The sequence below is a fragment of the Vipera berus genome (assembly GCF_964194415.1).
Source record: "Vipera berus genome assembly, chromosome: 1".
NCBI classification, from domain to species: Eukaryota; Metazoa; Chordata; class Lepidosauria; order Squamata; family Viperidae; genus Vipera; species Vipera berus.
In genome coordinates, this window is record NC_138202.1 from 274,825,927 (window position 1) to 275,798,426 (window position 972,500).

At 39.1% G+C, this 972,500-nt stretch overlaps 10 protein-coding genes across 20 annotated transcripts in view; 5 read left to right on the forward strand and 5 right to left on the reverse strand.

The window, feature by feature from the left end:
• Positions 1-3,911, reverse strand: part of RMND1 (required for meiotic nuclear division 1 homolog) — a 38,200-nt gene extending 34,289 nt beyond the window's left edge. The window contains exon 1 of one of the 3 annotated variants that reach the window (XM_081313301.1): positions 3,812-3,911. The gene's annotated coding sequence lies outside the window, so the exon portion shown is untranslated. Of the gene's footprint in view, positions 1-1,172; positions 1,285-3,811 lie in introns of those variants that run through there. The other 2 variants (XM_081313302.1, XM_081313303.1) reach the window with 2 other exon arrangements.
• The window catches only part of ARMT1 (acidic residue methyltransferase 1), a gene marked incomplete at its 5' end in the record, with an annotated part of 59,585 nt that extends 45,458 nt beyond the window's left edge, over positions 1-14,127 (forward strand). For 2 of the 4 annotated variants that reach the window (XM_081313299.1, XM_081313298.1), the window contains 3 exons: positions 10,054-10,289; positions 12,076-12,241; positions 12,985-14,127. In XM_081313299.1, the coding sequence (XP_081169425.1) occupies positions 10,255-10,289; positions 12,076-12,241; positions 12,985-13,743 (960 nt within the window). In that variant the 3' untranslated portion in view covers positions 13,744-14,127. Of the gene's footprint in view, positions 1-4,149; positions 4,215-5,371; positions 5,478-10,053; positions 10,290-12,075; positions 12,242-12,984 lie in introns of those variants that run through there. The other 2 variants (XM_081313297.1, XM_081313300.1) reach the window with 2 other exon arrangements.
• Positions 14,128-22,190: 8,063 nt separating this feature from the next.
• CCDC170 (coiled-coil domain containing 170) lies at positions 22,191-85,204 on the forward strand. The gene is made up of 11 exons (XM_081313304.1): positions 22,191-22,337; positions 32,158-32,292; positions 36,688-36,944; positions 44,695-44,839; positions 51,197-51,382; positions 59,696-60,001; positions 67,785-67,985; positions 72,313-72,486; positions 72,725-72,967; positions 79,985-80,221; positions 83,434-85,204. The coding sequence occupies exons 1-11, from the start codon at positions 22,221-22,223 to the stop codon at positions 83,584-83,586; spliced, it is 2,154 nt and encodes a 717-aa protein (XP_081169430.1). The 5' UTR covers positions 22,191-22,220; the 3' UTR covers positions 83,587-85,204.
• A 136,057-nt stretch (positions 85,205-221,261) lies between these two features.
• On the forward strand, positions 221,262-385,534 carry ESR1 (estrogen receptor 1; the record flags this gene model as incomplete). Its single annotated transcript, XM_081314948.1, has 8 exons — positions 221,262-221,695; positions 257,199-257,389; positions 298,838-298,954; positions 330,902-331,234; positions 367,100-367,238; positions 374,809-374,942; positions 384,137-384,320; positions 385,300-385,534. 8 exons carry the CDS (start codon positions 221,262-221,264, stop codon positions 385,532-385,534), a joined length of 1,767 nt encoding a protein of 588 aa, XP_081171074.1.
• A 17,951-nt stretch (positions 385,535-403,485) lies between these two features.
• On the reverse strand, positions 403,486-746,308 carry SYNE1 (spectrin repeat containing nuclear envelope protein 1; the record flags this gene model as incomplete). Of its 3 annotated transcripts, XM_081315102.1 has the most annotated exons (145): positions 403,486-404,983; positions 412,203-412,261; positions 415,495-415,587; positions 417,104-417,316; positions 417,597-417,725; positions 422,322-422,522; positions 423,430-423,641; positions 425,803-425,929; positions 426,550-426,692; positions 429,214-429,282; positions 432,530-432,860; positions 434,180-434,371; positions 436,425-436,562; positions 436,753-436,935; positions 439,940-440,090; positions 441,614-441,801; positions 454,009-454,171; positions 461,126-461,292; positions 461,738-461,896; positions 469,115-469,270; positions 469,750-469,875; positions 477,152-477,346; positions 478,028-478,262; positions 478,726-478,820; positions 481,804-481,951; positions 483,604-483,758; positions 484,586-484,732; positions 489,703-489,885; positions 491,541-491,745; positions 494,493-494,626; positions 495,328-495,498; positions 497,029-497,181; positions 498,127-498,282; positions 500,159-500,335; positions 501,030-501,179; positions 502,130-502,312; positions 502,582-502,714; positions 503,586-503,782; positions 505,386-505,517; positions 506,222-506,395; positions 508,420-508,620; positions 509,002-509,121; positions 509,878-509,979; positions 511,342-511,551; positions 512,582-512,737; positions 512,927-513,058; positions 520,231-520,387; positions 521,528-521,631; positions 522,725-522,859; positions 526,755-526,946; positions 530,007-530,180; positions 530,913-531,107; positions 535,230-535,391; positions 536,911-537,078; positions 538,840-538,980; positions 540,786-540,986; positions 547,555-547,698; positions 548,645-548,827; positions 549,611-549,733; positions 550,590-550,775; positions 552,660-552,797; positions 554,097-554,279; positions 555,029-555,181; positions 557,062-557,217; positions 557,736-557,901; positions 558,584-558,846; positions 559,945-560,163; positions 560,868-561,012; positions 562,060-562,397; positions 563,244-565,404; positions 567,202-567,467; positions 568,518-568,694; positions 569,296-569,421; positions 570,843-570,989; positions 571,544-571,720; positions 573,238-573,405; positions 573,758-573,910; positions 574,783-575,109; positions 575,370-575,540; positions 579,858-580,013; positions 581,289-581,606; positions 583,174-583,338; positions 583,674-583,817; positions 586,019-586,172; positions 586,879-587,051; positions 588,220-588,384; positions 589,636-589,791; positions 590,531-590,674; positions 591,240-591,422; positions 593,805-593,982; positions 595,122-595,258; positions 599,586-599,942; positions 601,291-601,455; positions 603,780-604,089; positions 604,644-604,816; positions 605,565-605,856; positions 606,549-606,704; positions 607,592-607,797; positions 609,266-609,378; positions 610,112-610,319; positions 611,138-611,341; positions 612,838-612,939; positions 614,890-615,072; positions 616,777-616,935; positions 620,879-621,029; positions 621,965-622,144; positions 623,993-624,621; positions 625,112-625,265; positions 626,588-626,754; positions 628,134-628,257; positions 628,368-628,555; positions 628,984-629,082; positions 632,298-632,525; positions 636,113-636,263; positions 639,088-639,248; positions 640,360-640,500; positions 642,127-642,303; positions 644,934-645,101; positions 646,217-646,381; positions 648,143-648,251; positions 648,616-648,824; positions 649,956-650,114; positions 651,694-651,828; positions 653,445-653,609; positions 655,106-655,264; positions 657,446-657,619; positions 658,677-658,820; positions 659,346-659,498; positions 659,764-659,928; positions 663,896-664,098; positions 665,475-665,571; positions 671,679-671,847; positions 672,408-672,520; positions 682,644-682,808; positions 691,249-691,386; positions 691,701-691,805; positions 693,178-693,287; positions 693,441-693,637; positions 694,305-694,483; positions 701,628-701,720; positions 702,745-702,765; positions 703,783-703,866; positions 705,894-705,989; positions 718,407-718,468; positions 746,242-746,308. In XM_081315102.1, 145 exons carry the CDS (start codon positions 746,306-746,308, stop codon positions 404,737-404,739), a joined length of 26,445 nt encoding a protein of 8,814 aa, XP_081171228.1. In that variant the 3' UTR covers positions 403,486-404,736. The 3 variants fall into 3 exon arrangements, with proteins under 3 accessions (XP_081171228.1, XP_081171229.1, XP_081171230.1); XM_081315103.1 differs by lacking the exons at positions 429,214-429,282; positions 469,115-469,270; positions 469,750-469,875; ... (122 more) ...; positions 718,407-718,468; positions 746,242-746,308 and adding an exon at positions 463,603-463,632; XM_081315104.1 differs by lacking the exons at positions 412,203-412,261; positions 429,214-429,282; positions 469,750-469,875; ... (122 more) ...; positions 718,407-718,468; positions 746,242-746,308 and having other exon boundaries at positions 404,798-404,983; positions 469,115-469,239.
• A 31,840-nt stretch (positions 746,309-778,148) lies between these two features.
• MYCT1 (MYC target 1) lies at positions 778,149-793,453 on the forward strand (the record flags this gene model as incomplete). The annotated part of the gene is made up of 2 exons (XM_081312494.1): positions 778,149-778,206; positions 792,924-793,453. The coding sequence occupies exons 1-2, from the start codon at positions 778,155-778,157 to the stop codon at positions 793,451-793,453; spliced, it is 582 nt and encodes a 193-aa protein (XP_081168620.1). The 5' UTR covers positions 778,149-778,154.
• A 26,105-nt stretch (positions 793,454-819,558) lies between these two features.
• VIP (vasoactive intestinal peptide) lies at positions 819,559-828,762 on the forward strand (the record flags this gene model as incomplete). Its single annotated transcript, XM_081312506.1, has 6 exons — positions 819,559-819,665; positions 823,892-824,032; positions 824,625-824,729; positions 826,286-826,420; positions 826,903-827,023; positions 828,754-828,762. 6 exons carry the CDS (start codon positions 819,559-819,561, stop codon positions 828,760-828,762), a joined length of 618 nt encoding a protein of 205 aa, XP_081168632.1.
• Positions 828,763-923,871: 95,109 nt separating this feature from the next.
• FBXO5 (F-box protein 5) lies at positions 923,872-928,171 on the reverse strand (the record flags this gene model as incomplete). Its single annotated transcript, XM_081315422.1, has 4 exons — positions 923,872-924,731; positions 926,110-926,295; positions 926,805-926,895; positions 927,534-928,171. 4 exons carry the CDS (start codon positions 928,169-928,171, stop codon positions 924,480-924,482), a joined length of 1,167 nt encoding a protein of 388 aa, XP_081171548.1. The 3' UTR covers positions 923,872-924,479.
• A 5,556-nt stretch (positions 928,172-933,727) lies between these two features.
• MTRF1L (mitochondrial translation release factor 1 like) lies at positions 933,728-946,955 on the reverse strand (the record flags this gene model as incomplete). 4 transcript variants are annotated; one of them, XM_081313831.1, is made up of 8 exons in its annotated part: positions 933,728-933,886; positions 937,323-937,562; positions 940,400-940,536; positions 941,487-941,604; positions 941,828-941,991; positions 945,066-945,249; positions 945,808-945,887; positions 946,661-946,955. In XM_081313831.1, 7 exons carry the CDS (start codon positions 946,953-946,955, stop codon positions 937,347-937,349), a joined length of 1,194 nt encoding a protein of 397 aa, XP_081169957.1. In that variant the 3' UTR covers positions 933,728-933,886; positions 937,323-937,346. The 4 variants fall into 4 exon arrangements, with proteins under 4 accessions (XP_081169957.1, XP_081169959.1, XP_081169958.1 ...); XM_081313833.1 differs by having other exon boundaries at positions 933,728-933,895; XM_081313832.1 differs by having other exon boundaries at positions 933,728-933,900.
• A 10,682-nt stretch (positions 946,956-957,637) lies between these two features.
• RGS17 (regulator of G protein signaling 17) overlaps positions 957,638-972,500 on the reverse strand; it is a gene marked incomplete at its 3' end in the record, with an annotated part of 70,389 nt that continues 55,526 nt past the window's right edge. Inside the window, exons 3-5 of the mRNA XM_081315105.1 lie at positions 969,041-969,130; positions 963,277-963,511; positions 957,638-957,826 (exon numbers count right to left, since the gene is read on the reverse strand). Of these exons, the coding sequence (XP_081171231.1) occupies positions 957,638-957,826; positions 963,277-963,511; positions 969,041-969,130 (514 nt within the window). The remainder of the gene's footprint in view (positions 957,827-963,276; positions 963,512-969,040; positions 969,131-972,500) is intronic.

Below are 972,500 nucleotides of genomic sequence, written 5' to 3' on the forward strand. Positions count from 1 at the left end.
AACCAATGGAGTAGATAGTGCACAAATGATTAAATAAGTTAACTGAATTATTCTACACCCAAATGAACTACTCTCATTCTAGATCAAAGTTTGGAACCAGTAAAGAACTGAATAAGGGCCAATAAATGTTAAATGAATCTCCACAACACTGAAGTCCTATAGGTGGCTTGTTCTCATGTACAGGGATTGACTAATCGTATTGTCTTGAATGGCGTTGCCCTAACAGTTTGAGGCTAATTATCCAAAAGAGTATTTTACAAAAAAACCTGAGCATGTTCTTAGAATTAGGCCTTTTTGCCGTTCCATTAATAGAAGAGTGCATTGAATAAGGCCATAAAACAGATTCTTCTCAGTTGAGCAATCCACAAAGTTGAACTTTCTCTCTAAAAACATTCTGTTGCCAAGTCACAGATCACTCAGGAAAAAGTCTAAATTTTCTTAGATCTGAGGATCTACGGCATCGGGGGTGGGGTGTCCAATATTACAGGGATACATTTAATCCGTCAGGTTTTCATCAGAAATAAGATCCACATGAGAGTAAACCAATAGTTTAGCCCCTGCATTCTGAAACGGTTTCAAGCACTGTTCCAATGCAGACCCCTACGGGAGTAAACATAACCTACAAAACCTAGTGGGCTGCACTGTATTAATGGCTACGACTAGTATACCCAACAGTGTGTCATCTTATCCTCTCCGAGCTCACCTTTTTTTTAAGGGAAGCTCGATTAAATCCCATCCAGACCTCTGCCCCAAACCACCCAACCGGGTTCCCACTTAGCTCAACAGGCAAAAGAATTTAGAATCGCAGTTTGACGTTCGCAACTGTATTGCTCACAATGCCTGGCCAACTGCAGGTGAGGCAAGTCAAACCTCGAAAACCTCAGGGCGCGGGAGCTTGCCTACTACCGTTCTAGCTTTGTTTCGTCCGTCAGTTTGCTGACGATATATATATATAATTTTTATATATATATATATATATATATATATATATATATATATATATATATATATATATATATATATATATATATATATATATATATATATATATAATTTACACCTCACAGCTCTTGAACGCCTCCTGGCCGAAAGGTATTGCAAAAGGGAGGCTGACTCGACCCCCGAGAAACCTTGGCGGGCAGATTAACTGTAGGGAGGAAGAAACTTCGTACACGTTATTTTCTGAAATCCGTCTCGTTAGGAAGCGCAGACCCGCTAGCAAACGGTGCAATTGATTCGACCCGTGTCCGAAACTCGTCCGATTTAATAAAAGCTAAAGCTCTTCCCATTGACTATATGCTCTGCAGCCAAAGATGGAGAAGCTCTATACAGTCAGTAAAAACAAGACCAGGAGCTGACTGTGGCTCAGACCATGAGCTTCTTGTTGCAAAGTTTAGGCTTAAATTAAAGAAAGTAGGGAAAAGCGCTAGGCCAGTCAGGTATGAATTAAATCATATCCCTGTTGAATATACAGTAGAGGTGACAAATAGATTTAAGGAATTAGATCTGATAGACAGAGTGCCTGAAGAACTATGGACAGAGGTTCGCAACATTGTACAACAGGTAGCAACCAAAACCATCCCAAAGAAAAAGAAATGCAAGAAAGCAAAATGGCTGTCCGAGGAAGCTTTGCAAATAGCTGAGGAAAGGAGGGAAGCGAAAGGCAAGGGAGAAAAAGAAAGATATGTCCAATTAAATGCAGAATTCCAAAGAATAGCTAGAAGAGATAAGGATGCCTTCTTAAATGAACAATGCAAAGAAATAGATGAAAACAATAGAATAGGGAGGACCAGAGATCTTTTCAAGAAAATTGGTGAGATGAAAGGAACGTTTCATGCAAAAATGGGCATGATAAAGGACCAAAATGGCAGGGACCTAACAGAGGCAGAAGAGATTAAGAAGAGGTGGCAAAATTACACAGAAGAACTATACAAGAATGAGCTTAACGTCCCTGATAATCACAATGAGGTGGTCACAGACCTCGAGCCAGACATCCTAGAATGTGAAGTGAAGTGGGCCTTAGAAAAGCTGAGCAACAACAAAGCTAGTGGAGGTGACAGTATTCCAGCTGAGCTATTCAAAATCTTAAAAGACGATGCAGTAAAAGTGCTACACTCAATTTGCCAGCAAATTTGGAAAACTCAACAGTGGCCACAGGATTGGAAAAGATCAGTTTACATTCCAATTCCAAAGAAAGGCAGTGCCAAAGAATGTTCAAACTATCGCACCATTGCACTCATTTCTCATGCTAGTAAAGTTATGCTTAAAATTCTACAAGCTAGACTCCAGCAGTATGTGGATCGAGAACTACCAGAAGTACAGGCAGGATTTCGAAGAGGCAGAGGAACTAGAGATCAAATTGCTAACATACGCTGGATCATGGAGAAAGCTAGAGAGTTCCAGAAAAACATCTACTTCTGCTTCATTGACTATGCTAAAGCCTTTGATTGTGTGGATCATAACAAACTCTGGCAAGTCCTTAAAGAGATGGGCATACCAGACCATCTTATTTGTCTCTTGAGAAACCTATATGCGGGCCAAGAAGCAACAGTGAGAACTGGACACGGAACCACTGATTGGTTCAAAATTGGGAAAGGAGTCCGGCAAGGCTGTATACTGTCGCCTTGCCTATTTAATTTATATGCAGAGCACATCATGAGAAAGGCAGGGCTAGATGAATCAAAAGTTGGAATTAAGATTGCCGGAAGAAACATCAACAACCTAAGATATGCAGATGATACCACTCTAATGGCAGAAAGTGAAGAGGAACTAAAGAGCCTCTTGTTGCGGGTGAAGAAGGAGAGTGCAAAACTTGGGTTGAAACTTAACATTAAGAAAACCAAGATCATGGCATCTGGCCCTCTCAATTCCTGGCAAATAGATGGGGAAGAAATGGAGGTAGTGACAGATTTTATTTTCCTGGGCTCCAAGATCACTGCAGATGGGGACTGTAGCCAAGAAATTAAAAGACGCTTGCTCCTGGGGAGGAAAGCCATGACAAATCTAGACAGCACACTAAAAAGCAGAGACATCACCCTGTCAACAAAAGTGCGTATAGTCAAGGCTATGGTCTTACCAGTTGCAATGTATGGCAGTGAAAGTTGGACCATAAGAAAGGCTGAGGGCCAAAGAATTGAGGCCTTTGAACTATGGTGCTGGAGAAGACTCCTGCGAGTCCCTTGGACTGCAAGGCGATCAAACCGGTCAGTCCTAGAGGAGATCAACCCTGACTGCTCTTTAGAAGGCCAGATCCTGAAGTTGAAACTCAAATACTTTGGCCACCTAATGAGAAGGAAGGACTCACTGGAGAAAAGCCTAATGCTGGGAAAGATCAAGGGCAATAGAAGAAGGGGACAACAGAGAATGAGGTGGCTGGATGGAGTCTCTGAAGCAGTAGGCGTGAGCCTAAATGGACTCCAGAAGATGGTAGAGGACAGGAAGGCCTGCAGGAACATTGTCCATAGGGTCGCGATGGGTCGGACACGACTTCGCAACTAACAACAACAACAACAACAACAAAGCTCTTCCCGATTCGAATCGTCCGGGGGAAGCAGCCACCGGCCGGGTTGCGCGGGGAAAAAAAATTTCATCCCCCCCTTCCATTTTAGCCATATATTGATTCCAACAGGAAAAAAAAAGAGAGAAGCTAAGCAGCCCATCAGAAAAAAGGCGTCTCCTTCTTCGCACCTCCGCCAGGCCCTGACATGGAGTGGCCCGCCCAAGTAGCAAGCTTCCCGGCTTCCTCTAGCTGAGGTGGCCGCAGCCAGTTTCGAGGGATTTTATATATATATAATATATATAGCTCCGTTACCTGTCCGCCAATCCCGCTCTCGCCTCCTAAGATCGGCAAAGCGCCACACCGATTTCGTCCCCGTCCGCCACGCGCTCGCTTCGTCCAATCATGTCCTCCGCCTCGCCTCTCTTTGGATCCACCCCCCCACCACCCCCAAGAGCGCGGAAGAAAGCTCGCGCCTCGCCGTTCAGGTGACCTCGCGTAGCTTTTCCGCCTGGCTTCCCTCAACTCGCCCGCAGCCTCCCCGTGTCTCTCCTTTTCTAACCAATATAAACGCGCCAAGCCCGCCGACCAATAGGAAGCGCGAGTTTGGCTGGGGAAGCGGCGCAACCGGCGTCCGCGGGGCTGAGGTCATAATGATTAAAATGGCGACGCCGCAGTCGGCGGGGTTACCGGCTTCTCTTGCGGGCAAGATCAAGGGGTGCGTTTCTTCTTCTCGCCGGCTCCTTGTAATTTGGAAATGGGAAGAAGGAGGAGGAGGAGGAGGTGGGTGGGGGAAAGAAGAGGCAGGAATAAAGCATTGGGATTGAGAAGGTTGAATTGTAGAGTGCCGCAATACGAGGAGTTTCTGCCCGAGCGTTGTTTTTTTTTAAATCCTCTTTCCTGCTCTGCTTTGCGGCTGCTTGTTTGAATTGCGAAGGCTCCCAGGAGTCCCAAAGCGTTGGGAAGGCATCAGGTTGCGGAAGACTGCGCCAGTTTGCTTATTGCTATTTTCGGCTATAATCCGGTGACATGCTTAATTTACCCCATGCTTAACTGAACCGTGGTGTGATCAGGGTTCAATTTTTGTGGGTTTGCACGAGGCACTAAACCATCAACGAAACCCAGCAATTTGGGCCAATGCTGCAAACTTTGCCTGGTTTTATTTGTGGCTACGTATAAATTTTATCAGCTGTGTTTATGTTTTTCATTAAATTGCTGGTGCTAAAATCGAGCAAATGTCATTGATCTTTTGCAGAAATTATAAAAATGCGACCCTGATATATAGATAATAGCTTGGTCTCTATAATGTTCCCAATTTTATATTTGTATTTATTGAAAATGTGTCAGGAATTTCATTATTCCAGTCAGCCAGTTCATTTTTCCAAGAGTTGCTTTGGTGTAACAATTAAATGTGCAGGGCTAGAAACACTCTTACAGTTCTACGTATCATAGATGCAAAACCAACTGGGGGACTTTGGGCAAATTGTTCCCTCTGAAAACCGTGCTGAGAAAATTGCAGACACATATATGACCTGTTCAGACTGAACAAGATTTATAGTGCATAACAAGCCCATTAAAGTAAGGTAATTAATTTTTTATTTTGAAAGTTTGGACCCTTGAATGGTCTAAAATTAGTGTACAATTTAAGACCAAACAATCAGTTCATAGTATAGGAGCCCTCCAGCTTTATTAGGCGCCCTTATTTTTAAAGCTGGAAGGCTCTGACACTATGAATAATTGGTTTGACTTCAATTGTACACTAATTTCAAGCTTTTCAGGGACTCAAGCTTTAAAAATAAAATTGACATTCTAATTCATGTTGAATATTTGGTAATATTCAAGCTATTTACAAGCCTCGAATATTGTTTTTTATAGATCTTTTGCATATAATACAATTAAAGACAGGCTGCCTCTTATCCTGACTCGTGTTGTTGATACTTTACATCGACATAAACATGAATTCTTTGAAGAACATGGAGAAGTAAGAAACTCCCTTTCTGTTTTATTCTTGTATGAATACAAATGTTGACTTTGGTTACTGCTTTCTATAGTTCTGCATAACTGAGACGTAACTTCCTGTTTCAAATGTCAAGGATGTGCTGGATTGGCCAAGGTTTGTCTTGTTGAGCATCATCTTCCATTTATTTTTCAAATCTTTTAAAGTCTTCTAAACCAGGCATGTCAAACTCGCGATGTCACGTGGCGTCGCGCGACGTATCGCAACTTTTTCCCCATTGCTGGCAATGGGGAGGGCGTGGTTTCGTCGTGATGCATCCGGCCCGCAGGCCGGCAGTTTGACATGCCTGTTCTAAATTAATCAACTCTCAGAATCTTGTAGTAGGCCCTTGTGCATGAACATGTAAGTGCCTTTTATGATCTATAATCCTTGCTAATTAATTTAATTAAATGAACCTGAACCCTAGAATCATTGGAAGAAGAAAATGTTTTTCTTTTCTTTCAGTGAATGCTAAACAATGCTATTATTTTAGAACAATAATTTAGAAGTAGGAAATACAAATTAAAATAAATTATCTTACTGAGTTATGTCGCTTTGCCAGCTTTTTCAAAATTTAAAAAAAATTCAAACCCCTCTTTTTCTCTCTGTCTTTGGAACAGACAGCATCACCACCAGATGGATTTGTAACTGGCTAACAAACTGTACTCAAAGAGTAGTCCTTAATGGTACTACATTTACATGGAGGGAAGTAAGCAGCAGGATACCACAAGGTTCTGTCTTAGGCCTAGTACTCTTCAATATGTTAATAAATGACTTAGATCAGGGAATAGAAGGCGAACTCATCAAATTTGCAGAGGACGTTAAGCTGGCAGGAAAAGAACTCAAGCTCAGGATCCAAAAAGATCATGACAGACTTGAACAATGGCCCCTATCCAACAAAATGAAATTTAATGAGAACAGCAAGGTTTTATACTCAGGCAAGAAAAACCAAAGGTACAAGTACAGATTAGGCGAAATCTGGCTCAAAAACAGTAACTGTGAGAGGAACTTTGGGAGTTCTAGTGGACGATCACTTAAACATGAGCCAGCTGTGTGTGGCAGCAGCCAAAAAAGCTAATACAATCCTTGGTTGTATAAATAGAGGCGCAGAATCAAAATCACGTGAAGTATTAGTGTCGCTTTATAAAGCCTTAGTAAGACCACACCTGGAACACTGTATCCAGTTTTGGTCACCACTTTTCAAAAAAGATGTTGAGACTTTGGAAAAAGTGCAAAGAAGAACAACTTAAGATGATTAAAGGCCCAGAGACAAAAACATATGAAGAATGGTTGGAGGATTTGGGTTTGGCTAGTCTAGAGAAAAGAAGGAATACCTGGGACATGATAGCAGTATTCCAGTATTTGAGAAGCTGCCACAAGAGGAGGGAGTCAATTTATTTTCCAAAGCACCAGAGGGCAGGACAAGAAACAATGGATGGAAACTAATCAAGGAGAGAAGCAACCTGGAGTTAAGGAGAAACTTCCTAACAGTGAGGACAATTAACCAGTAGAACAAGTTGCTTTCAGATGTTGTGGGTGCTTCATCACTGGAGATTTTTAAGAAGAGATTGGACAGTCACGTGTCTGCAATGGTATAGGACAGGGGTCAGCAACCTGAAACAGTGAAAGAGCCACTCGGAACCGGAACCGGGAGCTGCAAAAAAATGTGTGCACATGCACATACATGCGCGCATGCACAGAACAGGGTTTGACTGAAGAGTGGAGCCAAGGCAAGATATGCACCTACCCTGCATATTTGAATTGATTGGTTGAACTTTTTTAGTCCCACTTTTTTTTTTTGGACTGCACATGGCAGAGGACTGGGAGCCGCAGGAGACGGCTGAAAGAGCCGCATGCGTCTCCGGACCCGCGGGTTGCAGACCTGTGGTATAGGATATCCTGCTTGAGCAGGGGGCTGGACTGGAAGAACTCCAAGGGCCCTTCCAGTTCTGTTCTGATTCTGATTTTTCCTAGGAAAGACGTTCAGCTCCCATTTATTTTAGTCATTCCTTCATATACCAGATTTTCATTAGGTTACATGCCATATATCCAAGAACGCTTTATTGCTCAATGATCAGCACTTTATAAACCATACTAGAATGTAAAGCTGGGAAGGAATCTTTGAAATAATTTAGTCCAACCTATCTGGCAGATATCCAGTACTACAGCATCTTCAAGAGGTCATCAGTACCTACATTTGAACAGGGTCCATAAGATTATCTGGGACACTACTCATCCTCTTCACAACCTGTTTTCGTTGTTACCTTCTGGGAGGAGGCTTCGTGGTATCCATAGCAGAACATCCAGATTCAACCATAGTTTCATTCCATACAGCATTCACCTTGTGAACTCTCAGGCTTCTTCCTTCCGTTATATATTCAAGATGGACAGTATTTAACATTTTATTGTTATGTATTTGTGTAAGGGTGTGGGCCTATACATACGTTGTTTATAGTATGTTTTAGGTGTCATGTATGTGTTTCACTTTGAGAGCGGGCAACTAAATTTCATTTTTGATGCGTGCCATGTGCCCACAGTAAAAAAAACATGACAAAGATTATCTTATCCTGTATTTTCCCTGTAATTTTCCCTATCCATAGTGATACTTTGCATTGTCGTCATTAAAATTCACATTGGCTGATCTTTAGTCAGTCACTCAGCTTCCAGATCCTCTTGAATCTTGGTGGAACTTTTATGCAGGTGTTTGCTATCCCCCATTTTTGTCATTTGCAAATGTGATAATCCTATGTTCTCATTCCCTCGTCCAGAACAGTTATATACATATGTTGAACAGCACAGGGGCCTCCAATAGTGGCCTGCAATACAGGTAGTCCTCGACTTATGACACTAATGGAGTCTGCCCATTACATTTGCAAATCATTACTGTTGCTAAGCGAGGTGCCCATGTGATCACCTCACCTAATGACACCAATCGCACCTCTCCCCATTGTGGCAATTAAGTGGAGAACAGAGTATCCTGGGTGGGAAAGGCCCTGGGAGGTCTAATACAGGCCCATGCCCAAACTGCAGCATCTTGCCAGTTCACGTGGCTCAGGCCTCCCAGGATACTCCCCCAACTCTAAGGCTCCACTCCACTTCCCATCCCACTTCAGAGCTTGGACCTGCTTTCCCACCCCACTGGGTCCTAAGTCTGATGTCTTCCATATTTTGTCTAGCCCTGGCATAATTTTTCTTCCAAGCAGTAAATGTCTTTTTATTTCATGGCTACTATGATCTTCATTGTGCGGTTTTGAATCTAGGAAGGACAAGACTGTTACCACTTCCATTTTTTTTCTATGTCTTATTTGCACTGGTTTGTCTTTCCCTGTTGACATAATCTGTCCGTTCTCTTCGTTGTGGAATAGCAGGCTGGCTTTTGCACCCTCTTTTCCCCCCTTCGAGAAGATATACAGTATGTTAAGTATTCAGCATTTCATTTCCTTTAATTATTTTCAGTAAAACAGCAGGCAGGCATTTCATCTTTTTACATTTTGAGGGAGTTTGGTTTGCTTCATCTTTAATGATGTTACATTAAAGACATCTAAAGGTATTCTAATTATTAAATCCATTAAACCTATTCTTAGTTTCCCCCTAAAAGGATGTGGTGGAACATTGTTGAAATTGGGTCCTGTTGGTCAGGCAATTTTCTTTTGTCTAGTTAGAAAAGGAGTCTGTGGCACCTCAGTTACAGACAGCACAAAGTTTTGCTTTTGCTGATTTAATGGAGCGTCTCCAACTTTAGTTTCAGAGTATATAGTTTATATTGGTGTGCTCCATTCAGTGACGTCTATACATATCTTTTCAATTATTGGAAGAAGATATTTGTTATAAATATGGAATCTTCTTAAAAACACATGTTGGTTTCTCCCATTTTGTTTTTTTTTTCTTGTAATTCCAAATTTTAGTATTTCAGTAAACTGGTACTTCCTCTGCGTTTCTGACTTGAGCATAGATTTGTATCACTATAATAACAACTTGCCTTGGACTCAAAATGATTCCATCTATTTTTGGGACTGCATCTGAGTACAGGCAGTCCTCGATTTTCAACAGTTCATTCAATGACCATTCGAAGTTACAGTGGCACTGAAGTGATTTATGACCGCATCCCCATGGTTACATGATCAAAATTCAGACGACAACTGTTGCAATGTCCCAGGGTCATGTAATTATCTTTTGTGACCTGAAGCAAAGTAAATGGGGAAACGAGATTCACTTAACCACGTTACTAACTTAACAACTGCAGTGAGTCACATAATAGCTGTGGCAAGAAAAGTCATAAAATGGGGCTAAACTCATTTAACAAATGTCTCACTTAGCAACAGAAATTTTGGGCTCAATTGTGGTCGTAAGTTGAGCATAGCACAAATATTTATTTGGCTATTAGTTTAATTGATTATGGTCACCAAAATGGTTGCCATACTGAGCTATGGGTCTGGATATTTTGGGTCTCAACACTAATATATTAAATATGCTTCAAACGTATGTATTAAATATAATTTATTACCATGTTAATTTAGTAAGCACAAACACTTAATTTAAAAACATTTTTACTTTATTTTAGAAAGGCATTGAAGCAGAGAAGAAAGCTATAGCTTATCTCTCCAAGTTGCGGAATGAGTTGCAGACAGACAAGCCACTGATTGCACTGAATGATAATCTGCCCGATACCCATCTGTGGAACCAGTACTTAGAATATCATAAAAATGTATCAAATGAACCACCAAGCTGGTTTCAATCACCTTGGTTGTATACAGAGTGCTACATGTATCGTAGAATTCATGAAGCGCTTATTCAGAGGTAAGCTTGTATGATTTTGTCTCTTTTTGTTTAAATATTTGAGGGAAAGATACATAAAAATTACCCTCAAGTCAAGCTTGATGCATGCCTCTTTGCAACAATTTCAAATAGTGCTTGCTGTTGCCTTTTCCCTGAAGGCTATCTGATTTTCCACTCTAGAGAACAGCCCTAAGATACAGAAGTAACCGGGTTCAACTCGTTGTAGCTTTTGAGATCATTCAGAGTTCTATTAAGTAGTCTGTTAACTAGTTCTATTAACTAGTCAAGGAGAGAAGCAACCTAGAACTAAGGAGAAACTTCCTGACAGAACAATTAACCAGTGGAACAACCTGCCTCCAGAAGTGGTGAATGGTCCAACACTGGAAGTTTTTAAGAAGAGAGTGGCCAGCCATTTATCTGAAATGGTATAGGGTTTCCTGCCTGAGCAGGGGGTGGGACTATTATTATTATTATTATTATTTATTACATTTATATACCGCCCTTTCCCTGAGGACTCAGGGCGGTTTACAGGGAATTAAAAACCAAAAATACAAAAGTTAAAACCAGTTTAAAAAAGATTAAATTTAACCCTGTGCAACTAAAACCCCAATTAAAATAAATTAATCCTCAGCCTGGGCCAGAGAGCTCGAAGAGCCAGGTCTTCAGGCCCCGGCGGAATGAACGGAGGTCGGGTGAGGTCCTCAGCTCCACTGGCAGCTGGTTCCAGAGGGCAGGCGCCCCCACTGAGAAGGCCCTATCCCTGGGCGTTACCCGCCGGCAATCTCTTACCGGTGGGACCCTGAGCAGACCCTCCCTGTGGGAGCGCACTGGACGAAGGGCACTTGATGCTGGCAGCAGGTGTTCCCTCAAGTACCCCGGACCCAAGCCATGTAGGGCTTTATAGGTAATGACCAGCACCTTGAATTACTAGATGACCTCCAAGGTCCCTTCCAACTACTACTACTACTACTACTACTACTTCGTATTATTATTATTATTATTATTATTATTATTATTATTATTATTATTATTATTATTATTATTATTATTTTATTATGCCAATAAATATCATTAATCTTACTAATAGCTTGCTACAAATATTGTAGTACTTTCTTCTAACTTACATTCACTCATTGCAACTGAACTAGAGAAGGATTTTGCCAGAAAACTAATCTGTTAACTGCAATATCATTCAGGGTTACATGTGAAGTTGTTTGGTAGTTCAGGTTAAAATAAAAATTAAGAAATAATGAATTTTCTCTCTTGCTTATTCACTCATGCAAAGATGCTTTGTAGCCCTGTTTCATATTCTCTTATATGTTAGAATACAGTGGTTGATCAGTAGAATAACCTGAGTTTATATAGGCCTTTTTGATAAACATATTTTTAGTTAAGTATTCCTTTAATTATTTTACCCAATGAAAGCTGATAAGGAACAGCAGCAACATTAGGATGTGGGGAGAATTAAAAGTATTTTAAGTTGTTTAATTTAAAACAATGTATGTCCATATGTATGTACGAATGAGGGGAGAAAATTAAGAATAGGTTAAGCCATTGTCAAACCCATTCCAACCTTCTTGTGATCAAATGAAAGATCTTTTGTCAAATATAGAACGAAACAGTATTTCCTCCCAGTATGGATTGCTGAACATGTTAATGCTGTGCATTTCTAATAAAAGGTTCATTTAGTCAAAAGTTATGATGTTGTGCAATGTGATATACACTCTGAAGGAAAAGAAGTTTAATATGCATATGTTTTAGATACTAATGATATCAGAAACTAATATAAAGAACATATTTTGCTTAGTCCACCTATCAGCAACTTTGATGTATTTAAAGAAGAAAAGAATCATGCTTTCTTTGAATCTCAGCAAGCCATGATTGTTTTAAGTACCTGTCTCCAAGAGATGTTGAAAAATAGAGATGGCTTAGATGAAAAACGTCTGAAAGAGGAATTTTGTAAGCTGATTCAGGTAAAACTGGTGCTTGTTTATATTTCCATATTTTGAAAACTGTAAGCCAGACATGTCAAACACAAGGCCCGGGGGCTGGATTCGGCCCGCGAAGTGGTTTCATGTGGCCCGCGAAGCCACCCTGGAAACAGTGAGGGAACGGCCCCCACTGCCTTGGCCCTGGCCCAGAGACCCTCCTCCTGCCAGAGACCCTCAGATCTGTCCCACTCCTGCCCAGGCCCCCATAGGCACCCTTGATGCGAACGATGTAGAGCTGGCCACGCCCACCCAGTAGCCCATACGCACTCTAGCCACGCCTACCCAGTAGGCCACGCCCACCCTGGCCATACCCACCCGGCCCCCTGAGGGCAACCGCAATGCTGATGTGGCCCTCAATGAAATTGAGTTTGACACCCCTGCTGTAAGCAATGCCATGTTTCCAGTCAGAACTGCTGCAAAACTGTACATACTATTAGAATTTTAAAAATATTTTTAAATATATTATCAGAACTGTTTAAAAGCTAGGGATATGTAAAGCATGTTTCAGAACGAGAATGGGGATGTTCTGATTTTGTTTTGGACCACACGGATCCAGTACTGGTTCCATAATTTTTCAGCAGTTTGGGAGGAAACTGTACAGTATGTCATTTCCCCTTTCTTTGCAAGAAATGCAGCTTGCTTTGACAGGCTGTTGGATTAGATTTAGCAGATCAAAGAATTGCCTGATTTCCTGAAAATTAACAAGCAATCTTTTTTTTTTTTAGGTTTCATTATGGGGCAATAAGTGTGATCTATCCATTTCAGCTGGGGCGGATAATTCTCAGAAGTCTGACCCATTACAATCTGTGGAAGAATTAAAAAAATTCATCTTGGTGGATCACATGGAAAAAGTTTGGTCACTGCTTATAAACAAAAAGAAAAACAAAACACCAACTAGACTTGACGTGGTCCTGGATAATGCGGGTTTTGAACTTATTACTGATCTTGTTTTGGCTGATTTTTTGATATCCTTAGAATTGGTTACTGAAATTCATTTCCATGGGAAAAGTATTCCATGGTATGTGTCAGATACTACAAAGCATGACCTGGATTGGACAATTGAACAAATGAAGGCAGCCAATCATAAATGGATGTCTAGATGTGGTGTCTCCTGGGAGGGCTATCTGAAAAAAGGTGTTTGGATTTATCATGATCACATTTTCTGGACTTTGCCACATGAATTTTCTAGTATGGTTCAGATTGCTCCAGATTTATACACTGAGTTACAGAAATCAAGCTTAATTATTTTCAAAGGTGATTTGAACTATAGAAAGCTAACAGGTGATCGAAAGTGGGAATTCACTGTGCCATTCCATCAAGCCTTGAACAATTTTCAGCCTGCACCACTCTGTAGCTTAAGAACATTGAAATCTGATACTCAGGTTGGTTTGAAACCTAGGCAAGGTGAACAGCTCATGAATGTTGATCCTGAGTGGATGATAAGTGGTAAATATGGAATAATTCAGTTTGATGCTACTTCCTGATAGATTTGCAAAGTATGAAGAATGGCACTGTGCTCAAAACTGATTTGATGGTCTAATTTGGAAGGCCACTAATTTTCAGTGTGCACTACTATTTTCTTCCAAGAGCCATGCTGTTATTTTAAAGTGATATGCAATTGTGACCTCTTTCAAATCATCAGAAAAAAAATCAAATTTGTCCTCTACCGTACTTTATTTTTAACTAATATAGAACCAGAGGCAACAGCCAAAGCTACTATGTTAGTTGACATGTGTTTGACTCTGCTGTGTTAGCATAAAACACAATGCTGCTTGAGCTTAGTCTTGTTCAGAAAAAGTGATGTTAAATAAAATGAATTCTGAGATGGCAAAATGAAAGGCCTTGAATTAAATTATCCAATATGAGAACTACATGCGTTGTTGCACGGTACTGAAAAGAAACAATCCGATCGTGGGTGCCTTCGTCTCTTCAGGCTTGCTCTACCAATTAACATTGTAGGCAAACTGATCAGAGTCACAGACACAGGATACACTATCTGTCAAGGTGGTGGGTGGGACTACATCTTCTCATCTACCTGCCTTCTGCTAATTTATATTATTAATGACATGTTGAGAAGGGTAAAAACTCCAGGAATGACAAGGAAGAGTCCCAGAAATGAGAGGGGAAGGAAGGAAGGAAGGCTTTATCTTGTCTGGCTTAAGTGGAATCATAATTAACAGTCATGGAGGATATCTATTTATATATTGAATTGTTTATTATGCATATTAGGTAATACATTTATAATCTTTTATTGCCTAATCCAGGGGTGTCAAACTCAATTTCATTGAGGGCCGCATCAGCATTGCAGTTGCCCTCAGGGGGCCGGGTGGGTATGGCCAGGGTGGGTGTGGCCCACTGGGTGGGCTTGCCTAGAGTGTGTATGGCCTACTGGGTGGGCATGGCCAGCTCTACATCGTTCGCATCAAGGATGGCAGTGGGGCCGTTCCCTCACTGTTTCCAGGATGGCTTCGCAGGCCACATGAAACCACTTCGTGGGCCAGATCCGGCCCCCGGGCCTTGTGTTTGACATGTCTGGCCTAATCTAAATAAATCTATCCCATGGCTATTATAATGATTCCACCTAAGCCTGGTTGGTGAGTTAGAATGGGCATTAGAGAACTGTTTATCACTGCCATTCATTTTTAACTGCAGTTTGTTCCAAGCATTTTGATGGTTTTTTTTAAAGACAAAGTTTGTTTCTTTCAAAGGTATTGTCTGTAGGCTTATGAGAATATTTTTATGTTGCTTCTGTCAATTCAGCTGATAAGGCACATACCCTAGCAGAACTATATATTTAATTTTATATCTTAAATCAGAAAATATTTCTGAAGCAAAGTTTTATTTTACAGTGATCTTTTGATTATTTTAATGGGAGTCTTACTCTATATATGTTGCGCCACAGGAAATGCTGGAATGTACAGTCTGACATAAAAAGCGTGGGAAGGTTATTTTGAAACAATATTCTTCGTTTTGGGTCTGTGCTCATCACCCGTTTTGGTCCTGTTTTAATTACTCCTTCCTTCACTTGGAAAAGAATACTTGGTTTACAAAATGGTTTTGTTATTCTGAATTGAAGAAAATGGAATTGTGTTGGTAATGTTTTATTACTTTGATAGCCATAACAGGAGTGGGCAACTTTTTTTTTGTCTGTGAAGACTCTGCTTCCCTTAGAGATAGTTTGTTGATGATTGTGGTGGGCAGTGCTGAAGTAAGCAGCAGATGGAGACAGAGCCTAACAGAGGTTTCGATTCTTTTACTTAGCCCTCTTTCTTGCTCATCTTAAATAACAGGACAAGAATACGAAACTTACCAAGACCCACTAGTTTTGTGCTTGTTTTATAACAACAGCTGAGAATGGAAGGCACTAACTTTCAAGTGTGCTTTATAAAGGAAGGAAGGACAGGATTGCAGACTGAATTAAAAGTCCATATGAATAGTCTACATCTTCCCTAAAAAAAAAAATCCTGCTGGCCCTGAGTCTGAATTACCCCAGGAGCAGAAGAATATATACAGGTTAAATAATAGTAGCAACTATTTCATTTTTCTTATGCCTTTTGGCATTTATTTTAACAAGTTTTTTTAAAAAAATTAAGCAATCTTTATAAAGTGTAACAAAAATATGAGCATGAATTACAGTTAGGAAGATAGTTTGCCAGGGAGAATGCTTTTTGAGACTATTAAAACTTGCCATCAGTCCTGGTGCTTTGAATTCTTCCACAAAGAAATGCAACTTTACAAAGCACTGTGATCACTCTAGCAGAGAACATGCACAAATCTTCAATAATTTCTGTGTTTTAATTGTACTTAATATGTCCACAGGCTCTACAGTAGAAGCAAAATTAATATTAAATGCCTCGTGCATTTGGTATTAATTTTCACTATAATGAAAGCTATTGTATGTGACTGTATACAAGACTTATATGCATGCTCACTTACTGTTCATCACCAGAATGTCTTGACTATTGATTTATAACAGTACTGTATGAGAAGTTCTTATCTGAGCAAGATTCTTTGCCTGCATGTGGCTATTGAGACAAAGAGGTCAGTTGAGAACAGAAACAAATGCTTTATCTTTCTGGCTGTATTAGACAAAAAGCTTATAAATTCATATTTTTCATTTGGCACTAATTCATTTTTGTTATTATACTAAATGCAGACAACGCATCAAATAGTTTAGTTTGATATTCCCTATAAATGTTACCAATGCAGTATGTAACATATCCAAAGCCATTTTTTATTTGCACGCTTAGTGTGCCTTATTGTAAACTGAAATATTCAGATACACAAGTATTTAATTGCTATATATTATCCATATAATATTGAAATAGTAATGTTGCCACATGGGATCTAAATATGTGTAAAGTATGTGTAAATCAGTAAAACTATTACTCGCTACACTGTTGATACAGTAAGAATGCATTTTGAGCTAATTGAATTTGTCTTTTTTTAATCTAGAAAATTTGTAATGGATAGTCTAATATAGGTTTTCTATGTTTTTCTTTTCAATTTTTAAAAACAGTATAACTTCCTTTTATTCTTTGTTACATAATTTTTGCCACTGCAAGCTTTTTCATGTCAGTATTTCAAACAAAATTTTTCTTTAAATTGAAGTGCCATTGTTTCTAGATGACTGTCAGTAGTTACCATCTTTTCAGTTTGCAGGTAGGTGGATTTTTGATTCAGGAAAATTGAATGCTAGGTGAGTTTGATATTAGGTTGGTATTCATGCTACTGCAAAGTTTAATGGACACAAAAGCACAAAATTAATTTCCAGTGAAATTGTGGAATTATTTTGCATCTTTTAATAGGCTACAACTTTGCAGCAGTACATAGAAGCAATCTATGTCTTTTCAATTATCTGAATATAAACTCTATGTTTAGTATAGTGGAAAAATAAATCTAAATAAATCCTTTCTCTCTCTGCCTTTTAGGCATGAGTTGAGTTAAACCTAGTCCATCACTTTATTTAATTCTATCAGACCCAAATTGATCCTTCTTGCCTCAAGACCAGGGGTGTCAAACTCAATTACATTGAGGGCCGCATCAGCATTGCGGTTGCCCTCAGGGGCCCATGTGGGTATGGCCAGGGTAGGCGTGGCCTACTTGGGTGGGCATGGCCAGCTCTACATCGTTTGCATCAAGGGTGCCTATGGAGGCCTGGGCAGGAGTGGGACAGATCTGAGGGTCTCTGGCAGAAGGAGGGTCTCTGGGCCAGGGCCAAGGCAGTGGGGGCCGTTCCCTCACTGTTTCCAGGATGGCTTCACGGGCCACATGAACCCACTTTACGGGCCGGATCCAGGCCCCTGGGCCTTGTGTTTGACATGTCTGCCCTGTGCAATGCCATCTAAACCAAACAATAGACCAGGAGTCGGCAACCTGAAAAAGGAAAAGAGCCACTGGGAACCGGTTCCATCACACATAAAAAAAAGTGGGAGCCGCGTGCGTGCGTCCATGAACACACATGCGTAAAAAACGTTTTGCGCATGCGCAAAACGGGTTTTTCTTGCGCATGTGTGGACGCGCGCGGTTGCCATTTTTTTTATGTGTGATGGAACCGGTTCCTGGTTGCGCGACGGCGACGGCCCGTTTGCAGAGCTGCCGCTTTCGGCAGCCTGCAAACGTGCCGCGGCAGCTTTCCCAAAGAGCGGCGCTGCTGCCCGTTCGCGCGGAGGTGCGCGCGCACCTCTTCAAAGGTTTGGGGAGGTGCGTCCCAGCTTCTGCCAACCTAGCAGTTCGAAAGCACGTAAAAAATGCAAGTAGAAAAATAGGGACCGCTCCAGTGGGAAGGTAACAGCGTTCCGTGCGCCTTTGGCGTCTAGTCATGCCGGCCACATGACCACGGAGACATCCTCGGACAAGCGCTGGCTCTTGAACGGAGATGAGCACCGGCCCCTAGAGTCGGAAACGACTAGCACGCATGTGCGGGGGAACCTTTACCTTTACCTTTATTATTTGTAAACATATGCCCAAAGACCCATATTAGAGCAGATTTGAATACAACAAATATGAAAAAGAGTTCATATTTGCAAAGTTAATTCTTCAAGATTCTGGCTTACCCACAAATGAACAGCATGTTAATACAGTTGTGTGCTTGAACTTTTGGTCAACAAGGCACACTTAATTTTTTCCCCCAACTCTGTCCATGTTTTGTTTACTTTGTCACCTAAATTAGAAACATTGGTGTATGCCTCTTGGAACAAGATAAGATCTGAAGATACAGCATGACAGCATTATATTCATTTGTTAATAACCAGAATTCTGAAAAATTATTGTTCTCTGTAATTGTGACCTTTTATTTTTCTTTAAGGGACGTGGTGGCTCATTGGGTTAGGACGCTGAGCTTGTCGATCAGAAGGTCGGCAGTTTGGCGGGTCGAATCCTGAGTGCTGCGTAACAGAGTGAGCGCCTGTTACTCGTCCCAGCTTCTGCCAACCTAGCAGTTCGAAAGCACGTAAAAATGCAAGTAGAAAAATAGGGACCACTCCGGTGGAAGGTAACAGCGTTCCGTGCGCCTTTGGCGTCTAGTCATGCCGGCCACATGACCATGGAGTCATCCTCGGACAAGCGCTGGCTCTTCGGCTTTGAAACGGAGATGAGCACCGGCTCCTAGAGTCGGAAGTGACTAGCATGCATGTGCGGGGGAACCTCTACCTTTTTACCTTTTTATTTTTCTTTAATTTATTTTAAATATTTATGTAAACAGGATTCTTCATACGTTTTGAGATAAAGTAATAAATTCTGGATGCTGGAATGTTTACTAGTCATCAGAAACATTTTAAATCTGCTTGTAACATCCTCTCCAAAGTTCTGGCAATCATCATACACAAGGCAAAGTGGTCCACGAGAGGAACAAAGGTTTTGTTTCATTGTTCTGACTTTATTAATAGGATGGATAGTTCTTCTTTGGGAAAGGAAATTAGCAGACTTTAAAAGTCAGCTGAAATATATCTAACAGGGTCATGAAAATCCCACACTCCCTCTACTAGTAAATAATTAAAAAATAGTAATCTGTAGTGGAAATTTGCCAAAGTAGAAAATTGAAACTGCTTTCTAAGTTTCTACAAAAAGGATTAAAAGCTTATCTAAGATTTTTTTTTTTACTAAGTGCTCTGGATTTTACAAAGTTTTACCAGTAGACTTTATAAGCTGAAAAATGATTTTTAAGGAAGATGACCTACAGCAGTAATGCATTTCTTAGGCTGCTTTCACATTTGACTTGTGTAATAACAATCACAAATAGATGCTGAGTTTTTTATAACTAGATTGTTCCTAAGATCTTTTTTGATGTATTTTTCACATGAGTAATCATGGAGCATATAAATAAACACAGAAGTTTTGTTACAGAAAACAATTCCATACTGTTAATGTCTCCTACATAGATAGCTAAGTCATAAATTGTCATTTACAATTCATTCTACTGAATTGTAGAAGTGAACGAAGAGCAAAGAAGCTGAATATTTCAGAAACAAATAACTTGAATTAGAATAGCTTTAAGAAATGCCCATTTTTGTTCTATGCACAAAAAAGTATTGATGAAATGTAACTTAGGATTTATATTGAAGAGGACAAAGAAGAAAGAATTTTGAACACAACTACTAAGCACTCCTAATACGCTGTCAAGTAGAAGGATGTTTAAAAATACAGCATGTGAAAAAAATCTGAACTGGAAGTTGGTTTTTTTAAAACTTGCTTTTTTTATTCAGTGGATTATGAGACATTGTATTGAATTTTATACAAAGTAGAAAAAATAATTGAAAACATATGGTTTCATTCCAAACTATTCAATTATATCCTTAAAAGAGCACTAAATAATGCATATTAAAATGGGGGGGGCTTAATATAAAAAGAATGAACAACATGGCTCTACTTTTTTTTTTACTATAAATAGAAATAATTTCTAACCAACAAATTAAACCTAAACTATAGAATAGTTTTGCCTGATGTTGCCTTTCCATCAATAAAGCATCAGTTCAAAGGCTGAGAGCTCACTAAACCAACCTTTCAATCTGATATGAGTGTTTCTTTCCAGGAACACATAATCACATATTTTTGCAACAATCCAAAAGCAATATATTCCAATATTCTAATGTTTGGGAATATGATTCTACATGATTATGTATTAAACCTTAAGTTCATTCAACTAACTGGTGCACCATAGTAATAATATCTAACCAAAAAATAACTACCAGTGGAGAGACTAAGACACACTAAAATCGAATTTATTACATTTCCAGGATATTAAATTCAGCAGCTACATGCAAGAAAAAGGATCTATGAAATATATATTCCAAAACATTCTGAAATCAGCCTTGTGATTTAGTGTATACAATGGTGAAAAAGTAGTGTGAATTGTGACTACTAATATGTATCACATCTCAGTAATGTATAAGGGACAATTAAGCCAAGCAGCTGATATACTTTTACTATAAAAGCAACCCATCAGTACAGTATGTAACATATTTAAAACTAATGATTTTAAAAGAAGATTAGAAGGTAACACAATGAAAATCTCCTGGGAATAGAAAAGTTCCTCAAATGAAATGCTTCTCAGGATTAATGTAGCAAAAGGGAATAATGGACAGATCAGTTACATTGTTGTCAAGACAGTCCAAAAATGAATTAATTTGACAAGTGTTGCCAGGCAACTCTGCATTGGTCACTATTTAGCTCCCTGTCCCACTTTCCTTTAAAGCAGGAGAGTCCAAATTTGGCAACTTTACAAATTGTGGACTTCATCTCTCATAATTCCCCATCCAGATGCCTGGGGAATTCTGGGAGTTGAAGTCCACAGGTTTTACAGTTGCCAAGGTTGGGCACCACTGCTTTAAAGACACTTTTTTTAAGTAGTGAAAATTAGCATGCCGTAAAGCAAAATACTTTATCCATGGCCTTTTTTTATATCTGCACATGGGGGGGGGGGCTGAGCTTAAGAGGGGGCAGGCAAGGAACAGTTTCACCAGATGGTTTGATTTCAGACCACAGAACAATAAAATAGATCTCACCCTTTTTGCTTTTTGTTAAATGCATTTAATTGGCCAGGTTCAGTCAGAAAGGCTTTTTGGTAAAACCCTCTGAAAATATATTAAGGTGTGTATATATATATGTGTGTATATATATATATATATATATATATATATATATATATATATATATATATATATATATATATATATATATATATATATATATATATATATATATATATATATATATATATATATATATATATATATATATATATATATATATATATATATGTATATATATATGCATAAACCAAATAGATTCTCTCTAGAATGCCTTGTCTAGAATAATACTTTATTAAAGAATAAAGGACTATTTTTTTTAAAAAAATGCAGCTTTTGAATGGTGAACACTATTCCTGATCATCTTTTTTTCGGTTGCCCTAAGGCAGGGGTAGGCAACCTCGGCTCTTTTATGACTCATGGACTTCAACTCCCAGAATTCCTGAGTCAGCTATGCTGACTCAGGAATTCTGGGAGTTGAAGTCCATGAGTCATAAAAGAGCCGAGGTTGCCTACCCCTGCCCTAAGGGAACCTTCCCTTCCCATTTTCTTGTTAAGTTTGGCTTGATCTGGTTTTTCGTGATGTTTTTCATGTGGCCTTAGCCTCCCCGGGGGTCGCATTTGCGAGATGGACGGCGCTACCGACGACGAAACCAATGCCATCGGATCACGCCGGACACCTAATAAAACCAAACTTTAGGATCCCGCTGTTTTGAAAAAAAACAAAAAACGTCTCGCGAGAATAACCCAGCGGGCGTATCCTCTAATCGACAGCCCCAGCTGTGTTAACCACGGGGCGGTTGACATAGAAACCCAGGTAGCCAAAGCAAGCCTGGCGCTGAAGGGACGCGCCCCGGCTGGGTTGTTCGCCGCGTCCTCCGAAGGCTGAAGTTAAAAAGCAGCCGGGGCCTCGCGCGCACTCGGTCGGCGGGAGCATGAGAAGCGCTAGCGGTTCCCGTGCGGGCTCTGCCTGCTCCAGGCTCATCGACGTGACCAGCAACGCGCCGTTGCTGCGCTCGCCCACCAGCCTTTCAGCCTCTTCGGAAGCGGAGGTAATGCTCCTCGGGCTTGCCTTTCCCATACGTAGCCCCACTGGAAGGAAGGTCGAGTCTGGAAGGCGACTGAACTTCTTTTCTGCTGGGTTCGAAATAAAGCAGCGCAGCTCTGAGCAGCGCCCGGTTTCGAACCCGTAAGGAAAAGAAGTCCAGTTGCCCCGACTCAACTTCCCGACAGCTCTAGCTGGTTGGCTGAGAAATTTCATCAACGTCTGCGAGGTGGTTTGGCCGAATGGAGATTTTTATCTATATCTATATATCTATATCATCTATATATCTATATATCTCTATGTATCTATATCTATTTTTAGGGAGCAATTTTAGCAATTTGAATAATTTACACAATGAGCTGTCATAAGTTGTGACTATATCCTGTGGATAGCCTTGAGTTAGGCCAAACAGGAAAGAAAGAGTTAGCAAGGCATATTCAAATGACTTGACAAATATTTCACACACACGCGGGGGCCTGCGGGCCTGCGGCGCGGGGGTCGGCGCGTGCGGGGGCCGGGCCCCCCTGCCCCCGACGTGACTGTCTCCCGGGACAGACTGTCCTCAGTGCGCCCCGACCACGTCGCGCCGCCGGGTGGGATGGGGCCGCGCCGGGCGCACGGGGTCCGCGGTGACGTCGGCCGCCCCCCCCAACCCGTCTTGGAATGTCAAATGCTTGTTAACTATTTTAGATTACCTTGCTAGGCCCCAAACATGGGACAAATCTTTATCTCCTGTGTCAGCCTAACCTGAAGGCCATCGACAGGCAGTAGTCACACCGGTGACAGCTCATATTTGTGTAAATTTTAAATTGCTAACAAAGAATTAAGGGAGACTGATATGCATTTCAAACTTATTAGTTTTCATCAGTCAGCCATACCCTTCTGAGATTCGAACCTGGGCTGATTGCACATTAGGTAGTTGTTTTCACCTCTAAGCCACAGGCTCTCTCTCGCTTTGTTAGCTGAGAAGCAAGGGGAGATATGTGTCAAATGCTTGTTAACTACACACACACACACACACACACACACACACACACACGCACCCAATCAATATACATTCGGTGCGCCGAAAACCCACTGGTAATTCTTCCTATGCAGGCATGGTGTTGCATCAAGCAGCACAAGGCTGCTCAGCGCCTTCCTGATCTCTCTCCCAGACCCCACCCCACCCCAAAAAACCCTCCCAAAGTTCTGGATTTTAATTTGCCACTCAGAAGCCTGAAATCCAACTGGTGTCCCTTTCCTTCTTAACTCTTTTTTTTGAAACTGGATAGGGAAAAAACGTGACCGTTTGTATCATGTATAGCCTGCATTTTGTTGAGATACAAAGTAGCACATGGCTTATTTCCCAGATTTTAGCTGCTAAGAATAACAGTACACTATAGTTTAAAAAAACCCAACAACTTCTGGTGAAAGTAACATTCGATAAAATCCGACTTAGTTTATATTTTTACAATTCAACAAGTACCTCTTGATGATAGATCTTAACTGCTACTCTTACACAAGTAGCATTAATCAATCATGTCAGAATGACAGAACATGGGTTACATAAACAGCTTTTTACAAAAAGCCACACCATTCAGCAGAATAGAAGATATTTTACCCACTGAAATTCTTCAGCAGATAAAAATGTTTGACATCTAGTTAATATTAGAATTCATGCCTTAGAGGCCTCTCTGGGTTGTACATATGCCTGGAAAAGAGAGCTGTGTTGAACAAGTTGTGCTGAACCCAAGTTCCATCATCCATTATCCATGATGACTAGAGGAACATAGGAGTTGTAGTCTGGCACATTTGAAGGGTAACCATATTAAGAAGCCTGCTTTAGCCAATAAATGGGTGGGAGGGAGAATATTTTCACATATAGTGATAATTATCTAATTTGGTCTATTGCTTTATGATAATAAATATTCATAGAGCTAGTTCATTGTTGCACTGGACTCAGTACAGCAGCATAATTTTTTTCCTTTGAAGTGTATGGAAGGTGTTGCAATGCCAGGCTGTATTTTACTGATTTACACATTGTGATTAAATATTTTCATAAGTCTTCCATCCACTTTCCTCTCTCTCGGGAAGAAACCTGCAAACGTTTTATGATTACTTATGCTTTGTCCAACCTATAATGTTTCTGTATTTTCCCCAATCCCTTCCAACCTTAAGGAATAGTTAGTCTTAGCTTTCTTTGATTTGTAGAACTTTTTGATCTTCTTTTAATCATCTCATGGCTCAAGAAGTTTCTCAATATTGGCAGCTCCCAGGAAAGTAATCTTACTCAGATCTAAGAATATTTTTCAAACTTCAATCTGTAGACTCAGAATGTTTTTTTCAGAAATCCCTAGCATTATATGAAGAAATGAAAACTCTATGCTACGTATTAGTTTTAAATCTTAGTATGTATAATCATGTCATATATGTACTTCAAATAAAAAATATACTTAAAAAGTGAGGTTGCCCAGTAATAAATCAGATTCTGCATTGAAAGACTTAAATTGGGGGGTGGGCAAGCTATCAAAGTTTATTTTGGTCAAACACAGTGGTGGGATTCAGCCAGTTTGCACCACTTTGGCAGAACCAGTAGCTAATTTTTTGGCCCAGAATGGATTTCCAGAAGCGGCATCCACACAGAGAACCGGTTGTTCACATATTTGAATCCCTCCACTGGTCAAACACCTGTATATGTTAATTAAGGAATCCAGCAGCCAACAAATACAAAGTGAGTGGGAAGTCAATGAAAATATCAGTTATATTTTAAGAAAATATAAAATGTTGGACTCTATTGCTGGCAAATAGTCACGTAATAGTTGACATAATTGGTCTCATCCAAACATAGCTTTGAGACGATAAGAAAAGCTGTAGTATGTAACTTATATATTTATTATTATTGTAAAGATTTACATACTACAAGTTTTATATTGCATGTCCACATTGTATGAGCTGCTATGTGAGGAAATAATTTAAGTGTATTAAATTTATAAGCAGCTCAATTCCATTATATGACTCTGGGCAGCATGCAGTACTGTATACAATATTTAAAATAAAACTTCTTGTTTTATTTTATTTATGTATTAGTTTATCCCACCTTTATTACTTTATAAGATGGCAAACATACATAATACTCCCTCCTCCTATTTTCCCCACAATGACAATCTTGAGGGTGAGTTGGGCTGAGAAAAAGTGACTGGCCCCAAGTCATCCGGCTGGCTTTCACGCTTAAGGCGAGACTAGAACTCACAGTTTCCTGGTTTCTAGCAAGTGAGCCAACTGACTCTTTGTTACAATTAACTCTCAAATCATTTTATTTTTCCTTGTCACATTAAAAAGATTCTCATGATCAATTTTGGAAGTCTGTGAACTACATCCAGGGCACTCAGAGGCCAAATGTGGCCCTAGGACAGTGATGGTGAACCTTTTAGAGACCGAGTGCCCCAAAACCGCCCTGCCACCTGCCCCTGCCTCACTCCCTGCCTGCCCCTGCCCACCCGCAAGACCACCCACCACCTCCATGACCTGCCACAGCAGTTTGCCCAGGCAGCCCTTCAGCACCATGGCTGCCACACTGTCCAACTGCACCCCACAGCATCATCTGTGCATGATGTCCCTGCTGCCCGGCTGCCATGTCCTTGGCTGTGTTGCTCTGCGCAGACCGCACCTGGGGGCAACTCTCTGGGGGGGGGCTGCTGGTGAGGAGTGGGCACGCGTGCCCACAGAGAGGATTCTGTGTGCCACCTCTGGCACGTGTGCCATACGTTCGCCACCAGTGCCCTAGAATCTTTACTTCTAGGTTAGGGCTCAGCCACTGTATTATCCATCCATAAGAAGTAACGAGGAAGCTGTCCCAAAGGTATTTTTCCAAAACGCTACTGGACTTTCTTGGTTTCTTTTCTTTGAAAACATTTCAATTCTCATCCAAGAAGCTTCTTGGTTGAGAAGCGGAACACTTTAAAAGAAAAAACAAAGAAAGTTCAGTTGCTTCTTCTTTGGGACAATCCTGACCTGGATGATGGAGAATCTCCATAGATCGAGGAAGTTGTTTAACTACTCTTTAGTATAATTAGCTTCATTTAAATTTCAATAATTTAGACAATAACAATAATCCCAAATTCTGCTATCTCCAACCATGAGACCTTTGGACATATTGATTGGGGATTTCTGAGAGATGTGGTCCAAAGTATCAGGTAACCCAAGGTTGGGGAAAGCTGTTCTAATGAAAGTATTGGAAATAATGAAAAAGGAATTGCCTACATTGCTCCTTAAAGTTTCATTGTACATCAATACTTTTAGATTAAACATTCATTTCATAGGACACTATTTCAACAGCTGTGATACCTTACATAATGCCCTAACAGTTATTATTTCAATTATATTTCGGTACAGTTTTATCTTTTGACATTCAAGGACTGAGCTGTTTCTTATTAAACATAACAAAGGGAGTACATGTATCTTAAGATTTCTGGTTTTCTGCTCTTTATCTTTCCTTCAACCATGCTTTGATGTAAAGTTCAGAGAAACAGAGAAAGATTTTTGCATAGCTGCCTCATGGGATCCTTCCAGGTCAGGGCCCTAAAATTAGGATGTTAAGTGTAGGACAATGCATACACTACTTGCAAATACTTCTCTATAGCTCTGAATAAAAGTGGGGTAGGGATAGTCAACATAGCTGAAAAGTTTATTCCCTTTATCTAAATATTGCATTTTTCTCTATTTTTATAGGAAAAAATACATGTTGAATGTTGATGTGGTAACTTCCATATTTTAAAAATAGTATACCAGATATAGAAACGTGTTTATTTGGCCTTATTTCAGCTTATGAAGGCATTGAACAACTTCAACTGATTATATGTGACATAGTTTAATATCATGGTGCCACAGGCTCAGAATAGATATAATGCCTATGTAGGAATGCTGTGGAAGACAATTAAGTAATTCTGGCATTGAAAATTGACACTGAAAAACTTATGACCATTTTTCACACTTACGACCATTGCAGCATCCCCATGACTGCATGATCAAAATTCAGATGCTTGGCAACTGAATCACATTTATGATGGTTGCAGTGTTCCAGGATTATGTGATCGCCTTTTGTGACCCTCTGGCAAGCAAAGTCAATGGGGAAGTCAGATTCACTTAACAACCATGTCATTAACAGCTGCAATGATTCATTAAACAACTTTGACAAGAAAGGTCGTAAAATGTGGCAAAACTCACTTAACAAATGTCTCACTTAACAACAGAAACTTTTGGGCTAAATTGTGGTTGTAAGTTGATGACCATGTGTAAATGTCCCAAAGCATCATATCTTAAAGCTCATTTTTGGGAGACAATGCAAAAGAAAACCACAGAATTTCTTTTCATCATTGGTTCTTTATGGCACATGGACCACTTGTAGTCTGTCAAAATCCAACGGATGATCTCTAATGTCTACAGCCAGTGTCTGAGATGGGTGGCCATATAAATAAAAATAAAATCCGGACACAAAGACTTTTTAATATGGCCAGAATCTCAATTGATTGCCAACATTTAACAGGATTTTCGAGTTCTTGTCCAAAGTCTTACAAGGTTCAGATGGGAATCTCAACATCCCGTTTGATCTGGTAATTGTGAAAGATTTAATTCAATATTTTTTTTTCTTTTTAAAAATATCGTATCCAGGAAAAGGAGAAGTGTCCCATCTCAAAAGGACATATGTACCAAGTTGTCTTTTGCTGCTATACTGCCAGCCTCGGGCTTGTGTAATGTAGTGTATCATGTAAAAGAAAAACTAGATGATCTACCAGTACAGACATTCTTTCAGCATAAACCATAAGATTGTTGTTCATGGCTCAAAAATGTACAAATCTTTATTGGGAGGTGAAGTGGGTGGGGACTATGTATTAAAGCTGAATATAAAAAGGATATATTAAGCACAGTGGGTAAAGAAGTATTAAGGAAGATTTAAAGCTGTATGCAAAATGCATGTGTTATGAAAAACTATGTGAAACAAATTTCAAAAGAATTTATATTTCTTTAGGAAAAATGGCATAATAATATATATAGCACATGCAGACTGTTTATATTAATCAGCACATATTATAGTAGTAATGGTAGTGAGTCTATTCATTAATCATAACTAAGTACATAGACATAGAATAAAACCACAATACAAATTATAGATAAAGGGTTTTTTTAAAAAAAATTTAAACTTTCAGTGTTATACAAACATTAATTATTCTTAGGTATATCATTTTCTAAGGCTTTAATGTATTGTTTAATTTAAACCTAATTTTGTTTAATTTTATGTACATTTTAAAAATATGCATCTTTCTTGATATTTACACATATTTTTGGTTACATTCCTTTTTCATGCTTTTTTATAGTGATTGGGGATTTTTATTTATAGTGAAGGAATTATCAGAGATGCTGAATAATTTAAACAGCAGGTGGCACAATGGTCAACAGAAGGAGAGACCAGAGTTATGGTCCTAATACAATCACTTTTTCTATTCTGCCTTAAAAACCACAGAACAGGACGGTATCGAAGGCAGAATATTGAACAATATATTAAGCATGTGTTTCAAACAGCGGTTTGAATGAATTACGAATGGAACTGAAACTTGATTTAAGCTCCTTTGGATAATGGCTAGAAAAATACCACAACTCTTTCAAACAAAACCGCACTTCTTAGATAGGTTACATGTGAATGGGTGTGATTGTTACAACAACAGTGCTCTTTCCTCTTTGGCCATCAGCAATATGACTACTTTCCTGCAATTCGGGAGGGGATGAGGGTCAAGTCAGGGAAATTGTAGTCACAGCTTTGTGTTACTGGAAGATTTACACACCTAAAGGTATACTTGGCATAAAGCAATGAAATTGAAACCATTTCTTCAATGCTCCTTCCTGAAAAGGCATTCCAATCAAAATTCAAGCGGTATCTGTTCAGTAACATTTGCACAATCTAACCTTGTCAGGAAAAAGTTGCCCTTTGCCCATTGGCCGACTAAAAGGCTAATTGCCTCGTTGAATCCAGGCTAAGGAGACTGGGTGATGCTACTAACTTTCCAACTTCTGCAACTAGGCTCCTTAAAAGGCTGCATTCCCAACTCGGGAACAACAGTGAAAAGTTAAATTCTCAGCTTTGCGCTGAAGTTTTTGCACAATTTGAACAGCACTTAAAAGACGAATCCTCCCCAATCCCAACCCTCTGCATTAAGTTTAGAGTTGCACTGTTTATGCTTTCTTGTTAAGGTTAAATGAATAAATAAATTCTCCTCTGAAAACATTTTAAGCTAAAAGATAAATAGACAAGTGTAACAGCTGGGCAGACATCATGCTAAAAACTCATTTAGAGGACACAATGTTGATTCTTCTCACTTTCCTCTTTTCATAAATCCTTGCTTTATTTAAGGTAATTGGGCTTTCTGGGATAAGTGCTGCCAGCTGTTCTCAGAATAGAAACAATATTCAGGATTCTGACACCGAAGAGCAAAGTGGGAGAACGGTACACACATTGAAATACTAGCCAAAACCCTGATCGCAATCGGTATAAAAAGGATGAGCCTGAGCACATATGTTGTGTATTTTGAAGTATAAGCTAACTTCCATATGTTACAGTTGAAAAAAATAAAGCATGTATTTTTTCACTTAATTTTTACCATTGAGCAGTAATAAAAAAAACCCACAGCAACAATAAATCTGTGTCTTAGTTTTATGTTGCATTTGATTTGTGACTCACTCATGGAATCAGGGAAGTCATTTAAATTAGGGTAATGCAGTAAGTTCTGATTCAAAGAAAAAAGATGCAGTTGCTCTAAGGAATTGTGGTCAGGTGCTCCATAAGCTTCTCCGCACACTCCAGAGCATCTTTTCCCCTTCAGATCTGAAGCATTGCACAGCCCTAATATAAGTCATAGTAATAAGAAATAAAGCTCAGCAGCAGGCTGTACAATTCTGATTGGAACATACACTACTGTATATGTATTGCTTTAAAATAATTCTTCCAAGCTTAGTGATCACCAAAGCTGCGTGTGTCGACGTATTCACTTCTGAAGCATATCAAACATTAGGCAGCAGCCTGATCAAACTTCCCCCTCCCTCCCAGTCAATATTGAAAACAGTGAAGAGGAATTCTGATTAATAATACTATTTTATTTATTTATTTATTTATTTCAATTTATATACCGCCCTTTTCTTGAGGGACTCAGGGCGGTTTACAGGGCAAATTAAAACAGTACAATATATACTGTGTTAAAATAAAATAAAATTAAATAGCCCCAAAATAATTAAAAATTAAAACCTTAACCCAAAACCCTCAGTCCAGGCCGGCAAGCTTGAGAAGCCAAGTTTTTAGGTCCCGGCGAAACGAGTGAAGGTCGGGGGGGCCATCCGGAGTTCCACAGGCCGCTGATTCCAAAGGGAAGAAGGAAGGAACAAGTTAACAGTACTTTCAAATAAGGCAGCTGTGTGTAGACCAGACATGTCAAACACAAGGCCCGGGGGCCGGATCCGGCCCGCGAAGTGGTTTCATGTGGCCCGCGAAGCCATCCTGGAAACAGTGAGGGAACGGCCCCCCACTGCCTTGGCCCTGGCCCAGAGACCCTCCTTCTGCCAGAGACCCTCAGATCTGTCCCACTCCTGCCCAGGCCCCCATAGGCACCCTTCATGCGAACGATGTAGAGCTGGCCATGCCCACCCAGTAGGCCACACGCACTCTAGCCATGCCCACCCAGTAGGCCACGCCCACCCAGGCCACACCCACCCGGCCCCTTGAGGGCAACTGCAATGCAGATGCGGCCCTCAATGAAATTGAGTTTGACACCCCTGGTGTAGACAATATTAAGATAGCAAACTCTTGTCCAGTTCTTCAGAGAGTATGGCACAGCCATCTTCTGGGGGGTCCATCTGATCCCAGCCTTGGGAACTGACATCCATGTCATCCAGTGTAAGAACTGATTGCCACAATCAAGCCCATGGAGCATCCTTTGGAATGGATGCACAAGCAAGGGTAACTTGTTCAGCTTCAGTGTTAAAAACTATGCAACGCGATAAGTGAAGAAGTAACAATAGTTATAGCTAGATTATACACAGCTCCCTTTTATGTTTATATATTTTGTAAAGTTGGATACAACCGTTGGATGAATCAGAGATTGCTAGTGTTGACCCAGGACTGATGAGATTCAGGCTCAAACCTCTACTCAACTGGGAGACTCAGTGGGCAATTCCTATCTCTCCGCTTACCTTATTTACAGTATCCCAGTCTTTTCTGGAGGAAACTTCAGCTTATTGGTCTTCAGACACCTACGCAAGTTTTCTACCATCTTTATGAGAGTACTTGAAGGAAAAAGAGAGAAAAGAAGTTGTGTGTCATAACCGCAGATCATCAGCTCGAATTCCAGGTGGTGTACCAGAAATTCACATAGGATCCTGAAGTAAACCAGCATTTTACTTGACCATGAAGAAAAGAGAAGTCTTCCATACAATATGGACTCTACTATAGATGAGAGCCATGATCATCCAGAACTACATGGCCGCTGTAGAGCCATGATCATCCCACTGTAGCAGAACTACAGTGCAAAAAAAGAAAAAAGAAAAATAAAAGAATATTAGTCAAGAATATAAAAGTTAATAAATATCCAAGCAAATTAAATCCATTGCACTCTATTGTCTTGTGCCTGTTATCTTCCAAGGCAGTTTTCATTCCACGCCCAGATTGGAATGAAGATCAAATTTAAAGTTATCTGACTTTAAAACTAAACTGATTTAAAACAATGCCTTTTAAAGAACTGAGCAAAGCACTAAAACAAGTAATAAGAATTCTGACTGTTTGCCATTAACCCTTGTTTTTTGTAAAGCAGAGAACTCATAATTATTTGCTACTGGATGTTCCTGACACTCGAGAACAGCTAGTCCATTATCGGAACGCAGCGGAAACAGCCAGAAGTGAGCTTGCCGCACTCCTAGTGAAGTACGAATGTGCCCAAGCAGAGGTATGTTTTGAAACGAATGCTTTCTCCTGCATGAAAATATTGGTTAATAACAGGGTATGTTTACTGCATGGTACATACAATTAAATGTTTAATTAAAGCTCTCTTCTTTGGTACAATACTTAGGCATTCTAGCTATTATAACCTGCCTGTGTTTAAAGGTTCTTTTTAACACTTCCAAATTTTCCCTCAGGTATTCTAGAATCATAGATATGTGAGGATCGAAGAGGTCAACTAATCCATTCCCCTGCTTGGTGCAGGATCTTTTAAAAATATTTTTGGGCAAGTGGCTGTCCAGTCTCTCTCTGTTCATTCCCCCGCCAATGAAAGGGGCTTTACCACTTCACGAGGCAACCTATTCCACAATTTCTTAGTGTCAGGAAGTTCTTCTTAGTAACCAGCCTGGGTCTGCTTCTCTGTAGTCTCAAACCATTGGTTATAGACCTCTCCTCCAGAACATTCCTCTTTTTATGTGACAACCTTATAGATATTTGAAGTCTTACCTTCTGTCTCTTTGTCCTCTTCTGCAGGCTAAAAAAAAAAGTCCAGTTCCACAGGAATGGTTTTTCAGTTCCTTCAACATCTTTGCTTCCCCCTTCTAAACCTGCTCCAGTTTGGCCATGACCCTTTTAGATTGCAGTTCTCAAAACTGGACACATTCCACATGGAGTCTGATCAGCATAGACTAGGACAGTTATTTCTTGTTCCTCTATCACAATAGATTTCCTCCTTCTCATAAGGGTTTTGAATTTGACTTGTGTAACACTTAGAAATATCTTGCAAGATCTGCATCTGTGAAGTTTATAGTTCCTCTCCCTTCTATATATTTTATAAACTGCTTCAGTAGTGAGATGGGTGGCATATAAACTTAATAAATGTGTACCATTAGCCTCTTCCAATGGCAGATTTGCAATGGGTTTTTCTTCGGTAGATCACCCGTACTCAAGGAAAGAACATGACAAAATGCTTCACCAGGTGCCACCAACATGTTTTCCTACTAATTACGGCATACAGCTAAACAAGGGTTGCATAATGAGGTTTGTTTTATTTGCATGGTTTTACTAAATAATTTCCAATACAGTTTTTAAAGCATACAGCTGTGACTGCTTGATTTTAAAAATGAATAGGATGATCCCAAAATCTTGTGGGTAGAACCAAATTAATATTATTAGTTTTCGTATGTGTGAGTGAATTTTCTACTTGGAATATTTCTGAGATTTCTGGCTGGACAGAAAGATACCCTGCTCTGAAAAGTATAGGAACATTAAGCAGCAGACATTAAAACAGTATTTTAAAGCACAGCTCCCCAACTTTTTGGGCACCAGGGACTGGTTCCGTGAAGAAAGGTTTTTCCACGGACCAAGTGTGTGTGGTTTTGTGTGCTGCCTACATCTCATGGATGGGGCTTTGCTTGTTTGCGCGGCCCAGTTGCTGGCATGCTGCAGCCCGGTACTGGTCCACAGACGGAGGTTTGGGGACCCCTGTTTTAAAGCATTCACAGAAATGAATTCAGCATTCTCAGTAATCAGCTTAGAACAAATTTCCAGTCCTTCAAACTGAACCAAAAGCTTTACGGTATACATTGTGATGTCTGAGCTAGTCCTTAACTTTCAGATACATTTGTTCTGGTTTGGAATGTTAGTACAGTTTCAACAGTGACTCTTCTTCCATTTGGTCCTTTTCTGATAGACAAGACTTGTACTGTAATATTCTTGTGCCGCAGCCCAATCTTATGCAAGGAATGTCTTCACAACTTCTCTTGGCCTTATACCTAGATACATGGAACTGTAGCCTAACAGAAGGACATATTAATGTGCCCATCGTGTCAAGGAGTGGAATCCTAGCCATCACAAAAGTAATACTGCATAAGAAAAGAGTTCTGAAGTTTCTTAAGTTTGCTCTTTAAAAAAAAAAAGACCTAGACTATTTCTGAAAGAACAAGTTCTGCCAAGGATTAATTCATTGTTTAGGTTTTTTGTTTGTGTGATTTTTGTCTGTGTGAATATTTTGAACATTATACTAATTCCTAGATTTATTGCATGAGTCATCCATTGTGCATTATGTATGCAATTGTTCTTGGCAGACTCTTAATTCATTTAATTATTGTGCGAGTCAAAAGCAATTATCTTTTTTTATTTCATTCTGTTAACAGCTCCCAAAATTTCAAAGAGAAAATGTAACTTTCAACATAAGGCAAATGTTTATTATTTGTTTTCAAGCTTTTCAAACTCCCATCTTTGCCAATTCTGTTAATTTCTCTAAAGTTAAACAATATATTCATTTATTACCCAGAGTAATGTTTAATTGCTTATGTGGTGAAATACAAGGAGTTTGTTATATCTTTGTTTGAAGTTCCCTTTTTAAATCCACTTTTGAACTGGACTTTGATTACACACACACATACACACACGTCACAGTTATATATTTAATTCATTTTCATTATACTTTCAGAAAACAACCCTTATCACTAATTCTTTGCCCTGATCCAGACAGTCCAATAAGCCTCAGCTTATAGTTGAGCAACCATTTGAAGTTGTGAATGAACTGAAAAAAGCCAGGTCCTGGCATCATGTGTTCACCTTCGCCCGTTTGGCCTCCCGCATTCCGTGGCCCTTGTCACCATACTTGCTTCCACTGCTGACCCAAGCATGCCCAGCCTGGCCTTTTGCAAGGTGGTTGCTAGCTGCATGAGGTTTTCTTCTCCAGGTTGCACATCGTGGTTTCCTTGTGAGACCTGGAGAAGATGACCTCATGGGGCGGGGGGCTGCCATTCCCCAAATACTGCATCCTGTTCTTGTGATGCTTTGGAAGACTTCAGAAGCTTTCCAAAGGTTTTCTGAAGGATCATGTGGATAACAGTGTGCTGTTTGGAGGACAGCATGTGCGATTTGGAGAACAGTGTGCATGGCCTGATGAAAAAGGCCTAGCACGGCCAGCACTGCATTACAGTAAGCAGGCCAAGCATGTCTAGACAGCAGGAGGAGAAAGATGGTGAAGGTCAGCCGGGTGTGGCAGACTCTGTGGAGTGCAGGGCAATAAGGTAGCTGGGGTTTCTGTACTTAGGGTGCTGGTGACGCTCCTCAGCCATGGTGACGCTCCATGGTGTGGTGACGTTCCTCAGCAGCGGTGCTGGCTGCACTGTGACTAAAGTAAAGGTGAAGACGATTTGTTTTGACCTATTTCCAAAAGGTTACGATGGCTTCCTTTCTCTTCCTGATACTTACCCATGTTAATTATTTAATTCATTGATTTACCACCCATTTCCAAAGTTTCTAATGACTGACAATTAAAAAAACATGAAAGGAACCATTCCCACAAAAAAAACAACTCCCCTCCCCCCCAATAATAATAAATTCTAAAAACCGTGAAAGAAAAAATGAAATCCTAATTGCTCCAGTGCATTCTGGCATTCATAATATGCTTTTCTTCAGGCCCAGATTTTGTGGGAGCTTTGAGAATAGTCCTGAAAAAGACTTTAAGGTCTGAGTAGATTCACAAAAGAAGACACTTTGTTGTCCACTAAGGTTTCTATCAGAATCTATTTACTATGAAGAGCTACTTTTATGAGAAAATAGTTATTCAGATTGCTTGTCCTTCTACATACCGTATTTTCCGGCATATAAGATGACTTTTTAACCCATGAAAATCACCTCAAAAGTTGGGGGGTTGTCTTATACGCCCAGTCGTCTTATACGCCGGAAAATCAGCGAGCCCGGGAAGGCACGCCCTCCCCTCTCACTGTGGAGGAAGCAGGGCAGGCTGGCGTCTGGCGGGAGCTGGCAGGGCAGTCCTGTGCATGCGCACGCGCGCAGGACTGCCCTGCCGGCTCCCGCCCGACGCTCTTCCCTCTTGAGGCAGCATCGCTCCCCGGCTCCTAAGGAGTCCTCGGGGATGCTGCCTAAAGAGCCATGGCAGGCGCCTCACGCTCTTCCCTCTTGAAGCAGCATCGGCGGAGCCGTCCGGCGTTGGGCGGGAGCCGGCAGGGCAGTCCTTCCCTCTTGAGGCAGCATCCCCGAGGACTCCTTAGGAGCCGGGGAGCGATGCTGCCTCAAGAGGGATGCCAGCCTGCCCTGCTTCCTTCACAGTGAGAGAGGAGGGCGTGCCTTCCCGGGCTCGCTGATTTTCTGGCGTATAAGACGAAAAATCTTGAAAATCATCTCAAAAGTTGGGGGGTCGTCTTATACGCCCAGTCTTATATGCCGGAAAATACGGTATTATCTATTCAGGCTGATAGTTGTGCTCGTTAATCACATGAAATATTGAAGTGAAAATTCAATTGCTTGAGCAATACATGGGATGCACGTGTTATAATGCTATTAAATCTGCCTTTGCAAGAAAAGTACAATCAAGTAATATTTTTATCCCTATTATATTTTATTACCTATTTTTTATTTATAGATTCTAGATCTTAAATCCAGAACAGTCTCCCAGGAAGTAGCTATACAAGAATTCAAAGCTGAAATTGGGGGCTATAAGGAGAATGATGCTCGCCAGTCCTCTCTCCTTTCTTCCATGCAACACAAATTCCAAGAACTTGAGAAGGAATCAGGCGCAATTGCCATTTCCAAACATCAAGCAGAGCTAAAATCACAGGCTATTCTCCAGGAGAACTTGGAGCTAAAGGAGAAAATCCATGAACAAGAAGAGCAGATCAGGTAAGAACAGCAGGAGACATTACCTTTTAATACATTGCCACGGAGTAGTAGAAAACAGTACTTGTTATGATTGCTAAGTGAGGGTGCTGGGCTGAAATCGTTGAGCTCATTTTCATTAATATATGTAGACTAAGTTTGAATACTTCTACTTTTCTTTAAAACAAATTGGGAATATGTTTGTGTGTGTGTGTGTGTGTGTAGAGGCAGGTAGGACGCTATTTGAACTTTCTTCTGAGAAAGTATTGCGTGTATTTTATATTTGTGTTGTATATTTGTAACTCCTCAAGCCTTCAGAATTGCACAAAAGAATTTTTTAGCTAAATGAAACAAACTGTAACTTGAGTTTCAACCCAGGTCATTAAAAAAAAAGCCATTTGGATTTGCTTTGTTTCCCTGATGGCAGTGGGAGATATCTCATTACTGAGGAAAGGAAGTATTTTATTGTGATATATAAAAGTCTTTTGCAAGGCACCGTGTGTTGTGTCATGAGCACCTGTTTAGTATTAGTTACATTTCTGATGTAAGGTAAAAGATTTAGGTTTGGAGACTTTTATTTAACTTCTTTGAATACTCTCCTATTGTCCTGTTCTCGGGGCTTTTTAAATGGAAAATTTGGAACTATTTACAGTCATGAGAAACTTCATCTAAGTGGGAGAATAAAAAGGGATTTGGGGAGAATAGGGAACTCCCATTTCCTTATTGCTGCGTTGAGGTCAGTATGTAACTGACTCCTCCTCGCAGTGGTTCGGTCTTTTCTCACACCTCATTAATTTGCATGCTTGAGAATCCCACAGAGGGCATTTTAATTTTTTTGGAATGATACCTGCCTCTGCAGCGGACAGTAAGGTCTATCCCACGCTGGGTGAGGAGTTCTTGAAGTTGAAGTCCACATCTTGAAGTTGTCAAGTGTTTGAGAAACACTGCTCTAGCAATGCAATCTTGCCTCTGAAATTATCCAAATTATCCTGAATCTTTAGACTAGCCCTACCTATTGGAGAAAATGGTTGGGTCATGAACTTGTAAGAACTTGCAGTAGCATTTGATTCATTTATTCTCTTCCTTTTTTTAACTTAGTGTCCTCTCTCTCTCTCTCTCTCTCTCTCTCTCTCACACACACACACACACACACACACACACACACACACACACACACACAGAGAGAGAGAGAGAGAGAGAGAGAGAGAGAGAGAGAGAGAGAGAGAGGACTCTGGTTTTTTGCTTCTGAATCCAAAAGAATGGTGGGTCTCTTTTTCTTCTACACCTAGCAAGTCCAAAAGTCACCTCCTAAGAAATCTAAGAGTGACCAGAAGAATACAAACCTGTAACAAGTCAGGGATCTTCCCGTTCATTATTTTCGTGCTCAGGAAGTCTTGTTCACTCTGATTTAAAATTGCATTACAGTTTGGTGGCCGTACAAAAGGAAAGAATCAACCTCTAATCAGTCTTAACCTTTTCCCTGCCATTTTTTTGTAACTTTGCTGCACTGAGTTACAGTCCTTATGTGTGCAAAAGCAAGCCTGAGATGGAAAAAAATAATAATCCAGATGCTTAACCAAGAGTTAAGGAAGTTCCCTGGGATCCCTTTTCCTGGATGATTTGACAAAAGTGTCGAAACCTAAATGGGCAATGCTTGCTCAGAACAAATGACTATATAGGCTGGCTAACATGGCCTACTTCCTGTGTAACAAAGTCATGGAGCTTTCAAGTTGTACTGGTAGATGTTCTGGAGTTATTCTTGTGTTTCTTGTAATCATCGCTCCAGAAAGAGGAGGAAGTCCCAAACAGTTTTATCTAGGGTCTTTTAAACATTAGGAATCTTCTGCTTTTGGCAGAAAATTTAAGACTTCAAGGAGAGCCTGTGTTGCATCAACTTCAAACTGGCTTATGTATGGGCAGAAAAATCTACCAGTCTGCAGCCTAAACTAGTGCACTCACAATGATTTCTTATGCAAAATACTTTATGGCTGATTCTTTGCTTGATATTATTTAATTTGGCACAATGGACACTAAGATTCTTACCAGAAGTTGTATTTGGCTGAGGAACTGTGAGATAAACCCATATTTATTGGTCAGATTAGCAAGTTCTTCCTTTATCAAAACTTTCAATGAGTTTTTGAATATAGTGCACATTGAGACAGCAATTGTTAAGGCTGTACTCCCATCTAGAATATAGAACACAAGTCCAGATTCTTTCAATCTTTTAACTCCTTATAGGATTAAACTTCTGGATAACAAGGTAAAATTCAAGAATTATGGTCAAAGTCTCTGCTCCTCCTCTGCTTATGTTTGGAAATGCACTAAGATATACAACTGCATGATGCCAAAGTAGTCCATGGAGCAATAAGCAACTTTCTCTTAGACTTCGCACACATTTACCTGCAAATCATTTAAAATCAGTGGGTAGAAGATACAAACTCAAAGGGTCATTCACTGGAATTTGTTCTCCAGCTGCCAGACTTCTCCAATCAAGTTTCTGGAGTAAATCACAGATCTCTGCTACTTGATTTGGCAGATGTTTCAAAAACATGGCTTATTTAGATAAGAATTATTTCTGCAGACCAGATCTGAGCCAAGCAAAATACTTGATTGTCTACTGTCAATTTGCCAGTTCCTCTTGTATCTATGAAAGTTGAAACCCCTAGTTCTTCCCACCCCCCATAAATTAATGGACTCTTGGGACAGTGCTTGGTGGCCTTGTAGTTGACAGTTGAGTTTATAACTAGTGTAAAAACTCCTGGCTCTCGGCTTGACACTCCATCATCTTGTCTTCCATTCCTTTCTTCCTGTCTCAAAACATGTCTGGAAATACTTGGTGTTTGTTCCCTCTCCAACTTCAACTACCCCAGAATGGAGTGCTTCCTCTCTGCATCACCATGGCCCAATTGTGAAAATCTCACACATTCAAAATTCTCTATCCACCACGCTTGGATGTTGCTTTCCCTCATCTGTTGTGTAAGCTTTCTCCTCTCCCTGTCACCCTCCTGTCAGAACTGCTAGTAGCTGTAAAAACATTATGGTAAAGACCTTTCCAGTTTCTTGGATTTGTGAAAATACTTAGGATGAAACTGCCAACAGATGCTAGGTCATATTGGAGCAGCATTGTTCTTGTGGTGAAGGACAAGCAGGCTGATGGCTACATAATCCTGAATACTTTGTCCCTTATGACTCACCTCACCAGAAACTTTGTATCCCACCCCATCCAGGCTGTTTCAGCTGGGAGACTCTGGAGGCAGGAAGATAAGACTCCTGGATTCACCAAGCATTTGTACTCAGTAACAAGGCTTGTATCGATGACCTTCCAAATCAACATATCCCTTTCCTTAGGAACAGGAGGGAGAATTGCAACCCAACAGCCAGCTGTACATTCTTCTTGCTTGAGGGAAGAAATACTGACTCTCTGCTACAATAGCAGGCCAGCTGGACTTTTGGCTTATTTAAACTACAGGATTTTTGGTGGTCTCTTGTCCGAGTAGATATCACATCCAGTGTGTTTTCCTAGTCCCTTCTATTGCTCTGCCAAGCATTTACCAACCAAACCAACTGGTCTGTTGTAATTCCTCTTCTTCTCTGAGGGCTGTACAATAGTACTATTTAATTCCACCCCCCCCTAATCTTCCATCAGTCAAGAGTTTAGACATACGGTTGTCATGGATCTCATTTTGAAGATTGCTTATCTTATTCCATGCTGAAGCTACCTTCTAAATCAGAGAGCGCTTCCGTCTACATCAGCCATGTTTATCAGCCCTGAGGGATGTCCTCCATCTTCCCTTACATAGAGACACCCAGTTTATGGTCCATTTTTGGAGGACTTTCCCCCCCCCCAAATGTTACTTTGGAGCAACGTGGTTTGTGTGTGTGTGTGTGTGTGTGTGTGTGTGTGTACATATACACATACATATACATATACATATAACCTGACTGCTATCCCAACTTACAACACAAGTAAGCCCAAAATTTCTGTTGTTAAGTGAAACAGTTAGTAAATAAGTTTTGCCCTATTTTACAACCTTTCTTGCAACAGTAGCCAGGAGAATTCCTGCTGTTGTCAAGCTAGTAACACGGTTGTTAAGTGAATCTGGCTTCCCCATTGACTTTGCTTGTCAGAAGTTCTCAGAAAATGGTCACATGACTCCGGGACACGGCCATAAATATGAGTCAGTTGTCAAGCATCTAAATTTTGATGATGTGTGACCATGTGGATGCTGCAATGATTGTAAATGACAAAATCCATCATGACTCATTTTCCCCCCAGTATTTTTTGTAACTTTGAACAGTCGCTAAGCAAACAGTTGTAAGTCGAGGACTATCTGTAGTCTGAGCATCCTTAATGTGAATTGCCTGGCAGAAGCTACAAGGGTGAAGTGTGCAAGGGAAAAGATGTATTTTTATCCATGCGAAAAGCATATGCATCGCTTCCTTAGATGGAACCTCAGCTGGGCTCTTTGGACACTTAGAAGAAACGTTTTAAATCTATGACTAATGATCTCATAAACTGCTAGGATTAAGGATGGCTTTACAGCCTGCTGAAATTTCTCTTAGATAAGCTGCATAGTTGGAACCACTTTCTGCTAATTTCCACTTGTGTATTTTTCATAATGAAGAAGCGGTTCTTAGGCCAATTTTCTCCTTCCTTCCAGTGTTGCTGCTTGGAACTCGAGAAATTTCTCTACTTCAGTCTGCTTTCATCACTCTGACCTTCAGGAGCATGCCCAGTATAAGTGGGTTTTTGATAGTAGACTTTGCTGTTATTTGGACAGGACGTTTTCAATTGCGGAAATCTTTGCTTGGTAAAAGGGATGCGGGTGGCTCAGTGGGTTAGGACGCTGAGCTTGTCGATCAGAAGGTCGGCAGTTTGGCGGGTCGAATCCCGAATGCCGCGTAACAGAGTGAGCCCCTGTTACTCGTCCCAGCTTCTGCCAACCTAGCAGTTCGAAAGCACGTAAAAATGCAAGTAGAAAAATAGGGACCACTGCGGTGGGAAGGTAACAGTGTTCCATGCGCCTTTGGCTTCTAGTCATGCCGGCCACGTGACCACGGAGACGTCCTCGGACAAGCGCTGGCTCTTCGGCTTTGAAACAGAGATGAGCACCGGCCCCTAGAGTCGGAAACGACTAGCACGCATGTGCGGGGGGAACCTTTACCTTTTACCTTTCCCTTGCTTGGTAAAGCTATCGAGTGAAATGCAGAGGGGGAGGAAGGCATATTTTTCCATGGACAGGAAGAATGCATAGAGAAAGTAGAGAAGGCTCTAGGGAACAATTTCTTCTTAGAGGAACAGTTACTGTATGCAGCACTTTTATGTTCATTAACTTGTTTTAATGGTGGGCAGGCTTGATCATCAGCTTCCTTTGAGCTCTATAATACCGGTTAGTATAATTTTATTTTGATTGCATTTGGGAGAAGATCCTGCAGATGTTACTGAAATAGTGTTGTAGATTCTAGGCTCCCCCTCAAGAGACCTTACACTTTTTCAATCCTATTTATTGATGGTATGTATAGCAATCCTGACAGTACAATTAATTAGTTAATAATAAATACCATATGAATGAAACTTAACATGTTCTAAGTTGCATATCAAGAAATTAAAAGATGCTTGCTCCTGGGGAGGAAAGCCATGGCAAATCTAGACAGCATACTAAAAAGCAGAGACATCACCCTGTCAACAAAAGTGCGTATAGTCAAGGCTATGGTCTTCCCAGTTGCAATGTATGGCAGTGAAAGTTGGACCATAAGAAAGGCTGAGCGCCAAAGAATTGAAGCCTTTGAACTGTGGTGCTGGAGAAGACTCCTGCGAGTCCCTTGGACTGCAAGGCGATCAAACCGGTCAGTCCTAGAGGAGATCAATCCTGACTGCTCTTTAGAAGGCCAGATCCTGAAGCTAAAACTCAAATACTTTGGCCACCTAATGAGAAGGAAGGACTCACTGGAGAAGAGCCTAATGCTGGGAAAGATTGAGAGCAAGGGAACGACAGAGAATGAGGTGGCTGGATGGAGTCACTGAAGCAGTAGGCGTGAGCTTAAATGGACTCCAGAAGTTGGTAGAGGACAGGAAGGCCTGGAGGAATGTTGTCCATAGGGTCGCGATGGGTCGGACACGACTTCGCAGCTAACAACAACAACAACAAAGTTGCATATAATTTATTATATGGATACACATCATATATTTTATATCAGCATTTATAAAAGGATGCTTTTCTGTATGTGTACAGCATTTTTGCACTTTTATTATGATTTTTGTTTAGAAAGAAAATTCATTACTGTTTATTGGTGTTCTATGAGTCCCATGGAATATATTTCCTAATTTGAAAATAGTATTTTCCTGTAAACAGAGATTCATTTTGACTAGGACCCCTTTCAGGGAGAGACTATTCAGACCAGAACAGAAGAGGAAGATCAGCCTTGCACATTACACAATTTTTTTTTAGAATAGAAGAGGGAAAAAGGAAGTACAATCTCTCCCTCCCTCCCTCCCTCCCTCTCTCTCTCTCTCCCTCTCCCTCTCCCTCTCCCTCCCTCCTTCCCTCCCATGACTGTTGTGCTAGGTTTGCCATCAACCATATTGTGAAGTTCGCAGATGATACAACAGTAGTGGACTTATTCATGATGACAAGTAGAAGCTTACCGCAAGGAGGTTGAGGGGTTGGTGAACTGGTGTAAGGAAAACAGCCTAGTTTTAAATACCAGAAAAACCAAACAGATCATTGTCGATTTCAGAAAAGGCAGGCACAGCCACACTTCTCTGTGCATTAATGATTCACCTGTGGAGATGGTTACCAGCATCAAATTCCTGGGTGTGCAGCTAATGAGTAGGCTGGCTTGGTCGATCAACAGTGAGAATCTGGTGAAGCGGGCACAGCAGCGCCTGCATTTTCTGCGTCGTATGAGAAAAGCACATCTTCCTTCCCTGTCATACAGCATCACAGTCTGGTTTGGAAGCATCACTGCTTCAGACAGGAAGGCGGTGCAGAGAGTGGTGGGGATGGCTGAAAAGATCATTGGCAGTTCTCTCCCCTCCATCCAGGACATAGCACAGAAGTGTTGCCTGAGCAGGGTCCGTAAGATTATCTGGGACACTACACATCCTCTTCATGACCTGTTTTCCTTGTTACCTTCTGGGAGGAGGCTTCGTGGTATCCGAAGCAGAACATCCAGATTCAGCCATAGTTTCACTCCATACAGCATTAACCTTGTGAACTCTCAAGCTTCCTCCTTCCGTTATATATTTAAGATGGACAATATTTAATATTTAATACTTATTTTTTATGTATATGTAAGGGTGTGGGTCTATACATATGTGTATATAGTATGGTTAGGTGTGTGTCATGTATGTGTTCCACTCTGAGAGCAGGCAACTAAATTTCATTTTTGATGTGTGCCGTTGTGCCACAGTAAAAAATGACAATAAATGTTATCTCTCTCTCTGTATGAATTCGATCTTGACTCCTGACAATTAGCCAAACTAGTCCCTGGAGTTTTCTTGGAAATTCACAGTCTCTTGGTTTCTAGTCTGATGGTTTAACTACTACACCAAACTGGTTCTTATTCTAATATCTATTCTCTTATATATTCACAGTTGAGGATATGATTAATTAAATCCGCAGCAATATGTGGTAGATATATGCTTAGCTAAGTTAATGAAATTATGTGTTCTTGGTCTGACATAATGCTATCGTGATAATCACAGTTAATATAAACATTATATTTTTCTTACAAATAAAATTATTTCTGCTTTGTTTTGAATCCTAATTAGAAAATATTTGAATAAATCTGAAGAAAGCAAATCCTATGCATCTAAGATCAGCAGAGAACAAAATGAATTCATTGGACAACTTGGTTATCTTCTGGAAGTGGACATAAGAGGAAACGAGGAATCACCAGAACATCTGCTCTCCAAGGTTTTCTTTTAAAAATTATATAATAATACGTAAAATGTGCCTCTTCAAATTAAGCTACAGAAATAGTAGCAAAGCACCTAAAGACATCTATTATATGAGTGGAATCTTTTGAATTAAATAGGATTTCAGATCTTCATTCCAGGACTTTTTATTAAATCTATTTCCACTCTGGGCTTTACTGTAGCCTCTCGTGTGGGCCCTTACTATAAAAATGTTATAAAGGTTGTTTTTAATAAAACACAGCATTAACCTGAAAACATCATGGAGCCAGCAGAAAGATAATAAAAAGCTAGGAAGGATAAAAATGAAATCTTCAGGGGCAGCTTAAAGCTGCCAGGGAGAGGGTGCTATTAGGGAACAGAATTTTATAGTCCTAGCAGTGTTAAGGTGCATTCTTGCAGTCCTCAGGTGAGCAGAATAATATATCTGCATAATTTGCACTCTCCTATCCTGACACCTGAGCTCTAATTTACCCCAGTAATAAAGCTTGTGAATGATCTTGTCCTTATACTTTATGAGCAGCAATCAAGAGATTCCCTCGGCTTCACCTCCCCTTCCATCTGTGTCAGCGGCCAGCAGGAAAAAGCTTTACCAGACTGATTGCTCTCCTGTAAGTGTGGTGGAGGGGGCTTAGGTCAATGGAAGCACTGGGGAAGTGCTGGGGATGAGGCAAAGTCTGCATCACGAGGACAGGTCCCATGGAAATAATTATGGGACATATTTGTGCTGCAGTTAATGTAAAGTGAGGCTAAGCCATAAAGGGTCTACCTCTGGTACTGAACAAGTCCCATCTCAGGTATAATTCAGATAAATATGGCATAATTTAATCCAAGATTATTTCAGGGACTCTGATGGACATCTTCGCTATCCCAAATAATAAATGTAGAGATCACACATTGAGTTTTGATGTTACATTGCTTGTCTGTCTGCTGTTTTCTTGGTCAGGTAGTAGAACTGTATTCAAAAATAAATTTTCATGAACAGATAGTATAGCTTACAAGTCTTTTTCTTTCAAGAGTTACACCAATCTAACCCTTCCTCCATGCGCAATTGTACACATATTGTCAGAGTAGTCCTCTCCTCTCCCCTCTCCCTTCTTGCTAGCTGTCAATTGCCTGTTCTCTTAGCAACCTTTCTTTCTGGAAGTGATTTGTAAGTCTTTATTCTGAATCCAAAGGAACAATACAGGTAGTCCTCGACTTACAGCTATTTATTTAGTGATTGTTCAAAGTTACAATAGCACTGAAAAAAGTGACTTATGAAGGTTTTTCAAACTTACAACCGTGCAGCATCCCCAGGGTCACGTGACAAAATTTAAGCACTTGGCAACTGACATGCATCCCAGGGTCATGTGATCATCTTTTGTGATCTTCTGACAAGCAAAGTCGAGGAAGCCAGATTCACTTAACATCTGTGTTACTAACTTAACAGCCACAGTGATTCTGTCAAAACTCGTCCTGCAACAAGCAGGGCAGGTGCCGAACACAGGAACGAGAGACTTCCGCTGCGGTCTAGAAGCACTTTATTCTTCAGGGCAACAGCCGCAACAAGAAACAAAGCCAGCGTTGGCCGCTACCTGCAGCCAACGCTATTATATACACACCCAAAAACCCCACCCATACTCCACCCAAACACGCCCCCGCCCTCCCACTCTCTATAACTTCCCCACCCCTCCCCTACAAGGCCTTTCGCCCGTCGCCCAGGCAGGTAAGCCCCCTCCCATGTGTTGCCGCCACCGTGCACCTCCCCCGCACCCACTCCCTGCCGCGCCCTGGCGCGTCCGGAGGCGGCAGGAGAGGCGGCGCGGGTCCCGGAGCCTTCCGAGCCGGGGAGCCGTGTGCAGACGTGCCGCCGGGCGAGGTCAGCAGCCGCGGCGCATCCGGAGGCAGCGGGAGTGGCGGCGCGGGTCCCAGAACCTTCCGAGCCGCCATGGAGCCTGGTGAGGTCGGCGGGAGGAAGGCAGGGTGCGCCGGGGGGGTGGAGGGGCCCCCCTTCGAGTGTCAGGCTCCCGAGGCCCGACAGATTCACTTTACAAATGAGTCAAGCCGCAAAATGGGGCAAAATTCATTTAACTGTCTTGCTTAGCAACAAAGGTTTTGGGATCAATTGTGGTTGTAAGTCAAGGACTACCTGTAAAATACCTTTCCTGATGGAGCCATTCTTATTATCTGGGCAGGTGTGTATATGCCCAGGGAATAAAAACACATTCTCACCTGATTTAGGACCTTAAATGCTAGAACCTGCGCTTTGAATTAGCCTTTAAATAATGCAAAATTGGTATTATATGATCAACCTACATAGTTCCCATATACATTATGAGTTATGTACCAGTCTACAGTTCTAATTTGTTTTCAGCTCTTCAAAATAAATAGTAATCTGGTCTGGATGTAACCAATTTATGTTAATTGCAGCCAGCTTTTTCTTCTTCTTTAAATAAGGCTGCAGCTCACAAATTCAACCAAGCAAGTAAAAGGCATTTGGGGGCTCAAATTTTCAATATGAGCAGAAGTATCTTCAGCCTGTTTCCCTTTTGTGCCAGATCTTGGTTGCAGAAAGTCAAATAATTATGTAATGGCAGCAGAGAAATATGGAAACACTGAACTGTTTGCTGTTATCTACTGTATGCTCTGGTCTAGAGTTTTGCAGCCAAGATCTGGTAGCTCTAGTTTGCTTCATCTTTGGGGACAATTTCTTTTGAAATTGACTGTAGACTTCCACCCAGGTCAGAATTTCTGCAGACCCACAGAACTTTTTGTCTTAACTACTTGTAGATTTTGGAAAAAAAATTTGGAAGTCTACTGAACACATCTTTATTTTTATCCAGTTGTTGACAATGCATCAGAGAGAGAGAGTGTGTGTTAAATCACAGAGAGCTGTTTTATTGTTTCTTGACATCCCAAATCAGTGTCTTCAGGATTGATGAAACCAAAAAATAGGGACAGCTGGGGCCAGTCTAAAAGCAAACTGCCTAGAGTTGCCCCAAACTGCAAGATGGATGATATATACATTTGATAATAAAAAATAAATCAAATAAATAAAAGCAACCATTCACCACTATTGCACACCTTCTCTTTAACATATTTATTAATAGTTACTCTTCTACCTGGGCATTCAGTAAAGCTTTTAACACATCAGTATGTTTTTATAGTTTGTGAACAAATGTAAGACAACCAGGAAAAAAACACAGCACATACATTGTAATAATAGGAAATATTAAGTGGGCAGAAGGCATCATGTTAAGACTCTCATTTTCAATGGATTACATTCAATATAACAGCTATAAGAAAATCAGTAAAAGCAATGCCAGATAAAGCACAAATCAAAATATTATGATAAAATACTAATACTTTAGCCAGTAATAGCATTACTATTATAATTATCATAAATAAATCATTACAAGTGGTGAGTCTGGGGAAAAAAACCTAGCTAGCAGAAAGCTTTGGTTTCAAAGATGTACTAAAAAAAGAAGGATGTAATTATGGCAATAAGACAAGAAATAAAGACAATAACTGGATCCCTGCATAATGCCATAAAGCCTTAATGTGGTTTTGTGGCTTAGCAGGCTGTAAAAACCAGCCATTGTGGTTTGTAAACCAGAGTTTGTAGATTAACACAATGGGTGACCCTAGTTAATTGTGGCTGATACAAAAGATCAATATTTTCTGAGCCCTGTCTTAGCCTGCTGAAGTGTCCCATGGCAGGTTCAGTGTAGCTTAAAGCCTACTTTTGATCTAGACTGCATGGAATGACAAAAGGAATGATTCAGACACTAGTTTAACTGTTCTACCAGACAAAATCTAGATTACTTTTTGAGTCTGAGCTATAATTATGCAGTTGTTTAGCCCAGGGCTTTTCAACCAGTGGTACAGGTACCACCTGTGGTACATTGGCAGATGGCAGGTGGTATGCGACCAACCTAGAGAAGTGGTAGCGGGGGAGGGGAATGAACTGAACTGGTGGCAGCACCGCACAAGCCTGAGCGAGAGATGGCTGGAGCTGCAGGGCTGTCAGGGCTCAGCGAAAGTGCCAGGATCAGCACCAGGCTCCAGCTGGAGCTTGGCGCTGTTCCTGGCGCTTCTGCTGAGCCCAGAAGAAGTGCCGATCAGCTGGAATGTTGCAGCATCTCCAGGGTCTTGTGATTTACATTCAGATGCTTGGCAACTGATTCATCTTTATGATGGTCACAGTGTCCCAGGGTCATGTGAAGTGACCAAAACCTGCTGCAACCACCCAGCAGAGGGGGGAAAATAAAAACCAAACACCCCCCTCACCTCACCCCCGCTGTCAATCCTCAACAGAAATGCTCACAACAATGAAAACCTCGGACAGGAGGAAGAGCGTCGCCAGGCAGGCAGGTGTCTTGCTCAGCTATGACTTGGGGGGCACTTTTTCAGTGCCATTGTAACTTCGAACAGTCACTAAGCAAACTGTTGTAAGTGGAGGACTACCTGTACTTCATCACTTTTTTCCTTTTTGGGTGTGTTTGTTTTGGTCATCAAGTTTTTGACACCTTGCTAGGTGACTCGGATGTTGCCATATCCTAAAAGTGGTACAATAGGTGAAAAGGTTGAAAAGCCCTGATCTAGCCGAAAATGTATCTTAATAGATACATTTTATTTTACTTTTGAGTCCACTCTCAAAAGCATACTTAGAAAATTGTCTTCTTCATATGAGGAGGAAGAGATGAGTTTTGTTACCTCTTGCACGAAGATCACTTGATTCCTATGGTCTTTGTGCAAGAGGATGAGGCCTGTTGCTCTCACTTGCTGGTACACACTTCTCGTACACTGGTTGTCAGAAAAGTTGTCGTTCACCATTGGGTGCAACCTATTGGTTTCTAATCTCTGATTTGTTATTTTAAACCATTTTCTCCAAGTTTTAATTACAAGCGGTAGAAAATTTTAACCAGATCTGCATTAGAACCACTTTGGTATCTTAGACATTGTACGTTTCCCCCCAAAAGCAGTTTCTTTTCCTTGGTGGGAAGATATTAATGAAAGGACTGTGGTATCTGTTGCATTATCAAGCAATCAAATGGCATATACTATGGTGTAGGGCTGTAACAATAGAAGTAAGAGTCCCAGGTGGTTTATTCTTTGTGTTCTTAGGGTGCACACAAAGTACTGTCTTCTCGAAGCAAAGAAGTATTGGCATCGGCTTCATATATGGTTGAATGAGATTTTAGGACATTCTGTTAAACTGACTCCTGAGATGTTTTTGTTAGGCTTAAAACCAGACAATCTGAATAGATCTGCATGGTTTTTGATGTCGCATTTGTTAATGGCGGCACGGATATTATGGGCTCAATATTGGAAGAATTCTGTTAGTCCTCCCGAGGATTTGTTAATCAAGAAATTTATTGATTGTGCAGAATCGGACCATTTGACCATGCTGTTGAAAGATAAGGGGGATACAGATTATTATTTATCTCGGAGACCGTGGTATGAATGGTTGACAAAAAGGGATGGTGACGGGAAGGATTGATTATACATTGTAACAGCAACTTGTCTAAATCATTAGAATGTTTATTATTATGTTTTGCATTTCTTTAAAAGAATTTTAATAAGCACTGCAATGGATTGTTATGATGTAGTTGTGGATGATTTTAATAAAACAAAAAAAAACAAAGTACTGTCTTCTCATCTTGCTTTGCTTTACTTTATTTTGAATCTGGCAATTATATGAGCAGCTGTTCAAGGAATATAGGCTTCCCAATAAAGATTGTGGGTTAGTCACAGCTGTGCACTTGTGTCCATATGCACTGACAAATAGCCTGTGGTGGAGGGGGATCTGTGATTTCCTGCTTGTAGATCTTACTTCCTCCTCTGGAAGCCAGAGAAGAATGTTTCTTATCATTAAAACCAGTCCCATTGGTGAGAGTGATATCATACCTATAATGGAAGTTGCACAAATGGAACATGGAAAATGAAAAATGCAAAAATGGTCATAAAAACAGTCTGGACGAAATGGAAAATTGGGGGCAGAAATAATGATGGGAGTTGGAGACTGGAAAATGTGGTGTAAAAATGAACTAAATTTGCAACAGCAACATAAATGCAAGTGAAGATGATTCCCCAGGTCCTAATAGCAAGCAAAGCATCTATTTTATAAACTAATGGGGATTCTCCTGCATCTCTATACAAGGAAGTCTAGATTAAATTCTATTATCAAGGTGAAAGTATTAACATGTGGCCAGAGAGGACAGTGCAGACACTAAAATGCTCAATTTCAAGTCTCCCTCTTAACGGTACAACTGAAATATGACGAAGCAAAACTATTTAACTTGATGCTTTAGTGACACTGAAAACAACATTAAATTACCCATTTGAACACCATATCTCACTTTGGTGCTTCCAGATCCGTGGAATGCGTAAAGAAAATGACACGCTCAAAGGACAAATAGATACCTTTAGAGAGACCGTAACAGTTCATGAGATGGAACTGAAAGCCAACAGAGAAACCATCATGAGGCTTGTCTCAGAAGTGAACAAGGAGCAAAAGAAGGCAGCAGCTTGCTCTCAAGACATGGAAAAGCTAAGTGATGTATGTCTTTTAGTGCATGTTTATGACTTTAGGGCTTTCTTTATACGTGAGGTGTTGTTTAATTGTTTGTGCATTCAAGTCTGCATAACAGTGGGTGTGAATTCCCTGTAAAGTCTATTCCAAAATGTTTTCTGAGGTCTTGCCTAGATAGGAGTACTTGAGATCTGGGATCAGAACTATCTTTTTTTTCCCCCTTTTTCATTTTCAGAAGTGTACAGGAGTCTCTTATTCAAATTGGGACTACAGCATTGGTGATGTGGATCAACTTTAACTCGCATTTTTTTTTCTTTTCTTTGCGTCATCCATCAGATAGCTGCTTTTCAGTATTGGGGGACGGTTAACGGTAGACAGTTTTTAAGCCAAAGTTAGACAAATTGATGTCCTCCTGACATTTTACATTTTAGCTCCCCTCAGATCCAACCATCCAATCCCTTGTGCTCGGAGACAAGGGATCCAGGGAGCTGAAGTCCAACTGGGTATCTAATTTGGCATTCACACGAAAAGTTTTTCCCAAATTTTCTGAAATGTTTATCCTATGCTGTCAATTCTTTCTGCAGTTGAATTTGTAAAATTACAAATCCAGACTGTTCAGTAAAAGCACTGGAAGTTGGAGGCAACTCTGACCTCAAAGTAGTGTAAATAAATAAATAAAATCACATATAATAGGTTCATTCATATGTGCAAAACACTCAGTGTTTCATTGAAGATGTATCCTCATAATAAAATCTCCATCTCATGGTTGGCCTTCTCCTGAAGAAGGCTACTGTTGAACTAAGTATGTTTTAGTATAATAATTTCCACCTTGAGCCAACAGAAGACACAGCAAGCTGACATATACAGGTAAGTCCCATGGAGGAGCCTTCAGAAGATGGCAATCTGCTGCACTCCAGGTGGCTCACTGCATGGTTTCCTCCTATCCAACCACTGCCTGGAACCTTTCCATGTTATAATGTGTGTAAGCAGCAACACCACCCAGCCCCATTGTCAGGCACTGTAAATGTAGGCTGTGAAGGCAGCACTCAAGGTTGGGAGTCTGTGCCTCCATGGCCATTCTTGCTAACATTGCCAGAGGGACTAGATATTTCATGGACACTGCCTAACTATCCTGATTTTTGTTGTTTGTATATGGGAATATTGACCTTATGAAAAACCTAGCCAGAGGTCTTCCAGGAGGTTGATATTCTCATTGAGACCGAAAAATGATGGCTGCACTGGATTGCAAGGTAGCCTCTGATCCTTGGGGTGACATTTCCCTGCAGGACTTTTTCCCCCCCAAAGGTTGGAGTCACATACTGTACCAGTTTTTAAAAAGTTTTGTCCATAGCAAAGTCAAGGCACCAATCAAAGGATTGTTAATGAAACCTTGATACTTTTATCTTTGGTTAAGACGGAGCTTCTGTAGGAGCTGAACGTCCCAACAAATTTAGATTTTGCCAAAGCCTTTAAAATCTCATCTGAACTCAACGGAATGCAGAAATGTGTAAAGTATTGGAAATTAAACCTAAAGAACTCAAAGATACCTTTCCTTTTGGGGAGGCAATGTTGCTAATTCTTTCATTCATGGAATCCTCTTCCTGATAGTTGGATTTGGATTGATGCTGCTGTGTCGATACTAGAGCAGGGGTAGAAAAGGCTTTCTCTTCTTTTAATTTTGCTTTTCAGCACAAGTCCTGAAAAGTGATCGGGATAGTTGATACCTCTGTTTACAGGAACTATCGAGCACTTAAGAATTCTTTTAAAGTGTGGCCTTTTGGACTATAGGTTTTGTACATATACAGCGTCTGACAAGTGTGTCTGGGCGCCAGATGGCTAAAACCACAATGGAAAATACGGCAGTGACTTTACTACAAACGTGAACATTTTGTTTTATTTTGTTTTTGCCATTAACCTTTTATGAGGCATTGGAAACTTAAACAGATGCCTCAGGGATCGGTGCTCTCGCCCCTCCTGTTCAACATCTATATGAAGCCGCTGGGAGAGATCATCCGTGGCTTCGGGGTGAAGTATCATCAATATGCTGATGATACCCAGCTTTTTATCTCCACCCCGAACCAACCCAGTGATGCCCTCGATGTGATGTCCCATTGCCTGGAAGCGGTACAGATTTGGATGGGAAAGAACAGGCTCCGGCTCAACCCGGCCAAGACTGAGTGGCTTTACGTACCGACATCTCGTTTAGTCCAAGAGGTTCCATCTTTGATTATAGGAGGAGAGATGTTACCTCCCATTGATAGAGCACGCAACCTGGGCGTCCTCCTGGATTCACAACTCAGTTTTGAAGATCATATTGGAGTCGTGGCTAGGGGGGCATTTGCCCAGATTCACCTGGTACACCAGTTGCGCCCCTTTCTGGACTGAGATGCCATACGTACAGTCACCCACGCACTCGTTACCTCCCGTATAGACTACTGCAATGCTCTCTACATGGGGCTGCCCTTGAAGACCACCCGGAAGCTTCAACTGGTGCAGAGTGCAGCTGCACGGGTAGTGATGGGAGCACCCCAATACTCCCATATTACACCCCTCCTGCGTGAGCTGCATTGGCTACCGGTTGCCCTCTGGGTGAGATTTAAGGTGCTGGTACTTACCTTTAAAGCCCTACATGACTTAGGCCCGGGATACTTGCAGGACCATCTGCTGCCGGGAATGAATTCCCATTGCCCAGTAGGCTCACACAGAGAAGGCCTCCTCAGGGTACCGTCGGCTAGACAATGTCGGCTTGCGACCCCCAGGGGAAGAGCCTTCTCTGTGGGAGCACCAGCCCTGTGGAACCAGCTCCCTCCTGAGCTTCGGATGGCCCAAGATCTCCAGTCCTTTCGCCGCGGCCTCAAAACACTCCTTTTCCACCAGGCTGACCTGGACTGACAGGGATTTTAATTATGTTTACAATTTTAACTCTAATCTTTAATTTATTTCAATTTTTAATTTTAATTTACTGTACAGAGACCTTTAATCTTTGTTGTTGTTAGCCACCCTGAGTCCCTCGGGAGATAGGGCGGGATATAAGTCCCATTGATAAATAAATAAATAAATTTGCTTATTGATGAACTGTGCTTTCTGTTTTGTTATAAGATAAAAATGTATGTTTTTGTGGACAGAAATGATATGACTTGGTAAACTGTGTTAGATTAGTCGGGCTGGGGTGATAACTGAGCCTGTTCTATTGTGTTGGGGAATATTTATTTCCAGTGTGAGCTATCAATATACAGTTATGATTTGTTATACTGATTTTACATTTGTTGATTTTTGATTTTTTTTGGTTGTTATTGATATATAAGAGTTTGGAATTCTTATATATTATATAAACAGAGAACATTTCCCCCCAAAGGATTGCTTTCAAAAGACACTTTTATGTTTTTATTATGTCTTAAAATGCTGACTTGATGTCACAACTACATCTTATAACAACAAAGCTAGCCTGTGGTAGAAGACTATCATTTTTAAGCAAGTAATGCACTTTGTACATAATTAACATTGTACATGTAATAGATCTGGTAGCTGGAAGAATTCTGTCCATATCTGAAACTTATAGACACTTGAAAACATCTTTAATAATGAGACACAGGGTTGCAAGTGACATTTCTATTGGCTTTTTATCGATTTTAGCATCCAAGTCAGAAAAAAAATGTGAGACTTTATTCACAGCGTGATTTGCAAAGTAGCACAGTGAGTGTTCCAATAGTCCTCCAATCAGTTCAGTAAAGAAGATACAACAGTGCTCAGATTTATGGGCCAATCAACTCAACTTTTTTTATAAAGATGCTAAGGATTTCTTCATCTACAAAACAGATAGAATTAGAATTAGAATTCTTATATTATTTTGGTGTTTTAGAACTCATCAAATTTGCAGACAACACCAAGCTGGCAGGAATAGCCAATACTCCAGAAGATAGGCTTAAAATACAGGAGGATCTGGACAGACTCGAACACTGGGCGCTATCTAACAAAATGAAATTCAATGGTGAAAAAAGTAAGGTTCTACATTTAGGCAGGAAAAATCAAATGCACAGGTATAGTATAGGTGGTACCTTGCTCAATAGTAGTAACTGTGAGAGGGATCTCGGCGTCCTAGTAAACAATCACTTAAATATGAGCCAGCAGTGTGCTGCAGCTTCCAAAAAAGCCAACACAGTGCTGGGCTGCATTAAGAGAGGGATAGAATCAAGATCAAGTGAAGTACTAATACCACTTTACAATGCTTTGGTAAGGCCACACCTGGAATACTGCATCCAGTTTTGGTCACCACGATGTAAAAAAGATGTCGAGACTCTAGAAAGGATACAGAGAAGAGCAACAAAGATGATTGGGGGACTGGAGGCTAAAACATACAGGGAACGGTTGCTGGAATTGCGTATGTGTAGTTTAACGAAGAGAAGAGTGAGGGGTGACATGATAGCAGTGTTCCAATATCTCAGGGGCTGCCACAAAGAAGAGGGAGTCAAGCTATTCTCCAAAGCACCTGAAAGCAGGACAAGAAGCAACAGATGGAAACTAGTCAAGGAGAGAAGCAACCTACAACTAAGGAGAAACTTCCTGACAGAACAATTAACCAGTTGAACAACCTGCCTCCAGAAGTGGTGAATGCTCCAACACTGGAAGTTTTTAAGAAGAGACTGGACAGCCATTTACCTGAAATGGTATAGGGTTTCCTGCCTGGGCAGGGGGTTGGAGTAGATGACCTCCAATGTCCCTTCCAACAACAACAACAACAACAACAACAACAACAACAACAACAACAACAACAACAACTACTTCTTCTTCTTCTTCTTCTTCTTCTTCTTCTTCTTCTTCTTCTTCTTATTATTATTATTATTATTATTTTCCATTTTTTAATCAGGTCTTCTGTTTAACTCCCCTGTTGGTCTGATGCATTAGTTTTGCTGCTTTTTTTCTTGCAAAGTTTTAAAATGTTTGAAGAAACATTTATCTGTGCAATAAACATAAAACTCCTTCAGCTTCATATGGTATTTCTTTCAGTTTTATCACGTTGCTCCTTAATTAATTTCCCCTTTGTAAGTTCTTCAAATTACAATGCCAAGAACTATGTTGTAATGCTTTATCAAAGAAGAAAACCAGCATATTCTGGAATGCATAGTTTACCGTCATTAAATCCATGCTGGCTGTTTGTAATCACTCTGTTTGCCTTAAGTATTTCAAATTAAAAAGCATGCCAACCAGCTCCCTCAATGCATTTTAATTCTAAAAAAAAATTTTTTCAGATGATCAATTTCTTTAACATATATATCCAATCAAGAAGCTCCTAAACACAAGATTGTGAGAAGAGCCTAACTATGGGATTTAGCTGCTTCTCTTTTGCCCATTTATTTGGAGCAAGACACTTTTGTGCTTATCTGCCATACTGTTTTTATGGAATCTGCTGTTTCTAAAAATAAAAGCAGGCTAGCTTCATACAGAAAGATCCTGTTCTTTCTATATTTCTCCTATATTTTCTTTCCAGTTCAGTCTGTTCAGCTCACTTACGAGATTTATTTTATTTTTATTCTATTTTGTTTAAAGTAATGTTACACTTTAGCAACTATGCATGGACTGGTAACCACTTTTTTAGATCTGATGCAGCAATATCCAGGTTCATGGAGATGCAGAGTGAAAGAGCATGCAAAAAGAACTTCTGGAAATCTGCATAAGAGTGCATGAGTTTAACATTGCCTGGATTTATTCAGAAAAAACACACACACCACAAAGTCTTCAGTAAAGGAAGGAAGATAGTTCCTGTGTGAGGAAGTTGTATTTGGCCTCAAGTTTAAACTCATGGAACTATGGAAATTCAATATGACTTTGGGCCAATTATTCTGTCTCTGCCCAAGAAGTAGCAGAACCTTGGGGCAGAGTTAAAAGAGGGAGCAGCAACCTAGAATTCCTGTGTAGCCACAAGTAGATTAAATCCACCTCGCCCTTGAATTCTGTTGACCCTTATCGAATTTCCAAGCAAGTGCTAACCATTCCTTGAAAAGATTCCTGTGCATAGGCATAAGTAGCAATAAATCTGTTTAGTTCGACCTTCTCATGTGGGTCTTCATGCCTGACACCTGTCTACCTCATGCAGCATTGCTGTTGTGGGAATAAAATGAGTGTCGTTTCCCATGGAAGTTGTCTTAAGCACTAAGAAGAAATATGGAATATAGATTTAACAAATACCTGCAAACACAGGGGAAATATCCTCCATGCAGACAAGAGTGAGTTAGCAAAGTTTAGGGAATAATTCTGCCACCTCATTATACTGTTATAATAATAAATCATGCTTTGGAAAAAAAGAAAAGCCAAATGGATGTTTAATTTGGTCTCTGGGTTGGCTATCTTTCTCTTTATTATTCAGTCAGTTATTTATTTCTCTTGAGATAAGCAACATACTTACAATAATCACATCCCTTCCTCAAAAGCCACTTTGAGATCCCGTCAGTTTTTTGAAAGTTCTTCAAATGTTGTAATAATTCAGGTTTTAAATAATGTAGACTGATAGGTACTTTAGTTCTTACTAATAGCATATTTTCCCCTTTCTGGATCCTACCATATTGGGTGTGGTATCAATACAGAACATTTCCCCCCCAAAAATAAGATAGCAGTTGTTATAGTTTATAGAGCGGGGAAGCAATGTTGTACTTGCCTGTGACAAAAAGAGGAAACGTTTATTGAAATAATACTGCAATCCGAAAATGTTTCCTTAATTTCCATAAGAACTGTAATTTATTTCTTGTCACTAGAGTAATTTTCCCCTTCCTGCCAAATCTTTTTAAGAAAAGTACCAGGGAAATTAAATTAAATTAAATGGAAGCATGCCAAAATGCAGAAAAGCAGATAATATTGGATGTGATGGCCCCAATTAGAATAGGTTTGAATGGTGACAACTATGTATTTAACTGTTTTTTTTAAAAAAACAACCTGCATTTAACATGGGCACAATTACATAAATAATTCTGATCCTTCACAGCTCAAATGTCATTTTGGCTTTTGAAAGTAGTGCTCTCCTAAAACACACAAACACACAGACACACAGACACAGACACACACACAGAGACACACACACACAGGCAGAGACAAAACAATCAAAATCAAAAGTCTCTAGCTTCTGTTCCACAACAGTTGTTCCCAACATTTTCTTTTCAACAAGCCATAATCCAATATATATTTTATACAATTTAATCCAAAGTGTTTGTGGACTAGCAGGTAAACAGGTCATTTTAAACATTTTGCATATAACACTTATATTCAAGCTTACATATGAAGAGCCATTAAAAGTCCAAGAGTGCTTTAGACCAATTGTTTCTATTCATATCATTAGATCTGGCAGAAGAGGCATATTATGGGCCCCATCATTTAAGGAAGGTCATCTGGAGGGATCCAAGAAGAGAGTCATGTCTGTCTTTGACCTTGCCCTATGGAGCATCATCCCTTCTTGAGATCAGATTAGCCCCCACCCTGGCTGTATCTGTCAGTCGGAGCCTGTAAAATGGTTGTGTTAATTGTAGTTTGATTTTTTTTTTACTTTGCTGCCAGTTATGTATTTTATTTTAGTTGTCAGCTGTGTTTTTACCTGTTGTTAACTATCCAGAATAACTATGGATAGATGGGCAGCCATCTAAGTGAATTAAATTCACTACAGTAAAAACCTTCATTTAACACATCATTCAAAGTTATCTAATAATCCTGAATGTTTGTTAAGTCTAAGATAAATTATTTAGTAATTAGTACTAAATCATATTAGTACTAAATTGTATTAGTAATTCATTTGTATAACAAATAAAGCAAATGACACCTTTCACACCAGTTTGCATAATGGTGACATTCTACAAATGTCAGGGTTTGCATCATTTGCCCCAATTAATGTCTTTCGGGGAGTTAAATTAATGTGAAGACTTTGGCGGGAATTAAAAAGTAGCGCCTTCAGCCTTGTGGTTTGGGTGGATTGACTTTATTCAGTATGGCAAGAAACAAATCAAAAGTTCCCCCTATTCCTTTGCTGATGCTGAATCATTGGCGGCTTGGATCCACAATGACCTTCCATAAATAAAAGGTATTTTGTACTTATCAAATTATTTGGGTCCAGCCTACATTATATTGAAAGAAAATCATGGCAAAAGTCAATGGCAGGACTTTGAAGGTTTACCCATTGGCACTTATTGAGGTGATTGTTCCAAATCTCTGGATTCATAGTTTTTCTTTCAGCAGAAACTATCCATGCATCTCTTGAAAGCAAGTTTTACTAATAGTGCACATTGGGTATCTGTTATTCTCCTGGAAATGTGAAATAACCATTGTTTTCCTCTGTAAATATTATTATTGTTTTTTTTATTTTAGGACCTAAGAAACATTGCAGGAGCTAAGCAGAATCTTGAGGAGGAGATCAGAAGCCTCCAAGACAGACTGGCAGCCAGCCAACGGGCTTGGGAAGAATTGAGCCAACTAAAGGTCCACTGCGATGAAAAAGAATCGGAGCTGAGAACTTGTCTAGAGCAGGCCAGGGAAGAAAAAAAGCTGCACCATGAATTCAAAGACAAAATGGCGACTTTGCTAGGATGTAATCCCATTGTGGCGACTCCATCTAAGGAAGACATTGTGGAAAAAATCCGAGAGTTGTGCCACAGAGAGGAGAACAAAAAAAGAGTATGTCTTATTTTTCTTCAGTGGCCTTAGTTTATTCCTGTCTATAGATTTTATTTTAGTTCACTTCAAATTAATCCACGAATTGGTAGGATTGTCTGACTGTAAGTGGTGACAGAATGACATTTGATGCAATTGTAATCTAAACTGACAAGACATGCCGTTGTTTTATTTTGATATAACAGTTTATATAGCAGTTGCTCTGTATCTAATGATTGCAGGAGAAATCACAAGGGAAAAAAAAGGAGAACCCATTAAAGCAAAGCACATCTTTAAATTGCAGTCTGTTAAAAGGAGCGCATGGTGACATTTATTTATTTATTTTACATTATATCCTGCCCACTTTGAACAGCAGAATAAAGCAGAATAAAATCTAGGAATAAAATGGGGGGAAAGAATCCCTAGAGACCCATACCTATAATCCCATCCTTAAAATCATTACAAACAAAGGGCAACGGAAAGGTGATCATTTGTTGTGTATTGTACACTGTTCAGTCCCGGTTAGTAATTTAACTGTCATTGCTACAGGCTTTTCATATTACAATAAATATATTGCGGTTCTTCCCCCCCCCTTTTTTTTTTCTTGTTGGCTTAAGGCGACATTGCCACCTCCATCCCCCATCTTAGTTGGTGATGTTTAGTTTGCCCCACTCCCAACCGCTTTTCAGCTTGACTGTTCATATCACGGACTTTATTGTATTTACATGAAAGAAAGAATGCCCCGAATTTAAGGCAATTTCTCTCTCCAAATAAACTTCTAGATTAATCATCATCATCATTCACCAACACAGGCCCAACTTACTGATAATCAATCAGTAACTACTGATTAATACTAATTGCCTGTAAAAAACGCCATCTCTAAAATGCAAGGAAAATTCCTCTCCTCGCTTATACTAACAAAATTACATCGTTCCAATGCTCAGAAGTGTGCAAATACAAATGTATGCAACCTTTTCTTCCCTCCTTGCCTTTCGGCAAAAAGAGTAAGAATAAAAAACAGTTGATTAAAAAATATGAGGTGGAAGAAGGAAGGAAAAAGGAAATAAAACATGAATTGAGTGTTCATGCTTTTGAGCAGCAATGTTTGCGGCCGTGCATTCCTCCCATCCCCTTCTAATGTTTATTAATGTTAACTTTTAAAACCACCTTCACTATCCAGAGGTAATATAATTTGAGGGAAAGCCTTTTATTATCTTTTCCTCTGGTAATAAATGGTAGAATAGGAGCTGTTGGAGCCTCTAAACTAGGGGTCTTCAAACTTGACCCTTTTATGACTTGTGGACTTCAACTCCCAGAATTCCTTAGCCAGGCATGCTGGCTGAGGAATTCTGGGAGTTGAAGTCCACAAGTCATAAAAGGGCCAAGTTTGAAGACCTCTGATAAAGCCAGGTCTAGCAGTGAGAAACTGGACCTTTTAACAAAGGGTGAAGATCATCCTTTCCGAAGGCACCATTTTATCTTAGTTGGATTGTATACTTTATAAGTCTTCTACTTCATGATCAACTCTAGAAGATGATTGATTCAGCATTAAGGTAGTCTTACCTAATTCTGAAGAAAAGGAAAAATAATCTGGGTGATAGTGCTCACCAGCAAACCGACCCTTCTTTCAGGGTCAGATTTTAAACCGCCTGAGAATAAAATAGAGCCCTTTCGTATATAATAAACAGCTTTAATCTAGTACAGTCATATGTACTGGGGCTATAACCCAACAGATTTCCAGCCACTCTGGTCAAATATTCTGTTGTTGTTGTTAGTTGCGAAGTCGTGTCCGACCCATCGCGACCCTATGGACAATGTTCCTCCAGGCCTTCCTGTCCTCTACCATCTTCTGGAGTCCATTTAAGCTCACGCCTACTGCTTCAGTGACTCCATCCAGCCACCTCATTCTCTGTCGTCCCCTTCTTCTCTTGCCCTCAATCTTTCCCAGCATTAGGCTCTTCTCCAGTGAGTCCTTCCTTCTCATTAGGTGGCCAAAGTATTTGAGTTTTAGCTTCAGGATCTGGCCTTCTAAAGAGCAGTCAGGGTTGATCTCCTCTAGGACTGACCGGTTTGATCGCCTTGCAGTCCAAGGGACTCGCAGGAGTCTTCTCCAGCACCATAGTTCAAAGGCATCAATTCTTTGGCGCTCAGCCTTTCGTATGGTCCAGCTTTCACTGCCATACATTGCAACTGGGAAGACCATAGCCTTGACTATACGCACTTTTGTTGACAGGGTGATGTCTCTGCTTTTTAGTGTGCTGTCTAGATTTGCCATGACTTTCCTCCCCAGGAGCAAGCGTCTTTTAATTTCTTGGCTACAGTCCCCATCTGCAGTGATCTTGGAGCCCAGGAAAACAAAATCTGTCACTACCTCCATTTCTTCCCCATCTATTTGCCAGGAATTGAGAGGGCTGGATGCCATTATCTTGGTTTTCTTAATGTTTAGTTTCAACCCAAGTTTTGCACTCTCCTTCTTCACTCGCAACAAGAGGCTCTTTAGTTCCTCTTCAAATATTCTGCTTGAACATTAATATCCTATGAGTAAGTAGCAATGGCAAACAACAGGCCTGATTTAAATATCTCTTGCAGATATTTATTAATCAACTGTTGAGATACCCCTGGGATAATAAATCCAGCTCCACATTTGTTGACACAATCTTTTTATAAATGCATTTGCTTGGATTATATTTCTTTGCAGGCAAAATTAGTACAGATAGTCCTCGACTTACAACAGTTCATTTAGTGACCTTTTGAGGTTACAATTGCATTGAAAAAAGTGACTTATGACCGTTGCAGCACCCTCATGGTCATGTGATCAAAACTCAGATGCTTGGCAACTGGCTCATATTTATGACAGTGGCCATGCCCTGGGGTCATATGATCCTCTTTTGCAATCTTTTGACAAGCAAAATCAATGGGGAAGCCAGATTCACTTAACAACTATGTTACTAACTTAACAACTGCAGGGATTCACTTAACAAAAACTTAACAACTGTGGCAAGAACTGTCATAAAATGGGGCAAAACTCACTTAACAAATGTCTCACTTAGCAACAGAAATTTTGGACTCAATTGTGGTCATAAGTCAAGGCCTATTGCAAGATGCCTCAAATGCCCTTCAATACAGTCTAGTTTCCTCTGCATTGAGGGTACATTATGTCACAGATCCAGTAGAGGTTGCTCATGGACACGTTTTAAATTTCTTGGTTTTCTGTATGATGACCCAATTGTAGTTTAAGTAACTTTGGATAATCCAAATGTGCTATAAAATCCTTTAAAAAAATTCCTTAACAAGTAAATTTCCAATTGAATAATCCAAGCTTGTGGTCAGAAAACTGAGTATAGCTATTAGTGCAGTAAAAAGGCCCACTAAACTTTCAGGATATAAAGTTGAGTGCTTGATGTTTAGTAAACAGTTGCCTCTGTGATTTATTGCAATGAGCTGGCTCAATTGTCTATGCTGCAATACCACAGCTATTTCCTGAATAGTCCTGAAAATACTCCCAAAGGCAGAGGAATACACATGTATGGTTGGGAGAGAGAGGCAGAAATACTTTTACCCCAACCTGCTTCTGGCTGCCTGTCTTGGGACTCTTAACTCCCACAATTCCCAACCAGAATCCTGGGAGTTACAGTCCAAGCACATATGGACAGGATCAGGGTAAAGCGGAAATGTTGTAAAAGCTTTCAGCATTCTCTCTTCATTTCTGACATTTTTATGCCACTCCTCTCCATATGGCTCTAAGCAGCCTATAGCAGAAAGATGAAAAATAATCATACCAAATGTCCTAGTTATGCTACCGCTTGTGACGAAGAGTATTGTTAGAAATGTAAAGGATGATAAAACTTATGGAACCTTTCAAATTCAGCAAGCTGCTTATGCAATCCCTCTACACTGATACACACTTGACATCATATTATAGAAAGAAAACACATCGAGGTGACATCCCCATGGGAAGAAGAATGGATGCCTTGGTTACAACAGAAAGAGGATTTGAGGCTTCATTAGTGAAAGAAGAGCACATTGCTAGGATTGACAATGGGGTTAAGTGCTCCACCTGTACCTGAATACATTTGGCAGAAATGTTTAAGAGTACTATAACAGGCCAAAGGAAATTGCAGTTTTTCATAAAACCAAAGGTGGAAAAAAAAAGTCAAATGCATTTGCTGAAAATCTGCGACACATTCCTAGCACAGAATAGATTTGAAAAAGATGAACGTCCTATTCACATTGTTCCAGAATGATGTCCACCAGCAAGGAAGTGTTCACTTTAGCCTCTGGAAAGCTTGAATTTGGAACTCAGGAACTCAGACTATTTTTTGTTTAATTTTTTGTTTATTTGTGTATCAAGCAAACATTAAGTCAATAGCGGTTTATATCACATTGCGAGGAGGAAATAAGGTTGTCCCATTACATATAGGAAAGCAACCACCAAGAAAGGAAAAATTATTGCATATAACAAGTAATAACGTTCAACTAATAGCTCTTTTTGACATCCAATTGTACCATTGACTCCAAGACAAATAATAATCTGTGTCCCCTCGTCCCCTTAACATCATAGTGAGCCGATCTGATTCCGCACATTTCATTATTTTCTGAATTACTATTTGGTCGGGTGGGCTAACATCCATCTTCCAATATTGGACCCACGCCAATCTTGCAGCAGTGGTTATATGTAACAACAGGTACCACGCAGTTCTGTTTATATTTCGTGGTCTTATCCCCAATAAGAAGAAGAATATTCAGAAATGGCTAAGTGTGATGTTGGGATACCATATACAATTGTATATGGTATTTTTGTTGAGGAACTCAGACTATTATATACAACAGCAGAAGGGGCTTCAGCATGTTGTACTATTATTCCTCAGGAGGAAAGAACATTGTGTTCTACACAGTTAGTTTGGATGTATTCACCAATTTAGTGAGCTCTGCCTTACTGAACTCCTGGCTTACTGAATCTAGAAAAGCAGGCAGGAAAACCATGTATGGATTTTTTAACACACAGAAATAGTCGTATGTGGTGTGTGTACACACACACAAACACATATGCACCATATACATGTCCATTATATATCATTGTGTATAAAAACGTATTGTTATTAAATTATTTCATGTGTCTGGCTGTGCTTCAGCATCTTGCAAGACTTACTTTTTGCTGGTTGTTTGCAAAAGGAGAATACAATGTAATGTTTGTGCTATAGCTAATCATTTCTATCCCTTGGACAAAATGTCTTAAATTATTTGTTCTCCACTTTGTTTGGTTGGAACTAAGTTATGATGAGCCACCTGTTTCCAGTTCCTTTCAATCTTATTACTGAAGAAATGTATGGTGCACGGTGTACTCACAGAGTTAAAATGAAAACTTGCATGCATTGTTCCTTTGCGTGGACTATTATCCTTGCTGAACATCTGGGAAATGAGTATCTTTGTTGAAAACAAATTCTCTTATCTCAAGCTAAAGAATCATTGCAGGTTTAATAGCTATAAATATATTGCAGGGCATCTGAAGTCCTTTTGGTATGCTTTCAGCTGTGTTGGGAGCTTATGCATCTTGGTAGAGAACTGGCAGGATTTTCTCTTCTCTCTCCCTTGCCTCCCCCCTTTTTTGCTGAGAACAAATGGCCTTGTTCATCTTTTGGGGTCTGGAATTCCACAGATGGTTTCATCTGTGTTGACAGGGAAGAATGAGAGCAATCACCTAAGGCATCTGGAGAAACCAGGGTTTAGAAGCTGGTTGATGTGTGCCTAAGGTTTGGCTGGTGTTCTTGGCTGCAGTTCTGCCATTTGCTTGTCTGTACAGTATTGCTGTTCGTACATTTCATAACATCTCCATACAGAGAGATGGGGTCTTGGGGTCTCATCCTGTGTAACGTTATCGATCTGTATTTGAGTTTTTGTAATTTTAAATGCTGAAGCTTTTAGTGAACACTGCCTGCATAAATGCTAGGAAAATTGAGGCCAGCTTGCAGACACAAGGACTGCATTTGCTAGTCAGGGTAACTATTTAACAGCTTTCAAGGGGTGGGGGTGGGGGACTGAATATGAACAAAAAATAAGCTATAAAGTTCCGCAAAGAAATACAATTAATTCTGAACAATCTCATGAATAGAATCCAATAATGTTCACTTTATCCATCTGGAGATTTATGGAAGGTTCATACAAGTAATAAAGCATATTTAAGACAGATGTTATTGTTTCTATGGTTTTGTGTAATGGGATTTATTTTGTTTTTGGCTATGACTGAGCTAGATTAGGTTTTATTTATTACCTTCAGTTGGCTTAAAATCTGTGGCATCACAACCATGTCAAGCTTAATTTTAAAATGTTTTACCGCATTTTAACTGATTGAGATTCAACCCTACAGAGCTATAGAAAGTAAATGTTATATGTTATATCTTAGAACAGGGGTGTCAAACTTGTAACGTCACGTGACATGTCGTGACATGTCGTGACTTTTTTTGCCATTGCCGGCAATGGGGTGGGTGCGGTTTCGCTATGATGCATCTGGCCCACAGGCTGGCAGTTTGACAACCCCCTGTCTTAAAAGGTATTAAGCCAATGTATTCAATAGCCATCCCCTTGATTTTGGGTGTGGGCATTGATCAGAATATGGTCTTATTGACTTCTTGAAGGAAAACCCTAGGAGACCTATGTACAGTATGTCTTTATTCCAGGTCTCTATAGACAGTAGAACTTGGAATCTCACCTTTGCTTGTGTCCTATTTTCCTGCCCATCTTCTTATCATTCATTCATTTAGGAAACCTCTGTACTTTTATATGCAGTGTCTTTTGAAATAATTAAAAAAAGATTTTCCATGCCCATATACAGAAAGAGATGGTATTTATCCATAGTCAAACTGCATCAGCCATTTGGAGCAAATAATTTCTAAAATATGCTATGAGGTACCGGCAAGGGTTTTATCTGAATTTTATAGAATTTTCAAGAATTAAATGAAAGCATGGGACATTACAAGGGAAGCACTGTACACCAAAAACTAACATTGCATTAATTTCTCAGTTTTCCATAACTTGAAGTTTAATAATGGAATAAATATTGCTCTGAGAGCCAGTTTAGGGCAACAGGCTAGAAAACAGGAGATTATGAGTTCTAGGCCCTCTAGTCACTTTCTCTCAGCTCTAGGAGGGAGGCCATAGCAAACCTCTTCTCAAATCTTGCCAAGAAAAGTGTGGGGACTTGTCCAGGCATTCTCCAAGAATCAGACATGATTGAACAGAAAGAAAGAAAAAAGTTTTCTAATGTAAATTAATATCAGATTCTGGCATACCTGTAAATATTCTTGCATTAGTGTAACAATGGTTTTCTGGCAGGTTTATACCATTATTTATCAATAAACTTTGAGTATGTATTGACCCATTTTCATTAGTAGAATATTTATTTGAATTTTCAAGGTGCATATTAATATAATGTCTGCTTCACAGGTTGCTCTAATTGTGGTTTGTTTGCGATTGGCTTAGCATATTGTGTGAATCTAGCTTTTGCAGTTCATAAGCCACAATTTATAGCTTTGTATGATATAGGACTTCAGCCAATGGAGAAAGTGTTTTTTTTCAACTGATCCAGGGAAAGAAATTGAAGCTAGGTGAGTTTTGTGAATTTGACCATAGTACATATATGCTACACTGTGATAACTCTTTATTTCAGTACATTAAGTCCTTTTGAGTAAGTGTTCATGTTTTTCCTGTTTGTTGAGTAGCATTTTACTGCTCCTTATAATTGGTGATTTTTCTTGTGCCACAGATTAGTTTCATCCTCAATCTCTTATTTAAGTTTACTTTTGTTTTCCAGATGGTATCCCAGCTTGAAGCCCAAATAAGCAAACTTACCGAGACTCTGGAGACTGAGACGATGTTGCACCAGGAGGCGTTGCAAAGAGCCAAAAAATCAGAAAACAAATCGGAAATGCTTCATGATCAGTTGATGCGTCTAGAAGGAGAGCTGGTTTCTGGAGATGTGATGCGAGATGCTTGGAAACATGAGAAACAACAAGTAATATCTTATGTTTATAGGAAGGGTACTAGGCAAGGCAGAGAAAGCTTAGTTTAATGATGTAGTCCTGATTTTACCAAAAATAAATGTATGATCTCATTACATTGGTATAGATCAGCTATGCTGGCTCAGGAATTCTGGGAGTTGAAGTCCACGAGTCATAAAAGAGCCGAGGTTGCCGACCCCTGGTATAGATGTATTCACATTAGTAAAATTTGTTGGAACAATCATTTTTCAGTATGGTCAGGATGGTGATTTGAGCATAAAATGTGTACATATCCATTCAGGGTTCTTTGACTATATCATACAGTACTACAAAACTGAAGTCTTAGGCGGTATGGTAAGCAACAAGCAGAGAAAATATCTAAGAAAACAATCTTGGATCTTGTAGAGATAATTTACTAGAAGATTTTTCACTGCCGGTTTTAGACCCCAAGAGGCAATCTGTTTTGGGATTAGTATTCCAAGTAAATTTTCCTGGAAGTTGCCAGCACTAGAGAGAATATAGCAGGGGAACTTAATATATTTTAAATTAAAATAAAACATTACTGAGAAATCAGCTCTTTACGAAAAAGAGAATAACAGAATCCAAAGTAGGTCTCAGTCAGCTAATGTTATTATTGAAGCTTAAAGAAAGTCCATGAGTTTCATAGGACCCTTGCAAAAGATAAAATATTTGTTCAGTTAGGATTTTTGTTTTACTTTTGTTTTACTTATGTTCCCTTATCAATGAGGGCTTGTTTGCCTAAATTCAGCATCTAAACCTGATCCCAACTTTGAGTATGTCAAAATTTCATTGATTCCGTTTTCTGCAATTTTCTTCTTTACGTTTTACAATGGTCAAGCTACAGTGACACGGCTTACAGCCAGTTTGGATCTAAGTCATCGGAGGCAAATAAAGCCCACTAAAAATGAAGCAATTATTTCATTGTTCATTCTGTTGAATGATCCTAAGTGGGTTGATACAATGTATGGATAAAAGAGTTTTGCCCTAGCAAAAAAAGCTTGGAATAGTTTGCCTCTTTTTGTCTCAAACCTTATTATTTATGTATTTGAGTGCCTTCTTAATGGAGCATAGCAAATGCACATTTTTCTGTCCTTCTCACAGAAGACTACTGTGGTAGGTTAGATAGAAAGGTGCCTGTTCTGAGAGCACTGTCCAAGCCTGACTCTAATGAAGTTTCATGATGTAGCTTTTGGTACAGCTGGCAAGAATCATTACTCTCGCCCATCAGAGAAAGCCTTGGAAACATTCATCTCTCCGGTAGGCACTGACTCAGTGAAAAATCTCTTTGGGAGGCCCAGTGTCTCATCCCCTTCCTTTTAGGACACCACAGAGCCAGCAACAGACAAGGTAGCTGTAAAAATTGCCTCAAGCCAAGGTCTTCCCTCCTGTGAATAGAGACATTATGGATCAGAGGAAGCTTAAAGATTAGAACACATGCACACTTCACAAATTGTGTATACCATCCTGGTGCATGCATCTCTCCAGGAAGAGTTATTTTTTCATGTCCTTTAGAAGACATTAGTACCTTTACTGTTTTCATTTGTTTGCTGAGTGAGAATGGAAGACAACTATTGTAGCTGTCAATGCTGCAAACATTGACATGTTTTTGCACTGACAGCATAAGAGGCAGGCTTTTGCTTTAACTGTTTGGCTTTGAATCACTAAAGTGCGGGAGGGATTCAACCCAGACGTTTTAAGGAGATAATAAATAGCGTGCTTCAAGGGAAGTGAAACTTTGTGTGTTAAACTAATTGGTGAATGTGATTCATGATGTGTAATTAAGGGAGGGAGATTCTGTAGGATATGATGTGTCAAGGGGAGGAGAATTCAGATTCTGGCATCCATTCATGAGTGCCGATGCTCCGTTCTACTCATTATAGACTTTTTAGAATAAATAATCATGCAGTGCTCCTTGATGTGTCTCTTTAATCGGAACCATGACAGTAGCATTTAGAACACAAGAGTTTTGTGGTACCTTAAACATTTTTTTTAAAATGTGCCTCTTACATTAAACTTAATTCATGCTGACTTCCTGGAGATGTCCACTCAGTTTTCTTGATAGTCAAGAAGGGATAGCCCTCACTTAACAACCAGTCATTTTACAAATGTTCAAAGTTACAATGACCACAGAATGGGTACCTTAACAGCCCATAAAGACCCCCAACCAACATAAATAGTTGGGCTACCCCCCCAATAACTGCCTATAGTGCAGATCAGCTTTATGACTGGTTGTGGCATTCAACCGTCACATGACCACAAGTCATAATGAGTTGTGACTGGTTTCCAGCATTATTTGCCTGTTTCCAACAAAATGCTCAAATGAAGATTACATCCAGGAAAAAGAGACGGGCTCTCTGCCCCTCAACCTCCCTGTCATGGGTTTATGTTTACCCAATTCAGTGGGCTCCACAACACCAGAGAGCCAACCCAACAACATAGGTCCTAGACAATATCCACACAAGCACACACAAGCACTCACAGGCTGGTACTCACAGGCCAGTATTAACTGCTCTCTGTTCCACAGTTCCCCACCGCTTCTACATCTCCAGCTATTGCTTCTCCAGGACTACTCCTTATAGTAGTACTCCACTTCCAGCTGCTTCCATGCTCAGCTTTTATAGTCAACAGTTGCTGTGCTGGCTAGGGAGAGCCTTAAACGGAAGGGGCAAAAGCAGCACAGGTGCTGGCCATTTTGTAGACAGTGTTCTCTCGTACTCCCTATATCAGGGGTGTCAAACTGCCGGCCCACAGGCCAGATGCATCATGCTGAAACCCACCTCATTGCTGGCCATGGAAAAAAAGTCACGATACGTTGTGACACGTCACGTAACGTTGTGAGTTTGACACCCCTGCCCTATAGTATGGAGGCTACATGATGCTGCCCTGGAAGCAAGCACCATTTTGGAGTGGTCACTCATTGTTTTCATTGTGGCCTGTCCCAAAATGGTGTCCACTTCCAGCACAGCACTATGGGGCCTCTGTATTGGAATGCTGTGCAATGGAATGGCTGCTTCCCAAAGAAGATCTATGGAAAACATAAGTGACCGAGTTATGATGAGAGTAGGGATGAAGTTAAGGACCCAATGGAGGGGGAAGCAGAGGTAAGGCCTGTGGGGACCTAGAGGGTAGGATGAGGGGAAGATGGGTAGCATCCCTGCAGTTGGGCATAAGGACAGGCGGATTGCCAAGCAACCAAATTTTGTTCGTGTGACTGTGGGGGCATTGCAGTACCTATAACTCTGAGCAGGAGTTTAATTTCAAATGGTCTCTCAATATATGGCCATAGGTCAAGGACTACCTGTATACTGCCATAATCCTTAATGATTCCAAGCTGTTGACAGCATAAAAATGCAAACCATACAACAATATACAAAAACAATATCACCTGAATAGTCAAAAGACAAACAGACAGTGCTAAATGCTCTTCAGAAAAGCTTTGTTCTGACCAGTTTCTGGAAAGCTCAGAGGCTTAACCTCTGGAGGGAAGCTATTCCATGGAATAAGACCCATCCTTGAGGAAGACAATTTTGTGGTCTCAGCCCTCCTATCCCAACTTCAGGAAAATGAAAAACCACTAACAGATTCTCTGGAGATATATGTACTGGGTGGTGGGTTCTGATGGGACAAAGTTGTTTGAAAATACTGGGAGCTTAGCAAGAAAGGACTTTATGTGCTAAACCAGCACATTAAGTTGTACCCAGAAATCTACTGGAAGCTAAAAGAAGCCCTGTTGTGACTTTTAGGAAGTCACAGTGACACAAATTTGGAAAACCTGTGATATCTGTATTCAGAACTTTACAAAAACCAAAACTCTTGCAATAGGGCATAGCTTGCATGCTGCACTTAATGCAGATTAAATATTGGCATTCTCTGGTGGGCTGCCTGCCCCAGTTTTATTAGATGGTGTTCTCTTTTAAAGTCTGAAGACGTGGACAATAACGAGACAGAATGAGTATGGAGAGAAAAGAGAATCTTTTTGGGTCCAGCCTACTGTAATCAAAAAGAATCAAACGGACTTACATGTGTTGGTTTCTTTAGTCTTGGCCATAAAAGTCTTTTAGAAAGCATGAATTAATTAAAATAGTTTTCACATGTTAGATTAAATGCAACTCCTTTGAGCCATATTGGATTATTTGCAAATGTCTGAAAATATATGCCTTTTAATAGTAAAAGGCAGCATGGCAAAAAAACAACATGAAGCAATAAAAATGTAACATTTTTATTGCATTAATAAATCTTTATTTCTGTTAAAGCAGTTGTAAGAGGCTAAGAATGCAAGCTTTGTTCTGATGCCTTTCTCCTCATATTTTCTTTCCAAAGTATCTTAAGTTTCTGGATCTGCTTTCTGAAAAGATGAACCTGGACAGCATAGCAGTGGAGATTGGATTTGACATGAGGTTGGATGCAGTGCTGGCTCGTGCAGAGCAGTTGACCAAGCTGGAAAGAGGCACACTGACTGACAATAAAATCATGGTCCGAAACCTGCAGAGGAAGGTAAGAAAAATATATAAACAGCAGAGGTATTAATGCTTGGTTCATTTTTTTACAATATTGTAATATCAAACTAGGGCTGGCATAGTATTCATTTAAGTCTCACTCAAGTCCCATCAAAGTAAGGAGAGGGGAAGAAGTAAGCTCTGCTTTTCCCTGGAGAAAGAATGGAACTAGATGGTAATAAATAAACAAATATTTACTATCACAGGTGACTTTTTTTTAAAATTTGGAAATGTAGGTAAAAGCTCAGAAAGAGCAACTTGAGAACAAAGAACTGCATGTGAAACTTTTGCGTCAGAAGATCGTCCAACTGGAAGAAGAGAAGCAAGTGCGCACAGCCCTGGCAGTAGAAAGGGATGAGGCCAATCTCACCCTCAGAAAGTTACAAAAGAAAATAGACAGATTGCAGAAGGAGCTTTCTTTGGCGAGAGAAACAAACACAGATCTGAAAGTTAAGCTTGCTGACACGAATGAACTGAAGGTGGGTAATAAAGCCAATAGTGCAGGCGTGTCAAACTGCTGGCCTGCGGGCCATATGTGTCACAACGAAACCGTGCCCACCCATTGTCGGCAATGGGGAAAAAGTCACGATACGTCACGCGATGTTCCAAGTTTGACATGCCTGCAATAGTGTGATTAAAACTATATTTAGAGGGCTATGGATAAAAGTGAATGGATTTGCATTTAACTTCATAATATCTGGAAATCTTTAAGATGAGACTGAACAGCCATTTGTCTGAAATGGTATAGGGTTTCCTGCCTGAGCAGGGGGTTAGACTAGATGACCTCCCTTCCACCACCACCACCATCATCATCATCATCATCATCATCATCATCATCATCATTATCATTGATCATCACACAGTCAGACTGGATTTGGCATTTTTGCCTACCTATCGAGTCCTTACTAAGGACCTGGGATAGGCAGATATGGATGTTTGATGGTATTATAGATATCGTCTCAGGATGGAAGAAGTTCCTAGTAAGGCCGCCTTTTGCAATTGACTAATGGTGAATTTTTCAATGCCAATGGTGTTCAAGTGGTGCTCCAGTTGTTTTGGGATTGCACCCAAGGTGCCTATTATTATTGGTACTACCCTTGCTTGCCTTTGCCACAATCTTTCTATTTCTATTTGTAGGTTTTTGTATTTTGTTATCTTCTCCAGTTCTTTCTCATCTATTCTGTTGTCTTCAGGCACTGCCACGTCCACTATCCAGACTTTTTTGTCTTTCTTATCGACAATTGTTAAGTCCGGGGTGTTATGTTGCAGGTGCTTGTTTGTTTGAATTCTGAAGTCCCAGAGCAGTTTAACTTTATCATTTTCTATGACTTTCTCTATTTTATGATCCCACCAGTTCTTGCTTACAGGCAAATGATATTTCTTGCAGATCTTTCAATGCACTATTGTTGCTACTTTGTTATGCCACTGTTTGTAATCAGTCTGTGTGATCTTCTTGCAGCAGCTTACCAGGTGGTCCACTGTTTCTTCAGCTTCTTTGCATAGGCGGCACTTACTGTCTTTTGCTGTCTTCTCAATTTTGACTTTGTATGCATTTGTCCTTAAGGCTTGGTCTTGTGCAGCCAGAATTAGTCCCTTTGTCTCTTTCTTCAACTTTCCTGCTCTTAGCCATTGCCAGGTCTTGTTATTATCTGCTTTCCCAGCTATTTTTTTTAATGTACTGGCCATGTAGTGCTTTGTCTTCCCATGCCTCTATTCTGTTCTTTCTTGGTCTCTCCAGTAGTCAGTAAGCCTTCCTGATTTACTAATTTCAGTGCATCTTCATCATTGTCCTTCAGATATTCTTCAAAAGCCATTTTTTCTTCTTCAACCATCTGATATACTTGTAGCATTCCATGTCCACCTATTTGCCTTGGTAGATAGAGTCTGTCAATGTCACTGCATGGATGAAGGGCATGATTCATTGTCATTATTTTTATGGTCTTCCTATCCATTGCTTTTAGTTCTGCTTGAGTCCAGTCCACTATTCCAGCGGTGTATCTAACGACTGGAATTGCCCAGGTATTGATTACCTCCATGATATTTCCTCCATTCAGTTTGGACTTTATGTTGTGTAGTGGGTTCGGGAGCGCAGGAAGGATGCCAAGATGATGAGTACAGCATAGCAGCTCTTTATTAGGTGAAGGGACTGTACTGGGGAATAGGGGCTACCTGTGCTCTTTATATACCTGGCCAGCACCTGGCCAGGTACTCAACCAACCAATCAGTTTGAACCTCTGTTTCCCGCCGAAATGCCTCCCGCCAAAACAGTTACAGTTCAATGCCTCCTAGTGGTGACTCTTATACACAGCTTTAGGTGTTGCAATAAAGTTTAATACATAACACCCCTTCCCCCTTAAGGATGAAACTATATATACAACAATGAACAACTATATATACAAACAATGAATGTACATTCATGACAACTGCTTCCCAATGGACCTAGCCACCCGGCTTCCTTATTTGCGCTCATAGTCCGTGAGGTACGCGGGCGGTCTATGGGGCCGAGATGAATGTCTTAGGGTTTCTTCCCCCTTGTGGGCTGGCACCTTACTCTGCGTGTCCTGGACGTCCAAGTTCTCCTGAACTGGAGAGTCAGCAGGTAAGCTTTGGCTGCCCGTTTCTGGTGGACGCACCCCATAGTCAGGCCCTGTGGCAGGGTTAGCCCTGCAGTCCTGGGACAGTTGCTGTCCAGGTTGATCGGGGTTCCCCTGGTCCTTCTCGGGTTCGGACGCAGTTGTTTGTTGGTGGTGCTGGTGGGCGGAATGTGAGCCAGCTTGTGTGCCAGCTTGGAAGCTCCATGAGGGGTAATTTTCCCCGTGGTCGCTTGTTGACCATTCTGGAACTCTTTTCCTTACTTGGTCTATGTGCCATCTGACCTGACAACCCCCCTCCACCCTTACTACGTAAGATAAGGGCCCAGTTTTGTCAACCACCACCCCCGAAATCCACAAGTGTCCTGGACTGTAGTTCCTGGCCCAAACCAAGTCACCCGTGTGTAGTTCTCTTGGGGTTTTAGGTTGTGTGGCCTCAGAAGCCACTGTCGGGGTGAAGCCTGTCCAGTTTGGTGATGAGGCATCTGTCCCAACGGAGCTCTGCAGGGCTCTTCCCCATGGCTGTGCATGGTGTGGTGTGCTATGATAATAGGAATTCTTCCAACCTGTGGTGCCAATCGCTGACAATAATGTGCCTGAGTGCGTCTTTGGTTGTTCTCACCATCCTTTCTCCTTGTCCGTTAGTCAACAGGTGGAATGGTGTGGATGTGATGTGTCTAAGCAAGTTTGCTCTCATGAAGGCCTGAAATTCAGCAGCGGTAAATTGAGCCCCATTATCTGATACCACAACGTCAGGCAGACCATGTGTGGCAAAAAGTCTCCTGAGCACTTGGATTGTTCTGGCCGTGGTCATATTTGGGACTGGCACTACCTCCAGCCATTTTGAGTGGCTGTCAACCACTATTAGGAAAAGCTGTCCTTGAAATAGACCAGCGTAGTCTATATGGACCCTGGACCAGGGTGTATGTGTTGCCTCCTATTTGTAGACAGGCGCTTGGGGCATCTCAGGTCTGGACCTTTGGCAAGTGTAGCATCCCTGTACTTGCTCTTCCACTGCCTTATCTAACCCTGGCCACCAAAGGTAGCTCCTTGCTAAAGCCTTCATGCGAACTATGCCAGGGTGCCCTTCATGTAGAGACTGCAGCACCCTATCCCTTAGTGTTGATGGTATAATAACCCTACTACCCCACAACAGGCATCCTTTGTGTGCGGATAATTCATGTTTCCTTACAAAATACGCTTGGAATTCTGGGCCTGGACTTTTATCCTGCCACCCTGTGAATACCCAAGACTGAACTCTGCTCAGGATTTTGTCTGAGGCTGTCTCCGCTGCAACGTCCTTTGCATGGAGAGGGCATTCCAGTAGCTCTTGGATTGCCAGTATCTGTGCAGCTGGCACCGGATCTGGTTCAATGTTTGCTAGGGGTAGCCTACTTAACCCATCAGCATGGCCCATTTCTTTCCCTGGCTTATGAATCAATTTAAATTTATAAGCTGATAGGAATATGGACCATCTGAGCATCCTAGGGGAGAGTATTTGAGGGGTTTGTTTGTCTGTGGTGAATAAGCCTAATAGAGGCTTATGGTCCGTAAACACTGTGAACTCCCTACCATATAGATAGTCGTGGAATTTTTTTGATCCTAGCCATTATTGCCAGGGCTTCCTTGTCTATCTGTGCATAGTTCCTTTCTGCCCCTGACAAGGTTCTGGAGTAGTAAGCTATGGGAACCTGTGTACCATTCCCCTCCAGATGGCTTAGCACTGCTTCCACTCTGTATGGTGAACCATCGCAAGCGATGCAGATAGGCTTTTTTTCTATGAAATGGGTGACTGTGGACTTGTTGGACCATAGAGCCTTTAGGTCCTGGAAGCTTTGGTCATGGACTTTGGTCCATTTCCATGCAGCTTTTTTATCCAAGAGTCTATGCAGGGGTTCTGCTATGGCTGCTTTGTGGGGTAGGAAGGAGTGGTAAAAATTTAATAATCCCAGAAAGGCTTGTAGTTCCACCTTGTTCTTGGGAGTGGGGGCCATCTTAATGGCCTTCACTTTGGATTCTGCAGGATGAATCCCACTGGCATCGATCCTGAACCCCAAAAATTCTGTGGATGTAACCCCTATGCTGCATTTGTCCCTTTTTAGTTTAAGATCTGCAGAGCGAAGCCTCTGTAAAACTGCCCTCAGTCTGTCTGCTAACACTTCCTCTGTTTTTCCAGCGATGAGGACATTGTCAAAAGAAGGGCATACACCTTGGATGCCCTTAAGTGTTCGCTCCATTACCTCCTGAAAAATCCCAGGTGCTACACTTACTCCAAACTGCAGGCAGTTAACTCTGAAGGCTCCCTTATGAGTTACTATAGTTTGTGCTGCTGCAGTCTCCATGGTAACTTGGCAGCTGCTGGTACGCCTGCGTGAGGTCTAGTTTAGCAAAGATGGCGCCGCCTTGGAGGGAAGCGAGAACGTGGCTGACCATGGGGACTGGGTAAGCATGCTGGTTTAGGGCCTTATTTAATATGCATTTATAATCGGCACAGATACGGATCTCCCCATTAGCTTTGAGGGGGGTGACTATCGGAGTCTCCCACTCTCCCCCATCTGTCAGCTGCAGGACCCCCTGTTCTACTAGTTTGTCTAGCTCTTTCTCAATTTTGTGCTTGAGTGCGAAGGGGACTCTCCTGGGCTTGATTCTAATCGGTAAGACACTGGGGTTTAATTTAAATGAAATGGGGGCCCCTGTGTACCTCCCCAGATTACTATCAAATACGTCTGCGAACTCTTTGCAGACAGATTCGATGTTGTTCCCCTGCAATCTGTGGATGCCAGAAATTATGATGCCTAATGCCTCAAACCAGTCCAACCCGACTAAACTGGTCCTACGGCCCTCGACTACGATAACATCCAAGTGCCCCTGAAACCTCTTAAACCGCACGGAAAGGGTGGCCTCCCCCTTAACTTTTAGTGGGGCATTTTGGAAGTTGGTTAACATGATGCTGGAGGGCCTCAATTTAACCCACTGCTTGCTCCGGCTGCAAACAAGTTTAATGTCTCTTCGGAAATAATCAAGACTGCAGAGCCAGAGTCTAGCTCCATTTTACAAGGAATGTCTTGTAAATGGACTTCCAATTTAAGTTTGGCTTTAAGCAGCCGGTGGGCCCCGGTTTGGCAGATGGCCCTCCGGCTTTCAAAAAACCCCATGCTTGTCAAGCTCCGGGCCCTGGTACCTTTCCCGACGAACTCTCCGACTGTTGCTTGGGTAGGCCCTCTCGGAAACGGCTATGGCAGGCCGATGCGATGTGGCCCACTTTTCTACAGGCCCGACACGTGGCCGACCGGACCTTGCAGTTCGCCCACGCATGGTTGCCTCCGCATTTCGGGGAGGGAGCTGCCTTTGGCTGGCTCTCCCTGCGCTCGCATCGTCGATCCCGTTGTTCCATTTTCTGCTGGATCAGGTTGATGTAGGGTTCTTCCCTGTCTGTGTGCTTGCCATACGTAGCGCCTTTGTTGTGCATGGCTTCCTCTGGGCTGCTGGGCATGGGAGTCTGTACCGCTTGCACTGCACCTCCGGCCGCCTCATCGGCCAAGATCTCATCTTGAGCGTCTTGGAGAGTTATATCGGGCCTTGCGAAAAGTCTCTGTTGCAGACGCTTGTCTCTTAGGCCGCACACCAGCCTGTCCTGAAGTCTCTCGTCCAGGTTGGAGAACTGGCAGAGGCGGGTGGCATGTCGCAAGGCTGTGATGAACTCTGATGCAGATTCGCCCGGCTGTTGCACCCTCTGGTCAGACTGGAACCATCAGGTCAGCGTGGACATTCGGGGCTTGAAATGCCCATTCAGCTTTGTCATGAGGTCCCTGTAGGAGACGGTTTCAATTGGCGTCGGTGCGAATAGGCTTTCGGCCAAGTTGAATGTGGCTGGCCTGCTTATGCAAAGCAGAGTCACCACTTTTAGGCCGTCCTTGGCGATTTGGTTTGCCCAGAGATAGTTCTCGACTTGCCCCAGGTGTGATGGCCACCGTTCGGGATGGGGGATGTCGAACTCCCTGGGCTGACCGACCTTCGGCATCTTCTTCTTGTTCTTGGATCCTGCTCTGCCAACTCAGATGGTTAATTCTGAGTATGTGAGGCCGCTAGCGTGGTGACTAGCTGGCCATAGAAGGGGGGGAAAAAGATGCCTCTTTCCTCCAGCACGCGAAGCCATCCCCTCATGAGTTCAGCTCTTTAATGCGAAGCAGGATCCCATCCTCGTCGCCACTGTTGTGTAGTGGGTTCTGGAGTGCAGGAAGGATGCCAAGACGATGAGTACAGCATAGCAGCTCTTTATTAGGTGAAGGGACTGTACTGGGGAATAGGGGCTACCTGTGCTCTTTATATACCTGGCCAGCACCTGGCCAGGTACTCAACCAACCAATCGGTTTGAACCTCTGTTTCCCGCCGAAATGCTTCCTGCCAAAACAGTTACAGTTCAACGCCTCCTGGTGGTGACTCTTATAGGTGTTGCAATAAAGCTTAATACATAACACTTTAAAGATCTTCTTCACTCTCTTGATGTATTCACCTCTAATCTGTTTCTTGACTTCAGTGTGCTTGATGTTGTCAGCTTGAAGGATAACCAAGTATTTGTAGTAATCTTCCTTATCCAGACTTTTAATGTTGTCATCGTCATCATCATCATCACCATCACCATCATCATCTATGTCTAACCTGTCCATGCCAATTTCTCCACAGTAGAAAGCAATTTTGAACTGATTAGCCACGTGCCTTCTTCAAGAGCCTGAAATTTAGGACATAGCCCATACTTGACACAACTTCCAGTGTGCACCTCTCCTCCTGCAAGTGAACCTTATTTGGATAGTTGAGGCTCAGGGAAAAGTGAAATGCTTCTTGGCATCTTATATGATATTTCTCTTAGACCACTTCCATGTTTTCTTCTTTGGAATTTGTGTTCAGATCAAAGCACTGGAGCAAGACAAAACCATAGAAGAACTAAGCAAATCCCAAGAGAAACTGGAAAAGATGAAGACCAAAGCTGAGAAGCAATTAACCTCTTTTCAGTGTGAGTTACATGTTAGAGAACGTGCAGCAAAGGAAGATAAAGAAAAGGCTAAACACTTGCTGGAGTCTGTGACTACAGAAGCAATAGCACTTAAATCAACTCTTGAAGAAGTCATGAAAAGAGAGAAACAGGTATGTGCCACCTTTATCCATTCATCAGTCTAGATATTTGCCCACTCACAGAGCAGCTAACAATCTATTAAAAGGAATAATAAATATTCTAGAATAATTAAAACAACACCTTGCATTCAGGGTGATTCATATACCGCACAATCATGTCCCTGAAGATAAGCTCACTAATTATCTTGATCCACTACTTGAGGGAATAACCAGCCCTACGAAACAATGATATGGTTGTGGGGGTGGTGGTCACCTGAATCTTGATGGGTTAGCTGTTCCATAGGGCAGGGCCTGTTCAATAGAAAGGATTCAGAGCATGTCTGCCCTGTCAAGGATAGGCAGAGGTAATTGGAGATAGGTAATCCTTGTAGATAACATGGCTTTGTGCCATGAAGGACTTTAAGGGTAATAGCCAACATCTTGAATTGGATCCCAAAATCCCCTGGGGCCAATGCAGCTCACAAATACATCCTAGTAGTTGGTGTTACTGTGCCATGTACGCTCATAGCCATTCACAGTACTACATTATGCACCACCTGTAAGAAATGGCCTTCATTGGCAGCTCCATGTAGAACAATAACTGCAGTAATTCTGATGGAAAGTGTGCCAGTTTGGGTTTTGAAGCAATTTTATATGTTCTCTTTCAATTGAAAAGAGCAAGGAAGAGGATATAGGCAATAAGAGCCTCATCTAATTATTACATGTGAGAATGCTAGCATGTAGCACCAGTTACCTGGGGAACAAGTGAGGCTATATGTACAGTTGCCTTGAAAAGAATACGAATCATTGCATTCCCAAAAGCATTAGTGCAACCCATAGGATTCATTGGCATGTCAGAAGGTTAAAGAAATCTGCAGTGAAACCATTATGGTTGATATAAGGAGCTTCATGGGACTTTTCCTTACGCGGGACTCTCCAGGAACCACAGAGAAATGTGAATGGAACATCACCTACAGGTTTTTGAGCGTATTTCAAGATGTTTAATTAAGACACAGAAATAAAATGTTGCAGTCCAGTGATCTTTTCCACTACCGATATTGACCAAATCACAGCTTCTATTATTCTGGGTCAGCTTTGTGCTATGGGGTCAGCTGTGTCTTGTTGTTTGGAGACTCGTGCAAGTAAGAATTACTGAGAAGTTCTGTATATCTCTCCCTACCTCTGTTGTGTGGTCTCAAGACTATATTGAAAAAGTCCTTATTTTAAGCAAAACAAAGAACTAGGGCACGGAGAGTGTTTTTCTCTTAAATCTTCTCTTATTTTGCCATTATTGCACAATCTAATTTAGGCCCAATATGTTTTTGAAATTTCATCCTAAAGGGGAGGACCCACAAATCCACAATAGGTGTCCTCATTACCACTTTCCCAAGAGAAATGTTTTCTGGGGACAATGCAGAATGATCAAATGAGAACCTTTGAGCCACAAATGCCCACTTATGGAACAGACGTGCCTGATGATCTGTGTGAATGTAACTGTAATGTTTATAGGTAGAGTTTTATTTCATAATGCCACATGAACTTACTTTTCAAAACTTGCCTTTCTTTCAAAAACAAAAATATTGCAATCTGTTCCATCAAATGTCATCTATTTTAATAGCGCAAGACCAAAGAACAAACAATAATTGTAAGCATTTGGCATGTGACCTTTCAAACACATTGAACCACAAACAAAGGTCTGAACGTATTTTAAGATAATTCAGATCATGCAGTGAGGTGTGTAATATTAAATATGTGACTGCAATGCAAATTACACAGAACTTTAAATTTTCCTCTCTATTTTGATTTTTTTTTGTTGAAAAATCACAGTATGCTCCAGTGTTTGCCACAAAACAATTACGCTCAGCTTTCTTCCTGTGTTAATTCCTGTAGATAAGTATATTAAATTGAACATTTATCCATTTATCTACCTGATGTCGCTCTGACTTTAATGAAGATATTAAATCTAAGCCCAGGCACCAGAACTTCAGACAGGAGAAGGAGAATGTGCTTCTCCTGGGTGACATTCTTCCATTTTTTTTTTTACAAAGTGTCGTGAAGAAGGGTTCCAAAACATTTACTGATTGATTTGTTGAATTTATGTTGGTTGCTTTTTAGCATATAAAACTGAAAACCAGCATTGAAGTACAAAATATAATAATTTAAAGATTTCAGCAACATTAACACTTAGGGTTTTTTAATTTTTATTCTCTTGGGTAGCTATTTTTGAGAAAATAATTTCTTTTTACAGATGAGTAAATATATATATATGAGCCAGTTTGATATAGTGGTTTAGGCACCAGGCTAGAAACCTGGAAACCATGAGTTCTAGTTCCATCTTGGGCACAAAGCCAGCTGGATGACCTTGGTCCAATCACTCTCTCTCTCTCTCTGGCTTAAGAAGGAAGCAAGGGCAAAATCTTGCCAAGAAAATTGCTAGGATTAGTTCAGGCAGTTATCAGGAGTCAACAATGATTGGGAGGTATAGAAATAAATAGCAACTACAGGTAATCTACAACCACAATTGAGCCAAAAATTTCTGTTGCTAAGTGAGACAGTTGTGAAATGAATTTTTACCCACGTTATGACTGTTCTTGCCCCAGCTGTTAAGTGAATCACTGCAGTTAAGTTAGTAAGACGGTTGTTAAGTGAAGCTGGTTTCTCCATTGACTTTGTTTATCAAAAGGTTGCAAAAAGGGATCACGGGACACTGTGAGCGTCATAAATACGGATCACTTGCCAAGCCTCTGAAATTTGATCATGTGACCATGGGGATGCTGCAATGGTCGTAAGTGTGAAAACCGGGCATTAGTCACTTTTTTCAGTGCCATTTTAACTTCAAATGGTCACTAAATGAACTGTTGTAAGTCAAGGACTACCTGTATATTGCTGTGAAACTCAGAGTGCATCACCTACAGAGGCACTAGGTTTGTTAAGAATATGCCACATAATTACGACACATACTGGGGCGTTTAGATTAGGTTTCACTAGTTAGGCTTCAATTCCTGTAATGTAGAGAATTCTCAAGAGACAAAGAAAATCATTATTTTGGCTCTGTGGTGAGTTCAGCGTAGTTACAGGTTGGTGACACCACTCAAGACGCTCATCTGCTAGCCACTCCTGACATCTTTCCAGATTGCAGGAATATCTAGAGGAATTTCAGAGGCAGGTTGCTATAAACTGGCATGTTGGTTTGGGAGAAGACATGCTATATAATTCATCTTATTTGTTTTCCTTTGCTCCCGCAGCTGGCAGATTTCCGAACAGTCATTTCTCGCCTGTTGGGTCTCGATATCGCCACTGTGGCTCTTCCTGACTATGAAATAGTAACTCGTCTTGAGGGGTTGATCCATTCTCATCAGCATCATTGCTCTCCTTGTGCCTGTTTCAAATGTCAGTGAGAGAAGACGGACTCTCACAAGGTCTCCATTGGGTGCCTCCATTTTTTCTACAAATAATAGTTAAAACAGCGGAGGTCCAGTAGGACGTTCCAAAAGTTAACATTTTATTAAGAGTTAAAATATTGCCTACTCTGAGGAAAAAGAACATTAAGAAGTACCAATGGAGTATCTTAATAAACAATTTATATAGAATTGGGTGAACAGCTTCTGCTCTCAGCATCAAAAACTCTCTATCCTGAGAGTGGATGGGCAGAAAAAGGAAAATCTCCTGTGAACAGATCTTTCCTGATGCAACAGATCCTCCTAGGATACAAGCTTACAGTATGTGTCAGTGCATTTGCAAAACGAGAGACAACAAGTAATTGGCAAGTAATTGACAACTTACAAAACAGATGTTCCCATGTCTGCAGTTTCCCCCCCCCCTGTATATAAAATATGTCTGTTTTTAGTCTGTGACATTGTATAGGAAGTTCATAAGAACATCAGTCCATTTTTATGTGTTTATAATAGTGGTTTAAATATTGCAAGAGTTCTTTAAAATCGCATCCAATTTTAGCATGTCAAAGAATTACTAAAATCTGAAGAAGAGTGTTAGGCTAGAACATTCCATATGGGAAATTTCAGTGCTTAAACTAAATGGAAGAAATATCACATTGGTACCATTTAATTAAATAAGATTAGCACTTGGACAGCTAAAATTAAAATAACTGTTTTAAAATTTAAAACATCCATTTTGGCTGCAGCCCCATGGTCCATGAAATACTTTCCACAGGGTCCTCAGATTTCTTGAATCTTAGCTTCTAAGAGCAGAGAAATGTTCATTTTAAAGGAGAAACCTCACACCACAAGCTTCCTATATGAAATAATAGCAATATCCACATTCAGTATTTCTCCAATGTCAGGATTTGCCAAGACAGGCTGTGAATTAGTAGTATTCCTAGCCATTTCATGCTCCACCATGACAGAATTAGTGAGAATTATGTTACTCCTTAAATAAACTTTGTTCATTTCTCTCTTTTTGGGAACAATAGAAAAAAAGTTGAAGACAAAGAAAAATCAATACAGGAAGGGACATGGTGGCAGTTCTTCCTTGTTTAAATACATAGATGCTTTGAATTTCTAGCAACCTACCAAATTAACAAAGACTTAGTAATATTACAGGATCAGAGATTTAGAAATGACCATTCATCACACTTCAGCTGCCATAACTCAGCATCAGGCAGATTTAGAAGATCAAAGTTTGAATACTTTGCTAATTTAAGAAATCTGGAATCTACTATTCTGAACTAAGTCACCTTTAGTAATTTAAATAAATGCTTTGAAAATGTTTGCCCAACTCAGGGGTGTCAAACTGCTGGCACGTGGGCTGGATGTGTCATGCCGAAACCGCGCCCACCCCATTGCCCGGCAATGGAAAAAAAGTCGCGATATGTCATGACATGTAACATGATGTTGCGAGTTTGACACCCCTGGCCTAAATCAAGTCTCTTCTAGTATTTTTTTGGTAGAAAAGCTGAAGCAATAACATTTGGATAACGGCTGTCATTTATAATAGCAGTTGCAGTGTGCATTTTTAAAAATAAACCTATAGATTTGAATGAGAATAAATCATTGCTGGATAGAATTTTGGGGATCAATTTCTTTCATTTCCTTTGGACTCCTCCTGAAACAGTCCCTTCTGGTTACATGTAAAGTAGAGAGTAATTGAGTTGTATATTCATTTTCTAAAAGAATATCTAAATGTCTGTTTAAAGTTTCACATGTCTGACATGTTGAACAGGTAATAGAATGTCAGATCAGTAGGAAACACAGACGGCAACCAAAAGAGCTACTCAATTTCCTGTGAAATATTCGAATGGCTTATAAGATACCTTTCAATTGCAGGGAAGAGTGTCTTGTCACTAATAATGGCATAAACCTGCCAGATCCCCCTGGCAATTCCACCTTTCCATCCCTTCTACCTGATTTTTTGATCTGTGAGTATGGCTATTTCCCCAGGTCAAAGCATTATGTACTGGCATATTAATACCTGTTCTTTGCCCCTTCATCTGTAATCTCAAGGGGACAGAATGAAAGACCCATTTTTCCCCTTGATTTAGTTTTTAAATAAGTGACACTTATTTTGTAATGTAACCATCAGTATCAAACAAGGCAGTTATGGAATAGGTATAATAATACAAGGAATGGAGTATTTTTTTTTAAAAAAAGGAATAAGGGCATCCTTGAGAAGATAGGCTAGTTCTAACATATTATGTAAGTCAAAGATCCGCATATTAAAGCTAAAAATCTGTAAACAGACTGAGCAAATGAGGTAGGGAGGCAAAGAACACATACTGAGTTAGCTGAATAGAAAATAAAAGATGGCTCACATTTTTCCTGTCAAATTTGTGTAATTAATTCTAGCTTTTCCAGAGGCATGGAGGCATTGGGTCTGAAATCCATACCTAATCTGGAAACAAACTGCAGTTCTACACTCTGTTCATCCCACCTGATCACCTGGGGAAAAAATAATTTCTACCGTAATACATTCACTATCTGATTCCCAATGTCTTGCTGAAAGTGTGACTTTAGTTATAAAATAATTAAAAGATGCCAGCTAACAAGCATTCACTTAAAAATAACCAGTTATCTGGACTTCCGGTGGCGGCGCGGCGCCGAAGACAGCCTTCCCGGGCTGCCCGCGGCTCAGCTGTTTGTTTTTTCGCCCGAAACAGCGCCGATCAGCTGTTCGGGCGAAATTGAAGTCCCCTCCTCGGGAGAAGAGGAGGGGGTGAGGCCCCAGGTAGGGGTAGAGTTCTCCGGGGCCGCCTGAGCTTGGAGCTTGGGCGGCTGAAGGATTGAACTCCCCCGAAGCCTGGGTTGCTCCCAGCTGGCCGGCGTCTCTGCTCCGAACTTCTTGGAGCAGAGCCAGGCGTCTGCGAACCATCCCTGCCTGAAGAAAGGACTATGGTTTAAAGGAGCAGGCAGAGCGGTACAAGAGGAAAAGGTGAAGAGGATTATTTTACTATACTCTCGAGCTTGTGGGACTTTTTAAACTTTAAGTGAAAGTGCGTCATAATTGAGGACTAAAAGATGGCAGCGAAACCTCCCCCTAAAACTCTTCGGAGTGGTGGATCCTCGCCGGTGCAACAATCATCATTACAGGCGTTGCACCCTCCTGAAGCGCTGACATCGAAGGATTTGCGAGATGCTTTGGATAAACATGCCCAGGTACTTTTGGAATCAATTAATCAATCAATTGCTGATAAATTTGCACAGATGGAGGTGAAATTGGAGAAATTGGAGGAGAGAATGGAAGAGAGGATGGAACAGAAGTTCAGCGTGATGAAGGTAGACATTTTGTCTTCAGTGCATAAAGTGGCGGAATGTGTGGAAGAATTAGATGAAAAAATGGATGATCTGGCTCAAAGGAATGCTATATTAGAAGTAAAAGCACGGGAGAATGAAAATGCAAGAGACAAAGTGGAAAGGGAGTTAAGCCTTGCCCAATATTACCAGATGCAGTTTGCTGTCAGAATCAGAGGTTTAAAAGAGAATATTAAAGAAGATTTAAAGCAGCTGATCTCTGAGGCTCTCGAAGTGGTATTGAACCAGCCAGCATCTGAAATAAGAGCAGCTATGGATAAAGTGTTTCGGGTGAATTCATGGATTGCCAGACAGAGAAAGTTGCCTAGAGATGTGGTGGTTTATTTTGCAAAAAGAGAAATTAGAGATCAAGTTATACAAGCTGCCTATGATGCTAAAGTGGTGATTGCTGAACAAGAAGTTTTGGTTTTAAAAGAAATCCCTCCAAGGATTTTAAGGGGAAGGAAGGACTATACATTTCTCGTGCATGAGCTTAAGCAAAGAGATATAAGGTTCAGATGGGAGATTCCAGATGGGCTGATGGTGATGCATGAAGGTAAAAGGTATCGGCTGATTACTGTGAAGCAAGCACGTGATTTCTACAATAACGTCTTAAAAGCAACCCCATTAACACTTCTGGAAGCTGGAAAGGGATCTGGAGAAGGAGAACATCAAGAGGATGAAACAGAGGAAAATGGTGCTGGAGGAGATCAAGCTACAATTTCTTTGGATGATCCTAGAGAGCAAAGAGTAACGCGTGCTGCTTTAAAACGAGCAAAGAAAATAAAAGAACAAGATCAGCAAAAGTCTTCAGATTCTTCACAACGTACATATAGCCAAGCTGTGGGAGGAGCACGGCCTAAAGTTAGTCCTATCAAAGCTGTGGTCCAAGAGCTTTTGGAGGATATGCATGGCAACTAAATTTCTAACCTGGAATGTTAATGGACTAAATTCACCGCAGAAGAGGAAGAAAGTTTTTCAATATTTAAAACAATTTAAGATAGATGTTATATGTCTGCAAGAAACGCATATTAGAGTCTTGGATCAAAAGCACTTACTGAACTCGAGACTGGGTACGCAATTTGTTGCTTCTGCAGAGAATAAGAAAAATGGAGTGGTTGTTTATGTTAAAAGTGCCTTAACAGCAGACTTAATTGAAGCAGATAAGCATGGAAGATATGTTATGATTGAGCTGTTGTTAGAAGGTAAAAAGACGCTTTTAGTTGGATTATATGCACCTAACCAACAACAAGCTGACTTTTTTAGCTTACTTCACACAAAGCTTACCCAGTTGGATTATAAATCTTTTATTTTTATGGGGGACTGGAATGGTGTTTTGGATGTACAGTTGGATAAGGCTGGAGCTTTTAAGCGCATTCCAAGTCATGCTAGACTGCCCAAATCTTTTTTTGAAATGAAGGATGACCTGGAATTGCGAGATATTTGGCGTGAGAGACACTTGCAGGAGAAGGATTATACTTTTTATTCTGACAGACACCAATCTTTTTCGAGGATTGATTTTATTTTGTTGACTAATGATTTTTTTCGGAGAACTAAAAAGGTGAAGATTTGTGCAAGAACTATTTCTGACCACAGTCCAGTTTGGTTGGAGATTGATAAGGAGAAAAGAGATAGGCGTTCGTGGCGCGTAAATGAGAATTTGTTTAGAAATCAGAGAAATGTGGAAGAATGCAAACAGCGGATGAAGGATTTTTTTGAGATTAATATGAATAAGGGTACCTCTATGGATATGGTTTGGGATGCTAGCAAGGCCTATATGAGAGGGGTGTTGATATATATGAATAATAGACATAGACGTGCAGTGGAAAATAGAAGGAAAGAATTGGAGAATGAAATAAAGGAAAAAGAAAAGGCTTTGATTTTGAACCCAGAGGATGTGAAGATCAAGGAGGCTATTAGACTGCTAAGAGGACAATTTGATAAATTAATGGCAGATCAAGTGGCGACCAATCTGCGGTTTGCTAGGCACAATACTTTTTGCAACGCTAATAAACCAGGCAGATGGTTAGCTTATAGACTGAGGAAAAAACAAAGGGCCTCTAATATAGATAAGATTGAGTATAAAGGAAGGGTTGTGTTTCAACAGAATCTTATTAAGGATGCTTTTGTGGATTTTTATTCGAAATTATATACTAAAGAGGAAATTAATATAAAAGATATTGATATATACTTGGAGAATGCTAGCATCCCGGTTCTTACGCAAGTACAAAAAGAGGGGATTAATCAACTGATTACAGAAGAAGAAATTTTTACAGCAATTAAGGAACTGAAGGTGGATAAAGCGCCAGGCACGGATGGCTTGACTGCGGCCTATTATAAAAATTTACAATTAGAGATGATAAAGCCGTTAAAGGAACTGTTTCAGACAATCCAGAGGGGGGGAAAGGTGCCACCGTCTTGGAGAACAGCTTTTATCTCTTTGATTCCGAAGGAAGACCAGGATGCTACTCAAGTTAAAAATTACAGACCGATATCGCTTTTAAACACAGATTATAAGATATTTGCTAAGGTTTTGGCTAATAGACTGATGAGGGTTCTGCAACAGGTGATTCATGGGGATCAAACGGGGTTTATTAGTGGTAGACAAATGAAAAATAATGTGAGACATATAGTTGATGTGTTAGAGTTTTTGGAAAGGCACAACCAGATCTCTGCAGCGCTAATCTTTTTAGATGCTGAAAAGGCCTTTGATCAATTGAATTGGCAATTTTTGTTGAAAGTTTTAGATAAAATGGATTTTGGGGAAAAATTTTTACAACCGATTAGGGCATTATATCAAAAACAAACTGCCCGAATCATAGTTAACAATAGCCTGACAGCAGCATGTAATATTGAGAAGGGCACAAGGCAAGGGTGTCCGTTATCGCCCTTGTTATTTGTGTTAACATTAGAGATATTATTGGTTAAGATTCGGAATTCGGAAAAGATTAAGGGGATACAAGTTGGAGATCAGGACTATAGATTGAGAGCATTTGCAGATGATCTGGTTGTTACAGTGACCCAGCCAGAGAACTCTGTTGTGGACCTGATGGAGATAATAACACAATATGGGAAGGTTTCTGGATTTAAAGTAAATACACAGAAAACTAAAATTTTGGCTAGAAATATGACAGTTTCACAGAAGGCTCTCTTAGAAGGATTAACTGGATTTGAGATTGTTAAAAGGGTTAAATATTTGGGGGTGATTTTGTCGCCCTCTAATACAAAGCTATATAAAAATAATTATGAAAAACTATGGGGGAAAATTCAAAAAGAATTGGAGAGTTGGGAAAAATTGCAATTGTCTTTGTTGGGACGGATTGCAGCAGTGAAAATGAATGTCCTGCCCAAATTTTTATTTTTATTTCAAATGATACCGATTCTTAAGAAAGATTCTAACCTGGAGGAATGGCAGCGTGGTATCAATAAATTTGTGTGGGCAGGGAAAAAGCCACGAGTTAAACTTAAGATTATGCAGGATACTCGTGAGAGAGGTGGCCTTAAATTGCCTAATTTTAAATTATATTATGAAGCTGCTGCATTAGTAGGAATAAGCGATTGGATCAATTTGACGCAACTGAGGTTATTAAATCTTGAGGGCCATGATTTGTTGTTTGGCTGGCATGCATATTTGTTGTATGATAAGAAGGTAGATACTGTGTTTAGGGTGCATATTTTAAGGCAGGCATTGCTGAGAGTTTGGAAGAAGTATAGACATAAGTTAAGTTGCAAGATACCATTGTGGGCAATTCCAAAACACGCAATAGAAAATATACATGCTGGCTTTAAACATGATGTGACTACGTACAAGGAGATCCTCAGCTTGGAAAGAAATGTTTGGTGTTTGAAATCATATAGCCTCTTGCGAGAAGAGAAGGTTGTTCAAAATTGGTTTCAATATACTCAGTTACGGGCCAGGTGGAAAGAAGACCAGAAAAATGGATTTACAATGACTGATGAAAATTTGATAAAGCAAATTAGAAATCAGGGACCAGCACATATCAAACGGATATATCTTGCATTGATAGAGATTGACTCAGAAACAGAGCTTGTTAAGGATTGTATGATAAAATGGGCCCAAAACATCCAGGAAGTTATCACAATGGACACGTGGGAAAAGATCTGGGTGAGGAACGTGAAATTTACTCAAGCTCAAAATCTAAGAGAGAACTTTTACAAAATGTTTTATAGATGGCATTTAGATCCTAAAAAGCTTGCAAGTATGTATCCGAATTACCAGCCTAAATGTTGGAGGTGTGGTGATGAAGACGCAACATATTTTCACATATGGTGGACTTGTAAAAAGGTTAAGGCTTTTTGGATAAAAGTCTGGTGGAACATGCAGAAGATTTTTAAACAGAGGATAAAGTTTTGTCCGCAATTTTTTTTGTTGGGAATAATTGTTGACGCTACAGTTGTGGACTCTAAGTTGATGTTGAACTTAGTTACGGCAGCAAGACTTTTGATAGGTCAATATTGGAAGAAAGAGGAACTGCCGACTATAGAAGAATGGACTTTAAAGGTTTCCGACCTGGCAGAGATGGCGAAGATTTCGGCCTATTTGAAAGATCATTCGCAAGAACGTTATATTATGGAATGGAGAAAATGGATTGAGTTTATCCAGAACAAGTATAGGGTTAAGAAGTTTTATGTAGCATTCGAATAAGTCTTCTTTCGTTTTTTTTCTTTTTTTATTCTAGTTTTTTATATATATTTAATATTGCTAAGGTTTGTTTTATCCTATATAAGCTAGAGAGTGATGGATTTTAGAATTTATAGTTGTTAGTATATGGTTGTTTATGATTGCTTTTTTATATGTATATACCTTGTATTTAGCTCTGGGAAGTCGGGGGGGGAGGGGGGGAGGGGGGGAGGTAGGGGGGGGAGGAGGGAGGGGGGGAGGGGGGGAGGTGGGGGGGAGGTAGGGGGGGGAGCAGGGAGGGGGAAGGGGGGTTTTTTAAAGGAAAACTGTATTTTAAAACTTTTCAATAAAAAAAAAAATAACCAGTTATCTGAGGTGTCCTTAGTGCTCTCTGAGCTTGGTTGTTTTGCAGATGTTTCATTGCCCAAACTAGGTAACATCATCAGTGCTTAGTTATCTTGCAAGCCCGCAGATCCACACAACATTTTACACATTTTTCTACAAACCAGAGTGCTTTTTTTCCCTATTGTGTCTGAAACTTGAAAGATTTAATGTCTTAAAAGTGTAATAAGATGCCAGTGTAAACTTTAAAAAGTGTTATGCTGGTGGGTGAATCTCCCACTACAAGCAATGACATACTAAAACAAATGGGGATTCAAGAAAATGAATAAATTTGGATTCTTAGAGATAAAGAGCTCTTGGTACTTAAGACATCGTACAGCCAGGACAAAATGGAAGAATTGTTGTGGAAACGAGAGATTTCCAGTTGGAAACCAAACATAATTACATTGAATGAAAATTGAAATGTAATGTCACAAACAGATTGAGTAATTAAAGATTCTGGCACACTTTTGATAGGTAGTAAAGGACTACAAGAATCAAAACCAACCATAGGTTTTATTATGCATTATGGTTTTATTGATGTATGTCTCCATATGTATACCTAAGCAAGTAAAAATAAGAAATTTTGTACTACCTGCATTTGCTGGTAGTGTAGGATGTGGCTCATACCAAACTGACTTTTGCCAGATGTTTTCAACTGCAGTCCTTGAAACTGATCAGCTAATGTGGCCAAAGATCAGGGAATATGAGACAAGTAAACCATAACTTCTGGAAAAGGCATCTAGATTCTAATGGGAAGTCCTCAAAGAAGGTAGAAGCATTCTGATAAGCATAGAGGGATTTGCAGAAGTGACAGTAAACAACATGCGGATGAATTATGCAAAATACGTTTTACTGTATGCAAAAGGATATATTGGTATGAGGAAGAGACAGCAATCCTAAGCATACTTGTAAAGAACCTTATCTGTTATAAATCTACTTCTGGCAAGAATTAAGGATAGCTGTTTCTCTACTACTACCCAGAGGATGCTCAGAATGCAAAGAATATTGCTCATAAATACCAGGTGGCATATAGACATTTTCACACATTTGCTACTGATAGTCCTCTAAAGAACAATCTTCAAGATATTTTGGTTATGCTGCAGGTGATTAATTATAGGGCACTGTCAACATGAACAATGTTTAACAAAAAGGGCTTTGAAATGGTGGAAAACAGTGAAATAGCAAGGAGACACGAAACAAAATCTACTGGCAAAAATATTTGGCAGCCTTAAAGGTCAGAATCTGATTTGTAGAATGCATGAAGGCCAGATACTTTCTGATTTTCAAGAAATGTTGGATGTAAGTTCTATTAACAGTAGGCCTGTGATATTTTATTTAAGAGAGAAAAAGAACCACAGCTAACCATCATAATGGCTCTGTAGGAGGCTATAGATTGGGAGAGGCTAGGAGTATATTTCCATATTTATTGTCAGCCTCACTGGAGATTCTGAGAGTTGTCCAACACAGTGAGAGGGATTACTTTTTATTGTTTGCCAACAAAATTAAGATGTTCCTATAACTTTCCCTATTTTGTAAGATCTCAAAGCATGCTCTAGTCAATAAAACCAGTAAAACCATAGAAAGTGGTTAAAGAAAGTTGACCACTGAACGAGTTTTTTTTACTTCTTTATTTCATCCCATATGAGTAAAAAACATGTAACAAATGTACAACAGTGCTTCACCTAACACTAGAATTCATGAAGGCAGGTAATTGTGACCTATATGTAAACACAGGTAGGTCCTAATTAGTCCAGCCTTAAAAGAGGTATTGGTGTGCCCCTACTTCAAGAGGCTGTCCCTGGACTCAGTGGTTTTATAATTACTGCTCTGTTTCCACCTTCCCTTAGGAAAAAGATTGTAGCTGCAGAGAATCCTGGAGGAAGTGCATTATTTAGACTCATTTCAGTCATGTTTTAGGCTGGGATTTGGTATGGAAACTGCCTTGGTTACATTTGTAGATAAGATGTGGTCGAGCAAGAACAGAGGTGCTGTATGTTCTTTGATATCTCCATGGATTTCAATACTGTTGACCAAGGTATTTGCATGAGCTCCAGAAATTGGAATGGAGTCCCATTTTGCAATACTCTTTTCCTTCAGGATCAGTTATTTGGAGTGATGAAGTCAACTCCCTAGAGGCTCTCTCCTCTGTGGGGTGACAGAAGAGTTGAATGTATGCACATATGCAGGGTCCATTCCATACATATAGACTTCCATGCATAAATATGCATTGTAGTAACTAAGACTACATTTACCATATCGTTGTCCTTTCACAGATGATGAATACAGCAGAACATATGGTAAAATTATACATGGATCAGAGCACTTCCACACAGCTAATTTAGCATGAAACAAGATTGTTTTTGATTGCAGCAGTCTACAGTGTATGCTTCGCTGAAAATAATTGACTATTAGCATATTCAAAGGTACACCTATCTTATTTCTGAATTTTTAGTAAGAACTACTATGCCAAATTTTGTCTCAGCTGTTGAGAAAAGCTGGGAGCTGGAGAAAATAAGGTACATGGGAACAAATTTGGAAATATTTAATGGAGAAAAGACATGCTCATGAATCATTAGATTTTCAAATAGCTTGCTGTACTAACATACGGGATGAAGCGTTAACACCAGCAATTTGTACCGGTATCTCACAAATACGAAACCAGTATAATGAATGGCAATACAAAGAGATAAAGATGAAATGAAGAAGATCTAGAATCAGGCATGTCAAATCGCCAGCCCGCAGGCTGGATGAATCATACTGAAACCACGCCCACCCCATTGCCAGCAACGGGGAAACAGTCACAATATGTTGCACAACATCACTTTATGTTGCACAACATCACTTTATGTTGCACAACATCACTTGATGTTGCAAGTTTGACATGCCTGATCTAGATGACTATGAACAGCAGCACTCTGGATATGAATCAGAAGATGAAAGGAGGTCATGGACAACCCAGCCATTAGGCTTCTGCAATAATCCAAGGGTAGCAGGACCAGGCATGAATCTTTTTATATGGCTTGACAAATTTTTATTAGTTTATTAAAGTATAAAATACAAAGAAAAATGAAAATAACGGGAAAGTACGGGAGGAAAAAGGAAAGAGGAAGAAGCATAGGGGAAGGGGGGAAAATGACTTCTGACTCTTTTTAGCGCAGTAAGATAAACTTTTTACTTTTTACTTTTGTGTAATAATATATACTAGCCATTTCTAGCACTCCCGATTTTCTTGCAAACCAAAATATCCATTACTGGCATCTTTGAAAACCAAAAGAACACCAAAACCAAGCAAAGGGAAGGATGAGTCAATGTGACTGGAACGGGATAATCTTTGTCTTATGCATGCTCAATTTAAGTCAGAAACAGCAAGACCATCCAGTAAGAAAATCCTGGCTAAACAGCTGGGAAGAGTTGTTCACACCTGCATTATCCAGAGAAGGCCCACAGATGAATAAAGTTTCAAGCCATCAGGGTTACATTTGATAACTGAACGGAAGGGTGGGGGGAAAGATTCAAAGAGCACATGTTAAAAAAAACACCCAAATGAGGTACCCAACATTGGGCCCTAAAGAACTTCTGTTTCATGAAATGGACAATGTCTTTAAGGGAGAGAAAACTGAAAACATGGAAATTTCATACCAGCAATTTGCCAAGAGAGGTTAATTATGTTAATACTATTTGAAGGTCCAAGGTATTAAATGAGGCAAATGGATTTAGAAGCCCCAGTATAGAGAATGCAGGGATCACCTTGGCCATCAACAAATCATTAATGACACGACCCAATGGAGAATTTGCTACAGGATGTATCTGTGGCTGAAAGATCAGCAAAAAAAGTGAGAAGAAAACAGAAAGAGAAATATTAATATTATCTAAAAAAAACCAAAAAGAGATAACAGAGATGAAGATAGAGAAATAGAAGCAGGGCTTTTTTTCCTCATAGAACGCCCAGAACGGAGTTCCGGCACCTTTTTTGGGATGGGACCTTGTAGGGTAGGCAAGGCAGGTTGTATGACATGTGTGAGTTCCGGCACCTTTTTCTTTTACAAAAAAAGCACTGAATAGAAGGATCACAGAAACTCCACCCCCCTTTTTATTAAATAAAGGGTCTAAATTTAAAGACCCAGAACAGGAACTAATGAAAAGGGTGTGTGTGTGTGTATGTGTGTAAGAAAAGGGGGAGAAGAGATGAATAAGGAGAGAAAGGAAAAGAATCAGAAAGATTGATAATATAAGGAACTTCCCTTATTATTTTCACTATCCCCTTCCCAAGAAAAAGGAAATACTCTACTACAGCCAGATAAGAAAATTGCACGCTAGCAGCTTTTGAGTCAGTGAGATTGAATTGAGTAAACATGAGGAATGGAAGAGAAGAGAGAAGAAGAAGAAAACAAAAGAGGAAACAACTGTTGAATCCACAAGACTGTATTTAATGAAACTGTATTAGGATATGGGAGATACGGAAATTGGCCAGCACTCCAATGGCTTCAACCTGTGTCAACATGTTGAAAGGAAAAAGACAAGAAATGGGGTTTTACTTTTGACAGGCGTCCAGTTCTGATCCACAAGGTGACAGCAAAGAGTCATTCTGTATCTCTGTGTCATCATCTCATAGAGGTCTGGGTTGTTGTTTTTTTGCCACCTACATAAGGTAGGCCTAATTTTTCAGAGTGTAAAAAAAATCAGCTGTTCCCTTGATGTTGTTTCTTTTTGTTAAACAGACACATTGGTGGTGGAAATCTAAAGCACAAACACCAAGGAAGTTTTGAATGCTGTTTCATAAGAGGCTTTTCCCAATTTAAATGATCGCCATTTGCAAACTTTTGACCTGGCTTCTGACAAACAAAATCGATGAGGGAAGCTGGGTTTGCTTAACAACCACATCACTCACTTAACAACTGTAGTGATTCACTTAACAACCATGGCAAACACATCATCATATTGGGCATGACACACGTAACTGAGTTAAATTTAAATTTCACTTAACATTTCTTAAATTTTATTTAAGAATTCTCTTAAAATTGCTTTAATTTATTAGCAACAGAAGTTCTGGTTGTGGTTGTAAGTGGAGAATCACCTGCAATACAGGCCTATTTTCCCTTCAGCCCACTAGGGCAGCAAACGGCAAGTATTTATCTTTAACAGAACGATCAACCACAGCTTTGCCAATCTGATAAAGGTCAGCTCTTGAACACCCAAATAGGGTCAGAACATGAAGTGATTTGGACATACTGTTGACTTTGGGGGGAAAAAACCCACCCTGATATGTAATTAAATTTAACGGAAAGTGGGTTAAAAATAATATAGAAAAACAGAACGCAGTACTTAAGTAAAGTTTTAATAATTTTATTAGCCATGAGAATTGCATACCTTGGAATGTTTCCTCCGCTGAAATAGGAAACAAGTGCTGAACCCCAGTGTCTTGTGTGTATGTATGTTTATTATGAATGTATGTATGCAAGTGCACTTCTAACCAAACTTCCACTTTTGGAATGAAGGCTGGTTCCAAAATGAAGAATCCACTTTGAGAGAGTTTCGTTGCTAATGTTCCAGAGCTTTCCTTCCAGTTTGTCAAGGAGAAGCATGTAGACTTTCAGGTACAGTATATTAAAATCAAGTCTTAATGATGTCTGCCTGTTTCATTTTAAACTAGCTTTGTGGAAATCAAGGGCCGTTAAAGGAGCCGTTTTCTGGGGAACAGCAAATATTTAACCAAAGGCATTAAATAGCTGCAGTGTGGCTGGCAAAAAGCACCTGGACATTAATATCTCTCTAAAGAAGCAGTAAAATATTTCTGAATAGCAGTCTGTCTCTTTCACAATTATTTATGTATACAGACTGTATCTTTCCCAATTATTTGACTATTGCAGAAGGGTTTAAAAGGGCATTTCATCAAGACTATGGCTTTGCTTGGTTAGCTGTGGATAGCTTGCCAGATTATTAAAAAAAAATCGGTTCCTTTAAGCTACCTTCCCACAGAACAACCAAAGATGCTATTTTTACATGCCTTTAGACTTTCATAAAAATGTACGGCAATTCACTGGTTTTATATATTTATGTATCTCAACCTTTGAAGCAAGTTGCTATTGGAAGAGTTAGCCTATCAAATACAGAATTGACAACTTTGATTGACTTCAGCCAATCTTGAACATCTTTTGTTTCACCCAATACTTGAAATAGATATACAGGTAATCCTCGACTTAGCACCACAATTGAGCCCAAAATTTCTGTTGTTAAGTGAGACACTTGTTAATTGAGTTTTGCCCCATTTTACGACCTTACTTGCCACAGTTGTTAAATGAATCACTGCAGTTGTTAAGCTAGTAACCCAGTTGTTAAGTGAATCTGGCTTCCCCACTGACTTTGTTTGTCAGGAGGTTGCAAAAGGTGATCACATGGCCTTGGGACACAGCAACGGCCATAAATAGGAACCAGTTGCCAAGCATCTGAATTTTGATCATATGATCATGGGGATGTTGCAAAGGTTGTAACTGTGAAAAATGGTCGTATGTCACAGTTTTCAGTGTCGTTGTAACTTTGAATGGTCACTAAATGAACTGTTGTAAGTCGAGGACTACCTGTATGTATGTACATCTATTTCTATATTCATACACATAAGCACACATAAGCACAGACCTCTATAGTTCCTCCTTCTTGTTTACATGATGGTTGTCTTTATATATGTTGTAATCATTTACAATAAAAGGCGGAATAATAGTCAAAGGAAATATGCTACTTCATTCTCCCTGACTTTTGGTACACTTATATCTCACTCCAAGATCCTCCAAACCTCCTCCTTTTAAACTGGCAAATGAAATGACATGAATGGCAGTGCGACTCTTCTCTGTTCCTTGACAAGTACTTTTCAAAGACAGACTAAAAGCAATCTCACCATAAAGCGCTTCCTGACTTTAAGTATGACTTGTCATTTTGAAGGCAGTGACTCACCATTTTTTTTCCTCCCTGTTAGCAGAAATGACGGAGGAAGAGAGAGGACTCTTCACCATGCTGCGGTCCTCCTCTTTTGCCAGAAAAATGAATACAGTGATCATGCCTTTCTTTTAGCAAGGATTTTGTCATTGTTCAGCTGAAACGTTACCCCCTTCCTCCCCATGCTCCATTAGCATCATGTAAAGAATAAGATGATCCTCTTATGCCTTTCCCCCTCTTAGCAAAGGAGAAAGTCATCAGCAAGGAAGTGAGGAATTTTGTGGAAGAGTTTCTGTTTAAGAGCCTGGGTGGCAATAGTCCCAGACTGGGAGTTGAAAGATCTGAGTTCCAGTCCTCCTTAGGCATGGAAACTAGCTGGGTGTCTTTGGGCAGTCACATCCTATCAGCCCTTCAAGATGGATCAGACAAGAAAAACAATACTTGTAAGTGAATGCTGCTTTTAATTGTACAGCTATAGTATAGTATAACTATAGTCCCTTTATTGTTGTTTGAACTCTGGGAGGAGCTTGTCTGAGACTTGCACACATTACAGTCTTGCCCTGGACTCAGGCCCTTTTTATCTGACCCTTGCTTGATAGCAGCCCTTCCTCCTGTCCCTAAAAGCCATTCCTTCTTCCGTCTCCTCCAAATCAGCATCGGCTCCTATGACAAAGTGATTGAAAAACAAACCCCTTGTAGCGTCATGGATCAGGTACATTGCTATGAGAGGTAAAAGAGCACAGTATAAAACAAGTGGATCCTGAAAATAAGCAAGGATAAGAAGAACCAAACAGTTTTTTCTATCAGGAATGTTGAAGTTATTCTACAGTTAATTCTTGCTTAATGACTATTTGTTTCAAATTACAATGTGCTGAACAGCGAGACTTACAACCTATACCCAAAATTACAGCTGCTACAGTGGCCCCGCAGTAATGTGATAAAAAATTCAGGCAGTCCGCCAGCCTTTACGACTGACTAATTGGGTTGCTGTAACTGCCCCAATCCACCAATCTCTCCCCCATCCCCTTCTGCCAAAGAGTCTGTGCAAAGCTGCTGCAGCCCTGGAGGCCCAGGCCTAGTCCCTACCCCATCATGCTCAGGAGGCCCGCACCAGCTACTGTACAGGGACTAGTGGCATGTAGAAAACTACTTCAGGCTGAGATACCTGCATCTTCTCCCCACCCCACCAAGCCCAGGAGGCCTGGGCCTGCTTTTCACTCCACCATAGCTGGGAGACCTTGCAGGGCTCAGCAGCACGTGTAAATTGCTCCACTTATCTTTCTGAAGTTGCTGACAGGCACAGCTAGCTGATGTGGAGAGTGGCCTTTCTAGAGAGGCTGCTTTGCACGATTCTATAAGCAGGCTGCAATCTTATAGTCATTCCAAACAATCGTGAAAATGGCTCCAGCTCCTGGACGTGGTGGGATGGGGACAAGGCCTGGATGTCCTGGATGTGATGAGGCAAGGAGAAGCCCTGGGTGTCTTGGTTCATAGCAAGTTTCCACAGCTGGGGGGCCTTGTACTGCAGCTGGTCCAGGCCTCATGGTCCATAACAGGTTTCCAGGCACTGGGGGACTCTATATGTCTGTCCCAGGACTTCGAGAGCCTCTCCCACTGGCTGAGGCACCCCACACTGTGCTTAATAATCTATATCACAGGTGTCAAGCTTGAACGCATCATGTGACGTATTGTGACATTTGAGATGTTTTTTGCCTTTGCGGAGCCAGGGTGGGCGTGGCCTGTGTATGACACATCTGGCCTGTGGGCCGCCAGTTTGACACCTCTGATCTATGTGATCATTTAATGACTGTCACAGGGAGGGCCAGGATTGTGGTCATATACATCTTGCTTAACAACTGCTTTGCTCAACAAGGGAATATTCCAGGCTGAATCGTGGTCATAAGACAAGGAGCACCTACAGTCCTTGCACTGCTACCGGTTGCCTTTGTGCAAATGCTGCAAACTGCTTTTGAAAAAAAATCCTTTTTACCTGGTTGAGTGTGTGAGAGTAAATACAGCAAAAACTCTGAAAGTTGACCACCCAAGGGACTGAAGTAAAGTGGACAATATACGGAATAACTGTACTGATATGTGCATGTGCCTCATTTTACTGTACAGCTTTTATTAGAGAATGCCATATATAAACACACCTAGTGAAAACACGGAAAAATCATTCATACGATATGGTATCACACAAAATCAATACATATACTGTACATATGTATTGTTTGCTCATGGTTTGTTCATTCTTTCTGGGGGAAAAAAAGAGTCAATTTTAGTCTCTTTCTTATTTCTTTTAGGAAGGTAAGCAGAGAAAGCACTCTCAACACTGGCTATACCACTCAGCACACCTGGGCATTTTCCCAAGGCAAACAACTTTAATTGCACTGTCAAAAGGCTGATATCCTCTTATTTCGGAATATCTGTAATTTCTGCGTCCTCCTTACTTAATTCTTCACTTAATTCTGCTCCATCAGTTGCTTCCAGAATTTTTCCACTGGGTTGTACCTCGGTCAATACTGATTGGAAAATTGCTTCTGGGTCAGGTTCACTGCAGATTGCCATGTTGTCATCCATTGCAACAAAATCTTCAAAATCTACCTCGAATTCTGCCATGGGAGATGGGCTGTTTAGCAGGGCTGCAGCATCTTGCTCTTTGGTTGTAACAAATCCAGCTGTCAAGTTTCCGATGGATGAGCTCTTCAAAGAGCTCTGAGGCATTGTTTACCTTATAAGTCTTTTATTAGAGCCCTATAACATCGGCAATGCTTGCTGGAAGTTGGAATCTGAATTCCCCTCCCCTTAGCACAATAATATTAAGCACAATTCTCCTCCTTTTCATTGCTGTCATTAATCACATTCTCCAATTAGTTTGAAGGGTCAGTTTTCCCTTCTGTTAGACAACCCGCCAAATTCTTATCTTCTCTTATTTCAAAACAGCCTTGAGAGACATTCTTCCTCCTCCCCCCAGCATCAACTGATTCTAGCTCTAAAAGTAACACACACGTTTTAAATATGAAATAGCTGCTTCTTCATCTTTTGTCAAAGAAAGAACATCCGATGTTAGCAGTGTTGACACCAGCTTTCTTGAAGCACTTTTGTATTGTTTTAGGCTGAAGTTTATTCCAAGCAGAACTAATCCAGAGAAGAGCATCCAGAGCAGTAACTGATGCAACGGATGATTTTGTTTCTGTAGACGGACCATAGGTTTGGATTTTAGCAATGACCCACTGCAGAAACTGGGCTCAGTTTGGGCATTTTGAATGTTTTCATTATGTCTTGGTTGAGAGGCTGAATTTTTGAGGTAGTGTTTGGAGGCAAAAATTTCAGTTTCACATTTGTAAGATGATTCACTTGGGGATGGCTAGGACAATGGTCCACTACAAGGGGAATGGACTGTTTCTTCTTCTTCATTTCTCGGTCAATACCTCTTATCCACTCCTCAAATAGGCCATGAGTCATCCATGCATATTTTTTAGACTTCCAGGTGATGGGAAATCTGCAGGTTCTTGGGCTGCAGGTTCTTGAATGAGTGTGGCTTTGCCAATTTACCAATCATCAAAGGTTTTAGCTTCTCTCCGGTAAGGCTAGTGCACAACAGAACTGTGAAATGTTCTTTAGAAAGTTTTCCTCTCTCATATTTGTCACCCCTCATAATAAGGCTCCTGTCAGGCATCACCTTGGAAAAGAGTCCACACTTGTCAGCATTAAAGATGTCCTCATCTTTGAAGCCACTGGCAAAGTCCAGAAACTTTTCAATGACCTCTTCAACAGCTTCTACTGGAACTCCATCAGATTTATCACACAATACTTTCTGGGGGATCTTGTGTTGCAGTTTAAATTTCTCGAGACAACCACTTGATGCTTGGATATCTGATACCCCAAGCTCCTTTGCAAACTTTTTAACAATTTCTGGATCATTGGCTCAGAGATTTGGGCGTTAACAGCCCTCATTTGTTTGAACCAATGTAATGTGGCTTCATTGCAAGGTAAAACAAGCAAAACACATATGTCTGTGTTGTGTGTGTATTGTTTCATTTCACCATTGGCTATTTTTTATCGATCCTGAAAAAGGAAAAAAAGTGGGGAAAAATTAAGTCTTTGTGCAATTTGTATTACAAAATGAATCCGTAATTATCATTGTTAAACTGCCGAAACAAAGTCAAAAATATTGTATTCTTTGATACTCTTCTGGAAAGAAATTCATTGGTACCAATTCTTAATTTCACTTTCTTGCCCTTGGTGCAAACTGGACTCAGCTGATCAAGTTATAAAGAGTAAATTAATACTGTGTGTCAAGGTCCAGGTGGTCAAGACACAACTTATAGAGGTGGCCAATATAGAGAGGTTGGCTTCCTATTGTGTACATATATTGTATGTCCAGTCTATGAAAATTAGGTCAACTTAGGGAGGTGCTCAATGTAGGGAGGTGGTTACCTATGGAGGTTTTACTGTATTAGCAATGACAGTGGTTTTAATCATTTCTGAATTTATCTTAACCCATATACTCATATGCTGGCTGGAGAATTCTGGGAGTTGATATATAGAAGACTATATATCTTAAAGGTGCTGGAGATGAGAAATGTTGCCGTAAGTCAAATCTCTTACTGAAGTTGCTAAACTTACCGAAGGAAGTTATTCTTCTTTCCATGAAGCCCTTTCCCATGAATTAGAAAGCTGAATGAAAAATCGTTTGGGTTTCTAAATTCTTGACCATTTTTCCTAGTTCTTCATGGTAATGGGATTATAGCTCCTCTTGACAGTATAAGTTCCTATATGAAGGAAAAGTAGAAAATAGACTAAGTTGCAAGGTTGAAACAATTCCCTTCTGGTTTCTGAGTTTGGACTGGGCTGATGAGGTATACTAAGTAGATGCACAGTGGAAAAGCAGCAGACAACAATTAGAAGCTGTGAGTGACAAAGAAGAGAGGAGCTTCTTTCTTGGTTATTTGCTTAGTATTGTGAGAGATTAAAACCATATTTTAAAATGCAGTTTAACTGCATGGCATATGCTCAGTCAATATCCCTGTGGTGGCATTTTAAAGGTTGAGTAGCAGCAAGAAAGTTTCAAGGTATGAGGGCATGAGGTTGCAAAAGAAAAATATTTCTGAGTTAGTAATAGGTCTTTACCACCATCAAGAGATGGTTTCCTCTTCTAATTTATCCTGCACAGGTAAGTTGTGTTCATGACATTGTAGATACATTCTATTCACTGTTTGGTTCCACTGATGTAACATCAACATTATGGATGCTGCTTTTACTCACCTTGCATTTATCACCCCTTTTGCTGAATTCTGCATAATTTCACAAGTGATAGGTATAAAGTATTTGGCTGCAGGCTCTAGAACTACATTCAGACACTCTCTTATGATGCTATTTTATCCCTTTACTCCTACTTTACAATTTTTTGGAAATGAAATTAATTACGTACTATCAAGTTAGTTTCGACTCTTAATGATTGCATGGAGAGAACTTGTTCAAGAGAGTCTATTTCCAAACTGGTCCCAAATCTTTCAATGGTGCATCTGCCATGATAAGTCAAGTCCATCTAGTTTGCTGCTGATAACCCTCTTTTTTTTCATCCACCTTTCCCAGTATTATAGATTTCTCAAGAGAGGAAATTAAATAAAGTTTCTTTTCTTCTTTTTTGCATACACATTGAGAATTTCCAAACTCTTAGAGAAAACAGTGTGCCAACTTACAGTAGATGTAACTTGACATCATTTGTTATATATTCAACACACACACACAACCCCCTCACAACTATAAGGAATCCCCGGCAGCCGTTGACAGCCGTCAAAAGGCTGCCGCGGCATTCCCCCCCACACACACACGCGGCAAGCGGCCGATTCTGACAGCTGTCAAACTGCCGCGCACGTGCAGGACACTGACAGCTGTCAAACTCCAGAGAACCGCGCACGCGCAGTTCAGCCACAGCTGTCAAAGCTGCCAGCTGGCCCCGGCAACAAGCTGCTGACAGCTGCGCCTACCTTTAGCCGATCTCCTCCTTATTGGGCGTCCTTGTTAGGCGGGAGAACCCCGCCTGTTTATTGGTTCTTGAGATTGTTGTTGTTGTTGTCCCTGTTCACTATAAATACAGGGGATTCCCGGTGGGGTTCTCGCCCGGGGACCTCTGCCCAATAAACGTTGTTTGGACCGTGCCTACTGTCTCCTGTCGTCCCTCAAGACAGTCCACCTGGCGACGAGGGTGGGATGCGGGTCTGCTTGTTAGCTGAAGTCACTAGCTGAAGCCACAAGTGAAGGAGGGAAGCCGTCCCACCAGCTGACACCGCTGAAGTCGCTTGCTGGTCGGGAGAGCCCTCCGCGCACACCACCCTAAGCAGACCCGTGGACCTGACAGTATGGCCAATCTTGGGCATGTCCGAGAATTCGATGTCTCCCAGCCCGAAGGCTGGGAATCACATCTTGGGCAAGTGGAGGGGTACCTCCTCGTCAATAACATTGTCGAGGATCGCCCCAAAGCCGCGGCGCTCCTCTGCCTCAGCGGCCCGGCGGTCTACGATGTCGCCGTCGGGCTCTGCGACCCTGCTCCGGTGGCTTCTGTGCCATACGCCGAGCTAGTCGACCGCCTCAATCGTCACTTCGCGCCGAGACGGTCCGAGTTGTACTGGCGCCTGAACTTCGCCCGCCAGTACCAACGACCAGGCGAGCCGGCCAAATCGTTCATAGCGACGGTCCGACAAGCGGCCCGACGCTGCCGTTTCCCGGACCTCGAGGACCGCATAAGGGACCAGGTCATCGTCGGTCTGAGGAACCTGAAGCTTCAGAAAAAACTCGTCACTAAGCCGACGATGGACCTGGCCGAATTAACAATTGAAATTATGGCATACGAAGATACCCATCGGGAAGACGCGCTGCCAGCGGGAAACCCCTTCACAGGTTCAGTCCACCATGACTGCCCTAGGAATGCCGACCCAGGAACGGCCGAGCAGAAGACCGAGGTGGACGCCATCCGCCCGAGACCTGCCAACCCCCAGGCTCGCCGCGAGGGTGACAAAAGACCTGATCGTCCGGCCGGAGGCTCAAGGGAGACCACCAACCGCTCCAAGTGCGCCAGCTGCGGTGGCAACCATGCCAGGGCATCATGCAAATTTCGCAATGCCAAGTGCCATGGCTGCGGCAAAACCGGCCACATTCGCTCTGCCTGCAGCAGCACCAGCCGCGAGACCCTTCACGACCTGGAGGCAGCCCCGGAAGATTTTCACCAGGGCCAACTTGATTAGGCACGCCACCTCCGCGCCCTTTCACCCCTCCACGAACGGTCTCGCAGAGGCCATGGTGAAGGCGACTAAAGAAGCCCTAAAGAAAATCATCTCCGGCGACTGGCACTGCAGACTGGCGAAATACCTCCTGGCCCAACACTCCACACCTTGCACCACCACCGGCAAGTCTCCGGCTGAGCTCCGTTGGGGGCGCCGCCTGGTCACCAAACTGGACCGTTTGCACCCCGACAGGGCAGCCGCCGAACCAATCCACGCGCCTCCTGTCAAAGTCTTCCCTCCCGGCCAACCCATCTGGGCAAAGAACTTCGGGGCCGGCGACAAGTGGTTACGAGGCGTGATCTCCAACCAGACTGGCCCAGTCTCCTACCTCATCGACTTAGGAGACGGAAGGCTCATTCGGAGACACGCCGACCAACTGAGATCGCGGGTGCCACAGGACGGCAGTTCCCGAGCTCAAACGGGCACGCTGATTTCCCCAGTGGCACCACCAATGCCACCTAGCACAGCACCACATGTTCCAGACTTCGCCGACAACCCCCAACCTCCAAACCCCGAAACTTTCCCCGCCGAGGAAAGGGAAGACCAGCCCAGCACAAACCAGCCCAGCCCAACCCTTCGCCGCTCCACCAGACTGCGGAAAGCCCCCTCGTACTTGGCGGACTATGAGTGGGCCGGCAACAGAAACAGCGGAGCGACCCCAGCTGAACTTCCAGGGGCAAGGGGGGAAGGGGTGTTATATATTCAACACACACACACAACCCCCTCACAACTATAAGGAATCCCCGGCAGCCGTTGACAGCCGTCAAAAGGCTGCCGCGGCATTCCCCCCCCCACACACACGCGGCAAGCGGCCAATTCTGACAGCTGTCAAACTGCCGCGCACGCGCAGGACACTGACAGCTGTCAAACCGGCCGACTCTGACAGCTGTCAAACTGCCGCGCATGCGCAGTACACTGACAGCTGTCAAACTCCAGAGAACCGCGCACGCGCAGTTCAGCCAGAGCTGTCAAAGCTGCCAGCTGGCCCCGGCAACAAGCCGCTGACAGCCGCGCCTACCTTTAGCCGATCTCCTCCTTATTGGGCGTCCTTGTTAGGCGGGAGAACCCTGCCTGTTTATTGGTTCTTGAGATTGTTGTTGTTGTCCCTGTTCACTATAAATACAGGGGATTCCCGGTGGGGTTCTCGCCCGGGGACCTCTGCCCAATAAACGTTGTTTGGACCGTGCCTACTGTCTCCTGTCGTCCCTCAAGACAGTCCATCATTTTTATTTGCTTTGGCATTTGACACCTCATAATGGTGCACTGCTATCACCCAGAGCGGGCTGGTTGAGTGTATGTATATTTTACACCTTTATCTAAAAATAATATTTTATTCTATTTTATAGTATATTGAAAGTATTTAAATATTTATTTAAAAATATTTCAGAAGTTATGGATAATAGATTGTATGGTTGGGACATCCAGCATGCTTGATGTGATATTAATGGAATTTTTATTACTTACAGGAACTAATATTGTTCTTTCCAAATTAACTGTAGATGGCCTCATTGCTGCTACATTGCTTTATCACTGTGTCTTCTTGATTTAATGATAACTTCAAAAGGGATGTCCACAGTAAACAATATTTTAACAAGTTTTATTTTTTAGTTGTTTCTCCAATCAAATTATTTCCCCCAAATATTTCCAGTTAATTTTGTAATTTGTTTCATGTTTATAAAATGATAATCTGATGGGATTTAGATCAGACACAAAACTTTGAAGCAGAAGTATTTCTAAAAAGCGCTGCTGATTGAATCCAGACACCATAACTTCACTTGTTAGTATCTCAAGCTAAATATTCATCAAGCACATAAACTCTGCAGTTAAGAAACCAGTAAGCTGCAACAAATTGATGTATATACCTTCAACACTTGTCTAAGCAATTTGTACTGGGGTTGGTTTCCTTAGCTTACATCTTTGATGGTATCAAATATGTAAGAATTCTGTTTATGTTCCTACTTATAGGAATAAGGAGGAATCCATAGTGGGATATATAGTTGCCAGACTAGGTGTGGAGCTATGCTCAATACAGTATGTAGAGAGTGCTGAGTCTCCTGTAATCTCTTTGTGTCCTACCTGCAGGTGAAAAAAAATGAAATCACTGAGATAAGATCACTGAGATACTGTGATTAGTATAGTCCCATTTTCTAGCCACATTGAAGGCCAGAAAATCAAATTATGATTTTTTTTCAAAAGCAGGTTTTTATACCGCACCAAAAAAGGCATTTCAAACTTGTAGCTTGTGTGTAACTTGTGTGTGTGTGTGTGTGTGTGTGTGTGTGTGTGTGTGGTATGTGGGAAAGACCTTGGGAGACAGGACAAGGAGATGCTGTCTAGGGCAGGGGTAGACAACCTTGGCTCTTTTATGACTTGTGGACTTCAACTCCCAGAATTCCTGAGCCAGCCTGGCTCAGGAATTCTGGGAGTTGAAGTCCACAAGTCATAAAAGAGCCAAGGTTGCCTACTCCTGGTCTAGGGAATGGTCAGACAAGATTCAGCATTGCCTGTACTTGGATAGTGGGTGGGGCAAAGACTCAGAAGGGATCCTCCCTAGCTTCTCAGCTGTAAAGAAAATGTACAGAACTTTTAGACTGCATTTTTCTGTCACAGATAGTCCAGGTCATGTGATTGCAATTTATGACCTTCCCAAGCCGATTTCTGACAAAAAAAAAGTCAACTGGGAAAGCTGGATTTGGTTAATGATCACATGATTCACTTAAGGACCACACGATTTGTTTAATGATCATGGTAAAAATGGTTATAAAATTGGTTCTGGTCACATGATGACTTGCTTTATGACAGCAATGATTTATGAGGAAATTCTGGTCCCAATCGTAGTCATGAATCAAGGGCTTACCTGTAACATAGCTTTACAATAAAATAGAATTTGCTTGTCTGGTCATGCTTCCTGTCTGGTCTACCTGGTAAGGTTGACACTTCATCTTTGTATGGGAAGACACCCAGGCATGGCTTCTGCAGATAATCTGAGGGTATGGTTAAAAACTTCTGGAAAGCATATTCTTTAGCTCTGTGGCTGTGAACCATGGCAGACTTTAGTAGATTAACACCAATCCCTTCATCTGAGATTAAAAATAACCTGAGAACCAGTTAAGATTGCGTAAATTGGAATCATATTATTTCTTATTATTTATTAATACATAAGAAATAAAATTAATTAAAATGGAGTATTCACAATATGCAATTCCAATCGCAACTGCCATATTTTTTACTATTTTGAAGTTTTCAAGAGCAGATAAACATATAATGCATTTATAGTAGCATAGATAAGAATTTAACAGACCATGAAAAACTGCTAAGCTTGTAAGCCGCCCTGAGTCTTCGGAGAAGGGCGGGATATAAATGGAATTAAAATAAATAAAAATATATTAATTTTCATGTCCAGGTTTGAATAGCATGCTAGACTGTGAAGGACAAATAAAAATTTGAAATGTTGTGGGAGATATTTGATCTAAGGTTGGAGTTCAGATATAATATTACTCCTAAGCAGTATGGAACCTCACAAACATGAACATCAAAGTTAGCAAGTATAAATGATAGATCTTGGGCCTGTTCCATTCACCCATCTATTATTTGGATCAAAATAGAGGCTCAAGGTTTATTGTGAGCAGTGGTTGCTCATTCATTTATGAGAATCAAACAATCGCCTAGGATATCAAGCTGGGTATCAAATCTTGAGTTAAAAAAAATCTAAAAAAGAGAATATGTATGCATGTATGTAGCATGGAGGTGCTAATTGTGTGTATGACCAAGAGTGTCAATTATTAGTAGATGTGTTAGGACTGCCGGTGATTCTCAATGAGACAAATTTCAGAAATACCATGGCAATCAAATCCCTTTGTAATAACGTGTTAATTTTTTTTATCTCTCTTCACCCACAGAAGCCTTGTATCATATAATATATATGGCCCCCAAATGTTCAGTTAATTTGATTGCTAGAGCTGAAAGAAAAGATGGAAATGTAATCAGGGAACAAAATGCACAGTTTGATTGCAAGCTGATCATCCAGTTTAATATTACCTTTATATGTGTCTGTTTTGACTACAAAGAGGAGTTGTTGCCTTGAGTTCTAGACAGAGGGAAGTGAGGGAGAGATACTCTGAAGAGGAGAAATGCTCAGGACTGAAAGAAATAATTTATAGGTAGTATAGGATGGTGTAAAAATAAAATCAGGTTTTCTACTGAGAGAGTGATTCAGTATTGGGAACTGAGAACAATATATTACTACACAAATAAAAACAGTATTTTGTGGTAATAAAATGATGAAGTGGACTATACAGTATATCAGGCTTAGAAAAACAGAAAAAGCTGAAATAAACATAAGAAATGTCAGGGACAGGACACAGCTAAGCTAGGGATAAACTGTCAGTTTTCAGCCAGTGGCCTGGATAAAGGTTTAAAAGCTTCCCCTTCACATCCAGCTTGTGTTAGGCATTGAAGATATCATTATTAGATAAGATGGAGGAGCAAAATTTTATGCACTGGTAATCACAATTTGATTTCAAAAAGACAAATCTTTGCATGCTGAATATATATTATTTTTAATTTTGAGTGTTTCACCTGGATCTAGGAAGAGGAGAAAGTTCTCATTGGTGTTAATTATATTTCTGGCTTTTGAAATTTTCATGGGCATGACCCCCAATCTAATACTTGCCTTACATCTTTTTAAAAATGAAAATTGCCTTCATTTAAAACAAAAGCCGAGAATTTCTTGGGCCACTTGAATCTGTAACCAATGTAGTCTTATGAGTAGTAAACAGAACTTAAACATCCCATCTTCAGTGAAGTCATTTAGTGGATTTAATTCAGGGATTTGGAACAAACCTCAAACTCCACAACTGGTAAGGAAGCAATTCTTTCCCGGTAAAAATAAATGTCATGAAACATAATTTGGTGGCCTGTCTATGTAGTCATTAGAAATTGAAAACAAACTTGACGGCACATAATTATTTGATCAATCAATCCATCATTGATTATTTTTTAACATCTTATCTTGTTTTCTTTAGCAGTAATCAAAAAATGGGATTGATGTTCACTGGAAGGTATATTTTGTGCCCATAGAATATTCTGAATTCAATTCATAGTATTTCAGTTAGAAATGTTGAAAACACATCTGCTGGAGACCAAGGAGAACCACTACTAATTTGAATAAAGAAAATATTAAGCTAGGAGCTAAATCGAGATAATGTCAGGTGGCACTCCAGATGGTTTCTGATTGCAATTCCCGGTGTCCTCTCCATTGTAGAGATTGGGCGCTAGGGCTAATGAGAAACGTTAGCAATGTTCACTTGTCAGATTACATTTAGAGAATATTAGGTACTGACTTTAAAAGAGAGATATAGAATTTTGAGAAGATTCAGAAGTATGCCAAGATGTTAAAAGGTCTGGAAACCGACCCTTTATGAGTAATAATTAAGGCTGAGTATTAGAAGGCATTTTTGGATAATAGTGAAATAGTAGAGCTGTCTGCCTAAAACACTGATGAATCCCACTAGAATTTTTCAAATTGGGTCTGGATGGCCACCTTGAGTCCTGTTACTCTGGATAATTGTAACTGAAAATTGTCTGTGGATTGTTTTTAACGACAAGCTAAGTCATTTATAATTTATCCACATCAGAACTGTCTTCCCTCAAAATACTGCATCTGTGTGCTGTGTAATAAATCATAGGGTTTTGGAAGACAGTTTTCTTAAAAACCACCAAAGTGATGCACAGCAAATCTCAAAATAATAAAAGGATAGTAAGAAAAACACAAAAGGTTTTTCAGTTTAAAACCAGGTTGTAGCCATCCCTTCATTTCTTATTTAAATTGGAAAGATAACTTGTGAGTTTACTTTCTGCTTCACAGCCTCTGTTTATATCCAAGGTAAACTGGGTAAAAAGTGGTCAGAAATAGGTCCTTATACATAAGTAGGAAGCTAATCCTTTCACTTTGGGCAAAGCTTGGTAAGCAGAGAGGTGAGGATGAGGAGAGGGCAATAAAATGACGCTAAATCACTTTTCCTCTGAAGGAGAAATGGCATTGGCACATTGACACATAGAAAGCTTTATAAATATCTGTGTCATTTGTCTAATATTCACATTTTGCAGCATGCACTTCCCTCCTGTTCCCCATTTAATGCATTTTTAAGGGTTCTAGATTATACCATGGGAAGGAAAATTCAGCTGGACCAGTTTAGGATTTTCCTGGCAAAATAGTAATCCTGTCAACATTGCTTTATATCATTCTTACCTGCAGTTGCAAATTAAAAGACACACACACACACACACGCACAAACACACACAGATATTTAAAAGAAAATCCAATAAAATAAAATAAATAAAATAAAACTGGATGTGCAGGGTTTTTTTTTCCTGGGCTGTGATCAATTTTCCAACCTCTAGCATATGGTGGTGCTAGTACTTTATTTTTCAGCCATGACATTTCTTCATTTTCCTGTTGTATCAGCCTCCTGGTAGCTGCCAGCAAGCAGATCTCATCAGAGCTGAAAATACAAGCACACGTGTGGCAGGAATCACTCAATGAGAGAGACATTTTAATATCTCATGCTTCTGCTTTTCTTTCAACATGAGAAGACTGGTTGCAATTCAGATGATCCTGTCAAAGTAGGTAACCATTTTCTTTCCCAGTAGGATGTTTGCTGTATTTGTACATTTTCTAACAAACCACTGGCTGTAACTTAAGTTCGCCCCAGGAATTGTCTGTCTAATGTTCAGTTATCCCTTTTCCGTAAGGGCTGCAGTCAGGTTTCGCCCTTCTGTCAGTCGTGGTGTTGATTTTGGAAATGTTTTTCTCCTAACTATGGAAAACAGACTTCTGGAATAGTACGCACGGGAGATGTAAGGGGGAGGAAAAGTACGTCCTTTTCCACAGCAGGGAATAAGAACTGCATTAACACGCTCTCTTATGAAACTCAGCCTCAGGGAAACGATACATTGAACCTCATCTTTCTTTTCAGTTATTTATGAATGAATATAGAAAAGTCCACTGCTTTGGTGTTCAAGTATTATGCAACTTTGAAACCATGTGCACATATAAAGCTGCCTTTAAACAGAAAAGACCATTAAGTTACTTTTCACTTTAGTAAGTATTACATATTTTTTAAGCAGGTGTGTGGAAAAAAAGTGTAGCAAATTAGCAAGCCAGCAGGCTTCAACTTGAGACAACTTCCCCCCCCCCTTAATAATCTTATTGAGAGACAACTGTGACGTCAGCCAAAAATGGCATTGCAAAAATTTCTTTTATCTGCCAGCTTCCAAATTGACTTGAACCTAGTGAGTGGAAAGTTGTTTGATGCAGACAGTCATACATGGCATTAATCTCTTATTTGTTTTAAGCATATTTTCTTGAGTGAGCTCAGTAACCCAGTTCATATATCACAGGAAAACATAAACTTCAGTTTAGTAGCCATAATGGCTGTGTCCGCACAACTCCGCTAAGCCAAAATCAAATTCACCACATAATGCCTCAATAGAAAGGTTCATTGTTGTCTTAATTGCTTGGCAACCTAGTATCAAATGGTTCCCTGGAATAAGTATTTAGACTAAATGATTAATTGGCAATGTATTTACTGACATAATATCACATTGTAGAAAACCTTTTAAGTGGTATGCAGAGCATTTAAATGTTGCAATGGATGTCTTCTAAGAACTTGGGGAGGAAGCAGATAATATTTCTTTGTGCTAAGCCCAAGGAATTTAATGGAACCATCTCCTGAGTAGAAAATGCATTGTAAATCAGTAAGGAAAAAAGAAATCACCAAGAGAGTAATGATAAAATCTCTTAAAACTTCAGGGAAAACACGAAATAAAATAGAATCTGTCTTAATTTAGTTTCTTCAAAACTCACTCTATTTCTATAAGGTTGAAATATGGTACAAATTCAATTATATTTGTAAAGATTATCAAATATTTGTCTATAGTTTCCCTAGGCAGTATTTAATTAAATGGGTCCAGGGTCAGTTCTATCACATCTTGGTTTAGTTTGGCAATCTCTGTAGTGTTCAGAAGATTCTGCCACAATGGTTGGTCAATCTCTCTATCTCTCATTCTGCATGGCCCAGTAAAGGTCTAACATTTTATGTACATGTGTATTTTTATTTATTATTTTTTTATGCCGTCCATCTCCTATAAAGTGACTCTGGGTGGCTTAATAGAAATTCTATGAAAAGATACTTACCTTCTAGGCATCATAGTATAATTAGACTCATTTATTTATTTACTTAATTTATATATTAGTTCATTTTCAGGGACTCTAAGCAACATAGGAGAGCAATGGGAAGGCCATTTTTTCTCGATTGTGTAGCAATGCTTGTTATTCAAAATGAATATATTTTTCCTTTCTAGTAAATAGCACTATACCTAGTTGAACTATATATACACTAAGCTCGTTTGTTTTAACCATTTGGTATTGGGGGAAAAATCTTAATTGGTGGGTTTAAACATTACCTAAAGCTATAATAAACCCAGGTTTTCAAACCACTATGGTGAGTATTGCACAACATGCTAAGCCATAACTAAACACATCACATTATATTTTAACCACTGTATGAATTTAGCTTACTTGCCAACTTGGCTACTGTTTCCTCCAGCTGACAATAGTTTCCTAGTGTCTTCCCCATCATCAACTGAATATCAGTTTAAATTACATGTAGTACAGTCCTTGGCTTACAATCGGTTGTTTTGTTTAGCAAGCACTCAGTGTTAACAACAGCACTGAAAAAAGTGACTTACAACTGGTCTTCCCATTTATGACTGTTCCAGCGTTCCCACAGTCTCATTGTCAAAGTTTGGGTGATTGGCAAGTGGCATGTATATATGATGGTTGCAGTGTCCCAGGGTCATGTGATCACCATTTGTTACCTTCTTAGTTAGCTTTTGACAAGCAAAGTCAATGGAGGGAGCCAAATTCACTTAACGACCACATGAGTTACTTAACAGCTGCAGTGATTTGTTTAACAGCTGTGGCAAAAAAGGTCATAAAATCAGACATGATTCAACAACCACCTTTTCTAGCAAAGGAATTTCTGACCCCAGTTCTAGTCATAAGCTGAAGACTACGTATAATACATTTTTGAGAGTTTAGTGTAGCTCAGTGATTCTCAAACATTTTGCTCTTGGAACCCCTTTACATCCCCCCAAATGACTAAGGACCCAAAGAGCTTTGGTTTATGTGGGTTATGTACATCAAAATGTATTAAAAATTAAAACTGACAAATCTTAAAATACATATTTATTAACTTCTAGGCCCCACTTTGATAACCTATGATGTAGTGGTTAAAAGCACCAGACTATAAATTGAGAAACTGTGAGTTTTATTCCTGCCGTGACCATGAAGCCATTAGGTGACTTTCTCTCTCAGCCCTAGAAAGAAGGTAATAGAAGAAGCATTTCTGAAAATGTTGCCAGGTAAACTGCAGGGATTCCCCAGGCAATCAGAGGATTGACCCAAAGACCCTTTAAAAAATGTTCAATTTTAGTTTGTAACCTAACTGTTCTGAAATAAAATTAGAGATGCTTTGCAGTGCTTCAGTGACTAAAAGACAGAACCGTGTGGTTTAAGATGCAAGTTACACACCCAGCACAACTGCACAAAGAAGTTATTCTGAAATTGTAGCTCTGGTAGATTGCATGCTTTCGGCTTCTTCTATTGGCATAAAGAAAATAAATGGTTACGGTAGATATGCTTTAGCACCTTTTCCCCAGTGACTCAATAGCTGTCTCTCTGCAGGACTTTTTTTTTCTGTGTAAAACATCTATGTGAATTGCTACTGACAATGTGTAATAATTGGTAATCAGTCTGAATTACAATACAAGCTTTTACTGCAGGACCTTCTTTTTCAGCAACTATAGACTGTTTAAAGATCTATAAATGGGAAAATAGCCATTTGTCTGTTTTAAAACTATTGTAATGAACTTGATTGTCAACAGACCCATAATACCCAGATTTGATTTGATGTGTTAGACATCCAGATAATATCTAAAGCTTCTGAAATATTTATGGGATGCTGTACCTTCACACTCAGAGACCATTGTGAAGATTGTGAAATGAAATGGATTCTGCTCATCATCCTTGTTACTTCTGATTAGGGATGGACAATCATGCCTGTTTTTATTTTTGAAAAGCAAAGATAGTTTCATCTTTGAAATCTAATAATAATTTATTAAGATGCACTTCATACCATATTTTTCGGTTAAACTTTTTGTTTGCTTAAGGAACTGCGTTGTACAATTTTAAGTGCTAATGCCCTGATAGAGAAAATATGTTGGTACATTCACATCAAAATATGAATCAGCCATAGTTTTCCTCTATCCCTCATTTATTTTATCAAATGTATACCTGTTGTAATCAAGCTGATTCTCTGAATTAATTAAGAGCAACAACAACAAAAAATGAAAGCAATTGGTATTAAAACATTAATCCTAGGACTAAATAGCATATCAAATTATGAAACCATGAACACAAAATAGTATCTAATACTCCTGGATAGTAATACTTGCTATAGACCCTCTGTAATAATTCAGATTTCAAAATTTTCCAAAAGGCAGAAACTACAGGGGTCAACTTGATTTCCAAGGTGGGACCTTTCCTTAGTGAGGTATTGCCACTGAAAAGCCTCCATCCCACACATTTCCTAGAACAGTGATGGCGAACCTTTTAGAGACCGAGTGCCCAAACTGCAACCCAAAACCCACTTATGTATTGCTGGGTGCCAGGTGGGCATGGCCCACTGGGTGGGCATGGCTGTGGTAGTCATGGAAGATTGGGTAGGTGTAGCCAAGACGGATGTGGTCACCTCAATGTCGCCCATGGGGAGGGACACCTGTGGGGGTGGGCAGGGTTGGGAGAGCTCCAGGAGGTCTCTGGCAGGTGGGGCGGTAGGCAGGAGACTCATCCTGTGGGGTGAGGCGAGGCAGGGTGGAGGTGCCATTGCCATGGGGCAAGGCAAGGGCTGGGGCGGCTGCTGCCTGACACCATCAGCCCCCACACACAGAAGCCAGCGAGAGCATGGGGGCCAACGGTGTCTATCAGTAGCCACAGCCTGCCGGCTCCTTGACCAGCGCACTCTGAGGCTCCGCAGCCCGTCACCAGCAGTTAAAAGAAGCCACCTCCGAGATGGATGGTCGGCTGACAGCTGAGGAGGCGATGCAGTGGGTCATGCCTGGGAAAAGGAGAGCATGCGAGGCCAGGAGGGATGGGGGGGAGGGAAACCAGCCATGCCACGTGGGACCTCAGCAAGTTAGCAAGCGGCTGGTTGAAGAGGGACAGTTGCCACCTCTGAGGCATGGCGTGGGTGCCCACAGAGAGGGCTCTGAGTGCTGCCTCTGGCACCCATGCCATAGGTTCACCACTGTCCTAGAAATAGGCAGCATTACAAATTTGATCAAAAAATAGGAAGCATCATCAGCAGTCTAGATGTTGGGGTGGATGAATTCTGATTGGAGACCATATGGTTTACAAAGTTTTTCCAAATTGCTGCATCAAATTGCTCCAAAACTAACTGGAGAAAATACCTCTCAGATATCTTAAATGGGCCGATTTTACACAGAAAGGCTCCCTGAGAATTCAGATTTAGAGTATGCATTTGAATATACAGCTTAGTGGCATTAGGATAGTATCTACCGCTACCAATCGAGCAAGTTGGCTATGTCCTGCAGTGTTTTGAAATTATGTTTACTGAAAGTAACAGTACCGAAAAGAAATCGGTATGTGCTCCATCAATTATAGAAAAGTCTGATTATGTCAATCATGTCAAGCTGTGGAAAGTGCTCTGACCAATAGGAATCCTTGAACATTTCATTATCCTCATGAGAAACTTACATACAGGTCGGGAAGTCATGGTCAGGCCAGAACATGGTGAAACAGACTGGTTCTAGGAGGACAAAGGAGGGCAACATATTCTCCCCTTATTTATTCAACCTGTATGCTGAATATATGAAGGGAAGCTACACTGAAAGAAGATAAGCATGGATTTAAAACTGTCAGGTGCCAGGAAAATTAGGAGATCCAGGAAATTCAAATTGGTATAAAGATTTATTGCAAGCTTAAGCTCTCTACAAGAATCTGAACTACTAAGAGTCTAAGCAAATTGGGGGTAGATAAGAGTCATAGGAATTCAAGGTGGGCTGGACTTAGATCTCTTCTGGGCAAGAAGGGACTCATGGCTGATGACATGTTTGACATCTCCCTTGGGTTGAGTCAGGTCATCTCTTACAAAAACTAGAGGAATAAACATCAACAATCTGTGAAATACTGATGTCTACCCTGATAGCTGCAAATGTAAATGTAAAGTATCTGCAAGCCCTAGTACTAAAAGTAAAAGAGCGCAGTGAAAAAATGGGACTAAAATTAAATACAAACAATCCTTGACTCACAATAATTCATTTATTGACTGTTCAAAGTTACAATGACACTGAAAAAAGTGACTTATGACCATTTTTCTCACTTACGATTGCATCCTCATGGTTACATGATCAAAATTCAGATGCTTGGCAACTGACTCATATTTATGATGGTTGCAGTGTTCCAGGATCATGTGATCAACCTTTGCAAACTTCTGACAAGCAAAGTCAATGGGGAAGTCAGATTCACTTAACAACCGTGTTTCTAACTTAACAACTGCAGCGATTCATTTAACAACTTTGGCAAGAAAGGTCGTAAAATGGGGCAAAACTCACTTAGCAACTGTATTACTTAGCAACAGAAATTTTGGCTCAATTGGGGTCGCAAGTCAAGGACTAGCTATATAAAGAAGACCAAACTAACAATGGTTAAAATAACCAGGTTCAGAAGTGACCATAAAGATAGAGAAGGGGTGGATGGATTCTGCTTTTTAGGATCACAATAAAGGAGCAAACAAGAGAACTAGAACTCAGTAGAGTGCAGCCAAAAAGGCCTTGGAAATGATATTCAAATGCCTTGATGTGTCTATATGTATAAAGTTCGGAATCATTCAGATCATGCTTTTCCCTGTGACAACTTCAAGAAGCAAGATGAACTTTGGTGTTGGAGAAGTCTCCTGAGAATATGGCAGACAGCCAAGAAAACAAATTGATGGATCATTGAACAACTCAATCCACAGTTCTCTCTTGAGGCACGTGAAGGCTCCCTATCTTGGACACATTACAGAAAGACCCAGTTCTCTGGAGAAGGCTTTAATGTGGCTACTAGGAGTTGAAAATGACTTAACGGCATATAATCAATTAATTAAATAATCAGAATACTTAACAGTCAATGCTAAAAATGATTATAGTTCTAATAAGAAGTTTTTTCCAAGGCCTAAACCTGAGAACTGTCACATTCTGGCAATGATTAAAATACTGTTGCAGGCTTACCTCAGAGTTTGTGTTTTGTTTCTATATTTTGCATGTGGTGCAATGTGGTATCACTGGTTCTGCTGGTTTCATGCAAGAATAAAGCAGTTTCCCCAGGCAAAAAGCAAAGTGGTAAACAATGAAGCTCATGATTTATTTCTTTGTGTTGCCATGCTGGTATATAGATGGGCACAACTGAAATGTGTGCATCTATGACTTCCCAAAGAGCCTGAAAAAAAAAGCTGTGGTGGTTGGAAATTGTAATGGTATGTAGAAAGCCACTTTAGTGTAGTGGTTAAGGTGCTGTGCTAAAAGCCAGGAGACTGTGAGTTCTAGTCCCACCTTAGGTATGAAAGTTGGCTGAGTGATCTTGGGCCAGTCATTCTCTTCCAGCCCAACTTACCTCACAGGGTTGTTGCTGTGGGGAAAATAGAAGAAAGAAGGAATATTGGTATGTTTGCCTCCTTGAGTTGTACATGAAAATAGGCAGCATGTTTTTTAAATAAATGACTTTGTGGGACAGGAGGAAAAGCTGTAGCCTAGACAATGCTCTGATAAACAAAATCTGAGTTAGGAGTAGGGGTGGGGGTAGAAATGTCTCAGAAGGGTTTGGGGGAAAGTAAAAGCAAGTGAGGGAAGAAGTACTTTCATACATGCAAGATTCTTTTACGGTTGCATTAAATAAAGTGTTATATTCACCATTGGTTCTGTTTGTCTGGGTCACCACAAAGGGCTGACAGAAATGTGAATTGGACATACCTTTGAGAATACTTTATGTGAAAAATCCTACTTTTTTCTGTTCATACTTTTTCAGAAATAAATTTTAGGATATCAGAGATGTTATCTCAAGGTAAATAACAGCTAGTATTAAAAGTGCCACCACAAATGCCCAGCACAGAGGCTCAGTTACATTTTGAGCAAAGTCACTATTTCTTAGGGAAGCAGATGTCCCAAATTCAGCTTAGGGACTTGAACTGATCTCAGAAGACGTGAAGCAGAGTTGGACCTGCTTCATACTTGGATAGGAGACCACCAGGGGCAAATAAGCTGGGAGGTGTAAAATGAAAACATAAAATAAAATCCAGAAAAGGCAAAGGCAAGCTGCTTCCTATTATTGTCAAATAATATTACATGACCATGTGAATGAAGTCTCCAGGAGTCAAGTCACATGAGAGAATAATTGGTTTTTTTTTAAGCAATTGAGGGAGGCATAAGAAATTATAAATAAGCTCCTTCAGGGTTTAACAAGGCCTCCAGATATACAGAGAAGCTTTGTGCAAAAAAGGGTGTTCTCTTCTGGAGATTGGCTATGTGGTTCTGAAGCTTGGGAAGGGCAGGACTTCAATTTCCTTGGAGAGCTTCTGGGAATAGAAGAAATGCAAACTGGTGTCTCCTACATGGAGAATGAATTGGAAAGGCAGTATTGCTTCCATTTTCCTTGACTTCTCCTCAATTTACATGTGGATTTATTGAAATTCTTCCAGTAGATGCACATTATTATTAGCCTTGGAAACTGACACCTAGTTAATAGGCAAGAAATCAGTGACTATATACTGAGTGAACTTATGGAGCCCTAGAAACCACACGTAAAGCATTAATTTTAGCTTGTTCTTATTCAGCTGAGAAAAAGAATCAATAAAGAACATTTGTAGCCCAAGGTTGAAGTCTATGATGCTCTCTGAGCTTCGTTGTTTACTTTCAGACATTTCATTACTCAAACTAGGTAACATCATGATGATGCTCATGGGAGAAATAATGCTTTTGGAGGTTGGATGTAATTATTTGAATATCCATAGAGGAAGCAATCTTTGCCAAATCTATCATCTTCTATACCTAATCTGACAGGTTCTTTTTTAAACACCAATTTCAAGCAAATAAACACAGCCAATCTTTATATAGAGAGTCAGTACCATTCAATAGGACAGTTAGGAATATGGAAATTATAATCCAAATATATCTGGCGGGTGCCAGACCTGGAAAGGTCTTACTCTAACAGAGTAAAACTCTAACAGAGAATTAATAAATGTGGACTGTCTGCTGACATTGTGTATGACTAATGCTTTATTGACACAATCAGTGTACATGCCCTTTTTGTACATTGACCTGTTTCAGCTGCTTGAAAATGTAATTCTGAAGATTCTGGAATCTGAGCCAGATCTCCTCATGGCTCTACAGAGCCAATCCTCAATGTAGAAGAGAAAACTTTAGTATGGAAGAACTTTGATATCAAGAATCTTTTTCCCCCCAGATAATTTAGACTGCTGGGATAAGTGGCCTGATTAAACAATTATTACTCTGAGCTTTATGATAAGTGCACTACCATCACCTCCTCACATGTTTCAGGAATATTCAGAACATAATCCTTCAATTTTCTAAAGACTGCAATAGCTATGCGTAGCTGAATAGATATATCATTACCCTGTGTTGCCATTCCAGATCAGTCAGTTTTAGAATCTTGTCAATAGATGCGAGGAGAGCAGTGATTAAAGTTTTGACTGGAACTGAGGAGACCCAATTTAGTTGCTCACTTCACCATGGAGCTGATTGACTTTGAGTCCATTTTTATATTTCAGCACAATTTGCTTCACAAGACTGTTATTGTAAAGAAGAAATCTAGAGAAGACTTTTACGTAAGCCACCTTAAGCTCCCGAAGGAATAGGAATAGTCAGATAAAAGATAGGTAAGTAAATAAGTTTTATATTTGCCTTCCAACATCTGCACTTGTTTAAATGTAAGGAAAAACCAAACTGGCAGGCTCAGAACAGACAAGTACACTGGATTCATTGAAGAAAATAGCTAGCGTATTTGTTGAAACAATTGTGAGCAGGGTTACCCTCATCTATCTATACTCCATGAACCTTTTTTTAAGGTAACTAGTGACATTTTTTTTTTTGATGCTGGTCTACCAGTTCATATTCCTGGGAGCTGTAGTTCTGCCTGGCTTACATTCCTCTGAGCAGCATTTTCGATGCAAGAATGCAAGAAGATGGCTTGGAGACAAAGAATACTATGTAGTCAAACTATTACTTCTATAATGACCTGTCAGGCTTGAAGTGCCACCATAGTCTTCTATCTCTATCTTTCTGTTGCCATTCTTTTCATTCATCCCAATGGGAGGCAAAATAATTCCCCTTATATATCAGATCAGGCTAAGATAACTTGATAAGGCAAGAAAATGTGATGAGCCTGGCTCCAAAAAGATCCCATTAGACTCCTGAGAAAGGAGTTTCTTGACCAGGTCCTTCTTGCTGCTTTTGGGATGATGCCATCCAGGTTGGACTGAGAAGACTTCCCTAGAAGTCACCAGAATATATTTTCAATTGGTTGGTAGGTTGGTTGATTTGTAAGCAAAGCAGTCCCGACTCTGATGTAAAAGGTACACTCCATCACCAGCTGATTTGCTGGCTACGTCTACCAGGATAGAAATGGGGATGGAGAGATGGTTGTAGTTTTCTTTAGAGTTAATTTTGGAAAAAAACACCAACGAAAACAAAACCCCAAAACCCTCACAATCTTTTCCTCCCTTTACAAGCAACGGGAAGGAAAATTGCCAGATTTTGCTGATCTAAATCATGAAATCTGGGAGTTGATTTATGATTCATCAATTCTTGAGCTCCATTTACTCATACACGCTAGTCCTCAGTATACTACTTTCTGAGGTCAAGATTTCAAAAATGTAGAAAGAACTTGTCTCCCAATGGGGATTTGACATTATTTCTCCGCTTCTCCTTTGAGAATGTATAGCTTCTACAACTGAGATCACTAGCCTAGTACTTAAGATGCTGGCATGTCTGCAGTAATTTCTCTTGGTGCTCATCAGGCTCCAGGCAAATCCTATAGTTTTGTTAGAAATAAATATGATGCTCAGATTCTGCCCAGTACAGTTTAAAGGTATCCTTACCTGTGCAGAAAGTGGACAAAAAAGGGTTAATAAGGAGTATCCTGAGGACTTAGAAGTACTAATAGGTAGCATTCTTTTAATCAGTGCTTTTTAACTAGCTATGTTCTTCAAAGTAGCCTTTTTGTCAAGCCTCTCATAAGTTATTTTGTGAGTATGGACAATATGTTCTTAAGATTTCAAATCTTCCCATCAGTCCTAAAAGAATGAGACAATTGCTTTTAAGACATTGCTTCTGCAATCAAATTACACCCTTAGCTATTTTCCTTCAAAATATTTCATGAGATATCATTTAGGATTACAATTTTTTTTTACCTGACCTACATGCTATGTGTAATGTATTGTATTTCAGCAAGGCAAGAAACATATAATTGGCAATATCTTGATACAACTCAAAACCAAATGAAGTTTCACTCTTCACAGCAGCTCATTTGGATTAATTCTTTAGTATTTAGTGAAGAAATATTTGCAGCAAAATAATGAACATATTTAAAAAAAAAAGAATAAGCATTTCTTATAAGATTTATTATAAACCACAGATATAAAACTATTGCTGGGCAAATAATCTGTTTTTTATTTTGTCTCTTTGCCTCTCTATGTACATAATCCTGTGGGGAAAAAAATGAACCTATTGTTTTGTAAAAAGGGTAAATCTTAATGCTTTTCAAGCCAACTATGAAGAAATAATTTTTGGCTTTTTTTTTTGAGTTGGTGTATTCAATCCGAATACCCAGGAGAGTGAGATTGTGTATGTCTCCAAAATGAAACATCTGTGATTTAAGCTTGGAAAATTGAAAATTGAAATAGCTATGTTCTTTAGCTCAACCAACCCAGAGGTAGGAAGAAGTTCAAGAGATCCTTCAAATGCAATTACTGCGTTCAAAAACACTGATTTCAGCTGGGCTCTTTAAACAGAGACTGGATCGGGTAATGAAGATCTACTGTCATGGATGACTTGCTCCTAAAAGAGTTTAACGAAGCATCCTGAGGGAGGATTTTAGACCACATTTAATGGCACAGCATTAGGGAGATGTTTTTTTAAAACAAACCAAATAGAACATACCATCTATTGCAGGCATGTCAGACTGCTGGCCCGTGGGCCTGGATGCATCACGCCAAAACCGCACCCACCCCATTGCTGGCAATGGGGAAAAAAAAGTCGCAATATGTCGTGTGACGTCACATGACGTCGTGAGTTTGACATGCCTGGTCTATTGCAATATATTACAGGTAGTCCTCAATTTATAACCTTCCATTTAATGAAGTTACAACAACACTGAAAAAAAATGGACCTAGGAGCAGCTTTCACATTTATGACCATTTCAGCATCCCCACAGTCATGTGATCAAACTTGGGTCCTTGGCAACTGGCATGTATTTAAGATAGTTGCAGTAACCCTGAGTTCTGGGATTGTAATTTTCAAACCTTCTTAGGGAACTTTTGACAAGCAAAGTCAGTGGAGGAAGCCAGATTTACTTAATGACTACATGATTCACTTAAGACGTGATTCTCTTAACCCTGGCAAAATGGTCATAAAATGGGGTATGACTCATTTAACAATTGCCTTACTTAGCAACATACATTTTGGGCTCAACTGTGATTGTAAATCAAGGGCTACTAATTTGACTGATGAAGTCATCTAGAGTTTTAGAAAAACTCTTTTCCAACTGCTACCCACAAGATACAATAATAGGAATGACGGATTATTTGCTGGGTTCAGGTTAAACATTCTATGCTAGCATCTGAAAATATAAATTCGGACGAACTATACAGCTACATAGAACACTTAATCTGATAGTAACATAATATCTTTCTCCCCTTTCATCTCATTTTCCCCCTCTTCATAAGTCCAAACATATTCCATTTTCTTGGAACAAGCGCAAGTTATGGATGGTGAAGTACAAATGTCATGGATAACAGCTGATGTGGGACCAGTTAATTTATTTTGGGGAGCTAAAAGAACCTGTCACATTTAGATTGCACTGTTCAGATTTGAAAATTCATCAACTGAGCAATGTGCAATATAGCTTCCTACCTTGCAATATGAATACACAACGCAACCTTTCATCACAGTCAGGCTCAGATTGCACTATACAATTCTGCAAAAGAAAGTGAAAATCTCTTTAATAATATACAGTATATATTGGATAGGTCTAATCTTTTACAGTATGATCTATAACCCTTTTAGCTTAACTTTTCGTATTCAAACAGAATTGATTTCTTTTTATTTCAACTGGTTTTTATCTGATTTGCTCAGTTTAACTGATCCAGGATGATGTCCTAACTCAGTTTTAGCTGGTAGCATAAAATGAAGCCTGAAGGGTACAGTCTTCAAGGAGAAAAATCAATGCCACATGGGAGAAAGTATCAAATGGTCAAACAGTTATGAAATTATGCAGTTCATTTCAAGGTAACTAGAGAATTGCTTTTTCAGGATCAAGTTTTGCCTCCTGCTTTTTAAAATTCATGCAAACTGAAAGCTCTTGTTTATATATTAGTGACCCCAGCCAAAGATAATGATATTTGTTTCAGTATCAACTTACATTGCAGACAGGAGAAGTACTGGGTGCAAAGGATGAAAAATATGTTCCTCATCACCCTTACAAGATACAGATCTGGATCAAATCTCCCATGCTGGCATTGCACTCAAAAGCAGAAAAACATAGCAATAAAAGAGATCTGCCAAGATCTGTCAACCTTGTTTTACTAGCTGCACAAAGTCCAGGTTAGTATTCCTATGAGCATCCAGTTGGAAAGCAAGCAAAGAAATAACCATGAAAAAAATTATTTTCCATTACCCTATTATTTTTCATGTTTTCTTATTATTTGAATTTCAAAATAGTTTGCACCAAAAATGTTGAACATAGATTTTAATCTAGATAAATTTATATTTTAATAAAACATGAAGGAGATTTTTGCAGCTGATATCAGGTGATAGGAAGGAAGGAAGGAAGGAAGGAAGGAAGGAAGGAAGGAAGGAAGGAAGTTGTTATGAATGAACTTGATCTTGATGTAATGAATTACTGTGAACATTCTGATGTTTTCATTAAGTTCCTTAATTGATTAGGAGAATGTTATAGATATATGAAGGATGAATGAAAAATAATGTTTCCTCTTTGATACCTTTATTTTCAATGTTGTTGTTGTTAGCTGCGAAGTCGTGTCCGACCCATCGCGACCCTATGGGGGTCCATTTTTTCAATAGCAATATTTTAATAAATGAAACAGGAAAATACTTCTTGGAACGGGCTGTATCTATTTCCCCTTGTAAATACCACAATTTGCCACATACTTTTGCAATCTTCTTGAAGCTTTCATGAAAGAACTTCACCCTTTGTCTCTTTAGCCAGGTCCAGATAATCTTTTCCAGCTCTTTATTTGAGTGACAAGGATGCCATGAAGATATTCCTTCAAGTTTATTTAGTTAAATTTATTGATTGCCCTAACTCTAGTAGAAAAGATGGAAGATATGTGGTGCCAAGTATGGATTACATAATGGAGGGGGTATGACGATGAAATTCAACGTCAAAGTTCTGTCTTGCAATGTGTGAGTCTAGCAGTTATTGTGTTGTAGCAAAATTCCCTGCTTCTGCTTGTTTGTTTGTTTCAGCGTTTTGAGTATTGAAATGTAGTACAATGAGTAGCCATTTATTTATTTATTTATCGTATGGCATATCATACCTGGACTAGCAATATATGTTAACATTTCATCTAGATTAATAAAACATAATAAAATGTAAATGTTCAAAAGATCTACGTTCAAATACCAATCTCTAGGCCATCTATCCATTGAGGCACAGCATTGTTTATATTAAAAAGAATCAGATACTGTACCAGTAGATGCCCTCAGCTTATAGTCCATCATAATGTGATCTACGTTTTAATGTGGGTCCCCACAGTCACAATGAGGGGAGGATACTGTGCCCCATTTATACAGAGAGTCCCGGCAGACCCATGTGAAGTGTAACTCTTATTCAGGATTGTCCATTGCTGACATGGTAGTTCAAAGCCTGGCACCTTACTTGTGGGGTGATTTCTATGTCTTCCTATGTCTGGGCATTCAGCTACCAGAGTAGCCAGAGGAGTGAGGTTTAAGGGTATCCATGTGAACAATATTGTGTCCCAAAGTCTACAGTTCTCCTGCCAAAGTCTAAGTTTTGATTTATTTTTCCTGCAGGAGAAACTTCATGATGATATAACACAAACTTACTTTTCATTTCTGGTTCAAATTAATGAATCTGTTTTGTTGATTGTCACAATGCTGTGAAAAATTTCTCACCATCGTTCTTCTGCTGGCAAATAATAATAATTGCTGGGAAATTTCAACTCCAAAAATTTTCATTTTTGCCATCAGCATGTGAAGAACTCATCTTAGACAAACCTTCTGGCATTGAAGAACATAATATGACCCGCATGTTATGTGATATAAGTCTGACAGCACTTTCCCTTTGAGCAATCCACCAATTGGCTTTAATCAGTTCATCAACCTTTTTAAAGTGAAACTTGTCAGTTGCCTTCAAAGGTCACCTACTCTGTTCTTGCTAATACAAATCAGCTTATCCTGGTTCACAAGGGGGTGGGGTGGGGGGAGAGGACAGTCAAAAATTCAATTACATCACATTGTTTGAAGCACACAGATGAATACTCATTGCAGGTTTCCTTTTACAAAGTATAGCTTTTCTCATAATGTCTGGCATGTGACAGAACAGATGCTAAAGAACATGTCAGAACTTTTAGAGCATCATTATTACATCAGGGGCATTAGTTTTCAATCACACATCATAATATATTTAATTTCAGCAAAGCAGTTCATGGTTAGTAAGTTAGTTAAGCATAGGCCAGATGGCATGTTAAGTAGATCTACAACTGGCTCAAAAATCATATTCATAATGTTATCATCTATTCCTCATCAAACTGGAATATGAAGACAATTGGTCACCATAAAATTCCTGAACTCTTCAATGTGTTTATTATTTACTTGAATGAAAAGGGAAGTAAAGGGTTAACAAATCAGCAGATGGCCCAAAATTGGGTGGGCCAGATAATGTGGTAGAAAACTGAAATATAATTAATAAATTTTGTGATAAAGTAGAATGAAAAGATCAGAATGAAGTCTTAAAAAGCAAATGTAAAATGTTTTGTTTAGAAGTCAGGTGTAGAATAGGCAATATAGCTTATAAAGAAAATTTGTTTATTTCATTATTCTACCTCCATTTGTAGGGCTATAATTATACAAAGTTTTCAGCCTTATGATGGACCTTTCCTTTCTTTTCCCTTGTATGTCAAGGTGTTGTTTGCTTTAACAACATTGTTTTTCCAATGCATTTCTACAAATAGTACACAAAAGCTGTTTTTTGCATCTGTAACAGAAAGTCCCCTTATTTTCCTTCTGTAGCTAGCTAGCTGTCCCCAGCTTTATGTTGAATAGGAGAGATACATGCTCCATCACATTTAATTTGCTCCTATGTGTTTGCTAAATTCACACAGTGCATTCAAGAATAACAATTGCTCCTTCAATCAGGAGAGAGATGTTGGCTAAAGAAAGTTTAAGGCCTGCAAACACAGATACCTTATACAAACCCAGATTCTTATACATTGGTCTGTTTCTGCCTGCTACGTCTGAAGATTTATGGATACCATTTGAAGAATTTCCCTCATATATTTTATTGGAGAGGAATTCATAAGTTTGATTGTGGCTGTTCTGAGCTTAGAACAAAGTACATGACAATTTCAATGGTTAAGCAATAAAAGAAACAAAACACTGTCCTCTCGGAGCACAGGAAATCCTCTGACTGAAGATGAGAGCTTTATAGTTAGAAGTATAACTTAAAACCAATATGATACTTCATTACAAAGTATGTTTTGCATAAATGTTTCTGGTATTATGCAGAAGAGTGTTTTACAGTAGTGTTTTTTGTTTGTTTGCTATGAGTGACCACTTGTGTATTTTTTTTAAAAATGACATGGTTAGCATATATCACAGGCTATTGGATATCACTGAAAATGTACAAAAACTACCACAATTTAGATAGAAACACATCATTCTCCCAATCCTGAAAAAACAACCCTTCTGACAATCGAACGAGTACCTACTTCTGCTCTGCTGAGTCCAACCATTTGGTGGGTCCTTGCTTTCCTTTCTTATAATCCTTGATTTTAAATTGGACTCAGACTGGCCAATTGGACTCAGACTGGCCAGTTCATCCAAGAGAGAGCTTCCAAATAGCCCTCTGTGTTCTGTGGGTTTTCTTATTTTAACTTGTCTTGAGGCTTTCTCTAAAAATGCTGTTCAGAGAAAACAGTACTTTGAAAGTACATTCTGAAATCATAGGACAGAAACAGGCAAAGGATTTTGGTCTGGACAGAGTCTGCTTTCTATTATTACTTTCTGGCCCATGGGGGCAGTAGAAAGGGCCCTTCAGAATGTTCACATCATTTGGGAGGGTGTTAGAGGATTTTTTTTTTGAAACTCAGAATAGATGTGGTGAGCTTCCTAGAAGCTTACCGTATTTATTTTAGATGCCATTTTGTTTTTGAAGTAAAAACTCTTGAATTGAATTGACCGACATTTTGAATTCCTCGACATTTTGGCAATAGTTCTAAAGTAGTTTGCTCTTGCCTTTACCCAAGATGCTTTTTTTAAAAAAAATATTTCCAGTCTAGTTTCAGTCAGCTTGATAGATTACCATCTAAGTACTTAAGTAAGTTCTTTTGCCAAGTATCAGGGCAATGATCAGATGCCCAGGGAATTTGTACTTTGGGATCCAGACATAATGAGCACACCAGCAAATAAAGAGATTTTAAGCTTTATTATTAACTCAAGCAAACAGATTTAAAAGCATAATATAATAAGTATGCTTACCAAGCAAGATGATACCCAAATCTCTTATAAGTTGTCAGGAGCTCCTTAATAATGGCAGAAGAGATACCTCAAGGATGGCCAATTTCTACCTAGTGCTAGGTTCTGTGAAGAAGCTCCCAACAAATGGCAACCTAAGGTTTTTTAATCAAAACCTGGCACTGTGAGTTCATGACCCTGTTTCTATGGTCATGAGACTGCAAGACTTGACCTTGACTGGGCATCCCATGGCTGTGGGATGGGAACCAAAAGTCTGAGACTTTCTCAGATGTGCAGCTATGTGAAGTTTCCTGCCTGCCTTTTCCTTTATTCAGCAAACAAGAGTGAAAAAGGATCAGGTTGGCTTTAGAATAAATTCTAAACCATTAGACTTTTCTTAGTATGAAGGAGAAATGGAAATATCTCACTAAACTCTTCAAAATATAGTGGTCTTCCACATTACTACCACAAAAGCCCAGTTGTGCTTAGCTTCTAAGTCCAAAGTTAGATAACCACTGCCATCTGCAATAGCAAATTAAATATTGTTGCAGGAAAGCAGCCATTGGGGGACTTCTAACCTGGAAGCTTTGGGAGCTACACAATTCAGGACAGGGACCACTGTTTGTCCAGCCCCTACAGCAGGGTAGGCAACCTCGGCTCTTTTATGACTCATGGACTTCAACTCCCAGAATTCCTGAGTCAGCTGACTCAGGAATTCTGGGAGTTGAAGTCCATAAGTCATAAAAGAGCCGAGGTTGCCTACCCCTGCCCTACAGTATAATAGTCTCACCTCCTAGTTTTGCAGTTTCCTTTTTAAGTTTTATATAGACCAGCAGTTAAGTGTAAACTCTATGATTCAGCACATCCGCAGAGTGAAATTTTCCTATGAAATAGAGATAAATTGTGGCTAGAGAACGAGATGTTCTCTGATCCACCCTCATACTAACCTATTGCTGCTATTTGTATTGCTTCCTGTCCTGAGCTTGGGTTTAAAAAACTTATATCTTTCTGCAGTCTATTCCAAGACTTCTCCAAAAAGGTGATATTTTCTGTGGCTAATGAAAGTGTTCCCTCAAAATATGTCTCTTTCAGCTTATCTCCGCATGCATGGCAAGTGTAGATGAGAATAAATCCTTTTAGCTGCTTAGGTTAGATAGAATGAAGAGTAAATGAGATAGGTGGGATAAAAACATATCCATTATAATCACAGCATTAGACAATTAATAACTTCCAATAAGATTCACACATGGAAGTGACTTAGAAAATGGTTTTAAGCATACGCATATATCTTTTAATAGAAGATGTAGCTCTTGTTTCAGCAGAACAGACGGGGATAAAAACTATGTCTGAATGTATTCCCAGTAGCATATTTAAATCAGTGGATGAATGCTAACACTGAGAATAGAGAAGTAACAATTGTCATGGTGTTTGATTTTATTAGGTTATGTTTAACTAACACATGAAATGGAGAATATGTAATCAAATGGCAGGAAAATCATAGCAATACTCTGATGTTGCACAGCTTCCTGCCCTATTCCAACTCACTGCATAATTGTAATGAAATGCCTTACTAGCCTTGAGTAAGGAGAAGGAGAGATGCTGCCTAGGAAACAATCAGACAAGAGTGGCAGGAATCCACAGTCACTTAACAGTCACAGAAAGCAATTGAGAAGACCTGCCCTAATGGATCAGGCAGTTTAATTGGTAGACATGAAGTTTGTACTTTCAGACTTCTGCTAATGTAGCCTTATCAATAAAGTAGAGTTGGTTCATCTAATCCTGTATCCTGTCTAGTTTACCTGGGAAGGTTGACAGTGGTAGACAACATCTAGAGTAGAAAGCCTTTGCAAAGATATCCTTAGTCACATTGGCTTCCGTTGCTTTCACTATTCCAGAGTAGGTGGATATCAGCTGGCGTTGCTGTCACTAATCTGATATATATACCAGATCATTCACATCAGATGTTAGAGTTCCTGGGCATCTGTCAACAAGTGGGCAACTAATCTGATATATATACCAGAGCCTTGGTGGAGCAGTGGGCTAATGCCTCCTTAAGTAACACCAGCTGCCTGCAATTAGTGCAGGTTCGCATCCCACCAGGCTCAAGGTTGACTCAGCCTTCCATCCTTCCGAGGTAGGTAAAATGAGGACCCAGATTGTTGGGGGCAATTAAGCTGACTTTGTAATAATGCCGCTTGGGGTGTGTGTGTGAAAGCCCTAATAAGCAGGCATATACATAGAATGAAGGCTACTGCTAAGCTTGTAAGCCGCCCTGAGTCTTCGGAGAAGGGCGGGATATAAATGGAATTAAAATAAAAAATAAATAAATAAACTCACATCAGATGTTAGAGTTCCTGGGCATCTGTCAACAAGTGGGCAACAAGACTCAAGAAATATGGCTGGGCAACCAGCGCTTAGATCTGTAGGATGATTAGAAGAACAACAACCATAGACAAGACAAAAGTATACTGTGTTGTGAAAATTGTAACATTACGGCCTCCTATTATAAATCACAACATAGAAAGTGGGCCTCCTTAAAGCAAATGATTGAATGGTGGAGAAGAACCTATTGGGATATTATCATTGAGCAGTAATTAGCAGATCAAATAATTTATTTTATTACCAGAAATAAATTATTCAGGGATGCAGAACTGGAAGAGATTTTTTAAAAAAGAAAAGAAAATGGAATCCCCCCTCCCCCAAAATAGTAGAACAGTAAAAGAAACTTGACAAACACTAAGAATTTTTAATACAGATAGAGCAGTGGAATTTGGCCTAGAGAAATGTGCTCTAGTAGCAATGTCAGGGTAAAAGCATAAACAGTAATGAAATTGAAATCCAAATGGCTAAGCTGTCAGGAGGAAGCCTATAAGTATCAGGGAACTTCACAGTTGGATAACATCGAGCAAGTTAAATATTAAATGTGAGCAGTAGTTTCCTGTTATTTGCACATTCAAGCATTGCTAGTGATTTTGATTCATATTTAATGCCTCCACAAATATTTCAAGCTTAAATATTTGAAACGATATCCATCATTTCTGGAATTTTTTCCAGTGGCACTTTTGGAAGAAAACAATTAGCAAAACCAGAGCACTTGGCCATAGGGACGCTGCCGTGATTGTAAGGGCAAGGACTATAAGAATTGTAAAGTTACTTTTACAATTTTCAGAGTCGCTGACAGTGAGATGAGCAACCTATTAAATAAATCAATAAACAAAATTTTTAGCACCTTTTTAACTTCAAACAGTTGCTAAACAGGACAGCCATTAACTGAAGTCTACCTGTATAACATGTGAGGAATAAATACAATCACCCTGATTCTGCAATCTCAGATCTGCGCAGGGAAATTCTTTTCTCATTGGAATTCTGCAGTTCTGTCCAGTGGAGGCAGTAGATCAGTGAGGCTACATGGACATGCATGCGTGCAATGTCCTCTAGAACAATGTTTCTCAACCTTGGCAACTTTAAGTGGTGTGGACTCCAACTCCCAGAGTTTCCAAGCCAGCATGCTTTAGAAGCTCTTAGAATCCTTTCTAGTCTCAGAAATCTGTAGAAGAAGTCAGAGGAAGAATTGATTTCTGAGTAAACAATCATAGAGACTCATGACAGTGTGCAATGAGCCTAGGACAGAGGTAGATCTGATAACAATCTCAAAGCCACAGACAGGGGATCAGAGTTCTCTGTTGTAACTGCCTACTGAAACTGCTCAGTTACCTTACTATAATATAAAATTATTCGTGGGTATAATTCATCCTAAAAGAGCAGCAGAATAGGTTCAATTTATTGCAGTGGCAAAAATTTAAATTCTAAGCTTAATTCCTTCATTGAATTCAATGGAACTTCAAGGGAAAGCTTAACTTTCAAATAAGGAGCAACTTTTTTATTAAGTGGGTAAAGTCCCCCTTCTGCCATATAATTTGGATGAGCTAGCACTGTACAGCACATCAACCCATCACTGCTTTGATTCCTGTTCAAAAGATAGAGTATCATAAGCAGTTGAAGCTAATACCCCAAAACTTGACACGTGAACATTTTAGCTTAAATCTGGTTAGATGGTGCTTGGGATATTTATATAGCAGATAAATATTTAGCTAGCTACTAAGCAAATTGAATCTAGATAAATCTCCAGTGGTTGCTGTGCTTTGGATTATACTGTAGGTCTGTTTACATCTGTACTGACATAGAATTGGTTTGATATATACTTTTAACAATCTGAAGCTACTGTTCTTTGCTTTTATTGGGAAAAATGTTAAATGATCAGTAGGAACATTATATTTTCATGGGACTTTATAGAAATGTTGAAAAATAAAAAATAGATTTTTTATCTCTTTTTTTCCTAGCAAGAGTGAAATAGTTGCATAAGGGAGCTAACAATCTTGGGAGGAGCAAAAGAGCAGACATAGAAGAAATTAGAACAGAACAGAACAGAATAGAGCTGGAAGGGACCTTGGAGGTCTTCTAGTCCAGCCCCCTGCTCAAGCAGGAGAACCTATACCATCTCAGACAAGTGACTGTCCAGTCTCTTCTTAAAAACCTCCAGTGATGGAGAGCCCACGATTTTTGAAGGCAAGCTGTTCCACTGGTTAATTGTCCTCACTGTTAGAGGGTTGTTTGTTCTAAGATTTAGGGTAAGTTTTACTATTTTCCTAACTTTTTAAAAATAGTTTTCTAATTGAAACTATCTGTGCTTTTTACAGAAGTAGGAGAAAGCATATCAACTAAAAGAAATTGATAAAATTGATGTTAGTTATTGTCAAGACCTTGGAATAACAAGCTTGGATGGTAAATCAATGGAAGAAAATCCATTTTGTATTTCTTAAATTGGGGGTTAATATGCAAAAAAGACTTGTATACAATTTAGACTATATTTAATACAGGTTGGTTGTAATCAACTGCTGTTGGAGAAGTGTCTCAGGAACTGAAACTTTAACCAATATGGTTTAAGTTATAGTTGTGTTTTACGCTGGTAGCAGTAGGGTTAATTTTGTTCAAGATGATTTGTTCGATTGGCTAAAAAGTATTATATTACCCTGAAAAGCTATGCAGGTAGTGCTCGATTTACAACATAAATGAATCTGCTCATCATGGTTGTAAGTTGTGAGGGTCATAAAAGAGCCTTGGTGGAGCAGTGGGCTGATGCCTCCTGAGGGTCATAAAAGAGCCTTGGTGGAGCAGTGGGCTGATGCCTCCTGAGGGTCATAAAAGAGCCTTGGTGGAGCAGTGGGCTAATGCCTCCTTAAGTAACACCAGCTGCCTGCAATTAGCGCAGGTTCGCATCCCACCAGGCTCAAGGTTGACTCAGCCTTCCATCCTTCCGAGGTAGGTAAAATGAGGACCCAGATTGTTGGGGGCAATTAAGCTGACTTTGTAATAATGCCGCTTGGGGTGTGTGTGAAAGCCCTAATAAGCAGGCATATACATAGAATGAAGGCTACTACTGCTAAGCTTGTAAGCCGCCCTGAGTCTTCGGAGAAGGGCGGGATATAAATGGAATTAAAAAAAAATAAAAAATAAAATAAAATAAAGCCACATGACTGACCCTTTTTTGTGGTGGTCTTTTGCAGTTAAATGAACCAATAGTTCGCAGTGGATCAGTTTTTGTCAAAAACTGGAAATAAATGCCATATTTGGGCAAAAACAATGTAAGACACAGTAATGTGACTGTGGGACACTGCAATTGGCAATAAATGTGGGCCAGTTGCTAAGTGCCCAACATGATTGCAGGAGGGGGGCGTCAGAACTGGGTCATAAGTACACCCAGTCTGTCGTATCTTTAAATGCTCACCAAGTGAACTACCTGTAACTGATCTGCAGTAAGAGTTTGTTAATACAGTTTGCCACATTGAAATTTAGTGGTTTTGTTTGTCTGTTTTAGAAGATACCCCCCCAAAAAAGTTTTTTGAAAAACCAGTCAGTATTTTTGGAGTTCCATTTATAATTCCTAAATCATCTTTTTGCTATGCATTTTGATGCTGTGTGTCCCTGTGTTGCAATTCTTTAACAATTTTGCATGCCTTTGTACATTTTTAAAATTTGTACATTAAAAATTTAAAGTAAATCTCAACATGAATAATTTTTAAATTAATTCTGTTTGAATTACTTTTATCCAATCTATTCTCCAGGCTTTTACCAAATAGTTAACCTTTTAAAAAATCCTTAGTCTGCAGGAAAATATGCAAAACAGCAGTGGGAATAAGTATCTTGCAATAACAAATATTAGAAACAGTAACTAATTAAAATAGGAAGTAAAATGTAATTATCTTGAGAACCTCTCAGAAGGAGGTTTCAGAATTTAACCACATCCTTCCATGGTTGCAATTAATCTACCTCAAAACCTGCTTGGACATTAAGAGGGGCCTCCCAAAGATTACCTCAATAAATGGGCAGTTTTATCAAAGAGAATATTTGATTAAATATGAAGTTTTTGTCATTTCCTCATTCTCACAAGCAGAAAAGAGGACCAAATAAATATGAGTTTGTGCAATCATTGTAACTTGTGGGAAGGAAAGTCTTCATCATGGTTCCATCCAAGCCGGGGATAAACAACATGGAGACTGCTTTGGGAAGAGGGTTACAGTTTATTGCAGAAGAAAGACAGACAGCAAGATGGATCCAGGAGAAAAAGGGCTGACCACATGTGGGTAGTGGGTTTTTATACCCCCTGGACTCTATTGTTTGGAGTTATTTCTGGTTCCTGTTTGGGGCTATTTCCTGTGTGTCCTGAGTCCAGGTGTGCCCTTCTAGGAATCTTGCTGGTTGTATGTCCCAGCCCCTGCTTCCTTGGGGCTGGAGTATGTAGATATTAAGTCTTTGTCTACCTAAGCTCCTGGTTCCAACCTTCTTGATGGTTCACCTTTGCATGTCTATAGAATTGGTTTTCTGCTTGGCGGGAAGGAGACCTGAGACTATTAAGAAAACTGAGCATGCTTTCCTGGTTCTTCAATTTCATTTTAGGAAATATATTTTTCCGCCCTTTTAATATTTCCTTCTCTGGGGAGCTGACTTCCCTCAATCATTTGCTCATTCTCACAAGCAGAAAAGAGGACCAAATAAATATGAGTTTGTGCAATCATTGTAACTTGGCTAGTTAATTGTCTGAGTGATTATAATTTGAATAGTTTTTCCCGGGGTGCTGTGTAATTAAGCTGTAACAATTGCATGAACATCAGCGAGACAATAAAGAGGTAGAGCTTCCAAAACTTCTTCGGCAACAACAATACAAAATTCAGATGGGACAAATATAAGTTTGGAAGTTGAGATCCAACAGGAATTTTAGAAAGATATTGCTCAGGGAGTGAGATGCAAAGTGACAGGAATTAAAGGAACCCTTTTAGAAATTCTTAATGTTGAGGTCCATGTGGTTTGTGGGTCATACAGATTTTTGAAGCTCTTCCACATTTTCACTCCTCGGCATTCTGCTGCTTCAGTCTCCCTCTTGTGAAGCTTTTCTATTTTAGTTGTCAAGGTCATGTGACCCTATTAGCCAATTGCAACACAGCAGGAGGAATGGAAACTTCTTTCTGAGATGAAAGTAAGTCAGAATAGTTCAGCCTTTTCACATTCTGCTGTTTGGGTTCACGGCTCCTCAGATTTACGTTTTTATTACTTTCCTGGCGGCTTTTAATTAGGCTAAACACAACTCGTGGTGCTCAGAAGAAGAATTACACTGTTTCTTTTAAATACTTTTATTGCAATGTCACTTTTCCTAATGGTGTTTCTTGTGCATTTGCAATGTAGCTGATTGAGGTTTTTTTTTTAAAGAATGAGATTCAGAAGCTGTGATTTACAGAGAAATGCCAGTTTGAGCAATCTTCCTCCAATAATCTGGTCTAAGAGCTTGACAATTGTCACTTGCCAAACATTTGTGTGACAGGCACTCCCACTTCTTCTCTACCTTAGGAGCAAGAGAGGAAATGGTTACCACAAACATCCCAGGATCCAGTCTTAACCAATTGCATATAAAGTTGGAATCAGGATTATTTGCTAATGTTGACAAGAAGTTATTCCTCAGTGGCTTCAAAATTTTGGCCTTAAATTATTAGCATATTTAATTTAAGAGAAACTTAAAGAATGATGTAGCTTTTGTGTTTATATAATACATGTTATATCAGGAATAAAAATCACAAAATTTGCCTAAAGCGAAAATGAACACAGACAACAATATTTTACTCTGGTATGTGTGTGTGTGCGTGTGTGCGTACGCACGTTGTGTGGGAGTTCTTCCCTATTTGCTCTGCTATATTCTCAAATTGGTTTGATACCGTTCTACTGTTCATATGTTTTTTTGTATGAAAAGCAATCACATCTCTTTTTGATAAGCACCGATCTTTTGAAATGATACATCTGCCCAAATAGATTTCCTTGCATTTAGCTATTTTTTTCCTTTAGTAAGTCATATTGATGCTATTACTTTTAAGTGCAACTCGGTATTTTTTTTATATATATAGCAAATTTTATTATTTAAAACTTTGGACAAGGTGTTAATGGTCTGACAATCCTTCTTGTCTTACATCATTTTTGTGTTTTATATACATATACACACTTAATGTACATACCATTTATATACAGTTATAGAGTATTCAATCTTATCAACCACCTTATTCTAGTAATATGTGAAATCAGCATCTTGTGTGTTTCTGTTGTGACCTTCCTTTCTGTTCCCACCACGAGTAAAACTTATTCCAAATTTTGTAGTAATCTGACTGGTCTTTATTTTTAATTTCCAAAGTTAACTTGTCCATTTCTGCGCACACCCAAATTTTATTTATCACTTCACTCTCGTCTGGTATTTCACTGTTTTTCCATTTCTGGGCGAACGTCATTCTCGCTGCTGTGATGATGTGTATCATTATATATAACTCTTCTTTGGTATGCTTCTCTGTTGTTATGCCTAGTAGGAAAAATTCTGCTCTATAATCTACACTCCGTCCTGATATTTCTTCTAACCATATCCGAATCCTTTGCCAATACTTTTGCGTCTTATTACAGGACCACCAAACATGAAAATAAGTACCTAATTCTTCGGAACACTTTCAACAGCTTGGGGATATTGTCTTGTACATTTTGGTGAATCGTGCTGGGGGGAGATGCCACCGGTAAAACATTTTATATAAATTTTCTATATAAGCTGAGGCCAGCATTATCTTTTTATTTCTATCCCAGAGAGTTTGCCAAATATCAAAATCTATGCCATGTCCCAAATTTTTAGCCCATATCAGCATTGGTTCTTTAACTTGTTCCTCAAACATTTTGTACCCCAATAGCAAACTATACAATTTCCTTATTTGTTTCTCATCTGGCCCCAATAAAATTTTATCCAATGCAGTTCCTTGAATATTTATCCCCCACTTTTTCTTATCTTTCCTATATCGTGTTTGTATCTGTAGGTAAGCCCACCATTCCAATTTTATCCCTTGTTGTTCTAGTTCCTGTCTAGATTTCAATTCTCCCATTTCATTCATAATATCCTTGTATGTAGTACTGTTTTCCAAATTAAACAAATTTGGGTAGACTATCGCTTCAAGGGTGGACAACCAGACTGGTACTTTAATATAATTTTGTTTTCTAATTTTATTCCAAATTTTAAGTAGCGCTTGTCTAATCCGATAGTTTTGAAAATGTTGATGTAGCCCTTGCTTCTCATTCCATAGGAATGCGTGCCAGCCTAATTGCAGATCATGCCCTTCTAGAGTTAATAGTCTTTTATTCTTTAAAATTATCCATTCTCTAATCCAGGTTAACACCACTGCATGATAATATGTTTCCCAGTCTGGTAGTCCAAAACCCCCATTTTCTTTAACATCCTGCAGATGTTTTATTTTAATCCTTGGTTTTTTCCCTTGCCATATAAAATTTAATGTCAATTTGTTCAGGTTCCCAAAATTTTTTTGATCAAGTTGTATAGGAATATTTTGGAAGAGGAATAGGATTTTAGGTAATACATTCATTTTTATGACAGCAATTCTCCCTAACAATGAAAGGCTCAAGTTTCCCCATCTTTCCATGTCTTCTTTTATTTGTTTCACTATTTTGTCATAATTGTCTTCTTTGATTGAAGTGCATCTGGCCATAATAGTAATTCCTAGATATTTTATCTTCTTAACTATTTGTATATCCATAATCCTAGCCAAGTTTTCTTTCTGTTTATTTGTCATATTTTTAACCATCATTTTAGTTTTACCCTTGTTTATTTACAGCCCAGCATCTTCTGCATATTTATCTAAATCTTCCAACAGTTTCGGTCCCGATTGTTGTGGATCCTCCATAATAAAGACCAAATCGTCCGCAAATACTTGAAGTTTAAAAATTTCTTTTTAAATTTCTAATCCTTTTATATGCGGTTCGTTTCTAATTATCCTCGTTAGGACCTCTAGCATCCATATAAATAGTAATGGGGATAAAGGACATCCTTGTCGTGTTCCTTTTTGTATTTGAAATTTCCTGGTTGTTTCCCCATTTATTATTATTTTAGCTTACTGATTAGTATACATTGCCCTTATTATATTTATACATTTTTCACCCATATCCATATACCTAAGTTGTTGATATATAAATGGCCACTTAACGTTATCAAAGGCCTTCTGGGCATCTAGGAATAATGACGCCATTTCTTGTCCACTACGTATTTCATAATATTCTAGGGTGTCCAATATTATCCTAATGTTGTGCTTAGTTTGTCTTTTGGCTAGAAATCCATTCTGGTCCACATGTATAAAATTATTTAAAAACCTTTTTAATCGCTCAGCTATAATTGTTGTAAATATCTTATAGTCAGAATTAAGTAAAGATATTGGTCTATAGTTTTGAATTGATGTATGGTCTGTGTTATCTTTTGGAATCAGGACAATATTCGCCTCTGACCATGACTTTGGGGTTTTGGTTTCATCCAGGACCACGTTAAACACATCCAATAAAGGTTGTCCTAAAATGTTTTGTTGTTCCTTATAAATTTCTATTGGGAGGCCATCAGGACCCGATGCTTTGTTATTTTTTTGTTTATTACTGGCCATTATCACCTCTGACAACCTAATTTATTCATTCAACATATTTTTAATTTCCTCTGTAACTTTTGGTAATGTTGCTTTTTTGAAACATTCCTCCGCTTTCTCCTCATTTTCCTGCCTATCTTCCTTATATAATTTCTCATAAAATTCCTGGGCTATAATTTTTTTCTCCTCTTCTTGATAGTGTATTCTCCCTTTGTCATCTCGTAATTTACTAATCCAACTTTCCTCCTTTTGTTTTTTCAATTTGTGTGCAAGCCATCGTCCAGGTTTGTTTGCATTTTCGAAAAAGTTCTGTTTTATACGTCTTATCTGTTGTGCTAATTTTTCTTTTTCTAAGATGTTAAGTTTATGTTTAATTAAGTCCATTTGTTGTTTTACATTCTTTTTTTGTGGTTCATGTTGGAGTGTTGTTTCTAATCTTTTGTATTCCCCTTCTAACATTTTCTGTTGTTGTTTTTTCTCCTTATTCTTTTTCGCCATATATGCTACGGCTACTCCTCTCATAATTGCCTTAGCTGTGTCCCAATGATTTTGGACAGAGGTATCTTCAGCTTTATTTTCTTTAAAAAAGAAGTCCAATTCTCTCTCCATCTTTAATCTGAAGTCATCTTCATTTAATATTGATCTTTGTATAGTCCATCTAGATGTTTTTTTGGACCCTTTCCAGCTAAATTTCACAGGGTTGTGGTCTGCCCAGGTGCTTGTCTCTATACACATGTCTTCGACTTCAGAGTTAATTTCCCTTGACATGCACACCATGTGAATCCTAGACCACGAGCTATGTTGATTAGAATAATATGTATACTGTCTAGCCTCACGATTCCTTTCTCTCCATATGTCCTGGATGTTTAGATCTTTGGCCAATTTGAAAAAGGATCTTGGTAGTGTTCTTCTTTTCCTTTTCCTGGTCTTATTACCCTTGTAGTCCAAATTATTATCAATAATAGCACTTAAGTCTCCTAACACAGAGATCTCATCGTAGTCTATATCACATATCTTATTATGTAACGTTTTAAAAAACTGTTCTTGGTTTCCATTCAGGGCATATATTTCTACTATCACTACTTTCCTATGGTTTATTTCCACCTCAACTATCAATATTCTACCTTCTCTATTTTTATAAATTTGTTTAGCTACCAATTTCTCATTCACATATAATACCACCCCCCTCTTTTTTGTTGATTTAATGATACAAATATATTTCCTAATTTTGGTTGATCTAACAGGTACTGTATTTCTGATGTTCTTTTATATGAACTTCCTGAATCGCAATTATATCTAATTTTTGACGAATAAGTTTATTAAAGATTTTCCGTCTTTTAATTGGCAAGTTTAAACCATTAATATTCAGTGACAAAATCCTGCATTCTTCTCCCTTTATTTTACTTATATCTGGTTCTTGTGCTTCTCGTTGTGTGGATCTCTCTTGTTTCTTTGTCTCTGCCTTCATATTTCTCTGTAGTCTCTCCAGATTTATTTCCTCTATCCTCTGTTCCTAATACCTTCCCTACTATAGCCATCTATCTTGCATCCCTTTCTCTTATGTCCCCTCCATCTTGGTCTTCTACTTCATCTTCATTGTTAAAGTGGAGCTTATAAAAATCTTCTGCCTTGTCTATCAAGTCTAATCTATACCTTCTAGCTTGCCACGTGACTAGAATGCCTTGCTAAGCACATTGTGCTTTAGATTGTAAGCCGCCCTGAGTCTTTGGAGAAGGGCGGGATATAAATGGGATTAAAAAAAAGTTAGCCATCTAAAGTTCACATTATAGCTAATCAATTTCGATGTCCAAAATTGGTAGCCTCATCTCAAATCCCTCATTCTTTTAGGTATTTGTTTGAGAATTGTTATTTGTTGTCCTCCATAGTCTAGCAGCTCCTCTCTTGATCTATATAGTAATTTATCCTGGGTCGATTTTTTAACCAATCTCACATGTACTTCTTTTGGAAGATTATGTCTCCTCTCATAGTTAGTTTGGACCCTATATGTCTCATCAATTTCCGCCAAGATTTCATCTTTTCCTATGCCTAATGCCTTCGCCATTAAGTCCGCCATCATGTCTGGCAGGTCTTCACCTTTTTTTTCTTTAACATTGTGAAAGCGCAGATAGTGGGCGGCTTTCTCTGCTTCCAGGAAGATCACTGTTGTTTCAAGCTCTCTGTTCGCCCGTATTAGTGTTTCACTTAAGTCCTCTACTTTCTTCTCCTCCATCTCCAGTCTTACTTCCATTTCCTGTAATCTTTGCTCATTTTGTATTAATTGTTGTTGAATCCCCTCAAATTTACCATCAATCGCTTGTATTTTTTCCTTGAGCTCACCAGTATCATTTCTCACTTGACCTATCTCTTTCTCCATCTCTTCATGATTCTTAGTCATTGCTTCTTGCATATTTTGCAGAAGGGCTTATAAATCTTTAAAGGAATTTGACCTTTCCCTTTGTAGCATGTCATCAATGGACTTCTGACTAGAAGAGCTTGAAGACATCCCTAACCCCTGTGGCGCTGCCCTCTTTCCTGCACTAATCTTTGTTAAATACTCTTTATGGGGTATTTCCCCATTCTTTTCCCCCCTCTATCTCCCACCACCACTACCTCCTTTTCTATTTCCTAATTTGGGGGAGATATATCAAAATCAACAGCCACCCTGTCCTCTATCTCTAATCTGTTGTGGCTCTTATGATATTAATAAATTGGACCAAACCCCTAAGACAATACTCAATTAATACCACTCTTTACAAATGCTTAATTCCTTTAACCTTAAATAAACCTTTATCAATATATCAATTAAATTTTATATATATATATATATATATATATATATATATATATATATATATATATATATATATATATACAGTATATATATATATATATATATATATATATATATATATATATATATATATATATCTTTAACAATCAAGTGATTAATTCCTTAGCTAATTGATTATTTCAATTCTATCCAATTCTAGCAATCAACAATCGCAGCAATATAGTTATTTCACGAATATAGCAAGCAGTCAGTCTATATATTTATATTTATGTGTGTCATTTTATCAATATTTATATATCACCTTTATCTTCCTGTCCCATCAAAGTCACTTTCCTTTTAATTATAAATTTCCAACTCTGAATTTGTAGCTCCTTTTATATCTTTTTCTTCAGCCAATGGCCAGTAATTGTCTCACTATAAAAACTGCAGTCCTTTTTTTTGTATATATATTTCATTAGAATTTTTTAACACAACATAAATCATTCAGTAATTTGTAAACAGTATGTTGTCTGGGTAACATTTATAAAACAATCTTTAACAATTAATTTCTATGATCTATATTCCATATGTTAATTTCATTTGATTTCCCCTTTCCCCAAAGTATCTTTCTTTGCAAAACATTAGATTAAAACATAGTCAATGAAAGAGTAGGAAAAGCAATACTGCGATACAATCCTCAAAATGAGAGAATGATCTTAGTTCGAATCCAAGGCAAACCATTCAATATCACAGTAGTCCAAATCTATGCCCCAACCACCAGTGCTGAAGAGGATGAAATTAACCAGTTCTATGAAGCCCTACAGCACCTTATAGAACTAACACCAAAAAATGATGTCCTTATCATCATGGGGGATTGGAATGCTAAAGTAGGAAGGCAAAAGATAACTGGAATAACAGGCAAGTTTGGCCTTGGAGTACAAAATGAAGCAGGGCACAGGCTGATAGAATTTTTTCAAGAGAATATGATGCTCATAGCAAACACTCTTTTCCAACAACCCAAGAGATGGCTCTACACATGGACATCACCAGACAGTCAACACAGAAATCAGATTGACTATGCTCTGCAGCCAAAGATGGAGAAGCTCTATACAGTCAGTAAAAACAAGACCAGGAGCTGACTGTGGCTCAGACCATGAGCTTCTCATTGCAAAGTTTAGGCTTAAACTGAAGAAAGTAGGGAAAAGCACTAGGCCACTCAGGTATAAATGAAATCATATCCCTGTTGAATTTACAGTAGAGGTGACAAATAGATTTAAGGAATTAGATCTGATAGACAGAGTGCCTGAAGAACTATGGACAGAGGTTCGCAACATTGTACAAGAGGTAGCAACCAAAACCATCCCAAAGAAAAAGAAATGCAAGAAAGCAAAATGGCTGTCTGAGGAAGCTTTGCAAATAGCTGAGGACAGGAGGGAAGCGAAAGGCAAGGGAGAAAAAGAAAGATACGCCCAATTAAATGCAGAATTCCAGAGAATAGCTAGAAGAGATTAGAATGTCTTCTTAAATGAACAGTGCAAAGAAATAGAAGAAAACAATAGTATAGGGAGGACCAGAAATCTTTTCAAGAAAATTGGAGAGATGAAGGGAATGTTTCATGCAAAAATGGGCATGATAAAGGACCAAAATGTCAGGGACCTAACAGGCAGAAGATATTAAGAAGAGGTGGCAAAATTACACAGAAGAACTATACAAGAATGAGCTTAACGTCCCTGATAATCAAAATGAGGTGGTCACTGACCTCGAGCCAGACATCCTAGAATGTGAAGTGAAGTGGGCCTTAGAAAAGCTGAGCAACAACAAAGCTAGTGGAGGTGACAGTATTCCAGCTGAGCTATTCAAAATCTTAGACGATGCAGTAAAAGTGCTACACTCAATTTGCCAGCAAATTTGGAAAACTCAACAGTGGCCACAGGATTGGAAAAGATCAGTTTACATTCCAATTCCAAAGAAAGGCAGTGCCAAAGAATGTTCAAACTATCGCACCATTGCACTCATTTCTCATGCTAGTAAAGTTATGCTTAAAATCCTACAAGCTAGACTCCAACAGTATGTGGATCAAGAACTACCAGAAGTACAGGCAAGATTTCGAAGAGGCAGAGGAACTAAAGATCAAATTGCCAACATACGCTGGATCATGGAGAAAGCTAGAGAGTTCCAGAAAAAATCTACTTCTGCTTCATTGACTATGCTAAAGCATTTGATTGTGTGGATCATAACAAACTGTGGCAAGTTCTTAAAGAGATGGGCGTACCAGACCATCTTATTTGTCTCTTGAGAAACCTATATGTGGGCCAAGAAGCAACAGCAAGAACTGGACACGGAACCACTGATTGGTTCAAAATTGGGAAAGGAGTCCAGCAAGGCTGTATACTGTTGCCCTGCCTATTTAACTTATATGCAGAGCACATCATGAGAAAGGCAGGGCTAGATGAATCAAAAGTTGGAATTAAGATTGCCGGGAGAAATATCAAGAACCTAAGATATGCAGATGATACCACTCTAATGGCAGAACCTGAAGAAGAACTAAAGAGCCTCTTGTTGCGAGTGAAGAAGGAGAGTGCAAAACATGGGTTGAAACTTAACATTAAGAAAACCAAGATCATGGCATCCGGCCCTCTCAATTCCTGGCAAATAGATGGGGAAGAAATGGAGGTAGTGACAGATTTTATTTCCCTGGGCTCCAAGATCACCGCAGATGGGGACTTTAGCCAAGAAATTAAAAGATGCTTGCTCCTGGGGAGGAAAGCCATGGCAAATCTAGACAGCACACTAAAAAGCAGAGACATCACCCTGTCAACAAAATTGAGTATAGTCAAGGCTATGGTCTTCCCAGTTGCAATGTATGGCAGTGAAAGTTGGACCATAAGAAAGGCTGAGCGCCAAAGAATTGAGGCCTTTGAACTATGGTGTTGGAGAAGACTCCTGCGAGTCCCTTGGACTGCAAGACAATCAAACCGGTCAGTCCTAGAGCTCAAACCTGACTGCTCTTTAGAAGGCCAGATCCTGAAGTTGAAACTCAAATACTTTGGCCACCTAATGAGAAGGAAGGACTGACTGGAGAAGAGCCTAATGCTGGGAAAGATTGAGGGCAATAGAAGAAGGGGACGACAGAGAATGAGGTGGCTGGATGGAGTCACTGAAGCAGTAGGTGTGAGCTTAAATGGACTCCAGAAGATGGTAGAGGACAGAAGGCCTGGAGGAACATTGTCCATAGGGTCACAATGGGTCAGACACGACTTTGCAGCTAACAACAACAACAACAACAACAAGATTAAAACATTTCTCATTATTTTAATTAACGACAATTAAGTTTCAATAATCCTATTTGTCATTTTAGTTGCCTTATTGTAAATCCTGTTACCATGTATATTTCAGCTTATTTCTCCCCCCAAATTCTAAATATTCTTACTAGTGACAAATTTTTCAACAGTTAACTATATTTACATTGGTGGATTTAATTCTATTTTTTCCATATAAGCCCTCTCATAATTTTATATTTCTTAATCAATAAGTAAAAAAATAGAAAGAGAAAAGAAAAGAGGAGAGAGACAAAAAAGAAGGAAAAAAGAAAGAAAAAGAAAGAAAAGGGAAAAAAGAAAAAAGACAAGAGCACTGAGATACAAAAAATAACATACAACTTAAAATATGTATCCCTCCTAATTTGATATGTATTTATTCCCTCAATTTCTTATTCTTTTTGACCATAGCTAGGAATGTATTTGATCTATTTAAACTTTAAGCATTCCATTCAATAGTTCTAATCTTCTAATCCTTCAAAACACATTTTTAATGCTTTTCTTATCTTCACATTTAAATAACTAAAACATTTGCTTTGTTTAAATAATTTCAACTTTTTTTAACAGAAAGAAAAAAAACCATATTATATTAATTAAGAAAAAAAATCCTCCCTCTAAGAGTAGTATATTTCAAAGATTTTCCATTTCTTTAGCCATATTCAAACAAATGTTTCTTTTTTAAGTATTCTCTCTGATAACTTCCATCATCTATTTTGTTGATTTCCATTTTAGTCCTTTTTCCTCTGGCCATTGCCTTTCTTAATCAGTATGTTTTGCTGCATCATTTGTTTTCCTGTAAAGAATTTTTTCTTGTTCTTTTCCTTATCTTCAAAGTTGCTTGGACGTGTTGAAATATTTCCCATTTGGATTAAATCATGATTTTTTATTTTATACGGTTCCATCTTTAAGTCTCTATCCTCAGAATTATGTTCAGTCATCTCTACTGTATTTTCCTGGGAAATTTCTGGGAGTGAAATTAAGTTGGAAATAAGTTGATTCATGCTCTCAAGGTTATTCTGCATTTCTTTGTAGTTTAAAGTCATTGTCCATTGAAATTGTTGCTGCTTATCATATGTTTCCTTTTGTGAAGTATTCATTGCTTCAGCTTTGTTACTCTCACTTTGTTTACACAGCTGCATTTTCTAAAACTTTGAGGGTCAGAGAAAAAAAAAATCCTCACCCACCAGCAGGTGTCAGCGTTTGCTCATTTTTCAGGTTTTTCTAGACTTTTTCCTCTCTCTAAAGGGTAAGTTTTGCCGCTTCTGATGACCAAAAGGAGGAAGCAGAATCCCCCTCCCCCTTTCCTTCTTCGGAGTTCTCTTATTTTGGGGACTTTCTTCTTCAGGAAAATAAGTAAGATAGAGAAAATCAATATTCTTACCCAGATTCAAGCATGCTGTTTTAAATCTGCTTAATTTAAAAGCTTATGACTTCTGTTGTCTCCAACTATGGCTGAACATGCAGTTAGTCAGCCTTTTCTTCCTTTGGTTTCTGGGAGACTTCTCCTGGACCATTTGGAGAGACCACCATCTCTCCTAAGTCCCTGGGATTTCCTTCCTTCACTCCACCCCTTCAGGGTGGGTTCTGGCCCCTTAGGGTCCCCAACAAAAAGAAATTCCAGCCAAAGAGTTCGGCATTCCGAATCTTCAGACTGCTCACTAGAAAACAGGAACAGGAAGTCCCCAAAACCGCAGTCCTAAAGTTGCTGTGTCATTTTCTCCATCTTGGATCCGTTATACTCCCGTGGCTTATAAATCAAAACTTCAAAGTCTGTCCAAACTATTCGCTTTCCTTCTACTTATAGTCCACACTTGTTTTCTCAAAAGTTCAGTCTCCATGACTCAAAAGCTTATCTTTTCCTGTTACCTTTCTACCAGTTTGCCTGATCTCACGGCTAGTTTACGATCTAACTTCCTGGCTCCTTCTTCTTGTCGCTCTCGCCTGTCACCTTATCTCTCGTCGCTTCTTTTGCCGCTCGCTCCCTCTTGGTAAGGCTCCCTCTTCTAGCCAGTGTCTCTTTCAAAAGCGCTCCCTTTCACTTTTTAAATGTAAAAATCTTGGAATTACTTTTCATCAGCTCCGTTCCACCATTGTTCCACTAAGTCGATGCTAGTTCTGTCCCTCTGTCAGATCTTCATGTCGGCCATTACTGGCCTCCTTCTCCCTGGTCCGCTTGCATCAGGTTTTTCTCTGGATCCCCAACACGGGCCGCTGCTCATGTAGGTTCTCTGGGATGCCCGCAACTTCTGCTGTCCCTCCAGGACCTCCTATGGCTTCGAGGAGCCCCTGCAGACACTGGGTGAGAGGTTGTGTGATATAGAGAAGCCCATTCACACAGCCGCCCGCTCTGACAGCTGGCTCCGCTCATCAATGCTAATACTTTCAGGTGCAACTCGGTATTTTTTAATTCCAAATCTGAAACAGATAATGTGATATATTTTATTAGCCTGTTATCTCTCTGTGAAGAAATATAAAACTTTATAAGCATATAGAGATAAGTGTCTAAGTCTGTAAAACAAATTGTTTGTAAAATTCCAATATTTTAATTGTTTTGGGTAGATGATAACATCTGCTCTGTATGCTCTGTAACATTAGGCATTGATTTGAGTCACTAGATTAAGATAATACAGTTTGAATATTTGAGATGATTAAGGAGGCTTCTATAGCTGTAAATACAGTAAATGTTTGTATTTTCTGTCGTTCAGCAGATAGTGGAAAAGACCTAGGAATCACTGGGCCATGCATAACACATGCAGTTCAAGGAAGGGTAACCCCACTTTTAAGGTGTGTGTGTGGGGGGGGGGCTGCCCTAAACAGAAGATTTGAGGCAACATAAAAAAGGCAACAAACTTTTCTTGGTTGATGTATCTCTAAAGCTTGGGTGAGACAGCTTGTTTTGGGATTCTCTGTAACTTTTATTAGAGACATAGCTATTATACCTTAATGCAGAGTCCCCCACCTTTTGGGGTTGGTGGCCCGGAGCGGAAGGAGGGTGGAAAGAAGGGATGGTTTTGAAGGAAAGGGAAGCACACGAACACCGATTGCTTGCGCAAGAGGGGCCATGAGCGCTTGCGTGAATGGGGTGGCAAACGCCTGTGACGCTTGTGTGAGTGGAGCCACAAATGCCGACAACACTTGTAGCGAAGCTCACATGAGTGGGGCCACAAGCGCCCACATGAGTGGGGCACAATGCTCATGCAAGTGCGGCCACGATTGTCCGCAACACTCACTGCAACACTCACGCGAGTGAGGCTGTGCTTGTGCATGCACACACATGTGCTGGCCAGCCACTCAGGTGGCCCAGTAGCCAATAGGCCGTGGCCCAGTAGTGGACCATGGCCCATTGGTTGGGGACCCCTGCCTTAATGTATATCACAGGAAGCCCTATGTGCTGCTATGGCTCAGGGATGCAAAAGTCTTGAACTGGTGCTGGACCTTGAAATAAAAAGAGGCAGAAGAAACAAGAAAGTGCAGCATTCCCTATCTGGTGCAGATGTTAGCCTGCAGGAGTTTTTAAAATACTGTTTCTAGTTTTACTGTTCCCGAGTATATGCAATACCCAGTAATATCACCAAAGCCAATTGATAGTTTCATAGCAGTCAGAATCTTTGGTAGCCTGCTTAATTACTTCTTTTGCTTTGTAACTTATGGGCAAAATCATTATGCTACCATGTCATGAATGTAAAATGTGAGATTTTTTCCCTTTATTTCCTTGATGCAAAGGATGAGTTTATTTGATTCAGAATTTTTGTTTTGTTGTGGTATAGAGTCAACAACACAGAACTCTGTTGTAGCAAACGCAGTTATAAAATGTGTTAAAACTTGATTTTAATTTTTTTTTGTTAATCAATGGTGCAGTTGTCAAAGTACATGTGTTGTTGTAATTGAGCATGCACTTTAGATACCCATCTTACTTTACAGGATTGTTTTGTTGTTGTTAGCTGCGAAGTCGTGTCCGACCCATCGCGACCCTATGGACAACATTCCTCCAGGCCTTCCTGTCCTTTACAGGATTGTAAGCATAGTGATAAAATGCATGGCAACATTGATCTTCCACAGGAAACTGTAAGAGAAATAATAAATTATTTTTTCTTTTTTTCCAAAGTATTTCTAACTTGCTTTTTTTTAAATCTTCATAGTAGCAGTATAAAATGTCATGTTAAAAACTCTTAGTGACAACTTTGAGTTTTCTCCAGGACAATTTGTCCCCAATTGGTTTCTTCAGGTCTTCCCTTGGTGCGCTGACACTGGGTAATGGAATCCATCCATTTTGCTGCTGGTCATTCTCTTTTTTCTTCTACTTCTTCCAGTATTATGTGACCAAATCATTATTTATTTTATTTTATTTTAATCCCATTTATATCCCGCCCTTCTCCGAAGACTCAGGGCGGCTTACAATCTAAGCACAAATCAAATGTGCTTAGCAATAGCCTTCATTCTATGTATATGCCTGCTTATTATTAGGGCTTTCACCCCCCCCCCCAAGCGGCATTATTACAAAGTCAGCTTATTGCCCCCAACAACCTGGGTCCTCATTTTACCTACCTCGGAAGGATGGAAGGCTGAGTCAACCTTGAGCCTGGTGGGATGCGAACCTGCAATAATTGCAAGCAGCTGGTGTTACTTAAGGAGGCATTAGCCCACTGCTCCACCATTAGGATCTTTTGAGCCTGATCAATTGTACTTGAGTGAGAACATTGTATTGATTTTTTTTTACGATCCATCTGTTGGTTTTCTTGGCTATCCACGGTATTCACAAGAGTCTTGTCCAACACCTACATTCAAAAGCATCAGTAGTCTTTCTATTCTACTTCTTCAGAGTAACTTCCAAAGCAAAAACTGTAGCCAGCACTATCCTGACCTATTTAAGTATAGACATATCCCGGCATCTGAATATCTTTCTCATGGCTTTCTCTACCAAGTGCAACTTGTATTTCTTGACAGTTGGTTCCTTTCCTATGATAATTGATCCTAAATGGCAGAAGCTGTCCACAGCTTCAGTATCTTTATTATCAATACTTTTTAAATAATATTTTTATGACTGTGTTTTGTGATGGTTTTACCCAAACCTGCACTTACTTATTTATTTGGTTTGCTTAATGACTGCAGAATTCACTTAATGATCAGGGCATTTGCTTAATGGCCATGGTGGTTACTTAAGGACCACTGCAAAAAAAGTTGTAAAATTGGATCGGTCACATGGGTGACCCAATTTACAACCATCATGATTTACAAATGTAATGGGCAGGCTCCATTATGGTTGTAACTCAAGAGCTAACTATCGACAAGTCCAATAAGTCATCCAGGTAGCAACAAAAAGTACAAACTGAGTCCTAAAAATATAACATTAGTTAGTAAGTATATAAATCTCATTATCCCATATCTCAACTCTTAATAGTAAGCAAATCATGTGCACAACGTTATTGTAAATTCTAAGGCTGTTTGCTATATCTGTTGTCATTAGTTTGGTCCCTATAACTAAGCTTAGTCCCATTCTGTTCCTGATGCTTTTCTTGAAATTGGTAGATGTATGGTCAAGATCATTCCATGGAAACTGAATGGCTTTCTTCTTTTACTTTAGCCTAACTTGTAAATTCCACACGAATAATTGATCTTTTCTGCAATCAGCCCAGGCCAATTGTTTGTATATATAATTGATACATTGTCTGCAAATCTAATTGATACTATTCAATCATTGATGGCATTGTAACCAATGCAATTCTTGATGTATTTTTCTGGACTACAAAAGCAACACTGTTCTCTCTTTGTTTTTTTCCCCAGAGTAGAAAGATCTTCTGACTGAACTCCAGTCCATTTCAATTTGCCCTACACCGTCAATTATTTTGTCTTGTCTACCTATGTGATTTTCTTGGTAAAATACAGGAATGATTTAACATTGCTATCCTCTACTCAGTATGAAATGATACCTTTGCCCTTGTCAATAAAGCAATCATTTGCCTCCAGCATCTTCCTATATCACAGTTGCACAATACCGGTGCTGGCTTCCTTTAGCTGAGCAATTAGGATGACCTTCACACCTTAAGTGACTTTGCTGAGAGTATATAGTTTTGATGTATTCTTCCGTTGTTCTTCATTCATGCCTCCCAGCAACATCTCCCTGCTACAAGGCAGCAAAGGTAGTGGAGAAAACTATATTGCAAATATTTATAAAAAGTAAAAATATACTTCTAAATGTCAGAGGCATCCAATAGCAGAGGTAGGCCATCCAAAGAGATTCCACTTAGCCCATGCTTTTCAGAAATCAAAGTATCCAAATAGTGAAGCTCAGGAAAAAAAAGTGGAAGAAGCCATCGTTCTGGAACATCAGGGTACCCAGAACAAAGTGTGCTATGGCTTGCTCTGTTTTCATGTTCCAGATGGAGGGACCTTTCAAAAGAACCATTGTGGACAGGCATTATGATAATAAATTTTGATGTTATAAAAGGCTTGATAACAATCCTGAGTCCTAATTTTCTAAAACAGAGAGAGAGAGATGTAAACACAGCTGTACAGAGATGTTTCTGGACAACACCATGATATCTGTACCTGATCATAGCATTGGTTCCACACTCTGATCATGAAAGTTCCACATCTCTACAGCATCTGACTACTAAATGAGTATTGTTTTCATCCAGTCTGAATTATGTAGCAATATATGAACCATTGTCTAGTAGTTTAACAGGCTTCAGAAGAAACAACATTTAAATAATGGAAAGTTGAGTGACAACAATGGATTTGTGAAAACATTCCTACAGCATGACTGTGAGGGAAACCAAGGACCTTCTTTAATAATATCAATATATGAAGTAAACAAATAATCAGAAGGATGTCTTGTGATGCTATATTGACACATTGAGAAAAAAACAACAACCCAATGTGCCAAAGAATGAAAGTGAGAAAAATCTGTGGGAAAAGGGAGGAAAAAAACAGCCAGAAAGTCTAACTGAGTGTGAAGACAACAGGAAGTTATACGGATGAGATGAAAGGAGCAGCAAAATCACATGAAGGCATAAGTGCAAGAATGCACACTATCCCTCAACACATCCTCAAGATCCCAAAAGTGCCCACAACCCCCAAGACAATCAGGCATTCAGCAGATATTTCATGAAATTAGATTAAGGCAGAAAACCTAAAGAGATGTTTGTATCTGGGTTTGCATTATTAGTTTTATATCCTGGCTTGAGTTCTTGTGAACGTACAAGGTGTGCTATACATTTTTTAAAAAAATATTTATCTATTTTTGACCAAGTAGATTGATTCTCTGTTTTGTAGAAAAAGAAAAAGAAATGTAAACACTTTCTTTACACAACTGCTGCTCTTTTCTTCCCGGACTATGAGAAAATAAATACCACAAGTTATTTTAGACGTCATCCCATAGTAGTCTTAGTATTGCTTAGGGGCATTCTTTTACTTCTCTGACAGTATATTTTTCTTTCTCAGAGTCTCATTTGGTTTGGGGATAAGAAAAGTCTGTATTTATTTATCCTGGACAATCAAATGTAGATAAAATATTCAGAATATTCTTGTTTAAGCATTTCTCATCTGCAGAAATGAATAATCACTCATCTAAATTAGAAGGATAAAAACTGGTCAGAGGAAAAAAAATGGAGAAAAATACAATACCCCTGGCAATCTTAGTTTTACTATTCAATAGGAAAAGCAATCTCTGTTAGGTTTCAGTGAGGTTTTTTTTTTAATGGGCAATGCTGCAGGGAAGCAGGTCATCTTGTTCTATCTTGACGAGTGCATTATTTACTCACTTATGTACATATGTGAACATCCTTTGCTTTATAGTAAAAAAAAGAAAATCTTTAAAAAGGTGGAAAACAAATGAGGATTTGCTTGGCACAAGTGATTAATGGGCACAAATCAACAGTTGCTCACATTGTCATTGTCTCAGTGTATAGCCTAGATCAGGGGTCTTCAAACTTGGCCCTTTTATGACTTGTGGACTTCAACTCCCAGAATTCCTCAGCCAGCTTTGCTGGCTGAGGAATTCTGGGAGTTGAAGTCCACAAGTCATAAAAGGGCCAAGTTTGAAGACCCCCTGGCCTAGATGAAATGTACACGTTATGCTGTAGGAATTCTGGCCACTCAGAGTTGCCTGAACTGTGAGATGGATGGCAGACAAATTTGATAAACAAACAAACAAATAAAATAAAAATAGCCCTGAAATGATGGATTTCTATGACATGCTGTAGATTTTAAATGGAGGCCCTAAGGGTGAGAGGTGCTCAACAATAGAATAGTCAGCCTTGGGAAATAGTAAACTATACTAGTGAAGGAGAATATTTGTAGCTCAGGGTTGAAACGAGGGTTCCTTGGTGCTCTCTTAGTTGCTTGTTTTCTTGCAGATGTTTCATTATCCTAAGTAGGTAACATCATCAGTGCTAGCTGATAATAGGATAGTAAACTATCCTTCATTGGGTATCTTAAAAGAGAGGCTGGATTGCCATCTGTCAGGGTTGCTGTAGCAGTGGATTTCTGCAAATGGAGAGAATCTTAAATTATATGATCATTCTTGCGAGCCTTATATTTACGGTTCTCCATCTTCTTGGAAATATTGCATCTCCATCAGTTTGAACTGCAGCTGAATTGCAACCTATGGTCTTCTTCTAAATATAAGCTGTATTCAGTTATGGATATGCAAAATTAATCCTTGCACAAGAGTAATTCAACTGCTACGTTGTCGCTCTCTTAAAAACACTGTACAATACGATAGTTCCTTTATCTAATTTTGTACAGTATCACCAAATTTCAAAAGCTGTTTGCAAGGAATTGGCTTAGACTATTAAGAAGAATGATTCATAAGAGGAATAAATAAAGGTAAAGGTGTTTTACTCCACTAGTTGTAGGGGGTGGTGTTCATCTCCGTTTCTTTAAGCCATTGAACCAGAACTGTTTAAAGATGGCTGCAGTCATGTGACCAGCATGACATCATGCTACAGCACAGAGCATATGGTGAAACATGGAATGCTGTAGCTTTCCTACCAAAGTGGTACCTATTTATCTACTTGCAATTTTACATGCTTTCAAACTGCTAGGTTTGCAGGAATTGAGGCGGTGATAGGACTCAGATCACCTGAGACTAGACCTTCTCTGGTAAGTCCTGATAATATTTGCTTCTTTTAAAAATGTAAAGCAATTAATAATAAGCAAAACTAACAAACAATAACAATATAAGCAAAAGTAAGTAATATGTATGGGACTTTTTAAAAAAAACAACAAACTATTTGTACTGTGAATATCCACCTAATTTAGTATTGTTAACTTATTACTAAATCTAAGAAGTATAGCAATATGTTCCATTTTTCATTTCTACACTGTAGAAATATTTCTAAATTAACAAAGGATCTACTTTTTTTTGACAACTGCAGCATTGTTTTCTTTCTGCCTTCATAGTATGATTCTCTTTGCTGATTTCCAAACCTGACAGAACATGAAATTCAATCAATAGTTCAACATTTATATCTTCAAATAACAATGTTTTCTTACAAAATTATATTAAGATACTTGAGGCTGAAAGGGAACCAAAAGAGAACAGGACCAGACTGTATGTTAAGGAGCCCTCAAATCTCCAACAATTTCAGTGCAGTAATTCAGACAAACTTTTTAAAAGTATTCAGTAAACATGAAACAAAAATGTCTAATGAATTAATTTCATCCCTAACCGACAACAACTATATTTGTCATTTAAAACTTGACTCACTGATTTTCCAAGATTGGATATTTTTATTACACATTCCAGGGGTCACATATATTAGGTAAAAAGGTAAAGGTTCCCCCGCACATGCGTGCTAGTCGTTTCCGACTCTAGGGGCCGGTGCTCATCTCCGTTTCAAAGCCGAAGAGCCAGCGCTTGTCCGAGGACGTCTCCGTGGTCATGTGGCCGGCATGACTAGACGCCAAAGGCGCACGGAACGCTGTTACCTTCCCACCGCAGTGGTCCCTATTTTTCTACTTGCATTTTTACGTGCTTTCGAACTGCTAGGTTGGCAGAAGCTGGGACGAGTAACAGGCGCTCACTCTGTTATGCGGCACTCGGGATTCGACCCGCCAAACTGCCGACCTTCCAATCGACAAGCTCAGCGTCCTAACCCACTGAGCCACCGCGTCCCTTCACATATATTACCAATATTAATTTTCATTATATTCCTTAGTTTCATGTAAAATGGAATTGTTGATTTTTACCTCAAATGCAGCATCTATTAAACATCCAAGTGTCTGGGTTCCTCTGAAACATTTGGATCATATTATTCTGTCAATAATTGATTTATATTGGCAAACAGGTAATGAAGTATGTATGTAATAATACCTTTAAAAATTCTTAAAATATTTATTGCTAATCAACTGAATCAAGGTATTGATCCTTTATTTGGCCAAAAACCTCTAATAAAACATATCCAAATTAAGATCACTTCATAACATCAATCTTTTATGTGGATTCCAATCATTGGCATCCTTCAGTCTCTAGAGACTATGGTATCATGCTCTGGAAAGAGGTCCTAAAGCAGCATCTGGTGTGGCTAAAAAGGCCAATTCGAGAGTGGCAGTCCCTTCCACACTGAGGGCAGATACAATCTGTCCCCTGTCCAGCCCCCAGGTTTTGCTGGTTCCAGGACTGCCTCTTTGCCTCAGCCTGCCGCGTAAGTGTCTCTTTGAATTGGAGAAGGCCATGCTGCATCTTTAGCCTCCAAGCTGAGCGATCAGAGGTCAAGGTTTCCCAGCTGTTAATGTCCAATTCCCAAGGCCTTTAGATCTCTCTTGCAGATATCCTTATATTGCAGCTCTGGTCTCCCTCTGGAGCGCTAGTTCTCCATACAGGAGATCTTTCAGAATCCGACCATCAGCCATTCTCACGACATGCCCAAGCCAGTGTAGACATCGCTGTTTCAATAGTATATACATGCTAGAGATTCAGGCACATTCCAGGACTGCTCTATTTGGAACTTTGTCATGCCAGGTTGATGCCAAGAATACGTCAAAGACAGCGCATATGAAAGGTGTTCAACTTTCTCTTCTGCCATACATAAAGGGTCCAAGACTCACTGCAGTACAACAGTGTGCTCAGGACGCAGGCTCTATAGACCTGGATCTTTGTATGTTCTATCAGCTTCTTATTAAACCATACCCTCTTTGTAAGTCTAGAAAATGTGGTGGCTGCTTTACCAATACGTTTATTCAGCTCAGTATCTAAAGAGAGAGTGTCGAAGATAGTTGAGCTGAGGTACACAAAGTCATGGATGACCTCCAGTTCTTCTGCAGAGATTGTAACACAGGGAGGTAAATCCACGTCCTGATCCATGACTTGTGTTTTTTCAGGCTGATTGTTAGTCTAAAGTCTTGGCAGGCCTTGCTAAAACAGTCCATAAGTTGTTGAAGGTCTTCGGCAGAGTGAGCAGTAATGGCAGCATTGTCAGCGAAGAGGAAATCCTGTAGGCATTTCAGCAGGACTTTAGACTTTGCTCTCAATCTAGAGAGATTAAAGAGTTTTCCGTCTGATCTGATCCAGAAATAAATACCCTCTGTTGCAGTTCAAAAGCATGTTTCAGCATGACGGCAAAAAAGATCCCGAATAAAGTTGGCACGAGAACGCAGCCCTGCTTCACTCCACTTCGAATGTCAAAGGAATCTAATGTTAAACCATCAAAAACTACAGTGCCCTTCATTTCCTCATAAAAGGACCTGATGATGTTAAGGAGCTGAGGTGGACGTCCAATCTTGGGGAGAATTTTATAAAGGCTGTCCCTACTAACAAGTCAAAAGCCTTCGTAAGATCTATGAAGGCTACCAGAAGTGCCTGTCTTTGTTCCCGGCATTTCTCCTGCAACTGTCTAAGGGAGAATACCATGTCAGTAGTGGATCTATTGGCTTTGAAGCCACACTGTGATTCTGGATAGACTCTCTCTGCAAGCACCTAGAGCCTCTTCAGTACAACACAGGCAAGCAGCTTCCCTACAACACTGAGAAGAGAGATTGCGCGGTAGTTGTTACAGTCACCCCTGTCACCTTTGTTCTTATACAGTGTGACGATATTTGCATCCTTCATGTCCCGTGTACTCCACCTTCCCTCCAACAAAGACAGAAGATTTCATGCAGTTCAGTAAGGATGTTCTCTTTGCAGCACTTCAGAATTTTGGCAAGGATATTGTCTTTCCTGGGTGCCTTGCCAGAGGCAAGGGAATCCAGGGCCGTGTTTAGTTCTTCTAAAGTTGGTTCACTGTCAAGCTCCTTCAAGACAGGCAGGCACTCAATATTATTTAATGCTTCTTCAGTTACCCCATTTTCTCTGGAATATAACTCAGAGTAATGCTGCACCCAGCATGCCATCTGCTGTGCTCGGTCCTGGATAACCTTGCCTGTAGCAGACTTCAGAGGGGCAGATTTCTTCTGTGTTGGACCTAAGGCCTGCTTGATGCCATCATACATCCCCTTGATGTTGCCTGTGTCAGCTGCTATCTGGATCCGTTAGCAAAGCTGCAGCCAATAGTTGTTAGCACATCTCCTGGCAGTCTGTTGGACTTTGCTATGAGCAGTTCGCAGAACCTGTAGGTTGCACTCACTGGAACAGGCTTTATATGCAATTTGAGCTCTCCTTTTTTCCTCGATGGCTGGTGTCAACTCCTCCGAATGGGCTTCAAACCAATCTGCTGTCTTTCTGATCTCTTTACCAAATACTGACAAGGTGGTGTTATAAACAGCATTCTTGAAATATTCCCATCGTTCAGATGCATTTGCTTCAGCTGGGCCTGGGAGAGTTTCCTTGAGCACTTGTGCAAATTCTTCCACTTTGCCCTGATTGCGGGTCTTGCTGCTGTTGATTTGTGGTCTTCCTTCCTTCTTTGAGTGATGCAATCTCTTTGTTTTCAGTTTTATTTTGCTGCACACCAAGGAGTGGTCTGGTTGCTGTGAATCAGCAACCTGATAGCTGTGTGTGATTGTAATACTGGGAAGGTTGGAGTGCCTGGTAAGAATCAAGTCAAGCTGGTGCCAATGCTTCGATCTTGGATGTCTCCAAGAGACTCTGTGTTGAGGCTTTGTTTTAAAGAATGTATTGCTAACACAAAAACTATAGTAGCAGCAAAACTCCAGCAGGCATTGACCATTTTCGTTCATCTTCCCAATGCTGAACTGACCTAAACAAGTGGGCCAAGAATTATAATCAGCTCCAACTCTGGCATTAAAATCGCCAAGAATAAACAGTGGTTCTTTCTCAGGGATTTTCTTGATAGTAGCAGCCAGATCTTCGTAGAATTTGTCTTTGGATTCTACTGAGGATGATAATATCAGTGCATATGCGCTAATAAGAGTAACCAGCCCTGCTGTTGAGTGGAGCTGCAAGGACAGAATTCTTTCATTTCTTGCAGCAGGTAGAGTAATGAATCCTAGTAGGGTGTTTCTGACTGCAAAGCCAGCCCCATATTCCCTAGTCTCATTTGATGGTTTTCCCTGCCAGAAGAATGAGAAGTTTCTCTCCTTAACAGATCCCGAGTCTGTCAGCCTTGTCTCTTGAAGGGCAATGATGTCCATCTGCAGTCTGCTCCGCTCCATGTCGATGACAGCTGTCTTACATATGTCATCTATTTCTTGCAAATTGTCAGAAAATCTGGGGGTCATTGTCTGAACATTCCAAGTGCCCAACTTTAGGGCTAAAATTTTCTTATGTTTGTTGCATGGTGCAGAGTTATTGATCTGCTTGTCGGCTTGACCCTAAACCCCACGCACCCTGTGAGGTTAACAGACCATGGCAGGGCAGCACCTTACTGTCTTGGGGCTGCCCAGCTTAAGGTGGGTGGTAGCTGCCCAATGAGGTACAATGACCTCTCCCACCGTCGAAAGTGGCCCCTGGCGTCACGCTCTATGTCAATCAAGCAAAAACTTATAACCGTTAACTGCCACTTCCCGTGTTGGAAGTTACACAGCTGGTTTCAAATGCAGCAGTATTGGTGCTTTTCATTATGCCCCTATGTCATTGTTGCTTTGTGAGCTGCATTCATTATCCCTTGGTTTCTGGATGCATGCAAAGTCTGGCTTGTCACTTATAAAGCCCTCCGTGGCACAGGGACAGATTATTTGCGGAAATGTTCTGTCTGGTACAAAAAATTGTTTTTGCTGTCTGGTACAATCAGACAGAGTACATCTAGGCTCATCAACTGATCCAGTATGTACCTCTTTTAAAATCCTAGAAAGTTCTTGAATCAAGAATTTTGGGTCCCTTCAATTAAATGTTGTCATCTTATGGGACTGAAGTGGCCACTCATTTTACCAAAGGGTAACTCTGGGCAGCTTACAATATGTAAATGAAATACTACAAAAATATGTAAATACACAATACAGTAGCTAATAGATGGGGAGGGAGGGAGTAGGACGAGCAGGGAGGGAGATAGGCTCTGATATCAATTTATCAACTGCCCCTCCTCCCCCTTTGGAGCCCCAAGCCAACTGGCAGAGCCAGGTCTTTAGGCTCTTGCTGAAGGTCAGGAGGGTCGGAGTGGACCTCATTCTGGGGCGGTAAGATGTGCCACAGGGCAGGCACAATGGCAGAGAAATCCCTTCGCCTGCATCTTGCCAACCAGAATACCCTGGCCGACGGAGCATTCAGCATGCCTCCTCTGCTGTCATGGGTGGAAGAGGCTAATCCCAGTGGGATGAGTTACCCTTCAAGTTTGTTGGAAGTCTCTTAAGACCCAGCCCTAGGGGAGGAGACCCTCTGTTGTTTTTCTGGATGTTATTATCTATGTGCTATTTTTCCAGGCAGTAATATTCCTTTTCAGTGATTGAGGGACAACTGTGAATACTGTTCACAATAAGCGTTCTATCCGTTTGCACTGATTTAGTCTTTGATATAAACATTTATTATGTACAGTGAGTGATTATCTTTGATCCAGTAGTCAGAGAGATGGATTTTGAATCTACATTCTGAAGCTTTTTCAGGCCCGTTTGGGAGTAATATGGTCCCTGTGCTGTAAATTCAGTCTCAGATGTTTAGATAATGACTTGCCATTTCCACAGGGTTAGACTTGACTTCAATAATAATTAGTACATAATAGGAATCAATTTCTGGAAGTAAGAATTAGAATGCCAAATTCTGAATTAATTCCAAGAACCAGCGAAGAGGTTGACAATATTAACTATTTCTGAGACCCTGAGCTACTAATTGATTGTAAATGTATATACTCTTGCTTGTCTGTCTTGCAAGTAGACTATGACTCCCCTCATCATGAGTGTTCAGGATTGTAAGAATAATGATTCTGTACCTAAAGAGCAGAGGAGGTCAAGGTAAAGAGAAAAGTTTATCCAGCAATTATGGTGGATCTACACTGCAGGAGCCGATACCAGCTCTAGAATTGTCACAGCACTTATACTGGTAGTCCTCATTTAGCAACTGCCTTGTTTGATGACTGTTTGAGTTATGATGGCGATGAACAAGTAGCTTTATGATCAATCCTTGCCTTTGCAACCTATGATGTCTACAAAGCAATGGAAAGCTGAAGTCAGGTCACAATTGCAGTTTCATTTAGTGACTGCTTTGCTTAATGACCGAGTTGGTGCAATTACAGTCGCTAAACCAGAACTACAGGTAAACATGCATAACAAAGTGTATCCTTTTTGTATTGCTTTATTTTTTGCCTTATAAGCTCAGACAGTACATTTTTTGTGCTTAATGACTCACTTTGTCCTCTGTGTGTCTTTTAGAATGCTGACTGATCACTTTCCCATCCCAGAATATTCTAACTTGTGTACTAATTACCTTGATTTTTTACACATGACCTGTTTAGAGGTAACAGAGAAGGCCTTTATTTATTTCTGTGTGCAGATCTCATTATCCTATTGTTAGTCAAATCCCATCTGGCTGTATAACATGGGTGACTTTAACTTGGTTCATTATTTTGAACGGTACACACATATTTTGTTACACATTAAATTGGACATTTACTGAGGCTGGTCCCACATAATCAGTTACTTTAGTTTCTATAGCTAGTTTCTTTTTATTTAAAATCTGCATTTTCCGTGACTAAGAAGACATGAAAAAACCAGGAAAGGAGATGGCTAAACATGTAAGCATTTACATGCATTTTATTTGATTTACCTTCCAGCGTCAGGCAGGTTCACCTAAAAAGGAATATTTTGAAAGCCTCCCACCTGCCCAATTTTTGTTCTTTTAACAAAGTCGTAAAAAGGGGTTTAGCCAAGGCAGTGAAAACAATTCACGTGCTTTCTAACAATTGTCTGAATACTCACCCCATGCCTTATCAACTCTTGTAAATTGGCAGAGAGCCCCTCCTTTTTCAATTCTATGAATTACAGCCATGGGGTGAAACGTGAACTTGGAATGGTTCCTCAGAGGAGAAATGGAATGCTTCTAATTTTCTCCTGTTGCCCGGTTCATTTAGAGACGAGCAAAATCAGGAATTAATACAAAGTAGGCCATTTGGATTTTACTTTTTTTGCAAAGTTCAGATGGTTGGGATGCAATTCTTTATTTAATGAGAAAAATTGTGGTGGGAGTGGTTGAAATAAATAGCTTTGGCTCATTTGGAGATTTAGTAGATGTTTCTCAAGTAAGTATTTATTACATTAATTTGGCTGTTCTAAAAAACATCATAAATCTCAGGAAATTCTCTACAGTATCTTTGTCTTTGGAGTATGCCAAGCCATGATCTTATCCTCCCAAGTAACTATTCTGTTGGAATTAGCTACTTCTGACTTGGATGCAAAATTATCTTTCTTAAATGGAAAGAGAGGCAGGCAGGCATTTTGTAACTCAGAGCCAGTCTTTATGGTCCTCGTGGCCATTATTGTTCGGTACTATTTCTGCATGTCAGTGGCAGAGGGATAACTTCTGTACAGAGTTTCATCTATATCGAAGGATAAGAACAACATTCTGACTTCGCAAATTGGAGTTGTTACTTATTTGGAAATCATTTCCTTTGGCATCTTTCTGTTTAGCAATGCATTCCTCGTGAAACCATTTTCGTTTACAACTTACCTTTATTTCCCTTTCCTGTATTCTTTTCACTATTATTGTCAAAAGTAAACAACACTTGTCATGTAATTCTTTCTGGAGTTTATAAAGGTTATATGTGTGCCTTTAGAAAGAAATGTTTTTTGTTGCTTATTAAATAGCTGAATGCACAAGAATTCCTATCAAAATAATAGATTAGTGTATGTTTGTCCTATCCCAAGGATATGAAATCAGGAAACACTAGAATTCAGTTTCTAACAGTGAGTCTGAAACTATTAATTCTGTAGGACCACAGCCAAATAGGACATATCCGACTGGAGATTTTCGTCTCCATAATGTGAGAAATGAATATTAGCACAGAAACTCTGGAGGGCCAAAACCAAAATGAATTGTGGCAGGAGGTTCATACACTCCAGGACTGAAGGGTCAAAAAACTAGACAAAACAAAACAAATGGACAAATCTGTGCTTTCAAACTCCAAATAGGAACTGTAGTTTTATAATTACTTCGGCCATTGACCCTCAGTTATTTTGTTAAGTAATCAGAGTTTGAAGAGAAAAGATAAATTCTAGGCTTTTAAATTAAAAAAAATATTGAATCTTGGACATAACTGATATATAAGATGTTGACTGTTCAAGGATTGCAGGACAAGGAACCTTGAATGACCCCTGCAAAGTGTGTTGGTTGTAGACTCAGTTTTTACAAGCATTACTCATTGTATGAGGCCATAACTTCTCAAAGCAAAGAATTATTACTCTGCTACAACTCTGCAACAAAGACATATGTCTTTATGTGTGTATGGGTATGTATTTATGGATCTCTCTATCTCTCTGTAAGCACAGCAGTGGAAACTCTTGTTTTAAGCTGAATTCAGCTAAAAAAAAGAAAACAAAAGACACAAGACTGTTTCCATAATTGTTAAAGAATAGTAAACCTCATTTGTATACTATCAAAGTGGGGAAATCAATCATGTATCACCCCAAATGAATACCCTAAGTATGCAACCCTTACATTTGACAAAGTCAGTCAAATGTAAAAATGCAGACTACTATTTATAGTTGAAGTTAAACCTAACATTTCCTTTCTTAATCCTTCCCTACACTTTTTTTTGTGTAGCATCAATGTACTTCTAGAGTTTCAACCACTTTATCAAGCTATTTGGAAGCTTCCTCAAACTGAAAGGAATTCTTTCCAGATCTTAACGGTTCTCTTTTATATTGCTTAGAATGAGAGTAAAACAGAATTGCAACAACAGAGCTACTTCCCATTTAGAACCAATTCACCACTACTTAGTATGTTGGTGGCAAAGAACCTTTTCGTTACTTTCTAACAATCTTCCTGTGATCTCTTGGAAAGGTGGATCTTTGCACTGAAAACCAAGCCTTGCAGATGGCCGTTTGCTTGTGTTTCCTGAAGTCTTATCAGTGCAGGAGGCAATTCACTTTGCATTTTGATAAATATCATTATATGATCTGGTTTCAGAAGCAAGTGAATTTTATCTCCCCTCCCAATCAATGGATTGAAGTTCTAATAAAAAGTGTAGTGGGGCAAAACATCAAAGCATCTGCCTCTTCCATATGAGAGCCATGGAAGCCTTAAAATGGAAACCAGTTTTTAGACAATGTTAAAATAGAGCAATTTTGCAAGATATCGTATGATTAATCTTATTTACTTATTTATTAGCAATAGCAAGTACACTTATATATTGCTTCATAGTGCTTTACAGCACTTTTTAAGCAGTTTACAGAGTCAGCATATTGCCCCCAACAATCTGGGTCCTCATTTTATCAACCTCGGAAGGATGGAAGGCTGAGTCAACCTTGAGTCAGTCAGGATCGAACTCCTGGCAGTTGGCAAAGTCAGCCTGCAATACTGCATTTTAACGACTGTGCCACTATAGTCTTATATAGTGATTTATTTCAAGAACTTAGGGCAGGATGCATAACACAATCTTCTCTCACTTTTCCCTACAACAATCATGTTTTGGGGAAAAGGTTTAGATTCTGAAAGTCTGGATAACTGGCCCAAAATTACCAATAGGTTTCTGTGGCTAAGGGTGTACTGGAACCTGAGTCTACCCAGTACCATTCCAGCACTTTAACCACCATGCCATATTGGTTCATGCAAAGGTTCAGGTGAGTATGTTACATCAAATATTAATTAAAACTTGTTTTGTTTTGTGGGTGCGTCAAAGTCAGTCCTAACTCTTAGTCATTGCTTGGACAGGTTCCTGCAATTTTCTTGCAATATTTTTAGTTTGCCATTGCCTTCTTCCTAGGGCTGAGAGAGAGTGACTGGCCTAAGATCACCCAGCTGACTTCGTGCCTAAGGTGGGACTAGAAATCAGAGTTTCCAAGTTTCTAGCCTGGTGTCTTAATCACTAAACCAAGCTGGTTCTTTACAGAAATGTTCGTAATGAGAGAAATCTGTCTGCAGTATTGTCACCCTAATGATTGCAGGGGTGAAAATGCATCTGGATCCGTACCAATCAGGTTTCAGGCCCGGGTACAGCATGGAGACGGCATTGGTCACGCTGGTGGATGATCTCTGGCGGGCCCGGGATAGGGGTTATTCCTCTGTCCTGGTCCTATTAGATGTCTCAGCGGCTTTTGATACCATCGACCATGGTATCTTGCTGCGACGTCTTGGGGGGTTGGGAGTGGGAGGCACCGTTTTATGGTGGTTCTCCTCCTACCTCTCGGGCCATTTGCAGACAGTGTTGGCAGGATGGCAGAGGTCAACCCCGAGGCCCCTTAGTTGTGGGGTGCCCCAGGGGTTGGTCCTCTCTCCCCTCCTGTTCAACATCTATATGAAGCCACTGGGTGAGATCATCCATGGTTTCGGGGTGAGGTATCATCAATATGCTGATGATACCCAGCTTTTCATCTCCACCCCGAACTGACCCAGTGATACCTGGAAGCGGTATGAATCTGGATGGGGAAGAACAGGCTCCAGCTCAACCCGGCCAAGACTGAGTGGCTCTACGTACCGGCATCTCATTTAGTCCAAGAGGTTCCGTCTTTGGTTATGGGGGGAGAGGTGTTACCTCCTGATGATAGGGCACGCAACTTAGGCATCCTCCTGGATACATGACTCAGTTTTGAAGATCATATAGGAGTTGTGGCCAGGGGGGCATTTGCCCAGGTTCGCCTGGTGCGCCAGTTGCGGCCCTATCTGGACCGAGATGCTCTACATACGGTCACTCATGCACTCGTTACCTCCCGTATAGATTACTGCAATGCTCTCTACATGGGGCTGCCCTTGAAGACCACCTGGAGGCTCCAGCTGGTGCAGAATGTGGCCGCGCGGGTTGTGATGGGAGCATCCCGATACTCCCATATTACACCCCTCCTGCGTGAGCTACATTGGTTACCAGTTGTCCTCCGGGTGAGATTTAAGGTGCTGGTTCTTACCTATAAAGCCCTACATGGCTTAGGCCCGGGATATTTGCAGGACCTTCTGCTGCCAGGAACGACCTCCCATCGCCCGGTGCGCTCACACAGGGAGGGCCTCCTCAGGGTGCCATCGGCTAGACAATGTCAGCTGGTGACCCCCAGGGGGAGGGCCTTCTCTGTGAGAGCGCTGGCCCTGTGGAATCAACTTCCCCTTGAGCTCCAGATGGCCCCGGATCTTCGATCCTTTCGTCGCGGCCTTAAAACATTTCTCTTCCATCAGGCTGACCTGGACTGACGATAGGGATTTTTAAATAGAATATTTTTAAATATTTTATCATTTTATCATTGGGGCTTGTTAGTTTAATCTTTTTTAACATTTGTATTATTGTGTTTTATTGTTGTTAGCCGCCCTGAGTCCTTCGGGAGATAGGGCAGCATATAAGTCCCAAAAATAAATAAATAAAAATCTCTGCAGCATTAAGCATTATGATCCATCAGTCAGTTCTGCTGGATTTCTACTCTTGTTTCACCGCATAAGAATATATTTAGGAATTAAAAACATCTGTATATGAATACATACATACTGTACATACATGCCCAATATACTGTTCCCATTTACGACAAGGTTGCGCTGGTGAATGATCTCTGCCGGGCTCGGGACAGGGGTTGTTCCTCTGTCCTAGTCCTATTAGACCTCTCAGCGGCTTTTGATACCATCGACCATGGTATCCTACTGCGGCGTCTCAGGGGGTTGGGAATGGGGGGCACTGTTTTACAGTGGTTCTCCTCCTACCTCCTGGGCCGCTCGCAGTCAGTGTTGACGGGAGGGCAGAGGTCCGCCCCGAGGCCTCTGGTTTGTGGAGTTCCTCAGGGGTCGGTCCTCTCTCTCCTCTTGTTCAACATCTATATGAAGCCACTGGGTGAGCTCATTCGTGGTTTCGGGGTGGGGTATCATCAGTATGCTGATGATACCCAGCTTTTTCTTTCCACCCTGAACCAACCCAGTGATGCCCTCGCCGTGATGTCCCGTTGCCTGGAAGCGGTCCGGGTTTGGATGGGGAGAAACAGGCTTCGTCTCAATCCTGCCAAGACTGAGTGGCTGTGCATACCGGCATCTCAGACTAACCAATCTTTTCCATCGTTAACTATGGGGGGTGAGGTGTTACCCCCCGTTGATAGGGCCCACAACTTGGGTGTCCTCCTGGATTCACGGCTCAGTTTAGAAGATCATATAGGAGCCGTGGCCAGGGGGGCTTTTGCCCAGGTTTGCCTGGTGCGCCAGTTACGGCCCTATCTGGACCGAGATGCCCTACGCACAGTCACCCATGCGCTCGTGACCTCCCAGCTAGACTACTGCAATGCTCTCTACATGGGGCTGCCCCTGAGGACCACTCGGAGGCTTCAGCTGGTGCAGAATGCAGCCGCGTGAGTTGTGATGGGGGTTTCCCGATACTCCCATGTAACACCTCTACTCCGCGAGCTGCATTGGCTTCCAGTTGCCCTCCAGGTGAGATTCAAGGTGCTGGTGATGACCTATAAAGCCCTAAATGGCATGGGCCCGGATTATCTAAGGGAGCACCTGCTGCCAGCGTCAATTTCCCATCGTCCTGTGCGCTCCCACAGGGAGGGCCTTCTCAGGGTACCTCCGGTCAAGGATTGCCGACGGGCGATCCACAGGGGGAGGGCGTTCTCTGTGGGCGCGCCTGCCCTATGGAATCAACTGCCAACGGAACTCCGGACTGCCCCCGACCTTCGTTCATTTCGCCGGGACCTAAAAACCTGGCTCTTTGAGCTATCTGGTCTGGACTGAGGGGTTTAATATTTTTAAATTGTGATTTAATTTTTGCGGCTAGACTTAATTTAATTTATTTTAATTTTATATTGGATTGTTTTTAAATTTTGCCTTGTAAACCGCCCTGAGTCCTTTGGGAATAGGGTGGTATATAAACCGAATAAATAAATAAATAAATAAATAAATAAATAAATAAATAAATAAATAAATAAGAGCCTGGAAAAGGAGTAAGAAATAGTAAGCCATCAAAATGAAAGGCTTGAATAGAATAGAATAGAATAGAATAGAATAGAATTAATAGAATAGAATAGAATAGAATAGAATAGAATAGAATAGAATAGAATAGAATAGAATAGAATAGAATAGAATAGAACAGAGCTGGAAGGGACCTTGGAGTTCTTCTAGTCCAGCCCCCTGCACAAGCAGGAGAACCTATACCATCTCATACAAGTGACTGTCTAGTCTCGTCTTAAAAACCTCCAGTGATGGGGTGCCCATGTTTTCTGAAGGCAAACTGTTCCACTGGTCATCCTCACTGTTGGGAAGTTTCTCCTTAATTCCAGTTTGCTTCTCTCTTTGGTCAGTTTCCAGCAAACAAAACTAATTTATGCTAAAATCATTTCCTATACCTCTCCATACCATCCCCTTCTTGCCAACCATCCTGGCTTCTACTACTCCATGCCTTGCATTTTATTCTTTAAACTTCTCACCTTCTCTTTCTGAGAGGGATGATTATTTAAGGTTTTCTTGTGGCTTGTTTGTTTTGCAATGAGATGATTCAGAAAAGAAACAAGACTTCCTTACCGACAAAAAAGACAGTGGATATACAGTAGATCAGCAATTTGATTTTGAGGATAATTAAAGTTTACTGGACCTGTAGCTCTGATTCAGAAATCACAGGAGAAAAGATATTAATTAGCATGCAACTATTAGTTGGACATCATTATTTTGCATTAGCATTTCCCAACATAATGGTATGAGGGCCAAAATTACAAAAATACAGTATTGGAGTAGAATAGAAAATACTCTAATAGCTGTGATATTTGAGTGTTTTGCAGTTCAAACCTACCCTATAGCCCTAGGCAAAGAAAATATTGTTTTGTAGGTCATGGAGTTCCCTAACTTTGTGTCCTTCAAATATGTTAAGGTGATCCAGAGAGAATGGCTGTTGGAGGGCAAAAAACTGGGGATGGCTAATCTGAGCATTTAAATATTTGTAATATAGACAAAGTGAAGTACGGTACAATGAATAAATCTTTTAAGAAATTCTATTTGGTAACCAAAACAATCTAAGTATCTAAGTGGCCTTTACGAGCCCTGCTTTTAGTTGCTATTTAGGGCGCTTTAGCATCTGAGTGGAACTGAGAGTCTCAGCGATCATTTTTGTGAAAGTTCTGCGCATATGTATGAGTTTTCAAGTTGGATAAACGAGGTTTAAAACTGGCTTCAGTGAAAAGGGTAGTGAGCTTGGGTGTGGAATGTAGATCTTTGTTGCCATCTTACCATCAAACAAAGAAAAATGATTACTTCAGGCAGGCAGTCTTGAGTGTCTTGCAAATTTATTCATTTTGTTTATTGCTATTGATCTGGTTGTTGCCATAGATGGTGACAGCATTTCAATGACTGACAAATATTGAAAAGCTAACTAGTGTTACCTCCTGGGTGGATTTGGATGGAAGGCCACCAGAGTCATTTGAGAGTTAGACAGCACACTAGCAACAAAAGGAACAATAACAACAATTTCCTTGCGATTTCAGTATCGGTTTAAAAAAAATAACTTCACTGACTGCATGTCATGGATGGAAGGAAGTAAAAATGGTAAAGTTTGTGCATAAAATAATATTAGAAAAATGATGAATAGCAAACCTCGTTCTATAACAGGATTTTCTTTGGGCAACTGAGATTTTTTTTTAAAAAAAATAGGGAAAAAGCTATTCTGCCTTGACAAGATGTTCATTGCTACTTGCTCAGTCACTATTTCAGGTACTTGAAGCAAAGAACATTTCCTTTCTTTTCTGAACAAAAAAAATATTGCTGCTCACTCTTCTACTTTGTGAGAGTGGCAAAAACTCTATGATTGCTCCTTTTTCTTTTCTTAAGAAGAAATTCTGTATAGAAATTCAGTTAGCACTAACAACATGCAATTTAAAGCTTTATTGTAAAGGACTAAAAAGAAATATTTTTTCTGCCATCTGAGAAAATGGCTCTAGTTCATTTCCAAAACAAAGCAAAAAATCCCATCACCTCTATCAGTTGCCAACTAATGTCAAGAGAAGTTAGCTTTGGGAAGAAGTGTCTACAAAATAACTGTGTAATTGCAGGTACTGTCTGGGTTAAACAGCTGAGAAAAGTGGAGTAGCCTTGGGTTTTCTTTAAAAAATATTTCAATTGAACTTTGAGTGAGGATCAGTTGTGGTTCAATTTTTCTCTCTCTTGTCTATTACTTAATGTACATAGTGCAATATGGGGTAAACATACAGGCTATAGAAATATTTCATGTTGCATTATGCACTTTGCTGAATGGTAAGCTAAACACTGTGTTGCTGTGAGGATTCCCAGGGGTGTGTATGTAATGTATCAAAAAGGTTAAGGTGGAGTTTGTGATGATCATAAGGTGATGTCCACCATCTTGACTTTTTTTGATCCACTCGATGGATACCCATAATATTAATGACTGTGGATACATTCATTTATTTATAATTTTATAGCAAACTAATTTGGATGGGTTCAAATTGGCATACATTAAAAATGAAGGGATGCAAATGACTTGAAAAGATGCAATAGTGGCTTCCGGTCTGCACGTGCGGCGCTGGCGGACGTTCCGGGAGAAACTTTCCGCCCCGCCGTCCAGTCTTTCTTCCTCGGAGGACCCTGCAAAGGGTTAAAAATCACCCTGGAGGGGCGACCACTGTGAGGAGGCTATCTCTCTGCAATCGTGGAAGGGTGGCAGCCCTCCGTTTGATCTGGAGTTACTCCTCTGGCCCAAAGAAGAAGAGATCGGCCGTTCCCTGCTGAAAGCCAAAATCACTATCAAGCACAACAAAGCAATCTGGAGGATTTGGGTGAAACCTTACCCTTCTTACTTCCTTAATTACTTTCCTGTGGGACTTTCTTGAAAATCTTTTTCCCCCTTCTTGAAAATTCGGTGACTGCTTACTTGGGGATTTACAACCTTAAAGTCTCAAAAGAAATCAAATGACTAAGCTAAATAACTAAGCAACTCTATCTGTACCTCTGAAATTTTTGGGCCACTAAAAAGTTTTTATTTTCTATTTTTACAGGGACCTACTGCCCTATTTACTACTAAAAATGAATTAATTGGATAAAAGACTTATATTATATTACTCTGCAAAACGATTGTATATGCTATTGAGGACATCTTGTGGCAAAACCTGGTATAGCAAGTAAACCTTTTTTTTTTTTGCTCTGAGACCTGGCTCTAACAGATTTGTCCTTGACATTATCTTTAAAGATAAAAATTGGGAACACCTGGCACTGAAAACAACCTTTAGGAATAGTGGAGGTGGACATTTACTTATTTTTTATTAAAATAACCTCCACTAAAGGCCTATCTGTAAAATATTAAAGAAATGGAAGAATATATCCCACCACTTGACTATAAACTCATACTTGATACAATTTTGGCAATGACTACAGAAATAAAAGCCAAACCTAAAGACAAATTTGATAGCACAAACTCACCAAATGAGACTCTTACTTCAATTGATGAACTGACAATCCAAAATGAACAGAAGATAAGGAATTTAACAACAAAACAGGGGACTTTAAAGTACAACAAGTACAATCTACCGAGAGCCTTGAAGCCCAAACTTTGATTTCAACTATAAAACCTACAATCCAACAAAAGCTGAAAAAAGCAATACTAAGATGGAGGATGCCAAACGTCTTCAAATACAGTACACCAAGACTTCAACTAACCAAACAATAATTATAACACCAGACATGACCTCTTACTTAAGCCAGATGGATTTGAAAGAGGAAGAAGACCAGAGTAAACTAAGAACAACTTCACTACGCCAAACACGGAGATTGGATTTACTGGAACGAAAATTTAATGACTACAAAGGGGTCACTCTCTATGAAAAATTCATAACTGGATGGTCTCCCTGGATTCAAACAACGTGCGTAGGAAGAAAGGGAGACACATTTGAGAAGCTAAAGGCAATGATATGGAAGCCTGCCTGGCACAAAAAGAAAGCTAGAATTAGATTTAAATGAATTTTTCTTCTTTTTCTGTTGTAAGTGTTAGGACTTGCAATAATAAAGCTTAAATTTTCCTCTCAACTGTTTAAAGATATAAACTGAGTTTATATTTAGGATATAGATTTTTAAGGGAATGAAAATTAGCTACAAATAATAAAAAACATACTTTCTTAACTATAGATGAATTGTAAGGATGACAAATAGCATATGTATCTATTTTAGATATAATTACTATATAATGAAATAGATTAGCTATCAGAACATAATTTTGAATTATATTATAGAATTTGCAATGATATAATAAAAGATATTATTTTAAAAATGGATGAACTAGTAAGATGTTAAATAGAATATATTTGTTGTAATGATAGAGCTAAAAAAATTCTTAATGGGCTAAAGGGAATCTTTAAAACATTGTTGTTGTTGTTAGTTGCGAAGTCGTGTCCGACCCATCGCGACCCTATGGACAATGTTCCTCCAGGCCTTCCTGTCCTCTACCATCTTCTGGAGTCCATCTAAGCTCACGCCTACTGCTTCAGTGACTCCATCCAGCCACCTCATTCTCTGTTGTCCCCTTCTTCTCTTGCCCTCAATCTTTCCCAGCATTAGGCTCTTCTCCAGTGAGTCCTTCCTTCTCATTAGGTGGCCAAAGTATTTGAGTTTTAGCTTCAGGATCTGGCCTTCTAAAGAGCAGTCAGGGTTGATCTCCTCTAGGACTGACCGGTTTGATCGCCTTGCAGTCCAAGGAACTCGCAGGAGTCTTCTCCAGCACCATAGTTCAAAGGCTTCAATTCTTTGGCGCTCAGCCTTGCTTATGGTCCAGCTTTCACTGCCATACATTGCAACTGGGAAGACCATAGCCTTGACTATACGCACTTTTGTTGACAGGGTGATGTCTCTGCTTTTTAGTGTGCTGTCTAGATTTGCCATGGCTTTCCTCCCGAGGAGCAAGCGTCTTTTAATTTCTTGGCTACAGTCCCCATCTGCGGTGATCTTGGAGCCCAGGAAAATAAAATCTGTCACTACCTCCATTTCTTCCCCATCTATTTGCCAGGAATTGAGAGGGCCGGATGCCATGATCTTGGTTTTCTTAACGTTTAGTTTCAACCCAACTCTTGCACTCTCCTTCTTCACCCGCAACAAGAGGCTCTTTAGTTCTTCTTCACTTTCTGCCATTAGAGTGGTATCATCTGCATATCTTAGGTTGTTGATGTTTCTTCCGGCAATCTTAATTCCAACTTTTGATTCATCTAGCCCTGCCTTTCTCATGATGTGCTCTGCATATAAGTTAAATAGGCAAGGCGACAGTATACAGCCTTGCCGGACTCCTTTCCCAATTTTGAACCAATCAGTGGTTCCGTGTCCAGTTCTCACTGTTGCTTCTTGGCCCGCATATAGATTTCTCAAGAGACAAATAAGATGGTCTGGTATGCCCATCTCTTTAAGGACTTGCCAGAGTTTGTTATGATCCACACAATCAAAGGCTTTAGCATAGTCAATGAAGCAGAAGTAGATGTTTTTCTGGAACTCTCTAGCTTTCTCCGTGATCCAGCGTATGTTAGCAATTTGATCTCTAGTTCCTCTGCCTCTTCGAAATCCTGCCTGTACTTCTGGTAGTTCTCGATCCACATACTGCTGGAGTCTAGCTTGTAGAATTTTAAGCATAACTTTACTACCATGAGAAATGAGTGCAATGGTGCGATAGTTTGAACATTCTTTGGCACTGCCTTTCTTTGGAATTGGAATGTAAACTGATCTTTTCCAATCCTGTGGCCACTGTTGAGTTTTCCAAATTTGCTGGCAAATTGAGTGTAGCACTTTTACTGCATCGTCTTTTAAGATTTTGAATAGCTCAGCTGGAATACTGTCACCTCCACTAGCTTTGTTGTTGCTCAGCTTTTCTAAGGCCCACTTCACTTCACATTCTAGGATGTCTGGCTCGAGGTCAGTGACCACCTCATTGTGATTATCAGGGACGTTAAGCTCATTCTTGTATAGTTCTTCTGTGTAATTTTGCCACCTCTTCTTAATCTCTTCTGCCTCTGTTAGGTCCCTGCCATTTTGGTCCTTTATCATGCCCATTTTTGCATTAAACGTTCCTTTCATCTCTCCAATTTTCTTGAAAAGATCTCTGGTCCTCCCTAGTCTATTGTTTTCTTCTATTTCTTTGCATTGTTCATTTAAGAAAGCATTTTTATCTCTTCTAGCTATTCTTTGCAATTCTGTATTTAATTGGGCATATCTTTCTTTTTCTCCCTTGCCTTTCGCTTCCCTCCTTTCCTCAGCTATTTGCAAAGCTTCCTCAGACAGCCATTTTGCTTTCTTGCATTTCTTTTTCTTTGGGATGGTTTTGGTTGCTACCTGTTGTACAATGTTGCGAACCTCTGTCCATAGTTCTTCAGGCACTCTGTCTATCAGATCTAATTCCTTAAATCTATTTGTCACCTCTACTGTATATTCAACAGGGATATGATTTAATTCATACCTGACTGGCCTAGCGCTTTTCCCTACTTTCTTTAATTTAAGCCTAAACTTTGCAACAAGAAGCTCATGGTCTGAGCCACAGTCAGCTCCTGGTCTTGTTTTTACTGACTGTATAGAGCTTCTCCATCTTTGGCTGCAGAGCATATAGTCAATCTGATTTCTGTGTTGACCGTCTGGTGATGTCCATGTGTAAAGCCGTCTCTTGGGTTGTTGGAAAAGAGTGTTTGCTATGACCATCGTATTCTCTTGACAAAATTCTATCAGCCTGTGCCCTGCTTCATTTTGTACTCCAAGGCCAAACTTGCTTGTTATTCCAGTTATCTTTTGGCTTCCTACTTTAGCATTCCAATCCCCCATGATGATAAGGACATCATTTCTGGGTGTTAGTTCTATAAGGTGCTGTAGGGCTTCATAGAACCGGTCAATTTCATCCTCTTCAGCACCGGTGGTTGGGGCATAGACTTGGACTACTGTGATATTGAATGGTTTGCCTTGGATTCGAACTGAGATCATTCTGTCATTTTGAGGATTGTATCCCAGTATTGCTTTTCCTATTTTTTTATTGACTATGAAGGCTACTCCATTTCTTCTGAAGGATTCTTGCCCGCAGTAGTATACCTGATGGTCATCTGAATTAAATTCACCCATTCCTGTTCATTTTAGTTCGCTGATACCTAAGATGTCAATGTTTAGTCTTGTCATCTCTTGTTTGACCACGTCCAGCTTTCCTTGATTCATGGATCTTACATTCCAGGTTCCTATGGAGAAAAAATCTTTACAGCATCGGACTTTCCTTTCACCACCAGACATATCCACAGCTGAGCGTCCTTTCGGCTTTGGCCCAGTCGCTTCATTCTTTCTGGCGCTACTAGTACTAGCCCTCTGCTCTTCCCCAGTAGCATATTGGACGCCTTCCGACCTGAGGGGCTCATCTTCCAGCGTCATATCGTTTTGCCTTTTGGTACTGTCCATAGGGTTTTCATGGCAAAGATACTGGAGTGGGTTGCCATTTTCTTCTCCAGTGGATCACGTTTTGTCAGAACTCTCTGCTATGACCTGTCCGTCTTGGGTGGCCCTGCACGGCATAGCTCATAGCTTCATTGAATTACGCAAGCCCCTTCGCCACGACAAGGCAGTAATCCATGAAGGGGCTTTAAAACATACACGTTGATTTTATACTTAACTTTTAGATCTTTAAAGGAAAGGAAAGTTAGCTATTAGAATTGACTTATATTACAGAATTTGGAAGGATAAAGATATTTTCTCAATAATTAGTGAACTATTAAGATGTTAAATAGAATAAATTTGTATAACATAAGAATGCACTGAAATGAACAATATATGTATTGTTCATATATAATGAAATGAGGAAATGTGGGCTACCCGAAAATTAGGTTTTCCTTTATATATTATAGGCTAGTTCGGAATATCTTATTCCAATTATGTAAAAACAGGACATAGATATGTATATGTGAAAATATATTTAAAATTGTTCTAATTGATTGTGTTATAATTATAAATATATTAATTTGATTAATTTGACTATGCTATCATAACTAAGGGAATTGGAGAGGGAATTCTTGTTGATGTAACTTGACCTATCTACAGATGACTTTGTTATTTACTATTGTTTACTTTTAACTACTCAACCACCGTATTGCTTCATAAATATCTGGATGTAAAACTGAAAAATCAATAAAACTTGTATTAAAAAAGAAAAGAAAAGATGCAATAGTCTTTTAGAGTGAATAAAAAAAGTATTACTGACCAATGCTGTTATAGTTGAAATTATAATTGCCCTAAGTTCTTCTTTGCTTCTCTCCCCCATCCCTTATTTTTATGCCCTTTATCAACCACTCATCAAAGACTGTCTTTTTGTCTTCAATTCCTTGCATATGTAGATATGGTTCTATTCATGAATGAAGGCATGTCCCAGGTTAATGTTGCACGATCCAATCTGGGTCAGTCACCAGGACTACAGGTTTTTTCTTCCAATCTTTCAGAGTCATGCTGGAGCCCATTTTCAGCGAATTTCTCTTTAATAGTGTGTGTGCTTTGGGCTGTTCTGTGTGTGGTATTTATATGGTGTCTGTTATATGTGGCTTTTAAAATGTTGATTGGGGTTGGCTGACTATTAAATTGTTGTTTGTTGTTTGCTTGTGCTGCCAAGCTCTCACTTCCTAAATACTTGATAAGTTGGTGGTAAAACTTGCTTCTATTGTCTATGTATCTGGCTGAATAAAGGAGTGATTTTGGCTTAGAGTATAGTATTTTTTTCCCTTCTGTTCAGTCAGGTCCAGTTCTTGGAGACTGCCTGGACAAGTCCCTGAATTTTTCTTGGCAAGGTTTTTCAGAAGTGGTTCTCCATTGCCTTCTTCCTAGGGCTGAGAGAGAGTGACTGGCCCAAGGTCACCCAGCTGGCTCTGTGCCCAAGGTGGAACTAGAACTCACAGTCTCTCAATCAAAGTGGCTCTCTATTGTAATTAACAATAGTTTAAAAGAGGGTCTGCAATCTCTTTGGGACCACACTTGGCTTTTTCATTTACTTTAAATTTTAAAGCAACTAAATCAGAGTTAATGTGCTTACTCTAAATGTATTACATTTTTTTTTCTATTCCAAACTCCAATTATGTATCTCTGATTCAAATTAACAAGAGTTTGTTTTCATATGCAATGACCAGCTCCTTTCAATCCAATTCTCTATTTTATGCTGGATGAAGTTCAAGGAGGAAGTTTAGGACTTGACCAAACCTATATTAAGCTAACATTATAGGCTGAAAAGAAATGTTACCCAAATGTTTTGGCAATTTTCCTATTTTTGCTGAACCTATTTGTACCTATTTTTCAAAAATAATTCTGTTGTGGTTCTCTGTGGTTGTTAGAGGTAACCTCCTGATCTTTTTTCAGCCATAATGTTTGCACGTAGTTCAGGGGTGTCAAACTGCCGGCCCGCGGCCGGAGCGTCACGGAGAAACCGCGCCCATCCCATTGCCGGCAATGGGAAAAAGTTCCGATACGTTGCGCGATGTCACATGACATCGCGAGTCTGACATGTCTGACATAGTTGATTGCACTGGAGCTAAAAACACTGAAAATCTCAACTTTTGCTTAGTGGAGTATTCCTTTTTTGAGGATAAGAATAAGGCATGTACACTGCAGAAAAGAAAAACAACACATGAATGTAGATTTGCTGCTGAGTTTTGCACTCCCTATATTCTTGCCTATAAAACTGTAATTTAGAGCAATGTGAAAAAGTCTTTTAATGTCCATTTCCAAAAATAATGTATGTTTTACAGAGCTCACATAATTAATTTATATTTCTACTGAGCATATTTGTTGTAGTACAAATATGCAGAAACCCCCCCCCCCCCAAGGTCTTAACATCAGCAGACTTCTGGAATACAGTGTTATTCATTTCTGTAGCATGCTGGGTTTTTTGGAAGGGAATTGTATGGTCCATCTGCTGAATTTTAACGGTCTCTTTCTTAAATTATGTAGCTCTATTTTATCTGATGACAGTTTTCCTCCTTGGTAAGCATGTATGGATAAGATAAAAGTGTTTTATATTTTTTTAAAAAATTCACATGTAGAGGCCACCCGACTCCTTGATAATTCTGGGTAGCTTACAGATAAAATAAGAAATGTAGCTTATAGAGCGAAAAGTAAAAAAGAATCATGGGAAACTGTACATAAAGCCTTTCACCCAACATGATAAAAAGTGGGGCCCCTAAATATCCTAAGACAGGGGTAGGCAACCTTAGCTCTTTTATGACTCGTGGACTTCAACTCCCAGAATTCCTGAGCCAGCCACAAGATAACCCCAATCAATTGATAGGCTGAAGAATGTCCCCACTTTGATTGTACTGGGTGGGCAGAAAAAAATAATGATAGGCAGGTGCCTCAAATAGCCAGAGCTTATGGTCTGAAAGTGCTAACCAGCATCTTGAATTGTATCCAGAAGCAGCTGGCAACCAGTGTCGCTTGCAATGCAGTGAGTCACATAATTATAATATGATGATCCCAACACTGCCAATATTGCCACAGTTTGGACCAACTATAGCTTCCACATGGTCTTAAAGGCAGCCCACCATAGAGCACGCAATCCAGTCATGAAATGACCAAGGAATGAGTGACTATCTGGGAAAAGGCACAGGTGTCACTGCATTGATTCCTCTATCAACAATACTGAAGAAGTTGGGGCATAGCTATCAATCATTTAAAACATCTGTCAGGCTATCTCACCTCTTTTACATGGATGATCTGAAGCTCTTTGGAAAAATACTATCTGAAGTGGAATCACTGCTCAACACTGCACTGGACAAATATACCACCTTTACCATCAACAGGGGAAAAATGTGAAAACTAAAGGAATCAAGATGCCCTATGGTAAATCATGTTAAGAGTTTGGATGAAGATGGTCACTACAAATACTTTGTCAAGCTGACAGCTTGATGCTGTCAAGATCAAAAAAGTTATAAGTGAACACATAATGAATGAAAAAGATCTAAATATGTTGTTTATACATTTTATGTTTTAACTAGCTATGTTTTATAGTTATTTTTAAAAAAATGATTTAATATTTTTTAAAAATCTTTGATTAGGAACAGCTCAGAGTTGGTTGAAAGATGGGTGGCTGTATAAATGTTTTAAATAAAGAAACAAATAAAATTTTAAAATTTAAATGCAGTGGAGGAGCAATCTAGCAATTAATATGCAGGTAATTCCAGTCAATAGATACACGAATTGGACCAGAAGAAAAAACGACATTGGTAGAATATCTGAAAGACAGTGAAGAAGATGCACTGAAGCTGGCATATCACAGAGACCATACTGATCTACAAGGAGGACCAACAAAATAATAGAAAAGAGACATGGTAAGATAAAGTATTACGTGGCCAATACATAAAAAATAGCAGATAAAGTAGATAACAAGAGATGGCAATGGCTAAGAGCAGGAGAGTTGGAGAAAGAGACAGTGAGGCTAATTCTGGAAGCCTTAAAAACAAAGCCAGAAGGCAGCCACAGAGAATAAATACCATCTCTGCAAAGAAGCAGAAGAAACAGTGGACCACCTACTTAGCTGCTGCAAAAAGATCACGCAGACTGATTACAAACAGTACTACAATACTACAAATAGTATGATAAAGTAACAACAATAGTGCATAGGAATAGCTGGAAGAAATACCATTTGCCTGCAAGCAAGAATTGGTGGGAACACCAAATAGACAAAGTAATAGAAAATGAAGAAACTAAGCTGCTCTGGGAGTTTAGAATTAAAACAGTCTCGCACCTGCTACACAACACCCCAGACTTATAATAGGGTGCCTTGACTACAATCCCAAAATATTTGAAGCACCACATGAACACCATCAGCTTTGACAAAATCACTACGGGTCTTGGAACAGCTTATATCCTAAAATGGTATCTTTAACACCATCATATAGCAACTTGTTCTATCCAAGGTCCTTGGGAAGGACTTGATAGGTGGATAAAATGACAAAATCCAGTTTAAACATCTGGCTGACTGTGTGACCAACCATTATAACATTGATCTGTTGAATATTCTCATTGATCCTTACTATTGACAATTTTGGGGAACTCTGTTTCAAATACTCATATTTGCCTTGCTGTGTAATATGTCTCTTTTCCATATTATTCTAAAGTCATCCTTCTTGCCACAAACATGTATCTTAGTAAATTGTAATATTTTGTAATTGTTTTTGAATTATGCCTAGTAAAGAGAATTGTGGTTTCACTTTAAATTTGATTTCTAAAATTCTCTTAATAGTGCTTTGTATTTGTTTTCAAGACTTTTGAGGTTGTTTTTTACCATGTCCACTATGTGTGATAAAATACTCTTTTTTGTTTCATGACATTTCCAACATTTATTACTATATCTTTTGTCTACCCTGGCAATTGCTGACTGAGTTGTATACTACCTATAAAAGATTTTACCGTATACCGGTTTTCTCTTGTTACTTGGAGCAAATTTTATAGATTTATTTCATTTTTTTTCTTGTTACATCGTGACTGTTTAAAATTTTACATCCATTTTATCGTGCAATTTTTTTGTACTCTCATATCTGAGTAAAAGTTTACATATGTGCCATGGTGGGTGATCTTGCTTCCATATTACAATTTCAAATTCTGTCATTTTTTTTAGAAGCTCTCCCTTATCTCTGTTATTTACTTAACAAATGGCATGTCATACATGGACTAGTAATATATATTAACATTTCACTTAGATTAGTAAAATACAACAAAATATAAATGTTAAAAAGATCTATGTTCATATAGTCAAGTCCATCTAACTATTGAAGCACAGCATTATATATATATATGTTAAAATTGTTGGGCAGATGTTGTATAAGTTCCAGTGTGGGCTTCCTGGATTGGAGTCGTCTGGGTAACAAATAAGGAAGGTTGGCATGCACCCATAAGAGTGAGTTATTCATAACAGAGGATTATTAATCATTAATACCGTGATGAATTTCATCAGGCACCACTAAAAATCTTAAAATTAACACATTCTAGGATATTATAAAAGGCAAGAAATAGTTGCTGAATTAAGGAAATCTGGGGGAGGAAAAGCCCTTACTGAAACCCAGAATCAAACTTTTTTACCCCAATATGGCCCAATCATGGTCTGATGTCTCTGAAAACATCTGTAAAGGAAATGTTGTGCTAAAATATTTTTAAAAATATGTCTTTGACCTCTTCAGTTATTTCAAAGGCCCTTTCCTAGGTATCTTGGCTAAATGCAGGTAACCAGCTGGCCATGTTTCTTGTTCATTGTCTATGCTGAGCATCCATATTGTTATATTTTGGGTACTAGGTGAAGACATTATTATTATTTTTTGCAAGGCATTTAGGATTTAGAATTTTTATGGATAATTTTAATGTGCCAAAGAATAGGTATTTTATATGCTTTATAATTTTCCTATGTACAATTGTATTGTTTTTTTATTTTAGATTTTTTCTGTGTGATCCATCCAGAGAAGTTTTTGTTGAGTGGATTAAAAATAAAATGAGTCAATACATTTTATTAAAAGGTCATTCATAGTCCTGTAACACTGTGAAATCAACATTCATGATGAAGAAGCCACTTTTAATTTTCTGGAAGCACAGAATTCATTTCAGGAAATAATTGGACTGTCTACTGTGTATGGTGTAACGGTATTATTTCCTTACTGAGTCCAACAGTTTGGGAATTGTTTTCAGGAACATATTTGCAGATTATTCATGTAATTATTCATGTTCATTAGCAATTCTGTCTACCAGTAACAATAAAAATCATATAATGATTTTATAATCATATAATTTTTTAAAGCTACAATTGCTGTGAAAAGGAACTGCCAGGGGATTATTTTAATCAGATATTATACTGATTAAAATAATGGTAAAATTATTTTAATTTTACCAGATGGTAAAATTAGATATTTCTGGTAGTAGCTGTGATAAAGTGGAAATTCTCTTCTATTAAAAAAAAACTGCCTATGTGACACATGTTACCTGAACAATATGTGAATGTAAAATTATATTGTCTATTGTTAAAATGAAGTAATTTATGCTATGCTCATTAAATGCAAGATCTTTTAGACTCACTTCAATGTTATAAAATAAGATATGGAAAATCTTTGCAAAAATTTGCTTTTACTTGTAGATCTCTTACGATTTGTCATAAATGAGCATGAATTTATGACTCTTTAATTGTTTAAAAAATAGCAAGAACAAACTTGCTAAACAGTCTGAACGAATTACAATCCATGGCATCGGCACTCAAAGGTACTGTGTCCCCACAGTGCAAATCACCAAAATCTGGGAGGAGCAAGTGGACCGTGTCTCATAAGGAGATCCACCAGTTGCTCAAGCCAAAAATTACGATACAGATTCATCTGCAAGGGGTACCTTGCACAATGGAGCTTGACTCCGGCTCCGCAGTCTCAATAATTTCATATGAGACATTTAAAGGAATTTGCAACTGGAGCAAGCGGAGTGTTCCTTTAAAGCCCACCACATTGCTGTTGTCTGATTTGCAGCACACCCCCATTAAAATCAGGGGAAAGGCCACCATGATTGTGGGGTTCAAGGAATTCCAGGGTCCTTTGGACGTCCTGGTGACCGACGGGTGGAGGACTAGTCTAGTGGGGCTGGACTGGTTCGATGCCCTGGGCATTTGGTTGGGGGGAGTACATAACATCCAGCCCAAAAGTCTCTAATCTGTCTGCAAAACGTTTGCAGATGTATTCGATGACAAGCTGGGTAAATACACGGCCCCCCCATTAAATTTAAGCTAAACCCAAGGGTCCTACGGATTCGTATCAAGCCCCAGAGAGTCCCATTCGCCCTCAAGCACAAGATTGAGAGCGATTGGACAAGTTGGTGGAACAAGGGGTGTTAGAGCTCGTGGATGGGGGAGACTGAGAGACCCCTATAGTGACCCCACTTAAGGATAACGGGGAAGAAAGAATATGTGCAGACCTTTGGAATCATTTACCGGATGGCTCCTGACCTTCGCTCTTTCCACCGTGACCTGAAAACTCACCTATTTGAACAAGCCGGCCTGGCCTGATGGGTTTGGGGTATTTTAATTGTAATTTTAATTAACTTTTTATTGTAATTGGGCTATTCTATTTAATTCTTATTTTAACTTTTATATATTGTATTTTTATTGCATCTTATTGCCCTGTATACCGCCCTGAGTCCTTCGGGAGAAGGGCGGTATATAAATCAAATAAATAAATAAATAATAATAAATTATAGGGCCACGGTAAACCGGGCCTTGAATCCTCACGCTTACCCGGTCCCGACGGTCCAGCATGTCCTCTCTGCAGTACAGGGCAGCGCCATCTTTGCCAAGTTCGATCTTGCGCAGGTGTACCAGCAGCTCATGGTTACTAAGGAAACGGCAGACGCTCAAACAATAGTGACACATAGAGGAGCTTTTAGAGTTAACCGTTTGCAGTTTGGCATCTCTGTAGCTCCAGGAATTTTTCAAGTAGTGATGGAGAGGACTCTGAAGGGCATACCTGGTGTATGTCCTTATTTCAACGATGTTCTTATTGCTGGAGAGTCTGAAGAGACCTTGGCTGACAGGCTGCAGGCTGTTTTAAGTAGGTTTCACTCTGCTGGGCTCAAACTCAAAAAGAGTAAGTGCAGTATTGGAGTGGCATCCACTGAATTTTTAGGGTTCAGGATTGATGCCAAGGGAATTCATCCTACTGACTCCAAGGTAAGAGCAATCAAATTGGCACCAACCCCAACTAATAAGGCTGAATTGCAAGCTTTCCTGGGGTTACTTAATTTCTATCATGCGTTTTTGCCCCACAAAGCAGCAATTGAAGAACCTTTACACAGACTTTTAGATAAGAAAACCCCATGGAATTGGACAACGGCCCACGAACAGAGTTTTTAGAAACCTCAAACAACTATTGTCCAGTGACTCAACCATCACACATTTTATAGAAAATAAGCCCATCTGCATTGCGTGTGATGCATCCCCTTATGGTGTGGGCACTGTATTAAGTCACATGGAGGAAAACGGGGAGCAAAGGCTGAACACTGTCAAGGGCAGAAAGGAATTATGCACAAATTGACAAGGAAGCCCTGGCAATTGTGACAGGAGTCAAGAAATTCCATGACTACCTGTATGGCAGGGAGTTCACTATTTTTACAGATCACAAACCATTGTTGGGGTTGTTCACAACTGATAAACACCACAAATTCTATCCCCAAGGATGCTAAGGTGGTCCATATTCCTATCTGCATCCACTTGCAAACTGGTCCACAAACCAGGGAGGGACATGGGCCACGCTGATGCATTAAGCAGATTACCGCTAATGATCACTGAACCTGACCCAGCACCTGCGGAGCAGATCCTAGCCATCCAAGATCTTTCAGATTGCCCCCTCCAGGTGAAGGACATTGCTGATGGCACCACATCAGACAAGGTACTGTGCAGGGTCCTAATGTGGGTGGTGTCTGGGTGGCAGGAAGAGTCCAGGTCCAGATTTCCAGGCATATTTCATGAGAAGGCATGAGTTGTCTTCTCATAAAGGATGCCTCTTGTGGGGTAGCAGAGTTATTATCCCAGAGAAGCTTTGAGAGAGGGTTTTGCAGGCGCTACACGAGGGTCACCCTGGCATAGTCAGGATGAAGGCATTAAGCTAGGAGTTACTTATGGTGGCCTGTTCTTGACAAGGCCATAGAGGAGCAGGTAACGGGGTGCTACACATGTCAAAGATCAAGGCCAGAGCAGCTGCAGGCCCCGTACACAAATGGGAAGTGACACACACCCTGTGGTCCAGGGTGCATATTGATTATGCGGGGCCTTTTCAGGGACAACTGTTTTTGGTGGTGGTTGACAGTCACTCTAAATGGCTGGAAGTAGTTCTAGTTTCTAGCATGACCACTGCAAAGACTGTTCAGGTGCTTCGGGAACTATTTGCCACTCATGGGTTGCCTGATGTGTTGGTCTCTGACAATGGCCCACAATTCACATCTGCTGATTTCGAGGCATTCACCAGGGCCAACTCGATTAGGCACGTCACATCCGCGCCTTTCCACCCGTTGTCTAACGGTCTAGCAGAACGAATGGTGAGAATGACTAAGGATGCATTGAGGTGCATCATCAGCGGAGACTGGCAACAAAGGTTGGCTCAATTCCTCCTGGCACACCACACCACACCATGCACAGCAACAGGCAAGAGTCATGCAGAGTTACGGTGGGGTTGTCGCCTCATTACTAAGTTGGACAGACTACACCCCGACAGAGTGACCGCACAATCAGAACAACCTCAAACTGACACCGCCAGAGAACTTCACATTGGAGAAAGGGTTTGGGCCAGGAACTATGGGCCAGGCCATGCCTGGATTCAGGGGGTGGTGGTTGACAAAACAGGGCCTGTATCATACATTGTAGAGGTGGAGGAAGGCCGCCAGGTCAGAAGACACATAGACCAATTGAGGAAGCGGTCCCCTGAAAAACCTCAAGTTTTGAAGTCAGATCAACCGGCCTCTTTGGAGTTTGGGGAAGGGGGTAATAAATCTGACACCGGACAGTTACCCAGTAATGTTGGCTGGGCTGAGCAACATCAGGACGGGGCCCCCAATGACATTGGGGTGGATAGGGCTCAGAATCAGGACTCAGTTGATGACTCAGTTGATGACTCAAATGTGGACCTGGTCGACAAGAACATGGAGCAAACCCTGAAATGGTCAGCCAGAACTCATAGGCCACCGGCATACCTAAAGGATTTTGTAAGGTTTTGAGGGAGGAGCACGACATGTTTCAAATAACCGGATTCACACATTGGATGTTTCTCATTATTGTTTTTATTTGTTATTGTTATTGTTTCAGTATGGGGGAAGGGGTGTTATGTATATAGGGGATGTTTCCACAGTAATGAGCCACTGATACCACTAGGTGGCATGGTACCCTGTCTGTATTGGCAGGGTAGTCCTCGGCGGGAAATCCTGATAAGGGGATTGGTCCCAGGTATACCTGGCTAGGTATATAAGTGGTGCTAATAGCCCTTTGTGTTGAGTCTGTGCTAACATCAATAAAGAACTGATATGCTGAACCCTGTTGTCCGGAGCCATCCATGCGGTCCAGAACCCACTACACAATAGCAGTAGTCTTCAAACTTGGCCCTTTTCTGACTTGTGGGCTTTAGCTCCCAGAATTCCTCAGCCAGCGTGCCTTGTGGACAAGTCAGAAAAGGGCCACGTTTGAAGACCCCTGTGACAGAGCATTATCTCTAGGCTATTAAATTCAATGAATAAAGAACATTCTAATTTATCAGCTTATTTTGCATATGAGTATGCACTTGTATTAGGGAAAGAAATCTTCTCCTTGTTTTCAAAACCCTCTTAAAAAAGACTTTCCCACATTATTGGATTTACAAGTTTATATTTTTTTAAAACTCCCAACCAATATTGTTCATTATGTTAACTGGGAATTTGGGAATTGTGATTACTGTACTATTAATTAAGGCAGGCACTGGGACAGAGAAGGCATACTTTTGGGTTCCCAATAGATGGCATTGTTTAATAGAAGAAACCTGGAGTATACTAACCTTGTCAGAACAAATTATTTGGTAGATACTATGAGAGAGAGGTGTTCTTGTAAGTAACCAGATCCTGAATTTTAGCTTTATAGCATCCTGAATTGCACATGGAAGCAAATTGGCCCCCAGCGCAGCTTATAAAGCAGAGCTATTACATAGGCATATCAAGCCCCATGTAGAAAGCATTGCAGTAGTCAAGCCATGAAGTGATCAGGATATGAATGACTGTTTGAAGAAGTTTCCTCATCTAGGAAGGGTGCAATTGACGGACCAGATTAAGCTATGAAAACCTTCTCACTGAGTAGGAGCTTTAAGTCTAGGAAAACCTTCAGAATCTAGATAGCACACCCTGTGACTGAATGAATCTAAAAGGTGTCAGATTGTATAAAACCATAGGTCAATAAATGAACAAGCTAACCAAAGTCCTAAAACAGCCTTGTTCAGAAAATTTACTAGGTTACAGGGTTGTTTTCTAGATTTGCTAATTTGTCTGTCTATCTGCCTGCCTGTTTAACTTATTAGTGGCCTGAAAGCAAAAAAGAAATAAAGTAGTGCTTTTTTAGTAGTCTTCTCTCCTTTTCTCCCCTCTTCTCTTTTAAAATCAATTTCCATTACTTTAGTTACCTGGAAATAATTATTTCTTATTTCAAAGTACTCATTGACATTCCATAAAATTTAAAGCAAGATTCCGTGAAAATGATACAACATGATTAAAAAAAAAGAAAGAAAGCAAAACTCTCTTTTCCTGTACTTTTGTTGGAGTGGAAAAGAAGCTGATGGCATCATTAACAATTTCTCAACCAACTTGATTTATGTAAGAACATAAAAATAAAAGTCTTTAAGATATATGGATTGGTCTTTGGGCATGACATTTCCAATTGGCCTCCACATTAAAATTTGGCCTCTTTTCCCTAGACATTCCTACCACTGTCAAATCTGAACTTCAATACAGTACCACATTTCCTGAATTCTGTTTTTTGAATGTTTGTGTCCCTCACAGATTACATTTTCTAAGTAAGTAATAGGGCTTCAGAGTAGACTTGAAGGCTGGCAATTATGCAATAGATTGATGTGCTATTGGCAGGGTTTGTTTTTTGCATAAAAGCCACAAAAAAGGAGGTAAGACTTTGATTACATTACACATTACTTTTTTTAAAACACCCCTACCCCCACCTCACAGATGGCCTGGCTTGTAGGGCAAGTTGCTGGGACAAAATTATTGTGGTGAGCAATAGCATTGATTGGGATGTGTCAAACAAACTAGGTCATTTGCTTGTTACCCAAAACACACCATCCGACCTGAAATATTTTAGTATGCTTGAACAAGGTCATTTATTGAAAGAGTCCTCCATGGGGTTTTCCCTCCATGGGGAAGGAAAAGTTGGAGCCTGAAGTAATAATTTTAGAAATAGGTTTGACAATTAGATTCTGAAGATGATAAAACTTGAAGGATTTCAGAAGTACAGGCATAGCTTGTTTTATTGTGCTTTGCTTTATTGCACTTTGTAGACATTGATTTTTTTACAAGACCCTCCACCAGCAAAAAGATTACAACTTGCTGAGGGTACAGATGATGATTAACTTTTTAGCAATAAAGTACTTTTTAATTAAGGTATGTACATTGGTTTTTTTTTTAGATGTAATGCTATGGCACATTTAGTAGACTATAGAGTAAACATAACTTTTATACGCACTGGGAAACCAAAACGTGTGTGTGTTGCTTTATTACAATAGTTGCTTTATTGTGATGGTCTGGAAGAGAACTCACAATATCTCTGAAGTATGCCTGTACAGTTTTCAGAATGACTTGGTGGTTTTTTTTTGTTTCCTAGTAATGTAGTGATGCAGTTAATTTATTTACTTATCTTCATTCGTGTTGCTTAAAGGAATGTTATGCCCTTCTAACAGAAGCTTGCTATTACTCTTTGAACTGAACACAATCTGAAGTTTCTTCCCAATAGATTTTGAAGAAAACAGAATATTCCAAATAAGGTTGTAGGTTAATAACAATGTACTACTTAAAGAATATGCTCCCGTGCTCGCTTCAGCAGCACATATACTAAAATTGGAACGATACGAAGAATACGCTCCCCTCCCACTCCAGAAAAGGAAGGGAAAATATAAGAAGAAGCAAGCACTGAGTGAGAGAAAATTTGAATTTTTTATTTCAGACAGAAATCGTATTTCTTTTTTCTTGCTCCATTGGTTCATGAAATGATTTATGATTTTAAAAAAGTCTTACTTTGATTTACTTTGTTTGCCTTTATTGGCAAGATTACCAGTGTACTGGTTTGGCCTATGAAGTGGAAAAGCTATAATTTTAATTCTCATTGATGTTTTCTTCACATGGAAATTTGAAAAAGACTAGGACTACTTTATATACCATAAAATAGGACATATACCTTCATATTTATTTAAAATACTTCATACATAAGCATTTCCAAAATATATTAGATCTATTTTATCTTCTGGGTATGGGAAATGGATTTTACAACAGTAAAATAGCCAGCAAATTATGTGACATGTTTCAGGTGAAAAGTATACTTTTTAAGCTATGTAGAACAGTAGTTTTGACTATCCTATTCTTCTAATTACAAATACATCTTTTTCTGTTAAAATCAATAGACTTAAATAGTTTTGTTTTCATTGTCCCATAGAAGAGATCAAGCTTGATGTCTATATGGAATGATCCCTTCTTTCCCACATTATTCTTCTCATTTCAATTATGTTCATAAATTCTTCCTCTTTTGATGTCAAGTTATTTTTGCTCTCTTCTTCCTCTTTGTCTCAACAAGCAAAAATGGCTGAACTGCACATTTCTTGAAGCATTATATGTAACTAAAAGGAGATAAGCATAAGCCATCAAGGCAGGTATTGTAATGCACGATTGTGTGGTTTTGCTTGTTTTTTAACGTATAGTAAACTGATTGCAGATATAGCACACACTTTCCATAACTGTTGGTATATGGCAGAGGTCCCCAACCTTTTGGGCACAAGGAACTGGTTCCGTGGAAATAGGTTTTTCTGTGGACCGGAGAGTGCACGGTTTTGTGTGCTGCCTGCATCTCGCAGATGGGGCTTTGCTTGTTTGTGCGGACCGGTTGCTGGCATGCCACAGCCCAGTACTGAGCCACGGACTGGGGATTGGGGACCCCTGGCATAGGACTAAGTATGCCTTCTTGGTCAGCCCAAGTATGTAAGCGCCAGATGTTGGGCATTATAAACACAGTTTCACTTGAAGCACAGAATATAAAGAGCTGGTCAGAAAACTGCTTAATATTGAGAAGCACATTTTGTTTCTAAAGTGGACATTAAAGGGAGAATTTCTTAGACCTGTTTTTACAGAATTGAGTTATCTTCTTGCTGAATATTTAAAATAGAGAGTTACTAAGTTTTGTCATAGAAGTCGCTGCAATTCTATTTGGGTAAACTTACAAATATGCTTTGTTGCAACTACTTTGTGAGGTTTGGATTATACAAAGCAACTAACTAACTAACTAACTAACTAACTAACTAACTAACTAACTAACCAACTAACTAACAGCATGGGCCTGACTTGATAAATCCTTTTTTAGAATTGTAGATATCTAAAAGAGATACAGAATCCTTTCTGTTGTTGCCTGAAACCCTATGTTATAAATGATGTTACAAGGGTTACAGTCAGCTGGGTATTAATCTATAGCATACTTAGAATAACCCCATAAAAGGCCTGCACAACCTGAAGGTTAACAAGCTGCATGCAAGTGACCAATATATAGGAAGTCCTTTGGATAGCGAACAGGAATTTTTAACTGGAATCTTTAGAAAGCCATTTTTATATCAGATTGACAATCTCCATACTATGCCCATACTGCCTACATTGAAAACAGCAGCCTTTTAAAAAGTGGGGTAGGTACCTCCATGCCCACTAGGTTATACTTAAGCAACTCACCAAGTCTTTTATGCACTCTTTTATGGATATAGGTGTAGGAGTTGCGCTGCAATCTAGAAAAGAAGATTCAAATGCACACATTGCCTCTCTCAGCCCCTCTTTAAATCATGCATCCTTGTACCTGGGATTCTTTTACGGAATTCCAACCGGTGTCATGTGTATGACCATAAACATTCTGAATCACACTATCAGATTCTTGCATGACCCTAGAAGTGATAGCACTTAATTTGCTCCTGGGGAAAACCAACCCCGGAAAGCAACTTCATTTTCCTCTTCCATAAAATACTTGCGGTACAAAACTCTTGATCTTTTGGGTCAAGGATTGATTTTCCCACCAGTTAGGTAACAGTATCATCCTTTATGCAATTAGTTGCAATTTTTAAATGGTCTATAAATGATTATTTATTCATACAGTTTCTGTGCTGGCTAAGTCTCACAATTCTGGGTAGTGAAAAAATGTATATTGGAAATAGGCTGACGTTGGGTGGAAGAGCAGGAATCATCAAGAGTCCCTGTTACTCTTAGAGTTTATGGCACTCCATAGTTCTGGCTCACCCACTATAGCTGTGAATACTGTATGTTTTCCTTTCAGTCATCTTTGCATTTGACCTTCCATCTATCCTTTGGATATATGGTCATCTGTTTCTGTACCTTTCTCCCCACTTTCTATTTTTTTCTTTCAATCCTGTCCGTTGCTTTGTCGCTGCCTGTTTCTTGCTGTATCCCACATTTCCATAGGCATCTGCTCCAAATCCATGATGATGCTAAAATGGGGAAACTTATCTTGTGATGTCACTACTGCAAGCTCTGTTGTTTTTTTTACTTGCATTGTGATTCACATGCAGGCATAGGGTTTGCATCATTGTCTATTTGTAAGAGATCAGAAATACTGTACAAGCAAATCTCATCCAATAGTTGTGACACCTTTGACAAATCCTAAGTATGCATCCAAAGATCTCAAGAAGTTGGGAATCCTTTAGCAGGGATTTAGGGAGAGCTCTTTTAAGTTTGAGAATGCCCAGAATAATGAATAATTTCTGTAGAAAAGGGCAGGTACCATTTAATAGAAATACAGTATATCTGTTTATTATGCTTCTTGCAAAAGAAGGCCAGAGGAGGAGGAGGAGGAGGAAGACGAAGACGAAGTGGAAGAGGAGGAGGAGATTCACAGAAGTTACTGTTGTCTTATTACCTTTTAAAATCTTACAAATGAACAGCTAACAATCTATACTGCAGATGCGTGCCTCTCAGATTGTCTGGTTTTTTTTTTCTTGAGAGACATGCATTGTTCTCAGAATAGCATTCAATTTTCTGTTGAATGACCTTTTGGGAATGGAACATATATGTTATTCAGGAAAGGACATAGAACATTCTGATGGCTTTTAAAATGATTACTCCAGATGTGATATAGACTCCCAATTATTATTCTTGGTAGTGGTACTATCTTTCTAGTGATTTCATGAGTCTGCAAGCTCGGGGAAAACCTTGACAGTCTGTTATGCAAAACACTTGTCAGCAAACAAATTACAAGATGCTTAACAATTATTATTATTTTTAACTCCTTGTTCTACAGACAAAATAGGAGTTCACTCCTATCATTTTCCCCATTTATGCTCCCCTGGAATCTTATGCCCTCTCTGACAGGGGAAAAAGGTGCTTTGCTCAAAAGCATTTTAACATCCCATTCCTCATCCTTTACTCAAAGACTCCTAATGGGATTTGTGGATTTGGCTCAGAGCTCGAAAACACCATCACTGGAAGTACCATGGATTCTTGAAACTTACCGTACGGTATTCTAGTTACTTACTTAATGCTCTTTCTCTTTCCACTGATGCTTGGCTCAGTTTGCCTAGCTGTTTTTAAGAATCCTGCACCATTTTTTCCATGCTGCAGGCTTTCCTTTCTCCCATAACTCCCTTCTGTCCTTTTTATGACTCACTGGCTATTAACACAGTTAGGCCAAACCAAATGTATCCCACCAGGTTCATCATAAAACTTCTTCGTGTAGGTACATTTCACACTTATAGTAATGGATAACCGAAATGTTGTCAGACTAGTTTAGACAAGCTGGAAATCGCTTTGTGGAAAAAGCTGCTGTTATGTAAACTGCTATTATGTCTTATTAGATGAAAGAAGATGGAAATGTTCTATAGCTTGAGGGAGAGCATGTGGGATTCTAAGTGAGTGTAATAATTATGTGAAATGTGTGGAATCTATGGCTACAGAAATCATCCCATTAACAGCTTTCTAAAACGTTAAGCATACTGGAAGCGTCCGAGAGCTGTCCTTGGATGCTCCAGTGCTGGATGTTCAGCTGATGCCTTTATCCCTATTTAGATGGTGTTTTGGGGTAACTACACTAGCACAGTTAGTGGGCTCCCTGCCATATAAGTAAGTAAGCCATAAAACTGAGTTCTTGTTAGCATTTAGCAATTGTGTTTTTAGTTGTTATCCGATTCCCAGATTGGTATCTGTATCTAACCCCAATGAAGCCAAAATGATGAAAGATCCACCCTTTTGCAAGATCCACCCTTTTGTATCTGAAAATATCTGAAAAAAAATCACAAAAGGAACACAAAAACATAAAGGGTTGAGTTTGCATTGCACCCCGCGTTTTGTCACTTGCTCCCTTTGTCAGCCACAATTTCTACTGATTTCATAGAAAGTGTGGACTATTGTATTTATTCTCAAAAACCATAACTTTATAAGAAGCTCCATGAGAAGCAGACAAAGAATTGAATCAGTAAATCAGTATACGTAGGTTCCTGGTACTTGTTTAAACAACAGTTAACATAACTGAAATTCCACTGACAAATAGAAACCTTTGTGCAAACATTCTGAAATGCTGCTGACTTAAGTGAAGAATATCTTTGTAGGCAAGGATATTCTGTATGATGATGTTTGCCTCTTGCCAGTATAATTTGCATGTTATGGGTTTATTAAAATACTTATTGAATTAGGGGGAGGAAAATATTTGATCAGGAACTTATATGTGAAGTCAAACAACTTTTTTCTTGAATGAAAAAAAAATGCAAGGCTTTCATTTGAGAAAAAACGAGTGAAATTTAAATGTTTTTAAATGCCTTCAAAAAAAAAAAAACCAACTCCAGAGTTTTGTGATAGTAGCTCATTATTCTTTCTGGTAACATCATTGTGGTTTCTAGAATATTCTCCCAAATGCAATTGCTTTGTAGCAGCAATATTTGGAGCAAATCCCAACCACTCTTTCCCGTGCTAGCCTCGCAAAGAAGGAATGATACTTTACAAGATTCCAGGAACTGGATGATTCCTTGGATTTTACTTTTATTTTCTCAGAATTCTGAATGAGAGCAATATCCCACGTCAAAAAGTAATGATCAATACTAACAGTTAAGCTGATTTAAAAATAGAGGGTGTCATTGACAAGAAGGCTCTGCTGTTCTGGGCTCAGATCCACTCATGCACTAGAAACAATTCAAGCCTTAAATCCACCGAGAACCTTGGCATTTAAAAGTACCTTTTGTAGGGTAATTTGTGTTTTAATTAAAATCCAATATTGCACTTCAGTGGGTGAAAATAAAATATTGCTTTGCAGGCAGAACATATGCATTCAGAAGCCAGTAGGGCTGAGTGAAGGAATGACTACCAGTAGGCAAACAGGCAGATACTTGTGATTGTGCCACAGAACAATGTAATTTGTAAGGCATTTAGTACTACTACTTGAGAGTCTAATCAATTGGTAAGAACAGGCATTTCATGAAAAGGAGATTCTTACGGTCAGAAGTCCTTTTTGCTTTAACATGACATTTTGCATACAAGTTCCAGTGTGGTTAATTGGAGTTTATATAAAATAAAGCAGCTATGTATAAAACATAGATACAGGGAAGTTTTTTTCATGGGCCTTCTTGATGTCCACTGGGTCATGGTGTCATGGTGGCTGGGGAATTCTGGGAATTGAAGTCCACACTACTTAAAAATGTCAAGATTGAGAATCACTATTCTATTTTTAAAAATATATTGTATTGATTTTTTTTAATATAAACACCTTGATATTTGGTAAACAGTGTGTTATCTGGGTTTATGTTTACAAAGTAATCACTAACAGTCAGTTTCTGTATTCCAAAGTCCACATAATAGTTTTGCTTGATTTTCTCTTCTTCTAATAATATTCTCTTTGCAACCTTAAATTAATACAATTCTTATTAATTTGATAGGTAACAATTAAATATCAAGATTTCTCTAAAATTTCTAATCACTATTGTAGATGATCGTCAAATGGCAGAAAAGATGCAGGAAAAAAATTAACTCTTGTTTCCATTTAGCGTTTGTGTGGATTTTTGCACATTCTCCTCTCTTGGGAAAGGAAACTGGGAAGTTATAGGATAGGATGGGAAAAGAGATAGAATGGAAGAAAATAATATATATATATATATATTCCTTGATAAGATTAAAAATACGAATCCCAGGCATGTTAAAATTAACAAACAAATGAACACTGGGATAGAATTAAAAACTAAAACAGTTTTTATTGCTGAAAAATCAAGCTTTCGTTGGCCAACTGCCAACGTCATCAGGATGGAGATGCTGGGGTGGGGAGATTCCGTTTATACTGTTGGTGTCTGCACTCTGCTCATGGAGCATGCTCAGATCTGTAATCACCCCACAACCCATAAGGCCAGCTGTATCAGAACCCTCTTTAGACGTATAGATACGCATTGCAGCACGAATAAGGCAAAAAGGGAAGAAAGACGCCACCTTTATCGTGTCTGCAAAAACAACGGGTACCCGTCTAACTTCATCAGACAATACAGCAGGCCAAGTGAACCTACCCGCCATGAATGTAACAACGCCTTAACATCACGGATAACACTGCCTTATATCCACGGTGTATCCGAGGCCACAGCGCGCATACTAACCCCTCACAAAGTCGGTGTTGCCCACAGACCTGATCGGACCTTACGAGCTTGCGTCATGCGCCCTAAAGATCCACTCCCCAATGAAGAAAAAGCCTCGGTCGTATACAAGATATCATGCCAGAATTGCAATTGCAATTACATTGGGGAGACAGCAAAACGACTGAGGACTAGGGTGCATGAACACAAGCTTGCTATTAGAAGACAAGAACAACGTTCACAGGTGTGGACGCACATGGCTACACACAACCATGCCTTTAATCTAGCAGGGACTGAGGCTATTGCCAGTGACAACACTAAAGGCGGCCGCCTGTTTAAGGAAGCCTGGTTTTCAAACCATTCCTCCATCAACCGGCATATAGACCTCCCCCCTGCATACCAGGCACTAAAAAATTGGGAAGCGCAACGACGTGCGCGACATGAAGACAAACAGCGCAAGAATTCACAAATTATCTCATTGCATCAAATCCAAGGTTGCACCAGCACACAACCACTCTGCAATGTCGAACACAAGGAAGAAGAGCAACAACCATTTAAGATCCCTGGCATGAGAACACGGACAATGACCAGGGTTATGGCTACAACACATGGAGCTATAAACAATTCACTTTTAACAACAGATACCCAGAGACAAATACATCCCAAAAACGGATGCGCGACAACTCAAAGAAATACGGCAGACCTCAACAAACAGATCTGAGCATGCTCCATGAGCAGAGTGCAGACACCAACAGTATAAACGGAATCTCCCCACCCCAGCATCTCCATCCTGATGACGTTGGCAGTTGGCCAACGAAAGCTTGATTTTTCAGCAATAAAAACTGTTTTAGTTTTTAATTCTATCCCAGTGTTCATTTGTTTGTTAATATATATATATATATATATATATATATATATATATATATATATATATATATATATATATATATATATATATATATATATATATATATATATATATATATATATATATATATATATATATATATATATATATATATATATATATATATATATATATATATATATATATATATATATATATATATATATATATATATATATATATATATATGTTAACTATTTAGATTACCTTGCTAGGCCCCAAACATGGGGCAAATCTTTATTTCCTGTTTTCAGCCTATCTTGAAGGCCATCAAACAGGCAGTAGTCACACCGGACAATTCATATATTTGTGTAAATTACTAACAAAGAATTAAAGGGAAACTGAGATGCATTTCTGACTCCTTAGTCATCATCAGCCAGCTATACCCTTCTGAGATTCGAACCTGGGCTGATTGCATACAAGGCAGTGTTATTTGCCTCTAAGCCACAAGGTCACAATATATATAATATATATATTATTATTTTTTTGTTTTATATATATAAAACAAAAAGGGTTTGTAAAGATTTTGTAAAGACATTTAACTTCCTGTGAAATATTTCATAAAAAGGCAAGCCAACTCTAAGGCATTATTTTCCAAAAGAATCCACAATCTGCAGTCAAAATTCCAACTGCAGACATAGACCAAATTTTTTGTTTCCCTGTGAAAGAGGAGGAAGCAAAAAGGGAGAGGTTTTTTTATGTAAAAATATTGCTTGCTGAATCTCTTTTCCTTTCCTCAAAATCGTGTTATTATGCTAGCACTCCAGAAGGAAACATTCAGAGATCAGATTGATACTCTGGAAGTCAGGATAAGGAGGGTTGGACCTGAACCCGTGAAGACAGTTGAAAGAAGGTCTTCCTCAAAGTTTCCTCCAGATATGTGCTGTGTTTCCCATATCAGTCCCTCTTAGAAGTTTTGTATTCTCCTCTGTATAATTCACTTTCAGGCAACTCGTTGGTCAGCATTTGACTCTTCAGATCAAAAGGTTAGGTAAGCAAAAATCTCGAACAGGAGTTGCAAGAGTTGAAGGCAAGAGAAGGCACCTGCCCAACTTTCTCTTGGTGATAAGAAGAAAGCACACAATGAGCCCAGGCTGAGGCAGAATAAATGTGCTGCTATTTCAAAAGGGTCACATCATACTGACCAAGAGAGCATAAATCGCCCTCAGCAAAAAGAGGATCTGCAGCCATAATCAATAAACCCAGTGCTTTTTTTGTATAAGAAAAAGGTGCCGGAACTCACACATGTCATACAACCCACCTTGCTTATCCTACAAGGTTCCATCCAAAAAAGGTACCGGAACTCCGTTCTGAGCGTTCTATGAGAAAAAAAGCCCTGAATAAACCTCTCCTGTGATCTAAAACATGTTGTCAAGTATTCTATGTATGCCATCCCTTTGCCCTCCCTAGCTCTCCCCCCACTGCACAGTTCAAGCTATGGCAGAGATGGGACAATGGCTATACTGTAAGTAGAGGGTATTTGATTTGAAAAGTGTATTTAGTAATTTAAGTTCTGTATATTTTATATTTGTAACTGGAAGAGGCAGAACCTTGGCTTTGCTATATCCTGGCAAAAAGATTGTCCAATGTATGACAAAAGCAAGGATTGGCAACTGTTACTTTTGAAGAAAAGCCCTTCAGGAGAAATAGAAAAAAAGATACAAATAGATCCCAATAAATCACAACTCTAGAAATAGTCCTTGCTTAATGACCAGTCACATAGCAGCCATTTGAAGTTATGTTGGACTCTCCCAAAAGGGGCTTATGACCCTGGTTCTGGAATTGTGATGGCAGCACACCCTGTGGGTAAATGACTGCATTTTTAGTGCTTGGCAACTGGCTCATGTTTATGATTGGTTGAAGCATTCTGCAGTCATATAACTCTGTTTTATATTTTTTTTGCCAGTTTCTGGCCTTTTGTGCCGCTTTCTGGAATTCAAAACAAGCTTGTAAAATTGGATTGATCACGTGGGTGCCTTGACTTACAACTGTTTTGATTTAGAATAGAAATTCCAGGCTCATTATGGTTGTAAGTCAAAAACCACCTCTACTGGATTGAAGACACTGTAGAATAGTGGAAGAAATAGTGGTGCGGGCTACAGAGAATCTGCGGTGTTTACCTCCTCCTCCTTCTACCCATGGAAGCATTCTAGTTGGCCCTCCGGTTAGAGAACTCTGGGTTTTTGTTTCAAGCAGATAGATCCAAAGATGTATATATGTAATATAACTGCTGATCCAGAGATTTAACAAAGGGTAGTATTTGGCTTCACAGAGCAACTGTTCTATTTAGTAAAATGCTACTTTTTAATAAGCAGCACAGCTCTCCTTGTTTTTTTTAAATTATGTATAGACCATTATAAAGTATTATAGTAACACGGCATGAATCTAACCCATTTACATATCCACATATATGTACATGTTACATATTTTATGTATACATACATGTATATATACTTTGGATTTGTGCTGAAAAAATGCAAAATCTGGTTAAATAAAAACCACAAGAATACAAGTATCCCAACCTTAAGGCTTTGGCTTGAAAGTTCCATTACATAATGCACACAGGTTGCAAAAGCTTGTAATGCTTGCCAGGGACCTCTACAGCAGGCATGTCAAACTGCTGGTCTGCGGGCTGGATGCGTCACACCAAAACCGCGTCCACCCCTTTGCCGGCAATGGGGAAAAAGTCCCAATACGTCGTGCGATGTCACATAATGTCATGAGTTTTTCATGCCTGCTCTAGAGGAAGGTTTACATATCACATGTGATAGCAGAGTCAACCAGCTGTAGTGTGCAGGAAGACAAATACCACAGAAATTCAATCTGCTACTTCCTCTTAAGGCACAAGAATGAATTGGGAACTAACCAAAGGATAAATCACTCTGAATGTTGGAAAGGCAAAATGGTTGGCCTCATGAAAACACAAGGTTTTCCAGAAATGCACCGTGTTAATTCATTAAACATTAATTAAATATGAATTTAAATTAAAAGAGGCATGTGTTCACAGTTCAGGACATTTTAATGACAACTTCATCCTGCAAGATTTGTTTTGCTTTCCAGGTAATCAAACTGATTTATTCAACATTATTAAAAGACATCAGTTAAAGTTTCTTTAGAGTGGGTACTACCGCAAAAGCCTAGGAAGACAAAAATTACAATGATCCAGCATATCAGCAATTTTAAGAGGCAAATATTAGTTACCTACTAATTCCATCCCCACCCAATTTGTCTTACTAGTCATTGTTTTGTTGACTGTCAACAGTAAGATCAGTCCCATGTGCAGCTATTTTGGAATGCTGCTTTATTCTATAGCATATAGGGAAACACAGAAATGACCTTGGAGAAAACATGTAGAAATAGTTATTAAAATAAAAGCTCAAGAATTGAAGACAATATAAAACAGAAACGGAAATTGGCTGGGTTTTAATAGACTATGTTTTGTTGCTTACAGCCACTTACTTGGAAGCTATGGTTGTATATTATTTTAGAAATGTTTATCTATATTCTATATTTAGCTAAAATATTGATGCTTGAAGGAAAGCTGTAATTGCTACCCCTCTTTTTATATCAGACTCCTACTTGAAGCCAGTCACATCAAATTGGTTAGAATAGAATAAGAATAGAATAGAGCTGGCAGGGACCTTGGAGGTCTTCTAGTCCAGCCCCCTGCACAAGCAGGAGAACCTATACCATCTCATACAAGGTGCCTAAAAAACCCCTTAAATATTACCGTCAAAGTGGCTTCTCCCTTAACTTTAACGTGAGGATTTTGAAAATCGGTTAGGATTATATCTGAGGGCCTTAGTTTGGCCCAATTGTTACTGCACCTACACATGAAGTTAAAAGTGTCTTGAGAAATAATTGAAACTGCAGAGCCAGAGTCCAATTCCATCTTACATGGAACTCCTTGTAGCTCTACCTAGAGCCTGAGTTTAGGTTTGAGGGGTCGTCGACCCCGGTGTGGCACACGCTTCTACGGCTTCTGAAAAACCCCACACTAACTGGACCCTGGGCCCCAGTACCTCTCCTAGTTGGTTCTTCCGACTGGTGTTTGGGTGGCCGGTCTCTCAGGCGGGCTCTGCAAACCACTGCGATGTGGCCTGTCCTTCCGCAAGCTCTGCACGTGGCTGATTGGAATCTGCAATCAGTGCGAACATGGTTGCCGCTGCACCCCTTACATCTCAGTAAGAGAACCGCCTTGTAATTATTCTCTCGCTGCAGGCTGTTGTGGTGTTGCACGTTGGGTTGCTTTTGGAGTCTGTTGATTTGGGGCTCTTCTTCCTCAGAAGATTCCACGGTGCATTTGGTATCCTCAAGGTGGATCGTTTCTTCAAACTTTGTCATTTTGGCAGGCTGTATTGAACTGCGCCCCTGGCGGCTTCAGCGGCCATCACCTCATCTTGTGCTTCAGAAAACGTTAAGTTTGGTCTACCAAAGAGTCTCTGCTGAAGCGTTCGGTCCCATAGGCCGCAGACAAGCTGGTCTCGTAGTCGCTCTTCTAAATTTGAAAATTTGCAAAGGCGTGCGGCCTGCCTCAGGCCCGCTATGAACTCTGAAGCTGATTGACCAGGTTGCTGCACTCTTTGGTCGAACTTGAACCGCCAAGCCATTTCAGAGATCTTGGGCTGGAAATGTCCGGTTAGCTTCTTTTTGAGGTCTGCGTAGGAGACCGCTTCAATCGGTGTTGGTGCAAATAGGTTCTCGGCCAAATCAAAGGTTTCCAGGCCACACACGCAGAGTAGCGGTCCTTCTTCCATGATCTGATTAGCCCTGAGGTAGTTCTCTACCTGGGATAAATATGATGGCCATTCCTCTGGGTGCTTCATGTCAAATTCTCGAAGTTTCCCAACCTTCGGCATTCTTTCTTTGCTGGTTCCTGCATTTCTTTCCGAATCCTGCTTTCCAGGCTCAGGGAATGAGTCCACTGAGCACGAGGTCGCTAGCGTAGCTTGCTAGCCAACCTTGAGGGGGGAAAAATGCGTTTTCCCTCTGGCGTGCGCTGCCTTCCCCTCGTAGACTTCAACTCTTTTTTCAATGAAGCAGGATCCCGCCCTCGTCGCCAGTGTTAAATAGCGGGTTCTTTGGCGCAGGAATGAAGACAAGGTAACTGAGTACAGGGAAAGTGATATTTTATTTCGTGCAGAATCTGTACTGGCAAATGGCTGCAACTAGCCACAATATATAGTCTAGCCCCTAGGCGGCAGCCAATAGGTTTGAAGCAACCATTGCTGCCTAGGGATAGCCAATTATATCGCTGGAGACTTGTAGTCTGGGTTGCTGGAGAGCCGTTAGCTGCTCCAGCAACCCACATGGTATTCCTAATGAGCCCAGTACATAACATTACTCTAACTTCATCTTGCCACAATGAAGTGAAGCCCAACCAAACTGAAGAGTTTCTCACATCCACCTATTGTAAATCACTCTAATTGTTTCTGGGGATAACCATTTATCATTCAAGACCAAGCATCTGTAATGGAAGTGGAATGGACGGTTGCCAGAAACAAAGTGCTTTTATTGTTCTTGATTTAGAGGATTTCTGTACAGCTCTTATTCCTGGAACTGGATATGTTCTGTGAGAATTGTTTGACATATTGTAAAGAACCAGCCAAAGATATATGGCCATCTATTTTCCTTGTTCTCCTATTACATGATGTGCAACTTTATTAAATTATTATTAAATATACTCTCTTTCATGAGACACACAGTTCTAGATATAAACTATCTAACAGCAGTCTCCTAGTATTTCTTACATATGTGTTTAGAAATAGAAATTCAGTGCTTCTCATGCACAGAGTAAGGCTGATTGTTCTCCAATACCTTCTCACTGCTTCATACAATTGATACCACAGTGAAGCTCTAATTGGATATCTCTGACTGGTTATAATTTTGTTGGTGTGTCAGAGGCCTGCCTTTCAGTCTGGCGGGAGATGATAGTGGTCTCCAGGCTAAGGAACACATTTTTGTCCACCCTCTTTCATGTTTAGAGGTGAGGCATCTTTTCCAGCAGATTTTTTAAAGGTGAGGTGATTTCTCCACTTTAATTAGCTTCAGCTGGTCCAGTATGCAACTGCATAAGCAGCAATAGACGTGCCTCCAGATGTCAGTGTAACACCTCTGCATTGTGACCTGTTCTGGTTGCCAGTGTGCTTTAGGTGTGATTGAAGGTACTGATTATTTATAAAGATCTACATGGCTTTAGGGCCTGGTTATTCAAGGGACTGCCAGGATAATTTGACCCTGCAGGGTTAATGGGTTCCTTTGATTAAACAATGACACTTCTCCAGATTGCAGAAGGATACCTTTTCTGTAGCAGCCCCTATCTTCTGGAAACAGGTTCCCTTTGAGATCTGAATGCCCCCAATTCTGTTGTTTAAAAGAGCAGGGAAAGTCTGGCTCTTTCCTTAGGCCTTCGGTGAGGGAGAGCAAAAAGTCTCACTTTATCAGGCTTGCTTTCTTTCTCTCTCTCTCTCTCTTTTAATCTATGTTTTATTGTAGTTTCTTTAATTGTTGTGAGCCTCCCTAGGCTTGGGTACCATACAGATTTATTATTAATGTATGTTTTTTAACATTTTTGCATTCTTTTTGTAGTTTGTTAGCTACTATGAATGCTCACTAAAGTAGAAAAAGGATGTGTGCATAGAAATATATCAAATAAGGCAAAAAATAAAAAAAACCAGCAAAATCTAATAATATTATATAACGTTATTCTAATCTTCCAATGCCAATACATTACTCAAAGTATTTTACAGTATTTAAGATCAGTACAGTTTAAATGTTTGGGAAACAGAGCCAAAAACCTATGTACATGATCAAAACTAAAAATTACAAAAATTACAAAAATATATAATTAAAAATATAAACAGATAAAGATCAAAGATAATGTAATGTATTGGGCCTATTTACATGAACTATTTTCACGTGTCTTTGAATGTTGCTTGAGATTGCTTAATCAGGGAGTCTGTTTAATGGTTGTCGGCTGCCCAGACATGCAGTCTCCAGGACGAACATTGGTTGGCTCTAGGGTGGGAATAGGTTCCTTCAAACCTATTGGTCGCCACCTAGTGGCCAGCCATATAAGTAGCTGCGTAGAAGTGTTGGTTACTAGTTCTGTTTCTGTTCTACAATAAAGCAATGTTCCTGTTTGAACCCTCTCGTCTCGCCACTTACTTGCAAGAAACCCAGTACACAACAGATAATACAGTATATTCTTCCTTTTACTTCGCTGTAGGAGAGAAAAATTGATAATTAATTGGTAACTAATTGGTAAAATCCCAGCAGAGAGAATGCCTTCTTGGCCTTCCAGTGTGGAGACTTCCAGACTCCATCCAATATGGCTACCAGAAAAGCTCTTTCTGTCTTTTACACAGGTAGAGCCTATGGAAACATCTTTCCAGCAATTTGTAGGAAATGACTAATTTGTCTGATATGAGAGGGAGTAGTCCATGATGAGTCTTGGATTAAAACTCTTCAGAACTTACTTCTCTGCACTATGCCTGGAAACAAATGGATGTCCAGAGTAACCCTTGCAGGACTGATATCATATAAATACAACCTGCAGCAATCAGATTCTTGCAGATGTAAAGTATTCCTGGGAACCTCTGTTCCCAAGTTCTTGTCCAATTAGCTAACCTCACTTCTTCACAAAGGATGAAGGAAAATATAATCCTATTTATATAATCCTATTTATATTTTAATTGTCAAACTGATTATGTGTCAGTCTGATTGATTCCTCTTCATAGTGTTTCAAATGGCCATGAATATTACTGAGAGTCTAGAAGAAAATGACCAGAAATATTATATAAATAAATTAGTGGCCTATGCAACTCTAGTTTTGTTCATGCTAAAATCACCAGGAAATTCCCATTGAAATTATTGAATATTCACCAGCACATAGACAAGTAAGGGGACACAGGAGAAAGTATGAGCAGTTGACAAACCTCAGTCATTTTTAATTCTGGAAGATTTGTCTCAGGATAAAGAACTTTGATATCCTGTTATATTGTTGCTTTAATGATTTCTGGTCCACCTAAATAGACAGCTATTTTCTGTGACTGAGTAACAAAAGAGTTGAACCACTCATTTATCACACCATTAAAAAAACATAAAGTGCAGCTCCCCTAAACTATATTCTGTTCAAGTTTTATTGGAATGAAGAGGCATGTATAAATAATGTAAAGAATGGGCATTATACAATAGTAATTATTTATAACTGGCTGTGTGCAATGTCACTGTCTATTCTCACTTCCAACTGCTTTGATGTATTATAGCATTTCCGCTTCCAGCAGAACTGGAATATATTTATAAGAACGGCTTTGCATTGCTTTGTAATTTTATTCCAAAAAATGCTTCAGAGTGAATGAGTGCAAATCTTTTACGAGTTTAACTTCTTGACATAACTACATCGTTCTTCGGGATCCCTTGGAAAAAGACATAGCTGCTTAAGAAATTGCAGCCCCATGGCATATATGTGCACCCTTCAAACTCCAGAAGACCTTTTCATAACTGAAAAGAAAACAATGCATAGTTCTATTCCTAAAGCATATTGTGCAATATCTAGGTAAAGTTGTGGAATATTGTGTCTTTGAGCAAACTAATGTACTGTGAATCACTACATTTGATATTAAGAGGGGAAATTATGGTTTTCGTTAAGGTTTGTTAAGGTCTTTAAAGCATTGATTGATTGATTGATTGATTGATTTGTTCATTGATTCATTGATTCATTCACTTTCTATAGCAACCCATCTCAGCCAAATGTCTCTGGCCGGCTTATAATTCTTTAAAAAAAATTAAAATAATAATAATAATAAAAATACTTGTAGCACCCAAGATAGTTAACAGTAAAGCCAAGAAACAGGGCCCTTAACACAGAGGTCCCCAACCTTTTGTGCACCAGGGACCAGTTTCTTGGAGAGAGGTTTTTCCGCAGACCGGAAGTTGCATGGTTTTGTGTGCTGCCTGCATCTCTTGGATGGGGCTTTATTTGTTTGTGAGGCCTGGTTGCTGGCATGCTGTGGCCCGGTACTGGTCCATGAACCGGGGGTTGGGGACCCCCGCATTAACACATTCAGAATCCCAGTCCCAAGTACACAGCCAAATTTTTAAAGTCTTATTAAAGGCCAACAGGGTTGGGACCATTCTAATTTCCAAAGGAAGAATATTCCACCAAGCAGGGGCTACAGCAGAGAAGGCCTGTCTTCTAGTTCTCACCAGTCAACACTCTTTGGCTGATGGGATCTGTATCATGCCCAATCTGCTGGATCGAATTGGAATAGTAGAAACTCTGGCATTGATGTCAGGTCAGAAATTGCCTGATAGAAATTAATCACATTTCATTATGATTTATTAGTCACTAAATAAAGTGCAAAATTCAGCACAAGAAGGAGCTTTCTCTTGAAAGACTAGTGGACATGCAGGTTCTCTAATTCAGATGTTCTTCTGTGTGGTGGGCTTTAACTTTCATAATCCTTAGTTTGCATTGATGATCACTGACTTCTGGAACTACTGTGCAGAGCTGAAGTCCTGCACAACCGGACATAACAGGTTGTGAAAAGGGGAAAATTATTTATTTTACTCTGGGGACTTTGGGGCAGAAGGTAACATAGCTTCTGCTGACTTGACAGCCATATTGGAGCTTCTCCTAGCATGTTGAGGCCTGCCTTCTAAAATTTATGCAAACAGAATTCAAAGTAGGTGGGGCCACATTTTATATTTCTAATTTATTGGGGGGATTAATTATTATTGGAAATTTTTTGCTCTTAGTTTGTAAAATAAAGGGGAGTGCAATATCACTAAAAAAGAAACTTTTTTCTTTGTCAACAGAGGGAGATTTGAGAGAGAGAAAGTTTTTTAGACTATTTAAAAAAAAACCTAGAGGGAATGTGACCTTGAAGATCACAGCGTCTTCTCTCCAATGAGGAAAAATCCTGTGTTTCCCTCCTTTTGGATCAGATAAAAAGACTTAGAGAAATCTAAGAAGTTAATGACAAGTTGGGAGAAGCAATGTGGGCTGTTTGCAGGAAATAAGGTGAGAAGTAGTAAGTGGGCAAAACAGATTGGAAGTAGAGACAGAAAAAAAAAACAGGAAATGCAGAGAAGTAAAGTTCATGGTGAGGACATAAGGATCAGGTAGACAGGGTGACAGAAGCCAAAAAGATGAAAAATGATTAGTGGATAGAATTATTAATTAGGAAGTTATGGCAGGAAGTGGCGTGCTGGATACTTTAAAGCAGTGTGTGACTGTGTGTGGGCTCGAAGGAAAGGCTTTGAGACGTTGAAGGCAAGGGAACTCTACACTTTTTGCTGTCCTATCAGAAAAACCAAATCAAATCTGGATCGATACCATCTTTTATGGGTTGAAAACAATGCAAACCAAAGAAAAACAAACAAACAATCCTAAAGTAATAAGTAACCCTGATGTTCTCTCCTTTGGCACTGGCACTTTGCTCTTTGATCTTTTCTGATCTGTGAATTGAGATTTCTGCCAAAAAAGAAAAAAAAAAGAAATGGTTACTGAAACACCGAGGTCCTATTTGTTCCACTTGAGAGATGAAGATACATTCTTGTGTTTACACAATGCGTTAAAAAGCCAAATAGCTAGTAACAAGTTTCATTTTTACTAGCACCTTTGTCAATGCAAAAATGGGATAGCCTTTTTGTTTTGTTTTGTTTTCTTTCAATTTGATTGGAGTACTTACTGTTTGGCAAATACACTACTGATTTCATATTTCAGTCATATGTGATGCTTAGTAGTGGAATGGTACACAAGGAGTAGCTTGTTATTTGATGTAATAAATCCTTAGCAGTAAGGAAGCTCGGTTGAACAGTTATGTATTAATAGAATTTTGTGGAAGCAGAAAAGGCAAGGGAAGGCAAACCTTTGTTCCAATATGAGCCGGGGAAAGTATTTTCCAAAATGGGGGACAGTTAACAGTAACAAGTGAACCTTTCCCTCCTGCCTAGTTATTATTCTTTCTTTTTACCCCTCCATCCAGAGTCAAACTCCACTCTGAACCTGCACTGAGGGACCCAAGCAGATTTAGAGAATAGGTTGAGATCAGTGGTGGGATTCAGCCGGTTCCCACCGCTTTGGCAGATCTGGTAGCTAATTTTTTGTTGCCCAGGCCCAGAATGGACTTCCGGAAATGGCATACAAACAGAGAACCGGTTGTTCACATGTTTGAATCCCACCACTGGTTGAGATGATCTGTAGTGGAGAGGGGGAAAAAGGACATCCCAATCTGCAAGAGCAAATCCACTCACTTTTGCTTAGAAGATCAGCTTTAAACAAATGTTTCTGCATTTAGACGCAGGAAGATCCGAACTGAACAAGAATGGTAGCATTGGTCTGGGAAAGCTTTTTGGGAAAGAATAACCATGCAGTACTACTAAACGGAAGGAAAAAATGATACCTACTCTGGGGAGGTAACTTTGTTGATTTCATACTACCTGCACATCTGGTTGCTTTCCAGTTGCTAGAAACAAAGAGCTTTTGCATACATCTCTGCATCTTGAGGAAAGCCTTTGTGAGCACAATCATCAAACTCTTATGACACTGGAAATGCTGATTTCCTATCTAAGCCATCCTTCCCAGCGTGGTTTCTTAGCAGAGAGGATTGTAGATTATATCAGCCATGAGATGTTGTATTCCAGATCAGATTGAAGGTACGTTTGGAAAGGCTAGCAAATGGATCATTCAGCTTTGTAGAAGCATTGAAGGGTTAAACCCTGGTGGAGCAGTGTTTAGATTGCAATATTGCAGCCTAACTCTTGGAGTTAGCTTGGAGTTTGATCCTGATAGGCTTAAAACTATCAGCCTTCCATCCTTCCAAGGTCAGTAAAATGAGAACCCAGATTGTTGGGGGCAATATGCCAACATTGTAAACCACTCAGAGAGTTCTGTAAAGCACTATGGAGCAATATATACATCTAAATACTATCGCTATTAAGCAAGATAGGGAAATCTATATTTCTCTTGATGCTCCCAATATCACATACCCTTAGCTCTGCTGGCTGAAGTTACTGTTCAGCAATATATTTAACTAGCTGGAATGTTTTCAAGTTTGATTTAAACTTCAAAACAAAAATCAGTACAACAAACAGTGTTTCATAAGAGATTAAGTAATATCAGTGATACACTGAAAGAAAATCAACTATTGAGTCTCCATCTGAAGCTACTTGAAAAATGTTTTTACATATTCTAACAAGCAGATGTTACAAGAAGATATAATATGGCACCAACTTGTAAGTAGGAGCATATTATGGGTGTTTCTCTTTCCTCTAAGGCCGATTACTGTCAGTGTTGCTGGGATGGAGTGCTCTAGCCCTAGAGTCCCATTCTGCCCTCTTCTTGCTTTTTTAAAAACATGTACATGGAATTGCTGATGGGAGGAACTCCATCAGCACTGGATGCAATATCATCAGTATGCAGATTTATTTATTTAATTTCTATAGCCACCTATTTCAGCCAAGTGACTGGCAGAAAACAATTCTAAAACAATTAAAATATTAAAAAAACAATACAAAATAAGTACGTACAGCAGCCAAGAAAATTATCATAATAATTATTAAGTAAAGATAAGAAGTAGGGCCCTTACACGTTGGGTTATATATCTGTGCCCTTGGTCAATCAAGTGAGCTTGTTAAAGTATTGTCTCAGAGGCCAAATTCCTTATATGGAATTGGGGGTACACCCATATAGCTGAAATAAACAGTGGATATCTGCCATTGTAGTTTCATTAAAGTATCCAAAATCATGCACATAACAAGACCTGTTTTTGGAAAAAGGTAGATAATGGAACTTCCACCTTGGGAAAAAACAACCCTAAAGTTAGCTTGTCAAAGAGATAGTGTGCTGATGGTCATGTAGTGGAGTTGCAGCAACAATGACTACATTCTTGGAAGAGGGGGAATCTTCTGCTTTTGAAGATATAAAAACTTGTGTTAGTGATGCTGGCCTTGTCCTTTTGTACCTTTTGAAGTTGTTGGTAAGCTTCATGTTAGTAATCTTTACAATAATCTTGAATCCCTGGAAAGAATAACTCCATATTGCAGCTGTGTGCGTGTGTGTGTGTGTGTGTGTGTGTGTGTGTGTGTGTGTGAGAGAGAGAGAGAGAGAGAGAGAAACAAGAATAGTGGTTTGTCCAATGATAGCTATTCATGCCTGAATTCTTGCCCTTTACAACACAACATCACAGAAAGGAATTTATTAGGCTCACCAGGAAAATATAGTATTATTATGAGAAAGCTGTTGGAAGGTCACATAAGCCTCACTGTATATTTGCATCTGTTTTTTATTTAATAAAAAAAATAGAGAATGGCGGAGGTGGATCAGGGCCACACATGATGTGTAAGGAGAGATTTAATTATTCCCTCTCTAGCTATGAACCTCCCAAATTTAGTGCCTCCCATCTGGCACTTAAAAATGTATTAGTACTTCCTTGTGTATGTGTTCGTATGTGAATTTCAGAGTGCTTGCATAGGGGGAGGAAAATCTATCATGCCACAATCGCCATGTGGTTTGGACTGCAAAACTGACTTTTGCATTTAAAAGTCCTAAAATCAGGCACTATCCCAAGAAAAGACATAGCTACTTTAAAAGTTGCAGACAGGTGCTGTGTTGGCTCCCACTGTAGCAATGTTTAAAACAAGACTTTAAAACCTGGCTCTGTCCCCAGATTGAGTTAGAAGGGGTAGTAGACCCTGGCGGGATGTTTTGCTTCTTTAACTGATTAATTTTCTCTAGACTTTGCTTTGATAATACATTTTCTGTTTATATTGTGTTTTATTTTACTTTGTAAGCTGCCAGGTGTTGTAGCAAACTGGGCATCTTATCAAACTCAAATCTCATAAATCTTAAAAATGGCATAAATAACTAAATGTTTGCATCCCTGTATGCCGCAAAGCATGATGTGTGTGTGTATCAAATTATTATAATTATTTTCAGATTCTGTATTTGCAAATTTGCCTACTTGCTAAAATGTAATTGTAACCCAAAATCAACACTTGCAGCACTTTTGTGGTCATTTGAGGAAATGCACTGAAAAAATTGAGTTGCCCGATATTCAGATTTCCAGCTGAGGTCAAGCAAGATGATACTCTGCCTTGTTACAGATCCCATACAGTAAATAAATGTCCTATATGTCCCTTGGGATCAATATTCAGTATCCACAGAATTATAAAACAAAGTCCTATAAAGAACCTTACTGCAAATAATGAGAATCAACCGTATTTAATAGACTGTGAAGCATTCTATGTAGTCATACTCCATTTAATAATCCATTTAATATGGCATACTCCATTTAATCCATTTAATACGGCATACTCCATTTAATCCTCCAGGGAAAGATTGAAGGCAAATGAGGTCCAGGCAGAAGAAGAACATCATGGCTTCAAAATCTAAGGGACTGGTTTGGACAAAATTCAGCAGCACTTTTTCATGTGGCTGCTGATAAAGACAGGATCGCCAACATGATCGCCAACGTCCGATAACAGATATGACACAAGAAGAAGAAGAAGCATTCTAAGGCCTGACTACACATTTAGAGTAGTAGAGCCTGCCCTTTTGATCCTAAGCCACATGGTACCATTAGTACTTCTAAGAAAAGGCAGTTTTGAAGAGAAGAGGAACCAAATGTAATTCAGTTGGAAAGAAAGTTCAGTTACTTGATGTTGCCACCAAAAGACTCCTCATGCTCATCAGGATACACATATGGGTCGTCTGAAAGCCAGTAGGGAGCACTGATTAAAGAGGTTAAGAGGGAAGGCCCAGGTTCTACCTCTCCTTTAGGCCCCAAAGCCAGCTTGGTGACCCTGTCTGAAGAGGATCACGGTCACACAGGATGTGTAAGGAGATATTTAATTATCCCCTTTCTAGCTATGAACCTTCCAAATGCTAATGTCTCCCATCATTTGCACTAGTGCCAGCCAGTCATTCCCTCTAAGCCCAAAGAATTGTCAGGCTCTGTGACAGCTGGCTGAGAAACAAAAGCCTTTGTCACAACATGCACTGATTGCTTCACTGTGTGAACGGCAGAGGGCACAGTGCAAAACAAGAGGACACTGAAATCAAGTGGAGCAAATGCTAGAAAACAACAAACACACACCATGAGTTTTTTTTATATATACTTTGTAGTTCGAGTATGAGTAAAAAATAAAATTCAGCTGTTAAGGACCTTCAGTAAACCAGTATGGTTGGTTTCAGTTTTGCTCCCTACCGCTTAGCTTCTTAAGCTTTTTTGCATTATATTGTCTCATTCATACTGAATTCATTCATAATGATCTTGTATATTACTGTTCTTCTAAAGACAGCGTCTGCAAGAAGGAATCCAGACAGATTCTGGGACTAATCAAATTTTATATCTAATTACTATGATAGAGTTTTGTTGCAAACTTCAAGCTGCTTATTTGTGGTTTCCCTACCAATAATGAATGGGACTGGAGACAAACTGCCTGTCACAGTTTGGTAACTCATCATGGCTAGCAAGCTAGAGGGTGTCTCTATCTGTATGTGTCTCTGAATGAGTGACAGTTTTCTACTGAAAAATTATGTTAGTTCTTCTTGCAATTTCACATGATATTTTAGTCGATGAGTGTAGAAATAACTTGAACCACGATATATATTCTAAGGGTTTAAGCTTTATCCTGTTTCATAGGATGGTAGTCCAGAACTGAAGTCAAATTCCCTATAGATGTCCACAGGCAGGATAGAATAGCAGGCAAGTGAAAAAAATTATTGTGTTGTTGCAATGCAAACTCAGCTCCTCACTTATTTGTAGGCAACATCGCAACACAAGTATGAAAGGGCAGAGCTTGCACCATCATGTTACAAAACACATTTCATCATCTTGGCATTGCTCTGTTAGGGAGAGACATTTTGTGTGAGTCTTTGTCATTTTAGTGAAATAGAAGCAATTGTGTTTCCCTTTCCCTTTGATGGAAATGAAACAAAATGGAAAAGCCTGTTCCTTCTGCAGGAGAGTTATAATCCTGCAGCTTTCTATTCTTGACAAAATAGTATTAGATATTTAGATATTAATGGAGCAGGATAAACATGGTAATCTTTACTTAATTATTGGAATCAACGTATTCTTGTTTAAAAGGGAACAAAAATCAATAGCATGATTCAGTGTAAAACATCCTCTATTCAAATCAAAACGTCACATTTCAAGGTTTATTGCTCTGGAGAATACTTAAACATGTTTACTTCCTAGCATAAATATAAGTTAAAATCAGGATAGTTCCCTTCCCTTTCCTTCTCCCAGCTGGAAAATATAATGTATAATAAAGACACATGTAGTTATTTTCACATTTACTGAGTTTATATCCCAGCCTTACTTAGAACATTATAGTATATAACAAACATACAAACATAAAAGTGTAGAATCTCACTAATATCTTTTTCAGGGCCTGTGGAAATGCTGGGAATGGGGTCTGTTTCATTTTATTTTTATATATTAATATTTGCTCAGTAAGTGAAAGTTGCACCATAAAAAAGGCTGAGTGCCAAAGAATTGAGGCCTTTGAACTGTGGTGCTGGAGAAGACTCCTGCGAGTCCCTTGGACTGCAAAGCGATCAAACTGGTCAGTCCTAGAGGAGATCAACCCTGACTGCTCTTTAGAAGGCCAGATCCTGAAGCTAAAACTCAAATACTTTGGCCACCTAATGAGAAGGAAGGACTCACTGGAGAAGAGCCTAATGCTGGGAAAGATTGAGGGCAAGAGAAGAAGGGGACGACAGAGAATGAGGTGGCTGGACGGAGTCACTGAAGCAGTAGGCGTGAGCCTAAATGGACTCCAGAAGATGGTAGAGGACAGGAAGGCGTGGAGGAACGTTGTCCATAGGGTTGTGATGGGTCAGACACGACTTCGCAGCTAACAACAACATTTGCTCAGTAACACCCCTGTGATTTTCACAAAAGGTTTAAGCAAATTCTTTTAAAACATCTGTAGCCTTGTCCTAAAATAGTTCTCTCACCTCTGAAGTTATACAGTTTAGCTAACTAATCATAGCAGTTGTTTTCAGGTTTGTTAAGGTGAAAAAAATCATTTATGCTATTTAGTGTGCAGTTATTTTTTAAAATGCTACATTATGCGAGAGACAGAGATAATGAGAAAGTGCACAGAAAGGTCTATGACTTGGGTCCATTACTTAACAGTATACCTTTCTTGTAAAAGCAATTAGGAGTTTTGTGACATGTAAAAAACTACAGATTGACTATTGCATGTTCCATGCATCTGACTAGGTGGACTATGATGACAATTTGTGCAATTGTGTTATAAGTCTTTAGGGTTTCACAAGACTCCTTGTTTGGTAGAAAGAAAACTACCATAGTGATCCTCTAGTAATGATAACTCTTTAGCTGCCTAAACAGTGATGTAGTTAAAATTCTAAAGCTAAAGTTAATTAAATTCTTTAACTGTGAACATTTTCCTTAAGCATATGGGAGACATGTCTTCAGTTGAACTTTGTTGTAAAAGACTTTATAATTATTTTATACCTCCTTAAATAAGATGACCCAACAGAGAATTTATTTATTAGTCAAATTTATATGAGGAAACCCAAGTGAGGCTGTAGGACTGTCGGGTTTTTTAAAAGGCATATTGTACTGGTATTATACTTTAGAGTTTCCTCTATTTTTGCTGACCTCTAATGGCCTTCAGGATTTTTGCAGTCTAGATCTGAAGTCCTAGTTTAGCACATCAGCAGAGAAAAGGAACTAAAGGAATTGGTCCAACGCTGCTTCCAGTCAGTCTTACCATCCTAGGCCATCATCATTCAAAAATACCTGTTTCCTTTCACCCATTGTTTCCAGGATGTCTGTGACAACACATCTGCTGCTGAAGACCCATACTGCTGGACCGATTCCTAAATCTCCATTTTGCATTAGTTTCTTGTGGGTAATCTTTTGAAAAAACACCACTTGAGAATGGAATATCTTACAGTCACAACCACCATGGAAATATAAGCAACATACCGTAATCAAACCCATCTTCTGAAGCTCATAAAATGTAACCACATTACTCAAGAGAATGCTTTTGGAAAGAACATATTTTTAACAAGGAAGGATATGCTTGAAAAGACCTGTAGAGAAGAACAAGTTGCTCAGTAAACCTTTTTGGCAGCCATTCTGCCTCAACCAGGTTATTTTTCTCAGCTGTCCCACTACTTCATATTTTATATCTCAAATGCTATTAATAAATACACCATTGGTAGCAAAGGAATAAGTGGATATAGAAACTCTCTTTGGCTCACTAGATTATTGCATATATCAAGAGAGGTATATATTTAGACAGTTTTGATCTTCTGTCATAAATTACTTGTTTTGCTGCTTTGTCTCAAGAAGTGTAGCTACTTACACTTAAACCGAGCTCATTAGCCATTTGTTTTACTTTAAATACATGGTGGGTTATTATTCCCCCATCACGTACATATTTATTCAGCAGATTGCTCTTGTTGAGTTTTTGCACTGCTTTGTAGGCAATAAGCACAAATACCTACTTATAAAAGGTTGCTTGCGGTGGATGTCTGAATGAATACATGGAAAATTCTAAAAATGATGGCCATATTTATTTATTTTTATTTTTATTTTAATTCCATTTATATCCCGCCCTTCTCCGAAGACTCAGGGCAGCTTACAAGCTTAGCAGTAGCCTTCATTCTATGTATATGCCTGCTTATTAGGGCTTTCATACACCCCCCAAGCGGCATTATTACAAAGTCAGCTTAATTGCCCCCAACAATCTGGGTCCTCATTTTACCTACCTCAGAAGGATGGAAGGCTGAGTCAACCTTGAGCCTGGTGGGATGCGAACCTGCACTAATTGCAGGCAGCTGGTGTTACTTAAGGAGGCATTAGCCCACTGCTCCACCAAGGCTCTTTAAATCCATTTGGTATTATAAATAGTTCTGAGTATTGGGTGGCATTAACTTTTGAAACAATGTTTCAACACCAACCATATAAATGATTTTGCAAAAACCTTAGCAGCCTTTGAGCACATGACAGATGTCAAGTCTTACCATTTCTGTCAGGAAAGAATATACCACCAAAAGAAAGATGATCCTGAATTTCAAAATGACTCTCCCTCAAAGAATGATAGTGAGAGGAATGAATGCAAACCCACTCAAATATCCTATAAACTACATGTAGTCCTCACTTAGCAAGCATCTATTCAAAGCTACTGTGGCACTGAAGAACTAGACTTATGACAGGTCCTCAAAGTTGTGGCCATCAGTGTCCCATGTCCCATGATTGTGTTTTGGGTGTTGGGCAAGTAGTGCGCATTTATGACATTTGCAGCATCCCACATTCATATGATTACCCTTTGAGCCCTTCACAGCTGCATTCCAAGAAGCAGAGTCAATGGGGAAGCCAGCAGGAGGTTATAGGTCACGGTCTCATGACCTTGCACTTAATGACTGTGGCTGATTTGCTTCAAGGCCGCAGTTGGAACTGTCATCAGAAGTTGATGCAGTAACATGACATTGGGTTTGACGACCATGACGCCTAGCAACAGAATTCACAGTCCCTGTTTCTATCAGTAAGTGAGGACTCAGCTCAGTAGGCAACTCCCACCACAATCAATCCAAGTCATATGTGCATATGTGACACATTTGTATGTTTACAAATATGCACACTCAAATATGCATAAAACTCAAAAAAGGCAGTAGCCCCCCAAAACAATGACAATGCATATTAACTGAATTAATAGCAATTGATTGAAACCAACTGCCAATGAAACAACGCACCTCGTGTAAAATGAAATGAGGCCTGCCTGCACAAACCATTATTTCACACACTAGCTACTAGTTTGTCACACATTTACTCATTTACACACAGTAGATCGTAAACTCAAGGACACTTATGGATTCCTTCTGTCATAAGTGCCATTGGGTTCTGAGGCACTCAATCCCCACATAATTAACTTTTTGATTTTTGGACCTCTTTAAATAGAGTATTAGCCCTTTTCTATTTTTTTCTCTCCTCTATATACATGTTGTCCTTGATTTATGGCCGCAACCGACCCCAAATTTTCAGTTGCTAAGGCAAGACAGTTGTCAAGTGAGTTTTGCCCCATTTTATGGCCTTTCTTGCTACAGTTGTTAAGTGAATCACTGCAGTGGTTAAGTTAGTAACATGGTGATTAAGTGAATCTGGCTTGCTCATGGACTTTGCTCGTCAGACGGTCACAAAAGAAGATCACATGACCTGGGACGCTGCAACCATCATAAATACATGCCAATCGGCAACTTTCTGTATTAGGATCATGTGACCATGGCGGAAACAGTGAAAAATGGTCATAAGTCAATTTTTTCAGTGCCGCTGTAACTTTAAGCAGTCACTAAAAGAATGGTTTTTTGTTGAGAACTACTTAGATAGTGATTACGTGACTGCAATAAACCGTCTCCCCATCTATGGAGCTCCAGTGACCGAGGTTTTGAATTTTCTTGAGTCCTCACTTGGATGGACAACTATATCACCAGAGAAGGCTTTTATTCTCTCCATGAGGGAGATACATAGACTCACGAGCAAGAAGGTAGACCTAGAGACATTGGGGTTGCCCCCTCAAAGCAGAGGCATTAATTTCTTCTCCATTTCTCTTCCCCTTCTTCCATTTGCTTGTCTTTGCATTTCCTACCTTGCTCCCTTGCTTTCAGTAGCATCTTGAGTTTTCCCCATGCTCTCAATGAATGGGTTTCAGCCTACATGCATTTCAACTGAGCTGCACAGAATGACAATTTCAGCAAAACTGGCATAGTTGGTGGGTTGTTACATTAGGGATGGTACATTATTAGATTCTAGTCTTGGAGACTGAGTTTCCCACTTTTTCACAGCTGCAACTATTTTATAATCGCTTTCCCGTTATCTGGACCTCCTATTCTGCAGACACCTTAATGAGCCCTGTTTGTTCTTGACTTCAAAGTGAGTCTTTTCTCTTATATCCTGATAAAACTGCATTTTTTTAAAAAACACACCATCCATTTGTCATACGGGTCTTTTTAAATGGTTAAGAGATTATCAAATTGCATTTCTGGTCATCTATAACCTGTTTTCTGCTACAGGATTAAAGCTAACTTCAAAATAATTACCAGCTAAAACATCTGTTTCTTTAACGAGTCTTCTGTAGGAGAGTATAATACTGCTACATTACATGATTGGCTGAACAAATAAACTTTCTGCATGCATTATCTAGCCTTTAACTTAGAGCTTTTATGTAGCAATGCTATTCCGTTTCAAATTTCAGAAGATGCGTGAGCAGAGTTTCATTGCTGTCTCATGAAAACTGTCAATATATGAACACTCAGAGCTGCATAGTTATCGGTTCACTTGTTCTCAGAAGCATGCTTGTAATGTATTCAGACTGATAGAATTTCTCTAGGATCTGCCTCTATAGTCAGGTATGTGATTTTCTTCCTTCCTTTCTTCCTTCCTTCCTTCCTTCCTTCCTTCCTTCCTTCCTTCCTTCCTTCCTTCCTTCCTTCCTTCCTTCCTTCCTTCCTTCCTTCCTTTCTTTCTTTCTTTCTTTCTTTCTTTCTTTCTTTCTTTCTTTCTTTCTTTCTTTCTTTCTTTCTTTCTTTCTTTCTTTCTTTCTTTCTTTCTTTCTTTCTTTCTTTCTTTCTCTCCAGTCAAAATTTAAACTAAATGAGACCAGTAGAAACTACACAAATAGATCAAGACTTCATATTTAGAATAATACTTGGAATAATTTTCAGTGATGATAATTAGAAATGTTTTAGCAGTTGTATGAAAAAGTATAGTTATGATCAATGCTATGTTGTGATTGCTATGCTATATTGCAGGAAAATATAGGACTTTATTGGATTTCATATATTGTTAACGTGTCCTTCAGAGTTGGCAAATATATGTGGAATATTAACAGAGACATTTTGTCATAATTCATAGGATTGTTTTAAAACTATTTCTTATCAGAACTGATTATCAGTTCAGTCCTGTGCATGTATAATATATGTCTAACTAAGGAAGCAGATCTTAGAGAACATAATAAAAATCTTCTTTGAAATAACCTAATCTGTTTAATTCAAATTGGCTAACTAAAATTTGTATATTTTAGTATTAAGGAAAAAGTACATTTTATCAGCTATTATGTCACTATAGCCATTTATGAATGGTATAGAAGTACATAGATATCCATTAGCAAAAATGGGCTTGACAAATAAATTATTTCTGTAGAGTATGATATAGTAAAATAAATATTCTGATTCTCTTTTAATTATTTTTATCTGAGTGTGCCAAAATCTATTTACTTCGACATTCCTAAAATTATATTTTTATTCTCCAAACTAAATATGCAGTAGGAAACTCAAAAATTCCAAATGAGTATTTTTTGCTAGATTTCTCTTCTTCTTATAACTAACGTGCAATAATGTAAGCAGTGCATGTTTAGTTTTCATTTCTATATATTTTGCTTCATTTTAAATTCACATCAAAGACTTGTGCTGATAATAAGTATGAGACAACAGCAAGTTTAACTTATCTTTCTTTTTTCTTTTTCTTTTCTTTTTTAAAAAGCATTGGGCTGTATAGCTAAATAAGAGAAATCAGGATCACTGCAGTAAGCACGTATGTTTGTGTGCCTTTTCTCCTACATAGATATAGCCCACCCTTTCATTTCTGTTTGGTGGGATTTGATGGTTTGTGGCTGGATGCACACAGGAGCAAGTGCAGCCACACAAACACACTTTGCCAGACTGTATCTCTGTTACACTGTAGTCCTACTCAGGGTCATTGCACTGTACACATTACATATTTCTAGCAAACATGAAGATGAACAAAACAAGGAGTCTAGATAAGCGGAGATAAATTGGAGCCAGTTTATTACTAAATACAGTGTAAACGGAGAGAGCTTTGAGTCAGCCCCTCGCTGTGATTTTCTCCTGTGCCCGTTTTTGACTACTGGAACCACATATAGTAAAAAATTAAATGACTAGAATAGTGGAACAATTATTTGGTGGAGATCCAGAACCAATTGTTTTTGGAGTGATGTTTAAACCAATGTCAGGCAAGGCAAATACCTGGCTCAGTGCCAGCACCTTTGTAAAGCATATTAGCTCAGAGGAAAAGTTAGACTCCGAGGCAGAAAGAGAGAGCCAAAGAACTCCTGGTGCTTACCTGGCTTGTGTGTTCTTCTAAGCTGGGATAAGCTGGATACATACATGATTGCATAAGGTGGCTGAGGGGCAGGCTTTTGCCAAATGTTTCAACTCGATTCCTGCTCCCTTTCCAGGTGGATAGCCAGCTGCTGATTCTTCTTCAAGCACAGAACCTAGATATGCGACGTGTTCACTGCCACTGACTATGACCATGACTCTTCACACAAAAACCTCCGGGGTTGCCTTATTGCACCAAATACAAGGCAATGAACTAGAGCCTGTCAGCAGAGCACAACTGAAGATTCCTCTGGAACGGCCGATCAACGAAATGTACGTGGACAGCAACAAGACCGGGGGGTTTAACTATCCAGACGGTGCTGCCTACGATTTTTCCACTGCCGCTCCAGTGTACAGCTCCAGCAGCCTCACTTATGCCCCAGCGAGTGAATCGTTTGGCACCACCAGCCTGGGAGGATTTCATTCTATGAACAATGTTCCCCCAAGCCCTGTTGTCTTTTTACAGTCGGCTCCCCAACTTTCCCCTTTTCTTCATCACCACAGCCAGCAGGTACCTTATTACCTTGAGAACGAAGCAACCAGTTTTGCCATGAGAGACACTACTCCAACAGCTTTCTACAGGTAAATCATTTCATTGGTTTCTCTCTCTCTCTCTCTCTCTCTCTAAAAAAGAAATTCAATATAAAAAAGAGAGTTAAGGCAAGGAAGGGGGAAATTCAATGTTAGATATATGGGTATGCCTTCAGGATGGTGACTCGCTGTTGAATAATTAGACGTTGTGTTAGCATGCTGAAAATTAAAATCTCTGTTATGACTATTAAGCAACTGTTGTTGCTGTGTATGCTAGAAATGAAGTGCTTATGAAAAACAAGTCAGATTTCCAAAGGAAATCTGTGGCCTGGGGAAAAACCAGAACAGAAGCCCCAATACTGAGTTACTAAAAACAATAAACTGAAGCAAAAGAAAAACTCCCCAAAGTGAAGATGCCGGGAAATTAAAATGAACAATGCAAACTTCAGGTTTTGGCTCCTCTCAGTCCAGGCTGTTCCTGCTCTGAATTTATGTAGCTGAATTTGCACTCCATTGTCAGAAATATTTTGTTCCTTGTCTGCCTTTATATTGCACTGACTGACTTTTATATAAAATGTTCAAGGTACCTGATGATTCACCTTCCCAAACAGTTGTAACTGATTTAATGAGAGCATAAAACAGCCTTTGGAAAGTATACTTAAGGGTTTGGAGGGGAAGGCTTTACGCACACAGAGAGCGTGTTTTGAAATAGACAGAGTCTGTGTTTTAAAATAGTGTTTTCAAATTGTGTTTTCTCTACAACTCCTGGTATTCACATCAAAGAGTTAAGACCTAATTTTAAACGTGCAGGCACACTTTTAGAAAAACAAGGGGGAGTACCCGATCACTATTCTAATAGGCCTGCAGCTGTAAAGAGGCACTAGAGCTCTTTGAAGTAGGTGGCTCCTGCAATGGTGACAAGATAATAAAAACAAAACATAGTAAGCATTGTTTCACTCTGTCAGGTTTATAATTAGCAGGTTTAATTCTGCTAATGCAGAATTAAAATAAAAAAAATGCAGATATATATGCATTATGCATAATGAATTTAGGATCAAGCTACCTTATTATGCTATATTTGGAGTGCGCAGTTGCTCTTTGTAATTATTGAAAAGCGAGTATGTGGGGTCCCTAATCTGGGTCTAGAGCCCCACACATAGAGTAGCAATTTTAATTTAATCTCCTAGCTTTTTCCTTCCTTGTTACTATCCATTAAAAAAGAAAAGAGAGTCTTCACTGGATCCCGAATGAGAATTTGGGAAAAAGACAGTGACAAGCATGCATATGTGTGTATACTTACACACACCGGCACACAGAATAGGCAGCAGAACTTAACACAAATGCATAAAAATATGCCTGCATTACTGAAAAGAATATCCCAATCATATCTGTTCTCCATTTGTTATTTTGTTTAATGTTCTGCAATAAAATGTGGACTTAATTTGCATCGATTGAAGTGAACCTGTATCAAATGTTAACTGTTCGGTTATTCTACCTTCACTTTTCATTCCTACGCATTTTAGAAAATTTGTGATTGCTGCTTCACAAACCATAATTGGTATGTGGTTGATTTTGTATTCTATTTATACCACAGAATATTTAAAAAAAATCCTTGATCTCTGGGTTAAATACTGAAATGAAATCAAACAGGTGAATGACAGTTACAGAAAAAAAGGGAAAATCCTTGGTGTTCTCTGAGGATGGTTGTTTGCTTGAAGAAGTTTCATTACTCCAAAAGAAGTCAATAACAGATGCATTCATTCTGCAGGGATTATTTTAAGACAACAATAAAAGCTTACTTAAACTTCAAGATGAAAAATTGAAATCAGGAAGAAAGGATCTGAAAGTGTTTCTCACCTGAATGGAAAATACACCATGTGTAGTGAGACCACACGTGGCCTTTGAGGAATAGCCATATCTTGACATCTATGTTGGTGACTCCGTAGGGTGGAAAAAAGCACTCCATGTTCCCTCTCGGCAATGGTCTTGTTGGCAGCCTTAAAAAAAACCCATCATTTGATTAATAGTGCATTTGAGGAATGTCCAATGCCTGTAATTCCATTAGGCCAAATCCTAAAAAGCGGGGATTTTGCTGAGAAACTTTGTTCAAAACTAGTAGCAGAAGATGATGGGTATCCCCAGACAGGTAGCATCCAGAACGGCTCTCTACCATTGACTACTTTGGGCAGTTTAAAGGAACTCAAAGACAAGGCAAAGTCTAGATACTTCTTTGTTTTGAGCCTGAGGATACCATTCTCCTTCCATGTATAGGAGCCAGTATACCTATAGCCTGGAGGAATGTTGTCCATAGGGTCGCGATGGGTCGGACACGACTTCACAGCTAACAACAACAACAACAACAACAACAACAACATACCTATAGCAGATGTTAAGGACAATGGTGGATGAATTACCTGAATTGTTGACTGTTTCTCTTCATTGGAGGAGAAAACTGTATAGGCCATTTTAAGGACTTTGGCCATCAACATATTGACATGGCATATAACTTTGCTTTCAACAAGCTGGGGAATTTAGGAGAAACACCTACCTCTGATGTTACCCAGATGTTTGCTAACTGAAGAGATCATTCCTATTTTGTCACAGAGGGCTAATTTTGCCCAAACAACTACTTGGACCCGAGTTCTCTTTCCTCAGAACATTTTTACTGGGAAAGGGAAGGGATTATTCTAGGATATGATCTTATTTGCGATGGGACATAACATTTCATTGAGGTGTAATTTTTTAATTCAGATAATGGGAACATTTAAACAAATATGAGGAAATAAGTGTATTTCAACAGGTCTTTAGGTTTGCCTGAGGAGCAATAGGGAGCATGGTGTGTTTTGTTGCTATGACATTCTTCAGGTCCAAAAGACTTTGCAATTTTGTATCAGTTCATTTTTTTATTAAATATTCTTTATAAATTTAAAGACTCTGATATTAAGTTAAATTACTGTTCTGATTTGTTAATCTAGTCGCTTTTAATAGCTATGCAGTGCTTGTAGCACTTGGGTCTTCAGTTGGCCAGTGATATTATTTTAATAATTGTGCAGTGCAATTCTGCACAGGCTTATTTAGAAATAAACCCAAGTGGTCATCAGATTTATTCCCCCAAAGAGTAAGCGCACAAGTACAATTTCATCTACCTGTCTCTTATATATTTGGTTCTGTTTTTCTAAAGCTAAATTTTCATTAACCTTGATATATATAGGGCTAGTAATTAATTATTCCTAGGTTTAGAGGTTGTGCTTTGCCTATGAATTTTCATCTAAAGCAAATAAAGTTGTGTACTAAATATTATGACTAGATGTTACTATAACAAAGCTGGAATATTAATTTGTATCTTTGGATGTTGAAATAATAAAACAGGAGAGATTTTAGCCTTGCATTCTTGATTCACAAACTGACCAATATACAGTAAGGTTGCTTAGGATCTGGGCAGAAAAGAAAATGTTTTCCTATAATTAATTCTAAATTTCATATAGAGACTGAAAGATCTCTACAGAGAACAAAAGGACAAAGTTACTACTGATACTTGTTACTCGGAGTCTCTTATGAAGATGCTTCTATAAAAGTTTATAATTGTAGACTATGATTTTTTAATATCACATTTGTCTGAAATATGTATATTGGTAACATTGATAAGTTACTATTTCTACTGGCACTTTCCTATTCTCCTAGTCTGCTATGAATTCACTTTTCCCAGTATGCAGAGATCATAAAGATAGTAGAAGAATGCTGTTTTTAAACTTCATTAGCTTCATTCCCCACCCTGCACCCCCCCAACCCAACAGCTCTGTGAAATTACCTCTTGGTGGCAGCCAAAGAACAATGTTCTGTCTTTTACAAGGTTTTTCTCTTGGCTGCAAAATGGGAAAAATCATGACATGCATCCAACTATTTTCACTTGGTTCAGATGATGATTATGTTCACTTTTTAATCTAGTTCGAATCTCCCCACTAACCTTCCCATTAGGTTTGATGACATTACGATATTACGTCTGATTGTTTCTGTAACAAAGCTTGAGTGTTGATCCCTACCTTTGGATGCTTCGTGAATAAAACACAGAAGATGCAAACAAATTCTTCACCTCTAAATATGTGCTAGAGTCCTCAGGTCACATTTGCTCTTCTGTAACTTTCCACTGACCATCTAGTTGTTGAATCTGAAGGTACATGCTGTTCAATGGCCTCTTAGTTGAGAGGAAGCTTTGCAATGTCTCATTGTCCAGGTTATCAGACTAGTCATGGGCATGTAATTGAGTAGGATTTATTGGTAGAACTCTAAGTGATTTGCAGTAGAACAGCAAATGTCTCCCAATTGTTTAAAAACAATCAGGGTTAAATTATCTAAATCTATATTAGACAGGTAATCCCTAATCTGGTGTTTTTCAACCTTGACAACTCTTAGATGTGTGGACTTCAACTTCCAGAATTCCCCAGCCAGACTTCCTGTTCCTAACCCAACCAGTTCCTAAGGTTGAGAAGTACAGCCCTAATCTGTGGGGCCATGAAAATCTTATTTGTACATGTACTGCATGGATCATGGAATCTAACAGGATTGTTCCCTTGGAATCACCATTTTTCATCTGTTTCTGTTGCTTGTTTTTAGAGTTTTGTCCTCCCATGTACTAATCTGTTGATCAGCTGTATTATTCCTGCTCATATTTTGGCCTGGTGATTTATCTCTAGTTGGTTTCTCAGTTCTTCCTATCTGCCCATTGCCTTACTTTCCAGTTAAGAATATTCACCAAGGTATAGATGAACTAGAAAAACCTTTATCTGGTCTCCTTGAATGGCTGCTTTTTTGTGGAATGCTTTCCAGAAACAGCTTAGCCATAACTAAGATAGGAGATGCGGCTGGCCATATCATTGGCAGCTGTGTGGCTTCAACCACAATGGCTGTTGGAGTTAAAACTTCATTTTTGTGCCATTTGTTATACTTCCTGTAAGAAATCAGAGTACCTTCTACTCTCGAATATAAGCACGAAAAAAAGTCCAAAGAAATATTTATGGCGTAGACAGCACCACTTATTATAAAGAACCATGGTACCACAGTGATTAGAATGCAGCATTGCAGGCTAACTTTGCTCACAGCCAGGAGTTTGATCCTCACCAATTCAAGGTTGACTCAGCCTTCCATTCTTCCAAGATCAGTAACATGAGGACCCAAATTATTGGGGGCAATATGTTGACTCTGTAAACTGCTTAGAGAGCGCTGTAAAGTACTATGAAGTGGTATATAAGTCTAAGTACTATTGCTAGTACTATGACTATTTTGACCATTTGTTATTAAAATCCTTATTACATTGTATGATTATGCCTGCGGTTGTTCATATCTTTCTACCTGATCTGGAAGTCTTTATGTCCTATCCCATGGTTGAGTCAGTAGACTGTCCACAGTTTTCCTAAACCTGATACCTACCATATATGTTGGGTTCTCAGTCACAATAGGCACCTTAGTTTAATCAAATAATTAGTTATAAAGGTAACATTGGAATTAATAATTTTAGTAAAGGGGGGGAGTGTGGCAAGAGAAAAACATTTTGCACAAATAAATTGGCCATCAGAGAATAGGTGAGTACATTTGTATTCTCTCTAGTGGGGTTCTAATTAATGGAATTAAGTTTAGTTCATGTGCATTATATTACATTATCATTTGTGAAATCAAAGCAAGAATCGGCTGTTATTAAAAGATTCTATCACTTTTGTTTATTTAGAAATGTTGTCTTTTGCCCTTTCAAATTAAAAATTACTACTGGACATAGCTGAAACAGAATTAATCATTTTTAAATCCAGTGTTTTACTTACATTTGTCCCACTGAAGCTAATAAGACTAGACAGAGCTCAACTGGGCTGGAGTCTGGGTTAAAGTGTTCCAAATTTCACACATTAGTACTTATTGAAATATCAATGCAGGTGCCTTTGTGAGGAAATGTGGCTTAACAATGTGCTACACAACAATGATCAAAATACAAGCTCATTAATAATTAATATGTAATAGAGTGTCAATTAAGCAAAATGAATATTGCTGTAGTTGACTTGTTCCCAGTTCCACTGTTTTGGCCTTGAAACAGCATTGCTCTCAGCCAAGATTTCAAACACACCATTTTGTTTGCCGTTTCGATTGCACAATTTGTGCAGCATGAAATAACTTGTCACAATGTAAAAGGTACAAATTTTATTTTTTTACTTTCTTCTCTGAACAGCATAGAACCTCCCCCTCCCTCTTCTTTTTTCTCCTTCTTCCCCATATTTTTTTATACCCAAACTCACAGTTTTTTCAGTAGGGTTATGGCTTTTAAATCTATTATGTAAATAATCTCATATGCATAGAAGATACTAGAAGCATAGTTAAACTAATGCAAATGCATGAGGAATTATCACAGTTCACTAGAAATATTCATCTCCATCCTTCTCATGCATCTGTTCCCAGAGAGGTATCATAATTAACTATTAGCAAAAATTAAAAGTCTGCATAGGCTTGTTATATTGACAAACAGTTCATTTGTTCTAGATAGTAAGAATTCAGATATTAATAATTTATCCTATTGAACTGTGGAGCTTCCCCCAATATAAACATGATTAGCTTTAACCTCCAAGGGGCTATGTAATAAAAATGGTGAGAAAGTCTTTTGAAGTATGGAAGAATGTATATGAAAAATGGGTATAGGAGTAATGATACGAAAGCAAAGTAATTTTTAAACTTTTCCCCTTCAATTCAGTCAGGATGCCCTACACATCTTAAAACTCTATAAAACAATATATTAACTAGAAACATTAAAAAAAACTCCAAAACAATTGAAATGGAGTGAAAAAGCATTCCATGGAAGTTTTTTTTTAAAAAAAGCAGTAATCAGGAGCCTGGTGCATATACATTGCATGCATATATGAAGAAAATATTTTAATGCTTAAATTTGTCTGATAGGGTTTTTAAAATTTTCTTTAGAGAAGGTGTGCCATTGAGGTCATGTTAAAAAAGAGTGCTTTCCCCAATGACTATCCAAAAATAATCCCATCCTACTTTGTGATTAGAGGACATATTTGGGGCACCAGATTTATTACTTGTGGAACACACTCAACTCTGAAATTTCTAGAAATAAATTATTTTAAATGAGCCCCAGGTCTGTTAAAAGAGCAGAAGAAGTATGTTGTGAAGAGAAAGGTTCAGGCATGACAATCCTACTTCCTAAAACAAACCAATATCGAAAAATGTACAGGTGTAGTATATGGGGTACCTTGCTCAATAGTAGTAACTGTGAGAGGGATCTCAGAGTCCTAGTGGACAATCACTTAAATATGAGTCAGCAATGTGCTGCAGCTGCCAAAAAGCCAACACAGTGCTAGGCTGCATTAACAGAGGGATAGAATCAAGATCACGTGAAGTATTAATACCTCTTTACAATGCTTTGGTAAGGCCACACTTGGAATACTGCATCCAGTTTTGGTCACCATGATGTAAAAAAGATGTTGAGACTCTAGAAAGAGTACAGAGAAGAACAACAAAGATGATTAGGGGACTGGAGGCTAAAACATATAAGGAATGGTTGCTGGAATTGGGTATGTCTAGTTTAATGAAGAGAAGGATTAGGGGTGACATGATAGCAGTGTTCCAGTATCTCAGGGGCTGCCACAAAAAAGAGGGAGTCAAGCTTTTTTCCAAAGCACCTGAAGGCAGGACAAGAAGCAACGGATGGAAATTAATCAAAGAGAGAAGCAACCTAGAACTAAGGAGAAACTTCCTGACAGTTGTTAGAACAATTAACCAGTGGAACAACCTGCTCCAAAAGTGGTGAATGCTCCAGCACTGGAAGTTTTTAAGAGGAGACTGGACAGCCATTTGCCTGAAATGGTATAGGGTTTCCTGCCTGAGCAGGAGGTTGGACTAGATGACCTCCAAGGTCCCTTCCAACATTATTATTATTATTATTATTATTATTATTATTATTATTATTATTATTATTATTATTATTATTATTATTATTATTATATTTCTATCTTGAAATCTATCTTGTTAAGTATCAAATCCAGCAGGTTCATACCTCAACTGCTAAGCAAATTATTACATTATTATTAGTTCAGGGGGCTCCAGATATTAAACAGTAACTGTGAAGAGCTGTGTTTCAAAAGAAATTTGAAATTTCTTTTTTAACAAGTAGTAGCATAAAATATTACATGGAAAAAAATCTTTTGATGTGGGAAGTGGAAACAAAACATTACAATCCACATTCGTTTTATTTTAGATGAGTTGAGTTTCCAGCTATCTCTCGTGTAACTGGATAGACAGTTGGTATAAAAAGATATAAAATACCATATGACTGGAATTAGAAGTATTTTCCTTTGCAGTGTTGGCAATCATACATGGCACAGAACTGAACACGAGAATGGTGGTTGTGAAATAAATCTGGATTAACAGCTTCATTCAAAGCAAGTCATATTTCTTGCCAGACAACATATTTTTGAGGGATGAAAAAGAATGGCATTAAAATGTATTTCTGCTCTTGAAGTTTGTTTTTTAAGCAAATGACATAGGGATGGAAGGAACACCTTGTGGTATCCTTTCTATACTTTGTGAGAAGTGTAGATTGTAATTTGACTAAAAAATAATGTTTTATGTGTGTTAATGTCTTGCTTATATTTTGATCCACCCACTCAGTAATCTCTCTTCTTTGTTGACCTCATTCTGATATGTCCATTGTGATCCATAAAAAATAGGGCAGGGCTTAGATCCCATGATTGTGGTCAACATCTTGACTTTATTAAACACAAAGACACATACTCACACAAATCCACCCACAGACATACACCTCCCACCATGGACACCCTCAGGCTTACTTTTTTTCCTAACGGCAAAGACTCTGGTGACTTCGCTAGATCATAGTGTAGGATTGTTCCTCTTAGGCCAGTCTTCCACATTTGATGAGGTACTGCACAGTATGCTTAACTCTCATTTAAATAATAATAATAATAATAATAATAATAATAATAATAATAATAATAATAATAATAATAATAATAATAATAATAATATATATAATATATATTATATCCGCCCTTCTTCCGAAGGACTCAGGGCGGTGAACAGGGCAAATGTATAAAAATACAAAAATACAAAAGTTAAAAGAAATTAAACATAATGCCCAAGCTAAAAACAGTAAATACAAATATTAAGAACAATAAAAACCCAACCCAAAGATACCAAAGAGCTATCTGGTTTGGAAATAAGCCCAGGTTACTCTCCCTTTCCCCAGTTCAAAAAAGATTTCAAAAATCTCCAGGCATCATTTCTTAATCGTTCTGAAATGCTGAAAATGTTGAAGTGTTTATTGCCAACTTTAAGCCCACGTTATTTATGAATATTTATTTTGCTGAATTTGATGTTAGTAAATGCATATGTTATCCTTTATATCATGTTGAGACTGGATTTCATAACTACATAGAAAAAGATTCATAGAAAGAAAACTACTGTACCTTGTTAGCCTTCCCTTTTCTCTGCACCAGGACTAGATGACCTACAAGGTCCCTTCCAACTCTGTTGTTCTGTATTCTGTATTTGGAGTGTAAGATGCTTCTGTTTCCAAGACAAAACAGTGTTTTGAACATCGAGTGGGTTGTTTGAAGCAGTGAGTGGGCTTTTTGAGGTTTCAAGCGCTTCACAAATGCTTGAAGCACCCCATTTTGCTTTTATTTAAAATAGAGCATTTCATGCTAAAACATGTAGGTTCCAGTTTGAAATATTTAATTTAACCTAAGAATTTAATTTATTTATTTATTTTTTATTGCCTAGAGTTAGAGCACGTCCTGTACCCATCCATCTATCCATCTATTGTATAAGGTTGCCTTACTCCATAATGACAAGATACATCCTATTTCACTATACCTCAATATGAAGATGTCAGAACAATATCCTTGCTTTTGGAATTTTGAATTAACTATCTATCCTATGAGAAACTTCAGTTGCCTGAAAGAGATATTACTTCTCTTCATCTTTAAAAGGGTACTACCAGTTATCAGCAATATTTGGTAAGCCTGTGGTGATCTTGCTGCTTCCCACCCACCCCCGCCACTCTAGAATTTAGACTAATGAATTCTCTTCCAACTTGATATTTAGTCAAAGGTCTTTCTGGATTTTGAATTGATGGATCTGTAGTTCAATGGATATTGAGAAAATTAGGTTAGGAAAAATTCTTTTTCCTGGCTGGGCAATAGCTTGCCTGTTTGCTGCAGATGCAGGTACATTTGCTTGCTTCTGTCAGTTCACTATATATGACCAGATGTTTCATAATGTCCATAAACTTGACATTGACCAGCAGCATTTATTTCATATTGAAGAAAACATTCCTTTTTTCTGATCCTGCAGGAAATAATCAGTTGAACAGGAAACTATCTGAGGGGGAAAACTCAAGAGATTATTTTTAAATTAAATGTCTGATAAAATCATACAGTACTTTGAAATAATATGATTAAAGCTCATTAACTTAATGATTAAAGCTTAATTAGGCTAATTAAGTGGATTACTCTATACAGATTGTCTACATTAAAAGGATTTTAAAAAATATATCAGAAGGAAAAAAGTAGATCTCACTATAGCCCCAAAACATTCAGAGTCCAGAAACATGGATTATTTTTTACAAAAATTGTTTTTAAAAGTTTTAAAATACGAGCATTAACCATGCTTGTTTAAATACTTGTGTGTATTATGTCCTTAACTCACGATGCAGCCATAAGAAACAAATAATTTAGAATTTCAAAAACTCTGAAGAGCAATAATGAAGTCAAAGGGAAAACTTTCTCTAATTTCCATTGTACTGATTGGATGGAGGGTTGCTAATTGTTTGTAAAATACCCACGTACACATAAGAACTGTCTGATTTCTTGATTGCTACTAATGTGCAATTGACATAAGAGATTTCCACAAACACCCTTTGCACTGCTTCAGTATCTGTCTCTATTCAGCACTTGACCTGGTTTACTCTGTCTCAGTTTCCAGTGAAAGCTCTGGACTGCTGCAAAAGTTTTTATTGTCCCATTGGAGGAATGCAGTTGGTGGAATCTGATTTGCCTCCTGACTCCTCTTTCTTCCCCAGACATATTAAGCTACTGTAAATTATTTCTTAAATAGAGGACACCTTGTCAGTGTTGCAGGCTTCCATCCCTGCAAATGCTCAGGTTTTTTTTTTCAAAGCACCAAATGCCAACTGCAGCATGAACTGTGAAAGTGGAAAGTACAGTGATTGAATGCCATTTTTACACTCTCTCCTTGGCCAGCTAATTAGGTGATGATATTGCCTCTTGTGCTGCAACCAGAATTTTTTGATTGGTGACAGAGAACACAACCATTGGCCTGCTTGCAATAGCTTTTGAGGTTTGGAAAGCAAAAATAGCAACGGAACAGAAGGGCTTTTGAAAAATGATGATTATAGAGGAGAATAATGATCAAAGGCCAAATGCTGTTTATTATTTTATTGGTTTACACAGGCCTCAATGAATTTTCATTCATCGTTCCTGACCATTAAAATCATATTCAGCTGTGTGTAAAATTGCTTGTATGAGTGGTTTGTCACACAACACAAGAGAAAACCAATCCTCTAAGATTGTTATAATGTGATTTTATGACAATGTAAGAAAGGTCAGAAACATATTGTTCTGAGTTTGTAGCTCCTAGATTATACCACTTTATGACTAGAGAACATATATCACCTGAAAACAGATTGCAAGAATCAGACCGAGGAAAAATATCATTGACTAAAACTTTAGTTGGCAGAATCTTCCAAATAAATAAGTAAATAAATGCTGCTCATATATATTTTTACATTCCAGCAGCATTGGACTCTGAGTTTTCCGGGTATTTCTGGAAAACATAACAGTGTTCAGGAATCATTCTTGATTTTTCCCCCCTGCAGAATAGGAAAGCTATCCCTAAGAAGTAAGAAACTCTGTTTCTCCAGGAATTAAGTGTTAGTATATTCAGTAATGCTGTGTAACACGTAGATAAGGGATTTTATATGAAGTCTTACATGATCTGTAACTTTGAGATGGGATTACCTTCATCCAACCATCTACTATTTTCTTTTGACTTACTCAGAGCCTGAATATCATGAGTAAGTAGAAGCGCCTTGACTAGAAAATTTTGGTGAGGAACTCATAAACTCTAGAGACATTGATTCAAAAGCCTGTCCCTTTCATGTTTGCTTTTAAGAAACACAAATCTTCTGCTGGAAGTTTTCTGTCTGAAATAATGAAATATAAAAAAGAAGATGAAGAAGAGCAAAAATTACTACAATTGCTATTTGGATATATATATCTTAGAAAAATCTTTGTTTGTATCTTGCACATTTTGGTTTGGCCAATCGCTCATCTTAAGATGCTGGTGATTTTTATAAGTTAGGGTTTTCCACCACTGTTTTTATTAGAAAATAGTTTAAACAGCCCAAAGCCAAACTATATAATAAATTATTATATGGTGGATTTTATTACCCACCAGTTTATTATAAAAAAGCCAGCCCACCCCCTATGACAACAACAACACAATCAAATCAGTCACTTGATTGGTGCTCGTTCAAATAGCCTGGTCCCAAGTCATGTAGGACATTAAAGGTGACAATCAGCATTTTGAATTCTTGAAAAGAAGGCTTTTTGGCCTCAAGTATAGATGCCTCCTTAGGCATCTTTAGGGAAGACAGCAACTGATTGTATGGAAATAGTTTCTGATATTTCATTTATTTTTTGGCTGGTTTTATCCTAGTGTGAAGCAGTCAAATTTAAAGCAGCTAGATGTGGCTATTTTAATGCATCACCAATGAAGACTGCATTCATGCCCCTACACATTCTGAAGAACATTTTCAAAGTGAAATCTGAAGCCTCCTATTTACTCATAAGCAATCATGCATCCCTGTCAGGACCCACCCCAATCCACGTCTTAGGAAAACAAAAACTCTTGGAGTCAGTTCTAGTCCAAAAGGAACATAACATCTTAAATATTGCTCAAGTACTGCGTTAGATCTCTCACATTGCCCGTTACCTTGAGGATGAGGAGTAGATGTCAATCCTTGGGTAGTTCCTAACAGGGATAAGAATTCCTTCCAAAATGCCAAGGTAAATTGCACCCCTCTGTCAGATATGATGCGTAGTGGTGCCCCGTGCAATCTGTAAATATGCTGTACAAAAAGTTTTGGTAATGCTTTTGCAGTTGGAATTTTTTGGCAAGGTATGGGTCCTGCTGAGGCAGCGACTCCCGTTCCGTTGGACGGCCCCGGGGTTTCAGGTGTTGGATCCCCTCCGTTACCTTTCCAGTTACGGCCCCAGGTGCTGCCTCAGTTACATTTTTCAGCTCTCTCCTCCCTTAGTGAGCTCAGGGTTGCTTTCATCAGATCAATGGCTTTTTCCAGGATCCGCTCCTCCTCACTGGCGTGCAGGGAGCTCTCCATCTCTTGCCTCCATTCCAGCTGGTGGTCGCTCCGTCTCAGGGTCACTTCACCCGATGCCTTTTCCCACTCATTTTTCCTTCCAACGCCCATCGACCACCAGGGTTTTCGGTTGTGCTGCTCCACCGCTTCTTCCCCGGGGAAATATGCCGCTTCAGTTTCCCATTGTCTCTGGGATTCCATTTGGGGGGAAGACTCCCTCTCTGTGGGGCTTCCCTCCTCTCTTGCTTCGTCGCCAGACATAATATTTGTTGCAAAGTCCCCTGGTAAGGTTTCTCCCTTCCAGGTTGACTTTCAGTGCAAGTCCTGTCTACTGTCAGGACCCACCCCAATCCATGTCTTAGGAAAACAAAAACTTTTGGAGTCAGTTGTAGTCCAAAAGGAATCTTTACTAGGACATGCTTGGTTGTGGGAATACAAGACAGGACTTAGTATTGTTTTACAAATTGAAATTTTATAAAGGGTACCCGGTTCAACCCCCCTTCCCTCAACCCCATTTGGTCAGCCCCCATCCTTCTACTTCGTGTCATCCCTTTCATGGGAAAAAAAAGGAACTTCGAATCTTTATGGTTATTGCTTTCTTCCTCTCCAGAATTAAAAGAAGACACAAGCCAGATGCCTTCTTCTCTAACCCTCCCTTTTGTTCCTCCCAGTTCAAAAGGTTTCCTTGGCCTTTGAAATAACCTAAGGCAGGCTGAATCCACATATGCTCCTCCTTCCTCGGGAGATGGCAGAATCCATAGGGGGGGAATAATGTTTTAAACATACATTTATGAATGTGATATAAATGGATTCTGACAATCCCTGACAAATGTTGAGTGATGTGGGTGGTTAAACAACAAACAAGCATTAATATTTTGACTCTGTCTGGAGGGAAGGCCAAAGCCTCTTGTTCCATTTATGCCTAGTTTCCTGTGGTATAATTTTCAGTGGACTGTTCCTCATACCCAACTGGGCTGGGAACAGTAAAGAGATAGGGGATGTTTTACTGTTTTTTAAATTGTTTTTACATGTTGTTAGCTGCCCAGAGCCACATTTGCAAGATGGCAGCCATATCAATAAATCAAATAAATAAATTCCCTTAGGAAAAGAGATTTCAGTTTGGGGTTATTTTATGTTTAATTCATTTTTTCTGTTTGATATCTACTTATGTTTAGTGAATATGAGTTTCTTCTTCTATTTAGAATTTTATAATTACACTTAGCACATCTTTCCTAATCCCCGCATTGACAGATTGTCTACTATTTTTTCATAATAGAGGCAGCATGCGTATTTTCTTATGGCTGTTTCAATTGGCATGGATGTTTTGTACCTGAATGTCAGCCCTACTATGTAGACCAGATTAAGAAACCAATACTGGATAGGTCAGGATTATATTTACTGTAACAGCTATAGGAACAAAATTTTGTGAGTCTGAATGTGCTTTTCTCCTCTCTCCCTTTATCTCCATGTGAACTCGGGAGGGACTTATCTGATATGTTTTTTCCAAGTTATTTTCTTGGACTGAGCTCAGGGCCTTTTTATCTGAGTACTGCTCCTCCTATCTTTCAAGACCATCCCTTTTTTTAAATAAAGATTTTATTAGTTTTTCTCTTACATACATATATTAATTTTTCAACCAGCGTGCTGTCTGTATTCAAAAGCGCTAATACATAGTTAATTCCTAATCCTTGGTTCTTTCCTCTAGCCATTTGTAGAATGACTCCCAGATTTGGCAGTATTCTGTTTCTTCTTTATCTTTCAATCTCATAGTTAATCTGTCCACCTCTGCACATTCCAATATTTTTTTAACTATTTCTTCCTCTGGTGGTACTCCTTCATTTTTCCAGTATTGCGCGAAGACTATTCTTGCTGCTGTTGTGACATGTAGAATCAAATATAAACTTTGTTTATTGATCTTTTCTGGCATTATACTTAATAAAAAAGTTCAGGTTTAAATTCCACATTTTCTCCCAACATTTTTTCTAACCAAGGTAAAGGTAAAGGTTCCCCCGCACATGCGTGCTAGTCATTTCCAACTCTAGGGGCCGGTGCTCATCTCCATTTCAAAGCCGAAGAGCCAATGCTTGTCCGAGGACGTCTCCGTGGTCATGTGGCTGGCATGACTAGACACCAAAGGTGCACGGAATGCTGTTACCTTCCCACTGTAGTGGTTTTTTTCTACTTGCATTTTTACGTGCTTTCGAACTGCTAGTTTGGCAGAAGCTGGGATGAGTTAACAGGCGCTCACTTTGTTATGTGGCACTCGGGATTTGACCCGCCAAACTGCCAACCTTCTGATTGACAAGCTCAGCATCCTAGCCCAATGAGCCACCGCGTCCCTATAAAAATAATAATAAAGCCCTAAAATTCTTCTGAGGGCTCATGGAATGCCAACATCTTGTGAGATTTCTGTATTCATGAGAATCTCAAAAAGCTGGCATGATTTTGCAATCTTGTATGATTATTTCAATTGATCACTGGAAGACATTCAGGACATTTCCTGAAGCTTACAGAACCTTGTTGCCAAAATTGGATGCAATACACTCACAACCTCAAAAAATGACAACAGAGAAATTGTATTAGTATTAAATATGCAGTACAGGGCTGTTACCCAGGTATAATCTCCTGTATCCTCTGAACATGTAGCATGTAGTAATACAATGTTATTTTGACAGACAGCAAAATAAAAGTATGGGACATTAGTTCAAATTGTGTTGGTTCAAATAAAGTAAGGCAGTAATATATCAATTGTATAGAAAATGCTTCATTCTAGTTTTTTTTCCTGCTTCTGAGAGCCAGGAAGACTCCATCCAACATTTCTGTGGAATTCAAATAACCACAGAAACTTTTTAGCAACTGTTTTATTTTCAGAGCTAGATCAGACGTGACATAAATCTGTATATTTCCTTTCCCCAGTAGATTCTCCACCCAAAATGAAAAGCAACCATGAAATGTTCAGATGAGAACTGAAAAGCAGTTGAAATGAGGCTGATTGAAGCCTTTGAACTATGGTACTGGAGAAGACCGCTGCGAGTCCCTTGGACTGCAAGGCGATCAAACCGGTCAGTCCTAGAGGAGATAAACCCTGACTTCTCTTTAGAAGGCCAGATCCTGAAGTTGAAACTCAAATACTTTGGTCACCTAATGAGAAGGCAGGAATCACTGGAGAAGAGCCTAATGCTGGGAAAGGTTGAGGGCAAGAGAAGAAGGGGACGACAGAGAATGAGGTGGCTGGATGGAGGCACTGAAGCAATAGGCGTGAGCCTAAATGGACTCCAGAAGATGGTAGAGGACAGGAAGGCCTGGAGGAACGTTGTCCATGGGGTCACGATGGGTCGGACATGACTTTGCAGCTAACAACAACAACTTCTCTTTTCATTCTTCATTTAAATTCTCCCCTTCTAAACTCCAGTCCCACCCATAAATCGAGATTATTTTCCAAATTTCTGTCAATATTATCATTTATATGCACTACCCACTTTTTAAAAAATCATTCTATTATTGCTCTTAATGTGTGTTATTAAATCCACACCAGGCAGATCCTTGTTGAATCTAAAGGTAAATATCCGCTGCTTTGGTGAGACTTTTGCTTTTTTCCTGTGTTTATAGTTAGTCAATTAGTATGGATACCACTTAATAAAAGGCATCCACAAAAGAGCTCTAAAAGAAGATGGAAGTATTGTGGGCCCAACTGGCAAAGGAAAGCTCAGGACCGTATTGGTTGGAAACCTGCAGAAGAGGCCTTCATCTTGCAGTGGAGAGACAATGGTTAGGATGATGATGATAGTTCATCAACTGTGTGCCGTCTCTAAGCTGAGTTTATACTATCATAAATTGCAGAAACAATGTGACCATCAGGCCATTTTGTCAAATTATATGGATTCAAAGCCAAAAAGAAATATGACTTATGAAGTAACTTCACAAAATGGGCGAATGTCCTCACTGCACCTTTGCTAGAAAGTAGAAAGTCTACCTAAGATATGGAAAACGCATTTTAAATATGCCATATTTTGATACTTCGGTCTCAAATATGCCAAGATTAAGGCCATGCTTAGATCCTTCCACAGGAGTTCAACTTAAAATGCAAATAACTCTGGTTCTAGTCATAATAGAGATTAAATAGGCAGGATTTAGAATAATAGCATAGCTTCATTTTATTTCTTAAACCAGATTAGCCATGTTAGGGACAGTTATTAACAAACATGTAGAAATACTTACAATGTATTTTAATTTCCTAAGATTTCTGGCCAGTTTGACTGGGTCTTACTCCTCTATGTCATTCAATATGCCCACCCCCTTTCTCCATCCATTTTTCTTTCCAGATTGACCTGCAATATTCCAAAAGATAAACACTTAATATCTTTGCCTGTGGGAGGGTATTTTCCTCTTTAAAAATGTTTCTATACTTTCGTCAACTTTGCAGCTTGTCACGTAGAACCCCTCCACACTTTTTTTCCAGTGGCTCTATTTTGTCAGCAATTGATACTTGAATTCAATATTACACAAAATGATGTTAATTTTCTTTCTTGTATAAATCAGGAAGTTCCTCCAAATGCAGTTTTCAAGAAGGAAGATCTTGAGTAGTGAGAAAAAGTTAAGCATGATTTTGAAAGACCTTGCATATATAATGGATATATGTCTGTAACGGTGGAAACTTTACAATAAATGTTTGTTCACAGAATGCATAAGTGATATATAATATTCAACTTCTATAAAATATGGCCATCAATTATTAAAGTAATGGCATGGTGGTGCTGTAAAAGATCAAAGATTCTCTGCTGAATATATGCATCTACTTTTCAGAAAGAGATAAAAAATGGATGGCTATCTACTAACTTAGCAAACCAATTTAGAAATGGTACACCATTTTCACACACCCCTTAATTAATTGTTTTAAAAAATAAATATGAACTATATTTTCAGCAAAACAGAGTTAACTAAAACAGTGGAAAACAGCAGTTGCTTTCAGGGACACCAAGGAACAAAATATCCATTATATGCAGATAATAATGGCAGCCTTATTATCTTACAATAAGAAGAAAAAATATCTAAGAGGTGTATCTGGGATACATCATAAGCAAATCATAAGCAAAAAATATCTAAGAGGTGTATCTGGGATCATCATAAGCAAATCTTTAAGGGAGGGGTGGAAGGAAGCATTAAAGAAACTGCTTCCCACTCTTTTTTTTTGAGGCAGGAAACACCTTTTTTAGTTAAAAAAACTAACGTTTGGAAAGCAGTGCTAATAATTAAAGGAAAGTTTGAAAGCTAAAAGGATTCTTCTCATTTCAAAAGGAATGTAGGGAGTGTATTACCTATCAGTAGATGTATACTGTAATACATGGTAGCAGGTTGCGCAAGAAATGGACCCTTTGATCTTCCGAATACTTGGCTTTGAAACTTTTCCTCTTGTTTAAGAGATTTTGGAAAGGTTTTTTTTAATACAACCTGTAATTAATAGCAGACATGAACTGTTTTTAAGTATATGATCTGATACCAGAGCAATCTGTCATAAATATTGAAATGTGTTCAACATAGCCCAAGAGAAAGATTCAGAAACCAATCTAAAGGCTTGATTGCAAATGTTGAGTCTGAATGTTGTTTGCCTGACCCTGGGGATGCTGCAATGGTCATAAGTGTGAAAAATGGTCATAAGCCACTTTTTTCAGTGCTGTTGTAACTTTGAACAGTCATTAAATGAACTGCTGTAAGTCAGAGGCTACCTGTACAATAAAGGAATGACAGATGTACTGAGACCTTAACAAGGTTTCAATAACTGTTAATTGCATTTTACTGCAGTAGAAGCTGGAAACATTCACAAAATTCCACCCTTTATTTTAGTTTTTGTTCTGGGCACATTTAACTTTGGAGATGTTCCACTATATTCCGTGGAGCTTCCTTCTAAGGAAGTAGGAGTGAACTCTTCTGGTCCTATTGATTGCTAAGGGCACTTCATAAAATATGAGAAGATAAGGTTTAGCTCCAAGATGCTTACAGTTCAATGTCATAGGAATAGAGTGGAGGAAATGTGGAAAATAAACTTATTTACTTAGTTATTTTTACATCATCATCATCATCATCATCAAATTGGAAGGGACCTTGAAGGTCATCTAGTCCAACCCACTGCTCAGGCAGGAAACCTATACCATTTCAGACAAATGGCTGTCCAGTCTCTTCTTAAAAACTTCCAGTGTTGGAGCATTCACCACTTTTGGAGGCAGATTGTTCCACTGGTTAATTGTTCTGTCAGAAAGTTTCTCCTTAGTTCTAGGTTGCTTCTCTCCTTGACTAGTTTCCATCCATTGCTTCTTGTCCTGTCTTCAGGTGCTTTGGAGAATAGCTTGAGAGGAAACATTTAATAATGAGAGGCATGTGAAACATTCTGTTCTCATTGAAAAAGTAGCAACTACTTAAACAAGTGGCATGTAGAGAAAAAGCTCTTTTTCCTCTTCTTGCCTTCATATTTCCCAAAGCAGAAGGCACTTGGGAGAATAAACAGAATTAAAGATGGCCTAATTTGCTTTCCCAATAGGTAGCAATGGTAATACAGACACTGTTAAAAATCCAGATGTTACAGCATCTTCTTGATCATGGGATATGTTGTACATTAATTGGCAAAGAGAAAGGGAAAAAATCCAAAATGCAGGGAAGAAACCTCACTGTATTATAATATAATGATGATGATGATGATGAAGAAGAAGAAGTTGGAAGAGACCTTGGTCAACTAATGGACCTAGCATTTCCTTAACTTTTTTCCTGTTCTTTACATGTTGAAAGAAGCTTTTTTTGTTATTTTTGACTTTGGTCGCAAGCTTTAGTTCATTTTGATCCTTAGTTTTCCTCATTTCATCTTTGCAGGCTCAGGTTATTTGCTGATATTCTGCCTTAGTTATGTGCCCCTCTTTCCACTTTTTATATCTGTCCTTTTTATCTTTCAATTTATCAGAGAGTTCTTTATGCAGCCATGCTGGTTTCTTTTGAGAGCTGTTATTTTTCTTCTTTGTTGGTATTGTGCTAGACTGGGCTTTTATTATCTCACTTTTCAAAATTTCCCAAGCTTCTTGAGTTGTTTTCCCCTTGAGGATTCTCATCCATGGAATCCTATCCAAGCTCTCTCTAAATTTATTGAAATTAGCTCTCTTAAAGTTCAAAACTCTAGTTTGACTGTGTTCTATTGCTTGTGCTTCCATAATGTTGAATTCTAATACTGCATGATCATTTCCCCCCAAAGTTCCTGTGGCTTCAACACCTTCCATCATTTCATCTCTGTTAGTGAGGATTAGATCCAATATGGCTAATCCCCTAGTTCCCTTCTCTACTTAAATAAATCATTTAAGCTCTTGAAACATCCACTTTTCCAGCTACAGTATATAAAATGGATCTTTCAGGACAATACTGATTTTGCAAAAGCATTTATTCTAACTGTGAAAAACCCCTTCCCTTGACATGGTGAGGTAGTGCTTTAGATCAAAGGTCTCCAAACTTGGCAACTTTTAGAGTTGTGGACTTTAATTCACAGATTTCCTCAGTCCCAGGATCAAGTCCACCCTTAATCACAGAGGTTCATGGGATAACTTTGGGACAGTCATTATCCCTCTCAACTCAGCTCACCTCACAGAATTAGGGTTGTTGTGGGGATAAAATGAGAGACTATGTAATGTTTCTTGAGCTCCTAGAGAAGAGGTGTAATATAAGCTTAACAACAAACAAGTAAATAAATAAATGTCACCACCCTATTTTTTGTTCTTATCTTTGTATGAGATCTCTGGTTCTCTAACTTCACCATGTTAACAATTAAAGAGTATATACTTATTCTTGGTATATACTATATATAATATAGGATTCCCAGCTAGCTATAATTTTTTTGGAAGTCTACAAATATAAAAGACTATTTACAAATGATTTACCAAATTACAATAAGTGTGGAATTGTTATAATAATGATGATGTTGTAAATTGGAATATTTAACAGGTTGAATTCATCCCTTCCCCACCATCTTATTTTTTTAAAACATGGTTGTAATATCCTACCATATTATTTTATGTCACTCATTTGTTAGTTACCATTTTTTGTGCTTTTACCTTCTTCCCTGTTTTTCTCCCTACACTTATGATTACTCTTCATAAATATGTCTTTTTTGCCATATGAAACGTTTGTTAATATTCAGTTTATCTATTGGCCTTTTTTGGATCAGCAGAGAATCCACATTCGATAATGCATTTTAAATTTGTTTTGGATGACAGACCAATCCCACAGTCAATGATTAATTCAATTTTATAAATGCACTCTCTCTGGCCCTGGCTCTTTATGTAAGGTTTCAGTGATTAGGGAACATCAGCAGTTTGAAAAACATTGTGCAAGTTTTGTTATTTTGTAAAGGGCAGAGAGGGAAGCTGCTTTTGTAAGTCTGGGATCACTTGTTTTATGTCCCTTTTCCTTGTCAAGGATCCATTTTCTTTCTAAAATCTAGTCTAGATAGGTCTCTATAAATTACAGTCTTAGCTTGATTTGGGATGAAAGCTATATGAACATAGTGAGACTTCTTTTTATGTAAACATGCATAGATCGTAGAGTTTTATAAACTTGTTGTTGTTAGCTGCGAAGTTGTGTCTGACTCATTGCGACCCTATGGACAACGTTCCTCCAGGCTTTCCTGTCCTCTACCATCTTCTGGAGTCCATTTAAGCTCATGCCTACTGCTTCAGTGACTCCATCCAGCCACCTCATTCTCTGTCGTTCCCTTCTTCTATTGCCCTCAATCTTTCCCAGCATTAGGCTATTCTCCAGTGAGTCCTTCCTTCTCATAAGGTGGCCAAAGTATTTGAGTTTTAGCTTCAGGATCTGGCCTTCTAAAGAGCAGTCAGGGTTGATCTCCTCTAGGACTGACCGGTTTGATCACCTTGCAGTCCAAGGGACTCGCAGGAGTCTTCTCCAGCACCATACTTCAAAGGCCTCAATTCTTTGGCGCTCAGCCTTTCTTATGGTCCAACTTTCACTGCCATACATTTATAAACTAAGGCATGCCAATTTTTTTGTTTTATGAAAAGCAAATATTATCATATTTAATTAGTTGTACATCATTTCTACACATCATTATCTAATATTTAATTAGTTGTGTGTCATAGTAAAATCCTAATATTAAATTATGGCAGCCAAAATAGTTTCTTGTAAAGTAAAATGTTACAAAAAGGAGGAAGCACTTGCAATTTACTTTCACACAAGACTTACCTAGGGAAAACGTGGACAGGCCTTTTATACACATAGTAGGAGGCAAATTGCAGCACAAAAAAGCAAACACATCCATTATGTGATCATCTTAATGGTCACTCGAAACCATATGCCGAGAGGTGATCTGCCAAATAACCTCAGTATAAGGTTTTAGGGTAGAAAGTCCCAAGAGCAAAACCTTGAACCTGTCTAGCCAACCAGCGGGTTGCTTCATTACTGGTGTACTGTGTGTATAACCAAGAGCCCAATGTCTCCAATTGCCAGCTGCATTCACACTGACTGCAGCTTCTGGACCACACTCAAGAGGAGCCTAACATAAACCACATTTACAGTAAAGCAAAAAAACAAAGGTTCAATATGGGTAGATGGACTTCAGCAGTTGGTAGGAGTCGCTCTTTACAGCTGAGCTCCCTAATAACATCAGTGAATCTAGGAGCTTTCCCAAAAGGCTTAGTTGTCCTTTCTGAGGGAGCAGAAGCCCAAATTGGCAAGCATAGCTTGAGAATTTACAAAGCCCTTGGGAAAGTCCACATTTTGCCATGTGTCCACATTCAGGAATTTTCCACTGATAATCTCTTTCTTGCTGGAGCTCCCCTTCAACTTGAAAATGTTCTCCCAGCATGTGAATGCAACTCCTGAATCAGACATAAAGAGAAATAAAGGCAATTTGCATTTTCCTTTGGGCTGTATAGATTCAACATATTGTTACTGCCAAAGCTAAACTTCTACCACTTCTTAACTGAGTAAAGGAAGTCACAAGAGATTAGCCTACTCAGTGTTGCCCTCCGTGTCAGCAAATATGAATGATTAATTTCAGGCTCAGCGTAGCATTATTTTAAAGAGGAGGGTGTTGATGGGTGCAATCATTCAATGCATTTCCTTGTTGCCTTAATTATCCCCATCTGACTTACTGGCATTTGGAAAACCTGTTTCAAGTACCAATCATTGGTTAAGGAATAATATATACAAGATGGTCAAATTGTCATTGACCAGAAAAGGCCTAGAATTGAAACCCTAGAACAGATATGTAGTATAGAAAGGTTTTATTTCTGTGAATTTCCTTGGTCTACCAAACTGGATCTTATGAAGAAAAAAAGAAAGAAAAAATGACTAAACTGGCATGGATGTGAGTTCCTGCTGAAAGTGTCTTGGAGTTGAGATTTATTGACATGCTTGGCATGGTTTGACAGACGGAGTCAGGAAGGCTGACTGAGTTCTGAATGAGATGTGTTTGGTGAGGAATGCAAATATAATAAGCAGGGCAGTAGAGTCAAGGAGACTGTTGGTCTGCTGTGTAAGAAATGTGGAGAAGAAATGATAGGCAATAGAAAAGAGGTGCAATAATTTCTTTGCATCCATTTGCTATCAAATAGAATTCTCAACACAACTGAGTAAAGGAGAAGTATACATTTCAGGATTGAAAAAGGTATAGTAACACTGCCCTTCTTGTTTCCTTAAACAAATTTAAGTGTTCAGGATCAAATTCCATCCTAATGTATTGGAACCGTCAGAACCATTTATAATAATCTTTGAAGAGTCCTGGTATTTCAAAAGGGGAAGAAGCAGCAACCAGGAAATTTAGAACTAAACAAAAAATTTAGTTTATCATCCATATAGAGCAGGGGTCAGCAACCTGAAACAGTGAAAGAGCCACTCGGAACCGGTTCCCTCACAAAAGGAAAAACTGGGAGCCGCAAAAAATGTGTGCGCATGTGCGTACATGCGCGCATGCACAGAACAGGGTTTGACTGAAGAGTGGAGCTAAGGCGAGATATGCACCTAACCTGCATATTTGAATTGATTGGTTGAACTTTTTTAGTCCCACTTTTTTTTTTTGGACTGCACATGGCAGAGGACTGGGAGCCGCAGGAGATGGCTGAAAGAGCCGCATGCAGCTCCGGAGCCGCGGGTTGAAGACCTGTGATATAGAGCAAGATAATTGAACAGTCTTCAAAAGGCATATTTGCAAGCACTTTTAATGCTCACAGTGCTATTATTACCCAGAGCCAATAAAAGAGAATATTTGTAGCTTTGGGTTGAAATGAGGGATTCTTGGTGCTCTCTGAGCTTGGTTATTTTCTTGCAGACATTTCATTATCCAAACTAGGTAACATTATCAGTGCACTGATTATGTTACCTACTTTGGGTAGTAACATGTCTGCGAGAAAACAACCAAGCTCAGAGAGCACCAAGGACCCCTCATACCAAGAGCCAGTATGGTTTCTCGGTAGCATGTTGTATCAACCGGACCTTGTCTTTCTTTAGGAGAGAAGGGAAGGTGGGAGAGGGAAAGATACTGAGATTAGTTTGGTATACCAAGGAAATGCTGTGGATATAATGCATCTTGATTTTAGTAAAGTATATTTGAGAAGACTTCTCATGATATCCTTCTGGCAAAATGATAAATGGATCTAGCAGGTAATGTAGTCCAGTGGATTTGCCACTACTTGAAAAACCATGTTTACTGATATTTACATATGATTCTGCATCAATGTGAACAGCAATATGAATTTCCCAGATCTTTGTCCTGAGTCATGTGCTGCTCAATGTGTTTATAAATGATCCAAGAAATGGAATGGAAAGGAAAGTACTGGTCCAGAGCCCTGGTGACACAGTGGTCAGAATGCAGTACTGCAGGCTACTTCTGCTGACTGCTGGCTGCCAGCAATTTGGCAGTTTGAGTCTCACTGGATCAAGGTTGACTCAGCCTTCCATCCTTCCGAGATCAGTAAAATGAGGACCCAGATTGTTGCCGGCAATAGGCTGACTCTGTAAAACCACTTAGAGAGGGCTGTAAAGCACTGTGAAGCAGTATATGTCTAAGTGCTATTGCTTTTGCTATTGCTATTTCTATACTTACAGAACTAGGTATACAGATGACATCAATCTAATAGGCCTAGTTAATACATCAAAGCAGTGGGCTTTTGGACACTAATCTTTTGGACACAAGGGATCAGTTGTGTGGAGAAAGGTTTTTCCGTGGACTGGAGTGGGCATGGTTTTGCATGCTGCCTGCATCCTGCAGATGGGGCTTCACTTGTTTGTGTGGACCAGTTGCTTGGCATGCTGTGGCCAATCCATGGACTGGGGGTTGGGAACCCCTGCCTTAAATCAATTGTTCTCATCTGGGCTATGCTATAGGTCTAGGGGGCCATGGTAGGTTTCTTAGGGGGTTGCTTAAACTTAATTGCCAGGATAATTTCTCCTAATCCTCACAAACACTTTGTCTTTATATCAAACAGTTGACATTAATAAACAGTGCAGATAGTAAAGTACCTTTTTCAAATTAACAGCAACTATGAGGGGGAGGTTACATGTGGTGACAAATGTAGCCCAGAAGAGCCCATGAGCAAAATTGAGAACCCCTTCTTTAGAGGACAAAAATCGTGATTCAAAATGACCTCAGGTAGCTTGATCATAGGGTCAAGTCCAACAGGATGATCTTCAGCAAAGTCCAATAGTAAGGTCCAGTACTAAGTAGGAAAAATTAAATGCCTAGGTATTGTTGTTGTTGTTGTTGTTGTTAGTTGTGGAGTTGTGTCCGACCCGTTGCGACCCCATGGACAACATTCTTCCAGGCCTTCCTGTCCTCTACCATCTTCTGGAGTCCATTTAGGCTCACGCCTACAGCTTCAGTGACTCCATCCAGCCACCTCATTCTCTGTCGTCCCCTTCTTCTCTTGCCCTCAACCTTTCCCAGCATTAGGCTTTTCTCCAGTGCCTAGGTATATGATGGGGAAAACACTTTTGTCAGTTGTACTTGTTAGAAAGATTAATGGTCTTTAGTGAAGTACTAAGTGAACATGAGCAAGGAGTGACATTAAAGCCGTTAAAAAGGCCAATTCAAACTTCATTAACACAAATATCATACAGTAGACTCATACTGTGAATTGACTAGCTCGTATTTGGAGAATTTCTGTCTGATTCTGGATACCAACCTTCAAAATGGCCATGGAGGAGTTTGGATTTAGAGGGAAAATACCAGGATGAAACAGACTGGAAATGAAGTTTACTAAGAAATTGTTAAAGTTGCTCAGTATATTTAGCTGGCCAATGGGAAGATCGAGTAAAATATGCTACAAATATCTAAGTTTGTTATTTGGAAAACAGGCACATTTGTTTTGTGTTAAGAGAATGAACAGGATGAAATTAAAAGATAATTCATGCTGAACATTAGGAGGCACTTCCTCTTGTGAAGAGATGTAAACAGTGGGTTTGTCCTTTGAAAGAGCATTCTCCCCAGAGACTCATATGGCCCCAACCCTCTAGCCTTCCCTAAAGGCATTGAAGACCTGGTTGTTTCCCAAGCATTTGGGTCTCGGGTAGATGAACTGTAAGTGGGGCCAACTATTTATCTTTGAGTGCCAGGGGATATGATTGGTGGGTTTGTATGTTTAAAACATGTAAGCCACCCATAGCTTACATAGGTGACATGGGCGGTTCTATAAATCATATAAATAAGTGAGGAAGTAAGTGAGGCTTCCCCTTCACTTGATCTTTTCATAGGACATCAGAATGGAGAACTATTGGGAATGGCAGAGGACTCCTAAACTAAACAGAATGTGAATGTGAGACTCCATGACTATAACTATGGATGATTACAGTTGGGGTAGGCGAAGCAATGAATCATAACACCAGCATGCAGTGTATGGACTTGCATCAGACATCATGATGTAAATACATAACCGCAAATATGCAAATAATGCACATATCATTCTGACATGGTGGCTTGTTCTACCTGTCTATCCCTTCAAGTCCACCATTTTATGATTCTGTAATATTTCAGAGCTTCCTCTTGGTCAATTACCCTGAAACTTAACTGAATGCTGCTGGCAATCCGAGAGATAATTTTAAAGCCTATTTTAAGGTAATGGAGCTTATTATGGTAACAGGCATTTGTTACTCACCACTCCCCTCCCCACAGTCTCCAACTATTTCCATTTTTTAAGATTTTGGAATTAAATAACTTTAATACAGTCTGAAAAAATGTTCACTTTTCTATTTATATAGGGGTTTGACTGCTGTGTAAGGCTTCATTTGGTAACTATAGCTACTTGTCAACAAAGTTTGTTAGGCTAGTAAACTCTTCAAGTGAGAAAGTAGTGACATTCCAGTGGAAAGGGTGCACTGAATGCAACTGAACCACAGCTCGAGGTTGTGTTTAGGGTTGGTGTTCTCATTCATGCATAGATCTCCTTGGCATTTGTTTGCACAAATTTAGTCCAGACATAATCTTTGGTTTTATTGCTTGGCAATAAAACATAAAGACTTGGCAATGGAAAACATAAAGACTTCCTAAAATAAAGTATGTGTCTAAGACTGGTGGTTAAATGGAGTTTACTAGAATTGCCAGTTGCCGCTCCCATCTTTGATAGTTAGAGTACATTCTATAACTAGTTTATGTCTTGAAATGAGAGGAAATAATGCCTCCAATGGAAAACAGCTCTGTTAATGTTTAAATAATTTTTAAATCAAGCAAATCAAGAATGGGGATGGGGTTAATAAGTAAATATAGAAGAAATCAAGGATGCTTGTCTCAATGTCTGAAAATTGCATTTCCTGGCAATTTCAGTCTTTTAAAGCCTCTAGGCTAGTTCTTACTGAATTTAATCTTTTCTTAGCAAGACATAATAGAAGATTTCAAGGAACAACTGAGTCAGAGATTCTCTAAACAACCAATAGATTATAAGGTAGTATGCAATCAATTTTCTCTGTGTAGTTGATCCTGCTGTTCAGATATCAGTATAAATATCCCTGTTCCACTAAAGAGAGGACAATACTTGCCATTTTATAAATGAAATTTTAGTTCCAATCTTGCTTTGTAACAGACTATTTATGTAAGCCTAAGTAAGCATTACCAAGAAAAACCACATTATTTCTCTCTTTTCCACTGTCCTTGGGTTGGATTTTAAACTGTTGGCTGATTAGGGCAAGAATATATCCTTAGTAAATTTCCAAGCACTTTGGTAACAGTATATAAATAATAATAATAACAGATTATTCCTAGAACATACCATTTCCTTGTTGAGGAAGTTAATTTTTGGGGGGAACCTTCATTTTTTAAAATATACATTCTGAGGAAGAGGAGGAGGAGGAGGAGGAGGAGGAGATGAAGAAGAAGAAGAAGAAGAAGAAGAAGAAGAAGAAGAAGAAGAAGAAGAAGAAGAAGAAGAAGAAGAAGAAGAAGAAGAAGAAGAAGAAGAACAACAACAACAACAACAACAACAACAACAACAACAACAACATACCCACACAAATGAAGAGAAGGCCATGTTTCTCTGTTTGATAATATCAAGTTTGGGGAACACTTTTCCAATGACTAAGCACCATCTATATATGGTGAATACATACTCTTCAAGCAAGTCTTATTCACTTTGTACCAGTAGGCTGTACATCTTAAAACACACCCAGATCCTTTGCTGCTCTGGATTTCAAGAGAAACTCTTAACAAACCATTTCTCCACAATCTTCTGTATCCCATTTCTACCAGGCTGCTATGCAGGGCAAAGTTATTTCTTATGGAAGGAAAACACATTTTCTAATGCATGAAGGATGAAAATACTATTCAGGGAAATTAACCAACAAGGTTAGGGCCCAACTGAGCAGCTTTATAGCTCACTGTTATGTCCCATGTCCTCCTGAGTTGTCATTCAGTCTCCTGTGATATGTTCCTGAGTAATTTTTCAGGGAAAGGTTCAGCCAGCCAAACTGGACAGCCTAGCAGTTACCCAAAGTATCAGTAATTTTTTCTCCTGCTTCTCAGGAAAAAAAAACATAATTATCCCAGAATTTTGAGAGTTTTCTCCTCCTTCCCCCCAAATATATTTACTACTCAGGAAGAAATTTTCAATCTGCAATATTCAAAATGTGTCCGATCAAATTATAGATGTATTTTACGAAAGGATTTTCTCCTCCTCATACCATGACATAAAATACAGTTTTAACAGAGCGGTTGGAAACTTAAGAAAATGCAGGTTTCTTTTCGAAACTATAATTTTTGTGACTCCCTGATTAGTTTCTTTCAACAGGAAAGAAACAAGAAGTTTCTTCCCTCATAAGCTGTAACAATGTGCCCCATTAAATCATCAAACTCTTTCCAGATTTTATAGAACAGCACTTGACAGCATGAAATGAATGATTACAATATAATTCTATGAAATTTCATTGTGTCATAAGGTTGCAGTCTACCAGAAGTAATATCATGTTATTCTGCAAATTATAATGAGAATAAAATGGAGGTTTAACTCTTCCTAATTAACCTATGTCCTTATCTTATAATTATGTTAGCTTTCAATGGGTTAATATATTTCTGTTGACTGCTTTGAGATGAAATTTGAAGCCAATTCAAATCGTATAAGGGAGAAAAGATATTAATGCTTACTAACAAAGACTTTCAAAGATACTTATTCCCAAATACAGATATCAGTCACAGACTCAAAAAGATTTTAAATGTAATATATATTTTATTATTAAAAACCATTCATGCCTTGAATAATTATCTATTAATGAAAGAAGAAATAATATTTTGACCAACGACAATCAGTATTATTCTTACATTTTAAAAGAGAATAATTTCTTTGTGAACCATAAGGGTTTTCACAGTACTTTACAGTACAATACTAATGCAGTGATTAAATAAAGGAGAATATTCGTAGTTCAGGATTGAAGTGAGGTGTCCTTGGTGCTCTCAGAGCTTTGTTGTTTTGTTGCAGACATTTCATTAACCATACTAGGTAACATAATCAGTGCTAGTGATGGGCAATAAAATGTCTTCAAGAAAATAACCAAGCTCAGACAGCACTAAGGGCAGTGATTAAAACGAGGTATAGGGTCATTTAATGGCTTTTACATGCTAACCTGATTCCTTTCTGTTATCTTCACCTTTCTTCATATACCTCTGTTTTTATGCTTGAATTGCTCCTAGGTTACTGTTTTCTAAGCTGAAGAGGTGTATCATTGTATGAACAGGAGCATTCAGGACCTTTTAGGTTTTTTGTGCAGATGTTTCATGATTTTATGTCTTTCATCTTTCTTCTTCCCAAGTTTTTTTTTAATTTGTACTTGGAAAAACCCATTTTAAGCACTATATAACCAGTCATCAAAGGAATAAGAGCAGTATCAGAAAAGTGGGAAACTTTCCAGGAACATTGAAGAATGGAAATGAGCAGATAACTAGGCAACTAAGACTAATATTTCTTCAAAAGAGTTGAAAGTAGGAGTTAACAGAGAAATGTCTGGGTATTTTGGCTGAGAACAAGCTGTCTCCATACACTTCAGTTATTCATACACGGCTGTTTTCCCCCGAGTATCAGACAAAGAAGTATGTTTGCCTTTACAGAAGAAAACTGAACAACAACAACAAAAGGTTAAGTTTTGAAGTCATTTGGGACAACCTTGTGGTTATTTTCATGCTATGTTATTACTAAATTAGAATAATGTATGTTTGTTATTATATATCAAGTTGGCATAATTGTTCAATATGTGCTGTCTTTCTGACTCATGAAGTTCCAGAGGTTAAAAAGAGCTGAAAAGGATCTACCGCTTAGATCTCAGAAGTATGATAGGCTCCTCCATTAATTGATAGTGTTAAGACATCATTTGATAAAATAACGCCAATAATCAGATAAACTACTGTATGTCAAGGGTAATATTGCCATATTGCAATACCTCCTTCAAAGACAATCATTTCATGAATGGCCATCACTTGGCGATGCTGTAAGAATTGGTTCTTGTAGTGGTCAAGGTGGTAGACTAGATGTTTTCCTCGGGTCATTTCCCTTACATTATATGGTTCCATTATATCTCCAATCTCCTTTTTGTGTGTGAAAAGTTGTGCAGTGTGCATATGTCAATCTCATGTTCTTACAGTAAGTTGACACAAAGAATAAAGGGACAAAAGGGGAGTGTAGTTGATATCTTTTACACCATACATTTGAGTTCTCTGAGTAGAAATTCAACTGTAAACATGTTTCTTCACATTATTTCAGTGAAATTTGTATCCAGGAATGTGTAGCATTATGTACTTAAATTCTTTAACAATGCATCCCTCTTTAAATTAGTTGGGGTTATTAAATTACTTTTTATTCTAATGGAAATGACTAACATTTTTCATTTTGGCCAAGCTGAGTTATTATCTATTTAAGAATGATATATAACCATAAGAAACTAGCACATTACCTTCATATAGGTTATTACCTATAAAGCCCTACATGGCCTGGGTCCGGGTTACTTGAGGGAACACCTGCTGCCGGCATCAAATGCCCTTCGTCCAGTGCGCTCCCACAGGGAGGGTCTGCTCAGGGTTCCGCCGGTGAGAGATTGCCGGCGGGTGACACCCAGGGATAGGGCCTTCTCAGTGGGAGCGCCTGCCCTCTGGAACCAGCTGCCGGTGGAGCTGAGAACTGCCCCCGACCTCCGATCATTCCGCCGGGGCCTGAAGACCTGGCTCTTTGAGCTCTCGGGCCCAGGCTGAGGAGAAATTTTAATTGGGGTTTTAATTGTGTACAGGGTCAATTTAATATTTTTTAATTCGGTTTTAACTTTTGTATGTTGGATTTTTTAATTCCCTGTAAACTGCCCTGAGTCCTCAGGGAAAGGGCGGTATATAAATATAACTAAATAAAAATAAATAAAATATTTTGTCTGTGAGGAGAGGTGGTAGGAATGAGGGAGAAAGTTTTTAATACAAAATATCTGCTATTTAAAAAATATTAGTCCCATCTCCATTTGAATTGGGTCCAAGCAACATACCATTGGTATGTCTTTCCTGCAAATCTGAGGATTTAGGATCAAGAAATGTTTGATCAAGAAATGGAAGCCTCTATTGGAATCTTATGTAAGATCAGATAGTAGATTTGTCAGATTTTGCTGAATCTAAGAGAGCTATTCTTGTTCAGGTTGTCCTCAATTTATGACCACAATTGAGATCAGAACTTCAGTCATTAAGCAATGCAATTATTAAGCGAGTCGTCATCATCATCATCATCATCATAAGTTGGAAGGGACCTTGGAGGTCATCTAGTCCAACCCCCTGCTTAGGCAGGAAACCCTATACCATTTCAGGCAAATGGCTGTCCAGTCTCTTAAAAACTTCCAGTGTTGGAGCATTCACCACTTTTGGAGGCAGGTTGTTCCACTGGTTAATTGTTCTAACTGTCAGGAAGTTTCTTCTTAGTTCTAGGTTGCTTCTCTCTTTGATTAATTTCCATCCGTTGCTTCTTGTCCTGCTTTCAGGTGCTTAGGAGAACAGCTTGACTCCCTCTTCTTTGTGGCAGCCCCTGAGATATTGGAACACTGCTATCATGTCACCCCTCACCCTTCTCTTCGTTAAACTACACATACCCAATTCCAGCAACCGTTCCCTATATGTTTTAGCCTCCAGTCCCCCAATCATCTTTGTTGCCCTTCTCTGTACCCTTTCTAGAGTCTCAACATCCTTTTTAACATCGTGGTCACCAAAACTGGATGTGGCCTTACCAAGGCATTGTAAAGTGATATTAGTACTTCACGTGATCTTGATTCTATCCCTCTGTTAATGCAGCCTAGCACTGTGTTGGCTTTTTTGGCAGCTGCAGCACACTGCTGGCTCATATTGAAGTGATTGTCTACTAGGACTCCGAGATCCCTCTCACAGTTACTACTATTGAGCAAGGTACCACCTATACTATACCTGTGCAGTTGATTTTTCTTGCCTAAATGTAGAAACTTACTTTTTTCACCACTGAATTTCATTTTGTTAGATAGCACCCAGTGTTCGAGTCTGTCCAGATCCTCCTGTATTTTAAGCCTATCTTCTGGAGTATTGGCTATTCCTGCCAGCTTGGTGTCGTCTGCAAATTTGATGAGTTCTCCATCTATCCCCTCATCCAAATCATTGATGAAGATGTTGAAGAGCACTGGGCCCAGAACAGAGCCCTGGGGCACCCCATTACACACTTCCTTCCATGTAGATGCAGTTCCATTGAGGACCACACGCTGAGTATGGCCGGTCAGCCAGCTACGAATCCATCTGGTGGTGATGCTATCTAACCCACATTTTTCTATCTTCTCAAGTAGTAGGTTGTGATCTACTTTATCAAATGCCTTACTGAAGTCCAAGTAAATTATATCTACAGCATTCCTCTGGTCCACTAATTTTGTCACTTGGTCAAAGAATGTAATAAGATTTGTCTGGCATGATCGGTTTTTGACAAACCCATGTTGACTTTTAGTGATGACTTTGTTTGCATCAAGGTGTTCGCTGATTTGTTGTTTGATTATCTTTTCCAGAATCTTCCCAGGTATTGAGGTAGGGTTGATAGGTCTGTAGTTTCCTGGATCTATTTTTTTCCCTTTTTTGAAGATGGGAACTACATCAGCTCTCTTTCAGTCCTCTGGTAGTTTCCCAGTGCTCCAGGATCTTTGAAAAATATAGTTCAGTGGCTCTGAGATCACGTCTGCCAGTTCCTTGAGAACTTTGGGGTATAATCCATCTGGTCCTGGTGATTTGAACTCGTCTAGACAGGTGCTCACTTACCATTTTCTTGCCTATGTTAACTTGCATTTCTATTCTGTTTTTTATGGCATTGGTTTTGGTAGGTTGGACTGCTTTTTCCCTTTGTGTAAAGACAGATGCAAAAAAATGAGTTAAATAGTTCTGCTTTCTCCCTGTTGCTTGTCACCTTCTTGCCATTTCCCCCCACTAATGGACCAATCATCTCCTTAACTTTTTTCTTCTTTTTTATATGTTGAAAGAAGCTTTTTTTGTTATTTTTGACTTTGGTCGCAAGCCTTAGTTCATTTTGAGCCTTAGCTTTCCTCACTTCACCTTTGCAGGCATGGGCTATTTGCTGATATTCTGCCTTAGTTATGTGCCCCTCTTTCCACTTCTTATACTTGTCCTTTTTATCTTTCAATTTATCAGAGAGTTCTTTATGCAGCCATGCTGGTTTCTTTTGAGAGCTGTTGTTTTCCTTGGCACAAGTGATAAGAAAATCACATGGGCATTAAGTAAATCGGCTTCCCTCAATGATTTTGTTTGTCAGAAGCCAATTCAGAAGTCACAAATGGTAATCACATTTCCCTGGAATGCGGCAACCATTGTAAATGCATGCTGGCTGCAAGCACACAAACCATGATCATGTGACCCCAGTGACAGTTATAAGTGGTCTGGTAACACCGGCCATAAGTCACTTTTTTCAGCACCATCGTAACTTAGAACAGTCGCTAAATTAATGGTCATAAGTCAAGGACTCATTTGGATGGTATATAGTCACTTCAACACCCTCTCTTTTCATGGCACCTAAAGCTTAAGGATGATGGTGCCATCTAAATGTATTGATTTTGGTCAGAATATTCAAGAAATGACTTTCTATGTTTCCTGTTTAGTTGTTTGAGAAATGGGACTCTCTTCAAACTTTTATTTCATTGGTTATATTATTCAGTGTGAAAAACCTGGAGAAGTGAGTGGCCAAATGCACCATTAGGAAATAAGAGTAATGGGAATGATAGGAGCGCAAAGTTTAGCTGCTTATGCTTGAAGGGAAAAATGATTCCAATAGTCTCGTCTGCATTATGTTCCCAGCACACAGTTCCTTTCAGGTATGCATAAAGCCTCTCCTGAGGTGAACTCAGCTTCTGGGGATTATACAGACACCCTAATATTTGTGGTTGGCATCAATCTACCCCTCCCAAATTTGACAGTTCCTTGTAATGAATGATCATGCTTCATTAGCTTGGCGAATTGTCACTCCCAACCAGAATGATATTTTCATGTGTTGACTTGTACTGCCGCTACCCACTCACTAATGTTGGGATCTTGGTGTTTGCTGACTTTGGTTTTCTTCTTGCAAACATTTTTTAACCAAACTAGGTTATTAAGATCCCAGTGTTTCCACCCTGAGCTATTCTCCAATGTTGAACTCACTATTGTTCATTTTGCAGGCCTGGCTCGGAGACCAGACGTCACAATGGCAGAGAGCGAATGTCTAGCACCAATGAAAGGGGAAACCTGTCTATGGAGTCTACCAAGGAGACCCGCTATTGTGCTGTTTGCAATGATTATGCCTCTGGCTACCATTATGGGGTTTGGTCCTGCGAGGGCTGTAAAGCCTTTTTTAAAAGGAGCATTCAAGGTAATGTAACATTGACACACCCGACATGTAACCTTCTTGTTCATTCTAATCAAGTAATGAGAGTGTTGTTTATTACTGAACAGACTGAAACTGTGGATCAGTATATGGCTGATACAATTAAACTTTTAGAATAAAGAAATAAACTAAATAGTTCACAGCATATTAAAATGCATATTTAGTCTCTGTTTAACATATACAGTGTGAATAGATTGAGGTGTTTAAGCATGACTTGGAAATTAAAAAAAAGACTACTCTGGACTATTATCTGTATTTAAATATTTTGTAAATAACTTAGATTTGTAAATGACAAATGTAATCTCAAATACCCATTTTGCTTTTTTCTTCAATACTTGCCTGCCCTATCTTTGTGTAATGCTGCTATTACAGTTCATATAACAATAGTAGACAAAATAAATACAGGACTATCTAAAGGAAGCTTTCCATGAGGTGATTCCCCTAAAATGTGGGACACCTACTGTACAAATCCCAACTCCAACTCAAAACTGGAAAAGGCTTCTAGGAAGTCCTCAAACTGTTTGCCAAAATGAGGCGACTGCTTATGAATTGACCCAAGTAAGCTAATTATTATTGGAGAATTCTTAATTCTAATGGTAGCCAGGTAGATGTTTGAAAATACTAGATTCTTATGCCGAACTATATGTAGTCCTCAACTTAACAACAGTTCATTTAATGACAATGGCACTGAAAAAAGTAACTTATGACCGTTTTTCACGCTTATGACCGTTGCAACATCCCCACGGCCAGATGATCAAAATTCAGACACTTGGCAATTGACTCAAATGTATTAGTTTCTGGGGTCATGCGACCACCTTTTGCAACCTTCTGACAAGCAAAGTCAATGAGGAATCCAGATTCACTTAACAACCATGTCACTAACGTAACAACTGCAGCAATTCACTTAACAACTGTGGCGTGAAAAGTCATAAAATGGGACAAAGTTCACTTAACTGTCTCACTTAGCAACCAAAACGTTGGACTCTATTGTGATTGTAAGTTGAGGACTATCTGTATTACCAGCTTGATGGTAGGTTTCCCCCTGCCCCTCTCTTTCTTGGCCTCCTCTAACCATCCTGGGCAGACTTTCAGTATGAATGGAAACTGAAAGCCTTGCAGTCTTTAAGGTAGAAACAAAAAACGTATATGGAAGAAAAAGTAAATACATGAAAGAACAAAAACATACATTTCTCTTCCTCTGAGCTGCTCTTACTAGCCCAACTATTGTTTCTTGATTTGGGGATGAACAAATTGTTGCTAACACCACAATCAGTCCTGCCTTTCCGTGATTAATAATTTTAAATTCCTACTTACTTTCCATTGCTCAGCACTTCCCCCTTTTGCCTTTCTCAGGAGAAGCTTCCTGCAGTTGAATCTATTACTGTCCACTGTCTTCTTAAAGTGACGCTTCTCAAGTCGTGCACTATAATCTGCTTACAGAGATGATCTTTTTTTTTAAAAAAAAAGTACATCCCTTATACTCTAGTAATTTCACTGCTGCTTTAAGACTTTCTGTTTCATCCAAAAGCTTTTCTCAATTGCCACTAAGGGGTGCCATGTGTATTCTTAATATACTCTCACGTCAGTACATGTTGCTTTTAATTGATTTTCCATATCAACACGTAAGAGAGTAATCTCAAAATGGGAGAATGTCGGATAAGTGAAAATAGCAATCTTGTGTATGTGCAACATTTACTTTATATATATTTACTCCTTCCCTGGCGAATGTTGAAGTTCCTGGACTAATAGAATAGTGGTGAAGTCAGTGGACCCTGAAATATTCTTATCCTATCTCTGCAATAAACTCAGCAATAATGATGGAGTTCATAGGGTTGAGGAAGAGGTTAATAACCAGAGAAAGCTCACGAAGCGCATGTTGATAATCTGGAACATGAGTAAAAAACATTAAAAGGATTGTGAAAATGATTTAGAAGGAAAGTTTTGGAGTTCACATGAGTACAGGACTTTTCTGATGCTCATTAAAGCACTGGTGTCTTTTTTCAGGCATCCACATGAGCTGAAAAAAGCTGCTGATTTGTGTGCTTTAATACAGAGCAGAGGGATTGTGACATGAAAAAATGAAGCAGTTCTTCCAAATGGTTTTTAAATGTATATCTATTATATTCCTTAATAGAAACAGGAAATATGTGAACTTCAGTTAGCTAGAATGTGTATCTGCACTTCTTTCGTGTAATAAATGGGTAACAATGAATAGTCTCCTTAATATTTTCAATACAGTAGAGAAGCATCACCTCATGGGAACCAGTTGCTGCTACTTACTTACATGAATTTAGTTTAAAGTAAGTTTTTAGCAATTGAAAGGGGATCAGATTATTATATTACCTCACCCTCATAGAAGTATGCTCCATGGTTTCAAATTTTCAATTCTGCACTCATGGAAGAAAGTTTTTGATATTATATTCAATCATATTCTCTTTCTGAAAGAGATGGCTGTCATTATTCAGCTCCTGAAGTACTTGAAAATCATTAGTTGCTTGAGGTACTTCCAATCTATGGATCTTCATATATATATTTTTTCTATTTTCTTACAAGTTGTGAAATCAATCAAGGCAATACCCACTGTAACTTTCACAAGATATTCAAGTTACAAAAAGTTACTTAACAACAGTATCTTGAAAGTTCTCCAATTTATCTTGGAATGCTTCTGCTCTTTCTGAACAGAAGGCTATGAAGTTGAAGACATGAAGTCATCCATGACAATTTTTGGATGAGATACTTATTGTATTATTGTCTTCTTTCTTCACAGAAGAAATGATGCGGAGAAGGAATATGTGTAGTCTTTTATATCTAGTTGTTCTGTCTGGTTTTATTTATTTATTTATTTCTGTCTTTCTGGCTTGAGAAAGTCATTAAGGAGGGAAAGATGGAATATCTGCCCAATGTACTTTGGTTTTTTAGGGTGTTTTTCCCCAGTCTTTATGTAAAATATCTCAAGTTCTCATGGAGACAATATTCTGGTAACATGGTCTAGCTGTGAATTTTTCAGTCAGCTTCAGAACTCAGCTTCAAGTGCATATGAGACGTCTTTTGGTGGCTGAAGAATTGATGTACACGAATTAATATCAGTACAATAATATTTATCCAAAAAAAGGTTCACGAAACAAATAAGCATTCTAACTATCATACCATGAGTCATACTGAGGGACTGATAACTGGTAATGTCCCTCTATTCAATGTCACAATCGATAATCAATATTGAATAAAATAGAGACATTGTTTTGCAGTTCTACAAATTTGTGATCTCCAAATCATTTAAGCCTAGAAAACCTAAAAACAGTAAGTTCTAGTCCCAGTTTAGGGTGACCTTAGGCCAGTTACTCTCAGCCCAATCTAGCTCACAGGACTGTTGCTGTGGGAAAAATAGGAGGAGGAAGGAGTGTTTTGTAGGTTTGCCTCCTTGAGTTATTTATAAAAAAATAATAATAAAGGTGCGATATGCATGTGTGTGTGTGTAAAATGCTTCCTCCTCCCTACAGCCAAGAAAGGTTAGAGACCTCTAATCTACAACAAGGTCACTAAACCCTGAAACCCAATAGTGCTACAGGGATTATTTTTAGGACAAAAATCTTCATGTTAATTTAAAGCAATAGGTAAAATTTTGCTGAGCTAAAACTTCCCAAATCCTTGAAAAAACAGATAGGTAAGAAATGCTTCAGAGTACAATTCAGCAGCCTGGAGGACTATAGTTTCCATATTCTTCATTTATGCAACAATTTGAAGCTTAATGGAGTTCTTGGTGCAATAATCAATGGTTAATCAGAAGTAAAAGTGAACAAACCATCTGATTTTCTATAACTTGAGTTTTTTAAAAGCACATTTTTCAGAAGAACTTGATTGGACAAGTTCATAAAATTGTGAGGGAGGGAGGGTCTATGGAACCCACCTATTAAAGCACATTTTATCATTCTGTATACTGGATCTCAGTCCCTGGTCATCCAAGCAATGCTGTCAAGGTTTTGATGGAGTCTATGGCAATATGAATGGAGAGAAACAAGCTGAGGCTCAACCCTAACCAAAAGGAGGTGGCTGTTGATTTGGGTGCTGTCAGATCCCAAAGATCTTCTCTTTCTAGTTTCTGGCTGGGTCTTACTGGACTTTTGGCTTCTTCTTCAGGAGAAGGCGATAGCCATGCCTAAGATGGCCTTTGAACAAATCTATTTTGTGCAATTGCACCTACTCTTGAATGGGGGGGGGGAACTCTGCTCATATTCACTTATTCCTGATAACTCCTTATCTGGAGTATTGAAATGTGTTCTACTTGGGGCTACCTATGAAAACTACTTGGAAGCTATAGTTAAAGGTAAAGGTTCCCCCGCACAAGTGTGCTAGTCGTTTCCAACTCTAGGGGCCAGTGCTCATCTCTGTTTCAAAGCCAAAGAGCCAGCATTTGTCCGAGGACCTTTTCATGGTCATGTGGCCGGCATGACTAGACGCCAAAGGCGCACGGAATGCTGTTACCTTCCCACCATGGTGGTCCCTATTTTTCTACTTGCATTTTTACGTGCTTTCGAACTGCTAGGTGGGCAGAAGCTGGGACAAGTAACAGGCGCTCACTCTGCTACGCGGCACTTGGGATTCGACCCGCCAAACTGGCGACCTTCTGATCGACAAGCTCAGCGTCCTAACCCACTGAGCCACCGCGTTAGACATAGATAATTCTGAATTATCAGTCCCACTAGATAAACCAGACCAGGAAAATCAACTCTGAGAAGACTAGAACTATATTTTATTGAAATAATAACAGAATCTTGAAGGTCTGATTATGCTATATCTTCCCTCATTCTTATATCCCAGTAAATCAGGGAACCATTTATCCATGCCACTGTTGAATATTATCTTGTTTCCACGACTTAAACAATGCAATAGCTGTCTTTGCATGGCTAATGGTTTTTGTGTGTTACTCTCATCTCCCTTACTCTCTACATGGATGCATAACAATATGAGCACACTGGTTAGTGCTAGGCTTCTGGGTGTACAGGCAGACCCTGACTTGTGGCCATAATTGAGACTAGAACGGTCAATTGATACAGTAATTAAATGAGTTGCGCCTGATTTTATGAACTTTTTTTTATTACGGCTGTTAAGGAAACCACATGGCCATTAAGTGAGTTGTGTGGCCATTAATCAAATCTGGCTTCCTCCATTGATTTTGTTTGTCAGAAGCCCCTGGAAAATTTATACCTAGTGATCATATCACCCCAGGATGCTGCAACCATCATAAAGATATGCCAGGTGCCAAGTGTCCAAATTTTGATCATGTGACTGCAGGGATGCTGTGATGGTTGTAAAGGCAAGGATTGGTCATAACTTTTTTTTTTATTAAAAAGTTTTAACATACAATTTTTCCCTTAAAAAATCCCCCCTCCACCCCTTCTCCCTCCCCCCCTTCCTCTCCCCCCTCCCCCCCTCCCCCCCCGACTTCCCAGAGCTAAGTACAAGGTATATATAAAAAAAACAATCATAAACAACCATATACTAACAACCATAAACTCTAAAATCTATCACTCTCTAGCTTATATAGGATAAAACAAACCTTAGTAATATTAAATATTCACCGCACCTCCAACATTTAGGCTAATAATTCAGATACATGCTTAGCTTTTTAAAGTCTAAATACCATCTATAAAACATTTTGTGAAAATTCTCTCTTAGATTTCAAACTTATATAAATTTTACATTCCTCATCCAAATCTTTTCCCACCTCCCACTACTTGGCTATAAGTACGTTGTGAAAGTTCCATAGACTTCTGCTGATCTTGTTCTTTTATCTTTTTTGATCGTTTTAAAGCAGCACGCGTCACCCTCTGTTCTCTGGGATCATCCAAAAGTGTTATAACTTGATCTCCTGCAGCACCATTCTCCTCTATCTGTCCATCTTCAGCCTCTTGATATTCTCCTTCTCCAGATCCCTTTGCAGCTTCCAGAAGTGTTAATGGGGTTGCTTTTAAAACATTATTGTAAAAATCACGCGCTTGCATCACAGTAACCAAACGGTACCTTTTACCTTCATACATCACCATCAACCCAGCTGGAATCTCCCATCTGAACCTTATATCTCGTTGCTTGAGCTCTTGCACCAGGAATGTAAAATTTTTCCTTCTCCTTAAAATCTTTGGAGGAATTTCTTTTAGAACCAGAACTTCTTGATCAGCAATCACGACTTTAGTATCATAGGCAGCTTGTATAACTTCATCTCTAATTTCCCTTTTTGCAAAATAAACCACCACATCTCTAGGCAGCTTTCTCTGTCTAGCAATCCATGAGTTCACACGATACACTTTATCCATGCCTCCTTTTATTTCAGATGCTGGCTGATTCAATACCACTTCGAGAGCCTCAGAAACCAGCTGCTTTAAATCTTCCTTAATATTCTCCTTTAAACCTCTAATTCTAATGGCAAACTGCATCTGGAAATATTGAGCAAGACTTAATTCTCTATCCATTTTGTCTCTTAAATCTTCATTCTCCAATACTTTTGCTTCTAATATAGCATTCTTTTGAGTCAAATCTTTGACTTTTTCATCCAAATCTTCCACACATTCAGCCACTTTATACACTGAAGACAAAATGTCTACCTTCATCATGCTGAACTTCTGTTCCATCCTCTCTTCTATTCTCTCCTCCAATTTCTCCAATTTCTCCTCCATCTTTGCAAATTTATGATCCATTGATTGATTAATTGATTCCAAAAGTTTATCCAGAGCATCTCGTAAGTCCTTCGATGTCACTACATCAGGAGGATGTAATGCCTGCAATGATGATTGTTGCACCGGGGAAGTTCCAGCACTCCTAAGAGTTTTAGGGGGAGGTTTAGCCGCCATCTTTTACTTTCGATTGTGACGCACTTTCACTTAGAGTTTAAAAAATCCATCAAGCTCGAGAGTAGAATAAAATAGTCCTCTTCACCTTTTCCTCTTGTACCGCTCTGCCTGCTCTTTTTATTCCATAGTCCTTCCTTCAGGCAGGGGTGGTCGCAGACGCCTGGCTCTGCTCCATAAAGTCAGGAGCAGAGGCACTGGCCAGCTGGGAGCGACCCAGGCTACGGGGGAGTTCGATCCTTCGGCCGCCCAAGCTGCAAGCTCAGGCGGCCCCGGAGAACTCAACCCCTACCTGGGGCCTCACCCCCTCCTCTTCTCCCGAGGAGGGGGCTTCAAATTCGCCCAAACAGCTGATCGGCGCTGTTTCGGGCGAAAAAAACTCAGCTGAGCCGCGGGCAGCCCGGGAAGGCTGTCTCCGTCGCCGTGGAGCCACCGGAAGTCCCGGTCATAACTTTTTTTTTTTCCAGCACCATTGTAACTTTGAGCTGACATTAAATGAATGGTTGTAAGTTGAGGACTGCCTGTAATTCAAAATCCTGGATGTCATCTATAAACCCCTTCATGACTCACAGCCAGGATATTTGATGAACCTTTTAACTTATCCTCACCCAACAAGATCCAACAGGGCTGGCATGCTCAGAATCTCATCTAGTAAACAGTGACATTTTATGGAACTCAGGAAGTGTGTCTTCTCTATCATTGCTCCTGCCCTGTGGATGAGCATTTTCCCCAAGATTTGGATGCCCTTCACCAGTGCTTTTTTTGTAAAAGAAAAAGGTGCTGGAACTCACACATGTCATGCAACCTGACTTGCCTAACCTACAAGGTTCCATCCAAAAAAGGTGCCGGAATTCCGTTCTGAGCGTTCTATGAGAAAAAAAGCCCTTCCCTTCACCTTGCTGGCTTTTGGAAAAGTCTTGAAGACTTTGCTATTCCTTCAAGTAGGGGACAATGCTGTATGAGTTCTAGGTAAAGTTATTTTTCTGATTGCTATATATTTTCCTATCTTTTTATGTAGCAGGCTGCCCAGAGATGCTTGGTAAATAGGCAGTCATATAAATAAGAAATAAAAATGTCCACTTTGATAAATAATTTTCGGTGCTATTTCTGTTTTATGCAGGGCACATAAGCAACTATCAATTTATGTATTGCATTTCTGATGTTGCCATAGCCTCCATTAGAATCCTGACAGTATCGCTTGGGTGTCCTGGTGTTGTTTGTGCACTTTATCTTTTTTTAAAGAAGCAAAGTTTCTTGATGTATATTTTGCCATTGTTGCTGTGTGGTGATTATAAAATTCAGAGAAGCAATAACCTGAAAAGATCATTATATGTTGGTTTCCACTGGGATCTAGAAAAATTGAAAGAATTAGATTAATTTCTATTACTATGTGCATCAAATAATTTTTCCTTTATTCTTAGTTAGAAAGGACCTAGATTAGGTCAGTGAAACATTGGCTCATTTTAACCCTGGCAGCATGGGGCATAATTGATTTCCTTTGAAAACTTACAGTATTCTTTTAAGTGGCATGATTTTGATATAATTTGAATAACGCTATATTGCTAACACAATAGCACTATGTTAGCAATTGAGCTGAAGTGTTGCTCAACAAATAAGTTTTAAGAATGTGTGTGTCAGAGAGAGAGAGAAGGGTGGGGGAGAGAATGAGAGAGAGGGAAGAGATGCAAATGCATATTGATGTGAAAAACATGCCTCCCTGGATGCATCTGCTGTTTTTCCACCAGCATGAATACGGATGAAAGTCAATGGCACAACAATAATAAGGGCAGAGTTTGTTGTGCTGACCTCATCATCTGCAATTTCCATTGACAATTAACATTTGATCCCACGTAGCTGGCATGTTACAAACCAAGAGGTGTCATTTTCTTTAGTCTAGGCCAGGGGTGTCCACAAGCTGGATGTGTCACACGGAAGCCACGCCCACCCTAGCTCTGGCAAGGGGAAAAAAGGGGTGATACGTCGTGACACTTCACATGACGTGGCGAGTTTGACGCCCCTGGTCTGGGCAATGACTAGCATTGTTTCTTTGGATATTTCAACTCTATACTGTATTACTTCCTTAAGGTGAAAACTCCTTCTTATGGTGCATACAGGTGGGACAAGAACATAGTTGCAAGGGAATCCCAATTCCTTTCTTTTGCTAGGGTTTCTTTTGCTAGAGCTGCTAACCTTGTATAAGGTAAAGGTAAAGGTTCCCCCGCACATGCGTGCTAATCGTTTCCAACTCTAAGGGCCGGTGCTCATCTCCGTTTCAAAGCCAAAGAGCCAGCGCTTGCCTGAGGATGTCTCCGTGGTCATGTGGCCGGCATGACTAGATGCCAAAGGCTCATGGAACACTGTTACCTTCCCACTGTAGTGGTCCCTATTTTTCTACTTGCATTTTTACGTGCTTTCGAACTGCTAGGTTAGCAGAAGCTGGGATGAGTAACAGGTGCTAACTCTGTTACACGGCACTCGGAATTCGACCTGCCAAACTGCTGACCTTCTGATCAACAAGCTCAGTGTCCTAACCCACTGAGCCACCGCGTCCCTTAACCTTGTATACATATGCACAAAGTAGGTAAGATAAGTGTGGAGATGTAAAATATCTGTCTCCAATTTATATCCTTCCCTCTTTTTTGAAGTTCTTAGAACTAGCCATACTTTATATTCAGTGGCCTTCTTTCCATAATGTACTTTAACTGGGAGGGTTACCAAAAGGGAGAGGTCAATTCACTCAGTCAATTTAACCCCAAAGAGATTCAGTCATGCACAAAGATCACACCACTGGACATGTTGTAGCAATACATAAATCTAGTCAGTTAACTTATTTTGATTGTCTAGTCCTCCAAGAAAAAGCATTGGAGAGAAAGAGTGGTGATAAAAGCAAGCCTTTCAGTTATACAACTTACTGCCAAGGCCTGGTGGGAGAGATGACCTATTCCAAATGTCAGCAGACTGCATCCACTAAGTCATGCTACTGTGGCTTGTTTTGTCAATGGAGAAGGAGCTAATGACAGTATGAAGTCTTGCCAGTGTTAGTTTATTTTTAGCTCACATGTTCTGAATGTTCTCCATTTTATAATGCTTGCAGACATAGATCTATCTTGTAGAAACTTCCAATCCTTATTCTGAAGTGGTCCCCGCGTGTAGGATAAAATTGATTGGTTGATGGCCCTGGTCCCAGTATCTTTGGATTCAATGCAAAGAGGTTAATCCTGCCATTGCAGGATAACCCCAGCTCTGAAATTACTGGGGTTGTTAGTAGGCTTCTTGGTCCAGTTCAGAAAAATGCAAATTAAACCAAAGTGATAGAAATAAGCAAGGCAGTGTTGCAAATGTATAGTGCTTTCCCTGAAATAGTTGGATATGCACTTATCCATGTTTCAGATTATCACTAGGCAAGAATAGAAAACAATGTCTGTCATCGCGGCATGAATCAGGAAATCAGTTATTTGCCAGTTCAATGGGAACTTTAAGCAAGACACTTTTCTCCCATCTCTACCTCCTCAAATTTCCTATTATGGAGATAATATTTAGAGTTCTGATTTATGGCACAGTTGTTAAGATTAAAGCCATCACTTAATGTATTTGAAGTATTCTGAATATGCTTTAGTGGTATGTAAGTGCAAACTATTATTACAAGTAATAATAGTAATCCATGTTTGTTTCCACCTTAAAATAGATACTGTCAAGTGCAGATCTGAATAGACAATATGTACTAATCCTTTCAACCCTCTGGGTGTTCTATAATCGCACATAAAATTAGGACATAGCTTACGTAAAGACATAGAAATTGACAATCTCAGCAGTTCTTTAGTGAATAGCGTTTGCTATATTCATATCAAGTACATTTCAGGGAAATGTAGAGATAAAGCCTCTATCATGCTGAACTTCTGGTAATGTTGTGGAATTAGTTTTCTTGTTTCCCACTGCTTTCATTTGTTTTTCAGTTTCCCAGTATTTTTTAATGGTCTCTCCTGCAAGTCCAAACTGGTCTGGTTCTTCTTAATTTCCAAGATCAGGCAAGATTGGCTAGCAACTGCTATACATCTTGAATCTATAGCAGGGGTGTCAACCTGCCAGCCCGCAGGCTGGATGCGTCATCCAGAAGCCGCACCCACCCCATTGCCGGCAATGACAAAACTCTCCTGATACGTTTCGTGACATCACGTGACATCGCAAGTTTGACATGTCTGCTCTATAGTTCTATAGAAATGCTCTACACCAAGTGGTGGGATTCAGCCAGTTCACACCACTTTGGCAGAACCGGTAGCTAATTTTTTGTTGCCCAGGCCCAGAATAGACTTCTGGAAATGGCATCCAAACAGAGAACCAGTTGTTCACATGTTTGAATCCCACTACTGTCTACACCCTAGCCCAAGATCTGGGGGAGAAACCATAATTTTGTGCTCTTTTAAAATCCAATAAAATGGAGATTGTTTCCTGGGTCCTATTAGATAAGTTTGCTTACTTGACAGGACCAAGAGTAAGCCAAATCTTTCCAGACCTTACAGTGTGTGCTAAACCATTAGGAGACATTTCTTGGTTAACTAGGCTTCTGTAGGCTTTAAAGGTGACAACCAGCACCTGGAATTGTACTCAGAAGCAAACTGGTAATAAGTGCAGTACTTGGGGGACTAATAGTCTACGAACATGTTGTGACCCCACCACCACCACCAACCATGCCACTGTGATCTGTAGCAGCTGTAGTTTCTAATTGGATTTCGGGGCAGATCCAGTTAGAGTGCATTGCAAAAGCCTATTTGTGATGTGACCAAGCACAAGTGACAATAAGAAGGAACTCCCACTTTAGGAAAGGATGTAGCTGGCAGATAAGATGAATCCGTGAAAAGACTCTGCTGATCATAGTTGCCTTCTGCTCTTCAAACAAGGGCTGCAAATTCAAGAGACACCCCCCGCAGTTTGTGCACTAGATGCACAGAAAACTGTTCAGGGCTAGAGATAAAAGGTCCCTAGCACCAGGAAGCTCAATCACTCACATGGACTTAGTCTTGCTAGGGTTGAATTGAGATTGCTATTCTCATCCAAATTCTTAGTGTCTCCAGGTCCTGGAACATGACTTCAACAGCATCTCTTGGCCAGCTCAGGGATGAGATTTATGCTTGAATGTGATGATATTTGAATCTGAACTGATAGGCTCAGTGACCTCATATAAATGTTAAATAGGAAGGGAAAGAGCAGAGGTCTTCAAACTTGGCCCTTTGATGACTTGTGGACTTCAACTCCCAGAATTCCTCAGCCAGCATTGCCAACCATTGCCACCTGGGCAAGTTTGAAGACCCCTGGGATAGAGCATCAATTCCTGAAGCATCCTACATTGGGCTTGATATTTCTCTTCCTATAAACACCAACTGGAACCAGCCATGGAGAAAGTTGTTGGCTGAATGCAATTCATATCTGAGCTAGGACATAAAAACATGGAGAACTGATGGCAGAAAAAGACCTAGTGGTCCATTGAGTCTGCCCTTTGAAGTTTTTTTTGTTTTGTTTTTAATTTATGTATTTGTTAAATAGCAGGTTCTTTGGTGCAGGAATGAAGACGCGGAACAGAGTACAGGATAACTCATTGTTTATTTTGTGCAGGAACTGTACTGGGGAAATGTCTGCAACTAGCCACAATATATAGTCTAGCCCCTAGGCGGCAGCTAATAGGTTTGAATCAACCATTGCCACCTGGAGATAGCCAACTGCAGCACAGGACACTTAAAATCTGGGTTGCTGGAGAGCCGTTAGCTGCTCCAGCAACCCACGTGGTGTTTAACAAGAGCCCAGTATATAACACCCCTCCCCTCTTAGATCAGACTATGACAACACCAATTAGTCTCAACAATTGTCAAGACTCATTATTCAAACATACTAAAGTAAAGTGATAATAATAAAAAATAAAAAAACAACAATGTAGGTTACAATGAGATTAAACAACGTCTCAATGAGCAGGCTTCTATTTGCAGTAATAGACAGTTACAACATAGCACTAGTTTCTGTAGTGTAGTGGCAACAGGAATTACAACAATATATAGCTCTCTATTTTACAATGTAATCTGCAAGATATGAAGGAAGCTTGTGTGCCCTAGAGGAACGTCTTGGAGTTCCCGTCACTTTGTGGTCTACCAGCTTACCCAGTGGACTGGGTAGACTTGTGTTCCACTGTGCTCCTGAGTCAAGGGGATTCGATGCACTCTGGCTGGCCTCTCCAGGTTGGCCCACCCCAGAGTCAGACTGTTCGGCAGAGTAGGTGCAGTGGTTGCTGAAGTTCTGTTGGCTTGCTCTTTCAGGGGGTCCATGTTGCACTCCAGAGCAACCTCATCCACCTCAGTGAATAAGGAAAAGTCCTGGTAGTCCATGTGAGGACTGGCTTGGCCGCAGGTTTGAGGACCTTGGGAGGGACTTATGACACAGTCCTCACTTAGTGGCCATTCTGGAAACCGTTTCCTGAGCTGATCTATGTGTCATCTGACAACTCGCTCTCCCTCCACCCCAACTTCATAAGATAGGGGTCCGGATGCCTTGGTGATTTGACAAGAACCCACAGATTCCCATGACCATAGTTCCTGGCCCAAACACAATTGCCCATGTGCAGCCCCCTCAGGGGCTTTGGTCAAGAGGCTTCTGCTGCCACTCTATCTGGATGCAACCTGTCCAGTTTAGTAATCAAACGCCTCCCCGAACGCAGTTCTGCAGGACTTTTCCTTGTAGCAGTGCAGGGCGTAGAATGCTGGGAGAGTTAAAAATCTGCCAATCTGTGATGCCACTCACCTGTAACAATGCGATTGAGTGCTTCCTTCGTTGTCCTCACCATGCATTCAGCTTGACCATTAGAAGTTGGATGAAAAGGTGCAGACGTTGCATGTCTGATGAGATTAGCTCTAAGGAAGGCCTGACATTCAGCAGCAGTGAATTGGGCCCCATTGTCTGAAACTAAGACATCTGGCAACCCATGTGTGGCAAAGAGTTTTCTCAGCACCTGGATGGTCCTAGCAGTAGTCATGTTAGGAACTGGAATTACTTCCAGCCATTTGGAGTGGCTATCCATTACTATCAGGAAGAACTACCCCTGAAAGGCCCAGCGTAGTCTATGTGAACCCTAGACCAGGGAGTGTGCATTTCCTCCCACCTGTGAACTGGAGCCTGTGGCATTTCAGGCCTAGATTGCTGGAATGTATAACAACCATGGACTTGAGCCTCAATGGCCTTATCGAGGCCAGGCAACTATAGGTAGCTTCTAACTAAAGCTTTCATTCTGACAATGCCTGGATGGCCTTCATGTAACGATTGTAAAATCCTGTCTCTTAGGGAAATGGGAATTATGACTCTTTTCCCCCATAATATGCACCCTTTATGTGCAGATAACTCATGCCTCCTGACAAAATAGCTTTGAAATTCTGAGCCTGGACTTTTTTCCAACCAGCCCGTGTATACCCATGACAACACTCTACTAAGTATTTTATCTGTGGCAGTTTCAGCAGCAGTTCAAGGTGCTAACAATGACATACAAAGCCCTACATGGCATGGGTCCGGACTACCTACGGGAGCACCTTCTGCCAATGTCAGCACCCCACCGTCCTGTGCGCTCCCACAGAGAGGGCCTCCTCAGGGTGCCACCGCTCAAGGAATGTCGGCTGGTGGCCCCCAGGGGGAGGGCATTCTCAGTGGGTGCGCCAGCCCTCTGGAACAGCTTACCAACCGAAATCCGGATGGCCCCCGACCTCCGTACCTTCCGACGCGACTTAAAAACTTTCTTGTTCCAGCTGTCCGGCCTGGCATGATAGCGTTAATTGGGGACCCAGTTTGTTTTCACTATCGTTTTTATTATTTTTATTGTTCATCTGTATACCTTCCTTCCTCTGTACACCGCCCCGAGTCCCTCGGGAGAAGGGCGGTTTATAAAAACTAATAAATAAATAAATAAAATAAATGTCCCCCGCATGGAGGGGAAACTCAGGTATGTCCTGTATGGACAATATTCTAGCAGCAGGAGCCAGATCTGGATCCATTAGTAGTTGTGGTAGTCTGCTGAGGCCATCAGCATGGCCCATTTCCTTGCCCGGTTTGTGAATTAATTTAAAATTGCATGCAGATAGGAAAATAGACCATCTCAACATTCTTGGAGATAGTACATGGGGGGTTTGTTTGTCCATTGTGAAAAGTCCCAACAGAGGTTTGTGGTCAGTGTAGACCATGAAATTCCTGCCATATAAATAGTCATGGGATTTTTTTGTTCCAGCAATGATAGCTAGGGCCTCTTTGTCAATCTGAGCATAGTTGCGCTCAGCAGAGGACAGTAAAATGCTATTGGAACCTGCTTCCCATTTTTTTCTATATGACTTAAAACTGCCCCCAACCCATAGGGAGATGCATCACATGCAAGACATACAGGTTTAGACTCTTTGTAGTGAGTTATAGTGGACTTTTCTGACAATAGTGCTTTTAATTCCTGGAAACTTTTTTCATGTAAGTTAGTCCATTTCCATGGAGCTTTCTTATACAACAGCCTGTGGAGGGGCTCTGCTATTGCAGCCTTATGAGGTAGAAATGTGTGACAGAAGTTTAGGAGACCCAAGAATGCTTGTAGCTCTCCTTTTGATTTGGGCCTAGGAGCCATTTTAATGGCCTTCACTTTAGAATCAGCGGGGTGAATGCCGTTAGCATCAATTTGGAAACCCAGGAATTCTGTTGAAGAAACCCCAATACTACACTTGTGCTTTTTTTAATTTGAGGCCTGCTTCATGAAGCCTCTGCAAAACAGCCTTGAGCCTACTGGCCAACACTTCTGGGGATTCTCCTGCAAAAAGAACATCATCAAAATAAGGGTAGACGCCCTGAATACCCTTGAGTGTACGCTCCATGATTCCCTGAAAAATACCCGGTGCAACACTGACTCCAAACTGTAAGCATTTAATTTTGAAAGCCCCCCTGTGAGTCACGATCATTTCAGCCGTGGCTGTGGCCTCATCAACTGGCAATTGCTGATAGGCCTGTGCTAAATCAAGTTTAGCAAAAATAGTACCTCCTTGCAAGGAGGCTAAAATATGGTTGACCACTGGGACCGGGTACGTGTGTTGCTTGAGGGCTTTATTTAGTGTGCATTTATAGTCAGCACAAATGCAAACGTCCCCGTTAGCTTTAAGTGGGGTGACTATAGGAGTTTCCCACTCCCCACCATCAACAGGCTGTAACATGCCCTGTTCTACCAGCTTATCAATTTCTGAATCAATTTTATGTTTTAAGGCAAAGGGGACCCTACGAGGCTTAACCCTGATTGGAACTACATTGGGATCAAGCTTAAATGAGATAGGTGGGCCTGTGTATGTTTCAAGGGTTGAATCAAAAACATCCGCATATTCCTCGCACACTGACGCGAGGTCTGCAGTTTGTGTCCGGTTTATGCCAGTAATCTGAATACCTAAGGCATCAAACCAAGTCCAATGAGACTCGTTCTCTGGCCCCCTACTACTATTACATCCAGGTGCCCCAAAAACCCTTTAAACTTAACCAACAAGGTGGCTTCTCCCTTAACTTTAACATGTGCATTTTGAAAATCCGTTAGGATTATATCTGAGGGTCTTAGTTTGGCCCAATTGTTACTGTGTCTACACATGAAGTTAAAAGTGTCTTGAGAAATGATTGAGACTGCAGAGCCAGAGTCCAATTCCATCTTACATGGAACTCCTTGTAGCTCTACCATGAGCTTAAGTTTGGGTTTGAGGGGGCATCGAGCCCCGGTGTGACATATACCTCTATGGCTTCTGAAGAATCCCACACTAACTGGACCCTGGGCCCCAATACCTCTCCTAGTCGATTCTTCTGACTGGTGTTTGGGTGACCGGTCTCTCTGTTGGGCTCTGCAAACCACCGCGATGTGGCCTGTCCTTCCGCAAGCTCTACATGTGGCTGAACAAAATCTGCAGTTTACGTGGAAATGTTTGCCACCGCACCCCTTACATCTTTGTAAGAGAGCTGCCTTGTAATTGTCCTCTCGTGGCTGGTTGTTGTGGTGTGGCACATTGGGTTGCTTTTGAAGTCAGTTGATTTCAGGTTCTTCTTCCTCGGAGAGTTCTTCAGTGCATTTGGCATCCTCATGGTGGACTGTTTCTTTGAACTTTGTCGATTTGGCGGGCTGTATGGTTTGAACGGTGCCCCCGGCAGCTTCGTTGGCCATCACCTCATCCTGTGCTTCAGAAAATGTTAAATTTGGCCTAGCAAATAGTCTCTGCTGAAGCATTCTGTCCCGTAGGCCGCAGACAAGCCGGTCTCGTAGTCGCTCTTCTAAATTTGAAAACTTGCATAGGCGTGTGGCCTGCCTTAGGCCCGCTATGAACTCTGACGCTGACCCCCTGGGAAGCTGCATTCTCTGGTCAAACTTGAACCACCAAGCCATCTCAGACATCTTGGGCTGGAAGTGCCCAGTTAGCCTCTTTTTAAGATCTGTGTAAGAGACCGCTTCGATTGGTGTCGGCGCAAAAAGGTTCTCGGCTAAATCAAAGGTAGCTGGGCTGCACACGCAGAGTAGCGTTGTGGCCTTTAGTCCTTCTTTCGCGATCTGGTTGGCTCTGAGGTATTTTTGTACTTGCGATAGATATGATGGCCATTCCCCCATGTGTTTTACGTCGAACTCTCTCAATTTGCCAACCTTTGGCATTCTTCTTACTGGTTCCTGTGTTTTCCAGATGCTGCTTCAGGCTCAGGGAATGAGTTCACCAAGCACGAGGTTGCTAGTGTAGCTTGCTAGCCAACCTTGAGAGGGGGGGAAATGCCTCTTCCCTCCAGCGTGCGCTTCCTTTCCCTCGTATACTTCAGCTCTTTAGTCGGTGAAGCAGGATCCCATCCTCGTTGCCACTCTTAAATAGCAGGTTCTTTGGTGCAGGAATGAAGACACGGAACAGAGTACAGGATAACTCATTGTTTATTTTGTGCAGGAACTGTACTGGGGAAATGTCTGCAACTAGCCACAATATATAGTCTAGCCCCTAGGCGGCAGCCAATAGGTTTGAATCAACCATTGCCGCCTGGAGATAGCCAATTGCAGCACAGGAGACTTAAAGTCTGGGTTGCTAGAGAGCCGTTAGCTGCTCCAGCAACCCACGTGGTGTTTAACAAGAGCCCAGTACACAACAGTATTTATTATTTTTTATGGACAACATAGGTGTGAAAAGAGGTGTTTTTTTCAGTGAAGATGATTGTTTAATTTTGTAAAAACATTTCCAAATTGAGTTGTTTGGGGTTGGATAACACAATAGTCCAGTAAGAATACTAAACACTAAAAAACTTATTTTACAGTAGCAGCAATGATCCACATGAGGAAAAAAACATTCTTTTTCTTTGCCAATTGTGTGGTTTCATCTTTTTCTTATTTTAAGAGAAGGAAAACGTGGTATGAAGATGCAGGCTGTGTAAATTCTTGCTTTGCAGAAACAGGGCTGGGATGAAAATGGTGGCACTGCTGAAAGATGAGATTGGCATTTGAATTCTTTAAAACTCTTTTGCAAACACTGACAGTCTGTTTTCATGTACCATATGCTGAACAGGAACTCAGTACATGGAAATGAGGATTACATGCACTGGTCTTGTACTGCAACTCAACTTCATTAGATGCTAATTATAATAAAAATTGTTAATCAAAAAGGTCTTTCTTACCATCATTATTGTAAGTCAATAGATTTCAAATTACTTGTTAACTCACACAGCGCTTTTATCTGCAAGCTTTATGAACTAGTATTTTATGTAGAATTGTGGTGGTGCTTTGGTTAGAATGCAGTATTGCAGGCTAATTGTGCCAACTGCCAGCAGTTTGACCCTGACCAGCTCAAGGTTGCCTTAGCCTTCCATCCTTCTAAGGTTGGTAAAATGAGGACCCAGATTGTTGGGGGCAATATGCTGACTCTGTAAACCGTTTAGAGAGGGCTGTAAAGCACTGTGAAGCAGTATATAAGTCTAAGTGCTATTGCTATTATCTCTTACAACTTTCATTAAACAAGGACTAGAAACAGAAAAACTCTCTTGATTACTCTTATCCTTGAACTGATAAGCGTTTCAGCCATTTTCTATTTAGCCTATAACTTATTATATTTTAAATGCAAATGAGTCAAACTTGAGTAAGTGGTTTTTGCAATGTAAGCTACTCACATTCCTGTTAGGGAATAAGTAACGATAAGGTTTAGTTGCTCCTTCCAAAATAATACTATTTATTGTTTATTTTATTAATAATACTATTTATTGTTTTATTTCACAAAATAGTAATTGAATGGGTGACATTGAAAGCTATCCTAGAGAAGAGCATCAGTGAGAAAAAGAGTGGAAATGAGCAAAATTCTGTTTGGTTTGCATTTCCTTGCTGGAACAGTGATGAATAGAGTTTTATAATAATGTCAGGAAAGGAAAGAATCCTTTAAATACATGTAGGGTTTAGTCTAGGCTGCATTTGTTCTCTGTCATATGCCTAGCTCAACTTTTCCCCCTTGATTGTAGTGACTCCTGAAAGTCAACAGTATCTGCATGTTTAATTGTTTTCTTGCATGAACACCTTTCTGTGTTGTGTTGATATGTGAAAGCCTAGTAGCGTCTCTGTTCCCAAGGCCAGTCTGCCGAATTTGAGTTTCTATTGATTATTGGCCCACAAAGTTAACTAGAGCCATCGTTTCACTTGTTATTCCTTCCTGCTCTTTTCAGCTCACTGTAATTTTGGGAAATCTGTTTGTTTTCAGCTTTAGCTGCTGTTTCCATGAAGCAGACAGGAAGCAAAAGCACTTAGGCTTATTGCTTAGTTAAATCTTCTTTCCATAAAATTGCTTAGGGAAAAAGGAACCATCACAAGCATTACTTAAGCCATTGATGTAGTTTATAACCCCCGCTTATGTGGGAGCATGAATAGTTGGTTTATGTTCTAGACAGATTTTCTCTTCTATAAGTCTGAAGAAATAAAAACTACATTTGTGGCTAAAGTCACAGTTGACGTTTTGCCCAGAAAATGAAGAATATTCTCAACGCATACTGATTATTCATGTTATGAAAGCAAACAGATTTCTATTTTTTAAATGTGACATAACATTTATTAAAAAAAAAAATGATTGTTTTATATTCCGAATGAATCATAGATCAAAATAGTTGGCTGAAAAAGAAGCACAGAGTGTTCATAATTTCCTGCCACTTTGTCACTAGATTTCAAAGGTATCTCTTCTCATCTATTCCCCCCCCCTTTTTTTTTCTTCTGAGGCAACAGTAGATTGTTATTCATATGTTCCTGTTCAGGGGCAGTGATCCAGCTCCTATACTGATAGAATGGAAGCAATCGGAACCCAATACTCTGAAATATTTGAAGAAGAAAGTCTCCTATCATCCCTACAAACCCAACACAGATGTCACAGCTAAGAAAGCACCACATCTGTTTCCAGCCCACATCTGTTTTTGTACCTTATTCATGAGCCCAGGCATTCCATTGCTAATCATAAAAAGTCTCACTTATCACAATTGTATGTGACAATCACACAAGTTATAGGATAATAGGACAGTTTAGGAAAGCATTGTACATATACAGGCAACCTTGGACCGAGGCGAAGTTAAAAGCAATATGTACAGGAGATAAAAGGTAGGCATAATGATCAAACAGCGAGCCCATTATTTGGAAAAGAAAGTAGATTGGTAGCAGAAAACTGGAAAAGGGCAAATATTGTGCCTTCAAAAAGGAGAAAATTGTGGACCTGAGTAATTACTGGCATCAAAACTCTGGATCGGATTATTAAACAGTTTATAAGCATTTAAAAGGAATACCTTGCTTATCAGGCATGAACAGCAGTTATCAAAAATGAGTCATATCAAAATCAACCTTCTTTTGATAGAAGAACTAGTTTAGTTGGCCATAGAAGTGTGGTGGATATGGTGTACTTTCAGTTCAGAAATGCATCTAACCAGTGCTTTTTTTCTAAAAAAAAAAAGGTGCCGGAACTCTCATCTCGGAGGGCGCAGGAGGCAGGGGTGGGGGTGGGGTGGCGGTGCTGCTGCAGTCACAGGTGGAAAGGGTGTTGGCGGTGGGCTCCCCTCCCTGGGGCTGGAGCCGGCGCAGCTGGTGCTGTGGGGGCAGCAAAGCCCACTCTATATGGCGTGGCTGCGCAATGCGGGCAGCGGAGGCGGTGCGGGCCAGGCGATGTTTTATGATTTTAAATATATATTTTTTCTATTGTAAGTTTCCCCAAACCTCGCCATGTGGATTGCATACAAATATTATATAATTGGTAAATAAAGGTAGAACATATGTTAAATATATATCAAATGATAATATGCTTCCCTACAAAGTCAATTCTTGCTCAATGACAGACCAAGGAGTTAACTCGGAAAGGCAAGAGGAAAATCTAGAAGAGGTCTGTGCAGCTCTTCAACATCTTCATCAACGATTTGGATGAGGGGATAGATGGGGAACTCATCAAATTTGCAGACAACACTAAGCTGGCAGGAATAGCCAATACTCCAGAAGATAGGCTTAAGATACAGGAGGATCTGGACACTATCTAACAAAATGAAATTCAATTGTGAAAAAAGTAAGGTTCTACATTTAGGCAGGAAAAATCAAATGCACAGGTATAGTATAGGTGGTACCTTGCTCAATAGTAGTAACTGTGAGAGAGATCTCAGAGTCCCAGTGGATGATCACTTAAATATGAGCCAGCAGTGTGCTGCAGCTGCCAAAAAAGCCAACACAGTGCTAGTCTGCATTAACAGAGGGATAGAAACAAGATCACGTGAAGTACTAATACCACTTTACAATGCCTTGGTAAGGCCACACCTGGAATATTGCATCCAGTTTTGGTCACCACGATGTAAAAAAGATGTCGAGACTCTAGAAAGAGTACAGAGAAGAGCAACAAAGATGATTGGGGGACTGGAGGCTAAAACATATAGGGAACGGTTGCTGGAATTGGGTATGTGTAGTTTAATGAAGAGAAGGGTGAGGGGTGACATGATAGCCGTGTTCCAATATCTCAGGGGCTGCCACAAAGAAAAGGGAGCCAAGCACCTGAAAGCAGGACAAGAAGCAACAGATGGAAACTAGTCAAGGAGAGAAGCAACCCAGAACTAAGAAATTTCCTGACAGTTAGAACAACTAACCAGTGGAACAACCTGCCTCCAGAAGTGGTGAATGCTCCAACACTGGAAGTTTTTAAGAAAAGACTGGCCAGCCATTTGTCTGAAATGGTATAGGGTTTCCTGCCTGAGCAGGGGGTTGGACTAGATGACCTCCAAGGTCCCTTCCAACAACAACTTCTTCTTCTTCTTCTTCTTCTTCTTCTTCTTCTTCTTCTTCTTCTTCTTCTTCTTCTTCTTCTTCTTCTTCTTCTTCTTCTTCTTCTTCTTCATCATCATCATCATCATCATCATCATCATCATCATTATTATTATTATTATTATTATTATTATTATTATTATTATTATTATTATTATTATTATCTTGTAGAAAGGAAAGGCCCACACTGATAAATTAAAAATCTTTGTGGTCTGCAAAGGAATGCTGGTGGGCTAATCAATGATTTGGTGACTAGAGGAGCATCTACAGTGTTGGAGCTTGTGGTCATGGTAAGCCATGGAGGCACTAGGCAACATGACTTTCAGGGCAGTGGTGGTGATTTTATTACTTTAAAAAAAAGTCTGTGCTCTGTCCAAGGGTGCTTGGTAGGCTGCATGTACAGGCCTGGTCTAGAATTTATTCTGGAGCATTCAACTATCTAGAGCAGGCATGTCAAACTCATTTTGTTTGAGGCAACTTTTTATAAAAGAATTGCCATTAATTTGTTTTAATAAAATAATTTAAATCAATTTTTCACTTGATTTCAAATTAAATGAATGAGATTTTTTTAGTACAATTGCCAAATGCAATAAACTGGTTTTAGGTATACAGTATGTTACTCGAAGGAAAAAGCAATCCCTGTTGCATTACTGATCCCAGAGAAACATTTGCATGTATGCAGGTATCCTTAGGGTGCCATAGTTATGGATGAGAAATATTGGTTGCAAAGTTGGCATTTCTGGATGTAATACAGATATTTTGGACTTATTTTTGTTTCTTTGCATGTTTGATATTTTTAAAAAGGCATATGCTACTGACTACGCTTATGCACATATATAACATGATCACTGCTTGTCCAAAATTTTACTATACAGATAATACCCCCAGAAATTATTTTAGCCTTTTTAATAAATGTTGTTATTGATGTTAAGCTCACCAGGGAAAACATCATATATTGTTATGTATATACTAGGTTAATTATTTAAAGACTGAAGTGCAATATAACTAGATTCTAAATAATCTATTTTCCAAAACACACAACAGTCCAAACAGTAAAAGTAAAGTCCAAATTAAGAATATTTCATTCTTAAGAATTGTTGATTCAAAATAGTTTTCAAGAGTGTACAAAAGATACTATTTTTTCTAGAATCAGCTAAATTAGACATACTGTATTACATTGAGAAAAATGTTTCTCATTTCTTTCCTGTTACCTTTGATTTCATTGCAGAGATGTTAACATAAGAAATAGATTATTTTGTTATCTAATTTTACCTTCCAAAAGACAGAAGCAGATGAAAAATGTGAGGTTCTTTCCTGTTGGCTTTTCTGAATTAGCTGTTTTAGATTCTAAAAGTTTAGTTCCTAAAGAAGTAATCCTGTAAATAATTTTAATGTCCTCCTCTAGTGCAGGCTCTTTTATGACTCACGGACTTCAACTCCCAGAATTCCTGAGCCAGCCTGGCTCAGCTTGGAAACCTCTCCCTTTCCCCTCAGCATGGCTGGCTCAGGATTTCTGGGAGTTGAAGTCCACTAGTCATAAAAAAGAGCCAAGATTGCTAGCCCTGTAATTGGCTTAGGAAAACCAATAAGGGAGCTGGGTTTGTTTGTTTTTTTTTTTTTTGCAAAAAAAAGGTTCCGGAACACCGTTCTGAGCGTTCTATGAGAAAAAAAGCCCTGCATCTAACATCCTGAAATACTACTAAAACAAAATGTCGGGTAGATTATACTAATGCTAATTGGACAGAAATCTGCAGGATCCAATCTGAGTCGGTCACCAGTACCAGAGGGTTTATACAGTACTTCTGAGCTTTTGGACTCATGCCGGAGCCCATCCTCAGGGTACTTCTGAGAGAGAGAGATCTGGTTCAAAAATTGTATTTAACAACTATATATCAATAATGGCCATGTCAAATGGCAAACTGTAAGACTTGTGCTTTACCATATATATTGTTTGATTTGTAAATGACTTAAAATAAGGGGTTCAAAATATAATGATCAAATCTGCAGAAAATACACAGTTACAGAAGGTAGTTAACAATTTAGGATAGCTTCTAGATGTAAAAAGATCTTGACAAATGCAAATTACTGTCTAATGTTCTTTGGACAGGAAAAAATCAAAGATATGAGATAGCATGGGTGTGTGTGCTCATGCTGGGCAGCAGAACATGCAAATAGGGTTAGAACATGCAAATAGGGTGTCTTGGTGGTTCACAAACAAGACATGAACCAACAGTAAGATGCCCCTACCCCCTAACTTCTCCCTTTTCTATTCCCAACTCAAATGGCGTCCTTAAATGTATCAACAGAATAATATAGTGTCAAGGTGAAGAAAAGCCATTACTCCTTTCCATTTTCTGTTGGACTGACCAAATCTAAAATGTCGCATCCAGTTCAGGGCACTGGATTGTAGGAAAGACATTACAAAGCTGGGGTGTGTCCAGAGGAAAACAATCAAGATGATAAGTGTTCAGAAAGCAAATACTTATGGGAATGGTTGGAAGTATTGATTATGTTTATGGAGAAGTCTGTAAAGAACCAAGTGAAATATATTCAAGTATCTGAGGGGATGTTATGTAGAAGATAGACTTGTTCAGTATTGATTCAGATGACAACAGACAATGTATTTTCATTATAAAGAAGCAGATTTCAAGCAAACAATGGGAAGAATTTCCTAATGGTACAAGTTGTTCAACAATAGAACAGATTGTTTTGGAAAGTAATATACTCTTATAAGCTTTGATTTGTTAAATTTGTGTTCTGTTGAATATTGAATGAGGCTCACAAATGCTTCTGTTCTTAAAACTGAGTATTTCTGTATTTGGATCTAATGGCAATTAGATTGGTTTTCAGACAGGGCCCAAACTGCACAGACAATTCAACCAGTTACATTGCATTATTGTTTCTTTACACATTTGAAGAATGCTTAGGTCCTACTGGAATGACAGTTGAACCAAACTGATCAGAGTATATTTTTCTGATAATATTTCTGGGACTTGTTCTTTTTCTTATTTTCTTACGTTTTGCAGAATTTTCTACAGAACTTTCTACCTGGTTTTTTGGATGGTAGCTGGCATTTTCCCCTTACAGTGCTTAGAATAAAGGGTCATTCTGGTGTAAGACATTCTGAAGATGAGATACCACAAGCCCACATAGTTGTCACTGCTATTTGCAGAAATTAAGACTAATATTTTAGAGGACAATATATATTAAGTCACTAATAATAATAATTCCACCCTGTGGGACTATTACATACCTTCTGTTCTCTGGTGAAACATTCAGTGAAATGGCCCATCCTGCAATTTTGTTGTCCATAAATAGACCAGAGAATATTTATATAGGTTATTAACAGCTGAGTCACTGAAACGTATATTACTGTATTGATTTCAACGGATCGAAGAATGATTTTTTTAAAAAAATACAGGCACCTAAAGCTTTATTTGCCTCAACTTTAAACACCATATTTAAGCATGTTTTGAATCTGATAAAATTCCTCTTGCAAGAAATAAGTCATGTAAAGAAGTCTCCTTAGTAGAGAAATAAACAATGTATTTGACCTCTTAATGTTGCAACATATGAATTTTGAATATTTGCTAAAGATTTCATAATATGTATACCAAAAGCTCACTTAGCATAGCTACTTTAACCAGAAAATTCTGTAATTCTGTCAAGTGTTTAAAAACAAAACGGGCTGGACCCAGATAAAAGAACCATTTACTCAGCCAAAATTTCTGCTGTCTAAAATCTGCTGCTGTTGACTTTTCTAAACAATCCTTCACATACATCTTTAAATATTAATTAATAACATTATTAGCTTCAATTATTTTATGTTTCCTTATAGCTATATTCCTAGTCACATTCTTGTTTTCATTTCAGAAATTACCCATAACTGCTTTTAATTGATGCTTGGTGTAATAATATTGCAGGTTCATAAAATTAATTGTTGATAATCCACATGTAATCAACATCTCACATTAATTTAGTTAGTATAAATTATTGTTTATTTATGTAATCATATGAGATACCCTCTCATTAAAGGCTATCATTAAAACATTCCCTTTCACTTCAATAAATGAAATTTTTCTGCTAAATAAATAACAGATAAAAGTATTATGGTTTTCTTTCCCCACATTAGAGGTTCTAAGAATTTTTAATGAACAAGTACTTTCCTGTTTGACAACAGCTTATATTTAATTTACAATAACAGAGTGATGTACTGATTTTTTTTCTTATTATATATTTAATGTCAATTTAATGTTTCTGAAGTTTAGTCTGAGAGGCACATATAAAAAAATCTATTTAGTTCAGTATTTACACTTTTTTTTCATCTTTCTCTTGAATGATGATCTTCCCCATGCCAGCAACTTTATAAATAAGCTTCAATTACCATAAAATAATAAACAGATAGTGTCATGATTGAATAAACTCCAAGTGTTTGTAATTAATATGAGAGAAAGAAAGAGAGCTGCAGCTGCCAAAAAAGTCAACACAGTGCTAGGCTGCATTAACAGAGGGATAGAATCAAGATCAAGTGAAGTACTAATACCACTTTACAATGCTTTGGTAAGGCCACACCTGGAATACGGCATCCAGTTTTGGTCACCACGATGTAAAAAAGATGTTGAGACTCTAGAAAGAGTACAGAGAAGAGCAACAAAGATGATTAGGGGAATGGAGGCTAAAAAAATATAAGGAACGGCTGCTGGAATTGGGTATGTCTAGTTTAATGAAGAGAAGGACAAGCGGGAACATGATAGCAGTCTTCCAATATCTCAGGGGCTGCCACAAAGAATAGGGAGTCAAGCTATTCTCCAAAGCACCTGAAGGCAGGACAAGAAGCAACAGATGGAAACTAATCAAAGAGAGAAGCAATCTAGAACTAAGGAGAAACTTCTTGACAGAACAATTAACCAGTGGAACAACCTGCCTCCAGAGGTGGTGAATGCTCCAACACTGGAAGTTTGTAAGAAGAGACTGTACAGCCATTTGTCCGAAATAGTATAAGGTTTCCTGCCTGAGCAGGGGGTTGGACTAGATGACCTCCAAGGTCCCTTCCAACTTTATGATGATGATGATGATGATGGAGAGAGAGAGAGAGAGAGAGAGAGAGAGAGAGAGAGAGAGGAGAGAGAGAGAGAGAATAAATAGCCTTAAAAATTGAAAAAAGAAAGGGGAAGGAGAACCAACCAAATGAAGCTGTTAAATGAACTCTAGGGCATGTCTTCAACTGTTTTCATGTCTCCAAATCTACAGAAATATTTGCCCACTGCTTGCTGCTGCTGCCATTCTTTCTGTTAAATAGCGGGTTCTTTGGTGCAGGAATGAAGAAATGAAACTGAGTACAAGGTAACTCATAGTTTATTTCGTGCAGAAACTGTACTGGGGAAAAGGCTGCAACTAGCTGCAATATATAGTCTAGCCCCTAGGTGGCAGCCAATAGGTTTGAATCAACCATTGCTGCGTGGAGATAGCCAATTGCAGCACAGGAGACTTGTAGTCTGGGTTGCTGGAGAGCCGTTAGCTGCTCCAGCAACCCACATGGTATTCTTTAAGAGCCCAGTACATAACACCCCTCCCCTCTTAGACCAGACCATAATAACACCAAATTAGTCTCAACAATTGTCAAGACTCATTATCCAAACACACTAAAAAACAGTGATAATTATAATAAAAGTAAAAAAAATGTAGGTTACAATGTTATTAAACAACGTATCAATGAATAGGTTTCAAAAATGGCACTATTAGACAGTTACATCACAGCACTAGTATCTGTAGTGTAGTGGCAACAGGAATTACAACAATATATAGCTCTTTATTTTACAATGTAATCTGCAATATGAAGGAGGCTTGTGTGCCCTAGAGTAACATCTTGGAGTTCCCATCACTTTGTGGTCTACCAGCTTACCCAGTGGGCTGGGTAGACTTGTGTCCCTTTGTGCTCCTGAGTCAAGGGGATTCGATGCACTCTGGCTGGCCTCTCCAGGTTGGCCCACCCCAGAGTCAGACTGTTCGGCAGAGTAGGCACAGCGGTTGCTGAAGTTCGGTTGGCTTGATCCTTCAGGGGACCCATGTTGCACTCCAGGGTTCCCCAGTTCTCCCTCCGGTTCTGCCTCAGTTAAGAAGGAAAAGTCCTGATAGTCCATGTGAGGACTAGCTTGGCCGTAGGTTTGAGGATGTTGGGAGGGACTTATGATGCATTCCTCACTTAGTGGCCATTCTGGAAACCGTTTCCTGAGCTGATCAATGTGTCGTCTGACAACTCGCTCTCCCTCCAACCCCACTTCATAAGATAGGGGTCATTAGAAGATGGATGAAAAGGTGCAGACATTGCATGTCTGATGAGATTAGCTCTAAGGAAGGCCTGAAATTCAGCAGCAGTGAATTGGGCCCCATTGTCTGAAACTAAGACATCTGGCAACCCATGTGTGGCAAAGAGTTTTCTCAGCACATGGATGGTCCTAGCAGTAGTCATGTTAGGAACTGGAATTACTTCCAGCCATTTGGAGTGGCTATCCATTACTATCAGGAAGAACTGCCTCTGAAAAGGCCCAGCGTATTCTATGTGAACCCTAGACCAGGGAGTGTGCATTTCCTCCCACCTGTGAACTGGAACCTGTGGCATTTCAGGCCTAGATTGCTGGCATGTATAACAACCATGGACCTGAGCCTCAATGGTCTTATCAAGGCCAGGCCACCGTAGGTAGCTTCTAGCTAAAGCGTTCGTTCTGACAATGCCTGGATGGCCTTCATGTAATGACTGTAAAACCCTGTCTCTTAGGGAAGTGGGAATTATGACTCTGTTCCCCCATAATATGCACCCTTTATGTGCAGATAACTCATGCCTCCTGACAAAATAGTCTGAAATTCTGAGCCTGGACTTTTTTCCAACCAGCCCGTGTATACCCATGACAACATTCTACTAAGTATTTTATCTGTGGCAATTTCAGCAACAATGTCCCCTGCATGGAGGGGAAATTCAGGTATGTCCTGTATGGACAATATTCTAGCAGCTGGAGCCAGATCTAGATCCATTAGTGGCAGTGGTAGTCTGCTGAGGCCATCAGCATGGCCCATTTCCTTGCCCAGTTTGTGAATTAATTTAAAATTGCATGCAGATAGGAAAATAGACCATCTCAGCATTCTTGGAGAAAGTATGTGGGGGGTTTGTTTGTCCCAACAGAGCTTTGTGGTCAGTGTATACCGTGAAATCCCTGCCATATAAATAGTCATGGAATTTTTTTTATTCCCGCAACGATGGCCAGGGCCTCTGTGTCAATCTGAGCATAGTTGCACTCAGCAGAGGACAATGTCGTTGAGTAAAATGCTATAGGAAGCTGTTTCCCATTTTTTCTATGTGACTTAAAACTGCCCCCACTCCATAGGGAGATGCATCACATGCAAGACATGCAGGTTTAGACTCTTTGTAGTGAGTTATAGTGGACTTTTCTGACAATAGTGCTTTTAATTCCTGGAAACGTTTTTCATGTACGTTAGTCCAATTCCATGGAGCTTTCTTATCTAGAAGCCTGTGGAGGGGGTTTGCTATTGCTACCTTATGAGGTAGAAATGTGTGATAGACATTTAGGAGACCCAAGAATGCTTGTAGCTCTCCTTTCGATTTGGGCCTAGGAGCCATTTTACCTCTCCTAGTCAGTTCCTCTGACTGGTGTTTGGGTGGCCGGTCTTTCTGGCGGGCTCTGCAAACCACTGCGATGTGGCCTGTCCTTCCGCAAGCTCTGCACGCCAATCTGCAGTTGGCGTGAAAATGGTTGCCACCGCACCTCTTACATCTCGTTAAGAGAACTTCCTGGTAATTGTCCTCTCGCTCCTGGCTGTTTCGGTGTTTCGTGTTGGGCTGCTTTTGGAGTCGGTTGATTTCAGGTTCTTCCTCCTCGGAGAATTTTTCGGTGCATTTGGTGTCCTCATGGTGGACCATTTCTTCAAACTTTGTCAATTTGGTGGGCTGCACTGTTTGAACGGCGCCCCCGGCAGCTTCATCATCCATCACCTCATCTTGTGCTTCAGAAAACGTTAAATTTGGCCTAGCAAAGAGTCTCTGCTGAAGTGTTCTGTCCCGTAGGCCGCAGACAAGCCGGTCTCGCAGTCACTCTTCTAAATTTGAAAATTTGCAACGGCATGTGGCCTGCCTCAGGCCCGCTATGAACTCAGAAGCTGATTCACCCGGTTGCTGCACTCTTTGGTCGAACTTAAACCACCAAGCCATTTCAGACATTTTGGGCTGGAAGTGCCCGGTTAGCTTCTTTTCGAGGTCTGCATAGGAGACTGCTTCAATTGATGTCGGCATGAAAAGGTTCTCGGACAAATCAAAGGTTGCTGGGCCGCACATGCAGAGTAGCGTTGCGGCCTTCAGTCCTTCTTCCGTGATCTGATTGGCCCTGAGGTAGTTTTCTACTTGTGATAGATATGATGGCCATTCCTCCGGGTGTTTCACATCGAATTCTCTCAGTTTCCCGACCTTTGGCATTCTTTTGCTGGTTCCTGCATTCTTCTGGATCCTGCTTCCAGGCTCAGGGAATGAGTCCACTGAGCACGAGGTCACTAGCATAGCTTGCTAGCCGACCTTGAGATGGGGGGGGGAAATGCCTTTTCCCTCCGGCGTGCGCTGCCTTACCCTCGTACACTTCAACTCTTAATCAGTGAAGCAGGATCCCACCTTCGTTGCCACTGTTAAATAGCGGGTTCTTTGGTGCAGGAATGAAGATGCGAAGCTGAGTACAAAGTAGCTCATAGTTTATTTCATGCAGAAACTGTACTGGGGAAAAGGCTGCAACTAGCCGCAATATATATTCTAGCCCCTAGGCAGCAGCCAATAGGTTTGAATCAATAATTGCTGCCTGGAGATAGCCAATTGCAGCACAGGAGACTTGTAGTCTGGGTTTCTGGAGAGCCGTTAGCTGCTCCAGCAACCCACGTGGTATTCTTTAAGAGCCCAGTACATAACACGATGTTCAATCCTCCCAGGGTGGAGCAGCTGATAATGAGAGAGAGAGAGCCAACCCCATTCCCCCTATCTCTTGTTAGTGTTGTTGCCACAGGTCTGTAGTTTAACAGCGGTGATGAAATGATGCTGAGGTGCCATGGAAACGTGACTTCAGCAAAGAGGGCAGGAGAAACGAGGAGTTAGAAAGGCAGGATGAGGTGAGACATATTAGGCATGAGAAGAACCTGCCTGGCAAATCCAGTGTGAATGCTGCAGAAATCTTCTCATACTGTATATTTCTTCCTGTACCATAACTGAGCTGTGGGATAATCCCAGAAGCATACTAGAATTGTAGAAGCACAGCAGTGCAGATCCCAAATAATCATTGGTCAAAATGAAGCATCTACAAGAGTCTCAAGAAACAACCAGTGCCCACATTCCCTCTACCTTACCCCAATTTAAATCCTACATTAGTCTAGCTACTCAATGTATCTGATGAAGTGAACTATACTAGCTTTACCGGCAGTCAGCCTCCAAAGAATGATGTCAGACAGGAATCTGTTCTAGATCTAAAAGCAACTATAGCTCTTTTATGACCTATGGACTTAACTCCCAGAATTCCTGAGCCAGCATTGTCTCACCTCATCCTGCCTTTCTTGCTCCTCAGCTATCCTGCCATCCTTGCAGAAGTCATGTTTCCATGGCTGTCTTAGGAATTCTGGGAGTTGAAGTCCATAGGTCGTAAAGGGGCAGTTGCCCGCCCCTCTCCAACAATTTGTCATCTCTAATTTCAGATAATAGGAAGAGATAGGGAGGAAGCCCCTTTATAACAACCAAGTCTCTAAAATGTTTGAAAGGCAATTATCAGGCCAGGAATAATTAACTGAGATTGTAGCTGAACAGTACCTCAGAAATAATTTATTCACTATAATAAATCCAGTTTAAATGTACCCATGGTGGCTTTGTTTTGTATTGATAGCAAACATTCCTTATCCTTTTGATTTTTATTGGAAGCACAATGTGTGAAAACAGAAAGTGTAACATAGCAACCACATTGATTTGGTTTTGTAAGCTGAGCCCCCCCCCCTTCCTGATCTGCCTGTCATGCTTGTATCCCAGCACAGCCATGATGGAACTGGAAACCACAGAAACATCCTTACCCATGGGGACTTTCTCCTTGTCCTCTCAGTGGAGGAGCAGGAGGACCTTAATTCAGACTTCACAAGGTGAAAGAAAACCTTATCATTCCCCAAAAGTAAGCTGAACTTGCCTCACTTGGAAGGAGAGGATGCTCAATTGTGCAACGGTTAGCTTGTCAAGGTAGAACAGGACCAAGTGCTGACATCAATGCGGCACCATGATTTTGTCTGTGTGGTGCACAAATGTGAGGAACGTTGCAAGCCCAACTACTTGGACAATCCAACAGCCATGATTTTGGGGTTTTCTTCTCCCTCTGATTGTCAAGCTTCTCCTGATATTCAGCTGGAGGAGAGCAGCCTACTCAGTTAAGCTCTCAAAGCCTAGTAGGCATGGGATGGCACCAGGACTTCCATCTTTTTCAGCACTGGGCAAGTTGAAAAAGGAATTAAATCTCCTCATCCAAATGTACTGAAAGTAGAAATCAACAGATCAACATTTAGTATGTAATCTGTATAAACCCTTGTGGTTGGAAATAAAATGTCTTTAAAGCAAAGCATAGAAAGGCCTCTATTAAGTTCATACAAGTTTAATAAGTTTAATATATTGCTTCTTTGATCTCTTCATGGAAACGTCTGCTACATACATAATTTGAAACATTGCAATATTTTGCCAAGAGTCATTATATAAATGGGATACAAAACATCAGGCCAATAAATATAAATAGGACTTAATGGAAGAAATTTCAAAAGACAATTATAGTGGGCAACTGGAATTCATCAAGAGGCTTGACTGTGTTTCTTAGAGCTTTGTCATGACTGTGTGTGGTCCTAGTTCACTTAAGTGTAAATATCTTTCCATTTGGAGATATTTTGTATTAATAAGTCCTTAATTCACTAGCCAGAAAAGTGTTCTGTTTAGTTTTTATTGTTTGCTTGTTTACTCTTCTTTTTAATGCTCACCTAAATATCATGTATCTTTGGGCTGAGCTTGGCTATGAATGCACTGAGTGGAAAAAATTGTAATCATTTGTTTTTCTAAGCAAACATTTCTCCACAGATGCTCTATTCCAACTTCAAAGTTGCAAGGAATATCAAGAAAAGCATTAAGATGTATATACATAGTTGGGAAGGACTGAATTAGACTCTTCCCATGCCACTTTCCCAGCCAAACTTAAATTTCTCTGAAGCAGCACTGTATATTTATATGCCGGGTTTGGAGTGTGGAGTTTGCATGATCACAGCTGTGTAATTTTGTTACTCACTGCTGCAACCAAAATGTATAGTTCTTTTACCTGTCTACTATAGAGAGCGTCCTCTTGCACTGTATTATGGTTTGGTATGCTGGCTTGACAGCCACAGATAGGAAGACATTACAGAGGGTGGTGAGCATAGCACAAAACATCGTGGGCTGTTCCCTGATACTACTGGATGACATTGCCAGGGCTCGCTGCCTTGGAAGAGTGAGGAAAATTCTCAGGGATGGCTCACACCCTGGTCGGTATCTCTTTACTCTCCTACCATCAGGTAGGAGATACAGGAGTATAGCCAGCCATACCAACAGGCTGAAGAACAGCTTCTATCCATGGGCTGTCCGTCTCTTGAATGGGAAATAACTTTATGTATGATTGACTTGTGAGGCCGGTGTGTTGTGCCATTAGCTCACATGGTGTAACACGATGGTGGGTTTGTTGTCACTGTGAGTTGGGGGGGGCGCGAAGGGAGGCTCAGCCAATCTCAATGTATACATAGTTGTACTTTGACAATAAAGGTTTATTCATTCATTCATTCATTTAGAACAGAACTTAGACTAGGGACATTTAGTGGCATTGCTGCCTGATACTCCCCCCCCCCCCAAAATGGTACCAAACATCTGTTCAGTTTTTCTAAGAAAAATGTCCAATTTTGAGGCGGGGGAGAATCTACAATGATATAACAGTTCTCAGAATGGTGCAGTTTCTAGTTCCAAGCAGTGGTGGGATTCAAATATATGAACAACCAGTTCTCTGTGTGGGTGCCACTTCTGGAAGTCCATTCTGGGCCTGGGCAACAAAAAATTAGCTATCAGTTCTGCCAAAGTGGTGTGAACTGGCTGAATCCCACCACTGGTTCCAGGACTATATATGGGATCAAGATATATAGTAGTCAAGACAGCTTGGCATTTGAAATAAAATGCAATAAGTGCAGTAGCCACTCCACTTTCCTTAATGGTATAGTGTAGTAACTATATATTGGAGTAGGTCTGGGCAGACCCACCCTCAGCCATGGAAATCCAGTAGATCATTGTGTGTTGGACATACTGTCTTCAATCTAAGCTATTTTTCAGGGTGGTCATTATGGCAAAAATCAGACACTGCAGCAGTGTATATACACTGACTTCAGCTGCTAGAGGAATAAGTTAATATTCAGATGAGGATAAGACAGATTAAAACAAAGGCATGCATATGCAGAAGACACAATATGAAGATGAGGAGGAGGAGGCTTAATCAATCCACTGCAGGATAAATTCCTCTTCATTTGAAGATTATGGGTTGTAATGTATCATGCTAGTTTCATTCTTAGGTTGAGAAAAGTGACTGTGCAAAATCCCCTGTTTCTGTGCCAAAGGATGGACAAGAACCTGTGTCTCCCCATTAGTTTAGCACTTTAATAACCACACCACACTAGCTTTCATTCTATATCTAAATATCTAAATTTTGTATGCATTACTCTTTCTGCTCCCTTATATTGAATTACAGTATAATTATCATTGTTCTCATAAGTTTAACCACCTGAACCACCTTGACTCCGGTGTTGTGGTATTCTTATTGTTTCCTTAAAGATAAAATAATTATATTGTTTCTAGTTTGTACACACTCAGAATGCATCATGTGAGGTGCAGGTTATTATCTAATTTAGGATAATATAAACTACATGTTGGTTCTAAGATACCCATAAGAACTGACATCTATTCTTTTTAAATTATACATTTCTTTGGCAAGATGTCAACTTGAGCGTTTATTTGGTATGCATAAAATTGCTTCACTTAAAAAAGGTTATAGTGAATTTTAGTTAAATCAGTTATAAAGAATCAGAAGCTATGCAAATTATAATTACAGTCGTAGAAGCTGTACAAATTATTATGGTACATTATAATAAATGAGTGGGAGAAAACCAGCTTGATAAAAGGGATTCCACTAAAATATCAATCTGAAGGCAGAATGAGGGAAATCATCAAGCTTTATTCATTCATTTTGGGGGAATAGAAAGTTTTGTGTTTTTTATTTGTCTCAATTTTTTTGCTTTGTTTAGGGTTTAGTTCAGTTAGGCAAAATAACAGCATTGCTAATGCTTAGATTGATTATTATTGTTCATTACTTCTATAATTGGTAATGTTTTTTGAAGAAGGAAAGTAATGCTTTCCTTTGATAAGATAAAATTTACTGCAACAACAGTTTACAAGCAACTGTTTAGTTGTTATTAAAACAACTGTATGATACAATTCTTCCCTTTCAAATAACGTATTTCTAATAAATGTAGTCAGTGTCTCAAAGATTACAACAGTACGTCAGTACGTGAAAAAGAAATGTGTACCACTTTTGCTTATTATCCTTTTTTTTACATCTTGAAAAGAAGATAATATGAATGAAAATTGAATTAATAGGAAACTTACACATTGAATGATCAATGTGTTAAGCTTCCTGTTCCTGCTGAAAAATCATTTTGCTGAGTAAAAGAATTCTGATCGAGAAGAAAAAGAAAGTTCAGTTAAAATGGTAGTTCCAATTCAATGCCAGTTTTTATCATGCTAATTTTATTTTCAGATACACAGTTTGGTATAATGGTTAAGGCAAAGGCCAGAAACCAGGAGACTAAGTGTTCTAGTCCTACCTTAGGCACAAAAGCAGCTAGGAGACCTGGAGCAGTCACTCTCAGTCCTAGAAAAGAGGTTGTGGTAAACCATTTTTGAAAAAACTCCAGTGAATACAATAGTCCAGGCAGTTGCCAGGAGTCAAAAACTGACTTGAAGGCATGATAATTTTTTAAAAAAATTTCTCAGTCTGCAATTGAAGCCAACTACTACAGAACTATACTGTATAAATAACTTAAATGAACAGAAAATATTTTTCCTGTCATTTCTACTGCACAAAAACTCACTCCTGTTATATTGGCTAATGAAAGCTTAATCTGTAAACAGTAAATTCCTTCAAATTCATTTTGTACCATTTGAGGAGCTTTTATAAGCAATCATATTATTGTGACCTTTTTCCCACTGTGCAAAAGCCATTTCAAAAATTGAGATGTCAACTGTATCATTTGCAGTGTATAAGAAAAGTAATCCACATGTCTGTTTAATTATGTAACTTAATATTCAGCCATATGTGTTTTTGAAAATGTGGATTATCTCAAGGGTGATTGTCGGAAAATGGAAATGAATGATTAATGGTGTTTTCTTTATGCCAATACTCCAGCTGTTGGTTTGATCATATGCCACATACTGAAAGCAATTGTAATCTATCAGATGGGAAGAGTGAGGCAAGATAACGTAACTGTGAGCCAGATATCCAGAGATTGGAATCTCCTATGGCCAAATTGGACCAGCAACATTTGGTGGGCTGAGGAAAAGTTATATATCTGGAAAAGAAATGTTGCCTTTTTATTACCGGTAATTGTCTGAAATGGGGAAAAAGTTAGATGCTGTAAAAATCTTAATGGATCCAAATCAATGACTTACTTTATAAAAATAGTGAACTCAGTGTCAATATGACGACACTTGAACCAGTGGGAATTCAGGCATGGTGAAGAATTCCAAATGGATGATAAATAATAATCAATATTAATAAAAAATCTTGCACATTTGGGAACATATCTACAGTACTGGACATCTCACTGAAAGTAGGCGCACATTTCTGCACCAGTTCGAAAGCAGCTGTAGACCTCTGGTCAGCACAATTGACAAAATGTCCAAGAGCTAAGCCAATGCATTAGACATTCACAGTAAAACTTTGGGTTTTCTTCTGCAATGTTTGAAATGCTGAGCTTGTGGATAGTCTGGTTTCCCAATTGATAGGAACTCTTCTTTAATATCCTTGAGTCCTTGGAGAGCAGTGGTGGGATTCAGCCAGTTCGCACCACTTTGGCAGAACTGGTAGCTAATTTTTTGATGCCCAGGCCCAGAATGGACTTCCGGAAGTAGCATCCACACAGAGAACCGCTTGTTCACATATTTGAATCCCACCACTGTTGGAAAGTATGGTGGAATAAAAATATAGCAGTAAATAAATACATGAACTCTTGCCTTGCTGCGCCTCCAGAACAGAGAGCAATCATCACTTTCTCTTCCACTGTCTCAACTTCAAAATGCAGTTGGAAAAATGTGAAACCAGCAGCCTGCACTTTGCCGTTTGCTCTTCTCCCCTGGGATATAGCTGGAGGAAATAGGGAGAACTCTTATTGATTTCATACTCTCTTATTAGCCCACTCAACTGTGTACCTTTGCAGAATTGCAAGGTTCTGCAAACAGTTTGAAAAAATTGCAGCTGTACTAAGTGAATATGATTAAAAACAGTGTAAAAAAATGTGGGGAAATGCCAACAAAACTATCCCTTTACTTGCAAAGCCCCCAGTTGCTTTTAAATAAAAAAAAGAATGGTTGAATAGGTCTTAAATTTAATTTATAAATAACTATATAATTGGTTGAATGCAATATGTACTTAAAAATGGATGGGGAAGCACTAATAGTTTATTTGCTTTTTTAAAATATGTAACAAGGATTAGGACATTTTTATTACTTTTAGAGCTCAGGGGACAGTTGAATAATGTTGCTGTGCATTCCTTTAAGGTCCCAAGGGGTAACTGGAAGGATTGTTGTTTGGCTGTTGGTGTTCATTGCTTCTTCCTAGGTTTTTTAGGTCATCAGGACTGAAGAGAATTGCAGATCTCTTTTATATTGCTTTGGAAGATTTGTGAAGTGAAATTGATGGCAGTCTATCAGATTAATTATTTTTTAATAGTAAATTTCCTGTTAGGAGAAGGTTGACCATATTATAATCTTGACAGACTTGAACATTGGGTGTTATCTAACAAAATGAAATTCAGTGGTGAAAAAAATAAGGTTCTACATTTAGGCAAGAAAAACCAAATGCACAGTTACAGCATAGGTGGTACCTTGCTCAATAGTAGTAACTGTGAAAGGATCTTGGAGTCCTAGGACCTAGTGGACAATCACTTAAATAGTAGCCAACAGTGTGCTGCTGCTGCCAAAAAAAGCCAACACAGTGCTAGGCTGCATTAACAGAGGGATAGAATCAAGATCATGTGAAGTGTTAATACCACTTTACAATGCCTTGGAATACTGCATCCAGTTTTGGTCAACATGATGTAAAAAAAATGTTGAGACTCTAGTAAGAGTACAGAGAAGAGCAACAAAGATGATTAGGGGACTGGAGTCTAAAACATATAAGAAACGGTTGCTGGAATTGGGTATGTCTAGTTTAATGAAGAGAAGGATGTGGGGTGACATGATAGCAGTGTTCCAATATCTCAGAGGTTGTCACAAAGAAGAGGGAGTAAGCTATTCTCCAAAGCACCTGAAGGCAAGACAAGAAGCAATGGACGGAAACTAATCAAAGAGAGAAGCAACCTAGAACTAAGGAGAAATTTCCTGACAGTTAGAACAATTAATCAGTGGAACAACTTGCCTCCAGAAGTTGTGAATATTCCCACACTGGAAGTTTTTAAGAAGAGACTGGACAACTATTTGTCTGAAATGTTATAGGGTTTCCTGCCTGAGCAGGGGGTTGGACTAGAAGACCTCCAAGGTCCCTTCCAACTATATTATTATTATTATTATTATTATTATTATTATTATTATTATTATTATTATTATTATTATTATTATTATTATTATTATTATTATTCATCGGACAGTCAGCCAGATGTTTAGACTGGAGCTGGCATTTTTGTCTACCTATTGAGTCCTTACCAAGGACCTGGGATAGGCAGATGTGGATGTTTGATGGTATTACAGATATCGTCACAGGATGGAAGCAGTTCCTAATAGCGAATTTGTCAATGCCAATGGTGTTCAAGTGGTGCTCCAGTTGTTTTGGGAGTGCACCCAAGGTGCCTTTTACTATTGGTACTACTCTTGCTTGCCTTTGCCACAGTCTTTCTATTTCTATTTGTAGGTCTTTGTATTTTGTTTTTTATTTTTTTTATTTTAATTCCATTTATATCCCGCCCTTCTCCGAAGACTCAGGGCGGCTTACAAGCTTAGCAGTAGCCTTCATTCTATGTATATGCCTGCTTATTAGGGCTTTCACACACACCCCAGCGGCATTATTACAAAGTCAGCTTAATTGCCCCCAACAACCTGGGTCCTCATAGATGTTATAGATGTTCTTTCTCATCTATTCTGCTGTCTCCAGGCACTGCCACATTCACTATCCAGACTTTTTTGTCTTTCTTATTGACAATTATTATTATCATTATTGTTATTGTTGTTGTTTTGTTATTATTGTTATTATTGGAGGAATTTACAGTGGAACGTATTTCTCTGTGAATATCAAGATGATTCTTTGTTCCCCTTACATGAAAAAGCTTTTTTGTTTTTGTAAATTTGCATGTTGGGTTCTGCATTTTATCCCAATATGATTCTTTTGAAATTTTCAGTCATACTTAATTATCAAGTCATTAGATTCATAAGCCGCCTTTCCCTCAGCAGTTCTAGGGGGCATAGATAAGCCTTCCTCAATTTATTTTGGATTGAATAATGTAGTGGAACATCAAAACTGTCTCTATTGTTTCATGGTCTTCACTGATGAAATATTAGATTAAAGCAATAAGTGTGCCTATTTTACATTCATTTAGTAATTAAGGATTACAATTTGGTGTCAAATTTTGGAAAGTCTCAGAGAGATACATTGAGTAATTAATGAGAGGCAAGTATTGGGCAAAAACCGTGCCATGAATTTGATATGAAATTTATTTACAGTCACTGGCATTATCTCTTTATGTTACTTCTGGTGAAAAACATAATACCTATTAAAAAGGTCTGGAATATTATTTTTGTTTTGAATTTGTATCAGTAATTTCACATGGTTTCTGAATTATAAAAGAACACCATCAGCCATTATGTGCAGTGATTTTTAAATGATTATGTATTAGTACTCTTTTCTAAGGATTTTTCACCATGGGGAGGGCCATCCATAAGTGGTAAGAGAAAGTCAATGAGGCAATTATGACTGTAAAGCTGCACTTTTTTTTTACACAAATGTGTATGTGTGGGGCACCACTAATGCTTCAGTTGTGTGGTCTCATATTGACTTTTTTCCCCTACGTACTTTCCCAGATGTATCTCTGAAAGTGGGAAATATACTTTGCTGTACTGTATATGACCAACTATAGGTCAAAACAAAGAATAAAGTATTAAGAAAATGTTAACTTCCGAGATTTTGTTGCTGCTTTATAAATGTTATCAATGAATGCTTCTTTTTCAGGCATAGTAGGGAGTGACATAAATTAACACATTTACATGGAGTTGTTGCTTTCTAGGAAAATTCACATTGTTCGGTACAAGTCAGCCGATGTCCCTGGTATAATCTGATAGCTGCATATTTTAATTTCCATTACATAATAGTAAGAAAAGCTTCAGTCCTTGATCTGATGAGACTCAGGTTCTGTCAAATTCCAGCCATCTTTAACAGCTCAACTGAATTAAAAAAAATTACTGCTGTCAGTAAAATATTTCGTCATGCACTTTATTTAGCCAGTTGAAGAAGGTTTGTTGTTGTTTTTTATTTGAATCTAATCTGTACTATTATAAAATGTTCAGGTGAATGCTAGTACATATTTTGGGGATTCACCATTCATTGTCACAAAAATTGCAGTATGGTAGGTAGACCTGGATAGGAAGTTATGGTCTTATAATCAGAAGAAATAAGTGTAAAACTATGACTTTATTCAGGTCTTCTTGAACTGTTATTTTATCCAGGTCTTCCAAAGGGTAACAATGTGGTAACCATTTATAGCACTGGAAAACAAGCTATTGCAGTCATACTTTCACTTATACCAGTTTACATTGTAGGCATTTAAAAATTGCACATTGAAGGTTTATTCAGTGCTGAATCAACATATTAAAAAAATAATAGCAAATTTCAGGGGAAACTATTTAGCAAATTCTAAACCAGAAGGTGCCATAGGTACACTTAATATTGATAGCTTTTTTCCCCACTGATTTTATAGGTCACAATGACTACATGTGCCCTGCTACCAACCAGTGTACCATTGACAAGAACAGAAGGAAAAGCTGCCAGGCTTGTAGGCTCCGAAAATGCTATGAAGTTGGAATGATGAAAGGTGGTATGTATGACACTATAAATCTTAATCTGCATTACAAATATTTTTCATCCTGTGTAATCCCATATATGGCTAACTTTTCAGTAATTAATCCCATTGCATCTTGTAATGTTTACCATCAGATTAATTGGTGTTTGGTTATAGTCCAATTAACTTTTATTTTCAGTGCATAATTCCTAGTTTTGAAGTTGTTACATAATCTCACTTTTAAATGAAAGTAATATATAGTTGTGGATAAGTTAAGAATTTTAGATGCCAAAATACATCCCATACATTGAATTCAACATACAGGTAGTCTTTGACTTACAACAGTTCATCTAGTGATTGTTTGAAGTTACGACGGCATTGGAAAAAATAACTTATGACCATTGCAGCATCCACATGGTCATGTGATCAAAATTCAGATACTTGGCAACTGACGCATACTCATGACGATTGCAGTGACCCTGAGGTCATGTGATCACCTTTTGCGACTTTCTGTCAAGCAAAGTCCATGGAGAAGCCAGATTCACTTAACAACCATATTACTAACTTAACAGCTATAGTGATTCACTTAACAATTGTAGCAAGAAGTCGTAAAATGGGGTAAACCTCACTTAACAAAACTCATGCTTAGCAATAGAAAGTTTGTGCTCCATTTGATCGTAAGTTGAGGACTACCTATATTTGTGAACATACACAGTAGTGTTTTTAGAAAGGACCAATATATCTTCATGTACATGCCCAAATATAGATAAGCCCACCCTTGAATTTTTAACAAAATACTATGAAAAATACAGGCTGTCTTATTTGTGGGTGGTACATTTGTAACGGTATTTTTGTTAAAATTTGAGGTACAGATTATTCATAGATGGGATTCTATATGAGTATATATTGTAAAGCTTCCCTCCTTTCCCCCCTCCCTCAAAATAAATTCTGGATCTGACTTAATTTATGTTAGGTTTTCTGCCATTCTGTAACACCTAAATACAAAATGTGAATGGGGCTGATGATCGTCATCTTCCTTTAAATGGACAAGTGCTTTTGATTAAATGTTTTTTCAATAACTGCTGTGAAAATGAATATGACTTAAGACCAATTCACATAGTTCTTTTAGGTTTTGATGATGAAATGTTGCACGCATGATAAATAGTGATTTCCCTTAACTGAAAATACAATTTCTGTAATGGAAAAATAAACATCTATTGCCTAGATGCAAAATGTCTATTATTAACTCATAGGTTGGTGTTTACAAATAATCATTTAACTGGTGCTTCTTATAAACGTTGGTTAAAAAGAGAAAATATTCCTTAGATCTCATTATCTTTTCTAGTACATTTTCCAGTATTCATTTTAAAGGCTACGTCACATGTCAGCCTATTGGAGAACTAAACTCATCATTTATTTGCATTTGGTTACCGAGGATCATAATCTTAATCTTACCCAAACAGAACAAAATTTAAGCATTGTTACCAAAAGCAGTCTTTTAGAAGTGATTATTTATTAGTTAATTAATTAAATGTATGTTTTTTTTAAAAAAATATTACTATTAGTCCATACTGAAGAAGTTTGCAGAGATTAATTATTTTAGAGAAACATCTACATTCACATGTAAACCAGTGAAAATATTTTAAATTAAAATCATTAGCTATTAATTCACAATGATTGTCTTTAAGGATGGACATTTATTCCCTATTGAAAACACTTCTTTAAAAGTTTATATCTACCCTTTCCCTGTTTTCTGTCATTGTATGATGGGATTATATTGAGTAACAAATAAAACAAGGGAAACAGATGTGTTTTTTCCCCAGAAACACAGATGCATTTATTTTAGTGCATCATCTGAACTGATTCCAAGAATTCTAATTTGGCATTCAATTATTTTATGCTGCAGTGATACAGTATACTTAAACTAGTAAAAGAGAAAAGTGCGGAAAACTATTTGTATTGCTTTGATTGACTCTCTATAATGTCTATGAAATAAATCTTTTGAAATGCAAATGTGTACAGGTGAAGGGCATCATTACACTTATTAATACTTATGTATTTGCAGAACCAGTTAGTTGAAATATTGTAAAAATAAATGTTCCTTCAAAAGACTGTTCATCTTCTGCATACACAGAGTATGCTTGTTATTTAAATGTTCTTAACAGTGAAAATCTATGTCAGCTGTTCACTTTTATATTGTGTAAAGCAGGGGTCTTCATAAGACCTTTGATCATGTATGCTTACATACTATTTTATTTACAACCACTCAGAAAATCTACACCAGGGGTCTTCAAACTTGGCCCTTTTATGACTTGTGGACTTCAACTCCCAGAATTCCTCAGCCAGGCACACTGGCTGAGGAATTCTGGGAGCTGAAGTCCACAAGTCATAAAAGGGCCAAGTTTGAAGACCCCTGGTGTAAAGGATATACTAAATGCAGAAGTGATTTTGAAGAGCTGTTTACTCTAAATATGCTACTGGCTAATCAAGTGCATATGCATTTTTTGCTTCCATATTTATAAACTTGCTTTTCTTACTTTTCTCTAACCAAGGTCCCTGTGAATGAGATTAAATGAGATTAAGAGATTAAATGTGAATAGGGAAGTAAAGTTTAGAATAGAAGCCTTTGTATCTCTTAAATAAAGGTCACATGTAAAATTAAAACAGATATCTCTGAAGCTAACTTAGTCTCTTCTGAAATAAGGGGAATCTTCTCTCAAGCAGAGCAAATATTGCCTGTCTGAATCTTTGGACACAAGGCTTCCTGACTTCATGCATGCCCTGAGTTTCATCTTCTTGTTCAGATAAGGCAATGTCAAAGGATAAAAATAATTAAAAAAATAGGATTCCTGTCTTGATCAAAGGTTCAAAGTTATATCGGATCCAGTCCCTGCATCAGAGGTCTTCAAACTTGGCCCTTTTATCACTTCTGGACTTCAATTCCCAGAATTCCTCAGCCAGGCATGCTGGCTGAGGAATTCTGGGAGTTGAAGTCCACAAGTCATAAAAGGGCCAAGTTTGAAGACCCATACTCTGCATCATCACATGAAACTGCGTCTTTAATATCTTATCTTGATCTCTAAGATCCATCACTTCCAAGAGGAGGAACAGAGGGCTGAATGGCAGAGAAACCACAGATTGTAGGGTTGTGCTTGGTGGGAGAGATGGCTAGTTTGGAAGTCAGAATTGTGGTGGGCACCAACGGGTCTGAAGAAGACTACTAACGGGAACTTCGTTCATTCTAAATATCTGTATACTACTTCCTTTAGAAAACTTGAGAACATAACATCCAAATGGTTCAAACGCAAAGTAAAGCAGCTGATTAGAGCATATTGTATACAATATCCAGAATAAAATAAACAACAAAATACACAGTAAGACAATAATAAGGGGAAAAAACAGCAGTAAAAATAAAAAACAAACCCCCACAGCATTAGCAAATTATTAAAATGTCTGGGAGAAAATAAACATATATCTTTACTTGGCACAAAAGAGACCATAAAGATAATCCCAAAGGTACCTCGATTGGCATGGCTTTCCTAAGACAATGGCCTATCTCTCACTCCCTCTTGGTAGCTATTTGCTGCACTTTAGCATGTGAGGGTACCTAGTGTAAGGCCTTCTGGAGAGGTTTGTTGTGCACAGGTGGGAGCTTATAGGAAGAGGCATTCCTTCAGCTCTTTTACATACTGTATCCCTTGTCCTGACCAAATCACACTTATACCCTGATATTTTTCAGAAACAGAACTGCTTTTCTTGATTTCTAAGCAAAGACTGATTTTGGAACAAGTATTTATTGAGCAATTTACTATTTTTTTTTAATCTTGGTGAGGACGAGGTGAGGCCACTCTTCACATACTGTACATGGTCTAGCAAACTTCTCCCACAGATGTTGAATAAAGGGGGTGCAAAATGGCAACTTGATCATCCTTTGAGATCATGATAAACCACAGTGTTCCTAAGTTTTGTTCTGAACACAAGGCATTGTTCTTCTGTCCTTGGAACAAATCAACTGTATTTAATGTTCTGGATGTCTATAGGGAGCCACAGAGATGACCTTGGAGAAACTATTTAGAGATAGTCACAACCTGTGCAAAAATGTGCATCAAGTCTAGGAAACAGAAAAGAAGAGACTCATGATGACTCCTTGACTCCCTAGGCCAGGGGTAGGCAACCTTGGCTCTTTTATGACTTGTGGACTTCAACTCTCAGAATTCCTGAGCCAGCCATGCTGAGGGGAAAGGGAATTTCCAAGCTGAGCCATTTATATCCCGCCCTTCTCCGAAGACTCAGGGCGGCTTACAAGCTTAGCAGTAGCCTTCATTCTATGTATATGCCTGCTTATTAGGGCTTTCACACACACCCCAGCGGCATTATTACAAAGTCAGCTTAATTGCCCCCAACAACCTGGGTCCTCATAGATGTTATAGATGTTCTTTCTCATCTATTCTGCTGTCTCCAGGCACTGCCACATTCACTATCCAGACTTTTTTGTCTTTCTTATTGACAATTATTATTATCATTATTGTTATTGTTGTTGTTTTGTTATTATTGTTATTATTGGAGGAATTTACAGTGGAACGTATTTCTCTGTGAATATCAAGATGATTCTTTGTTCCCCTTACATGAAAAAGCTTTTTTGTTTTTGTAAATTTGCATGTTGGGTTCTGCATTTTATCCCAATATGATTCTTTTGAAATTTTCAGTCATACTTAATTACCAATTAATTGCCTTCTGGAGAGGTTTGTTGTGCACAGGTGGGAGCTTATAGGAAGAGGCATTCCTTCAGCTCTTTTACATACTGTATCCCTTGTCCTGACCAAATCACACTTATACCCTGATATTTTTCAGAAACAGAACTGCTTTTCTTGATTTCTAAGCAAAGACTGATTTTGGAACAAGTATTTATTGAGCAATTTACTATTTTTTTTTAATCTTGGTGAGGACGAGGTGAGGCCACTCTTCACATACTGTACATGGTCATACTGTACACATACTGAGGGGAAAGGGAATTTCCAAGCTGAGCCATGCTGGCTCAGGAATTCTGGGAGTTGAAGTCCACGAGTCATAAAAGAGCCAAGGTTGCCTACCCCTGCCCTAGGCTCTAATAGGAAGGGAAGAGCTTGCAAGATTCTGAAGCCTAAGTTAATACAGTGTAGTTCTAGTCTTCCTGGGCAGCCAGTTTCCTGATCTGGTCTACCTCAAGGAGTTAATTTTGTTCCAAGTGCTGTGATTGGTAACTCCCCCTCTCCCCTCCCCTCAAAAAATCTAAGAATAGACAACAGGAACCAGTTTTATTTCTACAACTATTGGCTGAGATTGGACAAAATGATCAGGGAATAGATATGAGAGAAAAGTAATTAAGCACAGGCAGGTGCATTGCTGTTAGGACTTTTCCCTCAGCATGCTAATGATTAGCAAATGTATTATCTTTGGGTTTGGTTACTAATTTCTTTTTATAATTCCTTATTCTTTTTTTTTTGTATTTTTGGAGCCGAATGACACAGAACCTGCAGGATAAATAAATAAATGCCCAGAGACACAAGTTGTAGTTCTCAGATCTCAACCATTGATCTGCCTAGGCCAGATAGAGTGTTGCATTTGCATTCAGAGTTTGTCCTGGGTGGGTAATCCAAAGCATTACCACTGCTGAAGACCGTGTAGTTCCCTGCCTCCTCAGTAAATAGCTGTAAAGCCCTTTAGTTTCCTTGCAAAATGGGATTTAGAGTCCATGGGTTATTGTGCGTGTAATGTGCAGTGTTCTCACCTGAACAGAGATCTTCCAGAGGAGATTCAGGCAGTTTCAAAGCAATGAGAATATGGCTGTTTGCAGTATGTGCATTACACAAATGTTGTTAACATCAGTATGCTTTTCAGATTTCAAATTGTAAATGCAATTCTATAGTATTGGTGGTGTTGGTTTGTTGAGCTTTAATGTATATGCAGTGAGCAACCAGCATTCTATTATGTCTTGTTGATGTTGTATTTCCAAAATAGAGTTTATTCTGTTGGTTTATTGAGCTGGCAAATGATAAAATGTCTTAACTGTTGTCTAAACCTAACCTTCTATGCTGAGGTTGACAGGGTGGGTGGTAAAGGAACAGTCAACAGGGCGTAGAACTCAGCTTCTTTTGTAGCTGTGAAGTAAACATAAATACATAAGCAAAGTGGTTCCTCTCAGTTCCCAATGTTTCCAGTAGCTAGAACATTTGAACATTTGAAAACTCCCCGCCAAATTTTGTCCCAGCAAAAATATTCAAAATTAAATATTCCAATAAAATATTTTGAAGGAGGGTGTCTTGTATACAGTATATGCAAAACAAAATACATTTTCCATGTAGAACTCACACTTATTTCCATATTTATTTATTTATTTATTCAATTTATATACCGCCCTTCTCCCGTAGGACTCAGGGCGGTTCACAAGGTTTTTTAAAAAAACAATACAGCAATTACAAAAGTTAAAATCAATTAAAAAGATTATATAGACCTTGCGATAAAACCCCAGTTAAAATACAGTTAAAATCCCAATTAATATGCTTAGACCAGGCCAGAGAGCTCAAAGAACCAGGTCTTCAGGTCCCGGCGGAATGAACAAAGGTCAGGGGCAGTCCTAAACTCTACAGGCAGCTGATTCCAAAGGGCAGGCGCACCCACAGAGAAGGCCCTCTCCCTGGGTATTGTCCGCCGGCAGTCTTTTACCAGCGGTACCCTGAGAAGACCCTCCCTGTGGGAGCGCACAGGACGAAGGGAGCTTGATGCCGGCAGCAGGTGTTCCCTCAGATATCCCGGACCCAAGCCATTTAGGGCTTTATAGGTCATCACCAGCACCTTGAATCTCACCCGGAGGGCAACTGGAAGCCAATGCAGTTCGCGGAGCAGAGGTGTTACAAGGGAGTATCAGGAAACCCCCATCACAACCTGCGCGGTTGCATTCTGCACCAGCTGAAGCCTCCGGGTGGTCCCCAAGGGCAGCCCCATGTAGAGAGTGTTGCAGTAGTCCAATCGGGAGGTCACGAGCGCATGAGTGACTGTGCGCAGGGCATCTCGGTCCAGGTAGGGCCGCAATTGGCGCACCAGGCGAACCTGGGCAAAGGCCCCCCTGGTCACGGCTCCTATATGGTCTTCAAAACTGAGCCGTGAATCCAGGAGGATGCCCAAGTTGTGAGTCCTATCGACAGGGGGTAACACCTCACCCCCCATCATTAAAGGTGGAATAGACTGGTTAATCCAAGATGCCGGTATGCACAGCCACTCAGTCTTGGCAGGATTGAGACGAAGCCTGTTTCTCCCCATCCAGACCTGGACTGCCTCTATAGTATTGCGGTGTGTATGAAAATAGGTCATCTATTTATTGCTGAAGGACCTCATCATCATCATCAATCACTACATAAGAGATAGGCAATGAAAGCAAATTCTGCCCTGGGTGGCCTACTCAATCATAATTCTAATCACAGCCTTAGGAGCTTTCCTCTATGGTTTATTTCACATGAAGCAGAGAATCAAATGGTTTACCTATCCCAGACATGTCAAACACAAGACCCGGGGGCCAGATCCGGCCCATGAAGTGGTTTCATGTGGCCCACGAAGCCATCCTGGAAACAGTGAGGGAATGGCCCCCACTGCCTTGGCCCTGGCCCAGAGACCCTCCTTCTGCCAGAGACCCTCAAATCTGTCCCACTCCTGCCCAGGCCCTCATAGGCACCCTTGATGCGAACGATGTAGAGCTGGCCATGCCCACCCAGTAGGCCATACTCTCTCTAGCCACGCCCACCCAGTAGGCCACATCCACCCAGGCCATATCCACCCGGCCCCCTGAGGGCAACCACAATGCTGATGCGGCCCTCAATGAAATTGAGTTTGACACACCTGACCTATCCCAATGGTTGTTTGGGATATTATTTGGATATAATTCTCTGCAGTCAACTATGTAACCATCTTTTTTAAAAATTTTCTCAGAAAATCTTCTGAGCACTGCTGCAGAACATTGAAGGGAAGTGTGAAAGGCCAGCCTTCTGGCAATTTCCACACTGTTCTGCAAGTAGGTACAATAACAGATGCTTGCTTTTACTGGATTACAAGAAAAATGCTATGGAAAGTAACTAACAGCTGATTGGAAATACACCTGAATTTGTATGTTAATGCTTCCTGTGATAGATACGTGGCATAATATTAAACAATTAGAATTGTTTTGAAATTATTCTGAGGATGGCCTGAACTCTTTTTTTAAATTAAATTTATTATTTAAAACATTGGACACGGTACAAACGGACTGACATACCTTCTTGTCTACAATATTCATATATGTATATTTACACATAAAATACACTTGATACATATCGATTTTATATAATACAATACTTAGAGCAATCAACCAATCTATAAATTCTAATAGAGACCTTCCTTTTGTTCCCGCCAAAAATAAAATTTATTCCAAATTTTGTAGTAACCTGATTGGTCTTTATTTTTAATTTCCAAAGTTAATTTATCCATTTCTGCGCATTCCCAAATTTTCCTTATTACCTCGTTTTCTACTGGAATTTCACTCCTTTTCCAATTCTGGGCAAATGACATTCTTGCTGCTGTAATAATATGAATCATCAGATACAACTCGTCTTTGGGGTATTTCTCTTTTGTTATGCCCAATAGGAAAAATTCTGGACTAAACTCAACTTCTTGTCTTAATATTTCTTTTAGCCATGTCCAAATCATTTGCCAAAATCTTTGTGACTTGCTACAGGACCACCACGTATGAAAATATGTATCTAATTCTTCGGAGCATTTCCAACATTTGGGAGATACTGTCTTATACATTTTGGCTAAACGTGCTGGGGGAAGATGCCATCGGTAGAACATTTTGAATAGGTTTTCTTTGTAAGATGAAGCCAGTGTTATTCTTTTATTTCTGTCCCAGAGCGTTTGCCATGTATCAAGGTCAATGCCATGTCCCAAATTTTTAGCTCAAGTCAACATAGGGTCCTTCACTTGTTCCTCGAACAACTTATATCCCAGAAGCAAATTATATAATTTCTTTATCTGTTTATTATCTGGGCCCAATAATATTTTGTCCAAGGCCGTTTCCTGGGTGTTTATCCCCCATTCTTTTTTATCTTTCCCGAATCTTGATTGAATCTGTAAATAGGCCCACCAATCTAGTTTTATTCCTTGTAAATCTAATTCATTTCTAGACTTCAATTCCCCCTCATCATTCATGATATCCTTATATGAAATTATGTTGCCCAAGTCGAATAGGTTTGGATAGACAATCGCTTCGAGAGTGGATAGCCAGACTGGTACTTTAGTATAGTTGTGAGTTCTAATTTTGTTCCAAATGTTAAATAATGCTTGCCTAATCCGATGTTTTTGAAAGTGTGAAAATAATCCTTGTTTCTCAGTCCATAAAAAGGTGTGCCAACCAAATTCTAAATCATGACCTTCTAAAGTCAGTAATCTTCTATTTTTCAGAATTATCCATTCTCTAATTCAATTTAACGCCGCGGCATGGTAATATAACTCCCAGACTGGCAATCCAAAACCCCCGTTTTCCTTTGTATCCTGCAAGTATTTCATTTTAATTCTTGGTTTTTTCCCTTGCCAAATAAAATTTAATGACAGTTTCTTCAGATTTCGGAAAAATTTTGAGTCAAGTTGTATTGGAATATTTTGGAACAAGAACAAGATTTTGGGCAGGACATTCATCTTGATAACCGCAATTCTCCCCAATAATGAAAGGTTCAGGTTTCCCCATCTTTCCAAATCGCCTTTTATTTGTTTCACTGTTTTATCATAGTTATCTTCTTTAAGTGAAGTGCATCTAGCCATAATATTGATTCCTAAGTATTTTATTTTTTTGACTATTTCTATGTCCATAATTCCAGCCAATTTTTCTTTTTGTTTGTTAGTCATATTTTTAACAATCATCTTAGTCTTATGTCTATTTATTCTCAATCCAGCAACTTCACCATATTTAATTAATTCTTCCAGTAATTTTGGTCCCGTGTGATATGGGTCCTCCATGATAAAGACCAGATCATCCGCAAATGCTTGAAGTTTAAAAGTTTCCTTTTTAATAACTAATCCTTTTATCTGTGGTTCATTTCTAATTATTCTCATTAGGACTTCTAGTGTCAATATGAACAGCAGTGGAGATAAGGGGCAACCTTGCCGTGTTCCCTTTTGTATTTGAAATTTCCTAGATGTTTCCCCATTAATAATTACTTTTGCTTCCTGGTTGGTATAGATTGCCCTAATTATGTTTATAAATTTTTCACCCATAGCCATAAAATTAAGTTGTTGATATAAAAATGACCATTTTACATTATCAAAAGCCTTCTGGGCATCTAGAAATAGTAACACCATCTGTTGTCCGCTGTGTAGTTCGTAATATTCTAATGTATCCAGTATTACTCTAATATTATGTTTAGTTTGCCTCTTAGCAAGGAAACCATTCTGGTCTACATGTATGAAGTCATTCAGGAATCTTTTAAGTCGTTCAGCTATGATTGTTGTGAATATCTTATAATCCGAATTGAGTAGCGATATAGGTCTATAATTTTGAATTAATGTATGGTCAGTATTATCTTTCGGGATAAGAACTATATTTGCCTCAGACCATGATTTAGGCGTTCTTGCATCTTCTAATACTGCATTGAACACCTCCAGTAAGGGTTGTGCTAAAATATTTTGTTGTTCCTTATAAATTTCTATCGGAAGACCGTCAGGACCCGATGCTTTATTGTTTTTTTGTTCATTAATGGCCATTATCACCTTGGACAACCTAATTTCTTCGTTCAACATATTTCTGATTTCCTCTGTAACCTTAGGTAATTTGGCTTTTTGGAAACAATCCTCCACTTTCTCCACATTTACCTGACTATCATCTTTGTATAATTGCTCATAAAATTCCTGGGCTATAGTTTTTTTCTCCTCTTCCTGATAGTGTATTCTCCCTTTGTCATCACATAGTTTACTAATCCAACTTTTCTCCTTTTGTTTTTTCAATTTATATGCAAGCCATCGGCCCGGTTTGTTTGCATTTTCAAAAAAGTTCTGTTTTATGCCTCTCATCTGTTGTGCTAGTTTCTCTTTATCTAGAATATTAAGTTTATGTTTAATTAAATCCATAGATTGTCTGACATTCTTTTTTGTGGTTCTTGTTGGAGTATTGTTTCTAATCTTTTATATTACCCTTCTAACCTTTTCTTTTCTTGTTTTTCCCCCTTTTTCTTATTTATCATATATGCCATTGCTACCCCTCTCATTATCGCCTTGGCTGTGTCCCAATTATTTTGTACAGAGGTGTCTTCAGCTTTATTTTCCTTAAAGAAGAGATCTAATTCTCTCTCCATCTTTGACTTGAAATCATCTTCTTTTAAAATTGATCTTTGTAAGGTCCATCTAGGTATTTTTTTTGAGCCTTTCCAGCTAAATTTCATAGGGTTATGGTCTGCCCAGGTACCTGTCTCAATACACACCTCTTCAACTTCAGAATTAATTTCTTTTGACATCCATACCATATCAATTCTAGACCATGAATTATGTTGATTAGAGTAATATGTATATTGTCTTGCCTTGTGGTTTCTTTCCCTCCATACATCCTGAATGTTTAAGTCTCTAGCCAAATTAAAAAAGGATCTCAGTAATGTTCTTCTTTTCCTTTTCCTAATCATCTTGCCCATATAGTCCAAACTGATATCTAAAATAGCATTAAAGTCTCCTAGCAAACAAATCTCATCATGATCTATACTACATATCTTATTATGTAGTGTTTTAAAGAACTGTTCTTGATTTCGATTCGGGGCATATATCTCTACCATCATCACCTTCCTATAATTTATTTCAACCTCAACTATCAATATTCTACCCTCTTTGTCATTATAGATTTGTTTGGCTGCCAATTTCTGATTCACATATAGTGCCACCCCTCTCTTTTTCTTTTGTCGGTCTAATGAAACGAATAGATTCCCTAATTTTGGTTGGGCTAGCAAATGTTTTTGTTGTTCCTTTATATGGACTTCCTGGACTGCAACGATATCTAGTTGTTGACTAATGAGCTTATTAAAAAATTTCCACCTTTTCATTGGTGAGTTTAATCCGTTGATATTTAAAGACAAAATTCTACACTCTTCTCCCTTTATTTTACTTATTTCTAGATTTTGTAGATCTCGTTGTCCGGGGCACTCTCGCATCTTTATCTCTAGCTCCATGTGACTCTGTAGACTCTCCAGGTTTATTCCTTCTATCCTCTACTCCTAAAGCTTTCCCTTCCATAGCTATCCGTCTTGTGTCTCTTTCTCTTACCTCCCTTCCGTCTTGATCTTCTACTTCTACTTCATCCTGGTTGTTAAAGTGGAGTTTATAGAAATCTTCTGCCTTCTCTATCGAATCCAATCTGTACCTTCTATCCTGCCATGTAACTAAAATACCTTCTGGAGTTAGCCATCTAAAGTTCACATTGTCACTAATCAATTTCGATGTTAAAAATTGATAGCCACGTCTCAAATCCCTCATCCTTCTAGGTATCTGTTTAAGGATAGTTATTTGTTGTCCTCGAAATTCTAATGGCTCCTCTCTTGATCTATGTAGAAGTTCATCCCGGATCGATTTTTTAACCAGTCTTACATGTACTTCTTTAGGGAGGTTGTGTCTCCTCGCATAATTAGTTTGAACCCTGTATGTTTCGTCAATTTCTGCCAACATTTCCTCCTTCCCTAAACCAAGTGCCTTTGCCATTAATTCTGCCATCATATCCAGCAGATCTTCCCCTCTTTTTTCTTGAACATTTTGGAAACGTAAGTAGTGAGCAGCCTTTTCCGCTTCCAGGAAAATAACTGTTGTCTCTAGCTCCTTATTTGCCTGAAGTAGTGTTTCATTTAAATCCTCTACTTTCTTCTCCTCTTTTTCCATTCTAGCTTCCATATGCTGTAACCTTTGTTCATTTTTAATTATTTGTTGTTGAATCCCTTCAAATTTATCATCTATCGCTTGAATTTTCCCCTTAAGTTCACCAGTGTCACTTCTTATTTGACCTATCTCTTTCTTCATCTCCTCATGGTTTTTGGTCATTGCCTCATGCATATTTTGTAAGAGAGCATGTAAATCTTTAAAAGAATTTGAATTTGATCTTTCCCTTTGCAACATGTCCTCTATGGACTTCTGACTAGAAGGGCTTGAAGACATCCCTTGCCCCTGTGTTGTCGCCTTCTTACCTGCGCTAGTCTTAGTTAGATTCGGAATGCTTGTCATATTTAACCAGATTGCTTAATCACAAACGTGCTTTACAAATATTTAGTTCTTTTAACCTTATATAAACCTTTAACTATATAACAAATGGTTATATATAACAATTACAGCCAGATATTTATTACCAACTAAACAGATTATATAATATATTTATCTAGATATGTTCAAAATCACATTCCTATTTAATTTCCGGCTCCGAGATTAGCACCTTTTATGTTTTTCTCAGCCACCAAAGACCAGTAGATGTCCCACTATCCAGACTTCAGTTCCTAAATTGCTATGTCACTTACTCCATCTTAAGTCCGTTAACCACCCGTGGCATGTAGAGCAAAGTTTCAAAAGTTCAAAATTTACCAAGACAGTCCAAACAATTCACTTTCCTTCAATTCGTAATCCACGCCCAGTTTTTCAAAGGCTCAGTCTCCGAGACTCCAAAGTTTATCTTTGCCCTGTTGCTTTTCTGTCATTTCATCTGTTTTCACAGCTAGTTTACAGTTTACAGCAGTTTTCACAGCTAGTTTACAGTCTATTAACTTCCTGGCTTCCTCTTCTTGTCACTCTCGCCTAACGCCTTCTCTCAGCGCTTCTCTCGCCGCTCGTTCCCTCTCCGTAAGGCACCCACTTCAAGCCAGTGCCTCTTTCCCAAGTGCTTCCTAATATTTTTTGAGATATAAATATTTGGATATACTTTCCATCAGCTCCGTTCTACCGTTGTACCACTAAGTCAGTGCTAGCTCCGTCCCTCTGTCAGGTCTTCTTGTCGGCCATTACTGGCCTCCTTCTCCCCAGTTTGCTCGCATCAGGTTTTCTCTGGATCTCCAACACGAGCCGCCGCACATGTAGGTTCTCCAGGACGCCTGCAACTTCGGCTGTCCCTACAGGACCTCCTAGGACTCCGAAAAGCCCTCGCAAACACTGGGTGAGAAGTTGTGTGTGATGGAGAAATCCGTTCACACAGCCGCCCGCTCTGACAGCTGGCTCCGCCCCCTGCCTGAACTCTTATATTCTGCTGGTATTAAGACTTTATGTAGCATCCTTCTTTATTTTGAACGTATTTGTGATTTAACATTTATCCTAGCATTTTCATGCCAATATAGTTATCTGTCAACTCAAGCATGGATGAACAGCACTATAACATGGTTGAAGAAAAAAATAATCTCTTAATGTTTTTCAGTACATACAGGTTTATAATAAATTACTTCCATATGACTATAAAAAGTTTAGGATAGGAAATGTTGGTACATTTAGGGAAATCATTTTAGTTGAGTCCCTAAGATTGTTCCATCCATGTATTCTTGCCATTTTAAGTAAGGTTAGATGACTTATATGTTTTACAATGAGGTGAACAACTTTTTTCCACAGCTTCGCTTTTGTATATTTACACCCAGCCTCAAACACACACAACTTTCAAGGGCTGCTGGAGGTGTGACAGCTGATATAAGATTAGAAGAGACTGAATTTTCAAGCCTTTCTTGTATTTTTGTATGATAAATTTTGTTTGGCTTATTTCTTCAGGAAATCTGGTATAAGTATATCTATTCTATAATGTAAATAGTTAAAATAAGACAAAAGAAAATCACATTGCTAAAACTTTGTTGTGCAAATTTGGAGGGCTCTTGAGCCTACATACAGCCCCATAACCTGTAAGTTATAAATCCTTGATTAGGAAACGTAGGCAAGGACTCTAAAGATTATTCCTTTCTAATATTGTGTGCAGTTCTTATTTGGAGGACTTACAGTGTCATTACCTATTAGCTGTAAATGAGATCCACAGAAATAACGCATGTTTGTGAGAAAATCTTTTCAGGGGAAAGTAATTGATCGTCTCACTGTTCCCAGAAATAAGAAGAGTAGATAGACTTAATAGAAAGCCATCCTTCTGTTCGTCTGCAACATTCTACAAACCTAGACTGGATAGTACTGGCTACAGATTGTTCTGGGTTACAACAGCAACTGGGTCTGGAATTTCAGTTCTAAACAATGCAGTCATAAAGCACAATGTCACGTGACTGCATCTTCTAGAGACGGCAACCACAGCAGTCCTAGTTGCTTAATAACCCCAGGACAATGTGGGTTATTACAGGTGAAACTTGAAAAATTAGAACATCGTGCAAAAGTTCATTTATTTCAGTAATGCAACTTAAAAGGGGAAACTAATATATGAGATAGACTCATTCCATGCAAAGCAAGATAGTTCAAGCCGTGATTTGTCATAATTGTGATGATTATGGCGTACAGCTCATGAAAACCGCAAATCCACAATCTCAGAAAATTAGAATATTACATGCAATCAATAAAACAAGGAGTGTACATAGAACAATATCGGACCTCTGAAAAGTATAAGCATGCATATGTACTCAGTACTTGGTTTGGGCCCCTTTTACAGCAATTACTGCCTCAATGCAGCGTGGCATGGAAGCTATCAGCCTGTGGCACTGCTGAGGTGTTATGGAAGACCAGGATGCTTCAATAGCGGCCTTCAGCTCTTCTGCATTGTTCGGTCTCATGTCTCTCATCTTTCTCTTGGCAATGCCCCATAGATTCTCTATGGGGTTCAGGTCAGGTGAGTTTGCTGGCCAATCAAGCACAGTAATCCCACAGTCATTGAACCAGGTTTTGGTGCTTTTGGCAGTGTGGGCAGGTGCCAAGTCCTGCTGGAAAATGAAGTCAGCATCCCCATAAAGCTTGTCTGTGGAAGGAAGCATGAAGTGCTCTAAAATCTCCTGGTAGACGGCTGTGTTGACCCTGGACTTAATGAAGCACAGTGGACCAACACCAGCAGATGACATGGCTCCCCAAATCAACACAGACTGGAAACTTCACACTGGACTTCAAGCATCTTGCAGTGTGTGCCTCTCCATTCTTCCTCCAGACTCTGGGTCTTGGTTTCCAAATGAGATGCAAAAGTTGCTCTCATCAGAAAAGAGGACTTTGGATCACTGAGCAACAGACCAGGTCTGTTTTCCTTTAGCCCAGGTAAGACGCTTCTGATGTTGTTTGTTGTTCAGGAGCGGCTTGACAAGAGGAATACGACATTTGAAGCCCATGTCCAGGATCCGTCTGTGTGTGGTGGCTCTTGATGCACTGACTCCAGCCTCAGTCCACTCCTTGTGAAAGTCCCCAACACTTTTGAATGGCCTTTTCCTGACAATCCTATCCAGGCTGCGGTCATCCCTGCTGCTTGTGCACCTTTTTCTTTCACACTTTTCCCTTCCACATAACTTTCTGTTAATGTGCTTTGATACAGCACTTTGGGAACATCCAACTTCTTTTGCAATTACCTTTTGAGGCTTTCCCTCCTTATGGAGGGTGTCAATGATGGTTTTCTGCACAACTGTCAGGTCAGCAGTCTTCCCCATGATTGTGATTCCTACTGAACCAGACTGAGAGACCATTTAAAGGCTCAGAAACCCTTTGCAGGTGTTATGGCTTAATTAGCTGATTAGAGTGGGACACTTTGAGCCTAGAATATTGCACCTTTTCACAATATTCTAATTTTCTGAGATTGTGGATTTGCAGTTTTCATGAGCTGTAAGCCATAATCATCACAATTATGACAAATCACGGCTTGAACTATTTTGCTTTGCATGTAATGAGTCTATCTCATATATTAGTTTCCCCTTTTAAGTTGCATTACTGAAATAAATGAACTTTTGTACGATATTCTAATTTTTCGAGTTTCACCTGTAAGTGTGAAGAGGTAGGAATCCCAGGCAAGCAGGGTGAGAGCTACAAGCAGGATGGGAAGGCACTCTGGAGCACAAGTGGGTGCATGGGGTCTGTGAGGGGTAGGTGCTGTTGCAGGCACATGTTACAGAGCACAGGGCATGTGAAAAAGCAGTGAGGGTGACTTCTGACTTCCTGCTGGCTTCCCCTTTAATTTTGCTTGTAGGAATCTGGCAGGGAACAGATTCATATAATCTCAGCTCACTGTGACACTCTAATTGTGAGCCAGGTGCTGAGTGGCTGTGTTTCAATCACATGACACAGGGAAAGTATAATACATGGAACTCTGAGGGTTGGTTGTAAGTCTTCCTCGTTCAGTGTCACTGGAACTTTGAACAGTTGCTGAACAAATAGGTGTAATCCAAGGACTATCTGGATCCAAGTGAGCATTTGTGGAAGACGGCAAATTAAGATGGTGGACTCTACGTAGCACATTTATATAGAGGCATGTGAAGAAGGACCACAGTAGACAAATCAGATTTTCATATATAGATTTAGATGTTTAGATTTATTGTCATTTTTTTCCTGTGGGCACAATGGCACACATTAAAAATAAAATTTAGTTGCTTCCTCTCAAAGTGTACACAATACATAACACATTTAAAACGTACTATATACCAGGGCTTTTCAACCTTTTCACCCATTGTACCACTTTTAGGATATGGCAACATCTGAGTACCACCAGTCACCTAGCAAAGTGTCAAAAACTTGGTGACCAAAAAAAAAAGAAAGAAAAAAAAGTGATGAAGTACAGGTAGTCTTGAACTTACAACAGTTCGCTTAGTGACTGTTCGAAGTTACAATGGCACTAAAAAAAGTGCACCCCAAGCCACAGCAGAGAAAGACACCTGCCTGCCCGCCTGGCAGCACTCTTCCTCCTGTCCGAGGTTTTCATTGTTGTGAGCATTTCTGTTGAGGATTGGCTGCGGGGGTGGTGGTGTTGGGTGTTTGGTTTTTATTTCCCCCGTCTTCTGGGTGATTGCAGCAGGTTTTGGTCACTTCACATGACCCTGGAACACTGTGACCGTCATAAATATGAATCAGTTGCCAAGCATCTGAATGTAAATCACAAGACCCTGGAGATGCTGCAACATTCCAGCTGATCGGCGCTTCTTCTGGGCTCAGAAGTGCCAGGATCAGTGCTGAACTCCAGCTGGAGCCTGGTGCTGATCCTGGCACTTCCACTGAGCCCTGACAGCCCTGCAGCTCCAGCTATCTCTCACTCAGTCTTGTGCGATGCTGCCACTGGTTTAGCTCATTCCCCTCCCCCGCTACCACTTTTTTAGGATGGTCGCATACCACCTGCCAGGTGCCAATGTACCACAGGTGGTACCCATACCACTGGTTGAAAAGCCCTGCTATATACAACATATGTATAGACCTACATCCTTACATATAAGATAATAGATAAAAGAAAAATTTCTTAATTTAGATAACATGATTTGAGAGCAGGCAATATATTTAAGGTGCAAAGTAAATGGAAGAAATCAGAGAGTGTAAACAATCCCAGAAGTACTGAGTTACAAAAAGAAAATGCCAAACACAATACAGTATCTATATAAAGTTCTCTTCAATAGCAAAAGTTGTTTTGATATTTTATAAAATAGAAATAAGCAGATGGTGCACTAAGTGATATTTTAAGTAGTAGTACAACAGGAATAGTAGCTTGAGGAAATGCTTTTCTGAAAAAAACAAATATCCCACAATGTCTCCTAAAGAACATACCATCTAGAGCACAAATGCACTCAGAGCAGAAAACAGCAAGGTTTGGATCAATACAAAAGCAGCTGGGACAAAAAAAAATCACCTGGGATGCTTGAAAAGGGGGGGGGGGAGAAATGATTTATAAACTTTAAAATATTTTCTAAAATGTTGACAGGTAATGCCAGCTAGTTGTAGATCTAATTAATGGCTAATTCTTTTTTTTAGAATGAGAAATGCATTTGATAATAGTTGGGTTCTTTTTCATAAATAGCCTCATTTATATGATATATACCTGATATAACAAAGGAAATAGATTGCTCCTTTTGATCCTGAGTATTTTATGTTCTGAAAGATTCTCACCCCTCCTACATTAGTTCATTTTCAACTCAGACAAGCAGTGCTTTTTTTGTAAAAGAAAAAGGTGCTGGAAGTCACACATGTCATACAACCCGCCTTGCCTATCTTACAAGGTTCCATCCAAAAAAGGTGCCGGAACTCCGTTCTGAGCATTCTATGACAAAAAAAGCCCTGCAGACAAGTGTCTGCAAATCTATTGTGTAATTACTCATTTACCATACTTTATGAATAATCTTCAGTTTGAAGTTGCCACCTTTTTCAATTCATACACACATTGTGAAACCAACTTTTGACTCTTATAAGATGTATATAAGTATCAACTAATATTTGTTGCCTGCTTGATGCGTTTTAACACATCTTTCAAAATTTTTGCTCTTTATTCAGAGATACGTGTAAACAAATAATGCATGGACCAGTCTAGCGAATTACCACTATCTATGTAATTTAAAGGGTTAGGCATACATAGTTTTATCTGGTTTGATGGGCAGCCGAGAAGGTTGCTAATTATTTTCTGAGGAGATTAGTCTATTCTGTTTGAAGGAAGCAGGGAAATTAGTGTTAGTGTATTATACTATACTAACTCTCTGTGTGCTTGTACTAGAATGAGGGAATCACATTTGAGGCTGAATCCTATATTTATCATATTGTTGGAAATAACTGGCTGATTAGTTAGTGGTTCCTTCCTTCTATGATGTAACAAATAAATATCAGTTCCTGGAAGAATCAAATGGATGGTCATGGGATAAGTAGAGAAACAATGGTAATAGGGAATTTGGAGAAGGCACTTAATATTTATCTATATTTGAATTCCCTTTAATAACGTATACTAGTATTGAACCAAGATTGTGAAAACAGCCATATTGCAAATGTTATTAGGTCCAGCAATTATACTGACTTACGCTAAAGCAGCAAAAAAAGTAACTACATAAAGTCAACAGTTTTGCAAAGTTTTTCTTTTAGAGTAGCAGAACTAGAATAAAGCATGTATTAATAACAATTTTTAAAAATAAAATTGAAAGCTTCCTTCCTTCCTTCCTTCCTTCCTTCCTTCCTTCCTTCCTTCCTTCCTTCCTTCCTTCCTTCCTTCCTTCCTTCCTTCCTTCCTTCCTTCCTAAAATAACATGGTCTGAAAGCTCAGGGATAGAATAGACTAGAAGTGACTCATTCAGCATAACAGTTGCCTCTTAAGTTTTAGGGATCTGTTCTTGTCTACTGCTGAGGTTCTATCCTTTTTTATTATATCAGGAACTCATGACAAAATTTGATGAACTGGAAAAAAAATAAGAACATTCTTTTTTTCCTTTTTTCCCCTTTTTTTTCTTCAAGAGAAAAAAACATCCATACTCCCTCTCCATACCAGAGAATTAATAATGTTCTCTCCTTGTTTCCTATCCTTCTATGGGATAAATGGAAAGCAAGTAAGAAAAAAAGCCATATAAATCTCTTATGAGCATATACACATTTCTATAAGTCGGTACATTTCCCCTGCTGATGTAAGTGGAACAGAATACATAAATTAAGCCCACAATTATAACATAAAAAGCTATTCTCCAAAGCACCTGAAAGCAGGACAAGAAGCAACGGATGGAAACTAGTCAAGGAGAGAAGCAACCTAGAACTAAGGAGAAACTTCCTGACAGTTAGAACAGTTAATTAGTGGAACAACCTGCCTCCAGAAGTGGTGAATGCTCCAACACTGGAAGTTTTTAAGAAGAGACTGGACAGCCATTTGTCTGAAATGGTATAGGGTTTCCTGCCTTAGCAGGGGGTTGGACTAGATGACCTCCAAGGTCCCTTCCAACTTATTATTATTATTAAAAGCTGTCAGGGAAAATTGCTACCAAATTTATAAGTATATGCAAATTTTTATTTGTTTGCTAGGGTGAAAAAAGGGACAGCTATATGTGTTTCATTTTTTAAAAATAGATTTATTATACAATTGTAATTTCAAGCATATTGGCACATTTTACTGCATTCATATGTCAACTTTATGTATTTGCTTTCTGATTACGCACTACTTGGGAAAGCCAACAGTAATTAAAATATAAGGTACATGTCATTTATTTATGAGTAATTGGACTGCAAGGCGATCAAACCGGTCAGTCCTAGAGGAGATCAACCCTGACTGCTCTTTAGAAGGCCAGATCCTGAAGCTAAAACTCAAATACTTTGGCCACCTAATGAGGAGGAAGGACTCACTGGAGAAGAGCCTAATGCTGGGAAAGATTGAGGGCAATAGAAGAAGGGGACGACAGAGAATGAGGTGGCTGGATGGAGTCACTGAAGCAGTAGGAGTGAGCTTAAATGGACTCCAGAAGATGGTAGAGGACAGGAAAGCCTGGAGGAACATTGTCCATAGGGTCGCGATGGGTCGGACACGACTTCGCAACTAACAACAACAATTGGAGTTTTTAATCTTGACAAAGAATCTAATATTGTTGAAATGAATTAGTCTTTTTGTCTATGCCAGGGGTGTCAAACTGCCGGCCCACAGGGCAGATGCGTCATCCAGAAGCCACACCTATCCCATTGCTGGCAATGGCAAAACTGTCCCAATACATTGCGCGACATCACGTGACGTCGCGAGTTTGACATGTCTGGTCTAAGTTGCTGGGAAGTAAGTCCCAATAAAAAGGGACGCGGTGGCTCAGTGGGTTAGGATGCTGAGCTTATCGATCAGAAGGTCGGCAGTTTGGCAGGTCGAATCCCGAGTGCCACATAACAGAGTGAGCACCTGTTACTCGTCCCAGCTTCTGCCAACCTAGCAGTTCGAAAGCACGTAAAAATGCAAGTAGAAAAATAGGGACCACTACGGTGGGAAGGTAACAGTGTTCCGTGCGCCTTTGGCGTCTAGTCATGCCGGCCACATGACCACGGAGTCGTCCTCGGACAAGCGCTGGCTCTTTGGCTTTGAAACAGAGATGAGCACCGGCCCCTAGAGTTGGAAACGACTAGCACGCATGTGCGGGGGAACCTTTACCTTTACCTTTACCTTTAAGTCCCAATAGAAAAAATAATAATGTACCTAAGCATTCTTACTTAATTACTCATTGGCAGCAAAGTTAATTAATTAAATATTCAGATAGGTCTAGTCTGTATCTCTTTTTTGCTACGAAAAAGCAAACAGATTTAGCTAGAAGGGGAAAAAAAGAGAATTCCATCTGATTATTTAATAAGATTTAGTAGAATTTTTCTTGTGCACAGGAGTTGGCTCTCTCTCTGCTCCTATTTGACAACAACATGAAGTTACTGGGAGAGATTATTCATCCCAATGGGAAAGGTATCATCAGTATGCTAATGACACTCAATTGCCCATCTCCACCTCTGGCAAACTAAGCAATGCTATTGATGTCTTATCCTGATGCCTGGATAAGTGTGTGAGTCTGAGTGAAAAACCACAAGTTCAATTGAACCCTGGCAAGAATGAATGGCTCTGGATTTTGGGGGGAGTGGGAAAGGTTTCTGGATTTGTGGCTTTACTATCTTTGGTACTGGATGGGGTGGCCCAATTTTTCACTGTTTGGGTCCTACTAGACTGACAACTTCTGCTCAAAGAGCAGGGCAGTAATGGCCAGGAGGGCTTTTGCACAGCTTTGAGTTGTGCGCCAGTTGGGCCGTTTTCTAGATTCTGATGCTCCGCTCACAGTTGTTCACACCCTGGTCATCTCCAGAGTAGATTACTGTCATTTGCTCTACATATGCTTGAAGACTATCTGGAAGCTTCAACTAATGCAAAATGTGGCTGCGAGTACAGTTATGTGTACCCTTAAGACGGCACACATTACATCTCGGTTCTGGGAGCCACATTGGCTGCCAGCCTGCTTCAAAGTATAACTCAAAGTGCTGGTTTTGACATTTAAAGCCCTACATGGCATATGATCAGGCTGTTTGAGGGACCACCTCTTCTCAATTATACAGTAGCTACCCATCCCATCTCATCCAGCAGAGCTAGTATGTTGAAGATCCTGTCTGGGATCCAAATGGTGTGCCTTTTCTGCTGTCATCATAAGATTATCCCCATCCTTGTTGACCTTTGGAAGGCCCTGAAAAAGTGTTTTTTCTACCAACCTTGGGGATCCCATGTACAACGATTATACTGTGTTTACATTGACATTGTGTTAGGCATATGGTGTTAGCCTACAATGTTGGGTTGAAAATATATTAACCATAATGCTATGTCTTTAAGTTGTTAATTGGCCAATGGGTGTGTAAGTGTTCTCATGGCCATAAGAGGAAGCTAGGAACGTAGCTTCTTTCTCTCTCTGAATTCACTGATCTCTACTATTACTGTTTTTGCTCTGCTGTTGGTTTACTACTGTTGTAAACCTGAACTGTGTATTGACCTCTGGACCGGTAAGAAGACTTTGTAGTTTGGATTACTCCTTGGACTGTTGCTATTGTTTATGACCTGGACTGTTTATTTTTGACTGTGCATTTTTGTTCTTACACCACCTCAAAGTAAAATACTTTTTGTTTTTATAACTCAGTGTACTCCTGTGTGTGACTCTTACTGCTCTGAGTGCCCTTCCTTGTCTGTGCAACTCTTTGGTAGCACAAGGAGACCTCTGCACAACAAATTCCTTAACACTGGTTATGGGCCCAGGCCTGTACTGAGAGTAAGTTCACACAGTATTCATAGCTGAGTTTGTGTTAGCTATTTGGTGTAAAATGGCACAGGAACTGTTGTCAGGCATCTCCTGGATAACCCGGTTGGATGGGACAAACTATGTTTCCTGGTCCACGAAATGCTGCTTGCTTTTGCGCAAGGAAGGACTATGGACTGTTGTAAATAACCCACCAGATACTACTGCTTGGGATGCAGATAACGAAGAGGATGCAAAGAGGATAGACGACTTTAAACGAAGCAATGAGAAAGCTCTTTGCATTATTGGGCTAACACTGAATGACCAGCAGCTTGTCCATATTCGTGGTGAGGAGTCTGCTGCTAGGTGTTGGGGCGTTTTGCAAAGGCTTTATGTTCGAGACAGTGTGGGTGCACATATACACCTTACACGTAAGCTGTTTAGGGCTCGTCTGCAGAAGAATGGAGATATGCTGACCCATTTAAATTACATGAAGGCAACTTTTCAAGAGCTTCATGAAAAGGAGCTGATTTTTTCAGAGTTGCATCAGGTCAAAGGCAGACACTTTCCAACAATTTGCAAACTGGCTGAAGTTTGTGGAGAGAAAAACAAAGAGAAAGGTTCAGTGCATAATTACTGATAATGGTACTGAGTTTACAAATAAGCGCTTTGTTGATATGCTACAATCAGCTGGCATTGAGCATAAACGTACAGCCACCTATAGGCCTCAACATAATGCATTTGTTGAGAGACGTGGGCAAACGTTACAAGCCATGATTAGAACCATGTTAAAAGATTCAGGCTTAACAGATAGACTGTGGGGGGAGGCAGCAAAATGTGCAAACCATGTTCTGAATATAGTTGTTAATACTTCTACTGGTAAAATACCATATACAATATGGCATGGTAGAAGACCAAACCTTAATTACCTGCACACGTTTGGCACCCCAGCTTGGGTCCACATTCCTGCACAACTCAGGAGTAAAGGCCAACATAGGGCTAGGCAATTATACTTCGTAGGTTATGAAGCTAACCACAGATCATATCGTTTCTGGGAACAGGGCACAACTAATGTATATAACAGTACTAGTGCAAAATTCCTTGAGCACGTTGGTTGGGATAGGTTAGAGCGAGTAACTGTTAATACTGATCCTCTAGTGTTTGAGGACTCTTCTGATAACGTAACTAGTAATAATAATACATCTCCTGTAAATATAAAAGATGAAAAGGAGATAGGGGAGATAAAAGATGAATCGGAGGAAGGAAAGGAGTCAGAAATTCAAAGCCCTGTAATTCCTTGGCATTCAACGCGTATCAGACGTCCACCTGATCGCTATGAAGCAAGTGTAATATGTCAAGTTAGTGTAGAGCCATCTAACTATGATGAGATCAGGATGTATCCTGAAAAGGAACAGGCATCATGGAAAGCTGCAATGAACAGGGAGTTGAAGTCTTTGCAGGATCTTAAGGTCTATGAGAAAGCAAAACTGCCACCTGGTGAGCAAGCTATAGGTTGCAAATGGATATATAAAATAAAGAAGGGTGTAGATGGGACTGTAACCCATAAGGCACATTTGGTTGCACAAGGTTTTGCCCAAACTACTGAGGATTATGACGAGGTGTTTGCACCCAGTCTGAGGGCAACTACTTTAAGAGCAGCTTTAGTATGGGCGGCTAAAAACCAATATATGGTTAACCATGTAGATGTTGAAACTGCATATTTACATGCTCCATTGCAACATACTATTTATTTAAGAATACCACCAGGATTGACCAGTGATAGAGACCATGATTGTTGGGAATTAAAGAAAAGCCTCTATGGATTGAAACAATCAGGCTATGAGTGGAATAAATGTATAGTTAATGAGTTGAGTGCATTAGGTTTTGTAGCCAGTAATGCTGATCCTTGTTTGTTTAGAAGAGAACACAATGGAGTGTTATCTTTTCTTTTATTATTCACAGATGATATTGCAATAATAACAAAAACTGAGTTAGAAGCACAAACTATCATTTCAAGATTGCAGAATAAATTCACAATTAGGAATCTTGGGAAAATAAGCCACTATTTGGGGTTAGATATTGTGAAAACGAATAGGGGTTTTAAGGTGTCACAAGCCAGTAAAATATCCCAGTTATTAAAGAGATACAATATGGAAATGTGTAAACCAGCTAAAACTCCGATGGCTATGGATTTTAAGGACACTAATGTTGAGAGTCCTGTATTTGATAAGGCTATGTACCAATCTTTGATAGGAAGTCTTATGTATCTGAGTAATTGGACTAGACCTGATATTTCTTACTGTGTAAACCAATTAGCTAGGTACAACAATAATCCAACTGTTAGACACTGGCAATCAGCTAAACGAGTATTAAGGTATTTGAAGCAGACTATTCACTACTCGTTATATTTAGAGCCAAATCGTGAGTTAATCCTCACTGCATATGTAGATGCGAGTTTTGCCTCTGATACAAACACTCGTAAATCTACTTCAGGGTTGGCTGTAATGTTGGGTGATTCTTTAATTGGATGGAAGTCCATTAGACAAAAACACATAAGCTTATCTACAATGGAGGCTGAATTTTCATGTCTATCAGTGTTATGTACAGAACTGCTAGTGTACAAACAATTATTGTTAGATATGGGTTTAAATGTAAATTATCCATTTATTGTGTATGAGGACAATCAAGCTGCGATAAAGATGGCAAATAATGCTGCAGTAAGAACAAGATCTAAACATACTGATCTTTGTTATTTAAATGTCAGACAATGTGTCAAGGATAAATTAATACAGCTAGAGTATTGTTCATCTGATGTAAATATTGCAGATCATTTTACGAAGGTACAAAGTTCTGTGAAACACAATGCTAATTGTGAAAGAATGTGCATAAGATTGTAAGAGTTATATATTATTCTACCCAAAGGGGAGAATGTTAGGCATATGGTGTTAGCCTACAATGTTGGGTTGAAAATATATTAACCATAATGCTATGTCTTTAAGTTGTTAATTGGCCAATGGGTGTGTAAGTGTTCTCATGGCCATAAGAGGAAGCTAGGAACGTAGCTTCTTTCTCTCTCTGAATTCACTGATCTCTACTATTACTGTTTTTGCTCTGCTGTTGGTTTACTACTGTTGTAAACCTGAACTGTGTATTGACCTCTGGACCGGTAAGAAGACTTTGTAGTTTGGATTACTCCTTGGACTGTTGCTATTGTTTATGACCTGGACTGTTTATTTTTGACTGTGCATTTTTGTTCTTACACCACCTCAAAGTAAAATACTTTTTGTTTTTATAACTCAGTGTACTCCTGTGTGTGACTCTTACTGCTCTGAGTGCCCTTCCTTGTCTGTGCAACTCTTTGGTAGCACAAGGAGACCTCTGCACAACAAATTCCTCAACACATTGATTTGATGGTTGGTTCTACATCACCCAGAGTCATATTCAGTGAGATAGGCAGCTATATAAATTTGTTAAATAAATCAAAAAGTAAATAAGAGAATGTAGCTTAAATGTCTAAGTGTCCTAACATTGGAGTAAGAGTCAGTAAACTCAATGGGACTTATGGTGGAATAAGCATGCATGAATTTAGAGCCCAGAACAAAGATCTCATTTTGCTAATAAAAAGTAGGAAAAGCAGTACAGCTGTCCTAGAAACAAATATATCGGTGAAATAAGCATTAAAAACAGTTCACATCCTAATTGCTATTTGTGCATGAAGACTCTAATTAGGTTTATAGAATAAATGAACTGACACTTGCTGCATTTTGTTAAAAAAACAACAACCCTCATTTATATTATTTTGTATTCAAACTCACCTTAAAAGTTGTTCCTTGGTTGGGTAGGAAATTGTTTAAGGTAGCTAACATTTCAGATGAGATGTTTTACTTGTGATTAAATCAGTAGAAAAACACTTTTAATAAACATCTTCCTCTAAATATGAAGAAAGCAGAACTTTATCAGACAGAATGAATCACTGAAACTGGCTTAAGCTTATTTCAAATAAGTATATATATATATATTTTTAAAAAAAAGAAGTGGAGAAGTAACATCCCAACAAATGTTCTATATCAGGGGTGTCAAACTCAATTTCATTGAGGGCCGCATCAGCATTGCAGTTGCCTTCAAGGGGCCAGGTGGGTGTGGCCTGAGTGGGCGTGGCCTACTGGGTGGGCGTGGCCAAAGTGCATATGGCCTACTGGGTGGGCGTGGCCAGCTCTACATCGTTCGCATCAAGGGTGCCTATGGGGGCCTGGGCAGGAGTGGGACAGATCTGAGGGTCTCTGGCAGGAGGAGGGTCTCTGGGCCAGGGCCAAGGCAGTGGGGGCCGTTCCCTCACTGTTTCCAGGATGGCTTCGTGGGCTGCATGAAACCACTTCATGGGCCGGATCTGGCCCCCGGGCCTTGTGTTTGACATGTCTGTTCTATATGGTATTTTGGTGAAACCAGTCTGTATAAAGTTTGGCTACAATGTTGAGACAGGTATTAGGATTCTTTATGACAAATTAAAGAATGCTATGCTCTTACATTTCACATGAAATGAGAAGGGATAAAAACTGAAATCATGGTGGAGATTCACATTCAGGACAACTCTATAAAAAATCAGACTTAACTACTTTGTTTTTTTAAGGAAGTCAGCGTGCCATAATTTGTTTGCTTGTTTGTTTATAATTTTTTTTTGGCTGCCCATCTTACCACAAGGTAACTGGGCACTTACCATCATGAAAGATAAATATACTAAAAACGTAAATAAGTTAAAAGAAGACAAACACTATGATCCAATTAAAGATGGGGAAGGCAGAAAGCTATATGGACCCATCTACGTAATCACTAGGAATAAAGTTCAATTCAAGGATGTCTTTATCTTCATAATATTTGAATAAAACAGAAAAGTGGGAGGGTTTCATCCTTGCTAATTTCCTTCTTGTCATACAGCTTCTAACTAAGCAATCTATTTTCTCATTTTTTTCTAGAAAAGCCAAAACGTTTCTTATAATTGCTATTTTTCTCCAAGATGAATCTGTCACAATATTTTTCTAATGTTCTGATCAAAATAATCACAAAACTCTGTGCTCCACTTTACCTTTAATTTGTCACAAGTTTAAAAACCTATCTTCAGCATCACTGTTCATCAGCTTAAAAATAATAACTGGTATAAACCTTCTTATCAGTCTTCTGCTCTCTATGTGCTGATACACATAGCTTTATACCTTTTATGGTTCAACCAGACAAGGTACAAATCAGAATGGATTTCTCTGAAACTTAACTAGATAAAAGCTTTTCTATCTATGACAGTCACAGTCGAATCATTTTTGATCTTGGTCCTATGTTTTCTTATAAATATATTTTCTAAATGTTTCACAAAGTTTCATGCACATTTTTTAATGTGGAGAATTTTTGTGAAATTTTTAAAGAATGGCAAAGCTTGGAAACTAAACAATATCAAGCCTGAATAAAACTTTGATGCCCGATCTCCACGAATCATAAAACAAAGGTTTGGTCAGTTTGAACATTTAAGAAAAAAATCAGGGTGAAATTTTCACTTGTAAGAAAGTTCTCAGATAATAATGTAATCTTTTCGTTCAAAGTCTGGGTCTGCAGTGTTCTTTCCCATTTAGGAAGTAGGCCTAAAGATTGTTCTCTAATTCTTAACTATTCCTTGTCAAATGTACACTTTCCTCATTTGAGAGAAGAGTTACCTCAAAATCAAATGTTACAAAGTTGAAAATAATCAAAATATATATTTAAATATTGATTCCTAGCTGTCTATGACTGGTTTAATGTTTGGCACAGAAGGAGATGATTTGACCAGATATCCCATAAATTGTCTGTAAATTTAGTATACACTCTACATTAGGAGGTACTGAATGAACAAATAATTGGTATCAAATAATTTATTTCAGAACTGGCCCAAGGTATTTTATTCCTGTAATGGGCTAGGCCACGGGTCGGCAACCCGCGGCTCCGGAGCCGCATGCGGCTCTTTCAGCTGTCTCCTGCAGCTCCCAGTCCTCTGCCATGTGCAGTCCAAAAAAAAAAAAGTGGGACTAAAAAAGTTCAACCAATCAATTCAAACTTCTCATGGGAAAGAAAAAACTTGTGAAGTTTGAATTGATTGGTTGAAGTTCTTTGGTTTGTGGGATTGCCCACAAACCTCTTCTTCTTTGGACTGCACATGGCGGCAGTGGAGGAAGAGATGGGAGGACTGCTGGAAAGGTAAGTAGTGGGTCAGTTGGATGGGGCGTGCGGGTGTGGTGGTGGTGTTTCTGAGCAGCATATGGAATCTCGGGTGCTGCCAGATCCCCTTCTTCTTTTCCCCCTTCTCTCTCTCTCTCTCTCTCTCTCTCTCTCTCTCTCTCTCTCTCTCTCTCTCTCTCTCTCTCTCTCTCTCTCTCTCCGTGTGTGTCTGTGTGTGTCAGACCTGCGGGGAATGGCTGGTAGGGAGGCGGCAGTCTGGCATTTTCCCCCCTCTCATTTGTGTGTGTGTGTCAGATCCATGGGGAACAGCTGGTAGGGAGGCAGCACGCCAGCATTTTTTCCCCTGTCGTTTGTGTATGTGTGTGTGTGTCGGACCCACGGGAAACGGCTGGTAGGGATGCTGGTAGGGAGGCGGCAGTCTGGCATTTTCCCCCCTCTCATTTGTGTGTGTGTATGTGTGTCGGACCTGCGGGGAACAGCTGGTAGAGGCGGTGGCAGTCTGGTGTTTGCGTCTCTCTGTGTGTTGAGCCCGTGGGCCCAACACACACATAGGAGGGGGGGAAACGCCAGACAGCCACCTCTACCAGCCGTTCCCCGTGCGTCCGACACACACACACAGGAGGGAGGTAAACAACACCGGACCACCGCCTTCCTAACAGACCTCTCCTGCACACAGAGAAATGCCCATTCCCTCTGCTGAGCCATCCCAGTTGCTTGCGTTGCAGAAGGCAATCATTTGGAACGAAGACATGAGATTCGGCGTTTCTCAGCCCACACTGATCTCGCCCTCCTTACAGTCTCCCTCTCTTTATTTCAGCTTGCTTTCTGCATTTGGGATGAAGACTCAAGAGAGGGAGACTGTAAGGAAGGCGAGATCAGCGCGGGCTGAGAAACGCCGAATCTCGAGTCTTCATCCCAAATACTTGCCTTCTGCAATGCAAGCAACTGGGACAGCTCAGCAGAGGGAATGGGCATTTCTCCACACGCTGATCAGCGGGCGCGGAGAAATGCGGATTCCCTGTGCGCCCTTGCAAGATATGGAGGTGCTCCAGGGAAGTAACTGGGATGGCTCAGCAGAGGGAATGGGCATTTCTCTGCGCGCGCTGATCAGGCATATACATAGAATGAAGGCTATTGCTAAGCACATTGATTTGTGCTTCTTAGATTGTAAGCCGCCCTGAGTCTTCAGAGAAGGGCGGGATATAAATGGGATTAAAATAAAATAAAAAAATAAAATAAACACCGAATCTCGAGTCTTTGTCCCAAATGCAGAAAGCAAACTGAAACAAAGAGAGGGAGACTGTAAGGAGCGCAAGATTAGCGTGGGCTGAGAAACGCCAATCTCGTGTTGAGATTGTTGGGGGCAATCTCGCTCCAACGTCTCAGCGAGCGCACTGGGCCACTGCTGCCATGGGGGCCAGCACGGGGATTTGTTTCTTCGGGTTAAATCGGAACCAAGCAGCAAGTGAAAAAGTTAGCAGCAGTAGCGGGAGTGGTTTTAATTGCCAAGCGTCCCCATGGAAGTCAATGGAGGTGCCACGGCTGGCCTTTTGAGTTGGTGAGTGAATGAGAGCAAGAGAGAAATGTTTTTTGAGCAGTGTGAGTGATTGAGAGCATGAAAGAGGCTTTTTAGAGCAAAAGTGAGGGAATGAGAGAGCGAGAGAGAAGTTTTTACCAACAAAACATGAGTGAATGAGAGCGAGAGAGAAACTTTTCCAAGAAAAGGTGAGTGAATGAGAGCGGAGGAGGCAGGGCGGCTGCATGTCTCCCCTTAGGCTCCACTGTTCTGTCAAGCCTCTTGTTTTGCGCATGCGCGCACATGCATGTCCTTCTTTGCGGCTCCCAGTTTTTTTCTTTTGTGAGGGAACCTGTTCCGAGGGGCTCTTTCACTGTTTCAGGTTGCCAACCCCTGGGCTAGGCTCCTCACAGCTTTACAATGTTGCAATTAATCTTGTGTCCCAATTCTCCTATAAAATCCTTTTTCCTCAAACAGGTTAACACCCTATATTTTATTTCTGCATGCTGCTTGTTGTATTCTATAAAGATGCCGATAGTTCTGTAAGATTTGATGCTATCAATTGATAGTTGTTAAATGCAGGATGGCTTAAATAAACATTAGTCACATTACAGAGGTCAGTGGATAATATATGCTATTTGTATTTATATCTTCTTCCAGGCATAAGAAAAGATCGCAGAGGTGGCCGAATACTGAAGCACAAACGTCAAAGAGAAGAACATGATAGCAGAAATGTGGGCACAGTGGCAGAGGCAAGGAGCCCAAATCTTTGGCCAAGTCCGTTAATGATCAAACATGGCAAAAAAAACAGTCCGGCTCTTTCCCTCTCTGCAGATCAGATGGTTTCTGCTTTGCTAGAGGCAGAACCACCTATTGTCTATTCAGAATATGACCCTAACAGGCCTTTCAATGAAGCCTCAATGATGACGTTGCTGACCAACCTCGCTGATCGAGAACTGGTTCATATGATCAACTGGGCCAAAAGAGTTCCAGGTAAGAATCCTAGCAAAAGAGGTTTGAGCAACTATTCATATTGTTCCACATTTCAAAACATACTATTGGATATAAGGCACATGTTTACTTCACTGTATTATAAATGACATCATTTTCATCATCATCATCATCATCAAAGTTGGAAGGGAACTTGGAGGTCTTCTAGTCCAACTCTCTGCCGAGACAGGAAACCCCATACCATTTCAGACAAATAGCTGTCCAGTCTCTTCTTAAAAACTTCCAGTGTTGGAGCATTCAAATTTCTGGAGGCAAGTTGTTCCGCTGATTAACTGTTCTAACTGTCAGGAATTTTTTTCTTAGTTCTAGGTTGCCTCTCTCTTTGGTTAGTTTCCATCCATTGCTTCTTGTCCTGCCTTCAGATGTTTTAGAGAATAGCTTGACTCCCTCTTCTTTGTGGCAGCCCCTGAGATATTGGAACACTGCTATCATGTGCCCCCTCATCCTTCTCTTCATGATGTAAATGACATAAGTCATCGTGTATATCAGAGCATTAAGATGAAATTAATTCAGATTTAACTTCCACATCAAAAAAAAATCTTTCGGATGCAATTGATTTGTCCATCACTTCAAGGAGATTTTTGGATCAAATTTTGTCTATTGCAACCAAAGTTTGGTAAATGTGAGACTAGGTTTTACGATGTTCTTTCTGCCTTCCCCCCTACAACATGGTATGTAGCAGCATAAGATATATGCTTCACATCTTTACATCAACAATAGTAATTCAAATGGGTTATGGTCTGTGAAGTGGAATTCATATTGCAAATCACATGGTAAAGTATAACTGTTGTGCAATAAAACTAAGGAACTGGTGTCCTCAGCAGGCCTCAAGTGTACTTGGCAAGGCGGTGTAGGAAGATTGTAGCTTCAGTTGTTTTTGCATAATACTGCTTTCAGCCGTTAGCTATGGCCTATCTCACTTTATCATAGTATATGGACTTCACTGTATGTTTCGCATGGTTTCTTCTTGTTTTGAATGTGCTGTATTTCCTGGCAGGCCTATAAACTCCCAATATACCCCAGCAGATCCAGCCAAAGCCAAGTTATTGGAAAATCCCCCCCAACCGCCCCCCCACCCTTGGCCTTAAAGCTTCAAAAAATTAAAACAAGCCATTTGGACTTAACTAAATGGCAACAATTAAAACTGCTAAAAAAATCTATTGGAAACAGAGAGAAGTTGGGCAGCCAAATTTTAACTCAGCTATAGACTGTAGACTTATATGTATGATGGATTGTGTCTCTGAAGGAGGAGGTGGCATTATGGACTACCATGAAGTGGCACTTTTCCAGGAAGGAGGGACCATATTCCAAGGAGGGGGAATGAGACAAGATTGACAAACTGGATTGATGTCTGAGGAAGAGATTTAGCATAGCCATTCCCTAGAATTTCCCAGGGTATATCTGTTTGGTTAGAATGGTATAAGTTTAATCTGGCAAGATTCTGTCTACAGGGTGTAAGCAAAAAACTAAATTTTGGCTGGATTGTTCTATGTTGTTCTTGGATTGGGCCTGACAAGGTAGCTCAGGGCAGAATGCATGGTAGAGTCTAATTTTGCTGCATATCCTAGGGACCATTTTTAGGATTGTTGTCATCTTTACTCCCTTTCAGCAATGTCAAATCCCTTTTCTTACCACCCAGAAGAAGGATTTTTTAGTCATTTTATCCAGTTTCTTCCTGTTATTCTTGTTCCAAATGCAGCTGACTGGTTTTATTATCTGGTTTTTCTTATTTTGGGATAATGGACTATAACCTAAGAGCTGACTATGTTTACTTACTTATATGTCACTGCAGATAACAGCATTACAACTAAATTATGTACTTAGAAAGCAGCACTGAGCAAAGGTCTTGTTCCGGGTGGCCTAAATTGTCTTTTGCAACTTTATATAGAGTCATATTTAACTTTTTTTTCCAACGGAGGTTTACACAGGTAGCAAGTGGGAAATGGATTTGTGTAGCAACCTATTGAGCTCAGAGATAGGCAAACTGACTTTGTTAGATAATTTGGACTATGGTTCCCATCAGCTCTGGCCCATTAGATGATTAGAAACAATTGTAGCAACACAGGATTATGGGAGAAAGAAAGATCCATCCAGTCCTGGAACTATTTCTACGAGAAGGGAACACAAATAGATTCACTTCTTATAGTTTCGCTTTCTTGAATCCAATATAAACTATAATGTGTAAGTCAAATTTATAGACTGTAACAACAACAACAATAATAATAATTAATAGAGTTGGAAGGGACCTTGGAAGTCTTCTAGATCTTATACCATTTCAGACAAATTTGTTACTGAAGCATACAGAGAATACTGTTGTCCTCTTCTTTGGAAGACAGTAATGTTCAGTTGTAGCTCAAGGTACTAACAAGTAGCTACTGAAGTTGGAAAAAAAGCATTCCGTTTGTGAGGAGAGATTTATTATTGTTAATCATAGGCAAAATGTTTGGCGTTGGTTTTAAAGAGCTTGGGTAATTATTGACTTTCACTATAGTAGCTCTGTAGTTTAATGACCTTAAAACATTACACTGGGCGTGCAGGCTTTGAAGTTTCAAAGATTATTCACAGCATTGTGGTTATTTTTTGTGGTTTTCTGAAGCGAAAAGATAAATACCTGGCTTTAAAATAAATAAAAAAAGCTGCCCAAGCTGCTGATTTTCTAAAGACATTGTTTCTTTTTAAATTTGTCTTAGTTAACCACCAGTTTTGTTAAATTAAGAACACTATGAAAACCCAATAATAGACTTGTGTTTTTATCTGACACAAATAATCCTGATTTAAAAATTGCATAATTGAAAAATACCTCTTGGATTTAATATTATTAATAATAATTTATTAACTATATATGTCATCCAAATCCCAGAGACTCTGGGCCACACTAACCAGTTTTTTTTCTTTTGCTTTTAAAATTTTTAAATCAGGATTGGCAAAGAGTTCATCTATTTCTTCTGATTGGGTGGGTGGCCTGTAATATACACCTATGGTAATGTCACTTTTTTTCCTCTTTTATATTGACCCATATGCATTCTGGAGAGATTTTATCTTGGATCATGTGCATTTCTGTAGATATGTAGTGTTCTCTTACATAGAGTGCAACTCCCCCTCCTCTTTTTGGAGACTTGCTTCTTTTGAACAATTTGTATCCATCCATCAGTCCATTCCATTCATGGGTTTTGTCCCACCAGGTTTCTGTAATACCAACTATGTCATACCCACCCTCGTGTACTATTGCTTCTAGTTTGCCCTCTTTGTTCCCCAAGCTTTGAGCATTTGTATATAAGCATTTAAGACTTTTATGCCTGTCCATGGGTGCATTTCCTGCATCTCCTGATTGTTGTTTGGGTTTTTCTTTTTTTCTCGTCTCTGCCTACCTCATTGTTTGATTTGTTTTCTTGGGATTTATGATTGGTTTTGGGTTTTAGAGATTCTAAAGATTGGTCACCCTCCCTTCTCAATTTTAGTTTAAAGCCTTCCTGATGAGTTGGGCTTTATTTGAAGTATTTGTAGTATTTCATGAATACAAAACAGTAGTTTCCCTGATTGATTTTTCCTCCAGTTAGTTAATTAGAAAAGGATTATACTACCACAACTTCAGCTCCCCTCCCCTTTCTGGCTTCTGTTGTTGAAGAAATTTGGTAAATTGCTGTATGATCTAATTGCATTTTCCACGCAATTTTCCATTCCAAGATAAGCACCCTGTCTTCAACAGAATTGCTTCTGCTAATATGGCAACATCCTACCCTAAACGTACATAGCTATAATTAAATTCCCAAACTTTTCAGGTAAAGTTTAGCTGGCAACCTATCATGGATAGCCTAACCTAGATCTTCTTTTCAGTATATCCAGAGCCTTCTCTCTCTCTGAATCTCAGTACCAGGAGACAGATCCCACACCATATAGTTATCCTCCTGGCATAACGATTTCTATGACAACTCCTCTTTGGGATTCTTAAATCAGCCTGAAACCTGAATCTGTTCAGGAACCCACTATTACTTAATTTTATCTTGGTTTGCTAGCCATTTCTATTCTGTTTCTGCTCCAAGTCTATTTCTCCTGTCCCCCCCATTGAAAGACTCTTTCTGGGAGAGAAAAAAATTGAGCTGTTTCCCCCCCCCGCCCCAGTTCTTCTGAAATGTTACATTCAATGTTACACACAAGTTTGTATAAAAGCCAGTTTTATGCAGTAGTTAAAACACCAGGTTAGAAACCAGGGAACTGAGTTCTAATCCCACCTTAGTCTCAAGGGTGCCTTTCCAGAAAGCAACTGGACTTGCATGTTTTGTTTTGGTTTTTTTTTTTGAAGATGTTTTGCTTCTCATCCAAGAAGCTTCTTCAGCTCTGACTAGATGGTGGGGAATGGAAGGATTTATATTCCTTGCATACAGCTGGTCATTTGCATTCTTTTAGAGAGTCGTTGAAGCCATTTGGAGGTTTACCTCAGGTATCCTCAGGATCATCCTTCTTGGCTACAGGATGTTTTCTGCCCTGTGTCCCTTCAGTGTTGAAGACAGGTGTTGTCTGCCTCTCAACCTGAAGCACAAATGGTTCCTGTAGTCTGCATTGGTTTTTTTTGGAAATCCATTCATAATACCTTACCATTTGAAGGATGACCTTGGGCCAATCGTTCTCTCTCAGCTGTAGTAAGGGCAGAATGGCAGACTACGAGACAGAAAGGTGACAGGATGGTAGACAATATTTTCTTCCTCCATTGTATCACAGTGAAATTCCCAGATTTTTAAATGATTACTAACCTATCTATCCAACCCCTATGTAACACCAGTTATTTCTCCCACAAGTAAATCTTTGGTGATATATTTGTCCATGTATACATATGCACACTGTTTAACATGAATCTAGCAATTTAGAAATATTCACAATATTTGAGAACGACTGATCTTTGAACAACCGCACTGTAACTCTGCTAAAAAAAACCATAAGAACAAAAATGATTTCCTTCTTTCCATATTACAATAGGAAGAGGGTGATAGTTCTGGATCCACCAAACTAGTGTAACTAATTCAACTCTTTGTTAGTTGGCTGGAAACTCTTTCTGAAATTTTGCATCTCTTTACCAAATGTCTCCTTATGTCTTCAGGCAGCTGTGCTTACAGTTAGATAATGTTACGGAAAGGTTTAAAGTAGGGTTTTTATTTTTTTATTTTTTTATTTTAATCCCATTTATATCCCGCCCTTCTCCGAAGACTCAGGGCAGCTTACAATCTAAGCACAAATCAAATGTGCTTAGCAATAGCCTTCGTTCTATGTATATGCCTGCTTATTAGGGCTTTCGCCCCCCTCCCAAGCGGCATTATTACAAAGTCAGCTTATTGCCCCCAACAATCTGTGTCCTCATTTTACCTACCTCGGAAGGATGGAAGGCTGAGTCAACCTTGAGCCTGGTGGGATGCGAACCTGCAATAATTGCAGGCAGCTGGTGTTACTTAAGGAGGCATTAGCCCGCTGCTCCACCAAGGCTCTTTTGATCATAAATTTTCTAAAGGATGTTAAAGAAAATTAAAAAGGAAGTGTGCATAGTTTGAAAATATTTTAATGGCTATGGTCCTTGTGCATTGCACTGCACTTCTGTGCTATTTCTAGAAAAGTGTGGTGTATTTCGGCCTTCTATATAACTGCTTTAAGAATCTCATTAACATTAATGAATTGATTTGTTAAAACAGCCACACCTTTCTTCTAGAATCCTGAAAGGAAGTTGGACTGCTTTAATGAGTAGCAGTGAGGTGCTATGGGCCAAATTACTACTGAATTATTATTATTATTATTTTTTAAGAGTGCACAACTCTAATAAAGTAGACTGAGTACAGCTCTAATTTCAGTCTGGCAGATGTATTGATTGCCTTTCAGGCTGGAAGATACCAGAACCTGTAATTCCCTAATTAATTCAAGATCTTTAAAGAGGTCAAAACAGAATGGAAATAGAAAGAAGTCTCTTTCGCCAACCATTGGAGGGTAGGGAAGGTCAAGGAGGACAAAATGATGAACATGGCATCACTATGGTGCAATACAGTTCAACTCCTTTTGTTCATGTGTTCTTTGCATGCATGAATAAAAGGGATAGAGTCTGTATCACAATGGTGTGATGCTGCTTTTGTCATTTTGACAAAAAACTCCAATTCTGTAGCTGCTTCTATTCGCTAAGAGGGTTTTATTCTCATTTAGTAGGAAATAAAGTGATATAATGAACTCACTTCTTTTCAGTGTAAGTATATCTTTTTTTCCTTTATTTCTTTTCTTCTGCTTTTCTCCATAGTTTTTCTTCCTCTCTGTAGCCAAGGTTTCCTTATCTCTTGCTTTCCCCCATTGCTCTGAAATAAATGTATTAGCACACATAGCTCAGTAGTACAGACTGTTTCAATAAAGTAATCAGTTCCAAAGCATTTCTAATTAGGTCTGTGCAAAAAAATTTCTGCATTTCTTTTGATAACTGTTATTTAGTTTGATAAAAAAATCATTAATTCTGACTGTTTTTCAAAAGGAGAAAAAATTTACCGATTCCCTTGGTTAGGATATAAAATTTTACCCTTCCTTTCCTTCTTTCCTTTCCTTTCCTTTCCTTTCCTTTCCTTTCCTTTCCTTTCCTTTCCTTTCCTTTCCTTTCCTTTCCTTTCCTTTCCTTTCCTTTCCTTTCCTTTCCTTTCCTTTCCTTTCTTTTGTTTTCCCTTGATCTCAATGTATTTCATTCAGTTATACAGCAAATTATGCTGCTGTTATTTTTCACCCAAATGCCTCTGCTTCTATCTTTATCCTTGAACTTGTTTGTGTAGCAGAACTATATATATTTTAAAATATAGAATTCCCATCTTACAAGCAATTAAATAACAACCTAACATCTGCCCTCTTTGTGACCTTTTATGAAATATATCATATGCTCCAAAGAAAACTTAGATTCATATCCTATATTAAGCCATAATATATTTTTTACTCAATGTGCTGTATGAATCCAGCCACTGCTGTTTGTAAAATACGTTTTGTGACCTATTGGTATTGAAAAACCAATTAACATTCAGCAAACCATGGTTAAAACCTAGTGTGTTTGATGTGTGGTATCAGGCTTTGTATAGAGTGCCAAAAATAAGGCATGGGAAAAGAATGGGGAAAATTCCATATATTCTTTTGAAACCTCTAAAAATTGTCTAACTGAATTCTGTTGTCAGATCATGAAAAAGAAGGAGAGACAATCTTCCACTATTTTTTTGATGGAGGGTGAAAAAAGAGTTGTTGTTTGTTTCTTTCATATCACACAAATATATATATATCGAAAATGCTGTCTGGTCCCCAGTGGAAAACTGCCCCAACTGCCTCATTCATTAGTACAATCTTCAGCTGCCAAATCATAGATCCTTTTTAAGGATGGTAACTCCCTGTCAAATGCAGCCAGGCATTTTTAGATATTGAAAGTAAATTGATGCTCTGTGATTGATTGATTGATTGAGTGAGTGAGTGAGTGCCATCAAGTAATTTTTTACTCCTAGTGACTACGTAGATAGGTCTTCTCCACTCATCGCCACTGTAAATGCGTACATTCAACTTGCTGCTGTCATCTTGTTCTTCTCTTTCCTTCCACTTTTCCCAGTACTAAGGACTTTTTCCGAGAGCTGGGTCTTTGCATAATGTGTCCACAGTAGAATAATTTGAGTCTGGTCATTTGGTCTTGAGTGAAAACTCTGGGTTGATTTGCTCAATGATCCATCATTTTGTTTACTTGACTGCATCATTCTCAGGCATCTTCTCCAATACCAAAGTTCAAAGGCGTCAATATTCTTCCTATCCTAGTTTTTTAAAGTCCAACTTCCACTTCCATAGTGTGTCACAGATAATGCTATGGATAGTATGATTCAGATCTTTGTAGGTATAAATCATGGTGTTTGAATATCTTTTCCAAGACCTTCATAGCTGCTTTTCTGACTACTAGAATGCAATGTATTTCTTGATTGCTTGTTTCTTTACTGTTGATGGTTCATCACCACTTTGATATCTTCTAAAGTTGGTTGTTCTACCTATTGTCAATAGTTTGGTCTTTGTCATAGTTAATTTTAGTCCCATTTTTTCACCATGTTCTTTGATCTTTAGTACCTCAGCTTGCAAATCCTTTGCATTTTCAGCTATCAGGGTAGTATAATCAGCATAGTGCAGGTTATTGATGTTTCTTCTTCCAGTTTTAAAACGATACTCATTTTCTTTCAATCCAGTTTCCCCTAATACATATTCCACATATAGATTGAATAAATAAGTGGAGAACATTAAGCCATGTCATGTTCCTTTACCAACGCCCGCTCCATTTCTATGGTCATCAAAGAATCTTCCAGTTCTCCATTTATTTGGATGAGTTTTTGGTTTTCATCTTTCAGGTCTGCTATTTGATGGTCAACCTCTGTTGACTTATGTTCCATTTTTTGAATTCTTTGCTGATTTTCTGCAATCATCTTTTTTGAAATCCATCAATTGAGAATCTATGTTGTTGATTTTTTTGATTCATTTTGTTTAGGTCACTTTTCAACTCTTCGTGGTTTTTAGTTGCTGTAGCGGACTGAGCAGCATTGGCATCAAAAATTGCTTGTAGAATAGCTTGGGTGTCCTTCTGTTGGGTATCAGTCTTCTCCTGTTGTAACATTGTGGTTATTGATTTCTGGTTGACTGGGCTTGCAGAATTTGGGGCCAGAGTAGAAGAGCCTTTTTTCCAAGTTTGGATAAATTAGAAATACTCATCTTTTCCTTCAAATTGTGTGGTATCTCTGCCTGATGGTTAAATTTTATAATCCAGGGAGCTCCTAATAGTTAGGAGAGACAAACCATCAAAAATAGTAAATGTAGTAAAAAGTAAAGGGAACCAAAAATATATAGAAGTCCCAAAAAGGTAGCAGATGAGCAAAAAGGGGAAAACAAAATAAAAGCCAAAAAAGAGCAAAAATAAAAATAGTGATAATAATAAAAAATGAGAATAGAGGGAGCCAATTAAGAACTATGTTGAAAAATAGTAGAGCAAAAAAAGGAGATTCCCCAAAAATAGACGATAAGGAAAAGGAGAAAAAAAGAAAGAAAAAAAGCCCACAACAGGCTAATAATAAAAAGAGGTAAAAATAGAAAAGCAAATTTTTTTAATAAAAAATATAGTAAAAGTAAGTGGTATGAATTGGTCAAATGCAATAAAAATAGGTAGATGTGTCCATGTTATAATTCAAAAAGTTGTACTCAGAAGCAGGTAATAGCAATTCCAAATCTCTGTGTATTTATAATCCAAGGGAATCAAATAGCTTCAAGGACAGACTTGCTTAAACAGTAATCTTCAAAACCGGCAGGCCAAAAAGACCAAAGGGAGTCCTCTTTTCTTTCAAAAACAAAGTTGCCAAAGACCTTCAGGGCAATGTCTGGGCAAACAGCCAAATTCCAGTGTGAGATAAAACCGTTCAGGGAGGGTGGATGAAATTTTCAAGTTTCACCACTAGATGGGATTATCTATCCAGTCCCACCTTTTGCAGGGAAAATAGAAAAAAAAGGAGAGAGGAAAAAAAACCTTCAAGTTTAAAAAGAATTAAAAATTAGAAAAAAAACCCTAAAAATAAGAAGTAAAAAATTATGGTGGCTTTCACACAAACGCCCAATTTTATAGAAACAAAAGCTTTCCCAAGCTTTTAGACAAAAGCAGCCCTGTGATAAAGTAGCGTTTACACTTTGCCAGAAGCTTAAACCGCCGCTTGTTAATTGGAAGGGGGGAATAGAAGAAAATTCCACCCCCTCCCTCGAGTAAGGGCTTCACTCCCAAAGGCTGAAAAAGTGCTAATCGCTAAGGGTCTTGGCTTGCAAAGAGAATAGAAGGAAATTTGTTACCCAGCTTGACTATTTGCATGCAGATTAGAAGTCTTTTGTCTCAGCCGAGCAGCTGGCAATAGCGGGTCGTGTGAAATATGATCCGCCTTTCTTTCTGCCGGTTCCAGGGGCTCTGTTGGGACCAGCGGTCTGGCTACCGCCTAGCCGCAGTCCTCAGACATTCACCCTTTAAGGGCTGCCTCTACAGGGCAGCATTCAGTCCATTTGGACCCACCAGCTGGTAGAATTCGGACCCAGGGAGGAGAAAGACCTTTCCCTGAGTCTGTTTTCAGCTGATGTCACCAGAAACTCCCAGCATAGTGCAGGTTATTGATGTTTCTTCTTCCAGCTTTAAAACGATACACATTTTCTTTCAATCCAGTTTCCTCTAATACATATTCCACATATAGGTTGAATAAATAAGTGGAGAACATTAAGCCATGTCACGTTCCTTTACCAATCTGGAGTCATTCTGTTTTATCAAATTCTTTCCAGACTGTGCCTTCCTGACCTGTACATTAGTTTTGCAGGAGGACAATGAGATATTCTAAAATGTCCATTTTTCTAAGCACTTTCCACAGTTTGAAATGATCAACGGAATCAAAGGCTTTTCTATAAGCAATGAAGCAAATGTTGAACTTCTTTTTGGTATACTTTGCCTTTCTCAATTATCCGTTTTGCATTAGCAAGAACATCCCATGCTCCTTTCCTAAAACCAGCCTAAATATCTGGGTTCTGTTTTTCCATGTAAGGGCTCCCATCTGCATTGGATGATCCTAAACATTATTTTGCTAGCATGTGGAATTAAGTGTATTGTACAACTGTTCGTACACTCTCTTAAGCCTCCTTTTTTGGAATTGGAATGTAGGTCTTCTAATCAGTTGGCCACTGTGTCCTCCAGATTTGCTGGCATAGCTTGGTTACAAACTTGACTGATGCATCTTCTGTTCCTTGCAGTAGGTATTCCATCACTTCAAATAGCCTTCCAACTTGATAATGACCATAGTGCTGATCTAACGTCATCTTTCAATGCTAAAGACTCTTAAAAGTAAGGGATAACTGTTTGAATATCTTGGTATTGCATCTCTACTGTATAACATTTCAGTATATTCCTTCCACCTTCCCTTAATTTCTTTTGAATGTCATTGGCATCCTTTAGCATACCAATGTGTGCAGTAGTGGGATTCAAATAATTTGATAACTGGTTCTGTACGTCGTCATCACCAGCACAACATGCATCACATTGACATCATCACCAGAGTGACACACCTCATGGTGGCAGCATCATCAGTACAATGTACCCCACAGATAGATAAGATAAGATAAGATAAGATAAGGTAAGGTAAGGTAAGGTAAGGTAAGGTAAGGTAAGGTAAGGTAAGGTAAGGTAAGATAAGGCAAGGCAAGGCAAGGCAAGGCAAGGCAAGATAACCTTTATTGTCATTTTTTTTTACTGTGGGCACAATGGCACACATCAAAAATGAAATTTAGTTGCCCGCTCTCATAGTGGAACACATACATGACACACACCTCACCATACTATATACACATATGTATAGACCCACACCCCTACATATACATAACAAATAAATATTAAATATTAAATACTGTCCATCTTAAATATCTTATAGTAACCAGTTCGCTGAACTCAACAAAAAAATTAGGTATTGGTTCTGCCAAACCGGTGTGAGCCAGCTGAATCCCACCACTGAATTTATGGTTGGAACAACCTTCTGAGTTCAGAGATTTTTTAAAAAGACTTTGCTTGTTTTTAGATGTCTGTTTAGTGTGTTTATAGGTGTTGTAATATGCTGTGTTGTCTCTTCTAACAGCTCTCTGAAACTTTTTGTTGAGTTCCTTTCTGAGATTTCTGCCTTCCTTGGCTTTGATTCTCTTCTTCTCTTGTCAATTTTCAGGGTTTGTTCTGACATCCAGTTTGCTTTCTTCTCTTTTTTGATTTTTGGCAGTCTCTTTTCATATCCAACCTTAATGACTTATTTAAGTTTATTCCAAAATTCCTCAATGATGTTAAGGACTTCAAAGCAATTCTTTGTAAATGGTGATTTCAAGATCATATTGTGGAAATTGATTCTTCTTCTTCTTCTTCTTCTTCTTCTTCTTCTTCTTCTTCTTCTTCTTCTTCTTCTTCTTCTTCTTCTTCTTCTTCTTCTTCTTCTTCTTCATCTTCATCTTCTCCTCCTCCTCCTCCTCCTCCTCCTCCTTCTTCTTTCACTTGTAATCCACACATGAGAAGTTTATGACCTATTCTGCAGATAGCATTTGGCCATTTCTTAGATTCTGTAATTGACCTCCTCCACCTCTTTTTAGCAGTAATGGAGTCAATTTTACTTCAATATACTTCATCTGATATTGTCCATGTCTACAAGACAGGGTTAGCTATGAATCATTGGAGTGGCAGAAATTGATAAATTGGCCTTCTGCTTCATTTCAGTTTTCCAGATCATACAATCCAACTACATTTTCCTGTTTCCTGTTTCCAACTTTGGTATTCTAGTCTCCAATCAGAAGCAGCACATATAGATTTCAAATTGAACTTGGTCATAGAGGAGAGTCTTCCTCCTCCTCCTCCTCCTCCTCCTCCTCCTCCTCCTCCTCTTCTTCTTCATCAGTGGTTGGAGTATAAACTTGAATGATCATCATATAAAAGAATTGTCAATAGTCTTCTAGATATTATTTGGTCATTGATTGCATGTAGTCAAGTACTATTCTTGCTATACTCTTCATAAATATAAAACTATTTCTTCTTTGTTTTTCATGTCTTGAGTAATAAACCATGTGATGTTCTGACTGAAAATGTCCCATTCCATTCCATCTCAGTTTGCTGATGCCAAAGAGGTCATTTCATAGTCATTTCATTTTATCTTTCACTATTGAGCTTTTGTGTGTTCATGCTTCTTATGTTCTATGCCCCTACTGTAATTCCATCTTAACTTGAATAATCTTAATCCATTTGTTGAATGTAGACTTTGTTATTGACCAGCTACTATCAATTTTATAGTCTGTTATGTTGATACAGTTTAAAGTATGTTGCTGAGCACTGATAAACTCCAAAAAAACAGAATTATGTTTGGTTTCAGAGATGGGAGTGGTAAGATTTGCAGATGTTCAAAGTGTGTGAGGAGTGGTGGGGGGGAGGTGAGCCAGAAAAAAGTGCTCTTGGGAGCAAAAGTCCATTTATAATGAATTGTAAGTGAAAGCTAAATTGCTGACGGTCTTAATAAGATCATACTGAAAGGAACATTTAGGCACAGTCAGAGCCTAGGTAGCTGAGAATTGTTTACATTTGTAGAAATACAGGGGATTTATTTCTGGCTGAAATAAAGGAGGAAAATGCAAGCAATGTCATTGTCAATATCTTTCAGTGGCATTGTGAAAAATGAATTAACAAATTGCTGCTGAAAAGTAAATTTTATAAATTGCCTTGCAAACTCGGCAAACATATTTGGTTTAGTTCTGCCATTGTCTAGAACATGGGTGGGAAACTTCGCTTGACTGAGAACTTCATTTTCATGGGAGTCATCTGTGAAGGATTTGACCACATACCAGCATTGGGCAGGACTGAAACAAATGGCAGGAAGAACCAGAGCCATAAAGGATGGGGATGGCTATTCTTTTACCCCCCCCTCCCTATTTCTGAGATCTTTTTGAACAGCTTGTTTTCCTCTGTCTTTGTCTCAGTATATCAAACTCTGGAGACCACACAGATCACTCTGGAGACTGGAATTAATCTCTCTTTTGGTGTAATTTTGAAATTAGGCTAACATTCCATATCTCCAGTCTACACTTAGGGATGTAAATCCCTCTCCTCTCCTCTCCTCTCCTCTCCTCTCCTCTCCTCTCCTCTCCTCTCCTCTCCTCTCCTCTCCTCTCCTCTCCTCTCCTCTCCTCTCCTCTCCTCTCATGTTTTTATGAAAATATTTTATTTCACTAATACATACAGATAATTCCACAATTGGACAAAAAGGATTGTAATAAGTTCTAAATAACTATACTAATGCTTTGCTTTTCTTAAATACCAGCTTGATAAAGAAGTATAAAATCATGAGACTGGAAGAAAAAATCATGAATGGAATAAGTTAATGTGGATATTTTTCCCTCCTCACAATGTTAGAATTTGAGGCCCTCCATTGAAACTGAACAAACAGAATTCCAAGCTAGACAAAATGCAGTAAAACCTAAATTTAATAGATTGTTCTGGGGGCAGAGTGTATCTGTTACACTTGAATATGCATTATTTGTGTCAATTTACATCATTTGTGTAATTACCTAATTGACATAAATATTGCCAATTGCATTTAACCTTGATTAAACAGACATCAGTCCATCAAATGAAGGTGAAGTCCAGGTGAAAAATATCTCTGGCTATCCAGAATCCATTAAACTGAGGTCTGTTAAATATAATAATAATAATAATAATAATAATAATAATAATAATAATAATAATAATAATAATAATAATAATAATAATAATAACCTTTATTGTCAAAGTATAACATGTGTACATTGAGATTAGCTGAGCCTCTCCCCGTGCTCCCTCCCCTCAACACACAGTGACAACAAACCCTCCATCCTACCACACCATGTGAACCAACTACACCACACACTGGCCTCCCAAGTCAATTCTGCATAAATTCACAGAGATTATATCCCATTCAAAAGCCTAACAGCCCACAGATAAAAGCTGTTTTTCAGCCTGTTAGTACAGCAGGCTATACTCCTATATCTCCTACCCGATAGTAGGAGAGTAAACAGATACTGTCCAGGGTGTGAGTCATCCCTGAGAATTTTCCTCACTCTTCCAAGGCAACAAGCCCTGGCAATGTCATCCAGTGGTGTCAGGGGACAGCCCACAATGTCTTGTGCTGTGCTCACGACCCTCTGTAATACTTTCCTGTCCGTGGCTGTCAGACCAGCATACCAAACCACAATACCATACGAGAGGATGCTCTCTATAGTAGACCGGTAAAAGAGGGTCATAAGCCGTTGTTCTACCCTGTTCTTCCGCAAGACACTAAGAAAGTGAAGCCTATGTTGGGCCTTTCTAGCCATCTGGGTTGTGTTAACTTTCCAGGTCAGATCTTCACAGAGGTAGACTCTCAGAAATTTAAAGGAGGAAACTCTCTCCACACAGTCCTCCCTGATGTAAAGTGGGGCAGGTTCCTCCTTTTTTCTCCGGAGGTCTAACACCATCTCTTTCGTCTTGCCAATGTTTAGGTGCAAGTTGTTGTTACTATACCATATGGATAAATTACGGTTTAATGTACTTTGTCACAGAGGGTATTATTATGAAATTGTCTGTCAGCAACCAAGGGAACAACAATCAATTTGCAAAATTTTAAAAGGAGTTAGCAGATTTATGTACAGCCAGGTTATCAGTGGCTGCTAATATACCACTGCCTTTTTACCACCTCTTCACTATCGGTTGTAGCTTTATATAGCAATAGCACTTGGACTTATATACTGCTTCACAATGCTTTACAGCTCTCTCTAAGTCGGGTGTCAAACTGCCGGCCTGCGGGCTGGATGCGTCATCCGGAAGCCGCACCCACCCCATTGCCGGCAATGGCAAAACTCTCCCAATACGTTGCGCGACGTCACGTGATGTCACAAGTTTGACATGTCTGCTCTAAGTGGTTTACAGAGTCAGCATATTGGCCTCAACAATCTGGGTCCTCATTTTACTGACTTCAGAAGGATGGAAGGCTGAGTCAACCTTGAGCTGGTGAGGACTGAAGGAATCAAACTCCTGCCAATGAGAGCTGAATGTTAGAAAGCTACAGTGCAAAGAGTTTATTTTCATACATCCCAAATATATCCTGTTGGTTACTATGAGATAGTATAACTGATGAAATGGGACTAGTTAATCCTGACTGGAATTTGCTCTTGGAATAGACTTTTGAAACTCCATTTTACTTCCTTCTGGGTTATATTTCAGAGATACTTATGAGTTTCCCTTAGTGATGACCTGAAACTCTACTGTACGTCTGAGTCTTCTCTGGCTTATATTTCTTCCATTGCCAGCACACTCCTTTCTTTGCTCACTATTTCTTTGCATGGCAGACCATGACCATATTTCTATCTGCTACACTAGAAAAAATATTCTAGAGGGTAATGCAAATTTGGCTCCTAAAGGTAGGCAGCAATTGATTTAAAACAGGGGTCTTCAAACTTGGCCCTTTTAAGACTTGTGGACTTCCAATTCCTAGAATTCCTCAGCCAGCATGCCTGGCTGAGGAATTCTGGGAGTTGAAATCCACAAGTCATAAAAGGGCCAAGTTTGAAGACCACTGATTTAAAAGCTAAAATTTTGAGTTTTGTAATATAGTTAATTCTGAACTTAATTTAAATATGCACATTAATATTTTTTTTAAAAAATACACACAGTGTATAAAATTTGTGAGAACATCTCCACACATTAATCTTACTATGTTCCTGTAGGACAATCTTCTGTCTCCATCTTATTTAGCTGTTACATTATCTACAATGAAGGTCATTCTTCACTTATTATTTTTTATCCAATAACATCTGTCATACTCAGTGACTGAACATTCTATTACACTGTTTCTCAGAAATCATCCTTCTGCCCCTACATTCAAGCAATAGATTTAGCCAGTTGTTTGTTTTGCTCTTTTTTAGATTTGGCCATGAATGAACCTAAAAACATGTTGTTTTCCAAAGTTGTTTTTAGTTAAAATCTGTATTCTACATGAAGCTGATCCCTGAGTGAGTGAAAGCCTATCACAGAAATCCGGAGAAAAGCAGATTTATTCCCCCAGTCTCTCTCTGAAATCTTTCAAATAGGATTCTTTCAAAAGATCCAATGCTTAGAAAAACATCAAGACCTGATAACATATTCATGTGGGATTAAATTTACATATTTTTGTTTGTTTTTAAATTATGCTACATGCAGAGTGTTCTGATTTGAATCCAAATCAGAGGATGAATTTATCCTTGTTTACTTACAGACTTCCAATGAAATAAGTCTCAAGAATAAGTTGAATTTTTTTTTCATAAAAATATTTGTATATCATTACATTCCAATATTTGATTGGTCCAATTCACTGAAATTATCAGTGTACTGTACAGATAAAAATTAAGTTAATTAATAATGCAGGAAGATAGTACAGCTACATCTGTGTTTACATCTATAAATCATCAAACTAATAGGTTTCTTTTAAATATGTAAGCTATATTTTTCTTTTTTTCTTTATTAATAATGCCAACAGATTAATAATGGTACCATTGCACCAGTTAAAATATAAGTGGCAAATGTATATTTAGATATTACAAATATTGACAATGAATATTATCTGAATTTTAAAATAACAGTGTAAACTCCACATGTGATTAAAAAACTTTAAAAAAAAATAGAAAAGAAAGAAGCCTGCAAGCTTGTATCATACCACCAAACAGCTGAACAAAATTTGACCAGATTTCTCAAAATTACATTTTCTTGCTTTTCCAACAGAAAAGCATCAGTTCAAATGTTGATGAATATTACATGTCAGCCATCTGCTGTTGCAAATCAGTTGTAGATGTATCTTTTCTGTATCCTGCTACCTGCCAGACATCCTGATATGTTCCAAATAATAAGGATATAGATAAGAAGTATAATTAATAATTCTAGGAATTTCCAATAAAAGAATAACAATAGCAGCATAATGCTCCAAGTCTTGCAGCACATCTCCAACAGGAAGACAATCATAGTCAATCTTTATGCAATCATTGTTGCATTTTAAGAAAAAGGAAGGCTAATTACAGTTTTAAACACACCTGCTCCTGGTTTGCAAAAACTGAAGACTCCAGCTCATTGTTTCCTTTGACTGCTTATAAACATAAATTACAAACTTTAAAAACTCAGTTAATTCTTTTAAGAATGTCCACAAATATAGAGCTAGCTGTGGTATTAGTCCCAAAAAAGGCCAAATGTTGAATCAGACAGGAATCTGTGCTACATCAGATTCAGTTGTTCATTCTTTGTCTTTTAAAAACTGTTTCAATAGACACCTAATTTACTAGAGGTTTTTCTGCTCAAAGGATTTATTAGCCTTAGTTGTAAGGAGATATCAAAGCAGTGCAGATGCCTCTGCCAAAGACTAATTCTAGTTTTCAATGACTTAAACAAATAACCAGGCCATGAACTCTGAAGATATCCTTCATTTCTTTGGTACAGCACAGTATGTTCAGTTTTCTAAATCTGCTGCATTCGAGAATATGATAGACCTGCATTTTTTTGAAACTGAAGAATCACATTTCTGCATCTATGTAATATGTTGCCACTGATGGTTACAGAAACACATTAATTACTTTTTTTAAAAAAATCCCCTAAAACATTATTTTCGTTCCCTAATGTTTATTTTTGAAATGAGTGCTTCTTGCTGAAATTAGGAACTAAAGTTTCAACTTCCTAAGATACTAACACTGTTGTTGTTTTTTATTTACATGCAGAATATTTTAAAAGTCAAGAATGAGAATATCTCTCTAGTGTGAAAATATAAGCGCAATCCTCTGCTACCTGATTTTTTTTTCTCCCCGAGAAAGCTAGTCTTTGGCCATGAATCTAATGTGAACACAACCCTCACCTAGAATTCTGGGGCAGAATTCTGGTATATATCTAGCTGCTTTCCTTCCAGCTGTTGTAGCACTTCTAAGGTTTTCATTCCTCCCATTATAGATGCTACTAGAACTCATCCAGGTGACAGTTCCTCCACTGGTCATGGCTATTGGCAAAGCAGCAGCTGTCTATCAAGGCTGTTCTTACTTTCTGGGGGTATTACTTGCCAGGTCACAGCACTGTCCTACAATATGTGTAGAACTTTGTCAAGTCAGTCTATGTCATAAAGCCATATTCTTTGGTGTATTTGGTTTACTACTTCATCTGTTTTATATGATTTGTTTTAGGCTTCTCCTTCTGCATCACTTCCTGGAATGTCAGTGTGACAATCACCCAACCCAGTGAAAGGGACATTCCAGGAATTATGGGTGAAGGAAAAGCTTTGTGGAGAAGTTTGCTATTGCTGGAGCATGCAAGGTATTTCGGAGGTTCAGTTCCTCACAGAGAGAGAACCACAGTTTTAAAAAAACTTTATGCCAGTATAAATTACAGATTTGTTTTTTAAAAAACTTTACGCCTACAAGACAAATCTGATCTATATAGTAAAGGCAGCATAGTTTTTCAGCTTGGGAGCAAGCTTGCAGCAAGTTTAAGTATTGCTATAGAAATCTGTGATAGTATCCTGCACAAGTTATTTAGAAGTCTTAGTGAGGTCGACAGGGTCTTTTTCATAGTTAATAAGGTTGAACGGCTTAATCATGTTTATGGAAAGATAGTAAGTAGAATCTTTTGTTGCCTTACCGTGTATTTGCAATGGAATTCAGGGAAATAAACCTGCAAGTTATCCCTTTATTGCAAAATAGGTTAAAGTGTGAATGACTGAAACAAGTATTACAGTATGTATTGTGTAGTGGGTTTCTTGCAAGTAGGAGGTGAGACGAGAGGGTTCAAACAAGAACATTGCTTTATTATAGAACAGGAACAGAAATGAGAACAGAGGCTTCTATGCAGCTACTTAAACGGTTGGCCACTAGGTGGCGGCCAATAGGTTTGCAGGAACCTATTCCCTCCCCAGAGCCAACCAATGATCGTCCTGGAGACTGCATGTCTGGGCAGCCAGCGACCGTTACACAGACACCCTAATTAGGCACTTTCAAGCAGCATTCAAAGACACGTGAAAACTGTTCAAGTAAAAAGGCCCACTACATTACACCATGCACTCGTGCAAAGAAAATGCTTGAAAGTAGTAAAACTGGTCAGTCAAGTTTAATTTGGCTACTTCTCAATCTGTGAAAAGAGATCTCTCCCCACCTTGAGGAATGTGCTAACTGAATCTGTGTTAAGATCAAAGAAAAAGAGTTCTGATGAGGAGTTGCTTGAATGAGAGGTATCCCGTCAGCCAAAGAGAGGTGGCTACTATCCTGGTTTGCCACTGAACAGTTACTGTTAAGGAGGCCAGGAAAGATGGAGGGAATGTATCTGTTGTCCCCCAAGCCCTATAAAAGTTCAAGTTCTTCTAGAGGTCAGATGGGGAAAAGATTTATTTCTGCAATAAAAATGTATGCTGAATTATTTTAATTCAGGTTAATGGAAAAGAAATGGTGTGTATGGAAATATTTAAAAGAAATTTCTATGCTATTCTCATGGCTGAAATATAGATAGGTGTAGTGCAGTGTGAGATGGGATGGGATGGGATGATATAGGACGATGGGATGGGACCTGACATGACAGAATAGAATAGAATAGAATAGAATAGAATAGAATAGAATAGAATAGAATAGAATAGAATAGAATAGAATAGGGAACTTTAACATACCCTGGAAAGGAGGTGATAAGTCCAAAAAAACAACAACCCCAGAACACTCTTTTTGAGGTAAAGAAAATTTTTGAATACAGCATTTGACTATGTGTCACATAGTTAATGATACATCCAAAAGTTTTCTTTGCCTCAATAAGAGTGTGTATTTATGGGTAAATAAATCATACAGCCCAGGAATATGCATCAGTCTCTGGTGAGGAAGACTGAATCCTGACTTAGGTACTGGCATCCTCCCCCATGAGGTTTGACCCATCAAAAGTGGAGTTAATATATATCACTATAACCACTGTATTCCACCACGTTGATTTGTATATAAGGCTTGAAATTTCTGCTATAAAATTTACTGCAAATGTACTGATTCTTAATAGGACATGGGCATATTGAATAAATGCCTGGGAAGAAGAGTCATTTTTGGTGCTGTGGGTCCAGTTTTAAATTCAAAAATAGTATCCCCCTGGACACCAGTCTGTTTATTATAAAGTTCTCATGAAGCCCTTAGTAGCAGTTGCTGTCTGCCAGACGGAGAGATTCCGTAGCTATTGTCTTTTATGGTTGGTACAGAGGGTGATAAGATAATGGTAATAAGATGAAGGACTTTGTTCAAATATTGTTTTATTACCAACTACAAAAATAAACACAGTGTCTTGTCTGAAACATTTATCTGACAGGGAAGTGTAAACAGCTTTGCCTTCTAGTAATCATATTGATTAATCAGGTGATTAAAACTTGGTCTTCTTGAAAGAAACAGCACTTGATCATGTTTGTAGACAAATGGAAGGCCAAGGAAGATGGCAACGGAGAGGCTGACTAATTGTAGCTCAGGATTCCATCTCATTAATCAAGAAATCTGGAAATAATGCTAGGATTTGAATGGAAATGCGTAGGCATACTGTTCTGGGATCAAAATACAAAACTGTGAAACTCTTATCCCACAAAGCACTTACAAAGCATGAAAGTATGTGAAGGTTGCTCGTCTAGATTGCTTCACAAATATTGAGTTAACTCATACTGGATAGGAACTTTTCAGCAATGCCGAACTTTGAAGATAATGAAATGGATAATGGGGTGAAAAATATCCATTAATGCATTTCTATTTCCATGGACATTTATCTAAACCAGAGATGGGAACTGTGGTCTACATGAGTTGGCTCCTATTTAATCCACATGAACCGTACATGGTATTCATATATTATTACAATTTAAAAGGGGGAACTATCTAGTTGGTAACTGGGAGGCCATGGTTTTGAATTTTAAGCCTTTGGCTTGATCCAGCACAACTCTTCTTACATTGTTCTTGCATTTCTATCAAGTTGCATAACTTTGGGCTACCAAGGATGAAAAAATAGAGGCAATCACAGATGGCAATAAAAATCCAGAGAAGACTTCCTGTTCCTGTTTTCCAGTGAGCAGTCTGAAGATTTGGAATGCCGAACTCTTTGGCTGGAATTTCTTTTTGTGGGGACCCTAAGGGGCCAGAACCCACCCTGAAGGGGTGGAATGAAGGAAGGAAATCCCAGGGACTTAGTTGAGATGGCGGTCTCTACGAATGGTCCAGGAGAAGCCTCCCAGAAACCAACAAAAGAAAAGGCTGACTAACTGCATGTTCAGCCATAGCTGGAGACAACAGAAGTCATAAGCTTTTAAATTAAGCGGATTTAAAACAGCATGCTTGAATCTGGGTAAGCATATTGATTTTCTCTATCCTACTTATTTTCCTGAAGAAGAAAGTCCCCAAAATAAGAGATCTCCGAAGAAGGAAAGGGGGAGGGGGATTCTGTTCCCTCCTTTTGGTTACTGGAAGCAGTGAAACTTACCCTTTAGAGAGAGAAAAAAGACTAGAAAGACCTGAAAAATGAGCAAACGCTGACACCTGCTGGTGGGTGAGGATTTTTTTCTTTGATCCTCATAGTTTTTAGAAAATGCAGCTGTGTAAACAAAGTGAGAGTAACAAAACTGAAGCAATGAATACTTCACAAAAAGAAACATATGATAAGCAGCAACAATTTCAAAGGACAATGACTTTAAACTACAAAGAAATGCAGAATAACCTTGAGAGCATGAATCAACTTATTTCCAACTTAATTTCACTCCAAGAAATTTCCCAGGAAAATACAGTAGAGATGACTGAACATAATTCTGAGGATAGAGACTTAAAGATGGAGCCGTATAAAATAAAAAATCATGATTTAATCCAAATGGGAAATATTTCAACACGTCCAAGCAACTTTGAAGATAAGGAAAAGAATGAGAAAAAATTCTTTACGGGAAAACAAATGATGCAGCAAAACATACTTATTAAGAAAGGCAATGGCCAGAGAAAAAAGACTAAAATGGAAATCAAGAAAATAGATGATGGAACTTATCAGAGAGAATAGTTAAAAAAGAAACATTTGTTTGAATATGGCTAAAGAAATGGAAAAACTTTGAAATATATTACTCTTAGAGGGATGATTTTTTCTTTTTTTTCTTAATTAATATAATATGGTTTTTTTCTTTCTGTTAAAAAAAAGTTGAAATGATTTAAACAAAGCAAATGTTTTAGTTATTTAAATGTGACGATAAGAAAAGCATAAAAATGTGTTTTGAATGAGAGTTAAAGGATTAGATGATTAGAACTATTGAATGGAATGCTTAAAGTTTAAATAAATTAAATACATTCCTAGCTATGGTCAAAAAGAGTAAGAAATTGAGAGAATAAATATATATTAAATTAGGAGGGATACATATTTTAAGTTGTATGTTATTTTTTGTATCTCAGTGCTCTTGTCTTTTTTCCCTTTTCTTTCTTCTTTTTCTTCTTTTTCTTTGTTTTTTCTTCTTTTTTGTCTCTCTCCTCTTTTCTTTTCTCTTTCTACTTTTTTACTTATTGATTAAGAAATATAAAACTATGAGAGGGCTTATATGGAAAAAACAGAATTAAATCCACCAAAGTAAATATAGTTAACTGTTGAAAAAATTGTCACTAGTAAGAATATTTAGAATTTGGGGGGAGAAATAAGCTGAAATAAACATGGCAACAGGATTTATGATAAGGCATTTAAAATGGCAAATAGGATTATTGAAATTATATACTTAATTGTTAATTAAAATAATGAGAATTGTTTTAATCTAATGTTTTGCAAAGAAAGATACTTTGGGGAAAGGGGAAATCAAATGAAATTAACATATGGAATATAGATCATAAAAGTTAATTGTTAAAGATTGTCTTATAAATGTTACCCAGACAACATACTGTTTACAAATTACTGAATGATTTATGTTATGTTAAAAAATTCTAATAAAATATATATACAAAAATATATATCCAGAGAAATATAAATCATCTAGTAATAGTTAAGATTTTTGCAGTGCAAATCAGGTAACACTACCTTCACAGTTCAATAATTTCTAGAGATAGAAATAAATTATGCAAATAGCTCTATGTGTGAAATTGTGAAGAAAAGGTTAAACTGATTACACCCCCATGGTAGGATCTAAGTCAAAGGAAAGAATATGTTGGTCACATTCTCAACCTGTATTATGTAAGTAACGTCACTTGGATTTTGCCCTTTTAGATCTGGTTGACAAGGCCAGATTTATTTTGTCAATAAAATGAAAGAGGAAGTCAATTTGAACAAACATAAGAGAAAGCTCTCTTGCTATAGTTATATGTTTGTGGGTTTTTGTTTTTTCATGCCTTCAAGTTATTCTTGACTTCTGGCAACCACCTGGACAAGTCTCTGCAGTTTTCTTGGCAAGCTTTTTGAAAGTGGCTCGACATTAATTTTTTCCTAGGTTTGAGACAGAGTGACTGGTTCAGGGTTACGCCTCTGGCTTCATGCCTAAGGCAGGACCAGTACTTGTAGCCTCCCAGTTTATATATATATATATATATATATATATATATATATATATATATATATATATATATATATATATATATATATATATATATATATATATATATATATATATATATATATATATATATATATATATATATATATATATATATATATATATATATATATATATATATATATATATGTATGTATATATATATATATATATATATATATATATATATATATATATATATATATATATATATATATATATATATATATGTATATATATATATATGTATATGTATATGTATATGTATGTATATATATATATGTATATATATATATATTTGGTCATTTGGGTTTTTCCCCACATAGAATTGGAGGTGTCAGGGCAACGTTTTGACAAAATCTCATCCGTCATCCTCAGGCTGGTGACTTTAGCTTCGTTCTTCGTTCCCAGAAGAACGAAGCTGAAGTCACCAGCCTGAGGATGAAGGATGAGATTGCGTCGAAACGTTGCCCTGATACCTCCAATTCTACGTGGGGAAAAACCCGAATGACCAAAGATCCACATACAAACCCCGCAAAAACCTCAGAAAACATATATATATATAAACATATTACAATAAATGGTTGTAATTAAGGAGACTTTTTATGCTGTGACAATATTGTCTGGCTTGTGTCTGTCTAGCCTCTTTTAAGAGGAACACTTGTTACTTCTAAAATTAAAACTAAAGAATGTTGTACAGCTATAACAGTTATCGAAAGCAACTATATATTGCCTTAAACTTGGCTTATGTCCCTGTAAAAGATGGTGCTGCCTTTCTTCCCTTATATTTAAGTACCCTGATGAAACGAGCAATCATTTAATTATTTTATGTGATTATATAAAGAGGCTCTTTCCCTCTCTGTCTCTTTCTCTCTGAACACTCTACAGAGATGAGTTATTGTAAATTTCCACTGAAGTCATAATTTTGACCAGTTTAGAGAAAATGCTTGTCATGGCCTTTAAAATAAAGGACTTAATGCAAAGTTGACAATTTTTATGGTCATCTCTATAATTACAACTGTAAATACTATCTCAATTTTCCTTTAAAAGGTTTTCTTCTGACTTTTATATAGAATAGTCCATAATAGCAAATGTAAAATGACCTTTTAAAATAATTAACACCAGATGTGGTACCTTGGACCATGACCCTAATGCAGGCTACAAAATAATTAGGCTTAAAGGACTTCATTCTACAAGCACAGATTTGTTTTGTGATGAACAGAAAAGGGACCAAAACAAACTCCCTGCCAATTTTTTCAAGCATATCATTTCTTTCTTAATGTTAAAAAGAGGTGATGAGTTCTGGAGCTAGCAATTTGCAGCAGACTTTTTTTCTTGCAACACTTATGGATGACATTTTTACACACACGCACGCACGCACGCACGCACACACACACACCACTACTTTAAAAAAAGACTATTTATGTACAAAATAAAGACATCGTGTTATTACATCTACCCAAACTCAGACATTCTGGATGATCGCTAGTTGGCAGGTAGAAGACAGAGTTTTCTGTAACTCTTTGCTACCATCTAAATAATCACCGTGAGTTTTATAGCTAAGATATGGTATCTCTAATTTTAGTAGAAATCATCTTCCACAATCTTTTGCAAATAGGCCTTCTTAGCACGTGAAATAGTCCACTGTGTAAACTGCATAATGCTTTATTGGAACATGGATGTGCAAGAAAAGAAAGATGTATCCAGAATACTATAAAGAGTTGGGAAAGAGAACTAATCCCGGGAGATGGTACATTTATAACTCAGACAAGTAAATGAATAACTAAATCAAACTTATACAAAAATCAATTTGCTTCATTTTAGCTCCTTCACACTGCACTAGTTTTCTTCCTCCCATTTCTTTTCCTGTCAGACTTGTTATTGGACCTGATATTTATTGATTTATACACGCACACAGACGCACCCACCCACCACTCATTTCACTTGTATACCAACTTTGGGTGGCTTAAAATATAATAAAAATAAAATATAAAACAGCATCTCTGAGGAAACGTCAGAGGAATCTTTTTTGAAAAAAGGAAGAACAAGTAAAAATGCAGTTTTGAAAACAGAAAAAATCAGGGAGAGAACACTTGCTGAGAAATAAGATTATTTCAGATATTGTTCTAAACTCTGACTGAGGACATGTAACATGACATGTAAATTGACAAATATGAATGAGCAGTGCTTTTTTTGTAAAAGAAAAAGGTGCCAGAACTCAGACATGTCATACAACCCACCTTGCCTACCCTACAAGGTTCCATCCAAAAAAGGTGCCGGGACTCCATTCTGGGCGTTCTACGAGAAAAAAAAGCCCTGTGAATGAGACAAGATGGCTTCAGAGATGTCCCTCAGGTAGGGTGGAAAAAGCTAATAGTGTCCCTCAGTGTTTTTTTTTATAAAAGAAAAAGCTGCCAGAACTCACACATGTCATACAAACCGCCTTGCCTACCCTACAAGGTTCCATCCAAAAAAGGTGCCAGAACTCCGTTCGGGGCATTCTATGACAAAAAAAGCCCTGATGGTGCAATTGAAGGGCTGCTTATTTTTTATTTGAGTCATCTGTGTGATGCACCTAAAAAAACAGAAGGAACTTTGACTGCATAGTGTTCCTGCCATCTTGCAGTATTTCACTCATATCCTCAGGATATTCTTGGATAGCTTCAACCACTGGAGCCTGGATATAATCCATACTTTTATGTGATATAGGGGAAACACATTGCCTCAGTTTTTGACTAGCTGCAGATTTTTTCCCCTGCTTGGATTCTTATTTGAGGCTTAAACTAAATAATTAGGCAGGTGACAACGTTTGTTTTTCTTCTGTGCTGCAAAAGGCAACTCATAAATGTTAGTCTTTTTTCCCCTTTCTATAAAGGAAGAATAAAATATGGGGATGAAAAGCTTTTCATTTGCTGATAGCATCAAGCAATATCTCTCATTTTTTCCACTTGTGCTATTCAGAAAATAATATACAGACAGTAAAACTGTCAACAATGCTTTTATACCTTAAACAATCCACAGCTGGCTTAGGCTTAGTCCATGCAAAACTAAAATGATGTTATTCAGAAGAGGAAAGATTTAGCCAGCAAATCTTTCTGTGTCTTGTATGTACAGGCAGAACTTCATTTGTCATTTCTGGCAAAGTGATTTCCACAGCCAAAGCACCCAATTGATGGTCTCAGCTTTTTGAAGTGGGAAACAATGCACAAGATGCAACAACTGAAGCATTGCTTGGACATTTGATGTCCCCTTATGACTGAATGATCATCTCTTTTGTTTCCCCTCTTGTGGCCAAAGATAGTTGCATGAGCAAACCAACAATGCAAATAACTCTACATGCATTAACTGAAAATTAAATCTTATGGAGAATGTAGTCACTGAATGCAGTCCACAAGAGGGTGTCTGCCCTTTGACGGATGGTGCAGCCTTTTCTGTACATTTGGTGGAATTACCTAAGAAAAATCTGTACTGGGGGGAATGCACATTTGGAAAAAGGCAGCAGTTATGCAAGGTGGTGTTTCCTCCTGCAGAGTTGTGGATGTGAGTATGTTCTTGGTGGTCTGGAACGCAGATTGGAAAGGTAGCCCATCCAAAAGTTTCAATTTAAGTTTAAAATGAAAGAAGTACGGTTGTACAGTAAGTGGATGATTGGAGTGGGTTGTTGCTACTGAAACATCAGCAAATGATGCAATCCTGCTTGGTTTTCCAAAAATAGATTAAATAGTCAGGGTCCTAATGTCAGGAATGATGTTGTAGTCATTTCTCAGAGTCTACATATGAGTTTAAAGAATTCTGTCCTCCTTTCCCTTATGAAGCTACAATACACTGAAATACACTGAATAACACAAATGAATACCAATACAGATTCACAGACACACTATTGTTCTATCTCGTTTGCAGATAGTACAATTTTCTTTTCCCTTTGAAATCTTTTGCAAAGATTTCAAAATTTGAGCTGCCACATTTAGAACACAGGTGGGCACTCTGATAGTCCATTTATTTTATTTTTCACTATTCTATCTTGACATTCAATTGCACAATTTAGATAATTTCAGAAGATCCTTTTAATTTGACTTAATCTAGTCTAGTGTACTGGTGGGGAAAAAATGTACCATGAATCCTGGTGATAAGAAAGATGTTATTTTATGGTGAAAGGCAGCTTTCTTCAATCTGACGCTTTCCAGATATGTTGCTCTTTATTTATTTTATTATTTTGACTTATATACCGCCCTATTCCCATAGGACTCAGGACGGTTTACAGGGCAATTAAAATCATACCATACAAAAGTTATTTTTTTTAAAAAAAATGATTAAATTTAAAGCCCAAAATTTAAAAAAGTTAAAACATTAAAACCCAATTAAAACCCCTCAGTCTAGGCCCGACAGCTCAAATTTATTTATTTATTCAATTTATTTTGGGTAGGCTGGCTGTGAAGAGAGTTGAAGTTGAATGGATCTGGTGAACTTCAATAGACAGAAAACAGCTTGTTTTGTTTCAATAGTGTTCTCCTCACAGAATTTGGGTGGGGGTGAAAAAGTTGCTGCAGACACCGAAACCTGAGCACCAAGAACTTTTTCTTCTTTAGGTTCGTTCCACGCTTCTAAATTTCCCCAGCAGCTCCATGTTCTTGAAGCCAAAGTGGCACCTCATAAATCCCTTTGCAACTTGATACTGGTTCCAACTCATGCTGTCAACTTTCGGCTACTGTCACTCAAAGAAAATGATAGTGATGGAAGAAGATCTTGGGTTAGAGAGAGAAGCTACCTTTGCAAATAATTATACTTCCTCTCTGATGCAATGTTATGGAAGAATGACCTTGAGAGACTAGTGGAAGAGATGTTACCTAGGAAATAGACAACAGAATAGGACCGTGGTGGCAAACCTATGGCATGCGTGCCACAGGTGGCACGCAGAGCCCTCTTTGTGGGCACGCCTGCCATCGCCCCAGTCCTAGGCCTTCAGCTGGGTTTTATAAAACCTTTTCAGTTTAGGCCTCCACCGCCGTGTGCAAAAAAAAAGGTTCAATCAATCAATCAATTTCAACTTCTCATGGTGAAAAAAAAGATCTCACAAAGTTGGAATTGATTGATTGAACTTTTTAGTCCCACCCAGTCTGCCGTTACCACTGCAGCCACGCCCACCAATGGGCCATGCCCACCCAATTGGCCACACCCACCCAATTGGCTACATCCAGCCAGTGGCCCACACCCACCTGGCACCCGACGATACATAAGTGGGTTCTGGGTTGCAGTTTGGGCTGTTGGTCTCTAAAAGGTTTGCCATCACTGGAATAGGGAGTCTCAGGGGCTTAACAGTCAGAGGAAGAAACTTAGGAAGGGCTCACACTTTACTGATGTGTTTGTTTATTTATTAAATGTATTCACTGGCCATCTCATTGTCGTACAACTCTGGTCAGTTTACAATCTAATTGATTGGGTGATTAAAATAGTGGCAGGAGGTTGGTACCTTCAGACTTGCAGGATTCTGTTAATGTAGCCTTACAATAAAGTAAAATTACTCATCTAATCAACTAATCCTGGGTCAGCTTCACCCAGGAGGGCTGACAGCACAGGAAGTCTTTGACTTACAACAGTTTGTTTAGTGACTGTTCAAAGTTACAGTGACACTGAAAAAAGTGACTTCTGACTCTTTTTCACACTGACGACTGCTGCAGCATCCCCAAGGTCATGTGATCAAAATTCAGACACTTGGCAACTGACTCATGTTTATGACGGTTGCAGGGTCCTAGAGTCACGTGATCACCTTTGACAAGTTAAAGTCAATAGGGAAGCCAGATTTACTTAACAACCATGTCACTAACTTAACAACTGCAGTGATTCACTTAACAACTGTGGCAAGAAAGGCCATAAAATGAGGTGAAAAGTGACAACAAGTGTTTCACTTAGTAACAGAAATTTTGGGCTCAATTGTGGTCATACGTTGAGGACTACCTGTAATGGAGTTTGACATTGCCTCACCTATCTGCACCCAAGGGTGGGGGGAGAAACTTTCTTTGGGGAATGCAATAGCAAATTATATTAAAAAATCTTACACATAGGAAAGATATTGCTGTCATCTACTCTGTTTGAGAGATTAAAAGCACAGATTCATATTCATGCCTCATTTGCAAGTCAGTAACCAAATTGGAAAAGTCATCCCACGTGTGCTATTAATTTATTGTCCCCACTGTGACAGTCTTTCATAAGACCCTAAAGACCTGGTTTTGCCAATGGGCCTGGGGAACCCAGAGTGGGATGGAGCCCATCAAGGGGCTTGTTTGATTAAGTGTTGTCCCCAAGGCAATGGGGTTAATTACTTTTTATTGTTTTATATTAGGTTTTTATCTTAGTAAGCTGCCTGGATTCACTGAGACTGAGTTGGGCCAGGGGTTTTCAAACTTGGCCCTTTTATGACTTGTGGACTTCAACTCCCAGAAATCCTCAGCTGGTATGCCTGCCTGAAGAATTCTGGGAGTTGAAGTCCACAAGTTATAAAAGGGCCAAGTTAGAAGACTCCTGGAGTTGGGTAACCATATATACATTTTCTTAAATAAACATTACCTTCATTTCTTTCCATTTCCTTTTTTGGGGGCTTTAATTAAAACATCTTTATAACAAATTCATATGTATTGATTGTACATCATGATTTCCTATATCAGTGGTGGTGAACCTATGGCACGCGTGCCAGAGGCGGCACTCAGAGCCCTCTCTATTGGCACGCATGCCACCTCTGTCAGCAGCAGGTCCATCAAGCTGCCACCGCCTCCCAGAGCAGGAGCCCCATCCAGCACAAAGGAGGCGAAGCAGCCGACTAGCAAGCTTGAGTAGAGGTGGTAGAGCAGAGGTCACCAACCATTGTCGATTGATGGACTGGAAGAAAAGGGAGGGGCTGCAAATGGGGTGGGGCTAGTTCCTGCATGATACTAATTAGCTCTGCCCTGTTCTTGCATGGTGCAGCGCCTTGTATCTGCACCCTGTGGTGTGGCAGTGGCCATTTTTGCGCCTTGCAGCACGGTGTCCCATTTTTGCACTCCTGGTTTTTGCGTCCCAAATCGGCACTCAGAGATGCTTCCCTGCCCCACCCCCCAAGGGCACCACAATGTTGATGCGGCCTTGGCACTTTGCGATAAATAAGTGGGTTTTGGGTTGTGGTTTTGGCACTTGGTCTATAAAAGGTTCGCCATCACTGTCCTATATAAATCTAATCTTTTCCAAACTTTTGGTTTTTTTGTTTTTCATTGTAACCCTTTTAATGTTTTCATTTTTAAATATGACTATTTCTCTTTTATTCTACTTTTCTTTAGCCAAATAGTATATAAATTATGATCATATGTATCTTGTAGATTATAAAAGCTGATCATAAATAATATTTGTACAGTGTAAATTATAAAATCTTCTTATCAAATCTTCTAATATCATACAGATTTGAAGATCTGGATAAAGAGCCTAACAATGAAATAGATGTACTTAAACCAAGACATGAGAGAACTCAGTCCTCTGTTAAAATCTCCTTTTACAATGACTTAATTAAAGAGACCAGACTCTTGATTTAAAAAGCAATTTGCTTGAAGCACGATCAGGGTAAGAGAAGCTAATCAAAGTTAACATTCCTTCTGCAAATATAACATATATTTCAATAGAATAATCAACCATTTATTATACTGCAATAAATTAGAACCCCATGTACATATCTCTATTCTTTTATGAGTGAGCACAAGAATAATCTATACCACACAGAAATATAAGGGACTGTTTTCATATATTGCTCATGTAGCATAATTAAACCTACCAAACCTTTTTAAGTATCTTTCATGAATGCTACTAATTTGATAATTGATATTCAGTTTTATGCCACTGAATATATTTATTATTTTACAAAACCATTGGAAAATAATGTCACTGATGTTAATCTGAATTCAAAATTCAATAAATACATGCTAATTGTTTTATTGTGGCTCATTGATTGAAGAGTTTGTTGTTGAACAGTTGCCATACAACAGGGGTCTTCAAACTTGGCCCTTTTATGACTTATGGGTTTCAACTCCCAGAATTCCTCAGCCAGGCACGCTGGCTGAGGAATTCTGGGAGTTGAAGTCCACAAGTCATAAAAGGGCCAAGTTTGAAGACCCCTGCTGTACAATATGTGAGGATTCATTTAATCTCTGTGTAGAATTTCAATAATGTTTTTGAAATTCATACAGTTCATCTGCTTTTTTCAGAAACTGGGCATTTCTTTGAATGGCATTTGTGTATTATTTATAGCTCTTTCTTGGTCATTTCCCCCTTACCATTCATAAGACTTTTGATCATGTATGCTTACATACTATTTTATTTACAACCACTCAGAAAATCTACACCAGGGGTCTTCAAACTTGGTCCTTTTATGACTTGTGGACTTCAACTCCCAGAATTCCTCTGCCAGCGTGCTGGCTGAGGAATTCTGGCAGTTGAAGTCCACAAGTCATAAAAGGGCCAAGTTTGAAGACCCCTGATCTACACTGTGTGGTTTTCTGCCTCAATACCACACCTGCAGCAATTTGGGGCAAGTACATGGATCATCTATCATTGGGTTGAGATATAGTAAGATCTTTCATTTTGGTTTGGAAGGAAGCTGAATGGAGCTTTGTTCATTTATAAGTTAAACTGGCTTAGATGTGATCCAGCATTGGCTGATATCTTTTGAAAGCTAAGGATGCCTGAAGAGATGTTCAAAAATATACCCAATCCCATAATAGAGTTGCTAGGAGTATTAGAATAAAACCTCACATTAAATACATTGTGAGTACATTGCAATTTCATTTAAATATATTTCAAAGGATTGAAAAATGAAGAGGCACCTACTCGTCTGATGCCTCAAGTAGTAACTCTTGTTTTATCATAAACTGGTAAGCTGTAGGTTTTGAATAATTAGATATTAATCTCCTTAAGTCGCTGTTATTTCTCATATTCTTAATGTTAGTACTCTCTAGATATTGTACTAGATAAACTGCATTTCAAAGAACAGAAAGAAGAAAAAGGAACACCTGTATTTATATCAGAATAGATAGACATATATCAGAATGGATAGATTAGTTGAATTTGAAACAGTATTTCAACAGTTTAAGCTCCAATAAAAGAAAGAACAGTTCCTATCCTCAAGCAGAATGCTTTGTTCCCAGCTCCAGGAAGAAGACATATAGTTCTCAGATCTAATCAGAGCATCCTGTTCTTAATCTCATCTAAGCAATCAATTGTAGAACTTTGAGCTTTAGCAATCAATTGTGCAACTAACTGCTCTGAGCAATCAATTGCAGGTGTCCTGTTAAACTTCTAATTAGCATAATGTTCAAGTTTAAACTATAGCAGAAATCTATGCTAGACTTAAATATAGGAGGCACTGTTGACTACATTCTTACATTCTGGCTTACCCTTAGTTTTATTTTTATTATCGAATAATGTAAGGATGGTCTATTTAGTGTCTCACATGAATTATTAGATGAATTATTTTTCTTTTCGCACAAACTTGTTTGTTCAGTTCTTATACAGGTAGTCCTTGTTTAGTGATCACAATTGGGACCAGCAACTTGGTCATTAAGCAAAGGGCTCACTAAGAGAAACTGACTGCTTCAGCTTTCCTTTGTTTTAAAGACCTGCACGGTCCTAACTGCAAATGGTCATTAAACAAGGCAGTTGCTAAACAAGGACTACCTGTACAACAGTTCTACCTCCTTGGAGAATTAGCTTTTGTGGGAAAATATAGCAGTGCTCAAAATAATCCAATTTCTGCTCAGGACAGAGAGTAAATGTATCTGTATTCTAACTAGATATCCCACGCTGTTTTGATAATTTCTAATTCAAGCACGTGTGGATAGGACCTACCATGAATATGGGATATATCCCTAATTTTGTTAAACTCAATACTTGGAGACCACTCAGTTATTGTAGAGATGGAGGGAGCCTACTAATGGAAAGCAAAGCAGTCCATATGGATGAAATGTTGGTTGACAGAGGCCAAAAGAATTGAGAATTTGAGAATGAATGAATCTGGAAAAAAAACCTGTCTGAAAAATGTACCTTAAAAAAGAGAAGGGATAACGATAGACATAGATGATATAGATGTATCATTTTTAGATTTATGTTAAGTAGCTACTTTATACTGCCTTCAGTGATAATCTGAGATTTTAATGCAGCAGGAAAATCAAAAAATGTTATACAATAGGGAAATGTGTCCATCATATAATCCCTAAGTTTCCTCTTAGTGCAATCTTAAAATGGACTAACCCCCAAATCAAAACTCAAGATTACTTTTTTTAAAAAAAATGTATAAACACAATTCATATCTTCTTCCATTTTGAACTCGAGCGTGTATTCTGTTGGTTCTCAAGAAGCTAACCAGAAAAGTTGGTCTTTCAGTGAGATTCTCTGTACTTATAGACAGACATTTGTGTTTTCTTCATAACAGTGTTAGGAAATGGGCAGAGAGAAAGAATTACTTTTTTAAAAAAATCAAATTTTTCCTAGCTGAAAAATAAGTTCTGATTGCCTAATAATAAAAGTCATACATTTATAAAGCCTGTAGTGTACATGAATGTGTGCACATGCATACAAATGTAATTCCATGTAGGGCACTTTGCATATAATACATGCTTGATTTCAAATACATGGTTTAAGACATTAGAATGGTAAGTAATTGCAAAACACAATATTTATGAAATGTAGAAGGACAATTATTCCCCTACACATTTCATTTAGGATTCCACTGTAAAAAAAAAGAACACACAGGAAATTGCCTTATGGTGTTTTACATCACAACCTTGGAAAGTGTGGAGAGAAGAGCAAAAAAGATGATAAAGGGTCTAGAGATGAAATCAAATGATGAATGGTTGAGGGAACTAGGTTTTGTCTAGCCTAAGGGTGTCAAACTGCCAGCCCATGGGCCGGACGTATCACCAGGAAACTGGCAATGGGAATAAAGCTCCAATACGTTGCGTGACATCATGTGACGTTGTGAGTTTGACATGTCTGGTCTAGCCTATCAAAGAGAAAGATTAGGGGCATCATGATAAATGTTTTCCAATATTTGAGGGGCTGTCACACACAAGAGGGGATTGACTTATTCACCAAAGCGTAAGAGGGCAGGACAAGAAGTAATGGATGGAAGCTTGTTAAAGAGAAATCCAGCCTTGAAATAAAGAGAAATTTTCTGACCATGCAAACAATTAATCAATAGAATAGCTTGCTTCATGGAGTTGTGGGTGCTCTATTACTGGAGGTTTTCAAAAATAGACTGGATATCTATTTGACCAGGATGGTATAAAGCAGGGGTAGGCAACCTTGGCTCTTTTATGACTCGTGGACTTCAATTCCCAGAATTCCTGCTCCCAAAATTCCTGAGCCAGTCAAGCTGACTCAGGAATTCTGGGAGTTGAAGTCCACGAGTCATAAAAGAGCCAAGATTGCCTACCCCTGGTATAAGGTCTTCTGCCTTGAAGAGGGGATTGGACTGGAAGGCCTCCAAAGTCCCTTCCAGCTCTATGATTCTTTGATAACATGTATTATTTTTTTCTATACTATTTTAAAGCACAGAAAATCAACTCTTTGTCAAATTGCCAATCTTGTCTTCATATACTGTACATTTATCGGTTTAGAGCAGGCCAAAAAGATTAATCGATTCATGAATCTGCTGCAACTGAATGAGTCAACCCAAACTTTGGAGTTTTCCTAATTCTCATAAATTGTTCTTTTTACTGAATAAATCCTGCCTTTCTGTTTCTTTTAGGCTTTGTGGACTTAACACTCCATGATCAAGTCCATCTACTAGAATGTGCCTGGTTAGAGATACTGATGATTGGCCTAGTCTGGAGATCTATGGAGCATCCAGGAAAGCTGCTCTTTGCCCCCAACTTATTGTTGGACAGGTTAGTCTATAGTTTGGTAATGTTACTATTGCTGGTGTAAATGCCATGCTATGCAGTATAATTGAAGTCATTTTGACCTTCTATCTATTGTGCCACTGATGAGATCCTATAGCCAAAAGGAGAGAAGAGTTACTGCGATAAAAAAACAACACAACACTTGCTAAAACATGTAATCCATGCATTTACATGACCAAGATTTGAGCCAGCTTTGCTGTGTATGGTAACATAGCCAGGGCTTTTTTTCTCATTGAATGCTCAGAACGGAGTTCCGGCACCTTTTTTGGATGGAACCTTGTAGGGTAGGCAAGGCGGGTTGTATAACATGTGTGAGTTCTGGCACCTTTTTCTTTTACAAAAAAAGCACTGAACATAGCTATCATTTTTATATAACTGGGACATTTGTAACCCAGTTCATTTTTATCCATCATGGACTTCAAGCTGGCATGCAGAGGAAGATAAAGCTGGCATTGGCAGATCCCATACCTGTTTAGCTTCAGCAAGATGGCAGCATCTCGCGTTTTCCAACCAATTTACTGTCAGAGTGACTAGGTGATATATAAGTGCTGTATATATCTGTTTATCTTCTGGTGTGTATATGTGTGTGTCTCTGTGAGTGTGTGTTATATACAAACCCATACACACATATTTTGACATCATTCCCTCAGCAGTGGTAGAGAGGAGAAATTTCAAAAATCTTCTGTCAAAACCTATTGTGCCCCTATGGCAGGGGTGTCAAACTCAATTTCATTGAGGGCTGCATCAGCATTGCGGTTGCCCTCAGGGGGCCGGGTGGGTGTGGCCTGGGTGGACGTGGCCTACTGGGTGGGCATGGCTAAAGTGTGTATGGCCCACTGGGTGGGCATGGCCAGCTCTATATCGTTCACATCAAGGGTGCCTGTGGGGGCCTGGGCAGGAGTGAGACAGATCTGAGGGTCTCTGGCAGAAGGAGGGTCTCTGGGCCAGGGCCAAGGAAGTGGGGGCCGTTCTCTCACTGTTTCCAGGATGGCTTCGCGGGCTGCATGAAACCACTTCATGGGCCGGATCTGGCCCCCGGGCCTTGTGTTTGACATGTCTGCCCTATGGGGATTTGGAGGTTGAAATAAGTATGTGTTACTAGTTTACTAATATGCTATTATATAGCCATGTAGAAAATACATTGTATCATATCACTGTAAGTAGACTTCCCAGGTCATCCCAGAACTTTCCACAGTTCTGGCAAGAGCTCCAGTGTAACATATAACATAGCAATATTATGTGGGGTTGCATGTAAGATCAGAAATATGTTGGCTCCCTAAAAAAAAACATTTCCCCCTTGAGATTGGACTTTTCCCCTACAAGCCTCTTAAACTCCTTTGTAATAACTTTTTTTTTTGTTTCGAACAGTGAATCGCTTCTTACGTTTATACCTTTGTTTTGTGGCAGGGTTTTTAAATTCACTTTTTAATGAACTGACATGTTCTTGTTTTATGCATCACCTAGTATATTTTATATAGGGTAATTATATAGTGGGTCTAGTTTTATTTTGAGTCTATGCATTTTATCTTTATTTATATATGGTATAAAGCAATTTGATAGCCAAGGACTTCAATATGATACATAAAACATACTAATAATAAACATATTGTGATTCAAAACTATAAAAATTCTAATTAAAATAATCAAGAAATGTGGTTCCCGGGTCTTAAAAACTAATATTGTTTAAAATGTTATTTACAAGAAGAATCCACTGCAGAGTTCAAGAGCAGCTAAGTTGAAGCCTCAGGAAAAAAAATCCTCTTGGTAAGAGGTGTGCAATTCTGAGCAAAGATAGGAATTTTGACTTGGAAGTGCCAGCAACAATACATTATTTGTTATCTATTTTAAAGTCATTCTCTGTTTGTCTTTCCTGTATTCAAAAGCTTAGCAGCAAAAAAAAATCTCCCATGTTTTTTTCTCTTTTGACAATGTCTTTTTTTTCATTACTCCGAATTATCTAAATTATGAGTTAGCAGCCATTATTCTATTCTGTGGGTTTTTTTCTTGAAAAGTTCCAACTCAGAAATTGTTATAAAAATTACTGCCTAATAGTCTTAATTTTCTCACCAAGCATATTATGTAAAACATAACATGAGGGATTTATGTAAAAATATAAATGGTTTTATATGGATGTCTAAAAGGAAAAGCGCAAAAGGCCATTTGTCTGTCTGTCAGCTGTCTTTTTTATGAAAATAGGGGATTTGTTCTTGAACGCTATCCCAGCAGGCTTGGTGAAAGGAATTCTTCACCTTAGAACAATCATTTGCAAGGGTATTTATATTAGAAAAGTGACAGCATAAACTGTTTATTGCTCTGAGATTTTGAAAGTCTTTCTTCTGTGACACCTGCTGAGCCTTTATGTCATGTATGTACCTATGTATGTATGTGTAATCCTCGACTTACGACAATTCACTTAGCAACCATTCAAAGTTACAACGGCACTGAAAAAGTGACCTATGTTCGTTTTTCACACTTAAGACCATTACAGCATCCCCATGGTCATGTGATCAAAATTCAGACACCTGGCAACTGACTCGTATTTATGATGGTTGCAGTGTCCTAGAGTCATGTGATTACCTTTTGTGCCCTTCTAACAAGCAAAGTCAATGGGGAAGCCAGATTCACTTAACAATCGTAAGGGGAGATTGCAGTGATTCATCCCATTAACATATATGATCCTTTCCCACCCTGGTGCCTTCTGGATGTATGGAAATTACTGTTCCTAGAATTCCCAGTCAATCAGAATATTGGCCAGGATAGTTGGGAAATCTGGAAATTGTAGTCTGTGCACATCTGGAATGTACCAATTTGGAGACAACTAGCATGTGTGTTCAACATTACATTGTGAAAATATTTACAGCAATACCATGTTAAGTCATGAAGAAAGCTGAAGGTTTCATAATGCTGTGTAGTTCATCAGTAACAATCCCCTACCTACCATTTTTCATCCTAGTCAGGTGCATTGGTTTGGACCTGCACTCTTAGAAAAGCACTACAGTACTATGTAATTCTTATCCTACATATATTTATTAAGAGTCTTTCACTCATGGAGTTGGATGTGATCTTAGAAGTCAATTAATCCCAATTGGTCAGTGCAAGATCCACCACAGAACATCTCTGACAGATGATGATCCAGCTTCTGTTTGAAATCCTCCAGGGAAGGAGAACTTACCACCTCAAGTGGCAGTCTGGTCTGCCAGGTGACTCATACAATCTGCATGGTTGTTGTTTTTTTCATATTGGACCTGAACCAACCTTGTTGTAGTTTAAGCCACTGTACCTGGGGCAATCAAGATGTTTCCTCTTCTACATGACAATCCTTCAACTCCTCTCATATCATCCATCAGCTAACTCTTCTGTCAGTTAAACATATAAAAAATATTTTCCCCACTCCTGATAGGGCTAGATAACAAGGCCTTTATTATATTCATAGGCCTCCTCTGAATTCGATGCAGCACAGCAAGTGGGATTTGATTAGGAAAGAGTAGGGTGGAACAATTCCTTCCATGAGTCCCTGACTCTGTGCTCTTGGTCATATTATTCAAGATGGCTTTTGTCTTCTTAGCAGTTGCATCACACGACTGGATCGTATTGAGCTTGCTAACCAAAAATACCCAGATCTCTTTCACATGCACTATTGCAAAGCCTGGGTTCCCCCCCCCCCTTTGCTTAGGGTTTTAGTTTTTCATATCTAGAAGGCAAAATTTTATAGATATATTTTTAAATGCCAGTGATTGAGACAGTCTAGATGCTTTTGAATCTTCTTTTCTTCTTCTGGTAGTAGCCACTTCTCCTAGTTGGGTGTCATCTGCAAACGTGATAAAAGTCCCGGGAATTCCCTTACCTAAACTATTGATAATATATTTATCTCTGTTATTTCTGAGCTTTTTAGCTTTGTAAGATGTCTGACTGGAACAACTCTGCTCATGTTATCATATGCCAATAAATTGTTGATTGCATAGTCTAATCACATTCTACTTATTATGTTTTTGCTCAAACATTAGATTTTTATGAAGACTGATCCATTTTTAAATCTACATGTTTTCATAAACATGCTAATTTGTCACAGTCAAATCAAAAGACTTTGGACTTTCTGGAGAAGAATGGAAAGAGAATGCACCTATAGCTTCCAACAATTCCACTAGATTTAGGCAAAAGCTTAGGGAATTAGAAAGATAGAAAAGTGATTTTATAACTGCTCTGTTACTATACTTATCTAAGGTATTAAGAACCCGCCATGTGTAGTTGTGTTAGAGCCTTAGATAAACTGATTGGCTATTTACACAATATTTGAGGACACCAAAATTTCATATTATTTCACATCAGTTTTCTTGGTGCTGTAAATCTATTCTTTTACGGTGCCTGTGTAAAAAGAGACTAATTGAAGTCTTTCAAGACTATGTCCAGCTATGCATTACATACATACCACGCTACTGAAATTTGGCGGTAGACTGGACACCTTTGAGAGGTGCAGATTCAGGGTGTTCTGAGTAAATTTGGCTGGTTTAAAGTGGGGATAGCAGATGTTTGCCTCCAAGAGGCCTCCTGCTTTAAAATATCACCCCCACCCCCAATTCCAACTCTAAAATAGAAACCTAAAAGAACATGGTTTGGGTAGTTGAATTTCTTAATGAAAAGAAGAGAATGAATATGCTCTCCCGTTTACCAATAGCTTGTTAGGAAAATGGAAAGAGAGGGAAGGAAGAGAGGTTTTATTTGGACCATTTAATCTGAGATGAGCTGTTTTATATGAACTGCCAAAGAAATAAAACTAGACCATACCAGTTCTTGTGGAAAGAAATCCACTGTCTCCCTTTCAGTCCTTTGGATCACTTTCTACACTTTAGTTTTTGAGATAATATTTGCTATTGCATTAGTGGCAGGAAGATGGAAATTGCTGCTGTCACTATTGGATTTGGAACTTGGCATTTTATTTGCTGAAAAAGAACCCTCTTTGTAGAAAGAGGTCTGCAAGTTTACTGTTTTTTCTCCCAGGCTTTCCATTTCTTTTGCAAATAATTATCGTTGCTTAAACATCTTTATTTAAATTGTACTTGCCACTCTTGTGGCAAAGGTTTTGAAGCAATGCAAATACCTTTAAAAGAAGAACCTCATTATCACGATGGGTGGGCAGCATCTCACTGAACCCATTCCAAATAGTTTCCGCATAGGCCAAAAAGCTATAGGCTTGTCCACAATATATTTGAAAGCCCAGTGAAGTCAACCTTTTCTTTTGCAGAGTTTGAAACCTTGAATTTGGTGGCTTCCCAATTGATGAGAGCTCTTGTCACTTAGCTCTTGAACCGAAGGCATCAATTACTCTCTTCCTTTTGGGACCAGAATCACAGGGGAAGGGGAAAAAAACACCAACCGGGACAGTAACTCTCCTTTTGCAACTGGCTGATCCTCTTCTGAAAAGTAGAGGAAATAGAATGAATTATTGTCAATATCACACCTGAAATTGATACATCTAGGCTTGCCTGCATTTAGGAAGAGGTGCAAGAATCTGAAAGCAGTGAACACCACCTAAATTAACCCAATCTCGGATTCAACAGCAACAAACAGCTAGGAGTGGCAGTATAATAATAATAATAATAATAAAAAACATCTGGTTGCCAAATTGCTGACATGCATCTTTTTACCATTCTTTCAGGGGATAGGCAAGGGCGAGCTGTTGTGATTCAGGGTCAGCCTGTGGGTTCGGCAGTTGGGTCGGACGACTCAGAGGAGGAGGGGGGTGTTGAAGACCTTGCTGAGGGGGTTGAAGATCTTCCTGATGATAGCCCTCAGGCAGGCCCCTCCCACTTGGTCACCATGGAGACCCAGCTGTGTGAGCCTGACAGTGTGGATGAAGATGACCCACAGCTGGCCCTGTTCAAGGACGCCCGACGCAGGAGGCAGTCAAGTAGGAGTAAACAGAGGAAGGCTGTGGGGCTTCTCGGAAGGAGGCAGAGAGAGGCCACGCCCTGAACTCTTTATAAAGGGAATGTGTGGGGAGGGCTGGTTTGCTGAAAGCAACCGCTCAGATAGTGTTTCAAAGCTCCTGTATCTTGGTTCATGTCTTGTTTGTTTTTTGTAGTAATAAATTTGGCAGACGTATTCCAGCCTCTTGCCATTTGTAAAGGGGTTGCCTTTTCTGCAGGGCCGGTAGCAGGCTGGTACAGAACACGAGCACTGATTAAATGCTTGCAGGATTCCCCGTCCCTCCTGCATTTTCCTGTCAACCAACTAAAGGAATGATGTTGTTCCTTGTTCTCAGGCACCCAAGTTGGCACAAGCGAATCTATCCTGGGATCAGACCCACATTGCTTTTGAGAGAGTGGGGAATGAAAACCCTAAGCCGATTCCCTGGATAATGCAGACACAGCACAATCTCTGTTCTTTGGATCACATTTTGCAGGATTTCTTTACCACTTAACAGAATAAGCTCTAGTTGAAAGACTCCATAGAAATGATGCCGCTCCCTGAGCAGCAGAAACACCTTCCAAAGGGTTTGATTTACTTTAAGGATTGTTTTCAGTCTTTTTTTTTTAAAAAAAAATGTACTTTTCTCAGGAACATTAAGATATTGGCGGACTGCATACTTGAACATTTGCTCAGAAGTCTAAGCAGCAGTCGTAAATAATTGCTGTTAATCATCCCCCTTTTCTTTTGGAAATCAACTATGTGTAAAACCTCTCTAGCCGCACACATAAAATATGTCCATTTACTTTTGTATAGGAAAATGTATTCAGCCACTTGGATGAAATGTCTGCCTCTGAATGTATGATGTGATTTACCACCTCACAGTAGGTATTGGGTTAAGACATCACCAAACAGGCCTCCTTAGAAATTTTTGAACCAAGATTTGGAAGCAATGCAAAAGAGAAAAGCTAAGTAATATAGCACATGTGGCTGAAGCTCTTTCTGAGCGATCTTCTATAGCAATCCATAAGAACATGTTTTTTTTTTAAAAAAAACGCATTTTTGAGAATTAAAAATCACTTGGCTTTATCTCAGCTGCATGATCAGGATTAATGTTGAAAGCCTTTGCAATGACTGCAAATTTCCAGCCTGTTCTTGTAGAGAGGATAGTTGGAGGAAAAAGTGTCTGATGGTTTCTATACCAGTTAAACAGTGGGCTACTTATGTGTAGAATAGGAAGAATGCGTAATAAGTCAAACATTAAATAGGTATTATTTGCACAGATGTTAGCTGTAGTTATTCAGTGTGTGGAATTTTGAAATGAAAATAGAATTTTCTCAAATACATGTATTTGGTTTACAGTGTTGGAGGCCAGAGAATTTTAAAATGGGCGATTCCATTTATGAATTGCATGCTTATGTACACCATTCTATTGTGTTCTGTAATTTAGTGTTTACCTTATCCAACATACGTATCCAAATTCAAATGTCAGCATGGGGGGAGGGGCGACTGAGGAATTCTGGGAGATGAAATCCACAAGTCTTAAAGTGGCCAAGTTTGGAGACTCCTTCCCTGGACAAATGGCACATGAATATTTCAGCTCTCTTTGTTGAACACTCATGCACACACACATACCACTTTGTTCTTGCAGGAATCAAGGAAAGTGCGTTGAAGGCTTTGTAGAAATATTTGACATGCTGCTGGCTACTTCTTCTCGCTTTCGAATGATGAACGTTCAAGGGGAAGAATTTGTATGCCTTAAATCTATCATCCTACTCAATTCTGGTAAGTGAGATATGTGTCTTTAAAGTTACAACTTAGCCTAATGGATGACTTATTCCAGGAGAAGGATAGAAGAATATATATATTTTTTTCTTGGAGATCTCAATGGCTTCCAAAATCACCAACCATTGTGTCCTTCCTGGCATTATTAGGTGGCACCATATTATAGGCCATTCTTATTTGGAAGATTGATTCCAGAAGATGGTTCTGGGGAGGTTAATCCTTTGATCCCTGGCATTCTGCTGCAGACCTGCCAAGCTTCTGTTCTATGTTTCTGACCTTTTGTCGTTGATATGATATATAGGTAGTCCTCGTCTTACCACAACTGAGCACAAAATTTCTGTTGCTAAGTGAGATAGGTGTTAAGTGAATTTTGTCCCATTTTATGACCTTTCTTGCCACAGTTCTTAAGTGAATCACTGCAGTTGTTAAGTTAGTAGCAAAGTTGTTAAGTGAATCTGGCTTCCCCATTGACTTTGCTTTTCAGGAGGTCACAAAAGGCAATCACGTGACCCCGGGACACTGCAACCGTCATAAGTATGAGCCAGTTGCCAAACATCCAAATTTTGATCATATTGATCATGGGGATGCTGCAATGAGCATAAGCGTGAAAAATGGCCATAAGTCACTTTTTTCAGTGCCATTGTAACTTCATTCACTAAATGAATGGTTGTAAGTCAAGGACTACCTGTATATACCTGAGATGATTATCTGAGGTGTGAAAGAGCATAGGAATTTCTAAAATGTTGGCCTTATTTGTGGTTTGCCTTTGACATAGTACTATGGACAGTAGCCCCTGTAGTTCAGGTGTTCAAGAAGGAAAGTTTTGTATTCTCTCCTCTTCTTCGCTGCCATCCATGCTCCATGAAAAACACTCCATGTACATCTCTGGGCTGTCCTGAAGAAAATAGGAAATTCCATAGAGACAACTGCAGGAGGAAAAGAAGACAAGATTTTTGTTCTGTGTAGTTCTTTGATTGTTGTTAGTACAGTGACTTGTCTTTAGACCTAAGACAATATTTTGGAAAACAATCTTATCCTAGAGCAGGGGTGTCAAACTGCCGGCTCACGGGTCGTATGCATCATGCTGAAACCATGCCCTCCCCATTGCCGGCAATGGAAAAAAAAGTCACAATATGTCACGACATGTCACATGATGTCATGAGTTTGAAACCCCTGTCCTAGAGTAACAATAGCCCCAAATACATTCTGTACAGCAGGGGTCCCCAACCCCTGGTCTGTGGACCAGCACCAGACCGCAGCATGCCAGAAACCGGGCTGCACAAATAAACAAAGCCCCATCTGTGGATGCAGGCAGCACACAAAACTATGCTACCTCTGGTCTGTGGGAAAACATCTGTCCACAGAACCGGTCCCTGATGCACAAAAGGTTGGGGACCACTGCAATATAGTGCATTCTTGAGGTGGCATGGTGGCTAGCACTTAAGATGCTGGGCTTGTTGGCTGGAAAGCCAGCAGCCCAGGTTCAAGAACCAAGCGCCATACAAGGGGGTGAATTCCTGTCCCAGCCCCAGCTCCTGCCAACCTAGAAGTTTGAAAGCATGCAAATGCGAATAGATAAATAGATACCACCTTGATGGGAAGGTAACAGCATTCTGTAATGTCATGCTGGCCACATGACCACCCCCTATATTTGGCAACTACTAGCTGAGAAAAATCTACAGCGATCCCATAGTGCATTCTTATCTCTAAATCCTTCTTATTAGGGTTAGTAACTGCCCCTTGTTATTTACAACTAACAATTTGATGTTAGGTGCTTATGGGGTAGCATGTTATTCATTTTTGTTGAGTGTCATTTTATTCTCATTAGTCTACTCTCTGTGGATTGAAGCTGCTGTAGTCAAAGCAACCAGCAACACAAGTTATTGTGGCATAAGCATTCTGAACAGATTATGAGGAAAGCGCTTCTGTTTGCAGAAAGCAAAACCAAACCAAACCACTATTAATATATACAAAATAAGATAGCAACACTAGTTTTAAATAAAAACAAGATACAGCACTGTGAACCATATTTTATTTTAGAAACTGCTTGAAGAGGAAGTGTAATATATTGGGGGGTTTGCTTGTACTGATTCACATGTCTGTTTAAATGCTGCATTAACGGTTGCTCATTGGTGTGTATGTGTAACGGCTACTGACTAAGCCAGACTTGTTGTCTCCAGGAATATCATTGGTAGATTTGGGGCGGGAATGGTTTCCTTCAAATCTATTGGCCACCTCCTAGTAGCCAACCGTATAAATAGCTGTGCAGCAGCCACTGTTTCAGTTCTGTTCCTGTTTACTTCAATAAAGCATGTTGCTGTCCATCTCACTCAATGCCTGCAGAGAACCGACTACACAACAGGAAGATTTGTTAGAAGACAAGACAGCATTCACAGCAGTTATTGTGATTCAGTAAATCAAGAGCAAGAGGCAGAAAATGAACTTTGAATGGGTATCTCTGACTAAGGCAGTCAAAAGCAACATAATACCACTACAGTTAAATTACCTTAGAACTAGGCTACATATTATATTATTAATGTAGACTCATAAAGAAAAGGCAGGATTAAATCTAACACACAATTATCATAAATAATCCATAATACATTCTACTTTCTACTGAGGAACAATCCCAAAGTGAACACATGTTATTTCCAATTAAAATAGATTACTTGTTGTTGTTGTTGTTGTTGTTAGCTGCGAAGTCGTGTCCGACCCATCGCGACCCTATGGACAACATTCCTCCAGGCCTTTCTGTCCTCTACCATCTTCTGGAGTCCATTTAAGCTCACGCCTACTGCTTCAGTGACTCCATCCAGCCACCTCATTCTCTGTCGTCCCCTTCTTCTATTGCCCTCGATCTTTCCCAGCATTAGGCTTTTCTCCAGTGAGTCCTTCCTTCTCATTAGGTGGCCAAAGTATTTGAGTTTTAGCTTCAGGATCTGGCCTTCTAAAGAGCAGTCAGGATTGATCTCCTCTAGGACTGACCGGTTTGATCGCCTTGCAGTCCAAGGGACTCGCAGGAGTCTTCTCCAGCACCATAGTTCAAAGGCCTCAATTCTTTGGCGCTCAGCCTTTCTTATGGTCCAACTTTCACTGCCATACATTGCAACTGGGAAGACCATAGCCTTGACTATACGCACTTTTGTTGACAGGGTGATGTCTCTGCTTTTTAGTGTGCTGTCTAGATTTGTCATGGCTTTCCTCCCCAGGAGCAAGCGTCTTTTAATTTCTTGGCTACAGTCCCCATCTGCAGTGATCTTGGAGCCCAGGAAAATAAAATCTGTCACTACCTCCATTTCTTCCCCATCTATTTGCCAGGAATTGAGAGGGCCAGATGCCATGATCTTGGTTTTCTTAATGTTAAGTTTCAACCCAAGTTTTGCACTCTCCTTCTTCACCCGCAACAAGAGGCTCTTTAGTTCTTCTTCACTTTCTGCCATTAGAGTGGTATCATCTGCATATCTTAGGTTGTTGATGTTTCTTCCGGCAATCTTAATTCCAACTTTTGATTCATCTAGCCCTGCCTTTCTCATGATGTGCTCTGCATATAAGTTAAATAGGCAAGGCGACAGTATACAGCCTTGCCGGACTCCTTTCCCAATTTTGAACCAATCAGTGGTTCCGTGTCCAGTTCTCACTGTTGCTTCTTGGCCCGCATATAGATTTCTCAAGAGACAAATAAGATGGTCTGGTATGCCCATCTCTTTAAGGACTTGCCAGAGTTTGTTATGATCCACACAATCAAAGGCTTTAGCATAGTCAATGAAGCAGAAGTAGATGTTTTTCTGGAACTCTCTAGCTTTCTCCGTGATCCAGCGTATGTTAGCAATTTGATCTCTAGTTCCTCTGCCTCTTCGAAATCCTGCCTGTACTTCTGGTAGTTCTCGATCCACATACTGCTGGAGTCTAGCTTGTAGAATTTTAAGCATAACTTTACTAGCATGAGAAATGAGTGCAATGGTGCGATAGTTTGAACATTCTTTGGCACTGCCTTTCTTTGGAATTGGAATGTAAACTGATCTTTTCCAATCCTGTGGCCACTGTTGAGTTTTCCAAATTTGCTGGCAAATTGAGTGTAGCACTTTTACTGCACTGTCTTTTAAGATTTTGAATAGCTCAGCTGGAATACTGTCACCTCCACTAGCTTTGTTGTTGCTCAGCTTTTCTAAGGCCCACTTCACTTCACATTCTAGGATGTCTGGCTCGAGGTCAGTGACCACCTCATTGTGATTATCAGGGACATTAAGCTCATTCTTGTATAGTTCTTCTGTGTAATTTTGCCACCTCTTCTTAATCTCTTCTGCCTCTGTTAGGTCCCTGCCATTTTGGTCCTTTATCATGCCCATTTTTGCATTAAACGTTCCCTTCATCTCTTCAATTTTCTTGAAAAGATCTCTGGTCCTCCCTATTCTATTGTTTTCTTCTATTTCTTTGCACTGTTCATTTAAGAAGGCATTCTTATCTCTTCTAGCTATTCTCTGGAATTCTGCATTCAATTGGGCATATCTATGTTTTTCTCCCTTGCCTTTCGCTTCCCTCCTTTCCTTAGCTATTTGCAAAGCTTCCTCAGACAGCCATTTTGCTTTCTTGCATTTCTTTTTCTTTGGGATGGTTTTGGTTGCTACCTGTTGTACAATGTCGCGAACCTCTGTCCATAGTTCTTCAGGCACTCTGTCTATCAGATCTAATTCCTTAAATCTATTTGTCACCTCTACTGTATATTCAACAGGGATATGATTTAATTCATACCTGAGTGGCCTAGTGCTTTTCCCTACTTTCTTCAGTTTAAGCTTAAACTTTGCAAGGAGAAGCTCATGGTCTGAGCCACAGTCAGCTCCTGGTCTTGTTTTTACTGACTGTATAGAGCTTCTCCATCTTTGGCTGCAGAGCATATAGTCAATCTGATTTCTGTGATGACCGTCTGGTGATGTCCATGTGTAGAGCCGTCTCTTGGGTTGTTGGAAAAGAGTGTTTGCTATGACCATCGTATTCTCTTGACAAAATTCTATCAGCCTGTGCCCTGCTTCATTTTGTACTCCAAGGCCAAACTTGCCTGTTATTCCGGTTATCTTTTGGCTTCCTACTTTAGCATTCCAATCCCCCATGATGATAAGGACATCATTTTTTGGTGTTAGTTCTATAAGGTGCTGTAGGGCTTCATAGAACCGGTCAATTTCATCCTCTTCAGCACTGGTGGTTGGGGCATAGACTTGGACTACTGTGATATTGAATGGTTTGCCTTGGATTCGAACTGAGATCATTCTGTCATTTTGAGGATTGTATCCCAGTATTGATTTTCCTACTCTTTTATTGACTATGAAGGCTACTCCATTTCTTCTGAGGGATTCTTGCCCGCAGTAGTATACCTGGTGGTCATCTGAATTAAATTCACCCATTCCTGTCCATTTTAGTTCGCTGATACCTAAGATGTCGATGTTCAGTCTTGTCATCTCTTGTTTGACCACGTCCAGCTTTCCTTGATTCATGGATCTTACATTCCAGGTTCCTATGGAGAAAAAATCTTTACAGCATCGGACTTTCCTTTCACCACCAGACACATTCACAGCTGAGCGTCCTTTCGGCTTTGGCCCAGTCGCTTCATTCTTTCTGGCGCTACTAGTACTAGCCCTCTGCTCTTCCCCAGTAGCATATTGGACGCCTTCCGACCTGAGGGGCTCATCTTCCAGCGTCATATCGTTTTGCCTTTTGGTACTGTCCATAGGGTTTTCATGGCAAAGATACTGGAGTGGGTTGCCATTTCCTTCTCCAGTGGATCACGTTTTGTCAGAACTCTCAGCTATGACCTGTCCGTCTTGGGTGGCCCTGCACGGCATAGCTCATAGCTTCATTGAATTACGCAAGCCCCTTCGCCACGACAAGGCAGTAATCCATGAAGGGGAAAATAGATTACAGTTAAAAGCAATTTACAATTTATAAAAAATATAGTAAAACCTGCTAATATAATTTATTTAGAATCATAAATTACTGAATCTTAAATGTCCATAATGCAATCCCCCATGGTCCCAAGTGAAATAACTCTACAGATCTATACAATTCATGTCTTCCGAAGTTCAACACAATTCACCACCTATGTATTTTGACTTGCTGGTCCTGTCCAACTAAAAATTGGCGGACGTGAGAGGGAAGAGATTTGGCAAACATGCTGATGGTGTATGTGTTAAAATGGGTTAAATGTGGTGGATCCCAAACTGTATATGGCAAATTTTTACACATATCCTCTGCAAATCAAGACACCACAGGTGGAATTTCTCCAGATATTAAGACAACAGCTTGCTTCTCGATATAAGGGCACCGCCCTGAGTCCTTCAGGAGAAGGGCGGTATAGAAATATTAATAAATTAAATTAAATTAAATTAAATAATCAAGTCATTTCGGTAACAAATATTATCTTGATTACTGTGCATAAATATTGTCCATTTAATTACATAAAGTTCTTTTTCATAAAAAATAAAAATAAAGTCGTATTAAATTTATTTGCAGGCTATCTCATTTTAAAGTGACTGTGCAACATAACATTGGACTCTTCTGAGTACCATAGCTTATAGCCATATTATGCAAGTGCCTCAGCCCTAAATAATTTGATTTTATTTAGAAGCCTTACAGCTATTGTATTGTGCACTAGAGTTAGATCTCCAGTAGGAGGTTATTTGCAATTGATTATCATGGGTTCACATAAGTAACTTTCTTTAGAATGGAGCTTTTGAAACCAGGAAATAAGGTCAGAAAATTACACTGAAGACCCAATTTTATGTATATTCCAAATTGTTTGCTTTAGAGAAGAAGAGAAATAAAAAAGGAACATGCATAAACTCAGCACTTAGGCTGATGCCACTAAGAATTTGGCTTCTAGTCTGCTCCCTCCTACATTGTGAAAGAGACTGACTGACAACTTTTATAGGAATTCTCTGGAGTTAATGTGTTTCAGCTTGCAGTCCAAGCACCCAGCTGCAAATTCTGAGCTATACAGCCAGAATACTGATGATCTGATAAAGTGGTCTGATAAAGCCTGTTACAATGTGATTTTCTTATTTTGAGAGTGATCAATGTTTATGTTCGGTTCTCTCCTTTCTTTCTCTTCCTTTTATTTTATTTTTTTGGTGTGAATAAAAGGCTTGTTGTTTCAAAAATGACATCTCTGAGCCGAAGGCTTTGTTATCATAATGGCCATCATGACACAAAAAACACATAATTAACTTAATCATGATGTATTCGCTTTGTTGAGCTAAAGGGTGGTCATTTGTGGTTCAATATGTCAGACTGATAAACCTGTAAGTCACATAAAGATGTTATTTCATATGGAGCTCTTTTAAAAAAAAATTCCAGTGCCATCTTTGAGTTGTAAGCCTCCCAGAGTCATTTGCTGAGGATGGGCAGCTATAGAAATCAAGCAAACAAATAAATACATCTTGCCACGAAATGTTTTGATCGGTGCTGAACCTCTATGCTTGCTAATAGTCCTACAATTATTTTCTTCTATTGTATATGTCAGAATCAGAAACTCAGTTCAAATTATATTATTTTTGGATAATATTTGCAAGTGTTAAAGCAATTTTTCCAAGTTTATTGTGTTGTGCTTTCATTTATTTAGCTCACTTAGAGTTTGAGAAGACTTTCTCTAAGCTGGTGCCCTTCAGATATGTTTGTATTCAGACTTTCAGAACTTCAGAAGCTATAGTTCCATCTATTAGAATAGAATAGAATAGAATAGAATAGAATAGAATAGAATAGAATAGAATAGAATAGAATAGAATAGAATAGAATAGAATAGAATAGAATAGAATCTGGAAGGGACCTTGGAGGTCTTCTAGTCCAGCCCCCTGCTCAAGCAGGAGAAGCTATACCATTTCAGACAAGAGACTTCTTAAAAATCTCCAGTGATGGAGTGCTCACGATTTCTGGAGCTGTTCCATTGGTTAATTATCCTCACTGTTAGAAAGTTTCTCCTTAATTCCAGGTTGCTTCTCTCTTTGGTCAGTTTCCAACCATTGCTTCTTGTCATGCCCTCTGGTACTTTGGAGAATAAGTTGATCCCCTCTTCTCAACATCTTTTTTGTAATATGGTGACCAAATTGGTTGCAGTATTCCAGGAGTGGTCTTACTAGGGTTTTATAAAGCGGTACTAACATTTCACGTGAACTTGATTCTATGCCTCTGTTTATACAACCCAGGATTCTATTAGCTTTTTTGGCGGCTGCTGCACACTACTGGCTCATAGTCAAGTGATCATCCACTAGGACTCCAAAGTCCCTCTCACAGTTGCTGTTTTTGAGCCAGGTTTCATCTAATCTGTATTTAAACCTTTGATTTTTTCCCCTGCCTAAATGTAAAACTTTTGTTTTCTCCACATTAAAACTCATTTTGTTGGATAGAGCCCATTGTTCAAGTTTGTCAGGATCTTTGTGGATCCTGAGCTTGTCTCCTGGGGTGTTGGCTATTCCTGCCAGTTTAGTGTCATCTGCAAATTTGATGAGTTCTCATTCTATTCCCTCATCTAAGTCATTAATGAAGAGTACTGGGCCTAAGACGGAGCTTATCTCATCTGGAAGGCACCAGGCTGGGGAAGGTTGCCTTGAACATTTGTTCCTTTCTTCCTATTGAGAAGGTTGAGTCATTGACTTTTGTGGGCCCTACTCTCAGATACTTGTATAACAAATTAAACCTCTTTCTGTAGTACACCCCTCATCTCACCTCCTGAAGGTGAGCACAGTGTGCTGGTCAGCTATGCTAATATGTCTTCTATGTTTTTTTAAAAAAACTTTCTAATTGATAAATTGCACTCCAGTGATAATCAGCTTACCAGGTTACTCATATCCTTTCTGATTGCCAAATATATGCTTCAGCCAAAGAAAAGCATTTGAAGTTGCTAATTAACACAATAGCCCATTGGGACCCCATCAAAAGGCTTATCTTACTTGCCCCAAGGTTCAAATACATAGGCAGTAAGAAAGACTGCCACATTTATAACTAAAGCCATTTAACTGAGAGTTATCTATTTAGATCAGATGGTGATCAGCTTACTAAGGGATGATCTTACCTGATTATTTAACAGAATATTTTTATATCACAACACACCATATTGTTTTATCATTTTATATGATACGTTCATTAGACTAATCAATAAAACTGCTATAAAATACTGATAATGCTAGGCATCCTCTCCTCTCCTCCCACAGGGATCTACACATTTCTTTCTAGCACCTTAAAATCCCTGGAGGAAAAAGAACATATCCATCGTGTTCTGGATAAGATTACTGACACTTTGATGCATTTAATGGCCAAATCCGGCCTTTCCCAACAGCAGCAACATAGGCGCCTGGCTCAGCTCCTCCTCATCCTTTCTCACATCAGGCACATGAGGTGAGTAGTTACCCAGAGGGCTTTAACACATGGCAGCTTAGTGCTATCTTCTGTGTAAAAGAGACCCTGAAAGGTGCGATCATGGTTAAACTTGAGGGAATGGTAAGAGTCATAGAAAATTTGAAAGTCCAAGGTAAAGTTTGCCAACATCTAAAATCCCTCGAGAGCAGCTAGAATTTAAACTTCAGCATTCATTTGTGCTGCACATGGCAAAGGGAGGTGCATCAGATGATGATCTCAAGGTGTATTTGGGCTTGACCTCAATTACTTTGGAATATAATCATAAATGTGCTAATTTTATTATGAAAGCCAAATGTATTTCTTGTTAGACTTCTGTAATTGCATTCTTTTGTTTGTTGTATGTTTACAATTTTTCATTCATTCCAGCGGAGATCCATCCACTATACGGTGCCCAAGTATTTTTCAAATGCACTGTAAAGAACAAATGGGATTAGAAAATTCAGTACCAGTGTTCCTAAAATTGGGTACTAATCTGAGGGTTGCAGATTGCTTCTCTGGCCTGATGCCTTCTCTCTGGAGTACTATCTCCCTCCACCGAAATTTGTGCAGTTCCCACCCCAATGAATTCCAAAAGTCTTTGAATTCCTGGTATTCTCCCAAGTCTTGGGTAGGGTGTGGGTTGAGCCCCTGTTGCATGTTTCATTTTGTATATATATATATATTTCCTGGATGTGCATGATTCTTTTTCTTTCTTTAAACTGTAAGCCACCCAGGGTAATCTGGAATTGGGTCGGCTCTAAATTTAATTAATTAAATGAATAAATTCTCCATAGTCATCTTGCTATTTTCCAGTATATGTCAGAATCTAAGTTTTATTGCCCCACTTAGGCTATTAATCAATACGTTTGAACATGCTTTGCATCATTCACCCTAACCCTAACCCCAAGCAATAGTAGAGCCAAACTTGGACTCTCTTGGGATAATTGTAATTAATTTTATTTTTTATGTGAACCTCTAGCAATAAAGGGATGGAGCACCTCTATAACATGAAGTGCAAGAATGTGGTCCCACTTTACGATTTATTGCTGGAAATGCTGGATGCTCACCGTCTGCATGCTCCTGCAGCTAGGAACACACCCCACAACGAAGAGGAACTTTCAAACCAGTTGGCCATGGCACCTGCTTCAATGCATTCCTTACCACCTTGCTATGTGAACAAACAGGAAGATGAACCTGTGCAAGAAGCAATCTGAATTCAGATTACAAACAGCCTACAGGATTCTGAGCATCCCATCAGATAACGCCAGGCTTAGATGAACTGGTACCATGTCTAAGCACTCCAATACTCAACAATCAGTGATTCCCAAAATATTGATGGTCAACTTCATTAATGGCAGAACATTTATAATTTTAGACATAATATGTGGTTTAATTAAAAAAAAACATGTTTGTGTTAGCAAAAGACAGGCCTGAGGATTCCTGTACTCTGTTTGCTGGTATCATATAGAGAAGTTGGATTATCTTTCATTTTTAGATCAATTGGGCAAAAATCCCAGCTGAGTTGAGTAGGTGATGTTTACATGTAATGTTTATTGGCTGTTTTGTGGATACAAGAAGAATACACCACATAAATACAATATACAAAGCAATGGTGGTTAAGGACAAAGATTCTGTTAGACTCCCATTTTCAACTTTTTTTAAGAGAAAGGAGAAGGGAAAATATGAATTTAAGATTTCCCTGTTGGAATTCAATGATATACACAACGTACAAATAGATAGATTAATCTATCCTTTCAAACTTCGTAAACTGTTCCAGTTTATTTCAGCAAGAAAAGCCCCTCAATTAACTTGTTAAAATAACTGTGAGATGCTAAACTCTTGTGTTATCCCCAAGGATATTTACCATAGTAAATACCATAGTTTACCATAGTAAAGATAAGCAGGTGGATTGAAAATTCATATTAGCATTTTTTTTTAAACTGGCATAATTTCAATGCATTGTTGGCCTGCTAAATTTACAATGAAGGTCCAAACGTAACAGTTTTCTCCCCATATCTGTCTGAGGGTGAACTTCTGTGCTGACCATTACAGTCGCTAATAGATCATAGCCCAATTAAAATATGAAATTATATCAGTTAATGGTGAATCACCTAAGGACCCCGGCTGAAAATATAATTGATCAGTTGTACATATTACACCATCTACTCCTTACCTTAACTGACAGTTCACATATGAACTGTGAAAACCCGACTCATCATGTGAAAAATTAAATCTGTGTTGCCAACCCCCAGGAATGGGATAGTCTGCCCATTCTACTCGCTTGAGGTAACTTTGTGGGAAAGCTGCACCTGCACATATTTAGGTGGTATCTGAAATTGACTTTTTAGAAAATTCCAGGTCTATTTAATTCAATCAGTGCTCCACAGTAGGAAAATTATCTGTTTCCTTGAGCAAGGCCCTGGATTTGCATGTAATACTCTCTAATATCTGCCAAAGCAACAGAGCTTCATGTTGAGTCACAACTAGTGGCGAGAGAGCAATGAAGAAAGGACAAGAAAGTTTTGCACTGAAGCTGAGAGCACATTCTGTCCTTTGGGTCCTGCACATATCGACTCCTTCCAAAGCGAGACGCACGCATCCAGGACTGGGCAGATCAAAATCTACAGATGATCAATAGCAACCACTTTTGTTAAAATCTATTCCCTTCCCAACTATATGCCTAAATGTTGTGACTCTCCTCTTGTTTTTACAGTGTTCTTGCCAACACTTCTAGCCCAAGCTTCATTGCTAGTGGCCTTGCTTTTTATTAATACCACAAAGTACCTATTTTATAAAACATAAAAAGAACAAAAATCAATGGTCCTGCTTTGATATTTCCCCAAAGCCACTGGGGATATGAAGTGCCTTGGCAAAAATGGATACAGTTGTATGCTCAAATGCCCACACTGTATATATGCTGTGTATACAGTATATTACATTGTTAATATTACATTGTAATATAATGCATGATATATTAACAACAAAAAGAGTTCTTGTAGGACCATAATTAAAGAAATTAATTTTAGTCATTTGTACCCAGGTGTTTACTGCAAATCTAGATATTTTTAACTGGGAGTTAGCCCCGTAGAATGCCGTTGGACATTCTTCTGAATAGACAAGCATAGGATCAGGCTACAATAATATAATTCAGTATTTCTATTTTTATAAGGGAAAACAATTTTGCTATTTTTCTACTGATTCCTTAAGGGTAGAAAAGTTTTGTTGTGTTTTGTTGCTTTGGCTGGGTTCCCCCCCCCCAATTCACTTCTGCTGGATAGGAACTTCCATCATAGACATATAAAGAATGCTTGGAAGCTTTCCTCCCCATCCAAGTGAATGGTGAACATTTCAAGTACAGGACCTCCATAGGTCCATTGTCCATTGCCAATTGGGTAGACGTCTGAGTAGATATAGTTACTCAATTTCTGTCTATCCTCACACAGTGTAAAAGATTAAAGTTGGTCTCAGTCTATTTAAGTAATTACACAACATCCATTTTCCTAACAGAAACCATGATGTTGCCTTGAGAAATTAACAGGCAAAAGGGGTACAAGTAAGGAAGCCGGAGATGGCAAGGGATGGGAATAGTCTCTTAGCATGGGAAGGTGAGATGTTTTTAGCTTTAATGCCAGCATACCAGGGACAGGTCCGACTTGGGAATTGAAATCGCTTTTTGTTAAATGTGTGAAACTTAAGAAAAATATCTAATTGTCATTATTAGTTTGCTGGAAGCATTGTATTATCCTTATTGCTATTGTTTGTTGAAAGCACCTTACTGAATGTAGTGTGTGTGTTTCTGTGCATATAATACACACATGTAAAGCTCACCTATCAGACAACTGAATGTAGCTCTTCTATATAACCAGTTGACAGGTTAAAATACAGCAAAATCACAGAAAAAACCTTTTTCAGCTATCTTCTCTCATATGCAATCATGTGTGCCTAAGGCTTAGCGATTGTTAAAAATCATTACTGCATTTCAAATTTTATATTCCTGAGAGACAGGACAGTTTTCACTTGGTCTTGGAGTAAAAACACAAAAAATCTTGTCCTTCAACAAAGGACTTTCATGGTAACTAATTCTGCTTTTTGTTCACATCCAAAGGACGTTGCCTCAAATGGGTTCCTAACAATATGCAATATGCAAGGATGGCTTTGTAACCCATCCTCTGAAGTTCGATTTTGAAACAGCAAACCAAACTACCCTTTAAATGTGGTACGTGTTGCTATTTATCAACTCATTATACTACAACTAATGAATTGCTACATCTAATTTTTGATTTAGATTAGGGATGTCCAACGTTTGGCAACCTTATGACCTGGGGACTTCAACTCCCAGCATGGGTGGCTGTGTAATTCTGGGAGTTGAAGTCCACAAGTCTTAAAGTTGCCAAAGTTGGACACCTCTGATTTACAGGCTCAAAAAAGAAAAGAGGGAGCTGTACATTTTTATTTGGGCTTTTATAAGGGCGATTTTTCTGTGTGCAAAACCTTTCTTTAAATCTGAGTGCCATTGTGGATTCTAGCTCAGGTCGATTTCCTGCAAACCATCTCCATGGCCTCCAGTCCTCCTCTTTTGGGGTGCTGCCCCTCTGATCACATTCCCATTACTCGCAGCACATCTATAAACAGGTGGATCACTGACTCCTGGGTGAAGAGGCTGAGTTGAAGAATTATGCCCTTCAGTGAAATGGCAACAGCCATTCTGCTTTTCCAGCCACATATGAATCTGTGATTTTGGGCGCTATTGAGAATTCTTCATAGGCACTAGCCTTCTTCACCAGTGAGAGGCAGATGGAGAATCTCAGTGAGAGGCAAATGGAGGAAGAACACAAATTAACAGCTGCAATCCCATGGCTGTACAAAGCACAGGATTCTGCTGTTCTTTGAAGGGACTTGAATCTCTTGAAAGCCTTTGAGACAAGATTGCCCTATGTTTTGTGCAAATAAGGCAGTCCCCCCCATGGTTGTCCTCTTAAGCTCCAGCTAAGAAACATTCTCCTTTTGTGATGTTTTGATATTCAGGAGAAAGATGGACACAGATTAGGCTCTGAAGCAGATATAAGATCGCCAGTTGTCTGGCAAAGGAAGGGCATGTCCTCCTTTTTGCCTTCAGGTTCTCTGCCTGGCAAGCATAGCCTTAAAAATCAGATATCAGCTGGCTCTTTGAGTATCTACAAGCTATCACTTCCTGAGCAACTTTTCTCCAGAGTGCAGCATTCCCTTAATGAGTGCTAACGGCAAGTTAACAAGCTCCACACTGTAACCTTGATTAATACCCTCCTGCTAGCTTGGCTGCTTTCTGAAACTGACAAGACCTTAATCAGTTACATGCCTCTAGCACATTCTGCAATTGAAAAACTAGTCTTTCTGATGTTGGAAAAGTATTTTCATATACTTGTACATGCAGGCTTATGTTTTGGAGGCTTTTTCTCCCTGTAATTTTTGTCACAGATGCCATGAAAGTGAAACAATTAGTGTGTCATCCTTTGTCCTCATTTGTCCTCATTCAGCTATCTGATAACCTGATACAACAGGAGTGTCAAATTGCCGGCCTGTGGGCTGGATGCGTCATGTGGAAGCCGCGCCCACCCCATTGCCGTCAATGGCAAAACTGTCCCGATACGTTACGCGATATCGCATGACATCGTGAGTTTGACATGTCTGTTATACAACAAAGCCTCTGCTTTCTGTGAAAAGTTTTGCAATCATTGTGAGGGGTCATTGTGAGACCCAGTTTCTGAAATCACTCATGTTGCTATGATCTCAGAAGGTGGACACCCCCAAATTGCCATATCCTTCCTGCCGTAAAAATCAGGATGGTTGATTCAGCACCACTGAAAATCAGCTAGGCCTTTATCATACATATCACAGCCTTGTTAATCACCCTGAAATGAAATGTGCATTCCCATTTACTACATCAAACAATGCATCCATCTGGTTTAAAAGGCACCTAAATAAGCATTGCAGTCTGTGTCTTCATTCACACAGTGGTTCTGTCCACAACTCTTGCTGGTTATTGGTGCTAGTGTTTGCCATATGTTTTGGTGTGAATCTGAGCCTTCATTTTATACACATGTTCCTAATGCTATTGCTTTTAAGACCTAAGCTAGAAGCCAAATGTTCGGCCAGCGGACCTTTGGATCTCAAGCTATTATTTTTTTTGCAGAATCAATCAAATGAATCAATTGTTCTGCCTTGCAAGCTCGCTGTTCTGAAAGCTCTTTTCAAACACACTGTGGCTTTGTAATGTGATTTTTCAGATCTGAAGTGAGCATTAGTCAAGATCTGGACTTCATGCAGTGCTTTTAAGCTATCAGCCTAACCTTGTTGAAGTGTAATTGTCATATAAACCATGGAGGTACCAAAAATACTTTTGATGCTCAAAACCCCCTTTTCCTGTCATTGGTGCATTCTCTCATTTTAATTAATTTCTGGATTGTATTTTGGTCTTGAATGATGTTCTGTAAACAATTGTTGCCTTTTGAGGGACTTGACAATTTTGCACTGTCCTGGAAAGATTTTTGTAATGAAACTAACTGTTTTGCATTCAAACGTGCCTGAATTTATATGCTGCCATGCTGCCAATCTGTCTTTAGTAGGAATGTTATTCTGCAATGCACCTTTTAAAACAAAGCCGTTTGCTCCTCGGTCTTGAAGTGCCCGCTGGATTATGATAAACCGTCAGTAGTGAAAAGATGCTAGTTAGAAAATAAACTCAACAGGTTACTTTATGCCGCATTATTGTACTTTTTTTAAAAAAAATGAAGTTTTGTGCACTACATTACCCCTTCATTGTAAAGTTTTCCCTTTATTATGAGGCACATGTGCCATAAGGTATTTGTTGAATTATTCTGCTCTTTTGCTAAAGCACATAATAGCATAATTGGTGTATCTGTTTTGTTAGAGTTGCTTTGTTAAATGGATAAAAAGGTTTAATCCTTTTTTGTTTCTTTTTTGCACATTTGAAAGAATGTTACAAACAGCTTTTTTAAAAAAAATCAGCAGGATACCTGATCTGTCAAGATTTTCTCAGCTTTGATGTTGAAATAAAAAAGTGAATTACACCATTGGGATATGTCAACGGTTTTCTAAAGTTCACCTCAGGATGGGGTGGGGTTAAATTAGGATCAATTAACACTGACATTCGTATCATTTAGCTGTAGTTTGTATTTGTTTCTGTTTGAATCTAAGGTAATGTTATCGAATGTTTAATGATATAAAAAAAAGACAGGAATAATTGAAACAGAATTAAGAAAAATTCCAATGGTTGTAAAATGTAACTGAAAAGGGGCAAAACATCTTCAAACTTATCCTCTTAAAGCAGATTTGTTAAATATACATTTACCATGGCCTAGTTTCAGTCAAAAAATCTAATCACCCTCTTTTTACTCACAATCAAGTTCATGCTGCTCATCCTTCATCTGTCCCTTACTCCATCAATTAATTGCAAAAACAAGTCTGTAATCAAATTTGCAGCACTCCTAAGATTTAGAAACATAGTTCAGGATTGGGGATTTGTATGAGTTCCAATAGGTACCAGCATCAGAGAGAGTTTCTCCTTCTTGCTCAGAAGATGAGGTCTACATTGGATTAACTGATGTCATGTTAAAGTGAGGCATATCCCAATTTTAACCTTTGTGCATGCAGGCTTAAAATGTTTTGGTAACATTGAGAGGTCAACATTATGCCTGAAGCAGTTAAATTTAGGGTATCTATAATATTGATCCCTGATGGTTCTGTTATAGATGAGCATGCTTTCCAAATCAGATAATTAGGCAAGAGCATACAATCTTTTCATAGCTTTACTTGGACTATTTCAAAGGGATCAGAAGCATCTTTCATAGTAGAAAACTGCTTTTTAAGATGTTTTTTCATTAATCCTACATCTGGGACAGGGGAAAAAATGGTAAGAAGAAAACAAATCCAGATTTAGGCTAAATATTACTATTAGTGATGCATTTATTGCTCGTCTTATGGGAACCTATCTACACACGCAGCAATATTTTGTTCTCAGATGCTATACCAACACAGTCATTAGTAAATTCCAGATAAAAGATCAGTTAATAAAAGGGGGGCATTGTAGGAGAGAAATTGGGACAAGGAGATGAAAAAAAGTTGAACTGATGCATCACACTTTGAAAGGTTGCTTTGGACACTTTTTGGTTAATGTGCCATTCTTTTCTAGACACTGGCAATTTGCAACTTTCACAGGTAAGCGATTGACAAGACTCACAAAGGTTTTAGCTTTCTGAAACTAATTACCACCAAAGGGTACACTTTCTGTGGCCCTTCAGACCTCAATCACCTCCACTTCAATATGGTAGCCTGCTGGCATGAATAAAGAGGACTGTTCAGGTGACAGGCGCATGATGAGGGAATGTTAGAAATTAGCAGGCTGCATGTATGTTACTCAGATTAGTTTGTCAAGGCAGATTGCAGTCACAAACCGTCAGCAAACAGAAAGTTATGTCAATTCACACAATTGAAAAAATTATGTCAATTCACACAATTGATCATTAAAACCAGTTGAAAAAAAGCATTACAGTTCAATTGGTCCCTTGGATAAAGTCCCTACATTCTGAGCTGCTTTCCAATATGGAAAGAAAAAAAACCTGTAGTGCAGTTTGGATTCTGCAGTTAGAGAAGCAGACTGTGAAGGAGGGCCTGTTTATTCAAAACCAAGGTTCTTGTGCATCGTTTCTCACTTTCTCAGGCAGATCAGACAAAAATGCAAACGATTCTGAGGCAAGGCACAATTTTGGTTGCAATGATGCGTAGAACTGGGCTGCCTTGATGAAAGAAATCTAGCCAGTAGGAACAACAATTATGTTCAGTGCAGTACCATCACCACCCCTACCTCCTCCTCATCGTCGCCATCTTTATGAATGCTTCAACTTTACCCATGCTCAGGAAGTGAAGCAAGTAAGGTAATGGTTTGTGGCAAATCATCTGCACACCTGTGTCTTGCTCAGCAATGGACACTGAATTATGGGAAATTATGTTCAAGTCATTTCTGAGAGAATGGCAATTTACTGGAATTAGTTTGTAATTGTAGTAGGAGGGAGTATATGAACACATGCCTAAATTCACACACAGAAAAAAAGACTACTTGGAGAAAAATCAGAAAACAGAATGGCCATACTTCAATTCCAGAGGTTCACGGGGGTTGAATCCATATACAATCTCTGCACCTTTGCAAAATACCTGTTGGACTGGCCTGACAGGTTGTGTCCTACTGGTCCCAAAAAGCTAGTTGCACCCCAATACCCAATAACTTGAGTACTGCTGCCCATATTTATATTCTCTTCTTGGAAATGGGTATGCGATGTGACATCATGATCCATGTGGTTTAGACTAGTTTTCTGTCACTCTAATTGGCTAATCAGATTTTGAAGGTATACCTGACCTTTCATGGGCAGCAAAAATCTGGATTCTTATTCAATCCCCCAAGCAATGCAGACTTTACCACTTACTACCTTTTCTTTTCAGAATAAACCAGTACATAGGAAATGCCTAAGACTAAGAAAGGCTTTCTAGCAGTTGCTTATTACTAATTGTTTGGTATTTTATACCTTAAAGGTTATTGTCTGTGGATATGTCCCATATTGGGACAATCATTTCCCTATTTCGTTAAATTTCAACTCTCACTGTGCTACATAGCGTTAACCCTAGACTGGGAGACTTTGGCCCTCCAACATTCATGAATTAACAGCTCCCAGCATCTCTCACCATCATCCCTATTGGCTGGAGCTGCTGCTGAGACTTCTCATTCGGCAATCTCCAGAAGGCCAGCACTTCCACCTCCCCAAATCATCAGCTCATCCCATCTGGAATCTATCATTTCTGAATATTGATGTTAACAGGACAAACATAGTGGTGTTAACATCTTGGTTCTTCAAATAAAATACATTAAAACAACACAGAGCACTTTGAGTTTTCCTTTAAGATGTTTCTTCCTGATGAAGAGCCATTTCATAAAATTCTGATTTTTATCTGCAGTTTGCAATGCACAGCAAAGTTTGGCTTCTTCCAATGTTGCTGTTTATTTATCTCTCTGAAGCAACTTTATATTTGGCAATATAAATAGGTGGCTTTCATCAGATTGTCATTTACTTTTTAGCACTGTATACAAATCACTTAGCTGTGATTAAGATCAAGAATCCTTTTTTCAAACGTCATATTAATACTACTGTTGAGCCATTGTCTCTGATGCTTCCAAACTCCACATCAGCTTTGGAACTACCAGTATATAACTTGGGACCCATTCTCCTCCTCCTTTCTTCTTCTCCTTCTCCTCTTCCTCTCCACCCACCCATCCAACCTCCTTCCTCCTTTCCTTCTCCTCCTTTTTCCTCTTTACTCTTTTTGGCAATTCTCTGGGTGGCTGGATGCAGAGGCTTGTTCTATTTATAGCAGATTAATCCTTTCTCTTTGCCTTTTCATTTTCTGAATTGTAGGGACTGCACTTCTAAGCCAGTGGGGTAAGGAGACTAGTTTTGGGTCTGGTTGTAGCTCCCACTGGGTAGGTTTTTCCCATAAATTGGAAGCTTGTGAAAAATGTTCCACGCTCATTTATGTTTTTGTAATTGGGACAAAAAGCAATGTAAAACAGAGTGAGTTAAGGGCCCCATTTTCTGGCTATATTAACATCTATGGCAATAGTTTTACTTAGCAACCCTATATATTTATTTTGTATTGTTTCAATTGTTTTAACTTTTTATGATGTACATCACCCAGAGTTGAGATGAGTGGTTATAGAAAGTAAATCAAATAATTATAAATGGAGACATTTAGAAACTGGAGGGGATAAAAATGCAAACAACAAACAGATACCGTATATACTTGAGTATAAGCCGAATTTTTCAGCCCACTTTTTGGGCTGAAAAATTCCACTTCGGCTTATACTCCAGTCAACAAAAAAACTTACCGAGGACTTGTGCGCGCACCTCCCCAAACCTCCCCAAACTTCGGCAGGTCTCCGGACGGCGGCGGCTTGGGAGAGGTGCGCGCGATCCTGGAAGCACCGAAGCCTCGGCCGCGCGCAAGTCCTCGGTAAGCTCCGGGCGGTCACTTGCTTCGCGTCTCCTGAGGGAAGGGGGGGCGACTGGAGCGGGCGTGTTTCCTCGCCTGCTGGGCGCCGCAATTTGCCCGGGGAACGCGCGGGCCCCGAATGGCAGCGTGGAGCGAGGAAGCGGACAGCCAGGGCTTCCCCGAGAGCCGCGGCCACACAGGGTATTCCTGTGTATTCAGGCTTGCAAAATGGCTGATCGAGCCTCTGCTGGCGGCAGAGGCTTGCAGAGCGCGGATCCAGCCTCCGCCGGCGGCGGAGGCTTGCAGAACGGCGGATCGGCTTATACTCGAGTCAATAACTTTTTCCAGTTTTTGGGGGTGAAATTGGGGGTCTCGGCTTATACTCGAGTCGGCTTATACTCAAGTATATACGGTAGATTAAAATAATTGCCATGCAGGATTCTACCTAATGCAGTGGTGGCGAACCTATGGCACGCGGGCCAGAGGCAGCACTCGGAGCCCTCTCTGTGGGCACGTGTGCCGCTGCCCCAGCCCCAGCTCCCTCCACAGCCCCCTCCTCACCAGCAGACCCCCGAGGAAAGTTGCCCCTGGATGCGTTCTGCGTGGACCAGCGCAGCCGAGCACATGGCAGCTGGGCAGCAGGGCAAGACTCTGCCCTCGCGCCCCATCGTGCACAGATGCCGTGGGGCACAGGCAGAGGGCATGGCCATGACACTGCAGGGCCACCTGGGTGATCTGCTGCAGCGGGCTGTGGAGGCGGTGAGTGGCCCTGTGGGTGGGCAAGGTCGGGGCGGGAGCAGAGTGGAGGTGGGCCAGGGAGCGGGGCAGTTTTGGGGTACTTGGTCTCTAAAAGGTTCACCATCACTGACCTAATACCTTGGGACAGATGCTGCATGTCCATATTCTGTCTGTTGAATCAGGCCAGGTTCTTGCATCTGAGCATGGCTAAGAATGAAAAAAAACTTCTTAGCAAATAACAGAAGCCTCCTTCTTAAGCTAGCCTTCTATTGCATGCTTTGGTTCCTTTACGGCAGAGATCAGTTATATTACCAGAACTAAGTGATTTGTAGACCAAAGCTAACTTCTGAACCCAGAGCAACATTTATTATTATTAGTTCCATTTTATGTGTGATAAAAAAAAACAAATCTAGTCATGCTGGTTATTAGAAAAAACAGCCGCATATATAACCATATATAGTAGGAGAAATTTTTGAAGGATGAGCACAATGTCACAGAAGAACATGCAATATTTCAGAATTAGGAAGGGGCTACAGACAAACTCAGATGGTAGGGTTGCTTTAAAAACATGTTCAGTTTGTGGAGAGGAAAAGGATTTTGATTCTCATTTCTGATGATATGCAATAATAATAATGACCTCATGAATGCTTCTCCAGGTCTTCTAGTTTTACAGGTTCAAGAAATAATTACTTTTAATAATAACAATAACAATAACAATAACAACAAAAACAAAAACAACAACAACAATAACAACAACAACAACAATAATAATAATAATAATAATAATAATAATAATAATAATAATAATAATAATAATAATAAGTTGGAAGGGACCTTGGAGGTCACCTAGTCCAACCACCTGCTCAGGCAGGAAACCCTATACCATTTCAGGCAAATGGCTGTAAAAAAAGTCTGTAAAGACTTTTAATGTAAAGATTCGACACTGAGAAAAGGAAGGCCAAGGGGAAGAATCCAACTTCTTAAGGTTGGTGTCTGCAGGACCCTTAGCTCATGAAGTGACTGCTTGCCTAACAAAGAGCAACATAATCCCTGCGCAGCAGGGGGAATGTCATAAAAGTCAAGATGGCAGCCACCACCAAATGATTAAAGCCTTTTTATATGTATTATAATGTATAATTCACTTTACAGATATATGTATACAAATATTGCATAGATTTTATATATGCATGGTAATGGTCACCATCTTCCCTTTTGAAAATTGGTCCTCCGTTGGACTGGGGAGCCGGTTTGGTGTAGTGATTAAAGAAACCAGGCTAGAAACTGGGATACTAATTCCACTTTAGGCACAAAACCAGCTGGATGAGTTTGGATTAGCTATTTTCAGCCTTAAGAAAGAAACCAGGACAAACCAATTCTGAACTCTTACCAAGAAAAATGCAGGGATTAGTCCAGGCAGTTGCCAGGAGCCCCCTCCCCCCACCCCCCAAAAAAACCCTGATGCAAAGGCACAATAACCCCATGGACTGCCCTACTGAGCAGCATGTATTCTGTTCCTTAGAGCAGCTTTCTGCAGCCTGTTGTTAGCTGGATCTGATGTGAGTTCTAGCTGACATTTATGATGATCTGTATCTTCGTTGCCTTTTTTACTGATTCACTGAAAGTTTTTATAAGACATAGTATCAAAAGCTCACTGCCTATCAGATGAATTAAATTTACCACTTTTTTATGAGTAGAATTAGTATTTATTTGGCAAAGCCAAGAAAAAAAAATCAACTGGTTCTGTAATTATTTGCTTTGGAAGTAAACAAATAAAAGAAAGGTCACTCAAGGCTGTCCTCTCCTTGCTTTTGCCTTTCAACAGATTTAATGTTAGACCTTGGGGAGGCATGACTCATTTAGGGCGTTGCTTCTGTGCATCTGTGGAGATTCAGATAACATGAAGTGGTCTTTAAAGGCAGTCATGCCAAGACTCTGCAGCCTGACCAAACAAGCTTTTAACAAAATGAATTTTACCTAAATGTATATTCCCTTCACAAGTTGTCTAATTTGAAACATTCTCCTTTGTTACAGTTAAGCAATAGTTAGAACAGAAGAGTTTGAATTTAAAATCATGTAAGTATTTGAATTATTAATGAAGAGATTGTTAACATCATCCATGTATGTTGAAAGAGAACAGAAACCATCTTTTAGTGCAGGGGTGTCAAACTCAATTTCATTGAGGGCCGCATCAGCATTGAAGTTGCCCTCAGGGGGCTGGGTGGGTATGGCCAGGGTGGGCGTGGCCTACTGGGTGGGCATGGCTAGAGTGCGTATGGCCTACAGGGTGGGCATGGCCAGCTCTACATCATTCGCATCAAGGGTGCCTATGAGGGCCTGGCAGGAGTGGGACAGGTCTGAGGGTCTCTGGCAGAAGGAGGGTCTCTGGGCCAGGGCCAAGGCAGTGGGAGCCGTTCACACACTGTTTCCAGGATGGCTTCGCGGGCCGCATGAAACCACTTCACGGGCCGGATCTGGCCCCCGGGCCTTGTGTTTGACATGTCTGCTTTAGTGCATAGGGGTCAAACTTGCCACGTCATGTGATGTGTCGTGACATATCGCAATGTTTTATGCATTGCCGGAACTGGGGTGGGCGCGGTCTCCGTATGATGCAACCAGCCCACAGGCCAGCATTTTGACACCCCTGCTTTAGTGTATTGTAACATATGACTCAAGATCAAAAGAACTATATTTGTGATTTATCCAAGGATGTTGTATCTTTATGATTTTTTCCCCCAACTAAAATACTATGTGGGTTGGTGCATGTTGTCTAATAACTATAAATTCAAAGAGCCCTGGACATGATGAACTAACTGAGCATTTCATTTGTTTCTAATCCTGAAGAATTTATTAATCCTGTACTTTAATCTCCTTAAGCCATATGTCAAGCATGTGTTTGATTCAGATTTCTTGTATCTGAAGCAGAAGCTCCATTTGATCCAGTAGAGGGGTCTAGTGAAAGGATGGAGGAAGACATCCTTACGTTTTTGTATTAATCAGAAAGTATTTTCTAATTTGTTGCAAGCAACTGTAGGGTAACTCTAGATACACAAAAGACTATATTGTCCTCTCACTGCTCATAAGGAGTGATGATCTTTGAATCCCTTTAAACAGTTTTGCATTGAAACTGTATTTTATTCAGAGAAATTGATATTTTCCCCTTTACTCTCAGTTCTTTGTTTCTGTTTCCTTACTTGTTGATTGATCCATATATTTTCCATATTATCTCTGAGTTCAAAAAGTCATATTCCCAACTACAGGCTCTGCCCACTAAGCTATCATTTCTAGAGTGAAAAAAGTTGATACGGCTAAATGTAGTATTCTCTTAGGCAGGAAGAAAGAATGGTAAACACTCCCACACTGATACTAGGAAGTGATAATTAGAAATTGTTTGGTGTGACAAGAGGGGAGGGAAGGGATGGTGAATTGCCAGCTTGTCTCATTCATGGTGATACTCTCCTAATTTTACATAAAGATTTCCATCCCTTGAACTGGATGCCCAATAATTACAGAGAAATGCTCAGACAGTTTTCTTATTTAAGCTATGGCTTAGAGAGCTTCTGCCATGATTTTCTTATAGCCCTAACTGCATTTTTTTTCTGCTGATGATTTTATCTGGCACTTGTTCCCCGTTATAATAATAATAATAAGTTGGAAGGGACCTTGGAGGTCATCTAGTCCAACCCCCTGCTAAGGCAGGAAACCCTATACCATTTCAGACAAATGGCTGTCCAGTCTCTTCTTAAAAACTTCCAGTGTTGGAGCATTCACCACTTCTGGAGGCAGGTTGTTCCACTGGTTAGTTGTTCTAACCGTCAGGAAGTTTCTCCTTAGTTCTAGGTTGCTTCTCTCCTTGACTAGTTTCCATCCATTGCTTCTTGTCCTGCTTTCAGGTGCTTTGGAGAATAGCTTGACTCCCTCTTCTTTGTGGCAGCCCCTGAGATATTGGAACACTGCTATCATGTCACCCCTCACCCTTCTCTTCATTAAACTACACATACCCAATTCCAGCAACCGTTCCCTATGTGTTTTAGCCTCCAGTCCCCCAATCATCTTTGTTGGTCTTCTCTGTACTCTTTCTAGAGTCTCGACATCTTTTTTACATCGTGGTGACCAAAACTGGATGCAGTATTCCAGGTGTGGCCTTACCAAGGCATTGTAAAGTGGTATTAGTACTTCACGTGATTTTGATTCTATTCCTCTCTTAATGCAGCCTAGCACTGTGTTGGCTTTTTGGCAGCTGCAGCACACTGCTGGCTCATATTTAAGTGCCCATCTTCTATAAATGTTATTGTTAAGTGTAGATCAGAAAGTCTTCATATTCAGTTTCCCATGATCTGGAATCATGACACTGGAATAATCCAGCTCATGGATCAACAGAAATGTTCCCCATTGTAGACAACTGTGCCCCATCCACGAACAACTGTCTTTTCATAAAGACCAGACTGTTTTAAAGGAAGAAATGCTGCTAACTGCTCTTTATTTGCTGAATTCTATATGGCTTTGCTCACAGATCACTGAAAATATATTTGTATGAAATGTCTATCCATCTTAATATTTATAATTTTGTGTCATTCTGCTATTAAAAGATTTCTAACTTCTTAAAGAATTCCAGGCTTTACTAGAGGACGACAATTATCAACTCAATTTTTATTACAGAAATGGTGTCATAAGTTTTACTCTTTGTTCATCTATATAAACATAATTTAATTCAAATCAGGAGATAACTGCAATTTTATCAACTTGCTTTTTTTCTCTGCTTTCTGTCTCCTAGTCCAGTGAATAGCTATTTATCTTTTCAAAGTATGTTATAAAGCAAAAGGTAGAATGTATTAAATTTTTGCAATGCCAGTTTTTTTAAAAAAAATTAAAACAGAAACAACTTTTGCAAAAAAAAAAAGTTTTTCCACTTTTTAAAGGAAGTTCTGGCTATAGCACCCATATTACCCTGTGTACCTGAAGTGTGAGAAATTCAATTACTATGTTTTACTCCAGTACCATGGTTTTTCAAATGCAGAAACAAGAGAAAATAGCCTAATATAGCAATAATCAGAGTTTCAGATATGTTTATGTCTGTCATGACTCTTCTGCAAAGGTAAGTAATCCGATTTAGCCATCATGAGAGCTAATGACTGTGTCTCTGTGTGTGTGTATGCAAAAAAACCCCATATAACCGCCTTCATAAAAGATGCCCAAACAACCAACTTCTAATATAATAAAAATTTAAGATGCAAAACCAATTAGATTCTAGTTCAGAGATCCTTGAAGGAAATGAAACTATGTGTATGAATCTGCATTTTAAGATAAACTAGGTCAGGGGTAGGCAACCTTGGCTCTTTTATGACTCGTGGACTTCAACTCACAGAATTCCTAAGCCAGCACGGCTAAGCATGGAAACCTCTCCCTTTCCCCTCAGCATGGCTGGCTCAGGAATTCTGGGAGTTGAAGTCCATGAGTCATAAAAGAGCCAAGGTTGCCTACCCCTGAACTAGGTGGAACAGATGGTGGCATTTATGTTCAGATCACCCACGTGGGATGTAACTTCTCATTACCTAAAGAGCTAATTGATGATATGCTTTCTGACACAGCCAGAAACTTCTATTGGTATATCACAAATCCAGGGTTTTTATGTCTTTGTATGACTTACTGGATAGAAACACTTCTTTCAACCCGGGCATGGGCTGATGTACGTCACGTGATGATTCAGAAGAGGCTGGGTCACATCACATGTAGCCAGAGCTGGATTTTCTGTTTCCTCCCCTCTGGATGTCCAGAAGCTCTCCAGAGGTTTCTTTGCTTGTTAAGGTATCTTGTACCTATGGTAAGGCTTACAGTAAAGCTTCTGTCTTTTTTTAAAAAAAATAAGTTTAAAGTTTTAAAATACAAAAATAAAAAACTAACGTAAACTAAGAAAAATATAAAAAGTAAAAAATTCAAAAACGCAGAGAGAAAAATGTGAACAGAAATTTAAAAAAAAAACAAGAAAAAGAAGGAAAGAAATGACTTTTCCCTTCCCGTCAACAAGTATAATTTCTCACCCTAACATTTCAACCAAGATCTCTTCTTCCCGTATTTCATCTCTTATCTATAGACAAAATATAAAACTTCATTATTCAAACTTGATAAGCAAAAGCCCATTAAGTTACCAGAAGTAAAAGCACATAAATTTTAACCTTACTCAAATAAATCAGTTTCATAATCCTTTCCTTTTTTAAAAAAACACAGTGACTTATTTTCTCTAAAAATAAGTTTCTTCTTCCCATATCTTAACTATGAAGAAATCTTGAAAGCCTTCTGATTCAAGCTTAGTCAAGAAAAGCCCATTAAGAGCTACCAGACACAGCAACATATTAAAAATCTTAATCTTTAAGGCCTTTAAATAGCATCTCACTTTAATTTATAATTTTCTCTTTGTCACTTCTCAAAAACTCCCTCACAACACACACTAACACTTGCCAGAAATAACATTTGTATTTGAACAAAAACAAAAACACGTTTTCCCCACTGTTATCTATAAACCACTCTTCAAAGCATCGTCATTCGGCATTGTACTTGAAGCACAGATGGCAAGACTGAAATTCCTACTTCAAAAACGCGATGCAAAAGACCTGCCTTCCTGAAGAAGGCTGTAATGCTGGGAAAGGTGAAAAAAAAAAGAAGAGGACAAAGAGAAGCAAGGTGGATGGGCTCAGTTACTGTTCTGTACCAGCCTGCTACCGGCCCTGCAGAAAAGGCAACCCCTTTACAAACGGCAAGAGGCTGGAATTACGTCTGCCAAATTTATTACTACAAAAACAAACAAGACACGAACCAAGATACAGGAGCTTTGAAACACTATCTGAGCGGTTGCTTTCAGCAAACCAGCCCTCCCCACACATTCCCCTTATAAAGAGTTCAGGGCGTGGCTTCTCTCTGCCTCCTTCCGAGAAGCCCCATTGCCTTCCTCTGTTTACTCCTACTTGACTGCCTCCTGCGTCAGGCGTCCTTGAACAGGGCCAGCTGTGGGTCATCTTCATCCACACAGCTGGGTCTCCATGGTGACCAAGTGGGAGGGGCCTGCCTGAGGGCTATCATCAGCAAGATCTTCAACCCCCTCAGCAAGGTCTTCAACACCCCCCTCCTCCTCTGATTCATCCGACCCAACTGCCGAACCCACAGGCTGACCCTGAATCACAACAGTTACGTTGGTGATGGGTATGCCAGTAGAATCCCTGAAAGATCAGGTTAATGAAGTGATACGTGGAAGTGACCTTGGGAGACAGGTAGAAGAGCCGTAGGCAACGGTCAGACAAGTGCCAGCTGAGCTCACAGAAGCAATGCAAGCCCTGTCTGGCAAATGTCTCAGAAGGGACATTTAGACTATTTTCTTGGACTGAAGGGATGAGAGGGGGAGTGATCTAGTACTTTCAGTCTTGCGAGATTCTGTTAATATAACCTTACAATAAAGTTGTAAGCCTTGGTGGAGCAGTGGGCTAATGCCTCCTTAAGTAACACCAGCTGCCTGCAATTAGTGCAGGTTCGCATCCCACCAGGCTCAAGGTTGACTCAGCCTTCCATCCTTCCGAGGTAGGTAAAATGAGGACCCAGATTGTTGGGGGCAATTAAGCTGACTTTGTAATAATTCCGCTTGGGGTGTGTGTGAAAGCCCTAATAAGCAGGCATATACATAGAATGAAGGCTACTGCTAAGCTTGTAAGCCGCCCTGAGTCTTCGGAGAAGGGCGGGATATAAATGGAATTTTTAAAAAAAAGTTAGAACTGGTACTTCTGCATGTGCTTCTTGTCTGGACTATTTTGCAGAGTTGATAGCTAGGGACAGATCATCATGGAGAAAAATCTATCTGATTGCTAAGAATCGATACCAGCTTGATGGCACATAATCAATGAAACACATAGACACAAACATATATATACACATACACACTGCTCCAATATATATATATTTTTAAAAAGAAAGAAGTCAAAGGAATTCCTGGTTTGTCTAACAAGAAATAAGTACACTAGCCTTAGCAAACTGTACGTACATAAATATTTTTAATACTTAATATCCATGGTTGTTCATAAAGTTTTCATGATTTCATTTCTTACATATTTATTTTAAATTATAAAATGTGCCATTTACAATTTGTGCATTCAAAGCAAAGATTAGGACATCATGCCTCACTCAAAACCCCACCAAAAATGGGGAAAATAATACGCTGCCTTGCAAGCTTTTAAAATTGTTATGTTACAGTGGTTTCTAAAATCACTCCAGTTTGTTTCTTACAAGTATATAGGTTTATGCGTAAGTTTAGTTTAAAATGCCAGTAGAGTAGTTAAATAAAGATTGTATAATAGCTCTATATGAGCAGTACATACTGGTCCTTCTTCAAACTGAAGTCCTCTGCTAGGTATAACATAGAGTGATGATGAAAATTATAAAAGTAGCTGAAAAAAGCCTGGATGCTGTTTGGGGAGAAAAAACTTGATATTACTTAGTCCAAGTCCATGGAAGAGATGCGAGTCTTTAATGGCCCAATTCATGTATTCCACGGCTCTTACTGATACTGATAGACATTTAATTTATTTATGTGGACAGGGTGCTCAAGGAAACTCTGCTGAACTCTGGGTACTGCATGTGAGATATTACTGAGCTGCTGGCAATCTTTTCATAAAGGCGGTGGGCCATTTGTGTACCTAAGCATGGGATGGAAGGAGCGTGCAAAGTTATTTGAGAGGGTGCAGCTGTAGTCCTCCTCGCTCGCTGGAACCAAGCAGGCGAGGGCCACCAGAAGCAGCAAGAGAAGCTGGAGTGGGAGAGCTGCTCTCAGCACCCTGAGGAAGAAGCAGTGCTGCGGTCGCGACTGATGCCCCGGGTTTTCAGAACGGGAGGAACCGGAGCCACCTCTTGTGGGCCTGAAGAGAGAATCCAAAACAGAAATAAGCCAATGCAACCCTGGAAAATGGCATCTGGATTAGTGTGCTCCCAAAATAATATTCGCTATAAAAGTATATGTGGCATCCACAATCGGTGATCCCAAATTTTCCCTAGGTGAGGCTCAGAAACCTGATGCGTCTTTATTAAAAATCATCTTGTATCTCACATCTCCAATTCTACCAAATACAACAATCATCTGTCAAGCTAATTTAAGGTACACTTTGTCACATCAATGTCTAATAGTGCAAATGATCTGGTTTTGGTATATGTAATTTTAAGAGTTAGATTGAAGGATCCATGCATTAACAATAGTTCTTTAGGAGGCTGCCCAGATTTTTTTAAAAAAAAAATCTTGCAAGAGTACAATATATCAAGATACAATTAGGAGATATTATCATCCAGTTAGTACATGTTGTATATTATAGCCTCTTTTTGCACTGAATCTGCATCAAGCCAATAATGTTTCATTCTCCTTTATTGTAGTATAATTTATAACTCTACAAAAAATTTCAGCAAAACCTAACAAAATGGCTCTCTGCTTGCCACGACAAGCATTTATTTCTAATTCAGAAGATACAACCACCCTTATATCTAGTGATTCATCAAAATGACTGTAGCATTGTTAATATTAAAGGGTGTGTTTATGTTCATTTTATTACTAGGGACAATTTAGGGCATCTCTCTAACCTTCTAAATATCCCCATGAACCAAATTGCTAGTTTTATTTGACAAATGAAGACATTAATATCCAAAGTTAAAAAGTGATTAACTGTTTAAGATTTATTTATTTTATTTTATTTTAATCCCATTTATATCCCGCCCTTCTCCGAAGACTCAGGGCGGCTTGCAATTTAAAGCACAAATCAATGTGCTCAGCAATAGCCTTCATTCTATGTATATGCCTGCTTATTAGGGCTTTCACCCCCCCAAGCGGCATTATTACAAAGTCAGCTTAATTGCCCCCAACAATCTGGGTCCTCATTTTACCTACCTCGGAAGGATGGAAGGCTGAGTCAACCTTGAGCCTGGTGGGACTCGAACCTGCACTAATTGCAGGCAGCTGGTGTTACTTAAGGAGGCATTAGCCCACTGCTCCACCAAGGCTAGTTGATAGGGCTAGTTAAGGGACCCATGATTAAAAGCATAAAAGTTGCAGATTATTTACAAAACACCACCAAGGTTAAGATGGAAAGTGGCTTCATTTGGTATTTTACGGCTTTGGATTATGAAAGTTTTGAAAAGATATGGCACATTTAGCAACATCAGAGTATTCTCTATTAAAGTTTAATTAAACCCAACCTTCCAGGACCTTACAGTGCCACGTAGGGAAATCAGTTGGCTAAAATACAGTCAAAGGGAACAGGCAGTGCTACCTAATTTCCACCTGAGACTTTACATAGACTCTTTTCTTGATAGAGAGTTTTATTTTCATGGCTTTCACTTATTCCTCAGCAATATGTATATGTGTACCACTGCCCTTCCCATTTGCACTTAGTGTGGTAAAAAGTGCAAGTTCTGATTACACAATCCTTTTGAAAAAAGGAAGATATGGATTGTATTTAGATCCTAGTGTTAGGCACATACAGGTATCCTCGAACTTTCAACAGTTTGTTTAGTGACCATTCAAAGTTACAATGGCACTGAAAAAAGGGGCTTATGACCATTGCAGCATCTCCATAGTCATCTGATTTACACTCGGATGCTTGACAAGTATTTCATATTTATGACTGTGGCAGTGCCCCAGGGTCATGTGATCTCCTTTTGCGACCTTCTGACAAGCAAAGTCCATGGGAAAGCCAGATTCACTTAACAACTTTGTTACAAACTTAACAACTGCAGTGATTCACTTAACAAATGTGGCAAGAAAAGTCACAAATGGGGCAAAACTTACGTAACAAATTTTTCACTTAGCAACAGTCCTACAAATTAAGTCACCCTGAGACTCTAGTTTCAGACTTTCATCAAATGGTGGTGTTCAAATTTCTTAAAGGTAAACCATTTGAGACTTGTACTTTTGACTGATTATTGCTTTCATTTAATCATTTTTTTTCCAAATTGACTTGGACTATCGGAAATATTTTAAAGATATCTGATGCTCTCTTTAATCTTTGGAAGTAGAATTCCAGGATTTCCCCCTGAATACTATAGAAATATTTGTTCTCTTTAAAGAACTTTTGTTTTCTGTACCAATAGAATAGCAACACTTCTTCCTATTCATTTCTAGAAGGGCTGCAGCAGCCAGCTTTAGCCTCTGCCTTAGAACTGACTGAAGAGCTGGCACCTGAGGAAGTAAGGTTCACCAGCAACTGGAGGAGGGACATATAAGGCAGAATAAACAGAAGATCCATCATGATTGAGTAAGAACCTCAAGAGGTACTCAATAAGAATGTACTCAAAGTAACTGGAAACATGGGACACCTTCTGCATCAACCAGCAGTTTATGAAAATGAACACCAAAATCCACTGAATCTATTCATATGGTTATTTACATTCTTCTTTGGATTATCATAATGCTGTTAGGCATTTTTTCATTTTTTTAAGGATTTTTGTTTCTATTTTGCAATCTGCTATTGTGCTATTTATTTCTAAAACAGTGATAATTTGTGTCCACCTTTGCTTTCATTATCCTCATCTTTCCCATTCAGTTCAATGTCAACTGATGTCAAATATAGCCATTCCCCAGCTCTGTTTTTGATTTCTGCACACATACATCTCTTCAGTTATCTATTATGCAATTCTTTTGTGAATCATCAAGCCCCATGTCTGACATCTGCTGTTTCTCTCAATGTTCTTTATTTATGGTCAAATGATATTTATTTTCCCTAAAAAAAGAAAAAGAAAAAGAGTGGCAAGCCTTGCCAATGTGTAAAAACATTTCAGTTTTAATTGTTAAATTCATTTTTTCTTTCTTTTCTTTTTCATTTTAGATTTTAACTGCTTATACTGGATTGTAAGTTGATCTTAGATGGCCTATGTGTTTATGTGGTTAAAACTATTTAGTAGATTTAATTAGAAATGACTATGATTTCAGTGTCGATCAGAAGGTCGGCAGTTTGGTGGGTCGAATCCCGAGTGCCGTGTAACAGAGTGAGCACCTGTTAACTCGTCCCAGCTTCTGCCAACCTAGCAGTTCGAAAGCACGTAAAAATGCAAGTAGAAAAATAGGGACCACTATGGTGGGAAGGTAACAGCGCTCTGTGCGCCTTTGGCGTCTAGTCATGCCAGCCACATGACCATGGAGACGTCCTCAGACAAGCGCTGGCTCTTCAGCTTTGAAACGGAGATGAGCACCAGCCCCTAGAGTTGGAAACGACTAGCACGCATGTGCGGGGGAACCTTTACCTTTACCTATGATTTCAGTGTGATCTAATTAAGTTGGTCTGGATTCAACTAGTAGCTGTGTTATTATTTCTTCACATTGATTGCACAATCATAACAATATTCTAAAGAAATTTAATTAATGAGACCTGAACAAGTCCACTGAATTGAATTTTAAACATTTAAAAGAAATTAAAAATTTAAATCTGGGATAATTACTATGTATTAAGAAGGTAAAACGAAAAGAATAAAAAACGTACTACAATGTCCTAGGCTGGGATTTTTAATGTTATAACCAAGACATCCAATTCTATTTTATACTTCTAGGAACAACATTAAAAATATCAGCTTTAATTCATAATAAACTTCTCAATGTAATAAAAAATGTACATCTATATATTGAATTCTAGTTACTGAAATCTAAAAAGTGAGTAATGTTAGATTAAATAAATGAAGGTTTTAGGACTAAATACAGGCTTTCAAACTTTAAGGATGAAAACCTGTTACTTTTTTTTAAAAAAAAATAAACATTTTCCCAAATCCTTGATTAGGAGGCAAGATCTAGTAACAAAAATCTGACTGTGTTCAAGTTAACTTGTTTTTTTTTTTGTCTGTACTGTTTCATGGAATCCCATCAGGTTCTCGTTAAATCTTAAGATTTTGCGGAAAAGTTTGGAAAATCATGGGCTCAACAATATCATTTTATCTGACTTTGAGTTGAACCCAGAAAAAACTTTCAGTGGCCAGAAGATTCTTGTTCCGTTATATTTTTTGTACTTCTTTAATGGAGAAGAACATATGATTTTCCCTGATTGTTCCTCTCTGCTAGAGAACAGTAGCAAAAGGGCTATTTCAGTAAACAGAAGGAGCAGTCCCCAGCAAAAATTAATTTAGTAAAGCAGTTCTGGTAGGAACTTGGGGATACGATAGTGAAATAAAAGCTCTAGATATCATACATGGAGTAATAAAGTTCTTTGACATATGGGAGATCTAAGTTTTATGTGAACACCTTTGCTCTGTTAAATACTGCTGAATTAATTAACTGCACTGTTTGCCAAGGAATGCTCCCCTCCTATTTGTCTACATTTTTAATAAGCAATCTTCATCTATAATAGTTCTGGTAATTATATATATGTAGCTGAATCATTTGAAGTAGATTAATACACATTTTGTAATTGTGAACTACAAAACTGGAAGTTATGGACAATGCCACACTAATGGATATTATCATATTAGGCTAGGTCTTCTGGGAGACAAAAATTGATTTCTGACTGCAATTTATTCTGACCATATCACCTTTGCCTTTTTAAAATTCATTTCTTTTATAAACTGGTTCTCATTAGATATGAGAAGTGAGACGAAAGAACGTGGTGCTTGATGAACAGTTTCTAAGACTTCAGATTGGATCACTGGCGCCAAGTTCTAAACAGGTAGTTTAAGGCAGCTCATAATGTAAACACCCTGGAGAAAAGGACACAATTACTTTAATCTGTAACATTTAATCACATGAAATATCTACACAGGGCTAAATTCCAATTATATAAAGTAGTAGTTGAAAAGCCAAATAGGATGGCATGAAACTGTTGTAGACTGGTGATAGCTTTAGTCTGATCTGAGAATCCAAAAGATTCTGTTTGTAGCGGGCAAATGAGATGATTTTATATGTATTCATCTAAATCGCTGTCCGGCTAACCTAAAGTTGTGTGGGTTAAATGACTTTAGTTTTTAGTTCTTAAGTCTACTCTACTAAAGATTGCTGATCCAGTGCAAGATCAAACACAAGGTATTTAGATCAGAGGCATGTCAAAATATTAAAGGACACAATGACAGCCTGGCTCCTTTATCAGTTAAAACTGCATTACACATCAACCACAACCTGTCTGGCTTGTATGCTTGATTAACTTTTCTATTCAGTAGAAAGTCATCTGTATTCCATGCTTGTCTGGATGACAAATTGGGTTTTGTGTTGCGCTGATGTTGTACTGCTAACAGATGTGTTAGTAAACACTGATGGAAAAAGCAGATCTGAGAGTGCTGCATGGAAACCACAGCCAGAATGTGGGCAAGTCCCAAAGAGCTGCCAAATGCTCCAGCTAGCTCATTATAATTCCAAAAGCAGCAGAAAAATGCTACATATTTGTCAAGAGACAAGGAAGAAAACTGTCCACAGACACAGTGCTTGCCTTACATTCCAAGCTGCATTTTCTTTATTTCCCTAAAACCATCATCATTCCTAAACTGCATTAAAAAATAGCACCATTTCTGTCGAGCGGGCATCCCTTTTGAGTGGCCAAAAATGTGCAGCCTCAGAAAAATGGTATATTGTATATCTTAGTTTGACGTTTGATTAAAAACAAAATGCAACTGAAAGATAGCAGTTAAGCAGGAGGATAAACGTAATATATGAAGAAGGATGGCTCTATTTGCAAGTGATGATAATAAGCAGAATAATAAGCAGCCGGCTTGGTACATTTTCTGCCTTATTTGCCAATGAAGTGGTTTAGTTATGCAGACAAAATTGTATCTTTTTTTGAAAAATGCTGGGCATTATGAATAACAAATGGTAATAAATGCTGTTTGCTATTCCTTGGTCCTGTCCATGTGTCCCTACATTATCTACCTAGGGACAGACTGCTACAAATGCTTCTGCTTTTGTAGAATTGACTTCTTCTACATTTGCATGAATTATAGGTTTGCTACATAAAATAATTTAACCCAAACAACCCCAGGCTATAACATTTGGAAACATAATTCAACAAATGCTAGGTACAGTATACCTGTTCCAATGAAATCAAATGAAGACTGTCAGTGCAAACTTTAGCTCCACCTGTTTCAAGGAGATCTTGCTATTTCTAACTGATTGTTGGGGATTTAGTAAGCCTCTGTCACTAAGGAGTGGGCAGGTGTGATCTATATTTTCTGACAGTTCCATGTTTTTGTTACGTTGTGCTATTTGTATTTAAACAGCACCTGTTGACATTGAAAGGGGCTCCTAGAACATAAATGTGGTTATACGTTTTGGAGTCTTCATTCTGATTTGGGTCATGCAAGAAAAGAAAGCCAGGAACAGAAGGTAAATTGTTGATTATAAATAGATAAAAGCACACATATTTCACAACAACGGAATGCGGAAGCACTGTTAGCTACAGGCAAGACAGATTTCTAGACAGGTGAGAACATTGAAAGCTTCATTTGTTAAACCTGCTTTCTAGTAGCTTTGTAGGGGGTCCCTATACTGCTTTCAGGATGTCCTAAGTAAGCAAGATTAAAGCTAAAGTAAGGATGCTAGCTTGCCATGGAGGCTGTTTTAGAGTGTGTTTCTGCCATGTCATCGTTCGCCATCTTCATTTCAGCTCCTGAAATTTGATTGGGCTCCTGAAATTTGAAAACCCACAAACGGAACAAAACTTTGAGGAATATAAGTTTAGAAAAAGAATAAAAAGAGAGTGTTATACATTTTATTCAGGTTTCTGGGTTTTTTTTTAAAGTTCAGATATGCTGTACTGGCTCATTGCCTGCTTTAATTTAATCTCTAGAAACAAAGAGGATGATAAAAAAAATTTTTTTTGCCATGAATCCAGGAATGAATTCTCCATTTGTATTTTAAATGCAGTATCGTGAACGTAAATACAGATGCATTCCAATGCATCTAAAGAATTTAGATAAGGGATATTGACTGGAAGCCAAAGTTAAAAAGTAAGAGCAATCGGGTTTTACTATTTCAAATCAAATTTGGACTGGAGGAAAAATAAATAATTATAGAAAAAAATACTCAAGCTGTTGATATCAGAATAGCCAAGCATCCTTCTTTGTGGGCAATTTCCATCATCCTCTTGGAATTCTAGAACAGAGTGCAGAAACTAGGAGAATAAGGTGTACCTGCTATGTGGACTGCTGACAGAGGGTCCAGGCTGTGAGACATTACATTTGCCTCGTGGCTGTTTGCAATGAACAGGGGTAAAGAAAGAAGAATGTTCAGTCCAGGCAAATAAAGACAAGCTACTGATGAAATCAAACTAAAAAGAGCAGCAAAGGAAACACAAAAATCAAATGAAGTAACTAATTCCCATGAATCAAGGAAACTGGCTTTTCTTTTCCCACTTTTAATTGAACATGAATATACTGAATATACAGTGTCAACTTAAAAATGACATTCTAGCCCAGTGATGGCGAACCTTTTAGTGACCGAGTGCCCAAACTGCAACCCCAAACCCCTCATGTATAGTCAGGTGCCAGGTGGGCGTGGCCCATTGGGTGGGCGTGGCTGCGATGGTAATGGCAGACTGGGCAGGACTGAAAAGTTCAATCAATCAATTCCAACTTTGCGAGAACTTTTTTTCCCCACGAGAAGTTGAAATTGATTGATTGATTGAGCCTTTTTTTTTTTGCACACAGCGGCGGAGGCCTAAAGCGAAAAGATTTTATAAAACCCAGCTAAAGGCCTAGGACTGGGATGACGCCGCATGTGCCCACAGAGAGGTCTCTGCGTGCCACCTGTGGCACACGTGCCATAGGTTCGCCACCACGGTTCTAGCCAATAAAGCAATATACAGGAAATGCAATGCAGTTTTTTTAAAAAAAGGTATAGAAAATATTTTGGATTAATTTTACTATTTACATAGTAAATGTAATGTCTTACATAGCAATATTCTATTTCTCATCATTAATAGAGTTTTGGTTCAGTTCATTTATGGTCCTGGCTGTGCAGAAGATGCTATAGATACAAAATAGCACCGGGTAGGTGTGTAACCAGGAACCGGACTATCACCAAAGTGATCACAGCTGGCAAACAAGGGAAGATGCTGTGAGATTGTCATAATGGACATCAAACCAGTTTATAAAGTGCAATGACTGGCTAAGTTGCTCGCCTGGAAACCAGGAAACTGTGAGCACAAGTCCTGTCTTAAGCCATGAAAGCCAGCTGGTTGACTTTGGGCCAGTAGTATCTCTCAGCCCAACTCACTACACAGGACGGTTGTTGTAGGGAAAAAGAGAAGCAAAGAATATTATCTATGTATGAGTTACTTAAAAAGTAATAATGGTGAGATGAAAATATAATAAATAAATAAAAATAAAGCCAAACAAACCACATTGTTAGATCAGGAGGGAATGAAGCTAGAAGGAATAAATTCTTTTTTTTTTTGTAAAAAAAAAGTAAAGGAAAAAAAGGCATGAGTAAGTCTGAACTTTTTTTAAAGCTAAACTTCATGAAACTATTCCATTTGTTAAGAATGGACATGGCCACCAAACAGACACTGTCTTAGAAATGTTAAATGCAGATTTTAAACATTAAACATGGAACTTGGAAATATATTTCCAACAATTATTTGGTAAAAGTTCCTCGCTCCAGTAAATTAACAATTCTTTTTGTGTTAATGAATATGAAACACATTTACAAATATTTAACACTTAATTAAAAACAATGACTTAGGAATTACAGCTGTTGTAATTTTTGCAGCCTTCTCTCTTGAAAAGCCAGTGTTCCTTTATATTCTTAAACAAGTAAAGGCAGTGAAATCAATTTTCGGAGGCCATAAAGCTCGTAATGACAGAACTAAGATGTAATTTCATAAGAAAGCAAATGAAAATTGACAGCTCTGTGAAAGTTAAGGAAAGCTGGATAATAATTAAATAAATAAAATAATTTTTAAAAGGAAGGAGAGGAATTAAAATCAAGCACACCCTAGGAGTCAAATTGAGGCGCGTAGGACAAGATATACTATAGCACACAGTCTTTATTTTTAGGAACAGAAAAAGAAGAATGGAAAGTGGTAGGAGGCAGTTCCGGGACTACCAGAAAAAGAACTGAATATTGTGTAAAACAATGGTATTGCTATTCCTTGCATGTGGGGGCTGGGAAAATCTCTTGGAAATTTATGTGGTTGGTTTCAAACCAAAAACAGCTTATTTCATTATCATTATCTAATTGGTCAGAATTACAGAGCAGCAATTGTAGTAGGTTTGTTTGGTCAGGTTTCTAAATTTCTTTTCCAAGAACATAAACAATCTAGCTCTGTACCTCAAATACTGCAAGCCTTTTCTATCTGTACAAAGGTAGTCCTCACTTACTGACTGCCTCATTCAATAACTGTTATATATCGGTGTTAAAAAAATGCAACCAATCCTTGCATATATAACTGCCGCAGTATATTCCACCATCACATGGTTGTCAATCAGGCACTTCACAACTCATGCACATTTACAATCACTGCAGTCATGTGATTGCCATTCATGTTCCCTGTCACTGGCTTAGGTCACGCGGAGTGAATGGAGAAGGCAAGAATAACACCATTTCATAGTCATGTGATATTTTGCTCAGTGGATGAAGCGTTCAGCGACAGATTGTGGGCTGCTAAGACTACCTGTATGCTGAATTTGATATAAATACTAAAATTACTTTCTTTTATCCTCCCAACCTGAATCACTTTCTTTTTACTGCTCTCTATCAAAAGCAATTTTATCATGGTCTCAGTCCGTCTCTGCAAATATTACTATACTGTTTCAGCTCTTATAATTTTCATTGTACCTCACAAGGCCTAGTGGGTGGGAGGGGCCATTTGCATGGCTGCTGTTTTGATCTTAAATTTGGGCCGTATCTCCCAAGACCAGAGTACAGTGGCTAGTCCCACAGAGTTGTTGCCTCCCATGTTTCTACTTTGAGCAGTTAGTCTTAGCACCAGAACACTAAAAAATGTAATGTACAAAATTCTGTTATAATGTTTGCTTATCAGTTAAACTCAGATAATGCATTGATTTGTTATTGATGAACTGGTCAAACTACTCCAGTACAACGAGCCAAACAAAAACTCGAGCAATCAGATGTAGGAGTTGCGAGGCAAGTCAAGATTCTGAAGGGCTTCCATCCCCTAGAGCTGTTCTTCTCTTTCAAAAGAAGCAGCATATCATGTATACACCTGCCACGCTTTGAGTCCCGATTCTGTTGGTATTCATTCAGGATTTTAAAATTCTGACTTGATGCATGGAAAAAGAGGTAGAAGGTTGAGGAAGCAGCATTTTTTTAGAGGTAGGGGGAAGGAATTATTCTGGTCCAGTGATTTTCTTGGGGTGGGGTGGGGGCTATGACAAGAGTTGTTTGAGACTTTTCACCTGGCTACAGCTATCTGGCGCTTCCACCCAAGAACTGGCAAAAAAATATCTGGCATGACATTACCATTCTCTGTCGGCTTGGAGTGCTCCTTCCAGATACTGGACTGAGGGATCCTGATGTGTCCAGTTCATCAGCAGAAGACCAGGAGGAGAGGTCCTGAGTGGTAGTTATTACATAATTACAATCATCATCATCATCATCATTTTTTTAACTCGCACAACAAGTGAAGTTTTCTGGATGGTATGCAATTGAAAAACATAAAGCAGCAGAGCTATTGTGAAATCAAGAAGTCTTCATCTGATACCCCAAAGGCAAGTCTCTTGGAAGAGCGTTCAACTTGGGACAGGCTCTTTCCCATCACTGCTCTCTCCAGGTGCTTTTTATTCAGTAGGAACACTTGGAGAGTGGTTCAGATCAGACCCTTGGGATACAGAGAGGTACATGTGAAAGAAGACAGCAGGGCTCAAGATTTTTTTTTTTTTTGAAAGAAGGGCTTCAGAATGATGGGAACGCGTGCAAAGCACCTTTCTTCAATCAGGTGGACAGCCATAGCCTTTTTTCTTTTTCTTTCTTTTTCCAGGCTGCTTCGGAAGTTTTTCCTCACTGTCTTTCAATCTGTCTACATTTATTTATTTATTTATTTATTTTATTACATTTATATACCGCCCTTTCCCATGCACACTCATGCACACTCATTTCACTTTCTTTTGGGAAAAACAGCAAAGAAGCAGCAGAATCAAATCAGAGGCACAAGGCTTTTTTTTTTTTGCAGTGTGACCCTCAGTGGCAGTCCAGAACCTTTGCAAATTGCACACCTGGTAATGTGGGGGAGTCATCTCTACAGGAAAAAAAAGGTTAATGGCACTCAGCTAGCTAGATGACTCATAATTGGCATCTCTTATCTTCTCTGAAATAATTCCAGCTTACTGCCCTCTTTTAGTGGGTATTTAGTGCTTACCAGTGTTGAATGAAAATAAATAGTGGTGGATATCAACACACTTTGGGACATCTCTGCATCATACCACCCCTTCGCCATAACAGTTATAAAGAATATGCAACAAATGTGTAAGAAAATTGTTCACACACAAAAAAAGACAGTAACAAAACATTGCTGTATATCCTACAGAGCAAAATAAATGTAGGTTATGCTGTAAATCTTCATTTAAAAGGGGAAAGGAGAGTCCATTAAAGCCAAATGTCTGCAAAATGGTGAATTAGATTTTTAGAGCACAAAATACACTTACATGTAAATAAGCCCATTAATAATGGTGAATATTCATTTTGAATCACTGACTTCGTTCATTGTTCAGGGGAAAGTCTTTTATTGCTTGAAATTTAGGCAAAACTCAAACCCAGCAGATTTTTGTCTATGGAATCCAAATTCTTATAAACCAAGTTCTATTAAACCAAGGGTTTACACTTTAGTTAGCTTAGCCAGTGATAAATATTGTACTAGAAAGAAAATTTGTCTTTATAGAGGTAGTAAAGAGTATAATAGCATATCAACAACATGATAATACTTCTAAGATTTACAGATTTTAACATGGGTAATACATGTCAAAAAAATAAAAAAGCACAAAGAATATGAAGGCATTCTGGTAGCAAAAATGCAGATTGGTAAGAAACTGCTATTATAACTTGCCGTGATCAGAATATCATAAAAAAGACTTACCAACTGACTGCTTGAAATATCTAGAATCTTCTCTAGTTCTCTAATGTGACGAGTCACATCTTTCAGGAGCATTTTTAGCCTGTTTCCAATGACATGGACCTTTTCTTTGGCTTCTAGACAATCCTTGCCTTCAGTGTTGACAAGCAGCTGGCAGGACATGTCTTGAAGAGAAGCCACTTTTAACTGAGATTCTAGAAGCTCACGTCGTATTTGCTGTTGGGGACAAAGGTGAGATATTTTTTGTGCCTTAAAACAACGTATAAGAGGTCAGGATGAAATTCATTTTGCAAGAATTAACAGTTTCTTCTGGTCTGCTATGATGGGATTAATAACGCTCTCTGAGGAATAATTTAGCACAACTTTCCGGTAAGAAATAAAGAATTAATATTAACCAATAAATCCCCCAAACGGGATTTGATACTGTCACTTATTTCCCCATTAACATTCTCCAGACATCCCTAGACATCTGCTTATGAAAATAAAAGTATACTACCATAAGAAGTCTGTGATGATCCTGCAGAGTATCACAGTCATGATTTGGATTGATAGGTACTATTTCATTTTTTCTCCTGTCGATGTTCTCCAGCCATAATAATAAGCCATGGCTCATCTCATGGAAATCCTAAAAGCAATTGGTAAGAATTTAATAAATGCTACCTACAGTAGCTCTGTCATCTGAGACAGTTATTCCTGCAGTTTCTTATTTACCTCACTGTTGCTGGCTGTGGAATTCTGGGAGTTGAAGTTAACAAGTCTTAAAATTGCCACATTTTTGAATAGAATAGAGCTGGAAGGGACCTTGGAGGTCTTCTAGTCCAGCCCCCCACTTAAGCAGGAGAATCTACACCATCTCAGACAGGTGATTGTCCAGTCTTTTCTTAAAGATCTCCAGTGATGGGGCGCCCATGATTTCTGAGGGTAGGCTATTCCACTGGTTGATTGTCCTCACTGTCAGGAAGTTTCTCCTTAGATCCAAGTTGCTTCTCTCCTTGATCAGTTTCTAACCAGTGTTTCTCCTTCTTCCCTCTGGTGCTCTTGTGAACAACCTGACCCCTTCTGCCTTGTGGCAGCCCCTCAGATACTGAAACACTCTTATCATGTCTCCCCTGTTTCTTCTTTTCTTTAGACTAGCCAAACCCAAGTCCCACAGCTGTTCTTTGTATGTTTTAGCCTCCAGGCCTTTGATCATCCTAGTTGCTCTTCTCTGATTTTTTCCCCCAAACTCTCAACATCTTTTTTGTGATATGGTGACCAGAATTGGCTGCAGTATTCAAGGTGTGGTCTTACTAGGGCTTTGTAAAGCAATGCTAGTACTTCGCGTGATCTTGATTTTATGCCTCTGTTTATACAACCCAGACCCTTGTTCTAAGTTATTGCTTAAAACGTTAGCAACTAACTCTGTGCCTGCATCTCCTTTCTCCCCTTAAAATTTATTTTAACAAAACACTTTCTGGTGTATTAAAACTGTAGGTCATTGTAATGTCTGAGCTAACAGAATTTCTGCAGGCAAGGAGAAACCAAGATTTGCAATACCGGTTTGTAGTGCTAGCGGTTTAGAGGTCATAGTAAGCCAAAAAGTGTTCTAACCAAATAAATATTTTTTAAAAAAGAAAGAAAAATGCATGGACGTATGTCATTTTCTTCACACTCCAGACTGCGATTTGGAGAACGAGAATATGAAGATAGCATGGAAATGAAACATATCTTAAAAGGGTTTGAGCTTTTTATGCTGAATCCTGTTGCTTTTTACAGCCTGGAGTGAACCAATTTGTTAATGCTGGACCCTATATAAGGCTTGGTACTATACTAGATTGCCAAGGGGTATTGTTGTTGTTGTTGTTAGCTGCGAAGTCGTGTCCGACCCATCGCGACCCTATGGACAACATTCCTCCAGGCCTTCCTGTCTTCTACCATCTTCTGGAGTCCATTTAAGCTCACGCCTACTGCTTCAGTGACTCCATCCAGCCACCTCATTCTCTGTCGTCCCCTTCTTCTATTGCCCTCAATCTTTCCCAGCATTAGGCTCTTCTCCAGTGAGTCCTTCCTTCTCATTAGGTGGCCAAAGTATTTGAGTTTTAGCTTCAGGATCTGGCCTTCTAAAGAGCAGTCAGGATTGATCTCCTCTAGGACTGACCGGTTTGATCGCCTTGCAGTCCAAGGGACTCGCAGGAGTCTTCTCCAGCACCATAGTTCAAAGGCCTCAATTCTTTGGCGCTCAGCCTTTCTTATGGTCCAACTTTCACTGCCATACATTGCAACTGGGAAGACCATAGCCTTGACTATACGCACTTTTGTTGACAGGGTGATGTCTCTGCTTTTTAGTGTGCTGTCTAGATTTGCCATGGCTTTCCTCCCCAGGAGCAAGCGTCTTTTAATTTCTTGGCTACAGTCCCCATCTGCAGTGATCTTGGAGCCCAGGAAAACAAAATCTGTCACTACCTCCATTTCTTCCCCATCTATTTGCCAGGAATTGAGAGGGCCAGTTGCCATGATCTTGGTTTTCTTAATGTTAAGTTTCAACCCAACTTTTGCACTCTCCTTCTTCACCCGCAACAAGAGGCTCTTTAGTTCTTCTTCACTTTCTGCCATTAGAGTGGTATCATCTGCGTATCTTAGGTTGTTGATATTTCTTCCGGCAATCTTAATTCCAACTTTTGATTCATCTAGCCCTGCCTTTCTCATGATGTGCTCTGCATATAAGTTAAATAGGCAGGGCGACAGTATACAGCCTTGCCGGACTCCTTTCCCAATTTTGAACCAATCAGTGGTTCCGTGTCCAGTTCTCACTGTTGCTTCTTGACCCGCATATAGGTTTCTCAAGAGACAAATAAGATGGTCTGGTACTCCCATCTCTTTAAGAACTTGCCACAGTTTGTTATGATCCACACAATCAAAGGCTTTAGCATAGTCAATGAAGCAGAAGTAGATGTTTTTCTGGAACTCCCTAGCTTTCTCCATGATCCAGCGTATGTTGGCAATTTGATCTCTAATTCCTCTGCCTCTTCGAAATCCTGCCTGTACTTCTGGTAGTTCTCGATCCACATACTGCTGAAGTCTAGCTTGTAGGATTTTAAGCATGACTTTACTAGCATGAGAAATGAGTGCAATGGTGCGGTAGTTTGAACATTCTTTGGCACTGCCTTTCTTTGGAATTGGAATGTAAACTGATCTTTTCCAATCCTGTGGCCACTGTTGAGTTTTCCAAATTTGCTGGCAAATTGAGTGTAGCACTTTTACTGCACTGTCTTTTAAGATTTTGAATAGCTCAGCTGGAATACTGTCACCTCCACTAGCTTTGTTGTTGCTCAGCTTTTCTAAGGCCCACTTCACCTCACATTCTAGGATGTCTGGCTCGAGGTCAGTGACCACATCATTGTGATTATCTGGGACGTTAAGCTCATTCTTGTATAGTTCTTCTGTGTAATTTTGCCACCTCTTCTTAATCTCTTCTGCCTCTGTTAGGTCCCTGCCATTTTGGTCCTTTATCATGCCCATTTTTGCATTAAACGTTCCCTTCATCTCTCCAATTTTCTTGAAAAGATCTCTGGTCCTCCCTATTCTATTGTTTTCTTCTATTTCTTTGCACTGTTCATTTAAGAAGGCATTCTTATCTCTTCTAGCTATTCTCTGGAATTCTGCATTCAATTGGGCATATCTATGTTTTTCTCCCTTGCCTTTCGCTTCCCTCCTTTCCTCAGCTATTTGCAAAGCTTCCTCAGACAGCCATTTTGCTTTCTTGCATTTCTTTTTCTTTGGGATAGTTTTGGTTGCTACCTGTTGTACAATGTCGCGAACCTCTGTCCATAGTTCTTCAGGCACTCTGTCTATCAGATCTAATTCCTTAAATCTATTTGTCACCTCTACTGTATATTCAACAGGGATATGATTTAATTCATACCTGACTGGCCTAGTGCTTTTCCCTACTTTCTTCAGTTTAAGCCTAAACTTTGCAAGGAGAAGCTCATGGTCTGAGCCACAGTCAGCTCCTGGTCTTGTTTTTACCGACTGTATAGAGCTTCTCCATCTTTGGCTGCAGAGCATATAGTCAATCTGATTTCTGTGTTGACCGTCTGGTGATGTCCATGTGTAGAGCCGTCTCTTGGGTTGTTGGAAAAGAGTGTTTGCTATGACCATCGTATTCTCTTGACAAAATTCTATCAGCCTGTGCCCTGCTTCATTTTGTACTCCAAGGCCAAACTTGCCTGTTATTCCAGTTATCTTTTGGCTTCCTACTTTAGCATTCCAATCCCCCATGATGATAAGGACATCATTTTTTGGTGTTACTTCTATAAGGTGCTGTAGGGCTTCATAGAACCGGTCAATTTCATCCTCTTCAGCACTGGTGGTTGGGGCATAGACTTGGACTACTGTGATATTGAATGGTTTGCCTTGGATTCGAACTGAGATCATTCTGTCATTTTGAGGATTGTATCCCAGTATTGATTTTCCTACTCTTTTATTGACTATGAAGGCTACTCCATTTCTTCTGAGGGATTCTTGCCCGCAGTAGTATACCTGATGGTCATCTGAATTAAATTCACCCATTCCTGTCCATTTTAGTTCGCTGATACCTAAGATGTCGATGTTCAGTCTTGTCATCTCTTGTTTGACCACGTCCAGCTTTCCTTGATTCATGGATCTTACATTCCAGGTTCCTATGGAGAAAAAATCTTTACAGCATCGGACTTTCCTTTCACCACCAGACATATCCACAGCTGAGCGTCCTTTCGGCTTTGGCCCAGTCGCTTCATTCTTTCTGGCGCTACTAGTACTAGCCCTCTGCTCTTCCCCAGTAGCATATTGGACGCCTTCCGACCTGAGGGGCTCATCTTCCAGCGTCATATCATTTTGCCTTTTGGTACTGTCCATAGGGTTTTCATGGCAAAGATACTGGAGTGGGTTGCCGTTTCCTTCTCCAGTGGATCACGTTTTGTCAGAACTCTCTGCTATGACCTTTCCGTCTTGGGTGGCCCTGCACGGCATAGCTCATAGCTTCATTGAATTACGCAAGCCCCTTCGCCACGACAAGGCAGTAATCCATGAAGGGGTAAGGGGTATTAGGAAACTGTTATTTAATTACAATTCAAGTCTTACAAAAGCTACCTTTCAAAGAAAAAAATATCTCCAAAACATTTTCAAATAGGCCATGAATATGTGCACATCTACTACACTACATCCAGGACGCCAAGAAGAAAGTTTTGTAAAAGCCAGAACAGACCTGACATTGCATGAGAGCACTCTGTAGGGAGCAGCGCCATTCTTCTAACATAGAGCAAACATGGTCCCAGCGCATGTTCATTTGAGACAGCTGTTCCTGCAGTTGCTGGTTTTCCTCACTCTCCGACTGCATAAATTCTGAACTGCATAGGTTGATGGACAAAATGATGGCTTTGCGATTGTCAACAGCCTTCTGTAGCTCCTTGGAAATAGCATAGTGGTGGTAGAGAGGAAGAGAAGAGAGGGGAAAAAAACTGCTAGAACCTTTTCCAAAAACAAGCTTCTCCATCTCAACATTTCATCCATTAAAGATAGTTAAATATGTTTTTTTTCTTAATTATTACTGTGCCATATTTTTAAAATTATGTTTTGATAGCTGGGTAGTAATAGGCACTTCTTAAATATCTTACTATTTAGAGCAGAATTCATAACAAACTAATACATTGTTTTATAAATTAAAGCCCATAGGCAGGACAGTATTTGAAAGCACCTTGGCAGACCTCAGGCTGTGCTTATAATTGGCCTATTAGAGCTTATCTACGTACACCTGAAGAAATAGTATTGTTTCAGTAGCTTCAATGCAAATTTAGGAAAGAATTTTGTGAAGTAACCTGATCATTTTTCTTCATAAAATGAGCGGGTTTGAAATTCTGAAAATAAACAATTTTTTTTTAAAAAATATCTTTGGTATAAAAAGATAGAGTGAGCGCCTATTACTCGTCCCAGCTTCTGCCAACCTAGCAGTTCGAAAGCACGTAAAAAATGCAAGTAGAAAAATAGGGACCACTACGGTGGGAAGGTAACAGCGTTCCGTGCGCCTTTGGCGTCTAGTCATGCCGGCCACATGACCACGGAGACGTCCTCGGGCAAGCGTTGGCTCTTCGGCTTTGAAACGGAGATGAGCACCGGCCCCAAGAGTCGGAAACGACTAGCACACATGTGCGGGGGAACCTTTACCTTTACCTTTATAAAAAGATAAAATCTCCTCCTAGCCCATCTCAGCTTCTGCTACCTTCAGGGACACATCTATGAAAGGAAATGAAATTTATTCTATCTGAACAAATAAACAAGCCGGATAACCTTGAAACAAATTCCAGCTGAAAACCTACTTTTAGTTTTTTAATCCGGAACTCAATGGTCTGTATGTCTGTGCTAAGATCAAGGCAACGCAACTGCTCCAATTCCTCTTCAGTTTCTCCCAGCCAAACCCAGATATTGTTTAGGTCAGAACTGAACTGCTGCCACTGTTGAAGATTCTGCTTCATTCTCAGTTCTTTACTTAAGGCTTGGGCCTGAATTAACTCCCATCGATCAATCACACCTAAGGAAAGAAGATCTTGCTTTATAAAAGTCAGGTTTTAACCTTCTGTTCAAACTGAACTTCCCAATGTTTCATCCCACTAAGTATGATGAAGGCACCAGAATGAGTTCCCATCCCATCCCAGCCTTTCCTACTCTCCCTTCTGGCTCCAGTTAACCACATGAGTAGGCATTCAGCTCTATAATAAGAACAGAAGCAGAGAGTTATCATAAGAGCCCTTTCTATCCTGTACCAGACGTTGGCTGGATCTGACACAATGGTTATGTATATTTCTGAGTTTTGATCCAAATTTAAGCTCAGAGGAGCATAGATTGAAGAATAGTACCCAAATGAAAAGTTACTTTCCCTCATATCAGTAACAACAACAGAAACAGCAACAGCAGCAACAACAACAATAATACGTTATTGTCACTTTGAACATACACCAATAGGCATACATCAAAATGAAATTTTGTTGCATACAGCTCTCAAAGGGTCACCACCTCTGATATACACTCCTTGTTCGTTGCCAGCTCAAGTCCGTTTTAGTCTCTAGGGAGCGAACAATGGCAAACAGGACAGATGGAAATGGAGCTCCATGTGGATTAGCCCTCAAATTAGCTTGTATTCCTGGATGACCACCTCGCTTCCTTTCCTTTTTCTGATCCTGTCTCTTCCACCTTTTCCTTAAAGGGGCCTCACTCCTTTTTGCCCCTGGAGCACGCTGCTGCAGCCTCCAATTCCTCCAAAAGCTTCTCTTCCTTCCTCTGGGCCTGCTGACAGCCTCATCCAGTTCCTTTGCTCCATAAACCCCGGGACCCCTCTTCCTCTGCTTCCTTCAGAAACAGACCTGATTTGCAATAGAATCCGTCGCTGTGCCAGCGGTCAGATTTTGCTGCCGGCAGAACAATTTCAAACAGTGCAAACCATTTTAACAGTCTCACCAACAGTTCCGAAACAGTTAAGAACTGCCAGTCATATGTTAGCTTAGTCTCACTACATTGCTCAAACACATTAAAACTGTTCCCAATCATGTGGCCTATATCCCTTATATCCCTCCAAAAACTTTTCACCTTCCAAGGGCGAATGTAGCCGCCGCCAATCCAGGCGCCGCCATCTTAACTAAAAGCCTAAGAAGATGGAAGATTATCTGAAGGCATGTCTCCTTATCCCTTATATTTAGCTCTCCAAACCCTCAGATTGATATGCCTGAGGCTCTTTTCCACATATCACAGGGTAAGCAATGAGACAAGGCAAATACTGTTAAACTGCAGAGATTTGTTAGTGAAGGCCCCATGTCTGCAATAGGCTTTTCCTGGTTTTACCTTATTAGTTAGGCTGTGATCTATCATCTGTTACCAAGATCTCATATAGCAATCATGTGACCACAGGGACTCTGCAATGGCCATAACTTCGAGGACCAACCATAAGTCTCCTTCTTCAATGGCACTGTAACTTCAAACAGTCACTGAACAAGAGTCTTTAAACAAGAACTACTTGTAAATAACTGCAAAGCTACAAGAATCAGCCCTGGGAAAAGGAATGAATGCTTGCAGAACAGGACTCTTTAAGACCCACTCAGAGGAGATGGGATCAGGATTACTTTGACTGGATTTCATAAGGGTTTGAATCATAGCTGTGAATTCTCCTTCATGAAAAAACCCTACTCAGTTTCCAAGGTAAAATCTACTAAGTCACTAACACTATTAATAAAGGAAGATTTATCATTTAAAAAACTGTACTTCATGCTATTATTACTAGAGTACTAGACGTATGATAGAAAGTTCAATCTGACCAGATTAAGTGCCTGCTTGTGCCTCAAAGTCATCAGGAACGTTAATTGTGTGATTCCCAACTGATCTCAAGGCATGTCCCATCAAATAGGACCACATCTCTAATCTCACCATAGGTCCTAGTGGCATACAGTGGGGCTAGGAATGAGAGGGCATTCAGATGTACGGATAGTGCCCTGTGTGGATGGTAAATTATTACCGCTTGTTTTTCACAGGGCTTTTTTTGTCATAGAACGCTCAGAATGGAGTTCCGGCACCTTTTTTGGATGGAACCTTGTAGGGTAAGCAAGGCGGGTTGTATGACATGTGTGAGTTCCGGCACCTTTTTCTTTTACAAAAAAAGCACTGGTTTTTCATATATTTAGATGGGAGGTTTGACTATTACTTACCAGATGTTTGTGTCTCTGTACTGTTCAGGTTAATAAATCCAGACAGCTTTTCCTCTTCTTCTTTCAGTTTATGTTCAAGCCGCCTTACTGAATCTATACTCCTGCTGCACTCACCCAGAAGCTTCATCTGTTTTTTAAAAGAATCCCCCCAAATAATTTTTCAGTAGCCACGTTTCCACCATTTAGCTAAGATTTTGATAATATTTTAGTTATATAGAAATGTAGTCATAATTTTGACAATTATTTAATACGTATACTAGCTTTACTTGGATCACTGCATTTGTACTATACTACAAACATTAATTAGAAAGGTCATGCAATGCATTGAACGCACACAATAATGACAATGAAAAAATAATCTCTGCCAATTGTTTTGCAAACTGCTTAAATAGATAAAACTGAGAAGATTCATTGTAAGAACGTGTGGATGATTATTTGTATGGCTGGGTTGAGGATGAGCAAAACAGGTGAGATATAAATAGCATTTATTTGTTGCATGTATGCTAAGAACCCATAATTTCCGCTAGCATTTGGAACTATGATATGTCCATCAATCCATCCTGAATAATACTGGTCCACTTTGCATGTTTCAAGATGGACTTGTGGCCGGTGATAACTTATGCTACTATTAGTTTGTTAGGACAGCAGCACTTCACATTCTTTCTAAGGTTAGAAGTCACCACTTCTGTACCTCAAGGAGTTTAATTTTACATCCAGCCACTAGGTGTCTATGTTCATAGTACTTACATATCCTTTGTAGCTAGAATCTAGCTCAGGCCCTGTAGGGGTTTTACTGCGGATTATATTCTCCGTTTGCTGTATTTGAAAACGACTCGTGTCCAAAGCTTTGTCAAGCTGCCTAATATGTGTTTCCAAGGAACCTGGTTCTCCTGCAGTAATTATACAAATGAGATGTTATCAACTTGAGCAGCTAAAATATCTCAGACCGATGAAATGGAGAGTGGGGTTAATTAGGTTAGGAAGCATGACTGAATAGCATGTCTGTGACAAATTAAATCTATAAGTAATTTGCAAATGAGTAAGTAATTGAGCAGATGTGACTTTTTTTTAAGGAGAAGATATATACTATTGACCAAAGCAATCTACTTTTAAAAATAGCTCTGAACGGAAGGCAAAATGTTCTACTTGTATTATTGCATCTTCAGACATTTTTTAAATATTTGTGGTATTCTCACTAGGTAAATAAGGAGAGTGTTTGAGAGAGGAAAAAAAACTACATTCTGTTTTCCTTTCAAATAATTTCATATCCTCTACAATTTGCTTCAGGCTGCAGTAGTATATCCCAGAAGAAAACAAATGGCTATTTTTGGATAAATTACAAAAACAAACAAACAAACAAAACCCCCATAAATTTGAGTGATCCATTAATTTTCTTTCAAATTCAGAGATGGAATGCTTCCTTGTGTCTATTTCTAGTTTTCTAGCATGCAAGGAAAACAGTATGTCCCAAATCCTGATTATTTGGGTTTTATATGTCTATATTTTACAGATTTTTTTAAAGTAGAAAACTAAACTGCAAAGCAGCAAAAATGATACATATTTGCTATTAAAAAAAGACATAGCACCTTCCTTTTATTACAGACATAATCAGAAATATTGGGAGAATATTCAGCATTCATATTTCATGATTTTTAAAAAAAACTCTTTCGGAATAAAATCCAGTTACATCCACCTCTCAGCATAGTAGAAATTATTGGCGGCCCTAAATCCCTCTCTTTGGATGCAAGTTCCAAACAGAAATAGTAAAACTGAGGAACGGTGGAAAAGATGGGATGTCTATGCATGGAACATTAAGAGCCTTGGTGGAGCAGTGGGCTAATGCCTCCTTAAGTAACACCAGCTGCCTGCAATCAGTGCAGGTTCGCATCCCACCAGGCTCAAGGTTGACTCCACCTTCCATCCTTCCGAGGTAGGTAAAATGAGGACCCAGATTGTTGTGGTCAATAAGCTGACTTTGTAATAATGCCGCTTGGGGGTGTGTGAAAGCCCTAATAAGCAGGCATATACATAGAATGAAGGCTATTGCTAAGCTTGTAAGCCGCCCTGAGTCTTCGGAGAAGGGCGGGATATAAATGGGAATTAAAAAAAAACATAAAGGAGAGAGGAGACCTTGTGAGAGCAGAGGTCAGCTTGTGCAGTGTGTCATGCCATCCAATATTTTCAAATTGTACAAGAAGGTCTTTTAATGCAGAGAAGGGAAGCCAGTCCAACACTACAGGTGGCCCTCAAAACGTACGACTACAATTGACCCTAACATTTCCATTGCTAAACAAGGCAGTCATTAAGTGCGTTTTGCCCCATTTTACAACCTTTTTTTTGCCACAGTTGTTCAGCGAATCAGTGCAATTGTTAAATCAATTGTTAAATCAATTGCACTGCCGTTAAGGGAATCCAGCTTCCCCTGTTGACTTTGTTTGTTGGAAGTCAGTTGGTAGGGTTTCAGATAGGGATCATATGAACCCCGGCACAGTACAAATGTCATAAATACATGTCAATTGCCAAGTTCCCGATTTTTGTTCATGCTATCAGGGAGATGGTGCAATGGTCTTAGGTGTGAAAAATGGTCGTAAGTCACTATTTTCAGTACTGTTGTAACTTGGAACAGTCACTAAACAAATGGTTGCAAATCCAGGACTACCTTTATATTCGTTCAGTTCCACCCATATAATGCTTATTGGCCTTGCAAAACCTTCCTTGTAGTGTAGCACAATAAATTTATACAGTTTGTGATATCAGTTATTTCTTATCTGAATCCAATACAATATATACTGAGGCATTTTTCCCCAGCTCACATACTACGAGACAGGGATGTTAGCACTATGACTCTGTATTATACTTTTTAAAGAAGAGAGAGCTCACATTTTGTGTTTGCCAAATATCCAACTGGAAGCAACAATATTTTACAAGGTATGTTTTGTGTGAGAAAATAAGTTTTTAATTTGTTGGTGCATCTCAGTGAATTAGAGCAGACATGTCAAACACAAGGCCCGGGGGCCGGATCCGGCCCGTGAAGTGGTTTCATGTGGCCCGTGAAGCCATCCTGGCAACAGGGAGGGAACGGCCCCCACTGCCTTGGCCCTGGCTCAGAGACCCTCCTTCTGCCAGAGACCCTCAGATCTGTCCCACTCCTGCCCAGCCTCCCATAGGCACCCTTGATGCAAACGATGTAGAGCTGGCCACGCCCACCCAGTAGGCCACGCCCAACCTGGCCATACCCACCCGGCCCCCTGAGGGCAACCACAATGCTGATGCGGCCCTCATTGAAATTGAGTTTGACACCCCTGAATTAGAGTGATTGGTTAAATAATGAATAAAGCAGCAGATGTGTTAAAAAAAGCTCTACTAGAGATATTTTAGGATTGTAGAAATTTTAGGCTTTTTAATGCCTACCACAGACATTTTTGAGAGCATTTTCAGTATGTTTTATATAGGCTTCAGGGCTCTCAGGAATCACTACATCTGCAAAGATAAAACACAGCCATTGATTCTTAGCAATAATTATTGAAAAGAATCTGTGAATTTCAAAAGAAAATAATTTACCAAGTTTATCCACATTTTGCTTAGAGAAAGAGAACTGAAATTCATCACAGTTTCTGGTCTATATCCAATACTACATTGCTATAATAGAAATCCTTTATGAAACAGACTTTCTTTTTCATCCACTGATCCCAGAACTCTTTTCTAGCCTATTTTAGATGCTTAGGGGACTCTGCAGCACGTCTGAGAAAAACATGGATAGTACAAAAAGGCAGTGTAAGGGGAACTCCTTAATGCAAATAAAACCCTTATCACATTAAAGTGGAAGTACTTCAAGTAAAGAGAGATCTTAAATCCAGTGTCATAACAAGTTGGAACCTATTTTAAAATTTCAAAACCTGGAGGTAATGTAGTGCAAGTAAATAGCATAACCAGGTGCAAATTGCCACAGATGTACTGTAACGATATCTGAGAAATATCTAGAGAGTCTGGGTGAAGAAATGCTGATCAGATAATTGAAGGCACAGCCTGTAGCTGCATAATGGGTGAATAAAGATGTTCAGAAAGGATCCTCCCTAGTTTTTGAGGCTCTCAAGGAGAAAGAGTTGTATATTTAAAGAGCCTTGGTGGAGCAGTGGGCTAATGCCTCCTTAAGTAACACCAGCTGCCTGCAATTAGTGCAGGTTCGCATCCCACCAGGCTCAAGGTTGACTCAGCCTTCCATCCTTCCGAGGTAGGTAAAATGAGGACCCAGATTGTTGGGGGCAATAAGCTGACTTTGTAAAAATGCCACTTGGGGGCCCCAAAAGCCCTAATAAGCAGGTATATACATAGAATGAAGGCTATTGCTAAGCACATTGTGCTTTAGATTGTAAGCTGCCCTGAGTCTTCGGAGAAGGGCGGGATATAAATGGGATTAAAAAAAACAAACTTGCAAGATTTTGTTAATGTAACCTTACAATAAAGTAGAATTAGCTCATCTGGTCATGTTTCCTATCTGGTCTACTTGGGAAAGCTGACATGTATATTCCACGATGCTTATCTCGTTCAAATTCCATGATTTTTCTAAGAACATCTGACCTTAATTTTTTCAATTGGTCATCTATGTGTATTTATACACAAGGGCATTACCATACATGCCATTCTTGAAACATAATGATGAGAGAGACTTTGACCAGACCTCCAAACCTACTTTTTATGTATCCTTGGTAGCCTTTCGGAAGTCCCTCAAAACGTGGCTCTGTCAACATGTTTGGGGATCTCCGGGAAATGGAGAAGTAGTGAGATGGCTACATTGTCTGGAACATCAAAAATGTTCCTCTCTTTTTAAAACATTATACCAATGTCCTTATTTTGGAATAAAGTTATTAATGTTTGTTTTTAAGGTTGTTTTTATTTTATGATGCCCAGACTCACATTTGTGAGATGGATGGCTGTACAAATGTCATGAATAAATGGATGAATGAATGAATGAATGCATGCAAAAGTGTGGGTAAGCTTATATAGATAGCATAGTGGTTGGATTTCTGCCTTTGAGACGGAAGACTGAGGTTTGAATCCTGGCTGCTACTTACAGTACTTTACTACTAGGGGACCTTGCAAATACCCTTAATAGTTCACCTGCCTACCTCAAATATGAGAGTAACATGAACTGGAAGAGTCACCGTGCTCAGAGGTCTCGGAAACCAGGACAATAAGCAATAAGTAGGCTACTGGAACAAACCATACATGGACGAAACAAGAAAACCTGTAATTGATGGAATGTTACTACAACAGTAGACCTACAGTAATAAGAGGGGATATGTGAGAACTACAGATGGACAGAAAACCTGCATCCACACCAAACGAGAACACTTCAACATAGTGAAGAGGAAGCTGCTCACACAACGTGAGATAGATTACATCCTAGACTCAAGAACAACTGAATGGGGACCTGAAGCTGGAATGCCACTGCCACTCCTTCCATTACAGAGCATAGCTGTTGATATGAGATCATCGATAAAACCAATGAACTTGGGGGGTCTTTGGTACTTTCTGAGCTTGGTTGTTTTCTTGCAGACATTTCATTACCAGCATCTGTAAGGAAACAATCAAACACTAAGGACCACACTTGTCCCTTACGCAGCTCAACCCTGAGCTACAAATATTATGTTCTGTCGGCAATGAACTGGTATATGCTATACCACCATAATTCTGGAATTGCTTGGCTACACAGTCCAGAATAGTAGTACATATCCCCCTCCCCAGAATAGGTCATAGGCTAAGATCAAAGCAACTCAGTGAGAGGTTAGTCAACTGATAGAATTACAGAAGAACATGATGATTAAGATTAGGACTCTACTGCTGAAAAAAATACAAGATTCCATGATTCCATCTGAAGCACTAGAGATTACTAAACAAAAGCTCACAGCACTGGCTACCAGACTAAAGAGATGCACTAGAGAAGCAGAGGACAAGAAGACTAATGTCCTGTTCTCCAAAGAACCATCCAAGTACTCAATGCAACAGCCCAGTAACAGCACAGCCACCAACTGCAGAAACTGAATAGTTCACAGCAATCTCCCAGAACAGGAACTAGTCACCATCAAAGAAGCAGGCATCCAACAGCAGGTCAAGAACATGAACAGCTGGACAGCACCTAGACATGATGACACCTACTGGTTGAAGAAATTAACAGCAGTGCACCAATGCCTAGCATCCTAGCAGTGTGCTAAGGAAAACATAAAACAAAAATCACCGTTATTGATTTTAACAAGAAACTGAGGAGATAGTGGAAAGCATGTACTGTATGTATCTATGTCACACAATTACGGTATTCCTTTTCCCCAGAATTATGACTTAATTGTGCAATGTCATCCAATAAATCCATTTTGCTTAAGAATATTCTGGTTTAAGGATGACTTAAACAGAGCCTACTGTAGCAAAATTTAACTACAAAATGACTCAAGTTGAATATGCAATGGTTCAAGTTCATTACGCAATGTATCAGCTTACATACAAATTTGGCCTAAGGAAAGACCTTGGGAATGGAACATGTTCTTACTCTGGGGACTGCTTGTATCTCACTAATTCCTTCTGTGCCAGTTGGAGAGTATTAGTAATGGGTTTTTGGAGTCAGAAGTGGCCCTGTAACCTTACATCAAACGTCTCAATCGTAAAGGCCGGGTTGAAGGGAGATGATCTGATTTAAGAAGATCGTGCAGATCAAGCATCTGTTGATAGATTGTACCTGCCAGGCTTGTAGCTCCTTGAAGATAAAAATCTTTGTCCTCCCTCCCTTCTTCGTCAGAGTGAAGGGCTCTTGAAACTGCTGTCTCCAGGTCACGACTCAGGTCATAGTCATGATCCCATTCCAAGGGGATGGAATCTACACTAGCTGGCGTATCCCGCCCTGACCTTTCACTTCGGAGAGGCTGGGGAAGAGACAGTGAGAGAATGGAGGAAGGATGCGGGGAAAGGACACTGTCTGCAGATTTGTCATGCCAGTGCAGGTCAGAAAGATCTGCTGATTCATCCAAATCCACTTCACGATCGGATAACTCGTGCTCATCGTCTGTGAGCTGGAAGGAGACATTAAACAATAGTGAATGCTTTTCATAAGGAGCCCTTCTACTGTTTGCTAGGTCAAGAAGATAAAATTCTCGCTGCAAGACATCCATCCTTTCAAGATTAAAAAAAGATATATGTATATATATATATATATATCTTTTGTGTATATATATATATATATATATATATATATATATATATATATATATATATATATATATATATATATATATATATATAATCTGATCAAAAAAATAAAGGGAACACTTAAACAACACAATGTACTGTATTTAATAGTAGGATGTCTTATTTTCTGTTCCCTTTATATATATATATACTATACTATATATATAGTATCTGTTAAATATTTTAGAATACTTATATATATCTATAATATATATACATACACATACACACACATATTGAAAGATATAAATTGGAAAAGTACCAGCTCTATTTCTTTTCATTTTGCATTTCATTATTACACATTATTACTTTAGGCTGTTTTCTAGCTCTCTTCATTTTGCGGGATCACTTAGGAGACTGGAAAAAAAGACTTAGTAAATAAAAATGTTTACTTCCTCACAAAAACATGGGGAATATTTAGGATAAATGGTAAACTCAGACCTTAGATCTACATGAAACTTTAAAGTGGCATCTTTTAGTTGAGAGATGAGCAACTTTTTTTCTTTAAGTAGTGTATGGGGGGCCTTTAAAGAACAATATGAAGGTATGAGAGGCTTAATGAATCTGTTTTATGTTCCGTTCCCCCAAAAAACGTTCTGCCAAAAATATACAGCAGCTCTGCTGCCAGACTTCAGCAGTGTAATTTGGAGATGCTCAAATGCAGACCTGCAAAACATATAGCCCAGGGCTGCATGCTATCTGCCAAGCAGCCGTGGAAGGCCCATCCACATTTTTTTAAAAAGTCAGTAAATTCAACCCCTCCTGGAAGGAGATGCTGCCAAGTGTCTCCAAAGCCTTCAGGCTTCACCGAGGCCTCCAGTTTAGGTGCTGCTGCTGCTGCCTCATAGCCATTGAACACCGGAACAGCCCAACAGGTATTCCTTTGTGGCCCAATGATTATTTTTCATTTATCAGTCTGGTTGTTTTTCCTCTCCAATTTGCGCAGATTTCTGCCCTAATGAATGCAGGGAAAAATGGCTTTTGAAGGGGCTGCTGCACTTAGGACATGACATATCCAAAACAGCTATAACTCTGTAGGTGCTTGAAGAAGAGAAGACAGAGTCTATGATGATGATGTCTAACATTAACAAAATGTGTAAATATTGATATATATATATATATATATCTCAAAGTTAACGCTTACCGGAAGACGAATTAATTTTTTGTGGTATCTTTCTACTCGGCCAAAAACCTCGTGGCAATAGCGTCGCAGCTCGTCCAACTCTTCCTCAATGACAGCTGCATCTAAAGGCTCACTCTTTTCTAACAGTTGCTCACCCTGGGCAATGATTTGCTCAATTTTGTTGTTGTTCAGGGAGATTTCCTGTTGAAAAGCCTGAAAAAAACAAAGTGTAATTTATTATATAGAACATAAGAAAAGTTAGGACCCAGAGGCCAATCACTATACTGTATATTTTATTAACTAATTCCCCACCCACCCCCCTGCAAAAATCTTATGTCACATAAGTGAGGAACTGTTTAGAAGAAAATGGCAACCTATGCATTAATCTAATTTTATATAATAAATTCTTTATGGAGTCTTCTTTTTTCAGTGGGGACAATTGCTAATGCTGTATGTTTCTGGTACATATAACCAATGGATTGGTTTATTTTATCTTTAGCAAAGATTTCTGCAGCCGTTCCTCACTGAGTGGTCCATCATTTAGCAAATGTTCTCAAATATGACAGTATTTTTTTTAAACTGATCACAACATATGCTGGAGTAAGAGTAACACTTGCATAGGTGTATAAGAGACCTTTATCTAAATGTGACAGCAGCAACCAATGGTCATTGCAGTGCCTCTCTCTTTCTCTTAGACACCTATTCACTTAGTGACTATTTATATCCCAATTTAAAGAATAGATTGTAGTTGCTAAACAAGGGCAGGGTGCATTATGGATACTGTACAGAATAAAAACAAAGCTATCCTTGTGTTATGATGACCCCAAATTTTGCTCAAGGCCTGATGCCTATATTAACATAAATATATATCTCTACATGGGGCTGCCCTTGAGGACCACTCGGAGGCTTCAACTGGTGCAGAATGCGGCCGCGCGAGTTGTGATGGGGGTCTCCCGATACTCCCATGTAACACCTCTACTCCGCAAGCTGCATTGGCTTCCGGTTGCCCTCCGGGTGAAATTCAAGGTGCTGGTCATCACCTATAAAGCCCTACATGACTTGGGTCCGGGGTATCTGAGGGAACACCTGCTGCCGGCATCAAGTTCCCTTCGTCCAGTGCGCTCCCACAGGGAGGGTCTTCTCAGGGTCCCACCGGTAAGAGATTGCCGGCGGGTAACACCCAGGGATAGGGCCTTCTCAGTGGGGGCGCCTGCCCTTTGGAACCAGCTGCCAGTGGAGCTGAGGACTGCCCCCAACCTCCGTTCATTCTGCCGGGGCCTGAAGACCTGGCTCTTCGAGCTCTCTGGCCCAGGCTGAGGATTAATTTATTTTAATTGGGGTTTTATTTGTACAGGGATAAATTTAATCTTTTTTAAACTTGGTTTTAACTTTTGTATTTTTGGTTTTTAATTCCCTGTAAACCGCCCTGAGTCCTCCGGGAAAGGGCGGTATATAAATGTAATAAAATAAAAAATAAAAATAAATAACCATAAGCATCCCATAAAACTATCAGTTTGAAAAGAAGAAATGTATTTTGTAAAGTATACTTCAATAGGGCAGGTTTTGGTCATGACCCGTACAGGCAGTAGTGCAAAGGGTATAATTTTATAACAGGTGGCAATATTTTACCTGATTTTAGCCATTTACTAATTTTTCTTTTATCATTAAGGAATCAAACTTGGAATCAAAATTTCCTTGTGTCACAGAGAGGCTATCTCATAATGACAAAGTTACTCTCATGAGACTTAGACAGCAAGTACGTAATGATAGGAATTGTAGTAAAACTTTATAGAGAATTTACCTTAATTATTTTAAATTGTACAGCTAATAGAAAAGCGTAAAATGTGTTTTAGGAATGTGTTTTATTCCTAAACAACAAACTAATTTGAGACAGAAGACGTGAGTGGCAAATTCCTGTTTTACTTTATGATGTGGCAAACATATGGTATAAATTGATTAGGAGGATGAGTTGCAGTGGAAAAGCAATGGGTAAGGGGAGGATTTTCATAGTAAGCACAGCTTACAGCTTGACTTATTATTGTTTATCATATTCATATAGCTACCCATCTCAAAATGACTCTAGGTGGCACCATTGTAGTATACATACAATAACATTACTGTACGCAACCTTGCTTATGGATGTGTGATGAAGTTTAAAGCTTATTATTTTTACCTCACACATATTATGTTGCATAAAAATAAAGTTAATGACAAAATCTGCTTTGCTTTTTTATTATTGTGATCCTCTAGATTTATATTTCTGTACCTTGAGTTGCTTTATCTTTGCTTGAACATCACACTCTGAGAAGTGTTCTATGTTGGTGAGCTGCAAGTCCATCTCTGTAAGCCAGACCAAAATGCTGTCACGTGCCGTTTCAAATTCTTCACGTTGGCCAATGAAATGCTATTAAACAAAAGGAAAGTGAGGTAACTATGCGATCCAAACAATTCAGCTTTTTCCCATTGGTGATATCCTTTACCCATTTACAGCAAAATCCAAAGATAACAAAAGGGAGAGAGAAAACTGCTATTCTTAAAATTGTCCCTTCAACTGCAGAAACATTGCACTAAAATGAACGAAAATGGAGGAATACTTTAAGTCTGCGGAGGATGGCCATCACTCGTTTTTGCAAATTGTCCCATCTTTGGTTTCCTTCGTGGACCATCAACTTGAGGCTGCCAGCAGAATCGGTGCGGTTTTCCCTGGCCAAGCGGCGGTACTGTTTGTTGATCAATTCTAGCTGAGTTAAACTTTCTTGTACTTGACGTTGAAAAGCCTACCAAAAATAGAAGCAACAAAATAACCCATTAAACTTCGGCTCTTATAATGAATATCTTCAATTGGATTTTTATTTTCACTTGTATCTGGTAATTTTTCTATCAAACAGAAATTATTATCCAGGCTTTTACATCCCATTTAAATCCCCTGCCATACTGGAGAGAAAGATGTGAGTTTTGTTTACATAAAAGTAATGCTAAAGATTGCTACCTGAAGTATATTTTTGCCTGTGCTACTATATATAAATATTCCATATAGGAAGCTCTTTTCTTGAGATACTAGGAACTACTTGTTATGCAGTACATGAAATCACTGTGCTATACCAAATATTTTCAAACAGAACTTTTAAAAAAGTCAGGCGCATGTTGATATTTAGGATGAAGTAGTACATGTTTCTAAAACATGGCATTTGGAAAACAGGCAGCCAGTTGGCAATGGCAACACAACAAACATATTTAACTGTGTCTTTATAGTCCTGTACTCTGTGACAAAGTGCTAATACAATGAAAATAATGGATTTCTTAGAACCTCATAATAAAAGACAAATAGACATAGTTTGTTAACTCAATAAGCTCGAATGTGTGGTAATGTAATTGTATATCACATAAAATTAGTCTGTGTAGGTAGACCACAATAGAGAGAGAAAATAGTGTGTGCACTCAGGTTTTACCAAGGGAAGATCAGCAACGTTCAGGGATTAAATGCTATCCTTGAATCACCAGGTGTAACAGAACAAAATAATCTATAGGCACATTCATGGCCATTAACATTAACTCTTGAGTTATTTTGCTGCTTTTTATTAGCAATCAACATGATTAAAATGAAAACAGGTATTTGTGCAGCAGGTTGCAGCCAAGGACAAAAGGGAGCTATGTAATCTGAAGCAGCAAATATCCTCCAAGGCTTCATCTTATAAATGATCAATCAACTCAATTTAAGTGTCAGTGCAGACTGTAGATAGGCAGGGAGATTAAGTAAAAAGAGGCAGACTGCAGTGGAAATTATATGAAGAATTCAGTTGGCGAACAATAAAAACCTTAATAAAACAAATCCAGAAAAACAAATCCACCTGTTTGAGTCAGTAAGAAAGACTACAGATTTTAAACAAGGAGGCTTATGTTGGGTCCACCACATTAGTAATTTCATCTGTTGCTAACATTTGTCCAGAGGAATGACAGCTGTAATGTTTTCTACTGTCTTATAATAATGTCCTTCTATACTGATATTCTAATTTGCTCACTTTAATTATACTTTAACTGAAACTTTTCAAAAGAGCACACTCTTTCAAATGTGTATCACATTTAACATCATATTTATTTTGGAGAAAAGAAAGCCTTAAGTCTGACAATTATTTTGCCTTTGTAAATGACTAATTTTCACCATTAAACATAGCTGAAGCATCTAGGCAAGGAAAAAAATGCATTAAAGCAAATATAAATCTATGCTTAAAAGTCCTCATACCATATGCAAAGAAGTAAATGCTCTGTTGACTATAAAAAATATCCAAAAGATAAAAATTTCTGGAATGCAGCTTTTCTTGTAACAGGCACACTGAAATGTTCTTTTTTATAAACTTTTAAGTGAGTTTTATTTTATTTCCACTCACTCTATGATGTCTACTGTAGCAAGTGAAAATAGTAAACAAGTTAAAAGCAAAGTAAAAAATATGTTTGAACAATTTTTTTCCAAGATCCCCTGCAGCAACCACACATTTAGGGGAGTGTAAGTGGATAGTTGAAATGCATTTGGATAAAAGAAAATGAAATGAAATACACAGAAAAAGCTCACAGAGGAACACATATTTAACATCTACTAAAATATATTTTGTTGAGTTTTATTTACTGGGGTAAATTGTACAATTTCTCAGCAAGTAAAAGGGAAATGGAATGGAAAGTAAGGAATGTTTTTATCCAAATTGACTGACTCATTCATGGACCTGTGGATATTAGTGATTGCAAGACTAAGTTCCACTTAAACATGATGGTAGTTGTTTGAAATAATTAAAACAGTAAGTGAAAGAAAGGATGACAGTTTCAAAATTAAAAAAAAAATCAATAAAATATAAAAAGGGTATTTTTGAATTGTGTAAAGATGAGTTCAAGCTTAGGCCATTATCGTTAGTCTGAAACAGAAAACAGGATGTATTCATCTATACAAATTTTCTGTTTTGCATAGTAACAGCAAGTATTTTTTATCTCATTTCCCTATATTTTCTCTTCCTGGTGTTCACAATTATATTTTGCATTATATCTCTATGAACTGTGACTGATGTGGTTGCCACTTCCCTTGTTCTCCTCTGGCTCAATTGAAAGAAAGGAACAGATGGGAAATGCTTCCATTTCCAAGTGGCATTATGTTTCTTCCTGGGCAGAATGAGCCATAAAGAGAAATTAAACCAAACCAAACAATAGCCTAATAGTAAGAAACCACAGGTACCTTCTCCTTGCTAAAAAAAAAGAGCAATATGATGTTCCATTGGGAGGACATTATTACCTGTTCAAAGTCAATTGTATCATTTGTAAGCAGGAGCCATTGGACATACACTAGCTAAATTATAGCAGACTATGGCCTTATTATGGACAATGCATATGGATCAAGTGCGCTAATTCATTTTAATTATAGTTTAGGGCAGGACAAATAACCTGTGATCCATTTTTGCAGTTTCAAACTCCTTTTCTCCAAGACTGAAGGCAGAATTTGATCTTTCACTAAAATAAAATGAGTAGAGTTATACTAATAAGGTAGAATAAATTTGCTTCTGTGACAGCATCAGAACAGATTATATTTCAATCCGAGGACCCAGATTGTTGGGGGCAATAAGCTGACTTTGTAATAATGCCGCTTAGGGGGGGGGCCCGAAAGCCCTAATAAGCAGGCATATACATAGAATGAAGGCTACTGCTAAGCTTGTAAGCCGCCCTGAGTCTTCGGAGAAGGGCGGGATATAAATGGAATTAAAATAAAAAATAAATAAAAACAAATTTCAAACAGATAAAAATCACCTCAAATTTCTTTAGTTCTTCTTTAGCAACAGTGTATAATACACCGGAAGAACTAGGCAAAGCAGCCGTCCTTTCAGAAATTTTCAACCAATCTTCAAAGCGAGAATAATCATCCAAAAATTTCTGCCAAAGTCTCCACGTCTCTTCAATTCTGAAACAAAGATAAAAATAGGAGAGTCTGAATTTCACCTTAATAATAATTATTTGATATCTTATCTAGTTACCAACTGTAATAAGGAAATCATTTTGCCTATCTGAATGTGCCCAAGCAAACAAAGAGGGTATTGAACAATACTGGCTTTTAATCCAGCTTGACAGTTGTTTTGCTTAACAAGAAACATAATTCATTCATTATTTATTTATTTAGCGCTTAGAATGTCATACATGTACTAGCAATATAAATTAACATTTCAGCTAGCTTAGTAGAATCCAATAAAATATAAGTGTCAAAAAGACCTATGTTCAAATATTAATGTCTAGGTCAGAGGTCCCCAACCTTTTGAGCACCAGAGATCGGTTCCGTGGAGAAAGGTTTTTCTGCAGACCAGAGGCGATGTGGTTTAATCTACTGCTTGCATCCCGCGGATGGGGTTTTGCTTTTTTATGCAGACCGGTTTCTGGCATGGTGCGGCCCGGTGCCGTTCCACCGATCAGGGGTTGGGGACCCCTGGTCTATATTATCTAACCATTGAAGCACAATATTGTTTATATTTAAAAAAATCAGATACTGGACCAGTATATGCCCTCAGCTTACAGCCAGTCGCAATGTGATCTACAGTCACAATGAGGGGAGGATACTATGCCCCATTTATACAGAGAGTCCCAGCAGATGCCATGTGAGGTGCAAATCCTGTTCAGTATTGTCCATTGCAGATGTGGTAGTTCAAAGCCTGGCACTTTTCTTGTGGGGTCATTTATATGTCTATCTATTCTGCACATTCAGCCACCCATTTGGCTTTCCATTGGGAATCAATGTTAAAATTGTAGGGCAGATGTTGTGCAAGTACTAGTGTGGGCTTGAGCTGGAATAAAGTAGTTATGGATTGTTCCTCTTAAACCTTTGCAAATCCTTATTTTAAATCATGTAATTATTTTGAATGTTTCAACACAGCATTATAAAGAGCTGAACAGAAAAGTTTCAGGGCTACACAACTTCAGCTGCTTAAATTAAGAAGTTTTAAAAAATGCAAACACACACACACTGCATTAACAAATAACTGTATCTATCATGCCTTGCCTTGAATATAGATCATATCAGGAAGCAGAACACTGAACTATAAAATCATCAGCATTCCAAACATGATTGTCAAGGTGAACTATCAATTGATTAATATTCCAAAACACATAATTTCCATAAGCTTGTAGAAATCTGCTTTTAACATAGCCATGACTGGCTGAGGGATTCTGGTACTTGAAGTCCACAAGTCTTAAAGTTTCCAAGTCTGGAGACCCCTGGATTAGATAACTCAGTAGTGAGACTCTTTAGATAAATTGCAGAATCTGTACGTAATGAAGTTTGAGCCATATGGAAGTAACAATGCTGCTCTATACAGTTTATATCCCTTAACCTATGTAACTTGTGTCCGTTAACAGGCATTTAATTTAAGAACTGGCTAGATTTCATCTCATTCTAAGAAATCTGGAGAATCATCTAATGTTTCGCCAAATACTTACTTGAGTCGCCTTTCCATTGACATGGCACAAATATTCCGCCATCTTCGATCCAAGTTCCTTGTGGCTTGCTGAATGGAATCACATTCTGTCTCAGTAGCACAAGCGTCACAATCATGGAGAAGAACTTCACAGAGATTGAGGACAGATGCAACCCCAGTGCTATGTTTCTCTATGTCTCTTTGAAGTTCCTGTAAATCAATAGATAAACTTGTGAATGTCTTAGGCAAAATTGAAGTTAATTAATACTGTACGTACTATAAACAAGCAAGGCAAAACTGAAATACAAATGAAGGAAAATAAAAAGCTAAGCTACTTGGTAGCTAATAAAAATCCCAAATTGTTCTACAAAAATTGAGATTCCAAGTGGATATACTTAAAAATAAGTTCTAATGCAACCAGGCACACACACACACACACACACACACATAAATACAAAGGGAGGGGGAGGGAGAGAAACCAATCATTCCAACACATACTTTTATTTTTGTAATCAAGTAAATGTCTTATTTATTAAACATAATAAGATAAGAAGAGTGCATAGAACATTGCTCTTGATGTTCATATGTTCTACCAGGCTACAAATATACTAATTGAAACCCATTAAGTTTATTGCCACACATCTTCAGGTAATTTTAATAAGTCTAATATTAATACTACTAATTATCTCTCAGTAGCAATTTGCAATTGCTTTTCTGGGTTCCATTCATGGTTTGATGTTGACTTTTAAAACTCTGAATGGGATGAGGGAAGAGAGTTTCAAGGAGTGCTTTCTTTTTGACATCCATGCCCAAACAGCCCTGGTTGGGTGATGGGATTAGTAAATAAATGTTGTGTTAGTGAAGGTAGTGCTTTACTATTAAGCTCTTTGTCATATTGCGTTTCTTCAAGTTGTGTGCAGTTAACTCCACATGTTGTCATGTTTCCAACCATATGCTTTATTTCCTTTGAGTCGCTGAATCAGGTGGAGCAACAAGTAGGAAAAATTGGATCGTTTCTTTTTTTATGGAAAAAAAAAAGTAAATGGAGTATGTGAAAACAGAGTGAGAAATGTTCATGAAATGGCTCTCTTAAAAATGTCAAGAATGTTGCTGTACCCTGGACATTTCAGGATGGGATAGGTAGTCTTTGGTGCAAGAACCCATTTAGCATTCCAAGAACTTAGTGGATACATGAATGGACAAAATGTCTGCCATGGATGGCTATGATTTATTTTATTTTATTTTATTGAATTTATATACCACCCTTTCCCGAAGGACTCAGGGCGGTTTACAGGGTATATAAAACATCGATACAAAAATTAAGACCAATTTAAAAAGATTAAACTAAGTCCCTGCAACATGTAAAACCCCAGTTAAAACCCCAATTAAAACTCAGCCTGAGCCGGAAAGCTCGAAGAGCCAGGTCTTCAGGTCTCGGCGGAATGATCGAAGGTCGGGGGCAGTCCTAAGCTCCATGGGTGTTCATTAAGGCTCTTTCAACTCTCCATGGTTCATTACTCCATGACTACATTAGTTCACCAGGATTGTCTGTCAATGACCATTTCTCTGAATTTTTGTAAGCCCATTCTCATGTCAGCAGTCAGCAGTGTTTAGTCACCTTATTTACATATTTAGGGTGATTGTACTGTTTTGCTTCATATGTTAATTAACTCTTCTTTATTCCTTCTTTTCCAGTAGAACTTTGCCTTGTCTGTTATCATGCTTATCTTGGCAAGAAAGATTCCCTTCATTTCTATAATTACATTGAAGAAATTTACTGTTCTTTTTATTTGATTGTCATCTTCAGTTTCTTTTCCTTGCTTGTGTAAATAGATTTCCTTGATTCTTCTTGGTCTGCAGAAAAGTTTAGTTTCAAGAATTCTGTATGTTGTCTTTTGCTTTCTGTCTTTCTTAGTCAATTTTCAATGTATAAATAGGTATTTTGTCTTCTAATGAATGTTATATTTTGTAATATTTTTGTTACTTCATTTAATGATTTTGTGAATTTCAAATTAGAATTCTTCAGAGATAAACTTTATCAGATCAAATCAAATACATTTCAGTTCTCTACTCTTACAACAACAAAGGTAGATGCAATATTACTGAAATTGTATCTTGTCTATCACTTGATTTATTAAGCTGAAATTGTACAAGAAGTTCAGGACCAAGGCAGTTAACCTAGGTCTTGTTTTTGTTGACTGAACAGAGAGCTACACCCACTTGGTTGCAGATCATACAGTCAATTTGACATTAGTGTTGTTTACCCAGCAATGTCCATGTGTGGAATTGCATTTTAGATTGCTTTAAAAACATATTTGCTATAGTATAATGTTTGAAATGGTTACAGCTATTTGTCTGTCTCCTACTTCATCTGTATATCAAGATAAAACGTTTCCACTATTCAAGGTGCTATTTTACTTCAAAGTTTAGTCTTATATATAGTTTAGTCTTATATTCATCTATAATGAATATGACATATGTTGCTGGTTTTATATCAATGAAGTGTTGCAAATCATAACTGAACTGTTCAATTCCTGTTTCCTTGAATCCCTGTGGTTGTCTTGTCCTGCACTTTAAATATTATTTGTTGGAGTGTTAGTGGAGGTAGTACTTTACTATTAAGCTTCTTGTCATATTGCATTTCTTCAAATTGCACGAAGTTACATTTTTTTCATGTTTCCAATCATATGCTTTATGTAACCATAAATGCTGGGAAAGGTGGAAGGAAACAGAAGAAGAGGACAATCACACAATGTAATAGATTTAAGTTACAGTAGCACCAGCGGAAGAGCTGAAGAAGAGGTTAGGGACAGATTATCATGAGAACATCTATCAATGTAGTTATTAAGAATCAACACCAACGTGATACTACCTAAACAATCTATCAGGCCATAAATTATGTTAACATCTTTTGTTAGCATAAGTGGCTATGGTATTTCTTATATAGTTTTCTTATCCCCACTATAAGAGACTGTGGTTCTTTGCTATGAAATAATCAATTCAGTTTGTTGATTCCCACATGGTCAATGTCCACTCTTGACACCGCTGTTTTGATAACATCAAGGTGACTTGGTTCATTGCTTTGGCATTCCCTGGTCAATTGTTTATAGTATGAAATGTCCATCTTGCTTTTGCCTGTGAACAAATCAGCAATGGACATCTTTTCACCTTTAATCCCAGCAACTTTTTGAATACCTTCTCGCTTGGGGGCCTCATACTCCAGTTTAATTTTTTGAGGAGATTTACTTCAATAGAAGTAGGGGACGACAGAGAATGAGGTGGCTGGATGGAGTCACTGAAGCAGTAGGCGCGAGCTTAAATGGACTCCAGAAGATGGTAGAGGACAGGAAGGCCTGGAGGAACGTTGTCCATAGGGTCGCGATGAGTCAGACATGACTTCGCAGCTAACAACAACACTTCAGTAGGTGACATTTCCTTCTCCAATGGATACTATTTAGTCCAATTCTTCATCAGTGATCTGCTCATCAGGGATAACTGCTTGGAAAAGTGCCCTCCTGATGGTATAACTCATAGGTTTTCGATAAAAAGGGGGGGCAGGATGGCAGCAAGAAGCAAGGGGACAAAAGATATTTGAGAAAACAGTGACCATTTTATAGTTCAGGGTGGTAAAAATTAAGTTTACAATTGTGAGAAACTGTGGGTAGCAGCCAGGGGCAAAAGAATTCAGAAGCAAATTCAGGAGAGCTGCATTTGGGGGGAAAAACAACTCTACCTTAATTAGCTTGTTACAAATCACTTGGAACAGTTTTTAATAATGTATTTTTCATTTATAACATTAAAAATATTGTTGAACTCTGTGTCATTCATGCTTCCTGACTTTACCAGCAATTTGAGATTTAACCACTGTTGTAAAACATGAAAATGCACTGAATATAATTCTCTAAAGACTAGTGAAGTAGTCTTTGAATAGCACTAATTGAAATACATTTGCATTTCAATATAATTTAATATAGTATTGGGATTAGATGTATTGCCTTTCATATAACCTAATTTCTTGCATTTGGAACAGAAGTCAAATTAACAAAGCAACAAGTTAAAGACAACTAATATTTATAATTTGTTCAGGAAAATGAGGACATTTAGCACCACATAGAGGGAAAGAAGAAGAAGAAATGAAGATTCCTGGCTAGATTGATCATCTATTTGTTCAAAGGTAACACTACACACGGTTTCTGTTCTTTTGCATAATTCTTCCTAGATTTCCCAATTGCAGATTCCTATAAATTAATTCTGAGGCACTGGGGAGATGGAAAAAATCCTATTTATTTCCTAAATTATCCCTACCAGAGGCAGAGGCTTGAGCTAATGTGATTCAATATATGACAAAGAGCATTTTGCCCTCATAATATGTAGATTCTATGCCTGTGCCTGTCTGGCATGTAGACTGGTCAAGTCTGAATATCAAACATGCTGAATATAATTTACAACCTTATCCTAAGAAATATTGACAAAAGAATTTTCTCTCGGAAGAATTTTGTTTGATGAATAAAAGTGTGTGTGTGTGTGTGTGTGTGTGTGTGTGTGTATAAGCACACCTTTTGAGTACTGTTGACTCCTGGTGACTGCCTGGACAAGTCCCTGCAAATTTCCTGGCAAGATTTCAGAGTGGTTTGCCCTTGTCTGCTTCCTAGGGCTGAAACAGAATGACTGGCTCAAGGTTACCCAGCTAGCTTCATGCCTAAGGCATGGACTAAAACTCACAGTCTGCTGGTTTCTAGACTGATACCCTAACCACTACACTACTTGTCATTATGAATAAACATTCATAATAAACAGTATTTATGAATAATCCAGGTGGTCCACCTACATTTTGAGTCAAATCAGAAGTGACTATAAGCACATGATTTAAACGTTTATTACCTTCTGATATTGACTGGTAGTTGTTTTGAATGCTAAATGGTACACTCATGTTGAGTATACTATTTGTATCAATGCCAACAGTCCCACTGCATTAAATAGCAAAAGAAATTCCTGGGACATTGTATCTCCAAGAGTATAAATTTACAAAATAAGCATACAAAATATGTCTGTTTCAGTTTCTGACCACTCCATGTCATGTATTTATTTATTTATTTATTTATTTATTTATTTATTTATTTATTTATTTATTTATTTATTTATTTTATTACATTTATATACCGCCCTTTCCCGGAGGACTCAGGGCGGTTTACAGGGTAATTAAAAACCAAAATACAAAAGTTAAAAAAACCAAGTTTAAAAAAAATTAAATTTATCCCTGTGTAAGTAAAACCCCCAATTAAAATAAAATTAATCCTCAGCCCGGGCCAGAGAGCTCGAAGAGCCAGGTCTTCAGGTCCCGGCGGAATGAACGGAGGTTGGGGGCAGTCCTCAGCTCCACTAGCAGCTGGTTCCAAAGGGCAGGCGCCCCCACTGAGAAGGCCCTATCCCTGGGTGTCGTCCGCCGGCAATCTCTTACCGGCGGCACCCTGAGAAGACCCTCCCTGTGGGAGCGCACTGGACGAAGGGAACTTGATGCCGGCAGCAGGTGTTCCCTCAGATATCCCAGACCCAAGCCATGTAGGGCTTTATAGGTCATCATCAGCACCTTGAATTTCACCCGGAGGGCAACCGGAAGCCAATGCAGCTCGCGGAGCAGAGGTGTTACATGGGAGTATCGGGAGACCCCCATCACAACTCGCGCGGCCGCATTCTGCACCAGCTGAAGCCTCCGAGTGGTCCTCAAGGGCAGCCCCATGTAGCATGATTTAATACACATTTTATTCACAAGTAAATTACTAATTGTGTAACTGGATCAATACACCAAAATTTTAGAAAGAGTTTTAAAAATGTGCTAATTTCAAAATGATTTGCATTCCTAATTTGTATAACATGATAAACAAACCAAGACAGAACCATTGTAGCCATGTCTGCGAACAAGGAGGAACCAGAAAACCTGACATTATGCCTTTATAATCTATTGGCATAAGATTCTACATAGTTCTAAATTATTATGTTGAATGGTGACCCACCTTAATTGGGCAATTAAAAACCAAATGAAGGGCTTTTCTTTAGTCAATTCTATCTGTTTATGCATACGAAGTGTGTAAAAGATGGGAAAGTTAAAATGTTTCAAAAAAACTTTTTAAAACAGTTGCCTAAACAGGTTTCACACCACAGCATAATATGCTTCTGAAAATGCTGGTTCTTGTAGTCCTAAAATAGCCACTATTATGTATCATGTGAATTTGCTAGGTGATCAGTGGGAATGAGAGAGCAATGGAGGCTGCCAGAAGGATTTGGGGTATTCCTGTGTAAGGAACATTTGCTTAAACTCCAGTTGTCTGTATGTATATAAAGAATATACTTCTATTTCTTGAGGGGATAAGAATCTCTGATAGGAAAGAAAAGGAACTGGGGGAAAGAAAGAAAGGAATAAATGGCTGAAATGTATCCTGACATTCAAACGGAAACTCAGATTCAAATCCCAATTTAGTAATAACAAGTGAGACAAACATGTTAAATAAACACATTAAAGCAGGAGTCTCCAACCTCCGGGCTGCAGCCCACTACTGGGCCATGGCCTTTCAGAACTGGGCTGCGGAAGTGGTGGGCAAGTGTGCACGTGCAACTCCACTTGCACACACAGTGGGCAGGTGAGGGCACATGCACAGCTCCATTTGTGCAAAGGGCAGGCACGTGTGCTCATTGCTTGTGCAAATGGAACTGCGTGGAGACGCTTGCCCACCGCTCACACAGAACCATCCCCTTGCCCTCCTTTCCGCCAGTCTGCAAAGCCGGAAAAGTTGGAAACCGCTGCATTAAAGTATTATTTAACAATTGTTTTTTCATTAGGGAAAACCATGATGGTGAAAATACAACCCTAATTAATATATAATAATAATAATAATAATAATAATAATAATAATAATAATAATAATAATAATAATAATAATAATAATAATGATGATGATGATGATGATGATGATGATGTTGGAAAAGACTTGGTCATCTAGTCCAACCCCCTGCTCAGGCAGGAAACCCTATGCCACTGATGGCGAACCTTTTAGAGACCGAGTGCCCAAACTGCAACCCAAAATCCTCTTATGTATCGTCGGGTGCCGGGTGGGCATGGCCCATTGGGTGTGGCCCATTGCGTGGGCGTGGCCCATTGGGTGGGCGTGGCTGCAGTGGTAATGACAGACTTGGTGGGATTAAAAAGTTCAATCGATCAATTCCAACTTTGCGAGATCTTTTTTTTTCGCGAGAAGTTGAAATTGATTGATTCTTTTTTTTTTGCACACAGTGGCTGAGGCCTAAAGCGAAAAGGTTTTATAAAACCTAGCTGAAGGCCTAGGACTGGGGCGACAGTGCACGTGCCCACAGAGAGGGCTCTGTGTGCCACCTGTGGCATGCGTACTAGAGGTTCGCCACAATGGCCCTATGCCATTTCAGACAAATGGCTGTACAGTCTCTTCTTAAAAACTTCCAGAGTTGGAGCATTCACTGCTTCTGGAGGCAGGTTGTTCCACTGATTAATTGTTCTGTCAGGAAGTTTCTCCTTAGTTCTAAGTTGCTTCTCTCTTTGATTAGTTTCCCTCTGTTGCTTCTTGTCCTGCCCTCAGGTGCCTTGGGAAATAGCTTGACTCCCTCTTCTTTGTGGCAGCCCCTGAGATATTGGAACACTGCTATCATCTCACCCCTAGTCCTTCTCTTCATTAAACTAGACATACCCAATTCCAGCAACCATTCCTTATATGTTTTAGCCTCCAGTCCCTTAATCATCTTTGTTGCTCTTCTCTGTACTCTATCTAGAGTCTCAACATCTTTTTTACATCGTGGTGACCAAAACTGGATGCAGTATTCCAAGTGTGGCCTTACCAAAGCATTGTAAAGTGGTATTAGTACTTCACTTGATCTTGATTCTATCCCTCTGTAATGCAGCCTAGCACTGTGTTGGCTTTTTTGGCAGCTGCAGCACACTGCTGGCTCATATATAAGTGATTGTCCACTAGGACTCCAAGATCCCTCTCACAGTTACTACTATTGAGCAAGGTACCACGTATACTATACCTGTGCATTTGGTTTTTCTTGCCTAAATGTAGAACCACTGAATTTCATTTTGTTAGATAGCGCCCAGTGTTTAAGTCTGACCAGATCCTCGTGTATCTTAAGCCTGTCTTCTGGAGTGTTGGCTATTCCTTCCAGCTTGGTGTCGTCTGCAAATTTGATGAGTTCCCCATCTATCCCCTCGTCCAAATCATTGATGAAGATGTTGAGAAGCACTAGGCCTAGAACAGAGCCTTGGGGCACACCACTACACACTTTCCTCCATGTAGATGCAGTTCCATTGAGGACCACAAGCTGAGTACAGCCAGTCAGCCAGCTACAAATCCATCTGGTGGTGATGCTGTCTAACCCACATTTTTCTATCTTATCAAGTAGTAGGTTGTGATCTATTTTATCAAATGCCTTACTGAAATCCAAGTAAATTATATCCACAGCAAGTGTGCAACTGTACCTAGATTACTGGAAATGATTTGAGTACACAGCATCCACAGTGTCCACAGCATTCCTCTGGTCCACTAATTGTGTCACATATTTTGATTCCATGTTGCAGAAGAGCATAAGTAACCATGCATAATGCCCAGATCAGTGTTTCTCAATCTAACAACTTTAAGACATGTGGACTTCAACTCCCAGAATTCTCCAGCCACATGTTACATATTGAAGTTACCAAGGGTTTCAGGTTGAGAAATATTGGCCTGGATCATATGGTTACATTATTGGATAAGTTGCACTCAAAAAGATAATACCCTTCCCTCCCATTATAATGATAATGAATACATTTCTTCTCAACCTTTTCACTTTACCTAGTATAAGCATCCTAACTGCTCGTGCCATATGTATGCTTTTATATTCACAAATAGGCGCATGGCTGTTTCAATCCAAAATAAGGCAGACACTGACAACTTTGTAATCCTAGAATTAAAAGTAGACCCTGCATTCTAGCAGGATATATATAATATGATAATTATTTCTATTATATCTATTATGACAGCACACCTTTTCATGATTGTTGATCAACAACCACTGGCATTCTGTTGCCAACACTTTCTGACAGCTTGCGACTCATCACCTGTTGAATGATGATCTTCAAAAGCAAACTTGACCACAGTTCCTTCAAATTGCTTTTAAGCAATTCTCTAGGCTATATAATAACTCCAAGTTTCAATTCTGAGTCCTGACTCCTGAGTAGGGCACCCAACACCTTGGCTTCTTCCTGGTATTTTCATATGATCGCAATGAATCTTATAGCACATTACTGACTTTCAGGAATAATTGCTAATATGAATGATCTATTCAGATCTGTAGAGTCATACTGGACAAGAGGCTGAAGTCTATGGCTCTTCTTCATTATTACTTTTGTTTCTCAGTTACACACTACTAGTAACAAATCATCCACAGCTACAGAAGTCATTTCATCGGGTATAAATTTCTTCAGTTATATTTGTAACAGAGACTTCTGTTACAAATATTAATCTGCATGTTAATCTGCTAGCTTCAAGCTAAATTTATGTTCATTCTGTCTAGCTGACACTTTCTATTATGAGGATTTAAGTGCTGTTTCTAATCCAGCGGCCCCCAACCAGGGACTGGTTCCATGGAGAGAGGTTTTTTTCCCGCAGACTAGAGGGGGTGTGGATTCGTGTGCTGCCTGCATCCCGGGGAGGGGCTTTGCTTATCTGCACAGACCATTTTCTGGCATGCCACGAACCACTGCCAGTCCATGGACTGGGACTTGGGATCCCTGTTCTAATCAACATTTGTTGTAAAGTTGCAGTGATACTCTGTAAAAGGGCCTGAAAGTCAAATAATGATTATTCATTGCTTCTCTTGTGAAATATTTTGCTATCAACACTAAAGAAGTTAAACATCTTCAAGTATTCCTTAATAGCAGTTTCACACAGTCCTTTTCAAACTAACCATCTCTAAACTCCAGTGCTGCATTGAATACCTATCAATTATTTGACCTCAAGGCAAGTACAAGACATTGCTCAAGAAGCTAATTAAACTAACAGCTTAAGTATTAAAAATGCCTCCAGTGTAAAAAAGATTGAGAGGGAGATTAAATGTTTGTGTCAGATGTTAATCATCATAACAGATGAAGCAACCTGTCTATCAGAGGTATCAGTGAAAGGCTGAGAATGGCAACCTGATGGATTACACAGTAAGAAGACTTAACGATTTCCTCCCAGAATTACATTTTTCCAAAAATGACATAGTACGTGCATGTAGAGTTCAAAATACCAAGCTTGCAAAGTTGAATAAACCAAAGAATATTATAATTAAATTTCTTACTGAACAAAAATTCTTTGAGGCACATACACCAAGATATTAGCCTAATCGCCTTACCAAAAATGATGACATTTAAGCTTCTTATATGATTGCCGATAAAAATGGGAATTTAGTATAAATGGGAATTTCCATTTAAATTTAGTAGATTGAAACCACAAGGAATAGAAACAATTTATGTTATTCAGGTTATGTATAAAACTGGCTGAGTTGAAGAAAATTCCTTCTGACAGAGCTTGGACAAGGAATGACCTTGGAGATTAAGCCAAAGAGAAACAGCTGAAAAATGAAGCTCCCAGCTGGAAGAGGATTGGGACACAAAAATGAGCAAAGGTGGGGGGAATACAAAATGAACCCCTTGGACTAGAAATTCTTGTATGGTATTAAAATATTAGCTCATATTAGAATTAAGGTATAAGTGGTTGAGATAAAAATTATTCAGGAAGAGGGATGCAGAAAATTAATATAAGAAAGAACATAAAATTAAAATTATAAGAAGGTCCAATCATGTCCAACTCTAGGGAGTGGTGCTCATCTCCATTTCTTATCCAAGGGAGCCAGCATTATCTAAAGACACATTATCTATGGCCAACACGATTATATGCCGAGGCGTATGGAATGCTGTTACCTTCCCATTGAAGTGGTACCTATTTATCTACTCATAATCACATGCTTTCGAAGTGCTAGGTGGGCAGGAACTGGGGCAAGTGACGCTCATCACGCAGCGCTTGGATCTTGAACCTACGCTAATTATAGGTACAATCATCCAAATTATCTGGAATCTATCTAGCTCTATCAGATGCTGAATATATTTCATTTTTGCCAAAGAAATTCTGTTCCTCTAACCATGTGTTTTTTAGATATATGGAAAGCCTTTATACGACTAGCACGCATGTGCGGGGGAACCTTTACCTTTACCTTACCTTTTTATTTGTAAAATAGTTGAGAGCATAAGTAAAAATCAATAATGAACACTCAAATGAATGTATCAAAAATAGGGATTTTATTTATTTACGGTATATAGCCTCCCAACTCCATTGCATAAAAGACCCATAATTCATAATACTAACCATAGCCCATGAAAGAGGTAATGCTATAACAGAGCAGGCAGAGCTGGAGGGTAGAATTAAGTGTCTTATCAGTTTAAGAGTTGTTATGTTTCCACAAGTGATCCAAGTCCAACCCCTCTTGAATTCTGTTGACCCCTAATCTGTCATCAATTCAGTACTGAACTTTAGTTGACTAGATTCTTCTGTATAGGATTGAGCAATAAATCTTTTGAACTGCAGATTAAGGTATTTGTCCTTATCCTTTGCGCCTGACAAATGCTTAGCTTAAGAATGTATTACCAAGTACCTCAATTAGCATGTTATTCCTTTCATAAGCTCCAACAAAACAGTGGGTATATATGGAAAATATTTTTTTCTTGGGTAGGGATTTAAGCCAATTATTTTTGATTTTATACAAGCATTGTGCTGAATATGAAGAAATAGGTTTTATTAGACTTATTTCATGGATTATTCTCTTAAATTCATCGACAGCATACCCAAATTTGTGTAAGTCATTCAACTCTGCATGGAAAATAATTTTAAAAAACAACTTAGAAACAGCCAAAGGGAGGAAGAACAATTTGGCCTTCCCAAATACAACTTTTTTTTTCATCTCATGGACTTATAAACTTGTGAAATACTAACACAAAGATTTCATTTCTATATAGGGCAATTAAAAGTGCCTCACATTTCACTTCCACATAATTAAAAGCCAATTAAACCAGAAGCTAACATACTGTACATAATATGGTAGTGCCTTACCTCTGGTTGGCAGGCTCAGTGAGCAGTCCCATGTTGACTGGATGTCAAGCCAGCAGAAGATTCTACCAGAATAATGCTAAAAGCATCACTTGCCTTGAAATTTAAGGGCATCTTCCTCACTGCCCTCTTGTACCACAGGAAACAGCACGCCCAAACCTGCTTCACACTTGGATCACCTTCACCATTATGCAATTGGAAATGTGGGTATTTCATTTGGGGGGACTTTTTTGTTTTGTTTTGATTGCTCTTCTACCTCACGTTTTTGTTTTACCTGCTGTTCATTTAGTTTCCTTTGAATCTCCTCGGAATCACAAGTTTCATAAACAATGGCTTTGGATAACTCTGATTCAATATGGGCGAGCCAAGATCTCAAGATGCTCATGTTCTTATCCAATTGCTGGATTGCCACCAAAGTCTCCTTCAGTTTTTTCATCCTGTTAAAAGACACAGACAATATCATGAGCATGTTTACTCAGGAGCTCTAGATATCTGCCTTTTTTAACATACATATTTATTTTAGCAATTTTTAGTATCGATATAGTCTTGATTTTTAGAATGGATATGAGTAACATAACCCAGTATGTTCATCTACAGGCATAAAAAGTATAAATAAATGTGCAAATAATATTGATAACTATTAAATAATATATTGTTTACAATAAATACTTTTAGATCATGTAAATAGGAAAAAGCTTCTTTTAATTTTCATTTAGCAATGAGTTCTTCAGATTTCAATATTTCCAGTGAATTGAAGAAACAGGGTGGTGTAGTGGTTAAGTATTGCACTCAGAATGGAAACTGTAAATCAGGGGTGTCAAACTGACGACCCGCGGGCCGGACGCGTCATCCGGAAGCCTCGCCCACCCCATTGCTGGCAATGGCAAAATAGTCCTGATACGCCTCGCGACGTCACGGGTTTGACATGTCTGCTGTAGAGCTATTTTACTCAAAGCCATGCAAACTCACTGGGTAACTTTGGGCCAGGCAATCTGTCTATCTCAGTCCAATCTACTTGACAAATTGCTGAGGTGGAGGATCAAAACCAAAATAGGTCTTGAATCATGCTTACAGTATATATTTATTTTTATTTTAATTTATTTATTTTAATTCCATTTATATCCCGCCCTTCTCCAAAGACTCAGGGCAGCTTACAAGCTTAGCAGTAGCCTTCATTCTATGTATATGCCTGCTTATTAGGGTTTTCACACACACACACACACACACACACACACACACACACACACACCCCAAGCGGCATTATTACAAAGTCAGCTTAATTGCCCCCAACAATCTGGGTCCTCATTTTACCTACCTGGGAAGGATGGAAGGCTGAGTCAACCTTGAGCCTGGTGGGATGCGAACCTGCACTAATTGCAGGCAGCTGGTGTTACTTAAGGAGGCATTAGCCCACTGCTGCACCAAGGCTCTTATATATGATGCCTAATTGATCTTTTTTAGTTTTGAGAAAGCACTGGAAAAGATCCTTAGGTTCTAGTGTGAAATTTGACTAAGCCCTAGCCACTTCTTGGGATGAGAGGTTGGTAATGGGCCTTGATTAAGTTTGTATGCTCTTGTGTACAAACTTAATCAAGCCCTCCTAATTCTCAGAGAAAATTTCAAGGCGGTGACAGAAGAGATACTGTACCAACAGCATCTCTGGAGAAGAAGGACAAAGATCAACTCTGATAACTGGAAGAATGTGTATTATGGATTACACAGTAGCAATAACCATCATTTTCCACTTTAATTTTATTTTTGGAATGCCATCTGTCGGTCTTCTTTAAGGTCGCCTAGTCCTTAGGAAGAGATGAGTAAGAAAACCATCTGAAAGTTTATTACTGCCCAACATTGCTGCTGTCAGATGGGTGGCCATATACACGTGATAAATAAATAAATGGGGAGGGGGGATAGGGGGGTCTGTTGGAAAAGAATTTGAATTTATTATCATTCCAGCTTGGCAGGACATGTAAAACTGACATATGGTCTGACACCTAGGAAGAGTTTGTGCCTGTTAAGTTCTGAGGGATTGGACAGGGGCCCTTGGATTGGTCAGCTTGGCACTTGTATGTTAGATTCATTCATTCATTCATTTATTTATTTATTAATGGGATTTATATCCCGCCCTATCTCCCGAGGGACTCAGGGTGGCTAACAACAACAAAACTTAAAGGTCTCTGTACAGTAAATTAAAAATAAAAATTTGAAATAAATTAAAATAAATTAAAGAATAGAGTTAGAATTGTAAATATAATTAAAATCCCTGTCAGTCTAGGTCAGCCAGGTGGAAAAGGAGTGTTTTGAGGCCACGGCGAAAGGACTGGAGATCTTGGGCCATCCGAAGCTCAGGGGGGAGCTGGTTCCACAGGGCTGGCACTCCCACAGAGAAGGCTCTTCCCCTGGGGGTCGCAAGCCGACATTGTCTAGCTGACGGTACCCTGAGGAGGCCTTCTCTGTGTGAGCGTACTGGGTGATGGGAATTCGTTCCCGGCAGCAGATGGTCCTGCAAGTATCCTGGGCCTAAGCCATGTAGGGCTTTAAAGGTAAGAACCAGCACCTTAAATCTCACCCGGAGGGCATGTCCTTCCCTAGTTGATCAAGGCCTCCCAGGAGATGATATTGAGGTGATTTAAGCAGTCATGAGTTCATCCTTAAGAGATAGGATGATGAATTCAATCTGTGCTTGAGGTGGTGGTCTGTCACATCTTCAAGAAGCCACTGTTGGACTAAACAGTGTTGGGAAACTTCTACCCCCTCTTCAATTTTTCCTTCTTGAGGAAGTTTGTTGAGAAAGTAATTGGACTGCAGCTCCAGAAGATCCTAAAGAAGACCCATTATCTGGATCTCTTTCAGTTGAGTTGCAGGCCTGGGCATCGTACAGAGATGGCACTGATCGTGTTTAAGCAGTCTGGGTGGGTTCAGACTATTTGAACAGCTGGTACAAATATAAAATCTGTGTAAGATGCTACTTATGCATGTCTGCTAAGAATAGGTAAAATAGGTCCATCACTTCAGCGTTCCCTCTGAGATTTGAATGGTCCAGCCCTTGTACCTGCTATGACTGCTCAACTGTTTATGGCTTTTTAAAGCTTCCTGAAACTGCCTCAATAATAACATAGTAAAGAAAAAGAAATATATTATAAAGTGACTTCACACCTTCTTAAGTTTAGTAACTTATCACCCTCTCTTAAAATACAATAAATGATCTCTTCTTATGCCCTTTGCCATGTCCCATATCTATAAGAGAAGGCCTCCTCAGGGTACCGTCAGCTAGGCAATGTCGGCTGGCGACCCCCAGGGGGAGGGCCTTCTCTGTGGGAGCGCCAGCCCTATGGAATCAGCTCCCCCCTGAGCTACGGATGGCCCAAAATCTCCAATCCTTTCGCTGCGGCCTCAAAACACTCCTATTCCACCAGGCTGACCTGGACTGACAGGCATTTTAATTAATTATATTTACAATTTTTAATTTATTTTTAGTTTTTAATTTTAATTTATTGCACAGATGATTTTAATTTTATTTTTATCTTAATTTCTGTACTTATTATATGTTTTGTTGTTAGCCGCCCTGAGTCCTTCGGGAGATAGGGCGGGATATAAATCCCATCAATAAATAAATAAATAATAAATATAAACAAATGCATAAACCACTGAGTCCTGATGTCAGCAAAAGATTATTAAATGCTATCAGAGATAACAATTTAGTTTAACTGTGATCAAATAAACCAACATTATATTCCTTCCTTTTACTTCTATCAACCTTAATCTTTAACCCTTTCAAATAATGATGTAAAACTTGATTTTTTTTCATTTTTTTCCTTTATCCCTTCTCATAAAATTCTTCAAAACCTTTAACAAGCCTGTTTGGAATATCCCATACAGGAAAATTGTCCATGTCACTCTCATTTTTGTTTTTTTTATATCCCTTTCAATTTTTAAGTCATCTGCAAATTTCTTTTGTATGTCCAGTGTAATATCTTCTTCTTTGCCATCTTGTAGACTATCGCTTTTTAATCCATTTCCAATTCAATCTCAAACTTGTCATGCAGAATTTGCTCCTCTTCCATAGCATCTTGTAATCACAGACTTTATATAGATGCAGATACTATTAAAATTAATTATAGGTCCATCGTTCAAAAATATTGTTCAATAAAGACAGTGTGTGAAAATAAGCTCCCCCTCCCTTTTTGTATGCTTGGGTCAAAATTAGTACAAGGGAAACAATGCTTCTTTCTGTGCACACTTCTGCAATGTGTCTTTTCTTTCTGGCAAAAAACCCAGAGATCACACATAGTAATTCAATCTAATCACCTATTGTAATTATCTTTTGCTTAGTCTCAAAGTTTGTGATTTATTTCAGCATATGTCTAGTTTTGAAAAACTAAATACCTATCATAGCAGAACTATCAATAGTCCTTTATTCATCAAATGAACACTTTATTGACTAATGTAACAACATATTTTGAGTCCTAGTTAGATACTCATCCTGCATACTCTCGCCAAAAGATTACTGTACTTGGAGTGTGTATTATTTTGGAAGCCTACAGTTTTACTAGATCATGCATCCTTTTCAACTGAAAAGACATACAATCATGCAAACAATTTAAGAAATAATTGTAGGCAAAAACGATCTCTCTGAGATAAAACTGCAATAATATTTATGGAAGCTAACTTTCTTAGCAGACTGTAAAGTCTTCTACTACGTTGCTTCAAGAAGCTGGAAAGAATTTCTTTTCCTGTTAATAAATATCCAACTTCCCAAAACAGCAGATTGAAATCAGCACATGACAGATCTAAATTTAGCAAGCTTAATCTATACCTACAGTAATATCTCAGTGATTTGCTGAACTTTTAAAATATGTCTTACAGTGTGACATTGACATTGTTGCAATTATTTAGAAGTATCTTTATCGGTGGATAAATATTCTTAGCTTTAAATTAATACTTTAAATGTATTAGCTTGAATTAAGTACTGGAAACATATTTAAGTTTAAAATACATGCATGGATAATTTATTGCTTTATTATTGTTCATTAAATATGTGGAAAACTTTTCCAGATATGTAAACCTAAAATACGTTTTAACTGAAAAGATATATTATGACTCAACTTCACTATAATTCACCATAAAGTCACAACTATGAATAAATAAGACAGCTGTTTGCTAATAATAACTTGAGTAAAATTTTGCAATGCTTTTTCAATTTTTTTCAGTTTAACATTATTATTTTTTTACATTTTGAAATACTTTTATATAACATTCCCCAAATAATCCTTTTTCCATGCCACATTTACAGCAGAAAAAAGTCTGATATTCAAAAGCATTTTCCATACATCTTCCTGTGTATGGTGCCTTGCAGTTAAGTGGCAGAAAAGAATTCTTTTTCATGGAGCTTATTATTTTTCATAGACCCCTTCATTACTATGAGCCCTTTATTAAGTTCAGTAATAAAACAAAGCATAACAAAAGATTCAAACAAACTTTGCTTGCCTTGACACATCACAATTGCAGTCAGGAAGATCTGAATCCACAGAGTGATCATCTGCCATTTTCAGGGCATGTAAATCCACCAGTACCAGCATTAATTTTCCCAGTATGATAATTAAGAGCATTCAATCCAATTGTTACTAGAAACTGTGTACTTCACAGAAACCCTGCAAACAGTGCTCACCCTCCAAACAAAAGTTGGTAAGCCACTGCCTGGTAACATGAGACTAAGCTGTGTGACAAGTGGTCATGTTTCTAAATAAAACTTACATTCATCAACATGTGCCAGGGTGATCTTCAGGAATGTAGGCCGTGAATGGAGGAGGGGAAGGGTACAAAAAGCGTTCACTGTAAATTCTGAGCAGCTGTGGAATATACTGTCCAAAAAGGCAGTCCAGGAAAAAAGTGTGGCTGGCTGGTGTAATCAAATAAAAAGTGAAGTATTTGTTTGGTTTGTTCTTTTGCTGGGTGCTACATGGATTTCCTGTTCCTATTTTATAATTTGTATACATCTCTCCACTGTTAGCAGGCATCACCAGAGGCATTTAAAGTAGCAAGGAAAGGGATTTTTGAACCATCTAAAACAGGGGTCTCAAACTAATGACCTGCAGGCCACACCCATCCCAGCTCCCCAAAGGCAAAAAATGTCATTATACTTCACGATATGTCACGTGACGTGATCGAGTTTGACACCTGTGATCTAAAATAACTGAACTTTGACACAAGGTACAAAAGTAAAGGGAAACAGTAGAGTAAAAATAACATTCAATCATGTATATTGTTTTTTCATATCAATAAACTTTAAACAAGTTAATTTTAGTATTTATTTAATAAAACCATACTACAATAGTAGACTTACATATACTGTATTTAAATTTAACTGCTCTTAACTTTCTGAGGAAAAAGTGCTAACTTTTTGAAGAAAAAGTTAATATTTATTTATTTATACTGAAGGCTTTCCATTATAGTTCTAAATGGCTGAAAAATGGAAAACTATAAATGTGATCTTAAGTATAATTTTACTTTCGGTCATGACTGATAAAAACATGTTGTCTCAATACTGTTGCTACTACTTTTAGATTTTCTATCTTCATGCTCTTATTTGCTTGAAAACCCACATCCTGAGGAACTATCTAGTGCTACAAAAAATAACAATTCTTGCTTTAATGAATCTATTTGAATTGATACTTGTAGCCAAACTTGACATGAAAACTTTTTATAGAAGAGGTTTATGCTGTCACAACAAAATAGTAGGTACCAATGAATCACAGAAAATTACAAAATAATTAAATGGAACCAAATAGTTAAGTACCAATGGAAAAACAGATAACATGCAGTAGAAGCTTCTGATGTGCAAGTGGTGTTATTCTTCTGACGGTAGCAGAATAAAGGATTGATCCTGTTCTAGTGATGAAAGGTAGGGCATTCTGCAAATGTAAGATATTGTACAGGTAGTCCTTGACTTACAACTACAATTGAGCCCAAAATTTCTGTTGCTAAGTGGGACATTTCTTAAGTGAGTCTTGCTCCATTTTAAGAGCTTTCTTGCTACAGTGGTTAAGTGAATCACTGTAGTTGTTAAGCATCTGAATTTTGATCACTTGACCATGGGGATGCTGCAAAGGTCGTAAGCGTGAAAAATGGTTATAAGTCACTTTTTTGTGTCATTATAACTTTAAATGGTCACTAAATGAACTGATGTAAGTTGAGGACTACCTGTAGATGCTAAAGTATCATCTCAGTAGGCATTTCATCTGTAAATCTTTCTTTTTGACAGGGTCTTAACATGAAAGGCTGTTTTGTTTTGTTTTTCTTTTTTTTTGTTAGCATGTGTGGTTATATCCCACTTGCAATCCTCCAGGATCAGAAGTACCATTAAACACATGCATGTATACATACATACGTACCTGGCTGCAATGAGATCTAATAGATGTTGCCACCTGTCATTGACCTTGCCAAGTTTATACTCAATCTCCTGAGCTTTGCTTTCATGGCTTGCTTTAGCAAGCCGCTCTCCCATTTCCTGAAGCTGCATTTTATTCTCTTGGGCAACTGCAATTTCCTCTTGGTAATCCTGAATGATAGAAGAACATTAAAAAAAACCACTGAGCATCTTAAAGAAAATCTTCTTGCTTAGAGCAACAAAGGGCGGCTTAGTTGCTCTTATCTGGGAAGGTTATGTCTAAATAATATCTAAACATGATGTCCCTTTTCTATAATTCTGAAGGTGTTTATAGGAGATAATAATCTAACATATGTAGACAACAGGAAAATAAAATGCCCCAAAGTTTGCAAATTGTTCGGTTTAGTCAAATTAGTGACACTCAAGTATAAATACCAGACTGTTCAGTCCACATGTCCTTTCTAACATGTTTTAAGAGCACTGGATTATGAAAGGCCATACAGAATCATATCCAAGATTTTACTGAACAGCTTCCTGGGATGTAGCACACTGCAGTTCTGATGAATTAAGAATATTTATGGAATGGTCCGCAATAGTAAAGCAGAAGCCCCTGTACCTTTTTGAGTTTTTCAATCATTTCTTCAATGAGGATATCTCCATTCTGGGAAACTTTACTCTCCATTTGTGTCAACCATTCACAAAGATCTTTGTTCTTCTCGCTGAAGACCGCCCATTCATTCAGCCTCTCGCTAACCTGCTGCCTCCTCGAGGAAACCTTTAAGGAAGCACAGGAAGAAAGCTAGATTATAATAACGAGAAAAGTTAAGACATCATGTTCACCCTGCGCTAAGAGGATTGCTGAAGTTAAAAGAGAGATAACGCTTCAACCACATGTGATTTCTTTAACTCAGGGGTCTCAAACTGCTGGCCCACAGGTCGGATGCGTCATGCATGCTGAAAACGTGCTCACCCCAGCTCCGGCAATGGGGGAAGAGTTGCAATATGTCACGACACATCACGTGACCTTGCGAGTTTGACACCCCTGCTTAACAGCTTAACAATAGTAATTAATCTTAGGTTAAAGGTAAAGGTAAAGGTTCCCCCACACATGCGTGCTAGTTGTTTCCAACTCTAGGGGGAGGTGCTCATCTCCGTTTCAAAGCCGAAGAGCCAGCGCTTGTCCGAGGACGTCTCCGTGGTCATGTGGCCGGCATGACTAGACGCCAAAGGCGCACGGAACGCTGTTACCTTCCCACCGTAGTGGTCCCTATTTTTCTACTTGCATTTTTACATGCTTTCGAACTGTTAGGTTGGCAGAAGCTGGGACGAGTAACAGGCACTCACTCTACTATGCGGCACTCGGGATTCGACCCGTCAAACTGCCATCTTCTGATCGACAAGCTCAGCGTCCTAACCCACTGAGCCACCACGTCCCTTAATCTTAGGTTACTTCTGGCCAAATTACAATGAGAAAGCAGCTGTACACAAATACCAGAAGTTACCAGACACACAATTAGGTTCCATAGGAAGATAAAGGAATTCAGGCTTATCAGTTGCAGATAAAGGTGTACCTCATATTGCTAGTCAGGTAGATATCTCTAAAGCCTAGACAACTATACTTACTTCTCAGATTACACATAAATATAGAGATTACTTTTAAATATAGAGCTGCAACTAGTCACAAAAAGACTGCATCTTTTAACAATTAGGAGGTTAAGAAGAAAAAAGGGCATGGCATTTTTAAAGTAGTTTTTTCTAATGCAAGAAATTCTAATACTATGAGATCATATTTCTTGATCTTGTTGCTATTGATATTGTTAATATTGTTAATAGCCCAACTAGCTTTTAAAAAACGCTAAGCATACAAGCATGGACGGTAAGCAACTGAAGTAAAAATGTGGCCCCCACTGATATAAAACATTACTCCAATTCTATTTAAACAGTTTACATCCAGCCTCATCTGCCATAAGTGATTCAGTGGTAAATTTATTTCATATTTATATGATGGTTTATGCCCACCTCAGTCTGTTAATCAGTGACCGAGAAGATAGATATAGATAATATAAATTAGAAAACCCACACAAAATAACAATGATATGTTAAATGAATAACAAATTACAAGAACAGATTAGGTTAATGTCACCCTAATCACTCAATCAGTCCACTATGGCCTTCAAAAGAACTAAGTCTTTACCAATTTCTAGAAGGCCATTTGAGGGAGACCATCCACGGAAATAATCCTGCAATCTCAGAAGGATAGCTTATAATAAGGAAAGACTTAGTCTCTCTGATGGTTCCATCTGATCCCACCAGATCTGGCAGGAAATAGAAGAATGGCAACAAAATGTCCCCAGGAAAAAACTGATTTTCTAAATCTTAAAACATAGACCAAAGGAAAATTAAGCAAAAGCAAACCAGACCTAGAAAGAAAATGTATTTTTATACTATCTTTTTCAACAATCTAAAGACAGCTTTACTTACTGCACCTGTTTCTTCTTTTCTATAAATGTAGTTCCTTCTCAGCTTATGTATTTCCTTTAATGAGAAAGGAAACACTTAAAAGAAAGAGCACAGCCTATATTTAGATACGTAAAACAAGATACAAATGATTCTCATTTCCTTTCGTGTTTTTTTCCCCACACCCCAGTGTCAAGAAATTATTCTAAATCTTTTCTGTAAAACTAAACTCCTCTATTGCATGGAGAACAACTGGTCAGGCTAAGCAGGGCAAAATGCAAATTTGCCAGTGCCTCAAGATCAGAAATAAGGAATTTGTTGTTCAGTATGGAACATAAAAAAATGTTGATTTAACTTTGTCCCCTCCCACCTTCCAACATATTGTAGTTAGCATGCATTCTATCTCTTGAGCCTTCAAAGAATAAATCTGACCAAGCAAGTTTATTTGCAAGCGCTCCTCATTGCAATACTGGGCAAAAGATTTGAATCCCTTTCTACCACCAATTGAGGTTTCTGTTAGTAACATTTCACCATGAACATGCAACACTACTGGGATGCTCTTCTCGGCCAACTTAAGTAGATGACAACCATGGCATCTAAACTCTGGGTGAAGGTATTTTATACAAAAGTTAAAGCATTTCTATAATTCATTTCAAAACTTTTGTAGCACACCCCAATCCAAACAGATTTCGAACAGGGTATGATAAAGTCAAGATAGTAAGATACTGATGATCACATGCAAATAAAGAGAAGTAATCAATGAAAGCATCAAACCTTCTGTCATTCTTTAACCATTCAGAGTAAGGGCATTCCTTATGGGTAGTCCTCATTTATTTATGGTAATTGGGACCAGAATTTCTGTTGCTAAGCGATGTGGTTGTAAAGCATCATGTCGCATGACTGTGCTGCTTTGCAACAGAAATTCTCGCATTTCCAATTGCTGTCATTAAGTGAATTCTGTCCCATTGTTAAGTGAGGACAAAGAAAGATGCAAATGATGAGCATGTGACTGCAGAATGCTTTAATGCTGTGAGCAGGGTGCCAAGTGTCCAGATCATGGTTACATGACTGCAGAGAAGTTATGACTGGCATAATTACAAGGACCAGTCATATGGACTAATTGCTCAGCATTGCTGTAAGCTTGAACAGTCACTGAATGAGTGGTCATTAAGTGAGGACCACCTGCATTTCCAATATAAATATGGCACAGAATTTACTTACAACACTCAGCAACTTATACGTATATCTATAAATAGAATCCATCTATATGTAAATAGAATCAAAATCACGTGAAGTATTAATACCGCTTTATAAATCCTTGGAAAGGCCACACCTAGAATACTGCATCCAGTTTTGGTCACCACATTACCAAAAAAGATGTTGAGACTTTGGAAAAAGTGCAAAGAAGAGCAACTAAGATGATTAAAGACCGGGGAGACAAAAACATACAAAGAACGGTTGCAGGATTCAGGAATGGCCAGTCCAGAGAAAAGAAGGACCAGGGGTGACATGATAGCAGTATTCCAGGATTTGAGGGGCTGCCACAAAGAATAAGGGGGTCAACTTATTTTCCAAAGCGCTAGAAGGCAAGACAAGAAACAATGGATGGAAACTAATCAAGGAGAGAAGCAACTTGGAATTAAGGAGAAACTTCCTAACCGTGAGGAAAATTAATCAATGGAACATCTTGCCTTCAGAAGTTTTGAGAAGAGAGGTTTTAAGAAGAGACTGGACAGCCACTTGTCTGAAATGGTATAGGGTCTCTTGCTTGGACTAGAACAGACATGTCAAACACAAGGCCCGGGGGACGGATCAGGCCCACAAAGTGGTTTCATGCGGCCCGCGAAGCCATCCTGGAAACAGTGAGGGAACGGCCCCCACTGCCTTGGCCCTGGCCCAGAGACCCTCCTTCTGCCAGAGACCCTCAGATCTGTCCCACTCCTGCCCAGGCCCCCATAGGCACCCTTGATGCAAACATTGTAGAGCTGGCCATGCCCACCCAGTAGGCCATACGCACTCTAGCCACGCCCACCCAGTAGGCCACGCCCACCCTGGCCATACCCACCCGGCCCCCTGAGGGCAACTGCAATGCTGATGCGGCCCTCAATGAAATTGAGTTTGACACCCCTGGCCTAGAAGAACTTTGAGGTCCTTTCCTGCTCTGCTCTGATTGATCTCTAATAACCAAGGTCATCTTTGGCTCCTTTTTGAAATGTAGGAATTATAATAGCCTCCCCAATCACAAGGACTGGGAGCCATCTTATTAGTACAATTAAAAAGCAATGCCACAACTGTCAGAAATCAGCATTTGACTATTTAGCTGTGGTGTAGAGCAAATATTGTACTTTCTAGTTCCCTCCTTGATGTGGTGCAAGGGCTGCCCAAACACATCTTCACATGCCTCTGTCCGTATGCCAGTGTTTTTCTTCGGTTTTAACCATGGCTTAAGTTTTCGTGCTTGAAAATTTTTTCTAACATTTTGCATCAAGCTATTTCATGGAAGTGACGAGGAGGTGGCCTGACATGACATGCTCTTCATTAGCAATCTTGCCATTACAACTGATTCTGCCACTTTCCTTGGGATCATCCCCTTCTGCTGGTAGCTGATCTTTTTGTTCATCCTTTAGTCAACTATTGACTGTACTGGGGCTTAGATTCTTGGGTGTCTGAAACTTTTTTTCTTCTTAGTTTGTAAATGGGTTGATCAAGCAGTCATCTGGCCAATGAGCAAAACAAACGTCCCTGATATTGACTATGCTTCCTTGGTTTCCTGAATGCTCCGGAACATAACAAGTGAAAGCATAGGTTCTACAAGTTGCCACATGCAGTTTGTCTTTTGTGCTTGTCTTTTCATGCAACTGAAATGCATATATATGCTAAAATGCCAAGAAGAAACAGCCAAGAAATATAAACATCTTAATTCTTTGCTGCTACCTACTGGTTGAAAGGTAGATTTGTTGACTTAGAAAGTCAAAAGACCTGAAAGTGGCCAGCCTATCGCTGGTTTAAGATGAAAGAGAGCAACTGAATGGGCTCAGCTCATATATTTCTATAATCTACTGTATAGGGTAGAAAATTCTCTTCTCTAGAACTACTGCTTTCTGGTACCTCGCTTCCTTTTTTCCATGTCATGCTCTTAACATAGTTTTCTAAAGAACTTTCACACTGATCCTTATTCCAAACCCCTTTTAATATTTGAGATAGGCATATAACTGCAAAACTACAGGTAGGAAACTGAAATAACTGCAGTGAAAGAAAGGATTCTTCTTCCGTTTTTGCTAGACATTAGCTGTATTATGCTTATAGGAACACTGTATTGCAGCAATCTGATCAACCCCAAGTATTACATGAATTGTTAGCAACTTAATGGTCATCTCTAAAATAAAGTTCTCCATTTCTGCCTATAGGTGTTTACCCTGTTTACATATTGCTTAATTTTTGGTAGAGTCACCACCGCCAAATGGTACCTAAAGAGGAATAAGTATTTTTTTTAATCTGCAGTCTTATTGATATTCCAGTTTTTCATTGACCCTTCCACACCTATTATATGGTTTGGCATCTACTAAATGTAGATGGATTGTTGAACGTATTTTTACTTGATCTTATTGCGGGCCAACTGATGTGTATGCCCCAGGAAGTCTTCTGTTACAGTTGATTAAAATATGCAAACTAGGAATGGGTTTGTAATTTTAGTGGAATCTGTAATCTTGCATCATATTTATGGCTGTTCTCTCCTGATACATGGCTCAATTTTTCTATGAATGATCTTAAGATGTGGGGTATAAGATTTCCAAGTCTTACAGCAACTTCAACTGGATTATTGACAGAATTCACCCATGTTGGGCCATTATGGGCAGAGTTTCTCTGATGTCTTTTTTTAGATTTATGTTACAATTGATCTCTGGAATTAAACTTATTTATTTTAATCAATTCTGTATAAAACTGGAATAGTGTTTAATTTCTCATTCTCTAAAATGTTGACAGTAGGGTCATTGGGCCCACTCCTGGTAAATTTGTTTAACATAAAATACAAATCCAGGATGTTTACCTGATTTGACATTTTTTATGTTTATGAGCAGCTGAAACTTAGGGCTCCTCCTGCACCTCTTTTAAATGTTTTGCTTTTAATTGACTTAGTTTTGTTTTGAACCTTCAAATATATCTACTATCTTCTGAACAATTTATTTATTTATTTATTTAATAATATTTCTATACCGCCCTTCTCCCGAAGGACTCAGGGCGGTGAACAGGGCAAGAATAAAAATACAAAATTACAAAAATTAAAAAAAGGATTAAATACATGCCCACTAAAAAACAGTCAATACAATATTAAAACCGCAATAAAACAACAGTAAAAACCCCACCAATCCCCCATCAGGCCAGGCCGGCTTGTTCGAATAAGAATGTTTTTAGATCGCGGCGAAAGGAGCGAAGATCGGCCGCCATCCGGAGCTCAACCGGTAACTGATTCCATAGCTCTGGGGCGCCCACAGAGAAGGATCTCCCCCTGGGGACCACCAATCGACATTCTCTGATTGGTGGCACCCTGAGGAGGCCCTCTCTGTGGGAACGCACAGGGCGAAGGGAGGTTGATGCCGGCAGCAGGTGTTCCCTAAGGTACTCCGGACCCCTGCCATGTAGGGCTTTAAACACCATTACTAGTACCTTGAATCTCACCCGGAAGACAACTGGTAACCAATGCAGCTCACGGAGCAGAGGTGTAACATGGGAGTATCGGGAGACTCCCAACACAACTCTCGCGGCTGCATTTCAACACTGGTCCTTCTGGATCCAAAATCCAGCCAACACTAAGATTCCATAATCAAATACACTAGGTGAAATCTCAGATCAGAGTACAGTAGAATAACACAGCATCATGAAGCAGCTTCAAGGGGTAATTTACACTTTTGTTGAACTGAAACAACCTTTCAAAGCAGCAGCTAAATATTTACAGGTAGAGAAAGCAACCTTAGCAGAGATAAAGAGTAAGGACTTGATCTGCTTGCTTAGAATTTTGGCATCGACCAAACATGGGCATCTACCTTTCTATTACTACCTCTCTATCTATCTGGAGTGTCTCAATCTTTTTAAGGTGAAATCAAGTGGGTGGAAAGTTGGAGAGCATATCTTCTCATATGCTTAGGAAGCATATTTTACTCTGCTAATTAAACAAACCAGGATTTGTTAGGGCATGTTTTTGGGTGGGGATAGTTGGCAGATAGGAATTTTTTTTATCAGTTGACTTGTTACTTGTGACATTAATTTTTTTTATTATTATTCTATAATCGAGTAGGAATGGCATTCTGATCCTGTATTGATTACATATATCCTAATTTACAACTAAGAAGGTTAAAAAAAGAACTATTTCTAACTACTACAGTTAATTAAGCATTCAAATCCAGGCTTATCATATTTAACTCCAAGTTTCAGACATTAAACTATGCTGTAGCTCAGCAATCACCCAGCAGTCTGCACAAATCGGACTGGCCTAATAAGAAAAGTGTTTATTTTTCACACACAGGCAATATTATTGTACCTGGTGACATAGTTCTTCCCACTGTCTGTGCAACAATTCAATACGCTCGTTGAGTACCGAAATGTCTTCTGCAGTAATGAAACCAGACAGGGTCTCCTTTAATAAGTTCAAATGAGAAAGGTCATTGGTCCATCCCTCAGCAGCACTCTCTAGTTCCTATTTTGGAGAAAGAAACTCTTTAAAGTACATAGAAGTAATTTATTTATTTATTTATTATAATTATACACAGTACTGAAGAACAAAAAAGAAAATTAAAAAAGTCAACATGAATAATTATGATGAACAAAAGTTTTCAGACTTATTTTAAAAAAGAATACTTGGTGTTTTGGTCTGGTTCAAATGCAAATGTGACTCTTAATTGCTTCCAACTAGGACAATATCAGAATTTCCTCTTTCTAAGGGCCCTGCTAAACTGCATATGTTTGCAGTATATTATATAATACAGAATGGCCTCATTCTTCAGCTTTTTAAAAAATATTCCAAGCATCACAGAATCAACTTCTTCAATAAAAAAAATGTCTGTAAGTCACCCGTTGCTCCATACATAATACAACTAAGTGGAAATCATCTATCCTGGTTGCATTCATTATATACCCCTCTTTAGGGTCAGGATGCTTTGCGCATTAGTACTGTACCTTGCAGCGAATCTGCTCTGCATGGAGCTCATCATGGTGGTCTGGCAATGGTTGGGAAAGCTTCTGCTTCAAGGATTTTAGCTTCTCCAAGGAATCTGATATGCCTTTTTCACATTTTTCCCAGTCCTGAATGGTGGGACATAAATATAATGTCTCTCAATTGAAGCAAAGGAAGAACAGAGAAGATGGGTTCTCAAACCTAACAATTTAGGGTCCAAATTATTTATGTTTCTTCTAGCAGCACAAAGCAGTGTACACATTTCATGTAATTTTTCAGTGAATCTTGTTAGGGCAAGAAAGAGTGAGTGGTTCTAAGTCACTCAGCAAACTTCGATGACTGAGGGTCATCATAACATCTTAACCATTACATTACACATTAGATTTGATCAAAACATGACAATATAGAAATTGAATCTGTGGCTGTAGAAGGCAAAGTGACTATTCACAAGTGACTAAGACCAAATAAGCTTTGTAAGTTAGTATTTTGTAATACTCTATAAAGTCAGATCCTGAATTCACCAGAACAGTAATACTGTTTGAATTTCCCATCAGAAAAGTAAATGGCATGGCTTCCGGTTTGTGCGCGCGGCGCCTCCGGGCATGCAGAAACAGCCTGCTTCCTGCCATCTGTTTCTTTCTTGTTTGGAGGACCCTGAAAAGGGTCAAAAATCACCCTGGAGGAGTGATTACTGAGAGGAGGACTTTCCTGCAATCACGGAAGGGTAGCAGCCCTCCGCTGGAATCCGGAATCATCTCCTTTGGCCCAAAGGAGAAGAGACCGGCCATAAAGATGGCTGATCATTAAGCCGCTCCCTGCTGAAAGCCAAAGCACTACCTAGCACTAAGAAGCAATCTGGAGGACCTGGGTGAGCTTTTACCTTTCTTATTCCCTAACCATCTTCCTGTGGGACTTTCTTGAAAATCTCTTTCCCCATTTTTTTAGAAAACGGCGAATATCTATTTTGGGAACAAATCTTAAAGCCTCAAAGCTATAAAAGAACTTTAATTAATTCAGCATAGAAATTAAGTTATTTCATCTGTATTTACTAAAAAACTTCTATTTGTTGCTGGGAATCCACTACCCTATCTTCTCTCTAAGCTGTGAATTAAGGAAAAAAATGGACTAATCCTACAAAAGTTCTATATTAATTTGGAAAAAGAAAAGAAAATTCTTACATTGCATGTTATATGTTACTGATGACATCTTGTGGCGAAACCTGTTACAGCAAGTAAATTTCCTCACTGAATAACAGAGCTGTCCTTGACACTAAGATAAGGGTGAGAACACCTGGCACTGAATACAATTCTTCAGGAGGTGGAAAATCTTTGACTATTATTAAAACAGCCTCCATGGAAGATTTAACTGCAAATAACAACAAAATGGATGAATACACCCCACCACTTGATTATAAACTGATACTGGACACGATCTTGGCAATGACAGAGCAAATTAAAGCCAAATTGCAACAAAAATCCTACAACTTAAAGCCACCAAATCAAATTTTGACTTTAAATGAGGAAAAGATAACCAAAAATCAAATAGAAGAAGTGGAAATTAACACTAAAATAGGACATTTCAAAGAACAAAAGCAACCTATAGAAGACCTTAAAGTCCAAACTTTAATGGCAACTACAAAACTTGCAACTCAAAAAGCAGCAGCACCTGAAGAAAACAACACCAAGAGTGAAGACACTAAAGGCCTTCAAGTACAATATGTTGAGAATTCAATTAATCAAAGGACAATTATAATACCAGCTACTACTTTCTACCTAACCCAGATAAAATTGGAAGAACAAAAAGATCTGACTGATTTAATGACAACTATATTATATCAACCATCAAAAACTAAATTATCAAAGCAAAAATACAATGGTTACAAAGGGGACATCTTCCTTACAAAACTGACATTTGGATACGCTCCCTGGATCCAAGTAAGGGGTTTAGGAAGAAAGAAAGATACATCTGAGATTTTAAAGATGCCAAGATTGGCACAAAAAGAAGGCAAGAGTTAGATTTATTTATTTATTTTTTTAAAAACTGAACTTGTTTCTTTTTTGGGATTCCTAAAGATAGACTATAAAAATATCTCTTTTATGGATTAAGGGGAATCCCTAAAAATATAACTGATTTTACATTTAGACTTTAGATCTGTAACTTGGAATGACATATCAAAAGATAGTATTTTAATAATTGATGTATGGTTAAGATGACTTATAGAATATTCAGTGGTTACTTTTGAACCATAGTATAGAATTTAGAATTTTATATATAAAAGATGGTATTTTAATAATTGTTGAATGGCTAAGGCAAAAAACGTATTTCTAATAACTGGTGATTTGTTAAGATGAAAATTAGACTTTAATGGTAAAACATAAGAATGCTTTGTAATGAACCATATAGGTTTTGTAGATAAAAGAATTATTATTTGTTGTTGTTGTTGTTAGCTGCGAAGTCGTGTCCGACCCATCGCGACCCTATGGACAACATTCCTCCAGGCCTTCCTGTCCTCTACCATCTTCTGGAGTCCATTTAAGCTCACGCCTACTGCTTCAGTGACTCCATCCAGCCACCTCATTCTCTGTCGTCCCCTTCTTCTCTTGCCCTCAACCTTTCCCAGCATTAGGCTCTTCTCCAGTGAGTCCTTCCTTCTCATTAGGTGGCCAAAGTACTTGAGTTTTAGCTTCAGGATCTGGCCTTCTAAAGAGCAGTCAGGATTGATCTCCTCTAGGACTAACCGGTTTGATCGCCTTGCAGTTCAAGGGACTCGCAGGAGTCTTCTCCAGCACCACAGTTCAAAGGCCTCAATTCTTTGGCGCTCAGCCTTTCTTATGGTCCAACTTTCACTGCCATACATTGCAACTGGGAAGACCATAGCCTTGACTATACGCACTTTTGTTGATAGGGTGATGTCTCTGCTTTTTAGTATGCTGTCTAGATTTGCCATGGCTTTCCTCCCCAGGAGCATGCGTCTTTTAATTTCTTGGCTACAGTCCCCATCTGCAGTGATCTTGGAGCCCAGGAAAATAAAATCTTCCACTACCTCCATTTCTTCCCCATCTATTTGCCAGGAATTGAGAGGGCCAGATGCCATGATCTTGGTTTTCTTAATGTTAAGTTTCAACCCAAGTTTTGCACTCTCCTTCTTCACCTGCAACAAGAGGCTCTTTAGTTCTTCTTCACTTTCTGCCATTAGAGTGGTATCATCTGCGTATCTTAGGTTGTTGATATTTCTTCCGGCAATCTTAATTCCAACTTTTGATTCATCTAGCCCTGCCTTTCTCATGATGTGCTCTGCATATAAGTTAAATAGGCAGGGCGACAGTATACAGCCTTGCCGGACTCCTTTCCCAATTTTGAACCAATCAGTGGTTCCGTGTCCAGTTCTCACTGTTGCTTCTTGACCCGCATATAGGTTTCTCAAGAGACAAATAAGATGTTCTGGTATTCCCATCTCTTTAAGAACTTGCCACAGTTTGTTATGATCCACACAATCAAAGGCTTTAGCATAGTCAATGAAGCAGAAGTAGATGTTTTTCTGGAACTCCCTAGCTTTCTCCATGATCCAGCGTATGTTGGCAATTTGATCTCTAGTTCCTCTGCCTCTTCGAAATCCTGCCTGTACTTCTGGTAGTTCTCGATCCACATACTGCTGAAGTCTAGCTTGTAGGATTTTGAGCATGACTTTACTAGCATGAGAAATGAGTGCAATGGTGCGATAGTTTGAACATTCTTTGGCACTGCCTTTCTTTGGAATTGGAATGTAAACTGATCTTTTCCAATCCTGTGGCCACTGTTGAGTTTTCCAAATTTGCTGGCAAATTGAGTGTAGCACTTTTACTGCATCATCTTTTAAGATTTTGACTAGAATTAAACTTTATTGAAATAGGGAATTGTGGGTTACCCAAAAATTAAGCTTTTTCCTATATACTATAGGCCACTCTAGAATATCCTATTGCAATTAGATAAAATTTAAAAACAGAATATTGATATGTATTACTGAAAATATATTTTAAGTTTTGTGGATTGACTAGGTTACAACTAGAAATGTATTAACTTGCCTATTCTGACTATGTAATAACTAAGGGAAGTAGAGAGGGCATCTCTGTTGATGTAACCTGAACTATTTACAACTAGTTATTTTTTATTTTAACTACCCAACCACCATATTGTTTCACAAATACATATATATGTAAATATTAAAAAAATCAATAAAACTTGTTTTAAAAGAAAGAAAGAAAAGTAAACGGCATAAAGGCAAGGGAAAAATTGAATCTAATGCAATCAAATATTGTAACTGACAACTTTAATCACAAGAATAGTTTATTAGGGCATCAATCACAGTATTTTGGATTTCCTATAATAAACAGATAAGTACAGAAATGAGAGCTCTTAAATACTCACTACAATCCAATGATTTATTTCGGTATTAAAAAAAAAGTACACATCTAAACAACTGCTTAAGATTTCAAAATCCCATTTCATTCTGTTTTCTTACCATGTTTGCAATATGGCACTTTAAAGACTTCCCGCTTCCATTAAATTTATAAAAAAACGTATTTTGAACAATTCCAATTTATCTGAAATTGTTTTGAATTTATATTTCTGTAGCAATAAGCGTCAGTAAAGATATAATTCTATCCCCCAAAACAGCAACGTTATGCATGCACACACATATGCATACTCGTATCAAAAAGGTACTTTGTTTCAAACCTCTGTATATCTTTTTCTGAAATTGGTAATTTTATTCCAGTATTATCTATTGTATCTCTTTTTTTGAAAATAATGTTTCTGTTTCATCAATAATCAATGAAAAGAATCATTTTGTCAAATTGATCCCCAAAACCAAATAGCTGGTCTCTGAAAACTGGTTTGTTTTGCAAATAAGGATTATGTGACTTCACATTCATCAGGAGATGTTTTTTTGTTCATTGCTGTCTAAGCATTCATTCATTCATTCATTCATGCATGCATGCATGTGCACGTACCTCTTGGGTTATGACAGCAATTGAAACTGGGATAGCAGTTACTAAGCAATGCAGTCATAAAGCACATGTCATGTGCAAACACTACTTAATGATCACAAGCTCAGAAGTCCGAGCTGTTGTTCTAGCTCCTGGACTCATGGATCATTAAGAGGGAAGAAGAGGTCCCAGATGAGGAGCATGGGGGGCAGACAGGTGCCGCTGTAGAAGGGAATTTGGTGGCAGGCTGAGGGAGCCTGTGTGAGGGCTGCTGGGGCTATGGGAGAGCTAGCCAAGGGTTTGGAAGGGTCGGTAAAGGGGTGCTTTGGGCAGGGATAGTATGGAGGACTGGGCTGACTTGCAAAGTTCCTTGCCAGCTTTTCCACTGAGTTTGCTTGTGGGAAGCTGGCAAGGAAGGTCACAAATGTGGATCCTACGACGTGGCTCACTGCATCGGTCACTTCCAGTATGTGAACTGGGCACCCACACACCAAGATCATGATCACATGACCACAAGGATGCTGCAATGGCCAGAACTTTGAGGACCAGTTATAAGTCTATTTTTTCAGCACTCCTGTAACTTTGAACAGCGGCTGAAACAATGGATGTACACTACATATAGTGTCCAAATGAGTCAGGACTGTCAATTATATAAAAATTTTTTTGCAAAAAATATTCTGAAGGTTCAAAGTATTTCCTATATTGAGAGGGCATGAATTAACACACATAATAATGGTAAAGATTGCATCAATCTGTTCTACTTGTTTATAACTCTACTGCACTTATTACTGCCCAAATAAAAGGGAAATATCATCATCATCATCATATCAATAACAAATAACAACACTTCTTTCTTCCTTATGAGCCCAAATGTTAATTCCTGCCCCTCGAAATATCTCTAATTTATATGAGGCACTGTTTCTATACTCTGAAATTCCTTGCTTTCCATATTTTAATTTCTTGCCTTGTAAACTACCTGACACATTCTATTTTCTGGATTATAAATTGCTTGAACTAACAAATTAAAGCAAAGATTGTAGAAAAAATGTTTTTAAGGGCAGGACTTCATGTACGCTACAAGTAGTCCTCGACGTACGACCACAATTGAGCCCAAAATTTCTATTGCTAAATGAGACACTGGTTAAGTGAATTTTGTCCCATTTTACAACATTTCTTGCCACAGTTGTTAAGTCAATCTGGCTTCCCCATTGACTTTCCTTGTCAGAAGATTGCAAAAGGTAATTGCATGACCCTGGGGATGCTGCAATGGTCCTAAGTGTGAAAAAAGGTCATAAGTCATTTTTTCAGTGCTGTTATAACTTTGAACAGTCACTAAATGAATTGTTATACCTGAAGACTATCTGTATTTTACATTAATGTACCTTAATGTACTGTAACGTGCACTGTATTGTAAAAGTAATAGTAACAATAAATAATAAAATATAAGGATCTATTATGCAGAATATATTCCTACATAAACCTGGCTTCTGTAGCCTAATTTTTAAGTATGAGTTCTAGGATGAGGTTGAAAAATCATAGTAATGACACAGACAACTCATCTGTCCTGTTTGCCATCATTCGCTCCCTAGAGACTAAAATGGACGTTCTGAGACTTGAGCTGGCCATGAACAAGGAGTGTATATTGGAAGTGGTGACCCTTTGAGAGCTGTATGCAACGAAATTTCATTTTTATGTATGCCGATTGGTGTCCATTCAAAGTGACAATAAAGTTGTTGTTCTTTATGCCAAAGGAACACAAACACTATACAGATAGCATGATTTGTAGTGCCACAGGTCAACCTTCCACATCTAGATCTTTCTGAATCTTTCTTGTAGACCAACATATTCAAAAGCCACTAGATTAGGGAACGTTGCCATAGGCCAGGAATAGGCAACCTTGGCTCTTTTATGACTTGTGGACTTCAACTCCCAGATTTCTGTCCACAAGTCATAAAAGAGCCAAGCTTGCCTACCCCTACCATAGGCAATCAGGGGCTGCCACAAAGAGTCCAGCTATTGTCTAAAGCACCTGAAGGCAGGACAAGAAGCAACGGATGGAAACTAACCAAAGAGAGAAGCAACTTAGAACTAAGGAGAAAGTTCCTGACAGTTAGAACAATTAATCAGTGGAACAACCTGCCTCCAGAAGCTGTGAATGCTCCAACACCGGAAGCTTTTAAGAAGAGACTGGACAGCCATTTGTCTGAAATGGTTTAGGCTTTCTTGCCTGAGCAGGAAAGACCTCCAAGGTCCCTTCCAAATTTTTTATTACTATTATTATTGTTATTAGACATATAAGATCGCACAAAATCAATCCAAGAATTTTATCTATTTACATGCAATATGCAGCAAAAGTAAACAAGGTCAATGTCCTGGCAATTCAGCCTTTGAGAGGAGTAGCCTTAATTTGATTTTTAAAGATCAATTAAAATGAACATACTTTTAATAGTAAGGTGAGTTGCTTTTTCTGTTGTTCAAGTCTGAGGTTTGCTAACTTCCAGCCCTCTTGGATTTCTGTAAGTTCCTTCTGTAGAGATCCTTCTGTCTCACCATCAGCACAGAGTAGTAGCTGTTTTCCACCTTCCACTGTTAAAATGTAGCTACCTTGTTGGCGAAGGAGCACTTTCTCTATGAGCTGGGAAGACCAAAGACATTCCAGACACATCACTCTGATGTTACAAAATTGTCAGATACGTCAGCCAGTAGTATCCTACTGGATGAGTGCTTTTCCTCCAAGGAGGATTTTTAAACATTTCAATTATAAACACTTCTGCATGAAAAGCAGATGGTATAATGAAACTTTGCAGCAAGTATTTCATCAGCTCTTGCTGTGCTGTATTTTGCCTCTTTTGTTTGTTTCCTTTCTTTTCTTCCTGTCCTATTTAATGAACTCTACCGTACATTTTTATTTTTTGTAATTTCCGCAGTATCTTCTCTTTATTTTCTGACTCATCTCTCTAACATGTCCAGCAACATGGAGGACTGTTTTCAAATAATGAGAATAAGAGGTAACTAGTTACCTCTTTAAAGCTAGACCCAGCAGCACAGAACATGGCTCAGAAGTTTCAAAAACTCGTTCTATTATGCCAGGAGTCCCCAACCCCAACCCCACCCCGGTCCATGGACCGGAACTGGGCTGCGGCATGCCTGCAACCCATCCGCACAAACAAGCAAAGTCCCATCCGTGGATGCAGGCATCACACAAAACCACACCCTCTCTGGTCCACAGAAAAACCTTTCTCCACAGAACTGGTCCTTATCTGCATTAAGCGATACCAGAATCTAGTTAGATTTAAAATGGTCTGCTAATAGTTACCTGCATTTCATCCAACAGGGCTCTAGCTCTCTGCAGTGGGATAGGAACACTGCCCAGCCCACTTGCTGATTGACAAGTCACTTCCATCAACCACTTGCGCAGTTTCTCTGCCATTCCTCTGTATCGTTGCCACTGACGAATCTGACTGTCAATGATGCCCCTTCTCTGCTGGGCTCTACGAATTACCGCTTGCCACTGATTACTGAGCAATGCCAGTTTCAAATTAAATTCATCCCTAAAAAAAGGAAAAGCACAACTTGGCTAAGAATTCGGATAAATTTATTTCTGTTATTGTATTGTAGGATCCATTTGCCTTTGACATACTCCATTTGAGAACTTCTAAAATTAACTTTATAATAGTCAGAAGGAAGGTTTGCCATAGTTACATTTCCCCCCCCCCCCGCACGGAAAACAGTATTGCTAATCTAAATTCTTACGTACAAAATAAGGGCAACAAGGAACCACAATTATCGCTAAAATCAATATTTATTGGAGGTGAGCAGGCAGAATATGTAATAGAAAGCAAGTGTATTATTAGTGATAGCAGTCGTGTAAAATACAATCTCACAAATAGTAGTAATCCATCATTATAATGTGCCAATAGCTTCGGGGAAGCAAATGCATATTACATAAAAAGGCAAAGCTTTCCAACATGCAACAGTTGGAAAATCTGAATTTTTTACAATACACATTCTTACCTGTCATCTACCTGCCCTTGCTCAAGAAGGTTTTGGCCATCCATGATGATAGAATGTAAAATCTGTTGGCGACTAAACATCTCTGCTTGGAAAAGCTAAAGAACGAAAAGGTTTTAAAAGTGAATTCCAAATGAGCTAAACAAAACGAGGTCTGACTCCAAAACAAAAGTTTAACCTTTCTAATATACGTAGGTTGTATGGTATTTTTAGATGGATAAGTTATTAAATATGACATAGACATTTTTTTAAAAGCAAAATAGCTAATTATAGGTTAATTTGGTCTACAGTATTGTTTTAAAAACCTAATACCAATAAAGAAATGAATTAAAGTGGTCCATTTCAATGGCTTTTGTATCACTGACTATATTCATATTAAATTTTATCTTGAAAATATGACACTTACGTAATACAGATGCAAATGCGTAATTTCCAACTATGTAATATTTCCCATTTTTCTTTATCAGGTTGAAGACATAAAATTGTTTACACTTTCAGAAAAAAAATCAAGTAATAACACCAAAGGGAAAAAAGCTTGTAATTTATGAACAATATATTTTTTCCAATTTTCTACAAGGCTGAACATTCATAGATATATTTCACACATGCTGTCTAAAACCTCTTGTTTATTTCTTGTAAGGGAGCTATGGCAGATAAAAATCCAGATAGAGAAAGCTAATGTATTTACAATGATAGCCTCTTTCTGCCTGTGAATGGCCCCTATTCTTTTCTTTTTTTGTCAAGCTTCCACATGTTCAGATGAATGTCAGAATGTGTCTGATGTCCAGCCTTTGGAGTCTACTGACTTATTTTTATTATCCAAAAATGAAACCAAATTTAATCTTCTCAAATTAGGGGAATTCTTGTATTCAATTAATTACAGAACCTCCCAACTTAGTTTTAGATCATGCTATCTTACGTTTTGCAGTTCATCTGTTTAGCTAAATGTTGCTCAATTCTACTGAAAAGTCTTAAGTATTCTACAGGTGAAACTCAAAAAATTAGAATATCGTGCAAAAGTTCATTTATTTCAGTAATGCAACTTAAAAGGGGAAACTAATATATGAGATAGACTCATTACATGCAAAGCAAGATAGTTCAAGTCGTGATTTGTCATAATTGTGATGATTATGGCGTACAGCTCATGAAAACCCCAAATCCACAATCTCAGAAAATTAGAATATTACATGCAATCAATAAAACAAAGAGTGTACATAGAACATTATTGGACCTCTGAAAAGTATAAGCATGCATATGTACTCAGTACTTGGTTTGGGCCCCATTTGCAGCAATTACTGCCTCAATGTGGCGTGGCATGGAAGCTATCAGCCTGTGGCCCTGCTGAGGTGTTATGGAAGACCAGGATGCTTCAATGGTGGCCTTCAGCTCTTCTGCATTGTTCGGTCTCATGTCTCTCATCTTTCTCTTGGCAATGCCCCATAGATTCTCTATGAGGTTCAGGTCAGGTGAGTTTGCTGGCCAATCAAGCACAGTAATCCCACGGTCATTGAACCAGGTTTTGGTGCTTTTGGCAGTGTGGGCAGGTGCCAAGTCCTGCTGGAAAATGAAGTCAGCATCCCCATAAAGCTCATCTGCAGAAGGAAGCATGAAGTGCTCCAAAATCTCCTGGTAGACGGCTGCGTTGACCCTGGACTTAATGAAGCACAGTGGACCAACACCAGCAGATGACATGGCTCCCCAAATCAACACAGACTGTGGAAACTTCACACTGGACTTCAAGCATCTTGCCGTGTGTGCCTCTCCATTCTTCCTCCAGACTCTGGGTCCTTGGTTTTCAAATGAGATGCAAAGCTGGACTTTGGACCACTGAGCAACAGACCAGGTCTGTTTTTCTTTAGCCCAGGTAAGACGCTTCTGACGTTGTTTGTTGTTCAGGAGCGGCTTGACAAGAGGAATATGACATTTGAAGCCCATGTCCAGGATCCGTCTGTGTATGGTGGCTCTTGATGCACTGACTCCAGCCTCAGTCCACTCATTGTGAAAGTCCCCAACACTTTTGAATGGCCTTTTCCTGACAATCCTCTCCAGGCTGCAGTCATCCCTGCTGCTTGTGCACCTTTTTCTTCCACACTTTTCCCTTCCACATAACTTTCTATTAATGTGCTTTGATATAGCACTTGGGGAACATCCAACTTCTTTTGCAATTATCTTTTGAGGCTTTCCCTCCTTATGGAGGGTGTCAATGATGGTTTTCTGCACAACTGTCAGGTCAGCAGTCTTCCCCATGATTGTGATTCCTACTGAACCAGACTGAGAGACCATTTAAAGGCTCAGGAACCCTTTGCAGATGTTATGGCTTAATTAGCTGATTAGAGTGGGACATTTTGAGCCTAGAATATTGCACCTTTTCAAAATATTCTAATTTTCTGAGATTGTGGATTTGGGGTTTTCATGAGCTGTACGCCATAATCATCACAATTATGACAAATCACGGCTTGAACTATCTTGCTTTGCATGTAATGAGTCTATCTCATATATTAGTTTCCCCTTTTAAGTTGCATTACTGAAATAAATGAACTTTTGCACAATATTCTAATTTTTCGAGTTTCACCTGTATTATAAAATCAATTTCATGGACGAACAGCTGCCTCTTAGCCCTGATATATGAATCGGTGACTGTGGGCTAAGTCTAACTCTTTTACAGACTGAAACTCTCCATTAATCTCTTCTAGTTGTTTACATTCATACCAGACTGAAGCAGTAATTTACTTTCCCCCTTTTTACAGGTGAGGGAAGTATTTTTTTTTTAGTTTTGAACAAGATACTGATTTTTACAGGGTTATTTCCTGCATATCTAGCCTACTATTATTGGTGTTGCATTTGATCTCACAACTAATGGATCTCAAAAAAGGCCATCTCTACAGCCACAGATGTGCTTTATACCATCTGATGTTGGTGTCTGTCCATCTGCTATATAATCCATATGTCATGCTCTGTGATCATGAACAGAGATAAAAATATGTTTGAACAAATCAATCCTTATTAGTACAGTTCCAGTTCACTGACAATAAATGCAGAAGTTGATAACTGTAGTTCAAAAATTCTGTCATTATAACTTGCCTCGTGTGCCCTCTGCTGTTCTAAAAGAATCTGGTAGTTTCCTGAAATTTCTGCAGCCAGTTTCTGCTCAGTTTGAACCAAGAACTCCATCCAAGTCTCACATTTTTCTAGGAAAGTTTGTTGCTGCAGCATGAAGGACTGTAGCTTACTGCGGGAATATAAAGAGGGATTCAATGTACATCTCAGTCTGAAAAATGAACTTATGATATTTTTTTAAAAAAAAGAAATAAAATCTGACCTACACAACATTACTGACTTCATCTTGGATTTTTTAAAAATATGTTGATGAAAAAGGAAATAAAGAAAACAAACTGGATATAAGCACAAACATTTGGGGATTCCAATTTCTTTAATTTTAAGTTAGTGAACCTATTTGTTTCATTTAAAATTTTAATTCCTAAAGAAAAAGCGTTCAGAAGCACTTTTATTTTTCTAAGCACACTCTGTTTTAATAATAGATTATTAAGAGTTCTCTGTGGAGAAATTAAAAAGACAGTAATAATCAAACACCCATTTTAATCTGTTACTTCTATAAACCTTAAATTTTATCAGCTTTTTCTTTCTCTCTCCCTTTGTTTAGGCTCATGCATTATGTTAAGCCACAATGCAGTTTGTTTGTCTTAGGCTTTGCACCTAACTGTGGTTTTTCCAGTAAAATCTTTTAAAAGAAACCACAGTAGAGTGTACAGACTAGACCAGGCCGGGGGTGTCAAACTGCCAGCTCATGGGCCGGATGCGTCATGCCAAAACCGCACCCACCCCATTGCTGTCAATGGAAAAAAAGTCACGATACGTCGCAACACATCACGTGACATTGTGAGTTTGACACCCCTGGACTAGACAATCCATTTGTGACAAAGATCCCTTTTTCTTTTTTTCTTTGTTTAAAGGCACAGCAGGAACATGGTGATGTAATTAGAAGGAGCAGATCGAAAAGGTTAGGGCTGTTTATTTTTCACTGGAGTTCTTTTCACATAAGAGAAAGTAGATTTAAAGGCACTGTAAGCAAAACCTGGGTCAAAGGGACTAATTCTTCATTCCTCACATATGCATATCAAATAAATTGATAAAATATTTGACAGCTCAAGGAATGGGGTTTCCTGCAGCTAATCAGCATGTGTGAAGCAAAAAGTATACATCATAACGTTGTCTCTCACTATAATGTTCACACCCTGACCGACTTATTCTGTTACATGTAATTTTCCTCTGTGGCAATGATTTTTTATTATTAGTGATCCATAGGTCAAAGAGTATCAATTAAGGCCAAGAAAACAGGCAGCAACCAATTTTAATGAGATCTGAATCTGAAGAATCATGAAACATCCTTTTGGCTTCTTGCTTGAAGAGATGATTCTATAAATAAGACCCCAGCATCTATCTCCTGAATGAAATTTTTTCCAGGGACACTAGTCTTTTGTTTGAGTTTTCTGACATTTTATATCTAATTTGTTTTGCTTGTGTCATCTAATTGCCTTGGGAAGGCCAACTGGCTTTTGAAAAGTAGGTGCACACAAACAACCTTTCAGCCAGTGGAGTAGATTAATTTAGATTTTCATAAAATTCTGGCAAATTAGACTTAATATATTCTTAATTTTACTTCTGGAGCTTTTTTGAGCCATAGTAGAAAGAGTCTTGCTTGAAAGCATATAACAGAATGAAGTAAATTTTTATATCTTTCCGAACCTTATGCAATTCTAAAATTAGTCTGAACATTAGGATTAGAACCGTTAGTCTGACAACTCTGCTTTACTAAAACTCCAATCTGTGTAAATTACACTGTTTTGTAAATATCTGACATACCTGAATCTTTCAGTAGTTTGTGAAGAAATCAATGACCAGCATCTATTCAGATTTTGCATCCTTTTGATTTCTTTATCATTCAGGGGCAACCTATACCCCAGTTCATTTAGACGATCCAAATCTGGTGCCATGCTGCTGAATTTTAGCATCTGGCACTATAAAGTGACAGGAAACAAGGTTTCTTAATAGTTTTAATTGCCCTATTTGTAATCTGAGTACCTTATTGCAAAACATTTATTTTATACTAGAGTACAATTTTAGATGCTTTATCTTACAATGATAAAATATATTTTATTTTCAGCTTATTCAGTTACCCATATTGTAACTATTAATCTCAGTAACTCACAAGTGAAGTTCGGTTTAGGAGAAAAAAATAACAACTTTTCTTTTTGAAAGAAAATCTTTAAAATCTTTTAAGAAGGTTGATTAAAGTACCTGATATTATTTACACCTACAGAGACAGAATGTTAATGTAAATTTGGGTTAATAACACATCTGATCTCTCTCCAAGGAGTTCAGTGCAACAAACGTGAGGCTATTTCTTGGAATACACCCTAAAAAAGTTTTGGGCTCTTAACTGTGCTAATAAGGCTTCGATGTTATGATTACTGGGAATTGCTGGGGAAAAAGTAGCACTGCAAACATCTGTGAGACACTCTGTTGAGGAACCCAGCACTGCTCATTGTAACAGAACCTGTTATTCTATGAGAATACGTACATACAGGTTAAATAGCTGATGGCTGTTTATATACATACATAAGAACACTTTATTCTATCTTCCTTGATATGAACCTATTTTACCTAATTACTTAATCTCATTCGTTCTTTTAATCTACCGTTCTTGATTATTTTCAAATATGTAGTTCTCACTTTCAATTCAGGTTCTCCCCCCCCCCCGTGCTTTTATAAATAAAAAGGTACACAATAACAATAAATAAAATACATTCTGAAAGTTAAAAAAAAAGCATTTTCAAAAACTCACTTTAAGCTCTTCCATTCTGTTCCGAATGAGGGATGAGTCCGATGAGTGGCTTGGATCTTGCGTTTTCAGCATCTCTCCCGCATGCTTTGTCCACTGCTCCAGTCCTGCCAGACTGTGATTAAAGGTCTGGTAATCTTGAACTCCTGCCTTAAATGTTTAAAAGTGGGGAGACTCATTAATGCAGGTAATTTTTTTTTCATGCTAGAATGGCATGAAATCCAATATAAAAGAGGAACATTATATTTCTAAATTTTTAAAAAAGTGGTGTTTAAATGATACGAAGCTGGAATAATCAATTTTAAGTAAAGTTGTACCCATATGCTGTTTAAGGTCATAATTCAAATTGTACACCAAAAGCTCTGTTGCCAAATGAATGAAAACATTTATTTATAGGTTGTTTGCTTTAGGAAAAAAAGTGAAATGCTAAGATTTAAACGCAAGTATGTCATCCTCCCCTTCATGGATTACTGCTCCCCTTCATGGATTACTGCCTTGTCGTGGCGAAGGGGCTTGCGTAATTCAATGAAGCTATGAGCTATGCCGTGCAGGGCCACCCAAGATGGAAAGGTCATAGCAGAGAGTTCTGACAAAACGTGATCCACTGGAGAAGGAAATGGCAAACCACTCCAGTATCTTTGCCATGAAAACCCTATGGACAGTACCAAAAGGCAAAACGATATGACGCTGGAAGATGAGCCCCTCAGGTCGGAAGGCGTCCAATGTGCTACTGGGGAAGAGCAGAGGGCTAGTACTAGTAGCGCCAGAAAGAATGAAGCGACTGGGCCAAAGCCGAAAGGACGCTCAGCTGTGGATATGTCTGGTGGTGAAAGGAAAGTCCGATGCTGTAAAGATTTTTTCTCCATAGGAACGTGGAATGTAAGATCCATGAATCAAGGAAAGCTGGACGTGGTCAAACAAGAGATGACAAGACTAAACATCGACATCTTAGGTATCAGCGAACTAAAATGGACAGGAATGGGTGAATTTAATTCAGATGACCATCAGGTATACTACTGCGGGCAAGAATCCCTCAGAAGAAATGGAGTAGCCTTCATAGTCAATAAAAGAGTAGGAAAATCAATACTGGGATACAATCCTCAAAATGACAGAATGATCTCAGTTCGAATCCAAGGCAAACCATTCAATATCACAGTAGTCCAAGTCTATGCCCCAACCACCGGTGCTGAAGACGATGAAATTGACCGGTTCTATGAAGCCCTACAGCACCTTATAGAACTAACACCCAAAAATGATGTCCTTATCATCATGGGGGATTGGAATGCTAAAGTAGGAAGCCAAAAGATAACTGGAATAACAGGCAAGTTTGGCCTTGGAGTACAAAATGAAGCAGGGTACAGGCTGATAGAATTTTGTCAAGAGAATACGATGGTCATAGCAAACACTCTTTTCCAACAACCCAAGAGACGGCTTTACACATGGACATCACCAGACGGTCAACACAGAAATCAGATTGACTATATGCTCTGCAGCCAAAGATGGAGAAGCTCTATACAGTCAGTAAAAACAAGACCAGGAGCTGACTGTGGCTCAGACCATGAGCTTCTTGTTGCAAAGTTTAGGCTTAAATTAAAGAAAGTAGGGAAAAGCGCTAGGCCAGTCAGGTATGAATTAAATCATATCCCTGTTCAATATACAGTAGAGGTGACAAATAGATTTAAGGAATTAGATCTGATAGACAGAGTGCCTGAAGAACTATGGACAGAGGTTCGCAACATTGTACAAGAGGTAGCAACCAAAACCATCCCAAAGAAAAGGAAATGCAAGAAAGCAAAATGGCTGTCTGAGGAAGCTTTGCAAATAGCTGAGGAAAGGAGGGAAGCGAAAGGCAAGGGAGAAAAAGAAAGATACGCCAAATTGAATGCAGAATTCCAGAGACTAGCTAGAAGAGATAAGAATGCCTTCTTAAATGAACAGTGCAAAGAAATAGAAGAAAACAATAGAATAGGGAGGACCAGAGATCTTTTCAAGAAGATTGGAGAGATGAAAGGAACATTTCATGCAAAAATGGGCATGATAAAGGACCAAAATGGCAGGGACCTAACAGAGGCGGAAGAGATTAAGAAGAGGTGGCAAAATTACACAGAAGAACTATACAAGAATGAGCTTAACGTCCCTGATAATTACAATGAGGTGGTCACTGACCTCGAGCCAGACATCCTAGAATGTGAAGTGAAGTGGGCCTTAGAAAAGCTGAGCAACAACAAAGCTAGTGGAGGTGACAGTATTCCAGCTGAGCTATTCAAAATCTTAAAAGACGATGCAGTAAAAGTGCTACACTCAATTTGCCAGCAAATTTGGAAAACTCAACAGTGGCCACAGGATTGGAAAAGATCAGTTTACATTCCAATTCCAAAGAAAGGCAGTGCCAAAGAATGTTCAAACTATCGCACCATTGCACTCATTTCTCATGCTAGTAAAGTTATGCTTAAAATTTTACAAGCTAGACTCCAGCAGTATGTGGATCGAGAACTACCAGAAGTACAGGCAGGATTTCGAAGAGGCAGAGGAACTAGAGATCAAATTGCCAACATACGCTGGATCATGGAGAAAGCTAGGGAGTTCCAGAAAAACATCTACTTCTGCTTCATTGACTATGCTAAAGCCTTTGATTGTGTGGATCATAACAAACTCTGGCAAGTCCTTAAAGAGATGGGCATACCAGACCATCTTATTTGTCTCTTGAGAAACCTATATGCGGGCCAAGAAGCAACAGTGAGAACTGGACACGGAACCACTGATTGGTTCAAAATTGGGAAAGGAGTCCGGCAAGGCTGTATACTGTCGCCTTGCCTATTTAACTTATATGCAGAGCACATCATGAGAAAGGCAGGGCTAGATGAATCAAAAGTTGGAATTAAGATTGCCGGAAGAAACATCAACAACCTAAGATATGCAGATGATACCACTCTAATGGCAGAAAGTGAAGAGGAACTAAAGAGCCTCTTGTTGCGAGTGAAGAAGGAGAGTGCAAAACTTGGGTTGAAACTAAACATTAAGAAAACCAAGATCATGGCATCCGGCCCTCTCAATTCCTGGCAAATAGATGGGGAAGAAATGGAGGTAGTGACAGATTTTATTTTCCTGGGCTCCAAGATCACTGCAGATGGGGACTGTAGCCAAGAAATTAAAAGACGCTTGCTCCTTGGGAGGAAAGCAATGGCAAATCTAGACAGCACACTAAAAAGCAGAGACATCACCCTGTCAACAAAAGTGCGTATAGTCAAGGCTATGGTCTTCCCAGTTGCAATGTATGGCAGTGAAAGCTGGACCATAAGAAAGGCTGAGCGCCAAAGAATTGAAGCCTTTGAACTGTGGTGCTGGAGAAGACTCCTGCGAGTTCCTTGGACTGCAAGGCGATCAAACCGGTCAGTCCTAGAGGAGATCAACCCTGACTGCTCTTTAGAAGGCCAGATCCTGAAGCTAAAACTCAAATACTTTGGCCACCTAATGAGAAGGAAGGACTCACTGGAGAAGAGCCTAATGCTGGGAAAGATTGAGGGCAATAGAAGAAGGGGACGACAGAGAATGAGGTGGCTGGATGGAGTCACTGAAGCAGTAGGAGTGAGCTTAAATGGACTCCAGAAGATGGTAGAGGACAGGAAGGCCTGAAGGAACGTTGTCCATAGGGTCGCGATGGGTCGGACACGACTTCGCAACTAACAACAACAATGTCATCCTAGCATGATTATGTCCAATTCTTACAAAAACCTGAAAGGATTTAATTCCCCTTTGTGATGTGATACAAATAATTGGGGCTCTGTTGTATTTTAGAGTACCTATGTAAGATATAATATGCAATTTCCATTGAGCGACTCAGATTCACATATCTACCTCAAATGTGTTAATATAGGAGCGTAAAGAAATGCTAAACTAACAGGCTGTATAAAGGAAATCAACCCTGACTGTCCTTTGGAAAGACAAATACTGAAGCTGAAGCTCAAATATTTTGCCCACCAAATGAGGACTCATCAGAAAAGACCCTGGTGCTGGGAAAGAGTGAAGGCAAAAGGAGAAGGGGATGGCAGAAGGGGATGAGATGGTTAGACAGTGTCACTGACACAGTGGATGTGGGTTTGGGCAGACTCAGGGAGACAGTAGAGGACAGGGGGGCCTGGTATGCTGTGGTCCATGGGGTCATGAAGAGTCGGACACAACTTAATGACAGAAGAACAAGAAAAGTCAATCTGTATATAATAGTTCTCAAATACAGTCATCATCATTCATTGGCATCCTTCAGTCTCGAGAGACTATGGTATCGTGCTCTGGAAAGAGGTCCTAAAGCAGCATCTGGTGTGGCTAAAAAGGCCAATTCGAGAGTGGCAGTCCCTTCCACACTGAGGGCAGGTACAATCTGTCCCCTGTCCAGCCCCCAGATTTCACTGTTTCCGGGACTGCCTCTGTGCCTCAGCCTGCCGCGCAAGTGTCTCTTCAAATTGGAGAAGGCCATGCTGCATCTTTAGCCTCCAAGCTGAGCGATCAGAGGTCAAGGTTTCCCAGCTGTTAATGTCCAATTCCCAAGGCCTTTAGATCCCTCTTGCAGATATCCTTATATCGCAGCTCTGGTCTCCCTCTGGGGCGCTTTCCCTGCACTAGTTCTCCATACGGTAAGCGTCTGAATAAAGAGGTTCTTTTGAGGAGAGCTGTTCTTTTCCCCAAACTGATTGCTTGTGTTATTATGCCCTAAGTATGATATTCTGACAGCACATAAATTATAGACATGTGACTAGTTGCAAGTACAATAAGAGGCTATTTTCCTTGACATTTTTTTTAATCCCATTTATATCCCGCCCTTCTCCGAAAACTCAGGGCGGCTTACAATCTAAGCACAATCAATGTGCTTAGCAATAGCCTTCATTCTATGTATATGCCTGCTTATTAGAGCTTTCACACAAACTCCAAGCGGCATTATTACAAAGTCAGCTTATTGCCCCCAACAATCTGGGTCCTCATTTTACCTACCACGGAAGGATGGAAGGCTGAGTCAACCTTGAGCCTGGTGGGATGCGAACCTGCACTAATTGCAGGCAGCTGGTGTTACTTAAGGAGGCATTAGCCCACTGCTCCACCAAGGCTCAATTAAGGAAAATTTCTCTTACCTGTAATATTGACTGCTGTCTGTTGAGTCCCTGCTCTAAAGAAGCTAAATTCTGATTTAGTAAGAGTTGGCCAGACTGGATAGCTGCTGCTGCAGAAGAATCCACTTGCTGCTTCAGCTGTTCCCCTAGTTCGTGCAGGACAGATAGAGAATCTTGCATTGTCTTCATGCCTTTAAGTAGATCCTGTGGAAATCACAGCAAATGTAAAACTGAAGACGGCAACTGTAATGTTAAAGTTCATTTTACTAAATATATACCAGGTCTTGATGCATGTATTTTGAACAGAAGCACTTGGCATAACGCAAGTATGTCATCCTGGCATGATTATGTCCAATTCTTACAAAAACGTGAAAGGATTTAATCCACTTTTGTGATGTGATACAAACAATTGTGGCTGTGCTGTATTCTAGAGTATATATGTAAGATGTAATGTGCAATTTCTATTGAGTGACCCAGATTCACATATCTACCCAAACGTGGAGTTCTCTGAGTGACTTTAGGATGGTCTCTTTCTATTTCCACTTAATTTATCTAACAAAACTAGTGTTTTAATACAGTGCTTTTCAACCTTTTCACCCATTGTACCACTTTTAGGATACGGCAACATCCGAGTACCACCAGTCGCCTAGCAAGGTGTCAAAAATTTGATGACCAAAAAAAAAAGTAAAAAAGTGATGAAGTGCAGGTAGTCCTCAACTTACAACAGTTCGCTTAGTGACTGTTCTAAGTTACAGTGGCACTGAAAAAAGTGCCCCCCAAGCCACAGCCGAGCAAGACACCTGCCCGCCTGCCCGGCGGCGCTCTTCCTCCTGTCCGAGGTTTTCATTGTTGTGAGCATTTCTGTTGAGGATTGGCAGCAGGGGTGGGGGGTGGGGTGCTTGGTTTTTATTCCCCCCCTCTGCTCGGTGGTTGCAGCAGGTTTTGGTCACTTCACATGACCCTGGGACACTGCGACCGTCATCAGTATGAATCAGTTGCCAAGCATCTGAATGTAAATCACAAGACCCTGGAGATGCTGCAACATTCCAGCTGATTGGCGCTTCTTCTGGGCTCAACAGAAGCGCAAGGATCGGCACTGAGCTTCAGCTGGAGCCTGGTGCTGATCCTGGCTCTTCCACTGAGCTCTGACAGCCCTGCAGCTCCAGTCATCTCTCGCTCAGGCTTGTGTGGTGCTGCCACCAGTTCAGCTCATTCCCCTCCCCCGCTACCACTTTTCTAGGATGGTCACGTACCACCTGTCAGGTGCCCAAGTACCACAGATGGTACCTGTACCACTGGTTGAAAAGCCCTGTTTTAATAATCACATGAGGAGAGGTTACCTCACCTTTCAAGATATATTGCTTTAATCTCTCTCTCTCAAACAAAACAGAACAAAAGGATGAAAAGACTACACTTATGAATAATGTTCCCCAAGAAGCAAAATTGTTCAGCTTTTCACTAGATACTATCAGGTAGCAGAAGAAAGCCACAGTTTCCAAGATTCTGGAGTTGGAACAGCATGGTTACCATCCCCCGAATTAACTGGATTTACTGTATTCTCTGCTCAACTCACATGCATCTATTGGTTGGCAAAAAAATAGCCCTTTATTTCTTACCGCCTGGAGAAAAATGTAATAATGGAATCCTAATCAAAAATATGGAAAAGCAAATAAACTTGCTTTGCAAGATTTGGAAGACAAATAGTAGAGGGAGAGATAGACATTTTCTTTTCACTACCAGGGTCTTTCTAATTTGTAATAATCTGTACTAGTTTATTATACTTATTTGCTTGCTGACATCTCACTATAGGACTGTGTTACCCAGGACAACAGTTTACATCAAAGGCTTATTAAACATACATTGCAGTCATTAATCCAAGCAGTGACTTCATCATCAACAGTGTCCTTATTGATTTCAGCCTTCAAAAGTTCATTTGTTCGGTCCTCATACTGCCGGACAGTGGAAGAGCATTGCATGTAATAATTTTTATACTTCTGCCAGAGCTGAAGCAAACCTTTACTGGAATGCAAATGCTCGGCAATTTCTTCTAGAAGATTATTCCATCTGGAAAATAAAAGGAACAGATTCTAGTGCAAAAGATACGTAAGATATGAACATCCTTCAAATAATAATAATAATAATAATAATAATAATAATAATAATAATAATAATAATAATAATAATAATAATAATAATAATAATAATAATAATAATAATAATAATAATTTTATTTGTATACCGCCCTTCTCCCGAAGGACTCAGGGCGGTGAACAGGGCAATACATGTTAAAAGACAAAAATACAAAAATTAAAAGAGATTAAACAAGATGCCCAAAAACTATAACAATAAGTTAAAATACATAAAAAGCGATAAAACCCAAACCCATCACCCATCAGGCCAGGCCGGCTTGTTCAAACAGGTAGGTCTTTAGATCGCGCCGGAAGGAGCGAAGGTCGGGTGCCATCCGGAGCTCAACCGGAAGATGGTTCCATAAATCCGGCGCGCCCACAGAGAACGCCCTCCCCCTGGGGGCCACCAGTCGACATTCTTTGACCGGTGACACCCTGAGGAGGCCGTCTCTGTGGGAGCGCACTGGGCGGAGGGAAGTTGATGCCGGCCGCAGGTGCTCCCTGAGGTATTCCGGACCCATGCCATGAAGGGCTTTGTAGGTCATTACCAGCACCTTGAATCTCACACGGAAGACAACTGGGAGCCAATGCAGCTCGCGAAGCAAGGGTGTAACATGGGAGTATCGGGAAACTCCCAACACAACTCTCGCGGCTGCATTCTGTACCAGTTGGAGCCTCCGAGTGGTCCTCAAGGGCAGCCCCATAATGGATGGTGGATGAGGAAAATCTTTTGAATAAATGGCATAAAGTAGCCTTACAAAAGATGCCATCTGAAAAGGTACTATACTTTGTGGAAATATAGGATTTTAATATTTAATTTAAAAAAATAGAAGGCTAAAAGAATTAAACATTTACAGTCAGGAGAATCTGGAAGAAAGAGTTAAAAAGGTTGGAAGACAAAGCAGAAAATACTGAAATTGAATTACTCTTCCTAATAGTCTTCCATTTAGTAACAGTGAAGCTTAATTTGCTTGGTGCTTGATAGGATTGGTAAAGGTTGGTTAGATAATGCTATCTGTTCTTCCAAAATTAAGTATTTTTATTATTATATTGTTTCTGGGAGAGCAAAACTACACCAAGGACACCCAAAATCTTTGCTATTATTACAATGTTATCTGAAACAAAAATGCAGCTAGATTTGGCTGCATGGTAGGGAGAGAGGGATTCCAAATTAAAGAAAGGAAACACATAGAAAAAGCATTTAGAACTAGAGATTTTAAAGAAACATTAAAAACATATTTGGAAATAGCAAAGTGTTTTACATAATGAGTTAACAGACTAAATGTACACTTCTAGATTTTACTTCTTCAAGATATGTATATATCTTGATATGTATATATCTTTTATTTATTTTATTACATTTATATACCGCCCTTTCCCGAGGGACTCAGGGCGGTTTACAGGGTAATTAAAAACGAAAAATACAAAAGTTAAAAACCAAGTTTAAAAAAGATTAAATTTATCCCTGTATAAATAAAACCCCAATTAAAATAAATTAGTCCTCAGCCTGGGCCAGAGAGCTCGAAGAGCCAGGTCTTCAGGCCCCGGCGGAACGAACGGAGGTCGGGGGCAGTCCTCAGCTCCACTGGCAGCTGGTTCCAAAGGGCAGGCGCCCCCACAGAGAAGGCCCTATCCCTGGGTGTTACCCGCCGGCAATCTCTTACCGGTGGAACCCTGAGCAGACCCTCCCTGTGGGAGCGCACTGGACGAAGGGAACTTGATGCCGGCAGGTGTTCCCTCAGATATCCCGGACCCAAGCCATGTAGGGCTTTATAGGTCATCACCAGCACCTTGAATTTCACCCGGAGGGCAACCGGAAGCCAATGCAGCTCGCGGAGTAGAGGTGTTACGTGGGAGTATCGGGAGACCCCCATCACAACTCGCGCGGCCGCATTCTGCACCAGTTGAAGCCTCCGAGTGGTCCTCAAGGGCAGCCCCATGTAGAGAGCGTTGCAGTAGTCCAAACGGGCGGTCACAAGCGCATGAGTGACTGTGCGTAGGGCATCTCGGTCCAGATAGGGTCGAAACTGGCGCACCAGGTGAACCTGGGCAAAAGCCCCCCTGGTCACGGCTCCTATATGGTCTTCAAAATTGAGTCGTGAATCCAGGAGGACGCCCAAGTTGCGAGCCCTATCAACGGGGGGTAACACCTCACCCCCCATCGTTAGAGATGGAATAGTCTGGTTGACCCGAGATGCCGATATGCACAGCCACTCAGTCTTGGCGGGATTGAGACGAAGCCTGTTTCTCCCCATCCAGACCTGGACCGCCTCCAGGAACCGGGAAGATATCTCTCTCTCTCTCTCTCTCTCTCTCTCTCTCTCTCTCTCTCTCTCTCATATATGAGTAAGAAAAAAGTGAGAAAAGGAAAACACAGAAATTACTTCTGCTCTTCTTTTCATCTAGTAATTGCCATCTTAACTTTCCTCTTTTACTTGAACACTTTTAAATTCCCAAATCTATGAACCATCTATTCAGTTTCTTCTTCCTTCAACAAAAAGTCTATATAAAGCTTCTAGTCTTAGTCTAGCTTCTAGAATTTTTTTATCTGCTTTCTCAATTTATCACTACATATTTGGAAAATATTTGCCAAAGGGGGAATCTGCATTACACTAGATTTCAAAATCTGCTGGTAAGTACAAATTGTAGATTTTACTTAAAACAACAACAGTATTTTCATACCTTAAGTTCATTTCCTTCAAAGTATTACTAAGGGCCTCTGTAACTGGTGGATGGCATTCTTTCAATAGTGCATTGGTCACCGACCCAAATTTTTGTAAGCGATGGTCTTGCTTTTGCAATTCATCTAGCAAGTTCTAAACAAATGAAAATAAGATTCAAGCAAAAACGAAATGTGAAGGGTTTTTTTTAAATTGTAAAGGTGAAGGTAAAGGTTCCCCCGCACATGCGTGCTAGTTGTTTCCAACTCTAGGGGCCGGTGCTCATCTCTGCTTCAAAGCCGAAGAGCCAGCGCTTGTCCGAGGACGACGTCTCCATGGTCATGTGGCTGGCATGACTAGACACTAAAGGCGCACAGAACGCTGTTACCTTCCCACCGTAGTGGTCCCTATTTTTCTACTTGCATTTTTACATGCTTTCGAACTGCTAGGTTGGCAGAAGCTGGGACGAGTAACAGGTGCTCACTCTGTTATGCGGCACTCGGGATTCGATCCGCCAAACTGCCAACCTTCTGATCGACAAGCTCAGTGTCCTAACCCACTGAGCCACCGCGTCCCTAGGTTTTTAAATTGTAAGAGATAGCAATTTTTTAAAAAAATCTCATTTTCAAAATCACAATTGGCAGGTAATTATTATAACAGGCACTAAATTGATGGTAGCAAAGAAGTGATGAAATCCTGAAGCATCATTGAAAAAAGACTGGTATGAGTTGCCTTGGACTAATTTTAAGTTTATTTCATAACTACATTTAAGGTGGCAATTGTTTATTTTCTTAACATTCTGGCAAAATCCCATGATCTTGCTTAACGTAATAAATGTGTTTGCTCTTATGGCTTACCTGAAGATTATCTACTTGGACTTTCACTGCTTCCAAAGAGCCAGTAAGAAGATGAAAGCGAGACAGAGAATACCTTGCTTCCATTATGTAGCTATTAAGTTCTTCATAAGATCCTTTGTAAACTCTCCACTGATGAAGGACTGATTGTAACAGTGTTTTCAGCTGACCTAGCTGGCCAAAATGAAACAAGAAATGCACTAAATATTAAAAATACCAATGTATTTACTAAAGTAATTTCAAATTGAAAAAAAAATGTCATATTTTACTATGGCATTATTTGTCTATAGTAGAACTTTTTTTTAAACAAATAATGACTATTTAAATAAGGATGCAGTAATTATTGCATTTATTTTCTGTCCCTTCCCTAATTCTAATTCAGAGGCTATGTACAGCTGCTTAGTTTGCCGAGGATAATCAAATCAATATTTTTACTTTGAAAGAAAGAAGTTTCTTCCTTCAGAGAGAGAGAGAGAGAGAGAGAGAGAGAGAGAGAGAGAGAGAGAGAGAGAGAGAGAGAGAGAGAGATGAACTGTGAATAGAAGACAAGATTTTCTTACATCTTGCATAGAAAACAGCAGTAAAGGAAAAGAAGCAAATGGGAGGAAAGTACAAATATTGAAAGAAATAGTTGAAATGGAAACAGGGAAGGAAGAGAGAGAAAAATCACTTCAAGAAAGATGGTAATATTTATTAATTAATTAAATTCATTCATTCATTCATACATTTTATATGCCATCACACTCACTAACCAAACAGGACTAGACATGGGGTACTACTTTGGGGACGCAAATTTCTGCAATGTCTTTTGTGTGAGGAGTGTTTATGTGAATAGTTAGTGGATATATAAGCAGATGGGTATCAATTTTACAACGCCCTAATCAAAGAGAAAACCACTCCCTCAACACTGGTAAGGCAAACTACTATATATAAACAGGGAGCAAACTCACAGCATCCCTGTCTAGTAATGAAATGTCTGCAAACAAAAAACCAAATTCAGAGAGCACCAAGGACTCCACAGTTCAACCCTGAGCTACACATATTCTCTTCTATTGCAATTTAGATACAAAACATAAAACAAATTTATTTATTTATTTATTTTAATTCCATTTATATCCCGCCCTTCTCCGAAGACTCAGGGCGGCTTACAAGCTTAGCATGTAGGCTCTGATATGCTTATTCCTTCTCCTTGAATTGCACGGAAATTCTCACTTCCATTTTAGGTCAACTGAAAGTTTCCATGTCATCTGAACATCTATGTCATATTAACAAACATAGTTAACATTAACTGTGATTAGTGCACCATTGGAAACTTGAAAGAACAGGTTAGGGACATACACTCGCGGAGAAAATCTACCTATGTGGTCATTCAGAATTGAAAATGACAATGGCACATAATCAATCAATCAATGATTAGTGGAAACAAATATGATAGTAAAATTTTTAGGAATCTAGTGTATAATTAAGTATTTGATGCACAGCATATGGGTTTTCTTAATTAATCAATAATTCTTCATTTCTAGCTTTTGAATAAACTTCAACATCTGGACTGGGTTGGAAGAAGAGGGACATGGAGGAACAATTCTTGATTAAGTGATATTTACTTCTGTCATTCAGAATATGTGTAGCTTGTTTCTTGAAACCAGGGGTTTGAAATACCCCAATTTATGGAAGATACTTTTTCTTGCATTCCTTCTTACTTACCTGGTGGTCCAAATTTGCCCAAGAATTATTTAGCTTCTGGAGGGTATCCATAACAGCAACACAGATTTCTTTTTTGTTTTGTATTAAGGAAAAACCAGTCTGTTCAACTTTTTCAAGTTCTATCTCTTTTGTTTTTAACTGATCTTCAAGTTCCTGAAGGAAATAAAAAATGGTTACATTGTGCTTTAACTGCATAAGGCTTTTGTAAAATCACAAATGACTAACAACTTGTGATTAGGGTTCTCACATTCAGTACAACAAAGAATGGACTGTACTATCGATAAGAAATATCTATTATAGATGTACTATAGTTTATTTAAAAGTAAAGAATAGCTGTATTAGGAGATAGTAGAACAGAAGACAAAGACTTGGGGAAGATCATAAAGATCTGAAAACTGAAGTTGAAAGACTGTGGTATAAATTGGCCATGGTGGTCCCATTGGCATACTGGTGCCAGATCACAAAATCTTAAATGGCACTTAGAAAATCTGCACATTGATAAAATTTCTATCTGTCAATTACAAAAGGCCACACTGCTTGTGTCCATATATATACTAGGCTGATACATGACAATGTCTTAGTTTCTTGGGAAGAACTTGACGTGTATGAAGGTCAAAACCGGCTAAAGAACCGACAGCTATGATTTCACATTGCTCTGTATGTAACAGATTAAATTCCGATGCCATCTTACTCTCAATGACTCTGGCTGCTTTATAAATTTATAAACATATTTTAAAACAAAGAATAATATGAAACAAAAACAAAAACAACACAAACAAAGGAACAGAATTGGCAGAGAAAACAAACCCTATAGGAACAAAGAAAAAGACGAAAAGAGGCACCAATCATCTCACCAAAGTCCTTTAAACATCCTCAACTCTTCTACCAATTTATTTACCAATAAATAAAAGTGTTCCACCCAACTGGGAATATCTGTATATCATTTATTTTAACATACCTTACTAATTATATTACTAATATTATCAACTAAATGGGATTTACATCTGTCCAGATGTCATTACAGTGATATTCTGCTCTTCTATTCAGTAAAATTATAAAACAGATTTGGTTCACAATTAATGACAAAGTTGTTGCTACCTGACAGTCTTTCAGGGCATTTTGAACTGAAGCTTGATCTCCAATTCTCTGTTTTTCCTTCAATTTTGTCTCTTGAGTTTCAAACCATGTTTTTAGACTATGAATATTATTTTCATACTCTGTCCATGATTCAAGAAAACTTTCCAACAACTGAATCTAAAAGATAGATAGACAGACAGACAGACAGATAATTAAAATCACTCATAAAGTTAATTGGAAAAAATACATCGGTATTAATCCATCTTTTCTTACAACGTACCGTATATACTTGAGTATAAGCCGACTCGAGTATAAGCCGAGACCCCCAATTTCACCCCCCAAAACTGGAAAAAGTTATTGACTCGAGTATAAGCCGATCCGGCGTTCTGCAAGCCTCCGCCGCCGGCGGAGGCTGGATCCGCGCTCTGCAAGCCTCTGCCGCCAGCAGAGGCTCGATCCGCCATTTTGCAAGCCTGAATACACAGGAATACCCTGTGTGGCCGCGGCTCTCAGGGAAGCCCTGGCTGTCCGCTTCCTCGCTCCACGCTGCCATTCGGGGCCCGCGCGTTCCCCGGGCAAATCGCGGCGCCCAGCAGGCGAGGAAACACGCCCGCTCCAGTCGCCCCCCCTTCCCTCAGGAGACGCGAAGCAAGTGACCGCCCGGAGCTTACCGAGGACTTGCGCGCGGCCGAGGCTTCGGTGCTTCCAGGATCGCGCGCACCTCTCCCAAGCCGCCGCCGTCCGGAGACCTGCCGAAGTTTGGGGAGGTTTGGGGAGGTGCGCGCGTACCTCCCCAAACCTCCCCAAACGTCGGCAGGTCTCCGGACGGCGGTGGCTTGGGAGAGGTGCGCGTGATCCCGGAAGCACCAAAGCCTCGGCCGTGCACAAGTCCTCGGTAAGTTTTTTTGTTGACTGGAGTATTAGCCGAAGTGGAATTTTTCAGCCCAAAAAGTGGGCTGAAAAATTCGGCTTATACTCAAGTATATACAGTATTTATCATAAATTTGAAAGTGAATCAAAACCTGCTGCATACTTTAAAGAGTACAGTAAAAGCAATCAATCAAATTCATAGGAATGATTGATACTGGAATGCCTGAATTCAATCTAACTTCTTCCTGGAACCAGAAGCTACTCTCTCCTCCTCTACTATAGCCATCTGAAGATTAGATTTTATTTCAGTGTTTTATGCAGTTTAGTATGATCCTGAAATTAAATTCTTCGGTATAATTTCTTAGAGCAAACCAAAATTTCTACACATTTTGTGAAATGTATTTCAACTAACCCATTGTTAGAATAAATGCCATCACTGCCACCTTGTTGTATCTGAGCAAAAGGTTTGTTATGGGAAACAGGAAGTGAATGCTTAACGTATTTGTAATTTTCTAACTAAGAAAGAGATACGAAGAATACAATGAAAAAGGAAAAATAAAAGCATGACAAGCAAGGTTATATTTTAACTAAGCCACAAAAATATTGGTTTTAAATAATAGTTACTGTTTTCAAAGATGGTAGTATTTACTAAAATAAACATGCTATTATAAAATAAATTTAAACATGTAAGTATGCCCTTGAATGAAGCTCAACTCCTAGCAGTATTTTTGGCATTATTAATACAGGTGGCATATCATTTCTCTTCTGGATATATATATATATATATATATATATATATATATATATATATATATATATATATATATATATATATATATATATATATATATATATATATATATATATATATATATATATATATATATATATATATATATATATATATATATATATATATATATATATATATATATATATATATATATATATATATATATATATATATATATATATTGATTGCATTAATTGCATTAATTGCATTAATCTAGCTTTGTTAATGGATAGTATCTGAACAAACGTGTGCACATTGCTATTGACAGAGTACAGAATGCTATTCGTGGAGGATACAAAATAGTCTTAATTCTTCCTTCAGAATATGGCTTTATAGCTGTCTTTTCTTTCAGATAAGCTATGTTCACACATATCAAGTTTATTTTGTTACCTTTTCCATTATCAGACTCTGCAAAATCTGCCACCGTCTGTTCATCATTCCAAGTTGTTCGGCAAAATCCGTCTTGTCACTACGCTTACTTTCCACATCCTGGCTACTAATCTGTAGCACGGATTGGTTAACGAAGTCCACGGTTAACTGCTTACAGTTTACATCAATCTTAAAGCCCTTGTGAAAAGCAGACAGAAGTGAAACTTTCATACAATATGTATTGTTATCCCAGCACATGCTGTGTTTTGACTGCTGTAACGTTTACCAGTATGCTATAATCCTGTAGAGGATTATTTTCTTATCAAAAATAAATTCTGAAAATCTTTGGAGAAAGTCCTTGTATCCAAGACACAATCTGGCTAGGGCTATGCCTGAGTTTATTCCCTCCCATTCACACTCCAACAGGTTCCAGGAATGAAAATGGAATTCTGGGAGTTGAAGTCCACAAGTCATAAAAGGGGGTGTCAGGGTGTATAACTAGTTCTCCTCATCATATTGATGATATCTGAACCTTTGCTTCTATATGACCCCCTCACTCTCATGTCTTCATATTGAGATTAAACAGAAGTGGAGAGGGTACTTTGTTCTGAAAACCACATAAAGAAAGTGCCTCAGGCTTGATCTCTTTCCCACAACTAAAACTAGCCAGAACCAACCCGGAGAGAGGAAATTAACCACTGAAGCACTTCCACAGGGTAATTACAGGCAAAAGTCCAGAAATTTACATCCTACCTAAACCAATGGGGTATTACAACCTTAAAATGCAGCTTCACAGGTTAAGCATCTACTTATCTAAAACCAGATCCAATGCAATTAAGTAGAGGATATCAATGTAAAGCAATTTTGTAACTATTTTTCCTTCTTTAAATACCTTATATTTCTGGAGGTATTCCTGGACAGCTTTCTGTCCTACTATATTTTTTATGTTTTCTTCATCCTTAGAAATAGCATTTTCCATCAAAGTAATCCAGCTCATGACTTCTGCGATGGCATGACGAGAAGGAAGTTTATCCATTTGGAGCTGAAAAAAGTCAAATAAAACGAAAACTAAGAGCCAGTACATGCTTTTTTATAATTGTATCGTTGTGTATATATTATGCTGGGGCTTATATGTTCAGGTCTGAAACCAACTTTTCTAATTTAAAAATATTCAGCATACACAAAGACAAATAACAGATATAAAAAGATATTAAATTATATATTTTATAATATTTCTCTACTCCCCCCCTTTATAACTATAACTATAACTATATAGTTATATACTTACACACACACACACACACACACATATATATATAAACCCCCACCATGGGATGTAAAAAAGAGGAATGAATGAACCTTTATTGTCAAAGTACAACCATGTATACATTGAGATTGGCTGAGCCTCCCTTCGTGCCCCCATCCCCCAGCTTACAGTGACACAAACCCTCCATCTTATTACACCATGTGAGCTAATTGCACAACGCACCAGCCTCGCAAATCAATTATGCATAAAGTTTATAAAACTAATTTCCCGTTCAAAAGCCTAACAGCCCACAGATAAAAGCTGTTTTTCAGCCTGTTGGTACAGCTGGCTATACTCCTATATCTCCTACCCGATGGTAGGAGAGTAAAGAGATACCGTCCAGGGTGTGAGTCATCCCTGAGAATTTTCCTCACTCTTCCAAGGCAAGGAGCCCTGGCGATGTCATCCAGTGGTGTCAGGGGACAGCCCACAATGTCTTGTGCTGTGCTCACCACCCTCTGTAATACTTTCCTATCCGCGGCTGTCAGACCAGCATACCAAACCACGATACCATATGAGAGGACGCTCTCTATAGTAGACCGGTAAAAGAGGGTCATTAGCTGTTGTTCTACCCTGTTCTTCCGCAAGACCCTGAGAAAGTGAAGCATCTGTTGGGCCTTTCTGGCCACCTGGGTTGTATTAACTTTCTAGGTTAATACATATGTAGTGAATTGAATTTGCCCTACCTGATGCAGTTTTTCCTGTACTACTGGAATCTGTATGAGCAGTTCTGTCCACTGATTATCAATTTGTGACAGTCCAGCCCTCAGAGATGCAGTATCCACCTTCTTCAGCCGAAGAAGATGATTTCCAGTGCTCAGAACAGTAGATTTCTGGAATGACTTTGCATCAACTTCTTTGGAAAATTCCTGAAATAATTGCATTTGGGCATAACTAGCAGGTTTTAGCAGTTTTATCAATAAAGTATGAATAGAATGTAAATGTTTTATTTTGAAACGAAAATTAAGAGCACTGCAATATATACATGCACGATTATTTAGCCCCAAAATATATAATAGGTATGAATACTGCCACTATGTGTTGCTGTATAAATTTTCTTCTGCAACTGAAACAATTATGTCTCTAAACAATTAGATCATGAAACATCAATGGCTCAATTTTTTTTATTCATATCTACCAAAAAGGCATTCAGATGATCTCGAATCATTTCTAGTTCTTGAGGGACTGTAATAGATTGCTGGGTCCAATATTTCAGACGGTCCATTGCTGACTGGAGCCAATGAATCAGCTCAGCCGAGTCATTCTGATATCTATAACGAGGATGAAGGACAAATCTATGTCACATTAAGCCACATATATTCGTTATTCTTTCATGAAGTCATTTTGTCAATTTTAAAAAGTTCCTGATAAAATATTTTATACTGAACATTCAAATTAATTTAAATTTCAATGATTATTTTTATGTAAAATTATATACTGTCACAAGCAACAACTTAATACATATATACTGCCCAATTTCAATTCCTCCCTTGGTAGGAGTAGGCAGATTTTGTGATTCGCAAAGACTCCCTTATTTGAAAACAGCAAATGGCAGTCAAGAGCCATTTCTGTATGTAATATGAGTGGAACCATACAATTCAACTCTTTCCTTCCCTGGCAGGTGTTTTACAGTTTCTTAAATTGTTAAATTGTTTCCACAATTTCTTAATGTTTTTAATTTAGAAATATAATATTTCTAAAGTAAAACAATCCTTCTGCATTTCTGCTTTGGAGATGAAGGGAAAATATAATTAATTTAGGCTGCCTTGGACTTTTTGAATGACAATTAGTTCTTTATAATTTATTCATTCATCACTCATTCACTCATATTACAGTTTTCATACCCTACCCAACTCAAAACATTACATGGATGAGTTATATCCAGCAGAGTCAAATTACAAAGAACCACAACAATAAACCAAAGTATATAAATCCCTGGAAATATTGCTAATAAATCAACTCTTCCCCAAGTTGGATGCCATTAATAATTAGCTAGGGTTGAAGGTCGAACTCTGCTATTGTTTTCATGGAATTCTCTCAAATTTCAAAAAATAATAAAATAAATTATACAAGTAACTGTATAGATGAAATACAAAATTATACGGAATCCAAACCTATTTTTTTTTATGGCATTAGCAATACCTTGTCCAAAGTTTAAGTATAGTTTCCAGTCTGTGTAGTTCCTTGGTAACTTTGTTGGTAGTATTTAACCAATGCTCCCCTATCTGATTCAGCTGAGTTTCCAGTTCCGAAGATGTGACAGAGAACAATAGTTTTTTCCCATCATCCAGCACTTGGTAAAGTTTGGGTTGGTGTTGGGTAAGACTAGATTTCAGGTGCTTTGATGACGAAAGACAATAAGAGACAATATGAAACTGATGGGTTTCCTTACTATAATCCATAAGGAAAAAGGAATCTATACTTTTACCATAAAAGGTGTTCCTATTGATATGAGAACATACATTTGGGTGACAATTCAGAGAATATACATTAAACCTTGTTCATGATTAATGGCTTCTTTGCTTTTACTTTACCCACATACTCTAGCTTTCTACACAAGCATATTCAAACGCACACATACTCATATACATGCATACCCTACATAATACATACAGTACATACATATTCAAATATTCTACATTCCAACTGCATAGATTGACTTTTACTCTACATTAACTTAGAAATTATTTTTTTATTTTTTATTTTTATTTTTATTACATTTATATCCCGCCCTTCTCCGAAGACTCAGGGCGGCTTACAAGCTTAGCAGTAGCCTTCATTCTATGTATATGCCTGCTTGTTAGGGCTTTCACACACACACCCCAAGTGGCATTATTACAAAGTCAGCTTATTACCCCCAACAATCTGGGTCCTCATTTTACCTACCTCGGAAGGATGGAAGGCTGAGTCAACCTTGAGCCTGGTGGGATGCGAACCTGCAGTAATTGCAGGCAGCTGGTGTTACTTAAGGAGGCATTAGCCCACTGCTCCACCAAGGCTCTTTGCTTTTAGTAAGAAATAATAAGAGCACTGACTTGGTTGTTTTTTGTAAAGAGAAAACCAATTCCTATAGGATGACTCTAACAATGACTTTGATCTAGGACAACTATAGAGAACTTTTATTTTCAATATATAAAACGCAGTCATGATTTTCGTAATAAATGATAGGTGTAGAGAGAGTCACTCATACCTATAACACAGCATTTGGACAGAGGAGCCCTCTTTCTTTTCCAATCAGTAGCAAAATGTAACTGAATGGGGCTTGAATACTTATGGGAAAAGTTTCCACTGATGTGCACAAGAACTAATCCTGTCTACAGCTTAGTAGTTCAAACATTTATATGCATGGTCATGCTAGGAATAGAAGGGATAAGCCTTTTTTCTACAAGTACAGGTTCCCAGAAAAGTTCTGTGCTGCACTATATGCAACTTACTTAGTTCATGTCTAACTAATTTATCTAACTAATGCAAAAAACCCGAATCACACAAAATTGGGTATAATCAGTTACTGTATCTTCTCTATTCTTGTCTCCAGGTAGTTATGTTCTAGGTTATAAAAAATCTGCGGGGGAAAAATAAATAAACCTGTTCTTATTCTGTACTACTTATGTACTACTTGAAGAGAATCAATGCCTCCCATGTATGCATAATTAGGTAGGAAAAATATGCACACATTTGCATTGGATTACATATATACATCTTATCATTTTATCAAATAAATGTCTGCTTCGATCTTTAGGGTAAATGCACAAAATCCAGAAGGCGTTTGACATGATGGCCTGCTTGTATTCCCCTTCAAGCATTTGTCTAGTGCAGTAAACTCTGCTAGAAACACATCTGCTCTAATCCATAATCTCTGATATTCTTAACTGCAGCCAGCGAAGGGTAGACTGAGTCGCAAATTCACCACTAGATTGCAGATGGACAAATTACTGCCATTACCTGATAAAGTGCAATCCGATCAGTAAGCCTTTCCTCAGATTCCTCTACCAAGCCAACACTAGGAACGTTGGTTTCAACAGCCTCCAACTGCTGTGTGAGTTTCTGATAGTCTTCTTCTAAATGTGTCCAAGTCTGTAAATCATATATATATGACAATTAGTTTCTCAGTGTTTTTCAAATAAATCTCTAGCAGGAAACTGTTTAACACTGAATTGATTGATATAGGTCACCTAAACAAAATCTGGCTCTTCTGATTTGACTGTATTCTAGGGAGCTTGAAATAGCCACCTTGAGCATTCTGAACTCAAAACAAAATGCACATTTCATGAGTTTTTCTTTGAGATGGAACAAAAAGCATGGTTTTCTTCTATCTCAGAACAAAATGTGCCCATTTAACAGGAACTTCAGTATTTCAAATGTAAAATTGTAAAAATGGGCAAAACTCACATAACAACTGTCTTGCTTAGCACGTCTTGCTCAGAAACAGACATTTTCGGCTCAATTGTGGTCATAAGTCAAGAATTACCCATATTACAAAAGTATATACAAAAATTGCTACAAATTTTTCATATTTTTTTGCCAAATAAATTAATAAAGAGTTAATATAAAAATGGGATGAAAATGGAAGTTTTAAAAAATTTCCATACTGCCCAAGTGGCAAAATGATTTTGGGATCGCTCAAACAATTTTGATTTGATGTTTTCAAATCAAACAAATTTCACCTCTCCGCAAACATTGGTATAACTTTTCTTAAGAAACTGCTACTTTTTATGTCACAGGCAAACTGAATGAAAAAAGTTAACATTTAAAGCCAAAGAAAAAAAAGAAAACCTTACCTCTAGAATATATTCCAGTTCCACTCCTTTCTTATGAGCTTGTTTTAACACCACAGTGCCTTGTGCCATTAGATCTGCATGGATCTGAGTTTCCTTCACAAGAGCAAAGCTGCTTATTTTTCTAAAAAGTGTTTCTGTTAGGATCGTGTGTGCCTCTAGTCCTTGGAAATATTCCTGAAAATATTAACAATATTTGTTATTAACCATGATATTTCATTAGCATTTGATATAATATATATACTATCATAGTACAAGCAGTCCAACATTTTAATCCCCTGATTTTCCTACTATTTGTGTCTCATTTATATTCTCAGCAATGGAACAGGCGTTGCTGCAGAATCTATTCAGAGTATGCATCTTGCTTAGCTAAAAAAAATATCTTTCAGAGAATTCATATTCCTTCCTCACAAGCAGACTAGGAATCAGACTGTTTGTTTTGTTTCAACTCCAGGTCGTAAGCAAGCATCCTTGACATTTTTAAATAAAGTGGTTTTGCATTTAAACTACATCACAAGATAAAATAGCAGTGTTTATCCAAATGCACCTAAGATTAAAACACAATTTTGAAACATAATCATTTGAAATATTCCTATGCACTCTGGTTATTGCACTGTCAAAACTTGTTTACTCCTTATGAATGGGTAATCTATTCCATTATGACTCAAGGCTTAACCACCTTGCACTTAAGACTATTCCAATTCAATTTATATGGAGCTACCTTTTAAAGCAACTCAGAAGGAACAACTGGAACAAAATGCAGTGGTTTCATTACGAGCAGAAGATTAAATTTTATAGAATTACAGCGGTCCTTTAGTTATCGCAATGATTGCTGTGAGATTCATAAGTGTCTACCCTGATAACATTCATAACAATCATTGAAAATTTGGCGGTTTTTTTTTAATTTTAATTCCATTTATATCCCACCCTTCTCCGAAGACTCAGGGCGGCTTACAAGCTTAGCAGTAGCCTTCATTCTATGTATATGCCTGCTTATTAGGGCTTTCACACACACCCCAAGCAGCATTATTACAAAGTCAGCTTAATTGCCCCCAACAATCTGGGTCCTCATTTTACCTACCTCGGAAGGATGGAAGGCTGAGTCAACCTTGAGCCTGGTGGGATGCGAACCTGCACTAATTGCAGGCAGCTGGTGTTACTTAAGGAGGCATTAGCCCACTGCTCCACCAAGGTTATCCCAAGTATTGGGATAGTGTGGGGCTGAGTCCCTACAGGATACTTTGTTGCTCATAGAGAATTTTCTTTCTGGATCTCTCTATTATTTTTTTTAAGAAAGTACAAGTTGGCCAGAGGAATTTGGAGCTTGCTAAACTCTAAACCTAAAAATAGGTTTCTGGGTCAAATCCAATGTGATTGGTTTTAATCTATACAATTCTACATGACTTAGAGCCTTGGTGGCACAGTGATTAGAATGCAGTATTGCAGGCTAATTCTGCTGACTGCTGACTACCCAGCAGTTGGGCAGTTCGAGTCTCACTGGCTCCAGGTTGACTCAGCTTTCCATCCTTCCAAGGTCAGTAAAATAAGGACCCAGATGTTGGGAGCCATATGCTGACTCTGTAAACCACTTAGAGAGGGCTGTAAAGCACTGTGAAGCGGTATATAAGTATAAGTGCTATTGCTATTGCTATTAGCCTGTCCTGTCTTGAGAATGGCTGCTGAGAATCCCTACCTCGAGGAACGTGAAAGAAGTGACAACCCAAACTAGGGAATATTTGTCACCTTGAAGTACATGGAACCCCCACCTTGTTTGCTTTTTGCAGTCAAAAACATTCTATTCCGGTAGGTTTTTGATGCAAATGATGGACAGACACTGCTTTTCAGAGTTTGGCATTTTATTAAGCAATAATCAACAAAATGCCAAACTGTGAAAGGCAAACTTCTAAGGCATCCCTTAACAGTCTGCTTTCCATAGTTTGGCATTTGTTAGTTATTTTCATTACTGATTTTTGTAATAGTCCATTTATTATTGTATAGGAGTCATTTATTATATGAGTCTTTTGAGGTAAGTATTTGCATAAATAATGAAAACTTCTTTTAGCCATCATTAGCTTTAAATTATTCCAAATGGCACTTAATCACATTGAAATAATCACTCTCTTTCCAGATTGGAGAATTACAGAAAAGGACTCTACTAAATGAGAGCAAGAGTAAATTATAAATGTAGGAATTGTTTTCACCTTGTGCTTGTCAAGAAGCTGTTGGATTTCCTTTTTGGAGGCAACTATCAGTTTTTGATCACCTGCCATCTTTTCTTTCCCAGTTTCAATCAGGTCAGCCAGATCCTGTAAAGCTTGGTCATACTGACCCTTCAGTGCCAGATTTTGGTTCAATCCACTGCGCCGTGATCCTATGATCATGATCAACTCATCATACATATCCTGATACATGAAAAGCAAAAGCAAAAAAGAGTTACATTATAATTACAGAAAAAGAAAGAAATTAAAATCTGAGTTCAATTATAGTCACATCTAGGAAGACTTATGGCCAGTAACGGCAGTTAGGATAAGTGAGCTACATGGGCTACATTAACGCCTTATGATCATTACATTTCCACCAAAATTTTATTTTTGGATGTTAGTTGACAAATGAAGCAAACTCAATAATTTTTGCAGCCCTCTGAAGTTATTTTACATTGTTTCATATTAAATGAATTTATCTATAAATAGATACTAAATAATAAATAGATAACTCATCAGCAAAAAAGGAAAACAAATACTATGCTGATAATTGTAAAACATTGTTTCAAATAGTTTAATTACCTGAAGTTTGGATAATTCTTGCATGAAAGACTGGTCAAGTTGCAATTTATATCCACGTTTCTTTAATTCGGTGATACCTGCATCTAATTCTTTCAGCCCATGTTCTACTTGCTCAATAGCCTATGGAAAGAAGAATAATTCACTGTAAAGTCAAAAAAAGCTAAATTTCAAGGAGCCCTGATGTCAAAAGTGGAAATTTAGTAGAGATGATCCCTACATCAGATAAACCTAAGAATAAGTAACATTCCAAATTGTAGTTTATTAAATGTTAAAATTTATCTCTCGATGAGAAATACTTATAAGAATAGTGTATATTATGATATGATATATGATTGATATGTTATGATATGTGATATATGATATATATGATATTACATTACACTACAATTCTGATAGCATTCCATTCATGAAAGAGGAAAAGCTCAAAAATTTGTATAATAATCTGTGGGTTATTAGGCACAATGAATGGGTTTTTCAGGAGTGTGTTCATTATTCTTGTTAACATTTAAATGCTTTTCTAACTTGCAAAGTAAAATTGAAGTTCTAAGAATTCAAGTTAATATTACATATGCTTTCTGCTATAGAAATGCTCAGTCAGGTTAAGAAACACATGCATATTGTACACACCATCTGACACAATGTAAGAAAACTAAATTGTTGTTGACATCTATTACACTGCCAAGCAGAATTCCTTTTCAAAGACAATTCTGTTTACTCGCATACAAAAAGTATTTCAGAGTTAGGCATTATTTATTCATTAGAATAAATACTGATAGGCACTGCCTGTACTCTGCAGGCTACCTTCTAAAGTAACTTTTTGGTATTCATTATACCGTATCTTTCTCCATCCTTATGAATATAAAAATACACTAGTACCTGTATTTGTTCTGTTTCAGGGCGTTCAACTGCTTCTGCTAGTTTCTGCAGTGCAATATACTTATTATCAGCCAACAAAGTAAACATCAACTTCAGGTCATTCTGTCGGTAATTGGAAAAAAAAAAGAATATATGAAAATAACAGAATGCTTGTCATTAGCGTCCAAAGCTTTTTTTATTGCCCAACATTTTTCTTTGTGGCTTGTGATAACAGGCAGGTTGCAGGTAATAAAACTTTTGAGCATTGACTCAAACCTTCAGAAGAGAGTCTTATCAGCCAAAGGGACTCCCACTTCCTGTACGTATACTAAGAGGCTAGCAGTATTCAACCTGTACTGTACGTTGGCTATACTGTACTATGCTGATAGCTCTTGCCATCTGTATATGATAAACTGAACTGAACTAGTTCCCTAATCCTCGAACTGTGTTTTTCATTGTCTGGAAAAGGCATCAGTCATACTTCCTCAGAGATCACTTTAATAGCAACAATTTTATTTGGTGAATTACTTCATGAACTAATGCTACGTTCTTAATTTGTACACAAAAAAGCCATGTTTGGATGTGTGTGTGTGTGCCCTTGAGTCAGTTTTTGACTCCTGATGGCTGCCTGGACAAATCTCTACAATTTTCGTAGCAAGGTTTTCAGAAGGGGTTTTCATTTACCAAACAACTGCATAATACTGGTTTAACTTTAAAAACAATGTCATTATTATTGCTTTAGTATTTAGTATATCTCTGCAAATGAAATTCATGCTGTGTTAGTACAAGGTTTACCTTGGAGCTTTGTCTGGGTATGTTGTTAAAATAATCCTGCAGTTTCTGGCATTTCTGTTTTATTTGATCATTTACTGTATACTTCAATATACTTTGGTAAAATGAATGACCTTTCTATATATTGAGATTCTCAGTCATCCAGGTCATGATTGTCCCAAAGCTGCTTTTTTCAAAAGGCAACTGGATTTTGAAAAACAAAAGTCCAGTTTGTTTGTATGTTGTTGTTTTTTTTAAAAAAGCACCTTTGGGAATAACTTTTATATTGAGTCCAATCCTAAATATCACATTATTTAGCAACATATTGCAGACCTAGCAACTAACATGTTGTAAGCAGCAACTGGGTCTTTTTACTATTATATTTTTACATAAGCTTCTGCTAGCAAGACAGAATCTACAGAAATATGTTGTGTGTGTCTTTGTGCACTTTTTAGTCAGTTTTGATGCCTGATGAAGGTTTTTTTTTGTGCAAGATTTCTTTGAAAGCGCTTTGACACTGCCTTATTTCAAGGCTGTTATAGAGTTGACTGGCTTTATGCCTAAAGTGGTAGAACTAGAACTCATAATCTTTTCATTTCTAGCCCAGGGCTTTAACCACTATACCAAACTGGTTCAGAGAAACATAATTATATTACCCACTTTTCAATATTTAACAGTATGGAGAAATTCTAAAGAGAATAGGGCAAAATTTACCTGAAAATTCAGTATCTGCTGAAGTCTCTCTTTCATATGCTGGCATTTTTGATTTACTAGTGTATCTAGTAATGTTAGTCTCTGTAACAAACTGTCCAAAGTGCCTCCTATAACATCTCGGTTATCAGCACTCTCAGGAAACACGTGTGAAAATAAATCCTTGCTCTTATCCATTTTTTCTGTCATTTCCTTGATATCTTTAGCAAGAGACTAAAATGTATTCAAATAAAAACAACATGCTTTTAAAATTAAAAATTAAAACTAAAAAAAAACACCAGATAACCATAGATGATTGTGAAAATCAGTATTGTATAGGTAGTTCTCAGGTTATGACCATTTATTCAGAGATTGTTCAAGCTACAATGGCATTGAATGAGTGATACTTAGGATGAGTCCTTGCAGCAGCCCTGTACTTACTTGATTTGACAACTGGCTTACAATGGCAATCTTGCAGTCACTTGATTGCCAGTTGTGACCTTCCCTGCTGGCTTCCCATGAGCAAAGCCAGCACAGAGGTTTGTGAGTTACTTCTATAAGTCACCCCCAATGCTTTTATTCTGAGGATCCCCATTATGTAAAACGAGATCCCAGAGATCTCGTACTCCACAGCACCCACTGTGTCCATGTCTGCAGCACCTCCTGCCCAGAACGCCACTTACCCTTCTGCCTGTATCCATAGCATCTGCTGGCTATGGCACAAGCACACCCCCCGTACAGGCATGCCAAACTCATGATGTCACGTGACATCGCACGACGTATCGCAATTTTTCCCCCATCGCCGGCAATGGGGTGGGCGCGGTTTCTGCATGACGCCTGACATAGGCTGTTCTTTTATTTCTCAAGGAGTGGCTTCACCAGTGGCCTCTTATTCTTTGGCTTATTTTGAATAAGTACTGTATGTATGCTACAGTCCAAGGAGCTAATATTTGTGCATACCTGTTTGTGCATACTTTGTTTATTCTGATTTACTTTCTAGGAATGCAAAAACACTAACCTTTTCCCTAACAAATTTTCATTAGCAGAGGCATCCAGAAGTTAGTTCCATAAATATTATAGTACACTTCATTTATTTCAATGCAAATGAAATATCCTTTTCTAGCACAAGGTTTAATAAAGGTACAAAGGTTTTTTTTGCATCTCTTTTTCCACAATTAATGCTAATAAACGTATCTTGTATAACCTTCTCTTCCAGTAACTGAAAAAAGGTCAGATTTAATTCATAGGTTGATGATTATCTTACTTCTTGATTATCAAGGCATGTTTCTGTCACTTCAGGTAATAGGGCCGTGGCAACAAACAAATGTTCTTCAATACCATCTAGCCAAGATGAGGTGGCTGAAACCCCTCTGTATAGTTTTTGCTCAAACTGCAGACTCTCCTTTTCAGCACCTCTAGCCTGAATAAATCAATAAAAAAGAAAAAAAGAGAAGACTGTTACTCTAGTTATATACCTGGAGAGAGATGAGGGGGGGGGGGGCAAGAGTTTACCTTTGTAAATATAATTTTTTTAATCAATTAAAGTATTTTCTACCTTATTCTACAAAACAGCTAAATTTTTTAAGTGATTAAAATTAAAATATTCTACCTGGGAAGGAACACTTTTGAAAGCCTCATTCAAACCAAGCAATAAAGATTTTACTGATGCTTTATCTTGAGCCTTGCCTTCTTCTTTGTGCAATGGCATGACAGACATAAGCCTGTTTGGTCTACTGTAAACCTGTTAGGGAGGGAAACAATAATTAAAATATTTCAGACATATGAGAAAGGTAAATGAAACTTTTTTTTCTTCTCTTTACCCTGTTAGGATTATTTTAGATGTTTATTTATTTAACAATACTTATACACTGACCCAACTGAAAAACACTGGATAGTAAACTACAAGAATAATACTATTAATCAACAGTTCAAACATTGAAATTTGCCTTAGCCCAAGTTATCTCCACTCACCTTGCCTTTCATCTTGAGAAGTCCCCCTGTCTATCATCTTTGTATGGCTCATGCAGTTTATACAAGTTGACAGCTCTTGGACAAGCTGGGCGGGTATTATGGAACACGAATGGCTTCTCCACTTCTAATATTCTAGAACAGGGGTTCCCAACCTGTGGGCCGTGGCCTGGTAGTGGGCCGTGAGCTGCTGGCCACTGGGCCATGGGACAGGCTGGTCAATGAGCACACATGTGGGCACCCACACCCCACTCATGCTAGTGCTGTGGTTGCAGAGTGCGAAAACAAGATGCCACACCACGCAGTGCAAAAACAGGATGCCGCCATGCCTCGGGGCATGAAAACGGGCTGACACCACGCCTCGGAGTGCCAAAACGGGCTTTTTTCAGCATTTGGACCAAATGGGTATAATCATGCTTGGTAAAGCAGTCACTAAAATAACCAAATGCCACATGATATATGGTTATGGGTAATAACCAGCATCTTGAAAAGATGCATCTATTGCAGCAACTACGACATAGGTGTCAGAATCCATTTATATCATATTCATAAATGGAATGTTTCAAAGATATCCCATGGATTCTGCCATCTCCCGAAGAGAAGAGGACAGATGTGTATTGAACCGGCAATAGGCATTTCAAAGGAAAGGAGAAGCCTTTTGAACTGGGGAAACAAAAGGGGGGCTAGCATCTGGTTTTTGTCATGGTAGTCAGCAATAAACAAAAGGATCCTAACTTCCTTTTTCCCACGAGATGGATGATACGAGAGGAAGGATGGAGGACTGACCAAATGGGGATTAAGGGGGGGTTAAACCGGGAACTCTTTATAAGGGTCTACATCGTGGAAATATTAAGCCCTGTCTCATTTCCTACAACCAAGCATGTCATAGTAAAGATTTCTTTTGGACTAAGATTTGGCTCCAAGAGTTTTTGTCTTCCTAAGACGTGGTTTGGGGTGGGTCCTGACATTAGACAGGGCTTGCAACGAAAGTCAACTCGGGAAGAAGAACCTTACCGGGGGACTTTGCAAATAAATATGATGTCTGAAGATGAAGCAAGAAGGGAAGAAAGCCCCACGGAGAAGGAGCCTTCCTCCCAGCCGAACTCCCAGAAACATTGGGAAGCTGAAGCATCATATTCCTCCTGGGAGGAAATGGCGGAGCAGCACGAACAAAAACCCCGGTGGTCGATGGGCGTTGGAAGGAAAAGTGAGTGGGAAAAGGCTTCGAGAGAAGTGACCCTGAGACGGAGCGACCACCAACCGGAATGGAAACAAGAGATGGAGAACTCCCTGCACGCCAGTGAGGAAGAGCGGATTCTGGAAAAAGCTATTGACTTGATGAAAACAACCCTGAGCTCACTAAGGGAGGAGAGAGCTGGAAACCACAACACCTGGGGTCGCAACTGGAGGGGTAACGGAAGGGATCCAACACCTGAAACCCCAGGGCTGTCCAATGGAACAGGAGCCGCTGACTCAGCGGTACCCACCCCCACCCCCCCAGACCCACAGATGGGGATCGAGATGAGGAGCGATACACTCTGCGGCGCAGACAATGATCCAGCCAAAGATTCCCACCCCTGGAAGCAAAATTCAAGGGGGAGCCATCACGACTGGGATTTTTCCTAACCCAAGTCCTCAGCTACATGGAAGAGTACGGACGGGACATCCCCAGTGACAAAACACGCATCCGAATTGTGCAATCTGCCCTGGACGGGACGGCTGCAGACTGGGTGGTGAACCTGCATGACTCCAACGCCCCAGAACTCAACGACTTCAACCGATTCATGTCATCCTTGAGGCGACGATTTGAGGACCCTTTGGCTGACCGGAAGGCCCGGGAGAGAATCAAGACGGTGAGGCAGGGCAGGAGAACAGTGGCCGAATATACCCAAGAATTCCGAGCCATCGCCAGCAAGCTGAACTGGCCAGAAGACATCCTCCTCAGCCATTTCAAAGACGGTCTAAACTACGACCTGTATGACGCTTGCCTGCCTCGGGGAGACCCCTACCATCTCAATGACTGGTATGTCCTGGCAGAGGAAGTGGAAATAGACCTATTGAAAAGACAACGCAGAGGAAAACCATGGGGCCGCCCGCCACTCGAGCAAACACGTGAGGGGGAAAACCCACCGGCCACGGCTAAAAAATCAAAGGGATGTTTCAATTGCGGGAGAGAGGGCCACCGTGCTGCAGAATGTCGTTCGAAAGCCCCTCCATGCAAAACAGAGGCACCATCTTCCAAAAAGCTGGGGAAGTCTCAAGGCAACCCAAAAGAATCTTCCATGAAGGGGACAGAGGCTGTAGAGTCCACAATTCCTGCCAAAACCTGGGATTGGACTCCGGCCTACACTGCAGGGGCGGTGGACACCTCGGAAGACAGCTCAGAGGGAGAACCTTTGGTAAGTGGACCTCTTCCACCCATACTTAAGACAGTGACTATATTAGCTTCCTCTGCACCAAAAGCCAATGAAATAAAAGCTCTGATAGACTCTGGCTGCATCCGCTGCCTCATCAGCCCAACGCTGGTGGAGGAACTGAGCATCCCAGTGAGGAGACTAAAACAACCAATCTCCTTCAGTCAATTAGATGGGTCTATAGCAGGGGGGGACCAGCTACCCTAGCCACTCTACCACTCCACATGTCCCTGGGGTCCCATAAGGAAGACATAACATTTATAGTGGCCCCAGGCATGGAATGCCCAATGATTTTAGGACTGGAATGGCTGAAGAAATGGAACCCCGGGATAAACTGGAGGACTGCAGAACTCAACTTCCCAAAAGGGGAACAGGAAAACGTAAAACCCCCAAACACCCCCCCAACCCAGAGGGAGGAAAAAGCAGCAGTGGGGGAAGAGAAGGGGCTAACAGAGATACCGGAGGAATACAGGGACCTGGCTGAGGTTTTCAGTGAGGAAAGAGCAGATGAGCTTCCCCCCCACCGCCCCACAGACTGCACCATAGAATTCAAACCTGGGGCAAAACTCCCAAAACCCAGGATGTATGCCATGAGCCCAAGGGAAATGGCAGAAATGGAGAGATTCATAAAGAAAAACTTAGAAAGAGGATTTATTGAGCCCGCCAAATCCAAAGTAGCCGCCCCGGTTCTGTTCAAGGAGAAGAAGGATGGGTCGTTTCGTTTGGTTGTGGATTACTGAAACCTAAATACAATTAGTGAATGTAATCTGTACCCCCTTCCCCTAATGAAGGATATGCTATCCCACCTATCGAAAGGAAAGATTTTTACCAAACTAGACCTGAGGGAAGCATACTACCGTATTAGGATTAAGGAAGGAGACGAATGGAAAACTGCATTCAACTGCCCAATGGGGTGCTATCAATTCAAAGTATTGCCATTTGGACTGCAAGGGGCCCCCGCAGTCTTTATGCAATTAATTAATGACGTACTGAGAGAGCACCTATATAAGGGGGTCCTGGTTTACCTTGATGACATCCTTATCTTCACAGAAACCAAAGAGGAACATATCAAACTAGTCAGAGCAGTCCTGAAGAAATTGCGAGCTGCCCATTTATATGCTAAATTATCGAAGTGTGAATTCCATCAGGAAAAAATCGAGTACCTGGGATATCGCATATCCCCAGAGGGCATCGAAATGGACCCAGAGAAGGTCAGGGCAGTACTAGAGTGGGCACCCCCCCGCACACGGAAGCAATTGCAAAGTTTCCTGGGGTTTGCAAATTTCTACCGCCAATTCATCCCTGCATTTGGCCAAATAGCCATGCCCCTCACAAATTTGTTGAAAACGAAGGGGGGGTCACCCGTGAAACCCAGCCAGCCTCTAAAATGGTCAATGGAATGTCAAGCAGCATTTGAGAGGCTAAAGAGACTCTTTTCTGCGGAACCTGTACTTAAACACCCAGATCCCAACAAACCTTTTGTAATACAGGCAGATGCGAGCGACGTAGCAGTCGGAGCCGTATTACTACAGGAAAATGATGAGGGGGCGTTGCAACCTTGCGCATATACATCCAGGAAACTTACAGAAACTGAACAACGATGGCCAATATGGGAGAAGGAAGCATTCTCATTAAGGTGGTCATTATTAACTTGGCGTCAATTTTTGGAAGGAAATAAAATACCTTTCCAGGTCTGGACTGACCACAAAAATTTAGAAGCACTAAAAACGCCCAGGAAGCTCACTCCTAAGCAAGCCCGCTGGTCCCAACACTTTCACCGATTCAATTTCACACTCAAACACTTACCGGGGGGAAAGAACTTCCTGGCAGATGCATTATCCCGCATGCCCCAATATAACAGCACAAGAGTTACTAACTTTAAACCACTTGTACCGGAACAACAACTGGCAGCACCAGTCACCACCAGGGCACAAGAAAAAATGAAACCGAAGGTAGATAGCCAAACTGGAATAGAATTCAGGAAATCTTTGGAAAGTGATGAATGGTTCCAGAAAAATAAACATGTGTACACAATTAAAGATGGACTGCCATGGGTGGGGGAGAAGCTATATATACCGGCCACACAGAGAATCAATTTCATGCAACTGTGCCGTGATACAAAATCAGCAGGACACTTTGGCTTTGTAAAAACCTTACACTTAACTAAAAGGCAATTTTGGTGGCCATCTATGAAAAAGGACATAGAAAGCTATGTGGGTAGTTGTCAAATTTGCGCAATGGCCAAGAGGTTACAAGGGAAATCGCCAGGACTGTTACAACCAGTGGCGAATCCCTCAGCCCCATGGAAAGAAATAGCCATGGATTTTATTGTGGAACTACCAGAAAGCAACGGAAACACCGTTATCTGGACTGTTACTGATCTGTTCTCTAAGCAAGTCCATTTCATACCTTGCCCAAAAATTCCAACTGCAAAAGCATTAGCAAAACTTTTTGTACAACATATTTACAGATTGCATGGGGCACCACAACACATCATATCTGACAGGGGGGTGCAATTTACCTCAGCATTCTGGAAGGAATTTTTATCTCTGTTAGGAACTACCCAAGGACTGACATCTAGTCATCACCCTCAGGGTAATGGGCAATCGGAAAGGGCTAACTCTGTACTTGAGCAATATTTAAGATGTTATGTACATTTTCAGCAGAACAATTGGACAGACCTGCTGCCTTTTGCAGAAGTGGCATATAACAACGCAATTCACTCCAGCACAGGTTACACTCCTTTTCAAGTAGCCACAGGCCAGAGCTTCAACCCCATACCCGATCTAACCCCAAAAGAACTGGTAATTCCAGAACTAAAGGAATGGATTGCTCAGTTACAATACACCTGGCCTATTGTCAGAAAAGCATTAACAGAGGCTAGATTAGCACACAAGACACAGGCAGACAAGAAAAGATCTGATCCCACACCGTTCAAGGTGGGAGAGATGGTATATCTGTCTACAAAATACCTTAAGTCTCTCCAACCCTGTAAAAAACTAGGACCAAAATACATTGGACCTTTTCCAATTAAAAGAATCATAAACCCAGTAACAGTTGAATTAGAACTGCCTAAAAATCTTAGACGAATACACCCAATCTTTCACTGCAGTCTACGTAATAAAGAGAGAACAACAATCCCCCCTACGAACAAAAATTCCACCACCACCACCTCCCATCATGGTGGAAGGAGAACAACATTTCGAGGTGAAGGAAATTCTGGATTCCAGGAAACATCATGGAACAACTCAATATCTAGTGGCTTGGAAACACCTCCCCTCCTCAGAAAATGAATGGGTCAGCAAACACCACGTTAAAGCACCAAAGCTGCTTAAGAGATTTCATACAGAATATCCAAACAAACCGAGTTAACATTTACACATGTTTTTTTTTTCTTCTCTTTCCTTTTCTCCCCCTACAGATGGACACATCTTTCTTCTAAGGAGAGCGGACTGTCAGAATCCATTTATATCATATTCATAAATGGAATGTTTCAAACATATCCCATGGATTCTGCCATCTCCCGAAGAGAAGAGGACAGATGTGTATTGAACCGGCAATAGGCATTTCAAAGGAAAGGAGAAGCCTTTTGAACTGGGGAAACAAAAGGGGGGCTAGCATCTGGTTTTTGTCATGGTAGTCAGCAATAAACAAAAGGATCCTAACTTCCTTTTTCCCCACGAGATGGATGATACGAGAGGAAGGATGGGGGACTGACCAAATGGGGATTAAGGGGGGGTTAAACCGGGAACTCTTTATAAGGGTCTACATCGTGGAAATATTAAGCCTTGTCTCATTTCCTACAACCAAGCATGTCATAGTAAAGATTTCTTTTGGACTAAGATTTGGCTCCAAGAGTTTTTGTCTTCATAAGACGTGGTTTGGGGTGGGTCCTGACAATAGGGTTAATTCTAGAATAGTAAGTTGCCCTTGCTAGTAGCCTGCCTGATCCATTCTGCACCAGCAACAGCTTCCGAGAGTCTTCACTGGCAATACCATATAAAGTGAGCTGCATTACAGGAGGTCCTTGGTTTATAACAGTTCATTTAGTGACTATTCAAAGTTACAAAGGCACTGAAAAAAGTAAGTTGTGATCATTTTTCATACTTACAACTATTGCAGCATCCCCGTGGCCATGTGATCAAAATTCAGATGCTTGGCAACTGATTCATATATATGACAGCTGCAGTGTCTCACCGTCATGTGATCATTCTTTGTGACCCACTGACAAGCAAAGTCAATGGGAAAGCCAAATTCACTTAACACCATGGTATTAACAACTGCAGTGATTCACTTAACAACTGTGGCAAGAAAGGTCATAAAATGGGGCAAAATTCACTTAACAAATGTCTCGCTTAGCAATAGAAATTTTGGGCTCAATTGTGCCCAAAAGTCGAGGACTACCTTTAGTCCCTATTTAGGTGTCTGATAGCTTAGGTTCTTTTCCACTTGTGTAGGAAACCTTGCTAAGGTACACCTTTAACATCGTTCATATGAAGAATGACAAAAATAATCCTGACAGGTTACTTACTGACTGCTCTTGTTCTTGATCCAGAGCATTCTGCAGAAGCCTGTGCTTGATGCTGAATTCTTGATTTAGGCTTTCCCATTTCATTTTCATTTGATCTTCACTTGAGGGCTTTTCTCCTTCTAAACTCAGCTCTTCTGTTAGTGTATCTGGGTTCTTGCTATCATATAAAATATAAATACAAATCACGATAGTGGTATTACTGTGATTTTTCAGTTAGCATTTCATAAGATAAGATACCAGAGTTTTAATGACTTCTCAAATCATGCAGATTAGGTGGATCCTTAATTGTGCCATTAAAATGAAGTTTTAATTTGGAGTCCACTGAAGTTAACATCATTGGCATTGACAAAGTCACCGTTAGACAATTGCAAAAGGCAATTTTGCTTAGAACAGCTTACAACTTTACCTTTAACAGCATCAAATAACAACATCTGCCTATCCCAAATTTTTCAGAACGACTCAATAAGTGGATAAAATGCCAAATCCAGTCTAAATATCTGGCTAACTATGTGATGAACCATAATAAGATTTTAAGTTCATTAAACAACAATATCTGTCTTGAGAAGGACTTGATAGGTGGAAGAAAATGCCAAGCATACTATAAACATCTGGTTGACCAACCTTAACAATAATAAACAACATCTGCCTATCTTAGGTTCTTGGGAAGAACTTGATAGATGGACAAAACTGCCAAATCCACTCTAAACATCTGACTGGCTGTGTGACTATAATATATTCTTACATCTTTGTGTAAAACCATTTTTCATATTGATAATATAAATGAGCTAAATTCATTTTAAATTAATCTAACAATTCAAGAGGAGTTGTAAATTAAATATAGCCAATATTAACAAGCTGCTAAGGCTAATATTTTTAGATGTAATAAATTTATCCTAAACCATGCTGAGAAATGCTAATTTTGAGACTTTCATAAAAAGCGAAGCCCACACTGTGTGATTGATGTACAAAACTGTTTTCATGAAATTTTATCCATCAGATATAATGACACTATGATTTCATGAACCCCCAGTGCATGTTCATGTTGGAGAACATCAATTCAGAGAAGGCTTGTCCAAAGATATCATCACTAGGGTAAAATGTGTATCATCTTATTAGAACATTCTCATAAAATAGTTAGGGGAAAAAAATACTGAAATGCTTATGTAATCTGCAGATGACAAATACTTAAACTGAATCTGTTGTTTTAAATGTAAACTATTTTTTTATACGATCTCCCTCTAAGGGAATATATAGACATGATCAAGGAAGATGGAAGTACTTAAGCATAAATATTCACCTAGAATAAGACATATCTGAAAACGATTGAGTTAAAATTTCTTCTCCACGACTTGCCACTGAACGAAGAAGACTCTTTTGTTCTGCTAGTTCCTTCTCTAGTTCCTAAAAAAATAAAAATAAACACAAGCAACTGCCTTTATGACACATTTCATATCACTGAATACTAGATTTATAACTGTTTGGAGATATTTACATAGAAAAAAAAAACAACCTGAAATCAATGTATGCATGTGTTGTTGTTTTTCAATAGCCACTGTATGTATGTTTTTTTAGAAAGCCACTAACAAAATTATTTGAACTACAGTTAAGGTCTTCTAATTTTGGAATGTCCTCTCTCCTACAGCCTTTCCAGCACAATGAGACAAATGATCGTGCCTCCTCTGCTATCCATTCTCAGAAGCTTTACAGATTCAGGCGGTAAGCATATAATTAAGCGTGTAACTGCTATTTGTCACAAGCACAACATTTGTAACAAGATTTGGTATACAGCGGCTGTCATAATTTCCAGAAATATTATTTTATCTCTAACCATATATGTTATAAAAATGTTTTGGGCTATATTTGCCTATATTCTATTACTTCCAACAAAAATAACAACAACTTGCTTAGCACAGATGTTACAATGCTGCTTATTTAAAAAATGGAAGCCATTACAGGGTGCATCAGAACAATAACCAACGTGGAAGAATGATAGGATTGCTGTGTTAGTCTATAGTAGCAAAAATTGTTACTGCATAGTAAAAACTTATTGCATAATAATGGACTTAAAACAGTAATAAAGTTTCATTATTATGCAGTCTCTATACACTGAAGGCTTTACTTCAGTTTTGTATGGCTTAACTGGCCCAGCCCTATATTTATTGAAGATATTTAGAACTGAAAACAACATACACCAAACCCTACTTTTACGACAATTTATAAATTCCAATTTGCTTCCAATTTGGACTGCAGACTGAGTGCAGATATCCATGTTCTCTATATGAAAATAAGAAGAGGGCTACACCATACTGAGAGTATTGTTAATGGAATAAGACAAAGTGAACCTCAATGACACAGAGCCTCCTTTATGATTAATGACTGAAGCAAGTTTAAAATCATTCATCAATCGTCTACGTATATCCGTGCTGAAATCAACACAATAAACATCCCTAAACACATATAAAATTTGCATTTATTAAGTATATATCGTGCTCACTTTCTGTCTTTGTATGATGCTTAGCTGCTGTTGTGAACGGGTTGTTTGTGCCTGGGCCAGCCACTCCTGGACACTGGGATCTTGAGATGTGACCACATCTGATTTACATTCTTCCTTTTCCTGTAAAGCTCCCTGCTTTAATAAAGGGGAAAAAAGGGGGGGGAGGTGGAGTGTGAGTAGGAAATGCAAGTAGAAGTAGGATTGCTATTTGAAGTGTAAATCTACGGCTTTAAGAAGGCATGATGATTTATATATTTATTTATTTATTTATTAAATTTCTATACCGCCCTTCTCCCAAAGGACTCAGGGCGGTGTACAGGGCAATAAAATACTACATACAAAAGTTAAAAGTAAAATTAAATTAATTTAGCCCTAACAATAAATAGTTAAAAATAAACCCAAACCCTTAGTCCAGGCCGGCCTGTTCAAACAACCAAGTCTTCAGGTCACGGCAGAAAGAGTGAAGGTCGGGAGCCATCCGGAGCTCAACAGGCAGTTGATTCCAAAGGGCTGGCGCGCCCACAGAGAATGCTCTCCCCCTGGGGGCCGCCAGCCGGCAATCCCTGACTGACGGCACCCTGAGGAGGCCTTCTCTGTGGAAGCGCACAGGACGAAGGGAAGTTGACGCCGGCAGCAGGTGCTCCCATAGGTAATCCGGACCCATGCCATTTAGGGCTTTATAGGTCATCACCAGCACCTTGAATCTCACCCGGAGGGCAACTAGAAGCCAATGCAGCTCACGGAGGAGAGGTGTTACATGGGAGTATCGGGAAACCCCTATCACAACTCGCACGGCCACATTCTGCACCAGCTGAAGCCTCCGAGTGGTCCTCAAGGGCAGCCCCAGGTAGAGAGCATTGCGGTAGTCTATCTGAGAGGTCACGAGCGCATGAGTGACTGTACGCAGGGCATCCCGGTCCAGATAGGGCCGTAACTGGTGCACCAGGCAAACCTGGGCAAAAGCCCCCCTGGCCACAGCTCCTATGTGGTCTTCCAAACTGAGCTGTGAGTCAAGGATACCCAAGTTGCGAGCCCTATCTACGGGGGGTAACACCTCACCCCCCATAGTTAAAGATGGAATGAACTGAATTTCTCGAGATGCCGGTACGTACAACCACTCAGTCTTGTCAGGATTAAGCCGAAGCCTGTTCCTTCCCATCCAGACACGGACCGCCTCCAGGCAACAGGACATCACATCGAGGGCATCACTGGGTGGTTTGGGGTAGAGATAAAAAGCTGGGTATCATCAGCATACTGATGATACCCCACTCCAAAACCATGAATGATCTCGCCCAGCGGCTTCATATAGATGTTGAACAGGAGAGGCGAGAGGACCAACCCCTGAGGGACTCCACAAACGAGAGGCCTCGAGGCCGACCTCTGCCCTCCTGCCAGCACTGACTGCGAACGACCCAGGAGGTAGGAGGAGAACCACTGCAAGACAGTGCCACCCACTCCCAACCCCCTGAGACACCACAGTAGGATACCATGGTCGATGGTATCAAAAGACGCTGAGAGATCTAATAGGACTAGGACAGAGGAACAACCCCTGTCCCGAGCCCGCCAGAGATCATTCACCAGCGCGACCAATGCCGTCTCCATGCTGTACCCGGGCTTAAAGCCCGATTGGTACGGGTCCAGGTAATCAGTTTCCTCCAGGAACTGAGGGAGCTGATGCGCCACCACGCTCTCAACAACCTTCACAAGAAAGCGAAGGTTGGAGACCGGACGATAGTTGTTCAAAATAGCCGGGTCCAGGGCAGGCTTCTTGAGGAGGGGCCTCACCACTGCCTCCTTCAAGGCGGCAGGAAAGCTACCCTCCCTCAAAGAAGCAGTTATTACTGTCTGGAGCCAGCCTCGTGTCCCCTCCCGAGCCGCATACACCAGCCAGGAGAGGCATGAGTCCAATAAACACGTGGTGGAGCTCAGCTTCCCCATGATCCTGTCCACATCTTCCAGAGTCACAGGGTTGAACTCTTCCCAGATAACATCACCAAGACCGCTCGTGTCTCCTCCGTCAGACTCTGCCCAGTCGGACTCCAGACCAGCCCGAATCCGAGTGATTTTGTCCGCCAGATGTAGGCTAAACTCCTCAGCACGACCCTGCAAGGGCTCCCCCCTCACCTCCTGATTGAGGAGGGAGCGGGTCACCCTAAACAGGGTGGCCGGGTGATTATCTGTGGATGTGATGAGGGCAGCGAAGTGGTTACATTTAAGGCTTAAGTGGTTAGATTTAAGGCTTTTAAAATGGGATTCTGGGTTTGTAAAGAAAGTTTACTCAGAAGACAAAGGAAAAATGGATATAAAAGAGAAAGACACGGCAGAAAAGATGTCTCAATGGAGAGAAGCTCATCTTTACGAGATACAGCTTTATTTAACCTCTTTATAAATACGACGAATTCATCTGGGAATGTAGGAAGTTTGTTTACCGTACCTTGCTTACAGTGATGCCCATTTTATGATATTCAGAGTCAGATCTGTATCAAATTACTCAAAATAACTTCTTAAATTATTTCCACAAGTCATACCGTATTATTATTCAAGTTTAATATATGAAATTACACAGGGTTTTAATTCATTAATTTAGACTGGAATTGCAATTAAAAAAAGAATGGCATTCCTAATTTTAATGTTTTGTTTTATTTGGCCATGTGATTTGGCATAATGATCAAAAGTAAGTTTTACTACTGTTCCTTTACTACTGATCAGAAATATAAGTCTGTGGCTACCAGCAAAAATCTCTTATGCTTTATCATTTAACTAAGAATTAAATAAATAATAGGACTCGGGCACCTACAAAAAGAGCACAGATATCTGAGACAAACCACCTTGTTGAAAAAAAATACGACAAGGTAGATATTCTAAATATTCAAAATAGAAGTTCGAAATGATATTGTGTATGAATGAACTGCTCATTCAGTATGCTAAATTTTCTATATAGAAATATTTATTTATTAAAATCATCTGCTGCCCATCTCACTCTGATAAGCAAACCAACCAACCTGGCAGATGATATCCTAATTCAAAAGCTATGTTGAGAAGTGGGAAGCTTTAATGTATAATGGCAAGTCCCTGCACGAATTGTATTCATAATGATCATAGATAACATCCATATTGAATTGTTACATCAAATAAATGCTCCAGAATTAAAATGTACGCCCTTATTCATTTAAAGGACCCTACTAATGAAAGCAGGTCTTTCCTTGTCTATGTAAACAAAAAATGCTGTATTAAGAACAAAACATTACTTGCCATTTCTCTCTTATTTTAACCAATTAACCATAAATTAGTAACTCTATTTGACATATGACTTAATGCTGACTTTTATGTCAAGGCTACAATATTTGAAAATTTGTCCAGAAACAAAAAGTACTCAGCAGATAGTAAGAAAGACAATTTGGTATACTGGTTAAGGCAGAGGTCCCCAACCTTTTGGGCACCAGGGACTGGTTCTGTAGAGAAAGGTTTTTCCATGGACCGGAGTGTGCGTGGTTTTGTGTGCTGCCTACATCCCATGGATGGGGCTTTGCTTGTTTGTGTGGACTGGTTGCTGGCATGCCGCGGCCCCGTACCAGTCCATGGACTGGGAGTTGGGTCCCCCTCGGTTAAGGCAACAGACTAGAAACAAAAACTGTGGATGTCAGTCCCAGTTCCAACTGGGTCACTTTGGGCCAGTCACTCTCTTAGCCCTAGAAAGAAGGTGAAGGTGAACCACTTCTGAGAACCTTGCCAAGAAAATTTAGGGACTGGTCAAAGCAGTTGCCAGGAGTTAAGACTGACTCAAAGGAGTCAGTCTACATGCACGCACAAACACACACAGAGAGACAAAAGTAGGAAGTGGGGAATAAAACTGAGCTAGTAAATCAGCTCAGGCCGTTTGTTATTTAATTATGTCAAATATTACATCCCCCCAAAATGGAAACGTTATCCCAGAGTATAGATTCTTAACAGTAAACATTGTATTATTTCCCAATTGCTACATAAAAAACCCCCAAAATACCTTTACAACCAATTGAAAAGGGCTCCTTACCTGGATATTGATCTGCTTGTCATGAAGGATTCTCTGTAGTTCCAGAAGACTTCCCTTTAGCGTTCTGAGTTTCAGTGCCAGTTGCTCAGCCTCACCCTTGGTTTGAGCTTTTCCTTCCATGAGGAGGTTTTCGTTGTGTACAGACAGCTCAGACAAAGTCACCACCTTCTGCTCAATTTCCACAAGCATATTCTGAAGCAGCAAAAACAACGAAACAAATTCATACATTCTGAAACATCCATCAAAAACCCACTTCACTCTTTCTTCAACGAAGAAAAGCAAACTAATTCACATTATTGCTGAGTATTTTCTCCCCAATGTTCTCAAAAACATACTTAAGATATTTTGCATTTATTTTTCACTTGTAAAAAAAAATCTTCAAAAATTCAACATTGCTTGAAAAGAAAGATGTAAGTGAGAAATATATGTTGGATGTTCCTGTTGCTCATATGCCAATGACATCCCTAGATTATTGCAATAGGCAGATCTCGTTTAGTTAGGACAGCTTGTGTCTTATTTTTCTACTTTGTGTACTTCTGCACTTCTCAGCCTTCCTTCCCTCCTTGCTCTCTTGAATTGATAAGCTTCTTCTCACAGTGGATATTTCTGATTGGTACAGAAATGGCCTAAGATCCTCTGCATAATCTTCTTTCATTTAGAGCGACTTAAAGGGACAAATCTCTGGCATATTTATTTTGAAATGCAGACAATTTATTTATATGCAGTCTAAATATTCTGACACCCACATCTAAGAACTTCTGGGTTACATTATTTGCTGCTTGAATCATGTTATATTTTTATACAATTCTGATGTTAACATAGATTTGAGGCAGGCTAGCAGTTTGTCTAAACTGGATCCAAAGGCCATTATATAATGAAGATTAGATGGCTGATAGAAACTCCAATGAAATTAATATGGTGCAAATTATGTATTTGGGTCATGACACAAGTAGTCATTCTCATGACATGCAAAGATGCACACACATACACATGCAGGCATGCACACATATGAAATCACTCTCCTATTACAACAAAGGAACAGGTAAAATGAAACAGGTAAGCCAAGTCTCTTTCTAGAGTATCTTCCAACTAGACACTTCTCTGCTTTTATAAACACAACATTTTTAGGTTTTTCACAGATTACCTCTCATTTCTCATGCAAATCAGATCACAAGAATTTAGTGACTTGTTTCAGATTGTACAATAATCTTCACCTTTGCTTAAACAATGTCTTGGAACTTTATGCTTCCTGCTAACCTCTTCTCCAAAGGACAATCATTTAGAGTTTAGAAAGACTCTTTTCCCTTTTAAAACTACCTGGAGTTTCAAATCAAATCAAATCAACCTTTAATGTCAAAGTACATGTGTACAATGAGATTGGCTGAGCCTCCCCCAACACAACTCACAGTGAAGACAAAAGAAAAAAAATCCCTAACCCAGTGAATCCTACTAACAAACACACAATCTTATTGCCCCATGTGAACTTATTGCACAACGCGCCGGCCCCGCAAGTCTATCATATTATGTTGACATGGAGTTATTTTCCATTCAGGACTCTTGACAGCCTATGGGTAGAAACTGTTCCTCAGCCTGTTGGTGTGCCTGGCTATGCTTCTATATGTCCTACCTGATGGTAGGAGAGTAAAGAAGTGCTGACCAGGGTGTGAGTTGTCCCTGAGGATTTTCCTCACTCTTCTAAGGCAGCGGGCCCTAGCGATGTCATCTAGTGGTATCAGGGGACAGCCCACAATGTTTTTTGCTGTGCTCACCACCCTCTGTAGTGTCTTTCTATCTCCGGCTGTCAAGCCAGCATACCACACCATAATGCAATGTGAGAGGATGCTTTCTATAGTGGACCGGAAAAGGAGGTCATCACTCGTTGTTCCACTTTGTTCTTTCGCAAGACCCTAAGGAAGCAGAGTCTCTGTTGGGCCTTTCTGGCCACCTGGGTTGTGTTTATTTCCCAGGTGAGACCTTCGCTGAGGTAGACTCCCAGGAATTTAAAGGAGGAAACTCTCTGCACACAGCCCCCCTCGATGTATAGTGGGGCGGGTTCCTCTCTTTTCTTCCGGAAGTCTAACACCATCTCCTCTGTCTTGTCAATGTTCAGGTGCAGGTTGTTTTCTAGGCACCATGAGGATAGTTTTTGAACCTCCCCACTGTACGCTGTTTCATTTCCACCTGTAATAAGACCCAATGCTGTGGTATCATCTGCGAACTTAATGATCGCAGTGGTTGGGTCAGAAGATACACAGTCATGTGTGTACAGTGAATACAGGTAGGGACTGAGCACACAGCTCTGTGGCGAGCCAGTGCAAAGCTTCAGGGAGGTGGATGTTACAGATCCAACTCTCACTGTTTGTGGCCGGTCCCTCAGAAAGTCTTTGATCCAGTGGCAGATGGAAGAGGGAAAATCCAAGTCAGTCAGCTTTTCGATAAGGATGCTCGGCAGGATAGTATTGAAGGCCGAACTGTAGTCAATGAAAAGCATCCTGACATAGTTTCTGGGTTTCTCCAGATGGCCCGCTACAGAATGTAAGGCAGTAGCTATGGCGTCATCTGTCGACCTGTTCCCCCTGTAGGCAAACTGATGTTTGTCAAAGTCCGGTAGGAGGCATGTCCTAAGGTGTTGGAGAACCAGTCTTTCAAAGCATTTCATCACTACAGACGTTAATGCGATAGGTCTGTAGTCGTTTAGGCAGTTAATTGCTGTTTTCTTCAGGACTGGGACAATAGTGGCTGCTTTCAAACATGATGGGTTTTTTATTATTACGTTTGGTTTATTATATGAATATGTGGATTATTAAGCAAACCATGACCATAAATCATGCGCTGATCTTGACTTGTTTCAACAAACTATAATTTAAACTAACCAGAGTTTAAGCTTCTCCAATTTAAGAAAATATTTTTTCTCTTCAGTAATTATTTATAACTCTTAGAAGTTTAAAGCATAAAATTTTCACTACTGAAAGACCTAAAAATTACTTGCATTGTAGCTAGACTTTACTGCATATTTTAAGCCTGAGAAATCACCCACCCACCCATTTAACTTGTCACCAGAAATAATGCCCTGTAATTTAATTTTATTTTGCCACAGTTAAAACTTAGCAACTCTAAGTTGCTAAGAGCTGACACTGATTTGAGGGCACATAATGAAAAACAGCATTCCTGTGGGTAATGTTAATTTAATAACCCATAGGAAATCTCTGTTAGTTACAGCAGAATATTTAAACAGGAAGAATTTTTTTCCACCTGGCAGTCAACCAATTGAGAATCCATATCCATAGGCTCCTCTTCAGTCACCACTGTAGTATTTAGAGATGCTTTTGTGTTCAGAAGCCAGTGATCAAGTTCATCTGCTTCAGAGCGATACCTTTGCAGAGCCTGCTCTTCACGCCGCTCTTCTAGTTGCTCATTGAGTTTCTCCTGTGAATTACACATTATGATTTGTAATGCATTTGTTTTCAAATGTCTGACATTCTGTTAGGTGATCTCCTAGGTGGAAGGTGCAAAAATAGTCAGGACAGACTCACACATTGAGTTTCTCGAGGAGAATGGGAGAAAAAAAAGTTGAAATGGGCTAAAGAGCTGGCAGAAGGGGAATGTTAGCCGGAGAGAAAGAAAGGGAGAAAATGGCTAGCATGGATTGGATTAAAGTAGTTTCAGATTTCTGAAGTTGTGCACGTTCCTGGGTAATAGAAGGTCACCAAAGAGGAGTTAGCACAATGTGCATAGAGAAGATAACAGTTTGAGAGATTCATTTATCCCAGTCCAGAATTCCCAGGAGAGAAGATCTGGAAAGAAGAGAATATTAATTCTTTTGCTGGCCATGAGACTTAGGCTTAATACAGAACCTTAAGTTAAGTCTATGCAGGATTTAGTTAGTAATTGCTGCACTGTGTGAGGGGTTGAGCCTGCCCTGTAGAAAAGCAAAGAGAAGTACTGCTGCTTCTGCAGCAATATTGCAGAATGGGAATTTCTCATGTGCAGCAAACCGTGCAACTGAAGCATGAAGGAAACCATCCAGCCATGATGTTGCTAGATTCTAGAGTTGCAAAATGTCAGCTTAGTCCAGCAACATATCTGCAGTCCCCTTTGAAAAAATTAATTTATATTACTGAACTGTGTAATTAAAACTTTCTTTCAGCATCCTTGTACCTCAAGAAGCTGCTGTTTTCCTGAAGCTTTCATCTTAATAGTGGCCATTCTCTCTGCTAACACGGTAAGCGTGGACTGCAGAGCCAACTGCTCAGCAGCTTCTGCGTCTAGCGGCTCAGACACCAATTCCTCCGCTAATGAGGTTTGTAGCTCACTTATTTCCTCTTGGAGCATCAGAATTTCATCCATCAAAGCCTATTAAAGACAGAAGTTAAACAGGACCAGCTTATTCACCTTATGCCCGGAAAAACATGTCCTAAAATGGTTAATAAAGTTTGAACTGCTGAGTTCCAATAGGTACAGCTAGTCCTTGACTTACAACAGCTCATTTAGTGATCGTTCAAAGTTACAACGGCACTGAAAAAAGTGACATGACCAGTTTTCACAGCTGCAACCAATTTACAGCCATCTCCCTGGTCATATGCCTTGGTGGAGCAGTGGGCTAATGCCTCCTTAAGTAACACCAGCTGCCTGCAATTAGTGCAGGTTCGAGTCCCACCAGGCTCAAGGTTGACTCAGCCTTCCATCCTTCCGAGGTAGGTAAAATGAGGACCCAGATTGTTGGGGGCAATTAAGCTGACTTTATAATAATGCCGCTTGGTGGGGGCCGAAAGCCCTAATAAGCAGGCATATACATAGAATGAAGGCTACTGCTAAGCTTGTAAGCCGCCCTGAGTCTTCGGAGAAGGGTGGGATATAAATGGAATTAAAAAAAAAATTCAGAGGTTTAGCAACTGGTTCATATTTATGACAGCTGCAGAGTCCCAGGATCAGATGACCACCTTTCGTGATCTTTGTGATCAAAGTCAACGGGAAAAACAGATTCCCTTACCAACGATGTTACTAATTTAACCACTGTAGTGATTCACTTAACAACTGTGGCAAATAAGGTCGTAAAATGGGGCAAAACTTACTCAACAAACATCTCACCAACACACATTTTGGGCTCAATAGTGGTCGTAAGTCAAGGACTACCTGTATTATAAACTGAATAGCACATGCCATTGGATCCTGTGTATAGTAGCACAGAGGAATGCAAGATTTTAATTGCTTTATTTAAATATTTATATAATGCAGAATCACTTAAACAACTAGGCACATTAGAATTACAGTCAAAACCAGACCAAAATGCTCTGTTAGGAATTGATATTTATAACCACAATATATTAATTTATTTAAAATCAATGAGTTAAGATTCGGTCTTGTGGCACCTCCACATAAATGAATGACCAGTCCTGAAAATGACTTTGTCCTCGATTTCTCCTATATCCTCTACTTTAATGTCCATTCTCTGTAGCACCCAATCATAACTCTCTCTAGTAAGCCAATGTACTGTAAGGATGCAAAAAAAAAGGAAAGGAAAAAAAAGCTGTCTTTCATAAAAAGGAAAAGACACTCCCTCTTTCCAAGCTCCTTTGAGGGACTGGCAAGGATAAAGATGGATGGTGATGAAGCAGAAGGCTAGTGGAGTACACAGAGAGGTTAATGCACATTTTGTTAATGGAACAGGATTTGTTTTACTTGATGATTCATTCAAACAGACTTGTTTGAAGATTATATGGGCCTCCCCAGCCTATCTGGAATGAAATCAAAAGTTCAATTCAGTAAAAACAAAAATAATGAATGGGTACTTGGCAAATACATATTAGCTTTCAAGTAATACCCTTTCCCTTTTAAAATACTTGTTTTCTATATATATATATATATATATATATATATATTAACAAACAAATGAACACTGGGATAGAATTAAAAACTAAAACAGTTTTTATTGCTGAAAAATCAAGCTTTCGTTGGCCAACTGCCAACGTCATCAGGATGGAGATGCTGGGGTGGGGAGATTCCGTTTATACTGTTGGTGTCTGCACTCTGCTCATGGAGCATGCTCAGATCTGTTTGTTGAGGTCTGCCGTATTTCTTTGAGTTGTCGCGCATCCGTTTTTGGGATGTATTTGTCTCTGGGTATCTGTTGTTAAAAGTGAATTGTTTATAGCTCCATGTGTTGTAGCCATAACCCTGGTCATTGTCCGTGTTCTCATGCCAGGGATCTTAAATGGTTGTTGCTCTTCTTCCTTGTGTTCGACATTGCAGAGTGGTTGTGTGCTGGTGCAACCTTGGATTTGATGCAATGAGATAATTTGTGAATTCTTGCGCTGTTTGTCTTCATGTCGCGCACGTCGTTGCTCTTCCCAATTTTTTAGTGCCTGGTATGCAGGGGGGAGGTCTATATGCCGGTTGATGGAGGAATGGTTTGAAAACCAGGCTTCCTTAAACAGGCGGCCGCCTTTAGTGTTGTCACTGGCAATAGCCTCAGTCCCTGCTAGATTAAAGGCATGGTTGTGTGTAGCCATGTGCGTCCACACCTGTGAACGTTGTTCTTGTCTTCTAATAGCAAGCTTGTGTTCATGCACCCTAGTCCTCAGTCGTTTTGCTGTCTCCCCAATGTAATTGCAATTGCAATTCTGGCATGATATCTTGTATACGACCGAGGCTTTTTCTTCATTGGGGAGTGGATCTTTAGGGCGCATGACGCAAGCTCGTAAGGTCCGATCAGGTCTGTGGGCAACACCGACTTTGTGAGGGGTTAGTATGCGCGCTGTGGCCTCGGATACACCGTGGATATAAGGCAGTGTTATCCGTGATGTTAAGGCGTTGTTACATTCATGGCGGGTAGGTTCACTTGGCCTGCTGTATTGTCTGATGAAGTTAGACGGGTACCCGTTGTTTTTGCAGACACGATAAAGGTGGCGTCTTTCTTCCCTTTTTGCCTTATTCGTGCTGCAATGCGTATCTATACGTCTAAAGAGGGTTCTGATACAGCTGGCCTTATGGGTTGTGGGGTGATTACTTAGATGTGTTAGTTAGGCGTCAACCTGATGGCTCGTTACACACATCGGTCTACCGTAAATCCACCCATACGGACAGGATACTTCATTACGAAAGTAATCACCCCACAACCCATAAGGCCAGCTGTATCAGAACCCTCTTTAGACGTATAGATACGCATTGCAGCACGAATAAGGCAAAAAGGGAAGAAAGACGCCACCTTTATCGTGTCTGCAAAAACAACGGGTACCCGTCTAACTTCATCAGACAATACAGCAGGCCAAGTGAACCTACCCGCCATGAATGTAACAACGCCTTAACATCACGGATAACACTGCCTTATATCCACGGTGTATCCGAGGCCACAGCGCGCATACTAACCCCTCACAAAGTCGGTGTTGCCCACAGACCTGATCGGACCTTACGAGCTTGCGTCATGCGCCCTAAAGATCCACTCCCCAATGAAGAAAAAGCCTCGGTCGTATACAAGATATCATGCCAGAATTGCAATTGCAATTACATTGGGGAGACAGCAAAACGACTGAGGACTAGGGTGCATGAACACAAGCTTGCTATTAGAAGACAAGAACAACGTTCACAGGTGTGGACGCACATGGCTACACACAACCATGCCTTTAATCTAGCAGGGACTGAGGCTATTGCCAGTGACAACACTAAAGGCGGCCGCCTGTTTAAGGAAGCCTGGTTTTCAAACCATTCCTCCATCAACCGGCATATAGACCTCCCCCCTGCATACCAGGCACTAAAAAATTGGGAAGAGCAACGACGTGCGCGACATGAAGACAAACAGCGCAAGAATTCACAAATTATCTCATTGCATCAAATCCAAGGTTGCACCAGCACACAACCACTCTGCAATGTCGAACACAAGGAAGAAGAGCAACAACCATTTAAGATCCCTGGCATGAGAACACGGACAATGACCAGGGTTATGGCTACAACACATGGAGCTATAAACAATTCACTTTTAACAACAGATACCCAGAGACAAATACATCCCAAAAACGGATGCGCGACAACTCAAAGAAATACGGCAGACCTCAACAAACAGATCTGAGCATGCTCCATGAGCAGAGTGCAGACACCAACAGTATAAACGGAATCTCCCCACCCCAGCATCTCCATCCTGATGACGTTGGCAGTTGGCCAACGAAAGCTTGATTTTTCAGCAATAAAAACTGTTTTAGTTTTTAATTCTATCCCAGTGTTCATTTGTTTGTTAATTTTAACATGCCTGGGATTCGTATTTTTAATCTTATCAAGGAATATATATATATATATATATATATATATATATATATATATATATATATATATATATATATATATATATATATATATATATCACGTTCTAAAAGAAAGCAGAGAATGAAAACATGTGTCACATAACTTTGCCATACAGTTGGATCTGAAGATCAGATCCAGCTGAACAAGAAACAACTTTGTAATATGCTTATTTATTTATTTTACCTGGTGGCCAGCCATCTGGCTTTCTGGACTCTTATGACTGTCTAGAGTGTCATTTAATTTCACCTCAATGGTTTCCATTTTTGTTGATATAGACTGAAGAGAATCTTGGTATTTCTGCTGACGTTCAAGAGCCTCATAAAGTGTACGCTGTTTTTCACTAATCTAAAAAATATATATATTTGTAAATAGAGATTAAACTTTTGTATTAAACAATGAGAAAATGCAGTGAACTAACAATATTTTAATGAAAGTTAATTTAACAAATGTCATTAAACAGAAAAAGGAAGCATACGTAGGTATAGTTTTTTTTAACAACATACAATTTACCACTTAGTGATTTTACCTTAGGATTTTAAAGGACATATTACTGCAGAGCTTTTTTGATAAACATTACTACAATGAAATTTATGTTGCCAAATTGTTGCAAAACAGCTCTCAATCTCAAATTACAATTAAATTGCTTTTATCCTATATAAATAGGAGTTTTGCTGAACTTTTAGTATCACTGCAACAGACATTGCATTACATTTTTCTTACATAGGGGTGGTTTCCTAGTAGTCTTCAAGAATTAGTTATTAAGAATCTAGTTGATAAATTTAATGATAGAAAATCTATTGTTTATTTCATATAATTTCTTTTGCCATTAATCCTCCTCATAGTATATGGATTCAGGATGTTCGTATTGGGTTTGCAGCTGCTTTTATTCCTAGACATCCACATGTTGGCATGAAGTCACCTATTTGGAATCCGACTAGTACCTGACTATTTACTAATTTCAAATAGTATATTTACAAAGCAGTTGATAAAAAAGAAAAAAAAACCCTTAAATATAAGGACATGAAATGAACACAAGCTAAAACATTTCAGAAAATCAACAGTCTTAGATTAAAAACATAGCAAAAGATACCTGGTGAATATCTTTAAAAAAATCACAGTGCCCTTTGTTATAGCTTATTTTTTTGCTATAACTTTGTTATTTCAAAGAAAGACCCCTACTGAACATCTTTATATCTGAATGGCTGATATGGAAAAAGCAAAAAGACCTCCCAGTATCCTCACATATTAAACTTCATGGACTTTAGGGGTCACAATGAGATTTAAGTTTAGGAAAAAGAAAAGACTGGGTGTCAGAGCAATGGGTCTTGTTCTGTACAGTATAATCACAACACTCATTAATAATCCAGGAGCCACATCTGGAACTGCAGCTAAAGCTTCAAATATGCAACAGCATTTGTATTGTGGATTGCTCCTCCTGAATATTCCAGCTAATCAGCTATGCCGAATTATTTATTAACTGTGATTTTTGTTTTTCAAAAGTCAGTATTCTAGTATTCCTTGTCCAAAAACATGGTCGGTGCTCTCCCATTTTGGCAATCTTATTCCCTTTCAGATTTTATGGAAGCATGCTAATACTTTGTTTGTAGGCAGTGCTATTTAGAATACATAAGAAATAGGACCTGTAGGGTTGAACAGATCAGGCCTCATCTGATTATTTAAAAGTGTCTTGTGACTTCTGGAATGTGAAGTTGAAGAGGTTATTCAAGGCCTCACAGTTCCAATGCAATCTAACTTTCAGTCTAGACAATGTATGTTTGCAAGTATTTATTTTGACATAAACAGGAATCCCCATCCACATTATTGTCAATATTTGCTCCATTCTTCCTTACACCAAAAGACTTACCACATTTTTCAGGGTCTCCCAAGAACGTTGTAAATCATCCAATTTAGTACCGGAAATGGTTTCTAATCTTGCTTCACAGGATTCCTGAGCAATCGGAGCACTAGGCTGAATTTGGGATGCTTCTGTCTGCAACTGTTCAGCAGATAAGGCTTGATAATAAGCAATGTCCTATGAGCATGAGGTAAAATGTTGTATTTTCAAAAGTGCTGAAACTTCAGCTTATTATTGAATTTTGAAAAAAATCCTAGTTTAGTACTAAGGTCTTATACTGTAGTTCCCATTTAGCATTATTTTTATTTTGTTCCCATCACTTTTGCTTGTACTTATGTAAAAAAAAAGACCACAACCATCACCACATACACTTTAGAAGATGGCTATTACTGATTTAAGTAAACACAGAACTGAAGAATTATAAATGTGGCATTGAAGAATTATAAATTTTCCAATCTTTGATTTAACATAAGTGATAAACATATAGTATTGCATCCCAGTGTTCCAGGAAACCTCATCAGCCAGACAAGAATTTACTTTAACCACTCACATGCTATTTAAAATATACATGAAGCCAATGACAGAGATAACATAAATATTTGATTTCAGATGTTACATGTATATTTATGATATCCACGTTTTTCATTATTTGCATTGGAAATAAGATTTGTTTCCTAAACAAGTTTCTGATATAGTTTAAAGTATCACTGACAACTATTTTTCCCTTTAGGTACTTCAAAGATGTTTTAGATGTAGGCTTTGAATTATCTCAATAAAACAACCAAGTTCTTTACAGATTCAGTTTCTTCACTGACTATAGGATATTTGCTTCTAAGATTATGATGGCATTTAGTTAGATCCATTCTTCATTCCACATACATATTTTTTGTGCTACTGACTGCCCATCAACCCCAAAGTATGATGAAGAAGATATTTCTTTCATCAAATGCTTCACCCATTTTTCTCCTAACGTTTCATCATTCAAAAGCACTTTATTCGAAAACATTTCAGGTTTATCAAGGTTTTATTTTGCATGTTTGAGATGATGCCTTTTATTATGACTTTGGGACATTTATTTATTTATTTATTTGCTTCTGACAATTCTCATGAATTCTCATAAAACTTAGTTTGCAACATCTGAACATCTTTTCTGCATATTTTCCTAGCCTTCAAACAAATATCCTAGTAAAAAAATGAAGGCTGGAAAAAAGATTGTATATTTCAGCAAGGTAATGTTCTGAAACATACCTGTGAAGTACTTAAAGGAAAAGTAAAGTTTTGGATTGTCCTTCACAGTCCACAAGTTGAATATTACTGAAAATCTGTAGGAAGATCTCAAGTTTACAGTACATGCAAGGAGACCTCAGAATCTACAATTTTCACTGTTTTACTCCATTTTATACTTCTTTTCATTGTAAAAGTGATTCCAAAATACTTTTGATGGATACAAGGGCTGGCACCATATGTAGAGACATATGCAGATACATACTAAATGAACCTTTCTGTTGAAGATACAACACACACACCCCACCCCAAAGCTGGAATCATATGAATAGAATGGATTATTCCTGCATAATCAAAACAATGGAAAACACCGTATCTCTTTCTGCAGCAATCTAGTGACAGAATCGAGACAAAGAGGCAATGAAATATTTCCAATCCGTTAGCATAAAGTTGTGTTTTCTCAGCTTCTTTTACAAGTTTGATATGCTAAACGAATTTTGCAAGTGAGGACGAGTGGGGATTTCTTAATTGTAAAATAAAGGTTCTATATTTGCAAAGCATGAATGATCTATACTCAGCAGGTTTGTTTGTTTTTTCCTGGAAAAAATATCTCTCACTTTACTGAACAAATGAGATATTGTGCACTGAGGACCACAGATGTTTGCAGACAGCACAGATGAATGAATGCTGAGAGAGAGAGAGAGCGAAAGATACCTGATTAACAGAAGCATCAGCATTAGCCACAGGTGAAGGAGAGCGACAGGCAGGAGGAGAAGAGATCTCACTGTTGCTTCCCTCTTCCCCAGATTCCTCAGTAACTGGTGACAGAAGTGTGTGACAGCGACCAGCCGTCATCTGCCATGGGAAATGCATCCCAAAGGACAGGAAGATCATTTAGATACCAGAAAGACTTTGCAATTCACGTCTTCAAAAATGTGGAGTTTCATCAGAACATAGTTTATAAGAGTCTATGCTCCCTTCTCAAACCTGCATACCCATCAACTATAGAGAACAAGATGAACTGGGAATCTTCATACTACTTGATTCTTGAATCTACAGTAGGTAGGTTTTGGCAGGCAAAACATTTCCCATCTCTGTAGGTGCAAGTCAATACCTCTTTTATACATTTTTTTTTCTTTTTGCCTTCCCCCTCCCCTTTCTCCTCATCACTAGGTAGCAGCGAAAGTATGTTAGCAAAGGTGATGAAGGATGAATTTCTGAGGAATTTACCTAACAGCTTTATTTAAAAATTAGTACAGCCACAAAAACACAGGTATTAATACTACCAAGAAGGAAACCACATGGGAAAAAAATGCAGAGAGAAACAACTAGAAGATATATCTAAAAATAATGCAGTTTTTCTCCAGATCAACCTACAAACCGGGGGTGTATGGGATTCTTAAGCTCCTTTTTGTAGCCCCTTATAAATTCATCAGCATAATGAAAACCAGTCATGTATTTTTGCATCCATTTATATAGATGAAATAGTTCTCACCAATTTATGTCATCATTAATCTACTGTTACCTTTTCTTCTGCAGAAAAAAATTAAACACAGACCCCTATCACTGTTGTGTAGGAATAATGCAAAAAGCAGCTGATCAACATGTAAAGATAGGTGATTTTTACATATTATATATAAATAAAAATAAATATGAAAATATAAAATAACTGAAAAACAATCATTTAGCTCCATTCAACTCATTCAAGTGGAGCTTCAGTCATCTAATAAAGTTTTTATTTTGTCACCCCTGCCCATAGTCCATCAAATTTCCCCAGCACCCATTTAAGACATCTTATATGAGGGTATGTACAAGAGCCTAGGAACCAAATAAAGCTGAGGAAATAGAAACAGTTAAGTCCTCTTTTATTGGAGTTATTATTGAGATTTCCAAAAGTATCATATGGCACCTCCCCAGTGATCGCCAGGCAAAACAGATGAGCTGAACACTAAACTATTACCAGACGTAGATAGGAGAAATGCCACCTATTGCTGGGCAGTGATGAAGATCTTTTAATTTTGTTCTGTAATTTATATTTTAAATTTTAATTTTCTGATCTATAATGGTAAAAAATATTTTGATTTTGATTTAAAAGCCTTGGGGGAAAAATATGTTCTCCTGTTTACTGTTAATAGCTAACACAGAAGCATTTTATTCATCTATAAAATATTTTAGTTTAAACTTCTGTAACAATTTACCACTGCTGCAGATGGTTAATTTATATGCAACGTAACATTTTATTTTAAATTTTTCTTCAGTTCTGCATTTAGACATCCAATCTGCATTGGATGTACAAGCCATATTTTTTTTTTAAAAAAATGAGTTATTAGAGGTATAGTCCTCAACCTAACTTACTGTTATTTAAAGTGAATGATTTACTGTTTTTAGCGCTCATATATATAGTACACATATTTTAAACGGCTGGCTTACACCCATCTGATGGTTGACAAAGTTAATTGACTGATTTCTCTTCATTTTTCTGCTCACCTTACCATTTTGCATAAACTGAGTTCATTATCTTTTACTCCACAACATTCTGACATCTCTTAAAAGCAAGTAAACAACCTAAATGATTGCAATCCTGTTCACAGGAGTGTGAGAAACAATACTTCAAATAATGATCCCAACAGATAAATGGGAATGACGTGGTCATTGCTTACCATCACTACGGACGGGTGAGCAGTATGTGCAGCAGGAAGCATGTCTTCTGAATCCAACTCGTCCATTCTTTCTGAAAGCCCTTCTACCTCTGTCACTGTCAGCAGCATAGTAGCGTGCTTGGCTTTCATTGTTAGCATCTTGCACTTTGAATTGAGAGATGCAATTTGCTCTTGGTATCCTTTGATCTTCTGTGCCAGCTCCTGAGAAAACCGCAGGATCAGTAAAGGCCATAAGGAGTACAAGCTAGCAGCAATTCTGCTTCCGTTAGAGAAAAACCGGGCTCGCTTCTTTAAGATCAGCCAATGAAATCACAGCTCTGTGTTTCAGACGCTCCATATTAGCCACAGCAGTAGCTGAACCACAGGATGTTGATTGTGGAAAAAAGAACAAGTCAGGCTGCATCACAGGCACACTTAACCCTTTAACAGAGTCAGCTATGCAAATGAACTGTTCACTTATCACAGGCAAGGAGATTAAGCTGGTGACAAAGACAAAGCATTTCTACACAGGATTCTGCTCAAAACAGGGGAGGGACAGGAGGAATAATTTATGCCGTCGCCAAAACCAGCTGAATGTCTCCATATACTACATAGCAGGGAAATGAGGTCATGCGATAACTGGAAGTATTTTTTTTTAAAAAACTGCTGTTTCTCTTTATGAATATAGAATAGTTAACAGAGCAGACAATAAAATGCAAGGCTAACAAACACTGTTACTTTATTCTTTCTGTTCTAATATGCTGGCTTTACCAGGGGCATTTGCAAAAACAAATGTGGTTATTAAAAAGACCTATTTTTTTTGTAATTGCTTAAGAAGAGCAATAACGGGGATTGCATCCAGATTTCATTTGGAATAAAACACACACACAAACTAAAATCCAAATATCAAAGTCTGCCTTTCTGCATCAAATACACATTTAGGATTGTTGTTGTTGTTGTTAGTTGCAAAGTCGTGTCCGACCCATCACGACCCCATGCACAACGTTCCTCCAGGCCTTCCTGTCCTCTACCATCTTCTGGAGTCCATCTAAGCTCACGCCTACTGCTTCAGTGACTCCATCCAGCCACCTCATTCTCTGTCATCCCCTTCTTCTCTTGCCCTCAACCTTTCCCAGCATTAGGCTCTTCTCCAGTGAGTCCTTCCTTCTCATTAGGTGGCCAAAGTATTTGAGTTTCCACTTCAGGATCTGGCCTTCTAAAGGGTTGATCTCCTCTAGGACTGATACGTTTGATCTAATTTAGGATTAGATCTGTTGACTCAACCTGGCTGACAAAGCAAATAAGGATTGCAAAACAAGGGTACTGTGGTATAGAAGTTGCTGCTTAACCCTTTAACTGAAGTGTTTCGGGTCAGGTTTCTAATAAGCATATATACTGAGTTAGCATACCGTATTAGCTTCAGAATGCTGTATAGAAAGTGAAAAAGCAAAAATAGCTGCTGATTCTTATACAACATTACAAAAGATGGACACATACAGAAATTAACTAGACATGGACATTTTTCTTTCTTTACAGGTGCTTTTGTAGCTAGGCTCCCAACTGGTACATAATAAAGTCTACATTGCATTTATAGTTCTTAAAACAAATGTCCAAAAGATGGACAAGAATAAAGTGCCATGGACAATTGAATGCCAGTCCACTGCAACAGGTTTAGTTTGAAATGCTTTTGTGAGGCAAAGCACCTGAGATAAAGCTTCTATACGGGCATCAACTACTATTTCTGCCCCAAAATGCATGGATCTCAATTCATGATGATACATGAGTAGGAGAAAGAAACTCAACATCTGAATCTTGACTTCCCTCTCTCCTCCTCTCTCTCTCTCTCCATCTTTCTGCTTGAGTCCTACACTTTGCAATCATTGTCTACCCTTATATCAACAGATTTTCTAATATGTGTGGTAAAATTATTTTATCAATCTATGAATCTTTGCCTGTGAGCCTTTCAGATCCTGTATCAATTTGGGTGGTAAGTTTCCCAAATTTGTATAATATACTCTGGCATATGGAGTATAAAGAACTTTCCAGCAAAAGGCATGTATGCACCTAATACAGCTAGTCCTTGACTTACAACAATTCACTAAGTGACTGTTCTAAGTAACAAAGGCACTGGAAAAAGTGACTTATGATCATTTTTCACACTTTTGACCATTGCAGCATTCCCATGGTCACGTGATTTACATTTGGATGTTTGACAACTGACTCCCATTTATGACGTTTGCAGTGTCCTGGGATCATGTCATCACCTTTTGCAACCTTCTGAGAAATATCAGTGGGGAAACCAGATTCACTTAATAAACATGTTACTAATTTAACTAAAGAGAACCACTCAACAAATGTTGCAAGAAAAGTCATAAAATGGGACAAAACTCACTGAACAAATTTTCTCACTTAGCAACATAGATTTGGACCTCAATTGTGGTTGTAGGTTGAGGACTACCTGTAGATTGAATACCCTTTTGAGATGAGCTGTGAGAATGTAATCATAGCTTGATACTGCATAGTACAAACTAGTTTGTATTTCCAGATGAACAGATGTAATGCTGTATAGATCATTATTTCTCTGTGGCATTAATAGCTGCAGTTTGTCACATCTGGATACTATCAGTGAGAAACACGGTATAGCAATAGCACCAATTGAAATCTGGATCATAAAGCCTGAATCAAACTTATGCTTTTAATAATCTTACGGATGAAGGATCACTTGATCGATATTAGAAAATTGAAAATTTAATCAAATGAAGCTACAATTGAGGGGTCCTTGGTGCTCTCTGAGCTTGCTTGTTTTCTTGCAGACGTTCATTACCCTAACTAGGTAACATTATCAGTGCTAGTCAGTGCTTTTTTTGTAAAAGAAAAAGGTGCCGGAACTCACACATGTCATACAATCCACCTTGCCTACCCTACAAGGTTCCATCCAAAAAAAGGTGCCGGAACTCCGTTCTGAGAGTTCTATGACAAAAAAAGCCCTGGTGCTAGTCCTAGCACTGATGATGTTACCTAGTTAGGGTAATGAAAGGTTTGCAAGAAAACAAGCAAGCTCAGAGAGCACCAAGGACCCCTCATTTCAACCCTAAGCTACATATATTCTCCTTCACTGGAAGCTAGAATTGAATTGATTCTACCAAAGATTGCTTTTAATGGATCTCACAGTCTTGCTCTGAGGAGCTACGAGTTGAACAAAAGCCTATTAGACTGAGTTTCTTAATGATCTATGTAAAAGGAGTGGAGGAATGATTTTAACATGGAAAATAATTCTTGATAATGTCTCTTTTCAGTATTCCAGTACATATACTTTAATCTAGTAAACAAACTAAAACAAAATAAGAAACAAAGTACTGCTATGTTTGGTGGTATAATATATGGTCAATTATTAAAAAACTTTAATTATTGGTTACCTATTTAAAAAATGTTGGAATATACTGTTTCAAGTATGGAGCATCCATAATCAAAATATAACAAATCATAGAGTACATATAGTTCTTTTCTCAATGATTAAGTCCAAATTAAAATCTACCAGACAAAGAACTGTTTGGAAAGAATTATATATCTTACTGAGAACCATGGCCTCAACAATCTAAGCATAGTATAACCAAGTATAAGTATAGATATATAAGTATAATCTTATTTTCCTGGATTATCCTAATGTACTCTTTCATGTATAGAGCTTAAATTGTCTTGAGTGCAAAGAAGATCTATAAGTAAATAAGTGGAAGAAATTCTTTCCATGTAACTGGATTAATGCAAAACCAACTATTGTACATATATCATGTCAATCAATCTTTTTTTTTATTTAGCTCCTGGCTATATAAGGAGGTTTTTCACAAATAATATATCCAAATAAAAAAGCTCAGTGGAGAAATTGTCAGTATGTGTACTGAGACTGATTTATAGCAATTTTGAGAGTGATTGCCTCAGCCTCCATAGAAATATCCACAATATAACCAGTTCTGAAGGTGAAAATAAATTTGTAACTCAATTGTATTGGTTAATGGCTTTGTTTCTTTCAGAATAATATGCGTTCTCTTATTCTGGTATTTTCTCATATTTTGCTCTTCAAAAAAAGCTGTTGGCATAACCTGTTTTGTCTTTAAATATTTCCGTTTGAAACAAAGTGATCTCCTGACTTGGTTGCCCAGCAGGTTTTTACAGTTCATATTGTACCTAAAATAATTTAGTATAGTAAAAACAAAAACTAAATAGAAAAACACCACCCATCCTGAATGAAAATTTAAGAGACTGACTAGCAAACTTTCATTCCATATAATAGTTGTAAGGACGCTGCTACTCACATGAAAAAGAATGTAATATAAATGCGCATAGTTATAGGACTCATTTGAAATGATAATGAAATAATGAGTATATATAGCTCAGTTCAGTCTGAACATATGTTTTCTTCCTTCTTTGAGAGTTTTCATTCTTTAATTCCTTTTAATTTTTAATACATAAAAATAGTTTAAAAATAATACATTAGCTTGTAAGAGCAGCAGGAAAAAAATCCTAAAATGATTCAGAACCAAGTGTTCATATTTTAGAGATATTACTTTGCTTTAGCCACTACACTGATGGTGTTTTCATTGCAAATAACAACAACAACAACAACAACAACAACAATAATAATAATAATAATAATAATAATAATAATAATAATAATAATAATAATAATAATAATAATAATAATAATAATAATAATAATAATAAGTTGGAAGGGACCTTGGAGGTCACCTAGTCCAATCCTCTGCTCAGGCAGGAAACCCTATACCATTTCGGACAAATGGCTGTCCTGTCTCTTCTTAAATACCTCCAGTGTTGGAGCATTCACAGCTTCTGGAGGCAGGTTGTTCCACTAATTGATTGTTCTAACTGTCAGAAAATTTCTCATTAGTTCTAGGTTGCTTCTCTCCTTGACTAGTTTCCATCTGTTGCTTCTTGTCCTGCTTTCAGGTGCTTTGGAGAATAGCTTGACTCCCTCTTCTTTGTGGCAGCCCCTGAGACACTGGTAAACAGCTATCATGTCACCCCTCACCCTTCTCTTCATTAAACTAGATATACCCAATTCCAGCAACTGTTCCTTATATGTTTTAGCCTCCAGTCCCCTCATCATCTTTGTTGTTTAACAAACATATTTAAGTAAATGTATAGTGTTATTGCATTACTTGTTATCCTATACAACCAACTCACAGAATGTTTTTCAATTTATTCCACAGAGGCAATCCCTATGTGCCATCTAACATATGACATATTATCAATAGTTTTGGTATATTGATTAGATTATATGGGTAAATGAATGATGATAATCTGTTAAAGCAATTACTTGTTTAAAGAAAAGTTAAATTAGGACCAACTAAAAAGATGAGAAAGGAAGGAAGCAGTGGCAGAGCACTTTTGAAAAACCTTGCCATGGAAACTGCATAGACCTGAATAGGCAGTCTCAGAGAATGAAACACGAAGGGGGAAAAAAAAAGACAAACAAAATAAAACAAGCCCAAGATCCCTGCTCTATGCCCAACAGTTGTTCAAAATATTTGCCTTTATAAAAATAGTTTATAGATCAAACTCAAAATTATCTTCACACTTTAAAACTGTATCGTCTAGGCCAGGGGTCAGCAACCTGAAACAGTGAAAGAGCCACTCGGAACCGGTTCCCTCACAAAAGGAAAAACTGGGAGCCGCAAAAACTGTGTGCGCATGCGTGTACATGCGCGCATGTGCAGAACAGGGTTTGACTGAAGAGTGGAGCCAAGGCGAGATATGCACCTACCCTGCATATTTGAATTGATTGGTTGAACTTTTTTAGTCCCACTTTTTTTGGGGGGGACTGCACATGGCAGAGGACTGGGAGCCGCAGGAGATGGCTGAAAGAGCCACGGGTTGCAGACCTGTGGTCTAGGCATTAAACCTGGTCACATAAAACAAATATACTTAGAGCATAAGGGAGGTTTCCCTTCTCAGGAAACATAGGGGCATTTTGGATGATTTATGACTCTACTAATCTAGATCATTGTTGCTTGGTACAAAAAAGAGCTTAGAAGGTATTAAGTTTGTTCTTGTGGATTTCTGAATAGAGAGCAGAACAGAGATAGTGAGGAAAGGGCATAGGGAGAAGATAGCTGTTTGTGCCTGAACAAAGTCTGCCAACCATTTTTCTTGTTTTGTGTTTCTGAAAAACCAGGTACTTTAAGAAAGGAAGCACTGTGTATTAGAAAAAGCGAAAGAATCATAAATAAATAAATACACAAATAAATAAATAAGCCTTCTAAGGAAACCATTAACTGTTATTTACGCAAGCATTTGATAAGGGTGATAAGAATTGGTCTGTAGATGTTTATATCTTTATAAGACAAGATTGTTATATTAATATCAGTGATATATAGAGAGAACGGGCAACATTAAAATATAGACGATGGTGCACCAAAAGGGAGACCAATAAATTCATTATGACACGTTATATAATTTGCTATGTGTCATAAAGTTGTTTCTCTGAAAGCATATCTAATAACCCCAAAGACAATTAAAAGTGAGTAGGATATAACTCTCAGGATCTAAAATAAAAAGTCTAGAAGATGATCACCAAAAAATGGTGTCAGTTGAATGGAACTATAATAGCTACATTAAGAGCTGTTACCAATTTCAACTACCTATTGTGAGAAAAAGGCAAAATTATGAGATATTTTCTTTCCACAGCTCTGTTATAGTAAAAGGATCATAGGAAAGCAAAGTGATTTTTAGCATTTAAAAAACAAAAGTCATCCTTGGACCTCAGTTGTAATACCTCGTGGCATGAAATCTGGGCTTCCAATTCTTGGATGTTACTTGTAGATATGGGCTTCTCTTGAATCTCGTGATGGGCTTTTTCTATCATTTGCTGCAGATGTTTCATCTCTTGTTCATACTGCTCATACTGCACTACTGCTTCCTAGAGAGAAAGAATAAATAGTTGAGCCTGTCAAATAAGATAACTACTTCATTAATTTAGCATCATCATTACAATCATCACCTAAAACGAGGAGGGCAAAGTTGCAATCTCAAAGTAAGATTTATTTCTAAGTAGATATGTAATATGCCACAGATAGTCCACAACGTATGACCACATACATTGAGCCCAAAATTCCCATTGCTGAGCAAGACGGTTAAATGAGTGTTGCCCCATTTTAAGACCTTTCATGCCACAGCTGTTAAGTGGATCAACTTCAGTTAAGTTAGTAACACGGTTGGTAAGAGAATGTGGCTTCCCTACTGACTTTGCTTGTCAGATAGTTGCACATGATCACATGACCCCAGAGCACCGCAATCATCATAGATACATGTCAGTTGCCAAGTGCTTGAATTTTGATCACATGACCACAGGGATTCTGCAACGGTCATGAGAAAAACGGTCACGAGTCATTTTTTTCAGTGCTCGTGCAACTCTGGTCACTAAACGAATGATTGTAAGCCGAGGCTACTACCTATATACCAGACTAAATAAATGTGACCAAAAGTAAACTCCTTGCAAGATTTTCTCACTTTAGCTTCATCTCAAATCACTGTATATTTTTTTGTCTGCTTACGGTTCTTAGTTTAGCTCCCCTCACCCTTCCCATAATGATACATGTTCATGAAAAATCTAGGTCTGGTTCATCCATCATCATCATTCATATGAGTCTAACATGCAACTAGCAACAACCAACAGTATACAACAACCTATACTTTCAAACAATACATAACAATTTGGATGACACCAATTCATACTTTTTCACATACATTTTAGCTCTTTCATTCATCATTAACCCCTACTTACAGCTTTCCTTCTATAAATCCTTCCAATGGAAAGTGTATCGCAGCAATGTATTAGTTTGAGTCTTATGTTAACACACACTTGCCTGCATTATATTGCACTGCTGGATAGCTGTGTGCTGTAGATGACTGGCATCCTCCTGCAGCCTAAGAGCTGCGTGACATATGGGTAGAGTAGCGAGAACTTCTTCAGGGATCCGTAAAGCACTCTGACAAGCTTGGACTGCGTGAACCTTTGGCTTCAATGATTCCATTTCCAAAAGCAAATGCTAGAAACATTGAGCACACATAAGCAACGCTACTATGTGTGCTTTGCAAAAATGAGCTAAAAATGAATATAATTATTAATTCTAGGACTTAAATGTTCAAATTGAATTTTACGGTAGAACATTTTAGAACAATAATGAATGGGACTCTAGACCTAAGAAATATGGCAATCCCAAAGATTCAAAGCAGTTGGAAGTTAAGCTTTAATAAATGTATCTGTTTGTTAGTGGTTTCATTTCAACATGAGAATAGACATTAAAGTACAGGTAGTCCTCATTTAATGACTGCCTCACAAAGCAACTGTTCACATTTAGGACAGTAATGAAACAGTAATTCATACCCACATTTACAACCTTTGCAGGTCTGCAAAGCAAAGCAAAGCTGAAGTCAAAAATTATGATGATTCACTTAGTTACCATTTCGCTTAATGAAGTATGCAACAATTCAGTCTCAATTGTGGTCACTAAATGAGGATTGCCTGTATTCTGAAAGACATACTTACAAAATCACTGTGAACTAAGATAAACTTAGAAAGCCATTTGTGAATATAACAAATACCACAAAGGCCAATGCTGAATTTAACTTTCCCTTCTCTTCGCTTTTCCAGCACCCAACTGGAAATGGACAACTAGATGGATTAACTCCACTGCCCAATATCAGGATGGCTCTTATTATTAGGATTCATCCTAGAAATGAAGGAAGGTTCCCAGTCTTAAAGTAACCCAAGAATTAATACTTCACAACTGTGTTCTGCAAGTAGTATCTCCTTGGTATGATTGGTTTACCTGTCGGTGAGAAAGTTGTTCTTTCAGACTCAAACGGCCAATTTCTGGAGATGTCAGAGTGGCTTGAGCTTGCTCTAAAGCTGTATGAAGAGCTTTTACCTCTGTTTCAAATTTCTTCATATCCTATAAACATAAAATGTGTAGCGGAAAACATGAGTTTAAAGCATAATCAGAAAACATGTTTTCAGGCATCTTAATGTTTTAAGAGTGACGTATAAATATATACATAATATGTGGCCTTGCTTGGGGAGCCCAGAGGCAAGCATAGCCATGGGGATGGAGAGCACCCTGAATAACTTTCCTTCATCTTTCAATTAATTTTTAAGAATGTTTTAATCAACTTTTGCCCCTTTTTAAATTTTAACTTTTATATATCCTAATTTTATGTTTTAATATTTTATTGTACACCCCCTGGAGTCTATCACGGAGGGAGATGGGTATTCCAAAATGTGATAAGTAAATAAAAATTAATATTATTTTTTTAAAAAATTACAATAAAAAATAAATAGAATACATTTTTTAAAATATGAATAGGTAAAGGTTCCCCCACACATGCGTGCTAGTCATTTCCAACTCTAGGGGCCGGTGCTCATCTCCGTTTCAAAGCCGAAGAGCCAGCGCTTGTCCGAGGATGTCTCCGTGGTCATGTGGCCGGCATGACTAGACGCCAAAGATGCACGGAATGCTGTTACCTTCCCACCGTAGTGGTCCCTATTTTTCCTACTTGCATTTTTACATGCTTTCGAAATGCTAGGTTGGCAGAAGCTGGGACGATTAACAGGCGCTCACTCTGTTATGCGGCACTCGGGATTTGACCCGCCAAATTGCCGACCTTCTGATCGACAAGCTCAGTGTCCTAACCCACTGAGCCACCGCGTCCCTTTAAAAATGAATAGCTACATCAAAATGAACTATATTAGTATTGTGCTTTCCTAATACACTCCACAGATGATGTATATATTGAGTGCTTTCCACATACTTTGGCTGCATCCTGAATATTTTGTAGCCGCTGTTTGAGAGCCTGCTGTAAATCCTCAGTCTGTCTGCGAAGATCTGACACTTGCTGAGACATGTCTTCAGTGAAATACACACTTGCCAAGTATTCAGTTTTTTCATTCATAGTTTCAAGATCCCTAGGAAGCTCACCAGCCTCTTCAAACATGGCCTAAATTGTATAAAATAGATGATGTTTAACTCTTCCAGTTACAACTGAACTAAACTTTACGTTCAAAATTATTGCAATTATTCATTTTTTAAATCAGTCATAGGATAAAAATAAAAAATAGCAGCTATAACTTTGGTGAAATATCAATTGTATTTTAGAAGTACATTTTTAATTTCTGCTAATGTGGAAGGTTTCATTAGAGAAATGAGATTGCACAATCCCTTTATTTAATGTTAACTGTCATCACACCTTGATACACTTATCTAGAATCACACCATTACCTGAAAAGATGCTAAGAGGAAATTTGTAGTCCTGAACTCCATGCAGATTCATCTAAGTAAATTAGCAACTTGGAATTTCCAGTGCACGATGAGCCTGATCTCATACAAAGCTTCTCAGTAGCTTTTTATTAATCTTTGTAAATACTTATTATTCCTATTAAACTACTGTAGGTAGACTACTGCAGTCTGTGATCAAGGGTGTATGAGGTATCTCACTTTCCGTACTAGGCCAATCATTCTCTAGAAGAGGTCCAATCAGCCAATCTTCAGAAGAGAATATTAAGAATGGCTTGAATATATGATTTGGGGAATATTTTTTTTAATCCCATTTATATCCCGCCCTTCTCCGAAGACTCAGGGCGGCTTACAATCTAAGAAGCGCAAATCAATGTGCTTAGCAATAGCCTTCATTCTATGTATATGCCTGCTTATTAGGGCTTTCGCCCCCCCCCAAGCAGCATTATTACAAAGTCAGCTTATTGACCCCAACAATCTGGGTCCTCATTTTACCTACCTCGGAAGGATGGAAGGCTGAGTCAACCTTGAGCCTGGTGGGACTCGAACCTGCACTAATTGCAGGCAGCTGGTGATACTTAAGGAGTCTATCCTTGTATGTTTTCTTGAAATCCACTGGATAGATTTTGGAAACAATTTCCACATGGGGTTTGCATTGCCTCAGACAGATTTGTTCTGCAACCTGTGGATTCTCCTGAACTCACAACTCCTGCTCAAACAGCATGTGGCAATTGTAGCTAACTAGACCTTTGTAATGCTCTACATGGAATTGCCCCTGAAGTGTAAATGGAACTTCAACTGGTGCAAAATGCAGTGGCGTGGGTAGGTATGTATGGCTAAAGAATAGCAGAATCTGCTCTGGTTGCATTGGTTGCCAGTTTGCTTCTGTGTCCAATTCAAGAAGTTGGTTTTGATCTTTAAAACCCTTTGTGGCATATAGCTGGGATATTTGAGGGACTGCCTCTCCTCAATTATATCCGCTCTTCTCATAAGATATTACAGAAAGGGTGTGCTACGGGGAGGGCCCAATTTGCTAAGGAGCTGCATTTGGCAAGATTCAGAAGGTGGGCCTTTTCTACCAAAGTGCCTACCTTATGAAACATCTCCTCTCCTAAAAGAGGCTAACCCCATTCCTGTCAATTTTCTGGAAACGCTTCAAAATCTGGTTATGGCATCAGCCTGAGGGCCCCAGGAAACATGTAAGTTGCTGAGGAAGCTCCTTTGTTGTTGACATATGCTGCCCTTCTTAGCCTTTAATTTAAAATTATTATTTTTTCTGGATAATACACACACACACAAACAGTACATATACTCTCCATACTCTCTCTCTCTCTGTGTGTGTGTGTGTGTTTGTGTGTCACATTTTGCAGGTTGTATGCTTTCTGCCCAGAGTTACTTTTTCATGAGATGGGTTGCCATGTACATTAGGATCTTTGATGCCAAACGAAAGAAATCTCACTTTCATTAAGAGGTGCAGTAAAAATGCTATGGTTTGGGACTGGAAACTTCTGCTTATAGTTTTTTCGATGCACCAATTGTGTTTATTGCTATTAGTAAGAAAAAGAAAGGTTATGTGGTCTATTATTACCTGATGAGACATAAATTGATTGCAAAGTATAGTAGCAGAATTCCACATTATGTTGCCATGTAATAAAATGTTAGCTTTTTCAATCCATTTTAGTATGAATTCTAGCATTTCATTATATTCATCTAAATGAGAAACAGCCTGCAAAAAAACCAAGAAATGTCAATACATTTGAAGAACAAATGTACACAGGACTTAGATCTGCCTTAGTATAATTGCCACTCAGTTCAGTTCTTTATGTTTTTTAACATTTACATTTCTTGAGTAAAGTATTATTCTACTAAACCACTTACATTAAAATTCATTCATTGAACATATGCATGTTATGCATGTGTTTTAAACAATTATACTTCAAGTGTTTATATCTGGGATACACAAAACATTGACACATTGTCTGAATGCATTCAAGAACATGTACATACTGTATCCCTTGCTTATTTTGCACCCTATAGAAAAATAGCTATGGCAGATGTAAGAGAAAGTCATGAGCTCCTATAAATAAGAATTTCAAACTAATTGCATTCCTGCAATTTCTGTCTTTTTTATACTGTGCTTGGTATACTGAATCTGTTGCTCTCGTTGTAGTACTATGTGAGGTTGCAAGATTTCAATTTCAGCTACTTTAAGGAAATAATAATACTAATGACTGAACACATTCTCTATATCAATTCACTGGAACATCTGTAAAAGTTGTCATGTGCCTGGAATGAAAAATTGGTGGATCATATAGCTGAAAAATAATAAAAAATAAGAAGGTTAAAATAGCGTGGGTTTTCCAAATATAAACTATTGTATTGATAAAGACTTCGCTCATAACATGCTAGATTTAACTCTAGTTGAAAAGAAGAAAATGTGGATAATTTATGTGGCAAAACCAGGGGATAGTAAAATAAAAGTCAAAGAATTGGAGAAGGTCACAAAGTACCAAGATCTGAAAATCAAAGCTGAAAGATTGTGGCATAAACCAGGTGTGGTGTTTCCAGTGATTATGGGAACACTGGGTGCCATACCAAAAAATCCAGGGTGACACTTAGAAAATCTGTGCATTTTCATCTGTCAGTTCCAAAAAGCCACACTGCTTGGACTCACACTTATACTACACAGATACATTATCATATCCTAGGTTCTTGGGAAGAACCCAATACATATGAAGGCCAACACCAGCTAAAGAACTGGCAGCTGTGTTTTCACATTGCTATGTGTAATAATAATTACAATAATTTCTGGTAATTCAGATATTTAGTAACTTATTTGCATTAAGGACTGGCTTTTTTTTAAAGAAAGAAAATAAAAGTAGAATTGGTATACTGAGCTCTGTAAAAGCAGCATGGTATATCATTTACAGAACCTAAGTCCTACACAAAGACTTTGCTCTTACTTAACAGAACATTCTCTGAATGATAAAACTTCAGAACGTATCAGTCCAATATGATGCCATACCTGATTTAGCTTTGATGCCCTGTATTCCGCTTCCCTAATTATTTGTTGGTGGAATTCTGTCAGTTTATTAATTTTGCCAGCCAGCTGTTTACCTAGCTGGGGGTTCTGCTCTGCAAAGCTTTGGACAGCTGCCTCAAGTTCCAGAAGCTTTATGTTACAGCTGTCTGCTTCTTCATCCAGATTCTGTAGTAAAGAAGAATATTTTAGTCATAAGATGAATTGGTGAAAAGTTATTTTTATTCAGAATTAATGCTACCTTTACATTTTTTCATGATTTTTATTTTGTCAAGGAGCTCAATTTTTGTAAAAAAAATCACACATGGCAAAAGGATAAACATGATACATTATTGACACCTACAGTCCATTTATAGCTCAAAAATACAAGGGTGCTTGGCAACTAGCTTGCAATTATATCAGACATCCCATGTTCATGGGACCACCATTTGCAACCTTCTGACAAGCAAAGTCAGTGGAGAAGCAAGCAGGAAGTCACAAATGGTGATCATGTGGCATTACAACTAATGACTGCATTGGATTCATCTAACAATGGCTGCTGGGACTGCGGTTGTAAGTCAGTGCATTCATGTAATGTCAACTTTATGACTGCTTCACTTAGCAATGGAGTTCCCAATCTAAACTACCACTGTTTACCAAAGAGTAGCTGTGCTACTACACACATTCAGTTGTTCCAACAGGTGATGAAGCATCCGCATATCAAGCCATCGTTATCAAAACTATTTTATACTACACTACCTCAGAAAGTTGTAGTTTCATGATACTGTAGTGCTGAAGACTGCTCTCTCCCTACCTTTTTTTTTATAAAGGTGCATTCTCAATATTTCAGTCAGAATTCAGAGAAAAAGGCATAATCTTAGGTTGATTCCATCAAATTCTTAGATAAGGAAAATTAGGTTTTAAACAAAATATTTTACCCTTTGATCTCTTTTAGCTTGTGTGATGTTATTAGTCTTCTCTTTCAATTTCAATTGAATTGAATCAAGCTCTTTGGCTACGTCTTGAATTTTGTGGTTAAATTCTTGATTTAATGTTTTGTGGTGCTGAGCTTCTTTTACTTTGGCTTCAATCTGCCAAATTAAAAAAAATAAGTTAAATGAAGGAAGGAAACAAGTTTTACAGTGCATATATCAAAGAAAATGTGATGATATTTCTCAGATCAGAAAAATTACATTACTGGAACATTTTGATAAGAGTGCAAACATTTGTTATAATAATGAATACAAGACATTAGAGTTTAGAGATAAATGTTTTTTTTTCTACTCTATCAGGAATAATAACATTAATACCCCACTGAAGAGAGATTTTTTTTTAGTACAGGACAAACAAAAACCCCATGGAAGTTTATTTTAATATATGACTACTACCATGGCAAAATTATTATATGCTATTATATATACTACTGTGGACCTCATCTATCAAGGAATTCTGGCTGGTAGGATCCAGGAGAAGAGCCTTTTTCTACTGTGGCTTCTGCCCTTTGAAACATTATGGCCCCTCAGGTAAGACCCATACCCAACCTTTTGGCCTTCCAAAAGGGCCTGAAGACCTTGCTTTGCCAACTGGCCTGGAGCCTCAATGGGGGTACATTATTCTGGAGGTGGTTCAGGGACTAAGATAAGACCTCACCTCTTTTCCCACATGTGCATCTTTCTCCCTTTCTTCCCATCTTATAAATTTTCAGATAACTTAATGCTATTATGTGTTGTTTTAATGTTTTTTATTGGTTTTTAATGATTGTAAGCCACCTAGAGTCCTCTCCAGGTTAGATAGGTGGCATGTAAGATAACTAAGTAAGTGAATGAATGAATGAATGAATGAATGAATGAATGAATGAATGAATGAATAATATATGCACAAAGATGGAAAGATTCAACATTACCCACCATGAAAGAATGATTGGTGAAACTGACAGAACTTGTTGGACAAGTGACTTCTTTTGATTACAGAAAGGACAATATCTACATTTATTGGTGCCTAGAAATTCCTTATGAATATTTTGCATAAAAATGAAGAAAATGAACTTATGTTTTATGATTAGACAGGATAGATTATAGACAGAAGAGAGTTATGATGTAACTTTCTAGAGAGTAAGAGATTAAAATATAATTGTAATTGTTGTGAAGACTATCAGAAGCTACTTTTTTATACTTTTATACTCTTATTTATCTTTCTTTCCTATTTTCCTCTACTTTTTACTGTAGTTTTCACTTTTTCTGTTATTTCTCTTTTTCTGTTATTTCTCTTTTCCATTTTCTCTGTTCTGTTTTAGTTTGCTGTTAATAATAAAAGTTATATGTAAAAGATTTAATAAAAGTCATATATAAAAGATTTTCTGTGAACATAGAAACTCTATGGAATATAGAATTTTATGGAGGATAACCTTCTACAGTATTTTAACAATATTAGCCCTGTGAGAGAGGTTGAAGTAGTATCCAAAGTCACCCAGTAAGGTTCAGTAGCTAAAAATGGATCTGAAGCTATACCTTCTGGGTTTTAGCCTTAAACCTTGAACTAAACTACTTCTAACAGACATGAGCGATTTTCTTAAAGGTATTTCTAGATATAGGAAAAGGTAGCTGTGCTATCTCCTCCTTCCTCTCCATATGATCCATGGCTGTGCATTCTGGTATGTATGTATGTATAGTGATGGTGAGCCTAAGCAAACTACAGGGCAGTACAGTTAACTTTATATACAAAAAGTATGCAAAATCTTCAGTTTCAAAGAAATACGTACTAAAGAGGGAGAGAGCTTTACTGAGAATTAACATGGACCTCTACCATATTTATGGTTGCCCTGGAATAGTGGGGAGTAGATGATGGTTATGTGGTGTAGGTGATTTTGCTACTTTTGCATGTATTAATTTACTGCTACGGCTTGGCTCAGTGACCCTTGTGGAATTTTAGCACTGAAACCAGTTGTAGAATTGTCATACTAAATATTTTTTACCTGCTCATGTATATTTACTAGTGCCAAGCCTGCTTCTGCTAACTGAAGAGAGAGCTCAGAAGGTAAAATGGTATAAAGTCCCAAGTATTTATTCTGCTGCTGTTCAGCCATTTTCTCAACTGCTTGACGGTGCATAGTGGCTTCCTTCAGGAGTGTCTAAAGTATATGGAGGACAAAAAAAGAAATATACTATGCAGTTTGTTTCACATTAAATCTGGCATAGAGATTAATTTTGATGCAGTTACAAATAACTTTTATTGGCTGTAACTGTGTTCAGATCACTATATAATCTTTGTGTTTTACAAACTACTGTGTGGATTTTGCACTGATATTTATGCATAGTAATAGGTTCTCATTGGGTTAGTCACGATAGGAGACTAGAGCATCCTGTGATTGTTATAGAAATAAAACAACAAAATAAATAGAAATTGTTGTGCCAGAATAATGAAATACATTCAGTTATCTCCATTATCAAAATAGTTCTTTAGGTGAATTATTAATTTTGAGGTAGGTTGTAAGACATAGTTACAAGTTTTAGTATATGTGCTGCTGAAGTAAGCATGTTTTGCAGCTTCTACCAAAACATATTGTAGCATTCTACAGATATACACACATCGCTTTCACATATTCACAGCTTGAACTTGTATTAAATAATTGGTATATGCTTGACATACCTGAAGTTTTTCAAGTTGAGTATCGCTTTCTATCATAGGATTTAATAAATATTCTCTGCCTTCCTGAATCCAAATTTTTACTTTATTAATATCTTTTTCTACTTCTTCACGTTCCTTTAATTCTTGTTTAACCATTTTCTCACTTTTTTTCACCTTCTGCTGCATGCTTTAAAAATGTTTAAATGTTAGTTCAAATATTTCATCTTATATAATATCTGAAAACATTACTGTTATCGGCATTACTGCTATCAACAAAACAGAAAATATGTAACAGGGATGAAATTTTATTTTAGAGTTGTAATACAACTGTTATTACTGCTATTGTTATTTAACAGGCAAGATTATATTACTAAGTTTCAACCATTGCTTTTCCCCCCATCAAAATTATTCTGGATTCTACCTTATTTGGCAAATGGGCCTGAGGTAAGTATGGGGGACAGTAAAGTCAAAATTGGCAGTTTTCTCCCTTTGCAATATCTTTATTGCAAGGAGCAGATTGCCAAGCAAAGGACAAGCTCAAGTAACCACTTGTACAGTGCTTTTGAATAACTCTCACCTTCAGCAATAGTGGAAAAACACAGCTGTAGACTGGTAACTGTCTTTCCACACTGAGGTAAACCCAAGGTTATGCAAGCACATTTATGTAGTCAGAAGCTTTTTTTTGTTCTTCTTTTTCCCTCCCTGCAGTACTGCCTGCCAACTCTGCTTCGGAGAATTTGTTGAAATTCTAAAGCAGATTTGTGGATGCCCCCTAGAAGCTGTAGAATGGAGCATGACAATACGGTGTGTTCCATTATTCTGCCTGTTCTGCTATAAGGAGAACACAGAAATATAAAACATTTTCTTACTTATGGCATCTGTCTTGCATTGCTTTGATTTCTTGCATGATGGGCATTTGTTCCTGGGAGCTAGGTGTTATTTCTATATCTTGGAGCAAGCTAAAAGAATACTGTTTCAGGAGACCCAAGGATGATAGTTGCTGTTCAAGCTCTAGAATGAAATTACTGTGATAATCTAGAAGATCCAGAAGTTCATTCTTTGAAGCTTTTTCGACTGAGCCTTCTGGTAAGCGTTCATGCAGCTGATCAAGAGTCTCTGTTGCCTTTTGCATCTAAAGATAATAATTTTAAACAAAAAACCCCCAATCTATTATTTTTTTAAAAGGTATCATAACTACACACGCACATACACACACACAGGCACATGTACAGTATATGTAACATTATAATCTATAATATTCTCAAATTCAATATCCACACATTATGCACCAACAAAACTGGGTCTGTCATGAACCATCTTGGCCTCAGCGAATATGCCTTTACAATACAGATGGGATTCCAAAATCTTCACTAATTTTCTTTGGAGAGGGTAGTCTAACTTTAAGATAAAGAATCTAAGGCAAAGCTAGAATGTGACGGGATCTGGGCAGCTTGCCCTCTGATAAATTAATGGCCTTATAGTGTAGCAGGAAGATTGCATGGAAACACTGATAGTATCCATTACTAAAGATACTTATAAATATATACTTATTATTAAAGTTACTTATAACTTACAATGGACACCTTTGTTGATTAGAAGGTTGGGTTATAGGAAAACATTTTAAAAAAATCTTACAGGAAATGCTGTACTTAGGACATTAAATATGTTTCAATACATTTCTCAATGTCTTTTAGTTTGTCTAGACAACTCTTTCTTTCCACAAAACTCTTAGGATTCTGAGAGAGTTCCATAGGGGATGGTGACTGAAAATTCCATTATAGGATGCAAAAGATCCAACTAATCATATGGATGTTCTGAAATTAAGTTTTGTTAGTTCAGAGAGTCCTACCTGTTAAGTGGAATTTATCACTCATTTCTTTGTTTCCTATTCTTTCAATGTACCATTTGGACTCAAAACAATTGATGTTTTGCAATAGCAGAAAGTATTTCTGCTAAAACTAATCTTAGTTTTAGTCTAGTGTACTAATCTTACCTTCCTTCTGCATACCTCTATACTATATCCTTTTCTATTTCACAGAGATATCAGGAGCCCAGAAACAAAATAAAACATAAGGAAAATGCTGATGGCCAGTGCATTGACTGCTGTTAGCAAAATGGCAAAATGGATAAAACAGTTTGAATGTTAACGTTATGAATGCATGGTACAGATATGATGCCTTAACGGCTGCTAGGAATATTTACAGACATTGACTAAACTTGATCCTTATACCTTATCATTAAATACATTCCATTTCTGCACTGATTCTTCCAAAATCCTTTCTTGCTCTTGGGCAATGCTTCTGAGTCTGGTCCACCGCTGCCAGACAGTTGTCATAGACCGACTTATGGTTCCCTTACTGGCTATGTTGCCTGTTTTCTCCAGGAGAGATGCCTTTTCCTCCAGTGAAGTGATTGTCTCATGAAAAGAGTTTACCGTAGAGACCAGAGACTGAAAAAAACAGAGGCAATTATCTTTCCTGTTTCACAAGACAGCTTTAAAATTTCAAGCAAACATTTGTGCATTATAGCAGAATCAAAACAAATATATCCTTTGTTGTAATATTACAATTCCTCTTTCTATTAGGCATATTTACATTTAAAACTTATACTAGCAAGATGTAAGTTTTACTATAAACAGAAGGATCCATTGTTTTAATGTGTGTATTAATAGATGAGTAGATATAGAGGAATCAACAGAGATGTGCAAATGTGTTTGTGTGTATTCATATTCCAATGTAATATGTATTATTCAATGCTCATCTTATAAATGATTCAGTTTACATAGTAATTTAATAGTAATTTCATTTTTATTAGTGTTCAAAATACTACATATTTTGGACTACAAGCATGTATGAAACAATATTCTTTGCAACTGTGAAAGAGTAGAGCAACTGTGAAAGAACATATTTGATTTTAAAATAAAATCAGTACTGAAATGTTTTCACTTGCCTAAAAATAAAATTCTGATATTGAAAAATGCAATTTAGGCCATGGGAAAACCATACCATAAATGTAATCAATTCTGAGTATTTTTGTTAGCTTATCATTTGTTTAGAATGACCCCTTAGAGAGCAGCCCTTTTTTTACATCACAAACCCAGTACCCAAATGTTTGTGATTTAACTAGAAAAAAAATGACTTTTAAAACTTTTACCTTATGTGATATTAATTTTTCCTCTGCTTCCAGTTGGGAAAAGGTTTTAGCTACAGAAAATTCAGATAATTTCTTTTCAGACTCATTCATCAAGTCAATGATGTCTTGTCTTGCTATTTGGTATTCTTGCCACTGAGAAGCACACCTTGGAAAATTAAATATAATAAAAAAGTCATAATTTAGACAAAATATTATTCAAGAATGCATTGCAGATAAATAAATAAAAATAAAATATGTTGTTGTTGCTAACAAATATTCTTTGGTGTTAAATTAAAAGGCCAACTTTTAGACAGAATCTTTAAATGGTTTAATTTGATGGAGGAAATTTAACAAGGTGATATTTTGCCATGATGGGTCTCTAACTGAAACCATAGGAGAGAGAGAGAGACAGAGAGAGAGAGAGAGAGAGAGAGAGAGAGAGAGAGAGAGAGAGAGAGAGAGAGAGAGAGAGAGAGAGAGAGAGAGGGGGGAGGGAGGGAGGGAGAGAGAGAAAGAGAGAGATATTTTTAATTCAGATCAAATTGTGTCTTAAAAAAGAAAATGCTACCAGTATTTTCAGTAAAATGCTTTTTAAATAGTGATGCATAAAGGACTTATTACAGTGGTTGAGCTTTCAGATCTGATTAGCAGAATTGAAAATAAAGATAGATGCCTATCTGTGAACAAGTATATTTTAAAATATTGGTCCTGTGACCAAAAACAAAACTGGGTTAATCTGCAAAGAAGACGCAACTAGTAAGAAATCTCCCAGAAATAATTTATAAAGAAACTCATGGGGCCATTCTCCCTTTTCCCAACTGAATTACCTCATTTTATTCTACTGTATCATTTTTTAAGGCAACGTATTGCAATTGTTTACTGGATCATTTATTTAACATAGCATTTTATCAATGGACCAAGGTTGGGGAAGAACGTATAACATGGTTTTGTGAATTCTCACTACGCCCTTTATCAGTAGTGGCCATAGGAGGATTTCAGTATTTTCTCACTTTAATAAAACAATGTGTTGAGCATCTGTGTGGCCAGACTTTCTCCCTAGAGACTAATTACAGTGTACTGTCCGTGTGTGTGTGTGTGTGTGTTTGTGTGTGTGTGTGTGTGTGTGTGCTTGTATATGTCTGTGAAGGTTGTAGGTGTTACTTCTGTGCGCATTGAGAAGCACAGGGCTGAAATGGAATGAATAAAAAGGTACCTTTGTAATAATTCTTTCTGACATGGTTCTTCTTGTTCTATTTCCATGCTCTTATCTTCTAAAGCCCTCACTTTCTGCTCCAGATCCTCTTTTCTGAGGTTCTGAATGAATGGCTCCATGTCAGACACAAGCATCTTTACTTCTTTCAAATGAAGTCGGAACTGCTTTTCAGTATTAAAAAATTCTGTATGGTTTCTTAGGTTTTCTTCTGAATTCTCTGTGTCAAGGCCATTTTGTGCAAATTGGAGCAATATCTGAGCATCCTCAAGCCAGTTGTTAGCTGTCTGGGAAACTTGGTAGTATCTTTGGCAAAGACTATATAATTTAGTCAAATTTTCCTGAAAACAAAACAAAATAATACAACACAAATATATATATATGAATAATAACAACAATGATCCTAATTCAGGATATACAAACTGGAATTCTACAATCAGCAAATTATTCCAGAACACTGTACTTGAGGATATTGTGCTGCATTTCATGAAGGGAATGTTTATTTAATTTTATGTGTATCTATCTGCTGATTCAATAAACAAAGACATTAATATTCCAAAAGATGGTTTAAGAACCTGAAAAAGTCCATGGATCTCTAAAACCACAATGTAGAAACATTCGAACAAATTTCCTTCTCCTCTAAGTAATTAAAAGCTTTCTGAATGTCCTAAATCAAGGATGTAACCCTAGAGCAAATAACCTATGAAACAAATTTATAATCAAATTATTTGCCTGGTATTGACATTTATTCCACAGTGAAAACTGGGATAACAAGGTATTAAGATAATATCTCAAGAACCTGGTAACACAAAATCTTTTGGCAAGAATTTTCAGAAATGCAATTTCTGAAGTTGTCATATTTCGCATAGTAGAGATGTCATTATGTGGTCTATGTGTAACAAATATTTATGAGAATTATGAGAATAGGATTTCCTGTTTGAGCAGGGGGTTGGACTAGAAGACCTCCAAGGCTCCTTCCAATTCTGCTATTTTGTTTTCTAGGTTTAAAGTGCAGAATTAGAGCAACAACTTGATGCAGTCTTAATCTTTATGTCATCTTTTTTGCTTTAGATTATAATGAAGATCCAGCACCTATATATCATTGAAATGCAGCCTGAACAGATTTGCATTCCATATCCGTTATACTGTGGTAAATAATTAACAATAGGATTGCAGGACATACTGACCTGCCTCTTTTGTATTGCTTCCTGGACTTCACTGTTGAGTTTAGAGAGCTCAATAAGGCTGTTTTCCAAGTCTACGGGAACTAGTTCTTTGGCTTTCATATATTTCTCTTTTTCTTTATTGCTTAGTGCTCTCATTATCCTTAGGCTAGATTGAACTTCTTCCTGTTGGATCTGAACTTTGCGAATCTCTTCTTGAATGCTATTCAGTTTTACATCCATGTTTAATGGTTCATTCAGGTCTGCTTTGATACGTTGCAGCCAATCCAGGGAGTGACCGATTTCAGTTTGAAAATCTATGCTCTCTACCAGCCTGTTTTCACACTCCATCACTTTATCCCCAATGGCAGTGTGCAATGCCTTCATCATTTCCTGCCAGATTCGCACTTGATGATCAGCTCCTTCGTGAACAGATGGGTCAATCTGAGAAGAAAGCCCTTCAAGATGGTCAGCAATGTGCTTCAAAAGGATCCCAGAATCCTGAAGACTACCGGCTAAGAAATGGTACATTTTTAGCTTTTCCTCAGCTGGAAGGGTTTCTTCATTCACTTCTGCTTCTTTTTCTTTTATGGAATTTAGCTTCATCCCAAGCTGCTTACACATTTCTTCATGCTCCTGATAAGTCAGCATCATGTCTTCTAATTGGTTAACTTTCTGTTCTATCTGCCTTTTTAATTTGTGATACAGCGAAGCAAGCGTTAACATCTCTTCTGGTAGCCACGGCTGCCCCGTGCTTCGAAAAGCTTCCTTCTTCTGATTTAATTCATCCACTGCACTGCCAAGGCTTAGGACTTCACTTAGGACATTTCTGTAATCTTCCAGAAGTGACACAACTTCTTTAGCTGTGAGAGTAGAGGGGGTTTTACGCAAATTTACAAGCTGATCTTCCAGGTCAGACAGTGCCCTTGTTGTCAGTTCAATTAATGATGCGTATTCTTTACGTGCTGTAATTGCTTCTTGGACTTTACAAAATTTATCTTTAGCCAGAGCAACGATCGTATTAAATTGTTGAGGCAGGGCACTGAGTTTTTCCTCGAGGTAGGAACGATCCATGTCATTAAGGGATGGCAAAATTTCCTGGCCATCTTTTTGAACTATCAACAAAAGGTTTTCATATTCAGGAAACTGTTCAAGAATCTGCTGATACTTAGCTAACTGAGAATAAAGTTCTGTGTTACTATTCATTAAATTGATTTCTGGGAATGAAACAATATCACATTGTTTTAACCAGTGGCATGCTTTATCCAAATCTTCTTTAAAGTATTTCCTAGAAACTATATGTTTTTCCAGATCTATTAATCGCTGGCCACATTTTTGTAAAATAATATCATACATGTTCTGCAACACTTGTAGTTTGTCCAACACTTCACTTTTCTCCTGTTCTGTTATTTCCTTCATAAGGTTCCTCCCTTGAGACCACAGTCCAGAAATTTCACTTTGGTAGACCTTAAGGCTGGCTTGTATACTCTTACAAGACCTGATCTGTTTGCTCACGTCTTCTGGTAGCAGACAGATATGTTCATGGAATATGACCTTTTTCTCATATTGTTTAATTTGATTCATGGCCTGAAGGGCTGCTAGGAAGAACTGAGTCCTTTCAGATAATGTCTTGTTCAAGTGCCTTCTTCTCTGCCAAACCAGTTCACTAAGGAAATCCACATGATTCTGAACATCTGATAGACTTCTTTGGAGCATTTGTCTTTCAGTAAGCCCTAAATTAGTTTTCATTCTATCGGCATCCTTTATTAGTGTTTTTAAAACAAGCTGCTTGGCTTCTACTTCACTACAAAGGGTGAGGTGAACCATGAGAAAATTTTGAGCCAGTTCAGGAGGTGGGCTATGTTTAAGAGCTTCAGAGATGCTAGGCTGCTGCTCTTCTGCCCACTCCATTAATTCTTGAAGTTTGGCTTGCACAACGCTCAATTCTTGTAATGTGGTGGCAGATAGTTGTATTTTACTCTTGACATGGTCCTCTAGCTGGATCCAGCACTGCTCAAAGTATCCTGACTGTTCTTTGACTAGTTCTCTATCATCCAAATTTAGGTGCTCAGTCATTTTTTGCTTCTGTTCCTTTAAGTTTTCAAGAGCAAGCCGTTTATCTTTCAGAGCCATTGATAATTTTTTCAAAGCCTCAAGATGTGTAGCTGTACTCTCAGCATCTGATCTGTCAAGCAAAAAGAGCAATGCATAGTGAACATTTCTATTGCAGAGCAAGAGAAAACTTTTTCATAGTCATTAGCATCTTTTCACCACATATATGATTCTTATTGCAAAGTACGATGTATGTATATGCTTTGACTTACAAAATGTACCTGCAGAGTTCATAATATTAAACTCACACATGATTTCACCACTACAACATCAAGCGTTCACCTTGGAGTTGGAAAAGGAAGAAACAAATTAATTTATTAATGAAATTCATTCCAATGAGCCTCTACTCTCAGCAGCTCATCTATTGCTGGAAGGAGAAACATCTTTTTTTTGTCTTCTTGCCTCTACTCATCCAAAATTCTACAACAAAACACTGCAAAGTTTATTTTAAAATATAGTTCTGAGTATAGAAAGTGCAAAAAAGTTACAGGTTCATGTGATAAATAAAAGAAATGCTAGAGATTGGCACAGGTCCTTTTCCTATCTGTCCTTAGTCACAGCATGAACATATCCTAACAAATTGCTTTTCCCCCTGCATCCTTGTGTTGTTGCCTTCATCCCAACCTTAATTAGCCAAGGCACATTGGATCACCCTGGTTTTGGTCAGTAAAATAATCCATATATTTCTCTCAAATATTTGCCAGCCAGAAGGGTGGATCGAACTAAATAAAAACTATTCGGGGATGGTGATAGGCTGCAATGATGAAATGTGAGAAAGAAAGCCCTGAGAATCACTCTCTGGGGCAGCAGATTTCTCTAATCCCTCTTCTAGCCCTGATAGCTGATCCCCAGTCTGGAAGAGGAGCCAGAAGGATTATAGCCGGCTTCTTAAATGCCACCGGATCTTTAGTCTCATGGATTAGGTGATCCACAAGATTAGAGACATTGGTAGGTAAAGACTCAGGTCTTGTAATGGTATGTGAAAATGACCTTGGGGAAGGCAAGAAGGGGAATGGGAGGAAGAGTTGCGGACTAGCCAATGGTCACATAAATGGCAACGTAACCTGCAGAATTAATGGAGGCATGGCACACATCTCAGCAGGGACCATCCCTAGTTTCTTGGACTGAAAGGCAAGGGGAGGAAGGGAGAGAAGTACTTTCAGACTTTCAAGATTTTGTTCTTGTAACTTTACAAATAAAGGTAAGTCCTATACTTCTGGATATAATTCTTATCTGGACTATCTCACAAGGCTGACAGCCTCCCCTTGTCCTGCTACTTCTCCCAGCTCTAGTAATCTGTTGTAAAGCAGCTTGTGCAAAGGAGTTATGCCTTTGACAGATGGTCAGAACTAACCTTGCCAGCCTCATCTCAGTTAAGGAAAGTGATTGCTGGATTTTCCTAGCGCTAGTGACACTTGGAAAGATCTGTGGGAAACCAAATCCCACTTCTTTCCTTAATTTGACTTTCACATAGAACATAAGGAAATCAGCATTGGGTGGCATCTTTTCTGTAGCAGAGCAGAGTCTGGCAATTTTGGCAGCAAATTTTATGCTGACATGATTTCCTTTTGGCTGAAGGCCTGTTGGCTAGGGGAAAACCCACGATTGCTTTGTCTGGTCTTACTCTATACCTTTTGGGTTTTTCCCCCCATGTATATGTGTAAAAACTGCACTATCTATAATAATATTCCCAGTGAAAAAGATTTAAATGGTGTAATAAAAACATGCTGAGATAGAAGAGGGAGTACTAAGTTAAATGGAAAAAAAATCTGAATTCTTAGTAATTCTTAATGTTGATCAAGTAACAAAGCACAGCTGTAGTTCATCTTGATGAAATCTGTCAAAAATAAGGCAAGGAGATCATCCTTACCTTGCTAAGTGATCCCATTCCTGTGTAAAATTTTCTAAAAACACTTCTACCGCACTTAAACAATCATGATATTCTGTTGTTCTCTGAAGATCTTCTTTTCTATGTAACAGCACATTGCTGGTTTGAAGGCAAAGATCAAGCCAATAGTTGCTCAGGCGTCCTACTTCCTTGTGCTCTGGTGACTCCTGCCCTTCTGTCAATTTGCTCACTTTTTCAGTCACTGCAGTCAAAGCTGTCTGTTTAGATTGGAGCTTCTGGCTGAAGTCCTTAACATTAGGAGATACAGAAAAGAAAATAGCAAGAAAGAATTCTGTTAACATCTAAAAAGGGCTATTGAGTTGTGTTTCAGATTCTACGACAAAACCATAAATTATGACAAATGCATTTCTTCCTTTCATGAGATTGCAATATTTTTTTTGTTTTACTGACTCCTTTGGGAACAAAGTGGTAAGACTTGTTTAATAAGAGAATAATAGAGTTTGAAGGGATCTTGGGGATCTTCTAGACCAACCCCTGCTCAAGCAGGAAACCCAATACTATTTAAGACAACTACCCTTTCAACCAGCATCTGACTCATCTCTGTCATAGTCCAGGAGCTGTTAAACTACAGCTTGTAGACCAAATCTGTCCCACCACCTGCTCTGGTATGGTCTGCAAACTAAGAGTGGGTGGGTAGATAAGCAGGTCATCACCATGCTGAAACTTCAGCTGAGCTCAAGGGCAAGGGATGGGGCTGAGGACTGGAGTAACTTGGGTGATGGCAATAGTCTGTCAGTGACCTCCTTGCAGCTGATTGGCACCATCCAATGACTGTCACACTCCTTGGACGGCAGACTTGGAGATCTGTGCATCTGCGGAGATGAAGGGCTGGTTGGATCCAGCCCTTTACAGCAGGGGTCCCAGTGGTGTGATTCAGCCGGTTCTCACTGCTTTGGCAGAACCGATATGTAATTTTTTTTGGGGGGGGGTGTTGGTGAACCGGTTATGATAAATCGGTTTTCTGGAACACGTCTGGTTTTCATTCAACTTCCTTCCAGGTGGGGAAAAAAAATCCTCCCCAAAAGTCCAAGAGAGGAGTGACGGAAACCAAACAGACACACGGCGCCTTCGATGAATTTTAAGAAAAGTGTCTTGGTTTCTGAAGTGCAGCAATTTTGCTGCAGTTCATTAAAGCAGTGGTCTTTTTCAGGTTTCTATCTGAGCTTTTAAAAAGTTACTAATGGTTAATTTTCCATTGTCACAAAGAGGCCAGACAATTTCAGAAGTAAACTATCAATTATGTATTTATGGTTAATAAAATAAGAGATGCTCCTTACCTGTACTTGTAAAACCATATTATGAGCAATATTTAATTCTAGCTCTGCTCCCCGTCTCTTCATATTCTGTAGTTGCTGCTCTGCGTCCTGGAAATATATCCAGAGTTCCTCTTTCATTTGCTTTATTTCTTCCCAGCCCTGAGCAAGATACTGGGAGTTCATTATCCTATCTTCAATCTGGAAAATATCGGGAGGAATAATGGAAATATTTTAATGTAATTAATTCAGAGCTGTCTTAGATGTACACAATCCATTTATGTAGGTCAGGAGATTTACATTAGAAGGCTGGGGGGGACAATCTATAAGAGTGGAAGATAAACGGAGCACGCACAAGTCTCTAATGCTCATGTTTTATTAATTCCATGCACATTATAACAGATGTAACCAGCCTTGTAACAATTATACTCCAATAAAAACTCAACTAGAATAACATATAAATTAATGTAGCATCCTTAAAAGTAAGATGAACCTCATTGTTAGGAAACAACAGATTTTTTTAAACAGATTTTTTTGCTGTTTCATAGCACAGAATATCTTTGGATTCTGTTCTAAGTTATATTCTTTCCTCTTTCTTTATTATCTTTCATTCGGTACTTCTGCAAGCATGGCTGTAAGCATGTTTCTTAATTACCTAATTGGTGAGAAAGTAAGATACAGTAATCACATGTCTAAGAAGAATGAGAGAACAGCTGCTACAATTTATCCCATACAATCTCCTTTGCTAATTGAAGTACAAAACAGAAGAATTACAAAACAGCTGTTATAGTTTATCCCATACCGTTTGCTTTGCTTCTTGAATATCTGTTGCTGCATTTTTTACTGTGCTGTCTGATAAATCATCAATGGAGCATAATAGATCCAAATAGGTGTTTGCCTGCTCTTGCAGGGCTCTAAAATGTTTAACCTAGAAAGAGTAAGGAAAGATTATCAACAAAATATAGATTTTCAAATTCCCCTGAAAATGCTTTGAAAGTGATTAAATTATAGCAATATTGCTACTTTTAAAAAAAAAATAGTGAAAAATAACAAACTGTTCAGGTTGTTGATATAAATTACACATTTTTTTCAGTAAATATTAATAAAGTAACACAAGGGACTCTGTATTGATTATGCATCTGCATTGTGCACAAAATTAAAAATATGAATAGTTCAGATTACATTTAACTTTCTAATTAAAGATAACTTGGGTTTCCACAGATGTGTACATATGTATCCTATGTATCTTTCGATGGATTTGGCCAGCTGAGGTTTGAATCATTTATTGGCTTCACTGAAGAAAAAGGACAATTTCTACTTCCTACTGCAGAGTGAGAAGAAGTAATGCACAATGGGACCATATCATATGTTTGCCCTATTCACTGAGTTTGTTTGAGGAGGTTTATTTACATTTGACCTAAGATTGTCTTCTGGGAAAGCAGAGTTGACACTTCTAATGGCCATATCACTTCTAATATTCCATATCTGGAATATGTTTCCTATGTCCTTGTTGATATTTAAAACTTTTTAAACAGAACCTACAGCTCAAATAAGTAGCCTTGGCTGTTGAAAAAAAATAAGGTCAAACTTAATTTCTTGGATAGAAGATATTGGAAGATTCCAGAACTGAAAGCTAGAATAGATAATGGGAAGGGAAAATGAGGAGATGGGGGGGAGGTGGGGAGGGGAAGGGAAGAGAAGAGAAGAGAAGAGAAGAGAAGAGAAGAGAAGAGAAGAGAAGAGAAGAGAAGAGAAGAGAAGAGAAGAGAAGAGAAGAGGAGAAGCCTTGAAAAGATGGGAGTGATAAAGCTCACTCATAGGACTGCCAAGATAACTAAATGGATGCATCTATGTAGTTATCTGTATTCAAACTTGACTTAGTGGAGTCATTTTATATTTTTCAGATAAACTTTTGCCATTGGTGATACAAAAGCTTAATATATAAATAAATGTTAGCAAAACAGTACTGGTTCCCTGAGATTTTTCCCCAAGATCTACTTTTCTGAAATGATTCTTTAATTCATTTTGGATTTTCAACATAGTTTTAATTTGCCTCTGGACCAAAATATCAGGAGAACTACATTGTACCATTTTAGTCATGATGATCCCAATGGGATCAAAGAAGAAGCATGGGAGCCACATGGACTCTTGGAAAAACAGACTGATCATTCCTTCTTTTCTGTATAACAATGTGAGGTTAAAAAGCGGGGGGGGGGGAATTGAGATGAAATCCTTGAATTTTGTCGAAGGACTCTGTGACTAACTATGGGAAATCTCCAAGTTTCTTACTGGTGCCTTTTTGATATATGCATTCTTTCAAGGAAATATTGCCACGTAGACTGCTGATACCTGCTTCACAGCATCTGCTGAACTGGAAGGTCGATGAGGATTGGCCTTTAACTCTGGCCAAACTGTAGAAAGCCAAGCTTGGCATTGCTGAAGAGTATCCTGATGGTTAACATGTTTCTGGAGTTCATGCTCCAAACTTTGATATACCTACAAGAAATAAGAATAAGAAATAAGAATTTTGTTAATATTAATGATTATTGCTAACTGAAAACGGACCCTTGGCCAAAAATATAGTCTAGCAGGTTAAACTGAGCTCTAGACTGGAGAAATAACTGTACCTTTATAATGCTAATTAATATAAAATGAATATTTCCTACTCATTATTCCACAATTTATTTTGAAGTGTTCTACTTTTGCAAATATCTGTCGAGGTTCTCAGTCTTCCAGGTCATCACTGTCCCAAAGGTGCTTTTTCAAAAGGCAACTGGATTTTGTTTTTCCTTGAAGACTGGAGAAGCTTACTGGATGAGAAGGAAATGTCTTTAAGGAAAAGCAAAGTCCAGTTGCTTTTTCAAAAAGCACCTTTGGGACTACTTTTGTAAACGTTTTAAGGTTTCCCCCGCAACTGTTATTAAATTCATTCTTCAGAAACTGTTAAGAAACCATCTTAGTATCTTACTTATTTTGAGCCAGGTTCTACCTAATTGCCACCACTTTCTTCCTCTATATCCCCTGCTCAGTATTAAAAGATTGATGCTTACTTTTTGAGTTGTGCTACAGAGGGCTGAATAGCTATCTCTCGTTCCCTGCAGCTGGGTTTCTATGTTTTGTTTAAATTTTGCTTGGAGATGTTCTGCACACTCTTTGATTAAAGAATCTCCCTTGCTTTTAAGGATGTTCAGGCGATCTTCAAATCTTGCAATTTCTTCCATTGTTGCCTAAAACATTATGATGTAGTCTTAAGATACAAGACTGTCAGAATACTCTTAAATAACAGGAAAATAAATTACAATTGAATGTTAATGAAAAAATGCCTAACAATATGTTACAGGATGTGTTGGAGCAAAGACTGTAAAAGATATACTTAAATTTCTGCATGGAGCAGAGAATTTATACTTACAGTAAATGTCCTGTTCTTAGTTTACAATGCTATTTATACGCTGACCAGTTAATTCTAAAAATATTATCAAGAACCTTAACCCATTTGTTCATTTTTGAAAGTTTTTTAAACACACGAGGAAGCATTTTATGGCATATAATTTTAAAATATTATACTTTTTTTTAAAAAAAAATGGCTTTATCTTTTTAAAAAATTACCAAGAGAAGTTAGTAGTTAGCAGGACATAAAATCTAATAAAATAAAACATTTTCTGCAATTTATGAGAAAAACCTCTATAAGATTATAGTCTACAAACATAGGAAGCTGTATATAAGATCTTACATTATCAAGAAAAATATAGCATCATTTATGTATTACAAATACTGCATGTAATGTTCACTGAAAATCATCTGATATTTGAGGAAGGTAGTAGTCTTTTTCTGTAGTATAGAACCACTGAGTACATATGGTTTCTACGTACACTGTATATTTTATTAATTAATTAATTAATTAATTAATTAATGGGATTTATATCCCGCCCTATCTCCCGAAGGACTCAGGGTGGCTAACAACAATAACATACAATAAATACAGAAATTAAGATAAAATTAAAATTAAAGGCCTCTGTACAATAAATTAAAATTAAAATAAATTAAAATTAGAGTTAAAAATTGTAAACATAATTAAAATCCCTGTCAGTCCAGGTCAGCCAGGTGGAAAAGGAGTGTTTTGAGGCCGCGGCGAAAGGACTGGAGATCTTGGGCCATCTGAAGCTCAGGGGGGAGCTGGTTTCACAGGGCTGCTGCTCCCACAGAGAAGGCCCTCCCCCTGGGGGTCGCCAGCCGATATTGTCTAGCCGACGGTACCCTGAGGAGGCCTTCTCTGTGTGAGCGTACTGGGCAATGGGAATTCGTTCCCGGCAGCAGATGGTCCTGCAAGTAACCCGGGCCTAAGCCACGTAGGGCTTTAAAGGTAAGTACCAGCACCTTAAATCTCACCCGGAGGGCAACCGGTAACCAATGCAGCTCACGCAGGAGGGGTGTAATATGGGAGTATCGGGGTGCTCCCATCACTACCCGTGCAGCCGCACTTTGCACCAGATATTTCTATATCTGTAGATAGTAATAAAAGTAACTAATTCTTAAAATCTTAATTTGATTTATTTAAATCTTTGCTGCTTTGATTTTTAAAAAAGAGAAAGCTATTTATATAGGATGTATTGTCGATTTTCTTTTTACTGTTAATCTTTGAGAAAGCTTTTCAAAGAAGAGATATGAATGTTAGAAGACTAACAGTTCTTTACTTGATCTACAAACTACAGTAACTATCTCTTCTACTAAAGAATTGTTGACCTACCTTATGACTGGCTAATTGTTGTGTTATCACTTCTAGATCACTGTTCTCCATGAATTCAGGAGTAATCAGCCTGCTGGACATTTGTAATAACCACTTTTCCACTTCCTGTAAGACACTATTGTAGTCTTCATGTTGTTTCATTTTCTCTTCCAAGCTTGCAACCTGTATCTGCATTAACAGAAATCAGGTACCTTTCATTTGTTTCAAGTGACAGTAATCTCAGATCTTCATTCTGAAAAGTTCAACTGTCCAGTTTTCTTACTCATCAGTACGAAAATCCTTTTTTATTTCATTTGTAAATTGCTATCTTGAATAATACATTTTATAGGATGGTTGACTCATCTCTCAATACAAGAACAGGTTCAACACAATTTTAAGAGGTTCAAGAATTACACAGAAAACAGAACACTCTCTTCTAATGAATGAAGTATAGTTAGATTAATGTAAATAATCCATATTACAAACAGAAATTTACTTTTAAGGAAAAATGATTACTATTGCATTGCAGAAAACAATTTACCTTTGCTATGTTGCAAAGCTCCTGGTATTCATTCTGAAGTTTTTGAATATTCTCAGCTACATTAGCATCACTGATCAATTCTAGAAGGCTTTTGCCTTTTTCCACAACAGATCTGATTAAAGGTTCATGGGACAGTATAGTCTGCTGCACTGTCTAAAATTAAAATCCAGTTAGAAATGTTTTAAGAAAAATACAATGTAAAAAAATAAATACAGATGGAAAATCACATTCTATTTATAGGACAGAACTCAACAAAATATATGATATAATCTTAAACAAATAACCTCATTTGAAGTTTGCTCCTTTCAAACCTTTATCCCATATTAACATGAAGGCGATTTCCGATGCTGTTTTTTTCTCATTTTATTTACACACACACACACACGTATATATGAAAAGTAAACAAAGGCAAAAGGGAAAAACTTTATTATTCTCTACTTTTTAAACAAACAAAAGAGTTGTGGTGGCACAGTGGCTAGAATGCAGTACTGCCGGCTAACTCTGCTTGCATTGCCAGGAGTTCAATTCCCTCGATCCTGACCAGCTCAAGTTTGACTCAGCCTTCCATCCTTCCAAGGTCAGTAAAATTGTTGGAGTAATATGCTGTTTCTGTAACCCGCTTAGAGAGGGCTGTAAAGCACTTGAAGTGGTATATACCGGTAAGTCTAAGTGCTATTTCTATTAGGACAAGTGTTTGATTGTTCACAATGTGAAGATTAGTCAGGAAAAAGAAATCTCACTAACCAGCATTACAAAAATAGGGACACTGGAAAGTGTTTGTTGGATCACATTACATGACTGTTGCATGATTGCAGCTTACGGAGACCACTGAAATTTTGTGATGATCTGCTCATTTAATGATTATAACTGATAATACTATGTTTTTAGGATGGGTATTTAATAAGAAAGCATCAGTCAAATTTAGGTTGTCAACTGGATATCTGAAAATATCTCCTGAGAATATTTTAATAATTGGGTTTTTCATTGAAGAATCCTTTCATTTTGTAAGACGACAATACATTTACCTTGTATTTTGATAACTGTGCCTTCTTCTCATATAATTCCATTTTGGGATCCACTGTATTGTGCAGTATGATTTGATAATCTGTTAGCCACTGTGTCTGTACTTTGAACTTATCTAAAAATTCCTTTGTTAAGTGGAGACATTTCTCTAAGGTTGTACATTCCTTTCTGATAGAACAAGTCATTTCATCAAGTTGTTCTACATAATCACTGATTTGTTTCTTTAGTTGTTCAGCTTCATTTTCCTCAGTGTACTTAATAGCTCTCTCTCCCTTCTCACGGGCAGATTTGAGCAAACTATGGCCAACTTCCATGTCACTCATGAGATCCTGTGAGCAAAAAAGGCACAATATTTAAAATTAAAATAAATCATTTGGGCAAATTAAAATAAAATAGCTAAAATAGCTCTATAAATCCAATATTTCTATAAATCAATGCAAAAGTAATTTTCTAACATAGGTAGTTTGAAATCCACTGTTCACAGTTTTCTACAGCCCTGTAGTGCTACAGTCATGATATAAGTATTAGCTTTATAGATATTATAGATATTTATATTAGGTATGCAGTGACAAATTACAACTGAGTTTACCTCAAGTTTCTGCATTTTTTTCTCCATTAATGCTCTGTCTGCTACATCACATTTTGTCACAACATTTCTGAATTTCCTAAGGATAGCTTCAGACCAGTCTTTGTAAATCCTGAAAGCTAGTTCAGATTCTTCCAAACTTCGAATTTCTTCTTCCAGGAATTTTATTTGTTCCTGCAAGCAGATGAGAAGTAAGACATATTATTCATCCATTCCTCGATACTTGCACCTCTATTAAACCTGGAAAATTTTGTATTTATCAATGAAATGCAGTATACAATTGGGAAATCAACTGCTGTTATTAGATTCTTCTTAATACAAACAAGACAATTCTTATGGAATTAGTTGTCTAAGTTTATTCAGACCACCTACTCTGTTTTAGAAGGCAGAATTCTGCCTTGTTTATGCTGACAACTCAATGTCCCTTCATTGTTTGTGTATGTAAAAATGCCTCATATGCTGAAAGGCTAATTGAACTGTTCTTTGATACTAACATAACATTGTCTTGTCCCAATATTGCACACCCTCCTGGTCTGGCATGGATAGATGACCAAAGAAAGCTTATGAATGCAGAGATCTGTACATGCTTCCACTCAAAAGGGACTCCCTGGTCACAGAACACAACATGTATGCAAGTAGTATTTCTTTGCTCAAAAATCTATTCTCAGCATGTTAATTCCAGGCTTAGGGCCAGATAAATGTACAATGAATCTACAGCTACCAATGCGACTGAGAAAACAAGGAGTCCAGTGGTGGGATTCAGCCAGTTCGCACCGGTTCGGTAGAACCGGTAGCTAAATTTTTTTGAGTTCAGAGAACCGGCTGAACCCATGTTGCTTTTGGAAGTCTGTTCTAGTACTCGGAGGCTTGAAGAAGGTTCCCCCAAGCCTAGAACGGCCCGCCAGAAGTGCATTGATGTCACTTCTGGAAGTCCATTCTAGGCCTCGGAGGTCCAGGCTTGCATCCACACAGAGAACCGGATATTAAGGTATTTGAATCCCACCACTGAAGCAGTCCCTTTCATATATAATTACATTTTAAGTCTTGAAAGAATTTGTAACAATGAACTCAATAGATGCTATAAGAATTAATCTGATTTCATCAGAAAACACTGATTATTTTAAATCACCATTTCTACAGGTAACCCTTGACTTACGACCACAATTGAGCCCAAAATTTCTTTGCTAAGCAAGACAGTTGTTAAGTGACAGTTGTTGTTTTTTTTATTGAAAAGTTTTAAAATACATTTTGTCTTTAACAATCCCCCCTCCCCCCTCCCCCTCCCCTACCTATCCCTCCCTACCCCTCCCCCTCTCCCCCCCCCCGACTTCCCAGAGCTAAGTACAAGGTATAAAAACAGAAAACAATCATAAACATCCATATGCTAACAACAATAAACTCTTAAATCTATCGCCCTCTAGCTCATATAAGATAACTACAAACAATATTAATATTACATATAAAAAGAAATATTAATATTACAAATAAAGTAGAAAAGAAAAAGAGGAAAACAGAAAAAGAGCTTTACTCAAAATAAATTTTCTTAATCCCAGTCCTTATTCATATTAATTTCAAAAAAAAAAGAAAAGAAAAAAAAACTTTCACCTGCTATTTGCATTCTCCCACCTTTCTCTAATTTCCAAACAAATTCTCAGTTACGCGCCAAAAGCGCCTATCTCTGTTAATCTTAATAATCTCCGACCAAACTAAACTATGATCAAAAATAGTTCTTGCATGTATCACGCCAAATGTCTCGTAGTTCCAAATCATCCTTAAGTTCAAATAAAAGTTCAAATAAAAAGAGTATATGTAAAAAAAAAGATTTAGGCAATCTCTAAGACAACTTGTTGTTAATTAGGAGCTTACATACCCATTCTTAGTTCAACACATACTTTAAGTCCATAACCCTAATATACTTTTCTAGCAAGCAAATAACATCAATCTTAAATTGTGTGAAATATTTAAAAAAAAAACTTTCTTTCTCCTCTATAATAATTTTACTCTATTAACATTCTAATCTAAAAATTTAATCAGCAATCTTAACGCCCCAAAACTTTTGGAGCACCTCTGTCATAACCCCCAAAACTTCTTTAGACCGCTCTCCTCCCACATCTTCACTGTAAGCACACTTTAAAGATTCCATAACTTTCTGCTGGTCTTGCTCTTGCTCTCGTCTCGCTCTTCTTAGGGCGGCGCGCGTCATCTTCTGGCCTCCTGCAGCAACCGATGAGACTGTGACTAGATCCCCTCCAACACCATTGTCCTCTGTCTGTCTATCTGCAACATCTTGAAGCTTTCCCACACCGTATCCTTTTGCAGCTTCCAAAGATGATAGGGGGGTTGCTTTTAACACATTACTATAAAAATCACGTGCCTGAGCCACAGTAACCAAACGATGTCTTTTACCTTCGTGCGTCGCCACCAATCCAACTGGAATCTCCCATCTAAACTTAATATCACGTTTCTTAAGTTCCTGTACTAGAAATGCAAAATCTTTCCTTCTCCTTAGGATCTTCAGAGGGATCTCTTTTAAAACCAAAACTTCTTGCTCAGCCACTACCAAATTAGTATCATAAGCAGCTTGAATGACTTCATCTCTAATTACTCTCTTTGTAAAATAGACCACCACATCTCTGGGTAACTTCCTCTGTCTTGCAATCCATGAATTTACACGAAAAACTTTGTCCATATTTCCCTCAATTTCAGATGCTGACTGGCCCAGTACCCCTTCCAGAGCCTCAGAAATCAGCTGCTTTAAATCTTCTTTACCATTCTCCTTTAAACCCCTAATTCTAATAGCATACTGCATCTGATTATACTGAACAAGGCTCAATTCATCGTCCATTTTATCCCTTATATTTTCATTTTCTAATACCTTTGCTTCTAATATAGAGTTCTTTTGACTGAGATCCTCCACTTTTATATCCAGCTGTAGCACACATTCAGCTACGGATTCAACCATAGACAAGATGTCCACCCTCATTGCTCTCAGCTTCTCTTCCATCGTCTTCTCCAATTTCTCCATTTTCTCCTCCATTTTCTCCTCCAGCTTTTTCAACTTTTCATCCATCATATCAGACATCAATTGTGCATGCTTTCCAAGAGCGTCTTTTAAATCCTTAAGCGTCAATACCGGGGGAGATGCAGGAGGAAGCAAAGCTTGCAATGAGGTCTCTTGCACCAGGGAAGACCCCGCATTCCGAAGAGCTTTAGAAGTTTTAGCCGCCATCTTCCCCCACTTTCACTTATTACGCACTTTCACTTTAAAGCTATAAAATCCATTGAGCTAGAGAGTAGAAATAAAGAGTCCACTTCACCTTGACCTCCTGTACCGCTCTGCCTGCATCTTGATAATCAAAAGTATTTCCTTTTGGCAGGGGTGGTTGCTAACGCCTGGCTCTGCTCCAAAAATCCCAGAGCAGAGGCGCTGCGCAGCTCGGAGCAACCCAGGCTTCGGGGGGGCTCATCCTTCAGCCGCCCAAGCTCTCATCTCAGGCGGCCCCGGAGAGCTCAACCCCTACCTGGGGCCTCACCCCCTCCTCTTCTCCCGAGGAGGGGGCTTCAAATCCATCTAAACAGCTGATCGGCGCTGTTTACGATGGAAAAACACAGCTGCGGAGCGGGCAGCCCGAAAATGGCTGTCTTTCAGCGTCGCGTCGCCACCGGAAGTCAAGTGACAGTTGTTAAGTTGTTAAGACTGTGACCTTTCTTGCCACAGTCGTTAAGTATATCATTGCAGTAGTTAAATTAGTAACCTAGTTATTAAGTGAATCTGTCTTTCCTGTTGACCTTGCTTGACAAAAGGTCGCAAGAGGGGATCACATGATCTCAGGACATTGTAACCTTCATAAACAGAAGTCAGTTGCCAAGCATCTGAATTTTGATCACGTGACCATGGGGATGCTGCAACGGTTGTAAATGTGAAAAATAGCCATACGTCACTTTTTTGAGTGTCATTGTAACTTTCAAGAGGTCACTAAATGAACTGTTGTAAGTCGAAGACTAACTTTATTTCCTGAATTGTCACTTCTTATATAAGAAGTATTAGAGCTCTTGCCTTAGAACAGGAGTTGTAAAATAGATGTAAATTATAAAGGCAGATTGAGAGCAGTACAGCAAAATATAAATGACTGAAACTAATTTTAGCCTAACTCTCCAGTTGAATATATTAATAGCTAATGAGTGATCCTTAGCAGTAATATTTAGCTGTATAATTAAATCTTCAGATATACAGAGATAAGAGAAGCATAATGACTAGCCCAGGGGTCTGCAACCTTGACAACTTTAAGACTTGTGTACTTCACCACCCACAGCTGGCTGAGGAATTCTGGAAGCTGAAGTCCACAAGTCTTAAAGTTGTCAAGGTTGCAGATTCCTGGACTAGCCAATCATTCCTAAGAATGAAGCACTTAGAAGTATATCTAAAAAAAAATCACTTAATTTTTTCCAATTAGTATTACACAATGTTTTCAGAACATTTTCATTATTTACCAGTACGTGAAGAACAAGAGTTTGGTATCGAGAAGCAAGTTGAGTTGCTTGTCTTCCCATCCTACTGGAAGTACGAGTTTCCTCCAGGAAATGCTGCGTCAGCAAACCGACTTCTTCAACTTCGTTTTTATAGACTGTTATTTCTTCATGCCAATTCTGAGATAAAGAAATACTTTAAAAATATTTCAGAAATGACATAAATGTGATTTGTAGAACTCTTAAAAGTAACAAAACCATGGAAACATGAATCTCAATTTATACAATGAGGAATTATAAGCTCATGGTTTTAATTTACAGAATATTTATAGGCTATTTATGTTGTGCACACACATTACAGAAAGACAAATGGAAACACACAACACTCTTTTTAGTTGTTAAAAAGAGAACTTGGTGAAGCAGAATCTTGTTGCTGCATAGGTGGAACTAAATATATTTTAACGAAGGTGTTTTTCTTGTTTTATTTTCATATATCAGTCAAGATCTCACAGGTAAATCCAGAAGGTCTAGTCTGTCGACAATATTCCCTTTGTTCTGAAATATTCAAAGATTATTCAATTGACTCATAAAATTTCCCTTTCTTCTTATACCCATAAGACTTTCACACAGCTGATTCTACTGCTTTTTAATGTTTTTTAATGTTTCTACTTTTTCCATCAACATAACCCATTTATCTCTCTATATCTTGAGCCTGTATTAAAAGATACATGATTAATCTGACTTGCTGTCTGGTAAGGAAAAGACCAAACTGTATTACATGGGTACTTTGATGCAAACTAAACTAATCAACATTTCTCAAATTAAAAGAAAATTTCTTTTTTTTTTGTTTTTAGCAATTTGAATTTTGAGGCGCAGTTTTTCTGTATAAAGATTCCTTTATACAAACTGCAAAAAAAAATCAGTAGGAACATTCTGATGTGGTAGTGAGAAAGAAAAACAATATGTTTGGAAAAAGGAAAAAAAAGGATGCAAAAAATCAGTTTCTATTATTTTCCCAAAACAAATACTTTAAAAATAGAGTGGGAGCCCTTATTCTCAATATCTGTATGCTTAATATAGCGGTAGACTAAAGAAACAACAAGGTGGATCAAACCTGAAGTGTACACTTAATACAGCCAAGCTTAATATTTCCTTCCTTCCTTCCTTCCTTCCTTCCTTCCTTCCTTCCTTCCTTCCTTCCTTCCTTCCCTTCCTTCCCTTCCTTCCTCTCTCCTTCCCTCCCTCCGAAAAATATCTCCATATCATGTACTGTATAAATAGGTGATCTATGCTCATAGCAAACAATAATAATGTTTTGTATTTAGCTTAAGAATATAAAGATATCTGTACAGATTGAAATGAATGTCAGCTTTCAGTTGTACGAATGATCAATGACTGCAATAAACAGAAAGACAAACTACTGTAGTTGTACTCATGCTTGTATAATTTCATCACCTTCAGCTGCTGAAGCTGGATTTCCTTTGTGGCTCGGTCAGATTGCCAGCTAGTCCTGATATTAACTTTCTCCTCCAGAGTTTTGAGCCATTGATCCATCTTCAAAAATTTGTTCTCCATTAGTTTTAGTCTGCTTAAGGTAGTATTCAGCTGTATCCTAATGTCAGAAAGGTTGTGTTGGTAGACTGTCCAATCTTGACGAAGAGACTCCAATACTCTTTCCTCCAACTGGGGTGCACCCCATGGGATTATTTCTTCTCTAGCATGGAGTGTTGCATTAAGCAATGCTTGTCCTTCAGCACAATGTACCTGTAATTCCTGAAATGCAAAAGTACAAAATCAATTTTTTTCTTTTCTTTTTTTCTCTAATATTTTTGAACTGACAGAAATATTTGGATTAGACTTATGCAGTTGGTGTTTTTTATTTTGCTGGATTACAGCTTAAAGTAGTTGGCTTGTCTTAAAAAAAACTTGGATTAGCCTAAAGCAGTTGTCTCCCTTCTAAATCTGGATTATAGTCTAAAGCAGTTGTCTTCTTTTTAAATTTTGATTATAGCCTAAAGCAGTTGGCTCCCTTTTAAACTTGGAATATAGCCTAAAATAGTTGGCTCCCTTTTCAACTTGGATTTTAGCCTAAAACAGGTGGCTCTTTTTAAAGTTGGATAATAGCCTATAGCAGTTGGCTTTTTTTCCTTTCTCTTCTCCCTATGGATTTACAAAATTTGCCTAATTGAACAATGAGTGCACCAAACCTCACTAAAATTACAAAAAAACCTCTGCTTCTGCACCCTCTTCTGGAACATCCAGTCCAGCAAGTCATAGTTTTATTGAAGCAATGTTACAACGAGAAAAGGCAAACAACCTCCAAAAAGAGATCCATGCGACCTTACAATTAATTCAAGAAATGATGCGGAAGAATCATCAAGAAACAAAAAGCAATCTTGATAAGCTAAACAAACAAATGCTTCACATAAAAGATACAATTTGAGGTTCACCAACAAATGATCCTTAAAAATGAACAAAGAATTCAGAATGTGGAAGATCAATCAGAAGATACTGGGGGGAAAAATTGAAGCACTAATGACAGAATGAAAGATTAGAACAAGCAAATCAAAACCTAGAAGGAGCAGTCACTGCTTTGGAAATGGAGAAGGCGGTACACATTTGAGATTCCAGAACATACCCGAAGATACTTTACTTACTTTAAGGTTGAAAGAAAAAGAAGAAAGAGAATATTTTCAAACTTGGGACCTATTTTATCAATTATTAGAGAAAAGATTTAGGGATTAGGAATTTAATTTGTATTAGTGAATAAGATACTCAGACAACACGTTTTTGTTGAATAATTATTATTGAACTCTGTTAAAAAATATAATAAAACTTTAAAAAAGAAGAAAACAAGCAAGACCAGAGAGCACCAAGGACCCCACACGTCAACCCTGAGCTACAAATATTCTCCTTTATTAGTTAAGGTAAAATTGTTTCTGTGAATCTCTAAAACTATGGTTATTATTTACAAATTATTTTCAAACCATGCACAGCCCTAGTATCAGAATTTTACATAATATACCCAATTAATGCAAAATACTAGTTTTTATTTGCAAGCTCAAATGGTTGATTGTGCTTAATTTGGAAACAATATAAATTTGTTCAGAATAAGGTAATGATTTTTGTATGCTCTAGACAACTTTAAAACTTTAAAATACAGCCTAACAAAGACCAACAAGTTTGTAGAATGTTGCCTTAGCAGTTGATATTAATACTGAAAGAAGACGTATCTGAAAAATAGAATCTAATGCCTGCTCCAAGTTGATTGGAATTTAGAAAACAAAGGATAAACTGCAAGATAATTATTACTGAGACAAACATAGTTTTAAAATTCTACCTGGAGTTCTTGGAGTGTTGCCTCGTATCTCTCTGTATCACCTTCAAGATGTGATAAACAGTTGAGCTTTTCCTGTTCTTTTTCCAACCATACTTCAAAGGCCTTCAAATTCTTTTGGTACTCTTGATGCAAGTGCACATATTCTTCAGCTTTAGTTATTGTTTCCTATTGTTATCAGAAATATCCCATTATGGTGTAAGTTAACAGGCTTTCCTGACATTGACCAAGTACTGCACATAATGGTGGCATTTTATTTCTTTACTGCTTCTCATGTGCTTCAATAAATCAGTGATTAATAAAACAAATAGCTAAGAGGTTAATATGCCAATCTTAGTGCTTAATTTATCAAGTTAACTGACAACATTAATAAAAACGATGCTTTTAACTAAAAGAAATTCAGTCAAAATACACACATGGACACATGGCAAAGAAACAAAGGCATTTCTCTAAGCAATTATATTGAAGGAGAATAAAGATAGCATTGTAAAATGCAGTAATACCATTATTCTGTCTTTGAGAAGCTGATATCTCTCATGAAGATCTTGCAGTTCAAGCTGAGTGACATAATGCTCAGTCATGCCCGTGCTTTTGACTTCAATAGCTTCCAGCAGTGTACTGTGACTAAATATTTCTTCCTTAAGTAACTGTAGAGGACAAATATCAATTTAACCACCTACAATAATATGTAAACAATATACAATCAAGTCCTAACTACAGGAAACAAAAGGATTCACTTTGCCAGGGTCAAAACCCAGTAAGACTTTGCCTACAATCCTGTTATCATAAAGGAACAAAAGGAGGCTAAATAGTAAATGTAGTAATTGTGGTTTTTCTGGAGTCAATCCAAAGCAAAATTCAAATCAACAGTTAACATTCTGGATTGTGAATTAACTGTACTGACCATGAAGAACTCAGAACTTGTGCAAAACAAAACATGGAAGATTTATAGATCTCTAGAAAGGAACAGCATGTAACAAACATGCACCTAATCACACAGAATATTGCTTGGGGCACGTCTGAAATGGAACTTATGGTGAAGGACCATCCTCTGTTCCTATACATTGCCTTTTATACCTTTTTTCAGTTGCATAGTTAAGTATTTAAATATTTGAATTAAAAAATTCAAATATTTAAAACCTTGCAGCTATCAGCTTTCTTATACATTGCCATTATTTTATCTGTGAACTGTTGAGGATCCTTAGGGATTTGTCAAAACAGTAATAGTAATGCTACCATATTTTCCGGCGTATAAGACGACTTTTTAACCCATGAAAATCATCTCAAAAGTTGGGGGGTCGTCTTATACGCCCAGTCGTCTTATACGCCGGAAAATCAGCGAGCCCGGGAAGGCACGCCCTCCCCTCTCACTGTGGAGGAAGCAGGGCAGACTGGCGTCTGGGGAGCGCCCGTGTGCGCAGGACTGCCCTGCTGGCTCCCACCCGACGCTCTTCCCTCTTGAGGCAGCATCGCTCCCCGGCTCCTAAGGAGTCCTCGGGGATGCTGCCTCAAGAGGGAAGAGCATCGGGTCCTGCCGGCTCCCGCCCGACGCTCTTCCCTCTTGAGGCAGCATCGCTCTCCGGCTCCTAAGGAGTCCTCGGGGATGCTGCCTCAAGAGGGAAGAGCGTCAGGTCCTGCCGGCTCCCGCCCGACGCTCTTCCCTCTTGAGGCAGCATCGCTCCCCGGCTCCTAAGGAGTCCTCGGGGATGCTCCTTAAGGAGTGCTCCTTAACAGCTGGGGAGCGCGTGCGTGCGCAGGACTGCCCTGCCGGCTCCTGCCAGACGCCAGCCTGCCCTGCTTCCTCCACAGTGAGAGGGGAGGGCGTGCCTTCCTGGGCTCGCTGATTTTCCGGCGTATAAGACGAAAAATCTTGAAAATCATCTCAAAAGTTGGGGGGTCGTCTTATACGCCCAGTCGTCTTATACACCGGAAAATACGGTATATTTGTGGATTAAACAATAAGGAGAAGTAAAAATGAATTTAAGTTCTATCCTGAAGATACACATGAAATCAGAACACAAATAAACACTTTTTTAAAGCCTTTTTAATTGGAGATGTTTAAAGAAAATACAGTTTTCACACAGTTGAGAAATTGACTGTAGCATACTAAGAGAAAGCAGCTCCTTAGAGAATATAGTATTTCTCATTCTGCATGGGAATTTTTATTGTATTGTATTGTGTTGTGTTGTATTGTATTTAGCAATAGCAGTGAGACTTATATACCACTTCATAGTGTTTTACAGCCCCCTCTAAGTGGTTTATAGAGCCAGCATATTGTCCACAACAATCTGGGTCTTCATCTTACGGACTTCGAAAAGATGGGAGGCTGAGTCAGCTTTGAGCCACTCAGAATCCAACTCCTGGAGTGAGCAGTGAGTTAGCCTGCAATATTGCATTCTAACCACTGCGCCACCACACCTCAGTATTTCCATCATTATTATTTTTTTAATAAATAATTCAAACTGGCACATATACCTAATATTTTTTCCTTCTCCTATTTTGTCCATAACAACCAACCTGTGTGATGGATTAGGCTGAAAGAGAGTGACTGGGCCAAAGTCACCCGGGTGGCTTTCATGGCTTTTCATGGCTAAGGCAGGATTTGAGCTTAGTTAGTCTTTTTGCTTTCTAGCCTGGTGCCCAGGGCTTTTTTTCCTCATAGAACGCTCAGAACGGAGTTCCGGCACCTTTTTTGGATGGAACCTTGTAGGGTAGGCAAGGCAGGTTGTATGACACGTGTGAGTTCCGGCACCTTTTTCTTTTACAAAAAAAGCACTGCTGGTGCCTTAACCACTACAGCAGCTCTACTACTGCAATTATATTTTTTTAGGATAGACTTTCTACAAACCTTAGATTTGCTGAGTGAAGATTTTTTTCCCCTCAGTTCAGAATACTGTCTTTCTGAGGCATTCATAATTGCTTCTACTTTGTCCATCCAACTAGTAAACTGCTGAACATCATCTTGGTAGCTTGTCCACTTGGAAAGAGCCCCTTCGAGCTGGCTGAAATGTTAAAAGTAATCCATATACTTAGTTCTGTATAATTCAGTAACCTAGTTCCAATTACATTATCAACAAATGGTGCTAATTATTTTATATATACTAAGAATACATTGTGCATTATATAGGGATACACAAGGAATTCATAAGGAGTACTTTACATTAAAGAACTATTTAAAGCAACTCTGCTATTTGCAAGGCTCTTAGGGTTATTTTGAAATAACCTCCCTGTCCTGGCTGTCTCTTATGTGTCTATACAAGCCTAGCTACGTCACTTATCTGACATCCCCAAGTGTTTGGTCTTTTAATGAAATAGCAAAATCTGTGGAATTGGGGGAAATACCTAAGGAAATTATCATACACAACAAGAAGGAGAAATTTATACCTGATCTCTGATCAGCAACAATTGATTGTTGATACGTGTTGTTTGCCAAAGTTTGAATTTGTATTTTTTTACAAAGAGAAATGGGGGGAAAAAAGACAGCTAAAAACAGCTGTTTCTAACCGTTGTTTGGTGGAATTTTAATATTGTATTGTTTCAACACAGCTGGCAAATAATTTGGGAGATATCTGAGAGGGTCTTGAGGAACCCCCAGGATCCTAGGATCATGCTTAAGAAACACTGATGTAGACTATTCTCTGTAATTTCTTATGCTGAGGTTTGTGCTGTGCATTTTATAAATTCTTTCATAGCCATGTTGTGTTTTACCTTTTGCAGTGGATACACGTAGACAAGAGGGAAGCCCATGTGTCCTTCAGAGTTTTCAGCTGTTGTTCAATCACAGATGCTCCTTCTACTGATGTATTTTGTAAAACAGATTCTCCTCTTGTCACTACCATTTTCATTTGAATTTCTTTCTCTTGCTTCAATGAAAGGATTGCCTGAAAAGCAAAGACAGCCTGTGTCTATTCTTATCGCGCTCCTCTACCTTTTTCCAATTATTTATTTATATATTTGTGTCCCGCCTTAAATTTCTACAAATAACTCAAGGTGGAGAACAATCCAATACATCTCTCTCCTATTTTCTCAAACATTTCCTCACTTTCCTTGCTCTCCACTCTTTTTTAAGAGCTTTCCAAAGTTTCTCTCTCTCTACATAATTTCAAATTTTTGGAATACTAGACAGATGGGTTTTAAAAAATGTTGAGGAAACCGGCAACCTTAATTCCAACTTTTGATTCATCTAGCCCTGCCGTTCTCATGATGTGCTCTGCATATAAGTTAAATAGGCAGGGCGACAGTATACAGCCTTGCCGGTCTTCTTTCCCAATTTTGAACCAATCAGTGGTTCCATGTCCAGTTCTCACTGTTGCTTCTTGACCCGCATATAGGTTTCTCAAGAGACAAATAAGATGGTCTGGTACTCCCATCTCTTTAAGAACTTGTCACAGTTTGTTGTGATCCACACAATCAAAGGCTTTAGCATAGTTAATGAAGCAGAAGTTTTTTCTGGAACTCCCTAGCTTTCTCTATGATCCAGTGTATGTTGGCAATTTGATCTCTAGTTCCTCTGCCTATTTGAAATCCTGCCAGTACTTCTGGTAGTTCTCGATCCACATACCTTTGGAGTCTAGCTTGTAGGAGTTTAAGCATAACTTTACTAGCATGTGAAATGAGTGCAATGGTGTGATAGTTTGAACATTCTTTGGCACTGCCTTTCTTTGGAATTGGAATGTAAACTGATCTTTTCCAATCCTGTGGCCACTGTTGAGTTTTCCAAATTTGCTGGCAAATTGAGTGTAGCACTTTTACTGCATTGTCTTTTAAAATTTTGAATAGCTCAGCTGAAATACTGTCACCTCCACTAGCTTTATTGTTGCTCAGCTTTCCTAAGGCCCACTTCACTTCACATTCTAGGATGTCTGGCTCGAGGTCAGTGACCACCTCATCGTGGTTTTCAGGGACGTTGGAAAGAATACATACATAATTACGTATATAATTACATACAATCCATTTTACACAATTAAAATTATAATATAAATCATGATAATAAAAACATTTAGAATGTAACTCCTAATGTGTGTAGGATTCTTTGACATCTCATCTTACCTCAAGCTTTGTCATTCTATTATCAAGGGCGTTTTTGTCTGCTGTGGGGCAGCAGTAAGAGTCAAGCACCTGAATTGTATCTGCCATCCAGTCCTGAAGCTCCTTTAATCCATGAGAGAACTGTTGGTGCTCTGCTACTATTCTGTCCATTCTGGAGACCTTTTCCTTAAATTCATACAGATGTTAACATTACCAACCATTCAGATAATCTATCATTCCACTAGAGTTGAGAAAAAATCAGAAAGGGAAATCTCAGAAAACTAAGTTCAGAATGAGTAAACGGGCAAAATTTTAACTGCCCCATTTCTTACTGCAGGGAATCCAGAAGTAAAATTTGCTTGGAACTAGAATACTGTACAAGTTTGTTATATCTAATGAACATGGCTGGGTGATTCTTTTGTGTATACTTTTTAAATCCTTCTTGTATTTATAAAAATCACGTGACAAGAAGTTATGGATCTCAGTAAAGATATTGTTTAAAATTACGTATGTATTGAATACACCTGCTAATTATATAGTATGCACATTTTATTTAGTTTTAATATGGATTATTTATCAGGACTGCCCCACCCATGCCAGCAGCGTAGGAATGCTGCAGACCCCATTGGTCAAGGAATTCCAGCAGTCCCGGAGAAGAGCCTTCTCTGCTGTGGCTCCGGCCCTTTGGAACATCTTGCCCCTCCCCCGGGGTGAGATCTGCCCCCACTGTCCTGACCTTCCATAAGTGTCTGAAGAACTGGCTCTGCCAGCTGGCCTGGGGCCCCAATAAGGGAGTTTGACGCTGGTGAGTGATGAACCACTAGCAGATCCCACATTCCTTCACCCGCCAATCCTCCCCTATATATATGGTTTTACTTCTTTTAATGTTGTAAGCTGACCAGAGCTGACTCATGGTGAGATGGACAACAAACAAATTTAATAAATGAAATAAAATAAACTTATATATGAACAGAATGGTAAACTGATGACCCACCCAAGATCTCCATTTTATAAACATTTAGGAAAACATGCATTAAATGAGCAGTGCATTCTTCTTTCTTCTGCTAGTTAGGCCTTGGATTTATTAGTTTACAAGTCCACAATATTACTTTCTCACAAAATGATACCTGTCTATATCCTGTTTCTTAATATATTTCTCTTTATGTAGTCATTTTTTACAGGACCGTTTAATATAACTCTTTAACATGCCCTAAATGTAAAGAAACAAGCCAGTATCAGTAAAATACTGCTTGCTGTATCTTTCTCTCACACCTCATGTTCCCCTCTCATTGGTGTGGAACTAACAATCTTGCCTTCAACCATTCTGGTTTTAAAATACAGATAAGACCATTTCATAAACAGATCTGCAGCATTTCAGAAGGCAGTCTTTTATTTTTTACTAGACTCGTTGCGTAAAAGCACCTACAGGAGCATTACCTTTGTTAGGTTGCTCAGAGCAAGATAGAGAGACGATAGCTGAGAAACTCTGTGCACAAAGTTTTTGCTGGCAGCTTGTTCTTCCCAAAGCTGCTGAGCTTTTTCTTTTAATCTGTTGAGCTGAGGCTCATTACATTTTATTTCTTCAAGGACAGACTGCAAAGCATAAGCACATATTTGTTTAGTACGAATGCGGGGAAAAAAAGCAAGCAGCAAGGCAGGTAGACAGATAGGCATCAGAAAAATTCTGTTAATAGACTTGGACATGCTAAGCCTTTCCTAATGATCAGTTTGACCTGTGGCAATGTGCCATTGTTTCTTCAGAAGGTAGAATAAATTACTTTCCTCAAAATAGTGCTCCAGTTTCAAGCAGTTTCTCAGTAATCTAATCACAATATTTGTTAATGAAAAGTAGAATAAAATGGTCATGACATAAACAAGGTTGTAAGATTATAAGGTTATAAATATTGTGTGAAGCCTAGTCTGTTGTTATTGATGAAATTTCTCACACACACGTTATTTTGAGTTCCATATTTAACACTGGGATTAGAAAGTCAAGAAGTTGAAATTTAGGCTTCTTAAAGTGTTAAACATGAATAACACTTCTATGATATTGTCTAGTCATTTTGTCAATATTTTGCTTTGCCAATAGTAAGGGATTCCTTTTGCAGAATCAAATCAAATATCCCCTTGCAGCAATGAAGACTGGATTGAATAGTCTGGTGTTCAAAAAGATTTGAACTTTGAAATGAGATTTGCTAGATTCTCCCACAGCAGATAAAATGGTCTTTCGGCATATTTTCAATTGATCATATGAATCAGAACATATAACCTAAAGAAAACTTTTGGCCCAAAACATGCTTAAATAAATAGAGTGATCTTATCTTAATATTACCTGTAATTTCTGATGTTCTCTCTTTTTAGTGAGAAGGTCATGCAGATTATTATTACTACTTTGCACCATTTCTTTGGTTTTATTCAACCAGTCTTGAAGAGGTTCAGCATTTGTTTCAAAGTCCTTCATCTGTACCTTTAAATTCTAGAAAAAAAGTCAGGATAGGGAGAATTCATCACTAGTCCATAATTTTGGATAAAATATTTTCACCATACAGTTCAGTATCCAGAAGTGCTATTAGATTCAACATTGTCATGAATGGAATCTCTGTTCTAGATGAGATATTTCTTTGCTTAGACAAAGAGAACCAAAATTCTGTACTGAGTGGCTCAAACTATTGAAATAGAATATATGTCAGATTGTCTTTAAAGAATCCAGAATCTTTAGTTAATTAAAAGATAAATTGGCTTGCCAGACACATGGAACATATCTTCTCAGTATTAATTGGTTAAATGGCCTTCCAGTTCTTTTGAAATATAATACAAGCTTTGGTTACTAATCTGTAAAACACAATAAAGGTTTGGGATTTCAGTATGTGTCTGCAACAAAATGGCTTTAAAAACTTTATAAAAGATCTAGATAAAAGAGGTCTAGAGAAAAGATAAGATCCATCATTTAGGCTTGATGCAGAATTAAGCATAAGTATATTTAGAAGGAAAAGTCAAAAATTGTTTCAACTAATTGATTTCTTTTGTAACTGATCTCATACCTCTAAAGCTGTTTCCTTTTGGTGCACAGTGGAAATAAATTTCTTCCAGTCCTCTTTAGCTGAAGCAATTTTGGTGTGAATGGATTTCACTTTTTCTTTAGGTAATATAGAACTTAACAGTTCTCCTTTGGACACCACTAAATTTAATTTATGTTGACCAGTCTCAGTTTCAGATAAGAATTCCTATGCCAAAATACACACATATATAGACTAATATGATACAAATAGCAAGCAATATGTACAAACACAACATTTGCTAAACCCAACAAACAAAAAACTATAATTTATGCTGCTTTCTTACCCTTTTATATCTAAGATGTAGAAAGTTTCTCTCCAATTACTGAAAGCTGAAAGAACATCTAACATGGGGGGTGAGTCCTTACCCCCCGTGGATAGGGCTCGCAACTTGGGAGTCCTCCTAGATTCACGACTTACTCTAGAAGACCATATAGTGGCCGTGACTAGGGGGGCTTTCGCCCAGGTTCACCTGGTGCGCCAGTTGCGGCCCTATCTGGACCGGGATGCCCTGTGTACAGTCACTCATGCGCTCGTGACCTCTCGCCTGGACTACTGCAATGCTCTTTACATGGGGCTTCCCTTGAAGACCACTTGGAGGCTCCAACTGGTACAGAATGCGGCCGCGAGAGTTGTCTTGGGAGTTTCCCGGTACTCCCATGTTACACCTTTGCTCTGCGAGCTACATTGGTTACCAGTTGTCTTCCGGGTGAGGTTCAAGGTTTTGGTTATGATCTTTAAGTCCTTACATGGCATGGGTCCGGGATACCTCGAGGACCACCTGCTGCCGGCGTCAACTCCCCTCCGCCCTGTGCGTGCCCACAGAGAGGGCCTCCTAAGGGTGCCTCCGGTCAGGGAATGTCGACTGGTGGCCCCCAGGGGGAGGGCCTTCTCTGTGGGCGCTCCGGCGTTATGGAACCAACTGCCGGTTGAGCTCCGGATGGCATCGGACCTTCGCTCCTTCCGGCGCGGGCTGAAGACCCACTTATTTGAACTAGCTGGTCTGGCCTGATGGGGAACATTGGGGTTTTTTAATGGGTTTTTTACTGTTTTTATTGTTATTGTATTTTAATTGGGCATTTGTTTAATTTCTTTTTAATTTTTGTATTGTTATTTATATATGCCCTGTTAACCGCCCTGAGTCCTTCGGGAGAAGGGCGGTATACAAATTGAATAAATAATAATAATAATAATAATCATCATCATCATCATCATCATCATCATCATCATCATCATCATCATCATCATCATCATCTAAACTTTCCATCTAAAAAGTATTTTAGTTCCGTTTTTTAAGCCAATGTTCTATCAGTAAAAACCTCCAGTCTGCTTAGTTCTCTTTACTGCATTCATTAATACACATACCCAAACACAGTTTGGTTGTATCACTGTGGCACAATATGAAAAAATGTTTTGGACTTCAAGGCCGACTCTTGTCCAGAGAACACTTCAGGGCTAGCTGAGAAATGGCAAAGGACAGAATGCATATACTCTGTTCCTCCAATTTGTATATTTGTACTTTGCTCATATGCAAACATAAATAAATACTGGGTTCTCAGTGGTTCTTCAACTATCTATTTTGTAAGTTATTAATAATATTTTATCCCTGGTCCTTAAGTACTATTCTGAATAACCATGATTCTGTAAGCGCTGATTATATACAAAGGTAACTATTAATAACTTGCAAGGCTGTGAGGAGGAGAAAGCATATAAAAAGTTATCTTTCTATATTAATAACTTACAAGGCTGCGAGGAAGAGAAAGCACATAAAAAGTTATCTCTGTATATAATCAACACTTACAGAATCATGGTTATTCAGAATAGCATTTAAGGACCAGGGAAAAAATGTGAGTGGTTTATGGTGTGAACCAAAAGGCTCCACAAAATGTAAATAATTTTGTAACTCTGCAAAACACAGACATACATAATTTCAAAAATGAATCTCATCAGAGAATCCCATTTTTCACATGTTCTTTCTTGTGGAGAGAACTGTCAAGTGTTCCCAAACTAAAGTACAGGCAATCCTCGATGTACAACCACAGTTGAGCCCAAAATTTCTGTTGTTAAGTGAGACATTTGTTAAGTGAATTTTGCCCCATTGTGTGATCGTTCTTGCCATAATTGTTAAGCGAATCACTGCAATTGTTAAGTTAGTAGCATGCTTGTTAAGTGAATCTGACTTTCCCATTGACTTTGCATGTCAGAAGGTTACAAAAGGTGATCACATGTTCCCAGGACACTCTCATGAACATGAACCAGTTTCCAAGCATCTGAATTTTGATCAGATGACCATGGGGGGTGCTGTAAATGTCATAAGTGTGAAAAACAGTCATACGTCACTTTTTTCAGTGCCAGTGTAACTTCGAACAGTCACTGAATGAACTTTTATATGTCGAAGATTACCTGCAAACACTAACTATGACATTGAGTAAAAGCAATCTAATTTCATAAGCTATACTTTGAGACTAGCTTGTTTCCAATAAACATAATTAAAATTAGCCACACTTTTTCTGTATTCAGGTAACATGACAATTGAATCTGAAGAATTACCTGTATTTTCTGTATGTTAGCTGTAACATCGCTGACATTTTGAGGCACGTCAAAACATTTGGCAGTAGTGATTTTGGAATTGACCAGCCACTGCTGAAAATCTCTGAAGGCTGTCCTGAATCTCTGCTGCAAGGCCTGCTCTTTGCTTTGGCATCCCTTTGAAGCTTGTAGACAAAGACTTCAGGAACCATGTTATTCAAACAGAAATACAGACTGGGGTTATGCTAGGAAGAAAGAAGTAGCTACAACGTTTCACATGATACATCGATTCCTCAAGTGATGGCCTTTCAAGCAAGGGTGATGGATAATGAAAAAGTGATGTCTGACATGGGCAACAAAATGAAAATACGTTCTTTAAAAACTGCCTATATTTCAGAGAGAGAAGAGAGGGAGAGGGAGAGAGAGAATAGACAGACAGATGGACAGACAGGCAGATTTATTTTTGCAGTCCATCTATTCTGCAGATACACCTGGGGCATAAATTTATAGTACCTACAAGCACTATATTGCTTACTCCTGATTTATATGGTAATTCTCAAAAACTGTGATTAGCGTTGTAATGATCCAAGAAAAAACGTTGACAATGCTACATCAGTCTTCATCCCCATGATCATGTTGGGCCGGGGATTTTGAGAGTTGGACTTATACTTATCTTAAGGTTATCAGATTGAGCAATGGTGATATATAAACTTATAGTGTGCTTTATATAGCAGAACTATATGGGGTCTTCATATGCTAAATCAGAACAAAATAGTGTCCCCTACATTAGCATCTGTTATCTCAAAAAGGGATTCATTTTATTTTGTACTTGTGTAATATTTTAATGTGCTCTGAAACACATTTAAATGGTAATTACAGTATAGCAAAGCTTCACAATGTAGATGGGAACACAGGATAATCCTCTCTACAGGAAGATCTTGATTTACAACCTCAATTGGGACAAGAATTTCTGTTGTTAAGCAAGGTGGTCATTAAGTGAGTTGCCCACAACCTTTTTTGCTGTGGTCATTAAGCAAATCATCACAGTCATAAAGTGAATCATGCAGATGTTAAAGAAATTCAGCTTCCTCCATTGACATTCTTGTCAGAAGTCAGCTGGAAAAGTTGCAAATGTTGATCATGTGAGCCTGGGATACTGCAAACATCGTAAATGCATGCCAGTTGACAAACACCTGAATTTTGATTACGTGACCATGGAAGGTACAACAGTCGTAAGTGCAATAAGAGGTCATAAGTCACTTTTTTTTAGTGCTTTGAACAGTTACTAAATGTACAGTCATAAATCAAGAGCTACCTATACAGAAGATGGAAACTTACCTATTATATTCTTTAAATAACTGGGAAACCTTTGCAGAATAGCTGCTCAAATCTTTGGAAAACCGGCAAAGATCATTTAACTGAGCCTTAATATCATCATTAATAGACTCGGCCTTTGTTAGGGCATCCATAGTTTCCTTTATAAAACAAAACCACAATCAAAAATTATGTTTAAGTAGCACCGGTAGCGTAAGTGCTCTCAACATTTTTATATAAGCTTTTTAAAAGTCTGATAGGATAGCAAACCGCAAGGGGGTCCTTGAAGTCAAACACATGTCTCTCTCAGGAGAAGACTTGACACCATGTGCTAAATCAAAAGAACTTTTTCTGAGAAGGAGTGGTTGCAGTAGAGTCAAGAGGAATCTAACATTCCCATCCAAAGCAACAAGCTATTCTTCCCCCTTTGAAGCCCAACACCCCTGACCAGTACACTGGCAGCCAATACAGTACACTGGCAGCCAAGGTTGTTTTGAGAACACCGAAGCACAGGACAGATAACAGTTCATCTTTGGGGCACAGCAACCTTGGTGTCGGGCTGGAACAGGCTGGAAGGGAATCCATTCCATCTTCGAAGACGATCCCCCTCGCTAATTCACAAGCAGCTATAGCAAAAGTGAAAGTATGCAAAAATGTTTCCCCAAAGTGACCTCCTTCCCCCTTCCACCAGAATGGCAGGCTACCTGAAAAAGGGGACCTGACACATGGTCTGACATGTTTTAGGGGAGGTACAGTCAGTCAAACACATTATCTAAAAAAGCAAACTGTATATCAATTCTTAGGTAAACTCCAGGTTTTTAAAAATTGCAAGTCACCTTGGCAAATTGTATTATTTTTCTGGCAGATAAAAATTCAGTAATGACACATATATTGGAAAATGTTTTTTTAACACGCTTTTTAACGAATAAGAGTTTGATTAACCATGGATTTCCTATGGGAATGGACTTATATAGACTACACTGATTATTTTTCACTAAACCAAGTAAACTTTTTATTGCATTTATGAACGTATTCTGGTCGACATCAGGAGGGAAAAAAATACCATATTTTGTTGTGAAAGAATAAATTCATGAACTGATTAATGAACTAAATGTTCAGCTGATTGATCAGTGGGATCAGGATTATAAGTATGGATGGAATGGATGTGGCCAGTTAGCGCTAGTAGTTAAGGCATAAGGCTAGAAACCAATTCTAGTCCTACAAAACAAAATCTGGCCAGGTGACTTTGGGCCAGTCACTCTTTCTCAGTACAAGCCACCTCACAGTGTTGTTATAGGAAAAATAGGAGGAATAGGTATTAGATATATTTGCCACCTTGAGTTATTTACAAAAGTAATAAAAGTAATTACAATGGTACCTTGGTAGTCATTGTTAATTGGTTCCGGGAGGCACAATGAGTACCCTAAGCGATATGTACCAAACAATTTTTCCCCATATGGAATAACATAGTGAGTCACAAGAAAGTCAACACCAACAATTTCTAGCTTGTGTGTTGAATACCAAACAAATGATGAGTACCAGGACAAATTTTTCACTTCAAAATGCACTGAGTACCAAATTTATTAAGTTTCAAAGCAATTGAATACCAACGGTTTTCAAGGGTTCAATCAATCCTCTCAATCAAAAGAAAATTAAAATAAACTCTACCCTTCTAAGGATTTTCAAAATGAAATAATAATCCTGGAATCTGTTGAATAAAAATAATAGACCACATTTTTCTTCTACTGGTCATATGTATACATGACACACACAGTAAAAAATTACAAATGATATTCACAATGTAAAACAATCTTGACATTCTCTTCTTGAAAACACAACACTTTAAGGAATAAATCTTTTAAGGAAGATATTTTCAGAGAGTGTAACTACAAAACTGCAGCTTCTCAAGGCTTTTTGTATTGTTCCCATCTCCTTCCTCACCCACTGCCAATTATCTTCAGGCGAGTTGAAATGAAATTTCATGGTTTTAAAATTGGTAAATTGGAAAGGAGCAGTGCTTTTTTTGTCATAGAATGCACCAGAACTGTGTTCCAGCCCTTTTTTTTTTTTGAAGGGAAGAACCGGCTCCTTCTAAGCTGCCAGCGAGAGTAAAGCTCTGGCTCGGTGAAAGGAAGCTGCCCGGGGAAATCAGGGGCATCAAAGGTCGACCCGGAAACACTTCCACGGCCCTGAAAGCAGATCCTCTTCTCTGCCTTGGTTCATGGGGCTCCCCCCACACCATCGCCTGTCCTCACCCCCGCATTGGCCACCAGGGAGCAGAATTGACTCCTGGAACAAATCTCTTTGAGGGACCAGGCGCTCTCCCAAAGCAGCAGCGCCGCTGCCACCTTGGTCACTCAGGTTCCAGAGGAAGCCTCTGTGTCATCAGAGATGGAGGAGGACAAGGTCAGAAGACATGCCGGCTCCGAACCAGCGCCCTCTCAAAAGCCGTGGCAATGGCGTCCGTCAGCTGTTGCTGCTCACGTGATCTGTACCTCAGAAGCTCCCTAAAGCGGTTCTTCTTCCTCCCCGCTCCCCGTAAAGGGCTTTCGACTAGAGCCGGAGCTGTGCATGAGCTCCGGCACCTTTTTTTTTTTAAACAAAAAAAAAGCACTGGAAAGGAGTAATGGAATAAATTAGCCTGAACAAAGAAGAGATTTAGTCACAGTTTCCTAATTCTAGCTTTGATCAAAACCATGTTGTTCCACATCCTTTTCACATCCTTTACTGATGATGCTTCCCCCCTCCATTCTAAAATGAAGGGTTTTCTCTTCTGTGCCCATAATATAAGAGAAGCCATTGTGGAACCAATGTTTTAAACGGAATGGAAATTCTTTTAATCATACAAATTGTCTAGGAACTCATGACATAGCCATCCATATTTTCCCATTTTATTTTATCATTAAAGGTTAGTTTGATACCAATGATTGTTTTTACAGATAGTCCTCAACTTACAACTACAACTGAGCCCAAAGTATCTGTTGCCAAGCAAGGCAGTTGTTAAGTGAGTTGTGTCCCATTTTTTTTAGCTTTTTGCCATAATTGTTAAGCAAATTGCCACAATTGTTAAGTGAATCATGCGGTTGTTAAGCGAATCTGGATTTCCCCATTGACTTTGCTTGTCAAAAGCCAACTGAGAATGTTACAAATGGTGATCACATGACCCTGGGACACTGCAACCATCCTAAACACAGCCAGTTGCCAAGCACCCAAAGTTTGGTCATGTGACTGTGGGGATGCTACAACGGTCATAATCATGGGAGCTGGTTCAAAAGTCACTTTTTTTTCAGTAGTGTTGCAACTTTGAATGGACATTAAACAAATGGCTGTCAATTGAGGATTCCTTCATAATTTTTTCCCTCTAAGTAGAGGAAGTTTTTAGTCCAATTTGCACTGGCTGGATGTCATGGTCTGGCACTTTAATTACAAAGTGACAGGATAGTATATAAAAGTCTTATTTCCCTTTGAACTGTAGTTTCTCTAGCAGTGTTCAACCTTCCTAAAATACACCTTCTTGTGCTTCCATTCCAAAGGAGTTTAGGGAATGCTTCTTACGGGCAGGAAGCAGGGAAAGTCAAGGCATCGGTAGAAGTTGGAAGAACAGAGAGCACCCATCGCCATCCCACAAAACCAAGCAAACTAATAGAATATATTTTAAATTACACTAAAGCTTTTTTTCACCAGACAAGACTTATGTACACCATTGAGGAAAGCATCTTGGAAAACCGAGTCTGCTTCTGCTAAGAGGCTCCACGTTTAGTTTTTAAAAGAGCAATGCAACGCAGCATGAGAACACATGGGGAGCTGTGAAATAATTCCACAACCTTGGTGACATCCCTGCAGTTTTATATGTAAACGCAAATGTCTTGAAACTTTAATGACTAATAGAGGCATCTGGAATTTTGAAAACACGGTGGATGCATTCACAAAGTGGTTATTCTAAGAGATAGAAACAGCTATGAAGCACCTGTGTTTGTTTTTTTTCAACATGAACAAGCCAGAATGCTCATTTCTAATTTCTCCCTTCTCTGGGAAGACAGATACAATTCCCATCAAAGGGCCGAATGTAGCAGCCACCCATTATTTTCAGGAATAGCTTATAACAGCCTTTTGGGAAGCAGAGGGATTTATTTATTTATTTTTGGCAATAAAGACTTCACAGCTGGCACATTTTGCTTTCAAACGTTCTGTTCTACTTTCTGAAACTAAAATACATACAAAGAAAAAGGGGAGGAGGGAGGAAACCGAGGTCGAACAAGCACAGAGATGTATGTTACCTCCTTTGGACTCCACGCATGGAAACCCTGCAGTTATAGGCCAGTCCCGTGCGGCAATATTAACTTTTCAGTCAAGAGAGCATTTAAAGTTCTCGTTTTTGCATTTCTTGTGTCCTGTACTGCTTTTGTTTGAATGAGAACTCTCTTCTGGCCCCGCATCCTCCCCCCCCATCAAAGTGTAGGACAGCCTCACGGAAAGAAAGCAGTTTACCTTTTCTCTGTGCCAGCATTCAACCAGCTCTTGGTCTGTGTGCTTGCTGTCCAGAGGGGTCAGGCCTTCAGACCAGGTTGCAAGCAACGTGCTGAAGCGCTGCAAGGCCTCTTCCAGAAGAACAGCCTGAGCTGCAAACTCCTGCTCTGACCAGGCCATCTGACTCTCCAGTTCCTGCAGCTTGTTTTGGGACTGGAAAGCATTCTCTTCCCACTGTTTCCAGTCGGACTGGAGGGCTTGCATTTCAGCGTCCATGTCTTTGGCCCCTTGAACGCTTGTGTTCTTTTTCACGGCAGGAGCCAGCGTTTCGATCCTGTGCAGGCGACCCTCACCAGTCTGTCTGGAATCTATCAGCTCCTGCAATGGAATATCACCATGGTAACTGAAATGGCTGGGATCCACTTCAGCCGAAACAAGGCCACATGCAGCATTTTTACAGAGCTGTGAACTGCTCACTCCACACAACCGCTGGCAGTTTCACCAAAAGTGTGTGCAAGCTGTGCTAAAATGTAACGGAAAAGTAAAAACAGAAGCCCAGGCAGAAACAAAGCAAAACCATGCCTAAGGGAACAACAATCAGCTTTAAAAGATACTTAGAATCCAACGGGGGAAGGGGGAGTGGAGGAGTAACATTGTCTGAGAAACACAGATTTCATTAAAATAAACAAGCTGGTTGCTTTTTAGAAGTGCCATCAGCTTAACTGAACAGAAGAAGCAATGTGGGAAATAGCAAAAATATTTAAGCAAGTCTGTCCACTCTGTAGTATCATTATTTTAATGAGAAAAAACTTTCTTATATTAAGCATTTTATGTAATACTTTGTTTTAACTATTAGATAAAGTGGCAATGTTGCTACATGGCATATAAACTGGATTTGGAGAGAACCGCTGTTTCACAGTTTCTTCTGTATTGCTTTATAACTGCCATTTTCATCTACTGAATAATCACTGTTTACCTGCAGAGCTGGTCTTTATAAATATGATTAAATAGAACTATATGCTCAGCCGAATATAAAAAAAAATGTTGGATTTTTCTATGGATAAAGGGCTCTTTCAATCTACAGATAGTCCTCAATTTACAGCTTGCTAACCAAGGTAATTGTTAAGTGAGTCATCCCTGATTTTATGAATTTTTTGACATGGTTGTTAAGTGAATCACATGATCGTTAAATGAATCCAAATCCCTCCCCCCCTCCCGTTGACTTTGCTTGTCAGACCTGACTGGGAAGGTTGCAAATGACGATCACATAACCTTGGGATGCTGCAACTGTCGTAAATTCATGCCGGTCGCTAAGCAGCCAAATTTGATCACGTGACTGATGGGATGCTATAACAGTTATAAGTGTGAGGACCAGTCACTCCTTTCAGTGCTATTGTAACTTTGAACGGTCGGTAAATCAATGGTTGTAAATCAAGGACTATCTGTATATAAGATTTTTTATCTAATAGAGGGATGCCACTGGCAAAATAAAAGCATTTATTTTTCAAAAGTCCCCTCTTTCTTGTTGCTGTGCAAAAGATTACTGAGAGAAAGAGAACAAAAGAATTCAGTGCCTTCCATTCTGCTGCAGGAAGACAGGGGAACTATAAGTGCCCAATCTGGTTCTAAAGAAATGAGAGTGTTTTCTATAATTAAAACTCATTATGCGAATATTTTAACACACATGTACAAAAATTAATAATGAAACTACGAAACAATTTCTCACATTGATTTTGGCTAACTTTTTCTGTATGGCAGACAAATCTCCTGATGTGTCTGACCAGCGGTGAAGCTCTTCTTTTGCTGAATGAAGCCAATCAGAAAATTCATGCACTGCATCGAGATGTAACAAATGGTCTTTTACAATATCTTCAGCTATTTTCATCTTTTCCTGTAAATCAAAAGGAGACACTTCAAAACTGTGTTTAAGGAATCAAAACAGTATTTTTCTTCTGCTTGATGCAATCAATCCAGATTGTTTTAATCTGAAAATAATGTGAAGAGGTTTGCTATCACTATTATTTTTGCCTAATTATACTCTTGGTCAAAAATCACTAATATCATCTAGAGCTTCAAAGTTGATTTTAAAAATATTATGAACACTGCATTTGTGCAAATAAATAACTTTCTGGTATTCATTAAGGAAGGCCTCTATTTTTAAGCTCATGGATAGTATGATTTTGAAATAGGTGCAGCTACTTAAAAAAGTTAATTCATTAAAGTAAATCCATTTAAAGCAGTTATATCTTTTTTTCATGGTTGTACGGACACCGTTAAGATTTCATGTAGCTTTTATCTGTTGGATGAATAGTACAGAGGTGTCATGAAGTCTGAAGCACTCTTTTGAATCATGTTCAAAGAGTGCCCAGCCCTCATATCATTACTGCTGCTTCACATAATATGACTAGCAAAGTATGGTTCTCTCTGTTGTAGAGAAACAAGAGATTTATTATCAATACAAGAGATTACTAATCATGCAATGTTTCAGCTTGTCTGATTAAATAAAGAAAAGCTCCCTAATCTAAACAAAGTAGAATTTATACACAAGGTTTTTATAGCTCTATTGAGTTTAACTCTAACCTCAAACTTCCTCCCAAGAGCTCTGGGATTTTGTAAAATGATGAAAGTAAATATATAAGCACCAGTTTACTGTTAACAGGGAAGCTGTTATGGGACTGCTTGAGAAGAAGGGGGGGGGGAGAAATCAGAAAGTAAATTACAGAAAACAGCCAGGAGAGGAAAATCATATTAATTGAATTTAATATAACTTCATTTAATTTATTTAGCCGTGGTGCACAGTGGTTAGAATGCAGTATTGCAGGCTAATTCTCCTGACTGCCAGCAGTTCGATCATCACCGGCTCAAGATTAACTCGGCCTTCCATCCTTCCAAGGTTGGTAAAATGAGGACCCAGATTGTTGGGGGCAATAGGCTGAGTCTGTAAACTCTTAGAGAGGGCTGTAAAGCACTATGAAGTGGCATATAAGTCTAAGTGCTATAGTGTTATTTCAAATATACGTATTGTGGCCCATCTAAGAATACAATTCTGGATAGCTCACAACAATAAAAACAAAAAATAAAAACAAAAAGCAAAAGCAAAAAATCTGATGGTTCAGCCATTCACTGTCCATGCCTTCAGCCTCCACTGACTTCCATCTCACCCTTTCCTAGAGCCTGGGGCAGAGCCAACTTTTTATGGCCTTCTGAAAAGCTAAAAGCAAGGGGGCTTGTTGGATCCCTTGTGCAAAAGGGTTCCCACATGGCAAAAGGACCCACTTCCTAGGTCACACCGGAAGGCAACATTTAAGGGAAGGGGCCCCAAATTTGCCTACCCTATCTGATCTTGTATCATCTGAGAGAGAGATGATCATGTAAATTATCTGACCTTTTGGAATGTAGAGCTTTAAATGTGATAACCAGCACCCTGAATTTTACCGACAAAGAAGCTCGGATAGTGCAGCTTTGCCACAACAATATAATAAGGGCAAACTATGAGGTGTACAACATTAGTGAAAGGAAGAAGAGATTAAATAGAAAATATGTAAACACTAACTCATTACAGTCCAGGAATTTTTTATTCTTTAGCCATTCAGTCTCAGAGACTGTACTGCTTTTTTGTTCATTAGACCCTGAAAATTTTCTGAATGTATCGATAGTTTCCAGAATTGTAACCATTGTGTGGGCTAACCATTGCATCTTTCTTTTAAGTTGAAACTAGTAGCTTTCTAAAATGTAGTTAAATGTCATAAAAGAAATGACATACAAACATTGGGTTTCCCTCATTATTCAATTCTGTTCAATGTGTCTGCTATTCTTTTCCTGCTATCTGTTCTACGCTCTCTCCCCTTCCTTTGTTATTTTTAGTTGTTTTCATGACTTTGACTCTACTTCTTTCATTTTGGGTGATAGTTATGTTGGATTTTTTTCCAATGAGATCTCTAGTTCTATTTCAAATCAGAGATCAGGCCCACGCTAATTTATGTTTTGCTTCAATAACAAATGACCGGATTGAATTAATAAGTTCAGCTGATTTTTTAAAAAGCACATTACAGTTTAGCGTAATGTGTGAATCCTGTCATAGATTCATTGGATCTGTTTGGTAATTCATATAATTATCTTGATCACATAATTATATTAGCATACATTTTAACCTTTGAACCTTCTTGATTAAAACTTCTCTAATTATGGGGGGGCTACATATTACAAAATCTTCACCTTAGCAACTGTTGCAATATTTGTGAATTGTGTTTTCAACTCCTCTTGAGCAGTTTCTCCAAAAGAATCATCCTGTGTTTTCTCGTGCAGTTCTCTGGCTTTTACTATGAGCTGGTGTAGGTCATTAGAATGTTCTTCCACTTCTGAAACAATAGTTTGGAAGCAGTCCAGCTGGGAAAATTTCTCTTTCAGGCCATTCTGAGGTTCCAAAGGCTCTTTCAATTTGTGATCTATTGAATCCAACCACTGATCCAGCTGACTTTTCTTCTCCAGGTGGCAATTCCACTGATTTATGACAAACTCCAGTAAGCTTAATATAACAGAAACACACATTGAAATCAAAATATGAAAAGTTATTAGGGAAATAAATTGAGTTTATACATCAAGGACGTTGCAAAATGTATGTTCCAGTATGATTCTCTATTTGTAGATAAGCAAGAATAAGGACATGCTGTGAGCATGGGGGAAGGAAGAAAAGGCTGCCCAAAAGATTGAAAGGGCGGTTAATACATTTTTCTGCATATTTTATATAAAATAGTGCCCTCCCTCCCTTCCTTCTCTTAACGATATTTCTGTTGGGGCAGGGGAGGGGAGGAAGACTAATACTGCTATTTCTTTAATTCATTCTATTCAATGCTGAATTTGAGGTGGTTTCTCCAGGAGCTCTCCATGTCTCACATTACATTTTGGGAAGGTCCTAATTTCCGCTATTGAGGAGGCAGAAAACTTTCTTTTATGAATTTCCCCCTTTTCATTAATCCTGATATTCTGAGCAATATCTTTTACTTAAGAGTTAATTCAGGAAATCATAAAGTCTCAATGAAGAAAAATTACCAGAATGAAGCAACAACATAAAAGTTTTACCTTTGACAGCTGACCGAGGTGCTGACAATGCTGCCCCAGAGGTCTTTTAATCTTTGCAGCTGACTCTGAATCACTTTCTGTCCCTCTTCACTACTTGTTTTAAGGGCTTGTTCAGCTTTGCCAATTGCCATGTTCAACTTGACCTCTCCTTCCCCTTTCATTAATAGGATTTCCTAGGACACAAAAGTTCCAGTTCAACACTTTTCAGAGAATACCTAAAACCATCTTGCACATGGTTTTACCTGTTCTGCAGGTATGACAAATGGAAAAGGTTTTGTCCAGGTAGCTATCTCCATTGGGAAAATAGTAACCTATAATCATTCTCCCTGTTGATTGTCCCTTAGGGGATTATTATCATAAAATTATGTAGGCATTTGTTATTATGAGAGACTTTGTAATGATCTTGAAATAATATTTTGAGAATGGATGAGTTGTTGGTGACAAAAACTCATGGATATTTTCTTATTTGGAAATCAATATTGGGTTGGCATTTTACCACTGATGATGATGAATATTATCATCATCATTTCATGATGATATTAAAAACTCTCTGAAAAAGTTCCATGTTAACTTTTATCCAAATATAACATGTATTAACAATAAAAATTAAATATAAAGGGCAAAGTAGAAAAAAAATGATTGAATTATAATTTAAATGCCTTGTTTATTTCCTGCCTTTAACTCAATGTGGTGAATCTATCCAACACAACTTCCTCCTCCTATTTTCCTTACAACTATAACCCTATGGGTGTCTTGGGCTGAGAGAGAATGACCGGCCCAAGGTCACCCAATCGGTTTGCATGTCTGGTCCTGGCTGGTCAATCACTGACTTTGGGAAACAGTTTCAGTTTTACCTAAATTTTAGTCCAAACGTTGTTAAGATAAAAGTTCTTTGATGTCAGTATTCTGTTGCTATTTTACCTGAATTTGGAGGTGTCTTTTCTCCAAGGTCACTTTGTCCCCAAGGGTGCCCTCAGCACAGCTGAGTTTTCCTTGAACATCCTTCACCCAGGTCCACATATCCTGCAGCGCTTCCTCCAAAGTTTGGTGATCTTGGAGGGCTATCTGAGAGTGCCGCAGTTTCTCCTTTACTTCCTGGATTAAATTCTGATAAGCAGAAAACTGCTGAGAGGCTAGGCGAACCTCCATTCCGGTGCTATAGTCTTTCTCACTTAAAAAATGTGCCTTTTGAGAGAGTTTATCAAAGGATTCCCTAAAAAAAAAGTAAAAAGCTGTTATAAATGCATCTATAAATACATACAGTAATTATGAATACATATGGACAAACCATGCTATTACAGGGAGATGTCAAAATATGGTTTAGATATAAAAGCTAATAGCTTCACACAAAAGATCAAATCGCGATCATTATAATTATAAAAAAAAATTGGACCTTGCTAGATGTTACACTCAATTCCCGGTCCCTAATATGAGCACTGATTCTCAGGCAACTTAAATTACTATCTTGTTGTTTTATATGATGTGATTACTTGATAGCAACAGTATTAAACACTGTATTAGTCCGTTGTGGTTAGAGGTGAATATAGCAGAAAAAAGTGGCAAGCTGAATCTGTGCTTTAAATGTGCATTGTGATGAGATCAACCTTTTTCAGAGATTCTAGAAAAAACGGGTATAAAAATTACATGCCTCGCTTTCAAATATGCAAACTCATTTATTTCTCAATAGAACAATAAGAATTGTGCCTTATAAAATAAATTCATTATTAGAACCAAATTCAAATCTCTGTTATTTATTGAATTCTGTAAATAATGAAGTTTGCAGAGTTGTGGCTTTCTGCAGCTGTACCAGAGCAGCTGAACTACACAAATAAAATGTAGGGTCATTGTTGTAACTGTACGGCAGATAAAAAGAGAAAAATTAGTTAATAAATTATGGTTTTATACCTTGCAAGCAGAAGTTCTTCCAAAAAGGCTTCTACTTTCTGCACCTCGTCTTTCTTATCTGGGATGTGCTGTCTGTGTTCACCCAGAGCTTCTGTGTTTATTCTTTCCTCCTTTTCGTGAAGCCATGAACTCCAGCTTTTACACTGTTCCTCAAAACTGTAATAAAACAAGCAAATAAAACAGTACCACTATTGTTAGATAAAATACAGGACGCAACATGCACCTACTCGATCTGTACGTATCTTAAAAAGAACCCTAATTTTTTGAACAACACTGACAAAGAACATACTTCTGTACAGCTGTAAGTATTCTAAAAATACTTAAGAAGGATCTAAATATGGCAAAGCAAACCGTGAGAATTATTGTGACTCTGGAACTTTACCCATTCTAAACTGGCACAGTGTGCAGTTATCATCACAGTCAATGAAGAAAGTGAAAATACTGCGAAGATTGCTCCCCAAAACAGTTTTCAAGCAATTAAATCTTCGAATAAAAGTTATGTGAGCAGTCAAGTAGGCCCATTACACTTATATTCTTCTACTGCACCCCACCAACAGCCCTGTCTGCCTCCTCCTGTGCATTTAAGGGACAAAATGCTTTAAATAGGATTGCAGATCACGCCAAGATTCTGCAAAGCAGGAGCTTCCTCTCCCAAAAACAGATGGTAAGCAGGAGGGCCAGCAACAAATCTCTAGCCAGCCTTCTATCTGTTTCTGATCATGTTGAAATGAACACTCCATACTTCCTTGTTTCCACCACAGATAAATCATGCATTTCTACTGGAAATAGTACTTTCTAAATCAAAACAAAATGCAACAATACATCTTACAGAACATTCACTCTGCCACTGGCTTGGCCCTTATTCCATTTTTTAAAAAATATATATATCCTAAAAATTACATTTGAAGATGGCCAGACAGAAATAGTAGAATACATGTGCAGTCCTAATTGAGACTATTTTTTCTATTTTTGCCATTTAATTTAGGTATAGCATAAGGCAATATATCTGTGTACTATATTAAACATGGATATCTGAAACTTACCTTTCCAGTTCTGCAATGCATTCTTCCAAAGCTTGTTTATCTTTCAAACATTGTTTTAGAAATGCTTCAAAGTCCTGATGAGCTTTAGATATCTGTTCTTGAATACCATTCACAGAGGGTTTAGGCAAGTAAGTACACAGATTTTCTCCTTCATGGCAAGCTGACTCCAGTTTAGCCTTTCCTTCATTAAAAGAGTCTAGCACTTTCTGAGTAAAACGAATACACAAATTGATAAGGGTAAAGAAAAACGGGAGGGGAAGTAGATATGAAGAGAGAGCATACCTAACTTTCATCTTGTATTTAACTTTCAAAAGTACAACAATCCAGGTACTACTTGATTTATGCACATAAGAATTTTAATCTATGGTGAATGGTAATATAGGTTGATGGTATCAGAAAAATAATTGGAATAATTTGGAATGGAATTTTTTTCAGACTGGACAAATGGGAAACAAAATGGTAAATTACTTATGTATATATGATGACTTGTGGCCGAATAAATAAATAAGTACACCCCAACAAAAGGCTATCTTATAAGTCTTCTACGTTAAAGAAACATTTTTTTTGAATTGTACAAATGCTACTAATGTTAACATTGTAAACATAGCTAATACTATTATTATTTTTTATGGGATGTTGATTTTGATTTTACCAATACAAATATGTACTTTTATAGTATTTACACACTTGCACTTAAATTTTATATAATAACTAATTGGCCATTTGAATTTATATAACTTTTATTAATGTAAACTTTTCAGTGGTGAGAACATATCTGAAAACCTAGAAAGCATTTATGATTTTGCTGTATGATATTTTTCCCCCTGTAACTTCATGGTAGTGTTGATTCCTGCTAACTGCTTGGACCAGTCCCTGCAGTTTCTTGATAAGGTTTTGGAAAGTGGTTTGTTCTTGCTCTTTTCCTAGAGCCGAGAGAGAGTGACTGGTTGAAGGTCACCCAGTTGGCTTCCTGTTGAAGGTGGGACAAAAACTCAGTCTCCCAGGTTCTACCTTAGTTCTTTAACCACTATACCAAACTGTCTGTAGGCTACACCAAATAGTATGTAAGGTAAAGGTAAAGGTTCCCCCGCACATGCGTGCTACTCGTTTCCAACTCTAGGGGTCAGTGCTCATCTCCGTTTCAAAGCCGAAGAGCCAGCGCTTGTCCGAGGACGTCTCCGTGGTCATGTGGCCGGCATGACTAGACCCCAAAGGCGCACGGAACGCTGTTACCTTCCCACCATAGTGGTCCCTATTTTTCTACTTGCATTTTTATGTGCTTTCGAACTACTAGGTTGGCAGAAGCTGGGACAAGTAACAGGCGCTCACTCTGTTACGCGGCACTTGGGATTCGACCCGCCAAACTGCCGACCTTCTGATCGACAAGCTCAGTGTCCTAACCCACTGAGCTACCGCGTCCCTAAATAGTATGACAGACAGTTAAATTTTTTGACTCTTATCCAAACTCTTGGTTTGGATAAGAATTCTATGAAAAAACTATAAAAGGTCATTAACAATGCATTCTGTCTGTTGCACATCATGATATAAAATCAGTGTTTGACCTTTGTTAAGATAGTGGTTTAACAACAAGCACAAAACAAATTGCTCAATGATTTCCTAATATTATCGAGAAAAGTCTACAAGGTGAGCAACATGGAACTCCTGCAACCTTACCTGTAGTTTGTGGAGTTTTGCTTCAATAGCTTTACTGTCCCCAGATGCAATATTTATATCTTTTACTGCAATTCTCAGATTAGAATACCAGTTTTGAAATTCCTCCATAGATTCTTTAAAAAAAAAAGGAGATACCAAGCATTATCATATAATAAGACTGATTTATATATTCCATACTTAAAATTCAACAAGAATGTAAAACAGTACAATGGTTCTGGACTCATGAGACCTCACAAAAGCCTATAGAAAAGATGGCAAGAGACTGCAGGTTGTACATTTGTAAACATAACAAATGAAAATAAAAGTTGAAATGGATTATCTAATCCCTGCTAGCCTAAGATAAGGATAGAGAAAGATGTCACAGGAAACCAGGGAGACCAAGATGATCTCAGGAATACAGAACAACTTGTAGCCAAGAAGAGGAGCTAAGTAGCCAGGATAGAATTGTGCAATTCATATAGAAAGTGAAAGCATATAGTCAGAGAAAGCAAGGAAACTTGTCCATGCACACCTTTATATACTCACACACAGAAAGCATATACTTGCAAGCATGCATAAAAAATCAATGATGTCCCCAGTATTTGTGCTTGCCCCTATCCACATATATAATATTAGTAATTGCCAGGATACTTTTTCAAAATTACTATTATGTCCATGGAACCAAGCAATAGAGGACTTGGAAATATTTATAAAATATACTTTCAATAATGTGAATTAAATGAAAACCTAGCTCCCAAATGAATTCATTAGGTAAATGGATACTTTACTTTAATACTGGCATTATTGTCTCCAGCATACATTCCTGTGGGTTACGTGATTCATATATTAAATTCAGTGAGAACTTACGTAAGAAATGTTTTTCTAGGGACTCCTGTAAAGATCCTTGTGTTTTCAAACTCAACTGATTCACAGCTTCAAATTTCTTTATCAGGGATGTTATAGTGCCTCCAAGAGTTTCCAACTCCAATGATGGATATTTGCGGCAGAGGCCATTAAGCATTTCCTGTGTAGAATCAAAATTGTTCTGCTGTTGGCGAATCTCCTTCTGTATTTTCTGAAGGAACAATGATACTATTAGAACATTTAAATACATTAGAACATTACTTAAAATCTGTTTTATTGACTGAATATGGAAATTCTCAATCATCCAGGTCATGATGTACTTTTTCCAAAAGGCAAGTGGACTTTCCTGGTGTTTTTCTTCAAAAATGTTTTGCTTCTCATCTAAGAAGAAAAACTGAAAATGGGAGAAGTCCTTGGAATACTAATAGCCACAGTTTAGCAACTACTTTTAAGAGAAATGTTGATGGATCTACCTTGCCAAAGTTCAAGATATCTAAGTCCCAATTCTTTGTGCTAAAACATCCGGTCAGGCCAAAACTGGACTAATCACTAAACATAAGTTGAATAATTCTTAAATCTGGGGAAAAAAATAAAGCAGTACAAAGTACTGCATTTTTAATTAAAGAACAGTCCTGATCATGTTGCTATATCTATATGATGTGAACAGAAGAACACTTTTTTAAGTGCTCTTATTTCCTCAGTCTGAAAATCTAATTTTTTTTGGAGATTGAGGAAATTCACTTAGAGAAACAAAAGCTGTATTTCTTTGAAGTACATACATGTTACTCAACAGACAAAAATTACAGCCATGTGATCTGGGACATTTTAAATGCTTTTAGCAGCACAGCATTAACTCTGACCCCAAATTTTTTCCCTTCCCATTAAATGGCAATTAACCTCTAATGGTTGAAAAATTGAAATAGTGGATTTGTTCACAGGGTCTATTTTAAGGGATTGATAACAAAGTAAATGCCCCATGTTTTTATTCTAATTTGCTCAATGTCTGTTCATTAGTTTTATGCTACTTACATTGACTGTCCCAAGATCTGATGGAACCTGACTATGAATGCAGTTTAATAGTGATTCTTCTGTATTGACAAACCAGTTTTCCATCTGAGTAACGAAGTTATATAACTGTGTCTTCTGAGAATTAAAATCTTTCAAAGATTCTTTAGCTGTATCGTACATTGCTTTGCTATGCATTATCTTCTTCTTTAAATCAGCATCTAAAAACTAGAAGTAAATATGGATATACTAAGGTAACAATTAAGACTATTCCAAAATAAATTTATAAAAGTGACAATCATGACCGTAAGGTGTATTTGAACTGTTTTGGCGAAATACAAAAAAATAGACAAACCACCCTATTAAAAGAAAAAGAACAAACTTTTTTTTAGGTCACTTTTAGGCCTGACTTTAAAAAAAGGTTTTATAATATATTGGTGGTTATTAATAAATTATAGTGTATTTTTTCAGGCAACAAGTAAAATGTCTTTGATCAGGGATATAGATTTTTTATAAATCTTTCTCTGCTCTGCCACACAACATTAGATGGTTTCTCAAGCTGGTAGTTTGTTATGAACTTCAGCTGTATTTTTGATTAAAAAAAATTGGAATGGGAAAACAAGAAGTGTTACTTTGAAATATTCTTTGTCATTGAATGAACGTTGATATTTTTTCTATAGACAATGAAATGGACTTCTCTAGCATTCTTTCACCTTTCTATAAACCTAAAAATTTATAGATTCTTATCAATATGGCTAATCATAAACCAGAGTGGAAAATCACTAGAGCTTTGCTATCTCTTTGCTATCAAACATGTATTTGAGGGCACATTAAATTATGTACAAGCTGTATTGATTTCTTTACTTTTGAATTTGTTATAGAGACTTTCCGTATGTAAAAACTGCACCTTTAATTTTAAATTTCCCATTTTGCTTCCAGATTGGTATCTGAAATGTATTGCTGGAACTGAGATGGGCAGCAAATAAATTTCATAAATTTATAAATAAACTTGATTACAGTACTAGAAATTATGCATATACTGTATTGTTTCATACAGTGTTTTTAAAGGAAAAATTTCACAACAAGGCCATATATAATAGAAGAATCAAAATCAGTAGCTATGACCTAGAAAAAATTACATAATGGGTAAAATCTGCCTTTGAATATAATCTTTTAATTGGAACATTTCCAAAAATATTTTTATTGATTCAAACAATGATTATGAAATGGAATGCTTTTATCCAGTGCTCCCAATAAATTATAGATTATAACAGCCTAACACTACTTTTTATCCAATGGGTGAACAATTTATATTTTCCTCTAATTCGGGGTTGTTGGGGCAATTTTAAAGAGTGAAATGAATGGCTGAGCTCTGCAGAACTTACATATCTGAATTCTTACAGAAATATTATATATCTATTTTGTCATCTTCCATCATTGCAGAGCAAAGCCATGCTCAATGTAGGAGATGACCAGGCAGAATGCAAGGGAGGGGTCAAATTTGTCATCAGTCTCAAGTCCTTTTGCACCCACAAGAGATCTAAGTCTGGCCCATCTTGAATTCCACTGATTCTTATCTACCGCCTATTTCATTTGACCTTTAGTAGATCAGATTTGTGCAGAGAACATTTGCATACAGTAAACCTATATACATTTGAAGTTTCTTGACTCCTGATTTCCTGGATTTGACACCCTTCCCCCCCAATCAGAAAAACCTATCTTACCAGAAGAATTGGAGGAAGTTCTTCTACATTTACCAATTCTTTAAGGTCATATATGTTTGAACTCATTTGCTCCAACTTCTCTTCTTTGTGCTTCAACTCAGACTACAAAGGAACAAACACATGGGGGAAATTAATGTCTCCATTTCTGTCATATGTTAACATTTGCCATTATTCAGGTAAGATTGCACTTGAAATATAGCAAACATAAATATTTTGTTCCTGGCACATTCTTGCTCCAACTGAAAGAAAGAGTAATACCATTCTGTGTACAGATAGTCCTCACTTACTGACCACAATTGAGACCAGTAACTCCATTGCTAAGTTAGTTGGTTGTTAAGTGAGACATCTCCTGGCTGCAACTTGTGATTTTATACTGCTGGCTTCTTCATTGACTCTGTTTGTTGGGAGCTGACTGTGAAGTGCAAAATAGCAATGAGATGACTGTGGGATATTGCAACAGTCATAAAAACCTGACAGATGCAAAGAATCTGAGTCTCAGTTATGTTACCACAGGGACATGGAAACAGTCGTAAGTGTAAGGGCCAGTTGTAAAGTTACTTTTTCAGCCCTATTGTAATTTTGAATGGGCAGTAAATAGACCAGTGTACTGTTTATAATGCCTTGGTCAGACCACACTTGTTATACTTCATCCAGTTTTAGTTGCCATGATATAAAAAAGAGGTTGAGACTCTAGAAAGAGTTCAGAGAAGAGCAACAAAGATGATTAGGGGACTGGAGGCTAAACATATAAAGAACAGTTGCAGGAACTGGGTATGTCTAGTTTAATGAAAAGAACAACTAGGGGTGACATTATAGCAGTGTTACGATGTATGAGGGGATGCCACAAAGAAGAGGGTACCAACCCAATACTTTCTGTAATAAGACTACTAGGATATTGTGTATGGGATTTTTTTAATGCAAGAGTGTCAATACACAACAGATGACTTGAGTTAGCATGTTAATTTATTGTTCATTTATTGTTCATTCACATCATTAGAATAAATATGAATTTAATTTTTCTATCGTTATATTATCTGAAATAAAGTTATACGGATCTATTGATTTCTGAAGCACATTGTTTTCTAATTTATTACTTTGTAAAATAGGTTCAAAAACATACGAGGAATGATTGCAGGATTTGGGTTTGACTAGTCTAGAGAAAAGAAGGACGAAGGGGGACATGATAGCAGTATTCCAGTATTTGAGAGGTTGCCACAAAGAGGAGGGGGTCAACTTATTTTCCAAAGCACCTGAAGGCAGGACAAGAAGCAATGGATGGAAACTGACCAAAGAGAGAGGCAACCTGGAATTAAGGAGAAATTTCCTGACATTTAGAACAATTAATCAGTAGAATGACCTGGCTCCAGAAGTTGTGAGTGCTCCAACACTGGAGGTTTTTAAGAAGAGATTGGACAACCATTTGTCTGAAATTGCATGGGGTTTCCTGACTGAGAAGGGGGTTGGACTAGAAGACTTCTCTGTTGTTCTGTTATTCTTTAATATGCCACTAGATGAATTACATAATACAGAAGTCCTCAATGTGCCGCTTTATTAAACATATATATATTTTACAACAAGGAGCATTTTCTACACAAATATAAGCACATAGCTTAGAGTAGCTAAACATAGGTAAAGGTAAAGGTTCCCCCGCACATGCGTGCTAGTCATTTCCAACTCTAGGGGCCGGTGCTCATCTCCGTTTCAAAGCCGAAGAGCCAGCACTTGTCCGAGGACGTCTCCGTGGTCATGTGGCCGGCATGACTAGACGCCAAAGGCGCACGGAACGCTGTTACCTTCCCACCGTAGTGTTCCCTATTTTTCTACTCACATTTTTACGTGCTTTCGAACTGCTAGGTGGGCAGAAGCTGGGACGAGTAACAGGCGCTCACTCTGCTACGCGGCACTCGGGATTTGACCCGCCAAACTGCCGACCTTCAGATCGACAAGCTCAGCGTCCTAACCCACTGAGCCACCGCGTCCTAAAATTCTCCTAATTTTAACACGTGCTAAGAATTTTAAATTGGATATAATAAATATTGTGTTTTATGGTACCTGAAATTCATCCAAGAAAATTTCAGCTCCATGACAGTTCGCCAAGTTGTTTATGATGTCATTCAACTGGGAGATGGTGTTATTGCACCATCCTTCAATATTATCACGGATGGCGAGTATGTCTTCCCACAAAGTCACACTAATGCTCAACTTATCTATGTTGTCTTCAATTTTTTCTGAAACCTGTTAAGCAATGAAAGAAACCATTTCATTTCATTCTGGTTTACTCCATTATAGCTTGTAAGCTACTCATTTCCAAAGAGCTCTAAGTAGTTTACATCAAGTAATAAAAATATTGAAATAATAATAATAATCACAAAACAAACATTCCCTAATGGCACTTCCCAACAAAGGGAGGTCCATCTTCATTGTCTCCAATGCTTTCCTAAACAGAAATGTCATCAAGGCTCTTTGGAAGCCCAGCAAGGAGGGGATCATGTCAGGAGAGAGGGGCATTACTCATAATCAACTGTTCTGGATTTAGTTTGAGTCTAGGTTTATCCATCCAGACCCTAGGAGCTTCTAGGCATTGACCAGCAAAGGTGCAAAGATGACTACCATCTCACCCAGTGGTTTTACAGAGCAGGGAAGAGAGGATCAAGGTCTGTTGGGCTTCAAAGCTGAGGGCCCTAGTGCCTCTCTCCCCCTCCAGTAGCAACATGATAATTAGGCTACTACTTGATTAAAGAACACTCAATTGATGGATCTCATGAGTTGTCATTAATTTATTATTTGGTGAGGTTAGCATCTCCCACTCCTGGTCACTGGAACATTATTTAGGGTCAAACAAGGGTAGGTGGTAGCATTTTCACCATATGTGAAAAAAGAAGTGAGACAAAAATGAAAGAAACCTTTTTTTTCAACATTGCTCAAATTCTTAAAATTTTATAGCACTTCAATCTAATCCAATTTCCCAACTAAACTGCTATTAAATGAAAGTCTTCAATTAACTACAGATGTGTAAATGGTGCCCTAACCATGAACTGGGACATTAATAATAGAAACTACCTGGTTCATAAACACAAACTTGTTTCTCTTAATTATGAAAAGAAAAACAAACTTACGTTAAAATTATGCCACAACATCATAAATCACATGGCATGATGCGAAATGCAGTAAAAAAACAATTCATTTCTTAATTACTTCTGCAAGAATCAACTTGCTAGTAATTATACCCACAAGATACTGATTGAAGTAGTGATGGATTAAAACCCATGGTAAAAAAGAGAGCAGAAGTGTTTTAAAATGAGAAGATATTCAAACTTTGCTAAATTGTAATGTGGTTTAATTGTTTCTGCCTTAGCTTTATAGGGAAACAAAATCACCATAGCTTATTCAACAAACCATAGTTAAAGTCAGCTTAAGCAAGCTGCTGATAATTATAGTAATATGTGTTATACTATGATATCCAAATTCTGTCTAAGAGAAAAGTTACTTTAGAATAAAGTAAAGATTTATGATCACAGCTGGGACCAAACTTTCTATTGCTAAGCAATGCAATTGTTAAGAGCCCAATTTTACAACCTTTTTGACGTGTTCATTACAGTTGTTCAGCGAATCCAACTTCCCCATTTATTTTTCTTGTGGGAAGCCACAAATGGTGATCACATGACCCCCCCAACACACTGCAACTATCGTAAATGCATGCTGGTTACCAAGTACCCAATTTTGATCACATGACCACGGGGATATTGTGACAGTCGCAAGTGCAAGGACCAGTGATAAATCACTTTCTTCTGTGCCATTATCATTTGGAATGGTTGCTAAATGAAATGGTTGTAAGTCAAGGACGACCTGTATTCTGTTCCTCACAAGAAGCTTTTGTTTTAGTTTGTATTTTATTGGAACATTCAGCTATCCAAACTTTATTTCAAATATACCACTTACGTCTAACCATTTGTCCACAGTACTGTCCATCTCAGTTTTTATCTTCCGAGCATCACAGTTTGGTATCTTTTTCAGCTCTGCAATGAGGTGTTTTCCTTTGTTAGTGAAGGCATCCAGTTCAGCCTGTCTATCATTCATCTCGTTCCTGGCTGCTTCATGCTACAAACAGGAATGTATTATTGTTATCCATAGCATAAAGATTCACCATCCACCCTCCCTAATTTATTTTAGACTGCAATCCTTTATTTTTTTTAAAAAAAACCACCCCATGCATAGTGCAGAGATACAACGTATTTAGGACAAATCATAAAATTCCAAATCCATCCTATCTCACTCACTACTCAAGAATTATTGTTAATGTTGGCTTATAGCCACCATTGTAACTTTCAATAACAACTGAATATGGCATCATACAAAACTGGCTATAAGCTTGGAGTCTTGTAGGATGTGAAAAGAGCAGCCACTAAGAGAATTTGAGGGTCAGGTCTGTCACATCCACCCCTCTGAAGCTTTGCACGGGCTCGCCACAGGGCTGAGTGCTTAGCCCCTACCTGTATACACTGTACACATACGATTGTGTATCATCCAACCCATCCACTGTGATCATTAAGTTTGCAGATGATACCACCATAGTGGGTCTTATTACAGGTGGAGATGAAACAGCATACAGGAGGGAGATACAAAAACTATCCTTATGGTGTTTAGAGAACAACTTGTACCTGAGCATCAGCAAGTCAAAGGAGATGGTGCTAGACTTTAGGAAGAAAAGAGAGGAACCTGACCCACTTTACATTGGGGGAGGGCTGTGTGGAGAGTCTCCTCCTTTAAATTCCCGGGAGTCTACCTCTGTGAAGATCTTACCTGGAAAGTCAATACAACCCAGGTGGCCAGAAAGGCCCAACAGAGACTCCACTACCTCAGGGTCTTGCGGAAAAACAGGGTAGAACAACAACTAATGACCTTCTTTTACCGGTATACTACAGAGAGCGTCATCTTGTACTGTACTGTGGTTTGGTATGCTGGCCTGACAACCACGGATAGGAAGATATTACAGAGAGTGGTCAACACAGCACAAAACATCATGGGCTGTCCCTTGACACCACTGGATGACATCACCAGGGCTCGCTGCCTTGGAAGAGTGAGGAAACTTCTCAGGGATGACTCACACCCTGGTCGGTACCTCGTTACTCTCCTACCATCAGGTAGAAGATACAGAAGTATAGCCAGCCACACCAACAGGCTGAAGAACAACTTCTATCCATAGACTGTCAGGCTCCTGAATGGGAAGTAACTCTATGTATGATTGACTTGCAAGGCCGGTGTGTTGTGCAAGTAGCTCACATGGTGTAACAAGATGGTGGGTTTGTTGTCACTGTGAGTTGTGGTGGTGGGGGCACAAAGGGAGACTCAGCCAATCTCACTGCATACATGTTGTAGTTTGATAATAAAGGTTCATTCATTCATTCATTCATTCATTCATTCATTCATTCATTCATTCATTCATTCAAAGAAGCTAAAGAAGGCCTAAATAGCCAGGAGAGGTCCTTGCTGTGGGAAATCCTTGCTGTGGTCTATACCAGGGAAAAAGACAGTCACATTGATTTTCATTCACCAATAGAATCGGAGCTTTGTAGTAAACTGTCTTCCTGTTGTTATCAATGTTATCAATGCTTGTTTGGCTTTGGAGGTCGTCTTTTTTGTGAGCATTATCTCAATTTTCATTGGAATACTTTAAATAGTTCCTTTGCTGCATGTTCCATTTTAGGCTCTTGACCGAGTTGTACCCCTGCGGCCCCTGACCCGGTGCAGATCCCGTCGAGCTCCATGGTTCTCTGCGGAGCTCCGGGAGATGAAGCGTCGGAGACGGGGCCTAGAGAGCGGTTGGAGATCCAGCCGATCCGAATCTGACCGATTGCGACTAAGAGCCCACATTAGGTCTTATCTCGCTGCGATAAGGGAGGCGAGGTCTAACCACTTCGCCACCCTTATCGCGTCCGCAGATAATCGCCCGGCCGCCCTGTTCAGGGTGACTCGCTCCCTCCTAAATCAGGAGGTGAGGGAGGAACCCTTGCAGGGTCGTGCCGAGGAGTTTAACCAGCATCTGTCGGACAAAATCGCTCGGATTCGGACCGGTCTGGACTCTGACTGGGCAGAGTCTGGCGATCAGGACACGGGCGGTCTTGTCGATACCACCTGGGATGAGTTTGATTCTGTGACTCCGGAGGAAGTGGACAGGATCATGGGGAGGCTGAGCACCACCACATGTTTATTGGACCCGTGCCCTTCCTGGCTGGTCTATGCAGCCCGGGAGAGGACACGCAGCTGGTTCCAGGCAGTTATATCGGCTTCTCTGGGTGAGGGTAGCTTCCCCGCCATCTTGAAAGAGGCGGTGGTGAGGCCTCTCCTCAAGAAGCCTACCTTGGACCCAGCTGTATTGAACAACTTTCGTCCTGTCTCCAACCTTCGCTTTCTTGCGAAGGTTGTTGAGAGTGTGGTGGCGCACCAGCTCCCTCTGGTCCTGGATGAAGCGGATTATCTAGACCCGTACCAATTGGGTTTCAGGCCCGGGCACAGCACGGAGACGGCATTGGTAGCGCTGGTGAATGATCTCTGGAGGGCTCGGGACAGGGGATATTCCTCTGTTCTAGTCCTATTAGACCTCTCGGCGGCTTTCGATACCATCGACCATGGTATCTTGCTGCGGCGTCTCAGGGGACTGGGAGTGGGAGGCACAGTTTTACAGTGGTTCTCCTCCTATCTCCAGGGACGTTCGCAGTCGGTGTTGGCAGGAGGGCAGAGGTCGACCGCGAGGTCTCTCGTTTGTGGAGTTCCTCAGGGGTCGGTCCTCTCGCCTCTCCTGTTCAACATCTACATGAAACCGCTGGGTGAGATCATTCGTGGTTTTGGGTATCATCAGTACGCGGATGATACCCAACTTTTCCTTTCGACCCCAAACCACCCCAGTGATGCCCTCAACGTGATGTCCCGTTGCCTGGAGGCGGTTCGGGTCTGGATGGGGAGGAACAGACTTCAACTCAACCCCGACAAGACTGAGTGGCTTTGCATATCTTCATCCCGGGTCTATTCGGACATTCCACCTCTTGCTATGGGGGGTGAACTATTACCCCCCGTAGATAGGGCTCGCAACTTGGGAGTCCTCCTAGATTCACGGCTCACCTTGGAAGATCATATAGGAGCTGTGACTAGGGGGGCTTTCGCCCAGGTTCGCCTGGTGCGCCAGTTGCGGCCCTATCTTAGCCGGGATGATTTATGCACGGTCACTCATGCGCTCGTGGCCTCTCGTCTGGACTACTGCAACGCTCTCTACATGGGGCTGCCCTTGAGGACCACCCAGAAGCTCCAACTGGTACAGAATGCAGCCGCGAGAGTTGTGTTGGGAGTCTCCCGATACTCCCACGTTACACCTTTGCTCCGTGAGCTGCATTGGTTGCCAGTTGCCTTCCGGGTGAGATTCAAGGTACTGGTAATGGTGTTCAAAGCCCTCCATGGCATGGGGCCGGAGTACCTTAGGGAACATCTGCTGCCGGCGTCAAGCTCCCTGCGCCCTGTGCGTTCCCACAGAGAGGGCCTCCTCAGGGTGCCACCGATCAGAGAATGTCGATTGGTGGCGCCCAGGGGGAGATCCTTCTCTGTGGGCGCTCCGGAGCTGTGGAATCAGTTGCCGGTAGAGCTCCGGATGGCGCCCGATGTTCGCTCCTTTCGTCGCGATCTCAAGACGTTTTTGTTTGTACAAGCCGGCCTAGCCTGATGGGGATTGGTGGGGTTTTTTATTTTCTGTATTCTTAATTTTATCTTGGGGTTTTATAATTGTATATTAATTGTTTTAACTTGGGCAATCATTTAATCTTTTTTAAATGTTTGTATTTTGTATTTGACTTTTGCCCTGTGAACCGCCCTGAGTCCTCAGGGAGAAGGGCGGTATAGAAATATTATTAAATTAAATTAATTAAATTAACTAAAAACTAACCACTCATTGCAAAGAAATAAAGATCTCTCTTCAAAAGTGGAGATTTAAGGAGTTGATTATGAAACTAATATGCATTCGACAAACATTTTTGAAGACAAAGATATTTTAACCTACCTTTGATAAGGCCCTTCGCACATCTCCCTGGTCTTTTAGCATGGCTTTGGTCACTGTTACAGTGCTGGCATCCTCTATTGCTTTAGAAACTGCACTTTTCAGATTGTGATACTGTCTCATAATATCAAGAAGGACACAACACTGCTCCTGCCTGCAAAGGAAAGAATCACTGTGACATAGACACCAGAACATATCTTGATGGTTGATGGTGGTTTGCTAGGTAACATTTCTTACTGGATTATGATTTAATTCCTCTGATACTTTCACAAGTATGAGGCATTTACTACAATCCCTGTATGGCATTAGAAACCTGAAGTATACGTAGCAGGAGTTAAAGTAATGCAATAATATTACATTAAGCAATTAGCAAGTTGCTTGATCTGAGTATTGCTTGCATGGCTACCTATTGCCAGCTGAAAAATATAAATTTAAAGCAGGGAAGGGTGTCTACTCTAGGGTTTTCCAGTATACTGTTCTCTGTTCTAGAAGTATATGCTCTCAAAGTTATGTTTATGATCCCAAAAGTAAGCATTTTCATTGATTTTACAAGAGATCTATATATGATTGCTAAAAGCTGATTGAAAGGCTGATAAAACCAAGAGTTAAACTTGACATTGTTGTTGTTAGTTGCGAAGTCGTGTCCGACCCATCGCGACCCTATGGACAATGTTCCTCCAGGCCTTCCTGTCCTCTACCATCTTCTGGAGTCCATTTAAGCTCACGCCTACTGCTTCAGTGACTCCATCCAGCCACCTCATTCTCTGTCATCCCCTTTTTCTATTGCCCTCAATCTTTCCCAGCATTAGGCTCTTCTCCAGTGAGTCCTTCCTTCTCATTAGATGGCCAAAGTATTTGAGTTTTAGCTTCAGGATCTGGCCTTCTAAAGAGCAGTCAGGGTTGATCTCCTCTAGGACTGACCGGTTTGATCGCCTTGCAGTCCAAGGGACTCGCAGGAGTCTTCTCCAGCACCATAGTTCAAAGGCTTCAATTCTTTGGCGCTCAGCCTTTCTTATGGTCCAGCTTTCACTGCCATACATTGCAAAAACTTGACATAATGGTACATAAATAAGTAAACAACTAACTTACTTTTCCAGGATTAGTTTCTTTGTATCATCCCAAATTGCTTCCAAACAATTAATCTCTTTATCAATTGTTGGGGCAAAATGATTATCTTTTAAAGCAATTTGCTTTGCTTTGCTCATTAGCCATTTCAATTCATGCTGGTGAGAATTCAGTTCATCATCCAGCTGGTTAAAAATCCTTAACCTGTAAATCAAAACATTAATTATATTTTTAATTTGCTTGTGTCCACTATTACAAAATAAAAGTAATGTAAATTACTTGACTCAGCCTTCCATCCTTCCGAGGTAGGTAAAATGAGGACCCAGATTGTTGGGGGCAATAAACTGACTTTATAATAATGCCACTTGCCCCCCCCGAAAGCCCTAATAAGCAGGCATATACATAGAATGAAGGCTATTGCTAAGCACATTGATTTGTGCTTTAAATTGTAAGCCGCCATGAGTCTTCGGAGAAGGGCGGGATATAAATGGGATTAAATATATATATATATATATATATATATAGCATACCCATCTGTTTCATCATATTTAAGGATCTTTAAGAGTTCTGGAGGAAACTGATTATATGAGTGGAATTTTTCCATAAGCCTGACTGATAACACTTACAGCATTTCTACCAATACAACGATCATTAAATATATATATATATATAACCATACATCACACTTTCAAACTTAAGTTTGAGAAATGCTTGAGTTAAAGAAATGTTTAATATGATCTAATAGCCTCAGTTTCAGTTGAATTAGAATATATAATTATAATATTCTTATACATAAACACTGATATCTGAAATAGTATACTCAGATATAGTACTATTTTATTAGTACTCATTAACATAGCACAAAAGGGTATGCAAGTTTCAAAAAGCAGTGGAAAAATCTTTTAATCAGTTTAAGTGTATCAATCACAATATCCACAGTTCAAAATCAGTCTCCATTAAATGGTGGTTGAAGTAATTGGTTTGAGTTTATACATTGCACTTAGAGCCAAAAATAAATAAGTTTTAAAAGAATATTTCCCCAGCACATCAATATTTCTTTTCATAATACAAGATTTGGGCATATAACAAACATGAGTCCAGACTTTTGCTATTATATTTATGTCTAGGGAATATATAGTGTGATAAATCATCTACTAGGAAAGGTCTCAATGTTTCCAATCCACAAGTAATGTAATCTCAAAGCTGTCCAAGCAAATATTGGAATCAAACTATATCATGGATGTAAGGACTACATTATATCCTTTAGCTAGGAAGAAAGTGGTGAGAAACCCCTTCTAAAAATCTTGCCAAGATTGCAGGGACTGGCCAGGCAATTATTAAGTGTCATTATGGCTTGAAGGCACAACAATATAATATAGTGGACATTTACTGACCACAATGCATACCTACTACAACACGTAAATTGTAACATGGAAAACATTATGGTACAGTCATTTCTGTTCTGATTAGCTGAATCAGGATGTATACCTTAAAAGCTAACAAGATCCACAGAGTCACTCTGTGGGTAAGATGGGCACTCTTGAAATTCGATATATAAACGAAACAAATAAAAAGTCACTTTATATAACATGCCATTACTGCTACCCAGCCTGACCAATATCAAAGATTATAGTTAGAACTATCTGCAACTCTTAGTTGCCTGCTCTTAGCTTAGTATACAATACTAATCCAACAAATAAGAAAAAGAATCTTTGTAGGGAAAAGTGGTCCAATCTATACTTCATTCCAGAATTGTTATCTGTGCTATTATTTTTAGGCTTTATTGAAAATAGTAACAAAATATGTACAGAATTTGTTTCAATCCTGGGTCTGAAGATACCTAGTCATTACAACTACTTAAGTTTAGGATTGTTTAGAGGATGAGGGAAGAGAATAAAAGTAGACCTGCAAAGGAAATATAGAAATCAGTTTGGGTCCAGCATGGGAGAAACTATATAAAATGAAGTTTGACTAAGAAACAGATGCTTGCGTACTGAAATGAGTATTTTATAAATCCAATGCTGCTAGCGACCTGTTGTGATTTCTGTTTACCTTTGCTGAAGTTCCTGAAGGTTTGGTTCCTTCAGTCCTTCCTTGTCAGCCCTTTCTTCAAGATCTTCAATTCGTTTTAAGAGATGTTCTTTACGCTCTAGGATGGATGAACAAAGAGCACTAAGGGCCTCTGCTTCACTTTGCTTAGATCCAAGCAAAGACTGAATGGATTCCAGTTCTATACAGACGTTGTCGGCAATGTTACTGCAGGAACTCCTCTGCTCAGAGTTTCCTTGTTTCAGATGGTAGTGGGCTTTAGTAAGGGATACATCTAAACTGGCTGCTGTAGATTCCAGTTTGTTGACCTCTTGAATGACGTCACTTAGCTTCTTCTTCAGCGTTTCCGATTTTAACTTATCCATGTTTTTCGTTGTTTCTACCTTTTGTCTCAACTGGTGAAGTACGTGTGATGCAGAGATATGAAGTTCTAAAAAGGCCTTGAGATGGGGAAGAACATCCTGACGGCGGCTGATTACTCGATCAGCCTCTTGGTACAACTGGAGACAGTCTTCAACCTTATTTTGGAATACACTGTGATCTTCTGGCTGAGTGAAAGAACACAACTTTTCAACATGGCTCTTCAGACTCTGTAGCTCTTTGTCTTTTCCTTCCACTTCTAGTTTATGCTCCTATAAGAACAAGAGAAATGATTTTTTTTTAAATTTGTAAGCTTTTGCTTGGTACTTAAACCTGAAAGGACATGAGAGTTTGGAAACTGACAAGTTGCAAAGCTCACCCTTCACTAGGGCTAGGAGCAGGAGACAGAATGCAAAGAACAAAAAAAGACCTCTCTTTGTATTGCCATTGGAATTTCTGAGAAATAACCAGATGGATGGAGATGGTTCTTTGGGACGAGGGTACTTATAGATTTTTTACTGTGGGCACACTGGCACACATTAAAAATGAAATTCTGTTGCTTGCTCTCAAAAGTGTACACGTATATAACACACATATAAACATGCTATATAGAACATATGTATAAACCTACACCTTTACATATACATACATATACATATTAATCACTGTGCATCTTATGAAGAAGAACCTGTGCTCTATTAAAGATGCCCCAGAAGTTATTTGCTAACGTGCTCTTATTTGTTTCATTATGAATTATTTTACCTTATTCTGACATATAGCAGGCTGTTGATCGGTTATATTAATCTCTGATGTTAGCTGTAGTTTACAAAGAAGTTGCTTGATCCATTCAGAAAAATTGAGGAGAAGCTCATCATACTGTCTGTGTTCATCAAGCACGGACTGGAGGAAAATTATCCTAGAAGACACCAGGGTCAGTAAGTATATTCCAAGCTTCCTCCTTTTTAAAAATCTGTAAACTTAGTAGCGGGGTTATTTAATTCATTAATTTAAATAATTTATATGGCCAAAGATTTTATACATGATGCTGGGCAGCCAACAATCCATCAAAAAAAGTACTAAAGCATCTAATCAGAAAATACAAAACAGAATTAAAGTAAGCATAATGCAAGAGCTGAGGCATTAGAACAAACAGGATATATTTTCAGTGGTTCGGTTCTTTTATAATGCTCATTTTGTCTGAGAATTCTAACTATAAAGTGAGTTTAAATGAAAATAAATAATTTTTGAATAAGTAGACATTTCCAGAGAAGCAGCTATATTGATGTGGTGCAGGAAAATTAAAAACACATGAAGCACACATGTGTGTTTTGCATCTTTAATGACTAATGCTATGTTATAAACATTGGATTACATTCTAATTAACTAGATGCAATAAAAGTTATTTTGTGTCAATGCATGTGTGACAATGTGCGTCGATATATGTTTATACACATTTTGTATGACTATAAATAGTGAAACAAGAAATGCACAAAAATCCAAGCGGTAACTAAGTCAGTCTTCAATGTATATAAAATTCTTACAATGAATAACTGTAATGACAATGGTAACATACTGGCAGAGTCATTTGCACACACACACACACACACACACACACACACACACACACACAAGCCCCCCCCCCTCTAATTTTTCTCATTTTATACTGGAGCATAAGATTAAACCATAGATCAGGAAAAGAAGGTGAAGAAAAGTACGGCAGACAATAGACACAGTAAATAAATAATCAATATTGCTTTCATTATTCATTTCTCCAGAGAACTTCCAGGCAATAACAAACAAAGACATCTTGAGCTATATCCCAAGGTATATAATTTGGAAATCTGAATGTGGGGATAATTCTAGCTAGATTTACACATAATGCCAAGCCATAATGAGGTTTGGACTTAGCATAGCATTAGAACTAATTGTTACAGAGCTTGGAAAAACATCAAATTATAAACCATACCAGAGAAATAGACCCTCGGCTGTGGTTGGAGAAGACAGACTCTAATGCCTCTATGGCTCAAAAGAAAAAGTGGTTGAAGCTTCTTCCAAAATAAAGGAAGGAAAATTGCAGTCACTCCACATCTGGAGGGATTTATTGGTTTCCTGTATTTTCTATAAACCTTCTGCAATGTAGGCCCATTTCTATAGACACGTAATGAAACTTATGGTGGTATATTATATTAGGTCAGTCATGATGTCTGGGTCATTAAGCACTATTACATAAATACAAACCTCCTGTTAACAGTCTGAGGTAGATTTTTCCATCTTTCATCAACTTTTTCTAATTCTTTTTTAACCGATCTCAGACTTTCACTGCAACTTGCTTTAAATAGTGTCTCATTCAACTGGAATATGCTGGTATAATGCGAATCATGAGATGCAATATCCATTTTCAAATCCTGAGAAACATAAAAACATATGTTAGATAAATAGCTTATATAGCATGGAAATTAAGAAACAAGTATAAAGTAACAACAATAAAAAAATCTAAAACAAGTATAACTGCATGCAAGAGTCCTAGCCCCCGGTGTCAGGGAAGGTACTTTTGCCATGTTCAGTGTGGTTGCCTGAAATTCTACAGAAGCTTGTCCAGAATTTGTTTCCTAAAACTAATATTGAAAATGCACAAAGAAAATAAAAGGCAGTCCAATATGAGTTTCAAAGATATCAAGTAATTTTATGAGAAGTATACATGAATAAAAGATTCTACTATTTATACCCCAATGATGACCCAACAGAAATTAGGAAATTTTTCTCAGATAAGAATACTTACAGAAATTTTCAGGAAGACCCAAGATGGTACCCTGACTGCCAGCTTTGAAAATAGGCATTTGGGTCATTTTGAAAGCTGTGCAGCTTCTTACATATTTAAAAAACATAACCGAGCTATCAAAAACATGGAAGCAAAATCTCTTAATTTAGGCTTCAGATCTGGGAACACTAGAACTGATCTTCCTCATTTCTCATGCACTTTTTGCATTATAATTTCTTCTTCAGTTGAAGAGAGGCTTTCTTCAGAAACAGAGGTTTCTCCTTGATGTTTGCATTATTTCTGAACTTATAATTTTTAGAAATGTTTGAGAACTTTACTGATTTTTACTTGCCTCACAAGAAGCTGAGAACTAGAATTGAGAGTTTAAAACATTTATAAACAGAAGTAAGAAACTTTTTTTTTTGGAAGCGTGAACAGAAAGAGCCTCTTCGGTGGGAAAGGTGTCTAGTTTACATACCAAATTATAAAACAAAACCTTGAAGGTCAATCATCAGAGCTTAAGACGGGTACATTAAAGGAAACATTTGATTTATGAGCTCCTGAAGTGCTTGAGCATTTTAACCCTTTACTAGAGCTAGAACTTTCTACTGAAGAACAAATCCCTCTGGAGACAACAGAGATGGATTCTCCTGATTTACAAAAAAAAACCCTGAATGAAGGTTTAAAGACTGAAAAAGATACTGTGGGTTACCGTTTTGAACCGAAATATAAGACATTTATTGGATTTATTTCATAGAAACTACAAGGCTATATGCTCAAAGTTTTGTCTCATTCAGTGAAGGAAGACTATACTGTAGACCTGCAGTCCAAATCGCTTGTTAAATTATTCACCAAATTTAATGCATTGAGTTATTTTCAAGGAATGGATTATTTCATTATATTCTGGTTTGTTTAACTTCAAATACTCAGCGGAGAGTTATTACCATTGCTAGAGTTCCATTGCTATAAAAATGAAGGCACTATAAAATTAGGGAAACATTTGAGTTGCCAACCCAGAAATCTTACTTGAAGTAATTGTAGTTCATTTTCTAGTTTAACTTTGTCAGCAGAAACATGCTGTTCTGTAGGTCTGACTGCAGTTTCACACTTCTCTAACCAAGTCAAAAAGGTAGACAATTCCTTCTCCAATCTAGTGGAATATTGTAATAAATAAATAATTCCGTTAATCCAGTGCTACTAAAATATTTTTTAAATCTGCAAAAACTTTTATAGCTGAAGAGAACATAGGGTACTTTTTACCTCTGACATTGTACTAGATGAATCTCTAAAGAGTCATGCTTCTCTTTTACTTGTTTCATAATATTTTCATGTTTTTGCTGAAGCATGACAATATCTTGATTTGCTTTTTCTTTGTTTGTAAGTTTGCGAGAGCCAGATGATAAAGAAGTCAGTGCTTGATTCATTCTTTCCAGATCTTGTGAGAGGTCCTGCTTAATACAACGCAACAAAACAGAAGCCATTTAGCATCATGTTCCCAGATGCACTGATTTATACATTACAATGTAGTAATAAAAAGTTACATTTAAATTTTAAGTGGTTTAATACAAGCATTTTTAGAAAGTACACATGCTTAGCTATATAATACATTATTTCCCAATTTGTGAATACAATTTTTCTTAATTCAAAAATTGTCTGTAAGTGATATGTCTCATATTGTGTATATAAAAGACAACAACTATCCAAGTGGAGCTTTTTATCTTGTGCCACAACAAGCTTGTTGATCGTGGAAATCTCATATTTCTTCATTTGCTAAATTCTGACTATAAACCCATTCAGAACAGTACATGTCTTTTATTTGTTGATCCTGTCAAACAAGTGACAAAAGTTGAAACAAAAAGTTACAGGTTTTTATTACCGTAAGGTCTTGGAGAGCCTTATAAGTTTCTGCTAATGAACAGGATGAGATATCAAGCTCTATCACTTTGGCTTCAGAACTGCTTAAGTCTTCTTGAATCTAAATCAGTAAATGAAAAGAAGAAGGAGAAGAGGAAGAGGAGGAAGAAAGAGAAAGAGGACGAGGAGGTTACATTGCCATTCTCTATCATTTAAAACAATTAATCTTGGATTCTTCACAGTGAATCTTATGAGTTGCAATAGTTCATAAGGTCAATATGAGAGAGAGAGTAGTAGCCAGTTGCTTACTGATATTTCTGTAATAACAGTTCATGCTACTAAACTGCTATTAGTTACTTATGTTAATCCTAATTATGAGAGTATAAGAATGATTTATCTTTTAAAATAATATTCTTCCATACAACTAGGATTACTGTGCTTGTTAAAAATATCAATAGCAATATTTTATGCTAAAGGCAAGAGCCAATATGGTGGAGTAGTTAAGGCATCAGTCTAAACTACTCTTGCCTTAGGCACAAAGCCAGCTGGGTAACTTTAGACCAGTCATTTTCTCTTACCCTAGGAAGGAAACAATGGTAAACCACTTCTGAAGAACCTTGCCAAGAAAACTGCAGGGACTTTACCAGGCTGTGTCCAGAAATTGAACACTAGGCTAAGTGATTGAACTATGCTCAAGAACTTAGGAACGGGCATACAGAAAAATGGCAGCAGGTGCTCTGGATTGACAAGTCAAAATTTGGCTATAGCAGGAGACAGTTTGTTCACCGAAGGGCTGAAGAGCAGTACAATAATGAGTATCTGCAGGCAACAGTGAAGCATGGTGGAGGTTCCTTGCAAATCTGGGGCTGCATTTCTGCAAATGGAGTTGGAGATTTGGTCAGGATCAATGGTGTCCTTAATGCTATGAAATACAGATACGTAGCCATCATGCCATACCATCAGGGAGGTGTGTGATTGGCCCCAAATTTATTCTGCAGCAGAACAATGGCCCCAAACATACAGTCAATGCCATTAAGAACTATCTTCAGTGTAAAGAAGAACAAGAGGACTTGGAAGTGATGGTTTGACCCCCGAAGAGCCCTGACCTCAATATCATTGACTCTATTTGGGATTACATGAAGAGACAAAAGGATCTGAGGCAGCCTACATTTATAGGCTGTAGATCTGTGGTTAGTTTTCCAAGATGTTTGGAACCATCTTGAAGGAACCTTGCTGAGTTCCTTCAAAAACTATGTGCAAGTATACCTAGAAGCAGGGCTTTTCAACCTTTTCACCCATTGTACCACTTTTAGGATATGGCAACATCCAAGTACCACCAGTCGCCTAGCAAGGTGTCAAAAACTTGACCAAAAAAAAAAGGAAAAAAGTGATGAAGTACAGGTAGTCCTCGACTTACAACAGTTCGCTTAGTGACTGTTTGAAGTTACAATGGCACTGAAAAAAGTTTCCCCCAAGACACAGCCAAGCAAGACACCTGCCCACCCGCCCAGCAGAGCTCTTCCTCCTGTCCGAGGTTTTCATTGTTGTGAGCATTTCTGTTGAGGATTGGCAGAGGGGGTGGGGCGGGGGGTGCTTGGTTTTTATTCCCCCCATCTGCTGGGTGGTTGCAGCAGGTTTTGGTCACTTCACATGACCCTGGGACACTGTGACCATCATAAATATGAATCAGTTGCCAAGCATCTGAATGTAAATCACAAGACCCTAGAGATGATGCAACATTCCAGCTGATCGGCGCTTCTTCTTAGCTCAGCAGAAGCGCCAGGATCAGTGCCGAGCTCCAGCTGGAGCCTGGCACTGATCCTGGTGCTTCCACTGAGCCCTGACAGCCCTGCAGCTCCAGCCATCTCTCGCTCAGGCTTGTGTGCTGCTGCCACTGGTTCAGCTCATTCCCCTCCCCAGCTACCACTTTTGTAGGATGGTCGTGTACCACCTGCCAGGTGCCAATGTACCACAGGTGGTACCCATACCACTGGTTGAAAAGCCCTGCCTAGAAGAACTGATGCTGTTTTGAAGGCAAAGGGTGGTCACACCAAATATTGATTTGATTTGGATTTATCTTCTGTTCATTTGCTTTCCATTTTGTTAATTGATAAAAATAGACTATTAACATTTCTATTTCTATTTCTGTAAATTCCTAATTTACCACATTTATGCACAACTGCTTAACACTTTTGCACAGTACTGTGTATGTGTGTGAGAGAGAAATAAATGCTAACTAGGTAGGAAATCATGGGAGGATTTAGCCTCAGGCAAGTTTGCTTAAAACAGAAGTTTTATAGTAACCATATTCTTGACTAGAAGGTCTGTTTTAAAGATACGTAAGTTAACTTAAGATAATAGTCATGATGATTGCAATAAATATTTGATTGACTGACATCGTGATAAACCACAACTTATTCTGACAGAAGAAATAACAGGAAGCCTCAGAACAGCATATTCCCACTTCTAGCACTTCATCTTCCACACTGGTTCCTTAAAACTATGGTTTGAAGAAATCCAACTTCAAACAATTGATTTTGAAACTGGCTTTTTTCAAGCAATCCATACTTTAAAAACACCTTAAGATTTGAATATAACACTTGATCATGCTTAATAAAAATTAAAAGTGAAAATCTTTTCATAATACAGGGGTGGTAGGGTATGATATATTTATTATTTGGTTTTGTCCAACCAATCAATTTTACCATATTTTAGATTTAATTTTAGCATTTTATGGATATTGAAGCATTGATATTGAACTATTTATGAAGCAAATACTTCAATCAATGTTTCTCAACGTTTGCATGTTTAAGATGTGTCGGTTTCAACTCCCAGAATTATCAATTCATTACATTTAAAACAATATTTAAATACAGATAGTCCTCGACTTATAACGAGTCCAAAATTTATGTTGCTAAGTGAGACCTTTGTCAAGTGAATTTTGCCACATTTGTGACTTTTCTTGCTTAAGTGAATCATTGCAGTTGTTAAACTAGTAACACAGTTGTTAAATGAATCTGACTTCCCCATTGACTTAGTTTTTAAGAAGGTTGCAAAAGTGATCACATGACCCCGAGAGATGGCAACTGTCATAAATATGAACCAGTTGCCAAGCATCCAAATTTTGATCACATGATCATGGAGAGTCTGTAACGGTCATAAGTGTGAAAAATAGTCGTAGGTCACTTTTTCCAGTGCTATTGTAACTTTGAAAGGTAACTAAACAAACTGTTATAAGTCAAGGACTACCTGTAGACCCTTTGTGTCTTAATGTGGTTTAGCACTCAACTGTCACTGTGTTTTTGGAATGGCCTAGACAAAATTGATGTGTTCTACCTTTCTAAAGTTTTCCTCAAATTTTTGCTGCACCGATGCCCTTCCTGCGATGGTTCCTTCCAGATTCTGTGCGTGGTCTCTGAATTCTTCCCAGTATCTCCTAATCTGTGTCATCTTGGCTTTAATATGTGCCGATTCTCCAGAAGTAAGATACTGAGAGAAAAGTTGAGCATCTTCTTCTAGCTTTGGCATTTCGTTGTCCTTATCAGCTATTTCATTCTTAACAGCCTAAAATGTAAATAAGTGTACATAAAGAAGCCATATCATGGATTGTTCCATTCTTTACACGGAAATCACTTTTGCTTCAAACAAAAAAGGGCAATGCATACAATGATCATGTGTTATCTATCATGTTATACATCATTATTAATTCATACATTTATTACAGGATCAGGTTTAAATAGGTTATTGATAAAACATAATTATTGAACTTAGCTATTTTTCTTTCAGCCATGTGTTCATTCTTCTCCATATATAACACTGAGAAAGCTTAATTTTCATTCCTTAAATGATTCTGGGTTATCAGACAATTGTGTATCATATAGCAATGTTAATGGAATTTTTTTGTGGCGTACTTTGCAATTGATTAAACTTTTAATAGACTATTAGCGCTTATCTATCATATGTCCATGTAGTCTGGAAGAAACACTGATTATTAATATTCTTGTAATCAAAAATGTCTTATTTGCTCTAAAGCAGGCACAACTGACATAAATGTACTCAATTTTTATAATTTGGAACAATTAACTGTAGGTGGTTTGTTCAAAGGCATTCTTTGACTTTGCTCTAATTGTAGTAAGTATTGGCTAACCTGTTGGTTTATGAGAACATCCAAATTAACATGAATTAGCTATTTGGCTTTTTAAGCCTAAAGTGCAAGAAATGAAAAGTAAAACCCACAATTCAAGTAATAGTTTCTATTCTTTTGCAAATAATTAGTCCTTGCTGATTAAAGCAATATGCATACTGCTGGAAAATGAGGACTTATAACTGAATTCATTGTAACATAGAAAGGAGGCCTAGATTAACTTGGGTTCTTGGTCCATTTCTCTTTATACTGTTACAAGCAGGCGTACATGGGATCCGCTGCTATTCTTTTTCAGTTGTTTGGGGAATAGGAAAACATTTAAGGTGTTGAGGGAAACTGGGTGACATAAGCCACTTAAAATACTCCTTTTGCCCCTTGAAATTCTTGGTCTCCCTCTGAAAAATCAAACCCATTTTAGATCCTGCTGCTGACTACTTTTGAATGATAGCCATCAACATGCTGTATGAAGCTTGCTGCCACTTTAGACAGAAGATGGTCCCACTAGTTGGTTGAATTTCAGATATGAGACAGAACCAACTTTATCATCTGAATTGGAAATTATTGGTCAAAATTTATGTGTTCTACCTTTCTAAAGTTTGCCTCAAAATTATGCTGTACCAATGCCCTTCCTGCAATGGTTCTTTCCAATTTCTGTGCATGGTCTCTGAATTCTTCCCAGTATCTCCTAATCTGTGTCATCTTGACTTTAATATGTGCTGATTAAATATGTGCTCAAAATGAAATATACTACAGTGTGAGCTATAATTGCCTTTGCCAATGATATTGTAGGTTTTGTGACACAGATACTTTGAATGAAAGCATTCTTAATTGAAAAAAATATATAAGATATTATGTCTTGACTTTAGCTACAACTGGAATAGAGTTTCTGTTCTCAGAAAGAGCTTCATCATCTCAGGTAGCTTCTGATCCTGAAGACTGGATTACTCTTACAAATGGTAGGATTTATGGTGTTGCGACTGCAGAAGAAAGAGGAGAGTTCATAGAAATACTCTCTCCCCTTGTGATATAACCTTTATTTTTAAGATCCTGCTTTACAATAATGTAATGTAAACTACATTATTTGTAATATATTCACATACAATTGTCATGCATGTCTTTCATTTGAATTTTATCTATTTACTTACTTTTCAGATAAGATCACATACTTGTAAATTTATGGAGACAATTGGTATTCTTCCCTTTAAATATTTCTATGCTATTTCCCGCTTTATTACCATCATATAAAGCAAAAGCGTACCTTTCCTGATATGTTTTAAAGAAAAAAGCTATTTCTAATTGCAGCTTTATAGATTAGTATAATGGCGTTTATTCATGTGGATCATTTATCTTTGAAAACTTAAGGATCCATAAAAAGCTACTCTTATTCTCAATAAGAGATAAAGAACAAGGAGAGAACTATCAGAGAAGATCTCATTAACCTGAGACAGTTCTGTGAGAACCACTTACTTTAACTTAAATCCAACAGTAGCATCCTTTATATTGTCACATTAAAAAATATGAATAAATGATGATAGTAATTATGTCCCCACCCACCTGAAAGAAGTGTTGTTCTACCAACACTCCTAAATTGCTAACTGCCTCCCCCCTATGCAATTTATAATCAGTGTTATAACGTTTTCACTCAAAATTATGACCCTAACTAGTGTAAGAAGGCCTTGATGAGGCCAGATAAAAGTGTTTGCTTGGTTATTATTATGTAAATCAACACTGTATCTTAAAATGAAATATATGCAACCCTCTGATAGACTACCCTATGTAGCAACTTCTCAGAGTTACGAAGGAGCTGAAAAAGTAATTTTATGAGCAGCTCTCATACTTACAACCACATTCCCCCAGTCATGTGCTTGTCATTTGCAAGCTTCACAGCTGGTTTCTGACAAGCAAAGTCACTGGAGAAACCAGTGTAAAATCACAAGTCACAGTCACATGATGTCTCCCTTAATGACAGCAGCAGAAGTGAGGTTGTTAGTTGGCTTGGTGGTAGAGTTGCAAGTTTTGATTATAGCTATTGACTGAGCACTACCTTATTCTTACTGCAAAGGCAAGCATCTTATTATACATATTACATGAATCATTCAATATTAGTAATACTGTAGTACAACACATGTTGTGATAAAGGACACCATGCTGAACCTCAGATAATTAAGCCAAATAGTCAATTCTTCCATCTGTACTTCAAGGGGCATAAGGTAGGTAGGCATATCCAACATACCATGTACCACTACAGGTGATGACTTCCACTGCTATATGTCAGTGTCCATTCTCATCACAACAATCAATTAAAAAATAATAAAATCTAGATCTTTTTCTCTACAAGTGGACTAACGGTATTTTTACTTTAAGAAGTTCTAGCAGTTTGACAGGGAAGTTATAAAGAAGTTCTAGGAAAATATATGTGTATGTATTTTTAATCATAAAACTATAAAAAAAATAATCCTGTATGTGAAATTTACATTCTGGAAATTCTGATTAACTATACTTGTAGTTGTAATGTTTAGTAACACTCCAGAGGAAAAATAAAATCTAGTATATAATATGAAGAACTCAGAGTATGTAAAAAAAGGTTTAGTTACCAATACTGAATCCAGGCATTCCTTTATTATTTCAGCATTACTTGAGAAAAGTACACAAAATTATACACAATTTATCTAACAAGTTGGAATAAAATACCGTAACTGCAATACAGATTACAATAGAAATCATTCTACATTTTGTGAAAATATACCCAGGAAGATATTATGCACGTAAAGAGCATCACCAAAAAACAATCCACTGAACTTTTCACATATACCAAAGTTTTTTTAATTTAATTTAAAACTTTAAATATGTGTATTTTATTTTAAATTCCTATAAAACCTTCTGCCTTAGTATTTTTATGTCAAAGTATGCTGTTAAAAGCCTACTCCTCTGCTCTGCAGATTACTAGTGGAGGGCAAAAAATAAAATAAAACAATATTTAATGCTAAATAAAATGTGAACCAATCACCTTAATTTGGTTGATTTGCACATCCAGGGAAGATGATGGTATTTCCAAGGCATCCAGCGCTTTTTCTTTTTCATTGATCCAGAGGGACAATGCTTCAAATTTTTCCCCAAACTGATCCCACTTGTCTTTCACCATTTCCATGGTTTTAATACTAAAATCAACCATATTTAGTGAAAAAAAATTAACACTCTATTACTGTGTAACTATGCCTGTTCTCTTACATGTCCAATTTAAAGAAATTCTTACATAACGGCATGTCATTTTAAAAACCAAACCACAAAATGCCTGTTTCTAAATTTAAAATTATAGCATCCAAGGAACCTGGTCTTAATCACTCCCACAGTGTAGGAAGTGATATCCCCCCCCCATTTTCTGAAAAGAACAAAACTAGTGTGCAAAGCAGCAAATCATCTTCTGAGATATTATTTTCAAAGGTGTATTTTTAGAGCAGCGTGGAAATTAACCACTTTAGCAGCTACCACATGGGTTGTTTTTAAATAGCTTATTTTTAATCAAAGATTGTTACTGTTTTAAATGTAGTGTAATACAAGTGAAAAATTAACCATTAAAGTGAGCTGAAGTTTTGATACTGACCTATATGTCTCAGTTATCATAAAACCAGGAGAAAACAGAATTACTGCTGAAGATTCTGAATATATTTATATAATTCTGCATAGAATATTCTTATTTGTTTATTGGACTGATGTGCAAACTGATTATTGTAATATCCAAAGCAGATATTAACTTTATAGTGTAGGTATACTTAAAAGTTAGCCATAACTGTTTATTTTTGGCTCATCCTGATTCATGACTCTATCCATAATGCCTCAATATTAACACTCACAAAATAAGTTATAGTTTAAAACATCTTGCTTTAATTGCAATGTGTGACTACAGCCAATATTTTTGTACTATAGGTGAAAAACTGCAGTGTGTTTACCTATATGTACAGTTTTGCACTTAGGTTTCCTTGAAGCTATTTGTCTTCCTAATATTTCCACCCCTGAAATCTTGTTTCCCAAAATGCAAGTATTTGTTAATTTTAAACTTTAGGGAAATCTTGAAAGCTTTTATGGAACATCTAATCAGATTGCAGTAACTGTAAATTATTAATTGAGAGCTGCTGAAGCTCAGCCAATGCTGATCTCTATTTCTTAAATTCCTAACAAACCCTTCACTTGCGCTTCTCGTTAAAATATTAACATTTCCTTCCACTTGATCTGTTTTGAACAAACTATTATATTATGATCGACCTCACATATTGTGCTTATACCATAAGTACATTAGAGGAAAACAAGAATGCTTCCCAATACATTACATGGTGTGAATGAAAATGACTGAAATACCAAAAGAATAAATATATCTTTCTGTATGATTTATGGTACAATTGCTATCACCCCAATAAAGAAGATAGTTGCCTTCACTAAAGTTGGGCATTTCTTTATGCAATCTACACAGTATGCAAATTCATTAGAAACTATAGAATTATACAACTAAACCATACATTTGTGCTAACTCACATCCAAAATATTTAACCAGCCAGATAGATATGCATGCATATTTTGTTAAAATAACAACCATCTAGTTTCAGCTAGCTATATCATGTGTAACAAAGTACCTGTCCTAAACTTGTACTAAAAAGGGCCATGACCCATCCAGCTATTTAAGTATTTTAGAATGAAAAGGGGGAAAAAATAAAGGTCATATAATGCAGTTCAGAGGCAGTAGAAGCAATGCCTTTCTTTGCTCATTTGTGATAAAGGAGAAATAAGTTCCAAATAATCTACAAAGCAAGACTAGGATTCATGGAAAACAATTATTCTTTTTAGAATAATTTAAAAAGGGCAGAGCAATGATGAAGAAATTTACAAGGAAAAAAATCATATAAAACTACTAGGGAGGGGAACAATTATGTTAAAGTGTAACTCCTCTCTAACACGTTAACAACCTTGAATGTGATAAACTCAATTGTTTATGTGCCTTAAAGGAAAAAAGAGAATGTACAAGAATATAAATAATAAAAATGAATGTGGGGGATGGGTGGGTTTGCAAATAACTCACTGGCAAATGCTAAGAGTTTTTGTGGTCTAGAATATGAAATGTTAGAAATATATCCAAAATATCCTGCTCAGGTATCAAGCAATTTTGGACAAACTATTCAATCAGCCTCATGAACTTATTTGTAAAATGGGAATAATATTTCCCTGTTGCCTAAAGTTCTGGCAAAGATGAAACAAAGTATAAAGCATTAAATTCACTCTTGCTATATTTTTTTCTTTTCATGTTATAGCTCTGACTGTAATCCTTTCTAATCTCCAGATTCAAACACTCATAGAGCCTGGTGAATAAATACAAGGATACAAAGAAATAAGATAGGCATTTTATCTGTCAATTGTAATAGCATGAGAAAAAGGAATAGGGCACATTTCAGGGAGAGAAAGGCACAGTTTATGTTCTCACGCACTCAGCTGAACTGTAAAGAAAAAAAAATATTTTAAAAAGTAGACCGATTAGTAGATTTTTCTAAATGCCCCAAGGCACTTTAGGAAATGACATTATTTATCTACGCTAACCTCTATCAAATAAGTTTCTGTTTTTGTCCCTGTGCTGAATATTGAAGTGCGTTATTATGACTTTAGTTCTGTAGCCAGTTCAAAGTATTTCTCTCATTGACAAGAGTCAGGCTAAGTGCATAAAATTTGATTCACAATGGTTCCTTCACACAGCAATTATAAGGACACTTAAAGGACCAAGGATATAGTTTTTCCAATTAGGGAAAGTGTTGATGCTTTCTTTCTTTCTCTCTCAGATCTTCCACCACACTTGGTATTAAAACAGTCATTGCTGATAGATAAGTTATTATTTTACGACAGAGTTTTACAAAGTCTTTAAGACTCAACACTGCACTAATATAAGGCAAATAAGATACATTCCTTCTGTCAGGAAACAAATATTATGACTACTTAAGGACATACTCTTCTTCAAGTGTAGCTTCTACTTTTTTAACTTGTTCCTGAATTGACTTTGCTTGCTGCTGAAGGCTCTCTTTGCTCCTATGACCCAGCTGTATGGCAAAAGATTTCTTGACCAGATTCTCTGCTTCCATGGCCATGGCTACGGTCTGCTTGGAAAGTTCCTGTGAAAAGGAGGAGACTTAAACATCATTCTCAGTAATATTTTGCCAACAAGTGGTAGTTGTTATTATTATCATTGATCACACAGCCAGCCAGATGTTTAGATTGCGACTGGCATTTTTGCTCATCTATCAAGTCCTTCCCAAAGACCTGGGATAGGCAGAAATTGTTCTTCGATGGTATTAAATGTAGCATCGCTAGATGTAAGCTGTTCCGAGTAAAGCTGCATTTTGCAATTGATTGATGATGCTTTTATCAGTGTCAATGTCAATGGTGTTCAAGTGGTGGTCCAGATGTTTATTACGGATTATTGTTATTATTGGAATTTGCTCTATGTTCTTGTAAACATGGAATACCAAAGTAGTTTTTTAAAAAATTACCCGTTCAAGAATATCTGATTTAAAAAGGGAAAATCCTCACTATATGTAACTTAAAGACAGTTTTGCTAAATAATACAGAATTTCTTTGTTTCAGTTTTCTTAGGACTGGAACCATTCCCAGCATGACTGTAACACTTCTCTACTAATGTTTTATATTTGTACTGCTATTAGCAGGGGTGTCAAACTCGCAACGTCACATGACGTCTCGTGACTTTTTTTCCACTGCCGGCAATGAGGTGGGCGTGGTTTCGGCATGACACATTCGGCCCACAGCCCAACAGTTTGACACCCCTGTATTAGAGCCAGGTTAACTTGAACCACATAAAGGAAAGGATCATGGAATTTGCATATCATTTTCGGGAAAAAGAAAATACGCACCTTTTCAATCTGGGAATCTATTGATACTGTGTTCTGGTTGGCCCAGATTGAGTCTTCCTTTATTAATTTATTTACAGCATTTATATGGCTTTGCAACTCAACATAATTCTGGATGACTTATAGAAATAATTGACAATAGATGCAAAAAGTAAAGGGAAAGAATGCATAGCTTTAAAAACCAATTATCTTAATAATGTTTAGGTATATATTCATTTTAAAGTTATTGTCTTACCTGCTTGACCTTCATTCAAGACAAGGAGTCACTAATAAAATACACATTTTTTTTAACAAAAAGAAATACACAAGAACCTAATATAATACCAGTTAAAACAGTAAAAGTCCTTAGGACACATACTTTTGTCTTTTCTAATTCAGATGACAAACTCTCCAAGCTGCTAAAACTTAAGATGCGTTCAAGGGCAGAGCTTGCATGACTCAAATACTTGACAATTGTTTCTTTGTCTCTTTCAAACTGTTCCCATGTGTGTATTGTGAACTACAAGAAAGGAAATAGACAAAGTGACAGACCAATAAAAGAAGGACAGGAAATTAATGTTCATAATTAACATGCATGAATAATGGATTTTTCTGGCTCAAAAAATTAGGCTATATTAAACCTATTTACCTGAATTTACATTATCATGTTCAAAATCTAAAATATTAAGTACACAAATGAAAATCCTTGCTAGATCCAAGACTTGTGTGTTCTATGAGCAAAGATTAGGAACTCTGAGTGCAGGCCATGACAGCAAAGAGTCTTCTGTACTGAGATGACAATTGTATGTGAATTCCTGATGATAAATCCTTGTAATTATCTAAATCAGGGGTGTCAAACTGCCGGCCTGTGGGCCGGAGGCGTCATGCTGAAACGGCGCCCGCCCCATTGCCAGTAATGAAAAAAGAATCCTGACACGTCACATGATATTGTGAGTATGACACCCCTGATCTAGGTGATAAGTGGCTTTGCCATTCCACTCATCCAATATAATTTTCCCCAATAGCTTTTCAGTCTGCTAGTAGTACTGGTATCCCTGGTTGTCCCATGTAGTATCAAAATATGACACCAAAAGCCTTTGTCAAATTAGCCAAGTTTGCTTGGTGTTACACCTTAGCTAGGTTTTATATGCAAATACTATATACTACTTACAGTTCAAACAACCATTGTAAAATAGCTCCTAAAGTTTAATTATTAAACTCTATTCAAAAACTGTCCGATAAATGATTTATTACTAATATGTTTAGATTATTCCTAAGCCTTAGGAATAAAATAACTGTGCAAGAGCCATGTGTGATTCTCCTCTTTTAAACATCTGCCTTTCCTTATTTGAATAGTTCAAAGGTACATTTTGTCCAACATTCTTTCTCACAGTAGCTAATGAATCCTATGAGAATTCCACTTTTATTTTTGCATGCAGAAAATAACATCAGCACTTTTAGAATAATTATGCTGCTTTAAGTGGGTCAATTCCCTGTTTAAATGCTTACACTATCTTGTTAATTTCATTTTATCTCAATACTTCTAGAGATTTATGTGTGCATGTGTGCAATAGCATCTCTTTAAGTTTTTAACTTATTGTGGGTTTCAGAAAATTACTTTTTAAAATCAGAACTTCTAGTCATGAATAGGCCTAGTTTCCATGAATTTCTCTATGCCTTCTTCAATATCTTAAAGTTGAGGACCATTCACTATGTCTGGTGATACCCAATTGTATAGTTAAATTCTAGATTAACCTAATACTTGAACTTCATAATCATATTATGAAAAATTAACAATTTCACAGAGGAAAAAGTAAAGATGACCTGGAGTCAGACAATTCTTGGTGGTTACATGGACAAAACCATGCAGGTCTCTTGGCAGGAATACTAAAATAGCATTACTAGAGGGGGATCATTTTTTTTCCTACTCTAGCCTACAGCTATAACCTGGTAGTTTCCATTTGGGATACCAATCATTTACTCTAATTTGACCTCACCCTCTCACAAGATTGGCCAGAATCTTGCATTTAAAACCTGAGCTAAGCCTGAAAAAAGCTTGCCAGAAAACAGCTCATGTTAAATATAAAGCAATTAAGTAAAGCAATATTTCTTTATTTCTCTACAGAGTTACAAGTAGAATATGTACCTGCAATTGATCTCCACGTTGTTCCATAGATTGCTGCATGCTTTCTAATGTACTCTCCAACTTCCATAAATCTTCTTGCACAGCAGGAGACAAGCCACCTTCAATTTGTAGCTCTTTGCTGTGGACAATTTGTTGTTGTACATCTTGCCTTTTTGCATGAAGCCTCTTTGACTTTTGCTGAAAACAAATATTTAAAAATATTCTAGTCAATAAAGATGCATTGTCTTAAAACGCAGAAATAACTGCATTGTAAGCGTATACAAATGTGTTTTAGGAAACAAGCATTAAATGATCTCTGCTCATTTATTAAAACATCGGAAAGGTCTAGTTCGTGGACCTGTAAAAAGGTTAAAGCTTTTTGGATTAAAATCTGGTGGAATATGCAGAAGATATTTAAGCAAAGGATAAAGTTTTGTCCGCAATTGTTTTTATTGGGCATAATCACGGATACTACTGTTGTGGACACTAAGCTGATGTTGAACTTAATTACGGCAGCAAGACTTTTAGTAGGTCAATATTGGAAGAAGGAGGAACTGCCGACTATAGAAGAATGGACTTTAAAAGTTTCTGACCTGGCGGAAATGGCAAAGATATCGGCTTATTTGAAAGACCATTCGCAACAACGTAATATTATGGAGTGGAAAAAGTGGATTGATTACATCCAGAATAAATATGGGACTAAAAAGTTTCATTTAGCATTTGTATAGGTTTTGATGTGATATTAGTATTGCTTGTAGTCATTTTACATGAGCTAGAGTGCGATAGACTTAATAGCTTATTGTTGTTAACATATGGTTGTTTATGATTGTTTTTACCTTTATACCTTGTATTTAGCTCTGGGAAGTCGGGGAGGGGGGAGGGGGGAAGGGGAGGGGGGAGGGTTAGGGAGGGCTAGGAAGGGTTGGGTGGGGGTGGGGGGAGGGATTGTTAAAGATAAAATGTATTGAAAAACTTTTCAATAAAAAAAAGAAAAAAAAAGAAAGGTCTAGTTCGTCTATAATTTTCAAAACTTTTCAAAATTACACATCTAGAACACAGACTGGTAAAATGCTCCATTTCTTTAAAAAAAGATCACATTTGACATCTGATATTAAATTGCCATGAAGGAATACAAAAGCAAATCTGACTGAGCCTTTCTTAGGATTTAACTGGTGTAATAAGGCTTATTTCTGTGCGGTTATTACATCTGGAAGTAAAACATCCAGCAGCCCCTTGTCAAATGACCAGATCCCTTCCTTGTAAGGTGAGGCCCAGGAGACATTGTTATTTTAGGCATCTATTTAATAAAATCCTTTGGATCTGCTCAGAGGTGCACTACAGCCAGCCAGATACTACCAAAATGACTGGAATGCAATCTTCTCTAGTTATCTAGGAAGAGCTTTAACAAGTTGATCATGAGAAATTAAACATGGTCCTTGGTGCGGTGTGTTCTTCCACCTATGTTTTAGATTCATGTCCCTTCTGGTTGGTTAAGATGTCTTAGGAGATGACATCTAGTTGGGCTCAAGCAGTGGGGTTTTTTTGAGTGTGTGTGTGTGTGTGGAAAGGGTTGGTTTCATTTGCCTTGAAGGAGACAATGGTCCATCTTGGATCCAACAGTATTAGCTAACTTCTCCCCAGTCTCTAATCATTCCTTTGAAAAGATGAAAAATGTTGAAAAATGGTTAAGTGCACAGCTTCAAAGCGTTGAAGGATCTGGAGATTCTTCATCTTTAATTTTCCATGAGGTCCTGAACAGACCTAGTGCACAATCTAAGAGTCCTCATGACTCCTGCTCAAAGAGCAGGTGGCAGTCATGACTTTTGCATAAATCATCCTTCTGTTTCCTCAACTAGTTAACCAAACTGACATTTAGCAGGCAATATCTTAAGACTCAGAAGCCAGGCCACACGGTTTCTGATATATAGGGCTGGAAGAGCATAAAGGACAGAAGTCATAAACATCTGCCTGTTGAACTTCTCTTCCCATACCTTGTCTATGTGTGACTAAAGGTAAAGGTAAAGGTTCCCTCGCACATGCGTGCTAGTCGTTTCCAACTCTAGGGGCTGGTGCTCATCTTCATTTTAAAGCCGAAGAGCCAGCGCTTGTCAGAGAACGTCTCTGTGATCATGTGGCCGGCATGACTAGATGCCAAAGGCGCACGGAATGCTGTTACCTTCCCACCGTAGTGGTCCCTATTTTTCTACTTGCATTTCTACGTGCTTTCAAACTGCTAGGTTGGCAGAAGCTGGGACGAGTAACAGGCGCTCACTCTGTTATGTGGCACTCGGGATTTGACCCGCCAAACTGCCGACCTTCTGATCGACAAGCTCAGCGTCCTAACCCACTGAGCCACCGCATCCCTTATGTGTGACTACTGATAGCTTAAACCAGAGACCCCATTCTCCTTTCCTGCTCTCCACTCCAGGAGCATTTTACTCTCTTACAGTTCCTGTTTCCTTCCTCAAGACCAGTCTAGCAGGTGTTAAATTGTTGCCATAGAAATGTCAGGGAAAACCTTGTGAAAAAAAAATACTTTAAAGCAATCCAATGCCACTGTATTATATTAAGTATGGTCTGAGAAATATGCTATCACAAACACTATTATTGTACAGTTTGCCAAGACGATGGCAGTCCCTAATTTTCCCTGTATAAATTGTGAAAAGAAGTGACATTTCTTATTAGAAGAATAATGACAAGAATAGAGTAGGAAGAGAAAAGGAATAACAAAAAGGCACTTTGGCAAAGTACGCTTTAAAAAGGTCTATAGGACCTTTTTAAAGGACTTGTTAAACATTCAGTGAAAGCTCATGTGTGGGTAGTTGTACCTGATGATAGAGAAAGATTTGCTGGGCCTGTAACAAATTATCAACATCTAAGATTTTTTCAACTTCTGTCTGAGCTTCTTTTGAGTTTGTGATCAGTTCTTCTAATGTGCCTTTCACCTCTTCGGTGTATTGAACACAATCTCCAACCGCACCCAATGTCTTCTCAATCTGTATTCAGAAAACATATTAAAGTTCTAAAAATATTCAGTGCTAAATACGTAGGACTTACGATTTAAACAGTTTGAAACGCAATACAGTTATATAATCAACCAATTAACTGTGCTGTCTCTATATTATTTTCCAATTATCTGACAGTAATAAAAAATTCTATCTAATTATAAATAGATTTCTCCTATTCCACTGTATTCTATTAATATTTTGTGAGTTTATTCTGTTCTACCTGACTTGCTTTCCAGGTTAATTTGGACATTTTTACAATTAATTGTAGAATTGGCCATAATAATAGCCAAACCTTCTTTTTCCTATTCTATGTTGGCAATGCTATCTGAAAATAAATGTTTTTGTGCTCAAAACAATACTTTCCATACTCAGCAAACAGTAAACACCAGCAGAACTTTTCAGATATACAAAACTATTTAGGAAAAAAACTCTCAAAGCAAATATGAATAATTCAAAAAAGAGAAACTGACATATTGTCCATAGTGCAAGTGTATAGAGGGTGGAGAAAGGGAATCAAATGGGAGGAAGGAAAATTGCCAAAGGGGAAAATTAATATGAATTTTGGAATTTTTTTTCTCCATAGTGCACCCACTGCTTTTGTTTTGATGCATACAGCATATAGTCACTTCGGCATAAAAATTTATGTGATTACGCACTTGCATCAAATATTATATTACAGAAAAGGATCCCTTCAATACTTTCATAGACAAACAGTATAATTTGAATAGAAAATACATTTAAGAAAACATACACAATATATGCATCTAGGAAACATGAGTTGTGGCTCTCATGTGTTTAGGACATATACATATACGTTGAAATATAATTTCAAATGACGCATGGAAATCCAGGGAACTTATCATTAGAGACACAATTACATACATAACTGTACAATAATTAATAATTCTGTTTTTTCTTAATAGTACTTAGATGCACCTAGGTATTTGAAAAACACTGATTATTGTTGAGAAATCATTGTTGATTACAGTAACATTCAGACTATATTGCTAAAATACAATAGAATCCTACTGATTTTCTATAACTGAACACATAATAGAAAAAAGGGCCGCTTCTGAAGTCAACATAATGTAATTATAATATACCTCTGACAACAAGGCTAAAATTTTCTTAAAGTCACTAGCAAGCACTGAAAGTTCATCCCCTTGTTTTTTTACTTCACTCTCAGAAGAAACCTCAGATAAGGCAACAAGCCTAGATTTCAACCAGATGATAATTTCTCCCTTCTTGCAGGCATCTTGCCTAAATTCCTGAAACAAAATTAATATATAAAAATTAGATGCACCAAACAAGCATTATAAAAGTAGAAGTCTAATGTAAATCGGGTAGAACTGGATTTACATTAGTTTGCATGAGTAAGTCTTATCAAAGAATGTATGAAACGTGTCAACAGTTTGAAAAAGCCAATTGTGATACTAGATTAATAGGATGAACAAGTGATATATAAATGTGGATCGTCACAAGCCAATATGCTCGAGCATAAACATTGCTTGAGGATCCCTCTTCAAGTCACACTGTGACATCAGTGAAGAACTATTCGGTCAGAAGAATAACACTACTTCCCATGAGTACAGAAATGTAGCTTTTCTGCATAAAGATCCATACAGGAAGTTTTTCTTGATGCTGATAGTAATACTATCTGGACAACTGGCAGGCTGTATGCTGTTCCCACAGCGTGGACTACAGAGAATAGGCTGCTTGTCCACTGCACACATGGTGAGCTCAGTCCTTGTATGTATTGCCTGAATAGGGTGAAGTATCTTTTATATCAGTCTTTAGCAAATAAAAATTTGAAGTTTGATACACATTCTGTCAATATACATATTAGGTATTATTCTCTTCTGCCTGCTTTTGCAATTTTAAAAAAACCAGTTGCTTGAAAAATGCTATCATTTGTAATTTTCCCCTAATTTTTGCTTTTGTGTGTAACCTTCCCTTGCATACATTTTTCAACAATAGAATTAATGCAATATACACCTTTTGCATGCAATCAGTGCAATGACTTGCCTCCAGAAGTCATGGGTCCTTCATCACTGGAGGTTTTTAAGAAGAGATTGGACAGCCATTTGTCTGGGATGGTATAGGGCAGGGGTAGGCAACCTTGGCTCTTTTATGACTCGTGGACTTCAACTCCCAGAATTCCTGAGCCAGCATGGCTCAGCTTGGAAACCTCTCCCTTTTTCCTCAGCATGGCTGGCTCAGGAATTCTGGGAGTTGAAGTCCACGAGTCATAAAAGAGCCAAGGTTGCCTACCCCTGGTATAGGGTCTTCTGCTTAGCAAGGGGGTTGGACTAGAAGACTTGCAAGGTCTCTTCCAACTCTATGATTCTCTTATTGGTTTTCATGTGTTTGTGTATGTGAGAGAGACTATATGTATAGTGTGTGTATGTCTATGTCTATCTACAGATGTATATGTGTATATGCATATATATGTATGTGTGTGTATATATGTGTATGTATATGTATGTGTATATATACACATACATACATACATACACACACACACACACACACACACACACACACACATGTAGCCAGCACCCCAAAATGTCACCTTTTTTGTACAATGCTATTCATTCAGAAACCATTACTACTCGTGCTGCAGGGTAAGAATGGGGTCTATTTTGGCAGATTGTGCCAATGTACTTTTGTGGTACATTTTTTCTCGTATAAAGTATATGAAACATGCATGTACTTATCATTCTAATAACATTTATTGGTACAATCTTGTCTTGAAATAACCAGTGGGTTTTCAAAAGCTTCTGAATTACATTGTACACATTTCTTTCTAAAGAGAATTTCTAGCCAGAGTTACTTGATGTTATTTATCATTGGAAATTCCAGTTCCTTTTACATTTCACTATTTATATAACATTATTTACGTTTGTTGTAAATTATTTGGCCTAGCTTTAAAGCTTGAGAAATGCCAACTTGCACTGTCAATTTCATCCACTTCAAGTCAATATGTTAGTATTACAAGAACACATCAGTTTTAAATCATTTTAATATACCTCTATTGATGTTTTAAAATGTTTGTATTTAGTAGTATCAGCTGAATCATTCTTAATTGTTTTAAGTTGTGTCTCCTTTGATGAAATCCAGCTTCGTAATTCAGAAAATCTGAAACATAGCCATAGAAGGATAAAGAAATAGTAGGTGAACAATAGTGGGTGAATTAATAACAAAATGTTTCAAGGGAGCTCAAGAAGTTAGCATCTGAAGTTTCTGCCTAGCAAAGTTTTTTAATCAGCTAGTTCAAATGGCTGAAAATTCAAGTGAGTAAATCATAGCAATTTTCCAAACCAATCTAATCTAGATCCTGTACTTTTTATGTGTATTGCTCTTTGATGTTCTATTCATACAATTTAAAACTTTATATACTTCTGACAAGCAATATAGTATTTATAACATTAAAGGACATTGTAGTTCTAGTTCTGTATTTTATAGCCATGCCTTCAATGTAGCTGTTCATATAGTTGCTTACCTGTTCTTGTATTCTTGCCATTTATCTGGTTGATCTATTAATGTCATGTAGGTCCTGGCAACTTGAGTTTTAAGTTCACTGAGATCTTTTTGGCTACTTTCAGAGGTCATTTTAACTGGATCCCATTCTGGTAGTTTCAGACACAGTTCTTTAATCAGCTGCTGTCGTTTCTCACATAATTGCAAAGGCCCTTTATCACCAAAAAACATCTGACAGCATAAAAGACAAACACTTGCTCACTCCACTGATATACTAAATTTAAAAGAACATCTTTTCCATTATTAGTATGAGCATCTGTATATGAAAGTTACATGCCAACATAAATGAACTTAAAAAAATCTAATTTCTATCTGTTATTCAAGAACTAAATACATTCACTATTTTAAAAAAAAATGTAAAAAAATGTCAAGATACTTCATCTCTGTTAAGAACATGGCAGTGCTTCTTAACTTTTTGATTGTGGAAAAGAATCTAAATTCCTTCAGTTTAAAAGTATCCAGAAGGCATTTTTTGTAAGCCTTATTGACGTGTTATATTGAAGATAATTTATACATCTGTTAAAAATGTCTAATGAACTGTCTCAATAATAATTCTATTAGTCTGGGAATGTCATGGGTAGAGATTTTATATGTAGTACAATACAATGCATGTCTCCTAAGAAGTAAGAAGCATTATTAAATCAGTACGTAAATTGTGTTAATACTGAAGATGGGGCTTTCAATCACTTAACAATAATAAACAAGGGCCATAGGAAAACAATAGATCCTGAAAAGACACATCAGGATATCTGATGTTGTAACATACTGGCAAAGAAGACAGCAATATATTATGTTGATCCTATTTTCAAAATGAACTTGGTTGTACACATGCATAAAGATCCTTGAAATAATGGTTAAGCCCAAAGAACCAGAAGCCACTCAGAGTCACTGGCTGAGATGGATGGCTGTTGAAATCAAATAAGTAAATTACAAATTTCACTGTACCCATCTAAATGAAACATATTTTAATTATATTTTTTGTGAATCTAAGCTCTTATTGTTCCAAATAACATTGCTCATCGGGGTTGCACAAATATGCTGAATAGTAATATAGATGAAATTCTAAGATCAATGCGCAATAGATCAATCGCTAACATAAAGTGTCAAATTTTATACTAAAAATATCACTCAGACATATATAATGTTTATGCTGGAATCACAGGCATAATGCCAAGCAGAAAAATTTGGAACAAGACAGCAATGTTTTCTATACCGCATATTCCTTTATTTTTAAGGAGTCAAGGCAGATAACAAAATATAGAGAAAAACTCTATGGCTATTTAAGTAAAGAGATAGAATTACCTTGTGCTCCTTAATTATTTTTTCACTGCTCTCCTTGGTCATCAGCTCATGCTGTCGATTGAGTTCAGTGTGACATTCTTGCACTGTTGCTAGGAGTTTGCTTTTTTCCACTTCTATTTTTAAGCGGAGTAAATGGTATGGAGCTTCTGACTGGAGATCCTGCATCATAATTGAAAGTGGGGAAAGAAGTTAATATGAAACTTAGTCATTTCTCTTTTTAAGGAATCATCTATAAAGGTATAAAACAAGCATACCAGCCAGCACCAAGCCAGATCATTAGTTTCAAAGGCAGTAACTAAGATGCTTGAACTTCCCTGCCCCATATGAATGTGCTTTCTATGTTGTAGATATTCATATACAGGTGGTCCTCGACTTACAGAAGTTCAATTAGTGACTGTTTGAAGTTACAACGGCAGTGAAAAAAGTGTCCTATAACCATTTTCACACTTAAGACCGTTGCAGTACCCCCATGGTCACATCATCAAAATTCAGATGCTTGGCAACTGGTTCATATTTATGATGGTCGCAGTGTCCTTGGGTCATGTGATCCCCTCTAGTCAACTTCTGACAAGAAAAGTCAAGGGGAAGCCAGATTCGCTTAACAACCGTGTTACTAATTTAACAACTGCAATGCTTCACTTAACAACTGTGGCAAGACAGATCGTAGCATGGGACAACATTCACTTAACAAATGTCTCACTTAGCAACATAAATTTTGGGCTCAATTGTGGTTGTAACTTGAGGACTATATGTATGTCATTACATTTTTCAGTAATATTTTTATTTGAAAATTTAATTTATACTCCTAATATCCTCCAAGTTGTTAATTATCAAGTCATTGGGCTAAAATGAAAATGTAATATTTTCTATCAATTTTTCTCTTTTACCATAACTGAAATGGACATCACTGAGTCTATGATGTCATTTTCTATTTTCTGAAAGTTATAAGCTTGTGTGATATAACTTTATACAATGGATAATTATATAATGTAAATAACTAAATGTTCCCTTTGTGAAACTGTGCAAATGAAGTATTTGTGTCTATTAGATGATATACAGATGAATCAGCCACAAATCAGTTACAGTAATATTAAAATTGTAGGAATGTTTTTCTGAACAACTTCAGGGGACTAACTTTCTAGGAAAATGCAATGCAATGTTACACCATAAAGAAGAACAGGGGGGGGGGAAGCCGTTCATGCATCACAAAATCACAGCAGAAATAAGAAGTTTAAAACATGAAATAAAATAATTGTGTAACCTACCCCATTATGATTAAAAATACTCTTTTAAGATAAAGTGATGTTTTTTCTGGTATCTTTAATTAAGAAACCAGAGTTGAGTAAACCTCGTACATAAACTAATAGGCAAGAATTTTTCATGTTGCTTGGACAGGAATAACTGAGAACAATAATTGCACAAGTGACTCTTCTTCTTCCGACAGAATGGATTCTGTGGCTATGTACCTTATAACCAGAAGAACTAGTCAGGTGTAGTGGTTAAGGCAACAAGATAGAAACTGGGAAACTGAACATTTTAGTTCACCTTAGGTACAAAGCCAGATGGGTGACCTTGGGCCAGTCACTCACTCTCAGCCCTAGGAAGCAAGCAAAGGCAAACTACTTCTGAAACCTTGCCATGAAAACTGCTGGAACTACTGGTCTAGGAGTCAACAGACTCGGGGGGCCCCCACACAGAGAAAAACAACTTATAACTAAAGCTGGTCGGCAAAACTCACCTTCCACTGCTTGTGCAATTTCCGCACAGCTTCCTGAAGGGTGTGTTGCTCTTGCTCAGGAAGGATGTCAGTAAGTTCGTCACAAGCTTTCAGGAAAGCATTGAGCACCCTTTGGTCCAACTGACTGAAAAATTCCTGGTTTTGAAATTTATCACATATTTAAATGTTAATATTGTTGCTAGGGGAAGCAGAAGGTTAATTCCAAAATTTTATACTATGTACTAATACAGGAAACTTAGATTGTATGATTGAGGTTGATCTTATGAATGATAAAAAGGTAAAGGTAAAGGTTCCCCCGCACATGCATGCTAGTCGTTTCCGACTCTAGGGGCCGGTGCTCATCTCCGTTTCAAAGCCGAAGAGACAGCGCTTGTCTGAGAACGTCTCCGTGGTCATGTGGCCGGCATGACTAGATGCCAAAGGCACATGGAACGCTGTTACCTTCCCACCATAGTGGTCCCTATTTTTCTACTTGCATTTTTACGTGCTTTCGAACTGCTAGGTTGGCAGAAGCTGGGACAAGTAACAGGCGCTCACTCTGTTACACGGCACTTGGGATTCGACCCACCAAACTGCCGACCTTCTGATCGACAAGCTCAGCGTATATGAATGATAACTGGATGCAATTTTTATCTGTGCTATTTTTTCTTGAAAAACATGGTGGGTGGGCCAGTAGGAAGAATATCAATAGCACTCAGACTTATATACCATTTCACAGTGCTTTACAGCCCTTTCTAAATGGTTTTACAGAGTCAACATATTGCCCCCAACAATCTGGGTCCTCATTTTACCGGCTTCAGAAGAATGGAAGGCTGAATCAACCTTGAACTGGTCAAGATCAATCCCCTGGTAGTCAGCAGAATTAGCCTGCAATACTACATTCTAACCACTGTACCACTACAGCTCTATAGGTTTAGGCTATAGGAATAGGGTTAGGCTAATCTTTTAATTTCCATATGACTCCAACCCATAAGAAGCACCTGCAATTTGGAAGTAGAATTTTTTTTCTTATGCAGATTATGAAGGCACAAGGCTTTCAACCTAGATCAAACTAAAGCAAAGAACAGAGGGTTAATACTATGGTTCTTAGAAGACAGAAGCTCCCTGGATTAGCACTTGGATGGAAGAACACCAGAGAATATAAGGACTTTAGTCTAAATTGGGACTTTCCAAAGCATCCTGCAAGATGGCAATAAAAAACCAGTTCTGTATTATAGCCAAGAAAAATTACATGGCTGTGTCAATTTAATGGACACAAGAGTGACGAATGACTTAAGGGTATCTATCCTAATTCCAATCTACTGTATATTCATAATTTACATTGTGAAGAAGTGAAATATTCAAGGACTCTCAAATTATAGTCCTAAACATTATTTCAAAACTTAACTGTATGTCAGCTTTCACAAACAGCCTAAATATATTTCTATGGAGAAGATACATTAAATGTACACTTTTTTAAAAAAGTACCGTGCCAATAAACACACTCTAGAAACAAGTGTTGATTATTGTAATTAAATCAAATTATTAAATTTAGTTAAATGTGTACTAAAACAAAAACAAACTAACTCTTAGTTTTGGGGGGAATGGTTTTTATCTCCTATTTTAACCTATACCCTTAGTATTTCCAAGTTATTTCCACCCTGTTGGCTTTTTTGGCATTATGATATTGTTGGCTAGGTGCTATTACCTACAAAGATATTTTAATTAGCAATATGAAATATAACAGAAACAGAATAAGAAATTCTAGTCACCGTATGTTTCCGGAGAAGTTCTTCAGGATTGCCTTTTTCTTTTAGACAGCATTGGGCAGTCTGGAGAACTTTTTCCAACTCTGTTCTAGATTCTTCAAATTTCTTCATCAAACGACTATTTACCTCAACATTTTTCTTCCAATCACCGGTCTTCTGTACCATATCCTTTATAAATGAAAATAGGAAAAAAATCCTGCAATGCTGGACAATTTCTCTTATATATCATTTTGTGCACTAACTAAAATTATAATTTACATTTGAGGAAAAATATTATAATGTTTCTTTCTTTCTGCTTTACCAAACCGAGGTCACATCTCTGGACTTTCAGTATTACAAGTATTCCAGTATTCCATTTTCCTTCAAGATTAAGTACTATCTGATGTCAACAGTATTACTGCTGACTTTGTATGCAGCCTACAGTCTCTTGGGAAAATCTTCAAACTCTGCTCCAAAGGACTTAAATATCTGGACTTTGAGAACAACAACTCTAGTTGCAATTTCCTGTGTTTTTCTGTAACATTTTGCCTCATGAGGAGTTCTTAGGAATAAAAAAAGCTTACACACTCCTTTTTATGTTTTCAGGTGACATATATAAACAATCTCACTCCTCTGAAATTGAATCTATGTTAATGTGAATATGACCTGGAAATAACTCTAGCTATATCATCTCAACTTCTTAATTAGTGCACAAGACAAGCTCAGATAGGATTCTAGTATTTAGAATTACTAGACAACATTACTAGAACATCATTAAAAAATACTTCCTTGCAAAATTAAGGGAAATAATTCTACCCTCCATAACTTCGAGTTACATTCCTTTCATCTCACCTACTCACAATAAATATTTAAGTGTAGCTTCAGCAGGACATGTGATGTTAAGAGTAATAGATAGTGTTCAAGATAAGCAGAAAGGAAAAAAAAATCCTTTGTATGGGGTCTAATACTGATATCAATTATAGATCACAGAAACTCTCAAAAGATATTGGGGCTTCTACAACAACTATCTGTATCGCACAGGTATTTCTCTTCTTCTGTCACTGTCTCGGCGAGATCAATTTAACAGTCAGAAGTTGAGTCAAGATTATGCAAGAGAACAAGACTTTGAACACCTCACACACCTCATCTTTTCTCTAAGATGTATACCTGCCAAGTTCCTGAAAGCCTCACTAAGACCTGGTATTTTTAAGCACTGTAAGCAGCCATAAGTGATTTCTATCACTTATGATAGAACTAAATTTCATTTTTGATTCATTTTGTGCCCACAGTAAAAAAAATGACAATAAGGGTTATCTTATCTTATCTTATCTTATCTTATCTTATCTTATCTTATCTTATCTTATCTTATCTTATCTTCTTGTTTCCCAAAACTGAATTTGTATTTTTTTTTTTAAAAAAAGAAAGGTTGCAATGATCCCTGGGTATCTTGTGCCTTTAGCACTGCAGACTATATCTTTGAATTTGTTACTATTTGTACTATTCTTTCTATAATATCATTTATCAGAGGCTATTTTGAATGATTGTTATTTTAATTATTATTAATTATTATTATTATTAATTATTTTAATATGCCTTAGTCAAATTGGCTTTGTTTCACATGTTTTTTTCATGTTGGGAAATAATGTTAAAAACTTAGTGACATTACTGCAGTTGAAAAAGATTACCTGAAAAGCAGCTTGAATTTCTACCATTTTCTTCTGAAGTACAGAAAAGCTGAAGTGATTTAACACTTTACTTGAAGCCAGAAACTTTGTGATAATTTGACTATTTCTTTCAGCTAATAACCAGGCTTTTTTGCAGTTTTCTTGGTAAGCTACCAGATCCTTTAAAAAGATGAAAATATTAAAATAAGCATATTTTGGACAATAAGACAAACAGAATTGACAACTTTGCAGTGTTTCTTTCATTCCTACTTTATTTTCTATAAAATAATACTTATTTTTTTCATCTGGTATAATAATGTTACATTACAGCAACTTAATTATTTAAAGGCTATAATTCCATACCCAGATAACATTTACTACTTTGAATGATTCTTGAGAATTAGTACTCAAGAATTAGTACTTAGCTCTGTTCTTTTAATGTATCATTTTGGAAAAAAAGTAATTATAGTTGTAATTGTAATCCACAAAATACCAATGTCTATTTCCAGACTGGCAAGCATTCCTTATAACAAGTAATTAAAACCTAACATCTTAAACAAGTACAATTTTTAAAATATTGCACACCACCTTACTGGCACATTAAAATGTTTATTACTGGAATATAAATCACTTGAAAATTTGTAACCTCAGCAAAACAGCAAAAAGAAAATCAATAACTGGATATACAGCAAACATATGTGTTAAAATATCATAAATTCTTATTAGGAACAACACAAAGTGTTATCTGGAGTAACTGAAAAGTAAATCTGAATCTTCAATGTTAGAAAATTTAATCAGAAAAAACTTAAGCTATGAGGTTTCATTACAGTAGTGCTAGCTCAGGGGTAGGCAACCTTGGCTCTTTTATGACTGGTGGACTTCAACTCCCAGAATTCCTGAGCCAGCATGGCTGGCTCAGGAATTCAGTCCACGAGTTAGTGTCATTATCGTCATATTCGTTTGACTGCCTTCAAAGCTTTATTCGGCTAATGTTTTTAGCAAACGAAATCTAGAATGTTTCAAAAACTGTTTGACTGGCTTAAGTGGCAAATAGTGTCATTCTAATGCATACAGTTTCTGTGAAAAAAAATTGTTATTTATGAAGAGGTTTTTTAAAAAAGTAACAATTTATAATATTGCTTAGGGCCATGGGTTATTATAGGGCCATGGATCATATATAGCTGGTTCTGAACTTGAGCCATAAGTCATTATGATCATTAAATCACATGACTGTACCCATTTTATAATGGTTGTTCAGCAAATGCTACAATAATTAAGTAAACATGTTTTATTCATTTGGTGTTTTGCCAATTTCATAAATCAGCAAAAAACACTGAAAATTGTGGTCATGGACAATACATACATACATACATACATACATACATACATACATACAGTATGTGTGTGTATATATATATATATATATATATATATATATATAGAGAGAGAGAGAGAGAGAGAGAGAGAGAGAGAGAGAGATATGAGATAGATAGATAGAGATAGATAGAGATAGATAGAGATATATAGATATATATCTAGATATAGATATAAACATTTCTGAGGAATAGGAAAGTCTCCCAGACAAAAACATAATGTTGCTTTTAATTTTCTTTTGCTTCTTAAAATGATGAAATATAAAAAAGGTTGACATCATGACCAACAAACAAGAAATAGTGAAAGGAAAAAATCTTAAATATAATTTAGTGAATAGAATAAATTTCATGTTGCAAAGAAACTAATTGGCCGATTAAAAGATTGATATAATGATATAATCATTTATCTTATCATTAAATTTAGACTATGCCACAACACACTGTGCCATCTTCTGATTTTTCAGAACGTAGAGACCTTTTGAAAACACATCACAAACTCATATCCTGAATCTGTTCCTTAAAATCAGGAGTGGAAATTTCTTTCATTTATCTAAAATTATCATCTGCGTTATATCCTAGCTCCATGAGATAAGCAATTCCATGTTTTAGCAGTATAGTTCAACACCACATTAAGAACCTTAACTGGAATATTTCTTCCAAAAGTCATATTAATATATGAAGTAATGCTATGTCAAAGCAAGGCTATAAAAGAACAAGACCAGATCATATGAGACGTATAGAATGTTAAACTTTTTACAATGCCAGTGTAAGACATCTAATGTCCATCCCTTCTTTATATTCTTTGATAAGTCCAATAAACATGAAACAATATTTTCTGGTGAATTAACTCAATGTTTAAAAATATTAGAAATATATTCATATTTTTAACACCTGCACATACTGATTCTTCAACATTGAGTATTCTAATTTTTCATTCATGAAATTATTAGAATATTTGAAACATATTTGGAGCATTCACGAGAAATACCTGATGTTGCTGTTTAAAAACGTGAGCAGGCTGGGCTTCAGGATCTAATATAGAAATAATTTCATTTATCTTGTCAAGAGATTCATGAAAATGTGTAATTTGTTTCTCTAATTCTTCAAGATGAGGAAGTAATTCTTGTGAATCAAACAGCACAACTGGGCAAAACTCCTTAACCTAATACCAACAGAAATATTTTAAAAACCATGTATGAAAATTTAACACAAATCTCTCACACATAAGATACATAGAATGATTAGATATGATTCTGTGCGTTGGTGTATATATATATATATATATGTGTGTGTGTGTGTGTGTGTGCACCCGTCTATCTATATACATGTACATATCTATTTAATGCAAGCTAAATCTCTTCAACTATTAACACAATTACTTAATTTTGTGTTGATTTTCAAATACATTTAACAAACCAAATTAGGACCAGCAACTCAGCTGTTAAGTGAAGTGATCTCTAAGTAAACTTGCAACTATGCTTATGATCTTTTACTTCAGCTTTCCTTCACTTGGCAGACCTGTGCAAGCTAGAAATTCAAGGATTGTTCGTAAAGTTACTTTTTCATCTGTATCATCACTGAGAGCGGTTGCTAAATGAAGCAGTAGCTAAATGAGGACTACTTGTATAGTCATTTGGGTATATTTGCATAAATTGGATGTTTTTCTTCTGATATCCAGTGGTGATTATATATAGCACCACTAGTAAAATGAATATCTTCCTTCTTTGTAGTTTCCACAAATTTGCTTTTGTGGGGGGGGGGGAATGATTGAGTAAAGAGTTTAGTGTATGTATTGAAAATATTTGCATAATATGCCTTTTTTCATGCCAAGGTTTGCAGCCTTGTTGTATATATCATACATGTTCAATTTCTTCTTTTTCTTTTTCTAGTCATATTTATTTTCCCTTTTGTTTTCTCAAAAATACCTGACTCATTATGTATAACTGCAGTTCTTAAAGAGGTGGGGGAGTGGCAGCAAAGATGGATAGAAGGAATAATGTCTTCCTTAAACTTATTTCATATTAACATCTGAGAGAATATGAAATAGGTTTAAGGAATACATTATTAGATAGAAGCAGTTGGAACATACTGAAAGTCTCTGGGCTAGCCCTAAAATAATTAAATACAGCAAAGAAACATAAATCAATCCCACTCTTATCTCTTCTCATTAGAGGGATGTAATTCAGGATAATTTAAGAAATTACTTGAATAGTAACTACCTTACTGAGCTGTCCTTTGATTCTTTGCATTCTTGCAAGCATTTCATTGACTTCTTCTTGTGGAATTTCCTTGGTAACCATTTGTGCTGTCCTTATTAACATCTTGTACTGGGTTTCCATAATGAGTGCTTTTTGTTTAATATCCTGTAATATTTTTGTTCCAAATAACTATGCGTAAAAATACAAAGCTTTTAAGAAATGGAGCTCAATCTCCTATTAGTTGTGGGACAGAAGACCGGGCCTTAAGAATTAACATCCTTTCCTTCAGTTGCATTAATTAATGGCATCTCATATTAAACGTACCATTACCATTTAAGCAGCATACATACTGTATTATGCTGCAAACTTTGAAGGTTTTTAATGCAAAATTTTTGTGAAATTATTTTATTAGAACATTCATTAGAGATTCATTTCCATGCTGCTAATTTTTTTAAAAAAAAAATGTTGAAAACAAAGTGTTGGAAGGAGGTAACAATTCCATTTAAATAGTTCACACTGGAAGCACAAGGAGAGGCATATGATTTACAGAAATCACAGCAGGAAAATGGTATAGCAGTTAAGAGAACTATGAGGATATATCCCAATGTCCTTAAAAACGCTCCTGCCCCAAAAAGCAGAACAAAACTCTAAAGCAGTGCTACATAGAAATAAGGCTTCTAATGAACTTGCCTCCATTTCTTGGACAAACAACTTTACGTTTAGAAAGGACACTTCTAAATGTGCGTGGATTTTCCTCTTTGCATCATCAATGAAAGCAGACAAGGCAGCCACTCCATCCAGATATTCCTTCTTTATTCTGTCTAATTCATCAGCCCGAGCATACTGTGAAAGTACAGAAAATAGATACAAGAATACAGAAGTAAGGAAGAGTCAGCAGAACATTAAGCACAGAAGGGACAAAAGTTTAAATTCCATTCAACATAAATCTATAGCATTCTTTTATGAAATATGTGTTTTTCTGTTCAGACAGAAAATAGAATGAGTGATATACAAATCTTTATTTAAATTTAAAAACTAAATTACTTGTTAACCTAATGCTGTGCAACAGTGGTTTGTAACTATAGGAATAAAGCCTCAGAGGACATACTTGTTTAACTTGCATAAATAATTCTCTCCATCGTCCATTTAGCAAGAGCAATTGTTGTTTTAAATCTCTGGAAACAGTCTCATCACATGTTTCAATCAGAAAATTACCGGCATCATTCATTGCAGTATGTTGCTGAATCCATTGTGGTAAATGCCGGAAGAAATCCTAGGAAGAACATATGTAATATTGCTGAAAAAAGTTCTAAACCACACGTACATGAATGTTTAATTTTCCCCAATTTCCCCTTATCATAAGCATATAATGATCGTCCTATCCTTTATGCTATATTTCTCAGGAAATTAAACCACCTTTTCTGCTGTGGCCCCCTTGCTGTGGAATTTTCTCTCCACCAACATGAAATATAAATAAGTCACCTTCTCATTTGCGTGGAAACTCTCAGTTTACAGATGTTGAAAACATTGATAACTATTCTGCATTTCCTATTTATGTACACCTCGGCTTCTGCTGTTATATTGAGAAGGGGCTATTGTCCTGAAAGACACATGGCTTCTAAAGAACAAAATTACTTCTATTTACAGGCAAATAAAAGTCGGTATCTGGAATATAAAACAAGAGGGTGTTTTTTTTTCCTAAGATGAGATTTCTGCCAATTTGCTTTAAAGATCCAATGCTTTAAAGTCTTGTCTGATGCTTCTGAAATTCAATTCCAAATAATTCTAGTTAGCAAGGTCACTGGTGAGCAATACCGAGAGCTGAATAATAATAATAATAATAATAATAATAATAATAATAATAATAATAATAATAATAATAATAATAACAACAACAACAACAACAACAACAACAACAACAACAATAATAATAATAATAATAATAATAATAATAATAATAATAATAATAATAATAATAATAATAATAAAGTTGGAAGGGACCTTGAAGGTCATCTAGCCCAACCCCCCTGCTCAGGCAGGAAAGCCTATAACATTTCAGACAAATGGCTGTCCAGTCTTTTCTTAAAAACTTCCAGTGTTGGAGCATTCACCACTTCTGGAGGCAGGTTGTTCCACTGGTTAATTGTCCTAACTGTCAGGAAGTTTCTCCTTCTTGCTTCTCTCCTTGATTAGTTTTCATCTTTTGCTTCTTATCCTGCCCTCTGGTGCCTTGGAAAATAGCTTGACTCCCTCTTCTTTGTGGCAGCCCCTGAGATATTGGAACACTGCTATCATGTCACCCCTCGTCCTTCTCTTTGTTAAATTAGACATACTCAATTCCAGCAGCTGTTCCTTATATGTTTTAGCCTCCAGTCCCCTATCATCTTTGTTGCTCTTCTCTGTACTCTTTCTAGAGTCTCAACATCTTTTTTACATTGTGGTGACCAAAACTGGATGCAGTGTGGCCTTACCAAGGCATTGTAAAGTGGTATTAATATTCATGTGATCTTGATTCTATCCCTCTGTTAATGCAGCCTAGCACTGTGTTGGCTTTTTTGGCAGCTGCAGCACACTGCTGGCTCATATTTAAGTGATTGTCCACTAGGACTCCAAGATCCCTCCCACAGTTACTTACTACTATTGAGCAAGGTACCTCTTATACTATACCTGTGCATTTGTTTTTTCTTGCCTAAATGTAGAACCTTACTTTTTTCACCATTGAATTTCATTTTGTTAGTAGCGCCCAGTGTTCAAGTCTGTCTAGATCCTCCTGTATCTTAAGCCTATCTTCCTGAGTGTTGGCTATTCCTCCCAGCTTGGTGTCGTCTGCAAATTTGATGAGTTCCCCATCTATCCCCTAGTCCAAATCGTTTATGAAGATGTTGAGAAGCACTAGGCCTAGAACAGAGCCCTGGGGCACCCCACTACACACTTCCCTCCATGTAGATACGGTTCCATTGAGGACCACACGTTCAGTACAAATGCCTTACTGAAGTCCAAGTAAATTATATCCACAGCATTCCTCTGATCCACTAATTTTGTCACTTGGTCAAAGAATGCAATAAGATTTGTATGGCATGATCTGTTTTTGACAAACCCATGTTGGCTTTTAGTGATAACTTTGTTCACATCAAGGTGTTCGCTGATTTGTTGTTTGATTATCTTTTCCAGAATCTTCCCAGGTATTGAGGTCAGGCTGATAGGTCTGTAGTTTCCTGGATCTATTTTTTTCCCTTTTTTGAAGATGGGAACTACATCAGCTCTCTTCCAGTCCTCTGGTAGTTCCCCAGTGCTCCAGGATCTTTGAAAAATATAGTTCAGTGGTTCTGAGATCACATTTTCCAGTTCCTTGAGAACTTTGGGGTGTAATCCATCTGGTCCTGGTTATTTGAACTCATCTAAGCTGGACAGGTGCTCACTTACCATTTTCTTGCCTATCTTAACTTGTGTTTCTATTCTGTTTTTTATGGCACTGTTTTTGATAGGTTGGACTGTTTTTTCCCTTTGTGTAAAGACAGATGCAAAAAATGAGTTAAATAGTTCTGATTTCTCCCTGTTGCTTGTCACCTTCTTGCCATTTTCACCCACTAATGGACCAATCATTTCCTTCACTTTTTTCTTCTTTTTTTCAATGTTGAAAGAAGCTTTTTTTTGTTATTTTTGACTTTGGTCACAAGCCTTAGTTCATTTTGAGCCTTAGCTTTCCTCATTTCGTCTTTTCAGGCTTAGGTTATTTGCTGATATTCTGACTTAGTTATGTGCCCCTCTTTCCACTTTCTACACTTGTCCCTTTTATCTTTTAATTTATCAAAGAGTTCTTTATGCAGCCATGCTGGTTTCTTTTGAGAGCTGTTATTTTTTCCTCTTTGTTGGTATTGTGATAGAGTGGGCTTTTATTATCTCACTTTTCAAAATTTCCCAAGCTTCTTGAGTTGTTTTCCCTTTGAAGATTCTCATCCATGGAATCCTCCCCAAGCTCTCTCTAAGTTTATTGAAATTAGCTCTCTTAAAAGTCCAAGACTCTAGTTTGACTGTCTTCTATTGCTTGTGCTTCCATAATGTTGAATTCCAATATTGCATGATCACTTCCTCCCACAGTTCCTGTGGCTTCAACACCTTCTATCATTTCATCTCTGTTAGTGAGAATTAGATCCAAAATATAGCAATATTTTAGAGGAGCACAAGTTGCATATACCTTTCTTAAATGCTTTGAGTCTAAGATACTTCAACAATTGTATCCTATATAAAAATGTACTAAAAATATGTGACATTATCAGGTGGGTTTGCTTCATTTTATACCACTGACTAGGCACGAAGAGAGATTTTTTTTCAGTCTGCTTTTTAGCTTCTGAGCTAAAGGCTGAGGCTTGGAGAAAAGAAGGAAGTAATGGCATGCTGCTGGCCCCTTTGGCCAATTATTTTGGCTAATGGGTGCAGGAGAAAACCTTTTCTGCCATTGCATCTCCCCTCTGGAACATCTTGTCTCCCAATGTAAGGTTGGCCCCAACCTTTCATAATGGCCTACAGAACTGGCTCTGCAATTTAGCTTTGGGCCCCAGTGAGGGAGCATCATAGTGGAGGTGATTGATTAACAACAGATCCCATCTTCCCCCCCCCCCGCCCCTGCTCTCCCAATCTGTAATTGAATGGTAGCATGTGCTGTGGTGGCGCAGTGGTTAGAATGCAGTACTGCAAGCTCACTCACTGCTCACTCCAGGAATTCGATCCTTACTGGCTGACTCAGCCTTCCATCCTTCTGATTGTTGAGGGAAATATGCTGACTCTGTAAACTGCTTAGAGAGTGCTGTAAAGCACTGTGAAGTGGTATATAAGTCTAAGTGCTCTTACTATTGCTTATATTAATTGATGTTCTCTCTCTCTCTCTCTCTCTCTCTCTCTCTCTCTCTCTCTCTCTCTCTCTCTCTCTCTCTCTCTCTCTCTCTCTGTGTGTGTGTGTGTGTGTGTGTGTGTGTGTGTGTGTGTGTGTTGCATGCACGCATTTATCTTTTATGACTGTAAGCCACCCGGAATTACCCTGTGGTAAGATGGGCTGCCATCTTCATTTATTTATAAATGTTATAAATAAATAAATAAAATAGAGGTAGTCATATTTCAGATGTGGAAGCTCACGGGGTCATGTTGAGACATCACTGCCTCTCAATTCAACCTGTTTCCAGAGTTGTTGAATAGAAATCTAACATATACATGTTAAAGTACTTAAGGCAACAAACGTTCCTTACCTTTTTAGCATGTTCAGGCTGATTCAGCATTTTTTCAGCATCTTCCAGCCAGGCCTGCAAAATGGCAACTGTATTGCTATATCGATCCCAATTAGAAATGACTTCTTCTAACATACTCCGAACACTTCTCACTTCAACTGACAAGTGCCTCCACTGCGTTGTTGTATCATTCATGAACTTCTTAATGTTCTCTATTTCTTCCGCTGAAATATAGCACTGAATCTTTAACATAAATCTTGGATCAAATGAAAACCCCAATATAAAATAACATTAAGAACAAGCAAGATTTAATCTTAATACAAATAATTAGTACAAGCACAGTATGTTATTTTAGTGACTCTTTTAAAGACACACAACATTGACATTATACCTAATCATATAGCAATCATGAGAGTACAGTGAAGCTAAATAGTAATAACTTACTTATTGCTGATAAATGTACCATCTTTACTATTAAATGTAATCTTCAGAAGAAACAGACATATATCTTTAGTCACATTTTACACACACACACACACACACACACACACACACACACCAAAAAACAACAACACCAGAATTCTCCAAAGTGATCAATATCGACCTCCAATGGTCAATGGGACTATCCAAAGAGTTGTTGTTACTATTAGTAGCACTTATTAATTTTCATATAACAAACACGTAGGGATTGATCAACAATCTGAAACTTCATGAAGGGGATTAACGAGCTGAAAAATGTGGAGACCCCCGACATACATGCACAGATATTTAAGTATAGCAGCACCCTACTGCTGCCTTGTGCAATGTTGGGGAAACAAGGTCCACAGCGATTAAGCATTCATCCTAGATTATAATGGGCATTACTGCCTAAGTACACTGTGCATTGTATTGGGAAGTCCTTTTGGGGTCTGCAAAGTCATCAAACGGTCACTTTGCAAAGTGTATTGCCATGGGAAAAGTTCAAGGAGCTAAAACATCTGCATCCAGAAGGTTTGGCATGGCTACTCCAAGTATTTTCTCTGGTTGCCTTCACATACCATTTGTTTCACTGGTGGTCCAAATGGAGGAATTATCTGTGCATGGGTAGGTTTGCAGAGATAACTGGGGTAGTTATCAAAGCAGCTGTAATGAGCCTTCACTGCTTTAACACTTCATAAAGTGAAGCCAATCCATTTTTCAAAGAAAGCCTTTTAAACGCTTTGACAATCTCTAGTGTTGTTTCCCAGCCTGAGGTAGAGCATTTGTGGCCAAAATGAATAAACAAAATTTCATGTGGAAATTAGATTAATACTAAAATCAATGTTGTTACACATCATAAAAAGCTACATGAGATCTAAATATTTTTACGTAATTGGGGCATTAGTGTGACATTCAAATGTGTACCCCAGCATGGTTAAAAATCCTACATCCATAAAAAAGAACTTTAGAAAAAGTTTACCATGTTAGGAAAGGATCATTGCTCTGAAATGTCTTCATGTGGTTATTCATACTCTGCTCTCATACACATGGATTCCAATTTTGTCATTTTCCAAATTGCTTAGCAACAGCTGAACTTGATCTAACAATAAGAATAATGCTGAACAAATACACTTCTACTTACATGAGCCATTAGCATTGGCATAGATCTCAGCTGTTTTTTTCAAGATCTGGTACGTAATTTCATACTGCTCAAAAAATTTGTTGTTTTCTATAATAGTCTGAAAAGGAGAAGAAAAATGAAATCTACAATAAGATAAAAAATAGCCTTTAAAAATATAAGTATACCTATTAAGCTTTCCTGAAAGATTCAATCCTCCAGATCTTTTTTTAAACTTTACAATATATATTAAACTTTTTAAAATTTTCTTTCGCTTTGGGAAAAATATATGCAAAAATGCCCCTGATATTAACCTCATTGTCAGCACATCCATATTAATTATTAAAAAATAACTAAGGATGATGTGGAACTATAGTAAAGCAAATTAATTTATGAAATCCAGTTTGGGCCAGTAATCAAGGCGTTGAATTGGGGGCATGGAGACTTGCTTTGGATAGAAAAGTGTACTGGATACAAGTTGTTTTGTTTCAACCCTACGAAGAAGCTGCCTACAAAACTGAGGAACTTGTTTATATAGTCACCAAAAATAAAGACTGACTCAAGGTCAAAATCATCATCATCATAGGGCACCTTAAAGAGAAGCAGACCCATGATCAATTTTGCTCATGAAGGCCAATGAAAATGACAACAGCCACGCAGGATGCCAGGCAGAGAAACTTAAAGAATGAACTTTAGATTTTCTACATGCAAATTATCCTTCTATTACTAAACACGTTTCTCATACACAATCTAATGATAATTCAGCAAAATGTATGCCTGATTGCTAGGCTCCCGAGTCTGGACTGCAAAATTAGATGGGAGTAAACAGTAGCAGTTTCCTGTATCTCTTTGTTAACCTTACTGGTCATCCAGAGTTTTTCTCAGACTGCTCTTTTAAACAGAGATCAGTGTATATTTCCTTATCCTGGTGAGTCCATAGGCCTTACAAACAAGACACAAATAGTGTGACATTATTTTCTGATTGTTTGTGTTTTTAAAATGTAAATATTTTTAGTAAAAGATACAGTAGCTAATGCAGCAGTCATTTATTATCAATGGCATGAACTTATAGGATGGCCTTAACACAGAGGTCTTCAAACTTGGCCCTTTTATGATTTGTGGACTTCAACTCCCAGAATTCCTCAGCCAGGCTGGCTGAGGAATTCTGGGAGTTGAAGTCCACAAGTCATAAAGGGGCCAAGTTTGAAGACCCCTGCCTTAACATTATTGATTGACTTAGGATACAAATGCTCACAGAAGGGAAATTAGCCTGATGCAGATACAAAATAAAAAAAGCTGTTATGAAGCCAGAAAAATAAAAAAGGAAATGATAACTGGGGATGGTGGTAACAAATCTACAAACCTACAAAAAGATCAGTCACTTATTCTATTGAACTATGCAATTAGTACATCCTTCCCTCATTTAGCAGCTGCATTCCATTCCAACAAGTTGGTTATTAAGCCAAATGGTTGCTAAGTGAACATGTGACTGATAGAAAGAGATAGAGAAAACAGACACTATGTAGATCATTGGTTGCTGCAATCTTATTCAGATAAATGAAACTTGGCTCTCTCATACAGTGCCCTGTGCCTGACCCTTTTTTGCCCTTCACAGGGTGGGGAGATTGCTTAAACAAGCTATCTTTCCTTGAGTTTTTTTTTCATTACAGCACTTCCTTAAAAATACCTAACCAAAAGTTCATAAACTCAGCTCTTTGACTTTAATTAGTTGATTAAAACCCTCCTGCCAGTTCCCATTGCAGCCTGAACCTGACCAGATATTAATCAAGTTTCAATGGAAGGCTTTTGTTGTCAAGCAGGCAAAATTTGGTCATAAATGCAGCATTGTTTGGAAAATGGTGGGTTTTTTTTAGCATGGTACCTATGAATGGTTGCTAAGGAAAGTAGCTGCTAAATGAGAAGCAGTTGTATATGCTAGCAAATACACTGTATTGAAGAATGGACAATGACATTGACCTCTATAGGAGAAGAACTGGGAGAACCAGAGGAAAGAGGGATCAGCCTAGAATCACTTTGTAGCCACAAATGAACTAAATCTAATCACCCGTAATTGCCATTGACCCTTATGCAACTCTAACCAACTGCTAACTATTAGTTGAGAAGATTCTTGTGCATGGATTTTTAGCAATAAATTAGTTAAACTGAACCTTCATACTTTTTACGCCTCTCACATAATACCACTAGGTAATTCTTTCTCTTTTTCTTAAACCCTCATGCAAAAGCTAATCAAAGCATATGAGCATGCATCTTGGGTTCTTCTCTTTCCCAAAGTATACATAGAGTAGAGCTTTTTCCCTTCTCAATAACTCATTTAGTAGAGAAAGAAGATTGTTAGTAGCATGCAGTCTAATATATGTAATATGTGGTTTGTCCCTAAGACCACAGGAGGGCAAGAGCTTAACCGAAGAAACAGGTTTCATACCTGTTTTGTGCACTATTAAATCATACTGACACAGATCAACATTAAAATAAATATTTTAAATCAACCTGTAGTATTTATTTTTAAGATCTAAATCAGTTGCAACAATAAGAAAATAAAATTAATCTTTTCTTTGAATATACTTGGCAAAATCTTCAAAGCAAGTTGAAGGCCTGATACAACAATGCATATTTTGTGTCTAGAATAAGATTTATGAAGTACTTCAGCATTCCTTTCTTTGAATAAACATGGTCCTGCTTGGCAACAAATTAACCTTATCTGATTTGGAAACTTTAGTAATCATAGATCATTAAACAATTTGTTATTATTCACCATGGTAGTGCAGCTCCTTATAGCTCCTTGTAAGTCACCTACTTATAGAATAGATGGTGAACCTTTTACAGACCGAGTGTCCAAACTGCAGCCCCAAACCCACTTATGTATCATTGGATGTCAGGGGCATGGCCCATTGGGTGGGTGTGGCCAATTGGGTGGGTATGGGTGCGGTGGTTACGGCAGACTGGGTGGGAGCAAAAATTTCAAACAATCAATTCCAAATTTGTGAGATCTTTTTTCCCCCCGCAAGAAGTTGAAATTAATTGATTGATTGAACCTTTTTTCCCCCCACATGACGGCGGAGGCCTAAAGTGAAAAAGTTTTATAAAACCCAGCTGAAGGCCTAGGATTGGGGCAACGGCGTGCGTGCCCACAGAGAAGGCTCTGTGTGCCACCTGTGGCACGCATGCCATAGGTTTGCCACCACGCGATAGAATAACAGAACTGGAGGGACCTTGTGGGTCATCAAGTTTAATCCACCAGCACCCCCTGCCCAAGCAGGAGACCCTACACCATTTCTGACAGATGGCAGTCCAGTCTCTTCTTGAAAGCTTCCAGTGATGAAGCTACCACAACTTTTGAAGGCAATCTGTTCCATTATGTCAGACAGTTCTTGAAAATATACAACGGGTACAATTTTGCATTAAAATACCCCAAAATTAAAAAGCCAAAATATTAGTGAAAATATCTATTAGCAATGAGGAAGCAATAATGGAAAACTTAATTACTACTATATGATTAACAGCAGAATGACACAATAATATATGACTTTTAAAGTTCCAACAAGCTATTGTTTTCAAACTGATTTAAAAAGGCCAAGTTGCAAATGTGTGAGATCTCTAAAATATTAATCATACAATTCTGAAAAGCAATCTTTCTAATTTCTCCATATAGTATATATGTGTGAGAAGAACATTTCTTTGCTTTATATTCTATTAAACATTTAATTTTGTACCCTGAAAGACCAGGAGCCCATGAATTTAGCCCATGGCAGGATACAGACTGGAGCCTAATAGATTTCTGGATTTTCTTCCTTCTTTCCATTCTTATAATTACATTTTATTAGATACCGTAAAACTTTCTAGAGAATTTTAAAGGTTGCACACTCTTTTATATTGCCTTGGTTAAGACACTACCCAACTGTGTCTTTTGGAATTATATAACATGCTCCTTTATATTTACAGAAGAAAAATAACAGAGTTGGAAGGGACCTTGGAGGTCATCTAGTCCAATTCCCTGCTCAGGCAGGAAACCCTATACCATTTCAAAGAAATGGTTGCCTAATCTCTTCTTAAAAACTTCCAGTGTTGGAGCATTCACATCTTCTGGAGGCAGGCTGTTCCACTGATTGTTTTAACTGTCAGGAAATTTCTCCTTAGTTCTAGGTTGCTTCTCTCTTTGGTTAGTTTCCATCCGTTGCTTCTTATCCTGCCTTCAGGTGCTTTGGAGAATAGGTTGACCCCCTCTTCTTTGTGGCAGCCTCTTAGATATTGGAACACTGCTATCATGTCGTCCTTCTCTTCATTAAAATAGACATACCCAATTCCAGTAACCGTTCCTTATATGTTACTGTTTACTGTTATATTGTTAGTGTTCCATGGAACAATCATTTTTGCCAAAAATAAGGATAATTAACTTGCCTTAAGTCAGCCATTAATTGTGACTACCATTTCAGACAAATTATTTCTTCTTAAAAACTTCCAGTGTTGGGGCATTCACAACTTCTGGAAGCAAGTTGTTCCACTGTCATACAAAAGAGCTAAAACTAAATGGTTTTAAATGTCATACAAAAGAGCTAAAACTAAATGATTTAAATGGTTTCAGTCCATTTAGAAGGACAATTGAATGGAACAAGTAAGCATAAATAAATTTACTCCTAGGTAAGTTTTCAGTTCATGTTAGTTCAAGAAAGCTGTCATCAAAATCAATGGAAATTGAATCCCACTACTTTCCCTAATTTATGATGAATGGCATTCAACATAAAGAACAGTTACCATATTGGAAGACTAGGCATATCAGATATGTAACATTGCCTTTTTCAAAGTCAAAGACAATTTGTTCAGCTAGTTAAATACTTTCTGCACAGGCTGACAGCAGCTAATTAAATTTTAATAAAGGAGTACAGGTGGACCTCGACTTATGACAACAATTGGGACCAGAATTCCCATTGCTAAGTAAGATGATTGTTAAGTGAGTTTTGTAGTCCTCTTTGCCATGGTTATTAACCAAATCATTGCAGTGAATAAATGAATCCTAAACAAATCCAGCTTCCCCCATTGACTTCTGCATGTCCAAAAGCTGACTGGGAAGGATGCAAATGGCAATCACATGATCCTGGAACACTGCAGACATAAACAGATGCCAGTTGCCAAGCATCCAAATTCTGACTACATGGTCATAGAGATGCTGCAACCATCGTAAATGTGAGAATCGATTGAAAGTCACTTTTTTCATTAACTGTTGTGACACCAAGCAGTTGCTAAATGAATAGTTATAAGTCAGGGACTAGTTGTATTTTCCAGTTCCATTAGACGATGTTGCGGAATGAAGAAGGACCTTCTGTATGCAAAGGAAGTATAGGTAATCCTCGAGGTAACGATCACAACCGAGCCCAAAATTTATGTTGATAAATGAAACATTTTTAAGTGATTTTTGCCCCATTGCACAGCTTTTCTTGCTGTTGTTGTTAAGCGAATCACTGCAGTTATTAAGTTAGTAACACAGTTGCTGAATGAATTTGGATTCCCTATTGACTTTGCTTGTCAGAAGGTTGCAAAAGATGATCACATGATTTTGGGACCCTGCAACCGTCATAAATACGATATGAACCAATGCTGAACTCTGATCACGTGACCACGGGGATGCTGCAATGGTCGTAACTGTGAAAAATGGTCATAGGTCACTTTTTCAGTGCTGTTGAAACTTTGAATGGTCACTAAATGACTGCTGTAAGATGAGGATTCTGTGTATTTACTATCAACTTTGAGTCCCAATCTCCAAAAGAATTAAGAGTGTGTTAAGCAAAATCCTGATAAATTCTGAAGTTACTTGTCCTACCAATCCTTCCCTAAAGGGTTCAAGTTACTCTAAAGTGAACCCTCTTCAGAGGCAATAAGAACAGAAAACACACACACACACACACACACACACATATTCTTTTTTAAATATTGTTGCTCGGTGATCAGCTCAGTTCTAGGGAATGTGATCCATCTGCAACGTGCTTCATGTAACATGCCTTGCCTGCATGATAAAAATATGACAGTGTGCCTTGACTCATCATGATGTGGGAAGCTTCACGCCCACCTCTTTCCTTGCAGGCCTGTTCTGTTTAAAATCAATCCAGCAATATAATTGGGAAAAACAACACTATAATATCACATTAGCTGTTTGTGTTTTTGGTTCATATATTTTCTTTCTTAAAATTGCACGTTCATAAATCAGGGTAAACTTGCCATATAATTCTGAAGAAGCAGCTCAACAGAATCTCTTCTTCCATATTTGATAATCCATGATTTTAATTTTGATTCAGCCAGGACCAAGAGTGACAGCAAGCGGTACTTCAGTTCCAAGAACTCCATTTTCAGCAGATGGAGATCAGATGAAGAGGCAACAAAATTAAACCTAGACATGAATTACCCCATCGTTAAACACAGAAACATACAATGAGCATAAAATTACAATTCATGCTGCAAAGCTGTAAAGCATAAAGATATTGAATGTTGAATTTTAATAACCAACGTAAACTAGTTGAGTAGGTTTATAAAGTGAAGAAAGGTATGAATTCAATTCTAAACACAAATGAAAAACATGTTATATAGAGCTTGTTTTCCAGTAAAGACACTGATAAGAATTGTAAACCAAAATATTTTTATTAAACAGTGATTTCTTTCTCTCAGCCCCCATAAACATTTCCAAATGATGTTGTTACATAATGTTTTGCCTACTGCTAGGTGGCAAACAACAACAACAAACAGCTTTATTGCATTTTCAAAATTTATAGCTTATTTACTTTCAAGTATTTTTCTCAAACCAGTGTCAATGACCAGAAAAGATAATTACAGTGTGGAACACTTGTTTCCTCTGCTATTTAAAAAAAAAACCTTTAGAAAACCAGAGACTGATTTTAACAGAAACAAGCAACATTTCATCACTGTAACATGTAAGAATGAATCCGGACTTACCTCTCAGCCATATCATCAAGCTGCTCTAACGGAATAGGGACTCCATTGACAGACTGAGCTCGGTGGATTTCCTGGAATGTCCTTTTGTACCCATCTACATTTTTAAGCATATCCTAATTTGGAGGGTTGTTTTTTTTTTAAGAGAGAGCAAAGAGAAAAAAATAAAAGGTTCACGGCTGGCAATTTTAAGGAGTATAATTTTTAAAGCTGCACTGATGACTCAATATATAAAAACGTTTGTTCAGGCTGTCACAGTTATAGGTGAGGGAAAGCATTTATAGCAGCTTGATCTTCTTCAGAACAAAAGTGCCTTTTGAGATATTGTGCTGTGCCCTGGTAATTCTGGCTTATTATAAATCAAACAATCAGGTTATTTGCCGAAAGCATTTGGAAAACATGTTGCTTACTACCCCCAGTCAATCCATTTACCTATCGGTTTATGAATCCTATTCCACTTATTGCATTAGGCAAATAGAATATGCACACACAGTAATATTTCCTTCTTAAAAATCCATAGAGTCAGATCTTTTAGAGTCACTGCATCTTTCATGCATAGTGAATTCAGGAATATGGACTGGCTGAATTCGGTAATCCATTCCGAAATCACTGTAGCTTCTAAATCATCTGGTAAAAAATATAAACCAGGAAGAGTCTAATATCTGGGTGTTTTTTTTCCTGTAGTATCTAAGCAACAGTACTTAGTGAAAGTTATTTATTAAAATATTACTAGTAATCATCAGAAGAAATGTTCTTAAAAGAATATGCCAGGGCATGTTTTTCTACCAGTCACAATTTAATTAGACTAGCAAGGTGATACGAATAGGTAAATTTCTGTTTTGCACCTGCTATGATTGTATTTGAATTGACATTATACAACCATACCATGAACTGTGGAGGTTTTTAAAAAAGTCACTGTTCTTCTATCTACTATTATTCCAGTTCCAACTGAATGCAGTTAAAAATTTAAAAAAATGTTGCATTCATACATCTGTGAATTTTAAGTTTCTGGCTAGGGGGCATTCAAACAGCAAAGTACAGAAGAGGAAGTCAAATCCACCAATCAGCACACAGGATGTGCACCTCCCCACAACGTGCAATTGGGATTTAGCAGGTATTTGCGTTGGCCCCTCTGCAGCTAACTTCAATATATGCTTCCCGAACAACGCCTTCATAGCATAAATATGCAACAATTGCTATGGACAGTTGCAGGCAACTCTAAATCAGCCTTAAGACAGGTTAATGTTATTGTAAAAGAACTATCCTATCCACACAATTAAAAACACTATCTCTTGTCTAAGACTAATAAAATCTAATAAACCACGAGGTCTAGGTCAACATGTCTAACCTTTGGAGCAAATGGATCATTAGTCAAGTACACATTTTGAGATAGTATACAATGCATTATTTATGCAACCTTCCATCAGTTTCATTTTTAAACCTCTTGCATAAGGAGCTGGAAAACAAGGAACAATATTCTATGTCTTTCCAAAAATGTATTCAGCCATATCAACAATTAATACATCTGAAAGGCTGGTGTGGCACAGGAAAGTTGATTAAAAGAGAGAAAGCATTTTAAAAAGTCAACTTTCCTGCTCCTGTATTGTCATAACAGAAGTTTCTATTTGGGGGGGGGGCTTTTCTTGTGGAGACAGTGTTTTTGCTCCACTGAGAAACAGAGGTGACATTATTCATTTCTGCAAATGGGTACTACATAACACTTCATCTGCTCATCCTTCTTTCTTCAGAGGAGGCAATCAAAGATATAAAATAAAGCTCTCTAGAAGCAGAGGAATACCTTTTTTGGGAAAGCAGTTTTTTATGTATTGTTTTTTTAATACGTGATTTTTACTGAGCAATAGACAACCTGTGCCTCTCTGGGTCATTGTTTCAGAGTTATTACCTTACTTAAACAGAGAAACAAAATGGCCAAGGGCAGGTAAAAAGGCATTGGTAGAAGGAGAAAGTTGCTTTCCAGCTACTTCCCATTGAGTTTGTCCTTCCTTCCTTCCTTCCTTCCTTCCTTCCTTCCTTCCTTCCTTCCTTCCTTCCTTCCTTCCTTCCTTCCTTCCTCCCTCCCTCCCTCCCTCCCTCCCTCCCACCTTTTCCCTTTCGTTTCCCTTTCCAGCAGGCAGGTAACTGATTGCTACTGGGTAAAGAAGGGAGGAAGGGATTATAAAATTGGTTTGGACACTGTCACAGAGCATTGAAAATTAAGATCATGTGATCACATGACTGAAGGAGCAGCCCATCAACAGCCAGTGGCAATGAAGCAGCCACAATTTCCACAAATTTCATTACCTCATGAGTTATGAAATGTCACTAGTCCTGGATTTTGGACACATTCTGTATATTAGCCTGTTTGAGAAACCTTGGTTCAAAAATTGTAGCCCTATGATGCACGGCTTTGCCAAGTTAACAAACATGACGAGAGTTAGTAATATATAGATTTATCTGAAGCATTTTCAAAGCAAAGCAGAGCTTTTTCTGTCTATAAAATATGTCGTATGTATATAGCCAGTATATATTTCTTTCTCAAGATCTCTCTGTTAAAAATTATAGCACAGAATTACGTAGGTGTGATGCTTCTAAAGAGCCACCATGACACATTTCATATATTTTAACAAAGTGACAACAGCAGCATTAAAGTGACCTCTTACTTATATTTTAATTATCTCATTTTATTTATTATTAATTTATTTATTAATTTAATTTGTATACCACCCTTCTCCCGAAGGACTCAGGGCGGTGATTGTTTATTATTATAAAACAAATGCTTATAAGCTACTGAAAGTATTTTGCATGGGGATTGAGATGTACACAATTTAAAGAAAATTATCTCAGTAGTAAAAGTAATTATGAAACAAATTGACTAATGGTACAATTTAACTAATTAGAAAACAATAAAACTGTTTAAATTTATTTATTAAATTTATAGGATACCCCAATTTCTCTAGGTGGCTTAAAAATACAATAAAGAATACAGAAAGGTGTATAGATAGCAATAGCAATAGAGCTTCATAGTCCTTTACAGCCCTCTCTAAGCAGTTTGCAGAGTCAGCATATTGCCCGCAACAATTTGGGTCCTCATTTTACCGATCTCAGAAGGATAGAAGGCTAAGTCAACCTCAAGCCAATCAGAATCGAACTCCTGGCTATGAGCAGAGTTTTAGTCTGCACTGCTGCATTCTAACTCTGGAAAAACTTGCGATCTTCTATTGTAACCATTAAATGACTTTTAACAAACATATATTACACCCCTTCCCCCCCAACAATTAAAGAGTTAACATTTTTCAACGTCTTGTTGCTCAGTGGTCTTCTTAACCAGACTCATTGGCCTCCGGGCCACACATAGTCTTTTAAATATGTAGGTGGTCTTCTAGCTCTGATGGAGCGTCTGGGGGGGATTGTCGAGTGGGCTTCCCCAGATAGATGATGATGTAGGCGGTAGGGGATTCATGGCCGTGGAGTCCTTGCTGCTCTGAAGATTTTGAGCAGCACTGGGTTTTCCCCCTAAGAGAGAAGGTTCCCCCGGGTCTGCGAAGTTTCCAGGTTCCTCCTGAATGTTGGGGGTAAGACTGACTGGTTCCCTTGACGTTGGTTGTTCCTCAGGTGCTGGGGGCTGGTTACTTGGTCCCCTTTTCCTAAGCTGGTCTATATGACGTCTTATTTGCCACCCCCCTTCCCCTTCAATAAGATACAAGATTGGCCCTGTGCGAAGAATGACCACCTCGGGCAGCCATTTGCTCCCTAGTCCAAAATTCCTGGCCCACACATGGTCCCCTATGTTGAATTGTCTGGTAGAGGCTGGTAATTCTGTTTCTTCTGCCACCCTGTTCGGGTGCAGCCTGTCCAGTCTGGTGACCAGGTGGAGGCCCCAACGTAATTCAACAGGGCTTTTGCCAGTGGCTGTGCAAGGGGTAGAGTGCTGGGCCAAAAGGAACTGAGCCAATTGTTGGTGCCAGTCGCCAGAGATGATGCGTCATAAGGCGGCTTTGGTTGTCCGGACCATGACTTCAGCCAGGCTGTTAGTGGATGGCTGGAAGGGAGCCAAGGTAATGTGTTTAATTAAGTTGGCCCTGATGAAAATCTGGAAATCATCAGAAGTGAATTGTGGTCCATTGTCTGAAACTGTTATATCAGGGAGACCGTGTGTAGCGAAGAGCCCCCTTAGCACTTGTACCATGCTGGCTGTGGTTAGGCTTCTAACCGGAATGACCTCTAGCCACCTGGAATAGCTGTCGACTATGATGAGGAACAATTGTCCCTGGAAGGGTCCAGCAAAATCGATGTGGATCCTTGACCAGGGTTTGTGAGCTGATTCCCACTTATGTAGGGTCGCGTGAGGTGGCCCTGGTCTGGACTGTTGACACGGTTGACATCCGGCAACATGCTCCTCTATGTGTTTATCTAACCCCGGCCACCAAAGGTAGCTGCGTGCTAAGGCCTTCATCTTTACCATGCCCGGATGCCCCTCATGCAGGGCTAGGAGAGCTCTGGGCTTGTGTTTTTCGGGGATGACTACTCTGCTTCCCCATAAGACGCACCCTTGGTGAGTGGATAATTCATTTCTCCTATTGTAATAGGCCTGGAATTCAGGCCCTGGGCTATGGCTCTGCCAGCCAGAGGTTACCCAAACCAGTACTCTACTGAGAAATCTGTCTGTGGTTGTTGCTGAAGCTATGTCCTTTACCTGCAGGGGGCAATCCAGCAGTTCTTTGATGGCCAAGATCTGTCCCCCAGGTGCAGAGTCTGGGTCAATATCAGCTAAAGGCAGTTGGCTCAGTCCATCAGCATGACACATATCCTTACCAGGCTTGTGAAGTAATTTGAATGAATATGCTGATAAAAATGTGGACCGGCGCAGAACCCTTGGGGACAGGATTTGAGGGGTTTGTTTGCCCATGGTAAAGAGTCCCAGCAAGGGTTTGTGATCTGTAAAGATGGTGAATTCCCTACCATATAAGTAATCATGGAATTTTTTAACCCCTGCAACAATGGCTACTGCCTCCTTATCGATTTGGGCATAATTTCTCTCTGCCCTTGATAATGTCCTTGAGTAATATGCTATTGGTTTCTGGACCCCTCCTTCCTCTAAGTGGCTAAGCACTGCGCCAACCCCATAAGGGGAGGCGTTACATGCAATACAAATTGGTTTGTGCTCATTATAATGGGTGATAGTTGAATTGTTGGATAGTAGCTCTTTTAGGTTCCTGAAACAGCTTTCATGGAGTGTTGTCCACTCCCAAGGGGCATTCTTATCCAGTAGTCTATGTAAAGGCTCTGCTTTAGCTGCTTTCTGGGGAAGGAAGGTGTGGTAAAAATTTAAGAGCCCCAAGAAAGCTTGCAACTCTGCTTTATTTTTTGGAGAAGGAGCCCTTTTAATAGCTCGTACCTTGGATTCTGTTGGATGGATCCCTTGTGCATCTATCCTGTAGCCCAAGAATTCTGTGGATGTTACCCCGATTGAACATTTTTCTTTTTTTAGCTTTAATCCTGTGGCGCGAAATCTGCTAAGTACCGTTCGCAGTCTCTCTGCCAGTGCCTCTTCATTTTCCCCAGCTATAAGGATGTCATCAAAATAAGGACACACACCCGGGATGCCTTTAAAAGTTCGTTCCATGACTTCCTGGAAGATCCTAGGCGCGGCAGAAATGCCAAACTGCAGTCTGTGAACTTTGAAAGCCCCACGGTGTGTAACTATCGTTTGCGCATCTGCCGTCTCCCTGGCAACCAGGAGCTGCAAGTAAGCATGCGCGAGATCGAGCTTGGAGAAGATGGCGCCGGACTGAATGGCAGAGAGGACATGCTTCACTGAAGGAACAGGGTAAGCATGTGGGTTCAGGGCGCAGTTGAGGGTGGCCTTGTAGCCTGCGCAAATGCGCACCTCACCGTTAGGTTTCACGGGGGTGACAATAGGGGTCTCCCAGGTTCCCCCTTCCACAGGTTCTAGCACCCCTAGTTTTACTAAGTGTTCCAGTTCATCCTCAATTTTTTGTTTGAGGGTGAACGGAACTCTTCTGGCTTTAATTCTTACAGGGAGGACGTCAGGTTTTAATTTTAGGGAAATTGGGGGCCCTGTGTACCTTCCCAGGGAGCCATCGAATACATCTGCAAATTGTTTGCAGACGGATTCGAGGCTTTTGGCCTGGGTAAGATGGACTCCCCCTAACCAGATACCCAAGGCCTCGAACCAGTTAAGTCCCACTAAGCTGGACCCCTTCCCCTGGGTGACTAAAACTTCAAGTGGGCCCTGGAATTCCCTGAAACTAACATTTAGTGTAGCTATCCCTTTAAGCTTAATTGGGGCCTGTTGGAAGTCAGCCAATCTCATTAGGGTTGGTTTTAGGGGAATTCTCTGTTTGCTGAGGCCACAAATTGAATTGTAGGTCTCCATGGAAATTATGGAGACCGAGGAGCCTGAGTCCACCTCCATTTCGCAGGGGATTCCCTGCAAATGCACTTTGATTCTTATCTTGGGCCTCAGCAACTGGTGAACATTTGAACAGCTATCTGGTTTTCCCAGCCAGTTAGTGGTCTGTACTAAGGGCCAGGGGGGCTCTGTGCATGGGGTGTAGGGGTTCGCCGTACCTGGTAGGGTTGAATCCAGGTCATTGATGTTCCCTCGGTTCCGGCTGTGACAGACGGTGCAGATGTGCCCGGTCTTGCCGCACTCATGGCATTTGGCATTCCTGAACTTGCAGGATGCCCATGGGTGGGCTGCTCCGCAGCTGGTGCATCTCAGACTGGTGTTCGACGTGCAGGGGTTTTGATAGGTAGATGTCTGTGGGTTGCTTGGTCCCTTCCCGGCACCGCGCTGTGCCAGAGGTTTTCTGTAGTTCTGCTGGATGGCGTCAATTCTGTTGTCGGGATCTGTGATTTCTTCTTCATTGTCAGCTGAATTACTATGGTGGATTGACCCGTTGGGCCCGTTGGTGGGCTGGTCTTGTGTTTTCTCGTGAGTAGTTTCGTACGCTCGGATCTCACTGACGACCGGTCCCGGATCCTGTCTTCCAGGTCCGGGAAGTGTCACCATCGAGTGGCGTGTCGTACAGCCGCAACGAAGTCTGTTGCGGCTTCCCCTGCATGTTGGGTCCGCTGGGCGAACCAAAGTCGCCAGTATAGCTCTGAGCGAGCTGGTATGAAGTGCTTATTCAGCATGTCAGTCAGGTCCGCATAAGGGACGGTGTTGACTGGGTCCGCGTTACAGAGGCCGGTGGTGATGTCGTAGACGGCAGGTCGGCTGAGGCATAGTAAAGCTGCAGCCTTCAGGCGGTCTTCAGTTATTTTATTGAATAGAAGGTACCCTTCTACCTGCCCCAAGTGCGATTCCCATTGCTCGGGGTATTTGATGTCGAATTCTCTGATCTGTCCCAACGATGTCATGCTGTCCCGGTGACTACTGCTTCATGGATTTTGTGGGGCTATATTCCCCAGTGACTTCAGCTCAGTGACGGTCAGCTCGTGACTTCGCTCCGTATCTTAGCTCCGTGAAGCAGTACCACCTTCGTCGCCAGATGTATTGTTTTATGGCGGGTTCCTGGTCAAAAAGGGACAGCAGGCTTGGGGTGCGATCAGCTGTTTATTTCTTCTCCACAGGAATGCTTTAGCGCGTTTTAAAACCCCCTTATATAGTCGCACTGGCAAGCTCCTGGCCAATCCCTGTCCATGGATTCTCCCGCCGCTTTCATTCTAGACCAATCCCCGGGCGACCGCATGTGGAACTGTCAGCTCGTAGCTGTTATCGGTAGCTGTCAGCAGTAGCCGCGTGTGGAGCTGACAGCTGTCAAGAACTGTCAAACTTGCGATCTTCTATTGTAACCATTAAATGACTTTTAACAAACATATATTACAAAGTGGATGGAGGTACTTGCAAGTCCCGCCCCAACTATGGCGAGAAGCTGCAACTGTGTCTGGGGCTGAGAAGGAACCAAAGAGGCGTGGTGGCTGGGCTGCTTTGCGGCCCACTAACTTTGGGTTTCTCCTTTGATTGGGGGTGCATGGCCTGACTCTGGCCAAAATGCAAATCCCTCTCTAAGCAAGGATTGGGAGGCTGAAGGCCTCCTTCTCTGTGGCCAAGCAGTTCTAAAATTGATGTGCTGCTGCTGGAGATAAGAATCAAAACAGAGCAAAACAAGCGCAGTCCACCATGGTTGATTGCAAAGTTTTCCTCAGATTTTCTATCCCTTGTTGTTGTTGTTAGTTGCGAAGTCGTGTCCGACCCATCGCGACCCTATGGACAACGTTCCTCCAGGCCTTCCATCTTCTGGAGTCCATTTAAGCTTACGCCTACTGCTTCAGTGACTCCATCCAGCCACCTCATTCTCTGTCGTCCCCTTCTTCTATTGCCCTCAATCTTTCCCAGCATTAGGCTCTTCTCCAGTGAGTCCTTCCTTCTCATTAGGTGGTCAAAGGATTTGAGTTTTAGCTTCAGGATCTGGCCTTCTAAAGAGCAGTCAGGGTTGATCTCCTCTAGGATTGACCGATTTGATCGCCTTGCAGTCCAAGGGACTCACAGGAGTCTTCTCCAGCACCATAGTTCAAAGGCTTCAATTCTTTGGCGCTCAGTCTTTCTTATGGTCCAACTTTCACTGCCATACATTGCAACTGGGAAGACCATAGCCTTGACTATATGCACTTTTGTTGACAGGGTGATGTCTCTTCTTTTTAGTGTGCTGTCTAGATTTGCCATGGCTTTCCTCCCAAGGAGCAAGCGTCTTTTAATTTCTTGACTTCAGTCCCCATCTGCAGTGATCTTGGAGCCCAGGAAAATAAAATCTGTCACTACCTTCATTTCTTCCCCATCTATTTGCCAGGAATTGAGAGGGCCAGATGCCATGATCTTGGTTTTCTTAATGTTTAGTTTCAACCCAAGTTTTGCACTCTCCTTCTTCACTCGCAACAAGAGGCTCTTTAGTTCCTCTTCACTTTCTGCTATTAGAGTGGTATCATCTGCATATCTTAGGTTGTTGATGTTCCTTCCGGCAATCTTAATTCCAACTTTTGATTCATCTAGCCCTGCCTTTCTCATGATGTGCTCTGCATATAAGTTAAATAGGCAAGGCGACAGTATACAGCCTTGCCGGACTCCTTTCCCAATTTTGAACCAATCAGTGGTTCCGTGTCCAGTTCTCACTGTTGCTTCTTGGCCCGCATATAGGTTTCTCAAGAGACAAATAAGATGGTATGGTATGCCCATCTCTTTAAGGACTTGACACAGTTTGTTATGATCCACACAATCAAAGGCTTTAGCATAGTCAATGAAGCAGAAGTAGATGTTTTTCTGGAACTCTCTAGCATTTTCCATGATCCAGCGTATGTTAGCAATTTGATCTCTAGTTCCTCTGCCTCTTCGAAATCCTGCCTGTACTTCTGGTAGTTCTCGATCCACGTACTGCTGGAGTGTATCCCTTACTCAGCTATTAAAATCACATTGGCAAGGTCTGTACTAAATACCTAGCTGCAAACTACTCAATCTTGTGCAATCCAAGTCCACATTCTAGAGGTAAGAGGATGTAGTAACAGGAGAGAGCTGCAAAATTGATAAGTTATTTGTTCTTGTCTTTAGCAGCAATAACTACGTTCTTTGACGACTTTGCTAGCAACCTGCAGGCTGTGAACTTTCCTCTCCTCCTGGGGGAAAGAATTCAGAAGTGGTAGTTTATTTTTCCTAATTATAGTATACCTTGTTGGTTTTTTTAAGGAGCTTATGAGAAAAAGATGTGTCTGAAAATTAAAGGATATATCAGCTGAGTTGTGAGACAGGAAAGGGAAGTACATGCACTTATACACTTCCAGTTGTGGACAGGTATGCCAATAATATTCTGACTGGACACTTGCATGATCTCAGGGACCAAAGATTATCTTCATTCTTTACAGGGTGGTATTGTGGATTAACTAAATTTTTCTGGATTCTCATTTTAAGGTGAGTATCCTGAGCTATGGAGGTCTTCTTAATACATAATAATAAAATAATGAGAACTAAAGGCTCAAAGGGAAGGCAGGTTAGAAAGAACAAGACCTTTTGGGGTCTTCAACTCCCTTCCTGTTAAGAGTTCCTTAATAAGGTTTGTTCTTCCTTCCTAACATCAATAAAGGTGGTTTATTATGGTCATAGACCAGCAGGCCCACTTTATTTGTTTACATCATATCAGAAGTCATTCATACTTTCAAACCCTCATGCTCCCATACATGTAATAAAAATTAGAAATAATATCATTTAGCTGAAAATATACAAACTTTATGCTGTTCAAGTTTCCGATGTAACATATCTGCAGTTTCCTCATGAGATTGTTGAAGGGAGATTTCTTCTCTAACAGAGGTCTCAGCCCTACAAAGCCAGGCTGCGATAGGGCCCAGAGGTGCAGGAAGAGATTTATCAAGATACAAGTGCCATTCAAAAAGCTGGAAAACAGAACATTAAGAGAACTGGAATTCCATTTCCAAGCTTTATTTTGTTCCCTAAATATGCAGTAGAGCATCAAAAGAATTGCAGAAAGGGATATACTGAGGAATTTTGAGTGAATTTGAAAACCGTATAACAAACACCTATTGAGTTTAGTTTATAAAGTACTGGTAAAATATGATTCAGAAGGCAAATATGCTAAATATTTATATTATATTATGAAAATTTGAATATAGTATTAAAGATGCATAAATAAAAAGATTATTAAAGATGCAAAGTTGGAATTTCAATGGAAAAATATTAACTGATTGTGAAGATAGGGCTCGCAACTTGGGAGTCCTCCTAGATTCACAGCTTACTTTGGAAGACCACATGGTGGCCGTGACTAGGGGGGCCTTCGCCCAGGTTCGCCTGGTCCGCCAGTTGCGGCCCTATCTAGACTGGTATGCCCTATGTACGGTCACTCATGCGCTCGTGACCTCTCGCCTGGACTACTGCAACGCTCTCTACATGGGGCTGCCCTTGAGGACCACCCGGAGGCTCCAACTGGTACAGAATGCAGCTGCGAGAGTTGTATTGGGAGTCTCCCAATACTCCCATGTTACACCTCTGCTCCGTGAGCTGCATTGGTTACCAGTTGTCTTCCGGGTGAGATTCAAGGTACTGATAATGGTGTTTAAGGCCCTACATGGCATGGGTCCGGAGTACCTTAGGGAGCACCTGCTGCCGGCATCAACTTCCCTCCGCCCTGTGCGTTCCCACAGAGAGGGCCTCCTCAGGGTGCCACCGATCAGAGAATGCCGGTTGGTGGCCCCCAGGGGGAGGTCCTTCTCTGTGGGCGCCCCGGAACTATGGAATTGGTTGCCGGTTGAGCTCCGGATGGCGCCCGACCTTCGCTCCTTCCGTCGCGAGCTGAAGACACATTTATTTGAACAAGCCGGCTTGGCTTGATGGGGGATGGGTTGGGTTTTTTATTGTCATTTTTAATATATGTATTTACTGTTTTTAGTTTGGGCATATGTTTTATTTTTTTAACTTTTGTATTTTTGTATTTTTTATATGTCTGCCCTGTTCACCGCCCTGAGTCCTTCGGGAGAAGGGCAGTATATAAATAAATTATTATTATTATTATTATTATTATTATTATTATTATTATTATTATTATTATTATTATTATTATTATTATTATTATTATTATTATAAAATGGTATAAAATGTTTTATCATTACTATATATAACCTACTTCCGATTCCTAAAATGGACAACTTTTTAACAAATGCTAGAAAGGTAATGAAAGATTAGATTATCATTCCATGTGTGGTGGCATTCCTGTAAAATCCAACAATTCTGAAAAATGATTCATAGTAGAACAGAACAAATATTGACAATTGAGATCTTAATTCGATCTGAGATATTCCTCTGAAATATATCAAACTAGTTCTGTTTGTGTAACAGCTGCAACAATTTTCTAGGTTACTGTTGCTTGATTCCTTCTTTGGAAAAATGGTTAACTAAATTATGTGACTATTCCTTATTGTTGAAAATAATTTTATATTTAAAAGTCTGACAAAGGATTCAATTCTAATTAGATTCAATTCTAAACAGAATCTATTTTTGGAATATAACTGTCAAGCAATAACATTCGATGTTAGTTTTCATATGTCGGAAACTTGACATCAACTTTATATGTGAATTTGCACCAACCCCACATTTGAGGTCTTTTACATATATAATTTAGATTTTTAATCTCATGAAAATGTTGACTTTGAATATTGATTTAATCTTGCATAGTTTATAATTTTAGTTAGTGATTTATACTGTGTTAACCAGGTATTTTTAGTTTAAATCTTAAGAAGGACTTTTGACTTTTGTATTAAAAATTGCCATGATTTATTTTACAATAATCAATAATATTCTAAAATAGCAGTCTTTATGATATTTAAACATTTAGCTTATCCATCTATATTTCATTATTTGCATTTTGCTCATTTACTTCTTTAATATTTGGTATTTCCTTTTGCTTATGTGTTTTTTATAAATAAGATAATAACAATAGGGCAGCTATACATAATAACAAACCTAAACAGCTGGATTCACACAATTTAAATCAAAAATAAAGAAACCAAATACTGTTGGACTTCCGCTGGCGGCGCGGCGCTGAAGACAGCCTCCCCTGGCTGCCCGCGGCTCAGCTGTTTGTTTTTTCGCCCGAAACAGCGCCGATCAGCTGTTCGGGCGAAATTGAAGCCCCCTCCTCGGGAGAAGAGGAGGGGGTGAGGCCCCAGGTAGGGGTAGAGTTCTCCGAGGCCGCCTGAGCTTCGAGCTTGGGCGGCTGAAGGATCGAACTTCCCCGAAGCCTGGGTTGCTCCCAGCTGGCCGTCGTCTCTGCTCCGAACTTCCTGGAGCAGAGCCAGGCGTCTGCGAACCATCCCTGCCTGAAGAAAGGACTATGATTTAAAGGAGCAGGCAGAGCGGTACAAGAGGAAAAGGTGAAGAGGACTATTTTACTGTACTCTCTAACTTGTTGGACTTTTTAAACTTTAATTGAAAGTGCGTCATAATTGAGGATTAAAAGATGGCGGCTAAACCTCCCTCTAAAACTCTTCGGAGTGGAGGATCCTCGCCGGTGCAACAATCATCACTACAGGCATTGCACCCTCCTGAAGTGCTGACATTGAAGGATTTGCGAGATGCCTTGGATAAACATGCCCAGGTACTTTTGGAATCAATTAATCAATCAATTGCTGATAAATTTGCACAGATGGAGGAGAAATTGGAGAAATTTGAGGAAAGAATGGAAGAGAGGATGGAACAGAAGTACAGCGTGATGAAGGTAGACATTTTGACTTCAGTGCATAAAGTGGCGGAATGTGTGGAAGATTTAGATGAAAAAGTGGATGATTTGGCTCAAAGGAATGCTATACTAGAAGTAAAAGCACGGGAGAATGAAATTGAAAGAGGCAAGTTGGAAAGGGAGTTAAGCCATGCCCAATATTACCAGATGCAGTTTGCTGTCAGAATTAGAGGCTTAAAAGAGAATGTTAAAGAAGATTTAAAGCAGCTGATCTCTGAGGCTCTCGAAGGGGTATTGAACCAGCCAGCATCTGAAATAAGAGCAGCTATGGATAAAGTGTTTCGGGTGAATTCATGGATTGCCAGACAGAGAAAGTTGCCTAGAGATGTGGTGGTTTATTTTGCAAAAAGAGAAATTAGAGATCAAGTTATACAAGCTGCCTATGATGCTAAGGTTGTGATTGCTGAACAAGAAGTCTTGGTTTTAAAAGAAATTCCTCCAAGGATTTTAAGGGGAAGAAAGGACTATACATTTCTTGTGCAAGAGCTCAAGCAAAGAGATATAAGGTTCAGATGGGAGATTCCAGAGGGGCTGATGGTGATGTATGAAGGTAAAAGGTATAGGCTGATTACTGTGAAACAAGCACGTGATTTCTACAATAATGTCTTAAAAGCAACCCCATTAACGCTCCTGGAAGCTGGAAAGGGATCTGGAGAAGAAGAACAACAAGAGGAGGAAACAGAGGAAAATGGTGCTGGAGGAGATCAAGCTACAATCTCTTTGGATGATCCTAGAGAGCAAAGAGTGACGCGTGCTGCTTTAAAACGAGCAAAGAAAATAAAAGAACAAGATCAGCAAAAGTCTTCAGATTCTTCACATCGCATTCATAGCCAAGCTGTGGGAGGAGCACGGCCTAAAGTAACCAGTCCTATCAAAGCTCGAGTAACCAGTCCAAGAGCTTCTCGAGGATATACATGGCAACTAAATTTTTAACCTGGAATGTTAATGGACTAAACTCACCGCAGAAGAGGAAGAAAGTTTTTCAATATTTAAAACAATTTAAGATAGATGTTATATGCCTGCAAGAAACGCATATTAGAGTTTTGGATCAAAAGTATTTATTGAACTCGAGGCTGGGTACGCAATTTGTTGCTTCTGCAGAGAATAAGAAAAATGGAGTGGTTGTTTATGTTAAAAGTGCCTTAACAGCGGACCTAATTGAAGCAGATAAGCATGGAAGATATGTTATGATCGAGCTGTTGTTTGAAGGTAAAAAGACGCTTTTAGTTGGATTATATGCTCCAAATCAACAACAAGCTGACTTTTTTAGTTTACTTCATACAAAGCTTACCCAGTTGGATTATAAATCCTTTATTTTTATGGGGGACTGGAATGGAGTTATGGATGTACAGTTGGATAAGGCTGGAGCCTTTAAACGCATTCCAAGTCACGCTAGACTGCCTAAATCTTTTTTTGAAATGAAGGATGACCTGGAATTGCGAGATATTTGGCGTGAGAGACATTTGCGGGAAAAGGATTATACATTTTATTCTGATAGACACCAATCTTTTTCGAGGATTGATTTTATTTTGTTGACTAATGATCTTCTTTTGAGAACTAAAAAGGTGAAAATCTGCGCAAGAATTATCTCTGATCACAGTCCAGTGTGGTTGGAGATTGATAAGGAAAGAGGAGATAGACGCTCATGGCGCGTAAATGAGAATTTGTTTAGAAATCAGAGAAATGTGGAAGAATGCAAACAGCGGATGAAGGATTTTTTTGAGATGAATATGAATAAGGGTACCTCTATGGATATGGTTTGGGATGCTAGCAAGGCCTATATGAGAGGGGTGTTGATATATATGAATAATAGACATAGACGTGCAGTGGAAACTAGAAGGAAAGAACTGGAGAATGAAATAAAGGAAAAAGAAAAGGCTTTGATTTTGAACCCAGAGGAGGTGAAGATCAAGGAGGCTATTAGACTGTTACGAGGACAATTTGATAAATTAATGGCTGATCAAGTGGCGACCAATCTGCGGTTTGCTAGGCATAATACTTTTTGCAATGCTAATAAGCCAGGCAGATGGTTGGCTTATAGACTGAGGAAAAAACAAAGGGCATCTAATATAGATAAGATTGAGCATAAAGGAAGGGTTGTGTATCAACAGAATCTTATTAAGGATGCCTTTGTGGATTTTTATTCGAAATTATATACTAAAGAGGACATTAATGCAAAAGATATTGATACGTATTTGGAGAAGGCTAGCATCCCGGTTCTTACGCAAGTACAAAAAGAGGGGATTAACCAACTAATTACAGAAGAAGAAATTTTTACAGCTATTAAGGAACTGAAGGTGGATAAAGCACCAGGCACTGATGGCTTGACTGCGGCCTATTATAAAAACTTACAATTAGAGATGATAAAACCGTTAAAGGAACTGTTCCAGACAATCCAGAGGGGGGGAAAGGTGCCCCCATCTTGGAGAACAGCTTTTATCTCTTTGATTCCGAAGGAAGACCAGGATGCTACTTTAGTTAAAAATTACAGACCGATATCGCTTTTAAATACAGATTATAAGATATTTGCTAAGGTTTTGGCTAACAGACTGATGAGGGTTCTGCAACAGGTGATTCATGGGGACCAAACGGGGTTTATTAGTGGAAGACAAATGAAAACTAATGTGAGACATATAGTTGATGTGTTAGAGTTTTTGGAAAGGCACAACCAGATCTCTGCTGCGCTAATCTTTTTAGATGCTGAAAAGGCTTTTGATCAATTGAACTGGCAATTTTTGTTGAAAGTTTTAGACAAAATGGATTTTGGGGAAAAATTTTTACAACCGATTAGGGCATTATACCAAAAACAAACTGCCCGAATTATAGTTAACAATAGTTTGACAACAGTATGTAATATTGAGAAGGGCACAAGGCAAGGCTGTCCGCTATCGCCCTTGTTATTTATATTAACATTAGAGATATTATTGGTTAAGATTCGGAATTCGGAAAAAATTAAGGGGATACAAGTTGGAGATCAGGATTACAGATTGAGAGCATTTGCAGATGATCTGGTTGTTATAGTGACCCAGCCAGAGAACTCTGTTGTGGACCTGATGGAGATAATAACACAATATGGGAAGGTTTCTGGATTTAAAGTAAATATACAGAAAACTAAAATTTTGGCTAGAAATATGACAGTTTCGCAGAAGGCTCTCCTAGAAGGATTAACTGGATTTGAGATTGTTAAAAGGGTTAAATATTTGGGGGTGATTTTGTCGCCCTCTAATACAAAGCTATATAAAAATAATTATGAAAAGTTTTGGGGGAAAATTCAAAAAGAACTGGAGAGTTGGGAAAAATTGCAATTGTCTTTGTTGGGACGGATTGCAGCAGTGAAAATGAATGTCCTGCCCAAATTTTTATTCTTATTTCAAATGATACCGATTCTTAAGAAAGACTCTAACTTGGAGGAATGGCAGCGTGGTATCAATAAATTTGTGTGGGCAGGGAAAAAGCCACGAGTTAAACTTTAGATTATGCAGGATACTCGTGAGAGAGGTGGCCTTAAAATGCCTAATTTTAAATTATATTATGAAGCTGCTGCACTAGTAGGAATAAGTGATTGGATTAATTTGACACAATCGAGGTTATTAAATCTTGAGGGCCATGATCTGTTGTTTGGCTGGCATGCATATTTGGTGTATGATAAGAAGGTAGATACTGTGTTTAGAATGCATATTTTAAGACAGGCATTGCTGAGAGTTTGGAAGAAGTATAGACATAAGTTAAGCAGCAAGATACCATTGTGGGCAATCCCAAAACACGCAATAGAAAATATACATGCTGGTTTCAAACATGATGAGACTACTTACAAGGAAATTTTAAGTTTGGAAAGGAATATTTGGTGCTTGAAATCATATAGTTTCTTGCGAGAAGAGAAGGTTGTTCAGACTTGGTTTCAATATATTCAGTTACAGGCCAGGTGGAAAGAAGACCAAAAAAATGGATTTGCAACGACTGATGAAAATTTGATAAAGCAAATTAGAAATCAAGGACCAGCACATATTAAACGGATATATCTTGCATTGATAGAGATCGATTCAGAAACAGAGCTTGTTAAGGATTGTATGATAAAATGGGCCCAAAACATTCAGGAAGTTATTACAATGGACACGTGGGAAAAGATCTGGGTGAGGAATGTAAAATTCACTCAAGCTCAAAGTTTAAGAGAGAACTTTTACAAAATGTTTTATAGATGGCATCTAGATCCTAAAAAGCTTGCAAGTAGGTATCCGAATTATCAGCCTAAATGTTGGAGGTGTGGTGATGAAGAGGCAACATATTTTCACATATGGTGGACATGTAAAAAGGTCAAGGCTTTTTGGATAAAAGTCTGGTGGAATATGCAGAAGATTTTTAAACGGAGGATAAAGTTTTGTCCGCAATTTTTTTTGTTGGGAATAATTGTTGACGCTACAGTTGTGGACTCTAAGTTGATGTTGAATTTAGTTACGGCAGCAAGACTTCTGATAGGTCAATATTGGAAGAAAGAGGAACTGCCGACTATACAAGAGTGGATTTTAAAGGTTTCCGACTTGGCAGAGATGGCGAAGATTTCGGCCTATTTGAAAGATTACTCGCAAGAACATTATATTATGGAATGGAGAAAATGGATTGAGTTTATCCAGAATAAGTATAGGGTCAAGAAGTTTTATCTAGCATTTGAATAAGTCTTCTTTCGTTTTCTTTTTTCTTTTTTTATTTTGTCTTCTATATATATTTAATAATGCTAAGTTTTGTTTGATCCTATATAAGTTAGAGAGTGAGGGATTTTAGAATTTATAGTTGTTAGTATATGGTTGTTTATGATTGCTTTTTTATATATATATACCTTGTATTTAGCTCTGGGAAGTCCGGGGGGGGGAGGGGGGTTAGGGGGAGGTGGGGGGGGAGGAGGGAGGGGGGGAGGGGGGGGAAGGGGGGAGGTAGGGAGGGGAGGAGGGAGGGGGAAGGGGGTTTTTTAAAGGAAAACTGTATTTTTAAAACTTTTCAATAAAAAAAAAAAAAGAAACCAAATACTGTTATACTGTTAGTGTTCCATGAGTCATGGAACAATGATCTTTGCTAAAAATAAGGGTAATTATTTTGCCTTAAGTCAGCCATCAATTGTGACTACAATCTTATCAATGGAGGGGAAAAGATTCTTCAAACTTAAGCAAGAGGTGATTCATGATTTTTTTTTAATCCCATTTATATCCCGCCCTTCTCCAAAGACTCAGGGCGGCTTACAATTTAAGCACAAATCAATGTGCTTAGCACATTGATTTGTGCTTACCAATTTTGATATAACAAAATTGAAAATGGCACAAGTCATACATTTCTACAAAGGCCTGTAACTTTCTCAGGTTCTGTGCAATGTCATCTTTGTAAATTCATGTTTGGATGTTTTCTTTATTCATTTCTTTAGGAATAAATATTAATGAGCACGAGCTGAAAAATGTACAGCAATTTTTGTTGTTTATGAATAATCTGCTTATTTGAAAAATGCATATTTTAATATGAAATCGGAACACCCGCAAACATCTGGCTTAGCTTTACACACAGGTGAAAATTGGTAGGAAGGCTGTTATGTCTTCTAAACTTACTTGAGAAGTAACTTTGTCCCAGGCTTGCTTCACCAAAGCTTGATCAAGGGAAAGTTTTCCATCCTTTCTTAAAGACTGGACTGCACGTTCAACTTGTTTCTTCTTTGCTTCGTATTGTGCTTTGCAATGTTTGAATGACTGCAAGAAATATGTAAGAACAAGGATACAGTGTTATTTATTCATCTACCAAATTTATAAGGCTCCTGTCCTCAATGTGACTATGGGCAGCATGCAGTATTAAAAAGAGTACAAAAACATAAAGAATCTTTATGAAAAGAAAAAAATGTTCAAGGTTACCAGTTCAAAATCTAAGTTCAGCATTCTTCAGTCCATTGCCTTTTTTTTCTGGACTAAAACTCCTTTACTTTACAGTCATTGTGACTTTTTTTGGCTGATATAGCCTTTCTCAATCACATTCTGTTTTTGTAGTCGAACTAGAAAATCAGAAATACCTGGTATTTTTCTTGTAAGCTTGCTTCCATCATTTGTGTCCTTGACAAGTCTCTTTCAAATTGTTCAATCCAAATTTTCATATCCCTTAGCATCAGTTGATCTTTCTATGACAAATAAAAATAGCACTCAACTCACTACAAAATTGCATGTATTTAACCTATAAAATTCGGACTTTTTTTAAAAAAAACACACCCCATCTTTAAAAAGATCAAGGAATTTGAAAAAAAAACTTTGCAAAACACTAAGTAATATTCTGATGTAAAAATGTATACATGGATTAAGAGTCCAGATAAATTTGGAATATTGACCTTTACTATAAGATTTTGGAATTAACATAAAAAATGAACTACTCATGAAAAACAGATTTTAAGCACAGGAAAAAAAAATACAAGCCTCATGTCAGTTAACACTGGGACTTACAAAATGATATAAAATGTTAAACATCCAAAATAATAGAACTTTGAAGAATGTAGCCAGAGGTTAGTAACTAAATGTCAACACTGACAGTAATGATGTCTGCTTCTATGGATAGAATACGTCTAAAATATGTTAATGAATGAATGACAGATGTGGAACAATTTTATCTAGCAAGATAGAAAAAGAACAGCAAATGAAACTACAAATGACAGCCCAAGAGAAGAATTTGGAAAAGGATATTTTACTAGATATACAAAAGAAAATGGCTGAGGCTTTAAAAAGTAATAAGGGAATACGAATGATAAAACAAGAGAATGACCTTTTGAATATTTTCTTACTGGATCTAGAAAAAAAAATGTTAAAGCCTTGAAAAAGTCTGTGTGATGGGACAAAAAAGAATGGACGAGAAATCAAATACTATTACAATATTAGATTGCATTATAGATTAAGGTTGTTACAAATAAAAGGAAGTTGGTTTATTTAATCAAAGTGAAAATAAGACTTGTTTTGCAATGTTCTGTCAGAACTGAAAAATTTATGTACTATGGATTTATTTATAAATAAGGCATAGGATATGTAATGAAGAGATAATTGTTTAATCCTATAGGGAGTGAAGAGTTATTAAATTTGTTAATGCTTCTTGTAATGAAGATTGGAAATCACTTCTTTATATATTTTCTTTATTACATTCTTTCTTTTTTCTTTTCTTCCTTTTTCCTTCACTTTTGTTTTTCCATCTCTTTTCTTTCTCTAAGTTTAATTTCTATTAATTTTCATTACTGTAATTAAAATTCTTAATACAAATTATATTTTAAAAAGTTGATTAAAAATAGAAAAAATCCCTCAAAATAACTCTTTAAAATTATTTATCATCTTTCCATACTTGTGATCCCAATGAAGCCCACTGTCCCATCTCTTTCCATTTCAAACTCTTTTCCTCCTTTTTTAAAATTCCATTTTTTTCATCCATAGCCCCCATGTTCATTAACTCAAACTATGTCCTTTAAATCTTTACTATTGCATCTGACAATTTTATTGTACATTGTAATTAAAACATACATCTGCCTCCTGTGCATCACTTGCTGCACTATGAGGATCTGGATAATGTTTCAGAAACTGTGCTACATAGGTCATAATTGATTTTTCATCTGGTTTATCCACATCCACATCTGGAAAAAAATGAGGAAAAATTTTAAACAAAATAGAGTAAAAAACAAAACATAAAAACAAATACTGTCTTTGTCACATGTGAAATAAGAGAGATCAAAACATTTATAATTTTTCAAAATTGTTTTAAATTGCACATTAAATGTTACCCTAACCTTCAGGATCAAGAAGTCTTGGGATTCCCAGTTCTGATTCTGCAATTGTAAAGGCCTCTTCCAAATTTTTTTTGTTAGATTGTGTTTTCACCTTTTCCAAATCCACTAGTTCTGGACGGATAGCATGAATAACTGAATGAAAGGCAATACCACTTCTCCAGCTTTGTCCAAAATCCTTCACGTCAATTCCAGTTTGCCTTAACAATAAAAAAAAATAACACACTACTTAACTCAAGAACCTAAAAGGGTAAGATTACAATTAATTTCAGCAACAGTGATTTCTTCATTTAAATTAGTTATAATTTTCTAACTCTTGTATATTGGTTTCCTATGATTATCTCCAAAAATCTTAAATACACTATTGTGTATATTTTTAAAAATCGGTTTGAAATCTACAACTATGAAATTATAAATATTTATAAAGAAGATATTGTGAAACTTTCAAAAAGAACATTATATCCAATTACTGGCTAATTCTACGAACACATTGATAAGGTAAAGAGAATGCAACATCTCAAAGGAGAGGTGGAAACAACCCACCCACATACAATTCCTAGCACTTTGAGATAATGCCAGCAGCACTAGCTGACAAAACTCCTCATGCTGCAAAAAACAGCAGTGACAAAATTAACTCAGTTTGATGCCAAAAAAATTGAAAGCACAATTGAAGGGGCTTAAGGATAAGAATTGCAGTAAGTGTTCTCTCTCCTCAAACTTTGTCACTTCTGCCTTAAAGTAACTTTTACTGAAGTGAAGAACTATGTTTAGGATTTCATCAGGATAAAGTACGTAGAGATTTATTTTTTTTCCAGTTTTCATTCATCTTGCTGATGTAAATAATTCTATTGCACCATGATTGCTTACCTTGCTGCTGTGTACTGCACCCATTTTAACAAAGCCTTCTTTGCATTTCCCTGGACTTTAGTAAAAACCTTCCGCTTGGAGGGTGGGCTGGCAGTCTCACAACTGACAACGCTATCCACAGATGACGTACTACTGCAGAGTGACTGCAACTGTGGCAGGTTGCTGGTAAGTTCCTCTATCTGTATGTAGTAGAAAAATTCTCAGTATATTGTGGGTTGTGGAAATGCCGAGGTTAGCATTTTGTTCAACAGCCGATTAACAGGATATAATAGAATTATTATGAAAAAGTGCAAATCAAAAATTGTTTGACAAGAAACTGCATCCTCAAAAGATGTAGGGCAGATTCAAATTTACCTGCCCCATCCATGGAATTGTATTGGTCAAATGACATTTGTATGCCTAATAGATGAATTAGTACCTTCTCAAAAATACCAAATTTATATGCTTATTATAATTTTTGGTACTGTGCAGGCACTAGGAACAAAGTCTGAAGATCATGACAGTAAGCAATATAAACTCTCACTGAAACCATTAAACACTAATATTTTTATTTATATTCATCTGCAGAGAGCTCCAAATTGGGTTGCAATAGCACTAGCACTTAGACTTATATGCCACTCCACAGTGCTTTACAGGCCTCTCTAAGCAGTTTACAGAGTCAGCATATTACCCTCAATAATCTGGGTCCTTATTTTACCAACCTTGAAAGGATGGAAGGCTGAGTCAACCTTGAGCCAATGAGAATCAAACTGCCAAACTGTTGGCAGTCGACAGTCAGCAGAAGTAGCCTGCAATATTGCATTCTAACCACTGCGCCACCATAGTAATCAACACTGTACTCCAGTTTTTTTAATCTTTCCCCCTGAAAAAGATTCTCTTCTATCGAAACAAGTTCTATTTCATTCCCATTTGTCCTTACTTATTGTTGAGAATTTATGCTTATTTTACATATATGTATTTATGTAAAATAGACAGCGGTTGGAGATCCAGCCGATCTGAATCCGACCGATTGCGACTAAGAGCCTACATTAGGTCTTATCTCGCTGCGATAAGGGAGGCGAGGTCTAATCACTTCGCCACCCTTATCGCGTCCGCAGATAATCGCCCGGCCGCCCTGTTTAGGGTGACTCGTTCCCTCCTGAATCAAGAGGTGAGGGAGGATCCCTTGCAGGGTCGTGCCGAGGAGTTTAACCAACATCTGTCGGACAAAATCGCTCGGATTCGGACCGGTCTGGACTCTGACTGGGCAGAGTCTGACGATCAGGACACGGGCGGTCTTGTCGATATCACCTGGGAGGAGTTTGATTCTGTGACTCCGGAGGAAGTGGACAGGATTATGGGGAGGCTGAGCTCCACCACATGTTTATTGGACCCGTGCCCTTCCTGGCTGGTTTATGCAGCCCGGGAGAGGACGCGCAGCTGGTTCCAGGCAGTTATATCGGCTTCTTTGAGCGAGGGTAGCTTCCCTGCCGTCTTGAAAGAGGCGGTGGTGAGGCCTCTCCTCAAGAAGCCTGCCTTGGACCCAGCTGTATTGAACAACTTTTGTCCGGTCTCCAACCTTCGCTTTCTTGCGAAGGTTGTTGAGAGTGTGGTGGCGCATCAGCTCCCTCTGGTCCTGGATGAAGCGGATTATCTAGACCCATACCAATCGGGTTTCAGGCCCGGGCACAGCACGGAGACGGCATTGGTCGCGCTGGTGAATGATCTCTGGAGGGCTCGGGACAGGGGACATTCCTCTGTTCTAGTCCTATTAGACCTCTCAGCGGCTTTCGATACCATCGGCCATGGTATCTTGCTGCGGCGTCTCAGGGGATTGGGAGTGGGAGGCACGGTTTTACAGTGGTTCTCCTCCTATCTCCAGGGACATTCGCAGTCGGTGTTGACAGGAGGGCAGAGGTTGACCGCAAGGTCTCTCGTTTGTGGAGTTCCTCAGGGGTCGGTCCTCTCGCCTCTCCTGTTCAACATCTATATGAAACCGCTGGGTGAGATCATTCGTGGTTTTGGAGTTGGGTATCATCAGTATGCTGATGATACCCAGCTTTTTCTTTCGACCCCAAACCACCCCAGTGATGCCCTCGACGTGATGTCCCGTTGCCTGGAGGCGGTCCGGGTCTGGATGGGGAGGAACAGACTTCAACTCAACCCCGACAAGACTGAGTGGCTTTGCATACCTTCATCCCGGGTCTATTCGGATATTCCATCTCTTTCTATGGGGGGTGAATTATTACCCCCTGTAGATAGGGCTCGCAACTTGGGAGTCCTCCTAGATTCACGGCTCACCTTGGAAGACCACATAGTGGCTGTGACTAGGGGGGCTTTTGCCCAGGTTCGCCTGGTGCGCCAGTTGCGGCCCTATCTAAGCCGGGGTGATTTATGCACGGTCACTCATGCGCTCATGACCTCTCGTCTAGACTACTGCAACGCTCTCTACATGGGGCTGCCCTTGAGGACCACCCGGAGGCTCCAACTGGTACAGAATGCAGCCGCGAGAGTTGTGTTGGGAGTCTCCCGATACTCCCATGTTACACCTCTGCTCCGTGAGCTGCATTGGTTACCAGTTGTCTTCCGGGTGAGATTCAAGGTACTAGTAATGGTGTTTAAAGCCCTACATGGCAGGGGTCCGGAGTACCTCAGGGAACACCTGCTGCCGGCATCAACCTCCCTGAGCCCTGTGCGTTCCCACAGAGAGGGTCTCCTCAGGGTGCCGCCGATCAGAGAATGTCGATTGGTGGCCCCCAGGGGGAGATCCTTCTCTGTAGGCGCTCCGGAACTTTGGAATCAGTTACCGGTAGAGCTCCAGATGGCGCCGGATCTTCGCTCCTTTCGCCGCGATCTGAAGACGTTTTTGTTTGCACAAGCCGGCCTGGCCTGATGGGGGATTGGTGGGGTTTTATTCTTGTATTTTTATTGTAGTATTTTTGGGTTTTTTTATAAATGTAGTATATTAATTGTTTTAACGGGCAACTATTTAATCTCCTTTTAATATTTGTAACTTTGTATTTTATTCTTGCCCTGTGAACCACCCTGAGTCCTTCGGGAGAAGGGCGGTATAGAAATATTAATATTATATATATATATATATATATATATATATATATATATATATATATATATATATATATATATATATATATATATATATATCCCCTTCATGGATTACTGCCTTGTCGTGGCGAAGGGGCTTGCGTAATTCAATGAAGCTATGAGCTATGCCGTGCAGGGCCACCCAAGACGGACAGGTCATAGCAGAGAGTTCTGACAAAACGTGATCCACTGGAGAAGGAAATGGCAAACCACTCCAGTATCTTTGCCATGAAAACCCTATGGACAGTACCAAAAGGCAAAACGATATGACGCTGGAAGATGAGCCCCTCAGGTCGGAAGGCGTCCAATATGCTACTGGGGAAGAGCAGAGGGCTAGTACTAGTAGCGCCAGAAAGAATGAAGCGACTGGGCCAAAGCCGAAAGGATGCTCAGCTGTGGATATGTCTGGTGGTGAAAGGAAAGTCCAATGCTGTAAAGATTTTTTCTCCATAGGAACCTGGAATGTAAGATCCATGAATCAAGGAAAGCTGGACGTGGTCAAACAAGAGATGACAAGACTGAACATTGACATCTTAGGTATCAGCGAACTAAAATGGACAGGAATGGGTGAATTTAATTCAGATGACCATCAGGTATACTACTGTGGGCAAGAATCCTTCAGAAGAAATGGAGTAGCCTTCATAGTCAATAAAAGAGTAGGAAAAGCAATACTGGGATACAATCCTCAAAATGACAGAATGATCTCAGTTCGAATCCAAGGCAAACCATTCAATATCACAGTAGTCCAAGTCTATGCCCCAACCACCAGTGCTGAAGAGGATGAAATTGACCAGTTCTATGAAGCACTACAGCACCTTATAGAACTAACACCAAAAAATGATGTTCTTATCATCATGGGGGATTGGAATGCTAAAGTAGGAAGCCAAAAGATAACTGGAATAACAGGCAAGTTTGGCCTTGGAGTGCAAAATGAAGCAGGGCACAGGCTGATAGAATTCTGTCAAGAGAATGCGATGGTCATAGCAAACACTCTTTTCCAACAACCCAAGAGACGGCTCTACACATGGACATCACCAGATGGTCAACACAGAAATCAGATTGACTATATGCTCTGCAGCCAAAGATGGAGAAGCTCTATACAGTCAGTAAAAACAAGACCAGGAGCTGACTGTGGCTCAGACCATGAGCTTCTCCTTGCAAAGTTTAGGCTTAAACTGAAGAAAGTAGGGAAAAGCACTAGGCCACTCAGGTATGAATTAAATCATATCCCTGTTGAATATACAGTAGAGGTGACAAATAGATTTAAGGAATTAGATCTGATAGACAGAGTGCCTGAAGAACTATGGACAGAGGTTCGCGACATTGTACAAGAGGTAGCAACCAAAACCATCCCAAAGAAAAAGAAATGCAAGAAAGCAAAATGGCTGTCTGAGGAAGCTTTGCAAATAGTTGAGGAAAGGAGGGAAGCGAAAGGCAAGGGAGAAAAAGAAAGATACGCCCAATTGAATGCAGAATTCCAGAGAATAGCTAGAAGAGATAAGAATGCCTTCTTAAACGAACAGTGCAAAGAAATAGAAGAAAACAATAGAATAGGGAGGACCAGAGATCTTTTCAAGAAAATTGGAGAAATGAAGGGAACGTTTAATGCAAAAATGGGCATGATAAAGGACCAAAATGGCAGGGACCTAACAGAGGCAGAAGAGATTAAGAAGAGGTGGCAAAATTACACAGAAGAACTATACAAGAATGAGCTTAACGTCCCTGATAATCACAATGAGGTGGTCACTGACCTCGAGCCAGACATCCTAGAATGTGAAGTGAAGTGGGCCTTAGAAAAACTGAGCAACAACAAAGCTAGTGGAAGTGACAGTATTCCAGCTGAGCTATTCAAAATCTTAAAAGACAATGCAGTAAAAGTGCTACACTCAATTTGCCAGCAAATTTGGAAAACTCAACAGTGGCCACAGGATTGGAAAAGATCAGTTTACATTCCAATTCCAAAGAAAGGCAGTGCCAAAGAATGTTCAAACTATCGCACCATTGCACTCATTTCTCATGCTAGTAAAGTCATGCTTAAAATCCTACAAGCTAGACTTCAGCAGTATGTGGATCGAGAACTACCAGAAGTACAGGCAGGATTTCGAAGAGGCAGAGGAACTAGAGATCAAATTGCCAACATACGCTGGATCATGGAGAAAGCTAGGGAGTTCCAGAAAAACATCTACTTCTGCTTCATTGACTATGCTAAAGCCTTTGATTGTGTGGATCGCAACAAACTGTGGCAAGTTCTTAAAGAGGTGGGAGTACCAGACCATCTTATTTGTCTCTTGAGAAACCTATATGCGGGTCAAGAAGCAACAGTGAGAACTGGACACGGAACCACTGATTGGTTCAAAATTGGGAAAGGAGTCCGGCAAGGCTGTATACTGTCGCCCTGCCTATTTAACTTATATGCAGAGCACATCATGAGAAAGGCAGGGCTAGATGAATCAAAAGTTGGAATTAAGATTGCCGGAAGAAATATCAACAACCTAAGATACGCAGATGATACCACTCTAATGGCAGAAAGTGAAGAAGAACTAAAGAGCCTCTTGTTGCAGGTGAAGAAGGAGAGTGCAAAACTTGGGTTGAAACTTAACATTAAGAAAACCAAGATCATGGCATCTGGCCCTCTCAATTCCTGGCAAATAGATGGGGAAGAAATGGAGGTAGTGACAGATTTTATTTTCCTGGGCTCCAAGATCACTGCAGACGGGGACTGTAGCCAAGAAATTAAAAGACGCTTGCTCCTGGGGAGGAAAGCCATGGCAAATCTAGACAGCACACTAAAAAGCAGAGACATCACCCTGTCAACAAAAGTGCGTATAGTCAAGGCTATGGTCTTCCCAGTTGCAATGTATGGCAGTGAAAGTTGGACCATAAGAAAGGCTGAGCGCCAAAGAATTGAGGCCTTTGAACTGTGGTGCTGGAGAAGACTCCTGCGAGTCCCTTGGACTGCAAGGCGATCAAACCGGTCAGTCCTAGAGGAGATCAATCCTGACTGCTCTTTAGAAGGCCAGATTCTGAAGCTAAAACTCAAGTACTTTGGCCACCTAATGAGAAGGAAGGACTCACTGGAGAAGAGCCTAATGCTGGGAAAGATCGAGGGCAATAGAAGAAGGGGACGACAGAGAATGAGGTGGCTGGATGGAGTCACTGAAGCAGTAGGCGCGAGCTTAAATGGACTCCAGAAGATGGTAGAGGACAGGAAGGCCTGGAGGAATGTTGTCCATAGGGTTGCGATGGGTCGGACACGACTTCGCAGCTAACAACAACAAATATATATATATATATATATATATATATATATATATATATATATATATATATATATATATATATATATATATATATATATATATATATATATATATATATATATATATATATATATATATATATATATATATATATATATATAATATTTATAAAATTTATTTATTTTACTGTTAAGGGTACTTTTTCCAATAAACTTTTTTCCATCACCTTGCGGCTTCCCTCACTGACTTTAAATCCTGATCTGCAAAATTTCTATTAGAAGTTTTTTCATGAAGCATGGAAAATTATAGCAACTACAGAACGTACACAATCTCTTGACTCTAGGACAAGCCCTCCACATATATGCACACATTTAATCAAAGACATATACTCCTAAATGCTTTTGGGGGGAAAATCAGTTGAAGACCTATCACAGGGAATGAAAAAGCAGGATTTGGAACAGTAGTATGCTGAGTATTGCCTATGATGATTTCTGACCTAAATATCCTCATATCATTTACTTATAGTAGCATATTATTAGCTCTGTCCCCTGCCTAATCTTGGGAAGGGCTTGATAAGTGGATTAAAAATGCCAAACCCTATCTAAACATCTGACTGACTGTATGGCCAACCATAATTTGTCTTTTATTATTTTAGTAAATTACAAAATATAAAGACCTGCAAATAAGAATAGAATAAATGTAGCAAAAAAAAAATGAAGAAAGCAACAGATGCCTTGAGTGCAATTCCAAAACATTTGGAGCACGGCTTAAACACCATTGGCATTGACAAAATCATCACCAGTTAATTGCAAAAGACAGCTTTACTTTTAACACCATCAAACAGCAAACTATGCCTATGGATTAGGAAGGACATGATAAGTGGTTAAAATGCCAAATCCAGTCTAAATATCTGGCTGACCTGTGCAACCAACAATAATAATCTGTCTTTTATTATTTTTTAAAAGGGGAAATATTATACCTGGAAATACAGGATTACTGTCCACACCAAACCAAGCACAATAGATGGTCTTCCATCAGCAATATCAGTTGAATTAATGTTGACAAGCTTAATCTATTTTGGTATAAGGAGATGCAAACACATTACCATCAAGCATTAGAAAAAGCCACAACAACTGGGTAGATTATTACAATATGGAAACATTTGTGGACATATTTATGAGCCTTAATGTAAATAGCATATATTCTCAAAATCAATACTACACTTACAGTTATTCTTCCAAATTTTTTAAAAAATGCTATAGGTATATCAAACATATGTCAACTTATGTTTATATTTCTTAGATGGAATGAAATGTACATGAAAGTAGACCATGCAAATCCTGCAAACTAGGACAGTCCGCTCTGTAGATTAGGAAGAAAATAATATGCTGCATTGGATGCTTTTCAAACAGACTTTTAGGTATATAAACCTTTACTTCACTTGTCAATCACTAGATCCCACACATTCTTTCACTGATAAAAATTCCCTGCATCCATTTGCCAAAAATAGGAAGCCAGAACCATTTGATCTTGCCATCCCCTGCAGAATGCTTTCACTCCCAAGATCAAATAGGATAGAGAATTAATATAAGGAAAGTAGCAAGGAGTTTCTGACAAGAACTAGTAATCTTTGCCCCAATATGTCCATCTGAGAAGATAACCTGGCAGTGTATATGCTGTTGCACTTGTGTCAGAAGCACTGAGGCACTTCCAGGTTGAAAGGATTAGCAGTGACATCACCGTTGCCCAGTTGGGAGCTCTTTTCACGTTCCCAGCATGAGCTGGATCAAGGGATGGGAGCTCAACACCGCCCCATGGCAGCTCTCAGATCTCAAACGCGGGGCTGCTAACCTCCATCCCAGCATCCTAATTGCTGAAGCCCCCCCCCCAGGCTCCTGGCAGTGTACCTGAAGACCTACAACTACCTTTCTAGATAACATATTTCTGCTCATTACATTCCGTACAATATGTATGTATATGTACTTTTGCTCTCTCTATAGAGTATTGAAACAATATAGCTATATGTTAAAATGTTTCATTTAATTTTAGTGAAATTTGTTATATTGTTGAATGTTTGATAAAAATGTTATACTAACCGGAGATCCTCTATACACGGACTAGCATGGAAAACAAATAAATATGTATTTAAAATGCTACATGTAGATAATGTTTAGAATAAGAAGATAAAATAGAAATATGCTTTATACAGAGTAACAAGTTAATATGAAAAGTGTTTTCTAAATTAGTGCTTCAAACTCACTACTTCCTATCATCTCTCTATTGTTTTTACTGCTTTAGTTCCCGAGATTCTTATTTTAACTTTCATTTAATTTCATCCCAGCTACAGTAGGGAAAATTATGACTGGTTAATACTGGTAAGTTTCTCTAAATGTTGGAGATGTGGTAGTTTAGAAGCCACCTATTTTCATATGTGGTGGACTTGTAGAAATATAAAAGCTTTTTGGATTAAAATTTGGTGGAACATTCAAAAGATTTTTAAGAGGAAGATAAAGTTTTCTCCGCAATTGTTTTTATTGGGTATTGTTGTAGATTGTGATGTTAAAGAAACTAATTTGATGTTGAACATGATAACGGCAGCACGGTTACCTTGTGGGACAATATTGGAAGAAGGATAGTTTGCCTACTATAGAAGAATGGGTGTTTAAAGTTTTGAATCTTGCAGAAATGTCTAAGATTTCTGCTTATCTGAAGGATCATTCACAGGAAAGATATATTTCAGTTTGGAGGAGATGGATAGATTATATTCAGAATAAATATGGGACTAAAAAGTTCCATTTAGCTTATGAGTAGATTTTAGAGGGATATTGTTATCTTAGTGTTAGTACTTTGTATGTATTTATGTTAAAGGAGAGTTAAAGCACATTATGAACTTGGTTAATTTTATATTATGGATAATTCTTATTTAGAATATGATTATTATAACCATAATCCTGTATTTAGCTCTGGGAAGTGGGGGGGGGGAAGTGGGCGGGTTTGGGGTGGGGTGGATTTGGGGATATATTGTAAAATCTTGTTTCTCTAAAACTCTTTAATAAAAAAAAAGACCAGTAAGTTTCTTTCAGGGTGTGTGCAAAAGAGGCAAACGGCTATAAAAAAACTCCTCTGAAACTTACCCTACGTCCTTCTAGAAACTTAAGGGCAGTACCAATATTGGCCACTCCATGAATTCTCTTCAATTTTCGCCCTTGTTCACAAGGCTTAAAAAATATACATAAATAAAAAAGGTCAATTGACATTTAACAAATTACAGTATTAAAACAGATTGCAGCCGTAAAATTCATAATGTGAATACCTAAACAAACTCACTTGAAAGGAAACTCAGTGAAGAGTAGAGGCCTCAAATCCAAATAAATAACCCAATTTTAGAAAAAAAGTCATTGATCTGTTAAAACTTTTATTCTTTTAATATTTATATTCCAAGAGAACAGAACATAAACCTACCAGTAATTTATAGAAGTCAACTGTCACTGCTTACAAATCAGAATTATCCCCCTTGAGATAACTTTCAGAAATATTGTAATTAAACACCCCAAATCTCCAGCAAATGGGGATTAGGCACTGAAGTTAAAACTGAACAAATATGGACAGCATTAGACTAGGAAAATTGCCTTAAACTCTACGGACGTTTTAATACAAATAACTGCTGAAAATATATTTTATTTTGATTTGTTTTAGTTTGATGACTAAAACCTATTCTAGTTTTTTTAATGATATTTTGGATAAATATAAAATAAATCTGTCTCGATTTTTAATGCTTCACCTTAATAAAACTAATCTGTAGTATTTTTCAATAAAAGTAACCCTAAACCTTTATGTTTAATTTTTTTTCTACCACAAGAGGGAGTACTTTTTCTTATAAAAATAATAGAAGAGGACTGAAAGTTATTTAACAAGTAGGAACCAAAGAGCTGTCTGCACTCAGAAAAAGACAGTTGCACTTGGACTACAATGAATGATCCAATTTTACAATCCATATGAAAAATTGCTTGCATGGTTCATGTGGAAACCCTGGATTACTGGACTATCTGTCCAAGAAGTAACTGATATATTATAAAACCAACAGTAAAAAAAAACCAAACTTTTGCCTTCCTTTCATTAATGTATTACTAAAGTTATCACATTAATAGTTTATCATTATAAATCTACTCATTTGTCTTTCAACAAAGATATGACAGGATTCAATTATTTTGGAGGAAATTACTCCTCGTGAATTTATAGTGCAAACATCACTCACATCTTAGTCGTATAGAATAGCTGTTCTTCAGCCCTAATTTACTCAAGATTTTAGTAGTTTAGTTGCCAAGGTCCTGAAACAAATTCCTCTGAGCAGTGATACCATTATATCTGAACTTGTTTCTGATTCTGATTGCTCAATTGTTCTAGGACAGACTTCTCCATAATAGCACTTAGATTTATATACCACTTCATAGTGCTTTTACAGCCCTCTCTAAGAGGTTTACAGAGTCAGCATATTGCCCAAGCAATCTGGGTCCTCATTTTACCGACCTCGGAAGGATCAAAGCCTGAGTCAACCTTGAGCCAGAAAGGATTGAACTCCTGGCAGTGGGCAGTCAACCTGCAATACTGCTGTCTAACCACTGTGCCACAACGGCTCCTAATAATAATGTTTCCAGCTACCTCAGAATCCCAGTTAACATGATCCATGGCCATGCAGACTGTGATTATGGGGGATTAGTTAGACTTCAGGTATGAAAGGCTACTGTTGTCTGAAATCACTGTCTAAAGTAGATTTTTCTCACTTTAAGTTTGTTTACTATCCATGGGATCTGAACTTGGAAGGGCTTGTTGAAAAAAATTATAGTGGCCTAGTACATAAGTAATATTAAATCATACAACAAGATTTATAAATTACAGTGACTAACATCATAGAACTAAGTCAAAATGAAAACATAGATTGATTTCTTAACAATATTTTCTTGATGCTCTACAATGCTAATATGAAAATATTTACATTTAACATTTAATATTTAATGCTTACTTTTTTATTCATTAGCTTTTTTAGCATGGGCTATGTATACTGGATCAGAAATCCATAAATCCATCTATTATAACAGGATCAATATTATAGAGTATGCATTATTTATTATGCACAGGGAAAGAACATTAGCATTCCAATGTTTTAGGGAAAGGCCATTATTTACAAATCATGAATAAGATCAATTAATCGAACAATACATAAGTAGTTATATGTAAAAATACTTACCAATTTTTGTCCTGAAAGGACCTCCAAAAGAGCAATCAATACAATTCCATCTTTAATGTCTTCAAATAGATCTTTGACTACTATGGGAGGATTGCGCTGTGAATGAAAGTAGAAAAAATTGAAGTAAAAAACTTTACTTACAACTGGTTCTCACATTGTACCTTCTTCAGTTTAATCATGATTTTCTACCTTCCCACTTTATCATTATCATGTCAAAGGTTTTGGGTGTGAAAGAAAGTGTATTTTTGAGAAAACACTGGGAAATTGGAAAGCATTCTAGAACAGGGGTGTCAAACTCAAATTCATTGAGGGCCGCATCAGCATTGCGGTTGCCCTCAGGGGGCCGGGTGGGTATGGCCTGGGTGGGCATGGCCTACTGGGTGGGTGTGGCTAGAGTGTGTATGGCCTACTGGGTGGGCATGGCCAGCTCTACATCGTTCGCATCAAGGGTGCCTATGGGGGCCTGGGCAGGAGTGGGACAGATCTGAGGGTCTCTGGCAGAAGGAGGGTCTCTGGGCCAGGGCCAAGGCAGTGGGGGCCGCTCCCTCACTGCTTCCAGGGTGGCTTTGTGGGCCACATGAAACCACTTTGCGGGCCGGATCCGGCCCCCGGGCCTTGTGTTTGACATGTCTGTTCTAGAAGAATCACTTCTATACTCTTATCAAGATTCCTTTATAGCTCTACTCAACAGAAACCTTTATTTTTCTTCATTATTATTATACAGAAAATAAAAATTAGTCTGAAAAGAAATATATCTAGAAAACTTTTCTTCATGGAACAAAATGATTCCAGGAGAATTCTCTTGTGTACCCTTAATATTTTCTGAGTACAGTTTATTTTCCTTATAGCATATAAAGACACATAAGTCACTTTGCGTGAAATGGGCATCCATTTGATGGATGGATGGATAAATGAATGAAATAGATGCATCAGGTATTAGTCTTCCAATACATCTTTACTTAGAGTGAAAGCAATACTCCTTAGATATATATTCCTTCTCAAGCAACACCTGTATAAGATTAACTAACTATGTCTTTATATAGCAAGAATGGTTTTTATTAGCCTAATTTTTCTCACTCACTTTTCCCCTTATTTTCTCAAGTTTGGTTTGTGCATTTCCTCTTAATGCTTCTATTTTTGTTTTTATGTAGCACTCTCTTCAACTTGTCCTTCTCAGGCGAACATTGCTGGAGTATAATTGTGGGACAAGCAATGTTTGGAAATTTCCTCATCTCTCTAACCCAGTCTTTCAAATATTGAAAATACTAAAAAGCAATACAGAGTTCTTCTACTTTAAATGTCAGCAAGTATTGCAGGATACATACACATTCTCTGTACCACACACATTCTCTGTACCACACACACTCTATTTTAGATTTGGAATAACTTCGGAGATGCATTACCTAGTAGGATATTATTCTACCTTAATGCTTCTTCCTTTTGCTCTGTAGCATAATAACTATCTGTCACAGTCACAATATTGAAGTATTTTTCTTACAATAGCACAAGAATTAGTGAGAAACTGAAAGTCTGTAATGAGCAACAGTGATGCCATTTTGCAGGGAGGGCTAGCTGTGTCAAGGGTAATGTCAGAAAAGTTACACGAAAGGAAGACATTAAACATCATTGTTTAATGCAGACACTGTCTCTGTAGCCCATTGTGGCTAACCATCAATAAGAAGGGAAGGGAATTACAGGTGAGACTTCATATTCAGGAAGAGTATATAGTTATTATGTGTCTCTCTATGTGTGTTTATATGTCTGAGTCTCTGTGTGTAATTAATGCCATACAGTCTCATTGTTAAAGATTGACTTAAACCTTTGAATTAGAAATCTGTAACAGATGGCAAGGAATAACTGCTCAGCACTGCCTATTTGTTGATTTGGGCTGTATTACAATAAATAATTTCCCAATCTTCTTGCTTTTTATTGTAACCTGGCTTGGAACAAACTTCCAACTTCTAACAACAATGATCTCAAATTATGCTGTTGCCGCAACAGAACAGATTACTTAAGAACCAAATATTATTTTAAACCTGTCAATCTAAGATTGAAAAGTCTAGATGGAAATATGACTCTTAAAATATGAACATTATGCATAGCTAGGCTCTAAATTTGCTTAGCTTTTCACTAGAAGAGAAAGTGCAGATGGAGATATTTTTTTTAAAAAAAGTATACTGTCCTATACCAGAACCAAACCAACAACAGGCCCTAAATCAGAACCAAACAAACAATATATTTTTAAACAGTAGGATGTTTCCATTTTCATATGATACATCAAGATACTTTTCTCAGCAGCAAAAAGCGAAAGGCCTATGAAGAGAATGGAAGTTATTCAGCTCTGTTTGGCTAACAAATCAATTTTGTAAAATTCATTTTTTTTTACTCTGTAATGTTCGACTTGCACTAATCCATATATTTGATTAATAATAAATCATCAGTTCATTTGCCCTCACCATTTATTCCACCCTTTTCTCTGTTTTGTTCCAAGATGCCAAATGATTTGACTTACATCAGCACTTGGCTTAGTTCAAGTAATGATTTCTAAATATATGCAGTATACATTTTTCCCTATTTTTTTTTTGCTACTCATTAGCTAATAGCACATATCAGCCATAAATCTTTAAAAGTTTGCCTTGTTTACCTTATTATTAGCATAAATCTATACCTTTTACCTTTTTAGCTGGTTCCCTTCCTAACAATTAAAGCTAGAAAGTTGGAGGTCACATACAAGTCTCCTATTTTAAAATGTTCAGATGACTAAACATGGCCGGAGAGATGTAATATTCCTGTCCTTAATGGGCCCATAAAACTAAAAATATACCCACCTACCCCACCTACCTTCATGTTTTTGTTGTTACTTTTGTGAAGAGGAACTAAAGAGCCTCTTCTTGCGGGTGAAGAAGGTGAGTGCAAAAGTTGGCTTGAAACTCAACATTAAGAAAACAAAGATCATGGCATCCAGCCCTCGCAATTCCTGGCAAATAGATGGGGAAGAAATGGAGGTAGTAACAGATTTTATTTTCCTGGGCTCCAAGATCACTGCAGATGGGGACTGCAACCAAGAAATTAAAAGACGCTTGCTCCTATGGAGGAAAGCCATGGCAAATCTAGACAGCACACTAAAAAGCAGAGACATCAGCATGCCAACAAAAGTGCGTATAGCCAAGGCTATGGTCTTCCCAGTTGCAATGTATGGCTGTAAAAGTTGGACCATAAGAAAGCCTGAGCGCCAAAGAATTGAACTAGGCCTTTGAACTATGGTGCTGGAGAAGACTCCTGTGAGTCCCTTGGACTGCAAGGCGAACAAACCGATCAGTCCTACAATAGATCAACCCTGACTGCTCTTTAGAAGGCCAGATCCTGAAGCTAAAACTCAAATACTTTGGCCACCTAATGAGAAGGAAGGACTCACTGGAGAAGAGCCTAATGCTGGGAAAGATTGCAGGCAAGAGAAGAATGGGACAACAGAGAATGAGGTGGCTGGATGAAGTCACTGAAGCAGTAGGCGTGAGCTTAAATGGACTCCAGAAGGTGGTAGAAGACAGGAAGGCCTGGAGGAACGTTATCCATGGGGTCGCAATGGGTCAGACACAACTTCACAACTAACAACAACAACGATGCTTTCTGATACTTGCTGCCTCCATTCCATAAATTCTATAAATATAAGAGCATATGGTTGCTTATTTTGAAAATGTATGAACTATTTCAGTTCTAAAATGATTCCAAGTAGTGTGCACAAGGTGACAGCGATATAATACAAATGCAACATGTTATTAAAGTAATAAATCACTATTCAAAATCAGCAGTAAATCACTCATCTATCTGTGCCAAGAACCCACTACATTAAAACACTAATTATCCTCCTAAAGGACTTCTGAAACATGAGAGGTAGGAAAATGGGAATTACTCTTGCCTTGAACTGATAATCTGTTTCAAAGGAAGCAAAGCTGCTCAGACCAGGCCTGCTTTCATTCATATTTGCCCCAAGATGTGTGGGGAGGAGGGCTGCAGCAGTCGTTTCTTAGAGACTTAGACTTAGGCAGGATCTATCTGGGAAAGGCAGCCTTGTATATGCACAAAACATGCACTACAGGGTTTTATACAAGCACCTCTGGCTGCACTTAAAACCATATAGCTAGAGCAGCTCTCATATCAGCACACAAGCACAGGAGTTGCTGGATTTTGTATCATTTCAAGTGATCTTCAAGGAAAGCCCTATATTAAGTGATTTATAGTAATCTAGATAAAACTAGCAAGAGTAATAGTGACTGTGTTCAGTGCTTGTTCTAGATGAAGCTGCTACTGATACCCTAAACACGGCTCTCCAAAGGCCTTCCTGATCATTGCTTTTCTCAATAGTTGTATGTAGATCTTAAATGGGAAAGGGAAAGAGACCAAGTCTGGGACAACCATAATGGAGCACTGAAGGGCCTGATTTCTCTCCCTTAACTCCAGGTTGCTTCTCTCCTTGATTAGTTTCCATCCAATGTTTCTTGTCTTGCCTTCTGGTGCTTTGGAGAATTAGTTGACCCCCTCTTTTTTGTGGCAGCCCCTCAAATACTGCTATCATGTCACCCCTAGTCCTTCTTTTTTCTAGACTAGCCAAACCAATTCCTGCAACTGTTCTTCATATGTTTTTTTCTCCAGGCCCTTAACTGTCTTAGCTGTTCTTCTTTGCACTTTTTCCAAAGTCTCAACATCTTTTTTATAATGTGGTGACCAAAACTGGATGCAGTATTCTAGGTGTGGTCTTACTAAGGATTTATAAAGCAGTACTAGGACGCTGAGCTTGTCGATCAGAAGGTCGGCAGTTTGGCGGGTCGAATCCCGAGTGCCGCGTAACAGAGTGAGCACCTGTTACTCGTCCCAGCTTCTGCCAACCTAGCAGTTCGAAAGCACATAAAAATGCAAGTAGAAAAATAGGGACCACTACGGTGGGAAGGTAACAGCGTTCCGTGCGCCTTTGGCGTCTAGTCATGCCGGCCACATGACCACGGAGACGTCCTCGGACAAGCGCTGGCTCTTTGGCTTTGAAACGGAGATGAACACTGGCCCCTAGAGTCGGAAACGACTAGCACGCATGTGCGGGGGAACCTTTACCTTTACCTTACTAATATTTCACGTGATCTTGATTCTATGCCTCTGTTTATACAACCAAGGATTGTATTAGCTTTTTTGGCTGCTGCCGCACACTGCTGGCCCATGTTTAAGTGATCATCCACTAGGATTCCAAGGTCCCTCTCACAGTTACTGTTTTTGAACCAGGTTTCGCCTACTCTGTACTGTAATAATAAAATACGATGATATGATGTAAGAAGTATTGATATTATCCCAATAACCTTAAACATATGGTTTGTGGTTTTCATTTTAACACCGTGATATTTTAAAATTGTATAAGAAAATGTAAAATATTATTAATGATTATTTCTATGCATAATAGTGAGCATAAAAAAATGAACAGGGAACCTTTTAAAAGGTTATTAAATTGATTCCCCACTTCTCACTGGTGTTTATCACTTTAATTAATGCTAATTCAGAAATGTTTAATAAGTAAACATGTGGAGATTGATAACTTGGTGATGCTCTCAAATAACATGGTTTTAAGAGTGAGCAGGAATCAGATGGGCACATTTATTGATGAAACAAAATTAACGAGGATAATAAAAATGTTAAAAAAACAAAAAACAAACAAACCTCCAAGTAGAAAAGTGCATGAAAATGCAATTCAAAGTGCAAAATATAAAAGCTGTTACATTATTATACATAAATGTAAAATATTTATATAGTAAACATATTAAAATGTTATACATAAATTCTAATGGAAAGTTCTCCAGCAAAGAACCAGGAAATTAGTCTTGGAAGTGAGGTAAACAGTTTAGAGAAAATGTCAACCCACTCTGCGGCTCTTTTAAAAAGCTAAATAGGCCATGTAACATTAGCAAAGAAACCCATACTAAATTTGCCAGGGTTGTCATGTCTTTATAACAACCTACAGTACAATACAGTCATACTTACAATTACTATATCATGTAGACTGCTGTTTAAGGCTTAAGGACTGCTCAAAAGGATTTAAAGAGTAAAGATGGCCAAAGGTCTCATTTTAAGAGGTAAAACAAATTCATGGAGGATATACATGTAGTCCTCAACTTAAAACAGTTCTCTTAGTGACCATTTAAAGTTACAACAGCATTAAAAAAGGACTTATGACTGTTTTTCACACATATGAACATTGCAGTATCTCCATGGTCACGTGAATTATATCTGGATGCTTGACAACTAACTCACATCTATGATGGTTGCAATGTCCCGGGGGGTCATGTGATCCCTTTTTGCAACTTTATGACAAGGAAAGTCAATGAGGAAACCAGATTAACTTAACAACCGTGTTACTAATTTAACAACTGCAGTGATTCATTTAACGAATGTTGCAAGAAAAGTCGTAAAATGGGGCAAAACTCACTTAACAAATTTCTCACTTAGCAACATATTTTGGTCTCAATTGTGGTCATAAGTTGAGGACTACCTGTATCTGTTTTAATTCTTGCTCCTTTAACATCTAGATCTAATGGTATGGATGGTCCAATATTCACTGGTCATATTTTATTTTCTTATTCTTTACATACATATGTTAATTTTCCAAACAACGTGTGACCTGAGTTAATAATCCATTAATACATATACAAATTTCATTTTTTGGTTTTCTTTTCCAACCATTTATAAAATAAGTTCCAACTTTCATAATATTCTGATTCTTCTTTATCTTTTAATCTCATAGTTAATCTGTCCATTTCTGCACATTCCAGTATCTTCTTTATTAGTTCTTCTTCTGATGGTACTCGTTCATTTTTCCAGCATTGTGCATAACTTATTCTTGCTGCAGTTATAATATGTAAAACCAAGTTACTGGTGGGACAATATTGGAAGAAGGATAGTTTGCCCACTATAGAAGAATGGGTGTTTAAAGTTTCGAATCTTGCAGAAATGTCTAAGATTTCTGCTTATTTGAAAGATCATTCACAGGAAAGATATATTTCAGTTTGGAGGAGATGGATAGATTATATTCAGAACAAATATGGGACTAAAAAGTTCCATTTAGCTTATGAGTAGATTTTAGAGGGATATTGTTATTGGTACTTTGTTTGTAGTTATGTTAAAGGGGAGTTAAAGCACATTATGAATTTGGTTAATTGTATATTATGCATAATTTTTATTTAGAATATGATTATTGTAACTATAATCCTGTATTTAGCTCTGGGAAGTGGGGGGGGAGTGGGCGGGTTTGGGGTGGGAGGGATTTGGGGATATATTGTAAAATTTTGTTTTTGTAAAACTCTTTAATAAAAAAATATATATGTAAAACCAAGTATGTATTTTGTTTATTAGTATTTCCTGGTAGCATACCTAATAAAAATAATTCAGAATTAAATGTTACATGTTCTCCTAATATATTTTCTAGCCAAGTATGTATTTTCCTCCAATAAGCTTTTACTTTACCACATGTCCACCAAGTATGATAATATGTACCTATGCTACATTTACATTTACAGGCTACTGCTAAGCTTGTAAAGCCGCCCTGAGTCTTCGGAGAAGGGCGGGATATAAATGGAATTAAAATAAATAAATAAATAAAATAAAATTTCCAACATTTACCTGATACATTTTTAAACATTTTTGCTAATCTAGCTGGAGGTAAATGCCATCTATAGAACATTTTATACAAATTCTCTTTGTATGCAGTTGACATTGTATAATGACAATTTATAATTTCTCTCCCATAATTTTTGCCATTCTTCTAATTCTATATTATAACCAAAGTTCTCTGCCCATCTTGTCATTGACCCTTTGATTTGTTCACTTTCCATCTCTAAAGTTAACAAAAAAATATACAACTTTTTAATTAGTTTCTCATCAGAAGTTAATAATATCTTATCAAACACATTTTGTTCTTTATAAAATTCAAACATTTTCATGTCATTTTCATATCTATTTTGTATTTGTAAATGTACCCACCATGACATGTTGATACCCTGATGTTCCAATTCTTGCTTCGATTTTAATGTCCCATCAATATTTAAAATATCTTTGTATGTACACATTTTTTCAAAATCTAACAAATTTACGTGTGAAAAAGCTTCAATTGTTGATAACCACCCTGGAATTTTCACATATATTTTCATTTTGATTTTTTCCCATACAGTTATCAAAGCATTTCTAATACAGTGATTTTGAAAATATCTATGAATTTTGTTTTTCCCATACCATAGAAACGCGTGCATTCCAACTGTAAATCGTGTCCCTCCAAACATAACAACCTTTTATTCCTAAGCATTATCCATTCTTTCACCCATGTCAGTACAGATGCTTGATAATACAAAGTCCACTCAGGTAAACCAAAAACCCCATTTTCTTTAGTATCTTGCAAAGTTTTCTTTTTTATTCTAGCTTTTTTCCCCTGCCATATAAACTTCAGAACTAAGGAGTCCAACTCTTTAAAAAAAAAGTCCCCCAAGTTTTATCGGGATTGTCTGGAACAAGAATAAAATCTTAGGCTATACATTCATTTTAATTGTAGCTATCCCTCCTAGTAAAGACAGCTTTAAATTCTTCCATTTTTCCAGGTCTAACTTTATTTGTTTCAATAGTCTTATATAGTTGTCTTCTTTTAATGTTGAGCATTTAGCTGATAAATATATACCCAAGTATTTTACCTTTTTCACTATCTGTACCTCTACCACCTCTGATATTCGACTTTTTTGCTTATCCGTTACATTTTTCACTATTATTTTAGGTTTTTTAATTAATTTTTAATCCCGCTACTTCACCATATTGTTCCAATTTTTCCCACAATTTTGGAATCATCTTCAAGGGATCTTCCAAAATAAATACCAAATCATCAGCAAATGCTTGTAATTTATATATTTCATCTTTTAACTCCAAACCTCTAATTTCTATACCTTGTCTTATAATTCGATTTAAGACTTCCAAAGTGAAAATGAATAGCAGAGGGGATAGAGGACATACTTGCCTTGTGCCTTTCCTTATTTCAAAGCTTTCAGTACAATCTCTGTTCATAATCACTTTGGCACTTTGTTTACTATATATTGTTTTTACCATATTTATAAAATTCTGACCAAAATCCATTACTTGTAATTGATAAATTAAAAACTGCCAAGAGAGATTATCAAATGCCTTTTGAGCATCTAAAAATACTAATGCCATTTGTTTCCCTGGATGTAATTCATAATGTTCCAGTATGTCTATTATCATTCTTAAGTTACTTTTAATTTGTCTCTTTGGTAAAAAACCGTTTTGGTCTGGATGTATAAATTCAACCAAATATCTTTTCAATCTCTCCACCATTACTGAGGTAAAAATTTTATAATCCACATTAAGTAGTGAGATCGGTCTGTAATTCTTGATCTGAGTCAGATATGAGTCATCTTTTGGTATTAAAGAAATGTTTGCTTCAAACCACGTCGCTGGCATTTTAGCTTCTATTAAAAGTAGATGGTCCAATATTCAATGTACCCTTGAGGTTTTTTTTTATCTTAAGTTCCAATAGACATTTCCCACTGTCCTCAGAATCAGAGTATGGATTTCTCCAGGTTTTATCCGTAATCAATCACCTCTAGGACACCCAATACAGCCCAAAATGCAGTCCTCTTCACAGCCTATATCTGCTTTATTTAAGAACTATATTAACACTTCAGTTGGTTCTTCCCTGATGATAAAGCATAACTGTCATAAAAGATCTATGTCTCTTGTTTATCTCTTCCAAGTTCCTGTCTTATCTTTATGTTATGGTTTTTTTTCCTTGGCTTCACACCTCTCATACCACCTCTTATTTTGCTTTATGTTATGAATTCCAAATTGCTATCCTCTATTATGGATTCCAAGTATAACAAATCTGTTAGTGAGTACTAACTGTAATCTCCAACTGCTCTAACTATCCTCTAGGATCAGAGACATTTCTTCTGAAATGAAACCTGAGAATGAACATCTTTTGGAACAATCTGCCCCGATATATGACTGTCCTTTTAGAAAGGTAGTTAAGAGTCAGCATCTTTCCATGAGTGAATTCCGGTATAGGTGAAATGGCAAAGAGTGGAGACATCAACCAAGGCAAACGCTGAAGAACCAAGAGTTCCATGGAACCTCTCCAGATAAGGAGAGAACTGGATATTACCCACATGTGCTCCTCAAAGGGAAACCACAAGACAATGGTCTCCCACAGGTTTGAATGTATTCCATGAATGATCAGGTTTGAATGAACGCTATTCCCAGAGATATTTAAAGAATGGTTCAGAGTTTAGCAGTTACAATGTCACAATGTGAAACAAATTTTGCCTGGTATTAGAAGCAGAAACACTGGATAATAAAAAGCATAGATTATAAGACAAAGAAAGCAGTTAAAGCCAAGAAGTGACTATCCAAGAGAATGATCTGACTAGGGATTTTCTACTACTGGAGATACAAAAGATGTTGGTTAAAGTTTGAAGATTAAGTGGAAATACAAATGATAAACCAAGAGAAAAACCCGGATAACAATTTTTATTGGATTTACAAAAGAGGTTAGCTAAAACCTCAAAGGAAACTTTGGGATGGGAAAAATAACTGAAGAGAGAAAAAAATTCTATGATAGCATCAGAATTGAATTAAAGACCATGATTGTTAGAAGTAAGAGGAAGGAAAATAAAAATGGATTATTTGACCAAGTTTAAATAATTTGACCAAGGTTAAATAAGGAGCCTTGGTGGCGCAGTGGGCTAATGCCTCCTTAAGTAACACCAGCTGCCTGCAATTAGTGCAGGTTCGCATCCCACCAGGCTCAAGGTTGACTCAGCCTTCCATCCTTCCGAGGTAGGTAAAATGAGGACCCAGATTGTTGGGGGCAATAAACTGACTTTGTAATAATGCCGCTTGGGGGGGCCCAAAAGCTCTAATAAGCAGGCATATACATAGAATGAAGGCTATTGCTAAGCACATTGGTTTGTGCTTAAATTGTAAGCTGCCCTGAGTCTTCGGAGAAGGGCAGGATATAAATGGGATTAAAATTAAAATTAAATTAAAAATGAAAATAAGACATGTTTCTATAAAGCTCTGGGAACTCTTTTCAGACTTTTCACCAACACTAGGAGTGAAAAGTTGATGATTTATGGACTTGCATGGAGATAAGGCCTGAAGAAATGCATTCCCAATTGTTTGAGTTGCTATGTATTTTAGATGGGTTGCCACTGTATTGTTTTAGCTGGCTTTATGTATTATGCTGCTTTTCAATGGGTGGGGTATATTTTTCTTGACATTTGTATACTGCCAAAGGTCATGGTGAGTTGAATGGCACTATATGTATGTGTGTGTGATAATTAAAATAATTGGACAGACAGGACAGACAAGAATTCTTCATGGTTCTATGGGATAAATTAACCAGACAATTCCAATTTCCTGAAGATAAGATGAAACCAGTACTATGCATGTACAATCTATACACCAGCCAGCAATTTCCCTTGCTGTCATTCCACATATAGCTCTGTCACATTTAGCAATAGTAATAGTACTTTATACCTCTCTCTGGGCAGTTGAAATGTCAGCATATTGCCTCCAACAATCGGAGTATTCATTTTACCGAACTCGGAGGGATGGAAGGCTGAGTTAACTTTGAACCCCATCAGGATTGAAATACAGAATGTGGGCAGAGTTATCCTGCAATACTGCATTCTAACCACTGTACCACCAGGCCTCTTGTTCCAGGGCTATTTCTCCAAAATCTGCTCCAGAAGATTGGAAAATTATCCTGAGCCATTTTTAAGGTGGAAAACTTGCCTTCGTTGTTGGATTCATTCACTAAATTTTCCCAGTTTCATCCCTCTAAAAAGTGAAGAGTACGATTTCAACAATGATATTTGTTCTTAATCTTATTAAAAGATGTGGGAAGTATTCAATAATAAGTGAATGAAAATCCACAGCTTGTTTCCAATCTCTGAGCAAAGATATGGCTACTTCCAATTTCTAAGCAGGAGTGTGGGGTGTTAAAATTTCAAAAACTAAAGGCAGAATTTTGTACACTTTCTTAGAAGAAAATACTATTATAATGTGACATTCTGAAATTACAAGCTGGAAAAAAATCTGGTATCATTTTGTTTGCTTTTTAAAATCAACATAATAATTAATCAAAACAATCATACATTTTAAAGATTTTTTTTTAAAAAAAGAGAATAATAGTTTTGAAACACAAGTACATATAAACTTTCCTTTTCCTTTTTAGTTTCCTTTCCAGCATTATTCAGGAAACACATGCTGTAGTGATAATAGCTGTCTCTTTTGCTATAAAAATATTAATTATGGGACAGTTTTGGTCCTAAATCACTTCAAAGGGCAAAGCAATATTATCCATTTTATCCAGTTTTCCTTCAGAGATAATGGTCTCTTTTTACAAGTGGTAGATCTTGTTTCAAGTCTTCTGATTTACTACTTAAGCATTTTTACTATGTAAAAAGCAGAATAATGTATTACCTTGGCTAGATGCGTGTTGATCCACTTTGTGAAAGTCCGCTTTTGCACAGATTCTTGTTCATCTTAAAAAGGAAGAAAAAAATTAAAAGTAATGAAAAATTGGCATTTCAGATATATTTCTCTATGTCAGGGGTCTTCAAACCTGGCCCTTTTATGACTTGTGGGCTTCAATTCCCAGAATTCCTCAGCCAGGCATGCTGGCTGAGGAATTGTGGGAGTTGAAGCCCACAAGTCATAAGAGGGCTAAGTTTGAAGACCCCTGCTCTATGTCACGAGCAGACATAATCAATTTAGCTTCTTATGATGCATGTATAGTAAGAACAGAGGAGGATGGCATGTGGCCCTCTGCAGTTTTTATGTCAGTACCACTACAGGTAGTCCTCAACTAATGACTGGTCACTTAAAAAAGTTTTAGCTTATAACAGACTTTCCCAGAGCTATGTATGACCCATTTTTGAAGTTATAGTGTTTGCACCTACCACTCTAGAGGCTGCAATGAGAAGAGGCTGCCCCAACATTCTGTGACTTGTCATAGCTCTATGGCAGCCATTTTCTCAAACAGGTGATGTTAAAATATGTTAAAGGCTTTACTATAAGCCTTTAAGCAAAATCACAATTGATTTAACTAAAGCTGCAGAACAGTTTCATTGGTCCTGTATCAGGCTGAGTTATTTATTTTACCTTGCTGAATAAACTATACCTAGGAGACTTTACCACATACTAAACAAGAAGCAAATAAGCTGCAAAGCAGCTTATTGTATTATTATTTTTTTTAAAAAATATCAGGTAACAAGACATGAATAGGAGAATATTATTCCAGCAACCAACAACTCGACACTGAAAACTATTGAGATCTTAACATCCTGCTTAGATTTAGCTGTCATTCGTCAGAAAAGCACTTGCTGAGTTCCTCCATGTAAGAAATATTGTTCTCGTTCACAAGAAGTCCTATTTTGAGTTCCTTAAATAACATTTCCGTGTGTGATAATCAGCTTTTTATACACCATTTGATAGCTGCATTCCCTAGGGATTGTTGGTACTTCAACTTCACTTTGAGATCAGACAAAGCTTTTTACATCCACAGGGGGTAATGCCAAGCTGATTTTCCTTGAAAAATTGGGATTTATCAGCTTATCCTCAGAATTCCAAGAAACACACTGTTTTCAAATTTTCTTCTGAGCAGAGCTGAAATAAAATTTACTTTCTGAAGCAGCTTGTCTAATGTTACTGTCATTTTGATATAATGTCTGGAGGTTTTCCAAAACTTGGGCAATGTTATGCTATCCATCCTCAATTAACTGCTTGAAGGTCACAACAAAAATAAAGTGCATTTGAGGGAAGTATCCATCGCTTCTTTTCTCAGCAAAGTATATAAGTAGATAAAAGTAGATAAAACCAGTATAGAAAGGATGTGACTGGGACTTTGGCTAATTAAAAGGGTAAAATCACCATAACCATTTTCATTCATTCACTTCTGCAATTGTTCTCAGACTTTCCTTTCTTAAGCTCCCTATCAAATTGTTATAACCAAAGCTAAAACTGAAATCACTTGGTTATACTGTAATTTCAAAAGTTAAGCCTATGCCTTACCTATGGTAGATTTCTTATGAATCTCAACTCTGATAAACATGTAACTGATTTAGAGTCACTGCCTTAATGTATAATATCTCAGTGCATTCCCAGAGTTAAAAAGTCAAGTAATGAATTAAATAATAATTAAATTAAATACCGTATTTTCCGGCGTATAAGACGACTGGGTGTATAAGACGACCCCCTACTTTTCCTGTTAAATTATAGTGTTTGGGCTATACTCGCCGTAAAAGACTACCCCACTGCATACAAAGTCTGCTAGGATTGGGTGGGTCAGCTCTCCCTTCCTCCCTGCCTGCCCAGCCCTCCCTGTCTCCAAGACGCATTTTTTTTTTAAAAAAATCCCATTTATATCCCGCCCTTCTCCAAAGACTCAGGGCAGCTTACAATCTAAAGCACAAATCAATGTGCTTAGCAATGTACAAAGTACACTTCCGGCATCCAGAGCCTGCCTGAGTTTCTTTAACCACATGCTTCCGACTCTCAACAACTTCAGCGTTGTAAACCTTGCTGCTGTTAGTATCCTGGGTGACTCTTCTCCAAACCCCCTCTACCCCAACCCGGGTGAAAATGCTAACGTGCTCCCAGTGTGTGCCTATCCCTCTCCAAACAACTGCCCCCCCCTCATCCGTATCTGGCTCCAGCAAGCTCCTCCACACGTCCCAGGGCCGCCCTCCAGCAGTCCCCGGCTCCGGTCCATCTGACACCGATGGAAAACAGCCGGCACTTGCCTCCAGCGCACAGGCTATAGCATGCAGTCCCGGCACAGGTCCGTCGGCAGGCAAGGAACAGCTAGCATGTTTTGTAGTGCCCAGGCTCCCTGTACGGCAAGGCAGACTGGGCTGTCCTCCTGAGTGCCTGCGGGGTCCTCAGCAAAGCCCTGTGATGCAGGCATGTGCAAACGCCGTGAAGCAGCTGGTCGTCGGGTTTGCAGAGCCAGGAACCGGCGATCAGCTGATAGTCGGGCTTGCTGATTACGGGCGACCTCCTCCCTTGTTTGTCGGAGCGCCGGGTCATGGAGTGAGCCGTGTGCAGTGGGGGGGGGTGAGTAGGTGAAGCAGGGCTTGTTTTTGGAACGAGACCCCCTGCGTAGTGTCGGGCCCGCAGGGCTCAACAACAGACAGCAATTTTGTGATTCTCTCCCCCTTCCTCCCCCCTATCAATGAGCTGCCGAGGTTGCCTGTGTGTGTGTATGTGTGGAGGGGTGTTGCCTCTGGTTTTTCCTGTAACATCGGACAATAAAACTGCCCCTAACCCTAACACCCAGCGTATAAGACGACCCCCGACTTTTGAGAAGGTTTTCATGGGTTAAAAAGTCATCTTATACGCCGTAAAATACGGTAATAGTAGCATGCACAAAGAGGAAATTATGTTTGTCCCCTGCCCCAATTTATTCTTTTGTTTTTACGGCAGACAATTACCATATTTAGATGTTGAATAGATACATTAAATCTCCATCCATGTTGTGATTCAGGGTCAGCCTGTGGGTTCGGCAGTTGGGTCGGACGACTCAGAGGAGGAGGGGGGTGTTGAAGACCTTGCTGATGATGGCCTTGAGGCTCCGCAGAGCCCTCAGCCAGGCCCCTCCCACTTGGTCACCACGGAGACCCAGCTGTGTGAGCCTGACAGTGTGGATGAAGATGACCCACAGCTGGCCCTGTTCAAGGACGCCCGACGCAGGAGGCAGTCAATTAGGAGTAAACAGAGGAAGCCAATGGGGCTTCTCGGAAGGAGGCAGAGAGAAGTCATGCCCTGAACTCTATATAAGGGGAATGTCTGGGAGGGCTGGTTTGCTGAAGGCAACCGCTCGGATGGTTCATGTTTCTTAAAGCTCCTGTTTCTTGGTTCGTGTCTTGTTTGTTTTTGTAGCTATAAATTTGGCAGGCGTATTCCAGCCTCTTGCCGGTTGTAAAGGGGTTGTCCCTGCCTTTTCTGCAGGGCCGGTAGCAGGCTGGTACAGAACAATCCAGTCAAGCTTAGCTCTTTGTGTCTGTAAGGACACCTCCACATAGTTTTCGTGGCACCAATTTAGAAGTGATTTATTTATTTCTGGGATGTTGTTAATGTGATATTTCCTAATGGTCTCCCATCTAACTAAGTAGGTCTGGCACTGCTTAGCTTTCTGAAGTTTGCCAAAGTCGGTTGCAATGTCGATGAGTAAAATGCATACTATTAAACCTGGAGAACCTTTAGTATAGGTAGTGCTTAATTACAACAGTAATTAAACCCAGAATTATGGTCATTGTCAGGACCCACCCCAATCCACGTCTTAGGAAAACAAAAACTCTTGGAGTCAGTTCTAGTCCAAAAGGAATTTTTACTAGGACATACTTGGTTGTGGAAATACAAGACAGGACTTAGTATTGTTTTACAAATTGAAATTTTATAAAGGGTTCCCAGTTCAACCCCCCTTCCCTCAACCCCATTTGTTCAGCCCCCATCATTTTACTTCATGTCATCCCTTTCGTGGGAAAAAAGGAACTTCGAATCTTTATGGTTATTGCCTTCTTCCTCTACAGAATTAAATGAAGACACAGGCCAGATGCCTTCTTCTCTAACCCTCCCTTTTGTTCCCCCAGTTCAAAAGATTTCCCCTTGGTCTTTGAAATAACCTAAGGCAGGCTGAATCCACATGCGCTCCTCCTTCCTCGGAAGATGGCAGAATCCAATGGGGGGGGGATAATGTTTTAAACATACATTTATGAATGTGATATAAATGGATTCTGACAGTCGTAAGTCATCACATCATTAAGCAGGTCATCATGTGGCCACACCCAATGTTATGAACTTTTTTGCAGCAGTTGTTAAATGAATCCCTTTTTTTATCCAATGGGCATTTTTTGCCGGAACTGGAAATAAATGTCAGAAACTGGCAAAAACCATCAGAAATTGCAGTTATGTGACCACAGGCCATTGCAAATGGCCCAAAGAGTGAGATGGTTGCCAAGTGCCCAAAATGTGATCGTGTGGTTTATGCAGCCATCACAACTTCAAAATGGGTCATAAACAGCTTTTTTTTTGGGGGGGGAGGGTTTGTCTGTTGTAACTTTGCATGATCACTAAGCAACCGGTCCTACATCAATAATTATCTGTATAAAACACAGCTTTTTCAGCACAGCTTTTAATGCTGTATAATTTCTGTATCCCAGAACAGGTAGTTAACTTATGACCACAACTGAACCCAAAATTTATATTGCTAAACGAGACAGTTAAGTGAATTTTGCTCCATTTTACGACCTTCCTTGCCACTGTTGTTAAGTGAGTCACTGCAGTTAAGTTCATAATACAGTTGTTATGGGAACCTGGCTTCCTCAATGACTTTGCTTGTTAGAAGACTGCAGAAGGTGATCACATGAAAGCAGCTTCTTTCTCTTTCGGAGCATAAAGAAAAACAAACAAAAAAGCCCCTAAACTACTTTTTTCCCCCCTGAACACACTGTATTTGTTTCACTGACTTTGGTTCTTTGAAAACTGTCCTATAAACAGACTCTAAATCAGACAGAAGATTTTACCAAGGAAACCAGGGAAATTCCTTTCTAGGTGTTGCCATGACAATAAGTGTCTCTATCATTGCTTTCATTCTTACTGCTTTTCAGCAAAGGGAGCAGGTTTCCTTCCTGACTAATAACATTGCATCCATAGCCTGTTCAGTTGATAAGGATCTCGATATAACTGGGCCCTGAAATATGCAGGTAAGAACTTAAAAATATAGTTCTTGCCTTGTTCCCACAGCAGACCTTAATTACAAGCCAATGAAAGGAGAACCTAGTAAATGACACTACCTAACAAAAATGAAAAACAAGTATAAAAATTATGTTCGTATTTTATAATATTTTATAATCGTTTAACAAGTATCTTCTATTTGAAGAATGGAATATCTAATATTAAAATAATCATAAATGCTTTATGTATTGTATATAATGTCGCACAGAATCAAGGCTTATTTTGGAAAATAATGACTGAACCAATAACTCATGTTCTGAAAACCTTACACAATTATTTTCGTAAGAAAAATAATTTTCTTAAATTTTTTTAAACCCCATGGTAGCCCAACACTGGTTTAATACAAGTAGCCATCAACTTACAAAAATTCATTTAGTGACCTTTCAAAGTTACAATGACACTGAAAAAAGTGACTGACCGTTTTTCACAGTTACAACCTTTGCAGCATCCCCATGATCATGTGATCAAAATTCAGATGCTTCGCAACTGGCTTATATATGTGACCGTTGCTGTGTCCCAAGGTCATGTGATGACCTTTTGCGACCTTCTGACAAGCAAAGTCAGAGGGGAAACCAGATTCACTTAATAACTGGGTTACTAATGCATTAACTGCGGTGATTCACCTAACAACTGAGGTAAGAAAGGTCATAAAATGGGGCAAACCTCACTATATCTCAATAACAGAAATTTTGGGTTCACTTGCGGTCGTAAGTCAAGGAATACCTGTATATCAGAGTGGAATGGTTAAAAGACATGAAATGGAAACTAAGCGTCAGCTGATCCAGAATGCAGTAGCACATATGAGGCACTCCATGGTGCACCCATGTAACACTGCAGCCATATGAGCTGCAATGGCCTCTCACCAGGCTTCCAGGTGTAGTTCATGGTGCTGGTTGTCCTACATGGCATGAGGCCAGTGGCTTGCAGGAACACCTCTCCCCAATGGTTTCTGCCTAGATTCAGCAGAATGGGCATGCTCTAGGCCCCATTGCTGAAACAGAGCCACTGGGTGGGTACCCAGAAGCATCCCTTCTCTGTTATGTGGAATAACTTCCCCCTCTCTGGCAGCCCCATCTCTGCTTGCCTTTTAGAAGGTCACAAAGTTCTGGATCTTGCTCCAAGCAAGAATTATGAACCAAGATATGAATGGACTTAATGGACTTCTGGAGCGGGTTAATCAGTTATGAGACTTCAATGTATTTTTTTCCCTCCTGTAAAGGATTGTGACTTTGGTCCTGGTTTGTTCACTGCCTCAGTGCTTTGCTCAAAATACATAAAACTGTGCCAAGTCAGTGTTGAGTTCTGACAACTGCCTGAATGAATCCCTGTAGATTTTTGGGGGGAGATTTTGGAAATGGTTTGCTCTTGCCTTATTCCTACAGCTGAGGGAGTAATGGGCCAAGGTCATCCAGCTGGCTTCTTGTCAGAGATGGGACTAAAACATATGGCTCCCAGTTCCCATCTCAGTGCTTTTATCACTAGACCAACCTGGCTCTTAAATATACTAATATTGATGGCATTTTTACTAATTGTACAGAATATGATTGTCCCAGGAACAGTTTACTCTTTGAGATAAGATTGTAGGGTAGTGGAGCACTTTGAGTAAATTAGTTTATTTAATTTATAGTAAATTAGCACTGGCTACATACATGAATATGATATTCATGCTGCTTTTACTCAGTGATTACTCTGGATATCGTCCAGCTTTCTGAAAACGAAACTTACGATGTAATACATTAACATAATAAAAAGAGAGAGAGACTTGTTGTTTGGCTGGCATGCATATTTGTTGTATGATAAGAAGGTAGATACTGTGTTTAGGATGCATATTTTAAGACAGGCATTGCTGAGAGTTTGGAAGAAGTATAGACATAAGCTAAGCAGCAAGATACCATTGTGGGCAATTCCAAAACACGCAATAGAAAATATACATGCTGGTTTCAAACATGACGTGACTACGTACAAGGAAATTTTAAGTTTCGAAAGGAATGTCTGGTGTTTGAAATCATATAGCCTCTTGCGAGGAAAACTGTACAAGGAAAACTGTATTTTAAAACTTTTCAATAAAAAAAAAAAAAGAGAGAGAGAGAAACTGCAACCGACAATCTGGGTGTGTATTTTGAATTCCAGGTGCTGCAATGTGTAAACTCTAAGCTTACTTAAGTGAATTAATTCTAGAAAACAATTTTCCCCCTTTTCTAATACCGTATTTTCCGGCGTATAAGACGACTCAGCGTATAAGACGACCCCCGACTTTTGAGAAGATTTTCAAGATTTTTCGTCTTATACGCCAGAAAATACTTACATGCCAGTTGCCAAGTGTCCAACACAAGCCCGATTCAGCCCCGTCTGATGCAGATGGTGCAAAGCCTCCCTTTTGAAGCCCAAAGGGGCTTTTCCTTCCACCCACCCTTTGGAATAAACGCAAGAGCTGCATTCACACGACGCGCTCTTCCAGGCCAGACTCTGCAAACGGCATGCCAGAAGCCGCAGTCCAAGTCCGAACTCCGAGTCCCTGCCTTTTGGCAGCCTGCAGCTGAGCGCAATCCGGCTTTGAGAGCACATTTGCAGACGGAGCAGCCACGCGTCTGGAGCCAAGCCCCGCCCAGGAGGCGGTCAGCCAGGCAGGCCCGGAAGACGCGCTGGAGAGCCGGGCTTGGGGCGGCCATGCCGAGGCCAGCTGGCGAGGGCCGCTGCGTGGTCTGCGGGCGAGAGGGGTGCCAGGCTGCCAAGTACCGCTGTCCAGACTGCCGGGAGAGATAGTGGGTAGCAGGGCACGCTCTGCTTATGCTCAGATGCTGCTTGGGTGAGGGGGAGGGGCTTCCTACCGCTCCCGGGGTCTGGCATTTGCAAGGGGGAGGGGAAGGGGCTTAGAGGCTTTTGGGGGTGGGAAGGGAGAGTCGCGTTGGAGGGGGGACTGGACTAAGGAGGCTTGAAGTTGCTTTGCAAGAACGGGGACGCTCGATTGATTTATGTTTTTTTTCCAGCGTATAAGACGACTGGGCGTATAAGACGACCCCCCAACTTTTGAGAAGATTTACATGGGTTAAAAAGTCATCTTATACGCCAGAAAATACGGTAATATAAATAGGTGTTTACTGCACAATGCTGTATTTACTGTGGTTACATTCTGGTAATAGTTTAGCATGTATAAACATTATAGATTTCATTGTTAACTCTTACCAGAAATGAGTGGCTTATAAAAATACTTAAAATGAACAATCTACCTTCCTATTATTGAGCACAGGTGAACTCAATGACTACTATCCACTGATGGAATCAAATAAACAAGGGAGTGCATTTATTTTGCCTAGGAAAAAATTTCACTCTGGGATTTTCAACATCAGAAGTTGAAGATATATACTGTAGAAGTGGCACAATACAAAAAAAAGTATTATGTTCCACATCCTGAATTTCAACTTTTGCTTTACTATGCATGCTCTTCTATCTAAATTTTCTGTATGCACCAGTAAGTAAAATAGAAGAGAATATTTTAAGATCAGGGTTAAATTCTGGAGTCTGTGGTGCTCTCTGAGTGTTGTGGTTTATCTTGCATATGTTTCATTACCAAACTAAGTAACATCATCAATGATGGTAATGAAACATCTGGAAGAAAACCAAGCTCAGAGAACACTAAGGACCTGGCACAAATAAGTATACATGGACATAACTGCAATGTTTATTTAAATAATTAAGTGTCTGCTGCAGTTCAAAATATTTCTTGAACAGGAATGCACATAGCCCATTATCTTTACAATTATCAACTTCTGACAGAAGTATTTTATCTCTTCTACTGTATTTGCTCTATTTACAACTCAAGAATGTATCAAAATTATCTGCAGTGTGGATTATTTTTTAATGGAACTGAATCAATGTTTACTTTCTGTTTTAAAGTGCTATTTTGATAGATTCACAAGTGTACATTACCCTATCTAAATAATAGTCTCCTATTATTTTGAGGCTATTATTATCAATTACAAATTAATTCAAGGAGATAATTCATTGTGTTTGAAAATGGAAGTCTGAACAATAATGGAACATTCTGAAGGATGTTAGGTAAAAATATAACAGCAGAAGTTATTTTTTCCAAGGTACCAATCATCACTTTATTTTCTGGCACAGGTAGTCCTCGATTTACAAAATTCATTTAGTAACCATTTGAAATTACAACAGCACTTTAAAAAGTGACTTATGAAAGTTTTTCACACAACCGTTACAGCATCACCATGGTCACATGATCAAAATTCAGAAGCTTGGCAACTGATTCATATTTATGACAGTTGCAGTGTCCTGGGATCATGTGATCACCTTTTGCAATCTTCTAACAAGCAAAGTCAATGAGGAAGCCAGGTTCCCTTAACAACTGTATTACGAACTTAACTGCAGTGATTCACTTAGCAACTATGGCAAGGAAGGTCGTAAAATGGAGCAAAGTTCACTTAACTGTCTCGTTTAGCAATATAAATTTTGGGCTTAATTGTGGTCATAAGTCAACTACCTGTACTCGGATACAGAAATTATATACGGCATTAAAAACCACGCTAACTTCAATAATGTGGTGTTCTAGGCTAAAGAAGTTATGCATAAATGCATAAAAAGCCATTCTTCACCACAGCTCTGACACAATGCTGATATATTTTATGTAACTTATATGAATTGATAAACAGCCTGTTTCTAAGTAGCAAGGATGAATCACAGAAGGTAGAGTGATTTTATACCACTTCCTGTGTTGCTGGAAACAAAGACTATCAAACCACAACTCATAGTCAGGATATACTTGTTGCCCACTTTCATGGACCAGCAAGAGATAAAAAGATTTGTAGCACATGCTATATTTCTAGATAATGGCAAACATACTTGCCAACTTTAGCTTCCTTGTATTTCTTTTATTTACCCTTCAAACTATAGAGGGCTAAATAGCTTTGACAATCAACACATAAAACAGATCATGTAATATAAATGAACACTTCCAAGAAACTGCATTTTAAGGACTCAGAAAAACTGAACTCAAGGAGCTATTGTAGAATTTTGAAAACCTTGGAACATTAGGGATCAAATCAATTTTTAAGGAATTTTTTTTAGTGCTATAGCATAATATTTAAATAATTAAAATAAGCACAATGGTTGTAATTTATTTACTTTTCTATTTATATATTAAATTTCTATGCTGGCCAGCTGACAGAGGTGACTCTAATGCAGGGGTGTCAAACTGCCAGCCCACAGGCCGGATGCGTCATGCAAAAGCCATGCCCACCCCATTGCCGGCAATGGCAAAACCGTCCCAATATGTTGCGCAACGTCATGCAACGTCGCAAGTTTGACATGTCTGCTCTAATGGGTATAGTTCTATTACCCAATTCTCTCATCCTTTCTTCAAACTTACTTGTAATTTTTTTTAAAAAAAATCATGCGAACTAATAAGAAAATACTTTCTCCATGCAGAGTATTAAGACAGCAAGCTACACATAACATAGGGTCACAACTATGAAAAAGAGGATGCAATGAAAACAAGTATCTTCGTATTATTTTGTAATATATCCTGTCATCATCTATGAATGCAGTAAGCTATACTATATTGTATTGTTTTAAAGCATCTATAATATGACAGACATTAGCCTCACATTTTAATATTAAGCTTAATTAGACTGCAAGGATGACTTGTTAAATAAACCACATAATACATATAACACACAGGCCAAAATGAAACATACCAAATCACAGCTTAATACAGATAAACATTATCCCGTTTATAGAAATGTTTATGGAAACCCAGGAGGGTAACTCATATTAAACCAGACCATTGGGCCATCTAAATCAGTAAGGTTTATCTATAATGGCAACAGTTCTAAATATCAAATGAGATTCATATTTGCCAATGTGGTTTCCTCCAGTTGTATAGACTTCCAATTCCTCTTAATTCTCACCTACCATCCTTCAATTTATAACTGTGCTGAGATTTTTGAGGGTTAAGATAAACACATCTGGAGGACAGCAAATATGGGAAATTGGAAATTGAACTTAATTTTTAAGAGACAAGAAGGACATTTTGAATGTTGAAATGAAACCAGAAATTAATAGAAAGCAATGTTAAAGTTACACATTTTCTAATTTCTGAGCAATCTTCAAAGGTGACATGGCACAAAAAGCACATTTCCCTGTTTATATTATATATAACAAAAGCATGGGTTACAATGGCTGCATTTTTAGCAAGTAAAGGTCACAACAGACATGTCAATCAAACTTTTAAAGACATGCATGGTATTTATAAATATTTGATCATTCACCAATAGCACCAAATCCAATCACACACTGAGTTATTAAATTCATCTTGGGGGAAAAACTCATAAAAAGATGGTCTCAGCATGAATAAAAGCAATGACAACATGAATAAAAGCAATGACATTAGTTGATTTTGGCCAGTCAGCCTAATTCCCATAGTGGGAAGAATTCTGATAAAAATTGTAACAGTTGTGCATGTGAACAATTCACATGATATATGAATGAACTGAAACATCTGCAGATATGTGTGGGGAACAACAGAACTAGTTAGTAGTCTTGACTTCTGGAACAGAGAACTGAGAATTATTTAAATTAACTAAGGTGGGATGTATCCCTTGAAAAGAGGGCAGCTGCTGCTGCCTGCAATGCTAATGGGATGCCAGATTTGCTGTACTGTATAGTATCGCTGCATCTATTCACAGTTCAAGTGTCAGTCATGTTCATTTGTGTGTTTAATTTTATGAAGTCATAACCTATCCAGTATTTTTTAAACAAAACTAAACTTCATAGTGCTGTCTGGAATATCATTTGTGAGACAGTTAGGATCCTGATTTTCCTAACAACTACTGTATATACCTTTGCACTTCTCAGTGTTAAAAGATTTTCTAACTGTCTTCAGTTATTTGAAGACAAGCTGTTCTTTCAGTATTTATCTAATGTGGGAAAGTACTCTTTCTTATTGTCAGTGTTAGAAAAGCAAACAGTATTTCATAAACAAACATGCCCAAACATGTCTTCCTGGACATAATGCCATGGTAGGCAGAGCACAGATATTTTACATTTCTATTGTATGCTTTCAGAGCTTTGTTAGCACACCATGTATTAGGACTTTTATTTGCCATACAGAATATGATGGATTTAATCTTTCATAATAGAATACTTTCTTGGATAATATAGTGCTATTTCGTCAAATTTAAAGTATCTTGACCCTCTGTGTCTAAAAGTAGATGGAATTGGGGGGAAGGGGGAGCAAAAGAAATGGCATCTTAGAAACAGATTAAGCATGGTCCCTTATGAATGGCTAACCATTTTAGTAGTTCTATAAAATACAACACAAGATAAAAAGCAAATCAGTCAAGATATACTGAATCACGTACCATGGAAATATATATTTAGTTCAAGAAGTTTAATGCTCAAATAGACGTCTTTCTAGTTAGGTTGTTGTTGTTGTTAGCTGCGAAGTCGTGTCCGACCCATCGCGACCCTATGGACAACATTCCTCCAGGCCTTCCTGTCCTCTACCACTAGTTAGGTTAGTATGCTTTTACTTCAATGGAAGCTTTATTTCACAAAGCAAACATTGGGAAGGGATGAATATAATACAAATTGGAATTCCAGTTAAATAAATGGAAGAGATTAAAGTTTCTTAATCCATATGTTGAAGCAATCTGGACTGAATTATGATGCATGTGGTATACTTTTTTTTAAAAAAACAACAACTGGTGATTGTACAAATGGCCTTCCAGTTAGGGGGTGGGGAATAACAAACTGGATGAAGGATTATCCTATTCAGATCCTAAAATGATTTCCAAAATATCCCTTTTAGGGCGGGAGGGAGGGAGAGAGAGACAGACAGACAGACAGATGATAGATCTCACTGACAAATTATTGTCTCCGCTACCCACATGATTCTCTGAAACTAAAATTAATAGTTAATGTGATTTCAGAATTTTCTCTTTGTTTCTAATGGTAAGTGAAAAACTGATCATAATCTCAAAAATAAATCACTTCCTGCAGTTTGAATTATATGATTCAGTCTGAAAAACATTTTACCAGAAAACTCCCCAATGCTCTCCCTGCCAATGTTTTTGGAATTGTATGAATATTTAACATAGTCAGTTCAATTCAGTTCAAAGTGATGTAATCAAATCCCTACATCAAACTGATTCACCAAATCAAATCATCAAAATGCTTTAGTGAATTCATGAATTAAATTGACTGAAAGGTTTGATTGAAACACTGAATCAATTATTTGACTGATTAATATTGGATCATGGATGATTTGCAAAAAACATAAAACTAAAATACATTTCTACAGAAGAAAACCAATTTCTTAACTTGAGAAGTCTCTAAAATGTTAAAAAGATGCCATGGAAGAAGATGAAATTGTAAGATTTGAATAATTCTTATGATTGTTTTGGACAGTATTTAGTTTTAGCCTAAATATGAGACAATTTATCTATGAGACAATTGAATAAATATTTAACCCTATTTTTCTATATGTAATATGACATATTTCTTGGCCACATCATCCCAGTCCACTAATCTGTTTCTCTAGCGATGTAGAATAAAGGGAGGGATCACCTGGTGACCTAGTTCCTATCCCTATTTTTGCTACTGCTATGTAAAAAGGTTTAAACATGGAATAACTAAAGCTACTCCTTTTGAGATTGTCCATGCTAATTACTTATAGCATTATATTCAATGGCTCTGGAAAACTTGAGGTAATGTAGATCATTATCCACATTATTCAAACACATCTCAATGTATTGATATTAAGTTCTCTACCCTTCTAATCTTTTGCCTGTTCATTTCCTTCTCTTTCTCCCTGGTTCTTGCATCATTATTCATGTCATGTTTGCTGATGCTTAATGAACAAACATCAACCTATATCTGTTGCTAGCTGAGCTGAATGGTACATTTGCTCTGATCTAGATATAGGACGTATAGAGAGTGTTTTGGGTGCCAACTAGAGTGGAAATTATCTCATAATTTTCAATTTTAAATAACTGAGATCAAACACTGATGAATCATTGAGAGGAAGCTACAAAGGTAGACTAAATCACTAACTATTTGCAATCCACATACAGAGAACCCATAAGCCATATTTTAACCATGATTTCTAAAATAAGTCACAGAAGCTTAGTCTACAGTTAACTGTAAGCCGGAAGCAGATTCACATGACACTGCCAATCTCAAAATAAATCAGGAAGACTGTAAGTTAATGTTACATATTATTTAAATTTGTTAGAATATGTGTGTAAATATGCACGTGCACAGAAACTGTAACATTTACAAAACAGTAATAGATGACTGCAGTGGGAAAAACAAATCAGTATTTTATGAAAATGCTGTTCCCTATGTTTTTTTCCTAGTCTTAGCAGCCTTCCTTTATTTCTCAAGTGTGTCAGAAAATAATCTTAATCCTGTCAGAAAATGTGGGTTATAGACTTAATTTTTTCACCTCTATATCTTTATTGGTTTTTTTTACCTTTTTCCCCTGAATATTTACCCATCACTACTCCATGTGACGTGAGAGAAACTAAAATGCAGGTGTATGGTGGTCATGACCATCATATGTAGAATGGGAAAATCTATTTTTCCTTCCTTAAAACCTTTGTGAAAAATATTTATTGGTTAGCCCCCTCTATCCCCCCATCAAGGATTGAACAACATATGAAGTCATAACTTCAGTAAATAAACATTCTCTTTTTCTCTTAATCACAATTCTGCCCATGGCTGAAGTTCAAATATAACACTAAATCTACCACACTATGGTGTAATGTATTTGTGAAGATCCTACAGTCTTCAAGTGAGGATTCACATATTCTCAAGTGGGAGTCGGTGGATAGTAGATCAAATTTCCTAATTCTCAGACTAGATGGGAATGTGTTGGACCCCCGAAAGTTCACCAACCATCACAAAATAGCCAGAATCCTCAAAATGCATTTGTATTCCACCTAAGGCAGGTACTAGTGAGTAAAGGGTTACAATCCCCCAGTGAAGCAGTACTAGCCTAAGAACTGAGGGTGGTCTTCTGCATGCATCCAAACTAAAGGTGGGGCAAGAAGGAAATGAGATCAATGAACAAATCAGACCACCTGGGATCAGCAGCAGTCCATTCTGTTTGAGTTGTCCTTTTACAATTTTTCTAACCTGCCCCAATCAAAGATTTGGGGTTGCATACAACTATGCAAATGCATTTTTAAAAATCCTGAAACTTTTCATTGCCTCCCCACTCTGATATACCCACCAAGACGAATTACCCATCATATTGAAAACATGATGAAACAAAATTATGTTAACTTCTTTACAGGTTAGGATGCTGAGCTTGTCGATCAGAAGGTCGGCAGTTTGGCGGGTCAAATCCCGAGTGCCGTGTAACAGAGTGAGCGTCTGTTACTCGTCCCAGCTTCTGCCAACCTAGCAGTTTGAAAGCATGTAAAAATGCAAGTAGAAAAATAGGGACCACTACGGTGGGAAGGTAACAGCGTTCTGTGCGCCTTTGGCGTCTAGTCATGCCGGCCACATGACCACGGAGATGTCCTCGGACAAGCGCTGGCTCTTCGGCTTTGAAACGCAGATGAGCACCGGCCCCTAGAGTCGGAAACGACTAGCACCCATGTGTGGGGGAACCTTTACCTTTACCTTACCTTAGAGACAAAAACTGCATGGACCTTGGGGCGGGCGGGGGGGGGGGAGAATTACAAAACGTGGAGGCCACTCTCTAAGGATTAAGTGAATTCTATTTCTACCTACCATCTAAATAAAATAGCCAAGAACACATTACCGCACCTCCTACCAGAATAAATCAGTAGAAGGAGAGACTGATCTGGTTCAGAAAAATAGCACTGTAAGTGAAGAATGATTACCTAACTCTTTCCTTCCTTCCTTCCTTTCTTCCTGCCTGCCTGCCTCCCTGCATTTCTCCTAGACTGCTTTTCAGTGGTGACTTATGAGCAAAGAACACAACTTGGCAAAAAAAAAAAGAAAGAAACTCTGTGGAACCTGTATACTTTTCAGCCAGAATAAGATTTTCTGAACCACTCAGGCATGTCACAGTGCACAGCCATATGGTTTGACACGTTTGCCAACTAATATAAAATTCATTATTCAAACCACTCACCCTATGACAGTAAGCTAATACAAAAACTTTTGAAATATTATATTGAAAATATTTTTGGAGAGAATAAGAATAAGCTTTTCTATTAAGTTTGAAAAACCTATACATAAAATATATATTAATACATTCTAAAAGATGGCACCTTGGGAACTAATTTGGGAACTCATGCAAATCTGATCCCTGTCATCTTGGTTTTATGCAGCATTTTTATAAGTCTGAGGAAGCACACTGGCATGCTGTTAGAGGACATTTTCCATTTGCAGAAGCAAAGAAAATGAAGGTGTCCTTGGTTTCTTTTGCCTGCCTTTATTTATGGGCAGATCGATACAAGTATCAACAGTAGAATTGATTATTTTAGCCTTATCAAGTGTGACTTTCCTTCTTAAAATAGTCCCTAAGTGAATAACTTCTTAGTAGTGCAGAACTGATTATTATTTGATACAGTGAAGTTCAGCAAAGAGAGGCCTACATATCAATTGGGATCAGAGAGAGCAACAATGAGGGAATGACTGTACTCAACATATTATCACAATGCAATGTTTTAAATCAGGATACACATCGTTGTATGAAGTGTACATGAAAATCCTGAGTCATGTACAATGTATTTTTAATCAGGACCAAATTTTGATAGTAAAAATGAAAGGTTCTGGAATATTATAATAATGTGCATTCATGTAACAGTATTCAATATTCAAACACACTACTTTAAAAAGAATCCGCAGTATACAGTTACCACAGTAATTATATTTTATGTTCTAATTTGGCTACGAAACATTGTTGATGGGTGGAGATCTATGGAAACTACCAAAAAAACAAAAATGACAATGACTTCATCTTTTGTTCTTGGATTCCCTTCAATGTGCGTCAACATTGTAAGATACATTTTACAGCATACTTTAAAAACATAGAAGCAAAACAAAGAAATGAAACTATATTTATTGCATTTCACAATAAATATAGTATTATATTTTACAACTAACAGAAAACAATGTAAAGTCAAGTAGCACTGTGTATTATCATCTGCATTTTAATAGATTCATTGTAATACACAGTATAAATTTCTTCAATTTTTTGGCAGCAAATTGTAAATCAATGCAATAATAAAATATAATACATTTCCTAAAATTAAGCAGCCTCTCATTTTTTTAAAAAATGCACATAATTCAATACAAGAATGATTTTCACCTTTACATTTACAAGATTTAGTGTATTAAGATTAATTATTGCAAACCTAAAACCCTATCAAATAATCCTATCAAAAGTCAGTGATTATTAGTAAACCATTCCTTTTTTCCTTCAACAAATTTATAAATTTAATACAAACAGAAATATATTTCGATTTTTATATTGCTATCCTTTTCCATATAGTATTACAATTAATAGCAAATAGCCTTGAAAAATGGAAAAATACAAAATTTCCTGCATTCTCTTAGTACAGTGAGCTGTAAACTAATATGTATCTTAGAACATGAAATTGATTTTCTTAGCCATTTGAAACAGGATTCCTTTTGGTTAAAAAAAAGTTTTACAGTTCATGAGGTTTAAAAAGGCACACATTAAAGGATAAGGCACACCAAGATCTCGTACAGTTTTATAAGATTAGGACCAAGATATGGTAACTTATTTGTGAACTTGACACAACAGGTTTATCACGTAAAGATTATTCATCCCTATCTTAGTAACCAAAAATTCATACAGGCATTTGGATAATGAGGATAGACATCTATACATACTTGGCATATTTTAAACTTGAGTCTATCATTGCCTAGATCAGGGTTTTTCAAGCTGTGTTTTCAGAGGAGAATTTAATGGGATTCAGTGAAAGACTAAGGGCAGAAAAAGAATGTACTTGAACAAAAGTAGAAACATCCACTGCAGATTTTTTTTCTACAGTGAAAAGGGTAGTGTTCAAAAGCATTTGTTTTCATGATGACTCATTATTTTGTATGTAGCTGAAAGGCAGAAAGCTGACCCAGGAAACTGGTTTTTTTAACTAGCAGGTTTTGCAGTCTGAAAAAGTTAAAAAAAATAAAATCCCGGAACTAATACCTATAAAGCACACCAAATACAGGCTGATACAGTTGTGCTATGTAGTGATTACATGATAGGCAGAAGACAGAAGCCAACAGTCAAGGTGTCATTGCTAATCAGGTTATGCTTTGATGGGTGAATTCTCAAATTAAATAATTTGGAAAGGGGAACAAATTTCTGTTTTCCTTTAGGTGAATCTTGACTGACTGCCATCCAGATGATGTCAACTCTCAACAACTGCATAAATAAATTCTCACGGACAGAATCCATCCCAACTTGATTGTTCAGGTCTTCCAATGGTTTGTTCATTATCATTGTAATTTTTAATATTTTTAATATTTTTAATTTCATAATTGGTATTTTTCCACTGGAAGGAACATTGCAATAAGCTAGGTAATCAAAATAACCCTAATATCAGCTTTAGATCTCTTTTTCATTATGTATCTGAAGAACAGATAAGCAGCAGATTGTTAAATATATTATATCTCACTCAATCTGACCACTTTATATCACTGGCATAAGAATTATTGTGTATGACTCTTGGTTTACCAAGAAGCTCAGAGAAATGACTCAGCTGCAGAGATATGCAAGCAGTGGTGGGATTCAGCCAGTTTGCACCACTACGGCAGAACCGGTAGCTAATTTTTTGTTGCCCAGGCCCAGAATGGACTTTGGGAAGCAGCATCCACACAGAGAACCGGTTGTTCACATATTTGAATCCCACCACTGTATCCAAGTGAAGGTTGTGAAAAACGAGGAATGAATCTGTCCAACTGCAAGTATGAACCCATAGCATATTTATTTCTCTACCCTTATTGCATCCATGAATCCTCATCCAGAAATTTTGTTTAGGACAACTTGATCCACTCTGTGGAAAAGCAGTGGAGTTAACTATTTAACTGGCTCTTAGGACGTGTTTTCCAGATTCTTTGAGGAAAAAATATTCATATTCACTTGGAGTTAAAAGCTTCCTGAACTGTCATCTCTTATGAAACTATCAGAAACTATTATTTCTCCTTCTAGAGAACAAGAAAACAGATTGGTACCGGACCGCAGACCATAGGTTGGAGACCCCTGCCCTAGATTAGGGGTAGGCAACCTCGGCTCTTTTATGACTTATGGACTTCAACTTCCAGAATTCTTCAGCCAGGCACACCTAAAGGGCCGAGTTTGATGACCCCTGTTCTACAGCTTGAGTGCATAGCCTTTTCTGGGCTGGAACCACCCCAAACCTTTGAGTCGCACCTCAGAAACCATTCTCTAATAGAGCCTGACAAATAGTGGTTCCCATAGTAATGGGAATACTAATATTTTAGAGTGCCTTCTAGTGTGACCCAACCATCCTTCTCCCAAAATAAGTTATGTGGACAGGCTTTATGTTACTTCAGTGAAGGTTAAATAAGGTTGTGAAGATAGAAATGACCCACACTTAAAGTTCATGGCATGTCTTTACAATGACATTTAAATTCAGTTGAAACAATTCTTCTTTAATCATATTCTTAGTGCAGTTAGTGCTCCATTATGTTCTGGGTTGAAGTACATGAGTCATAAGAGCCAAGGTTGCCTACCCCTGCCCTATATGGATTGTTCTCCATCTGAAGGATGGAAAGCCTGGCCTCCTGCCCTTGGGAGCTATCTGTACCGAGCAAGACCTGGAGAGGTGAAGCATATGCTTCTCAGAACAGCCTAGCATAGGCCATCCCATCAGAAGCTGGTTGGCTTCCCCAGGAATAAAATTTAGCCACCAATTGGGTTTTGTTTTGTTTTGTTGTTGTTTTTTTAAAAATCCTTACAGCTTCACTTCTTACTTGCTTAGCAAGCAAATTGGGAACGATAGGAGTTGACATTTTATGAAGGGAAATAAGAGCTGACCTTGGGGAAAATGCGAGAGAGACATTAAGGACAAGAAATTACACTGTCTGGAGACTGAAGGAAGCATGAGAAAGAAATTCATAATAACCTGCCCTGGTTTGGTTTAGGACAAGATGGGACAGAAATAAACTTAGGCAGGCTTTCAACATTTCTTAAAATACTCTACAACAATAAAGTAGCATTTTTGCAATCCCTGAAGTGTCTGTTTCACTATTTTGAACCTTTACTGGCCCTGCTTCAAGGGCAGAGTCCAACACAATGTGGAGCCAAAAGATTTTATCCCTCAAATGCTTAACATATATTTTTAAAACATGTTCTTACAACAAAACCAATTTGTTTTTTTCCATTACTGTAAGATTTTATTGAGAATAAACTTTCATTATATTTTGCAAACTGCAGAAAATATTGCAGAATGTCTTTTTCAACTCCAGTAACTATATTGAATTTTCAGCCTCTGTACACCAAATATTCCAGCATGAATTTAATATTGCTCGTTTCTAATTGTATTTATTTCTTATGTACTATTAAATGTTTAAGAAAGGGAGACTATTTTGGATATTTTATAATAATTTCCAAATCACTAAGCCTTTGTGTGTGAAAAAGTTTTAAAAAGCAGAATAAAACCATTGCCCTTTTGGTGGTAGTATGAAGACATAACTGCCTATTTATTCTCAAAATATTTTATTGTATATGATTTTCTACCATGTGATGAAAATCAAATCCATAAAAGATACTTGTAGCTGGAAGTTGTCATAGTTAAATTCTATCTAATTACTGGAAAAAGCAGAACTTTGGAGCCCAACTGGATCATAATATACCTTTAAAAAGACCACATCTGCAAATTACTGCATCACAGTTTAGGCTGAGATGTTGCGAACTGCCAATTTCTATTTATATATGAGATATCGCAAGGATGTCTACCAGCACCTAAAAGTTCAGACTAAGCATTTCTTGTCTTTCTATTATTCTTGACATAATTTGGAATGAGTACTCATTTCTACAGACTAAATTGCAGCAAACTTTCAGCTCCTAAATTTTCCATGTAACCTTCCTCCAAGAAGATGCACGTAAATATTTTCTTGAAGGTTAGCTAAATCATAATTTGTATTTTGCTCAAATTTTACCAACTCTGTTTAATTTCAAATATGCTTTGCTGAAACAAGCTTCTTTCACGCTCACCATAATTAGTCAGATTAATTATGTTAATAATCCTGGTCATGCCACACTCTTTGTATGTATATTTGGCATCAATTAATAGGAAAGATTTTGCTGGCACCCACTTCCCGTAACCTTCCATTATAGATAAAATCTTGTGACAATTCATTCTCATGATGAACGGAAACAAGTATACTCACTTTGGCATTCAAGATTTATACCGCGTTTTAATGATGGAATTTTAGTCCAAAACATATACAAGGCACCAGTTACGTAATCAGCCATGCTTAACATCACACCGTAATAATTCATTCTAAAAATATTTTCCTTTAAATTACATGTATTTTTTAAAAAGTGATATATACTGTATATATATATATAATTGAATTTTAAAAGAAGATTCATAAAAAAAAACAATGTGTGTGTGAGAGAAAGAGGGAGAGGGGGAGAGAGGGAGGGAGGGAGGGAGGGAGAGAGAGAGAGAGAGAAAGAGAGAGAGAGAGAGAGAGAGAGAGAGACTACTAGAGTAATTTGCCAATTTTCTTCGAACCTTATTAAGGTTCCCCTTCCCTGCCCATAATAACTAAGCCAAAGTATATCAATAATCCAAATGCTTATTAATATTATGAGAAATGAAACAAAATAAAGCAGATCTTGACAGAAAAAAGGGATATACAAAAGGCTGTAAAGGTATTTGCAGTAAGGTGCCAGCTGCAAAGAAAAAAATCCCTTAAGGTTTTGCTCTCTAAAATGCTGAAGATGTTTGTATACTTGTAAGATCTTCCAAGAAAAGATACTATTTATATCCAAAGCTTAATTTTACTGAAAATTTACTTTCCTTGTTCTGCTTGTCTGAAACCCCAACCAGAAGAGACAGAGAACCTTATTCTTTTTGTAAGGTTTACAGCATGCTTTAATATATCACTTAAGAGTTCTATATTTATATGATCATAAATTTTTGCTGTTGGCCTGGGGCCAGAACGGAGGTGTGCCATTCTGAAAGTGGTCAGTAGACTAAATAGAAGAGCCCGCCCCCCCACTCTCTTGTTTATCTTAGCTATCTATTCCTTTGTTAATGTTAATGTATTTGTCTTACTGCTTTAATCTTTTATAATATCATTTTATCAGACTGTAAACTGCCCAGAGTCATGTGACAGTGAGAAGGGCAGCAAATAAATTTAATAAAAATAAAACATTTCTCAAAATATTTTATGTGTATATTCTTCCAGGTTTTAATAGATGTATTTTTATGCAGCCTATATATAGGATACCATAACTCCAGAAAATTCATTATCACCATATTGCAATAAAGTCGGCCATTTCACAGCAATGCAGGTAATCCCCGACTTACAACAACAATTTCTATTGCTACGTGATGTAATCTCCCCATCACACGACCCATCACAAGACTCCCACTGATGAGTCACACCTGACCTATCACAAGACCAATTACAAGACTCACACCTGACTCATCCCAAAACCCATCACAAGACCCTCACTTGCCATACCCACACCCGACCCATTGCAAGATCTGCTGGCCACACAAAGCCCTTATAAACAGAAGAACACTGATACTGACAACCCTAAACTCCATTGAAGATGTTACCCAGCCCAATAATGAAACGTTTGGAAACCAACCCACAAAGCTCGGAAAACGAAACTTCGCCCTCAAGTGATGCAATCATAGTGACATGTCACATGATTGCATTGCTTAGAAACTGAAATCCCAGCACTTCCAGTTATGAATGTAACTTGATACAGGGGTCATTAAGTGGGGAGAGTCCCACCTAAGGAGCATAGGGATGCTGCAAGGGGATGGGGGAAGTGCCAAACACCAGGAAGCCCAAACAGCATGACCCAAAGCGTTCAGCCATCCTCACTTCCCCGCTTCGTCGAAACGTTGCCCTGATACCTCCAATTCTACGTGGGGAAAAACCTGAATGACCAAAGATCTACATACATACATACATTCATACATACATACACACACACACATATATATATACTGTATATATATGTGTGTGTGTGTGTGTGTGTGTGTGTGTGTGTGTGTGTGTAAATTTTTTCCTTGCTAGGCCTCAAACATGGGACAAATCTTATTTCCTTTTTCAACCTAACCCAAGGCCATCCACAGGCAGTAGTCACAGCAGTGACAGCTCATATTTGTGTTAGCAATCCAAAAAATTTATATATATATATATATATATATATATATATATATATATATATATATATATATATATATATATATATATATATATATATATATATATATATATATATATATATATATATATATATATATATATATATATATATATATATATATATATATATATATATATATATGTGTGTGTATATATATATGTGTGTGTATATATATATATATATATATATGTATATATGTATATATATATATATATATATATATATATATATATATATGTGTGTGTGTGTGTGTGTGTGTGTGTGTGTGTGTGTGTGTAAATTTTAGATTGCTAACAAAGAATTAAAGGGAGAATTATATATATATAATTATATATATATATATATATATATAATTCTGCATGGATTTTCTGATTAATTATTAATTTATAAACATTAACATATAACTGACTATTTATGGTTTTTAAACTTCTCACATTTAATATTAACCTGGGTTGTTCTTGTGGCATAATCAAAAAGAGAAAATTATGAAAAAAGGACTGTCAAACTATAAGAAATCAATGTCTCTCAGATCACATGTAATCCTCTTAGCCACTGAACCAGCTTTATCCTCTAGCAATAAAGATGAAGTGTAGTGTACATTGAGGCTTATATGCAGCTAATAAGAATAGTTCAGAATGCAGAGCATTGTACCTAATTTAATTTTGCTTAGTTATAAAATATTTCAAACTAATAAGGTATTTTTTTAAAACCAGGACACTTATACCCAGTTTTAAACTATGCAAAGCAGCTGACTAAAGTGTCTTGCAACTTCACACTCAAACTATTTAATAATATTGCAACAGCTGCTTTAGTCATTTGTTTTCACACTTCTCTAATTTTTAGTTTCATTTACAACCAAATCACATTTAGATAGATTTATGGTTTCTCGTAAGCTATGATATATAATGTAAACATGTTTAGGGATCAAGAACTTAAAAGGAGGTTAATAAATCTTCTTGGAAGAATATTTTTTTCACTACTTCATGGGTAGAATGTTAAGAACATTTCCTGCTACTAATTACACTCATTTCTAATCACTACATTCTAGATCTAGATTCCCCAAAGTTGACTTAAACAAAGTAAAGAAGGAATTAGCATATTTAAACAACTTTAAGGATATACTTTGTTCTGCAATATAGTTTCTATGCTAAGTTTGTACATCATGCAGCAATCATGGTTTTTAAAAAGTGCATAGTGATTTGTTTTTACAATTTAGAAATAATAATGATTTATGCATCATGCTAAGCCAATCACCCAATAACTTACTAAAATATTGTATGAACTTGAACATCGTTATTTGTGTTTCATCAATGTGCTACTTGGTACTGACGGTTCTCTACAATTCTTCTGTCTAGCGTGTTATGTTCTTAGGTAAACTGAGCCAATCTCCTTTTTGCCCTTTTCCTTTCTGACATACTCATATTGAGTGGCTAGCTATGTTTAGCTTTTTCCATAAAAAAATATAGACTTTGGTTTTCTCTTATCAGTATGATGCCTGAGTACTTTGCTATATTTTCTTGGCCATTGTATTATACATTCTTACATTAGAGCTTACAGCTGAATTGATATCTATAGGATTACACCAAAGAACATCTATAAAAACAGAATTCTGAAATCTAAATTCTATCCTATAATTCTATAGCTTTGCGTTTAATGCTACTAAACATCTTGCATAAATAATGACAGCATAATCAGTTAGACCAATTTGAATAAAATTATGATTAATGTATGAAATAAACCATATCCAGTTGGTCACCTTTGGTAAAAACATAAAACAATTCTATGAATTAAAATCTATGTGCCTGTTGAGATTTTGTAATCAATTTTAAATATGCTCATAAATTAATTGAATGAGGCTTGTTATTAGCAAGACTGTTACTTGTTACATCTTTCACCTTTTTTTGTATTTGACAATTAAGTATGTCAAAGACTTTTATACACCTATAGAAAGACAATACATCCAGAAAAAATCACTATCCTGTATAACATTAGACTTTAAAGTAACAGAAGCACTGCAACATATCCATTATATACAGTACTGGTGGTGAAGTGGTTAGAATGCAGTATTGCAGGTGAAATCTGCTCACAGGCAGGAGTTTGATCCTGATGGGAATTCGAGATTAAGTCAGCCTTCCATCCTTTCAAGGTAGATAAAATGAGGACCCAGATTGTTGGGAGCAATATGCTGACTCTGTAAATCACTCAGAGAGTGCTGTAAAGAACTATGGGGCAGTATATAAGTCTAAGTGCTATTGTTGTCACTACTGGAGCTTGAGATGTTTTTCAAAACCATATGTACCATCAATGAGAAAAGACCCTGTTGCCATTGCTACAAATTCTAATAAACCTAGAGACTCAAAATGACTTTAAAATTGGGATCCAAATTAGAAGTATTAAAAATATTGATGTGACTTAAGTTGAACGAAACTACAATCTGTAGATTTCACGTTACTCAAAGACAAAACCTGCCCTGTGGAACAGCTTCCCACCAGAGGTTCAGATGGCCCCAATCCTGTTATCCTTTTGCCAGATACTGAAGAGCTGATTGTTTCCCAGGCATTCAGATCAAGGGGTAGATGGTGATACTATTGATGGTGAGTAGGGTTAACAATTTATTCTTGGGCACCAGAGGGATATGTTAAGGTAGTTTGTTTGTTTTAATCTTGTAAACTGCTCAGAGGTCACTCAGAGAGCAGCAATGGGAGATATAAATAAATAAAATATTCTCCCATATGAGGCTGGCTATACACTGAGGTCATCACAGGAAGTCCTCTTCCAGATGTTCCTTTCTGACTTTTAAAGCACGATGGAAAGCAAACATGGAAAAGGGTTTCTCCTTTTCTCCAACTATGTCTAAGAGATCTGGGCTGTAAAACTCCTGCCAATTATTATAGGGCAGGCGTACAGTACAGAAACTGCTCAATCGTGGCTACCTTCTCCCAGTTGTCTTAATGTATGTCACCTAAGTTTGGTAGGCTTATCTTGTACTATAAAAGTTTATCCAATAATAAGGAAGCTTTTCAACTTAAATTTAATCCTCTTAGTTTGTACAGGATATCTACTCCTTAAGAGAAGGAAACAATTTTGATTATCTTCATCAATCATTTGCCCTGGGAAGCAGACAATGATCTAATGTCAGCAGCAACTCACTAGTGTTCCCATAAAATATATATTTTAAAATAAACAAAAATAAAATAGATGTTTTATTGTGTATTACACAAAATTATACTGGTATATAAAAGCAAGTATAAAGAATAAATGGAGATTTTTTTCCCCATTTTTGTTTAGACAGCTTTTCAGAGTAGCAGAATTAGGCAAATGGTTTCAAATGCCCTACAAACCACAATATACGATTAGTAGTTATCTTGGGCCTAATAGAGTACAAGTTGTCATTTTCAGATTTATAAATTCCATCTCCAGTTTTATGTTTGATGTCTCCAGAAGATGAAATTCCTATTTCACAAAGCCAGAAACAGTCTGTTCTACAGATTGTCAGCTCATCCATTATTCAGGACTATAGACTAAAAAGAAAAGTATTATACATAAGCACAACAGAAATGAAATCTTTTAAAACTCCTGCTTGATCTGCTTGACTTGCAGGAGAAATCAGCTATTACAAACTGAACTTTTTTTGTTTTGAGTAGTGAGAAAATAAACAAAAAGATTTAGAATACATTAATAAATAAATGCCTGTATGTCTCTCCCATCTTTGTTCTTAAACAGTATGAATTATTTAATAAATACTATTCAATATGAGTAATTTGAATTACAAATTAGAACCTTTCAAATATTTAAAGAAACCAATTTGTAAATATACCACAAAATATTATCCTCAATTTCTTCTTTATGGCCAACAATATTCCAATAATGACAAGAATTTAGAAATAGGCAAATAGGCAAAATAAAAGACTGGCAAACCTCTTCAAAACTAAGTTATCTCTATGTCTGTTCTTATTATTCTTTGTTTGTCATATCAGAATTTAAGACTGTGAATGCTAGTGTTGGAGGAAGGACTAATCAAATTTTAAACACTCAGGTTAGATGCTTAAAGTATTTAGTCTCTACACACAACAGATCCCTATTTTTCATTGAAAACTCAAAAGAAACCTTTTATGTTCTGTTTTAATCACTTACCTTGGAGTCTTTGCATCACTCCAGCAATATCCCGGGATGTTCTTCCTGCTAATCTTGAGGATGCCATTGTGCCGTGTGGCAATGGTGTTGTTTTTTTCTGCATGATTGTCTATATGAAGGGCAACGTTTTAGCAGTTCTCTTTATAAAGCATCATTAGTTGCAGACCGGCATGCCATCACAAGTCATGGCAGCTTTAAACAGTGGGCATATAACTGTCTGGCTTGCCACTGTTTTAGGATTGTTCTCATTCAGTAGCTTGCAATTCAGGCCTGAAAAGATATAGAAATACACAAGAAAGTTTGAGAGAACACCTGTACATTGGTACAAAAACACCTCCTCGTACTTTCACTAGATCAGATATTTAGAAATCTGATTTATTGGCTACTCCATGTGACTAATGATTTAATACTATGAATTACATTGGTAAAATAGAAGAAATCATGCACTACATCAACACTAAAATTTACAAACTGTTGTGAGCTAGTGTTTTGAGCAAACCTTCGAATTCACACTAAGGCAACGCAGTTGGTTAAAATGTGAAGTTTAATGTTATTATTGCAGAAAGGTTTAAGTGGTTAGAAAATGAATATAATAGAACACACTATTTAATGGAGATCTCAGTTATTTTGATATTGCAACCCAGGCTACTATAACAACAATAACAGCACATTTTGTTCTGTACACAGCTAAAACAATATTTGTTTGTTTCCAAAAAGTGATCGATACTTACACATTTTCACAGAAAATTTGTTATGGTCTGAAATACTAGGTTGTTTGCTTAGGAAATTCTCTTGGCTTCCTATTCTAGGTGAGATGAGAACTAGCAGTTACTGAACAAATGCCTCATAAAAATCAATATAGTGATGCTAGCAGAAAACAGGGTCCTTCGAAAAGTCTCATATGTGAAGAAAGAAAGATATCTAAGATGTAACAAGATAGGTCCACAAATCAAAGACTACCTGAGGCCCTTATGTCTTCATCCACTTTATAATTTTACGTGCTTTTACCACATATTTGCTAGCCTTAAGGAAGTGGTAGGACTATCAGTTAAGGAGTGTGGGGGAGCTGCAGAGGAATGGAGGAAGGCTATGGGGAAGGCTATGGAGGCCTGACAGAGCCTGAATGCAAACTCGGGGAGGCCAGGGAAGGACTGATACAGGACATTCCTGAGTTGAGGGAGAGCTAATAAAGGTTGCACACAGACGGGAGGGTGCTACAGGCAGGATCAACTTCTGGAGTGATTTGCAATCATCACTGCTGGCTTCCCCATTGACTTTGCTTGTGAGAAGCCAGCAGGGAAGGTTGCCAATGGCAATCTTGTGACTGTAGCTCTTCGCAATGTTGTAACTGTGAGCCTGTCACCTGAGCACCCAGATTGCAAACTGCATGTGCATGACCCCATTTGGTGCTGCAATAGCCAGAAAGTTGAGAACTGGTCATTTTTTCAGAGCTGCTATGCAGGCAGTCCTTGACTTACAACCACAATTGAGCCCAAAATTTCTGTTGCTAAGCGAGACATTTGTTAAGTGAATTTTGCCCCATTTAGCAACCTTTCTTGCCACAGTTTGTCTGTGAATCATTACAGTTGTTAAATTAGTAACGCGGTTAAAATGGATCTGGTTTTCCCATTGACTTTGCTTGTCAGAATGTTGCAAAAGGGGATCACATGACCCCAGGACACAGCAGCTGTCATAAATATGAACCGGTTATCAAGCATCCAAATTTTTATCACATCACCAAGGGGATGCTGCAACGGTCATGATGTGAAAAACAGTCATGTCACTTTTCTCAGTGCCGTTGTAACTTTGAACAGTCACTGAATAAACTGTTGTATAACAAGGACTACCTGTAATTTTGAGCAGGCACTGAAAAATGGATACAATTCAAAGATTACCTGTATTTATACTTTATTAAGATAAGCTGTTGATCAGTAGTTATATTTTTTTAAAGTTTATCCACTTTACTCAAGTGTACTAAGGATCTTTCCCACCCACCTCCCTTCTCTCAATCAGCAGAAAACTATACTGGTATGAAACTGCTGACTTCCATGCTAATTTCTATCCAGTCTCCGCTGTCTTTGTTGCTAATCACTGCTCAGTCCTGCTAGCAAAGCTGAACTGATTAACACCTTATGGCGGGTTGAAAGAGTTTAAAGAAAGGTTGAAAGGGCAGTGCCTTTGTTAGATACTACATTTATAGCAATACTACTAAGAACGACTTAAGACTAACTCACTTATGGACTGGGGGTAAGATGAGGGCAATTGTGAAAACAAGAAAGAAAATAAACTTTTTCAGGACACAATTGTGTCAGCATTAAGTACAAACAAACAACAACAACATCATCATCATCATCATCATCATCATAATGGAAGGGACCTTGGAGGTCTTCTAGTCCAACCCCTGCTCAGGCACGAAACCCTATACCATTTCAGACAAATGGTTGTCCAGTCTCTTCTTAAAAACTTCCAGTGCTGGAGCATTCACAACTTCTGGAGAACCTTACTTTTTTCACCACTGAATTTCATTTTGTTAGATAGTGCCCAATGTTCAAGTCTGTCAAGATCCTCCTGTATCTTAAGGCTATCTTCTGCAGTGTTGGCTATTCCTGTCAGCTTGGTGTCGTCTGCAAATTTGATGACTTCCCCATCTATCCCCTCTTCCAAATCATTCATAAAGATGTTGAAGAGCACTGGGCCCAGAACAGTGCCCTGGGGCACCCCACCACATACTTCCCTCCATATAGATGCAGTTCCACTGAGGACCACACACTGAGTACATCCAGTCATCCAGCTATGAATCCATCTGGTGGTGATGCTGTCTAACCCACATTTTTCTATCTTATCAAGTAGTAGGTTGTGGTCTACTTTATCAAATGCCTTACTGAAGTCCAAATAAATTATATCCACAGCATTCCTCTGGTCTACTAATTTTGTCATCTGGTTAAAGAATGCAATAAGATTTGTCTGGCATGATCTGTTTTTGACAAATTGACTTTTGGTTATGACTTTGTTTGCCTCTAGGCGTTCGCTGATTCGTTGCTTGATTATCCTTTCCAGAATTTCTTAGATATTGAGGTCAGGCTGATAGGTCTGTAGTTTCCTGGATCCATTTTTTTCCCTTTTTTGAAGATGGGAACTACATCAGCTCTTTTCCAGTCCTCTGGTAGTTCCCCAGTGCTCCAGGATCTTTGAAAGATACAGTTCAGTGTTTCTGAGATCACATCTGCCAGTTCCTTCAGAACCTTGGGGTGTAATCCATCTGGGCCTGGTAATTTGAACTCATCTAGGGTGGACAGGTGTTCTCTTACCATTTTCTTGCCTATCTTGAGTTTCTAATCTGTTTTTTATGGTACTGTTTTTGATAGGTTGGACTGTTTTTTCTCTTTGTATACTGTAAAGACAGATGCAAAAAACAAGTTAAGTAGTTCTGCTTTCTCCCTGTTGCTTGTCACCTTCTTGCCACTTTCTCCCACTAATGGACCAATCATTTCCTTAACTTTTTTCTTGTTTTTTACATGTTGAAAGCAGCTTTTTTGTTATTTTTGACTTTTGTAGCAAGCCTTAGTCATTTTGAGCCTTAGCTTTCCTCACTTTTTGTAAGCTCAGGCTATTTGCTGATATTCTGCCTTAGTTATGTGCCCCTCTTTCCACTTATTATACAGTACTTGTCCTTTTTGTCTTTCAGTTTATCAGAGAGTTCTTTATGCAGCCATGTTGGTTTCTTTTGAGAGCTGTTATTTTCTTCTTTGTTGGTATTGTGCTAGACTGGGGTTTTATTATCTCACTTTTCAAAATTTCTCAAGCTTCTTAAGTTGTTTTTTCCCTTGACTATTCTCCTCCATGGAATCCTTCCCAAGCTCTAACTTTATTGAAATTAGCTCTCTTAAAATCCAAGAGTCTCGTTTGACTATCTTCTATTCCTTGTGCTTGCATAATGTTGAATTTCAATACTGCATGATCACGCCCCTTCAAGGTTCCTCTAGCTTCAACACCTTCTATCATTTCATCTCTGTTAGTGAGAATTAAATCCTATATGGCTGATCCCCTAGTTCTCTTCTCTACTTTTTGTAGAGGTTTGTCAGGAATATATTTGATCTTCCAAGTCTAAAATTTGGAACAAGCAAGCCTATTTCTACGCAAAGGAAGATTCCTACCTACAAATGTGTGGAAAAGATTTGTTATATAATCCAAAAATCTTGATTTATCTTAAAAGATAGAAACTAAAATGTAATGGACAGACAAGGTTAAAAAAATTAGAAGGTACTACTTTAATTGAATCTTATGTTCATTTTGGCAATATGAAAAATTCAGTAAAATTACCAGGAAATTATAAATTTATATTTAGTCTTGTTTATATTATTTTATTTGATACAAAATACAACTGATTTTATTTATTTATTTATTTATTTATTTATTTATTTAATTAGTTTTCTATACCACCCTATTCCCGAAGGACTCAGGGCGGTTTACAGGGCAGCGTATAAAAGACAATATAAAAAGATAATATAAAATTAAAATGAATTAAATTAATTAAAGCCCAACAATTAAAACAATATTAAAAAGCTAAAACCCCTTCAGTCCAGGCCTGATAGATCGAAAAGCCAGGTTTTCAGGTCCCGGCGAAATAAACGCAGATCGGAGGCGGTCCGGAGTTCCACAGGTAAATCATTCCAAAGGGCAGGCGCGCCCACAGAAAATGCCCTCCCTCTGGTGATCACCCGCCGGCACTCCCTAACCGGCGGCACCCTAAGGAGGACCTCTCTATGGGAGCGCACAGGACGATGGGAAGCTGATGCTGGCAGCAGGTGCTCCCTAAGATAATCCGGACCCATGCCATGTAGGGCTTTATAGGTCATCACCAGCATCTTGAATCTCACCCAGAGGGCAATACACGGGAGTATTGGGAGACTCCCATCACAACTTGCGCGGCTGCATTCTGTACCAGCTGAAGCCTCCGAGTGGTCCTCAAGGGCAGCCCCATGTAGAGAGCGTTGCAGTAGTCTAACCGGGAGGTCATGAGCGCATGAGTGACTGTGCGTAGGGCATCTCGGTCCAGATAGGGCCGCAACTGACGCACCAGGCGAACCTGGGCAAAAGCCCCCCTGGTCACGGCTCCTATGTGGTCTTCTAAACTGAGCCGTGAATCCAGGAGGACACCCAAGTTGCGGGCCCTATCAACACCTCACCCCCCATAGTTAACGATGGACAAAACTGGTTCTCCCGAGATGCCAGTATGTACAGCCACTCAGTCTTGGCGGGATTGAGTCGAAGCCTGTTCCTCCCCATCCAAACCCGGACCACCTCCAGGCAACGGGACATCACATCGAGGGCATCACTGGGTTGGTTCGGGGTGGAAAGAAAAAGCTGGGTATCATCATAAGATGAAATACTGCATATACATGTGGCCAATTCTGTATGGTACATAAACTCCTACAGTATTTTAAAGCTACTCATAAGAAGAGTCACAGGTAATTAGAATATCATATCTAATGTCAACTCATCCAACTGCTTGTTCAGTGCAAAAATCTACTAACTAAACCATCCCCAACAGGTGGAAATCTCCAACAGAGAAGTTTTATCTCAGGGATTTCTTGAGTCAGCTGAAGTATTCAATTTCAACTCCTTTGACTTGTCTAGCCTTCTATTTCAAGAGAAAACAGGTCTACAACCTGTTGCACATGACATTTTCTATTTTTCAAATTAAACAAATCTCTTTTGTAGGGTTTTGTTTTGTTTTGTTTTGCATAATAAACTCTAGCTCTTTGATGATTCTTCATAGGGCTTAGACCTATTCCACCTCTTGTATCCTGTGAACCATCTTTAGATTTTATATATCCCTTTTAAAGGGTAATGCCCATAAGAGGACATAGTTTATTAGTTTCTATTTATTTATTCATCAAATTTATATAGCCATCCATCTCAACAAAAACGACTCTGGGTAGTGCACAACAATGAATACTACTCCATTCATTGCTACTTAAACCCTTTAAAATATAAGGAGACTGTATGAGACAGTTAGCCACCTAACTCATGAGTATACAAATAAAGCAACCAAGGGAATTATAAATTGCTGCCCATTATCTGGACTCAGTGTTTCTGATACACTGCATTGCAGCACATAGCCCTTTGCAATTACTGTGTAATTCTATTTGCTCATGTTCAGTAGATGTTCAGCTAAAACCCCTAGATCAGGGGTAGGCAACCTTGGCTCTTTTATGACTCATGGACTTCAACATCCAGAATTCCTGGCATGGCTGGCTCAGGAATTCTGGGAGTTGGAAGTCCATGAGTCATAAGAGCGCCAAGGTTGCCTACCCCTGCCCTAGATGCCCCCTTCACAAGCCAGGTTTCCCCAATCCTGTGCCCATGTATTTGACTTTTCCTGCTGCCTGATTTTACACCTAATATAACTGAGTGTCATCCTGTTTGGATATGGCCCAATGTTCAAGACTGTAGGGGTCATTTTGAATCATGATTTTGTCCTCCAAACAGTTAGAGCTTGGCATCATCTGCAAAATTCATAAATATTTCATCTTCTAGGTCATTTAGAAAGTTGCTGAACCACACAGATTGATAGGCCATTTACAAGCGCCTTCTGGGCACGCTTCAGCCTACATTTATGTTTATGTTTATGTTTATGTTTTATTTAATTTATATACCGCCCTTCTCCCTAGGGACTCAGGGCGGTTCACAGGGCATATAAATAAAAATACAATACTATACAAAAGTTAAAACAAAGATTAAATCAGTGCCCAATTAAAAAACAATAATGCAATCTAAAATGACAATTTAAAACACAGCTCCCCCATCAGGCCAGACCGGCCAATTCAAACAAATGGGTCTTCAGACCACGACGGAAAGTTCGGAGGTCCGATGCCGTCCGGAGCTCCACCGGCAGTTGGTTCCACAAAGCCGGGGCACCCACAGAGAAGGCTCTCCCCCTGGGGGCCGCCAGTCGACATTCCCTGACCGGAGGCACCCTGAGGAGGCCCTCTCTGTGGGAACGCACAGGGCGGAGGGGAGTTGAAGCCGGCAGCAGGTGGTCCCCGAGGTACCCCGGACCCATGCCATGTAGGGACTTAAAGATCATAACTAAGACCTTGAACCTCACCCGGAAGACAACTGGTAACCAATGCAGCTCGCGGAGCAAAGGTGTAACATGGGAGTACCGGGAAACTCCCAAGACAACTCTCGCGACCGCATTCTGTACCAGTTGGAGCCTCCGAGTGGTCTTCAAGGGAAGCCCCATGTAGAGAGCATTACAGTAGTCAAGGCGAGAGGTCACGAGCGCATGAGTGACCGTGCACAGGGCATCCCGGTCCAGATAGGGCCGCAACTGGCGCACCAGGCGAACCTGGGCAAAAGCCCCCCTAGTCACGGCCACTACATGATCTTCTAGGGTAAGCCGTGAATCTAGGAGGACTCCCAAGTTGCGAGCCCTATCCACGGGGGGTAAGAGCTCACCCCCCATAGAAAGAGATGGAACATCTTGAATGTCCCGGGATGCCGGAATGCACAGCCACTCAGTCTTGTCAGGGTTGAGCTGAAGTCTGTTCCTCCCCATCCAGACCCGAACCGCCTCCAGGCAACGGGACATCACAGCGAGGGCATCACTGGGGTGGTTTGGGGTCGAAAAGAAAAGTTGGGTATCATCGGCATATTGATGATACCCAACTCCAAAACCACGAATGATCTCACCCAGCGGTTTCATGTAGATGTTGAACAGGAGAGGCGAGAGAACCGACCCCTGAGGAACTCCACAAACGAGAGACCTCGGGGCCGATCTCTGCCCCCCTGCCAACACCGACTGCGAACGTCCCAGGAGATAGGAGGAGAACCACCTAAGAACCGTGCCTCCCACTCCCAATCCCCTGAGACGCCGCAGCAAGATACCATGGTCGATGGTATCGAAAGCCGCCGAGAGGTCTAATAGGAGTAGGACAGAGGAATATCCCCTGTCCCGAGCCCTCCAGAGATCATTCACCAGAGCGACCAATGCCGTCTCCGTGCTGTACCCGGGCCTGAAACCCGATTGGTAGGGGTCCAGATAATCCGCTTCATCCAGGACCAGAGGGAGCTGATGCGCCACCACACTCTCAACAACCTTCGCAAGAAAGCGAAGGTTGGAGACTGGACGAAAGTTGTTCAACACAGCTGGGTCCAAGGCAGGCTTCTTGAGGAGAGGTCTCACCACCGCCTCCTTCAAGACGGTGGGGAAATAACCCTCACTCAAAGAAGCAGATATAACCGCCTGGAGCCAGCCTCGTGTCCTCTCCCTAGCTGCATAAACCAGCCAGGAAGGGCACGGGTCCAACAAACATGTGGAGGAGCTCAGCCTCCCCATAATCCTGTCCACTTCATCAGGGGTCACAGAATCAAACTCTTCCCAGATAACATTGACAAGACCGTCCGTGTCCTGATCGCCTGACTCTGCCCAGCTGGAGTCCAAACCGGTCCGAATCCGAGCGATTTTATCCGACAGATATAGACTAAATTCCTCGGCACGACCCTGCAAGGGATCCTCCCTCACCTCCTGATTAAGAAGTGAGCGAGTCACCCTAAACAGGGCGGCCGGGCGATTATCTGCGGACGCAATGAGGGTAGAGAAGTAATTACACCTCGCCACCCTCATCGCTGCGAGATAAGACCTAATATAGGTTCTTAACCGCAACCGGTCGGGTTCGGATCGGCTCGACCTCCAACAGCTCTCTAGGCCCCGTTTCCGACGCTTCATCTCCCGGAGCTCCGCGGAGAACCATGGAGCTCGCTGGGATCTGCGCCGGGTCAGGGGCCGCAAGGGTACAACCCGGTCAAGTGCCTCAGTGGCTGCCCTTTCCCAGGTTTCCACTAAGGCATCCGCCGAGCTGTGAGCAATGGAGGCAGGTGGGGACCCCAGTGCCGCTTGGAATCTATCAGGATCCATTAAGCGTCTGGGGCGGTACCATCTAATTGGTTCCGTATCCCCACGGCGGGGGGTGGCAAAACGGAAGACCATCCGCAGGAGATGATGATCGGTCCATGACAGGGGCATAATAAATGGAGAGCCCCCACCAAGATCATCCAACCACCGTCTAGATAAAAAAATCAGGTCAAGAGTGTGGCCTCCCTCATGAGTTGGTTCAGAAATTACTTGCGTCAGGTCCATGGCCGTCATGGAAGCCATGAACTCCCGAGCTAGCTCAGATGAGCCTCCCAGGGATGGTAGATTGAAGTCTCCCAAAACTATAAGTTTGGGAAACTCAACCACCAACCCTGAGAGGATATCAAGCAGCTCGGGCAGGGCTGCCGCTGTACGACTAGGCGAAATGTACGTCAGCAGCAAACCCAACTGCGCCCCAGAACCAAATCTCACAAAGAGAGACTCACACCCGACTATCTGAGAAACGGTGGTCTCCCGCGGACATAAGGTCTCCCTAATAATAACCGCCACTCCCCCACCCCTACCTTGAGCTCTTGGCCGGTGCAGCACCCGGAAGCCTGGTGGGCAAATGTCAACCAAAGGGACCCCACCCTCTGGGCCCAACCAGGTCTCCGTGATGCAGGCCAGGTCCGCATGCTCACCCTCAACTAAATCCCTAACGAGGGGAGCTTTATTAACCACGGACCTGGCATTCAGATACACCAGCCGGAGCTCAGGAGGCTGCACATCCTCGCTCCCGGAACCTCGGGGAAGAAGCAGAGGGTCGGAGCGCCTCACCGCTTGCAAGTAGCGGAGATGGCCCTCCCGGTAGCGATACGGCCCCCTGTCTATCCGCCTGCTGCCATTCCCCGTCGTGGGAATTGGTAATCCCACGACCCGCTCGTGAGCTCCGGAGACAGCGACACCCCGTTCTCCCGCCGCGCGGTCAGACCCAAGTCCGGCCTGAACCATGGTTGATTGGCCACCCCCCAAGGCCAGACAACCCTTATCACCCACCCCCCTCCCTAACCCTATAAAAAATCTAGATAAAAAAATGATCAGAGGCCTTCTGTTAACTTTATATTGACGGCCCCTGCCCCTGCCCGGCCATCTCTCAGGGTCCCAAAACTCGGGCCCGTCATCGAGGTTAAAGGTGTCTAAAGAGGCGGGTCGCACCCAGGAGAGGGGGGCTCCCCTGAGGGCACACAAATCCGTGCTAGTATATTTCCGCATAAGTCTAGTAAGTCCAGGAAAGGCGTCCCATTAGTGGGAGGATCGAAGCATAAAGACAGATATCTTGGTCCCCACCCAACTTCACTGCCACTCAGTTGGGTGCCCCCAGAGACAGGCCATCCCCCGCCCTCTCACGACGGGTTGCAACTCTGTTCCTGGAGGTGGGCCAGATATCCTATTTATACATCCTATCCTCAAAAATATCATGAGGTACTTTGTCATACCCTTTATAGCTAGTCCTCGTTTAACAATCACTTGAAGTTATGACAGCACTGAACGAGTGGCTGCAATGGCCCCGTTGGGAGCTGGTTGGTAGGAGGAACTAGAACCAAGACAGTGATGGCATGTCTCTCCAGGAACATCTGGAGAGCCTGGGGACTGAGGGTGATGCAATGCCAGGTCTATCTGGCATTGGGAGAAATACTCGACTGGACGGGGAGCTACCTGCTTTAATGAAAACAGGAGAATTGGCTACCAACAATTAGCAGTGAGAAAAGGCAACAGATCACCTCCAATGAGCAACAGCTACTCCCCCCACCAGATATGCAGGCTTAGAGAACAAAGCAGAAGCACAGAGGAAGCAGCCCTGCCCCTCCTCACAAGGAACATCTGGTTTGGTTTGGGGTGACTTAAACAGATGCAGGGGGAAGGTGAATTTGTCAGGAACAACCATTTGCTTTGGCATGCATGAATTACAAAATGTGCTTTGTGGACACTGAACCTTCTTTGCAGACTTCAAACCTTGTTTTGTGGACTCTAAACCTTGTTTGTGAACTGTGGGCCTTGTTTTGTGGACTCTAAACCTTGTTTGTGAACTATGGGCCTTGTTTTGTAGACTCTAAACCTTTTTTGTGGATTCCAGACTTCCTCCTTGCCTTGTGGATCAGCTCTGGCAGCTACTGGACATAAATTGTGGGACAGGGTTGCACTAACTGTGGATGGCTGCCTTTGGAGAAAGTTGGGATGGAGCTTTGCCAGCACCATTGGAGGGCCATCTATCACTGTATAGCTGTGCAATAAACAGACTGTATTGGTATCTGCACCTGCCAGCGTGACTCAGGTCAGAACAGTGGTATTTACAACTAGCCCTCAAAGTTCTGGCCATCCAAGCCCTCCCACAGTCCTGATTGTGATTCAGATGCTTGGCAACTAGCTTGCACTTATGACAGTGGCAGTAACCCACAATCATATGATTACCATTGTGATTTTCACTGTTGGTTTCCCAGAAGCAAAGTCAGTGAGAAAGCCAGCAGGGAAAGTCATAAGATGCTGTAGTAAGTCACTTGTACCCTACTCAGCAACAGCCACTAATAGCCTTGCCATGCTTGCACCTTGCAGGCCACCTGTCATGATCTAGGAATCAGATAATCATATGGATGTGAAAAAGGTGCTGCAGCAGGACCTGTAAAATGTCGGCCTCAGGAGACACAAAGCCAAGAGGCTGACCAAACATAGGCCTCACATGAGCAGCTAGAGAAGATGTAGAGCAGGGGTGTCAAACTGCCGGCCCGCGGGCCAGAGTGTCACGGAGAAACCGTGCCCATCCCATTTTCGGCAATGGGAAAAAGTTCCGATACGTCGTGTGACGTCACGAGTTTGACATGCCTGATGTAGAGGATGATGTAAGGCTTCCCCTAGGCAAGTAGAGAGAACAGGAAATCAGACATTTTCTATGAAGGTCCTTGACAAACAAGTAAATATATCTCTTGATTAGTAACAGCTGGTTGCAGACTGATTTAAGAGGCAGTCCTGACCCACGATCCCTCAAAGTAAGTAACTGTCAGATCTCTGGCTACTGTATGTGATGTTTGTTTGGAGTCTTCTTGTGGTATTCCAGATGAAAACCCTGACTAGGCTCTCAGAACCTTGGACTAGATTTTGAGTATTTTTCTGTACACTCCTGTTAAATGCAACCTTTCAGGGAAGCTCTTTCTAGAGACTCTGTTTTGGTTTCCATTCCTTGTCTGCTGCTATCTCTGTGACCTTGAATAAACTACTAATTACCATAGCAACTCTGTATGTGTGCTTGCACGCATTTGAAACCAGAAGCTGGATATAACCTGTGCACCCTCCCTTGCCTTGCTGGTAGCCTGCATGCTCTTCCCTGCCCAGCAGCAGCCTTCTGCCTGCTTGTAAGCTGCTTGGGACTTGCTTAATGACCTCACTTAACAATGGCAATGGGGAGTGCCAGAATTACTGTAGCCAAGCATCACATTTTATGACTGCATGGCTTAGCAATGAAAATTTTGGTACCAATTATTACTGTTAACTGAGGATTAGCTGCATTGAGCAGTATACAACATCCAAAGAATTTCCTTGGTTTATATTTTCAAATAACTATAAATTTTGTCAATATTTTAGGTTGTAATTTCTCTTGCTCTAGAGACAAATTTAATTAAAATAGCTAGGTGAGTTTTTAATCAATTTTAAGAGGTGTCCCACTTCAGTCATATTAAGAATCATGTTCTCAGAGAGGATAGATGCAAATAAGGCATTAAACAATCTAATGTCTCTACTCTTCATCTAAACAGGTTTCCTAAAGCTTCCGATTTGTAATTTTGTCATGGGGTCAGATGTGTTTATGCTTTCATTTTCTAATTTCTATAATCTCCCATCCCTATTGATTTTGTCTATATAATAGGATGAATGGTCTTCCTTAAATCAAGATGTATGACTGTCTTGGCTCAGTTTTTCCCCATAGATATATTGAATTTAAATGTGATATGGTTATTTTCCCCTAAGATGCCTAATACCTTAGGTTCACTGCCCAATAGAGTTTGACCATTGTTAATTAAAATCTGGTTTTTGAAATAAAATTTATACATTCATTATGGTTAAAAAATAGGGGATTTTTTCTTGTATAAAGTAGGCAGATTATTAGATGAACAAGACTGTTGTATTGTTAATGACTCTCAACTCTTTTACAAAGGCAAAAATACAGTCTATTCACAAGTTATATTCACCAAGCCCAATCCTGCATTTCTGGGATAAGATGAGATGCAAGTAATCAGTTATTACAATAATTGTGTTACATGATGCCCTTTAGATGCTTAAATTAAATGACTGAATATTCCCAATATTAATTTAAAGCAATTATCTTCATTAGAATGGAAATTATGTTCATCATCACATGCAGAACATGCAAATGGACATCTGAGTTCACACAATATTTTTCTCCAGTCGTGTTTTCTTCTTACTTTCAATAATCTGGAGACACAGGATGAGAACAAGGTGATCCAAAATATTAGTAGGTGTTTAAAAATAATGAAATGTGAAATATAGCATACTTTGTTTATGAGTCACAGAGTGGGAAAGAGATATTTGGGCCATCAAGTCTACCTCCTTCCATTCAATGCAGGAATTCAAATTAAAGCATCACCAAAATATCTATCTGGCCTCTCTATGATCTCATCTATTGAAGGAGAATTTATCACCACACTAGGTAAACTGCTCTTTCCATTAGGAATTTTTCCTACCCTTCTCATGAAACCTGCCTTCCATAATTTATGAACATTATTCCATATCCCATACTCTAGAACAGCCTTTCTCAACCATTTTATCCAGAGGAATCCAGGAAAAGAACATTCAGGTCTCAGAGAAGCTCATGCATAAAAATATGAAAACCACAACACAATTCTCTTCTAACCTACACAATCCACATTTTACAATGTTTGCAAAAGCAAAGCAGTAGGCTGGCAGCTGACTTGAGACCCATAAAATTCCCGTGCAATGCTAGCAAGTGATTATTATTATTTTTTCAATCCCTATCTCGTGCGGAACCCCTAGCAACTTCCATGGAGCCCAGTTGAGAAAGGTTACAGGGATGGGCAATTAATTTTCTCAAGGGCCACATGAGAAACTGGGACTGTTGTGGAGGGCCGAATCAATAGGACTAACACATTACTGTGAAGGTGCGTAGGCACTCATGCACATAAATTGGGGTGGGGGGTGGGGAGGAGCAGTCGCCTTCAAAATAAAAGCAATGCAGTTGTGTTGCCTGTATGCCATTCACTTATTTACATTCATTTCTAATTTCAGAGTGATCTCATGCAGGGCTGACAGAAAGAGCCAAAGGGTTACATATGCTCTGAAGTCTATAAAATGCCCAGGTCAGCTCCAGAATAATTCAGAAACAGTCATGCCCTTCCTTCTCTGGTGTGACATCTTTTCATGTATTCAAAAAGTGCCATCATCTCCCTGAAATTATTCCCTCTGAAGGCTAAACATATCCAGCCCTTCAGTCTCAATTTCCATTCCTATTTGATAAGCAGAGGAGCACATAATGCCCTGTGGCATCATGTCCCAAAGCAGTATCAAATGCCTGAAAATAGACACAATCTAAATTGCTGTCTATATACATATATCACTGCCTATCTTGACCACCTTTAGAGAAAGGCTTTGCACACAATTGCACACGCCGTAATTTAGCCCAGGAGCCAAAATACTGTTCTGTTACAAAGTGCTACTCTGTATATTGTTGATGTCCAGACCTCTTGAGCGCATGTTGTTAATTCAGGACAAGATAATCATGCTATTGTGCCAAATGAACATAAATCCAAACCAACATCATTAGTTTTGGCACCGCACTAGTTAAAAAAAAAAAGCTTCCTCCAACCATAATATAAAATCAAAGGAGTGCTAAGAGCTTCAGCATATTAAGAAGTTCATTTATTTTCTATTGCTACTCATTGGTAATAATCTTCAAACCTTTGATTTATTTGTAATTTTTTCTCCACAAGGACTGAAAGTATAAAAGCAATTTCTAGTGCAAGAGCTTATGTCAGAACAAAATATCAGTACAAAAAGTACTGTGGCAATCAGGGCAAAGAATTGGTTTATTATAACAAAAGCTTTTCTAAAGATGTAAATAGAGATTATACCCTAACAGTAAATGAGTCTCACACTCATGTGCGTACAAAAACACACATTCAGCAGTGTTAAAATTTTCTAGCAACCTGTTCAAGTGTTTAAGTTTACCAAAAACGAAAGTTTAAATTAATAAAAAATATTATATTCTGCCCCTAAGCATGATTACCTCTGGGTTTAGTTGAAATTACATACAAGTAATTTCACTAGTATTTTCCTATGAATATATGTTCAGAACTAAATACTAAATTTAAAGGAACACATGCAAGTAAATATATGACTACAGCCATAAATGGTGATCCCGCTATTATAGCCTATTTGTCATAATCAAAGATGATTGATGCAGAAATGTATGGTAATAAGACATAACGTGAGAATTATATATGAGTATTAGTAAGGTAGCATAAGATAAATTTGTTTCTGGTACATATCTTAGAGGGTTAAACACAGTTACAGCAGTTAACAATTTTTTTTATTTTTTTTTATTTTAATTCCATTTATATCCCGCCCTTCTCCGAAGACTCAGGGCGGCTTACAAGCTTAGCAGTAGCCTTCATTCTATGTATATGCCTGCTTATTAGGGCTTTCACACACACCCCAAGCGGCATTATTACAAAGTCAGCTTAATTGCCCCCAACAATCTGGGTCCTCATTTTACCTACCTCGGAAGGATGGAAGGCTGAGTCAACCTTGAGCCTGGTGGGATGCGAACCTGCACTAATTGCAGGCAGCTGGTGTTACTTAAGGAGGCATTAGCCCACTGCTCCACCAAGGATAGAAAGCATTTTAGAAAGCATTTTATTTTCCTTAACTAAGGCCCATATTATATCATCTTACATAATTTATTACTACAGGTAGTCTTTGATCTACAACAACTTGTTTAGTGACAGTTCAAAGTTACACAGGCACTGAAAAAGTGACATGACCATTTTTCACAGTTACGACCTTTCCAGCATCCCTGTGTTCACATTATCAATATTCAGATGCTTGGCAACTCATTCATATTTATGACGGTTGCAGTGTTCCAAGATCATCTGATCACCTTTTACGACCTTCTGACAAGCAAAGTCAATGGAGAAGCCAGATGGACTTTTAACAACCGTGTTACTATCTTATCAACTGCAGTGATTTCATTTAACAAGTGTGGCAAGAAAGGTTGCAAAATGGGGCAAAACTCAATTAACAACTGTCTCAGTTAGCAACAAATATTTGGGGCTCAATTGTGATTGTAAGTCAAGGACCGCCTATATAGCGGAACTGAGCTAAGACTGAATACATTTACTCTGAATTTGAGGGAACCTCTTTCTGCCCTATTATCCCAAGGTGGTTTATGAAGAAAGGCATTCAGAAACAATTACTCTTTTGTTCTTTTTTTATCCTTCTTCCCAACTCCAGAGAATGTTTGAAAGGAATTATGAAAAAGAGGTCAAAATTCTGTCAGTCTGACAATCAGAACAAAATGGGATCTAGTTTGGTATGGTAAGACAAGTCAACAAAAGAAAGACCAAGTTCAAAAATGACCCAGATTTGGGGGGGGGGGCTGTAGAGCAAAAAATCCAGAAGCAAATTTCATAGTGCATCACTGTGGCCACAAGGTAATAATAATAATAATAATAAAGTTGGAGGTCATCTAGTCCAACCCCCTGCTCAGGCAGGAAACCCTATACCATTTCAGACAAATGGCTGTCCAGTCTCTTCTTAAAAACTTCCAGTGTTGGAGCATTCACAGCTTCTGGAGGCAGGTTGTTCCACTGTTTAATTGTTCTAACTGTCAGGAAGTTTCTCCTTAGTTCTAGGTTGCTTCTCTCCTGGGTTAGTTTCCATCCGTTGCTTCTTGTCCTGCCTTCAGGTGCTTTGGAGAATAGCCTGACTCCCTCTTCTTTGTGGCAACCCCTGAGATACTGGTACATTGCTATCATGTCCCCCGTCATCCTTCTCTTCATTAAACTAGACATACCCAATTCCAGCAGCTGTTCCTTATATGTTTTAGCCTCCAGTCCCCTAATCATCTTTATTGTCTTCTCTGTACTCTTTCTAGAGTCTCAACATCTTGTTGATCACTGTTCTATTATAAGCTCCTTCCTTTGGGTCACATGACCCCAGAGCTACTATTATGGGATTAATTGAAAAAAATTTCAGTACAGTAGTCATGATCTGCAAGTTTTCTCTAATTTGTTCTTTTTCTATAAATGGCTTAAAACAGAATTTAGAGATACCCAGTTCTAGTCCTGTTTTAGTCCAAAGTTGGGATTGTTTCATCTCTTTTTCACAGAAGCAGCCTATGTTCACATAACTGTCTCCAAATATCTCTTCACAGTAGCTAGTAGATGAATATATTGCTTCCCATGTTGAGGCCTCAAAAATTCTATTAAATTTATTATTTACACTAAGCAACCTATTTCTATTTTTAAATAGAAGCATTTCCTTGTAATGCATACTTACTTCCAATGTTTGTTTGTTTATTAAATTGGGTACTTACTTCCATTCACCCCACTGAATTGGATATGAACTTACTTTAAATAAGCATACAGAACATCAGCTTGCATTTCAGCCATCTGAAGCTCCAACTTAAACGTAATTATTCAGAGATACTTCCTGAGACTTACGAACTTTATTAATGATTTAACTCTAAGTTAGGGATAGTTTTGTGTTCCTCAAAAATATTTTTTTGAAATGTGTTAGGGCCTCTCCCCCTTATTTGATAGATTTTTCTCTACTGGAAATTTTTATTTTATTTTTATTTTAATTCCATTTATATCCCGCCCTTCTCCGAAGACTCAGGGCGGCTTACAAGCTTAGCAGTAGCCTTCATTCTATGTCTATGCCTGCTTATTAGGGCTTTCGCCCCCCCCAAGCGGCATTATTACAAAGTCAGCTTATTGCCCCCAACAATCTGGGTCCTCATTTTACCTACCTCGGAAGGATGGAAGGCTGAGTCAACCTTGAGCCTGGTGGGACGCGAACCTGTACTAATTGCAGGCAGCTGGTGTTACTTAAGGAGGCATTAGCCCACTGCTCCACCAAGGCTCCTTATTATTGAATTAATTACAGGTGCTGACTCATATTAGTACTGTTTTGCGTTTTAATCATAACAAAACACTCTAAACATACTAGGTGTCCGCAATCCTATGTCTAAAAATAAAAAGACACATAAATGCTTTTGAAACTTTGATAATTCCTGAAAATTACTTAGTTATTTTATAGGGGAAGCTAGTTGCTACTGTTACAACCATCTGTATATTACATATTATAGTAACTTACAGATAAGGGTTTTTTTAAGTATTAGTTGATAAAAATGTTTCATAGGATGCTCTGATCAAAATAAATTTAAACGGCTGAGATAACCTCCTACAAAGCTGAATTGCATTAAATGGATTGATCTTTGAACTTTCAGAGGCAAGTAGCTCAACAATTAGATGTCAGTTACTACCGGTATGTCTGCTTAAATGTGAATATGCATTACTAGTTCCATCTAGTACCAATCTAACACTTCTTGTTGAAACTGTGTTGAGGGTATTACACATTCAACAGCCGTTTAATAAAACGAAAATAAGCAGAGGGGAAAGTGAGTCAGTTCTTCCTCAGCAAAAGTTGTCCTGTTTTCAGTTACGAGTTCAGTGCAAAGTGTCAGGGTTACAGGTGCATCTACTGTGTAACTGCCCATCTTGACGACCTTCCTGCCCCTCGCTTTTTTTTTCCTACTCAATTTGGAACCCAATACTCTCACACTCCGGATTTAGTTTTACAACCCAATTAAGTCAATCATCCTAAATAAATTATTTTCCCCCGCATTCCCTTGCCGTTAGCCGTTCACCTTGGGTCTAACTAGACACGGGCTTAACTGCTTTGGGGAAATCGCTGGAGCAGCGATAGATTTCGTTTTCGAGGTACAGTATATCGAATCACATGCACGCGTGAACATTTCTAACCGCAACTCGCCCCTCAAACTCGGGAAATGCCCAAAGCACGCTGTACCTGCCGCAATTCACACGCTCATCTCTCTCTCTCTCTCTCTCTCTCTCTCCTTCACGGACATGACAGAGCAGAAAGCAGAAGCATCGCCTCGCCAGCAAGGCAGGCAGGCAGGCAGGCAGACAGACAGAAACCGCGAGCTCGCATCGCCTGGTACCTTCTTCACGTTCCGGGGCGGCTGGCGGCTGTTGCAGTCCCTCGCTGCCTCTCCAAACTGTCCTCTAAAAAACGACACGCCTGACCCACCACGTCCCGTCTGAATCTCCCAGAGCTCCGGAGCAGCCGGAAAGCCTCGGGACAGGTTCCCTGGTTACCGAGGGCAACAATCCTACCCCAGCGACAGCCGCGTTTACACACAGACACAAACACACACAAACACACACACACACAAACGAACGCACAGACGGGCGCGCGCGCGCGCAGCCACCGAGAAGTGCCTGCACTACTGCACCTAGCTAGCAGCAGCTAGCGCAGGGGTAGGCAACCTCGGCTCTTTTATGACTCATGGACTTCAACTCCCAGAATTCCTGAGCCAGCTATGCTAGCTCAGGAATTCTGGGAGTTGGAGTCCATGAGTTATAAAAGAGCCAAGGTTGCCTACCCCTGAGCTAGCGGGTCTCGGGAAAGCCCCGCCTCTTTCTCGCCGCCTTCAGCGGAGCACGCAGGGCTCTTCCTCAGCTGCTGGGTGCTTTTTTTCCCCCCTTTTTCTTTTTTTTAATTACTCCCGCGTCGGGAGGGAGGCTAAAAAGGAAGGCAGGAAAGGGAGCAGGTGCGTGCGCGTGCGTCTACTGGAACGGGGAGAGAGAGAGAGAGAGAGAGAGAGAGAGAGAGAGGTGAACTCGGCGGCCTCTCCGGGATACGGCTTAGCAGAGATGCTGCGCCAGAGCCAGGACGGACGGACGGACGGGTCAGGGCGGGCACGCGCGATGCCGTCCTAAGGCGCGAGACAAGATCGGGGCGCCCTCTTTTGAGTTCGAGGACCCGAGCGCGCGCCTGCCCGGGAAAGTCTGCCTCTGGCCATTCACCGCCAGCCAGGGGCAGCTATTGGGGCATTTGTGCTTCTCCCTCTCCCTCCCTCCCTCCCACTCCGCAAAAATATTCCCCAGCCTTCTGGTTAATTGAAGGGTTTTTTTAGCTGCAGCTCGTACGGCCGAATTTGTGGCAAGGGCGAGCGTATAACGTTTCTGGGGGAAAGGGTGATGTACTGTATACTCTGGGGGAGGAGGAGGAGGAGGAGGAGGAGGTAGAAGTAGAAGAAGAGCCTCCATTTTTTCCTTCCCCCCCCCAAGGACAGAACCTCTCACGTGACCGTGTGCTAAAATCGAAGAGAAGCGAGTTGCGGTTCGGGTAGCAAACGTGTGCCTCGCTTCAGAACGACCCACCCAAAAGGAACCTCCGCAAAAATGCAACTCGTTTTTTTGTTTTCCCTTGCACTTGAAATGTCAGATGCGCATCGCGTATTTTCACTCCGCTTAAGTCGTGAAGTCGTGACATCTTAAATCTCACCTACATTTATAGGTAGATGTCTGCTGATCTGGCTCTCCTGAAAGTTACACAGGTAGCCCTTGACTTAAACCACTACAACAGGGAACATAATTTCCCTTGGTAAGCAAGGCAGTTGTTGAGTCTCATCCGATTTGATGACCTTTTTTTGACATGGTTGTTAAGTGAATTGTTGCAGTTGTTAAGTGATGCACACAGTCGTTAACCAAACCCAGCAGCCCCCCCCCATTGACTTTGCTTGCCAGAAGCTAGCTGGGAAGGACACTGCAGCCATCCTAAATAAATGCTAGTTGCCAAGCTCCTGAATTTTGATCATGTAACTCCTAAGTGCAAGGACCAGTTGTCAGCCACTTTTTTCATTGCCGCTGTAACTTTGAACAGTCGCTAAACAAACCATGGTAAGTTGATCCGATGTGCAGCCTTCCCTTTCTGAGATTATTCCCCCCACCATTTTGTATTTGTTTATTTTGCCTTCCATTTCTGAGATTCTCTTGCCCCTGACTTTGTTTTTGTTTGTTTTGCATTTTCTATTTTTTGTCTACAAAACTTGCTAAGATAAATAAATATTTTAATGATCTTTTAAAATCAGAGTTTAAGGCTGATCTGAGGTGGAACCTAAGCAGGTCATCAACTCCTGGTCCTCCTAAATCTCCTGGTGGCATTTCATACTACTGGCCACACCTATAAATGTTTCAGGCCACCCAGAAGGATTGAGATTCTGTTTTATCACTGAATATAGTAGTTGTTTATAGCATGTTTATAGCATGTGAGATGGAATGCTTTTCTTTCTCCACCTGTTTAACATTTGCATAAAACTGCTGGGAGAGTGTCAGCTAGTAATTTGAATTGAGATTTAGCAATATATCAATGATATTCTAGCTGCTGGTGTAGTGGAAATCCAGAACTGGTGCCTGAAGGCTGTGAGAACTTGAAAGGGAAAAAACTATTTAAAATTGAATCCATACTAGACAGAATGAACAGAATGACAAAGTTGGAAGGGATCTGCTCAAGCAGGAAACCCTATACCAGTGGTAGCGAACCTATGGCACGTGTGCCAGAGGGGGCACTTGGAGCCCTCTCTGTGGGCACGTGCGCCTTGCTCTTTGGCTAAGTTTTCGCATGAAAGCCATTTCTCAAGCCCCTTCCTAGCCAAAACAAACCTCTGGAGTGAGCACGCTATTTTCAGCTTTGAATTATATCAAATCTGACACCAGAAACAGACTAACAGATGACCTGAGTGTTGCATATGTTGCTTTCAAACTTACAAAGTATAAGCCAAGGTTAGATAAATTATCAGCATGCATACAACAGCAAAAATTGTATTAATTGTTCAAAAGCATGCCAAATGCAAACTTTTACCTTTCAGTAAAAAGTTGTTTGTATCATTCAAAGCTTTGAATGACAAAAGATGTTAATGTAAGAGTTGTTTTTTCTAGAGTAAAACCTCAGTATTCAGATGAAATTGCCGTGTTGGCACTTTGCAATAAATAAGTAGGTTTTGGGTTGCAGTTTGGGCACTTGGTCTCTAAAAGGTTTGCCATCACTGCCCTATACCATTTCAGACAAATGGTTGTCCAATCTCTTCTTAGAAATCTCCAGGGCTGAAGCACCCACTGTCTGGCTCTCTCTCGACTCCAGTGGTAGCTCTAGATGAGATAGCATTACTCTGGAAGTAGCAGGTGTGTAACTTGAAGGTTGTTACAGACTTACACAGCTACTGCTGGATAAGGTGAAGTGTTTATTTAGAGGGAAACCTTTGCTCAGCTTTGGCTTTCCTGGAGAGCTTTGGCTTTCCCTGCTTGACAACATCAAGCTATGGTCCTATAAACTCCCAGTTAGATTACTGAAATATGACATACATGAAGTTACTTTTGAAATCACCCAAAAGATGCAATTAGTAACCAGCACTTATTGCAGTTAATAGTCCCTGTTCTCATGTAATACTACTGCTGAGGCTTCTATATTAGGTTACCAGTACTGCTGTTTTTTTAACTTCAAATTACACATTGCTTGGCACCAGGCCACCTACAGGATTTCAAATAAATCCTGCTTGTACAAGTAGATGGATCTTAAATGTGGTTGTTTAAGCTTCCCCTCCCCCTGAAATCTAGAAGAAAGCAGGAAATTCTTTTTTTTATCCATTAATATTCACTTTATAGCCACCTACCAGAAATCCAGATGGCACCATTACTGCTGACTTTTAGAAAGCCTTAAAAACAGCTGCTCAGAAGGGCATTTTTTAAAAAAAGATGTGTTACCAATATTTATTTATTTGATTTTATTAATCCCACCTTTATTATTGTTTATAAATAACTCAAGGCAGTAAATATACCTAATACTTCTTCCCCCTTTTCTTTTCTCCACAACGACTCTTGAATTTGTGTGAGAAAGTGACTGATCGAAATATGTTTTTCTAATTGTTAATTTAAGATTCAGTTTGACTGTTTTTAGGATTAGCATCTATTTTAACTTTATTTAATTCATTGTACACTACCATTAATTTATTTGGATATTGATTTATGATTTATACATAAAGTAATTGTAAATAAATACACATAAATCCTTTTTTCTAGTCCCCAATGTGTTTGTGTTGCCTTTGATTGTTGACCCTCCAGTTCACATTTTTAGAGAGAGGGATTAGGAAAAGTCATCTCCTCCCTTCGTCCCCCCCCCTCCTATAGTGGCTCCTTCTGTCAGACAGGAAATGTATTCTATTGATAGAATCATTGATTTGTGGATTCTGTTCTATTCTATTCATAAGCAGGCATATACATAGAATGAGGGCTATTGCTAAGACACATTGATTTGTGCTTTAAATTGTAAGCCACCCTGAGTCTTCAGAGAAGGGCGGGATATAAATGGGATTTTAAAAAAAAACCTTTATAACATTTAGTTGGTGGATAAAAATCCCTATGGTTTGGGGATCTAGTATTAATTGTCTATTTTAACTTAGATCCAGATTTGAGTTCTGTGGAATTCTACTTGCATTCTTAGAAGCTGGTGAGTGGAAATATTTGCCAATTTCTCATCCCATTTGTACTCCTCTGTGCTTGATAGACACTGAAAATGAAGCTCAAATACTTTGGCCACCTTATGAGAAGAGGCGACTCCGTGGAAAAGACCCTGATGTTGGGAAAGATTGAAAGCAAAAGGAGAAGGGAATGGGAGAAAATGAGATGGTTTGTTGTGATTCAGGGTCAGCCTGTGGGTTCGGCAGTTGGGTCGGACGATTCAGAGGAGGAGGAGGGGGGTGTTGAAGAGCTTGCTGAGGGGATTGGACAGCTTGATGAGAGCCCCAAGCAAGGCCCCTCTCATCTGGTCACGATGCAGACCCAGCTGTGTGAGCCTGACAGCGTGGATGAAGATGACCCACAGCTGGCCCTGTTCAAGGACGCCCGACGCAGGAGGCAGTCAGTCAGGAGTAAACAGGAAGGCAATGGGGCACCTCGGAAGGAGGCAGAGAGAAGCCACGCCCTGAACTGTATTTAAGGGGAATGTGTGGGAGGGCTGGTTTGCTGAAGGCAACCGCTTGGATTGTTCCTGCTTCTTAGCTCGTGTTTTATGGTTGGTGTCTTGTCTTGCTCTGTTTTATGTGAATAAATTTGGCAGGCGTAATTCCAGCCTCTTGCCGTTTGTAAGGGGGTTGTCCCTGCCTTTTCTGCAGGGCCGGTAGCAGGCTGGTACAGAACATGGTTAGAGAGTGTCATATACACAATGAACATGAATTTGGGCAAACTCCAGGAGACAGTAGAGGACGGGATCGTGAAGAGTTGGATCGGATGCATCTTAGCAACTAAACAACATGCTTCCGAAAAAGCAGCTCCAGAAGGCTAGGATCTTTTAGAAAATTATGAGGCAGTTGCTAAGAAATTTTTGGTTAATGAGATTTAGAAAATGTATCACCAAGGGGTTTTTTTTCTACAAGTGGAAGGAGTTACGAATATAAATCTAAATTTCAGCCATTGTGGCCAAACAATGAATGGTAGATATTAAGCCCGGGTCCCCAATCCCCAGACTGCAGCCCACTAGTGAACTGGACCGTGCAAGCAGTGGGTGAGCACATATATGCAGTTCCACTGGCATGAGTGGCAGGCACTTGCACTCGTGCGCAAAGCTCCATTGGTGCAAGCGGCACACATGCGCGCATGCCGCATACACAAATGGAGCAGTGTGCACTCGCACACACGCCTGCCACTCACACAGAATCATCCCCTCTCCCCCCCACACACACTGGGCCGCCAAGCCGGAAAGGTTGGGGACTGCTGTATTAAGCCATATGTGGAAAGAATATCTGCTCAGGTTTTGATGATATGCCAATTTGTTCAAATATAATAAAGCCAGCTTAATAAATGATTAAACTTTATTGAATAATTTGCAATCCATAGCCAAACATTCTTCAGCATTTCAGTCTTCCACTAGTTAAGTAGTCTTCAAGTTATGTATCACTGTGCTACTGATGGACACGGAAGACTAAGCTATCATTAATTATTCTAGTACATATTGTTTTGTTCTTTTTGTCCAGAATGCCTCAATTGTAGATTAAGCAACTCTTAATTATTTTCTGCTGAAGATTATTCACAGTTCTGCAGGCTATGAGGACAACAGTTTCTTTGTCCAGTATTTACATAACTTTGAACTATCTTTTCACTGGAGTCCTTTTTCAGTTCCTCTCTTTTAACAATCAGTCAAGCGTTGGAGAAAGGAAGCTGCAGTAATGGGTGATTAGTGACAGGTGGAAGTGTATGCAAGAGCTAAAAATAAAATACTAACCTCTTTTCTCTGACTCTTGTTTATGCGTTGGAAGCAAGAAAATGTATTTTTGTTGTTTATCACATTTCACTATTTGTGACAAATAGCATAGTTTCCATATTTCACTGGCTGTATTTTGCATAACGTAATCTGACCCAATTAGCCACTCCTCCAATTAAAAGACTCACGTGCATGTGCTACAATTGCACAATCTCTGGCAGCCAAATCAGCCCCGCAATTTCTGAGGCCTCCCAGGCATCAAAACCAATGTTTGCAATGTTGCCACTTCCCTGGGTTTCCATTTCTTTTGGCAGAATGTTTTGCTGAAATGGGAAATCTATGGTAACCTCATTGTGGGTCAGTACTATTATGGATGGAGTGACGGTTTCAGCCTTTTTTCCATGCTGCATGTTACCACAGGAGTGTAAATAAATAAATAAAACCAGGCATTGTGTTCTTAATGAAGGGCCATTTTGTAGTGCCTGAAACATTTTGTATTTATTCTCAAGAGAGTATGGGTGATCAGTTATCTGAGAAATCAAATATTTTCATAATGTAAATGATAGGGAAGCAGTTGTTTTAGTTTCAAATAACCCTGAAGGTACAAATAACTCCTCTGGTTCATTGTCTATATCAGTTAACTAGATGAGATGAGATAAGACAACAGAAGACGATAGGCATGTAGATTTAATGCGATATTTGTGTTTTAGCAGAGAACCTATGAACTGTATTGTGGAGCACCTGGCTGAAGATCTGAGTCCATTATCCTGTAAAACAGTGTACATTTTATCTACGTTGGTCATTTTTCAACCTTGCTTTTTATGCAATCTCCACATTGACAGGCCACATCAGCTAAAACAAGGGTCTTCAAACTTGGCAAATTTAAGACTTGTGGACTTCAACTCCCAAAATTCCTCAGCCAGCCAGGATTGGCTGAGGAATCATGGGAGTTGAAGTCCACAAGTTGCCAAGTTTGAAGACCCCTGAGCTAAAAGATTTAATATGAAACGTCAATAACAGCATATGCTATAGAAATGCCTGAGAGAAATCTATGTAAGCCTGGCACAGACCCAGATTAAATTAACAGTACAATTTCACTTTGAAGAAGATCCCCATGCTGCACTAACCCACATGGGATTCTTGAGAAATCATACATTTTTTTCCAGTACCTGGTCTTCTGTTAAGCCTTACTTTAAGGAAGTTTGCAAAAGGAAGTGGTCGATTTCATATTGCCTAAATTGCCTGTTTCTAAATATTTCCCTCAAGGCCATCTCCATTGCTCTCCTGCACACAGGTGCAAAATAGAAATAGAAAAATTACACTATGGTTTTAAATGTTTTTATTCTTGCATTTCGTTTTTGATGTTCTGAGCTAAAATTATCTCTCGCACACATACACAAATATATTTTTTGCTTTTGCTTTTGCTGTTTGTAGGCATTGATCCTATGTTCAATACATAGAATTTCAAAATGGCTATAAAAATCAATATAATTAACAGTAAATAATACACAGAGAAAAAGGATCATGGCGGTTAGCTGTAAGTAACATATTGTGCACTGCATGCCTCATATTAGCAGATAAACCATATGTAGTATTTAAGTCGGGAACTGAAATATCAGCTGTTCCAAAATCTGTAATAAAATGTGCTGCATGTCATAGTTTCTGAATCTTAAAGAAAAGTAGCAATATATTGCCACCTTCTGGACAATAGTGAAGTCATTATATAACAACTCTAGCTAGGAATTGAAATTACCTGAAAATAAATCCATGTGGATGTTTTATTTTTTATTTATTTGTTTATTAATTTTTATGCCATCCATCTCCCTTACAAGGGGACTCTGGATGGCTTACAGTTATAAATTTGTTTTGAAATAAATATTCCGAAGACCCAATAGAAGAAAATGCCACTGTATTTGATAATATTGATGACTGACTATTGATTTGTTGAAATAGAGCTCTTGTTATTAGTTCCATCTCAACTCCCAAAAATTTGTTTCATTTGATTCAGGGTGATAATTCTATCATATAAACATTTTGCCTTTTAAACAAAATTCAGTTACCATACCTGAAAAATGTGTTGTTTAAGTGAAGGGACTTGGAGTGCTTTCACTTTGCAGGATTGTATCAGATGGACGTAAACCAGGGGTCTTCAAACTTGGCCCTTTTATGACTTGTGGACTTCAACTCCCAGAATTCCTCAGCCAGGCATGCTGGCTGAGGAATTCTGGGAGTTGCAGTCCACAAGTCATAAAAAGGCCAAGTATGAAGACCCCTGGCATAAACTATGTAAGATAGGTGGTCCCTCATAGCCAGGCACTATGACCTAAGAGTCTTTTGGCTTTTTTTTTTGTAATAACAAACACCTTGAAATGCATACAGAAATGCACTGGGAACTAATGTAGCTCACAGAACAGAGGTGTAATACGATCCAGCTCCTGCTCTCATCACTGAATTCTGGATCAATTGAAGTCTCCAAGTGATCCTCAAAGGTAGCCTGATGTAGAATACATTACAGTAGTTGTAATATAAGGTGAGAAGACATGAGTGTCTAGAGCATGGATGTCAAACTCGAGTCAGGGTGGGCGGGGCCTGCGCATGATGCATCCGGCCCACAGGCCACCAGTTTGACACACCTGGTCTACAGGACCTGCTAATCCATGAAATGGCACATTGGTATACAACATGCAGCTGGGCAAAGTCTTGATCACAGCTGCTCTGTGTCAAGGTTCAGCAGCCATCTGTTCTTCAAGCAGGAGATATGAGTCCAAGAGAATCCCAAGTTGTGCACCCCACTTTGACTAGGGATGTAACTCCATATGTCAGCTGAGTCTGAGGACTCAGATGAGGAGGAGGGGCCTGAAGTGACATTAGAATCAGAGGATGGCTCTGAGGAATCTGATGAGGAGCCTGACCCCTCTACTCTTGATCAGGCTGAGACACAGCTGTGCTGGGAGTCTTGAGTTGGACAGTGACAAAGCATAGCTGGGAAATATCCAGGATGTGTGACAGCACTGGCAAGAAATGAGAGCAGGACAGAGAAGTGCAATGGGGTGAATACAAAGGCAAAGGAGCAGGCATTAGGAAAGCCACGCCTTGGCTCCATAATAAAAGGGAAGGTGTGGGAGGTGCTGGTTGCCGAAGACAACCATTCGTGTTGAGGATCGAGTTTCTGTGAACTGTGTTTGCCTTGGACATTGACTCAGGTCTGTGAAGAATAAAAGGGGTTTGGGTTTTTCCTACAGTTCCTGCCTGCTTGATTGGAAGAGGGGTTTCTCCTTGTGAGCATAACAAGGACTTGTGGGTTGGGACAGAACATTAATGATACTGATACCAAATCCCAAACTGGCCTATGCCTTCACAAAGTGATTTCCTTTAGATGTTAAATAGAAGGGGAGAAAATGTGGAGGCCTGTGTCACCCCACAAAGGAGGGTGTTCTTCACCCCGCCAACACTGTATGGAATTGAGCATGAAAGAAGGAAGCGCACCTCTATAAAATGGTGAGCCCAATTCCCATATTCACCAAAAAAATATTAGCTAGGACTCCCAATGAAGTGGCAGTGCATACACACACCATACCAGTGAAGGTGGAGGCAATCTTTAAAGCAGCCATAGAAGATTTAAGACAGAGAGCTCTATGAAGCGCCATCTTTGAATGCTTTGCACTGCTTTGGTAGCCATGTAGCATAACCTCCAATCTCTCCACCTTAACCTTAAACACCCCCCCCATTTATCCATAACAGCTACTGTATATTTAATTATTTAGGCAGCTAATCTCCATCTGTAATTGTGAAATTTCAGAGAAATGGAATTCAGAAAGTAGAGAGACTACTCCAGTTCTGTCTGCCTGTAAGTAAAATAAATACAGCAATTGTTCAAAACACTGGTGGCAGATGGTAACACAAATAGCTTTGCAGTGCTGAGTGAGTTAAGCATCCCTTGGAGAACAGGAATCTATTATTTTTTTTTAAGTCAAAGATTTAAATAATAGAATTTCATTACCGTGTTCCCCCGAAAATAAGACCGGGTTTTATATTAGTTTTTCCTCCAAAAGATGCATTAGGGCTTATTTTCCAGTTAGGGCTTATATTTGGGGAAATACGATACTAAATGTGTCAGTCTGGCTGACAATCTTAACTGGGGCTTATTTTGGGGGTGGGGCTTATATTAGGACCATCCTGAAAAATCATGCTAGGATTTATTTTCCAGTTGGGTCTTATTTTGGGGGAAACACGGTACTCGCTGAACTATAGTTCAGTGTTTTCAGACTACAGCAAGTGTTTCTCACCCTTGGCAATTTTAAGATGGGTGGACTTCAACTCCCAGGTTTCCCCAGCCAGCCAAGGATGAGAAACCCTGGGTTACAGAATGACTTCAAAATAAAGTCAGCAATTTCTTCCTGGCCGTCCAAAGATCACACAATCGGCTGCTGTGTGAGTCACTGAAATGAACGCCAAGAATCCCAGGCAACCTGTGGCTTCCTGGGTTGTGCCCAGTGGTGGGATTCAGCCAGTTCGCACCACTTTGGCAAAACCGGTAGCTAATTTTTTGCTGCCCGGGCCCAGAGTGGACTTCCAGAAGTGGCATCCACACAGAGGACCGGTTGTTCACATATTTGAAACCCACCACTGGTTGTGCCTTAACATCTGACAGCTTTCTTTGACTGCACAAAGGCACATTCACTTTAGTTTGAAACAGTAATAAAAAGCAGAATTAATCATTCTTTAAACATTTTTTTACTCTTTTCTTCTATCTAATAACCAAGGAAACTTACCCCAGAAACTCCAGTATCTACAAAAATCACAAAACAAGATAATCCATTGAAACCAATATTCGTGTTAATAAATGCAACAGTAAAATAATAAACATGCAAACACAAACAAACTTATTATCATCCCCAGCAGTGAAATATAAAACTGTACTTTGGAATAATGCTTTGTATCTGTGTAACTAGAAATGCATGGTGCAACTGCTTTTGTAAGCCAGGAGATGCCACTCTTAGGTGCAACTTCCATTCTGCCTCTCAACAGAATTGCAAAGGGAAATACGATCGTGACATTAGTTTCATGTGCACACATGTAGATTATTTGTTTGCAGGCATGATGTCCCCACTTACCGCTACCCATTTGGTGCTGATCTCTCTAAATTATTCATTTCAATGGCCTCACGTGTTTTCATCTAAAAAGATTGAACGCTAATAATGTAATCAGCTGGAGCAATTGGCAACTGTGAAAGAGACAAAGCATGTAAAGGAAAATCCGTACAATTATTAGTAAAGAGGGTAGCAGTTCCCAGAAATATCTGCATGCTTCATGGAAGGGGCTAGCAAAGTGACTGAGAAGCTTATTCTCTACACTTTGCATTTTTTTTTTATTAAAGGAAAGAGACAAAGTGAGATAGGCCAGTTTTGATCTCTTCTAGGAACGTGACTGGGTCTGCAGACCAGACCAGTCCTTCTCAGATTATTATTATTGTTGTTGTTGTTGTTATTAATTTAGAAAGAAGTGAAAAGGAAAACTAATCTCTGATTAGTTGGTATTAAACAACAATTTAACGTTTTCTAATTGTTGGTTAGACAGCATTAGCTTACTCAGTTTTGTCTTCTCCCCATAAAGAGACGGAAGAGAAACATGAGTTCTGATGAAGAAAGATTTAGTACTTGCAAACTTTCACATATATTACTTATACTTTTGCAAAAGTAGTCTTCAGTTTACCTGTTGAGTAAAGAAATGTGAGACAAAAAGCAAATAATAAATAAAACATGCATATTTCCAATAGGCTTTAGAGTTTCTTAGTCTTTTATCTATACTTCTTTCCTGCAAAGTAGGCTGTCTGATGTTTGAACTTTTTTTTTTAAGTTATGGTTGTAAATTTAATTGCATTATAAATTGCAATTTAGTGCTTGGTGAGTCTTTTTTTTTAGTGCCAGCTGTTGATGGAAGAAAAATGAGGTAAATAAATGCATTCCTACGTGATGCACATGGAATAGTTTTGTGTTTATTTTTAATTAAAATATTATGTATGTTGGAATATTTTGAAGCTGATCTCAACCCTCCAGAGAGGACTTACGTAATTAATATCAAAACTTTCCTATTACAGCAATTAGAGAGGAAAACCTCCAAAGCAAAACAAAATAACAAAATAACAAGAAGAGCTATCTTATTAGGGACCCAGTCTAAAACACAAGAGAAGGAAAATGCAATAAAAAAATAAGCACAACACCAGATAAAGTTTAAAAATGGCTCCATCGTCATGAAGAAAATAGTAAGTCCCATGTGTCCTCTTGCTCATTTTAGAATGCAGGATGAACCGCTTCATTTATAGAAATATTCTGGAGAAGGGATGGAAACCTTTCTGCCTCTCTTAGAGATGAGCTGGATCCAACAACAAGCTGAACACAAAAGATTGAGATACTGTTCACACTTGATACACTGACTAGCCAAGGAAATGACGAGAAGGAAATTGTTCCCTGTCTCAGGAAACATGTGGCAATGCAAGATAAGGGAAACAGTTGCTAATTTGAGTATAAAAGCAGGAAATCTGATACACTGATTTCCTTTCATGCAAACAGAACAACTTTGGGGAATGTGTAACGAATTTTTTCGTTTACCCAAATCAAAATTCTAATACACTCCACATTTATTCTGAATACAACATTTCTTAAAATTACTTTCTTTGTCCATCTTGAATGCTATGGATAACAACGGCACAAGCCCTGAGAACATCTGGCCCCCCAATTTCTGGAGTAAGTATCCTAGTTGACTTGTTTCTTATACAAACAATGTGGGTGAAAATATTTTCTGTATCATGCCTCTCTGAATTCTGTCTGCTAGGCAATTAAATGGTATCCAGCATAGATATTGTATTCAGTATAAACCAGAATATTTTATGATAAAAAGAGCATTTGCAAAGTAGTTTTTTTTAACATTGATATCCCACTTTTTGGAGTAATAATAATGACAACAACCATAAACTGGCCAAATATTGGCAAATTACCGGACTTTTATTAAGCTCAATTTGTTTTTAGATATAAATATGTTGCTAACCTTCAAGGGACATTTCATGCTGACAGCAAAAAGAGCAGGATTGCTACTTTCCTGTTCATTAGATCCACCAAGTTTTAGTTTTGCCCACAAACTAAAAGCCTAAACTGAAAACTATAAAAATAATGAAATATTATTTTGGGGATGTTTTGGGGAAAGAGGAAATCAACTAAAATTATTATGTGGAATATGGATGATAGAAATTAATTGTTAATGATCGTTTTACAAATGTAACCCAAACAACACACTGTTCACCAATTATCAAGTGATTTTTAAAAAATAAAAATAAAATATATTACAAAATAATAATAATAATAATAATAATAATAATAATAATAATAATAATAATAATAATAATAATAATAATAATAATAATAATAATAATAATAATGGAATACTTTGAGTTGTAATCTTGTTTTTAAAGGCAGGGATAATTTGTGATATTCTTAGGCACCCTCATTACTGTTATTCTTTCTCTGCCTTTATCCAACCAGCGTAGCACCAGTTGGCACTTCTGTTCCAAGAAGGTATTTATTTTATTTATTTTTATTTTAATCCCATTTATATCCCGCCCTTCTCCGAAGACTCAGGGCGGCTTACAAGCTTAGCAGTAGCCTTCATTCTATGTATATGCCTGCTTGTTAGGGCTTTTCACACACCCCCCAAGCGGCATTATTACAAAGTCAGCTTAATTGCCCCCAACAATCTGGGTCCTCATTTTACCTCATTTTACCTACCTCGGAAGGATGGAAGGCTGAGTCAACCTTGAGCCTGGTGGGATGCAAACCTGCACTAATTGACGTTGTTTGTTTTGGAAAGTATGGCCATATTTCTCGGTTACTGGGCCCACCTATTGATTTATTCCAGCTGCTTCTTTGTTCTTATACTGTGTTCTGCCTTTTGTTGTCCTGGGCAAAGATCAGACAGAAACAGGCAAGGAAGTTGTGGACTGGTGATCCAGAACCACCCTGCCCTGTCTTTGCCCAGTCTTGGGAACCTGTAAAGAGATGGATATTTAGACAGGATGTTAGATGCTTAAAGAAGCGTGGCCAGTGAATGTGCTTTCACTACAAATAATATTGATTAGTAGTCATAAAGGACCTTTATTTTGAGCTCTTATTATTAAACACTTCAGATTAATTTTCATTCTGATAGAACAGAACAGAATAACAGTTAGAAGGGACCTTGGAGGTCTTCTAGTCCAACCCCCTGCTCAAGCAGCAAACCCTATACTATTTGATAGAAAACTGAGCTGCGGAGAGTTCGATTAATTTACTTCACTGAACATGGGACTTTTTAAAAAAAATTTATTCCATTTATATCCCGCCCTTCTCCGAAGACTCAGGGTGGCTTACAAGCTTAGCAGTAGCCTTCATTCTATGTATATGCCTGCTTATTAGGGCTTTCACACACACCCCAAGCGGCATTATTACAAAGTCAGCTTAATTGCCCCCAACAATCTGGGTCGTCATTTTACCTACCTCGGAAGGATGGAAGGCTGAGTCAACCTTGAGCCTGGTGGGATGCGAACCTGCACTAATTGCAGGCAGCTGGTGTTACTTAAGGAGGCATTAGCCCACTGCTCCACCAAGGACATAACATTGCCTGAAAATCTAGTTGCAAATGAATACAACCTATTTTGAGATGGTAGGTCTGAACAGTAGCTATAAAGGGAGTTTGCCCATCATGGTCGCAAATCATGACAATTGTTAAGGGAGGGACCAAGGGACTGCCTTGCTTAACAACCTCAATCAGTGTTCTCCCCATAACAATCATTAAGCAGAGCACATGGTGCTTCAGGGATAGGGGAGGCCCTGGGAAGCCTAGCACAAGCCCATTGCAGCACTTCCTCAGCTTCCCAGAGATCATGTTTTGGAAGCAGAACCAGCTGCTCTACCCCTCGGCTTCTCTATACATTACAGAGGCTGCATGACACTGTCCCAGAAGTGTGTGCCATTTTGCAGTGACCATAATTCATTTGCAGAACCTCCCCAAAGGGCATCTGCTTCCAGGATGGCACATGGGGCCTCCACGTAGGGAGGTCCTTTGGTAGATCAGCTGCTTCCCAAAGGAGATCTATGGAAAAGGTAAATGACCAAAGTGTGATGGGTTCAGGAGGTGGTTGTGGGATCCAGAAGGGTGGGAAGCAGGTCCAAGGCCTGGGGGAACCAGCAGAGAAGGATGAGGAGAAGTGTGGGGGGTGGGGAGAGAGGGTTACTACTGCAGCATCTCTGAAGTCAGTCGTAAGCGTGGTTGGATTCTCAAGAACTGAAATGTTGTTCCTGTGACTATAGGGGCATTGCAGGGACCATAACTTCAAGCAGGGGTGATAAGTCCCTTCATTCAGAGTCATTGTAATTTCTAACTGCTGCTGAACAAACAGTCGTAAGACAAGTACCACCTGTAATATCTTCTTTGAAAGCATCTCCGTGCATCAAGGTAATCAGTCATCAAAGAGATGGAAGAACAAAAATGCTATTGAGCATAATATTTGTCAAACAAACACTGCATCGGGCATTTGGAGGGAGCTAGAAATTCAAACAATGACATGTTGAAGATCATCAAGAAGACTACAAAGTACAGATTGTGAGAGATAAATTATCTTGCTATACCCTGTCGTGGTCGGCTCTCACCTGGATATTGCATTCAGTTTTGCACAGCCCACTTTAAAAAAGACATTGAAAAACTGGATCAGGTCCAGAGAAGGGCTACCAATATATTCTCCCCCAGTCCCATTTGTGTTGGAGTCACCATTTAAGGCACTTCCAGGTTGAAAGGATTAGCCAATGACATCACCATTGCTGAGGGGGGGTTGCCTGTGGGGCTCCTTGCATGTCCCCATCAAGGAGCTGGAGCAAATGACAGGAGCTCACCCTGCCACGCAGTAGCACTTGGGTCTCAAACACTGGCTTGCCAACCTCCAACCCAGGGTCCAAATCATGTGATCCACCACGCTTCCCTACCAATATAATGGAAATCAAGTCCTAAGAGAAATGGCTAAAAGTTCTACAGCTTGTAGAAGAGAAGGTTGAGTGAGGTTACGATAGTTATTTTATTATTATTTTTTATTTTAATTCCATTTATATCCCGCCCTTCTCCAAAGACTCAGGGCAGCTTACAAGCTTAGCAGTAGCCTTCATTCTATGTATATGCCTGCTTATTAGGGCTTTCACACACACCCCCAAGCGGCATTATTACAAAGTCAGCTTAATTGCCCCCAACAATCTGGGTCCTCATTTTACCTACCTCGGAAGGATGGAAGGCTGAGTCAACCTTGAGCCTGGTGGGATGCGAACCTGCACTAATTGCAGGCAGCTGGTGTTACTTAAGGAGGCATTAGCCCACTGCTCCACCAAGGCTTGTCTTTAAATATCTGAAGTGCTGTTACATTACAGAGGATTCTGACTTATGGTCCAGTGGATAAAATTAGAACTAAAGGAATAAAACTTCATGGACCTCAGGAAAAACCTCTTGACAGTCAGAGCTGTGGATCAGTGTAATAAATTACTGCAGGGTTTCTTCACTGGAGGTTTTCAACCAGAGGCTGGATAGTTATCTATGGAAGATGTTGTAAAGAACCCTGCAGTGTGCAAGGAGTTGGACTTGATGTCCTCTTAGGTCCCTTCCAACTCTGTAATTTTATAAATATCTTCCCTGTAGGTGACTCCTTGAAAGAGATGGACCTTTTCCTGGGCTGATTTTATAAAGGAGCTTTATATTTCCTATCCTCCTGACCCTAGGTGACTACAAATCCAGAAAAAGGTGTAGCTCCCTTAAGAAGCAGGCCACAGGTACAAAGAGGATGATCACTCTACTTCTATTACATGGTTCCTCACTTCAAGTCTAAAGTCCAAGTCTGAATATTGCACATTGATAGAGAAAAACTGTTGAGTTTTGTGCTATGTGATATCTTTGTGGGTATTTGAAGATAACTCAGTTTCAGCCTTCTCTTCTGAAAGTTCCCAGTTTCTTCAATTTTCATAATAATAGAAGTAATAAAATATTTTATTGGCCAAGTGTGATTAGATACTTGTCTCTGGCTCAAAAACTCCCAGTGTACATGCAAAGCAACAGAGTAGTAATAATCATAATAATGACACCAGTAAGAAGGGATAGTAAAGAAGATGGGAAGGATAATAATAATACAATTGTGCAACACTGGCAAATAAACACAAGACAGCACTGTAGGTGTTAAGCAATATGATGGCATAAGGGGGAAAAAACTGTCTCTGTGTCTAGTTGTTTTGGCATGCAATGCCCTGTAGCAGGACTTTTCAACTTTTTCACCCATTGTACTACTTTTAGGATATGGCAACATCCGTGTACCACCAGTTGCCTAGCAAGGTGTCAAAAATGTGATGACCAAAAAAAAAAAAGAGGAAAAAGGTGATGAAGTACAGGTAGTCCTTGACTTACAACTGTTCACTTAGTGACTGTTCAAAGTTACAATGACACTGAAAAAAGTGCCCCCCAAGCCACAGCCGAGCAAGATACCTGTCTGCCCGGTGGCACTCTTCCTCCTGTCCGAGGTTTTCATTGTTGTGAGCATTTCTGTTGAGGATTGGCAGTGGGGGTGGGGGGTGAGGGGGTGTTTGATTTTTATTTTTCCCCCTCTGCTGGGTGGTTGCAGCAGGTTTTGGTCATTTCACATGACCCTGGGACTGTGAGCGTCATAAATATGAATCAGTTGCCAAGCATCTGAATGTAAATCACAAGACCCTGGAGATGCTGCAACATTCCAGCTGATCAGCGCTTCCTCTGGGCTCAGAAGCGCCAGGATCAGTGCCGAGCTCCAGCTGGAGCCTGGTGCTGATCCTAGCACTTCCGCTGAGCCCTGATAGCCCCGAAGAAGCACTGATCCTGGCGCTTGCGCTGAGCCCTGACAGCCCTGCAGCTCCAACCATCTCTTGCTCAGGCTTGTGTGGTGCTGCCACCAGTTCAGCTCATTCCTCTCCCCCACTACCTCTTTTCTAGAATGGTCACATACCACCTGCCAGGTGCCAATGTACTGCAGGTGGTACCCGTACCACTGATTGAAAAGCCTTGCCCTATAGCAGCATCCCAAGTGGATGAGTTGAAACAGTTTGTCTGAGATGTGACGGGTATGTAGATATTTTCTCAGCCCTCCTTCTGACCTGCACAATATACAGGTCTTCAATGTAAGGCAAGCTGGTTGCAATTATATTTTCTAGTCCTATCTATCCATTAAGAGTCTGTATCTGTCCTGTTTGACTGCTGTACCAAACTAGACAGTTACAGAAGTACAAATGACAGACTCAATAATTCCTCTGTAGAACTGTATCAGCAGCTCCTAGGGCAGTCTGAACTTCCTGAGTTGACACAGGAAGAACATTCCTTGTTGTGCTTTTTAAATGATGGTTCTTATGTTAGGTGTCTGTTTCTATCTAATATTTAATCTCCTGCGTATCCTTCTCAACTTTTCTTGTCCATTCTGTCTGCATCTTTGAGACGAACTAGAGATGAGGACTAGATAAGATGAATACTAGAGATGAGTCTGACTACTTGAGCATGAATGGGATTTTTATTTTGCACAATTTGGAAACAAGACTTCTGTAGATACAAACTAAAATTACATTTGCTGACTCATATTCGGTTTGCATAACTATTTCCATGAACTATTAGCAATCCATGCATCATCTGCTAAATCTGGAAATTTGATTTCTGTCTTCTACCTGAATATTTTCACTTCATTTCTGTAAGTTGTCAAGATCATTTTTATTTTATTTCTGTGTTCTAAAATATTAATATTACGCTCCATGCTGTGTGTCATCAAGTAATTTGGCAAGCACTGTTTAACCTCTTTGTCCAGTGACAAAAAAAACTCCACAACCTAGTGTCTCAGACAGAAATGAAAATAAATCTTATTTATAATTGTGAAGGACAAACCTTACCCATTTCTTCAAGATAGTTTATACTGCCATTTCTTTCAAAGAAAAAAAAGGGGGGGAATGTTTAAAGCATCTGTTAGATAACATGCCTCAAAGGCATGAATTAAATGCAAGTGGCATTAAAGAACATAAGGACAACCTTTGTTCAGACTCATAGTAGAATGTCACTGAATGCACACTGTTAAAGTTTTTTATTAAGTAATTCAGCTATTCAAATGAAATTAAAAACAAAGCATGCACACAAGAGGGTGAGAGAAGTCCCCCCCCCTTGTCACAATTCAGTCAAGGATGTCACCTTCGTTTGTACAGGCTTCTATGTCTTAAAAGCTGTCTATCACACAGCAATTAAGCAGGGAGTAAAAATGTCTACTTTCTCAAAGGATCTGCTTGCTAATTTCACATCCAGAGTGTCTGCTTGCTATGATAAAGAGGCAGGATTTCTGCAAGATACATTGGGTCACTGATGATTTTCATAACTTTTCTTGGTCCCGTTCAATTTATAAGATCCTATAGATGTTCATGGCAAACATGCATAGTGTTCTGTACCAGCCTACTACCGGCCCTGCAGAAAAGGCAGGGACAACCCCTTTACAAAACGGCAAGAGGCTGGAACTAAGCCTGCCAAATTTATTGACATAAAACAGAGCAAACAGAGCAAACAGAAACACGAACCATGAAACAGGAGCTATTCAAACGGTTGCCTTCAGCAAACCAGCCCTCCCACACATTCCCCTTTTAAACAGTTCAGGGCGTGGCTTCTCTCTGCCTCCTTCCGAGGTGCCCCATTGCCTTCCTCTGTTTACTCCTGATTGCCTCCTGCGTCGGGCGTCCTTGAACAGGGCCAGCTGTGGGTCATCTTCATCCACGCTGTCAGGCTCACACAGCTGGGTCTGCGTCATAACCAGATGGGAGGGGCCTGGCTGAGGGCTCTGAGGAACCTCAGGGCTATCCTCTGGAGGCTCTCCAACACCCCCCTCCTCCTCCTCTGAATCGTCCGACCCAACTGCCGAACCCACAGGCTGACCCTGAATCACAACACATAGATCTGAACTTTAGTTAACAGGAACTACCAGATTTGAAAGAGCTCTACAGTGATGCCTACAGGAGATAGAAGGGCAAAAATGTTCACAACTACATTGTCATTCTTAGCACATGCAAGAGGTATTTCATGGAGGCTGGTCATGAAAGAGAGGAAAACTATTAGATCTCTTCCTGTCCCCTTTAGTTCTACCCTACTATGTCAGGGGAGATGTCCAGAAGGTGGCGGATTTAGGAGTGGGTTGGGGAGGAGATAGCTCCCCAAGACCAGCTGTGGTCTTACTTTGAAATTGACCAAAGAGAGAGAGAAGTTTTATAAAGTGGTGCTAATAGTTTGCATGATCTTGATTCTATGCCTCTGTTTATACAACCCAGGACTGTATTAGTTTTTCTTTGAAGATGTTTTGCTTGTCATCCAAGAAGCTTTTTCAGCTCTGACTGGATGGTGGGGAATAGAAAGATTTATACTCCTGCTGTCCATTTGCATTCTTTTAGTGAGTCCTTAAAGCTATCTGGAGGCTTATCTGTGTCTTCAGGGTCACCTGAGTAGTGCAAATGGGTGTGGAACTGTTGAAAGAACTGTGTTGTAGACTGGAGATAGATGATGTTGTTTCCCACCCACCCCCTCTGTTGAGAGAAGGCTGTTCAATTTTGACACAGATGGCCTCTTTGACCCCTCTTTTAAACCAGTGGTCCTCTGTCCAAAATGTGGACTTTGATGTCTTCGAAAGAGTGTCTTTTAAATGCAGATGGACTGTCCTTCTGCATTTAAAGGACAAAGGCCACTCAAAGGCAGCTGCGTAAGCAGTATGGGTGCCCCTAGAATTGTGCATGTAACACCTCTGTTTCATGATTGCATTGTGTGCCAGTTTGCTTCTGACTTCAATTCAAGGTATTGGTTGTCACATTTAAAGTTCTTCATCCCAATTTGTCCCACCCAGTCAGGCAGGGAGGACATCCTGTGGATTCTGTCAGTTAAAGAATTTTGACTGACAGAATGTAGGAAGAGGGCCTTTCCACTGCCCCCCCCCCCCAGCCTCTTTGGAACATCTTATCCTCAAAGATGAGGTGAACCTCCACTCTCCTGGCCTTCTGGAGGAGTGTTAAGACCCGACTTTACTAATTAGCATGAGGGTCTTAACAGAAATAAATGGAAAAAAAACTCCATAAATATGTGCAGGCCATAATTTATCAACCTTATTTTCTAAATGAATATATTGATTTATAAAAATAAATATATTGAAGAAAAAGAACAAAAAAGAGAGATATTTATTTTTACTTTTAACGTGTAAATTTTAACCTTGTTTTTAAACTCTGTTTTTAACTGCACGTTTGATCACATTTTTATATTATTTTATGATGTTGTTTGTAAACTGCCCAGAGTTACACAGGTGAGGTGGACAGCAAATAAATAAAATACATTGTAAAATGTTGAGTCTTTTAACTACAGTTAAAGATTAGAGAGGTCTGGGGAAGGTTATTATGGCCTTTTCTGCTATGTGATTAATATTCTTTTTGCACGATCATTCCATCATTTAAAGCAAAACCTTCCAGAAATCACACAAATTTTATAAATGAATTAGAAATACCCATTCATGCATAATAAGAGAAAAACAACCGCAGAGTTTATTTTACAGTTCCAATTTTTAAAATGTATGGCTTTTCACCATGCCTAAGGTGGAGGGCATGTGGAAAAAAAAACCTGTTGATCAGATTTATAATATATTTACCAAATGTTTCAGCAGGATATTTTGCAGACTGCAGTGCTGTTGAATTTCCTTGTTATTAAGGGACACCTGAAGCAGTCTGGCTCCACAGCAAGCTTCGTGCTTGCCAACTTTTTTGTAAAACCTCTTTTTATTGGTGGCTGCTGAACAACAGCAGGAAACTGCTACTTCCATCTAATTTAATTTTGTATATAACCAAAAATAATAAATCAAGATTTGTTTGAATACAGACACCATTTTCTAGGAGAGGAACATAGGTCTTGATGATGTTTCTGTAATTTTTCTAAGAGCACTAATATTTTAGTGCTCACACATATTAGTTACTTTTTATTTAGATTGATAATATACTGACTGATTCTCTAATGCTTCTATTTAAATAATGCAGAAAGAAATGTCTTATTCTGAATATTGATTGAAAACCAAAGAAACTATCTACCCATGCCTGAGTGTTTTAGTAAAAGGCCCTTCAAGACCCAACACAAAATTTCAATAACATGTGGCTCAGTGGGTTGGGACGCTGAGCTTGTCGATCAGAAGGTCGCCAGTTTGGCGGGTTGAATCCCGAGTGCCGCATAACAGAGTGAGCGCCTGTTACTTGTCGCAGCTTCTGCCAACCTAGCAGTTCGAAAGCACATAAAAATGCAAGTAGAAAAATAGGGACCGCTACGGTGGGAAGGTAACAGCGTTCCATGCGCCTTTGGTGTCTAGTCATGCCGGCCACATGACCACGGAGACGTCCTCGGACAAGCGCTGGCTCTTCAGCTTTGAAAGGGAGATGAGCACCGACCCCTAGAGTCAGAAATGACTAGCACGCATGTGCGGGGGAACCTTTACCTTTTATAGTACAAAGACTCAGTCTATTCTGAAAGTTATGAAGAAAATAAAGTGCAATTTGGCTTTCAAAAGTAATGTGGGCTGCATTACTTTAGGGAAAGCAGCAGCTTCTGAAATAAATCCTTCAGCCACTGCGTACAATGAGAAGTTAACAATTTTGGGGGAGGCTGCCATCTAATGGCCATCCTCATTTTTACAGCTGAAATATGGAACCCAACTATAGTGCTAAAGTTGCCAATGCAAAGAGATCTTGCCTGTTTTGGGGGCAATATGTTGCTATTCAGGATGTTTTCAAATGTATCTTAGTAGTCAGAAACATATCTAGGCTAGAAATGCTTAAGTAACCACTAGACAGCAATAAAAAGAAACAGAAAATTTGGTTCCTGCTTTCATTAAATGGTCATCTGGATTTGTGCAGTGCAGATATGAAAGCGCTAACACTTAAATGGTGTTAGTTAAATATCTTGTGTGATTAGTAGAATTTCATGAGCTAATGAAATGCTTTCATTTTCCCTTTGTAAACCTTTTGTGTTCCCCCTCCATCGCTTCTGTCTTGCCAAAAAAATAAAACAGTTTTACTGTATAGTGACATCAGACAGGTAGCATTAGGAATGTTAACAAACAAAACCTGTCTATTACATTGTTGTCTAAGACGAAATATAACAAGCTTCTGAATTACATTAGAAGGCTAAGGAAACTGATTTCTTTCTAGGTAATAGCATTTGTTACTATTTCATTCAGCTTTCATTTAAACACCTCGTTGTTTTATTCAAGCACATTTCCAGTAGAGGGCAGTGTTGCCATAAAAATGTCACAGAAATGGTTCGTTGAACATTCTCCGATTTTTAAGACCCTTTGTAATCCCTTATATTGCAGAGCTAACTGATCAAAGGATCTTGTGGCCCATATTTGTTTTATCTAAACAGTTTTGCTGTAGTAGATTAGCACACCTAATCTCTGCAAAGTGAAAGGTGAATTCTACTCATGAAAGGCTTCATCAGTTGCAGCCAATTCCTGGGTCACAGCTAGTAAACTATCATGCATTAAGTGATGCATACTGGAAGGTACTGAGTTTAAATGCACAGCTTTAAATACAAAAGGAACATACTGAGTTTTAAAATGCTACTGCAAATTAGAATGGATTTATATTTGTTTGGTTGGATCAATGGTTTGGCAGTATACACAAGTAGTGTGTTTAGTGGATTGATTTGTGACCTCATTAAACTTAATTTCCATTGTAGCCACTTGGTACCAACAGAACAGTGTTACATTTTCAGGCTTCAGACTTTTAAAGTAGCATTTTTTTAAAATCCCATTTATATCCCGCCCTTCTCCGAAGACTTAGGGCGGCTTACAATCTAAGAAGCACAAATCAATGTGCTTAGCAATATTTATTACAGCTTTCCTAAAAATAGATAACTGCAGTGCACTGTACTTAAGGCTACCTTTGTAGAAAGTAAAAAAAAATGTAATATCAAATAGTAAGGCAACAGTTTTTTAAAAAGCTTTATTGATTTTTCTAATTTTACATTTAAATATTTAAAAAGCAAGTGGCAGCTGAGTTAATTGATAATTCAATAACATACAAGTATCTTTAGTACAAGTGTCAAACTACTACATTAAATATTTCCTCTCTTTTCTCCTTATTTACCGTCTCACAATTAAACTAATACAATTCTTATTTTATCAATTAAATAAAATTAGCTTTCTTACATTTATCAATAATTTTTAGCTTATACATATCCTGGTTATTTTAACATTCAATCTTTGTAGAGAATCAATGTCCTAATTAGTTTTTCCCAATTTTTAGTTTCCCATTAATAGTTATAATTTCCAAGTTTTAAATAACCAAAGTTCCCTTTATCACAATTCATCACAAATATAGTAAGGCAACATTGTTGACTAGAAGTGGTTAAGCAAAAGGAACACCTCACACTTTGGGTTTTTATGGTGTTCATCAGCTCCTGTTCATTTCCAGTTGCAACTCAAGATGCTGATATTAAGTATAGAAGCCCTCCATAGCTTCAGATCCCAGGAGCTGAAAGAATGCAGGTAGTTCTCGACTTACAACAGTTTGTTTAGTTTTTCATATTTATGACCGTTGCGTTTTCCCACGGTCATGTGATCTGTGACCTTCTGACAAGCTAAGTCAGTGGGGAAGCCAAATTCACTTAACAACTGGGTTGCTATCAGTAATGCAATAGCAATTACAGTACATGATTGCATTACTGTTACTGGTGGAAAAACAAGATATAAATGAAGCAAAAAAGGAACTGATTGTAAATTCAATAATAGCAGCTAGATTAGCGATGGCTAAATATTGGAGTCGGAATTTGGGTTAGTCAAAGAAATGAGTGGTATAATGAAATATGGAATATGGTAATAAATGATAAATTAACCACAGAAATTATATTTAAAAAAGGGATAATTAAAGTAAATAATTATAATGAAATAGGGGAGGGTTTTATAAAATGGTGTTGGTGGAAGGCAAAGGGAATAAACCTGCTCAGGAATATATGCTGTTTTGGAGGGGGTAAGGGCACAATTGAAATATATTGTATATTGTTAATTGTTATATGAGAAGAAATATGGTCTCCGGGGGGGTGCACTGTAATATTTGTAATTTTATATATTGTTTTTTTATTTCAAGTTATATGTATTATGTTTGTATTATTTCTTTTGAATAAAAAAAACAAAAAAACAACTGGGTTGCTACCTTATCAACTGCAGAGATTCACTTAACAACTGTGGCAAGAAAGATTGTAAGATGGGGCAAAACTTACTTAACAAATGTCTCACTTAACAAAAGAAAGTTTGGGCTCAATTGGAGTCGTAAGTCAAGGACAACCTGCACCACTTCCCAGAGAATCCTGCTATACGTGAAGGGCCACGTTAGTGCTCCCATATTATGATGGGTGAAGAGCGCCAATAGCAGTGATGACGAACCTATGGCACCTATGGCATCTTCACCAGCAGCCCCTCTGGAGGAGAGTTGCCCCTGGGCACATCCCACATGAAGCAGTGCAGCCAAGGACATGGCAATTGGGCAGCAGGGACAAGACTCTGCCCTTGCGCCCCGTCGTGCACAGATGATGCTGTGGGAGGTGGATGGAGGGCGTGGCCACCATGGCGCTGCAGGGGCACCTGGGCAATCTGCAGTGGGCCGTCAAGGCAGTAGGTGGCCCTGTGGGTGAGGGTGGGGTGGGGGCAGTTTTTGGGCACTAAAAGGTTTGCCATCACTGGCCTAGAGAAAGCAAATGTTTTCAGTGGCACTTCCCGGACTTCAAAATGGATCCTCATCTGGGGTTACCGTCATAGTTTTTCAAGCCCACAGAAAGGTATTTTATTGACTTTTTAAATAATGTGCCAATGCTGCTAGTTTTAAACTTTTTATTGCTGCTTTGACTTTCTGAAATTGCTTTATAGACTGTTTTAGCTAATACTTCGGGCTGCATATTTTATACGGTGCATTAATGTGTGAGTGTTTTGTATAAAATATCCCAGTAACTATTATATTTTATCTTACTTTATTTGATATGGTTCTTAGACTAACAATTAAAGAATAAACTAAATGACTTTCATCAATTATTTTACCCTGGAGTTCTTATCGTTTGAAAGTAGTTATAAACTGCACTGAATTTTGTGGGGGAAATGGTATAGATATGGAAAATGGTACAGAAATATTTTAAATAATAAAATAAATAAAACAAAGGAGAGCTCTTTTATTTGAAATCATGCTAATTCATTTGTGCTTTCCTCATAGCTTAGTAAAACTTTTGAATATAAATGTAAACAATTTCATATTTCTCTTTAAGAGTACATGTTTTCTCAGCTATCCATATTCCCAAGTTTATTTTCCCTTCTCTTTTCCTTATTCCTAATCTATTATTTTGTCATTGCAACAAATAAGGGAAAAATATAAAAAAATCTATCAACAAGCCATGACAAATATAAATGACAGAGGTCAGTACCTTTAATATAAATTAATCTTTAATAGAAGTTAATATAAATAATCCATCGTTTTAAGATAAAATGTAGCAAATATCTCATTTTTGTTATTTTTCTTCAGCATATTCATTTATAAAATAAGTTTGATGAATTATGGCCTGTACATATTCATAGAGTTTTTTCATGTTCATATATTCTATTAAGTGACAAGAAACTTAGCAAAACTAATAATTCTAGAGTAGTGCTTCTCAGAAATTCTCTCAGAATTCTTTAGTCAGATATTGGGGGAGGGGTATTGCCTCTTCACCATGTTGCATCCTCCTCCCTTCTTGAGTATATTAAATCTATAAATTTTCTCCTAATCTGGAGTCCTTTAGCTCAGTAGTTTCAAACTTTCTTTTTATGTGATCACTATAAGATTACTGAAAGCTTTTAAAGGACTCCATCTTTACTCAGGGACCATGACACATGTTTTTCCTCTAAATGGCATCAACACTTCTCCTAATTTGATGATGATGATGATGATGATGATGATGATGATGATGATGATGGGTGGCTGAAATCTTACAAGATTATATCTTGAGAATTTGCAGCCAAAGCTTGGGAGACAGTCAGTTTTTAGTATGACTATTAAAAACAAAACAAAAACTTTTTTTTTAATTTGGCCCCAGCAAGGACTAATCCTCATGATTCTCCAAAGATTTTAGATTGGCCTGGCAACCTTTGCTCTCTGTATAATGGGAATAATTCTTTGGATTCTCAGTTAGCATAACTGTTGGCCAGGATAGGAAGGAAATCCTTGAAATTGAATAGGTTAGAGGAATCTGGTCTATTCATTTTGAAAAAAATAATTTCCACATGAAAGCTGTACTTACTATTGACCACTGCATACTTTTTGCAAAAATGTCTTTTTTCCCCACTGAATTTGTGATTAATTGACTTATCTTTGTTTTTCCTTTCTAGATCAAATAATAATAGCGTTTTTTGTTTCTATGGTGATTGGACTTGTCATTGGAAGCATAATCTGGGCCCTTTTGACTTGCCTGTCTGGCCGCAGAGCCAGTGCCCACATTTCCCAGTGGAGCAACTCATCATCCAGCCGACGTACCAGAGCTGCTCATGGATGTGTTGCCAGCAGGCCTGGATTCTACCGCAACAGCAGCTGTGAGCGCCGAAGCAATCTCAGCTTAGCTAGCCTCACCTTCCAGAGGCAAGCGTCTTTAGAGCAGGCTAACTCTTTCCCAAGGAAATCAAGTTTTCGGGCCTCTACATTTCATCCTTTTCTCCAATGCCCTCCGCTTCCTGTGGAAACTGAGAGTCAGTTGATTACTCTGGTCCCCACCAGTACGACCGCCACACTTACTAGCACTTCCACCAACAGCTTCTCTCATCCAGAATTCTCTTGGCCAAATAACAGTCTTCGGGTCTGCCATTCAACACAAACTCCGCCTCCTGCTTATGACTCTATCATAAAGGCTTTTCCAGACCTTTGACTTCGATTCTACAATTTTCTGTGGGCTGTGAAGATATCTGGGAAGCTTACTATGGCCAAAAAGAACTACAGTGCTGGAACAGAAAGGATATAGTGAAACCTGAGCAGATGGTGTGGAACCTGGATGTTCTTCAGCTTTGAAGATCTCTCTCACAAGTGTAGCTATGTCTGCAGTGTTAATGCATTTTTATAACTAACTTTGCTTATTAAGCATTGTCTTTCATTTAGACAATACAAAATGGCTTGCCGTACAGACACAAAGCATAAACACAATGGTAAATATCCTGCTATTAATTAGAAAGTAGCGGTGTTTTCTCTTTTAAGATGGGATTTTAATTATAAAAGCCTTTTCCCTGGGAATGTGAATTTCCAGACTTGATTTCTCCTATGACTTGTATATCAGTTTGCCAAAATAGTATATGGGTCTTCACTTATTCTTCAGCAGAAATCTAGGTTACTTTATGTATTACTTTTGCAGAACCAAAAGGTTTTTGATTTATATGTTTAGAAATAGCTACTTCAAACCACACCCTGATTAAGACTGGGGGCTAATTTTTACTTCCGTCATGTAAATTTTACTGAGTCGAGACATTTTTGCTTCTGAGGAACTGAGGAACTGCTGTAAGAAAGCCAATGCAGTGCCCTACATTTCTTTCTGCTTTTTTTGCCAACCAGTTTGAAAATTTCTGTGGGGTCTTTTTCCCCAAAGGAGAAAAGTATTTCAGAGAAACACTGGTATAGCCTGGTATAGATTCCTGTACATATTCCAGTAATGAGGAAGCTGAGAGGTATGTCTCTTATTATGCTCTTTCTCTGGTGGTTTGCATCATGCAAGACCTTCCAATGTCTTACTTCAATCCACATTCTGCCCATTTGCAACAGCCTTCAAATATGTTTGAAAACATCAGTTTAAAAAACCCAAATGAATCTTAAGGATGGGAGTAAAAAAGGAAATATGTAAGATCCCTTTTCCTATGTGGGAAGACTTGGAAATACACTTCATATACACCTTATGATATTTACAGAATACAATACAAAATAACAGAGTTGGAAGGGACCTTGGAGGTCATCTAGTCCAATGCCCTGCTTGAGCAAGAGACCCTATACCAGAGGTCCCCAATCTTTTGGGCACCAGGTACCGGTTACGTGGAGAGAGGTTTTTCCGCAAACCGGAGCATCCACAACTTCGGCAGCATTCTGCTGAATTTAAGGGAGCTTGGTGCTGAACATGGGCACAAGGCTGCAATCTTAGCACAATTTCACCCCACCATGTTTTGTATTCCCAGTCCCTCTTGCTAATCTCTTCTTTGAAATGCAGAGAGCCATAGCTTTTGTCCAGCACAGTAGCTGAACTTTTACCCTGGAAGGGGGTTGGAGAAGCAAAATAGTTGGAAGGCAGAAAATGCTTCCTGAAAAATAGCAATAATTAATAGCACTTAGACTTATATAGCGCTTTACAGTGCTTGACAGCCTTCTCTAAGCAGTTTATAGAACCAGCATATTGCCCGCCCCAACAAACCAAGTCCTCATTTTACCAACCTTGGAAGGATGGAAGGCTGAGTCAACCTTGAAGATCCTGCAGCAATTCCACCATGGCTGCAGTTTCAGATATCTCACAGTTGAGCTATGTACCCCATTCCCAAAAGTGAGCCTATATCATGAGATCAGGTACATCCAAAAGGTATTCTGACTTGTCCCTGTGTGGCATGAAAAAAATGTATGGAAGAGTTTTCTCAAATATTTCTTTACAGAACACCTAGACATGCAAATGCCATTCTTTGTCGTGAACAAGAGGTTTATTTTTCCCAGGGCTTCCTTTACTACCAATGAAAATGAACTCTAATGAACCTAAATCTAAAGTTGCTTTCTCTGACCACCGTAAGCTTTAGTTGGGTGATCTGAAGCAGAGGTGCCTGCATTTGCTTGAATGACAGGATCTTTCTTTTGGAATTATGCTCTATTAAACACTCAAATCACATTGAAAGATGTTTTTATGTTCAAGTAAGCTTCTGTCATTCAGACCCCCCCAGCTGAACGGATGAAATATGGGGGGGGGAAACTATAGTAGGGCCACTTCTGGGACTGAGCCCTTGATTTATTCACACCTGAGAAGAGCAAACTCACCTTCACATCCTAAACTGCTTTGCTCATTATTGAGAAATAGCAAGTATATATGTTGATATTAGGGTGTGCGCCTATCAAATCACATGCTTCCCTCTGTGTGAGTGTAATTTGATCTTGTAAAAGGACAGTGCTCCTTGTTAATGCTAGAATCCTTTATGCATTATAACTATAAAAATGGGAGCCTTTTATTGTCCAGTGAGCTGAAAGGTATTGTCAAGGAGAATGTTAAATTTGTGAAATTTTTTTTTTGCTGATTGTGAAGAGTAATTTAAAATTACAGTTGATATTGTTCTACATGTAACTTCTCATTTTCATAAGCAGCATATGGGAAGATATTTTCCCTTACTATAATTCAGTCCAAATACTGACACAAATCTCCCTTTTATGTGTATAGTTAAGTTAGGAAAGCTGAAGTGTACATTCTTTATTTCATAACAATTTGTAAAATAATTGTCTATTGATATGCGTTTAAAACATGGCTGAATCTGTATTTCATGAGCGCTGTGGAAATGATGCAATTTAAATAAACTCCTGACTCTTGTATCTGTGTTATGAGTTGATTATTTGTTCTACATTATATTTTAAAGGAATTTTACTTTGGGAAAGGGAAGAGATAGCTATTGCATTTTGTTAGATCCCCAAACACTTACAATTCTTTCCCTAGCATGGCACTGACACAATGTCTCTAATGTCTTGCTCTGTGGTGTTCTTTTACTGGAAGCAAGTATTATTGTAATGCTCCACCTTATGGTGTCGTTTGCAATACATTTCTTCGAAAAGTCTTGATTTTTAAATTATTATTTAATTATTATTTTTTTGCAGGAAGGTACCAAAGGATAGAAAGACTTGTGACTTGATTGGTGTTGAGATCCTTTTCAGTTACTAACTTTCTGTGCTTGTTTTTGTTTATTTTGGCTTACGTGCTGTTCCATTTCCAAAATAGAAGAAAAGTGATTTCTCAAATGGTACTTTCCCACTATGGTTAAAAATCATGGTACTTGCTCACCGTGCCTAAAAAATGGTATTTTCTCACAGTGCTTAAAAATCACAAGACACAAAATTCGGTTTCTCTGATATATATTTTTTTTGCAAGTATAACTTACAATTTTATCTCAGTCTTATGACTGTTTCAACGTAGTTGTAAAGACCCACTTTCTTTCCTTTTCACAAAGTACTTGAGTTTTTGCATGCATCACTAGTACAGAGAAGCCCTACGAATGATCTAATCCAATTTCCAAGGAAGGATGGCAACACAGAGTTGTTTGTTGTAGAGGCAGAATCAGTGATACACCAACAGATGTGAGTGTTTCTAAAGGAAAGTCACATGGTTTCTGACTCCTAGGAGAAGGAAACTGCCTACTGCCAGCCTGGCATTTCTGAAAGCTTTGCTGTGTTCCTGACAAATTTATCTTGAACACCCATTGCAAAAAAAAAAAAAAAAAAACCAGGGCAGCATCATCCACTGCATGACCACTTCACAGGAAAAAGTTCTGGAGGTCTAATGTGATTTATTTTATTTATTTTATTTTAATTCCATTTATATCCCGCCCTTCTCCGAAGACTCAGGGCGGCTTACAAACTTAGCAGTAGCCTTCATTCTATGTATATGCCTGCTTATTAGGGCTTTCACCCCCCCCAAGCGGCATTATTACAAAGTCAGCTTAATTGCCCCCAACAATCTGGGTCCTCATTTTACCTACCTCGGAAGGATGGAAGGCTGAGTCAACCTTGAGCCTGGTGGGACACGAACCTGCACTAATTGCAGGCAGCTGGTGTTACTTAAGGAGGCATTAGCCCACTGCTCCACCAAGGCTCTTGGTAAAAGGAGAAGAGTTTGAATATTTTCAGTTAACATTTTCTGTTTTCAAGTTTTGTCAGTGCTTAAGAAGTGAGGGTGGAGAGAAATGGTTTCAATCATGTACGGTGGTACCTCGGTACTCATCATTAATGGGTTCCAGAACACACGATGAGTACCAAAATCGATGAGAACCAAACAAAAATTTTCCCATAAGGAATAATGTAGTGAGTCACAAGGCAGCTGACACTGACATGTTCTGGCTTGTGTGTTGAGTGCCAAACCAACAATGAGTACTGGGGAAAAAAATTCACGTCAAAATGCGTTGAGTACCAAATTTGATGAGTTTCAAAGCAGTTAAGTACCAAGGTACTACTGTACTATTAAAAGTTTTTCTTTGGTTAAATGGTTCCAGGTGGAAAGGTGGGCTGTAGCTCCTTGAACATTTGCATAAAATACCCCTAGGTACTGTAGAAAGAAAAAATCTATTGTGCATATGATGTTGAAAAACACATGCAGTGAATTGGAGCATAGGTCATTTGTATTAACTAAAGTTATTCCAGAAGTCAATAGACCAATCTTTTGGCACGTTAATTAATTAATGGCAGTCTAGCATAATAACCTAGAGTTCAGGTAGTCCTTGACTTATGACCACAACTGAGCCCAACATTTCCATTGCTAAGTGACACAGTTGTTAAGTGAGTTTTGCCCCATTTTACAACCTCTCTTGCCACAGTTGTTAAGTTAGTAACACAGTTCTAATGCGAATCTGGCTCACCCATTGACTTTGCTTGTCAGAAGGTCACAAAAGGTGATCACATGTCCCCGGGACATTGCAACTGTCATAAATATGAGCCAGTTGACAAGCATTTGAATTTTTGATCATGTAACCATGGGGGAATGCTGCAACAATCATACGTGTAAAAAATGGTCCTAGGTCACTTTTTTTCAATGCCATTGTAACTTTGAATGGCCACTAAATGAAACGTTGTAAACCGAGAACTCCCTGTAATACATATTAGAAAATGAAAATATTATCGGTGTGTGGTTGGCTAAATGTCTATGGAGATTCTCAGTCACCTAGGTCTGGTTGGCTGTTTGAAGGGCAGGAGGAAAAGCCACTACCAAGGCAACAGTCAGATAAGCGGGACTTGAGCCAGGACCAACAAAAGAAAAAAAAATGTGGAAAAAAGATAAAACTTGCAAGATTCTGCTACTGGAGCTGTTTACAGGTATAAGTAGTTCTGACCTACATGGCCTTGGTTTCTTAGTCTAATCCAGGGGTAGGCAACCTTGGCTCTTTTATGACTCGTGGACTTCAACTCCCAGAATTCCTGAGCCAGCATGGCTCAGCTTGGAAACCTCTCCCTTTTCCCTCAGCATGGCTGGCTCAGGAATTCTGGGAGTTGAAGTCCACGAGTCATAAAAGAGCCAAGGTTGCCTACCCCTGGTCTAATCTATCTGGTTCGGCTGACACGGTGGTTCACAATAAAAGGAATATGACATGAGAGGTAGTGTGGTTTAGTGGTTAAAGCATCAGGCTAAAAAGCAGGAGGCCATGAGATCTAGTCTCACCTTAGCCATGAAAGCCAGCTGGGTGACTTTGGACCAGTCATTCTGTCTCAGCCCAATCCACCTCGCAGGGTTGTTGTTCTGGGGAAAACTAGAGGGGGAAGGTGTGTAGGATATGTTCGCCGCCCTGAGTTCTTTGTAAAAATAATAAAGGCGGGATTCAAATAAATACATAAAATAATAAACACGAACAAGGAATAAAAGACAACAAACTGGACAAGAGCAAAACAAACAAACAAAAACAAAAACCACCACCACATCTTCAAAAGGAGCCTTCAATCAATCTCTCTAAAGGCTGAACCAAAAGCAGGACCCTTTGAAAAAGCAGGTGGGGGGGGGAACATCTGGATCTTAGGGGAGGACTTTGCTCCAGAGGACAGACACTGGAGATAATTGTGCATGCACCTATATCTTGTATACCAAGGTTTCTTTGAATGTATTAATCTTTACCATATAAAGCCAATCTTTTTTAAAAAAATATTCTTGTTGGATCCATCTCTAGACCAAGGGATTCCGATTTTCTTATTACTTACATCTATTTGTAATTTTCACCTAATGAGAAGGAAGGACTCACTGGAGAAGAGCCTAATGCTGGGAAAGATTGAGGGCAATAGAAGAAGGGGACGACAGAGAATGAGGTGGCTGGATGGAGTCACTGAAGCAGTAGGCATAAGCTTAAATGGACTCCAGAAGATGGTAGAGGACAGGAAGGCCTGGAGGAACGTTGTCCATGGGGTCGCGATGGGTCGGACACGACTTCGCAGCTAACAGCAACAACAATTTGTAATTTTACATCTTCTTAGGTCCTAAACAAATACAAAAGTACTTTTCTTGGATAACTGATCACAGATATCACTTTAATAGAGCAAAGCTGAATTGCAATAAATTACAATCCTGGTATAAAAATATTTTACAGATGTTGATGTATAATTGATAGAAAAGACATCAGGTAGATTATCTGAACTTAGATAAAATTGGATTTTTAAAGTTCACCAGAAGATCACTACTTGTTTTTTTGACTCGTCTCAGTGACTTCTTTTGAAAAGTAAAATGAAAACTGTATTTACTGGAAGCTGCACAGTTAGGCATCAACCCGTGCCAGATTTTCACCTAGAAATACTTCAGGAGATTACAAATGCTAGAGATATGATTCAGCTTCTACAGCAATTAATGAAAACAGAGATAGGAAGTATCTCTCTGGCAAAGCCAAAAGAGTAAAGTTAATCAGTTTCATATATGGGAGAGAGGGAGAGGGCATTAAATGTTATTCAAAGAGTCCATATATTCTCCTTCACATAATATAAATTAAATACATCTTTATGAAACGTGAGTATGACATACCACTAAAATGAGGTGTGTCTCTACTTGTTAAAGACAATGGGAATGTGACACTTGGAGTTTGGGTCCTATCACAAATGGGCAATCCTCAAAGCTGCTGCTTCTTCTGCTTTACTGTAACATCATTTTTCTTTATCCCATACCCCAGGAGAGGAGATGATCTGACTGCAAGCCACCATGTTATGTAGTAAGAAACCGATAGGGATTAGTAGAGGGACAGAGGCAAGACATGTATAATTAAAGCAAACTATTATTTTCCAAAGGGACACGGTGGCTCAGTGGGTTAGGACGCTGAGCTTGTCGATCAGAAGGTTGGCAGTTTGGTGGGTCGAATCCCGAGTGCCGCGTAACAGAGTGAGCGCCTGTTACTCGTCCCAGCTTCTGCCAACCTAGCAGTTCGAAAGCACGTAAAAATGCAAGTAGAAAAATAGGGACCACTACGGTGGGAAGGTAACAGCGTTCCGTGCGCCTTTGGCGTCTAGTCATGCTGGCCACATGACCACGGAGACGTCCTCGGACAAGCGCTGGCTCTTCGGCTTTGAAACGGAGATGAGCACCGGCCCCTAGAATCGGAAACGACTACCACGCATGTGCGGGGGTATCTTTACCTTTACCTTTATTATTTTCCAAGACGAGCAATCTGTAGGCTTCAAGGAGCAACAGACCACAATAATTCTCTCCTCTCCTCTTTGAGAATCAACCTGGGGGTTTCCTTTGAAGTAGAAAAGACTTTTGTGCACCTTGCTTGCCAGAGATTTACCACTGCAGCTTGATGTGCTTTTATTTCGTTGTTCACCTTTAGTCTGTCTTTATGAAACATCACATTTGCATATAAATGATTTAGTAAGCACGATAAGCCCAGATATCTGAATAGCAAAAACTGTTCTATAAATACCATATACATTTCATAGTGCAAATACATTCCAGGCTGTTTCACTTCAAGAAAGATAAAGAGGCCACCCTTGTAACTATGGAGAAAAAACAAAGGGGTAATTTTTAGGTATGAGGCTAGGAAGGGAAGAAAAAGAGACTCAATTCCTTTATGGTTTTTGGAACTGTAGATTCAAATGATGCTGAGCCCTCAAGTCTATCAAATACTAAGCCAATCCACTAAAACTAAGGCAGTTCTAAGGAGATGGGGAACAAGAAAAGCTCCCCCTCCTATTTAAGATCGAATATTTGAAATGACTGGATTTGTTTTTCCTGAAAGACATTTTGCTTCTTCAGTTCAAGAAGCTTCCTCATGAACTGAAGAATGAGGAAAGGAAACGTCTTCAAGGAGAAACAAAGTCCAGTTGCCTTTTAAAAAAGCACCTTTGGAACAACCATGAGACTGAGAATCTCCACAGATGAAATGACTGGATCGATTTTTCTTTTTATTCCAAATATAGTTTTAAGAATTAATTCATTTTTTAGATTTCCCCACAAATAGGTCCCCTCCTTAGGCCTTTAAAATGTGAAAAAAATTGTCTGAGGAGAAAAAAAAAGTCAGAAAATGATCAAATCCATGCATGACTGCTGTTAAAAATATCAAAGAGAGAGAAAATGTTGGTAGATCTAATTCTCTTTTATTGCTTTGTTTGACGAAACAAGTTGCCTGTCTCAAACTTTGTGATATTGTGTGATATAGTGATAAATGAATTGATGTAATGCCATTGAAAAGATATAAAGCTGTGGATATTTTGATGGAGACTAGACTTATAGCATTGAGAAAAGAGGACAATCGGCATTTTTTTGTAATTTTTTGTAATTGGTTGTACTGTTTTTAAAAACCTTGTGAACCGCCCTGAGTCCTACGGGAGAAGGGCGGTATATAAATTGAATAAATAAATAAATAAATAAATGTGGATAGACTCAGTTAGAGTAGTTATGGGTGCCCCATTGGAAAGGGCTGCGGGACCAGGTTAGGGACAGATCATTATGGAGAAAGTCTATGTGTTTCTAAGAATTGACAATGACCTTATGGCATATAATCAATTAATCAGTCAATCAATCAGACCTATAATATTAGCCATTTCTTAAAGATCAGTTGAACCTCTGTTCTCCATTTTGCCAGTAGAAACCTGATCAGGTTTCACAAAATTCTGTGGCCTTTTGTGAGTTCTTTAACAAACTATCGTGTGTGAACCCAGCTCTACGGTTTGAATCATGTAGCATACAGAAGTAATTAATTTCCAATAATATAGATGATTGCTTTGATCTAACAATGCGTGTGGCATCAGATAGAACATCTACTTCTAGCAAGGGTTTATGTAGATCTTACTAGTCTTCTTTAGGTCCCTTACTAGTCTTCCAGGCCCTGGATCAACATTTATTATTATTATTATTATTATTATTATTATTATTATTATTATTATTATTGTTGTTGTTGTTGTTGTTGTTGTTGTTGTTGTTGTTGTTGTTGTTGTTGTTGTTGTTGTTTAGTCTCCTTTTTATTTGTTTATATTTATATATATATATCATTCAAGATGATGAAATATTTAACATTCCTCCCTCCTATTTTCCCCACAACAATCTTGTGAAGTGGGTTAGGCTGAGAGAGTGTGTGTGACTGTCCCATAGTCAACCAACCAGCTACAGTTGTGGGGCTGATTTCTAGGCCAGCACGTTAACCACTGCACCAAACTGGTTCTTGTTATATATCTTCATATAATGATAGAACTACCACCAAATACTTCCTTTCAACTTTTTTCATTCAATAAAACTGCATTAAACAATAAATTTGTTAGATGATTAGTGCCAGCCATTGGCAGTTCCCCAAAAGGATCATCAGATGGAGGCAAAGAGGCTTCTTTGCTTCCACTGATGAGCCAAGGGTCTCGGACCCACAGCCCCATTGGCGAGAGAGTTTTATGGTCAAGGAGGGGCCAAGACCCCCCATAAATACCTCTGCACGAGGGGCTGCTCTTTGTTCTAGTTCTCCATTTTCCAGCTTCTAGTTCTATTCTCCAGTTCTATCTCTACTTCTAACCTCTATTTTAGTCATGTAATGCTAGCTTGTTTTGTTTTATTTTATTTCTCTCTCACATGCAGGCATGAATGCTTTCATGCCAAGTATTTCTTTCTCTTTGATCTATCAGAATAAAACTAATATGATTGCATCTCTGCGTGATGCCTTTGCTTGGAAGCTCCTTTAACGATTCACTCGTGAGAACACCTCACAAGTTGGTAGCCAAAGGATGGTTTAAAGGAAAGCTTCCAAGCCAGCCAGGAACTAGCCAACAAGATGTCTGAAAGACCCGGCTCCAATCCATTTATAACAGATGGCAGGACTTCTACTATCGTGACCAGGAGTCATCGATCGAAGACAGCCTCCCTGCCTACATCCAAGACTTCAGTCCCTGAAGCAACCTCAGCTGCAGATGAGAGCGCAAATGACCTTCATTCCATCAGAGGATCCAGCAGAGCGTCCAGGACCCCTTCACATGCCTCTCTACAACTGAACGCCACAGAGGAGAGCATACAAGGTTTGCAGACTGTCCAAGATTGCTCAGATGCTGCAGAGACGGACCTGGCTGAAACCAAACGCCGCGTGAGTAAGCTGACTGCACAGGAACGTGAAGAGCTGCTTAAAGAGATCCTTGCAATGCAGGAGAAAGAGAGGGTGGCCCAGGAAACCCCGCAGGGAGCCTCAGAAACCCTGGTGAGTCTTTCTCTAACGGCCACGAGGGCTCCAAACATGGCGCCTGCCACCCTTAGTGACCCCGGGACCCCAGGGCTTTTGGCGCGAACCCGCCCCCCAGCTGTGAGCTACAGCTTCCTGGGGCAAGCGGAAACAAGATGGCTCCGCCCACGTGGTCTGGCACAGGAAACAAGATGGCGGCCCCCTATAACCCCACGCGGTCTAACAAAGACTTGATTTCTTTAAGTCTGGAAAGCCAGCAGTCCCTGGCATCCAGCCAAAATAGCCAGCAGTCCCTGGCATACTGCAGAAATGACATGCAATCCCTGGCTTCCGGCCAAAACAGCATGCAAAATCCTGAGTTCTCCCCACCACAAAGCCTAAAGGCCTATGATGGCGATGAGATCTGCCCAGCCGATACTAATACAAGTACAAATGCAATTAAAACGGCCATCCAAGTCCTGACTACGGCCCTGGGGGCCAAGCAGACGTCGGGGGTGCCCCCCCCAAGGCCTCCCATCCTCTCCCCAGGGCCCAACTGCCGAGGAGAATCCAGCCTGCAGCCTCCCAACAATCAACCCCTGCGGCCTCCCACCTTCTCTTCAGGTCTTCAGGACCAGCCAGGCAAGCCAGGCAATGATGAAAATCCATGTGCCTTTAATTATCGGGAGAATCCATTGCGGCAACTCCGAACTTGCAAATCTGGGCTCCGCCCCCCCAATGCCTCATGGGAAGAAGGGAGAAATCCTGAACAACGCCCTCCCCCAGGTCACATGGTTTCCGGGCACGCCCATCTGGAGTTACTAAATGAGCAACAAGAAAAAATTCCCTCCTTGTCCACTAGAGGGATACCTTTCCTTTTTAATGATAAAGGAACTGAAAGGATTTCCTCCTCAACCACTCTAGGAAACACTTTTCCGCTTCCTTTTACATCAATGGACATCTCAGACGTCTTTGAATATGGGTCTGAGTTTCTAGCCACAGATCTTCCTAGAGATTTTAAAAAACTACAACTGGGGGGAGAAAATTATAGCAGTTGGAGTAAAGATATACAGCTATATCTCTTAAAGAATGGGATTCTACAAATGGTTCAGAAACCACCCCCTCCCCCATGGGGATGTCAAGAAGAGCTGCGACACTTGCAGGCTTATTCTGCTCTACTCAGTTCTCTGGACAATAACTTGTTCCCTAGCATCCCAGCTGGTCTCAGAGCTGCTCAGGTCTGGGAACTGTTATACAAATTATTCAACAGCGATACCATTGGCTCCATCACCAGATATACAACTGAGCTTTATACAACCAAACTGAAATTTGGTGCCAGCATGCCTGAACATCTTGCAAAATTAAAGGCACTCAGGGCAGAATTGATTTCCAGAGATTTTCCTGTGTCTGATGTGAACATGCTCTCCATAATTTTTACTTCTCTAGACAGGAGTTGGAGCAATTTCATTGTTTCACTCGAAGCAGTCAAGAGGGAAGACTTAAATCTGTCCTACCTCACAGGGAGACTGATCGAAGAAGATCGGAGAAGGAGAAATGCTGGAGAACACGCTAGAGTCACCACTCAGCAAGCCAGAAGGGGGCGCCACAACTCAGAGCAAATTAATGCTCTGCTTAAATGTTTCATCTGTGGCTCTGAGGAGCACCTCAAGAAAGACTGCCCCCATCAACATCAAGCCCCTAAACGTGGTCCCAATCAAGTAAGAGGCAAGGGGCAAGGAAGGGGGCGTGGCAGGGGCAAGGGAAATTCACTGCATACTTGTTCCCTCACCCCCACAACAAAGGCTGATAGCTCCACTGACTTATGGTTACTGGAGTCTGGAGCTTCTTCTCACATTACTAATATGAGTCAAGGTTTTAAAAGGTTAAAGAAAATTAACTCATCTGTCAAGGTTGCAAATGGTGATACTGCTTCAATTGTTGGGGAGGGTTTTGTTTCTGTACCTGGGCTTGGAAAAGTTGAAGGTGTCTTGCACGCCCCTTCCATAGCCAACAACCTTTTGAGCATCACCAAATTGTGTGACGATGACAAAGTGGAAGTCTTATTTCGCAAGGGGGGAGGTCATGTCACCCGGGACCAGAGGGTCATTGGAAATATTACCATAATAAATGGCTTACCATATTTTTCTCCCAAGCCACCACAGCCTGCCCCAAGGCTTTCCAAGGGCAGTGTGGGCAAGGAGCCTGAATCTCAGCAGGCACCTACAGTACCACTCAAAGCAAACAGAGCCAAGAGAGTGTCAATGGGGAAGCCAATTCACAATAAGTGCGTCCACCTCATGCACAGAAGGCTAGGACATGCAAGCTTCCCTGTAGTTAAAAAGATGGGAGAATTTGCTGAGGGAGTCCAGCTCAAGGACTGTGACGTATTTCTGGACTGTGCCATTTGCAAAAAAACAAAGAGGAAGGCTGCCCCGACCTCAAAGGTGTCATTACGCAAGACTCAATATCCATACCAACTAGTACATGTTGACCTAGTTGGGCCTTTTACACCTTCCCTAGGAAAGAAAAGATATTTTCTCACTGCCGTTGATGATTTTTCACGTTACGGTCACGTGTATACTCTCACAGAAAAATCTGAAGCCTTTGACGCCATAAAGTCGCTGTACAACTTCGTAGAGACCCAGTACAAGACCAAGATCGCACAATTGCAGAGCGATCGCGGGGCTGAGTTCATGTCTCAGAAGTTCCAGGACTGGGTAAGGCATAAGGGCATCTGCCATTTTCTAACTGCACCGTTCACCCCTTCGCAGAATGGTGTAGCTGAGAAAAGGAATGGAATCCTGCAAACCATGATGCGTAGTCTGATTGCAGACGCTAATGTCGCAGAATCATACTGGGGAGAGGCGGTCCATTACGCTAATTACACCTTAAACCGCACCTGGAGCAGTGTTGTGAACCAGACCCCATATTTCCTGGTTCACGGTAGGAAACCAAATCTGGCACATTTGCGCGTGTTTGGTTCCTATGCATGGGTACACATCCCCAAGCAGCTGCGGAAGAAGGGGAGATCTGTTTCCCAGAGACTAAGGTTCTTGGGCTATGCTCCTGGCTCCAAGGCCTATTGTTTCCTGGGAGAAGGGGGCAGGCCTGTGACTTCCCAATCTGCCTCTTTCGAAGAGGATTCCAATTGGACTCAGATCCACTCAAATGATCTGAGCCCATATGCCAACCGACCCAGCAAGGACACACCGACCGCGACATCGCCAGAGGCGACCTCATACCCTGCCACCGACGAAAGTGAGGAACAAGACGAAGATGCGTCCAGTCCCATGGAGGAAGACACACCGTCTTCACCCCCAGCGACACCTCAGAAACCCGCGGAAGAAAAGAGCGGTGAGTGGCAGAAGGTAAGGAGGTCAAAGCGGTCCAACAAAGGGGTCCCACCAAAGAGAATTGACATTGGCCACATCGCGTCTGTCAACAGCGTTGTGGTCACCCCAAAATCCTTCTCTGACATCCAGGAGCTGCCCATCGAGGAGCAGGAGAGATGGCAGCTCGCGATGGAGAAGGAAATGCAGAGCTTAAAACAACTCAAGGTCTTCACCCCCCAGCAACCTCCAAAGGAGAGGAAAGTCATTAGCACAAGGTGGGTTTACAAGGCCAAACCACTTGCCAATGGTCTCTACCTGTATAAGGCCCGTTTGGTAGCCCAGGGCTTCGCTCAGCGTTATATGGAAGACTACTCGGAGACTTACTCTCCAACCGTCCGGGCAGAGAGCGTCAAGGCCGCCCTCGTGACTGCAGCCGCTCTGGGAGAAGAAGTCTTCCAATTCGACATCCAGACGGCTTACCTCCACGCCAACTTGGACCGGCAGATCTACGTGAGGGCCCCACCTGGCTACCAGCAAGAAGGGGGAAATACATGGTTGCTTCACAAAGGGTTATATGGTCTTAAACAGTCAGGAAAATTATGGTATGACTGTCTTAGAAAGAGTTTAGAACGAGTTGGTTTCTCAGAATCTCATGCAGATCAATGTGTTTTCACACGCAATTCCAAGGGAACCACAGAACGGGTGTTAGTTTATGTGGACGACCTATTATATGTAGGGCCTAACAAGGAAAGGTGTGATGAATTTGCCAAGGCCCTGGAAGAAAAGTTTACTCTGAAGTCTTTGGGGCGGGTTGACAAGTACTTGGGCGTGCATATTTTGGCCACTAAGGGGGGGTTCGCTCTATCTCAAAAAGAAAAGATAGAGGAATTACTGGCCAAATGCAAAATGACAGAATCTAATCCTACGCATAGCCCAATGCAAAGCGACTTTTACAACCACACCCATAAGGACGGTCCTGAGTTCACAGATAACACGCTTTACAGATCTGTGATTGGCTCCTTGCTATACATCAGCAATTGGAGCAGACCTGACATAGCTTTAGCTGTGAATCTATTGTCCAGGCACGTGGAACACCCAAAGGAATTCCACTGGACTGCTGTTAAAAGGGTGCTTAGATACCTCAAGGGCACAGCTGATGCCCTCCTTATGCTAGAACCAGAGAAGGGGAAGACGGCCCAGCTCTCCGCTTACTCAGACGCAGACTGGGCTGGCGACTCCAAAAGTAGACGGAGCATTTCTGGTTTCCTCATATTGCTAAATGGCTGCCCAATACATTGGCATGTTAGGCAGCAAAAATTTATTTCTTGCTCCACGGCCGAAGCTGAATTTGCCAGTCTGTCAGACACGGCCAATGATTTGACTTGGTTCAATGAACTGATAACAAACATCTGGGCATCTCCTCCTCTGCCCATCCAAATTCTAGAGGACAACACCGCCGCAATTGCAATCTCGGGCGCTTATGCAGTAGGATCTAGATCTCGCCACATAGACATACGCTACAAAAATGTCAGGCACCTTGCGAAAGAGGGTTTTATATATGTTGAGCACTGTAATACAGCTGACCAGATAGCTGATCTGTTTACCAAACCTGTTCCCATTGACCGGCACAACCTTCTGTGTAAGCGTTTGTGTTTGGCCTTCTGAATGTTTTCATGCATGTCTATGACACCTGCTCGCCCCTTACATACATTCACTGGTCCCTGTCATTGGCTGGCAAGAAGGGGAATTGTTAGATGATTAGTGCCAGCCATTGGCAGTTCCCCAAAAGGATCATCAGATGGAGGCAAAGAGGCTTCTTTGCTTCCACTGATGAGCCAAGGGTCTCGGACCCACAGCCCCATTGGCGAGAGAGTTTTATGGTCAAGGAGGGGCCAAGACCCCCCATAAATACCTCTGCACGAGGGGCTGCTCTTTGTTCTAGTTCTCCATTTTCCAGCTTCTAGTTCTATTCTCCAGTTCTATCTCTACTTCTAACCTCTATTTTAGTCATGTAATGCTAGCTTGTTTTGTTTTATTTTATTTCTCTCTCACATGCAGGCATGAATGCTTTCATGCCAAGTATTTCTTTCTCTTTGATCTATCAGAATAAAACTAATATGATTGCATCTCTGCGTGATGCCTTTGCTTGGAAGCTCCTTTAACGATTCACTCGTGAGAACACCTCACAAAATTAGAGGACTTTTTTCAATAAATAAGTTCTATTACTCAATGGAGTTGAGTAATACTTTAGGTAATTCTCTGAGTAATACCTCCACATACCAACAGTATATGATCATAAATGACCCATTCAATCAGGAAATAGACACTTTTGGTGTCCTGTCAGTTGACACAAAGACAGTGAGGAAGCTGTCACCTTCTGCTTTATTTTAATGTTGTAAATTAAAACAAACAAACAAAAAAAATGTATGGTGATCTGATCCAAGTCTGGGTTGGAGGAAGTTTACTCATTTTGTTCCTCTAATGTGAAAGCAGGATAAAATGGAGAAAAAGTGCCTACAGTAGTAGACAAGCCCCATTCTTGGGTGTCCATTCAAGGGCTTTGTCTCTGTGGGAAGTGGCATGAAAGGGAAGGAAAGCTTCAGTTTCTCCTATTTATGGGAATAATTTATGGAATTATTTTGACTATAAACAATCCTAGTGCTGTTTTAAGGCAACCTTCTCTAACCCTATAATTGACTGGATTAGGAGCATTGCATTGCAGGCTAACTCTGCCTGCAGCCAGCAGTTTGATCCTGACTGGTTCAAGATTGACTCAGCCTTTCATCCTTTTGAGGTTGGTAAAATGAGGACCCAGATCGTTGGGGGACCCAGATCGTTGCTGACACTGCAAACCGCTTAGAGAGGGCTGTAAAGCGCTATGAAGTGGTGTGTATTGGGACTTTTCAATCTTTTCACAGATTGTACCACTTTAAAGGTAAAGGTAAAGGTTCCCCCGCACATGCATGCTAGTCGTTTCTGACTCTAGGGGCTGGTGCTCATCTCCGTTTCAAAGCTGAAGAGCCAGCGCTTGTCCGAGGACGTCTCCGTGGTCATGTGGCGGGCATGACTAGACGCCAAAGGCGCACGGAACGCTGTTACCTTCCCACCGTAGTGGTCCCTATTTTTCTACTTGCATTTTTACGTGCTTTCAAACTGCTAGGTTGGCAGAATCTGGGATGAGTAACAGGCACTCACTCTGTTATGTGGCACTTGGGATTTGACCCGCCAAACTGCCGACCTTCTGATCGACAAGCTCAGCGTCCTAACCCACTGAGCCACCGCGTCCCACGTACCACTTTTAGGACATGACAATATTTGAGTACCACCAATGCTTAGCAAGGTGTCAAAAACTTGATGGCTAAAAAAAAGGGGGGGGATTTTGGGTTTTAGTGATTAGATTCATTTGTTATAGAAATGGCTAGTTTATAATATTATAGAAAAGTAAAAAGTTGAGGTTCAACATTAGTGCTTCCTTCTGCTGCAATAGAGGAAGTATGTTTTTTTGCCCTTCTCCCCCTTACTTTTTCCACTTTTTCCTCCCCACTGTGTCCTACTATTTGCTTTTGTATTTTTGTATTTTATTCTATAATCTAATAAAATATTACAAACTGTAGAAAAAAGTAAAAAAAGTACCAGTTTAATTTCTTCAGTGGCTGTTCCTTTGCTGAATCACTTTCCCTTTGTACTGACAAATGTATGATGAATTTACCCATGTTTATTAATATGCACCACTACCAGCTAGTTCAGGGGTCTTCAAATTTGGCACTTTTAAGACTTGTGGACTTCAACTCCCAGAATTCCTCAGCCCTCATGGATGGTTGAGGAATTCTGGGAGTTGAAGTCCACAGGTCTTAAAGTTGCTAAGTTTGTAGACTCCTGAGCTAGCTGGTTGGCTCTTCTCAGCTCTTCCACAGTGTAGTAAGAATGCACCCTTACCCCCCAATCCCTTTCCTGTACCCTTAAAGAGACAGGAATCAAGTGTAAAGCAAGAAAATAAAGAAACACAAACTCTTTAAGCTGCCTCAGGCATGTCACATGTCACAATGTTGCAATTCTAGGCCAAAAGGCTCCAGCGAATGCGAAAAGCTTTAGCTTTAAATTAAGCCAGTTTTACCTTAGCTGGTTTTATCTTTATAAACACACTATTCTGTGTTCTTGTGCTGCAAGAAGTGAAATGATTCATATTTTATCCTACTTAATCTCTCTGTCTCTGGTCTTTTTCTGTGTATCTCTACGTCACTGTCTCTATCTGTCTGTCTGTCTGTCTCTATGCATCTCTCTTTCTCTTTCTCATTCCCTCTCTCATACACACAACACGTACATATAAACAAGCACAAACAGGGCAGATAGTCTCTGGCATAATGGAAAATAACCACAAATTATTGTACAAGGTAGAATCAAATAGTAAATGTTGCGAAATGATAATATCTATAGCGGCTTCCCTCTTCCTCCTGAGTCTCTGTCCCTCAAACCTTCTTCAGAGAATCACAGAACCCAACAAAATAGATTTGGGGATACATTGTAGGCTGAAGGTTGCACAAGAGATATAGGATGGAGACAGGGACAGTAGAAACTTCATCTACCCAATGCCTCATGGCATGATTGAGTACAAACCAACCAGACGAGTAGAAGCCCACTTCATTGGGGTTTCCCCCCCCCAAAAAAAAGTTCAATGATTCACCCTGTCAATCCCAACAACTCACACCACTGTTGTCAGAATAAAACAAACAAGAATCCAATAAGACGTTCCATTAGAATGAACACAAATCTGGCTGTGAGTTTCCCCCATGCATTCAATGGATGGAGAAAACATTGTAGGGACATGAAAACTTACTGCTATCCATAAATCCCTCGGTGCTTAATCCAGGATGCCAGAAACGACATTTAAATGTATTTACTAGGATCAAAAGAGACAGAAATAGATGTTTCTTTTCTGTTAGTGCTGGACATGACATTGATCTGCCGGTTGATATAAATGGTCTTTCAATGTAAGAAGAGCAAAAAGATTTGGAAAAGAGATAACATTTGGAGAATATTTGGGAGGAGGAGCTGACACACATGCAACCGCTTATTTATGAGTGATAAAAGACAGTTCAAGGTTAGCATCCCCAGTGTGGATCAATTGTAGGTAGGCAGCAAACTGCATTTCAGATACCAGGAACTGATTAAGGAGAGTGGTAGAAAGTAAAAGCTATAAACATTCATTCCATGGTCTTAAAGTCGTGTCCATCTGTACTTTTGGAAGAGGGGCATGGATTGATTTTTGGAAGTTATCAAAACTTTCCTTTCCTCTTTATGCGTAAACATGAACGACCGTGGAATTGACCAATTTTAATGCAGGATGCCTTAAAAACCTTACTACAGGTAGTCCTTGACTTATAACAGTTCATTTAGCGACCATTCGAAATCACACGGCACTGAAAAAAGTGACTTATGTCTGTTTTTCATGCTTATGACTGTTGCAGCATTCCCATGGTCTTGTGATCAAAATTCGGATGCTTGGCAACTGATTCACATTCATGATGGTTGCAGTGTCTTGGGGGGGGGGGGTCAAGTGATCATCACTTGTGGCCTTCTGATAAGCAAAGTCAATGGGGAAGCCAGATTTACTGAACAATCGTTTTACTAACTTAACAGCTGCAGTGATTCACTAAACAGCTGTGGCAATAAAAGTTGTTAAATGGGGCAAAAATCACTTAACAATTGTCTCACTTAGCAACAGAAATTTTGGGCTCAATTGTGGTCGTAGGTCGAGGACTACTGGTACTCCACCCTAAGGAAATTATACCCCTCTACTCTTTAATTAAGTATATTCAGAGGATACCACCCTGGAATCAAGAACCTTCCCTATGACGGCTCCAGGATTTCCCTTCCTCTGATGCACAGTTTTTCATCCCTTTTAAATTGTACTTGAAATCTAGTTTTATATTCTGGTATTCCCTTCCTGAAGAGCACTTTATTTTATTTATTGAGGGCTGTTTTCATAATGTGGCATAGAGTTTTATTGAACGGCTTGTTTATTTTAACTAAAGATATTACTGATAATTTATGTTGTAAATCCCGCAGGCAGTTTTGCCAGGAATAAAACACTTAATTTAATAGCTAGGTGGTGCTGTTGAGCTATATGGAAGCACAATTGTTCCTTTCTTTGCATGATTTCTGAAAGGTGTGGAATTTAATTTGTGGCTATTAGCAAACTGAAGAAGTGACAAATATGCTGCGATTCCTCCTCCCTGTTTGCTTCTCTGTGTTCTTTAATTTCTTATATTCTCTTTCCATTAGCATATTTCATTTTACTTGTGGGTGAAGCTTTGTTCTTGAGCTTGTGGGTTGGTTTCTGAATATTTTGTTACCAGGCTAGGTAACATCTTCAGCAGAGTTTAAGGCAGGAGTGGCAAACTGCGGGCCAGATGCGTCACCAGGAAACCACGCCCACCCCATTGCCGGCAATGGAGAAAAAGCTCCGATATGTCACGTGACATCACGTGATGTCGTGAGTTTGACATGTCTGCTTTAGGAGATGTCAATGCCATTTGACTTGTGTTTGCTCCTATTCTATCACCTCCTTGCTAACTTATTCCGTGCTCTTCTAATACTCTTTAAAACAAACAGAAAGTAAATATACAAATAATTAAACACAGGTTCTGTTCCTATTAGTCCATTTCTGTACAAGGCTAAAAGCAACTTCCATTTACGCAGGTACCGTACATTAATGTTGAATATGAAGATTACATCTATCTAGCCATGGATATTAGCCATGAGAGCTAAATGAAATATACACATTGAGAAATGTGTATCTCAGTACAAGAAACTGGACATGTATAACAAACAAGAGTGCTCATAGACCGCTATAGGAAAGAGGATGCAGAAGATTTTCTGTTATTATGTGAACCATGGAAGAGTAGGATATATTTATTAATTTAATTAGTAGGACAAATCTAGAGGAAATCTATTTCCCTTAGATTGTGATCTTGATTTGAATCCTGACAGTTACCACCTTATGCTAAGCTTGTGCTAAATTACTATGCAGTGATAGACTGCCTTGAATTGTAGAGAGGGGGGATATGCTTTGGGAAATGAAAGTAAACGCTGTATCTCCTCGAGATGCTGCCTCAAGATTACCCAGTTGGAAGAAGGAGGGGGCTGCATATCCTTGCACTGTCTGTTAGGAAAACAACTTGCCTGAATTACATTGGTTACACTGAGGGGAACAACGAGAGACAGTTAAGGGAGGAAAAAGTAGAACTTAGGGATTTTGGCATGCAATTTTCAGTTCTGACTTTGCTTTACTGCAATATACCTAACCTCTAATTAATTATACCTTTCTCAACAAATGGAGCCAAGGATCATTTCTAATTACAGATTTGAGCTGTGGCAGGTTTGGCAAATCCATTGTTTACCTCCCTCTCTTCTTTTTTTTCTCTTTCCACTTCTTACTTCCATGTGATAAGGAGAACCTGGATGACTGCAAGAGATAAATTCTCTTCCCCTAAGACAGAACAAGTTTGGTTTTTTTTCTTTGCCAGTCATGAAATAAGAAGAGGAACAAGCTTCCTGGGGAATTAGTCTTTTGTAAGCACTCTGGTTTAGGTCACAGCTGTCAACTCGGAAAGAGATTTCCAGACATTTCTTCTGAGGCTTACTTCATTTAATTTTTACATTAAATGAATTAGAAAATATGATTAAAGATCATTGAACGTTCTCCACCAAGTTTGTCTAAACTTACAAACCCATGAATCAGAGGCAAGATAAAAAGATGAAAACTTTATTAGAAGGAAGATCTTCTCTGTTTGGTAGGCTTTGAGACTAAACTGATTTAACTTTGGAATATGTTCTTCTAATTTCTGTGGTATTTTATTTATGAGTATTTGAATTTCACTTTCAACATTTATTGGCCAAACATTCAGTGGAAATTAGTTTTCCAGTGAAAAAAAGAAAAAAAAACCTTCAATGCAAAGTAAGCATTGCTTAGCTTCATGCTTATTTTTTTCCATTAGAATTGATGGAATTTAGTATTTTAATTTGGCTGGATCATGCTTTCATCTTGAAACAAAACTAATCAGTGACTGTTTATTGCAGCTTTCACAAGTGGTTTCTTCATGAGGGTTAAATTCAAAATATACATTGGAAGTGAAGGTCTACATTTTGTGGGGGTGAACATTGGAGAGGCAAAGCACTTGTTCATGACTGGCTAGTTGTGTAATATAGATATAAATACCTCACATACCTATTATTTCTAAATATTAAGACCATGATTGTTTAAAAGAGTATCACCGTTTTCTGTTTTTATCCCAGATTCGTCACAAGTAATATTTTTATTCATTAATTCACCTCTTCAACCCCAACTTAAAATCAAAGATGCTCTTGATAGAATTAATCTAAGCAGTTTTTCCTAATTGTCCATCAACTGTGGCTTTGTCCAGAAACCCCAGATTAGGAATTATATATGAATACTAAATAGCCAGCTACACACACACACACACACACACACAAAAACTTCAAAGCATTTATATAAAACTGTACCAATTAACAATGTAACTTGCGATAAGGCCTCTGTTGCTATGTAGGGTGATACTTGCATTCTTTTAACAAATATGTCAGACAAAGGGAATACTGCTGATGCAACTTGGGACAATTTTTTCTGTCAGGTTTCTCAGATGAGGGGAAAAAGTAAACATGACTGAGCCTTACATGCCTAACTTGTGGACATGTGTGCTTGATAAAAGGTACCTGAAATTCCCATCATTAAAATACAACAATTTATTTTATTGCTCTAACACAGACATGTCAAACACAAGGCCCGGGGGCCAGATCCGGCCCGCAAAGTGGTTTCATGTGGCCCCCGAAGCCATCCTGGAAACAGTGAGGGAACGGTTCCTGCTGCCTTGGCCCTGGCCCAGAGACCCTCCTTCTGCCAGAGACCCCCAGATCTGTCCCACTCCTGCCCGGGGCCCCATAGGCACCCTTGATGCCAATGATGTAGAGCTGGCCATGCCCACCCAGTAGGCCATACGCACTCCAGCTGCACCCACCCAGTAGGCCGCGCCCACCCTGGCCATACCCACCCGGCCCTCCGAGGGCAACCACGATGCTGATGTGGCCCTCGGTGAAATTGAGTTTGACACCCCTGCTCTAACAGATACTGTCCTGAACAGATAAACATTACAGTAGCTTTCGGAATTACAAAATTTCCTTCCTGGTGGAAACCTTACCTTTCAGATAGCCTCTCTTTTATGCCTCTAGAATATATTTGCAAATGTATTGAGAAAGTGTTTTGTTTAAAATAGTAGGTACATTTATATATCATACATAGTTTCATCTGTATCTCAAATTAATTACATCTTTATTCTATGATTAGACATTTAATAGGAACTAAATGAACATTCTATTGAGGAACATTTTCTTGAATTCCTGTTGTTGTTGTTTTCTTTAAATTGTATTAGGTGTGACTAGATGATTCTAGCAAGTCTGATGTGTAAATTTAATAATAAATTACCATTATTTGGTTTGACTTGTAGATACAAGGTCCAGTTTATGTTGTATTGATGGACTGATTAAAAAAATACTGTAGTAAAATGAGAAAGCAGATGATGACAAACATTTATACCTGTAGGAATACACCAGGATTCAAAGGATGACAAATATCAGTCATGTTCCATATAAACTCAGCAGATAGCTTAAACTTACATTTCAGATCTTAGAACAATTGTAGTGGCATTGTTAGTTTTCAAATAATTAAAATAGTTTTCAAAGAAATAAGCTACATATAACTCTAGAAAGACAGTCAAAACAAATATTCTCAAAATATTCAAGAGGGTTTAGGTAACCATTTAGCGTTGTGACTTGAATATGGCCTACTGATAATTCAAAAAGAAAGAAAGGCCAGTACTCTCTTTAATTCTGTTCACGAACCATAAAAATTAAAAGGGAACATTCTCTCTGCTAAAACTGAGAAAAGTAGGGAATTCTACTGAGGGAGATAATCCTTTTTCTTCTCCATGCATCTTTAAAGTCACATATATATTACTTTAAGGCTGTTTTGCAAGCTACAATGCTTGGGCTTATTTTCATTTGTTTAATTTCCTAAAAATCATCTTAATATATACTCCAACTCTGGAGCATAGCATTTAAACAAATGCAATGATATTGAACATATATCAAACTTTGCTCAATTCTTCTGACAATCCTGATGAATGCTAGAGCCTTGTAACCATTTTTTTTCTCAAGGGTATTTGGAAAGGGGTACCCATCACAACCAATATTAGTTGATAAGGTTCTGTCTTACCAGCTTAATTCCACGTTTCCTAAAGCAGTTGACCACTTTGCCTGGCCCAGTGTTACTCATCTTGAGTTGTTCATCAATCAAGTGATAAATCGACTAATCAGAGAAGGAGGGGTGTGTGTGCCTTCCCTTGAATTAAGTATGAACTTCCTTTGTCTCATAATATCCTTAACAAAACCATGATGGATATTTCCATATGCCCCCTGGGGAATGTGACGTCTCCTGCATAATGTGATCGCCGTTTCTGAAGTGGAAAAGTGGTCCTGTATATATAAACCTATTAAATGAGACAGCTGGAAAGGCTGCACTAAGCCTGCAAAGAAAAGCAGGCTGGTAAACTTCAGACCAGCAGACCAGATACTTGCCTTTGAATACTCTGCTCAGTATCTGAAGAAGAAAGTGTGGCACACTGAAGAGAAATTCAGCACCTAGGAGAGCTCCACGTATCCCTTGTACAAAAATCACCATTACTGCATTTTTGAGGAATCCAAAAGTCTGTCTTCTGGCGTGGTAAGTAAAAGTTATATGCGTTCATTTCAGTCTAGAGAAATATATTTTTTTCCTAAATTCATTTTTAGATTTTCTGTCTGTATGTTGGTATGTTGGTATGACTTAATAATAATACAAAGAGTTATCGCAATGAATTCGAAATATGAATTTCTCTTCGGGGATGATTTTCTGATTTCTCTCTCAAATAACAAAAGTTTTTTCTTTAAAAAAATGCATATTTCATCATCAGTATTTCATATTCTTTTTGAATTGTCTCTTTTCCTTGAATAAAAGGGGATATTCATTATTCACCTTCCTCTGATCATTTAAACTATTTCCTTTATATGCAGTTTAAGAGTTTTTAAATAAATCATGAAGATTTTTTCCCCATCATTTTTCACATTCACGTGTTTAAAGTGTAGTTAAGAAATATGTAATTTCTCTAAAATTATTCACTTAAATTTCAGTGGTACTCTCTCTCTATTTTTTACATTAACTCTGTTCTTGTGATCAGATAAAATGAATACTTTTTTAAAAAACAATGAATAGATTTCAGTTGCAGAACATATTCCTGAGGGGAAGCTGTGTTAGACTGTGACAATAAAAACAATAGACAATTTTGTAGCAGCTTGAAGATTTATATGTTTTTTATAGCAGAAGCTTTATTTGGTCACACTCTCCCTTGGATAAATATTTTCAGGAGAATGGATCACCATCACCATATAAGTTTTTCTCCTTCTTTCTTGTCTCTAATCTCAGAGCTCTTTATGTGGATGTTATGGAGTACTTTTCTATGAGTTTACTGGTGTTTCAAATGTTTGGCTCTGTTTTCTGTCATAACTTCAAAGCAAGTGCAGCCAGTACAAGTTCTTTGATGCTATTTTTAACAACAGGATAAAATTACTTTGAAAATCAAGATGATCTTAGTTAATATTTTGACACTTTAATTATATATAATTAGCAAAATTGTTTATCTGTCAATCATCTATTTCCACCCCTTCCCCCATATCCTCTGAACCTCAACCTCTGCTTTTAATGTCAGGATTCATTTAAAATTTCTCTGCATGCCATATGCTTAACCTCAAGAAAGAAAGCGTTTATCAAGTAGCAGAGCATAGCTATGATATTCAATATATTATTAATGTTATTCATATTACTAGTAACAGTTTTTCTTATAAATCAGCCGATTCTTCTGTGGAGACCTGCATAATAATTCCTATTGCAGATATTCACTATGAAGAAATTTCTGGCCTCTGAGTATTTTAATGAAAATGTCTAGTCCACATTCTTAATTCATAATTAGAGCTATAAATGAGCACAGGTACAAACACACACACACACATAAACACACACACACACACACACACCTCTATCTATATGATCTACACCTACATTTATATCTATGTCTATTGTAGATCTAATTTACTGTAGATGTACATCTCTCCCTCTCTCTCCCTCTCTCTCTCAATGGTACTGATTTTCCAAAACAACCTCCTTCTGACAAGATCTTTATCAAGTATTGGACACTGATAGCGTGTTCTGTCATTTTTGCCAATCCAGGTCAAAAGAGATGGAACACAGAAGTAGCTCCCATCTTCTCCTCTATTTCACATTCCTCTATGTTTTCTGCTCTCAAGTCATTGCCTTGCCTCCTTTAGGAACATATTCAGCTATAAGGTAAGAAAACCCTAAGCAATTTCTTCTACAACTGATAACATGAGTTGCAAATTTAAGAACTACTTGATTCCTATGGACTGAAATAAGACAACTGTTGCTTGTGTTGATAGCCAAATCTAATGGCAAATATTATTGCTTCCACTGTCACAAAGTCATCTAAAGAATGTTATACTACTTTTTACTCTTTAACAAATAGATACTGGAATATTTATTTAGGTAAATAAGTTAGGTATTTTTGAGCTGTTGCAATTGGACTTTACCTGTATACATGGATTAGGGTAGAAAAGACAAATTAATTCCAGAAATATTAAAATAATAATAATAATAATAATAATAATAATAATAATAATAAAGATTTAATCAGGGAATTTACCACTCTTCAATTTGGGTGTCTTTAAACTATTAAACTCAAGGCTTGGATAAGTGTGTGTGTGGGGGGGGGAGGAGATAGATTTCCATATATGCAGAAAGCACTTTATTATCATTCTTAAGAAGTGAAGCAGGGTTGGCCTAGTAGTTAGTACTTACATGGCAGACCAAAAGGAAATACTAGTGTTGTAGTCTAGACTGGAATTAAAAAAAATCATTCTGGAAGTTGTACTATTTTATCAAGAAAACAATATATTATTCATATAATCACTTTGCACCCAGTTTTGGTCACCATGATATTAAAAAGATGTTGAGATTCCAGAAAGAAGGCAGAGAAGAGCAAGACAAATGATTAGAAGACTGGAGGCTAAAACATATGAAGAATGGTTGCAGGAACTGGGTGTGTTTAATGAAAAGAACTAGGACTAGAGATGACATGTTCCAATATCTAGGGGGGGCTGTCACAAAGAGGGGGAGAGGTCAACCTATTTTCTTAAAGGCAGAACAGGAAGCAATGGATGGAAATTAATCAGAAAGAGCCAACCTATAAATAAGGAGAAATTTCCTGACAGTTAGAACAATTAAACAGTAGAATGGATTGCTTTTAGAAGTTGTGGTTGCTCCATCACTGGAGGCTTTTAAGAAGAGATTGGACAATTATTTGTCTACATGGCTTAGGTCCGGGATATTTGCAGGACCGTCTGCTGCCAGGAATGACTTCCCTCCGCCCTGTGTGCTCACACAGAGAGGGTCTCCTCAGGGTGCCGTCGGCCAGACAATGTCGGCTGGTGACCCCCAGGGGGAGGGCCTTCTCTGTTGGGGTGCCTGCCCTTTGGAATCATCTCCCCCGAGAACTTCAGATGTCCCCAGATCTCCGGTCCTTTCGTTGCGACCTAAAGACATACCTTTTCCAACTGACCGACCTGGACTGATGTTGGGGGTTTTAATCATGTTTTAATTTTTACAGGTTTTAGTGGGGCTTTGTAAAATTTAATTTCTTTTAATATTTGTATTCATTGTTTTTATTGTTGTTAGCCGCCCTGAGTCCTTCGGGAGATAGGACGGCATATAAGTCCCATAATTAAATTAAATTAAATTAAATTAAATAGTATAGGGCCTCCTGCTTGAGCACGGGGTTGGATTAGAAGACCTCCAAGGTCCCTTCCAACTCTGTTATTCTGTTATGTAGTGGTATGTGGGAATGATTTTGACAGACAGGAGGGAAGAGGCACAGCCAAGATAACAGTGTGATAACTAAAATTTGAGTCTGAAGGAGAGTGTCTCAAAAGGAAGCCCTTAGGTTTTTCAGAGAGCAAAACTGTTCTGAAAAATACTTTCAGACTTGCAAGAGTCTGTAACCATATAATTAAGATAGAACTAGTATTCCTGGTTGTGCTTATCTGAATTAGTTAACATCAATGCTGCATGTATAACCCTCACTTTTACATGTTCATATGTATGGTCCACAAATTGACTCAAGCCCTATTTATTTAAACCCACCATGATAAGTAAAGAAATGGAAAGCAGGGTGGGGCAAATAATTACTAGCTCACATTTACTAATTATATTAACATTCTTTGAAGTAGTGAGCATGAGAAAGCTGGGGGTAAAAATAATAGAGTTGCCATAACTCAGGTAGCCATGGTTAGTGGTAAATGCCACCCAATTATAACTCAGAAGAACATTTTATTTTCTAAAAGCTTGAGAACATCACCAATAGATCCTCATTAGAATGTTTAAAGTAGAAATCTATCCAATGAAATGCACAGATTAACTGAAATGCAGGATATGCAGTATGCAGGAGAAAAATGATCAAATAAATATTTCATATTTTTACAATATGCAAATTTCACCCAAAACAACACATGAAAAATTGAAAAAGATTAAGAAATTTACATTTATAACCAATTATTTCATACATGCAATTTCATCAAATGAAAACTTATTTTAAATTACTAATTTATCAGTAATTTGAAGAGTCAGACAAAAGATATTATAAGAGAGTATTATGTGAGAGTGGAATAATTTTGAAATGCCATAATTCCCTTCAAAAGAAATAAACCTTTTATATTTTTCCAGATTTCTTTTTTGATACAGAAAAGAATTTTCCATGAAAAGGAAATTATTACTATATTATGGTATATCAAATCACCTATTAATTTTTATTAGCTCTAGGAAAGGTGTTAAGGAAATATTTAGGATTATTAATCTGTCTATCATCCATCTGTCTGTGTCTGTCTGGCCAGCTGGCTAGCTGGCTATCTGCTTTTATGAAACCCATAACAAAGAATCCTGATCTAATATGATCCCAGAAATCAGTCCTTTTCCTGTTTTATTGTAAGATTAACTAGAATTAGTAGCCTTTGCAGCCTTTGTCTCTACGAAGGGGAAAATCTGCATTCTGTGGCTCCAGGGATGTTCTCCTTATAATCACAGAATTGCATATTTAATAACGAGGGGAAAGTTAAAAATAAATAGACATTATAAGATGTTCCCTGTTTCAGATAAAACACTCAAGGAAAGCAATAGAATCTTATAAACATGGGTAGTAGTTAACAACTAAATGTCATGACATTCAGTCTGTAAAAAAAAGAAGCATATGCCAATTTCTCTAAGCCTAAGATTCAAATGGGCATTTGCCTAATCATACTATCAACTGAAAAATTAGTAGAACATTAATTGGAAGAAAGCACATTGAATTATTGGTAAAACAAAGGTCTTTGCTTGCCCAAATGTTACAGAAAGTAATATACACATTGCAATAAGACTGAAAGATTTGTAACTGAATTAAGTATAACAGCAGAGAAGCAAATATTTGGAAGCCTTTAAAACAAGTCATACTTTCCCAACATAAGGCTAATTAGCAAATTCCTTACGCTAAGGCAGCCAAGGAACTTTCTGAGTGAGATTGGAAAAACTACGTAATCATTCTCTTGTAGGAACATTGGCATCCTTCTCACCATTAGTTTCTACCGTCCACCCTTTTCATTCGCCCAGCATGAGCTTTCCAAGCACTATTATTTTATATCCTTATTGCAAGCCTTATCATGGTCCCTCTTTTCCAGTAAGGAGGAGGAGGAGAGACCTAATCAATTTATATTAAGAGCTGATTCTTGGCTACCACTAAGGACCATATGTCCCAAAAACTGGTGCTTCATTTCTTCCCAATAGCATATCAAAAATAAATAGATGTAAACATGTTAGAGCTAAATTTTCAAGGTCACCTTATATTATCCCCCTTTTCCACCTCTCGCTGTGGGAACAATGGAACAGAAGAAGGATGTAACAGGAAAGCAGTATTAAGGGTAGCAAACTGTAAGTTCTGCATGTATTTTTGGTTTGTGTGTTCAATGGAAAATCTTTAGAATCCTTATTCATAGGCTAACATGCTGAAGTCTGATGAAGATTCTTTCTATAAGGAAATTTTGTACTGTATGTTTTGACAACTTGGCTTCCACATTCATATTTTAATATTTTTACGTTCATCCTGTTGTTATATATAATGAAATAATAGAATGGGGACTTCAGTTCATATCTATTTATTGTCAGGCGTATGTGTTCTTTCTCCACACAGCCCATCAGAATGAAATTGTCCATATTTAATTAACTGATTAATATCACTCAGTTAAGCAAATGATTCAAAATCTCACATTGTTTCAGTTCTGCTTGGAATATTCTGGTGTGAGAGCACAGCATGTTTTCCTTCTGCTTTTAGACAATGGAGGAATATGCTACCATTATGACATGAGCAGGTGACTTTAAAGTATCTTTGAAGTCCTTGTCTGTGAGAATGCTCTCCTTCCAAATCATTCTCAACATTTTTACCATCCTATTTCCCCTCCTTCAACCTTTCTCAGACTAGGAAACAGAATACCATTTGATGGACAAAGTGAATCTGATCACACCCAAAGTTCATTAAAACCTGAGGCTGACATTCTTCAAACTACTGTACCTGAAAATGAGAAGTTCTATTTTGATATGTCCAGAGCTATTGACAGGTAAAAACTTTGAACTCTAATAAACACTGAAAAAGGGACGCGGTGGCTCAGTGGGTTAGGACGCTGAGCTTGTCGATCGGAAGGTCGGCAGTTTGGCGGGTCGAATCCCGAGTGCCGCGTAGCAGAGTGAGCGCCTGTTACTCGTCCCAGCTTCTGCCAACCTAGCAGTTCGAAAGCACGTAAAAATGCAAGTAGAAAAATAGGGACCACTGCGGTGGGAAGGTAACAGCGTTCCGTGCGCCTTTGGCATCTAGTCATGCAGGCCACATGACCACGGAGACGTCCTCAGACAAGCGCTGGCTCTTCGGCTTTGAAACGGAGATGAGCACCGGCCCCTAGAGTTGGAAACGACTAGCATGCATGTGCGGGGGAACCTTTACCTTTACCTTTTAAACACTGAAAAAAAAAGTCTTTGTGAACTAATGTTGATAAATTCACTGAGGCCTTTTGCTCTGTAGTTCTACATGTCCTGTTTGAAATAAAGACTTTGCAACAAGGAGTCAATTCACAGCATTTTCTGTGCATATCACCAATGTATATTCATTTTCATTTCTGTATAATAATATTGGTCATACATTTTAAATCATTATAGAAATACAAGACATGCTGATGGGCTCTTTACAAGTGGCTACAGCAAACTTTTGGGTCAACTTTCTGCAAGAAAGTATTTGGAATCCCTAGTTGGAAAAAGGATTGGGTAAGTGATTGTACCTTGTGTTTCCCCAATGCTGGTTACCTTTAAATACTCCTATATATTTAATATGATCCAGAATATTTGTAACTTTTTATATTTTGTATTAATGATAAAGAGGTTTGTGGTGGCGAAGAAGAAACCTTTAACTGAACCTAGTAGTGAAATTAGAAATTTGAATTATAACTGAAGAGATATTTACAGTATACTGTATTACTACACCATATCTTTGTTATATTGCAAAGAGGAGAGGTACCAGATGTGGCAAGGAAGACCACACAACTCTATCTGGTACAATTGTCATGATCTTTCCAGGAATGGGAGGACCTTTTCTCAGTTACTCATGTCTTGACTACCTGCTGCAATAGACTATACGTGGGGTTGGCTTTGTAGACCATTTGGAAACTGATGGGTGTTTCACAAAGGATCTGCCTGACACCACTGGTGTAGGAGATGACCAGGCTGAGCTTGAGAGAGAGAGAAAAAAAGAGGATTGTTCTACATGATTCTTTGATCTCCTGGGGAAAAAGATGGGATCTAAACCTAACAGATGAATACATGTATTAGAGAAGTTGAGGTGAGAAAAAAAATAAAATAAAGAGAGAGCTGCTGGAAATTCTGAAGCTAGAACATAACTTAAGAAAAACTCTGATAGTGTGTCGTATACAAAATATGGCCGGTAATGACATGAAAACCTGCCCATTGTGACTTTGCAATCGGTACAAACCAGTTACTTTGAATAAACCGTGAACCGATGAATTAAACTGAGAACAAATCAACTAAGATGCCTCTGGTAAAGCAGAACACCAGAAGCACCCTGTGCCTTGGGTCACCTGCCTTTTATACTGAAAAAGTGATATCAATAATTCAGTAGCAGTGATTTTTTTAAATTTATTTTTAATCCCATTTATATCCCGCCCTTCTCTGAAGACTCAGGGCGGCTTACAATTTAAAGCACAAATCAATGTGCTTAGCAATAGCCTTCATTCTATGTATATGCCTGCTTATTAGGGCTTTCGGGGGGGCCCCCAAGCAGCATTATTACAAAGTCAGCTTATTGCCCCCAACAATCTGGGTCCTCATTTTACCTACCTCAGAAGGATGGAAGGCTGAGTCAACATTGAGCCTGGTGGGACTCGAACCTGCACTAATTGCAGGCAGCTGGTGTTACTTAAGGAGGCATTAGCCCACTGCTCCACCAAGGCTCTTTCACTGTTGTACTTAAATATGCTGGATACTTTGTGGTGGCACCTATTGATGACAGATACTATTTCAAGACCAATTAAAAAAAATAACCATTTTCCACATGGCCCAAACTCCACATTTTATACTTGGATATTCCTTCGAGCTATAATTTCCCTTCAGAGTCATTGTGTTCACAAACCCAAGAAACATTTAATCAAGTGTAATCCGTTAGAGCAGAGGGTAAGATCAAGACAAGTGACTTTGTTGCTGTTGTTTTTTAAAATGAGAATTACAATAAAAGTATGAATGTTGACTGGCCTAGTCTTCAAGAGGCTTGTGCATTAATATGCTTCTTGCAACTCCATTTTTACTTGAAGAAACAACAACCCCCTTGATGAGCAGGTGCCAGTCAAACGTCACTCGGATGCTGTCTTCACTGACAACTACAGCCGTTTACGAAAACAGATGGCGGTGAAGAAGTACCTGGACTCTGTTTTAACTGGGAAAAGAAGGTAGACAGAGGAAATGCCTAAAAATACCTGGGTTTTATAGGGATCAGACAGCTACAGTATAACCCATTAAGAAAATCTTCTTTTTAATGTATTGAAAAACAATTAGCAACAGTGGCTTTTCTTCTGAGGACAAATTATCATAAAAATAGTTTTAAAGCACAGCAAATTGTGTACTGAAAGAAAGGTGAGCATGACCCGTGCGTTTTCCATTTGTTATTTTTTGACATCTTTCTGCATGCAAAGGAATTACTTAGCAAAGAATTGGTGACCTAACTCACAAATGGTTTTATAATTACTAAATAAAAAGCTTTGTATTGTGTTTCCATGAAATAGCTATACGTTATTTTATACGACAAAACTATTTGAGATGTATCTTTTCAGTAAAAAGACCTGTAACGTTTGGCACAATAAAAGGCAGAAGCACGAAGATTATTTCGCTCCTGAGATTCAACAAAATGTGCATTGTTTCTCTGCCATTTTAGTCAAGAAGATCTCAACCCACCCAATCTTCGGGATGAAGTAGAATTGCTTGAACCAGCCTTCTCAGAAAATTATGATGATGTCACTGTTGATGATATGGGTCTTCTGAATCGCCTCCCACTGGTAGGTTGAAATTTGTTCCCAATAAGAGAAATCACCTGATCTTCAATCCTTGACACCCATGACATGGCTACTCCTCTCCCCCCCTTTGCAAAAAAACCTCTTAAATTATATAGCTTCATATCACAAGAAGCTAAATGCAGGGCTTAAATATATGTAAGCTAATGAAAATTAATAGTTTGACATGATTAACTTGCTCAGTTTGCTGGGATTTTTCTTAAACTGTTAATATTAAGCTGAAGCTCAGGCAAGAATAATCTCTTTGACATGATTGCACAAGCGCTGCCCTTTAATGAGATAGATAGAAGATAGAAGATAGATGATAGATCAGTGGTCCCCAACCAATGGACCATGGACCAGTACTGGTACGCAGCATGCCAGCAACCGGTCCGCACAAACAAGCAAAGCCCCATCTGTGGGATGCAGGCAGCACACAAAACCATGCACCCTCCAGTCCGTGGAAAAACATCTCTCCACGGAACTGGTCTAGTGCCCAAATGGTTGGGTACCTCTGAGATAGGTGATAGATAGATGATAGATGATAGATAGATAGTCCATAGATTTTTCTTCATATCCTTCTGATTAATTGAAATTGAATTTGTAGCCGACAATCCCCAAAGTTTATCCTGACATACCAGACCTGCACTTCCATTGTCTCATAGCTGTCACTCTCAGACTCTGAGTTCCCATACATATGAAACTGAAATTATGTTCAAAGCAGTGAGTTGCTCTGCATTAAGCCAGTCAAAAGTGATCTATGAAGGAAAATACAAGACCCTCTTCAGTGGATTATGAAGTTAAAATGGACCTCCTTGCCTAGATCTTTTTTTTTGGAGATGGAATTTAGTGAGACAAAGAACCTTATGACATATCTGGAGAAGATATGTACAATATATGTGGACCCTTGGGACAGACAACGGGAAATACAATTTGTACTTAGTTCAAAATATTGGCTATGCAATATCTTAACAAGCATATGCCTATTTAGGATACCAGCCAGCCAGGCATGCTTTCTCTCATTGATTAATTTAGTTCTAAGCATGCTCTATACCCTTTGATTTGCTGCCCCTTGATATAATGTTCTATTATCCTTTTGGAGATTGCTTTGAGGTAACCAGGCTAGGCAAGTGGGGAAATATCAGATTCTACTTGAAAGACATTAAACTACTAGACCACAGGTCTGCAACCTGCGGCTCCGGGGCCGCATGCGGCTCTTTCAGACATCTCCTGCGGCTCCCGGTCCTCTGCCATGTGCAGTCCAAAAAAAAAAAAGTGGGACTAAAAAAGTTCAACCAATCAATTCAAATATGCAGGATACGTGCATATCTCGCCTTGGCTCTACTCTTCAGTCAAACCCTGTTCTGCGCATGTACGCGCATGCGCACACATTTTTTTGCGGCTCCCAGTTTTTCCTTTTGTGAGGGAACCGGTTCCGAGTGGCTTTTTCACTGTTTCAGGTTGCTGACCCCTGTACTAGACTATACATGTAGCATTGGAACATAAAAAGCAGCAATGATGGATCAGGCTTAAACCCTATCTAAGGGTTTAAACCCTATTCAAGGTGATCAATTTAATCCCTCTATGAATCATAACAACTGCTTCTTAAATCTTTCACCATCCAGCTTTACTGGATGAACTTTAATATTCATTTTTTGTACTGTAATATGTTAATATTACAGTACAGAAAATAAACAACCTCTATAATAAAATAATACTCTATATTTTCTCCCTAGGATCAATAGGTCAGAACAATGTTATATAAACGGGGCAAACAATAAACAAAATGCAGGCAATTAGTACTTTTATATTTAAAGATAGTGATGTTAGAAATACTGCAGATGTCAGAGCAGAATCTTTCAAGAATTTATTTAGTTTCTACCTTCCTTCAGCTACCTTCTAATAAAGGTCCTATAAAAACGATCCATGTTCAGAATTCTAAGAGGTCCTAGGAGAGATGGAAAAAAAACAACTTTGGGCTCCAGAAATGAAGGGAAGAATGAAATGAGTTTTCTATCGTTTGCCTGGAAAACAGAATAGCTTCTTCTGGATGCTACTTTCCCAGGATTTTGTCCAAACTGTGGTTCTTCCTTTATTTCAATGTGAGGGTCCAGAATATAATTATACTGTAGATACAATGATTCCTACAGAGGCATCAATTGTTTTGGACTGTGGCTTCCATCAACCCAGTTAGCATGATCAATGGCTAGACATCTGTCATCACTAGAAGGTGTTTAGTCCACTATCACAGTCTATTTATGACAAAGCATCCAGAAGAAGCATTATGATCTAAGAGCATCCTTAGAAGTGTATTGCCTATATTCCCATATTGAGGCCATGTCAGCATTATAAAAGACTTTGCATGCGAATTTGGGGAAATCATACATACAGTAAAGTAGGATATTCTAGCTCAGGGCTCTTCAAACCTGACCCTTTTATGACTCGTGGACTGGTGTGCCTGGCTGAGGAATTCTGGGAGTTGAAATCCACAAGTCAGAAAAGAGCCAAGTTTGAAGACCCCTGTTCTAGTTGGTCATAGATCTCCTTATAATGCAACTTGCACAATTTCTCTATTGGCTGAATTACCAAAAGCCTAAGAAAGTATTTTTTATTGAATTGACTTTCATTGAATTTCTGGAGCACAAGCAACATGTGATATTATTGTTGTTGTTGTTAGTACTACTGCTAAGGATAAAATCTCTCAGTCTAATAGAAGAGTTGTATATCAACAGAAGTATGGAGCTGGCAAGTTTTATAATATTAATTAAGAAAACCTGGCTCAAAAAGTTGACTTAAGAAAACCTCTCACCCTACATTAAAACTGTATCAAGAAAAGTTTTTATTTACTTATATAGTTAGTTTTAAATATCATTTTCCTGTTGACGTGGAAATGGAATTGATCCAGCACACAATCTCTACTAGCTAAGCAGGAAAGGTGGCACACATTAACAAATCTTTCCTAACTCGGCAACCCATCACATCCCCCAAACCCACTTGACAGAATTAGGGGATCTTTCAGAATAAGAATATCTGAATGTTTGGTTGCCAGGAGTTCTATTATTTGTCCTTGCAGCTGAGGCTGCATGCAATATGATAGTAGTGCAATTATATCATCACAGAGGTAGGGCTGGAATTCTCATCCCCTTTCCTTTACTGACGTGGAAATGGAATTGATCCAGCACACAATCTCTACTAGCTAAGCAGGAAAAGTGGCACACATTAACAAATCTTTCCTAACTCGGCAACCCATCACATCCCCCAAACCCATTTGACAGAATTAGGGGATCTTTCAGAATAAGAATATCTGAATGTTTGGTTGCCAGGAGTTCTATTATTTGTCCTTGCAGCTGAGGCTGCATGCAATATGATAGTAGTGCAATTATATCATCACAGAGGTAGGGCTGGAACTCTCATCCCCTTTCCTTAACTTGATGGGTTTCATTTAAAAATAAAATAAAATAATCCAATTAAACTTTACTGGCATAATATATTTTTTTAACTTCTTATTTTGAGAAAAATAGAACACAGCAGAAAATCAAGGTGTAGTTTGTCAAGACATTTCAGGCAGGGGATCATGGGGGAGTGTCATCAAAAGAGGCCATGTGATCTGGCCTTTGTGATTTTGCACCCACCTTTATTCTAGGGCAGGGGTAGGCAACCTTGGCTCTTTTATGACTTGTGGACTTCAACTCCCAGAATTACTGAGCCAGCATGGCTCAGCTTGGAAACCTCTCCCTTTTCTCTCAGCATGGCTGGCTCAGGAATTCTGGGAGTTGAAGTCCATGAGTCATAAAAGAGCCAAGGTTACCTACCCCTGTAAGGGGAAACATTGCAATCAGAACCGTAAATCAGCTGATGAAAATTTCTTTCAATTTCTGGAAATACCTAAAAACTTGAGCCCAAGCTAACAACGCTCAGTTAGTGAGACCAAATTTTTAAGAAATGTTCATTAAAGTGTCTTAAACATTTAAGCTCTTTTTTTTCCTCTTCCTTTCTTTTTCTCTCTTTCCAGAACCTCTGAAGACGACTCATTAAAAAAAAATCCTTCAAAAAGTCCTGGGGGAAAAAAATCCTAAAAAGAAAAAGATCAAGCTATTTTTTTGAGTTTCTCATGGTATTTCAAAGAGATGATTTCATTATTTAAATCAAAACAAATATATATTGTGGAGTGAAATTTGTGATATTTATGTTTCTTATATAATAAAAATGGATGTTTACACTGTAAATAATAACTTAGAGTGATCTGACTGTACATACTGTATGTATGCTGGTTCAACCCATGCTAATTCTCTGTCTTCTGATGCTGTAAGTCTGTTACTTTGATGCCTGCAGTTTCAGTAAAGACAAATAATGCAGAGAAGCAAAATATATCAAGTTGCTGTTTATACTCCATACAGAAAAAGGATTAGGCTCTTTGCTGGATAATTCAGGGATTTCTGTCTTGTCCTTTCCTCGTCCCTTCTATCTCTGCCTTAAGGGAGATGCAGCCAGATATTTCAGAAATATGCTGCAACAAAGCATAAAAGGTATCCATACGAAACCAGGCAGTGTTTGGCTGCCTTCCACCATCAACTTACAACAGTTCATTTAGTGACCATTCAAAGTTACAGCATCACTGAAAAAAGTGACTTATGACCTTTTTTCACACTTAACGACTGTTGCTGCCTGGTCAGGTAATCAAAATTTGGATGCTGAACAACCGATTCCTTTTTTGTGGCAGTTGCTATGTCACTTCACCTTTTGCAACCTTCAGCCAGATTCACTTAACAGCCACGTTACCAACTGAACAAGTGTGACAAGAAAGGTCGTAAAAATGGGGGCAAATTTGATAAACAACTGTTTCACTTAACAACAAAAATTTTAGGCTCCTTTGTGGTCGTACGTTGAGGACTACCTGTATAATAAAAGCTTGCAGTCCTGACTTTGAACAGGTCAAGGTCCAGCCCAAGCTTGGATGGAAGGAAGGTTTTTCACCAGATCAAATAGATGGTGTTTCCTTCATGTTAGCAGACAAATGGGTCCCTAAAGCACAGGGTATCACTCGAGACAATAAGAAAATAAGTTGATTGAATTTGGATGGAACATTGGCTTGTCACTGGGAGCAATATTTAAAACTCTAGCAAGATATAGTAAATATGGGAGTATTTTTTTTAATCCCATTTATATCCCGCCCTTCTCCGAAGACTCAGGGCGGCTTGCAATTTAAAGCACAAATCAATGTGCTTAGCAATAGCCTTCATTCTATGTATATGCCTGCTTATTAGGGCTTTCACACGCACCCCAAGCGGCATTATTACAAAGTCAGCTTATTGCCCCCAACAATCTGGGTCCTCATTTTACCTACCTTGGAAGGATGGAAGGCTGAGTCAACCTTGAGCCTGGTGGGATGCGAACCTGCACTAATTGCAGGCAGCTGGTGTTACTTAAGGAGACATTAGCCCACTGCTCCACCAAGGCTCTAGGATAGGATAAGAATGTGAATACATATAAACACACACACACACAGAGAGAGAGAGAGAGACAGAGAGAGAGAGAGAGAGAGAGAGAGAGAGAGAGAGAGAGAGAGAGAGAGAGAGAGAGAGAGAGAGAGAGAGAGAGAGAGAGAGAGAGAGAGAGAGAGAGAGAGAGATGGACCCATAGCTGGTTGGTGGTGAAATTACTTTCCCAGACAAGTGGCAAACCAAAAGATGGGAAGTAGAAAACTTGTGTATACACACATTCTGCCTGATTCCCAAGTGCTTCTCCAGCTTGACAAACTTTGGTTTACTGACTTAGGCAGCATACTGACCTTTTCAAGGGATAAGCCTAGCTTCTGTGGAGCCAGAAATGAAGCCTCTTGAGACAGGACTTACTCAAATAGTCATTGATTGTTTTCAACTGGAAAAAGCCCAGGACCCATAAATAAACCATTTGCCAGTTTAAGGCCGGAAACTGACAAGCTAAATATTGTTTCATCTAAATTATTTTTCAACATAGGTAGCCATGGCTTCAGTTTCTAATATTGACAGCTGCTAGCAACCATATTTTATAGTTATATTTTGTATTCTGATGGTGTGCTTATCTTCAGTGGGAGAATGTTAGTGCCTTGCATCTTCTTTCATATGTAGATGGTGGCTAACTTCCAGGCAGATGGCAAGTGAACAATGAAGTAAACTGTAAACTGTAGAATTTTCCTCTCCTTCATTCCTGGAATTTGAAATACAAGCATCCCAGGCAGAAAGGTGTTTTTTTTTTAAAAAAAAAAGCAATGTCCCAAAGATTCTAGCATCTGGACATCTTTAGATCTTAAGTGTTACAAAAAGTGGGTGAGGCTTATAGGAAAATAAGAAGGGGGCATTGAAGCATTTTAGAATTGACTGGAAAGATATTCCTTACCAGTCCCTGCTATGATCCAAGCAATTTTCTTGAAACACCAAGTGGGAAAAAACTCCATTATGATCAGCTTACTAAAGGACTTAAGGGAGTGTTCTCTGTATAGTACAGGGGTCTTCAAACTTGGCGCTTTTATGACTTGTGAACTTCAACTCCCAGAATTCCTCAGCCAGCATGCCTGGCTGAGGAATTCTGGGAGTTGAAGTCCACAAGTCATAAAAGGGCCAGGTTTGAAGACCCCTGGTATAGTACATGGTAAGCTGGCCAAACTCATATCCCAGATTGTTGCTCAGGCAACCAGGTTGGTCTCATGTTGTAGTTGCTATCATAAATTACCAGTACCAGCCAGGGAACATCCTTATTCCAGTAAGGATATATTAAAAAAAATTACCCCTCTTTCTCTCTTAGCACAGTTAGTATTAGCATGGATTCAAGACTTCCTGGAGCCTTCTCCAGTATAAGGGAGAAATTGATGCATGAGACAAGCTACAGGGAAGACCTGTTGAGAACTTGCCTGATGGAGCTCCTGTCACTCATTTACAAGATCTGAACCAGCATATAGTATGTTAGCATTTGATCAGGACTCAGAAATCATAAGAGGGACGCAGTGGCTCTGAGCTTGTCGATCAGAAGGTCGGTAGTTTGGCAGGTTGAATTCCGAGTGCCATGTAACAGAGTGAGCGCCTGTTACTCGTCCCAGCTTCTGCCAACCTAGCAGTTCGAAAGCACGTAAAAATGCAAGTAGAAAAATAGGGACCACTACGGTGGGAAGGTAACAGCGTTCCGTGCACCTTTGGCGTCTAGTCATGCCGGCCACATGACCATGGAGATGTCCTTGGACAAGCGCTGGCTCTTCGGCTTTAAAACGGAGATGAGCACCGGCCCCTAGAGTCGGAAACGACTAGCACGCATGTGCGGGGGAACCTTTACCTTTACCTTTTAACAGCAATAGTATTTGTGCAAATCATGAACATTGATTCAATGCTCAGTACTGGTGAAATTGGAAGATTACATTCAATGCCTATGTTTGGGTGCATGTATATTTTGGTTGGATTTGCTGTACATATTTCAAATATAGTCTTTGAAAAAGAAAGAACAGCTATAGTTGGATGGAAATTCTGCTGTCAAAACAAACAATGACAGTGCCATGAATGTTGTAGAAACTTCTCTAGCATCCTGCTGCAAGGAATTTTCTTTTCCAAAGGCTATCAAATTTTTACTTGCAGCAGAAAATTAGACCAAACACACATCCATGAAAACCTATTTGTAAGACTAGCAGTTTTTTTTCTTTGTTGTTCTTTCAGGCATCCATTGAAATTGTTGAATTGTCATTAATGGCCTGTATAAGGAATGGACAGAAGAAAACAATAGGAACAGCACTCAGACTCATATACCACCCCATAGTGCTTTACAGCTCTCTCTAGGCAGTTTACAATGTCAGCATATTGTTTCCAACAATATGGGTTCTCATTTCACCAACCTCAGAAGGATGGACGGCTGAATCAACCTTCAACCTCATCAGAATCGAACTCCCAGCTTGTGGGCAGAGTTTGCCTGTAACACTACATTCTAACCACTGCTCCTTTTATCAATTTACCAGGCAAATTGTTAGCAGATTTCAGGAATTCTTAGTAGAGATGATTTTCACTAGAACCACACGTGTTCCTGACTCTCAATCTTCTTACAATCACCGTAACCAATATTTCATCCTTAAGTTTAATTATTGGGGAAAATATTGGGGAAAACGTATGAGCTTCCTGAAATGTTAACACAGATATTATTGGGTGCTGCAAATTTCCCTCTGTAGAGCTGGAAACCCTTCTTTAACAGTAAGGCCCTCTCAAGTTGGCGTACTAGCAATGAGCCAAAACTGAAGTGGCTGCATGGATTTCAGGAGAAATGAGGCTCTCACCTTAAGGAGTGCTGCTTGACACATTATCAGATGGATTACCTATTGAATAATTAGCTTGCTGCTGGGCAGCTATAAAGAAATCCAGTTGAAATTACAGCTTGTATTATTACTCTGTGATTCATTCCATACTCCACAAGTTCCTATTCAGCCTTCATCCTCTGAGCCAACTTTTCAAAGAGTCAGTGTTGTTACGCATATTGGGTTCTACAGTGCAAATCTCTATTCAACAATATTTTCCTTCAAGGCTGAGTAACTGGAAAAGGAGACTTCCTATTCCCAGGAAAAGGAGACTTCATTATAATGCAAGTATAATGAAACTGTCAGGTTACTTGCTTTTTTGAGAGTACTACTAGTGGATAGTATGTTAACTAATGAGGCAGCTTTTTGATATTGGATCATGCATCACATTATCTAAGAAGAACAAAGGAGCATTTCACACAAACACACATGTATAACCAATGCTTTTCTTCTCTATATTTTTTTAAATGATCTAATTAATCATCCAGAAATGTTGACCATTTGAAATGGTATTTAATTAAAGGTAAGTCCTCAACTTATGACCACAATTGAGCTCAAAATTTCTGTGGCTGAACGAAACAGTTGTTAAGTGAGTTTTGCCCCATTTTACGATCTTTCTTGCCACCATTGTTAAGTGAATCACTGCAGTTGTCAGAAGGTCACAAAAGGTGATCACATGACCCCGGGAAACTGCATAAATATGGCATCTGAATTTTGATTGCATGAGTGTGGGGAGGCTGCAATGGTCATCAGTGTGAAACATGGAATGAAATGTTATAAGTTGAGGACTACCTTTATACACTTCTAGTTGTGGAATGACTCACAGAAGTCTGGCAGAAGGAAGTACCAGGATCATGTAGTCCAACCCTCTGTTCAGGAACACCAGTTAAACCATCCTTGAGAAATGACTATGCAGTCTCTTTGAATCCAGCAGAATGATAAAAATGGCCCATATAAAGCATAAACAATTGTCACACTAAAAAAATGTCAAAATTTGCCACCATATGAAACAATCCACTGAAAACTTCATTCATGAATTCTGCTGCAGCAATATTAGAACTGACTAGAGAGTGGGCCATTTCAGGATCAGCTTACATTTGTTGGAGGGCAAAGTATTCCAAAGTCACAGCATCCAGTAGAAATATTCCTAACTCATCATTACCTGCAAGAGATAATAATGTGCACGAAATAACATGCATGCTTTCAAAACACCAGAGCTCTTCTCAGGGTAGATAGCATGTCAGGCAAGGTGAACGATGCCTAGGTGTGAAAATAAGTTGACTATTGTTGAAGTTGTAGTATCTGCATAGCTTCACTGTTTCACTGTGAAAGAGCTGTTGTTGTTAGTTGCGAAGTCATGTCCGACCCATCGTGACTCCATGGACAATGTTCTTCCAGGCCTTCCTGTCCTCTACCATCTTCTGGAGTCCATTTAAGCTCACACCTACTGCTTCAGTGACTTCATCCAGCCACCTCATTCTCTGTCGTCCCCTTCTTCTCTTGCCCTCAATCTTTCCCAGCATTAGGCTCTTCTCCAGTGAGTCCTTCCTTCTCATTAGGTGGCCAAAGTATTTAAGTTTCAACTTCAGGATCTGGCCTTCTAAAAAGCAGTCAGGGTTGATCTCCTCTAGGACCGACTGGTTTGATCACCTTGCAGTCCAAGGGACTCGCAGCAGTCTTCTCCAGCACCAGAGTTCAAAGGCCTCAATTCTTTCGCGCTCAGCCTTTCTTATGGTCCAACTTCCACAGCCATACATTGCAACTGGGAAGACCATAGCCTTGACTATATGCACTTTTGTTGGCAGGGTGATGTCTCTGCTTTTTAGTGTGCTGTCTAGATTTGCCATGGCTTTCCTCCCAAGGAGCAAGCGTCTTTTAATTTCTTGGCTGCAGTCCCCATATGATCTTGGAGGCCAGGAAAATAAAATCTGTCACTACCTCCATTTCTTCCCCATCTATTTGCCAGGAATTGAGAGGATCGGATGCCATGATCTTGGTTTTTTTAATGTTGAGTTTCAAGCCAACTTTAGCACTCTCCTTCTTCACCCGCAACAAGAGGCTCTTTAGATCCTCTTCACTTTCTGCCATTAGTGAAAGAGCTGAGAACCATCCAAATTAGACTTTACCAAATGCCATTATGGTTTCAGTATCACTTATGACTCCTCTGAGAGCTACTGGGATGAGGAAATCAATCACACCACAGACTGGTTGATCCTCTGTTCCTGAGACTTTTTAAAAAAATAAATAAATAAAATAAACCTGTTTCCATTCTTATCTAGAACATGTCATCCTAAAAGATGGAAGACAGATGGAAGAAAAGAAGATAGCAGTAGCACTTAGACTTATATACCTGCTTCACAGTGCTTTACAGCCTCCTCTAAATGATTTACAGAGTCAGCCTATTGACCCCAACAATCTGGGTCATTTTACCAACCTCGGAAGGATGGAAGGCTGAGTCAAATTTGAGCCGGCAAGAATTGAACTGCTGAACTGCTGGCAGCCGGCAGTCAGCAGAAGTAGCCTGCAGTACTGCATTCTAACCATTGCGCCACCACAGCTCATGATCAGCAGCAAGGTGGATGGACTCCATTACAGTAACGATGAACACCCCATTGGAAGACCTAACGGTAACAGAATTAGAAGGGACCTTGGACTTTCCAATTCTGGTCCTTGGACCTGAACCTTGGACTTGAAGGACCAGGTTAGGGATAGATTGCCATGGTCGAAAACCTAGCCATCTGGCGAACAGAAGTAAGAAATGACTTGATGGCACATAATCAGTCAGCCATGATCAGTCACACTTTTGTCACAGGAAAGCGAATATTTTAGAAAATTAAACAGATGTTTCATATGAAAGGGATAAATTCTGGAACCACGTCCTCCAGCCTGAAACTCTAAAGATGTGTCTGCAGATCTAATACTTCAGAGAGCACCATGTTAGAAAAGACTACATTTAAGGATTGGGGAAAGATAGTGTCTCATATTATTTGTGCCTGTGGATTAAGGCTATGACAGAAGCAGAATAGCTAAAGCCAAGGACAAATAAAAGGCCAATATTATCCCTCGAGCCCTCTTCCACAGCTATCTGGATTGTGCAAGAGTTATAGCAACTACAAATCACTGCTGGCTGGTTAAACCTGTTGCTAGCACTTTTCCTCTTTGGCTGATTTCAGAAAAGCTAAGCACAGTTTAATCTGCTTAATACCTGGATGGGGGATCACTGGGACAGGCCAAGACTCTCACCTAAACTGGGAAGAAAATAAAGCAAAAGCATCAAACATCCTACAAACCACTGCACTCATTGGAAAAGTATATTAATTTCAGGGCTATAGGTAGCCCTCACTTACTGACCACTCATTCAGTGACTGTTCAAAATTATGATGACACTGAATAACATTATTGAAATGAATGAGAATGGACTTCTGGAAGTGGCATCCACACAGAGGACTGGTTGTTCACATATTTTAATCCCACCACTGATCCTACCCCATGAATTGCCAGCAAAAAGGAGTGTTCAGATTAGGTAGAGGTGAAAGCCTGTCCCCATGTTAGGATCATTGGCAATTTATGAACTTCATCATCATAAATGCCATCTGGCATTCGAAAGAAAACCAAGTGATTGACATTTTATCAGAGGAAATTTGAATGTAACTTCTTTTGTTGGCTACATCCCTATTCATCAAATTGTTATGGCTTCTGGTTCCAGATCCCGGCGCGGCCAGACGTGCAAAGAAATCGTTCCTTGCATCACCTAGATTTCTTCATTGTGGGGGGCATGTAAGTAGACCTGGAGGGGCAATGAGTGGGGGAGAAGTCTCTCCAGTCAGTGGTAGAAGGGCAACGGCCCTCCCATCGGTTTGGATCTACTCTCCGAACCGAAGAAGAAAGGATCGGCCACTCCCATGGCCCATTGTTTAGCCGTCTCCTGCCAAAGCCAAAATCACAACAAAGCACTTGAAAGCACTTGAAAACTGGGTGAGAATTGCCTTCTTCTTTTCCTAATTGTCTACTCTTTCTGTCAAAGCTTTCCGAATTTGCTTCCCCTTGCGAGGAGAGAGGGAAGGGATTTTTTCCCCCACCCTCCTTAATAGCGGCCTTTGTCTACATTGGGAGAGAAAAGAAAAAGCCTTGAACTACATGATACTGATTAATTGGACTTACTGCCTTTCTACCTTTGGCCCAAAGTTCCTATATTAATACAAATGGACTATTCTACCTATCAATCTAAAAAAGGAGACAAAAAAGAAAATAAATAAATAAATAAAAAGTCTCCATCAGAAAAGGATTTGAAGTACTCTGGGGACATCTAGTGCCCATGTCTGTTACTGCAAGTGAATACCATTGACAAACAAGCTTGCTTATATTTTGGACTGACCTTGGCATTAAGATAAAAATCTGAAACAGCTGGGGATGAATTTGGCTTAGACTTGTGGAGGTGGACACTTACTGATTTTTGTTTGGAAAATAGCCTCCACTAAATACTATTTATAATTACTACAAAATGGAGAATGATCAGCCACAAACCTCGCTTGACTATAATCTTATATTTAAAACAATCTGTAGAGTCATTGAGATGTCTATCTCCAGTCTAAATAATTTACATGCAAACTTAAAAAAATTGTTACTTTAATGGTGCAGAATAGAGGTGGGATCACCTGGTGTCCTACTTTCCATTGTTATTCTGTTGCTATTATTGACATAAAAGGATTAAAGCTGAAATAACCAAAAGCCACTCCCTTTTGGGACTGTCCAAGCAAACTATCCTCAGGATTGTTTTCAGTGGCTGTTTTGCTTTTGATATATAAATTTAGGTTTAGATGATATATAGTAGATTTTTGCCTATCCTTCCATCCTATCCTTATTTTTATTGTCTTTATTGTTGCCTATCCTGCCATCCCCCCACCATCCAGTCTCAACCATCAGTAACTATCCTTCCATCCCCCCCACCATCACAACTGATGAAGCTGGATGAGAAGCAAAACATTTTCTTCATCTTCCTCAAGGAAAAAACAGTCCAGTTGCCTTTTGAAAAAAGCACCTTTGAGATTGTTGCCTATAGTTCATGCTTTTACTTGTTTTTGTCCTGGTCTGTCCCATTTGATCCGGATGTAGGAGCTGAATGTGTGTGCATGATGCAAGCCAGAGTCCATTGCTGAGATGGGCAGTATAGAAAAAATAAAATAAAATAAAATAAAATAAAATAAAATAAAATAAAATAAAATAAAATAAAATAAAATAAAATAAAATAAAATAAAATAAAATAAAATAAAATAAAATAAAATAAAATAAAATAAAATAATAAAATAAAATAATAATAAAATAATAAAATAATAAAATAAAATAAAATAAAATAAAATAAAAATAAAATAAAATAAAATAAATAAAATAATAAAATAAAATAAAATAAAATAAAATAAAATAAAATAAAATAAAATAAAATAAAATAAAATAATAAAATAAAATAAAATAAAATAAAATAAAATAAAATAAAATAAAATAAAATAAAATAAAATAAATAAAATAAAATAAAATAAAATAGGACTGGACATTGTCCACAGCAATTTTACAACACTTTTCTAGTTCAAGCTCTCTGCCTATTTATATTTTGGACTCCTGTTTACTTCTTCAGAAATTATAGGGAGAAAAAGCAGCTCAAAGAAATGGTAATTTGAGCAGCAAGACTGGCTCTGTAATAGTTCAACTGACTTGAATTAATCACAGAGGCTCCGTCCTTCTTTACTTGCCAGTTAATGGAAAACTTTGGAGCATTTACAGCAGGTATGGCCAGCCTGCAGCCCACAGGTGGCATGTGGCCCTGGACAACTAGTAATGTGGCCCCACAAGGTCGTTATAAAAATATATAAATATATATAAAAGAAGTTTTTTATTTATAAACATTAACCATACTCTTTATTTTACATACAGCCTAAGACAAGTACGGCTCAGGCAAGCCAAAAGGTTGGACACTCCTGATTTACTGAGTTACTTTGCTTTGTTGCAAAACTCCGTCTGCAGTAGAATTTTACGTTTCCTTCATGACCTTTTTCAGCTTTAATTACTGTCATTTTTCTCCCTTTTAATTTTATTAGTACATTTTTCAAATTTTACTTCTTTTCCCCTACAATGGAAAAATCCAGCAATCCACGGAGACTGATAAGACTTTTTTGTGTGATGGCAATCTCAGAATTTATTCAAGCTAAGGGCTGTTCTAGTACAATAATATTATTATACTGCTTTCGGCATTGAAAATATTTCCCATGTTTTTCATGGCTTCTTTTAAAGCCCGAAGAGAGTTTGCTTCTGGATGCAGCATTACGATCAGTATTTTGTCTTGGCATTTTTAATGAGGACCCAGATTGTTGGGGGCAATATGGTGACTCTGTAAACTGCTTGGAAAGGACTGCAAAGCCCTGTGAAGCGGTATACAAGTCTAAGTGCTATTGCAATATATAGGAGAGTCAGTTTGGTGTAGTGGTTAAAGGCACCCTACTAGAAACTGGGAGACCATGAATTCACGCCTTAGGCATGAAGCTGGCTGGGTAACCTTGGGCCAGTCCTTCTCTCTCAGCCATAGGAAGAATGCAAGGGCAAACTACTTTCAAAATCCTGGTACAGAAACTGAAGGGACTTGTTAACGAGAGTTAAGATTAATCTGAAGGCTGTGCTGGCTCAAGAATATATAACATTCCTAGGCCACGCTAGGGACGTGGTGGCTCAGTGGGTTAAAACGCTGAGCTTGTCGATCAGAAGGTCGGCAGTTTGGCGGGTCGAATCCCAAGTGCCGCGTAACAGAGTGAGCGCCTGTTACTCGTCCCAGCTTCTGCCAACCTAGCAGTTTGAAAGCATGTAAAAATGCAAGTAGAAAAATAGGGACCACTACGGTGGGAAGGTAACAGCGTTCTGTGCGCCTTTGGCGTCTAGTCATGCCGGCCACATGACCACGGAGACGTCCTCGGACAAGCGCTGGCTCTTTGGCTTTAAAACGGAGATGAGCACCGGCCCCTAGAGTTGGAAACGACTAGCACGCATGTGCGGGGGAACCTTTACCTTTACCTTTACCTAGGTCACGCTGACTGATGGTGCCACCTCCTGCTGATTCAAAATATTCATTCATGGTCTTTGGCCAAATATACACACACACATACACATGTAACAGTCTGCAGGAATATCCTTCGGAGACAGGATGAGGAAAAGACACAGTGTGGCCAATGAACATATAAGGGACATCTCAGCCTATAGAAGGAATGGGAGTGTAGAAAGAATCTCAGAAGGGATCTTCCCTAATTCCTTGGAAACTAAAAGCAAGAGAGAAGTGCTGTTATTGTACCCTTACAATAAAGATACTGTTAGTGCTCATGGGTTTGGTTTCTTGTCTGGACTCCATCTAAGGGCTGACAATACATGCCAAAGAGCACTGTCACCAAATCAAGTTAAACAAGTGAAATCAATGGCAGTTGACAGGGATCTCCAGCATTAGGATTAGTATTTGACAAGTCTGGTCTATGGAGAAAGAACTGTGTCTAGCTTTGCTTTTCATAACAGGGAATCTTGGGCTGGGTCAGAATTTCCATCATCAGCAGACAGATGGGATTGATGAGAATTTTAGTTCACACACCAGATTTTTTTTTTTTAAAAAAAAAAGCTGCTCTATGGTTTTGCCCTGTAGGTGAGAGCTTAGATAACTTTCTGCTCCTCCAAATAAGAAGGTCTGTCTATATCAGACATGTCAAACACAAGGCCCGTGGGCCACAAACGGCCCGCCAAATGATTGAATCCGGCCCGCACAACTCTCCTGGAAATTACAAAGGTCCGGCCCCCACCATCTTGGCGCCGGCCCGGCTGAGCACTTGCTCAGTAGGAGGCAAGTGCACGTGGGCTGGTGGAGCCCAGCAACATTTGCAGCTCATTAGCCCCTCAACAGCTCATTGGCTAGAGCCGTCTCCTGCGACTCCCAGGCAGCCTTCTCCCAGTTCCAAAAAAAAAAAAGTGGGACTAAAAAAATTCAATCAATCAGTTCAAAATGCTCACACACAAAAAAACCCTCTTGAAGTTTGAATTGATTGATTGAACTTCTTTGGTTTGTGGGACTGCCCACAAACTTCTTTGCTTCTTTGGACTGCACGTGGAGTCAGCGGAGGAAGAGACTGGAAAGGTGAGTGGGACCTTTTTCTACTTGCTGTGCGGGTGGGGGTGGACAGTCTCTGGGTTCCACGGGCCTGCCTCTTCCCTGCCCGGCAGGTCTCCCCTTGCCCTGCTCCACTGCCCCTTCTCACTCGCCGCAGAGCACTGGAGTCTCCTCAGAGCTGCGGAGCATCGCCTAGCCCAGAAACGCAGGGAAGTTGTGCCCGAGCAGGAGGCAGGAGGGAGCGAGGCGGGACGCCAGGGGGAGGGTGAGCAACCCCCAGCTGGTGAGGGGGAGAGGTGCCTGGGCGGGAAAGCGGACTCGAGGCGGCCAGAGAAACAGCCGCGGCTGGCTCCTGACCTCCTGGCGCACAGAGCCATGCAGCCTGCGCTCCCTGGGGAGACTGCACCACAGACTCACCTTGGAGATGAAGAGGGGCTTGATGTGCTCCAGCCTGCCCTGTGGGTGAAGCCCCAGGGCGCGCCACCGGCCAGCTGCATGTGCAGGTACTGGAAGAAGACCAGCAGTCAGCCCGGCAGCTTGGCCTGCGGTGGCGGGTCAGGCTGAAGTTGACCCGGCGGCCACTCCATGGTACCATTCCTTATCCTGAGTGTGGCCCCCGGTGGCGCTGGGCATAGATGGGATGCGGCATGATGCTAAGCTCTGCCTGATGGAGTGTGGACCAGCAGGAACCCCTGGTAAGTGTGTCGTGGGTGAGCGGAGGCACCTGGCTGGCCTGGCCTGCGATGCCCCAGTCGAGGTACGCCCCCAGCAGCGGAGCCACTCTGTCTCCTCTGCCGGCTACTCTGGTGCGTGGGGTCCTGGGCCGGGTGCTGCTGAGGGCGAGAAAGTGGGCAAGCGGAGGTGCCTGGCCGGCTCAGCCTGGATGCTGCGACGCCCCAGCCGAGGCGCACCCCCAGCAGTGGAGCCGCTCCGGCTCCTCTGCCGGGCTGCTCTGGCGCGCAGGCTCCTGGGCTGGGTGCTGCCGAGGGTGAGAAAGTGGGTGAGCAGAGGAACCCGGCCGGCCCGGCCCGGATCCTGCAAGAGGTAACTTTATAGATTTGAAGAGTAGATCCCAGTATAGAGACTTCTGTGATGGTTGAACAACCCATGAGATAGTCCAAACATGACCTACTTTTATGCATCTGGGTTTTTTTCTGTGTAAAACTGAAGTTATTTTGCCAATATAGGTAGTCTTTATGACCACAATTGAGCCCAAAATTTCTGTTGCTAAGTGAGACCATTGTTAAGTGAGTTTTGCCCCATTTTACGACCTTTTTTTCCACAATTGTTAAAGTGATTAAATTAGTAACACAGTTGTTAAGTAAATCTGGCTTCCCCATTGAGTTTGCCTGTCAGAAGGTTGCAAAAGGTGATTATGTGACCCTGGGACACTGCAACTCCCCTAAATATGAGCCGGTTGCCACCTATTCGAATTTTGATCATATGGGTATGGGGATACTGTGATGGTCATAAGTGTGAAAAACATAAGTTTTTCAGTGCTATTGCAACTTTAAACAGTCACAAAATGAAATGGTGTATGTCGAGGACTATCTGCAATTGACAAAGTCACCACCTTAACTTAGAATTAAAGGCCCACTTTTAAGGTTTATTGTGGGACGCTAGAGGAAGGATCTGTATAATGAGTTTAGACGTAATGATATTTCTTAGTCTTTAATCATTCGGATTTTTGAACCATGATTTATGAAGTAGCCTGATGGTCTACATGCAGCTAATTGCTCATTTGGTACTTCATGTTTTAAATAATCCATCACTTCCCAGAGTGTATGAATCCGGACAGTATTTTATTCATGAAATTAAATTAAAATCAAAACTTTGCTGGTATGATGCTACAAAACATTAAGTTAGCAAACATGGAAGCCAAGAGTCAGCTGCGCTGAGTGAGCAGCATTCAGCTGGCCACGCCCACCTGGCCACACCCACTTGGCCACACCCACCCGGCCACACCCACCCGGCCCCCCATGGACAACCATAATGCTGATGTGGCCCTCAATGAAATTGAGTTTGACACCCCTGGTCTATATAGAAGACAAAATCTCTGAAAGAAGAAACGGCTCTTGCAAAATTGCCAGAATATCCAGTCCTTTTTTATTTAGTTAGTTTATTTATAGGAAGGAACATTCCATAATCTATATATATGGATGTCCACAGGGTCTGGAAATTGGAAGTCAACAGTATGCCATGAGAAATAGATGGACTTTTGATTATTCCATTGTGAATAATCAAGGACAGATAGTTCTGGAGAAAATCTATCAGTGTGGTCACTAGGATAGACAGCAACTTGATGACACATAATTGATTGATCTGTCAATCAATCAAAGTCTAAATGGCCTAACAGCCAATTTTTTATTGTGTGTGTTAGTTGAGAGCTTTTTTATTACAAATATCTGTTTTTGTTTTGGAATAATTATGTATTTATAATGCTATCTAGAAATCTCTAGAGATATTTTGACAATAAATGATCAGGATAATCAAGCTGATGATGTAAATTAATCAAATATACTTAACTAGCAGTAATTTCAAGGGTAAAGAAGTTGTGACAGCAAGATCTAAAAAAACTGAACCAAAACAGACTGGAGTTACTTAACTCTCACACTGTAATTGCTACTTTTTTAATGTCCTCCTAACTCAAAGATGCTATTTGTTTATTGGGGAAAGAGAAGTTTGAGAGATATATTGAATAAACCAACTCCCTCCTTTATAAATATTTTTTAATCAGGAAATTCGTATGTCTTTTCATATTCCCTTTCAGTCTGTAAAGGTAAAGGTAAAGGTTCCCCCGCACATGCGTGCTAGTCGTTTCCAACTCTAGGGGCTGGTGCTCATCTTCGTTTCAAAGCCGAAGAGCCAGCGCTTGTCCGAGGACGTCTCTGTGGTCATGTGGCTGGCATGACTAGACACCAAAGGTGCACGGTACGCTGTTACCTTCCCACCGTAGTGGTCCCTATTTTTCTACTTGGATTTTTACATGCTTTCGAACTGCTAGGTTGGCAGAAGCTGGGATGAGTAACAGGCGCTCACTCTGCTACGCGGCACTCGGGATTCGACCCGCCAAACTGCCGACCATCTGATCAACAAGCTCAGCGTCCTAACCCACTGAGCCACCACGTCCCTTCAGTCTGTAATCTTCTTTATTTTACTGTTCCTGTATTTCCTAAGAACTTAACAGGCTGGTCCTATCTGAAAGTCCAATAAAGCAAAAATAGTGCATTCAGCTGTTCAACTGTGAATTACATTGTAAGGTAGAACAATAAAGTATGCTAATCCTTATTTTATGTATTTTCACGTTTTTAATGATAGACTGCATGATCTCATTTTCAAAATGCAAATATCTTACTCCATCTTGCCTGAGTTTTTTGGAGTACCAATGACTCAGGACCTTCAGCTTGATTTAGCTTACTAAATCTCTCTCTGTATCCTCTGTTGGTTAGTTCTGCACCATGAATCAAAGGATAAAAATGTGGCCCTATCTTTTAAAACAAGGTAAAGGTAAAGGTTACCCCGCACATGCGTGCTAGTCGTTTCCGACTCTAGGGGCCGGTGCTCATCTCTGTTTCAAAGCTGAAGAGGCAGCACTTGTCCGAGGACGTCTACATGGTCATGTGGCCGGCATGACTAGACACCAAAGGTGCATGGACTGCTGTTACCTTCCCACTGTAGTGGTCCCTATTTTTCTACTTGCATTTTTTACGTGGTTTCGAACTGCTAGGTTGGCAGAAGCTGGGATGAGTAACAGGCGCTCACTCTGTTACACAGCACTCGGGATTCGACCCGCCAAACTGCCAACCTTCTGATCGACAAGCTCAGCATCCTAACCCACTGAGCCACTGCGTCCCTCTTTTAAAACAAACATACAAGCAAACATTCAACTTTTTCTATCATTTAGCAATATAAGGAGAGGTGACAATTTGGGTGCCACTGGGCCAGCCAGCTATTTGATGTCAGAAGTCACTATTAGTTTTGATCATCTGTCTTACCTTGTCCTAATTGCCCTTGAATAGATTCACAAGAACTTCTATTACAGTGAATGCAGAATTATAGAAAGCAACTTAGTCTCCAGTGAATTGCTTATTACTGCTTGAATGTATGCATTTTCATTTAATTTTAATTTTTACCTTTTTCAGTGGTGATTCCAATGCATTTGTAAGCCAACTGGAAAAAACTTGGTTTAGTAATAGGCAAATTTTGAAAAACGTACTATAGATGAGGAGGGAGAGGGGAGCATGTCTTGATTTGTAAATTGCTCTGAGAACACCATGAAATTGATAAAAACATGCATATCCACAAGTCAAAACTCAATGGCTTTTCACAGCTCAGCTACTAAATATGAAGAGGTTACAAATTAGGCAGCAGATCTAGCAAGCTCTGATGTACTCCAAGAAAATGGCCATAGTTTGTGGATGCGAAAATAATTTTTTGAAACTGCCCAACTGGTATGTTCAGACTTTGTCTTCCTAACAGTTTTGTTCAAGCAATTTGTCAAGACCTGCTAGCAGACTCACATCAGTAGTCCTTTACAAAACTTTGGCTGATGATCAACAGAAACATGAGAATTAAATCATTCTTGATTCCATTCTGGAATCAAGGTTTACTCACTGCCATCTTGGAAATGATATGCGGCTGGTTGTAAAAAGCAGAATAATTCCCCAAAAGTGTGAATTAAGAAAAGAGATGGAGTATATTATTTGTAGCTTTCCATTACAAATAATTTTGATTAATTTTAATAACTTTGAGTAAAAACATATTTTGATATGCAATGGATCTTTTAAAAGTCTCTCATTAAGTTTGTCTTCCACAATCCGTTTGCTGAGAGCAGTCATGTTATTGAATTGTACTTGAAAATAAGATTTTTGTCTTGCTAAGAAAATGCATGTTGAGGTCCTCTACCTGGCCTCCCCTCTCGAGACCATTTTGTTCTTGACTGACATATTTGTTTCTGCCAGCCCTTTGTTTTGGCTGCTTCCACAGTGTAGGGGAGAACTTCCCAAAGATGGCTAAACCAAATTATGACTGAAATGACCCAAAACCTAGGTAGGCGAATGTTTGCTGGCTTGTTTTAATGCAGTGGTTCCCAACTTTTTCTATACCTCGCACCCCTAGAATGCTTCTGATATATTCTTGCAGTCCTTACAAAAGTTTGAAATAATGGCAACGAATTATGCATATACATTATAATTTTGAAAACCCAAGTTTTCGCAGCCCCTGGAGTATCACCTCAGATCCCTAGGTCTGGTTGGGAACCCCTGTTTTAATGGAACAACTGTTCAATTGCCTGAGCCAATTGAAGGGACTAGATCCTATGGTCTCACACCTTTCCTGACAGCTGCTGGATCACTTTTGTCAATGTCCCCTTTATACAGAGAGAGGAAAGGAAGCAGTGGCAGCAATAGGAAGGCTTTGAGGAATAACTGGGATATGTGGGACCAAGATAACACTTAGTGTCTGAAGAGCAGCAGAATATAATACAGAATAACAGAATTGGAAGGGACCTTAGACGCCTTCTAGTCCAGAGGTCCCCAACCTTTTGGGTCCCATGGACCGGTTCCATGGAGAGAGGTTTTTCCATGGACCGGAGGGTGTGTGATTTTGTGTGCTGCCTTCCCACTTTCAGGAATTTTCTTTTCAGTTCTAGTTTGGATCTCTCTGTGATAAGTTTCCATCTTTTACCTCTTGTCCTGCCCTCAGGTCCTTACGAGAATAGGTTAACCCCCTCTTCTCTGGTTACCTCAAGAAGCAATAAAGAAGGAAAGAAATTTCTCTGCAAAAAAATCTCTGGATTAATTAAAAAAAACTTCAAAAAATAGTTCTGGACCCAGCAAAACTGTCCTGCCAAAGCAGGTAGAAGAATGAAGTCTTCTTTAGAATCTACACCTTTCCCTTCTTGGGGTTTAAAAAGAAGCAACATTGCTATGGCATGATTCCTTTAACAAAACCTTCCTTGTCATTAATAATAAATAATAAATCTTCATCTAAAAATGGCTTACCAGTTGATTTCCCCTTCCCCCCACACACACGTCTCTTGTTCTATATTCCACAGACTTAAACAAGCCAACAAAAACTCACCCATTGTATTCAAGAATACTTTTATTTGGCACCTTCTGGATGTGAGTCTAAGATGACCTCAGGATGGAGTTCTTGAATGATGATTATACCATGGCAAAAAAAACATTTTCTGTATGTGTGTGTGTATATATATATATATGTATACACACACACACACACACACACACACACATTGTCCAATCCCCAAGCAAGACTGGGTGGCTTACAACTAAAAATTCAGTAATGAAAATGTAAGCCGCCCTGAGTCTTCAGAGAAGGGCGGGATATAAATGGAATTAAAATAAAAATAAATTCAAAAGATAACAGACCAGAAAAGTGAAATAAAAAAAACAAAGCAACATGAAACAAAAACAAAACAAAACAAATAGGGAACTCCATAAACACTCTTTCCTCAAGACCTGGGAGAACAACCGAGTCTGTGACAATTTCCTGAGTGCCATAAGGATGGGAGACTGAAACAGCTGAAACAGCGTGCCAAGGCATTGCCCTGGCCCATATAGAGAGCCAAAGAACTGTCAAGGATTGTCTGAATGAGAGTTTGATGATTTAGAGGTGATAGGTAAAATTATTCTTGGCAGAGCCTGGTTCTAATGGCTTTCAAAATGATATAAACCTTGATTTGTCATTCTCGCTGGGCTTAAGGTGTCGTTGAAAGGGATTTACAAAAACCATCTGACATCTGTTTCTCACGTCTTTACTGGCATTTCAAAATCTGAAAACACAGTGACCATGCTAAAAAAAAATAAAATCTCATGAATGGAGAAAGCATCGCTTGAACAATTTCTCTTTTAGGTACAACTGTAAAAACTTCATTTCAAACTGGTAACATTTATTTTCAATAAACAGTTCAGCTCTCTCCTATATCTACTGTGATCTAAACTGACCACATAACAGGATAACTGTTCACATTTCATGAAGGAGGAAAATGGGAAAAGAGGAGCAAGACTGGATAAATGTAAATGTACTGTACATGTAGAAAGAGATGGCTGATATTTCATCTTATTTTATACTGCTTAGGTGGATTCTGCTGCTTCTTATATTTCTTCTTATGTGACTATTGATTTATTTGTCCACATTTAGAGGCCATCCAATTCCTCTTTGGTGCACTTATAACAAATAACCCTATGTACAGATGCAGGTAAAAGTCTCTGAACAACTGGAGAAACAAAATATTTTTTGTATATTATTATATTTATTCTTTAGGTTTTTCACTAAACTAAATCAAACCTCAATTCAAAGTTCCTGCTGTTTCTAGCTGTGTAATTGTAGCAATCCATGGATGTTTGGGCTCTTCCTTCCACCAGAACTTCTGCTGTTGCATGTCCAGACATCTTTCATATTATTAGTGCAATATTAAAGTAAACCATGGGACAGCGTACCTCAAAGACAACAGCATTAAAAGAAGATTCCTTTTTTTTCCCATTTCAATTTTATAAGGAGGTTCCACATAAGAAAGTTGTTGTGATATTCAGAGGATAATGACAGAGGAAGGGGCCTCATTTATTGATATGAATTTTGAACAGAAAAGGCTGTGGAGATTAATTTGGAACAGAATTGTCTTCCTTTCTCCTTTCTAGTCTTTAACGAGTTGGAGATACAACTACATATTTTCACTACCAGTGGTTAGAATCTTGTGAAACAGGTTTAATGTTTACAAATACTGAATAATGACACGTTGCAAACAGAGCTCTAACTCTTTGTTTCATAGCAGTAATTGAAATTTGTCAAATGGAACAGCACTGGAGAGAGAGAGAGAGAGAGAGAGAGAGAGAGAGAGAGAGAGAGAGAGAGAGAGAGAGAGAGAGAGAGAGAGAGAGAGAGAGAGAGAGAGAGAGAGAGAGAATTTTCATGGAGACTGCAAAAAATAATATATTCTATCATTTAATTTTAGTTCTTCCAAAAGACATCGTTCTTGCTCTCAATATTTTTTTTGACATGGCTCATAGATTACCTAATACATTGCCTAGAGTTGAATAGTAATTGCTAATATTCTCTCAAATATTTGCCTATGTAGTTGAAGCAGATAGACCTCTTGCTCAGAAGCTGAATGCATCGTCCCATTTTTAACGTTATTTTCTCTTTCAATCAGGGCTAGAATTTCTTTTCTTCCTTGTTAGAATTGGAATGTTCTCTAGCTGGAGCCAAATTCTAAAAACAGAATTAAAGAATTCTACAGGGCAACAATGTCTGTAGAAGCATGATTGACACTTATACATATGAGATTTGGACATGCTGTCAAGGCACCCATGTTACCTGTTTTGATACACACACACACACACATACATCAGATATGTGGCACAGTTCTGGACAGGCAAAGGAGAACAAATGGGGAAAAGGAGAATAAAGTAACTATTAAATATTTGTATTTGTATACTGACAAGAGAAAAAGGGATGACAAGTGAGTTAAAAGCTCACAATGGGGCATGGAGAGGAACATGCTAGCTCCAGCTGTTTGCCCTGTTAGGAGGCAAAAGCGTTCAGGTGTAATTGATTAATAACAGAATAACAGAGTTAAAAGGGAACTTGAAGGTCTTCTAGTTCAACCCACACCATGGAGACTCTATACTATTCCAAACAAGTGGTTGTCCAATCTCTTCTTAAAAGCTTCCAGATGCAGCAACCACAACATCTGAAGGCAAGCCGATTCCACTGGTTAATTGTTCTCAGTGTTAGGAAATTTTTCCTTAGTTCTAGGTTGCTTCTCTCTTTGATTAGTTTCCATCCATTGTTTCTTGTCTTGCCTTTTGGTGCTTTGGAAAATAGGTTGACCCCCTTTTCTTTATGGTAGCCCCTCAAATATTGGAACATTGCTATCATGTCACCCCAGTCCTTTTCACTAGACTAGACATACTCAGTTCCTGCAATCGTTCTTTTATTAGCCTCCAGACCCCTAATCATCTTTGTTGATTAAGGTCAATTTCAAACTGAGCTCGTTAACTTGCCCATAACACTCATCAGGAAACTCCTGTGCCAGAGAAAACTGCTCAGTTCAATTCTCAAAAATTCAGACAATATTTGTTTTGAATGGTTGCCATGAGGATAACCACAATGAGATATCCTCTTTTAGCTGGGTGTCTGATAACCCTAGGCAAATATGTTTGACCTGAGAACTAGATTCACCTGAAATCTCAGTCAGAGATTTGATACAGAAAAGTCCATTCGTGTACTGATGATTTTCCATTCCGGCTTATTTTAAGCTTCCTTCATTCCTATTTCGGGGGAGGGGCTTGGAAAGGGCATGGAGAGTTATTATTGCTTTTAAACAACAAGGCATCATTGCATTCTTATGATTGATTGCAAAACACTCAGAAATCTATCAGCAGACCCTAATCTACTATAAGGCACTCCTGCTTTAAATGTCTGCAGAGACTTAATTTAGCTCTCTATAAATAACTTTCAAAATATTTACTGTCTTGAGTTGCTGATACAAATTACAGATATTTTTGGTGCATGTTTCTTAAGTGTATGAAAGTAACTCTCCAAGTGACATTGACACATGGCATAAGACTTAGTGTGCTTTTTTGAGCCAATGCAAAACAACAACAAACACTAGCTCTTTTTGACATGTGTTACCTCTTACTGTTTATCCCGATTCTATTAATCGCATGGAACATGAAATTGGACTTGATTCGGTTTACATTTAACCAGTCCAGAATGTTGTATTATAGGCTTTCCAAATGACAATCTTTTCATTCCTCTCTATTTATTTCCTCTCATTAAAGTGAACTTGTAAACTAAATAGTTCATCCTACATTAAGAAAGCTAGTTGTCCCTCTAGCTAAAGCACATATTAATTTTTAAAAGCTGGGCAAGATACAGAGCAATATTAGAATAATCAAATTAAAATTTCTTCTAAAGACTGGACTGCAAACAGTGTTGGTCTTTGACATGGAAGACCACAACCTCTTTACATATTTACAAAAATCTTCCTGATTAAATCATATGATATGTATTTTTGAAAAATTACATGTATACAATATTGTTCTTTGGAAGAGGGACAGGATGCAAATATAACTAATACCTACTAAATAGAATCAAAATGGAAGTTACAAGCCTTGAAGTCCTGCAGCGCAGTGATGTATAGATTCAGTTTGGATTCAGTCTGATGATTCAGGTAATAGCCCAGTTCAATTCAGAATTTGAGAGAATATAAAACCAGACAGAAACTGACAGAAACCAGACAGAAAGCAGGATTCAGGCCTGTGACTTTTTAGGCCTCCCACTGCCAAATCCATATGTGGCAGCTTTCTGTATTTTAAATTCATTTTCTATACAGTATATGAGAGGTGAAATCTTTAAACCCATGAGATTGTTAGAGAACAATATGAACAATTTAAAACAGATACTTACGTTTCACTTTATATAGTTACTGGACATATTATTAACTAATTTTGTTTGTCCAGACAAATTTCAAAAGAAGATCCAAGACTAAGCCTAGTATCCCTGTGAATAAATCCCACCAAGTTTAGTAAGGCTGTCTTGCTAAAACCTGGGTGCTCTTTTAATTTGAAACAATTCTCAATTTCAGTGTGCAATCATTTTTGCCTTTGAGATTTTCATTAGGATCACAGCTTGTAACAGTGAATATAAAGAAAACAATGTGTGGTCCCTAGTCTGACATCTGTAGAAGGGAAAATCAACAATGGCACTCTAATTTTTTTTTCTCGTATGATATCTTTTGGCAGAAAATCAACTGTCTTGGATTGTAATGATGTCACTGATAAAATGGGCCATGGACCATCTCCAGGTGTGGTACTCTTTATATAACCTATGTACTCTTTGTTCTTGAAAAAGAACAAATAGGTGATAAGGCACACCAGGCACAAAGGATTGGGATCAACACAGATGATTTATTCAAGCCTATACACAAGAATCTAGTCAGCTAACAGTCAACATTAAATTGGCACTAGATAAGGATCAGCAGAATTCAAGGGGGGCTGGACTTGGACCATTTATGGCAATGTAAGGACTCTAAGCTGATGACATATTTAACTCTGCCTCCCTCCCTCCCCCCCAGCTCTGCCTGCTTTTTTCCTACAGGATCCCAAATGCTTTGAACTGTGGCATAGATCAAAGACCCAGAAAGATGCAACTCAGAAGCCAGCTGCTTCCAGAGGGTATAGGATGTCTGTGTGGGGACTGGAAATGACTTTGCCCTTTCTTGGTCTAACATTTTAACCATTACATCACATTGACTCTGCATTTTCTTGAACCATGAGGGTGATGAAATATATTCATTGGAAAAGAGAAAAAACAACAACTGTTGTGTACTTCTTTCCTCAGCTAAATAGTGTCTAAAAAAAGTTTCCATGTACACAAGGGGAGAAGTACACAACCCCAGAGTCATTCTACTATGCCTTGAGAATAGGGACTCAATGAGTACTTGGAAAGAAAGAGAGGGCATTGGCTGATAAAGGAGAAATAATTGAAAAGAATATATCCTTTGTACCAAAATGATAGCAGTGAATGTTCATACAATATTATCACCATTTTTCAGTTTGCATGTTGACAACCCTAATAGGTATGAAGGTGATCCCTGCACTTTAATACCAAGATTGCCTTTGTGGTTTTAAATTAGTGTGAATAGAATTGAATCATATAAATTATAGAGAAGATCAAACAAGGCACACTAAAATAATAATAAAAAACTATAAATATATCTCTTTAAGGCAATTCTAATAGAAAGTCCCTTTCAAGCATTACTGTATTATTATTGCAGAGACTAAAAAAAATTGTAGCAGGCAGGTTTTGATTTATAAACAACCTCCATTAATGTGATAGCTCATTGCTTTATAAAGTATCTTATCCAGTGAATCTTATCCAGTGAAGTCTGTTCATATATAATAACAGAGTTGGAAAGCATAATTTTAAGCTGTTGAATCCAAATCAACTCTCAATGCTCAATGCCAAGATCCAAATTAAATTCTTCCTAACAGATAACTATCCAATTTCTGCATGAATAGCTCTATGGTGGATTGTGTCTGTAAAGGAGGAGATGGTGTAATGGATTACAATGAAGCAGCAATTTCCCAAGAAGAGGAAGAGCATTCCAAGGAGGGGGACGAGACAAGAGACAACACGGCCTGGAGCTAGACTGGAGACGAGACAGAGGAAGAGATTTAGAATAGCCAGGTCATAGAATCTCCTAGAGTAAATCAGGGTGAGAATAGTACAGATTTACCAATAAAGGACAATATTTGTAGCTCACTGCACTGCACTGATGATGTCACCTAGTTTGAGTAATGAAATATCTGCAAGAAAACAAGCAAGCTCAGAGAGCACCAAGGACCCCTCAGTTGGGATTTAGTGTGGCAAGACTAATGCCAGGCCCAGCCCAAGAATGACATAGAGCAGGGGTCTTCAAACTTGGTACTTTTATGACTTGTGGACTTCAACTCCCAGAATTCCTCAGCCAGGAAAGCTGGCTGAGGAATTCCGGGAGTTGAAGTCCACAAGTCATAAAAGGACCAAGTTTGAAGATCCCTGACATAGAACAATCCAGCCAAGGTTCGGTTCTTTATTTATTTATTTATTTATTTTTATTTTTATTCCATTTATATCCCGCCCTTCTCCGAAGACTCAGGGCGGCTTACAAGCTTAGCAGTAGCCTTCATTCTATGTATATGCCTGCTTATTAGGGCTTTCACACACACCCCCAAGCAGCATTATTACAAAGTCAGCTTAATTGCCCCCAACAATCTGGGCCCTCATTTTACCTACCTTGGAAGGATGGAAGGCTGAGTCAACCTTGAGCCTGGTGGGACGCGAACCTGCACTAATTGCAGGCAGCTGGTGTTACTTAAGGAGGCATTAACCCACTGCTCCACCAAGGCTCATATTTCCTCACACCATGTAGACAGAATCTTACTTTGTGAAATTTATTGTGAGAATCTGATTGATGTAGAAAGAAATATAGAAATATAGCACATATTTGCAAAAAATTAATAGAGGCACATGTTGAAATTGTAGTTATTTAGCTGTAATTTGGAAGAGTTTACATATCACCTTTTTCACCATTGTAATAGTTACTATTCACCATTTCACTTTCTCTTCAAAGCAACCTTCCTTACCATGATGTCCACCAGAGGAGATATTGTCCCATAAAAAATTAACCCAGTTTTCCATGAATGCTTGTTTACACTCCATCCTATTTTTACCAGGAACAAGCTTCTCTTCCATCTAATCCAATAGCTACAGTGACTGAATAAAAGAAAAAAAAAATCAGGTTCTATAACATGTATCCATATCAAATATGAGTCAGATAAAAACTATGAAAAGAAATGGGCCAAATTCAGCACATAGAAAAATGCTGATTGTAAGTGCCAATTCATACCTATAATCTTCATTCTGAAGGAGATGGTCATCTGGAAGCTTGTTACAATGCAAAGATTGTTTATCTAGATGAAAATGACAACATTCAAACATCTGGACAAACAGTTGTAAGGATAAACAAGGGAGAATTCATGTTAAAGACAAAATAAAAGCTTTAATAACCTCTTTAGGCTCTTGAATGAGCTTTGGACTCTTGAACTGATGAGCTTTGGATTTAATAATAATAATAATAATAATAATAATAATAATAATAATAATAATAATAATAATAATAATAATAATAATAATAATAATAATAATAATAATAATAAAACAACAACGTTGGAAGGGACCTTGGAGATCATCTAGTCCATTAAAATTAGACTCCAAAGTTTTATTGCTTGTATTCCTACATGTGAGATGTTTTATTGACTAGTGAAATAAGGATGTTTTTTTTGCTTTCACCCTTAAGTGCTGATGCATTTTGGAACAGCCCCATTCCCAAATCTAAAATGATATGTAAAGCAGATTCAATCAGAGTAGTTGACAGAGCAGAAAATTCCCCCTAAGTACTGATCTGAAGGCTACAGGGCAGTCATGAATGTTAAGCTTGATATCCTGTGTAATCAAAATGTAAAATGTCAATCCCTAGTTCTTTGCATTAATCTTTTCTCTCAATAACCATCTATACAACTAGCATTAGCACTGTAGCTAAACTGAGAACACTCTCATTTTTTACCTAAATACTTCCAAATAGAAAGAATGAACCCAACTAAAATCACAGTTGTTAAATTTGGCTGATAAATTGTAATTGTTATTCAATTTAATTAGCTCATATAATCACATGGACTCTTACTGAAATTCTGGGACGTAAAGTTGAGGTACTGGAGATAAAGGTTTTTTTGAACATGTGCAAACTACATTTTCTTTTCCAGTTCTCAAGCATAGATACTCCCAGACTGTTGAGCTTCAAGCTTCTTACCAGCAGTCAAATAATCTGGTCCTATTTTACGTAAAATTAAAATAAAATACAGCAAAATAAAATAGTTAAGATATTTTTAAATTTACTAGCTGGAGCAGTAGGCTTGTGCTAGTAGGGTTGTGCTAGAACACACAGTTGTGATTGGTTGCTGTGGGTGGAGAGTGCTGGCTCTTGCATGAGACAATCTGTGCTGTGATTGGTTTACTAATATTCAGATTAGTAAACAGTAAATCTGATCTGTTTTCCTGCCTAATTTGCAGGGTAGATTTTAATCCCAGAGAGGTGTGGATTTTTAATGTAAAGAAAATAATAATAATAATAATAATAATAATAATAATAATAATAATAATAATAATAATAATAATAATAATAATAATAATAATAATAATAATAATAATAAAAAAATAATGATGGTGATGATGATGATGATGATGATGATGATGATGATGATGATGATGATGATGATGATGATGGAAGGGACCTTGGAGGTCATCTAGTCCAACCCCCTGCTCAGGCAGGAAACCCTATACCATTTCAGACAAATGGCTGTCCAGTCTCCTCTTAAAAACTTCCAGTGTTGGAGCATTCACCACTTCTGGAGGCAGGTTGTTCCACTAATTAACTGTTCTAACTGTCAGGAAGTTTCTCCTTAGTTCTAGGTTGCTTCTCTCCTTGACTAGTTTCCATCCGTTGCTTCTTGTCCTGCCTTCAGGTGCTTTGGAAAATAGCTTGACTCCCTCTTCTTTATGGCAGCCCCTGAGATATTGGAACACTGCTATCATGTCCCCCCTTGCCCTTCTCTTCATTAAACTAGACACACCCAATTCCAGCAACCATTTCTTATATGTATATATACTTAAGGGTGTGAATTAGTAAGTGATTACTCTTGATTATTTTTTCTTTCCTTTGCAAAAACCATGCTGTTCACTCGCAAGGCTTTCTAGAATGACTGTCTGTTATGAACATGTGGACTTTATATCTGTGGGAAGGAAGGAAGGAAGGAAGGAAGGAAGGAAGGAAGGAAGGAGGGAGGGAGGGAGGGAGGGAGGGAGGGAGGGAAAGAAAGGGAGGAGTAGGATGAGCTTGAAAAATCATACATCACAAAAGTTCACATATCTGTTTTCCAATCTAGCTATCCATTGAAAAATTTATGCACAAATTGTGGCATGGCTTCTCCATTACAACCCCATTATATCATTATTTGTTTGAGGCCTGGTGAATTCCCTCAGGTAGTTTTTACAGTCTCACGGGGGCTACAGCCTAAAATAATTATTTGGGAAGAAAAACACACACTGAGGATTTTTTAAAAAAATCCTTTCCTTATATCTGAAAATGTTGAATGTGCTCTGGCTGATTAACTAGTGCTAAATCTAATTACAAAATATCTCTATTGTTTAATTTACCCTTTCTGATTTGAGCCAACTGTTCAATTGAGTGCTAATCAAATTTTCCAACCTGAAGAAAGGCGTGTGGCTCAGCAAAAGACTGGCTGGCAATATATCACAAAACAACCCAGAATAAACTGACAGGTTATTCTTCCAGTATGGCAATTTCAGGAGAAATTGTGATACAAAAATCCCACCCAGGCTTTGTACAATGTGGAAGGCGATGCAGTCATTTGATGTTGCAAAATGTGCTAAACAGATAAAGGTACATGACTAAAGGCCTGGAAATGCCAAAGCAATGGTATTTCCCAATCTAACAGTGGTATGAAAAATACAGACAGCTTTGTTCCTTTATTTTGAATTATGCATCTTTTTAGTGTTTCAGATTAATTCTACTCTCAGATTTATAGAATGTGAAAAATAGTGTATTCAAAGTCAAAATGTTGGGTCAGATAATGAAGTCTGAAGGCTGGTAGACTATTACTGCAGTAGGTAAATTTGAAGCACCAGCTGATGCACAGAATTAGGCCCTAACTCAGTTAAGATGCCTTTTTGGCAGTAATGCTTTTGGAGCCCAATTCAAAATACTTCTCATTATTTCGAAGGCCTTTAGAGTAAGGCACAGTACGGGTCATATGAGGCAAAACCCAGTTGACTCTACCCATGTGGTTTGAACACTACAAGAGGGCTTGCTACCTGGGGATATTTTCTTCAAATATGGTCTGCATTTCCTCCTCAGCTATCTTGCCAAACTTAAATAATTTAAATCTAAAAATCACAGAGTGAAATATTATATGGTACCAAAATAAGACTGTAAATGATTATTTGCATAGTCACTTGAAACAGAATGTGTAATTAGGCAGGCTTATAAAATAAGGGTTCAAGGGCTAGACAACTTCTGGAAACAACTTCTGTTTTTAAAAATCTGCGGTGAGAGCTTTCATATAACAGGTGACATAGGAGACTTGCCTATTTGTCACAAAGCATACATTTAACAGAAAGTGAACTAACTTCCCAGATTGCTCTTTAACAGCCTGGTGGGACCTAAACACACTGCTGCAAATAAATGGATTGTTAGAAGTTAGTACTCAGCTTTGCAGCTTGCCAGCCTGGTGTATTTTCATTAAAAGAATCACTTTTGTCAGTTGGGACAAAAGTGTCTGAGGGGACATTCGTTCCTGCAGTTGCCTAACCTGCAGTAGATGACAGAAATCTGATTTCAGAACATTTATTCCATTGTATCTCCAAAAGCTGCTTCTCTTTCAAAACAGATTTGGAGAAAAAAAAAGATCTATCAAAAATCCATGCTTGATTTCAAATGTCTTTATTCAGTGAGGGCTAGAAAATGCCCTCACTCACTGCTTTACTTGTAAAAGAAAAAGGTGCCGGAACTCACACATGTCATACAACCCGCCTTGCCTACCCTACAAGGTTCCATCCAAAAAAAGGTGCCGGAACTCCGTTCTGGGCGTTCTATGAGGAAAAAAGCCCTGCCCTCACTCAATACTCATACTGGAAGAGAATGTTACAAAATATAAACCCTAATCCTAATTTTAACCAAGATGTAGATTTGTTTGGAGCATTAGCAAATGGAGTGCCAATTGCCCAGGTTGCCTGGAGTGGCAGAGTTGGGAGAAGTTGATTTTTGACCTATATTGTCAAACAGTAACCAAAAGGTTTATGGCAGACAGGAGACTGGAATACTTCTTTCAGTCAACCAAGTACTGTATATACAGTAGTTGCTGGAATGCTTTCTTCCTCTTCTCTTCCCAATAATGTATTAATCTGTTTTATTTTTCAGGACCTATATGGTTTACAGAAAAAATAGGGGTTTCCTGATAAATAATGATGTTAAGGATAATATGTATAATTTGAATAACCAGAATATTTAAGCAGCTGTTCCTTCCTTCCTCTTCTTTCTTTTTCCAGTTCTCTAAAACCAGATGCCACAGGAAATTATTTCAGAAATTGCTGGCAAGCGGAGAACCACCGAGAATGATTTTAATGTCAAATAAATCAAATAGTACACTTCAAGTGGCCAATTCTGATAAAGAGAACTGGCGAGAATATGGTAAAAATCATCAGCTCCAGGCAATGTCTTTGCTTAGCATTCTCCAAACTCGTACTCTCCAAATGTTTCCTTTTACAGCTTTCTTGGGTGGATATAGTGTGAGTTATTATCTAAAATATCTATGTTTAAAAAGGCTACTTTAGATCATTAACAGAACAATGAACAATCCTCTGGTGTTTTTTTTAATCCTTTTTAATATAAAATGAGATGACTAGAATTATTCAAAGGTTCATGATCTTCCATACTTGTTGGAATGATGCCGCAAGGATCATTCTAATTTTTTGGTCTTAACCAGGAATAGGCAACCTGGCTCCACCAAAGAGCCTTGGTGGAGCAGTGGGCTAATGCCTCCTTAAGTAACACCAGCTGCCTGCAATTAGTGCAGGTTCGCGTCCCACCAGGCTCAAGGTTGACTCAGCCTTCCATCCTTCCGAGGTAGGTAAAATGAGGACCCAGATTGTTGGGGGCAATTAAGATGACTTTGTAATAATGCCACTTGGGGGTGTGTGAAAGCCCTAATAAGCAGGCGTATACATAGAACGAAGGCTATTGCTAAGCACATTGATTTGTGCTTTAAATTGTAAGCCGCCCTGAGTCTTTGGAGAAGGGCGGGATATAAATGGGATTAAAAAAAAAACCTTGGCTCTTTTATGACTCGTGGACTTCAACTCCCAGAATTCCTGAGCCAAGGTTGCCTACCCCTGGTCTTAACATTGTGTTTATTACATTTCCTTTTTTGATATGGGTGACCATGAGATTCATATAGTTGCCTGACCATCCCAGAAGCTGCTGCTGACTTTAAACTTGCAACAAACAGTTCATGATGCCACATGATCATATAGAACATTTTAGTGCACAATGGAGACACAGTCCTTCTGCTGTCTCCTGCTGTAAGAGCAGGACACCAATCTGCTATGTTCAGCTCAACCTCAAAGAAAACCAGAGAGTTAAAAAGAAGAGTTGACCCAGCTTTATACAGTATTCATCAGTTGATACATTATTTTTAGAAAATGATCGTTACATTAAAGAAAAAGATACGAAAGTAATAATATTTCGGTAGTGTGCGAGGCACACAATATGATAAAAGTTGGTCACTTTGTAATACGTAATAAAATAAAGCCACAGATCAGATTTGAAGATTAGATTTGAAGAGGTTAAAATAGGAAGCTGTACTGCACATATGGTACAGCTTGATTCAGAGTCTAACAGGTATTATCTAAACTATGAAAAGCCTAGTTGAATGAAAAGAGAGATAATAGTCTTCACCTGAATTCAAACATAGAATTCAATAAAACACTGGTTAGTGTTGAAATATATGGGAATAAATGAATCTCTGCTGTTCCCCAGTAGTAGATTTAATCAAGTTTAAACCAAGCAAATCAAATGCTCCACCCAACACAGGAGACAAATGATTGAAAGTGATATCATGAATCTATCAATTTTTGTGATGTAGACTTAAGGCTTGCATTCCATTGGTATCTCTTGTTCAATGTTTTTTAAAGTTGGCAACTTTAAGATGTACAGTATGGTCTTCAACTCTCAGCATTCATGCATGCTGGCTGGGATTAATGTAAAGTTACATTAACAGAATCTTGCATTTTTTCCCCTTGCCTTTACCATCCCGACAACTAGGGAGGGTCCCTTCTGAGACCTGTTGCCACGTCTGCCACATTTGTTGGGTAAGTGGCCTCTTATCCAACCATTGTCTATCATTTGCCACTCTTCCTTCCGTCTCCCTAGGTCATTCCCACATTAAAGGTAAAGGTAAAGGTTCCCCCGCACTTGCGTGCTAGTCGTTTCCGACTCTAGGGGCCGGTGCTCATCTCCGTTTCAAAGCCGAAGAGCCAGCGCTTGTCCGAGGACGTCTCCGTGGTCATGTGGCCGGCATGACTAGACGCCAAAGGCGCACGGAACGCTGTTACCTTCCCACCGTAGCGGTCCCTATTTTTCTACTTGCATTTTTTACGTGCTTTCGAACTGCTAGGTTGGCAGAAGCTGGGACGAGTAACAGGCGCTCACTCTGTTACGCGGCACTCGGGATTCGACCCGCCAAACTGCCGACCTTCCGATCGACAAGCTCAGCGTCCTAACCCACTGAGCCACCGCGTCCCTATCATTCCCACATTACCATTACATTATTTGATCCTGTCCTTCATCTTCCACCTACTCCCACCTTATTTAGTCTTAAAGCAACTTTTCTTTGTGTGTATGTGCCTTTCAATCAGTGTTCACTCCTGACTAGTCCCCGCAGTTTTCTTAGCAAATTCCAGATGTGGGTTTGCCACAGCCTCCTTGCTAGGTCTGAGAGAGGGAAAAAGAAAGAATAGAGAGAAAGAGAAAGACTAGCCCAAAGCCACCTAGCTAGCTTTGTGACTAAGGCAGCACTAGAACATATGATCTTCTGGTTTCTAAGCTGGTGCCTTAACCACTACACCAAACTGGCTCTCTTAAAGTAACTTACTTCAAGTTTTAGTTAAGCGATAATTGACAGCAGCCAATGGAAGGTTACTTACTGCACAAAAAGCTTTGATGAGGGCTTTACAGGGCACTGATATGCCTTATTGGGAAGTGTTAGTTCCAGGGGCATCCATGGGGAAAGTGTAAAAAAAAAATCAAGATGGTTATTGTGACTATGTGATTGAAGCGCTGCTGTGAGGCCAAAAAACCAAGAACAACCCCTGAAGTTATTTCTGCGTAGTATTTTATGTCGTTCGTTGCTGGAATTGGGTATGTGTAGTTTAACGAAGAGAAGGGTGAGGGGGTGACATGATAGCAGTGTTCCAATATCTCAGGGGCTGCCACAAAGAAGAGGGAGCCAAGCTATTCTCCAAAGCACCTGAAAACAGGACAAAAAGCAATGGATGGAAGCTAGTCAAAGAGAGAAGCAACCTAGAACTAAGGAGAAACTTCCTGACAGTTAGAACAATTAACCAGTGGAACAACCTGCCTCCAGAAGCGGTGAATGCTCCAACACTGGAAGTTTTTAAGAAGAGACTGGACAGCCATTTGTCTGAAATGGTATAGGGTTTCCTGCCTGAGCAGGAGGTTGGACTAGATGACCTCCAAGGTCCCTTCCAACTTACTTATTATTATTATTACCTACAAATAGAATCTTGCTAGGCTAAAGCAACTGTCCACATAACCAGGGCTTTTCTTCTCATAGAATGCTCAGAACGGAGTTCCGGCACCTTTTTTGGATGGAACCTTGTAGGGTAGGCAAGGCGGGTTGTATGACATGTGTGACTTCCGGCACCTTTTTCTTTTACAAAAAAAGCACTGCACATAACTAATAGATATACTGTGTAAATTGCTAGGAAGGGTCCACCTTCACTCTCTTCCTGCCTACCAGACATTCCAAAATCCTCTGTTTCTTTGTCTGCTGGGAAAGAGCCCGTTTCTCCCGTGACTCCCTGCTCCCTGTTATGACTTACAAAGCCCTTCATGGCATGGGTCCGGATTACCTACAGCAACACCTGCGGCCGGCGTCAACTTCCCTCCGTCCAGTGCGCTCCCACAGAGAGGGCCTCCTCAGGGTGCCGCCGATGAAAGAATGCCGATTGGTGACCCCCAGGGGGAGAGCGTTCTCTGTGGGCACGCCAGACCTCTGGAACCGCTTACCGGTTGAGCTCCGGATGGCCCCTGACCTTCGCTCCTTCCGGCGCGATCTCAAAACATTCTTTTTCGAACAAGCTGGCCTGGTCTGACGGGATGGGGTTGGGTTTTTAAAACTAGTTTTAACTTTAATATGTATTGATTTTATGGGCATGATGTTTAATGGCTTTTTAATTTTTGTATTCGACTTTTATTGTGTATTGCCCTGTTCACCGCCCTGAGTCCTTCGGGAGAAGGGCAGTATAGAAATTAAATTATTATTAAATTATATTCCATCACATCTGTCTCTTTTTATGTTTATGGCGAAAAGGGCAGAATTTTTGACTTGTGGTTGCAGTGACTATCTTAACTTCTTTTTTTTTTAAACTCCTCTGCAGATACCATGGTCAGTTCTTGAGCTGTTATGATTAGACCATGTGAATAAGGTAAAGGTAAAAGTTCCCCCACACATGCGTGCTAATCGTTTCCAACTCTAGGGGCTGGTGCTCATCTCCGTTTCAAAGCCAAAGAGCCAGCGCTTGTCTGAGGACATCTCCGTGGTCATGTGGCCAGCATGACTAGACACCAAAGGTGCACGGAACGCTGTTACCTTCCCACCGTAGTGGTCCCTATTTTTCTACTTGCATTTTTACGTGCTTTCGAACTGCTAGGTTGGCAGAAGCTGGGACGAGTAACAGGCACTCACTCTGTTACACGGCACTCGGGATTCAACCCGCCAAACTGCCGATCATCTGATCAACAAGCTCAGCATCCTAACCCACTGAGCCACCGCGTCCCTATAGACCATGTGAATAGTGGCCCCTAAAACCGGTGAGATCTGCTTGCACATTAGTTTCTATAAGTGAATCATCTCAGAGCGTTACGTAGTAGCTGAACTTGAGTGGTAGGTTCAAAGCTTCATTTATTTCTACATATATTTACTTGATAGGCAGCTTTCAAGAGAATAGTACTGCTTTACATGACAGGCCTTGGCATCTCTCAAACTGGGTAGTTTTGTGATAAAAGAACCAAGGAGATGGTCAGTCTGGAGAATGATCCATTTACTTAAAGGCTGACAGAGGTGCTCTTTGTCTGTCCTCCTCTGCATTTGAAATTTACCTTCCAAAGTGAACATCTGGTCTTTCAACTGAAAAGAAAAGAAAGCAATTAATTCAAATTCAAATGCAATTTTTTCAGGCAGTATTTTGTGGGTAAGTGTCTAAATTAATTTTTAGTCTTGGATGACAAAAGGTTGTTATTTTGTGTTTTTCTCTCTCTCTCTCTTTAAGAACGACAAAGAAGGAGGAAAGAAATGCACTTTAAATGGCATTGATGAATGTGTATGTGATTCAGATCATTATAACAATTAATCTGCCCCCTTTGCTTAGGAAATGCTGGGAAGATGAAGTCCAAAGATGCTGACATGTAAATGCTTATAAATATGCCAAGTGCATAGAGAAGTAGAGAAACTGCAGCTGCTTCCCTAACTCTTACTTTGTGCAAATGTATAATGAGGTTGTGTAAAGAACATGAGGTAATTGCAGAATGTAGTCTGCCAGCCTTTGACAAAATATCAGGAGTACAGTTTACTCAGAGATTTAAAAGATGGGCTTCTTATCAAGAACAATCATGTCTATAAGCTCAACATCTTTGATCATAGAGGAGCTGGGAAACTGAATGGTGCCAGGGGAATGGGTGGGAATGGTGGGATTCAGGCAATGAGAAACTTAGTGAAATTACCCAAATCCAGGAAAGAACTGAATTTCGAACCAACTCAATTTATTTATTTGTTAGATTTATGTCCTGCCTTTCCTTCAGGAGCTGAAGGAAGAGTAACATTCTTTCCTCCAGTTCTACCCCAACAAAAATCCATGAGGTGGGTTAGATGGAAAAGATGTTCTTTCTTTTTTAAAAATATAATTACCGGTAATTTTTTACAGTAACAATCTTTAGTACTTGGTAAACAATGTGTTATCTGGGTTCATATATTTAAAACAATCAATAATAGTTAGGTTCTATGATTCCATAATCAATATACTAGGTAGTGATACATTTCCTTGATGTTCTCTTCTTCCAATAGTATTTTCCTTTTGCCAATATTGAGTAAATACAATTCTTAGTACTTTCAATATATACAAAGTTAAATGTAAATTTTTTTTCTAGTGTTTATACAAATAACATTAACATCAGTGTATAACATCTTTTCTAATCAGCTTATGTTTCAGTTGTATTTGCGAAGGGTCATTTTATTAAATCACCATAGGAAAGGTTCTTCTTGCTGTTCTGTCCATGTACTGTATGTGATCAGAGTGGTATGAATGAACTCTCTGGTGTGGACTGTGATTTTTTTTGGCGATGTGCTCTGATGACAAAGTCATTCACATATTCTTTAGCCTGGATGCTACCATACAATATATGGCTGCTATAGAATCCACAAATAGGCTGGGTCCACTTCTAAATCCTATGCTCTTGGATGACTTTCAGAGATTCCAACTGAAATTTGTTGATAAGGAAGTGGCACTAATTACTCTAATCTCTCCAAGGTAGACTCAATTTTTAAAACCAACAATATGCAAATTAATATTACTTTTATTATATGGTTACAGTCATGGAATCTGGCAAGTCTGAAGGCCCTTCCTTCCTTCCTTCATTTTCATGAGAACAAGGGAAGCTCATGTCTGAGATGCTTTCTCAAATTACATTTCTACCCTTGACTCAGATTTATTTTAGCCCACCATTATATTGGTTGTGGTTCTCCTGTTATTCAAGGTTATTCCTTCTGTCCATTATAATTACTTATTTGATCAACTGCTTCCTTTAATGGCTTACTGGGTTGGCAAACTGATGTATTTTGGGGAGTCATCTCCATAATTATTAATCAGAAGCTGTTAGCTGGGGCTATTTGGGCTAATAATGTGTCCCAAATATTCAGAAGTAAGTAAGCATGGGTTTTAATAATAAGCAAGAAGAGGCTCACCAGATGGACTTAGGATGTCATTAATAACTTATGCCAAACTTCATCTAAGGAAATCTTCCTTGGACCAAGAATAGAATAACAAACAGCTTTCATATAATTCCAGTAATTCTTGGATAAGTTGATTATATGGATTCCTTCAGTTTGGTTTTAGATTTTACAATTTATAATCATGTATATAACCAGTGCTTTTTTTGTAAAAGAAAAAGGTGCCGGAACTCACACATGTCATACAACCTGCCTTGCCTAACCTACAAGGTTCCATCCAAAAAAGGTGCCGGAACTCCATTCTGAGTGTTCTATGAGAAAAAAGCCCTGTATATAACCTTGGCGCAATTACAGCATTTAAGATCCGATACAGTCTTGGCTTAAAGTGTAGTTGTTGTCCTCAGTCTCATGTAGTACCACATCCTGTTTATGAGCTGGTTGCTAGGTAAAACTTGCAAAAGGGAAAAAAATAAACAGTAAGATGAAGCAGTAACATAATCATATAATGACCCTACTTAAACCATCATTAGAATGACCAGAGAAGGGTGGAGGATGTGAAGTGTTAGTCAATGTGATGAAGAGGGAATTGCAATAGGCATGACTTAGATGAGATGCAACACTTGCTGAAATTGTAGTTGTTGCACAGCTGCTTTGTATCCTCTTCTCTATTGCATCAGATCAACAGAGTCATGACTGGTACAAAATTGCCTGTGCTTTGGTCTTATTATTAGAAAGCCAGAATATCTGTTTTTTCACATGTCACTAGATAAGATCAGTGGCCATAAGGGACTTCTTGAAGTAGTCTCTACTTATGTGCCCAAAGAGATGGCACTACAATCTGGGTCTTTAAAAGTACTGTAAAGACAAAAAACTTTGAAGCAACTTTTGAAGATTGCACTTTAAACGTATTCAAACTAAATGAATAATCAAAACTTAAAGCACTTTGAAGAAAAAGGTTGGAAACAAATTAATAGTAGGTCACTCCAAATGTTACGCTTTAACCTGTTCCTTGCCCTTTATTGCATTGTCTGTACTGAACCCTGAAACCTATTTCTATATATATATTAAGCAAAAAGAGGCATTTTTAGATAATAAAATAGCATCTCATAGTAATATATAGTAAAACCATCACCCATTCTGTAATTAAACTATATATCACTGGTGCACTTTAGAACATAAACCAGAAGAAATCCTTATCTGGGGAAGTTTCTGAATAACATGTGTGCAGTTTATTCTGCATCAGGGATTGTCGCAATACTCAGGGTCAGTCTGTTTTAATTGAACACATAAATGTAACTGATAGTCATTTTCAGTCCCTGCCTATTTAATACCTTCTGGGGTGCTGATAACAAAACATTCAGTTTGTCAGTGTGCAAGTATTGTTAAGCAACAATTGTGGATAAAATCAATACAGGTAGTATTTGATGTTTGAGCCTGGAATTCCAGTCGTAAGTCCTTACGGTCACTAAGTGGGCTACCACATCACTGTGCCTGTTTTGACAAATTTTGTGGTCCCTGTTAAATGAACACTGCAGTTATTAAAGGAATGCTGTAGTCATTAAGCGAATCTTGTTTATCCAATTGGATAAAACCATAAAGTGAATGTTGGAAACTGGCACAAAATCCCAACAATTACAGTCATGTGACTCCAGGAGACTGCACACTGCTGTAATTGTGAGCCTGTTGCCAAGTGCCCCAGATGTGATCCTGTAACCATGAGGATGTGTGAGACCATCAAAACTATGAAATAAAATTATACCTTTTGGGGAGGTCCACTATAATTTTGATATTAAGCAAGTACTATCTGAAACTATTTTAAATGCAGGCAAAGGTATGATAAAGGTAAAGGTAAAGGTTCCCCCGCACATGCGTGCTAGTCATTTCCAACTCTAGGGGCCAGTGCTCATCTCCGTTTCAAAGCCGAAGAGCCAGCGCTTGTCCAAGGACGTCTCTGTGGTCATGTGGCCAGCATGACTAGACGCCAAAGGCGCACGGAACACTGTTACCTTCCCACCGTAGTGGTCCCTATTTTTCTACTTGCATTTTTTACGTGCTTTCAAACTGCTAGGTTGGCAGAAGCTGGGACGAGTAACAGGCGCTCACTCTGCTATGCGGCACTCGGGATTTGACCCGCCAAACTGCCGACCATCTGATCAACAAGCTCAGCGTCCTAACCCACTGAGCCACCACGTCCCTTTCAAAGGTATGATATAAACAACTAAAAAAACCTATTTGCTTAAATTGAAGGTTCTTAAATAGAGAAATCAAACAAATGAGATTTACATTCTTATTGTCTGGAATGTTGATTTTTTTTAATGCCATCCCCAAAGCTGACAGAGGACATAACTGAATCTTTCAATTATTTACTCTGAATATATCATCTGTTGACACCACATTTAGGGCTCTTATGCTGTATTATAGAAATAGTTTTAGTCTAGCATTGGTTTCCTTGAATTAATTACTATACTTTCCAGTGTGTTGCTGTATGCTGATGGCCTTTGTGTTACACATGTGGCTCTTCCTGTGAGGATAGGAATGAAAAACAGATATTTCACTCAACATTTTGCAATGTAGACAAATAAACCAATAAATAATATATCATGGATATTCAAAATGCACTTACATTCCAGTTCCACCTATTGAAGCTTTAAATAAAATCCTGTGTCAATATATTCATGGACAGGAACCATTCAGTTCAATAACCATTCTTGTTTTAGTTAGCTGTGTCTTTTTATCTAATAGTGCAATAGGATTTTTTTTTAAAAAAAAATCATCATCATCATCATCATCATCATCCTAGCGTTTTTCCCGCACTTTGCAAAGTCCGCTTTTCAGATCAACAAGCATCATCTTGCAAAGCATCCAGAGCCAAATGGGCATTTTTTATATCCACATTGATTGTATCTTGCTGGTTTTGCTTCAGCCTTACACACAGGCATTTGCCTTTTATGTAAAAAGATAAATATAACTCTATTTAAATATTTATATCTATCAATATAAATATATTATATTCTTTTTAAATACCATTTCCTTTTTAATTTCCTTTTTTAAAAATGTTTACCTAATTTTAATACTCCAAAGTTTATTATTCCCTCCTAGGAAATTAGACCAGACGTGCATTTCTTCTCCCATACAAATTAGTTCCATTCACAAAGGATGGGGCTTGCATCGTAATGCTCCACCCACATCTTGCCCGTAAATGCTACTGTGAATAAGACTCAATGTCTTGGGTGAGTGGGTGTTGTTCTTTTTAAAATTGCCTTTAATAGATGAAAGAGAAAAAGGAATTAAAAGACATGAAAATGTAATAAAAGCATTTTTATGTGCATTGCCTTCCTTGTCTAGTGATAGAAGAACATAACTCTTTGATTTGGGCTGATCTGTTCAACATGTCCCAGTCGTTCATTTGGCAGAGATGTCAGCCAGTGAAGGCTATATATCCTGAGAATGTACAGTGAAAGGTGCTTGTGATAGAGCAACCTATAAAATTCAGAACACAGTGATCCGAAGACAACAAAACAATACAAAGCCCCATTGTATAATCCAGCTTCTTAACACATGGGAAGTATCTCAGGTAAGACTCAGTGTTACAGGGCTTATCACCCTACACTAAAAATGTAGTATATGAAGGGGTTTTCACTGAAACTTTGGAAGAAGTCAGGGGACTGGGTCTTTATGGAAAAGAAAAATTATAAATCACAATGCAGGGTAGTGTTAATGCAAACTGGAAAGATTTTATCTCATTCTGAGATTTATACCAACTAAAAAATCCCAGACGTTTCCCCAAATTTGGGTAAAAATGAAACATAATGGAAAAATGCATATGTCTAAAGCAATTTCACTGAATTATGTAATATTGTGGATATTTGGAGATCTATATTTGACATGGGGTAAGTAACTTAATGACTATAAACATATCAATGACGTTCTCTCTGATAGCAAGTTATGCATAGCAGATTATGGTTCTCAATCTGTGGCAACTCTAAGTGGAGATCAAAAGTAGTCTCAGTGGATCACACAGTAAGAAATTTTGAATGTCTTTAAAACTGTCTGTAAATATATAATGCCTGTAAACACCATAATTTCCTCAATTTGTTTCTATTATGACACCCAAATTCTTTGATTATGGGGCTTCAGTTTTGAAAAAGTGAACATCACTACTGTAGAAAAATGCTTCCAGACTAAATACTTTCAGATGATTTAGATAAGAAAGCATATCCAGATATTGCAGAAGAAACCAATCAAATTATGACTTTGAAATCCCTGTTTATAATGATACTTAGGATGAATTTGAAAGATGAATATGTTAAGGATTGTATGGCAAAATGGGCAAAAAACTGTTGGAAGTCAGCACCCACCCTCCTAGAGAAGTAAATATTTTAGGGGGATATTAAAAAAGGACCGAATATTATATTTCCCCAAAGGAATAATAAAAAATCTTAGACAAAGACAGCCCCAGGTCTCCCTGCCCCTAGCAGAAACCAAGCAGGCCACCTTTTAGAAATGCAGATTTGATAGTCCTTTCAGAAACACTGTAGCCAGGAAGCTTTGAGCTGATGGGATTAGAAAGACAAAGATCCCTAGAACCAACAACCCCTCACCCAAAACAATCCAACATAGCACATAGCCATCAGCCACAGACACAGGGAAGCAGGATATGACCTTTAGGACATAACAGGATTAACCCACCACCATCAGAATACCAAAAAGGACACACTCAAAGGTCAGGTCAAAGTTCATACCACAGGAACAACTCCAAACACAAAAACCCAAGAAGGTATAAAAACCCACCACTCCCTGTTCTATGTGGTCAGCTACTCCAGAGCCACATTTCTGTCTGGCTCTGCTCTTTAATAAATTACAACATTCTTTCTAAAGCAGCCTCCATTTTGTTTATTCCTGGCTTGGACTGGACTCTGATGATTCCTTTCCACAAAACCTAGGTTATAACATAATGTTAGATCAATGGGAAAATATGTGGATTAATGTTTTAAAGTTTATCTTGAATTACAGTTTGAAAGAAAACTTTTACAAGATGATGCACTGACGGCATTTGACTCCAGATAGGTAGATAAGAATATATAATGGAACTTCCAACAAATGCTGGAAATGTAATCAAACTCTCAAGGTGTATGTTATGGTCTTGTAAACATGCTAAATCATATTGGATAAATATAATAAGCATTATCCAGAAAATACTTAAAGCACAAATACTAATGAAACCTGAAGCCTTTCTTCTAGCTATTACGGATAAATTAACAGAAAAACCATTTGGAACCTTATTTTTGTATATGGAGTCAGCTGCAAGGATTGTGTGTGTTAAACATTGGAAGGAAAAAGGAATACCAAGAGTGGAAGAATGGATTTTCAAACTGGTGGAATTGGCAGAGAGGATGAAATTAACTGCATTGATTAGAGACAATGGTTTGGATAAGTTTATAAGCCATTTGTGGAGTTTTTGTGAGTTAAATATAATAATGGACTGTTAACAGAGAGCTTTTAATATATTTGGGGGTGGGGTTAACAGCTTTTTTACAATGGGTCGACTTGATTGATAGATAACAGATTTGTATGCTTGAGAAATTTGTTAAGAGAATGTGATTTAAAATAGTAAATTAGCAAACATAGATGAAAAAATGGATAACCATTTGTAGACCTGTAATGTAAGGGAGCGAACCTATTAGGCTTGTATGAGATACAGGTGTCAACATTCAGCTAGGGTGGAGGTTGTGTGTTTATTGCTAATTATATATATGTTGTATACACCCTTTTTATTTTTTTCCCCTTTTTCTGTGTCCTGTTTTAATTCTTGTTTTTTGTTTTTTCTTTATTTTTGAAAAATTAAAAATTAAAAAATTATTTTTTAAAAAAGAATAACCTAAGAGGAGAGAAAACTGGGAAAGTTCAAAATCTGTCTGTTTTGAAAATCTGAGATGAAAAAAGAAAAAAAACACATTTACCTCTTCAGTAGATAGTCTAAAGGTCAAGTAAGAGTAGAACCATTGGTTTGCTTTTATGTAATTTCTTTGCTGTTTTCTGTACCTCAGAATATTAAAGGTTTCTGAACTTTCTTGCTATTGTTAATCTGATTATTAAATTACTGGTAGTTAATTTTTAATACTTACATCTCTTGGTATTTGGTAGTAGATAAAAACATTGGGTAGTGGGTAGGATACTAGGTGAGAGAAATAACCCCAAGGGCTATGTATTGCTTTAATTATTCTTGATTATTTATGCTTTGAATTGATTGTGAACTGCCCCAAGTTGCATGATTAGTGAGCAGACATATAAGTTGGGCTACTTCTACCAAGAACTTAATCCTAAGGTTTATTAAGTGTTAAGTTTTAAAGACTAAATCTGAAATTATAATTAATAAATGCAATTTATGAAACACTATTTGAAGCTAATGCTATACAAGGCAATCAAGCAAGCAGCAGTTATTAATGTAGGAGACTGTTATTTATAACTATTAACAGATTATTCAAGTCCATGAAAGGCAAGAATTTAGAGAAAAGCACTTTCCATTCAATGAAAGAAAGAAAGTTGAAGCAGGATTGCAGGGAGTAGCAGAGGAAGTGGGACAGATTTCAAACAGTTACTCAGTTTACTCTGTTCATCCAAGTACAGAAGACTTCTTGGCACATCAAAGCAGGAGAGAAATGTGCAAGTTGTAGCATTCACATATCAATGTCCTAAGGGACAATACCACTTGCATAGACTTTGTTTTGCTTGGAAGTGGAGAATAACTTAGAGACTATTTATGAATCAAGGAAAAGATAGAGACCGAAAGGATGGTTCCCTTGCAGCCAGTGCACACATTTCTTGAAATTCATTCTTAGATGGATCCTCCAGACTTGGAGAAGAAAGAATATAGGAGGTTCCTTTCAATAATTGCTAGTTAGTGCCCTTTGGTATTATCTACTCAGTGTGTGCGGTGTGTATGCTCCTCAGTTACTAAAATTTTTATACAGTATCCAGGTGGCCGTGAAAGGGCCTCTGACTTTTCCTCAAATTGGATCCTTCCTCCAGGCAGGCCTGCTTTCTACACTCCTTCTAGTGAAGTCCGACTGCACCCACTCCTTCTACTGTATAAGAATGGGACTATCTCTGAATATGAATGTAAGCACTGCATCTGGTATCTTTAATCACTTGGAAGTCCTCCCACTGCTTCTTTCTGTAAGAGAGGCAAATGTGCAGAAAAGCAGAGTTAGATCTTGAGTCTCCTTACCTGTCTCCTTGTTTCAGTTATAGATGTTTTTCCCCCTCACTTTGTTTTCTGCCTTTGATCTTTATAGGCCTCCTCAAACACTTTCTTTGAGCCCAGGTGGCCTTTCCAGGACCTATGTACCTCTGCACAAGCAACTGTCATGTACAGGGGTTCAAACAGCTGCTGCATGCACATGTACAAGCAAACATTTGTGGGGATCAGCTAGAATTCTATATGTTGCTGCTTTGTGTTTGCCCAACTCTGAATTTGTGTGCTGGGAGCAGCTGCTTATCTTCAGCTCTTATGTTTTTAACAACAGCTGTATGTACTTGTTGAGTGAATAGCAACTGTTGTGCTATGGTATACTTTTAAACTGACAATGCCTGTGCATATTTGTAGACCTGTAGCTTTGAGAAAGTGCTATGTATGTGTGCACGTTTTGTGGAAACAGGTGTTTATATTTGTGCTGTTATGGACATCTGCTCAGATAGATGTTCACTATTATCCATAGGTGCATATGCTTGAACTGAGCTTATCTGAATAGGCAGCTATTGTGAACATTTATATAACTCCCCCCCCCCCAGTGCATATTTCTGCATGTAAGAACTGTTGGTTCACTTGCACAAGGAAGCAAACGGCTGTGTATGATTCTGAGTTTGCGCTATTATTTGGGAGGAAGTTAGGAAAGCTGGCATCTACTGCTTACCTAAATAGAATAAGCAAATACAATTTGTGCATCATCAAAGTAGTGACATGGGCATGAAAGGGGATTCATTTCAAATGCAAATGCCTACTGACATTTGCAGGAAAGTGGCAGCTCATACAGATTTGAATTGTCTTGCGTACTGTTTCAAAATCAGGGTCATCAATGTCACAATGTTAACATCTGGACAACTAAATTTATATATAACATATATAATGTGAGTGTCTGTTAAATACATATATGCTGTTAAATACATATCTGTTAAATACATATATACATATACATACTGAAAGATAACTGCCTGGTATTATCTGGGCTGAGAAACCAAGCAGGATCAAGCCTGATTAGCACTTTGAATGGGAGAACTCCAGAAAATATTGGAAAAGGCTAGATCTTAAGATATATCACTGGAACTAAAACTGAATGAAAGAGATGAATTACGTAGCCCAGGGATCCCCAACTCCTGGACCTTGGACCCCTGCTGGCACATGGTCCATTAGGAACTGGGCTGCGCGCACACACACACAACCATCCCCTCTGCCCCACTGCCACTGCCACAGCTGGTTTGTGGAGTCAGAAAGGTATGGACCGCTGATGTAGCCTTTTGCCTTATTTCTTACAGTACTAAGTGGAAGAACGTATTGAACTCTGACCAGAAATTTTCAGCTGGTCCAAATCTTTATTAAAGATTTTTTTAATTAAAATCTATTTTATTTATTAAATTAAAATTTTTACTCCATTTTGGGAAGGAGGACATTGCTCTCTTATGTTCTCAGGAACATTAACTTTAGATTTGGATCTTTCACAATGTCATCATCCATCAATAAGGGCAGTTTAGCTATTGATCACTGGGTCTCTCTTCTGAGGTCCTCCCAGACAGCTGTTGGATGCAGTAGTGCTGATCTAGAATAGAATGTCTTCCTCTCAACTCAGCATATTCTTTTTTCATTAATGCAGGATCCAATCTGGGTCGGTCACCAGAACTGGAGATTTTGTTTTCTGAGCTTTCAGACTTGTGCTGGAGCCCGTCTTCAGGGAACATTTCTCTAGCAGTGTATGTGCTATTCTGTGTGTGGTATTTATAGTGCCAAGTGGTCAGACGAGGAGACCTGAACTCATTGGTAGCCTCACACTGCAATGAACAAGGACACACATTCAGTTTTGCAGCTACTAAGATTGTTGGACGGGCCGGCACAAAAACAGCCAGGGAAGTGATTGAAACCTGGGAAACAGGCCCCTCATCAGTCAACAGGAGTGCCTATCATCAGCCTATCAAGTACTTAGAAGGCAAGGGCTGGGCACCACAAGCAAATGACAACCAATGACTTAATAGCCAGCCATCAACACACCCCAAACAACATCAAAAAAGCCACTTATAACACTATAAGTATCACACACGGAACAGCACACACTCTGCTAGAGAGAAGTTCCCTGAAGATGAGCTCCCTCATGAGTCCGAAAGCTTGGAAGACCAAAGCTCTGGTCCCGGTGATCGACCCAGATTGGACCCTGCAACATTAACCTGGGACCCTTATATTTGGTTTCATTTGTTTTTCATTAATTATTTGCAATTTTTTTTCATTAAGTCAGTCATGGCTTATGTAATAAATAGTCACTGAGTACATGCAAAAAGGTTACTTTCTGCCCAAACATGGATAGTAATATGTTGCATTAACCTCTATTCATCTTTCCCTATTTTGTATCACAATAGATCAGATGCCAGCCCAATAAATGGACTTTGGCGGTGGCACTCTTGGCTGCAGGCAAAACCAAAATATTTCCTAATTATATCTTGGCTGGTGTGACCTGGTAAGATTTGGAAAAAAAGGTGGATTATCTCTGCCATTTTTCTCCCTCATCCTTCCATTCAGATTGTTTCATTTGGTCCTAACTTGCTAATAAAACAACTTTGGTAAGAAAAATAACTTTTGTTCAGAAAGAAATGGACTTTGCACAAAGACGCCCTTAGAGGAGAGGATACTCCAGAGTTTACATGGAGACCTGTTGCAGCCTTCTGTTGAACTTCAGATTCCACGGGACAAACAGCCTTTGAGAACATGGACAGACTCCTGAGAGGGAGGTGGTATTACAAGTAATCCTTCATACAAATTTCAAAGGGAGATATTATGAGCTTTATAAAGGACAGCTGGCTGAGAGGACTTGAAGTGATTCTCAAGAGTAGAAATGAGTGTACAACAGAAGCTGCAGACCACTGAAGTATAAAGTCATCATTATGCCAAGCATGTATACCATGTGACCATATCGCAATTTCAGTCTTGTACATATAATTTCAGATGTAATTCATATTTATGCAGTTTCAGATTGCAAATGTTTATACACCTCAAATATTTTGTTTATATGTATAAGTGCATAATTAATAAAGGATGCATAAGATTCACAATAAAAGACAGCTGGGTTGTCTGCAATGATATAAGGAAGCCAATTTAATAGATTGTGAAACAGAAGAAAAATGTACCCTGGCTTGAATTTCAACTCCAGCCAACTAACAATTTTTTCAATAGAAATCACTTTAACCAGTTATCATCGCTTACACATATGGAACTTTCTATCTATAGTTTCTTAAAATTTCTCTTTAGGGACATGGAATATACTCTAAGTGAATTTATTAACTAGCGCTCAATACAAAATAAAATCACCAACCAGTCAATCAGAGAAAACATTGGACTAAAACTGCTGAAATTCATAAAATGGTCTCATAGTTTTTCCATTTTATCAGAAAGAAACAAAACATAGGGATTAAATCACTATTATGAGGCTGACTATATATTATGCATATCGTAGGCAAAGTACTTTAGAATATGTGTTTTATTGCATTTCTTTTGCCAATCAAGCATTAAAGGTAATTTCTGTTTCCCATTTTATAAAATAGAAATTATACTATTTTTGTTAGAAATCTGCCAGATGGTCATCTTTCTAAGCTACCAGAATATCCCATTTACCAATTATTTTGGTGAGCCTAATATATATATATATATATATATATATATATATATATATATATATATATATATATATATATATATATATATATATATATATATATATATATATATATATATATATATATATATATATATATATATATATATATATATATATATATATATATATATATATATATACATATATATATATATATATATATATATATATATATATATATATATATATATATATATAAAATCAGTATACATTTTACAAACAAACAAACAAACAAATATTCCCATCTCTCTCTCTCTCTCTCTCTCTCACTCTCTCTCTCTCTCTCTCTCTCTCACACACACACACACACACACAAACACACACACACACACACCAGGTATCTACTCCCTTCCTGATATCATTCCAATTGTCTGGGAAATCTTCCTTTTTGGAGAGTATTTCTTCTAAGGTGTCATGTCCAAATACTGGACTTTCTCAGCATTTCATTTGATTATATTTTCTCCCCCTTTAGAGCTCATTTGCTCACCTTGCTAGCTTCCAAGGGGCTTGTGTTATATTTACTGTGGTCGTGGTGGTGGTGGTGGTGGTGATGGGAAAAGTGTAAAGAGGAAGCAAACTAGCTAGCAAATTCTTTTTTTAAATTTCTGTAAAGGGAGGCATCCACTTCAAGGTCTGGTTTTGCTCATATCAAAACAGGGAGGGACCAACAGACAAATTTATGTGCTGATTTAGCTCAGAGGGCAGACTGACTGACTCTTGGCTCAGTCCTCATCCACTGAGGTAGGCAAAGCACAGCATTATGAATTTCAGAAGAGTAATGAGACAATGCAGATGTCCAAAAACAAATCTAACAGCAAGGTCTGAATAATTCTTGAGATGATTGTTTGGAATATCTGGGCATATCCATGATGCAGGCGTGTCTTGTCATGAATATGGCCCACCAACTGTTTTTTGAAAGGCAGGAATGGAAGTTGTCATGCTTACCCCCAGTCTACCATAAATGTTACTTTCTTGCTGCAAAGTGAAAGGAGGGTTTTCTGGCTTGTGATAGCTAAGAATTGCTTCCATTTTCCTTGATGCACTTCCCTTTTTTTTTCTAGGCAGCCTCCTGCATTTGTTGGCACCCTCCTCATCTGGTTCAGTGACCACCACCCTATACAGGTAGTCCTCAATTTACGACAACCATTGAGCCCAAAATGTATGTTGCTAAGTGAAACATTTGTTAAGTGAGCTTTGCCCCATTTTATGACCTTCCTTGCCACAGTTGTTGAGTGAATCACTGCAGTTGTTATGTTAGTAACGTGGTTGAATCTGCCTTCCTCTTGGACCTTGCTTGTCAGAAGGTCGCAAAAGGGGATCACATGACCCTGGGACACTGCAGCTGGCATAAATATGAACCAATTGACAAATGTCTGAATTCTGATCACATGGCTATGGGGATGCTGCAAGGGTCGTAACTTTGAAAAATGGGCACAATTCACTCTTTTCAGTGTCATTACAGTATAACTTTGAATGGTCCAAATGAACTTCTTGTAAATCAAGGACTACCTGTAGTTTTCTTATCTTTGCTGCAACTGTCACCTATGGGACTGGTGGTTCTAATACTCGCCAACATGCAGAGGGTTACTGTTTTAAAACAACAACAACAACAACAATAATAATAATAATAATAATAATAATAATAATAATAATAATAATAATAATAATAATGATGATAATAATAATCAAGAGGAACAAAAGATCAGCTGCTCATTGACAAAATGATACTTAAAAATGCAAAATGACGAAAAACAAATTTAAATATGTCATGGATTGATTACAAGAAAGCATTTGACTCATTACCCCACAGTTGGATTAATGCGTGTTTGGAAAACTTTGAAATCAGCAAAAACATCTGTACATTTTTGAAAGCAAATATGCAAAAATGGAAAACAGTTCTAACAGCAAATGGGGAGAACATTGGTGAAATCAGCATCAGATGAAGAATCTTCCAAGGGGACTCACTTTCACCACTACTGTTCAACATCGCATTAATTCCATTGACAATAATATTATGAAACACAAAACTGGGATACCACATCTCAAGCCAGCATGGCAAGATAAACCATCTACTATACATGGTTGACTTAAAACTGTATGTGAAAAGCCACACTGAACTTGAATCAATACTCAGTGCAGTTCAACTGTTTAGCAGCGACATCAGAATGGACTTTGGAATTGGAAAATGTGCTATATTATCCATGCAGCGAGGAAAAATGGGAAAAATAGAAGGAATAGAACTGGGAAACGGAAGTATTATGAAAGCACTAGGAAAGGTTGATGGTTACAAATACCTAGGCATATTGGAAGCAGATAACATCTTGAATGGAAAAGTCAAGTCAGCACAAAAGGAATACATCAGGAGAGTCTGCAAAATACTAAAATCAAAGCTGAATGCTGGAAATATAATTAAAGCCATTAATATATGAGCAGTCCCAGTGATACGCTACCCAGCTGGAATTATCAACTGGACTTTGTCTGAACTGGAACACCTAGACCGGAAAACGCGTAAATTTTTGAATATGCACCACGCTCTACATCCACGAAGTGACATCGACAGGTTGTACCTGCCAAGAAGAATAAGGGGCAGAGGGCTACTGCAAATCCACCAAACTGTAGAAGAAGAAAAACGAAGTTTGAATGACTATGTAAATCAAAGTACAGAAAAATTGCTGTAGGCTGTGAAAACAGAGAGCATTATAAAAATAACAGAAACAAAGGCAGAATATAAGGAAAAACAGCTGGATGACAGATTAAATAGATGGAAAACCAAAGCTTTGCATGGACAGCATTTGAAAAATATTGAAGGAAAATGTGAAAACAACTTGACATGGGTGTTGTGTAGTGGATTCTGAAGAGCAGGAAGGACGCCGAAACGATGAGTACAGCATAGCAGCTCTTTATTAGGTGGAAGGGACTGTACTGGGGGAATAGGGGCTACCTGCACTCATATATACCTGGCCAGGTACTCAACCAACCAATCAGTTTGAACCTCTGTTTCCCACCGAAATGCTTCCCGCCAAAACAGTTACAGTTCAATGCCCCTGGTGGTGACTCTTATACACAGCTTTAGGTGTTGCAATAAAGCTTAATACATAACAGTGGGCATGGCTTAAGATGGGAACCATCAAGAAAGAAATGCCATGAAAGCGAAGATACAAAAATCTACTGACAATCTAAATTGCCGACTTTGCAACGGCAAAGTTGAGACTGTTTCACATTTATTTTATTTATTTATTTTTATTTTATTTTAATTCCATTTATATCCCGCCCTTCTCCGAAGACTCAGGGCGGCTTACAAGCTTAGCAGTAGCCTTCATTCTATGTATATGCCTGCTTATTAGGGCTTTTACACACACCCCAAGCGGCATTATTACAAAGTCAGCTTAATTGCCCCCAACAATCTGGGTCCTCACTTTACCTACCTCGGAAGGATGGAAGGCTGAGTCAACCTTGAGCCTGGTGGGACGCGAACCTGCACTAATTGCAGGTAGCTGGTGTTACTTAAGGAGGCATTTAATATGTGGGTACAGCAAAATCGCGCAGACTGATTACAAAGCTGGACATGACTGAGTTGCTAAACTAATCCACTGGGCATTGTGTAAAAAATATAACTTGCCTGTGTCCGAAAAGTCATGGGAACATAGGGTGGAAAAAGTTGTTGAGAATGAGAGGGTGAAGATCTTGTGGGACTTCTGAATACAGACAGATCACCATTTGGAACACAACACGCCAGATATCGCAATCATAGAGAACCGAAGCGTACAGTTGATTGATATCGCTGTACCAGGAGATGCCAGAGTGGAAGAAAAAGAACTGGAAAAAATTACAAAATACCACAACAATTGCAAAAGGCAGCCTTACTAGGAACTGCTTCCATCCTGTGACGATATCTGTAATACCATCTGCCTATCCCAGGTCCTTGGTAAAGACTCGATAGGTAGGCAAAAATGCCAGATCCAGTCTGAACATCTGGCTGACTGTGCAATATTATTACTATAATAATAATAATAATAATAATAATAATAATAATAATAATAATAATAATAATAATAATAATAATAATAATAATAATAATAATAATAATAATAATACCTGGAGACAGCAGAGTAGAAGAGAAAGAACTGGAGAAAAAACATAAAATAGAAAGACATGCAAATAGAAGTAAGATGACTGTGGCAAAGATAGTACTGATAAGTAATAGGTCCCTAAACTCCAAAATATCTGGAGCACCACTTGAACACCATTGGCATTCACAAAATCCCCATCAGTCAATTGCAAAGGGCAAGTTTACTTGCAGTGCTTACATCCTGCAGTGATACCTCTACCACCACCAAAGAACATCTCCCTGTCCCAGGTCCTTGGGAAGACCTCAATAGGTGGATAAAATGCCAAATGCAGTCTGAACATCTGACCAACTGTGCAATGAACCATATTTTAATAATAATAAAGCTGAAACCTCACTTTGTACCACAACAATGGGGCCAGGTCAAAACCCACATAAACATATCATAGACCTTAGTTTCTTCGGTCAAACCACAACATGGATTTCTTCACCAGAAAGCAGAAAACAAAACAAATGGAAATATAATGTTGAAGATGTTGACTATAGGATTTTTACATATATTCAAAATACTCTATACAGACTTGAAAAGTATAAATGTACATTCTGTGGTGTTCATCTCGAGGCTTTTTCTATTGGATCAGGTGCTATTGGGAACCATATCAGTTAATAGTTTATGAAATGAAAACAGAAAAACATCCATTCTAAAGGAATACAATATGATACACAAGACCCACCGTTCAGTACTCAAGCTTGCCAGAAAGAGCCAGGTTTTCAGGATTTTCACAGTAGGACTAAGGGGAGAGGACTTGATGAAGCATGATAGCTCATGAAGCAAAGGGGGAGCAAGTTAAGATGACTAAGCCTGTTTTTTTCCTTTGTCTGGAAGAGTGAGTTTACCCATTGGCTCCCACTTCACTAGTGCAAGGTGTCTGTTTTGAAGGACCACTAATGGTCATCAGGACTTTCAACGTATTATAACTCTTTCAAACCACAGCAAGCCTATGTAAAAACATCTCATACTGTTGCTTTGTGTACATGATCCCTGTACTGAGCTAGTTATTCATAGGCACAGTTCTATTCTGGAATATTACTCAGTTAGTAAGTGCTTTTTCATGGAACTCTGTTAAATGTAGGCCTAAACCTTTTAGGAAGCAGACCATCCAAATCCGTCCTCAGAGAATCTGAATCATCTTCATCCAAATGTCAATGAACTGCCGCTCTCGGTTTTGGCTGGTGGTATGATGACTCTGAAAGCTGGCATCCAGGGACAACCAGTCTAATAAAAAGGATGGAAAGAAAACGAGTGTTATTTGACTGAAGCTTGCATCATTGGCCTTTCAGTCAATACACCTGTTTGGTCCAGCCTAACCAGCTTCTTCCTTCAAATAAACCTTATTTCCTGAATGTTCCAAATCCTCCCATTTTAATCTGTATGCCTAGCTCTTTTTTAAAAAAATAAAATAAAACCCTATATGCTTTACTAATACTTTCATTCATTTAGAAATCAAAATGTTATCAGGTTCTAAAATGTAAAACACCTATGCATTATGAAGCAACAAACTTGATAATCAGTAATTATAGCCCCATTTATCATATGTATCTCTATTTATACATGGCAAGCAAATAGTCATGGGTAAGTGACTGTTTTCAAGTATCTCAGGCATACCTCTAATCTGTACGAAACAGACAAGATCCAAATTTAGTTTGTCATTTTGAAACCCCACTGATTTCAGCAGGAGAGATGCTAGCATATACTTAATCATCTTTCTAATATCAACATAAGTAATATTGCTGGTTTGATGAAATCAAGCAATTTTCAGTCATACTGGAAAGTGGCATTGGAAACACGTGTAGAGAGCTTGATCCTAAAATAATGGACATATAAGCTAATTCTTCAAGATACATTGTTATAAGAACTCCTTTTGATTAGGAGTAGCAGAGGAGTTTATTTATGCACTTTTCAGGTCCAATGGCAGAGGATGAGGATGAGGATGAGGATGAGGAAGAGGAAGAAGAAGAAGAAGAAGAAGAAGAAGAAGAAGAAGAAGGAGGAGGAGGAGGAGGAGGAGGAGGAGGAGGAGGAGGAGGAGGAGGAGAAGAAGAAGAAGAAGAAGAAGAAGAAGAAGAAGAAGAAGAAGAAGAAGAAGAAGAAGAAGAAGAAGAAGAAGAAGAAGAAGAAGAAGAAGAAGAAGAAGAAGAAGAAGAAGAAGAAGAAGAAGAAGAAGAAGAAGAAGAAGAAGAAGAAGAAGAAGAAGAAGAAGAAGAAGAAGAAGAAGAAGAAACAACAACAACAACAACAACAACAAGGTAACTAAAAACTCCTGAAAATTCAAATAAAACTCTCCTTCTGACTCTAGGTGAATTTCAGGCAGATGGAGGAGGAAAATAAAAAAGAAATGATAGCAGACTTTCCAGTTCTTGGAAGACTATTAAGGAAAGGTGTATATGGATTCATTCTTCACAGGAGCAACAGGAAAAAGCTTTAAAAGAGAAGGACTTTCCTGGCAACAAGTGCTAGAAGAGTCCATCTTATGGAGTCAGTGCTAGAGATTGCCAGGCAAAGGTTGGGCAGCCATTTGTCTGGGACAGACTGAGGATTCCTGCATGGGGAAGTAAAGTGGACCACAAGATTTCCCAGACACTCCCAATCCTGTAAGTCTATGATCCCTGCAGAAGTATTCACAAGACCTCCCAATAGCTTTTCAATCTGGTCTCTCTCTCAGATCTATTCTTAAAAAAGAACGTCAGAGAATCTCTGCAACAGCATACAACTACCATTATCCAAGCAATCTCGAAGCATCTGGCCAACTGTTTCTTCCACTCCACAAACAATCACATGATCTTGTTGCATCTATCTCAGTTCTCAGGAAGTTCCTTCCTTAATGCACAATGACTTGAGAGGCTTTTGAAAGCTCCAACTTATTTTACCCAGTTGACAATGTAGACCACAGTCAAATATAACAGAAATATAGAAATAAACTGCCTTCTCAGTATAGTCCAGCTTCACTGAACTCTTTACCTTTAATCTGTTTAAGCCTGTATTTTATCTTCAAATGAGATTACAGCAGAATATTGATATCAACATGACACTAATCCTCCTTAACAGCAGGATCTAGTTTTAATTCCTTTGAAAAGCAGCTCCCAAATGGAGGTTCCAATAGAAGTGAACTGAAAAACCCAGTAACTACCATTCTGTGTTCAGAAGTCAAATAAACAATGACTCAAAGACACAAAAAGGAAGAACAAAGCTAAAAGCATGTCTTCCTGACCCCACAAATTAATATCTACCACCAGAGGACTTTATGTCCCTGCCAGGAAGAAGCCACCTTCATGAAAGCTGTATTCTTAGCAAATTCGTCCTGTGGAGTGGTGCATTCCATTATTTCTTCCAAAGGGGAGAGATTCCCTGAGTACTTTAGAATTGAAAATTTGATGTTTAATTTCTCTGATTAAACATTTGACCTTATTTGGCAAAACAGATCTTTCTAAATATCTTTTAGAACATTTCACTTCTGTTTTCCTCAGACTCTGCAGTCTTTCTGGGAAAGCTAAACTGAAGGGTACTAACATATAATAGTGGGGGGGGGAATCTAGCAGGGCTATTCAATGGAAGATGAATGTTCTCCAAGGCTAAAAAGGTAAAGGTTCCCCCGCATATGCGTGCTAGTCGTTTCCAACTCTAAGGGCCGGTGCTCATCTCTGTTTCAAAGCCGAAGAGCCAGCGCTTGTCCGAGGACGTCTCCGAGGTCATGTGGCCGGCATGACTAGACGCCAAAGGCACACGGAATGCTGTTACCTTCCCACCGTAGCGGTCCCTATTTTTCTACTTGCATTTTTACATGCTTTTGAACTGCTAGGTTGGCAGAAGCTGGGACGAGTAACAGGCGCTCACTCTGTTATGCGGCACTCGGGATTCGACCCACCAAACTGCCGACCTTCTGATCGACAAGCTCAGCGTCCTAACCCACTGAGCCACCGCGTCCCTTGAACTCCAAGGCTACTACATATCAAATATTTATTTTTTCCTTTCCCATTGCCTTTTTCTACTTAATCAGTCAAGACACTGAAGCCAAAATGACCCTGCCCACATTCTATGCCTATCTTGGTAAATTACAGCAGAGTGAGTCATTCCTCCCCCAAGGCTGTTCGCCCACTTTCATTCATCCCCAGTGCCCAAATGGGATAATTCAATCGCTCATCTCCCTGCCTTTTTTAGTGCTCCTATTTGTCACCAAGGAGGTTAGAAGCTTTTCCCCTATAGCCATTTTTATTCTTTCCAGCCTAATGGAATGTCATCTTTGAGACTCTCCCTACATGGTCAAGATAAATTTAATGATAGAAACTGAATAAAACCAATTCTGGGGATAGACTGAGGTTGAAAAGAGTTTGGGTATGGCTGGGGGTTGTGTAGGAAAAGAAAAAGCCCAGTGCAGAGGAATTGGTCAGTGACTGTTGCATTCTTAATCTCCCAGGGCTCCTAACATACTCAGGATAGAATTATTATTAAGGGGCCTAAAGAATGACAGCCACAACATTCTGCATCCTTGCTCTATCTTGCATGCATGTATGTGTGTTGTGTATGCATGTGTGTATTCTGTATGTGTGTGTGTATATATATATGTATATATATATATATGTATATATATATATATATATATATATATATATATATATATATGTGTGTGTGTGTGTGTGTGTGTGTGTGTGTGTGTGTATGTGTATACGTATATACATATACATATACATATACATATACATATACATATACATATACATATACATACACATACACATACACATACACACACACACACACACACACACACACACACACACACACACACACATATATATATATATATATATATATATATATATATATATATATATATATATATATATATATATATATATGTATGTGTGTGTTTTCTGAGGTTTTCGCGGGTGTTTGTATGTGGATCTTTGGTCATTCGGGTTTTTCCCCATGTAGAATTGAAGGTGTAAGAGCGAAATCTCATCCGTCATCCTCAGGCTGGTGGCTTCAGCTTCGTTCTTCTGGGAGAAGTATATATATATATATATATATATATATATATATATATATATATATATATATATATATATATATATATATATATATATATATATATATATATATATATATAATATTTTATATTTTATTTCTCTCTTCTCCCCACCAATGTGGGCCATGAGGTACAGAAATCTGAATGGCCACTGAGACAGAGCTCAGAGAAGTCCTGTGATGTGGAAATAAATACTATAATTAAATCCCCCCCCCGCCCCGGTTATTCCATTTAGCTACTGGGATGGCGTAGTTCAAGGGTAGGCAAACTCATCTTTTTTATGACTAATGGACTTCAACTCCCAGAGCATAGCTGACTCAGGAATTCTGGGAGTTCAAGTCCATGAGTCATAAAAGAGACGAGGTTGCCTACCCCTGGCCTAGCTGATTGAGGAGAGTTATTTTAACCTCCAAGAACCTCATGTTAACCTCCCCCATAACCCAGTTAAGTGTGTTGTCCTAGATCCAAGATCCAATATGTAGGGTATTACGAGTGATTGCAATATGTGAGTTATAATACAAAAACCTGGATTGGTAAAGGAAATTATAATAGAAACCCATGAAATAGGTTAATGGAAATAGTATGCAGCCAGAGTGATAGTATAACTTAATGTTCCCTTTGAATTTTAAATAAGAATCCAAGGATGTCTTGCCTAACCTTTGCTTATATTTCTTTCCGATATTTATTATCCCTTTTAAAAAAGTGGTAAGGACAAGCTGAATCATAAGCTGAGTTATGGTTCGGTTTGTACTGAAGATATGAGGATTTTTTTATTAGGATATTTACCAGCAGCTTTAATGGTGGTGACAGCAACTTTACAACTTTACAATATCATAAAAAAATAGTTGTAGCATTTTCATTCTTTCTTCATCCAGTTATTCCAAAGTCTCCTTTGACCATTTACTTCATTTAGCAATAATTTTATCAAATTTTCCTGAGTTCGATTTTCTTATATGATGAGTTGGTATAGCCATTACCATATTTACCTAATTCAAAATACAGTACAGGTAATCCTCAACTCACAACCATTCATTTAGTGACCGTTCAAAGTTACAATTGCACCGGAAAAGTGATTTATTGCCATTTATCATTTTTCACACTCATTACAGTTGCATCATCCCCATGGTCACGTGATCAAAATTTGGATGTTTGGCAACTGGCATGTATTTATAAAAGGTTACAGTGTCCTGGGGTCATGTGATCACCTTTTGCAACCTTCTGACAAGCAAAGTCAGTGGGGAAGCCAGATTAATTTAACAACCATGTTACTAACTCCAGTGATCTACTTAACAACTGTGGCAAGAAAGGTTGTAAAATGGGGCAAAATTCACGGAACAACTGTCTTGCTTAGCAACAGAAATTTTTGGCTCAGTTGTGGTTGTACGTAAGAGCGGCATGGTGGTCTAGTGGTGAAGATGCTTGCCTCCCACTGAGAAGGTTGAGAGTTCAATCCTAGGTAGCGACAGAATATTTTCTCCCTTAGGGCCCAAAGATAAAATATCTGCTGTGAACTCCATGTAGACGTCAGGAAGGGCATCCAGCTAGTAATGCTCAGCTCCACCCAGCTACCCTGATTCTACCCTGAATTAAGGGACTATGGGGTCATAAAAAGAAAAAAAAATGTGGTCTTAAGTCCAGGACTCTTCCTGTATTGGCTGCTTTCAAGAATAATTTCTTAAAATACTTTCATCTTTATTTCAAATAAGATATAAAAAGTAAGAGATTGGTATGGCCTGTACTACACTTCATAAACAAAGAAATAAATGGTATTGTCATGGATATATGTTCTGGATATGGATAGATATCAAAGAATGTAGGGTATCTTCAGCTATCCCTTACTTTTACTTTACCAAGTACTGCTGCATTTCATCTAATCCTAAAAATTCACTGTCCCATAACATCAACAGTACAAACATCCAAAACCAAACCTTGGTATCCGAACTCAAGAATAATTGATATCTTGGTATCTAAAAGTGAGAAAGAGCATAGCTGTTGGCTTGCGCCTAAAGCTAAAATAAAATCAATAATAATATCCAAATTAGATTCTCCCACCCTTTCTCTCTCTCTCTCTCTCTCTCTCTCTCTCTCTCTCTCTCTCTCTCTCTCTCTCTCTCTCTCTCTCTCTCTCTCTCTCTCTCTCTCTCTCTTTCTTATCTTTTGAGTTTATTATGGCTAACGTACTAAACTTTGAAAATGGCCAGGTCTCTCTAGAATTCTATCAAGGATTCAGGTTTCCCCAAATACAGTGTAAGCATTAACACCTTTGAAATCTTCCATCTGCAAAAATTTTCCTTTTAATGGCTTAATTGTGGGGGATGGTGTGTCCTTTATTCATAAATGTGTGTTAAATGTGAAATTATATAATTGCAGTGATTTGTGTCAATTTGTCTGATGAAATCATTATGCAAATGACATAAACTGAAGCAAATGATGCCAAGAAACGACATCCTGATGTAATTTGTCATGGAAATTTGGTCTTTGGTCTGTAGCTTGTGAAGTCTGTTGAGCTTTCCCTGTCTATTTATATTTCAGGGAACGTAAAGCATTTGGTAATAGTTGGAATATTAGAAACTAGCAGGTCCTGTACAAATAATATATATTATATTTCACTGTGTCCCATATAGAATAGAATAGAATAGAATAGAATAGAATAGAATAGAATAGAATAGAATAGAATAGAATAGAATAGAATAGAATAGAGTTGGAAGGGATCTTGGAGGTCTTCTAGACCAAACTCCTGCTTAAGGAGGAAACCTATACCATTTCAGGCAAATGGTTGCCCAATATAATATGGAATACTTTAAATGCTACATTTACAGTGGAAGACAATTAACTATGCCTGATTTTCTTCCTCCATTTTCATTCAGCCTGATGGAAAACAAAATGTCTACTACCCCATGCCCCCCGCCCCCCAAAAGAAGAAAAACAATTTCTTGAAAATCATTCCAATGGTTTTGTGTGTGTGTGTGTGTGTGTGTGTGTGTGTGTGTGTTTGTATAATCATTTCTCCAGGAGTTAGCCTCCCTTATCCCAATTAAATCCAAAGGGTAGCTATCAGGAAAGGACACTTTGACTGGACTTTCCAAATGATGCACACTCAAGGTGCTTCCAGAGCTCCTGAACTCTTCAACTCATTGACCTCTTCACAAAGTTTCGGGTTGTTCCTTGCCCTCAAACTTTTGTTATATGAAAATAATTTAATAAAAACTTCTTTAATAGTACTATGAACAACAACAATAACAACAACAGCTATATTTTTAAGAGATGTTTAAGAGAAATTAAGAGAAAACTCAAGGGCACATTTGCTGGCAACTGACAAGCTAACCCAGAGCAACAGGTCACCTTCAGGCTTAGGCATGGAGATGATTTGATTCTACAGAGAGGATTTGATTCCAGCTGACCTTCCATCATTTATTGACCATTTATTGACCCTGAGACATTTTCTGACCCTCTTTTGAACCCAGACATTTATTAACCCTTGGATACTCTCTTCAACCTTTGGGATTGATACTTACCATTTTGGGGAACCCTGCTCTGGAGACACATAAGTAACATAAAAGTAATAACAACTACATCCTCAGCCACTTGAACGATAATGTGGAAATTCAAAAGCATTGCTAAAAGCAGGCACAAAGAATGTCTAAAGCACTCCAAGAGGAAGGTAGACAAGGCAGAAATCTGTTTTGCAGTAGAAGAAATGGGGATTTGGCAGAGTCTATATCTTTGACATAGATATAGACTCTGCCAAATTATTATTTAAACTTGCATGCCACCTAACTCTTAATGTTATATTTACATATATCATTTTTTTTGAAAATCATATAAAATGAACCTATAATAAAAATAATATAAAAGCAAAACTGATGCCAAATCAATTTAAAGTTATAATAGATTCCAGGATGGCTTTGGGAATAATAGATTTAGAGATAAAGTTGACCAATAACTACTGGGAATATGTGTAAATTTGATGCACAAACAGAAATGATGTGTGAATTTGAATCACTTTTCCGTACAAATATTTATTTGGTCTAAGAATTTATTCTTTTGCAGCTAAAGGCTGGTATTTTTTTCTTAAAATTTCAGTTATATAATAATTAAGCAATCTTTGGTTATCTGGTTATGGGTTATGGGAGAGTAACTAATAATAATGTATGTATTTCCTGCAAAAATTTATCATGCTATAGGCAAGAGTCAAAGACAGAGCAATTACGAACTTTTGTTAGAAGATCAGAGTAACAGATGAACATTATGGTGTCAGAGAAACAATTGAAACAGCAGTATTTCAATACACTGTTACAAAACATGGCTAATTATTTGTAAACTATTGGGATCCTAAGCAAGTTTAAAAGAGAGAAAGTAAAGTTACATAGGAAATCCATGATACTACCTAAACCAAATGAATCTCCTTCCTAATCTAATTCCTCTTAATGAGCATGCAATTTCAAACATAGCTTATTTTTCTGTAAAAAAGAAAGAGAACATTGAACTGTGCAATGTCAGAAATAAATTGCACTACAGCACAAACCTGTATGACTTATTTATTTTTAAGCCACATGTTGGAGAGTCAGTCTGAAAAATAGAAAACCACAGTTTGGTCACGGGTATATTATAAATCAGCACATTACAATATAGTCAAATTTCAAACTTGAATCTAATTAGTTTCCTTGGGGATTAATTTTACCCTTCTGAACATTATTGTTAAGCATTAACTGGCAAAGGCAAATGAAGACAATAACTTTGTAGAAGATAATCCTTACCGTGTGAAGAGTGCCACAAAGACTGAACAAGTAGGGTATAGCATGTTTCAAAAGCAGAAAAGGGAAATAACGTCTTGATGTTTTACATAGTATTTTAAATCTACACATGTCTCTTAAATTAGTCCTGCTTGAGTTGGAAGTTTGAATTCAGCAAGAGCTCTTATTAGACTCTTATACTCTTGAGCATATGAGGAGTGCTAAAAAGAAAAAAAAAGTGGCAGGATATATTAAAGATAACAAGCAGGGTATTTTAATAATCTTATAATAAGTCCTTTCTGTTCTTCTGCACTGAAAAAGAGCACGCTCGACAAGCTCTAGTAAGACAAATTAAAGTAGCTAAAATGGGAGAAGCATAAAATCCTTCTTTAATAAGAGGCTCTCCAGTGAAAATGCCAAGCAGCCCCAACATGCAGAGCCAATCTGAGGATTTGTCCTGATGATGTTTATACTTCTCAGGAAAGTTTGAAAATTGTGTCTATTTTGGTTCATTCGCCCTGCTTCTATTATTTATGGATCATTCTCAAAGTGGAACTAATAGTTTTAAGGCTGCTACAACCAGGGCTTTTTTTCTCATAGAACGCTCAGAACGGAGTTCCGGCACCTTTTTTGGATGGAACCTTGTAGGGTAGGCAAGGTGGGTTGTATGACATGTGTGAGTTCCGGCACCTTTTTCTTTTACAAAAAAAGCACTGGCTACAACTATTGCTTGTATGAGGACCCAGATTGTTGGGGGCAATAAGCTGACTTTGTAATAATGCCGCTTGGGGGTGTGTGTGAAAGCCCTAATAAGCAGGCATATACATAGAATGAAGACTATTGCTAAGCACATTGAGTTGTGCTTTAGATTGTAAGCCGCCCTGAGTCTTCGGAGTAGGGCGGGATATAAATGGGATTTTTTTAAAAAAAGAATGCTCTCCTATGAGAGCATTCTATGGTATTGAATTCTATGGTATGTACAAAGGAGTCCATTTGCTATCTGGCATCCAAGAAGATCAAATTGTTATGGCTGATAAATGCCCAACTTTTGCCTCTCACTGGTGAATGGCTGTGAGGTGCCTCATTCAGGACCAGCAAGATACATTTCCTGAGCCAAAGTCACATAAAGGAACAGAATTCACACTTGAGTAAAGTTGTAGGGAAAAGAACAAGATTGGCTAGATGACTGGGAACCCCACAGGAAACAGGAAACTGTTTTAAGATGACATTTACTTGGCAAACGGAAGTATAGCAGTGCTGGGGTGGGGGGATTCCTTTGTGTTAGAGCAAAATTCAAAAGCACAGAAGGATTTAGGCTTGTAGATCAAAATAGATGATTTGGGTAGTATCTCATGCTGAAATTTAATTGGAATTGGCCACTTAGTCCTGAAATCATCAACTCACCCAGAATCCCCTTTAACCAATGACTTTTTTTAGGATAGTAGAAGTTTCATACTGAACCTGAAAACTCTCTGACCTGAACACTTTTGCTGCTTTAAAGACCGCTCTATTGACTTTTGTGCATCTACAGTGTAAATAACATGTAGTTCTATGACCAGAAGCCATTCAAATTTAGGATCAGCCGAAGTGCCCTTGTGTATCAAAAATTCTTAAATCACAGTGCACATACTAATCAAATCAAATCAAATCAAATCAAATCAAATCATACTCTATGGCTTGATTCAGATGGCCCTGTTGACTTACATTGTCTCTGTCCATTGTAGGAAAAATGGAAATCTTATTTATATATTTATTTAATATTAATATTAAATTGAATACTTTTAATGGTTTTTATTGGTTTTACTGTTTTGTTGTTATTTTTTTAAATTTAATTGTAATATATTTTATGAGCCACCCAAAATCATTGAGATGGGCAGCCATTAAAATTGAACAAATAAATAAATATTTAAGCATTTATAAACAGCCTGTCTTGACCAAATCTACCCAAGAAGTAAAATAACCCAAGGTAAGGCTTAAAAGACTTCAGTGATAGAACTCAGGTCCTAGCAGCTAAATAAAGTTAGGCCTGATTAATATTTGGAGACATTGAGACTGATTTAGTTCCTGTGTCATGGTTCCGACAGAGAAGAGATGAGTAAAACAGAACTCCGAGGCTTGCAAATTCCTCAAAGAACATGTTTATTAGTTACAAAGTATTGGCACGTCAAAAGTGAAACCAAGTCTGGAGACACATGTAAACAATTCCCCAATACAAAGTTAAAAATCCCACCCCTAAAACTATGCAAGCAACTACATTCCCCAATACATCTTCTTGATGGACTTTTTACACAACACCCAGCCTGCAGTCTCGGGAGCAGCCAATCACCTTGATTCCCATGGGACAAAAGATTATTTTGACTAGCAAAACACCTGGCAACCTCCCCTCCCTCCATTCTATGTGCCAACCAAAAATGAATAGGAAAAATGGCTGCAGCCATGCTCATTTGTAGGGTCGAGATCCTGCTTGGCACTTGAATTCTTGAAAGGAAGGAGTGAAGCTGATGACTTGTGATTCAGCAAAGCAGGTAGAAATTTGGCCCTGGGCCTGACTTAATTGGAGGCCTTCCCTTTAGAAAACAAAAAGCAACAGAAGATACATGTATCTGTATGGATCCTACTGATGGACTGCTTTCCTAGAGAAAGGTTTTTTTTTTTACACAAAACAGAATTAAATGTAATTGTGATTTATGAATCCTTGGGAGCTCCCCTAGGAAAAAAATATTCCTTTATCAATATAATTCATATGTTCAGAAGGCACCAAAGTTCTCTTAACTGTACCGCTATTTAATAATTTCATATAAACTCAGTGTCTTTGAGAATGAGAGCATCACATGTCAACCAAAACTCTGCTGGCAGTTACAAAAATGTCACCTGTGAGGGGCATGTGTTTCTGAAGTAATTATTTTTAGGGAAAGCATTAAAAGGGATTCACTTCCCAGCTGAGGGGGCTTTATTTCAAGGACCCATAAGAAGTAAAGAACTGACTCAGGATGAATACAAAGCCAGGGCACGCTGACGGAGACAGTAAAATTAAAAAGTTAAGTATTCTTTATCCAAGATTGGCTACAATACACTAAAGGTCTACAGTTGTTAGGATTTGGATAATATAATCACTAAATCAGATATAGGGAGATGAAATAGAATTAGAACTTCTTTTACAATGCTGCATGAGATGGTGGGTAAGTGTCAGGTAGCCTAGTCTTACATTCTGCTTAAAAATTAAGGCTTAGCAGAGATATATGATCTAACTTCCTTCTTCATACATTCAGACAAAGGGGGTACTTATTGAACAGATGCTGTTAGCCCTGCCAAGTAATCCAGACAGAGAACACAGCTAGGAGTACTGGCCTTATCTTTATTGTAAGGTTGCAAGATTGAAAGTATTTCTTCTCTCCTTTTCTTGTCCTTTTCAGAAGACTTGGAAGAAATATTTCTGAAACTTTTCCCATGCCCTGCCTCTTTCTGTAGTTGAATCACCTTATACATCTTTCGGTGGGCTGAAAGATCTTTTACATGACAGTTGTCCAGATTCTGGTTCTCCCTCTTGTCTCCTAAGGTAACTCCCACATACCATTGCAGGCAGGCAGGCAGGCAGGCAGGCAGGAAGGAAGGAAGGAAGGAAGGAAGGAAGGAAGGAAGGAAGGAAGGAAGGAAGGAAGTTTTGTTGCTTTGTACATGGGTTCATGCCTGGCGAAGAGAAGAGGGAAGTAGAGAGAATTTTATCCTTACTCCTTTGGTGCAGGGAAACAGTTGTAAAAATTCGAAGATAGTCAAAACAATACTATCTATATTCTCAAATGGAATTGACAGAGTAGTGTATCCTCATATGTACAGAAAAGCACATATATAACATAAAAATAAGTGTGAGTAGTTGCTGAGTAGAAGGGCCTGTAAAGTTGTTGTGCTATTTTTTCCCTTTATGGAGCTATAAAAAGAGTATTCTGCTGCTTAAGATTGTGAATCGGAAAATGAGGTTTCCCCAGTGGAGGATCAGATGGCCATAAGCACTGCAGTCAACAAAGTTCAGTTTTTTGCCATCAACAGCTACAGAGTACAGATAATTACATGAGAATATAGGTCTAGAGTTTATTCAGAGCGGTGTAAAGATTTTACGGACATGCCCACTGCCAGCTTCAATCTTCTTCTCCTCGCCTTGCTTGTAATCTCTTGTAATCATGCAGTTGCTCCAATAATTAGCATCTTACTGACATCATTGTTAATTTTTTCCCCCAGTAAACTTTTGGGCAGGAAGTTTTGCTGCTCAAACTGTAAGCCTTGAAGGACAGACTGCAGCATGAAAGTGGGGAGCACAGAACGTGCATGAGTAATAATAGATCTGAATGAGATAAAAAAGGAAGATGACTGGGGGGTGGGGGAAAGGAGCCAGGGGATTGGAGTTTTATAAGGATAGGCGAACACGAGGAGAGACAACAGTCTGTGGAGAAAAGATGAATTTGGTGTTTGATTTATATAGAATAGAATAGAATAGAATAGAATAGAATAGAATAGAATAGAATAGAATAGAATAGAATAGAATAGAATAGAATAGAATAGAATAGAATAGAATAGAATAGAATAGAATAGAATAGAATAGAATAGAATAGAATATCAATGAGAACAGAGCTGGAAGGGACCTTGGAGGTCTTCTAGTCCAACCCCCTGCTCAGGCAGGGAACCCAATACCATTTCAGACAAACGGCTGTCCAGTCTCTTCTTAAAAACTTCCAGTGTTTTGGAGCATTCACAACTTCTGGAGGCAAATTGTTCCACTGGTTAATTTTTCTGTCAGGAAATTTCTCCTTAGTTCTAAGTTGCTTCTCTCTTTGATTAATTTCTATCCGTTGATTCTTGTCCTGCCTTCAGGTGCTTTGGAGAATAGCTTGACTCCCTTCTTCTTTGTGGCAACCCCTGAGTTATTGGAACACTGCTATTTATTGTATAGCTATTTATTCCTCAAAGCCTTGGCTACAAAGCTCTATCTGTCTTTGAACAGGTCTGGGCCTCCAATAAGGTACTATGAAACCACATTCTCAGGGAAAAAAATGTTACAGATCAGCTTGGTGGCCCTAGCTTTCTCACTGCTGCCCTCATCTGGAGAACAGGTGTACCTAGACAAGGGGTGTCCAATCCTGACAACTTTAAGACCTGTGGACTTCAATTCCCAGAATTCTAGACATTCAGGGCTGGCTGGAGAATTCTGGGATTCTTAGAGTTGTCAAGGTTGGACACCTCTAGGCTAGACAGAGATATTTTTGAACTTTTGGTTCACACTCTGTTAGCAAACATTCAGAGAAAACAAAAGACATTTTCTCCCTAAAAGCGAAGAAAAGATTTCTGTCATATTTTAACATTTGATCAATATTTCTCAATATTTTTTCAATACTGGGAAATGGTTAGGGAACATAATATTTTTTAAAGATACAATGTACTTTAAAGAAAATAAGAGGTTTTAGATTGTGAAGAAAAGTGTGCACTTCCTTCTTGGCTACTTTTTAAAATTAATTTAATTTTTCTTCTTCTTCTTTATGAGTAGGTGTCTAATGTAGAAACACGTTTCCTGGCAGTGAAATTTTAATTGCTATGTGTAATTTCACTAACTCTATTAAACGGATAGGCAGGGATGCCTCATTTTGTTTGAAAGAATGTAAACTTGGTGGAGCAGTGGGCTAATGCCTCCTTAAGTAACACCAGCTGCCTGCAATTAGTGCAGGTTCGCATCCCACCAGGCTCAAGGTTGACTCAGCCTTCCATCCTTCCGAGGTAGGTAAAATTAGGACCCAGATTGTTGGGGGCAATAAGCTGACTTTGTAATAATGCCGCTTGGGGGGGGGGCGAAAGCCCTAATAAGCAGGCATATACATAGAATGAAGGCTATTGCTAAGCACATTGGTTTGTGCTTAAATTGTAAGCCGCCCTGAGTCTTCGGAGAAGGGCGGGATATAAATGGGATTAAAAATAAAAATTAAAAAAAACTGCATTTACTTAGAGAAAATATTACTTGGAAATATGTAGCCACTTGTTATGGACACACTTTACATGTATGTCTTTCATCATTTGCAATGCAAAGTGTGTTATACTAAAATAGTGGTAACTTGTTTCAACTATATTTCACACTTAAAAGCAAATATCATCAGACAGACAGCATGATTATACCATGCAAGACCTCTGTGTGGAAATAATAGGGCTTCTGCAAGATTATTAGTCTTGTCTGAGTCCTTTCAGGGACTTCCCAGATCTTAAAAAAAAAAATTCGTTAGAAATGTAACACAATGAACACAGCTGGCTTTAATTTAGGGGGTGGCAATTAATTTTCCCAAGCGGTCACATGAGAAACTGGGACTGTTGTGAAGGTCTGCTGTTGACACTCTGCACGCTGCTGACACCCCCTCCCACACCCCAATGCCCTGGACTGGACAGGGAGAACCAAAGGGCCAGATGTGTGCTGCAGCTGCCAAAAAAGCCAACACAGTGCTAGGCTGCATTAACAGAGAGATAGAATCAAGATCACGTGAAGTGTTAATACCACTTTACAATGCCTTGGTAAGGCCACACTTGGAATACTGCATCCAGTTTTGGTCACCACGATGTAAAAAAGATGTTGAGACTCTAGAAAGAGTACAGAGAAGAGCAACAAAGAAGTTTAGGGGGCTGGAGGCTAAAACAGTTTGCTGGAATTGGGTATGTCTAGTTTAATGAAAAGAAGGGCGAGTGGTGACATGATAGCAGTGTACCAGTGTCTCAGGGGTTGCCACAAAGAAGAGGGAGTCAAGCTAGACAAGAAGCAATGGTTGAAAACTAATCAAGGGGAGAACCAATCTAGAAGTAAGGAAAAATTTCCTGACAGTTAGAACAACTAACCAGTGGAACAACCTGCCTCCAAAAGCTGTGAATGCTCCAACACTGGAAGTTTTTAAGAAGAGACTGGCCAGCCATTTGTCTGAAATGGTATAGGGCTTCCTGCCTGAGCAGGGGGTTGGACTAGATGACCTACAAGATCCCTTCCAACTGTATTATTATTGTTGCTGCTGCTGCTGCTGTTGCTATTGTTGCTGTTATTGTTATTTGGCATACAAGCTGTAAAATGCCAAGCTCTGCCTTAACTCAATCCCAGGTAGAGAAGAGATCATAGTATTCTGAAGTGTTTAAATTATGGCACATTTTTGAAAATCAGTAACATTTACTTCTAGTGGGAAAAGGGATTATTACTTAGGGGTTATAACTGCTCCCAATAATAACAATGAAATAAGTAACAACAGTACAGAACATTTGTATAAATAGTAGTAGCACGTAGACTTATATACCACTTCATAATGCTTTACAGCCCTGTCTAAGCAATTTACATGGTCAGCCTATTGCCCCAACAATCTGGGTCCTCATTTTACCAACCTCGGAAGGATGGAAGGCTGAGTCAGAATCAAACTCCTGGCAGTGAGCAGTGAGTTGGCCTGCAATACTGCATTCTAACCACATCAAAACATTTCAAGGATCTGATGTTTCTTTTCCCCCCCACCCCCTTAATAACCATTAGCATATTGGGAACCATTACCATTATGGTTTTGTAGATTGGTTTTGAGATGGAGGGACTGGCTCAAAGTCAACCAGGTGGCTTTTGGCCTAAGGCAAGACAAGAACTCAAGGTCTCCTGGTTTCTGGCTTGACCTCATCTCTTTAATTTCTTCATTAGTTGACCTTAACACTCACTTTTTTTAACTGATTACCCCATGAAGGAGACCCCTGGGCTGACTGCCTTCAGTTGTACATTCTGTATTCCAATCTAGAGGGTTCCCCAATTCACAAGAGTAGATCATTTGGAAACCAGAAGGAGCTTGAACAGCTGAGGAAACTTCAAAACCTCTACAGAAATGTGCCTGACTCAAATTCTATCTACAAGAAGAAAATGCAATTACTGTCATTTCTGAAGTTGTGTGTCTCTCAAGTTCAGCTTCTTTGTTGTGATTCTGTTGAGCACAGCTTGCTAATGTCAAATCTTTCTGATTTGATTTGTGTGGGACCAGATGTCAACAAATTGAAATTTAATGTGGTTGAAGCAGATGACAATGTCGGAAATATAAAAGGTTTTCATGCCAGTAACAATAAGAAGAAAATATTTGCATCTTGTTGCCAACTATTATATTCTCTATAATTAAGGTGTGTTTCAATACCACAAAAACAATTCACATGTTAATTTCTTCCCTACAAAGTTAAAATTAAGCCAAAACATTTTGGTCTGCTTTCTCAAACAACCTGAAAAATATATGCAGATTTAAATAAAAAAAATCTATCTACCTAGGAGTCTGTATAAATATTTCCTACAAAGCATCAGACTGTTTGCTTGTATGCTCTCTAAGTAGTCTCAGGGAAAAACATCTTACAGCAATTTTTCATAGTTACAAGGCTGAATGAAACATAGATTGTTGTTGTTGTTGTTTTTGTTAGTTGCGAAGTCGTGTCCGACCCATCGCGACCCTATGGACAATGTTCCTCCAGGCTTTCCTGTCCTCTACCATCTTCTGGAGTCCATTTAAGCTCACGCCTACTGCTTCAGTGACTCCATCCAGCCACCTCATTCTCTGTCGTCCCCTTCTTCTATTGCCCTCAATCTTTCCCAGCATTAGGCTCTTCTCCAGTGAGTCCTTCCTCCTTATTAGGTGGCCAAAGTATTTGAGTTTTAGCTTCAGGATCTGGCCTTCTAAAGAGCAGTCAGGGTTGATCTCCTCTAGGACTGACCGGTTTGATCGCCTTGCAGTCCAAGGGACTCGCAGGAGTCTTCTCCAGCACCAGAGTTCAAAGGCCTCAATTCTTTTGCGCTCAGCCTTTCTTATGGTCCAGCTTTCACTGCCATACATTGCAACTGGGAAGACCATAGCCTTGACTATACGCACTTTTGTTGACAGGGTGATGTCTCTGCTTTTTAGTGTGCTGTCTAGATTTGCCATGGCTTTCCTCCCGAGGACCAAGCGTCTTTTAATTTCTTCACTACAGTCCCCATCTGCAGTGATCTTGGAGCCCAGGAAAATAAAATCTGTCACTACCTCCATTTCTTCCCCATCTATTTGCCAGGAATTGAGAGGGCCGGATGCCATGATCTTGGTTTTCTTAATGTTTAGTTTCAACCCAACTTTTGCACTCTCCTTCTTCACTCGCAACAAGAGACTCTTCAGTTCCTCTTCACTTTCTGCCATTAGAGTGGTATCATCTGCATATCTTAGGTTGTTGATATTTCTTCCAGCAATCTTATTTCCAACTTTTGATTCATCTAGCCCTGCCTTTCTCATGATGTGTTCTGCATATAAGTTAAATAGGCAAGGCGACAGTATACAGCCTTGCCGGACTCCTTTCCCAATTTGGAACCAATCAGTGGTTCCGTGTCCAGTTCTCACTGTTGCTTCTTGGCCCGCATATAGGTTTCTCAAGAGACAAATAAGATGTTCTGGTACTCCCATCTCTTTAAGAATTTGCCACAGTTTGTTATGATCCACACAATCAAAGGCTTTAGCATAGTCAATGAAGCAGAAGTAGATGTTTTTCTGGAACTCTCTAGCTTTCTCCATGATCCAGCGTATGTTGGCTATTTGATCTCTAGTTCCTCTGCCTCTTCGGAATCCTGCCTGTACTTCTGGTAGTTCTCGATCGACATACTGCTGGAGTCTAGCTTGTAGGATTTTAAGCATAACTTTACTAGCATGAGAAATGAGTGCAATAGTGCGATAGTTTGAACATTCTTTGGTACTGCCTTTCTTTGGAATTGGAATATAAACTGATCTTTTCCAATCCTGTGGCCACTGTTGAGTTTTCCAAATTTGCTGGCAAATTGAGTGTAGCACTTTTACTGCATTGTCTTTTAAGATTTTGAATAGCTCAGCTGGAATACTGTCACCTCCACTAGCTTTGTTGTTGCTCAGCTTTTCTAAGGCCCACTTCACTTCACATTCTAGAATGTCTGGCTCGAGGTCAGTGACCACCTCATTGTGATTATCAGGGACATTAAGCTCATTCTTGTATAGTTCTTCTGTGTAATTTTGCCATCTCTTCTTAATCTCTTCTGCCTCTGTTAGGTCCCTGCCATTTTGGTCCTTTATCATGCCCATTTTTGCATTGAACGTTCCCTTCATCTCTCCAATTTTCTTGAAAAGATCTCTGGTCCTCCCTATTCTATTGTTTTCTTCTATTTCTTTGCACTGTTCATTTAAGAAGGCATTCTTATCTCTTCTAGCTATTCTCTGGAATTCTGCATTCAATTGGGCGTATCTTTCTTTTTCTCCCTTGCCTTTCGCTTCCCTCCTTTCCTCAGCTATTTGCAAAGCTTCCTCAGACAGCCATTTTGCTTTCTTGCATTTCTTTTTCTTTGGGATGGTTTTGGTTGCTACCTCTTGTACAATGTTGCGAACCTCTGTCCATAGTTCTTCAGGCACCCTGTCTATCAGATCTAATTCCTTAAATCTATTTGTCACCTCTACTGTATATTCAACAGGGATATGATTTAATTCATACCTGACTGGCCTGGTGCTTTTCCCTACTTTCTTCAGTTTAAGCCTAAACTTTGCAACAAGAAGCTCATGGTCTGAGCCACAGTCAGCTCCTGGTCTTGTTTTTACTGACTGTATAGAGCTTCTCCATCTTTGGCTGCAGAGCATATAGTCAATCTGATTTCTGTGTTGACCGTCTGGTGATGTCCATGTGTAGAGCCGTCTCTTGGGTTGTTGGAAAAGAGTGTTTGCTATGACCATCGTATTCTCTTGACAAAATTCTATCAGCTTGTGCCCTGCTTCATTTTGTACTCCAAGGCCAAACTTGCCTGTTATTCCGGTTATCTTTTGGCTTCCTACTTTAGCATTCCAATCCCCCATGATGATAAGAACATCATTTTTTGGTGTTAGTTCTATAAGGTGCTGTAGGGCTTCATAGAACCGGTCAATTTCATCCTCTTCAGCACCGGTGGTTGGGGCATAGACTTGGACTACTGTGATATTGAATGGTTTGCCTTGGATTCAAACTGAGATCATTCTGTCATTTTGAGGATTGTATCCCAGTATTGCTTTTCCTACTCTTTTATTGACTATGAAGGCTACTCCATTTCTTCTGAGGGATTCTTGCCCGCAGTAGTATACCTGATGGTCATCTGAATTAAATTCACCCATTCCTGTCCATTTTAGTTCGCTGATACCTAAGATGTCGATGTTCAGTCTTGTCATCTCTTGTTTGACCACGCCCAGCTTGCCTTGATTCATGGATCTTACATTCCAGGTTCCTATGGAGAAAAAATCTTTACAGCATCGGACTTTCCTTTCACCACCAGACATATCCACAGCTGAGCGTCCTTTCGGCTTTGGCCCAGTCGCTTCATTCTTTCTGGCGCTACTAGTACTAGCCCTCTGCTCTTCCCCAGTAGCATATTGGACGCCTTCCGACCTGAGGGGCTCATCTTCCAGCGTCATATCGTTTTGCCTTTTGGTACTGTCCATAGGGTTTTCATGGCAAAGATACTGGAGTGGGTTGCCATTTCCTTCTCCAGTGGATCACGTTTTGTCAGAACTCTCTGCTATGACCTGTCCGTCTTGGGTGGCCCTGCACGGCATAGCTCATAGCTTCATTGAATTACGCAAGCCCCTTCGCCACGACAAGGCAGTAATCCATGAAGGGGGAAACATAGATAGATAACCTTTATTGCCATTTTTTTACTTTGGGCACATTGGCACACATTAAAAATGAAATTTAGTTTCTTGCTCTCAAAGTGTACACATACATAACACACATTTAAACATGCTATATACAACATATGTATAAACCTACACCCTTACATATAAATAACATATAACTAATAATCACTATCCATCTTATAGTTTAGTTTATTATATCTTGTATACATAACAGAAGGAGGAAGCTTTAGAGTTCACAAGGTTAATACTGTATAGAATGAAACTGACTGAATCTGGATGTTCTGCTCCAGATACCATGGAGCCTCTTCCCAGAAGGTAACAAGGAAGACAGGTCATGAAGAGGATATGTAGTGTCCCAGACAATCTTACGGACCCTGCTCAAGCAGTGCTTATATGCCATGTCCTGGATGGAAGGGAAGGAACTGCCAATACTCTTTTCTGCCATCCTCACCACTCTCTGCACCGCCTTCCTGTCTGCAGCAGTGATGCTTCCAAACAAGACTGTAATGCTGTATGACAGGATGCTGTTGATCAGTTCCGATGTCACGTGATGTCGCACAACGTATCGGGATGGTTTTGCCATTGCTGGCAATGGGGTGGGCATGGCTTCCGCATCCGGCCTGTGGGCCAGCAGTTTGATCTTGATCGTCCCTCTGTAGAAAGTGGTAAGGACAGGGGAAGGAAGATGTGCTTTTCTCATGTGATGCAGAAAATGCAGGCACTGCTGTGCCCTCTTCACCAGTGTCTCGCTGTTGAGCGACCAAGCCAACCTACTTGTTAATTGCACACCCAGGAATCTGATGTGTAATGCCTCTACCTCCACAACTTTAGTTTGAATAAGGATATTTTAATAAATAAAACAGGAAAATAATCCTTGAAATGAGCTATTTTACTTCTATTTATGTTTCCATATAATTATCATATTTGCTGCACACTTCCAGGCAAGCTTTTTAAGTCATCACAAAAGAACTCCATACTTCAACCAGGCCCTGACAGCCCTTTCCATCTCTTTATTTGTGTCAAACAGAAGCTCACAAAACTATTCCTTCAATTTTGGGGGAAAATGGAAGTCAAGTGACACCAAATTTGGATTGTATCGTGGAGAGGGCAAGATGATGTGATACAGCTTTGCAGTTGTCCCTTGGGGAGCTCATGATGAATGAGGCTTAGTGTTATCATGTGCAGCAGAATTTTTTTTCTTGATTTCCAAATTCTGCTTAATGGCTGTTTCAGAATTTTGTGTCTTCTACTATCTGAATTGATAGCACTACCAGGTTCAAGTAATGCAGGTGAATAATTCAGGGAATCCACCTTTGTCCCAAAAACTGTAACCATAATGTTTCCTACTGAGGCCTAAGTTTTGAATTTGGTTGCTGATACAGGTTGATCACACAAATCTGCTGTTCCCAGCTCACCAACTTTACATATATGGATGTTCTTTTATTTTTAATGCTGATTTTGATTAATTGGCATACTGTATCAGATGAGCAGTAAGATGTTTGTGCATATTACTAGCAGGAGTAGAATACAAATTGTTAATTATATGCTAATAATTACATATTTTCAACACCATATGGTACATGTAGTAAAACAGTTTGGAAATTTATCATGTTATTCAATTAATTGCAGTATATTTCATAGGCTATCTGCTCTAATATTTAAAAAGTCTGAATGATTTTGACATGTAAAATGTGTTTTTGTTATTACTGTACATTTTTTGTTGTTGTGTCCTCTCCTTTCCCCTCTTTCCTATCTTTTTTTTATTAAAGTGATAAAAAAGCCATTTTCAACATCTTTAAATATCTGATGTTGAAGATTTAATATACTATTATTCAGCTAAATAATTACACACAGAGAGGCCAGGCCAACCTGATTTTACCTACAATGACTATAGGGTTGTAGAAGCCTTTATTTGTTAAGCTATGTTTCTGAATCAAAACAAAAAATGGAAATTGATTTCTCAGGATTCAAAATTATGTTTACTGCTAAGATGTATATTTGCTGATATGAACTACATGAGCTTATAAGGAATAAAAATCAAATGATCCAAAATGGGAGTTGGCCAAGGGTTGCTGTATCTGGTGCCACCTATGTAAATAGAAGACAGAGAAAAGCATAATATTATCTAATCAATGAATGAGTATTTTGAATCCATCTTACACTGTGAGAATGTGTTCATGCCCTTATCTTCCACTGCTGGAGATTTATTTTATTATTTATTTATTAATTTAATTTATATACCACCCTTCTCCCTAGGGACTCAGGGCGGTGAACAGGGCAATACATAAAAAACTAGATACAAAAACTAAGATTATTAAAACATAATTAAACAATGCCCATAAAATTAATACAAATTTAAGATTAAAATTCATTAATTAAAAATCCCACCCCGTCCTATCAGGCCAGGCCAGCTTGTTTAAAAAGATGGGTTTTAAGATCGCGCCGGAAGGAGCGGAGATCGGGCGCCATCCGGAGCTCAACCGGAAGATGGTTCCATAAATCCGGTGCACCCACAGAGAACGCCCTCCCCCTGGGGGCCACCAGTCGGCATTCTTTGACCGGTGGCACCCTGAGGAGGCCCTCTCTGTGGGAGCGTACTGGGCGGAGGGAAGTTGACGCCGGCTGCAGGTGCTCCCCAAGGTATTCCGGACCCATGCCATGAAGGGCTTTGTAGGTCATTACCAACACCTTGAACCTCACTCGGAAGACAACTGGTAGCCAATGCAGCTCGCGGAGCAAAGGTGTGACATGGAAGTATTGGGAAACTCCCAGTACAACTCTCGCGGCTGCATTCTGTACCAGTTGGAGCCTCCGAGTGGTCTTCAAGGGTAGCCCCATGTAGAGAGCGTTGCAGTAATCAAGACGAGAGGTCACGAGCGCATGAGTGACCGTACGTAAGGCATCCCGGTCTAGATAGGGCCGCAACTGGCGCACCAGGCGAACCTGGGCGAAGGCCCCCCTAGTCACAGCTACAATATGGTCTTCTAAGGAGAGTTGTGAATCTAGGAGGACTCCCAAGTTGCGAGCCCTATCTACAGGAGGTAATAACTCCCCCCCCCATAGTGAGGGGTGGGATATCCTGAATATCCCGAGATGCCGGTACGTACAGCCACTCAGTCTTGTCAGGGTTGAGTCGAAGCTTGTTCCTCCCCATCCAGACCCGGACCGCCTCCAGGCACCGGGACATCACGTCGAGGGCATCACTGGGGTGGTTTGGGGTCGAAATGAAAAGTTGGGTATCATCGGCATACTGATGATACCCAACTCCAAAACCACGAATGATCTCACCCAGTGGTTTCATGTAGATGTTGAACAGGAGATATCTTGCAGAACCAAACACTGATGGCTGATGTCAAGAACTGTGCTTAATCTTTGAGAGTCTTATTGAAAGTGACAGGCCTTTTCACGCAGAAGAAAATGTGAGAGAACTGCAATTTTGTATGTAATAGCTTCAGTGAATACTCTTCTAAATAATTCAGCAGATAATTCTCATCAAAGCTGAGCATAATGAAGCTAATTTAAAATGAGGACAATCATGCTGGCTATTCTTGCAAAGTAAATTTTATACATTAGTAAACTATTAATAATACTGGGACTAGTCTATATGGCAAAGAGAGGGCTACTTATAAAGAGTTGGGAAGATCACCGTGACAGAGATATGCCAACTCCATTATCAAGGTAATAAGATCTAAAACATTTTCAAATCCAGGCAATGTTTGGAAGAAGCTCAGACAGATACCACCAGAATTCACTGGATTCTAAGAAGTAAATGGAGGTACATCAAAATGAAAGATTCTATCATAGCTAATCTAAATGAAAAGAGTTGCAGATATCCTGTAGAGTTGATTTCACTGTGTGGTCTATTAGTGGGGCTAAGATTACCTCTTGTCTAAAAACAAGAAAAATATTGATCTGTTGATATAAGTAGCCACAGTTTTTGCAAACTGTAGATTAATTTATACACAGATACCAACTATGATTAAAGAATCTACTACACAGGCATCTACTCAATTGTTAGTAATCCTTTACACTCCACTGATTTAATCCCATGTCCTACAGCAAGAAGGAAACGTTTTTGGGTGGTAAAAGGGACACATGCTGAGAGCTGCCAAATAGAGGGAGCCACATTCCTTTTGTGGGTGAATTTGGTTTGTAGGGAATGTGAAAGTATCCCTAACCAACTTAAACATCAATATGGTAATTACCAGAAGTCAGAGTGGATTTGTCAAGAACTAATCTTATCTCATTTTCTGATTCGATTAAGAGATTGTGGGAATACTGTATTTATAACGTGGCTTCAGAGAACCATGTAACAACATACTACATGGCATGCTGATTAACAAATTAGTTAAATATAGCCTAGTTAGTATGACAATTAAGTGGATACGTTGTTGGCTTGAAAATCACATTAGAGTGCTTATTAGTGGTTTCTTCTGGGGAGAAGTATCTAATATGAGACAAGGATCCTCTACTCTTCAATGTTTTCATTAATGATATTTGATTTCATTTGATTTTATTAAATTTATATGCCGCCCTTCTCCCTGAGGACTCAGGGTGGCTCACAACCATAAAAATTAAAAAAAATTCTATCTGATGGTCAGATAGAAATATTACTTATCAGATTTATAGATGACACAGATTTTTGCCAGATGGTTAATATTCTAGACAACAGAAATAAGGTTTGGAATGATAAGGTTGGCCGCAACTAATTTAATAAAGACAAGTGCAAAATTCCTCACAGGCAAAAAATCAAATCAAGGTATAAAGGAAGAAAGAGTATTACATATGTTCACCATCTTGAGTTATTTATAAAAATAATAAAGATGGAGAAATAAATAAATACCTGGCTTGCTAATGTTACTTGTAATATTTGTAAAAAAAAAGATCTTTGAATAGTAGTAGAATACAAAGGCAGTATGAACCAGTGGTGTGACATAATTGCCAATGGCAATTTTAGGTTGCATCAAACAGAAGTACAGTATTATTCTAAGTCACAGGGAGTTATTGTTCTATATTTCTCTGGTTGACCTAGATGGCCCAAAATGGTCTTCCAATTCTATGATTCAACCCCTCCAAAGGATATAAAGTCCTTTGGAATGCTTCCCTGCTTGGAAAAGTAGAGTGTGAAATAGCAATGACCTTTCAGCATCTACAAAGATGCAGTGGACTATAGAATAAGGTTGTCTAAGATTACTGCCATTGTTGGAAACTCAATAATGTCTTCTATCAGTGGAATCTCAATGAAGGACCAGCTGCTGATTATCTAACTCTTCAGCTAAGCATTAGGTTTGCTGAAAGCTTAATTTTGTCCTGGGCTGAGCTAGAATCCCAGACCAAACTAACATAATCAAAAGAATGGTTCAATGGAAAATGCATTGCAGCTGCTGACAAACTCTGAAGTTCCTCCACTGCAAAGGAAGAAATTGGACATAACATGGGATATTTTCATTCCACACCTAGTTTGGCCTTAACTAAAGCAAGGTTAGAGTCCATGCTACTAGTTTCACATATGCTTTCAAGAAATAGGATTTTGAACATACAGTACCTTTCAAGTAATGTAGGGTACTTGTTGAAAACTAGTGTTTTTTTTGGGGGGTAATGAGTAGTGTGTATGGTAGGGATGTTGCTTTTTAACTTTGCTTCCTTTCTGTGAATAGACACAGAGACTTCAATTCTGTGAATAGAGAGGTACTTAAAAAGATGGGGAAAGTGTAGCATTATCCTAATATGAGGCTTCTAAGGAGGTTTCTAAGGAATTCCACAATCTTCAAGGTTCACTTAAGGAGAAAACATATCCTGGAAGTGTCCTTTACTTTTGCTTCAATATGGGCTTCCTCTGGAGTCTGCAGAGCAGTTACATTTGCAGAGAATTTTACAAGTCTGAAGATTCCCTGAAGCAAATTAAATGTCATCTGAAGCCTCTGCAACTCTTAACTCATCTCCAATATTGCTATTATACAGAACTGCATCAAGAAGGTCATAGGTAATCCTGGTAATTGTTACAAATATTGCCCCCACATTACCTGCCAGTTAATTTTCTAGAGCTTTGGTCTAACTCAGGGGTAGGCAACCCTGGCTCTTTTATGACTCATGGACTTCAACTACCAGAATTCCTGAGCCAGCATGGGAGTTGAAGTCCATGAGTCATAAAAGAGCCAAGGTTGCCTACCCTGTTTAATTATTGGTTAAATCATCTTAAAGATACCGATGCCAATTGCTATCATCCCCATCTGCATCACATGCCCACAATCTTCACATTAAACAAAAGCAAGATGTTTTAATTAACTTATATGGAAGGTAGTGTGGGAAGAATCCAGAGAAATAAATATTTTGGGGAATATTAAAAAGGCAGAATACATTTCCCCAAAGGAATAATAGAGAAGAAACCAGCCCCAGCCCCTCTTTTCCAAGCAGAAAACTCAGCAGAGGCCAGCTTTTAGAAATGCAAATTCAATAATCCTTTCAGAAAGGTTTGAGCCTTCTAGCTAGAAACTGAAGAAATTAGGAAGACAAAGACCCCTAAAATCTACATACCCCCACCCAAATTCTAAGTACAGGAACCATAATAGGATTAACCCACCAATACCAAAAGGACACACACTGACTCAAGTCAAACTACATGACACAGGAAATACAAAGCCTCAAACAGGAAGAATTCCAAACAAAAGCTCATGAAGGTATAAAAACCCATCATTCCCAGCTACCTGCGGTCAGCTTTCCCAGAGCCATCTTTCTGTCTGGCTCTCCTTTTCAATAAACTACAACCTTCTTTCTAAAGCAGTCTCCATTTTGTTTATTCCCAGCTTGGACTGTACCCTGATGAAGATTTTTCTTTCAACAGTAGCATCCAAATTGTCTTGACTTATTTTATTTATTTGTATCACACCTTTATTTTTACAAATAACTCAAGGCAACGAACATATCCAAACTACCTTCCTCCTTCTATTTTCCCCATAACAACAATCCTGTGAGGTGAGTTGGGCTGAGAGAAAGTCACTGGCCCAAGATCATCCAGCTGGCTTTCATGGCTAAAGTGGGATTATAGCTAGTTTTTCCACTCTCTAGCCTGGCTAGACCAAACTGGCTGTTTGCTGATGTAATTACCTTAATCAGGACCAGAATTCTCATCACTAAGTGAAGTAGTCATTAGGCAGAACATCATGTGACCCCCACCATTTAGTGACAGCAGTACCTCCCATTATTGAACAGAAATATCTAACCAAGGGAGTGCTGACCCTTCACAAGGCCAGTGCATGGAGGATCTAGCTTTTTAAATTCAAAGTTCACATCACAAGTGCAATTCTTTGAAACAATTAGTCTATTTTGTCTTAACGAGGATAACCCTCATAGAATGTAGTGCATTGGGAAGAGACTTCAGCAGAGCCATTCTAGACATTACAGAGAAGATTGTGGCACACCAAGGAGACAGGTTTGCTTGCCTGGACTTGGAAAGCAGGATTGGCCCTGGTTAATTCTTAAATAAAACCTGGTGGGAAATGCCAAGGCCCTAGGCTAGAAGAAGAAGGTGACAGTGAATTGTTGCAAGGAAAATTTTCTTTTAATTTTTGTACTGTTATTTATATATGCCCTGTGAACCGCCCTGAGTCCCTTAGGGAGAAGGGCGGTATAGAAATCTCAATAAATAAATAAAAATAAATAAATAAAAAATTACATGGATAAATTATCTGGGTAAGTTGACAGGGTAGAGTTATCTGCAGGGGACCAGAAGTCAAAATGGAGGTAGTGATAATACAATTTAGATTAAAAGGAGTAGGGCTTTAATCATGTGATGATGATTATCAACTTTTTTTTACAGCCTTCTCCTCTAAGTCCACATCTTAAGCAAGAATCAGGTTTGACTGGAAGGAGATTTTAAATACCATCATGTGCCTCAAGTTTAAATCTAAAGCTCTTATTAGATTTTGAGCTGACCCAATTTAATTCCTTGAGCCAGTTTTAATCAAATTTGTAATCTCAAATTTCCTTATGAGAAATAGAAACAGAAATCTGAGAAAATAGGCTTGCTTCTTTTGATCTCTTCCATGTTTCCTAATGCAGAATAAAAAGTTTCTGTAGGAATGCTCCAGACTTATGTTTCTGGGCCTAGGTCAGGGGTAGGCAAGCTTGGCTCTTTTATGACTCGTGGATTTCAACTCCCAGAGCTGGCTCAGGAATTCTGGGAGTTGAAGTCCACGAGTCATAAAAGAGCCAAGGTTGCCTACCCGTGCCCTAGGTATTCTATAAAAATTAGATCCTTTAATCATGACATCTCAATCACCATCTTTAGAAAGAATCTTTTTCTTTCTCATAATAATTATATTCCTGGGGCATGAACAGGTATAATGATACTTATTAATTCTTTCAGGTAAAAATAAAGATACCAAAAATTAATCTAGCTAAGAACAACTAATAACTTTTGAATTTTTAAAAAAGTATATTCTTCTTGCAAAGCATTTCAAAGATACCCTGTATAGGCCAAGTTGAATACTAACATAAATACTTGCAATAATTTCCACGTATCAGATTTAATGGGAAAGTACTCAGGTCTAATAGGAGATCTAAAACTTGATTAAATTATCAAGACATAATTATTTAATCCATAACCAAAGATAAAAAAAGTTTCAAATTTCTGAGTAATATATCTGGAAAAACCTTAGTGTGACCATAAAGCCATTATCCTTATTATGACCATAATAAATAATTTGGTAATACTGTAAATATATTACAAGAATCACAATATTTTTAAAAATTGGTTCACATATTTCTTGTTTTTGTCACACATTTTGAGCAATTATTTATCAAAATGATGACATCTTTACCTATTTATGGTTTTTTCATAAAATAAGCAAATCAAACAAAAACAGGTGACATGAAAAACTGAAACACCACTCAAAATTCAACAAATAAGAAAAAAATAAAAGGAGAAAAAAGGCAGAAATCAATCATTTTTTTAAAAAAGCCAAAATCTAAAGTGGACATTACAAAACCCCCACAATTTTATTAGGATTTCTAAATAGAATATATGGAAATAAAAGTACATTAAGTGCCTCCCTATGTCTCCATACCAAGCCAGAAGAACTTAAACTCCTTTTTAAAAAAACAAAAACAAAAAAACACCCTCCTATTTCTTTAATTTAGGTAATCCCCTGACAATAAACTCCACAGCGACTGTGTCCTTTTGGGGCACAGTGGAATGATCACATGCTCGTGTTAATTTATCAGAAGGAAGATTTCATCAATATTTCCACCTTATGGAATCTTTTCCCTACAGAAGTGAGCTTAGCTTTTTAAATAATGCATTTTTATATATAATTATGGTTTGGGTTTTTTTAAAAAAATGTATTTAGTCCAAAATCACTTTTTTGGTGAAATGATCAGCCATACAAATAAAATCCTCTTTACCATAACATTTGAAAATAATAGAAGGAAGTATCGGAGCACCATTCTTTAAACTAGTGTCACCTATTTAGTCATAAGGACATATTTGTGTGCTGGAAAGTTCCTGAGCTCAGTAAGGAAAGGCAGTTGACACTACAGAATAATTCATTACACTAAGCCTCCCACAAGCCTTAGTAGTATAAAGCAGATTCTGTCAGAAGATGAGTTCATGAAAAAATGTTAAGAGGAAGATAAAAGCTTTCCTGTCTGATATTATCTTCAAAATAGCATTGTGTTTTATATATATATTTCTTTTTCTGTGTTTGAGTTAGTCCTGGAGACTACCTGGACAAATTCTTGCAGTTTTCTTAGGAACATTTTTGGGACTGTTTTTTAATTCCTTCAAATAGTGTCCCACAACTGGACTTCTTTTAATTTTTTCTTTGTCCCTTCTCAGGGAAATCTTTCAAAACTTTAACAAGTCTCTTTTGTAAATCCAATCTAGGAAAAGTTATCCAATCCCTCCACTAGTTGGTATGGTAGAACTTGTTCCTCTTCTGTTCCTCTTATTTGCTCACCATTTATCGATGATAGCAATAGCAATAGCACTTAGACTTATATACCGCTTCACAGTGCTTTACAATCCTCTCTAAGTGGTTTACAGAGTCAGCATATTGCCCCCAACGATCTGGGTCCTCACTTTACTGACCTTGGAAGGATGAATCAACCTTGAGCTGGTCAGAATCGAACTCCTGGCAATGAGCTGAGTTAACCTGCAATATTGCATTCTAACCACTGTGCCACCACGGCTTCTGACGATAGAGATTTCTTTTTAAATATTGTGCACAAATATCTTTCAAAAATATGAAATTGGATGATCAAATAGAACTGATGGAAAAAACTGGTTTTATGTTTGAGAAGAAAGTAGAATGCTTAGCTATTAGTATGACAAGGACAAATTGCATTTTGTATCAAAATAATTTTGTTAATACATATAATACAAAATAATTAAGAAATGAGTCTTGGTCAAGCTTTATGTCCATATAGGCTGTTACGATTGTGAGCATGGATGGAATCTTTTCGCTGCCAGTTACTCGTCTCATAAGCTGACTGCAAAAACCTTGATTCTTATGAGGAACAGCTGTCCAGAACATACGTGGGCTAACTAACAATCTTTCCTTTCTGCAGAAAGATTTTGCTAGCCATGATCCAGCATCCAGCTGCCGATCTTTGCTGTCCTGTTCCTTCAGGGACATTTAGCTCGCCATGTCCTCCTTGGAGGTGCACACTCAACGAAATTTCTGAAAGTGAAGCAATCTACCAAGTTCCACACCCAGACATGGTTTTACAAAACAAAAAGATAAATGAAGCTGCAACTTTGTCAACCTTGGCAGAAAAGCCAGAGCAATCCAGATTTTTCCGTCCTTTCCTTCAGACATGATCCTGGGAGAGATGTTTTATTTGGCTGCAAAAAAGGGAGAAAATAAAAGCAGAAGCCCTTTACTGACTCTGCTGAAAACCCAATTTGATCACAGTTCCCCCTTCCTTTCTATTGAATTGTAGCAAGGGAGGGGTTGGAAGCAGTCCAGGCACTGAAAACTAAGGGTGGGGGGGAGGTCACCCCAAAATGTATAGAACAAAGAACCTTTTGGGAAACACCCAGCTAGGCAGGGGGGAGGCCTTAAAATACAGAATTAGCCTCAAGTCCTTGTGTAGCATCAAGAGGTTCTAGAGCTGACCCCCTCTTAAGTTCCGTAGCTCTTTATCTATCTGTTCCCTAAGTTTGCCTTTGTTCCTTCTTCCTTCTAACGCTTATGCTTGGACTTACTTTATATTTCAAGCCACTCTGGAGGTCTTTTTTTATTGAGCAGGATAGAAATGCTCAAAATGGATGGAGAGCTGGATGAATAAATATGTAAACATGCATTTATTTAGACTGATCACAGAATTTAACCTTTTCTTTTGCGGGTTAGGACGCTGAGCTTGTCGATCAGAAGGTCGGCAGTTTGTTGGGTCGAATCCCGAGTGCCGCGTAGCAAAGTGAGCGCCTGTTACTCATCCCAGCTTCTGCCAACCTAGCAGTTCGAAAGCACGTAAAAATGCAAGTAGAAAAATAGGGACCACTACGGTGGGAAGGTAACAGCGTTCCGTGCACCTTTGGCGTCTAGTCATGCCGGCCACGTGACCACGGAGACGTCCTCGGACAAGCGCTGGCTCTTTGGCTTTGAAACGGAGATGAGCACCGGCCCCTAGAGTCGGAAACGACTAGCACGCATGTGTGGGGGAACCTTTACCTTTTACCTTTTGTTATTTTAAAGATATAATTAAGGATCCTGGCATATATTGCAAAGAATGCTTCCATGGCTTAATCCAAATGATTATGGTATTTCAGCCTGAGATGTATTCTGCACACAATGCTAAACATGTTGATGCATAAATATATATTTGCAAGGTGTGACTGACTATATTGTTGTTGCTTGATATTGGGAGGCAATATTTATGATTCAGTAAGACTCAGGCAAGTCCTTATAAAATAATTATAACATGGTACTTAGATCATATTATGATTCATGCCTGATGAACCATGAATATAATTATCCTGGACACATCTTTAACTGATTTTGATTCTTGACAAGTGAAACATACAGGAGGCCCTCTAGTGGAAAAAGAAAAGGAAAAAGATTTTACAGTAGTGATAGAAAGAGGGCCTAGTTAAGTTCCAACTTCATGGACTGTAAAAAGATCATGTAGAGTCCCATACTTGTTTCTTTAAAAGATCTTGTTCAGTTCCCTACCACAATTTAATATCACCCTATTAATATATGCTGTCTTGGTTTTTTTTTGGGGGGGGGGTTTGTTGAGACAAAGCATTCATTTCTTTTATTTTCATCAATATACCAATGAATAGAATAGAGCTGGAAGGGACCTTGGAGATCTTCTAGTCCAGCCCCCTGCTCAAGCAGGAGAACCTATACCATCTAAGACAAGTGACTGTCTAGCCTCTTCTTAAAAAATCTCCAGTCCACGATTTCTGAAGGCAAGCTGTTCCACTGTTTAATTGTCCCCACTATCAGGAGGACAATTTCTTCTTAATTCTAGGTTGCTTCTCTCTTTGATCAGTTTCCAACTGTGCTCCGAATTGGTTACTGAAAAATTCTTAAACTCCTCTTTAGATTGATTATGGGAACTAGCGCTATTAAGGTTGTTAACTCCTTCCTGGGGAAACATACAATCAAACCAGTTTCGGTATAGATATGTCTTCCTTTCAATTTTTCATCTGAAAGCAACAGGGACATTTGCAGCATTCACACTTCATTTTTCCCCATCTCTTTTTGTTTCAGCATGTGAGCATCGCTCAAGCTACTGAGGTTGTAGATACATAAAAAAAAATGGGCAGAACTTCAAATGTGATGCTTCACCAGCTATCTTCATGATTTTTCATTTCTCCATCCCATCCGGCCCACAGATTTCCATGACATGTTCTGGCATTTTTGGAACCGTTTATTTATTTGTTAGTTGCTGTACAACTAACAAAGCAGTAAAGAGTTAAACTTCTGGAAAAAAAATGAAATGTTAAATGACGTAAGTTTAGATCTCAGGGTGACCCTATGAGGATAGGATGAATGTGGAAGCCAAAGAAATGAACTTTTCTGTGATTACAAGTGATTTGGGTAACATATGAGAGGCCATGCAGGAAAAATTGCTAAGCACATTGGTTTGTGCTTAAATTGTAAGCCGCCCTGAGTCTTCGGAGAAGGGCGGGATATAAATGGGATTAAAAAAAAAAAGCTTGAGAAGGCAAGAAGAATTGGAAGAAAGGCTGAGAAAAGAATTAGACTGATCCTGGGATCAGGGGCAAGTGCTTTCATTATTTATTGAAAGAGGGAGTAGAAATCAGAAGACATTGTCAGAAGCTAAGATCACACACTCATCAAATGTATTTTTAATAAAACCATGGTTAGAAGATTGTGAAGTTTCAGAATCTTAAAAATACTGTATGTACACCTCTCCCCCCCCCTTCGTTGCAACACTTCCTTTCGTTTCTGGTCTTCTATAATCTTTTTGTGGGTGGTGATAGCTCTACACTAGCACAAAATAGCCGCAAGGAATAAGGCCTTTTCTGATTTCCCAATATTCACCCAAGATTATAGAAATTGCTTCCCTCGAGTCATGTTTGCTTTTCTTTGGTCATAAAATATGCAATAGCACCATCCTGTGGTTCTTTTCTTTTCAAACTAGGGGGAAGCTAAGAATGTAAAACTTCAGGAAAATTTAACACTGCTTAAGACACGGGTGTCAAACTCGCAATGTCACATGTCGTGTCGCAACATATCGTGACTTTTTTTGCCATTGCGGGCAATGGGGTGGGCGCGGTTTCACTATGATGCATCCGGCCCACAGGCCGGCAGTTTGACACCCCGGCTTAAGATTAAGCAATTCTTCCAGTTCAAAAAACACAATGAAACCTAATGGCCCAGATAACAATTGAAAAAGAAAATTGCGATACATCTAGTTAAAAATAAACAAGTTGAAAAGGTTACAACACATCTAGTTATAAATAAGTATCTTGAAAATGTGGAGATAGTGGGAATATGCTGGCTTGCTATAATGACTACAGATAGGCCTCGACTTACGACCACCAATGAGCCCAAAATTTCCACTGCTAAGCAAGGCAGTTGCTAAGTGAGTTTTGCCCCATCTTACGACCTTTTTTCCACAATTGTAAAATGAATCATGTGGTCATTAAGCGAATCTATCTTTTCCTATTGACTTTGCTTGGTGGAAGTCAGCTAGGAAGGTTTCAAATGGTGATCACATGACCCTGGGACAGTCCAGCCTTGGTAAATAAATGCTAGTTGCCAAGTGCCTGAATTTTGATCATGTAACTGTAGTGTATGCTACAAGGTTGTAGGTGTGAAAAACGGTCATAAGCCACTTTTTTTCAGAGCTGTTGCTAATTTCAATGGTCAATAAATAAATGGTCATAAGTTGAGGACTTCCTATATTGGTTTTTGGAATGAAGGTCCAGAGGGATACCGTCATTTCCCCAAATCCTTATTGTTTTCCCTGCATATATGCTCTTGTTTTGGAACCTGCCATTCTAAAATTAAATTAAATTAAATTAAATTCTGCTGGCGGGGAGGGGGGGGACTTTGCTTTTGCTTGGGATAGCTTTTGCTTTCTACTTTTCCTCTCCCCCCTCTTTCCACTTGAGAAATAAATTTGTCTCCCTTATCAGGGAGACAGTTGCAGAGAAACTAAACTGGAGAAGACCTTGAGATCCGTGCCAACTGTGCCAGTTACCCACACGTCGTACCACCTATGGATTGGCTCGATTTCAAATGGACAGTATGAATCTGAGAGGAGGAATATTGCTGGCTTAACTATACCGTTTTAGTGGGGTTTTCCCCAGATCTTGCCTTGACTTCCCTACTGTCACTAACCCCTGATCAAAGTTTTCTTTTGAGACAATGCCTGTTTCTAGACTTCTGCTTTCTTGGGTGGTAAGCTGAGGTGGGTCCTTACGGATACTCCAAATCTTGGATCCTTGTGCAAATTTCTATGACTTCCCAATACAACTGTACAACATTTCAGATTCAAAGGGAAAATTCTGGCTGCACACAAAGTCCCTGTCTCCGATTTCTTCAACCAAACATATTTTTTCCCCAGATTGCACTCGAGCTGTGGAGGGCAGGGAATCAGGAAAGAAGGGACTCTGCTAACAAGAGCTGTGTGTGAAGCAAAAGTTTTCCCTTTGAGTCTGAAGCACTGCAAAACCTCAGCTTCTAAATTGGGTATGTGCGTAGGTCTGTCCTCTAGTCAATGCTGAACAATGTTGAGTCCCTGGATAAGGCAAGAAAAACCAAATGCACAGGTATAGAATAGGTGGCACCTGTGAGAAGGGTCTAGGAGTCCTAGTGGACCACGACTTAAGTATGAGCCAGCAGTGTTGCTGCAGCTACAATAAAAGCCGACATAACCCTAGGCTGAATCAACAGAGGGACAGTATTACAATCATAAAAGGGACGCGGTGGCTCAGTGGGTTAGGATGCTGAGCTTGTCGATCAGAAGGTCGGCAGTTTGGTGGGTCGAATCCCGAGTGCTGCGTTGCAGAGTGAGTGCCTATTACTCGTCCCAGCTTCTGCCAACCTAGCAGTTCGAAAGCAAGTAGAAAAAAGTAGAAAATGCAAGTAGAAAAATAGGGACCACTATGGTGGGAAGGTAACAGCGTTCCGTGCGCCTTTGGCGTCTAGTCATACCGGCCACATGACCACGGAGACGTCCTCGGACAAGCGCTGGCTCTTCGGCTTTGAAACAGAGATGAGCACTGGCCCCTAGAGTCGGAAACGACTAGCACACATATGCAGGGGAATCTTTACCTTTACCTTTTAGTACAATCATGTGAAGTGTTAGTACTGCTTTATACTGCTTTACTGAGACCATACCCGGAAGATTGCATCCAATTTTGGTCACTGCAATATGAAAAAGACATAGAGACTCTAGAAAGTGTACAGAGAAGAGCAACAAAGATGATTAGAGGGTTAGAGGCTAAAATATATGATATATCTAGTCTAACAAAGGACTAAGGGTGACATGATAGCAGCCTTCCAATATCTGAGGGGTTGCCACAGGGAAGAGGGAGTCAAGCTATTCTCCAAAGCACCTGATGGCAAGACAAGAAGTCATGGATGGAAACTTACCAAAGAGAGATTCAGTCTTGAACTAAAAAGAAATTTCCTGACAGTGAGAACACAAGAGCCTTGGTGGAGCAGTGGGCTAATGCCTCCTTAAGTAACACCAGCTGCCTGCAATTAGTGCAGGTTCGCATCCCACCAGGCTCAAGGTTGAGTCAGCCTTCCATCCTTCCGAGGTAGGTAAAATGAGGACCCAGACTGTTGGGGGCAATTAAGCTGACTTTGTAATAATGCCGCTTGGGGGGGGGGCGAAAGCCCTAATAAGCAGGCATATACATAGAATGAAGGCTATTGCTAAGCACATTGATTTGTGCTTCTTAGATTGTAAGTCGCCCTGAGTCTTCGGAGAAGGGCGGGATATAAATGGAATAAAAAAAATAATCAGTGTAAAGGTTGCCTTCAGAAATTGTAGGAGCACCAACACTGGAGGTTTTTAAGAAGAGATTGGACAGCCATTTGTGTGGAATGATATAGGGTCTCCTGCTCGAGCAGGGCTTGGACTAGAGAAGCGACTTCCAAGGTCCCTTCCAATTCTGTTATTCTGTTAAGGCCTACAAGTTTTCTTGACAAGATTTTGGAAATAGTTTTTCCTTACTCGCTTCCTAGGGCTAAGAGAGAATGGATTGGCCCAAATTTGATTCCAAACTGAAATGGAATTAGATTCTCATGGTTTCTAAACTAAGGGTGTACAAAATGTTTGGAGCTTGAGGTGGTCATCCTGAGTGTTTCCAATTGAAAACAACACACATAGTTTAGTCAGACTTCCATTTGGTGCACACCCCAAAAGATACCAGTTTTATTCTCTATTCAGAACGAACACCAAACATTTCAGTGTTGTTGTTTCAAGTGTTAAAACCATCCCAAAGCGCTGAGATTGGCAGGTTCGTTTGTGTCATGTGTTTGCACTGTTACTGCTGCTTCCCTGGTGAATATTTGGGTAGCTACTTAAGGTAACCCCTCAGAATTCCAGTTTGTTTGCTTAATTGGCTAAATTTTAGTTTAAAATCTATTAGGCTTCCATCCAGATCACTGCAAAATGTCTCTTAAGTATTCTAACCCCTTCTCTAGAACTTTCACAGGAAGCCAAGGACAAGGCATCAGTATAATAAAATTTATTGCAGATACAATTAGCCGCAATAATCACAAAGATCAAAGAAGGTTTACACAAACTTAAGGATCTCATTAGAGAGTCATTTTGGTGTAGTTGTTAAGGCACCAGGCTAGGAACTGGGAGACCCTGAATTTTAGACCCACCTTGGGCAAAACCAGTTGGGTGACCTTGGACCAATCACTTTCTTTCAGCCCTAGAAAGGAAACAATGACACTTCTGAAAAATCTTGTGAAGAAAACTGCAGGGACTTGTCTAGGCAGTCTCTGAAAGAATCAGATACAACTGAAGGTGGTGGTGGTGGGGAAGAGATGTCATTTTATGTGTGTATCCCATTTTTCTTTCTCCTCACCTGTGTCATATCAGACTAGTTGCCTTTCTTTTATGATGGAACTTGAAAATTGTTTCAAAACAGCCTGCTGTTTCAGACATCGTGCTCATCAACTCACCGTTAATAATATATATTTCTCTTCTGCCTCAAAGTTCTGTGCTAGGTTTATTTATTTATTTTATTTTAATTCCATTTATATCCCGCCCTTCTCCGAAGACTCAGGGCGGCTTACAAGCTTAGCAGTAGCCTTCATTCTATGTATATGCCTGCTTATTAGGGCTTTCACACAAACCCCAAGAATGAGAGAATGAATGGGAGAATGAATTCAGGTATTGTCTATATACTGATGACATGAAGCTACTCCTATAGTGACTGATGGAACTTCCATCCTTCTAGAGCCAAACCCAAGGTGTTGCTTTACACAAAGCAGAAGATGAAGTTCAACAAATAAAGGGTTGTCTTTTAAATGTGATCCAAGGGCTTGGCTGAGCTTCAGGATGCATTTTCTTTAATAAAAATAAACACGAATATCTACACTTGTTTGGTTGCTTTCATTGTTCGGAAAGATAATTTTTCTTTTATCCCACCTTTATTTGTTCTATATATCAGGGGTCCCCAACCCCCGGTCTGTGGACTGGCAGCAGTCTGTGGCATGCCAGAAACTGGGCCGTGCAAACAAGCGAAGCCTCATCCATGGGATGAGGCAGCAGCACATGAAACCACTCTCCCTCAGGTCCATAGAAAAAGCTCTCTCCACAAAACCTGTCCCTGGTGCCCAAAAGGTTGGGGGCTGCTGCTATAAATAACTCAAAGGCGGCAAATATATTATCTAATAATCCTTCCTCTTCCTATTTTATCCACAACAATCCTGTAAGGTTGTTAGGCTGAATGTCAAGATTGAATCGCTATGAGACCTGCTAACATTTATTGCTAATCAACTTGCCATAAAAAAGGGGGGGAGGGGTAGAAAGCACAGGGAGGAAACGGCATTCCAAGAAGCCATTTACAGACCATGACAGCCTGCAGGAATGCCAAGGTCACCAAGGCAGGTACTTGACGGGAGAAGTGGACCATTCCCATAACAAGCCTGAGTTCTATGATTGGACAATGGGAGCACCCGGGGGCGGGGGGAGGACAGCCTTTGTTTAATTAAGCATATTTCCACACGGGGGGGGGGGGGGGAGAACCAGAGCTGGATTTGCTTCTTCAGTTCAGTTCAGTTGTGTATTCAATAAAGCTTATCTTTTATGGCACTTCAAAACCTTGAAGATTCCTCAATTTGAGTTCGCTAATCAAGACAGTTGACACTGAGACACTTTAAAGAACTCCTCCCCTTGGCAAGTTTTTAATCTGTATATTGGGTGGTAAAGTAGCAGTTTGTTTTTAAAGCTTTGGGATAAAAAATAAGAGCGGCGATGCCCAGAGTTTTGGTTGCTTTCTATTGCCGTGAAACGTTTTGTGTTGTTCTGTGAAATAAAGGCCAGCCAAAATGGAATATGTCAGATCTCAGGGCAAAGGGGAATAATGTACTGTCCTGCCCTAAATAGGATGGGGGGAAAGATCTGTTCTCTAACAAGAGTAAAAAAGCTAAGGCAACTCACAAGAGCCTCAGATGATTGTCAATGGTAAAATAAGTTGACAACTTTATCCCTCAACCTCGTGAATTATAGCTTTAACATCGCTATCTTTATATGAACAATTCTCTGCAAGGGACCTATCAGGGAAATTCCATTTATTTCTTCCTATTCATATTGTTTAGTTGCGAAGTTGTGTTCGACCCATCACAACCCCATGGACAACATTCCTCCAGGCCTTCCTGTCCTCTACCATCTTCTGGAGTCCATTTAAGTTCACACCTATTCATATAGCATAGTAATTAGAAAAGACCTATGTACACCTCACGAGCAAGTTTGTGCTCATGCTAAGCACTTCATGCTAAGCGAATGCATGAATTCATGTACAATTCATGTATGTCATTGGACAGCCTAGTGAGTATTGTACTGAAGTGATTAGTGGGACAACATGGAGGTATCATTAATCTTTAAACCTATAACACTCAAATAGCAGAGATGGTTTTATTTATAAAGATAATTTTTATTTTTCATGTAGACAGACAAATATTTAAGTATTTACAATTATATACATTTCTAGGCATCTTTACCCAGTAATGAAGATGAAATGGGACAGGACAACACTGTTTCAGCAGCTATCAGAACATGTTATAAAAACTAATCCTATTTACATATTTAACGTTTTGTTCAGATGAAATTCAGTTTTAATAAAAATTTGGCATTGCAAATACATTAAATATGATTTGCTTACTATAGATTATATTGTAAAAACTCTGAAAGGCTTTTTATAAGGCATGAAGTTAGAGGCCATAAAACAAGCAACTTTTAAAAACAAATGCTACCTTTACTGCCCCCAACTTAATAAAAATCCACTGTTATTGTATTTAAGTCAAGGTTGCCATGTACAATTCCCATGTAAACCTAGAAGTAGTTTAAAAATTCAGCTGAACATCCTTCTAAAAAGGGGAAAGACATCTGAAAAAAACCCCTTTAAAATTGATTTTTTAAAAAATCGCTGCATTTTTTTAAATTAGACAACCACAACTTTCACATTCGCTTCTCTTCTGAACTTACAAGCAAAATACGATACTCTAGTTAGAATTTGTGTCGGGGAAATTATAGTCTCCGTAAATTTTGTTTGCTTTTTTTGCTACAAGGAAGAGGTCCTAGTCTGAAAGACGTTTTTATAGGCTTTCCAATGATGCAATCCTTGGCACTATGGTACTTGCACAAACACTTTGTGCAAAAGTCAAAACCACAGCTTTCTCGGACACACGTTGCCCTTTGCAGATGGGAATCGTATTTTGCAGGGGAACCACAGCGATGGCAAACTTTCAGACTTTCAGTATTTTTCAAAGTCTTTGCAACCTAAAACAAAAACAAAACATAATCCAGCATGTATTTTGAAGGTGGGTTTTTTTTAACCAGTTTTCTGGAATAACCATATGGAACATGTTTAGAAACATTCTAAGAGATAGGCTCACAATATATTCTTTCCTTGTTTAGTGATCAATCTGTTTGTGACTTTCTCAATAGGTAAAATGATTCCTAACATGTGACTGAGAAAAAGAGATGCTGTAAAGATCACTGGTTGTTGCCATCTCATCCAGATGAGGTTCTCTTGTACAACGCCTTGTGCCCGATTTATTTTTCCCCCATCACAAGACAGATTGTCTAAACAGGCTACAGCTTCCTGAGTTGCTTTTCTCTGTAGCACAGCACTTTCTTAAAAAAGCTCTAACTTCAAGTTAATAAACTCAGTTCTGTGATCTTAAATTAGGTGATTAGAAGTCTCTAGCCAGCTGGCACTACTGCTTCAAACTGACCAGAGCATAATCGGTTTCAAATTGAAAGCTTCTGTTGTCAGGAATATGAAATTTGGCTGTAAATACCCAATTGAGCCCTGGAGGTGTATTAGTTAAAATGCAGTATTGCAGGCAAAACTCTGTCCCCATTCTGAGTTCAGTCCTGACAGAGCTTGATTGACTCAGCTTTCCATCCTTCCGAGGTTAATAAAATGAGGACTCAGATTGTTGGTGACAGTATGCAATGCTTCTACATCGTAAACTGCCCAGAGTGCTGTAAAGCAGGGGTCCCCAACCTCCAGACCGCGGCATGCCAGCAACTGGTCCACACTAAGCAAAGCCCCATCTGCAGGATGCAAGCAGCACAAACGTGCCCTCTCTGGTCCGCGGAAAAACCTCTCTCCACGTAACCGGTCCCTAGTGCCCAAAAAGTTGAGGACCTCTGCTGTAAAGCACTGGGGCGTGTGTGTATATAAGTCTAAATGCTATTGCTATGGAAATGTTTTTTAATTAGTCTTATTTGGTAGCTATGGTAGTCCCTAAAAGTGGAGTATTGTACCAATAAATTACCACTGTAAAATGTAAATTATTATTTATTAAATGTATATGCTGCTCGACTCCCATTGACTCTGGGAATTTACAAATGATTAAAAACATTAATATTAAGAATTGGTGCAACTTCTTGCCCATGTTGCTAATGATTCGATTGAATCATTCAAACTAAGTTCATCACTTTTGATTACATGTTAATCAGTGGATATCCAAGGTTTGCAAACTTTGTGGTAAACTTCTTGCTACAAGCTTGCCCAGAGGCAAATTCTCCTCCTGCCTTTGAGTTTGCTTCTGCTCCAAAAGATTCTGCAGCTCAGTCTGAGAATCTTAATAAGTGGTGTACTTTACTTTCAGTATATTAAATCAAGATTAAAGCATTTGTAGATTACCTCAGAAAATTGTGAATGGCGGCTGAAAGAAGAGCTCTGATTACTCTGGGTGTTTGCTTTCACTCGGGATGTTTTTTTAGAAAAGTTAATTTGTGTAGGTGCCACTTTCTGAATATAAGTTAATGGTTCACGATGGAGAGCATACTCCCTTGTATCAGAGTGTTTAGCAGCTACTGTGTTGCTATTCTGTGGAGAAAAGAAATTTTGATTAAACAATTAATAAATCATTAAACAATGATTTGCTTGTCTGAAAATACAACAATTCATTACTATACTTGTACATAACACATTTTCATCTCTTCATATACCACACAGTAAAAATAAGCTTTTCAGAAATGATTGGGGAATTGAACATTTAACTAGTATTTTTTTTCCTTACAATCCCCAACTTGATTCCCTCTGGAGGTCTGTTTTCTGTTTGTCATAAAATTAACCTATTTTATAGAATTTAAAGTGGTTTATTTTTTACCTTTTTACCCAAAGCCCATCACTCGACCTCAAACCAGTCAGTTTGGGACCACCTGTTACATATTAAATTTTTGTGACATACTGTTCTTTATATTATTTGAACCACTTCTACTGTTTGCAAACAGAAACTGAAATTTTAAACTCCTACATCCTGCTGTATGATTTACAGGGATATGGTTTATAAAATTCAAGACTCTGTGATAAAGATAGAGAAACACTAGACTTACCAAACTGAGTTTTAGTGCTTTGTTATACATCTGGAAAGCCCACTTGTCACTAAGAAGAATTTTCTTCCAAGTAATGCTAACTTTGGCCATGCTGTTGTGGAAAGAAAACCCATGGTTAAAATCAGAGAGCAGTCTTATTACTTAACAGAAACCATAGTAATTTCAATACACATATAATACAAATATAAACTTTATTTTTTAAAAAAGAGTCCTGTTTACTGTTTTCAGAGGACTTGCCTTCTTAAAGGCATAGAATAGTATCAGCTAGACTGCAATGTAGACACTGGGAACACCCCTATCCTTTTCTGAAAGGGTCTCTATTTCATAAACAATGTAGAAAATGTTTCATTGCTTAACCTTTAGGAATAAATTTTCTTTTATCCCAACAATGACTTTGTGAGTTACATCTAAAGCACATCCTAGTATATTAGCAAAGGTCAGCATTTTCTTCAGTAATTTTTTCAGCACTAATTCTATAACTAGAAAAAATGCTTACATAATTATTTTTTACATGAGCCGATGCTGTAAGGTATATGCAAATCCGGTTCCATTTATGAAACACATTTTTAATATAGCTTCATTCTCCATGTGAAATATTTTCACATGATGAAAAGTAGCATTTTGCCCAGGAAAACATAACATGGGCTTTAAGAAAGTCTTTAAATTTAGTACACTATAACTTAACCTATACTTATTTTGCCAAGGGAAAACACAACATTGAGAACTTACTTCATCAAGTCTGTATCATTAAGATGTATTAAGATGTTTGCTAACAGATGTCTGAATTTCCCATGAAATAATTCTCCAAGAATATCTATCTTATCTAAACCCATTTTTTTGCCAATTAGATTCACAAATTCCATTTTCCCTGAAGCCATTTTATCTAAGACAAGGGCCCACGACTTTGGATTCCGTTTCCTAGTTTTTCTCAAAGTTGAGCAGACAAGTTCTTCAAAATGGAGGACTGGTAGTAAATTCTTTCTTGGACTGAAACTATGATTTGGTATATTGTTGATATTCCCTGCTAATAGCACACTGTCATCATTATCATTGGGTTTGTGTTGAATACCCAATAAAGAGGAGTATCCACTGTCTTCTTTTTCATTGTCAGTTTCACTGGCACTCTCAATATGTCTCCATACTTGTTGGTTTTCTTTATTGTGCATAAGCTTTTCTCCACTTTTGAGATTGAAACTCTTGGAACTTCCATGATGCAGATCACCATAGAAGAGCTTTTCTTTGGTACAGCCTTTGAAATTTTCATTGTAACTCTCAGGGCAAGGCTCTTCTGATGTTGCTTCTGTCCCAGTTAGTTTTAATGGTGAAGATCCATAGTAAACATGGCTGTAGTTAAAATCACGTTTCATTTTCAGTGGTTAGGGTAGCTTTTCAAATGTTCCCTGAAATTAAGAAATATATATATATTAGTCCAAATCATTATATTAAACTAGAGAACGGTTGAAAGCGTAGATTAAAAAAAAACCAAAATCAACAAATTCTTGCCTTTGTTTTGATAATTCCTGATTATTTTGTTGCCAATTGTACATAATTCTAAAAGCCCTGTGGAAATGTGGTATTCTAAAGAAAGGGTTAAAACATTTACAAAATACAAGTGGCAGGGCATCTAACTTCAGACAAAAGAAAATAATACTGTTTTATTCTGCATATATGCAACCCAGTAAGATTTCCATACAGACTGAATTCTGTATGACAACAGAATTAAAGATGGCAGTAAATATGGCATGTTTATCACAAATTGGATTAGAGGAACCTACCATAAGACACACATTGTTGGTATACAATAACCTATTAAGTAGTTAATAAATCATATCTACTTAAGGATTGTGAGTTTTTCTGGCCATTCTGTAGCAGTGGTTTTCCTGCACTGGCAAGGTTTTAGCAAATCACATCTATTTAAGGACTCAGAATTTGGTCAGCCATTTTTCAGACTCTGTAACAGTGGTTTTCCTGTATGGGCCAGACTGAATTAATAGTCTTTGATCTACTTTTTAAAATCAGAACACATGGCACTAGCTTTGTCTAACCTTTTCCAGATGTTCTTGTGCAGTAAATTCTCTTTGAGTAAAGATTAGTAGACAACTTTTTTTTACCCCAAATACTCCTAAGTAGGAAGCTAGCAATGTAATTTAGTAGTATAGTAGAGAGCTTTTACCATATAGCTTGATTAGGCAGACTCCAACTAGGCATGAATAACCATATATATAGTTATTCAGGCCTGATGGGATTACTCCAGCTCATTTCTTTCTCCCAAAATTTAAAGCTGCCAGCTTGACAGAAAGGATCCCTTTAAAAGGCAGAGGACAAACAGGAGCGCGGGAGTTCTGCCTGTGCTAATTTCTTTCTCAGGTTTTTTTTTTTAAAATGCCCATTTTTTTTCATTTCTTTAGTGCTAAATCAAGGTCGGGAGCTCAGTGGCCGCAGAAGCCACGCAACTGCCCTTGCCATCCAATCTGGCTTACTGGCGCGCTCCAGCAAAAAGCGAGGGAGCTCTGAACCCGCCCGCGCTCTTTAGAAATGGAGTCCGCCGGGCGCGCTAACTACGAGGCGGCCTCCAAGAAGACAAGAGATTTGGGGAGAAAAAGGGGGAAACGTCCCCCCCCTCCCGTCACAAAGGGACACACGTTTGCCAAGACTGCATTTTTGGAAAAGTAGCCAATTGAAGATTGTGTGGGAAAAATGATCGCCCCCAGAATCTTCTACCCGTACAGTAGATCAAGGACATGTTGGGAAACGAGGCAGGTTTTCCTACAGGCCACGACGCGGGAAGAAACCGATGGGCTTTTTTCCGCTGGCGGGACTTTCTGCCAGCGTCAGTTTCTCAATCCTTTGGGGGGCAGAGGGGCTTTGCACCGCTGCAGTCCCGCATTCGCGCCTTTCCTCCCCCCCCACCTTCACTAGAACTGAATACCACTTATGCCTCAGCCCATTCATTCGAATCTCTTGGTCGTGGGGATCGGAGCCTCGGTTTATCCGCAATCAGCTTAGGGCCGCACCAGGACCACGGTTCTCCCGCAAAATAGTCTCCTACCAACAAGCCCCGGTACCTGAAGCGGCTGGTTTTCTAGCTGGCAAGCGCTGCCTCTTTTCGCGCTTTCTTTTTCAAAGTCAGTCTCTTGACCAGCCTCCTTCTGCTCTGGGTGGAATCCCTTTTCCGGGCACTTTTAAAAGGTTTAAATCTGGTATCCAAAACCCGAAGAGCCAATTAGGAGGAGCTCTACCTAGCCGGCAGCCAATCACTAAGAAGCGAGTGGCGGCGGCCAATGCCTGCTCGCGAGGTGTGCCTTGCCGTTGAAGGGACTCTTCCCTCCCCCCTCCCATTCTGCCCGCCAGCCCTCAGCCCCAGCCAAGGGATTTAAAGAGTGAGCGAGCGCGCGCGCGCGCAGGGAAGGGTGGAGAAAAGAGGCCGGCTAGCGCGCGCTTCTGCCGTCTCTTGCGGGCGGGCAGGCGGGCAGGCAGGGGGGGGATGGACAGGTTAGTCGTGCCAGAGCGCGGGAGACGCTGTGGCGCATGTCCAGGAGGGCGGCAAGGCTCGCGCTCTCTCTTGTTCGGGACGTTCTATTGGACGTGGCCCTTGGGACGTCTCGTGCCCATCCCCCGGGTTCCTGCCCGCTGAGGCGAGGAGCGCGGGGTCAGGATGTGTGGCTACAGGGCGCGAAGGGGAGAGAGAGAGACACCCCGTAGCCGGATGAAGGCGCCGATTCCATCTCGCTTCCGTTCTGCTCCTTTTACTGCAGGGTTTACGGTCGTAAGGGAACCTCGTTTATTCGAGCCGCCGCGATGCTTACAGCACGTTTTCTAAAGTGACTCAACTTGGATGGAAGTTGGTGCTTTTTTTTTTAATTTGATAAGATGGAGCCATTGTCTCTTCCGAATAGCACCTGACTTGGAAATTATTCCCTATAACAGGGGTAGGCAACCTCGGCTCTTTTATGACTCATGGACTTCAACTCCCAGAATTCCTGAGCCAGCTATGCTGGCTCAGGAATTCTGGGAGTTGAAGTCCATGAGTCATAAAAGAGCCGAGGTTGCCTACCCCTGCCCTATAATATTCGAGGACCCCGTCCTGTATATCTGACGCTAAAACATCCAAGAAAATTAATGAGGCTTTTTATTTCAGTGCGTAAGTAGGCAAGATATGGCCATCCATATATACGCTGCATTGAACTCTTTATTATTAGTTATGCTGCATTGGACCGATTAAAAGTTCCTCGATCCCCCCACCCACCCACCCAACTTCCCCCAGAATGACCTTGCCTTTACCTTACTGCTTGAGCCTTGCCTGTTATTTGGGGAACCATGCTTTTCTCATTGAATTATGTAGGCTCTATGTGACTTTGGAATGATGCACTTATTTCTCCCAATTATTTACATCCTTCACAGTAAAGATATTTGTCAGAAATGGAAAGATTAGCTTGCCCTTCCGTATGTAGAAAGCTTCAGAATAGGATTTTGGCTAGTACTGCTTTATTTTGTTCCCTTTGTTTATACATATTTTTAAAATCCAAGGCTATCTATTTAAAAAGTCCATATAGACTACATCTGTTATTTAGAAGAAAAAAATCCTATCACATTTAGTAAAGTTTACTATAAACTTCAGTTTTTCACTAAAATCTCTTTAGAGATGACCTGGCATATTATCATTAAACACTAGAATCAGATGAATTAAAGCCGTATATTTCAGATGACAACATAGCATACGCTTTCCCAATAAAACCGATATAAAATCAAGAGGTTTAGGTGGAAGGAAAAGGGGCTTATAATCCAACTTATTTTCATACCATCAAAGTGAATATTCTCCAGAAGGTGTACATAGGTAAAGGTTCCCCCGCACAAGTGTGCTAGTCATTTCCAACTCTAGGGGCCGGTGCTCATCTCCGTTTCAAAGCCGAAGAGCCAGCGCTTGTCAGAGGACGTCTCCGTGGTCATGTGGCTGGCATGACTAGACACCAAAGGCACACGGAACGCTGTTACCTTCCCACCGTAGTGGTCCCTATTTTTCTACTTGCATTTTTACGTGCATTCGAACTGCTAGGTTGGCAGAAGCTGGGACGAGTAACAGGCGCTCACTCTGTTATGCGGCACTCAGGATTCGACCCGCCAAACTGTTGACCTTCTGGTTGACAAGCTCAGCGTCCTAACCCACTGAGCCACCGCATCCCTTACAAGGTGTACATAACTATCTGATATTATTTAAAAACCTAAATAATACATCTACTCCATTCTTTTATCTATAAAGATAACACTATTAAAAGTAGCATGCAGGAAGCATGACCAAGGGTAGGTGCCCTTCAGAGATATTTATCCAAATGGCTTCAGTTATTGAATGGAAGAGGGATAACATTTGGAATTCTTTAAGCAACTTCTGAAACCTTCCATTGTGGCAGGATACTGGGTGAGAAATCCTGGTAGTTTTACTTAGTGGCTAAGGTTGAGAAACACTGAAATATGGTATTCTGCATTAACGCTGGAACTAAGTGTGTAGCTCTATTCCTTCCAGGATAAGTTCCGGAACCGGGACATCTTTTTAAGTCTTTGTATTGTATCAAACTCTGTATTGTGTTTAAAATCTATGTGTATATAATAATCAGATTTCTTTCTTGGGACAGCCCATTCTCATCAAATATTAAGAATTAAAATCTGAATTTTTACTTTTGCCATTATTTACCTGTCTTTCCGTTACATGCTTTCTAGACTGTTTAGAATAAAACCATATATTCCCTATTATTTATCTTATGTAAGAAATTTGGGGACCTTTTCAGTCCTGGGTTGCGGCTACTTTTCATATTTGTGTTATTTCAATTTTTAAACTGAAAGCTAATGCATATGTAAAGGGATACAACTCCCTTTATTTTTGGTAGTTTAGTTCTACAGATAAATATCTAATGGGAGATAATTGCTGGGAAAAGGAGTGTTTTCATCTTTTACAACTATATTGCCATGTTTATTTTTTGGGGAAAAAACAGGAGACAAAATAAGAGAACCTGAATGAAGGCTGAATAGTCAAGGAAATTTTTCTGTGTATTAGTATTTAGAAAAATCTGATTCTTAAAGACAACTCTCATTAAAATTTATTTCAAGTAAAAGTTGTTATAAAATATAAATAAATTCCTTATCATTTATACAGAGACGCATCTTCTTAACACAGATAATTGCTCTGACATGCCTTTTACAAGTTTATACGATTACCTAAATGGAAGAGGAAAACTGAGAGCAAACTCCTCTGATGATGTTACCTGGTTTGGGGTACGGAAACCTGTGCAAACAAACTCAGAGCATTTTAGAAAGCTTTCCTTTAAAATGGAAAGGGAACTCGGGAATTCTTTTTTTTTCCTGAAGAATTTGGAAAAATGTTGCTGTAATTCAGGAACAGACTTTTAAAAGGTAAAAGAAAAGAAAGCCGCTAGATCATTAAGTCCTAGATTCTCCCATGTTTGATGCAATGCTGACAAAAACTATTGTATGTAATATAAGGAATCCCACCTATAATTATTAGCAAAGAGTAATCCTTAATTAAAAGAAATAATTTATTTGGAAAATCCCGAACACCTTGCAAATCTAAAAATACAATAGAATAAAGAAAAATATTCATTTTAGCTTTTACATAGAAATTACCGTATTTTTGGACCATAAAACGCACTTTTTTCCCCCCAAAGTGGGGGGGAAACGAGGGTGCGTCTTATGGTCCGAAGGTGATCCGTATGGCCAGCCCCAACCTCTGCAAGTGAAAAGCAAGGGAGATTGCCAGGAGCACAAATCGGCACGTGCTGAGAAACGCCGATCTCATGCTCCTGCAATCTGCCTCGCTCGGTTTCAGTTTCCCTTGCTACAAGAGAAAGCAGGCTGAAATGGAGTGAGGGAGATTGCCAGGAATGCGAATCAGCTGATCTCGCTCTGCTGCAATCTGCCTCGTTTCAGCCTGCTTTCTCTTGGAGCAAGGGAAGCTGAAACCGAGCGAGGGAGTTTGCAGGAGCGCGAGATCGGCCAATTCACATTTCTGGCAATCTCCCTCGCTCCGTTTCAGCTTGCTTTCCGCAAGAGAAAGCCGGGCCGCAGGGCCGCCTCTGTGGGTGCTGCTCTAATGCAGAGGGAAGGACAAAGAGGGAGGGAAGGAAGGAAGGAAGGAAGGGACAATGGGAGAGGGAGGGAGAGAAAGAGAGGGAGAGAGAGAGGAGAAAGGGAGGGAGGGAAATAGAGGGAGAGAGAAAGGGAAAGATAGAGGGAAAGAGAAAAATAGGGAGAGAAAGAGGGAGATGGAGAGAAAGGGAGAGAGGAGAGAAAAAAAGAGGGAGGGGGAGAGAGGGAGAGAAAGAGAAGGAGAGAGAGAATTAAATTAGTAACATGATTGTTAAGTGAATCTGGTTTCCCCACTAACTTTGCTTCTCAGAAGGTTGCAAAAGGCAATCACATGACTCTGGAACAATGTGACCATCATAAATATGAATCGATTGCCAAGCATCCAAATGTAAATCACATGACCCTGGGGATGCTGCAACGGTCATAAGTGTGAAAAATGGTCATAAGTCACTTTTTTCAGTGCCGTCGTAACTTTGAACAGTCACTAAGTGAATTGTTGTAAGTCGAGGACTACCTGTACTTTATCAATTTTTTTTCCTTTTTTGGGGGGGGGGTCAAGTTTTTGACACCTTGCTGGGCGACTGGTGGTACTCGGACATTGCCTTGTCCTAAAAGTGGTACAATGGATGAAAAGGTTGAAAAGCCCTGGTTTAGTATACCGGTACTATTTGGTTCAGAATTTCTTTTGTTTGCCTGCTCTAAAAACTGGGTGCGTCTTATGGTCAGGTGCATCTTATGGTCCAAAAAATACGGTACATTTTCTTATATTGAGAAATGTTGATTTATCAGTCCCTATTTAAAGGATTTCGGATGTAATAGACTAAATTTGAAAGTGGACAAAAGTAATGTTTTGAACTATGTCTGATGTACCCAAACTAGTCTGGATAATTCATTTATATCCATCAGTTTCCACCATTGTCATTTATGTACTGATGCAACATTGCAAATGACACAATTATGTCAAGACCTTGTTATTTTAAAGACCTGGTTATTTCCATCAAGCACAAGTGGGTATGCTGTGTTTGAAAATGTTAATTTGGCAGACAAGGTTTTTGTTCGTTTTTTGTACAATTTTGATACTATATTTAGTTTACTATTTTTGAAGGATAGATTTGGAGCTTGCTGATGTTTCTGACTGTTATTTGCCCAGAGCCATTTAGAATGGGTTGGCTAAAAATAAAACTAAATACATGAACACTTCTGTTGACTGAATGAGGACTTGAAAACCAGCATATTCTCAGTTTTCCAATTTCTCACCATTGTCTATTCAAGTATGGAAGGTTATAATAACTCAGTTTTTAGAATATGGCTTCTTGGTTGTATTAGTGATTTGGATCATCGTTTCTTGGCTGCCTGCATTTTTAATTTTTATAATGTTCACTATTGTTTTTATTCTATTATAATTCTGTTCACCAGAATTATAGTCGATAGTTACTCATTGAGATAGGCAACTGTATAAGTTAAATAAATATATTTTAACAGTTGCTATCTGAAGCATGAATGCTTTTTTTACAACAGCAGTATGCTTTCATGCCACTCAGAGTCACTGGAAGCTGCGCAGCATATAAATTTAATATACACATAAAAATCCTTCAAAAACAAATTAGAAAACATGACAGCTTAGCCATTTAGTTTCAGCATGCTTTTTACCCTTGCCATGCACACTTCCTTTTGTTGCACCAGCTGCCAGTATGCTTCTGGATGCAATTCAAAGTAATACTTATCACCTATAAAACCCTACATGGCATGGGGCCTGGTTATTTGAGGGACTGCCTATTTCCTGTGGTTTCTGCCCAGTGAGAGCCAACAAGTGGGCATGCTCCAGGTCCCTTTGATCAGTGTTATTTTTCAGGACCCAGGAAACATGTTGTGGCACCTGTCCTGTGGAATGAAGTTCCCCTAAGCCAGGGGTCGGCAACCTAAAAAAGAAAAAGAGCCACTGGGAACCGGTTCCATCACAAATTAAAAAAAGAGGGAGCCGCGTGCGTGTCCATGCACGCGCATGCGCAAAAAGGTTTTTTGCGCATGCGCGGACGCACGCGGCTGCCATTTTTTTAAAAATGAGATGGAACCGGTTCCCGGTTGCCCGACGGCGACGGCCCGTCTGCAAAGCTGCCGCTTTCGGCAGCTTTGCAGACGGGCCGTGGCAGCTTCCTCAAAGAGCGGCGCCCCTGCCCATTCCGAGAGGTGCGCGCGCACCTCTCCGAACGACCGGAGGTGCGCGCGTACCTCCGCGCGAATGGGCAGCGGTGCCGCTCTTTGAGGAAGCTGCCGCGGCCTGTCTGCGAAGCTGCCGCTTTCGGCAGCTTCGTAGACGGGCCGTGGCAGCTTCCTCAAAAAGAGAAGGGGCAGCGGCAGCTTCCTCAAAGAGCGGCACCGCTGCCCGTTCGCGCGGAGGTACGCGCGCACCTCCCCAAAGGTTTGGGGAGGTGCGCGCGCAACTCCGGTCGTTCGGAGAGGTGCGCGTGCACCTCTCGGAATGGGCAGGGGCGCCGCTCTTTGAGGAAGCTGCCGCGGCCCGTCTGCTAAGCTGCCGCTTTCGGCAGCTTCACAGACGGGCCGCGGCAGCTTCCTCAAAGAGCGGCACCGCTGCCCATTCGCGCGGAGGTACGCGCGCACCTCTGGTCGTTCGGAGAGATGCGCGCGCACCTCTCGGAATGGGCAGGGGCGCCGCTCTTTGAGGAAGCTGCCGCGGCCTGTCTGCTAAGCTGCCGCTTTCGGCAGCTTCACAGACGGGCCGCGGCAGCTTCCTGAAAGAGCGGCACCGCTGCCCATTCGCGCGGAGGTACGCGCGCACCTCCGGTCGTTCGGAGAGATGCGCGCGCACCTCTCGGAATGGGCAGGGGCGCCGCTCTTTGAGGAAGCTGCCGCGGCCTGTCTGCTAAGCTGCCGCTTTCGGCAGCTTCACAGACGGGCCGCGGCAGCTTCCTCAAAGAGCGGCACCGCTGCCCATTCGCGCGGAGGTACGCGTGCACCTCTCCAAAGGTTTGGGGAGGTGCGCGCGCACCTCCGCCCATTTGGGGAGGTGCGCGTGCACCTCTCCAAACGGGCGGTGCCACTCTCCATTTGGAGAGGTGTGCGCGCACCACTGCCCGTTGGAAGAGGTGCGCGCGCACCGGGCGGCTGGGAGCCGCAAGAGACGGCTCAAAGAGCCGCATGCGGCTCCGGAGCCGCAGGTTGCCGACCTGTGCCCTAAGCTATGGACAGCTTGTATCATGATGGCATTTAGGAAGGCTTTAAATACCTGGCTTTTCTCCCAGGACACGGGGTAAGGTGCATTCAACCTATTAGAGGTAATCAATATATGTTTGGGTGTTGAGCAGTACCAAAATAAATTGACATAATAGTATGTATGCGATTGTAAATCAATTCTGTGCAAGCAAACAGATATGCAGCGAATTAATTTGGAAAGCACTTTCATACCTATGGTCTAGGATGTGATGAAGATCATTTTGGTCTGCTTGCATCGTTTTCTGAAATAACTTCCATTAGTACTTCATATTCACTGTATTCTCTTAATGACTGTATCATTTCATCTAACAGTTCTTCCCCCAGCATGAATCTTTCGATGTGATGTACTGACTTGCCTATTCTATGGTCAGTAACCCGATCCTGGGGAAAATTGTAAGTTCTGATTTTCTCTGATCTTCCTTTAGTCCCAATCTAAACAGGGGAAAAAAATCAGTAAGGTTTTTACACATCCTAATAGTTTAGTATTTAGGAAACGTCCCCAATCCAACAAAATGTGAATGTGTGTGTGTGTGTGTGTGTGTGTATCCATGAAAAAAGTAAAGCATCAATATACAGTCAATATAAACAAAAACCACACAAGAGCTGAAGAGCTTCCAGTCTAAATTGCTCAAGGGCAGGAAATTTGGAGGAGTTAGTGAACTTTTGTTACATTTACTCATAAAAGGCAATTATTGTAAGAGGTATGCATAACACCTCTTTTACATATCTCCCTTTAAATATGCTTTTTCTCAGTCAGGGAGAAATTTTGAATAAAGTGGATAGGAGAAGAAATGTAAAGAAATAGAGATTAAACAGTTTAAATAATTGACCTATCCCAAATTCCCTCATAATTTTCATGATTAGCCAGCTAGTTGGCTAGGAATTTTCAAAGACAATATATGGAGGGCACCAATTTGGTAGAATGCTGTTCTACACAATCCTTCCTTCCTTCCTTCCTTCCTTCCTTCCTTCCTTCCTTCCTTCCTTCCTTCCTTCCTTCCTTCCTTTCCAGGCGGTGTAGGTCTGGATGGGAAGGAACAGGCTCAGGCTGAACCCCTCCAAGACCGAGTGGCTGTGGATACCGGCATCTTGTATTGTCCAACATGTTCCACCTCTTTTGATGGGGGGGAGGTATTGCCCCCCTCTGAAAGTGCTCGCAACTTGGGTGTCCTCCTGGATTCACGGCTTAACTTGGAGGATCATCTAACTGCTGTGACCAGGGGGGCCTTCGCACAGGTTCGCCTGGTGCGCCAGTTGTGCCCCTTTTTGGACCGAGATGCCCTATGCACGGTCACCCACGCCCTTGTCACTTCTCGCCTGGATTACTGCAATGCTCTCTACATGGGGCTGCCCTTGAAGTGCACCCGGAGGCTTCAGCTGTTGCAAAATGCGGCTGCGCAGGTGCTTATGGGAGTTTCTCGATACTCCCATGTTACACCACTCCTGCGCGAGCTGCACTGGCTTCCGGTTGTCCACCGGGTGCGATTCAAGGTGCTGGTAATCACTTTTAAAGCCCTACATGGCTTAGGCCCAGGGTACTTGCAAGACCACCTGCTGCCATTATCAACCTCCCATCGCCCGGTTCGCTCCCAGAGAGTCAGCCTCCTCAGGGTGCCATCAGCTAAGCAATGCCGGCTGGCATCCCCCAGGGGGAGAGCCATCTCTGTGGGCGCACCGACCCTCTGGAATGAACTGCCCCCGGAGCTGAGGATGGCCCCTGACCTTCGGTCCTTCTGCCGTGACCTGAAGACATGGATGTTCCAACAATCGGGCCTGGACTGACTGTAGTTTTAAATTTGGTTTTATTGGGTCTATTGTTATGTATTTACTTCATTGTTTAATTCTTTTTTAAATTTTGTATTTTATGTTTTTAACTTTTTATTGTTGTGAGCCGCCCTGAGTCCTTAGGGAGAAGGGCGGCATATAAATTTAATCAATTCAATTCTTTCTTTCTTTCTTTCCTTCCCTCCCACCCACCCACCAATGCAAATTAACATTTCAGGGTTCATTGTGCATCACTTGTGTTTCAACCACATCTATCTAAATTACAATCCATGTCTTTTCAATATGAGCTGATTTAGCCAACACCACAAAATATAGCCAACACCACAACAAAGCAGTCTGTGGATGTCTGCTTTTCAGATCATGCTCACTGATGTTCTCTATGACCAGGTACAGCAAATAAATTATGGATAGTATTATCATTCATTCATTCATTCATTCATTCATTCATTCATTCATTCATTCATTTATTTGGATTTATATACCGCCCTTTCCCGCAGGACTCAGGGCGGTTTACAGGGTATTTAAAACAAGAAATACAAAAGTTAAAAACAATTAAAAATAATTACAACAGTCCCTGAAAAAGTAAAAACCCCCAATTAAAATTAAAATTAAAATTCTCAGCCTGGGCCAGAGAGCTTGAAGAGCCAGGTCTTCAGGAATGAACGGAGGTCGGGGGCAGTCCTCAGCTCCACGGGCAGCTGGTTCCAGAGGGCAGGCGCACCCACTGAGAAGGCCCTCCCCCTGGGTGTTACCCGCCGGCAATCTTTTACCGGCGGCACCCTGAGAAGTCCCTCCCTGTGGGAGCGCACTGGACGAAGGGAGCTTGATGCCGGCAGCAGGTGTTCCCTCAGATATCCCGGACCCAAGCCATTTAGGGCTTTATAGGTCATTACCAGCACCTTGAATCTCACCCGGAGGGCAACCGGAAGCCAATGCAGCTCGCGGAGTAGAGGTGTTACATGGGAGTATCGGGAAACCCCCATCACAACTCGCGTGGCCGCATTCTGCACCAGCTGAAGCCTCTGAGTGGTCCTCAAGGGCAGCCCCATGTAGAGAGCGTTGCAGTAGTCTAAACGGTTTATGATGTTACCAAAAGAATTTCTCTGTCCAGTTCTGGTTTTTCTTTGTAGCTGAGGCTTGAGTGAAACAGTGTGCATCAGTGCACTACTGATTTGCCTTCAGGTATTGTCAGGTGCAAGGAAGCAGAATGATACCATGAGCTGATCTGAGATGTTTCTTTATTGCTACTCACCTATTTACAAGAATCTCACTAGACTAACTGCACTCTCTTGAGAACAACCAGATAAGCGCTTCAAGGGTTGGTTTTTTTTGGGGGGGGGAGTCAAGATTCCATTGCTTCCTCTTCTGCAAGGACTCCAAGCTAGCCAGTCTTTTAACTCCATCTCAAACCTCAGCTGCAAATTCAACTATCGTTATTACAGCAGAACATCCTTAGATCCAAAAGACAATGCAGTATATTTTACCTGAATCTTTCTTGCAGTATGTATCTTTGCTGTTTGTTCTTCAAGTTTGATGCTATATAATTTAGCATGAAGAAGCTCCATAGCTTTTTCTTTATTTCTAATTTGAGATCTTTCTTGTTGACATTCAGATACTACACCTACAACAAAGGAAATGTAGAAGTTAGGCCTCCCCAAAATGTGAAGCATGTCAAGAACAAGAATGTATTTTGTATGTTAAGTTATAACAAGTAAAGAAGACTACTTTGCAATTTTTAGTTAAATGATACAACTGAATTATTATAGTAGTTTTTAAAAGTTAAGAACAGGATGCCAGTATTTCAAAACAAATAGCCTATTGAAGCTGTAGCAAAATCAGAACAGGCATTGACTAGGATGACAAATTTTATTATATATTTTTATATATGTGCTATATATTCCACCAGAAGCCAAGGATCTTTTCTATGGCTTTTTTGTAAGAAGTTTGAATGCACTGGAAAATATAATCTATGATACGTTGTTAGTTCTAAGAAAATGAATACACTATTATAGGTACAAGTAAAGAGAAAGTTGGAGATTATTGATGGAAGGCTGCAAATAAAAGTCTGTCTGCCTTATAAATGAGAAGAGAGAATATACACACACATTCCTGCATAAAGATGTACTGGACTGCGCTGTTAGCAACGTACAATCTCATTTTACATAGCATATGTACAGTTTGTGTTCAAATTAGCACTCTCTAATATTATATATTATCTCATCCTTTCCAAAGCAAGAACATTTTTCATAGATTTTTTTCTCTCTAGTATTTCTCTCTCTAGTATTTCTCTCTTAACTGGAACACTGAAACAGACTCCGGGCCATGTCCTTCCACATCTTCAGAATAAGTATTCACCAGAGCTTATCTTGGTTGGTTAGCTTCCTGATCTTATGCTGCAGTAATGAATGTCCTATATTCAATAACTTCATCACTCCAAATGGTAGACAACACTGATGGCTAAGATTTTCTATGAAGCGTGTATCTTGTTACTGAGCATCATCATATAAAACATGGGAGCATATTTCAAAACAACAACAACAAGGAACTCATTTGAAAGTCATGGTCTAATACCTGAGGGAATATGGACAATCCGCACAGCACTATCAGTAGTATTCACATGCTGGCCACCAGCTCCACTGGCTCTTTTAGTCTCAATACATAAGTCTTTAGGATTAATTGTCAGAGTTATCTGGAACAGGAAAGAAACACTTCACTCATTCTCTAACGGCAATTTACAAATTGTCCCAAACTCAACAAACGTTATAAATTATTTATGCTGTAAGATCTGATGACTTTATTAATGCTAATTTAGTCTTCATGTTCCAAATAAGTAGGAAAAAAAGTGTAATTGAATGGAATCCTCTTATCTGAATGCAGAATGATTGGGCCAAATACTTATAGTAACCGCATACCTCACTCGGTTGTGGTAATATTGCTACAGTCATTGTGCTGGTATGAATGCGGCCTTGCTTCTCAGTCTTTGGCACGCGCTGAACACGATGTACTCCTCCTTCAAACTTCAATTGTCCATATGCTTCAAGGCCTTTTATACTGGCAGATGCATGTCTTAAACCACCTTATTTAAAAAAAAAACAGTAAAAGCAATCACAAAAGTATGTCTCCAGAAAAAGGTTATTTAAAAGCATTATTCAGAAGCACAAAAGAGTGTCTGTCTGTGTCTACCTATCGTGTGTGTTCATGAGTATCTGTTGTTGAGCTATGATCTACCCAGTTGCAGTTTGTTCAAGGTCTATATCTTACACTGGTGGGCAGGGCATGCAGATGTAGGCATTCATGAAGAAAGAATAGTTGTACTTTCATGTAGGTTATGTATCCCATTTACATGTCCCCCATTTTCCTGCCTTCTGACATACAATGCCCTAGATCAGGGGTAGGCAACCTTGGCTCTTTTATGACTCGTGGACTTCAACTCCCAGAATTCCTGAGCCAGCATGGCTCAGCTTGGAAACCTCTCCCCTTCCCCTCAGCATGGCTGGCTCAGGAATTCTGGGAGTTGAAGTCCATGAGTCATAAAAGAGACAAGGTTGCCTACCCCTGCCCTAGATGGAGGATTGAGGAAAAAATATGTTTCGCATCAAAGATGACATTTATATTGAAACATCCTAAATCAGTCAGACACTTGCAGAAAAAAGCAATATAATTAAAATATAAAAACGATTAAAAGAACAAAAAACATTGAGTAATAAACAACATATCCAATTAATCCTTTTTTCAGTAAATAATTCTGCTTAGCCTTGTTAAACCTCCTTTTTATGAAATATTATATTTCTACCTTAATATACAGTTGCAAGAAAAAGTATGTGAACGTGGAGTTTTGCATGAATTGGCCATAAAATGCGCTCTAAGCGTCATGTAAGTCACAACAATAGAAAAACACAGTCTGCTTAAAATAATACTACACAAACATTAGCTGTTGTCATGTTTTAATTGAACATAAGATGGAAACATTCACAGTGCAGGGTGGAAAAAGTATGTGAACCTTTGGACTTAATAACTGGTTGACCCTCCTTTGGCAGCAATAACCTCAACCAAACGTTTCCTGTAGTTGCAGATCAGACCTGCACAACGATCTGGAGTAATTTTGGACCATTCCTCTTCACAAAACTGTTTCAGTGTAGCAATATTCTTGGGCTGTCTGGTGTGAATCGCTCTCTTAAGGTCATGCCATAGCATTTCAATCGGGTTGAAGTCAGGACTCTGACTGGGCCACTCCAGAAGGCGTATTCTGTTCTGTTGAAGCCATTGTTTTGTTGAATTACTTGTATGCTTTGGGTCATTGTGCTGTTGCATCACCCATCCTCTGCGGAGCTTCAGTTGGCGGACAGATGGTCGTACGTTTTCCTGCAAAATGTCCTGATAAACTCTGGAATTCATTTTCCCATCATTGACAACAATCTGTCCAGGCCCTGAGGCAGCAAAGCAGCCCCAAACCATGATGCTCCCTCCGCCATGTTTTACAGTGGGGGGTGAGGTTTTGATGTTGGTGTGCTGTGCCTTTTTTTCTCCACACATAGTGTTGTGTGTTTTTCCCAAACAACTCAATTTTGGTTTAATCTGTCCACAGTATATTTTGCCAGTAGTGCTGTGGAACATCCAGGTGCTCTTTTGCAAACTTCAAATGTGCTGCAATATTTTTTTTGGACAGCAATGGCTTCCTCCGTGGTGTCCTCCCATGTACTCCATTCTTGTTTAATGTTTTCCTTATTGTAGATGTGTCAACAAAAATGTTAGCATATGCCAGAGATTTCTGTAGGTCTTTAGCTGACACTCTAGGATTCTTCTTTACCTCATTAAGCATTATGCACTGTGCTCTTGCAGTCATTTTTACAGGAGGACCACCCCTAGGGAGAGTAGCAACACTGCTAAACTTTCTCCATTTGTAGACAGTCTGTCTTACCGTGGACACATGAACATCAAGGCTTTTGGAGATACTTTTGTAACCCTTTCCAGCTTCATGCAAGTCAACAATTCTTGATCGTAGGTCTTCTGAGAGCTCTTTTCTGCGAGGCATGGTTCACATCAGACAGTGCTTCTTGAGACCAGTAAACCCAAAACAGGTGTGTGTTTTTAAAGGGCAGGACAGCTGTCAGCAACGCATCCAATATCATCACACTGATTGGAGTCAAGGTTGGCTCACTCCTGGCTCCAATTAGCTCTTGGAGAAGTCATTAGGCTAGGGGTTCACATACTTTTTCCACCCTGCACTGTGAATGTTTACATGTTATGTTCAATTAAAACATGACAACAGCTAATGTTTGTGTAGTATTATTTTAAGCAGACTGTGTTTTTCTATTGTTGTGACTTACATGATGTTTACAGCGCATTTTATGGCCAATTCATGCAAAACTCCACGTAATCCCAAAGGGTTCACATACTTTTTCTTGGAACTGTAAACTGCAAACAAAACACACAGATTAGAAAATGAACAAGTCCTAGTGTATGTTTAAAGACAAAATATTGATGTATTAGCATTGATAACATTGATGTTACTACATTAGGAATAATTCCATTTATCAGCAATCAATAAAGGTTAGCAGAAAGATAGCTGGATAATTAAACATGGCAAATGGTAGGGGCTCATTCACTGACAAAGAGAAGAAATACAAGCACTGTTTACCCAAGTCTTGTGGTAGGGTGCATTTGGATTTGCCATTTTGTTTATTTTCCTTATTGTATTTTTATTTATTGTGTTGTGTGTGTGCTTATATTATGAGCTACCCAGAGAAAGGCAACATCAAATTAAAATATATGCCACTGCATGATATACCTCTAGCACTCATTCTTAAGTGAGTGTCTTGAGTGTCTTTCGAGATACTCTTAAGTGTCTCTAAAACAGCTACACTGAAATAACAAGATTGCCCACCCCTGAAATAATACTGAAAATAGGAATCTTCACTCTCTGTTTCATACTATAGCAGGGGTGTCAAACTGCCGGCCTGCGGGCCAGACGTGTCATCAGGAAACCGTGCCCACCCCATTGCCAGCAATGGAGAAAAAGCTCCGATACATTGCGCGACGTCGCGGGTTTGACTTATCTGTACTACAGAGTTAAGGAATTTCTTTTGTTAATCCAAGACAACTTGCTCTTAATAGTGGAAGTACATGCCAGAATTTCAAAAGATTACTTGCCTATAACACTGGAAGCATATGTCAGAATATCAAAAGTCCAATTTTTATATGCTGCATACTGTGCATACATATCAAACATCTCAGCAGTGAACAACATTGCTTCCAGCCCTCCAACTCCAGCAGTCACCTCTATGACAAGATCATTTTTGTCAGTTTTCTCTGAAGGAATCAAAAGTGATACTATCTGAAATACATAAAAAATGCCTTTTTTATTTAAGTAAAATTTCCCTCAGCAAGGAATGCTTCCTGCAATGGGCTGAAATAAAAAAAAGTACCAGTACCTATATTTTAAAAATTATGTAATGTATTACAAATGTTCAATACTTTTTCCTTAAATCCAACAGATACACCTATGGTACAGTTGCTTAGTTAGTTGACGAATTGATTTAGATCAGCCAAGTATACATAAGTTTCAATATCAAATAGCTACCAACTCATTGAAACTGTAATGAAGCCTGGTAATGAAACATCTTCAAGAAACCAACTAAGCTCAGAAAGCATCAAGAAGTCAATAGTTCACTCTTAAACCATACATATTCTCTTCTATTCATAACACACACAAAAATCCAGATTCATGGGATTTCCCCCCCCCCGGAAATTAAATCCTGAAAATAACCGAAATTAGCAGTATGGGGGGGGGCATGAAATGAAGTGGGGCAGCAGAGGAAGACTGCTAAATAATAACATTTGACAATCTCTTATCAAGTTAGTCTTAAATATCATGCTTCAATGAGTGATGTACCTGATGTCTCAGTTCTTCTATCTCTTCCTGACAGGAAATAACTTCCCTTTCTGCAAGCTTCCGCAAATCTTCGTTTTCATCTAGAATAAGACAGCACACTATTATCATAATACTATTAATCTTTTCTCTCTGGCTCACAATTTTTTTTATTTTAATTCCATTTATATCCCGCCCTTCTCCGAAGACTCAGGGCGGCTTACAAGCTTAGCAGTAGCCTTCATTCTATGTATATGCCTGCTTATTAGGGCTTTCACACACACCCCAAGCGGCATTATTACAAAGTCAGCTTAATTGCCCCCAACAATCTGGGTCCTCATTTTACTTACCTCGGAAGGATGGAAGGCTGAGTCAACCTTGAGCCTGGTGGGATGCGAACCTGTGCTAATTGCAGGCAGCTGGTGTTACTTAAGGAGGCATTAGCCCACTGCTCCACCAAGGCTAATTCCTTTCCGCTTTCTTGGCTATTCAGAATTTCTAACTCTTCCCCCACCCAGATATCAACCACAAGTATGGTAGGTATACAGCTAGTCCTCGACTCATTTAGTGCCAGTTCAAAGTTACAACGGCATTGAAAAAAGTGACTTAGGACCCTATTTCCAGCCCCTGCAGTGAAAGATGAAATATGGAGATCAGGTTAAGGACAGATCCTCAGGGAGAAAATCTTTTTATGTGGGGACTGAAACGGCACCAACTTGATAGCACGTGAACAATTAACACTGAGTGGACTTGAAAAGTATTAAGCCCAGCACTTTACACGCGTCTCTGCAAGGCGGGCTGGGTGCTGTCACCTAGCGCGCACAGTCCTCTTCCAATTCGCCATCAGGCGGCAGTCCGTCAGGTGGAGACGTCTCACCTTCTCGGGCCAAGCGCTCCGTCTCACGCAGCTCCTCTTCCTTGTCTCTCAAGAGGCGAATCCGCTCTGCCAATGCCGAGCGGAAGCCGCCAGGTTGCTCTTCTGGCCGGGAATGCTGGTCCAGGAAGCGCTGAAGCGCCGGTCTCGCGAACAACTCGCGCAAGTCCGGCTGGCTGCTGAGCCAGCGTCGCGGCAGGGCTTGCCCGCGGCATCGCGACCGGGCGGCGGACACCCAGGGAAAAGAAACGGCGAACTTCCGCCAGGCCGGCCGACTCCGGCCGAAGCACCACCACATGCCGGGGGTCAACTCAGAGCCAAGATTCCGCTTCCCGTCCCCGTCGCTAGAGCAATGCCTTCCGGAAGTGGCCGCTCTTTCCTCCCCTCTCTCTGATAAATGCCAACAAATGCAAAATAGATAAGGGCAAGAGTTAGTTCAGGTTCTAGTTCGCGTTTCTATGCGGGGCACTTTTCTACCACAAAAGAGGGAGCATTGGCCCCTTCTTAAGGTGATGATTTGCTCGCTTGTGAACATGAAGTATAATGTTTGGCGTCATCACCATCGCTTTATTATTCCAATTCATTTAAAAATCCAGTAAAAAAAACCAGCTAAGAGTCGGGCTAATTGGTCCTCGTTTACGCTCGTAATCCCGGCTCGAAGCACTGCGGCTAAGGCCGGAAATAGCCGAAGCTTGACTATCCTCCTATGGTTAGCTCGGCAATAATTGGAAATGCGCTGGCTTTAGCCGGGGTCGGAAGGGATCGTACCGGGATAAATGCTGAAGCTACGTGGCGTGGGGACTTTTGGACTAGAGCAGGGGTAGGCAACCTCGGCTCTTTTATGACTCATGGACTTCAATTCCCAGAATTCCTGAGCCAGCTTGGCTGGCTCAGGAATTCTGGGAGTTGAAGTCCATGAGTCATAAAAGAGCCGAGGTTGCCTACCCCTGGACTAGAGCTTGAATTAGACTTTTCCACAATTGCACGTAGGCATCCCTGATTGCTGGTTTTTCAGAAACACTTTCAGAGAACTCGCTGATGGGACTGCTTCTGCCAACTCTACTTTTAGAGATCTTATCTGGGCTTATATGGCATGGTTTTCATTTTCATATTGTTGTAGTGGTTGTGATAATCTTATCATGGATGTTTCAACTTTTGTTGGTTCTACGAAAGCCGTGGGAAGTCTGCATTGGTGCCAGAGACATAAAAATATCTTTTAATTAGTAAGTTATGATCATCTCCGTATTGAGAAACAGCTGGTACAGTGGACTGCCTAATTAAATTACTCGGTGACCTCAAGAGGTCAAAGGCATATGGAGTTGTCTTTAAATCTCTCCCAAGTACAACCACAGAGAAATGTTACAGCTGTCCTTAAAATAACCTTTTCTAAATCAAACTGAAACAGTGACACAAGTAGAGGAATAAATTTAAAATATGTGGTCTCTGTTACAAGGCTTTAAAACTGGAGGGAAGGGAAACTTCATGTGCTCTTACATTTTTAATCCTTGTTAGAGATGTATTTCTTTGATTTCCATAGCCACCCATCTCAGTAAATGACTCTGGACAGCTCACAATTCAAAATCATATAGTACAATTAAAATCTGAAAAAACGTTTTAAATCAATAAAAACAGTTAAAACAAAAACATTAAAATGTCTAATTCAAGTACATACGAAGTAAGACATTTGGCCTATTAACAATATAGCCAGGAGGCGGGACCCTTGGCCCATGGGAGCATAGCCAGCCCTTTAAAGCTTTACAGAAGTCTAACATGGTTGGGGCTATTCTAATAATCCACAGCGCAGGGGCTGCTGCAGAAAAAGTTTGTCTTCTAGTCCCCCCCCCAGCAGACGTTCTGTGGCTGACAGAATGCTCATCCTATTTGATCTCGTTGGAGGGTAGAAACTGGAAAAAAGGTGATCCCTCGGGTATCCTGGTCCCCAGCCACATAGGGCTTTGTAGGTGACCACCAGCACTCTGAATTGCACTTGGCAACCCACTGGTAACCAGTGCATCTCATGCAGGAGTTGTGTTACCTGTACCATATATCTAGCACCAATTACTACTTGCACAGCCCCATTCTGAAGTTGAAGTTTCCTAATGGTCTTCAGTGGTCTCCAAGGGCTGATCTTGTGCTTCTCCACCCCTCTCAATGATAGTTTATTTCTCAGTTCTCTATTCTGTGTGTCTGATAAAGTGTACTGGCACTCACAAAAGTGTTTGTGTAAATTAAGCTCTCGCCTGCAGGGTTCCAGAGTGGTCAGCTTACCTGTTATTGAGGACATGTTCTCACATTGGAGCTTCTACTTCTTCTGGTTAGGAAGCTGGATCAGACCGATCTGTTAGGGAACTAGTGCTTTCCAACTGAATGGAACATGCCTTCCTTTCTGCAAACATTCTGATTTGCAGGGAACAGAGCATAATGAAGATCAAGCACCTACATGGCTTTACTAGGCCTGCCACAGGCCTGCCTCCTCTCATCCAACAATGAAGCTCTGTGAGCTTTTCTTCCCCATCTATCTGTTCTGTACCAGCCTGCTACCGGCCCTGCAGATAAGGCAGGGACAACCCCTTTTACAAGAAGGCAAGAGGCTGGAACTAAGCCTGCCAAATTTATTAACATAAAAACATAAACAGAGCAAAGAGAGCAAACACGAACCATGAAACAGGAACTATTCAAACAGTTGCCTTCAGCAAACCAGCCCTCCCACGCATTCCCCTTTTATACAGTTCAGGGCGTGGCTTCTCTCTGCCTCCTTCCGAGGTGCCCCATTGCCTTCCTCTGTTTACTCCTGATTGACTGCCTCCTGCGTCGGGCGTCCTTGAACAGGGCCAGCTGTGGGTCATCTTCATCCACGCTGTCAGGCTCACACAGCTGGGTCTGCGTCGTGACCAGGTGGGAGGGGCCTGGCTGAGGGCTCTCATCAGCAAGCTCTCCAACCCCCTCAGCAACCTCTCCAACACCCCCCTCCTCCTCTGAGTCGTTCGACCCAAATGCCGAACCCACAGGCTGACCCTGAATCACAACACTATCAGAGAAGACAGCCTTGTCCAGCAGTCAATATTTTCTTTCCTTTTTATGACTACCGACCTCATGGAAGATATTTCACAAGGTCAGCACTACTACTACTACTACTACTAGATTTAACTGTCCCCTTTTCTACCCACTTTCCCAACAGCTGCTGCAGAAACCAATGGTCTTCACGTGAGGGCAGCAAGTTTGCTGAGCATGTTTTCCAGGTCTGGCAAAAGAACTACAACCATTTTCTACTTTCCTCCTGTCTCAAGAGTGGGAGCAGGGCATCCTTACCAGGATATGAGGAAGACCCTTACATCTTTAAGGTGACACTTTTTTTTCATGTCCTGCTGAAAATCTGAGGGAAATCAAATAGGAATTGTTTGGAACTCTGTTGCTGAGTTCAGGGATAACACGAGAGCCTTGCATTGTTCATCCTGTTTAGTATGAAACGGAAGTTTACAGAACTTAGGATGCAAGGTTTTTTTTCTGCATAGTTCTTCCAACGTCAAGGCTTTTTCTTTGCCTCTTGCAAAAAGTCTGATGGACTTAAGCAAATTGTGCAGTTCAGGACCTATTTACTTCAGAGAAAGTGTGATAAGAGTGCAGTGTATTTAACCTAAATGTGAAGATTAAAACTGGTTTATATACTTGTTATCTGTAAGTCTGTGCTAGGCAATCTCCGCAGCTGCCTGCGGAGCTTAGGACTGCCCCCGACCTCCGTTCATTCCGCCGGGACCTGAAGACCTGGCTCTTCGAGCTCTCTGGCCCAGGCTGAGAATTTTTTAATTTTAATTTTAACTGGGTTTTTTATTTTTCTCAGGGTTTTATTTAATCTTTTTTAATTTGTTTTAACGTTTGTATTGATTTTCTTTTAAATGCCCTGTAAACCGCCCTGAGTCCTTCGGGAAAGGGCGGTATATAAATCTAAATAAATAAATAAATCTCAAACTATAATCATTTGGAACAATTAATTTTATCACTCCCTTTTATATTAGCAATTTAAACAAACTTCATGTATGAATTTAGATTAGTTACCTCCCAAATTTAGAGAAGATTAGTTTTAATAACCATTTATTTCTGATGCATTATTGAGAACTCAGCTTGTTTAATCCCCATGGGAGCAGATTACGTGATGTGTATAAAGTAATTTGGATTTCTAATTCGGTCAGTAAACATTTACAGAATAATTTCAAGAAAGGCTCAGTATCAAGAGCTCCTGAGGAAACAAGAGCTCTGGTGTTTACAGACCAGCAGGTGAAAGTCTCTATGGAGAGGTATTTCTTATTCTCTCCTGGGAAGTCATTTCCCACCCCCCAAGTGATAATTGCAAGAAATAGAATCATGGGAGATAATTTATGCCCTCTCGCTAGCTTGTTTAGAATTTTCCTTGAATGGAGAAGCCCAGGCGAAAGAAACTAGGGATGAATTTGAAAAGATTCTTTCAAAAGGAAGGAATCACCGCAACATGCCAGTCAACTGCTTAAGCTTCTTAATCTTTCTATTTCCCAATTATTATTTAAGGGGCTGTGGAGGGCTAGAAGAATAGGGATAGTTTCTGATACCCAAGACTGGAGTTGTGTCTCCAGTCACAAAGAACTCTGTTTGGGTTTGTGGTCCTTCGGATAGGTCTCTTGGATGCCAGAAAGGCTGCTGCCTAAATGGACAGAATTCGTATCCTCAGCCACAGAAGATCACTAGGTGACGTTGGGCCAGACGTCTCTCTCAACCCAGCCCATCTGCTAGGATTATTGTGGGGACAAACAGGAGGAATGGGCACTACCTATGCCATCATAAGCTCATGTACAAAAGGCAGGATATATATTCCATAAATAAAAACTAAGTTTGACTTAAAGATTCACCTTCAGCTATGAGATGGTCAGCAAATAAACTAGATGATAGATGATAGATAGATAGATAGATAGATAGATAGATAGATAGATAGATAGATAGATAGATAATATATAGACAATTTAGTTTGTGGTTGGAAACTAAACAGGGTGGACTCCAATTAGTACATGGATGAGAGACCTCCTAGGAGTTTTAGTGTGAGAGGATAATATGGGCAGTGAGAACTGTCCCAGAAAGAAAAGAGGACAAACCCCTTCTGTATTCCAGCCAAGAAAACTATCTTGGTTGGGCTGTGAAGTAACCAGGAGTGGAGCTTGTCTCAAAAGGCACTTGATGTTGCATTCAGCATTTTCCTGCTTCTGTCCCATTAAATCAAATTGAAGTAGCCACATTTGGTCTTGGGAACACATTGGCTCAAATAGCTCATTCTGCAGTGTATGAGCCTAGCTCTAGGACAGAAGGGGACATCAGGGTGCCAGCAAAGATTTGTATTGTCATTCCTCAGACTCCCTCATCCACCCAATTTCATTGTTATAAGATTTTGTTAAATTAAAAAAAGGAAGGAAGGGTCAGAAATCTGGGATGGGCACAGCAAAGCACCTGGCATATGGGAGGCCTGTTATATCTTAAAAGATAAAAAAAATCTTGGGTGCTACAGCCCAGTGCATTATTTGGAAGTATACGTTTGACCAGAAAAAAAAGATTAAAGCTATATAAGAAGAGGTGGCAGGGAGCAGCTTCATTAGTTTGCCTTCTAAAGCAGGGTGTCCAACCTTGGCAACTTTAAGACTGTGGACTTCAATTCCCAGAATTCCCTAGTTAGCATAAAGCGTGAATTGAAGCCCACAGGCCTTAGAGGTTTCCAAGGATGGTTACCCCTGTTTTAAAGACTTTTGTGACTGGCCTTATGACTGGACAGCCCTCCCCAGTGGCAGCTCTTCTACGAGAGTGCAGATGACACACAAAACTAAGAAAAGAAAAGTCACTCACCCCCTACTCTCAAGAAATTGCATATTCCAGAAACAGTACAACCTCTTATCTTGCAACACCACCTCACTGCTATAAAGATTGTGGTTCAAAGAAAGAATGCATTCTAAAAGGATTTCATTCATTTTCAGAACCCAGTTGGAATACGATCCCTGGTAACTTCATGGACATATCCATGAACTTTTCATGATAACAATACAGAACCTATTTGCTTAACGATCAGTCAGTCACACATCATTCCAGTTCATATTAAAACTGTACCCTTCTTTAATTCTTGCGAAGGTTCATATTTTTCCCCTTAACTGAAAACTTTCCTGACAGCATGAATTCATTAAAGGATTAAACATCTATACCGTAACTGTTGTATAAGCAACAAGTAGGCTTATTGCTGTCATATGGCAATTATATCGTGTTGGAATCATACATTGGGCATTTCATTTTCCTTCTTTTATAATTGAGATAGATTGGAAACCTTCAATTAATTGATATTAATAAACAAAACAATGTCTGTTCCACACCCACAGGAAAGCTGATGGAAAATTTATTTATCTAGTAACAACAGAATGATTATTTAGTAAGAGAAGAAATATGATATGAAGTGTATCAGTATGGAGGGAGGGAGCAATTACAACTTAGACCCCAATTTTACTGAGCAGAAGTTTCCCTTCCCCATGATCTCCATGAAAAACCTTGTCTGGTGGGTTGAGGGCCCACCAGAAAGACATAGGAAAAGACAATGTTGTTATAGCTTGTAGAAACACCAACTGCACTTGGATGACTGAGAGACTTGAATGACATTGTCATGACCACTTGTACATATAACTTAGCCACAATGATCTGTTAATCAAAAGCATTATATTTATTTTATATATTTGTGATCTCATTAAAATCCCAAAACAGGAAGTAAATACATCTTCAGTCTATTTCTGCCTGTGGTAAGTATAATTAAGCAATTCATTTATTTTAAAAGTATTGTAAAGTACATGCACAATAATCATTTTAGAAGTGTAATCATTGGCTGCTCATATGTTGCAAATTGACTGAGAGCAATGAGATTATGTTGTCATTTTAAACCCCGTCCATATTACTTTCAGAGAACTGAAAACTGAGGTATGCAAAAGTGGAATGAGATAAATTTGGCTATTCCTCTTAGTTGCAGAAAGTTGACATCAACAACCACCTTTGTTTTCGTATCTCTGTAAATGACGCAAGGGTTATGTGGTGTGGGTGTGTATGTATATTTCCATGATGGATTTAAAATATACATTCATTCCTAGGAAGAACATATAAAATACAGAGTGCTCAATAGGCCAACCTATAAATCCAGTAAAATTCAGGATTTAGGCTCTTATGGTAACATAGTCTCACTGCGACAACACACTTAGTAATTTCAGAAACAGTTTAAATGCAACATTTCCCTTCCCATCTCATGATCAAATACTCATAAAAGGAAGTCTAGTACCATAATTCTAAGTGCTATTGGCAGACCCTCACATTTATATTTGGTTAAAGTTCCTCAGGAAAGGTGTCCTGTCAAACTGACATCCCCCTTACTATAGTAAAAGTATCTTATAAAGATAGCTTCTGGTTAACAGGTCACCATCAAATAGTAACATTGAAAATATGAAGTCTCAATAATGAAAGTTGAATACATGCGATATTCTCTAATTACATAGACCTAGTGTGCACCAGAGATAGTTGTGTCTCAAACACCACAACAAACCAAAATCCACATCATATAAATATGTACAGACAGAAATATATATGCAGAGTACCATAGGAAATGTAACTTTTACTGTGGTGTTATAAATATGTAATACCACAGTTATTTCAGATAATGAGCTTTAAATTATTTCATTATGAGAAATTCACAGTAGGAGGAGGCAGTTGTTTGCTTTTTTTTCTTTTCTTGCTACCTTCTCCTTTAGAAAAAAAAGGTTGTTTTTGTAAACGTCTTCAAAGATATGATTCTATCAATATACCTTTAAAATTTATTCATAATGGTAAATTAATAACCAACATGAATAAAGTATATCATAACACAATAACACTTTTCAGATAAAACAGATATTTATTAAAAGAATGTCCTTTATAAATAATTTGTCTTGCATTTTAAACTACATTTTCATACACAACAATATTTAAAAGTGCTGAGTATGGTAGGATAGTCAGCAAACGCCAGTGTAAACAGACCTTTTATTTTTCCTGCTTTGCAGAATTTTCTCTTTCTTTTTTGCCTTTTTTTTAAAATCCCATTTTGTCAAACACTACAACAGTTAAAAGAGTTGCATAGGGAATAAAGAATAGCCCTTTTTTGTTTACAAAAGTCTTGTCTCCTGAATTCTGTATAAATTACAAAACCAAAAGATCTTAAGAAATGGTTAGCTAAATTGTCCACATCTCCCCACCATGCCTATTAAGCTTACAGATTTCAAGTATTGTATGTAAAGTAATAAGTATATTCCCAAACATACTTCTGCCCTTTGACACATGTTCAATAAATTAAATATGAAGAGGTAGTGAAAGAGAAAAAGAATGAATCCCTTCCAAAATAAATGAATGGCATAATTACTAGCAACAAAGGACTTTTACTGGGGAAATATAGCACTCAAGGACACTAGATGACCAAGAGATTCCAGTATTATGCAAGCATGTGGGGGGAGGGGCACAGCTAGCACAGATGTTTAGGATGAAAATGAACAATCCAGTGCTTAATGTCATCTATATATTAGTTTCTTTTGGCCACTGCAACCTCAGAGGCCAAAATTCACAACTTTGCTCCAGCAAAAATTCCCCTTCAATGAATGAGACTCGGCATGCTTAGTGAATACATCCACGTTATGATGTAGATGAACTCGGGAATAATTTGCAGACAAGCAGCTAACATTAAATAATTTGATTCTATTTGTTTAACACCATATCTTCATCATTGACAGCAACAAGAAGTTAACTTCAGGGAGAAGAATAAGTTTATAGAATGTCTCCAAGCATCAAATCTGGAGTTCGTAATAATACCTTCAATATGTATCTGTTTTGTGGCACCTTAACAATTCTTCAAAGAAAATCTCAAGACTGAATATTAAAATGAACAGGTTCTAAGACAGGGTTTTTTTGGTTGTTTTGTTTAGAAATTTGCTATTTCTTTTTAAAGATGCAAGCACTTATGGAAATTGGATTTGTTTTTTAAAAGTCAGGTAACTACTTACAAAACTGAACTAGCAGCAAAGGAAAGGATCCCCAAGAGACTTTTCAATTGCACATTTGTAGTAAATGGGAGTTTCACAAGAGAAAAACAGCTCTTGGTTAAATCCACATTCATTATAGGATGGCTTGTGCAAAAGACTGACCCTGGCAAATTAAATTCAAAGTAAACAGAGGACGCCATACTGTCCTCATTTTTACTAGTGCTTAGAAAGATGTTTATTTTTTTTAAAAAAAAATAAAAAATAAAAAAAGAACAACTCTTGCCACTATTTTTGGGCCAGTAGATTTGAATTTAAAATTTATTACATCTCCACAGCACTGGCCCATAAATGAACCTTTTAAAATTAGGAACGCCAGAAGTTATTCTTCCTTAGCTTTTCCTTTAAAAAAACATAAATTTTCCTTTCCACAGGACAGAACTTTTAAGAAAAGCAAATGTATAGACAAATGCTAGTCTCCAATGCTGACCAAAATGCTACATTTATACATTTGTTAAAAATTATTTTTTAAATTAAAAACATATTTTTTTCTAGAGTTGATTCTAGAATGGAATGGAAGATTTTTTTTGTTTCTTTTCTTTTGTGAATTACATAACATTACACAACAATTTTAGATAACTGGATGGCCAGTCTTTAATAAATCCATTACAGTATCTGACATCTGAAATGTACATTGATTATCTGTTTTTATAACAATTATAAAGAATGTCAGTTTATAGACTGTGTCTCTCCATTTGATTTCTTTCATATAGCTTGTGCTTTGATGTTTGTTGTTAGTTTTGACATTTCTGTAATGAAAGTACCACAATTCTGGCAGTTAATAACCAGAGGAATCCTCTGTTTTGAATTTTAAATAAATGATGATAAATAACATTCACTTCCTGCTGTTTTTCTTATATAGAAATGTTGTCTGTCTTATATAGCAACAGATCTTTCACCACAGAACATGGGGAATAACATTGCTAAACCCAAGTCAGATTGTTCTCTGGTTCACTCCAATAATCCCTATGCGTGTGTACCATAAGACCATATTGCAAACAATGTTCTTAAATATAGATATAATTTATGTTGTTGGATTAAATATTGCAACAACTAAGTGATAAAGTGAAGCAGTTTTGCTTTGCACATGCAGTGTGAGGATACACAAGGAAACTCTTCATTAAAATGACAAGAACATCATTGCAATCTTAACTGCAGGTGTAAAAGTGTGTGGCTAAGTCTGATTTGGCAAATCTACTTTCCCTCCCTTCCAAAATCAAGAATGATAGACCTTGATAAATGTAGACAAAGACCTTTGCGTGTATTTGTTGCTTCACAGTAGCCAGAGTAGTGCCAAACTGTAGTTCTCCAGGAACTCAGTTCCAGATGTTATTGAACTACTAAGGTGAAGACAGATGTAATATAAAAAGAGAGCTCTCAGTTCATCCCTCAGCTCTGGACGAGCCCATCTTCCCATCAGAATCGGCAGCTGAAATGGCAGCCATGAAGAACAATGAATTGAAAAACTGGCACGCTTTCCAGTCTTGTCACTCTCCCTGCCCCTGTCCACCCAAAACAAAAGGATGGATGAACGCTATCTGTTCATTTCCTGCCTTCATCATTTAAAAAGGAAACTCTTCTTAAAGTGCAAAATTGTTCCAGCTATAGCAGGGGAGGTTTCTTGGTGACGTCATGGGGGGGTGGGGTCGGGGCTCCACAAATCAGCACCATGCACAGCCGGCTTCTGCCTCAAGGAGCAGGACTGGTTTTTCCAGAGCTTGACTCTGGAGGGGAAAAGGGTACATTTTGGACTAAATGCGGTGAAGGTGCTTCCAGAGCAGCCCTGTCACTTTAAAAATGTTACGTCTGTCTTCATCCTAATAGTCCTTACCCCACCCATTTCCCCCGAAAGCTAAATCAAGATTTCAAACCCCCCCAATTATTTTTAAGTCTCAGAAGTAGAGCTCCTTGTACTTTCGAGAAGAGATTTATAGAACTGAGAGTTCAAAAACCTAGGGAAAGAGTCTCTGTGCATTAATGTGTAGATTTGAAGTTGAGCATCTTCATACATCTGAGGGCTGGGGTCCAACAAATTTCTGTTGATCACTTCTCGCACCCGTGAATCTAAGCTAACCTAAGGAGGAGAAGAAAAGAGAGTGATTTTTTCACCTTGAAGAACTTATGCGGATTAATCAGCATATTTTCAGATTAAGTACAACTGGACTTACTGGACTTTACCTATAAAGAATTATCTTCATAAACCAATTACAACTGGGATGCCATGTGTATTCTCCAGGGTGTTTTCAAATCAATGAAACCAAAATTAAGTCTACAAATTTAGCTTGCCTGATTTAGAGAGATATTTGCCTTAGTGTAATGTCATTACAAACTGATGTTAAATATAATATTCTTTAGGTCCAGGACACATGTAGAAAACATATTGGCATCAAAATCAAATCACTCTTGAGTCTTTAACTGGGAAAGTGTTTATATTTGCCTTGGTACCAAATACCATATTTTAGGTTCTAAAAATTTCAGTGAAATATAAATGAAACAAAAAACCCCTAATATTCATTTGAAGACAATGAAGCAATGATTTTGAAATGTGGAAGTTAAAATAATGCCAGGTCATCTTATACAATCTCTACTAAGTGAGTTAAATCTGCTACATATTGTCAGCATAAGTACCGTATATACTTGAGTATAAGCCGAATTTTTCAGCCCACTTTTTGGGCTGAAAAACTCCACTTCGGCTTATACTCCAGTCAACAAAAAAAAAGAACTGTCCGTTCGTTCGGAACAGGCTGCTGAGAGAAGCTGCCTCGCCTGCTGCGCCCCCAACAACCGCCGCTGCCGCTTTCCCCCCCCATCGCTCACCCGCTGCCCCCGAAAATGCCGCTGCCGCTTTCCCCCCCATCGCTCACCCGCTGCCCCCGAAAATGCCGCTGCCGCTTTCCCCCCCATCGCTCACCCGCTGCCCCCGAAAATGCCGCTGCCGCTTTCCCCCCCCCATCGCTCACCCGCTGCCCCCGAAAATGCCGCTGCCGCTTTCCCCCCCCCCATCGCTCACCCGCTGCCCCCGAAAATGCCGCTGCCGCTTTCCCCCCCCATCGCTCACCCGTGCTTTCCCCCCCATCGCTCACCCGTGCTTTCCCCCCCCATCGCTCACCCGTGCTTTCTCTCCCCATCGCTCACCCGTGCTTTCCCCCCCCATCGCTCACCCGTGCTTTCTCTCCCCATCGCTCACCCGTGCCGCCCCGAAAATGCCGCTGCCGCTCGCCCGCTTGCTCGCTTCCTCGCCCGGGGACCAGCACCAGCCAGCCAGCCCGCCGGCGAGAAGCCCGGCCCGGAGGTGAGGGGAGGGAGCGGAGTCGCTCACCCGTGCTTTCCCCCCCCCATCGCTCACCCGTGCTTTCTCTCCCCATCGCTCACCCGTGCTTTCCCCCCCCATCGCTCACCCGTGCTTTCTCTCCCCATCGCTCACCCGTGCCGCCCCGAAAATGCCGCTGCCGCTCGCCCGCTTGCTCGCTTCCTCGCCCGGGGACCAGCACCAGCCAGCCAGCCCGCCGGCGAGAAGCCCGGCCCGGAGGTGAGGGGAGGGAGCGGAGTCGCTCACCCGTGCTTTCCCCCCCCCCATCGCTCACCCGTGCTTTCTCTCCCCATCAAAGATTCTTGGAAGTAATGGTTGGAAAAGTTTGCAAGTCTTTGGGAAAGTTCAAGAAGTGAAAGGAATACCCTCCTCTTGAAAGACCAGATAAGGCAGACAGGGAGATGAAGAGTTCAACCGAGTTTCCTCTTTTGTTCAGGCATCTGCACCCGCTGCTTTTAAACTCGCCTGGCGCTGCAACGGCACCCGTTTCCCCCGGCGAGTTTTCCCTACCTGGCCCCTGCAGAATCGCGGCGGCGCCCCCGGAGAAGCCTACCCCGAGGCTGCGGCCGATTTTTCCTTCTCCTAGACTCTGCCGCCCAGAGCGTTGTTTCTCCCCCTCATGCGTGCATGGGATGAGGCGAGAAACCAACAGCCTGCGTCCGTCTCTCTTTATGTATATTTCTGTATATATCTTATCTCGGGATCTAGACCTTTCGAAGGAGAAGGGGCGGCTGGAGTTCGTGAGTTGCTGTGGGACCCAAGGGTTGGGGGAAGAGAGATGGGAGGGAAAAGGGGAGAAACCTGCCGCTGGCTAGTTCTTTGTCTGATCGGGGAGCCTGAACAAAAGAGGAAACTCGGTTGAACTCTTCATCTCCCTGTCTGCCTTATCTGGCTTTTTGAAACGCACCACCGGCTGCTCCGTCCAGAAGCCCAGATTCGGGAGGGCTGCTTGGCTTCCACTTGAGCCCATCTATGTCCGCGGGCCCCCCCCACTACCCCTAGACCTCCGCCGCCGGCGGAGGCTGGATCCGCGCTCCGCAGCGGCAGGGCGCGGATCCAGCAGAAAGAAGCAGGCAGGCAAGGCACGGAGATCCGGAGACCTGCTGATGATTGGGGAGGTTTGGGCACCTCCCCAAACCTCGGCAGGTCTTCGGATCTCCGTGCCTTGCCTGCCTGCTTCTTTCTGCTGGATCCGCGCCCTGCCGCCGGCAGAGGCTTGTGGAGCACGGATCCAGCCTCCGCCGGCATGCAGGCAAATCCTGCTAAAGGGCTTTCCCCCCCCCCCACACTGGATCCGCGCTCCGCAAGCCTCTGCCGGCGGCAGGGCGCGGATCCAGCAGAAAGAAGCAGGCAGGCAAGGCACGGAGATCCGAAGACCTGCCGAGGTTTGGGGAGGTGCCCAAACCTCCCCAATCATCAGCAGGTCTCCGGATCTCCGTGCCTTGCCTGCCTGCTTCTTTCTGCTGGATCCGCGCCCTGCCGCTGCGGAGCGCGGATCCAGCCTCCGCCGGCGGCGGAGGTCTAGGGGTAGTGGGGGGGGGCCCGCGGACATAGATGGGCTCAAGTGGAAGCCAAGCAGCCCTCCCGAATCTGGGCTTCTGGACGGAGCAGCCGGTGGTGCGTTTCAAAAAGCCAGATAAGGCAGACAGGGAGATGAAGAGTTCAACCGAGTTTCCTCTTTTGTTCAGGCTCCCCGATCAGACAAAGAACTAGCCAGCGGCAGGTTTCTCCCCTTTTCCCTCCCATCTCTCTTCCCCCAACCCTTGGGTCCCACAGCAACTCACGAACTCCAGCCGCCCCTTCTCCTTCGAAAGGTCTAGATCCCGAGATAAGATATATACAGAAATATACATAAAGAGAGACGGACGCAGGCTGTTGGTTTCTCGCCTCATCCCATGCACGCACGAGGGGGAGAAACAACGCTCTGGGCGGCAGAGTCTAGGAGAAGGAAAAATCGGCCGCAGCCTCGGGGTAGGCTTCTCCGGGGGCGCCGCCGCGATTCTGCAGGGGCCAGGTAGGGAAAACTCGCCGGGGAAAACGGGTGCCGTTGCAGCGCCAGGCGAGTTTAAAAGCAGCGGGTGCAGATGCCTGAACAAAAGAGGAAACTCGGTTGAACTCTTCATCTCCCTGTCTGCCTTATCTGGTCTTTCAAGAGGAGGGTATTCCTTTCACTTCTTGAACTTTCCCAAAGACTTGCAAACTTTTCCAACCATTACTTCCAAGAATCTTTGATGGGGAGAGAAAGCACGGGTGAGCGATGGGGGGGGGAAAGCACGGGTGAGCGACTCCGCTCCCTCCCCTCACCTCCGGGCCGGGCTTCTCGCCGGCGGGCTGGCTGGCTGGTGCTGGTCCCCGGGCGAGGAAGCGAGCAAGCGGGCGAGCGGCAGCGGCATTTTCGGGGCGGCACGGGTGAGCGATGGGGAGAGAAACCACGGGTGAGCGATGGGGGGGGAAAGCACGGGTGAGCGATGGGGAGAGAAAGCACGGGTGAGCGATGGGGGGGGGAAAGCACGGGTGAGCGACTCCGCTCCCTCCCCTCACCTCCGGGCCGGGCTTCTCGCCGGCGGGCTGGCTGGCTGGTGCTGGTCCCCGGGCGAGGAAGCGAGCAAGCGGGCGAGCGGCAGCGGCATTTTCGGGGCGGCACGGGTGAGCGATGGGGAGAGAAAGCACGGGTGAGCGATGGGGGGGGAAAGCACGGGTGAGCGATGGGGAGAGAAAGCACGGGTGAGCGATGGGGGGGGAAAGCACGGGTGAGCGATGGGGGGGGAAAGCACGGGTGAGCGATGGGGGGGGAAAGCACGGGTGAGCGATGGGGGGGGAAAGCACGGGTGAGCGATGGGGGGGGAAAGCACGGGTGAGCGATGGGGAGAGAAAGCACGGGTGAGCGAAAGAAGCAGGCAGGCAAGGCACGGAGATCCGGAGACCTGCTGACGTTTGGGGAGGTTTGGGGAGGTGCGCGCGCACCTCCCCAAATCTCCCCAAACTTCGGCAGGTCTCCGGACGGCGGCGGCTTGGGAGAGGTGCGCGCGATCCTGGAAGCACCGAAGCCTCGGCCGCGCGCAAGTCCTCGGTAAGTTCCGGGCGGTCACTTGCTTCGCGTCTCCTGAGGGAAGGGGGGGCGACTGGAGCGGGCGTGTTTCCTCGCCTGCTGGGCGCCGCGATTTGCCCAGGGAACGCGCGGGCCCCGAATGGCAGCGTGGAACGAGGAAGCGGACAGCCAGGGCTTCCCCGAGAGCCGCGGCCACACAGGGTATTCCTGTGTATTCAGGCTTGCAAAATGGCGGATCGAGCCTCTGCTGGCGGCGGAGGCTTGCAGAACGGCGGATCGGCTTATACTCGAGTCACGAACTTTTTCCAGTTTTTGGGGGTGAAAATGGGGGTCTCGGCTTATACTCGAGTCGGCTTATACTCAAGTATATACGGTAGTCCCAAATGTGCTTTTTCCAAAGGGAACAGGACTTTCTTGTTTTTTTTTCTTTGAAAGCATTTTGCTTATCATCCAAGAAGCTTCTTCAGTTCTAACTAGAGGTTTCATGGATGAGAAGTGAAATCTTTTCAAAGAAAAAACCAGGTCCAGTTGCCTTTTGGAAAAACACCTTTGTGATAACAATGGCCTGGATAATTGGGAATCTATAAAGACATCAATGTAGGTAATTAATGCTATGCTACAGTAAACAAAGAACAAAGTAATTTCTTAATGGATGCTAGAAGAAATAATATTAAAATGTAAGCCTGCATTCCTAAACACTTTTACTATAGAATAAATTCATCTAAATTGTTTGGATCCAGAGGTTCCTGTCACGAGTAGAAAAAAAATCAACAGTGCCTCCTGTGGGAAGAAATGGAAGGATGAGAAATCATGTTTTCTGGGTATATAAAGGCAGATGGGGGAAGGACTAGTTGAAAATTGCTTATTGTTATACTTTTGCTCATGGAGAATCTGGATCCATTGCAAAGATCCTACCATAGACATATGAAATATAAATACACACACACACACACACACTTCCATAGTTGAAGGTAGATTAGAACTTTAGTTTAACATCTAGGATTACCCCAACAGTTTATTCATTATACCATCCTATTATCCATCATATGGGTCATATTTTTTCCACGGTTTTCTGGTGGCAAGAATGTTCTAAATTTATCACACTGTACATGCAAACAGACTATTGTGTACATCCAATATTCTTTGGTGGATTTTTAAAGACTACCTCTTTTGGCGATAGTATAGAGATGTAGTCTTCGTATATAAGTCTGGCTTTTTCTTCAATAGCATCCTTGTTCTGTTCTTTTTTCAGGTCTTCACATGCTAACCAGAATAGGAGGTTCTCTTCGCTATACTCTGTTCGAAGAAATTCTCTGAAAATATTCCTACCGGCTGGTGTTTTCATCATCTTGTCAAAATTCTGAGACCAAGACAGAATTTCATCAGCGGTGGGATTTTGGCTGCAAAAAAATAACCATCAATGTAGACAATATCCCAAAGTGTCAGACTAATACAAATATTATCATACAGTGGTTTGATTTGCAATTGGTCTTATATTGTTTAATGGGATTTATCCCAATGAAATAAATATAGTTTTGAAACCTGAGTCCTGAAGAAGGCCACATTGTTTAAGCCAGTTACAACTAACTTGTTTCTCTAGAATTCATATCTCCTGGGCACCCTGTTTAGTCCAGGGGTCTTCAAACATGGTCCTTTTATGACTTTTGGACGTCAACTCCCAGAATTCCTCAGCCAGGCACGCTGGGAGTTGAAGTCCACAAGTCATAAAAGGGCCAAGTTTGAAGACCCGTGGTGCAGTCTATAACCTCACTGAATGCTGTTTATTTTCCATTGGACTTTGTTTAACAATAATATAGGCTGAAATGTCTTCCATTTTCCCCTAAGTATTTGTCTCTAAACATTTATTGGTGAAGCATCCTGCTCTCTCTTGTTCAGGAGTTCAGGCCTTCCAAGCACTCCTTCCTATTTCCCACCCCCACCCCCCACACACGAGAGGTAGATTGGGCTGGCCCGAAGGCACTCAAGAAAATTTCTGAGGCTGAGGATGCACTAAGCTCTACAACTCCCTATTGCCAATCTAACATCTTTACCACTATATCTCACTATCCTTTCAAATTCAATTTCTTTTAACTGGAATTTTGAGTTTACTTTATGGTTGTGAGGCAACACAGAATATGTTGGTACTGTTCTTTAAATTTTTTATCCCTTATTAGTTAGCATTCCATCACTTCTCAACTTGCCTGACTTTCAAAAATCCAAGACATTACTGCCTGCTAATGTGTTTCTTTGGGATTTAATGGACGCGGGAGGTCAGGAAAACAGTACTGGAAGATTTTATGTCGAAATGCAGGAAATGAACTCATACCTGAACCACCTTCTAACTTTCCTTTGAAGAGGCTCTGAAAGTGATTTCTCTTTCTTCCAATTGGATTAAAAATTAATAGTCTGTGCAGGAAAGGTGCCCACCAAAATAAATTTGCATCTAATCAGTGAAATTGCTACTGCATCAGTAGCAATGCTCAAATCTAATCACAAATTCTCTTTCAAGATTGGCACTAATCAAATATTATAAGGCAGCTTGGAATGGGTAACTTTTGGCCTCATGGATTGGTTTTTACTTCTTTTCAGCAAGAATATGTGGTAGTTGGCAGAGAAAGAAAGAAAAAAAGGAAGTAAGGGAAGTAAGTAAGTAAGTAGCAATAGCAATAATATTTAGACTTATATAGAGAAAGAGAAATCCCAGTGAGCAACCAAAAACATTTGTTAGACAATGAGTATTTAACATGCACCTGTTTCTTTTTTATATTTTTCTCAGTATCCTCATGGTTCTCTTTTATTTCGACCTACTGGCTTGAATGATACTCAATTAGCATATACTTCTTTTGAAATGAACAATTGTAGATGTTTCCAGAACGCAGAGGAGGAAACGGGAAGAGAGCCACCACTTCATCCTCAAATTAAGCACACTTCCTTCAATTTGGACTATGATTGGAATACTAACTGAAAACATTATTGTGCAACAGACACCTGAAACCCTATTCAGATTAGCTTTAACATTCATAATGGAAACAGTGAGAATGGACCGATGCGTGCTTCAAGAGTACTTGAAAAGTTGTACCCAGTCTATAAATCATACCTATGCAACTATGCAACATGGCTTAGTTCATACTGTGTTGTGTGGTTTATAGAGTCACTGATCCTTTCTGGCTACCCTTTGTCCTGAGAGAGATCTACTATGGGCCTGCTACCAAGAAAGTCCTGGATTAATTCCCAATTGAATTCATGCTGGAATGATAAGAAATTCCTTAGTGCCAAATGCTTCAATCACTGTTTCTGTAACAAATATCTTTTAATCTTGGCTTTTAATAAAAAATAAAACATCTTTTTATTTAGGAAGAAAATATATCTTTTATAATTAAAAGAAGTGGAAAGATTGATCGTGTGCAATAGATTTATTCTATGTGTGTTTGATATAACATTCGCCATATATATTTATAAAGACATGGATGTTCATGTTTTTTTAATCAATTTTATAATCCAAATATGGAGTGCAAATCTTTAAATAAATAATTATGGTTACTTTGGCACTTTAATCTTTGTTTTGATTATTGGCACCTACTGGCCAATTATTGCTATCATTGGTTAGCAGTGGAATTATCTAGGGAATTTAAAAAAATCACAGATCAATTGATAGGGACAGGTGACCTTAAAGATATATAAAAACAATCACTATTTATTCCATTGGAAGCAAATTTGTATGCTTTGTTCTTATCAGACTTTATAATGGCAAAATGACATCAAAGCACACTATTATTAATTATTCCCTGATGAGTTTCTGAATTTGGATGCGTTTATGAATTAGACTTTGCTGTTGTATAGTCTATTGGCTTCATGGTTCCCAGATCAAAAAATCTATCCAAAAACATCTTTTAAAAAGTATGCTAATTGATACTGTGTACAAACAGCTGCAGATATACCTTTTATATAGTTTAAATTGGAGGGCGTTTATATTTTAAAAGCCAAACTTTGAAGAATTTAAGTGTCAAAGGACAAGCAGGACTTTTTTTTTAAATGAACATTTCTTCTAATTTGTATAAATTAGAAAAAAATGTGTGCAAAATACGTATATAAGAAGATGCAAATGATTTTTTTCACACTAAAAACATTCTAAGGAAAAAAAATGAAGCTCAAATACTCTCCTGATAAACTGACAATAAAGAAGACAGAATTCTTGTTGTTCAGTCATAAAATCATGTCTAACTCCTTGCAACCCCATGGACCATAGCATATCAGGCCCCCTTTGTCCTCCACTGTCTCCCAAAGTTTGCCCAAATTCATGTTTGTTACATTGATGATAGTATCTAACTATCTCTTCTTCTGACACCCACTTCTTCTTTAGTTAGCAATTTATGCTGTAGTATGCAGCCCAGAAAACTGTCTCACAGTAGTAGGTGGCAATAATTGCCCAGCTTTTGTTTGGATTTAGAAAGTAAACAGGGTTGACTCTGGTTCATACTTGGATGGTAGATTACAATGGAATTCTAGGCATGTAACTTAAACTGGGCATTTTAAAAAAGAATAACCTAAAATAAGGCATGGGAGAATCAGTTTCTTATTGCTGTCAAGAAATTAGCAAGGATGTGCCTTTACAATCAAGCTTGATTTATGAATAGATTTGATTATGTATATATGTATATGTCTTTGTGTGTGTGTATGAATTTTAAAATGTATATTACCATCTATTTGTGTGGAGAAATACATTATCCAAATAGTATAAATAAAGGATCAAAAAGTGAAGCCTTGGCAGTAGATAACAGGAAACTGCTTTGAAAGTAGATACTGTATTGCAGAAACATACTTTGGCCACAGGATGGCACTGTGATGAAGTGCAAAATCTGAGAAAACTAGGAATGAAAACTGTAAAAACGGAACAATTTCACTTTAAGAAGAGTGGCTTTGAAAAAGCACCTACCGCTGAAAATATATCACAGGAATATTAATATTGCTAAATATGGCAGAATTATGACAATGAACACAAATTAGAAGTAAACGCACCAAAATGAGAATTGTTATAATTTAATGGAGGAAATGATAAGTAATTCTCTGTCTGAGAAGATAATGTTGAGATTTTTTTTTTTGCTACAAGAGTGATATAAGGGCTTCCTGCCTTCCAAAAATCCCACCCGAAAAACTCAGCGGTTCCATTAAATAAAATCTCTGTGAATTTTAAACATTGCCTCCATTCTTACTGGCATGTTTTAAAGTAAGCTATTTAACAAAAGTAGTATGTACAGGACATATGTCCTCTTCTATGCCTTAATCGCTCTTTTACTGTTGTGGAAGAAAAGCTTATTCTGGTTTGGTGCATTTTAGCTACATAAGGTAATTTATTATTACCCCTCCCATTTTTAAAAATATATCACTTTATACTTTAAAGTGTATTTTAGAGTGTATTTTAAAATGTATCTTTAAAGAACAAGGCAAGCAAATGAAAAAGCTAGATTCCCGGCTGCAGTTTGATATAACGTTTTCTTATCTATGTATATGCATAGGAAATTTAGCAACTACTTCAGGTAGTGACCATTTGCAAACAGATATACTACATTACCATCTACACAGCAATAAAAAAAAATCATTTTTAACCTGTTGTGCATTAATGACAGCAAGAGCCTTAAGTGTGAAACTGATCTGTTTCAGGCAGCAGCGGGAGGCAGGAATGTTCTAATCAACTAATGAAGGTCAGAGAGCTCAGTTTAACCATTTAACCATTACCATTTCTTAGGAAAGCACTTCGCTCTGGAGAAAAGCAGCTCGGAAGAGAGACTGTAGTTGATGTAAGCAAGCTCTCCTCCTTGTGAGAGGAGAAAACTTTCTCTCTCTCTCTTTCTCCCTCTTTCTCTCTCCCTCTCCCTCTCTCTCCCTCTCCCAATTTCTCTCTCCTTCTCCCTCTTTCTCTCTCCCTCTCCCTCCCTCCCTCTCCCTCCCTCCCTCTCCCCCTCCCCCTTTCTCCCTCCCTCCCTCTCTCTCCCTCCCTCTCTCTCCCTCTCTCCCTCTTTCTCTCTCCCTCTCCCTCTTTCTCTCTCTCTCCTTCTCCCTTTCTTTCTCCCTCCCTCCCTCTCCCTTTCTCTCTCCCTCTTTCTCTCTCCCTCTCCCTCTCTCTTTCTCTCTCCCTCTCCCTCTCCCTCTCCCTCTCTCTCTCCTTCTCCCTTTCTCTTTCTCCCTCCCTGCCTCTACCTTTCTCTCTCCCTCTTTCTCTCTCCCTCTCCCTCTCTCTTTCTTTCTCCCTCTCCCTCTCTCTCTCTCCCTTTCTCTTTCTCCCTCCCTCCCTCTCCCTTTCTCTCTCTCTCCCTCTCCCTCTTTCTCTCTCTCTCTCCCTCTCCCTCTTTCTCTCTCTCTCTCTTCCCTTTCTCTTTCTCCCTCCCTCCCTCTCTCTCCCTCTCTCTCCCTCCCTCTCTCTCCCTCTCTCCCTCTTTCTCTCTCCCTCTCCCTCTTTCTCTCTCTCTATCCTTCTCCCTTTCTCTTTCTCCCTCCCTCCCTCTCCCTCTTTCTCCCTCCCTCCCTCTCCCTCTCTCTCTCTCTCTCTCTCTCCCTCTCCCTCTTTCTCTCTCTCCCTCTTTCTCTCTCTCTCCTCCCTTTCTCTTTCTCCCTCCCTCCCTCTCCCTTTCTCTCTCCCTCTTTCTTTCTCTTTCTCTTTCTCTCTCCCTCTCCCTCTTTCTCTCTCCTCCCTTTCTCTCTCCCTTTCTCTCTTTCTCTCTCCCTCTCCCTTTTTCTCTCTGTCTCCTCCCTTTCTCTCTCCCTCCCTCCCTCTCCCCCTCTCCCTTTCTTTTTCCCTCTCTCTCTCTTCTCTCCCTCTCTCCCTGTCATGTGTTCACCATTTCACTTAAAAACTGAATAGTCGCTAAACAAGGGGAGAGTGTATAAGAATGAACCTCAGCAATTTTCTCAGACAATACAAATGAAAAACTTACCATTCTTCAATGACCTGGATGCTCTCCAGTTTGCTACTGTGTGTCGGTCTTCCTGTGCTGTCCCCTCTATCTTCATTCCTAACAGTGAGGCTGCAATGTAGTACAACACTTTATTTTGTCTAGAGAAAATTAATGTAAAGTAATGAATGTAAAACATATAAAGCAAGCCTGAGCTTTAAGAGAAATGGCAGAATTAAGGTGAGACTTTCCTGTTAGCAAGTACAAGCCAAGGGTTGACTATTCCATAAGAGGGGTTGCCTGGTTTTGCAAGACTCCCATTCAGAGTATGTCCTCAACTGACATAAGGTCAAGAGAAGAAGAATATGCCTTTTTATAAAAAAAAATAAGTACATTTCCATAACATTTCATTCAATACGGTAATTAAATCACTCCAATACATCTTTCTAGCTGTATTAAGTAAAATCACATGCATAGAAACATGTTGAGAAAAAAAAATTATAGGCATTTTATTATGCTCTAATTCAAGACTGGGTAGAAGAATTAAAAACCATTACATAAATTCTAACGGAGGCATTTATTTTTTGCATATTTTAATAGCTCTATTTTAGCAGTGCTATTAGTCAGTTCATAGCTCCTCCGTTGCGGTGGCACTGGTTGTTAATTTCCAAAAATTGAAGTCATAACATTTTCCTTTCCTTTTTTATGAAAGGGACTTGGATTTTTTTTTAATTAGAGCTGATCTGAGCCTCTGCTTAATTCCCATACTTTACACACCTTACATTTCCTAATTTGTATTTTTATATGGCAGGCATATCTAACATAAGGAAATGACAAACACCATTTAAGACACGATTCATTTGTTCCTGTGCTGTACCATTAATTCTCTTACACATTCTGGGAACCCCATAATCCAGGGAAGAGGGGACAGATGAGGATCCTGGAGGCAGGATAGGAAACTAGCTGCTTCAGAGTTGTAGTATTAATCCTGAAAAATTCTCTTCAGTGTATGCTATGGTACAGTGATGGCGAACCTTTTAGAAACCAAGTGCCCAAACTGCAACCCAAAACCCATTTATTTGCCTTCATGTGCTGGGTGGGCGTGGCCCATTGGGTGGGCATGGCCCATTGGGTGGGTGTGGCTCATTGGGTCAGCATGGCCCATTGGGTTGGCGTGGCTGCGGTGGTAATGGCAGACTGGGTGGGACTAAAAAGTTAAATCAATCAATTCCAACTTTGCAAGATCTTTTTTTTCCGCACAAGAAGTTGAAAATGATTGATTGATTGAACTTTTTTTTTTGCACATGGCGGCGGAGGCCTAAAGCGAAAAGGTTTTATAAAACCCAGCTGAAGGCCTAGGACTAGGGCAATAGCACGCGTGCCCACAGAGAGGGCTCTGCGTGCCACCAGTGGCACTCGTGCCATAAGCTCGCCACCACGGCTATGGTGTATCTGGAAGTCAACTGTTTCTGTGTTGAAAATTTGCTGAAAAGATCCCTTACTGGCACAAATGCCATGTTTGGCTTTCCCATAATATGCCAAGACTAGAGCAGAAAACTCACATTGCAGAAGAATAAAGTAAAGAATAAACCAGCTGAGGTAAAAGAATGCCAACCACACATAATGTAAAACAAGTGTTGAGGTCTAGCTGTTAAGACCAGAGGATAATAAAAACCATTCTCAGCCTAAACTGTCTTATCCCTCTGTGTCAAATGCAAAAGTTCTGTTCAACATGTATCTGTAAGGGGTTAAATTACTCTCCAAAAAGGTAAGAACAAGGGCAGAAAGCACAATAGCATTTCCTCAGCAGTGTAAGGAGCTTGTCATAGAATGACTGATGACATTGCCCTGAGAATAAATCAAGTTGTATATATCATTTTAAATGAATAAAACATATGCATCTAGGTCCCTGCAGGTGAGAGGATTCCTTGGCAGAATGTACTCAATATATACCATGAAAATGATGAATAGCATTTTGATCCAGAAACTTTGCCAATATAAATTTCTTTATTTTAATAATAAACTACTTCCCATTGTTAGATCTTGAGAATATGAATATATTTATATTTTGATTATTGATATTTCTATACTATTTCACTCCAAACAGATCTGAGCAAAAATAAGCATGAAAACAATAAAACCTAATGTTACCATCCAACAGGAACAGACCCCAAACTTAATATCTCCACAATGTTATCTACCAGAGCAAGGTATTTATTTCTCAGAAGCTTAATGTGGAAGTGGTGTGGTCCATATCTATGGGGGCATATTATTCACAAAACATTGTCCAAAAGCCTAATTCTTTATTAGAAATTTGAGTGGTTTCTAATAAAAACTGACAGTTTTATGACAGGTCGTGTGAAACATTTTTTGAGTTACAAAGAGTTGAGTTCAGCTCAAAGGAAACTTTGCCCTCCATAAATGGATAAAATCACAGTCAAATAAGGCACATGAATGACATTCTAATACCTTTAGAGCCTTGGTGGAGCAGTGGGCTAATGCCTCCTTAAGTAACACCAGCTGCCTGCAATTAGTGCAGGTTCGCATCCCACCAGGCTCAATGTTGACTCAGCCTTCCATCCTTCCGAGGTAGGTAAAATGAGGACCCAGATTGTTGGGGGCAATTAAGCTGACTTTGTAATAATGCTGCTTGGCCCCCCCCGAAAGCCCTAATATAAGCAGGCATATACATAGAATGAAGGCTATTGCTAAGCACATTGATTTGTGCTTCTTAGATTGTAAGGTGCCCTGAGTCTTCGGAGAAGGGCGGGATATAAATGGGATTAAAAAAAACTGAAAATGAACATCACTTTTTAAGAGTGAGGAGAAAAACATTTAGAAAACTGCTGGCTCATGTAGGCAAACACGAAGAGGCAGGAAATGACTAGTTATTATTTTTTTTTGAGGGGTCTTTGACTATTTTTTTTTATTTTGTTGCCACCTGTGTTGTTTTGCACATTGAGTGAAGGATTTATTACTCCTCCTCTGACACTGACTTATTCCCCAATGAGGAGGTTTTGCATTGGAAAGGATTATAATTATGTGCACACAGATTATAATTATAGTACAGCAGACTGTAATTTCAAGATTCTTTATTTTTCTTTAACCGGTGCTATGCTGTGATTGAACTGTTTGTGCTAGAATCTACTTTTCCAAAATATTTATTTTCTGAACATGTTCTTTTCCTTGCAGGCACCATAATGTTGGTACACCATAGTGCCATTGTCTTTGGACAGTAATGGAGATTTAGCAGTAATTCAGCAGTAAACTTAGGACTGTGAGCTCAGTTACCTGTTCTCTAGATCAGGGGTGTCAAACTCAATTTCATTGAGGGCCGCATCAGCATTGCGGTTGCCCTCAGGGAGCCGGGTGGGTATGGTCATGTGGCCGGCATGACTAGACGCCAAAGGCGCACGGAATGCTGTTCCCTTCCCACTGTAGCGGTCCCTATTTTTTTACTTGCATTTTTACGTGCTTTAGAACTGCTAGGTTGGCAGAAGCT

Coding starts and splice junctions, on each gene's coding strand:
- CCDC170 (XM_081313304.1), top strand. CDS start 22,221: ATGAGAAGCGCTAGCGGTTCCCGTGCGGGCTCTGCCTGCTCCAGGCTC. Junction 32,293..36,687: donor ACGAATGTGCCCAAGCAGAG/GTATGTTTTGAA, acceptor TTTTATTTATAG/ATTCTAGATCTTAAATCCAG. Junction 36,945..44,694: donor GAACAAGAAGAGCAGATCAG/GTAAGAACAGCA, acceptor AATCCTAATTAG/AAAATATTTGAATAAATCTG.